Source organism: Caretta caretta, chromosome 18 (assembly GCF_965140235.1).
Source record: "Caretta caretta isolate rCarCar2 chromosome 18, rCarCar1.hap1, whole genome shotgun sequence".
Classification (NCBI taxonomy): Eukaryota; Metazoa; Chordata; order Testudines; family Cheloniidae; genus Caretta; species Caretta caretta.
Window position 1 is genome coordinate 22,646,666 of NC_134223.1, and position 1,111,737 is coordinate 23,758,402.

Sequence of the window (1,111,737 nt, forward strand, 5' to 3'; positions counted from 1 at the left end):
CTGATGTGGAAAAGCTTAGATCCCCCCTTCCTAGAAGGGAGGGCACCCTCACCAGTGGGCTATGGGGTATTCTGTAGTATGACTCTCTCAGTCTCTCCTGTTGAAGCTGTTCCACTGAGTATAAATAAGTAAATATTAATTAGACCAGAAGGCCTTGAACTTGGATCTCCTATCATAGCTGAGTGGCCTAATCACTGGGCTAGAGAGGTATTCTCACTTGCTCTCTGGGTCAGTGACTATTTAGTTACTATACACAGTGGAATCACTTCATCCGGAGAGACTGAAGTCACCCCCCACCCTTGCCCAGTGGCTGCAGCACTCTGGTAGGAAAGCAGGAGACCTATGTTCAAATCTCTACATCAGATGGACGGGAAATTGAACTCGGCTCTCACACATCGTAGAGGACTACTTTAAGCATTAGGCTAAAGTTTATAAGGGGGAGCACCACCTCCTTTAATAGTATTTCTTACAAAAGAAAGCTTAGGTAGCTTTTCCCCTGGAGACTGAGGGCTTGTCTTCACTTAAAATGCTACAGCACAGATAACTACCTACACCAATGGGAGGGATTCTCCCACAGGCACAGCTAATCCATCTCACCAAGGGACAGTAGCTAGGTTGACGCAAGAATTCTTCCATTGACCTAGCACTGTCTACACGGGGACTTAGGTCAGCTTAACTATGTCACTCAGGGGTGAGGACTTTTCCCACCCTAGAGCAATGTAGTTATGCTGCCCTAATTTTCTAGTATAGACCAAGCCTAAATTACCTAGCTGCCTTTGAGAGATGAGTCTTAGGCCACATCCTTCTCCTTGGCATTTCTTGACTGGTTGAGGTGGCTCCCTGCTTATCAGGCTGGCTTTTGTAGATGCATTCTTAGGAACCTAACTCTCCCCTTTCACAGTATAGGGAGTCTGGGCACCTAACTCAGGGCTGTGGATTCCACTGGATGCCAAGGTACCTAAAAGTTAGGCACTGAAAGCTGACCATTGCAACACCTAGGGTCCTTTGTGGATCTAGCCTCCAGTATAAATGCCTCTCAGGCAGATTGCCTGGCAGTGTAGTCCTGTAGGTACTCCTGGGGGAATTCTGCACCACTGCACAGTGCAGAATTAATGTTCTGCCCAGAATTTCATGTCTTCTCTGCAGAGCCCTGCTCGAAGTGAGCGGCAGGTCAGCCCTGCAGGGATGGAGGCTCTGCATGCTTTGACTGCCTGGCTTGATCTTCATCCACCTGGGGACGGGAGAGGGTCCAGGAGACCCGGCTCTGGCAAAGGGTGAGGAAGGGCCGAGCCACACCGCATCACATCCCCCAGTGGTACAGTAAAGAAGCTGGGGGGAGTAAAAGCTCTGGGCATCTCCACAGCTGGGTTCTAGTGGGAGGGATGGGTGCAGGTGTCTGGGCTCTGGGGGTGCGGGAGGTGTTCCATAGCTGGGCTCTGGAGGGAGGGAGTTGTGGGTGTTTGGGCTCTGAGGGGCACCAGGCAGCCTCGTCCAGCACCCCCTAACTAGAATGGGGTTGTTGTAAGGGTTTCTTTAACTCTCTGCTCCTGGGGGAATCTTTTTGTTGTTGTTGTCTGTATTGTTGACATACTTGTTGACAGGTATTTTGAAATAAATTACCAAAATAATTAAAACTGAAGTGATTATATTGGGTTATTTTGACAAAATATGAAGAACCAGGGACACACACAAATACAGAGTACTTAAAAAAGCAAACAAGGTGGGTAAGAAGAACAGGAGTACTTGTGGCACCTTAGAGACTAACAAATTTATTAGAGCATAAGCTTTTTCTGAGCTACAGCTCACTTCATCGGTAAGGAGATTGCAGAGAAGCTATACTATTTTTTGGCATTAGTTTTTACCAAGATGGAGAGACCACAGTAGCTCCCCAGAGCTAGTTTTTGTCTGTTAGAGATTGATATTTCAAAAAGAAGGTGTTAGAACAAATACTACATTGTAATTAATCACAGGGGGCGAAAGGTATTTATCCAAGAATTCTGAAGGAATTAAATGGCTGAGCTGCTAAAACCCCCTCAAATAATCGATCATTAAAATCAGCTTCTACACCGGAGGGTAACCAGTGCTGTACCTAGTTTAAAACAGGCACTAGAAGGATGCAAGGGATTACAGACCAGTAAACCTTATTTCAGTACCAGGTAAATTAGCTGCAAAAATAATTAAAGATGGCATTACGTGATACAGATAACCAGTAGAGCTTCTATACAGGAAAAGCATGCCTCTCCAACCTAACAGAATTCTTTGAGGGAGTGAATAAAGGAAAACTAGTAGATATAATTTATTAGACTTTCAAAAAGCCTTTCATAAAATCCCTCACAAGAGGCTCTTAAGGAAACTAAAGTCACTAGGTGAGAGGTAAAGATCTGTAATGAATTAAAAACTGGCTAAGAGACAAAAAACAGGAATAAACAGTTTTCAATGTGGAAACAGGTTAGTAGCGAGGAGCCCCAAATATCCAGATTTTCATGGGTATTATTGAATCCATTGTTATAACAGAGGTTGGGTGAACCTTGTTGAAAGTGGTGGGCATGACAGCTGCCTTTCATTCAGGATACATGTAAGAAGCAGTTAAGCTCCTTTTTGGAGAAAGGTAGCTGAAACAATAGGAGCCACCACCCAAAACACAGGCAGCTGAGCATTCAGGCTTTGTCTACACTGGCAAGTTTCTGCGCAGTAAAGCAGCTTTCTGCGCTGTAACTCCTGAGGGGTCACACTGCCAAGCCACTGAGTGCGCAGAAACTGCGCAGCTGCAGCGCTGTAAAAAACCCACCCCGACGAGCGGCGTCGAGCTTCCCATGCCGGGGGCATGGCGCCGCGGTGCCGGTGTGGACACCCTGGTCCATTACGGTGCTGCGATCAGCCTCCAGGAGATGTCCCACAATGCCTGTTCTTGCTTCTCTGGTCATCGGTTTTAACCCTACCGCCCTGCCTTCAGGTGACCAACTGTCATCCCAACCCCGTAAATTCCTTTGGAATTTTGAAAGTCCCCTTCCTATTGGCTCGGTGACACATACAATGGTCTCAGCGCATCTTTCCAGGTGGCCAGGTCTGCACCACGCACCAGGCGATCCCCCGCTTGAAGCAATGCCGAGCTGCTGGACCTCATCAGCATTTGGGGAGAGGAGGCTGTCCAGTCCCCGCTGCGCTCCAGCAGTAGGAATTACGATACCTACGGACAGATTTCATGATGCATGACAGAAAGAGGCCATGACCGGAACATACTGCAGTGCAGGGTCAAAATGAAGGAGCTGCGGAAGGCCTACCACAAGGCGCGGGAGGCAAACTGCCACTCCGGTGCTGCGCCCACGAGCTGCCCGTTCTACAAAAAGCTGGACGTGATACTCTGTGGCAACCCCACCTCCACTGCGAAGGCCACTGTGGATACTTTGGTGGCTCGTGTGCCTGTGAAGAGTGGACTGAGCCAGGAGGAGGAAATCTTGGACAAGGATGTCAAGGGGGACCCAGAGGCAGAGAACAACTCGGAGGTCAGAGATGCATGCAGCCAGGAGCTCTTCTCTACCCTGGAGGAGGCTAGCCAGTCACAGCTGTCAGATCTTAGTGAAGTGCAAATAGGAGAGGAGGCTCCTGGTAAGCGGATTTGATTCTAGGATTCGCTGAAGCAAGTTGTTGCAGGCAGGAGGGTTGCAGAAAGCAGGTTTGCGTCTGTATGAAGCACATACCACCACATGCCTAGGAATAGAGTGTTGGTTGATTCCGTCACATCACAGGAATCTGCCTCAGAGATCTCCAGGAAACTCTCATAGAGATACTTTCCTGTGCCACTCTGCAGTCACTGCGGGGAGGGGAACATTGCTGTACACAGACGAGCTGCATAAGGGCCAGGGCAGAAGCCACAGTCTTGGAGAAGACCCTCCCTTGATTCCCTGCTCACCCTCAGCAGTGAGATATCTTTCATCATGTTGTTTCTTGACTTTAGCAAAGCTGTTTCTTGACTTTAGCAAAGCTTTTGACACGGTCTCCCACAGTATTCTTGTCAGCAAGTTAAGGAAGTATGGGCTGGAAGAATGCACTACAAGGTGGGTAGAAAGCTGGCTAGATTGTCGGGCTCAACGGGTAGTTATCAATGGCTCCATGTCTAGTTGGCAGCCGGTATCAAGTGGAGTACCCCAAGGGTCGGTCCTGGGGCCGGTTTTGTTCAATATCTTCATAAATGATCTGGAGGATGGTGTGGATTGCACTCTCAGCAAATTTGCGGATGATACTAAACTGGGAGGAGTGGTAGATACGCTGGAGGGGAGAGATAGGATACAGAAGGACCTAGACAAATTGGAGGATTGGGCCAAAAGAAATCTGATGAGGTTCAATAAGGATAAGTGCAGGGTCCTGCACTTAGGACGGAAGAACCCAATGCACAGCTACAGACTAGGGACCGAATGGCTTGGCAGCAGTTCTGCGGAAAAGGACCCAGGGGTGACAGTGGACGAGAAGCTGGATATGAGTCAGCAGTGTGCCCTTGTTGCCAAGAAGGCCAATGGGATTTTGGGCTGTATAAGTAGGGGCATAGCGAGCAGATCGAGGGACGTGATCGTTCCCCTCTATTCGACATTGGTGAGGCCTCATCTGGAGTACTGTGTCCAGTTTTGGGCCCCACACTTCAAGAAGGATGTGGATAAATTGGAGAGAGTCCAGCGAAGGGCAACAAAAATGATTAGGGGTCTGGAACACATGAGTTATGAGGAGAGGCTGAGGGAGCTGGGATTGTTTAGCCTGCAGAAGAGAAGAATGAGGGGGGATTTGATAGCTGCTTTCAACTACCTGAAAGGGGGTTCCAAAGAGGATGGCTCTAGACTGTTCTCAATGGTAGCAGATGACAGAACGAGGAGTAATGGTCTCAAGTTGCAGTGGGGGAGGTTTAGATTGGATATTAGGAAAAACTTTTTCACTAAGAGGGTGGTGAAACACTGGAATGCGTTACCTAGGGAGGTGGTAGAATCTCCTTCCTTAGAGGTTTTTAAGGTCAGGCTTGACAAAGCCCTGGCTGGGATGATTTAACTGGGAATTGGTCCTGCTTCGAGCAGGGGGTTGGACTAGATGACCTTCTGGGGTCCCTTCCAACCCTTATATTCTATGATTCTATGAACACAGCCTGTGGAAAATGTGGGGACAGGAATGATTATCAGGCCCCCCCTACAGTGCTGGCTCTCCCCAAGAGCCATGTGCCCAGTGTACAGTAGGGTCCGGAACACTGATTTCCCCTGTCCCTGCGGCTGTTTACCATTTTGGGGGTCTTGTGGCTCATGTGTGCTTGTCTGGGGTCAGTCAGTTAGTGACAGGTATGTGAATAGTGGCTGTGTTTTAAATCACTGAATCAGTGTTTTGTGTTGCAAACAACACTGCTTCTGTAAAATGTTGTGTTTTGGCTTCACAGAGATGACCTTGGGAGCCCAGCCACCCTCTTCATTATTGCCTGCTGAACAGCTGCACAGAATTAGAAAGTGGCCACGAAGAACTATGGAGGACTTTTGTGTGAGGTTACGATGTATTCCACGGCCGAACAACAGGAATTGAAGAAGTGGCAGGACAGGGAGAAGAGGGACCGAAAGGAGAATGCCGCGCACCAGAGTGAAGCCACGGAACAGCTCTTAAACGTTATGGAGCACCAAACGGACACGCTCTAGCCTATACTACCACTGCAAACCGAGCGGGTCCGCGCCCACCTGCCCTTGCAGCTGCTGTCGCAAAACTCTTTCCCACGTGCCCCCCCAGACACTCTTATCAACCTTCTGGCTGCAGTCTGTACCCGCAGCATTCCACTCCTCCCCCTGACAGTCCGGCACTGCGGACTCCCAGTACCCATTGCACTCAACACCCATCCCTCTGCAGTTTAGCCCTGTTGAAGTACAGTACCCGCTGCACTGTACTGCAAAAGGAGAAGGCTGGATACACCTGGACATACACAAATCTTTAACTGTCCTGGGACCCCACCTCCTCTTGGGACCTTCCCTTACCCTCCCCCTCAGTGCTGACGTGTTTTTTTGTTTGTCTCGCTTCCGGTTGTTGTTTTTTAATAAAAGAATTGTGTTGGTTTGAAAGAAATCTTTATTTTATTACTTGAAACCAAACAGAGCCCTGCAAAGCAATGGACAATTATCTTAAACCTTCACAGTACCTTGTCTGCATCAATCACAATCATCTCCTAGCATTACAAGCACTGCACTCCTAAGCACAGCAACAAATATTAGTGGCTTTCAGCTTCAAATTGCTGCCACTTGGCATCCCTGATCCTTATGGCCCCACGGTGCGCCCCTCTAATAGCCCTGGTCTCTGGCTGTTCAAATTCAGCCTCCAGGCACTGTGCCTCAGCGGTCCAGCCCTGAGTGAAGCTTTCACCCTTTCCTTCACAAATATTATGTAGCCTAGAACGTGCGGCTATAAGCATAGGAATATTGTCATCGGCCAGGTCCAGCTTCCCATATAGGCAGCGCCAACGGGCCAAAAGCACACTCAACAGTCATTCTGCACTTGCTCAGCCTGTTGTTGAACTGCTCGTTGCTTCTGTCAAGGTGCCCATGTATGGCTTCTTAAGCCACTGCATTAAGGGGTAGTCAGGGTCTCCCAGAATCACAATGGGCATTTCAACTTCCCGTATGGTGATCTTCTGGTCCAGAAAGAAAGTCCCTGCGTGCAGCTTCCTGAACAGGCCAGGGTTCTAAAAGAAGCGTGTGTCATGCACCTTTCCGGACCAGCCTGCGTTAATGTCCTTGAAATGCCCATGGTGATCCACAAGCACCTAGAGAACCAGAGAGAAATACCCCTTCTGATTAATGTACTCGGTGGCTAGGTGGTCTTATGCCAGAAGTGGAATGTGCGTGCCATCTATTGCCCCTCCAGAGTTAGGGATGCCCATTTATGCAAAGCCATCCACAATGTCACGCACGTTGCCCAGAGTCATGGTCTTTCGGCACAGGATGTGATGAATGGCCCTGCTCACTTCCGTCAACATGAGTCCAACAGTTAACTTTCTCACTCCGAACTGGTTAGCGACCGATCAGTAGCAGTCGGGAGTAGCCAGCTTTCATAGTGCAATCGCCACATGCTTCTCCAATGGCAGGGCAGATCTCATTCTCATGTCCTTGTGCCGCAGGGCTGGGGCGAGCTCATCACACAGTCCCATGAATGTGGCTTTCCTCATCCAAATGTTCTGCAGCCACTGCTTGTGATCCCACCACTCAGTGCTTGTTTCCCGAGCCCAAAAGTGGAGTTCCACTGTGGTCAGCACCTCCATGAATGCCACAAGCAATCTCGTGTGTCATAGCTACTATGCGTGGCGAGATCAATGTCGCACTCCTCTTGCCTTTGTAGTTTAAGGAATAACTCCACTGTCACTCATGACATGTTAGTGAGAGTGAGCGGCATACTGATCAACAGTGCAAAATCCATTCCTGCAGACCAAAGAGGCAGAGCACGCAGTACTTGAAATATGGCGCCAAATGCGGATGGAAGCACAGTGATTGCTGGGATGTGAAGCAATGCACCACGGGGCTTTGGGACAGGACCCAGGATGCTCCACGACGCCCTCCGCCTTCCCACAACTCTCAGTGGCAGAAGAGGAAGAGATGCTCTGTGCGATAGTTGCCCATAGTGCACTGCTCTGAATATCACTGCAAGTGCTGCAAGCGTAAACATGCTATTGCACAGGCAGCTGACAGTGTGAACACACAACAGTGGTTTCCCTTCATTGCTCTCTGAGCGGTACTCTAACTGCCGGTACTGTAACTCTGCCAGTGTAGACATACCCTCAGATGCTGAGCTATCTGCTGGAGTGCTGGATATTTTTTGGTGGAGATGGGGATCAGCAGAAGCGGACAACAAGAGAAGCACTAGAAACATGTCCCTGAGAGAACACCAAGAGGCTTTCTTACAATATTTTGAGGCAGAATGCTGACTGGAAAGAGGCTTGGAACTATGAGCAAAGTTACTGACTCCTGTTTGATTCCTACTGTGTTCAGGGGAACAGGCCTTTGCATATATTCTTTGTAAACAGTATTGCACCAAAATAATACCTGACCCAGGAACTATGTTAAAAGGGTACGTTTAAGCTTGGCAGAATTTGATTTTTATTGTTTTATAATTTGACAGATATCTATGTTTGTTTTTAAGCTTTTATTCTATTTTTACTTGTTTAAATTTTCACAGTTGCACGAAATTATGGGTGGGTCAGTCAGTGGGAGGTGTCATTCAATATGTATTTAATAACAGTAGACAAGGAGATTCAAAAAGATAAAGCTGTATAACTGTTAAAGCACAAATTGCCAATATCACATGTCAAAATATACAAAGTAAGTATCCTTAAATCAAACACTAAAGTTCTGAAACAGCATTTTTCTTACTTTGCCTGTCTGTAAATTTTGATGATTATTATTGATGGAAATATTTTTTTCATTGGTTTGTGTGTGTGTGGTGGAACTGATTGTCACACTGTCTGGAAGGGCTCACAACCATGGCTTCCAACATCAGGGCAGACTATCAAAAAGCATGGCAGAAACCCCAAACTGGTTCTAGGTTCTATAATTAGATTTCACTAACACAGTAACAAGATTCCTAAAGCACTATAACGGTCTTACATTAAGTCACAGACAGTCCCCTTGGGCATTCCAATATATGTTGCCCCCAGGCAAGCTGGACTATATGATAGATGGTCACTTACACCAAAATCACATCAATATTTAGGTTACTCCCAATCCCAAAGGACCAGTCACTTACCCCAGGTCATTTGTACTCAGATCTCAAACCAGATACAACACCTGTAACTAATCCTGTAATAAATTAACTAAAGATTTAGTAACTAAGAAATAAGTTATTTACAAGGTTAAAACAGGAAACAGATACACACACACGAGTTTCAATCTTAAATTTAAAAGGGTAATATAAGCTTCTATAATAAGCAGTTCTATATGTCCTTTAGGGATGACTCATGCCAAGCAGCATGGGGATCTCCTGCTTACGTTTAGGAACCTGTGTCCCTCAGAGTCCAGACAGCATAAAGAGACGTAGATTCTTCTTCTAAGGGATTTTTATTCTCCCCGCACCCATCCAAGCTGATCGGTGATGGCATAGGCATGGGAAGTAGAGGTGCAGGGGGTGCTACAGCACCCCCAGGTTTTACACGGGGCTCTGCTCCCAGCCCTGCATGTGGGGTCCCAGCTGCTGGCCCCGCCCAGGGCTCCGCTCCAGGACCCACCCCCAGCTGTAGCCCCAGCCTCAGCCTCCTTACCTGTGTCCGGGTCCTCCACTCCCGGAGACACGGCCCTGCTCCCAGCCCCATCTCGGGAGGGGTGGGGGAGGATGTGGACGGGGTAAGAGGGCTGGTTTTCAGCACCCCTACTATTAAAAAATGTTCCAGGGCCATTGGGTGATGGAATGAGTTCATGGGTAGGCTTCCCCTTCCTGGAAGGAGCGAGAAAGCCATCACAACAAGCTTCCACGGTAAACATCTGATGAAGTGAGCTGTAGCTCACGAAAGCTCATGCTCAAATAAATTGGTTAGTCTCTAAGGTGCCACAAGTACTCCTTTTCTTTTAACAAGCTTCCTGTCCTTTGATGCCACAATGCCTCATTTGCCTTCAATGGGCCATCTTGTATGCAGGAGGAGCACATTACCTTAATTAATGCTGCTTTTCCTGTTTGGTGAGTTACTCAGTTACAGAACTTTACAATGCAAACACTCAATGTAACTTCATATAATGGGATACAGATATTATAAGTAGGATTAATACACTACAGCATCCTATGAGCATTCCATAATGTCTAAACACATTCTTATAACACTAATATCTATTTTAACTATACCAACCCACAGGTAAGTCAGACGGGTTTCCAGCTATACATTTGTAAGCGTTCCGTCAGGCGGGCAGCTTTGGTATGAACTGGCACCTGATCTGCCAGCATCACAATAAGCTATTACCAGCAGGACAGTGGGGTGGGAGGAGGTATTGTTTCATATTCTCTGTGTATATATAAAGTCTGCTGCAGTTTCCACGGTATGCATCCGATGAAGTGAGCTGTAGCTCACGAAAGCTCATGCTCAACTAAATTGGTTAGTCTCTAAGGTGCCACAAGTACTCCTTTTCTTTTTGCGAATACAGACTAACACGGCTGCTACTCTGAAACCATCACAATAATGTTTACCAACATTTACAGATAAAGATCTAATCCTTCCAAGCCTGATTCCTGAGTCTGTACATTTCTCTGTTATCTAGTAAATAGCTGTGAAACCCACTGGCAAAATAGTTCTTCCTATCTAGTGGCTTATCCGCATAAAGGAGAACAATCTATTACTACAACCAAGTATTTCATTAGCTCAAATGATAGACAGAGGTCTGTGCTGTGCATCTAAAGGTCCCAATCATCTTAGTGATGCATGTGGAGGGTCAATATCATTCCACTTAATGGATTTTTTTTAATTTGCTTTTTTAAAATTTAGGAAATTACATAAAATTACACAACAACTAATTTTGCAAAGTCAAGCACTCAAAAGCTAGGAAATGCTAGAATTAAGGTTGCCTATGCCACCTTACTTTGGCCCCTAAGTATTGTGATGCAGACTTTAATTACATGATCAAATTGTGTGTTGCCCACAAGACCCGCTCCTTGTTCAGTGCATAGGATGAATGGTACTCAAGAGTACAAAATGAGAGATTGTATCGTGAATGAAAGGCTATTATCTGTAAGACCCTGGCTTCATTTGTTGTAGAAGTTAAAATATGTGAAGCGAAGGACGCAGGGAGACTGCAGGAAAAGAAAGAATGGTCTCATGGTTAAGGCAATTAAATGCCATGCTGCAGAACTGGATTCTATCCCTGCCTCTCCCACAGATTTCCTATGTGATACTGGGCAAGTCACTTAAACCAAACTTGTCACAAGTGACTGCTAATGGTGTGTTCCGCATTTTCTGGATGCCCAACTTGAGGGTTAACTGAATTGCTCAATACTCAGAGCTGCAGCTGAAATCAATGGAAGTTGTGTTTTGAATATGTACAGAGCTACAAAAATGCCAAATACTTAAAAAAAAAAAAAAAAGTCCTAGATTTCTCAAATTCAGCACCCAAAATTACAGTACACCCCTTACAGGTTGGGCCATAAAAGGGATGTGCATCAATTCTCCATCTGTAAAGCAGAGATAACAAATTACCTCAGAGACATTTAGCAAAGATAAAGTAATTTATGTGTGAAGCACTAAGCTACAATGCTGATGAGCGTCCATGATGAGAAAAGCCCACGAGGAAATTAATAATCCTATACGCGATGCAGGGTTTAATTGTAGTAAATTAGGCAGGGGCCACACACCAAATGCTAGTATGAAAATGAATACTGAGCAACTTCCATTCAGAGAGCACTGTTCACCCTCTGCACTGACTGAGGCAGGGTCCTGTGGAAAAGACAGTACATGATTAACGTAAGAACATAAGAGGCTGCTGTCGTGGATCAGACAATAGTGTATCTTGCTCAGTATCCTGTTTCCGACAGTTGCCGATACCAGAGCTTCACGGAGACCATATAGAAGAAAGCAACTATGGAGTGATCCATGCTTGTGTTCCACTCCTGTCTTCTAATATAGGTTTAGGGTGGCCTTGACAATGGGATTGCGTCCCTGACTATCTTTGCTAATGGTCATTGATAGACCTATCCTCCATTAATTTATCTAGTTTTTTTTTTAAACCCAGTTATACTTCTGGATTTATATAGTGGCATTATGGTATTCTTGTTGCAAAAAAAGCAAATGTCATTCTGGGATGTATTAGCAGGAGTGTTGTAAGCAAGACATGAGAAGTAGTTCTTCTGCTCTACTCTGATTAGGCCTCAACTGGAGTATTGTGTCCAGTTCAGGGTGTCACATTTCAGGAAAGATATGGACAAATTAGAGAAAGTCCAGAGAAAAGAAACAAAGATAATTAACAGTCTAGAAAACATGACCTATGAAAAAACTGGGTTTGTTTAGTCTGGAGAACAGAAGATTGAGAAAGCACATGATCATGCATCCGATGAAGTGAGCTGTAGCTCACGAAAGCTCATGCTCAAATAAATTGGTTAGTCTCTAAGGTGCCACAAGTCCTCCTTTCCTTTTCACATGATAACAGTTTTCAAGTACATAAAAGGTTGTAATAAGGAGAAAAGAGGATAAATTATTCTCCCTAACCTTTGAGGATAAGCCAAGAAGCAATGGGCTCAAATTGCAGCAAGGGAGGTTTAGGTTGGACATTAAGAAAAGCTTCCTGTCAGGGTGGTTAAGCCCTGGAACAAACTGCCGAGGGAGGCTGTGGAATCTCCATCATTGTTGGCGAGCAGGTTAGACAAACGCCTGACAAGCCCGGTCTAGAGCCGGGGGTCTCAAACTTCACTGCACCATAACCCCCTTTTAACAGAGATCAGGACACGACCCCAGGAGGGGGGACCAAAGGCTGAGCTCGCCCGAGCCCCGCCGCCCTGGGCAGGGGGGCCAAAGCCCAAGCCCCACCGCCCCAGGCCTGAGCCCCACCAACCGGGGCTGAGGCTGCTGGGCCCGGGCTTTGACCCTGGGCCCCAGCCAGCCTCAGGCCAACGCTGGCGTCGCCAAGCGGACTCACAGCCCGCCCCGGCGTCCTGGCCCCAGCCTGCGAACTGCCGGGGAGCGGGGGCCGGCCGGGGAGCGGGCGGGGGCCGGCCGGGGAGCGGGCGGGGGCCGGCCGGGGAGCGGGCGGGGGCCGGGGCCGGCCGGGGAGCGGGAGGGGGCCGGGGAGCGGGGGCCGGCCGGGGAGCGAGCGGGGGCCGGGGAGCGGGCGCGGGCCGGGAGCCGGCCGGGGAGCGGGGGCCGGCCGGGAGCCGGCCGGGGAGCGGGAGCGAGCGGGGGCCGGGGAGCGGGAGCGAGCGGGGGCCGGGGAGCGGGAGCGGGCGGGGGCCGGCCGGGGAGCGGGGGCGGGCCGGGGCCGGCCGGGGAGCGGGAGCGGGCGCGGGCCGGGAGCCGGCCGGGGAGCGGGCGCGGGCGGGGGCCGGCCGGGGAGCGGGGTCCGGCCGGGGAGCGGGGGCCGGCCGGGGAGCGGGAGCGGGCGGGAGCCGGGGAGCGGGAGCCGGCCGGGGAGCGGGCGGGAGCCGAGGAGCGGGAGCCGGCCGGGGAGCGGGAGCGGGCGGGGGCCGGCCGGGGAGCGGGCGCGGGCGGGGGCGGGCCGGGGAGCGGGCGGGAGCCGGGGAGAGCCGGGGAGCGGGAGCGAGCGGGAGCCGGGGAGCGGGAGCCAGCCGGGGAGCGGGAGCGAGCGGGAGCGGGAGCCGGCCGGGGAGCGGGGGCCGGCCGGGGAGCGGGAGCCGGGGAGCGGGAGCGAGCGGGAGCCGGGGAGCGGGAGCCGGCCGGGGAGCGGGAGCGAGCGGGAGCGGGAGCCGGGGAGCGGGAGCCGGCCGGGGAACGGGAGCGGGAGCGGGGGCCGGGCCTGCAGGGCTGCGCGCGGAACGGGCGTTTTCAGAGACCCGCGTTGCCAGGGGCCTCGCGCCCAGCAACCGCCGCCATTTTATTCCCCTCCCCCGCCCGTTCCGCCAGCTGAGCTCCCCTCTGACGCCTGCGGCCAGCGCGGCCCAAGCGAGCCTGAGGAGCCCGCGGCGAGCCCGGCCCGGCTCCGCAGGGGGCGAGCGGCGAACCGCCCGCCTGGGCCCGGCCTGCGAAAGCCCAAAGCCAGGGCCGGGCCGCGGGCAGAAGGACGTCTGGGCCCCCCCAATCAGCGCGCCACAGCCAGAATAAGCGGCGCCCATTGGACGTTGCCCGCCCGGCCGCGCCAATCAGGGCCTTTGTTTAGGGTTACGTGAGGAGAAGGAGGCGTTTGCCGGTCACAGCCAATAGACGGAGCAGAAGGCCGAGTGATCAGCGGTCACCTGGCTCGCCCCTCTCGACTCATTGATTGGCTACGGAGTCTGTCCGTTTAGCGCGACTCGTTTCCTGTTCGTTGGCAGAGCTGTCAGGGTTTTGTGTCCACCATCAATGCCCGCTTCCTTTTCCCGGTGATTGGCTGATAGAGTTGTCAGTGAAACGATTCCACTGTCTGATTGGTTATGGGAACTGTCAGCTAATGACCTTCTTTCCCTCTCAGATCCTCCCTGTGACTGGTGAGTGGCTGTAGAATGTGTCAGTGCAGCGTTTCTCCTCACTGATTGGTTCTTCGGGCTGTCAGTAGGCTCCCTTCTCTCGACATGCCCGCCCCGTGTTGTCAGTGATTGGCCGCAGGAAGTGTCAGTTCGGCGGCTCCCCCAATGGGCGGCCCGGGGTGTGTGCGGTGCGCGCGGTGTGGCCGGCCCGGCGGCGGCGGCAGCGGGAGGAGGCGGCGGCGGCGCGCGCCTGGATCCCGGTCGCGAGGAGGCGGAGGAGGATGTGGCGCGCGGAGGGGAAATGGCTGCCGAAAACAAGCCGGAAGGTGAGAGCGCGGCGGGGCCGGGCCCGGCCCCTCAGCCCGGCCGGGGAGCGGGGCGCATCCGCGGGGCAGGCGCCCAACGCCGCGGGCCGGGCCGCGCAGCCCCGCGCCAGAAAGTTTCGCTGTGCCGGGCGGAGGGGGGCGCGGCCCAGCCCGGCGGGGCAGGGTACCGGCGTCCCCCGTGCGGGGAGCGAGCCGCGGGGACGCCCCCTCTCGGGCCGCTGGCGAGGGAAGGGCACCACCTCCCCCGTCTCCGCCATTGGGCCGGGGCACCCATCCCCCGCCTTCCCACCACGGACCCGTCCGGCCCTCGGACCTCCCCTGCGCCGGGGGGGGCAGGGCACCCCCTTCTCCCCGTGGGGGGCTCGGCCACGGCACCCCGTCCCCCGCTTCTCCCCCCCTCCCGCACCGTGGGGGGGGCCCGGCCACGGCACCCCGTCCCCCGCTTCCCCCCCCTCCCGCACCGTGGGGGGGGCCCGGCCACGGCACCCCGTCCCCCGCTTCCCCCCCCCCTCCCGCACCGTGGGGGGGCCCGGCCACGGGCACCCCGTCCCCCGCTTCTCCCCCCCCTCCCGCACCGTGGGGGGGCCTGGCCACGGCACCCCGTCCCCCGCTTCTCCCGCACCGTGGGGGGGGCCCGGCCACGGCACCCCGTCCCCCGCTTCCCCCCCCTCCCGCACCGTGGGGGGGGCCGGCCACGGGCACCCCGTCCCCCGCTTCTCCCCCCCCTCCCGCACCGTGGGGGGGGCCCGGCCACGGGCACCCCGTCCCCCGCTTCTCCCCCCCCCTCCCGCACCGTGGGGGGGGCCCGGCCACGGCACCCCGTCCCCCGCTTCCCCCCTCCCGCACCGTGGGGGGGGGCCGGCCCCGGGCACCCCCCCCGCTTCTCCCCCCCCCTCCCGCACCGTGGGGGGGGGCCCGGCCACGGACACCCCGTTCCCCGCTTCTCCCCCCCTCCCGCACCGTGGGGGGGGCCCGGCCACGGCACCCCGTCCCCCGCTTCTCCCCCCCTCCCGCACCGTGGGGGGGGGGCCAGCCACGGGCACCCCGCCCTCCTCTTCTCTCCTCCCTGTTGGGGGGGGCCCAGCCACGGCTCCCTGTTCCCCCCTTCTCCACCTCCCCCCTCCCGCCCTGTAGGGGGCCGGCCACAGGCACCCTGTCCCCTACTTCTTCCCTCTCCCCCGTACCATGGGGGGGGCCAGCCACGGGCTCCTCATACCCCACTTTTCCCCTCCCCCACTCCTCCCCATGGGAGGGCTGGCCATGGGCACCCTGTCCCCCACTCCTTCTCTCCCCCACTCTCCTCCTCTCCCATTCTTCTGCGCCATGGGGGGGGCCGGCCACAGGCACCCTGTCCCCCACTTAGCCCCTCTTGTGAGGTGGTGAGGGCTGTCCAGGGGCTCCCCGTCTGCCCACTCCCCTCCCGCGCCATGGGGGTGGGGGGTATCGTGATCCATAGGGGACCACCATGGGGGGGGAGGGCAGGCTGCAAGCACCCCTTCCCTTCTGCCATGGGGGGGAAGGGCAAGGGCAGGCCGTGGGTCCTCAATCCTCCACCTCCTCACGATGCAGATGAGGGTGGGCTGCGGATACCCAGCTGCATCCTCACGCCCCCCTTCCCCTACCATGGGGGAAACCTTTGTCTAATAAACAATAATAATGTACATTCCCAAGTATCTCTCCTCAGGGAAGAGGGTAGGGAAAGCATGTGTCCACCAACCCTGGTCAGGGCATGTGTACCACTTCACTATGAGGGAGGGGATGGCCATACAGAATGAACTTCCTCACTTCACCATGTGAAAAGGCGTGGGATGCAGGCTCCACCACCATGGGGGAAGAGCTGGGCATCCTGAGCCCCACAGTCGGGGGAGTGCGGAGCAACATTTGCTCCCATCCCCTTGTGAGAAGATGATGGGCAATATATATGAGGCCCATGTAGGAAGGGGAGGATAGGGCAGACAGCTCCTGTTTTGGGTGTGAAAGAGAATGTGCACATGTACATACCCCCTGTACGTGGGAAGGGCTGGGCATACATGTGCCTTCCATTTGGGGCAAATAGAGGGCATGCTTTTGTGTACACGCACCTGTGGCAAAGGGCAGGTTATACATATGCACACCCTCCTGTTTGGGGGAGCAACTTATTTATGTTTTAACTATTTATTAAAATTAACCAATTCACGTCTACCTATTCATGCACATAACTGGCTTATATTAATGCGTTTTGTTGTTGCAATTTTCCTCTTCATCTTTTCCATCTTGTGTGTTGCATCTTGTGTTGTTTTACCTTTTATTATGCTCCTTGGGGTGGGAACTGTTTTTTTTTCTCTTTTCAGTGCCGGTCACAGTGGGGCCCTAATTAAGCTGCTACTCGAATATAAATACTGAATAATCTGAGCATGCTTGTGGTTGGTAGTATCCGCTGATGGGAATGCTACAGTATGGCATTTGGAACCTTCCTTCCAATCCCACCAACTGACATTGTAGGTGCACACCCACTGCACTCCTCTATAGGCAAGGTGTAGCATTTTGGCCCTCAAGGAGATGGCCAAGTATAACGTGGTCAGTTCTCCACAATGTGGAGGGCAGGCCAATTACAATTTGCCCATGTAAAGAAATGGTCATGGCATGTGCACCCATTTTGACAAAAAAGCTGATCACCATATGGGGATGGATCAAGACATGTATACTCCTGTCATGAGTTACAAGTTCTTCAGAGCAGGGACAACTGTCTGTTTGCGCTTTGCTTCTCATAATGTGGCCCTGATCCCAGTTGGGACATCTGGGAGGATCATAATATGCATAGCAATAATTGTACCCACCTCATGGCAAGGGGCTGGGTGTGTGCTGCTCATGGGATGTAGAAGGCAGATGCTGTCCCTAGGTGGCATAGCCCGTGGGGAGGAGTCAGCAGATCATACACTTTTCTCACTGGATGATGAAGATTACGCAGTGGAATGGAAAGAGCAATTGTAGGAGGACCCTCCCCTGTGAAAAGTGGTGCATCTCCCCTTACGCAAGAGCATGTACATTCTCCCCACACACATTGTACTCCACCCCTAGGGGGAAGGGCCACCACCACTTGCAGCCCCTCTTGTCACCATAAGTACTGCAACTAAAATTGAGTATATGAGTGCCGAGAGGGTGAATATGTTTTCTGTACTGAATATACAGTTATTACTCTCTATATGTTATTACTTACGTATACATATGCACATGAGTTTCTAAACTTTTAATAAAAAGAAAAGGAGTACTTGTAGCACCTTAGAGACTAACCAATTTATTTGAGCATGAGCTTTCGTGAGCTACAGCTCACTTCATCAGATGTATACCGTGGTATATTCCATAGCTCACGAAAGCTCATGCTCAAATAAATTGGTTAGTCTCTAAGGTGCTACAAGTACTCCTTTTCTTTTTGCGAATACAGACTAACACGGCTGTTACTCTGTAAACTTTTAATGTGTTCTTAGTACAGCTCACTCCATAGCAGGAGATTGGCATGTGCACTCTCCTTTCCAGCACAAGCAACTAAACAAAAATGCACATTCTCCTCCAATAACTCGCATAATGAGTTGCATGCAAAGCCCTTTACTGAGTAAAGCCCCGGGGTGAGAGGAGAGCATGCTGACTACACACCCTGAGGAGTAGGCTACACACTTTTCCCCAGCACTGTTTAAACGATGGTAAAGTCAATACATAAAAATCAAATATATATGTCACTCTTTTGGTTAATTAGGAAAGATAAATAACATGTTTTTTGGGGATGCCAAATAGATAATTTAATTTTTTAGGTATTGGAACAGTTCAACTATTTTGTGAAAGGCGCTAATGAAAAGGTGTGCTGTCAGAGTTCCAGCCCTTTGGAAGGATTGTCTGTCCTGTTAGGTTTAGAGCTTCTGTTGTTTTATTATTAGAGCAAGCCAATAGGGGGTGATGAAAAGAAGTGGGCAAAGAGTGTGAATCCATAGAGTAGGAGGGGAAATATATTGGGCATAGGGAGAGACATGACAGTTATACCCCCTGAAATAGTTTTCAGGTGATGATGGAAATAAGAAATCATATATTGAGAGAAAATAAAAAAGGGTTCAATAATACAGTATTTCTGTATTTTTTGCCTTTTTTAGGTTGTAGATTTAGGCAAAGACAACTTAATTTTGCTATTGAATACTCCAGAAGAGATTGAAAGTTATGTGGATAACATAAAATGGTAGTTAATTTCATACTTAGTTGCTTTTTGAAATTACTTTAGAAAAAAAACACTGTATATTTTACATACGAAGGAAAGAGTTAAAGCGTACAACTCTTTAGCTCAAAGTTGTTCTATATAATACATTGTTGAAAAACAGAAGATCCAAGATAAGGATTTTTTTTATTGCATATCCACAAGGGGGTAGTGATGTACTGTCTAAGATATTTGTAGTAGAAATGCTAGATAACCTTTTTTGAAACACTTTAGATTTACAGATAAAAGTGGTGTATTTGCATTTTAACTTAATAAGATCTTTTAAAAATGTTTATTGGAAAAATTCATGAGTTTAACATGCTGCTTTTACATTTTGGAAAAATAACCATTTATTACTTTTGAATGGTGGAATACGCTTCCCACTACTGTGATTTACATATGCATATGTGATTGCCAGGATTTGAGTTCTAAATCAAAAGTGATTTTCTGGTGTATTTCTCAACATTTTAAATTACTATACAAGTTGGAAGTTGGGGTCAAGCTGTGAACAGGCTTTGTGAAGTTGATGCTGTGTTTCTAGATAAATTCATGGTGGATAGGCCCATCAATGGCTATCAGTCAGGATGGGCAGGGATGGTGTCCCTAGCTTCTGTTTGCCCATTCCTAGCTTCAGGCAATAGGGGATGGATCATTTGATGTTTGCCTGTTCTGTTCATTCCATCTGAAGCACCTGGCATTGGCCACTGTCGGAAGACAGGATACTGGGCTAGATGGACCCTTGGTCTGACCCAGTATGGCCATTGTTATGTTAGGTGTAGAATGTGAACCCCTTACATAAAAACGCCTTAAAGATACAGCTCAAAGTAAATTCATGTGAGCAGTATTTTCCTGGTTTTTTTTTCATTGTATAGGTTTGTCAAAATCATAGTTTCACAACATATTTGACACCAACTTGTAATGTAACTGATCCACAGTGCCCAGAAAAGGAAAACAAATTGTGGTGCTAAAGCAGCATGCGGTATAATTTATTGTTTAATATTGTAGGAGCCAAAGGCATCAAGAAGGTTAGGGCTGATTGTGCTAGGAGCTGTACAGATATACAACTGTTCTTCTGTGATAGAACAATGAATGGTAATCCATGTAGGGGCCTCCATTTTGGAAGGGAGGGAAGAGAAAAATAGTTAGTTGATTTACCATTACAGGAAATAACAGGTTACAGCTTTCTTCCAAAGTGTAATATAAAACATTACATTTACTGTATCTAACTTTAACTTAATACCTGATAATAAATATTAAAATAATTTCATAAACCCTGCTAATTTAAGGCTATGGACAAAGTATATGCTTTGTGTTCAAGCCTACCTTGAGGAGACAGTGGTAAATACTCTTCACTTCATCACTACTGACTCCTCAGTGCTCCCTTTTCCCTGAGGAAAGTTGTCTTTATCTCTTTCAGTAAATTTTAGCTAACTTAATGTGCATCTTCTGGAATATTTTTTCCTTGTATGCTACTGTAGCTTGGATTGCTATCTTTTTGCTATTTGTGTGTGCAGTACCTGGCACAATGGAGCCTCAATACACCACTGCAACATAAATATTAAATTACATAATACGTAAAATGAATAGGCATATGTTGTCAGCTTAATCTTTCATTAATCCTTTTTGATTCTCCTGAATTCATTACTTCTGTCGGGTGTGTTGTGATCTAGAATAGACTGGGCTTTATTTTTTTCTCACTTACATTGGTGTAGATGATTAAGTCCACTGAAATAATAAAATCTAAACAATATAAAACTGGTGTAAATGAGAGGAAAATCGGACTTTATATCTTGACTTTAATATTAGAATTTTCTGTTTAGTAACCTTCAATTAATTTATCCCTTTCCCTTCAAGATTTTGTGTGGGTGTGTAGTAACATTTTTCTCACATACCCTGGTTTTAGTATTGAGAGTAGGTAATAGGTTTAGTGATTTCATATCGGTTAATAGTCATTAACCTTAAAGCTGCTGGAATGAATTGGGTTTTCATCTTGTCTGTCTAGTGTGTGACTTTTTGTTAAGTTTAATACAGGTATTTTCTTTAATTTCTTATAGGCTGTTAAAATCTCTTCTGTTGAGATGAATGACACACAAGGTCACTCATTCTTGTAACTTACTACTGCGTAAGAGCTATTGTAAATACCGTCTGTCATGTCCCATATTTGACCTTTTCGATTTTGATGTTGAAAATGAATGCCTTACTTTCGTCTACATTATGTTGGTTAACTCTTATATCTGAGTATAGCTAATTAACTCCTATATCTGAGTAATCTAATTTAAGTTGGACTGAGAAGTCCATTGCAGAAACCCAGATGATTCTCAGCTAGTCAACAATTTCTTTGTGTACTTCTAACAGCAACTGTACATTTGTAGTTCAGTGAGTTGACCTACTTCTGTACTACATTTTTAAGGAGTCAACGTATGAAATCAAGTATCAGAGGGGTAGCCGAGTTAATCTGGATCTGTAAAAGCGGCAAAGAGTCCTGTGGCACCTTATAGACTAACAGACATTGGAGCATAAGCTTTTGTGGGTGAATACCCACTTCTTCAGATGCATGTCATGCAGGTATGAAATGTTCATTTTTTAAATGCCTGAAATTTAAACTCTGCCTTTCAAAAGTTTAAATGTCAGCCATTTAAAAACACAGTTGTATGAAGACAAGTATTAGAACAGTGGTGCTGGTAGCCTGAGTATAGAACCCAAGTCTTATTCCCTTCTTTAACCTTTAAAATGATTTTTAATTATATATATTGAATTACTTGTGTCTGAAATGAGCTCTGTTGACAGCCCTGCTGACTGAAATCCATTTCTGTACCACAGCACTAGTACAGCATCAGTATTACAAGCTTCTCCACACCATGCTAACTTGAAAGGGACCCTCCTGTGAAGATCAGAGGGCAATTCATTCTACAGACCTCTTCTCATTCAGTTTTCCCTTGAGACTGTTAGTAAGAATGACACTGATGTGCAATTAGCTCAGGTTAGTAGTGAAAGAATGTTATCATCTGATAGCCTTTTGGAAGTGGACGATTGTCCACATCTTCAAAACCTATTACCGTGGATGCGCTTGTTAGTAAAAGAGAGGACACTGATTGCCTTGGCTTGGAAACTGAAGAGTCCTCTCACTCATACATGTATTGTTTCTGGGGCAGGATTGAAGTACACTGGCAGGGTGTGATCAGATTTCACTAGGTGCTTTGGTAATACAAATAATAAATAACATATTACAACTGCTCCCTGTGCTGTATCTCTCCTGTTGTTAAATAGAGGACTTGAGTCTCCAGAACGTTAACATGGCATCTTCAACCAGCACTGAATTCACTTTTAAAAAAACAGGAACAGAGAACTGACAGCAAAACAGTTATGTTTCTTTGTATTTGCTTTATTCTTCTGAATAGTTGAGGAAATTGGCATATCCAAAATGCAGTAGAACAGTGACTATGTGTTAAAATTATCTGGCCTGTTGTTAAACTAGTATTCTTACTCCTTGTCCCAGTTCAGTTATATTATCAAGGTGGTGATTATTGATTTTATAGCTATTAATTCAGGCAGGCTCAGTAAATATGATAGTGATGGAGCTGTTATGCTAGACAAGGTAACTGTTAGAATACTGTTGCTTCCCTTACTGCCAGCTAAATGAATGTTTAGGAGAATGTCTGCAGCAGTCAAAGGGTTTTGGCTTTTGAAATATTTACTATGCAACCTAATATTTATATCAAAGCGGAAAAAAAAATAGGGGCAATCAGAATCAGCAATGTTTTTAACAGGTGGATACAGATGATTGTGGTAAAGGAATTTTTTTTTTAGGTGAGTGTCTTACAGTTTTGAAGTAATTTACTGCCAAATAGTTTTGTACGGTAACTGAACATTTGTGTAGAAAAATACAGAATTCTAGTTGGATACTTACAACCAAGGGGAGAACATCACTTGATCTTTCATTGTTCTAGTATATTTTGGAATATGTTTATTTTCAATATGTTGAACATTAGTTTTCTGGCCAAGTTAATTTTGCAGGATATAAGATCATATTGTGATGACATTATTAAAAATATATTTCAAATACCTATTTTTAATCTTTGTTAATCCCTTTGAGGTGATGATCACATGAGTCTGACTGCCCTGGTGGTGGTGAGATTGGATCATGGATAACAATTACTGTGGTTGCTGGACAGAACTGGTTTTGAATCAGTTGTCATGAAAATATTATAAATATCTGTTCTTCCAAAAGATCTGTTGATTACCACAATTAAATGATTGTGGGCTGGAGGCCAGGGTGTCGTTGGTGCATGGTGCTGTGCTGTGGAACTTGGTTTTGCTGCTAGTCCACTGTAACTGGTCTCTCAGAGCTTTAGGGCTTGGTGTAAGGCTTGTCTCTTGACTCTCACACAGGTGGATTGGGAGGATGGCAACCAGTGTGGTAACTAGTCAGTCTTCCAGTGTTAATACTGGTCAATAGGTTAGTTAAAATTTCAGAGTATTATTCTGTGTTTAAAGACTGTGGTGGATGCTTTTTGTAAATTGTGAAAACAAAATAAAATTTTGTTCACTGTAATGTTAGGTTACAAAATACTTAGTTCACTCCTGTCCTTGAAAGTATGACACAATGTTTTACCTCTTACACAAACCTAGTTTATTGTATAATTGTTCATGAATGCTAGGCTGCTGCCATCTTTACTTAAAATTAGGCTGTGATGCTCTGAAGTAGAGTTCGCTTTTACCTCAGTTTTATCTGAATTTTAGTTTACAGTTTAATACTTAATTTGAAATTCAGATAAAATTCTAATTTAGAAACTGAACTTCTTTTCTTCTTCCTTTTGTATCCTTCCCTTTCAGAGGCTTATTAACCATGTGATTTACAATCCAGGAAGTGAAGTCACTCCACTGTTTCCAAAATATGGAAGACAATTAGCATTTCAGTATGGGGTGAGAGGAACAGTCCCCATACAATATTAAAGTTAGGCCATGTCTACACTAGAGCTTACAGCTGTCCCGTGCAGCTGCGCCGCTGTAAGATTGCTCATGTAGCCACTTTATGCTGATGGAAGAGAGCGCTCCAGTTGACATAATTAAACCACACCCCAACGAGCGGCGGTGGCTACGTCAGCGGGAGAATGCGTCCCGATGACAAAGCGCTGTCCACACAGGTGCTTCTGTCTGTGTAACTTATGTCACTCGGGGTGTGTGTTTTTTCACACCCCTAAGCAACATAAGTTATTCTAACAAAAATGCTAGTATAGACACAGCCTTCGTCTCGTAAGTGAGAATTGCATTTAAAAAAAAAACCCTGCTAGGTTCTTCTTATAACTGAAGCTTTCCTATTTTCCTTTTGACCTGCTAGGTGTTAGAGAAGCGTTAACTTAATGTATGTGCTTCCCAGTCACTTCATGGCTCTTGTTGAATGATTTTATATTGTAGTTAGATTTTTGAGATACTATGAATAGAGCAGGTTTAATCAGATTTTGCTTTAAGGGATAACATGAACTTAAAATTTAGTCTGTTTAAAAAAGGAGTTAAAAGTAGTTTCAGGTTCTTCATCTGCCCTTGAGTTCTCCAGCCAATGTTTGTGGTTTTACAGTAATCTTTTTTTATGTTGTCCCCCCCACCCCCCCCATATGAAAGACCACCCAAACAATAGGGAAAACAGATCTGTTGATTGTACCAGAAAAACAGATTACAGTAGAACCTCACGGTTATGAAAGCCAGAATTACGAACTGACTAGTCAACCACACCACTTCATTTGGAACCAGAAGTTCACAGTCGGGCAGCAGCAGAGACACCCCACCACCCCAAAAAAAATCAAATACAGTACTCTGTTAAATGTAAATTACTAAAAAAAAAAAAAAAAAGGAAAGCAGCATTTTTCTTCTGCATAGTAAAGTTTCAAAGCTGTATTAAGTCAATGTTCAGTTGTAAACTTTTGAAAGAACAACCACAATGTTTTGTTTAGAGGTGTTCATAACTCTGAGGCTTTACTGTATTTACAAAGTGTTCTCAAATGTGTAAAATACACTAAAAGTTAATGTTTTTTCTCAGAACTTGGTTTTATACTATTTCTACATGTAAATTTTAACAATAGTAGTTAAAAAGTTTTATTCTGAAATTATCTCTTTGAGTTCTGAAATTCTTGACCTCTCTTGGGTGGAGACCTTCATCTCTCTCCCTCCTTGGGGATTTTCCAGGCTGCACAGTTCCCCGTCTACACTGTGAATTTCCCAGAGAGTCAGACTCCATAAGCAGGCCTGCTTTGCCTTCTCTTTAGAGACTATATAAACTGCATCATTTCCCACAGTTAAAAGTTACCACACAGCTCTTTCTAAGCAAGGACATTTAGCTTTAAGGTGAAAGCATTCGAGAAAACATATTAAAACAATAAAAGAACCTACACACGTGCTAGTAAGCTTACCAGAGATCATCCAAACCCAACAAGGGCTCTGGTAGGATTCAGTCCTTCAAACCCACCAACTGGGGTGGATGTAGTGCTTTTTTTGTTTTTGAGGTTGCAGGTTTATAACACCTGTTCAGAAGAACCCTCATGAACTGTGCATTCTTTTGTTTATGCAGTTTGGGCCTTTGATCTTTTCCTCATGAAACAGGTGATCAGCAGACAAAGATCCGCTCCTCAGGCTAAAGCTTCAAAAGGCTGACTTGCATAACCAGAGGGGGAGGATACATTTTGTGCTTACTCCTCCCCTAGAGGTGTCCCAGGAAACCTCTCTTCACTTTATTCCATAAGTACATTCTTGTGTGTCACATTGTTTCAGATGTTCCTTTGAAGCTCATAACACTTCCCGGTGTTTACCTTGGTCATGTCTCCCCTGTGGAAGTCAAATACAATTCTTTGATACATAAACTTTCCATTTTTTTTATACAATGGTCTCCAAAGCTACTTGAACTTAATTCAGTAAGGTTTTTCATAGATATTGCAAGAAATTGCCCTGGATGTCACAAAATACATTGTGAAATATTGTGTCTACAGGTGATTTCAGTCACTCCTTTGTTTTCAATGTTTTACTGTTTAAATTAAGAGTGTCTTCTGTTCAACATCTTTTATTTTCTTTGTTTTTTTTCACAACTCTGCCTCACTCGTTTTGTTTTTTCTTCTCCTTCTTTTCCTTTCCTTCATCCTCCTTGTTGTACATCAACACTAAATTTAAAACATTTAGTGATGCCTATTGAGATGGTGCTCTTCATTGCAAATACTCCTACAGTTCTGTTCCTGAAGCGCTGCTTGAGAAACCACTCCTTTCCCAACTCAGCATGCATACGCTAAGTGTTTATTGGGGAAAACCTGTGGCATTGGAAGATCAAAAGCAAAACTGTATTTATTATGGGGAATTGATGCCTTTCACCTTCTTGTCCTTGAATGGATAACTACACCTTTCTCTCCTGATGGATTCTCCATTCAGATTGCTGAATCTGGAGTCTCTCTCTGTTTATTCAGAGGAATTATGGACTAGTGATTACAGTATAGAACTTGGAGTTATGAGAACAGATTTTCCTGAGTGACAAAATGAAAAAACACATTTTGTTTTTTGTAGAAATTAGGTTTTGCAAAACCTAAGATTAATAGAAATGTTTCCATGAATTTTTAAAACCAAATGAAACCAATTTAACTGATGTTGGCAGCATGTTTTGCATATTCTGTTGTCTGGAACCCTAAAAGAGCAGTTGATTAGCCCATTTTCTTTATTCAAGTTGCTAGTAAGTGCCAAATAGTTAAAATCAATTACTATAGACTATTTAACATCTTAACACTCTTAAATAATTGTTTTAGAAAAGGTTACAAATATTTTTGAAAAAAATCTTCCAGTGCTCTCTTACCCTGTGTGCGCTTCAGTTTCCTCATCTGTAAAATAAGTTAATGCTTCCCTTCCTTGCCAGAGTGTAAGGACTGACTGACTTTATTTTCTGTAAATGCTATGAGATTTTTGGATAATTACTTGTACTACAGCAGCTCAGTAGAAGTACATACTATTGGAATATTAAAGTATATTTATACAATTCATCCTGTTCCCATTATTCCTAGTTATATATCTTTCCAAAACAATGTCTCCTCCTCCTTGGTTTTAACACCTTTTAGCTATTTGTAGGCTCTTCTACAATCGTCACTTAGGTAAAATATACATATTTAGTTCTTTTAATCTTCACAAGTCATTCCTTCCATCTTCCTGATAGTTTTTATCATTCTTCTCTGAACTCTCCTTCTAGTGAGTTATTTTATTGGTAAAGAGTGCCCAGAAGACAGAATAATATTCCAGATGCAATTATTCCAATGCTTTGTGAATAGACGATAGTTATTTTGTGTTGCAGTAGTGTCTTGGGGCCCCTATCATGGATCAGAATTCTGTTGTGATATGCCCTATGCAAACACATCATAAAAAGATGGTCCCTGCCTCAGAGTTTTAAATCCAAGCTGAAGATGAGACAAGAGGTGGACACTTCAGACAATTGGGGCACAAGAGTAATTTAAAGTTAGGGAATGGTTTAACTAAAGGTGTGATTTTTAAATAAATTATTTAGTTACACTGGTGCAACTTTGTGCGTGGATCAGTTTTATATCCATAATTTACAGGTGAAAGTTAAATTGATATGAGTGTATACACATACGTTTGCTGTACTTTGCTTCAACTAAATTTACTTTTAAACCAATTGAAGTTAAACCAGTGCAACTTCTTTGTAAACAGGACTTCTCTATTATATATTTGTGGCTTAACCTTCATCTAGGGCAGGATGTTTGAAAGACGTGGTTGAATGGGATAACAGATCAAGAGCTTGAGAAACAGAAGTAGCATTTTTGTCAGTATATGGCACTGTCCTTATGAGGACAGTAGCCAGACAGCACAAGGATTTGTGTACTTTCTACCTGAGAAGTAACTTGCAAATTAGATCCCTTTAGCCAGTCAGGGTGTGAGGATTTGCCACAATTCATTTGTGGGTTAGCAGCTGTCCAGCGTCTCTGTTCTCTGAGACCATTCCATTTCAGTATAATTCCATTTAACTCACAGTGACCCACCAGTGTGGATTCCAGACTATGAAAGATTTAAAATAGCAGGAAAAAAAATTAAATAAAAGGCTTATTTTGGAACTGATTTGAAATTATCAAAATAGTTTAATGTCATTATTCATTTGTATAGTGGGTGAGCTTACTTGGGAAAAACAAAACACAAACCTAAGACGTGCCAAACACATCTATGCAATCATTTTCCTTTGATGCACATTTATTTACAAATGGTAAATATTTGCCAAATTTTTTGCCTAATTTTTTGTCTTTTAAGATTGTGTTCTTTTAGGGCAGAGACCTTATCTTGATACATGTCTTTAAAGCATCAAGTACATTTCTGGCACAGTGTAAGTAATAAAATAACTTTTGTTAAAACAACCATTGTCAAAATACTTACCTTACCTGAGTTGTCTGAAAATTCTACAATAGTCCATGCTTTTTGATGTCACAGGTGATTATAACTTTTGAAAAGTGTTCTTTAATATTTGATGAATAACGTTTCCACTACTGCTTCACCAAAGAGACAGTGGGTGCCGTGGACTAGCTGGAGTAAATGTTGAACAACTGAAACCTTTTGGGGCCCAGTCTGAGCCTTGATTTGAGCTCCAAGTGTATGTGCAAAAATATCTGGTAATCTGTCAACCTTAATAAAAGCTGTTTTATTTCAAGGGGCAATATCTCTGCACATGTTTACTCAAATGACCTAAATTTTGGATCACTAATTTACATCACACCCTCATGAGACACACCAGATTTCAAGGCAATCTGAGAAACCATGTGGAGTTGAGGGAACTAGGAGACTATTCCTTTAAACAGAAAAAGACCGTTAGCCTTTACTATATCAGAACTGGCGTGCCACTGTAAAAAATTACATCTGCTGGACAGTACCTGGCAACCGCTAACTGAGGGATAAGCATACTAACCAGGGAGAAAAGTACTGGGCTGCCAGGCCTCCCCAGAAATCACCCCCTTGCAATTTAAACATAAATTGGTTGTTTGTTGCATATTGCATTTAATTGTAAAATGTGTCAAATTTCTGTTAAGTAAAATTTGAATAACAAAAAAAAACTTGAATATATTGCTCAACAAATTTTAACAATATTGGTCCAATGATAGATTCACCAAGTAGTATTTGAACAGGTATAAATCTGGTAGAACGCCACCAAGTTTTTGTTAAATTACTTCAAGAATATCTGTGGCATTGATCCAATGGGTGTGTGTGTGTGTGTATATATATGGCAAATCGTTAGTAGTTACATAGCTTGTTGTACTTTCTTACCTTTCTTGGCTTTCACATAAATAGGTCATGACATGTCTTGTCCTAAACTGTCTTATCTGTTTCCTTTCTTCCTTCTCTGGCCTTTCACTCCCATCTTTTCTCTCTTTACCCTATCCCACATTGTACTATACCTTCTCCAATACATTTTCCCTCTCCATTCTTCCCCCCCACCTCCCGTCACAAAATTTCTGTATCTTATTACTTTTCTATCATATCCTGTTGGTGTCTTTAGCTCTGACCTGGCCACCATAGGGTTTTGCAAGATACCTAGTAACTAGAAGACTAAACATACTAGCCGCAGACTGATGAGAAAAATTGGGATTGGGGCAGACGCGTTTGTGCACAATACCCAAATGAGAAGCCACCCCCCTTCAAAAGCAGGTCAGGGACACCATCTGGCTTGTATGTATCTGATAATTTTGAACCAATTCCCAATTAAATCATCCCAGCCAAGGCTTTGTCCAGCCTGACCTTAGAAGTTTTTAAGGTCAGGCTTGACAAAGCCCTGGCTGGGATGATTTAATTGGGGATTGGTCCTGCTGTGAGCAGGGGGTTGGACTAGATGACCTCCTTAGGTCCCTTCCAACCCTGATATTCTATGATTCTATGAACCACTCAGTGCACCACCTCCTACTCCAGAACCTCCAGGCTTGTATGAAAATGAGAGTTTGAGGGGCTCTTCTATTTTAGCCCTTTTCCAGACTCATGGCTACTGAGGTGGGGGTGTATGTATACTCTTACTACTATGTTTTTTTCGCTGCGGTATTTACCCATACTTTTACCCACCCTCTCAAAGCCTCCTCCAGTGAACGGTGCTGTTGACTTTTCTCTGCTACTGCTCATAACCCTCCCAAGCAAGCAGCCTAATTAAACTGATCTGATTATTATTCACCAGATTCTTAACAGAAATTCTGTGAACTGGCCAAGTTTGGTTAGTTTTTGCTCGACCACAGTATAGGAAAACGGAGCCGCAGCAGAGGTACTGGAACAGTTTGTCTGCTGACTTAAGAAGGCATTGTTAGATCAGTTACACTCGTTCATGTTTGGAACATTATCTTCGCAACCATAAGGACTACAGATCTCATTGTTTAAAAATAAAAGCTTAGTTTCTGGAGATCCTGATGGTACACACCCTGGAAAGCTTCCTACTTGTCCTGGGTGATTTAGCAAGTGAACTTTTTAAGCCTATATATTGGTGTCCAGGATTGTCAGTTACATTTATTAGCAGTACACCTGCAAAAGTTAAAAATAAGTAAAATTGCTAAAAAGGGCAAGTTTAAATATCTGAACTTATTATGCCTTTTTATATGATTATCTTTTTATCTTGTGAAATACTAATACTGTGAAATACCTTGATGTTTGGTGGTTAGCTTATATGCAATAGATATGAAAATAGTTTGCTCAGAAAAAGTAACCTTGGTGTTAGAGGCCAGTTTGCTTTTTATAAGGGGCTATTTCTTTGATGGATGTGGTTTAAACATAGAAACTGTTGCATCAATATGACATCCAACATATGTATGCAGTCAAATAAACTCTTTTTTCAATATATTTTATATATAGTGTATTTCTTTTCTGTTCCCCAGCCCTGCAGTGTAAGGGCAGACAGTTATTACAGCAGTTTTTCAGCTCTGCACATGTTTTTAATTTTTCTATGCAATAATTTGTGATTATTTTTAAGAACCATAATCTGTTTCTAATTTAAACAATAACCTTATGGTTCAAGGAGCTAAACAAAACACTGATAAGTGGTGTTATTATTTGATAACTTATTATTAATTATTTGATTATTTGGTATTATTTGATATCAAGTTACTGATCAAATTATTTACCATGGAAGTTTAGCAATTTGAAACAATAATTATACTGAGTTTTCTGAAATAACCATATATAGAGTTAGATATTAACATAATCAATGTGGTAGAATTGTGTCCAATTTTGTTTTGATTTATCTCAGGTCTTCACCATTGGAAGAATGTAGATAGATTTATTTGGGTTTAAAGAGGGCTTCATATCTATAGGGAACTTGCAAAGTTGAGATCTAAGTCTAAACTAATCCAAATGATTAAAATTAGGATAAATTTATATAAATTTACTGTGATAAATTGAAGTCATGTTGTAAAGTTTTTCACTCTTTTTATAGTCAGTTTTTGGAAAATCAATGTGAAATGCTCGAAGATTGAGTTTAAAGGTGACCTTATTTTTTAAGGCGGGGTCTTGGTGAGATCCTGAAGGATTTAGAACCACACGTCCAACTGAGCATCAATGGGATTTGTGCTCTTAAATACTAAAGGAAATCCTCTGAAAATCTCTGAATGTTATAGTGGTCCCAACACATTAAAACATTAACAGACTTTATGGGTTATTTTTCTTGTGAAGAAATGTGAAATATTAATTTTTAAGTAATGCATTAATATGTCAACAACTGCTAATTACTTCAAACAGCAATGGTTAGATTTACCTTCCCGAATACCTAGGTACCATTACACTGATGGAATCACTTTCTAGATAATGTTATTTATCTGTTTATTTCAGTTTTGTTCTAAAGACATCCATTGAAACATCTGGATGCCCTTGACGTACATTTAAATACACAAATATGGTGATTAAATTTTATTGCAATGTTCAATTTTTTGATATGTTATACATCCCGTTTGCAAAATTTTCACTCCTTTTGCCTTCATGCTGAGGTGCAGTTTAGAAACTGATGTTCTTTAAATTTTATTTATTACTTGTTGAAAATTAGGTTTATAAAACTGATATATTTGTGAGTTTTATAGGCTTATCCTGTTTGTTTGTATGCTATAGAACTGTAGGCAAATCAGGAGTTGAGCAACACATATCGACCCATTTTTGTATTCTGAAATTACACGTTGCACTGATAAAACTCTGGCAGTTAAATTGTCAAGAATTCCATATCCACCTTCTGGATCACAGACAATTTAAGAACCAGTAAAAAAGGACGTGTGTGGTGGGGGGATAGTAGGAGAAAGGCTCATTGTGATTTGCTATTGTGTGCTTTAAAGTTTTATGGTCCATGTTGCCTCCCTCGGGAGGATGAAGTACAAGGAGCATGAACAAGCCCATAAAATTGCAAAGGGTTTACAGTGTATAATTAATACAGAACTTTCTATGAACTTTATATTAATTTCACTTGGGCTTTTGTCTCACTAACAAATATTTTTTTGAACGAAGATTGTTTATAGAATTCAAATGTGCTGATGTTCTTAATGAATCATAACAGGAACTCGTAGGCTGTTTTATTTTAGTATATTTTCTTAGTTTTCTGTAGAGGCTGTTTGTGTCTTAGAAAGGTTTTTGAGCTGTGGCCAGGACTATACTACGTGCTAAAAAGTCAGTATAACTGCCTCTATACTGGGAGGCTTGGCTGGAGTAAAAAAGCATATCCCTGACTGGAAAAAATATGAAGATAGTAGGCACACTTGTGCTGTATGGGGCAAGATTGTCTGGTGAAGCTTAACCCTCACTCTGGAAACTGTCTCTGTGCCATGTACTCAGAATTTGGGCTGATGATCACTTACTTGTGTCTCATTTCCTAATCTATAGAATGGGTGATATATGCTTACTTCATACTGGTGGTGGTTCGCTTGAGTTAACATTTGTGAAGTATTTTGAAGATGTAAAGTGTAGAAGTGTTGAATGTATCAGTAGCAATTTCATATTTAATAAATTGTCTGGTGTTTGATTTGCGTTTTAAATTAGAACAACAAAAAAATTTTGTTACAAAGTTTGCAACGCCAAGATATTTGATTGGAAATGAATGAAAAATATTTGCCTGAGCATTAGTCACTGCTCTTCACTATGTTTTCCTCAAACGAATATTAATCTGTCATGAGTCTGACACTATTTAATAACAGTACTGTTCTGTGTTGCTGCCATTAAAAGTTGTTATGCAATTTTAAAATATTATTTTATGACTAAAAGTATTTTACATACCTTACTTTCTTCAGGTGCAACAGAAGTGCATTTCTTGGTGCTACCTTTTAGCTAGCTGTCAGCACTAGAATCCCGGTGCTACAATGCTCCTGAGAAACTAGGTATGATAACACTGAATGCTGGCAGCAGCAACCTGAGACCCAGTGATCCATGGGATAGCCCCCAACAGCAAGGGCTGATCTCAGGGCGTGCTTCATAAGTCTTCAGATAGCTCTAATAAAGGGCAGAGAAAACAGCAACTCCTCCAAATATCTTTGTGTACAGGGTGGGGAACCAGCAGAAAATAGCTTTTCCCCCCCTATTTTTTTTACCTAAGGATGGGATGCAGAGATAAAGTTTCTTGACACCTTAGATGACTGCTTCTTGGAGCAGCTAGTCCTGGAGAGGCAATTCTTGACTTAATCCTAAATGGAGCACAGGATCTTGTCCAAGAAGTGATTATAGCTGGATCTCTTGGTGTCATAAATATAAAGAGAAGGGTAAACCCCTTTGAAATCCCTCCTGGCCAGGGGAAAGCTCCTCTCACCTGTAAAGGGTTAAGAAGCTAAAGGTAACCTCGCTGGCACCTGACCAAAATGACCAACGAGGAGACAAGATACTTTCAAAAGCTGGGAGGAGGGAGAGAAACAAAGGGTCTGTGGGTCTGTCTTTGTCGGGGATAGACCAGGAATGGAGTCTTAGAACTTTTAGTAAAACTTTTAGTCTAGCTAGGTACATGTTAGATTATGATTTCTTTAAATGGCTGAGAAAAGAACTGTGCTGAATAGAATAACTATTTCTGTCTGTGCATCTTTTTTGTAACTTAAGGTTTTGCCTAGAGGGGTTCTCTATGTTTTTGAATCTAATTACCCTGTAAGATATCTACCATCCTGATTTTACAGGGGGGATTTCTTTATTTCTATTTACTTCTATTTTTATTAAAAGTCTTCTTGTAAAAACTGAATGCTTTTTCATTGTTCTCAGATCCAAGGGTTTGGGTCTGTGGTCACCTATGCAAATTGGTGAGGCTTTTTATCCAACATTTCCCAGGAAAGGGGGGGGTGCAAGTGTTGGGAGGATTGTTCATTGTTCTTAAGATCCAAGGGTCTGGGTCTGTAGTCACCTAGGCAGATTGGTGAGGCTTTTTACCAAACCTTGTCCAGGAAGTGGGGTGCAAGGTTTTGGGAAGTATTTTGGGGGGAAAGACGCGTCCAAACAGCTCTTCCCCAGTAACCAGTATTAGTTTGGTGGTGGTAGCGGCCAATCCAAGGACGACGGGTGGAATATTTTGTACCTTGGGGAAGTTTTGACCTAAGCTGGTAAAGATAAGCTTAGGAGGTTTTTTCATGCAGGTCCCCACATCTGTACCCTAGAGTTCAGAGTGGGGGAGGAACCTTGACACTTGGTAATCCATAATATAATTAAATTTAACATCTCTGTGGCGGGGAAAACACCTCAGCAGCCAAACACTGTAGCATTTAATTTCAGAAAGGGGGACTACGCAAAAATGAGGAGGTTAAACAGAAATTAAAAGGTACAGCACCAAAAGTGAAATCCGTGTGTGCTGCATGGAAACTTTTTAAACACATCATAATAGAGGCTCAACTTTTAATTGTATACCCCAAATTAAAAAACTGTAAGAGAACCAAAAAAGTGCCACTGTGGCTAAACAACAAAATAAAATGAGAGACAAAAAGGCATCCTTTAAAAAGTGGAAGTTAAATCCTAATAAAAAGGAGCATAAACTCTGGCAAATGACGTATAAAAATATAATTAGGAAGGCCAAAAAAGAATTTGAAGAATAGCTAGCCAAAGACTTTAAAAACATTTTGCTATTACTTTTTAAGTATATCAGAAGCAGGAAGCCTGCTAAACATCCTGTGTGGCCACTGGAAGATTGAGATACTAAAGGAGCACTCAAGGACGATAATGCCATTGCGGCAAAATGAAATTAATTCTTTGCATTAGTGTTCACGGCTAAGGATGTGAGGGAAATTCCAAACCTGATCCATTCTTTTTAGGTGACAAATCTGAGGAACTGTCCCAGATTGAGGTGTCATTGAGGTTTTGGAACAAAGTGATAAACTAAACAGTAATAAGTCACCAGGACTGGATGGCTTTCACCGAAGAGATGCGAAGGAACTCAAATGTGAAATTGCAGAACTACTAACTGTAGTGTGTAACCTATCATTTAAATCGGCTTCTGTACCAAATGACTCGAGGATAGCTAATGTAATGTCAATTTTTTAAAAAGTCTCCAGCGGTGATCCTGACCATTACAGGCCAGTAAGCCTGACGTCAATACTGTGCAAACTGGTTGAAACTATAGTAAAGAACAAAATTGTCAGACACATAAATGAACATAATTTGTTGGGGGAAAGTCAACAATCAGTTCCACACATACAAAATGGGAAATGACTGCCTAATGGGAATACTGTGGAAAGGGATCTGGGCGTCCTAGTGGACCACAAGCTAAATATGAGTCAACAGTGTAACACTGTTGCCAAAAAAAAAAGTGAATATAATTCTGGAATGATTAGCAGGAGTGTTGCAAGCAAGACACAAGAAGTAATTCTTCTGCTCTACTCCGCGCTGATTAGGCCTCAACTGTGTCCAGTTCTGGGTACCACATTTCAGGAAAGATGTGGACAAATTGGAGAAAGTCCAGAGAAGAGCAACAAAAATAATTAAAAGTCTAGAAAACATGATCTATGAGGGAAGATTGGGGGGAAAAAAAGGGTTTGTTTAGTCTGGAAAAGAGAAGACTGAGAGGGGACCCAATAACAGTTTTTAAGTACATAAAAGTTTGTTACAAGGAGGAGGGAGAAAAACTGTTGTTCTTGATACGATAGGACAAGAAGCAATGGGCTTAAATTGCAGCAAGGGAGGTTTAGGTTGGACATTAGGAAAAACTTCCCAACTGTCCGGGTGGTTAAGCACTGGAATAAATTGCCTAGGGAAGTTGTGGAATCTCCATCATTGGAGACTTTTAAGAGCAGGTTAGACAAACACCTGTCAGGGATGGTCTAGATAATACTTAGTCCTGTCATGGGTGCAGGGGACTCGACTAGATGACTTCTCAAGGTCCCTTCCAGTTCTATGATTCTGTGGTTTTTGTAAAGGGAAATCATGCCTCACCATTCTACTAGAATTCTTTGAGGGGGTCAACAAGCATGTGGACAAGGGGGATCCAGTGGATATAGTGTACTTAGATTTTCAGAAAGCTTTTGACAAGATCCCTCACAAAAGGCGTTTAAGCAGGGGTTCTCAAACTGGGAGTTGGGACCCCTCAGGAGGTCATGAGGTTATTACATGGGGGGTCATGAGCTGTCAGCCTCCACCCCAAACCCCGCTTTGCCTCAGCATTGATAATGGTGTTAAATATGTAAAAAAGTGTTTTTAATTTATAAGAGGGGTCGCACTCAGAGGCTTGCTATATGAAAGTACAAAAGTTTGAGAACCACTGATCTTAAGCAAAGTAAGCTGTCATGGGATAAGAGTGAAGGTCCTCTCATGGATTGGTAACTGGTTAAAAGATAGGAAACAAAGGGTAGGAATAGGTGGTCAGTTTTCAGAGAGAGAGGTAAATAGTGGTGTCCCCGAGGGGTCTGTACTGGGACAAGTCGTATTCAACGTATTCATAAAAGATCTGGAAAAAGGGGTAAACAGTGAGGTGGCAAAATTTGCAGATGATACAAAACTTCTCAAGATAGTTAAGTCCCAAGCAGACTGTGAAGAGCCACAAAAGGATCTTACAAAACTGGGTGACTGGGCAGCAAAATGGCAGATGAAATCAATGTTGATAAATGTAAAGTAGTGCACACTGGAAAACATAATCCCAATTATACATATAAAACGATGGGGTCTAAATTAGCTGTTACCACTCAAGAAAGAGATCTTGGAGTCATTATGGATAATTCTCTGAAAACATCCACTCAATGTGCAGCGGCAGTCAAAAAAGCGAACAGAGTGTTGGGAATCATTAAGAAGGAGATAAAATATATTGCCTCTATATAAATCCACGGTACACCCACATCTTGAATAGTGTGTGCAGGTGTGGTTGCCCTATCTCAAAAAAGATATACTGGACTTGGGAAAAGGTTCAGAAAAGGGCAACAAAAATGATTAGGGGTATGGAATGGCTACCTTATGAGGAGAGATTAATAAGACTGGGACTTTTCATCCTGGAAAAAGAGGCAACTAAAGGCAGATATGATAGAGGTCTATAAAATCATGACTGGTGTGGAGAAAGTAAATAAGGAAGTGTTATTTAGTCCTCCTCATAACACAAGAACTAGGGGTCACCAAATGAAATTAATAGGCAGCAGGTTTAAAACAAACAAAAGGAAGTATTTTTTCACACAGTGCACAGTCAACATGGGGAACTCCTTGCCAGAGGATGTTGTGAAGGTCCAGACTATAACAGAGTTCAAAAAAACTTGATAAATTCATAGAGGATAGGTCCATAAAGGGGTGTTAGCCAGGATGGGCAGGGATGGTATACCTAACCTCTGTTTGCCAGAAGCTGGGAATGGGCAACGGGAGATGGATCACTTGATGGTTACCTGTTCTGTTTATTCCCTCTGGGGCACCTGGCATTGTCCACTGTTGGAAGGCAGGATACTGGGCTAGATGGATCTTTGGTCTGATCCAGTATGGCCGTTCTTTTGCTCATGTGAGAGACTAAAAATACTGGGACTATTTAGCTTGGAAAAAGAGATGACTAAAGGGGGTCATGATAGAGGACTATAAAATCATGAATGGAGTGGAGAAAGTGAATAGGGAAGTGTTATTTACTCCTTCACATAAAACAAGAACCAGGGTCACCCAATGAAATTCATAGGCAGCAGGTTTAAAACAAACAAAAGGAAGTACTACTTCACACAACACCAAGTCAACATTTGGAACTTTTTTGCAGGGGATGTTGTGAAGGCCAAAAACTAAGTTTTTTGACAATAGGTCCATCAATGGCTATTAGCCAAGATGGTCAGGGTAGAAACCCATGCTCTGGATGCCACATAGCCTTTGACTGCCAGATGGTGGGACTGGACAACAAGGGATTGATCACTTCACACTTGCCTTTTCTGTTCATTTCACTGAGCTCATTCTCCTGGGTTGAACAGAAATATTCATTGAGTGTGGATACATACTAGAAGAAATCAAAATGTTACAGGTAGAAAAGTTAATTTTGCCTTTTATCAATAGACCATTGTGTGGAGTGATAACATTGATCATATGTGAATGGAGGTTGATCATATGTGAATGGAGGTTGCTGTAGTCTGGTGAATCTGGCACCTGTAAATTGAGTGGGTGTATCAAGCATAAAAATCCATTTCTTCTGCAGCTTTGCCTGTAAAGACTCAGCTAGTTATTATTGAAAGGAAACTTGAGTGACGATGGAGATCGCCACAACTCTTTAAGCTTCAGTTCCCTTTGTGATACCATCATCTGTCCCAGATTCCAAATCTACTTTGTCATAATAAAGTACAAGGTTTTTTACCCTGCATACATTTGATACAGATTTTTGTCTAGCTACAGTGTATTCAGTGGACCAGTCAATAAGCACTGTAATAAATCTAGCTTTTTATATGAATTGTTGAGATCTTTTTGTCAGTTATTGGGCTAGTTGCACTTCTGATCCCTTCTGCTGTCTGTGAGTGCACCCCCGTTCAGGCCTGTAGGCAATCACCTGTTTTGGGTAGGAATAGTGTGATTTTCCCATTCGCAGACTGGGCATTGGGTGCAGTACCCTACTACTAACTGGTTACATCGGTAGATCTGACTTCAGAACCTGCAGTTCTCTTCCTCAGGAGCTATAACAAGTGGCATCCAATGACCAAAAGGCTTTCTTAAAGCAAAGTATTGTTTGTTTAATATTAAAGCATTTCAGAGAAAAGAACTTAAAACAATAAACAGTCTATACATATTCCTGTTTTACCTAAGGCTTATTATCCACCTCGAAACTTGGGGAAGGCCCCAGCTTATTCAGACATTATTGCAGGACATGTCTCTGTGTCGGTATCAGTCTGTTTCCTCCACAGATTGACAACTGCCCCAGCTCCCTCTCTAGAGACCTTTTACCCATTCAGTGTCCATTACTAGGCTCCCAGGCGTGGAAAAACAATTGTGTAGTTTTGGCTGGGGCCTGGAAATAGCATCTTCACTAAGCCATTGTCTTGTAGTTGTCCCCAAAGGTTTGTTGGGAGACTGCTTATTTAGAGCTATTGAGTTGCCTTTCTGTTTGTTTTTCCAACAGCTCCCGATTAAGCTAAATGGATACATTTGTACAGAAAGCCCAATGTAGCTATACAGTGACTATCTTGCTAATCAGGTTACATGTGGTAATTATTACAGATCAGAATTCCTAGATAACATAGCAGCTCCACATTCACCACATCTTTCTTAAGATATTTTGCGATTTCCTTTCCAAAAGTCTTATGTTCCATGGGTGTAAATATATTTTGAGCCCAAGTTAAGGATGTTTTCTGTAAATTATAGAGTATTTTAAAAATCTGTAAACCTGAAATGGTGTTTAGTGAATATGGTAAATTACGTTAAATGAGGTGGCAAACTATTGGATCTCGTGTTTCATCTTATGAAGAGATCTGGAAAGAGGAACTTCCTATGGACAAAGTAACATGTATTCTGCTTTCATGCATTTCACAAATTAAACTGCCTAGCTGTGACAGTATTAGCTGATTTGCAACTGCATAGTTGTAACACAATATTAGAAAGAGGACATTGTCCTTTTGAAATTAAACCAAATTTTGTTGCTGCAGCAAGAAACAGGATTGTATTTTTGTACTTCAAAATGTACTTTGGGCTAGAAAGTAACTCTTTGAATTACCTGGCCTGTAGCTGAAAGGCCTTGTCCCAAACTCTCCCCTTCCAGCCCCCGCTTCTTAGAGTACTAACAGGGCAAAGCTCTTAGGCATAGTTTGACTTGTATATTTGGGGGAGCACCTCCAGTCAAGCCAATGGGGCCGTGCATGGGGGCAAATTCTGTGCTGGCCCACAGGGGTACCATTTCAGATTTTGGGGAGGGTGATCTTTAACCATGATTCCAGGAGCTAATTAGGCAACTGAAAACTAATTTTTTTTTTTTGAAGATAATAGCTTAGAAATTATCTGACAGGAGCATTGTGTCTAATTCCTATATCAAAAAAGAAAATTAAATAAAAGACTCACTCAGCTCTAATACTAACATGACCTGACGTCTTGTGGCAAGTCACTTAAGGGACACTGGTTAGGTTTAAAATTGTAATGTATATTCTTTCTCAGATACTGTTACTAAAGTCAGAATGGACCATCGTTATCATCCTGCACGTTGCAGGCCACAGAATCTCACCCACTCGCTCATGTGGTAGACCCTAATCTCTGGCTGAGTTACTAAAGTTCTCAAATATGGTTTAAAGACTTCAAGTTAGAGAATTTACCATTTACACTCGTTTAAACCTGCAAGTGATCCATGCCCCATGCTGCAGAGGAAGTGAAAAAACCCCAGGGTCTCTGCCAATCTGACCCGGGGGAAAATTCCTTCCTGACTCATATGGTGATCAGTTAGACCCTGAGAATGTGGGCAAGATCCACCAGTCACTCAGCTCATTCCCAGCATTTCCTGTTCTTTCCTGCCAGACCTGACTCTTCTATTTTTGGGGGGGCTTCTCTGCAACAGTGTTTTTCCCAGTTAGTTCTTAGTTCTTTACTTCCCATTTCATACTCTTAAATTGCTATGGTTTTGTACTCATTTGTTTAATGTACTAATTGTTAGTAGAATTTCAGGTTTTATATAGATTTCTTTTTTCCTAGTAAGACATTTCACGCTTAAAATGCTCTTCTATGCTGAAAAACCACACGTATTCAAACAAAAGTGATAAGCAAATTGCCTGTGCTGATTTTGCAACCAGTATCACCTTCTGATATACATTGAACTTTCACAAGTCATGATGCTAAACTGCTCAAGATAGTTAAGACCAAAGCAGACTGTGAAGAACTTCAAAAAGATCTCACAAAACTAAGTGATTGGGCAACAAAATGGCAAGTGAAATTGAATGTGGATAAATGTAAAGTAATGCACACTGGAAAAAATAACTCCAACTATACATACAATATGTTGGTGGCTAATTTAGCTACAACTAATCAGGAGAAAGATCTTGGAGTCATCGTGGATAGTTCTCTGAAGATGTCTACGCAGTGCGCAGCGGCAGTCAAAAGAACAAACGGGATGTTAGGAATCATTAAAAAAGGGATTGAGAATAAGACGGAGAATATCTTATTGCTCTTATATAAATCCACAATACGCCCACATCTTGAATACTGCGTACAAGTGTGGTCCCCTCATCTCAAAAAAGATATACTGGCATTAGAAAAGGTTCAGAAAAGGGCAACTAAAATGATTAGGGGTTTGGAACGGGTCCCATATGAGGAGAGATTAAAGAGGCTAGGACTTTTCAGCTTGGAAAAGAGGAGACTAAGGGGGGATATGATAGAGGTATATAAAATCGTGAGTGATGTGGAGAAAGTGAATAAGGAAAAGTTATTTACATGTTCCTATAATATAAGAACTAGGGGCCACCAAATGAAATCAATGGGCAGCAGGTTTAAAACAAATAAAAGGAAGTTCTTCATTCAGCACACAGTCAACCTGTGGGACTCCTTGCCTGAGGAGGTTGTGAAGGCAAGGACTATAACAGGGTTTAAAAGAGAACTGGATAAATTCATGGAGGTTAAATCCAGTAATGGCTGTTAGCCAGGATGGGTAAGGAATGGTGTCCCTAGCCTCTGTTTGTTTGTCAGAGGGTGGAGATGGATGGCAGGAGAGAGATTACTAGATCATTACCTGTTAGCTTCATTCCCTCTGGGCCACCTGGCATTGGCCACTGTTGGTAGACAGGGTACTGGGCTGGATGGACCTTTGATCTGACCCGGTATGGCCACCCTTATGTTCTTAAAGCTTCAAGTAGGGGATATACTTCTCAGGATTTGCAGATTGAAGTAAAGTGATTTAGGAGCACAAGTCCCATTAGGTCCTTTTGAAAATCCCACCCTTATGTACCTAAATATGAGTTTAGGAAACCTAACTTTAGGCTCCTATTTTTTTTACCATTTTGGCCTATATATATTTTTAAAACAAGTGACTAACTTTTTGTTAATGTGTAGGAAGTCTAAATAACTTTTCATTGTTAATGCTGAAGAAATTTTGTTTTGAAGTGACAAATATTTTATGTCACTAAGTTTGTAGTACAGATACAGTTTTTGTTCCTGATATGGCAAATGCTTATGCACATACTTAATTTTAAGTTAATGAATAGTCCTATTGAAGTTAATGGGACTATTCCTGTAGGTAAAGTTACATACCTGCTTAAGCATTTATAGGTTCAGGCCTTATTTTCAGTACTTGTGCATGTGACTTTGATTATTGTTTGTCAGTTAGTATCTCAAGGGGTGGCTATACTCCATAGAATTTAGAGGGAGATATCGCAAGAAAAAGTTGGGTTTTTTTTCTTTGCTGTTATCATGGTAGGTACATGTTGTTCAGAAAAGAAACATGATCTGCTAGGGCAAGTTTTCCATTGTATTTATGGGATAACAAACCACTTTAACCTTATTATAGGAGCTTACTCAGTGTGGCACAGAATGCCTTTTCCCATCAATTTCATGTTAACTTCATCACAGTTCTTGTCAAAGTTGAATGGGTGAGATTTCCATCATCTATCAGACATGAAGAATTTTTTCATTATGTGGCATCTGCTATGCTTAGAACTGCTGTCTAGCTTCTGCTACTGTGTGGCATCTTTACTTGATGTCTTAAGTGTTCTCTTTAGATCATAGGATAATAAATACTAAGGTAATAGGAGTGGATAATGATAAAAGGTGAGCTCATTTAGCAAATGAATGTTGAGCTTAGGAGAGGGTGAGGAAGCATATACTTATCACTTAAAGTAATACACTATTTTTTGTTCTCTTCAGTGCCATTTGGTCAAACTTACCATTCAACAAGGTTAAATCTGTTTTGGAGGTCATCAAATCTGGCTGTCATCTCATGCAACAGTATTATTATTTGGATGGCTGGACCATTTTTAGGCCCTACCCTGAAATGGATTTTTCATAAGTCGTCAGTGTGGTAAAGCAGGATGGCAGCCACTTCCATGCTGCTGATTACTTTCCCCTAGTCTACACTAGGACTTTAGGTCGAATTTAGCAGTGTTAAATCGATGTAAACCTGCACCCGTCCACACGAAGAAGCCCTTTTTTTCGACTTAAAGGGCTCTTAAAATCGATTTCCTTACTCCACCCCTGACAAGTGGATTAGCGCTTAAATTGGCCTTGCCGGGTCGAATTTGGGGTACTGTGGACACAATTTGACGGTATTGGCCTCTGGGAGTTATCCCAGAATGCTCCATTGTGACCGCTCTGGACAGCGCTCTCAACTCAGATGCACTGGCCAGGTAGACAGGAAAAGAACCGCGAACTTTTGAATCTCATTTCTGGAGACTGCGGGAACTGTGGGATAGCTACCCACAGTGCAACACTCCGGAAGTCGACTCTTGCCTCAGTACTGTGGAAGCACTCCGCCAAGTTAATGCACTTAATGCACTTAGAGCTTTTTCTGTGGGGGGACACACACTCGAATATATAAAAACGATTTCTAAAAAACCGACTTCTATAAATTCGACCTAATTTCGTAGTGTAGACATACCCTTTGAAATGGTCTGGCTGAGTGGTTTTAGGGTTGGCTTTAGCCATTTTTGGAGTTCTGAATGTGTACCTCATTAGTCGTTCTTAAACTTTATTTGGTTATTAAGTGTGCTTGTCAGAGCACCCAGTGCATATGCAATATTCAAAAAAGCAATTTTAGAGCCCGGTTTATCAAATAGATTCTAACTTTCTCTCTTACCCCATTACTGTAAAGGAAAATTAACTTTAGATCCTTTCTAATATTCCCTCAAACAAAAAAATGTGAAAATAAGCTTTAGCTCTGCACTGTGCCCGGAGAGTCAAGGGCCTTGGTCTGGAAGTGCCCTGTCACCAAGACTCCTTTTAATTTAAATCTGGGGGGTGCATAGTTGGTAGGCCTCATCTGATCTCCATTCACGAAGTATAATAGGAGGAGAAACCCTTTGTTTTTAAGTATGTGGATTTGAAGGGTTAAGATCTGAGGCCTATCAAGTATTTATACCTAGTCATTGCACAGTTCCAAAGCAGCAAGTTGTATTAGTACCCTGCCAAACTTTGCCCCTCTCAGATCGCTATTTACAGAAGTCAGTTTCACCAGAAACATTTTTTCAGTCTTGAGAGATTGGTTATTCACCAAGGAAAACTTCAAGTATTTAAAGAATTTATTCTCTCATTTTATATTTTGTAGGTTCTTAATAATTCCTATAATTTTGGCTATATCCTTTTCCAAGGAAATTGGTACAAGTGAATTTGTACAGAAAACTGCATTAAATAAGATCTCAGAAGACATAGGATAGCAAGTACTAGATCCTGGAATAATATCAGACTGGGAAAATTCTTTCCTGTTTTGGCTTTGACATTACAGCATGAACCAGTAACATCCAATTTCTTGTAGAAAAGAGCAAACCCCAAAGTGAAACCACTATTCATGCTAAGAGTTGCACTCAGATAAGTTACCCTGAAAGGGCCATAAGAGCTGCTGTGTTACTCTTGGAGATCAGCAGTTTATGTACATGGTTGCTAATTGCGTGAATATGACTCATTAGAGTAGATGTTTATTGTGGAGTTTATCATGAGATCTAATTAAACTCAAAAGATCCAGTGGATCTAGTTTGCTCTCTCAGTTGCACTTTGTCCTGATTGCAGGCCTAGTTGCACCCTATCTCTTTTTTGGTCTCTCTGACTGCACCCTCTCAGGTATCTGGCCTTGTGCCTTCACCTCTCTTAGAGTTGGAATTTCTCTGTTTTCCCACTCTTGCACTGGCTTCAGTACACTGTGCATTGACTGTGCTTGCTCAGCAAGGCCAACTGGGTTTGACACCTGCAGTTCTTCCCTTTGGGAGTCTATGACCAGTGTTAAGCATAATGACCAGTAGGGTTGCCAAGCCTCCAGGATTGGCCTGGAGTCTCCGGGAATTGGCATCAAACTCCTGGCAACTATTGAAAGCAATCCAGGAGGATATTTAAATAGGATATTTAGAGAAAATGACATTACATAGTCACGGGAAGGGGGGTGGGGAGAGGAGAGAATCTCGCGGAATAGCTTCAATCAGAGTTGGCAACCCTACCAGACAGCCTTCTGCCAAAGAATTGTTTGATCTTAACAATAGGAATATAGCATAGAGAGAAAAGGATTTTAAAACTATCCACATGCATGTCTTTTACCTAAAGCTCTACCAACCTGTGATGGTCTAATTTGAGAGAGACTAGTGGGTCTTGGGTGTCAGCCTGAACAGTTCCCTGGCAGCAATTAATCTCCCTCTGGAAAAGAATGTCTTTTTACCCAGTCTGAGTTCTTTCACTGTTCTCGGTTCCCAGGACTGCCCTGTGTGGCAAAACAGGTTTTGCACCTTGACTGGAGTCATGAGATAGAATCAGCTCAGGCATTGTCTGTTGACCACTCTGGATTGTTTACTGGGGGATGGCCTAGCTTGAGTCATTTTTCCCTTCCTGCTTGTTTTCCCAACAGTCCTGTTGATTTAACTCTGTATAGTTAAGGAGTAAACATCCCAATAACCTGGCCGACACACAGTAGTCATAAACTATTACAGAGCAGATCATGTCTGTCACACGCATCACTGCATATCGTATAAAATAATCTGCTGTGCTTGCATGAGCAGTTGATCTAACAGAAAGCATATTGTTGTACTTCACAAAAGAGAGCACAATCAAGCCCTAAAAATACTTGGGATATTCAGCTGCTAGCTTGAACCCAGGTTCTGCTTTCCAAAGTGATTTTAAAATCCTTCTAATCCTGTATTTCTCATTTTATTTGTTATTGATTACTGTAGCTATATATGTACCATAGGTTCTCAGCTGTGTTTGTTTGTATAAAACTTTCTGTTGGTAGGGGGGTCCAGTTAGTTGGCCCAAATTTGGTGAATGATGTTGCAACCCCATGTGCCAGTTCACAGTACCACTCATGGGGTCACAATGCTACAACAAACATGCAGGTTAGTGTTTGAGGACCTTCTGGAGAAAGTGAGTCTTGGCGGGGCAGGGGGTTTACACAAGGGCAGCATGAGTATCTTTTCAGCTATTGTATGGGGGTGGCCTCCGAGGCTGAAAACAAACAAAAATGTTGAGTGCGTGTTTGTAATTGAAAAAGAATTGAGAACACTTATACAAACTTTGAAAATGACTACTAACATCATTTTGGCTTCTGTGTTATGAAAATAAAATGGACTGATATTTGAAACACAAATCTTTAGTATTTTATAAATGTGTGGTCTGAAAAATTTACCATATACATATGAGCCAAAGGCTGTTGGGAAGTTGATGTTTGTTTAAAAGTTACATACAGTATATAAAAACATACATAAAATATATACAATTATACGTATTTTGACTATTCTTACTCTATAAACCATCTAGAAGAGAAATGGGTGGGGTGAGATAGAACTAACAAAACTTGTGCCTGTTGTTGAAAATGTTAATAGTACTGGGATTTCTACTAGAGTTGCCTTGAACTCTGCTAATAAATTTGAAGACCCGACCCTTGTGGTTACCGGAGAAAGGCTAATTTTTGTCTCACCCTTTTCCCATTCTGACTAATGCACGGGGAAAGACTTTCCATCACTCTACCCCCACTACCAGCCCTCTGGGTACTCTGAGGCCAAGTTTACACTGGAACCGTTACATCAGCTGTGCTGCTATAGTGTGTCTGGTAAAGACACAGTCTACTGATGGGAGCACATCTCCTGCTGAAGTAGCACCAATATGGACGAGCGTTTGGATCACTGTAACCTGCATCGCTCAAGGGGGTATCTTTTTCACACCCCTGAACGATGCAAGTTAAATCAACTTAAGTGGTAGTGTAGCTCTGCCCTAAGGAACTGTGTGTGCTTTCCCAAGTGGCTGAAGAATGAAACTGACCTGATTGTGGTCAGATGATCTACTTCTCTCAGATCTCAGTAGCTAGTGGAAGTTGACAAGACTGAGTTTTTACTCTGCTGCAGCTTGACAAAACTGTTTCGGTAGCTGAAGAGGTATTGGGGATGTCTGCAGATTTAGGCCAGGTATATACTAGAAGAGGTTTTCCGGTATAGCAATACTGGCAAATCCTCCCAGTATAGATGCAGTTTAAAAGTGCTTTTTTCCAGAGTATCTTATATAAAAGTTCCCCGAGTGAAATAATATATACCAGCAAATATGCAGTGTAGTTGCAGCCACGTCAGTCCCAGGATATTAGAAAGACAAGGTGTTTGAGATAATATATTTTGTTGGATCAACTTATGTTGGTGAAAGAGACAAACTTTCAAGCTCTGCAGCTTGTTTCTCTCGCTATACCAGCAAAAGCAGTTTTTTGCTGCTATAAAAATGTTGCCAAAAGTGATACCCCCAGCAACATTACTGTATTGGCACGATTCTAATGGATACCAGGCCTTAGAAAGCTGACATTGCTTCAGTTTATATTCAGTTGAAATTCAGAAGGTTACCTTCATGATCATAAGGGATAGATATTTAATGTTTTTAAAGTTAAATCTTAAATTCTCCCAAAGTTTACTGGTTTTCCTACTGCCACTTGCCATGGAAAACTACCTGCTCCTCAGTGGCAAGTAGGCCAGTGGATTTTTCAGGTCTTGTTAATTTGATTTTATTATAACAATTTCCCCCCTCATGTTACATGCATTATATGTATTTTTTTCCTTCTAGATGATCATGGGAACAGCAATGGCAGTCATGTAAAAATCTTTTTACCGAAGAAGCTGCTTGAATGTCTACCAAAATGTTCAAGTTTACCAAAAGAGAGGCACCGCTGGAACACTAATGAGGTAGCAATTTTTTTGTCTTTTGATTGCACTTTTCTTGGTGCTTATTGGCTGTTTTCTTCAAGAAAACTCAGGAAATATTGTAGGTGAAATTGTTAATATGGAAACCCATGACCTTTGGTATCTAACAGAAGCTGACTCACTTTCTGAGAGGCTTGTGTTATTTAATGAGCTTTGAATTGTGCTTGTTTCAAAAAGACAGAATGAGCATGCTGACTAATTTGGCAGGAGTCTGTTCTGTTCGTATATGTTGCAATGTTTCTCAAAGGCTTAGTTAAACTCTACATGTGTCTGATTTAAATATTCTTACTGTTGTCAGGACTTAAGATATGGCTTTGGTACTGTACTAAACAGTATTGTTTTGAAAATGTGAAATTACTCTTAACATGGATAATGATAGATTTCCTAGCAGTAAAACAATACTTATTCCTCCTTGCAAAATGGATTTGAGACTTAGCTAGCTTAGCAACTTCTGAGAAACCCTTGTTAAGAGCAGAGGATGCGACAAATAAGGTATTTCAGACCCGCAGCCCAGTTCTAAAAACAAAGCAGGAGGTGATTCTCTGACTGTGCCTGTGTAACTTGTTAACCAAAACAGGATTTTTGTGGTTGTTGTCAAGACAAGAAATGTACTCATTCCATTAATATTCAGTTGTTTAGGGGTACAAATTGAAACTTAAAATGCAGTCTGTGTGTAAACCATTGCCTATTGAGTCTTAGGCAGTAAGGGTGCAAGTTATATCTTAGTACCCTCCATATAGTTTTAGATCTGAATTGGTTGTTCAAATAATACCTGTGGGGGAAAAAAAACCACAAATATTTTAGTGGATACCATAATTAAAATTTGTCTATCACTGTAATCAATTATTTGTACCAGACTTTAAAAGATTTTAACTAAAAATGTACCAACAAAATGTACATGACAGCAGGTGGTCACTCAAGCACAAAACCAAAAATCTTAATTTGTAAAAACCTGGTTAGCAAAGTTGCAAACATGTTATCACTTTTTGTCTCAAATATAAATTTGATCTTGCAAATTGTAATTTATAAAATATTGTAATAAGGTTAGTTAGGTCAGGGTTTTTATTTTTTAATTGCCATCAAAAATTTCTAGAGCAGTGCTAAGTATCATGCTTTCATATGCGTTGTCTCACATGAATTGGGCTGTAATTTTGCAACTTAGTCATTACATTTTTCTTTTTTTAATTGACTTTCTTCTGTGATAGCATTTATATTTGCAACAAAGCATGAATTAGTAGCAATTCCTATGATTTTAAAAGATGCTTGTTTTTGGGAAATATTTGGGCAAGTAAAACTTTTAACGTGGCTGGAGCACTAGAACAGTATTTTATCTTGAAGTTTGGTGATTTCAGAAACTTCTCTGGATGACAAAGCCATTAAAAAGTGTAAACTTTGTTTTTTCGCGTCATGTCATTCATACCAGAATATCACAAAAATCTTCACATAATGCTGTCGTTTGTGCACATACATTGTAAACTTTAATTATAATATCTCATGCAGATAGCATCTATAGTTATAGGAATTCTGGGTAAAGTTACACAGTACTGAAGTTTGAGGGGAAAATGATTGAATATGGGGTGAACTAGAAGGTGTATGGAATATGATTTGTCTTTCTGGTGCTCATGTGGTGTACTAGGCTAAGAGAAGAGATTGAGGAATATTGTCTGAATGTGGGGCATGTGTCAGTCACTGTTGGAGTTGTGTTCAAATCTTTTAATAGTACTTGTGGTATAATTGATGCAGGTATGTCTTAAACTATTTGCCAATATAATTAATTTTAGCTACAATTACTGTAAGTGATTATCATAATCTTTTCAGCACTACATTGTCAATGGAGAATCAGTTTAGCTTAGTCTTTTAGATGTGGACCGTGACACTGTCATCTGTGCCTTTGTTACCTCTAAAAGGTTATTACCGTAGACCATCACAAGTGATTTAAGGATGATATTCAGTGGCAGCGGCCAAGGGACTAATTCTGCCCTTGGATTAAGGCTCATGGTTTCCATTAACTTCATTGTATATTGTACTGGTTTCAGTTTATCTGTGAATGTATTTAAAGGGTTGACCTTTATGGGTGGTCATAGTGGCGTGTCCTGTATTATACCATGTACCAAGAGAAGAGAATCTTCTGCCTAAATTAAGTTTAGCAGCATTAAATTTTCTTCAGCAGAACAGTGTCTTAAATATCTGCATAGATGCACTAGATTATATACTATGAATAATAAAATCAGTAGGACAGTGAAAGTGGGGATCATGTCCCTTTCTCCCTGACCGTGGTTCTTACTCTGAATTAAGTAAACTTCGACATTGTTATATTTCTTGTTTAGGATTAACTGATTCTCTCACTAAGCCTTGATTCCATATCATTGTATAAAATTACTGTTGAAAGAACATTGTGAATTGTAAGTACTTGACACAACCAAAGATTAGTTTAGTCTGTTGTAGATTATCTTCTCCTCACTCTGTAAATGTATTTTTTGTACTCTTATAAAACTACTTTGGGGATACTTAACTTAATTTTAAAGACCAAAACACAGTTTCTCAAATATTTAATGTTCAGTACATAGACAAACAGGTTTTTTGAAAACTGGGGTTTTGCAGAAAAATGTAGTAAGCAGTTAGAGAAGTGGGGCATTTTAAAATGCTTACAAACTTATATTGAGATTTGCTTTCAGATTATTCAGTTTTAACTAAAATGATGGAAATAGATTTGCTTACCAAAATCTCATCTATTTTAAAATCAACTTTATGGTGTTTTTATATTTTACAGTGAAGAAAAAGTTCCTTGTAAATTTTTATTTTTTTTAATTTGACCTCTGTGACAGTTTTTTTTTACAGCTGCTTATTTTTGTAGCCCTTTCTGAATTTAGTGTCTTGTGTTTTGTAATACTTTGTTATATTAGTCAAATCACCTGTTGCTACATAATTTCCCAAGACATTTTAAATGCTTTTAAGCTACCTTTTCTTATAAATACATAAGTATGGAAAATCCATAGAAAAGTTGTTATTTGGCGAATTGAGGGGAAAAAAGAAAACCCTGATTAATTTGCATCACATTAAACACAAATCTAACAAAGACTTGATATTTGTAATGTCCGTGTTTTAATAAACAAAAATACATGTAGGCCGACTCTCACTGAACCTTAGCTATAACCACAGTGCTACATATAACTACTTTCAGAGTTAGATACTAATCAAGATGAGTGGGAGTGACCAAATCTATCCCATTGTAATGTACAAAATTTATAATGTTCTTGGGGTGGGCAATATTCTTAAATGGGATTTAGTCAAGATGCTGAAACACTGACAAAACAAAAGTATTCTTCAGAGTGTCTACAAGAAATGAGGTATTTTTTTACTATCTTTTATATAACTCAATTATGCCTTTTAACTCAAACTTAGTGAAAAGCATGAAGTTACTCAGATTGTTCCTTGTTATGTGTAGTTTGTGGAAACAGCAAGTTGGCTAGTGTTATAAAATCTTGTACAACTATGTAAAACAGCCAGTACTTACAGGGCTGGAGTATTTTGATTACACAAACTAAATCAGCTCTGTAATCTCCTAAAAACATTTCTTTGACTAATTGTATACTGCCTGTTGGTAAAGGCATATAAAATGGCATTTGATAACATCCAAGATATATTAAGTATAACTTTCATTGTATTCAGTCTAGTCTTACGGTTTTTAAAGTTTGGTTTATCATGTAAAGTTAGGGCTGCCAAACTATTACAAAAATTAATCAGGAGATTAAAGAAAATTGTGATTAATTGATGTTTTAATTGCACTGTTAATAATAGAATACACTTTAAATATTTTTGGATGTTTTCTACATTTTCAAATATATTGATTTGAATTACAAGACAGAATACAAAGTGTACAGTGTTCACTTTATATTTTTGATTACAAAATTTGCACTGTAGAAAAGAAAAAGTATTTTTCAATTCCCCTCAGACAAGTACTATAGTGCAATCTCTTTATAATGAAAGTGCAGTTTACAGATGTAGAAATTTTTTGTTACATAACTGCATTCAAAAATAAAACTATGTAAAACTTCAGAGCTTACAAGTCCATGCAGTCTGTCGTCTTGTTCAGCCAGTTGCTAACACAAACAAGGAGATAATGCTGCCTGTTTCTTATTTAGAGTGTTACCTGAAAGTGAAAACAGGCATTTGCATGGCACTGTTGTAGCCAGCATTGCAAGGTATTTACGTGCCAGATATGCTAAACATTTGTATGCCCCTTCATGTTTCATTAGCATGGGAGCATGTCCTCTGGAATGGTGACCGAAGCATGAAGGGGCATATGAATGTTTAGCATAATTGACATAAATATATTTGAAAATGTAGAAAAACATCCAAAAATATTTATAATAAATTTAAATGGGTATTCTGTTGTTTAACAGTGCAATTAAAACTGCGATTAATCGGAATTAATTTTCTTGTGTTAATTTGTTTGAGTTAATTGCTTGAGTTAACTGCAATTAATTAACAGCCCTATGTAAAGTATTCCAAACTCTAACTTCTTATTGAATCAAGTAATCTACTGAGGTGCAATGGAGCATCACGAGGAAGAAGTGGCTTCTAAAATATCAGTACTCAGGGGTGCTGTGCCTCTTGGCATGTAGAGTGTCTTCCTGTCTCTTCCTAGCAGAGCTCATTAGGTTGACAGAAGCTGGGGATACCTGCTGTTAATCACAGAAAAAGCTCTCTTGAAGCTGTCTTCGTAGTTGAATGCACCACAGAGAGATTTATCTTCTTCAGGAAACATCAGAGCCATAGACTGGCCATGTGTTCAAGAAACAGTGATATTTACAAGTAGTCTGTGCATCTTTCTTTAAGTAATACCAAAGACACTGTGCTATAAACTCCTGAAGTTAGTTTTTTGATTGACAAACCAGTTTGACAGTAGAGAATACTAAATTTTTCCCATAGAAATAGATTCTCTCAATTTCCTAACAAAATCCAGCAGTACCTCTCATATTTAACCTTTTCTTCCCTGCATGGTAAAGAACCTCAGCTTATGTCCAGTCTTTTTCATCCCAGTGTTCAGGTGCTTCTTGAATTACTGCAACTCTGAAGATAGCCATCGAAAGCTGTCACTTATCTGTTGAGGTATGTATTGACTGTCCAGTCAGTGTACTCCAGGTCAAATCACGTTCAGCGTCATGTCGGTTGTGATTTTTAGCTCACATAATGCTGAACACAGTTTGCCCTGGTCTGAATTAACTGGACAGTATTGCCCAACGTTGTGTCATGTAACTTTAGTCTTCACAGTTATATTCAAACATGTTAATTTTCTAGTGAAGCCAAGCCCATTGAAAGAGGAGGCTGAAAATAGGATCCCAGTGTACGTGGGGACTGGGAGAGAGACAAGAAATGGGATGCAGTTTCTGAGAAGGGAAAGATAGGGGAAAGGTGCAATGCAGTGCACTGGTGCTTTCAACTTTATGAAGGAATCTAAAATATTTAAGCACAAAAGCGGTTATTAGGAACTGTAAATAGGTTGTCAGCAAATAACCCAACAAGTCATAATTAAGGCTACGTTTTAGTGATGAGTATTTTTAGTAAAAGGTACAGACAGGTCACGGGCAGTAAACAAAAATTCATGGCCCATGACCTGTCCATGACTTTTACTATATACCCCCTGATTAAAACTTGGGGCTGGGGCAGCTCGGGGGCGAGTGCTGGAGGAACGTGGCCCCGGGAAGCGCTGTGGGTACTCGGAGTCGGGGGGAGTTAGGGGAACTACTGCGGGTGCTGGGGAGGGGGTCATGGGTGTTCGGGGGGGGGACATGGCCCGGGGGGCACTGCAGGTATTGGTGTGGCCCACGGGGGTGCTGCAGGGGGGTTGGTGGGGCTGGGGCAGGCTCCCTACCCAGCTCCTATGAAGCAGCGACCCCAGCTCCTAACTCCATGTGCTGCCTCCACTCCACCCCCAGCCTGGTTCTGCAGCTCCCCTTGGCTGGGAACCATTGCCCCTGGGAGCTGGGGCAGCGGTGCCTGTGGGGCAGAGGCAGCTGGAGCTAGGAGCTGAGGGAGCTCCCCCCAGGTAAGCACCGCCCTGCACCCCAATCCCCGCCCCTGAGCCCCCACCCAAACTCCTGCTGCTGGGGAGCAGGGAGGGCCTGAGACTGGCTCAGAGGCTGCCAGAGCTGCTCAGGCAGCTCCCGGGCCAGTCGCACTACTGAGCTGTTGCAGAGGTCACGGAGGTCACGGAAAGTCACGGGATCCATGACTTCATTGACGTTCGTGACCAACACGGAGCCTTAGTCATAATTACTATTATAAAGTAGAATCCTGTTCCATAAATCATCCACAGGTGTGTTAAAAAAAAAAGACATTCAGAAAATAATGCAGTTTAGAAGATCCCAAAAGTATGGGATTCTTAATTGCTGTTACAATGGTAAGTAAGTTATACAGGACTTAATTTGCCTGTCTGAATTGACATAACTTAAAATTTATGACAATAGAAACATTTGCTGATTTATTCTTAGGCTTGTGAGTGGTAGTAGAAAGCGACGATGGAGAATTAACTGGGAATTAACTAATGGCTGTCTCCCCAACAAAAGAGGGTCACCATTAGCCAGTGGCTGCCATGACTTTCTAGGGGTGTGACCGCCCTTCCCCCTGGTCCCACCTCACAATATGGGCTCACCGTGAATAGCTAACCTTGTTAGTTATGATGGATATTATTTAAGACATTAAGCTGTATTTTGATTCCTTCCCCTTAACGAGTCAGAATGGGAGGGGGAAGGTTTAAGGGGAGGGGAGGGGAAGCAGGATGTGACTACACTTGAATATCAAAATAATCCTTTAAGCATCTTTGTATAATAATAAAGGAACCATATTACCAAAATACACTGTGTCTATTTACTAGAGAACTGCACAAAACACTACTGTAGTAAATGTTGAAAACATCTCCAACAAATCTCTATGCATGTACGGTAGAGAATTGAAGCATTTCCCCCCTGCTTTGCACATGTGGGGTAGGCTTCAACTAGGAAGTCTTCAAAGGGAATTATCCTGCATATTAATTGAAAAAAGTTAATTACAATCCCAATTGTTTTTTAATTTTTGGAGGCAAAACTGAAGATACTTTTAAAGATAACTCTAGTTAGCATTTTGCTGTTTTCCATGGCAAGCTGCATTGCAGGAATCTGAGTCTCAATGACATTATTTCCCATTTACTGTGGGGAGTCTAGCTAGTTTTGTAATCTTTCTTGTCGTAGACCCTTTGAGACCAGAAGAGATCATCATAATCATCTAGTCTGACCTTTTGCACATTGCAGCTATAGAACCTTGCATACCTACTCCTGTAATAGACTCCTATCCTCTGGCTGAGTTACTGAAGTCCTTAAATCATGGTTTAAAGACGTCAAGTTACAGAGAATCCACCATTTACACGAGTTTAAACCTGCAAGTGACCCGTGCCCCATGCTGCAGAGGAAGGGAAAAAAACTCACAGGGACTCTGCTAATCTTACATGGGGGAAAATTCCTTCCCTACCACAAATATGGCAGGCAGTTGTACCCTGCGCATTTCGGCAAGACCCAACAGCCAGGCTCCTGGGGAAAAATTCTCTGTAATAACTCTGCCTTCCCCATCTAGTGTCCCATCACTGGCCATTGGGGATATTTGCTACTAGCAGTGTCAGATCAGCTGCATACCATTGTAGGCACTTTCATCATACCATCCCCTCCATAAAATTATCAAGTTGAATCTTGAAGCTAGTTACGTTTTTTGCCCCCACTACTTCCCTTGGAAGGCTGTTCCAGAACTTTGGTCAGAAATTAGAAACCTTCATCTAATTTCAAGCCTAAACTTGTTGATGGCCAGTTTATATCCATTTTTTCTTTTGCCAACATTGGTGCTTAATTTAAATAATTCCTCTCCCTCTGATGTATTTATAGAGAGCAATTATCTTGCCTCTCAGCCTGGGTTTGGTTAGGCTAAACAAGCCAAGCCCTTTGAGTTTCCTCTCATAAGGTAAGTTTTCCATTCTCTGATCATCCTCATCCATTCTTTTGATCATCCTAATCACTCCTTCTCTGCACCTGTTCCAGTTTGAATTAATCTTTCTTAAACATAGGAGACTAGAATTACATACAGTATTCCTGATGAGATCTCGCCAGTGCCTTGTATAATGGTACTAACGCTTCCTCACCTGATGCATCCTAAGATTGCATTAGTCTTTTTCACGGCCGCATCACATTGGTGGCTCATAGTCCTCCTGTGATCAACCAGTACATCCAGATCTTTCCAATCCTCTGTTGCTTCCAACTCATAAGTCCCTAGTTTATAGCAAGGATTCTTGTTACTTATCCCTAAGTGCATGACCTTGCACTTTGCACTATTAAGTGTCATCCCATTTCTATTACTCCAGTCTTGAAGATGGTTCAGATCTGGCATGCTATTCTGGTCCTCCTCCATATTGGCAGTATCACCCAACTTTGTGTCATCTGCAGATTTTATTAGTACACTCTCACTTTTTGTGCCAAGGTCATTAATAAAAATGCTAAATAAGATTGGTTCCAAGACTGATCCCTGAGGAGTTCCACTGATAACCTCCGTCCAGGCTGAGAGTTCACCTTTCAGCATGAATTATTGTACAGTTGTCTCCCATTGTCTCCCGTTTAACCAGTTTCTTATCTATCTTTCAGTTCTCATATTAATCCACATCTTCTCCCATACTTAAGTTACTTGGAATGGTCAAGGCAAGCAAGAGATTTGTTATCCATAATCTATAATGTAGTTGGATCTCAAATATTTGGTCATATCAAGCATCAACCAAAAAAACACTCCTTCCTTAAATCCCAGACCTCTTACCTTGGGGGCTAATTCTCTGTGCTCCAAAACTGCACCTAAAGGAATTATGTAAAATATTGAGGGCTTCTTGGAGAATGAGTAAATAAAACTGGCTATCAAAAGATGACTTAATGGACACTCTTATTTGCCAAATTATTGCTCTTAGGGCAAGAGCCTGTCTATTGGAAGTAGCCCTCTTCTCAAACCCTTTTGGACAGAATTCTGCAACCATGAGAAATGGAGCAGAAACCAGTTTTCCAACATTTCTCTCCTCCACTGACCTGAAGCAATCACCATGTGGCAGAGTAAGGCTTTGAAGAAGTTTTAGTCAGTAAAGTTTGAATTCCTGTGAGTCTATTTGCTGGACTGTGGCTGGTTTCCTTTTGGACTTTATCTGATCCTTCACAGATTCAAGTTCTTTTCAGCCACTTGCTCTTTCTCCTTAATCCTTCTCTTTTAAGAATAAGACCATGGACAGATATTTCCGTTTTCACTATCAAGTTTCCTTAAAGTGAACTTAAATTCATTGGCCCTTTATATCCAAAAACTTGTCAAGACACACTTTGGATATAATTAGGACCATAACATTCTGTTTGCTTAATTAGGGACAGAGTCTGTCCCTAAAAGATGTAAAAAGATCAGAAGGTCTCCTGTTCAGTCATAGCCAAATTGATACCATTGTGCATCAAAGAAGCATATCGTAGATGAAAGGCTGCCATGCTCATTTAGTCTCCTGTTTCATTCTACAAGGGTATTTCCTACTCCTGGATGGAATGGGAAGCTTTGCCAGGCTGCAAGTGATCCACAATCCACACATGCTCACATTGTTATAATGTATAATTAAGTGCTTTCTTGAGTTTGTCCGTTACATTCTAGAACTGTAGACCAAGTCAACCTATTTCTCCTTTTCACATGTGCCAATCTTGCATGATTTTGTGATTCAGTTACTCATAGCCCATGTTCCTAAGGGAGAGAGGAATTTCGTTCCTACCTTGTAAATGGGTCTTCTACAAGGGTCCCAGCAATCCAGAAGCTTGTTCTGTTGTGTGTTTAGGTGCTAGTTGCAAAGGCAGTTAACCTGTTCTGTTAAGGGAAGAGCTGGGTATAAAGCTTGACTTAGGTGGAACTATCACATTGAGAAGAGCCCATATTTTGGATTTGTGACCCCCATTGCAAAAATTGCTCTACGTGGTAGCAACAAAACTTCCTTTACATGCCACAGGGTATTGGAATCTCTTGGATAGCTGAAATTCATCAGAGGGGAAATAGGATAGCAGAAGACTTATGATCTGAAAATTATACCAAGTAAAGGTGTATTTCCATTTACCCTACATGTGTGAGAGTTGCCCATCATGAATGAATTGGAGGTTTCTTCTCGATATTCTCCTTCTGAGCATCTTTCTGTGCAGCTTTAGGGCTGACTTTGTGATGCTTCTCATTGCTTCTGAAAACTGACAGTTGTGGCAAACCATGTGAGTACAGTGAAACTATACAAAAGATCAGCCTTATTAGACAGCTTCCTAACTCACAACACCATCCCCCAAAAAATCCCAAGGTGGTGTAAAATACAGTTCTGCTCCACCTTCATTAGAGTAAATCCTATCAAGGAACTGACAAAAGTTGGTTACTTATAGGAGGTTATATTGAAATTCTTCTATGCTCTTCTAAATTTATGCCATACAAAATTTGCTACTAATGGCCCTGCTGTATATTTCTCAGTCATGGTTACAAAATTAGCAAATATCCAGAGCAGGCTCACTGATTTCAAACAATTGAAATATTGTCTCTCTTGGTTATCTTGAAACCTATAAAAGCATTAATAACTGATGTTTTATGATGCACTCTTTGAAGTAAGGATTTTATAGGAAATTTTTCTTATCCTCCGCTTTATTAACATATGACCATGATGATGATTGTATAGTAAAATTACTTTGAAAAAAGATGTTTTTTGTAGTTGCGTGCAGCGAAGATATTGGAATCAATGTCTTGTGACTTTAGTGAACTACATCTAAAATTATACAGAGAAAATACATTTCAAATTACAGAAGCTTGTTTGCTTAAATTTAGTGACAAGATCTCTTGCCAAAAGTCTCATTCAGTCTTTGAGCATACATATCAAGTGTAAGTATATGCATACATTCATTGAGGTGCCTGTTTTTTCAGTCTGAATCTACCCCTTAATTGTATTTTGCAGTTCTCAATAGCACCTTACAATTAATGAAAGCGTATGGAAATGTTTTCTTTCCAGTAGTCAGTTTAAAATGGAATTGATATCTAGATTTGTGAGAGAGTATTCAGTTGGCCTTTCTTTTGTATTAGGTATTTCTCTTATGAAAGTCTAGTTACTACCATACACTGAGGTGCTATTGTACATAATTTACCAAGTAGTTAATCCACTTTCTGAATAAACTGATAAAGCCGACAAGTGTACTAGTGGCCTTGGGCAAAAAAGAATGATGTTCCCCCCCCAAAATAGCTATCTTTTTTTTTTGGGGGGGGGGAAGGGGCGGGGGAGTTGCATTACCATTTTGTAAATGCATGAAGAACTTGTTTTGCTAAAATTCAGCTAAAATGATTGTACACTAAATGAAAAACTCCGGCTCTTTAAACTCGCTTTCTGTAGCAGTCTGAGAATAAAGCTTCCTACATCAGTAGGTATTCCTGAGTCCTGGAGAAGCTACAAATTTAGCCGTTCCTTCAAATGTACTCATATGTAGTTCCATTGGTTTTAATAGGATTAGAAAATTGCAAAAAAAAGAATGACTTGGACAATAAAGTTTTGCAGTATTGGGCCCTTACTCTATTTGTCTCTTGAATTCTTTCACAACTATAAAAAGTTAATTTGCAGAGGTGCATTATATGCTCCTCTTATATTTAAAATGAATGAATTTGTAGACTTAGAGTTGGAAAGAATAAATTGCTGTCCTTGTTCTCGTATACAAGATTATAAATAACTCATTGATTATTTATGATTCATTATGATGACATCTTATCAGTGTCAAGTTAATAGTGTTTAGTATCTTTAATGGGAGACAAGTTAAAAATCACTTTTAAAAAATAATTTCTCCAAAGGTAATTTTCACGTGTTTGAAACTTAAAGCTGAAACTGGCAAAGAGCTATTTTCATGCAAATAAAGCGGTGTTGGCGGCACATGGTATTTGTCAGTGCCATGAACTAGCTTGATGATGACGATGTACACTTTCTGCCATTCATTTTACAAAGGAGTGTAGTGTCTGATGGAGAGACATGGCTGCTGTTTCTTCAGATGTGAATGTGTATTCTTGAAAGGATTGTCTGCATTAATGAAAACATTTCAGTCTACCTATTTCCTGGTTTTAGCTACTATTATAACTTATAGTCATATTAAATAAATTACCCTCTTTCCCCTAGGCATGAGACTTGGTCCTTACAAGAAGAATGTTTCTGTCTCAAAGGCTCCTCTTCACCTCCAGTCCAGCATTATTTTTAACCGCCTTCCTGGAAGTTTACATTAAATATCAGATTCCAATCCTCCATCAACCTGAGTCAGGTTCCTGTGGTCCAGGAGTTCCTTTCCATTTGATAACCTCTTCTGCTGTCTGTCTGCTCCTTGATGAGCTTTTATATCACTGCAAGAGTGAAAGCTGGCTTGTAGCCAGCCATGAGAGCCTTAATTCTTTCAGTAGCCTTCTTTAAGGCTTCTCCTTCTTTAAGGAATACATTGTTGTTATTTGTTGTTGTTTTCTGCAAGGGAGACCCAAACCTTGTAAGTTGTTAAGATCACTGTGTATTAGCAAGAGCTGAAGAGACGGTACTGCCTATAGAAGGAGACTTTCTTTCCAAAAGATTAGGAAGATGTATACCTTTTTATTATCATGACCATAACTTCATCTAAAAATATCAACAATGAAAAAATTTAAGGTTCATTAATAAGACGTTGTGCATGGGCAGAGCCACCTTCCTTATTTGTAATTCAGAGCGCATATAGCTCTGGACACACACCTGAATCCCCAGAACAAGAGTCAGGCTTTGCTCAACAAAATCTCTGTTACCATCTCTTTTGTTACATATGGATGCCATTCAGTATCTTAGAAGTCGATAGTCATGAACACTGTCTCTAGAAGTCAGTTCTGTGTCTGCACTTGGAAGACAATGTTCAGGGAAAACTGCAAAGTGAATTCCTTCCCCAAAACTAGCTAAGTGGCAGGAAACTTTGAAAACCCACAAAATCATCATCAACATAAATGTCAGCAGAACAGGATGTTGTGACTTCAGGGTGTAGACCTGGTTTGACCTGAGTTATTGGGCTGGGGAAGAGGGGAGGCCTCATGTCTTGGGAGACCAGATTAGGGAGGTAAGTAGATCAGCAGCCTAGAAACAGAATGGCTGTGCTAACTAAGATAGGTAAATGCCCCAGTAAGCTAAGTTTCAGAGTAGCAGCTGTGTTGTCTGTATACGCAAAAAGAAAAGGAGTACTTGTGGCATCTTTCCTTTTCTTTTTGTGGATACAGACTAACATGGCTGCTACTCTGAAACCTGTCATTATGCAAGGCGATGAATTTAGCCGTATGGAGTGGAAATCCATCAACTTCATGAAAAAACTCATACAGATACAGACAGACATGTTTCTTTACAAATGCACACAAAAGGACATCATATCAAAAAAAATGTGTTAATCTCTAAGGTGCCACAAGTACTCCTTTTCTTTTTCCAGTAAGCTAAGAGACAGAATGTCTCAACTAGCTAAGTGGGAACACCCACGGAATCTTTTATAATGAACAAAATAGCAATGAACAAATAAGCCTGGAACATAAGATGAGGTAAAGAGTAAGGCTGTGTCTGCAGTGCACAGATTTTAGTGACATGGCTATCCCAGTACAGCCGTGCTGCTAAAAGGCACACAGTTGTAGCCATTGTTTGTCGGCCGGAGAGAGCTTACCTGCCAACAAAAAACGTCCACCCCCAATGAACGGCCTTAGCGCTGTCTGCAGGAGAACACTCCTGCCTACAAAGCGCTGTTCACACCAGCGCTTGTCATCGACAAAACATTTGTCTTTCGGGGGGGGATTTTTTTCACACCTCTGAACGACAAAAGTTTTGTCTTTCACTTGCCAATGTAGACAAAGCCTGAATCATGTATAGACAGACTGCTGCATGGGAATTGGTTCCTACAAAGTAATCAGGCCAGTTCCAAAATGTGTAAAGCAATGTAATGTGTAAATGTATATAAAGGAAGAGGTTTTCTCTGTAGCTTTGGATTTGTGATATACCCTGCTTCCACCCCCTGCCTTTGAGTCTGATCAAGTCAGTGTAGAATCATAGAATATCAGGGTTGGAAGGGACCCCAGAAGGTCATCTAGTCCAACCCCCTGCTCAAAGCAGGACCAATTCCCAGTTAAATCATCCCAGCCAGGGCTTTGTCAAGCCTGACCTTAAAAACCTCTAAGGAAGGAGATTCTACCACCTCCCTAGGTAACGCATTCCAGTGTTTCACCACCCTCTTAGTGAAAAAGTTTTTCCTAATATCCAATCTAAACCTCCCCCACTGCAACTTGAGACCATTACTCCTCGTTCTGTCATCTGCTACCATTGAGAACAGTCTAGAGCCATCCTCTTTGGAACCCCCTTTCAGGTAGTTGAAAGCAGCTATCAAATCCCCCCTCATTCTTCTCTTCTGCAGGCTAAACAATCCCAGCTCCCTCAGCCTCTCCTCATAACTCATGTGTTCCAGACCCCTAATCATTTTTGTTGCCCTTCGCTGGACTCTCTCCAATTTATCCACATCCTTCTTGAAGTGTGGGGCCCAAAACTGGACACAGTACTCCAGATGAGGCCTCACCAATGTCGAATAGAGGGGAACGATCACGTCCCTCGATCTGCTCGCTATGCCCCTACTTATACATCCCAAAATGCCATTGGCCTTCTTGGCAACAAGGGCACACTGCTGACTTATATCCAGCTTCTCGTCCACTGTCACCCCTAGGTCCTTTTCCGCAGAACTGCTGCCTAGCCATTCGGCCCCTAGTCTGTAGCGGTGCATTGGATTCTTCCGTCCTAAGTGCAGGACCCTGCACTTATCCTTATTGAACCTCATCAGATTTCTTTTGGCCCAATCCTCCAATTTGTCTAGGTCCTTCTGTATCCTATCCCTCCCCTCCAGCGTATCTACCACTCCTCCCAGTTTAGTATCATCCGCAAATTTGCTGAGAGTGCAATCTACCCCATCCTCCAGATCATTTATGAAGATATTGAACAAAACCGGCCCCAGGACCGACCCCTGGGGCACTCCACTTGACACCGGCTGCCAACTAGACATGGAGCCATTGATCACTACCCGTTGAGCCCGACAATCTAGCCAGCTTTCTACCCACCTTATAGTGCATTCATCCAGCCCATAATTCCATAACTTGCTGACAAGAATACTGTGGGAGACCGTGTCAAAAGCTTTGCTAAAGTCAAGAAACAATACATCCACTGCTTTCCCTTCATCCACAGAACCAGTAATCTCATCATAAAAGGCGATTAGATTAGTCAGGCATGACCTTCCCTTGGTGAATCCATGCTGGCTGTTCCTGATCACTTTCCTCTCATGCAAGTGCTTCAGGATTGATTCTTTGAGGACCTGCTCCATGATTTTTCCAGGGACTGTGGTGAGGCTGACTGGCCTGTAGTTCCCAGGATCCTCCTTCTTCCCTTTTTTAAAGATTGGCACTACATGTATAGCTTTGCTGTAAGCCAAATAAAAATACCTGAGTGATGAAGTCTGGAGTCGAACTGAGTACTTGGGAAGCCAAGTGGAAAGAGGTCTCAGGGGGAATGCCAACACAGGCCTTTGACTAGAAATCCCTATTCTTTTCAATCTTACAGCTAGGGCTGCCAAACAATTAAAAATATTAATAGTGATTAATTGCGCAATTAAAAAAATAATTGCGATTAATTGCGCAATTAAATGATAATCAAATACCATATGTTTAAATATTTTGGGATGTAGTGCAATCTCTTTATCATGAAAGTTGAACTTACAAATGTAGAATTATGTACAAAAAAATAACTGCAATCAAAAATAAAACAATGTAAAACTTTAGAGCCTACAAGTCCACTCAGTCCTATTACTTGTTCAACCAATCGCTCAGGCAAACAAATTTGTTTAGATTTGAAGGAGATAATGCTGCCTGCTGCTTGTTCACAATGTCACCTGAAAGTTAGAACAGGCATTCACATGGCACTGTTGCAGCCAGCGTCACAAGATATTTACATGCCAGATGCACTAAAGATTCATATGTCTCTTCAAGCTTCATCCACTATTCTAGAGGACACGTGTCCAGGCTGATGATAGGTTCTGCTCGATAATAATCCAAAGCATTGCGAACCGACGCATGTTCATTTTCATAATCTGAGTCAGCTGCCACCAGCAGAAGGTTGATTTTCTTTTTGGGTGGTTCAGGTTCTGTAGTTTCTGTATTGGAGTGTTGCTCTTTTAAGACTTTTGAAAGCATGCTCCACACCTCATCCCTCTCAGATTTTGGAAGGCACTTCAGATTGTTAAACCTTGGGTCAAGTGCTGTAGCTATCTTTAGAAATCTCACATTGGTACCTTCTTTGCGTTTGTCAAATCTGCAGCGAAAGTGTTTTTAAAATGAACATATGCTGAGTCATCTGAAACTACTGTAACATGAAATATATGGCAGAATGTGGGTAAAACAGAGGAGGAGACATACATTCTCCCCCAAGGAGTTCAGTCACAAATTGAATTAATATATTATTTTTTTAATGAGCGTCACCAGCATGGAAGCATGTCCTCTGGAATGGCGGCTGAAGCATGAAGGGGCATACAAATGTTTAGCTGGCGCATAAATATCTTGCAGTGCTGGCTACAAAAGTGCTATGCAAACACCTTTTCTCACTTTCTAGTGACGTAAATAAGAAGTGGGCAGCATTATCTCCCGTAAATGTAAACAAACTTGTTTGTCTTAGCGATTGGCTGAACAAGAAGTAGGATTGAGTAGACTTGTAGGCTTTAAAGTTTTACATTGTTTTGTTTTTGAGTGCACTTATGTAACAAAAAAAATTTACATTTGTAAGTTGCATTTTCATGATAAACAGATTGCACTACAGTACTTGTATGAGGTGAACTGAAAAACACTATTTCTTTTATCATTTTTATAATAAAAATGTTTGTAATAAAAATAATATAAAGTGAGCAGTGTACACTTCGTATTCTGTATTGTAATTGAAATCAATATATTTGAAAATGTAGACAAATATCCAAAAATATTTAATAAATTTCAATTGGTATTCTATTGTTTAACAGTTAAGAGTGATGATAGATTATCCCTCTTCTTGCTACACAGACAAACAAGTCCTAAAAATAATAAAGGGTTATACACTAGAATCTGCACAGATCTATGAAGGACACATCTCACAGAGAAGAACTTCAAGCAGTTCCCATATGAGCTCCTCTTATATAGAGATCAGCTGTTGACTATTACAGTTTCAGTAAACAGAGCTTGTCCCCCACCACATGAGATTCCAGTCAATTAAATCAATTTTCTTTGTGTTACTCAAAAATGGGGCAGAATCTTAGGTATCCTGGCTCTGAAATACCTAAGGAAATCTGCCAGACAGTGAAAATACAGAATGGAAGCCACCTGGCTAGCAACCAGTTGGGGGGCTAACGTGAACTTTATCTGATGTTTGTAGACTTGAAGACAGCATCTTCACATGTTCTCACCTTTCTGTGGCTCAAAAATTTCCTAAGATTTGTGTGAAATTCAAAGTGCTACTAATTCAAGTTTCTACTCTTTGGTCTGATGATCCTCCTCCCTCAAAGGTATTTACAAAAGATATGCATAGCCATAATTGTACTCCCAAGCATCCAGAGCAGGTATACATATCTATTCCTAGATCACATCCTCATCTGGGACTGCACAGATTAGCCACATAAGTGATGACATCTGACTGAACCCTGGCAATCATTTCCTCTGCAGACAGAAAGGCAGGAAGTTGCTATTAGACTTGAGCCTCTGAGGGTGAAGTACACCCTTTTGGAGCCACTTAGTTTGAGCTATCCTAAGGAGGAGACAGGACCATGATAGTATCTTACCTGGGGAGACAAGGAATGTAGGAAATCAGTATGAATGAGATTATTCCAGTGGGAAGAACAGAATACCGTGTGCGCTGTCATGCACATCAGTCTTTGATTCAGAAACAGACTGCCTGAGCCAGCAGTCCCAACAACTGTAGAATGACCCTAAACCGGGGTGGGCAAACTTTCTGGCCCGAGGGCCACATTGGGGTTGTGAAACGATATGGAGGGCCGGGTAGGAAAGATTTGCCTCCCCAAACAGCCTGCCCCCCTCAGAATACCCAACCCATCCAACCCCCCCTGCTCCTTGTCCCCTGACTGCCCCCTTCCAGGACCCCACCCCCTATCCAATGCCCCCTGTCTCCTGACCACCCCTCCCCACCCCCCGGGTGAACCTCTGCCCCATGCAACCACCCCCTTATTTGAAAGCATGGGAGGTGAGCGGGCGCAAGCCGCACTGCCCGCACAGCGGTGTGGCTGCAGAGGAGGGGCGATGGTGGGGGAGGGGCCAGGGGCGAGGCTCCCTGGCTGGGACTCAAGGGCCAGGCAGGACTGTCCTGCGGGCCAGATGTGGCCCGCGGGTCGTAGTTTGCCCGCCCCTGCCCTAAACCATTTGTGAAACATATTCCTAATTCAATGAAATATCTTCAGTAAATCCTCTTGCATTAGCAGTATATGAGAGTTATAAAATCTGTATATAGGGCATGTGGATTAAATTAAATTTCAAGAAATATTTGAATGTGATTTAATCACATAAGTAGCCAGATATACAAGATAATATAATATACTAGTTGGGAACTACTGGGTTGCTTGATGTCATCACCTGGTAGGCAGAAATGTCAGTTAAATTGCAGAGAAAAAGAAATTGAGGAGGACCTGTTGTGCACAGATTGGTGCACCAAAGATATAGAAACATAATTTACAACTAAAAATTCAAATTTTTGTTTAGTGTGTAAAGGAGTCTTATCTTGATTTTTTTTAAAATCACATTTTCATTGGTATTTTTGTCTGTATGTAAAATAGCTAATCTGCACCACAGAAGAAAGCATATAAACTTTGTTGACATGTTTGTTGTACATTTATGAAGAGTAAGTGTCCTTATTCATTTATACATACATATAGAATAGTTACCTATAATTGGATTTCACAAAAAGTTATGCACTACAGATCCTCCTGTTCAGCTGTTTTTCTCCCGAGTTGGTTTTATAGTGAGACTTGTACATACCTGGTTAAATATGAACGCTCAGTAGTGACTGATGCAGTATGCCTATAGATTCAGAATCTTAATGTAGTCATAGAAAAACATTTATCTAGTGTGATATCGATGTAATAAAAAGCATATACAGAAATGGAATTAGATGCATTTCATAAGATAAGGTCATCAGTTGTAAAGGAAGAATGCAGTTTCTTCAAGGAAAGCTTCTGCTGCTCCAAAGGTTTGGTCTCTTCATCTCCTGGTGCATATTGTAAAGGAGCACCCTGGTCTGATATGATGCAAGTTCTGAATTGAAAGTTAACTATAATTTTATTCATCCCAAATTATGTTTATGAACTAATTGCTCAGAAAACAAGTGTAAATTGTGTGTCTGCTAATCAGGGAAGTGTCATTCCTTATTTTCATTATTTTATAGAGAGTACACTGAAGAGGTCATTTGAATGTGAGGGCATTTGTTTAATAAAACAATTCTGAACATGCTTGTCTCCTCTAGTATTACTTTCTGGCTCTAGTAATGTTTTTGTCAGTACAGTTTTATGGGGAGGACTCAGGGTACCATTAAAAGCTATATACCATTATTAAAGTAAGCGGTCCCTAAATGGGTTTATGAACATAGGCTACAGCTGGGATTTCTGTTCTATACTTTAATAGTAGTTATGCTCAGTTGTTCAGTTTTAGGAGGATGAGAATTCCAGATGGAGATAGAAGGCATTAGTAAGATATAGATGTAAGATGGAACGCACAGTGAAAATTCAGAAATGGAAAATAAGATTTAAGAGTAACATTATAGAATAGACAGCTAAATCTCTTGGTATTAAAGAATTCACCCAACTATAGAAATAAAGGGACTGGGGAGGGAATCCTTTTTCTCACAAAGACCTGTCAACCTGGAGCCCCTAGAAAAAATGTTGGCTCAGCCCCTTCTCTACCTACTACTCTACATTTTCTTTGCTTCTCCCACGTGTCCCCAGAAACGTTCAATGCCCTATCATATTCTCATAGAATAATAGAATCGTAGAAGATGAGGGTTGGAAGAGACCTCAGGAGGTCATCTAGTCCAACCCCCTGCTCAAAGCAGGACCAACAGCAACTAAATCATCCCAGCCAGGGCTTTGTCAAGTCAGGCCTTAAAAACCTCTAAGGATGGAGATTCTACCACCTCCCTAGGTAACGCATTCCAGTGTTTCACCACCCTCCTAGTGAAATAGTTTTTCCTAATATCCAACCTAGACTTCCCGCACTGCAACTTGAGACCATTACTCCTTGTTCTGTCATCTCCCACCACTGAGAACAGCCTAGATCCATCCTCTTTGGAACCCGCCTTCAGGTAGTTGAAGGCTGCTATCAAATCCCCCCTCAGTCTTCTCTTCTGCAAACTAAATAAGCCAAGTTCCCCCAGCCTCTGCTCATAAGTCATGTGCCCCAGCCCCCAATCATTTTTGTTGCCCTCTGCTGGACTCTCTCCAATTTGTCCACATCATTTCTGGGGGGGGGGGGGGGGGGGCACAAAACTGGGCTCAATACTCCAGATGTGGCCTCACCAGCGCTGAATAGAGCGGAATAATCATTTCCCTCGATCTGCTGGCCATGCCCCTACTAATACAGCCCAATATGCCGTTAACCTTCTTGGCAACAAGGGCACATTGTTGACTCATATCCAGCTTCTCGTCCACTGTAATCCCCAGGTTTTTTTCTGTAGAACTGCCGCTTAGCCAGTCGGTCCCCAGCCTGTAGCGGTGCATGGGATTCTTCCGTTCTAAGTGCAGGACTCTTCACTTGTCCTTGTTGAACATCAACAGATTTCTTTTAGCCCAATCCTCCAGTTTGTCTAGGTCACTCTGGACCCTATCCCTACCCTCCAGCATATCTACCTCTCCCCCCAGCTTAGTGTCATCCGTGAACTTGCTGAGGGTGCAATCCATCCCATCATCCAGATCATTAATGAAGATGTTGAGCAAAACCAGCCCCAGGACAGACCCCTGGGGCACTCCACTTGATGCTAGCTGCCAAATAGACATGGAGCCATTGATCACTACCCGCTGAGCCCGACAATCTAGCCAGCTTTCTATCCACCTTATAGTCCATTCATCCAGCCCATACTTCTTTAACTTGCTGGCAAGAATACTGTGGGAGACTGTATCAAAAGCTTTGCTAAAGTCAAGATATATCATGTCCACTGCTTTCTCCGTATCCACAGAGCTAGTTATCTTATCATAGAAAGCAATTGGGTTGGTCAGGCATGACTTGCCCATGGTGAATCCATGTTGACTGTTCCTGATCACCTTTCTCTCCTCTAAGTAGTTCAAAATGGATTCCTTGAGGACCTGCACCATGATTGTTCCAGGGACTGAGGTGAGGCTGACCATCTGTAGCTCACTAGATTTTCCTTCCCTTTTTAAAAGATGGGCACTAAATTTGCCTTTTTGCAATTGTCCGGGATCTCCCCAGATCACCATGAGTTTTCAAAGGTAATGGCGAATGGCTCTGCAATCATATCAGCCAGCTCCCTCAGCACCCTTGGATGCATTAGATCCGGCCCCACGGACTTTTGCATGTCCATTTTTTCTAAATAGTCCTTAACCTGTTCTTTCACCACTGAGGGCTGCTCACCTCCTCCCCATACTGTGCTGCCCAGCATAGTAGTCTTGTCTGTGAAGACCAAGGCAAAAAAAGCATTGAGCAGTTCATCTTTTTCCACATCATCGGTCACGAGGTTGCCGCCTCCATTCAGTAAGGATCCCACACTTTCCTTGATCACCTCTTGTTGCTAACATACCTATAGAAACCGTTTTTTTACCATTCACGTCCCTTGCTAGCTGCAACTCCAACTATGTTTTGGCCTTCCTGATTACACCCCTGCAACTCCGCCACCTTTTCTCCCCCGCGTGTCCTTCCTGGACAGTTTATACCATGACATTGCTCCAGTCCTGTGAGTTATCCCACCAAGTCTCTGTTGTTCCAATCACATCATAGTTCCTTGACTGTGCTAGGACTTCCAATTCTTCCTGCTTGTTTCCCAGGCTTCTTCCATTCATGTACAGGCACCTAAGATAACTAGCCGATTGCCTACTTTCTCAGTATGAATCAGGAGGTCTCCTCTGTTGCACCCTGCTCCTTGTGCTTCCTCCTGGTATCCCACTTCCCTCCAGGCTTAGGTCACCATCCCCCAGCAAACCTAGTTTAAAGCCCTCCTCACTAAGTTAGCAAGCCTGCCTGCAAAGATGCTCTTTCCTCTCTTCATTAGGTGGATCCCATCTCTTCCTAGCAATCCTTCTTCCTGGAACCACATCCTATGGTCGAAGAATCCAAAGCCCTCTCTCCTACACCACCTGCGTAACCACTCATTTATCTCCACAATTCGATGGTCTCTACCTGGGCATTTTCTTTCAACAGGGAGGATAGACGAGAACACTACTTACGCCTCAAACTCCTTTATCCTTCTTCCCAGAGCCACGTAGTCTGCAGTGACCCACTCAAGGTCATTCTTGGCAGTATCATTGGTGCCCACGTGGAGAAGTAGGAAGGGGTAGCAGTCCAAGGGCTTGATCAATCTCGACAGACACTCAGTCACATCCTGAATTCTAGCTCCAGGCAAGCATCACACTTCTCGAGTTTCCCGGTCTGGACAGCAGATGGATGACACTGTCCCCCTTAGGAGGGAGTCCCTGACCACCACCCGTCTCCTCCTCTTGGGAGTGGTGGTCATGGAACCCCCATCCCTAGGACAATGCATCCTTTGCCTTCCAGTCTCCTTCTGATCTCTTCCCTCAGATAACTCTTCCAAACCATTCTCTACCGTAGTACCTGTGCAGAGAGCCTGAAAACAGTTTCTTTCCTCTATCTGCATTGTGGGTACATGGGCTTCTCCTCTCTTCTTCTGGAGGTCACATGCTGCCAGTTTTCTTCCCTGTTCTGCACTGTCCTCTCAGATTCTTCAGCATGCTGAGCCTGCAGTACCAAACGCTGACTTCTATCCAGAAAGTCTTCATTTTCTCTGATGTAATGCAGGGTAGATACTTGGGTCTCTAGTCCTATTTCCATTCTTTTTAATGTCTCCCTCTGTGGCCTCATCACACATTCACCCATCTACATTTGCTCCCGGTTTCTTTACTCTGCAGCTCACCTCTTGCTGGAAAACAGCCACCAGTTTGTGAGTGGGACCTCCACTTCAAACCCTGCCCTCACCCCCTCTGCACATGCCATGTTTTTGTGAGTTGGGTGCTAGGATTTGTGCACTGACAGAAGTTCAGGGGCTTGGGAAGGGAGCAGTATCCTCAACAAAGAGGCTGCTTTGCTCTCAGGTGATGGTCATGTTGAGTAAGAAGCTCTGCAGCCTGCTGTTTTGCTCACTCTCCTGTCCAGAAATTCATTTGCCCCGAGCAAGTGGGTTTTTGAAGCTTTGCATTATCCTAAAGTCACAAAAGATCAGCCGAAACAGGGCTGTAATTATATATTTCTTTTATGCCTCGGAGGCTTCTGTTCCTGATCCTTTTTGGTTTGTTTGTTTTGTTTTTTTTAAGGCAATGAGCATTTATTCATGGCTACAAAAAAAAAAAAAAGCAATAAAAAACGGGAACTTGGGTGCCAACCCTGGGTTCCCCTCCCAGCATCATCTCTTCAAGGGGACCAGTACCCCAGGAATTGCCTGTGAGCTCTGCAGAAAAAAATCTCCTCTCAGTCAGATTTGTCCCTGGAAAACTTCTCATTGAACTTCTCCTTTATCTTCTGGAATTGCTCAGAGAACCAGTGCCGGGTCTTTTCGCTGAACTTGCTGTGACGCAGTTCTTGGAAGGCAGCTTTGGTTTTATCTGCAATGCTGTCAGCAAAGGCCTGTAGCCTGTTCTGGAACTTCTCAAACTTTTCGGACAGGGTTGGCTCTGTCGGTTGAGCCAGAGCAGAGTCTGCCAGGACTGTCAGAGCCACAAGGATCAGAGTGATGGACACTGCGGGCCGCATGGTCACTGGGCTTGGTGTGTCCTGCAGCTAGGGAGATACTTGATCCATAGTCATAATTTTAAGCATTAGGGGCTAGAGTCTGGCTTTTCCAGATACTGTTCATAGTAGATTTTTTTGAAAAATTGATGGGGAGGGGGAATTTTCTATTTCTCTTTTTGCAATGGTTCTAGTCTTATACTAGTGTACTGCTTTTTACATTCTAAATGTGTTTATTGCTGTTAGCTTTCTTTGCAGAAAGCAAATTCATAACACTTTCTCAATAGTCCTTTTTGTAAAAGACTAACCTAAATGCGCAAACCCTTCAGTTTTATTTGTATTAATTTTTTCAACTTTAGTTTTCATTTTTCCAAATATCTTCCCCCCCCCCCCAATATTTTCCGTGTAAAATACTCACTGTAGAAAATAGTGTGAGAGAGATTGAAAAGATGGGATTTTGATCATTACAAAATGTAATATCCTCAGTTTGTATTAATTTGACAAGTGAATCAATTCATCTGCGCTTATATATGCTAGTCCCTTGCAAAAAGAGATTTAAATTGACTTTGTAAATTGACTGTGTTGGAAAACATTTTCCTTGTAAAACGCAGTGCAAAGTACAACTCACATTGCACGTTAATGCTGTGTTGAGTGCTATGCATGTCAGAGGCCCAAGTATATGATGTAATAGTAGTTATTACCGCTTTTTGTCCCTGTGGATCAGCAAGATATTTATTGTAATATTCAAGTTAAAGTAATACACCCCAGCAGTTTTCACACACTTCAAAGAATGGGTTTGCACATTAAAAATACTGATATTTCATAGAATCATAGAATATCAGGGTTGGAAGGGACCTCAGGAGGTCATCTAGTCCAACCCCCTGCTTAAAGCAGGACCAATCCACAAGTTTTTGCCCCAGATCCCTAAATGGCCCCCTCAAGGATTGAACTCACAACCCTGGGTTTAGCAGGCCAATGCTCAAACCACTGAGCTATATATTAAATGCTTTTTTCTTTGATTAGGTGTTCTTTTTTGATGGTATATTTTGGGAGTAGTTGTATATTGGAGAAGAGGAGTGAATCCTGAAAATGTTATATTTTATGAAGAACAGAACAGGGTAATGAATTAGGGGTAACATTTTTTTCTGCAGCTATTTTTTTTGCTAGTTAACATTTTCAAATACTTCTGTGCTAATTTAAAAATGGCTTTGAATTTTCTTTAATTTCATTTGTCACCTGTGTGCGCCAAATAAGAAATGTTAGTTTGGCTTTTTTAGTAAATCTTTTTTTAAAAAATGTGCTCATTGCTGAGACCTTTCTCTTTGGCTGGGGCTCAGGCTTCTGTATTTAGGCTTCCCCTTACAGTAATCATTATAGAGTTCTGCATGCCAGTAGTCTGATACATAATGTAATTGTATTCCTTGATGAGACATGAAGAAGTGAACCAAAATGAGTCATCTTCTCCTCTTAAAAAGAAAAGGAGTACTTGTGGCACCTTAGAGACTAACAAATTTAGTTATAATTTAGTCTGTAAGGTGCCACAAGTCCTCCTGTTCTTTTTGCGAATACAGACTAACACGGCTGCTCCTCTGAAACTTCTCCTCTTCAGGCTTTGTGAACATATTACTGTGATCAGCCGCAGCTCCTGAGCTGGAACTTCACTTCTGTGAGAGGGGCCAGTTGGCAGGGCATTCTCTGGGAGAACCCCGCACTTTGAAACTCGCTTATTTCTCTCGCTTCCTCTCCCTCCCCCGCTTCCAGTTTATTGACTTTCAGGGCATGTGGAAAGACCCTTCTGTCTTCCCTTAGCTGTGAGGGATTGCGAGGACCGGTGGGAGATTGTAAAGATCTAAAATACGTTTTCAGCTCCTGGGTTAAATGTTACGTATGAGAGGAAGGGGGTTCTTAGAGTAATCTATATGTATAATTAATTGCATGTTTTAAATGTGTCAGGGAGCACCCAGATCCTCCTTTTTATGGAATATGTATACAAATCAAAATAAATGTCTGACCGAGATTGCTAAGATAGGTGAGGTAATATGACACTCCTTTCGAACAGCAGAACTCAGGCCGTAGTGTGCTGCCTTGGAAGATTTCTCCTCTCTATTAACCCAAGATTTCTAAAGTTGCTTTCAAACCTAGTTTTCCTGTATGGCAACATTATATCTTGAGATAATTAATCATTATTTGGGTAACAACCACCTCCCCTCTATCTCATTCAACTAAAAGCTGACAAAACATGACTACCAGAGTAATTTTAATCTTTGAGTCAAGCCATGAGTTGAAACTAGCATCTTTCAGAAGGGAAAAGCTAGGGCATTAATTAATTCTGCTGTCTAGTCCTATCAGCTAGTTTTATGCAAGTAAACTGCTGCAGGCTAGGAAACACTTTTTGCTGAAATTTTTAAGTTATTTCCAAAAATGTGTATGTATATTAAAAATATCTTTTATAAAATTGAAATCAGTTAAAAATGCTTAAGGAATGCCTATATGCAAGTTTTTTAAAGTTGATGTGCAAGTACATTTTCTTGTGGGGAATGAATGATTTTAGAATCTTACCGTGTGGAGTGTTTATGTTGAATTTTCTAATTACAGGATATAAAAGCAAGTTCAGGCTAGGCCTACCAGTTATAGTTTGAAATGAATGTATGATCTGCCCTGGTAACCACTGCTCATGAACATGTCAGTAAAATCAATACCATCTGATAGCATTTCAGCCTCTTTCCCTTTTTCTCTTTTTTTATTAATATAAAAAAGTGGTGGACTGGGTATTGGGATGAAGCAGAATTGCCACATCAGCTGTCTTCTTTGGACTTGCATGTGAGAAACAGATATGATTGGTCAGCTGATTTTAGAGGCACTATCTTGGTTGTATTACTAAAAGACAGAACTTGAAAATGTAACTGGACACCTGCTAGCTAGAGAGATATGCCTGTCAGCCATGGCCTGATAAGGAGCATGATCGTATTCAGGAGAGAGGGAAAAAGAGTCACTAGTGAGATTGACAGGCAACACCATCATGAGGAACCTGGTGTCCTGTCCTGGCCCTTTGGAGTGGGGAAGATGCTGGGATTCCCAACAGAGCATCATCACTGGACCCTACTCGGGGTTTTGATCGTGGATTCCTGCTATCTAGACACTGGTACAAAGGACATTTGAAGCACTTCTTCCCCACCAAAGCTGATAGTGTTATCAAGCATATGTGTGAAATTTAAGTGCATCTTGTCAATTCCACTAATGCATACAGAGTTGAGAATAGTTGGTTGAAAAAGAAACAAAATGTTGCCTAAAGATTCTATTTAAATTCAAAAACTTTTGCTTCAAACTTTTCTAAAATAACTTATTTTGGAGGGCATTTTTAAACCATTTTTGGTTTTCAGTCTCTTGGTTCAACCTTTCCTCTTCTCTTTTTTTCTGTTTTTTCCATTTTGTCGCTGAAAAAGGAAATGAGGAAAACCAAATAAAAAAAGCCCAACAATGTTTTAGTTTTCATTGGGGAGAAAAACTGAAAATTTAAAAAAAATTTTCACCAAATTAGCCTTTTCTCAAAAACAATCTTTAAAAAAAAATTTTTTTTTCCTTCAAAAATGTTGATTAACTCCAGTAGTGAATCTGTGAAACAGATCTGTGAAACAGACCTTTTGTTAATTTCACTGCCCAGAAATTGATGGCTTGGCTCACCAACTTCAATATGCCCTAAAGAAAGGGTTTTTTTGTTTGTTTTTTTAGCTTCCACTTTGAGTTGATTTTTCAGTCCTTGTTAAGATGTTAGGTAACATTTTCAAACGGCCTACGTTCCATTTTCAAAAATGACCTAGACTCTTAAAGTTCTATTGATATTGAATGGGCAAACTATTTTGATGAAATTTATACGTATATAGAAATTGTAGGATGTGTAAAGGATGTTGTAAACTTATTGCACTTATCTCATTAAGAAATAGTGCCATCTAAATTTGTTTAGAGGAGTCATTTTCAACCTGTGGTCCACGGACCCCGGGTGTCCACAGACGATGTCTAAGATTTCCAAAGGGGTCCACAGCTCCATTTGAAATTTTTTAGAGGTCCACAAATGGGAAAAGATTGAAAACTACTGGTTCTCAACCGTTCCAGACTATGTACCTCAGGAGTCTGATTTGTCTTGTGTACTCCAAGTTTCACCTCACTTAAAACCTACTTGCTTACAAAATCAGACATAAAAATATGGACGTGTTATCGCATGCTATTACTGAGAAATTTCTTAGTTTCGCATTTTTACCATATAATTATAAAATAAATCAATTGGGAATATAAATATTATACTTACATTTCAGTCTGTAGTTTATAGAGCAGTATAAACAGTTCATCTGTATGAAATTTTAGTCTGTACTAACTTCACTAGTTCTTTCTATGTAGCCTATTGTAAAGCTTGGCAAATATTTAGATGAGTTGATGTACTGCCTGGATGACCTCTGCCTACCCCCAAGGGTATGCATACCCCTCGTTGAGAACCGCTGCTTATAGAGTAGCTTCTATGGAGGTCAAGTCTACCCGTTTGTAACTGCTAAACTATTTTCAAGTTAAATACTTGTTTCTGGCTTACTGCTTCAGAACTTCATTTCATTCTCAAGAAGATAGATTGTCTTAAAATCTTTCAGTTTAAAATAAATGCTTATTAATCAACCATTTCTTGTTAAATGGCAGGTGAATCAAATAACAAAGATACCAATTATTTTAAATTGTGTGTACATTGCTTCACAAAAATATCCATAGCAGACTGTTCGTTGTGCTGTTAACTGCCTCCCTTCTTAAAATTTTATCATATAAATTTAATTTATACTTTTTGTTTGGAATCTGTGCGCAGCTGGGGAATATTACATAAACAAATATATTTAATCATAGTACTTCATCTGAAGTGTTCAATTTTTTCTCACAATGATAGCACATCTACTGAGATGAGTCAGAAACTTTATCATGCTTATGCTACTTACCTGGGTTTTTACTTCATGCAAAGACTAGAACACTATAAATAACATTGCCTCTAAAGGATTGTACGGCTCATACTGGCATTGTGATGGCGTATTGATTCTTTCTATAACGTTTAAAATTGCTTGCATGCCTCCTAGCAGTGAATACATATATAATAGATTCAATATGAGATTAGCATTCCAGTAGAAATGAAATGCTGGTTACATTCCCATTCCAAGAGCTACGCAAAAAAAACAAAACAACCCCCCCACCCCACCTCTTGTTTTTCAGAAATGTAGTCTTAAGCAACCAACCAATTTGTTTCCAATCCATGAAATGGCAAGTTATTTTATTAAAACTTAATTTGAGGAAAGCATCAGTTTTACTCACATATAGTTTTTCTTCATTGGTTGCTTTAAGCTAGGAGGATCTCCTTTTGTGCCCTTCTCATAAGATACATTTTGGCCGTGGTCTGTTTTTAATGTACAAATAGTTCAGGATTATATTTTAACAAGAGAATCAAATGTGAATTGAAATAGAGGGTTTGTATAGAATTAACTTTAGCATGGAAAATTGGAAAAGAGTGGTTAAATGTTGATCATTATGAAGGAGTTTATTTGAAACTAATTAGTTATAACCCAGTGTGAGTTAGGGATTATTTTAGCACCAGATTCAGCCAGTTGGTACTAAATCTGATAGTAACAGTATGATAGTAATCTAGAATTTGACACTCCAGCTGATTTCTGTGGTAAGAGAACTCCTATTTAATAATACATTTTTGTGGCACAATTGAAGAGAGAATTAAATAATTGCTGTAGAACATTAACTTTTTAAACTGAATTGTTTTGTATCATTGGTGGTCAGCTGTCCCTAGCTTGTTTTAGCTAAAATTATGTGTAAATTTTGGCTGGATTTCTTGACCTAGATTTGTTCCAAATTTGAAATTATTTCTCTCAAAGAAATAAAAATCTCTTGAAACTTACTGTAGGAAATGTAAAAAATATAGTGGAAGAAAAACACAAATTTAATCCTGTAAAGTTGCTGCTTTTATGGCATGATGTAAGCTTAATGTACATTTATCATTTCTATACAATTTCAGTAAGAGAATAACTAAGTTACTGAGAGTGCATACCAAAGATTCTTTATAGCTTCCATGTAATTGAAATTCTAGCAGGAAAGAATTTTGTCTTGCAAATCACATTTAAAGGACTATTTTATTGTAGTGTTAACTGGTACATTATGATTTTAGTATTTCTTGTATGTATGTGTCAATAACTACAATATTTCTGTATTTATGCTGAACAAAGAAAACTAAAAATAAGGGAATAATTTTTACACTGAAAATGGATTTTAAACATATTTGTATCAAAACTCATTTGACAGTTATCTGTTTTTAAATAATGGGTTCCCTGATCAGCACTGTTATCAGTATGATTATAATTGCTGCTTTCTTTGACTTTGTGTCATAGATTAAACAGTGGGATCATAAGCTGGCCTATCTGTGTTGCTTTAGTTTTCCTAACTTTTAATAAGAACATTTTTTAAGTTTAGGAGCAAAACCTTCTTAAATATTTCTTTGAATGGAAAGGTTTGTATATAAGCCACTTTAGGAGGAGATTAAAAAGGCAGTGGCGTTAAAGACTAAAAATGGAGCTTAATAGCAACGTAAAGGTTACGACACTTTCCAACATCACACGGTTTATGGTATTCAGTTTGGAAAGAGGCTATTTTCAATAACTTTGATTTGATTCCATGAAAGGTATTAGTTTTACTTACTGTAGCTCCTTTGTTTTGCAGAGATCTTGATGCAGACGTCCTTTTGGATTTCTTTTTAATAATGTGTGACCCTTCACCTTTGATCCCTTGACCTGCATTACCTTGGTAACCATTTCATTTTTAATTTAATTTCATTTTTTAATTTTTGTGTGCAAGCTGTAACATTTCATCACCTTAAATTGTAACATTCTTTGACTTCCCCAAATATATAAATGTTCCTTTTATCTATAAAGTTATATAATGCCAGCTTCATTTTTGTATTAAAATTCATTTGTTGTAAAAATAAAGTGTAAAAATTCTCCTTGTTCTCATTTTCTTTAAGTTTAACTGTGTACGTTTTTTGTATAGTGCATTACGTTTTCTACCCATGTTCTTAGAAGACTTAAAACTAACTTATTATTTTGTTGTTTTTGTATTTCTTAAATGTTAACTTGCATTTCCTCAGTAATTATCAGTATCAGTAGGAATTTCTCTGCATTTCGTCTGCTGTTTTCTTTCTATCCTACTCGCATTTTAATAATTTAAAATGCCATTGTGAGAACATTTTAAAATATATTATTTTAAGGAACATAAAATAATAAAAAGCGTATACAGTTTTTAATATTTCATTTATTGTTCTGTAGATTTTTTCCTTTCACTTCTGCGGTAATATAAAAACAAGTAGTTAGAAAGTTGGGATATGATTAAGGTTTTGGTTTCTCATCCCAGATATAAAGGCTATATATTTAAACAGCTATCTGTTTAATCTGGTGATGCATTGGTGCAGTTGTGATATTGTGAACTGACAGAGTTCAGAATTATCAGTGCGAGAGGCGTCAATATTATCGGAACATCCTAAAGCCACAATACTTTTTTGTTTTTGTTTTTTTCTTTTTAAAAGATGTTGACATTTAAAGCAATTTGCATTAACTCTGGATACTAGCAATGGCTCTTAGCAGGAATCCGTTTCTGTCTTGTAAATGATCCTATGAAATCTACTAAGCATGGTCCACTGAAGCACAGTTTATTTTTTTAAGTGTGTCTCGTTATTTTATTCTCGAAATTCAATGCTAAAGTTTTAATTGCACACAGCTGAAGCTGCTAAATGAACACTGAAATGTACTTAGGCCTTCTCTGAGGTTGGTTTGATACTTACAAAAGTTTATAATTAAAATTAGGGTTGAAGTGAGCTGTTGATTGGAGGTTTGAGCTCTTGCAAACTAGACCCTCCAAGCTCACTGCTTTTGTCCATTTGGCCTGTGAAGAAAAGCGGGTCTAAACCATTGCTGAAATCCGTTGCTGAAAATGGAGACTACATTGAGAACCACCAAAGATGCTAAAACCTTTGCAGCATTTTCAAATCTGAAAAGTGAACCTGCAAAGGTGTCCCTGTCTTACAGATATGCTCCATATCTGTATTCCATTGTACCTATTTACTTCAGAGAAGAAGGCATCACAGAGCAATACAGCCCAGAGTGACTGAGCTGGATTCAATTCTTTGTGCATCATCAACAGAATTGTTTACTTAAAATCCAATTAGTTATGTGTGTGTTCAACCACATTACCTTAAATATGTTTCATATCTATCACTAAAAATGTTGAAAAAAATATCTTCATTCTCAGAGTACAGGCTGAATTGGCAGAGATGGTCGTTAGAAAATAAGAATATTTTAACCTGTAGAATAGGTAGGATTATTGAGAAACACAAATAGAATCCCTTGATGATTTTATCAGAGGAGTAGCAGAGTTAGTCTGTATCCACAGAAACAACGAGGAATCCAGTGGCAACTTAAAGACTAACAGATTTATTTGGGCATAAGCTTTCCTGGGTAAAACCCCCACTTCTTCAGCTGCATTTATTATTTTAGTTATTTTTCAGAATAGAACTGCACTCTGAAGTAGTGATAATGTCTACTGCATTATATTTCCTCAATTTTAACACTTATTCCTATGTCTTTTTACAGTCCTAGTATTATGAGTTGAAATGGGAATATTGGTTAAACTCCAGAAGAGAACTTCAGGTCCTCCACATCTTTCTCAGAAAACAGAGGACCCATCCTCTTTTTCCCCTTTTTCTCCCCATGGTAGCCTTCGTCATTCCAGAGCCAAGAGGCGCATAGTCTCTTAGCAGAAATTGTGTAAATGGACCACATTTTGTATACAAACTTGTTGTGATGTTTTGGGTATGTCTGGGATGGAAGGACACTTTCTGTGAGCAGCCTCTGCTACTTGACCTAGATATACTTCATTCATTCAAATCAGCATGACTTGTACTTGGAGTTCATACATTCGACACAGCATTACTCATGATTTGTTTTTCATATCTGATGCCCAATTTGAGAGCAGTTCTGCAACCCTTGTATTTATAGTTTTCCACAGACTCATCTTTTCTGGGGTTGTTGCTAATTTATCTCCCAAGTGTCCTTTATGCTGTGAATATTTGAAGGAGAAGGAAAGGTTATTAACGTAGTAATTGTAGCTCTGAGTAGTTTGACAGCATAGATCCATACCCCCATGCGCTTTCCCCACTTTGGAGTCTATAGAATAGGTTCGGATTCAATGGAAATGAACTGAAGTGAGATTAGGGCCCATGCTTCTTGTATAACATGGAGTCCTTTTAAACATATGGTGTCATGAGAGAAATGCATACATGCTCAAACAACCCTGGTTTTCCTGCGGGTTCTTGATCCAAGGGGCATGCCCTTGTAGAAGTGCAAATCTGTTTTCTTTCTGCTTGGAAAAACTACAATTACTAGGTAGATAACTTTTTTTCTGTTCAGTATTTAAGATGCCCTCCTTTTCAGAATTTATTAAAACACATTTCCTGTGTAAACTGGGAATGCTTTTACTAACCTCCAAGCAAGGCTGAATGCTGGAAGAAGAATTGATATTCTTTAAGGTAAATATGGAGATTTCTCATCCGGAAACTGCTGCTGCTGCCGCCACAGATGCTGCTGCAGTTTCTGACCGTGAGGACAATGAGTGGTGTGTAATAGCAGTTCAAGATGAGAGGCTACCACACCGGGAAAAACAATCCTTTGAACATGAATTCTATGACCTGAGAGCAGCAGTAAATGTGTTCTGTTCTGTTGCCTCATTGGAGTTCCCACAGGTTGTTTCTTACCCCTTTGGATTCTCCTGAATAGATACCACATTTTAGAGTTAAATCTTTTTGTACTTCCCCGCCTCTTATCCCCACATGATCACTTTTCATAAACTTTAATTCCCAGTACTGGAATGGCTTTTGTGGATTTCAGTCATGTCCCCACCCATATCCAATTCAACAGGCAAGCTAGTGGTGCCTCTTGATTAGTATATCTTCCTTTCCTGCTTCCTATTTGTTGAAGATTTCCTCCATGCAGGAGGAGTACTTGGCTGTTCATTAAGATTATTCTGTTTTAAGAGATTGTCTGATCTGATTGCTAAAATAGGCCGGGGTTGAGTGAGAGCCAGGATTTAAATTGTCCATAAGAGTTCACTATCTACTGTCTCACTTTAGTGCTATTATTCTGTCTTCAGTTTAATGTTTCTTTTTGGGCTATTGTATTTACATGAAAAGCCCAATAAGCAAAACTTTAACAAAGAGAGCTTACTTGTAGGGCAGGTTTCCTTATTTTCTTTCAATTCTAATTAAAATATGTGGGGATGTATATGAATGACAAATGGAAAATTCAATCAGAAATTAAAATTAGGCTTATTTTACTGCTGTAATTTTTGAACTTTATGAAGGAAGGTTTTGACAGTATCTTTATGATAAAATGAAAACGCTTACCAACACCAGAGAGAGGTAATTTTTAATTCAATTTTCACACTTGAATTGAATTTGTCATATGTATAATCTGAGATCCTCATGTGACAATTTATTTTTGATTGATTATATCTGCTAAAATCAATCTTGTGCATCTTATTTTTGATTTTTTTAGCGGATACAATCAATCTTGTACATCTTCAGAATTCCTATTGTTGAGAATGCAAGTAAACGTGTAGCACTTGCTGTTGGGGCGGTCCTTCCATTGGGGGACTAAGCGGGGAGAACAAGTGGCTTAAATTAAATTATTTAATTTCAAGGGACCTGAGTATAAACCTTCTTTAAATCACATATGAACTGCCATAGAGTAGTCTCATGTAGTTCCTACTAGACATCTTTACACCTAGATTGGCAGAAGTTATAGTGATGAGGGTTATAGAAGTACCTAAAGAGACAATATTTTCTGTTAATCAAAGAGAAACTGAAAGAATGACTGTGGCAGGTCAGTAGTAAGATGCACTGGCATAGTTGTGTGAGTGCAGCAGATCAGTTGCCTGCCCACACTAACCCTGATTTTATCAGTGTTTTCCCTTTGTCTTTGAAGTACCTATCATAGCTTCCAAAGCCATAGATAATTTCCCAGGTTAGAACAATGTAGGCTGATACATTGTCAATTAGTGAACGTGTTCAAAGGATTCCCTCCTCTCACCAAAACAGAATCCCAAACCTCCTTGTGCTACATCTTCAGTCATGCTGCAAAGACACTACAAAGCTCAAAAAGTGAATTTTGTCTGACCAATGTACTGGAGGTAAATTTCAGAGTAGATAGTCCTCTACGGAGAAGACCATGCTCCAGGTGTACAAAGCTAGGAAGTTTTTGTGAAATGCTGTAACCTATGTCAGTTGCATTGATGGACCACAAGGAGAGAGCCTGTCTTAAGATAGCAAGGACCCAGACTGTAATGGACTTTTAGATCAAAACCAGCACCTTAAATGCACCTGAAAACAAATGGAAACCAGTGTAGCCTTCAAGGCACAAATTAATATTCCTTCTGCAAGAGACTGCTAAATAAGAGTGCAGCAGCAGTGGCATTAGTTGAAGTAAAACCATGGATTAGGACCTCTCAGAATCCAACTATGAATATTACTGATGCTATACTTTACTGATTTGTCATTTTTTCTTTTTTTTAGGCACAGTTTGGCCCCTAAAGACACTAATGCCAAGAAGCATTAGGTACTGTATTTATTATGATTAAGCTCTTAAGGAGTTGTCTTGTATTAAAAATATAAAATATGTACACCTATGGACCTCAAAATGTTATCTTCATTAACAGCAAAATGAAAATTTAGCAATTTTAGTCTAACTTCATTTCTGTAACACATGAAAATATAAGAATGATTTTGCAACTTTTTTTTAGTTTCTGCCAGGTGTTTTGGTGTACCATCTGTACAAAATCCTCCAATATTTGAAAGTTAGTGGGCATTTTGCATTGGGATAATAGAATTGCTCAGTTCTTCAAATTTTAGTTCCTTGCCTTTACTTGGATTTATTACCAATTTCTTCTTTACGTTTGGTTTTATTGTTTAGTCTAGTCTCAGTATTAACAGTTAAATTGTGAACAGCATGGGAGAAGCAGATGTGTAATACTTGACATTTCTTTTAACTTTTTTTAAAAACTGACTTGTCCCCCTTTTTAATAGTCACATAAATGAACTTAACCTCTTTGCTGGTGGGAGTTGGAAAGGAACACTTCAAATGGTGTGATGACAGGGAACTTAAAGTATTACACATAAGGCTCTACCATTCAAACTGAAGCTTTTTTAGCTACCAGTAGTAGGCTGTTATCCTCTAATGAACCAGCCACTATAGGGGAATTTGATAGATTCTCCTGTTGTACTCCATACTCCTGTTAGAAAAAGCCTGTCTGAAGCGTTTGAGGTATAAAGGAACCATGTTGGGCTCTTACAATCTCCTGCCTAGTTCTTTGGTGAGTTTTAAACCCAGGACCAAGATCTTCAGTGTGGCATAGACCTCTACCACTTGAGTTAAAGGGGTAGTTCTGTTAAATGATAACAGTAGTAAATCTGGTACTTCTCTGCTGTCTCAGTCTAAAGAAGATATTCATACTGAAGAAAATATTCTCTGCACCTATAGAAGAGGTTTCTGCTATCAAAAGCTGGTTTAGCACTTCAGCTGGTTCTTAGGTGACTTCTATCGGTTCAGTGGTTTGACTATCTTTAAAACTTAGCAGTAAACATGTACTACTTAATATTTTTGTACTTAATTTAAATGTTTTAATATAAGAAATTTAGGCCTTAACTAGGGTGACCAGAGAGGAAGTGTGAAAAATCGGGACAGGGAGTGGGCCAGTAAAAACAAAGCTCCAAATATCAGGACTGTCCATATAAAATCAGGACTTCTGGTCACCCTAGCCTTAACTTATATTATCATAATTTCACATTTAATTTTAGGTAGGATTTTTAAAAAAACACATTTAAATAAAAGTCCGATTTTTTTAACAAAAGCATTGTTTATCTCTCCTCCATTATCAGGAAGAGAAAAGTAATAAAATCTAACAGTAGATTTGACAATAGTCAGTTTTACAGCAAAGCTGGAACCCTGTCCTCTCTGTTTTGAGCAGAAGCTTTTTCTGGATGCTGTAAGATAGAACCTTATTTAATATCAGTCAAGCCAGTGTTTGTATATGTATAAAATAATCATATAAAATACTTTCACCAAAATTAGTTCTCAAATTAACATATTTAATTAATAATTTCTTTTAATTAAACACTACCAGGGAAAGAATTTCAGTTAAGAGTCAGTCCTCTCTCACATTCACACACAAATCCATCCAAGTATTTATGCTTAAAGTTTTAAAGTCACTTTCCAATTTCTCTTGAAAATCATTATTAGAAATAACCACAAGCAACATTATCCTTTAATGTTTAAATTTACCATATTCTCCCCTTATTTTAACCAAATAGCAGAAGCTTCCATATTCCTCAGTAATGACTTTTTCAATTATTCAGTCTGTTTCTGTACTTGAGATACTGACAATTTTGGGTAATATCAGAGGTCATATATTGTTTAAACAGTCTTAGGTTGCAGTTGTGATGAAAAGTGCAGAGGTCAAACTCTGCCTCTGATCATTGGATAAATTAAATTTAGGCTGAATTATCTTTCCTGGTTGATCTCTGCTTGCTAAAAAGAGGAGGCGGATGTTTCCTGTGCCTGCTCAACTCTGTCTCCTCCCTCTCCATGTGGGCACCAGACCTCCTTGGGGAGGGTGCTGGTAAGGCAAGTAATTCGCAAATGTTACTGGCACGATCTGGACCTTTGTGACAAAACAATTACTATTGACAGGAAGGGAAGTGCTTTTGAGTTCCAGTAACTACAAAGTACAATATGTTCATTGTCTTTTGAGAATAGTCTGGATTGGAATTCTAGGTCCTGGGTTAATAGATTGATGACCCTGCACAATGATATAAGATACATGACAAATTGACTGTATGGAAGGCAAAAAGTTGAAATTGTAAGATTGTTTAGGAACACCTGGGTGGAAGCTGGCAAAATATCCTACAGGTTCTATCATTCTTCCTGTTTATGATCAATTGTACCACCCCTGATTAATTTAGGCAAGAGAGTTTCGGTCTCAGTTTGTCACCAGCAGTCCTCTGTACCCTCCTTATATCTGCTCACACCTCATCATCTTTGTTTTTATATATTTACAATAAACACACAAAATATAAGCTGTAAATCCATTCAGCTGTGAGTAAAAACCATACAGAAATGTTTTAGGAAGCAAAATGAAATGAAGTGTTTCACCTGAGTTGAAGGGAGAAAAAGTAAATCTTCTTTAATTCTTCTTAATTGATAGAATTGGTAGAAACAAGGTTATTACTTTACTATAACTAAAGTGTAATGACAGGTTTCAGAGTAGCAGCCATGTTAATCTGTATTCGCAAAATACTCAGATAAATTTGTTCGTCTCTAAGGTGCCACAAGTACTCCTTTTCTTCTAACTAAAGAAGATGCCTTTTGTATACAGCATAAGCCAGATACGCCCACTCTAAATCCTCATCTCTCTGGGACAGAACCCATTAAATTCTGTTAGTGAGTGTTATTTGTCAGGGCACTGGGTCCAACAGATGGATTCTATCTGATTCTTTCTCCAAACAAAGCATAATATGTTAGGCTCAACTAGGACATCTTTTACTGAGCACTTCACAGTTCTGGTGATGACCAGTTTTTTGCTCATGAAAAAATCAAAGGATTAAAACCAAAATAGAGGTTAATCTGGAAGACTGCTCAAACATAAATGTAAAGATTGAAACTAATTTTTTCCCCCCCAAAGGATACATGTTCTGGCTATTTCATTGAATAGCCATTAGATAAACTGACAGACCTTCATGATTACTCTGTCTTGTTTTTTTTAATCTAGTAGTCATTAAATAAGAACACATCGCTCTTAAACTTGGCAACTAAAATCCTTGTACATCCCGGTAATTCCCAGGGAGAATTCACCAATGGTCTTGTAAGTATGGGTACACATGCGTTTCTTTACGTGATTTTCTGATATCACATTTTTGGATAAAAGTCCACCTCCAGCAGATAAGAAGGTTTACATTATATTGTGGTGGGGGGGAGGTTGTTGTCACTCACTTTTAAACTGTACAACTTGAGTCTTTTGATGGGACAAATAACCATGAGGTTTAGTTAATCAATAATGTGAAAGGATGGTGATAAATATTGATGTGTGAGCTTTGTCTTATTAAAGGAATTGTATAACGAAAATCAAACATTTCACCTACATTTATGAATTTTAAGTTAATTACAGCCTGTTGTAGATAAATGGGTTTGGATTATATGATTATGTAAAATTGGAAGCTGCATCTACTCCACAGTGAATTTCTGCTCAGCAATAACCAGTTACCATTTGGTAGCACAAGACCGTGTGTATGGACATTAATAATTTAAACTTGTTCTCTGTACAGAAAAACTTTCACATTGCCTGGGTGACATTTAACACAGTATTTTAACTGTCGTTAGAACCTTTGTTATCTATATAGAACCTTCACCTGTGATACACAACTCCCCTCTATCCTCTTAAATAAAATAAAAATGAAAAAGCATCTAAAACTAACAAGCAAAACACTAAGTAGAAACAGTAAAAATATTTTACCAGTAAATCTGGGGCAAGAGCTGTCTCTTAAAGAAAGCCTATTGGACTTGACAGGAAAAAGGCTTTGTAAGGAGTTCTTTAGAAAATATTATAATTAAAAGATTTGTTCAAGTGTGTATTTTCCCCTTTTTAGGAGTTTAAAGAAATCCCTCCCTCCATAAACTGATTACCTCTCAACATCAGAACTCCTTGGCATTAAATACCAGTTAAGCTGTTACTGTGCTGATTTGAACGTTCCTTTGTATTAAATGTAAAACAGGTTTTTAATCATATGATTTAGATGTTTTAATAGAAAGTAAATGTTTAACTTACTTTGGCTGCAGCTGAACCCTTATTTAATCCACAAGAATATTTACAATAAAGTGAAAACATGCGTTTATTTAAATGAAGGTTTATCGATGGGTTAGCTATTTTAAGTATTTCAGCATATACATTCAAAAATGGGAATACTTTTTAAATAGAAATGACAGTTCACATTTACAGGATAACTTGTATAATATTTTAAGCAGTGATCAAGTTCAGATTGCAATATAAAGCCTGGCGAAAGGTGAGACTGAAATACTGTAATGGGTAAAAACACAGTGCTGTTAGGTGCCATATGGATAGGTAAAACTGTTTCCACCCCTGCCCCCCCAAGTGCCATTGGATTTTAAATGAGGAGTCATGGTCAGTGCCTCTGTTTGCTTTTGAATAACATACTGGGGTGCTCGTTTAGTACTATCTTCAGGGGAAGAATGCCACCTTCTGAAGTGAAGCATCCAGGTTTTCCTGGCAGGTGCTCTCATCAAGTGTTGGAACAGGCTTGACCTTATTTAGCTTGTGAGATCTTGATGCAAGATCACAGCTCAAGATAATACAATTGCAGAGGATCAGGTTTATAGGGCAAAATTTCTCTATTGTCCAAAGCTTTTTTTCCCCCTTTAATAAAAAAAAAAAATAGCGGGTGGGAAGAACTATCAGTGGTCTGTGAAATAATACGGTTGAGGAATTCTGCTAATTCACTTCACTGTACTGTCTTTGCAGTTGCGCTGGGAATTAAGGAAACCAGATTTTCTTTTCCTGCTAACATGGCAAAGTTTTATATACATTACCTAAGGTACAACATTCTCTGTTTCTCTATACAAGTAGATCCATCAGGTTGCTCAGGCTCCAGCAAATCTTTGCTCCGAGAAGGCAGTTTTGCCCTAGAGACGCAATGGATAAGAAGATTGATGGGGCACTCAAAAATGTTTTTGATTACTCTGCTGCTTAGCTGGCCATGCATTCATTATATGCAGCTGATGCCCTAACTGCATGGAGTGCAGAGTTACAGGAGGAGCCCTCCATCTTTGTTTTAATTCCAGAATATTCAGAAAAGTTTTATCTGAGGGTACTATCATTTGCCGTTTTTTATGTATTTCTACCATCAGAAGACAGACTATTAGGCCTATTAGCGTCTTAAGAAGTCAGTAGGTCATAGGCCTCTGGAATTCTCTTCTGAAGATGGCTAGAATGGCCATGTGTTGCAGTGCTTTCAGATTAACATGTAAAACTCATATCTTCAGTTTGCTTTTCCACAGCCACAACAAAAATTACAATGAAGGAGGAGAAAGAGAGAGACAAGGGAATTATCATCTGAGAAAATAAATCCACCTGATTGTCTCAGGACAGGGGAGAAGAAATTGAATCTCGTGGTTTTATTATGAGATTGGCAGTGAGGTGGGGATTGTAGCTGCTCAGCTACTGTGATGATCAGCAGTATAGAGACAGTCACAGACCTGGGGAAATGTATCTAAACAAATCAGGGACTGGGGAAAGACCCCATGCAGTTCTGACATGGGTTACACACCCTGCTGAAGTTCATTGCTGCTGAAGTCTGTAAAAAGGGAAGGCAAATGATCATTTGTTTACAGGCAGTGAGTCAAGTTATTTCATGCCAGAGGTCAACATAACAGATCATTGTATAACAGCCAGCAAGTTCTGCTGTGTGTGTGGGCATGTATATGTTCTAAGGTGAATGTCTCTGGGAAGTGAATGACCATGGGGCATGATCTTGGCACACACCATATCATAGGCCTCAGACCGCTGCAGTGGTGCTATAGCACAGGTTGAAAAGTGCATTTCGGCTATTGAGTATAATGTTACTTGACACTCTTTTTACTGTTCCATATCCTCACAGCCCCTGTGAGATCGGCAGGGAGTGTTCAGAGGTTGTGTCGTGGAACCCATTTACAATTAATGTGTGTGTGGTTGGGTGAGTAAATTGAATTTTGGGAAAGTTGATAAGAGGGCCAGGCTTCAGAAATGTGACGCTCCCTTATGTTTCTGAAAAGAGAGGTATATTTAGTATTCCACTGAGCCACATAACCTGCACTGGCTGTAGTGTAGTTAACTGGAAACATAAACCACTACTTAGAAGAGATTAAGTGGCACAAATTACAAATTTACAAATTGTTAACTGATTTATAAACTATTGACACTTAGGTATAGGCGAGGCTGCACTTTTCCATTCTTTGTCGTTCCCTTGCATATAAACAGGAATAATGCGATTCTAGCCACCAAAGTATTTGGATCATTCATGTCTGAATCATTTCTGTTCTCTGGCTGCATTGATTTTTCAGTTTTGGATTCGTACTGTTTATTTTACTATCAAGTCTGTGGGATTAAACTCTCTAACATTCTTGCTTCAGACTGCCGAATATTACTACCTTATTTCTAAAAATGTCTGGCTCCCAGTGATTGTGGAATCTGATTTTTTGGGGAGGGAAGAGTAATCACATGGCAACTAAGCAAAAGGTTCAGGTAAGTCTTTATGTAAGCACATAGGGAGTGGATATACCTTACCTGGAAAGAATACCAAATGCTTTGTTGTGCAATGTCTTCATTATCTTTTTTTCATTGTTATCAGCAAGGCATTTCTCCTTTCTCTACATGCCAGTGACTATGAGGAATTGGGGGATAGCCCTATTAACATTGTTTAAATAAAGCATTTGCTGAAATTTTATGACTAGTGCCTACGGTTTTAGTCACAGTTCCTTGCAAAGGTTTGCATTTAGAGATTATATGAATGCTATAATTAAAACCTTTTGTAGCCTGGAAGATAAGGTTTGAAGCACTAGTCCCTTTTCCAATAAAGAGCTGCTTTTATTTGGAAATTAAGATTGCTGCCCATTTCCTTCTCTAATGAACTTGTAAAGTGTTGTGTTTCAGCCCTGTGGAATGGATGGAGGGTTCCTTTTTGAATTTATCAGCTGCGTTTGTTTCTTGAGACCTGTGGACACTTAACTTTTTTTCCATTTAAAAAAAGCAACGCTCCATATTCTGGTTATAGAGCTGTGAGAGTGGAACTGCTTTTATCGATCTGTATTGATTTTAGTTGGAGGTGATAGCGAAAGTGGATTGCTCAGCGTAACCCTCTGCTCTTATTGGAAGGTCCCAAATCCATGAAAACATCTTGATTGCTAGAGCAAGAAGATGGCTGGTGGAATGAATTTGATTGTAGGAGCAGCAAGAGCTGCTGGTGTGTCAGTGAACCGGCCAGGGATATTTTGTCACTTAGGGCAACCCAGGAAAGTGGGGCACCTTACCACCACCTGCCCTTAGTGTGAGGAAGTCTTGTGTTTGCCTGCCAGTGGTCAGCTCCCCGACACCACCAGCCACAAGCAGTGCAAGCAGTCACCCCATGCAGGCTCCATTGTCCCGCCACAGGTTAGCAATAGGCGCACACGCCAACCCCAGTGTCTAATCTGAGTTCTGAGCTTTTTTTTCCAAAGATTTTGTCCATTTTTCATTGGTGTGTAAGCCCCGTGCCCTCTTCCATCACTGAATAAATCATTTTCTCTGCAGTAACATCTAATGTAATCCTAGCTCTGCCTTACTGGACACACACACAGAGAAGCTTTCACAGGGTGTTAACTTACATTTATGTAGAACTTTTTATCAAACTATTTCTAACTGCTTTACAAAGGGGTGGGGTAAATCCTCATGTTACAGATGGGGGAGACATCCAAACCCACCCAGTGAGTCCGTTTTAAAGTTTTGAGTAAACCCCATAGATCCACTGCTATAGCCACTAGACCTGTTGCTTTCCTTGTGTAAACAAATGGAGGGGACATTTTGCTTCCTATTTGAGGCAGTGAAGCTGTTCTGAGATTAGGAATCTAAACCTGTCTGTGAAACTTCAGAAATATTGGATCAGATCTTCAGTTTGTGTAGACTGACATAGGTCTATTGTCTTCTAATTTACTAATTTACACTGTCTAAGAGTATGGCCCATTTGTAATTCTGCAGGAAGCAAATATTGCTAAGAAAACTAGCATGCTGGGTTATAAATGACAGAGGAGGAAGTCTAGGGCAAGTATAAATAGAAACTTTTTCAAGCTGGGAAGCGATTCCTTGTGTCCGCTAATACTACAGCTTTTTGTTGTTTATATGAACTGTCTGGGTGATCAGATTGAAGTCAAGATTTGAAGCCTGGAAGCACAAGGAGAACTCTAATCAGCTTGTGAAGCATTTACAGTGTGTTATCAATTAAGATGTGTTGCTGGGAGAGGGACACGCCTTTTAGAGCAGCTGAATGAAATGTATGTACAAGTAATCAATGAGCAAGAAACAAAACAAAGAGGGAGTGTGACTGGGAAAAGGCTCTGGGCCTTGTGAGGAAGAGCTCCTAAACTGTGGCCTTGCTTTTAAAGGGACTAGGAGAAACCTTACCTGTGTGCAGGTGCAGAAAGTTATTCTGCTGATTCACCCAGGCTGTCATGTCAGGTGGGTCTTGTTAAATCCCGCTCAGTGTAGGTAGTAGGCAGAGAGGCCCAGTGAAGGGAAAGCAAGATGCAAGGATAGAAAGTCCTAATAACAAGATAAGCCCTTGCAACAGCTTGCTCAGAAGAAAGCTAGGGGCAAGTTTCTGTTGATTTGTTTTGAAGTGCAGTCCTGCTTTCAAACTGTTGTTTAAGACACCGAGGAAGCTAAATAAAAACAAATACTGGAAAGCAGGTATTCTCTATAGTAACCTACTCTGTATGTGCTGCTGTGTTATGGGGTATGAAACCTGTCTGCTTGCAGGGAATAAGTACTAGCTACAAAGTGTTGCAAGGTGCTAACAGGGAGAGTAATACTAGTGAAAATGAAAATCTCTTCTGTGTTCCTGGTATGCTGCAATGAAAATAAAGGACATGACATCCCATAGCTAGGGGAATACAAGAGACCATGAATCAAAAGGAGGAGAGGCCATATGCGTATCGGATTAGAATCCACGTTTGCTCATTGTGCAGCTGAAATTGTACTTTGGGGGTTGGGGTAGGAGGTTAAAGTAAAATGGAATTAAAATTATTCCAGATTTCAGTGTATTTCAAAGTTAAAAATGACTTAACGCTGAAAAGACACCATTTTGTGGTGACCTGAACAGGGTTCTTCAGAGTGGGAAGAGAATTGTTAAAACTGATCCAGGCTATTTTTAAAAAAGCAGAGAGGCTTGGCATCTGCACTAGATATTGAAATTATGTTTCTGGTCTTTGCCATACAAATACATGTAAATAGAAGTACTTCCCCCTGAGAGATATTTTCATAGAAATTGCTAAAAGCATCTATCAGGAACAAGTTCAAAAGAACTTTTATTTTTAAGCACTAATGCATTGGAAAGTTATCTGGATCTCTCTTTAAGTTTTTCTTTTTTACTTTAACTTCAAAACTGGCAATTCAGATCTGGGCTTTAATATGAAAAAATAAACTTGAGATATGCATTTGTCAACTTCATCCTGTTTAATAGCTTTTATGTACAACCTACAGTTTCTATGTCCAGTCAGAATGACTGCAAATCAAAAAGTGTTACTTTGATTTAAAATGGTAGCACAATTGTGTGGGTACATACAGTTTAACTGTTTACAGAAATTTAAAATAACTAAGTAAATTCCTTGTGGTAAACCACTGGGAATTGTGCAGCCTACAGTTAATTTTAAGTGGTGCTTCATGATTCTAGAAAGATGTCGAATACATTGTAGAAACACTGACACCTGTGCTGAGTTCCAAAGGACACAAATATACTTTGTAAAGGAGTGGCCTTCAAAACCACAAAAGCTAAATGCTTTAAATACAATGACCTGGGAGAAAATACCTATTTTGTGTGTGTGTGTACAAAGCTTTTCTCATTAGTATAGAACAGTGCTACAGTTCATTTGCTTAAGGCTCAAATACAGTAATTGTAATCCTTGGTTTTAATGTATGCATTAGCTTTCAAACATTTAAAACTATTATATTAATGCAGGTGATCATATCTGGATAGATTATGATGCTGTGTACAGGCTTGTACTGTAAATTGTTGAGATCTAATTATGTAAGGGCTTGTGTGCTATAAATAGCTCATTAGTCTGGCAAGTTGCATTCACCACATAGGCACTCAGCCTGTTTTTGTGCGTTCTGTAGTAAAAGTCTAGAGGATGGGTTTGTGTGAGTGTTTTTTGGGACAGATTAGTACTTGCTACATTTTGTCCCCATCTAAACTGCACTTAGAACTAAGGCCCTGATCCTGCAAATACTTAACGCATTTGCTTACATTTTGATTAGGTGAGTACTGCACACGTTTGCAGGATTGCAGACTAGGTATCTCCTTTTTTCACTCTGGTCTCTATACCTTCTACCATGTCAACCTGTATAAATCGAGTGACATCCCAATCCCAGTGATCCAGGCCTGTGCCCCTTTCTCATTCGAATCACTTCTGAAAGCGCACTGTTTCTGTGAGCCTCTGTCACGCTAACTCCCATCATCCATCAAATGCTGCCTTTCCATTCTTGCAACAGATAAAAGAGAGCGCGTAAGGAGGCTACTCACATGCAGAAAGTTAATGTAATCAGGGCCTAAATTACACTTTCTTTTGGTGCATTCTATCTGTGCTCATCTTTTAGGCTCTGTCTACACTAGAAGATTTTGTCTCTCTTTAGAAGGTGTGACAGTGTAGCATGGATGAAGCTGTAGTGAAGGCAGGATGCCGGCCTTTTTAATTCTTTATTACTTGGCCTGCTTCTAATTGCAATGTAAAACATTCCATATTTCTCATTGATGTGTCCCCTAATGCACAAGAAGCTGAAATATGAAATTACAGGGCATCAGTGGATTGATGGCTTTTTTCTCCTCTGCTTTACAAAACAAATATCAGAATATATTTTATTAAATGCACATCAAATTTAATGCATAATGCTAAGAAAGCCAAAAAGATAAATTGTTTTATGATACATTGTTGCTTTCCTCGGACTTAAATGTATATTATGCCCATGTGCCTCTTAATTAAAAAAAGTCTTTGAGCTAAAACTTTTCCTAGCAGAATCAAACATCTGAAACCAGCATTGGAGCCCAGGGCTTCTCTAGTGTAGTTAACTGTGGAGTGTGAATGTTTTAGTATTACATTTTGCTTTTTACAAAGGGACTCCAGATAGGAACTGTTCTCTCTTACGGCTTTGTTTTTAGCAATGCAGTTTAGAAAGAATCCCATGAAACTGCCTCTGCTAATCATGTCTCAAAAACCTGAATGGATTGAAAATGTGACAGTGGCTCCTCTCTGTGTATAAACAAATGAGTTCATATTTGGTTGTGTTCTGCTAAGGTCAAGAAGAAGGAAAAATTACGCTCTCATGGGTGACATGACACCAGTACCCTCTGGCCTAATATAACATTCTCAAACTCTCTGAGGTAATGCACGTGCTAATATCCTCACACCTCAACCCTCCCTTTAATTTGTCCTCTTTTTAGGAGGTAGAAGAACCTTCCTTTTTTTTTCCCCTCAAGGACCATGCCAAAAACTGTCTAGAACAGTAAAATTTCTTTCTTGCTCTAACACGCTTGCATTTAAATCAGAAAGGCTAAGGTACAAAATGATTTACACCTAGCAAGGGACATAAAGGCAATAAGAAGAGGTTCTTTAAATACATAAGGAGCAAAAGAAAGATGAAGGAAAGCATAGGCCCTCTACTAAGTGGGGAAGGAGAGCTAATAAGTGGTGGTATCAAGAAAGTTGAGGGGTTTAAAGCCTATTTTGCATCAGTCTCCACTAAAAAGCTTAATGGTGACCAGATACTCAATATTAAAGAGGGGGGAAGGAATGCAAGCCAAAATAGGGAAAGAAGAGGTTAAAGAGCATTTTGATAAGTTAGATATATTCAAGTCAGCAGGCTCTGATGAATCATCCTTAAGGATGACTTAAGCAACTAGCTGAAGCAATCTCAGAAATGTTAGCACTTATCTTTGAGAACTCATGGAGGAGTGGTGAGCTCACAGAGGACTGGAGAAGGGCAAGCGTAGCACCTGTCTTTAAAAAATGGAACAAAGAGGACCCAGGGAATTATAGACCAGCAAGCCTTACTTTGATACCCAGAAAGATACTGGAACACATTATTGCTTACATACTGATTGTACACCTGTAGGATAATAGGGTTAAAAGGAATAGCCAGCATGGATTTTTTTCAAGAACAAATCATGGCAAACCAACCTAATTTCCTTCTTTGACAGGGTTACTGACCTACTGGATAGGGGGAAGCAGCAGATGGGATAAATTTGATTTTTAGTATGACTTTTGACATAGTTCCACATGACATTCTCGTAAGCAAACTAGGGAAATGTGGTCTAGATGAAATTACTATAATGTGGGTGCACAACTGATTGAAAGACTCACAAAGAGTAGTTATCAGTGGTTCACTGTCAAACTGGGAGGCTATATCTAGTGGTGTCCAGCTACAATTCAATATTTTCATGAATGACTTAGATAATGGAGTGGAGAGTACGCTTATAACATTTGCAGATGACACCAAGATGGGAGGGGTTCCAGGCTCTTTGGAGGATAGGATTAGAACACAAAATGACCTCAACAAATTGGAGAATAGATGTGAATTCAGCAAGATAAAGTTCAATAAAGACAAGTGCAAGGCACTTCACTTAAGAAGGAAAAATCAGATGCCCAACTACAGAATTAGGAATAACCGGGGAGATGGTAGTACTGCTGAGAAGGATCCGCGCGGTGTAGTAGATCACAAACTGAATGTCAATCACGTGATGCAGCTGTGGAAAAAAGGCTAGTGTTCTGGGGTGTGTTAACAGGAGTGTTGTCTGTAAGACTGGGGGTAATCATCCTGCTGTACTCAACCCTGGTGAGGCCTCAGCTGGAGTCCTGTGTCTTGTTCTAGGCAGCAGACTTTAGGAAAGCTGTGCACAAGTTGGAGAGTCCAGAGGAGAGCAACAGAAATGATGAAAGGTTTTAGAAGGGTTAAATGAGGAAAGGTTTTAAAAAACAAAAACAAAAAAAACCTGGGCATGTTTAATCTTAAGAAAAGATTAAGGGGAGATCTGATAAGTCTTTAAATATGTTAAGGACTTCGATAAAGAAGACAGTGATCAATTGTTCTTCATGTCCACTGAAGATAGGACAAGAAATAATGGGCTTTAATCTGCACCCGTGGAGATTTAGGTTAGATATTAGGGAAAACTTTCAAATTATAAGAGTAGCTAAGGTCTGGAATTGCTTCCAAGAAAGGTTGTGAAATCCCATCATTGGAAGTTTCAAAAAACGGAGTAGACAAACACAGGTCAGGGGCTGGTCTAGGTTTACTTGGTCCTGACGCAGTGCTGGGGGCTGGACTTGATGACTTCTCGAGGTCCCCTTCTAGCCCAACATTTCTATGATTCTCCTCTCCTGGAATCACTGTCTCAATTCTTCACATCAGATTCCTTTCTCTTGTTTCTTACCCACATGGACCTGCTTACTCTCATTTAAAAACAAAACACAGCTGCTTACCATACTGCATATGCATGAGTCTGTTCTCAGTCACAAGCTAGGCAGAAGTGACCTAGAAGTCGCTGTGCCACTGGCTTAGAGAGACAGTTTCTTCAGAGCTCATGCAGTAGAGTTGCTGTTCTGGGACCATGAGGCTTCTAGTTCGAGTCTCTCCTGTGGCGGTGTACCATGCTGCATGCACCTGCTCCCCAGATATCAAATTCAACAGGCCTCTGGCCCTCTCGAGTGAAACAAAATTCTGTACCTTGAGATCTAAATCTGTGGGGTGGAAACTTATTGCTGTTCTCATTTTCCTCTATTTTTTAATTTAATTTTTTAGGTCAGTCACAATAACAGGAATCCTTAAACTGTCCTCTTCCCACTGGTTCTACAAGCAGCTGCAAATCTTTTGGGTAACGAATCTTTCCAATGTTGCTGTTCTATTCATTCTTTCCAAATATACCTTCCACTCACATGCCTGAATCCCCTTTTACTGACTTAAGGTAAAGTGATTGGGCTTCTTTATCCTTGCTGAGGATGCTGTAAATATACCCTGCAGGCAAAATTTAAATGACCCACCAAAGGTGGCAACTGTTTACATATGACTTTCTCTGCCCTTGTTACTTTTCACCATTACATTTTTAATACTTTGTCTTTTTCCCACTGGGAAACACCTCCCCCTCGCCCCAGCAAACTGGTATGTTCTTGCAAATGTTGTGTGTTGATTGATCCATTTCGCTTTGTCAATGGATCTTGAAATTCCGCAGCATGTACGTGGGCAACCCAGCTATTCCTGGCCCATATTTGCTTGTTCAGAGTGCAAAAGAAAGGGGAATTGAAGACATACTCCAAAAGAGGTCTAATTAAGCCTCAATTATCAAGTGACATGATTACGAGGTGCCCAACTAATTCTCAAAGGTGTTCTCTCAGCTTGGGCACCCAAATTAATTCGTCACCTTTGATAAGTTAGGTCTAAAAGTTCCTAGTTCCTTGGCTCTGCAGTCCCTCTGCATCCAGACTCTGCACAGCTACAGTGCGCCCCTGCTACAGGCATGGTGACTGCCACCTACCTTTCTGGTCACATATGCTTCTATAGTAGCTGAAATGATACCATGAGCTTATTTCTTCCTGTTTCCCCGAAACATGTCCTGACTCTTGACAGATCATCTGATCTCTGGGCAGACTGAGCCTCAGAATCAGCACCCGCCCAGCCAGCCATGTCCTGTCTTATTGGAAAATGACAGAAATAATGCTCCTGACTGGCTAGTGGCAACAATTCTGATACTTAATGTGATTTAATGGAATCTTGTTCAGCAAGCTATTGGGGAATCTTATCCACACCCCTAGTGAGATTGCAGCACCATACTGCCTGCAGAAAACCGGGCCTTCAATGATGATTAATTTTGTATTTTGTTAATCTAGAATGGTGGGGAAAGCCCCAGTCACTCACTGAACAGTAAGCAACATTCATTTATTTACATGTTAATTTAGAAGCAATTGCTTCTAGGGAGGTGCAGTAGAGACAGGAAAACACTGAGGAGCTAGATTTTGGCTTGAGGGCTGATGTTTCAACTGCAGCAAGGAGTAGCCTTGGAAGGTTCTGTGCCTCAGAGACCTCCCATTGAGTCAATTCCTCCCTGCTCCTGAAAGGTTGGTATCTTACTGCTAACCTGAACCAGAAGTTAATTAAATGTTCCCCCATATACTGAGTTGGAAGTGGGGGAGCAAAGGCTCCACCCATTTCCCTCTCCTCCCGGACCACTTGCTCCAGCGAAGGAGTCAACAACTGAATAGTCCCCATTGCTCTTATGTGCCTGGACCTAAGATCTGGATTAGCTCTTACACAGGTAAGGGCGTTTCTGACTTTTCCTTACTCTCTTGCACAGACATGGGGAGTCAGAATCTAGCCCGAAGAAGCGCATAGTCCTTGAGTCAAGGACCTGACCCAGACTAACCCTTTTTGAATCCTGTCTGAAGTATCTCCAATTGCTTTCCACTATCTATCCATTGAGAAGTCTTTTAGTCATAACAGCTGCAAAGCAGAATGGGGATTGGGATTAACCAAGAATCTGGGCAAAGGAGTGGGGAACATCCCCTTCTGTAGAGGGGACTCTTCGTGTCTCTTGCTGGTGAAAATAATGACCCATATACACCCTGGAGTGTGCTTAACAACCTCTTATTTTCTATAGGTATTTTCCTCTCTTATACCATAGAATACATGTGTTTTGTGTAATCTAAATTGAATTAAACTGCCAGAGATATTGCTCTTCATGTTCGGAGTTGGTCTGGCAGCACGGATGTTAGGTCAGAGAGGACCAGCCTTAGATAAATTGCCCTTCTCTCTGGGTACCAGAAGGGTCACAGGTTAAAAGAGAAAGGACAGTTAGTAATTTTGTGTGTGTGAGAGAAACAATTCGGCCCCCCCCCCCTTTTTTTTTCTAACTGTGGTTATTATGAAGAAAAGAATGTGAGACTCGCTGCTGGAGCAATGACAGGGAAAAGGAGCCAGAAAAAGGAGAGAGAAGATGGTCTAGTGGGGAAGACTTGGGGTTGTACTTGGGAGACCCTGCTGGTGCATATGTGGAACCCAACTAGAGTGGATGATGTTGCTCCGGTATAGTTCCATTCGTTCTTGACTGTGGGATCCCAGAGCACGGTTGGAGTGATCACTCCTCTGGCCATGAGGGAGGTCTTGTGAAGTATTGCATGGTTCTGGGGTCTCTGTGTGGGCCTACAGCAAGGCTTCTGGGCTTTTCATGGAGATGTGAGCAGTACATGAATGGGCCATAGATCTTTCTCATTTTTATCAGACCTAAATGGAGCTAGGTCTTTGCATTCCCAGTGTTTGGCTGAGACAGTCACTTGTGGGCGAGCAAACTGACCTGAAGCTTAATCTGAATGAGATGAGATGCTGCTATGCATGGAGAATCGTGAGGCTGAAGTAGGGAAAGTTTTTCTCCCCACAGTATGCAGGGAGCTTGCTCATCTTTTTGTCAAGAGGGTTGCAATTTGGAGGTACTTTTTGGATCTCAAACCCCTTCTAAAATGGAGCACATGTGGGATTTCCAAACGTACCTAATTGACTTAAGAATGCAAGCTGCAATTAAAGTCAGTTGGAGTAGTGCTCCCAAGTCACTTGAGCATTTTGAAAAATCCCATGTAAGGCCGTCACCTTGGCATAGGTTTGTGTCCGAGAAGGCTGGGAACAGGGATGTTGGATTAGGGCTAAGTGTTTTGTTTTCACTTAATTCTTCATGTTAAGAAGCCATTAAAAGTCACAGTAAATGTATGTACCTGCTAAAATTTCCATGATGATAGCATTCTAGAAATCACATGCACAGCTCACTCTCCTCTGCAATGAATGTGGTGGCTGGTTTTCAAAGCTCAGCTATTATGCAGTAGTTTGTGATGTTCTGATGGGCACGTGCTTCCTAGCAGTTCACTGCCGTGTCTACAAACAATTTTGGATAAATTGCTGCTTTCGTTAATATTTTGAATCCCTTTCTCAGGCAAATATATTGCTGTAGTCCAAAAAATAAGCTATATATATGCAGTAGCACAGCTCCCCATGGGACCCAAAATAAAATTGTAAGAATTGGCGTGACTTAAGGTATCACTCTCATCTCCTTTGATATAGTAGTAATATAGTGTTTGGATAGTTAATTCTCTTAAAAACTGCTTCTGCTGCTCTTAAGAAAAATTATGTTTAGAACCACTGGCCTTAGCAGATCTGGAGTTATAAATAACCACATGCCCATGCTTATTAGCAAGAAGGTCCACTACTGAATATGACTACTCCAATAGTAGGTGTTATGGCAGGCAACAGGAAAATTACATAAGGCAGTGAGATGAAAAAATTGCAGAAATACATTTTTAAACTAAAGCTCTTGTCAAGCATTTAACAGATGAGTTTTTCTTTTGTTTGTGTACTTCAGTACTTGAATCATAAACTTTGTGAAGTTAGTAATGTCACTGTATGAAAGAGTTGTTGTTTTTTTTTAAAATCTCAAACCCAATTGTGTGTCTCCTGTTATTGGACTGACCATTACCTATATTTAACCCTTTTTAATGGAACTCTTTATGCTCTAAAATGCTTTTAAACAGACCAACGTCCTGAAGTCCATTAAACATGAAATTACAAACTGAAGTGAAATATTTGTGAAAAATTACTTGTGAAATTCAAAGTTTATTGCCTTTAAGTGCCGAGGAGGGGTCATATTGCTGGGGGTTCCTTATAAATAAATAGCTAGTGGTCGGAGTAGAGATACTGAAGAATAGCTTTCTCCTGGTGGAGTACACATGGAGATGTGTGTTCATGTTTGGTCAGTAATATAATATATAATACAGACCTTTACAGGATAAAAAAGAAATAGCCAGTTTCCCTTAAGTAGTGTGTGAAAGGAATAATTTAGTCTCCAAAACTGTCACAGCAATCAAAGTTTCCTAATGATCAAATCATAAAGCTTTGTGGACGAAAATGGCACTAGAAAGCAACCAAAGTACTCTGGCATGTGGAAAACTCACGGACATTTGTGTTGTCATAATCTAGAGCCTCATCCTGAGCAAATAAACACAAACGTGCATGTTAAACTGAGTAACTTCTAAACATTGTGGATCAATTGAACACCGGTGTAATTCAGTGGAGTTATAGCAGGGGGAGGTATTTGGACCAATCTGTCCAATTTTGTCATAGTTACTCAAATATGGAGAGTTTCAGAGCACTCCTTCCATTTGGCATAAGCAGTCTGAACTTGTAAGAATGTGTTATTCATCACTTTAATCAGTGATCTGGTTGGGATGGACTCTGGGATTTTATTTTCTCATCCCATATTTACATTTCTTCCTCCACAGGAGAAGAATAATCCTGTAGGTTGAGATTTTCTAAACCAGCTAGTGGATTTAGTCTCAACTTCTGTTGAAACTAATGGAAATGGTGTGACTAATTCCCTTGGTCAGAGTTGAAAATCTCCACTCTAATGCTTATTCCAAGTGAAACTTCATTTCCCACAATAGGAATTCCTTCCAGCCAACCCCACTGTTGTTAAGGAGCAGCGATGATGGTCTCTGAAGGGAGAGGAGAACGGTCCAATTCTCTTTGGTTAGAGAGAGGTATTTGAGAGGTGAGGAATAAAGTGTAAAGAAAGTGGAAGATCCTCCTGGTGGTGAGGAAGAAGTCAGGAAGAGCTAACCCTTCCTGCAGGTTATATTCCGTCGTGACATCTATCTGCAGCTCAAATAATCCAGTCCCCAGTTAAGAAGAAGGGCTGCAGAACCCATTAGTGTCTCAGGGTAGGATATAAAAGAATAATACCGACCCTGTTTCCTCTGCTTGTTGAGCCATGCTTGTGGGCGCTTGGGTAGTTAGAGAGCATTTCAGGACTTTCCTGTCTGCTGATAAACCATGTTTGGTGCCTGTTTTGTAACTAATCCTGTCCTGCCCTTGTCCTAGGAAACAGGCTTTGCTGCTCTATAGTCTTAAGTACAGTACTGTGTTCAAAGAATTGTGCTATCGTTTTGACTCCAGTAACATGCAGCACACAAGGCAAAGAGTCCTGTGGCACCTTATAGACTAACAGACGTATTGGAGCATGAGCTTTCGTGGGTCCGAAAGCATCCAACAAAGTGGGTATTCACCCATGAAAGCTTATGCTCCGATACATCTGTTAGTCTATAAGGTGCCACAGGACTCTCTGCCGCTTTTACAGATCCAGACTAACTCAGCTACCCCTCTGATCCATGCAGCACATGGAGTCGCAGCCGTTTTTTCTCCCAATAATTTGCTTTCTGGTTTTAAACACTAAGCGTCTTTGTCTGTATTTCTGTTACTAATTTGTTGGGTTGTCCATTGAAGAGAGAAAAAATTTGGAAACTATGATTTTCTGCCTGTTTTTCATTATTCCCACCATAACAGACAGAAATCCTTTTCTGACCTTAAATCAAATGACAAGTAGCTGTAGGGTGCAGTATACAGAACAAAATAAAATTGTTCCATTTTAGACGCGTTCTACCCCACTGATAAAGAAATGAGGTCAGGCTGAAGTCGCGGCCGGCAGTGTAATAACCTTGCCAGTGGTCTCTGTTGCATCAATTAAAAAGTTATGCATTTTTAATTGGTGTGTTTAAATGAAGGTAGATAAAACAAGATGATTATTTAAAATAGAAGAGCTCAGTATCCTGAACTAGGGACAAAGGGCCCTTTTCTTTGTGTTTCCTGCATTTCTTTAGTTTGTGACATAAATATTTGAAAGGTTTTTGCATGTAATTAAAAAAAATTCAAATGGTACTCAGTGTTTCCTCCTTCAACAAAAATAAAATCTCTTAGGAAGCATAATAAAACATACTTTATTTGCCCAGAGCTGTTCAAATCTCAGGTAAATAGATATTTTTAGACAGTATTTTCCCCTGTAGAAGCTGTTCAGACGTTTCAAGTAAATATTTAAAATATCTGGATTATTGTTTTGCTAGACTTTATCTGCTTAGAGGACTTTCATTAATTTAAACCCATTTATTGTAACAATTTGATCCATACTGTAGATTAGCATAACATTGTATTGCTACTAAAGAAAATATAACAAAGAAGCAGATATTCATATGTCAATTCTTGACTTGTCCTTTCTGATTGATTTCTTTTAATTGTTCATATTGTGTCTTAGGACCAGTAAGGTTTCAAGTTATAAGAACACAGCAGTTTCACAAAACAAGTGTTAAACATTGTGGTTTTGTTTCTTTAAAATTATTGAATGGATTTTTATGTGGTTAGGAATTATGCTTAAAAGAAAAGTGATTCTTATGTAGACATTCAGGCCAGAGTGAAATGAAACTCCATAAAGCAGGGGTCAATGGTTGAGGTTATGTAGCACACTTAGATGCAAGGGCTGCCCATGTGTTTTCCCAGTAGCTTGCATCAAAGCTCATTGATATTATTGTGTTCAGACTCTGCTCCCTGTTATTTTTCACAGTCAGCTTTTATTGACAGTTAAGTGCGCAATATTTAATTTAACAGCATTCAACCTCCTTAAAAATAGCACAAATATTGAGAAGTCATTGCTAAAACTGCTCAATCAATTTCAATGTAATTAAAAGGTATCAGATCAAAGCATAATTTGGTAAAGCACAATAATAACCACAGGTATGTAGATCAATGTGTAATAGTAAGGATTTCAGCTCTGCGCCTTACTGAAGGGCAGTGGGATTAAGAAGATAGAATCACACGTCATCAGAAAATGTCTGGTTTGCCATCTCTTTGGATAACCCAGTCTACTGGCTTTTAAAGGGTAGTCCCTTTAAAACATAAGGACATAAGTTCCCCAAGGGTCAGTCCTAGGACCAATCCTATTCAACTTATTCATAAATGATCTGGAGAAGGGGTTAAACAGTGAGGTGGTAAAGTTTGCAGATGATACTAAACTGCTCAAGATAGTTAAGACCAAAGCAGACTGTGAAGAGCTTCAAAAAGATCTCACAAAACTAAGTGATTGGGCAACAAAATGGCAAATGAAATTGAATGTGGATAAATGTAAAGTAATGCACATTGGAAAAAATATCCCCAACTGTACATACAATATGATGGGGGCTAATTTAGCTACAACTAATCAGGAGAAAGATCTTGGAGTCATTGTGGATAGTTCTCTGAAGATATAAGTCCACAGTACGCCCACATCTTGAATACTGCGTACAGATGTGGTCCTCTCATCTCAAAAAAGATATACTGGCATTAGAAAAGGGCAACTAAAATGATTAGGGGTTTGGAACGGGTCCCATATGAGGAGAGATTAAAGAGGCTAGGACTTTTCAGCTTGGAAAAGAGGAGACTAAGGGGGGATATGATAGAGGTATATAAAATCGTGAGTGGTGTGGAGAAAGTGAATGAGGAAAAGTTATTTACTGGTTCCCATAATATAAGAGTTAGGGGCCACCAAATGAAAGTAATGGGTAGCAGGTTTAAAACAAATAAAAGGAAGTTCTTCTTCATGCAGCGCACAGTCAACCCTGTGGAACTCCTTGCCTGAGGAGGTTGTGAAGGCTAGGACTATAACAGGGTTTAAAAGAGAACTGGATAAATTCATGGAGGTTAAATCCAGTAATCGCTATTAGCCAGGATGGGTAAGGAATTGTGTCCCTAGCCTCTGTTTGTTTGTCAGAGGGTGGAGATGGATGGCAGGAGAGAGATCACTAGATCATTACCTGTTAGGTTCATTCCCTCTGGGGCACCTGGCATTGGCCACTGTCGGTAGACAGGGTACTGGGCTGGATGGACCTTTGGTCTGACCCAGTATGGCCGTTCTTGTGTTCTTATGTAGTCCTGAACCCCTCGGGAATCCAGCTGTACTCTCGTCTGCCTGTTTTTTATTTTGGCTGCATGTCTGTTCTAGGAGGAAAATCCTTCCATGCATGAGGCGTAGATACATCTTGCCCTGTTGCATGCATCGTCTGCATTTTAGAATCTTAAATTAGTCATTAAAAAAGTCCCTCCATCCCGAAACTCCAGCATACAGGACAAATCTGTGGGTCTCGGATGCTTTAGGGAAATCAATATCTTCCGTTCAATGTTTTTGTTTGTTTTTAAACTCTGGAGCACAGAGCTGAGGTTGAGAGAAGAGGGATTTTGAAATAAATAGAGGTTTATTGTACACAGAAGTTATGAGCTGTAACTGTAATTTGCTATAACTTTATGGATTCACCCTTTGTCCTCAAGTGACCACAATCTCTTCTGAAGGCTGGGGTGGGTTTTTGTTTAAACTAAAGCAATGTGTCACTTTTTAATTTTTTTCCCCAACAGAAAACCTATAAATGGTTAAAGCTTCTTGGAAGGATTGCATGGTTTTTAGCCTTCCTTTTTATCTGGAGTTTTTCCACAGAGTATAACAGAAATAGTAAGAGTAAAAAATACCTCCGAATAATCAACTTGCTGGTAAGTAAGGTAGTCCCTTTGTTGTTGTTCATAGTCGTGTTTTAGTGAATAATCTTGAGCATTTTTTTCACAAATGACTCCTTCTGCAACTCTATTACAGTTTATTAATCAACAAAAACAATAATTTGGAGTTCAGTTTTTTCTCTCTTGAAAACAACCTCCTAGCAGTGACTATTCAGGGTGTCTGATGTTTTATTCTTTTCATTGTGGCAGCTTCACATTTCTTAAAGATAACCAGAACTGCACAGATACAAGTCTGGAATTATCTAGCTGGCTAACAAAAGTCATCGGGGCTTGCAAGATCCTCCTCCATTCTATAAACTACCCATGTCACAAAGCGTTACAACTGCTGATAAAGTTTTGCTTAGGAGCTATTTTTATTAGTGTCTTGGGGACAGGTCTTCTGCTGGTGTCAAGCAGCATATCTCCATTAAATTGTGCTGATTGACACCAGCTGAGGATCAGATTATGGGTCTTTTCAATTGCCAAAATAGAAAAGACTCGGCTCAAAGACAGAAATTACAAATCATACACAGACTGTTCCTTGGCTCCTGGAATGTTTATTCCTGGTGGCGCCGAGGCTGCTAATCTGTTTTGACACATTTTAAAACTCCTCTTTGGAGAATCTAGCAGTTGCTTAAAACAAAAAGCAGGATGTAAAAAGTGTTTTAGTAGGAGAAATTTTTCTTCTTCATTTTTATGAATGAAATAGGAATTTTGTATGATTTATATTTGAGCTGTAAAAAAATTATTCTACCAGAATCGTCTGCATTCTTCTACAGCATGTCACTGTCAAAAAGGTCATCCTATCCCCTCAATCCATCTCACAGTATCTGTGTTTACATAGCACTGCAAACAGGGTCATAAACTAGAGTGGAATATTTAATAAGGGCATCTTTTTTTTAATAAGACTTTTCATATTCTACTTTTATTGAATCCTGATTTTACCAACTCAGATTTCACTGGTATTTAGGAGCTGTATGTGCATCACAAATTAGGGAATAGGCTTTTTTATTTTCCTGCAAACAGCATTTTCATCATTACTAGTCTGCCTATAATAAAGCAAAAGGTAACATGGTATATTAGATGTTTAACAAGTTAAAGGATTCATCCTTGTTGCTATTATACTCAGTGTCACCATAAACAGTAATCATTCTGTTATGAAAAAGTGACACCTGGAGAATGGAGAGGCTGCATTAATTTATACGTGCTCAGTCAGCACCTGTGCAAAACTGCTGTCTTTTTATATAAAATAAATAATTAAGGTGAAATCCTTCTCGCACTGGTTCAACTATCCTTATGGCCAGTACACACAGGGGCAAAGCAACCTTCCTTAATATCTCACTCTAAGATGCTTCTAACCTGACCTAGGAGGTACCTGCTCAAGAGGGTGAAAGAACATTTCAGTCCCATGCGTCTTCCCTGGGATTGTCCACAAGGGGACCAATACCCATTATTTATTTATTGTTGTGCACACTTGCTCACTAGGAACTGGACTGCGTTCCATCCAATTCATTTCCTATCAGACACCCAACTACCAGCAGTTTGTGGCCACTACCAGCCAGGGTGGGATTTTAAGCAGTAATCTGGAGGCAAAGGGATATTCCTCTCCAGTCCTTTTGGTTGCATCTTTCTTGTTTACTTGGATGGCTGAATTCATGGCTGTAAAAGGACAAGGTATGATTCAGATCGTTGGTCAGTAGGGTGACCAGATGTCCTGATTTTACAGGCACAGTCCCAATATTCAGGGCTTTGTCTCATACAGGCTGCTATTACCCTCCACCCCCTGTGACACTTTTTCACAATTGCTGTCTGGTCACCCTACTGATGAAAAATGTTTGATCACAAAGCACCTCAAAATGAAGCTCTGAAAATACATGTACAGTTGAGGTCATAATTGATCGTGTGAGGCACTGCCCTTGTAAACACTTCTATCCCCTCGATTATTTTGTTTTAGGTAACTATAGGGGAGATTTTCAAAGGTACAAAGGGCAGTTAAGCATTCAGCTCTCATTGAAAGTCCCCTATGTAAATTGCCTGTAAACTTCCATTTGGAAGTATCACCAACTGAACAGAGCCATGTTGAAGTCCTGTGGACCTCTAAGCTCAATGTTCTCCCAGGATGGCTCTTCGAGGGCAGTTGGGAGTAGTTACATTTACTCCATAGAAGGTAGGGGATGAGAATATATGTAGTCCTGCTAATGGGACACTAATGCAGTCTTAAAATGAGATCTTTTCCTGCCAGTCTGATGCAGTCAATTCCATCTCCTCACCCCCCCGCCCCAGGCAACGTTTTATGTGACAGCTACAGGGAATTGGGCTGGGAAGTAATGTTGCTATTTCTGCTTTCATGTGTGATAAATTCAGAATTTACACTTCATGCTTTTTTGGTGAAGATGTGTTGTTTGGTGGATGCTGGCATCATACAGTAAGTGTCACCTAGTCCTGAGAGTTTACAGATCTCCAGGAAATGAACATGGCAAGAAAACTGTTCAAGGATTGCTTTTCACTATATCAAAGTGTCGTCTCCATTTTAATGAGATATCTGACTTCCGTTTGCTCTTCCTTCCTTCCTTGCTGGTGTCCTCCATCTCTTCTTATCCCATTTTCAAACTTTAAATTTTGAAGAAGCTCAATGACAGAAGAAACAAAGTCCAAGTTGTAATACTGCTAGTGTGTTAAATTACATTCTTCATGGTAATTTTAAATCACTGGCACATAAGGAGCGTGTCTCTCTATCATATTGCTTGTCACAACTTGTCTGAGAGTTTTAGGCATGAGGTCTTTCTTGGGTTTGGTTTTTGTGACATATTCTCACAAAATTCTCACTTCCCCATATGCTCATCACCAGACACACACACTGACAGTCTTTGGTTTTCCTTCTTGTGATAGGGATTGTCTGATACATAAGATCAGTGTTATTGGTCAAGACACGTTTGAGTGGTCGAGGAAACAGCAGTGTTTTTCTGCCTGTTACAGCATTTGCTTTGCAATACGTTTTGGTTTGTCCATTTCACCTATGTTAGCAAGTACAAGATTGAAAATAGGCATTTAAATTAAAAAGAGAAAAGAAAAAAGCTAAATCTGCCATAGTCTAAACAAAATGGATTTTAAATGTAACTACCCTCCATAACGGAATATATATGGTTATAAGCAAAGGATACGGTTGGGACACACACAGTTAAGGTTGCCTAACACTTTCTATTATAAGACTCTGTTTTCATTGTTATATATAAGGGCCTTGCTTATGCAGGGGAGCTGTTTGTTTATCACACAAGGAGAGAGCTTTGGTTTTGGAACAGAAGACGTTCTTTGAAGAGTTCTATTTCCACTGCCTTACAGATGGAGTAGGCTGATGCCATTGAGCTTCTGGGTATGGTCATGAACCATTAAACTTTTAGACTAGGATTTTAAAAAAAGCCTAAAGTATTAGGGACTCAACTTCAATTCACTTTCAGTGGAAGCTGAACGCCTGACCCCAGAATCCCTTTCAAAGGCCGAGCCATGCATGTTCTGTTTTGCTGTGACACTGGTACAGTATCCAACCTTTTGTCTGTGGCCTCAGAAGCATTTGGGATAAGCACAGAATACAGGACTGATTGTTTACTAGTCGTGGTTGTGTGCTTTTTTGTGCTTTGTGTTTGGTTTTTTGCATCTCCTGTTGGTTCAGCTCATTTGTTCTTGGCAAATGATTGTTTGCAAAGCCCTCACTGTAGTATCTGTTTGTACCTTACATGGCTTCGATTAGAAGCAAATAACATTACCCAAATACAGGCGTCCTGCCGTGGTGTGGTTTCCGGCACATTGGCTAAGTGAGTTGTGATTTTTCTCTACGGGGTTTTATCTGGTGATCTCTGTTCTAGATCCCTTAGATCCATATTCTGCTCCTTTTGGTCTCCAGTTGCTGCCTGCATCCTACACTTGTTTTCAAACCTCTGCATGGTGCTGGTCTGCTTGCCCAACAATGCTAACGCTTCAGCCAGTAGTTGCTGTACTTGGTTCTGTACACAAAGGTCTTGCTGCACTTTATTTGTGCTCAGACACTTCAGCTTCATAGTCTCTTCACTTGCGTACTAGTGAAATATTGGCAAGATAAGATGCTATTTATCTATTATATTATTATTATTCACTTGGATTTTTAAAATACAACTCTAGGCACCTATTCACTGCTCTGGGTAAATGTCACATAATCGGCACATAAATATGTCCACATCAGCCCACTTCCTCCTCAACAGCCTTGGCGAAGGCATGGGTGGAAAAGGTGGGCGTTGTAGTATTCCTTGCCATTCGTTTCGTTGGGACTTTCCCCAGACTGAGATCATCCCTGCGCTGAACTAAGTGCTCGGGTTCTGGTGTGTATAGCCCTTGCTTGTGAGCTGAACCCTGCAAGGAGGCTGTTTGTGTTCCAGGACACATGGCGGGATCTGGGTACTACCTGGGTGGTGGTTCTTACTGGGGACACAGGAGCACTTGAGTCCTGTCTTCTAGTACTGTGTGGTAGGTCTGTTTAAAACTGCTCAGCGCACACTTGTCCAGGGAGTGTGGTTATCCTGCTTCTGCTAAGCACAATGCCTGGCTGCCTGCAGAACCAAGTCCTTCTGCCCACTCTTGTGAAACAGTTTGTCTAGCTCCAACTGGCATTTGATATGAATTTATGAGCCTGCCTTTAGCTCCCATGAAGATGTACGGTAGGTCTGCCTTAATAAACTCCTCTCTGGTACAGATAACAAAACAGAACTGGTGAGGAACAGGTTATGAAATGAGAGAGACTGGAGAATTCAGAGGTAAGGCCAATGTGACTCAACCAAAAGCTTCCACATTAGAGTTTCTCTTTCATGACAAAGTTAAAGTCAATTAAACTTTCTGAAGATACTGTTTTTAAAATTTTTTTAATGGAGGCTTATAAAGTGCCTATTCAGAGCTTTTCAGCTGCTTAGGCCTATTGGGTAAAGACCTACTTATGTAGTTTGACTTTTAACATGTATGTACCTTAAATAATTTGCACCAAAAACCAAACTAAAGCAAAAAATTACCCAAGAGAGTCTAACAGTCTGTCATGTAAGTAGAATTTAAATTAATTTCATGCTAGGAACACTTTAAAATGTATCCTGTTTTGTAAAGGGAAGTGTGCTGTCACAGGGCTGGGCGGTAACTGTTCCCTTTTCTACAGCTGTGGTGTGACTTGCCAGAATACTTCTCACACCTCAGTATAGGAAGGATTTAAACCAACTGGAGGAAGTTCAGGGAATAGCAACCAAGATGCTGAAGAAAGAGCTAAATAGTGCTTTGCATGGCTTGCCTAAGCTATGACCTGTGGTGAGAGATGGGGAGTAACAGTTTAAGTATTTAAAGGGTGTAAACACTAAAATGGGAAATGAATTTTTGTTGGTCTTAGTATGAACTGCTTAATTCATAAATGCTTAAAATTGTTGCCCTCAGACAGAACCAAGTTGGTAATACCAAGTTTACATGGTTCCTGGCCCTGTATAGATGCAGTTAAATGCCAGGTGATATTGATAAACACTTGGCCACTTGATTGGATCCATCCCACTTTTTCCATTATCATTTAGGCACGGACAGTGGGCTCTGCTCTGTACGTAAAGGTGTGGTTCCTGTTCACTATCTAAATTGTGGCTTATAACCTGTATACTTCATCAAACTAGCCCTCTGGTTCACTATGGACTGCAGTCCTCTCTGGTCATTTTAGGGTGGGGAGATAGACATTATCTGTGTCTATGATTTCTTTCAAATTTATACTTATCTGCAGAATTGAATAAATTCAGATCTATTTTAGAGGTGTTCCTAATTCGTATTCTCAAAAATCTTGAGTGGAAAAATAAGCACTGCTTTATATTTGGGGTGTGTTTTTTTTCTTCTTACCCAAGTATCCTTTAGATTGAATTTTTATATTTTCCAAGAAAGGATACTAATAAATATGATCAAATTAAGATATGAGATGCCAGGAACCTAGTCCAACTGAGAAAGGAGAGGAGTTACTGTAAGACTTCCCCATTTACCATTTTCCATAATATGAATGATGAACAATTTACATATATCTGAAGGGAAATGATGCTGCTGATGCACTATGGGTTTGATTTACAATTATTTGATTTATGGGCATATTAAAAACTTATTACATTTAATTTTCTGACTTGTAATTATTGTAATTAATTTAATTTTTGAATTTGTTGGTGTGTGTGTGTGTATATATATATATATAAAATATAAAATTTTTTTTTTACATTGGTTTTGTTTTCTCTTGTTTAAGCAAAGTTGTGATGAAATCAAAGCCTGCTCCACTTGGGTGGGTGTTTTTTTCCAGATAGGTCTTTATAGGCACCAGTCACAATTACACTTGAGAACAAAGCTTCTACATGTAATTTTTCCAGATGAAATTGGTGTCAGCCAGTCCCACTGCTAGATGAAATCCTCTTACTGACTGACCAGTGAAAAATTGCCAAGACAATCAGTGACTGGCTTATTCATAAAAATACTGTATTTTGTTTCTAAATTATGTGTGGCTGAGGCACAGAATGTGTCCATTCTCTAAGCCAATAAAAATTCAGCATTTTAAAATAACACTCACAACTGCAACTTTCCTGTACCAGCATTCATCACAAACAGTGACAGAGCTTATATCATTAATCATTTGCTGTAATAGAAAAAAAGTCAGTGGAACAGAACATTGTTACAGGATGAATGTGTCCCAATTGCAAATAAATGCTTTGGTTTTCCTGCAATGTTTATATCTGAAAAATGACCTGGCTTCAAAATGGCATTTACCTGGCATCAGGAGACCATTACCCTGAGACAATATTCTGTTGACAATCTTTTTAATTGCTCACCAGGAAGCTTGGAATGTGCAGCGCTCTCTATACAATCCTGAGGGAGAAAAGAGGGACGTCCTGTGTGCAGCAGAGGCCAAAAGGCAGAAGTTTGGCTAGGAGATAAATAACTTCATTATTGTCCTCGTCATGCTGTAATTTTACCCAATACAACCATGGTAAAATATAAACTTGAGCAAGTTGGAATGGTTCTTTTATTGCTTTACATGCTGCTGGGTTTAGCAGACAGTTTGCTCAGCAGTGTTTTATACACAGCGCAGTCCCAGTCCATGCTCGAAGGAAACCTGCTCCGGACCCCCGATTGAGAACTACTGACCTACAGGTTATTGATGTAACAATAAGAATAGGACGGTCATATAGTTACATGCTACAAAGCGGGCACAACTTCATTGGGTTTTGTTTTCTTTTCATATTGGGGGAAATTTCCAGATCTAAACACTACCACTTGCACCTCATTTGTTTTTCAGAGTTTTTGTTGAGACACTTGGCCATGATTGAAGTACAAGTGATTACAAACTTGCTCAGACTTGACCATGAAGCTGCATTTGTCACATCACAGTCAATTCCATTGCAAAGACTATGAACTCTGTTCTGCAGGTTCAGGCAAAAGGCTAGAACAGAGACAACCTATCTCCAGTCACAAATAGCTCACCTAATAGTAGAGGGAGAACATAAACTGCCAGCCAAATGAACTTATCTGTGGTACTGCAATAGATAATGTGAGTACTGCTTTACAAAGAAAATGTAATTGAATCTGATAATCTCTTACTGAATTTTCCTGGATATTTTACCTTAAAATAATTAAACTTTTACCAAGATACTTCTTACAGTTTGCAGTGGGAACATGGGGTTAATCAGCTAAACTGTGCTTTTTAGGTAAACATTGAATAATTGCTAGCGTTTGCCACTGAAAAAAATTCAGGCCCACTTTTAAAATAGCAAATGTTGTTAAAATCAGCTCTTTATCTGGCTGCTTGTGAAGAAATCCTTATTCATTACTTTTCAGTAGTAAATTGCAGAATGAAAAATTAGATTAATGTGAGATTACAACATTTATTCAAGAACATGTTCGTTTCTCTCTCTTCTAAAGATCTTCAAATTAAGTGTGTACCAAGTAACTAATCTTGGTTTGAAACTGCATATTAGTGTTTGTTTCACTCCAGAAGATTAAGTATTTTATAGATGAAGTTACTTGTTTTGAGCTGACACAGCCATTGCTTTTAAGGTTTTATGATTTGATAAGGTCTTGGTTTTGTTTGGCTGTTCGTATAGTATCTCCATTAGCTGTTTTGGCCAGAGATGATAAACCTACTTTCCTGGAAAATCATTTGAACTTGGATGTAATCTAATTTCTGATTTTTTCTGAATTGTCTATTGTCAGAGGATGGAATTTACAGAAGTTCCGTCCCATGAGAAGTCAGTGGGACTTGTGCTCCGAAATCATTTAGATACTTTTGAAAATCCCACCCTAGCATTTTGGGGAGGGGGACTGTGTCTTTGACTTTTATGGCATCTGGCACAATCGGACTTTGATCTTGAGTGTGGCCTTCAGTCCCATTATAATTAACATAATAATAATTAATAAAAAAGTTTCCTGAGGGCTCTCAGGGCAGAAGAGTGGCTTCCAGAGCTCATGCTGATTAACAGGTGACTACCACAATGATCCAGATTAGCATGGCCCCTGCTACCAGTTCTATACCACTACAGAATGCTTTCATTTGGGTGGGGGGGAGGGGGTGTCATGAAAATATTGACTATTCTTGAGCTTGTGAGCTCCTAAGTGTTTGAATTTGGCCTTTTACAAGTTGAGATCTGTATGTGCTTCGCCTCCTGTATTACTCACTTCCTTTGAAATGTGATGTGTGCTAAACAGGAGTTTGCTAAGCTTCCACTGCCATTGGCCTCTGTTCAGAATTTAAACTTCTTTCTTAGCTGCTTTCTGCTGCCTCTGCTTTAGTCTGAAGTATTCACAAGTAAAGATACATGAGGAAATCTTATGTTATTATTTGAGATAAAGGAACGTAAGAACGTAGGAGTTTGAAACATAGTGAAGCAAACTAACTTGCTTTAAGCCTGCACTGTCTAATTAGAACATGTGCTATTTTAATTTTACGCTGTTGTATTCAGTTTTTAAAAATCTAAAAGTAGCACAAATGTAATGGTGTGAGCATAAGCACTTTACCAAAATAAAAGGCAGTGAAGGTGACCAATGGTCTTGTAGGTCCTGTCCAGCAGTTAAGTTGTTATAAGGAAAAGGTTATTGTGGATCTTCTTTCTAGAACAGGGATCGGCAACCTTTGGCCTGCAGCCTGCCAGGGTAAGCCCCCTGGCAGGCCAGCCCGGTTTGTTTACCTGGCCACAGTTTGCCACTGCAGGAAGCGGGGGCCAGCACATCTCTCAGCCCGCGCCACTTCCCGCAGCCCCCATTGGCCTGGAGCAGCGAACCGCGGCCAGTGGGAGCCACGATCGGCCGAACCTGCAGACGCGGCAGGTAAAGAAACGGGCCCGGCCTGCCAGGCGCTTACGCTGGTGGGCCGCGGGCCAAAGGTTGCCGACCCCTGTATGGCGCTGGTCACACGAATCGGCAACAATAAAAATAAATTACCCTGTTACTGCTGCCCTCGTGGTGGTTGAACCAGAATCAGAACCTACAGCAATGATGCATCTGTCTCCTGAAATAGGCAAGGAGTTGTGCAGCGTTCCCTCTGCACCGCTTCTCCTGGATTGTAAGCTCTTTGAAGCAGACCCTGTGTGTGGTGTGCATGTGCGTACGGTGCCTAGCAGAGTGGGGCTGTAGGTACTATCACAATACAAATAATAAGGTTTAATTTGTCAAGCCAACGAAGCTATGTGAGCAATCGTGGGTCTAATTTCCCACCCTCAGAAATTGCCTTGTGAACGTGGACAGACCTGTTCCACCCCTTCTCTCAAAATATTCCTCTGTCATGTTTGTCAACACAATGCTCCCATTGTAACTGTGCCTGGGATCTGTGAATGGGGCTGGTTAGGGAAAGAAGTACAAAGAGATTAAATCTAACTTCACTGTAAAGTACGGAAGTGGCTACTTGCTTAAAAAATAAAAAGTTGCAAAATATCGGAAAGGTTTACGAAAAATATTTATTTACAAAGGATGGTGGAAATGTTTGAGTTCCAGTCAGTGTACGGTAGTGAATTGAAATATAGCATCACCTATATGTATCATCAAAATAATAAAATATTATGAAACCAATAAGCTATGAGTTGCCTACTTGGCAGGTTAGAAGTAAAACCCTCCCTCCTTTACAAGGCCAAGTGACTCTTAATTCATCCCCTGAGATTTCACGTTAAAATGTGTTCACTGCCAGTTGACAAAAGAGTCAAGCCGAGATTTATTACGCTGGCACCTGCAGTAAAAAAATGACGGATGAAGAAAGTGGATTTAATTATCATTCACTGCCACATCTCTGTCTGCTTCAGTCTCAGTGCTGCAGCTGTTGGCACACATTTTATTTTAAAGTCAATGTGCTTATCTGGAGAAGAGCCTGATCTCCCTGAGTAAATTGAGTTGTGGAAGAAAGAAAATGGTGAACTCTTTTAAGAAGCAGCTGAACAAATGCAGATTTGTATTATGTTTGCGCGCCTTAATTGTCTGATCCATTTGACTCGTAGCAACTTCCTGCTTTGTGAGCAAAACATTTACAAGAAATAAAATTTAACATGTCCCCTCTAAGCCCAAATAAATATACTTCTCATTCCTGCACATACAGCTCAAGCTCAGGCTGTCTGTCTGATTTTGCCAACCTCAATTTGGGACACATTTCCTGGTGCGGAGTTGGGTTTTTCTGAGGGGGTATGGCAGCTCTGTTGCTATTGGATATGATGACAGTTATCAATGGATCAGTAAATGTCTTTGGGAGACCAGCTCTCTTTCCTAGAGGTCAGCCTCCAAAGAGTGGCATTTTCCTCTTAAAATAAATTCCCAAATCCTCGGAACGAAAAATATTCCTCCTTGGGGGCAGCCTTTTGTAGAATCCCATAATCCCTGATTTTGCCGTTCTGAGACAATCCCTGTAAAACTACGTTTGAGTTGGATTGGATTGGATTGCTTTGCAGAGGCTAATGTTGGGGTTGAGGCAATAACTCACTAGGAATTTTGGTTTTGGATAACTGGAAAGAGAATGTTGCAAAGTTCTATATGGAGAAAAATGTGGCACAGAGCTGAATTTTCAGACATGGGGTGTCTAAAATTTAGACACCTAAATGCGTAATTAGGCCCTGTCAGAGGGCAACTAGTCCTTTAGGAAAAAGAAAAGGAGTACTTGTGGCACCTTAGAGACTAACCAATTTATTTGAGCATAAGCTTTCGTGAGCTACAGCTCACTTCATCCGATGAAGTGAGCTGTAGCTCACGAAAGCTTATGCTCAAATAAATTGGTTAGTCTCTAAGGTGCCACAAGTACTCCTTTTCTTTTTGCGAATACAGACTAACATGGCTGCTCCTCTGAAACTAGTCCTTTAGGGGAATTGACTCTGAAAATCAGGCCCTGGGGTTAGGTGCTGTGCTTTAGGCCCCCGACTTTGAACAGTCTGGCCTCATTTCACAGCATTTATACTCAGACCTGCTTTTCCAGATGATGGCTGAACGTGCGGCAGCTCAACATGTAGCCCTAAGGCAGCGCTGTAAACAGCCTTTCTAGGAGCCTTAGAACAGAGGTGCTACCCTACAAAGCTTTTGAGGAATGATCTGGAGTGAGTCATGTGGTTCTTGGCAGGTGACCATCCATGCCAATGACAGCATTCCAGGAGACCAAGCTACTCCAGCCTTCTCAAAACTACCAAGCTAATATGACAAATCTTTTCAATGACAAGTGCTAACAAGTGTTGAGCCTAATGTGTAGTTCATAGAAGTTTGCCACTGTCCTCAATGGGAATGGGATCAAGCCTAGTACAGAAAACCGTAGGGAGCACCTCCTTGCTAAAATGAAACCCCTGATGGCAGGGCTTAATTTGTACGAGTTCAGAGCCACGGCACCGCTTTCATTACAAATTAAGCCCTGCTTGATGAATTGTGTGTACCTTCCCTCCCACTCCCTGTGCCAGTGGAATCCCTTTTGGCTCTTTCCTTCTTTCTGTCTGCCCCAGGGGAGAGCTGCTGAGTGTCTCCAAAAGCCAACTCTTATCCCAGCCTTCTGACATCTCTGAGCCCCTACTCCACCTCCTGCAGAGCCATGCTGAAGTCGTATGCGTCACCTGCCAGAGTTTCCCATTGTTAGGTGTTAATTGTTTGTTGTTCAGTTCCTCCACTGATGGAGGTTGGTTTCAGCCAGTCCTGTAATGACCCATTTATTCCACCAGAAACCATTACATGACACACACACTGCATGTCTCCTCTGTCCCAGGAGCATTTTAACTCTTCTGAGCCCATGGGGTAGAAATCCCTAGTCAAGTAAGTCACTGTCATGCATGCCACTCATAAAAATATTGCAGAAAATTCCCACTCGTCACAGCATCATCATCACCACCCTTGGCTCTGAGACCCCCTTTTCCTCCCACTTCACCTACTGTACAGAATATCTGCAAGCCTGATGGTCATTGTCTCCACTGACCTCCTGTGTTACAGCCCTGCCTGGCTTCATCTCTCATCTTGGCACTTCCGACACCCATCTACTGGGCCTCCCCCAGGATGCAAGTGCAGAATACTGCTGCCACTGCCTTGCACGCATGAAGAAGAGTCATCCTGCCGCTCCTCTCGCCTCTGTGCTCCTTCTAGGCTCCAGGGGCAAGTTGTCTTCCCTGGACTTGTCCAGCCTGTTTTACATACTTTGTCTCTCTCTTTCTGCTTCTACTCCTCAATGCTCCCAGCCCAGCTCCTCTGTGACTTCGCTGGATTTTCACCAAAGCGGATGCAAAGGCCCCTGTGCCATGCTGCCATCTGGAACAACCTCTGGGTATCACTGAAATGGAGAGGGAAAGGAAACCCGATAGTCTCCCCAGGAAACGTCTCTTCTCCGTTGCCCTGTGCTTCTGGTTCTCTATCCCTTCTCATTGGTTATTCAGCTGTGTGCAGATTTCTGGGATGCATTTTGTATTAAACCCATTAGTGTTGTATTTGCACTCCTCTTCTGTGCACCTTCTTACCCATTTCACTGCACACGCTTGTCTTCGTGCTTCCTTCCATGCGCACATACACCTGGAACTCCCCTACCCCCATCCCAGCGTGCCAGGTGCCCATCTTGTTTTTCAAATTTCTGCTCACTGCACCCACTCCCTGCTTTTCCTTCCACAAAGCCACTGACCCAGGTCAACGAAAGTGTCACCCATTCATCACCAAAAATATGCTAATCAGACAGAGTGTCCTTCTGGGCACATCTCATGTTATCAGTCTGTTTATCTTACGGGCCCCAGGGAAGTGGGGATTGTCTTCTGTATCCTGCTGTAGTCAGGGCCAAGCACACTGGCGGTAATTACTTGTAAATCTCTCTAGTGTGGTCTCATGGCTGCTCCTCTGCTGCAGTATGGCAGCTGACAAAGCAACAAGCAAGAGAAGAGATCCCTTTCCTCTTAAGCCACATGTTCGGTGGAGGGAAATGGGAACCTATACAACACAGGGACTTTCACTTCCAGCCCGTCACATTCAGCACCCTGAATTGTAACCTTATGTTCCTGTCAGCTCAGTATTCACTGGAGAAGCTGTTTATAGCTATTAACGTAAGCTCCTCCCACACCTTCTTCCATTGTCTTATGGGCCTTGGTCCGTCAAAGACAACAAACTAAATATCCAGTTATAATTATCTCTGGATATATCCCCTTTTATCTCAGCTCAGTATGACGTTAGGGTAACACCAACAGCAATAGCTATGACGTGCAGGCAAATATAATTATAACAATCATATGGTAATAATTGGTTACAGTTGTTAAAAGAGAAGCGGACATTTCATAAACAGAATTACAGATTGTATCAAGGTCAGAAAAGATGAAACACATCATTACGGGTTCATCAGAGGAATTACAGCAGAAGGCATCCATAAGTCTAATTTCCAAATGAAGATAGCTACACATTCCTCCTACATTAATTTTTATTAAGCATTTTATGTTTTAATACAAAACTACATACCATACTGTGCAAGTTTAGTATACTTTATATGTGTAATATATTTTGCAGTTATTATATGGCCTGTGTCGGTTATGTGTTAATGAAAATCAAACATCTCAGTTTAACATTAAAAAGAAATTAAACCAATAATGAATTATCCCTAATGTACCTGCAGCTATAAGAATCTTTCCAGAGCAGTTGCGTGTCCTTTGAACTTAGTTATTGAGGAAGAGGTTACCCTGGCAAAAATGCTCCTTTAGCGTTGATGTGGCTGTTCTATCTGTCTTGTGGTTCTAATCCAGTTCAGATCAGGGAGGCATTCAGGTACCCTTGCCAAGGTTTCTGAGACGGGACTTTAGAAAGAATCCAGTCTCTCTGTTTGAACAGATTTTACAAGAAATGGGGGATGTATTTTATATTGCATCAGACCCAATATGCTGTTTAATAGCTGTTTAGACCCATTTCTGACACAGCAACAGAAGTACAATCACTTACTGAATTAAATAGCAGTTACGACTCTCCCAAACAATTCCTGGAATGAGCAAGCTGCTCAAGCAGCTACTAAACACCCAGATGAAAAAGGAACAAAATTATAGGAGCAAGAAAACATGGAGGTTTTTAAACAAAGGCACAGAAATGTTCACGGGAGGCATGCTGGGATCCCTGCACCATCCGCTTAGGCGAGGTGTGACAATAGCTAGAACCGGGAAGGAGTTTTTTGACTAATGTTTTCCACTGAAAAAATGCCTATTTGTGGACACCAAAGCTGTTCGCAGCATAGGGATGGGTTCAATGAATTCCCAAACTCACAAAAACATTGAAAAAAGTTTTGAAATCGTTGATTTTATTTTTACATTTTCAAAAGGAAAAATTCCTCTTTTCTGATTTAAAATGGCTTTCTGTTTCTAAATTTAAGCTAATTAGCCTGGGAAAAGGGGTTTTAAAAGGTCACAGTGAAAATGGAATGTTTCAGTTGACCTGAAAGGGGAAAAAATGGGGTCTTTGGTTCACAAATATTTTTGGGATTTTGACTTTTTGGCCTGATTCGAGACATGGAAAAAATTTTAAACTCTCAGCCAGTGTTTTCCATTTCCCACCCAGCTCAACTGCTAGCACAGGAGGAGGAAAAGTGCTCAGGGGAGGTAGAGGCATTGCTCATTGGGTTGGGGAGTGAACTTGCAGACTGTGTCCAAGGCTAGGGTTGCTAGATGTCCATTTTTCGGCTGGAACACCCTGTCGAAAAAGGGACCATGGTGGCTCTGACTGGGCAGTTAGAAGTCCAGTTGGTGCAACGGGGCTGGCAGGTTCCCTACCTGGCTCGGCACAGCTCCATGGAAGCGCCTCCTAGACAGAGGCACAGCCGGGGGGCTCTGTGCACTGCCCCCGCACCAAGTGCCAGATCTGCAGCTCCCATTGGCCAGGAACCATGGCCAATGAGAGCTGTGGGGGTGGTGCCTGCGGGCGGAGGCAGCACACACTGTGCAAAGCCGCCTGGCTACCCCTACACCTCAGCGCCGAGGGACATGTCACTGCTTCTGGGAGCCGCCTGAGGCAAGTGCGGCCCAGAGCCCGCACCCCAAATCCCCTCCCACACACTGCACCCCAGCCCTGAGCTCCATCCTGCACCCAAACTCCTTCACAGAGCCCACCCACTCTTCCCACACCTCAACCCCTGCCCCAGCATGGTGAAAGTGAACAAGTGAGTGTGGGGGAGAGTGAGCGACAAAGGGAAGGGTGGGGGGATTGAGTGAGCGAGGCGGTGGGGTTTTGGGGCAGGGGTGGAGCCTCAGGGAAGGGGGTGGGGAAAGAATGTTTGGTTCTGTGCAATTAGAAAGTTAGCAACTCCAACTCCAAGGGGATGTCTGGGATTGGCAAAGGATGGCTCTAGGGTGTGTCCCCTCCCATCCTGGCCTGGCCTCTGTGTGTGTGTGTGTGTGAGAGAGAGAGAGAGATCTGGGTATATTTCACATTGGATTATCTCACACACTGAAGGGGAGGGTCACTTGCTACTTAGCGTTTGCCAGAAGTGTGGTTTATTTTTGTTTTAATTTTCATGATTTTGAGCCTATTTTATTTTATTTTTTTCTGCCTCATAATTTGCCCGGTGGAGCTGGCAACCTCCATTTCAAATCCTCCTTTAAAAAAACACCAGTTCTTGGAAGCTTGTCAGGGATGATCCAACAAAATAGGTGACATACCAAAAACCCAGCTCACAAAGGAAACCATGCTGCATAGAGATTTCATGTTTCTCGGGTGACTTAGTACAGTGCTGGGCTTGGGCTGCAGTATTTGGTGGTGAGACCCTCCATGCGTCTCGATATGTTTTTTACATAGCCAAGCCCACCGGCCATACTAGTCTGTCTATTCCTGTCAGCGTTGGTTCTTATACTGCTGTCATGACCAGAGTCTAGCACCTTCCAGTTGAGTATTAGGGCCCAGAGTTTTACAGGTATTAAGGCATTGTGCTCAGTATTGCAATGCCTACATGATTTAGGAGTCCAAATCTTATTTTTAAAAGGGATTTAGTCACATAATAGCCTAAATTCCATTCCTATGTGCCTACATCACTTTTTGAAAATGAGCTCAGCAGCACCTAAGTACCTTTAACAATCTGGGCCTAAGTGATGTGGCCCACACCTGTCAAATGGGGTGCGTTCCTCACCCCCTCCCCAGGGGTGAGTAATCTGCAAGTAAAAACAATAAGAGGCAACAGTACAGGAGCAAATGTATGTTCTGAATCTCTTAGGGAAGAGTCCTGGCCATGCTAGTCCGTATTCGCAAAAAGAAAAGGAGTACTTGTGGCACCTTAGAGACTAACCAACTTATTTGAGCATAAGTTTTCGTGAGCTACAGCTCACTTCATTGGATGCATACTGTGGAAAGTGTAGAAGATCTTATTATATACACACAAAGCATGAAAAAATACCTCCTCCCACCCCACTCTCCTGCTGGTAATAGCTTATCTAAAGTGATCACTCTCCTTACAATGTGTATGATAACCTGGATTTGTGCTGGAAACGGCCCAACTTGATTATCATACACATTGTAAGGAGAGTGATCACTTTAGATAAGCTATTACCAGCAGGAGAGTGGGGTGGGAGGAGGTATTGTTTCATGCTTTGTGTGTATATAATAAGATCTTCTACACTTTCCACAGTATGCATCCGATGAAGTGAGCTGTAGCTCACGAAAGCTTATGCTCAAATAAATTGGTTAGTCTCTAAGGTGCCACAAGTACTCCTTTTCTTTTTGCTTTCGTATGGAGGCCTACAGATGGGAGAGAAGCACCAGTGTGGTCATGAGAGAGGAGAGTCTGTGGCAGTGGGGAATTGGGGAATGAGATAATTACTAAAGCAGACCCTGCTGCCTTCACATACATGTCCCCCTCTCAACATACTGCTTCCCAAAGGTACACAGATGCCCCACAATGGTGATTATTTTAAAATATTTATAACAATTACCATTTGCAGCTTGAAAAACAAAGGTTTTACCCTTATGTATAGAAACAAAAGTTCTCTCCAGGAAGAGCTACGTGACATTTGTCAGTGAACATGGTATGCACCCTATCTATCAAGGTTATCTACTATCTATCGATATGGTACAGAATTGTGTTTCTATCTACATATCCACCTTGTGTGTGTGCGCGAGGGAGAAGGTCTGACATGAGAGAAATCAACGGTAGGAGAATATGGTAAACTTCAGAGAGAGAAAAGAGGAATTCCTATAGCTCTAAATTCATCATGTGTGTTCTGTTGTTCCTCTGATGTATGTGTTTATCTCTCCATCCCTGTTGGGTTATTTACACAGTTTTGTTTAGATAATGCAGTCAAAGACAGGACGTTCTTCAAAAGAGCACAAGAAGAGGGCTTCTGCTAAACAAAGATACATTGTTAACATCTAAACTTCTGTCTTTTCGGAGATAGCTATGACTAATCCGGTCGCTATGACTAATCCAGTTACCCATTTTATCTTTAGAATTTATGATTAGTTTAAATATGCTAAACTGATTGTTCACATCGTAGTCTAAATGATAGGAAATTTTCCCGTGGGAAATCTGCAGGATTGGAGGAAAGTTCTGTTTATATTATAATTAGGGCCCTATCAAATTCACTGTCCATTTTGGTCAATTTCACGGTCATTGGATTTTAAAATAGTAAATTTCATGATTTCAGCTATTTAAATCTGAAGTTTCATGGTGTTGTAATTGTAGGGGTCCTGACCCAAAAAGGTGTTGGGGGGGGGCGTTGCAAGGTGGTTATGGGGGGGTTGCAGTACGGCTACCCTGACTTCTGCGCTGCTGCTGGCGGTTGTGCAGCTGGGGAGCGGCGGCTGCTGGCTGTGAGCCCAGCTCTGAAGGCAGAGCTGCCGCCAGCAGCAGCGCAGAAGTAAGAATGGCCTGGCACGGTATCGCCACCCTGACTTCTGCGCTGCTGCCTGCAGAACGGGGCCCTCAGCCAGCAGCTGCTGCTCTCCGGCCGCCCGGCTCTGACGGCAGCAGCGCGGGTGGCATGGTGTGGTTTTGCTACCCTGACTTCTGCGCTGCTGCCTGCAGAACGGGGCCCTCAGCCAGCAGCCGCCACCCTCCGGCCGCCCGGCTCTGACGGCAGCAGCGCGGGTGGCATGGTGTGGTTTTGCCACCCTGACTTCTGCGCTGCTGCTGGCCGGGCGCCGCCTTCAGAGCTGGGCACCCGGCCACCAGCCACCGCTCTCCTGCTTCCACTGAAGGCAGCGCAGAAGTAAGGGTGGCAATATCACGACCCCCCCCAAAATAACCTTGTGACCCCCCTGCAACTCCCGCTTGGGTCAGGACCCCCAGTTTGAGAAACGCTGGTCTCTTCCGTGAAATCTGTATAGTATAGGGTAAAAGCATGCAAAAGACCAGATTGCATGGTCCGTGGCGACTTTTTCATGGCCGTGAATTTGGTAGGGCCATAATTATAATGCAGAACATGTATAATTAAAAGGAAGGGTTTAACTGGCAATATTAAATAAAATACCTTTGCTTCAGCAAAGGCATTTTAAGTTTAAAAAAAAAAACCTGCAGAAATTTTGAACCTGGTCCAGTTTTTGACTGGCTTTCACAAGCCACTGGTAGTGAGTGACATTCACTCCTAGAAATCCAGTTTGTCCTGTGTGCCGCCAGAAATATTGAGGCTCTATTAGAAAATTGCTGTTTTTCGGCAGGAAGTTACATTTATAGATATGACATTTATTGCTTTATAAAGGAAGCTGAAAGTAATAATTTATACCTTCTCAGGTAAGGATCCCTGCATGATGTAGCCAATTGACATTTACAGCTCTATTTCTGTATTAAGATACAAGGGCCTAGTATGCCATTTTGCTTTTATCCATTTTCTAATACCCCACTCATTTTGTGAGCGCTCCATCCGCATACAATGGGTCCTGTGCTGGGGGTTCCTCTGAATGGAGAATATTAAGGGGACTGCACTAGTCTTAGGATAAAAGGTGATTGTGATTGCATGGAAAGAGTATAGAAGAAGTGGTTTGACTTTGCTTGTCAGGGAGTATCAAGCTATTGTTTAGGACACAAGTGCAGTTGGTGAGACAAGCCAAAGGCTGGCAAAGCCCTTTTAGCTCTTATCTATCGCATTTTTGGCAACATTAGATTGATAGGAATGTTCTTTATTGTGGTTAAGTTGAAGGCTGTGCAATTTCCCTTGGTGCCAGAGGGCTGAGGGTATCATGCCATCTGTACAAAGCATTAAAGCACTCCTGAACTCTTCCTTTCTCTCCTGCCCTGCCTCATCCTTGAAACTTTGTAGCACATTCTCCAGTCTGGGCTGAATGGCGGGTTTCTGTCAGCTGCTGTTTTTACAGGCATTTGTGCTCGGGGTGCTTGGGGCTGGAAAATATTCCATGAACAGTTACTGTAATAATGGAACACTTAAGCAGGAATATTTTTGTTACATTTATTGTATTACACATGTTCTGTGAAGAAGAGCCCTTTGCTCCTGCCTGCATGTCATCCAAGCCAGAAGAGAGGGGAGCTGCGGAATTGACTTGGTTTAAATTTCATCTGCAGTTTAGCTGCTAAAAAGCAAACCTCTACTGGTGTCCACACCAAGAGAAGCAGCTAATCTCAGTATTAACAAAGAATTCCCATGCGGCTGTGTGTGTGATCGCTCGTGGGAGTGTGTGGTAACTCACAGTTGACGGTGCAGAGAGGATTTCCTGTATAGCGGAGGTGGGCAAACTACGACCCGTGGGCCACATCTGGCCCGCAGGACCGTTCTGCCCGGCCCCTGAGCTCCTGGCCGGGAAAGCTCGCCCCCGGCCCCTCCCCTGAACAATGCTCTGGGCTGCGAGCTCCTGGGGCAGTGCGGCCTGACCCTGTGCTGTGCGGTGCGTGGCTGGCTCCAGGGCTGCCTGTCCTGGTGTAGCCGCGCTACCAGCCACCGGTGCTCCAGACAGTGCGGTAAGGGGGCGGGGAGGGGGGTTGGATAGAGGGCAGGGGAGTCCAGGGGTGTGGGTAAGGGTCAGGGCGGTCAGAGGTCAGGGAATGGGGGCAGAGGTTCTGGGGGAAGTCAGGGAGAAGGGGTGGTTGGATGGGGCAGGGGTTCTGGGGCGGAGGGGCAGTCAGGAAGGAGAAGGGGGGCTGGATGAGGCAGCGGGGGGCAGTTAGGGTCTGGGGGTGGTCAGGGGACAGGGGAGCTTAGAAGGGGCAAGAGTCCCAAGGGGAACGTCAGGGGACCAGAAGCGGGGTGGGGGGGAGGGTGTCGGATGGGGGCGGGGGCTGGTCTACGCCTGGCTGTTTGGGAAGGCAGCGCCTCCCCTAACTGGCCCTCCATACAATTTCTGAAATCCGATGCAGCCCTCAGGCCAAAAAGTTTGCCCGCCCCTGCTGTATAGGGTGGTGAATATTTGAAAGGCTTCTGCCATTCCACAATTTAAATACTATTTAGAACCTTGCAATACTTTTGCAAATTTAAAAATATATACTGCCAAGCAACTCCTGCTCCCCAAATACAATATCCAGCGTACCCTGGTGTCAGGAGCATGGGCACTTTGCCTGAGGAAGGGCTGCTGAGTTGGACCAGCTGTAGATACTGTAGGTCAACTCTTACAATTGGTAGTTTAGCAAAATGTGTTTAGTGACTAGAATTTGCCTCTGTCAGATCAATGGGTGACTCCATCTTACAACCCTGAGCCTGAGAGAGCTTGTTCCTAGGGCTGTCCCTCATGGCTGAGACGAAGTGCCTCACTGCTTCCAGCAGGCGTTCACAGCGGCATTCAAAGTGCTGAGACCCACCTTTGCTTGAGAGGAGAGAGGGATGGCAACCCTGGTGAAGGGAGTGAGAAAGGTGACTTGGGCATCTCTGTGCTCTATAAAACTGCTTCCCATCTAAGTGAGTGCTGCTTTCTGAAGACTGCAGCTCTTGTTAGTATTTCTGCAGTAGAGATTTTAATGTGCAAAGCTGAATTTTAAGTCCCCTCAATTGACTATTAAAATACAAGATTGCACAATAAAATCATTGTTGCACCACTGCAAGAATACTTGCCAAAGAGGCAACGACACATTCCCTTCAGCTCAGTGGAGTCTTTTTGTCTTTATCCTTCCTCAGCTCAGCAAATCTTCTTGCTTTCTTGCACTAGGGTAAATACAGATCATGGTGTTTTCAGGAGCTTCCAGGGATCAGCTTTAAAAATCAAGTTTTCCCTAGCAGGAAAGTAGCATAGTTAGGCTGATGTCACAGTCCTTGTATTGTTTTGACTCGCTGTTTGATTTCTGCAAAGTCATGGGGGTGATGGGAAATGGGAAGACCCAATGAGAGTGTGTGATCGTGCATTAATGTATTCCAAGTGATCAATGACTGCACAGTCTTGAGCCATTGATCGCTCCTGTGTCTGTCCATCCATACGCCTGCAGTGCACTGTTGCACTCCAATGACCTCAGTCCTGCCTGGGGGCTGCTGCTAGCTCATGATGAAAAAGGCAAGAACTGAAAAGAGAATTTTAAGTTGAAAAAGTGACAAAAAGGGAAAGGGTGAAACATCTGAGAAGCCATGGCACTGTCCTGAAAAAGAACGTCAGGCACTGATGCACCCATGTGCGAGGCTCTGCTGGGCAGGGTAGTCGGTGGATGTGCTTATTCAGAGTGCAGTACCTCTTCTAATTTGTGATGTGCCAGTGCAGAAGCCAAATAAATTTTAAACAGTTTTGCAAGGCCATTAATTTGTCTTGAAGCAGTGATGGCTCTTGCAGCCTATTAGCCAGCTCCTGGGAGGATAATAGAACTGGTATTGCCAACTAGTTCCATAAAAGAAACTGCTTTGCATTCCAGAGCCAGAAGGTATTTGAATCTTGCATTGTCTGAGCCCAGGAAGAAATATCTTTATTACAACACAAGTTCATTTGACATCCATTCACCTCTCTGTCTTGTTTAAAGTACTACAGCCCTCTCTCACTGACTGCTGGGGAGGCGCTCAGCTGAGCAACACAAGGGCCAGGCAGCCAAAACAAATGCTGTATTTGAAGTGTGTTGCAACAACTGTGAAATTGCAGAACTACTAACTGTGGTATGTAACACATCACTGAAACAAGCCCGTGGACCAGATGATTGGAAGGTAGCTAATGCGAAAGGGCTCCAGAGGTAATCCTGGAATTACAGGCTGGTGACTCTAACTTCACTACCGGACAGACTAGTAGTAACGAAAATAAAGAATGGAATTATCAGACACGTAAATGAACATAATGTGTTGAGGAAGAGTTAATGTGGCTTTTGAAAAGGGAAATCATACCTCACTAATCTATTAGAATTCTTTAAGGGTGTCAACAAGCATGTGTATAAGGGTGATCCAGTGGATACAGTGTACGTGGATTTTCAGAAAGCCTTTGACAAGGTCCCTCACCAAAGACTCTTAATTAAAGTAAGTAGTTATGGGATAAGAGAGAAGATCCTCTCATGGATCAGTAACTGGTTAAAAGATTAGAATCAAAGGGTGGGAAGAAAGAGATCTTGGAATCACTGTGGATTGTTCTCTGAAAACTTCAGTGCAATACTCAGCAATTGTCAAAAAGGCCAAGAGAGTTTTAGAAACTATTAGGAAAGGGATAAATAATAAAACATAAAATAATATAATGCCACCAGATATAAAATCCATGGTGTGCCCACACCTTGAATACTGTATCCAGTTCTGGTCACCCAATCTCCAAAAGGATATACTGGAACTGGAAAAAGTTCAGAGATGATTAAAGGTATGGAATGATTTCCATCTGAGGAGAGATTAAAATAATTAAGGTTGTTCAGTTTAGAAAAGAAATTATGGAGGGTATGATAGAGATCTATAAAATCATGATTATTGTGGAAAAAGCGAATAGAGTATTATTTACCCTTTCCCACAATACAAAAACCAGGGATCTCCTGGTGAAATTAATTGACAGCAGGTTTAATGCAATCATGACGAAGTACTTTCTCACACAATTAACCTGTGGAACTCATTGCCAGGGATGTTGTGAAAGCCAAAAGTGTAACTGAGTTTAAAAAAGAACTAGTTACGTTCATGGAGGATTGGTCTGTCGATGGCGATTAGCCAAGATGGTTAAGAACACAATCCCATGGTCGGGGGAATCCTAAACCTCTGACTGCCAGAAATTGTGAGGGGAAGATGGGCGTGGATCAGTCTGACTGCCCTGTTCTGTACACTTCTCCCTGAAGTGCTGGTCCTGGCCAAGGCTGAAGACAGGTTACTGGGCAAGATGGACTATGGGTCTGACCCAGTCTGGCTGCTGTTACGTTTGTTCTGACTAGTCAGCTTGGTCGCTGTGAGGAGGTGCTGTACATGCCAGTTGTGGGAAATGGTTCTGCTTCTCACCAGAGATCAGACTTGCCAAGTCAGAGCCCTTGTTTCCCAGCTCCCAGACACTTGATCTGTTTTCGTTCCCTCTTATGAAAAACTGACAGGCTTCAGCAGCCTTGCAAGCTTCTGGGTGAAATCCTGGAGCTGCTGAAGTCACTGGTGGATGTTCCTTTGACTGAAGTGGAGCCAGGGTTTCATTCTGTCCTTAGAAATAGACCCTGGAAAAGCACCTAGAAAATCTGATCAAGATATCCTTAAAAACAGAGGGATCTGGGAAAGCCTGATATGCGGGCACACGCAGTGGTTCTGAAGACCAGCGGTGAATTCTTCTGGCACAGGCTGTCTTGCTTTTGCTCCCTGCCCACGGACAGCGCAGACACCTTTCGGTGTCTCTAGCAGCAGACTGGCACCATGTGCGTGAAGTCTGGCCCAACAGTGCAAAAGGTGGGAATTTCAAATGTGGATGGGTACAGGGGGTTATTTTTTCTAACCAGCAGGAAGAGGAATGATGAGTGTTTCAGCCAGGCTGACTGGATATGGGCTGAACGCCCAGAATCGAGCAACAGTGTATCACACTGACTCTTCCAACATCTGAAAAGCAGACATCTCCACATACGGTGCTGTCCATCCTACTCAGAAATCCATGGCCGTGGAACAAACGGTGCAGTCCTGCACTAGGCCACACACGGTTTTAAGTGATGGTAAACTGGAATGTCTTAGGGCTGATTTACTGTAGAAAACTTTAACCTGTTCAGCTAAACTGATTTAGTTAAACAGGTGCAAACTCCCAAAGTACATGCACTTAAATCAGTTGGACCCTGTTGAAATCAGGTTATCTTAATGTAAATCCAAATTAACCTAAATCAATATAAGTGAGGGTTAAATCAGCTAAATGCATGTACATTAGGGATTTGCACTAGTTTAGTTAGATCAATTCCTAGAATGCCAGGGTTGGAAGGGACCTCAGGAGGTCATCTAGCCCAACCCCCTGCTCAAAGCAGGACCAATCCCCAATTTTTGCCCCAGATCCCAAACGGCCCCCTCAAAGATGGAACTCACAACCCTGGGTTTAGCAGGCCAGTGCTCAAACCACGGAGCTGTCCCTCCTGTGTTAAACCAGTGCTGCTTTTCCAGTGTAGACAAGCCCTTGCAGAGAGTGCTATCAAAAATGAGTTCTTCTACCATCTCTGTTTAGCTAACCCTAAACAATGCTGAGTGCAGATTTCCTGCTCTTGTTGCTGCTGTCAGGCGGTGGACGTCCTTGCAAAAGGGTTATCAAGACCTGCTGCTATGCTGTTACTTTTTTAACTCTTTGAGGACAGGAGTTATTTTCCTGTGGGAAGCTCATTGCTATTGGTAACTGCTGGGGACAACTAGTATGAATGGATTAGTAAGACTATAACTCCTAGATAACAGAAGTATCCTGTCTGTGGAAACTGCCGAGGGACAAATGCGGATTTTCATTGACAGTAATGCGGGTGCACATATCGTATGCATGTTGTTGCATAATTCTCTGCTGCTGTCTGGAGCTTACAGTAATTCACACATGGCCCTTTTCAAAAAATATAATTTTAATAAGAACGCATGTACTTAAAAATTCCATTGTTGGGGATGTTTATCCTCTGACTTTCATGTCGCTAGTTGTGTGTCCTGGTCAGCAGGGACAGCTGGCTACTTGTGGGCCCCCAGAGAAATGATTGGAGGAATGTCAGTAACAGGACTAGATAAAACACCATTACATACTTTTTTGTTGTGCTCTGTTTTGCACGGTTACTACCATTGTTCAGAGTTGTGGATGACTTTAAACAACTGCGCTATGAATATGTTTAGATGCTGATACTTTTTGATCTGCATGTTCTGAAAGGATCTTCTTTTCTTTCATAGGTGAGAGCTCTTCATAGGCTACTGTATTGTCAAAGCCAAGGAGAGGCAAACTATACGGTGTCAGGTTTCAGAGTAGCAGCCGTGTTAGTCTGTATTCACAAAAAGAACAGGAGGACTAGTGGCACCTTAGAGACTCACCAATTTAATTGAGCATAAGCTTGAGCTGCAGCTCACTTCATCGGATGCATTCAGTGTGTCAGTGCATATTGTTTCAATGTTTCTAAGATTATCTGATTTGTTTTGTTCAATTTATTCACTTTTTCAAACATTAGACTCTACAAAACTTGCATATGAACTGAAAGGTGCTCCTTTCCTGTCAGCGTCCACCTCCCTTTGCAGCATGGCATTGTGCGCTAGACTATGGTAACTGCTGAACAAACAGTGTTACGCTTTAGCTTCTTTTAAGAAAACCAGAAAATACTGTTTTACATTTGTCAGACAGAAATTCAGAGACAGGATACAAACACTCACTTACCCTCCCGAAGGGAGGTGAGGCTAAGTCCATTAGTATGTGATAGGCCCTCAGATACTAGCGTGACGAGTGCAAGGGAGATGCCTGAAAGTTTAAAATAATAATAATAAAAAAATTGAACAAGCCCAGGGAGGAAGATGAGTTGTCTGCACCTGAGAAAGAAAGGTGTTTACTTGTTGTCTGTGAAACAACATGCTTGTTTTGCTGTTCCTTCACTTCCATTTTTTTCCTCCCTTCACCCACGTGCTGTATCTTTTCTTCAGCTAAGATTGTAAGGTCTTTGAGGCAGAGAGGCCCTTTTACTATAGTCTGCACAGTGCCTGGTACAGCAAGGCCATGTGATGATTTTGGAGCTCTGTCTGTACAACTTGTGAATTCTGGTTGATATTATGAGATTGTATCATGAAATTGCTGTATAACGGAAAGCCTCTGTATGTGTATCTACCATGAGCCGGCAAGACCGTGTCGTGTCTTCCCCAGACCAGGGATGACAGGGAATATGTAAAGTTAAACATGGTGCTGTGAATGGACAATAGGTATGCTAAGGGGGGTTGCTCAAGCTGGGAAAAGTTACTTCCTCTTCTATCTGGAGGGAGGGGGTGAAAGGAGAGCAGTGGAAAGCTATCGAAACACTGAAGGAAGAAAGCCAAGCGTTGGTTGGGGATATATAAAAAGACTCAAGATCACACAGGGGAACTTGGGGCACAAACACAGGAAGTCAGGGTAGGAAGAAGGAAGGGGTCAGACTAGTCAAGGACAGAAATGGGAAAGTGGGGAAGAGACTGAGGGAGAAGCAAGTCACTGTGTGGGAGATGGAGGAGGCAGGGGATCCTGCCTCCCTTGCTGAAAACAGATGGCCGCCTGGGATCCAGAGATTTGGGTCCACTCACAACAGTCTGGTGGGCAGCTGGGGGGGTGGAGGGGCCCAAACTGGCTGAATCTGTGACCGGCCTCTGCTTTGTTGGGGCCCTGGAGCCCCCCTGTGATGTGGTAATAGCAAGTTTTCCCGAGACAGGCTTTCCTCTTTGCCTGGGGGTTGGAGACGCTGGGGGCTCTTTCTGCTTGGGACATTTTTAGTAAAATATTAGTATTTAAAAATGACACATACGTACCTTTCTAGTAACTAGAGACTAGCTGCAGGTGTGATTCTGTCCCATAACAATGGGGTCTTAGTGGTGGTGTACTGCGTTATTCCCGAGTACCAAGGGAACATTATATTGTGTCCCAGTATTACAGCTGTAGACTGTGAACAGAAACAAACTATAATGAGCTTCACTGCAACTGACAAGGTACAACAACTAATACATACATGTAAAGACAGTAAACGGACAAGCAAAATAAACTTCCATTCAAAGACAGACACAGGGGTCAATATCTTGTCACAGAGAATTACAAATTCCTCCTGTTGTACTGCTTCTGAATGTGCCCTGCCCCAGGGTAATATGTTTGATAGGTGAGGAGATGGTTAGCAGCAAGCAATTCTTGATAGTCAACATCGAAGAATCTATTTGTAAAATGTAGGGGTATTGTGGTTTTAATGTAATTCCAAAATGGCTGCCCTTGGGAAGGTTCCCCCAGAAAATGTACCGGCAGGTTGCAATTGGGGAAATGTCTCCAGCAGTTCAATAAAGGAAAGTCGTTATGCAAAGTCGAGACTAAAGATTTTCTGCAACTCCTGAGCACAGGGGAGACTTGGGAGAGGAGAAGGGTGTTTATCACTGTCCTGTAATTTGCCCTAGTAAAACGCAGCTCTTCTGGATTCCTCCTCTGAGCTCCAGCCCAAGTGGATACTAATATTAATTTGAGGTTCAGAGTAACCAGTGCCTGTAGGTATGGATGGTGTACGTGCATCGTGCTTGGACTGGAGCTACAAGGGGGAATTGCAGAATGTACATGGCCACGAGAGAATAGGATAGTTCAGAAACCACTAGCAGCACCTAAGGAGCCATGAAACAATCCATTGAGATGACAGGTTTTAGCTGGAGGTGGGAAGGAGCCCAGATAAAACTGTAATGAAACAATTAGGATTGCACGTTCTGCTTGAATGAAAGTCTCTGGAAAGTCTGTGAAGGAGGAGGGAGGGCCTGCTGTGGATTCGAGGCTTCTGTAGAAGAGTGGGTAGCCACAGTGAGATAAGGCTGGTTAACCTGTGGAACAGGCTTCCAGGGGAGGCTGTGGAATCCCCATCACTGGAGGTTTTTAAGAACAGGTTGGACAAACACCTGTTGGGGATGATCTAGGTTTTGTTGGTCCTGCCACAGTGCAGAGGGCTGGTCGTCATGGCTTCTTGAGGCCACTTCCAGCCCTACATTTCCATCATTCCGTGATAAAAACGACATTTCCAGAGGCTCAGACCCAGCAGACCTTTTAGCAGGCTTCCATACATGTGGTCCAGGTTTGATTGTTTTTGCATGCACAAAAGACATTGGAGGTACAAGTGGAAGAAAGTGAGTCTCTAATAACTTTGTCAGTCACAGCCAAATTTGAAACACACTCTTCTCTGTGCCACACTGCAGGCATGGATTGCCTCCCCCCACCCCCAGAAATGGAGGCCGCTCCCTGTGAAAACTCCCCCCAGGGACCAGCGTCTGCCCAGTGTGTTTGATTTGCTGTAAATGAAAGTTGTTGCAATAGTGATTTGGCTGTTTTCTCTTCCAGAGATACTCTGTCAAGATGCCACATTATTTTATCTCAAGGGCTAGTATAAAAAAACCTGAAAGCACCCAGGTCCCTCTCCTCTTGAGAGAAAACAACATCTGAGATTTTAAACAGAGCAAATTAATATTGGTGTGGTTTGGTCTTGCTTTTGAAATGTGTCAGTGGCTTTGCTCCTGGTGGAAGGTGCCGGGCTGATGAGCACTTCCTTTCAGCTCCGGGACAGGCAGAGCATAGGCAGCACAAGTGCAAGCTTGCTTGCCCTGCCTGGCCCAAGTGCCTGAGCGCTGACCTGGAAGGGTAGTTGCTACAGGGACAGGCCTGTTCAGTTTCTGTGATCCATTCAGCTCTTGGCTTCTCCTCAGATTGTCAACAGGAGCCAGTGATGATGGCTGCCTTGTGCTGCGTACACCAGTCCAACAGGAACTGGAGTGAGGTCCACCAACCAATTTCACATCGGCCTTGCAGCCGTCGGATAGGAACAACTTGTGCACGGTGCTGCTCCGAGCTGCATTAGCACTGGTGACCCACAGGTGAAGTGCACTGTTCCTTTGGGGCAGCCACTCTCCCGTAACTCATTCTTCTAAAACAGTGGTTCTCAAAGATGGTCCGCCGCTTGTTCAGGGAAAGCCCTGGCGGGCCAGGCCTGTTTGTTTACCTGCTGCGTCCTCAGGTTCGGCCGATCGCGGCTCCCACTGGCCACGGTTCGCTGCTCCAGGCCAATGGGGGCTGCGGGAAGTGGCACGGGCCAAGGAACATGTTGGCCACCCTTCCCACAGCCCCCATTGGCCTGGAGCGGTGAACCGCAGCCAGTGGGAGCTGCGATCGGCCAAACCTGCTGACGCGGCAGGTAAACAAACCGATCCGGCTCGCCGGGGCTTTCCCTGAACAAGCAGCGGACTGGCTTTGAGAACCACTGCTCCAAAAGACACAGCATGGGTCACAGAGGCTGTGCAGTTATCTGCTGAATGTGCCTGTATCCCCTTCACCTGGGCTGAAATCTACCCCTGTACAGAGGGGTGGGGAGGGTTGAGCAGTGTCTAATGTTCCATCTATGCAGGCCTAGAGTTTGGGAAGGAAATGTCGTTCCCCCAAATCAAATATTTCAGGGTGCAAATGTAATTAGTAGCCACAGCACCTGGCAGGGGGCTGAAGTTTCCCATTGTCATGCTGCAACTTTACCGTACTAATAGGCAGGACTTCTGATAAATGCACTTGTTCTAGACACTTGTTTGATTCATTATTTGTTAGCACAGTCTTTGGCTGTGTCATATTTACTTTTTTGTTTACTGTTTGCTGTTAACAGTAATTACAGTATAGTTGTGAGATGAAAACATGACTAAATTACGACAGTGCTTGTGTAACAATCTCTTAGAACTGACTGGGAAGGCAACAGCTGCACAATTAGGCTATAAATTTTCTTAAATGAACTTGTCTGTGGAAATGGTACCTGTGTGGCCGTGTTTTGTAAGAGATAACTAGACTTAATGGGCTTGGTGAAGGAGCACCAAGAATAGCCTCATAAAAAAGAAACTTTGTTCTTTGTCATAAACCACTTGTTCTCTTATAAAAACAAAGGGCTCAGTGTTGGGCCATTAACTTTCTCTCTCTTGTTGTGGGACAGCTGGCACCAGAGCATCCATTTGACAAGCATCAGGGATCCTTTCCCACTTCACTGTAATCTTCTCTTTGAGGGAAGCCAAAATCTAATCACACAGTCACTATCGATGCAGAGGGAGCTACAGCTATGTAGATATAAAGTGGATTTATGCTGATGCAAACTCTGAAGTGGGCAATGATTTAGTTTAATCGCCAGAAGCTAAGGTGAAAGGGAAAGTGATAAAGCTCTAGAAATGTGAGTTTTAAATGCTTCATATTTATTTTTAATTATAAAGAGCAGTTTATATTTAATTGGTTATGCTATGTTTTAAACTCTGATTAGATTTTAAAAGCAATATTTCATGACTGTAAATTAAATGACTGTAATTTGAAGTTTTCATAAAATTGTTAAAAACTGATACAAATGCATTGAGAAGCTCTACTAAAGTCGTGCAGCAAGCTACTCACATGCGTAAGAGTGCACAGGATTGGACCCATAATGGCTGGTGGTTGAATTTTTTTAGAAATCCATTTCTCTGCATTTCATGCTGTAAAGAGGTAAAGTTAGTGCTAGGGCCTCATTACCATTTGCACAGAATCCTTGTTCACAAAACAGCTTAAAAGAAGGTAGACGTTTTCCAATAGGAAGAAAACATTTCATTCTGGGCAGCCTTCTGACAATCGTCTAAACAAAAGCAATTTTAACAGTAATGCCAGCATCTTTTGCACTTTGTGGAGGAAAGAAATCAAACGCCTGGTATTAGTTTAAGAAAAAAAAACCTGACTGTGTTTTTCTGTCAGAAAATGTTGATTTGTCAAAATGTGTCTATTTTGACCAAATTCCATTTTGGAAAAAAAATATTTTGACCTCATCAGAACAAAACATTTATATTTTTAATTTCAAAATTTATTTTATTTTATATGCGATTATAAATTACAATAGCAAATAAAATAACATTTATATGCTTTTTTTGTACAGAAGGCCAGACACTGATTCCCCTCTTCCTCATGTCTGGCAGTGCCTTGCACCACCCGTACTCTTGCTGAATCAAATGGTGCCACTCAGCATGTGGGAGGGGATCAGAGTCTGGTAGCAGATTTGGGGCTTGGCAGATCAGTCTGAAGCAAAAAATTGGTGGATTTCCTCAGACTACCTGTGTCACCTTGGGCAAGTGATTTAACCTCAGTCCCTTAGTATTAAAACTGGGAGATGTTACTTGTCAGGACAGTATAATATGAGACTAAAATGACTTTGGTAAAGCATGTAGGACAAGAAGTCATCAGCTTAATCTGCAGCTAGGGAGATTTAGGTTAGAGATTAAGAGAAACATTTCTAACGATAAGGGTAGTGAAGTACTGGAACATGCTTCCAAGGGAGGTTGTGGAATCCCCATCACTGGAGGTTTTTAAGACCAGGATGGACAAACACCTGTCAGGGATGGTCTGGGTTTACTCAGTCCTGCCACAGCGCAGATGGCTAGACTTGATGACCTCTCGAGGGCCCTTCCAGCCCTGCCTTTCTATAATTCTGTGCTGGTCTCCTTGGATGGAAGGCAAAATAGTTTTATTATAACACAGGACTCTAGGTGCCATCTCACAATCATACAGAGGCTGTGGCTACACGAGAGAGCTTACGGCTGTACCGATGCAGCTGCGTCGCTGTTGGGAGAAAGATCTTGCATTGACTTAATTAATCCACCCCAAACAAGCAATGGTAGCTATGGTAGGGGGAGAAGCTCTCCCGCCAATGGAGCACTGTCCACACCAGCACTTAGGTCAGTGTAATTCACGTTGCTCGGTGTGTGTGTGTTTTTTCTCACACCCCGGAGGGACATATGTGGTAGTGTAGACATAGCCAGAAAAGGGCAAGTGATCTCCCTGCATATGCAACCCCAAAGCACACTGTCCTCCTCTGCTGTCATATTGGCTTTGACTTTGTAAGGTTTGTTATTAATAGGACTCAGGCACTTCCTCGGGAAATAAGTGATACTGTAAATATTGGGACTGTTCACATGGAGAAAAATACTGCCCCTGAAATCAGCCCTGCTGTCTGCTCTTGAAGAGGAGCAGATCTGTGCATATCCCAATATATTGTTCCAGACTTCCCCTCAGAGCAACCTGATTGTGGACAGCATGCTAATTTATGTGAGCATAACTCAAAAAAAGGATACCTCTGTGTTTGGAGATAATCCACTTAGGTCATAATGAAATAGAGGGTGTGTGCATAGGGATGCGATAATTCTTTCATGCAACACTTGCCACCTTTTCCGCTCCCTCTCCCCTTCCTAAAAACTGTGTTATCAGAGAGACCATCTTATCCTTGCAGTTTGCAAAATAAAAGCAAAGTGCAAGGCTCCCACAATGCATGCATCTGTCTGAAACTCTAATTGGCTGCTTCCCTGCAATTTCAAAATATTCCCAAAAGCTTCAGTACCTGAAGGGCACAGAGTCCCATGGCACACAGGACACACATCTGGACATGCATCAGATTACTCTTCCTTTTTACCTTTCTCCGGCTGCTCACAGTCTGTGCACTGACCTGTCTGCACCCCAGAATTATGAGTATTGCACAGGAATCTTAAACTGCTGTCCCATTATAACAGGTTTCAGAGGAACAGCCGTGTTAGTCTGTATTCGCAAAAAGAAAAGGAGTACTTGTGGCACCTTAGAGACTAACCAATTTATTTGAGCATGAGCTTTCGTGAGCTACAGCTCACTTCATCAGATGAAGTGATGAAGTGAGCTGTAGCTCACGAAAGCTCATGCTCAAATAAATTGGTTAGTCTCTAAGGTGCCACAAGTACTCCTGTCCCATTATAGTGCGTCTTTCACCCAGAAAATCTGTTAACTGCACTGTTGAACTTCGGCAAAACTTTGGTCATTAGAAGTAGTGCAATAAGCTTAACAACAAAATAGATTTCTTAAACGCCTCCTTGAAGCACGTTGACTTGAAGCAACGCCTGGAACAAATTCAGACTGGAAATATAGTGTAAATTTTTAACTGGATAATTAACCAGGGGAACAACTTACTAAGTGTCATGGTGGATTCTCCATCACTGACCATTTTTAAATCAAGATTGGATGTTTTGCTAAAAGATCTGCTCTAGGGAGTATTTTGGGGCAGGTCTCTGGTCTGTGCCATGCAGGAGGTCAGACTCGTTGATCACAGTGGTTCCTTCTGGCCTGGGAATCCATGATTCTGGGTTGTGGCCCAACAGGTTTCCCCTGTGTTTTGCCAGTCGAAATGGAGGGGGCAGGTGGCCAAGTACAGTTTTTATTTGTGTTAATTAAACAACATTGCAACACTATTAACCCCTTAAAGACTTTGAATATAGCATATTCCATGCATGAGAGTTTAAATATAATTGTAGTAAAATTAAGCAGTTATTAGTATTCACGAAAAATGCTTGTGGCAGGCTTAGCACAAGTAACGAGAAGCCACCTGCAGTTCAAGGCAGTACTTGATAATGCTGTAATTAGATTTGAGATGCAAAAAAGCTCATTAAAATTAAATAACATATTTGTCACTGTTTTAAGAGGTACAGATTGCCTAGAACCATGCTGGTCTCTTGACCTTGAATATTTTGACATCATCCTGACTGTCAAGAATTCAAAAGTAACATCAGCAATTCTTTAGAGAGTTCTGAAAGTGTGTTAATTTTTTTTAAACTACAAGATGAACAAACCGATGTTTACTTGATCTTCATATCTGAATGTTTATACTATACCTGAGATTCATTCTTATTGTCTGATAATGGAAATTTTGGAGGAATTATTCCCTAACAAGGCTGGTTTTGCAGCTAGATGTGATGCAGAGCGGCTGCTTCCTATCTTATTGGAGAATGGGTTACATGATATAACATGCAGGTTGTGAATGTTGCTGGTATTTTGCTCTTAAAGGTGCATTTCAGCCCCAGGCAGATGGTGCACACGAGGCCTGTACATCACTGGAGTCCCACTTGAGACCTATGGCTTGTAGCCTGTATGGCTACAAACCCCTGCAAATGGGTGGGCGGACGTTTTCAGTGAAGTTGTAATTTCAGAGAAGTCAGGCAGTTACTGACTGAAGTGCCAGATTCTCATGCCGAAGATTGCCTTGCTCTGTAATGGTCTCATTGGTTTCGTTGGGACTGCTCGTGGGGTAACGTGCAACTTAACTAGCATCAGGAAGAGTTGGTCACTCAGAGACCGAAACCTGCTGTTCCCTTCCCTCATGCTGATGGCCCCAATCAGTAATACCCTGCCTGTACCATTAGCTGGGTTGCTGTTTAAAAGACTGTTCTCTACTACAAAAGAGTATCTGGAGAGTATCACGGAGCACCGCCTGGTCCCTCCCCTCACAAGGTGCCAAAAGACGGCAGAGTCCCATTCCTGCAGCTGGCTCTTGCACCAGGATTCTCATGTTCCATTGGCACCAGTTTCCCAGGGGTCTGTGGCTGAGAGTCCCTGTGACTGTTCTTGCCTCTGGAGCCAGCTCTGGCATGTTAGAACGAGACGTCTATATCTGACGGTTCCCATTGTTTCTGATAGTTATCCCCTGGATGTTCCACCTGTGCTCTCAGGGCCTGAGACCTAAAACCTCACTGGGCCCTGGGACTCTAGTTCTCATCTCTGAAACTGCTGTTTAACATTTGAGTACAGTGGCATAGCTTTGTGGTATGCCCTACAGAGCTAACAGTCCGAGTGAGATAAGAACTGATGTGATGCAGGGGAAGGTCACTTTGGGCAAGGTGGGAGAAGTTCACGCAACAAGAAGTGACTTTTATTTGTAGTGCACAGGGTGTTGGTCTGGGATTAAGGGAGAGGTGGGTAGAAGGCAGCTGTCTGAGGAGGGATGGGAACTGGATGGAGGCTGCGGGGATGCCATTTCAGGCTTAGGGGCCAGTCTGGGAGAAAAATTGAAAAGGGCAAGAAGGGAAGTGGGGTCAGCAGAGTGCCTGGCCTGCGTGTAGGTGCAGCAGACCTGCTGAGGAGTGAGCAGGAGCAGCGGTGTGCAGAGCCTTGAAGGTGAAACCAAGGAGTGTGAATTTGACATGGAAGGAGATGCAGAGCCAGTGATAAGCGTTGAGGGTCTAGAACTAATTGTCTGAATGGATTCGCCACTGATTGAAATCCCATGACCACAGCGATATAAAAAGGTCGGGGTGTGTGTGTCAGTGTTTTGACTGTTCTAGTCTGTACAAAATCTCCTTACATTTGCCATGAGTTCTGCTTAGTAAGTGCCTGTTGCCTGCGAGTACAAACCTAAAACTGAATAGAGGTTTGTGAAGAAATTGTTAGTTTGGAAGTGCAGATTTCAGGACTGACAGGTTTTGCTGGGATGCTATTAAAATTCCATATCCCCTGTGTGTTCAGGTTAGTGCTCTCACTAGGTCAGCCTCACGCTTCTCTGCATACTCCAGGAACACTGAAGTCATTTCTGTGTTACAAAATTAACTATGATCTATATTAAACTCGATTGGAAATGCATTTTCAGATGTGTAATGAAAGTAACAGATTTTAATTCACAACAGTGGGTGTTCTATCGCCTATTGAAACATCCCTGAAGTTGAGAGGGTTCAAAGCTGCCTTCATCTTAGGGTACAAGATGATATAACGAAAACAAGTATAAGCAAGATGGAGCTGTTGGTTGGTTTGTGTTTGTCCTGGGAATGTGACCTTTCTCCATTCACATGATTGACCTGTAAGGTGCAATAAGAGCTCATTGCATAGCAACGGCAAAGCTAAGGTGGTGAGGATTTCTCCATGGAAGCAGAGGAGACACAGTGCAGCGAGAACTCATCTCTGAGGGGCATCTTGGTGCCATCCTGAACTGGAGAGTGAAAGTGCAAACAGCTTAATTCCCGTCAGTGTACTCACAGTGCTGTGAGACTGACTGCAAACTGGTAAAAAGAGACATTGGGGATTGCTTACTACCTGGGTTGGCTTCATGCCTTGTGAGAATCCTACTGCAAGGACATGACCTCTGTAGTGTCCATGGTCACTGCATGCTGAAGCTCTATGAGAGAAATAAGGCTCCTCAGAACTTGGGAGCTGGACAGATTGGCATTTGTCTGGATGGCAAAGAGAATTCTCACCATATAGAATTTCCCAGGATGTCTCTCATGCAAATTGTTTACATATCTTCCAGCTCATGGTTAGAAGCTGTGTGCCATCTCCTCTTCTGCTCAGAGCTCTTGGTGCCCCATCAGTTACTCCAGCAAGTATGCTTAGAGAATTCTCTTGATTTATGGGCTTAGCCTGGCAGACAGAAGTGACTTGCAGAGGAAATAGAGACCAATCTCTATTCTACATGGCATTCCCAGCATCAGAAAAGGAAAGGCTGTGTTACTCAGCTAGGAAAAAGCCTTCCCACCTACACACAGGTTTCTTTTTTGCTGAGGGAGATTCTCCTGCTCACATCTGCTGGGCTGACTCTTTCTATGGCACCCTGATAGGTATGCTTGCCAGCCTTTATTCACAGGGTTTTGTTTTCTCCAGCTATTTTGCACCCCAGTTGATTGTTTTTCCTTTTATTTTTAGTGTTGAATCATCCAACATGGGGCAGCCCCAAATTTATCAACCTGGGTGACCCGTGGTAGTGGCTGCAGGATGTTATTTAAGGAATGAAAATTACAGTTTAGGAGAAGCTTTGTTTGAAAAGCTTATTTGCAAGTCACAAATAAATGCTAACAGTTTGCATATTGGGGCTAAGACTTCTAACCTTCTGGGATCCTGCAGGTGCCTCTGCAGAATGATCAGTTCAGATTTTCCTGTTAGAAATAGAATATAATTTTGGGGGGAAATGTTGTATTTGCTTTTGATAGCTGTAGCACAGAACAACTAGAATGACCTGCAGTGTCATGGACTTAAGCGATTGCGAGAGATTGGGTGAGTTGGGTTTATTCTCCTTGGAAAAGAGACGATATTGTGATGACCTCTTTCACGTTTTTAACATTTCAAGCAGATTGATAAAATTGATCCAAGTAAATTCTTAACACTTCAAAGGACATGAAAGCAAGAGGACAGCACAATTTATAGATTGGGGAATTGGGTGCAGGAAAGCACTACGACAGTGCTTCTTACACAAAAGGTAATAATAAATCTGGAGTCTGTGAATAGATGGAGGTGAAGGAATCGAGAAGCCTCAGAGATTGATTCAGCTGCAGAATACTTGTCTGTAACAGAGGGACAATATGCAATGGCAGTGAGAGAGGCAAAATAGGTCTTATAATGGGGCCATATGGTGTACTCCACTTCTTGGTGCGGTTTGTGTGTAGGAACCGATGAAGAATTGCCAAATCAGATCAGACCTGGATCCATCTAGTCTAATATTCTCCTCATGGCACTGGCTAGTATCAGATGCTTCAGGGAAGATTGCAGAAACCCGGTGTTGGACTATAAAGAAATGGTTCTTCCTAAACCCATCAAACAGAGGTTGGCTTATAGCCTGAAGCAGGCGTGGTTATGTCCCTTAGAAAAGAAAATGCTATCTAATGTAATTGTGGCTGTTCTCATTATCCTTATGACTCATCCCTCTAGAATCCATTTAAGCTCTTGGTTTCAGTGATATCTTGTAGCAATGAGTTCCACAGGATAATTATGCGTTGTAAAAATGATTTATTTTATCAGCATCAAATTTATTGATTTTCAGTTTGTTGTATGTCTCCTTGTTCTTGAGTTGCAAGAGAAGGTGAATAGGAGTGCTCTATTAACCTCTTCTGTACTATTCATGATACTTACTGACAGAGGCATGCAGATTCTTAGCGTGAGTATTTGAGTTGTGTGTGTGTAAAATCAGGTTTTAATTCTTCTAAAATCGCCTGCGGGTTGTGCTGTTGATTTAAGTTATTTTAAAATGGAGATGGGTAACAATGTGTGGTTATTGGATTAAGGTTGTCTGAGTTAGGTACTTTATTTCCCTTTTAATTGGAAAACAAGGAAGTATTTTAAAAGGTGACTGGTAATTAGTCTTTAGGATGGATATTTACCTGGATTCTACCTATCCTGTTGGAGTCCTGAGGGTTCCCTCCATTCCTCACTCCAAGGGAAAAATCTCTCTTCTTGGATCTTCACTGGATGTTTCTTTATAAAGAATAACACAGGCAGTGGATTGCGCTCCGGTGAAAGGTGCTGGGCTGAGCCCTGACACCGAGAGGTCTGTCTTTCTCCACAGAACACGCAGGTAAAGGCAGCTGCAGTACACGTGTCATAAATATAAAGGGAAGGGTAAACACCTTTAAATCCCTCCTGGCCAGAGGAAAAACCCTTTCACCTGTAAAGGGTTAAGAAGCTAGGATAACCTCTCTGGCACCTGACCAAAATGACCAATGAGGAGACTAGATACTTTCAAAGCTGGCGGGGGCGGGGGGGAACAAAGGGTTCTCTCTGTGTGATGCTTTTGCCTGTGCAGGAATGCAGGTCAGGACTCCTGTAAAGAGTTAGTAAGCAATCTAGCTAGAGATGCGTTAGATTCTGTTTTGTTTAAATGGCTGATAAAATAAGCTGTGCTGGATGGAATGTATATTCCTATTTTTGTGTCTTTTTGTAACTTAAGGTCTTGCCTAGAGGGATTCTCTATGTTTTGAATCTGATTATCCTGTAAGGTATTTACCATCCTGATTTTACAGAGGTGATTCTTTTACTTTTTCTTCAATTAAAATTCTTCTTTTGAGAACCTGATTGCTTTTTCATTGTTCTTAAGATCCAAGGGTTTGGGTCTGTGTTCACCTATGCAAATTGGTGAGGCTTTTTATCAAACCTTCCCCAGGAAAGGGGGTGTAGTGCTTGGGGGGATATTTGGGGGGGGGAGACGTTTCCAAGTGGGCACTTCCCCTATTCTTTGTGTAACACTTTGGTGGTGGCAGCGTTTAACCTAAGCTGGTAAGAATAAGCTTAGGGGGTCTTTCATGCAGGTCCCCACATCTGTACCCTAGAGTTCAGAGTGGGGAAGGAACCTTGACAACACGCTTCCCCGGAACGGACTGCCACTGTTCCTCTCATTCATTGAACAAGTCAAGCCCCCTATGCTGGCCCCAGGGAATGCCGGGGCCTCCCGCTGGGCAGAGGGGCAGATTGGGATGCAAAGGGAGATAGCAGGAAGGTGTGGGCAGCACAGCCTCAGGTCTGAGCTGTTGCTGTGATTCTCAGCAGAAGGTCTAGTGGCCTCTCCTGAGTTTGTCACTGTAGAAAGGGAGTGTGATTTACAAGAGGGTTTCTGCCTGACCTATAAACTCTTCTCTTTGGGGGTTGCCTGCATCTGTTTTAAATGCCTCTAAATGGAGACTCTCTCTGTGGAAAGTCATGTCGAAAGATTTTCCTCTGACAGGGAACATGACCTTTAAAACCTGAAGTACATGCCTGGAGAAATCAGAATTGCCAAAAAAAGACGACAGTGTGTGAACTGCAGTTTCACCTGCCTTGCATTGGTGAGCATTGTCTGCAGGAGCGAAGCAATATTTAAATGTCTCCTGTTCCACCGGCTGTGCAGCTGCAAGAGTTGCCTGGGGACCCATCCCACAGATCCTATAATAAGGGTATTACCTTGGACTTGACACATGAAATGCTTCACCTTGTGAGAGGCTCACAAGGGACTCAGAAGTGTCTCTCCCTTCCTGTGCAGGAAACAATCTGGCAACAAATTGTATTGTGTATGGGAATCTCGCTGCAGGCTTATTTAGCCTTTTATTTTTATTTTACATAGCAAAGAGTAGGCATGATATTGCCCTCCTGACTCCATCACACCACACTGTGTCCTAAAGGGCAGCTCCCATGGAAAGCTCTTTTTCATATAAAGGGCTCCCAGCCAAAACCTCACCATAGGCCTGACAAGATGCTGCTAAGAAATATGACAAGGAGTACTTGTGGCACCTTAGAGACTAACAAATTTATTTGAGCATAAGCTTTTGTGGGCTAAAGCCCACTTCATCAGATGCATGCAATGGAAAATAGAGTAGGAAGAGATTATATATATATATATATATATATATATATACACAGAGAACATGAAAAAATGGGGGTTGCCATACCAACTCTAATGATTAAGGTGGGCTATTATCAGCAGGGGAAAACAAACTTTTGTAGTGATAATCAGGATGGCCCATTTCAAACAGTTGACAAGACGGTGTGAGTAACAGTAGGGGGAAAATTGGCATAGGGAAATAGTTTTTAGTTTGTGTAATGACTCATCCACTCCAAGTCTTTATTCAAGCCTAATTTAATGGTGTCCAGCTTGCAAATTAGTTTCAGGTCTGCAGTTTCTCGTTGGAATCTGTTTTTGAAGTTTTTTTGTTGAATAATTGCGACTTTTAGGTCTGTAATTGAGAGTCCAGGGAGGTTGAAGAGATCTCGGAAGACAGGCCAGTCCTCACTTACAGACAGCCCCCTTACCTGAAGCAAATACTCACCAGCAACCACACACTACACACCAAAACCACTGACCCAGGAACCTATCCTTGCAACAAAGCCCATTGCCAGCTCTGTCCACCTATCTATTCAAGGGACACCATCAGAGGCTCGTTCACCTGCACATCTACCAATGCCATTATGTGCCAGCAATGCCCCTCTGCAATGTACATTGACCAAACCAGACAGTCTCTACGCAAAAGAATAAATGGACACAAATCAGACGTCAAGCATTCTAACATTCAAAAACCAGTCAGAGAACACTTCAATCTCCCTGGACACTCAATTACGGACTAACACGGCTACCACTCTGAAACCTAAGAAATATAGACACATTCAAACTCCTCATGGGAATGCTGGGTTGGGGAAGGCAGCCAGTAAATCCAAATCAGCCCATTCACAGGGTAGGCACAGAGATAGCTTGAGTGCTTGATGCATATGGTAACTAACCTCTGCTGGAATTTGCCCATGCGTCAGATGGCGCTGCCGAAGGGAAGAGATCTTACATGTCTCAGTGCTTGGATTCTGCTACGACTGCTCTTTGGACGTAGAGGGAGGCACTTGTAAAGGACCAGTGGTTAAACCCATTCACCGCAGCTCTGTGCTTCCAAAGGGCTTTCATTTTCTAAGCGTTGAAGAATTTCTGGTGTTCATTTCGAGGGAGCAGTTATTTGTCACATAGTGAATTACCCATAATTTGCAAGAAGAAAATGTTACTATTCATTTGGTAATTACATTTTGTTTGGCATTGTTTTTTTTTTTCTATTTCGACACAGGTAGGTCAATGCCCGTAGACAGAAGCATGACTTGGCAATTGCCTCATATGTTTTGGTGAGAGAAAACTTGCCAACCTTTTTGGAGGCAAGTGTTCTGTTGCCTGCAATGAAGTGCAGAGAGCTTCCAAGATTGCATCCATCTTGGTCTAACTTCAAAACTTTGTCTGCATGTATGTGTGAATTATTTGACAAATGAATTTAGCTCACACATCTGCCGTACAGTGTCTGCAAATCTGGCTTCTTAAAGATGGGTAAGTCAAGTTTCTAGGCTGAGAAATGATGGGAAGAACTGCTGTTTGAAACAGGACTACAGATGCTGGAGGGTAGGGATAGGATACAGAAGGACCTAGACAAATTAGAGGATTGGGCCAAAAGAAATCTGATGAGGTTCAACAAGGACAAGTGCAGAGTCCTGCACTTAGGATGGAAAAATCCCATGCACCGCTACAGACTAGGGACCGAATGGCTCGGCAGCAGTTCTGCAGAAAAGGACCTAGGGGTTACAGTGGCCGAGAAGCTGGATATGAGTCAACAGTGTGCCCTTGTTGCCAAAAAGGCCAATGACATTTTGGGATGTATAAGTAGGGGCATTGCCAGCAGATCGAGGGACGTGATCGTTCCCCTCTATTCAACATTGGTGAGGCCTCATCTGGAGTACAATGTCCAGTTTTGGGCCCCACACTACAAGAAGGATGTGGAAAAATTGGAAAGAGTCCAGCGGAGGGCAACAAAAATGATTAGGGGACTGGAACACATGACTTATGAGGAGAGGCTGAGGGAACTGGGATTGTTTAGTCTGCGGAAGAGAAGAATTAATTTTCCTGATATCTGCTGGGAGGGCAATACAGCGGTGCATAGACAATCCAGGAAGTTTTTGGAAAGCGTAGGGCTGGGATGATTTAATTGGGGATTGGTCCTGCTTTGAGCAGGGGGTTGGACTAGATGACCTCCTGAGGTCCCTTCCAACCCTGATATTCTATGATTCTATGAATTTGAGGGGGGATTTGATAGCTGCTTTCAACTACCTGAAAGGGGGTTCCAAAGAGGATGACTCTAGACTGTTCTCAGTGATAGCTGATGACAGAACGAGGAATAATGGTCTCAAGTTGCAGTGGCGGAGGGTTTAGGTTGGATATTAGGAAAAACCTTTTCACTAGGAGGGTGGTGAAGCACTGGAATGGGTTACCTATGGAGGTGGTGGAATCCCCTTCCTTAGAAGTTTTTAAGGTCAGGCTTGACAAAGCCCTGGCTGGGATGATTTAGTTGGGGATTGGTCCTGCTTTGAGCAGGGGATTGGACTAGATGACCTCCTGAAGTCCCTTTCAACCCTGATATTCTATGATTCTATGCTAACATGATGATTTACCTCTATTGTATTTTACTTTTCAAACCTAATTTTAAAATGCCAATTGGTTTTCAAAGATAGCGCTGTTGTTTTGGGCTACTTTTCGGGACCTGCCCCTGAGGTGGGCCGTTAGAATGCGAGATTGCACAGAAAGTGCTGAAGTTTAGAAGCACACAAAAGGGACTTTGCCCTTAGTCCTTCAGTTTATTCTTCTTTCGAGTGGCTGAGCAAACCCTAATATGATTATCATTTATTGCATATTAAGCACTTATTGTGAAAACACTGTTCAACACGATGAACTCCGTGGAACCTCAGGTGTAGCAGGAAGGAATACTTCCAAACGATAGCTTTTCTTTATGCTTCTGCATAGCTATCTTCTATTTCTATTTCAAATAGATTTTCGCATGGCTAATTTAAAACCCCAAAAGATTTTTTTGATTAGTCCAAGATGATGATTTTTGTAATTCTTCTAAAGGTCATAAATATGCTGGCCATTGTATAGACCTTGCCGATTCTCTGTGTATAGAGAGGCTGCCCAAGAGATGGAGAAGCTTTGCTGCAAATGTGGGGTAAAGGGGAATTCCAGGATAAAAGGTGCTGTGCTCTGATCCTGTTTAAAAAATAAAAAATTGGCTAATTTACAATGAGGAACGAGTCCTAACAACCGTGAAACCCCCTGATCTGACAACAAAGAGCATTTCATTCTTTCAGTTGATGCAAAGCCATCTTCTGCCTGTTACCTTGCTGGTGGCAGCATGACACAACTGGGAAACTTGTCCTAGTTATCTATAAAGAGCCTTCCCAATATTCAGAAAACCTGCTCGGGTTAGTTACAATGCAACGGTCACATTTAATTTAGATTTTGAATATACCGAATTACCTTTCTACATGTTGCTATTGGATTCTGGGACACAATAAAGCCCCATTTAGCATTCAGAGGGCCTACCACATACAAGGATGATCCATGTTTCAGTGTCTATTAGTCTTATCAGAACTTTAATGCTAACTATAATCATGTCTATATATCAGCTTTGGATACATATGTGTGTTATAGTACTCTCTCCTAGATGTGTTTATATTAAAGCCTGGTTTTTATTTTAATAATGATCAAAAATAGTTGCAGAGTGAAGGTAGTGGCCTCCGACCGCATGTGAGGGTCAAAGAGCACAAACGGGCCAGGCTCTGGAGGCAGACAAGGAGAAACTTGAATTTGGTGGCTTTTTTTATTTGGCATGCGGTGCATTTGCAAGGTGCTGTGCATCTCCTGGAAGTGATGGCAGGACTGAGCCTCCAGTGTATATGTGACAAGTAAAAGTGACATTTTATTAAGTAACAAAATACATTAAAAATAAAGCAAATGAAGGGATTCAAAGTGAAAAGAGGAGAGTTTGTGACAAGTTGACAAGACCACTCAATGCAGTGGATTCTCTTCATAGCTAACCTGGATTTCAGATCTGAATACATTTGTAGTTCTGCTGTGAATTTGTGCTAAGCAGAAACGTTAGCGTCCAGTGATATTTATCTCTATCTTTTCAATTTTTGATTAAATACAATAAAATGGGTTTTAAATGCCCTTGCTCACTTCAGCCTTAGAAATAATGTGCGAGGCTCTAACACAGGGTCCATTAGCAAGACTTTGTAATTTTCTAAAATTAATTTTTAATGATGAATTTGTCTTGTTTTCAGATGTTGTATAAAACATCCTTTGTTTAAAACAGTTATTTCTCAACAATGTCATCATGAAGGAGAATCACGTTATTTCAGGATCTCCTAGTAAAATTGTTTATAGTTCAGTTGTTCCATGCTCACAGAATATTTTAGGCAGATGAATAATTGACTGTCACAATTAAATCAAAATTGTTTTGAAAGTATTCCTGCCAAATGCCAGACACAAATGTAGGCTTCAAAACAGCGTCTTTGAGTGACAGCCTCTTTGTAGGGTAAATAAGCCAGCTATAGAGAGAACAGAAGGGAAGGTGCTTCCTCACCCTCTGTCTTTCCTTAAGAAACTGTTTTTTAACTGAAGTTATACTCAAAAATAGAATTACCTAGTAAACCCCTTCATGCTTTTCAGGAAAGGCTCAGTTTCCTGTATGCAATCAGCACGCAGTGTTATTATTTAAGAACCAGCAAAAGGATAGGGTTGGGAAGAATCAGGAGAATTACTTAGTGTTCTGCACTTGGTGACTTGCTAGGGAATTGTTTTGAAGTGATTGTATTAACGGTGAGGGATGGAGTCTGGAAAGCGAGCAGATGCGGGTGTCACGGGTGGTGGGTGGGGCAGGAGGCCAACAGAAAGAAGTGAATTTTTGTAGAGAATAAGGAGGAGAGGAAGGTCCATGGAGAAGAGTCAATGGAGCATGCTGGGCAACAGCCCAGTTTGGAGTAAGCCGATCAAATGGCCATGTGAGGGCAGATCTCTTGAGGCCCAGCTGCCTGGTGAGGTGAGCTCTGGTGCATGGAAAGAAATCCTCCTGGCCCCAAATCAGTGACACATCTGATATCCCCTAACACTCCGCAGAAGTGCAGAGGCCATCCCAGAGTGAGGGTGAGGAAGGACGTCAGCCTGTGGCCTTTGCAGAGGGATATTATTCCAGGTTTAGATTTAGTTTTGACAGGTCTATCTCAGCCATGGTGTTAACATAAAAGTGTCATCAGAGAGGCAGCATCCTGCACTCATATTCATAGCCTCTCTTCTGCATTCCCCCTCTTGGAAGCCAACGTTGGAGGAGTTGCTGGATGTCATTTCTCTGCAGTGTCTGCCAGTTGGGGTTGAAGCCAGGATCTTCAGCCTCGCAGCAAAGAGTGTAAGGAGTAACTCTTGTTTGCGTTAGCTGCTAAGAGTAGTAATTAGTTCTCCTCAAGTGAACCAAGCAGAGGAGGGGGACAGAACACTCACTTCGACAGTGTTTTCATAACAGAGGGAGCCTGTATGAACAGTGTGGGCATAGGTCACCTTTCTGTTGTCACTTTCCACTCAGTTGATTCTAATGATGGTAATCCATGAGATGGGCATCATCCACATACAGAATGTGAAACTAGCCAAGGTACATCAATGAACTTAACCCAACTAAGTGCCCAGGTGCTGTAACTTGTCATCTCCATAATGTGAATCTGCAAACATTACAGAAATCTGGGTTGATTTGTAACATCAAGACATTACATCACTGTAGTAACAAATGTTGTATTCTAAATATGCAAAATACTTCTACATTAACCTAAATAACACCAATAAATTCCAAAGCTTAGCATAAATCTGCAAACCGCTAATGGAAGGCTGTGCAGTTTGTTCCTCTTTGGAGCAGTCTGGAGTCATGCATAATGCAGTAGTGCAACCACGAACAGAAGCTCGCTCACAATCATTTACATTTCTTTTTACGTACCCGAGAAACTGATCTTTGAAGTGCTCCCTGATGGTCTCTTGATTGGCCCGGGCGGCATCCTGAGGGAACAGTCCAGTTCCCTCCTTCCATCTCCTGCAGACTACAGGGAGTGGAATAAGAACTTTAATGCTATTCCCCTGAATTTATGCTTTGTCATTATTTGGTGAGATGTCTCAGGCTTTGCCCACTTATGAATCCTCTCTGAGAGGCCGGGACTCTGCTGTGCAGTTGTGTGTCAAAAGAACCGAGCACACGAGGCCTCGCAGACCTGCTAGGAGACTGCCATCCTCTGATCAGAGCAAGCGATCCACACAGACCCCAGGAGCAGCGCAGTCACTTGCCCTCCTGGGCTTAGGCGCAGCAGAAACGTTACACCCACGCTCTCGGAGGTGGAGTCAAAGAAGCCGTAGAGGCAAACAGCACTTTCTTCATATCAAAGGAGATATGTCTATACCAAGTGTTCCTTGGTCTTTCTCGCTAAATTAAAACAAACCCTGAACAGTCATCCCCAATGTCTCTTGATTGGACACTGTCTTAACTTCTATGGTATTTGCATTATTCCCGGAGATGCATTTAAAACTCGTATTTCTTATGAAAGAGAATTTCATATGGATTCCATTGCCCCTGTGCCAGGAATGAGTGATGGGCCTGTCATTCAGTCTGTGCATGGCCATTAGTGTCCTGCTGGAAGTGTCTGCAGCCCAGGGACCTTGCCATTGGCCTTCAGTGTTTGGCTGTAACGGCCAATCATTGCTCTTTTTCTTTTTTTTAAAGTTACAAATTAAAGCAAATTCTCATCATTCTTGGTCTATGACAGTGGGACACTTTCCTACACACGTATGATATTCTGCTGTGCGTGCCCTAGGCTTGCAGCGCCAGGTGAAGCATCGTCTGTGGCATCACTGGTATGGGCTTATTCCTGTTGGGAAGGAAGTGACTCTGAGGGGAGGTGACAGGAATTTCAAAATTAAGAAATGGGATGGAGAGAAATTTGACACCCTGCGGGGAAGGAGACAAGGGACAGTGTGGAAATTGGAAAGCTTGGAGTCAGTGGGGAATCTGGGCAGAATGCCTGTATGCCAAGGGGCACAAACCTCCTCTCTCTGTGGTGGTCTTCACAGGATGAGTGGTTATGGAGTGAGTTAACACGGAAGGTGACTGAAGCAGAGGTATGCGAGTTGCAAAGACTTCAGCCTTCATGTCTGACAATGGGGACATGGCTGGGTCTGGTTAAAATGCAGGAAGGAATCTATAATAAGTTTTAAAGACTGACCTGTTAATGAGCTTGTAGTTAGATTTTCCCTGACCTGACACTATGTGTGTTCTAATGGTTTGTCAAATGTAATGTGGGAAAGTTGGTTCTTTCAATCCTGGATACACTTGGAGGGTGGGAGTGATCTTCTTGGAATCAGCCATAAAACTGAATGGAAAGAGCCCACCCCATTGTGCACTATTCCTCAATAATATAACATTCTTGGAGATGGATTGACGTGAGCTCACTTGGGTTAGGCCTCCTTGGGATCCACCTGATTTCCACAACATGCTTTTCAGACAATTATCTTTATTTCACACAGAATTCTTTTCCTCATTCAAGCATCCAGGCACTCTGCTTGTGTGTAGCAGTTTCACGCCTCCCCTTTTTCTTAGCACCTCTGCTAGCGCCTTGACTGGGTGTCCCTGAGAGACACCTTTTGGTGAATGGCAACTTCATATAACTTCCTGAAGGCTGGTTGCTGTCTAGGGGTACATCTGCGCAGGAATAAGAGCCCCGTGGCTGGCCCAGATCAGCTGACTCGGGCCACAGCATTCAGGCTCAGGCTGGACCCCGAGCTCTGGGACTCTTCATCCTCACAGGGTCCCAGAGCTCGGGCTCCAGCCTGAGCCCAAACATCTGCACAGCACATTTTCAGTCCCGGAGCTGAAGCCCAAGTCAGTTGACCCGGGCCAGCTGCAGGGCTTTTATCCCCATGTAGACATGGCCTGTGGGGCTTGTGTCCCTGATGAATCAGGCCGAGGCTTCTGTGCCTAATGTTTTCAGTGATTTCCTGCATTTGATGTTGCTCTCTTCTTTGTTGTGAACCTTGATTTATATTTTCTTCTTCCCTTGCAATGCTGGAGATTGTTCTTGAACAGCTTTTTACATGCAGAGGAGACTGGGTTTTTGATAAAGTGCCCTGTGATTTCTGTTCTGTTTTTAAGTCGACTCTGAATATTTCCACTAGCTTTTCACATTTCTTTTAGGTCAGCTGGTTATTTAGTCACCACGCTCCTGTAACACTTATTATTCTAGGGAGTGTCGAAGGGTTAAAAAAGAGAGGGAGAGAAGACCTTGAAAGTAATTAATAGAACTAGTGAGAGTGTCTCCTGGAGAAGAAAAGCACACAATGTGGGTTTTTTCTGCTTGCCTCCTCCTCACTCTTTGTGAGTAATTACATGAAGGTGTCTTGGGGTGGGAGTATTTATAGACACTCCACATTTTTGGAGCATTGAAATTTTCCCTTTGTAGCACTCTCGTTATAAAAGGCAGTGAAAGTACAGTGTGTGCCATGCAGCCAGATTGCTTTTACTTTGTAGCAACTTTAATTAGAAATGAAAATGGAATTTTAAAGGAATTTTAATATCGCTCAAATTTGTAAATAGAGCAATTACAGTAATTTTACTATTACTTTAGGGGTGTCTCAAAAGCCAATTGATCCTTAAGATACTACCTTTCTAGCTATATGGTAGGCATGAGGCTGGCCCTCACCGTTGTAAGGTATTCAAAAGCAAACTATAAAGAAACCATAGTTGGGCTTGTGGCCATTTTTTTGCTGGTTTGACGTAAGAAGATCTGAAAATTTTTAATAAATGCTTTTCTACATTGTTTTCATTAATTCTCCAGCAAAAGCATATGGAGTGGCCCCTTCTGTGTTTGAAGGGCCAGGACTGTTGATATTTTCACAGACAGCATTTTTCCTGCGTGTTTGTTAGCCAGTGGAGTTGGAGGAGTGTTCTAACAAGGCCTCGTCTATGCTGGGGGGACAAGTGTAGCGTTTACTGCATTTATGTTGGTGATATAAGCTGCGTTCTGACATGGAACTTAGCAGACAGCAATTGCTGTTTGCACTCATCCCTCAGTCCCTCTCAGAATCAACAGGTTAGCACAAGAGGGAAGTTTTAAAAATGAATCTTTTCACTGGAAAGTAGAAAGGAAACCACGGTTGCAGTTTTCAAAGGCACCATGCCTTCTGCGTTTCCCATTTCCCCCAAGTCGCTGTGCACACATGGAGCTGGAGAAGGTAGGTCCGTCCTCTCTGAAAGATAGCTTTGATGAGCTGGATACGTTCTACATGCAATTTTTGTAGATTCTATTTTTTGGTGAGGGAGCTGCTTGAGGGAGGGGGAGGTGAAGTTATCGTAGGTGCCACTAAAATCAACACTAACCGATCATAGTTACCACTGGTCTCTCCTATTCTGAATAGAGCAGCACCTGCGATCATCTCCCAGACCCCCCTCGTAACTGCTGGCGAATACTGACAGTATCTACAGTAAATAGTTTTAAGCCACTTGTCACTATGGTATCTGACCTCCTAATGGCAATAACAGTCACTTTTTTATGGACGTCAGCTTTCTTTTGTCCCAGTCTTCCCCCCGAAATCAGCTTGTTTGGAAGTCTCAGGTCAGTGTGGCAGTGTCGGGTATTCTCAGAGTGCAACACAACCCTGGTTAGTCGGATGCCCTTAATTACTGGCAGTTGTTGCATATTGTATTACAGTGGCCCTGAGCTGGGCTTTGCACAGTCTAGAATCTTTGAAAAACGTTAGCAAATGACACTTTCAGAGCACAAAGTGTTGATTGCTGTATCCTGTGTGTTCCCCTCTCCTGATGTGCTCTTGTTTTCTGGGAATTGTAGGACAGCAAATAAATGTGAATTTCTTTTAGCTTCTAGGAAAGGATGTCCTTGCAATCATATTGTCCTGAGGCCTGTCCCAAGAAGAGAAGCAGTTTGTAATACAGCTTCTGATGCCTAGAAGGAAGCTTCATTTTACAGAAAGCCTTTTCACTTACAAACCATCTTTAAAAGCGCAAAGATCAAACATTACTGTCTGCCTCTGTCTGAAACACAGTTTTAGGTTGGGATACACAAGCTTATTTGTTGTTTCATTAACAATTACTTGACACCTTTTCTTTTAAGATTCCCAGCACAATAATGAAACAACTTTAAAGGCTGCTATGACTGATACTAACAAATGGACACAAATTTGTGTTCAAAAAAATCTGAGCTCATACCTTTATTCCGTCGGTTGGTAAGGGCTACAGGCATTGCAGAGAACCCCTGTGTTAGGGAATATAAGAACTGCCATATGATATCAGACCAGTGATCCATCTAGTCCAATATCACACCTCTGACAGTGGCCAACACCAGATGTTTCACAGGGAAGTGCAGGAAATCCTGTGATGGATAATTTTGAAATCTGCCAATTGCAGGTTTTCTTCTTAACTCCTGTTTTGTCCGTTGGTTTAAGCACTGAAACAGAAGGTTTAAGCCGTTTAAATGTTTTTATCCTATCTGCTATAACTGTGGATGTTCTCATTATCCACATAAGTTTGGATCCTTTTGAGAATCCCGCTAAGATCATAAACTCATATATGTTAAGGCAAGAAGGGACCATCATGGTGACCTCCCGCACATCACAGGCCATAGAACCTCACTCACCCATCCTGTAGTATGCCCATAACCTCTAGCTGAGTTACTAAGTCTCCAACTACAGAGCTGTTGGCCTTAATGATATCTTGTGATAGCGAGTTTCATTGATTAATTATGTCCCATGTAAAATAATTTTTGGTCTCTTTGCTACTAAAAGTTTTTAGTTTCAGGGGAAAAAACCCTTCAAGCTTCAGAGAGCTTCGTGTTTCTTCCTCCAGCTTGAAGCAAAAGCCTGAAAAGAGGCAGTTGTTCTAATCCAAATAAAAACATGGAACATGAAAAATAACACCCTGGTGGTTGTTTCCCAAAGTCTTCAAAGCATTCTGCTCCAGCTCCCATTTTATATATTTAGTGAATGCGTATGAAGGCTGCTAAATGCTGTCTAAAGCTACAAGTTGATTAGAGTGTTTGTTTTGGATTACATGAATGTTGCTCAAGGTAATTCAGTTTTTCACAGGCTCTAAGAAGTAGAAATCATTGCCGTTAAAAAAGTGTGTGTGTGTATCTGTTAAAAGTTAAACTTTTATTCTCTTTATCAGCCTGTAAAGCTCTTTCCAATAGCTTCCTGCTGGGGAGTAGGCTCTTTGTCCCATGCCATGTTCATCCCCTCACCTGCAGTTCTGTAACCTGCACTGGGCTGGGCTGTCACTGCCCCTTACATAAAACAGTCGCAGAATGCAAGGTTTCCTGTGCAGGTTAGAGAAGGCCAGTAAGGCATTCAGATATGGAAGGAAGAATGCATTAGTCTTACTAACGCATAATATCTCCCCATTGCAAAACTGAGTCAGTAGCCCATGGTGTATTAAACTGATGTAGTTTCCTCATTTCATTCTTTTTAATTCCTCTTAATTCTTTGTCTTGTCTAGAATCCTGGAATTATGAGCTGGAATAAGGCATGCAGTCCATTCCCTGCTGAACAGGCCTGGACTGTGGCAAGCCCTGCAATAGATCTTCTGGAGTTTTGTTTAGTACAATTTTAAATGATCCCATAATCCTTGTTCCTGTCTTTGTTTGGCGCAGAGCAGTGGTTAGAATTCGGAAAAGGAATGGCCATTAAATGATACTGACATTCTTTTGCCTTCAACATAATATTCCTAAGCAGTGATCAGACGAAATATTAAAGGCAGATAAATGAGGAATTTAAATTAATTAAGATTGCCTTAATTTCTCTATTTTCAGGTTTCTTTGCAGCTGAATACATTATCTTATACTGTGACATCTGCTCTTGCTGATTCATTCAAACAAGCTCTAACCTTTAGACAGAGACACTGACAGTGATAGCTGTCAACAGATGCGAGCTTGCAGCCTGACCCAGGATGTGTAGGTGTGTGACATGGGGAAGGATGATTCTCTGTGCATGAATTTAGGGCCCCTTTCAAGATAAAGTGTATTGTGAGGATGAAGATGAGGCACTGATTCTCCAAGGAGACCCTACGGAAATATTCTGACAGTTGATCAGCTGAGTGACATTGCTGAGAGCCTTGGAGGAGCCGTTGGCTTTCCCAACCAAGTGTCCTGACTGTAAATACCTAATAGACTAGGCTCTGGGCCTGCTGAAGAGTAAGTCAGATGGAAGTGGGCAGCAGCTGGCTGTGTGGGCCAGCTAGCACAAGGAGAGAGTGCATGGTTAAGGAAAGGCTGCAAAAGCGTATTCCAGGGGCTGCACTATCCAGTCCTCACGCGTTTGTGGAGTTCTGGCTGGGCTGCATGCTGGGGATTTCTCTCTGAGGCTGCCACTGTAGCCTCGTTGCTGTAGGAGCCCCTGCAGCAGGAACGTTCCCTAGCTGCAGGAGAATTGCCAAAAGGCCTGCATCATGGCTTTCCCCAGAGCAAAGCTACCCCTGCATAGGCCACAAACGCCTGCTTCTCTTCTGTGTAGCTGGAGCTGTCACTAGCTGCCCTGGGCCAAGGCTGCAGAGGAGGGGCAGGATTTTGGGCCTTGGCCACTTCTTTGCTTACAAGTGCCCCAGCACCTTGGTGCAGTGCGGGTCCCACTTATGATCACGATTGTGAATGGCCAGGATAATACCTCTCCAGTGTGCTGCAGCCAAAATAGCCTTCACTACCCACTGCTTCACCTGGGCCGCTCCTCCTTGACACTCAGCACCAGCTTCCACACCTGACCCCAGCTCCCCATCCTCTCTTAGCTCTGCTCCTGCCTGGACATTGCCCCTATTCTCCTGCTTATGCCCCGTCGGCCACCAACTCTGCCTGCCTCGCGGTTCCGTGGTCTCTCCTAGCAATGCAGCACAGTCCTGTGTGCTGTGCCCTGTATTGGAGGGCCTCCTGGTGCCTGTGCTGACTCTCTCCTGTAACTTCTTTGGCATAGCAGCCTTTCGTTGCTGAACTGTGCCCCACCACGCTGTCTGTGCCTGGCCCGGGACCCTCAAACATGAAGGGCTCAGTGCAAGTTGAATGGTGGAACTTGGGTTAGGATGCGTCTTCACTGCTGAGTCAACTTGGGTTATTGGCACCCAGGTTAGCCTAGCCCAGGTGTGAGCAGCCACACGGCATGGCCAGATCCAAGTGATTAGATCCATGCTGTGGCTGCATTCCCCCTTGTGTGTCTCGAAGATGTCGGGTGGCACTGGAGGACTAACGGCACGAAAGTGGTGAAGCCTGAGTTCTCACTGCAAAGTGGATGGGTCACCAGCCTGAGTGTAAACACCGCTCAGGCTTTAGACTATGCCCCAGCATGAGCCAGGTAGCTGAAGTTGAAAGCACAATCACACTCAGCCAGAGGGCTTTGTGGGTGGACAAGAGCTGAGTTGGGACAACACTCAGCTAAGAGCCTGAGTTAACAAGGCCTTAGCCAGGGCTCCACATTAGCCTCCGTTTCAGCCCTCCCACCTGTGCACACTGAGGCTCAGATCCCCTGAGCTTCTCAGGGCTGCCACTCTGCTTCTGAGCTCAGCAGGAGCAGAGCAGCTTTTGGTAACTGGAGGTGGGGGTGGAGAATTAAAGTGGGGAAGCAAAGGGGTGGGGGTGGGGGAGGAGGGCGGCTGGTATGGTGCAATACCAGCCTGTGGGACTCCTGCATCAGAGGTTTCATTTGCAGATATTTAGAGAGGAACCCTTCATTCTATACATAGAGTGGCCCGGAAGCTCACTCACGTGTAGGTGAGGGGGCTGGTGGTGGGATGGGAAGGGATTGAATCTAGAAAATAATTGTAGGAGCAAGAGAGACTATTTGTTATCCCGGTAGTAAGTGAATATGTCCAGTTGAGTATTCCTGAGTCTCGGAATATTCCTTTGGTCTTTTAACTGTCCTGTCCAGCATCCACCTCAAACAGTCTCCGCACTAGTAACAGGGCAGCTCAGGGCTGAGATGGGTCAGGAAAAGTGAATGGCAGATGTAGGTGAGGCTTGAGACAGGCGCTTTGTAGAACCAACCCAAGCTGCCCTCCCAGCCTTCCCGTCCCCTGGACATGGAGCTTTCTCCAGCATAGAGTCTGACATAGGAAAGAGAAAATCCCAGGTTCTCTGGGGCTATCTCCGATCACACAGCCCCCACCATGCATTGTACTGCAGGGTGCTCTGTGACAGGGAAAAGGGTCTTTACCGAAATTAAAATAAGCCACATGTGTGGGTTCTGTCTTGCTGATCCTGTTCAGTGTTTTCTCTCTTGGTTCTTCAACCTCATGTTCTAAGTGTAACCCTTCTGCCCGTCAGAGTTGGCAGCAACAAGGGCCAGGTTCAATATCTAGGGGATCCGTTCCAATAACACAATGCAAACCGGCTCGAGCCCCCACCCAGTGACCTGGGACAAATATATACCACCCCCGCTGGGCGCCTCCAAGAGGCAATACTTCCCCTCTCGCAAGCACATAGTCTGAGTGTAGCAAAAAGCCTTTTAATAACAGAGAGAAACAGGGTGGCATTATGTTGGGGAAACACCACCAACAGGATTCATAACACAACCCATGAGCAAAAAAAACCCACCCCAAGCAAATTGGGGCATGCCCCTTTCCCTTTGGTTCTTGAGTCCAGCAACCCCAAATCCCCCAAAAGTCCAAAGTCCCAAAAGTCTCTGTCCCTAGTCAGGGCAGCCCCAGAGTTTGAAAGTTTATCTGCGGAGCTTTACCTCCCAACCTGGGTGGAGATGGGACGGGGGTAAGAGGCACCTTACATGATCTGAAGCTGACCGCCCCACAGCTCCATAGGCCTTCGCTTCGTTTCGCTTCGCTCCGCCCCGCCAGCTGCCCCACAAACTCCTTCGCTCAGCTCCGCGGCCCACAAGCAGCTCCTGCCGTCCCACAAACTGCTCTGCGTCCCACCAGCAACTCCCGCTGTCCTACGAACTGCTCCACCAGCCTGTCCACAAGGCACTCCAGCCATCCCACAAACTGCTCCACAATATATCTTCAGGCTCCCCTGCTACTTAACACAACGCTCAGTGATTTCAGCTCTTTGGTGAAGTCAGCTTGTAGTAGGGGAGCCTCAGTGCTGGTGCACCACGAGCCCAAAGTGAGCTCAGCAGCCTGTAACTAGACTCCTAATGGAATCAAAATTAGCTCTGATATTCCACAGTGGAGAGAGGGAAGTGCAATTAGCATGTAAGGCCCTCACCAAGGGGACCATACCACCAAGTATTAATACTTGTCCCCAACCTCTCTCAATTCACAGAGTTTTAAAACCCATGACCCTTGCCTAGCGAGTGCTACTTAGTTGATGGTGAGTCCCTCCATCATAACAAAAGGCCAAGTACAGTTCCAAGCACAGTTCCCATAGTCAGGGTAATAACAATTTATTCTTCCTGCCCCAATAACAGAGACACTGGGGATCCCACAGCAGCCAAAGTGACCATTTGGGCAGCTATGGCCTCATTCTAGGTGGGGTGGGTGTGCCTATGCAAATGAGATCGGCCCCTGAAGTTCTTTTCCACAACTTGCCACACCTCACCACCAGATGTCAGGGTGGAGCTCATCCTGACACTGCTTACATCAGTAGCTGTGTTCATGTTACATACATCACATTCCTTCTCTGAGCTAACCCAGAAGCAAAATAATGTTCATCGTTCACCCTGTCCAAGAGAGAGAGACGAACAGAAACAGCCCCAATATTTAGGGCTAAAATATTGCCAAATAAAATGTCCTCTCTAAATGGAGAAGGAAAGCCAGAGCTCATGCTGTCCTAATTGAAGAGCCCAGCAGAGGTTTTTAGCATGGAAGATAGATGCTGTGCTGCCCATCACTCTGCCCTGCTTGTAGCTATCGCTTAGAACTTTATTCCTTTCTACTGGAAAGCTTCCTCAATTTGCTGATCCCTCTGATTGCCTGGAGTAGTGAAGGACTTTCACTCGGGCAAGGTACATTAACTTTGATCTGCCTGGCCCCCATCCGAGAGCTCCATCACCTTCTGTTTCTTTGTTTTACTGGACAGAACCATTCAAATATATACCGGGGCTTCAAGTGAGTCTCCAGCAGCTCCCAAGAAAGAAATCCTTTTGATGTGTGGTTATGCTGGGAAATCTAATGGAAGAGCAAACCCTGGGTAAACATCCTCATTGTGCTGCTTGCTGAAATAGGGCAGCCTTTAGAATTTCAAGCCATAATTTGTATTCAAATGAAGGTCATTTGAAAGGTGTAACATAGTAAACAGCCATTATTTCATTTTGATAGTGGTACTAAAATTATAGTGTTGGTTGAATTATTTTAGTATAGGACCATTACCATCTCCCTAAAACACTTATAGGGATTTTTATATCAGTGCTGCAGTCCTGAAATTAGAGGAAAATTAAAAATCACGAGGCTGTGATAGTGGTGTAATTTTTTGAGAGCATGTCTTGGTTTTTATTGTATTTTTCCTTTCTCCTTCACTTCTGTGCCAAAACAGAAATGTGTGTTCTTTGTCTGAGGTTGCTGTTGACATATTACTGCTGCTCCTGTTCCTCACGCATTTTCTACCATGATCTGTTTCTGGTTTGAGTGCAAATTGTATTAGGGCGGTGTTGTCATCCCTGCAGTCGGCACTGTATGGTGTGTATTGCTGAGCTACTCCTAGCAGCATGTGCGTTGTGCTGTGGTACTTTTTGTCTGAGTGCAACACATGGATTCTCATCAGCACCTCAGAAGTTATTGGTCTGCTCTACTTTACATGATGCTTTTCCTAGTATAAAAAGAGAGGAGCATGCTGGAGTGACGCAGGGCAGCTCCGAGCTGGAGAGGTTCTGTCAATCTGCAAGCTCAGGCTCAGCTGGGAAGCTGAGTTCAAGGCCATGTGGTTAGTTATGGAGGATTTGGAGCAGGGGGAGTCCATTATTTTTTTGTCAAGGTATATTCAAGGTCCAGACTCCAGAGAAAATATTTTAAAAAGTAACAATAATGATGATGATAAGAAGTAAATAAAAAGATTTCGGTGTTTGTTCCAAAGCATCTGGTGGTCTGGATTTGGATTGACTGCTACTGATTTGGAGTATGCTCTGTATTACAGTTCAGATCACTACCTCATAACAGCATTCTCTTTTACGTGCCTGTCTTTCTGAAGGTGCCCGAGCTTTGCTATCTTTGAGGACTGGGTTTTTCTCTCATATAATATCTGCTGGGATGGAGGGGCTGTGAGTTTGTCACATCTAAGCAAAGTTCACCCTAGTTAACGTATGGATGGGAAACCGCCAATGAAAATTCAGATGTTGTAGAAAGTGGTGTTGGCGATTCAGCAAGTGACACTCTTGCTTCTAAATCTGGACTGAGTGGAGCTGGGCAGGGCCGGGACTACATTTCCCTGCCAAATTTGATTTTTGTTCTGAATTGGCGTGAAAGCAGATTTTGAAAATTTCCCAAAAACAATTAAAAGTTATCTCGGGTCAGTTCACTTTGATTTGGACTTTTAAAATTTGTTACAATATAAAATATTTTTCTAAATGAAAAATCAAAACAGTCTGTTCCCCCAGTGTGAAAACGGACCTATGCAGCGCTATTAGAATGCTTTCTTCTGCCATTTTTGTCAATCAAATGTCATCAGAATTGACACATTCCCACAGAAGGTTTTTTTGATGAAATTGCATTTTCTAGTGGAAAACGCCCGGTCACAACATTTTTGGCTAGCTCTAGTACTGAGCAGTGGCTGCGAAATGGTGCTCTGCTACAGGAGGTATCCCTTCTGTTGTAAGAAAACCCAAGGCCTTGAGCACGAACAATCCTATGGCCCTTTCCAGAAGAGCCATGGAGGAGCCAAGAGAGCATGCAGGCTCTGCGAGGTTACACATCCATCTATAATGTCGAGCATTTGGGTTTATAATTGGAACACTGGTGCAGAAGAGAAGCTGGGAGGCCTAGAGTCTCTTGTCTGTCCTGGAGCCGTCAGCAGTTATTTGGAGTGAGGAGTGAAGCTTCAAATGCATTAAATGGGGGGCTGTATGGAGAAAGAGCCCAAGCCTTATTCAGTGGGATGTGTGTGTTTGGTGGGGTCTGTCAGAACTGATGGTATGCATGGGGGGGCAGAGTTCGTATATTGGTGGGGAAATGAACAATATAAAATTAACATGGCACACATTAAATGGATTAAATACTGGCTCAAAATGTAACTGTAAATGAGGAATCATCACTGAGCGGGTCTGTTTCCAGTGGGTTCACTCAGGGATTTGTTCTTGGCAAATCTCTTTAACAATCTTTATCAGTGACCTCCGATAAAGGTTTCAGATGACCCAAAATTGGGGACGTGATAAATAATGAAGAGGACAGGTCACCTGATTCTGAGCAATCTAGATCTCTTAGTAAACTGGGCACAAACAAACAATATGTGTTTTAATAGGCTAAACGTAAATCTATACATGTGGGAACAAAGAATAGAAGCCACAGGGGAACTCTATCCTGGGAAGCAGTGACTGAAAAACATTTGGGGGTTGTGGTGGAGAATGAGCTGAATGTGAGCTCCCAGTCTGACGCTGTGGCCAAAAGAGCTAATGTGATCCTGAGATGCATAAACGGGGCAATCTGGAGTAGATGTAGAGAGGTTATTTTACTTCTTTTTTTGGCACTGGTGCAAGAACTGCCGGAATATCATGTCCCATTCTGGTGGTCACAATTTAAGAATGATGCTGATAAATTGGAGAGGGTTCGGAGAAGAGCCGTGAGAATGATTAAAGAATTGAAAAACATGCATTATGATGGTGGACTCAAGGAGCTCAGTCTATTTGGCTTAACAAAGAGAAGGGTAAGAGGTGACTTGATTGCAGTCTATAATTACTTAATGGGGAACAAATAATTGATAATGAGCTCTTCAATCTAGCAGGGAAAGGTACAACAGGATCAAATGGCTGAAAGTTGAAGTTAGACAAATTTAGACTGGAAATAAGCCACACATTTTAGACAGTAAGAGTAATTAAGAATTGGAACAGCCAGGCCTGCGGAGGGGGGCGGGGGAGGCGGTAAAGAGGGCAATTGCCCAGGGGCCCAGGCGACATGCTCTGATCCCACCCTGAGCGCTGACTCTGCAGCTCCCATTGGCTGGAAACTGGCCAATGGGAGCTGCAGGGGCAGTGCCTGCAGGCAGCAGCACACAGAGACCCCCTGGGCCCCCCACCTAGGAGTCACTGCTAGAGGGATGTGCTGGTTGCTTTCGGGAGCCGCCCGACATGAGCACCAACCCCCTGCCCCAGCCCAAAGCCCACACCCAAACTCCCTCCCAAAGCCCACACCCAAAAACTCCCTCCCAGAGCCCACACCCAAACTCCCTCCCAGAGCCCACACCCTTCAGTCCCTCCCGCATCCAAACTCTCTGCCAGAGCCTGCACCCCTCCCCCTCTCCCGCACCCCAATTCCCTCCCAGAGCCTGCATCCCACACCCAACCCCCTGCCCCAGCCTGGTGAAAGTGAGTGAGGTTGGGGAATAGCAAGCGACAGAGGGAGGGGGGATGAAGTGAGCAGGGGCGGGGCCTTGGGGAAGGGTCTTTGGGTTTGTGCAATCTTACAGTTGGCAACCCTACCAGGCGGGCCTGGGGAAGCCCTGGCTGTGCCAGATGCCCAGCAGCGCAGCCGGCAGCTCGCTTGGCACCAGCCACTGCAGGAGCAGCACTGCCCGAATGTCCACGGCTTGTGCATGGGTGGGGGCCCCTTGACTGTTCTGCCTGGGGCCCGGAATTGCTGTCAGCGGCCCTGGGAACAGCTTACCAAAGGTCGTGGTGGATTCCCCATCACTGACCATTTTAAAATCAAGTTTGGGTGTTTTTCTGAAAGATCTGTTCTAGGGATTATTTTGGGAAGTTCTCTGGCCTGTGTTATGCAGGAGGTCAGACTAGAACTAGATGATCACAGTGGTCTCTGGTCTTAGAATTTATGAATCGGGGTGGGAAAGTACACATTTAAATAAGCATGGCTGCATGGGTAGGCTTCGTCTGGGCGGGCAGGCTTAGCTCTTGGGTGAGTGCAATAAAAGTTAGACGCAGGGGTCTCCTGCCAAAATACACAGGATATGACTCAGCTGACTCAGGCCATGTTTACACGAGAGAGTTCACAGTGGCACAGATGTACCAATTAAGTGCGTGGCTGTAAGATCGCTTGGGTAGCTGCTTTCTGCCAAAGGGGGAGGGCTCTGCCATTGACGTAACACAACCACCTCCACGAGTGGTGGGAGCAGCTCTCCCACTGACCTAGCGCCGTCCACTTGGGCAATTCTGTACCGTACTTTGCTCAGGGGATGGTTTTTTCACACCCCAGCAACATAAGTTATACCGACAAAAGTGCTGGTATAGACAAGCCCTCAGGCTTGCGGGGCTCAGGCTATGGGGCTATAAAACTGCCTTGTGGCAATGTGGGCTTGGGCTGGAGTCCCAGATCTGAGATCCTCCCTCCTCAAGGGGGCCCAGAGCCTGGGCTCCAGCCTGAGCCCAGACATCTACATTGTCGTTTTATAGCCCCACAGCCGGAGCCCTGCGAGCCTGAGTCCGCTGACATGGGTCAGCTGTGGGTGTTTAATTGCCGTGTAGACATACCCAATATGAGTTTATTTCTTGGCCTCAGTCACATGCATTTGCTCAGGAGTCTGAAGCTAATAACCTCGTTATATGAGACGAGTCAATATTTGTTGGGGGCACTTCTCATCTCTTACTGTACATCCTCTGTCTGTTTCCATCAATATTCTCCTATAAATACATGGGGTGCATCAAGTGACTCAGTGGAGATGGAACTGATCTCATTAGAGAGGATTTTGCCTTCTATTTTTATAATTATTATTTATCTGTTGGGGGGGGGTGTATGTGCGGGGGTGGGGGGGAGGGAATGTGTCCTGATAAATTTAAATAGAGCTAGAACTTTATTATTATGCCTAATAATTATGAAAACCAACATTCAGGTAGTAAATGATTGGTCCTGAATGTTTAGTGGATAAAAGGGCTTTAAAATAATCTTAATGAAAAGCTGAAGTCTTAAGAAAATCACTGTTTCCAATTTGAGAGATTCATAGGGTTTAATTTCCATGGCACATTAGTTTGCATCAATCATCTGAATGTCCAGCACCCTAACATACAGCAAAGCTTCACATTGCTGAATGATATGAAGAATTAGGTTTCCCTGATCCTGATTCCCAGAAACATCTGCCAAGACTAAGCATTTTCCTACTTTAAACCAGAGCCAGTTGCTCGATACCAGCCCAGGTGTACTGTCTGTAAATTGAAAGTGTGCAGGAACATTTTCAGTTCATTAATATTAACCCTAAAAGATTTAAATTAGCCATAACTGTTTGGTAGAAATTCTGCTGTTACTTTCAGAGAAAAGTAAATGTTGATTAATGGATGAGAGAAAAGATGATTATTTCAAGCAGCATCCCAAAGTTAAGTGATACAGCAGCATCTGAAACTTAGTTACTAATACCTCCTTTGTGTTATCTGTACAGCTCCTTACCCCCAGAAACAATTTAGAGTGTTTCAAAATAGGATTCACATTAAGCCAGCTGGTGAACAAAACATGCCATTGTGGAGGGGAAGGGAACTGCTTTATGCAGCTTCTAATGTGAACCCAGGTTAGATTTTCAATAAAAGAAGGTGCCATATCGCCTTACTTCAGTGTTGTCATTACATTAGGTTTAAGCGATACTTCCATCGGGGAGTAGATGCACACGTACAATCTCTCTGCCTTTATTTTCTTTTAAGAATACATATGATAAAACTCCAGGTTAATAGAATGAAAATAATTTCTACAATAACAGTTCCAGCAAATCTCAGAATTGCCAGGGTGAAGGTGGCTAGACAGAGTAAGGCAATTACGTCTATTATTAGCAGCACAGTGGAAGGATTGATGTACAATGGGCTGCGCATAAGCAGAAGCCTTCAGACGTGAACTAAATTTTAATAGTGAAATTCTCATAGATTATAGCTCCCTTCATTAACATTTTCACACATGGCTGACGAACAAATGAGGAAAAGGGCCTTCTGTACCCGTGGATTTATAATGCTCTGAATGCTCTCTATACCTCTGTGTATGTGGTGAAGTTAATCTTCCCCTAACCTATGACTGCTAATGGATTAACTCTTTCTGCACCAAATGTTTTTTCATTCAGAGCAGGGAATCAGGAAAGAAAGTAATCCCTTCTAAAGACATTAAGAGCAAAGTAGGAGATGTACTTTGTGCATGGCGGTGGTTAGCTTATCTTGCCAGAAGGCTCTCTTGCATTTACGCTGTTGATATTTGCCAGCCTATGTTAGCAGCTCAAAGAGCCAAAGGCTTGTTAGTGAAGAGTTACTTGTGGCGGCAGTGTTAAAAACCATGAATTGCTGGTAGCCAAAGTGGAAATTTTCTCTCTGGTGCCTTGTTTGGCAGATTTGGATTTCGACATTGATTTGCATGAGGTGGTTGTTTCCAAAGACATATTTCGTCCAAGCTGACATAATGGTTGTTTAAAGAAACTCTTGCAAACAGAGCAAGCTGTGCAGAGAAGTTCAAGTTTGCTATTAGAGACGGGGACTTTGCTGTAGCTTTAAGAGCCTAAAGTTTGGCATCTAAAACCATCCTGAGGCACCTAAACAGTGGCTGATTTTCAGAGGTACTCGCGACTGTAGTGGGGACTGTGGGTGATCATCAGCTCTGTCCCTTATTTAGATGCCTGTGGGTTGAGGTGTCAGAACCTTAGGCTCCCAAGTTAGGAAGTTTTGGCCTTTGGGAATGGAATTCCTGTGGAATATGATAAAATATACAAAAGGGACTGAGGGCTCAGGAATGGAGCTAGTGAGAGCTCATGTGACACTCTTGTTCTGTGGAGAGAGGTTATGGAGCCACATGGTTTTCCCTTTGGGGTGTGAGAGACCTGACAGCCCAGTAGAATGTAGCTCAGAAATGGGTCCCCAGGTTTAAGGGCTCTGAAGCAGACCCTTGTTGTGGTACCTGGTGGGGTGGGAGGGTTGTTTCATTACATTACAGAAAAAAAAAAGTGTGTTTGCAGTCACTGGGAAAGGGGTAGCATAGATAGCATATCAGGTGTGCCTCGGTGCCCTCCTACTCTTTCATAGAGAAGTGCAGCCCCTGGTGACTGTAGGTCCCAGCATACAGTGCTCTATCTAGGAGTGTACCCCACTCCCATGAAATGCAACTCTGCAGCAAATTGTGTGGATCCCCGTCCAAGGACAGTCTGTGTGCCTTTGTGTTTGCACAGGGGCTGGGGTTACCCAGGGCAGGCGGTAAGGCTGAGGATGAGAAGTTCTATGTATTATCTCAGGTTTCAGAGTAACAGCCGTGTTAGTCTGTATTCGCAAAAAGAAAAGGAGTACTTGTGGCACCTTAGAGACTAACCAATTTATTTGAGCATAAGCTTTCGTGAGCTACAGCTCACTTCATCCGATGCATACCGTGGAAAGTATAGAAGATCTTTTTATATACACAAAGCATGAAAAAATGGGTGTTTACCACTACAAAAGGTTTTCTCTCCCCCCTCCCCACTCTCCTGCTGGTAATAGCTTATCTAAAGTGATCGCTCCCCTTACAATGTGTATGATAAGCAAGGTGGGCCATTTCCAGCACAAATCCAGGGTTTAACAAGAACGTCTGGGGGGAGGGGGGAGGAAAAAACAAGGGGAAATAGGTTACCTTGCATAATGACTTAGCCATTCCCAGTCTCTATTCAGACTGGCAGTGGCTAAGTCATTATGCAAGGTAACCTATTACCAGACCTATTACCTATTAACCTATTATCAGACGTTCTCTGATACTGATATTATCAGGTCTCTCCTTTTCTTTTTATGTATTATCTGAAGGACAGACCCATTCAAAGAATGACACTTGCAGAAGGCACTAGTCACTTAGGTCTTAATGACACTACTAAGGGGATCTTTGAGGTTTTATGGTAAGCGTGCAGGGGTGGGCAGCATTTGAGCCAGAGTCTGGTGGATACATGAAGCATAAACAACCGTGACAGGTTCTGTCTGCTGGGATATCACTTTTGGACTTGCTCATTTGTACGCACTCATGGGCAGGAGCAATGGGGAGAAGAGTGATTTTGAAATCACTCACCTGGAGTTTCCTGAAATTGATAAATGATTCCTAGACATGGTTAGAGTCAGAGCAGAGTCCCCCAGGAGGTATGTGGTCAAGGCACAGTCACTGCCAAGATTCAAGGGCAAGGTGGAGGCTCCGGGGATATGTGTTGCGAAATGCAGGGCTCAGATGTCCTGTTCCAAGTACGTGCTCTGGGCCTGCTGTCTCCTCTGTGGGAGGTGACGTTGCATCTCCGTGCAGACCCAGTGCCTGGACTGAATGAAAAGATGAATTGTCTGTGTCTTTTATCAGTCCCTGGAGGGCAAGAGTCAGGATTTCAGCCAATTACAACACACTGCAGTGAAACCTCCCTCCCCATCAAGCTCCCCTAATCCCTTCTAGAACTACCCAGGTTCCGTGGGAGCAGTGGATACTGCATGTCCACTCACATCACTTGGCTGCCATGCAGGCTCTTCTCCGTCAGTCTCCCCAGCTAAGACCAGCCCAGTCCCACAATGCATCCAACTTACACCTGGATGAAATCATGGAAGAGAGTGAGTGAAATTATACATCTCCTGGCCACCAGAGAACCAGATTTCTGCTCTGCTCATCATCTGTGTTCTCCGTGTAGTGTCTGCTGGTATAACGTGAGTCAAGCTCATGGTGTCGGAGTGCAACTTGCAGTAAATGGTTTCTGTGGTTATCCATCACCTCAGTTCGGCTTTAGTATTTCTCATGTGGCCCGAGCATCTTATTGCATCGTGGGCTCCTTATTTCTTAAAAACAAAAGCTAGGCACTAATGGGACCATATACAGCTCCTCCTTGCTTTGTGTGTGTGTGTGTGTGTGTGTGTGTGTAATGCACAGCATGTTGAATGGCCATGGCATTGAAATGCTTTGACAAGCTGGTGCTCACACAATGCAGCCCATATTGTATCCATCAAGTGTTAAAAGTGCATCAGAAATGCGCCAGTTTCATTACCCATAATCAGTTCCCATTGAAATGATCCTTTCAGTGCTGCATGCTGCAAATTAACAATCTGACTTATATACAATAAAAACCCAAGTATTGTACAAAGTAATACTTCTTAGGTGGCGGAGACACAGATGGAAATTCATTTAATGAACTACAGTACCCAGAATAGATTCTAAACTTTTTGTAATTACCCTGGAAAAACCCAGAAGACACAAAACAGCACTTTGCAGTCTTCTGTGTGAGAGACTAAGACTTGTTGGAGCCTATTGCAGGGAAGGGGGAAGGAAGCAGTTTGAAATAAATGTCTGTTTCACGTAAATAATACCACAGGCCTTTTGCGCATACACATGCTACAAATGAGGCTGTGTGCCCACTTACCTAGCAGGGTTCAAGCCTGCAATGTGCTGAATATGCTCCACTCTCATGGATGGCAGGATCAGGCCCTAAAGGCATAGAAAATACTTTTCTGTGTGGTTGTAACCACAGACATGTTTATATCCCAGCCCTTACAACACAATGTAGTTTATTTAAGCAGAAGGAATTGTGTATTTTTATGGAAGGCAAAAAAAAAACCAAAAAACCACAGGTGTTTTCTGAGTGTTTTTAATGAAAATCTTTATTGGTGATAAGCTGGTTCTTTCAGTGAAGTGTAGGAATAGAGCGCAAATAAAAATTCTCTGAAATTATAAATCCTTAAAGATTTTGCTAAATATATAGAATTTCTAGTTTTTAGCTGTACCTCCCTGGGTCTGCTCAGCCCCTTTATGGATTTTCCACCCCCTGGTGCTTAACCTACACTTCTTTCGTTACATGAAAAGTTCTCTAGTTACATTAATATATATTGGAAAGAATGTGAACTCTAAAAAATGGTTTCAGAACGTTTGCCGCTTTAACTATGCGGAAACCCACACAAATGAGGCATGCAATTTGAAATGAATTGGGTCTGCACTATAAATTTTCTCCCTGTGTCTCTGCACTGAGAAGTCAGCTTTTGCTCAACAGACAATTTACATTTAAGCATCAGAACTCATTTGGCAAAAAAAAAAATTGAACTCCAAACTGTGATGATTAATAATTTTGTTCTCAAAACAGATGTTTCTCCAGACCAATTCTTCCTTTTCCTTCATATCAAACTGTTTTGTATTTTGAATATAGATTAATACAAATTAAACCAAAACAGCCTCTGCTTTGTGCAGAACTGGGGGTGCAGTTGATTGCAGGGTAGATGACAGAATTTAAGTATCCAGCAGATTGTGCTCACAAATCCCAGCTAAATTCTGTTGTTGAGCTCAGACTAATGCGGGTTCAAAAGTGAGCTGTGGGATAACAGACCCCTTTTGAGAATGTGGTCCATAGTCCCTTAAGGCCTAGCCCCTCAGTGCTAGCCCTGACGACTGAGTGTGGATCAGTTCAGAGACCGGGGGGGGGGATGTATTGCGGTTTCTGCTGAGTCAGTTTCACAAGGTTTGTTCTTTTGACTGTTTTGGATGATGGCAATAGACAAGAGGATGGATACCTGCTCTGAAGCACTGGCCCTTTTGATCCTCACAGACTAACTTGGAAGGTTTTTATGATGAGCTTGGGGAAAGCTTTGAAAAATAAAGCAGGCAATGCACAGATTTCTATTATGTGAACACAGTGTCACAGACAGTCAAAAGGGCAGAAGAGTCTCAAAACAGTCCAGGCTCCAGCTTGGAGAGGCTCAGAAGACCTTCCCCCCCACCCTTGCCCCTGGCACTTGGGGGGAGGGGAGCTGAGCAGCTCCTCTTGGAGCAACATTTCCTATGTGTCTGCATGCCCAACACTGAGCTCTCCCGTTTAGGCGTTCACACTTTGAATGCCCTTCTAGTAGTTGGTCAAGGTGGCCTCCTGCCTAGTGCACCTCCTGGTCTTCAAACAGGTGAATGCTTTTAGCCTGGCTCACGTGTTCCCATGGCTTCTCCGCTCTCTTATTCAGTAAGAGGGGGCACCTCGTCATAGCCCAGCTTCTATAACTCTCTTCTTTGTATGAGCCTATGGGTTGACCAGTAACCTTTAGGCCAATGTTCATGAACAAATGTATGTGATTGCCGCTTAATTTACATACAATACAGTAACATGTTCACTACAAACTGTGCTCTGTGCGCAAGCAGCTGCGGCTCTGTGTGTGTGAGTAAGTACCGTATTAGTCTGAACGAGTGAGTGTCCACGTCTGGGCTATTTCCCAGAGCATCATATTCAACATAAGCGAATATTGAAGATATGTAACCATATTCTGGCATCTGTCTCTTGGAACACAGACTGCAGATAAGGGTATGGAGAGAGGAACCCATTCCTGGGACTGCATGAAACATTGCATTGATTCAGCACTTCAGTACAGTATTCAGCATCATTAAAATAGCTCCCCACCTGCATTTGGCACCGAGAGGAACAACTTGACTTCACTGCAGCCTATAGGAAAACTGCCTCAGGGAAGTTGGTTCTACTGTATCTTACCCCCTCGAGCCTTCTGTTCTCATCAGTAATAGGTGATGTTGCCCTTCACCATTAGTTTGGTGATGGGAGAGGGTGGAGAGTGGAGGCTTAATCAAAGAATACAGCAGGAATGCTGCAGCAGAGGATGGTATTACTGGACTGTTACGGACTATTAGGCGTGGTCTATACTTAACACTTAGGTCAACATAGCTACATTGCTCTGGTGTGAAAAATCCACATCCCTGAACGAGGTAGCTATGCTGACCTAAGCTGTGTAGATGTAGCTAGGTCAGTGGAATAATGTTTCTGTCAACCTGGCTGCCATCACTTGGGGAAGTGGTTTTCCTAACACAATGGAAAAACCCCTTTCATCTCTGTAAACTGTGTTTACACTACAGGGTTATGCCAGCATAGCCAAGGCACCTAGAAATTATGTCATCCTTTTTTTAATTAATAAGGGGCTCCCCAAATTAGTTCATGTCAAAATGTGCAAGGTCTGTGCACTTCCATCCCTTCAAGCTGGAGTGCACCACATGGGCATGAAGCCACAAAGTAGTGCTTTTGAGACTGTTCCTGAGGACTTTTCAGGGGCATCTGACTAAAAAAAAAGAAGCCTAGTTTTGTTCTGCATCAATTCCACTGTATCAATTACTGCAACAACCCCTCTGATATTGGGCTGACGAAGGGGGCTGGAGCATGCCCATAGGGAACCAGTTAATATAGATGTGTTCAAGTGAAAAGTTAATTGATTTAATAGCACAACAATCCTGGGTGGGAGGCAGTGGTTGTTGAGACAGACTCTCCTCAAGTCTCCCAGGGCAGCCCTATCAGCACTGCCTGCTTCAGAAGATTGCAAATCCTTGTAGGGCTTTAGTGGGCTTTCCTGGACTTGAAGTGATAGCGGGATAGACAGACTTGCCCAGCTGTAGTATGTATGAGCCCTAAGCCTGAAATACAAGCTGTTTACATAGATCTCTCGAAAGGACAGTTTCAAACAGGGATAAGGGGAGAAAAATATGCAGCTGGAATGGAGTGCCATAGGAGATAAGTATCCCAACCTGTTCCATATTTATTATGGGCAACAATTTGACTAACGGAGAATTTAGATTAATAACATTCAGCCTGGAGAAGTAATTTCCTTTGAGAAAGCGATTTACATGCACTCTGCCAAAAAGAGCCGTCACCGCTCTCTCTTGTCATGTCAGCTCAAATAATGAAGTTGAAAATAACATGGAAGGTTAATAGGTCCTACTTATCTCCTTAGAGCCGAAAAGGAAGATTTACAGTGTGGAGTCTGTTTTGCATATTTCCATAGGAAATTGAAAGGTTTTTTCCCAGACAAGATTTATGAGAACTCGTGGTTAAAGGTATCTGCTCTATTATTGCTCATCAGTGAGGCTGTAAACCACTTCATTCTGGTAGATAATTTCCATGGTTAGAAGGGAGCCAAGTTTCCTGGGTCACTGGCCAGGGACTTTATTTGGATGCTGATGCTGTCATTCAAGTGATATTTATTTTTAATGGGTGATAACTGCTTTAATTTTGGAAGTTCACACATTTATATTTAACTGTCACAGAGTGGTTAAAATGGGTGAAGAAATTTCCCTCTCACCCTGCGTTTGCTGCATATTAATGTAATGTACAGATGACTAACATGCCATCATCTTGGATGAACACGTTTGAGAATCAGCATGGCGTTCAATAGCATAGTGGTTTTCTTCTTCGTCTCCTGATCCTCTCCTCTGACAACTCGCAGGGGCTCCTTGCAGCTTTACAGAAACCGATATTTGTTAAAAGCTGACTGCTTTCCTTTGGAAAGAGAATCATGACTTCCATCTCTGTTGGAGGTAAGCGAGGAATTGCATGTGTGTGTATGATGTGTGCATAGACTTTGCCTTGTCTGCAGATTCATTGTGTGTTTGTACACTACACGTGTCTGAAATACATATTTGTCTACATTTAGTCCATTATCTTTAGTTTCACACTTTGTACTGAAGTGGACAATTCATTTTCGTAAATTTGGTTTCCTATCTAGATAGTCCACTGTTTCTGAACAATGATTTCTCTGAACGCTCAGATGTGACACATTTATTTAAAAAAAAATCCCTGCCCAAGATTTGCCATTTACTCTGATCACAGGGCATCCTGAGCAAGGTCCTGATCCCCCTAGAGTCAATAGGAGCTTCACAGGTAGAGTCTGTGCAGAGCCTTGAAGATGAGAAGATGCTTGTTCCCGTGGAGAAGGGTGAGCCAGTAGAGGGACCCGGAAGAGTGGGAATGACACAGTCACATCACTGGGAGAGGAAGGCAGTTTTCGTGGCTGTGTCTTAGTTGGTCTGAAGGGGGCAGTGGGGGTGTTGGGAGGGTATGGCTGCTGTAGCCAAGATGGGAGATGATCCGAGTGTGGATAAGCATGTTGGATGTGTGGGCAGAGAGGAAGGGAAGAATTACTGATTTATTGTGGAGAAGGACGGGCTGGGTATCAGAGGAGGCTGAAGAGTCTAAGATGGCCCCCAGGTTACAGGCTGATCAATGGAGTTATCAATAGTGCAGGAGCCCAGGAGCTTGGTTTTAGCTGTGGTAAATTTGAGTTGACGACTGCATCCAAAGAGAGACCTTGGAGAGTCCCACTGTGATGCAAGAGTGGGGAGAAATAGGTTTATGAGTCACCAGCAGAGCGAGAATAGCTGAATCTGTGCAGGGGTGAGGTTCAGAGGGAGCCTGTAGAGACGGAGGTGGAGACGGCAGCAGCCAAGGGCAGAGTTGTGAGTGGAGGAAGAGTCACTAACGGGAGGTGGGAGGATGAGGAGAGGGAGCTGGTGGAGGAGGAGAAATCAGAAGCGTGAAATGCTGTGGTGATTTGAGGAGGATGAGGCTGGATTTTCAGCCCAAAGGCTTCAGCAGGCAGAGGCCATTTGAAACCTTGGCGAGAGCAAACATGAGGGAAGGGGGATTCTTGCCCCTGGTGGTGGTGGGGGGGGGGGTAGTGTGTGTGTGTGTGTGTGTATCTCTCTGTCTGTGTGTGGACTGAACAGAATGGAGTTCCTCACCCATGTCCTCTCTCTGCTGGGCCGGCCTTCCCTCTCCGAACAACTATAGCTGGAATGCCTCGCTGCTGCGGGAGGGTTGCCTCACAAATAGCCAGACACGCTGTCAGTTCGCTGCGTCGCCTGTCTTCATTTTCTGCCATGGCTCCGGCATTGGACCCCTTTTGCTATTTGTGGAGATGCAGGACTATAGTTCTTCTAATGCAGTGATTCTCAAACTTCTGTAGTGGTGACCCCTTTCACACAGCAAGCCTCTGAGTGCGACCCCCACTGCCCCTTATGAATTAAAAACACCTTTTTATATATTTAACACCAGTATAAATGCTGGAGGCGAAGTGGGGCTTGCGGGTGGAGGCTGACAGCTTGTGACCCCCCATGTAATAACCTTGCGACCCCCTGAGAGGTCATAACCACCAGTTTGAGAAGCCCTTTTCTAATCCCAGCCTTAATGCATATTTTCCCTGACCTCAGGAGTGAGGTTCTACATAACTCTGGATATATGTTATTGGTGAGCCTGAGTCACTAAACTGGGAGGAGAGGTAGATATGCTGGAGGGTAGGGATAGGATACAGAGGGCCCTAGACAAATTGGAGGATTGGGCCAAAAGAAATCTGATGAGGTTCAACAAGGACAAGTGCAGAGTCCTGCACTTAGGACGGAAGAATCTCATGCACCGCTACAGACTAGGGACCGAATGGCTAGGCAGCAGTTCTGCAGAAAAGGACCTAGGGGTGACAGTGGACGAGAAGCTGGATATGAGTCAACAGTGTGCCCTTGTTGCCAAGAAGGCCAATGGCATTTTGGGATGTATAGGTAGGGGCATTGCCAGCAGATCGAGGGACGTGATCGTTCCCCTCTATACGACATTGGTGAGGCCTCATCTGGAGTCCTGTGTCCAGTTTTGGGCCCCACATTACAAGAAGGATGTGGAAAAATTGGAAAGAGTCCAGCGGAGCGCAACAAAAATGATTAGGGGACTGGAACACATGACTTATGAGGAGAGGCAAAGGGAACTGGGATTGTTTAGTCTGTGGAAGAGAAGAGTGAGGGGGGATTTGATAGCTGCTTTCAACTACCTGAAAGGGGGTTCCAAAGAGGATGGATCTAGACTGTTCTCAGTGGTAGCTGATGACAGAATGAGGAGTAATGGTCTCAAGTTGCAGTGGGGGACGGTTTAGGTTGGATATTAGGAAAAATTTTTTCACTAAGAGGGTGGTGAAACACTGGAATGCGTTACCTAGGGAGGTGGTGGAATCTCCTTCCTTAGATATTTTCAAGGTCAGGCTTGACAAGGCCCTGGCTGGGATGATTTAGTTGGGGAATGGTCCTGCTTTGAGCAGGGGGTTGGACTAGATGACCTCCTGGACCTCCTGAGGTCCCTTCCAACCCTGATAGTCTATGTTTCTATGAGTCAGGATACAGGTCTTTCTGCCTAGTCTTTGGAGGCAGTTGTTTGTTGGGCTTTCTCTGGATTTCAGGACATTATATTTAATATGAAGTTCTCTATATAGAGCTCTGGAACTGCCATGTGATCACACATTTCCACAGCTTAAAGAATATATTTGACACCCCGTCACAGCATGGTGTTCTTGCATGTAAAAATGTCTGGTGATAACCCATGTTACTTTCCTTGGGAGTAAGAGCTGCCAGACTGTACTGATGCGTCACCCAGAACCTGTTCCCTTCATTAAAAACAGTAATGCCCTTGTGGTAACCGGTGATGCTGCTGCTGCATTATCTCAGGGTGATGCTGAAAATAACTCGAGCTTCCTCTAAAAAGAACAGTAGGACTTGTGGCACCTTAGAGTCTAACCAATTTATTTGAGCATAAGCTTTTGTGTTCACTTCATCGTAGCTCACGAAAGCTTATGCTCAAATAAATTGGTTAGTCTCTAAGGTGCCACAAGTCCTCCTGGTCTTTTTGTGAATACAGACTCACACAGCTGCTCCTCTGACACCTGTCCTTACCGAGCTTCCTCTGTAATTACACCATTTACTAAACACGTCTTGGTGAGGCAATGGATGATAACGGTGTACACAGGAGGGAGCAGTTCTCCAACATTAAAGCCCTGTCATTTCAAATCATTGTCATTATTATTATTTATTTTATTATTTTATTAAATTCCCAAAGGGCTTGGGGCATCTTATGGACTATTGCACACATCATTTTATTTTACAAAGCTGAGCTGCCTCTAAATTATGAGAACACGAAAAAGCTCTCAAATCTTTTTTTCCCATTGCTTTCCCTTAACTTAAAGGCCAAAAATAAAATTAAATTGAAAGTTAGGGATTCTTGTAATTGGGGAGCATAACCTACATTAATTTCCAAAGGAATCGCATAAGATGACATTCTGTTGTTTTAGTTAATAGCAAAAATGGATTAGTCAGAGGGAAAAAAAAGAGGCTAGATAGACAATTGCTCCTGTACTTAGCCCCTGTCTGCCAGTCTTGGTTTTCAGAAGCCGCCAATCTGTGTAAATCCTTGGGTCGGGGCAGGATAGGTTAATGATGGAACCTTAATCCTTGTGATGCTACTACCAGTAGGTATGCCAAAATCCTATGCTTCTCGTCATAGATGTTTTACATTTATATAAAGTACAAAGTTGCTGTTATAATGACTTAGGTGTGTGTGGCAAAGAGAAATGGCAAGTCCCTCCCCAGAGGAGCTTCCGATCTCACCTAGATTTAGGGCCCAATAAAGCTGTGCTGCAGTTAGGGGTGGGGAAGATGAGGGGTCGCAGTGAAACACAATGTTAAACAGCTGCCTTCGTCCAGCTCAATAGTTTCTTTTCATGTCGACAAGTGAATTTGCTTTCTCGCAATTGAGGATTTTGGGGAGGGGAATCTTTGAATGCAGAGAAAGGAGGGAATCAGAGGGTAGGATGAAGGTTGTAAGCTTGGTGCTGGAGAGGAGAAGGGAGATGTCTGATTTGGAGATGGGACTAAAGGGGGGGGCAGGAAAGGGAGTAGGGATAGTTTCAGGGGAGGAGGTGCTTGGATGTGGAGGTGGTGAATGTGGTGTAAGTACATGGATGATTCAGTATCAGAGTCCCACCAGATGGTGATGATTTTGTCTTTAAAGAATCAAGCTGAGCCTAGGAGGAGGAGATGAAATTGAAAGGCAAGTTTCAAAAGTTTATAGCTTTCCAATTAAATCTTTCAGGGAGGGGCCAGTCTTGTGCTCTGCACATTTCCACAGCTAGCTCATTCGTACACGTGAGAGGTGCAGTGTGTCTGTCATGCCATTTACTGCACATGTGAACGCAGTTGTGTCAGTCAGTGCTGGGCAGGCGAGAGTATCCCCATTACCCAAGGCACAGCACGAGTGGGTCCGTGCCACAAATGCACATTAAAGACAGGAGCCAGCTGGAGGGGACAGCAGCGGTCTCCTGAAAAGCTAGAGATTGGAAAGCATTCCAGCCCCGTGGAGATACTAACCTGCTTCCTCCACCAGCTAACCCAATGCAAGTGAACAAACTCAGTCCCTGCAGACAAGGCCCTCTGCTTTCTGTGCAGTCCGTTGGCAATTAATTCCGTGCTACACCTGTAAATAGGGTTCAGCTCCCAGCCTCCCATCACACAGTGCAAATCAATAAAGGAACAATAGGTAGCCTTGGACAATCCCCACAGATTTTCCTGTTACTATGACATCCCATTTCTTTGAATGGAAAGAGCCTTTATTCTTCATTGAAATACACTTGACATAACCTTCACCTCCCAGTAAATGCAGAGATGTTTCAAACATCACATTGGTGAGAGACGCCTTGAGTCTGTATTTACAGGTATTCGAACAAGGCTCCACTGAAATAGCAGACGTGCATGGGCCACTTTATCACATGTGCTGGAGAGGTGAGCGCTGTCCTGCGCTTCCCATATCTGAAGCCAAATGCTTTTCTTCTCTTCCATGGCAGCCTGCCATTCTGTACACCTCATTGGGTAAGTGCCAGGCATCTAAAAGAGTTAGAATTGCTCCAGTCACCTCCACTGGATTTTAAAAATCCTTGTTAGTTCCCTCAAAATCCAGATTTGGGGGAAGGTGGAACAATAAACCCTGACAGCTTTATTAATGCAGAACCTCAGAACACAGACCCTGAAAGAAACCCAAACCAAAGGCAAGAGAATGTTACCGCTGTGTCTGCTGCTCTGTTACCTGGTGGATTTAATGCAGATTCTGGATGTGCTCAAACATATATCTGCACCAAAAGCAGTTTTTTGAACTCCTGTCTATGTAATAAATACTCTCCTGGATGATTTATGCCTGGCCCTTCGGAAGATTCTCTGGCTCTCTGCTGCTGGAACTGAATCATACCTAACTTTTAAAAAATAATCATTCCATCTTGATAATTTAAATTTCATAATGCATTGGAGCCCACTTAAATGAATAACTCTAAAAGGGATAGAATTGCTAATAAATGTTCTGTCTAGCACAAACCGTAAAATATTCATTTAAGGCAGTTATTTCACATTACTGAATAAGTGCAAAAAGAATTAACTTTTTGCACAGCTTAAGGTACAATTCAATAATAATTCAAGCTATTTAATGAATGAAATATTTAACATAATCTGCATACATTAAATGACAGAATACAAGGTATAACAAATGTAGCACTGGAATTGAAGGATAAAACTGGGAGAAATAAATATAAATTGTTCAGTGTAAATCTGAAGAGAAGAGGCTTCCGTGCACTATAAAATATATTGTGAGAAGGGAGTTGATTTCCATTTCCCGGGCCTCTTGTCTCAGGATGCTTTGGGAGGTGAGTTTTCATAACTATGGGGCCCCACTGCACAAGCAGAATCAATGCTTAACCAGGCATGATGCACTGGGGTGATGGTCAATTAATAATAACCATTGCAGTTCTCATGGCCAGGAACCTGGGACCATTGAGAAGATCCAGTGGACTTGTGATGGTCTGGAATGGAACGAGTAATATCTATGGGAGAGTATGGGCTCTAGACGTTCCCCTCAGAAGAGTTCATTTCTGCTTCTATTAATTACCATACAAATCACTATGAAAGGTCACTACAATTTAATTAAAACACTTCCTATTTAGGGTTTTGTGTGTGACTGTTTTTATTTTACTTTGTCAATGTGTATATTTGGCCAGGAAAATTCCTAGCTGCAGCACAATGAGGGAGAAATCCAGACCTGGGTGTGCTTATAGTGTGTAGCACTGTCCAAGCCCAAGGCCTCCGAGCACCATTACCTTTGGGATATAGAAATTAATACTTAGAGGTTATTGGCAGAAATTCCCTTTATGTCCTATATGTGGTTTCTGTGGCTTTTTTCTCTCCCTTTATGCAGAAGGGCCAAGGAAAGCAGACACCAGAATGTAATCTGTTTCTGTGTTGTTGAGTATGCTGTCAGTTTCAGCTGTGCTGTTTGCTCTGGAAGTGCCTGTGGTTAATCCTTGCAGGGTATCACGATTGCCTCCAGCAAATCCTGCTGGGAACCAAAGAGGAGAGCAGCTCTGAGCTCCCCTACGTACACTGCTTGATTAGGGTTTTTTTTAAGCCTGCTGCAGAGATGAGATGAGTGGCTCCTTTCCTGGTGTGTAATCGGGAGCCAGGGGCCTTGCTGCACTCTACAGTGCGTTTGATTTATCTCCCAAACCTAGCTGAGCTTGTGACCAAATATTCGGACTAAAAAAACAACAACGAGGAGTCCTTGTGGCACCTTAGAGACTAACAAATTTATTTGGGCATAAGCTTTCGTGGGCTAAAACCCACTTCATTAGATGCATGGAGTGAAAAAAAGTAGCCAGGTATAAATATACAGAACATGAAAAGATGGGAGTTGCCTTACCAAGTGGGGGGTCAGTGCTAATGAGGCCAGTTCAACTAGGGTGGATGTGGCCAATTCCCAACAGTTGACAAGAAGGGGTGAGTGTGCTGTTGTAGGTGTCTGGTATTCGGGGGAGGTTTGCTACCAGGGAATGCTTGAAAATAAATCTTCTTAAGCAGAGGCACAGAGGAAAGATGTACATTGAGATGGAGGCCAAAATAGGCCCTTTACGTCTGATGGATTGTGTGTGGAATTCTGTGACCGATGTCCATAGTATCAAGCCATTTAGGAGGCCAGGCGTAAGGAAGCATATACTGCTGCAAAGGGCAGTGTGAGGGAGTATGCTTTTGAGGGGCTGAAAATCCACCTTCTTTAGACAGATCTTGCTAACTTGGAGATGGGATTCTGACCTTGGCATCCAGGCATGGTGTTTGTTTCCATAAGTTGGGGCCAAGACCATCACCCAAGATAATAGATGGTTGTTCCTTTCTGACTTGGGAGGGCAAGTCACTGCTTGTGTATTGGGTTTTGTCACACTGATAACTCAGGCGTGAGGAGGTATTTTGGGGAGGGCGCGAGGAAACGGGATCAATGCTTTCTGTGAGTGTGTTGTCCACCTCTGTGTGTTTGATTTGACAAAGATGGGCCGCTTTCTGCACTGCAATGTTTGTGGTGACGTTGGAAGTGCTTTCCATGGGTTGTCTAAGCAACTGCTGTAATATAGCCTGTCTTGCTGGCAGCTGTGTGAAGCTGCAAACTACACATCTTTCCTTTTCTCTTGTGTTGTGCTAGTTTGCAGGGTGAGAGTAGAGAAAAATAGCTTTGTCTATTACCTCCGACCTAGTCAAATGGACCAAACAAATTATAAATGGGCATCACGCTATTGGAACACATGGGTAAGAGCAGACAGCAACCAGTTTGGATTCAGAACCCTGTAACAGCTGGGCTGCTCCTGAGATTCTGCCGCTACAGTTAGGGGAGTGAGACCTTGCTAATTTGGTAGCTCACTGAGAATAACTTCAGCAAGTAATGACGATGGTGCTGGACTTGAGATCTTGAGGACAGGGTATCCTGAAGCCTAACAGTCACTTCCCATCTGCTTTGTGTTCTCGGTAGAACTTGACAGAATTAGCCTGAAAGGCTCTACAGACCAGCTAGAGTCCTGCCGAACCAGCTGTTAGCTGATTAAGGAAACATTCCCAAGGGCGATGGGCAGTGCCCATGGAACGCCTGTGGTCAATAAAAGGGCCTTCTGTGTTTTCCAGTGCTGCTAAATGACACTAACCCAGGCACGTTTGTCACTTTTTGTGCTCTCAGAACTTCCCCATGTCATAACACACGAACATCTCAGTTTTAAACCCAAGTGTTAGTAAAAGCTTATGAAAAGCCACAAGCAAAGGTCTCTGCCTGCCTAGAGCTCTCTGGTGAGCTTGGTACCTGTTGTTTGACTACATAAGATGAGAGGGGGGCACTTCCAGAAGTTTACATATTTCAAAGTAAATATGTGTTCTGAAATCCAAAAGGCCTCTGCCCACCGGGGTGCGTAAATCTTCACATAAACTAGTCTTATAAAAAGGAAAAGTGCAGACAATCATAAAGATTACACTAAGAACCAAATTTTGACAGAGCTTTGAAAGGAGCACTTGCTGCTACTTGAATGTGGAAATCAAGAGGGTATCAGCTCTTCCTTTAAAATACAGCTTTTAAAATAAAGCCTGTTCCCGGAGTGTCGAGAGGATTCAAGCTGCATGTTGGCCCAGTGACTCTGGGGTGGAGTCCCACGAGGAGGAGCCACAGGAATGAACAGGGTGCTTTCCCTGCTGCTGCAGCCTGTCTCCGGAAGTATTTCAATCTGCTCCTTTGTAATAGAACAGAAAAATTCCTGAAGGGTACCCACAACCTGCCTCAGCTCTGCACATATGGAAATCTGAATTGGAATTGATCCTTCAACTAGTCCTTGTGAAAGCTGCAAAGAACAGTTTGTGGTTGGTGTGATGATGATATAAATAGCCTCTGAGGCTGGAGGGTGTTTTGCAGTTCACTCAGCCGTGTACATTTTGGAGACAGGCTCTCCTTTTGTGGAAATCCCAATGCCCTGAAATCATGTGAACTCATTTTGCTCTGCGTCCTTTAGGCTCTTCAGTGACAAAGCACAACACAGCAGGGCTGGTTCACAAACCTAGTGCTCCTGAAAACTGCTCTGGGAACAAAATAAATCCAACCTGAGTTCTACTGTACATATACTAGGATGCAGTTCCAAAAGCTGGAGTTCTGTTTTATTGTGTGTTACTTCCACTGTGCTGTTACATAATGCATAAAAGGCAGAACTGATCAGCACAATGTCTCTGTGTTGTATGTAGACATGCATATGTACAGGTTTGTGTATCACTCGCACTGATAACTGCCCTGTAGCACATTGGGGTGGCGGTGGCTGTCACTCACTGGAAGGCCAACAGGACAGTATAAAAATCAGACGTGAAGTCATCCTTGGTCCCAAATTTTCCTTTTCCTCTCCCATTTCCTTTCTCTGTAAGTCACCTATCCCCACCTCTAGCATATCGTCCGAGTTGGTCCTAACTTTGACTGTAGCCTCTGCTGAAATCTTTTAATCACACATTAATCATTTCCTGTCTCCTAAATCCCGACTCTCCAAACTTGACAGAATCCAGAATGCTGCAGCTAGAGTGGCCTCTTCTCTAGAAGATGAATGCTGCCCTATACGATAGCATATCTCTTTGAGGCACCTGTCAGAGTGGTGACTGAGAACCAGCAACGCTACGGAAAGCAGCAGAGAATCCATACGCCTGCGTCTGTAGCCTGGTCTCTTCCAGGAAGGAGCACGCATCGTTTGTGGTGTTTCACTAACCTGATGTCAGCGTGGAGCTGCGAGGCTGTTCTTTTGGCTGTAATTATGGGAAGGCTTTTGCCCAGAGGCAGGCCTTGAATTCCATTCAGCAGGTGTGTCTGGGGCAGCAAGCGGTTCTCTCAGCTACGTTAGCTTCCTTTTCCTGGGCCAATCCTTACATCGGCTGGCTATCCAACTCTGAATCCAACTGAAAATGCTTCATGGATTTGTACCACAGAAAGGCCATCTACTCCCTGCCAGCGGATGCTGCTTCTCTTTCTCCACAGTCAGGGACACTCTCCGTTTGGAATTCTCCCTCCTTGTCAAAGAACCTGCCAGTCTCCCTCTTCAAATCCTGCCTAAAAACCAGCCAACAACTGATGTGCCTCCCACGCCTCTTGCTCTCCCCAGCCTTTCTCGTGGTAATGCTCCCCCTTATGAGCTCCCCATCACTGTTACGTCTCCTTACAGTCCCCTCCTGGTTGCATGGAACATTTCAAACATTAGTATGTTTATCCAGTGATCTTAACCCTTCCTGCTCCAAGGTATAAGCCAACTGGCCACTATCCCAGGGAGGGGACTGGCTTCGATGGGCCAGTGCCCTGAAACAGGTTGGCAAGTCTATGTTCCTGAAGCATTCACTCCCACACACTCCTTATGGACAAGCCCTGTAGAATGAGGCAAGCAGATGTCATCCCCACCCTGCTCTGAAAAGAACATCCACACGTTGTACACAGGCCAAACTTGCTCTTCTCCTCAGGTTTGGCTTTAACTGGTAACATTAACAATAATGGAGCATAAACCTTGGCATAAGCCTTCTCCTTCTTAGCGTTTTCCCTGCTCCATCTCTTTTTCTCAGACCCTAGTCAGGGGGGCTGGAACAATTTTTATAGTGTGGGTCCTGATGATGGAAACCATGCGTTTGGTGTTTGTCAAGCCAGGGGGTGCGGCAGCACGCCCAGGACCTCTAGTTCCAGCACCACTGACCCTAGGTCATTCTGTCCAGGGAGATACACAACCTTCTTTTGTATCCGAGTTGGAACTAACAAGATCCATCAGCTAACATTAGTCAGGAGCACACTGTAACTTCAAACAGGGTTCAGGCATCTGACATCAGGATGACTCAAGAGAGGAACTGTGTCAGGTCTGGGAGCCTGCCATCTTGTGGCAATTTCATAAACATTAAACAAATAGGGTTCTATAGATATTACTTCAAAAACCTGTAAGGCCAGATCCTCAGTTGGTGTAAATCAGCCTAGCTCCATTGAAGTGAATGGAGCTACAGCAGTTTATATCAGCTGAGGATCTGTCCCATAGACTTCAACAGAGACCCTTTCTGTTGGGTTTGATTTTTAGCCATCCTATAGAATTCTACAGCAGGAATAAGATTCTTTAGGGCTCTTCATTTTCCCCACTGCTGAAACCCTCTTCCCCATTCACTTCCCCCTCCTTTCCTCTGTTGCTATCTGTCTCTCTCATTTTGTGATATTTTGTATGAGATGTTTTCTCTAAAAATGAACAGTTCTATATTGCATAAATATTAAGGGGTCCATTCCCTTGTTGGTCTGAGCCTTATAAGCCATATTAGCAGCGCTAATGGGTGCTGAGTTTGCATACTGTATCCCAGAGACCCCTTAGCTAGCATTTCTGTAGAACAATTACAGAGTAAATTGGGGACAGGTTAAGACAGTAAAAACTACAGGAAAGGAAAATAAGAGATAAAACTTGATGTTTTCTTCATACAAATAGTGAGAACATTAATAGGCATTAGGTGACCATGCAATTTGTTCTCAGCAGGCAACTGCGGGAGGGGGCAGTTGCTTGTTTACCTATAAATTGCAGTTCATAATCAAAACAGTGGCAAGGTTGAATTCTCAATTATGCTCAATTAATATGGGATTTTCTTTTCCTTAAGTGAAGTGCATTTTAGTAATTCATTAAATCTCTTTTGTATAAGTGGCCAGCACTCTGCAAACTGTCTAGTGAAATTAAAAGAATCCCAGGGAGAAAATGAAATCTGTTTTTAAAATGATTTCCCAGTGACTGACACCATATTCTGTCTTTTGAAGTTTGGTGTGTATTTTTTTAACCTTCTGAAAGCTGTAACCTATTACCCTGGAACTCATCATAAAGAACAGATCTTGGCTTGTTTATGGTTCTCCTGATCGGAGAAAAATCATCTGGAATTGGTTACTGGCTCCCATGCACTTAGTTTACCCTCCTTGAGGTTAAAAATATTGACATCACTTACTGTGCCGTTTTATCCGCGATGACTAGATCGAAGTTTTGATCCAACGCCGTAGATCGTTGCCAGTGCAGCACATCATGTTGGGCACTTGTATGGCCCCTGCCACAAGCATCGCTCTGTGCTAAGGAATGAGTAGGAAAGGTAAATGCGTTATTGTACTAAGAGGCACATATGGTGTAGAATGGACTCTTCTCCTTTTAACTCCCACCTTGACTCTGAATAATGGTTTTTATACCAGACTGGGAGAACAGAAAATGTAAAGGAGAAAAATGTGAAAATGGTTAAAGGCCTCCAAGCTTTTCTGCAGCAGGGACTGTAATTTATAGCTTAATGTTGTTCAAGAAGGAATCTGAAACACTCTGATTCTATTTTCAATTATATTTCTTAAACCAAAAAATTAACGGCAGTAACAAAGAATAGAAGCTGCACTAGTTTCTGTTGGAGAACACAGGAATTGCCAGACTGAATCAGACCTGAGGTTCCATTTAGTTCAGTGTCCTATTTCCAGCAGTGCCAGATACCAGGTGCTTCGGAGGAAGGAGAAAGAACTCCGCAGTGATGCGCAGATGTAGATAAACTGTGCCCCCTACTAAAATCCATCCTGGTGTCTAAAAGAGATTGGCTTAAGCCCTGATGCATGAGGTTTAATATCCCTTCCACAGAATTGTTACAGTAACTCTGGATAGTCCTGGCATCCATTGAGATGCCCAGTCCTTTCTCTGAATCTTATGTTTTTGGCCTTGAGGCATTCCTGTGGCAGTGAGTTCCACAGTCTAATTATACATTGCATGAAAAAGTATTTTCTTTAATCAGTTTTGAATTTCTCACTTTTAATTTCATTGGGTGTTCCCTTGGTCTTGTGCTACGAGACAGGGAGAACAGAAGTTCATGATCTATCTTCTCTGTTCCATTTATTCTTTTTATATACTTTAATGACATCCTCTCATTACTTGTCTTTTTCATGAGGTGAACAATCCCAGTCTTCCCAATCTCTCTTCCTGGGGGAGTTCTTTCCCCAGATCCTTGATGGTTCTGATCTTTCCTTTTTGATCACCTCTAGTTCTGCAGTATCTTTTCTGACATGGCGTGACCAGCACTGCACAGAGTACCCAGTTGAGGCCAAGCCACTGACGTATATAAAGGCATTATATTCTCGATATTAGGAGACCATCCCATTCTTTATCCATCTTAACATCATCTTTGCTTTTGTGACTGCAGCTGCACGTTAAGCCAAGGTCTCCACTGAGCTGTCTAAAGTGTTGCCCGGGTCCCTTTCCTGTAGCTGATACAGTTCATTTAGAACCGTTAAGGTGTATGAGTGATTTACATTTTCCCCTCCAATGTGCATTACTCTGCATTTATTGACAATTAATTTCAATTGCCATCATGTTGCTCTTTCACTAAGCTTGTTTAAATCTCTCAGAAGTTCCTCTCTGGTCCTGACTAATCTAAATAACTAATTCCTCTGTAAATTTTGCCCCTCACTGCCCCCCATTTCCAGATCATTAATAAATATATTAAACAACATAGGACTTAAAAAGAAAAGGAGGACTTGTGGCACCTTAGAGACTAACCAATTTATTTGAGCATGAGCTTTCGTGAGCTACAGCTCACTTCATCGGATGCATACCGTGGAAACTGCAGCAGACTTTATATACACACAGAGAATATGAAACAATACCTCCTCCCACCCAACTGTCCTGCATTGTTTCATATTCTCTGTGTGTATATAAAGTCTGCTGCAGTTTCCACGGTATGCATCCGATGAAGTGAGCTGTAGCTCACGAAAGCTCATGCTCAAATAAATTGGTTAGTCTCTAAGGTGCCACAAGTACTGCTTTTCTTTTTGCGAATACAGACTAACACAGCTGTTACTCTGAAACATAGGACTTAGTATGCAATGGTGAAACCCCACCATTAGGATGTATTGGCTATTAGAGGGTGTGTTGTGCACTAAATTGATGTCATCCTTCTGCAAAAGTCAGATGACTCTTCTCAGAGATAGAAGGAGTTAAACTTTCATGAACATGTTCTTTCTCTTGGTACCAAACATTTTTACTCCTGGAGAACCGACGTTTCAAGAATAGAGAAAAATGTTTTGGCTGGACATTACGCTCAGAGGGCTTTGACGGTTCCCTACAGGCCATACTTCCTCTTTCATTTGACGTCTTCCCTTTCAATGTTATGTTTTAATGTGAACCAGTTCAATATGAGCTCTTGGAATTGTTTAATTACTAGGTGATGGCCACATAGTGTTTGGGTAGTTGCTGGTAGTGGCGACAAGCAGCAATTTGACAGTAACTGCACAATCTCATGGTAATGTCCTCTACTGTATTCAGTAAACTGGAATCTTGATCAGAGAATGTGAGATTTCATGGCAGACCTCAAATGACCTTGTGATAAAACTGGAGATGCTGTGTGATGTTACTGTACGACCTACAGAATTGCACAGGTAATGCACCAGCATGCAGATTATATGCACCTGCTAAATGTGACCATCAAGGAATCTGCAGGAGTATATAATTTCTATCAATAACCTGGTATTTACCAAATAAAATTTACTCTATTTGTTTACCACAGTGAGTTCCCTTTTGAGCAGGGATGGCTGTTCTCATATATTTTACAGAAGAGATTTTAAATTCCCCCTATTATTAAACAAAGTATAAAAATGATTTTATGTATTTTAAATAATTGATGAAACTGGCATTAAAGAAATAATTTGTGCATGAAACAGACTGAGGAGTGTTACTTTAATGGGTATTCAATGGCCCTCTTCAGGGAGTGGATATGGAATAGGTTAGAGCAAGGTTTTTTGGTTTGTATTTTTTTATAGCTGTGTCTTGACAGCACGTTAATGTCAATATTACCCATAAAAACACTTTGCTTTTATAACAGGCAATTTTGTTGTTGTTGAAAATACATTGTTTGAATTCGAAAGTAATTCATTCCAGGATCAAGGCTTTAAATTGGAACCAATTAGGGCAAAGAGCTGCTTAAAAGGGTTTTTCAAACACCAAGAGCTTAAAGATTAAAATTCAATAACTAAATGCAAAGAACCATCAGAATGAGGCCTTCTAAGGACAGATACATGAATGGTCTGGGTGAAAGCCAGTGCTTATAATTGGGTTTATACTTTAAAATTTTATTGTTTTAATGTGACTAACAAAACATGTAACAATGCTTGAGCTTCAGTAAGGATGGTATTTCTGTGGCAGGACTTCTTCCCACAGTCAATTGTCTGTTTGCAAACAGGTTTAATTATAACTTTTCCTGTCACATATAACAAAGCTGCGTGTGTGCGCACAAGAGAGTGTCTCTCTGTATATGACATTGTCTGTAAGGAAGAAAGGGGGGTGTGTGCATGTGAGCCAGTGCATTAAAAATAAGCCCTCAACAAATCATCCCCTCGGCCACTAGTAGAAAATCTATCTTCATTACCCCTGTGCCTGCAGTGTACACAGAGCTTTGGGGAAGGGGGAGCCACGGTGCCTACTGGAATTGGAGCAGGAAATGGCAGAAGGTGAGGGGACACCCAGCTCCCCTGACCCTGCTGTGACCGAGCAGGAAGCAGTGTTGAGTGGAGGGGAGGGAGCCCCTGACTGGCACAGGTGTGCTGGGCACCTGGGCTAAATGTGACGTATAAATCCTAGTCAGTTCTGGATCTGTCTTTGTCTTCTAGCTTGAGTCTTTGGGCTGCACATTTTCAAGCTTTGCTCCATAACCAGGTGAGCAGGAAACTTGCTTTCTTTTTTAGTGGAAGCTGAAAATCAGGTGATTACTCAGCTCCAGGAGCCGGGGCTTCAAGTGAACCACCAAACCTCACAAGAGTAATGATTAAAATTGGAAAAGTTATCAGCCCTGGGCTCCTGGGGATGCTATGGTCCTGGCCTTGCCATGGGTGGCTAGGGAATTGTGCTGCCAGACCCTCCCTCATTTTTGACTTGCAGGACGTGAGTCAGGCTGTGGGTCAGCTGCGGGCTGTTCCCCACAGCTTTGTGTTTGTGTGTTATGCCATGGTAGTTGCTGTTCTTGCTAGCCAGTCCTGGCCTCCTGCTTTGCTGTGAGCAGTCTTGGACTCCCCAGGCGGGTGGGGAGGGGGTGACTGTGGCCAGGCTGCAGACTCGCTACATCTCATATCGAGCTATTCTCTATATTTAGGAAAAAGAAAAGGAGTACTTGTGGCACCTTAGAGACTAACCAATTTATTTGAGCATGAGCTTTGATGAAGCATGAGCTTTGATCTGATGAAGTGAGCTGTGGCTCACGAAAGCTCATGCTCAAATAAATTGGTTAGTCTCTAAGGTGCCACAAGTCCTCCTTTTCTTTTTGCGAATACAGACTAACACGGCTGTTCCTCTGAAACCTATATTTAGGAAGAAATTCATTGGCATCCTTCATTCTAAAGTTCGTTTTGTACATTGAGCTAATAAACAATGCTGCATGAGACTAATAACAACACATCGCACAACCCCCCAGCCAACCAGCCCCCTGCAGAATCCTTTCAGGGTAATAAATCCCAGGCCAAATTGAATAGCTCTGAAATTTATGTGGGTAGTTTTGAAAATGGTCATGATGAATGGTGTTCCAGCACTGCTCTGACAATGAAAAATGTGACAGTGGTATCTCACAGGATGGAGCTGGGTCCCTGCTGAACTGGAACTGATCACCCGATCCTGTGAAGTCTCTCACCGCTGGAGCCATCAGCGCTCTTGTACTTTTGTATGTTGCTAGAAGCATCAGTGGACAGATGTTTAGATATGTTTTCTGACAATAACCAACATCTTCCATTTAAAAATGTAAAGAACCATGAAATAGTATGTAATGCTTAACTTTTGGAAAATATTAGTTCTGTCAGCCCTTACTACACTGTTTAATATGTAACCCTTCTGCCCGTCAGAGTTGGCAGCAAAAAGGGCCAGGTTCAGTATCTAGGGGATCCATTCCAATAACACAATGCAAAACCAGCTCGAGCCCCCACCCAGTGACCTGGGACAAATATATACCACCCCCGCTGGGCGCCTCCAAGAGGCAATACTTCCCCTCTCGCAAGCACATAGTCTGAGTGTAGCAAAAAGCCTTTTAATAACAGAGAGAAACAGTGTGGCATTATGTTGGGGAAACACCACCAACAGGATTCATAACACAACCCATGAGCAAAAAAAACCCACCCCAAGCAAATTGGGGCATGTCCTTTCCCTTTGGTTCTTGAGTCCAGCAACCCCAAATCCCCCAAAGTCCCAAAAGTCCAATGACCCAAAAGTCTCTGTCCCTGGTCAGGGCAGCCCCAGAGTTCGAAAGTTTATCTGCGGAGCTTTACCTCCCAACCTGGGTGGGGGGGGGGGAGGAGGGGGAGAGAGAGGTAAGGAGCACCTTACATGATCTGAAGCTGACCGCCCCACAGCTCCTTAGGCCTCTGCTCCGCTCCACCAGCAGCCCCACGAACTGCTTCGCTCGGCTCCGCTCTGCAGCCCACAAACAGCTCCCGCCGTCCCACAAACTGCTCCACCAGCCAGTCCACGAACTCTTCCACATCCCACAAGCAGCTCCCGCCATCCCACAAACTGCTCTGCTGCGCATCCCACAAGCAGCTCCCACCATCCTATGAACTGCTCCACCAGCCTGTCCACAAGGCACTCCAGCCGTCCCACAAACGGCTCCACAATATATCTTCAGGCTCCCCCGCTACTTAACACAACGCTCAGTGATTGCAGCTCTTAGTCAGTTCAGCTCTTTGGTGAAGTCAGCTTGTAGTAGGGGAGCCCCAGGGCTGGTGCACCACGAGCCCAAAGTGAGCTCAGCAGCCTGTAACTAGACTCCTAATAGAATCAAAATTAGCTCTGATAGTCCACAGTGGAGAGAGGAGGAAGTGCAATTAGCATGTAAGGCCCTCACCAAGGGGCCCATGCCACCAAGTATTAATACTTATCCCCAACCTCTCTCAATTCACAGAGTTTTAAAACCCATGACCCTTGCCTAGCGAGTGCTACTTAGTCGATGGTGAGTCCCTCCATCATAACAAAAGGCCAAGTACAGTTCCAAGCACAGTTCCCATAGTCAGGGTAATAACAATTTATTCTTCTTGCCCCAATAACAGAGACACTGGGGATCCCACAGCAGCCAAAGTGACCATTTGGGCAGCTATGGCCTCATTCTAGGCGGGGTGGGTGTGCCTATGCAAATAAGATCGGCCCCTGAAGTTCTTTTCCACAACTTGCCACACCTCACCACCAGATGTCAGGGTGGAGCTCATCCTGACACTGCTTACAAATAAAACACGAGGTAGCTGAAAACATGGCTGGCAGTTATTCTTTAGCTGTCGCTGTTTAAAATTGTGAAATGTCCTGGCAGTACAAAATAAGACATAGCCAAGAAAATGCTGAGTTAATTTACCCAGACACTTACCCAATACCTCAGCCCGCTGTGTCAGGTGTGATGGGGCATCCTGTTGGAACAGTAGGAGTCAGCAAGCCAGCCCTGGGGAAAGAGATGTTGAAGCAAAGTTCCCATTAGGACTCCAGACTAAAATGAATTGTCCCCGAGAGAAGCAGCAGCCAGGTCATCCTGCTTAGGAATGAGGATGGTGTTACTGTGGGCAGGTTTGTTTCAGTTCTGCAGACATGAACTAAAAATATGTTTTAGATCACCAGTGACAGATGGTTACATCTTTGTCTGTAGGAGACACCTGTCCACATCCCCAAACTCTTAGTAAGGAATGAATGAAGAGGCCAGGTGTTATATATTGAAAGTCCTAAATATTATCCCGTGGTAGGGTTTGCATTAGCAGTCAGTGGACACTAATCTTATCAATGGAACAAAGGCAGGGAGGAGCTAAAAGAAATTCTATTTCTTTAAGTACTTGATTCATCCCAGTCTTGGTTTCCAAAGGATGCTTGCAAACTTTCATATTTTCAACATCTTCACATCTTGCAAACTCTGAAATCTTCATATTCTGTGGGAGCTGTAGATTGCTTTCTGAGCCTCCACCACTGTCCTGTATAAGCTTAGTTCCTTTTGTAAAGTGTGTGGGGCTTCGTCCCACTATAGTATTGGAGGTGGAAGTAGAGGTTGTGGCCTGTGGGGATTTGCCTGGTTAGCCTCAAAGGGCTTCTACACCCATCGCAATCTCCAGCTGACTATTTTAAACCTAACTTTTTCATGCAGCAGTTTTTCCCCCCCAGAAATTTAGTACTTCAAGCATGCTGTCTGGTTAACCCTCCTTGGAGGGCACGTCCAGGAAGCCCTGGGCAGTTCATTTTAAAGGTTTGCTTGCCTAATGATGCTCAGAATTGGAAAGATCGTGTGTTCCTTAAGTGCTTGTACCTTCTTAGAAGTAAGGGTAGCAAAAATCTTTCCTGGTAAGTGAAATATGAATCACATCTCAGAGCTTTGAAAATAACTTGCAAAGAATTTATGGATCCCTGAAGTTCTTCTGGGTTTTATATTGTTTGTTTTCCTTACTAAAATGAAATAATTCACAGGTAGTGGGTGAGTTTTCAGTGTGGGTAATTCTGAATAAAAATGGATGGCAAGAAGAATTCCTTCTAGAGGGTCAGTTCCACTGTGACTACCTAAGACTAATGGTACTGGATTAATAATACAGGGCTGCTTTAATATTCACAGCCTGCTACTTACATAGGCCAGAAATATTTTCACTTTTATGTGCTGAACAAAATTGTAATGAGAGGACAGGTTTATGGCAGCTGGGTGCGTAGTGGGTTGCACAGGAACCAGTCCTGTGCATTAATCAGCATTTGTTGGCTATTTCCAGAGACTTGACCTGTAGTTGCCATTGCTGCTAAAAATTCCCGGATTCACTAGATTACAATGCGGATGCAGGCATTGTAAACCGCAGTCTAACAGCACTGGGCAAGATTCAGAAACCTGCAATCCGCTTGAAGCTCAATTTTTGGGAGGGTTTTTCTTTCTCAACTCCATCTAAGCAACAATGATCACAGGTAAAATATGGAGGAAAAACTTAATGAGCCATAGTGATTTAAAATGAAGAAAGAGAGCCAAACAGCTGAATTTACAATATGATTTGCGGGATTGTACCTGGGACATGAAATAATATAGACTGGAGCTCAAATATATCCTTTTGCCCCAGGGTACCAGAAATAATGCGTTCTGACTTATTAAACACGTTCTTTGCCACTTTTCTTCAAAATATATTCAGTATACGTTAACTAGAGGCCATAACCAATAGAAACAGCAATGTATTGAGTTGAAGGAAGGTGTCTGGTGGTACGCAGCAGAGATCAGTATTAGGCTGTAATCTTACTTTAACATCTTCACTAGTGATCTGAAAGAAAAATTAAACTGCCCCTTAGTAAAATTCCCACAGAGGATATGAAATCAGGATGAGTTGTGAATACCCTTTGAGACATGGGAAATGCGAGGAGTCCTAGAGAGTTAAATAAGAATCTGCTAAAAAATTCAGCTGAGGAAAAATAATCCAAAGCACCCATTCTTCATGGGCGGCAGAGAGCTGTGAAGTAGTGGCACTGAAACTGACTGAGGGGCAATAAGGGGGTGCAACGTGCTTGGAGGTAACAGAGGACAATGGAGCTTTGAGCTGCATGTACACTGGCATCTCACCCCAGCAGGGATAAACCCCTCTCTACCTGGCTGTGGTGTGCTGCTTTCACTGTGGGGCACCACGTAGCAGAAAGATCCTGAAAACTCATCAAAATTTACCTGGGGGCTGGAGGGATGGACTTGGATGGAAAGACTCAGAGCTGAACACATTTAGTGTCTCAGGGGAGGACACAATGAAACAGCGTGTTTGTGACGTGGGGTGGGTGGGGGGGTGCTAAATGAAATGAAAAAAGGGGAAAACTTAGGGAAAAGATTGAATGTTATTTCTGTTTTTAATTGCATGGCAGATGCATGGATGGTCTGGTGATGGGGGCCATGTCGTTACCATGGCCCATGCTATACCTGTTCTGCATCTAAAGAGAGGACTTCCCTTTCTAAGGCTGCTAGGCACTTTACAGCAATATGGATGGAACTCAATAACAATTAAAAAAGCAAACCAGGCAGCCCACTGCTATAACTGCTAAGATGCTTGTTAACGTTGTGAACATTAGCATTAAAATGTTGCTTTGAAGATCAATAACAATACACGTGTGGCATTTAAATATTTGTAATCAATGTAACAGCCTGAAAACATTCTTAGAGGGCCACTGGGTCTGGAGAAAAATGACAAATTAAATGTTTGTTGTATTTTTTCCAATGACTTGGAGATCAATAGATGCCAGATTCTATTTTACTTTCCATTTAATGTTTTTATTCTTTACTCTCATTTCTGTATCTTTTTCTAGCCTATCCTGACGCACATTTACATCAACTGGCAATCTGAGGATCCTGTTAGTCCAGGGACAGTGTAACAAAAACTAATAACTTTTCATGTGTCAGATCTCAGGAGAAATGTATTTATTACCAGCAGGAAAGGGAGGGGGCATGTAGAGAGGAACTGGGGGGAGGAGGAGAAGGAAGACATAAGAATCAGTTCTAGTCACATATCTAGTTTGAAAAGACTGTGGCACAGTGGCGTGATTTGTCAGGTGGAAAGAAGCAGTAGGTGCTTTAACACTGATCACCAGAATATCATCACATCCTGCAGCCTCATCTTAAATATGCATTGAGTGTAAAGCAAAAAATCAGGAAAAAGACTATCAGGGCTGAAAGCTTTGCTACATCATGCAAAGGTTTCAGCCCTTTTCCTCTTTCCAGCATAATGGACAATGGAAGGAAATATGATCTAGTCCAACTAATTCAATAACAAAGACATTTTCTTGCTTTTTGAGTTATAAAGTACAAACATTATCACAGGACGTCTAGACTATCTGCTTCATCCTAATCCTACGATTCATGGGAATTTCTTCTTTTGCATCAATTCTAAATAGCTAGTTCTTTATCAGAGTCTCCCATTTTGTGGCTACCACCTCCATGCCCTGTAAGCTGAATTGAATACAGCTTTCTTTCAAGAAGAACAGGGAATCTGAATGTATTTCTAGACTTTGTTCTCTCTGGTCACTAGCTGCCTAGTCCTCTATCTACTAGATGCAAGACTTATTTCTTAAGTGGTTTTGTAATGGGATCATTTATAATGTTTTAGGTAAGAAGACCTTTTAGATCATTGATATTATCTTACTGACACATCTGGTATTGGCTGAGATTTATTTGGATTAATTGGAGAGATGTTCGGAAAAGATAGCATACTTGTTTATTTTCTGTTTTAGTCACGTAGTTTCATGATCAAGAAAAATGGCAGCAGAAGACCTGAAATTTTATTACAATGTCCATAGGGAACTTGTGGGGGATGTTTGGGTGTTAATTATCACAGCAGCTAATTGAAGAATGTTCAGGTCTGAGCATCAAGGTCTCCTGAAGGGACCTTAATGAACAGGCAAAGCAGAGGCCCGAAGAAGAGCTTTGTGCGGCTCGAAAACTTGTGTGCGTCTCTCTCACCAACAGAAGTTGGTCCAGTAAAAGATGTTACCTCCTCCAGCTTATCTCTCAGGCAAAGCAAAGTTGTGTGTGGTCAAATGCTGGAGAATTGTGTTTCCCTCACTTTGCTGAAACATTTGTTGCCCTACAAAAAGTTCACGAAGAAGCTTTCAGTGCCTCATAACAGATGGGCTTTTGAGGAGCAAATCATCCTAGCAAGATCCAACTATGGTAATTTTCAAGGGATTATAAAACAAGAATGTTTTTGAGGCAAGTTTTTCTCCTCAATTGATTTTGTTTTTGTTTGGTGTCCGTCTGGTTTTCTCTCTAGTTTATATTTTACTTGATTTTTCCCCCCTAAATATGTACCAACAAGAAAACAAATGTCAATAATCCTAAGAGTTTTAAACTGATTATTTTCCAGAACTGACCTGTGTACCTCTGAGTAGGAGTTTGTCACCTTGCCAAAGCATTTTGTGCAGTGTCAAAGAGTTACTCTAATAGCAGCTTTCTCTGAAATCTGCTAAGTATATGTACTGTAAATTCTGAACAAAACATTGACAAGGCTATGAATTCTGGGCACAGTTTTGTGCCTACGGGTGTACCGATTTTTCCATCTTTACAAAGCAATATCAGAAGCCAATAATCCATAATGTGGCTATAGACCCTTTTGGTGTCTTCAGTATTTTAGAAAATGTTTGTTACTGTTTGGAATTACAGCAGACTGCTCCATGTTTTGTTTTTTAGTTTTGTATACATTTTAATAGGCCTTTGCTAACCGCCTGATGCTGCTGACACCAAGTGACACAAGCAGTTCCAGTGATACCAGGGGACTGTTCACATGAGTGAAGGGTTTGTTGGCTCAGACCGTTTTTACCATCTCCAAGCGATGGATTGAGTCAGTAATTCCTGTGCACGCTTAGACAATTTATAGTACACAGGTTATTTACTCAGTACACCCATCTTACTGTAACAAAAGTGTCTTAAATACAGTTTTGCATCACAGACTATAATAGATCCTTTGGAGTCATTGTGGTCTATCCTGTAAATAATACATATTTTAAAAATTATCTTAATATGTGCATATACAATGGATTATAATGGGCCCCTCTGATCCATTACATCGATCAGGAGCATACTGTAATATCCTTTTAAAAATAGTCTAAATACTCTTTAAACAGTGGTTTTGGAGTTTTTACAATCGAAAGCTCATACATCCCAGAGGCAGCATCTATTTTTTAAAAATATTCTATACAAAAAACAAAAGAGAAACTAATCCATTAGCCAATAACTTAAAGTGATTCTTACTGGCTGACAAATAAACAGCGGGATTTGGAGTTCGAGAAACACTGTATTTAGTCATCACCTGGGTGGGCATGCAACACAGACACTCCAATAAATATCATCACACACTAATTATAATAGGGATCATGTGTGTAAGTCCCACTGAAGTCAGTGCAGGATTGCTCTGTAATACCTGGGTGCAGGATGGCATGGAAAGCATATATTTCAGCCCTGTCTCTGAATTTCCTTTCTTTGTGGCTTCGAGTCAGACCAGCATCATCACTCTAACATAGTTTTTGTCATGATTTAATGTGCATCTTTCTTTTAAGAAGCATTTTAATTCCCTCTTTGAAATAAAAAAAAGAAAACATAAATCACAGACAGAATCTTTTAACATTTACTGTTTAAAATGAATTGCTGTTGAGAGTCTCTTAAGCTAGATTTATATCTGATTTTGCATTGAACTGTGTCGTTATGTGGGACTGAAAAACTCTTATAAAATTAAGCATAATGTGAAAACATGCTGAAAAGACAGTTCTGCAGAAATATGGAACATTATTATGTTAGAGAATACTGCAGTGAAAAATATGCAGAAAGGAACAATTACAATGGACGTTTTCCTATTAATGATCCTCATACAATTCTTTGGTGGAAAGGTTTGTTGGTGTCTCCTTATTGATAAATGCAAATTGAGAAAGCCTTGATATTTTCAAATAATATGAAATCAGTACAAACAACTGGCTTTTTATTTGGAGCCAGACTAGTGGGAAGCAAGGGTGAGTTGGACTAGACATGCTGATGTGTTACCCTAGAGAACTGGAAAGTTGCAGTCCAGAGGAATGGGGATTTGACCCCGCTGACTACACAGAAATGAGTGTTTTAAAAGAAAATACTTAGCACAAATGCATCTTTATCTCCTGATTCCTCCCCCAAACTCTTTGACACCTACACCCAGCAAGAAGGCTCTGTTGAACATTGCATTGATGAGCTGAAGCCTTCTTTTCCAGCCAATGCTTTATTTTGAACTAGCACTGCAATTTAACATGTAACAGTACCTGATGGCTCTGGTCCCCTTCCTCTGATTTCTTCTCTTGCAGGGAGCAGTGGGAAACAAAGTCCTTGCTAGGAGCACTAAATTGAGAATGATGTCTCCAAATGATCATGTGAGGAAGAAAATGAGAACATTAACTTAGCCCAGAAGCATACTCTCGAGGAAGAAGGCTGTATTGGTTTTAAAAAAAGACCTGGTTTAGAGGGAAAGTGAAGGCAGTTATAAAAAAAATATAACCAATGGAAGAAAGAGTAAACTGATAGCAACAAATATAAATCAGAAGCTAGCAACTGTAGAAAATTGACAAGGGAAGCAAAGGGACACAAGGAGAAACCTATGGCCAGTAAAGTTGAAGGACAATAAGGAATTTTTAAAGTACAATAGGAACAAAAAGAATCCTGACAGTGGCATTGATCCATTAAGAGATGGAAATGGAATTATCAATAATAATGCAGAAAAGGTAAAAATATTCAATAAAAAGTTCTGTTCCGTTTGGGGAAAAAATGATGTAGCTATATGATATATCACTCTTTCCATTCCACTAGCATCTCAGAAGGATGTTAAACAACAGCTACCAAAGTTAGACATTTTTAAATCAGCAGGTCTATATAACTTGCATCCAAGAATTTTAGAAGAGCTGACTAAGGTGCACACTGGACAATTAATGTTGATTTTTTTAGAACTAAGTCTTGGAGCACTGGGGAAGTTCCAGAAAAGTGGAAGAAAGATAATCTTGTGCCAATATTTAAAAAGGGTAAACAGGATGACCTAGGTTATTATAGGCCTGTCTGTTTGACATTGATCCTGGGCAAGATATGGAGTAACTGACATAGAATTCAATTAGTAAAGAATTAAAGGAGGGTAATATAATTAATACCTATCAACATGGGTTTGTGGAAAATAGAACCTGTCAAATTAACTTGATTTTTTTTATTAGATTACAAGTTTGTTTGATAAAGGTAATAGTGTAGATGATGTAATATACTTACACTTCTGTAAGTCATTTGACTTGGTACCTAATAACATTTGATTAAAAAGCTAGAATGATATAAAATTAGCATGGCACACATTAAATGAATTAAAAACTGGCTAACGAGTCCCAGAATTTAATTTTAAAGGGGAATCATCTAGTGGGTGTGTTTCTAGTTAGGTCCTGCAGGGATATGTTCTTGCCCCTACGTTATTTAACATTTTTATCAATGACCTTGAGGAAGACATATAAATGATCTCTGATAAGGTTTGCAGGTGCAACAAAGATTGGGGGAAAGATAAATAATGAAGAGGACAGGTCACTGATACAGAGTGATACTGACTTGCTTGGTAAGCTAGGCTCAACCAAACAATATACATTTTAATATGGCTACATGTAAATATATAGGGTTACCATACGTCCGTATTTTCCCAGACATGTCCGTCTTTTTGGTTCTTAAATCGCCGTCCGGGAGGAATTTTTCAATATCTAAAAACGTCCAGAATTTTGCCATTATTATTTTTCCCCAAAGAAGAGTTGATCATTTAAGAAAGAGAGTGAACGTTGATCACTCGAGAGAGTGCCCGCTTTTCTCCCCTTAGCTCCCAGTGCTTGTGCCATGAAACAGCCTTTTCATGCAGCTGGGAGGGGGGGGGAGGGGGAATGCAGCGCACTCAGGGGAGGAGGCAGGGCTGGGGCAGGGATTTGGGGAAGGGGTGGTGTTGGGGTGGGGCTGGGCTGGGGAGCATGAGCAAATTCCCTCCCCATCTCTCCCCCCCCGCCCCCGTGGAAAGTCCTCTTTTTTGAATCTTCAAATATGGTAACCCTATGAATGTACACTTCTAGGAAAAAGAATTCAGGCTTACTTACAGGATGAGGGACTCTATCCTGGGAAGCAGTGACTGAAAAAGATTTGGGGGTGGCAATAGATAATCAGCTGAACAAGAACTCCCAGTGTGATGCCATGTCCAGTAGCAGGGCTAATGCAACCTGGGACGCATAAATAGGGGGACTCGAGTAGGAACAGAGAAGGTATTTTCCATTTGTATTTGGCATTGTTGCAACTGCTGCTGGAACAGTGTGTCCAGTTCCTGTGTCCACAATTCCAGAAAGATGTTGATACATTTGCAAAGGGTTCAGAGCAGTGTCATGAGAATGATTAAAGGATTAGAAAACCTGCCTTATAATAATAGACTCAAGGATCTTAATCTATTTAGGTTAACAAAGAGAAGGTTAAGAGGTGACTTGATTGCAGTCTGTAAGCAGCTACATGGGGAACAAATATTTAATAATGGGCTCTTCAATCTAGCAGAGAAAGGTGTAACACTTTCCAGTGGCTGGAAGTTGAAGCTAGACAAATTCAGACTGGAAAACGAAGTGTAAATTTTTAACAGTGAGAGTAACCAACCAGTGGAACACTTTACCAGGCATTGTGGTGGATTCTCCATAACTCACAGTTTTTAAATCAAGATTAGATCTTTTCTAAAGCTCTGCTCTTGGAATTATTGTGGGGCCGGTCTCTGGCCTGTGCTCTGCAGGAGGTCAGACTAGATGATCACAGTGGCCCTTCTGGCCTTGGAGTCTATGAATGTAAGAGAATAAAGTAAAAAGAACAGGAGGACTTGTGGCACCTTAGAGACTAACACATTTATTTGAGCATGAGCTTTCGTGAGCTACAGCTGAGAATAAAGTGTTGTGCTCCACAGCCCTGGACGCAGTAGTGCTGTGTTGCATTATATATTGTGCCGACGGTGACTAGCGCAACCCAAAGAGGAGGAGGAAGGGGCAGTGGGGTTGGACTTGTGGGTGGGGTGAGGTTACACATTGTCAGTAATGTAGCCTAGCTAATGGGGTCAGCGAATGATATTTCATTGTATTACACTATTGTTGTGTTTATCCTGAGAATTAAATACATTGATAGTAATTTAATAAAAACTGGTAATAATAGAGAAATCCTGGTTCCCAGCATAATGCTCCAAAGGACAGTTTTGGCAGTCATACTGCAGGTCTGAGTCGCTCCTGATGGCAGGGTTCTAGCTGTATTTGTTATTTAGTTTTAGATCTTTCACCTGAGCCATGGCTTTGTCTTCTGGCTTGTTCTGTTCCTTAAGAGTTCTCTGAGCCTGACTGATGGAACCTCTCCAGGGACATGCAGAATCCATATGGATTTTGTTAGTGTAGCAGTGCTCATAACCTTCCCCTTTATTCTGTATGCCGCTGTCAGCTTTCTTCCACCCTCCAGGGTCTGGAGTGGCTATAGTCCCTTCCTTAGCATTGATATGGAGGAGAGAAGATTGTCTGGACATGAGTTGTGTTTCCTAGCTACAACTCTTATTCTGACCTTCCATTCCTGCAATCCTGTGTCTGGGTGGTGGTGTGTTTTGATAGCAGAAGCAGAGGGCTAAGCCCTCCACGCTGCAGAAATAGCTGGATCGTTGTCTCTCCCAAACAGGCCACAAGGTGTGGTGCAGCACTCCCTTTGGCAGAGAAACCAATTTCTTCTCTACCTACATCAGGATTACAACACCAGACCTCAGTGTGACTGCAACTTGGCTGCAAATTCACTCCTCAATAATGAACCAGAGGTGGGGCCGCTGCTCTGGCAGACAATTCAGAATGGCAGGGAGGCTGGGGTTAACCATCGGAGAACTAGAAGAGTGTCTCCTGCTTCCTAAAAAGGTACCACAGCTTAGACATGCAGTGTAAAGCCAGGTTCACCCTATTGTGACCCATTCAGCCCCAAGAGGAGGAAGAACTATTGTTGTTTGCTGCTCATTGGTCTCTCATTACCTTGGGTAGAGGGTCTCTTGACAGTGTAAAGGGCTAGCGCTAACTTCCTTCCCAGAGGACAGATTCAACATCTCAGCACAGCGATGCATGTCGAGTAGGGACTGTTGAGACAGTCCCTTATCTAGACCTATTTCCAAGGGCCACGTGATATTATTTTAGCTCATGAGAGGGCATGCAGTGAGGTTTGTGACTTTAACCCCCTGAGCAAGTACACACTCAAAATGGAAGACACACCCAGTCAGGTAGCAGCTAGGGTTGCTTGATATTGGCTGGAGAGCCAGTGTAGGGAATTGACCCTCGGGGGTGGGGGGTGGGGGGCGGGGGAGGGGGGAGGGCAGTGCTTTGCCTGGAGTGTCTCAGCAGGTGCCTGTTGGAAATTCCTTATGGTTGTCTTGTTCATTCCTGGTCTTTTCTCCTCAAGACAGAGGTTTTTTGCTAGAGGAAGCAAAGTTTTTTTGGAGATTTAAAACCTAATCTATAGGCCTCTTACAGCTTCAGATTTTAAAATACCACAGTACTGCTGAGCTGTAATTTAAGATTATGAAATTAGCAATTAAAAAAAGATAATTACCACTACCCCACAGTATCTTGATGTGACTGATTTGAAGCTACTTGCTTGTGTTACACATGGAAGATGGTTTTGGGACAGATGGATCTTGGAGAAAGGTGAATATATTTCCTGTGACTCTAGAGGGCTGTTTCAGCTGTTGGCAGAACAAACAGGAGAACAGCAATCTACAGGAAATGTTGCTCAGTCTTACATTAGCAATGGTTTAATGTATAAATTTTATTCTTTGAAATTCAGAAAGAGGAAAATTCTACAGTTTCTTAGCCAACTATTCTCAGCGGCAGACTGTAAAATAGCAATAACAAAACCTAATGTTTCCCAGAACATAGTCAATCCCCACATTTCTAGACACCAAGAGTTTCCTACAACATATTATCAAACTATACATATAAATCTCTGCAAGGAGCGTCAGTGCAAGAATTATGTTTTGTGAGGGGGTTAAAGGGAGACCCCGGAGGACCTTTCCCCCTAATAATATATGCATATGTGTACATAATACATACTGAAGTGTATGTGCGTGGGGGTGTGTGTATGTGTGTGTATAATTATTACAGTGCGTGTGTGTGTTCATACACAAACATACATTCACATACAGGCACTGTTTGGTTAAATCAGTGTTATTAAAATACTCAATTTCTGAAGTGTCTGATGGATTGCCTTTGAGTTCTAGGCCCCAGTCTTGCAAATACAAAAGCCGTTGTGTAACTCGACTCCCATTGAAATTTACACGCGTGCTTAAGTGTTTGCAAGATAAGGGCTTTATAATGTTACCTGTATGACTAATGGTCAAATCCTGCAGCCAAAACTTGCATCTTGCCCTCCCTGACTTAATTCTGTTATGTTCTGTGGGCCTGATTCTGATTTACAGTAAGGCCACAGCACAACACTAGCATGGTAAGGGAGCCTTAAGATGGAAGTAAATTATAATTGCACACTGGTGTAAATGAGAATCAGACCAAGTGACCCCAATGGGAATTTTGGCTGTTCAAGGAATTCCCAGCCAGGCCTTGCTATAATACTTAGAACTGATTTAAATGTATATCTATTTGACTTTAAGTAAATTTGTGTATAAAACTTACTTGGAAATGTGTACAGTAGTTTCCTATAAATAGTAATCCCACATCTCTTTAAATCTGATACCATTTATATGCTTATTGCTATTATTTTATTTTATTAATGAAAAGAGCTTTCTGAAGGTGGAGATATGAATAGCAAATTTGAACATTATGGGAGCAAAGTCTTCGATTCTAGATATGAAATTCCTTTCACGAAAGGCTGCGCCTATTCATATTGACAGAAGTTAATGTAAATAGATTTTCAGGTTTTCCTATCCGTAGATTTTCTCTAATATCTGCTATGGGATTGTGCTGTTGATATGGGTTTGGCATTAAGTACTTCCTCACCTGTTACCATCTCTCGCTTTCCATTAAAAAATGTAAATCAAGTGACTTTGAATGCTTCCAGTTTAGATTTTTGATAGAAAAAAAGTTAAACTCAGAGCATTTGCTGATGATGTGGTACTTAAGCCTGAGTCAAATAGGGGAAAAAGATTAAATTAATAACGCAGAAACTTCTTGCAGTATTGCTTCAGTTACTGGTGTGTTCCAACTTAAATTAACTTCACTGTATATTTAAAAAAAAATTAAGCCAAAAAGACTAAATACTCTCAGTTCTGATTCCTTGATTGAAAAAGACAAATATATGAGGTAGTCGCTAAATGGTGCCTAATGACACGGCCTCACTCCCTTAACTACTGAGCAGGGATGCAGGAGACCTACAGAAAAAAATGAGAATGAAATTGAAGTTCAGAATTACAATTTTACTTTTGTATTTTCTATTTTGCAATTATTTGTATTTCTGCCTTATGTGCAACAAATAATTAAAACCTACTTTACTGTGTTTTTCTTGGTATCAAACTGTGAGTTAGCATTAAAAATAATTGTACTCCTTGAGCTTTTAATAAAAAATGGGGTAGGAGGTCTTCTGGCATGGTCCCAATGTGTTACACAGTGACTATGTTAGGGCCTGATTCTTGGCTCTTCATGGGCTCTGGGTTCTGCCCACGTGAATCTGATTTCAAGATTGTGGCTTTCAGCACTTCTGTGAAGGTCCCAGTATGTTCAAGAGACCTACGAAAGACCCAGGTACAAAAGTTTCCCACTCTCTGGGATGGTGGATTTGCAGAGCTAAATAATATGGCCCAGGAAACTTTAATGAATGTGTAGTTTTCCCATGCATTGTTTGGTAACAAGTGGTGTGGGGCAGTTAGGGGCAGGGGGCAGTTAGGGGCTTGGGGCCCGGGGGCAGTCAGGGAGAAGGGGTGATTGGATGGGGCATAAGTCCCAGGGAGGCAGTCAGGAAGGAGGGCGGGGTTGGATAGGGCGGCGGGGGGCAGTTAGGGGCAGGGGGTCCGGGAGCGGTCAAGGAACCTAGAGCAGGGGGCGGTGGATGGGGCAGGAGTCCCTGGGGCACCATCAGGGAACGGGGGAGTTGGATTGGGCAGGAATCCCAGGGGGGCCGTCAGGGGGCAAGAAGGGGGGGGGGCGCGGGGAGGGCATGCCTGGCTGTTTGGGGAGGCACAGCCTCCCCTAACTGGCCCTCCATACAATTTCAGAAACCCGATGCAGCCCTCAGGCCAAAAAGTTTGCACACCCCTGCTCTAAGTTATTAGACCTATCAATTACTGTGATAGGTGTGTTGGGAGAAAAAAGTAAAATGAATTAAACCTCTTAATAAAATAAACTATTCTAGTCCAAAAGCCTAGCTTTTTACCACAGTGAAGTTGACACAAACATGATATTCACATCTGGCTCCCCTTGAAAAATGAACAATGAAAAAGACTTTCATTTTTGACAGAATTAATGATGAAGAGTTCATGGATTCCAAGGCCTGATGGGACCACTGTGATCATCTAGTCTGACCTCCTGTGTAATACAGGCCAGAGAACTTCTCCAAAATAATCCCTACAGCAGATCTCTCAGAACAACATCCAATCTTGATATAAAAATTGCCAGTGATGGAGACTCTACCAAGACCCTTTTTTGCATTTCTCTGTAGCATGGGGCACGGGTCACTTGCTGGAGGATTCTCTGCTCCTTGAAGTCTTTAAACCATGATTTGAGGACTTCAATAGTTCAGACATAGGTGAGGTTTTTCGCAGGAGTGGGTGAGATTCTGTGGCCTGCGTTGTGCAGGAGGTCAGACTAGATGATCATAATGGTCCCTTCTGACTTTAGTATCTATGAATCTATAAACTGTTCCAATGGTTCATTACAATCATTGTCAAAAATTTACACCTTATTTCTATTCTGAATTTGTCTAGCTTCAACTTCTAGTCATTGGATTGTGTTATTCCTTTCTCTGCTAGATTGAAGAGCCCATTATTAATATTTGTTCTCCAAGTAGATAATTTTAGACCATAATCAAGTCACCCCTTAACCTTCTCTTTGTTAAGCTAAACAGATTGACCTCTTTGAGTCTGTCACCATAAGGCAGGTTTTCTAGTCCTTTAATCATTCTCATGAACCCTCTCCAATTCATTAACATCTCTCTTGAATTGCGGGCACCAGAGCTGGACACAGGATTCCAGCAGCAGTTGCACTAGGTCCAAATACAGAGGGAAAAGAATCTCTCCATTCCTACTGGAGATTCCCCTGTTTATGCATCTCAGGATTGCATTAGCTCTTTGGGCCACAGCATCCCACTGGGAGCTCATGTTCAACTGATTATCCACCACAACCCCCAAATCTTTTACAGAGTCTCTGCTTCCTAGGATCAAGTCCCCCCTCCTGTAAGTATGGCCTCCATTCTTTGTTCCTAGATGTATACATTTTATTTTAGCCATATTAAAATACATATTGTTTACTGGTGATCAGTTTACCAAGTGATGCAGATTTGCTCTATTTCAGTGACCTGCCTTCATTATTTACCATTCCCCCAACTTTTGTGTCATCTGCAAACTTTATCCATGATGATTTTATGTTTTCTTTCAGGTCATTGATAAAAATTTTACATAGAAAGGAATGTTGTTGAAAATTAAATACTCTTGTTTATTTTTTAAGCCGTCTATAGCAGACTGGAGTCTCTTTACAGTGTTTGCCTGTTGGGTCTCCAAAGTGCAGAGAGACTCTTTAGTAGCTTTACTGATTAATTATTCTAGTTTGTTATGTAAAATAATTAATTTTTTTTTACTAACTATTGTGAACATATCTACAGTACATTAATTAGCATCCCTTATTGAATTGTTTTTTTTCTCTTTTGCATGTTTGGAATATTTTGTAGTGATTAAGCTGCTCTTCTAAACTAGCAGTGGAGGTCTCTTTTGTAACTCAAACACTAACAACATGCAGCACGTGAGGAAATGATTTAGAATTCTTTTTTTGTATTTTTTAATATTCACAATAGGGGATGTCTGTAGTGCATCAAACTGTTTTCATGTGATGATTTGTGGACAACTCGAGAGACTTTGAATGAAGAATCAGCTGTATAGAATCATAGGACTGGAAGGGATCTCAAGAGGTCATCTTGTCAGTCCCCTGCACCCATGGCAGGACTAAGTATTATCTAGAGCATCCCTGACAGGTGTCTGTCTAACCTGCTCTTAAAAATCTCCAATGATGGAGACTCCACAACCTCCCTGGGCAATTTATTCCAGTGTTGAACCACCCTGACAGTTGGGAAGTTTTTCCTAATGTCCAACCTAAACCTCCCTTGCTGCAATTTAAGCCCATTGCTTCTTGTCCTATCCTCAGAGGTGAAGAAGAACACTTTTTCTCCCTCCTTCTTGTAACAACCTTTTATGTACTTCAAAACTGTTATCATGTCCCCTCTTGATCTTCTCTTTTCCAGACTAAACAAACCCATTTTTTTCAATCTTCCCTCATAGGTCATGTTTTCTAGACCTTTTAATCATTTCTGTTGCTCTTCTCTTGACTTTCTCCAATTTGTCCACATTTTTCCTGAAATGTGGCACCAAGAACTGGACACAATACTCCAGTTGAGGCCTAATCAGAGTAGAGCAGAAGAATTACTTCTCATGTCTTGCTTACAACATGCCTGCTAATACAGCCCAGAATGATGTTCACTTGTTTTGCAACAGCGTTACACTGTTGACTCATATTTAGCTTGTGGTCCACTATGACCCCCAGATCCCTTTCTGCAGTACTCCTTTCAAGGCAGTCATTTCCCATTTTGTGTGTATACAAGTGATTATTCCTTCCGAAATGGGGTACTTTGCATTTGTCCTTATTGAATTTCATCCTGTTTACTTCAGACCATTTCTCCAGTTTGTCCAGATCATTTTGAATTTTAATCCTTTCCTCCAAAGCACTTGCAACCCCTCCCAGCTTGGTATTGTCCGCAAATTTTATAAATTGGCCTCATGAGCACTGACTCCCCACTTGGCAAGGCAACTCCCATCTTTTCATGTGCTGTGTATTTATACCTGCTTACTGTATTTTCCACTCCATGCATCTAATGATGCATGGGTTTTAGCCCATGAAAGCTTATGCCCAAATGTGAACCAAATGTATTCATTTCTAAGGTGCTACAAGGACTCCTTGTTTTTACTGATACAGACTAACACGGCAATCCCTCTGAAACTTTGTGAGTGTACTCTCTATGCCATTATCTAAATCATGTATCCCTCAAAACAGATTGTTACTGAATGTCCTTCAGTTTAGGAATTTGTTTAAATGTAAAGATAAAAACCATCCAAATCCCACTGGATACTGGCTTATGTAGGGTGTGATGCTGAAAACACTGAAGGATGTGAGTAAATATGCTGTTGAGTAGTCCTACTCTGTTCAGTGGGACCATTTGTAGGTGTGAGCACTTGTCTAGGCTCAGGTATAATACTTGGCTCTGTGGGTGCAAGTAGTTAATTTATGTGGGGTGTAGGTGTATATTTTACAAAATTTATTGTACAGTAGAACCTTAGAGTTACAAATTGACCAGTCAGCCACACACCTCATTTGGTACCAGAAGTACATAATCAAGCAGCAGCAGAGACAAAAAAGAGAGCAAATACAGAACAGTGCTGTGTTAAATGTAAAGTACTCAAAAAATACAGGGAAAGCAGCATTTGTCTTCTTCACAGTAAAATTTCAAAGCTGTATTAAGTCAATGTTCAGTTGTAAACTTTTGAAAGAACAACCCTAATGTTTTGTTCAGAATTATGAATAACTCTGGGGTTTGTTTCCGTATGGTTAAACATTGCTGAACAGAGCTTGGTTAATTTTGGTGTCTTTCAGCCTTTCCTTGTTTTGTTCTGTTGCAATTTACTGGAGCTGTAACAAACTCTTTGTGGGTCATTATACAAATGTCAGAAATTGCCAGAAATGCTGACTCTAAAATTCCATGTTGGTCGTTGAATATCCTCTAGTAAGGTATTTTAGACCTGAATTTCTGTAATATTGAAACAACATGAGAAAGAGTGAGTTACCCTGAGAGAACAGTACTCCTGGGTGCATGGTGAGTCATGCAGTAGAAGTAAATGCATTCAGTGATCGTCAGTTTGAGAAGTTGTCCAGTTCGTATGCAGTTTGGGGGGAGGCGGGGGGAGTCGAGGAGGACGTGTTCTTCGCCGCACACTGACCCAAAGTATCTATATACTGTTACATGGCGTTTAAGGAAATTTGCACCCCATACCTACTTTTTCTTTGAAGTTTTATGTAGGCTCCCCCCCTACTTTTAAAAGCTCCTAACATTCTGCATTAATAGCATCATATTTGTGAATCGTTAAAATAATTCTTGGTTTTGCTGTTTAATTTCTCCCCACATTTTCTTGTCTTTTTAGTGAAACTCAGTTATGCCTTTCATCCAGTGACTTTCCACCATCTCCAGTTCTGGGAGCAGAGCAGTTCATTTTTCCCTTCCTACATTATAAATGTTTGGGATAGAATGATAGGGGCTAAACATAGTTTTAAGCTGTGACCACTATGCTGACCTAAAATAAAGTCTTGTCAGCATAGTTCTGACTCTGAACTGGGCTTTAGGAAATTTGGTGGCTTAACATCAATGTTTTCCTTTTAGTGAGTTAAAGCCTCCCAAAATAGGCTTTTAATAACAAGTTCAGCTTAAAGTGTGATTTAAAAAATGATTTAGCCAGGTCTGAGGAAAGCCCATGGGCAGAAGGTCAGAAGCCCTGTCCCAGCAAGGCTCTTTGAAACATTTATAATGGAATAATTAATTTTGAATTTTATGTTTGAATTTATTTTTAAAAATGCCGTTGTGCCTCCCTGAGGAAAGGTCTATGAGAGCCGGCCTGCTTTTCCGGACGCTTTTCTGTGCCAGGGAGGAAGAATGTTGAGCTGGTGGCGTTTCTCGCAAATCCCTGCTTCTCCCTGGATTTAGCGCAAGAGAGGCAGGGCATGTCTATGCTACGGGTGCGCCATGGCACCGCGGCAGCTCTGCTGTTGCAGTGCCGTAGCCTAGTTGTTTCCTGCATTGCTGGAAGGGGATTTTCCATTGCTGTCGTTAATCCGCCGCTCTAAGCAGTAGTTGCTAAGTCACAGATGAATTCTTCTGCCAGCCTGGCTGCATCCACATTGGAGGTTTGGTTGGTTTAATTACAGTGCTCGGGTGTAATTTTTTTCAGGCCCCGAGTGATGTTGCTTTGTCAATCTAAATTTTAAGTGCAGACCAGGGCTTACTCCGCAGCAGCTTGGTAGGGGGATATTGGAGTCTGTATCTGCCTCTTTCACGTGTTGCCACAATAGTGTGTGACTGCTTCTTCCTTCCTGTGGGGAACTGGAGAGGTGATGCAGGCAGTTGGTGATTCTTGACAATGCTAATGTCGTGAAGTGGCCTGGAGGAAGTGATTGTTAAAAGCGGTGTGCGTGTTCCATGGAGAGAGGGCAGGACTGTGTTACAGCAGGGTTCGTGTTAAGCAGTGCGGTGGGTTTGTTTATTGAGAGCGAGGAAGTTGTTAGAAAAAGTTCAATCTATGGCCAAGAGGATAAAAGACAATAGGAATTTTTTTAAACAAGAACCAGTGACTGGAAATTGAAGTAAGCAAAGTTCAAAGAGGAAATAAGATGCAAATTTTAAAACCATGAACATAATTAACAAGTGGAACAGCTTACCAAGAGATGTGGTAAATTCAAATCCAAATACTTGGAGTCTTTAAATCAATGCTGGATCGTTTCCTAAAGGTTATGCTCTATTCCACCACAGGTGCTCGGGCTAGAAGCAAGAATCTCTGGACCTATTGCCTGTGTTATGCAGGAGGTCAGACTAGATCATCTGTCCCACTATGTCAGCAGGGAAATCTGCACTGTCACTGTTAGGTGCCCTTTACCTCTAGCTAGTCCATGCCATGCTCTTGTGGGTGGGGACATGCTGCCCACCTTGGAATATGCTGGTCTAGGTGGTCGTAATGGTCCCTTCTGTCTTTGAAATAGATATTTGCATCTCCGGAAAAGTGTTGTCAGGAAGCTGCCCGATCACCATCCTCTCTCTCATCTTCTGATTTTATAGAGTGTCACTGTCACTCTGGCAAGGTCTAGAGCCCTCATGTTTAGGGCCCTTCCTGTCAGGATTCAGGCCTGGGAGTGGTGTGAAGGCTGCGCTGGGCTCCTGCTGGTTGTGCGTGTTGTGAAGTGCTGAGGAATGTTGTTACAGCTGCTCAGTGCTGCTGTTCTTGGCGCTCTGGTGATAGCTGCACGAGCAGAGGACGCGGCTTGCTGATTCAGCAGACCTCGATGTTATGCATCAAGAAAGACCACAGACTTGGTTTGGTGCCGAAGGCGCTTGGCCAGGTTCAATGTCGACAAAGCAGGGTCCTAGCACCCTGGTAGGTACAGGTACCCGAACACAGGTATGCCTGCAACAAGGTCCCCATTTGGTCTGCACCCCAGGATGCGGTCCCCTCAGTGAGGGCGAAGTTACCCCTTCTATAATGTCTCCTTTTATACATCGATACAAACAAGGTACGTATTATGCTCCAGACGTTGCTAGTTACCACCCTTCTCCTTGTACCTGCTAGTTCGAACAAAAATCCATATCCATTACCCTGTCATTCCCTCATTATCTTCAAGGGGTTGGTGTGTTCCTGTATCATCTCTTAAGAATGTGTTCATGTAGTTACTTGAGAACTCTGGGTGTTGTACCATCCTCTCCAGCCAGGACTGTGCTTACTTGGTTAGCCGACACCTAGTGTGCTGTTATTTTGCCAAGGCCAGGCCTAATCTGGTTCACAAGCCTTTGGTTCACACTATTAGTTATGTCTTGAGCTCTAGCAAGGTCTATGGTGGATGAAGTCCAAGTGTTCATGCTGAGCTTTTGGGATCTATCATATGTCTTGCATGCTGCTGAGGGTACTTTTTTTTTTTTTTAAATTCGTGGCATATATTGCAAGGCCTGTTTACTCAGGTCTTCTTTATGGGGTATTGTCATGTGTTCGAGGTTAGTAAGTTTTCTTGTGTACATTCACCAGTATTGGCTGTCTGATTTACTTTGTTGTTTTATTTTATTCTTATAAGAAATGCACATAGGGCGTAAGCAATCACTGATTATTTAAATAGAACCCCCCCCAGACCCTGTAACTTCTCAACAGTCAGAATTTAAGGAATATTAATTTTAGGAGTACTTGATGCAATGACATTATTGTGAAACTTCTTCACAGTCAGATGATTTCATCAGAACTCAGGATTTCTAAATGTCATTTTATAATGTCTAATTAAGGTATCAGTTTGAAGACATCATGTTATTTTAATTGAAACTGTAAGAGCAATCTATTCAGTTTTTCCTGTTAAATTAAGAGCACAGACCTTTAACAGATGATTAGTAATACATTGTTATTAATGAAAACATCCTGCCATTTGAAATCTAGACTCTAGTCTTGTTGTGTAAATGGAAGGAATGAAACATAGATCTCTAGGACCAAATACATTTTTCATGTATTCGTATTTGGAGCCAGCTAGTAGTCTAAGTACCACGGGTATGTCTCTTTTGGGAGATTTAAATTTGAAATGATTGGGAATCTATTTTCTATTGGGCAAGACTTAGTGAATGAATTGGTAGCTGTTAATAGACCAGTAGGTAGGGAAAATATTAAAGAACATTTTAGACAGAGATAGATACTTTATCCGCTAGGTTAATAGGCCAACAGCTGTGGTTTGAGCCTCTAATGGATGTTGTCAGGCCTAGAAATAAATATGTTTTTGTGTCAGGAAAAAAAGTACCAAATTAATAATGTAAAAGCTCCCATTTCATTCCTGTCCCCTCTGAGTCCATATTCTCCCCTTGCCTGGCTGGCTGAGTCTCCTAGATCAGCGTGTCTCAGGCATGCTCTTGGATACCATATTTCTCTCAAGGGCATTTGGTTTCTTTTCCTATGATTCTTTCTCTGCCCTCTCTCCATAGAGAATTAGCAGCAACGGAGATCCTGGGAAACCAAAATATTTGTCATTTGCTGTTCTGTATGCTTTCAGAAAGTGGCATCTAAATAATAAACCCTCGGAAGGGTGTTTGCACAGAAGTTAGGCTGGCTGATTGCTCAAGGGGTGAAAAATGGAATGTGGAGCCTTTCCTCCTTTAGGTTTCAGAGTAGCAGCCGTGTTAGTCTGTATTCGCAAAAAGAAAAGGAGGACTTGTGGCACCTTAGAGACTAACAAATTTATTTGAGCATAAGCTTTCGTGAGTTACAGCATCCGATGAAGTGAGCTGTAGCTCACGAAAGCTTATGCTCACATAAATTTGTTAGTCTCTATGGTGCCACAAGTCCTCCTTTTCTTTTTCCTCCTTTAGGTGACTGGTTCAAATTTGCCCGGTTCAATAGTATCTGAAAGTCATTGCTGTCTGAGAGCCATCGGGCAGCATGATTTAGTTATCTGGTGGCCTGTGTCTGTCTGTCCTACTAATTTAAGTGCCTAAACAGTGTGGTGTCGACTGTCCCATTCCTAGTGGGGCAGGACAGAACTCCACCACGGATATCATTAACTGGCCCCTGGCTGACTGTCTTGGTGGAGAGATCTAGGTCTGAATTAGGCCCCGGGGAATGAGCTGCTCCTCTCTGATTAGCCTTGGGCTCTCCTTGTCAGGGAGGTGGTTTGGGGAAGCCTGCAGAGCCAGTGTCAATGCTGCAGCTGCACAGAGGGCACCAGTTCTGTCAATCAGCCACCTTTTACCCGTGCTAAATGCTTTTAGAAAAGACCTTTATGCATTGACACTGGACCTCAGCTACCAGCACTGACCCTGCTGGTAGCTTATTGATCACCATTTTCCAAACAGCTCTTTAATTTTTATGGCGGTGAAACTCCCATTTACTCCTGAAAGATGATGTTTATGAGAAGGAATTAAGCACAGATTTTAGATTTTATAATTATCCTTTTTTTCCACCCAAGGGGATAAGGAAACTGGGGCTAGTGTAAATTTCAGACACAGGGAATAAAGACAAATAACAGAGCTCTTGTAAAATGCTACACACAGACCAATCATTGCTGTCTTTCTCTTCTAGGGAATGGAGTGAGTCTCAGTACAGCAATGACTGTAAATGATTCAATTAGAGTTAGCTTCAGATATTGATAATAAAATCTAGCTTTCATCTAATTAGGTAGAAGATTAGTTGATGTACCCTTACTCAATTAGAAAAATACATTTAAAATGAAGTTTTAATTTATTTTTGTCTTTAATTCAGTCACAACGGGGAAGGGAATTCAGTAATTTGAATGCTGACTTTCAGGTACCTCGAATTACAAAACCAAATGAAATAACATTCTGCTATAATGTTTCATTGCTCTCAGATTTATAGGGAAAATTAAAATGAATCCCACATTAGTATGTGGTCATATATATAAGATCTTTGATATTTTGGCTTTGATAGGCAAATATCCTGGTTTGGGGCATTTGCAGAAGGAAAGAAGAGGAAAGTAGGGCTGTTGAGTTCCTCTGCTGGTTTATAAAAAGAAAGAAGAAGAAAGAGAGAGAATCTTTGTTTGGCACCAGCTTTCTGTACATTGTGAAATTATGGCAACATTGAATTGCATGGTTTGAAATTTTATTGCAGCCAGCCAGGGTCTCTATTCATCTTTTTTTAATGTTCTTTCCCCTCCATTTTGTGCCATTTGTCAGAAGTTACCTGCTAAGGAAAACAGCCTCTTTTCTCTTTGCAAATAAAAGCTTTGCAGCTTATTTTCAAATGCTAAGGATCTTAAAGCATTTAAAGCAACCAAAATTAATTGTAAATCTGCTGTTAGTTTCTGATTAGGAAAAAAATTACAGGAAATGTGTATTGCTAGACTTCAGCAATCAGGACCCAGCTCTATTCTGTGCTTTGTGAACTATCGGCTTTGTTGCAGAATAATGTAATTTCTAGAGAAATTTGTGTAATTTGAAAATGAGCAAGCTGTGTGCCTGAGTTTCACTGTCGGGTTTGTTAATCAAGAAAGAAACTCTCCTTTAGTTTATGACATCACAGGGTGTGAGGGTGCACTCCCCACACTAGCCTTGCAAGAGCTGAATTTGGCCAGGAGGGCCCAATCAACTAATTAGGCTGCAAGCAGAGGACATTTAGGCTAGAAGCAGCTAATTAAGGACAGCCTCACCTGTCCAGGAACAGGTAGGGCCTGCTGAACACTAGGTAGCTGGCTGCAAAGAGCGGGGCTGCTGGTGCTGGGAAAGGCTGCACAAAGGGAGTGGGAGGCTGGCAAACCCAGAGATGGGGGAAGCCCAGGAAAACAGCAGCAAGAGGTAAGACTGTACAGGGACTGTGGCTTCTTGTTCGAGGGTCCCTGGGCTGGAACACAGAGTAGAGAGTGGGCCTGGGTTCCCCTGCTAACCACTGGGGAGTGGTAAGGGCTTTGGAGGTGCCAGCCAGCAGGCCTGGGAAGAATGTGAATCCTCTGGAAGGGGAGGACTTCAGTGACCTGGCCCGGGGGCCAAGCCACAGAGAGGAAGCTGCAGAGGCTGGAGTGAGCGGGGGGCAGCGGAGCGAGACAATACCAGAGGAAGAGTGCAAGCTGGCAGAGCTAATCCCCAGGATGGCCGGCAGGAAGTGCTGCTCATGGTGAGTGGACCCTGTGACCCAGGGGAATAATGTGAATGAAAATTACTTGTGCCATTTAGTATGGATGTGAAAGCAAAGAAAAGCAACCCCCAATTCTAGATGAGAGCCAGGAGAATCGATGGAGAACATTTGAAAATCAGTGTAACATTTTTTGGCACTACACTTCATCCCCAAAATGTCATGAATCTGAAAAGCGTTCCCAGAAGTCAGAAGGCCCCTACTTATGAAATGACAACCAGGATGACACAAGTGAGTTCCAGAAGGGAAGAGGAGCATGTGGTTTGGTGCTCAGGAGACCCAAGTTCTAATATTGGTTGGAGTGGGTCGAATTTTCCATGCTGCTTTCGTTTGTGAGTGTCACTTTCCACAGTGGTGTTGGGTGATTTTCTGAACTCAAGAATGGTAACTTTTGTGTTTGACAAAAAGAAAAGTTGCTATGAATATTTTGGCTAGGTGTGTCTCGTAAAAAAATATCCACAGACAAATGCAGTGGGTCCCCTTCCCAAAGCTGCACTGAGCAACCGGCGCCACGAGATTAGTAAGCACAGAGCCAAGGTTTGGTAATCTTACTGGAGGGTGGATTTCTAGACAGAAGAAGTGTCAGACATCCGGCAGGCGGCACTGGAAGGCTAGAGAATTTTGAGCAGAGTAGTTCGGGTCCAGCTTGTCCCTCTTTGTTGTTTGCCCAAAGGTTTAATGCTGTTGTGTGTTTTTTTTTTTTTTTTTCTAAGAAACCCTCTCTTTCTGGTGCTGCGAGTTAACGTTCTGCTGACATTTGTTCACAGAAATACAGCTTTGTCTTTATTATACCAGCACCCTTCACCCAAGTATGGTTAAGGGTCTGTCAGTGATTCTGTTATGAGCCCCTATTTATAACCTGGTCATAAAAATTCCCTTCTGGGCTGAAAGTTGGCAGTTAAGGCCTTTTCTTTTTCCTGCCCAAAACTGGAGAAAAAACAGGTGGTAGGCTGAAATGGTCAGAGTGCAAACCCACCTCTTAGAGGAGTTAGCCTGTTAGTCCAATGATCAGATGACTAAGTACCCAGTGTCCCCTCTGTTTTCCTAGATTGGAGAGTGTTGAGTCTTTCTATTGCTATTTGAAAGCTCTTTGTACCTATGGGACTGTGTTTTGTAAGGCCCTGATCTCTCAAACACCTACACACACACACGCTTTCTAGATGCCAATAATCCCATTGCGTGCTGTGGAGTTCTTCTCATGTGCAAAGTTGAGCATGTACATAAATGTTTGCGGGGTTGGGGCCTGAGTGCTTTGAACCAGACTAGAGGTGTATTGCAAGGGCCTCTCTTCCTCTGTGCTGGAGATCTGGCTCCAACCTGTGGTCAGACACACTGGGTCCCTGGGCTGGGGAGCCTAATATTGGAGCTACGCTACAATGGAGGAGACCTAGGTTCACTCCCCAGTTCTGGCCTCTCATTGCATAGGCTAGCAAGGGGCTGTGCCTGCTAGCTTGCTGAGCATATCCGGAGGTCTGTGGGTGCCATGCAGGAAACTTGCACTCCGTGCTTTGTCACAAGTGTGATGCTTAGGTAACCAGCATTCTTCAAACCTCTAGTGGGAGCCATGTTCTTAAAAGGGGAAAGCGAGTGCGCACATTCCCTTTAAGAGGGGGTGCTCAAAGGGGGGCCTACTCACCTGTTTGTAAATGCTGAATGAGTTACATTGAGTAGGTGGAGTTAATTCCGTTCTGTGGGGAAATGCTCACTTGCTGTCTGACTAGAGGAGGTAATGTAACATCGACAGACCCTGGTCGTCTGTGGGCGGGATTGAACCAGGGACCTCTGGAGCTTAGTGCAGGAGCCGCTGCTGCATGAGCTAAAAGCCAGATGCCTCTGAGCTAAGGCTGTAGAGCAGACTCAGTCTCTCTCTCTAGTTGTCTCTGTCCCCCTAGATGGGACAGAACCCCACACCCAGGAGGCGTGTGGGTTACATGCTTCCCCTAGCTGAGGAAGTGCATCCCGAGCTTCTGAGACTTTGCAGTTGAAATCCTGGATGAGCCCCCACTTGTAATGCCGACAGACTGCCGTCGCGGGTGGGCGGGATCGAAGCTGGGGACTCTGGGAGCTTAGTGCGGGAGCCTCTGCCACATGAGCTAAAAGCCAACTGGCTCTTCGCTCAGGCTGTAGAGCAGACTCCTTAATGCCTCTCTCTCTAGGTGGTCTTGGTGCCCCTAGATGGGACGGACACCACACCCAGAAGGTGCGTGGGCTGCACTAGGCAAGCCAGAATGGCTTGTGGTTTAAAGCAGCAGCCAGAGTGTGCACTTCAGTGGTGAGAATCTGCTATTATCGATTCCGAACAAAGGTGTGTCGTGTGTCATGGGGGCATGATTACCTTGATCCAGTGACATCTGGGACTGATTGAGGAGCGACCTGGGTTGGGTCTGAGGTCTCCTTTGGAGCTCACTTGGGCAAGGTGGCAGCCCAAGGCCTGGAGGATCATAGAATCATAGAATATAAGGGTTGGAAGGGACCCCAGAAGGTCATCTAGTCCAACCCCCTGCTCGAAGCAGGACCAATTCCCAGTTAAATCATCCCAGCCAGGGCTTTGTCAAGCCTGACCTTAAAAACCTCTAAGGAAGGAGATTCTACCACCTCCCTAGGTAACGCATTCCAGTGTTTCACCACCCTCTTAGTGAAAAAGTTTTTCCTAATATCCAATCTAAACCTCCCCCACTGCAGCTTGAGACCATTACTCCTCGTTCTGTCATCTGATACCATTGAGAACAGTCTAGAGCCATCCTCTTTGGAACCCCCTTTCAGGTAGTTGAAAGCAGCTATCAAATCCCCCCTCATTCTTCTCTTCTGCAGGCTAAACAATCCCAGCTCCCTCAGCCTCTCCTCATAACTCATGTGTTCCAGACCCCTAATCATTTTTGTTGCCCTTCGCTGGACTCTCTCCAATTTATCCACATCCTTCTTGAAGTGTGGGGCCCAAAACTGGACACAGTACTCCAGATGAGGCCTCACCAATGTCGAATAGAGGGGAACGATCACGTCCCTCGATCTGCTCGCTATGCCCCTACTTATACATCCCAAAATGCCATTGGCCTTCTTGGCAACAAAGGCACACTGCTGACTCATATCCAGCTTCTCGTCCACTGTCACCCCTAGGTCCTTTTCCGCAGAACTGCTGCCTAGCCATTCGGTCCCTAGTCTGTAGCTGTGCATTGGGTTCTTCCGTCCTAAGTGCAGGACCCTGCACTTATCCTTATTGAACCTCATCAGATTTCTTTTGGCCCAATCCTCCAATTTGTCTAGGTCCTTCTGTATCCTATCCCTCCCCTCCAGCGTATCTACCACTCCTCCCAGTTTAGTATCATCCGCAAATTTGCTGAGAGTGCAATCCACACCATCCTCCAGATCATTTATGAAGATATTGAACAAAACTGGCCCCAGGACCGACCCTTGGGGCACTCCACTTGATACCGGCTGCCAACTAGACATGGAGCCATTGATAACTACCTGTTGAGCCCGACAATCTAGCCAGCTTTCTACCCACCTTGTAGTGCATTCATCCAGCCCATACTTCCTTAACTTGCTGACAAGAATACTGTGGGAGACCGTGTCAAAAGCTTTGCTAAAGTCAAGAAACAATACATCCACTGCTTTCCCTTCATCCACAGAACCAGTAATCTCATCATAGAAGGCGATTAGATTAGTCAGGCATGACCTTCCCTTGGTGAATCCCTTGGTGATGGCAGGGTAGAAGGAAAGGGGGTACAGAGTTTCTCGTGGCTCCTCCAGGGATGGTAAGGAGCCCTCAGGAAAATGGCCTAGGTGTTGTCAGAGACATTTACAATCTGGCTCCTAGGCCTAAGGTTCATGCCTTCCCGCAAAGTGTCAGAGGCACTAGAGAAAACCTGTGTCTAGTAGCTGGTATAGCTCTGCAGGTCAGGCTATGTGTGGGCTGCAGGCCTGGGTCCGAACACGTGTTCTGTCTGCGTGGGTCAGGCTGTTGCTCTGAGTTATTATTTCTTGGTGATACGTCTCCCAAGTCAGGTTTTCACATGGTCTGTGTCTTGCAGCTCAGGCTTTCGCAAACTGTTCAACCATAATCACTGAAATCTTAAACTCTGTGTTGCCATCTTGATGGTTCCTGGTGTTTGAACTGAGGAATCACGAGAATTAAAAACCTGCATCTCTACAACTTAAACTAAGAGGCTCAGTCTTAGCTGAGAGGCTGTGGGTAATGGACACCGACAGCGATCTCCCACAGCTTTTCTCTTTCTCGGCCTTAGGGAGAAGCATCAGGATGTGGGGAAAGGAGCATGTGCTGGAGAGGCCAAGTCCCAAGTTCTCTTTGTGGCAGTCTTTGAACCACTGTGCAAAATTTAATAGGGAATTATCTGCCTTACTCGCCTTTGAAAGCCTGAGGCATAAGTGCCCTATTCCCTTAGGCCCCTTTGTAAATACCAACCTGTATCCCTTCCTTCTCTGGGACTGTTAAAAGAGGCTGCTATTCTCTACTGAACTCTGGGTTATTCTATAGGGGTGTCTACCTCCCCCGCAGGAGGGCTGTGAGGGTTTATTAGTTTGTTCACAGTGCTCTCTCAGGGTGCAGACTTATTATTAAGTACCACATAGTTGGGGGGTATCAAAGTCTTTGCCATATCTCTGCTAATCTCATATGAAATAGAAACCCCACAAATGGCTGTGGTTACCCTAGTTTCATGTGTCAGTCAGCAGACCATAAACTTCTTCAGAGACGGTAAAGCGTTGTTGCCTTCTATATAAAGACAAGTTGGCTGAATTGAAATTGTTAGGGAACCAGCTTCCTTTTTCCCTGGAGGACATAAACCACTTTCAGAATCACAGGGTTGTTGATAAATCCATAGAGATTTAGATTAGCCTTTGTGACACAAGACACACAATCTTCTGCTTAACAGAAACCTGCTCCCTGAGGGAAAGGAACCAGAAGGGATGCTCTTTGGGTTTCTATGTTTGTTTGGGGTTTGGATTTTTGGTGTGATACTTTTTGGTAGAAGTACTTACACCAGAAATGAATTTGGCCCAGCACACCATTAAATTCATCTTCTGCAAAGCCCCACAAGAGGCTTATGCACTGCCTAAATCTCTTGGCTCCGGCTCGCGAGCCTTTCTGATTTGTCTGTCTTCCAGCTAGTCAGGAACTCTTGCCAATCTGCATCTCAGACTGGCCCATCCTTGGGTGTTTTTTGTCACTACAAATTCTTTTCTTTTGCCACCTGGCTCCATTGCTCTTCAGCACACATGGCATGACGTGCTGGTCACAGCCTTCTTGTCATTACTACTCTCATTATTTCAGTGTTTAGCACTCTTCCCCGTCACTGCTGTGTGATGCCTGCTCTGCACAGAGCGTGTCGTAAAATCATCCACCTGCTGTGTCTTTGTCTCATGAAAGATGGTTGTATTTCACATAACGGTGTGGGTGTGTGTCTATAAAATGATAAACACATTATATCATTGCAACAACTTGTGTCTTCCGTTCCCTTGTTGGCACTTACATATGAATACCTATAGATCAGGTATTACTCCCAAAATAAATGTACCGTCTATGCAGACTCTGCAACAGAAATAGCTGTAAATGAAAGGTCAGCCTGGGGTTGAAGTGTGAAAATGACCCATTTTGGTATGAGTATAGGAAACAATGAACAGAAGTATGTTACAACAGTGTGACCAGCAGGGCTTAGAGACAACAGGAACCTAACAGCTCCCTCGCCCCCCGTTTCCCATCTCTTCCTTACTTTGCACTGTAGGAATCCGACTTTTTAATTTGACTGAACTGACTTGAAAGCGGATTTTTCTCTCTCCCCTCAGCTGTGCTCTGTAAATGATCAGCTGTTGCAACTGGTTCAAAATAATTCTTTATTCTAAAAGTCTTCAGACCTAGAAGTATAGCTCTCTATGATGGCAAAACGGAATCCAGGTGTATGATAAAATCTGCCTAGCTGCTGTATTTTATCTTCTGCAGATGTTTGAGTTTGTGCTTTGGCCCTCGGGCTGCACTGGCAGTGACTGGCTGCTGCATCTTCCTTTCAGCAGAGGAATGGAGGGCTGGGAACATTTCACAGCTAGGGTACTGACTCATGCCTACTTCTCTGGGGATAGGAATCCCCCTTAGTTGGGCAGCCAGCAGGTCACATGAGTATGGGGGAAGGCTCATAGCATAGATGCTGGGCAGAGGGCGTGCCTGCCATGAGCAGTTTCCTTGCTGATGCTTTGGGATTGCTTACTAAATGGGGATTGTTTTTGCCGGAGGCTATGGGGGAGTGACAAGGAAACACTCAAAGGCCTGATCCAAGCAGATGCTGTTATTAAATTATCTAAAGATAGGGTCTATGCAACTTGGCAAGGTCCCTTTTCATTCCCAACAACCAGGGAGTCTGTGTCTCTGTGTGCTTGTCGCTCCGTGCTGTGTTAAAGCTGAAGTGTCCGTGCATCGTGCTGGGTGATTGCCGCATTACTGCGGTGCAGCAAGGTGAGCTAAAGGGAGTTCCATCCTTAACTCTCAGTGCCCTGGCTTCTCGACAGCACGGAGCCAAGTGAAGTGAGTGCCACGCTGCTGAGGATTTATATGGAAATTGTTTCCATGCTTTGTATTGCTACAGCGGCCCACACCCTTTTCTGTCCATTCAGCATCGTGTGTTCCAGTGCCATTTAGTAGCAGAGGCACGGAAGAGCAGGGTGGGGTTTTCTGTCTGCATCTGGCAGCCTGGACTTCTCTGGGTGGAAGGAGTGTCCCAAGTGAGTGGTGCTCCCTTGGGTGGTTATTACAATGAGGGAATTTTAATTAATAGAATATAAAAACGTCTTGCTGGTGTCCGCGCGGGCATGGAAGCAATGAAAAGTAGCCACAGAACTCCCCTGGAAACAGCCTTTGTTGCACATAAAAGTAAAATGAATAAGATCTATAACTTTATGTTCATTTACAGCATTTCATCACCACAGACAGAAAGGCAAAAGGCCTGGTCCATAGATCCTGAAACCCAGACTGCACCATTCCTAGCTTCACTAACCTTTGCTTAGAAAATAAAACCATTTCAGCCTACAACACAGGGAGGGAGCGGTGACCCGCTCAGAGCCCTGCCAGTCTGACCAGTGCTGAGTTTTGCAGGCGTGGTGCCTGATCGATAGGAAGATTGAAGCACAACACACTTAAAAGAATTTGGTAACTAAATATGGAGCTGTTCATTTAAAAACTACTTTACATCCATTTAATGATAATTCATAACCCTTATACAGTGGTTTCCAACCTTGAAAAGATTTATACATGTTAGCTAGTGTTATTCTGCAGCTCAGAGTTGGGTACTGAACTCCTTCCTCATCCTCCTCTTCAATTGGGAGAAGAAAATCTTCCCAGGGAGTATCATCACGTTAGCCTGATCTCAATTCAACAGGAGTCTGAGCCAATAGGAGAAATTTCAACCCAAATGATAGTTTTCTGGAGTAAAATTATAAGCCATTGAAAATAGAGGCCTTGAATAAAACCCAGGAGTACTGCCTCCTACCATGCCAGATCATATCACTTGTCCATGTAGTCAGGCAGCCTGGCTTTGGCATTAATAAATTGGACCATGAGTCTGTCCAGTTCAGCATTCCACCTTCTGTGGTACCAGATCAGACCATTGGTCTATCTGTACCAGCATCCTGCCTCCAGCTGTGGCCAATGAGGACGGTGTAAACCCACTTGTAATTAACCTTATCGTGCAAAAATATCCCACATTGGAAAAAATTGTTCTTACCCCAGCTGATGATCATTCTTCACATTAGCATGAAGATCAGGAGCCCTTGTAATAGTTTCCTAACTAGTGCCACTGAAGGTGGCATTTCTCTTCCTATACATGTCTTTGCAAAGTGTGTGGTCTAGTGTTCGTGTAATTCAGAGCCCTGTTTTAATTGACTTCACTGCCAAAGTGAGAGCGCCACTCAAGTCAGTTTCCAGAGTTCAGGAATACCTTAGTTTGTATTCAGTGTTTTGCTTCAGTGTATTATCTCGTATTCCTTTCTACCTGTAGTATCTCTCACATAGGAATCTATTGCTAAAATGTAGACTGAATGTTAGAAATATATTTGTTTTTATTGTTTCCCCAATCTCTATGTGTGGCTTTAGCAATTACATGATTTGATTTGGGAGTATTTATATGAAACTAGGATAGGTGGATGAGAATGACAAATTAGAAACTCCTACTTGCGTTCACTTTACAATGGAATAAAAAGGGTCTGTCTAATGTGTGTGTGGTTATTTTGTTTGGGATGGGGGCCATCAACTTAGACAGCGCAATGTAAAGGAATGTGTGTGAGGAAATCTGTCTCTTCTTCTTCTGCATTCAGTTTTGTATTGAAATCTGACCTTTGAACAGTCTAGTTTAATACACCAAGGTCTAAACAGAGGTTTTAGAAGAAAATTCATGGCCTGGAAGATAGAGAGGCATGGGCATTTATTTTAAAACTGCCTCCCTCACACCCCCCCCCCCAAAAAAAAATCCCCCAAATCCTGTCGTCATAGTCTGGATTTTGTTAGGTTAGCAGCATATCACGTTGTGGAAATTTGCAAGGAGGTAGCACCAACTTTAAAAGAGGCTCACTTTTCTAGCTCAGAATGTCACTAGTGCAAGTTTCTAGTGAAATGAGCATTTATATATTTTTTGCAAGATGGGTGTATTGATTGCCTCCCGGCCCCTTTTAGAGAGTACAGTCAAAGTTTAGACTAAAGAATTTGCTAGGAAACATTACAGTGACAAAAATAAAATTAAATAGGAGCACTGCTAACCACAGGGGAAAATTGCATTTATATTTTAAAAGGCTGTGTGTTGTTGACAGATGTGCATAAAGCCTGACACTAGCTTGACTCTAATTCTCTCCTGGCTAATGAGAAACCTTATTTGCTTCTCTTCTGCTTTCCATTTTCTCTGCAGCTTAACAAGTGTCATCCTTTTCTGTGGTTTCTGATTATTTTAGGCTAAATACCTGATCAAATTAAATTGCATTTCATTTTTTATTCTCATGATGCTAAGCAAAGTAGCAAGAACTCCATCATCATGTGACATACAGATGAGTTTGTGTTTGTAATATCCAGAATATTAATGACTGTGATAGTGCGGGGAAGCCCTCCGCTCCCTCAGAGAAGACTGTGATGGAAAATGAAAATGGCTGGAACTGAATTAAGAGGAAACCACAGGTAAAATTGACATGAATTTATATTTCAATGTCAGGCTGACAAGAGAATGGAGCTAGATACTGGAAGTCCACTTTCTGGACAGTGGTGGTGGTAGTGGTGACCTAGAAGGAGGCCTTCCAAGTTCATAATTTTTCGTTTAGAAGAGATCCCAACCATCAGTAACAGTATAGTAAAATCCTCAAAGAAACACTTCCATTCCACACATGGTAATTAATAGTCTGGAATTCAAGCTTATTTTTAAACTAACAATTTATTACAGTAGAACAAAGTAGATAATCTAAACTGACATGCATGTATATTATGCGATCCTATATTAGAAAGGAAACAGAGGCCAGATGGGAACACCTGATACATGTTGCTCTTTGGGAACAAAGCAGCATTTATTGAGATACAAGAGCCTATCGGAAATGTGGTGAAGTTGGGGGGAAAGGAGCTGAATTTCAGACAGACACTGAGCTGCATGGAATTCGATAGCCCTTCAGGCTTCATCTGGGACCAGAGACTTAGTGAATTTTGCCACAAATGACTCAGTTCTCCAGAGCTGGTGAAGCCCTGTCTGTGCTTCTGTATCTGATGAAGTGTTTAACCACAGACATTGTATCTCTACTTAGAGTCAGGGTAACTGGGGGTTCAACTTTACCAGCCCAGCCTCTGGATAGCTCATGGCATGAAGTGGAGGGGTATTCGTGCGAGGGATTCTCTGAAGAGTTTCTACGTCTGGATAAAAACAAGGAGCCCTTGGGGCACCTTAGACAAACAAATTTATTTGGACATAAGCTTTCGTGGGTTAAAACCCACTTCATCAGATGCATGGAGTGGAAAATACAGTAGGCAGGTATAAATACATAGCCCATGAAAATATGGGAGTTGCCTTATCAAGTGGTGGGTCAGTGTTAACGAGCCAATTCAATTAAGGTGGAAGTGGGCTGTTTTCAACAGTTGACAAGATGGGGTGAATACCAAGGGAGGGGGGGAAAATCACTTCTGTAGTGCTAATGAGGCCAGTGTAATCAAGGTGGCCCATTTCAAACAGTTGACAAGAAGGTGAGAGTATCAGCAGGGGAAATTAGTTTTTGCAGTGACCCATCCACTCCCAGTCTTTATTCAGGCCTAGTTTAATGGTGTCCAGTTTGCAAATTAATCCCAGTTCTGCAGTTTCTTGTTGGAGTCTGTTTTTGAAGTTTTTTTGTTGAAGAATTGCCACTTTTAAGTCTGTTGTTGAGTGTCCAGGGAGATTGAAGTGTTTTCCTACTGATTTTTGAATGTTATAATTCTTGATGTCTGATTGTGTCCATTTATTCTTTTGCGTAGAGACTGTCTGTCTGGTTTGGCCAGTGTACATGAGAGAGGGCCATTGCTGGCACATGATGGCATATATCACATTGGTAGATGTGCAGGTGAACGAGCACCTGATAGTGTGGCTGAAGTGGTTAGGTCCTATGATGGTGTCCCCTGAATAGATATGCGGACAGAGTTGACAATGGGGTATGATCCAGGGATTGGTTCCTGGGGTGGTGGGTGGTTGCTGGTGAGTATTTGTTTCAGGTTGGGGGTACTGGCCTGTCTCCCAAGGTCTGTGAGAGTGGGAACTGGAATGAATTTTCAAACTGGACACCATCAAATTAGGCCTGAATAAAGACTGGGAGTGGATGGGTCACTACAAAAACTAATTTCCACCTGCTGATACTCTCACCTTCTTGTCAACTGTTTGAAATGGGCCACCTTGATTACATTGGCCTCATTAGCACTACAAAAGTGATTTCCCCCTCCCCTGCTTGGTATTCACCCCTTCTTGTCAACTGTTGAGAACAGCCCACTTCCACCTTAATTGAAAAGGCTTGTTAGCACTGACCCCCAACTTGGTAAGACAACTCCCATCTTTTCATGTGTTGTGTATTTATACCCGCCTACTGTATTTTCCACTCCATGCATCTGATGAAGTGGGTTTTCGCCCACGAAAGCTTACACCCAAGTAAATTTGTTAGTCTCTAAGGTGCCACAAGGACTTCTCGTTTTTGCTGATACAGACTAACACGGCTACCCTCTGAAACCTACATCTGGATAGAAGCCCCTATAAAAAGCACATGGGCAGAGCCTTCAAATGCTGTCCTCTTGTGTGATGGCTGATTCTTCTTGCTGTCCCATGACTGACTCTAAAGGGAACTAACCTCTTTGGTGTTCATTTTGTACACAGTGAGCACAGCTGAGTTTGTAAATCAAGAAAAGAGAGAGGCATTTGCAGCTGCAGGAGAAAGGGACACTTTAACCCTTCAAAGAACGGGGACATCTGGTCCTCTTACCAAGGATCTTTAGACATTTTCCCAGTCATTGCATCTTAAATGGACCATACCACTTGTTTGTATAAAATGGGATTTATTTGTACCACCAGCTCTATCCAAACTGGAGCCAGCTTTTCCAATGAAGGACATTAAAATCGTTGTTCTGCGGTAGTTTTGGCCAACATCCAGTGTTGGCCTTCGTGTCTGCCATATATCATGGCACCAGTTATAGACTCAGGCCACAGCAGTGCAGAGGCACAGAGCCCATCGTGGGGGAGCTGTATCAAAGGGCTTTGGAAGTTCTGGTGCTAATGTTTCCTTAGCAACAGGAAGTTTCTGAAGTGTTTTGGTGTAATACTTTCCGCTTTCTAGTGTGGTTACTCAGGTGCCTGCTTCTCTGTGGCCAGGCAGGGCTGAAGGCTGGCGTGGCAGGGCTGCACTGGCTGGACTCAGATGCAATATCAGATGGGGGCTAAAACAGATTTAAAACAAATGACCAGACAACTCATTTAGAAACGGTTGCTCGGCTGGCTGGCTGGCTTATCCAGTCTGTCTCCCTGCCAGTGTCCTGTACCTCTTCCCTAGAATAATTATTCTACCATCTCCTGGATCTCCCTGTCCAGGGAGTTTTCCTTGATATCTACTTTAAACATCCCCCTTTGTGTTTTCACCCTTTAGTCTTGGCACTACTTGCCTTTACTCCTTTTCCTGCTGCTCTCAAATACATTTCTTCTCCCTCGCTGGTGCTGGTTTCTCAGGTACTTGCAGACAGTGTGTGCCCCCTTCAGTTTTCTCGTAGCCAAGGTGTATGTACTCTGGCCATTTGTTTGTTCTCTCACTTACACCATTTGACTCCACTAACTTTAATGGAGCTACTCGTGGTTTATGCTGGTGTCAGTGGGAGGGGAATTGGCCCGACTGTATGAAGAGTTTAACATTTTCTCATGCCCAGGACCCCTGGACTCTATATCTTAGCCCACACCAGAGCTGTACAGAGAAGAACTATTGATCTCTCAAATTATGCCTCCGCATTTGCAGCCTTGTTGTCTCTACAGGTGACAGTCTCAATGCTCACATCTATATTAGTGTGTCAACCAAAGATGACAAGAAACATTAGCTCATCCCAGAGTGTATGTAGCCGTGGGTGCTCCCAGAGCATATTCACAGAAGCACTTCTCGTTCTCTTGTGCCTCCAACATTGATCTGAGTATGGCAGTTTCATTCTTGAGACTAATTGGTGTCCGATGTATCCTGTCTGGAATCTGAAACCATATTGCCCTGCTCTGCTGCTCTCCTGAATGTTCTTCAATAACCACTCTCAATTTTGGGGTGGGCTGTTCCATCTGATGGCAGCAGCTGGATACTATGCTGATGGTTACCCCATAAATGCCTACACTGAGAGCTCTGTTCCTATGTCACCCTCAGGGCAGTGTTTAGCTTTGGAGATCATCTCCCTGCAGACAGGGGAACTCATAGGCAGACCTGTAGGCTTCTCATGGCCTTTCTAAAATAGCTTATCCACTGCCAGTCCTTGTAACTCTGAGTAGGTATCACGCATCCGGTATCCGTTCATCGATGCAAGAGGTGATGTATTTGTGGTTCTAGTTCTTTTGCCATTGTAACCTCCTAGTCTGGCATCCTTATTTGGCACCTTGAAATTTTCTGATCACGTTATAATGTCATGTTTCAGCTGACAGTATGCTCAGTGCTGTTATTTCAATACAAGACTACTGAGAGAAGTAAAGGCAAGCAAGAGTGATGTGAGATAAGATACTAACTTTCAGTAGGCAATACAAGTGTATATGGTATCTTGACAAGGAATGGCTCAGGCAGAGCTGCTTTGCCTCCCTGAGAGCTCTGGATAAATCCAAGACATCACCCCCTAGGCCTGTCAGTCTGACACCTTTCACCAGCATGACATTCCGATTTTTTTTTTCACTTGTTAAACAACAAGCAAGAAAACCCAAGAGAATAATGAGAGGCAGAGACAACATTACAACAACTTGTAATAAATTGCTCCCTTTAATCTAAAGTCTCCCAATGATGGGTTCTGACAGCTACGAGGATTGTGTATATATGACTGAACACAGCTCAGCATAACTCCTGCTACAATTACTGAATTTCCATTAGCCATTAAAGCTGGGATTTCAGGGGTTATAGATGCAGGTGTTTTCTGAGCCCAGTTGGGAACAGCTCGGCGTTAGTCATTTGCCATTTTGCCCTCATTTCATGCATTCAAAATTCAGTATGTACATATATCGGTTCCTCTCAGGAAATAGTTTGCTAAGATCAGGAAGCACTGCTGAAGAGGCGACCACTTGCACAGTTGACCGGGTGCCACACGCTACACAAGACATGAATCTGCCCTGGATTTCCTGACACATAAGAAGTTCATCATCCACTCTAGGTCCCTGCTTCAGTAATGCATTTAGGCATTAGTCCATCCTGGTTCAGCAAAGCACCTAGTGCTTAATTTAAATATAGGTTCTTCAGAAGAAAACATAAAATCATCACTGATGAAGTCTGCACATGACAAAAACTGGGGCAGTGGTAAATAATGAAGAGGACGGGTCACTGATTCAGCATAATCTAGATCAGTGGCTCTCAACCTTTCCAGAATGCTGTACCCTTTCAGGACTCTGATTTGTCTTGCATACCCCAAAGTTTCACCTCACTTAAAAAGTAGTTGCTTACAAAAATCAGACATAAAAATCCAAAATGTCACAGCACACACTTACTGAAAAATTGCTTACTTTCTCATTTTGTTTGTATGAAATTTTTGGTTTTGTCCTGAGTTCACTAGTGCTTTTTATGTAGCCTGTTGTAAAACTAGGCAAATATCTAGATGAGTTGATGGAGCCCCCAGAAGATCTCTGTGTATCCCCAGGGGTGCATGTACCCCTAGTTTGAGAACTGCTCATCAGCAGTTCTCAATCCTGGGGGGCTGTGAGCAGGTTTCAGGGGGTCCACCAAGCAGGGCTGGCATTAGACTCACTGGGGCCAGGGCAGAAAGCTGAAGCCTGAGCAACTTAGCTTTGTGGGGACCCCTGTGGCTTGGAACCCCAGGCAATTGTCCTGCTTGCTACCCCCTAATGCTGGCCCTGGCTTTTGTATGCAGAAGAACAGTTGTTGTGGCACAGGTGTGCTGTGGAGTTTTTCTAGCATGTTGCAGGGCTCAGGAAAAGATTGAGAACCCCTGCCATAGCACATCTCTACAGTTGAGAGGGTGGCTGCATCTTTCTGGCCTATTCACTTTTTGGCGCCTCAGCTTCGTGTTTGAAACTGGAAGACTTCTCTGTCTACCAGAAACATACCTGGTTAAGGAACTAAGCTTTTCTTCAGAGCGAGTGAGTGACTCTTGTACTGATGGGTCCTAGGAGCAGCTTTCCATCCACTTCATGGAGCTTTGACTTCTCCTGGGAGTCAGTGTGGCCTCTCTGTGGCTGATCTGGCCAAGACTTCTGGCTCTTGAAGATGTAAACCCATTTCCTGACCTTTTTGTCTGACCCATAAACATCTCTCCCTCTCACACTGAAGTCTCTGAAGAGTCTTTGCTTTTAACTGCCTTCCCTAGTAACCTGCTCCATAATGTTCTCGCCCCTTGTGTCCTGCCAGAGTTCCACTCGCAGCCGTACTTGCTTGACTCCGAGCTGCTTGTGGCTTGTACGATGGTTCTGCCTGTGGGCTCTGGATGAGGTCAGGGCCCTGGTGTGCTGGGTGCTACACAGAGGAAGACACAGTCCCAGTCTGAATACTTGTGCGCTGACTCCCCGCTTTACTGGCCGCCTCCCTACTGTGAAAAGTGAATCTCTTCCCACTTAATGGGCCTTTTTAGCTCACCTGAGAGTCTCCTCTTCCAGAGATCAGCAGCCCGACACCTTCCACCTTCAGTCACAGCTTTGATGCTGGCATTTGTCTCCTATCCAAGGCCACGGTCTCCTCGTGGGACGGTGCATAGGACCAGACCATGCTGGGTGGGAGTCAAGCCAGGTCCTCATGTGCTCGTCTGTGTGTTTTTCAATCATATAGAATATCAGGGTTGGAAGGGACCCCTGAAGGTCATCTAGTCCAACCCCCTGCTCGAAGCAGGACCAATTCCCAGTTAAATCATCCCAGCCAGGGCTTTGTCAAGCCTGACCTTAAAAACCTCTAAGGAAGGAGATTCTACCACCTCCCTAGGTAACGCATTCCAGTGTTTCACCACCCTCTTAGTGAAAAAGTTTTTCCTAATATCCAATCTAAACCTCCCCCACTGCAACTTGAGACCATTACTCCTCGTTCTGTCATCTGCTACCATTGAGAACAGTCTAGAGCCATCCTCTTTGGAACCCCCTTTCAGGTAGTTGAAAGCAGCTATCAAATCCCCCCTCATTCTTCTCTTCTGCAGGCTAAACAATCCCAGTTCCCTCAGCCTCTCCTCATAAGTCATGTGTTCTAGACCCCTAATCATTTTGGTATTCGATCCTTCTGCTGATACAGGCTCACACCCTATTTGCCCTGGCTACTGCAGCAGTGTTGGGATCATGTTTTAAAAGCCTGTTACAATCACAGCTTGAACTGATCATGGTTATTAACACTTTCTTCAGGGAGGGCATTGATATGTTCTCTCCAAGTATCCTCCTTTTTTTTTTTAAGTGACTATCAATTAAGATTTGGGGGATTGTTTTCTGCCGATGGCAGTTGTTTATAGTTGATTCAAAACTCTTCTTGTAATGTTTCTTTGAGCTTTTAGAAAGAGTGTGTTGTGTGGGCCTAAGAGTTTAAAAAGGGACGAGTAACACCTCGGGCCAAAGCCTAGTGTGGCAGAAACTTGTTTAGTCTTTGGGGGAACTCGCCAAATACACCCGATGGAGAAACAGGTTTAGGAAAGGACAGCTGAGTGTGGAAGAGAGGAGATAGCAAGTGAACAATTAGTCAGATGTTAGGAGACTTTGGGGGCCCTTCTTTCTTCACACACTTTGCAATTAAGCAGGGAGCATGAATGCAGGAAGCTGGATTTTGCAGGATTTGGGTCTTTCTCTTCTGACCTTGATGGTGACATGCTGTCTTTTGTTTGTAATCTTGGGAAAAGAGCAACTGACATGGTTTGATAGGAGACAAAAGCAAACAATAGACTCACTAGAAAGATAGAATGAATAGGGTTTAATTGCCTTTTTTGTAAAGACATTGATTTGACCCTGTAGGACATATACAGTAAATCATTAGGGGAATTAATACACATTAAAGTACAGTTTATATTATCATAAACTTTTATTGTGTTTTGTTTTGTTTTTTTAATTATTTCAATGACTTCGTGTTTCAAGTAGTGATAAATCTTTCATTTTTTTACATAAATGGGGCTAGTTTCACAAGGTGATGTACTTTGCAGAGCAGCTTATGAATACTGCATGTTCATTAGCAGCAATGCTCCTCCTGCAAAACTGAACACAAGCTGGTTTATGCATTTCTAAAAAGTCCGTTAATAGCCAGCCATTAAACCCAAATGTTACAGTTCAACCTCAGTATTTTGCCTTTTCTCTTCGCCCCCTCCAGGTCTCTCAGAGACTCTTGGATTTCTAAACTAACACAGCCCTAGAAAAGGTTTCTTTGCAACAAAAACTGTGTGTGAATTTAGTGCATTGGGGCAATTGGATCCATAAAATTTAGACCAAAAGGTAGATCAAGAAGTAACTTAATAAAAGTGACTTGATTTTCGAAGGTGCTGAATGCCTGCCGGTCCCAGCTTCCACCAGACCTGTGGGTGTTCGGTACTTCTGAAAATCAGGCCTCTTCTACTTACCTGCCTAAAGAGGGATTTGGGAGTCTGACTTTAGGCCAGTCATATTTGGAAATTTTGGTCTGTCCAAAAAGGAGGAGATAGTGCTGACTGTGGCTGACTCATCCCTAGGGCAGGGAGGTGCTGTGATAGCTTTGACAAGTGCACCTTAGTACTGGTCCTTGAAGAACTCCTGTTTCCCACTCCCTCTCCCAGGAGAAGCACATCCTGCCCTACCTCTGCCTGTGTGTTTTGATGCTGGAGCACCCCCTTCTGTTCCAGCCCTGGGCCTCTCTTGAGCAGGCACATCCCATGCTGCCTTAATAGTGCTGAATGATGTGGCACGTATGTGATGGGCACAAATCGGGCCACAGGTTTCCAAACGTTTCCAGTTGTGACTTAGGCTAACTCTTGAACTGTTGTTATCCCTAGCCCACACAACCCCAGGCCAGCTTCTGTATTCAGCAGCCCCTGCTTTCCCATAGCTTTCCTAGCAATTACAGTTTTGTAAACCTACCTTCAGTACCAGGCAAATTGGTTGAAACTATAGTCATAGGTACTGGCTTCTTCCGGGCCTGGGAGTGCTCAACCCCCCGCTCTACCCCAGGCTCTGCCCCTGCCCCAACTCTTCCTGCCCAGTTCTGCCTCCTCCTATGTCCTGTCCCCACTCCTCCCTCTTCCTCCCAGAGTCTCCTGCACACTGCAAAACAGCTGATTGCAATGGGCGGGAGACTGAGAGAGGGAGTGGGAGGAGTTGATCATCAGGGCCACCGGTAGAGAGGAGGGAGCTGGCTGCTGGGGGTTGCTAAGCACCTGCTAATTTTTTTCCGTGGGTGCTTCAGGCCTGGAGCACCCACAGAGTTGGTGCCTATGACTATAGTAAAGAACAAAATTATTAAACACACAGATAAACATAGTATGTTGGAGAAGAGTCTACATGACTTTTGTAAAGGGAAATCATGCTTCACCAGTCTACTAGAATTCTTTGAGGGTGTCATCAAAGATGTGGACAAGGGTGATCAAGTGGACACAGTGTACTTGGACTTTCAGAAAGCCTTTGACAAAGTCCCTCACCAAAGGCTCTTAAACAAAGTACGCAGTCATGGAATAAGAGGGAAGGTCTTTTCATGGGTCAGTAAATAGTTAAAAGATTGAAAACAAAGCTTAGGAATAAATGGTCAGTTTTCAGAAATGAGAGAGGTAAATAGCAGGGTCCTGTGAGGCTCTATACTGGGACCAGTGCTGTTCAGCATATTCATAAATCTGGAAAAGGGGGTGAAGAGTGAGGCGGCGAAGTTTGCAGATGATACAAAATTACTCAAGATGGTTAAGTCCAAAGCTGGCTACAAAGAGATCTCACAAAACTGGGTGACTAGGCATGAAAATTCAAAAATACGCAGTAGGAAACATAATCCCAACTCTACATTCAAAATGAGAGGGTCTTAAGTTAGCTGTTACCACTGGTGTGACGAGTTCTCTGAAAACATCCGCTTGTGCAGCAGCAGTCAAAGTGAACAATGTTAGGAACCATGAGGAAAAAGATTTTCTGCTTTTATTATCTATCCAAATGCTACTATATAAATCCGTAGTACGCCCACACCTTGAACGCTGCATGCAGTTCTGGTCACCCCATCTCATAAAAGATAAAGTACAGAAGTAGTACAGAGAAGGGCAACAAAAATGATGAGAGGTATGGAACAGCTTCCATATGAGGAGAGATTAAAAAGACCGGGACCGTTAATCTTAGAAAAGAGATGACTCCGGGGGGAGATGATAGAGGTCTATAAAATCATGAATGGTGTGGAGAAAGTGAATAAGGAAGTGATATTTAGCCCTTTGCATATCACAAGAACCAGTGGCCACCCAATTAACTTAATAGGCAGGAGGTTTAAAACAAACCAAGGAAGTGATACTTCACTCAATGCATAGTCAACCTGTGGAACTTGTTGCCAGGGGATGTTGTGAAGGTCAAAGGTGGGTAACTGGGTTAAAAAAAGAATTTAGGTGAGTTCCTGGAGGATAGATCCATCAATGGCTATTAGCCAAGATGGTCAGGGTCCCACCCCTGTCTCTGGGTGTGCCAGGAGCTGGGACTGGACGGCAGGGGATGGATCACTGGATGATTGCCCTGTTCTGTTCATGCTCTCTGCAGTACCTGGCGCTGGTCACTGTTGAACGACAGGACACTGGGCTAGATGGAGCACTGGTCTGACCCAGTCTGGCCGTTCTTATGTAGAGCAGTACTGTTGTGCCTGACGGATGTGCAATGCAGCCGTATTAATGTCCCATTGCTACAGAACAGCGCGCTATCTCTCCGTGGAGATCCTAGAAGAACAAATAGCACTTTCCTACCCAGAGCAATGGACTGAAAATGACATTTTCCTGCCTTCTACCTCTTCAGCTCAGCACCTACGTTGACTTGGGTCTGTTCGTTCCCAGGAGTTGTGAAGCTGCACAAGGAGGATTTTGGCTGTAGCCCTCAGGGCTGTATTCGTTGCCTTCATTTTCTCTGTAGTCAGTTTCCTTCTTGTTTCTGGTGTCGGCACTGTCTTCAAAGCAGCTGGTGTGGGTGCAGTAACTCAGTACCTGTGTAATGCTACAGGAATTGAATTCTGTTGCTTGCTGAGATTTTTTTTCCAGTGTGATGGATAAGAGTTAGGTAATTATAGAAAGTAGAATATTCACAGAACTGGGGCCCAGCTGCCTTCTGAACACAGTGCTCGCCTGTCTACACCCTTGTAACTCCAGCCTCCTAACCTTGGTACTGTGCATTGAAATGTTTGCCTTCTCCCAGCATTGGCTTATCCATCAGGAACTGCAGCACTGCTCAGAGGTAGAGACCATGGCTACAAACACTGAGGGTGAAACACCACACCTTGCAAGTCCACAACTGTTGTGATTTGTGAAATCCTCCTGCAAGGTTGTTTAGGGCTTGTCTGCTTCTCTCACTCAGGCAAGGCTCTTACTGTCATGGCAGATTCCTGGAAGCCATTCCTTCCTGATCAGAGAGGGACACACAGTGAGCACCCAAAGGCTAAGCCACAGTAAGTGAACTTGGGCTGATAGGGAACAGGGGAAGCACAGAATAGAGATTGATCTACCTGCAAAGACTCCCTTGGGAACTAATTATTAACCTCATTAACTCCTGTCACTAGCTTTATCTGTCCCAGACCTCTCTGCACCATACAGGAGGAGAATCTTGTTTTCCCTATATCACCCGCTGCTCATAGGCCTGTTACACTGGGGTGCCATTGGGGAGGGGGAAGGCCTCAAAGTCAGGAATTAGATAGTCAAGAGCCCAAAAGGTGCTAGAATAGAGGCAGGTTCCATCTCTGGCCCTGACTAGAAATGTGTGTGTCTGAGAAACACTTCTAGATTCCTAAATGCCCAAGGAGAAGGGGAAGACAAAGCTGGAAGGTAAGAGAAGGTACTGTCTAGGTTGTGCTGCCCCCCTGCCACTGCATGGGAGGGGACACAAAGTAGGTGGCAGAGTGACCTCCATGGTGTTGTGCACTCCGACCTTGCAGAACCCCTCCCTCGCCTTGGGGGGGCACAGGTTGGGCGGGCTGGGGCAGATCTCTTCGGGAGAGGAAACGCCTCCACCATCTTCCTTGCCTCCCCCTGCCCAAAGGGAGTTCCTGGCAGCAATTCTCTATGGACACCCCCTCTGAGTGTGCAGCCACATCTGGACGGGATGGCAACCGGTGCTCTGCACAGGAGTGAGAGGAGGGGGAAGCTTGATAAGCATATGGGTTTGCCTTGGCCAAAAAGCACTCCATGGGATCTCTAATGTTCACACACAACATACGTGGGTCTCAGCTGTTAAGGATTCAACCAGAAGATCCACATAAGTAATCTGCATGGAGCACAATTTACCCACCTCTGAACAAAGTCCAGCTGGGTTTTGCACTTGTGTTCCTGGGGAGCATGTTTTTCAAACCTGTGGAACTCGTTGCCAGGGGATGTTGCGAAGGCCAAAAGTATAACTGGGTTCAAAAAAAGAATTAGATAAATTCATGGCAGATATGTCCATCAATGGCTATTAGTCAAGATGGTCAGGGACACAACCCCATGCTCCAGGTGTCTCTAAACCTCCAACTGTCAGAAGTAGCTGGCCAGAGACAGGGTACAGGACTAGATGGACCATTGGTCTGACCCAATGTGGCCGTTCTTATTTTTGTATGTTCTGCTCAGTACGACTGGGAAAGCCCTTGTGTGCTGTTCTCGGCATTCTGAGTTCTTTTAAATCCTCAAGATGCTGATTTTTTTGTAAGGACTCCAGCTGGGGTCACTGGGACTTGGGGTGAAGGGAATTGGTGAGTCAAGACCATTATCAGAACAAGCCCATTGCTTTCACTTGATGAGTTTTAGAGCAAAGGAATATGTTTTCTGAACTTGTGCTGTGATTACTTGTACCATTCTTGTCTGTCTAGTTATATACATGGTCCTCATCCCCTAGTATTTGGGCACTTGCTCACAGGTTTCCCCTGGTCTTGGTCAAAGCCTTGTGGGATAGCCTCTGTGTGAGGAGGGATGGGCTTTACTGCTCCCATTCTGTGTAGCAGACTCCTGTGCATAGGAGAGCCAGTCTGTTTCTGGAAACTTTGGGAGTTCACCCTTGCTGTATCCTCATCCTCTCTAAGCATTTTCTTGCTGGAGGGTGAGAGGCTACTGTGTCCACAGCAGTGCCTTGCTACATCAAGGTCTTCACAGGCATCTTTCCTGGGACCACAGACGTCAAATGTGAGGTTGCCAAAGTAAGATTATTAATCCACCCAAAGAAAATAAGTCTTGATCGTTGAAAGAGAGGTCTGCAGTGAGGATGCGGATGTAATCGATGATGAAGCATAGTTAACAAGTCTGTATATCCAGTGCTGATACCCAACTTCCTAAGGAGATGAAAGCAAGAATTGAAAAGACATGAGGAGCTTTTTAGAGACTAGCAAATATTTTGAAAAATGTGGCGATTCGCACAAGAAACACGATAAAGTGAACCAAGTTATTGTGATGCCCACATAATTACACACTTCTAAAACCTGGCAAATGCTAGAAGCCCATTGACAGGAAACTTAATGCATTCCATGAGAGATGCTTGCGGAGAATACTTGGTGTCCACTAAAGTAACTATTGCTGATGTGTTTCAAAAGACTGGCCAACAGGCTGAAGAGACAATGATTAAGGGAGATGGCTGAAGTGACTGGACATGTTGTACAGATTAAAAGATTATATATATTCCTAGACAAGCTCTAAACTGGACACCACTTGGTGGAAGATGGAAAAGAGGAGGACAAAAAATTATATAGAAGAACCATTGAGAAGACGTCAATGTAATAGGAATAGATTATAAAGAATCAACAAACGTGGCATTGAACAGATGGAGGTGGAAACACTGGGTTGCCTTGTGTCATAAGTTACAAGACATCTAATCCAATAATAATGGGAATGCAGAAAAATTCCATTTCCAATGGGTGTGTTACCATTATCTCCAAGCAGGGTCTGCCAGCACATTTCTTTAGCTCAAAGAGCTGAACATGGCATCTACAACCAGTAATGCTTTTCAGACATTATTTATGTTCAGTCTGATTGGATCAATTATTCTGCTAGGAAATCTGCTCTCCTTTATACTATGTTGTTTACAACTTTGCCATTATACCCTTGGATAAAAACCCATCATGCCATGCTTGGTACAAGATGTTAATATCTGTTTGTTTGTTTTACATCAGAATCAAAATATAAAAACACCAACTATGATAAATATTAACACCTGACTAAAAGCCATAAAGAAAGCTAGAAAATTCGTTGTTAAAGCTGCCACTGTGTAATTAGGATTGTTAAAGGGTGTAGCTAGGAACAATTGCTAAGGAATTAAGAAAATGTAAATTTTTAAGTTAAATAATAGGAAAAATCTCCTAATGGTCATATGTGCTAGGAAGTGATCATCTCATTACATGGGACGCTTAAAACTGTGCCAGAGAAAGCACTAGCAAATATGATTGGGTTCATTTGTAATTCACCTCTTGCAGACAGACAGTTCTGTGGTCAGAAAGCAAAGTAAAAACATACAGAAGGCTAGGAAGCTTTGTAAGGAACAGTCCTGCATTGACTGGCCTGGGGCTAAAGACTTTGCTGTTCTGGGTGATTTCGTTGGTTTCGGCCAAGCCCTCCGCATAACTATGATTTCAAAAAAAAATTTTTATTGATTTATTTGGTGTTAAATATTTAGGGTGGAACCCACCACCAGCTTTCTGCTGGTGACTCCCTGTTCGTAGCTCCATTAGATCTGGTACGGTGTCAACTAACCGTTCTGATTTGCAGACTGTATTAGGCACTTGCATGAATATTGTAATGCTCCAGGGCCCCTTTTGATAGCAGCATCACAGTTCCAAAACAAAATCCAATTGAAATCTATTGCATTTAGCAGAGTAAATATCCTACCTGTAGTTCTATGACACCTACCTGCAAATGGCATGTATCCTTATAAGACGGTGCCCATGATACATGGACGTTTCTTTCTGTTCAAACTCCTACTGAAACAACGGAGTTTTGTGTCGAAAGAGTGTGCTGCAGCAAGCATATGATCTAGCATGGATGCCGACAAAGATTTTTAACAAAATGTAAACCCCCCCCAGCACCCCCCAGTGGATGAACTGAAAGCGAGGAGGCCAGACCCTATGCATGTTCTGCAGCTAGGCTGCAAATCCAGCTGCCTGTTTTGTCTCCAAAACATGTTTCTTCCCAGCTGCCAGAAACGATTAGTGTCCATTTTAAAGACTGCCCGTCTGCAAAAACCAACTCTGAACAGAAATGGCTTTACACTATCCAGAATTTAGGGTTTTTGTTTTTAATTTCTGAATATTAAAATCAGTGCTGTTTTTATCAAAGTATGTAAAGAAATTGTACTGGAGTTAATGACCTGCAACAGTGCCAGCTTCCAGCTAAGTGTGAGTTAAAGTCCCCTGTAAAATGGGGATTTAGAATGGAAACAGCTAAGCCTCTGGAGTCTTTTGCGGCTATTAATCACGTTAAGCAGTTAGTTTTTTCCTTTTTGGTATATGTTTCTTTCCAATGTGACAAAAAGAACATAAATTTCTTTCTCATAACATTGATTCTCTTTATAGTAACCTTTGAAGAGCAAATCCCTTTATATGTGTTTGATAGAACATATACTGCATCAAAAGCCGCTCCGCAAGATTTCTTTGATTGACTTTTGTTTCAAGGAGCAGGCATGGATCTCCCAGTACCATCGTCACGTACTTTCACACTCATATCTTTTATTGACTGGCTGCTGTTGGAAGGAAGGAAAAAGAAGTTAAATATCTTTGTAGGTCCCTTTTCATGATGACTGGCTGGAGGATTTGGGTAGATGAGTGTGGGCTGGGGATGTATGGAACTGGGTCCAGCTCCCACTCAAGGCACAGGGGATGGCAGCATTCTGGGAGTGATAGTGGGGACTGTTTTGCCTCCTGCCTTGTCTGGAATATTGCGCAGCCTGCCTTGCCATCAAGGCTCAGGTATCTACCTGCTTTAGGAAAAAGTGGCTAGGTCTGGCTGCAAGAGAAATTCAGTTAATACTTCCCCCAATGCTAATTGTGTGCCTTCAAATTGTCCTGAAATGGCTCCAACATTTTCCTTTAAGCGGCTGCTGCAGCATGAGACACTACCAAGGAGCCCCTGGCCTGGCATGTTTGTTTGCCTGCAGTGTTTTGTGCAATCTCTTCTAAAACATTGACTCCTCGGGCTTATTGTTTAACAATATTTCTAATTGCTGGGATTGGTCTGTTTGCATTTCAACACTTCTGGTAGAGCAAAGGCTTGGAGGGTGGAGCCTTTATCTTATGGGACTTCCTGTGACATTTCTTTTGTTTGTGTATCTGCTTTTGGGATTTAGTTTCTTTTGTAGATAATGGGATTCCATTCTGGGGTGTGAAGGAGCCAGTGAGCTGTCAGCTGGGGGAAGAGATACGAGCTTTTGATCAATGGCTTCTGTTAGTTTGTATCTTGGATGTATTAATGTTCAAATTCTCTGTTTTTATTAGTTTTATTGGATGTGGGGTTATGACGTAAAGTTGAGAAAGGGCTTTTTTTGTCTTTGCTAGTGGCTGAGTTTCTGGGGCTATGAGATCTCCTTTCATTGTAGACTGTTTAGAGTCTCTCTTAATGCCAGCAAACTATTCTAACACATCTGCCGGCTGCTTGTGCAGCTAGGGTTCTTTAGTTAAATCACACCTGAGTTTCTTTTACCTGTCACTCAGTTCACAGTAGAACCGGGGATACGTTTAAAAGAAACAGCCCTGGTAACGGGAGGCCTGTCTTTATTCACAGAACACAGATCCACAGCATGGGCAGCAGCGATAAACACCACATCTGCCAATATGCCCCTAGGATGTCTCCAAGGAGTGACAAGGGAGTTCAAAGTCCCTGACCAGTCTGCTGAATGCCAGCAGCAGGAGGCCAGACAGTGGCAGTTGTGCTGGTGGGTTTTTGTCATGTAGACACTTGTATTACTGGGAACTGGGTTTAGACCCACCATCTCCTCCCACATCGGCCAATGAACAGCAGATTAAGGGTTACTGCTCACATGGGCCAGATGTTTGTCTCCTCTGCTGGCATATCATGCAGTGTGGGCACTGGTGCTGTATGGCGTATGCATGAGATGACTGGCATGTGCATTGGTGGGGGATGTTTGTTCTTGTGACGTATCCTCCTCAAATATATTGGTTTTGTTGTTTTGCTCCCCACCACAAATGCCATGAGATATAATACACCGAACACTGTTTGTATCTAGAGTCCAGCCTCAAGTTTTCTGCCGCTGTGCCAGTCGTGTTGACTTTCTCTGCATGTTTCATTGATTCCAACAGGGCTGTTTGTCAGGGCACTCCTCTTTTTGGTTGGCTTTGTGCGGTGAGCATTCACTCCAAGTACTGCAAAGCATCACTGGCTCACTGACTTCTTCTAGCTCTACAATTTGTGAGGTTGTAGACAAGAGCTTTCCCAGCTTCTTGTTACTGATGTAGTGACAGAAGTTGGCACGTAGGTGTCAAACTGTAATATGAATCTTTGCTTGTTTCTCTTCTACATAATGTAGAGTCGTTTGAATAGAACGACTCCTGGGCTCTTTGGTTGAGAGACTCTCCTTAAATGAAATGTTACTTTGATTTTCTATTTCATATTTGAATTTGTGGTTGTAGATATGTTAGTTGCATAAAATAACTGAAAATGCTCTTTGTAAATACAATAGGAATCGTTTACAAACTAGTACATGAGTTAGGTTTAATGGTAATCCTGTATGTGTTGATCTCTTTCCTTTGTGACAGGCATACCTAAGATTGCTGGAGATACCCTTGCCACATAATAAAATGATGCGCTGTATCATTGCTGAAACGCGCTGTGATGAAGGGTTATCTGGCTGTGTGAAGATTTTAGGTATCTGGCTGCGGGTACATGAGGAGAAAGTGAAATCGATTCAGTTACATTGGGTGGGAGAAATTATGGAATTTATATTGGACTAGACCATGGCATTTTATAGGATTTAGTAACTCCTTGAAAGGTATGTTTCTGGATAGTAAAACACGTCCAGCCTGGGCACAGCCAACACGGAGTCGGCAGTTGCGTGGTGCCTCTCAGTGGTGGAGCTGTGTCTGCTCTGCTGTTGTGGGTTTTTTTAGATGTGAAACGTTTTCTGTTTGTGCAGTAATTGTTGTTTTAATGCACTCTGGGGGATTCATTAATACACAAACCCACACACACGTGAGTGTGTGTGGGGGAGAGACCATTTGGGTCGTCATCATTAATCTCTTTGCTTCTGGACCGTGGCTTGTCCTGGCACTGTAAATCGACGCTCCATTCAAATTAGCGTAAAGCCAGGCCATAGAGTACCTAGACAATTGGGCTGCACTGGGGATGCAGTGACTGCTTTGAGGAGCCTAGTGGTATTTTTGAGAGAATCACATTGATGGGAGTTACTTTGGCCCTTGTTCTTGTTTTCCCAGTAGTCTGTTTCCAAACCAGCCATCCAACTAGCGACCTACCTTAGCTGATGCTTCCATGATGAAAGTACAGAATCCAGTTTCAGAATAGCTTTATGTTGCTCCTTTTTACCTTGCAGTTTCAAGTGGGCTTTATGAAGTGGCTACATACTGATCTACTCTTCTTGGTTATAAAGATGAGCATTCTGGGAAGGGTGCCTTTTCTGCCGTTTGCATAAGTCCTGTTTTGTTATCCCATTTTTTCAGTTTGCATCCTCCTAATGCATAAGTCTTTGTAACTGTGGAGGCTTTAGTTAGTGCATGAAGAGCAGCATGGGGACTTGATTGTCTCTCCATTGTAGACTTTAATTTGTCTGGGTTTGTGAGGGAGATTTTCCTTGTTCTCCAAAGGTATTTCCTCTGAATGAGGGAAATCGGCCTCTAATATGTTGTTAAGCAGAAAGCCCCTGGGAACTCCTATCCTAGTTGATGTGAATCCTTCCTTTATCCTCTTATAAGAATTGAATTATACTTTTAGAATTGTCTAAAGATCTATCCCTCTGAGACTGAATTGATCTTTTGTCTTTCATACGATCACAGTGGGGATTAATGCTGCAAGGGGGCCTGAGTGACCATGCTGAAAAGACACATACTTGTTTGGCCACAGTTCTGCAGCACACTTGTCTGATGGCTGAATCCATCCCCACGAGTGGCTTTCAAAAATTCGTTGCATACCTATGGACTTCAGTCTACGAGAAAACTGTCTAATGGGTTCCAGATTATGAAGAGATGCCCGACCTCTACATAGTAAGGGGGAAGCAAGCCTCTTGTTTGTTAAACCAATTTGCATCTCCCACTTTTAACATGGTGAAGAGGAAACCAAACCCTAACTGAAAAAGCTGTGTTGTGTGAAAACTTGTAGGTGCTGAATTTATTTTAAAATCTTCTAGCATCCTTTAGTGCACTCTGTCTGTTATTCCTTGATGTACAAACTTCTGAACAGTTTGATTCTTCATCTGTTGAGGAGAGGTGCGTTTTGCTGGGGTTCTGTGGTAGGTGTGTGGCATCTTTATTTACTGGCTACCCGAGGAGAGAATCGCCCCGGTAATCAAGAATGCAGTGAACACTGCATCCCTCATGCACATGCTGTTATGTAAATGGCATACACACAAAGAAGTTGGTAAAAACATAAAATACTTTTGCTTGAAGGTTGCAGCGTAAACCTGTTTTATTACTTCGTATTGAAAATGACAACACACAAGAACCAGAAACAGGGAGGGAAAGAGGCTGCTCTGTCAGACAGAGGCACAACTCCCCTCTTACCCCGAGCTGTCCGCAGACAGAGTGCGGCTACCTCTCCTGTCACTGTATGTAGTGTAGCTGTAGCCGTGTCGGTCCCAGGGTATGAGAGAGACAAGGTGTGGGGGGGTAATATCTTTTATGGGACCAACTTCTGTTGGGGAGAGAGATGAGCTTTTGAGCCACATAGGTCTCAGGACCTGAAAAAGAGCTCTGTGTGGCTCAAAATTGTGTCTCTGCCCAATAAAGGATATTTCCTCCCCCACCATACTGCTCCCATTCCCTGACACTTTGCTACAAAGCATCATAGCCTGCAAGCGGGACCAGGAAACCCTCCACACACTCCAAGTGATAGCTTGCGGTTTCAGCACAGTCTTCAATACACCTTATTATACATGCTATATTTACGTGCCCATTTTTAATCTGTTTTAAAAATTGCTGTTCCTGGATGGGCAGGTATCTATATACAAGGCTAAAAATAACGTACATTATTAATACATTAATGTACAAAAATCCATTCAGCATTGAATTTGCTGAGATACACTGAGCAAGCCCAGGACTCCAGTGTAGAGGTGAAGTGGTACAGTGGATTTTATCTTTCTAATGTAAAAATTTTAGACCCATAGTTTTCTCAGGTAGCTGTTGTGAGGAGAGGGAAGATGTTAAATATGCAATATTCAGGTAGGCTGATGGGTAGGTCCGGGTGTGACTTTGGACCTGTCAAGGTTCCTTCCCCCCCATCTGAACTCTAGGGTACAGATGTGGGGACCTGCATGAAAAACCCCCTAAACTTATTCTTACCAGCTTAGGTTAAAACTTCTCCAAGGTACAAACTATTTTACCTTTTGCCTTTGGACTTTTTTGCAGCCACCACCAAGCATCTAACAAATATATGACAAGGAAAGAGCCTGCTTGGAAACGTCTTTCCCCACAAAATCCTCCCCAAACCCTATACCCCCTTTCCTGGGGAAGGCTTGATAAAAAGCCTCACCAATTTGCACAGGTGAACACAGACCCAAACCCTTGGATCTTAAGAACAATGAAAAAGCAATCAGGTTCTTAAAAGAAGAATTTTAATTGAAGAAAAAGTAAAAGAATCACCTCTGTAAAATCAGGATGGTAAATACCTTACAGGGTAATCAGATTCAAAACACAGAGAATCCCTCTAGGCAAAACCTTAAGTTACAAAAGACACAAAAACAGGAATATACATTCCATTCACACCACTTATTTTATCAGCCATTTAAACAAAACAGAATCTAATGCATATCTAGCTAGATTACTTACTGAGTTCTAAGACTCCATTCCTTTCTGTTCCCAGCAAATGCATCACACACACACAGAGCCTTTGTCCCCCCCCAGCTTTGAAAGTATCTTGTCTCCTTTTTGGTCATTTTGGTCAGGTGCCAGCGAGGTTATCCTAGCTTCTTAACCCTTTACAGGTGAAAGGGTTTTTCCTCTGGGCAAGAGGGATTTTAAAGGTGTTTACCCTTCCCTTTATATTTATGACAGGACCCATTAGCCTCCAATACTTCTGCTCCTCCACTCCACCTCCCCAAGCTGAGTTTGTTGACATTGCTTTGCCACAAGGGCTTCTGCCTCTGAACTCTGATGTTCTCATGCCTGCAGGGACTGGTTTATGGCAGCATTGCCTCAGGTTTTTGCCTGGGGCAAGTTGCCCTATCTGTGACCCACTGAGCACACCTGCTTTGGAGGGTTCTAGAGTTTGAACCAGCTTGATCCATCTCTATATGAAGGCATTTGTTTCCTTCAATGCCTGTGTGTACAAGCCAACTGCCAATAGCTTCTTTAGGGTTCTGTACTAGAACAGACCATGAATCCAGATTCCAGAAGCTCTGCCTTCCTCCTCCAGTGCTGGTCATTCCATTCCATTCTAGGGCTTGCTTTCCGTTAGCGCGTAGGACTGGGTGCACACTATAACCTGGGCAAACCCCTTTGTTTTCAGTTTTCACTAATTTTGACCTAAAATTTCCTGGGTTTTACAAAAACTATTATTCAGTTTTTACTGTCCCATCCCCCCCCCCCCCAGCCCCTCCATATGCAAATTTTAGACCACTCAAGTACATGAACATACTGACAGTTAGGAAAATTCAATACCTTCTGTTAGGTGAATGTGTTTACGTTAATAATAAATTGGTCTAAGTGTAAATGGGAGCCTCTTAAAGTAAGGCAGTGTGGTGGAAGACACACACATGCATGTGCACATACTGTTCATGTACAGTTCATGAAATAAACCACAGCATTCAACTGCTTTTACTTCATTTATTGCTTTTTTTCTATCGTCCTATCCCATGATATATATTTATCCAGAAAACTGAAGTTAATTTTTGCACTGATTTTTTTTTACCTTGTCCCCACCCACCCTTTTCTTTTTTTGGGGGGTGGGGTTTACAAACACAGATTAAATTGCCAGGAAACTTTAAACAAAATAAAAACTGAAAATGAAGCACCTTGAACATGGTGCATGTAGGACATGACACAATAGGTACGCAAGCATATCTCCTACTAGGCATTATACTGTGCATATTCAGAGCTAATGGTTTTGGGGACCAGTCATCTTTGGGTACGTCTATGCTACAATTGGACACCTATAGCTGGCATGGGCTTGCGGGGCACAGGCTAAGGGTTGTTTAATTGCTGTGTAGTGGCTTGGTCTGGAGCCCTGGCTCTAGGATTCCCATGAGGTGGGAGGGTCCCAGAGCTTGGGCTCCAGCCCAAGCCCAAACATCCACACTACAACTGAACAGCCCCTTAGCCTGAGTCCTACGAGCCTGAGTCAGCTGGCCCGCACAAGCCACGGGTGTCTAATTGCAGTGTAGACCTAACTTCCATCTTCGCTTAGTTGCACATTGTCAGAGTTTTAGAACTTGTGCTTGTTTCACTTACTCATCTGATTTGACCGGTTGGTAATAGTGCAGCATTTGTTGCCTACTCCAAGATTGTGTCCAGTGTAGCTGTTCCAGGAATCGGATTTGGGGGGGTTTGCACTACATTATTTTGACACTGCATTTTAAATGGCATCCGATCAGAAATAATGAGGGGGCATATTCATGACCTCAGCACAGCCTTCTTCCCTTATTCATGTATGAATGGCATTGCTAAAATCTATTGCAATAGTAATTGTTTTAAAAATACAGGCTAATAATTGTTTGTAAAATGAGTCATGCAGTGGATTCTGGGAGAATTTATTTGTAGTGTAAACACGTTGGTCAGAAGTTATTAACATGACATTCCCACAACTCTAATAAAGTTCATAACACAGATCTGGCACCACTGAAATACTCAAAGGACATTAAGTATCAGTCTTAAAACCAAGAGTATTGGAAACAAGATATTTTTACGTCTCGTTTGGGAGTAATATAATTGCATTTTGTGGCTCTAGCAGATGCTTGGGCCAGCTGGTTGGAGAGCATTGTCCCTCCTGCCCCCCCCCCCCTTAGCTTTGGTACCATACAGATAAAACTCTTGTATAGAACTCTCATAAAGACCTTTTTTTATCATCTCATGGTCGAAAGACCCATTTTTGTGTGTACATAATATTCTGGATTGTGTAGTCTGTAGACACTTTTATTACAAAAGCATTGGAGAATAAACTACAAATGTTTGAGTCTAATTTGAGGCAATATAACATTCAATCTGGCTTCACTGACCTTTCTGTCTAGCTACCGCTATCCAAATCTCCCTGAGAAGGAAAACCTAGAGCTGACGGAGACTTAGTTATTTATTTTTCGAGAGAGATTATCAATTGACACACAACTGCGCAATAAACACATCTGAGTGCATCCTCATGGATGGGGTGCCAGAGCGCTGTCACCCCACGCTGTGTTGGATTGCAAGCTCCCTAGGGAACATTGGAGGGACTGAATAGCTCACGTTTGGTGTGAAACTTGAGTAATGAGGCTCCACATTTACGTATAAACTTCCCAATGCTGGTCGTCACCGCAGCCTCCAAGCACTTAATATAATAAATTGTTCGTTTGTTCTTGCGACTTCCCTGTGAGGCAGAGAAGTACCCGCACAAGAGCACACTAGAGTGGTTGTGTTGGCCCAAGCAGTGTTTAATTTGTGCCAGGGCTGAGCCTCGGCACCTCTGGGCTTGGCAGTTCATGTCCCTGGCCCCCTGGGCTTGCCGCGTCAGTTATGAAAGTAAAAAAATTGCTTCAGCCCTGGCACTTCTGTCTTTACAAATAAAGCCCTGGGCCCAAGGCAGCGTTGGAAGCTGCATAATTGTGACCTGTAGGCAGAGTTGGCTGTAGCAGATTTTCACAGCTGCTTCGCCCTAAAGAAAAAGTAGAGAATATGGCTGCCCCACCTTACACTGACTCAAATGGATTTGGGGTCAACCTTTGCTTAAACAACATTTCCTTTGCACATTCATTGTCTCGTGCTGAATAGTTAGCCAAGAAAAATCGGAGCAGCTGGACTGGCTGGGTGCGTGGGTTAGCATGATGCCCTGAATGAGAGAACATTACTGGTCGCACATTTGCCAACACTTCATGTTGCCAAAGCTGGATTCCAGGGGGGAATATTTTATTTTTGCATGGTATTTTTGGACAGTCTAATTATGCAAATACTGTACTACGAATCCTCTCCTTTTCCATGAGAGTTTTGTGCTTATGACCTTCCCAGCTTGTGTGACTTTAAGACAAATCCTGAATGGGATTTCCAGCATTTTACTTAACTTGTCACAGTCAAGCCTTGCGTCTCACTGTTCTGTAAAAGAGTTGGTTATTTCGTACATTTTTACGTGCAGTTCTGTCACTGTGCAGCTGAGATGTTCATTGGACTAGCGCAGGTTAGAGTTTTGGGGCACAGTGAGACCTAGAGGCACCATTTGAGAGAACCCAGCGCTTGCATCCAGCCCATGAAAAGCTCTAATACTTGCACTCTGCATATCCATTTTTTTTTAAAAATACTCATTTTTGATGCTGCTTCTCTTAAATTGAACAGTTGTAATTAGTAAGTGGCAGCCTCCCTCTTTTTTTTTCCATTGAAAGCAGCTCCAGACGATGGGAATCAAAAGGATCACTGTAGAGGCTGTTTTTAATAGCGTACCAGTCGTGCCTTCTACAAGTGTTTTTAATCTGTAGCCCCCAGGAGGAGCTTAGGTGAGACCGAAGACACCGTGGGATCTGAACCAGAAGTGTGCAGCTTTTAAGACAGCAGTGTGTTTGGAGTCCAGAATGGCTGCATGAGCTGTGGATTCTCCATGTGGCAGGCAGAGCAGAATGTGGCTGTAGGAGGCAGACCCGGTAGTAGTCGGCTGGCTGGGTCACAGCCAGGAGGAGACTCCAGATTCCATGTAACGTCCTCTATCGCTGAACGTTGTACCGAGTCACGCCCTGATGTGAGTCCAGAGAACTTCTAGGCAGCCCCTAACCATAGGAATGTGAAGCTCTCCATCCGGGTTGGGGACTCGGGGCAGAGGGTCAGGCCAGTTCCTATTTGCGGTTGTCCCACCCCAAGGGAGTGATCAGCGACCTGCCTGGCTGTGCCGTTCTGCAGCATGGCTGTCGTGTGGCTGATCGCTGGGCAGCAGGAGATGCTGCACCCGTGCAGCGAACCGAAGACCCAGGAGCTTGAGGAGGGGAGATGGAAGGAGAAGACAGGTCGCTTGGGACGCAGGGACAGCCAGGCACCTCAAGGCCTAGCAGGCAGCATTCAGAAAGGAAGGGAGTCATGAGAGTTCTTGTTAACTTCAGAGCAACTATCTTTAAGAATCCCCTTATTTACCCACAAGGAAATGTTCTCCTGGGTGTGTTTATGGTAGATCCAGCTTAACAACTAACGGCTGGTTGGATTTATGGCAGGTAACAGCCTAACCTTTGCTGGAGTCTGAGTCGCTGGCTCTTGTGCTTTGGTTAGATCTTTTTCTAACTTGGCTCCAATCAGAGTGGGGATTTATGAACCTGCATGTGCTGGTCACGTCTTCGTTCTGTGTGAATCATCATGAGTCCCTTTCCTAATGCTGCCAATATAATTTAAAGAAACAGGAGTAAAAAATATCCCTCTAAACTTGTTGTAGCACATCCTGTATTAGGCTGGCAGGAACAGCAGTGATCATTAAAATATCTCTGAAAAGACATTTGCAGCTTTTTCTGCAGCCTGTCCTGAATTGAGTGGTTTGAGCCTTTACCGGTACTGTAGTTATACCCAGGATACAGCTCTGTGCTGAATTAAACAGTCTCTCATGCCGTGCAGCCTATCAATCAGCAAGCAGAGAGGCATTGACATAATTTATAACGAAAAGCTAAAATAAAAATGTTCATGTGGCTGGTTGGGATTTGAATCCAAGCCGTGGAGATTAAATGATGCAAAGATTAAGTGTTTTTGCCTTCATGTTCTTTTGCCTTGTTCATTCTAGCTCACTTTACACACCAGCCCTATCAGTTTCCCAGACACTATGAAGTATGTTCTGAGCTGGGTTTGTTACTTTGTTAGCACTGGCCTCCTTCCCATCAGAGAATCCTGCGGGTTACTTTGAGGGGAGTATGTCCTGCAATGTCAATATTAGGGACAGATATTGTCTGGGTGCTGCTGTTTTACTCTTTGAATATTGACAGCACAAGTGACATGCTAAAAATGGCAGCTGGACTTCCTTGCCCTGTTGCCAATGCCCATGCTTCCATCTCACCAAGCTGAAATGGGCACCCACGTTAAGCAACAAGTGGCTGCTGTAGAATGAGAGGCTCTGACTGGGATTCCATATAACAATACCTCACACAGATAGCGCTTTTGGTCCACGTTGCTCTTCAGAAACAGGCATGTGGCATTGTTACTCCCAATTCACAGTTGAAGAAAGACGACTTGCCCAGATTTCAGAGTAACAGACGTTAGTCTGTATTCGCAAAAAGAAAAGGAGGACTTGTGGCACCTTAGAGACTAACCAATTTATTTGAGCATGAGCTTTCGTGAGCTACAGCTCACTTCATCGGATGCATACTGTGGAAAGTGTAGAAGATCATCTTATACACACAAGGCATGAAAAAATACCTCCCCCCACCCCACTCTCCTGCTGGTAATAGCTTATCTAAAGTGATCACTCTCCTTACAATGTGTATGATAGTCAAGGTGGGCCATTTCCAGCACAAATCCAAGGTTTAACAAGAACATCTTGGGGGGGGGGGGGGGGGGTTAGGAAAAAACAGGGGGAAATAGGTTTCAGAGGAACAGCCGTGTTAGTCTGTATTCGCAAAAAGAAAAGGAGTACTTGTGGCACCTTAGAGACTAACCAATTTATTTGAGCATGAGCTTTCGTGAGCTACAGCTCACTTCATCAGATGCATACCGTGGAAACTGCAGCAGACTTTATATACACACAGAGAATATGAAACAATACCTCCTCCCACCCCACTGTCCTGCTGGTAATAGCTTATCTAAAGTGATCATCAGGTTGGGCCATTTCCAGCACAAATCCAGGTTTTCTCACCCTCCACCCCCGCACACAAATTCACTCTCCTGCTGGTGCTAGCCCATCCAAAGTGACAACTCTTTACATAATCAAGTTGGGCTATTTCCTGCATAGATCCAGGTTTTCTCACATCCCCCCCACCCCCATACACACACAAACTCACTCTCCTGCTGGTAATAGTTCATCTAAACTGACCACTCTCCAAGTTTAAATCCAAGTTAAACCAGAACATCTGGGGGGGGGGGGGGTAGGAAAAAACAAGAGGAAACAGGTTACCTTGCATAATGACTTAGCCACTCCCAGTTTCTATTCAAGCCTAAGTTAATTGTATCCAATTTGCAAATGAATTCCAATTTAGCAGTCTCTTGCTGGAGTCTGGATTTGAAGCTTTTTTGTTGTAATATCGCAACTTTCATGTCTGTAATCGCGTGACCAGAGAGATTGAAGTATTCTCCGACTGGTTTATGAATGTTATAATTCTTGACATCTGATTTGTGTCCATTTATTCTTTTACATAGAGACTGTCCAGTTTGACCAATGTACATGGCAGAGGGGCATTGCTGGCACATGATGGCATATATCACATTGGTGGATGTGCAGGTGAACGAGCCTCTGATAGTGTGGCTGATGTGATTAGGCCCTGTGATGGTGTCCCCTGAATAGATATGTGGGCACAGTTGGCAACGGGCTTTGTTGCAAGGATAGGTTCCTGGGTTAGTGATTCTGTTGTGTGGTATGTGGTTGCTGGTGAGTATTTGCTTCAGGTTGGGGGGCTGTCTGTAGGCAAGGACTGACCTGTTTCCCAAGATTTGTGAGAGGGTTGGGTCATCCTTCAGGATAGGTTGTAGATCCTTAATAATGCGTTGGAGGGGTTTTAGTTGGGGGCTGAAGGTGACGGCTTCAGGAGAGTGGGTTTGTGGGGGGGGGGGGGAAGGGGAGGGAGAAAACCTGGATTTGTGCTGGAAATAGCCCAACTTGATTATCATACACATTGTAAGGAGAGTGATCACTTTAGATAAGCTATTACCAGCAGGAGAATGTGGTGGGGGGAGAGAGAACCTTTTGGAGTGGTAAACACCCATTTTTTTCATGCTTTGTGTGTATAAAAAGATCTTCTACACTTTCCACAGTATGCATCCAATGAAGTGAGCTGTAGCTCACGAAAGCTCATGCTCAAATAAATTGGTTAGTCTCTAAGGTGCCACAAGTACTCCTTTTCGACTTGCCCAGAGTGACACAGCAAGTCAGTTTTGGAGCTGGGAGCTGAACGCAGTTCTCCTGACCCTCAGTCCAGCAGCTGACTTACTCCTGAAGCTGTTCATGCATTGGGATGTGCAGTATCCTGCACTGCAAATCTGTGTGGGGAAACTGCTTTAATTTGTATGAATAAGAAATATATTGTGGGGATTGTGAGAGAGATGTGGCCTGAGTCCAGGACAGGATGCAAGCATCTTCTGAATTCTAAACTTGGTTCTGTCTTGGGTGAGTCATGTCACCCTTCTGCACCACCCCAATCAGAAAATTAACCCTTAGGAGTTATACCTACCCCATAAAACTGTGCTGAGGGAGAGTATATTCATCAGAGCGAACCCCGTTAGCCCCATTCCAACACCGGGCCCTTTTCCCTCTTCTGTTGGAAATGTGCCTTCCCCACCACACTAGCTCTCTGCTAATCTGAGTCATTCCTGCTCAGTTAATGTCCATTACAGTCCCAACCCAGACTGGGCTCCATGTTTGGTAGTCTTCATGCCTGCTGGTGGTTGGGCAGCAGCTCACATCTGGGAGAGGCTGGATCCTCCCTCACTGGGGTGGTGCACCCCCACCGTCCCTGCCAGACATAGCTTCCCTCTTTTGGTGATGTACTTGTGTCCTGCAGTATTTCCAAACCCAAGCATGTGGGCCAAAATATTATTTTTTATATTTGAAATGAATGCTAAGATTCTCTCTCGTTCACATGATTCCAGGAGCTGGGGCTTTAAGAAACACACCAAATACTGCAAGACTTGCTGTAAAATCATGTGTAGGCAACAGTGGTCCTGTTTCTATTCTGCACATTGGGAATAACATTGCACACAATTCTATGAAAATTCTAACAGTTCTAATGCAAATAGTGGGAGGTAGAGGCTATAGACATGAGACACTGGGGAAGAAATGCTAAAGCAAAGCTGCTTTCATGCAGAACCTCCTGTATTGGAGCAGTTTGTTTTTCTCTCTCAAGTTCTTGGAAATTTTTACAACGGTAATGTGGGGTGTGCTGGTTCCAAACAGACCTTGAATGGTCTCTTGAAATGTGTGTTAACTACTTATGTTAAACAATCTGTTCCACCTTGTGTTTTGCTGTGACACCCTGAGTATCTTTCCCAAACAAAGAAGAGCTTTGAGTAGCTCAAAAGACACTCTCTCACCAACAGAAATTGGTCCAATAAAAATATTACCTCACCCACCTTGTCGGTCTGTAGGAGTCTAGACGGTCTTAGATAGTCAGACATAATTTTGACGTATGCCGAGAAGCAGAGTGCTACATGTGGGAAATGGGACTTCTGCCATCTTCTACTTTAGCTCAGGAGCAATCCCTGATTGCTAGATTTCTACAAGTCTCTCTAGAGTGCTTGCCTCTTTAGGGTGGAATTGTTCCACAGTGGCTGGATCGCTCTCCGGATGGTTTAATGATGCTGATATACGAGGAGGAGTTGCTGGGGGTGGCAATGATGGGAAGGCACTGAAATGTGCATCATGGTGGGACATGCTCTGTCTGAGTGAAAGCCAAATGAATGGGACTGGTGCCGTCTTTTCTGCTGGAGTAATACCTGTGGAGGATTCAGAGCAGCAGCCGTGTTAGTCTGTATCCGCGAAAAGGAGGACTTGTGGCACCTTGGAGGAGAGGCTTTTGTCCTGGGTTAGAGCATGACAGGCTCTTTCTGGAGGGTTGTCTGGCCACATGCAGGTCCCCATAGTGAGTCTGCACACTCGGCAGTTCTAATGCTCGCTCTAGTGTTGCTATTGCCAGTATGCTACAGTTGTAAGTCATGAAGGATGAAGTGGAGCCCAGCATATTCCCCCACAGAATGTGTCATTCCTTGCTGTAGTCTGTAACATCCTCTGTTGGGCCGAGGCTGTGAAACTGCCCCCCCTTCCGGGCTGCCCAGAAACTCCTCTTCCCTTCCTAAATCATCCTGTTAATATCTTTCCTGCTCAGTCACCTGACCAATGGCAAGAATAGCCTGCGTTTTGTGAGCAACAGATTTAAAAATAAAAAAAGGAGATTGCACAATCAGCCTGTTGAACTCTCACTCACAAGATATAGAATTCAAGAGCTAAGCAAGATTCTAAAAAGTGTTAGATACTCATAAGACAGTGAGATGATCCAAAATTGTATCAGGCATGCTAAGATAAAACCTATTTCCGAGACATGAACCATCTACTAACTGACAAGGTTATGAAGAAATGTCTTCTATGGGAAGGGAATTGCATAATTGTCCACTAGTGGGTTTCTTACAACTTCCCCTGCATTGATGGACCCCTGGTTTGACCCAATATGGCAATTCCTATGCTCTGAAAACAGGAGAGGAATGGACTGGTGTGTCACATCTGAAGGTGGGGAGTGACTAATCCAGTGCTATATAAGAGATGCTGTGAGCTAGGTCTAGTGTCTTCCTCTCCATAAAATGCACATCTGCACAGCACTGCCCCAGAGTTGGAGTTTTGAGTCTTCGAATTGAAAACTGATACATAATTCCTACTCAGCAGCTTTTTTATCAGGCTTAAGGAAGTTGATTTGGTGTTTTTGTAGTAATTTGAGGTTTATGAAACGCATAAACCAGCACCATCTTAATTTAACTTACAGACTCTGCCAATTTCCTGTGAGCAAATCAGTTCTCATCTGGAAGTAATGGGCCGTATCATGCCTGCAAGTGGCAGCAATGACTTACGGTGATGTCACCCACTGGCTGTTCATGGAAATTATTAATAAATCTGTAATTCTATCTGCAGTGATGTTGTGTGTATAAATATTTAATTTACCTTCAGGTGCCCATGCTTTCACCATCATGCCCTTAACCTTTCTGACTTAGCGCAGAGCTTGGAGGAACTGCACAGTAGATGAAGTTATCAGTGCTTTCTCTGTGGTGGGAACGGTTTAATGTATTTCTCCTTTTTCCTTTTAATCTTTACACAGTTTGGCTTTGGGGGCTTGGGGCTTAGAATCCAAGCTGACAAAACCCAACTTCTCCTGCCTGGGTGAAAGATTTAAAAGATGGCTCTGTCCATGGCAGAGGCCTCCCTAACACAGAGTGTTGTGAGTGTGACTAAGTGAAGACCTGTTGCCTGCTTCTGTTTTTAAATGAATGGCATTTGGGATAGGAAGCACTTTCCTATGTTTTCTGTTTAAAGGCTGAAATATTTTGGTCCTCACTATAGACTTGCTCTTTCCAGCCAAAGGCTTTCATCATTGTAGCGTGCCAAGTGGTACAAAGAAGACTTTTCAAACTGGATTTAAAGTCCAGGATCTGGCAGCGGAGGCAGGATTGAAAGTATCCTACTTGAGGGTGGAGCAGATTTAGAGAAGTTCTGTTCTGTGAAACTTTCAAGTCTCCAAAACTAGTATGCAAGTTAATTCTTTTTTGCACATTTTTCTTTTTCAGGAAATTGCAGCTTATTTAATAACATTTGAAAAGCATGAAGAATGGCTAACGACTTCCCCTAAAACAAGGTAACATTGCTAATATTGCAGCTTGTGAAAATGTACATTGATTTATTTTCACTGATGACTTGACTTGGTAATCAATTCATTGGGCACAAAGTGAAAACTCCAAGTCATGCTTGATAGCTTGTGACACTGAAGTCTCATTAATTGACTTAATGAGTGTTTTATTGAATTAAATCAGATTGATTAAAAACAGACCACCTGCAATCTTGACAGGTAAAAGTTTTAACCTGATGATTTAACATTTAATTGTATCCTTTCAGATGAATGCATTTAAAAGGCTTTGTTGAGTGAAGGTTGTAGGCTATTTATCTTGACAATGCTCCCTACTGTCACTAATCTGTTAGTTAGAAACTAAAAAAAAAAAAATCCCTTGCACTTTTCCTGTTTAAAACGCGGACTCTACGTTTGTTTGTATTTTGGCATGTTTCTTGTTGGGGTTAAGTGTCTGGCGGCAAGGAGATCCCAAAAAGCCAAATTAACAGGCATGTTTGCAGTTTATTAAGCAGTAAATGTCATATATTCTTCTAACTGCCATAAATGTTTAACTTCTGCAACCCTCTGGGAACTGATACAATAAATTAAAGACTGCAGATGTTTTCCTGATGTGGAATCCTGATGATCATTTTATTATGTTAAGAGACATGAAGTTACACTACTTGCGACTGAAAACAAGAAAAGGAAATTGTGCTTAAGGAGAGTGTATAAAGTTCTGGGGTGTTATCGAAAACCAAATTTTTGCTTTTTCTAAATTATAGCATCTTTCTCACTGCCAATGAATGGAGCAAGGGTTTATTAGTCACAAGAGGTTTAGCTCAGCAGGACGTGCTGAAGTTCTGTTTTTCTTGCTGTATAGTTGGGAGAAACCCAGTGCATTTTCACACCTGTTCACAACTAGGCTGTTGGGTCACTGGCGTCAGAACACATTTTTGGAGGAATAATGAACTATGTTCAGGCAAGACCTGCCTCCAGATAATACAAGGAACTCCGGTGCTTTTCCTGGGAGGATGCCTGAGTAAGTGGAAGTGAGGCCCTTCCACTTGTAGTCTCTGAAGTTCAATGTGCTAACCACTGCCTGGAGAGCAGCCCAACAATGCTTAATGCAGACAAGAGCATATTGTAAAGCCAGAGTGCGCCTCTTCCATCTCCCATTGAGTATGTCCCCAAGAAATGCAAATGCAAAGAGAGAACAGCAGACACAGCACAAGATGAATCTTTGATAGTTTGCTTGGTTTGGCATCATATTCCTTTGTAATTAGTAGGGGCAGAAATTATAGTAAGATACAAGAATGGTTATTGACCGTAACAAATAGTACAAATTAACTCGCTGAATGTTTAATAGCTCACAGCTGAGGGGAGGATTTAGACAAAGGAGGATGGTAGAAGAACAGTTAAAGAACCGAGAAGGGTGGCTTTCTTTGGGAAGTCAGAAGCCAACTTCTGTTAAACTTAGGACACTCTCCACCCCCACTTCTCAAGCATTCAAGCTGCCTTAACATCCTCGTATATCATTAAACAAGTTCTTCATTAATCGTTATCAAAATGGGGTGTGTGTGAGGATTGAGAGGTGAGAAATTTCATGTGCTGTTGCTTTTACAGGTGGGGCGCTCAGTTCCATCAGACTCAAATGTATTCCTACAACGGCTGATAGTTCAGGTTCTTTCTGCCAAGGAACTTTAGGTGAACACTGTGATGGGATCCCTGGGGTGCAGCCTGTGACTGTGGGACCGCTGCGCCCCCTTAACTCTCCAGCCTGGGCTGTCTCTCTCAGTGCTTTGCTAGTGACAAGCAACAAACCCCTCTCAGTGCTGTTATCACTCAGTACAAATGCATGTGGAGCCCCACACACCCAGCTGGATTGCATGAATGCTCCCAGAGCCACTCATGAATCTCACAGAGAAAGGCACCAGCCAAATCCCACCAGCTCCTAGCCTTGTACCTCAGAAATATGCCGTCTTGCACTGCTCAAGACCCTTTCTTGAGCAATGCAAGTTTATTAATTGGTTCACCACTTCATCAGTGGAAAGTGGCTATACACCAGCCTAAATCTGAGCAGATTTACCAAGCAATTCAGGCAAACGCACTGGTAAAGATAAACAGTAAAACAAGTTTACTGATCACAGAAGATAGATTAAGTGATGGGCAAAAAGTCAGAGTGGTTATTAAAATATAAGCACATAGTCTAAACTCTCAACCCTATAAGACTGGGCAACATCTAGATTAAGCAGTTTTTCTCACCCCACTGGATATTGCAGTTCATAGGACAAAGGTTTCTCCCTTGAAACCTGGGCTGGTCCCCTCTGTTGGAGTCTTTAGTGTCCTTGTTGCTTGCAGCATCGATGGGGGCAGGAGAAAAGGCCAAGCATGGGGCCCTGGTGTTCTGTTTCATACCTTCAGTCCATGTGCTTGGAGAACACAAATCCAGGCATGTCTGGGGCCATTGCTGAGTACCCAGGCCAGGTTGAGCAATTCCCCTGGTGTGGCCTTGTGCAGGTGAGTCATTGCATTGTAGCTCCCTTGCTGGACAATGGCTGTTGATGGTTTTTGACACCTGCTGGGGCGTTGGTTACTTTCCTTGCTATTGTCTTTCGGGGAGCTAGTATCTGGGCACTTCCCAAACCCACTGCATATTTTAGTGACAATCAAACTACACAATTCTCATACCTTCATATGTATTAATGATATACATATTTAGATGGAACAATTGGTTTCAGCAGGTCATAACCTTTCCCATGGTACCTTACATGGCATGCTTTATTTGCAATATAACAATTATGAATGATGAATATGGGGGTTACATGGTGCTCCCTTGGGGTGAAGAGTGTCGCACACCTCTCCAGCCTGGGTGGGGGTCTATATTTGATCACTAGTGACAGGCATCTTAATCTGCAGTCTCTGGGTGCTTCCACCTTTTTCTTGGGGCTGTGTGAACCATTTGTCTGACTCCACTCATTGGCTTCAGAACAATAGGTAAAATGATTGCATTTGGAAAGGCTGTTTTCTGACCTGGGAGCTTAAGTTATAGAATTAATGCAAAAAGATGTCTCATTGAGCCTTTGCCAACTCAGCCTGTTGCGTGGTCAGAAAGCGTATTAAGCAGAGTCAGGGGATATATACAGCACCATTAAATACATCAGAAATATGCATGTGTTTGTAGAAATGTTTGACTTTAAGGGTTTGTTTAGTTTGCTAAAGGCAATGCATGAAAATAGCAATTTTCCTATTAATATTACAATATCCTGCTCCTGTGTATTTATACTTGAAAGCATAATGTCCCATGAGGAGGAAAGTTGCAACGGCTGTTCAAGGACCTTCTTAAATTAGTTGTTGAGTTCATTTTGAAATTTTTTTAATATTGAAATTAATTGGTGCAGTTAAATGCTGAGTTCATACAAACAGGTCTCTTGGTATTAAAGAATTAATGACATCGATCCAGCACTGAACCAGAACATTCCCCATTCTTTGTTTGCTGCTACAGGTGCTGCTAATTTCATCTTAGGAAATTAATAAAAATGAATTGCACCACTGACACTTATAGAGTTTCTTAATAAACTGATATGTAGTGTGAGCTGAGGCATCGCTATGAAATGAATCGCGGAAGTTGGTGCTCATAGAGATGTTGGGTATAAGAGTTTCAGGAAGGGGTTGACCCTTGTCTGTGCTGCTTTCTGATGGTCTAACAATACAAATAGTCCTTATTGCATCCTAGAGGGTGATTCAGTAATGGGGTGCTGTTTCTTTAGTGGGAGGCAGCCATGTGGTAATATTAAATGTATAGGGAAAGGGGCTGTGAGTGGCTCTTCTGCAAAAGTAGTTTTCTTTCCACAAAAAGTTGTCTCTGTTGGATATTTTCCCGATGAGAAGTGTGGAGTGCAGAGTCCAAACTGCAGCCTGGGGCATGTGTGCATCCAGAAGAGAGAAACTTGGTGTCCTCTGCAGGTCCTTAGCCATGATGTCACCTTCAGTGGTGTATCTGAAGGCTGGAGTTCAAGATCATAGGGTGAGGCTCTTGGGTGTTGAATATTGATGACAATATTTCATTACAATACAATAATGTCACATGACAGGAGCTAATTGCGAACTACTATTCATCCTGAAAGGTCGATAATGGGATGTTGTGAATGGCAGAGATGAGACCCTTTGCAGAGTTGGCTCCAACTAATGCTGTGTGTTCACAAGGGAATGTGCAGAGGTAATTTGAAATGTGCATGTGAATGATTTAGGAAAGTGCAGTGCCAGTTTGTCTCCCCTTTCCTTTTCACTGGGTAGCACAGCTCTGCTGTCTGAAGGGCGTGTTTATAATGGAAACCTAACACTTCTTTCAGGGTGGGGCGTTTGCTCTGGCTGAAATGTGTTGAATGGAATAATTCTACTGCACTAATATACAGGCTGGCAGAAGAGGGGGTGGCTCCGGGTTTCAGGCCGTATCTACATGCCTGGAGTTTCAACGTGGCTTAATATTTTCCATTTATCTATAATAAGGGTATTAATATGTTAAAACAACTGAGTTCCCGTGTTTACAAAGAAATGGTGAGCACGGATGTCCTAATGTTTGTATGCGATCTCTGTAACCCGTGGGTAAGAAAGTGCCTTATGCATGTCTATTAACAGAATCCTAATGACTGAAGAAGCAATGAGAAATCTTCCAAAGAGTCATAGAGACACCGGACGTTTCTTTGAACGTATGAATCAATGAATTTCACAAATCTCATGGTAAAGTGACTTTCTCGTGGTCAATAAAGATTAATTGTCGGACAGCACTGTAGTTATTTGGTTTTGTGTAACTAAGAGTTTATTTTTGCAAAATATGCTAATAAACATACTGGAGATTATTATAACTAATTAAAACTAAACAATGTATCAACATAAATTAACAAAGTACATTTGGTGATGTAGTAACCTTGATGTTTTCTTGTAATCATATTTGCTTGCTTACTTGTTAATTTGCCAACTAATCCACAATGGATCTTCTAGTCATTAGTGAGAATTAATAAAGTTCTACTGTAATGTAGCACTAATAAAATCTTTGATGCTTCTAGATTTAAATGCAAATCATGGAAAATTACTAAACATTCCCATAGGAAGTGGAATAAAATTATTATTTTCATTGTGAAAGGCATCCTGGTATTCAGTGGCACAGTGGATTTTCCAGACACAAACAATCTTGGTTTCTCCCTCAATACATTCTAAAACTACTGTTTTTTCTAGTGCTCTTCATTTTCAAAGCACGTTTAAAAGCTTTAATCCTCATAACACCACCGGTTTATAATCCCTCATGTCCCTGGTGAGTGCCCCAGTTACTGAGCTATTGGCTGTTCTGGGGTGAGTCTCGGCTGTTGACCAGGGATCCCATGCCTCACCTGCGAAACCATCCCAATGAAAGGTTTGTTGCAACCAGTAGCTCTTCCTGATTTGGAGCAAGAACTTGAGTCTCCTACATCCCAGGTGAGTGCCCCTACGACCAGATTATAAGAGTCAGTCTCTCTCTCCCCCATGGTTCAATGAATATTTATACAAAGCAGAAGAGCTCCAATGAAGGGGGGATAGGGGGAGGTAAGGGGAAGAGAGTGTGTAGAAGACTGACTTTATAGCCTCGTGGTCAGGGTGCTCACGTGGGATGTGGGAGACCGAAGTTAAGTCTTGGCTCTGATGTCGACCAGTGACTCGAATGTGCATCTGCTTGACCACTAGGCTGTTGACTGTTCTCAGACCGTCTCTTTTTCTCTCTCTGATTTTGACCAAAAATTTCATCCTAACAGAACTTTCCTAAACCCAGAACTGACATGATTCCATGAAAAAAAGTGTAGTTCAAAAGTTCCCAACCAGCTCTTAGTATTACCTTTGTTTCCAACATGAGGAAACTGAGGCACAGCGAGGCTAAATGACTTACCACAGGCTAAAACCAAAGGGACATCAGTAGAATTGGGATTAGAATCGCAGGAGTTGTAGACCCAGGCTCCGTGCACTGGAGTTAGCTGTTCAGTTCACTAGATCCCAGTTTCTCTATAAGGACTGCAATTCGATTATTGAGAATTAAATCGTGTCTCTTCCTGTAACTGATAAACACAGATTTTACCTTCTACATTTGTGCTTTGATGCAGGGTTATTTATCTCTTTCATGCTACATTTTGTAGCATTATGTTATCCATATTGTCTTTGCTTGATATTACTTATTTTGTCTTTTTTATAACATAAAAATCAATGAAAGTGATTAAACAGAGTCTGACCTAAGCTTACAAGAAAAGGATTTTCAGAGTACAGGTATCTCCATTTGTCTTTATCTTGGACTTTTAAGTCCTAGATGTGGCCAGGATTTGAAATGTGCATGAACTTCTCAGCACAACAACAATATAAAATACAGATTCTTCAAGAAACCTTCGCTCTGAGTCTCCAGTCTCTTGTGAATTAAGTGAAACCGTGAACGACGAGTGTGTGTTAGCAGATCAGTGCACCTTAGATTGGATTGTAGTCACATAAATTAGAAAAATCAAGTTCCATCAAATTAGTTTCCTGATGGAACTAGAGCTGCCTGACAGGTGAGGACTGCAGAGAGGATGATTTCAGGTAGACCTGTTTTAACTGCCGATAACCTTTGTTCTTAACACTGTACTTAATTTTTCAAAGACAATATGACCAATCCTGTGCTGATCTATGTGTTCAGATATTCTGTTAGGTACCTCCAGAACTCAGCATGGACAGTGGCCATGAATGAAACCTAGAGTATTTCTGCAAATTCCGCCCGCATGTTAAAATGGGCTACGGAGATAAACCAGGTGATACAGAATGAAATTACAGCCATTATAGCACAACTAGTACTGGGATTCTGCAAATGTCTTCCTAGTTTAACCAAATTAAGGCCGCTTTAATTCTGAATGAGTGTGTCCACACAGGTTTTAATGCAATTTGATGAATCCACTTTAAATTCTCACCTTTAGTGAATTTGGATTAATTTTCCCGAGTGTCCCTGTGTAGAGAAGCCCTTCAATAAACACATTCCTCAAACTGTGCAGTTAATATGGTCATATCCTGGTTACATAGTGCAATGCTGGAGTATTTTGTTAATATGTCTTGCAAATTCTTTTTATGACATAAAACCTACAATCATTGGCAAAGTCTCAAACTTGCCTGAATGGCTCCACATTCCAAGTGATCACTGTGGCAGTCTGAGAATACGCCATTGTAGCAAAAGCCGAAAATTAATTTCAGAGCCAGTTTAAAAGATCTGGCAAAGTTTGCTGTTCAGTTATACAGTGTATACTTGGCCATTTCACTTCTGCAGGAGTTGGGTTTCTCACTGCCCCTCCAGCCCATAAGAGAGAATGTATGATTTTAAATAAGCAGGCTGCTGAAACTCAATGCTAACGCCAGGTCTCGTTGAGCTTGGCAGTGGTATACACAAGTTCATGTAAAATAGCTGTGCTTTGAATATCCCCCCCCCCCCCCCGAGTTTTCTACACAAACCTACTTTTCTTCCTCATTGGCCATGCATGCCTTTATTGTTGCACCTTGGTGTGTTTTCTATGAACAAAGACATTGATTGGGAATTTAAGAGGGGCACTCCTTCCTCTGGAAACAATCTGCCTCTTTCTGTGTCTCTCTAGATATTTAAGTTCCTAGCATGTAGAAGCCTAACGACTGAAGGCTAGAAAGGAGGGGTCTTGGATGAACAGCCTGAATTAAAGGCACTTCCTTTTGCTAGCTCTGCTGACTATCATGTTGAGGATTTCCCTTGCTGAGACTCTGATAATCCTGAAGGAAATGGCTGTAGTGGGATTTGCACTCTTGTGTAGTTCTTTCAGCGCCACACAGTCCTGGTCCTGAGTGGAGATTTCACTCATTAGCTCCTAGATGTTGCTTCACCCCCTTGTTGGCAAGCCCAGAGAGCACGGTCATTTCCAAGAAGCCATGGATCATACAGCTGGATTGCAAAGAAATAGTAGACACCAAACTGCTTGATTGAGGCACAATTCCAGACAGACAATCCCTGATTTCTCAATCTAAGCATCTTTAGAAGATGTGAATGTCCCGTATATGCACACTTAAATGAACATTTCAGGCACCTACAACAGCCAGTTACTTGCTGAAGTACCGATGTGAACGTTCCTTTGGGAGCTGAGTGTTCCGTTAAGGCCCTGCAAGTTGGAAAATTGCCCCTCCAATCTTTCTTTGCCCTCTTTGTGTGGCATCTTGCCATTTCAAGTCTTATTTTCATTCCTACCACCTGAAAGACGTTCTGATATTGGGACGTGACTGGGAGTGTGGAGGGAGGGCAGGCTCAGAGATCATACAAAACAATTGTGCTTTGGCTCTGGTACTCACAAAACTGTGAGCTGAGGTTTCTTTTTTTTTAAAAGCATTTCCTTATAAACTGTTGGCACTGTGGTGAGCTGTACTCTGCACTAATGAAAGGGCCGGGGGGAGAAGGAAGGGGGAAATCCCAGTTGGAGATTCGCAGCCTAGGAAGGTGGCGTCTGGCATTTCTAGGCAGTGAGACTTGGCAGTGATTAATATTTCTGAAACTAAAAATGTTCAGTTACAATGTACTCGTACAAATCAATAGCAATTTACATACAGTGTCACTATCTATTTGTGGTAATTTAGTTTTACTTTTGCTACCTGCTGGTTTATTTTTAGCATTTTAATTTCCCTCTGCTGAGTTAGGAAAACAAGCATAGCTTTTCATTTAATAGACAAGGACAGTAGAGTGTGTAGTGTTTCCTATTGATAAATTCTGACCTCATAAATCACAAAGTTTGCAAGACTCAGTTCATAACAAATAAATACATTAAATAAGGTCTGGTCTGGTTTGTAAAGTGATGTTGAAAATGGAGAATGTGCATTTCTCACCTACATGCATGCGCACATGAACAATTTATAATTTCCGACTGTTCAGAAGTAGTTGAGGGCTGGATTTTTATTTCACACTTTTATATAGTGCACAAAGCTGTACAGAGAACAGCTTCCTTCCTTTCACACACTTTGTAAGGTTTCAGAGGAGCAGCTGAGTTAGTCTGTATCGGGAAAAAGAAAAGGAGGACTTGTGGCACCTTAGAGACTAACAAATTTATTTGAGCATAAGATTTTGTGGGCTACAGCTCACTTCATCGGATGCATCTTTCCTTTGGCATCTTTGTTTTCATAATGGTTTGAAGGTACCTGCAGTCTGTAGCCTCACCTGTCTTGAAGGTGGAGAAGATACTGACTGTACTTGTCCAACTTGCGTGTGCATGGCAGAACATTGGCTTTTAACTGGCTCTGTGCACGCCCATCTCTAGTGCTCTGTTGCTGCCTAGCCATCATCTCTTTTCCTGAAAGTGCTTTGATATCTCTTTGCAGATGCGCTAGCTCTGAGCCTGTGGCACATGGATAATTGTTGGAATCTCAAAGAAAAGTGGGAAACGATGGCCCTCATTAAGTGATTTGTAGGGCTAATAATTTATAACATTACAGCATGTAGAAGCCACAGAAAAATATTCAAAGAGGGCAGGAATCAGCACAACTGCTACAGGACTAAGAGGACGGGACTCTTGCTTTACTGGTTACTAAAGAGATGAAGCTCTTTGATACCGATTGATAGGGCTATCTCAGGGTTTCTGCTTTTTCTCAGAGCATTGCTCTGAGGACAGAGCTAAGGATGAGTCCTCTAACTGTGAATGTCCCGATTTCATTCAGTCTAACCTAATCTCTCAATTTCCTGAGTGTTTAAGGTTGGTTTTGATTGAAGTCCTATTTTTTCCCTTGACCTTCATTCTAGCTTAATGAACATTTTGTGTCTTAGAACTTTCCTTACTTACGATTTTGTTGTGAGTTTATGAATTTTTGAAATGTCTGTATGTTGCCCCAGGAGACAAGCAGCCAAATTTTCAGGGGAGGAATGTGGCTTATCCAGGGTACATAGTTCCTGGCTCCCAAGTCCATTCCTATATTTAGAGGTAAGGCAAGAAAGCAAGCTTAGCCAGCCTGGTCTACACTGGGGGGGGGGATCGATCTAAGATGTGCAACTTCAGCTACGAGAATAGCGTAGCTGAAGTTGACAAATCTTAGATAGACTTAGAATCACTTACTTCGTGTCCTCGCGGCGCGGGATCGATGGTCACTGCTCCCCAGTCGACTCCGCTTCCACCTCTTGCAGTGGTGGAGTTCCGGAGTTGATGGCAGAGCGATCAGGGATCGATTTATCGCGTCTACACTAGACGAGATAAATCGATCCTCAATAGATTGATCACTACCTGCCGATGCGGCGGGTAGTGTAGACAGGCTGCTGCGTGTGTGTGTGTGTGTGGTTCCACATACCCCATATATATACATATTACATAATCACATCATATTTCTGCTGTTAGTTTTTATCAGAAAGTGCTATGGGGTTCTAAAGATGTTAGAATTTTGCAGTATATTAATTTTGTATTGAATAATTAATCGTAAAGTTAATTGATGAATTATTCAATTTTCAGGTAAAAATAGAATAATAAATATTCATAACTTATTTTATTATGGGAATTTCCATTTCCTATGTCATTAAAAGCAAGATTAACTAAGGTTGGTTTTAAATGAAGATTGAAAACAATTGTGCTTTAGAATTAATTTACAGTGTTAAGGTCATTACCTTGGAAGCACAACTCTCCAGTTCAGTCTGTGCTGAAGAGCTTGTATTTTATTGCACTGGGTATATGGTGAAATTTTCTCAATTAGCTGAGTTGATTATTTTTAAATAAAAAAAGTGTGGTTTCTACTTTAACATTGTTTATTTTTTAAATTGGTTTTTATTGTGAAAACCTCAATACACAGCAGAGCTAATCACATAACAATTAGAGTGCACAGGGTCCTTCATGCAAAACTCTGCCACTGGCCCTCTCAATTTATTAATTAAGGGGCTCTTAACTTGGCTGCTTCCACTGATTGCAGCTGGAGCAGTATGGCAGAGGGTGAGAGGTGGCTTCTCAGGCAGGAAGATCTCAGACCCTTAGGCAGGTCTATATGCAGCCAAATTACCACTTTAAATTCCAGAGACCAGTTGGCAGCCAGGATAGGCCACAAAACATTAGTATAATGCACTCTTGGCACATAGGACCACGTAATAACAAGCCAGTGGCATTCTGCACTAATTTACTGGCCAGCATTGGTGGCTCCAGAGTCAATTATCATGGAAACAACTTTTGGAATTTCCTGACATTTGAATGCTTGCTATTTCCCCTGCAGCTGGCTGGAAAATGGCTTTTCAGTTCTGTGAACATTTCTGAGATTTTTGGAAATTTTTCCATCCCAAATTGGGATGAAAAAAACAAAGACTTGAAATTTTACCTGGATCTAAATTTCTGCAATATTTTGGAAACACCAAAACATGCTCCCAGCTGGGATGTTTCAGTGTTTTCTAAGTGAAATATGCTCCCTGGGCTCCCCAACAGCCTGCTTAGCAGGATGCTGGGAAGTGGGGGCGGGGGAGCTGCAGAACTTAGAGAATTCTTCCCTGGGTATCTGGCTGGTGAATCTTGCCCATATGCTCAGGGATTAGCTGATCGCCATATTTGGGGTCGGGAAGAAATTTTCCTCCAGGGCAGATTGGAAGAGGCCCTGGAGGTCTTTCGCCTTCCTCTGTAGCATGGGGCACGGGTCACTTGCTGAAGGATTCTCTGCTCCTTGAAGTCTTTAAACCACAATTTGAGGACTTCAATAGGTCAAACATAGGTGAGAGGTTTTTCGCAGGAGTGGGTGGGTGAGATTCTGTGGCCTGCATTGTGCAGGTCGGACTTAGATGATCAGAATGGTCCCTTCTGACCTTAGTATCTATGAACTGCAAATGATTTTCCAAGGAAGAAGTGCAATTTTCCCACAGAAAATTTAAATTGTGCAGAAAGTGAATTTCCTGATGGGAAAACTCCAAATCAGTTCTAAGTTCCACCTTTGCATTGCATTCACATAGCTGTTTTGTGTTTGATACTGAGATGCAGTATAATGTGGCCCCATACTTTGCCAATGGAGCGGAGATCCCCCAAACACATAGCCTGGTATTTGAGTTGATTTATTAAGAACTTCAAAGATATGTAGTGGCCAGCAATGATGCAAGTGTTACCACTCTGAAAAATCCTAAGAGAAGTGTGAAACCTAATGTATTATTCAGAAGAGGGCTCTCTCTTACTCTTAATGAGTGGTTCTTCTCCACATGGGCAGAGATGCCGATTGTGAGTTTGTCTCACTCTCCAGCAGTTGCTGGGAAAATCTGCTTTTGAACTCTTCATTTGCTGCATTGCACGGAGTCCTTTCTTTTTGTATCTTTTACAACATGGGTGGTTTTTCCCCTTAGTGACTTTCCTAAGCAGCAAGAAAATATAGTTCATTGTACAAGCAATTTAGCATGTGTGGTTTTGTAAGGGTGGCATAGAGGTGAGATATCTAGGAAGGGGTGAGAAGGAAACAGAGGTTAAAATGTGTAGCTTTGTATCCAAAGTCCTGCTCTGGTTATTGCTCATCAAAATATTGTTGGAAAATAGCTAAAGCCTCTTAAATACGTTAGCTAGGGCTATAAAGAGCCGTATTCTCTCCTACACCTAGCATGTGTAAAAGGGGTTGGGGTTGTCAGCCTTTCCTCAAATTAGTTCTTGCCCCACCCACCTACATAGGCTGTAAAATCTGCTTTTCTGCTTGTGCTGCTAGAATTTGTTTTTATTTTATGAAACTGCACAAACAGCATATCTTTGTGTAGCTCATGAAATGTGTGCAGTCAACTTCTTTTGAACTTGTGATAGTGCTTGACACCATCCCTGCTTAATACGGCACTGCTCATCTTATACTTTTAAGATCTTGACCCTTTTTTCATATTGTTCTTTGTATTTCCAGCTTTTTTTTCCCTTGAAGAGGATAAACTGTACTGAGATGGTTTAATAGCCATTGATTTGTAATGATTTTTAGCCACCGTGGTCCAGAAGAGTTGAAAAGCCAATAATTAATCCTTTCAACAGCTCATCTCTTTTGTTTTAAAATGACCTAATAGCAGAACTGCTAGAGCAGTCAGGATGCCTGACCCAGATCAGTTCATTCAAATATGTTTGCCATGAATTATTCAGCTAGACAGCAGGTGAGAGCTTGTGCTACCGGAGAGCTTGTTTTATTTAATATTTAACTAGTAACTCAGAAGAATGGCATCATTGTTATAGACCATACCTGAAAACTTAGCAGGATAATAAGATATCTATGTATCCTAAAAGGATGGGATTTAATTGGTGCAAATGCTGATATTTTAGTCTTTATCTGGAGTGCTGTGTAAGGCAGTTCACTTTCCTTTTCATAAGAGTTAATGGGTACAGCTGCTCATGAGTGTGTTTTTACAGTTCAGAAACAGAATATTAACTTCACCCATCCTCAGCTTATACCTCCTGTTTTCCTAATATTGCAGAGACAGAGACACTTTATCCCAGAGGAAAACATAAGGGTTGGGCCTCATGTTGTGTCCCCTACCTGATGACTTCTTCAGTGGGAGCAAGTGGGGTGGGTTGTATCCCAAAAAATCCAGGCAGCCACTTATGGGCTTGGCTGGGTCATTACATTCAGAAGAGGGAAAAACTGTTTGGTCCAGCCTGCTGTCCTCCTTGTCTGGAATCCTCCAGGATACCAAGCCATGGAGGCTCATGTTCTTGTGCTTCTTTGCAGTCCCCACAAAGGCCCACTCCAACAGCAATGTCCTTCATCCCTGTCTGCTTCTGCACATAGGCAGCAAGTCGGAGCTCAGACACCATGCTGGTGTGGATGGGCGCGACAGCCTGTCAATATTATCTGTAGCAAGCAGCTCTGCAGTTTCAACCTCATCCTTCCTTTGGAAATGGAGAACCCTAGAAAATGTGGAATCATCAGAAAAAGAGATTCTCTGACCAAATGTAGCAATAAATTATTCAGTAAACTGGTGTCTGCTTTCACTGAGGCTTGGTAAGCTCTTCCATCAATAGATGTCAATGAAAAAATTATACGGTTACATTTGGGCAAAATTGAAATTCAGAACTTGGACTGGTTCTGATTCTACATAGATCAAATAATATGGGGGTAAGAACTTGGCAAGATTTCAAAGGCTGCTGAGTATGATGTGTGTATTCTCACTAGGGCCCTACCAAATTCATGGTCCATTTTGGTCCATTTCACGGTCATAGGATTTTAAAAATAGTAGATTTCATGATTTCAGCTGTTTAAATCTGAAATTTCATGGTGTTGTAATTGTAGGGGTCCTGACCCGAAAGGGAGATGGGGCGGGGCGGGGGGGGGTTACAAGGTTATTGAGGGGTGGGGGGTTGCAGTACGGCTACCCTTACTTCTGCGCTGCTGCTGTGTTGTCTGCAGAGCTGAGCAGCTGGGGCGCGGCGGCTGCTGGCTGGGAGCCCAGCTCTGAAGGCAGAGTCGCCGCCAGCAGCAGCGCAGAAGGAAGGATGGCCTGGGATGGCGTTGCCACCCTTACTTCTGCGCTGCTGCTGGCAGGGCGCTACCTTCAGAGCTGGGTACCCGGCCAACAGCTGCCGCTCTTTGGGCACCCAGCTCTGAAATCAGTGCAGAAGTAAGGGTGGCAATACCACGATCCCCCTAAAGTATCTTGACTCCCCTACAACTCCCTTTTGCGTCAGGACCCCCAATTTGAGAGAGGCTGATCTCCCCCATGAAATCTGTATAGTATAGGGTAAAAGCACACAAAAGACCAGATTTCACGGTGGGAGACCCGATTTCACTATCTGTGATGCATTTTTCATGGCTATGAATTTAGTAGGGCCCTAGTTATCAGGGATTCAGTAGACCTCAGCTGAATAAGACATTGGCTGTTTCTGACCTGGTGAGATTGAAAAGAGTGATAGAGATGAGTGTGAGGAGACTTCTCCTTATATTATGAACGATGGTGAAACTTGACAGCTAGAACTAGATCTGACTCTTTTTAAGCATTTTAATCCTCTCTGATTAAAACATATAATAAAGAAATGGGAGCATTTGAAAAACCAAGGAGAGGGTTTCTCTTTCCCAGTATTAGAAACTCATTGAGTTTACAGAGAAAAGCTGTTCTCCAGGGAAAGTCTGAAAATTGCAGAAGGACCAAGAAAACTCGTATTTGTTCATGGTATTTAACATGCTAATAAAATTAACGACTTTGTGGCATTTTAAATGCTTTACAGCTTAATTTATATTCTAGTATGGTAATGAAGAAGCAGCTTTTGTCCAGGAGGTGAGATATGCAAAAATAACCTTTAAGTTGCTCATAATTAACCTTTAATGATATTCTCTCACTTTACCAATATATTGTGTGCATCAGAAATGTAACATACAGGGAGAGTGGCTGCGGTTGCTTGTTGCATTTTAATGACCTTCAAAACACAGATTAAGAAAACCAAAACACTTATATTGAGGTTATTTATTTGCAATGTTTTTCTCCAAGAAATCTGGCTCTGAAATTTGAATGCTGATGATTGGAGCTAAGCATCTGAGTTATTCTCCTATGATTAGCCAGGAGTGATCAGGATGCATAGATTCAATGATACGGCGTGCGGTGTGTCAGAAATGTGGATAAACAGGCTTTTATGCAATGAATGGTTTAGAAAGTGTAACGTTTACCGTAAAAGTGGTATCTCTATCTGTAAATTAAATTATACTCTCGTTGCTTTGTAAACATGCACATAGAATCTTGAGTTGGGAATAGAGTTTTGCAACACCATAACTGTTTGTATGTCAGGGACACAGTATGGAAACTTTGATTGAAGGGAACTGTGCATAATGGAGGACCTGCTATTCAGATGTTGTGAATACAAATTGATTTGTACAACAAACTGTTTGTCAGAAGATGAAGAGCTGACTCCAGAGGCTGATTTTTATGCTTAAGAACAGCGTTTGGTGTATGTAATAAACAGACTTTATCTTTGTGTGGAATGAGAAATAATTTGCTAACCCAGTAGTTTGTGTATTTCACAGAAACACATGCTGTTCATATGCGCACTCTGCTGTGGTTATACGTTGTAACTGTCTTTCACTGATTCCTTAAAGGGGCCCTTGCGTCAGCTCAGATTTAAGGAATTATGGAATTAACTGTTTTCTCCTGAAGCATTCTAGCACTTGAGCTGGGAGGGACTTGACTACCATTGCTAGGATAGCTAACCAGTAAAGGGCTTCTCGTGGTGCCCTACAAAGAGAGTAACTTTCCAGATTTGGATCCTTCCCCAAGCCTCTGAGAGTTCTGGAGTCAGGACAGCAAGAAAGTGGCTAATTTTTTGTATTTGTCCATCAAAAGAGATTCAAAACAAGGGACTTAGGAGATACTGACCAAAGCCCCTTTCCGCTTCATAATGGCGCATTCCCGAGAAAATGATACTGTCATTAGAAGAAAGAGTGGGAAATTAACTGTCGTCTTGTGCTGCAGCCAAGCTGTAGAGCTATGGAAGTTAGGAAGCTGAATCTTAAGCCAGTCTCCGTCTCTCCATCTGACTTAAATTCGCTCTGCAGCACAGATATTAAATGCTCTCAAAGAGTGAAATTCAGCCCTGTGTAGAGGTCCCTAGCCTTGTGCTGACTTCCTGCATGGTGGTGAATTTCACTGATAACAACCCAACAGTGGGTACGGTGTGGCGGTAGCAAAGGGGAGACTTGCAAGAAACATGGTGGCAGTAGCAGTGTGCTTCTCGGTTCTTTGGGTTTCAGAACTTGGATCTATTGGAAACCGAGCTCTATGGAATTAATCCAGATATTGAGTTCTGTCTGCGGTCAGTATTACTGTAGTGCCTAGGTACCCAGTCATGGGCCAGGTCCCATGGCACCAGGCACTTTACAAACCTGTAGAATTCATACAAGGTTCATGCGCTTGGCGACATTCAGGGCACACCCGAAGTGTTGTATAGGAGCTCTGCACACACAGCTCCTCTCAAGGGAAATCTTGAAATCCTTGAAATCTCGCCCAAATGACATAAACCGTGGGAAGCCTCCCAAAACTGTACTCAAGGCCCAAAAGCAAAAAATGCAATAAATAAAAATTAATAAATAAAAATATTAAACAAAGCCAATATATTCCTTTTATCTATTAAAAAATATAATACACACCAAAAAAAATAAAAATAAAAAGCTACAAGCAAAAGTCCATTAGCAAACCAGCCTGTTTGCTTGCTTAAAGCTTTGTGCTGTCTTGTATTTAAACCGCAACACAAACCCACAACAAAGACAATCTCTGCCCTGAAGAGCTTGCAGGCTAAGAAACTTGCTGTAGTAACAAGGCTGCTGCTGTTGTGTGCGCTTTTTAAATCTGATCTTTTCAAAAATCACAGTAACTTCCATGGCTGAATGTGGATCTCTCAATACTCCCTCCAGCCCCATATCAATTCTTCACATCCCCAAGAAGCTGCAAATTCAGAGTAATGCAGGTGGGAATTAACTTTCATTTGATATGCTAAGAGTTGTGACAGTTGTAAGTCTCTCTCTGTTGATGTCAGACACAACAGTGTGTTTAATTGGATCAAATGCTCCATGGGTGATAAGGCTTTATTGATTCTCAAGTCTTTTGATGTTATCTAGGAAAACATTAAAATATCAGAAAGTCACATTTTTCTCATTAAGGCACCAGATAAATATTACGCATTTCATACTGCTGGCAGAAGAAAGGGGACCAGCCTCCAGGAGAGATGTCAAGGATGAAACTATTTTGTAGAAATTAACCAACTGTTTGCAGGTTGCTTTCAACTTACACATCACCAGTTAGAGCTTTATATTCTGAGAAAAGGCCAGTTTTGTGCCAGTGATGGCAGAGCAGCGAAGCAGTTGGGTGGGTGCTCAGAGCCTAGTGCCCGACGTCACTGGAGATGATAAACACATGGTCACTGAGAAGTTATTTCTTTCCAGCTTACTGAGCAAAATCGTGAAATGTCCAAATTTGACGTATGAAGGAGGCATCCTTTTACGTTTGTTCTGCTGACGTGAAGCTGAGAGACTGCAGATGGGTGTTGCCACGAGGACTGGGAAATATGAGCCTTTGTTTCCATTATTCGTATTTTCTTTTGTGAAGTTATAACCAAGTAGGCCAATATATGGCTGCATGTTATGGACCACTCCACCACAGGGAGTACAGTCGCCCTGTCTACCTCCGTTGCCTGTAAGGCTGATCTAAGGATAGAAAAACAGCCTTTGAAATGAGAGGGCAAAAAGCAGTCCTACTTTCCCCAAAAGCATCATATGCCACACCCACGTTCCCATCAATCCCCTTTTGTCACACTCTCTGTGCCATTCTCCTCCTCCCCCCCCCCCTCTGCTTTGCTCCATTAGGTAAGGGAAGTTTATCAACTCCAGTCTACTAATTTGAACCACCACAGAGAAATTGTTTGAGGTGATCCAAGAGGACAGAGGTATGCATACTAGATTGAAGGGAAGGAAGGGAAATTTTAGGCTGAATATGAAGAAATACAGCTTATCAGTGAGGTCTGTTGGGTTGTAGAATAGTGATCTTAACCCCTATCTGTAGGGCTAGGGCACTGGAACAATGTATATAGTGGGGGGCTGAGAGCCATTGGACCACACTGTAAACCCTGTACGTGATGGGATCACTTCAAGCCAGGGAGTGTGGAAGCTCCCCCCACCCCCATCTCTGGTTCCAGCACCTATGGCTGGAGGAGACACTGAAGGCAGCAATCCTGTATCTCAGGAAGATGGATTGGATAACCCAGTGGATCTTTTCCATTTCTATAGATTGACAGGTTTCTGTGCCATAGTTAATGTGCACCAGTTTGGTGCTGTATGGCTGATGTGACCCATTAGTCTCCTATTACAGCTTGCTTTTCAGGTGTTTAAGGAATGGTTACATGGTAGCCTACATCAGAACACTCTGTACATTTACTATTATGCTAATATATTGCCACGTTGCAGGGTTTTTTCTCTTTCTGACCCTTTCTTTAATAAAATAAAATTAAAAAAAAGTCTCATTAGCCCTTTTAGTTGCACAGAGACCCTTGGAAACATGAACCAAATGTAACCGATGCAGTTGTTCTGCCCGAATCTGCAGGCACCCTGAAACAAGGGCTCTGGGGATGTGAATGACCCCATTCATCTCAGTTAAGGCCCTATGGACTCTGCTGTTCTGTGGCCACAGAGTTTAGCACTTTCGAGATGCCAAGATTTTCAGCATTTCTGCTGTGGAATTTGCCATTTTGCTGCAGCTTGGCACTGACATTTTATTTGGTCTCCCTGCCCTGGTAAGACCTGCTGGCAGCTGCCTCTCGCTCTCTGGCTTTGCCTTCTAGGGGGAGTTCATTGGATTACAGTGTGTGCTCCCTGCACTGTTCTGTGGAACTCAGCCACCCCCCTTTCCTGCCTGTTCTTCCCTCTTCAGTGGATCTGCTACTTGCAGTCATGGGCAGTGGATGAAGCTTCCCCTGTCCCACCTCTTCCCCCCGAGGCCCCGGCCCCACTCCTCCCAGTGGCCCCAAAACCGGAAAGCTCTGTGCCCCTGCTGTGGCTTCTCAGCACCTGGGCCACGGCTGGGGAGACTTTTCCGGGGCTCCCAAATCCGCCACTGCCCCTCCCCCGGCCTCCATTACATGTCGCCCATGCTTGCAGTGCAGCTTCCCTCTCTGGCAGACTCTGCCCAAAGCACACCCCAGAATGCTAGTCAGCTACCACAATACTCTGAAGGAGTTGCTGGGGTAGCTGTCCCCGGATTCTGAGGGATGCGTGCAGTGGTGAGGAGGAGGGAACACTGAGCTATTTGGAGCCCAACTAGCCATCATTACAGTATAAACCCATGGAGTTCTTCAAGGAGACGCTTATGAGTTACAAAATCAGAACACTGTTTTCTTATATGGCAATGCTGGCCAGCATCAGATTTGGTGTCCCTAAGAATAGTGAAAGCTGCCTAGTCTCTGGTAATTGGGGAACCACTGATGGCACAGATGTCATTAACGTTATATTGGTCTTTGCTGCTGCCACTCAAAGCCGCTCTCCTCCAGTGACTCAGTCAGCTGATGACAAATTGATGACATGGCTGCAGATGTTCAGGAACAGCTGTTTAGCAAAATTCAGGGGAGCCAGCATTTCTCAATTTGAGTGGATGAAACTATAGATGTTGTCCTCTGCCCAACTTTGGTTGCTTGTCCAGCCAGTGGGAATTATCTGTGCCTGTTTCACTCTCCTCTGACAGGACGTCCGACCGGGGAAGCTTTCCAGCAAGCAATTCTTGCAGCTGGGTTGGACTGGCATGGCTGTTCAAACACAGCAGCCTTGTGTATTCAATCCAAGCCATTTGAACTCCTTTGTTCAGTTCACTAGGAAACGTTTAGAGGCACAGAGAAGGCCAGGACGAGTCCTTGACGAGTCTGTAAAATCTGTGAACTTTACTAAAGGTGAGCCCACTAATGCAGGCCTCTGCGCTATTATGTGAAGAAACAGGCACTTGGCATCGGCAGAGCTTGTTGGCGGTCTCGTGGCAGAGTTCTGAACTGCTTGTGTAGCTAGGGCAAGGGTTTCATGTGGTTCTGCCCTGGCAGAATACTTCCCTGACCAACTTTGGCTTATTCTGAATGCTTTTTTTCCAGTGGTGCAATGTGATATGGGTTCTTAACTTGGGGGTTGGGGTGTTGTGACTCCTAACAAACAGTTGGGGTTCATGACTACCCTGCCCTTCCCAGTTTGCTAAATGCAGGGGAGGGAGATCATGGCTAGAGGGGTGAGGGTCCAGGGTACTCCCAGGATGGAGAAGGATGGGCATTCTGGCCATGTGACATTAGTACCATCTGGATGAAAATAGCTGTTTCTCTGTTCTAGCTCTGGTTCATTAAGGGCTCTCTGTTTTTGTTTCTTCTTGTTGTGGATTTTAAACTGCTCATTGATATCTTGGCAGGATTTTCAAGGTGCAAGTTCTGCTGCTTTTCCTTTCATTCCTGCTGGGGAGATGAATATTTAAGGAATGACTATGTATTTCAGTGGAGGGTTCTTTGCCATTGCTGTCCCACCTGAACAGATGAAAGATTGATGCATGATTGTTGTATGATTTCTCTTTGTTCCCAGGATAAGTGTAGGAGTCCTATAAACTTTTTACCAGAACCTGCCCTGTTGGAGCTCGGAAGCCAATTGCTGCTTTAAGCGATAGAACCACCAATGTAATTTAAAGCCCCGTAAGCAACGACTTGCAAACATTTGATGGGAATGGGGGGAACTAAAATGAGCGACTGTCTCCTACTGTGTTTACCTGGAGAGAAAACATTTATTTAGGCATATTCACATATCACATCTGTTTTGCATTTAAATGGAAATATTTTCCAATGTCTTTAATGCCATGAATTGGGTTAAACATTTTAAAAGGTACTAACATAAAAAGGACACACAGAGTGCCTGCTACTCACTGGAGAGCAAGTGAGGCATGCACACAGCCTGGGCTGGCACTAATAGGTTTGCTGTCTTCCCAGTCAATGGACCGGACGGGCTCATAGTGAATTTATGAGAATTTTAGTCCCAAGTTCTGACTTCCCCCTTCTCATGGTGGTGCTTATCTCACACTGAACGCTGCATTTATAGGTTGGAGAAGGGGGAAGCAAAAAGGTAGAGGTTTGCCAAACAAGTAACCCTGTCCATTGCACAGAAAGGAATACAGATCCAGGGTGCTCTGACACCATTTTTTTTTTTACACTGGGGTAAAGCCACTGAAGGCAGCTATTGTGACATAAACTGGGGTAAGACAATGGACAATCAGGCCCATGATATTCGAAAAGGACTATTTAGTAAAACTCAAGAAAGCTACCAACCTTCTCTTCCCCCACATGCTGCATAACCCTACACCAGCCACGTCTGAGGCTCCATCTCCTGCTCACTGCTACTTCAATCAAGTTACCAAACATTTTCAGAACCTTTCATGTTGCAAAGTAGAGGAAAGAAGTCAGCTGCTCTTGCCATGCAACATTTCCCTTTTTCTCTCCCTCCGCTTCCCTTCAGGAGATGGCTGCTTGCCTGTCTGCCGCCCCTGAAATGCTGGGGGCTGCCATCCTGAGAGAGCCCACATAGTATTTACTTTGCAGAGTTGAGTGTTGGCAGATGCATGATTCAGTGGCCTGCGCTAGCCTCTGTGTCATAGGAGATTACTTTCTGTTGTCGCAGACACCGCAGTGCAAGGTGTGAACAGCCCAAATAGTAAATCAAAATAAGGCATGGGACATTAAAAAGAACATTAGACAAAGTCAAATAAGGTCTGATCTGATATTGGCTGGCTGATATTTGTTATGGAAATGTCTTGTTTTCCCACAGACGTACTCGCTGTGAAGACTATGATGAGTCAATCCCACTGGTCTACTCAGTGAATAGCTTGATGAGAGAAATGATGATTTATGATGATGCATCCTAGCTGTTTCTCCTGTGCCTGGTTGCAGGCCAGTGGCAGTGGTCCGGGGTCACTTATTCCAGTAGTCTCCTGGCCACGTGATGCGAGGTAGCAGTGCAGAACTCGGCAACTTTTAACTGTGCCTGGTGCTGTGGGCTGCTTCTACCTCTGTTTTAATATTCATTTGATAAAACAAGGTCCTTTTCCCGATGATGTAAATGTTGCCACTGCCTAAATCTCATCACCTGAACACAGAAGCTTTAGATTTGCCTAAATATGTCCCATTGTCTAGCAATAGTGAGCAAGTTGCCTTGTGCTCAAACATGCTTTTTCATCCGTTTTGGCTGGCAGAGGGTTACCCATGAGCTTCAGAGCTTGAGTGGAGCCTACATAGTCATTCTGAGGGAGTCGGTTTTTCCTCTGAACACATCCTCCTGGGGAGCAGTCCCTGTGGCTGTGGAGTGGAGTGCAGTCTCCTAATGTCATCCCCTCACGTCCCCTTTGTTGGCCAGCCGTGGGAATGAAGGCCTCATGCCTGTGGCTCAGCCTCTGGACACACCTGCCAGCTTCTTCCTCTTTACAATCAGCTGTGGCCACAGAGAGACTGAATGAATCTCACACAACCTCCCCACCTCCCTCCCCTGCCCTTTGGAGCATCCCTTGCATAGAACCAGTGCCCCACATGTGGGTCTGAGCAGATAGGTCACGATGTAGCCACCTTCCTCCCAGTCTGAGTCTCACCATCCTGGAGCTGCCAGTTTGCTTTCCCAGCACAAACCCTTGTGTTTTCACACTGAAATCTGTCAAATCCCATTTCAAAGGTCACTTTTCACAGTGAGCTTCCTAGTTCTATCCTTGGTTATGGTCAGTCTGCTTCAGTTCTGCATTTCATCGCAGAGCGGGGGAGATGGGTGAAGAGACCTATAAAAATACAAAGCAAAACAACTAGATGGTCAGCTTTTTCTCAGTGCTTGTCTACATGGGGACATCCAGGAAAATTTATCTGAATTATCTAAAGGTGTGAATTTGAAGTGGATGAGTTAAACTGCATTAAACCCCTGTGTGAACACCCTCTTCCAGAATTAAAGTGGCCTTAATTTGGTTTTAGTTGTGAATTATTCACTTGTGAAATAAACTAAATCAAATTAAGGCCACTTTAATTCTGGAAGAGAGTGTTCACACAGGGGTTTAAAGCAGTTTACTCATCCACTTCAAATTCACACCTTTAGTTAGTTCAAATTAACTTTCCTCGGTGTCCCCAGGTAGACAAGCCTTGAGAAATAGCTCTCCCCAAATCTGCTCACTCTCCTCCTTGCTTCTCTAGATTTCATTCTGTTTGTCTAATTTCATAGGGCAAGGACATTGTCTTCTTCTGTGCCAACCTCCTTTTATTCCTGTGATGCTATATCCGCAATTAATAATAAACAATGACATATTATAACATATTCCATTATCCTAATGACTTCTTTATCTGTAGTCCTGCCCCTCCCCTATCTTGATACCTCCTAAGTCTTGGACATGGTGCATACACAGATGTTTCAAAATGTTGGTCTAAATTCCATTTTCTGGCATTTGCCTTTGATTCTGAGACTCTGGGCTAACAGTGTCCTGGATACATTTTTGTTTTAAAATTCATAGACAACCTTCTTTATTTTTAAATATGTTACTTGCAAATTACCAACTGTCTATTTGTTCCAGGCAATTGTGAACACAATCGGTAAAGTAAGCATCAAGTAGGGTTTAATTGCTCGCCTAATGGACAATGACTGATGAGGATAAAGCCCCAGCTGTGCTGCACCTCCACTTTGCAGAAGAGCCACCTTCCTGGCAGCAGGTTTACTCACTACACTGTACTTTTAAAAATGTTTCACAGTGAATATTTTCAGAGTTCCCTGTGCTTCCCAGTTCCATAACCTGTTTGGTCCTGTCCCTTATGCGTAGAATCTCCTGGGGCTCGTGAGCCATAACTTTAATTCTTATGACAAGCTGCACTCCCATTTGTATAAGTTATTAATTTCAAAGACATGGAAGCCTTGCTCAGGCTCAACAACAACAACATAATAATAATAATAATTAATAATAAATATCCCTGTCAGAAAGTCACTGAGACACATTCGGGACTTTATTCTTGCATTCATTGCAATGCTGCTTTTCTCTGTTTTATATCCAGAATTCTGAGAATTCTTTTCAGTCACCATAAATCTCTGATCAACTCTTCAGGATCAGTCAGATTCACAAGCTTGCATCTAGAATAAATGTGTTTTGTAGGAAACTTTGCAGCTGTTCTGTAACCTTTCATAATGCACCTTTCACTGCACTACTGTGCAATTTGTCTGCTTTGATGGCTAGTGTGATCATAATATACTAATCATTGCATAAAGTCCAGAATAGCTTTAATATCCATGGCAATTGATCCTCTTCTAGTTTAGATTGGTGAATTATATAACATCTAATAATTATTATTGAATCTATTAATCACTAGATGTCCTGAATCTTTTACTTCCATACAACACCAGAGCATGAATTTAGGAGATGCTTAAGTCACAAAAAGTTAGATTATCCAGGCAATCAGTGTCAATGTTCACCATCATGATAGTTTAATTGAAGAAAAATGCTTTCTTCAGATCCTTCTTGGGCCATCCCATATAATGGTAATTCTGAGAATGTTAAGCTGCATTCCATCTTACAATTTGAGACTGGTCTTGTTTTACTACAAAGCCCTAAACTGTCAGCTAAGAAGAGACGCAGAGGAAAAGTCCTGACTGTGTATATGTTTCTCATACCCACATAAAGTGACAAACCCCAAGTTGTTCCATAAGGTCTATGGCACCTTATATTTTTAATATTTCACTGGCTCCATGTTACACACACAAAGAACAATCTTTGTCAAAACTGTTTCATTACAACTACTTACTAGACACAGCTGTTCACTGGAAGTGGCTGCCTCATGCAATTGTATTTAGGAGCTTGCAGCTGGGTTGAATACTTAGTTTTTTGGATTCAAGATCTGAAACTGTGTTTTGTTGGCACTTTCACAGCCGGTTAACTATTCACTTTGTTGCTTGTCTTTATTATACAAAAGAGTCAGGGTCCCCAGCATAGCAGGACACTGCCAAACTCTTTGAATCTAACATGCCTGTTCCTACAGTACCTCAGAGCACCCCTACCCTGGATGTTCTGTCAATACAACTTCTCCTCTCAACAGGTGGTGGTCTTGGTCCTGGCACCCATAGTCCCTTCTGCACTTTCCACTGTTCAGATCCTTAGACTTATTGTCTGTTTGAAGAGCGTCCCACACATCCAATATATCAATTCAGCACGTTGTGTGTAATCTGTTAGCTTTTGCTATGCTGTCCCTTGGCTCAAGTCCTCTGGCATTTGTTTTTGTGCATCTCCTTTTAAACTTTCATTTTCTTTGGCTTTTTAAATTCCATCTTCTGTTACCTTTAGTCTTTAAGTGGTTCAATGCTATGCTGTGTCTGCTGCACTGTGGGACATCCTTACACGCATGAAAAGTGCTATGGAAGGAGTTGTGCGCACCCATCCACCCATTCTGGGTCTAGTATTTGGGTGACAAACCTGCTGTTTACCAGGGCTGGATAACAAACAGGGCAAAACTGTATTTTCAAGGTGCAATATTTTGTTTTTAGAGAGGATTCCTCTTTTCCCATTCACCAAGATGCCTGTGGAAATGCTTTCATGTGTGCGCATACACTGCAAGGTGCAAGCCCAGATTCTCAAATCTGATCTCTCTTGGTTTGTTGGCACTGAGGATTTTCTCACCCACCTCCTGTATGTATTCCAAGCTGTATCAGTGTACCGCTTCCATGGCTCTGGAGAGTGATAAGGCACAAAGAAGGAGGCCTTGTCCCAAGAAACAGTTTCTACGTCGATAAACATTTTCAGATCCAAATTGGATTTCTGCAGATCCAGGTGTTCAGATGATCTGTGAGTCCCAAGAAACCTAGATTTTTAAAAAAATCTGCCAAGGATTTTTCTAAAATTCTCCTTGGTTAGCATTCTTGCTATGTGCACTGTAACAATACTTTAATATAATTAAATATTAAATTCCGTGTAGAATCTAGTGGGTAGGCAGATGTACTGGTATGTTAAACTTTATGTTGCTTGAAAATGGTTTTCCAAGTACATCAGAGGGAGACCATCCAGCTGTAAAATTATCTGCTTTATGATGCTGCATCACAGCTTTGGTTTTTCTTTTAATTAAAAATGTACCTTAAAGTCTAGCATCCACAGACAGTCTTCACTATCACTTTTTGTTTTGTTTAATTTACCGACAGAATATAAAATGACACACTTTTTCCATGAGCTTTTGGTATTGTTTACAGAGAAAATGCATTTTAATTGAAATAATTTTTCCATTTTGCTTGGTTGATCCAGAGTTGTTTTGCCTTTTTGTGAGGTTGTGGGAAATGCCACAGCAGATCAGGCATTGATTAAAAACAAATCTGAGTTCCCAGCACTGGTGATGTGATGGCTGGCTGTGACGCTTTTAAGATACTACCTTCCCTTCCCAGACCATCTGCATTTTAGGGATCAGGTGGCTCATAAGGAGCATGTTATATCTGTTCATAATGTTTAGAGAGACAGTGTGGTCTGGTGGATAGGGCATTAGACCGGGACACAGTAGACCTTGATTCTCTACCCACCTCTGCCGCTGACCTGCTGTGTGACGCTGTGTATGTCACTTTACCTATCTGTGCTTGTTTCCCTTCCTGACCTTTTTCTCTTGTCTATTTAAATGGTAAATTTTTGGGAGCATGAACTGTCTCTTGTAATGTGTTTTGCAAGGCACATAACACAATGGGGCCTTGATCTCAGTCGGGGCCTCTAGGCATGCTACGACTATATTTCATGATGCATCTATAATATTTGGTTTCGCAACTGAGTGGAATGTCCTCACCATTCCCCATAGGCTGTATCTGATAGAGAGCCAGAACCTGTGACCAGGGCTGCATGAGCTCATCTGCTGAAGTCCGTAGGTGTTGCAGACATGTATATCGGGTCTTGCATAGCCACAGAACTTGAAATGTTTTTTTATTGCCTTTTTTTTTCTTTTTTTTTTTTTTACAAAATTTACATGTTTAAATGAAAAATGAAGACTTTCCTCAGAAAACAATTTTAATTAAAAAAAGTCCTCCAAATATTTCTTCATTTAATAATGTTTGAGGACTATTGTTTAACAATAATATTTAATGACACTTGGCACTTCTTTAGTCCCTTCCATCTGAGGCTCTGAATGCTTTACAGTCCTAATGTTAACTCTAGGAAATGTTGTTAGAAAGCTGGGTTTTCCCTGCCTCTCACTGAGCCACATCAATGGGTCACATGGAGTGTCACGAAAAAGTCCTCCAAGGTCAGGCTAGAGTGAACATTACATTATCCCCGGGCCCAGGCAGCAGCTGTAGCTGGGGAGCTAATTAGGAGGGAAGAGTGCAGGATGGGAGAAGCCACTAGTTGGGCTTGATTCTGCTGTCTCTCCACTATGCAATGGTGTAACCCCATTGCTTTAATTGGAGTTGCATCTGATTCTCGCAGGTCTCAGTGAGAATAGGATTGAGCCCCATAATATTTCTAAATCTCGTTTTTTATAAACGTAAGATAATGATTACCTTAATGGGGACAAATAAGGCCACTTCCCCACATTAATTTGCAGAATTTTAATGAGACTGTACCTGTTCTATAATTGCACTATCTTGGAATGCTAGTTAGCTGATGTGATCTCTCCCTCAGTCCTGCTCATTTTTCAGTAAAATTTGAAAGCTTGTGTTTGAGAAACATGGTGTTAAGCTGTACAATTGCAGCGAGGCTTTATCATGTGCTAGCAGGGCTGTTGACGCTGAGTGATACAGATGACAGAAGGACACTGTATTTACAAGTGAAATTATGTTGTATATTTTAAGTCCTACTGTAAATATAAGTGACAGGCTAATGCATCACTTTGAGTTACAATGGCAGAGACAGGCAGAGGTAGGATTAAACTCTTACTCTTACTCCTATTTGCAGCCCTGCTTTTGTCATCTTGATAGAGATACTGGATTTTCCTGCTGACCTCCTCACAAGCGTCTTTGCTCTCTTGTTCCAGTCCCCATCACCAGTTGAAGGACCAAGCTTGTGTCAAACCTTATCTCAAGGAAGATCTTTAAACTCTTCTCTGGTTGTGTTCCCTTTTCCTCCACCCTTGGGATCCTACCCCTTTAATGGTTTACATCCTCTGACTTAGCGGCCCCTAGAATTAGGATGCACAGTAAGAGAGTGGTGTCAGGCGCTTGGCTGGCATCTGCAGCAGTGCTGTGCAATATTGCACAATAACTGGGTGCTGCCTAGCAACTCTGGGGGAACTTTGTCTCCTGTGGGCTCCACTGGAGAGAGCAGTTGCTGCTGTGGCACTGATGGATGAGCTGCAGCTTCCCAGAAAGGCCGCCTTGGGCTTTGAGTAGGTGTCGTAGGTTGGTCCATTTCAGGTTATATTGTTCTCAGTCACCTCTTGATTCCGGAGCCATCATTTTCTTTCCAGATCCTTTTAGCCCTTACACATAGCAGCCAGCCGCATCTTTGCACCAGCTGTTTCAATTTAGCTTTCTCTAAATTATAATGCTGCTCTGTGGCTGGCCATGATAAGATACCCCCAAAACTCACCACTTTCTTAAACAAGGGCATCCGCTGTTCTGCTTTGTTAGCGTGAAAGAGGGAACCAGAGAGAACCTGCCTTCTCCAAACCATTGCTTCACTGCCCCCAGTCTTGGTACATATAAAGTTTTGAGAACCTTTGTAGCCTCCATGACAAATAATTGTTTCTGGAACTACGGAGAGTGACGAGTAGCACGGGAGTTTCCAAAAGAAAAGGGCTGGCTTGGACCTCAAACTGGACTGAACAGCGTGAGTGCAAGGAAAGGAGAAGAAACCATTAGCTGTGATCAGAGCTGAACTTGGGCGTTCTGTGCGTGCTCACATTTTAATGCTTCAAACCTCAGAAGTGGGCTGCCCTAGGGCAACATTTTAAACCTGGTTCCCTTAAGATGACTTCAAAATTACATGTAGGTGAATGCTGTCCTGCCATTTATTTTCTTACGTTCCTAGTAAGCTCTTGTCATTCTTATTTTCATGGTTGGGGCAGCTTTGAGTGCTTAGTGATCTGTATTAATAAAGAATGAGCTAGAAAAACTGGCATGTTTCAGATAAAAAAAATACCATCATTACAAGAGGTGCGGGGCCTGGACTATGTGCCTTTCATCTCCAAATCTACCACAGGTGACCAGTAAAATGAGTTTGGAGGGGCTCAGCCAAGTCCCGGGGAACACTTGTTTAACAGATTCCAGTTTGTGTTTGTAATGCACGTTAGTGCTGCAGGAAAGTGTAGTATCCCCTAAGATGCTGTGTGTCTAGTTGCAGAAAACTGAACACCCTTGCCATGCCCCCTTTCTTGGAGGCCCCTGCTCCCTCCATCGCTCGCTCTCCCCCTCCATCGCTCGCTCGCTCCTTTTCACTGGGCTGGGGCAGGAGGTTGGGGTGCAGGAGTGGTTGAGGGCTCCAGCTCAAGGTGCAGGCTCTGGGGTGGGGCCAGGGATGAAGAGTTCAGAGTGTGGGAGGGGCCTCCGGGCTGGGTTAGGGGGTTGGAGTGTGGAAGGAGGTGCGGGCTCTGACATGAGGCCAGAAATGAGGGTTTCAGGGTGTGGGAGGGGGCTCAGGGCTGGGGCAAGGAGTTGGGGCATGGGAGGAGATTGGGGCTCTGAGTGGCGCTCACCTCAGGTGGCTCCCGGAAACGGCAATGTGTCCCTCTGGCTGCTAGGCGCTGGGGTGGCCAGGAAGGCTCTGCATGTTGCCCCCACCCCGCCTGCCGGCTCCACAGCTCCCATTGGCTGGGAATCCACTGAAACCTGACAACAAATTCCACAGGAAATTGGAGGGCAGAGAGCGTAAAGAAGGGAGAAAAGCAAGAACTATCCATCCATGCATTGGAAATAACTTCTTATTGGTTCCGCAGGGGAGACTAGGAAATGCGGGTAATTATTTCCATTCTTATCCCAGCTCTTGTTTGTTACTATCTGCCTGTGTAACTAGCCCGTAGATTTGGACTCTGTGTCTTGTTTTTATAGTATGTCATTTAGATACTCCACGAAGGTGACTTTTATTAAATCCCTCCCCTGCAGCATCACCTGTGCAGCAAATGGGTGTGCTGCTCCTTGTAAAGGAGTGCTTGCCGTTTTGGAAATGGAGACCTTTTTGCTGAATAAGCAACTCACTAAAATAAGACTCAAAGGACAAGTTGGACAGGGCTTGCATTCTGAAGTGAGTTCTGTTAGCTGACTTTGTTTTATATCAACAACACTGTGCTTAGACTTCTCCAGCTCCGAGGACTTTGATCCTAAATCAGCTCCTGAACTTTTCTCCCTGCTGGCTGCTCAGTATCTCCATGTGAAAATGGGATGTTAATAGTTAATTTCCACAGATACAAATAAAGAAAGTTAAGAGATGAGGAAATGTGCGAAGGTCCTTTCAGTTAAGAGACAGAAATTGTTTCAATATAGGTTTCAGAGTAGCAGCCGTGTTAGTCTGTATTCACAAAAAGAAAAGGAGGACTTGTGACACCTTAGAGACTAACCAATTTATTTGAGCATAAGCTTTCGTGAGCTATAGCTCACTTCATCGGATGCTGTAGCTCACGAAAGCTTATGCTCAAATAAATTGGTTAGTCTCTAAGGTGTCACAAGTCCTTCTTTTCTTTTTGTTTCAATAAAGTGTCTGGTCTAGGAGTATCTATTTCATTTGTTTAACTAGGTGGTCATTAATATTCTCTGTGAAACTGGTGCTGCAGATGCATGATTCATACCCAAAGTGGCCTTTAGTTTAAATGAAGCCAGACCACTAAGCCATGGGATTGGAATACGTTCCTGCAGGCAATTTGAACAAGGGTTTTAAATAGTCACTATGGAACGGCTTTAGAATGCCAGATGCAAATACCGTTTTCTGATTGGCTATCCGTAATGATGTCAGACCATTACCAAGAGCTGGGAATTGGCTGGGGCTGTGTCCTGTGCTTGCTTGTTTCCTTGTTTGTTCATTCATTTCTTAGCTTTATTTTCATTGATTGTCTGAGTCATGGAGGTTTACATTTGTTACAATGGAAACTGATGATACATGAGTCACACTTACAAGAGTGCGAGGTCTATTGCTTAAGATAATGGACTACATCCACCTGGGGTCTGCACCAGCTTTCGCTGGCATGGGGCCCACTGTAATGGAAAGGGGAGGAGAATCATGGAAATAGCCAGAAGCTGGGCAGCACTGTGCCAGAGCAGCCTGGGAATGCTCCGAATTCAGCACTCTGTTCCGTGGAGCTCACAGTGAGATTTAAAGTGGACTCTAACAGCAGAAGCCCTGAGGGAAAGAACTGTTGCTTGTCATTTCCCTGCTACCCCAGGTGACTCTCTCCAGGGACATAAGGAGCAAGGCTGGTGTAATTTGGCCCAATGTTCAGATCCTAGATGTAAAATAATTTCCATGAGCTTTTCAGGATGTGAATTTATTTTGCATTTATTAGATGGCTCTGGGCTCTCCCTCCTTGGGCCTTGTATCACTCGCAGTGTGCTGTGTAAACTTGGAGAAATCCCCAGCCCATTACGACTCAGTTACATGAAATGTCCTTCTACAGGGTCCCTCCTCCTATGAGTTTTTGGAGAGAGGATGCATTTGATACAGTCTATGACTCAAGTGCCTGAGAACAAAGGCATCTGCTCAGCATGTAGATCACAGAGAGCTGCTAGGATATCTAACCCATCCCCCTGCCAAAGGAGGATTGCTTCCTGCAGCACCTTTGCGAATGTCGCGCCAGATTGCAGCCACTCGGATAGGGTACAGTATTTGTGCCAACCAAAAAAGGTAAGTGAGTCAGCATGATAAACAATTTTATGTCCCCAAATATTTTTTCTACATTTGATTTAATTTTGTGCCTTTTTGTGTGTGATAAAATTAGAACTGGGAAACAGCCTACTGCTGCAGAAAGTTGGTGCATTTTAACTCCGAGACTAAGTGTGAAAAATTGAAGCTGTTGAACAGCTAATTTGAGGCTTTTCCAATACTTGTCAGGTCTGAGATGCTGGTCATTTCCTAGGCAGGTTCACCTGGCCTCATGGTAGTAACTATCTGCTAAAGTCTCAAATGCTTTCCCTTCAGTATTAAACAAAACAATGGGTAGGTAAGGTTTCCCTGCCCCACTCCAAACACGAGCCTATCACATTCTTGGAATGGAAAGGAGAGCAAAAGAAACCCTGTGTTTCAGGAATGTACAGGCTGGCAGGTCCGGCCCGAACAATAATTGGTCTGAAATGACCAAAGTTGCGATTTAATGTCCTGCCTGATGATCTGTGTTTCTGCTCCCTCACCCCAAAATACTTGGTAAAAACAGGCATTTTCCCTTGAGCTTTCCCTCTAAGTTCAGCTATGCAAAGTCCAACACAGTGAGACAAATCTGGGATTGTGTAGTTGGTCAGCCTCCTACCTTGCTTGGGATGGAATCTTCTGTTGCAGGGCAAGATGGTGAGGAGTTGTTCTTAACCAGTGCCAGCAGAAAAACTGTCTTCCCAACCAGGATTCCACTGTATCAGTTCCCCTCTTCTGGAATTGCTACAATGCAAGACTGCCATGCACCCCGAGGCCAAGGAAAGCGGAGCTAATTTGGGAGCTGGAGAAGCAGGACAGAGGTGATGGCTGAACCATAAAGTAACCCCATAAAAGGGAGCAGGAAACCCGTCAGCTTCCTGTATACCTCCACAAGCAATGTTTCAGAGTAGCAGCCGTGTTTGCTGTCCTGTGGTGCCGCTGCACTTCTGACCAGTCAGCATGGTACGACCTAGCATCGTTAGCATGTACATTTCAGACTGTCAAAGCTCAGGAAACTAATACTTCTGATGACCTGACAAAGTGACCTGCAGTATATGGAGATGTACATGCATATTGCCTGGGCCCAAAACTGACTGAAACTCCCCAGACAGCATACAGAAGCAAAGATGAGAGTGCTGCTGGAAAGCAGCGCTCCTGTTGCCTTTCTGGAAGAGCCACTTCCAGGAAACTTCAGTGAATAGAGAAACTGACTTCTCCTGGGTGTATTTGTTCCTCTCCCTTTTTAATGCAATCTGTTGTTTTCAGAGGAAGCACTCTTCACCTCCACAGGCTACTGTGATTGCTGAAAAAACAACCTTCAGATACACAGGAATAGTCTTGATAATGCCCTGTTTTGGTTAGCTCAGTCTCTCTTCGGGGGCTGAAAATGCTCAGTGAATCTATCAACTCAACTGAGAGTGTCAAAATGCTATTGTAGAAACCGCTTTTGTCCCATGCTTACGTCAGCCCTGGGTAATCTCTCTTGAACCAGAGTGTAATTTAATAACATGGGAGAGAACGGATGAAAGTGGTAAAAAGGGACTCTTAGCACCACTAGTTCTTGTTGTGTCATACTGCAGGTGACTAACACAGGATTCGGAGCACTCACAACAATTCCCCAACTAGCGAGTCTGTTTTCAAAGCTTATGCACCATCAATGTTGGGCACAGGTGGTGAGGTGACAAGGATGGGATACCTCCATTGCTCACTGCCTTTGCTGATGCCCATTCTGGGTGCTGACATGAAAATGAGCAAACCAAGCATCCCATAACTAAAGCGGATGCAGCTGCCAGCTTTCAGGGCTTGACACGGCAGAGGAGAGCTGCAGATTGTCGGGCTTATAAGTAGAAGGTAAAGTCCTGAGCAAGACAGGGGAATGCAGAGGACTTTGGTCCTCCATTGACGTGAGCACTAGTGCCTGGTGACTGAGTTACGCCTTACCCTCCACCACGCTTAGCTTCCATATACATCTTTGCCAGAGCACAACCACCTCTTATTCCCTTGCTGGCAGTATGCATGGATTTGCAAGCTCGAGGCTGCTCCCTGGAGAGCAGGGGCTGCCTGGCCCAGCTGTTAGTGGGCATGCATTTTACCCTGGCAGTGAGGGTCTGTGAGCCTAGTGCAGGAACCATGAAAGTGACTTCATTCAAATAGCAATTATGAGATTATTGAAAACTGTTACTGCAGAAATGAACTGAGGCAGGTGCTGTGCTGTAGCACTCACTTCCCTCTGCCACATAAGCCAGGTGATTTGTGTAGGAAAATACAGAGCTGACAAGTGATCATTTGACCAACTTTCAGAAATAATTTATTTCATGTGAGATGCTGGTGGAGAGCTGGCAAGCCTTGTCACTAGCTTCTGGGAAAAGTTCATATAAATATTGCTGAGGGCAAATTGGGACAGTGCCGTTAACGTGCCTGGACAATATCAAACTTTAACGAGTCACATCAAAGGGTTGTGTCAAATCCATGTATGCATCTTACACAGCTTGTGTGTGGATTCTGCTAGGGAAGCGTACTGTCAATGTAGCTTTCACAGGGTTCGGTGACAGCACCAGAGCACCTAGACCCAACATGAAATTGCTTACTGCAGTCGGAGGGTGGCAAAGTTTTAGCTTTTAACTCGTCAGGCACTCAGACACAAGACAGGTGTGTTACATGAACTCAGTGCTAGGAACATGGATATTGTAGATACGGTGGCAGGTAGGGATAGGATACAGAGGGACCTAGACAAATTGGAGGATTGGGCCAAAAGAAATCCTTGTTGAACCTCAACAGATAAGTGCAGGGTCCTGCACTTAGGACGGAAGAATCCAATGCACCGCTACAGACTAGGGACTGAATGGCTAGGCAGCAGTTCTGCGGAAAAGGACCTAAGGGTGACAGTGGACGAGAAGCTGGATATGAGTCAGCAGTGTGCCCTTGTTGCTAAGAAGGCCAATGGCATTTTGGGATGTATAAGTAGGGGCATAGCGAGCAGATCGAGGAACGTGATCGTTCCCCTCTATTCGACATTGGTGAGGCCTCATCTGGAGTACTGTGTCCAGTTTTGGGCCCCACGCTACAAGAAGGATGTGGAAAAATTGGAGAGAGTGCAGCGAAGGGCAACAAAAATGATTAGGGGTCTGGAACACATGACTTTTGAGGAGAGGCTGAGGGAACTGGGATTGTTTAGTCTGCAGAAGAGAAGAATGCGGGGGGATTTGATAGCTGCTTTCAACTACCTGAGAGGTGGTTCCAGAGAGGATGGTTCTAGATTATTCTCAGTGGTGCAAGAGGACAGGACAAGGAGTAACGGTCTCAAGTTGCAGCGGGGGAGGTTTAGGTTGGATATTAGGCAAAACTTTTTCACTAGGAGGGTGGTGAAACACTGGAATGCGTTACCTAGGGAGGTGGTAGAATCTCCTTCCTTAGAAGTTTTTAAGGTCAGGCTTGACAAAGCCCTGGCTGGGATGATTTAATTGGGGATTGGTCCTGCTTTGAGCAGGGGGTTGGACTAGATGACCTTCTGAGGTCCCTTCCAACCCTGATATTCTATGATTCTGTGATATCTGTGTGTAGGTAATGATTGATATTTGAAAATATTTGAAAATATCAAATTTTATCATTTTTGTGACACTTCTGGAAAACAAGTTCAATCAGGGCTTGTTCTTGAGGTACGGAGACAAGATTTTGCCACAAGTGTTGAAACTTCACCAAGGCTAGCAATGCCTTTTGTTCAGTGATGTGTGGAGATCTGTGGGATGGAATAGGTACCCCATGCTTTAATCAAACAATGTTTGCTTATAAACAAAAGGAGATAGCGGATATCTCTTCCCACTTCCTGGTGCACACATTTGAGGGCCATGATCCATCCATGTTTTAGGTATGTAGGCCAGGAACCTGGCCATATAAGTGCTGCATAAAATGCATTTTTTCTCTTATATTCACCCCTGCCACTAGTGTAATAAAGCTAACCCTAGCTAGGCTACATGGCAGTTAGAGAGAGCTCATTTATTAAAATGAAACAACTGTTTTCAACTTATTCAGAACCATGGAGTTGTGCAAATCGGTAACTTGCATTACCATATGCTATTGTTACTCGTATCTGGCTAAAAGGTCAGATGTACAGATCACAAGCAGAGATCTGCTAATTGAGTTAATTGAACTGCATACAGGGCACAAGTTTGATTTATAAATGTTTTGGAATATTTTAAGCATGCAAACTTGCATAGCTATGCTCCTAATTGCTCTCCTTGCTTAAAACCCCAAGGTGACATTCACATTCAGTGTATTTCAAAGGTTGTGCTAGGATCTTGTGGGATTGTGTATCTTTTTGCTTTCCCCCAAGAGTTAGCACCAGACTGCTTTAGTATAGGTCATATTATATAGCGTTATTACACGCCGTCTGAATACGCAATGCAAATTTCTCTGCGCACCAGCAGATTGGGTGACTCATCAAATGATCTGCCTAAGTTACTGTGGTTTGTTTATAGTGAGAAAATGAATGCTACAGTACAAATGTTTACTGTATAACGGGATTTGAAAGCTGCTAGGAAAAGGTTGAAACTGTTGGTCCAGTTACCAAGAAAATACTTTTTTTTTTTTTTTGGTAAAGGAAGATTTGGTTCACTGAATAACATACTGTTCTAGCCATCAGATGCTAAGAGGAAACATGTCCTGGAGTGAAATTTTATTGTCTGTCTCCGTTTCTAGTTTGCGCTATTTAAAGTGACAGATTATTAGAATTCTCAATGTTAAGTTAACTTTGTGCAAAAGAGAGAACATGGGTCTGCAATATTCAGTGTTGTTTATGCCAGTTTCTTGTATTTAATTAGTCTCATGGGATTCCTGAAAGCTCTTTTATTATTATTATTTGTACTATCTTAGTGCCCAGCACCAGGACTGCATTGTGCTAGGCACTGCACAAACAGTCTAAATGCAGTCATTCCACAGAACAGCAAAGAGTAAGAATCACTTGTCTTTCCTGACCTTTGTGTTTAAGGCTGGTGACATAAAGGGTGCTTGATTAGGTTATAGAGAGCCTACCAATGGGTATCCTGGGTTCTGTAGCTTAAGAGAGACTCCTATTCCTGCCCCAAATTCTGTGATCTAGGGACCCATGTTAGATCTCCTGCATGGGGAATACCACTTGACTCCGATAATTTTATTGACTGTCCCAATGACAACTATCCAAATATCTTTCCTCAAGGATTTGAGCTAATTTTTATTTTCCCAATCTGCTTTTATGATGATGTGGAAGAGTAATGTTCAACATTCTTTAATGAATGCATGCATGCACCAAGAGAAGGGAGAAGCTGAACATTTTCTTAGTGTGACAATGAATTTCTGTTGAATTGTGTGAGAACCATCCTCTCACTCCTGCGCCCCCCTTATCCTTGTGGTGGTCAGACAGTAGCACAACTGCTGTATCTCACTGGGTCATAGAGAAAAGATTTTTCATGACACTGGTTTTCATGTTGTTTTGTACCGTAACCTTCCAACCCCTCACCTCTTTCATGCCAGTATTCATTCGGGATCGGTGTGGATACAGATGAGAAATACAAATACCAGGATACACACACATCCCAACAAGACAGGTTAGTTAAATATATTTTTCTTCCAAGAATCGCATGTAATCAGAACTGCATAGAACAGCTGTCAGACCGGTCTTATTCAGGAAGTATTTTTTAATAACTTCTCTCTCCAATAAAAATAATAATGAACAACACCCCATTTTGTTCTGTGCTTTGAAGTCATGAAGTTAAAAAGGCAGAAGGATTTTCTAAGGTGCCACAAGTCCTCCTTTTCTTTTTGCAGATACAGATTAACACGGCTGCTACTGTAATGCAGCGTATTCTTTTGAGTTCAGATAACATGGCAGTCAGAGAAACTGGTCTCAGAACTTTCTTAATTGTTGCCACTTTTAGTTGAAGCAATTTAGTCTCTCCAAGATGCTCTAGGTGAGAGTTGGAATATAAGTGCAGAGTGTTACTATTGTTACTGTATATCTATTGAGTTAGTGCCTTACTGCATCAGAGTTAAGGCTATTCCCCATCTCAGCTAGCTGTGGTCTGATACGGTATGGATTAATATTTCTCACATTGTGGTGCATTTTTTCTTTAAACCAAATATCTCTCCTTATAGTAGATTGCTGTCCTTTATAATATGGGAAGTATTTCTCAGTCACTTTAAAAGTCCTGCTTCATTAGCTTGGTGACTGTTTGGTAATTTGCAAAGTCACTTTCACAAGTTTTAATACTGTCTGGTTGAGTCACAGTAATAAATGCATTAGATCTTAATAGTGTTATGATTCTGTCTGAAGTGAAAAAATTAGTCTGTAATTAGTTCTGACCTCCAGGTAAGCCAGTGCCATGTAAAAGATTGCGGAGACTGTGTGCAGAGAGCACAGAATGTTGTGATAATGTTGGAGGGCCCGAATTGGATCTTGCTCCCAGTGAGCCTGGACAGGTGGACAGTAATATGGCATTTTCAGCCAGGTTACAGAAATGTGCTGTTTCCCATTTCATATGCAGCTCCCACTTGAGTAGACTACATAGGTAAATGACATGGGGAGGCAAAATTAGACAAAGGGGTGGGGTAGATCTCATTCAGCTGAGCAATTACATGTACCTCTGCCCTCTTCTCCAGAAATGTGTGGGTAGCCTAGGACAGTAGTCTATTCCAGGCGGCTGTATCTGGTGTGTCCAGGGCAGAGCACCCTCCTATCAGGTTTACTGACTTAGGGCCAACTCTGAGACTGTTACTCAGATGGGGAAGAGGAGGGTCAAACTTAAAATCAAACAAAATGAAACTATCAGTGTTTGACCTTAGACATCAGAGCTGGACTGGTGTTTTAACAGCCTCCATTTTTTCAGGGAACGACTCAAGTTTTTCTTTAGTGTTGGGTATGTGTATCTTCTCTTTCCAGCTGTAATTACCTCAAGAGAGGTATCAGGGATCGATCACCCGGATCGGTAGGTAGTGATTGATCTATCAGGGATCAATTTATCATGTCTAGTGTAAATGCGATAAATCGATCCCCGATCACTCTGCCGTCGACTCCAGAACTCCACCACGGCAAGAGGCGGAGTCAACAGGGGAGCGGCAGCCATCGATCCCGTGCTGCGAGGACGTGAAGTAAGTGATTCTAAGTCGATCTAAGATACGTTAACTTCAGCTACACTAGTGTCGTAGCTGAAGTTGCGTACCTTAGATCGATCCTGCCCCCCCTAGTGTAGACCAGGCCTTGGTCTGGACATTTCAAGAAAGGTTCTTGTACTCATTCCTATTAGCTAGAGCTCTGCATCAGCCCTCTTGCAGCATCAAGCTTTGGTGATGGGTTAATGGAACTGAAACTGTATCTTAACATACCAAAATGAGGATAATCAAAGAATTTCACATGCCCTGGTACAGTGCATTAGGACTGGGTCTGAGTACAGAACACAGCAGAGCACCAGCCTGGGGAAATTCTGTTAAGCCATTTTCTCTGTAAGCATGCAGCACCCGTTATGAATGGTGCGGATCTCTCTCGCCACCCGTAAGAGTGGGATTTCCAGGGAACGTGTGTGGAGTCCCCTATCTCTGGTGCCTGTGTGACTCTGACGGTCGTCTCAGTGAGCCATATGGATTTGGCACCTATGTTGGAACTCCCACAATGCTTCCCTGTCGTATTAGCATAGACTGCTCTAGCAGAGTGTAGGGAGAGCCCGAGAACGGCATGTTCCTGTTGGGTTATCCTGCCACGCTGATAATATGCAGGTGATGCATTAATGGCCTTGTGTTGTTTTGTAATAATGGCACTGCTGATGGATTGTAAATATATGTGCTCTTTGCAAAGGATCGTGGGGAAATGCACAGGTACACACATCACCCACATCTCAGGACAGAAGGTCTGAGACTATATAATTGGATTCCTGTCTTTCTTTTGCTTTCTAAAATGGGGACATATGAGAGAGACAGATCCTTTCAACAAGGACCAGCTGTAACTTCAGTTTATTAACTCCTGTTTTACTTGTCTGATTCAGTTTTTGGTTTCCATGTTACTCTTGTGCTGTAAACAATGGTGCTTTTCCAAAAGTTTGCAAAGATGTTCTAAGCAAAGATTAATGGCAAAATAGATTTTGACATTTTGATAAGAACTAGTTCACGTTGTTCCATATTACGAATTTTTGATTCTAAGCTGTTTTGAAAAGTCACTGAGCTTAAATCTTGTTTGTAAAATCTGCATATTGCATCAGTAGCAAGAACTGTGTGAACTCAAAGGTCATTTCATATACACTTGAAACAATTTGGGATGAATGCAGAGATGCTGAATCAGAGTAGTTTGTCAGACTACTGCCATTTGTGGGTGTTGTGATAGATACATAATGAATGTCTTGAACTTCATCTCTCCTGTATTTGGAATGTAAAAACATGGACCTTTAATGGAAATGTTTTATATTCATGAAAAAGACAAAGTCCCTGCTACTTAGAAAACTTGGTTGCAATGTGAGAATGAATAAATACATCAAGCACAGTGTGACCGTCTGTCATCTATTGTGAGAAAATATTAAAAATTATATTTTAAATACTACAGGATGCCTCTTAGTGTCTTGGCACAAACCTGACAATTGTCATGAATTTTCCCTTCCTTCCCCTGACAGCCCCATGGGAATCACAATCCAAGCTTTTGAAGAAACCTCTCACTGGACTGCTTGTCTGGACCAATGTTAGTGAGACTAGCCTAGCCAGTAGGTGACATTGTGGATAATCTTCCAGAAGAGACCATATAAATTAGACACAGGAAATCATTCGGGGAGAAAGGGCTTGGAAAAGGAAGATAATCAGGAAAAGGTGTGGATGCCATTGGTTTTAATTTAGGAAGCAACAGACAATAATATACTGTACAGAGAACAGAATTTGCTTTTGCAGAGCAGATTTCAATAAGGAGTTGGGCACCAGGAGGGCAATGATATGCAAAGCAAGCCAGATTTGTCTTTCCCAGTACCATCAGCTATAGTTCACACACAGCCTTGCACATTGGAACTGATTTTATTGTAGAGAGATCGGGGTCCTTAATTATATTTTATTTAAAGTTCGATCCTAGGGAATGTTAACCTCCACACTAGCAGTCCCTATTCAGAGGACTTGGAAGGGCTCTGAAGGATATCACCTATAATAAAGCAGCATGCTCTTCCTGCGCTGCAGGATCTGGGCTGTTGTCCTGGTGTAGGACTTCAGTCTGTGGCTTTCTGATCCAGTCATAGCTGTAATCACAGAGCCAGAATGTAGAAGCTGAAAAACAAGTACTGGTGTGCGCGTAGAGTGCGTTGTTGCTACACCTTCCCCTCTCCTCCTTTCCTCCACCATGCAGCAAATTTCCCACAAACAAGAAAAGTCAGGTCAGCAGGTCTGACTGCTCGTGTCAGATGGTCATGAAGAAGTTCCGTTGCCAGGGAGTTAATATCAAGGCAATTTCCTCCCATGTTTTCCCCAAATTGTTAGAACTTTCCTGACAGGACTTACTAATTTTTTAAAAAAAAAATTTTGTTATAGGGATTTTTTTAGCACTAACAAAGCCAAAAGTGTATTTCTGTCCATGGCCCCAAACCTATGGTGTGGGCTCATCTTCTTTGTGTAGTGTCAAAATACACAAAGAAGGTGACACCGGGCCAATCCCTTCTCCAAGAGTGTGAATATACACAATTGCTAGAAACTTCTGCTGTGTAATCTGAATTCATTAGAAGTTTTGGCTAATTGACTTTCAGTCCATGCTCCTAGTTCCTTTTAATCTTCCCTTTCAAAAGCTGTAGCATGTGAGATGTGTGAAGTAGAATATTAATGCCCAGAAATCATGCAGCATGTGATACTGAAGTGGCATGAAAACCTGCCTAAAGCAAGAAAGGTCACTAACAAAATAAATATGTACTGGACGTGGCACTGGTTAACATAATTAGTTTTTATATAGAAGTGGAAACAGGAGAAAGACAACGCAGGGTGAAGGGAACAAACTGGCTTTCCAAAAGCAATTATAATAGAGTGAAATATTTCTAAAAATTCTCATTAGATCTGTGAATGTTTCTTCTTCCAGAGTCAACATCATCTGCTAAAATTTAAATGAGAGAGCAGAAAAAGTGCATACAAATCATGGGGACTTTTTTCACTTTAAAATAATTCTGTAAGTTTTAGTGAATGTGCATGAAGTCATTGAACTTTGCACTGAATGGGTGACTGTGACACATATGCCCACCAGTGTTAACTGTAGTGCAGGTTCAGTGTAGAAACCATGAACTCAGTTCTCTGAGGTACATGGGAGCTCTCAGCTCCCATTTAAGTCAGTGAATTGGAGATGCTTAGTACCTCTTAGTAGAAGCTTAGCACATCTCAGGAATAGGAGCTCGGACCGCATAAATACGGAGAGAAGAGTGTATTCTTTTGAAATTGTGGCTATAAATTAGTGTACATCTCCCTTCCCTGTTTTGTGTAAATGTGCATCTAAATTAAGGTTTCAGAGTAGCAGCCGTGTTAGTCTGTATTCGCAAAAAGAAAAGGAGTACTTGTGGCACCTTAGAGACTAACCAATTTATTTGAGCATGAGCTTTCGTGAGCTACAGCTCACTTCATCGGATGCATACCGTGGAAACTGCAGCAGACTTTATATACACAGAGAATATGAAACAATACCTCCTCCCACCCCACTGTCCTGCTGGTAATAGCTTATCTAAAATGATCATCAAGTTGGGCCATTTCCAGCACAAATCCAGGTTCTCTCACCCTCCACTCCTCCACACACAAACTCACTCTCCTGCTGATAATAGCCCATTCAAAGTGACCACTCTCTACACAATGTGTATGATAATCAAGGTGGGCCATTTCCTGCACAAATCCAGGTTCTCTCACCCCCTCACCCCCCTGAGAGAACCTGGATTTGTGCAGGAAATGGCCCACCTTGATTATCATGCACATTGTGTAGAGAGTGGTCACTTTGAATGGGCTATTACCAGCAGGAGAGTGAGTTTGTGTGTGGAGGGGTGGAGGGTGAGAGAACCTGGATTTGTGCTGGAAATGGCCCAACTTGATGATCACTTTAGATAAGCTATTACCAGCAGGACAGTGGGGTGGGAGGAGGTATTGTTTCATGGTCTCTGTGTGTATATAATGTCTTCTGCAGTTTCCACGGTATGCATCCGATGAAGTGAGCTGTAGCTCACGAAAGCTTATGCTCAGATAAATTGGTTAGTCTCTAAGGTGCCACACGTACTCCTTTTCTTTTCATCTAAATTAAGTGGCCAGTATATGGTTTCAATAGGAAATGGGTGGCAGCTATAAATTCTTGGCATTAGGTATATCAAAAGATGCGCGCGCACACACACCCACCCATACATGTTATCTATCAATGTCTTTTTAGTGCATCAATCACCATGATATCTAGGTATTTAAGTTAGTGAGTAAATTACAGGGAGGCAGTTTCCCCATGTGGGTGTGCTCTGTGTGTGTGCTTTCCTGTTTCATTTTAAATTATTCATTATTTTGGTAGTTGTAATTTTTATTATTATTATTATTTTATTTATTTTTACATAGAAGAGGTTAAGAAAATTCTTGGTGTAACCTTGAACCAGAGCAGAATTCTTCTGGCAGAAACCGGCAGGTGTATATCATAAGATTTTGTGGGTTCCCAGTTCTTTGCTGGTGAGCTGTTGCTTGAAAGTTGCAGGATCAGGTATCATGCCATGAATTAAATTTTTTACTAAAGAGGGTTATCCACCCAACAGAGGGCCATGAATCATTTTGTCACTCTTTGTGCTGACTCTGCTCATTAGTATTCCACTGTCAAAAATTGGCCTAGTGAATTCAACCACAGAGAGAATTCTCAAAGACCATGTCTGGTCTGGCTGTTCTGCTCCCGTCAGTCAGTGTTGCAGAATTAGGCAGCGGAGTTGCACTTTCAAAATTGGGCACTAGACAAGTGACAGTGATTGAATCTGTTTAATAAAAAGGCATTTGCGCTGCCTCAGTAGAATCATTCTGAACAAAAAACTGGCCCTTGAGCAGATGACCAAAGTCGTCAGCCTCTGACTTGTTAAGAGAAGCACTCAGAAAGCCTCCTCGGAGCTTTGGAATGACATGTGAATGCTAAATTTCAGTGCAAACGCAAGGGGTCTTTGGAATCCTAAACACCTTACCTCCAGGCATCAGTAGGCCAGGGAAAAGCGAGGTGAAGTTATACACTTGTTCTGAGGTCTGATTCTAGGCTCCCTAAATCTCCATGAAGAGGGAATGCTGACTCCTGTGTACAGCACAAAAGGGTGTGGAAAAGACTTGGTAAGGCTAACTTTAACATGGCCTGTGCCCTTGTAAGGGAAAACTCCAGTGCTCATTCACTAATGGAAGCTTAGACTTTGTGCACTTGATTTTATACCTAATATTTCTTCTTCATTTGGATAAATTTCTCTGGATTGGTTGCAAACATTAGAATATCATCTTTACACTAAAGAATTCTATAGTGCTTTCCTGTATGGATCTAAAGAGGAGAGCTAGAAGAGAGGATAGTAAGCATACCTGTCTCATATATATCTTATTTAATTAAATTTGTCTGTTCTACTTTTAACTCATCCATTCCAATGGATAACTATATAAGGAGAAACAGTTTATTATTAAAGGAAGGTTCATAACCAAACCATTTTAAAACACAGAATCCACATTATTAACATTTCCACACAGTCAAAAGCTTTTTCACTATGAAGGAAACTTTAGCTGAAGTTAAATTAAAAATTTTGAGCAACCGTGCTGACTGTTAAAATGTCAGCATTTATCCACAGTGATCACAGAATGGTATCTGGGATACTGCATCTTATATTCAGAATAGAAAATAACTGTTGTCTGGATAAACAAATGGTAAATGAGAGATGAGATTATTAAATCTTGCTGCTCGGTCTGAATTACATTTTGTGTTCCCAAAGGTGACTCTGCCTGGAGGTCTTCAATTGGGAATATTTTCTCATCACAATGCGAATGTGTTTGTAAATACTTTACACTCTCAAGGATCAGCAAAGTGCTCCTGCTCACATGGAAGTCAATGGAGTTTTGATGTCTAATCTAATATGCCTGTTAGTGTAGCATTAAAGAGTCAGTGGAAGCAATATCACACCCCAAATGGGTCCAGCGTTACAGCATTGCTGGGCATCACGTTGGGGTGTCATTCTCAGAGTGCTAGGTGTTCTGAGAGAGTCCCCATATTTATTGTAACTCGATTCAACACGTTTGGTAACCATGAGATCATTCCCCACTGAAGAGCTTACAGCCATTTAACTTTACTGCTCCTTCTGTTCTTGCAGCGATTAATCGCTGTCATAACATCTCTTGTTTTTGCTGGAAATTCCAGCAATGTCACATCAGCTACTGCCAGTTCAGGGTGTTAATCTTGTATCCTTTTTCACGATGAGCATTATTTTATCAATGTCAAACAGGTTGCATTATCTCAATCATAGAAAAATCAATAAAATAACCTAGGTATGGTGTTATAATTGTAAGGTTAATATGGTTAATTAAACATAAAACACTGTTCTGCCCCCAGTGTTATTTAAATTACCAACAAGTAAATTACGGCTCCCCTCGGATACATTTAAATACATTTACAAAATTGAGGTACACATCCTGCATCTTTAGAGTTAAGAATACTTTTCCTTTTGCAACATCCATGCTTTTTAGATTTGTTCATCTCTCAGAGAGGTGAGGACTCTACTTGGGAAGAAGACCCAATCTCTAATGAGAACACTGTATTTAAGTGGGGAAACCCTCTTTCCTTGCTTCCCCCAAGCAGACTTCATTTAAGACCTGAGTAATTTTTTGTTTAAATTGGGAACCATGTGTCAGTTTTCAGTTTTGATTATTTAAAACTTTTAATTTCATACATCACTTCATAGGTAACCATATATAAAGGGCAAAATAATGAGATATTTGTATTTTTATGTTTTCAAATCATATAGTTCACATGAAAGCTGACATTTAATCTTGTTTTCTTGCAACTGAATGAGTTTGACATGCCAATGGTCTAGGAAAGTGAACATGGGATGTAGTGATTGTAAAACAAATACAACTTCTAACTTGTTAAAATAATTAGGAGAATTGGTGTCTAAGTGTAGTAAATTGAAAAATAGATTTAAAATGCATAGTTAGGGTTTAATGGTACTAGATCGGTTTCAGAGTAGCAGCCGTGTTAGTCTGCATTCGCAAAAAGAAAAGGAGTACTTCTGGCACCTTAGAGACTAACCAATTTATTTGAGCATGAGCTTTCGTGAGCTACAGCTCACTTCATAGGATGCATTCAGTGGAAAATACAGTGGGGAGATTTATATACATAGAGAACATGAAACAATGGGTTTCATACACACTGTAACAAGAGAGTGATCCGATGAAGTGAGCTGTAACTCTCAAAAGCTTATGCTCAAATAAATTGGTTAGTCTCTAAGGTGCCACAAGTCCTCGTTTTCTTTTTGCGAATACAGACTAACACGGCTGTTCCTCTGAAACATGGGGAAATAGTTTTACTTTGTGTAATGACCCATCCACTCTCAGTCTCTATTCAAGCCTAAGTTAATTGTATCCAGAAGTAGGATAAAAAGCAGCAGCTGACACAGTTTGAAGTCCTTCATGTTTTTAGCCACCTCAGTAGAATCCTACAAATCTGTGGATATCTCCTTTATATCCGTGGATCAGATGCGGAGACAAATTTCGTATCCACACAAGGCTCTACACCTCGGTGTTCAGGGTAAGGGTGGGACAAACGCTCTTGGGCTTTGGGAGGACTGGTAGGTGTCTTGCGTTCACATAGCGTGACATTCCCTGTCATTTAGAGCATTCAGTGCTAGACAGTAGCAGGCTTGCTGTTGGGGTAAGCTGACTTTGATCTCACGGTGCAAATTCCACTCCCCCACCAAAAAAAGTGGTTTGAGAATCCTCTGAAATTTGATTAGAGCACTACTAGATGCTAGTGTTCATACCTGAGCAGGCTTTTATTGCCATGACAGGTGATTTATCTATTAACACAAGTCTCAACAGAAAAAGCTTTAGGAAGCTTTGTCTCTTTCCATTGCCAGACAAGGCTCAGGATTGTCCAAGTTTTAGGATTAAAGTACTAATATCTGTCCAGCCCAAACTTGTAGGTGTCATTCCATGTGTGTTTCTGAGAATATGAATCTGAGTGTTACAGAGAACTGTGCTCCGAGTCAGATAAGTGAGTCCTGCATCAGGGTGAGATTCTTCCTTCCCAGCTCTTTATTTGGTTTTGGTTTTAATTGCACAAAAAGTGGTAGCAGCAGAAAATATAAAGAAAACCAAAATTATACCAAGGTGTGCATTCCTCACTATAGATTCTGGAACCTTTGATAGGTCCTAGATTTCATAACCATGGGTCAAGTTGCCTAGCACTGCATAAAGAAAAATGGGGAGAATTTAATAACCAATGTTCTGTAAGTTTGTGGCTGAGATAGTGTCTCCTTGCAGAATTATCCCTTGGATTGCAGAATTTGCCACCACAGGAAAACACTACCTGCTTTGTCTGCATTCTCAAGATGGTCATCACTGATGCTTCTAGTGCAGTGGCGGCTTTTCTCCTGTAGAAGACCACCTTCTGCACCCCTCTATTTGTTATGCCACTAATTTTAAGGAGGATTTTAATTATTAATTTAATAATTTTAATTATTCTTGTTTGTCTCCAGAGAAATGTTGCTGGCCATTTTCCAGGCATCAGTTTTGAGGCACGGTCCATGCAAACAGATGAGTCTTATGTCATGCCCTGATAGTGACAAGGCTCAGGCCCATCTCAGTCTCTGTTGGTAGAAAGTTCCATAGCCAAGGACCTGCCACCATGAATGACCTAAAAAGAAAAGGAGGACTTGTGGCACCTTAGAGACTAATTTATTTGAGCATGAGCTTTCGTGAGCTACAGCTCACTTCATCGGATGCATGACCTGCATCCCATGTGCTGATAGCTGCAGGGTCAGATACCACTCACTTGCCCAGTGTACTCAACTGTGTGATTTCCAACTAGCCAGGCCACAGCCCACTGCAAACTTTGCAGGTTGGCACCAGGACTATCCCTGACTGGATGAAGAGCCGTTGTAGCCTGCAGAGCACCATGTGATTCTCTGTCATTGGTCTGTCTTCCTAGTAAGCCAGCTGCTGTGTGGTGTTCCAGGAATTCTTCTGTATTGTTTCCCTGGCTAACCCCCTGGGGAGGTCATTCCCTCTCTTCCCATGTGTGCGATACTTGCAGCTCACTATTGTGCAGCTTCAGTCTCCTGGCCTTTTATTCCCCAATGTTTCAGGAGCAATAAACTCATTAAAATAAATAAATTTTAAAAAAGCAGCTGCCTGTGATTTGTGTCTGTGAGTACAAGTGCACTCTGAGTTCATTGATCCTTAAATGAAGTCTTGGAGTTCTGCCTTGACAGTTGCTCAGGGGATGAAATCCTGGCTTGGCTTCTCCTCTTTTCTCCAATATCTTAATCACCAACATTATTTTTTTCCATCTTGTCGTATTTTATCTTCTCCTTTTCTTTGAGAAACACATCCAATAAGATATCCTGTTCCTCCCATATCCCAGGGCTCAGAGAGTGGGCAGGATCCTGTCAAAATAATGTGGCTTTTTTTATAAATCTTCAAGCTCTCCCTTCTATACCCACCAATCCCTTGGAACAACAGTGAGTGTTTTAATGACCTTTTACACAAGTGGTTCCATCTCTTGGGAGATAAAATTAGATCTACTTCTCCTGGCATGTGAGAAGCTGGAGGACAGGCGTCATCTATCACCTAAGTGCTTGCTGAAACATCCTGAGATGAGTTAGAAGAAGTGACATCTGCTTGAGCAGTCTCTTTAAGTGCAGTTGTGTAGTAAGACACTCCAAAGTCAGACTATTTCTGGCTACTAAGCACAGGTGGTAGCTATCTTTCATTTAATGGGTACAGTATAAAGCTTAGGTATTAGATTGCAAAAGATCTTTCCTTCTGCATGTGTTTGAAACTCAGGCTTATATATGCATTTGGTCACAATCTGGCCCGAAGTTAGTACACGGGCAGGTAAACTGGTAAAGGTGTTGAATCGTTGAAAGGTGTATACAGCACTGTAGTATTTTCCCTTCTAGGCTTTAGAGATTGCTCAAAGTAGCACTGACATGGATTCTTGCCCGTCAGAGCAGGGAACATGTCTACTGCTACCTTGATAATCATTCCTAAGGCTTCTAGCACTCTTGAGAATTTACTTTGGTTGATCCTATTGACAGTGAGTTCTGTTTTTATTGTTAAGCTGGATAAAAGCTACAGTTCATTTCTAGCAATGTTCAATTTACAGTTTTGAATACAGTAAAACTCAGCTCATAGTGCCAAGCCAAGTTGAGGTGCTGAAGAAATTAATGGGAGTTTTTCCTTTGTCTTCACGGATGCCTGGATTTGGCCCAATAAAGTTATATGATTTTGAAATGACTTTGTTATAAGAGGTTCCAGTGTATTGAGTAAGGAATAGCTTATTGTCCTCATGGCACTTTGAATTAATCAAGATTAAAATAGATATCGTACAGTGATTTTTATATAAAACATCATAGAAATGTAGAAGAGCATGGGAACAATTCGGAATGCATCTTACTGTACAGTGCCTTTTCTTGAGGGATATAGAAAAGGAAGTTTTCTGAGCCATATGTCTGCTGATGACCAATTAATTAGAATTATGGGATTAACTCCTACTATACTATAGGGTAGGTATTAGACTGAAAATGTAATAAAACTCAACAGCTGCAACTACAGTTCATAGTCGTCATCAAACAGGAAAAATTGTGCTTTAAAAATAAAAATACACTAAACGAATGTACTCCAGTTTAAGGAAGAATTCATGAGAAAAGGTTAACAACCACAATGGAATTGTAATCACATTTCTTAATTATTTCCATAAATCCAGTGTACATAAAAATACACAAATCCCTCCTTCAAATAGTCACTGCTTACAAGAGACTGGTATGAAAAATAAAATCCCTGTGTTAATGGAAGGTTTCTCAAATGAAAAAAACAATAAGGTTGAATTGAAAGCATATTCATGACAGGCGAATGTTACACATGTGCAACCAGATCGGATAATATCCAGCATTAGGGGATTTTATTTCTGGCAAGGAGGTAACAAGAATGATTTAAAAAAAAAACAAAAACACCTTAAATTTCTTCTCCGGTAGCATTGCTGGTGGTAGTAAGTGAAAGGCAGTGATCACCCAGCTTAATATGATACCAATTGCTGACAAAAGGGGGGAAAGGAATAAAGCAATAAACATCAGGTATTTAAAATACCATTCTCCCACAGTATGTTGCTTATACTACAGCAAATACTACAAGCGTATATCTTAATGTCCTTTGCATACTGTACTAAATTTAGAAATTGATAGTACCACCCATCATATTGGGAGGGATACACAAATTTTAAAAATAATTCTTACTAATTGGCATGGTCTTAAATCAGGGTATGCTGTTGCTTAAAAGTTCAAGATAAATTCATGTGAAAATCAGTAATTTCAACTAAACTGTTAATCCTAAATACACCCTACTATAATTTATGTAAGGTCAGAAATACTTTCTTGTTGTAAAGATCTGGGAAAAGTTAGGGGTTTGATGAAAACAATTGTTTATACTGTAATAGATAATCATTCTTACATGAAATCTATAGGTTGTTAGCAGCTTTATCATGAAATGCAGCTACTAATCCTAACATAAGTCAGGGACACATAGTTCAAAATATCTCAAGTTGCTGTTTACATTTAGATTTGCTTGCTTATTTGATCGGAATTTGTGTTTTTGTATGTTTTGTTTTGTTCCCTGTGGCCTGAATTTTGGGGGGGAGGAGAGGAAGGTGAAAGACTGAAGTTGTTGATTCATGTGAGAAATTCTTTTAGTTTGTGACAACTTTGTTTTATGGTAATTGTATAAAATCAGTAATTGGGATACAAGATAAATAACATTAAAACACTTGGAATGGTCTCATGAGTGCATAAAAATTAAATATTGGAATAATATTCTATTTTTTCCTGTGTATATGTCACCTGCTTAACTCTTCAAGTAAACAGCCTACATACAGTATCTTGTTTGAACAGTTGGTCACATCTGCATGATAACACAATTCCATTAAGATGTTCATATATTCAGTATACAGGCAATTTGCCAAAATGGGTAGGCATGGTATAAAACCATAATCAGAATAAAAATGGAGAATGCAGAATATTTGAAAATATTATTTCCTGAGCCAAATTCTCAGCAAGTATCAGTCTATTGATGGACACCGAATTCAGATAAATATTTCATTTTGTCAGTCGCTGTAAGAAAAATACAAATAAAATATGTCCCCCTTTCATTTACTAAGAGTAGTTTACTCTTAATTCTGCATGACACTATGGGCCTTCATATTTCACAGACCATAACTAGATTACTATGTTCTACTGGAATAGTTTGTGTTAATGAAGTCTGATTGGGAATATATTACAGATTTCCTCTAAAGAAGGAATTGTGGTTATTTTCACTGCCTGGGATTCCAGTTAATTGCATTGTCATCATTAATTGGTGTCACTAAATTGACATAAATAAATGGGTATCATCTTGAGGTTAATTTAGAAGATGGGACGGGGAGGGACTCAACTTTTTTGTGAAGTTCTGATACAGGCCTTGGTTCAGCCAGGTACTTAAACATGTGCCTAAATTAAAGCCAATGAGTAAAAGCCCCATTGAAATCAATGGACTGACTGGGACTGCTCATGAGTGGAGGGCTAGGCACGTGCTGAATCCAGGCTGCAGTCCATAAAACAAACCGCTTAACTCCTCTGTTTAAAAAATAAATCCCTGAAGGGGAGGAAACTTTCCGTACGCTGTGAGAACCCCCGCCCCGCCCCCGGCTCCCTTTTAGTCACTGGTGTGTGCTGTGCCCGAACCTCTGTGGAGACTTTGCCATGACAACTTCTCACTGTGGACTGCCATTGGGCCATGTGCTCCGTCATATCTTTTAAGTTGTGATCGAAATCTTGTATCACTGTCTGAATAAAAACGCAGAGAAACTTCACACTGAGTTTTATGCCTATAAACAGCTGATATGTCTCGCCTGGAGGCTAAAAACACCCATGCCTCTGAGCCTGATTTGTGTCCGGTTGAACACCTCCTGTTCCAGGGTCAGCCCAGATTTATGTGTATAATTAGTATTGAGCAACAATCAAACAAGAGTTTGTGTGTAAATCAACGTTTTTAATTAGGTTGCTACATTGCATAAAATATTTTTGGGCTGTGGAAAAAGCGCAGCTGAATGTTGGTTAGCAGCTCTCTGTTCTCACCCAGCGTTTTCATCAATGCTGTGCTGATTTTCGTCAGCTTTTGGCTTTGCTAATCAAGGGACTATGACTTTGGCTTTCTACATTTGCATTTTGACAGGACTCCCAGACTGGAGCTTAAGTGCTATGTAATGCCATGCACGGAAATAGGTTTCCCCAGTGCTAGTGGCTTGTGTGGAAATAGTTTCCTTCATGGGGTTGGGGGGGGGGGGGTGTAAATAAATCGAGGTCAGGCAGATCCTGGCTGTAAACAAGTGGAATGAAAGAAGCCATCTTATTCCAGGCTAGGCAAGGAGCCTGTCCAGCCTCCCTCACAATGAAGCCCACAATAGTTACACTGGAGTCTTAGCAGGGCTCAGCTGAGAAGACCCATCACATCACACAGGGTTAAACAGAGTGCCCATCCCAAGCTCCCGAACTTGGCATGACCAGCCGGTTGCATTGTCACCTGCTGAAGAGATGTCACCTCATTGACTTTCTTTTTCTTTCCAGCAGCGTCAGGTCAAATGTGTTCATTCGTTTTCTGACAGCTGCTTCTGCTGAGATATTTGGTGCATGGCATGTTGAATGTAGAACTTGTCCTCGGTTTTGTTTAGTCCCTGAATGCTTATTACCAAGCTCTCCTCTGCACTGCACTGTGGTAGTCCAAGGTCCATCCACATTTGCATTGCTTTTTAAAACTAATTTTCAGGAGCTTGGAATGAGCTATGGAAGCTGGTACAGTGTCTTGTGTGTAAGGTTTCCTATGGAGAGAGAGAGGATTGCTCATATGGCCATAGTGAGACAGATATACATTAAAACCAATTGTCCTGAAATGCCTCTGGCTGTTATCGGTTTGTTCAGACTGTGGCAGTTCATTCCTGTCCTGTGTCGGTGTGGTGTGCAGGACATTTCCTCGGGAGGTCACCCACTGCAGCACGTGTTCTCAGCCTCTGCCCCACTCCTCGGCGGGCACTATACGGGAATGCTGCATGCGTTCAGGAGGAGGCAAGGACTGTAACTGTGGCTGACCCCTGTACTGTAGGCACATGGGTTAAGGAAGACACAATCTGGCCCATACTGTGCGTGTCCATGTACATGCACAAACATGGTTACGTAGGCAGCATGTGCACTTTCCCAGTCTCCTTTTGGACACACACAGTGCTGCCTTCGGAGCTGGGCGGCCAGAGAGCCACCCTTACTTCTGCATAAAGTTTTACCTTTGCCCTGAGAAGGGTGGCCATGGGAGAGGGGGAGCTAAGGCAAATTTTGGGGTGGCTGTAGCTCCCACCAGCCCTCCCCTAGCGTCGTGTGACCTGTGTCTGACTGTTTAAATTTTTTTTTTCCCATGCAGATCTCAGTGATTGTTTTGCAGTTTAATGCAGCTCTTCAGCTGCTGAACAATCAAGTCCTCTGTTGTTGTCTGAGTCCCAGGGCTGGCCATAGGTGGAAAAGATGAGGCATTAAGCTGTTAAATTACTATGACTTTAGGCAATGAGACAATGTCAGAGCTGGGAATAGAATCAGAGTCTGGATTCTGTCTGCCAAGCTTTGTTCCTCCTGTGCTAACAGTAGGGGCTTTTGGCTGCTCTTGGTGACTCCATCACACAAACCATTGATGAACTATTTTAGCCAGGATGGGCAGGGGGATGGTATCCCTGGCATCTCTTTGTTTGTTTGCCAGAAGATGGGAGTGGGTGACAGGAGATGGATCACTTGATTACCTCTTCTGTTCATTCCTTCTGGGGCACCTGGCATTGGCCACTGTCAGAAGACTGGATACTGGGCTAGATGGACCTTTGATCTGACCCAGTATGGCTGTTCTGTTTCTCCAAACTGAAAACTGAGGTATATCCTGGAGATACTCACATTCTCACTGTCAAGTGAACAGCTGCTACAGTAACTTGATTTCTGTATGTAAACTGTAGGCCTAATTTATTTTTTATCTTAAATTAGTATAAATTTAATGAAATTTTGATAATTGGAAACTGTTTACAGAACAAATTCCAGAGAAATTTTAAAGTGCTTTTCTTCCTTTCCGTTTGATAAATGACAAAATGATGGTCTAGTAAAATATATCTTACTACATAAGGTTTTTAGTTATAAATGTGAGGGTGGGTTTATCACAGTAGTGGATTATTCCAAAAGTCTTGTTGAACTCACGTTTGAATTTCAGATTGCCATTCGTTACCATATCTCCTGTATAAATACTATCCTCAGATTGTTCCAAACCTACTACTCTGTTAATAATTGGGCAACAGAAAAAATCTGTATTTTTTTGGTAGAGAATGAAAATTTTCTCTTGAGATTGTTTTCTCAATGGGTTGAGATCCCTTTATACCTTCAGTGGAAAATCCATACACAGAAATTCCAGGTACATAATTTGTTTAAGCTCTTGGTACTTAAATTAATAAATCTAACAAAATTGTGACTAATTTAAACAAAATTGGTTTAAATTTGGTGATAAATTTCAAGGAACACGTCCCTTTTTTGTGATGCAGTCCTCGGGCCAGGTCGCACGCTCCCATCCACCTCTTTTGGGGTACGCACAACAAGTCCAGTAATGGAGCATTCTTCAGATGCCTGGAAGGGCTTTTTCCTTAGGTTGGGGGTTTGGGGTCTAGACTGTTTGCTCAGGTCCTCCACCAAGGGATAGGCTCTTCAGGAGTTGGTAGGGGAGCCCAGCCCCACCCTCTTCACTGGGGACTAATCCAGGGTCCAGTGGTGGGCAGCTACATCCTACACCTTCGCACCTGCCTCCTTGAATTACTTCCTATCAGTACTCTCCCTGCCCCCTCAGGAAAGAACTGAATATGAAATAAAGTTTGACCTTCAACAGCTACCACCAGTCCCTCCTTTGCCAGCTTGGTCAGATCAGTATTGCCAGGCCTCCATCAGCAGGAGCTCCTGTGGTAATTGTTCCCAAGAGCTCAGAGCACAGGTCTGCTCTGAGCTGCTCTGTTTGCGTCCTTCGTAAGCTATGCCTCCGGATTGTGCAGGCTTTGCAGGTGTGGCAGGGTGGGGCCACCTGGGTGGCCCAGAGCTGCTCCTTAACCCTTGTTTCTCCAGTGTGGGGTGTGTATATGCTGTCACACACTGAAAGGTTTTATTCAGCATGGAATCCTTCAGCGTAGTTTGTGTTTACAGCTGGATTTTCCAGCAAGTCTCTGGACTCTGTGAAAGGACAGACAGCTTCAATTCTTCACCCATTCTTCACCCCTGTGTCAAGGATTGCTGTATCCTTCTCCCTGGAATGTGTGTGGAGCAGTTTTTGGAATTTATGGCCATCACAAGCATCATGTTCTCAGTTTGCCTGTAGCTTGTTTTTAAAATCTTTGATGTAACACAGATGAGGAAAGGAGGCCACTGAAGGAATTCTAATGCAATAAAATGAAGAGGTGTACGGAGATATCACAGTCCAAGTTGGGAGCCCAGTGTTGGCGGCAATGACTGATCTTTTGTGTCAAGTTCATTTACATCTCATTGTGCAAATATATCAGATAATTCCATGTGAAGCTCCTGGATATGATTCTTATTTACATTAATATCCCTTATACCACTATGGCAGTGTAAAGGAGCCTTAAAGTGGGCTTAAATTTATTTAACTTGACTTGTCTTAAAGAACTATTTACATTGCCAGAGTGATATAGAAGGGCCTTGGTATAAATGAGAATTAGGCCCCGCATCTCTTACTCTGAACTGTAAAATATGTGATGAAAAATTAGATCTCCAGGTTCCTAAGAACACTTCCTGAAAGTGGAAACAAGATGAAACAAAAGTGGAAACAAAAAGAAAAAAGAAAAAGGAAGGAGGAGGATCCTGGGAACTACAGGCCAGTCAGCCTCACCTCAGTCCCCAGAAAAATCATGGAGCAGGTCCTCAAGGAATCAATTCTGAAGCACTTAAAGGAGAGGAAAGTGATCAGGAACAGTCAGCATGGATTCACCAAGGGCAAGTCCTGCCTGGCTAATCTAATCGTCTTCTATGATGAGATAACTGACTCTGTGGATGAGGGGAAAGCGGTGGACGTGTTGTTCCTTGACTTTAGCAAAGCTTTTGATACGGTCTCCCACAGTATTCTTGTCAGCAAGTTAAAGAAGTATGGGCTGGATGAATGGACTATAAGGTGGATAGAAAGCTGGCTAGATTGTCGGGCTCAACGGGTAGTGATCAATGGCTCCATGTCTAGTTGGCAGCCGGTACCAAGTGGAGTGCCCCAAGGGTCGGTCCTGGGGCCGGTTTTGTTCAATATCTTCATAAATGATCTGGAGGATGGTGTGGATTGCACCCTCAGCAAGTTTGCAGGCGACACTAAACTGGGAGGAGAAGTAGATACGCTGGAGGGTAGGGATAGGATACAGAGGGCCCTAGACAAATTAGAGGATTGGGCCAAAAGAAATCTGATGAGGTTCAACAAGGACAAGTGCAGAGTCCTGCACTTAGGACGGAGGAATCCCATGCACCGCTACAGACTAGGGACCGAATGGCTAGGCAGCAGTTCTGCAGAAAAGGACCTAGGGGTTACAGTAGACGAGAAGCTGGATATGAGTCAACAGTGTGCCCTTGTTGCCAAGAAGGCCAATGGCATTTTGGGATGTATAAGTAGGGGCATTGCCAGCGGATCGAGGGACGTGATCATTCCCCTCTATTTGACATTGGTGAGGCCTCATCTGGAGTGCTGTGTCCAGTTTTGGGCCCCACACTACAAGAAGGATGTGGAAAAATTGGAAAGAGTCCAGCAGAGGGCAACAAAAATGATGAGGGGACTGGAACACATGACTTATGAGGAGAGGCTGAGGGAACTGGGATTGTTTAGTCTGCGGAAGAGAAGAATGAGGGGGGGAGTTGATAGCTGCTTTCAACTACCTGAAAGGGGGTTCCAAAGAGGATGGCTCTAGACTGTTCTCAGTGGTAGCAGGTGACAGAACAAGGAGTAATGGTCTCAAGTTACAATGGGGGAGGTCTAGGTTGGATATTAGGAAACACTGTTTCACTAGGAGGGTGGTGAAACACTGGAATGCGTTGCCTAGGGAGGTGGTGGAATCTCCTTCCTTAGACATCTTTAAGGTCAGGCTTGACAAAGCCCTGGCTGGGATGATTTAGTTGGGGATTGGTCCTGCTTTGAGCAGGGGGCTGGACTGGATGATCTCCTGAGGTCCCTTCCAAACCTGATATTCTATGATTTCTACTGGTTGGAACGTTAGCATTTTATCATCATCTGGAACATGTGATTTTCTTTCCCCTTCGAGGGTTGACAATTAAAGTTTTTCAGTTGGACAATAAATTACGAAAACTCAATTTGACAAATTATTTTTTTAAACCTCAGAGAACAATTCACAATGAATAATTTATCCAATGAATTTAGCCTCTTTTTTTCTACATAAGGAATCACTACAAGCAGATTGCACGTCTGTCACCTTTATTCTTTACTTTAAAATATTTAATATTTTACAGATGTTATTTAAATCTGTAGGAAATTATCCAGCATCATCCTATGAGCAGGGATGCTGGAACTGCAGGTACTGGGGGTGCAGCAGCACCCCTGACTTGAAGTGGTTTCCATCATATTCCAGGTTTACAGTTCTGTTCAATGGGTTTCAGTACCCCCACTAAAAAAATTGTTCCAATGCCACTTCTGTGAATATCTGATATTTGTTAATGAAGCTTAATTGGTTAGCTGCAGTTGGTAAGATTGGGCAAAGGGCACTGTTTCTGTTCCTTGATTGGATGTGCAGGCAAGGACTTCTGTTATGAATTCTCACATGTGCAAATCTAAAATTAAGTTCATACAAATACTCGTGTGGGTTGGCTTTGAGGTTCACTTCCTACAAACCTCTGTGTCGGTAAAACTCAATTACCAAAATGTTTGTACAAAGCATAGTCATAGCAGTTTGTTTTAAAATTTTAGCAAATAGTGACTGATGGTGTTTTTGCAGTATTTACCGATTATAAAAATAGAGTACTTTTGTCTATGCAAGAAATAACCCCATCTCCACACTGACCATGAGAGAATTCTGGTAGCTATTGCTTTTGTTCTATCCCTCTCTTGGCAGAATATTAACTACAGTGTGAGCTGATGGTTATAATGGGTAAATTTAGACAGGTATTAAATGTAAGACACAATCTAAATATTTGTGATTTTTACAGTTTCCTAAATCTTAGATTAATATCCTATCATTTTTTTGGCAAATGTGTGGGCAACATCTTTCAATGTGTACATCATTTCAGGCTTCGAAAGCAGTCTCAATCATAAAGTGATTTCTACATATGATCCTTTATATACATTTATTAGTATAGCAGGATTATTTCCTGCTGCTTTATAGACATGGATTTCTTTTAAAAGCACCCCAAGATTTTCTGCACTAGCGAGGAATCTGAAAGGAAAGAGAGCAGGAAAAAAACACCCACTGCACTTCATGTATCTATGAAAAGACACTAAAGTTTCAGAGTGTTTCACTAAGTGCTGTCGATGGAATTTATGGGTTTGCACACAACACCTCAATGGTGTAAAGAAGTTTGTACTATATTCAAATTGATGAATCCACCTAGTTCAGAGACTTCTCTTTGTAGAAAGATTATTGGAGCACTGGGGTCTAATTGTCCAGCTTCATCTTTGAAGGTTCTCCCCTTCTGTTTTGCTTTCTCCTTGAGCAATCTCAGAGCTCCCTGTAATTATTACCTAAAGGCTGTTGCTGAAGACTAATCCCAAACAAAATTAACCATATTTAACAGCATTTATTTTGCAGAGTGCGTTAGACATTTTTCAAGTTTGATTATAAAAATTGTGGTACTATATCTTCAGCATCGAAGAAGGACAAATGAAGGCTCTAATACTCTAGCTTAAGATCTAAAAATATGTGGAAAGGATCATATTTTAAATCTTGTTTTGTGTTCTAGAAAAAGTTTAAACAATGGTGTAATTTTATGTAGAACGAGAAAATATTTTGTGTATTCCCTCTACCCCACCCCCCAAAAAACCCCCATCCATCACCCCTGGTTTTGTAGGGGGAAAAAAAAAAACATGTTTTCTTGGAATCCAAACAATGCACCATAATAAGATACAGAGTTAAGCCTTGTTAAAATAAGTTTTTAAAAGTTAATTGGAGCCCTAGGTCCTTGAGATAATGACTTGTTTCCATGGAGAGAGCAATCAATAACTCGAAACGACTGTTAACACAAAGAGCAGGTTTGGAAACCCTGTAGCTAAATTTGAAAATATAGATCAAATAGGGACTCTCCTAGGTGCACTAACAGATATTTGAGTGATTTATATGAAAACAATTTAAAGCATTCACTGGCTGTAAGAACTAATTTTCAATAAATCAAACAGCATCCCCATAGGAACAAGAAATAAATGAGGGCAAAAGAAATTGCTAAAGGTTGTTGAGCAATAAAGAGATGGGTTCTCGTTCTCTTAAAATTATATTTAAATGGACAAAGTTGATTTAACTGTCTTTTTTCATGTCTAGTACTAAGATTTAGGTCTATAGCATGTCATTATAACAAGAAATTCTTCATCAGAACACTTTTAGTATTTCATGTGCATTCCACTTAATGGCGATTTTAATATCCCAGCTTCAGTCCTAAATCGTTAAGAAGAGGTTTCAATTGCTTGGTATACTGGGAAGTCCATAAAAATTGTTTCTAGAAAATTTTCAAATCTGATGTAAAGATACAATTATCAAATCTGATATTATCCAGTTATTGGAAAGAAAAAATGTCTGATGCTATTGTTAGCCTGCACTACAATTGCACTAAATGTATAGCCTTGGGATCCTACACGTTTCCAGAAGTATATTCCTAGTTAGTGAGCCTAATGACAGGGTGCTAAAAACTTGTTCTGACATATTACTTCATTAGAAAGAAAGGAGATTGCTTTTATGGTCATGTTAGGAAAAGGATGTACTTTTGTGTTCCCTTTCTAAAGGTGTAAACACCTGGTATAATTTAATTGGCAGAAAATAACATAGCAACTTACTAAAGTTCAGAATTACTCAAATAGCAGAGACTATGAAAACCCAACCATGATTTCTGAATTTTGCTTTGGAATGGTCCAGTTTTACAGATTAGTTTACAATGCCATAATATCTGAGAGTGGAATGCTGGCCCTCCGGAGGCAGTTTTGCTGTTGACTTCAGGGGGCCAGGACTTCATGCTGAGTATGAGAAAAATAACAGAGGGGGGAAAAAAGGCGAAAATTCAAATGATGAAACGTACTTTGTGTTAAGCACGTGTCTGCTTGTCTGCCCCCTTTGTTAGGGATTGTGGAGCTTTTTATCCACTTCCTGCGTTGTGGAATTACAAAATTAGGGATTTAGGGAGGAATTTTCAAAAGGGATGAAGTAAATGAGGAGCACAAGTCTGATTGAATGTCAGCGGGACTTGTGCTCCTAAGGCTGTTTCTGAAAGTCCCACCCTTAAACAATTTCTGTTGGATTTAGTATCTATATAGGAAATACCCTAGACAGAGGAACTCTCTGTATGCTCAGCGTGTGGTCCATTGAAGTTAATCGTAATCTGTTTATTGACTTCAGTGTGCTTTTAGTCAGGGTCCTAGTGCTCAGTAACTACAATGACTCTCAGCTCCCAGATCAGTGTGTCCTTGTTATATAAGCAAAGCACATGGAATTTATTCACATAACCAAAATGATTAAAAATTACTAACCTAGAAACCACTGCAGAAAATTTTCTAAGCTCTGTAATGCAAAATTTCTAGACTGGTGGATTGTGTTCTTTCTGTAAATACGTTTATGTATGAAATAGGCTAACATGTTAAACATGATTGCTAGAGAAACATGTCTGGTAAGAGGAGGCAGATGCACAAATCACAGATGGGTATAGAAACTGCCCTGGTTTTTCCTGTACAAGTTCTGGTAGTAAATTGGGCTGTCTGGAAAATTGAATTTCTATCCTGAGGGGAAATTCTGAAAATTTTAAATTTTCTTTCGTTCCAGATCATAGAATATCAGGGTTGGAAGGGACCTCAGGAGGTCATCTAGACCAACCCCCTGCTCAAAGCAGGACCAATCCCTAATTAAATCATCCCAGCCAGGGCTTTGTCAAGCCTGACCTTAAAAACTTCTAAGGAAGGAGATTCCACCACCTCCCTAGGTAACGCATTCCAGTGTTTCACCACTCTCCGAGTGAAAAAGTTTTTCCTAATATCCAACCTAAACCTCCCCCACTGCAACTTGAGACCATTACTCCTTGTCCTGTCATCTTCTACCACTGAGAATAGTCTAGAACCATCCTCTCTGGAACCACCTCTCAGGTAGTTGAAAGCAGCTATCAAATCCCCCCTCATTCTTCTCTTCTGCAGACTAAACAATCCCAGTTCCCTCAGCCTCTCCCGATATGTCATGTGTTCCAGACCCCTAATCATTTTTGTTGCCCTTCGCTGGACTCTCTCCAATTTATCCACATCCTTCTTGTAGTGTGGGGCCCAAAACTGGACACAGTACTCCAGATGAGGCCTCACCAATGTCAAATAGAGGGGAACGATCACGTCCCTCGATCTGCTCGCTATGCCCCTACTTATACATCCCAAAATGCCATTGGCCTTCTTGGCAACAAGGGCACACTGTTGACTCATATCCAGCTTCTCGTCCACTGTAACCCCTAGGTCCTTTTCTGCAGAACTGCTGCCTAGCCATTCGGTCCCTAGTCTGTAGCGGTGCATGGGATTCTTCCGTCCTAAGTGCAGGACCCTGCACTTATCCTTATTGAACCTCATCAGATTTCTTTTGGCCCAATCCTCTAATTTGTCTAGGTCCCTCTGTATCCTATCCCTGCCCTCCAGCGTATCTACCACTCCTCCTAGTTTAGTATCATCTGCAAATTTGCTGAGAGTGCAATCCACTCCATCCTCCAGATCATTTATGAAGATATTGAACAAAACCGGCCCCAGGACCGACCCCTGGGGCACTCCACTTGACACCGGCTGCCAACTAGACATGGAGCCATTGATCACTACCCGTTGAGCCCAACAATCTAGCCAGCTTTCTACCCACCTTATAGTGCATTCATCCAGCCCCTACTTCTTTAACTTGCTGACAAGAATACTGTGGGAGACCGTATCAAAAGCTTTGCTAAAGTCAAGAAACAATACATCCACTGCTTTCCCTTCATCCACAGAACCAGTAATCTCATCATAAAAGGCGATTAGATTAGTCAGGCATGACCTTCCCTTGGTGAATCCATGCTGACTGTTCCTGATCACTTTCCTCTTGTGTAAGTGCTTCAGGATTGATTCTTTGAGGACCTGCTCCATGATTTTTCTGGGGACTGAGGTGAGGCTGACTGGCCTGTAGTTCCCAGGATCCTCCTCCTTCCCTTTTTTAAAGATGGGCACTACATTAGCCTTTTTCCAGTCATCCGGGACTTCCCCCGTTCGCCATGAGTTTTCAAAGATAATGGCCAATGGCTCTGCAATCACAGCCACCAATTCCTTTAGCACTCTCGGATGCAACTCTTCCGGCCCCATGGACTTGTGCATGTCCAGCTTTTCTAAATAGTCCCTAACCACCACCTCCTCCACAGAGGGCTGGCCATCTACTCCTCGTGCTTTGATGCCCAGCGCAGCAGTCTGGGAGCTGACCTTGTTAGTGAAGACAGAGACAAAAAAAGCATTGAGTACATTAGCTTTTTCCACATCCTCTGTCACTAGGTTGCCTCCCTCATTCAGTAAGGGGCCTACACTTTCCTTGGCTTTCTTCTTGTTGCCAACATACCTGAAGAAACCCTTCTCGTTACTCTTACCATCTCTTGCTAGCTGCAGCTCCAGGTGCGATTTGGCCCTCCTGATTTCATTCCTACATGCCCAAGCAATATTTTTATACTCTTCCCTGGTCATATGTCCAACCTTCCACTTCTTGTAAGCTTCTTTTTTATGTTTAAGATCCGCAGGGATTTCACCGTTAAGCCAAGCTGGTCGCCTGCCATATTTACTATTCTTTCGACTCATTGGGATGGTTTGTCCCTGTAACCTCAACAGGGATTCCTTGAAATACAGCCAGCTCTCCTGGACTCCTTTCCCCTTCAAGTTAGTCCCCCAGGGGATCCTACCCATCCGTTCCCTGAAGGAGTCGAAGTCTGCTTTCCTGAAGTCCAGGGTCCGTATCCTGCTGCTTACCTTTCTTCCCTTTGTCAAGGACAGCTCCCAGACTGCTGCGCTGGGCATCACAGCATGGAGAGTAGATGGCTAGCCCAGCACATGGACGAGAAGCTGGATATGAGTCAGCAGTGTGCCCTTGTTGCCAAGAAGGCCAATGGCATTTTGGGATGTATAAGTAGGGGCATAGCGAGCAGATCGAGGGACGTGATCATTCCCCTCTATTCGACATTGGTGAGGCCTCATCTGGAGTACTATGTCCAGTTTTGAGCCCCACACTACAAGAAGGATGTGGATAAATTGGAGAGAGTCCAGCGAAGGGCAACAAAAATGATTAGGGGACTGGAACACATGACTTATGAGGAGAGGCTGAGGGAACTGGGATTGTTTAGTCTGCAGAAGAGAAGAATGAGGGGGGATTTGATAGCTGCTTTCAACTACCTGAGAGGTGGTTCCAGAGAGGATGATTCTAGACTATTCTCAGTGGTAGAAGAGGACAGGACAAGGAGTAATGGTCTCAAGTTGCAGTGGGGGAGGTTTAGGTTGGATATTAGGAAAAACTTTTTCACTAGGAGGGTGGTGAAACACTGGAATGCGTTACCTAGGGAGGTGGTGGAATCTCCTTCCTTAGAAGTTTTTAAGGTCAGGCTTGACAAAGCCCTGGCTGGGATGATTTAGTTGGGGATTGGTCCTGCTTTGAGCAGGGGGTTGGACTAGATGACGTCCTGAGGTCCCTTCCAACCCTGATATTCTATGATTCCATGTTCCCCAGCACTGCTCCTCTTTTGTGTGTTGTACCCTAACGCAGTGAGACTTGAGTGGGGATAGAAACCCCTGTGCTGAGAATGGGAAGGATGTCGGGGGCTGAAAATGTTGGACTGACTATGGGTGAGGGATGGGGGCTAATTCCTGGGCTGACAACAGGAGGGAAAACCTTTGCCACTGTAACGGCCCTTTCTGTTGAAATTTTTGTGTTCCCACGAACATTTGGATTTCAACAGACAGAATTTTTCCTCAGAAAACTGTTCCATCAGAATGTTTTTGACCTTCTGTGTTAACAAGAGCATAGTTAGGAGTCGAGTTAATAGGCCCATGATAAGGAGAGAGATTGTGTGATTCTTTTGTGAATTCACTGACTGGCATGAAAATGTGGCACCATTGGCACTGGTCCCTTTCCTTTCCCTCAACCATGATTTTTTATTCAAAACTTTACAGTAAAATAAATATTTGCTGAAAAGGAAAGGCTATAAATTCCAGCATCTCTGCACTGTTCCCTGTTCTGTCTAATAGTTAAATCAAGGAGCAAATGCGCAAAGCAAAAAATAAAGTTGAAATTTACAAACTTTTCAGGAGCATCATAAAAATGGGACTTAAAATATTAATAAACCCATTGATATCAGTCAGGGTTATTATGAAATTGAAAAGCCTGACCTGTAGCTGCTCCATCCCGCTCCACCTCCTTTCTGTCTTGGAGGCTTTTGTGGAGATCCGTGCGCAAAGCTCTACACATACATTCATACTGCATGCAAACCCCGGGCGGATTTAATCCAGAAAGCAGTGCAGCTGGCTATGGATTTATCCCGGGATCCAGGGCATTCCTAGGCAGATGATGGGATGTCTGAGCTGCTGCATCCCCCCATAGCAATTTGCTCCCCTCTCACCTTGTGTTTGGACTTTAACTCATTTCCGACTAAGGTAAAGAAACAAAAGCACTAAATAAGGGTAGCTCCTCACTGGGGGGACGTGGGATTGTATCAATATAATGCAGGATATAATATATAATGTTCCAAATGTTTGAGGGGATGGGCGTCAAAAAGTGGAAGACCTAATGGAGCAAATAAGCCCATGAAAAGTCTGGGGCAAGGACAAATCAAGGTCTTGGGGGACAACTGCTCCCTTCTCCCACAGCAAATGGTGCCCCTGTGTTTTTAGTCAAAGTCTGCGTTTGCTTACTGGAAGTGTAGAGTAATGGATAACCCTTAACTGTGCGGCACAGGTCTTGGCTCCTCATTGCTCCCCTCGTGGCTGCACCTCAGAGGCTTGTGCACTGTTGCTAGTGCTGCTGTTTCTCCTGGATTGTTTCTGCGTCGTCCTGACAGCGTTACTGTTTGGAACCAATACAAAGTGTACAGTTAAAGTGGAATAAATGGAACAGACCTACCTTTTCAAGCTTTCCAACATCCTGCTGTTGCAAGGCATTATTATTCCTTACTATCCCCTTGTATTGCCTTTACAGAATCATCGATTCTAAGGCCAGAAAGGACCATTGTGATCATCTAGTCTGACCTGTAGAACACAGGGCAGAGAATTTCCCCACACTAATTCCTAGAGCAGAGCTTTTAGAAAAACATCCAAACTTGATTTAAAAATTCTCAAGGATCCACCACAACTCTTGGTAAGCTATTCCAGTGGTTAATTACTCTAACAGTTAAAAATTTACATAATATTTCCTGTCTGAATTTGTCTTGCTTCAACTTCCAGCCATTGGAGGGTGTTATATCTTTCTCTGCTAGATAGAAGAGCCCGTTATTAAAGATTTGTTCTCCGTATAGGTACTTATAGACTCTCTAATCAAGTCACCCTGTATCCTTCTCTATGTTAAGATTGAGCTCCTGGAATCTGTCACTATATGTATGTTTTCTAATCCTTTAATCATTCTTGTGGTTCTTCTCTGGACCCTCTCCAGTTGATCAATGACCTGATAACGGAAGAATGGCCACACTGGATCTGACCAATGATCTGTCAAGCCCAACAGGGGCCAGTGCCAGGTGCTTCAGAGGGAGTGAACAGAACAAGGCAGTTATTGAGTGATCCATCCCCTGTCATTCAGTCCCAACTTCTAGCACTCGGAGGGTTAGGGACACCCAGAGCATGGGGTTGTGTCCCTGACCAACTTGGCTAATAGACATTGAAGGACCTATCCTGCATGAACTTATCTAATTCTGTTTTGAACCCAGTTGTACTTTTGGCCTTCACGAAATCTGCTAGGAATGAGTTCCGCAGCTTGACTGTTTGTTGTGTGAAGAAGTAAACCTGCTTCCTATTAATTTCATTGAGTGACCCCCCTGGTTTTTGTGTTATGTGAAGGGGTAAATAACACTTTCTCTTCACATCATTCACAATGTTATAGACCTCTGTCATACCCCCCTCAGTCATCTCTTTTCTAAGCTGAAGAGACCCAGTCTTTTTAATCTCTCCTCATACGGAAGCTGTTCCAGACCCAGAACAATTTTTGTTGGCTTTCTAAATTTTTGTTGGCTTTTGTACCTTTTCTAAAATGTCTTTTTTGAAATGAGGTGACCAGAATTGCATGCAGTATTCAAAGTGTGGGCGTACTGTGGATTTATATAGTGGCATTCTGAATTTTCTTTCTTATTTATCCTTTTCCTAATGGTTCCTAACTTTGTTAGCTTTTTTGACTGCTGCTGTCCATTGAGTGGATGTTTTCAGAGGACTATCCATGATGACTTCAAGAACTTTCTTGAGTGGTAACAGCTAATTTAGATCCCATCATTTTGTATGCATAGTTGGCATTATGTGTTTCAGCGTGCATTACTTTGCACTTAAAATCATAGAATTGTTGGACTGGAAGGGACCTTGAGAGGTCTTCTAGTCCAATCCCCTGCACTCATGGCAGGACTAAGTATTATCTCTAGACCATCCCTGACAGGTGTTTGTCTAACCTGTGACGATGACAGAGATTCCACAACCTCCCTAGGATATTTATTCCAGTTCTTAGCCACCCTGAGAGGACGTTTTTTCTAATGTCCAACCTCAACCGCCCTTGCTGCAATTTAAGCCCATTGCTTCTTGTCCTATCCTCAGAGGTTAACAAGAACAATTTATCTCCCTCCTCCTTGTAACAACCTTTTATGCACTTGAAAGCAGCTGTCGTGTTTCCCTCATTCTTCTCTTCTCCAGACTAAAGAAACCCAATAGCCTTGTCTTTCTTGAGTGCTCCCTTTTTACCTTGACTGTCCATTGGCTTCACTGATTATTTGGGCAAGCTTCCTGCTTCTGATGTACTTTAAAAAATATTACTGTTCGTTTTTGCATCTTTTGCTAGTAGCTTTTCAAATTCTTTTTGGTCTGCCCAGTTATAATTTTACACTTGACTTGAACATAAGAATGGCCATACTGGGTCAGACCAAAGGTCCATCTAGCCCAGTATCCTGTCTACTGACAGTGGCTAGGGCCAGGTGCCCCAGAGGGAATGAGCAGAACAGGTAACCATCAAGTGATCCATTCCCTGTCACCCATTCCCAGCTTCTGGCAAACAGAGGCTAGAGATACCATCCCTGCACAGCCTGGCTAATACCCATTGGTGGACCTATCCTCCATGAATTTATCTAGTTCTTTTTAGAACCCAGTTATAGTCTTGGCCTTCACAACATCCTCTGGCAAGGAGTTTCACAGGTTGACTGTGCATTGTGTGAAGAAATACTTCCTTTTGTTTGTTTTAAACCTGCTGCCTATTAATTTTATTGGGTGACCCCTAGTTCTTGTGTTATGAGAAGGAGTAAATAAAACTTCCTTATCTACTTTCTCCACACCAGTCATGATTTTATAGACCTCAATTATATCCCCCCTTAGTCATCTCTTTTCCAAGCTGAAAAGGCCCAGTCTTATTAGTCTCTCCTCATAAGGCAGCCATTCCATACCCCTAATCATTTTTGTTGCCCTTTTCTGAACCTTTTCCAATTCCAATATATCTTTTTTGAGATGGGGCGACCACATCTGTACACAGTATTCAAGATGTGGGTGTACTGTGGATTTATATAGAGGCAATATGATATTTTATATCCCTTTCTTAATGACTTGCCAAAGTTTATACTTTTCTATTTTCCTCAGTAGGACTTGGCTCCCAAGTTTTAAAGGATGCCATTTTGCCTCTAACCGCCTCTTTTTCTGTGCTGTTTAGCAATGGTGACTTTTTTTTTGGTCATCCTTCTTGAATTGTGGGCACTAGAACTGGACTCAGGATTCCAGCAGCAGTCACACCAGTGTCAAATACAGAGGTAAAATAACCTCTCTGCTCCTACTTAAGATACTCCTAGTTAAACATCTCAGAATTGCATGAGCTCTTCTGGCCAACAGAATCACACTGGGAGCTCATGTTCAGCAGATTATCCATTACAACCCCCAAATCTTTTTTGGAATGATTGGTTTCCAGGACAGAATGCCCCATTCTGTGAGTCTGGCCTATATTCTTTGTTCCTAGATGTATAGGTTTACATTTCGCTGTATTGAAAAACATTGTTTGCTTTCACCCAGTTTACCAAGTGATCCAGATGGCTCTGAATGAGTGACCTGTCCTCTTCATTATTTACCCTCCCTCAATTTTGTGTGCCATCTGCAAACTTTATCAATCATGATTTTGTTTTCCTTCAGGTCATTGATAAAAAATGCTAAATAGTGTAGGGCCAGGAACTGATCCCTGTGGGACCTCACTGGAAACAGACCCACTTGCTGATTCCCCATTTACAGCTACATTTTGAGACCTATCCGTTTTTAATCCCTTTGATGTGTGCCATGTTGATTTTATATTGTTCTAGCTTTTTAATCAAAATGTTCTGCGGCACCAAGTCAGATGCCTTGGGGAAGTCTAAGTATATTAGGTCAATACTGTAATATGTAAGAACTGCTGCACAGCTTGCTGCTCAAATACAGCAGTCACACAGGGCCCGATTCAGGAAAGCATCTCTGTTTGGAACAGCATTTAAGCACATACTTATGCCCCATTGAAGTCAGCAGGACTTCAGTGCTTTCCTAGATTTAAGCATGAATATAAGTGCTTTTATGAATCGGGGCTATACTCGTGTACTTAAAAGACAGACCGTATGAATGCCAAATTACCTGTAACTTTACAGCAGTGGAACCCTTTTTTAAAAAATTGCAGTGACCAAATGTAACTGGTTTCAGAAATTAATCCTGCCTGAAAACATCCACAGCAGTTGGAGAATTGCTCAGCAGTTTTTCACTGTGCTTTGCATTGGACATTTCAGTATAAATTCTAAAAACAGATCTTACAAAAATGCTCTATTTTGCAGCACATAAACAGTCTTGTAACATGGCATAAATGCTAAATTTGTACTGATGTTCACGTCAGTCATTTTTTGTTAGAGCTGTAGGTAATTACATCCATACTTAATGAATAGCATTAATTTTATTGATGAACACTGAGGCTACATGCTGGCAGGAGGAGGTAAGGCTTAAGTTTTATGGCCTACTGCTGCTATGAAAAAGCATCTAGACACCAATTAATGTTTCTTTGATGGGATTAGTCAGTGCATTAATTGCAACTTCGGATAAAATTGCTAAATCTGTTCTTCCAGACTAAGTTTTAAAATATTATTGATATGGAATAAATTCACTTTCATCTTAAATATAAAGACAAAAAATTGCCAGTGTATTTACATTTTTTCTGTGATTTATATCTGTCCCTAAATGGGTAAGAAGAGTATCATCACCGGAACCTTAATTTCATTATATGTAGAACCCAAAAAACAGGTTAGCTTCTGGCACACATAATTCAGACTTCCTTCTGCTGCTGTATAATAACCTCAGCATTAACTAAAGAGAGCAAAGTCTTTAAAGGTGAGGAGTAATTCAGTCTCCATTCAAGATGAAATATTGCCATGTCCTCAGCAGAGACTTCAAGTTCTGTGAATTTGTGTTAAATTATTCTATTAGGTTATTTTTATTTGTGCTTCTGTTGCACATAAATAAACATAAATAAACCAGGATTTTTTTCCCTTCAGGGTACAAGGCTAGGACTTATTTTGGGATGGGGGAGTGATTTTTGTTTTGTATATACAATTGGCTAGTGGTATTCCTGTGAAAGGCAACCCCACCATTCTGAGCCATGTGCCCCCTCTTCCCCGATTAAGGATGGCTAAGGAAAAGTGAGTTATTTTGGAATGGATTATGGATTGTGTATATGGAAAAAGAGCTATGATTTTAAAAAGCCATTTTCTACAGAGAAACTTAAATGAAAAGTTTGTTGGCATAGTATAGTGAAATGCATGCAGCTATGAAAGAATCCTGAAGATGCATCTACTGTAAAGTGTGTTCGTTTATTTGTGCGATATTGTAAGATGGAATTGTGTGCTCCTGTATTTAATTACCCCTGACTGAAAGTTGTGACTTCTGCAATCACTAAATTAGCTTCCTTGAGCAATGAACACATATGGTGCCATTCAAATTGTTTGAAAGCATTTTTGTCCCTCCAAAAAGATCCTTTATTTGATATTTTTTTCTGTTCTGGATAAAACTGTTCAATGTGTAGAATTTTGTTTCCTCTCTTTAAAAAGAGCAATAATATAAACAATCAGACTTTGGATTTCTATCCCTTGTAAGAGAGAGAGGGCAACAGTTGAACCCAGGCTACATGTAATTCTTCAGAGTTAGGATTCCTCTTTTATAAAAGGAATTAATTTTCTAAATATTTGCTGATGGCCAGACAACAGCCTGTCCGGTATGCCTGCACAGGAAAGTCAGAGGGTATAAGGCACCTCCTTACTCCTCTGAGATAGCTGTCTGTACTGTGCCAGGTGCACAGATGAATAAGTACCTTTGTGGGAAGTGCTGCATGCCTCCCACCCCTGGCATGTGAGTGGGAGTGGGTATAGTCTAAGCCTCACCCCAATTTCCCCCATTCCCCCCACTGGTTGGCACACTGAGGACACGTTGTGCCAGGTACGCAGCCAATGGAGGGTATTTCTGTTCCCTCCTCCACTCCCTCCCTGCCCCCACCCCCAGCAGGAAGACCGGGAAGACAGACTGTGGCTCTGAATCAGAGGTTTCCTCCCATCTGCTCCTGAGGCAGTGCAACAACATGCTGGCGAAGGGAAGGAATCGACTGAATGGCTGGTGTTGCCGTAGCTGAACTTTTCTTCTTTTAGCTTCAGTCTCAGGCTTGGAGCCACGGTACCAGGTTTGGATTTTAATCTTCTGATGAAGCCAGTGGTACAGTGGGGAAAAATGTCAAGGCAAATGAAGACTTATGGAAGCCTGTTTCTCAATGGAGAAATAACGTCTGTCATTGGGTGGTTTGTCTCTAAATACAAGAAATAAGAAAGATGCGATATTTCTAAAATCTTGTTGTCAGTCAAACGATCACAATCAACAGTCACCAAGGATCCGTTATCACTCTGCACATGAGAGCTGCAGTGCAAGAGCTTAGAAAAATCTGCTGAGTACCGGAAAAAGACATTAATGGGATGGTTTATGGGAAATCTATCATCTGGAATGTTTGATAGCACTTAAATAGAGCAGAATTCTACAAGATAAAATGTCTCTCTTGGAACGCGACATCAGAAGGCTCTGGTCTGAATGGAAGGCACTTGAGAGCACTTGATCTTGGCAGTTCTTGCCATTCCCAAATCGAGCCATCCTTTTTTTGTACCTGTTTTAATTCCTGCCTTTAGAACCTATGATCACTCCTTTCTTTGGGAGTGTAGCAAGGCGCAGCTTGGTCCCTCTTGCTTCTGCCTCTGCTGCCCTCACAAAACCAATCAGGGACACCTCAGGTCGATACAATCATCCGTGTATTTTATTTATAGTTCTTTCCCACCACCAGCTTACTATCTATGTCCAGGGTTTTACAGCCAGACTTCACCAGCAACAGACCAGAGCCACCAGTCCCTCCAAGCCTCTGGCCTTTCTCTTCCCCCTCTTTGGCTTCTCTCCTCTCAGCCTTTATAGCCCCTGGCTAATTAGGCTGGCTGCTCTTCCTAGTTGCCAAGCAGGCAGGGCTGTTCAGCCAGCCCCAATCCATTCCTCTTGATTGGGGCTGCCATGGCAGGGAGCTGATTAAGCTCTTCGTGCCCAGCTCCCTGTCACAGGGAGATTGGAGGAATGGAGGGGCTGGTTTTCTCTGCAGTAACTGCCACACTTCAATCACTGACTCTGCTTATTCCTTTTCCTCTTGAAGAACCAGAAAGCAAATGTTGATGTCCTAGGTGATGGGTCTTTGCTGCTAGATGAATTCCACAGGTCTCTGATATTGTCCGATATGGCTGGGAAATGCACCAAATGTGATTTCCAGTTAAATGAACCAGTTCAGTGACATAACAAAAAAGATGATGCTTTTAAGCAAATCCACCGAGTATCAGAGATGAGGGAAATAATGGGACTGCACCATCCTGTTCAGATATCGCACGTACAATCCAATGTGTGTCTGTGGTTGTCCTTAAAACAGACTATATTTTGTCCTCAGTACCCACTATATTTCCTAATGTACTCAAAGCGCTAGATGGAGATCTCAGCCCTTCATGAGCATGACATCCTCACAGATTTCTCTGGTCTCATCAACTGCAGTAGAGTATTTTGTAGTGTTTCTCAATCTTTTCCATATTGTACACTACTGCTTAAAACCAAAATGCTCTTGTGAACCCTCTTCCTTCCCCCACCCCCGAACCCACAATCACTGTGCAGCATTCTGTTCTATACTGTCCGGGAGAGGGGGATTTTCAAAGGAACCAATGGGAGTTAGGCACCCAGCTCACCACGGTATCGGAACACCTTCCAAACTTAAAAATGAACAGAAATAGAGAATAATACGTGTGGAATGTGGTTTGAGTTAACTGTTTGAATTTAAACTTTTTGTATTCTCTGCCAATTTATTTTAGCTGTGAAACATTAAAATTTGTAGAGTAAACAGTAGGTTAATGGTAAGGGCTTCCAAAGAAGAAGTATGCTTTCACTGTAGCTCAGGTGTTATAGGTACCACTTATGACCTTGTTATCTGAAATTGGGTGTCTGGTGACTAATTGCCACAGGCCACTGCAGCTTTCTTACTGGGAAGGCAAGTGAGTAAATTAACCGATAGTGGTGTTGCACCCACTTATGCTAAAGTTAGTGGAATAGCATCTGTTTACCCCATTGCATAGTTATTCTCTGCAGTTTTTCTGAGCTCAAGTTTCTTTAGTGAAGTAATAGGTTGTGGCAAGGTGTTTTCTGTTGACTTCCTCATTCTTTCCCTTCTTCTGGAAGAAAATGGTAGTATTTGATTCTTCTTCCATTATTATGAGCCATCAACAACAGTGCTAAGGAGGTGCAAAGGCACAAGAAAAAAAAACAGGCACATGTTTTGCACCAGTCTGGATGTTGAAAAGTAGAAATATGATTTGACATGTTGAATAGTCAAAGCTGGCACATGCTATATTGATTACATGCCATCACGTGACAGGCCTTCAGCTACCAATCTAGCAACACAGGGCGACGATAATAGGATACAAACTACAGCTAAACAACAAACAATTTAACTTTAAGACGTAACAAATAAAATAGCAACTTCTTTACTAAGGCCCATAGGAGGAAAAGTTTCATTAGCTATTTGGAAGCAGATCAGTACTCTTATATCTGGTGGCATATTTCAGGTAGTAGAACAAGGACCTGCTTGAGGGTGGATGAAGAGAGAGAATACTGAACAGCCCACACCATACAGATCCTCCTGTTATTTGTCAAAGTTAAATATTTAGAGAATGCTCAGCCAGTAATGCATCTGTTTTAAATGTGTCGGTGTTTCGGGAGAGCAAATGAAAACTTTATGGCAACTGGCACTTTCCCTCGTACCCCAGTCTCAGCCACTATGTGACTTGCTGCTCTGTTGAGAGCAGATTGGAAAGCTTAGCAGCAGTGACAGATCTCCAGAGCTGGTGTCACTCCTGCGTGTATCTTGACAGTTAAATATATTGGTCCTGGCTTAGATGCCACTTCTTCTTGAAAACATTTGCTCTGGTTTGGACACACACAGTGCATGCTGCTTTTAGTGTGTTTGTTATGACAGTGTTAGAGAGCATACCTGAAGTTCTTTGACGCTCAGACACAGCCCATGTATTTTGTTTAATTTAGGGCTGATGCCAAAATGATTGACTGTGGTTTGTAAATATCATTTTCATTTGTTCTACCTGTACAAGCCCTGCTCTTGTGCAGTCTGATTTACGTTATATTCTCTAACCTAGCAAAGAGCTATCCATTATTGCCCATGATCCCAGGAATCTGACCTGGAGGTGGAAAAGCTCTAACTGTAATGAGGCCCTGAATCTGAAGGAAAAGATGCAATTTCCTTACCAAGAATAGGTGACAGAAAGTGTCCTTGACAATTTTCCCCACCTGAAAATCCAGCAGCTGGAGATCAAATGGGTCCTGTAGTTTACAAACCTTAGAAATACCCAACGCTGTGAAACTGGGGCCACAACTGGGGCCTTGCATTTGTGTTTGATTTTTGAGGGGTTTTAGAAACTAAAATTAGACTAGCTTCTCGATATTTTTGCTGTGTTAATCAATGAATGAGATAGGGTTCATTCTGTAAATTGTTTGGGATAGATACCAGTAACATAAGTCTGCCGGCATCATGGGGCAACATTTCCCTGGGTTCAGCTGTTGCTAAAAAGGAGTTCCAATGTGTTGCTTTAGATACAAACTTGGGGATCTATTCTGCAAGATCTTACTCATGTGAGTAATCCCATTGCCTTCAATAGGACAGTGAGGATTACTCAGGTAAGGAAAGGCTTCTCTGCTCACACTCACACGTAGTCTTAGACTGGTTTTCAACTGATGTGATGAGCCTGTTTCTCAGGACTAATGCGAAGAATTTGTCCTCTTCACTTATTTTTAGTTTCTCTTTCATTCAAGTGGGATCCAAAGTTCGTGATTTAATACAATGATTTTATTAAAAGCCCATTTCTCTTTTTGGGATGTCCCTTGAAGTCTCCAGCTATCAGTTTCTAGTCAGTTTCTGCAGCAGTAGTTATGGCCTTTGGGAATGGAAATTAATTTCCTTATATTATCATGCAAAGATTTAGAAGACAGCAGAGAGCCTTTTTTCCCCCATCCCCCAAGAGTATGGTAGCTCCAGCTACAGAGAACAGCCAACAGCTTTGTAGGAATAAGAAATAATGCCATCCAGACTGTTAGCAGGAGTCATTTCTCAGTATCATGCTTGGAAAGCCACACTTTCAGGCTTTCCCTATGTAGTGTGTGTTAACTGAGTCTCCTTCTGGTAGACGAATAAGGTATAAGGAGGTATTTCCTGCTTTACCATTGCCATAGTTAAGTGCTATGGTCAGAAAAAAGGATTTTCCTGCTTATGGGTTGGGTTAAAAACCATAGTGGAAAAACTTTCTGGCAAAGCTCAGTTCTGTCTTTATGTATTGTTCATGGATACCATTGCAAGCAAAGCATCTCAGCAGAGAAATCAAATCAGACTCAAATCAAGAGATATTCACATTCCTCCTAGTATCCTATAGAATAGGTCTTACTGCTTTGCAAAGAGTAAACTTTGGCACACAGCCTTCACCCTGACAGTATTTTTAAGGAGCATTGTCAAGGTTGGTAAGCCGAACATTTGTCCTAATAGCTTTGGTTTGGTTCATGTATCACCAGCCTCTACGTCTACCTGCTGGCTCATTTTCCAAGACTTGGATTGTTGTAATTGTCAGAATCCTTCTGGCTCACAGGAATGAAGCAGGCCGGGAGGCAGTGTGGGAGGACTGCCAGATATACCTGTATACTGAGTTTGGAAGATCATACATTGGATGAACTGGGATTTCATTTATGCTTCAGCCATTGGTTTGATCTTGTTGAAGTGGCCTAGCTCTGCATGAGCTGGAGCTAACTGCAACCTTCTCTGCCTCATTTTGGAAGAGCTGTTCATAGCGTTTTCTGGATCAGGAGGGAGGAGGTTATTTCAGGAGTCGTTGATGCCTGTTCACCGTAGCACATCCCTTTAAAAAACCTGAGACCTAATTTTTATATTTGTATACTAAAGAATTGAGCTGCTCTAAATACCTTTCACAGATGATTGAAATAATTGCAGGGTGGAATAGAAAATAATCATTTTTAGAGACCAGCCTCCCTAGAAGAAGGGTTTGGGGTGACCTTACTCTTTTGTCCCAGAAAACCAGAGTCATTGTTAGCTTTGCAATATTTACAGCATGCTCTCAGCCACTCGAGTTCCATAGGCAGTAAAATGTAGTTTTCAATTAAATGATATGTCTGACATTTACTAACATTTTATGTGACAATTTAGAAGAAACTGGTTGCATTAAACAGCCTTATTAATATTGCAGTAACATGATTAGGGGAACATCCTGGTCATTTAGACCAATGGGGCTTTAATTTATGAGTTCAGTAGAATGGCTATGAAGTGTCTATTGACCAAAATACCTGAAACAATTCATACTATATTTACTGTCCTAGTGTGTTTGTGTCTCAAACACAATAAGGCCATGTTTCTTTGGCTTTCATTATCCAAACATCAGAGTTCATATAAAAACAAAACAAAAAAGGAGAGACTGGATATTAAAAACAGAAAATGGACCTGTATAAATTAATTCCTGCCAACTTGGTTGCTGAGCTTGGATTTGGTCACATTTTGAAAGTATCCCTGGTTCAATTTAGATCCCAGATCTTTTGTCTCTGTTGCAGTTTATGCCACCAGTTTGTTTCATTATTCGTGGCATTTCATGCATGTATTGTGGCAAACTCAGTAGTGGAAGCGGCTTATAAAAAGCAAATGGAGGTGGACCCATCCCTTTGAAAAAGTGATAAATTACTAGGAAAGTTGCACCAAAGTGGTGGTGTCAAACCTGAAAAATATAGATTTAACTTGAAGAATTCCCTGTAGTAGAGATCTTGGGAAATGTTGAAGAGCTCATTCACAACATTATTTTGCTGAATTCCACTTGATTTTTATGTACTTCAGTTATCTCAGAGGGGTGTTGTGAAGCTAAATTAATTAATGTTTGCTGAGCATGCTGAGATCCTCAGATGGAAGGTGCTACGAAAGTGCAGAGTATTATTACTTTATTCGGAATAAATGCAGAGGGGACCTTTGCAGTATGTGTGCGTAATGTGTGAGGGTATTACAATAAAAGTTTAGATTTAAAGGGGAAGATTGAATTTAGGTAGTTTATGCCCCCCACCTACATTAAAATTGGTGTTAGTAGCTAGTAAAATGTTCTCTACGTCCTCACTGTATATTTTTTAATGTATAAAGGAATCTGTTGCTGTGTCATCAATGCATCAAGTCACAAAACAAGCTGGCAAACCTTGAGGAACAAGCAATTTTGTGGCCCCTTGTTGGCTATCAAATCATGTTGAATTTATCAGGGTCACCATTATATTACAAACACTGAATAATAATAGTGAGAGCCGCTTAAAAAATGAAAGTCCATGTATAATGAATAGAGGTAGTTGAAGATTGGCATTTCCATTCTGTGGGAAGTTCTGAGATTTTGAAATTTGGTTTTGTCCTGAATAGGATAAAAATTCTAATCTTGCATTTTTTTGGTTAAATAAAATATTATAAAATACTTATTTTTGACATTATCAAAATGTTTAGTTTCGGTAAAGTCGAAATGCTATGTTCTGACTTTATCATTTTAATTTTTATGTTATAATTAATGTACCATTTGTAAGGATAAAGGGCAGCATGTGTGGGAAGCTAGTCCTGCAACCACCTGAGCATTATTTGTAGTGAGGACACACTGAGGACATCAGCCTTAAGGGCTGTCAATCTGGAACCTTTCACCAGCATGGATGCACTTACTAAATGAGGTGCCATCCTGTCTATTGGACTCCTTTGTATTAATGTATACACTTTCCTATAGCAATGAAGATGATTTTTTTCACCATTTCCTTTATTAATCACTTATTTAATCAGCTTTTGAATAAGGATCTGAAAAATTGCTCAGGAGTAAACATTGGTGAAACATCCCGTTTTCTGCCTTGGCCTGGGATACTGAGATTTAAAAGCCAATTAGTTGCATATCAATTAATATTTTTCAACACATCTTGTTCCATTTTTTAATATTTTTATCATGTAGAATAAGTGCAGGTGTCTGGCAGAAAAAAATTATCCAATACAGTCCAGAGATCCTTGAACTGAAGCTGTATTACATGAAACACACTATGCAGTGTTGGTCCCAGGATGTTAGTGAGACAAGGTTGGTGAGGTAATATATTTTTTATTGGGCCAACTTCTGTCGGTGAGAGAGCAATATGTGTTAACTATTTATGCTAAACAATCTGTTCCACCTTCTGTATTTATCTAGGACACTCTGAGTACCTTTCCATAGTCCTGAAGAAGAGCCCTGTATAAGCTTGTCCAATAGTTGGTCCAATAAAAGATATTACCCCACCCACCTTGTCTCTATGAAACACAGTGACATCCTTGTGGATTGTGTCAAATTTCCCCTTTTAAAGCATATATAAGAAAAGGACCACCAGTGTCTTTATCACCAATTTGGGAAGTAACACAATTTGGACAAAATTATCCGATATGCCAAAACATTTATTTCTCTGATAGCCATGACAGAGAGAGAGGAAGACAGACATCTCAAATCTCATACATGCCCATGACAGAGTGTTTTCTGCTTCATAATTATTCTTCCTGTCCTCCTTCCCCCAGGCCTCAAACAAGAAACCTGAGGAGACTTATAGGCAGCTTTTAAATGCCACAGAGTCATAAAAGAGAAGAAATCCATAGTTATAACTTAAACTTCATCCTTAAAGTACTCTGTTCTATTTCAGTGTTAAGCAAATTGCGTCATACAGAGCTGATATCCAAGCCCCTCCAAATGGGATCAGAATTAATGATCACATGCTTTTTCTTCACGAAGAACACCACTCTCCACTCTATTCAGGGCTTTTCCCCTTTTTCTTTTTATAGTTTATGAAAAAATATTGTGGGCTGTTCTTCTGTCCTCGGTACTGATAGATTGCTATGTGAAAGGGTGGTTCTTCCCCGATCAGAACGGGGCTCATCCTGATCTCTTGCATTAAGGAGTTCCAGAACCTTCTGCTGAGACCACCACAGACCATGGCTCACAAAATGCTCACCCTAAGCTCTGATAACTACAGCATCCCCTTTGAATGGCAGCTGACTTAGTGGGACTGGATGGCAAGGCCATCCAGTGGGGCTCTGCACTTGGGCAAGGGTCCATAGTAGTAGATCTGATTGCAGGAGTGGGATGTTTTTGAATCTAGGGACTCCAGTGTTTATGTAAAGCATTGTGCACATCAGTGGTGTTGCTCAGTGAAAATAAATAGAAGTGCCATTTATGAAGTTTCTGCATTATTGTTCCTGTACTATTCCTTTATACCATTTATATATCATAAACAAAACAAAATCTTCTAAAAGATTTTTGCTGAGTGTGAAAATCTCCATCAGAACACATGGGATTGTTCTCTTCACCAGTTTTTAGTTCATCACTGCATTTATCACCTGCAGAACACCATTTGATATGGTTAATCCTCTTTGCTAAGAGATGACAGATTAATTTTTGTTTATATTTGTATTAGATTATTAAGAAATTATTCGACTATGACAAGTCAGGAGCTGTTGTAAGGATGAATTGTCATTTCATGGACACAAAGTTTTTTCCGAATATATAATGTGAAACTTGTGTTACACAGTAATGGTTTCTTTCTGAAACTATCTCTGGTGCATTTTATCATTCATTTAAGATAAGGGGAAAGGTCTGACTGAAGCACACTAAAGAATCTCAGAACTATGACTGCTCCTGCCTTTTAGTCTGTTGTGCCTAGGTATAAAATGTCCAAGAAAAATTTTGCAATCTGTTTGCTTTCTAACTGTGCTGTTAATGGCACTGAATGATTGTCAGCTTTGTTAGATAGTACATTGCAGCCATCTTGGATTCCTTCCTTTTCTTATATATTCATCTTTCCTTTCTAATGGGATAAAATCCGTGCTCCATTGAACACAATGGGAAAACTCCCATTAATGTCAGTGACACCAGGATTTCATCCCATATTTTTATATCACTGTCTATTATGGCATATCCATCACAGGCAATAAGATAGGCATTGATACTGTAATTTCATAAAAAGAAAAGGAGTACTTGTGGCACCTTAGAGATGAGCAAATTTATTTGAGCATAAGCTTTCGTGAGCTATAGCTCACTCCATCGGATGCATTCAGTGGAAAATACAGTGGGGAGATTTATATACATAGAGAACATGAAACAATGGGTGTTACCATACAGACTGTAACGAGAGTGATCACTTAAGGTCAGATATTACCAGAAGGAGAGCGGGGGGCAAAAAACCTTTTGTAGCGATAATCAAGGTGGGCCATTTCCAGCAGTTGACAAGACTGTCTGAGGAATAGTGGGGGTGGGGGATGGGTTAGGGTCTCCGACTCAAGGAATATTTCCAACACACCTCTGAACAACATACTAACCCACAGAGACCTTCCTACCAAGACTACAAAAAGGAGGATTCTGGGTGGACTCCTCCTGAAGGTCAAAACAACAGACTGGACTTCTACATAGAGTGCTTCCGCCGATGTCCACGGGCTGAAATTGTGGAAAAGCAGCATCGCTTGCCCATAACCTCAGCCGTGCAGAACACAATGCCATCCACAGCCTCAGAAACAACTCTGACATCATAATCAAAAAGGCTGACAAAGGAGTTGCTGTTGTCATCATGAATAGGTCGGAATATGAACAAGAGGCTGCTTGGCAGCTCTCCAACACCACTTTCTACAAGCCATTACCCTCTGATCCCACTGAGGGTTACCAAAAGAAACGACACCATTTGCTCAAGAAACTCCCTGAAAAAGCATAAGATCAAATCCGCACAGACACACCCCTGGAACCCCGACCTGGGGTATTCTATCTGCTACCCAAGATCCATAAACCTGGAAATCCTGGGCGCCCCATCATCTCAGGCATTGGCACCCTGACAGCAGGATTGTCTGGCTATGTAGATTCCCTCCTCAGGCCCTACGCTACCAGCACTCCCAGCTACCTTCGAGACACCACTGACTTCCTGAGGAAACTACAATCCATCGGTGATCTTCCTGAAAACACCATCCTGGCCACTATGGATGTAGAAGCCCTCTACACCAACATTCCACACAAAGATGGACTACAAGCCGTCAGGAACACTATCTCCGATAATGTCACAGCAAACGTGGTGGCTGAACTTTGTGACTTTGTCCTCACCCATAACTATTTCACATTTGGGGACAAATGTATACCTTCAAATCAGCGGCACTGCTATGGGTACCCGCATGGCCCCACAGTATGCCAACATTTTTATGGCTGACTTAGAACAACGCTTCCTCAGCTCTCGTCCCCTAATGCCCCTACTCTGCTTGTGCTAATTGATGACATCTTCATCATCTGGACCCATGGCAAAGAAGCCCTTGAGGAATTCCACCATGATTTCAACAATTTCCATCCCACCATCAACCTCAGCCTGGACCAGTCCACACAAGAGATCCTCTTCCTGGACACTACGGTGCTAATAAGCGATGGTCACATAAACACCACCCTATACCGGAAAGCTACTGACGGCTATTCCTACCTCTACGCTATTCCTACCTCTATGATACGACATTTGCTCCAACCCCTCAGACAGAGACAAACACCTACAAGATCTCTATCAAGCATTCTTACAACTACATTACCCACCTGGTGAAGTGAAGAAACAGATTGACAGAGCCAGAAGAGTACCCAGAAGTCACCTACTCCAGGACAGGCCCAACAAAGAAAATAACAGAACGCCACTAAGCCGTCACCTTCAGCCCCCAACTAAAACCTCTCCAATGCATCATCAAGGATCTACAACCTATCCTGAAGGATGACCCATCACTCTCACAGATCTTGGGAGACAGGCCAGTCCTTGCTTACAGACAGCCCCCCAACCTTAAGCAAATACTCACCAGCAACCACACAACAGAACCACTAACCCAGGAACCTATCCTTGTAACAAAGCCCGTTGCCAACTGTGTCCACATATCTATTCAGGGGCACCATCATAGGGCCTAATCACATCAGCCACACTATCAGAGGCTTGTTCACCTGCACATCTGCCAATGTGATATATGCCATCGTGCCAGCAATGCCCCTCTGCCATGTACATTGGTCAAACTGGACAGTCTCTTCGTAAAAGCATAAATGGACACAAATCAGATGTCAAGAATTATAACATTCAAAAACCAGTTGGAGAACACTTCAGTCTCTGGTCACTCGATTACAGACCTAAAAGTTGCAATTCTTCAACAAAAAAACTTGAAAAACAGACTCCAACGAGAGACAGCTGAATTGGAATTAATTTGCAAACTGGATACAATTAACTGAGGCTTGAATAGAGACTGGGAGTGGATGGGTCATTACACAAACTAAAACTATTTCCCCATGTTTATTCCACCCTCCACTGTTCCTCAGATGTTCTTGTCAACTGCTGGAAATGGCCCACCTTGATTATCCCTACAAAAGGTTCCCCCGCTCTCCTGCTGGTAATATCTCACCTTAAGTGATCACTGTCGTTAGTGTGTATGGTAACACCCATTGTTTCATGTTCTCTGTGTATATAAATCTCCCCACTGTATTTTCCACTGAATGCATCCGATGAAGTGAGCTGTAGCTCACGAAAACTTATGCTCAAATAAATTTCTTAGTCTCTAAGATGGCACAAGTCCTCCTTTTCTTTTTGCAAATACAGATTAACACGGCTGCTGCTCTGAAACCTGTAATTTCATAGGAAATGAAGATTTTTTTTTTGTTTCATTTGAAGTTTTCTGGGACAAAAAGTTCAGATTTTTCAGTCAGCTCAAATAATGAGTAAACAGTCAGTGTGAGCCAGCAGACCCCATTTACACATATATTTTCCCTAGTAACCTGCTAAGAGGATGTGGTGTTACAGACAAACACTGCTAGGATGTTCCATCCAGCGATCATAATTATTTATAAAAAAAGACTGACTTTGTGGGCTGAGAACACCTGTGTGCTAGATTTAAGCCCAATACAAGGGCCAGCTACCACATTGTGAGCGCCTGAAAAACATTCTATTCGATGGTTTCAGAGGAACAGCCGTGTTAGTCTGTATTCGCAAAAAGAAAAGGAGTACTTGTGGCACCTTAGAGACTAACCAATTTATTTGAGCATGAGCTTTCGTGAGCTACAGCTTCTGATGAAGTGAGCTGTAGCTCACGAAAGCTCATGCTCAAATAAATTGGTTAGTCTCTAAGGTGCCACAAGTACTCCTATTCGATGAAAAATCAGCAGCCCTGTATTATCGGCATTGCTCTGGGCAGCACAGCTGTAGTAATTATAGATAATTTTTGTTTCACATCACACATGCTTTCAGTATTTGCATACCGTCAGGGTCAGTTTCCAGTGCCTCTCCACTTGAAGGGATACAATTAAATTACTTTATTCACCACTGTCCTTTTGTATCTCTGGTTGATAAATGTATTCAGTGTGCATGACAGTAGGATGGAAAAAAAGAAAACAGGGCTTTCTGCTGGCCTGCGTTTGATTAATGACCCACTCCAGAGGGGAGAGTCTCCCATCTTTTCTTTTTATTAAGTGTACATTAGGAAGAATGACATCTGATATTAAGTAATATATAATTAATAACTAATATTAACAATCAATAATGCATAATTAATTCCCAACAAATGTAGACAACCTATTTCTTTAAATATGTTATAAAAATTCTATCTGGACTCTTGTATTTTATGTAGTTATGATAATTCCTGTCTCCCTATTTTCTGCCTTCTTGACCAGTGGTTTACAACTATGTCTAAGGGGTCTGCGAAAGGTTGTCATTATCATAGAACAGTGGTTTTCAACCTGTGATCCTCAGACGCCTGTGGATCTGCAGACTACGTCTCAAATTTCCAGAGGGGTCCCCACCTCCAGTTGAAATTTTGTAGGGGTCCGCAAATGAAAAAGGTTGAAAACCACTGCTCTAGACAGACATGTTCGTGAAAATTCAAGATTGCACATGACAGTAGGTACTTGGAAATAAACTTACAGTCTATATTTACACAACAGATTGCAGATATTTGCTTAAAAATATTTTCCTTTTTCCACACTCCCTGTTTCCCTCTCTGAACATGTACCAGCCTTCCTCTCCCCAACAGATCCTCAAACCTAGGAGGCTCTGCTTTGTATTTCAAATTTCAGCCCGGAGTCCATTTCCTAGTGGGAGAAATGGTGAGCGCTGTAGCGAGAGCGTGGGGAAGATTTGCTTGGCTGCCAGTGCAATATTCTAGGTCAACCCTGCAGAGGAGTAAGGGACCTTAAAGGATAAATACATGTGGAAACAGAAACCACTTTTCCATTAACCTCACTTGGCAGCAGGCCCTTTGGACAGTATCAAACAGGCCCCACGCAGCACGGTAGGCCTCAGCTCAGCATCACCAGAGCAGCCTGGGGGCCTGCATCTCATGGGCTGCACAAACCTGTCTGCTCTGTCGCATCAACATATTTGGGGTCGGGAAGGAATTGTCCTCCAGGGCAGATTGGCAGAGGCCCTGCAGGTTTTTCGCCTTCCTCTGTAGCATGGGGCATGGGTCACTTGCTGGAGGATTCTCTGCTCCTTGAAGTCTTTAAACCACGATTTGAGGACTTCAATAGCACAGATATAGGTGTGAGGTTTTTTGCAGGAGTGGTGGGTGAGATTCTGTGGCCTGCGTTGTGCAGGAGGTCAGACTAGATGATCATAATGGTTCCTTCTGACCTTAGTATCTATGAATCACCCCTTCCCTCACATTGGCTGGGCCCTGAGCAGCAGGCGCAATTCCTGCTGCTGGCCTCTGGGGAGTGCTGGTCTGCCTCCCCCATCTCTGCTGACTCTAGGCTCTGTAGACCCCTCAGGAGGGAAGGGGACTGTGGCTAGTAAGGAAATGATGGGCGGGGTGGTGTTCCAGTCTCCCAGGGCCCCCACAGGCTTTGCACTCCCACTGCCTCTCCCCACCTCAGGCTCCCAAAGCTCCCCACAGGCCTAAGGTTCCTACTGTCTTCCCACTGTCCCCCACTTTCCCCCTTTAGGCTCTGAGACTCCACCGGCCTTGGGCTCCTCCAGACCCTGCCCTAGAATCATAGAATATCAGGGTTGGAAGGGACCTCAGGAGGTCTTCTAGTCCAACCCCCTGCTCAAAGCAGGACCAATCCCCAATTAAATCATCCCAGCCAGGGCTTTGTCAAGCCTGACCTTAAAAACTTCTAAGGAAGGAGATTCCACCACCTCCCTAGGTAACGCATTCCAGTGTTTCACCACCCTCCTAGTGAAAAAGTTTTTCCTCATATCCAACCTACACCTCCCCCACTGCAACTTGAGACCATTACTCCTCGTTCTGTCCTCTGCTACCACTGAGAACAGTCTAGATCCATCCTCTTTGGAACCACCTCTCAGGTAGTTGAAGCAGCTATCAAATCCCCCCTCATTCTTCTCTTCCGCAGACTAAACAATCCCAGTTCCCTCAGCCTCTCCTCATAAGTCATGTATTCCAGACCCCTAATCATTTTTGTTGCCCTTTGCTGGACTCTCTCCAGTTTATCCACATCCTTCTTGTAGTGTGGGGCCCAAAACTGAACACAGTACTCCAGATGAGGCCTCACCAATGTCGAATAGAGGGGAATGATCATGTCCCTCGATCCGCTGGCAATGCCCCTACTTATACATCCCAAAATACCATTGGCCTTCTTGGCAACAAGGGCACACTGTTGACTCATATCCAGCTTCTTGTCCACTGTCACCCCTAGGTCCTTTTCCGCAGAACTGCTTCCTAGCCATTCGGTCCCTAGTCTGTAGCGGTGCATTGGATTCTTCTGTACTAAGTGCAGGACTCTGCACTTGTCCTTGTTGAACCTCATCAGATTTCTTTTGGCCCAATCCTCCAATTTGTCTAGGTCCCTCTGTATCCTATCCCTACCCTCCAGCGTATCTACCTCTCCTCCTAGTTTAGTATCATCCGCAAATTTGCTGAGAGTGCAATCCACACCATTCTCCAGATCATTTATGAAGATATTGAACAAAACCGGCCCCAGGACCGACCCTTGGGGCACTCCACTTGATACCGGCTGCCAACTAGACATGGAGCCATTGATCACTACGCGTTGAGCCCGACAATCTAGCCAACTTTCTACCCACCTTTATAGTCCATTCATCCAGCCCATACTTCTTTAACTTGCTGACAAGAATACTGTGGGAGACCATGTCAAAAGCTTTGCTAAAGTCAAGAAACAATACATCACTGCTTTCCCTTCATCCACAGAACCAGTAATCTCATCATAAAAGGCGATTAGATTAGTCAGGCATGACCTTCACTTGGTGAATCCATGCTGACTGTTCCTGATCACTTTCCTCTCGTGTAAGTGTTTCAGGATTGATTCTTTGAGGACCTGCTCCATGATTTTTCCAGGGACTGAGGTGAGGCTGACTGGCCTGTAGTTCCCAGGATCCTCCTTCTTTCCTTTTTTAAAGATGGGCACTACATTAGCCTTTTTCCAGTTGTCCGGGACTTCCCCCAATCGCCATGAGTTTTCAAAGATAATGGCCCATGGCTCTGCACTCACAGCCGCCAACTCCTCTAGCACTCTGAGATGCAACGCATCCGGCCCCATGGACTTGTGCATGTCCAGCTTTTCTAAATAGTCCCGAACCACTTCTTTCTCCACAGAGGGCTGGTCACCTACTCCCCATGCTATGTTGCCCAGCGCAGCAGTCTGGGAGCTGACCTTGTTCGTGAAGACAGAGGCAAAAAAAGCATTGAGTACCTTAGCTTTTTCCACATCCTCTGTCACTAGGTTGCTTCCCTCATTCAGTAAGGGGCCTACACTTTCCTTGGCTTTCTTCTTGTTGCCAACATACCTGAAGAAACCCTTCTTGTTACTCTTGCCATCTCTTGCTAGCTGCAGCTCCAGGTGCGATTTGTCCCTCCTGATTTCATTCCTACATGCCCAAGCAACATTTTTATACTCTTCCCTGGTCATTTGTCCGATCTTCCACTTCTTGTAAGCTTCTTTTTTATGTTTAAGATCCGCAGGGATTTCCCTGTTAAGCCAAGCTGGTCGCCTGCCATATTTACTATTCTTTCGACACATCGGGATGGTTTGTCCGTGTAACCTCAATAGGGATTCTTTGAAATACAGCCAGCTCTCCTGGACTCCTTTCCCCCTCACGTTATTCCCCCAGGGGATCCTACCCATCAGCTCCCTGAGGGAGTCGAAGTCTGCTTTCCTGAAGTCTAGGGTCTGTATTCTCCTGCTTACCTTTCTCCCCTGTGTCAGGATCCTGAACTCGACCAACTCATAGTCACTGCCTCCCAGATTCCCATCCACTTTTGCTTCCCCTACTAATTCTTCCCGGTTTGTGAGCAGCAGGTCAAGAAAAGCTCTCCCCCTAGTTGGCTCCTCCAGCACTTGCACCAGGAAATTGTCCCCTACATTTTCCAAAAACTTCCTGGATTGTCTGTGCACCGCTGTATTGCTCTCCCAGCAGATATCAGGATGATTAAAGTCGCCCATGAGAACCAGGGCGTGCGATCTAGTAGCTTCTGCGAGTTGCTGGAAGAAAGCCTCATCCACCTCATCCCCCTGGTCCGGTGGTCTATAGCAGACTCCCACCACTACATTACTCTTGTTGCTCACACGTCTAAACTTAATCCAGAGACACTCAGGTTTTTCTGCAGTTTCGTACCGGAGCTCTGAGCAGTCATACTGCTCCCTTACATACAATGCAACTCCCCCACCTTTTCTGCCCTGCCTGTCCTTCCTGAACAGTTTATAACCATCCATGACAGTGCTCCAGTCATGTGAGTTATCCCACCAAGTCTCTGTTATTCCAATCGCGTCATAATTCCTTGCCTTCACCAGGACCTCCAGTTCTCCCTGCTTGTTTCCAAGGCTTTGTGCATTTGTATATAGGCACTTGAGATAACCTGCTGATTGCCCCTCATTCTCAGTATGAGGTAGGAGCCCTCCCCTCACAGACATTCCTGCCTGTCCTTCCTCCCGGTATCCTGCTTGCCCACTTACCTCAGGGCTTTGGTCTCCTTCCCCCGGTGAACCTAGTTTAAAGCCCTCCTCACTAGGTTAGCCAGCCTGCTCACAAAGATGCTCTTCCCTCTCTTCGTTAGGTGGAGCCCATCTCTGCCCAGCACTCCTCCTTCATGGAACACCATCCCATGGTCAAAGAATCCAAAGCCTTCTCTCCGACACCACCTGTGTAGCCATTCGTTGACTTCCACGATTCGACAGTCCCTACCCCGGCCTTTTCCTTCCACGGGGAGGATGAACGAGAACACCACTTGCGCCTCAAACTCCTTTATCCTTCTTCCCAGAGCCACGTAGTTCGCAGTGATCCACGCAAGGTCATTCTTGGCAGTATCATTGGTGCCCATGTGGAGAAGCAGGAAGGGGTAGCGATCCGATCCCTCCCCTGACTTACCCTCCCCAAGCTCTCAGAATCCATCAGACCTCCTTGTGTAGAGGAAACTCAGGTACAAGGCATGCCAATATTTGCTTAAACATGCTCAGGTGTGTATGTTCATATAAATATATCCCTTTAAGAGCCATTTGATGTAACTAGAACATGTGAATAAAATTTCCACTTAAAAAAATAGACTCCAAGGTTTCAAAATTTGACAGACCTTCTGTCACAGCTGCTTATATAGTCAGCTATTTATATGCTCAGCTATAGCTTGGTCTATGGGTCAGAATTATCAAGGAGATAACAAGGAGATATATTTGGTTTATCAGACATTAGTGAATAAATTTCAGTTCTAAATATTAAAATGCACAGGCAAAGAAATATTACCTACTTTTAATAACTATGATGCTTTCTATTGATGGGAAGCTGGCACAAATATAGTACACGCATAGTTAAAAGCAAAAAGTAATTTTTGAGGTACTGGTTTTCTGTAAATATAGTAATTGAGTAATTATTAGGAGAACTATGAATTGTTGTTTTTAAAATACTGAAAATCACTTACATGTGAAACATAACAAATATGTTCCCAGTATTCTTTTAATTAGCCTGACCATATATCAGCAGTAAAAGTGCAAAAGGAGCTAGACCTTGCAATATTTATCAATTATTTTGGTTCGTATTCTTTCCATTATGCAATAATATTAAAATACTATTTTATTATTTCCAGTATAGACTTATTTTAATGATATGAAGATGGCTGTGGAGCTGCAAACTAGGAGCTAATCAAATAAAGTAAATTGCTGTTTCTATCTAGTCCTACTTATGATTGTCGTGGTTCCAGGTGAAGAATAAAAAAAAAGCAAAATTGCTTTTTCACAGCTGACCAAATGCAGCACAGGTTTAATTTGTTTCCCTTGCAAACCCTCCTATAAACATAAACTAGAATCGTCCAGTAAGAACCTATGATCACAGAAGAATCTAAGTTCAGGTCTGCAACTTCCTTCCTCCTGCAATCTTGAATATCCTGTAAAAGTCTGAGTGGTGTTCCTGAATGTAAGTATACACGCAAAGCCTTTCGATGAGATTGGGTTTTGTAATATACCAAATGTGCATTCTGAGGATTTGTATCGGATCTTGATCTCTTCAGCCTTGCTGTAATCATCAATTTATTACTCGTGGCTGTGTTTGTGTGAGACAGAGATAAGCACCGGAGACCTACCTTCTCTATTTTTTCTTGCAACAAGAGAGAAATATAGGAACAATTTATATCAGGTTAAAATTGTTCCTCATTTTTATGAAGATATCCAAGAAACAGCTGGTTTCTATAGGCATTAAACCAACTTGAAACACTGCTATCAAAGTCAGAGACTTTCCCAAGATTTGTAACAGGCTTTTTTTTTTTAAATAGAGAAAACAGGAACAGAAGGTTGTAACTTACTAGACTTTTAACCAAACCATTTTAGCTATGTGTTGTCCAGTGACATCTTACTCTGTTCCGTGCTCTGTAATAGAAGGAAAGTTGTTTGTGTTTATTTCAGTCTTGCAAAATCATCATGAAATTGTACTAGGCCAGGTACACAATCTGGACACCCACTCATGCTGTAATGATGATGGTAATGAGAAAATGAATGATATTCTAATCACCCATCAAAAAATTACTCAGCCCAATCAAGTGGGTGTATAGAACTTTTCATGATTGATTTCTATATTTAGTGTTTCGTGTAGTTCCTTGTGACAAAAGTAGCTGTAACAAAATCAGACAAAGTCAAAATGACTCGTTTGTTAGTCTCTAAGGTGCCACAAGTACTCCTTTTCTTTTTTCAAAATGACTCAGTGTCTCACCCTTCATCAATTCAGCATATCCAATCAAACAAAACCATAAAGAAACTAAGACCATATTGATAGTGCTAGTGATAATCTGAGAAAGCACGTAAACAGAAACATCTGGGCTGATGAAAAAGAATAATAGAATTGTCGTATGCACATTAAAGATCATAATTAAGGCTACATTTATGGAAATCAGTGACTTCCAGAGACCTCCATGACATTCTCTGCTTCATTCCCTGGGGCTGCAGGACTCGAGCTGGCAGCAAGTGGGGCCCTGGCAGGGTTCAGGTGACGGGGGGGCCCCCTGCAAGGTTCCGACGACAACGTCGCATGGGGGGAGGCGGAAGCTGGGGATGTCCTGTTTTCTCTTTGGGAAAGATGGTCACCCTGCAGCTTCCAGCTGCTGCTGGCAGAGGGGGAACCCCACAGTTCCCAGCCACCACGGTGGCGGGGGAAACCATAGAACCGCAACAGCAAAAGTCATGGACAGGTCACAGCTTCTGTGAATTTTTGTTTATTGCCCATGACCCGTCCATGACTTTTACTAAAAATACACATGACAGAATCTTAGCCTTAATCATAATTCGTCGCATTCACCCAAAGACTTGCATGCCCAGTGAACAGAAGGGGTGGTGGGACTGAACTCCCTGACAGCCACGTATTCAAGCATTATCAGGGAAGAAGAGAAATTACTCAACGTCACCCTATGAAATCTCTGAGTGAGGAAAGAGCAGAACCCTTGCAGAGCCACCCCATCCCTACTAATGTAACATTCCAGTCAAATGTCAGAGGGGGTAGCCGAGTTAGTCTGGATCTGTAAAAGCAGCAAAGAGTTCTGTGGCACCTTATAGACTAACAGACGTATTAGAGCATAAGTCTATAAGGTGCCCCAGGACTCTTTGCTGCTATTCCAGTCAAAGGTATCAGAAACCACTGTGACACCTTTTGACATCCATCACTAGAAGTAAATCATCACTCAAAGGTATCGAGACCATCTCCATGCAAATCCTAGGCTAAATCTGTCTTGCATAGGTTTTCCTATTTCACGTAGTATCTAAGTGCTGAAACCAAACTGATCAGGATTGAGGAGCTTTATGGACTCCAGAGGTGACTGGAGCTGCCCCATCACTGCTTTCTTCACAACCTGCCCTAAAAAGGTGGTGATTTGTGAGCCATGAGGCATACTTCAGCAGGTATGACAAACACCAGTCTTTGAGGTTTTGAAGAGAGTTTGAGTTGACGTGAAATTACTAGAACTTTGTAGAATAAACACTAACAACATATGTAATATCTTTACTGAATTAATCCAGCACTATCTGCAGCTCTGTCAAATCAAGACTGTTTCATTGACGCTAAAAGGTTAATTTTTCAGAAGGTTGTATAGCAATAGAGAATGGAATCAACTTTAAGAATCCTTAATTCCAATACACTCAAAAAGTGGTAGGTGTGGTCTTGAGAACGATGCCTGATTTAATCCAGTTAATTATAATTGGTAGAGAGAGGAAATAAATTTTTTATTGCTTATATCAAAATGTTCATAAAGCCCTTCAGCTGAGAGATAGTTGGGGTATAAACTTCCTGGTGACATCCAGCTCTGTCTCAGACACTTAGGAGTGGAAACAGGTAGCAGTTATCCTGCTGCACAGTAAGATTAGCAGGAAGGAGCGTAAAACATTTGACATTATTCTGCTCAGACGAGATCTTATTACAAGATGCCTGAGACACTCTGCTAGAAAGCTGATGGTGAAAAAATATTGTAGGTATGAAAATGGCCCTGTAGCATATATGAAGAGTGCGAAGAGATGCTCAGAGGAAAAGGGCTATGTACCTGCCAGCTGCTGGTATTCATAGTAGTGGCTAAGCTATCATTGGGCTCCTTTCTTTTATATTTCTTTTGCTGTTTCATTGGCCTTGGAAAGCACTCAGGTATCTTTTGTTAAGAATACAATTAATATTTTGTTGTATTTTAAATGAAAAATCCTGTGTATTCATGCACCGTAAACACAGAATACAAAATCAATACAAATCTCTAAGGTTCATCCTCCTCTTCCTATCCAGATCACCAAAATTCTCATCCAGGCCTTCTTCATCTCTGATCTTGATAACTAAAACTGCTGCCTCTCTGGCTTCCCTATTCCCACTCTCCAGTCCATGCAAGAGCTAGCTCTGTGCTTTGTCTTCCTTGTTCACTGCTCTGACCATATCACCACCTCTTTGAATCCTTCCACTGGGTCCAACTGTTTCACTGCATCACGTTCGAGTTTTTTGTTTTCACCTTCAGGGCCATTCACAAATCTGCCTCTTTTTACTTCTCTTCTTGTCTCTTATTGTGTCACTCTCTCCGCACCTCCTTCCATTCTGCCCTGTCCACATGGAACATCCTCCCTGAACTGATCTATAGGGCTCCTTGCTCTCTCCTCCTTCAAACCTCTCCTCTAGACCCATCTCTGTTGAGATGCTTAAAATCAGCTAATTAATGACATCTTGGGGCAGATGAGAATAGTTGGCACTTAGGGTTTGCACATGTATATCTGAGACTATAACCATCTCTCCTCCTGCTCTTTTGTTTTGGTTTTCTTAGGTTTTGAACTCTTCTGGGTTTCCATAGTATTAATTACTCACAGCCCAGACTCTGGAACAGCCACTTCAGATCCTAGCAACTTTGCATTTGGAGAATTGTGCACTGAGGCTGTACAAGACCCCTGTGTTTTATTCAGGTGCTTACAGTAGCTTGGCCCAATACAAGGCACAAAGGAAGTCATGTTCCCCACTCCCTTTTTGAAAATGAGGTGGTGATAGAATTTGGGCTAGTGTATATAGGCCTCGCAGAAGAAATGCCAATATGGTGGATATTATTGTTTGTCTTAAAAGTGACAGGAAGCTGGCTGCTAGGGTGTGTCTTCTCTGTATTTATAAATAGAATTCAGTCAGGTTGCTTGGATAGGGTAGGTTCATCTTCATGGTGAAAGAGATTTGAAGTAGTTTCTTGTCCATGTTCGTTGTGTTCCATACGGTGGGTATGATTCTGCAAACCGTGCAGGGCGCTATTTAGGGAAAGAGATGGAAGGCACATTAGGTAGTATTTCAGAATGAACATCACTTTACCTACATACATGAAGGTGATGCCCAAGTGCAGAAGCAGAGAACAGGTACGTTGTTTTGTTGCAGTCTCCCCACATTGTTTGTTTGCGCTTTGTTTTGACATGCAGTAAAAACAAGGATATTAGCTTAGTCTAGATCATTTCAGCTGGGGTATGGCTCAGAGGACACATGTCAGTAACAGATGGTGTACAATGATGACCTGAGCTTAATTGAGTATTTAGTCCAGTATTGGTGTGAATTACTATTAACCCTATTTACAACAGTTACTGTTTGTTACTGTATTATTCCTGTGTAATAAAACATTCATTACATGTAACCACTTTCAAATAGTGACGCTCTGCATTTTTACAGAAAATGGAGTGTGAAAATCTGGATAAGATGATATTCTTCTCTTGTTGGAATGGCTATGTTTGAAGCATAAAAGTAGGGGGGAGGGGAAGCTGTTTTTCCAGCTGGTCTAAGTATTGCTTTTTTCACCTCTGGTGTGGCTTTGAAACCACAAGCCAATATTGTATGAAACAGACCACTTAATTTGGCTTGTTTAAAGAGTTTTCTTGGCTGGGAGCTATATTGAAATTCTCTGCTGGCACTGAAAATGTTTAGTAGCATTTGTTAGTTCTAAATAATTCTTTGCTTCTTCTGAAAATACAGGTGCCCAGACAGAAATATGTTTTTTAAAATTGAATTCTGTAAAAATTGGTGTGAAGTATATTGTGTAGATTTTTCCTCAAAGGTTTCTGTATGTTAATTTGTTTTGTTTATACAAGTTCAGGAGTTTTACTTTATCAAATGTCGCCAGCGAAAGCTTTTCGATGAAAGTTGTTTATTGCTGGTGCTGCTGCTAATGTTGTTGTATTTCTTTCTGTTCTTGGTATTCCAAAGCCAAATTACTGTGACTAATGTACCACTGTAAATTTTTGCAACCATCTACATTACTGATGTCTGCATGTGATGCATGGTGTCTTTTTAGTGATTTTTTTTTGTTACAGAAAAATGGCATTTCTGCTATATCAGTTTAGCATATGATGAAACATTTCAACGAAATATTGTAGTGTACCAAAAAGATAATAATGACTGTATATTGGACACATAGTTATGCTTAGCTATTGATATCCCAAAACTTCAATAGATGATTCCTAAGTGGAAAATGTGTTCAGGTAGTTTTGAAGTTAAGATGATGAACAAAAATGAAAGAGCTATTTTAGGTCTAACATTGATCTAAAGTATGTGCAATGAATACCATGTATTCTGGGATAAATGAATGCCTTTTCTATTTATTTTTTGCTAACATATTCATTCAACTGCTGTTAAACCTACTTATTACCTAATCCCGGTTGATGGATTAAAAGATGTGGTAGACATTCTTTTAAAAATAGACTGCGTACCATAAAATAACCAGCATCCTTTCTCTTTCACCTTTTTTCTTCTATTTTTAGAGCATAGCTCAGCCTACGGGTAATATATCATGGTCAGACAGTGGATAGTACTGACGGGATCTTTTTTTATAACTCTCATTGACACATTTAATTCATTAGGTACAAAATCCCAAGTAAATTTTTGCAGACCATAAAACATAGTTAATCTGGTGAGCAGCAATCAAAGGTGAAAAATTATGTTAAGTCAAATGTAGAATATTGCTTTTCTGTAGAGACTTTGTAGTCTAAATATCTTTCATCATAAATTTTTCTAGTGTGTTTCTTTATGTAATTCATCTGTTTCTTGTTTTCAGACCACAGAATGGTTCTATGATACTGTACAACAGGAAGAAGGTGAAATACAGGAAAGATGGATATTGCTGGAAAAAGAGGAAAGATGGGAAAACCACCAGAGAGGATCACATGAAACTGAAGGTCCAGGGAGTGGAGGTAGGAGAACAAAGGGTTGTCTTTCAGCAGAAGGAGCAGTGAAAGGGCAGTGCTTCCATTAATTCCTCTTGTTAATGTAAAGTTGTAAATATTATATTTGTATTTGCTGAATTCCTGTTTTCCCCCTAAAAATCAGTATTGTAGTAAAATCTAAATGTGGCTTCACTTCATCAGAATATTGCCCACTCTATAGTTAAGGAGTCAGAGTGTTGGTGAAGATATTGAAGTGTTGAAAAATGTTTTTTGCAAGGTGCATGCTTTTCTGCAGCAGTTAGTTACAAAGGCATGTAAACATCTCAAGCATGGGTTGCTAATCATTTGCAAGTCTTATCTCTCTTAAAAATGGGTAAGCATTCAGTGCCTTCACATGTATATGATTAATATGCACTTACTACTTGGTGACTGGTTTCAGAGTAGCAGCTGTGTTAGTCTGTATTCGCAAAAAGAAAAGGAGTACTTGTGGCACCTTAGAGACTAACCAATTTGTTTGAGCATAAGCTTTCGTGAGCTACAGCTCACTTCGTCGGATGCATTGGTGACTGTCATTCAGAATTTCAAGTAGCGCACTGTAACTTTCCCTGATTTTACACGAAGGACCTGATCTTCCTCCTATTGAAAACAGGAGTGGAATTTACATTGACTTCAGTAGGAGCAAGACTGGACCCTAATTCAAGGCATGTTTTGAAAGTGCCTCTTATTGCTCTGCTGTTCTTTTGCTGGGCTGTTCAAAATCCTGATGCTGATGTAGCTTAAAGTTCTCTCCTAGAATATGTATATTTGCACTACACAGTGACTCCTTGGAGCCGCCTCTTGAATCTTGCATCAGGAAAAGCTATTCAATTGCATTAATATTTTGAATGGGGAAGTGGAGAAAAGATACATTTATTTAAATCTCATTTTATTTTCTAATTTTGCCAAATGGGGAAATGCCCCTGGTTGCCCAAATAGTGAATCCTCTACAACAAATGATTTTCTTTGCATCATTAAATCCTCCAAAACACGAAAGACAGGTTTATTCTATACTTAAGACCAAAATGAGGAAAGGGCTTAACAAGCATCAAGGAAAACTCCATTCTATGAAAGTGACTAGAGAATTGTGCGTGTGTGTGTGGACATGCTCCTGCATGCCTACGTGTACATCCTTTTCCTAGAAAGATCATTCCTGATGGAGGCCTCATGAGTTTCATTAATATATTTAAATAACCATTATTGATGGGATTGTTGGTTTGTTTTCAGTTTATACCAACCATGTGCCTGTTCTAATAGACCCAATGCTGCTCTCAGCTGTGTGGCTATAACTCCTATTGTAGTTGATGGCGATGTATAATCAGTGTCTCTAGGCACATATAACAAATCTGTACTGATGCCCAAATGAAGTGCATTACAATAACCTCATCCAAAGGTGACAAAAGTCTAGAGTACTGTGGCAAGGAATGGTCACAATCTTTTTGTCAAGTGCAGATTAAAAGAACTTTTGACCACTACAGCGGTCTTGTCATCTAGAAGCAATAAAGTTTAGTAACAAAATGGGCAGCATATTACCTGCAACATTCCCTTTAATTGTTACATCAGTGAGCCCCACTTCAACATTTGCTTAACATCAAGTTTCTTAGTAATTCTGTTGATGTCATTGGGAGTATTCATGTGTGTAAAGTTAAGCACATGCTTAAATAATTTGCTGAATTGGGACCCTAACAAGCACCACCTCTGTTTTATTCAGTTTGAGCAACAAACAGTTTGCTACCATCCAAATCCCAATTTAGACCAGAATTTGGGAAAGTTTAAAAAAAAACAAACAAAAAACCCCATCTGTGTCTGATGAAACAGAAATACAGCTGAGTATCATCAACAACCTAGTGTACTATCCCCTCCTGTTTTACTCTAGCCTTGAGACGTACTCTAGGAATGATGTGCTAAAGGAAAATGTGAACCCAGATATTTTTTTCTGCATCTGGTATTGTGTTGCAGAATTTACTGTCTACTGAATTTACAAGACCACTTGAGTTCAATGGATTGCCCTACCATACTGAAGTTTCTGCTGGGCATTTTATCATTATTACATTTTGCAACACATATTATTGAGTTTATTATGTTTAAAATAGCATAAAATGGGTTTTGTTATATTACACCAGAGATGCAACTTTGCTCTATAATTTTAACATCTAATACCAATATTTTTTATTACGATGAGCAAAGAAAAGTTACTATACTACAAATTCTGTAAACTCTTTGCTCAGGTTTTTCACAATGAACATTAAAATGCAGACTATCAAAAACCGTCTCCAGGAATCCCATCTACATAACTGTGACCATTGATTAGGACACTCATGACTATAGATAGCAATTTGTCTTCAGCCATTTTTTAAAACAAACCCAGTGTGATGCAGTGATTATTTACGTTATGCAAAAAGTGCAACTGTTGCATAGTCATAGAGTTTAAGGTCAGAAGGGACCCTTAAATCATGTAGTCTGACCCTCTTTACATCATAGACCATTAAATGTCACCCCGGTAACCTGTTTTGAGCACAATAATTTGTTTGTCTAGAGAATAGCTTCCAGAAAGGCACCCGGTCTTAACTTGAAAAGATCAAGAGCTGAGGAATCAACAATTCCCTTGGTACTTTGTTCTAATGGTTAATGATCCTCACTGTTAAAAAGTATAACTTATTTTTAATTTGAATTTGTCTTGCTTCAGCTTCTGACCATTGGTTCTTGTTCTGCCTTTCTCTGATAGACTAAAGATCTCTTTAGTAGCCAGTATTTTCTATCCATGAAGGTACTTATAGATTGTAATCAAGTCACCTCTCAATCTTCTTTTTGATAAGCTAAACAGATTGAGCTCTTTATCTCTCACTTTGGATAAGGGCAGAGCCGAAGTCACTGCTATGGGTCTGGAGGGCTGATAAGTTTGGATGGACGAGCAGGGGAAAGTTTCATATTGGGTAAACAAAGCAATAGGCAAGCACGGTCTTGGTTCTCAAAGTCAAAATGGTGAAAGACTGGTAGAAATGTGCTTGGCATTAGGGCTCATAATTGGTGGAACGATATTACCATCCAAAGATATCCCTACAGTGATTTGGAATTCCCTAGACTGAGTGACTAGGAATCAGATTGAACATTTATGTATGTTGATATCATAGATTCCACAACTGTAGCTAGTTTCCAGACAAGGATGCCTAAAGTCTGGATAAGTGAAGACACATGGAACTATGTGAAAGAAAGGAAACCAGCCAAAACAAACTCTTCAAAAACATGTCAAGAGAAAGGAAGGAGCGATATATATACACACAAGAGGATAAAAAACTGTGTGTGAGGAGACAAAAAGAAATACACAGATAGGAATGCCAAAGAAGCTCAAGAGCCTGCTGAAAGAGGTGAGAATAAAACACTTAATCAGCTCAACAAAGTCCTGGCAAGTTTATGTCCGCTGAAGTATCTGTGAAGGATAACTGAGGAAAGACTTTAGCAACAGAAAAAGAGAGCCACAGATGGAGCACTTTCAAGAAGTACAGAAAAGACCAATACCATGCGAAACACTGGCTTTGACAAAGAAATGAAACACCCGCAGTTAGAGAACACAACTAGAAGTGGGCAAAATGTTTTCATAACATTTCACATCACAAACATAGAAGTGAAAGACTCAGTAAAAAAGTTAAAACTTGGGAAAGCTGCAGGTGAAGATCATGTCACTAGGGAAGTGCTGAAAGCTTGCAATGATGAGACCATCAATGAAATCACTGAACTCTTGAACAAATATGGGAGCAGGAAAAGCCTCCAGAACAAAGGAAAATAGCATTCTAGTCAAAATACCAAAGAAAGGTGACCTAAAGCAATTGCAAGAACTAGTGAGATGTTGCACTCTTTTCAGTGATAGGTTAAGTTTTCTGTAGTATCATCTTAAGCAGAATAAAGGATGTGATTGAGGCAGAGTTAAAGGAAGAACATGGTAAATTTCAATTGAGAAGGCCATATGTTGACCAGATTTTCACCCTACGAATAACAGAGGAGAACATTGAATGGCAAAAACAGCTTATCATTAACTTCATAGCTTTTAAGAAATCATTTGAAAGCCTCCATCATGATTGAGTGAGGAACATATTGAAGTGGCATGCAAACAAAAATAATTAATATAACCAAGGCTTTGTATCAAGGTGCAGCATTCACAGTTAAAGTAAATGCAGACTTGAGAGTACAGTTCAATGTAGACACTGGTGTCATACAAAAATGCATTTTTGCACTGCTACTGGTTGGTATTGGCATTGACTTCTTTATGAGAAGAAGTGTAGATGGATATAACAGTACACTAGATTTAGAGTTTGCTGCTGACATTGCTTTTTTAAGTGACTGCTCATGTGAAGACTGAAAGACTGCAGCACTGCAAAAAAAAAAGTTAGGAAAAAACAAATCTAGCGAGAGGCCCAGCAACTCCCTTCCCAAACATTACTTTAGAAGGCAAAGGAAGACAAGAAATTAGTTAATTTACATATGTTGACAGTAACATGCAAGCCAATGGGGATGTCCAGAAGGAAATAACGTCACAAATTAGCAAGGTGACAGCAGCACTTACCAGCTTAAAGAAGATTTGGTTATCAAAAATCGGCAACGTAAAGATCAATCACAGAATCTTCCGTTCAAATATTATTTCCATCTTAGCACATGGCTGTGAAAGCAGACAGTAAAGATACAGACAGACACCTAAAAGCCTTAGAAAGCAAATGCGCTAGAAAAATACTTGGCATTACATGGAATGAATTTATTTGGAAATAAGGCATTCCTTTTTAATGGCGAGAGTATTTAACCATTGGAACAACTTACCGAGTGTCATGGTGGATTCTCCATCACTGACCATTTTTAAATCAAGTTTGGATGTTTTCTAAAAGATTTGCTCTAGAAATTATCCTGGGGCAGTTCTCTGCCCTGTGCTATCCAGGAGATCAAACCAAATGATCACAATGTTCCCTTCTGGCCTTAGATTCTATGAATAACAAAGGCCAAGATCCATCAGATAGTTCAGTAACCCTTTATCTCTAAAGTTATCCAGAAAAGAAAATAGAAATATTTGGACGTGTGTTCAGAATGAAGCCTGAGCATCTGTCATGGCAATCATGTCATTGGGCAGCTGGAGGAATGTGCCAAAACATCTGACTGAAATAATCTCTTCATAGATCAGTACTCAGAGAAGGAAAACTTATGGAATTAAACAACATAAAGGGTATGCACAGTGTGGCCCAGAGATAGAACAGTCTTATTTGTGCCGTGAGTGACGTCTGATGCCATGAGAAGAATTCAGATTCAGAATCAAATTAATCTTTCAAGTTCCTAATGTTTCATATCCCTTCAGTAATGAAGAGCAACTTCACCCATAAGGGATGAAAATTCTTCTCCAAGGAGTCAGCACAATTGGAGCTGGATGTTGTTTAGGTCCCTACTTTGCACTAAAATGGAAGACTCTTTAGACCTACAAGCATTTAATCATGATTCACTTGGAGAATCCCAAATGTTAAAAAAAAAGTCATTGCAAATACCATGGCTCACATGATTAAATAGATTTCATCTAAGGCTTCCAGCAGATGCAGGATACTCTTTCTAAGTTTGACATACCAATAGTCTATTGTAATGCTTTATGTAGTTGTATATTGAACTCTATTAATCATTTCAAATAAGTCTGGTTCCGTATCAAACAGTGCTAGTTGTAGGAATTCATTTGCTAGCTGTTTTTGGCATATTTTATCTATAAATCAGAGTTTTATTTTTGTGGAAGGTATTTTGATGCAGTATGTTTCCTCTTCATGCTCAAGCAGGAACTCAACAGTCTTATTATCTATAGTCATAAATGATTATTTTTGAGGATGGATTTTTTTCTTCTCGGATCATTAGCTAGACCACCTTCACTTCCGAGGCTGTGACTCCTGGGTGGTTTCTAGGTAACTTAGCTGACAGTTGCCTTCTCCCCACACTTCCTCATGTGTGCCATGAAAAGGGATAGTTCATCTCCTGGCTACCTGCATTTTGACTGTTGATCTGTTCTCCAGACACCTAGCTTGCCAGTGTACACTTCTGGTTCCCTCACTCTCTGCCTGCAATCTGGACTCCAGTTCTGGCTCCCTTACCCCCTGGTGCCTACTTCCATGAAACAGTGCAAGGAACATGCGTTTTCCCACTCGTAGGGAAAGCTGGAGAGCAGTAGGCAGAGCAGGGAGACTGAAAATATAACATTTGGCACTGGTCTACAACAAAATGGTGGATTCCATAACAGAAATGATGGATTCCATGGTATTTTCTTTTTTAAACTAAATTCTGTGGCTCTGGAATCCACAAGGCCTTGATTGAGATGAACGGAGAAGTTGTGTGAAGCTGGCTAGTGTCTGTCAGCTGATATAACTACTTGGTATATACATCAGGTGTTCAGACGTTGTCTTAAGTGTATTGTTTACTTTGGAGTGGTGCCTGTTGGTGTGAGTATGAGCACGGGGCAGGAAATAGAATGCCCTGCAAATCATTCTGTAAGGCCCACATTCTGCTCTCCTCCCTCCCTCTGGGAAGTAGTTATCCTGAACTCTGACTGCTTTCTTGGGGCCAGATCATCCCCTTATGGCATTGGTGGTGGGGTGGGGAGAGAACACACATTCCCATGCATTATTCCATGGTGGAGAAGAAAGGAGGCAAAAGGCTGCAGGTCCTGCCCCTACCCTGGAGGATTAGGTGTGTCCCTTAGCTGAGTTCTTGTGGCAACAAGGATTCCCCCTGCTTGCTTCTGCTTCCTCCAGGGCCCTGAGGCTGCAGAGGGGCTTAGCAGGTTGCACACTGTTTCTTCGGGCAGCTCCTATGGGGAACACTATGCATCTGGTCTGCCTGGTCTCCTGCTCCAGTGCAAACCTTGCATCCTGTAGGGAGGGCTGTGCAGCATCTGGAGCCCAGTGGGAAGGGATGAAGTGCTGCAGGGGCATCTGAGTCCTCTGCCTTTGATACATGCCACTGGGCTGCATGTGTTTTGACGTACTATTCACCCTGACTACGCATGGCAGAGTCAGGTTATAAACTTTTCTTATATATGTTCCCTCCTGTGCTCCTTAATTCTGCTCAGTAAAGCAGCATCATATGGATTAGGCATGCTTAATTTTTAATAACCCTTAGCAATTTTTAAATATTCCTGTCAGGATACTTTTTCTCAAGATTAAATGGTCCAAATCTTGCCACTGTTTCTAAAGTATTTGCTCCTCTTTTGCTTATCATTTTTGTTGCCCTGCACTGACCTCTCTCCAATTTAATTGCCAACATTTTTTCTACTAGGATGATGAATCTAGACCTTGTACTACTGCAGATGTGACCTAATCAGTTCTTTAGTAAGGATCTAGAACAGGGTCCTTAACCATAGAAGATACCTATCTCGATACAGGCCTATTAGCCTTCGCCACTGCTCCTGCATGCTGGGCTGAACATTTAAATATTGGACCTATGCAGCTTCCAGCGTTATGACACATGGTGCTGTGGTTGTATTGCCCTGGGCTAATAAATGGAGGGACTGTCTTCTCTACTAGGTGTGTAGGGCTAAGTATCAATATTGCCATAATTTTGCCGTTAGATGGGCCTTAATTTTGTGAGTCTTTGAGGCTCCCACACCAGCCTGACTTTTAGCAAGCATTGTTCATATTTTCCCAGTGTAGTAGTCAAAAAACAACACAATGGCCACGCTAAGTAAGGGAGATGAAGATGATTACTAACCATTTGGATCCAACCCCTCTCCTTTGCTTTCTTTTGTGGCAGGGCCATAACTCTATACTACATCCTGTTGTTGGAAAAGCATCTTCATTCCAAAGGACTGTAAAATCATTTGCAAACCCTCATCTTGCAAGTGATGTGTTCTGTATCTTCTAGTGGCTATGGGAAGTGCCTCACCTCTGGGATAATCCCAGGCCCACGTCATCCACCCCAAGCACTGAAAACACCCTGAATCACTCCCTAACTAACCTCTTGTAGGATGATGTCTTGTTGCTGCCTGCTAGGTCATTTGGCTCGCAATCTTAAATCTCAGTAACAACCTTCAGTCTGAATTGTAGACGAAGTTTATTGTCATTTTCGTGACTTCTAAATGTTACTCACAGAAAATTAAATATTGTCTTAAAGTTTTTGATTAATTACTAGTTTAACTCACACCACCTTTTGTTGTGTCAGGCATGGAGTTGTGGTCTTCTGTTTCTGATCTCATTCTAATTGGAAGTGATGTTCTTTACTCGGACACTTAGATAACAGATTTTAAAAAGCTCCTTCTAAAGTTGGGATGATATTGTAGTTACCACATTAGGAATTAACAGGGCATGAAATAACTGTCTGCCTCGTGGCACTGCCAGATCATTTCAGCTCTGCTTGCAGCCAGAAGATAAATAGGTATCATACTTCTAGCTGATGGAAAAATACTTACAAAGAAGCCAGCCAAGAACATTGGTAGTATCCAAGTAAAGTTTTTAAAATGGCAGTTAATAGGCAAAAAGGAGAAACAAAATGGGCAATGAAATTACTGACCAGGCAAATTCTTAAAAAGGGTTTTATATTTAGTGCATTTTTATTATGAATTACTTCTTGAATGCCCTCAGCATGCTTTGTGCTGTGCTCATTTTAGCTTTTGGTTGGGAAAAAAAATCTTTTGAAATCAGTTTAGCTCAACTACTTATTTTCAAGGTGTTGATTAACACAGTAGAGGAGAATTTGGTGCATATAGAGAATACAGGTAAAGCAACTTCAGCAAAGCTAGAAAATATAATAAACTTGCTTAATTTCTTTTCTTATATGTCAGGGTGATGGTGAATAACTCTTCGAGATTCTTAATCAAAAAGTTGTCTAGGTTAGCATCATTGGTCACTGTTTCTTCCCATTACTTTCTTGGTTAAACCATCTTCTAGAAAATTTTGGGTAAACCAACAGTGAGAAGTTCACTTGGTCTTTCCCTAAATATCTCTTTTCAAGATCCAAATCCATAGTCCTCCTTTAATTTCTAATTAACTAGGATCCCTGGTGATATGTTGCTAATCAATTCACAGAATTAAAAAATTTAACTAATAAATAATAAGTGGTGTGTTGAAACAGTAATAGCATATTTCCCGACTGACACTGCTCTGAATTTACAGATGGTTAGTTCAGTTAATGTATTTGCCTTTCCTTGTGCATGAATCTATCTCACTGTCTATAAATTGCATATACACCTGAAAGCATAGTAGAATGTTGCTAAAATGAATGAGGTCATATGGTCATAGTAATTCAGGAAGAGGTCCCCTAATAATTGTGAGTTCTTCTGTCTTTTAATCTGCTAATGGGATCAAGGGCAAAGGGAGGAAAGAATGGGGGAAATGAGAGAAAGATGCTGGAAAGGCAGTGAGTACTACAGCATCCAAAAGAGAACAATTCCTGTATTTCTGAATCTCAGTGGAAATCCTGGTCCTAGGCAAATACTTCTCTTGGGCTTGATCTTTCGATGATGCACATCTCTTCGATAACTGGTGACGGAGCCATGCTGAAGTCCAGGACACAGTAATAACATTAAACAGTAGCAGAAGTTGAAAATCTACTTTGAGACCATTTGGTTGTATCATGCTATGAGGCTACTTTCCATTCTGGTACCTCTGATTAACAGGTTGATCTGGAAACTAGAAGGGATAACTTAGACACCCACCAAAGGGAGGAAGCTTCCTTTTGTTTTAAAATTGTGAACCCCAAAACAATGAAAGTAGAGTCAATGGAGAAACCGACAAGGAAAAAGAAATAGAAACCCTGGAATTGCCAGAGTTTTTCTTAGCTCACAAAGTTGCCTTAATTGGTCTAACTGAGCAGTGGGCTTTCTAATAGCCCACTGGGGACTTGGGGAAACCAACCAAATGCATTTTTATTTGTGACCTTAGCCAATTTGAACCCAGGTCTGCAAAGATTACTAGTCCGTATATTAACCTCATGTCCCCTCCTGATTCCAAATGTAATTGGGAATTAATACTTTCTCCTGTCCTTAAATCATTTGCGTCTGGGTACACATATAGGTATCTGAAATGGCATGGAAGTTATGGCTATGAAACAAAATGCTAACTCTGTGTAGCGAGAGTTGGCTAATATTTTTTTGCTCCCTTCATCTGAGCTCTCAAAACACTTTCCAGTAATTAATTAGCTGAACAATGTACTTGTGAAGTAGGTAAGGCGTATATAGTAACCATTTTACCCACTACTGAAACGCAGCCACCTCTGGGTTGATGGCAGCAGCTGTTTAACAGTTTACAACAACGCTACACAGCTGTTTAGAACAATAAAAGAACAACACTAAATTCAGTTGAAACTACTGGGGAGGGACAAGTATATAAGAAAGCAGAGAGTCATTACCCAAGTTGAAATTTTGCCAAGATAATGGTATTAACCCCCAAGTCTTACAAAAAGTTCAATGGAATTTTTTAATTGTCATAAATGTTCAGAAATTCAGTGTAACATGAAAGATATTCCAGCTTTGGAGTGCCCCGAAACACCAGGCTGACTGAGAGAGAAGGGTGCCACTACTGAATTGCCAAGGCCACTTTCAGCAGCACCTCACGCTTACTGGGGGTTTCCCATCAAAGTATCAACCAAGTTTGACCTTGCTAGTTTGAGAGTTGATGGGACCCTACATATATAGAGAGTGGACCATTATCCACCCTGGATGTGTTTCATATATTACAATATGTTAAATTTTGTGATTTCCTTTTTTTAAACTTAATTTGAGTTTTATTAAGTAAGAAACTCCCTTGTGGGGAGAGAGCTGCAGAATTCCAATTTTGTATGCAGAACTTGTATTTAATTATTATCATAACAGTCCCTTAACATTATTACAGATTAGCCCACAAGGACATGTATGGAAATTTTAGAGTATTTAATTTCTATATAAATTCTGAGACATCACTGTCAACATTCACAGAAGACGTCTTTAAGATTTGGATACAATTGTGCAGCACACACATTACAGAGGCTGTGTAACGTTGGTGATGATAGCATCATTTATTATTTCAGCTTGGAAGCTGGGAATACATGTTAAGAACAAAATACCTTTCTCTTAGTAAGTGACCAAATGGGCTTTTTCTGCAGTATGTAAAACAGTCCCTCACTCAATCTTAAACTATAGATTGTTTTTACATCTTTCAGTTCACTGCTATTGTCAGTACAATTTATTGCTAAATTATTCCTGAAAGGAGAAGCAACTTCTAAGATCACACATTCAAGCAACGCTAATCTCAAAAACTATTTCTAGGGTAGTCTGATCCAATTCACTTTAATTTACATGAGTTTTACTCACCATCAGAGGTGTGCTATGTAGTTTGCAAACTAATTAGGATCACATTGTTTAGTCAGGCTGCTTAATGCATTCCAGCAAAATAGAGTAGGACCAGCTTGGAAAAGAAAATAGAGTTGAAGGTGAAAGACTTCTGATACTAATATGCACACACAAATGTTCGTGCTCACACATGCACTGTGTTTCAAACAAAAACTATTCAAACTCTACCCCAAAGAAGTGACAGGTTTTGCATGAACTTATTCTGGGTGGTTGCTATTAGGGTTTTTTTTTAAACCTCCTTTTATTTTTCTACTTCTGTTGGCTTAACTTTCATCTGATTTTCCCTTGCGTATCCTCCCAATCTGACTCAGAGATGGGGTGGTTGCAGTCTGTCATGATTCATCGTGGGTGAAGTAGCTTTTCCCTAGTTATATCCTTGCAATTTGTTCTTGTGATTCTAATTTCTGTCACAGTGTAGTATTTTAGGACTGTAGTGAACTCATCACAGAGCTCCCTCCATCGCAGAGGGTGCCTGCTTCTCTGCCATGTCAGCTGCTCCTCTTGAAGAGATAAGTAGGACTGAAGAGTGGTTAGTGCATGCATTTGTTCGTGTTTGAGTTGGTCTGGGATGGATCAGGACATGCAGGAATGAAAGACGGACACAGGGATGGATTTTAAGGAGCAGGCTGCAACTTTAATTTAGCAACTGGGAGGCGTGCGAGTGCCCACCCCTTCTCGCATAGCAGGCACTCATCTGGGTCCGTTGCAGAGTTACAAGGTTCCCACCATTTAACTAGAAGTTTGGGGTCGGGCCTCTTCAGCCTGTCCCCAGAACCCAGCTCACTTCTGAACCCTCTCCCACTCCTTCCCCTCCACCCCATAAGGAGATTAAATGGTACCAAGGGAGCCCTTGGTCTTGGAAGACTTCAGGTCTCCCCTTCTCCTTTCAGGCACAATCCCAGACCTTTTAAAGCCACTGTCTGCATGGAGACCAGTGCAAGTTGCGGCAAACTGAACATTCCAATATTTACTATCCTGTAGCACTTACACTGCCGTTCTTTCTCCTTTAATATAACTGTGCCCACCTAATGCTGTGAGGAAGGAAAAACCTACCACATCTCTGCCAGTTTGACCCAATGGGGAAGAATTCTGTCCTGATCCCCGCCCCAACAAGACCATTGGTCAGACCCTCACCATCCTGGAAGCTCAATATACCTGAACTAGGGGGAGGCAGTGGGGCGGTTGTGGGGGCGCGGAGGGGAGAGGAGGGAGCCTGGCAGCCATAGAGGCCAGATTGCTCAGGAAAACCTAGAGAAGGTTTGAACTGAGGCCAGCCAATGAGAGGCAAAGAACACCTCCCACACACTGATGCGGGGAGGAGCAGGAGAAGGTTAGAATGTGACAGCAAACTGAGATTCCTTCGTGCACTATCCTGGCATTTTGATATCTCTGCCCAGTGGCCATGCCACAACTTTGCTGGGATGAGATGTCCTATCCATCACCTCTCTGTTGCATGGGAGTGGCCTGTCTGGTGTCCTTGCCGAAGAGATGCACCCCCTGTGAGCGGCACAGGAACTGCACTATCATTTGTGTCCGGGCTAGGGCTGAGAACCTTGTCACCCCTTAACAAATAATAAGCAATACAGACTAGCTAGAACAGAGCAAAATGGAAAGTGGATTAAAATAGCACATGTAACTTGGGAAAGAGAGAGTCTGTAGCAAGGGCATTTATTAACCATGAAGTATTTTGAAAGGCACGTGGACACACTGGATTTAATAAAATCCGCTGGGAATAGTTAACAGTAAAGAGGACACACATTATTTCTGCATGTTTAAGTATTTACATGACAGTAGAAGAAAACTAGTGCCTGTTACTTTAATCTTTGCTGCCATAATTTACACCCATCTTTAATGATAGATTTGATAGGTAGACATTTACTACAGATGTGTAGAAAATGTTGATTCTTCATGAATTGATTATTTGGAATTTATTTTATTAAATATTCTAGGTTGTGTATGATATACTGAACTTACGGTCATTACAGCATCTTAATGATTCATGTATCTATGGCAGTGCTAGGGAAATCAAAGAGCTAGTTTACAGTTTCTGAAGGAGAATATGGATTATTATTAAATCTGGAATGACTCTCCTGAGAATCAGTTCTGAAGGGAACATACATATCAATAATTCCTCTTCTACATTGGGACCGTAATGTATTCACATAAATTTACAGCGAATGGTTGTGCTTTCTGACAGTTTTTCCTAACACAATGTACACATGGAAGATCTTTTTTAAAAATCCTTCAGCAAATACGTAACATGCTTAATCCCTTCATGATGATAGCTTGTTTTACAGTTGATAACTTTTAACAATAAAAAGCTTCCTTACTATCTGGGAGTTTCAGAGCCTAAGACCCTGTAGAGACAGGGATAATTTTTTGTATGCGTATGATTTTTTTTAGTGGGAATCTTAAAAGTATTTACTTTGTTTTCTTGGATGGGACCTATGATGGCTATTAAATCCGCTAGGGGTCCTCTGAGTAAAAGCCCCAAGAGAAATGTATGCAAATTGTTACTAGGCTTTTAATTTGAGCATATTATTGTGGGAAAGGTTGGTGACAAAAATGTGTAAACTACGCTTTGATGGGTAGAACCTAAATTCTTCAGAATTTTTTTTGTCTTTTGGTGTGTTTTTTTAATGCACTTTGGCCAAAAGTGCATAACAGTAAACAGTGCTACATCATAAGAAAATCAACTTTTCCTGATGTCGCTCAACATCACTTTGGTAGTGTCGCTCAACATCACTTTAAGAAGAATGCTGGCAAGTATGCTATTGCATGTGGTTGAAAACTTAGCAAAGTCTCCTTCCCAAAGAGATGGATGCAACAACATACGGGGCTTGATTCAGATTCCACCTGGCTTTACGTTGTTTAACTCTGAAGACTTCAGTGGAGTTCTTCCTCCTTTGCACAAGAGTGAGTGAGATCAGAATCAGACTAAGTGAATCCCCTGTTATGTTTTTAAAAAAGGAAATGAAGAAATCCACAGGCTCCTTGTTTGTATGTTAACAGTACAATGTGTGGGGATTCGTTATTTGTTTGTTGATATTTGCGTGACATCTTAAATCCTTTGTTTTGTTTCCTGGTGGCGCAGACTGAAATGCACCTTGTTTCCAGTATATTGCTGTATAATGTTCAATGTGCTGACAAAATACACACTGGACAAAGGTAATTTAGCAATAATCTAAATTATTATTTAGTTTTCTTAGAAATATTCTGGATTGCCCTAACCAGAAATCAGGGTCTTCATATATAAAATCTACCCGGAGATTTTGTATAGAAGTTGGACATTTCTCACAAACTTGTATCTTTTGGAATATTGATATAGATCTTATGGCATCTACATGCCCCAGATGCACCAGGTTATCAGAGTTGTTGTTTTTGGTCATTGGAGTATGAGGAGAAAATAGATAGCAGGCAGCACTGAATGTCAACACATGAATGCATCAGTCTTTAGACATTTTTGGTCCAGAAGAGCAAGCTACAGTCTGGCCACAGCCAGTATTCACAGAATTTCTCTCCTTGGCATGAATCCGCAGGGACTGGTGTGCTAGGGTCTTTGTGGCATGATGCTTGTTTTGCATGGGTATGAAAAAAAAAAAAGAGAGGATTGTATCATTTCCATCATTCTGAAGCCTAGGATGGCTTTCTCAATTAGTTCTTCTGATTTAGCAAAGGACTTAAGCGCATGCTTAATTTTAAATATTTGTGTGATCTATCTCTGTTTAGCAAAGCCATTGTACACATTCTTAAATGCTATTGACTTAAATGGGATTTAAGTACATGCTTAACTTTAAGCAAGTGATTAAGTGTTTTTCTAGGATCATTTGTATGCTTCAAGTCAAGCCTCTGCTTAAGTGCTTTCCTGAACTGAACCCCATAATACTGAGTAATTCATACCTAACTGTTAGCTTTTCAGTGTAGATCACAGTAGTTGAGATGAACTTTTAAACTGTTTGCTAAAACAGATTAGTGACTGTTCATAGGAAATGTATGAAATAGTAAGACAACACAGTACAGCGTTTACATCACATATTATTCAGTCTCCTATAAAAAGGCAATATCCAGTTTATACTAATTAACTACTGGCTACCTGATAAAAGTTTGTTTTGTTTATGTATAGCAACTTAGTCTATAAAATTGTTACTTTGAGGCTTCCAGATGGAATCACTTGGTAAATGGAAGGAGCCTTAGAAGGAGGGAAATGAAAATGAATTCACGAAGAAATAAAGAATCTGTTTCTTATAGTTCCTTTTGCAAATAGTGCTTCCAATGACATATTGTGAATGGACTGAGTTATAACAAAAACAGAAATAAAAGAGAGCTCCAGGGTAGAAAAACCAAGTGTTACACTTACTTTAACTGATATAATGCAAAGCAATGTTTTTTACACTCAATTAGTTCACACATTGTGTTGGACACGAACCAGAATGTAGAACATTTTTTTTATTTTGTTTTTACATGATTAAGGGAGATGAGATGAAATAAATTCAGTACATTACCCTCTGTTCTTTCTTTTAGATGCTTTATTCTAGCTGTTGGTTTTGCACTATTTAGTGGGTTAAAGAATTTTTACTCTGGCTTAATCTCTTCCTGATATCGGAAAACTTTTGTAACTAAAACAGAGCAAAGGTTCTTTTTTCAAAGCAGTTTGTTTCACTGTATCAACAATGTATTCTGCCGCACAAAGGTTTATGAAACAAGATTAAGCAGGAATTTTTATATTGGGATGTTTTATTTCAAAATGTTTGTTTTGAATTTTAGTGAAGGATAAATAGTATGGTCGGCTAACAGCTGTTTGGAAACATTTAAGCCGCAAAAAGTGCGTGGCAGAGTATTTCAAGAAGCATAGTTAATTTATTGTGCTTAATGATCTTTCCTTGCATTTTTAATGTTAATCACTATCATGTTTGATTGCTAATATGACCATTTAATACATCCTGAGTATAGCCACAAATTAAAAAAAAAAGATACATTCCTTTGATAAAATTATTCTCATTGCAGAGAATAAAAAAGGACAAAACCAACCGAACAACAAACCAGGACCCTTTGCCGTTCCGGGTTGTGGGCCAGTAGTAACCTGTCTGGAAAGAATGTGGAGAAAAATGTTGTGTAACCACTTCAGGATTTTTATGATGACATTACAACAATCAGTGTTCGTATAGATCTGTGGGTGATTCTGAACCCCCGAGACCCACACACATTTTATACATACAGTCGGAACGTTGTCAATTGAAGTAACTTGTCGAGCAATATCCATTTTTTTACTTGTGGATTCCGTTGTGAATGAATTCCCAGACTTCAGCTTAAAAAAAAAAATCTTATTTAGAGAAACAGAAGATCAGTAAATGTAACAACTTTTCCCTTCTGTGTTTGGCGTTATTCTATAATGAAACTATTAATAAACAAAATAGTCAGAACCTGCTGGGTAAAAATTCCAATTACATGTTTTACTCCAAAAAGCACATCAAATAAATATTGCACTTTGTTATTTCTGGAAGATGCATCAGCTTTAGTTAATTTGCATAAATTATACAACTCATTATCTTTGTTTATAAAGCTTTAGCAAATTTTTGGCTCATGAATGCTAAGAAATCTGTTAAACTGAGTGCTATCTGCTTTACTACCTATTCACCTTTTTAATAATTTACACAAAATATATCTGTGACAGTCCAGAAAGTGGTGCCCTTTACTAGTGATAAATGGGATGCATTAAGTTTGACTTATGTTTCTTAATACTTTTAAGAGAGGGGGAAAAAAAAAAAGCTTATGCTTTTCTCTGTGCTTTCTTTTAATTTGTTGTATTTCCATGACACACATGCAAGTTATTTTTACAGACCTAATAAGTATGATGTGAACACATGCATGTTTATATCATTGAGTTACAAAGGTTTAATACTGTTCATGCACTAAAAATATGGTCTATGTAGCTACACTGAAGATTTAAGTATATAGGTTAAGATTGAAACGTATGGGTTAATAAACAGTACTGATCACTTTAAGATATCTACTCTTAGTAATTACCTGATTGATAATATTTCTGGTGGCTTATACTTCACTGAACAAGTGTTTTGGGATGTGTTTGGACTCTGTTTAGATTTGGAACTGTGGTCAAAAGACAGGAAAATTGGAATCCTATATAGTTGCTAAGACTTCCTTCTCAACTAATATTGTATATTTCTGCGTTGACGAGACCATTCAGGATATCATCCTTAATACCAGCAGGGCAGTAAACACATTTTGAATTATTTATAATAGACTGTGAAGATTAATTATGAATTGTAATAGTAAAGAAAGTTATTGTAATGTATCTGTGAAGCTGAAATTATTCTCATTAGAGGAGCAGAGACAATATTATAGTTTGAGTTTTGTGCGGAAATGCTTTTATTGCTAGGCCCTTGTGTGTCTGCAATCACAGTCTGAATGTGCTGATGTGTTGCTCAACTGACTTCAGTGGCTGAATTAACCTTTGTTGTAAGAACACATAAGAAGCCTTGTGGGAACAAACACATTTTTAACTGGCAGGTAGCTGTAAATCTGCTTGTTGTTTTTAATGAGTGCAGAATCACAAATTGAGGTTATAATGAATTCATATGTTCTAGGCTGGACCCTGGGGCACAAAGTCTCAGTCTTGGAGTAAATTTGGGGGTGCACAAGCATTCAAAACTTAATTCTCTTTGCTGATTTTCCACTAACCGGAATGCAAAAATCCCTCCCCAAACCCAGCAACAGTTAGCTGGTTTACAATTTAGGTATTCTGCCGCAGAATGGATTTGACTTTGACTTCCAGGGCTAATGTATGAGTGCTGACTCACTCTTTTATTACTACATGGTGGTTCTTATTGGACTGTGCTCTCATTAGGCATTGAAACTGCTTGAGAGAGAGAACCATTAGGCTATGAATGCAAATTAACACAAACAATTCCCGTGTAAAGGATTCTTAAATTGTGCACTACATCAACAGGCAAAGTTGTTCTCTTCTTCTCAGCCTCCCATGCCCCTTTGAAAAAGTCTGCTGTGAAAATGAAAGATGGTGCAGGGAAATGGTATCAGGATCTAGGTTAGATTTAGGATTTACGTTTGGGTTTCAGGTTCAGATTCTATCTCATCGGATTTTGACCCCTTAATGGCATTGAACTTCTTGTAGCTGATCTACCATCTTGGGCCAGAATTGGTGAGAATGGAGCCAAAGGGCCATTGAGCTTGGCTCATCATAAAGAGAAAAAGGAAAATGTGTTTCGCTGAAATGAAATGTGGGTTTTTTAAAGCAGCTATCTCTTTTGTTACTTTGATCTTTAATGTAAAACGAAGCAAAAAACGGGAAATTCAGAGCTAAAGCTGGAACTCTGTACTTACCGCTCCTGTTGCGTTCAGCTTAGGACCAGAAGAATGGCCGTACTCAAGCAGACCAATGGTGCATCTAGCCAAGTATCCTGTGGGCTTGAATGCTATTTTACAAATCCATGGTATGCCTGCACCGTGAACACTGCATGCAGTTCTGGTCACCCCATCTCAGAAAAGGTATATTAGAATTGGAAAAGGTACAGAGAAGGGCAACCAAAAATTATTAAGGGTATGAAACAGCTGCCATATGAAGAGAGATTAAAAAGACTTGGACTTTTCAGATTGGAAAAGCGGGGACTAAGGAGGGGAATATGATAAGAAGTCTGTGAAATCATGAATGGTGTGAAGAAAGTGAATAGGGAAGTGTTATTGCCCCTTCACATAACAGAAGAATCAGAGATCACCTAATGACAGTAATAGAGAGCAGGTTTAAAAGAAACGAAAGGAAGTACTTCTGCACACAATGAACGATCAACCTGTGGAACTCTTTGCCAGAGGATGTTGTGAAGGCCAAGACTATAACAGGATTCAAAAAAGAACTAGATAAGTTAATGGAGGATAGGTCCATCAATGGCTATTGATCAGGATGGGCAGGGATGCAAAACCATGCTCTGAAGTGTCCCTAGCCTCTGTTTGCCAGAAGCTGGCAGTGGACAACAGGGGGATGGATCACTGGATATTTGCCCTGTTCTGTTCATTCCTTCTGATGCATTTGGCACTGGCCGTTGATCTGTCTCAGTATGGACTTGCTTATGTTCTTATGTTAATAGAATTTGATCAGCTTTATCTTTATGGGGGAGAGGTATTATTTGCTCTTACAGTTTTCGGCTCCCCTGCACTTTGAAACATTTCCAGGAAGACTTACTTAAAAGTGCAAAGTGTGGAAGAGTTGTTTGACTTGTCAGGTGATATTGGGGTTTTGTCTTTTGGCTTCTACCCCCTCACAGCGTGATGTCCCAGGGTGATAGAGATTCAAAGTAGTTAGAATATATTGGGTCCTTAGAGCCAGAAATCTTGTTCTTAAGATTGACTGTGGGTCTCATATTAGGCTTCTGTTTTTCATTATACAGGGGTTTTCTGGCTAGCTTTACAAGTTATTTACTAGAAGGTTCAGCTTTAATATGTGCTATTTGTAGTTACATTGAGAAATAGGTATACCTAGCACTGCAGTTTACAAATGTGGCTTTTCTCTTGAATCAGAAAATGGCATGCCTTTGTCTGAACAACTCTCCAATGCTCCTGTCCTTTGGATCTCCCAAAGGACTCAACTTTCATTTTTAAAACAGGAAGGCTTTGTGAGGTAGCAAACATATTGTGTGTGTTTTCACTTTAATAAGATCGGCCGTAGGGGTAATAAAGTGACTATATCCAGATGGCTTAGGTCTTGTATTCTTCAGATCTGTAAGGCCAGGGGGCTTGCAGCTCCTGAAGCTGTCACAAGACATCCTACCAGGGCTAGGACAGCTTTCTGGCAGAATATAAAGCAGCTTTGTACGGGAAATGTGTGAAGCAGCTGTTTGGAGCAGTTTTGTGCATTTACAAAACAACATACATAAAATGTTCAGGTTTCAGCAAAGTTTTTTTTGGCTACAAGCTAGCTGCAGGCCATGGTTTTCTCCTCCTGTTTCTAGTGCTGCTGTTCAAGTCCACATCATACTGGATTGGGAGCTAATGCAAGCTGCATCCTTTAATACAGGCATAGCAAGGGCTTTTAGAACAATTCTTTGGTTTACAAGGCCTCCAGAATGAAATGAATGCAAAACAGAAACATCCAGTGTAAATCCTTTATCAAGTGGCTGTGGGCGAGTGGGGGTAGCATAATAGGGCCTAGAAAAGAAATGGCTTAATGTGATTTTATTGCAGTGGCCTGAGAGAGAATTTGCACAGGTGGGAAGTAAGTATGGGAAGAGGGTGTTTTCATACCATCATGGAAGTTGAAGATGGAGGAAGTCGGTCAGGGTGTCTAGTCCCATCTCCCCGGCCCAAGTGCATGGGTTCTCCCTGAAGTATGTTGTGCAATGTTTTGTTAAGTCTAGTTTTAAATGTCCCAACTGACTGAGCTACCACTACTTCTGTTGGGAGGTAATTCCACAGTCTAATGGATCTCACCGTCAGGAAACCAGTCCTGCTGCTCAGCCTAATTTGTTTCTTAATTTCATCCTGTTGCTTGGCATCCTCTCCAATAATCATTTGAAGTAGTAATTCCTGTAAGTTGATGTACAGGAGAAGCTTTTTAAGGCCTGATACGTCAGAAAATGTTCAGTAATCTTTTCTAGTGAAACTATGATATCTGTTTCAGAGGAACAGCCGTGTTAGTCTGTATTCGCAAAAAGAAAAGGAGTACTTGTGGCACCTTGGAGACTCACAAATTCATTTGAGCATGAGCTTTCGTGAGCTACAGCTCACTTCATCGGATGCATCCGAATGCATCGAACGCTGTAGCCCACGAAAGCTCATGCTCAAATAAATTGGTTAGTCTCTAAGGTGCCACGAGTCCTCCTGTTCTTTTTATGATATCTGTGCTGTTGCCAGGTTCACACAGGGGGATGTGTTGCACAAGTGTTCATTGTGCTAGTTGTTTGTCTTCAGGATGTTTGAACTTGTGTGGCCAATAACTACAAAGTGTTGTCAATTTCTGGAAAGGGGAATAGATATAACTGGCTTATCTCGCTTTCATTAGTTACACATGCCCCTCCAGAAACACACACAGCTATGTGCGCATGCCTGGAAGATTTCTTGGGGGGGCGGGGAGGGGTCACGTTCTAAGAACAAGGATATTAGCATCACATTTCTTCATTAATATTACCTGAAATTCTGAGAGGGCACAAGGAAGCTCAGAGGTTTCTGAAGGGACAAATGGCGTATGCAGTGCTCACTAACTCGTGACTGGCCTTCCTGAATAGAGATGGCTGCTATGTAGGCAAGTGCACTAGGTTTCTTTCCTAGTTTCACTTAATCTTGGGAAAAAATATTGCTTGCACATTTAAACTGCAGTGAAAATGGTAACACTGTAAGTTACTTTAATGCTGGGACTGCTGGTCTTGCATTGCAGTTGCTGGATTGCTTTACTCCAGGGACACCCCACGGAAATCCAAGCAATGTTAGGAAGCATGCAGCAGTACAATAGGTGTTTTCGTCTTCCTGGACATATCTGGGATATTTAACAGGTATCAAAGTGCTATGGTTCACGCCCTGGTAACTCTCTTAAATATGGCTTTATGCACTCCTGAAAAAAACAGTCATATCAAACAAATGAGAGAGAGGAAAACAAAGCACGAACAGATGTGTTTTATTTAGGATTCTTCTGCAAATGTATTTCTGTCTGGTATTGTGCGTGGAAATGGGATTTTTTTCTATGGATAGACAGAGGGTCACATTATCAAGTTTAACTGCTAAAGCAGAATGTCAGTAACACATAAAATTACTAACCGGCTCCTATTAGTGCAGATCATCTTCAAACTTTAACACCCCAACCTAGGTTCTTCTGTAGCAGTGTGAGGAATGTAAATGACTGAGTTTTGCGTTTTACTTTCATACGTGTTTTATGATAGCAAAGGGCATCCAGAGAAAAACAGTTGTCTGTGAGATTTACTGGGTAGACTTTTAATAAAAAAACCATAATCTCACGTAGTTTAAGCACTCTTGCAGGTTCAGAGGCAAAATTAATCTTCTGTGTGAAAATAAGGACACTTGCATGTGTTCCAGTAACACACTGGACCAAATTCAGCCCTAATGTAACTGCATTGAAGTCAGAGGAGTTACACCAAGGATGTCTCAAACCTAATATAAAGTACTTTCTCCTTGTTGGTCTCCTGGACTCATTCTTAGAGCCCTAGTTACCCGGCTATAATATTTCCACTTCCCACTCTCCCTTAAAACTGGTACATCATTGCAATATTTGCACCTTTTTATTCGTTTTATAGGCAGCCATAAAAGTGGATGGTGCTGTCCAATAGAATGTGAAGGGCGCAGACAAAGAATAGAATCACTGCCTCAATTAATTTATTGTCTTACTGAGCTTACATTGTGTGCTAAGGACATTGTCATGCTGATTTATACCAGTAATAATAAATTTAGGAGTTGATACAGAGCAATCCATGCAATCAGTTTACAGAAACACACAGATCTGTGTGCTAGGTGCATGGTGATTCTACCTGGAATGCTTTGTGGGACTGGTGAGTTTTCAGGAAAGGAGGAAGATAAGGCCTTGTGGCACTGCATGCAGTGGCAGTAATTTTGATCCAAAATGTGTGTTCCTTTTGGTGTGTCACTGCTACGTTTTAATAACCATTGGGATGCCATGTAATATGGCTAAACAATTCCTGCCCCTTGCCTCAGGTCCGACGTCTGTAAAAAGTGGATAATAATGCTTGCTTCCTTGTGTAAAGTGCTTTGAAATCTATCCACAGAAAGCACTTTAAAGAGATTATCATCACGATTATTATACTGACGAAGCTGGAAGTTTTACTTTGTTAAGCCTCTGGAAGTTTACTAAGACCATGTCTACTCTAAAAACTTTTAGTCGATGCAAGTTACTTGGGCATAAAGCCACTGCAGTTAGTATATCACTCATGCGCGTGGAAATTTGGCAGCTTGCGTCAGCGCTTCGCACACTCACCCGGAGTGCTTGTGTTGATACACAGTGGGGGGGAAAGTAACTGAGGACACTTACTGGTACGGAGCTGGGGGGGCTCCGGCCCCCGGAAGGGGGGGCCTGGGGGTCAGCATCCCCCAGCCAGCCCTTCCATGCCGCCTGGCCCGTGCCGACCGAGGCTCCCGTGTTGATTTAAAGGGCCCGGGGCTCCGGATGCCGCTGCTGTGGTAGCAACAGCAGCATCCGGCGCCCCGGGCCCTTTTAAATCGCCGGCCACAGGGCAGCTGCTCCCTTTGCACAGCCCTGTCGGCGGCCGGGGGGGTGGGGTCAAAAGGGGTAGGGACGTTAAAGCGCTGCAGGGTCCGACGCCGGGGGGACGCAGCAACGTTAAAGTGCTGCCGCAGCAAAGGACCATCCTTAAAGCACTGCCGTGGGACCCTGCAGCGCTTCACTGTGGGCTGGGTATGGGCCGGCGCGGGTTCTTACCGGTAGGCAGTACCAGCCCGTACCGGCCCACTTTCACCCCTGTACAGAGTGCAGTGCCCGCTGGATAGATATCCTAGTGCGTCGTGCACACCTTCCTGCTCAGTTTTGGCCTTTTGGGGAATGTTTGCATTGAGTTGTGAGGCGCACATGAGCCACTGCCGGGGCGGGGGGGAGACGGACTTGGGAGCAAGGGGTGAAGTTCCCATCATGTGACTTTCTCCGTACCATAACGCCACCCTTATCCCATAATTTTCACACCTTTTTAAAACCATCCCACAAACCCATGTGACACTCGTCAGTATCCGCCATCTCCAACAGACGCATGGAACCGCACAGCTCTGCACAATTGTCATGAACGTTGCAAACCCAGAGCTGTAGGAAGTACTCCAACAGGGGACCTGATGATGTCTTTGAGGACACATTGCTAGGGATCATAGTGAAAAACAACGGACGGGGGTTGGTGGCATTCAACGAGCAGCTACGGGGGGGGGAGCTGTACCGCTGGGCCTGAGAAGTGACCACTGACTGGTGGGATCATAGCGTAATGGAGGTTTGTGAGGATGAGCAGTGACAGCAGAACTTTCAGATGCAAAAGGTCACGTTCCTGGGTCTGTGTGCTGAGCTCGTTCCAGCCCTCCAGTTCGGGGATACCCCAATGAGCGCTGCACTAGTAGTTGGGAAGTGAGTGGCGAGCACACTGTGGAAGCGTGCAATAGTGGGTTGCTATTGGTCAGTGGGAAATCCACAGTGGGGGCCATTGTCTTGGAAGTGTGTAGGGCCATTAATCTTATCATGCTACAGACAAGTGTGACTCTAGGCAATGCATGAGGCATCCTGGAAGGATTTGCTGTGATTCATGGATCACCAGGGATGCTTCACTGATATCGGTGTTGGCTGGTAAGGGAAGGTGCATGATGCTTGCATCTTTAAGAACACAGGACTATTCAGAAAACTACCAGCAGGGACATTTTCCCCCTAGCCGGTGAATTACCATTGGTCATGTTGAAATGCCAGCAGTGATCCTGGCTCATGAAGCTGTACGCTGGCCACCTTGACAGCTCTGTGGAAAGACTCAGCTTCTTTCCTAACAGGTGCAGAATGACAGCTGAATGTGCTTGCAGTAAGTTGGAGGGATACTGGCATTGTTTACTCACTAAATTAGATCTCAGTGAGAGAAACGAACCCAGTGGTTATAGCTGCTTGTTGTGTCATGCACAGTATTTGGGAGACAAGGGGGGGAAATTGTTGTCCAGTGGAGTGCAGGGGTGGAGCAGCTGTCAGCTGAGTTTGGACAGCCATGCCCAAGGACCAAAAAAAGAGCTCAACGTGGAGCTATGCGACTGAGGGAGGCCTGGGAAGAGGACTTCAGTGGTCAGCCATAGTAATGTGTTATGCTTCACTGTAGTCTATCTGACCCTGAAGTTCTGGGGATATTAGAAGGTGTGTAATGCTTGGAGTACATTTATTAACATCACACTGTCTTTTAATGGACCTAAGAATTATGCAAAGCTTACTGCACATTTGTAGTTATTATACTGTGTTTTTCACTGACTCTCTGAGTTCTGTGGTCCTATTTTTTTGCAAGTAATATGTGCTTTGAGTAGTGTTAGGCATTCTGCAGTATCCATTGTGAAGTAATAAAGATGAATTGATTTCCAAAAAGTAAAAAATTACTGCATACCAAAAACAGTGCAAAAATGTGTAAATTAAAAACAATACAATGCAAACTTATAATACAAATTAATGGAAAAGAACTTTTAAATTAGAACAGCAGAAAACATTCCTGTCCATTTCTGCCATACACCAGCCATGGCTTTCACAGGTCAGTGTGTGTGAAGCTGTGGTTTTCCGTACCATCCCTGGAATAGGGTAGTCGGAGAAGGGGTGTGGCCTGCGATGCCAAATGGAATGTTGGGGGGTGTAAGCAGCGGCTGAAATGAATTCTGTATTCCCCTGCAAAGTCAGCGACCCTGTGACTGTTGGACCTGTCGGTCAGCAGGAGTCTGCAGCATTTCTGGGAAACCCCATTATGTCCTGGTGCACCTCCCTCTCCTTTTCCTGGTGGGACTCTTGGGCCTTTCTCCTGTCCTGTCTCTCTGCCTCCAGGCTGTCTGCTATATTCACCCTCCAGATGGTCCAGTGAAGCACTGGCTTGCAAGATCTCAGTGAATGTGTTCTTCCTAGTCCACTTTTTTCTCCTCCCCGTCAGGAACAGGCATTCTGTGGTGTGGAGGGGGCATCTCTCAAGGCCACAACAGTAGCAGCTACAGGTAAAACAGACGGGTGTATTATTGTATTTACAGTAGCAGCAGAAAGCAAAAGGTCTGTTTCAGAGCTCCCTTCCCTTAATCTCGTAACAGTTTTACATAAGACATGCTTATTGACACGTCAGCTTTGTAGTGCCTCTGGACCCCCTCACCCCCCCATCCATGTGTCCTTCTTCCTCGTTAATGTTCACCGCAGGGATCTGTGTCTCAGGCTCTTGGAAGGTATCCATGGAGCGCTGCCGGGTTCTAGTGGGGTCTCCATCAAGTCTGGCATGCAGCTTGTTGTAAAGCAGCTGGTTGGTGGCTCAACACCGGATCAACAGTAGGCCTCCCTGGCCTTGTGATGTGTCTGCTGCTGTTAGTTTCCTTTCATGCAGCACTGCTGTTGATCCCGGTCATGCCCCTTTGCCTCCATCCCCTGTGCAATCTTTTAGTAGGTGTCCATGTTTCCATGACTGGTCTGTATCTGTTCCTGTATAGCCTTTTCTTCTCACAGGCCCTGGAGATCCAATATCTCCTGTCTGCTCCAGGCAGGAGCATGTCTGGAGTGTGGAGCCAACATTTCGGCTGGGCAGTTGTACACAGCAAGGGAGAGCTTCTAGATGTGCTCGCCAAGCTGGGCAATCAGGAAAAGGCCTTTCAAAAACACACCACAACTTTAAAGTTGGGGATGGGGATGGCTTCTGCTCTCCCTGACTGCTGGGCAGTGGCTAAGTGGAAACTGTCGGACATTGTGGGACAGCTGCTGGAGAACTTTTAGGATCGACAGAGGTCATGCAGTGTACACTTGCACTGCGTTGATCACAGTACATTGACCATGGCTCAATGCTGTTTGGGGATGCAGGGTTACTGCATCCCCCTAACAGGCTGCTTGGGAGACAGATTTCAATGTAGACACATGCACAATGAGGTTGATGCAAGGCAACTTATATCGACTTAACTTCGTAGTGCAGACCAGGCCTAAGGGACTTGGTCCACAGGACAAGTTTTATCCCTTTATTTAAAAAACAAACAACCAAAAACTGAACAACAATGATGTGGAGAGAGAACATTAAAAGATCAGGTGTTGAACTGAGATGTAGCAGCTTAAAAACTATAAAAGTGATTATTGCAATACAATGGAATTCTTTTTGGCTTGATTGAGTATAAATGGGGTCAGGATCCATTTTGGGTGGATACAAAGTAGAATGTGGGTAAACTCCGTATAAATCACGTGCAACTGTCTCTTCAGTGCAAGGTATAATAATCATGGTGTGGCACAGGTTTGCAATAATTGTTCAGGTAATTGATTTGTAATTGACTGTATCCATTTTTCCTGTTTAATAAATAGAATGAATAAAGCTGAATCACATGTGGTAGGATTGCAATTCAAATTCCATTCATTAAAGGCTGAACATTTTTCATTTAGCATGTAAAGTCAGTTTCTATGTAAATTATTCCAAAAGGATCTCCATGGACTAATGACGTTAGTGTCTAGATGGATTGAAATTGTTTGAGTAATTGATACTACAACCACATGGCGTACCTTGGGGAAAAAAACTGGTGATGTAACTTGTACACTTCTCTGTTAAGGCAGAATTGGCAGTGACTGCTAAATGTGTTAGATGCATGAATACTTTACTATCAGGCACCCTAAATAACATGACTTGCTAGTTTCAGTGTAAAGATTCAGATTTTTTTCTAGTTTCAGTTATTATGCTATAGATGTTAATTGCAAAAAAAAAAAAAAGTTCTGTCAATGTCTAGAATAGTTACATCTTTCTATTAATGAGTCCTTCTTTCTTCTATTAACCTTCTATTAACGAGACTTTCTTGCACCTGGGCACCTGTTCCCCCTTTCATTGTACCCTGAGACACACGCACCAATAGTTAGGTGAGAATAATATTACTTCCAAGATCACAATTGAAAAAGTTAACTCTTCAATTATTCAGAGTACTTCAGTGTTCAGGTCTCTGAATTTACCTCAAGTTCTGAAGGTGAGTCCAAACCAGCTTCAGCTATTTGTAAGTTTTATGCATCCTGTGTGACTCTAAGTCCCCGAAGAGAACGTGAAAAACAGTTCATTATTTATTTAGATTGAAATACAAAGAAGACTCCTGTGCACATCAGTGGGCACCCTCTGTCAACTAGTCAGAATCAGATTCCATACCAGCCAGCAGCTTAACAAAGTCCATTTATAAGAAAAGTAAATTCACTTAACCAGTCAGCAATTTAAAGCAGTAAAATATATTCAGTCTACCAAAGAGCTTCATACCCTTTTCCCTCTTCAAAGCCCTAGCAAACACAGAGTATATTTGCAGCATGTCCTATAGGACAATATACATGAGTGAAACTTGCTGTAATTTTGGTAGTTTTACCTTCTGTAAGTGAAAACTGAAGTAGTTAGTGAGTCCAGGAAGAAAAAGTGGAGAAAGAACCCTGCTGAAGAACTAGAATCCTTACCTACATAGGGAGAAATTGGCTTTTGGGGTGGGCTACCTGGTGGAGGAATCTTGAGTCTGAGTCAGAGAGGACTGAGTTCAGTGCTACTCATCCCACCGTCTAGGAACCCTCGGAGCAACCTGAGTAGAAGGTGTGGACTGGTCTTTTTGTTCATATGTGGGTGGTTATTCTGGTATAGAATCCAATTTGTTTGTTAAAGAAGTCAAACCCCAGGAAGAGGGTGAATTTTGATCTTACTCAGGGCTTGTGAATTGGGTTTTTAGGGCCGATGGAAGGTCAGCTGCTCACAGGAACATAAGTGTTTTAGGAAAGACAAAATTATCTCAAATCCAGAACAGATATAAAAGCAGGAAAGCTGAAGAACTTGTCACAACTCCTCAGCTCTTCCCTTAGATGAGTACAATGCATTCCTTGTGAATCATCCCTCTTAAATGCGACCTATATAATACCCATTTTGATGTTATAACAGTAGTACTTTGCACTTGCATAGTGCCTTTCATCTGAGAATCTCCAAGTGCTTTATAGACATCTGCTGTGTATTACTATCAAAATAACCTAAACAGTGTTTTTAAAAGTGTAAAGCTCTGGGAAGGCTGTGATAGTCACTGTGGAGGTATTCCTCTGCTGAGAAGTTTCCAGGACAGTCAGGACTGTTAATCAAATCCCGTATTAGTAATGTATTTAATCATAGAATAAACTTGTGTGGAAAATAAGACAAACCATGAAAGTAGATAAATTCATTTCTTTTAAAAGCCTTGAAACTATTCTTAATTTTTTAAATTGCACAATTACTCACACTAAATATTAAAAATAATTTTAGGTTAAATGTAGGCTTGTAACATCAATATAATCGTGGCAGCTTAATTTGGCATAAAATGTTTAATGAAATATTTTAATACAATTGTACATTCAGTTGACTAGTTTATTTCAATTTCATGGTGTATTAGTAGTTTTTGTATTATTAAAAACCCTCCCAGTTGATATTCTTGTTTATGGGAAAAGCCCGGTGTTAAGAGGCTGTCTTCTGCAGGGGGTTGTTGCCTGTTCCGGGTCTGACGTTGTGGCAGCCCAACCCTCAACTGTTTTTGTGAGCAACAAGAAATGTGAAGGTAAAAGTCTCACTGACCACAGTAGGAGTCATATATCACCCAGCTCTGGGGGTTGGAAACTTTTGCTTCACAGATGCTAACTCCCACTTTGGTGCAGGTGGGCACTGGGCAGAGAGTGGGCAGGGACAGGGAAGATGTAAAGCCTGGGCTCTGTCCCCTCTGAACAACAAGCTGGCCAGTGCAGCCGAGCTGCTGTTGAGAGCGATGTAATTGTTGCCAGCCCTAAACTTGGAACAGATTACTTCTCCCCTGGACCAAATGGGGAAACCAGGAACCAGATTGTGATTCTTAGTTTAGTGCTGAGGCAACGTAACTGTGTGCTACCCCTTCTTGAGGCAGATTGTAAAATAACAATCTTGTCTGTTGTGAAATTACTTTGTATAATTGCATACAAAATGGCAGCAACTTCCGTGACATCTTGTATTGCCACAGACAGCAATACAGTACAAAGCAATTGCTGATTCATCTTTGTGAAGAGGCAGTGTTGGCTAACGAACAGAGCACTGGGCTGGCTGGGATTCAGGTAACCTAGAATCTGTTCCTGTCTCTGCTGTTGGGCTGCTGTGAGGCCTTGGGCAAGTCACTTTGCCCGTTTGTGCATCATTTCCTTTATCTGTAAAATGGGAATAATGATACCGATCCCCTTTGTAAACACTTTGAGATCTATGGATGTAAAGCACTTGTATGAGTGCTTATCATGATTACTAATTATTGGACTCCATCCTGGCTTCCCACTTTCCCATGGGGGATGGGTTTTGAATTGGTAGGGTAATCTGGAATCATCTGTCGATGATGTACAACCATCGCCTGCCCAAATTATTAATTTGTTTCTCTTTCCCTTCCTTCCATCTCTGAATGTTTTGTCGTCTTAGAGTACAAGCCCTTTGGAGCTGAGGAAAGTATCTAGCAAATTGTGGGAACTACCAGAAACAAATAGACCATCAGTGATGAATTCCTGAGTGATTGCTGATTCATTGTGTGCAGGTGCTGTAGTTAATATGCTCTGTAACAGTGATGGTAATCCCAGCTGCAGTACACAGACAGAGGAATACCTTAATGAGAAAGGGGCCTGTTTTCGAATATATGGAAAATTTCTGTGAGAATCTCCATTAACGCTATGGCCAGATTCTTTGTTGCATCTATACTGTGCTGGACATTGACAATCACTCCTCTCTACTGACAGTCAGTTACCTGGATGTAACCACTCCCTAATTCTCTTATTGCGTCCAGCTCTAGGCTCATGGTAGAGAAGCTTGGATCTTCTGTAGTGTTCTGCTGGCAGTGATCCTTAGGGGGTCAGCTGGGGATATACTCTGGCTCCCCCTGAAGCCAGAGTGGGGAGCATGGTGCGTGAATTATCTCCAGGCTCTGCTGGTCCATTGTCAGCTGGGGATGCTCTGAGCAGGCAGAATTCCCAGCAGGGGTGTGAGGGCAAAGCTCTGAGTCACTGGCACTGTCTAAGTGGCTCAGAAGGAACAGGTCAGGGATGAGACTGCCTCTACATTCTAATTCTGTTGTTAGAAACATGCTTCATTATCATGAGTGCTGGACCCAAGATGGAGACCTGATATCTCCAGTTAAATGAAGAAGGAACTTTCCCTAGAGCTAAGTACAATGTCTTGCCTGATTAAAGCACCTACAGTAGCAATGGCTAAAATTTGTCTGAACATTTTCTGTTAGAATTACCGTGCAATTAGAGGTGAGGATGAAAGTGGAAGGTGGCATGTAGCATCTAGGGCCTTGTCTACACTACAGAGTTTTGTCGACAAAAGTTATGTCGACTCTCAAAAAGTGCTATAATAAAAATCAGTATTGCATGTTCACACTCATTCCTTCTGTCAGCAGAGCGTGTCCACACTTGGGGCACTAGCATCGACAGTGTGAGCAGTGCACTGTGGATTACCTATCCCACAATCCAGCTCGAGACCTTTTGCTACTAGGTCTTGTGGGAAGGCAGAGCAGATCGTGGCGCATCTTGGGACCGGGCTCAATGTCCCATGATGCATTGCTTTCTGTCCCAGCATTCCATGGGCTTCCAGCTTTTTCCCCCAGCATTTTTCAATGTCCGTTATTTGCTCTGAACCCAGGCCTCATTGTGAGAAGAGATGGATCCCGCACTGCTCTCCTATGCGCTGATAACTGTCGTTAAGACATCGCAGATGGCAATGCAGTTAATTGTGAAGTTCCTAACTGAAGAAGACTCCCAGTTGCCTGACATGCTGTGTGGTATGATAGGAGCAGCTTTAGATTGCTTTTGACGTTCCTGAGCCTCAAAGTGACGGTTCACCCTCCGCAGCTGTTCTGTGAAACAAGCGCTGAATGGTGGGATCGTATGATCATGCAGGTGTGGGATGACGAGCAGTGGCTACAGAACTTTTGGATGCAGAAAGCCACTTTCCTGGAACTGTGTGCGGAGCTTGCCCCTGCACTGCAGCAGAAGGACACTAACATGAGAGCTGCTCTCTAGGTAGAGAAGCGCGTGGCAATCACTGTGTGGAAACTGGTGACTCCAGACTGCTACCAGTCAGTCGCAAATCAATCTGGAGTCGGGAAGTCTACTGTTGGGGCCACGTTAATGCAAATGTGCAGGGCAATTAATCGCATCCTGCTACAAAGGACTGAAACTCTGGGAAATGCACGTGAAATAGTGGACAGCTTTGCAGAAATGGGGCTCTCTAACTGTGGATGGGTGATAGATGGCACACACACTTCAATTTTGGCACCAGACTACCTTGCGACAGAGTACATCAATAGGAAGGGGTACTTCTCCATGGTGTTGTGGGCACTTGTGGGTGTTACACTGACATCAACGCGGGGTGATCCGGGAAGGTGCATCTTCAGGAATACTGGCCTGTATAGAAAGCTACAAGCGGGGACTTTCTTTCCAGCCCAGAAGATTATAGTGGGGTATGTTGAAATGCCCATGGTGATCCTGGGGGATCCTGTGTACCCCTTACAGCCACGGCTCATGAAACCTTACACGGGACACCTGGACATCAGTAAGGAGTGGTTCAACAACAGGCTGAGTAGATGCCGGATGGCAGTTGAATGTGCTTTTGGCAGATTAAAGGCACGCTGGTGATGCCTTCATGGCAGGTTAGACCTCAATGAGGATAATATTCCCATGATCATAGCCACACGCTGTACGTTGCATAATCTCTCTGAGGCTAAGAATGAAAAGTTTGCTCAGGGGTGGAGTGTTGAGGCAGACCACTTGGCTGCTGATTTTGAGCAGCCAGATACCAGGGCTGTCAGAAGGGCCCAGAGAGGGGCAATTCAAAGCAGGGAAGCTTTGAGGCAATGACACAGACTCTCCCCTCCCCGCTCCCCCCGCCCACCATGGAAGGGCAGACTCTCCGAACTGTGTGTAAGTCCAGCCATCATTTTAAAAGTTGTCCAAGAGGGTGGAGTGAAGGGGAAACTGAGCAGTCCCAGAAGGCGGAAAGGGCTGTGTGGGTGGAGTTTGGGAGAGGCATGGAAAAGAGTTCTGAATGTGCTGCAAGGGAGGGCAGGATTGGATCTGCTCAATCTGCAGCATTATTAAGGATTTCAGCATCTGCGTTTGCCTCTCCATAACTTTAACCATCCACTCAGTAGCGTCCTTAACAAACTCCTGGGGTTTTTTTTTTTGGCTTGCCTTTCGGCTTCCCAGCACTCCTGTGTTCCCTTTTCTCTGCATTGGAGCAGTGCATTTCCTCCCGGAACATGTCTTCTTTGCTCCATCTTGGGCACTTTCTTATCTGGCGGAGATGCTCGGCCAGTGTGTGTGGGGGGTGTTCCTCAAGGCCACATCTGCCAAAGTAGAAGGAACAATGCACAGAAGCATGATTGTTAAATTCCTGCACAGTATTGAAACATTTCAGTAAAATACACCTTTTGTAACATAACAATCACTTTCTCGCTGACCTTCAGCAAGCACACATCTCAACAAACACCCAAAGCATGGTGAGTGTTGGCTGGGGCAGGGGGCGCTCTACATAGCGAAAAGAGCACTCTGCAAGGATTGCGGAGCAGCTGACTAGGGGGAAAATTCTAAAATTCTCTCACTTTTCCACAGGCAGGGGTCATTGTAGCAGATATCTCACTGTTGAGGATAAGCAGGGAAGCGAGGGTGCATCTACTATACACTTGTGGCTTCCACCCTGGTCCCTTTGCTGCTCGCCTGTGTGCCACTTTGGTCTTTGCACAAATGATTACCAAATGGCACAGGAAAGTTTCCTACCATAGGGAAGGGACAAAGCAGCTCTGCAAAGGAACCTTTGGCAGAGAATTGCCAAGTACCTCCAGGAAACTTTCCTAGAGATCTCTCTGGAGGATTCCCATGAGATCTTGGTGTGCATCAACACCCTGTCTCACTGTACTGATTAGCTGCACAGGGAAATATCCAGCACTCAGAAACACAGCCAGTCTTGTACATTTCTGTACCCGAACCCACCTCTGCGCTACACAAACCACAGCCACTGGCCAGGCATCTCCTCTCCTTCTCTCGTCAGAGAACAAGTGCTGAGACTGGCTAGACACATCTGGAGTGGAGAACAGTGCCTGTCTGCCTGCCCACCGGGTGACCCTGCTCGAGCTCCACATCATCATCATCAAACTCCACCTCATCATCAGTGACTGTCCTCCGGGTTAGGTCCTCTTTCCTCCGCCTCCAGGCCTGCCGAAGTATCCATGGGGCTCGTGGTGGTGGTGGTGAGGTCACCACTGAGGATAGCGTCCAGCGCCTTATAGAACCAGCACATCATAGGAGAAGCATCAGAGCGACAGTTTGACTCCCTCACCTTATGGTACGCCTGCCTCAGCTCCTTTATCTTCGCTTTGTACTGCAGCGTGTCCTGATCATAGCCCCTTTCGCACAATCCTTGAGAAATCTGCCCGTAGGTATCACAATTCCTACGGCTCAAGCGCAGCTGGGACTGCACAGCCGCCTCTCCCCATCTACTGAGCAGATCCAGCGGCTCTGCAGTGGTCCAAGCAGGAGAACGTCTGCTGGGATAACCTGCCATGGTACCTGGGAGGATGCAATGAGACCTCCCTACACTGAGCCAACAGGAAATGGAATTTCAAAAATTCCTGGGCTTCTAAGGGGGAGGGGCGGGTGATTGTTTACTTGGCTGCAGGGCAGTGGAGTTCAAACTGCTGACCAAAGCGGTCATGATGGGCATTGTGGTCACCTCCTGCAGGCCAATTAAACCAATAAAATCAAGGGTGGTGTCTACACTGGCACTTTGTCAGCACAAATTTTGTGCAAAAAGCCTTGTCTTTTGTCGGGGTGGTTTTATTTTGTCACCAAACAGGACATTTTGCCACCAAAAGTCGCCTTGCAGTGTGTACGCGTTCACTGTTTTGTCAACAAAAGCTGTCTTTTGTCAACAAAATGTCGTAGTGTAGACAAGGCCTAGGTGTCATTAAAACCAGGGCGTGCCCTCTGACATTGTCACTTGCAAGCCAGAGAGATATTTGCATCTTGTCTCTTTGTAGTCAGTTGTTAGTGTGGATACCAATGAAAAGAGATCATTGTGCTTCGTTAGGGATAAAGTAAACATTTTCTAACTTGTACCTCAACATATTTGTCTTCTAAAAGCTGTTTGCTTTCTTTTTTAAAGTAAAAGGATGGTCTTTTTCTTTTTCCATTCAGGGAAAATTTTTTTTAATGCATTTCTTAATTATTGACACTATAATTAATAAGAAAATTAGTATAAGAGAGACCTCTACATATTGTTAAAAATCCTTATTAAACAAAATATTAGAACAAGAATGCAAATTTGAAGTGAGTCATTAATACACAATCTTACATGCCCATCTTAAACCAGGGGTTTGTGCCAAGGGGAGAATGTAAAGCACAAATACACAGTGACATTTATATTGACTCTTTCAGTGAAGAAATTTTAAATGAAATATGCTTTCCACCTGCACTATGAAAAATCCATTTATGGAAACAAAATCCAATAGGAGATCTAAAGATTGGTGGCCAGAAATGAAATATTTTGAGACTAAAATATATGGAGATTGGATTGCTCAATCTGCGGTCTCTGTTTAATGTGCCAAGGATTTGAACTGAAGGTTGAGGTTTATTGGACTGAACTTCCTCCTGATAGTGTTTGCAAAACAGTTTTTACATTTTGGAAATTTAGAAAAATAAAGTTTAAAAAGAGCTGCCCTAATTTATCAGTCAGAGACAATAGTCTGCATTCACTTGGAGCCCCTTTAGACCACCCTTAGCATACGGAGATACTTTTTATGAGAACATGGTGACAAGGAATGTGCCCTGAAAATCATGTCTTAATTTTGAAGATTTAAAATATTATTTTCATAAAGGATATTTTTATGCATCTGTAGATTTGTTCTCAGTGGAAATTGGTTTCCCCTAATTTAACACCAGAGAAAACCAGAATTGTGGATTGATTGACCAAACCAGTTAACTTGTTCTAGTTAAGTTAGTTTTTTAAATAAAAATTGATTCTTCACTGGTTCCATCTCTTTTATATGGATTTCGTTGCTGTGGCCCTTCTCTGATGTCACAAATCAGAATCAAATACAATTCGACTATATGCAGCACCTTTCATTGTGAATTCTTAGAAGTCACATAATGGCAGTATCCAGGCTGTGCATAGACATGGCACGAACGATGTTCTCAGCTCCAAAAACTCCTAAATAACGTTGGATGTTGCACTCTGTTTTTGCCTGTGAAGCAACTTGCACTCCTGTTACTGCTGATAGCTTTGTAATTCCTGCCTAAAATCTCATTCTCAACACCTGTTGGCATACCTGATCCTGACAGACTCCATTTCCGATCCAGTGAGGAACCGTGCCACGTTGTTTTTATTGCTGCATTTATCATGGATAACAACTTTAGTATCCCTCCTTTCTTTTCTTGCTGTGACCTTCACATGTTTAACTGGAACTCATTTGAAAGGCAAATATTCTCCACCAGCTACTCAGTTTCTAAAGGACTGTAAATGGAGGATAGGTCTTTGACTAAAATCCATTGCAGTTCCTCATAAGATTAGCAGGCTTACTGTTTCTGTATGTGTCCACATGATCACATAATGTCCAGACTATTAAACAGTATGTGTTTGTAATCTTATAATTATATTGTCAGCTGTGACTGAGATAACAACTTTGACAGAAAATGCTGAGTTTCTGTATGTTGTACAACATTTCTACCTGAGCTCTTTGTGTGATATCACTGTTTTTTGTTTGTTTTTTTGGGGGGAACATTTTAGGAATTAAAACATTTTATTGAATACCTCTGGCATGCAGATTGCAATAAAGATGACTTCTTGTTATCAATACCATGTGCCATTGACTAAATAACTGTATATACGAAACAGGTGAATTAACATCCTGATTTCAGAGATTCCTCTTTGGAAGAGAGAGGGTTTGATTCTGATCTCATTTATAACAATGCAAATCAGAAGTAAATGCAGTGAAATCAAAATCGGGTCCAGAGTCCTAAATGCTGTTGGGAATTTTTTGAAAAGCAAAAGTGACTCTCTTTATTTGGTGCCCTCAGACTTCTGACTATACAGAACACAGTAGGAAAGAAGACAGCTAACATAATTCATATAATGCATGTAATCTTAGGTCCGAGTCCTGCAAACAGCTCTATGTGGGCATAGGAGTCTACTGGCAGTGAGCTGCTTGCAGGACTGAGGCCTGAGTAGTTATGTTAAGATGAAGGCAACTTGTTAGTGCTTCTTCATGTACAAGCAGCCATTAAAAAGTCAACTTCATCAACTGTTTACCACATAGTTACCACAGATATTTCCTACTCTAAGGAGAGCAGAAAACTGGATTTCATTATGTGGGAACGTTTAGCAAATGCTGACTTTTTAATGGCAACCACTGTGTAGGATAATGTTTATTCAACTATCATATTAGCATGATATGAGAATTAATTAGTTTTTGTATAGCACTTCTGAAATATAAAGCATTGTATACATGCTAACTATTGCCATGTTGCAGAAAATATATAAACTATGAAGGTGAAAGTGGAGCTATTGGAAAATTCTTAGTGGCTAAGGAATGCCATCTCCATAGAGAGAATGAAGAGAGACACTGAAAAAAATATGTAATGATATTGCCTATATTTCCAAAAGGTCAAAGAGCCATTTGAATGCAGAGATGATTTTTACAGAGCTCTTGGGGACAGACTGCCTGGAAAAAGTACATTTTCTTTAACTGCTCGAAGAACTTTACAAGATCCAAGTGTCTGATTTTTTTTAAAAAAGGGGGTCTGTATAACTGTGCTTTCTAAATTCTGCATACAGCGTTTCCTCTTTTAAATTGGATATTGTGCATGCAAAGTGACAATTGAGTCTGTCCATTATTAATGTTAACATCCTATTTGCATGTGCAATTGTAGAAGTTGTACTTACCAATTAGCCACAAAATTGTGTGCAGATTCTTAAATGCAAGTTTTAGTCATGCATTTAAGACTCTAAATGCTTTGTATATGACAAACGAGGATGGACACTGTGCATCTAAATAGTGGATGTTAAATCTGTAATTGTCCATTCAGCCTGCTGCTTTGTCAGTTGGTTATATACCCTCTCACTTTAGTTGCAAAGTGCGCGCAAAATAATCACTTCCTGAAAATAACCTTGTTGTGAAAGTGTTAAATAAGCAGCTTAAACACAAAAGCCCTAATGAGATGTTAGACCATGTTAACAAAGTTGACAATGCCTGGGGATGTGGTGGGGTTGACAGGCCTAGAGATGCTTTACATTCAGTGAATATGCTGAACTTGAAAACAAGATACAGACAGCCATTTAACAAACGGAATATTCTATTTCTGGGAGTAAATTAGCTGGAACGTTTCTCATGGGAGTGCCTGTGAGCTGAGATTACTCAGCACTTTGCCAGGAGACACTCAGCACCTTGCAGGATCATCCTTCTGCCAAAGCTTGGAAAAAATACATTGGAAGGTAGGAGGAATTAGCTGAATCAAACTGTTCTTTGGGTTTTCCTGACACACTCTGGGATGGGCAGGGCCAAAGGGATTTTAATGTACTAATTCCATAGCAAGAAAATACAAATACCACTATCAACAGTGGAAATTTATATAGCAATTTTAAATTTTATTATTTGGAAAAAAGGAAAACTAGTCCTTTCCCACGGCTTACTTGTCTGAGAAATAACCTAAATATTAGGTTACCCTTCTCAATTGCTTAATCTTTGCAAAGTCTCTGAGTATTATAATTGTATGGTAATATATTCATTCATTGCTGCGTTTTCATATTTCTGCTGCCACCTTGTGGCTACCGAATGTTAACATCACTCTGTTGTATATCTAATTTTCTTGTTGTAGGGGAACTAATAAAGTTGATCATTAGAGGCTCCTGACTTGGGCAGCAAAGGTGTGACTGATTGCTTGAATTCTTTAATCACCTTTTCTACTAGCCAGTCAACACACTCTTACTTTAGTAACATACAAGAAGACACGTACTCCTCCAGTCTCCTGCCAGCCTGCAGCACAGAACCTGTCTCTCATTAGACCCATCTTCAGTCCTTTCCACTCCTCTGACACAAGCCTATTATCTGTCCACCTACACCATTCCTCTGTTGAGAGAGCCTCCTCCTTTACTAGCCCCACCAACTGCAATAAGCGTCCTAATATCTCTGTCTCCATAACTCTTCATCTCATTTCAAATCTCAGATGCAAACCATCCCCTTCTCTTGCCCTGTGTTTTTCATTCCTCTAGCCCTTTATAACTGACTATTTTATACTTCTAATTCTGTTACTTAACTCTGCAGCTCAATAAAGTTGTATTTATTACATGTTGATTTATATAAGGGAGCACTCATTTGAGTTTTGGCTCTCTGACAGATCAGCTTGAATAGGTTACCATATTTGAACATTCAAAAAAGAGGACACTCCACGGGGGGGGGGTATTTGCTCACGTCCCTCCGCCCCATCGGACCCCTTCCCCAAATCCCGGCCCCGCCTCTTCCCCTGAGCCCACCGTGTTCCCCCTCCCTCTGCTTCCTTCCAGCCACGCGGAACAGCTGGGAGCTAGGGGGAAAAAGCGGGCACTCTCTTGAGTGATCAGCATTCACTTTCTTTCTCGAATGATCAACATTCACTCTCTTTCTTGAATGATCAACTCTTCTTTGGGGAAAAAATAATAATGGCAAAATCCCGGATTTTTTAGATATTTAAAAATTCTTCCCGGATGGCGATTTAAGAACCAAAAAGCCGGACATGTCTGGGAAAATATGGACGTATGGTAACCCTAAGCTTGAACCTTTGGTGATCACTTAGTAGCTGAATTGTCATGGACTTTGGGACCTTTCCTGATGTACGTGAAAGCCGATTACTTCACTTAATTTGGAATGCTGCAAACTTTTACAAAATGATATAAAAATACTGACATAAAATGTTCTACAGCAACAGAACAGGAAAAAAAACGCCCCAGCCTGGATGTGGTATTCAGCAGTAATTGCAAGGTCGTATTTGCTTAACTGTTTGGTGAATTCTGATAACAAGAAGGGGAAATCAGCCTGAAGTCTTAGGAAATAATGGTGCATTAAGCAGCTTTCTGGAATTAGAATTTCTGAATGCAGGGTTTGAAGGCTAGTCCTCAGACACTGACGTGGTATTGCATCTGGCTATACCATGGGTCGCTTGGCATCTATACAGTGCTACATGTGACGGTGATTGTCATTGAGAGAACTGTGTCATGAAACTGAGTACTTAACTCTTCCTGACCTTCATCAACATAGCACAGTCTCTCAGGACTCTGCTCCCAAAAGTTACATTTCCAGAACTGCTTTCCCCTGTCTGCTTATAGCCAGTTCTTGTCACTTATTGCAACAAATATGGTGTATTATTCCATAAAAAGGCCCCATGCTACTAAGGACTGCAACATTTTACAGTACTATAAATATGTTTTTGAGGATTATGTCTTCTGTCTAACCTAAGTACATTCTATAATACTATGTGAGTGTTACTGTTTATGGTTGTACTTTGACTGCAATTTTTGCATTCCTGTTGTCATAAACAAATTGTTAAAATGTAAGTGAAAAAATGTTTTATGCATAAAAATGGTAAGTTGTTCATGAAATCTATGCAGTGCAAGTGCTGTGCTTGCTAATGGTACCTTTATTTTATCTAGCTCCCAAGCTATGCAGTGTTCATAATATAAGCAGATTTGCTGCCTTCTTAATCCTGATCAGGAAGGCTCACTGCTATCATAGTACATACGTATCCATACAGGATGTAGTATGTTGCCCCCTGTGGCCAAAGTGATGTATTTTAATGCCTTTTCAACTCGAGGTGGCTCTGAGGTTCAGAAAGTGGAGTAGGTTAATTTTTCTTGTCACGTCTGTCCCATCTCCTTCTCCCCCCAGTTTTAAGTACAGGCATTTATCACAGGTTTTATTTACTCTTGTCTCTACCTGTACAATTGTAAATTTCCAGTCATTCAGCTCTCTTAGAGCTTACCCAGGCCTGTAGAAGGCAAACAATGCAGACTTTGATTGTTAGAAAATAAATGAGTGCTATCAAGCATATCAACACTTTACTGGGGTTTCCAAATTGGTCACAGTCTAGGAAAAGGATATTTACCTCCATGTTGATTTAAGAAATAAAGCTGCTATTCTTGATCATACCTGCTATTTTTAACTGAGCAAAAATTACTGTTGTAGATTTCTTCTGTATTGCAACTGCAAAACTGATTAGGAAGGCTGGTATATTTTCCCCCAACTCATTTTTGCCAGTGTCCTTTTTATAATGTACCTCAGGAGGCTGTGACTTCTGGCTTTGTTGACATTCTTCCCATTACACTGGATTTCCAGATCAGCCTGTGTGTGACCTTTGCGGATCACAGATGCCTGACAGGCTGGCTCAGCATACTGTGACTGTGGGTAATAAGGGAGAAATATCTGAAGCCCAAAACAATCACTTGGGTTATGGTCACTTGGGATTCTTCAGTCCCTTGCCTCATTGTCTGTGCATCACAATAGAGAATATTGTGTAGCTTAATCATTATTTATAAAGGGCTTCGAGATCCTCCAATGAAAATCATCTCTATTCTGTGCAAGTACAAATGATATTTTGTTTTTCCCCTTAGAATATGTTGATCTATTTTCTTCTGCTGTTGATGCTCATTTCTGCAGGATCACAATTTGTGCAAGCCCAAGATGATTAGCTCTTCCTATTGGTTAATATTGACTTGGCTAAAGATGTCAGATGTGCGCATTTTCTTTTTCCAGCCTTTTTTTATACAGAAAATATTTTGTTAATGAGGAATTTGCACCAAGGCAACTGTTCTAGAGTTGGGGAAGTTGTTCTCATTCCTGCACATCTCATCATCTTCTGATTGATGTAGCTCTTCTCTCAGGAGGGGAGTCATGTTTACGCAGCTCCTGACAAACACAACGCTATCAAATTCTGCACTTGTGTACAGGTATGCAATGACTTTTAGCTTTGGTAGGAAGTTTGTCTTTGTGCCCCCATCAAAGGGCAGCATTTGGACCTCAGTGGTAAATACTTTCTACCCATGCTCCACTTTAATTGAAAGATGAAAAGGAGTACTTGTGGCACCTTAGAGACTAACCAATTTATTTGAGCATAAGCTTTCGTGAGCTACAGCTCACTTCATCGGATGCATACTGTGGAAAGTACAGAAGACGTTTTTATACACACAAACCATGAAAAAATGGATGATTATCACTACAAAAGGTTTTCTCTCCCCCCACCCCACTCTCCTGCTGGTAATAGCTTATCTAAAGTGATCACTCTCCTTACAATGTGTATGATGATCAAGGTGGGCCATTTCCAACACAAATCCAGGGTTTAACAAGAACGTCTGAGGAAGGGGGCGGGGGGGAGGTAGGAAAAAACAAGGGGAAATAGGTTACCTTGCATAAAGACTTAGCCACTCCCAGTCTCTATTCAAGCCTAAGTTAATTGTATCCAGTTTGCAAATGAATTCCAATTCAGCAGTCTCTCGCTGGAGTCTGGATTTGAAGTTTTTCTGTTGTAATATCGCAACTTTCATACCTGTAATCGCGTGACCAGAGAGATTGAAGTGTTCTCCGACTGGTTTATGAATGTTATAATTCTTGACATCTGATTTGTGTCCATTTATTCTTTTACGTAGAGACTGTGTCCAGTTTGACCAATGTACATGGCAGAGGGGCATTGCTGGCACATGATGGCATATATCACATTGGTAGATGTGCAGGTGAACGAGCCTCTGATAGTGTGGCTAAAAACGTCTTCTGTACTTTCCACAGTATGCATCCGATGAAGTGAGCTGTAGCTCACGAAAGCTCACGCTCAAATAAATTGATTAGTCTCTAAGATGCCACAAGTACTCCTTTTCTTTTTGCAAATACAGACTAACACGGCTGTTACTCTGAAACCTTTAATTGAAAGATAAGCAGCTGAAGGCTAAGAGCCAGGTGCTGTTCAGGGGATGGTTTGAACTTCCCAGGGTAAATGTCTGAAGTCCACCATTCTTCCCAGTGGGTTTGAGTACTATTATTTATATGGTACCATAAAAAGAAAATCTTTTTGCGAATACAGACTAACACGGCTGTTACTCTGAAACCTATGGTACCATAGGTTTCCTTAGACTCACTTCAGAAATACTGGGCTATGTTCTACCACAGATGTCCTCAAACCAGTCATGGGGGGAGAATATTGACTTTGTTGCATTCTGCCAGTCTCTCATGAAGTACCTTTGGTGGGGTCTGCAATACACTGCTGGGGGAGGAGGAACAGCTCTCTATTGCATACATCCCCTACTTCCTGAGTCTAGTGAAATGGCCAGCTGTGAGTTAATGCTGCGAATGAGCACTCCCTTCCCAAATCTCCAGTGGTGATTTCTGTGCAGGAAGGTGGAAATGTCAGTGGATCTGTATTGCTGTGCATAAGGAATTGCATAAAGGTGCTTTCCCCCTGTGGGTGTCCCACAACCCAACCCGCCACCAGTCCCGTGGTGGTGTCAATGCCCTACACTGACTCCTTTAGGGAAGATTCCAAACAGATGGTTGTGATTTGTGCACGGAGAGCATGTGGCTGACTGCATTCTGTTACATGTTATAAACTAGTTCGCTGGTTTGATGGTCACTGTGTACCTAAGTGACAAACGTGAGAAGCACTTTTAGTATGTTCTAGATTTAAGAAAAGTATTTTCCTTGCTTCAAACAGATTTACACAAGTAAGGAATTTGTTTAGACTTTAAGTACTTTTTCTACTATTGCATAATAATAATAATAATAGAGTAATTTTGTAATTAGCAAAAAATGTGCCATTCCCAGCCAGCTATCTTAGTTAGGAGAAGAAAAGCAAAATAATCTCTCTCTCTCTCTCTCTCTTTTAAAAAAAAAAATGATGTTGTGTTTTTGGTGGGGTGGAGAGTGCTTACTAAGCATTCTGAGTCCCTCTCAGATGGTGTGGTACAAAGCCAGGATCCTTCCCATATCTCCATGCACAGTGCATCCTTGGGGAGAGAAATCTCCTGAGCTCTGAGGCTTTTCAATATCTAATTTGTCATACTTTTCAATTAACAATTTTTGAACTTCAGTAATTGTATAAAATATATGGAAAAGTTTTGATTAAAACATGAAATCCGAAGGGTTATTAATGACTGGAGGGCATTGGAGCTTGGTGCTTACTGTGGATTCTCTTGTCAATTTACAGCATTTAAAAACTAGCACTGGTTAAAATGATTCTATGTATAGCAATTTTATTTGCATAGTCTACATAGCTTTCAAAGTAAATATTAATTCCATTATGCCATAAACTTTTATTTATCATGACAGCAAACCATAAAGTTCTCCTACTAGAATATAGCCACTAAATTGCATATCCTAGATCAGACAGAGCACACACATTGAATTCAAGCAGCATTACCTACCATACTTTAAATAAATCAGAAGTGCATGCTGTTTACCTATGAATCTTAGCCTGAGCTTATGCAGAAAATCTTCTTTTGCCATTATCCAGCCAAACAGAAATATGAGCAGAAGGCTGCACTTGCATAGCAACGGGCATAGGCCAGAACTGGAGAGCAAAGTGCACAGAGCCACCAAGCAGTAATTCACTGAAAGTGTTCCTTGCATGTTATATGTTTGACTTTTTTAATTACCTAAATTACTCATTAAAAGAGCCTTATAATTGCCTGACTCTGTGGTATTGTGAGAATTGTAGGTTTTAATTATTCTTTTTTTTTTATGTAATGCTGTTGACTTGTGCAGGGTGATTATTTAAAAAGACATATTTTTGTTAACTCTTGTGCTAAATGGAAATAGCTGTATTTATTAGAGGTGTGGACTATTGTTAGATGTTCTTAGAATTTTATAATTTTCCATAAACTATACAAGGAATTTAAATGGGAAGCACTGGCTACCTCCAAAATGCTCTCACGTGCTTTGTTGCCACATTTTAAAAACTGTAGGAAATAGAAAGAGATGTTTGTTATTTTAGCTCCATAATACTATGTGCAGAGGAGATTCCACGCTCCTAATCTCTGCTCAACCATTGTTTCAAGGCTCCAAACTCCCAGGATTGATAGAACTATCTGAGACCTACGTGATACCTACTCGTGTATTTTTAGCATTATTTGTTATTTTTTTGCAATTCAATTGTGTGCAAACCTTTCCAGCAATCTTCCCTGTTCCATGTGTACTTTTCTTTTTCCCATGCATCCCCCCTTCTCTTTCTCCTGGTTTGGCACGGGACATTTGCAAGCCAAGTTTTAGTCTTTAGACTGATTCTTTATCTCAACGTTGACTACCTTCTCCTCCTGCTTCCCTCAGTTACTATTGATGCAGTCACTACCGTGACAGTTTGTGGAATCTGTTTATGTAAGCGCACAAAATTCTATTAACTCTATTTCTGACTGTCACTGTCAGGGTGGCTTGACCTACAGTGTTGATTAAATCTTTCATTTTATGGCAGAAGACATATAGAGCTGGTCTACACTGGAAACTTGCACCGGCATAGTTATGTCTCTCAGAGATGTGAAAAATCCACACTCTTGCTATGCCAACATAACCCCTGGTGTAGACAGCAGTATGCTTCAGAAGAATTCTTCCGTCGACTTAGCTACTGCCTCTCGGGAAGGTACCTAGCTAGAATGACAGGAGAACCCCTCCCATCGGTGTAGGTAGTGTCTAAATTGAAGCGCTACGGTTGCAGCTCTGCTGCTGTAGCATTTCAAGTGTAGACAGACCCACAGTGTCTGAGAAAACGGAACCATCAAGGAACCACCAACAATTAGATAGCCTTGTCCTGACAAGACAGCGGAGGCTATTAGCCAAAGACGGTTGACTTGCTAATGACTCTTATCTGTTCCAATGACTCTCTATGCCAGCATCCCATGTTAGTGGTAGTGGCAGGATGGAAACGCCCCCCCTCACCCCCCACCGGCCCACTGGAAGGATTGAAAGAACAATGTGTTAAAAACTGCTTTTTAAAGTACATGCTGTCTCTTGTAAAAGACAAGACCATTGCCAGGAAGAGAAGACTGAGTATGAGGAATGGGAAGTGTCCTGGACTTCTTGAAGGACACTGACTAAAACTCAAAGGGCTCTCAGGAGAGGTGAGGAAACTGAGGGAGAGTCTTGCATGCAGGTGTTTATTTTTACCTAGATCTGTAACTGTGTTGCTTTTCCGTGAGTAAGGTGTATGACTTAGAAGTTCCTTTGCCTCGTTGGTGTTTTACTTGCTCTAACTATCGTGTAGTCCCTTAAGAGTTAAACTATAAACCGGAGTCCCACAAGATTGGACATTTGGGGAGGATGTGCTTAAGCTATTGAGGAGACTTGGATGCTCATCACTGGTCTTGAGGCTTAGAGCAGCTGGACCAAGGAATTCCGCTTCCTGAGAAATGGTACCAGGCAGGGAATCTACCCAGTGAGTATACCTGAGAGGCCAGATTTAGAGAGAGTATCTGGATGCTGCTCTGACCCAGAGCACACAGGATCCAAAGGTTGGGTTCAATACAGCTGCCTAGTGTCCATCCACAAAGAGAAACTCAGTGAAGGGCGTAATAACTACTTCCATGTAGAAGGACAGGCAAGCAGTTTTGCTGGACCCAGCAATAATTTCATTCCAAAAATTCATTGGCATGAAGTGCATACACAGTTGCTCCTTCTTCATTGCCTATCTTATGCATGCACCCACCACTGGGAATTCCAGGTGAGTCTCATTTGGCATGAGAAATAACAAATAATATGTCAAAGCCACAGTAGATGTCCTTAACTAGCCACTAGTTGCATATTTATAACTGTTACACAATCCTAAACAATTAATATGGAGCATTGAAAGCAATAAAATATGTACCTGTAGTATCCACTTTCGGAAGATCTTTAATATATAATTCACATGTCGTAAGGAAGAATGAGAGAAGGGCTGCATTTTTTTTCTTTTTAAGGGAACCTAAGAAAAGTTGGTAATACAACACTTAGAGAATCATCAGTTAAAAAGGATTCTAGTAGCCAGGGCCATCCTTAGGATTTATGGAGCCCTACACAGTATTATTAAGCTGGTGCCCCTATGCTCGATGGTGGGGCGGGGGAGAAGACAAGGCAGCAAAGGGTACCAAGCCTCTTGGCAGTGGAGAGTCATAGGTCCCTGCAGAGACCCCCCTCACCCTCTCCCTCATGCAGAATGCACAGCGCTAATGCATTCAACTCTGTGAATACGGCCCCTGCCTAAGGACGCTGCAGAGCGAACTGGGTGTGCGGGAGCCGTCCCGCTCTTACCTGCTGTCATAGGCAGTGGGTGAAGCTGCCGCTTGGGGAGGCTAGCTCCCTGCCCATCTGTGGCCCTGCCCACACTCAACCCCTGCTCTGCCCCAGGCGCCATCCTCTCCTGACTGTCTCCCTCCTCCCTTCCCTCCCCCTCCCTGATCACCCCCTTCCAGCCAAATCCCTGAACCCAAATGAAGCAAATGACATTTAAAAAAACCACTCTTCTGCAATTTCTTTCCAAAGACAATGGAGCATGTTTTCCACTGCATACCAGAAGGTGAAGACTGGACGTGCAGAAGGTACCTAATTAAAAGCACTAAACTTGGGAATAAAAAATGTCAGTCACGGTTATTTTTTATGTACCCTGAAGTTTGTCAGAGATTTATTTGCAAAAACTTGTAGTAAGTCAGCTGTCCTGATGAATACAACATTAAATATTATGGAATACATGATGCAGTTCTTCTCTGTTTTACATTTTCTTAATCAGTATTTCTAAGCTGATTTTATATTTTAAATGTACTCTTAAGCCTTCATAAAGTAATCATTCCAGATTACTACATATTTAACTCACTGAAACAAAGACATAATTTTAAATTAATCGGTCACAGAGGTTTAGTGTGTTCATAACAATGTTCATTGCTTCTAGAAAAAGGGAACTCTAATTTACTTTGTTTGATCTCCATAACAATAGACATGTTTATGAAATTTCACCAACTTTAAAAAATATGTTTCCGAAAATTTTAGGCATAACAAAGGATTTTATATCTTACTAAGGTACTGATTTTGCTAGAGGGTTCTCTTAAAACTAGTTCATCAAATATTCAGAAGTAAAGAAAGGGAAACTCCTTTGTCCAGGTATCTGGCAGGAAAGGGGGGTTGTCCCTTTAATGGCTCTCTTCAACAGGGTGGTGAAGGGAGAAAGGGATGGATAGAAAGGACAGGAAGACTTTGGAAGCAAGTTTTTTGTACTATAGTAATTAAAATTAAAATGTGTATTTTAGATAAGGGTGGTCCTTTGAAGGATTTATTTAAAAAGATATATATCTGAAGATCCAAGTATTTAAGGCTAAAGATGAGTACTCAGATTGCGCATCTAAAAATCTATGCAAGTATTTTTTAGAGATGTGATTTTTATCATCTTCAGCAACACACTAATGAAATATTTTTCAAGCAAATTTTAACCTAAGGTCCTGTAAACTAACATGTTCTGAGTAAATATTACAGTAATGCACAATAATTCAGAAAGTGACAGTATATATCTGGGGATTGGCAAATGTCTGTTAAATGGCTTCATTACCACTTGAATGGCTCTTTAACAGTTTCAGTGTTGTGCTAAAAGAAAAGGAGTACTTGTGGCACCTTAGAGACTAACCAATTTATTTGATTGGTTAGTCTCTAAGGTGCCACAAGTCCTCCTTTTCTTTTTGCGAATACAGACTAACACGGCTGTTACTCTGAGTGTTGTGCTAATAGGTCTGGCAGGCTGGAAGGCTTTTTCACTTTTAAGTTACTAGATCCCCTCAGGAGGAAGACTCACCAGGCTGCAGCAGCCAGCTGTTGGAGCCTACAGGAAGGGTCAGAACAGGTATAGGAAGAGGCGGGAGGGTGGACACTAAGACTCAGGGGTGCCCCAAATTTTCGGGTGCCCTATGCAGCAGCATATGCCCAAGGACAGCCTTGCTAGTAGCAGTATGCTTAGATCATCTCTTAGAACTCATCCATGTTCACTCGCGCGCCATGGTGCATCCTCTCACTCCCCAGTTTTGTGCACCCTTCTCACAGATGCTTTTAATGGTGTAAATGTGGGAGTGTTCCCAAGTTTTTTCCAAGCAGTTTAACAGAGTATATTGTATTTGTATTCAAGGACACTTTAGACTTGATTTTTATTCTTAGACTTAATCAGAGAGAGGCAATAGAGACAATTGCGTTATTGTTATAGCTATTTCTATCAGGCCATTGGCGTATGTGGTGCTTTCCAGTCGTGTAAGAACTCAGTCTGGCTCTGAGGAGCTCTCTCTCTAAGGCTCCGATCTCTCAAATACTTTCCACCCGGCACAGTGCTTCCTACTGTGTATAGTCCCTTTGAAGTCAGTGGGAATAGACAGCACTATGCCCACTAGCAAGTGTTTTCAGTGAGTTCTGATGAGAGAGGTTATTCTAGAATCATAGAAGATGCGGGTTGGAAGGGACCTCAGGAGGTCATCTAGTCCAACCCCCTGCTCAAAGCAGGACCAGTCCCCAACTAAAACATCCCAGTCAGGGCTCTGTGAAGCCGGGCCTTAAAAACCTCCAAGGATGGAGATTCCACCACCTCCCTAGGGAACCCATTCCAGTGCTTCACCACCTTCCTAATGCAATAGTGTTTCCTAATATCCAACCTACACCTCCCGTACTACAACTTGAGACCACTGTTCCTTGTCCTGTCATCTGCTACCGCTGAGAACAGCCGAGCTCCATCCTCTTTGGAACCCTCATTCAGGTAGTTGAAGGCTACTATCAAATCCCCCCTCACTCTTCTCTTCTGCAGACTAAATAAGACCAGTTCCCTCAGTCTCTCCTGATAAGTCATGTGCTCCAGCCTCCAAATGATATTTGTTGCCCTCTACAGGACTCTCTCTAAATTGTCCACATCCTTTCTGCAGGGGGAGGCCCAAAACTGGATGTAATACTCCAGATGTGGCCTCACCAGTGCTGAATAGAAGGGAATAATCACTTCCCTCGATCTGCTGGCAATGCTCCTATTAATGCAGCCCTATATGCCGTTAGCCTTCTTGGCAACAAGGGCAGACGGTTGACTCAGATCCAGCTTCTCATCCACTGTAATCTCCAGGTCCTTTTCTGCAGAACTGCCGCTTAGCCAGTCGGTCCCCAGCCTGTAGCGGTGCATGGGATTCTTCCGTCCTAAGTGTAGGACTCTGCACTTGTCCTTGTTGAACCTCATCAGATTTCTTCTGGCCCAATCCTCCAGTTTGTCTAGGTCACTCTGGACCCTATCCCTACCCTCCAGCGTATCTACCTCTCCCCCAGGCTTAGTGTCATGCACAAACTTGCTGAGGGTGCAATCCATCCCGTCATCCAGATAATTAGTGAAGATGTTGAACAAAACTGGCCCCAGGACCGACCCCTGGGGCACTCTGCTTGATACCAACTGTCAACTAGACATTGAGCCACTGATCACTACCCATTGAGCCCGACTATCTATCCAGCTTTCTATCCACCTTATAGTCCATTTATCCAATCCATACTTGCTGGCAAGAATATTGTGGGAGACCCTACCAAAAGCTTTGTAAAGTCAAGATATATCACATCCACCACTTTCCCCATATGCACAGAGCCAGTTATCTCATCATAGAAGGCAATTGGGTTGGTCAGGGATGACTTGCCCTTGGTGAATCCATGTTGGTTGATCCTGATCACATTCTTCTCCTCCAAGTGCTTGAGGACCTGCTCCATGATTTTTCCAGGGACTGAGGTGAGGCTGACCGGTCTGTAGCTCCCCGGAAGGCTTAGAAATTCCTACAAAACCAGGTCCAGAATGCTTATATACCACCAGTTGGAGAACTGCTGTGAGATTGGAGAATCCTGTCAACATACAAGTAGCTGATGTTTGAATTGTAAAAGCACCTTTGAAATTGCTCAGGTCTTGATTAAACAAAAAGAGCTCAAGAGGTCTGTAAATACTTAATGTTAATGTTAAATTATCACAGTCAAAGTGGTGTGTGTAATGGCTGTTGAAAGCCCATCTAGAAGCGCACATGGATTCATAAATTCATAGATGTTAGTGCAAGAAGGGACCATTCAGATAATCTAGCCTGTTCTCCCATATAACACAGGCCCGAAAACGTCTCCCAGGGATTCCTACATGGAGCCCGTTCCCTCTGGTTGAGCTAGGCTTTATCTTTTAGGAAGGTGTCCAGTCTTGATTTAAAGACTTAGAGAATCTGCCACGTATTGAAGTTAAAAATTTGCACCTTATTTGCACCTGAATTGTCTAGCTTCCAGCTATTGGATCATCTTATGTTTTGTCTAGCAGAGTAAAGAGCTGTCTACTATCAGAAATGTTCTCCTTGAGTAGGGACTTATACACCTCTTAACCTTCACTTGGATCAAGTCACCTCTTAACCTTCACTTGGATAAACTAAACAGATGGAACTTCTTAAAACTGTTTCCTAAAGGCAGGTTTTACAGACCTTCAGTAATTTTTGGAGATCTTATCTGAACCTTTTCCAGTTTGTCAACATCCTTTTTAAAGTGTGCATCCCGGAAATGAGCACTGTACTCCTGGAATACTCTCTCTAATGTTGTCTAAAAAGGTAATAATCTCCCTACTACTTACTCTATATTACGCTGTTTATGCATCCAAGGATTGTATTAACTTTTTTACCTACTATAGCACACTGAGAGGTCACGTTTAGTTGGTAATCCATCTTGACCTCTAAGTCCTTGCTTTTAAGAATATAGTCTCTTATCTTGTGAATGTGATCTATGTTGTTTGTTCCTAGATGTGTGACATCACATATGGCTGTATTAAAACTGTGTTCAAATGAGCCCAGTTTACCAAACAATCCAGAATACTTTGTAGAACTGACGTGTTATTTACCACTCCACCAGTTTTTGCATTCGAGAAGCTAGAAAACCTGGTAAACACGCAAGGTATCCCCTAAATAAAGGGCCCTTTTGCTGATCCTGTGAATGTTAGCGTTGAGTCAAAAAGCTTTGAGAGTCTATTCTGAGAAAATATCTGTGCTCAGATCAACTCCTTTGAACTTCAAATAGTTCATTCTCTTTGCTTACAACTTTAACAGGCAATTGTATCTGTGCAGATGTACACAACTAGGCTGAAGGGGTGTGCACTGGAAAATATTACGTAGATAACCAGCAATTGATAAAAACAAACCTTAGTGTGTTTACAATGAATCAATCTGATTTACATTTTCCTGTAAATTTTACATTTACATATGCAAAGACATTATTTCTAGGGTCATATCTGAACTTCAGAGGAACATGCTACCATAAGAGACAAGCCCACACTCACTGTTGACAATCAGAGGTGATCCTCAGTGAAATAAATTCTTATAAAGGTTAGAGGAAGATGCTTTGTTACGAGAAGAAGGGTCTTCTCATGTCTAGAGTGCTAAGATTCTCTTTCTAAAAATCTTCACACTTAGGTTTGGTCTTAGGGTTAAAAATTGTCTGACATGTATTTATATTTTAAACTTGTTTCCTTTCTCTGATAGTCTGTTGTTTGCTGCAATTGAATTCTGGAAGATTATCAACAAGAATCATGATAGAATATTTGCAAAGTGTGACAGAGTATTTATATCACAGTCAACAGGGCTGGAGAAGCTTTCACCTTATGTCAAAGGCAGGGCTAGTGATTTTATGTGGAAAAGGTATAGGCTAAAGGTGCCAGAGGTCAGTCTGCAGTGCCAATGCTGATGGGCACAACGACGGAGTTTGTGATGGATGAACTATCAGCCTGTCCTGTATGGGGGGAAGAAGGTATTAGAGAACAGCGTGACTCCAACATACTGCCTGTCAAACTAGCTAAAAGGCAAAGAGGAAAGTGGTCATGTTATTGAGTGAATTCCCAACCTAAATGATCAGAAGTTGCTTGACATGCTGTATTTCAATATGTTTTTATTTCAGGACAAATATGCCCAGATGCACTTGAAATTGGAGCAATCCATGAAAAGCCAAATGTCAAAAGGCCACTGACAGATTGTCTTTGTGTTGTCAGAACTAGATATTTGACATTTGAAGGTTTGGGAGTTGAGCTCTGGTCAGTAGCATGAGTGAAGGCCATGCCCTACTCAGTCCCTCTGGCAAGAAACACGGATATTAGTTGAGACTGTCAGGTCAACAGCCACAATAATCAGAATTTTAATTCTGATTTAGTGTGTCTGTTAATAGGTCCATATGTACTGGATAATTTCTCATTCTTCCAGATACATCCATGTGATAAGAAAAGGAGTACTTGTGGCACCTTAGAGACTAACCAATTTATTTGAGCATAAGCTTTTGTGAGCTACAGCTCACTTCATCGGATGCATGTAGCTCACGCAAGCTCATGCTCAAATAAATTGGTTAGTCTCTAAGGTGCCACAAGTACTCCTCTTCTTTTTGTGAATACAGACTAACACGGCTGCTACTCTAATCCATGTGATAGTTATTCCTTTTATTACTTAAATTCTAATGGCACCCAGAGGTCTGACTCAATGGTGGGGCCCCATTGTGCTAGGTTCTGCAGAAACACAGAAGTACACACTCCCTTGTGCAAGGAGCTTTTAATTTTAGAAGATAGGTGATATATAAAAGTTAGAGAAAGGAAAGCTCCAAAATCTATACACATTTTTAATGTTCAAGCCCTGATCCTAGCTGTCACGTTCTGGCAGATTTATTGTAGGTGTCGCCGCGGAGGGGAGAGTCTGAGAGCATTGAATCTGCTGAGACTGCTCTCATTCAGTGTTTATCATTTATTTTTAATTTTAATTTTTTAAGAAGACTGCTACAGTTTTTATGCTGCATCCTAATAGTGTTCTGAGCCCAAACGTGCACTGGGTCTGTGTGTTGATTGTTCGTAAGTGCTGGAAGCTATTTTCTCACCAAATTGTATTTCCCTTTCTTGCACAAGCTGTTTTTTTTACAGAATCCCTTCACTCTTCCTCTAATTTCACCCAGGTACGGCCTTTTCTTGCAGATCCCATTGGTAAAAGCCCTTCTCTACACTTTGACTACCGAAACCTCTTTCCAGTTTTCCTGCTTCTCCACTCTGCTTGTTCCAGCCTGTCCAAAACAGCCCTATCTCCATCACCTTCCTTCTTGGAATCCCTTCAATGGCTTCCTGGTCCTTTCTATATCAAATTCAAGCTCACATGTCCATCTTTGTCCTTTTTTTCTCTTGTTCACTTCATTCCTCCCAATCCTTACCAGTAATCTCTCCGGACCTTCTCCTGTACTCCTGTCTTGTATCTTGTCTTGCCTTTGTTTACCTTCTCTGTCCTACAGTGGAAACTCTTTGGGGGCATAGGATATTCCCTACTCTTTGAGAAGTGTTGTGTACATTTATAGGGCTATAGAATGATTAAGAATGGGGATAATAAAATGAAGGATGATTTAGGCACGGTGTTTTGGCAGAGCAGTTACATTGCTATTAGGAATACGTTTTACTCCTAGTGTTATGAATTTCTTTCACAGAGTAAAAAGAGTCTCTCAAACCTTTATGAAAAGCCTGTTTTTATTGCAAGGAACTCTCAATAACAGCAAGACCTTGAAAGGTGCCTCATCTTTACAGGCTTTTTTTTTTATTGTGCGTAAATAATACCAGTTCCAACTCTGGGTTTTAAAAGATTTTTTTCAGAGTGTCTAAGTGAGGAGGGACTCTTTCTCTGCTTCCCCACACAAGGGAGAGGGAAAAGGAGCAAGAGAGCATCTGGTTATTCATGAGGACTGCAAACTACTACTACTTAGTACAGAAGGGCTAGAGCAGGAATCCCAGAACCACAACCCAGAACCTGTCCCCAGATCTTTGCTGGAGTACAGCTTACAACGTGAGCTCAGCTTTGTGACTAGCCTCTCCCTCTAACATTTTAAGTAGAAACAGTGAATCCGGACACTCTTATATTTTGGAGAATTTCAGATTCAGACCAGGTTGTGGCTGAGCTCCATAACCAAGGATTATTTCTGCTAGATAAAATATTAATGCCTAGATTGTGCCTGGTCTTGTCTGGTATCCTTTCTAGGAAGAGAGAGTTTCACTGCAACAGGAACATGCCGTTGAGACTGCAAACTTTCTTCGGTCTGGATAATTTGGGATTATAATTTTAAAATGTGAATAATTGGCTACACGCAGAGCACCTTTTTGAGCCTGTGGAATTTGAATATTGACTTCTCATTAAATTTAGTAACAGAGCAACAAGCTACAATTGTCAGGGTCTGGAATGGATTGATATAATGTTTTACAAAATCTGAATAGCTACAGCGTTTTAAAATGTGGACCAAGTGACACAGCAACTCAGTTGCAGTGAACATTCACTTCTGCTGTTCGGCGTTCCATTCCTTGCTTAAATCATAAGTGAAAATGAGCATAATGATCTCAGACTAGTCTCCGTGTGTTACAAAACCAATACATAATGTTACACACCACAGGACGGTTGATGGTATATTTTCATGAAAGGCACCCCAGCACATTGGCTTCAGGACAGAATTGTATTCCATCATTATCAGATTCTACTCAGTCCATTCCTCTTTCTAGCCACTCGTGAACACAAACAAATTGAAACCAGAGAGACTTTGATCCTGCTCCCATTGATGTCAGACTGTGCAAATTGAGTACATGTTGATGGAAAGGGTTGGAGATCTTGCTGTGAGCATCGTGGATCTGACCTGACTTTAGAAACCATCAGAATTGTTTAGATACAGAACACAAAGGATAGCCCTTATGGACACACATGAAGGATCCTGGAAATAAAAGTGAACCCTGCCTGTGTCTTTTCCCTGTGTAATTAATCAACAGTTATAGTCTGTCAGTTAGGTTAAATGGGGAACAACACGTTTCTGAGATTTCAGCCACTTAGTTAAAACATTTCCCGGAGATCATGGCAAGCAAATGTTTCTCCTCTAGGGGTCCCCTGCCCACCTTAATAAGCTAAGGAAACTGAGGTGGGGCTGTGATTATCAACCTGCCAGAAATAAAATGTGTGATGATTAAAAACACGGGTTCTCTGTTTTTAAAGGAAAAAGTCAATGCAGGAAACATTGGGTGATGTGTTAGAAGAGGTAATGGATATTTGAAATTGTGGAAAAATGAAGCTGAATGGCAGAGTAGAAAAAGTTCCTGTGGCAGTATTTACAAACTGCTGCATTTGATTTGATCCCAAATACTTAAAGGAAGAATTAGTCTGTGCTTTTACTTTATCAGATTTTATGCATGTTTTCTCCCTTATCATTGCATACTGTGTTGCATTGGATCTTTTGCATGCTTTAGCCTGAGAAATTTTTTTGACAGTGCAACAACTCTGGGTATATTTGCATGTATGTTTATTACCTTAATCTGAGAGAGAGAGGTGGATTCTCAAAGTTTTTAAGTGATTTTATTTGAATTAAGAAGAAATCTTTGTTATGCAAACTTGCAGTGTGACCAAAGCTGCAGGCAGATATTGATTTATTTTCAAAATTAGTCAAAACTGGAAAGGAGTTAGCTATATTAATGGAATTTCTTGGATGCATTCTTCAGTGGAGAGATCAGCCAAAGTGAATTTCTGTGTGAAAGAATTATTGCATATGACAAATCTGAGAGAATGTGCATTATTTTCTGGCTGATCTAGAGAGTGGGAAGAATATTAACCCCAAAACCTAAATTGAATTTAAATTGATAGTTTGTTTAAAAATAGAAATGCTTAGGCTTTTCCTTATATTAAAAAAATAAAAAACATTTTGTTTAGAAATTGTCAGCCAACTACTAGGAACTGTTGCCAACCTGTCAGACGGATCAGGATAGGAGAGGAACACACTGTAATGTTATTTACTAAAGGAAAATCCCTGTTATAATTTCATCATCTCCAAGTTAAAAAAGCCTGGTTTCATCTGTGACTTGAATGAATAAAGATAATGTGACGTTGCACTCCATTTGATTTTATGAAAATATGCCAATGAGTGTGAATGTAATGTAACTGGAATATGCTTAATGCAAAAGGTCTTTTGTAAGGTATTACAAAGCTTATAATCTACTGAGTGTGGTCATCCTTTTTGTATAAATATATCATTCTTGTATCTGAAACTAGAAATATGAAATATAACTCTGAGGTCCTATTGTAATTATGCAAAGTGTGGGCCATTAATGGTGGTTTGGAATCTTGATGGCTCCCATCAACTAGGACAGTTGATTGTAAATGGCTCTGTTTACCTGCAAGCCTTCCTGTGAGTCAGGTCAGGAAGAATGAAGGCTTGGGGTCTCACAGGACATGTGACCATGTCACCTGGTACTGGAATCCATCTTAAACCTGGTGCTTTTCCATTTAGGAGGAGGGGTGGAGACCCAGAGAGACAAAAGATTTCCACCTTGTGCCAAAGCTATATAAGGGGGTGGAACAGAAAAAAGGGGGCTCCAGTCATGAGAAATCCCCTAGTTACCACCTGAGCTGGAGCTAACAAGAACTGTACCAGGGGAAAGGATTGGGCCCAGACTAGGAAGGAGTCCAGTCTGTGAAAGAAGCTTATTGGAACATCTCTGAGGGTGAAATTTTATCTGTGATCAGTTTCTTAATTTATTAGGCTTAGACTTGTGTGTTTTATTTTATTTTGCTTGGTAACTTACTTTGTTCTGTCTGTTATTACTTGGAACCACTTAAATCATACTTTTTATACTTAATAAAACCCCTTTTGCTTAATAATTAACCCAGAGTAAGTAATGAATACCTGAGGGAGCAAACAGCTGTGCATATCTCTCTATCAGTGTTAGAGAGGGCAGACAGTTTGAGTTTACCCCTGTATAAGCTTTATACAAAGTAAAATAAATCATTTGGAGTTTGGATCCCATTGGGAGCTGGGTGTCTGGGTGCTGGAAACAGGAGCACTTCTTAAGCTGTTTTCAGTTAAGTCTGCAACTTTTGGGCGCGTGGTTCAGACCTTGGGTGTGTGTTGGAGCAGATTGGTATGTCTGGCTCAACAAGGCAGGGTTCTGAAGGCCCAAACTGGCACATCAGTACATCAGGTGACAGTCCCAAGGGGGTTTCTGTGACCCAACGCATCACAGATCAGATCTGAGGCAGTTGATCCTGAGGCTTCATCTGCTAGGTTATTCCCCTTCTTGCACCTTCTCTGTCTGACAGAGAATCTGTATCAGACATAAGCTTTCACCTTTATTGAATGGGGCTGCAGATCTGTCAGATACTTGCTTTCCTATCCCATCCCTTTGGATTGCTGAGCTATTTCTGTGGAGGGATGAACCATGTTGGAAGAAAAGAGGGAGAACTTCCTGCCCTTTGTCCAAATTCAAATGGGGCCATTTTTAAAGCTCCCAAATGTTCCAATTAATGTTGTTCCCAGGCAACTATTTTACTTCAGTTTCGCATGTCGAGGTTCCAGCCAAGGTCTAGAATCGGAAATGCAGAAATCTTGGAGAGAGGTTTTAGAATAGAGTCTTTCCAGCCAGAATTGGAATAGAAGTGCTGGATATTTTAGTCAAACTTTGCAAACCCGCAAGGTTTGGATAGTTCCGATTAGCATCAACTAAGCATCTGAACTGAAACTGAACTCTGAATTCTTTGAGGTTCCTGTTCACGTTCTCTTCTGCTTGCTTGAGTTATCCAAGTTTTGTGAAATCACAGTAACTTCCACTGTAATGTACTTGTGATGTCATTAATAATTCTGGATATGACAGACCATCATGAATCAAGCAAGAGGAGAAAATGACTTTTATTTTCATACACAAATATGTTAGTCTTTAGTGGTGATGTGAAAGGAAAAACAGATTCAAAATGTTAGTGAAATAAGGTTTTAGCCAAGCAGGGTGTTTTTAAGTCTAACCTGGTGAGCTGCAGGCTCTTTAAAACCTTCCAAGCAGGTCATGAAATCATAATTAGATTGTGCTGTGTTCAACTTTAACTTAACTTTAAATGTGTGTGAATAAATGAGAGGAACTTAAAACCAATGTCCTGTGTCCACAGAAAATGGTGGAAATTCATAGAATCAGAGAATATCAGGGTTGGAAGGGACCTCAGGAGGTCTTCTAGTCCAACCCCCTGCTCAAAAGCAGGACCCATCCCCAATTAAACCATCCCAGCCAGGGCTTTATCAAGCCTGACGTTAAAAACTTCTAAGGAAGGAGATTCCACCACCTCCCTAGGCAACGCATTCCAGTGTTTCATCACCCTCCTAGTGAAAAAGTTTTTCCTAATATCCAACCTAAACCTCCCCCACTGCAACTTGTAAATTCTTTAATTTATAAATCGGAGTGTTCGGGGTTTCATATTATGAAGCCCAGTGAGGGTAGCGTGGGGGAACTGGAGGAGAACTGCTCCTTGCAGCCTTTGGTCCAAATGAGAGTCACAGGAGCAAAAGAAAAGAATCAAATCTGCCTTCCCAATCTCAATTGAGAGCATGCTTTCCAAATAACAGCAGTGGCACCCAGTGAAGTGTTTTGTGACCCTGGCAAGGAATTTCACTTTGTAGAGCCTCCGTTTTTCTATCTGCAAAATGACTTTAATGAAATTGACCTGCCTCGCCAAGGTGTTCTGTGCTGTGTTGTCGTCAGATGGAAGGTGCTATACAGTTTCCATCTTAAATTATTTTTTGTTATGTCAGTAAAAAGGAATACATTGTAAATTGTTTGCAGAGTCCATATTCTGCATGTGAAGGAAGGTGCCCTGGCCAAATGTAACAATTCAAGATATTAGTCAAGTAAACACATGATATGATGTTTTTCTATTGATACTATGTGCATATATTGTCCTTGTGCCATTCCTGGGATTTTGTCTAGCTGTCTAAGTTAATCAGTTTTTATTTGGTCGTTCATTCTGTGTATTCAAGTTGATTTCAGCATAATTTTCACACTGTAGATTTCAATTCGAAATGAAGACATTTAATCGCACCTAGGACAAGCGCATAACTGCTCAAAAATATAAAGCAATTATTTAAACATGTTGATTTGTGCTAATTGGTGGTTAGGTGTTGGGGCCACAGGAGCCATATGAGATTACAAGGATATTTTATATTGTCATTTTCTTTTGGCTATTTTTCTCAATATAAATGTTTAAACAAAAGCAGGTAGAGCCTGAAACTTTATCAGCAGAGTAAATAGCATGGAGGAAATCCCTGCTTTGCTTTGCTTTGCTTTGCTTGTGTGCTACAAGCTATGAACAGAAGTGACTCAGGCATTTAAGAAACTTATCTGAGATCACCAAATTCTTAGCACCAGATCTGGCAAAAAAAAGTTTTAAAAAACAACTAGTGAGTGAATTTTAGAACTTTGAAAGAAGCTAGATTGACTAAAGTGTTGTTTTTATCCACAGAACAGGCTCAGCCACGGCAGAGGAGGTGCAAGCAGCACTATGTCTGAAATGGAGCATGGAAGGATTACCTTTGGGTTTCTTAGGGATTCTTCTCCATGCTCATTCAGTGTGGCCTCTTGATGAGACTGCAAAAACAACCTTTCACATCACCTTACCTAAAAAGATACATTTCCATGATAGCATATACTGGACAATTTATAGATTTCAACACCAGAAGGGACCATTGTGGTAATCCAGTCTGACTTCCTGGCCACAGAACCACACAGGCCACAGAACTTCTGCAAATTGATTCCTAGAGCAGATCTTTTAGAAAAACATCCAATCTTGATTTAAAAATGGTCAGTGAGGGAGGATCTGCCATTACCTTTGGTAAATTCACCATGACCCTTGGTAAACTGTTCCAATTCTTAATTACCCTCATCAAAAATGTCTGAATTTCCTGTCTGAATTTGTCTAGCTTCAATTTCAGCATTGGATAACATTATACCTTTCCCTGCTAGACGGAAGAACCAATTATTAAATATTTGTTCCTCCTGTCGGTATTTGTATACTGTGATCAAGTCACCCCTTAACCTTCTCTTTGTTCAGTTTAAATAGATTGAGCTTCTTGAGTCTGTCAGCGTAAGGCATGTTTTCTAATCCTATAATCATTCTTGTGGAGCTTCTCTGAACCCTCTCCAATGTGTCAACATCCTTCTTGAATTCTGGGCACCAGAACTGGACACAGTATTCCAGCAATGGTTGCACCAGAGCCAAATAGAGAGGTAAAAAATCTCTCTACTCCTACTTGAGATTCCTCTGTGTTTGAATTCCATGATCATATTTGCTCTTTTGGCCACAGTATCACACTGGGAGCTGGTTATCCACCATGACCCCCAACTCTTTTTTAGAGTCACTGCTTCCCAGGATAGAATACCCCATTCTGTAAATATGGCCTGCATTCTTTGTTCCTAGATGCATATGTTTATATTTAGTCATATTAAAATGCATATTGTTTGTTGTGCCCAGTTTACCAAGGGATCCAGATCACTCTCAATCAACGACCTGTCCTCTTCATTATTTACCACTCCATCAATTTTAAATATTAAATAGCATAATTCCAAGAACCAGTCCCAGTGGGACTCCGCTGGAAACATACCCACTTGATGACAATTCCCCATTTACAGTTACACTTTGAGATCTATCAGTTTAGCCATTTGATGTGTGCCATGTTAATTTTATATCTTTCTAATTTTTAATCAAAATGTCGGGTGGTACCAAGTCAAACACCTTACAGAAATGTAAGTCTGTTATGTCAACACTCTTACTTTTATCAGTCTTTGGATGCAATGATTTATGTCCATTGCTATCATAATATTTTAATGTCCTATGCTTAGGGATGTCCATTAATGAAGACAAAACATGAAATGCTCAATGGGGAAAAATTCTGAGAAATGTGGTATTTTATTTCCAATCAGATTTCTTTCTGAAATGTTCCAGTTTTCTATTTTAAGGTGAGGAGCAGAATTTGAGTCTTGCTGATTGTCTACATTATGGAGTTAGTGAAGCTATTACAACTATGCCACTGTAACCCCATTGTGTAGATGCACAGTGTAGTGATGGATGCGGTTCTTCCATCGTTGTAGTAATTCCACCCCCTCAAGTGACGGGTAGATAGGTGAATGGAAGAATGCTTCTGTTGATCTGCCTGCATCTACACTGGGGATTTCAGTTGGCAGAGCTGCAGCGCACAGGGATGTGGATTTGTCACATCCCTGAGAGCCATAGCTATGTCGACCTAAGTTTTAAGTGTAGACAAGGCCTTAGTGATGGCTCCTCTCTAGTGTTCAGTATTAGTTGTCTAGTTATGGCCCCATGATAACATGCACGTTGTCTTTTAGTATAGTGGGTTTAAATTAGAATTTGCACTCAATGGGATTGATGTGAATTTATTAATTCCTCACTAGTGAGAAATTTCTCCTGCCAACAGGCTGTGACATCATTATTGACTAAAAATGCAACCATTCATCCTTTTGGACTGGAAAAAGAGCAAGGGAAATATGAAATCATTTGTTTTAAGGAGGATATCAGAGCCTAATGTCCTTCTTTTTGTATGGTTCAATCTCATCTTTCGCTCAGGATTTTGAGACTCAAGTTTTTCTGTGAGCACTTAATAAAATGTAAATACTAGTAATTGCCATGATTTTGATTTCACTTATGCTACTTTTACATTGATGTGTCTTGAGTGACTGGAGGGTTTATTCTTGATTTGTGCCAGGGTAAGTCAGATCAGATCTTATTTAAGTATTCTGAAATAATGCAGAAGGAGCTGGAGATGGGAAGTCTTTAAGCCCCTGTTGCTTACCTATTGTAGTTCCAATCTTCACATTTCCTGTGCCCTGGTAAAGCAGCACTTCTGCTCAGGAACTTGGTACATGTTTATTTTATGAATGGCTTCAGGGAGAGGGGGAAAAACCCTGCCAGGATACTATCCAGGAGCCTGGTTTTATTATGTTTTGTCAACAAACAAAAATTTGGTACATTTAATACTTACACGAATCCTGTGGGATTTCTCTGATGAATGCAAAATGACAGTTATCACAACATTCCATATAAACACAAGTCTGTCTGTAGGAGTCTATTCTATTTTTAATGTAAACCCCACCCAACTTGTTCTGGGGGAGACGAGCACAGATAATCTATGGATTTTACACCTGTATTTATCACTCAGATTTTTTTGTTATTTTTAAGCATTCATGTCTTTTCTTTAACTGTTCTTAGCATAATGCCATAAATGCTCTTCACCTAACTTAGCTGCCGAGTGCAAATTGGTAACGTGGTATTATTTAACTGATTTGCTAAATAGAGCTGCAAAATGACACCCATGAGGGGTGACTTTACATAACAGCAATATCCACTTGTTTAGCAGATCCATTATTTAAGATCAGGTTGATGTGCGATGTATTATTATCTTTAGTGTGACAAAAACAAGCCATAAAAATACACATTAGTAGGGTTGTAACCTCTGGAGCATGGCGGGTGAGTTTACATGTAATGATATATGGTGAATTGATAAGGCCATATTTTATTATACATTTGCAGACTGGTTTCTTAGCTACAGTATTACACATCTGACCATCTTTTTATGCAAACACTTCTCTTTTGTGTTCGATACTTTTGTCCCCTTGGGGCAACATGAACCTTCAAGATGTTAATTTAAATACATATACATTTACATACTTATATATTTACATACATATAGTTTACTTGCATACATAAAGTCTATTCTTCCATTTAGAATTGCATTTTGCAATGGAGCTCTGGATTTTAATTCATCAGCATCTCATTTAGTTTAAATTACAAGGGGATTCCTAACATGAGAGAGGAGTTTGCTGCAGTATTGGATACACAAACTGTCCCACAAACATCAGTATGGCTGAATCAAAGGTCAAGTGAAATAAATGTTTAGCTCATCTGCTCTTACCAGTCCAGTAGAACACAGGTTCATGTTCCAGCCCATGAAATCTGCATCATACCAAGACATTGGGGTTTCAGTATGATTAAAAAAATCTTTCTGATAAAGTGTTAAGATGAGGTCGTGTCTGATTTGTGGGCTAGAACTCCCATAGGGAGTCTTGATGGGCCAGTTGAGGAGATATACTTGAATCTTAGAACTAGTGCTCTCTGGCAGAGAGTTACCACGTATCAGTAACTCCAGTAAATATATAAACATAATGTTGATCTCTAGTGGAACATGCAACCTGATGTATTTACATGTGGTGGTAAGTTTAAACAGCTTTAGACAGCTTTTCTCTCTGATTTGAATAAAGCATTCTTGTATCCTACTCAAAATTCTCTACCCGTGTTTACATTTTAATAGGCATTGCTGTAGAGTAGATTTTTTTTTTTATTGCTTGTATATATCAGTAAGGAAAAAAGCAAAGCAGCCCTGCTGCATGTTTCTATTCTCCTCCAACTCCTCAGCAAACACAACTGTTATGGGCAAAATACCATGTAAATTTTAACCTGTCTGGTAGCCAAAGCAAAAATAGGTGCAATTGGATGATTGCTATATCATACCAGGAAAAATTCAACATTAGAGCTAAACATTTCCAAAGGAGTCAGCTGGAAAAAAATGAGTAGCAAACAGAGAGAGGCCACATGCTTTTTTTTGCCTCTGTCTTCACAAACAAGGTCAGCTCCCAGACTGCTGCACTGGGCAGCACAGCATGGGGAGGAGGTGACCAGCCCTGTGTGGAGAAAGAAGTGGTTCGGGACTATTTAGAAAAGCTGGACAAGCACAAGTCCATGCGGCCGGATGTGCTGCATCCGAGAGTGCTAAAGGAGTTGGCGGATGTGATTGCAGAGCCATTGGGCATTATCTTTGAAAACTCATGGCAATCGGGGAAGGTCCTGGACGACTGGAAAAAGGCTAATGTAGTGCCCATCTTTAAAAAAGGGAAGGAGGAGGATCCTGGGAACTACAGGCCAGTCAGCCTCACCTCAGTCCCTGGAAAAATCATGGAGCAGGTCCTCAAGGAATCAATTCTGAAGCACTTAGAGGAGAGGAAAGTGATCAGGAACCGTCAGCATGGATTCGCCAAGGGCAAGTCATGCCTGACTAATCTAATTGCCTTCTCTGACGAGATAACTGGCTCTGTGGACTAGGGGAAAGCAGTGGACATGTTGTTCCTTGACTTTAGCAAAGCTTTTGACACGGTCTCCCACAGTATTCTTACCAGTAAGTTAAAGAAGTGTGGGCTGGATGAATGGACTAGGTGGATAGAAAGCTGGCTAGATCATCAGGCTCAACGGGTAGTGATCAATGGCTCCATGTCTAGTTGGCAGCTGGTATCAAGTGGAGTGCCCCAAGGGTCGGTCCTGGGGCCGGTTTTGTTCAATATCTTCATTAATGATCTGGAGGATGGTGTGGATTGCACCCTCAGCAAGTTTGCAGTAAACTGAGAGGAGAGGTAGATACGCTGGAGGGTAGGGATAGGATACAGAGGGCCCTAGACAAATTAGAGGATTGTGCCAAAAGAAATGCGATGAGGTTCAACAAGGACAAGTGCAGAGTCCTGCACTTAGGATGGAAGAAGGATGCTATAGACTAGGGACCGAATGGCTCGGCAGCAGTTCTGCAGAAAAGGACCTACGGGTTACGGTGGACGAAAAGCTGGATATGAGTCAACAGCGTGCCCTTGTTGCCAAGAAGGCCAATGGCATTTTGGGATGTATAAGTAGGGAAGCGGATTGAGGGACGTGATCGTGAAATTGACTGACATTCAGAAAACTCTAGAAACCAACGAAATTGTAGCCCAGCTCTTTGGAGATGTGTGGTAGCACTCTTTATTGTTTCCTTTTCTGCATGAAGGAAAAATCCTGCCTGCTCAGTGTGTAATAAACAACTTTCTGTTCAGTAGTTAGTCCCTATGTAGCAGCTCTGTGTTGCTGTTAAAGGCACGAAGGATCTGCTCATCCTTGCATGTAGTTAATATTAACTTTCTCTTGTGCAAAAGGTTCTTCGCATCACTGTTGATTTGTATAATACAATAAAATGAGCCAAGTCAGCTACTGTAGCATTGTACAGACCAAATTGCCAGCTCTTTCCCTAGGGAAGTATTTCTCTTTCCTCTCCTAGCATTCCCAGGAGATACCAAATTAAAAACTACAGATGCAGTTTAAAAATACACTTGCCAGATGTTTGTTTAAAATGACCTATAACTGGCAGCAGAAATAGAAAAGGCCGAACATGTTTGATGCCATAATGTAACCTTTTTGTAGACTGTCATTCTGTATGTTAATGAAGCACAGCTGAATTTAAAAGCCAGACCTGCCAAGCCATAAAACAAACTGCTTTCAAAGCAATGCATCAGTAATTCTTATCACCTGGCATCTGGAGTGCCTGTGAAAGCTGACTTTCTAACTGGAACATAGCATATCATGGGTTCGGAGGAAGCTCTGATTTTGCAATTTGCAGGCAATTTAGGCTGATGGATCTGCTTGCTGAAGCTAATACAGATCTGTTAAGACAAACAATTTTGTCTGCAAAATCTCGCTTTGAAACATTTCAGCATTGATTTTACTAGTATCATATATTATGTTGAAATGCAATGTTGATAGATATCTAGATGCCTAACAAAGTCGCACAGGCTATTCAGTTAATCAGATATGTTTTAAAAAATGAAACTAAAGTTTTGAGTAGAAAATGAAATTGTTATTGAAACTTTAATTTTCCTCTGGAAAAGCGGAATGATTAGGAATATAGAACTCTTGTAATCATTTTATTTAAAGGAAATTGACTGTCTCTTCCTTACAATGACAATTTACAGACAGCAAATGTCTATTGGCACACTTATTAAAGAAAACATACAGGTTAAATTACAGGTTTCAGAGTAACAGCCGTGTTAGTCTGTATTCGCAAAAAGAAAAGGAGGACTTGTGGCACCTTAGAGACTAACCAATTTATTTGAGCATAAGCTTTCGTGAGCTACAGCTCACTTCATTGGATGCATACTGTGGAAACTGCAGAAGACATTGTATACACAGAGACCATGAAACAATACCTCCTCCCACCCCACTCTCCTGCTGGTAATAGCTTATCTAAAGTGATCACTCTCCTTCCAATGTGTATGATAATCAAGTTGGGCCATTTCCAGCACAAATCCAGATTTTCTCACCCTCTGCCCCCTCCACACACAAACTCACTCTCCTGCTGGTAACAGCCCATCCAAAGTGACCACTCTCTTTACAATGTGTATGATGATCAAGGTGGGCCATTTCCAGCACAAATCCAGGTCTTCTCACCCCCCCCCCACACACAAACTCATTCTCCTGCTGGTAATAGCTCATCCAAACTGACCACGCTCCTTACAATGTGTACGATAATCTAGGTGGGCCATTTCCAGAATAAATCCAAGTTTAACCAGAACGTCTGGGGGGGGGGAGGAAAAAACAAGGGGAAATAGGCTACCTTGCATAATGACTTAGCCACTCCCAGTCTCTATTTAAGCCTAAATTAATAGTATCCAATTTGCAAATGAATTCCAATTCAGCAGTTTCTCACTGGAGTCTGGATTTGAAGTTTTTTTGTTGTAAGATAGCAACCTTCATGTCTGTAATCGAGTGACCAGAGAGACTGAAGTGTTCTCCGACTGGTTTATGAATGTTATAATTCTTGACATCTGATTTGTGTCCATTTATTCTTTTACGTAGAGACTGTCCAGTTTGACCAATGTACATGGCAGAGGGGCATGGTTGGCACATGATGGCATATATCACATTGGTGGATGTGCAGGTGAACGAGCCTCTGATAGTGTGGCTGATGTGATTAGGCCCTGTGATGGTGTCCCCTGAATAGATATGTCGGCACAGTTGGCAACAGGCTTTGTTGCAAGGATAGGTTCCTGGGTTAGTGGTTCTGTTGTGTAGTATGTGGTTGTTGGTGAGTATTTGCTTCAAGTTGGGGGGCTGTCTGTAGGCAAGGACTAGCCTGTCTCCCAAGATTTGTGAGAGTGTTGGGTCATCCTTCAGGATAGGTTGTAGATCCTTAATAATGCGTTGGAGGGGTTTTAGTTGGGGGCTGAAGGTGATGGCTAGTGGCGTTCTGTTATTTTCTTTGTTAGGCCTGTCCTGTAGTAGGTGACTTCTGGGAACTCTTCTGGCTCTATCAATCTGTTTCTTCACTTCTGCAGGTGGGTATTGTAGTTGTAAGAATGCTTGATAGAGCTCTTGTAGGTGTTTGTCTCTGTCTGAGGGGTTGGAGCAAATGTGGTTGTATCGCAGAGCTTGGCTGTAGACAATGGATCGTGTGCTGTGGTCAGGGTGAAAGCTGGAGGCATGTAGGTAGGAATAGCGGTCAGTAGGTTTCCAGTATAGGGTGGTGTTTATGTGACCATCGTTTATTAGCACTGTAGTGTCCAGGAAGTGGATCTCTTTTGTGGACTGGACCAGGCTGAGGTTGATGGTGGGATGGAAATTGTTGAAATCATGGTGGAATTCCTCAAGGGCTTCTTTTCCATGGGTCCAGATGATGAAGATGTCATCAATATAGCACAAGTAGAGTAGGGGCGTTAGGGGACGAGAGCTGAGGAAGCGTTGTTCTAAGTCAGCCATAAAAATGTTGGCATACTGTGGGGCCATGCGGGTACCCATAGCAGTGCCGCTGATCTGAAGGTATACATTGTCCCCAAATGTAAAACAGTTATGGGTAAGGACAAAGTCACATAGTTCAGCCACCAGGTTTGCCGTGACATTATCGGGGATAGTGTTCCTGACGGCTTTTAGTCCATCTTTGTGTGGAATGTTGGTGTAGAGGGCTTCTACATCCATAGTGGCCAGGATGGTGTTATTAGGAAGATCACCGATGGATTGTAGTTTCCTCAGGAAGTCAGTGGTGTCTCGAAGGTAGCTGGGAGTGCTGGTAGCGTAGGGCCTGAGGAGGGAGTCTACATAGCCAGACAGTCCTGCTGTCAGGGTGCCAATGCCTGAGATGATGGGGCGCCCAGGATTAAATTACAGTTAAACTAGTAGCTAGCTGTCAATATATAAGGATTTCAAACTATTTTTGTGGCTAATGTGAGGGCAGCTTTTAGCTTTCAACCATATGAAACACCGGTTTTATTGCCGTGTACCTTTTAAAGTCTGTGGCTGATATATATTGATGTACTGTATCTTGAATTAAGATACGTTGCTTGCACCTGGAAGACATGGAAATTGGGCACCAGGAATAAATTATTGCAGCTTTTCTCAGAAAAAGACAATGTAGAATCATGGAGGAGTACAAATAATATGCAAGTGTGTATGATAGCAAGAATTATGGGTTTATCGTATTCTAATTCTGTCAATTAGTAAAGGATGATATATTTGTAAGAAATACTATGAGGTGGACAATGTGTAGTTTGAGTCTCATTACAGTGTTTTCTCCTTGAACTTTGTTAAATAAAACTCAATTCCTAATTTTTAGCAAATGAGTCACAAGCTGTTACCCAGAGATGTTGTTTATAAAAATTATGTAACAAACTATTCAATCATTTCCTTTCCTTAGCTTGTTCATACAAGAAACTATATACAAACGTATGGTTTTATTGCCCTTTTATTACTTTATTAGAAATGTGTTGATGTGTTCCCAAAAATAAATATAACAATAGTCCAGAACACCTACCTCTGCTTCATGTTTAATATGCCTGTGTACGTATTCCTGCTTTTTATTAGGCATCATAAATGCATCCAATTTGAAAATCTGAAACTATTCAATACTATTCCATATTTATATTTAGCTTCACAGTTCCTCCCAAAGTAGCTCTAGAGTACAAAGCCTACATAATAGAGGATAATTGATCTGGGGAAATGCTATCCACACAGACCAGTAAACAGTGTGGCAGCTGGAAGTATTAAGTGTTCATAATCACCTAAGGACCCTCTTCTGTCCATGTATCTTCGTTTTACTATGATTCAGTAAGCATGCCTGGAAGAGGGTCTTGATCAGCAACAACTCAAATTACATCACATTTCAACCTCTTTTTTCAATCAGTCATCTATGGGAAAGTGCCTACCTTTCATTTTGTAGGTAAAAGCTGCAAATTCACATTCAGAATTTTTACTCACGTTCCCTGCTATCTGTAGCTATGTAGAGTGGGTGTGAAGGGGAAGCAGGAACACTCTATCACATGACATCAGTCTCTGGATGTTATTCTGTGCAGATCCAAACTGATGTGCTACCATTGCTCCTAGGAGTTTGTTTCAATATCCTGTACTTTAGATTTACCAGCTTCCTGCATGCATCTGAAGCATTGGATTGGAGGGATCTTGAAAAAGTCTTGGGGTGACTCCATAATTGCATTAGTTACTGTTAAAAATAATATTAGCTAGATATTGCTAGCATTATGGGTCAGTCGGAAAATAAGGAGAGAAAGGCAAGCTAAAGTAACAAGAGCTTTAAAATTCCAGTAGTCTTGTTGGGGAGTTTTTGTCCTGCAGGGTGAATTCTATTGAATTAACTTTAGCTCCTGAAATAAAAGCCACTCCCTTCCTGCTGGAATGGTGAGATTGTAGGGCTGCAGGACTATCTGCTCACTTCATGGACATTCTTAGCACATCTCTAGCAGAACAGGAGACTTGGCAGCCTCTGCATTCAGAAGAACAAATAAGAAATGGTGGAACAAGAAGGTCTTGGGTGCTGAGAAGAGGTGGAAAGACTGATGTCCTGTTCTTCTCCGACAATGAGCAGTCGTCAACAGGGACTAAAGAGGAGCTACACTTTTTTCTTAAAGGGATGGATCATTCACAGATCTGACCTCATTATAAAACTCTGCCCCTGTTTTTTCTGTGCCCCCCCCCCCCGCTGGTGTGCGTAGCTCCCATTCATACTAATCAGGGCAGCACCCCTGACCCTAAAGGGACACTTCCTGCTTTTCCCAACAGGATAAAGAATGTGTTAACTAGAGAACAGGTATATCAGGCCTGGTCTACACTAATGCTGTAAGTTGATCCAAGTTATACTAGTTTGGTTACTTAAGTAGCATAACTGAAGTTCACGTACCTTAGATTGACTTACAGCGGTGGCCATGCTACGCTCTGTTGATGGGAGATGTGCTCCTGGCAGCATAGCTTCTGCCCCTTGGTAAAGTGGATTATGGACGTGAGTGGGAGAGTGCTCTGCCATCCATTTACCACGTCTTCACTAGACCCGCTAAATCGGTGCCGCTGCATCAATCCCAGTGGCGCTGATTTAGCCGGTAGTGTAGACAAGGCCTCAGACTGAGTTGGAGCAAGGAGAGAAGGAATTAGGAAATGAAAGGAAAATCTAGAATGGAAGAGAATGGACACAGAGCATCCGTAAGCGTTGGGAATCATTGTCTTGGATGAGTTACTGACTCCAGTGCAGGAACAACAAGTAAAAGGCTTGGGTCAGATTTCTGATGATCTGACTGCTCTAGGCCACTCACTATGTGGCTTGGTACAGGTTATTGCTCAGCGTGTTGACAACTCGGCGAGCCCCTTCATCCCTGTCCAGGGGAGTGTTGGGGACAGCCAGTAAGTGCAGGTTGTTGTGGCAGAAGCAAATGATCTGCCTCCTTAGTTCCCTTATTTCAGGAACAGTGCAGTAAACCTGCTGCTTCTTCGAGTGCTGTCCTTGTGGGTGCTCCACTCTCGGTGTCGGTGCGTCCCGGCGCCGTTGCTCGGAGATTTTCGGTAGCAGTGCCTGGTCGGGACGCAGGTGCTTAGTTGGTATCTCCCGTCTCGTTGGAATCTTCCTGAGCGGCTGCGTCCCGCACGCCCCTCAGTTCCTTCTCAACCGTCCTCGGCTGAAGACTAGACTCGGGGCAGTGCTACTTGTCTTCCCTGGTCTATGTAGGAAACAGTAACAAAGAACGTAGAAATAGTTATTAGTTACATCCCAGTTGTTTCCCTTCCTTTAGAATAGTTACATAATTTAGTTACTTAGTTCAAAAAACAAAAACAAAAAACAAACAAACAAAAAAACCTAAGCACTTTTTGCCTCAGGCTTGTCTCCTGGTGAGACTTTCCCCTGCCATTTCTAATTCAATATGCTTCAGGATTCAAGAAGTGTGTTTTCCTGTCAGGACTCGATGCCAAGGTCTGATGGCACTCACGATGTGTGAAGTGCCTCGGCGATTCACACGTCCCTGCAGAATGCCTTCGCTGTGCAAGCCTCAAGACCAGGGCTCGTCGCGACAGGGACCAGCGGCTTAAAATGTTACTAATGGAAAAGTCTCTGCAGCCGCCTTTGGAGATGGGGAAAATGAAACCCTCTCCCTTGCTCCCTGGCCAGATCAGAGCCAATTCGGTGCATGGCTTGACCCTCTCTGTAGCAGAGGCAAGAAGCCCAACAGTCTCCGAGGAGAGACTTTAACAAGGGTAAAGGGTGTCCTGCGAGATCCTTACCCTCTGTATTGAGAGCGCAGAAGGCAGGCGCCTCAGGCTGTCACAACGCCTCGGCCGCGGCTCTCGCAGAGGCAGGAACCCGACCTCCTGTGCTGGGAAGGCTTCTGCGGCACCAAGAGCTTCAGTGCTAAGCGGTGCGGACTGCGCGCTCTGCTCCGGTGCCGGGGAGAACGTCTGCACCGACCCCCCCCGGGCTAAAACTGGCCGGGGTGCGGACTGCGCGCTCTGCTCCGGTGCGGGGGAGAACGTCTGCACCGACCCCCTCCGGGGATAAAACTGGCCGGGGTGCGGACTGCGCGCTCAGCTCCGGTGCCGGGGAGAACGTCTGCACCGACCCCCCCCGGGCTAAAACTGGCCGGGGTGCGGACTGCGCGCTCTGCTCCGGTGCGGGGGAGAACGTCTGCACCGACCCCCTCCGGGGATAAAACTGGCCGGGGTGCGGACTGCGTGCTCTGCTCCGGTGCCGGGGAGAACGTCTGCACCGACCCCCCCCCCCCCCCCCCTCGGGGATAAAACTGGCCGGGGTGCAGACTGCGCGCTCTGCTCCGGTGCCGGGGAGAACGTCTGCACCGACCCCCTCCGGGGATAAAACTGGCCGGGGTGCGGACTGCGCGCTCTGCTCTGGTGCGGGGGAGAACGTCTACACCGACCCCCTCTGGGGTTAAAACTGGCCGGGGTGCGGACTGCGCGCTCTGCTCCGGTGCCGGGGAGAACGTCTGCACCGACCCCCCCCGGGGGATAAAACTGGCCGGGGTGCGGACTGCGCGCTCTGCTCCGGTGCCGGGGAGAACGTCTGCACCGACCCCCCCCGGGGGATAAAACTGGCCGGGGTGCGGACTGCGCGCTCTGCTCCGGTGCCGGGGAGAACGTCTGCACCGACCCCCTCCGGGGATAAAACTGGCCAGGGTGCGGACTGTGTGCTCAGCTCCGGTGCCGGGGAGAACGTCTGCACCGACCCCCTCCGGGGATAAAACTGGCCGGGGTGCGGAGTGTGCGCTCTGCTCCGGTGCCGGGGAGAACGTCTGCACCGACCCCCTCCGGGGCTAAAACTGGCCGGGGTGCGGACTGCGCGCTCTGCTCCGGTGCCGGGGAGAACGTCTGCACCGACCCCCCCCCGGGGGATAAAACTGGCCGGGGTGCGGACTGCGCGCTCTGCTCTGGTGCCGGGGAGAACGTCTGCACCGACCCCCTCCGGGGATAAAACTGGCCAGGGTGCGGACTGCGCGCTCTGCTCCAGTGCCGGGGAGAACGTCGGCACCGACCCTGCCTCCCGCCCCGGCCCCAGCAGCAGACCCCCTGCAGGGCTCCTCCACGTGCCCCGGGGCACCAGTGAGGCTTTCAGTTGACAATGTGCTGGAGCATAGTCCAGTCTCAGCGCAGCCCGGGGAGCAGGAGCAACAGTTTCTCACTCAAGGCGACTTCTCAATGCCACCTGAGCCGAACTCCCAGCTCCTGGACACACAGGGCTCATTTTTTGAACAGCCGCTCTCCCCACCTGAGCTGGCTACCTTCACTGATAGTGGACCTGATGTACAGCAGCAGGTGGAGTTCTCCCCATCTGCCTCTCCTCCTCCACCGAAACCTTTTCCGCCTCATTTCCCGGCTCACAACCAGCAGTCTGTTTCCCTACTTCACCCCTCCGTGGACGGCACCTGGCTTCTCCTACCCTATGCCTTGGCCTCAGTGGTACCCTTGGCCACCTCCTGCTGCCACTCACCTTTAGACCTCTTCTACCGAACCACTTCCTCCTTCTGTGCCTTGATCTCCAGCTCCGTCCACTTCTAGAGTGCCTGAACCCGCTCCTGAGAACATGAGCTATGGACCATATCCTGACTCACCGACCCCCTGACTCTCCATCAGCTCCAGACGGAGCCCTCCACCTACACAGAACGTGGATGACTGTAAATAATTTCAAGAACTTTTCAGGAGGGTGGCACTCAGTCAAGAATCCCCTTAGAAGAGGTTCAGGAAACACAACACAGACTCCTCAGAATCCTTGCACCCTCTGCGCCCTCAAAGATCACGCTCCCCGTAACTGAGGCACTCTTGGAGCCAGCTGACACTCTCTGGCAAACTCCAGCTTCTTTATTACCAACTTGCAAAAGGCTGAACGTAAATACTATGTTCCCACTAAGGACGCTGACTTCCTATTTTCTCATCCACAACCAAACTCTCTTGTCATGGATGCAGTTGCACAACGGACAAAACAGCCACAATATCGGCCCACCCCACAAGACAAGGACCTTAAATGCCTTGACGTCTTCGGTTGCAAGGTTTACATGTCCTCCACTCTACAGTTCAGAATTGCGAATTATTCTGCCCTCCTCACCAGCTACAACTTCGATAATTACAATAAACTTTTTGAATTTGCCTCCTACATTCCAGAGGGTAGGAGAGCAGACTTCAAATCACTTCTGGTTGAGGGCCAATTAATTTCCAGAACGGCCCTACAGGAAGCTCTAGACACGGCAGACACAGCAGCCCGTACTGTTGCAACTTTGTGTTATGCATAGATCTTCATGGCTCTCTGCATCTGGCATCCCTAAAGATCTGCAGATCAAAGTGGAGGACCTCCCCTTTGATAAGGATAAACTTTTCTCAAAAAACACCACCACCACCCGATGAACTCCTCCACACCATGACAGATTCTAGAGCGACACTGCACACCCTGGGCATTCACCTATCTTTTCCCAGGAGACAACAATAGCAACCCTACCAAAGACCACGCACACAACAGTATTATCGGCCTCAACCCAAATCATACGATATAACTAGGAGTCGCGCTTGACCCCTAAGCGCAGACAAAATCAAACTCAAGCAACCACTTCCCACCCACCGGGGAATAAACAACAATTTTGAAACATTGGTAGAGGGTCTGCAGGACCTCCCCTTGAATCCACCGCCTACTTGCCCGTTAGGCCACCACCTCCAGAGTTTCCAACATGCCCGGCAGCGGATTACACAGGACCGCTGGGTCCTCGAAAGAGTTCAGTCTGGTTACTCTATCACCTTTATATCCTACCCTTCCCCATCCCTCTTCAGGGACCCCTCTCACAAGCACTTATTTTGCGGAGAAGTGGCTCACCTTCTACAGCTAGGTGCAGTGGAAACTGTGCTGACACAATATCGAGGGAAAGGGTTCTACTCCCATTACTTTCTGACCCAGAAAAAGACCGGGGGATGGAGGCCTATACTGGACCTACGCCAACTGAACAAATTTGTGAGGATACAAAAATTCAAGATCGTCACACTGGGCACAAGAATTCCTGCACTAGATCAAGGGGACTGGTTCACAGCCCTCAACCTCCAGGACGTTTATTTTCATATACCAATTCATCCAGCTCACAGACGCTTCCTACAATTCACAATCGGTCACAACCATTTTCAATACAGAGTTCTTCCTTTCGGACTCTACAGCACCAAGAGTCTTTTTCTAAGACTCTAGCCGTGGTCGTGGTTCACCTCCACGGACATGGAATCACGCTTTTTCCCCTACCTGGATGATTGCCTCATCAAGGGCAACTCCTATGGCGAGACACTTCAAGCTACCCATTTTGCCATCTCCCTATTTCACAGCCTAGGCCTTGAAATAAACATCCAGAAATCCACCCTAACTATCTACACAACAGATCGAGTTCATTGGAGCTCATCTGGACTCAATCTTGAGCAGAATCTCACTGCCAAATCACAGATTCCTCACTATCACACAACTGATATGCATGCTCTCTATTCGTCCCAGGACACAGATAAGAATCTGCCTACAGCTCCTTGGTCACGTGGCAGCCACCACCTTCGTGGTCCAGCAAGCCAGGCTATGCATGAGATGTTTTCAGGACTGGCTCAACTCCAACAGACACACCTTAGGGGTGGTGCTAACTCCTCCTCCCAATGTTCGAGCTTCCCTACACTGGTGGATGAGACCAGAAAACCTCTGCATGGGTGTACCCTTCCATCAACAACCCCCAACGCTCATGCTCACCACGGACACTTCCCTAATCGGCTGGGGAGCACGTCTTGGGGGACACAGGGCACAATGGCCGCTGGTCCGCGTCAGAGATGCGTGTACACATAAATCTCTTAGATCTCAGAGCAGTGAGATGAGCATGCCTTCACTTTCTTCCCCTCATAAAGAACAAATCTATGTGGGTCTTAACAGACAGCATAGCATGTATGTTTTACATCAACAGACAAGGGGGAGCCCGATCACGCTCCGTATGCATGGAAGCCATCCGACTATTGAATTGGTGCATACAACAGCAAATAAGAATCATTGCCTACCCGGCTGCCACAATACTACTGCCGACACACTCAGCAGGCACTTTTCGACAGAACATGAATAGGAACTGCACCCCGCAATACTTCAACAGCTCTTCTCCCTTTGGGGCACCCTATCAATAGACCTCTTTGCCACAACCCAGAATCGAAAATGTCGCCTGTTTTGCTCCAGAGCATGACTCAGGACTGCATCCCTAGGAGACACGTTCCTCATCCCGTGGAACAACTCTCTCCTGTACACCTTCCCACCAATCCTTCTGCTACACAGGGTTCTTAGGAAGATCATAGACAATAATGAGTGGGTCATACTTATTGCCCCAGCTTGGCCCAGACAGTCATGGAATCCTTACCTACTCCGCATGTCTTCCTGTCATCCGCAGACTCTCCCACCATAAAACGATTTCTCATGGGCCTACAAAATCTCTACCCTGAAATTTACCCAACGGCAGCTACATGGAATCTTAACCTTGTTCTTCACGCTCTCATGAAACCTCCATTCGAGCCTTTGGCTACCTCCTCTCTTCTCCATGTGTCCATGAAGGTACTTTTCTTAGTTGCAATAACATCAGCAAGGAGAGTAGGTGAAATAAGCGCCCTGATGGCCCATCCTCCCTACACAATCTTCTCCAAAGACAAAGTCACTCTGAGACCACGTCCTAAATTTCTCCCTAAGGTGGTATCCACCTTCCACCTTAACCAACCGCTATACTTGCCTAGTTTTTATCCAAACCTCACAAGACTCCACACGAGGCATCCCTGCATGCTCTCGGTGTCGGGCGAGCAATCGCCTTTTACTTAGACAGGACTAAGCCATTTCGTAAATCTCCACAACTGTCTCCATTACCGAAAGATCAAAAGGTACGGCTATCTCTAAACAACGTCTGTCTAAGTAGATCTCTGATTGCATCAGAGCCTCGTACCGTATTAAAAATATTCAGCCGCCTGAAGGCATTAGATCTCATTCCACTCGAGCTATGTCAACATGTGTTGCCTTCCTACATAACGTACCCCATTTCTGACATCTGTAGAGCAGCTACATGGTCATCTGAACACACGTTTGCCAAACACTATGCTATCACGCAGGATACCACGGCAGACACCATAGTCGGCCATACAGTACTCTCTACAGTACTCACTGCCGCATCTCCAAAGTCCCACCGACCCCAGTGGGCACTGCTACACATTCACCTAGAGTGGAGCACCCACAGGGACAGCGCTCGAAGAAGAAGGGGAAGTTACTCACCTTGCAGTAACTGAAGTTCTCCGAGATGTGTGTCTCTGTGGGTGCTCCACTCCGCACCCACCTCCCCTCCACTTTGGAGTACTAGTATAATCGCGCCACGGCAGAGAAGGAACTGAGGGGGGTGCGGGACGCAGGCGCTCAGGAAGATTCCAACGAGACGGGAGATACCAACTGAGCGCCTGTGTCCCGACCAGGCACTGCTACCGAAAATCTCCGATCAGCGGCGCCGGGACGCACTGACACCGAGAGTGGAGCACCCACAGGGACACACATCTCGGAGAACTTCAGTTACTGCAAGGTGAGTAACTTCCCCTTCTGGCCCATTTGGAAGGAGAGGGGAGTGGCTTCATCTGCCTACAAATGACAATATCTGGGGAAGTGCTGTGGTTGCCCTCACCTTTTCATAGAATCATAGAATATCAGGGATGGAAGGGACCTCAGGAGGTCATCTAGTCCAACCCCCTGCTCAAAGCAGGACCAATCCCCAACTAAATCATCCCAGCCAGGGCTTTGTCAAGCCTGACCTTAAAAATGTCTAAGGAAGGAGATTCCACCACCTCCCTAGGTAACGCATTCCAGTGTTTCACCACCCTTCTAGTGAAAAAGTTTTTCCTACTATCCAACCTAAACCTCCCCCACTGCAACTTGAGGTCATTACTCCTCGTTCTGTCATCTGCTACCACTGAGAACAGTCTAGATCCATCCTCTTTGGAACCTCCTTTCAGGGAGCTGAAAGCAGCTATCAAATCCCCCCTCATTCTTCTCTTCTGAAGACTAAACAATCCCAGTTCCCTCAGCCTCTCCTCATAAGTCATGTGTTCCCTAATCATTTTTGTTGCCCTCCGCTGGACATTTTCCAAATTTTCCACATCCTTCTTGTAATGTGGAGCCCAAAACTGGACATAGTACTCCAGATGAGGCCTCACCAATGTCGAATAGAGGGGAACGATCACGTCCCTCAATCTGCTGGCAATGCCCCTACTTATACATCCCAAAATGCCATTGGCCTTCTTGGCAACAAGGACACACGGTTGACTCATATCCAGCTTCTCGTCCACTGTAACCCCTAGGTCCTTTTCTGCAGAACTGCTGCCTAGCCATTCAGTCACCAGCCTGTAGCGGTGCATGGGATTCTTCCGTCCTAAGTGCAGGACTCTGCACTTGTTCTTGTTGAACCTCATCTGATTTCTTTTGGCCCAATCCTCTGATTTGTCTAGGGCCCTCTGTATCCTATCCCTACCCTCCAGCGTACCTACCTCTCCTCCCAGTTTACTGCAAACTTGCTGAGGGTGCAATCCACTCCATCCTCCAGATCATTAAGGAAGATATTGAACAAAACCGGCCCCAGGAGCAACCCTTGGAGTACTCCACTTGATACCGGCTGCCAACTAGACATGGAGCCATTGACCACTACCCGTTGAGCCCGACAATCTAGCCAGCTTTCTGTCCACCTTATAGTCCATTCATCCAGCCCACACTTCTTTAACTTGCTTTTTAACTTTTCTTTCTTTCTCTTTCATTGTGATGAGAGGCTTCCTTAATTTTCATGCTTTCTCCTTCAAAGTTGTACCAAAGTGGCTACTGTCAGGCATGAAGAGGTGACAGCAGCACCTGTCGTATAGGCAGCTGTTGATTCATGTTAGTTTAACACTGTGTGCTGGCAAGACACAAGGATGAGTGCATCCCTCACAATGTGTGTGTGTGGAGGGGAGAAGTGCAGCAGTTTCACAATATGTTCTGGAAGTTGTTCATGTTTTTAGTATTGAACAGAGAGAGGGTTTGGAGATTAGCTGCAAAGTTGCACTCATTTTAGACCCTGACATGGATAGTCAGACCCTCAGCCCAATCCCCTCTGGCGTAATTGCTATATTCTTGAGACGTGCCCCAAATTGTGGAAAAATTAGAAAGAGAATGCTGACTTTGTATCATTTCTGTAAAAGTCATATTAGACTATTTTAAAATAAACTTTTTCTTTTGCATAATTTTAACAGACTAGAGATCAAATACGATCTTGAGTAAGAAGAGCAGGCTTGCACTGTTTTCTATTCTGTGTTATATTCACATTTCATGAGGTCTAAAACTAACCTGCTTTGTGACCTGTTATATGGAAAAGAATATACTGGACTATTTAAAATGGCAACATAATTTTAATCTAGCCCTGGGTGCACACCCAGATATACTATCACGTGAGCAGGGGAGATTTCACTCTGATAGCGCATCTTCTTATGAACTTCATAGGTAATGACAAATGTTAAATTGCACTAACATTAAATAAGTTTAGTTGATAACTGACAAGTAAAATAGCATCGTTTGTGTGTAATAGGGAGCCTTATAGTATGCTAACTATCAATAGACATATTAGAAAGCAAAAGTTAAATACAGTGTAAGGTGCTATATAGAAGGCTGTCCACATAGGGCCAGTGCTGTGTCCTGTAAAGGCTTTGCTCACAGGTCTGCAGGCTGGGAATGTGCTGCTTTATTCAGCTGCATCACAAACAAATGGAATGGGGAGAAAAACTGACACGGACTAAGAGGAAGTATTGAGGCGCGAAGCATGGCTCCATTCCCTAATACTTGGTGAACCACATCATGACCACTTTACTGTACTCTACAAAGCGCTGCATGTGGGAAACCATTTACATTCTGGAAAATGGGGAACAATAAATTGAAAGCACTGCAGTCTCTTCAAAACCTAGCAACACCCCCCCCAAACGCAAAAGGGGAATTGTTAACATTGAAGAGTAATCCGCAGTAGCACACTGAGAAAAGGTATCGCTGTATTGGGACTGATCTGTAGCCCAGTTCAGAGTTGCCTTCTAGTAAATGGCTGTGAAAGAAATGCAGCTGGGTTAGTGCTGACAAGGAGTTCCCATCCAGACTCGTTTGCCAATAGTAGCACAGCAAGAGACACGCTCATAGTGAATGTGTGATTGTTCTCTCCTCCTCTCATGATTATTATCTGCAGGCATTATATTCGGGCAGCCTCAGTTCAGTAATTTGGTCAGAGTCCAGTGCCGCCTCTGCAGAACTTTAAATCTTGTCTGTCTCCGTCTGGGCTCTGGACCCTCTCTGGGGAGTAAATAAGAGCCTGAAAGGGGAAAATGCTGTGCCTCATATAGCAAACTGCAGTTAAAAATACAATAATAGAAATGCCTGTTATGAATTGTGGGCACTGTATGAAAGCAGAGAGGCCTTCTGCATACTAAGGTAGGAAATCTGTTGTATGTTAACTGCTAATGAACATGGAATCTTAAGGCTTTATGCTGCTGTAACTCCATTAACTTCAGTGAAGTTTCTCCTAATTTCCCATGGTAGAGCTGAGATCAGAATCAGGTTCATAGTGTGCCGGTGTTCTGTTAACCCTTCTCATTTGGCTGCTTAGGTGTCTGGCTGCTATCCCTGGCCCAAGACTTAGTTGTTCTGTTGAGCACTAGTGATTTAGAGGGAGTGGCATGGTAAATTACAGTCTCTGGCAGCTGCAGAGTTGGCTGCCTGGCTTTTGATCCCTCCAGGCCTGCTGACGAGAAATCCCATCCCTATTAGGCTCTTTATGAACTGCTCTGATAAAAGCCACAATAAATTTATCATCTTTACAACTGCCAAGGCAGCACTTGAGGTACCAGGTCTACAGCAGTGGAATCCTCTGCCAGAGGGAGCAATGATTTACCATGGCACCCACTTGAGGAAAGACAGAGCAGGGTCTTCTTCGCCAGGAGACTTAAGCAGGTACCAACACCAGAAGTAAGCCTGTGACTTAAGGGCAGAGTCTCGTGATTTTCCCACAGAACAGAAACATCCTTTTTCTGGCTTCAGTGCAGTTTTGCTTGCAGTTTCATCTGCACTCATCCTCTTCACCTATTATTTAGGATCACATATATTAACCTGGCATTCATTAAATCTTTTGCCCCTACATGAGAGTTCTGGAGACAAGTTTTTTTGTATCTTGCAGTTTCCCAAAAGATGACTGGCAATCTGATGGGGGTACAATTCAGCGCTGTCTGTTTTCAGTCTTCTTCAGCCTTTTTCAGCGTGCGCACTCCTTTTCACTTCCAGTACTTTCTGTGCTTGTTTTAGTAAAACATTGTGTACCTGATGAAATGGGATTAACTTCTTTGGCCACAAGGAGGCAGCTCCCCGTAATGGTGAGTAAAACCACCAGGATTCGTGGAAGATGGGTGTTTGAAGTACTTCAGCATAGTCAGCTAATGAAGGTGCTCATGCAGAGTAAAAACCTGCTGCATTCACATTCTCAGCCTTTTGGACTAAGAGATTTTCTGGTGTGAGGACATGAGACTAGGTTGCATTTAGGTCCATTACAGATCAAGAGAAAGGAAATCTTCCAATGATGCTTTAAGAAACTTGCTTAGGAAGAATGGTCTGTGCGAGGTATCCCTCCCTACTGCCCAGATTTGTGATGATCATGCAAGTTGCAGTTGCTTGGGGCCTGCTTTAAAGTCCCACATATGCATGAGGAGTTTCCTTTTAACAGGACTATACACCTCTGTACCAACGGAACCTGCACGTTGTCCCAGAATTTGTGAATGATGTTGAGAGGAGAATGTATTTGTTGTTTTTCTTTGGATGCGCACCCCATTTTTGGCATCCTGCCTAGAGGCTGGCAGGTTTTCTGGGATGCATAATATATTCTAGGAGACAAAATACTAATATCACATTATGCTTCAGGAGATGGATCTTACGTTGCCTTCTCTTTAAATATATATGGTATATCACAAGAAACTGGAAATGGCACGGTTCGGAGGTAGAAACTTTTATCTGTGACAGTAGAAGGTGCAGCAGTTGCTAACAGTTTGAGTTTAAAGTTGTAATAACTTATATTTACAGCATTGTAGTCAGCCATAGCTTTGTAGTTTAATTTACTTCTGAAAAAGATGAACAATTGATTGTATCGTGTTTTGCTACAATGTACTTCACCATCCTATGGAGCACAAGATATTTGCTGGTGAAGTGTCTTTCATTAGAGTCCATTATAAATGTGGCCTACTGCATGAAATGGAACAATGGGTCACAGAGTCTTAAAATGTTTGTAAAAGATTTTATTTGCATTTTATTTTAAAATATGACATGTAATTTAATTACATTGTGTATTACTTTCCTGTACCTTTAAGATTTTTGTTTCCCATTCAAACTTTTACTGCCTTAGACTTTTGAGGATTTATTGAAGAATTTTTTTCTCTCCAGGGCCTGGAGATTTATGAAAACATAGGAAGATAAATTTCCAGTGCAGGGGGGCTAGCTGTACAGCTTGCATCAATGGTAACAGGATTTGCCCTGCTAAATCCTCACGTGCTATCCTGAAGCTGCATTCCCTTAAAAAAGACTATGCATCACTAGAAATCACAAGATCCCATTCTGATATTAACAAGTGTTGATGCCCCTCTTCCATACAATGCAGCAACAACTACAGAAAGAACAATTTCTTTGTGGGAAAGGAGTTTATTGCAGTGCTTCTTCCCTGTGATCCTCTTCCAGGCCACAGTTCTGATAAGTACAGAGAGATTCCTTTGAAAATGTTTTTTTCAAATCTGATTGTGATGAGATCAGTTTAATCTTTGTACACAGGAGGCTGAGCTGCAAAAATTCTTGATACCAAGGGGGCCAGAAAGGGCGTGATTTCTTTTGTCCCATGAGAATAATTTGCATTTTTCTTGCATATTTTTCTGATTGCTTTTCTCTTGCTCCTTCCCCTTTTTGAGCCCTTAAAGTGGGATTTTCCCATCTCATTATGTATAATCAATCAAACTCTGATATGCTATGTTATTAAGGCCTATGTAATGACTGCCCTTTGAGCATAGTGATCTTGTCTTTAGTTTTTTAAGCAATGCATCACATGACAATAGCCCTGTGGTTCTTGTCCTTCTGACCTCACGTACTGCTACAATATTGTCCTTTGGATATGAAATGAAAAGGGTACAACTTTATTTCTTTAAAGATCAGCCAGTCTAGCCCAGAGGTATAATAATATTCCAAACTTTCCTTTTTGGAATCATCTTTTTGTAAGAAATATCTTTCAGAGTTAAATGGTAGGTACACAATTGTGAAATAAAATATCAAGACTCAGTGCCTTGAAGCTGTGTAGAGTTTTATGTTGTTGTGAGTGCTCAGTTTCATTAGGAGGGCTACATGTTGTAAAAGTGGTTTCTTTGCCTATGGAAGGCTGTTTGTGAAGAAAGACTTCAAATAAACTTACTGTGTCCAGTCTTGCCACCAATCCTGTCCCATTGGGAGCTTGCAAGGGCCTATGCTAGTATTCACTACAATGTGCCTGAAAGAGGCTCAGACAAATAATCAACTTGATGATGTCTGTCTTTAGGGTAACAACTCTTTTGAGATTCAACTTCAGCCATCCTCCTAAGAAATAGAACATACTTGATTCATTATTACACTGAAGCTCTAGTAAAGTCACATCTATCAGGGCAGTTCAGAGATAAATCCTGGCTTGTTTTTTGAATGGAATATAGGATACATTGCGTCAGACATGGCCTTAGTATAAATTGGTAATCTGCACAAATGGACTGCCTGATTTCGGCTCCTAGATAAGAGATTGACGTCCAGGACCTCCGTGGTAGCATTCTCTGAAATGCTACCAATTCCATGCGCAGGGCTAGCTAGACAGGCAACTGCAGGGTCTCGATGCATGGGTGAGACGATGGTATAGGGAGAAGGGATTTAGATTTATTAGGAACTGAGGAAACTTTTGGAAAAGGAGGAGCCTATACAGGAAGGATGGGCTCTATCTAAATCAAAATGGAACCGGATTGCTGACACACACTATTAAAAAGGTCGTAGAGCAGTTTTTAAACTAAGGGCTGGGGGAAAGCCGACAGGTGCGGAGGAGAATGTGATTCGGACAGAGACATCCCTTGGGGAGGATCTATTAATGGAGATTCTCTATATCCTAGTAAGGAGGAGAGGATGGATGATGGTAAAATATAGGTCGGATCTGATGAGAAAAAGTCAAATGAAAGAACCTCATTCAATTACCTCACTTAATGGCAGACAGCTAAAAAATGACAATTTTTAAATGCTTATAAAGAAATGCTAGAAGTCTAAATACTAAGATGGATGAACTTGAGTACATCATATAAAATGAGGATATTGATATTATAGGTATCACAGAAACTTGGTGGAATGAGGATAATCACACAATAATATCAGGGTATAAAATATATCGGAAAGACAGAATAGGACGTGCTGGTTGGGGAGTGGCACTCTATGTGAAAGAAAGCGTAGAATCAAATGAATTAAAAATCTCAAATGAACCAAACTGTACCATGGAATCTCTATGGATAGTAATTCCATGCTTGAGTAATAAGAATAAAGCAGTAGGGCTATATTACTGATCACCTGACCAGGACGGTGACAGTGACCGTGAAATGCTCAGAGAAATTAGAGAGGCTATAAAAACAGAAAACCCAATAATAATGGGGGATTTCAGCTATCCCCATATTAGCCGGGTACATGTCACCTCAGGACAGGATGCAGAGAGAAAGTTTCTTGATTCCTTAAATGATTGCTTCTTGGAGCAGCTAGTCCTGGAACCCACAATGGGAGAGGAAGTTCATGATTTCGTCCTAAGTGGAGCACAAGATCTGGTCTGATGAATCTCAAGATCTGATGAATATACCTGAACTGCTTGGTAATACTGACCATAACATAATAAAATGTAACATCCGGGGGGTGAGGGGGACACACACAGCAAAACAGGCCACCGTGGCAGCATTTAATTTCAGAAAGGGGAACTACACAAAATGAAGATGTTAGCTAAATAGAAATTAAAAGGTACAATGCCAAAAGTTAAATCCCTGCAAGCTGCACAGAACCTTTTTAAAGATACCATAATAGAGGTTCAATTTAAATGCACATCCCAAATTTAAAAAAAAAAAAAAGGAAGAGGACCAAAAAAGTGCTACCGTGGCTAAACATCAAAGTAAAAGAAGTAGTTAGACGCAAAAAGGCATCCTTTAAAAAATGGAAGTGAAATCCTATTGAGGAAAATAGAAGGGAGCATAAACTCTGGCAAGTGAAGTGTAAAAATATCATTAGGACGGCCAAAAACGAATTTGAAGAACAGCTAGCCAAAGACTCAAAAAGTAACAGCAAAAAATTTAAGACATCCGAAGCAGGAAGCTGCTAACCACCAACCAGTGGGGACATTGGACGATTGAGATGCTACAGGAGCACTCAAGGACGACGAAGTCATTGCAGAGAAACTAAATGAATTCTTTGCATCGGTCTTTGTGGCTGAGAATGGGAGGAAGATTCCCAAATGTGATCCTTTCCTTTTAGGTGACAAATCTGAGGAACTGTCCCAGATTGAGGTGTCATTAGAGGAAGTTCAGTGAACACCAGGACCAGATGGTATTTACCCAAGAGTTCTGAAGGAACTCAAATATGAAATTGCAGAACTACTAACTGTGGCATGTAACCTATCAATTAAATCAGCTTCTGTACCAGATGACTGGAGGATAGCTAATTTTTTTTAAAGGGCTCCAGAGGTGATCCCAGCAGTTACAGGCCGGTAAGCCTGTATACTTAGATTTTCAGAAAGTCTTTGACAAGGTCCCTCGCCAAAGGCTCTTAAGCAAAGTTAACTGTCATGGAATAAGAGGGAAGGTCCTCTCATGCATTGGTAACTGGTTAAAAGACAGGAAACAAAGGGTGGGAATAAATGGTCAGTTTTCAGAATGAAGAGAGGAAAATAGTGATGTCCCCCAGAGGTCTGTACTGGGACCAGTACTGTTCAACAAATTCATAAATTATCTGGAAAAGGGGGTAAACAGTAAGGTGCTAATGTTTGCAGATGATACAAGATTACTGAAAGTTGTTCAGCCCAGAGGAGATTGCGAAGAGTTACAAAGATCTCACTAAACCGGGTGATTGTGAAACAAAATGGCAGATGAAATTCAAAGTTGATAAATGCAAAGTAATGCACATTGGAAAACATAATCCCAACTATACATATGAAATGATGGGGTCTAAATTAGCTGTTACCACTTCTTTTCATAACACAAGAACTAGGGGTCACCCAATGAAATTAATAGGCAGCCAGTTTAGAACAAACACAAGGAAGAATTTCTTCACACAAGGTACAGTCAACCTTTGGAACTCTTTGCCAGAGGATGTTGTGAAGGCCAAGACTATATCAGGGTTCAGAAAAGAACTAGATAAGTTCATGGAGGATAGGTACATCAATGGCTATTAGCCAGGATGGGCAGGGATGGTGTCCCTAGCCTCTGTTTTCCAGAAGCTGGGAATGGACAATAGGGGATGGATCACTTGATGATTACCTGTTCTGTTCATTGCCTCTGAAGCACCTGGCATTGGCCACTGTCAGAAGACAGGATACTGGGCTAGATGGATCATTGGTCTGACCCAGTATGGCCGTTCTTATGTTCTTATGATATCAAAAACAAAACAGAAAAACAAAAAGTAAGAAAGTGATTCATTCCTAAAGTTTCAATTCAAACAAATGCAATTTGTGACCCAGTTTATTAAAACCACACATGGGAACTAAAGGGAACTGAAGGCCCAGAGGGGTTGTATATGAAAGTAGAGCCATTGACCGCTAGGTTGCCAGCTCAACCCTATCCATGTTCTGAGACAGTCTTATCTTGCCCATTAACACTTTACAATTCTAAAGGTGATTTTAGTTTGAGCTATTCACACTTTGCCTAAGCACCATGTGTGATTTTGGGAACTTCTGGACAGCGGTGTCCAGTGATGTTGCATGTGCAAACTGCCTGTGTCCTTGTCCTCCCCTACCTGAGAGCATATAATGGTGTAGTCCTAGCTACTGCTCAATAATCGGGTTTTTTTCTACGTGGCTGAGAATCGTATTACATGCACCATCACTGCAACTCAGAAGAGTAACCAGAACCCCCCTAACATAGCCCAAAACTACCATCTGGGCAAAGAGAGAATTCCCATGTCAACTTGTTCCTTGTCAGACACAGGCTAATATGCCTCTCTCGAATGAATTCTTGTTCCTTTCCTACCTCCATCAACCCAAATACTGAGCTGAACTCCACTGCAAGATAAGCACAGAGCAGCTACCAGCTCAGACAAAGGGAGGCTCCCCCTAAACCCACCTGTTGGAGCTACTGCTTGTAGATCAGGTGAGTTGCAGGCCAGATTTTGCCTGAAGTCATGCAGAGGATGAAGACACAGGGTTCAGCAACCAGATGATGGGCTCGGAGTTTTGTAAATTTGCTTTAGAGTTTGACCACTAGTTGGCAGGTAGAGAAACCACCTCTTAGATATGTGACAGTGAGAGAAGGAGACTGCTGCTATGAATGAAAAAATGCATTGAATGAAGTTGTTTCCCCGTCACATTCCGTTAAAAAATAAATAAACTCTCACCGGTGCATAAAGCATTTATTAATCAAAATCTTTAATGTTGACAAATGTAAAGCAATACTCACTGGACTTCAAATAATAAACACAAGAACAAAGATCAATAGCATTGAACTACAGAACAGCAACTTTGGGAATGACTGCGAAGTGAATGGTGGATTTTTGTCTTTTAGAGAAGCTGGGTAATAAGAAAAAGCAGTTTAAAGAGCCAGCAGATTACTAAAACACACAGAAAATAGATGGCAATAATATTTGAATAGTTAGAATTGATATTGCTTAGAGTATTCTGTGGGAACAAAATTAGATAGACACATATGCAAAATATCTTTTTATGTCAAAATATTCAAATGTTATTTCACTTAAGTAATAGCTAATGAAATTCTTTCAAGATTTGACAGGAAAAATGGCTACCAGATTAAGCTCTGACATGCCAAGTACCATCTCTACAGGGAGGATTGTAGGGAACTGAGGCAGCAGTTCTTCAAGCAAAGAATGATATCCGTGTTGCCAAACTCTTCTGTATATGGGTGAAATTACAATGAAGTCAGTGAAGCTGTGCTGATTCAGACCTGTGGAGAAGTTAGCCCATAGAATAAGATACCAGGGAAAACAATTGAATCAAAAAATATAAATAAGTTCTGGAGTCATCTCAGTCAGTTTTCCAGTGAGAAGGAGATTGGAGGGGAGATTGGTGGAAGAAGAAAAACCATTCAAGAGCTGGTATGTTGCTTGTCCCTAAATTTTTTTTACGTGTGTGTTAATCCCCGATGAAAGCTGGGCATCACGAAGGGAAATGCTGACCCCATTGTACCTCCAGTAGCTTCAGTGATGATTATGGCGTCCTAACTGCTTATCTGATAAGATATGGGAATTCCTCATGGGAATTGCCAGTTTCTGTGAATGAAGACGAGGCGTTTACCGGATCCATCTGTAGCTAGTATGGGGTATGTTCTTCCAATGATGCAAAATACAATTACCGGTAGCTTTACAGGGAGCCGTGCGTACGTTGAAGGGAGTCTGCACCTCTAAACTGGTAAAGAGGAAACATAAAGCCACTTTTTGAGCTAACTTCAGGGCTGATGAGTTGTTGAAGAACAAAAGGTCAGTAGGTCGTGTTAGCAGAGACAGAACCTCAGGCTTGTGAAACTGCGCGAAGTATTCTTTGCTTGTCTCTCTTTGCAGCAGAACTTGTCCAATATTTAAGAGAAAATAATAGAAACCCTAAAAATTAAAGAAGACACTAAGCAAATAAACATTTTTTCCTTAAAAATACATTGCTGTTTTTTTGTGAGGGCTTACTGCCCTGTTGTTACAGGGTTAGTCCCTGAGCAGCGTGCCTGTGAAAATGGCACTGTCAATTTTATGGTTATTTTCTCTCAGTGGTTTACAGATCATATTTGCTGAGTTGACAGAAAAAGATGTTTTTCTTAACAGCTAGTGCTACAAATTCACCTGGGATCTGAGAGTACAGATAGGTTCTTTCTGACTCATACATTATAACTAGTGATAAATATTCAACAGGGGCAAATTCTTCCCTAGTTACACCTTTGAAACCCAGTAAACTTCAGTTTCAGAGTAGCAGTCGTGTTAGTCTGTATCCGCAAAAAGAAAAGGAGTATTTGTGACACCTTAGAGACTAACAAAGGGAAGAATTAGGCTCTGCATTCAGAATTTAGAGCCTAATCCAAAGTTCATTGAAGTTGACAGAGGGACTACCATTGACTTTTGGATCTGATTTTTAGTTAATGAATCTGTTGAACACAAGTGAACCTAAGTAGAATCTAACTCTCTCTCTCAGATGTGTCAGTTTTACAAAGCTAACAGGAGTAAAAGATACTAAAGGCATTTTTGTCACTACTGATTCTGGATGAACTGTACTGAGGATGCAGAGCTGTTGCATAAAAAAGTGCTTTTTATGTCTAGGCCTAGCTACAGTAAGGTGGCTATTTCTTCTAACCATCTGATTTGCAGCCCAATCAGTGTGGAGAGGAGTTGCTGCCTTTCAGTGAAACTATTGCACTTCAGTCCATCTTTTTAATAGAATAACAGACTGGAAAGGACCTTGAGAAGCCATCAAGTCCAGCCCCTTGTGCTGAGGTGGGACTAAGTAAACCTAGACCAGCCCTGGCAGGTGTTTGCCCAACCTGTTCTTCAAAACCTCCAGTGATGAGGATTCCACAACCTCCCTTGGAAGCCTGGTCCAGAATTACCCTTTTAGTTAGAAAGTTTTTCCTAATATCTAACCTAAATCTCCTTTGCTGCTCCGATTACTTCTTGTCCTACCTTCAGTGGACAAGGAAAACAATTGATCACCATCTTCTTTTCACAATCCTTAATACATTTGAACACTCCTATCAGGTCTGTCACCCCCCCTACACACACACACACACACACACACACACACTTTGTCATCTTTTCTGAAGACTAAAACCCAGTTTTCTAAATCTTTTACCATTTCTGTTGCTCTCCTCTGGACTCTCTCCAGTTTATCCACATCTTTCCTAAAGTGTGGTGCCCAGCATTAAACACAGGACTCCAGCCGAGGCCTCACTAGCGCCAAGAGGACAATTAACTCTCGTGTCTTACATGCAGCATTCCTGTTGATACAAAATATTGGCCTTTTTTGCAGCTGCATCACATTGTTGACGCTTATTCAATTTCTGGTGCACTGTAACCCCCACATCCTTTTCGGTAGTACTACCACCTACCCAATTATTTCCCCACTTTACTATTAAGTGGGGAGTTTTTTGTGTCTGGGAAGTCTGTTGAGCCCACGGAGTAGGTAATAAGATTTGTATTAAATTGTTGTGGATGGACATTTATACAAGCATATAGGTTGTAAGTCCCTTATAGATCCTACAGGATGGAAGATAATTAATTGGCATCACAGTTAAAATGTTAAAGGAAATGGTCGGTACAATAGGCCAAATTTATCTCTGAAGTCAGTGGAATTGCCTGAAACTTCCATCTGAAAGTGTAATTACACCAAGGATAAATTTGGCCCACTGTATTTTTAAAGAAAAGAAAATAGAAAGTAAGTAACAGCCATTAAGAGAATACGTGAGAAACAGGGGCTGTTGTGCAAACAAGCCTTGTTTGTTAGTAAAAAAAAAAAAAAAATACACAACTGATCAATGGCAAAAATAAATAGGAAGACTCAGTGCTAATGGTCTGAAGGGGCTGGAAGCCTCCAGACTTAAATATTAAGAGGTGGCAAAATATTTAGTGTTCTTTATTGCTGGAAATGTTACACTTCCATTTACCTCATTTTAATTATGAATACTATTCCTCAGCACAGGGAGTGACTGGGCAATTATGTCTACTAATGGTTAGAAGAAATAGTTTAGATTTTAGCTATTCTATTATCTCACTCTCTCATTAGGACATCTCAGTTGCTTCTAGGAAAACCATGTAGATGTGCAGACTATGGGATATTTTATTTTAGGATCAGTGTTAGCTGATAGTAGTACTTAGGTTCCAAAGTATTCTTTATTCTTGACCTCTCTGTAACAGTTACACATTAATCTTACTGGAAACTGGGGCTTTGTTCCATTGTCTGTTGCCAAGCCCAAATCCTGTCATCTGCCTGTAGGTCTGACACGAGTGGTGGGCCGCAGGGATATGCTGGCCGCTGCTTCCCACAGCTCCCATTGTCCGAGAACGGTGAACCATGGCCACTGGGAACTGCGGGGGGACCATGCCTGCAGACGGTCAACATCAGCAAAATGTCTCGCGGCCCGCAATCAGATTACCCTGCTGGGCTGCAGGCAGGTTGCCCACCACTGTCTTATACCATTACCAGTTGTATTGGTTGGAATACGTTATAACCATGCTGTGGGGTTTAGATAACAGATCCTAGCTGTGATATAAACGTAGTCATTAGTATTCTGTGCTTGTGCATGTTAAAGACACCATGGAATAGTGATAATTAGATAAAGCATCATTTAACATCATCACCAATGTACTTTACATTTATTTATTCACCATTTTTCACTATAGTCAGCAAAACAGAAACTCTCTAAAGCATCCAATAAGTATAATATCCCATGGCTGTTACTTAATTAGTGGTTTATGAGGATCATAATTCTTGTTATTGTAGCACAAGCTGTTTTCTGAGGGATCCATGGGAGCTGTCCATTAACTTGTCTGTCTTCCTTGTTCTTTTTGTTCATTGTTTATCCTGGCATCAGGATGTTGTAATTGCTACTGCAATTTAGCAACTTACATACCCAGCATGCTACAGTCAAGCTGCAGCACATTCCCAAGCTCTGCGAGCCCAAGTGAGAGACCTCTGTTTTTTAATGGGAATATTTGTCTGTGAAATGGAAAGAAGCGTTTACAGGTGCATGAGAAATAAATCCCATGTGTTCCCAATTCCCTCCTCCGCTCTGTTAGGGGCACCCTACCACTGCATTCATCCAGCCAAAACATGGCATAGTTGTCACTAATAATAAGGACCATTTTCTCGTATGATCTTACGGTTATCTTGTTGTCTATGTTAGGGATGTTTTTGATTGGTTGGGGGTTTTGGGTGGAAGGAGATATTTATGTTGTAAGTGTCATTCTTATAGACGATGGTCAGATTTATCTAACTTCATCTGGAAGTTTGTCCCATAGCCAGAACCCATCAAGAATGTTTTATCTCCTGTTCTTGCCCACTTCATCCTGGGTTTTGTGAATCTAGTCCTTACATAACTTCTTTGCCATGAAAGGGTGTGACCGAGGCTCTGGATGACCATGCCTATTTCATAGCTTATAACCACAGAATATAAGTTTTTGGGGGTTGTTCTTGTAGAAAATGCCTATTTGAAAGGTCAGTACCAAAATGAGCTGGGGCAGAGAGGTGCAAAGTGGTTTGTGAGGGGTGATATCTAAGCTAGGCCATTAAGCCTTTGAAAGGCAGCTGCTAATCATTGCCAGGGGTCTTTGTATCAGTGGTGGATTTAGAGTTAGTGGGGCCCTGTGCACAGCTTTATTTTGGGGGCCCCCTGGGGCCCCAGCCAAGAAAAAGAACATTTTATCTTATCTGCCCCTCCATTTTTCATTCTTTTTTTCTTCATCCTCCTTGTATATTATAAGGAATGGGAAGTAAATGAAAATTAAGTGAGGTACCTTGATTGGGGCAGGGGGTTGGGTGTGGGAGGAGGGGTGAGGGGTGCAGGCTCTGGGAGGAAGTTTGGGTGTGGGCTCTGGGCTGGGGTAGGGGGTTGGGGTGTGTGAGGGGGGCAGGGGAGTAGTGCTTTCCTTGGGCGGCATGGCTCCCAAAGCGACCGGCACCCCTCTCCCCCGCCCCCGACAGTGGCTCCTAGGCGGGGCCAGGTGGGGCAGGGGGGTCTCCATGCACCACTGCCCGCAGGCGCAGCCCCCATTGGCCGCAGTTCCTGGGTAGGGTGCAGCGTGCAGAGCAGCCTCTCCCTCTCCCCCCGCCTGGGGCGCGCTGAGACGTGCCAGCAGCCGGCCTCTTCCAGGAGCCACACGGAGCCACCGGCCACGGCATGCAGGCAGCCTGCCTGCCTGAGCCACCGGCTGGGACTTAGGGGTGGGTTGTCAGATATTTGTCCTGCATTTTGGGGGGCCCCCTGTCAGTGGGGACCCCATGCCACCACGTGGTTTATTTCATGATAAATCCGCTCCTGCTTTGTACCCTCAGAAATGGTGTAGAGAGAGAGCAGCAAGCGCAAACTCTGTTGTGTGCATAGGTGGGTAGAGAAAACTGGTTTGGATGTGGGTGTAGCAGTCAGGGATCAAGGAAGGTGTTCCTGGACATACAGCTGACCCAGACAGAGGGGCCTGATAAGATACTTCCGGACACAGCAGGAAGTTAGTCTCTGGACAGCAAGTGATGCTGGTAGGCTGACCAAAGATTAGTTAGAGGATAGAATTGTTTTCATGAGATCCAATCTATTTGCTTTACTTTCTTCTCTGTAACTAAGCTGAGAAGGCTGTATATAGTTTTAGCCCATGAAAGGTGTAAATCTAATGTGATAAGCAAATGCTTTATTTCATTTAATTCTATTTTCTCTGTTCTTAATTAATCTTGTTTTTGCTAAAGTCAGTGTTGTCTGGATGATTTCAGGTGGACGTCCCAGAGAAAAGAGAAACTTAAGGATTGGTGCTGAAGGAGGGTAAAGACTTTCTGGAGCTTGTGTCCTCTTAGTAGCCTTAGTCAAGGGGCAGAGACAGAAGTGTGCACTCCCAGTGAGTTGTATTTAAATCAGCTGAAATATATCAAAAAGGAGCTGAGACTTGGTGGTGGTGGTTACAAGGAGGCAGGGTTTGACCCTGTTTGACCGCAAGTGTTGCCAAGCAAAATTTTTGTGCGTTCTATATTGACTCTACATATTTTTACATTCTAAAGTATTTTGTCTCATGTTGCAGTGTTTAGCTGAAAAAGTGATTGGAAATTTGCTTACTTGGATATTTGTCTTTATGATTCTTCTTAATAATAATTTTAGTAGTTACTTGTATTGTCATAACATCTAGTAGCTTCAACTAGGTCAGTGCCTCGTTGTGGTCGGCACTTTACAAATAAAGCAAGCGAGAGTCTGCTCCAAAGAGCTTGCAATCTAAAAGACCAGACTTAGTTGGTGGATGAGGTAAACAAGAGACTTGGGGAGGGAGGATAGGTAACTATAATAAAGAGGCTGGTTTAGTATAGATGAGCTGTGTGTACAATTCCTATATGTTCTAAGCCCACAGTAACAGCAAGCCTCGCCAACTGTCCAGCTATCACCAGAGAGCAGATGTCTGGCAGCACCTGATCAGATGTGGGCTTACAGGAGAGATTTGGAGGAGGGTACTGTGGTGGTTTTGTGGATTTTGACAAGGTTTTTTCCCCACGTTTAAGAGGTGACATCGGAGAAAGCAGGATGGTGTTTGCAGGAGAAACAGGTGATTGTGCTTGGCATCACGGACAGGCAGGCAAAGGCAGGAATTGGCATCACATCTTTTTCACACAGTTCAAGATCTGAATTTTGTTTGGTGTATTTTGGATGCCAAGGTAGATGGAGCTCATTCTCTGAAAGATATATATTCTAACTGCTGTAGTGTGTGACTGCTTCATCTTAAACATCAATTTGTCTTGCCTCAGTGTTGTCATGGTGCTAATTGCTATTGCACAGAGGCTATGTCATTTCTTTGAAAGGAGTGTGTTTGATTTCCCAGAATTTTTATATGCAAGGATAGCATGCTCTTAGCTTCTGTTAGAATGTCTTCTAGTAATTTTCACTGACTTGGATGATGTTTGTCTCATAGTTGCCTTATGACTAGCACGCACTATGCTATCCGAACTCCAAGTCAGAACAGAATACAAATTCAAGAAAATAACACCTGCCAACATTAGCTTTTTCTCAGGGATCCATTAAAAGTTCATTAAACTTTTCACAGGCATCAATTCTAAGTGCTGAAAAATTGCTGAAATTTAGAAAGTGTGTGGAGAAGATGAAAGGTTTCTGAATCTCCTGTCTTTTGTGATCTCCCTGTAATGCTGTACAAGAGCCCAGAGGCTTCAGTCCATGCAGACAGTTGGGGTTACAAAATATCTTGGATTTTTTAACTTGTACATGGGCATCCTACGCAAATATCCTTGTTTAAAAAAGGTCTTTATTTTAATGCTTGTATTTTGTTATCTCATACTGCTGCTACATTCCTACGTAGTGCGAACTTACTGTACCTGCAATATTTCCTCCTGTTCATAGAATATAGAATCATGGACGATGCAGGTTGGAGGAGACCTCAGGAAGTGATCTAGTCCCACCCCCTGCTTAAAGCAGGACCAACCCCAACTAAAACATCCCAGCCAGGGCTTTGTCAAGCTGGGCCTTAAAAACCTATAAGGAAGGAGATTCCACCACCTCCCTCGGGAACCCATTCCAGTGCTTCACCACCCTCCTAGTGAAATAGTGTTTCCTCATATCCAACCTAGACCTCCCCCACTGCCACTTGAGACCATTGCTCCCTGTTCTATCATCTGCCACCACTGAGAACAGCCTAGCTCAGGGGTGGGCAAACTATGGCCCGTGGGCCAGATCCAGCCCATCAGGGCTTTGGACCCGGCCCGTGGGATTGCCACCCCCATGGCACCGCAGGCCCCGCACCACTCTGGGAAGTGGCTGGCACCAAGTCCCTGGGGCCCCTGGGGGAGGGGGAGCAGAGGCCTCTGTGCACCGTCCTTGCCTGTGGGAACCATCCCCGTAGCTCCCACTGGCCAGGAACGGGGAACCACAGCCAGTGGGAGCTACGGGGAGGGCAGCATGCGGAGCCCTCTGCCCCCCCCCTCCCCAGGGGCCGCAGGGGCTTGGTGCCGGCGGGGCCAGGGCAGGCAGGGAGCCTGTCTTAGCACCACTGCCACCCCGGAGCCACTCCAGGTAAGTGGTGCCAGGCTGTAGCCCATACCCTGAACCCCTCCTGCACCCCAACTCCCTGCCCTGAGCTTCCTTCCGTGCTCCGCACCCCTCCTTCACCCCAACCCCTGCCCTGAGCCCCCTCCTGCACCCCAACTCCTTGCCCTGAGCCCCCTCCTGCACCCCAACTCCTTGCCCTGAGCCCTGCACCCCCTTCCACACCCCAACCCCCTAACCCAGCCCTACATTCATGGCCCTGCATGCCATTTCCCCACCCAGATGTGGCCCTTGGGTGAAAAAGTTTGCTCACCCCTGGCCTAACTCCATCCTCTTTGGAACCCCACTTCAGGTGGTTGAAGGCTGCCATCAAATCCCCTCTCACTCTTCTCTTCTGCAGACTAAATAAACCCAGTTCGTTCCCTTAGCGTGTCTTCATAAGTCATGTGCCCCAACCCACTAATAATTTTCATTGCCCTCTTCTGGACTCTCTTCAATTCGTCCACATCCTTTCTGTAGTGGGGGGCCCAAAACCAGATGCAGTTTTCCAGATGTGGCCTCACCTGTGCCGAATAGAGGGGAATAATCACATCCCTCGGTCTGCTGGCAATGCTCCTATTTATACAGCCCAAAATGCCGTTAGCCATCTTGGCAACAAGGGCACACTGCTGACTGAGATCCAGCTTCTCATCCACTGTAATCCCCAAGTCCTTTTCTGCAGAACTGCTGCTTAGCCATTCGGTCCCTAGTCTGTAGCGGGATTCTTCCGTCCTAAGTGCAGGACTCTGCACTTGTTCTTATTGAACCTCATCAGATTTCTTTTAGCCCAATCCTCCAATATGTCTAGGTCACTCTGGACTCTATCCTTACCCTGCAGCGTATCTACCTTTCCCTCCAGCTTAGTGTCATCCGGGAACTTGCTGAGGGTGCAATCCATCCCATCAGCCAGATCATTAATGAAGATGTTGAACAAAACAGATCCCTGGGGCACTCCGCTGGATACGGGCTGCAAATGAGACATTGAGTCATTGATCGCTACCTCTTGAGCCCAATGATCTAGCCAGCTTTTTATCCACTTTATAATCCATTCATCCAATCCATACTTTTTTAACTTGCTGGCAAGAATACTGTGGGAGACTGTATCAAAAGCTTTGCTAAAGTCAAGATATATCACGTCCACCGCTTTTCCCATAGCCACAGAGCCAGTTATCTCATCATAGAAGGCAATCAGGTTGTTCAGGCATGACTTGCCCTTGGTGAATCCATGTTGACTGTTCCTGATCACCTTCCTCTCCTCCAAGTGCTTCAAAATGGATTCCTTGAGGAACTGCTCCATGATTTTTCCAGGGACTGAGATAAGGCTGACCGATTCTCCTTCTTCCCCTTTTTAAAGATGGGCACTATATTTGCCTTTTTCCAATCGTCTGGGACCTCCCCCGATCACTATGAGATAATGGCCAATGGCTCTGCAATCATCTCAGCCAACTCCCTCAGCACCCTCAGATGCATTAGACCCATGGACTTGTGGATGTCCAGCTTTTCTAAATAGTCCTTAACCTGTTCTTTAACCACGGAGGGCTGCTCACGTCCTTCCCATACTGTGCTGCCTAGTGCAGCAGTCTGGGAGCTGGCCTTGTCTGTGAAGACCAAGGCAAAAAAAGCATTGAGTACTTCAGCTTTTTCCACATCATCTGTCACTAGGTTGCCTCCCCCATTCAGTAAGGGTCCCGCACGTTCCCTGACCACCTTCTTGTTGCTAACATACCTGTAGAAACCCTCCTTGTTACCCTGCCCTAATGCTATTCTTTCTGCACATTGGGATGGTTTGTTCCTGCATCCTCAATAAGGCTTCTTTAAAATACAGCCAGCTCTCCTTGACTCCTTGCCCCCTCATATTAGCCTCCCAGGGGATCCTGCCCGTCAGTTCCCTGAGGGAGTCAAAGTCTGCTTTTCTGAAGTCCAGGGTCCGTATTCTGCTGCTCTCCTTTCTTCCTTTTGCCAGGATCCTGAACTCGACCATCTCATGGTCATTGCTGCCCAGGTTGCCACCCACTTCTACTTCCCCTACCAATTCTTCCATAAGATCAAAAGAGTGGCCATACTGGGTTAGACCAAAGATCCATCCAGCCCAGTATCCTGTCTACTGACGGTGGCCAATGCCAGGTGCCCCACAGGGAATGAACCTAGCAGGTAATGATCAAGTGATCTCTCTCCTGCCATCTATTTCCACTCTTTGACAAACAGAGGCTAGGGACACCATTCCTTGCCCATCCTAGCTAATAGCCATTAATGGACTTGACCTCCATGAATTTATCCAGTTCTCTTTTAAACCCTGTTATAGTCCAAGCCTTCACGACATCCTCAGGCAAGGAGTTCCACAGGTTGACTGTGCGCTGAGTGAAGAAGAACTTCCTTTTATTTGTTTTAAACCTGCTACCCATTAATTTCATTTGGTGGCCCCTAGTTCTTATATCTGGGAACAAGTAAATAACTTTTCCTTATTCACTTTCTCCACACCACTCATGATTTTATATACCTCTATCATATCCCCCCTTAGTCTCCTCTTTTCCAAGCTGAAAAGTCCTAGCCTCTTTAATCTCTCCTCATATGGGACCCGTTCCAAACCCCTAATCATTTTAGTTGCCCTTTTCTGAACCTTTTCTAATGCCAGTATATCTTTTTTGAGATGAGGAGACCACATCTGTACGCAGTATTCAAGATGTGGGAGTACCATGGATTTATATAAGGGCAATAAGATATTCTCCATCTTATTCTCGATCCCTTTTTTAATGATTCCTAACATCCCGTTTGCTTTTTTGACTGCTGCTGCACACTGCATGGACATCTTCAGAGAACTATCCATGATGACTCCAAGATCTTTCTCCTGATTGGTTGTAGCTAAATTAGCCCCCATCATATTCTGTGTATAGTTGGTTGTTCCACCCCCACCTCCCCCGGTTTGTGAGCAGCAGGTCAAGAGGAGCATGGCCCCTAGTTGGTTTCTTCAGCACTTGGACCAGGAATTTGTCCCCAGCATTCCGCAAAAACTTGCTAGATTGTCTGTGCACTGCTGTATTGCTCTCCCAGCAGATGTCAGAGTAATTGAAGTCCCCATAAGAACCAGGGTCTGTGATCTGGAAACTTCTGTTAATTGTCCGAAGAAAGCCTCGTCTACCTCATCCTCCTGGTCTGGTGGTCTATAGCAGACGCCCACCATGACATTGCTCCAGTCATGTGAGTTACCCCACCAAGTCTCCGTTGTTCCAATCACATCATAGTTTCTTGACTGTGCCAGGACCTCCAATTCTTCCTGCTTGTTTCCCAGGCTTCTTCCGTTCTTGTACAGGCACCTAAGATAACTAGCCGATTGCCCTACTTTTTCAGTAGGAATCAGGAGGCCTCCCTGTTACACCCTGCTGCTTGTGTTTCCTTCTGGTATCCCACTTCCCCACTTACCTCCGGGCTTAGGTCACCATCCCCCTGCAAACGTAGTTTAAAGTCCTCCTCACTAGGTTAGCAAGCCTGCCTGCGAAGGTGCTCTTCCCTCTCTTTGTTAGGTGAATCCCCTCTCTTCCTAGTAATCCTCCTTCCTGGAACCACATCCCATGGTCGAAGACTCCAAAGCCCTCTCTCCAACACCACTTGCGTAACCACACATTTACTTCCACAATTTGATGGCCCCTACCTGCGCCTTTTCCTTCCACAGGGAGGATGGACGAGAACACGACTTGCTCCTCAAACTCCTTTATCCTTCTTCTCAGAGCCACGTAGTCTGCAGTGACCCACTCAAGGTCATTCTTGGCAGTATCATTGGTGCCCACGTGGAGAAGTAGGAAGGGGTAGCAGTCCGAGGGCTTGATCAGTCTCGGCAGACACTCAGTCACGTCCTGAATTCTAGCTCCAGGCAAGCAGCACACTTCTCAAGTTTCCCAGTCTGGATAGCAGATGGATGACACTGTCCCCCTTAGGAGGGAGTCCCTGACCACCACCCGTCTCCTCCTCTTGGGAGTGGTGGTCATGGAACCCCCATCCCTAGGACAATGCATCCTATGCCTTCCGATCTCCTTCTGATCTCTTCCCTCAGAGGACTCTTCCAATCCATTCTCTACTGTAGTACCTGTGCAGAGAGCCTGAAAACAGTTTCTTACTTTTATCTGCATTGTGGGTACATGGGCTTCTCCTCTTTCTTCTTCTGGAGGTCTGTTGTGGAGCATGTCTCTGTGTAGTACCCAAGTTAGATGGTATTTTAAAGTTTCCAGTTCATATTGGTTAGGCAGTCTGCTTTCCTGGATTTGCAGTTTACTTAACCTTGCAAGCACTTAGGTCTGGACTAAACTTGAAAATAAAGATTTTTAAATTTGATATATTCCAGGTTTAAGCAACAGAATCTCAACTCCATGAGCATTTTGCAGTTTGGCATGTAATCATTCAAAAGAAGGTAGGGTGTTATCGCACTTTTTGGAGCCTTTTTACTCCACATTTAGAGCTGTGAATAAATCCTTGTGTTGCAGGATAAAATGTGATTGTAGTATATTATTTGGGCTTGACATTTATGGCAAGTATAAACAGTGTGTTGTTACTGCCAAATCATCAGGCTTAGATCAAGGAAAAATGGCAAGCTGAGAGAGCACGCAAGTGAGAGGAGCTTTTATACAAAAGAGAACAAAGTGATATGCTCCAGCTTTTAATACTACCAGCTATAAAATAGAAAAGCGAAGAGCAGAAAATTGAAACCATCATGCACGTGTCAGGTCCACGGGCATCCAAGACAAAAGTCTCTACTGATAAATATGTGGTGCTGGCTTAAGATATTATGGACCAGCACCGGATTTTTGAAAAGAAAAGAGCATTTAGTGTTGTAACCTTATTCAGTATTGATTCCCACCCATCAAGAACTCTGCTGTTACCCTTCAATCCTCTGTTCGGTATCTCTATGTAATTAGACAACAGTAAAAAAGAAGTGCTGTTCACATTGGACCTGAACCCTTGCGAAATGGCAGTAGGGGGGTCTTTCCTGACAGTTCCTTTGTCTAATTCTGATATAGGTCCCTCCTCAAATATCAGGCTTGGGTACGCTATTGAGATGACCTCTCTGTTTCAAAGGTCATCTTTTTCAGTATCAGGGATATCCTTGTTCCATCATTTCAGCAATAGAGTTCAGCTGACTTCTGCCTCGCAAGAAAGATTTGAGGGTCCTTATTTCCTAGTTAGACTCCTGTAATTCATAAGCTGCCAGTTTACTTAGGTTGTGGTTCCTTCAGCATTCACTTGCCTGTAAGTAAGGTCCAAGTATAGGGTTTCTATGGATGCCCGTGCTGCAGTTGGACGAGTGATTGCAGTTTGGGTAGGCATCCCTGTGCTAGCTTTAATCTAGTTAGCATGACTAAAAATAACAGCGAACTCTGTCATAGGGTAGCAACATGAGTATATATCCAGGGTCCTGGGTGGGCTTGTATAGCTTGCATTGAAGCCCATGCTGCCATATCTTCACTGCTATTTTTAGCATTGCTAACTAGATTAAAGCTAGCACAGGTATGGCTATCAGAGCTGTAATCACACCTGTGGCTGCAATGAAGACACATCCTTAGCCTGTTGCACCTATTCCTACGGTTTTCCCAGTGAAAGACCCTCTGAGCTTTAGGAATCTGTACCTCCAAAATAAAATTTACAAAACTTGACTTTATAGATCCTTTTTTCTGGCCACTTCCTTGTGACAACTAAATTGTTACACGTTCTTTTCGGTCAATATTAGTTAAACACCTTAGTAATTATTGATCTAATAGCTCTCTAAATGGGCATTTTTGAAGTTGAGATTCCAAATGTCAGATTGCTTACTCTTTTTAAATCTATACTGACATAATGTTTATTTGATGTTGTCTTTCACAACTGACCCTGAGAGTGTCTCAGATGCTCTGGTGATAAGCACTACCGAGCACACACGTTGGTATTATGGATGACTTGTGTGGTATTGAATCATTTTTAGTAGTTTTTGTGATTTAATTAAAAACAAGTGTCACTGGACTCCTTAACACAGGGATCTGAAGATTCCAAGAAGCTATTAGTCATCTGACCCCATAGTTAAATGTAGATTCCATACAACTCAAGCACCAAGTTTACACCTTTCTTATCTTTTTCAACTTCTTGTGTAAGAGTTCAAATGGGGCTGATGCATCTAAATGTTGTATACATTGTTTGTGCAAGCACATGCATCAGCTGCCATGTTATAACAGGATAACAAATGTCACTTAAATCTGAAAATGCTGGAGTTAGTGTTTGCTTCTACACGCTTTTAGAGTATTATAGCATGTTCTGTAGGATCTATCTGTCTTGAAAACTAACCCAGCTGTTCCTCTCAGTTTATATCTCTTTTGGACTGTACTATTCTCAGTGACAACACCTTATTTGCTTTTATTGAAGATCTAGTTGCTTCTCCTTCTGTATAGAACAATCCTCAGCACCTTCTGCTAGTGAGTGATTTGCCTCTAGGCTGCTGTCTGGGACCATTCATTGTAAGAACATTTGTCCTGTGCTTCAAATACTACATTGCCCTCCCAGAAGTGGCAGATTGCGTCTAAAGTCCTTCTATTGACGTGTCAGTAGAGCTGAGCAAAAAAAAATTAGTGGCTGTTCTGAAAAAAAACAAATTGTTTTGGGTCGACTTGAAATGGAAATGGTTTGTTTTTTTCTTGCTGAAACGAAAAACTGAAAAAATGTAGTTTCCGGTCAAACAAAATATTTTGTTTGAGCCAAAATGAAATGTTTCATTGAATTTTGGGGTGCTTTTTACCTTTAAAAAAATCTAGCTAAATTTAAAAATGAAATGTCATTTTGGAGCAAAAAAGACTGCCAAATTCATCCTGAATTCACCCATAGTTTTGATTGATCAGAAACTGCATTTTTTGCAAATAGAAATATCTGAAAAATTTTGCCCAGTTTTACTAGTCGGTGCTTTGCAAGTCCAACACTTTATAGTGTATCTCCCTGACATTCTGATGACATAAGTTCCAGCTCACCTCTTGAAATGCATGGATAGGATTTATGTTCTTGTTTCTGGATAGTAGGCAGACAAATGTCAGAGATTATGTTCTTCCATGGGTTTTGCTATAAGCATGAGTTCTTCATTTCCAGAAAGTCTGTACCCACTCTGCAGTTAAGTAGGAGCAAACCTAAAATAGTTTCCTTAAGATTTTTACACAGCTGGTGACATAATTTAATGTGTTTTTCTTTTTGTTGTTCACGTGTATTTAGATTTCTTCTCTCTGTATTACAGGTTTCAGAGTAACAGCCGTGTTAGTCTGTATTCGCAAAAAGAAAAGGAGTACTTGTGGCACCTTAGAGACTAACCAATTTATTTGAGCATGAGCTTTCGTGAGCTACAGCTCACTTCATCAGATGTATACCGTGGAAACTGCAGCAGACTTTATATATACACAGAGAATATGAAACAATACCTCCTCCCACCCCACTGTCCTGCTGGTAATAGCTTATCTAAAGTGATCATCAGGTGGGCCATTTCCAGCACAAATCCAGGTTTTCTCACCCTCCACCCCCCCACACAAATTCACTCTCCTGCTGGTGCTAGCCCATCCAAAGTGACAACTCTTTACATAATCAAGTCGGGCTATTTCCTGCATAAATCCAGGTTTTCTCACATCCCCCCCACCCCCATACACACACAAACTCACTCTCCTGCTGGTAATAGCTCATCTAAACTGACCACTCTCCAAGTTTAAATCCAAGTTAAACCAGAACATCGGGGTGGGGGGGGGTAGGAAAAAACAAGAGGAAACAGGCTACTTTGCATCAGCCATAAAAATGTTGGCATACTGTGGGGCCATGCGGGTACCCATAGCAGTGCCGCTGATCTGAAGGTATACATTGTCCCCAAATGTGAAATAGTTGACCCATAACTATTTCACATTTGGGGACAATGTATACCTTCAGATCAGCGGCACTGCTATGGGTACCCGCATGGCCCCACAGTATGCCAACATTTTTATGGCTGACTTAGAACAACGCTTCCTCAGCTCTCGTCCCCTAACGCCCCTACTCTACTTGTGCTATATTGATGACATCTTCATCATCTGGACCCATGGAAAAGAAGCCCTTGAGGAATTCCACCATGATTTCAACAATTTCCATCCCACCATCAACCTCAGCCTGGTCCAGTCCACAAAAGAGATCCACTTCCTGGACACTACAGTGCTAATAAACAATGGCCACATAAACACCACCCTATACTGGAAACCTACTGACCGCTATTCCTACCTACATGCCTCCAGCTTTCACCCTGACCACACCACACGATCCATCGTCTACAGCCAAGCTCTGCGATACAACCGCATTTGCTCCAACCCCTCAGACAGAGACAAACACCTACAAGATCTCTGTCAAGCTTTCTTACAACTACAATACCCACCTGCAGAAGTAAAGAAACAGATTGATAGAGCCAGAAGAGTTCCCAGAAGTTACCTACTACAGGACAGGCCTAACAAAGAAAATAACAGAACGCCACTAGCGGTCACCTTCAGCCCCCAACTAAAACCCCTCCAACGCATTATTAAGGATCTACAACCTATCCTAAAAGATGACCCAACACTCTCACAAGTCTTGGGAGACAGGCCAGTCCTTGCCTACAGACAGCCCCGCAACCTGAAGCAAATACTCACCAACAACCACATACCACACAACAGAACCACTAACCCAGGAACTTATCCTTGCAACAAAGCCCGTTGCCAATTGTGCCCACATATCTATTCAGGGGACACCATCACAGGGCCTAATCACATCAGCCACACTATCAGAGGCTCGTTCACCTGCACATCCACCAATGTGATATATGCCATCATGTGCCAGCAATGCCCCTCTGCCATGTACATTGGTCAAACTGGACAGTCTCTACGTAAAAGAATAAATGGACACAAATCAGATGTCAAGAATTATAACATTCATAAACCAGTCGGAGAACACTTCAATCTCTCTGGTCACGCAATCACAGACATGAAGGTCGCTATCTTAAAACAAAAAAACTTCAAATCCAGACTCCAGCGAGAAACTGCTGAATTGGAATTCATTTGCAAATTGGATACTATTAATTTAGGCTTAAATAGAGACTGGGAGTGGCTAAGTCATTATGCAAGGTAGCCTGTTTCCTCTTGTTTTTTCCTCCCCCCCCCCCCCGATGTTCTGGTTTAACTTGGATTTAAACTTGGAGAGTGGTCAGTTTAGATGAGCTATTACCAGCAGGAGAGTGAGTTTGTGTGTGTATGGGGGTGGGGGGGGATGTGAGAGAACCTGGATTTATGCAGGAAATAGCCTGACTTGATTATGTAAAGAGTTGTCACTTTGGATGGGCTAGCACCAGCAGGAGAGTGAATTTGTGTGTGGGGGGGTGGAGGGTGAGAAAACCTGGATTTGTGCTGGAAATGCCCACCTGATGATCACTTTAGATAAGCTATTACCAGCAGGACAGTGGGGTGGGAGGAGGTATTGTTTCATATTCTCTGTGTATATATAAAGTCTGCTGCAGTTTCCACGGTATGCATCTGATGAAGTGAGCTGTAGCTCACGAAAGCTCATGCTCAAATAAATTGGTTAGTCTCTAAGGTGCCACAAGTACTCCTTTTCTCTCTGTATTAGTGCAGACAAGTCTTAACAACATTTTCTTGAATTGTACTATGAAAAATATATTAACACTTTAAACTTTTAAATTAAATTGTTGCTGAATGTGATTTGATCTGTTATTCATGTGGATTTAGATTGCTTCTCTCTGTATTAATGCAGGGAACTCTTAATGACATTTTCTTGAATTACGCTATGAAAAATAAAGATTAATTAACTAATTTAAAAGTTTGAAGTAATTGGGATGTCTTGGCTTCTCATTCAGCAACAAACATTTCAGGGGCATTGTTGATCTCCATTCTTTCTCATGAACATGCATTTTGGTTTATTGATAATGTTTTGGTAAAGTGATACGGTAAAGAAAACTCAATTTCTAATGTATTCACCATAGAGTTTTATAGGGAGTGGAATCCTTTGTTGGTTTCTGTACATGTAGTTAAAATCCCTGACTTGACAAATGAGATGTGACCTTGAAGTAAATTTGCTTGTTATCTAGAAGTCATGCTAGCAGATATTAAAAATTGACTTCATTTATTTTAGGAGGAGTCAGGGCATGTCAAGCTGCTCATAATTAGTGATAAACTTATTTCTGCTTGACTACTTTTTACATTGTTTATAGTTTTTATTGATGTACTCATGCATATGTAGCTATCATCCTAAAAAGGAAACGATCAGGTCATTTATAGTGCAGTCTATGTTCTTCCAACTTGTTGCAGGAATGTCCATTAATGTATCAGTAATATCATCCAGGTTTTATTTTGGTTTGACAGTCTTTACTCACAGCGGCTAGACAGACTACTCATTTCTGAAGCTAGTGAAAGAGATCACACCCATTCGTTTTCTCCAAGTAAGGTCATGGGAGCACTGTTCTCTCTAAGCTGTGGGCATGTGCGCGCACACACAGATCTTAAACCCTGCGCACACAGCGAAACACCGCACGCACTCCAGCTTCGGCTTTTTTTTTTGCTTTGGTGGAGGCGCAGAAGAAATTTTTTGCGCATGCGGCCTGTTAAAAATTAGAGGGACCATTGAATGGGAGACTCCTTAGTCTAAACAGACAAAATGCAGCACAACTGCATCTGAAGGACCTCAGCTATAACAAGCTGCTTGAGCTCTGGTATGTACTTATTTCTTGTTACAACAAACAAGTAAAGAAAGGTCCTCAGAATAAAATAAAAAACTGTGAACATATGACTTCATTTTTGACTCTCTGACCCTCTGTCTCAGTGCCATACATTCGTATGGTACGGCTTTGAAATAAACACAGTGGCAGTATTTGGATGTCATACAGCCACCAAAATGCTGCTTTGTTGTTGAACAACCATTGTAAATAATTTACTGAAATAGTTATTAAAATACTGAACAAATATGTTTGACTATCAGTTTGGGGGGAGAAGTTATGTGGGTGCCATCAAACCTCAGAATGTACAGGGTTATCTTATATATCCATAGTCTGAGGACTGAATATTCTGAGGTCCCAACTTCTCTCATCGCTAGTTTTCATTCATGTTAATTTTTTTTTAATTTAGCAGATTTGTATCGCGTCTAAGAAGGATGGAGGAAGAGCACTATGGGAGCAGTTAGAGCACATCACATAAAAGCCTAAATCCCTTCCATGGCAGCACAAACAAATCCAAACGAATTGCCCTTCCATCTCTCTCGGGCTTCACTGTAATTCCCTTGGAGTTGCTACCTCAGGGCTTGCCCCTGTAGTGTTCTTCCTCCGTTGTTTCCTGTTTGTTAAACCCTATCCCAGGGCTTCTCTCCACCAGAGACACCTGTCCCGCTACAGTCTCTCCCCACCTGAGCAACCTCAGTCTCCTTATAATGCCTAGCTCTGCCTCCTCTGGCCAAGAGTCAGTCAATCATCCCTCAGGTGTGGAGTGTGACTATTAGGGGTTTTGGCCTGACCTTGCAGGTGCTGGGGGTTAGGTCCCATCACAGGTACATTCATAGATACAGCAGGGGCTGGTTCTACTACACATACCTAAGGTTCTTCACCTCTCTAAGGAAAGAAGCAGGAGACATGGTGGTATGGTAGAATATGCAAGTAGGTGCATGGAGTACAAAATGCCTTCTCAAATGAGAGCTTAATCAAAGTCCCATCAGACATTTCTGTTTCTGTATACTATTCTAAATCCACTCTATAGACTGGGGACAGGAGAATTTGTGTAAGTAAGTTTACTGGGAAATATGACGGTCATTTTTTTTTCTGATACATGAATCGGTGGCTCTTGGACAGAAAGAACACAGGCCATTGTTAATAGAACTATGTCACTGAAAAGATTAAAATTTTCTTTTGCTGTATTTGTTTTGCTACAGGAAAAATTTCACGATGGCTGCTAGACCATTATTTCATAGGGGGAAATCTCTGTCATTATTCTGTCTCATTCCTACATCTGTCATTCCTCCATGAGCTTTTTTCTTTGGTGCTAGATATAACCATGTAGTCATCACTATTAAAATGTGTCTCTCTTATGATGGAGAAAACCAACTAGATTTCATGTTTGGTTCTGGAGCTGACTTTGGCCATGATAACAGATTGTCTGCAATAACTATTAGTATATTTATTTCTTTTTTTAAAGTTGGACCTTGTGAGAATGTGCTAGGTATTTCTCAGCTAGAATACAGAAGGATGAGTTGACAGCTGCTAGTTGCAAAATGGCTTGTTAGAACTGCAGCTGCTTGGCTTGGGAAAAAGCTCCTGTTAAAGGGCATCCCTGCACAGGGGAGAATTAGTGGGGATCAGGGAGAGACCAGGGAAAGTGCTCCTGAATGTGGGGTAGGTTTGGTGTTGTGCCTTTCACCACTGCATCACCAACCTTCTGTATCGTGTTCGCTTTGTGAGTTTTATGGACATTGACCAGCAAGGTATTGTGCACTGACTGGGGTAGATGAGGATGAGTAAAAGAACCTAGTTGGCATTTTCCATTTCTAATTCCTATGACTCTGTACATTTCATACCAAGTTCAATAAGTGGCTAAATGTTGGATATGTATATAAACTTGACCTAGCTCAGCCAAAATCTTGAAACAGTGATGATATTCTAATTAATTATTGCATCACTAATTAGTAATATCTGAACATTTTCTTGAATTAAACTCAGTATGATTCTTTTCACTTTTAGCGCTCACCTGTAGCAGATCCTTAAATTACTAGATAACATGTTAGAATAACATTTTTGTTACACCTGTAGGTGACCTTGAGCTATGATATAATATTTTATCATCTGCATAACCCTGGACACTTGCAGCAATGCTAATGTCTGAGAGACTGTTAATAAATAGCGAACAGCAGATAAGCCAAAGACTGACCTTTTGTAGAACACCATCTGTCACAGGAGCTTTACTTGATCTTTACTTTTAACGTTGATTTCTAGTTTGTTTTTTATTCAGGATATTGTAGTTGTCAATCCTGTAAGAGCTCAGGTGAATTTGGGAAGATCCCAACCTTGAAGAGAGCCCACAAGCGCAGCGAAGGAAGTCTCTCCGAAAAGCAGAGCTCTGCAAAGTCCACGTGCTCATGCAAAGCCCATGAGAGAGAGGTTATCATCACACACCCAAGACATGCCTCTTGGGGTCATGGTACATCAGTAAGCAGTGTGCTAGACTCCTTTCCAGCTGTTTCTTGGTCGATGGACCTGTTTACAGGAGGACAAAGGAATAGGGCCAGCTCCTTGTGTTCTCTTTCTTCCAGGTTCACCAGCACAATACAGGACAGGAGTCAGTCTATGTATTCTAAGTAAATGTGTACTTCTGTCACATAATCAAAGAGGAAACCATAGTGAGGTAGATGTCGTAATTTTTGCCAACAAATCGTTAATAGAGGCCTGTTTTGAGCACACTAGTTTACTCCCCAGGTTTTTTCATTTTCATTGACCTGTTTGCAAATATGACCCAAAGGTCACTCTTTCTTAGCCTTGTTGCTGTTGGAAGAAAACGTATATTGGTCAGATCAATTTCCTTTGTGAATTCTCTGTAATCCGAGCACTTCTTGAACCAGAGAAACTAGACATGGGAAAAACCTATTTGATGTAACTGTCTATCTGGGTTAACTATCTTCTTGGCCAAGGTTGGATTGTGCCCTGCAGTATGTTTTCTAATGTTGTGCGCAGTCTTACATGTCCCAAATGATGAGGCTACCATCACTTCCCTAGAAGCCAATTTTATAGCCTCATAGATTTCGCTGTCTGGAAGCTTTTTTTGATATTCTGCTTTAATTGTCCTTTCCTCAATATCTTGCCATTACTTCTACTTATCTACAGTCTTTCTGCCCTCTCCCAAATAATACCTCACCTCCTTAGGTGTTTGACATCTTTACGTTTGTAGGCTGTTATTTCCATTATACTACTTATTCTCTTTAGTATAATAGAAATGTTTAGCCAAATACTGTACAGAGTCCAGAGCCCTTTTCTTGGGCAGAAGGGGATGTCAGAAGAGCAGCAACCTATTACATTCTCTGTTTCTTTCTCCAAGTGCAAATTACACCTTCAGAAACTTCCTTTGAAAACTGTCATCCTCCAGCAGATGAGAAATTATGTATTTTAAGGCATAAAGTAAAATGCTATAGAGACTTTCAGCTTTTTTCCCCGGGGACACGGACACACACACAAACTCACTGTGTGTGTGTGTGTGTCCCCGGGAAAAAAAAAGTGTGTGGGGGGGTGAGAGAGCCTGGATTTGTGCTGGACATGGCCCACCTTGATTACCATGCACATTGTAGGGAGAGTGGTCACTTTGGATGAGCTATTACCAGCAGGATAGTGAGTTTGTGTGTGTGGTTTTTGGAGGGGGGTGAGGGGTTGAGAGAACCTGGATTTGTGCAGGAAATGGCCCGCCTTGATTATCATGCACATTGTGTAGAGAGTGGTCACTTTGGATGGGCTATTACCAGCAGGAGAGTGAGTTTGGGGGGGGGGGGGGGGGCGGAGGGTGAGAAAACCTGGATTTGTGCTGGAAATGGCCCAACTTGATGATCACTTTAGATAAGCTATTACCAGCAGGACAGTGGGGTGGGAGGAGGTATTGTTTTATGATCTCTGTGTGTATATAAAGTCTGCTGCAGTTTCCACGGTATGCATCCGATGAAGTGAGCTGTAGCTCACGAAAGCTCATGCTCAAAAAAATTGGTTAGTCTCTAAGGTGCCACAAGTCCTCCTTTTCTTTTTGCAAATACAGACTAACACGGCTGTTACTCTGAAACCTGTCATTATAATGGTAGTTTGTACAATGGTATTTACAGGCCCCAATTAGATAGTATAATATTACCTACAGGCCCCCTGTATTTAAATGCCTAGCACAATTTTGATGCTCTGTAAATAATAATAAAAAATACATTAGTGTCATTAAAGACATTTTTAAAGATGGTTCTGATCCTGCACCACTGAAGTCAACGAGAGTTCTGCCATTGATATCATGGGTGAAGGATTAGGACCTATAATGGCACCACTCTACCAAGAGATACAGATTTGACATGTCTCACCCAGATGCCAATTGCAGTATTCAACTCTAAAACAAAACTAGAGTTTTTCCAAGAAAGTTTCTTAAATGGTGTTACTACAAATATTTTTGTTTTCTCAGGCAATTCAGCATAAGAGTTTATTGATTTAAAAATAAAGGCACTTGTAACACAAACTACAGACTGTATACAAAGTGCAATTTTTAATGATGAAATTAGACTGTGATGTCCAGCCAGTTTAGCTGTTGGATCACTGAACTTCATCTGCAAATTACCCTCCTGAAATTGAAACTGGAGTCTGTTTTTCTGCAAACTGATCTATCTGGATTATCGTCTCCAGAAGTTAATTTTGGACCCAGCTGTATGTCGGTTTTGCTTCAATTTATGCAAAAAGTGACCTTTGTCTATGTTCCCCCCATTTCTGTCCTCCCTTTGCAATCTTTTCCTCTTCCCCCTCCCCCTCCCCACAAAAAATGCTGACAGGAGCTTTCTTCCTTGTCATTTTGGAGATAGTCAACAAATTCTATAGAGAGGTGACCTCCATTATGAGAGAGAAATCGGCATTTGGACAGAGCCCAAAGTCAGGCACTGTATTCCTCCTTTGACTGGCAAGGTGACATTGTATGTCATATCAGCATTCATGACCAGCTCCCTGCTCCTCAGAGAGTAATTATTTCTTTCAGAGCGAAAGGTCCAATTTGCTGTGAAGAACAGAGCCCCAGGTAAAACGAAAAGAGCCTGGCTGTAAGCTCCCTTGACATAAAAGAGGCACAAACCCGAACTTTACATCATAATAGCCATTCAGTTTGACTTATTATGTTTGTTTTTACTTTCCTTCTGTCAGATCGTATTAGAGTGTTTACACTTCAGTTTGCTCTGTGCACAGTTCGGTAGGCAAAGATTGCTAAATTACAAATGACACCCGTGCTGGGATCCTAACCCTTTGGCTCTGCTCAGGGTACTTTTTATGCCAAATCTGCACCTTTTGGTACAGATTGCAGGATTTATTGCTTTGAACTCCTGCTAAATTAAACACACAAAAGATTCTTCAACTTTCTCTCAGCATTAGCATGAGAATTAGAGTACACCTATGGGGAGGGAACAAATGCAAATGGTATGAATGTGCTGGAGGAACAAAGGAATCCTGTAACATAAAGTTTTCCAATCTAATTCAGGTAAAGGTAAAGCAGTTGAACCTACACAGCCAAGCCTGCTGTTCACACTAATTTAAATCACCTACATTCAGTTCTGTGAGTTAGCTACGGTAATGCACTTTCTAGTCCCCCCCGTCCCCCCCAGTGAGGAAACAGGTTCATGAACTCTGCTGAGATGCCCACAAATCCATGAGCATCTTATTCGGTGCTTATTGTCATAAGGGTAGATTAAACCCCTGGAGTGTTTTGCTTAGTTCATAATGCATGGAAGCTTGGTGTGGGGTTCTCAGTCTGTGATACACCGGCACGTGGTCCTTTGTGGATTGTTAGCTGTAGGGGTAATATTAGTATTGTAACTGGGAATTGGTCCTGCTTTGAGCAGGGGGTTTGGACTAGATGACCTTCTGGGGTCCCTTCCAACCCTGATATTCTATGATTCTATGATTGTGTGGCCCACAGGGGTTTTGAAAGATCCCAAGGGGCTGGGGTGCCATTGTGTTAGGGTCAGTTCAAATACATATGAAGACATGGTCCCTGCCCTGAAGAGCATACGGTCCAAGGCCCTGATCGTCCTATCTGATGGTGCAGACAGGCAGACTCTCACCCACATGGAGTCTCTGTGAGTCAGTGCGGATTCACACAGGGTAGGGGACCAACCATGGAAAGCATTTTATAGGTTGGATGCCTAAATTATCTAAGCATTTGGCACGTGAGAGTCAGGCACTTGTGTACTCTGGGAGTGATGTGTTATGTGTGGTCCTCGGCCTGGGAAATCATGCACAGTAGCCTGTGCAGATTCTTAAAATCACACAGTGACGTGTGCCTCAGTGTCTGAGATGAGACACACTTAATGTTGTTGAAGAATATGATTTTATTAATCACATTTCTTCTGGGTTGTTGAGCTTCCCCTAAGGTGCCAAACCTAGCCACTAAGATTATCTCCTGCACTGGAGCACATTTTCTTGTGCATGTCAATATGGTGATTTTGAAAACAAAAGCCAGTCCGAACTGGCATCGATTGAAGATTCTAGAACATTCCCATTCTGTCAGAGATGGGCACCCCCTCTTCTGACGGAACTAAATAAACTTCTGCTTACAAGACTGCATGCTGCAACAATTAGGTCTTCCACAATCCTTTTCTCAACTTTATTTGAGCCAATGTATTTGGAGAGAGAAAACTTGGAAGGCAATTGACTTAAACATGGAACAAATGCAGCCTGGTTATTATGGTGTATGCTAAATTTTAATGGCATTTAGAAAGTGTTTTGTGGGGTAGATAATAGAAGTAAACCTATCAAACCTCAACTATGCTCTGTTTTATAGTGCAGAACATTTCTGTGCTACAATCCAAAGGCTTTAAAATGTAATAAGGTACATTTGAACCCACGGGTTTTAAAATATATGTAAAAATGTGCATATAAAAATAGAATAAAAGAATCCATTACAGCATAAGTAGAATTCAAGTGAAGAGACGCATTACCGGAAAAGCTTTTAACATTTCATGTGTCACAGATGATTATTTATTGACATGTATTATTGTTCAAAGATTAAAATATTTCAAACTTAGGGGGGAAATGCAGTCATGGAGAGGGTTTTATTTCTGTGCTGTTTTACACTGATTTTTTACTCCTAAATTACAATTGTCACAAAATCTACCAAATTGCATTATTAACTAACTTCAGTGGAAAATCCCATAGGAGTATCTCTTGCCTCTTTTAGTGTAAAAATGTGAACTTGAAAAGTGATACATTTCATGAGCTTGAAATATTAGTTTACATTTCTGACCTGAGCAAACACAGTAGCTGCTGCTGTCTAGTTTTCACTTAAAATTTTATTTTCATTGTATTTCTTTTTAAAACGTACTGTGCTTTTTTTGTATAGGTTTATAGTCCTTTCCTCTTTATGCCCTAATAAAGGTGTTCTCATGCATTCTCTGCAAACCATTGCAGAGAATAAGCCAGTAAAACTCTTTTATTGACATCAGTTATTCTGCCTTATCAGTGATTTTGGTGAGTGCTTCACTTTTCAGTGATGTCACTTCAAGGAAAAGTTACAAAATTAAGAACCTGATTTTGATCTTGCTTCCATTGGGCATTTAGAGGCTTTATTTGCAGCATGGGAACATGGCTTAGTAATGGGATCCTGGGTTCAGAACCAGCCCATGTCATTAGTCGCCCTGCTGTCCAGTTTGCGGTGGACGCTGTTCAGATCACAAACCCCCCACCACAGCTGGTATCAACTGGCATCTCAGCACAATGTTGCCACTGCTACAACCAAATCATAAAAATACTCCTGTGGCTTTCCACCCTGAAAGACACTGAAAAGATTAATTGACCTGCACTGGGGAAGAAGGTCTGACTAGCCCCCTTTTACGGGTGGGTCAAGTGACTTGCCGAAGTGAATGGCTGGCAGAGTGTGGATTCCTACCATCATAACTAGCCCACCCTGCCATCTATGTGTAGTGACTACACATGTTTGCGGATTAGTTAATTTTCAAAAATTAATGACTATTTTAAACTCGGCTAGCTTACCACTGTCCCTTAGCTCTTGGCTCCATTAAGCTGCTGAAAGCATTAGAAAACCCTTTTTTTATATAATACTGTACTAAAAATGACTGGCCTCTAATGCAGGTATTTTAATAAAGATGAAATCTATTTTTGAAGCTAATCTTGTGTAGGCTTCCTCCAAAGAATCTCTTTAGCATTCTGCAGAGGGCCTGTTTCTGTGTAAATTGTTTTACTTGATGGATGGTGGGTGATGGAGAGAGGAAAAAAAATAAGAGGGGAGAGTGCAACTCTTGTTTCACAACAGTTGCTTGCCTGATCTCTCTCTATTATGTCGGAACATACATAGGCTCCCCTCAGACATACTGGACAACCAAAGAGCACACTTTCTGGGCTGGTAACCCCCGTCCTTACATACAGATGGAATCCGTGGCCCATCAGCAGGAGCAGAATGATGTCTTGATTTCCAATGTACAGTTGCTGTTGTACATTCTGCATTGAGTGCTGTGTTGTTGTTTTTTTTTTTTAACAAAATAGCCATATGGCCTGCTTAGAGAATATTGTAAACAAAATTTCAGACAAAAGTCATTAGTTGCAAGAATTTTAATGTACAAAAGATAAATAACAATATGTGACTAGCGTCAGCAAAACCGAAGACTGTTGAATTGAGTTACTTAGAAAGTGAAATTCACAGGAGCATTATTATTTAAAATAGAAGTAATAATCAAGCAGGCAAACCATATACATGCCCACGGAATAGGCACAAACCCTCCAGCTTTAGGCTTTAAAGCCAGTCTTTAACTACTAGGGACTGCGATGAGACCTTCATGAGGGGCAGATTATTCCACCTCTACCTACTGCAAGGTTTCTTGAACCTTCCTGCAAAGCATCTGTTGCTGCCTACCTTGAGACACAGGCTACAAGACTTGATGGGCCACAGGACTGCTCCAGTGTAGAAATTATCTTCCACACATACTAAAACATCCTCCCACATATGCACAGCCACGCTCCTTTACAAACACATTCCTGTGTAGTTTTTTTACACATTTACTTTGATCCTTTTTTACACACCCACATGCTCGCACGCTCTCTCTCTCTCTTAATCCATGCTCAATTACACATACACAAGAGATGTAATCATCCGGATTCAAAAGAATGTGGTGATTATCTGAAAGAGGAAAGATCACCAAGAGATCCTTCTTTTAGATCTCTTTGCTTTTATCCCTAATGGGGAAAACTTCTAAATTATTTGAAGAGCAGTATTAATCTTTTGCTTCTGAAAAAGGGTTCTGCATCTTTAGTAGAGCCTAGTTTTAAAACATAACTCATGGAGTTCTACAAATAAACCCGCCAACAGTGCAGCGGCTCATTGCATTGTTCTCAGGGCATGGAATCTTCTTTATTTGCACTGTTGATAGAAGGCAGCATTTTTAGCAGATCTGCACTACTCCATTTAGCTGAGAACAATGATTTATTCCCCCCTCACTAGTGGACATCCTCTGTTTGCTTGGGTAATAAAGAACTCCCACACTGATGGGGTGAATGGGAAAGAATGGCTGTCGAGGATGGAAAAAGAACAGTCCTAAAGGAAAAACTATAGAAAAAGCATTTTACTACTGGCATTGTGACTTAAAAAAACCAAAACATACTACACAGGCTCCCAAGCTAAACAATGGAGTCTAAAAATTGCTAGAAAGCAGCTGCATTCTCTCACTCTGAGAGGCTTCAGTTCTCTGTGTGATGGGAAGCAGATCTGTGTGTGTGTGTGTGAGTGAGAGAGAGAGCAAGAGAGAGAGAGAAAGAGATTGTTTGCATATGCCTCTGCCTGTATGTATGTTGTGTGTGTGCGAGAGATGGGGAGAGAATGTACTTGCAGGCAGGAACACCACCTACCTGCTGTGCGTTCTTGCACAGATACAATGTTTCATTGTACTTTCCTCACGGACAGAGTGTTTTGGAATCACGTACCAAATGCTGGTATGTCTCTTGCTGAGGGAAAGTACTATATTAGTAGTATATTATTATACTGTTAATAATGCTGGGTACTCTTACTCGTCTTTTTATACTCTCCAGTGGTTCTCTGTAAGTGTCCATCTCTCTCTCGGTATGCTCTGCACTGTATACGATGTGTTTCTATATTGCTGAGAGGGGCAAAATAAATTGCATGGCTTTTTTTTTAAAGGAATGGGGGTGGAATTCATGATGGATCTAAAGGAGTGAACACTGGGCCACTGGGATAAACTGCCAGGGAAGAGAGCTGAGTTGCTGTCCTTAGAGGTGTCCGTGGGGGGCTAGATTCCCGTCCCTGGTTCTTCTTATGCCTTTTTTGGCTAGATTACAGATCCTTTTGGTACCCAGTATTTTCTCCTCATTCAGCTATTTATGTACTATAAACAAGTCACCACTCAACCTTTCTGATCAAATGAACAGGCTGAGCTCTTTAAGCCTCTCACTGTAAGGCACTCTCCAGCCCTCAAATAATTTTTGTGGCAGTTTTCTGTATCCGCTTCGATTTTTCAACATCCTTTTAAAAATGTGAGCACTGGAACTGTGTATACTTTTCCAGCATTGCTCTCATCAATGCCGTATGCAGAGGTAAAATCACCTCTTTGCCCCACTCACTATTCTGCTGTTTATACATTTGAGGATCACATAAGCCGTTTTTGCCACAGCTTTGCGCTGGAAGCTCATGTTCTGTTGTTTGACCTCTGTGACCCCTGAATCTGTTTGAGTCACTGCTTTCCAAGATTCGGTCCCCCATTCTCTAAGTGTGGCCTGCACTCCTTGGTCCTAGATGTATGACTTTGCATTTGGCTGTATTAAAACACATTTGGTTTGAATCGGTCTAGTTTACAAAGTGATCCAGAGCACTTTGTATGACTGCCCTGTCCACATCATTATTTGCAGTTCCACAAATCTTTGTGTCATTGCAAATTTTGTTAGTAGTAATTTCAGATCTACACCCAGATCATTAATGAAAATGTTGAATAGCATTGGGTCTAGTACTGATGGCTGCAGAACCCCACACGAAACACCCCAGTTCTATGATGATTCTGCCTATTTAATGATGATTCACCATCATTGACTACTTTTTGGGATCTGTCAGCCAGTCAGTAATCCATTTAATGTGGTGCTTTATTGATATTGTATATTACAATTTTTTAATCAGAATGTCAAGCAGTCCTAAATCAAACACCTTACAAAAGTCTAAGTATATTACAGCTTTGCAATTACCTTTATCAACCAACTTGTAATCTTCTCAAAGAATGAAATCAGGTTTGTTTGCCAAGACCTATTTTCCATAAAACCATGCTGACTCATATTAATTATATTCCTATCCTTTAATTCTTTATTAATTGGATCCTATATCAGCTTTTTCATTATTTTGCCTGGGATTGATGTCAGGCTAACTGGACTATAGTTACCACTGTCATCCTGCTTGCCTTTTTTGAGTAATGATATTGTGGTGCAGATTACAGGGTAATTGCACACAATGGAACTCTTATGTGTAATTACAATGTTGTAACCTCCCTTTAGTTTAGAATGCAAAAATAATGACATATTTATTTGCTCTGTAATTACATAACAATGTACTCCCTATTAAATTAAGAGGTCAATAATTGCCACTTAAGTAATGATTCACAGGAGGTTTGAAAATGTGAGGGAATATCCACTGCTCATGAGCTCAGAAAAGATTAATGACATATCAGCACTGTCTTGGGCAGAGACAGAGGGTTTATTGTTCCAAAGAAGGAAAAGACCATCAGAATTCAGTCTGACTTAACCTTTATAAAAGGTGAACACATTAAAGAGAAGGTCCTGTAAGTGGCAAAATACTCCTCAAAATTCTAGCTAATATGTAAAATGAAAGTGTTTATGGGTTGAAATTGAGGTGCATTGGCAATGATGTGTGTCACAGAGAAGACTGGAAATTTGAGGCATAAATACAGAACAGCACAAGGGTGCATGCAGTTGGGGGAATAGGAGTGTGTTTTCCTTGACTGGAATAGCAGGGAATCCAGTAGGTCAAAACTGAGGTGCATTGATTAGATTTTGGGATGGGATATATGTCAGGACTGGACTAGTGAGAGGTTCTGAATGGAGGATTGAGGTGCATCTGCGGAGCTATAGAGAGAGCCAGGTTTAGGTTGGATATTAGGAAAAACTTTTTCACTAGGAGGGTGGTGAAACACTGGAATGCGTTACCTAGGGAGGTGGTGGAATCTCCTTCCTTAGATATTTTGAAGGTCAGGCTTGACAAAGCTCTGGCTGGGATGATTTAGTTGGGGATTGGTCCTGCTTTGAGCAGGGGGTTGGACTAGAAGACCTCCTGAGGTCCCTTCCAACCCTGATATTCTATGATTCTTTGTTACTTCCTAGCTTTCAGGACAGGTACAGTCATGCAGAAATAAAATAAAAGGAATAAGCTAACATAGAGAGGCACCTTGTCAGCATCCAGTAAGAGACTAGGGTAAGCATAGGTGGAAAGCTGCAGGATAGCTTATGTTTAGGAAAATATATAGTTTAATATTTACAGGTCCTCTTTGAGCTCAGTTGCTCTAGTTTGTGGATAAATTTGACATTATTTACAGTGTTTTAATTATTTAGGGACAGATCCTAGGCGGGTGTAAACTGTCATAGCTCCATTGACTTTAATGAAACTATGACAATTTACACTCCCTGAGGATCTGCCCCCTAGATTGCTCTCGGATGTGAAAATCAGTAGACAGTAACTTGTATGGCTAGTTTCAAGCTAGCAGTGAGAAATGAGGCATATTGTGAGGCATAAAAATGCGTGTCTCATTGATTTGTCAGAATTTGTACTGCTTGTTCTATATACCACAATAACGTTTAATGGATACTTGAACCATCTCAACTGGCGAAAAAGAAATCATGCTTCAGAGAGTCACTGTTGCTATGGAAACCATTGCTGTTAGACCCTCATGGCCAGGCTCTCTCTGTGAGTTGGAGAGGTGGGGTTGTGTAATAACATTGGGAGGGAGAAGAAAACAACAAACGCAGCCTTCTCAAGTCTATAAAGGGTGTTTAAAAACTGGTGTCGTTTACTGCATGCCTTTAGATTTGGACTGAGGATCTGGCCAGGGTCTCTAAGTGCTAGTTAGATACCAAGATGAATTAGCAATACCCTTCCTTCCAAAATGCCTTGTGTTTTACATACAGCAAAACCTTTCTTTTGAGTGTGGGTTAAATGGAAGATTACTCAGAGCGTGATGGTAAATAGTAAGTGAGGAATTCCAGGCAGAAGGGCATAAATACGGATTTGCTTGACCATTTAACATCCTGGCATTTCCTGCTATAATGGCCTTTTAATTGATTAGTCCAAATATAAAAGATTCATGTTGTCAGCTCCCTCCAAAGCTCTTCAGTTCCATGTCAGCTCAGAAGCAAACAAAAATGGCTGTCAAATTAATGGGTTTACAGTCACAGAGAATACAGGGGACGGCAGAGCTGGGCACAGAGGGTTCTCGCGGAAGGGCAGAATTTCAGGGCAACCGATCAAAAATGAGGAGTAAACATCTAACAGCTGAAATCTCCAACTGTACAGATCAATGAACTGAAGGTGTGTTGTGCAAACTGTGGTGTGTGGGCAGCTGGTCTGGCTCACAAAAATGCTTGTGTACTGTCGTCTACCATAGCCAACAGCATTAACACTGGGCTCCAGGGTCCTCAAACCGGTGAGCAATTTCAGTATGTTTAATGTCTGAGACATTGTTTCTATGCAGGGAAACCCTCTTTTATGTGACCAGGAATCTGGCTGAGCTTGGATGTGTGTAAAATTCAGAGCTAACTGATGCAGCACTGGCATGCTTGTTTCTGCAGCAGCTTTATGTGAGCGGGTTCACCTGCGCGTGAGAACTGTTCATCTGTTGGTAACAGAGTCAACTGTCTCTCAAACTGGGCACCTAGTTACTCTGCCAGTTGCCTGCACAAGAGACTCACCATGTGATCAAACCAGAAACAAACCAAAAGTTCCAGTTGCTAAAGTGTTTTCCTTCTTGTCACTCCTTCCCCAGCACAGGTGGCGTTTGTTGCCTGAGGTTGCTGGTACGTGGAGATTTTCATGGCTGCAGGCCCCATCCGGATACTATCATAGCTATGAGTCCCGCCTTATAAATCTCATGGTGCCTACTGACCTCCTGACTGATTTTTCTCTTGGGATGTCACAATAGATAGTTGGCTGGTTTTCTGTGTCTACAAAGACTATAAAAATGTTCCAGTAAATATGTCACTGGCAGATGATGCTTGAGAACCTTGCAGGAGTCTGGCCCCTTCATCTCGATGAACAATGCAGCTTCTGCCAGAATTTATCAGCTGGAAGCAGAAAAGAGAGGATAAGGAAATGCTTGTTTCCCTGCAGATACTGATCTAAACCCTTTGGTAGAGAAAGATAACTTCATCATGTGTGAGCCTGCAGGTGGGGCCTCTGTATGAACAGATTACCTGGGGGAAGGAGGCAAAGATTGTGTACAGATTACCTGGGGAGATGGGGACTTTGAGAACAGGTTATGTGGGAGTGGCAGGGGCTCTTTGCCCACCTACCACACAGCGTGCTCGGGGCTCTCTGTCTGCCGTTCACCTGGTCAGCGAGTCAGTGAGATTTTTACTGAGTAGCAGGAGGTATTTCCGGAGACCAGTCAAGTAAACACACTGGGCACAATTCAGAGTTCATTTTCCTCTGAGACCTTGACTGAAATATTCTTCTGTTCCAGTTCCAGTCACGTAAAGGTGCCATAGGCCGCGCCTCCTTTAGTAGCCTGCAAACTCCACCTGTTCCTTCAAATTCAGATCGGGGTAGAAGTCCTCAGTCTGGAAGAATCTTTTTCTGAAATACAGGAACTATTTTTTCCTCATCTCCAGATAACCCAGCCACGCCCCATCCAAAGCAGTGAACTCTGGAGTCAAAAGTCCAATCCCTTCTCATGTATACAGTCTTTATCCCACCATTTTTGGAAACTAACAAAAGATTTAACTGTGAGGAATTACAGTAATTTTCCAAAAACAAATGATCTGACATATGCATTTTTCCATCAAGGTCTGTGCTCCATGCTGTCACTCTCACTCTTTTCATCTACATTCCCATAGCACACCCATCCACATGCCTCCCGTTTAGTCTATAAGATGTTACTCAGATGGAACTTGAAGATCTGTCACACGGCTCTCCAGCCCTGCATCTCTCACTCTTCATTATGTAGAAGTTAAGCATCTTCCATCAGAAGAGCACTCCTTCTCAAATGCCAATTCAGGAAGCATTGTAATGTCAATGGAAGTCAAAGTGTTGGACATTTTTACGCACTGGAATTGTGCAGATACAAAGCCTTCACTGTATCTGTTTTACCGGTTGGGGTTTACCCATCAGTATGTCACTAGATTGCTCACACCAGGGAGACTAATTATTTGTTCATTCATGAAAGATGGTCCCAATCCACAAGGTGTGGTTCCAAACTTTCCCAGAGTTCACAGATGCTCTGGCTCAGCCTTAGAAGGGCTGCAATACAATGCTGGAGCTAGAAGTTCTGTGGGTGATACAGTCTCTTGGCTTTTTATTATTCTAATTGTTCCTCTTGTTATTTAAGCAGCTGAGTCAACGTTTCCTCAGCGTTTAAAAAAGTTAATAGGGGAGCTGAATAAATATTTTAAGGTCATGTAAGTGCTCATAGGAGGGTTGTTTATTTGCAGGCTTATGTAATACAATTCCTGTGCTCTTCCATGCAGAACACTTCACATTTGTGAAACTTTAGCATTCAAACTTAACATCCATAGCATTCATAAAATTTGCTGTAGCCTCCAACAGGATTAATCTTGGGATAAATAATCAGCAAACTAGTGTGGGGTACCAGGTGTTCACGTATTCGCACACACTCAGGTGAAAAGCCTGTCAGAAATACACACAAGAAGAGAGATGCTTAACTGCAGGGTGGTTTCCCACCCACACCTCTGAGGAAGTCACATCCCCCTCTGAATCAGCCTTTCTCATGCCCAGGGCCTTTCAAAACAAAAATGTTGCATGAGTACTGTGGCTTCTGTGGAGCTTGGCTTGTTCCCCAGCATTCTCCCTGCTGCTCGGTGTTGGCTGTTTCCCATCTAATGAGGACTGCTGTACATTTCTCACCTGAGAAAAGGATATTAGCTCCTCCTTAGCTGCTTAATTTCTCTTATAGAAAACCTGCTTTGGTGACCAGTTGGTTTAAAAGAAGATGGAGCTAGTAATAAAAATTAGTATCCCTCTAACTTGTAGTTTTTTCTTTAATATTAAGTCTCTCTATCTTTGTAATCTGGTGTTAAATGTTCTATTAATGTTGTTTACAAGTTTGGAAGGCCCCTTAGTGTAGGATTCATTTTTAGGCTGTGGTCAAAAAGTGACATGGCCCCTGATGGTTTGCTTTGTTGTTGTAGCTGTGTTGGTCCCAGGATGTGAGCGAGACAGGTGGATGAGGTAATATCTTATTGCACCAACTGCTGTTGGGTGGATTGTACAAGCTTTCGAGCTTCACAAACATGAAAGAAAGCTCCATGTAGCTCAAAAGCTTGTACCTTTCACCAACAGAAGATAGTCCACCTCACTTACCCTGTCTTTCTCATGACCCCGATTGACATTTTGTCTACTGCCTCTGGGACCTGGAAGTGGTCACAAATGCCTTCCAGTGAGGGTTGTTGGCTAGGTTTTCTCAGAGAAGACAAATTAGTGGTCAAGGAGAAATTTCCCTGTAATTCCCACACATGAGTCTGCTGGGAGCCATGTGCTGATGTTTCTCATCCTCCTCCCAGTCAGCGAAATTTAAATATTTGCAGACCCAGTTTCTAGAAGAATGAGGGGCAGATCTTGGGAGTAGAGGAAGTAGGCTAGTCCGTATAGGTAGCTTTATGGTAGTGGATCTGCATTTTACAATTTTTAGTCTGTTTATTTATGAATCACAAAATGTGAAAATAAATGTAAACAAAAAATATATAAAAACAGGTTTAATGTACCAGGTAGCAGATTTTATCTGCTCGGGTCCTAATTCATTAACCTTTTGCTTGTGCAGGCATATTGTTATCTTTGTGATTTCTCTGTTTGGCCATATGGGTTTGTTGGCTGCATAGTATTTATCAGCAAGGAAGCAGCAAACTTGCCATCTGGGTGGTGTTCATCCAGCTACTTGAAATAGTTTTTAAAATATGGGCCTAGGGAACCCTCATTTATCCCACATTTTGACATGGAGGGCGCACTTTATACCTTGTTCTACAGCTAAGCAATAGCCTCTTTTCTGTAGTGGACAGGTACCAGAGGGCATCCTTGCTCAGTGTGAGGCAGCCTGTTGACACAGGTTGTTTATGTAACTGATGCTTCTTTTGCTGACACTTCAGGTTTCCAATTGCCATCGCTATCTTTACAATGTGTGCTTGTGATACCGTTTCAGAATCTCTGGCATTGCAGCAAAAGGGACTCCTTTGTATTATCATCATGCAAAGGTGCCCAAAAGATGGAGAGGCGAGTACTGCGGTTAATAGAATTGCCAAGTGTCTTTGCAAGAGCAGATGCTCATTTTTTCTTTACATTTTACTCAGTAAACACTATGCTTTCATCTCACACTGGCATTTTACTTTATATAGGTTGCTTCATTGCTGCAACCACCAACTCCCGCCCCCCAAACAAAAACCCAAAAACAAACCCTGCAGAAATGCCCAGAGGGTCTAAGCATTTGCCAGTTGCACCTGAGGGTGGACTTGGGATGTACCTCACTATTGGGGGTTCAGAGGAGCCTTCTACTAGAGGAACTGCCTACCTCAAGGTTTCTTGTACTTCACTCTTAAGCACCTGGCAATGGTCACTCATGGTGACAGGATACTGGACTAGATGGATCAGTTGTCTGGCCCAGTACAGCAATTGCTCTAGTTCCACCATCGTTGCTTGAATCTTTTAGCTCACCAGTAGGAGAGGAAAGACATAATGCCATATTATTCAACGCCATCCATAACATTTCTCTTCAGTCTTACATTTATGTTTGCAGCCTATGTAAAAATATCATTTCCAATTGCTGCCCAGTTTTTATACTGTCAGTATACTAATATCTACCTTTCAGTATTACATTTTACACACAGTGCTGCTTTCTTTATAAACTAGAGCATGTTCCAAAAATAATCAGCTTTCAAAGAGGAGCTCACAGGAGATTTTGCTGTTGGCAGTGAAATACATTTTTATTGTGGTCTGGAGCAAAAAGTGCAATGGATCCTTAATTGAAATTCACCTTTAACATTCAAGGTATTTTTATTACAATTTGAAATCTATTGTGGTAGATGATTATCTTCAGAGATGAGTGTTTCTTTGGAACTTATCTTTTTTGGTGATGTAATTTCAATGGCACCTTGGGCTAAGATTAGGAGGGCAGAGGCAGAGTTGGTCAGATGATGAAGCTTTGTTAGACACCACCTACTACAGTATGTTCTGCTGCATCATTATATCTGGTACTCCCGAAAAGGCCCCTGAAAGCTTCCCCCTTCCTCCTCCTCTGAAACATTACTATATTCCTTTTTTCCCCCCTATGAAGCACAGAATTAACTAGGTATGGTTAGATTATAAAATGGTAAGCACAAAATATGCAAAGCCGAAAAGAGCAATTCTTAATCAGCTGCCATAACTTCAGTAAAAATAATGGTAATTTAATTAATCGTATAATGCCACTGCTAGTGATTGAATTTGTGGAGTTTAAGGAAATTAATATAAATTGTGTATTACACTCTTATTAAGAATACCAAATCCTAACATATTATGTTTTGACATGCTTATTATTTATATGCAAATATAGTCTTTTCTACAGAATTTCCTTGGAGATAAACATTTTATTAGAAAGTTAAGGAAGATTTCACAATGTATTAATAGAAGATAATCAACTTGTAGCTTGTGACTTTGGGAATATAATTGTAAGAAGTGTGCAGACTAGCTTTTATATCATTATTGCTCTTTATTTGAGATGCATTCAGAATGAGATGTTACTTAGACATATTGTATACACTCCATATAAAATCTGCATAATATGCACACACATTCTGTGTGTTTGAGTGTAAGTTGAATTATGCCTATTTAATAAGAAATTATACACAGGATTTTTTTACAATTATAAACCTAAATTTTTATTCAATGACCACACAAAACTACCTTTCTTCTCTGCACACTCACGGTAATGGTGATTAACAGTGATTTTAGTATAATGAATCCATTTCAGAAGTTATATACATTGGTCACCAGTAAAAAGTCAACATTTACTGTATCAGGGTACTGGAGATACAACTGTTTGCTATTCTGAGTATAAAGGAAACCTGTATTAGCCTCAGACACCTCTGTAGTAGTTGTTAGTACACTGACTTTTTAATGCAACTACTGTATTTCCAAACCAATCAAAACTGCAGAGTCCGATCTAGAGTTTGATTAGTAACTGAGATGGGTTGTGATAATGGAAAGGGCAAAAGGCAATTTTTTACCAATCATGAAATCTGTAGCAGTTCAGCAGCACCCTTATTTTCTATGGGTCACAACAAAGGAATATTTCAGTGATAAAAACAAACCACTGTTTGTTGCAATATTGTCTACAAATCTAGTTAGAACTTTGTGCGTATTTATAAATTTGCAGTGCTGGGGAATGGTATTTGGCAGACTGCTCTGCAGAATGAGGTGCTTTGTTTCACCATAGAACAGGTGAATACTATGTGTTTTAGGACATGCTGAAATATTAGTTCCTAGTTAGTTGCTCGGGCTTTACAGTGATGGATTCCTTTTTAATATATGTAGATAGCAAAAATAGATCTCTGCACATGTCATTTAGGACAATATGATCCACCTTTAGGAACAGGCTTCAAAGGTTACTTCTGGCCCTGTACTTTACAAGTCCCTCTCTAAATTAGCCCACCCCAAGGCCAGAGTTAAATGCATAGACATTGTCTCTTTGATGGATCATTTCTCTGGCATGTTGACTTACAAGTTGAATGTTTATAGCACGTTAAGTAAATGTCACAGAAGTATATATCTTTAAGAGTAATCCTCTCAGTGACTGCAAAATGATAAACTATGAGGTTGGACCCCCTACTTCCTCCTGCTGGATTTCAGTCAATATTTTATTGGTGCCTGTGGAATGAGAGCATGTTATGCTCACTGCTGGCAAGGTCAAGCCCTGCTGAATTAGCATCTTTTTGTTCCAGACAGAAAAGAAGCCCCATTTTGTGGGGTACACATTTATTGTGGGGAAAGGAAATCAGATGAGCAGGTGGATTACAATAAAACAGATATTCATAATAGTTGCAAAAGAAGTTCAGTCTTCTGCTAGAAATAGCAATGCAATCATCAGTATTTTAAGAGTGGTAATCAATTAAACCACAGTCAAAACCCTGATTCGTGTTGAGTACCACTTCCTCACGTGAATAGTTCCATTGTCTTTGCAAGGTTGTGCAAAAATTGGTAGTTTCTTGAAGGAAGCTGTAGATAGAGTTGGAAATTAATTTGAAGAGAGATATGGATAGATCAGTGGGAAGAGTCTAGTCTGTTAGGGTATCAGGCCTTCTGTTTGTGACACCCTCAAATTTTTTCTGATTGTGTTGTGTTTGTAAAATTGTGGCATCTTAACAATTACCTGAAGAACACTTTGTTTCCTTACATTACGTCTTCGTATGTATCTAAATTACTGTGATTGAACTTTAAACCTTGCATCCGATGAAGTGAGCTGTAGCTCACGAAAGCTTATGCTCAAATAAATTGGTTAGTCTCTAAGGTGCCACAAGTACTCCTTTTCTTTTTAAGATAAATATGGCTCTGGAACAGAGAAGAATGCCCCAAGGCCCCTGTTTGTCTTTTTCACTGTGTAGATTGGTGCTTCTCTTTCCTTTTGTTTGTTTGCTATTAATAGAACGTTTAATCTTAGTTGGGCAACATCAACCGATATTTCTTGAACAAATAAGTTGGCATAGATATTTGCTTTAGGCTTTTAACTTTCAGTTTGAATATATTTCAACTTTTTTGTTTGAATAGCTTCTCTACAGGGATAGTCTGAATGTTTAAATTTCCTCATCACAAGTAGACTGAGTGAAGTAAAATAGACATCTTGGGTAATAGCTCATAAGATCAACTCTCCTTTGCATGCAAAAGGGTAAAACAATCTGTTAAATTGTATAGAAATATTGAACTCTGAGAAAGAAATAATCATAACACAGATAATGTTTTCTGTTCTGTTCATAGCATCATTATGCCACTAGCAACATCCCTGTATTTAGAGCTGAGTTGGCATTTACAATCAAAACCCTGACACTGGGGCAGCTGGGGCACAGGGATCACATCTTAGCCTATATACAATTAAAATGTATTGAGATTTTACACACTCTCTCAGAAATTAGATGTGGAAAAGACAGCACATTAGCCTGTCTACTCCAGCCTCCTGGCAGTATAGGATTGCTCTCTACATACATTCTCCAATGCTTTATCCATTTGTCTTAATGGCCTAAGTGATGGGGCTCCCAATTCCATAGTCTAATAGATCTCACTGTCAGGACATTTGTCCTGATATTCAGGCTAGATTTTCCTTTCCTCACGTTCAGTCCATTACTCCCATTTATTGCACTTTGGGCCACTTTAAATGGTGGTTCTCCCTCCCTGCCCCCGGTGTTTAGACCCATAGCTCATTAGCCCATTCGTTATTGTTGTCAGCCTAGATGCAATGTTTATTTCATAGTAAAGGTTATTCTAGTGAGTTCGGGAAATTTATTAGTTAGGGTGCATCAAAAAAATTGACTTCCACCTGCATGTTTTTATTTTACTAAGTTCTAGACAAGAACTCCTTTGGTTCACAAAAAAGGGGCGTTAGAAATGGAAGAGAATTAAAGTGGGTATTACAGAATTAAAAGGGCAGCCGATGGGCTTTAGAAGGGAATGGTAAAACATATGATACTTGGAGAGTAGAAGGTTTGATCACAGGGACTGTATATAATTAACTGGATAAGCCCCTGTAAAGTACCCAGATATTGTTCAAGGCTCTAGGAAACCATTAATTAAAAAAAATTACACCCTGTGTGTAGGGAGGGAGTAGGAAACTCTGCAAGAAGATGTTTCTCAACATGAGCTCAGCCCATGGGGGCCTGGAACAAAACTGTGTTAAAATGACAGACAAATATAAGTATGAAAACAGTGACATAGGCTGCTACTTTGAGCTCTCCAATTCTCTGCAGACTTGACTGGTCCTTAGTGTTATCTGCTCCTGTGAATGTTAGTATGCCAAATCTTGTATTGCTTCTTCAGCCAAAACCCCATTTGTGAATAAACACTCGGGAGTTTTGCTTGAGCTAGGGCCAGAGGATTTAGCTAAGTAAGAGTACAAAGAGATCAAGAACCTGATCCTGCTGTCATTGAAGTCACTGGGAGTTTTGTTGACTTTAACGAGAGCAGGATCAGAAGCCAAGTTAGGACATCAAAGCGACAATAATATTAAAAAGTGGGCCCAATCCTGCAGTCCTTGCACGCACACAGCTCCCATTTCTTTCCGTAGCTTTTTTTCTTCCCCATGCACATAAGTGCTTCAGTGTCAGAGCTCTGCAGTGCAAATCTCTAGGAATGGTGTCATAGAGAAGAAATGTTGAGTAGTCTCTAACCAGTATCCCTTTCTGAAAAATGCTTAAGTATTCAACAAAGATTGTCCACAGACTTGGAATAGTGTGATAGTGTGATTTCACTGCTTTAGAAACTGAGGGACAAGTTTTGATTGTACTTCATCCATGCAACTTAATTAACTTCAACTGAGCTACTCCTAATTTATACTGGTGTAACTGACATGAAAAACAGGCCCTTACAGGAATATTTTTATTAGGGTTATGATCCAAGGTAAAAGAAATTGGTTCTGAGCTAACGTAACATGAAGGTTCAAGACAAACCCATTAAAAGCCAGTAAATCATTACTTAACTCAATCCCATTCTGTTTACTGAGGGACCTTGCTCTATGGTTTCCCCTGTCATGGAATTATCAAACAATTAAGATTTTTATATGCCTGGTCAACTTCACCCCTGGGGACCCTTGGCTCAGCAGTTCAATCTCACAGCAGGCTTCAGTTAGGATCTTCATTTGTTTTGTTAGCCTGGATCTCAGCTTCAAAAAAAATACTTGCTGCAGCTTGTATATATTCATATATATATGTCGGTGAGCACACACACACACACCTATATATATTTACTCAAAAAGTTGAACCAACATCATGCATGTCCACTGGACAGATGAAGGCACTTGAAAAATGGATTTGCAAATGTTGATAGTATTAAAATAGAACCTATATACTGATGGGCAGGAGGCTATGATTGAGAAGAATTCTGCAGTCTTAAGGTCAAAAACATGCTTATCAAGTTGGAATCTAGTTTGATGAAGTTCCTAGGTTTATCTGCGTTTCTGGAATGTTATTTCCAGCACACTCGGGCTTTGTTTTTTGCTATATTTTTTAAAAAATTTGAAATTAATATAGAGAAAGTACTATTTTATTGTAACCATTTTGCAATCCTATTTACCCAGGATTATACTGCAAATCCTTACAGGTTCCTTCTTCAGGAGGGTAAAAGATTTCTGCACGATTTCTTGGTCTTGGCAAGCCTATGAATGAAAGGAAAATGTCCCCCTTTCTTGTGGCTTCCCCAGTAGTACTTGCTGAGGTGATGGCACAGCTGCCTCATCTTTTCCTCTGAGGGGAGGATGCAGAGGGCGGCTCTGTCCTTGGTAAAAGTGGTCTCATTAAATATGCCTGAGCAATCATTTGACAATGAATGGATGCATGCGAGCCGGGTAAGGTAAAAATATATATCCATCTTTCCCTCCTTGCTAATCTCTAACTGTTCTTACAGATCATCTGGAAAGTAGGGAATTTAACTCAACATGAAGATTTTTTTAACCTTTTTAATTTGTTTTGACTTGGAACATTGCCAGGACCAATAATAATAATGACTTCTAATGATGGGGCAACAGAGAAAGCTTGGGGGGACTATAACTCTGGGACTCTAGTCTCATTCCAGCCTAGAGTAAAATAACTGTTAATTATGAGTGTTGCTCATTAATTGGTTCTGTGGTCTTATATAGAAACAAACAGATTATTAGGGTAAGGAGTTAGGTGTAATTTCTTTCTTTCCTTTTTTTTTTTTTTTTTACACTTTGGAACTCCATTTGATTCTTATTAATAAGTGTATTCAAATTAATTTCATTTAATATTTTTCCTTCAGCTTGACTGCAACTTCCATCTCTCTTGCCCTGCTGTATCGTCAACTGTCCATCTTATTTCAGATCTTAGCTAAAAAAATTGTTCTACCATGTGTATACAGCTCTCTATAAGTAATAAATAATTTCACATTCATTCTATTATTTCTCTCTACAACTATACTATTGAATTCTGTAAACCAATTTGAGATACACAAAGTTTGTGTGAAAAACCTTGTGCTAAATGTAGTTATATTACATTATGTGAAGGACCCATTCTTCCTGTCTTCCTTCCTTTAGAAATCCCAAATTTATCTGCATCCAATGACTTCATCTACTACATTTGGCATTTTAATAATAGCAGCATGGGACATTCTGAACTATAATTGCTTTGGTGAGCTCTTGTCTGAAAGACCCTTGGGTTATCAGTGCCTCACAAACCAGTTTTGGCAGGTGCCTTCTAGTTCAACAGATAGAGGCTGACAGCACCATGGGGGGCCAATATCATGCTGCCTCTGGCTTGTGGTCTACCTGTGCTTGAGAGGAGCGATTGTCCTAGAAGTGATTCTGAAATATTCTCTTCCACAGCATGCCATCTGGTCAGGTCAATGTATTGCTCCTGTGAAGAGAGAGAGCTAGACTAAGGGATAGACTAAAGTACTTCCTCAAATTTGCCTAATACTATGCTATGTAGGAGTTAGCATTATCATTATATAAAATATAATTAATAAACAATGGGCATACATTGCTTCAGTGATTTATCCTTGACTGGTCCCTTCAACATAGATGCCTACAGCTACAAAACAGGTTGTAGATTAAGGATAGATCTGCATGGGCACATAGCTTGCAAGGTAATTTGTCTTACTTGCTATGCTATGTGAGGACAGAGAGAGAGAGTGTGGGAAAATATGCAGCAGCAGCCTCTGTTACACCAGAGGTTGTGAAGGGTCTGCCAGTTTGTCTGAAGGTGGCTGGGTTTTCTGTTTGTGACTCATTTGGGAAGATAGTCTTCCGCTCCCTTTTGTTACGGATAGCGATACAGAAACTGGTGTCCCAATATGTATCTTAATTGAAGGAAATGTACATGAGAAAAATGGGGGCATCTACCTTGAGTAGAAAATGCTTTTAGAGGAAAACAGCGTGCTCTTGAGAATGAAGAGCTCTAATTTCCTTTCACAGCCCACAAGCCTCAGGTGTCCCCACAGCCCCAGGCTTGGCCTGAGACATCAGGGCAGAGACCTGACTAGATGAGACCAGGAATTAAAATGAAAACTGAGATTTAAAAGATTTCTTTTTAAAGTAAAGTGAATTAATTTAATGTTTTATGCAGTATTTATTACCATCTACTATTTTATTAACTGTATAAGAACTTTTATAGACCTATCTGTTGCTTTGCCTCCAGCCCTGAGATTTAATGACTGTTAACAGGGCACTTGCATAGCTCTGTTGTCTTATCCCGCATTTTAAAGTCTGAAAGAAGAAAGCCAAGGAAAGTGTGGGCCCCTTACTGAATGAGGGAGGCAACCTAGTGACAGAGGATGTGGAAAAAGCTAATGTACTCAATGCTTTTTTTGCCTCTGTCTTCACTAACAAGGTTAGCTCCCAGACTGCAGCGCTGGGCATCACAAAATGGGGAAGAGATGGCCAGCCCTCTGTGGAGATAGAGGTGGTTAGGGACTATTTAGAAAAGCTGGACGTGCACAAGTCCATGGGGCCGGACGAGTTGCATCCGAGAGTGCTGAAGGAATTGGCGGCTGTGATTGCAGAGCCATTGCCCATTATCTTTGAAAACTCGTGGTGAACGGGGGAAGTCCCGGATGACTGGAAAACGGCTAATGTAGTGCCAATCTTTAAAAAAGGGAAGAAGGAGGATCCTGGGAACTACAGGCCAGTCAGCCTCACCTCAGTCCCTGGAAAAATCATGGAGCAGGTCCTCAAAGAATCAATCCTGAAGCACTTGCATGAGAGGAAAGTGATCAGGAACAGCCAGCATGGATTCACCAAGGGAAGGTCATGCCTGACTAATCTAATCGCCTTTTATGATGAGATTACTGGTTTTGTGGATGAAGGGAAAGCAGTGGATGTATTGTTTCTTGACTTTAGCAAAGCTTTTGACACGGTCTCCCACAGTATTCTTGTCAGCAAGTTATGGAATTATGGGCTGGATGAATGCACTATAAGGTGGGTAGAAAGCTGGCTAGATTGTCGGGCACAACGGGTAGTGATCAATGACTCCATGTCTAGTTGGCAGCTGGTGTCAAGTGGAGTGCCCCAGGGGTCGGTCCTGGGGCCGGTTTTGTTCAATATCTTCATAAATGATCTGGAGGATGGGGTAGATTGCACTCTCAGCAAATTTGCGGATGATACTAAACTGGGAGGAGTGGTAGATACGCTGGAGGGGAGGGATAGGATACAGAAGGACCTAGACAAATTGGAGGATTGGGCCAAAAGAAATCTGATGAGGTTCAATAAGGATAAGTGCAGGGTCCTGCACTTAGGACGGAAGAATCCAATGCACCGCTACAGACTAGGGGCCGAATGGCTAGGCAGCAGTTCTGCGGAAAAGGACCTAGGGGTGACAGTGGACGAGAAGCTGGATATGAGTCAGCAGTGTGCCCTTGTTGCCAAGAAGGCCAATGGCATTTTGGGATGTATAAGTAGGGGCATAGCGAGCAGATCGAGGGACTTGATCGTTCCCCTCTATTCGACATTGGTGAGGCCTCATCTGGAGTACTGTGTCCAGTTTTGGGCCCCACACTACAAGAAGGATGTGGATAAATTGGAGAGAGTCCAGCGAAGGGCAACAAAAATGATTAGGGGTCTAGAACACATGACTTATGAGGAGGGGCTGAGGGAGCTGGGATTGTTTAGTCTGCAGAAGAGAAGAATGAGGGGGGATTTGATAGCTGCTTTCAACTACCTGAAAGGGGGTTCCAAAGAGGATGGCTCTAGACTGTTCTCAATGGTAGCAGATGACAGAACAAGGAGTAATGGTCTCAAGTTGCCGGGGGGGGGGGCGGTTTAGGTTGGATATTAGGAAAAACTTTTTCACTAAGAGGGTGGTGAAACACTGGAATGCGTTACCTAGGGAGGTGGTGGAATCTCCTTCCTTAGAGGTTTTTAAGGTCAGGCTTGACAAAGCCCTGGCTGGGATGATTTAACTGGGAATTGGTCCTGCTTCGAGCAGGGGGTTGGACTAGATGACCTTCTGGGGTCCCTTCCAACCCTGATATTCTATGATTCTATGCAATGCTAAAGCCAGTTTAGGATTCAAATTCCACTGTAGGCTGCTCATGCCCTCTCTGTTGCGGTGCACATGTTCAATTGCAGCATTTTGGTGCATGATGTTCTAACCTGTGCAGAGGGAAATAAGTCAATTTATTTACCAATTCTGTGCAACAAAATTCCTCTATCTGACTTAAAGTATTTAAACAGACCATGAATTCATATGCTTGGAAGAGACTACAGCTGAATTTTCTATACAAACCCTCTAAATACTAAAAGTGGAAATTATAATAGGATTCACTTTTTTTTTCTTCTTGGAACTCAGTTCCAGTCTTTACCATAGGACAGTCATACACACCCAACAGTTTAAAATTTCTTTTTACTGAATAACACTCCAAAGACAAACAGTTATAGCACATCAATGACAATGCGCCCTAGCTAGACTAACATCACTAACTAGAGATTTGTTGTTTTCCTTTCCAATGAAAAATATAACACAGGTCCTAAACCTAAATATATAATATATTATTTTAAACCTTACAAAATAAGTACAGGAATTAGGACTTCTGACAATCGGAGATCTTCTGCTCTCACAGAGGCTCACCCTGGGTATTATACTGGCAATTAGATAAAACATTTAGTTGTACCACCTAACCAGTTTTTCAGCATCTACAATACTGAGTGCATGCAACTTTAAATAAGAAAAGCTAACAATTACTGTGGCTGTTAGACGAGCATGCTGTCTGTAGTTCAGTGATGTAATATGACTCATGAAGACATTTGGCTTCCAGTAAACTATTTATGAAGTTTTCCCAGTCTCAATCCCACTGACTTCAGTAAAATTATACAAAATTGTTTTGAGATCCAACCCATAGATTCAGCCCAGGTTACCCCTGGCAGCTCTATCTTAACCCTGCTGAGTTGGGCTGAATCCAACTGGTGTTGTATCAGTCAGAGCACAGGGCCTTGGTCTCAACAATAGATACAGTCACACACATACATCTGCCCTACACACTTACTTCTAAGCTTGCTTCTTAGAATAAGATGACCAAGGCAGCAGCCTTTTAGGCGAGTAGCAGACTTCCCCATCATTTTAACTATAACCCATTGCTATATTTTAAAAATAATATTTTCCTTCTTGGGGCTAAGGACTTTACAGGTTCCTTAACATACGAATCCTGCAGACCAATGAGGTCCAACTAACTTTTACAATGACAGAAAACTGTATTGAGAGACACCGCACAGATGCAGTCTGGGTTACTCCCAGCAGCTCTATCTTCTCCCTGCAGAGCTGGACTGGATCTGACTGGTGCTCAAAGTAGCTGCCAGTTCTGTACCCCTGACAGAACTCGCTGCTGCTTGGTCAGGCACTTCCATCTTGTACCTGTGTGTGTGTGTGTGACCTGCAGAAATGTCGGCCCTTCATGAAAACACTCCCGGCAGCTACTGAGTATGGTTAACACTGTCCTGCTCTCCCTCAGGTGCTCTGAAATAGCAGCTGCTTGTTTGTAGTCACTCAGGCCTCTCTGCTGCCACCTTGCCTGGAAATGTTTCCATAACAACTCAGAGCAAGCAGAAACAGCGCTAAGGTTTTTGACTGAGCGCTAGAAAATAAGGGGGGGGAGAAAAGAGGGTTACATGATTACGACAGTCCACACAATCCCTGTCATGGATGGATCTGAGCCATGGCACTTTCAGAGCCAGGCAGACAAGAAACATGTGTCTTCAAAATGTATTCAGCATTGTATTTTTAAGCTGCCATAAACCGTCATCCAGAAGAGTAGCAGAATTAATTGAAAAGGAAGCACTCCCTGCTTGAATGCTTGAAATAGATGAGATGAAATAGATGAGATGTATTTGTTAACTAGCAAATGTGCTCATTATACTCTTTAGGCTTGGGTAGATAGTGTAGGCTATCTGAACCATGCATTGAACTATCCTCTTCCAAAATGACAGTATCGGGATGAGCCAGTTTAGCAATTTGCAGTCGTCCCTGTTTTGTTTTGTTTGTTTGCAAACGGCTAAATCCCACCAATCTTTTCATATCAGGGGCTGGGTAATGATGCTTACATCATTCATAGACTAGTTATATTGGTACAGATAAGCCCTGGCTGCTCAATAAAAGCCTTTGAACACAACTGAGTGTGCAATTCAAATCCTGCATCAGGACCATATGTCTAATGCAGAGATGTGTCCTGCTGGAATGTTTGGAACAGAGAAGAGTAGTGGGCTATCTGCTAATTCTCTATGAACTCTTTGATCACTCTGGACAATCAGATGGAGAGAACCTTTGAGTCAGTAAGTCAATATTTTAGTGCTGAATGCTTTAGGTAAGTTCTCTTAAGGTGTCAAAGGAAAGAGGAGAGAGAGAAGGGCAGATTCAGGGCTTCCCCATCAAGTCAACCTTCCTGTGTGTTCCTTCCTGGACAGCGTGTTATGTCACAGTACGTTACTTGAGTTAGCAGAATACAAGGGCAGATTAATAAGACTGTGAAGCTGTTGGTTACGGATGTTGATAGATGCTGCTAGTCTGTCGGTCAATGCAATCAGCTGGTATGGTGCCAATATTGTCATTCTAAATCCTGCTTGAACTGAAGTTTCAGATATTTAGTGATAGATTTATTTTTATATTTATACTGCCAATATCTATATCATTCAGGTCAGTGATGCCCCCAACATCTCACTTTGCTTGGTATCATCTGATTGATTAGCCCAGCTAGGCTGATTAGAACAATTTTTCATATGAAGAGTTGGTATAAGCAAGTATGTGAGGCATATCCACTGCATGGCGAAAGCTGTGAGTCATTTGACTCAATATTGTCCCTGTCCAATCTATGGGATTCTCCAGGCAACTTTTCAGAAACATTTTGGCTCAGTAAAACACCACTTATAATTCTTCATTCTGTGAACCATGTTCTTTACTAACACACGATCCTGGTTGCCAGACCGCCCTGTATTGGTCATCGTCTAATACGAGATAATTTATATGGGCAACAAGCAAACCTCTTTTGCTCAGCCAGTCCAAGTCCACTAGCATGAAGGATTAAACGTCTCTTTCCTAACAGCACTTGTAATGATGACTACCGATATCTGACCTTATTCAGAAAAATTAATCTAGACAAATTCTGATGAGAAATAAGGTGCAAGTTTTTTAACAGTGCTGGTTATTAATCATTGGAACACATTACCTTAGATTCTCTGTCACTTGCTGTATTTAAATCCAGACTGGACATGTTGCTGTACATTATTCAACCGGAAGTTGTGGGCTGGATGCAGGAGCTGGGTGAGGTTCTGTGGCCTGTGTTATGCAAGATGCCAGACTTGATGACCATAATGTTTCCTTCTGACCATAACATCTGTGAATTCTTCTCCCTTGCCTGCACCAAGGCCTTTCTCTATTCAGCGAGTCTCTGTCCTTGTATCTCAGAGTAACCTCCTGTGCAGCATGGCTCTCTCCTTCCCTTCGCTGCCCTTCATGGCTCCTTTTCTTTCTGGGATCTCACAGAGCCCCCCCCTTGGCCTCCCAGTATTATTATTTATTTAAGTACATGAGTGCCTAGCAGCTAACCAAGACCGGGGTCTCATTGTGCTAGGCATTTTGCAAACACAGAGTAATAGTCCCTGCCCTGGAGATCTTACAGTCTACATGGGTAAGACAAAGGGCAGGGGAAAGGGATATAACATACAAGCAGACTGATGATTTCATGGCTGAGTCTCCCAGTGCCCCCTTTTTCTCTTCTCTGGCCAAGTCTGTCTGGAGCTTTTGTTTTAGTTTACAATCATCCAAACAGACAGCCAGACAACAGAATGAATGGAATTCATTTGGAGCAGGACCCAAATGTTCTAGGGATTTAAATAATACAGCTGCTACTGCTTTCTTCAAGCGGGGGTGGTACATTAGGATTTCCCTTTTTATTTTCCCATAGTTCCAAAACCGTTTCAATATTTTATAAGGAGTCAGTCCACACAGAATAGAGTAATTGTTATAAGCAATTTCAGTTCCCTTTAATATAACAAATCTCAAGTGTGAAACCTCCTTAGTTGATTATCAGCATAAAATAAAGGTCTTTTTAGTATAACTAAGTTCTCAGTTAATTTTACAGTTGAGTTGAGTGAAAATCTCATTAAAATGGGGAGAGCATTAAACTTTATACCTATTGTACCTGCCTGATTTTGTGAGGGAGAGAAGCCGGTTTCCCAGCAGTTGCCATTGCAAATCACTCATTCTGGGATCTCTTTTCAGAGTAGCAGCCATGTTAGTCTGTATTCGCAAAAAGAAAAGGAGGAGTTGTGGCACCTTAGAGACTAACCAATTTATTTGAGCATAAGCTTTTGTGAGCTACAGCTCACTTCATCGGATGCATTTCGTGATGAAGTGAGCTGTAGCTCACGAAAGCTTATGCTCAAATAAATTGGCTAGTCTCTAAGGTGCCACAACTCCTCCTTTTCTTTCTGGGATCTCTGTTTCTCCCAGATGCCTGCCTCTCTCCTCACTGTAATACTGAGAGGATGGTATAAGTGGGAGCGCTTGTGCTGTGGGGATTAGCAGCAGCCGTGGGGATTGCATCAGCTTGGAGTCAGGGAACATGTGAACCATGAGGAATGGGCAGGCAAGAGAGAGCTGTCTGTGTCTGTGGGGCCAGCAATTAGTTAATAAGAACTGTCATGACAAAGTAACACTTTCTCTGTACGAAATCACTGGTCTCACCTGCTACATTTATCATACAGGGCAGGACTCAAAAATTATAGATACTTAATACTGCAGCGAACATATATGGGAGGTAAAATACATCCTGAAGGAAATACCTGTGCTGTTAAATCTTGCCACGTTAGCCTGCACTGGAAAGGTGCTAATAGGAGAGGCTTTGAACTTCATCTTAAAAATGCACATTTTGCTTAAAAATATTGAATTACAAACAACGCATATAGTTTAAAGAACTACATTTTCTGACCGGTTTTACTAAAAGTTCAGAGAGTGAATTACATGCACACAGGACAACTACCCATCTATGTGTTTCTCTTGCCAGTTTATTATCCAGTTAATTGTAATGGTATCCGTGCATTGTTCTGAAACTGAAACCACTTACAGACATGTAGCTAAATGAAGTATTAATTGAACTGCTGATGCACACAAATGGGGAGCATGCAATGTCTTTGGGTTTCTGCTGTACAAATGAGGTTGGAGCAGTGTAAATGTGTTTTCAGCACAGATTCTCAGAGAAGGCTCCAATTCTTGCAAAATTAAAAATTGCAAAATCTGCAGAACAGCACAGCAAAGATAATTAATATTAGAACATGTTGCACTCACAGTGTTCAGTACATGCTGGAACATGCCTGGAAATGCCCTCGGGTGGCCTTCTTTTGCCATTCCCCGCAGCCAAAACGCAATGATGTTTAGCCATTCCCCATCCCGTTTTCTGCAAAAATGGCTGCTTTCCTGGAGTGAAGTCAGAGCCACTGAACTAGGCTGAGGTATTAGAATTGCAAGAGAGATTTGTCAAAAACCAGTGTTTTGGGGAGATAACCAAACCTTCCAGAGGTGAATAAATATTAAGACTTGCCAGAAGTTTTCATTGAAAGTTTTATTTCACATGCTTAACTGCAGAGCAAAATGTTACCAAATAAACACAACACAAGGTAAGGGTGTTCTTGAGTCCCTACCAGCTCGTGAAGGAGATTAGAAAACTAAACAATTTCACATCCGATATGGTGCCACAAATTAATGAAATTGGGCAGCAAATGCATTGTAGGATCCTCACCGGGGTACTAGACGAACACTGCATTTTCAGGAAGGAAGAGACCTTTGTCTTCTCTGCTGTTAAATTTTTGGGATGTGGGATTGGAGAAGAGTTCAGCTCAGATAGTGCACTGAGAGATCTTACTGTAACCTCAGTTCCAGAGCAGTTGAAAATCTTGGGGGTGTGCTGTGGTTAGTAAACGTATTGGCCTGACCAGTTCCTGCTGCAATGCAGGCCTTGTTCTCCTTCTGTCAGTGTTATATTAGCTACCTGACAGGCTGGAGGGAATTCCATGAGTTTGCTATCAGCTGCAGAGAGAGACAGATGTTCAGACCCAAGGTGACGCACAGCAAATGCCTGCAGCAAGAAACTATTAATGCTGCTAGTCAGAGAGAGCCCCACAGTGCTCCATGCTGCAGCAAGACACAAAATAAATAAATATTTGTCCGTCATTACCGCTGGAATTTTTTTTTCTCTTCAGGTGGAGAGCAGCAGTGCTGTTCTTCTAGTCTAAGCAATGTTCCACGTACATTATTTACCTTTTAAGGATCCATCAAAATCCTCCAAAGATCTAAAAGTGTGTGGTGGTGGTAATGATAAAACCTGGCACGTCATTTTATTTTAATGCATCGACGTTTCTGCATTAACTTCCTCTAACTCCATAGGAACTAAGGGATCTCCCCCAGAAAAAAGAGAGGGAGAAACCTTTGCCATATCTGTAAGTTGAGTGTGTGGAGGGGCTCACTCTCTCTTGCCTACTTCTCCCCAAGGAGATGCACTTGGACTGCAGCTGTACCATGGTGTTTGGCAGAGCACAGGAAACTAACTCAGAAATTGGTGTAGGAACAGAACAGTCTCCAAGGGTGTTGTCTTCATGTATCCTCCAAGAGTGCTTAGGTGATCCTCAGTCCAAATCCAGCCTTAGCATAAATCAGTCCCTCTCCATTCATTGACTTCAATCGTTACACCCACTTACGGCAATGCTATATTTGAGTGTGAGTTTAAAAGAAGATACTGTTGTTTGTGAGGAAACGTACTCAATTCCAAGAAATGAAAATGCAACGCCTACTTAGTTAAAAGTGAATAATACAAAAAAAATAAAGGTTTCCGATCAACAACTTTTATTTTATTGTTGCTGTACCTCTGTAGCTCTCATCTTTGGACCCAGTAAGAAGCCCTTCTCATTGATTTCGGCACATTTGGCATTGGTTCCACTCAGGTAGACAGAATACCAGACTAGATGGATCATTGGTCTGTTCTGACATATTAGTTCTTTTCAATAAATTTGAAAAGGAAATCTTGACTTATGGGAAGACTTAAAATGTGGAGAGTATTTTAAGGCTGGCTATGTCTCTCTAGGTGGGAAGTGGTATTGGTGACTCAGTAAGTGGCTGTGGCTGTGTACTGTTTTGAAATCATTACGCAAAAATGTGCACTTTGACAAATGGATCTGCTAGTCCAAATACTATGAGAAGAACACTAATGCCCTTACCTCTTCTCCAGCAAGGAGAGAGACTGCAGGCATATCAGTATCTACATGGAGAACAAATATTTCATCATGGGCTCTTCAGTCTAGCAGAAAAGTATAACAGGATCCAATGGCAGGAAGTTGAAGCTAGACAAATTCAGACTGGAAATAAAGCATAAATTTTTAATGGGGAGAGTAATTAACCATTGGAACAATTTACCAAGGGCCACAGGAGATTCTCCGTCACTAACAATTTTTCAGTCAGGATTGGATGTTTTTTCTAAAAGAATTATTTGAGGGATATTCTCTGGCCTGTGTTCTACAGGAGGTCAGATTAGATGGTCACAATGCCCTTGGAATCTGTGAATGTACCAATCAGATTGTCAGTGGCAGCCTGGCACTGTCAAAGCCAAGGTGTACACAGAACTTATCCTATAGAGACAGATGATGGAATAATGTTTAGATACAATTGAGGACATTTGACCAAATGCTTGAAAGCTCATTTTGATTAACTTGGCTCAGATTATGATTTAGGATATTTTTTTTGCTGCCCAAGTCACAGTTTTGTTGCCAGAGTCCACAGATAAACCAACAGACATGGGGCAAACTATCAAAAAGGCCTGAGTAAATCTACACTCCTGAGCTACTTTGGCACTTTAAAAAGTGTTAGCCAGGAACAGCTATTACGTTACCACGCAGCAATATTAAATCCACTTGAGAGACTGAATTCCCAAACATTTGTTCTTAGTGTCATAATTTATTAAGGTTTCAGAGGAACAGCCGTGTTAGTCTGTATTCGCAAAAGGAAAGGAGTACTTGTGGCACCTTAGAGACTAACCAATTTATTTGAGCATGAGCTTTCGTGAGCTACAGCTCACTTCATCATTGTTTATTATTTTATCGTATTTTTGCTACTTCTCCCCTCCCCTCTTGCTGTTAATTGGTTTCACCCACTTAGTGTGTAGTGTGTTAGAGTTTAAGCTACTTGGAGCAGTGACTCTCATTTACGGTGTGTTTGTAGAATGCCTACTACAATGGAGCCCGACTTGGTTGAGGCCTCTCGGTGCTACAATGATGAAAATAATAGCTAATATTTGAATAATGCAGTTTGAAGTGAAATGGTAATTTTCTTAAATATTTGGTAGCTTATATTAATAGTAAATTTAATATTTTCTTTTTCTGCTATAATAAGTTGGATGTAATGTTATTGGGAGCCCTCCAGTGTGCTACAGCAGATGCTCGTTGCTAATTCAGTGTATATAATGTATAAGCAATTAGATCTTGGAGAAATGCATAGTTAGCTGTGATGCAGTTCTTTTTGGAAACAGCATATCGTTGAGAAAGCGTGTTTCCCTGACTAATTGTCTGACTGAGAATCACTTTCTTAGATGCAGCTTCGGCCCATGTGCTATACTCATGAAAGTGGATAAAACATGATGAAATGCTAAAGCTTTATAGCTCCTTTATACCACTACATCAAGTATTTGATGGCTCTATTGCTGGCTTTCTGTAATTCAGAAAAGGTCTGAAATGGAAGTCCTGACCATTTGTGGTCATTAATGTTTTTTAAAAACACAACTGTTACCAGTTCGGTCATTCTGTCTACCTAAACACTACTTTGGTTTTGTATTCTTCATTTCCTTGTATTGTTGTATAATGGTGCTGCATACTATTAAATGGATGCCCTAATTCATCCCAGATATGATTGTATTTCATTGGTGGGCGAAGTGATCCCTATATAAAAGCTAGAGCCTGCAGTGCAATGCTATTTGTTGGTAGAGTATTTGAGCATTTGGGGATTATTGGATGGAACATGCTGTATATAAATGAGACACATCCGGATCTCGGTACCATTCCAACAGACGAGTGCATTCCTTACTGATGATTCGCTTAATTTACTTATTTGAGGATCTTAAGAAACTCTTATCAACTGTAGATAAGGTTCCAGGTGATGGTTTGAGAGGATGGATGATCTGGTGGTTAAGGCATTGGGCTGAGGGTCAGGAGATACCTTCTTTTGCCACAGACTTCTTGTGTGACCGTGGTTAAATCACTTGATATTTTCCTGGGTACAGGAAGGCACCTTTGTTGAAATCAGTGGGATGTGAGCACATGCTAAAAGTTAAGCATTTAGCAGAATACGTCTTTTGAGTCTCATCTGCCCACTTGTAAAATGGGGATGAAAATTCCTTTCTCCCATTCTTTGTCTGTCTCATCTAGGCTGTTGAGATAGTAAGCAAACCTTCAACTCCATGGGTCTTCCCCTTAGACTACAGGTTGTCAGACACTTCTGTGGGAAGTACTGTATAGGGAAATCTGCATCTGATTGGCTGCTTTTCTTCGACCTTCTGTAGAAAGGCAGCCAGTCAGAGATGCTCCACGGGCTGAGAGATTGCAGCCTGTGGAGAAGCTCTGCTTGGCCGCCCTTCTCCAGGGGGCACTTCAGGACAGTGACTGTCTCTTACAATATACATCCAGCGCCTGGTATAATGGGGCCCCATGCTAATAAGTAATGGCCAGTTGTTTCCAACATTAGCAGGCTTGGCGTATGAACTAATCTGTGCCGCCTTGTATTTTCTCACCAATTCTGTCCTGTTTCAACACTTCTCAGAATAGGAGACCAAAATGCAGTTCCGTGCCTGCGTCGGGATAGAGCAGGAGAGGGAGCAGGGAGCTACTAGATACACAGAGCTCTTCTTTTGCAAATGGACCTTGAGACCAGACTTGAGCTGGGCAAAGTCAGATCTGCAAACAGGTGCCAGTTATACGAATGTGCATACAGTAGCTTTCATAATAAAAAGTCTCTCTTAAAAGTGAAAAAGACGTGTTTCTCCCAGCAGAGTTTAGGTGAGTCAATCTGGATGTTGTTTCAGTATCGTATCAAATCAATGCAATTGGTCTGGAACTAAAAGAAGCCTTCACTGTTGATCTGAAAGCTGTGTTGGTTCCACTAACTGTAACAGGAAAGGTAAATTACTAAGGAGGGAGCCCAGCTTCTCTGTAATTGTTTGCTATCTGCCTGGAAAGGACAAGGAGCTTTGAAGGGTGCAGTAACCGTGAAGCTTTGTGTTTCCTACAAAGGACAGAGGATGTGGGTTTAGCTTTTTATCTTGCTTCTTGCCTTTCCTTTGTGAAAAGTATAAAGTCTGTATTACAATTGATTTTACACTGAGCCAGTTGCGAGGGAACTTCCTTCCTTAAGGCAATATAGGTAAATGGAAACAGATTTGCTCTTTTAAAACAAAACTGAACCAGGATTTAACTTTAACCATTTCAAAGTGCAGTACAGCAGCCTGGTGAATTTGCAGAAAGAAAATAAACTTGGGTGTTTTTTAGTAAACAAATTTTAGTAAACAAAAAGTTTACCTGAACAATATGAAGAAAAAGGTAGAATCCGCATTCATTTCAACCCCAGCAGACAGAGGCGGCTAGGCATGATTATCAGAGAAAGGGACACACAAGATAGGCTAATCAGGAAAAAGGAGTATTTGGGGGCAAAGGACCTTTTCTGTCTGTGGCTGATGCATATCATCCCCAGTTTTATTGATCCCTGGCCCTTGAAATCTGTAAAGATCACTGGACTTATTATTTCGTTTGTGTTGTAAAATTTGTATGGCAGAATCTTCACCTCTGCATTAGGTTTTGTTTGTTTTAAATGCTTTATTTAGTGATGTTAAACATCACTTTGTGATTTGTGTATATTTTTAAAGTGTTTCCAAGAAAAAGAAGGTTTAAACATCCTTTAACGTAGTATTTAAAACAAAGAGAAATTGTATCTGCTGTTAATATTTATGCCTTGGGACTGAAGATTTTTAAATAGATTTGTATCAGCTCAAACTGGAGAATTTATAACCTGTTAGTCCCAGTATTTGTGACATTCTGGTGTGTTTCCATAGACAGAATTGTGATGCCATAAATAAGGGCACCCTGAAGGTTTCATACTCCTTCATGTCACTGAAACACAGACTCTGTGTAAAATATGTGGAAATGTCAGAAATATAACAAAATGCTTCTCACAGAGACTTTTTTTAGTTTACTGTGCTCTGTTTTCAGAAGGGAATTTATTTTGTGTCTTGGAAAACTTTGAGTTTTAATTCAGTGTATTTTTTTCAAACTTTGTTTTATTGTGAATCAGTGACACATACTCACTGTAAAATTGGTTTTCCAAGAAGTTTATCTTGTTCTATTCGTCAGGAGAAAGGGACAGCCCTGGTTAAAACCAGATCTTTCAGATTCTTTGCTGTCTAAGCAATCAATAAGCATTCATAAGGGGCAGAGTCTGTGACCTGATGACAATGATTTCAGTCACTTTAAAGAAAGCATGCCATACTTCACTCTGGCAGACAAGGTCTCAGTTTCTTTCCCTTCACAACAAATGCTGAGGGCTCGGCAGAATGGCACTGGGTTGGGACTGGCACACGGGCAATACCAGCTGAATCTCCTCTATGCAGCCTCTCAGCTTTTAGCGTTCCTTGCCCTTAAAAAAAACTAGTCCATAAGAACGAGTTATTTATCCACATCCTGAGATCTGAGTTAATCATTGCATTGCTCCTGATGAAGACTTTCTGAATTGTCGGGAGAACAGAAGAAAACATCAGCCTTAAACTCAAGTATCTGATTTCAGTGAGCAGGAATTCCAACTCACATCTCTCAGTATCACAATATAAAAAGGGATTCCAAGGGCAAGGTATGTGAGTGAGAAATTACCAGACTTCACATAGCTATGAATGTGTGCTGGAGACAGGCATTTTCTGATTAATAGCTTTTATTACTCTGTGCTACATGTTTATTCTGAATGTGCATCTACTGATTATTGCTCTGTATCTTAGTCATATTTTGAGAATTAAGTATAATTTGAGAGGCACATAGGCTTTGTGCAAGCCCAGGGGTAAATTTCACTGTGTAGGATCACCAAGTAGACAGAACTGCGTACTTCAGCATCAGAGGACTGGAATGAACACTTAACTTGTCAGTTCAGATTCTCCTCACCACTACAGAACAAACAGGACATCCTGCCCCAATCCAACGTCTTAACTCGCATATGTGTGTCCTCTGTGTTACTGCAACTAAGAGCTGTATGACCATAGTTTGCCCTTCTTCCAGATGAAACCCTAGCCGTGCTGAGTCTGTCTTAGCAAGGAACTATCACTGCCAGGCCAGGCTAGTTGGAGCTGTAGCCTGTGCAGAGCCCATCTCAGTTGGGATTTGCCTCCCTGTGGTTGGGCTCATTGAGGTTGGTCCTGCATTGAGAAGGGGTTTGGACTAGAACCTACTGAGGTCTTGTCAAACCCTCATCTTCTAGGATTCTGTGAAACTCTGCAGCAGTTGACACGCTAGGAGTTTATGATGCCCAACACCTTACAAGTTCAAGTCCTTAGACTGCAAGTTCCTCTGAGCAATGATTTGCCTTTTTATTTGTATATAATGTGCTATCCACTCAGAGGGCATATTAGAAGTAGCAACTTGCTTCTCATCCTCAACCACTCAGAAATAAACTCACTGAATCACTCTGAGTGTTTATGGTGCAAAATTATGTTACTGGTTAATACATCCTTTTAAACTAACTCATATAGTGATAGTGACTTTTTAAAGCCTTAATGTTACTGTTTATTACTAATCGATACAGGTTTACATACAAATAAAATGACAGATCCGGGCCCCCAGAATCTTTAGCCTTAAGTAGACTTTAGGTGGTGAAGAATGTCAGGAAGCAAACTTTTGGGAACTATGTCATATGTGAGAGCATGAGATGGGTTTAAGGGCCGCTTTGGATTTTTAAAGAAATACGTACAAATGATTAGCTGAGTGTTCGGCTGGGTCCTGAATGAAGGTGAAGGTCAATGATGGAGGCTGAGCAGTTGATAAGCTTCAGTCTTGAGGAACGATTTGTAAGTGGAGGAGCCACTGAGAAGTCATTCTAGCATATGGTGTCCTGGCCCTAGGCAGCTTGGGAGCTCCCTTTCAGCAGATTGCATCAGGGAATTCCAATCCTTTGTATCAAGGAGCTCCGGCACTGAGTGACTATGTTCTCCAGCAAGGGCTACAGGAATATCTCCATGGGCCAATGTCTGTATATTTGAAACAAAGTTATCTTAGACTTGTAAATACATTGTCTGGAAAGTTTCAGATGCAGTTTGCTGCCTCGAGTGACATGGTACAGTAAATTCAGGATGAGGTCTGCAAGCGTCTCTGGTGTAGAATAGGATGCTGTGAATAGGAGGCTCCAATACATTCTTGCTGCATTTCAGGAGTATGTAGGCTAAGTACAAATAGCTGGTACATGAGGATATCAGGGCTGCAATATGCGCACACAGGAAATTTTACCCTGCTCCTGATTTACACCAAACAAAGGTAAAAAACTGGTTTTCTTAAGGCAGAGAGAGCATGCAGTATGAGATCTGTGAATTATTTCCAAACTACATAATAATTGATTGGCTATCTAAGCCCCATTATGCATTTCCCTATAAATGACATTAACAAAGTTCTTCCTGTCATAGCCATCCTCTCATGGGGGCCTGGGAAAGCTTAATTGTGGTTCTTTCACTCCATGCTTTCACCTGAATAATACAACATCTTCATTAGCCACCCTAACAGTAATCTGCTACTGATTGAGATTAATAGAGAAAATATTTTCCGAACACTTTAGTATGCATTTTCATTAATCTATGTTCAAAAAATTAATCTTGTGGGGTGACCTGCAAAAGGTGTTAATTGCAGTTTCAGATGTAAATCTATCAAAAGTTTGAAGAGATGCAATAACAACTGCAAAACAAGAGCCAGAATTTCAGAAGGGAATCTCCGTGTCATAGTCCTTCTGCTTTATGCCAATTTTAAAAAAAATCTCTTCTAAACGAGGTGCAAACCTGGCTTTTTATAGGCCGCAGAGATGTTTTATATTCCTGCCCATAGAAGTATAGGAACTTTCAATCACAAAATTATTTGCTTTATTCTACTGTATGAGTTGATGGATTTTAAACAAACAAAACGACCCAACAACACCCAAAGAAAGATGGTTTCTTCCCATTAATGTGCAATATTGTGTCAAACGATTGCATGTTGAACTTTGAAAGGTGATTTTACCATCGCTATGGCCAAATATGACTGCAGGCTGCAACCCATGTGTCAAGGTTCCTTCCCCACTCTGAAGTCTAGGATACAGATTTGGAGACCTGCATGAAAACCCCCAAGCTTATTTTTACCAGCTTAGGTTAAAACTTCCCCAAGGTACAAACTATTTTACCTTTTGCTCTTGGACTTTATTGCTGCCACCACCAAGCATCTAACAAATATATAACAGGGAAAGAGCCCATTTGGAAACTTCTTTCCCCCCAAAATCCTCCCCAAATGCTACACCCCCTTTCCTGGGGAAGGCTTGATAAAAATCCTCACCAATTTGCATAGGTGAACACAGACCCAAACCCTTGGATCTTAAGAACAATGAAAAAGCAATCAGGTTCTTAAAAGAAGAATTTTAATTGAAGAAAAAGTAAAAGAATCACCTCTGTAAAATCAGGATGGTAAATACCTTACAGGGTAATCAGATTCAAAACATAGAGAATCCCTCTAGGCAAAACCTTAAGTTACAAAAAGACACAAAATCAGGAATATACATTCCATTCAGCACAACTTATTTTATCAGCCATTTAAACAAAACAGAATCTAACGCATATCTAGCTAGATTACTTACTGAGTTCTAAGACTCCGTTCCTTTCTGTTCCCGGCAAATGCATCACACACAAACACAGAGAGAGCCTTTGTTTCTCCTCCTCCCCCCCCCCCCCCCCCCCCGCCCCAGCTTTGAAAGTATCTTGTCTCCTTTTTGGTCATTTTGGTCAGGTGCCAGCGAGGTTATCCTAGCTTCTTAACCCTTTACAGGTGAAAGGATTTTTCCTCTGGCCAGGAGAGATTTTAAAGGTGTTTACCCTTCCCTTTATATTTATGACACCATGAATGATCACTAGTGCTGGGACTGTCTGCATATTGTTGAGAGCGTGGAATGAGGAGGGTGTGGCCATTCGAATTCTGGGGAGGTCACAGTCAGGTTTAGCTCAAGATGATGGGGAAGCAAAAAATGAAGCCTATTCCAAGCCCAGCATTCAGTTATTTCTGAAAAGCACTGCAAGTCTGTCCATGACAATGATGGATGCATCCATTATCAAAAAAGGAAAGGGAAAATACAGCTGAGCTGCTTGGGCCAAATTAAACACAGAGAAGCATAGAAGATGCGGGTTGGAAGAGATCTCAGGAGATATCTCGTCCAACCCCCTGCTCAAAGCAGGACCATAAACATCGCTGCACTTGAGAATTTGCTTGCTTTGTGCACGTTTACGTTTTTGTAAAATTCTTATATTCAGGCTTAAATAAGATTTTCTTTCTCTCACCAGTGATAAGGAGCTTGTTTTCTTTGTGTGCAGGGATTAAATGACTGTTGTAGCCCATGGCTGAACTGTGGGTTCAAAGTTAGTTTATAAGCATAAAGAGAAGATAAAGGTAAAATGCAGCAGTGCAAGACACCTACAGGCCCAAGCCTGTAAAACATTATCTTAAGCACTTAGCATAAGGAAGTTAAGGATTAGCATAAGTAACTGACCAGCCGTGACCCTAAATCACAAGATGGCACAAGATGTAACTTTGCAATAAAAAGTTCTGCTGAAATTCTGCATAAAATGCTGGACGGGTAACCACAGAAAATCAGTTGATGCTTGTTTGGATATTCTGGAATAGGAGCAGCAGCAGATGTTCAACTGCAAAATGGATATAGTAACCGACTGACATACATGCGAATACGTTTCAGATAATTAACCTAGAGAATAACGACACCCCAACATTAGTAGTGAGGAAGTTCGTTATGGGCAAAGGAGGCCGAAAACACTTTTATGCAAATTCATGGCAGCCAAGAGATCTGATAACAGGCCTAACCACGACCTAGACAGTTGAGATCATGACCCTTGGAATCACTTGGCATGCCAGAGAGAGGATGGGGCCCTCATGGATCACCTCCCTATTTGTAGATCTCCACAGGGATTGTATGAATATGTGTATGACATGATGCTGGACACCAAGTTAGTAGTGCAGTACTGCCACATACTTGTTTGGATTTGACGCTTGTGTATTTACTAACTGCTAATAAAACTGTTACAATACAAAAGTTTTTCTCCAAGTGTGTTTTGCAGCTGTGCACGCTGCGGTTTCCAACCAGAATTTCCAGTTAGAATCGCAATTCTAATAACTCTGGGCCTGATCATGGAACTGAAATCTGTCAAACCTCAGAGTATTGGCTGGGAATTCTTAAGTAATCAATATAATTAATACATGATCATTAGATCAGGCAAGAGCCCTAATGGTGCATTTTTCTCCTGGTTCACAGAGAACTTACTACAGAATTGATTTGTATTTTATTATTCTGGCAGCTCCATGGGCAGCTTGGAGATTTATATATTAAACAAATATAGGCACACAGCAATGCCATAATTTGGACTAAGTAGGCTGTGTACATATTATCAAATACACTGTGCACGGAATATTCCCATGTTCATAGCACAGGAGCTAAGCACAAACCTAACTGGGACAGCATTCCAGAGCACACTCAGACTAGGAATTAAGTGTTATTGTTATGATCTAATTTTCACACTGCAGCAGACTCTTGTTTGTGTGACTGTTTTCAGACCACTGTCTGCCCTAATGCATGATAAGGCAGAAAATGTCTTTTCTGGTTCACATTACTTCTGGGCTCCCAGTTCCTGCAAGCTGGAGTTCACACAGGATAGTGGGCTCCCATCCATGTTCTGCAGGAAGAGACTCTGATATGGGTCACCCTTCACATAAGAGCTGGTGTCCATGGAATGTGGAAAGGAATAGCAGCTCCATAGAGCATTGGTTCGTTCTGTGCTGATGTGATGGAGAGGAAAATGATGATGATGTTACGTAAAGGCCCACTACTCTTGCTCCACCCTGGTGAGAATAAGTCCTAGAAATAGATTTGTCCTGGATGAGTTCACACTTAAAGCCCATTCCACTCGAAAAGGAGTTCAAGAGCATCATTGTTTCTTTTACTTTGATGTTCAGAGGGCAGATCATGGCCGCGGGAGTGAGGCACTACTCGAGCTGTGAAAGGATGGAGTAAATATGACATTAGGAGTACATCTGTATGACTTAGTGTATTGAACAATATACCTACAGTATCTGTCCTGAAAACCTGCACTCTGTTCTTCTTGACAAGGTGGATTGTTAAACACGTCTAGGCTGCATTAACATGGTACAAATATGCAGTATAGTCGTAGCTGTGTCGGCCCTAGGTTATTAGAGAGACAAGATGGGTGAGCTCTTGAGACCCAAAGAAGAGCTCTGTGTGGCCGAAAGCTTGTCTTTCTCACCAACAGAAGCTTGTTACCTCACCCACCTTGTCTCTCTCAATACAAATAAGCAGTTCCAGGGAGTGGGCCTGATATGTACCTACTTGTTGCCAGTGCAACTCCATGGGTTCTAGGTTTACATGGTTGTGAGAACCGAACCAGACCCATGCACATTTTACTTATTGCGTCATGTATCCTTTTTCCTTCTCATATGAATGAAACATGGAGTAATGTATTCCAAGTAACCGAACTCTATGCACCTTCTGCTGAGACCACATCAGAATGGGTGTTGGAGCTTCCAAACAGGGTCTTGTATGGTATCCCATTGGAACTGTGCAGGAAAGGATAGTGAGTCTCATGCCTGGGAGTAAGAGGAGATGGTGAATATTCAGCATCAATTCTAAATGTGCTTTAAAGTCCTTTGGCCCTTATTCTTGAGATTGTTTCTGGGACAGGGACTCGTTTTTCCCTTCCAACTCTTCTCTGCTTCCTCCTCACAAGTAAGCCTGGTCTGAGCTCCTCCTAGGATACATGAAACCTGTGTGCTCTGGAAGTCTGGACACTGAACAGGGTGGTTCTTTGAGAAGGATTATTTGTTTACAATCACTGATAATGAAATTTGACTTGGAAGTGACACTGTGCATGTCATGTGACCAGCCCTGAGATGATGATTTATGTCCACTGTTACTTATGAAAGTGTAGTTGGTAAATTCTCTGTGATTTGAAAAACTGCAGCCAATGTATTGGATAAAACTGATGAATTGGAGGGTTGAGGGATCAGAGGACTCATTTGTAATAGTACTTTTTGTTGTGTTAACATACTGTTTATCTTCGAATTCTCCAATTTGGGGAAGCTAGCAACACAGGATTTTCTTTTTCTTCTTGAAATCCCAAACAAATGTGAGTTGGTTTCAGTGACTAAGAAAATATTGCCTTTTGATTTACTGCTGTAGCCAGCTTAAGTAAAACTCAGTACGTGGTCAATCTCAATGAAGTATTTTCACTTGACAGCAAAGAAGTATTTGAGTATATATTCCTGCCTCTTCCCTGCGATGCTGATAAACTGCTCTTTACAAAAATGAAAATAAACAATACTTAAGTTTACAAATGCCACAATCAATCTTCCTCTGAGCTAGCAGATGGTTGTTAAGGTTTGAATTATAAAAATTTCATGCAAAAGCACTAATCAGTTTTTTAAGTTACATTTTTATAATGGAAACAGGTAAAGTTTAGAAAGGGCTTCAAATGTGTATGCATAGGAGGATTTAACGCTGGCCTTGTAAGTGGAGAGTGCTCCTAGAGAAAGAAATGTCATAATTTAAGTCCCACTTAAACCTTGAAAATAGAGCTTAAATTGGATGTAATTAGCACTTAGTTCTTGCGCAGTACAGGGCTTTGTTTCACCCCTTTGGAGTTGAGTGCAGGGAGCCTTCGTGTGCAGGATACTCAGCATCTACAGGAGAGGGTGGATGAGGTCCTTCTACTCATGGTTACAGGAGCCAGTCTAGTTGTTACGGAACTGGAAAGAGTAGGATTAGTGTGGAATGTCTACTTCTTGCAAAAACGTTGGGCCACCCGTCAGAAATACCAGCCACAGCAGAACCCAGCAGATGTCTCCATAAATGCAAAGCAAATAAAAATGCTTCTCAAAGCAGCTGCTTCAGGAGACAGGGCAGAGTGCAAGGACTGATAAGAGCAGCTTAGCATGTCAGTCTTGCCCCGGTTTAAATAAAGGGATAGCAAGGCTGTACTTGGTGGCAGCCTTCAGGGTTCTAAAAAAGTAGTTTGGTTTGGGCTGCAGGAATGAGAAACCTAGCGGAGCGGTCCCAGTGAGGGCAAACTGTGAACGGAGCCTTTTGGACTAGAAAGAGAAGAATGAATGACACATAAAATTCAAAAGTTTATTTTATAAATTATAATTGCCCCTCCCAATTGAAAATGGAAGCTTGAAAGCTAGGCTGGGATGAGGTAAGGCAAATTCCATAGCGGCAGATGTCTCCCAGGTGGGAGGAGGCATTTCGCTAACTGTGATACCAGCGTTCTGTTTGGCCAAATGTCTCTGAACTGCTGGGTTTTTAAAATAAGTGTCTAAGAGAAAGGCAGTTTGTTTTAACCCCCCAGCCAATCATATTTGACTTTCATCAGAGATTGGTGGAACCTTATTCCATATGTATAATAGCTATTGCTTATCTGTGGCCATGGCAAGAACTTGAAGCCCAGAGAAACAGAAAGAGGCAGGTTCATTTCAATTTGAGCAAGGTTGTTTCATCAGGTATCAATGATCATCTAAACAGTGAGGTCTACGATAACTGCAGTTTTATGTAGAAAGTGCAGACATGAGGCATTTTGACTCCTAGCCTATTATCTGCTCCATAACTGTATTGATTCAGTTGATACTCTTTGTTAGCATTTTCTGCCTCTTAGTTATAAGGTATAAGTGGTTGAAGAGGTGTATATATAAGATCCCATCTGCAGAAGAATTTATAAAATGAACTTGTATGAAAGCTTTGGGTTAGGTAATCCATAATTAATCAGCACAGCTCACAGGTCCATTGGATACTAGTGACAAGTTATTTCAAATAAAATTAAATCCCCTCACTCCACACGTTTTATATGGGGGAGATTTCGGATTTGGATGCAGTGGTATTCTGCAGTTACTCGTGTGTTTGGTTTGGGTAGTTTTATTGTTTATATGACAGTAGCAGCCAAAGGCCCAATTAAGATTGAAATCCCATTGTCCCAGGTACTCTACAGAGGTAGACTGGGTTCTAGCCCAGAAGAGTTTACAATCCAAGGGTCAGATTGTGGCCTGGTTTGATGTGGCCATACGACGTATAAGGGAGAGTTATACCCTCCCTCATCTCTACTGCAGACATGAAGAAAAGAGCAGGGGCTGTGTGCTGGTACTCTCTGCCTCACGTGCAGGTGGGTGAAGTAGAGAGGGGCAGGGGCTGGGCAAAGCCACGGCTCCCCCTCCCATTGCACTGGCCGGCACAGTGCAGTCAGCAGGAGATGGAAGTCGAAATCTGCCCCTGGTCACAAGGGGAAGGAAGGACAGTTCCTTTCTTTGAGGTACAATTCCTTCCCTGGGCTGTTGCTGGCCCTAGGACTATATATCGACTCTTACGCAAGGCTAGGGGGTAAAGGAACAATCTACCTTTAAGTAAGATGCAGTTTAAGGCTCTGACACAGGAAAGCACTTGAACATGTACTTTGGTCCAACTGAAGCCAATAGGACTTAAACACGTACATAAAGGAAAGCTCGTGGTTAAGTCTTTCCTAAACTTTTTTTTACAAATAAGGAATGAATTAGTTCTTGGTCCTTGACCTCCCCGCCTCCTCCCCGCCCCCATTATTTATAAGAGCATGTGCCAGATTTTTGCCCCGCTCTGGGGTTTAGTGTTGTGTTTTCCTTATACAACATTATAAGTGTCATAACGATGGAATTGTCTTGAACAGCTCTTCAAGAAACAGAGCAATAACTTAGAGTATCTTAGACATAAAGTAATCCCAGGAAGACAAGAGAATGTTTTCTGAAATTCTGCCATTATTCATATGCCAGGATATACCACTACTGTATATCTTGCAGTAGCAGATCTCTTCCAGCATTTATTATGTACCATGAAAATGAGCTTTCTAGTCTTTGATGAAAAATTAATATGAGTAAAATGTCGACCTTTTTGCTGCTTATTGAATGTCAGAAAAGCTCAGTTCTGTTTGCTCATTGTGAACTTGAGTAAATTTAGCCACACTAATCTTGAGATTAGTGCTTTGATGTTTGGATTTTTGGGACATGAATGAAATATTTAAAATTAGATTGTGAGCAATATAAACTTGGTATTTCTACAACTGCTTGTCCAGAAAGTCGTTCTTAAATGCATACTTGTAGTTCCTGCCATAGCTTGTGAACTATAGTGAGGGCTTAAGGATTTTAAATCAGAATGGTAAGATTGTGTTGTTGGCATACAGAATAATTTGCTTTAATATGTAGAAAAAGTATTTTATTCAGGGACTCATTGAAAGGAGGTTTGAAGGTCAGATCCTTCCAAGTTTTGAGCACATTTAGTATATTTTCAGAATTGCAGGGCTATTTCATAAACCCTAAGCGGCTTGGCATGAGAAATATTTTTCGTGATGATGAACTGAATATTAATTTCTGAAGTTCCCTGCTTGGAATCCACTCAGGCTTTCCCCTCGTTTCATCATGTTTTTGCCCAAATATTTTTGTGGGATTAACAGGCAAAATATGACATCCTTGCAAAGAATTTAAATTGACCACACAGGGAAGACTTTGGGTATTGATTATTAAATTCCAGAACTTAATAGTTTCTTGTTCTAAAGGCAATCAAGAAATAGAAAGAAACCTGGCCCAACACATTTTAAGTGGCTCACATCTATATTGAATGCAGTCATTTTTAGACAAAGTCTGATGTGTTCTTAGGTAAATCTCTATTCTTGTGGGTTAATGTTTTTACTAGAATCTGGGTTGATGTTTGTTTAATTATTTTGGTTAAATTTGTAAAATACTGCTTTACTTGCCTGCTTCTGAGAGATACACCATCACCTTGCGTGACCGGTGGAGTTGAGATTCTGGGAACTTCTTGGAATAAAGCCCCATTCGCTGGTTTTGCGCTCTAGATTCTCACCACACCCAGCAGGTTTTTCTGTAGTGCAAATACATAAAGCAAATTCAATATGTAAGATAATATAGGATCAAACTAATAATAGAGAAAAAAAGTGGCATTATCTAGTAGAAGATAAACTGATACATTTACACACACTTCTCCATATGTAGGAGCTTTGAAGTTCCCATGCCATAGAACTAGGCCATCAGATCCAGGATCTTGCTCTTCCTGTTGTCCATACATGATGTTTCACAGGCGAGTGTATTTTTTTTAGGACATCTACCAGATTGTACAATGCTTTGTATATCTTGGGGGAATTCCTTCCTGATCCCTGTGACAATCAATTCATGCTTTGAAGCATGAGATTGTATTATTAGTAATGGACAAACTCCAGGAGTTTGAAGGTTCTGAGATCCTTGCAAACTGCTTTTTAAATGTATTTGCCGCAAAACTAGGGCCAAGTCTTTATGCTCATGAGGATTCCATTGAAGCAGTTCTGGTCTCTGATACCCTGGTGTGAATTTGAAATAATTTCATTAACATCTATGGCAGGGTTTCTCAAACGTCATTGCACCGTGACCCCCTTCTGACAACAAAAATTACTAGATGACCCCAGGCAGGGGGACTGAAGCCTGAGCTCTGCTGTCCCGGGCAGAGGGGCCAAACCCAAAGTCTGAGCTCCGCTCCCCAGCGGGGCACCCGCCAAAGCTTGAGGGCTTCAGCTCTGGGTGGTGGGGCTCTGACTTTGGCTAAATGGATCCTGTGCATCCGTCTGCCCAGCAGAGGATGTGAGGGAAAGTCCCACATCTGAGGCATTCTTTTTCAGTGACAAATCTAAGCAACTGTCACAGACTGAGGCGTCAATAGAAGACGTTTTGGAATAAATTGAGGAATTAAACAGTAATGAGTCACCAGGACCAGATGGTGTTCACCCAAGGGTTCTGAAATGGCAGAACTACTAACTGTGGTACGTAACCTGTCACTTATATCAGCTCTGTATCAGATGTCTGGAGGATAGCTAATGTACTGCCTATTTTTTAAAAAGCCCTCAGAGGTGATCCTAGCTATTACAGGCCAGTAAGCTTAACTTCAGTACCAGGCAAATTGGTTGAAACTATAGTAAAGAACAGAATTGTCAGGCACATAGATGAACACAATATGTTGGGGAAGAGCCAACATGCCTTATGTAAAGGGAAATCATGCCCTACCAATCTATTAGAATTCTTTGAGTATTTAAACATGCATGTGGACAAGAGTGATCCAGTTGGCATAGTGTACTTGGGCTTCAGAAAGTCCCTCACCAAAGGCTCTTAAGCAAAGTATGAGGTCATAAGATAAGAGGGAAGGTCCTCTCATGGATCAGTAACTGGTTAAAAAATAGGAAACAAAGGGTGGGAATAACTGGTCTGAGTTCACAATGGAAAAGGGCAAATCACAGCATCCCCGAAGGATCTAAACTGCGACTAGTGCTATTCAGCATATTCAATAATTATCTGGAAAAAGGGGTAAATAGTGAGGTGCCATATTTTGCAGATGATGTAAAATTACTCAAAATTGTTAAACCCAAAGGTGAATGTGTTACAAACAGATCTCACAAAACTAGGTGACGGGGCAAGAAAATGGCAGATGGAAATTGAATGTTGATGAGTTCAAAGTAGCGCACATATAATCCCAACTATACATACAAAACAAAGGTGTCTAAATTAGCTGTTACCACTCAAGAAAGAAATTTTGGAGTTGTTATGAATAGTTCTCTGAAAACATCTGCTCAATATGTTAGGAAGCATTAGGAAAGGAATAGAGAATAAAACAGAAAATATCATAATGCCACCCTATAAATCCATGGTACGCCCACACCTTGAATGCTGCCTGCAGTTCTGGTCACCCATCTAAAAAATACATTAGAATCAGGAAAAGTATAGAGAGAGGCAACAAAAATGATGAGGGATCTGGCACAGCTTCCATATGAGGAGAGGTTAAAAAGACTGGGACTAGTTGGCTTGGAAAAGAGGAGACTGAGGTGGGATATGAGAGAGGGCTATAAAATCATGAATGCTGCACAGAAAGTGAACTGGGAAGTGTTATTTACCTTTTCACAGAACACAAGAACCAGGTTGTCACCCAGTCAAATTAACAGACAGCAGGTTTTAAACAAACATAAGGAAGTACTTCTTCACACAGCGCGCAGTCAATCTGTGGAACTTGTTGCCAGCAGATGTTGTGAAGGCCAAAAGTTTGGCTGGGTTCAGAAAGGAATTAGATAAATTCATGGAGGATTAGCTAAATTGGTCAAGGACACAACCCCATGTTCTGGATCTCCCTAAACCTTTGACTGTCAGAATCTGGGACTGGGGGTGAGGTGGGGGGGTGGATCACTCTATAAATTGTCCTGTTTTGTTCATTCCTTCTGAAGCATCTGGCATTGGCCACTGTCAAAAGACAGGATACTCATTAAATGGACCATTGGTCAGCCATTAATTTAATCAATTAATTAATTTTGTTGTTTTATTATACCATATGTTAAAATTGAGTGACTAAACCCTTCGTATTTTTGTATGCTATACTTCAATCACAACTCTGCTCCTCTAAACTAAATAATCCTGTTTTGTACATATATGAATCTATTTAGACATCAAACCATCTTCATTAATCTCCTCTGAATTTTTTCAGTCTCAGCTACCTCTCTTATGGCTGAAGCAACGAAGGTATACATTAGTAGTTAGTACAGATTTGTATCCGATTTTCCATTTATGCTGCTGACATGATTAAAGGCTTCAAGTAAAACCTCCGTTAAATCCTGTCATACCTCAGGTCCGTTATTTTTTCTTCTATTAGGATTTCAGGCATTTCTTTGACATACTTTTTATTGTTGCGTGAGGAAGAAAACACTTGACTCATTTGCAACATTTTTATTATATTCCCTTTATAACAATTTCTAAAAGAGAATAAAATGTTTTCTGTATTGTGGCCATATTTCAGTTTGACTTTAATATGCTGCATGATTTTCCAGCTCCCAGTTCTTCTAACCTTGTGGTGACAGACAAGAAATCTTCACACCTGAAAAACGGTGCAGCTGCACAAGCTACTGGAGATGCCATATATTGCATGGGAAGCCTAATTACTTGCCTGCACTGGGATGCTCTGGCCTGGAGGTTTTACATTTCTTGCCTAAGTAACTGCGAGAGATGGTTTGTGTTTGGCACATTTTCTCATGGAAAAAAGGTAGCCTTTCGTATTGCTCTTCATGTTGTTCACTCACTCAGTGAGCTGGTTTTCTCCAGTCTAAGCGTAGATGACCCTAGATGTCCAAATTAAACTGCAGACTCTGAGTCTGTCAATTGGCTTATACATTCTTTCCTCTGGGCATGATTCTGAGATATGCTAATTGCTTGCAATCGCTAATAACTTTGCCTTGCATGAAGTATTGTATAAAGTTTCATCCCAGACTGCTTATGCACAAGGCAGAATATGTAAGCTGTTCTCTAACCACTTATCATATACAAATGTCAGACGCTGAGAAGCTGGTGAAGTAACAATCCTGATGCTTTCTGCATCTGATGGGATATATGTGCTATTTGGGCTGTGATTCCCATACATTTTGAGCCATCGATGAGTTTTCTTGTCACTTACTAATTATCTTCCTCCTCTTAGTCTTGAATATTCTTTTGGACCATAATAACCTCAGAATGATTGATATTAGATGTCAGTGCAGCCAGTTCTCAAGCTGAACTGTTCTGAAACAGTCCGGCCTGATGATGTCGCTGCTCTAATTGTGCTCTGTTCCATAGGGGTCCCAGGAGACCAAACGTGTTCATTTCAATGCTTCAGTGAGGTGGATAATTCATAGATCTAAAGGCCAGAAGGACATTAGATCATCTAGTCTGCCTCCTGTATTCATCCAGTTACTCCGATATTGAGCTCAATAACTTGTGTTTTGGCTAAAGCATATCCAGTATAATCCACCATCGGCAGTTTGTTCCAATGGCTAATGATCCCCACTGTTAAAAAAGTATGAATTTTTTAGTTTGAATTTGTCTGGCTTCAGCTTCCCAACACTGGTTCTTGTTGTGCCTTTCCCTGCTACACTAGAGAGCCCCTTAATACCCAGTATTTCCTCCTACGAAGGTACTTACACACTGTCATTAAGTCATCTCTCAATCTTCTTTTTGATAAGCTAAACGGCATCGCACTGGGAATTCATGTTCAATTGCTTGTCCACTATGACCCCTAAATCCTTTTCAGAGTCACTGCTTTCCAGGATACAGGCCCCCATTCTGTAGATATGCTCTGCATTCCTAATTCCTAGATGTGTAACTTTGCATTTGGCTCTATTAAAATGCATTTGATTTTAATTGGCTCAGTTTACCAAGTGATCCAGATTGGCCTTTATGGCTGCCTTGTCCTCCTTGTTATTTATCATTCCACCAGTCTGTCATCTGGAAATTTTATCAGCAGTGATTTTATATTTACTCCCAGATTATTGATGAAAATGTTGAATGCATTGGGCCTATTACTGATATCTGCAGAAATCCACTAGAAACACCCTGTTAGATGATGATTCCCCCATGACGACTACTTTTGCAGAGCTGTGAGTTAACCAGATTTGGCAAACTGTCATAGATATTTTAAAACCATATTTCGTTTCCATGGCTTCTCTTTCAGGCCCCTTCTTCTGGAAAAAGCCGTTTATGGGGAGGAGGAAAAGAGGGAGACCTGTAATGTGCCAGGTGGGCAGTGGAGTTTTCCCTCAGTGCACCACATTGCTAGAGCTAGAGCCTGTGGGGGGGTCTGTGGGTGTGCGCGCTGTGGGGTGCTGGGTATTTGGGATAGGGTTACTTTGTGCACTGTAGTGTGGATGCCAGAGCCCTCGGTTCCAGCAGGGGTCAGAAAATTCTTAACTTGGGTTAAAATGTAGTGGAGACACTCAAACCCAGGGTCCCCTGACATGGGTCAGCTAACTCAAGTCCCACTCACCCTAGGCTTACATTGCTGTGTAGACATACCCTCAGAGATCTTGTAGTCCTTATTCTCTCCAGCTCCTGCACAGTATCTGGAACATGCTTCCATCTCATTATTTGCTTGTCTACCATCACCTGGATTAGTTGTTATACCACTGAACCGACCCTTGTTTTCAAAGAATCCATCAAATAGATGGATTTAAAGACATAAGTCAGAGAGAAAAAAGATCTTTAACAAGCTGGTACAATTTGTCCTACCAGTGTTTTTAAACTTGGTGCTCAATGATTGTCCTTTTGCTCTTGTCGAAGATTATACATTTGGCGCTGTTTGAAATAAGTGCATAAGTTTCTAAGTGCTGTCACCGTGCTTCCCTACTCCTGTGCTCATGCAGAAATCATGTTTCTAGAATTTACAGCCTTTAATTTTCTTTTTCTTTCGCAATAACAAACACAGATCTGTAATGGAAAGAAACATTATGATTTGGGTCCTTGGTTTCAAGTAGCTGCAAACCTTCTGTAAGACGGAGAACTTGTCATTTGCTAGGTTTCACTCAAATGTAACAAACATTTGCTGTCTCCCACAGAGCTCTCTATCTCTTGTTATCTCTATCCAGGGCCCTTCATCTTTCCAGCCTACCAGAGGAGAATTATTTATTACAGTCTTTATTACCTTCTTTGCAGAAAATGCCTAAGCAAATGCATTAGGGAGAAAGGCTGACGCCTGGCAGGCAGATTAAGAGAAGACTTTTCTTTACCTTGTTTGTTTGGCCATTTTTTTGCACACCAGATAAACCCTGGAGATTCGTATAGCCTTTTTCTCAAGTGTGTCTTAGGGGAGAAAGGCACAACATTAAACACCTTCCGCCTCTCATTCATATGATCAGGACAAGTATGCAGAATGTAAATTGTCCTCACCACAGCAGTCCTAAGGTGAAAAGGCCTCAAGATGCCCAATCGCCAGACTCACGAGGGCTAACTAGGAAACATGTCTCTGCTGGGCAGCCCCATGACCACAGCAGATGTGGGCCATCCTTTGAGTTGCCCACTGCTGCCCAGACACAGGCACAGTCCAGTCACAAGTAATGAATAAAAGGAGGATACAAGAAAAATCTTTTTTTCACAGTTCAGCATTTTATGGGACAAATATTTGGGCCCTTTATTCCATCTAAATTAATACAACAGCATGGGCTGTTGTATTAATTTAGATGGAATAAAGGGACCAAAGTAGTAAAGATGTTACGTGAGCCTGAAATTGTCCAACGTTAAGCAGTTTTAAACGAGGTTTGGGGTTTGATATACAGAAACCTCAGCCTGCATAGTACCGTGGTAAACACACCATTACCTTTTATTAAAGATACAAAAAAGGAGGGGAAAAAGTTAAAGCATTTGAAATGTAAAGTATAAAGTAAGGCTTTTATTTTAAAAACATCTCTTGTTCTCTTTCCCTTTAGCTGGAGAGAGTTTTTAGAAGGAAAACCCTGCTACTTGACTGTCTTAGATGGTAATAAGTGTCCATTTTGGGGAAAAGAGAAAGTTATTTGAGATGGGCTGCTACTGTTGTTGTTAAAGTCCGATCTCGTTTCCTAAATGACAAAACACACACAGGAGGGAAGAAAAAAAGAACTTCAAAGACAGAAAATGCAGATTCTGTCTCTGATATTGACTTTCACTTGCAACCTTGCTGCTAGAGAAACACGGGAATAGCACACAGCCTTACTACCCACTCCAAGACCTGGCAAACTTATACTAGCATTGGGCAGTTCAGGGCATTGCAGTTAGCTGCCTCTTTCTGGTCAGAGGCTCACATGCAGTCTTGGCTAGCTAAACCAGACTTTTACTAGACAGAATGGAAAAGGAGAGAGAGAGAAGAGAAGGCATAAGGTAGGGAAGGAAAAGGGTGTGGGTGTGTGTGTGTGACACAAAGTCTCACTCATCTTCCACCTGGCATTTGAGATTTAGCCAGACCCAGTGGAGGTGGTGGTGTCATCTGAGGCCCTCTCTCTGGCTTGGTCTGGTTGGAACATCTCTCAGGATGTGGGTGAAAAAGGCATGATGGTACCACACTGGATCGTGGCAGTGAAACTCAGTTAGTCCTGGTGAAACTCAGCCAGCACCACAGTAGCCAGCTTTTCCTCGTAGGCTTTATCTGAGAACTCTGAAAGGGAGTGATGGAATATCTCATTCCTTCATTATTTTGTTTACAAATCAGGCCTAAATTTTGACACACCAATTTTGGTCCATTAATTTTTGGTCCCCTCTTTTCTTGTTTACCAGGTATGATTCTAACTTAGTCCTTGAATTACATTAGTTGGCCTTTTTGTTTGGGCTAGTTCAGTCTTGTCTTCCTTCTGCACCTTTTTCCATCAACATCTATTGTTGTAAGTTATTTTGACATTTTATGAACTTTAGCTCACTTTTCACAGTTGAACACACAATTAGGGTAGAACTGTAGGCCTCTCTGATCCCTGTACTCTCTATGTATAGAGAAAAAACAGTGGTTCCTTACTCTAACCAACAAGGGGCTGCTGGTTCAATCTCTCTGAAACCTCACAGTAGTGCATGATTGGCTTGTGCTGCCATTTGTGTTATACATCAAATCAGGGTTATTAGAAGCCTCTGTGGGGCAAACTGGTATCCAGCACATCTCTGTATTCTAATTCTAGGGGAAGCTGCTGATTAGAAGTATCTCAGGTTATTGTATGCACATTTGGTCATCAATTAAACAGATTTTGAATGTGCTGTTGTGCATGTAATTTATGTGAACATTTGCTGAGGTGCAAGAGCATTTGAGGCTGCTGTGTTGTGTGATTATGCAGAGTGCAGCATGACTAAGGTTTATACAGGTCTCTCTTTGTACGGTATAGAGTACTTTTTCTAGTATCCCATTTTCATAGTTTACTTAATCTGACATAGGGATTAATTTTGGTTTTCCATCCTCTACCTTCTCAACTGTCAGTGATGCATCCTAGTGCCTTAACTATAACTATATAGCCAAATTATTGTTTGCTTTCTTAATTGGTTCTTAACATTGTCTAACATTTCATGTAGTTATTCATGGCTATTCCATGTTTCTTGCAAATTGTATGTCATTTTATAGTTACGGTGAGACATATTTGTAACCATTGGTTTTGCATTTATCTGTCTTATATTTTACTTCAGAATGGTGTAACTATTTCAATATGTTAACATTCAGCATTATTCTGAAAAAATAGCTTTCATATTTTATGTTGGAGAATCTTGGTAAGGTGTTTAGGATCAAAGTGTGATCTTAAAGTGCAGAGATATGGCCTTCAACTCCCACAAATCTTTCTGGGAAAGTTGTGAGGGTCCACACACATCAGTGCCCTAGGTTTCAGTGAAGAGAAATATAGCTACCAAAGAATTAGACGAGGTCTCTATACCATTGCAAACAGTACTGAGCAGCAGGATATTAGACAGCCAAAAATGGCTGGTCACAATAGCACTGCCTTATCTGGTAACAAGTCCTTACGTTATATTCACTGCCTCCAATTTTCTGACTGGAAAGTAGAGTATGAATATGTATCATGAAGTACTTGATTAATTACACTATTCAGAGTGGATACATCTTTTAATGATTATTTCCTTTTTGATTAGAATTTATCTGTATGCCAGCCACAGACAACTGGATTATAAGAGTCTCTTTTATCTGTCTTGTAAAAAAAAAACAAAAAAAAAAAAAAACCCCACAACAGGAGAGAATATGCAGTTAGCTTTAGTGTGTATCCAGGGCTCTTCAGAAGCACAGCTTTGTTTTATTGGTGGGTGAGAAGGTCTGGAGATAGTGTTCCTTTTCACGTTGTTCTCAGACAAGATTAGGAGGACTTCAGCGTGACACATGCATTCTTCGACTGCCAAATTGGATGATAATGCATCACTTCATATTTTAATTCACAAACGAGCTTTATGATGCCTCAAGCTGACTGAAGTCCAATTAATGAGTTCTTTGCAACCTAAATGTACAGAGAATGAGTTTAGGTCTAACACAGACCAGCCTTCTCTGACCTTTTGATTAAGAAACTAGAACAATACAAATTCAACATGGCACACATTACATGGATTAACAACTGGCTAGCTGATAGATCTCAAAATGTAATTGTAAACAGGGAATCATCATCGAGCAGGTGTGTTCTAGTGGGGTCCTTCAGGGATTGGTTCTTGGCATTGTCAGATAGCAATCAATCAGGATCACCTGGTAAACTGTGTGCAAGCAAACAATATGCATTTCAGTGTGACCAAGTATAAAGTCTCACGTTTAGGAACAAACAGTGCAGGCCATATTTACAGGATGGGGGACTCTAACCTGGGAAGAAATGACTCTGAAAAGGACTTGTGGGTCTGTAAGTATGTACATGGGGAACAGAAATTTGATACTTGAAGACTCTTCAATCTAGCAGACAAAGGTATAACAAGAACATGGAAGGTTTAGACTAGAAAAAAGGTGCAAAAAGTACCCAGTAAAGATAATTAACCATTGGAACAATTTACCAAAGTTTATGGTGGATTCTCAATCACTAGAAACCTTTACATCAAGATTGAACATTTTTCTAAAAAATGCGTTCTGGTTCAAAGATAGATTAATTCAGGAAAGTCCTCTAGCCAGTGCTATGAAGGAGATCAGACTAGATCATCAGTGATCCCTTCTGGCCTTATAATCTATGATTCAGTAATTAAAGAGCAAGTATAGCCAAAAAAATAAAGGGGGGGGGGGAATATCTAGGCCATTTTTGACAGATTATGGCATAGTTTAAAAGGCATTTTGCAGTTGAATAATTGACCATGACTATTAGCCCTGAGGAAAGAGTACCCTCTTTTCCTTTTTAACTTCATGGGAATTCTGTAAACCTGTCAAGAATCCCAAGTACAAACTCTACATCTTGTACAGTTTGAGTGGGAAAGATTTGACTTTTTTTTTTTACTCCTTTTTAAATTCATCTGCATCGGAGTGAGATTCCTTCTGTAGGGTTCTCACCCAGGCTGTAGTGATTAAGCACTTAAATTGATTAATCAAATTTCCTGTGATGAGAAAAACTGTCATTAATTAATCTGAGCAGGATTATAAATAAGAGATGGCAGATACAGGAGACCAACATGTTGTCAGATACATATGCTGGTTTGAATGCAAATTTCACTATTACATCTAGAGGGTTTTAGCTTTAGGCTGTCTAGGGATATAGATTCCCTAAAGATAAAATTAGACTGAGATTAAAGTATCCCCATTTTAATAAAAAATGCATTTATGAACAGGCAGCTACTGTAGGTGAGCATGCAGGTTTGTATACCAATTATTGTCTTTCAGTGATGCAAGAAAATATCTGCTGGTTCTACAACAGCATCAAGCTATGGAATTTGTTTTACTTATAGTTCACTGAAAATTTTTATGTGGCTAATTTTACTCATGTCAGTCAGAAGAGAACTCAAAAGGACCTGGATGCCAACATGTTGTTAACATGAGTTTGGGGGTGTGGTGTTGTGATCTGTATATTAACATAACCGGCTAACACATACAGCTCGATCCTGCTCCCATGAAAGTCCATGGGTGTTTTGCTATTCACAACAGTGGGAATATGGCCAAGCTTGTAACAAATTTAGCGGCACTAAAGCTGCCAAGCCTCACTTTTTGGAGGATGAGAGCCGTGTGAACATGAGAACAGCCATACTGGGTCAGAGCAGCAGCTCAGGGGGCGTGAACACCAACCTCAGAGCAAGTGTTAAGGAGCAGGGCACAGCCTCAAATTGATTTTGGGTTCTGTACTTAAATTTCACTGTGCAATTATCAAGTATAAACTCCTGAAGCGCTATAACAAGACTTCACACGGAGTCACAGACAGTCCCCCTGGGTATGTTGATCTATCTTGCCACCCAGGTAAGTTTGTCTTTGTGATAGATGGTCCTTTACATCCTGAATCACAACTATATTCAGGTTACTCCCAGGCCCAAAGGGCCAATTACGTACCCCAGGTCAGTTGCACCTTAGATCTCACACAAAAAACAATGCTTGTAGCTAATCCTATAATAAACTATCTAAAGGTTTATTAGCTATGAAAAGGAAAGATTTATTTACAAGATTAAAGCAGGTAATACACACACAAATGAGTTACAGTCTAAGTTTCAAAAGGTAATATAATCTTTTATGATAAGTAAGCATTCCATGTCCTTTAGGGTTAACCTGGGGTCAACAGTGGGGATCTCTTGCTTTTGCCTAGAAAACCTTGCCCCCACGCATGCAAGCAGGATAGAGATACAGTTCCTCTTTGATAGGACTTTTTATTCCCTCTCCCCTTATGCTTCGAGTTGCAACTTAGCTGATGGAGGAATTCACTTGCCCATCTCTTCTTCATGGGGAGGCAGGGAGAAAAGCAGTCTTTTGTCTCTTATATTCCACGATAGTTCATCTGGTGTTGAAGGGCCTTCTCTGTCGGGAGGACCTAATGCCATCTCTTGGAAGCCAGCATTTCACACCAATTCATGTCTCTTTCCTGCCTGGTGGTTAACACAGTTGCAGAGGATTACAATGCAAACACTTAAATATTACCTTTTAACATGGATACAGATATTATAAGTGATATTAATGCATGCAGCAATTTACGAGTATTTTATGGTCTAAACACATTCCTGTTATTCTAATACCTGTTTTAACAATCCACACACGCACACATGAGCCAGACTGGTTCCAGCAATGTATTTGTCAGTAGGGGCCTAGGCACAAGCTGGCACCTGGTCTGCCAAAGTCATACTGGGTCAGACAAATGGTCCATGTAGCCCAGTATTCTGTCTTCCAACAGTGGCCGGTGCCAGATGCTTCAGAAGGAATGAACAGAACAGGGTTGATTGTCGAGTGACCCATCCCATCATGCAGTCAGAGGCTTAGGGACACCCAGAGCATGCCGTTATGCCCTTGACCATCATGGCATATAGCCACTGATAGACGTATCCTCCATGAACTTATCAGTTTTGTTTTGTTTTTTTACACAGTGGTTTGAGCATTGGCCTGCTAAACCCAGGATTGTCAGTTCAATTCTTGAGGGGGCCATTTAGGGATCTGGGGCAAAAATTGGGGATTGGTCCTTCTTTGAGCAGGGGGTTGGACTAGATGACCTCTTGAGGTCCCTTCCAACCCTGATATTCTATGATTCCACTGTTTACTTCTTTCCATTGTAAAAACTGACCATTTATTCCTACCCTTTGTTTCCTATCTTTTAACCAGTTACTGAGCTACGAGAGGAACTTCCCTCTTATCCCATGATTGCCTGCTTTGCTTAAGAACGTTTGATATGGGACCTTATCAAAGGCTTTCTGGAAGTACAAGTACACTATATCTACTGAATCACCATTGTCCACATGCTTGTTTAAACCCTGAATGCATTTAATTGATTGAGGCATGATTTCCCTTTACAAAAGCCATGTTGACTCTTCCCCAATATATAGTGTTCATCTGTATGTCTGGTAATTCTATTCTTTACTATAGTTTTAACCAATTTTGCCGGGTACTGAAGTTAGGCTTACCAGCCTGTAATTGCTATGGTCACCTCTGGTGCCTTTTTTAAAAATAGGCATTAAATTATCTATCCTCCAGACATTTAACTTCCATTGATTTCAATAGGATTTAGGCACCTAAATCTGAGCCTTCACCCATAGTGTGTTTAGTGACCTTGCAAACCATTTCTTTCCTGAGTTAGTGAGTGCTGGGAAGTGGGGAATGCTGCAGAGCATGCTGAGATTAAAGCTATCATTTCTCGTTGAACTGGTCTCATACATTGTTTTCATAAATATTTAAAGAACTCTTATTAAAAGAATTACCATCATAAAAATTTAAGAGTTTGATAGATGACATCCAGAATGCAAAAAATTTCAGTTTTTAAGAATGAGAGAAAAAGCGAATACACTGCTTGTAGTCACAGAAAGGTGTTAGTAATTGTGCGTGGTTTTAAAAATGTTTGTTTTCTGCATTCCTGCTCTCCCAGCCTTCCTTTCTGCTCTGGCATGCTGCTGCATAGCAAGATTGCCTTTACTTCTGCCAGCAGAATACAGTCTACTGCTGGCCATGGCAACACCTGTCCTTCCGCCACTTTTGTGCTGCATGCCTGATGTGCTTCCCCCACGATAACGGACATATATCTGATAGCTTCCCTGCTTTCATCACACTGCATCCTGGGACTCTGTCTCTTCATTGCCTCCAAGCACCTCCTGCTGTTTGGGGGTGGTGTGCTCCACCCACTGTGATTGCTCTTTCCTACATCATCTTCAGATTATAGATAAGTGTGTGAAAGAGACTTTGCCTATACTTGGAGAAATCTGGGGGACACCCCACTGCTTGCCATTCTGTTAGCTGCAGAAGGAGACTCATTTCTTTGGCTGTTTGTTTCTTAGGATCAAAAGTCTTTCTCCTTGGCTGATTTAATCTAAGCTAATAGTGGTGAATTGGGCATCAGCTAATGCCTGTACTCAGACACCTCAGAAGAAGAAAGGTTGTGGCTACTATAGAATAGAATATAAACAGCCCACTAAAAAGAGCTGCCCATGGACTTTAATTTAGTATTGAGCTGCAGGTAAGGGGATCAATGGGTAGGCTCAGCAGGATTCAATAGTGGGTAAGCAAATACTGTCACTGCATGCTGTTAGTATTCTTATACTGGAGGCCAATGTAAAGGAAAAGGCTAGAGAAGAGAGGGGTCTCTTCAGAAGGGGCTGGGAAATACTAGAAAACCTGGTTGCTGAATTTTTTTAAACCTCACCACAATGCAGAGAGGCATTCCCTATCCACATCTGCACTTCTCTGGTGCAGGTTTAGAACTGGCAGTTTTGCTAGGTGGACAACTAGCAGTTCTTACAAAAAAAAATGGAAATAGTTGTTTAATGAGGTCTAATAACTGCCTAGGAAGGATACTGCAGAAAAGGACCTGGGAATTACAGCAGATCACAAACTAAATATTAGTCAACAGTGTAATGCTGTTACAAACCAAGTGAACATCATTCTGAGATGTATCAGCAGGAAGGTTGTAAGCAAGACACGAGAAGTAATTCTTCCAGTCTACTCTGCACTGATAAGCCTTCAACTAGAGTATTGTGTCCAATTCTGGGCACCACACTTCCGGAAAGATGTGGATAAATTAGAGAAAGTCCAGAGGAGAGCAACAAAAATGATGAAAAGTCTAGAAAACATGACTCACGAAGAAAGATTGAAAACATAGGGTTTGTTCAATCCAGAAAAAAGAAGACCGGGGGTGGGGTTCATGATAAGTGTTCAAGTACATAAAAAGGTTGTTATAAAAAGGCGGATGATGAATTGTTCTCCTTAACCACTGAGGACAGGACAAGAAGTAATGGATTTAAATTGCCGCAAGGGCAATTTAAATTAGACATTAGGAAAATCTTCCTTAACTATAAGGGTAGTTAAGCACTGGAACAAATTACCTAGGGAAGTTGTGGTTTTTAAGTAGAGGTTAGACAAACACCTGTCAGAGAAGGTCTAGATCGGGGTGGCCAAACTTACTGACCTGCCGAGCTGCATACGAGCTGCATCAGCCCCATGGCAGGGTGCTGGGGCTCAGGGCTTCTGCCCTGCGGGGACCGGGTCTCAGGGCTTCAGCCTCGCAGGGCACGCATGCCCGGGCTCAGGGCTTCAGCCCTGCTCCTGCTGAACTCCGAGCCCCAGCTGGCATGCCCTGCAGGGCTGAAGCCCTGAGACCCCCTCCAACCCCACTGGGCAGAAGACAGAAGTGATGTCACGCTGATGATCCCACGCCCCCCCCCCCATCAATTTTTGCCGGGGTTTGCTGGCCCGCTTGCTCAGGTGGTGCCGTCAGGCCCCCTCCCTGCACAGCCGCTGCTGGGTGGAGCCGGCAAGCTGGGAGCTGCCAGGAGAGCGGCTGCGTTTGCTGCTGCCTCTCCACCTGGAGCTAACAACGGGGGCTGCAGGGAGGAGCCGCTGAGGGGAGGGTATGTGTGAGTCAAGCTGTTTGGGAGGGGGGGACCTTTAAACTGTGCCCCCCTCCTCTCAGCCGGCACCAGTCATCTCTGGCAGAAGCCCCTAACCAGGGGTGGAAGTGGGCCGGTTCAGCCTACCGGTAAGAAACCGCTACCGGCCCGTACGCAGCCGGCGTTGAAGCGTTACCATGGCGGCGCTTTAATGTCACTTCCCCTTTCCCTCCCCACGGGCTGCCGACGGGGGTGGGGTGGGGTGGGGGCAGAAAAAGTGGCAGCTGCCCTGGCCCGGGGCTCCCGGCTGCCGCGGTTGCTACCGTGGCAGCGGCCGGAGCCCCGGGCGGCACAGGCCAGGCAGCGCGGATGGGCTGGCTGGGGGAGGCTGAGCCCCAGCCCCGCCCCTTCCGGGAGCCCGGAGCTGGCCCTCGTACCGGTAAGAATCTAATATTACTTTCGCTCCTGCCCCGAACCTGCCACCCTGCTGCACGGCAGAAGCCCCAGGCTCCCCGCACCTCTGTCTGGTAGGTGTAGACTGGAGGGGAGAGCATGGGGGGGGGGCTCTGCGAACCTCACTTTAACTGTAAAAGAGCCACATGGGGCTTGGCCACCCCAGTCTAGATAAAACGTAGACCTGTCTTGGTGCAGGGGACTGGACAAGATGACCTACTGAGGCCCTTTCCAGTCCTGCATTTCGATGATTCTATGATGTGAACTGTGCAAGTGTTAAGATGTGTAGATTTAACCCATTTCATGACAGAAATATTATTTCTCAATAATAGATGTTTGTAGCATTTAGTTTGTAGCAGGATCTGAAAAAAGCATGCAGCGGTGCACAGCTGTGGAGTGAATTTTGGAAACCTGCGCTGACTTTTCAGGAACAGGTCAACTAAATAATATAGCACTGGTGTTCCCAGAGATGTTGCTATCCTCTGATAGCTCAAGACCATGATGTTACTGTCCAGAACCATTGCTGCATTCACCTTTTCCCCTGTAGTTTTCCACACTGGCGCCATAAAAACCACTTCATTCTCTATCGGTCCTCAGCATCCAAGTGCTGCTTTCCTCTTACTCTGACATCCCTGGAGCCAGCGTCTTATTCTGTCTGATGTGCAGGAACATTGCTGAGGTTGTAAGGCTCTGCTGTGTGGCAATGAAGTTGTTATCAAGGTTTAACTATTGAGCCTGTTACAATAAGGAAAATCGACGGGTCTGAAAAGAGTTTTAGCACTGGATGAAGCAAAAGCAGAAGGCCCCACTGCTTTGGAGCAGGAGGAGTCCCTGAGGCTGGACCCTTTGCTGTGTACTGACACCTAGATCCTTCCAGGCAGGCTTGTCCTACCTGACATTCCTCTACAGAGAGGGGTCTGAGACTGTTATTTGTTGATAGGGATCTGGTTGAATTAGATGTGCAGCCTTTACTGTGTAATATTCTGCTGTATATATTGCACAGTGGAATCCCTCACTTCCTTCTATTGTAATTGCTTCCATAGCTGCACTAACCCAACACAATAGATCTGCTTCCTCCCCAGCACCCACAAACACTCGCCAGTAGGCACACTGGTCTTCCTGAAAGTTGAGGGATCTGCTTAATCTTCCAGTGTAAACCCGAGTCTGTGTGCCCTTGTTTTTCGATATTAGGCAGGGTATCACACTAGAACGGTCTTTCTCACCCTCAAGCATCTCAACCCAAAAACTAACTGCAATTTTAAATGGATTTTCCAAGACTATTCAAGGCACTTTGTGGTTTTGCTTCTCCCCATCTGAGATGTGTTGTTCAAGTGACATGGGCCTGTGTTTTGGGGACTGAACGTTCTGGGTTCTGGCTGCTGTGTATCTTTTACACACTCCCTAAGGATACCATTCACTGCCACTGATACGTTACAACATCTCTTCCACAGAGATCTCTTCTTCATGCTTCCTGCCTTGCTGGCAGCACAGTTTGACATCTACTGTCTGTAATTACTGACCAAAGTGCCCAGTTAGGTGCCCACCCATCCATCCCACTCATGAGGTGTTAGCTGCAGTCCTGAGAATTGGCACGAAACATTATGACTGCTTTTAAGGTTACACAAGTGAAGCTAAAGTGGCTCTAGTTTGTGGTGGGCTGTAGTGTTCACAGGAACTCTTTCTTGTCTGAGAGCTAACGCTTACCACCGTATTCCTGTGTAAACGACACGGTGGAGCTAACACTCTCAGCCTTCAGTTCCAAGGTCTCAGGTCTGTGCTTCAGCTAATGGAGCTGCCTGATTAGCTAAGCCAGTAGAGGAAATTGTTACCCAGGTGAGGAGATTTGACATTTATCCTGCCCCATGCAGGGCATTGGTACACACACCATCATATTGCCCTGAAGTGTCAGATCACTGCCTAGATCATGGGTAGGTCATATGTCACTTTTAAGGTGACAATATGATTGTTTCTGTAATACGTGCCAGAATGATTTGTGGAAGATGCTGAGGGGAGGAGCATTTCTGTCCCGCTCTGGGAGAAGTGAATGAAGACTTTTTTTTCATAGATATTAAGGTCAGAAGGGACCATTATGATCATCTAGTCTGACCTCCTGCACAATGCAGGCCACAGAATCTCACCCACCCACTCCTGCGAAAAACCTCTCACCTATGTCTGCACTATTGAAGTCCTCAAATCATGGTTTAAAGACTTCAAGGAGCAGAGAATCCTCCAGCAAGTGACCCGTGCCCCATGCTACAGAGGAAGGCGAAAAACCTCCAGGGCCTCTTTCAATCTGCCCTGGAGGAAAATTCCTTCCCGACCCCAAATATGGCGATCAGCTAAACCCTGAGCATATGGGCAAGATTCGCCAGCCAGATACCCAGGAAAGAATTCTCTGTAGTAACTCAGATCCCACCCCATCTAACATCCAATCACTGGCCATTGGGCCTATTTACCATGAATATTTAAAGATCAATTAATTGCCAAAATCATGTTATCCCATCATACCATCTCCTCCATAAACTTACCGAGTTTAATCTTAAAGCCAGATAGGTCTTTTGCCCCCACTGCTTCCCTTGGAAGGCTATTCCAAAACTTCACTCCTCTGATGGTTAGAAACCTTCGTCTAATTTCAAGTCTAAACTTCCCAATGACCAGTTTATATCCATTTGTTCTTGTGTCCACATTGGTACTGAGCTTAAATAACTCCTCTCCCTCTCTGGTATTTATCCCTCTGATATATTTATAGAGAGCAATCATATCTCCCCTCAACCTTCTTTTTGTTAGGCTAAACAAGCCAAGTTCCTTGAGTCTCCTTTCATAAGACAGGTTTTCCATTCCTCGAATCATCCTAGTAGCCCTTCTCTGTATCTGTTCCAGTTTGAATTCATCCTTCTTAAACATGGGAGACCGGAACTGCACACAGTATTCCAGGTGAGGTCTCACCAGTGCCTTATATAACGGTACTAACACCTCCTTATCTCTACTGGAAATACCTCTCCTGATGCATCCCAAGACCGCATTAGCTTTTTTCACAGCCATATCACATTGGCGGCTCATAGTCATCCTATGATCAACCGATACTCCAAGGTACTTCTCCTCCTCCGTTACTTCTAATTGATGTGTCCCCAGCTTATAACTAAAATTATTATTAATCCCTAAATGCATAACCTTACACTTCTCACTGTTAAATTTCATCGTGTTACTATTACTCCAGTTTACAAGGTCATCCAGATCCTCCTGTATGATATCCCAGTCTCTCACTAAATTGGCAATACCTCCCAGCTTTGTATCATCCACAAACTTTATTATGGATTGCAAAGTTTAGGAGCAAGGTTAAAAAAGTTGGATGGTGACATGGATCGGTTGTGTAAATGTATTGCCATTAAAAACTAAACCAAAGGCGGTGTTCTGTATATGAGGGTGCTGGTGTAAATGGTGTCAGCAATCTGGCTAAACAGAGGCAGAATTTGAATTTCTAAAGCCTGTTACAATTAGGGTAACCCAATAGCAAGTGTGAAAAATCGGGACAGTGCTTGGGGGTAATAGGCATCTACATAAGACAAAGCCCCGAATATCGGGACTGTCCTATAAAATTGGTCTATCTGGTCACGCTAGTTACAATGCAGCTTTTCATGTCTGAAGTGACTTTCAAGTGACCGCTGATGCGCCGAACCAGCCACTCATTCATTTGAACTACGTTGCGGGCTCTGAGTTTGAGAGAGTCTGTTTTGGAGTCTGTTAGGAAGGCTTCTGCTCCTATAATGGGAGAAGTGATCAGTCAGATGTGACACTGGCTTTCCAGTAAGACACAAACATTAGAAGTCCGAATCTTCCGAGACCTTGCTATGGAAACCTTTGCAGGTAATGGTACATTCAGACTCCTCCCCTTTAGCACCTGCTGCTTTCTTTACTGAATAGAGAGCACCAGAGAGTCTCCTCCGAGTGTTCTTTCCTTACAGAAAAGAATGAGACTGAGGACATATTATACTCTTGGCACTCACTTCAGGAGGCTTCTGGGATTGAATAGTTTGTTTTGAATTGTAATGGAGCTAGGTATAAGAAATAGATACACAGTTTTTATGGTCTAGTAGAGAACTTTTTATATGTGCTAAAAACAAGAAAATTCAAATATCTATCAGCTAAGTATTACATTAAAACACTATTAGATATATTTAATATTAGTTCTATGGCCCAACTATGTATTTGGCCCTGTACAAGACACAAATGAAGATAGCTGCCACATGAAAAACTCTCATTATAAAAGCCAGATCTAGAGAAACCAGAACTCTCTGGGAGCCACCTAATTTAGATAGCTTCCATCGCTTATCCTCCCTTCAGTCCATTAGGTTAGTGAGGCATCTGAAAGACACAGGACAATGTTCATAGAGGTAATGAGTCTTTAGGAGGGATTTTAGGGTGGGGAGCGGTTGGGACCTGGTGCACAGGGACTAGGAGCTCACGTCCCTACACAGGTGTTAGCATGGAAGTAGGTGTGAAGATGGAAGTGGGAAAATGGGGAGGTGGAGAGATGTCTCAATAACACAGGGTGTGAGTGCAGACACAATAAAAGACAAGATCTGAGATATAGAGTTGTGCAGGGCCTGGAATGCACAGTTTAGAAATTGGAACGTGATGTAGTAAACAAAGCAGGGGTGTGTTTTTAGGGGGATTTGAAGCAGGGAAATGATATAATTTAGTTGGTTGACACTTCATTGTTTTGCATCTCAAAATGAGCACTATGTTATCTTCAGTTTTTAATTTGTAGAACAGTCTGTTCAACCGTTCTGCAGCTAGTTAAGATTCAAAGGACTGAATAGGCTGGATTCTGCTCTCAGTGATGCCTGTGCTTCTACACTGTAATCTGAATGAGAGCAGGATCTGGCCCTGTGTAGCATAGTTGTTAAAAATAACATGTTGTTAGACTATAATGAAGCCTTTTCCCCAAAACTCTCCAGTGATAACTTTTGTGCAAGATTCCTCCTCTATGTCCAGCTTCAACATGACGTCTTTGAATGGGTCTGAATGCTTAGTGTGTGGGTCAAATTTTTTGAAGCAACTAATTCCCATTTTCAAAAGTGACTTAGACACAAAATCTTATTGAAAATCGGTGGGATCTAGGCTCCCAAGCCACTTAGCTAGTTCTGAAAGTTTTACTTCGAGTCTCTTCTAAGCTGTAAGGCCCTTGGGGGAAGGGCTGCATCTAGGTCCGTGTTTTCTTACAGGGCTACCAGTGCTGACTAAATAAAGCCCAAGATTTTGAGATGTGACTAGTTATTTTGGGAGCCCCAGTTTTTAGGGGGCCTGAGTTTTAGAGGGCTGGTGCTCAGCACTTTCTGAAAATCAGGCTCCTTTAAGGTGTCTCAAGTTGGGTACCAAAAATCACTAGTCGCTTATGAAAACCTTCTCCAGTTGTCTGATGTCCTCAGAAAAAAGTTCTGGTACTGGGGGGGGAGTTAAAATCTGCAAGCGAGCAAGGACTCTTGCAGTGATCCCAAACTTCCATTATGGGAAATCGGGTTTGAAAAACAGCCCATTCAACACGGAAATAGTTCATGAAGTATCAAACATTTCAAAAATTGCTTTCTGACCAGAGCAAAGGTAAATAGAACAATCTTTGATAACAAAAGCTGTCACTGCTTCCTAAGTCTTGTAACTGATTAAAAAAACCCAGAGCAAAACCCCATCTCAAATCTCAGACCAAACTGAATGTCCAAAACATACGTAATTCCTCTGATGCTAGTAGAAGTTGCTTCTTGTGGTAAATGAAATGCATGTGAAACTGGCCATGATGCAAATTAGAGTATCAACACATCTAAGTTTCCTTCAGTGGCTTACCACTTAGGGTGTCTCTTCATGGTAAGGGAAGCTCATCCCTGTGGAGAGGGCCAGTACAGGGTCTGGGCACCTCTTAACTCCCTCCGAGAACCTTGTGCTGGCTCTCTGCACAGAAATAAGTATTTTACTACTGAGTATAATTATAGTCCCTGAATGAAAGTGAAAAACAAGGTGAAAACCACGGTAAAGCCAAACCAATACTGGACTTGCTCTACACTCCCCCTCCCCCGCCCTCATTAGTGGAAGTCAGGACTGCTCTATATTCTCCAGGAAAATAAAACTTTCCCTAGTGAGATTATATTTTGGTCTCTCATCCTCTTTCTTGAAGACTAAGAGCTGATTTTCCACTGCCTTGAATCTCATGTCAGTGTTTTCACCTGAGTAAAGTGAGCACTGTGGCCCACATTCAGCAAAGCGCTTAAAGCATTTGAGTGATCTCCTTCCTACTCAGCAAAGCACTAAAGCATGTGCGTAAATCCCATTGACTTCCATGAGGTTTAAAGCCCTGCTCAGATGCTTTGCTCACCATGGGTGGGATCACTCATGTGCTGAAAGAGACGCATGTGCACTAATATTTTGCTGAATCAAGACCCCCTCTGAATAATTTTGAAAAACAAATGTAAACACATTTAATGTCTGTGTTTTGCTTAGACCAGTAGTTCTGAGGACAAGGATGGGGCATGTTTAGCAATGTTTTTGCTGGAGGATGTGCTGTGTTGGGGAAATTGTGAGTGCCTCTCTGTGTTATGACAATATTTTGCTTATTAGAACAAAATAAAAATCTCAGTGCCGCCTGATTTCCCTTCTGTTGGGTTCCTTGCTGCTGCAAGGTTCAGCTGCTGTTACCCGGCAATCTCCTAGGCAGGCAAATTAGGACTGATCTTTTTAAAGGAGTGTTTGGGCTGGTTTCCTAACATGTCCCCATCAACATCGTCTTGTTCTGCCCTATGAGACATGTCAGAAAATCACCTCTCCTGGTGTTGCTCACTTGACCAAGCCTTCATCACCCTTCCTCTTCCCTAGCCACAATCTAGCGTTGAGGGAGAGAAAGTAAGATTGATAGCATTGGAATCCCTGTGCATTGTACTGGCATCAAGTTAGGGGATTTTATAGCAGCACGTTGGCTTTTCTTACTGAATTTTGATTAATGGAGCAGGCTGGAACTGGTGAAGTCTCCCAGCTCTTTAGCTGACAGGAATGAACGTAATCTGATGTTTAAATGGATTTGGAATGTGTCTGTGGTTTTAGCCTCTTTGTCCTGAAGGAAAGACCATCTGCTACAAGATAACCTGATCTCAGAGGGCACTTATTTCAGATCTGTTTGAAAAGGCAGATGACACTTATATAAAGTTTTGAGGTTTTTTCAGTGCTTGCTAATTTGGGGGGAAATGAGCACCCGATCCTAAATACCCATAGGTTTTTTTTGTTGTCCTGACTCTTTTAACCCTGCTCTGGCCTTTCAGTTTCATTGAGAGAATTTCCTGGGTTCTCTTTACAAACACGGATGGAAAATTGCTCCAAGGTACAAAACAAAAATTTACTGCAAACAACCAGTGACCTGTGGTGAATATTGATAACTACTTACACACAGTCTGGGTAAATCAGTTTCAGGAAGACTGGATGGAGAGTGCATCTGCTGGGAAAAAAGCACTTTAAAACTGCTGGGGCTTTTAAAATAGTAAAATACCATAAAATGTCTGAATAAACGGGAATAATTGCTACATATCCATATTCAAATAAATAAAGGGAACATTCAAGATAAATGGAAGAGAACAGATTTGTACTTTTTGATTTATTCCTCTGAAACTCAGGTTATTGTGTGAAAAGTTACATGTTTCTTTTTCATTCTTCTCCCCAAGAAGAAGCGCTGAGGTGTCTTTGCAAGCCCACAAAGGCAGGTTGGATTAAATGATCCACAAGTTCCTAAGGGCTCCATGGCACACAACTTTTACATTATGCCTGCACGATTCCCTACCAGAACGGTGCTGGTTAGGGCTGTTTTGGAATTTGACTGCTTATATTTTAAATGAGCAGAATAACGACATAAAACCTGTTTCTTTCCCATTTATACATCCAAGGAAATTTGTACCACATGCAGCCGGCACATCATTACACGGTTTAAAATACAGCATTCCCTCTTTCCCAAGCCTCTTATATAGCAGAGTAGATAATTTGCAGGGCTGAGGTTAAGAGCAGAACTTGATTGGACTCAGAGACTGCAGTTAATTGAAGAGACCTATATTTTTTCATTAAGAATAAAGTTAGATCCTCACTCACTTTCCTGGGAGGTTTGATCATGACTGTGGTTGCTGCTGCTGCGAGGCAATACATTATCCCTGATGAAAATCTGCGGAGGAGCTCTGAAAATATAGGTGTAATTACAGAAGGATACACAGTGCCATACAGTTGTTTAATGGATGTATGATTAGTTGCTAGGCCTCAGTACACATTGCTTAACAACATGAGGCCTAACAACAGCAATGATGGCTTTTCATCCAGCATGCCTGTCAGTATCACAAGCCATTAAAACAATTGTCTCTCCATTCCCTGTCCCTCATTTCTTAACCGTTTGCATTATGTTCTTATCTGCAATTTAAACTTTCTACTGTGGGCCACAAAAATATTGCTTTTAAAAGCTAATCTTAGAACAATTAAGATCAACTACACTTTCCAAAGAAATATAGAAGTATTTTCTCTACCTATTGAAAGAGCCAGTACAAAATGGAACCTAGTGTGTCTCTGCAGATCTAGGTAGTCATTGGGGCCCAAGGTGGTTGTTGTTTCATTCTCTGAGCTCTCAGTTTGCAGCAAGAACCACAGGGCAGAGGCATTTTGCTTGTAGAAACTGGAGATTCAGAAGTGCAAGTACCTAGGAATGGCAGGGTGTGAGCCCTAGGTGGTAAATGCCAATCTTGCAAAGAAACTTAACAAAGACATTTTTAATTCTGAGATTCTAATGGAATAAAAGTCCAGAATATCCCCCTTTGATCTGTGTCACTGTACTTAGTGTCTCTTTATGTTTTATTGTTCCAGTACCTGTCAGTCCCCCGGCAGAAGCTGACACCCCAATATAATTTATTCTCCTAATGTGGGACCTATAGACCTGGACTTCTAGGTGAATAGACTGTTGTGAATTACCTCCTGGGATGTGTGGCTTGAATTCTGTTATCTGGCCCATCTTGTTTCAGGGGCAGGCAGGGTTCTGTAAGAGTGCGGGATAACATGGGGCCTCCCTATGCACAACCTGGCCAGGGAAGGGATCTCTTTCTTTTACACGTTCATTCGTTGACTTCAGGAGTCCTTTCAGAGCGAATTTCTTATCCTGTGTGAACAGGTTTGTGCGAAGTAGATTTTCTCATTTAACTATTTTATGGATTTAACTTGTTTGCTAATCAGATTCCTTTATTTGGGGCATTTTAGTCGTGCCATGAGTATGTTTCTTTGAAAAGACCGTTTGTTTAGGGATTTCAGTGTAAATCCCATATTGTTAGGGGTTTGGTATATGGGAAGCGTGCCCTTTTGCTAACAGGTTAATTCTTCTGTCTCTCTTCTTCTATCTGAGAGAAGCAAGAAAGGCCTGAGAAATTGGCTGTCAGGCAGAGGGGAGAGAGGGAGCTCTGAAGAAATTGCTTGTTGAATGGGGAAGGAAGGCGATCTTCTGATTTACATTTGCTGAAAGCTCACTGCCTGGGAAAGAAGTCATGGCAGGAGAATTCATGCCGGGCTGTGAGTGAGAAGCTGGAGCTGTCTCCTGTCTCAGCTCTGGATAGGAGGCAGGAAACCCCCCATTTTCCCATTATTCTGCACTAAATGTGTCCATGATGTGTGCAAATAGTAGGGATACTATGAAAGTTGAGGACTCATTCCAAAATAATTACCCAGGTGTATTTCTCAACATTTGAGAGATGCAGGTTTTATATGATTTGGTGTAACTTTTTATTAGGTGAATTGTGTGGAAAATCTGAACAAAATCCATAAGGATTTTGCTTTTTAAAATATCCACAAACATAATTCAGTGGGGAGAAGGATTTCAAAGCTTGTCCAGCCCTATCTTGAATTTCTGGTTCTCTTGCTTTTCCATTTTCATCCTCAAGGTGTTCTTGTTAAAGAAGAGCACCTCAGCACTATCAGGTATTTTTTTTTAAATGAGACACAACAACATTGAACTCAGGATAAAAAAAAAATCCACAAACACTTGGGTATTTTTCCAGTTTTCAGCACGTAGGTAATATAATCTGTGAAGTGCATTTAAAATGGGCAAGTCTATGTGCAGAAATAGCTGTCTCTATTGGAAGAGGGCCTTTCAAGTCAACTGACCATTCATTAGTAAGGTGTAGTGGGATCTACAAGGGTCTGACTCTTAGGGAACAGCATACTGCCAGCATAGACAGAAGCCAGCTGTAGCTGAGCCTCTCTAGAGACATATACAAGTTTCACATCCAAAAGAAACTCTACAGTGTTCTTCCTCTAACTGTGGACAGGGGATTCTGAGTGCAAAGCCAATGGCATAGTTTTTGCAAATTGTCAGGAGTTTAACCAATCTTTGAGCTAGATTAAGTTGCTTGCACAGAAGGCATTGAAAAAATGATAGCTCCACACAATCCTGTTGCATCTGATGAAGTGGGTTTTAGCCCACGAAAGCTTATGCTCAGATAAATTTGTTAGTCTCTAAGGTGCCACAAGTACTCCTAGTTCTTTCTGCTGATACAGACTAACACGGCTACCACTCTGAAACCTAACACAATCCTGTGTTACTGCAAAGAATTTAGCATAGGAGCTTAAGGGTGAGACCTTGATTTTGCATATTCAGACTCCTGAATTTCTGCTCCACCAGCAATCTCTGTTTCTGGCATGATATGGAGAGACTGCTGGCTTGTTCAGAGAATGAAGAGACAATGCCAGCTTTAACCTCGAACACTTCCCAGCTGTTAGCACACAGATTCATTGAATCTTCTTCTTTGGTTTCTTTTCCTCAGCAGATATTAGGAGGATAAACCCCAAGTCCTTTCACCACCCTCCAGATGGGGAGAGCTACAGCAAATTAGTCTGTTCTGACAACCCTTTGGCCAGCAAACTGTAGCAGTCACAAGGAGGCAGTCTCTTAGCTAGCTGGGTCATCGGCACAGAGAGGAATCTCCTGAGGTGACAGAAGTTTCAGGACAAAATCCCACATTTCTTGCACGCCCAAAATTCCCAGCTAAGTCCATGAGAAATTTGGGTAGGCAAGAGAAATAATATCAGTCCCGTTTATTTGTAGTTATATTGGTGCCTTTGTAGGGTATTGGATAGTCTCCTTAGGCTCAGGTAGCTGATGATTACAGGATTAACTCCTTAGAACCTTTGTAAACATTCATTAGTTTATTCTCATTACATCCTTTGTGTTTCCTCACTGCTCTGCACTCTTCTGGCTTGTTTGCCTGACCTCCACCCTTAACACAACCCCTTTTGAGAGAGGACACCTCTGCTGGAGGCCTTTGTGTAAGCGTTCATGCATACTTCGAGCTGGAGGTGTGATTTCCAGCTTGGGTGCATGTATATCTGCTAACTTGGATAGTGTAGCATTGCAAAGCAGAGGGATGGGATGGCCACCCTGAGTACAATCCCACCTGGGACCCTGGGTACTTACTCAGGTGTCTATCATGTCCCACCGCTGGTGCCAGGGTGGCTACACTTCTCTTTTTAATGCACTAACTCAATTAAATCTAGCACGTGTGCCTCTACCCAAGGTGGAAATAACACGTTCAGCTCAATGTGCAGGTATAGCCTGGGATCTCTGAGTGGGGCGAGGGCTCCAGACAGCCTTCACCACCTCTCCTTACAGAGGCTGTGCTCTCTGGGGGGCTCTGTGAGCAATTACCTAAGCAGCTGCCTAAGACTTGCATTAAAAACAAGATTTATTGAAAATAGAGAGAAAGTGGTTGTAAAATAAAAGAAGCAATTTGGGTAACGCATCTAAATTTAAACTTCTCATAAGCTAGAGAAAGCCCTCTCAGCTTATTTACAGGATAATAAAAGGACATGTTGCATTTGACTCACTTTTGTCAAAGATCTGCTGTCAGTAGCCCATCTCCCTCCTCTGTTTTCCCATAATACACACTCTGAGAACCTGGTTCTCAAGTCCCAGGTCCAGATCCAATGCTTCGATATGCCTGACATATAAGAATGGCCATATTGGGTCAGACCAATGGTCCATCTAGCCCAGTGTCCTGTCTTCCAACAGTGGCCAATGCCAGATGTTTCAAAGGGAATGAACAAAACAGGAAATCATCAAGTGATCATAGAATCATAGAATATCAGGGTTGGAAGGGACCCCTGAAGGTCATCTAGTCCAACCCCCTGCTCGAAGCAGGACCAATTCCCAGTTAAATCATCCCAGCCAGGGCTTTGTCAAGCCTGACCTTAAAAACCTCTAAGGAAGGAGATTCTACCACCTCCCTAGGTAACGCATTCCAGTGTTTCACCACCCTCTTAGTGAAAAAGTTTTTCCTAATATCCAATCTAAACCTCCCCCACTGCAACTTGAGACCATTACTCCTCGTTCTGTCATCTGCTACCATTGAGAACAGTCTAGAGCCATCCTCTTTGGAACCCCCTTTCAGGTAGTTGAAAGCAGCTATCAAATCCCCCCTCATTCTTCTCTTCTGCAGGCTAAACAATCCCAGCTCCCTCAGCCTCTCCTCAGAAGTCATGTGTTCCAGACCCCTAATCATTTTTGTTGCCCTTCGCTGGACTCTCTCCAATTTATCCACATCCTTCTTGAAGTGTGGGGCCCAAAACTGGACACAGTACTCCAGATGAGGCCTCACCAATGTCGAATAGAGGGGAACGATCACGTCCCTCGATCTGCTCGCTATGCCCCTACTTATACATCCCAGAATGCCATTGGCCTTCTTGGCAACAAGGGCACACTGCTGACTCATATCCAGCTTCTCCTCCACTGTCACCCCTAGGTCCTTTTCCGCAGAACTGCTGCCTAGCCATTCGGTCCCTAGTCTGTAGCGGTGCATTCGATTCTTCCATCCTAAGTGCAGGACCCTGCACTTATCCTTATTGAACCTCATCAGATTTCAGATGATCTATCCCATGTTGCCCATTCCTGTACCCGGGTGTTCACTCACTCGTTCTGGTATATCATCATACCAGACAGCCCCTTTCACCATAGTTCTTTGTAAATAGATCCACAATAGGTGTTTGTAAACATTTTGTATCCTCAGGGTGATTGTCATCTGGAGGAAGGTCTTTAGAAATGCTAATTAACTTCCTTAACTTCCTTTCCAAGCAGACAGTTTCTGGCCTGCCAGTGGTCCATTGAGCATATCTGTCTGCATTTAGAAATGGAGCTTATGGACTCTCATAACTCATTCTTAACATCATTCTATTCCATATTAATTATCTTCCTCTTGTGTGTCATCTCAATTACTTGAGATTTGCAGCCGTGGTAGCCCATTCTGTACTATGCTCTGTTAATCTCTTTGTGGATGTATAGTCCCTTTTGATCCACCCAAAATACCACAACATCCATCCAAGATCTTCTTTTTCTACCTTGTGTTCTTCTGCCATTATCTTTCCCTTCCAGCACCCATAAACATGCATCACCCACTGAACACAGCAGGCCATGCAGGGCACCAGTTGGTGCTGAAGGCCAGTCAGGTGGCATAGCAGTTGAGGAATACTAGGTCAGGTAATGGTGGAATAATTTGGGGGCTAATACGGCACAAGGGCCCCAAGAATCAAATGGAGCCAGTTTTTACAGATTAGAACCCTAACTTTTAGCTAAAGGCTTAACCCATAGGGCAGCAGGGATTTTAACTCATTGACAAATACAGACTCTCAGTCACAATGATCATCTCAGTTTTACAGAGGGGAGGAGGGAAGTATGGGTGGATCAGGGATTAGCACAGTGTCACACAGACACTCAGTGGTGGAACTGAGGACTAATGCTTGAGAGCACCCAGCTCCTGGTCGTGTGTTTAGTCCACTCGACCAAACTATTCCCTGTTTGTGACAAGCTTTTTCCCTTTCTCCCTCCCTGTTTGTATGGGGACCGAGGTGGAACTCCTCCCTCTGCTTTTACACCCTTTGGGATGAGATGGGATCAGCTTCAGCACCGTGAGGGGAGAGGACAAGGATGGTGGCTGAGCGAGGGCTACACAGAGACCCTGGACTTTCCTCAGTCATAGAAACACTGACCTTTTCCGACTCAGGATGGGGTAGTCTGTTGCATTGTTCACCCAGTGCGGTGCACGGCCTGTTGCCCAAAATGCTTTTGTGGTTTGTGTGACGTTCTCCCCCCTCACATACACATGTCCTATTGTGCCTCCTTTATGCCAGTTCCTTGGGAGAATGAATTTTTGTCTGTGATGTAACTTGTGACGAGGTGAGATGTGCATGCCAAGTGGTGACCATTCTGGGCAGGATGTGTCCCTGCTGAGCTGGTGTAGCTCTTGGGGAGTAGGAATCAGTCCCCTTTTCCCTTGATGCATCAGGCTGCAAGGGGAAGCAGAATGCTTTCCTTGTCTTTACTGGAGACAAAGAAGCATTTTTCCAACTCCGAACACAGAAAGAGGCAACTGAGAGGATTCCACTTAGCATTTCCCTTTAAAGACAAATTGCTGCCCATTCTTGCATTGAATTCTCATCCGGAAGGCGACAAACTTCACATTTTCATATTTGTATCTGTTTTCAGAACAGAAATCAATAAACTGTTGAAGTGGCTTTTCCCTTCAGGTGGTTCAGAAATGTGGCTCCTGTCCTTCTAGAGATTTTGTAAACTTAAAAGAAAATAATGAAAAAAATGTTCCTCTCTGTCCAGCCCATTAATTCTGCATGCTCAGGACAGAATTAACCTTGGCAAGCCTTCTAGAGGAGAGAGTAATTCTAACCTTAAAAATCTGCTGATTAAAGCTGGTTTCAGGAATTCGATTTCACTTAATGCCTTGGCTGGGATCCCAGCCCAGCATTAACATAGCCACAGACACACAGGCTTTGGCGTTTTTTACCTTTCCAATAAAGAAAAAAAGCCAATGAAACTCCTTTTGCATGTTTTAAGCAAGAATTCATTTTAAGGACTCCTTTAACTAAGTGGATTGAGTGTGTCATGGTTACCTAGCTCCTAAGGACAGCAGGGGATGTAATTTTGGCCTCCACATAGCTAATTATATATAGAAATGGTGGTGAATTTACACCACTGATCTCATTCTAGGCAGACACATGGCAAGCAGGTATGGGGAACAGGAGATTGTGGGAGCTTGGTAAAGAGAAAGCATCAGATTCCCTATGAGGGAATAGAGAGAGGTCAGAACAGGTAAGTTTGCACAGGTGCGATGGTATGGCTGGTGTTGCGTAGCTGGTTGGTGTGAAGAGATGCGCGGCTTGCTGTATGGGCCTTGTGGTTAATTAGCTTGGGTTCCATGGTTCAGCAGACTGGTTTTTACAGGTAAATAAGCCCAGGCCTCCCAGAAGAGGGAGCCATTCAAGGAAGTAATTTTGAAAATAGCTATTCCCTGCACCCCTCTTATAGCCCACTGCAGCTCATCCAATCCTAGCCGACTTGTCTGTGCTGCCCACTCTTCTCTGGCTCATGTCCCAGGATCAGTGTTTGTGTTCCAACATCTAGTCTGACATTCATCGGGAACACAGTTAGAGCCTTGGCTGCACAGCACTCGGAGAGAGGGCCACAGTGTGTCCAAGGAGGATTCCAGGCAGCAAAAGGAGGGAGTGGAAATCCCCCCCACACACTCTCACACTCTTTTAGATAGAAACAAAGGACAAACATTAAGTAAACCTTCTTCCTGCCCTTGTTCCCAAGGGCACTTGCCACACAAGTTTAACTAGGCACCTGTGTTTAACCACATTGATTTTTAATGTAAAATGCTTGAGAGACCAGCATTAATATGTTCTTAGGCTGGGTCCAGTACTGGTCTCTTGCTTTGCTTGCTGGCTGGAATGGAAACTGAGTGTAGCTGGCTTAACTTTATGGGCACCAGATTGTCAGAAAAGCATTGACATATTCTGTGCAGTAATAACTGAGGCTGGGAGTCGAGGGTTCTCCCACCTGGACAGCGTCTGAACGCTGGGGAAATATGTGCTCCATGAAAGAACACAAAACAACATCCTGCCGCTTAGGAGCCAATCACAAATATCACTGGGCCTCCTTTAGCCATAGGGCTAAAATGCAGCCATGTGCAAAAGCAGCAAGGAGCAAAGGCTTCTGATCTCCTCCCAACTCCACTCCTTTCCTGGAATTCCTCCCAGTCACTGCTTTCCAGTGTTGTGTGGCATTAATTCCCCTCTTCTGGGCCTCCTCTTCTATCCTGCGTACCTCTGCGTACACAGAGAGGGCAGGCAACTGTGGTGCTTCCCCCTTTCCTTGGTATAGAAAGCCCGTTGCATTCTGTTTTTAGCAAATGCTCCATTCCCAAAACCCCTGGTAGCAAAACTCTTCCATAAAGTTGCAGTAAGTGGAACACAGAGCATGCAGTCTGTGAAAGTGTCCTTCTCTGTCTGATTGGCCTCTGGGACAGGGACAGCACTAGGCGAGGCTGGAGTTTGCAGTTCTGTTGCTGTGACCCGTTCTTTTAAATAAGGATTGGGTTGGGTTCATTGTTGCCCTTAAGGAAGACTGTCAAAGATCATAATTAAATCTCTCTGTCATTTGTATGTATGATCTGTCCTCCTGCAATCACTTTGCTTTCTGGCTTTACTAACAAGCCTCAACCCTGACTGGTAGGACCCAGTGTGGATGAGATAACGAGGAGTTTAGACTTCATCACCCATTCATGGCTCATGCAGTCCTTGGAGTCTGTGCTGAGACGGGCGTAGGGGAGGGGGAAGTTGGTGACAGTGAGGTTGGTCTTTTTGTGCTGTGGCTGCCTGTGCTCTAAGAACTGGTCTGGGGCCAACAGCACATTTAACGGAGCTTATTGAGCACCCGTCCGATGGGAGCAGCTTTGAGTTACTACATCCTGGCCAGTAAACAGTAGTGAAGGGCAAAGTCTTTCACAAAATTGTAATTTTATTTTAATGAGTTCACAAGGAATTTATGAAATTCTGGAGTGAAAACGAGGTGAAACAGAGTAAGATTCACTAATGAAACCGTCATGTTGGCTTCCCAAAGGTGCTTACTGCAGCCTGGAATCAGCTTAGAGAGGGACGTTTCCAGTCCTTTGCAAATATTATTCATCTTCGTACAAAGAGCAATTTTACCATGCGGTTGTGGAAGGAATCCTGTGCTCTTTGGGTGCCTTTGCAGTGCCCTGGTAATCGTTGCCTGATCTTGCTGCATGGCAGCATGCCCAGAACAACAAACTGTGTGAGAAATGGGCAGGGGATTTCAGAAATACTACAGATGCATAATCCTGTTACAAATGCAACAATATCAAAAGCCACTAATCATGTTAGGATTCAAACAGCATAAGCATGATGGCATTAGTCCCCGTCCCAGTTGGGGGACGCTGCTATAGTCTCCATTTGCCACAAGGTGCCTGGTACTTGCAGCAGCTATCACATTTAATGGGGAGCAAGCTGCCTCTCGCGTGGAGTGACATACACAATTTTCTGCTCTGGCCTCAGTCGCTGGTGATTATTTAATTTAAACCTACCTGTTCTGAGTGTACAGTCTTCTGCAATCCCTGCATGGAGTCCACATGTCTTTCTGGCACAGGAGGGCTGGGTGTAGCTCTCTCTTGAGCCTGTACAGGGGTTAGCTCAAGGAGGTCATTTTATTGCCTCTGTACACTGCCCCTGTTGTTGTAGGAAGTGAGGCCCCTATTTTGTTCAATAAGAACCCCAGTAGAGAAGGAAACTGACCGTTGCAGTCCACTGCGTTGTGCCCTCCCTGTAGGAGGCCAGGACATCCCAGAGAGACCTAAAGAAACTGATACAGACTAACACGGATACCACTCTGAAACCTAAAGAAGCTGCGTTATCCTGACTGGGGTCTGTCTCTGGTAGATTGGGGTTAGGGTGTGGCTGAATCTGAAGCAGACTTCTCAACTGGCAAATGGGCAGAATGTCTTTCATCCCCACACTAGTGTTTTCCTGTACGTTTCCAGTTCTTTTCCTGAAATGGGTTCCCTTGGACTGGGGTAACAGCAAATGCTGGGAGATAGGGAGGGAGAAAGTAATATTTGAAAGGACTGAGCTGCACGAAAAAGGGTTAAGGAAAAGATATTTCTCACCTTCTGGGGTTTCCTGTCCCAGTCTCACATTGCAATAGCATCATCTCTCTTGAGTCAAGTGAACTCCTGGTCTCTGGTTTATGACTAGAACGACTGTGATCTGTCTTCTGACAGCGCCCACAATTTGCTGGGCACTGTCTACATGTGGACACAAAGGCAGCTCGTACATATATCTTTAATATTAAGATCTGTATGAGCGCACACATAACAAGTTCAGTGGGTTCCTAGTGAGGCCGAGCATAGGCTCAAGGCTAAATCAGAAGAAAAACTGCATTGGTAGAAACCTAGTTGAAACAATGAAGACACGGCACAACCTTGCTTTTGTAGGGGTTTCACATCCCTGCTTCTCCGATTCCCAGGCCACAAGAGAAGAAATGCATGCCTAGTCCTACTGGGACATATCTAAAATTGGCGTTATCAAGTGCCATTGCATCTTCAGGATGATGATGGACTAGATTTCTCTATAGTTGACTTGGCTCCAGCAGCAAAGCTGACCCCTCTGGTGTCCTTGAAATTTGTCCTCAGCAGCAGCGTTGTATCACACAGCCAGCCAGGTCTGTGACTAACAGTGGGGTTTTATTATATCTGTTTTTTTTTTGTTTGTTTTCACTACTGTTGCTCATCCCTTGTCAGCTGCAAACCACACTACGACCTCTGGAATTATTTATTATAATTTACCTGTGCCCTATCCTGCAAGGCAGCTGTACATATGCTTCAAGTTAAACAAGATGTTAATAAAGTGTTCGTCACTGGTGCGGACTTTCAAAAGAGTTCAGAGTCAAAACCCAACATCTGGAACTTTTTAAAAATCTGGCCTAGCTGTCAGTGATACAGCACTTAAAAATCTAGCTTTGAACACTATTGAAAATTTGGCTTCCTGTCAATTATAACCCAAGTTAGTGGTGGCTGCAATTAGTCTTATCATGTACAGAAAATAAGTAAATTTTCCTTTTTGCATGAGTGGTTGATGTCCTCCTGAAGTGAACTGTCCAGTCCAATTCTCTGTAAACAGTTGTCATTGTCTCCTTTCCTGGAAGTCTCAGCAGAGAGGCCAAGGATGGACTGAGCAGGGGGAATGAACAGACTTAATGATACTATTACTTCCATCGTGATGGGGACTTAAGACATGGAGAAGACCCAGAGCAGAACATACAACAAAAGGCATACAACAAATATGCCAATATCTTCACCAACCTCCTTGCTGGACAAGTGGTCGTTCTTTGTGGTGGTTTTTTAATATCCCTTGAAGTTGGGATGTGTGAGAAGCTGCCCCAAAGAATAGTCTGCACATGTTCCTGGGACTGAAGAAGCGGAAATGACTGTGTGAATAATGAACTCCTCTTCAGGGAGTGCAGTATTTCTGTGCAATCACATGAGTCAAGCTACTTTGTTAGTGTTGGTAAAACAGAAAGCAGCAAAGAAAAGGCTGATTAAAATATTAACTATGGTAAGCAAAGGACTTTCAGGCCTCCTTATATAAGGAAATATGCTGTCTGTGCACTGTTTTTCAGTTTTAAAAAGTTCCAGTTGGGCAGAGTTCCCACTTGCACCTTGTAAGTAGGTTAGAGACTGGTGCCAAGGAATATTTTCCCTTTGACAAGATGCAAACTTCTCAGGCGTTTGGTCCTGGAGGAAGGAACTTTTCATTTAGGAGTTGAAGGAACTGTCCCCCTCGGAGCTGGCAGTAGATACACTGTTCTTAGGCACACCCTTCACCTACTGTTTTATTAAATCATATTAATTACATTAGTGCCTAAAGCCCAACCAAGAACAAGGCCCCGTTGTGCTAGGTGCTGCAGACATAGAGGGGCAGTCTGTCCTTGCCTGAAGAGTGTCCAGTCTCAATAGACCAGACAGACACAAGGTGGGACCGGCTGGAACACACTAGCAGGGACCTACGTGATGGCAGCAAACTGCATGTCAGTGTCAGGATTTATTGGTTTGTTTCTTTTGGTGTGGGGGGGTACTTTGGAGGGGATCAGCTACATGGAAAGAACAGGGAAGGGAGGGGCGGGGTTGAGGGAGACGGGGTAGGGGAGGGGAGAGTAAGGGTGCAGGTGTGGAGTGATGCTGAGGTGAAGAGACCAGGGGGAGCGGGGGCAGAGAAAGTCCAGTCAAACTGTCGGAAGGTCTCGGAATACCCAGTGGCCCCTGCTCTGGCTGGTTCTGGTCCTACCCGCTGGGGCTCTGGCTGGCAGCTCTCCACAGTTCTCCCCCAGGGCTACATGGTGGGGTACCACCAGAGATGGGTGGTGAGGTCTTCCCTACACAGTTCTGGGTCCAACCAGGTGCGGGGAGGAGGGTGACCCTGGCTAGGTCCCAATTTACCACTTTCCCCAGCTTCCCTCCAGTGCAGACCCTGCTTGGGCTACTTCTAGTCATACTCAGTCTCCTCTTCGTTGTTGTATCTCTTTGCAACGCACATGGGCCATCAGTTCCCAGAACTTTTACCACAGAAGGAGTTAGAATACTCTGACCTGCTAGACACAGCATTCTAATTAACAGTGATCACTCCTACCCTTCATTTCTGTGCAGAATTTTTATATTTCAGGAATTATGAACAGGAAAAAAGTTCATTGCCATTAAGTAGCCCTTGTAACTTTCAGATAATATTAATTAAAAGAGGAGTTCTCATATTTTCAACTATTCATAAAAGAAAATCCTTTGGTCTGAAATTCCACCTGCTTCGTCTCAGCCTATCAGCACATTGTAATTTTAGCTATTGCTGTGCAATGTTGTCCTTTCGTGACCTATCATTTGCCATCCTGGAAATCAGTAAAAAACCAATGCAAGGGTCCCTGGTTTTATAAAACTCTGCTATTAGCTTTAAATAAGCAATTTCAGTATTATTTAAGTTGTTTTTAAAATTATATTCAGTCTAGAATTTGCTGTTGTCCAGAAAACAAAAACATGCAAGGCGACATACAGATGAGGACAGAATCCCCTTTCCTCCTTTGTGTCCATGCAACGCTTGTCTTTCAGGCAGAAGCCTTGTTTAAGGGGGGAAAATTTCTCTGATATTCACATATTACAATTTTACATGAAGGGCAGATAGGTTAGTCACTCGCTCAATGTTTTCTTCACCCTTTTTGTCATATTTATTGGGCACCCTCAAAGTCTCTCAGGTCAGTGCTAGATCATTCAAGAAACAGTTACTAAAAGACTCTAAAATGCCACCTTCTGTTCAGATGTATGCAAAGAGAGCCAGCATTTCATGAAAAATGACTGAAAATCCAATTTTTCAGCTTTGTTTCAGTAAAAAGGGAGACACTTCCATTTCCTTATCTTTAATTCATTGTGATGCACTACTCATAATCAATTTGTTTAGTGTTAAAGTGGCTGTCATTAAAATAACTAAAAGTTATTGCTTCCACTGGATTGAAACTAACTTGGGACATCCACTCACACAGGGTCCAGAAGCTAAAAGTGGAGAAAGCACACACAACACCATTCTGATTTATAAATCGACACTACCTTCAAGGGGCAGATCTAAAATGTAGCCCTTCCAAAACTCCAAAGCAAGAAGATAGGGATAAAGTGTGGGATTGACCACAAGTTAAAAAGTGGAAATCCACACAGTATTAACAGTGAATGCCCTTCCGCCCTCCTAATTACCCAGCAGAGTTTGTATAGTTTCCTTGTGATGTTTCTTTACTTCTAGAACCAGGGAGTGATACCAATAATTCTTAGACCATATGATTTGTGACACAGGACAGCTGTTTTACAGTGGACACAAATGTCATCCATGAATAGTTCAGTGCTTATCTAGAGGATAGTTCATCTTTGTTGAATTGGTTCTGCATTTGCTTTGGTATTTTTATTAGCATTACATTTTCTCATACTGTTTCCTGATCCTGGAAATTCTTGGGTTTTGTGTTATGCCATTTAAAGGAGTCCGAAATTCTATAGGGAATTTCAGTAATCATTCATACTGACCCATGTGCTTCTTCATGTATCTTTCATGTAGTAAATACCAAGCTACTCCTTCAAAGCCATTATCCTGTCAACATACAGTAAAGAGCTTGAGAACTGGCCCCTTTTCCCTTAAGCACCCAATGCTTCTCTCTCTCTTTGCAAGAGAGCAGCCAAGGAGGGCACATCTGACTCAGGAGTCACGGGAAACTAATATATTTTCTAATACCCCACCCATTGCTAGGAGATCTGAACACGGATGCTGTCTACTCTGGGGAGCCTGGGGTTATAGCATCCCTTCACAAAAGCCTCATGAAAGCTCCTTTGCAGGAGAGTGTAGAGATCAAGTAGGGAGAGGGCAGAGCTGGGCTGATAACTGTCTGCTGGATTTTCCCAACATTCTCCTCCCTCAAAAATAATTTGGTGGACTAACCCAAGCAAGCTGCTTGTAGGCGTTGCCTCAAGCAGATCTACAGTTACTGCTAGTTGAGGGCACTGCATGCCGGGGCTCTTGCATGCAAATCTGGACCATGATGGAAGAATTCCAAGGAAACCACACAACTTTCCACATACACACACCCTGTCTGGGAATAGAGGTTGCCAATTAAAAATGCCTTTCATTGTTTTATTTTCTCAGCTTGTTCTGGACTAAAATTCATGACATGTCTGATTCCCACTGTAAGTCCAAATTTACTGTGTTATCATCTTTTTAGCTATTATTTCATTTTATGGTCGTTAATTTATTAACCTTGGAAATCCCCAAAAAACAATAAAACTTAAGATATCCTGGCTTTTGTATTTATATCTTAAACATGATTTTTATGCTTTTTTATCTGAAAATTCATTTAATGTTTATTGCAGTCTTCACTCATGTTGTCTTTATTCTAGCAATTGGATTTATTAAGATTTGTTTCTTCTGCTGCAGCCCTTTCTCCTGCAGCTGTGTTAATTCTGAAACACAAAGATATGATGTCACCGAGAAAGAGAGCTTCCCTACTGCCTGCGCCACCCCATATCTCTGAGGGCCAGGAAGGCCTGTAAGCCACAGGAGCGAATTCACTTCCAAGTTAGAATAGCCAGGTTGACAACTGCATCTCAAGATTGGGTCTCATGTCACACCCTTTGTGAGAGAATCAGTTGCATGTTTTATGTATTTTGTAAGGCACCTTCACATATATTTTTCTATAAAACATTTGAATTTTCTTAACACTCTGCTCAGCTTTTGATAAAGGAGGTTTCCTGGGTGTGAGATACTTGTGCATCTTTAATTATGCAGACCAAGAGGTAATGGCACACCTAAAACCTCACACAGAGAGCTCTGGGAATGGGGCTCTCTTCATATCCACAAGCTAAACAAAACGCATGCTAAAGGAGTCCCTGTAGTCACTGCATCTTTTTTTCTGTGCTGATTTGTGTGCTGTAATCACAAAGCGTGACTATGGTAGCACAGCAAATCAGTGGAACTATACTGATTTACACCAGGTGAGGAGCTGGTCCTCTGTGACCCATTGCTCAGTATTTTGGGATTCTCTAATGAAGAATCAGGTGTTGGAATTTCTCTCTCTCTCTAAGCAATACTTTGTAGATATCTTTGTAGATACCTTTCATCTAAGGATCTCAAAATGCTTTACAAATGTTAATGAATGTCACCTCATAACACCTAGGTGACGATAGGTGTTTCAACTGCTGAATAACCAACCCATCATGCTTCTAGCAGCACCTAGGTGTTCCTTGAAGAGCTCCATTTCAGGTAGTGACCCAACCCTGCTTGTGAGATCTAGTGGGATCACAGCACAGGGACAACTTTGCTGCACACAGATAGACTCACACAGCATGAGTATTACCTTAAATGCCTCAAGTGGGTTTTTCAGAGCTGCACGCTTTTTCTTATAACAAATTGCAAATTGTTTTAGATTATAGCAATGAATCACACGAGGAATTTGCAAAATAATTGTCCAGTTAAGGAGATTCAGCTGCAGAACAGTAAGCCTGAACACTGCCAAACTGTGCTCTCTTAACCTGGGAACTCATGCTATCTAAGCATCTTAGAGCCCACTTAGAAGGAAATACTGTGGTTCAGGAAATTTCTAATATAAGTCATAAGCAATTTCATTTTTAGTTATAGGGATGTATTTTCTTCAGCCAGTTTCTGTGCTGTTTTTGGAACAATTTAAGATTATTAAATATAACCTAAATTCTGGTGCGTTGATCAATGAATGGACTAATATTCAGAATCACTCTGATCACTGAGCACCTAAGGCTAAATCAGACTGGAATCCATTTAGTTAAAATTAATTTTAAAGCAATTCACTACTTAATGAATTCTATGGCCTCATCTTTTGGTGGAGGAATGGGATTTTAATTGGTTTGTCTAATCTCAGGTTAATATTAACCAATTTTTTTGACTAAGCAGGTACCACATGTGATCATTTAAGTCCTCTGTGATGAAGGCAGTGACAGAACAAAGGCTGGCTTTCCGTATGTGGAATTGCTCTTTGACCTTTGCTACTAACCTAATGCCCCAGAAAAATAAATGCCACCTGTGATACTTCAGCTTAAATGTAGAGGTTTTTCTTTTGTGAAGTCTTTCTGTTTAAATTCTTCATTTGGCTTCACCTACATGAAAATAGAAGCTAAACCCATAAATATATCCAGCCTTTGCATTTCTGCAAAACACAACAGAAGGGGGAATAAGCGATGAATCCATTGTGGAGGTCTCACTTCTGACCTTGTGATCAGGGCCAAGGCATTTCAACCATTAGTTCGGGATCTGAGTGCAGGGTTGTAATCTCTCTGGCCAGAATTGGAGCCACAGAGCCTTACTCTATAGCAGTTTGTAGAAGAAGAAACATGGTGCTCCGTGTGTTAGCGTTCCGAAATATTCCACCAGTATCCACCTAATGAAAGTTAAGAAACTTCCCATATAGGGCACCCAGAGACTGTTCCATGTTTAAGGAGCAATTCTTCTAAGTTACCTGATGCTGACAGCACAGTTTAGATATTGTGATAATTGGCAACTTAGAAATACCTGAGATAATGTGTCTAGTGGGAGGTAAAGTAGTCTTATTCACCACTTACTTGGCATCTACTATTCACTGATTCCACACACATGGATTTATCCCTAGAAAAAGACTTGCCACTGATATATTGCAATAATGAAGCATTTGAATCTTTAAGGTGAAGCATTACTACAAAGCAGATCCTGAGCATTACAAAGAGCAGCTCTATCCCAAATGGTAAGTGGAGGAAAAGGTGCCCTCCTTACATAAGAGCAAATTGTTTTGTGCATTGTGCTACTGCATTACGTGTTCCTTGTTATGGGACAGGAATGGAGTTTGGGGCCAGCAGGTATCTAGGGGCACATCAGGCCTGGTGCCAGCTCATCCGCAGGTAAGCAAAGTCTGGGCCAAGTTATCATGTTTGGGCATGTCAGGTCTGGGCCAGGTTAGTATCAGTAGCACGCATGGCCTAGGCTCAGTTAGCAGACACTCAGGGCCAAGTTAGTGCTAGTGGGTGTGTGGCCTTGGCCCTAGTTCACATCAGCAATGTCTGGAGCCTGTGCCTGGTTGTGTTGATAAGCACTTGGCAACCGTTTACCATTGGCAGGTACACAAGGCCTAAGCCAGGTTAGTGTCAGTGGTGCTTGGCCTAGCTGGAGTTCATGGGTCCTGGACCGGAATAATGTCAGCAAGTGGGGTGAGGGGGCTGTCACTTAGTTAATGCTAGGGAGCGGATGCTAGTTCCCAATAGCAGGGCCTGTGTCTGGTTAGTATCAGCTGGCACACAAGACTTGGCCTAGGTATGGAGGTGGGCCTCAATCAGTGTTGGTGGGCACTCAGAGTATGTGAACACTGTAATTAAAAACCTGCAGCTGGCCTTTGTCAGCTGATGAACTTATGGGGGTTGGGCTGCGGGGCTGTTTAATTGTGGTGCAGACATTTGAACTTGGGCAAGAGCCTGGGCTCTGGGACCCCATGAGTGGGAAGGGTCCTAGAGCTCACGCTTCAGCCTGAACCCAAATGTCTGCACCACAATTAAACAGCCCCATAGGCCGAGCCCCCGGGCCCAAATCAGCTGACGCAGACCAGCCACAGGTGTTTAATTGCAGTGTAGGCTTATCCTTAGAGCCTACTTAGCACTGATCAGCATCCTTGTGTCAGTGGGCACGTGGGGCCTGGATTTGGGGCACATAAAGTTATCACAGCACTATAAGGGGTCTGAATAAATTGTTTGCATTGCCATTGTAGAGTTATACCAGTTCCTAATTCTGATATATCCTATAAAGGCTTCTCAAGAAATACTGATTGTTAAATGATTGCATGGAAACTTTTTGAAACACCTCAATTTCTGAGTCAGCATAATGATCCCTTAAAAACCTTTTAATACAACATGAGCCTGCAATGCAGCCCAGAATCTCTATTGGAGATTATCCTAAATAAACAGTATCTGTTTCTCTCCCATTCTGAATGGTGGGATTAAAATACTAAAACGTTTAGCTTTTCTTTGGATTATTTTCTTTGGGTTGGGTTGGGTTAGGTTTGTTTTTGGGGGGGATTTGTCCATTTCTCATTTTTTGTCAAATTTACCCTTGACATATTTGAAAACCTTGTTAATCTTTAGCATTTGTATTTTTAAAATAACTATCTGGTAGAAGCTAGCAGCCCATAAAATCCTTTTTAATTCGAGTCGACCTTGTGAGTGATTATTTTGCACAGGAGAAACAACCGCCAGCCTCTTAGTACATTCACTGATAAGCATGCATTTTTAATACACACCTGAATCTGGCTTTTCCTTCACACTAATCTTGTTATGGGGCATGCTAATGATGCCAAGCCTGGCAATCTTATTGTTTGCAAAGTATTTTCTTAGTTTGTGAAGGTGCCTGCGAGGCTGAAGGATTATAAATCAAGATTTGTGAAACCTTTTGTATTGGGATAAAATGTTCACTCTTCCTGTATTAGAGAGATTATGCAAAGAGAGAATATGTCACGGTGCAGGGTTCTATCCAGGTTTTATTGCTATGTAGATTGGTGAACCGGCATTACTCAGGCATAATAGAGTGCTGAGTAAATTATTCAGGTCACCCAAACATGTGCTGATAAAACCTGGATTCCACCCCTCTCTGTAACATTAGTAGTTATGCCATGATATCCATATCTGGGAGAAAAAGGTATTAAAGACCATTTGAACAAGGTCTAACGATAGGATTTTGTAATACTCATTTGCTTGTGTCTTAGATAATATACGTTTAAAATATTGCTGAGTTTTATGATATTTACTGACATTTTTACAGATGGAAGGAAATTTTAAAATCAAGAAAAGCAAATATAACCTGAAAGTTTTCTTTAATAGAAAATAGCTGAGCAACTTCCATGCTGCAGCCCTCTTTTTTAAAGTACACTAACCCAATAACAACCCCTTCTTCCAGCTCAGGGACCACTTAGCTCCCACTTTTCACAAAGCAGACCCCTGAGAATGGGGCCACTTGAAAGCCCTACATTTCCAATGCTCTGGGGCACCTACTTGGACTGTACCCATAGTGCTTGCTATATTTCTGTTGGAGATGAGTAAAATCCCAGTGGAACTGAATCTAAACCACAGGAAGAGTATTTATCTTCTTAAAACCAAAGAACATAATTCAGTGTGAACAGAATTCCCATTTGGTCCAGTCTTGCTTTCCAGATTCCCCTGAACTAAATTCAGGAATGGAAATACCGAAGGAAATGTTTGAGAGAGGCAGTGCTTCTGTGATGAATCTGCTCAAGCAGGGAACTACCATTCCTATCAATGCTCTGACCACGCATTTATGATCCTCCAGGGTAGACATGAAGGCACATCCCCTTGCCCAGCCCAAATAGCAGGGAGTGAGCAGAAACTCTGTGGGAGGACCTTGACCCAGGAACTAATCTGGCACTTGGTGAAGCAGTGGTGGCATGGCAAGCCAGGGGCACCAGGGAAGGTGGATGCACAGGGGAAGCACCAGGAAACTGTCTATTCTATTTTATTCTATTCTGTATCAAATATTTATTTATCAATATATATCAAAGTTTATATACCACAGTATCTGAGCATCTTCCAGTAGTGCAGTAAGCAGCATGACTACACACTTGTCACATGTTGTTTTTCTCATCTTCTCTCCAGAAGAAGTCTGTGCATTGGAATGTCTTATTTAGGTATGGTTTGATGATGATGTCATTATTAAATAAACTATACCTGTTGCTATGTGTTTAGAGAAGTCAAGTTTAAAGAAACGTGCTTTGCACTTGGAGCAGAAAGGAGTGTGATTTGTGATGGCCCTGAGTTCCTGAGGGGGTTCATTCTGCAGTCTTGGACTGCACCTGGAGAAGGTTCTGTCTCCCACACAGATGAGCTTTACAGTCTTTGTCCTTGACCTGCCAACAGTCTTTTAAGTATCTTGGGCCCAGGCCATGGAGTGCTTTGAAGTTAAGGACTGAGACCTTGAATTTCATTCGCAATTCAATGGGAAGCCAGTGTAGAGTGGAGGTCTGATGTGCTCACAGTACTTTGTGTTACCGAGGAGACGCACTGCAGAGTCATACTAGTTGGAGTTTCTTAAGCACTGCAGGCTTCATGCGCAGGTATATCACATTTCTATAGTCCAGCTGAAAAGTGATGAAGGCATGAATATCTGATACCAGGTCTTCATCCACCAAGATGGGGTGGAGTGTCCTAGCCAACCAGAGATGGTAGAAAGTATTATTCATGGCCATTGTGATGTGAAAGCTCAGTGTCAATGAAGAATCCAAGAGTACCGACTGAATTGACCAATTGTGGTGTGACCCTTCAACCAAAGGAGACTGCACTGTGGTTGAAAACGTCTCAGAATATTTTCCTTTGCCCATCAGCAACACTTCTGTTTTTGCTCAGGTTCAGTGTATAGAGCAGACTGCAGCAGAATCTACGTAACTGCATGTGAACTGAGTGTCACTGCTGGACATCGCTGCCAGTTTCAAGCCTTTGCGGGACCTGTGGAGAATCATCAGAGACTGGACAGGGAGCCACTGTGGAGTGGTCCCTGTCGGACAAACCACTAGCTGATCCTGGACTGGAAACCTCCAAGTTCCCATTTGCTTTTAATAGAAGACTGGAGTAGAAAGGGCATCCCAAGCAGTAGGCCTGTAGAGCCCTACCCCTCAACTGGACTGCTCCCTAGGGCCCAAACAAGAAATGTTATTTTTCACCCTGAGTTGTAACTGTTTAAGCTACTAATCCTAGGATATTTGAACCTTCCCCTTTCTTGCCAGCCATAGTAAAATACCATTTTACTTTAGCCATGTGTCTGAGCGGTTAGTGGGACCCACCAGGGCTCATGCCTAGATTCTGGCCTACCATCTGAAGCACCTTGAGTGCGTGCCTTTGAGTTGCAGTATACCTGGCACTGTATTAGTGCCTTCGAGGTTTGGTGTACCACAGTGCTAAGCAGCTATAATAATTACATGGGTGGTCGTGTAATTTGCCCAGCTGGTGAATTTGGTCCAGCAGGGTTTAGGGGTAAGGTGCCATAGTGACAAGGTGTCAGAGGACTGCTTCGTGGCCAGAAATTAACAACCCTGTTGACTGACGTTTTATCCTTGAGCCCTGAGAGTGGAAATAGGGCAGTGCAAGCAGAGAGCTATGGCAGCCCATCTTCATGCCTGAAGCATAGAGAGGGGGTGGCCAACGCTGTGCCAGCTGGATCAGCCATTTTGAATGAGCTGCCCGATTAGATGTCTGGAATGAGGCCACCAAGCTAGATATTTGGCCTGCTGCTGCAAGGCAAAGCCCAGGAGATTTTTGAAGGATGGACACATGATTCCCAAGGCAAATACACCTCTGTCAAGGTTGCCCTGCAACACTCTATGGATCAAACCACAGATGCAGAGTGGAACTGAGCAGCCTTCAATGGCTGGACACAATAAAAAGGAGACTCTCTCAGCAATTTTGGCTGTTTGCCGATACCTCGCCACTTCCCAGACTGTGAAGACTAAATGCAGGATTTACTGGCCCATATGGCTGGGAGACAGATTTGGGTAGCACTTTAGAAGGAGAAACGTGAAGAGCTGGAAGAGGCTATTAGGGTTGCTGCAGAGCTAGAATGAGCCATAAAAGCAGCAGAAGACGGGGACCCAGGTGCCCGGCACTGAACTGGAAGTTACTGCTGTTACAAGAAAACATGGGAATCAGACTTCTGAGAACGGACGGAGGGCGTGAGAGTGATGCAATGTGTTCTTAACCAGCTGAAAGCAGAAAGGGAACCCTGAAAAAACTGGTGGAGAAGACAGGAACATAGGAAGCAACTAACTGTGACTGACAGACAACTTCTGGTAGAAATGCCCACAGCAGGGTAGCTCCTGGAGGCGGCGGCGGGGGGGGCAAGGCCAAGGCCAAATGGTCTCAAGCTGCAGTGGGGGAGGTTTAGATTGGATATTAGGAAAAACTTTTTCACTAAGAGGGTGGTGAAACACTGGAATGCGTTACCTAGGGAGGTGGTAGAATCTCCTTCCTTAGAGGTTTTTAAGGTCAGGCTTGACAAAGCCCTGGCTGGGATGATTTAACTGGGAATTGGTCCTGCTTCGAGCAGGGGGTTGGACTAGATGACCTTCTGGGGTCCCTTCCAACCCTTATATTCTATGATTCAAGGCCAGGCCCCTGTCTGCAGATCAGTAAGCCCAAAATGAGAGTCTCTACTGGCCAGTAAGTTTGGGCCCAAACACTACATCATGGGCAAGATCAGTAGATATACATGTATAATTCTGGTAGACTCTGGGGCACAGGCTTCCATTGCGGATTCACGATTGTGGGAATCGGTCACCAAGGCAGACTGGGGTGGTCCTGGGGCACAGGCTTCCATTGCGGATTCACGATTGTGGGAATCGGTCACCAAGGCAGACTGGGGTGGTCCAAATTGCAAACCAAATTCAGCTCAAAATCATGAGAATATGGCAGGTGCTGGGGTGCGGGAGCCACTGGGTGGAACCGTCTACCATCACTAGAACTTCAGGGGTGAAGGAGCCTGAAAGAGGAAGAAGAGGCAACCATTAGAAAAGGAATTAAAAATAAACCCTGTAAAGAAGCCTATAACTTATTCCGTTTTGATATTTATTTCACCATTATAGAGATAATGCAAATGTTCAGCAGGTGAATTTGCTTTATCTTAGTCCTTCAGTTTATGTCATCCAAGTGTTGGTAATAGTTACATGAGACTGCACATTTTAAAATATTTATAACATACAGTTTCTAATAGTTTTAATATTTAAAATGTTTTGGCACTAAAGGGAGCCAAGTTTGTTTGCCAAAACGGGTAAAAGAACCCGAAGTGTAGTAACCAAAATCCAGACGTCTGCAGCATTTGTGCTCTCTCCTCAGTCATTCTTTGTAATCTTGGTGCAAAATCCCTCCCTTTAAACATAGCCAATCTATACATATGTATGTAGCTATTATTCATACCTTGACATCTGAACTGTAGCTGGAAGGCAGAAGCCAGTGCTAATTTTGTTGTATAGATCATCTGTCACTGAACACTACATCTCTTCTTCTGCCACCTGGCATGCACTCATGTCAGTTCCTTCTCAGGATTTGAGTGCTTTGTTTTCTCTAACATGACATTGCACAGGGCAGAAATCCTATTGTTCATTAATTGTTGAGAAGCTAGGTCTAGGATTCATATAGAACAAAGCTATATGCTGGAAGGTCTCATGTTGCCATTGTAGTTAAAGATACATATTTACATTTTAATAAAAAGATCTGAAAATAATTAGGAAACTAGAATATATTACCATGACTTAGGTACCCCCAACCCGAGGTGTTAGAATCACTGACTATTATTTCATGGCTTCATGGCAGATCCATGGCGCTCTCGCTTTATGGCCGCATGGCAGGAGCACAGTTCTATGGGTCTATATGGTTTCTTTTAAATTTTAGTGAGCCAGTATGGATTCTTCTAAATTAATCCTGTTTCAGTTCTTCATCTCAACCAAGGATATAAACCAGGATTCATTTGCAAATGAAGAGAGATCCCATTCAAGCTCATTATCTCCTTATATCAAATGAATCAACAGACTGAGCTGTGGACTCTTCTACTCACTGGAGAGTGGGGCACACTTTGGGCCCAATCCTGCAAGTTGCTGAGTACCCCTCCACTCCCATGACTCCACAGAAGGCACTCTGCAACTGCAGCAGCAAGGCCATGGTTAGCCTGTTACGCTAATCCTACAGAAATGCTAGTTCTCATTTTGTGTGTCCCGTTAAAGGGCCTTGGGTTAGATGTATTAAAGAGAGCACTGTAAAGCACTTGGTCTCTTCTTGAGGTTCATAAAAACCTTCCCATTTTCACTAAGGGGATCCATGTATTGGCATTAGGCAGAATGAGCTTTATGGTCTTAATGAACAACTTGCATTTTCTCTTCATGTGTTAGTGAGATGGGCTAAGCATCAGGGAAGCTGGAGCTATGAGGCAGGGCAGGGAACCTTCAACAGTATTTTTCAGTTCAAGAGGATCTGATATTCTCTAATACTGCTGATTTACTCCCTTTTGGTTGGTATATTTATTTCAGACTGAAATAAGACCCTGCTTGTCTTTTGTATGCAATTTCAGCACCATCCTCCTGCAAAACACAGCACCACAGGGGTGACTTGGAATATCTGTTGTAAAGAGGAAACTCTTCCTTGCCCTGTCATTGCATTAAAGGGAAGCTGACAGGTTTTTATTCTCCTATCTTAAAGTTTCTTCTCATTTGATGGGAAATGTTCACTGGACTCTAAATATCTCATTGTTGGATTACTCCATCTCTGAGTAAATAAAAAGAACAGCTCCAGGGTTAGTATCCCCTACGAAAACAATGTGGTGTGCTCCTCAGCTGGTTCAGCACCATTAAGTAACCAGCAGATGCTATTTTTAGAGCAGTGCTGACAGTCCTGATGGTGCTCCTGCCCAGATGTAGATGCTTTGATAAGACAGGGTGTTTTGCAGATTGGAAATATTGTCTAGTGCTTAGAGCTCCTGCCTTGCAGTCAGGATTCCTGGGTTCCATTCCTGGCGCTGCCCCTAATTCACTGTGTGACCTTGGACAAGTCATTTAATGTCTAAGAAAATGACCATTGTTGGCAACCGTTACCTCAGAACCAGTACTGTACACCACTGAATTGCCTGTGGAGAAGGAAGAAAATTGTTTCCAGCACTTCTACAGAAAATGATGAGGATCAGCCAAGTTTCAGTCTCCCTTCTGGGAGTAGTGGTGGAAACCATTTTTTCTCCTTTTATACTAGCAGTAAAACTGTTTTCATTACCTGTGTGAGTGGGCTATTGCTGACAAGAGTTTCCCACTGTAAAGTGGGCTAACCTCAATGGGTCTCGGTTCCTTATATAATGAGGACTATTAGCCCTCAGATACGAGAGTTCGTTAGTTAACATTTATACAGCACTTGGAAGAAGTAAAGTGGTACATAAAGGCTAAGTATTATTCTAGTCAACACAATCTGTAGAATAAAATGCAAACATTAAAAATTAGTTTAAAAAAATCCATGGTCAGGAGAAATTGGATTGGTTCCTCCCCCCCCCCCCCCCCCTTACTTGTAGAAATACTGATACTGCTGAGAGGCATGTGACCATTCAAGGGAAAATAGCTCATGAAAGCTACAAGCAGGTTGGTCAGTGGTTGCAATCTACTATTCAAGGGAAAATGTCAGAACAAGAATCTTCTTCAATAGGCGGAAGTTTAATATCATACTCCCTCTCTCCATTAAAAGCCAGAAAAGAATATTGCTTTCTTAATAAATACATTTTGGACAGGAATTGTACAGGGATCTTTGAAATTAATTCGGCTTTGGTTGGTTAGTTGGTTTGTACTGGGTTTAGCTCACAACTGACAGCAATGTTAAAAGTTCTAGCATATTGGAAATCTGACTTTCTTGCAACCAAAATCCCTTAGCCTCATTGATTCCCGTTCCCATACAAGTAGGGTTCAAATCAGCTTCATTAACAAAATGTCATTTTGGCATTTTATGTGCAAAATAATGTATTGTGAATTTTTTAAAGCCAAATCCACTGAATTTTTTCCATGGGATGTGTTATGAAGGAGTGTTTTTTAAAAAAAAAAATCTTGAAACAGAAGAAGGAAAAATACACATCAAACCAGCTTCTTTGTTGTGTGCCTGGAGTCATGGTAATACAGTGCAGTGTTGTTTGCTTTGACCTTATCTAGATGACTGAGCTTTGAGTAAATACAGTAGCTTATCACTTAAGTGGTTATTAGGAGAATCTATGTAGCTTAATAAGTGATTTTGAAGGCAGTGGCTCCGGCTTTGTGATGCTGATTTAGGAAATCAAGTCATTTGGTTTCAGTAACGTATCCGGTAAAGTGCGTGCATCTCTGAGAGATTTCTGTGTAGTGGAAGCCAAAGGAAATGGTCATGTAACATTTTATTTATTTATTGCTTCACTCAACCCTCCCTAGTGCTTTGGGTGCAGGAACAATGTTCAACATAAGGAACCCTCTCAAGTACACATAACCAAAACCCTCTCTTCACCCCAATCTCCACCTGCCAGCCCTATCCAGACCCTGCATGGAGAAGCAGGTCTTGCAACTGATGGTTAACAAATGTGGACATTGGAAAGCCAATGAAGGCAGGAATTGAGCTCTGGCACCAAGGATCCTCACCTCACCAATGCTGAAATCCTGACCCAACTGAAGTCAATAGGATTTTACCATTGACTTCAGTGGGGCCAGGATGTCTCCCAAGGACACCCTTCTTCTAGCTCCCTCCTGATTCACCCTGGGGGCCTGTGACACGAGGCTTAACTAAGCAAGCCTTTAGATGGGTCCTGGGGGCCATTGTGAATTTAAATGGCATGTTTTGGCCAGCTTATAGATTCCTGAGCAATGGAATTTAGAACTGGAAATGACAACTGACCCAGAGCCCCAGTGGCTGGGTATTAGTGAGGAGAGCTTGGTGACGTTTGCATAGGGTTTTTACTTTGCTCTGTTAGTTGTAACAGAATGATACCATGCCTGCCCTGGCCTAGTTTCAAATTCCCATTTACTGTCAGGACTGACTGGAATTCTTTTAAGAATCGGTCGTTCTCTATACTTTGGGTGAATCCAGCTCTTATGAAGATGAGGCATGAATAACTTTTCTGTGAGTCAGTCAGTGCAGAGCACTTTGCACCAGCAGGTCGCTTTCGCATCACCCCCATTTTACAGAGGGGGAAACTGAGACACAGACAGGGGAAGTGACTTGCCCAAGGTTACCCAGCAGGCCAGTGGTAGAACCAGAAATAGAGCCCACGTCTCCTGAATCCCAGTCCAATGCTCTATCCACTCTGCCACACTGCCTCCCTAGTTGCCATCTCATGTTGATTGTTTCTACTTGAAATAATCTGAGAATTCTGTGCCACAGGTTCTCAAAGTGTAAAGCAGCTAGGGGTGTAAAAATCTAGATTATTAATGCTTTAAACTTGTGTAAATGTTTATGAAGTACTGTTCTAAAGTGTGGGTGTAATTTGGTCTGGTATTCTGTTTTACCAGCAAGAGCTATTCAGGGCATTGATTTTAGTAAATACCAACACAACACAGCATATAATGTACTGTAGATACCAGGCCAGTCCCTGGAGCAGGCTTACCTTTCTTCTAACCTTAGGTTACTGTCTGAACAGTGATTTCCTTCAGTAACGCTGTATCTCCTTTTTCTCCCTAGTGCCTATATGGTTGTTATGTCCATTCGTCCATCATCCCCACTTTCCACAGAAGGTGCTACTGGCTTCTTCAGGTAAGGTGACATGAGATTTCTGTTTTACTGTGGTTTGTTCTATAGAGATTTTGTATGACTCTGGCTTTCATTGCCTCTGGAAAGTGATCTATAACTTTCTCTGCTTTTTCTCTGAAAGTGATGTGGATGTCTTAAAATAATAAGTATCTATTGAGAGCTGTGAGATGATTTTTTTCTCTCGATAACTGTTCAGCAACATAAAAATGATAACAGTTTAAACATCCCCTACACAGAGAGACAGCTAATGAGATTTCTTAGTGTTTCCTGAAATGAGGAGATGATTTGGACATGAAGTTATTCACAGGCAGTGAGGAGCAAAGAACGCTGACTGCAACATGGATATGGGATGTCACAGGAGCGAAAGAAACCCTATGTTGATGATTAGATTTTTGTTTGAAAATCTTTCAGTGCAGAGTATGTGGCAAAACATAGTCAAGGAAAGTGGGGTTCAACCTTTGTCCTAGAACTCCTGTACAGTTTTCAAATATTTCTTCTTACTGGTGTATGCTTAGTAAAGCCCCTTGGAAGTTTCAAACTGAATTCTCATCACATTCCTACAATGTGCAGATATTACTTTGCTGTTAGAGGGTTTTTTAGAACAGTTGGTCTGTGCATGCTGGTTATTTATGGTAGGCTTGCACATGAGTGCTGGTGATAGTCAAGGATTGCTGGCCTTTTTATCCTGGTTAGTTATTGTTGGGTTGTTCAGAAGTGCGAGATGGCACTAATTAATTTTCTTCTTTTTTGTGTGGTGTGTTGTGTCTTTCAGCAAGTCAGAATAAAGTTAGAGAGGCATGATGCACAGTCATTGCTTGGCATATCCAATCTGAATCACTGCAAACTGCATTGAACTGGGATTTGGTATTCACAAGTTATTAGCCCAGCTGCAGAATTTTTCATTATTGTTGTTATGATGTATAAACACATGCCTTTTAGCAGCTCATTTGATCAGGGCGTGGAAGAAGATCTCAAGCAGCCTTGTAGCAGATTCTCTTCCCTCTCATCCAGTTTTCCCTCCCACAGTTTGCACAAAATCTCTGTACTTTTATAATGGTTTCATTCAGACCTTTGAACTTTATTTTGCCCCTTTAAATTCGCTGACTATGAATGATAAGTCAATCGAGTGTGGTAACAGCATCTGATGGAAAATAGCATTGCTGCCCAAGCCAGCATTCCACCTGTGTCAGGCTGCAACCTAGTGTGCCCCGGCTAGACCCATGCTACAGGGAAGAGCTACTGAACACTAGTGTGGTTACGGTGCATCAGCTCAATGACAGATAACACACAGTGCAGCATTTCCTATAACTCACAAGGTTTTTGCCTCCTGTAGCTGGAAAGAACGTCAAAGAAGCCAGTGTTACTGTTGCTTAGCTGAAAGGATAGTACTTCTGCTTTGAGATCCACAGACCGTTTGTTCATGTCCTTTCAGGGACAGATACTCGCTCACACAGTGCCCTTTAAATATATGTCCGGTGGATACAGTAGGATACAGCTGGCACTTGGAAGGAAGGGGAGAAGCCTTCTGTAGGTACGGCTAAAGGAGCCATTTAAAGGTCACTGTTCAGTGCACTGGTCTGAACAAATCGCAAACTAAACTTAGTAAGAGTCCAGTGTGCCTTAGGCAGCAGACAGCTGTTTGTTTTATTATTTAACTTCCTCTCTCTGCTGGTGTCTGCGTGATGGATGATGTGACACAAGAATCCGATTGAAATTCTAAATTCAGTCAGAACTCTCTGCACAGCACCAGTGTTGGCATTCACTTCCCCCAGCTGCGCTTCCTTCTGTGGCATTCTTCTTTTCTTGGGTTACTTAGGTGCTCCCTCCCAGCAAAGAAGGGGCATAGTGGCAAGAGAAGCAGCCAGATCTGTCCCTGACGGCTCTCACCAGGGATGCTCTGGGGGTCTGGTGTGGTGGTTCAGTACCTTGGGTTTCTTCTCAGCCCTTTAACTTATTCATCTCCTCTTCTTTATCTGCTCCTTTGTTGTTGTTCCCGTTTGCCATTCACTGTCTCTTCCCCTTCCCCTAACTCTTAGAAACACAGGGAAATCTGCTGAAAGAAATTGCTATAAAGAGTGAGCTAGATAAATGTACAAGAATAAACCTGTAGCTTGAATGTAACAAATGTAAAAAGGACCATTTTCTATTAATGTCTCTGTGTAGAGGCTTACCTCCCGTAGTCCCATGTAGTGCTCGTGAGCGAAGATATTACAGAGTTTCCTCTGTGTTCAGAGGTGCATAGTTGTCAGCCATGCTGTTACTGGTTCTGCATATACCCTGAACCACAGACAGTTCCTGGAATAATTAGCCTCCTCCATGCAGTCATTGACTCTTCCCCATTAGCACTCACCCTTCCCTCCTTCCAAATCAAATTGCCTGCTCTCCCCAAAGCCTGACAAGTCCAGAGCTCTTCTCTGTCCCATTGCTCGAAAGGGTTTTTATTTTCCCTGTCTGTCTACACCAGTCCTGTGAACCCAACTCCAGTGCTTCGAGGTATCTGGAGCCTTACCAGCTCACCTCCCATTTCTATTTCATAGCAACTGAAAAATCATGGGGAGGAGTCCTTGTCTTCCAGGAGAAATGCACAGATTAGGATCCTGAATACATCCTTTATCCCGTGCCTTGTAGGAAATGATTCAGAATCCCAAGTGCAAAACTCCTCCAGTCCAAGATTTATCTGTGACCTTTGCAGGTGGAAGGTACTAGCTAACGCAAGGTGCTGTAGCATCATAATGTCACATCCAATGCGTAGGGGCTGGGCTCCTCCCTGCACATTGTTTGTCTTTTTGAAATAATCATAGCTTCCTAATTAAGGAAGTTAGGGCATGGCGAGTTTGACTGGATCGTGGCCTTATCTCTCTCAAGCCCCACTGGAGCCCTGCAGGATTATTCCATGTCCAATACACTATTCCGTAGTTTTTCCCATCCAGTTTCAAATGTCTGAAGCCATGAAGCATCCATCCTTTTCTTTGAAAGACTATTTTACACTATGTAAATCTCACATTTCTCACTGTCAGCAAATTTCCATTCAGCCCCATTCTACTAGCCTAAACAATTCCTGTTCCCTCTCTGTGTTTGCATCTTTCAGACCCTTGTGCACAGTGTCTATGTCCCCCTTAATCGCAGTTTGGCCAACCTATACTAGTTCATGTTTCGCTCCTTTCCTCATAAGTCCATTCCTCCAGCCCCTTAATCATTGTTCCCATCTTTTTCTGTATTTCTAATACTTCTGTCTGCATATTTCTAGTGCTGAGTTACCGAGCACTGCAGAGAGTTTGTTCTAGGTGCAGTCTTACCACCACCACATAGAGAAGGGACTCTCACCTTCCCAGTCACCCAGGAAGCCATTGTGTATGCTACCCAGAATCACTTTTGTCATTTTGCTGCCCTGTCATTAGCAAACTCATATCCAATTAGCTGTATACTAATACCACGGGTCTCTTTCAGCTTCCCTGGGTACTGAGTTTCTCTCTCCCATTTAATAGGTGTGTGTGCTGACTTTTAGACAATCCTTCTTCAATCTGATAATTGATTGGAATTGAAACAAGTGAACTGGAAGTACATTTCTTATTATCCTATTTATAAAATGTGATGCAGTACATTTTGTTGTGACTGTTGCATGCTTTTATTCATAAACAAGGGCACATTGTGCCTTCATTGTATAAGGAATAGGAGTTTGTGATTCATTAAAGCGTCTTCCAACTGTAAATGGGCATCCTTCAATCATGCTCTCAAGGTTGTGCAACTCTGTAAAAGAAAGGAGTTAGCCAAGAATGGATGACCCTCATTCGAATAGCTACACAGCGCTTCTGTTCAGCTCCAGGATGAATACTGGGATAGGCAAGATCAGAAAGAGAGAGATGTTATGATGCCAAGAGAAACTTTGAGTTGAGCCCTTCTTATCACTATTTCAAAGTTATGACAAGGAAGTCGTTTTGGGGTTGCAATGTAAATGACTCCATAGCACTCCTAACACCTCATTCATCGTTTCGGATTTTAACCAATAGGCAACGATGTTTTCAGATTTGGAGGCCAAAAGTTAGGGATCTAAATCCTGAATAACTGGCCTGATTTTCAGAGAGACCAAACACCTGACTTCCGTTGCAGGTCAGCAGCCCTGAAAATCAGGCCCCAGAATAAGGTGTTCAAACCTGGAATTAGTTGCCTGTCTTGAGGTTGCTGACAATGTTGGCGTCCTCCTCTGACAGTTATTACATTTCCATACTGATAGAAACCAACAGTTCATAACTGTGCAGCCATCATCCTTTCTCTGTAGGTGCTGGGCTTCTCTCAATCTACAAACAGAATCATTGTCCCTGGAGCAGTCGGTTTAACTGGGAAATTCGATAAATAGCAAACATGACTATCCCTTGCTCTTCAAGTTTAAACAAAGGAACTTATCTATCTGTGTTAACTTTGATTGTAAGGATACTGCCAAAAGTTCCCCAATTTTTCATTTCTGTTGGGAAGTTTCTTCTCCAGTTCTGCTTATTCTTCAGAAGTGACTGATGCTGTTTTCCATTAAGCCATGTGCCTGCACGCAAATAGTAAATCTCGTAGTGAAAGAAAACTTACTTAAGCTAAGTATCTTTTTAACCTTCATCGCATGCTTTGAAATAAACGGACATAGGTGATGAGGAATTGATGGCTTAACAGGACTGCGAATAGGATACAAAGCTTTTCATTTCTAGTTCACAGGTTTAAATATGGTACAGGATGGTAGAGATAAGTCAAATACAAAACAGTAGGCAACAAACATATGGTCTAAAGGAATATAAGAACTGCCATACTGGTCAGACCAATGGTCCATCTAGCCAAGTATCCTGTCTGTGACAGTGGCCAGTACCAGAGGTTCAGAGGATGGGGGAACTGTCCAGAGCAGGACAGCTGGAGTGACCCACCCCATCTTTCCCTCCCAGCTTCTGGCAGTCACAGGTTTAGGGTCACTCCAAGAATGGGGTTGCACCCCCAACTATCTTGGCTTATAGCCATTTGATGGACTGATCCTCCATGAATGTATCTAATTCTTTTTTGAATCCAGTTATACTTTTGTCCTTCATAACATCCCACGGCAATTGTGGTTAATTGTGCATTGAGTGAAAAAGTACTTCCGCTTGCTTGTTTTAAACCTACTGTCTATTAATTTCATCAGGAGACCGCTGGTTTTTGTATTGTGACAAAGAGAAAATAACATTTTTCTATTCACTTTTTCTACACAATTCATGATTTTATAGACCTCTATCATATTGCCTCTGTTGTCTCTTCTAAACTGAACAGCCCCATAACATTTTTAGTCTCTCCTCATATGGAAGCCCTTCCATACCTTGGTCATCTTTGTTGTCCTTCTCTGAACTTTTCCCAGTTCTGCTGTATCCTTTTTGAGATGGGGTTATCACACACTGTCTACAAGGTGTGGGTACATCATGGATTTATATAATAGCATTATGATATTTTCTGTTGATTTTCTATCCTTTTCCTAATGGTTCCTAACATCTGCCCACTGAGATGAAGTTTTCAGAGAACTGTCCATGGTGACTCCAAGATCTCTTTCTTGGAATATGGAGGACTTGCTTCCTGACAGTGAAACTTCCCAAATTTCCCAAGAGAAACAAATTCTGCAATAAGACTAAAGTAGAAAATTACAGGCCCACTAGCTTGACATCTCCAATATACAAAATAATGGTAGCTATTTTGAGGAACAGGTTAAGTGGGTAAATGTACTAATTTAATAAAGGACAATCTGTATGGATTAGACTGAAAAGACCCTGAGTCTTCATCTTCTGAAGGAATCACAGACAGCTCTGATAATAGCAATGCATGAGATGAGATGTCATTTATTTACATTCCCAGATAGTTTTGAATGAAGTTTTAAACAAGGCCTTTGCCCCAGCTGTGGGTTGTTTTCAGATTTGGCTTCAACCTCAGAACTTGAAAACAGTGAAGACTGCTGAAAGCATGGTTAAAAATGTTTTTAAACAAACTGTTTCAGTGAAAAGCCCAGGAATATTTCCTGGAACTGGAGTTAGTACAGCAACTTTTCACCTCTGGAGTTCTGAGTCCAGGTTCTCACAAATTCTGGGTTCACACCCACAAAGGACATTATTTTGGAAGAGAGGTCTAATCTGTATCGCTCATAAAAAAAATGCAACAGCATTATAAAACCACCTCAGCACACTGCAGATGTCTCCAGGATCACCCCCTAATCCAGTAAGGATTGGAAACCAAACAAGATTTAGAACCCACTCAGACTTGCTTTTCTCAATAATAAAAATGTGGGCACACATTCTAAGTTCTTTGTCACCTTTCACAGGTGTATATTTGTGCTGGTTTTGCCAGGGCTGTGATGTTTTCATTACAGTTTTTGTTGCTATTAGTCAATACAATGACAGAAACAGGCTAGTGATCAATAAGGGCATGAGCATCAGTGAAGCATAGGCCTCATTCCAGCTTCTTGAGAAACCTTCTGTTTGTAAGGGACCTCGTGGCTGCGAGTGGGCTGACTCAGAGGCAGGATCTGAATAGTTTACACTGGTCCCAATTGACAGTTCCCTCCATTCACAATTACGCTCATTAAAAAGACCAAGTTCTACAAAATTCTTTCCTAGATCTGCTCAGGAGAATCTTTTCACATAAATAACTTGCTTTCATTATGTAATATAAATTGCTTCTTCCTGTTCATAAGCAGGCTGGGGCTTCATACTGCTGCCCCCAAAGGCAGAATCGACTGAAAGAGGCATTTGTGGCAATAACATATAATAAAATAAGATAAGATTAATCTGTTTGCAAGTCTCTCAGAGGAAAGGAATTGATGCTAGACACAATTTTCTTTGTTTGTGGGGTTGGTACTCAATTCCCCTAACACCCTTTCATTCTGCAAAGGATGATAGCTACTCAGAGCCATCCAGGCTGATGGTGGATGGAGCTAACATGCTGGAATTCTGCATGCCAAGTGGGGATCTGATAATGACAGCGATGCTACTGGGAGGATATTTTGGGACCTGCTCTATTCTGGCATTTTATAGCTTAATGCTGAGCAGGTTAATGGGCCAGCTAGTCCTCTGACCCATGGGCTTGCTGAGTCTAGGAGGGGAAAGAACTGCAGTTTATTGGCCAAGACATCTGGCTGTTAGTGGAAGGCACCACTGCCTTAACCATTGGTCAGAAATATTTTAGTGTGCTGCATACAATTTAGAAACTGAATTACACTTTCACCAGAGAGGGTACAGAAGTCTTGGCAGTCCCAGGGCAGTAGCTACTCATTCACCAACTCTTCTGTTGGCTCAGGTCAATAGAAAGCATGCTCATCACCATGGTCTGATTGCAGGGCATATATGTTACTTATGAGCAATGGTGCATTCTTCAAGAAACATTATTTCTCTCATAAAATACATACACATAATGTTCACATCTTTTCCCACCCATTCCACTTCCACACTCATTAACTATATACCATGTATACCCCCAAGGACTGCATACAGCACCACACTTCGAGCATTTTATTTTTTTCTTCTTTCACATTTTAATAGTATTTAATGCAATGGTGGGCAACCTGCGGCCTGCAGGCCACATGCAGCCTGTCAGGGTAATCCGCTGGCAAACTGCAAGACACTTAGTTTACACTGACTGTCCGCAGGCACGGCCGCCCACAGCTACAAACGGTCTTTTGCCCTTTCTTCTTGGAATTCCCAGCATAAAGACCTAGGTTTGAATGGGTCATGGAGGCTGAAGGCACTCTTATGCATATGCATTTTACTGCCATCTTCAGTTATGTGCTTATATCCTGTATCTCTATTAAGATACTGTTTATTATATGTACAGCAACCCAGGTTGTCTTTTGGAGACCTTTCTCATGCACAGAGCTGACATACATGTGCAGTGCAGCCAATCTTCTCTCCAAAGAATGGTAAAAATAATTTTAAACTACAAAGTGCAATTTTCAAAGACTCTTATCTGGACCAAATTCTGGCCAGGTTTGCAGGTAAAATTTTTCCTTCACAAAAAGGGATGTTTCCATACAAAATTTTATGTTCTGACTTCCAGCTATTCCAGCACAGGTGCTGTTTGTAAAAGTTGCTTGAATTGTTTATAATGGGAAAAGCCTTGACTTTCTTTTACTCTCCTGCTGCTAGAAATGGCTGAACCACGCTTGTTCAAACTTACAAAATAATTCTCCCTTAGACAGAAACAAAGTCTAGAAAATTTCTTCTCTAAAGATATACATTTCAGAACTGTATAATCAGCTGACAATAGGAGATTGTGATGGACACAGTTACTTAATCATAACTATGGCTGTTGCTAGTGCTTCAGTTATAATGGCCCAGATTTTCAAAACATCTCAGCTCCTACTGACAGACCTTGTTATTGTAGTAACTACTCATATTATGATCGTGACGAAAGGCCTAGTGACCCATTTGTGAAGTACAAACGCAGGAATGAGGCGATCCTTGTACTGAAGGGCACCTACGTAAGTGATCTGATTTTCAAAAGGGCTCAGCACTGGCAGTGATGTTGAGTGCAGAACACCTTTGAACATCTTGCCCCAGTTGTGGAAGCTGAACGACTTGAAAACCTGGTCCAATGTGTCTGCTTTGTATTTTCTGTTTAATTTTGATGTCAAAATCATTTTGGATAAGGGCTGTATCTTAGTCTCTGGGTTATACGGGGCTGAGCACAGGGATGGAGCTCATTAAAAGGTAAGGATATTGATGTGAAAAATCCAAAATGCTTATTCCATCAACACATTATCATATGGGACATGGTCCTGAAATACCCTCCTTTCCCCTTAGTCCCCCAAAATACTATTTATTAGTTAGATGTATTTTCAAGGATTTTTAATGTTAAACAATTGCTTTTCTGCGCTAGAGGAAAGTTGATCTAATTGCTGTAATGTTGTGTGGAAAGGCAGGGCTTTCTTCTCTATTTGCATTTGAGCTGGGAGCCTGACTTCAAACTGCTGCAGAGTATTAGACTGACGCTGTAACATCTTCGAGAAGTTAGAAATGGGTGTTAATTTACACAGGCAGCTTTAGTGTGTACCTGGAGGGCTAAGTGACAGCCAGCTCCTAACAAAGAGAGGGGTGATGTTCAATGAAATAACAGCCACAACAAACAAGGCACTTTTATCTTCCCGGATATTTTCTTCCAGGGCCAGCCAGCAGATTTATACTAGTAAATGTTTTCAACGTTTGCTGTTGCCAAAGAGAAATTGCCCCAGCCTAATTTTCAGAAAACATCACTGTTATAAAGTGGTGCTGGAGAGCTGTGATTGCAGGTCACCTATAACACACGCAACAGCTGCTGATTAGTGACAAGAAATAAATCTTCCTGTGTGGAATCTTCCATTATTCTCTGAAGGATTCCCGTGTTTTTCAGATGTTTTAAGCTTTCTTGATAATGCTGCATTTACATCCTTCATTTTTAAATAGGTTTTTGGAATTGTAAAACATACATTGTAGTTTCTCTGCCAAAGATATTTACCTTCCAGCCTCCATGCATTCCGATGACCTCTCACATTTTTTTGTTGGATGCAAATGAATGAACCAGGACAAAGCATTATTTTACAATATTTTTTCATGTTTTTTTTTTAAAACCTTTCCCATTCTAGTAGAATAAGCTCATGATTTGTACAAGAAACAGATAAAGCATTAAGGCTGATTGTGTTAATTCCCTTTAGTAATTGTGCTGGCTGTGGATGAATCTTTAATAGCACCTTAAAGAGATGCCACTGCAAAGCCCTTTAGACCTTTAATTTGTCATATCATTAGTTATGAACTAGTTGGGAATGTCCTCCAGTGTCCAAGTATCTAACTTAAACCTCTACAAGAAAATAAAACAGAATATTAAACTGAAACAGCTACTAATATTTGAAGTCCCAAATCAAGCCAATCTCTTGTCCTTTTAACTTCCCACACGTTGGCTGTGAACAGATGACACCTAGAAACACTTCAAAAAACTGTGTACATTTTCTTCACACCGTGGATTACACTGATGCACAAACAAGCAAAGTACACCAAAAGCAGCCACATTGGTCCCTGGTGTACTGCAAACAAAGGAGAGCTGTCTCTGCTGTGCTGCCCTGACCCATTTCACCACATCCAGATAACACATAACATGCCCAGTGGTCCAAAAACAATCTCAGAACCAAACTACCTATAACTGATTTTTTTAAACAGAAAAAGCAATTTAAAAAAATCTGGAGGCTATTGGAGATGAGCATTTCATTGTTACTTTAATTACTTTAGGGTAGTTGACATATCTCTAGTGTTCATCTTTCTTCATGGTATCCAGTGAGGGAGCCTGCCCCCGGAAAAAGCAGATATTCTGCAGTTCTTGCAAATTCTCAGCAAACAAATACAATTTCAGCCTAGATTGCTTTGAGACATTTTCTGTGTGCCCCTATGAAAGTTGCACTACACCTAATTTAGACTTGGAAAGGAAAGCTATCCGAATGCTGAAAAAGCTGATACTGCATGACAAGACTGACTGCCTTTAGAGGACTCCTCAAGGCTCACAGGCACTGAAGTTTCAAACCAGGTGCCACACAGAGTAGGAGAAATCTTTTTGTTGTTGGGTTTTTTTTGGCAGTACCTATTAGTTTCATAAAAGAAACAGCAATTCAGCTGTTTGCAGTTAGTCAAATAAAGAAGCAGCATTGCTTAATTCTTTTCTTGGGTATGAATGATGTCAGGTCCTCCTCAGGCTCATGAAAAGGTTTCAACAGTTCGCTACTATAACTGAATTCATTGGCTTGTTTGACAGTAAAGGGGTTGTGTAAGAACACAACTGCTGTGTATGTTTATGCTGTGTATGTGTATGATTTTCAAAATGACACCAGATTTTCTGTCAATGGAAAACAAGTCTGTTTATATTCACTATGACTAATGCAGCAGGAAATTTAGATTCTTGGCCACAGTCAATTTTTAAACATTGGCCATAGTTCAATAACAAATTATAGAATTCCCTTCTGTCTCCTGGTCATTAGCACCCCAGGGATTTAAAATGCTGTTAGCTGCCGGGCTCCTATGGCTGGCTGCTGTTTGCAAAGATTATTGGAAACTCTCACCATCCTTTCCTGTTAATGCTGATGTATCTCCTGCCTTCTCCCACTCTCACATGGCAAATCTACAGTCTGAGCTTGTTGGATACTCTGAGTTGTTTGTTTTCTATCCTGACTTCAACAAATTAGTTTTTCCAATTAAATGAGATTTTCCTGATTTACTTTAATTTGCTTATGTTACAATGTTGTAAATGGGGGAAGTGGCATCACAGTGTGGGTAAGATCCCCATTTCTCAGGGTCAACAGAGCCTGTCACATGAAGTCTGTCCTAAAGGGTCATCCTAAAAGATCTTGTGAACTTCGTTATTGGTTAAATATTATCTCTTTCTAGAAAGAGAGAGAGAGAGAGTTCAAATTGGTGCCTTTCCTGTAACTGTTGGCCTCAAAATATACACGTTAGCTTCATTTAAGACATTGTATTTGCTTTTCTTTATTATTTGTCCCTCAAAATACCTTCCTCCTTTGCCTCAATTAGAGGATAAGATGACAACTACAATCTTGACAAACAGAGGTCAGTGACCCATCATAGGGCAGAATACAGCTGACTTGACAAAAATATCCAGCAATAGAGTTGGAGAAAATACTGCAAAAAATAAAATGAATTGTAAACATTCATTCAAATGAAACCTGCACATTTGCTCAGAGAATATTCATTATTTTATTCATTTTCTGTTAACACTTGTAGGAGTGAGTTTTTGTTGGCAAACTTCTTTGTGGAGGGAGACAGTGTCGTGAGTACCTGTAAGGATGGGTATTCCTCCTGGAAGTGTTTACATAGCAATCTTGACCAGTCACACAGCACAGACAGTGAATTAGTCATAACCAATATTTGAAGGCAACGTGCAGGCAGATGTCTCTTCCCATCAACTGTTCACTGAATAATTTCAAATGATGTGCCAATTTGTAAATGTCAAAATTTGTTCATAGGTAATTCACAAAGGGGGGGAGGGCAGACTAATTCATTGAATTATGTGTTAGCTGGCCATAGTGTGCCTAGCCCTGCCCAGCAGATAGGAGAAGCCCCAACAGTGGATGGATTTAGGAGCAGTTGTCGGACAGTATCTAACCATGGGATGCAGTGAGCTGTCCAGTGTGAAAGAACTTGTCATGCTCAGTGTTGGGAGGGAGTGGGGCCCATGCTCTGGGTCACAAGGGTGTTTTCTGCAGGGGAGTTGCACAATTCCAGAGTGCATTGCCAAAGAAATCTGTGGCTGGAGGAAGTCAAAGGAGTTTTGCCGTTGGCCCTGCAGATTTGTACAGTATTTTTTAGGAAATCCGTACAGTTCACGTGCTCCCATTTTGGTACAATTTGTGTGGATCGCGCGTGCCAGCATTGACATGGTATCGTTTTGTCATGCCAGCTAGTGGATTAGAGAACATAATGTAACGTGTGTGACAGACACTGGGGCCACCACAGGAGGTTCTGAAAAGTGAATGAGAAAACACAGGCTCAGCACCAATCTAGGAACTCGATAATATAGTATCTAAAACCATCTCTGACGGACCTCGGCTCTTTGGCTGTTCACCAGGTGAGTTTTAAAGGGCCACAGGATTTACTGCAGCACCTACCATAATGGAGTACGCTTAAGTGAAATGCTAGGGCTGTATTGCACATCCGTAGCACCATACAAATGCTGCTATTCTGAGCAAGCATCGTGTATCCTATAAGAAGCAAGGGAAAGATCCTGAAGGAGAGATTCTAATCATCTGATCATCTACTAACAATATTAAAACAAAACTTCATTCAGTTGCGCATGTTTTAACCATCTGTATCTCTCAGCCCATCTCTAAGCAGTATTTAAAATCAGAGACGCTAAAATTGTTTTTTGCAATATATCTTCCTTTAAACTTTTTTCTGGATTTTCTTGTGATACTTGAATATGTATCTGTTATTATTAATGCCCACATTGTGCTACGTGTTTCCCAAACATAAAAGAAAGCATGGTCCCTTCCTGGAAGAGCTGCACATCTGAATGCTGTCGGCAAAAAAGAATCAAGGCTTGTAAATCCAGGTCAAATGTTTTCTCGTGCACAGTCTGTGGCTGTCCTCAGAAATATTTCTTGTTTCTGCTGTCACCTTTGCATCAGACATCCCTTCACATTCTGGGGCATGAGGCAAAATAGCTCTTTCCTTGGAAAAAGAGTCCTGACAAATAAGCAGCTCCTCATTATCTCAGAGCTTTTGCCTTGCTGTGTAAACAGCAGGTTCTACCATTCTGTCCTAAGTAACAAAGACCATTTAGAATTTTTGTTTTATATAAATTGGGAATATTAAAGCCTCATAAAAAATCTTGAGACTTTTTGCACAGTAACAGTTTTCATGTTTCATTGGGGTAAAATAGAAATGACTGGGCAATAAAGCATTAAAGAATGTGCACTGTATGTGGGCACTTTAAGTATGTCCTATATTATTGAAACAGTGACATATTCATCTAGGCACTCAGCGTAATGAACCTTCGCAGTTTTTTGTTATAGGGATAAAAACTGTTGGCATTATACTAACACGTTTTCCCAAACTGTGAGTTTTAACCCTATCATCAAATTATGAGTGTATTGTAGGATAACAAAGGAGGACACCAAGACTCTAACCGGAGGCAGTGTGGTCTGGAGGTTTGAGCACACAATTGGGACTCAGGAGGCCTGGTTTCTATGACCGATGCAGTGGATTTGTTGTGTGATCTTTCGTGAATTATATGAAGAATCTGAGACTTGACTTTCCCCATCTGTGAAGCGGTGGTGATAACTTCACTCACTTTGAGTGAAGCATTTTGAGATCTGTTGTTGTTTATATTACCAATAGCGTACGGGGAGACTTTGGCAAACCAGTAAAGTGCCTGAAACCACTATGGCTCATTGCTAAAAGCAGCCAAGTCAGCAGGCTGTAAATTGGCCATTCAGCAGTCTCAGTTTAACCAAGGCAGGAGGGAAGGGGAGGTTTTGAGTGCCACAGAGAGGGCAGCTTGACCCTGCATCCTTCCTGATAAGAATTGTGTTGAAGTTGCTGATACATGCATTTTAGAAGAGCAGGATGTGCCCCAGGAATGTCTATTGGGGCCTCAAGGCTGCAAACTCTGGAAAAACCCACACCTGGTTAATCAATAATCAGAAGGAACCTCTTGCTTGATCATTGAAACTGCTTGCTTAACAAGTTTGCTTTAAGGGACATGTCATTCTATGACTAATGTATAAATAAGGGGGAAAAGTTGGAGGCGGTGGGACTCTTCAGGACTGGACTATCCCTTTGAACGCATCTTGTGTTCCCCACCGGCAGAAGGGCTGCCGCTGTGCCACTCGGGAACCACACTCAGCTTTGGTAATTATCAAGGGTTGGGGGTGTTTTACTAACCTGTTGCGGACGCGTGTATAAGTGCTTGAGACTAAGTAAAGTTTAGCTTTCAGTGAAAGCACTCTTGTGTTGTCCTGTTTGTGCCAGCCATCTATCGGTTGGATGGCTGTGTCTTCTCTGATTTATTTCCTGACACCACCTCACACAGAGTAAAAGTAACCAAGAGCTTTGGGTTGAAAGAACCCCGGATAACAGTAGCATCCAAAGACCCCATCGTTCCGGGGTTATTCAAACACACACCGAGGAACATTCCCTGCTCCTAAAAGTTCACAATCTAAGAAAACCTACAGGTGAAAATATAAGTGCAAAGTATTGTTATTATTGATTGCAATGCGTTATTGGAGGCTTCGGGTCTGAGTACTGAAACCACAAATTGACTAGGAATGGAAAGAAACTTCCCTTATGGGGAGGTTACTGCATAGCTGCCCATTATGAAGTTTTTCACATATTATTTTGAAGCATCTAGAACTAGCAGTTGTCACAGACAAGATACTGGGTTAGGTGGTCCCCTGGACTGATGCAGTATGGCATTTCCTGTGCTCCTAAAATGCTGTGAAAAGTGAAATCAGAGCCTAAGTGTTGTCTTGTTTGTAATTTTTGGAATTTCTAAGGACTCTGAGTTCCTGGTTCTTGAGCATGCTGTTTAGACTGGCTAGTTCTGACTCCGCTTCTGGCTTTTCATTTTACAACTGTTTTACAACTGTTCATTTTACCAAGTTGTATAGGAAGTTAGGTGAATTTTCCTGAGATCACATCGCCTTTGTCTCCTCAGAATTAGGACATAATATTTAGTACTTACCTTGTGCAGCAGTTCTTTATATCCTTGAAATTCTGAACACACGCTAACTATTATAGGCCCAGCCTGGCTCCAACTTTTGCAGTGGCCACTATACTTCATTGCCCCCATAAAGAGAATATGGTAAATAGCAAACAGTGCAACATCAGTTGACCACACTGCAGTTCACAAGATATTATGGAAACTATAATTTTTGCTGGGGAGAACTACACTGATTGGAAATGCTTATAGATGGATATTTATAGTAAAGGCCCGTCAAGAGGCCTGATTGAATATCTTTAGGGTAACATTTGTAATGTAAAGATACTGTTGACTTGACCACAGGACTATGCATTTTGAGAGTTTTACTAGAAGCATTCCTGGATATGGAACTAGCTTACAGTGCTGAAGGACTTGTCTTTGACATTGGACAAGCTATGACTAGTCTCTTGAGTACTTTCAGCACCAGCTCTGGCCATCTTTGATGTCAGTGGAAATCTATCCACAGTCCTATACCTCTTTGCCATGTTTCACAGTTCTCAACTATACAAAAGCAAGAAAGAATAGCATGTAAAAAGATCTGTCTTCTATAAGTATGACCTTATCATATGTGATGAACAGTTTTATTCTGTGAAAGTTGTAGATACCCCTAATGAGCTTCCTTATGTTCATTTGTACTAAATTACCTGTAAAAAAGAAATCAAGAATCACTTCTACTTCTCATGTAGTCCCTTTAAAGACACACAGTGCTTAAGCCACTGCCATGTTCTAGTTTTCTTTTAACCACACATTTAGCGACTCTTGAATAACAGGACTGAAATATAAAAAATATTCACACAATTTATGGAGCTCTGCAAAAAATTTGCAGTCTCATTAAGATTTCAGGGTCCTAGCCAAGACTTTTCAGCACAGTATATATTCCTGCCTTCTGCACTTCTACCTTTGATTTCAGTTGATTTTGGTGAGTGAGGTGTTGTAATCACATTGTTTCGTTTTTGTCTCTGCAGTAGTCATATTAGGCCAAGTTGTTATGTTCTCTTTGGGAATCAGATTAGTATGTAAGAGTCTTTGCAGTAGCTTTTCTAGAACAGTGGAAACTGCTTGTAACCAGGACTTCCTATTAGCATAAATGCCCCAAAAGTTAATTTAAACAGCCCTCAGATATCGTTTTCCTGATATTAATTCACTTTTGTGCTCTATTGTACTTAAGTGTTCTTTGCCGATCCCTTTGGCTCTCCGTAGGCCAGAAGCCTAGCCAGTTGTCATTTGCTTCAAAACAGAGTTGTGTTTGACATAAAACCTAGTATGCAATATGACTGTCCACATTCTCATGTTCCAGTTGTCAAGAAAATGCTGCCTTGTTTTTTTATCTTCCACCTCAGTCTGAATGGGAAAATTGCCTTTGTGGTTTTCATCTTTCCTCTTTATTCAGGATCAGCTATGAAATTTGCCATTTGTTTACTCTGGCCAATCCTTGAAATCTGCAGTCATCTGTCATAATTTACAGGACCTGACTGTTAAACCTGAAGAAAAAGGGAAAGGACAAATGAAGCAGAGTGAGATGTAGTTCCTCAGAGATGGAAATTATTAATTCGTCTTATTATCCAGAATTTGTCAGTCTGCTAATCCTTCACTATGCAAAGTGCTTTATGCCTCCAATGCTCTGTTCCGTCAGCTTTGCTAAACAATTGCTTTGAATACAAAAACTAAGCAAAACAGTTTGGTTACCATCTTCTTTATTTGTCACACCAAACAATTCTGTTCTCCCTTGAGCATGTCAGCTTTGAAAAGGCAGAGAGAAACGAAAATCTCCTTACTTTACATTCTAGATTGTTTATCATTTGGGGCTTTTATCCAGTTATGCATGTTGTGTAATCTTCTGTTGACACTGCACCCCTAATAAAATAATCTTCTTTAAAGCAAAGGGGGATATGATCTTTTTCAGAGCAAAAGACAAAAGTTTGCCTCAAGGAAACATTTACTTTTTTGCCTTTGAAGACAAAGTAAATGAGTCAGAACTTGAAAACAATGAAAAAATAAAACCAGCTTTTTAGATGGCTCCTCTTTAAAACGGACTGCTTGTGAAACACCAGTGCCCTACTGCTCCAGAACCTGGGCTCTGGAAATGGGTCCTGGGGAGCGCCGAGCTAGGTACATCCAATATTTGACATTGTCACTAGAACAAACTAAAAATGATGCAAAGATGGAAAATCAGAAAGTTGAAGGAAACAACAAGTGAAAGGGAAGCAAAGGAGCTAAGCAGACAATAGCACCCATGCTGAGAGATGTTCAGCACTACTCAGTGTTATCCATGGTGTCTCATGCTTGCTGTCCACTGCCCAGCTCTGTGCTGCGTCATTACCCAAGTTCCCCACTTCTTGTTTCCCAGACTGAGTGCTGCTTCCATCTCAAATCCTTCCCACACCCTGCTATTGCCGCCAGATTTTGTTCACTGTTCATTGACTCTCTGAGACGACTACAGGTGTTGACAATATTAACTTTTAGCCCAGCCAATCTCAGTTAGGTTCCCCACCTTTCTCTCTTGGAAGAAAGTGCTTAATTCCCTATTTTCCTAGACCAACCTGGATTTTAAAGTCCTAGAAATGAAATCTAAGACTCCTTCACAATATGCCGCTGAAACGCCTTTTGCAGTTGTCATTAACATCAAAAAAATGAAAAGCAACCAATTTCTCTTTGAGAGCATTCAGCTGCTGCAGGTCTGCTATTTGTCATCCTCTCTTTCAATCATTTTCTGCGTTTCCCCGAGGCATGTCAGTGCAATCGCATCTCTGCCATGAAAGAGAGGAGGAAGGAGGCCTACTGTCGCTGCCAACACTCATGATAGGCATTGAAAGTCACACACTGCGACAGCTGCTCTTGTTCTCTCTGACGCTCTCTCCTGTTTACCTCCTTTTAAACACTCTCCTTTATTTTGCAGCTGTATGGCATGAATGCAGAGAGAGCTGCTGAGCCTCTGTGATGAACCCTAACCTTGACAGGCTTTACTTGACCTCTTAGATTCTGAATCTTACCAACGTTCATTGAAGCTGGAAACATTTGTAGTTTATGTAGGAAATGTGTTTCTCTCTCAAGTATTCAAATCAAGCTGTTGGTGCTCTTCCTACTGGTGAAGGTCCCTGCCTAACGGTGACCCTTTAATTCATGCTGACTGCCTTGGTTAAGGGCAGGTGCTGTGGTGAGAAGTCCTACAGGAATCTTGGATAGATATGTAGATGGAGAGATGCTCCACAGATAACAGCAGGCATCTTATGAACACAGGAGTGGCTTTCCAGTGTCTAAAAGGGCGGGCTTGGGGATTTCTCAGTCAAATCAAATTTCCTATTCCATGGGTCCATGTCCAATAACCTCATAGTAATCTGTTGTTTTGATCTTTTCACGTGGTGAGCCATGTAAATCAGAAGAGATGAGAGTGAGCAATAAAGGATGATACAGCAGTGAGCATCAGGTTTGAGCCCTTAATGCTCTATGGGCCACACTTTCTAACCTGAGGTAAAATCTTTGTAAGGAAAGTGCAGTATTGCTTTTGGGGGCTAGCTGGACTCCGATTGAAACAGCTTTGTAGCTTAACTCTCTTTATTTAAATTAAGATTTTTTACAAATTATTTTTTGTCAAATATCTGCATTCTCTGATGCAGTGATTCCCCCAGGGAATGAATGAATTTACTCCCCAGTGGTTTACCTGTTTGAGAATGTTTAGATTCTTACAACTTTGTCATCTCCACCCATTTGACTAAAACTGAATTCCATCTGGTCATCTCTGGACAAGATATTTACCTGACAATAAGCTCCTTCCTTAAACTTGTCTGTCTTATTCTGATGCTATTCTGTAAAACATATTCCAAAATCACCTTGCTTAGTTTTACAAAGGTAAATCCCCTTGATGTATTTAGACTAAGAAATAACCTCACCTGAATATCATACTGCTCCATACTGTCAGTATTCATGGAGATCTAGCAATCACTGTGTTGTTGGGTAGCTACTCAGTAGTTATTTATTTTCACCCAAGCATTCTCGCCTGGAAACAGGGAAGCTTCATATGTCCCTCCCACCGAGCTTACCCAACTACCTCTTCCTTGGGCATAAACTCATTCACCAATTCTAAATTCCCTTAAATTGTCTTAACTCTCAATATCTTTTTAATCTGAGTGATGATTCCATGACCCTTCCTAAAGGCTGACCTCCATAATCTTGACTTCTGGCCCTCTGACTCATTCAGAGAGCTTCCTGACTGGTCCCCAGCTGGAATTTCACAATGCAATCCTGTGTGTCATGAGCAATTTATGTCATCTTCAGATCCTTAGACTTCTTTACAGTCTGTTGTTTTTCCGTAGAACTTCCTCACAGCAACAAACTGGGCTGTTTAAATTGGAACTGCAGCTCAGGCTGGGACGTACCCTGCTCCTTTTATAAGTCCAGATCTCTTCACAACACAAGATGAGTTTTGACACCTGCAGGATGAGTTAAATGGAGACTGCAGTGAAATGCAGCAATAACCCTCTGCTGATGTTCCAGTGAAGGGAAGACAGCAATGATTTCGTTGCCTAGAAGACTGGAAACATTTTAGCAGGAATGTGCATTATCTTTTCTAATGTTTTTATAAATAATTTATTAATATACTAGCTGCATTTCTCTGAGAATTTGGATAGGAAAGCTAAATGTATAGAGGGCAGCCTGTATTCTGAGAGAGAAGTGCCAATGGCTCCATGATTAAAAAACAATTTCCAAACATTTTGAACATATAAACTTTATTTTAGCTGAGATTTCTGCTATTTTTGCATCACCCCCACCTTTTAAAAAGAAAATCAAGGATTCATTCCCTAGATATATGAGAAGACTGACAATGCAGGCAAACTAAAATGAAATCAAAGTACTTAGGTGTTGCTTAAATAATCTGTTGTCATTTCTAGAAGAAGAGATGCATTTCCCAAACTGTTTTAGAATGTGTGCTGGTTTCTAATCAAGAGTAATTATTATAGGGGCAACATAAAAAAGTCCAAAACATGGACGATTCCTGCAAAATTGGAAAACAGATTTTATGCTTTTGGCTCTTTGTGGAAACGATGTACCATTTGCACTTTACATCTGACTTGGGAGATTGAAAGCAGCATATCTGCCACTTTATAGTTGCTGTAATACTGCCATGTGCTTTTGGCTCTGCTAATGTAACAAAGGATAGCAGCACATGACAGAACCGACAAAACGTTACCAGGCAGCCGCTTGTTTAAAATTCTGGCAGGGCTGATGTGACACTGGCCTTATGCAAACAGACGACTATTTGTCTATTTCCAGTAACTTATACCATTAGCACCTGCACTGACTAAAACATATTTTTCCTCAATAGCTATGAAGGGACAGGAAACAGGATTAGTTCAGCAATGGCAGGGCACCCTGCTGAGACGTGGTGTCTGCATGGGGCAGATTACAATTGTAAAGACTGTATCCAGGATTGGAAGTGGAGTTTGGGACCTGATTGCTCACATGCACCTTCCACCTGCTTGTTTAGTGGGGTCTCATGTGCTGGGCTTGTGTATGTTTTCAGATTCTGCTCTGCTTTCTGGATCTGTGATGCTATCACACAGTTTTTCTCACTGCAGGAACCAAATTGTACGAAAACACACAGCTCTGCTGGAAATGGAATCAAACTAAAGACTCCAAGGCCTTTATTACTAGCCTCTGTTTATGGAGGATTAGGCTTTTGGTGACATTTAAATTGAATCCTAATGCTATTTTGAAATATATAATACACAAAATTTATTTCACCTCAAGTTTGAGCTAATGGTTTATTAAAGACTTAAGAATGTGATGATTTTGCTGTTCTCAGCTGCACACTGGCTGGGAGATTACTGTAGCAAACTTTAGATCTATGGATTTCTGAACATATTGTACTATACACTTAAACTCCACCTTCTTTGGAAAGAAATAATCTGGGATTGGGGTGTAGAGTTTGTAGCGAGTTAATGAAACAGCTTCCAACCTTTATGTCTCCAGGGCCTTTATGCCCCTCAGTGCCCCTGTTGCAATGAAAGTAGGTGTTTACAAGCTAAAATTATATATTCATGTGAATGTTTGTAAAATATTTTGTGTTATCACACCTGACTAATGCTGTACATACCCTTTCTTCTCTCTGACCTGCAGGGTAATTATGAGGAGAGTGGACTGTTGATACTGAGTTTTTGGCACTCTGTAGTTTGGTTCAGTGACAAATAAGGCCCTATGATCCCTGAAAGAGGTCATGTGATTACCAAACAGAGGGCAAAGCCAACTGTGCTATAATAAAGAAAACTGATAACTCATAGGGAATAAAGGAACTGTCAGAGGCACTTTGCTGAGAAATGTACTAGATTGAGTGAGAAAAGAAATTTCCTTCACCTCCTCACAGGCGATTATGCTGACGTGTTTAGTTCAGTTAGAGTCGATAAATCAGCTTCTTCGCCAGATGCTCTGATTGTTGCTGTTCTCTTTGAATCCCGTCACTGGCTTCAGGTTCAAGCTTCTCATCTTTGTCGTGAGGGCTCTACACAGCTCCACTGCTATCTTCATCTCTGTTCTCATTGCCTCCTGCTCCCCTGTCACTCTTTCTTCTTCTCCTAAGCCGCTTTCCTAACTGCCCTGTCTCTCACTGCCGTTTAAATGTAAGGGAGAATCTCCCAATTAGCCACTAGATTCTTCATCTTTGTCTTCTTCAAAATGCTTTAGATTGCCAGAGAAGCATAAAAGGACCTTGCTAAAGGGGAATCAGACCCCCCCAAAAAAACATTTTTTACAGAGATTTGTCTAGGTGTCAGACAGCTGTAGTATCCTCCTCCTTCTGTCAGCTTCACTTCTTTTTCCTGATGCCCCATGTGCTTGGATCATCTCCTTCTTCCTATACACAAGTCAACCATATTATTTTCATTCAAATCCCAATTAAAAAATACTCTTCTCATACAAAATCTTTCAGCAGTCATCCTTCCTGGACGTGGGCACTACTTTGGTCTTGCACCGTCACCCCGTACAATATAGTAGTCCCCTTACACCATAGCTTTCAGACTGATTGCTTTGTGTATTTTTATTGATGTTTGGATACCAGGGGACCTACCCATTTGGTTCCCCAACATCACTTCACGGAGGGAAGGCTTCCCGCCAGATGGCTGCCATGACGCTTGGTGTTAAAAATATTTGACTAGACTAGAAGCCTCTTACTTGCCATTTGCTTTGTTTTAGTATCAGATGGTGGGAAGGACACCAGGTCTTCTGGCTCTTGCAGAACCTGTTCATTTGTTCTCTCATGTAATTCGTAAACAAATTGCCCTATTCACCTCTGACTGCTTCCTATATGTAAACTGGAACATTACTTGAATGTAATATTGATTTGATATTCCACATATTTCATGAGTAACATGAGCTTGTTAAATGTTGAATTGCTGTATCTGCTAGATGAGAATTGACAGCTTGCACTTGGAGTAGGCAGGTCAAGAACTTTTGGAGTTTGTACCTATAGGCAGAAAGAAATGGATCTGTTTATTTAAAAAAGTAACAAAGTACACCTGCATCAGGAGTCTTGTACTAGCTTTTCATGTGTTGAACATTTCTGTAAACACTTATTTGCAACCTTTTGGCTAAACTTGACTGTGCAACATCAGTGTGAAATATGAATCGTCCTCTGCCTGGAGAATTCAGGCCTCCCCTTGATAAAGGGTGAATTCAAAATGCGAAAAGGTCATAAAAATGGAGAATTGGTTTTATTTCAGTGCAGCCTGGTTATTATGATTCTGTGATTCTTTTCTTTTTTTGAAATTTTAATTATTTGACAGCGACACCTAGTGTGTTCAAACAGGTACCTCTTGTTAATTGATATCTCCTGTGATGTGAAAAGTATGATTATTTTAAACTGAAATCCCAAGCTTTTTCTAGCCTCTGCCACTGCACCCCAACCACAGTGAGAGCTTCCCTTTTGGTGAGCACCAGATGGAAATTATTTGAAGTGGATACATCAAATTCTGCCTTTTTTCCTTACTGTTGCCAAATTCATTTCAAGAAAACACAGAACTGAACTGAGACATATGGTTGTGCTTGTCACTGGCACTAAGTGTTTGTTAATGAATTCATCCAATGGAGTGAGAAGATGAAGGAAGGTTCTGCCAGTCTGACATTAGTGCAGAGTTCATTAGCCAGCGCTTTCCATCTGCAGTGGGCATCAGGAAAAAATTAATAGATTCATAAAATATAATGCCGGAAGGGACCATCGTGATCATCTTGTCTGACTTCCTGCATAACAAAGACCATAGGACCTCTGCGAATTAATTCCTCTTTGAAGTAGAGTAGATCTTTTTGAAAAACATCCAATATTGATTTAAAAATTTCCAGTGATGGAAAATCCACCACAACCCTTAGTAAATTGTTCCAATGGTTAATTACTCTCACTGTTAAAAAAAAAATTGTGCTTTATTTCAAGTCTGAATCTGACTCGCTTCAACTTCAAGCTGTTGGATCTTCATCTGCTAAATTAGAGAGCCCTCTGTTACCAATTACATGAGGAACAGACAGGCTGTAATCAAGTCATCCCTTAATCTTCTCTTTGACAAGCTAAATAGATTTAGCTCCTTGAGTCTTTCACTGTAAAGTATGTTTTCCAATTCTTTAATCATATATATGGTTCTTCTCTGAATCCTCTCCAGTTTTTCAACATCCTTCTTGAATTGTGGACACCAGAACTAAACACAGTATTCCAGCACTGGTTGCACCAGTGCCAAATACAGAGGTAATATAACCTCTCTTCTCGTACTCAGAATTCCCCAGTTATTCATCAACAGATCACATTAGCCTTATTGGCTACAGCATCACAATGGGATCTGATGTTCCTCTGATTATCCACCAAGACCGCCATGTCTTTTTCAGAGTCACTGCTTTCCAGGAGAGATTCCCCCATCCTGTAAATATGACCTGCACTCTTGGCTCTTTGATGAATGACTTTATATTTAGCTGTATAGAAACACATATCGTATGCTTGTGCCCTGCTTACAAAGTGATTCAGATCACTTTGAATCAGTGGCCTGTCCTCTTCATTATTTACCACTCCTTCAGTCATCGTGCCATCTGCAGATTTTATTAGTGATGCTTTTATGTTTTCTTCCAGGTCATTGATAAAAGTATTAAAAAGCTTAGGACCAAGAACTGACTAGAAATGCACCTGCTCAATGATGATTCCCCATTTACAATTACATTTTGAGACCTATCAGTAGCCAGCTTTTAATCCAATTAATGTGTGCCACGTTGAATTTGTATCATTATAGTTTCTTAATCAAAATATCATGGTGTACCAAGTAAAATGCCTTACAGAATTCTAAGTATATTATATCAATGCTGTTACCTTTAACTTGTGATCTCTTCAGAAAAAGATGTTAGTATAACAAGGTCTGTTGTCCATAAACATGTTGATTAGCATTAATTATATTGCTCTCCTTTAATTCTTTATTAATCAAGTCCCATATTAGCGCCACCCCCCGCCCCAGGATTGATGCCAGGCTAACTGGAGTAAAATTACCTAGCTCATCCTCTTTAGCCTTTTTAACTATTGTCACAAGATCAGCTTTCTTCCAGTTGTCTGGAATTTCCCAGTGTTCCAAGTCTTATGGAAAATCAGCAACAATCATCCAAAGAGCTCGTATGCTAGTTCTTTTAAAATGCTTAGATCCAAGTCATTCACACCTGCTTGTTTAAAAATGTTGAACTTAAGGAGCTGCAGTTTAACATCCCTCCTGAGTTACTGTTGGAGTGGAAAGTATTTCATCATCATTATATGATACAAATACATCATGCAACTTTTCCCAAACACACAACAGAAATATTTATTGAACACTTCTGCCTTTTCTGTATTATTATTGACAAATCTACCATTTCCATTTTTATGGACCAATACCATTGATAGGATTCCTTTTGTTCCTAATGTACTTTTAAAACTTCTTATAGTCCTTAACTTCACTGGCCATCAATTTCTCCTTGTGTCCTTTTGCTTACCTTACCAATTTTCTACAATTTCTAGTTTCCAATGTATATTTATTACTATCAACTTGATAGTAATAAATTGACAGGTGTTTTCCAATTGATAGGTGTTTTCACATCCCCTGTAAGCTAATTGACTTTTTTAATTTATAGTCTTCTTTCTTGATTGTGTATTTTCGGCATCTAGTAAAATATTCTTAAACAGTTCCCCATTATTAACATTTTCTGATTGAATTATTTATTCCAACTCATAATTGTTTTTAGCTTGCTTGAAATTGGCCCTTTTAAAGCACCAAGTTGTTACTTTATTCTGTTTGCACATAATACCTATGATCAAGTTGTGATCACTTGCACCTTACTCGCTATTAATTTTGATCTGTCAAGATGAGGTCCAATAGGATATTTTTGAGTTAAGAAATTTTGATTTATAATTTTTGAAATCTGGGGATATTTTAGTAGTAGCAGCGTGAGACCTCTAGCATATGTCACTCAATTCACGTCCTCCATGATAACGCAGCTTTTCTCCCCACACATTAATCTCCCTTATCATGTCACTGCTCCCTCGGCTCAGTGAATGAAGTTCTGTTTGTACCTTTCCCCCCCATTGCTGCCATATGTGGAATGCCCTTCTTACACTAGTTTGCAGGGACACCACTCCTTCCTTGGTCAGAGCCCTCTTGAAGATCCACGTCAACAGCAACCCCCATATGAATGAACAAGATGTTTATTTGTTTTTAAAATTGCCTGGTGCTGTGTCCATGCTTTTGTTGAACATCCACATAATCTTAATCACTGTAACCCCTGTCAGTCCTCTCCATCCCAGCCGACTTCTGTGTCTCCCCTTCATCATGCCTTGTCTGAAGCTAGATTGTGAACTTTGGAGCAGAGCAACTGAACATGACAGTCAGGGGCTGAGCTAGAGACACATGAGAAGCCATGAGAGTAATTTGCGAGGGATGAGGGTCAGAACCGTATTTTGGCAAGGAGATTATATGCCATGTAATCATAAAAAAGAGATTTTTACTTAATGCAAAGGAACTGCTTTCCGTGATACTAACAGATCTTATGAAAGAATCTGAGGATTTTTATTGTCAAGCAGGGATATGTAAAGTGGCCTTTGTGTATGTTAGAGTATATATGATATACCACTCTTAATGAAGGTTGGTAAAGGCTATTAAAAATGCCCAGAGATCATATTCTGCTCTAAAGAATTGTGTGCCCACCTGTGAAACCATGGGAGTGACATGTATAATACACCATAATCTGTTCTTGTTTTGTTGCTCTGCAGTCCTAATTATATGACTTCCAACAGCTACAGGAGGATATAAAAATCCCATTGGGAATATGCATTCACTTGGATATTTGATCTCAAATACGAGACACTGTCTTGCTTTTGAATCTAAATATAAAACCTGCCAAATTCAGGAAGAGAATGAACTCCAACCTCAGTCCCCTTCATGCCAGTGCTGTTTTGTGCCAGGTTACAGTTTAGTCCTCTTTAAAGTGATTTGATGGTTCTGTTTAATGTCATAGTGAAAGGGCAAAAGCCTGAAGAGAATAGCAATAAATGGCTTTTTCTCTAGACCAGGCATCATACCTGCGGGCATAATTTCCTGAGTCAAGGAAAAAGTGTTAGACTTCCCTTATCATAAATTTGTTTCTGAGTTAAACATCAGCCAGTTTTGCTTCTGTTTCATGTGATAGCCTTCAGAATGCACCGGCGCTTCTGCTGCATTGATTAGACTAGCAACCAGATTTATTAACTGTCTGCAGTAAGGAAACCATGATTTACCAAGAGTGAAGTTAAAATTCATTTTTTATTAGTCAGATCCTTCCAAAATGGGACAGTCTGAGATCATGAAATCAGGTTTCCCCAGAACATTATCTAGTAGCACAAACCAGTGCTATCACATTAACTGTATCTGTGCCACCTTCCCCTTTTATAGCCATGTATTCAAAGCCATTTGGGGAGAGAGGGTGGAAATTATCTGGGCTCCTCACCCTCCTGTAGTGCGGGAAAAGAATGTATTTAGCAACATAAAAATTTAGCAAAGACCCATCTAATCTGGTGTCCTGTCTCTGGCAGCAACCCGTACTAGATACTTCAGAATAAGACCTATCCTCCACTGTAATGTTCCTCACTCAACCTGTAGAACTCCTTGCCAGAGGATGTTGTGAAGGCCAAGACTATAACAGGGTTAAAAAAAGAACTAGATAAGTTCATGGAAAATAGGTCCATCAATGGCTATTAGCCAGAATGAGCAGGGATGGTGTCCCTAGCCTCTGTTTGCCAGAAGCTGGGAATGGGTGATAGGGGATGGATCACTTGATGATTACATGTTCTGTTCATGCCTTCTGGGGCACCTGGCATTGTCCACTGTTGGAAGACAGGATACTGGCCTAGATGAACCTTTGGTCCGACCCAGCATAGCAGTTATGTTCTTATGATTTCTTCCTGACACTAGCGATAAGACTGTCGGTTTGAGAGCACAGGCCCTTTTTATGCTGCCAGAGCGGCTGCATGGAAGCCTGTTCATGCGTGTCACCGCACAGCAGCATCCTCAACCCAACAAGCTGCAGCAAGGAGTCTCTAAGGGCCTGGCTACCTACGAGAGTCTGGAAACAAAAGATGTTGCTGGACAGCAGCAGGATCGCCTCCTAATTCTCCATGACCCTCCTGGTAAATAACAACACATTGGCCTGTACAGCGTGCAAGACAATCATGCATGCCCACAAAGAGAATGCTAACTGTCTGAGGAATATAGACGATCCTAGCTAGAAATCTGATATTCAGAAGATTGCAAATAAGGTTCTGAAAGGGACATGTAGGCAACAGGATGGTGTGCTATCTACCTAGAGCTAAGAGGTGAAATGTGACTATAAGAATGGATAGACTTAAGTCAACAGTTACATCCATTGGTGATGGTGTATTTCAGTACTAAAGATTCTGCTTCCTGGATACCTCACAGCTTGTTGATGACATAAGGGGGATTTTGAAGGATGCTGAAGGAGAAGACTGTCCAAGTGACCCTCTCAAGATTTTTCCTGTCCTGCAGGCAAAGGCAGGCAGAAGGTGGAAGATTCTGGAGGTGAATCTTTGGCCACATAGAGGGTGAAATGTAGAGGATTTTGGCTTTGTAGAATGTTGGCCCAGCTTCTGTGGGGAGAAGGGTCTGTACAGTTTGTATGGCCTTCATTTCAGGAGAAGGGGAACCAATCTTCTGAGGGACTGGCTGGCTAAACTAGTCAGGACAGAAGGTGTTAAGGGGTGAAAAAGGGAGGATAGGATGAGCACTCATTTATAACTAAATATTAGGTATTTCAGAAACTAAAGGCTTTAAAAATGAATATGTTTAAAATGAATAGTACAAGATCTCTATAAGTCAAAAATAGTTAGGGGAGATGTATTTAAAATGATTTCTAAGCAACTATAATTTAACTGCTCCTACATTCTTTTATCTTTAGATTTAAAGTACTATAACTTGTAAAAAGAAGCCACTCATGATTTTTTTGTATGAAAGTCAACATTATGGTGGGCAGATGTTTCTCTGGGTTTATTTATTTTCTCTGGTATGGAACAGCATAGAAAACTTAATGGGATCACCTCAGAGAAGCTTTTTTGCAGTAAGACAAAACTAAGTATTCTAGCAGAATCCTGCTGTTTCAAATAACAGAATTCTTGCTTTTGTGTATTTATCTGAGTGTATCACAAAACTTTTGGTTTTGTCCCATCGTTCAAATTGAACCTTTGTTACAATGATAGGGTAGGCACATGCTACTATCTACTGTGAGCTAATGTTGTCATATATTAATATACTAAGCTACCTCTCAGGAAACACTTACTGTCACTTTGTAATAAAAAATGTTGAGCTTAAAACAACTTAGTGATTCCTTTCATGGCTTGCCGGCATTCTCTCCCTAGACCATGCTGTCCTGGAGAACAAATATTTAATAATGAGCTCTTCAATCTAGCAGAGAAAGGTCTAACACAATCCAATGGCTGGAAGTTGAAGCTGGACAAATTCAGACTGAAAATAAGGTGTACGTTTTTAACAATGAAGGAAATTAGCTATTGTAATTATTTATCAAGTGTCATTGTGGATTCTTTGTCGCTGACAATTTTTGAAATCAAGATTGGATGTTTCTCTAAAAGAGCTGCTCTAGGAATTCTTTTGGGGAAGTTGTGTGGCATGTGTTATACCGGAGATCAGACTAGAGGAGCACAGTGGTGTCTTCTGGCCTTGGGATCTATGAATCTGAGAGAGGCAATTCAAATCAAGTATTGAGATTTGCTGGGATACATTGCCAGGCTTTCAGACATGGAGAAAAGATGGTCCCTTGATTAGGGAATAGATTGGGATTTAGGACATCTGGGTTCAATTCCTGGCCCTGCCACAGAATTCCTGTGTGATCACTGTGCCTCAGTTCTCCAGTTGTTGTAAGGATAATAAATTCATTAATGTTTGTTAGGTGCTCTGTGGACATGGCCTAGAGATGACAGTATGTTGATGGGGCCATATGTTAGAAGTAGAGAAAGAGCTGGAGAAAGAAACTAAATTCTGCTTTTGAAGAAAACAGGACACTGCACTGCTCCTGGGAAGTAGTGTTATAAATGGGCCCAGAGAGTTAAAGGTGTTAACGTAACTTGCTTATTGAAAGTCATAGGTTTGGGATTTTGAGTACAGAGACTCGGCCTGCTTAGTACCATGGCAAACACATGCCATGCTTTTTAAACCTTTTATTAAAGATGCAGAGACGAAGGAAAAAAGTTAAAGTTTTGAAATCTAAAGTAATATACATTTTTAAATGACATTTTTATTTCCTTTCCTTGTAATTGTACATAATTTTTCAAAGGATACCACCACCATCACTCCATTTGGCAGTCTTTTAAGTGATCTTAAAGATGGTAATAAATGTCCTTTTTGGGGAAAAGGGAAGAAGTTAGTTGAGATGGGCTGAGGCTGCTGCTGCTGCTGTTAAAGTTTGATTCCATTTTCCCTGTCCCCAGACACACAAGAGGACAGGGAAAACTAGCAAAGACTGAAAATGCAGCTTCTGTCTCTGTTGCAGCCTCGCTGCTAGAGAAAAAATGGTCCAGCATGTGGTCTGATCCGCTACTCTGAGACCTCCCAGACTTGTACCAGTTTCGGACAGTTCAGGGCATTGCTTTTAGCTGCCTCTCTGGTCGCAAGGTTACAACAGCTTTCAGAGTGGTAGCCGTGTTAGTCTGTATCAGCAAAAAGTAAGAGGAGTACTTGTGACACGTTAGAGACTAACAAATTTATTTGGGCATAAGCTTTCTAAAGTTTATGCCCAAATAAATTTGTTAGTCTCTAAGGTTACAGTGCTGCAAAATGTAAAATCTTGGTCAGCTAAGCCAGACTCTTATTAGACAGAAGGCAAAAGGAGGATGATAGGAAAGAGAAGAAATAAAGTAGGAGGGGGAAAGGACACATGAGGGTTGTGTGTGTCTGGGGCGGGGGAAGGGGGTGATGAAGTCTTACATCCTAGGTGGTATTTGGGATTTAGTCAGAGCCCGTGGAGGTGGCAATGTCATCTGGTTCCTCTCTTCAGCCCAGCGTGGTCGGGTCATCTGTCAGAACCTTGACAGCAAAGGCCCAATGGTATTAATGGTGGATCGCAGGCAATAGGAGTGGTAGCCAAGATAGTGAAGCTTGCATCTTCCAGCTGTGAGCCAGCAGTTGGTGGTGGTTAGCCTTCGTGCAGGCAGTTTGTAATCCCATGTGTTCTTTCTTGTTTTGTTTTTTTTAACAACTCCCCAAAGGGGACTGATGGGCAGAATAGCCCCAACCTTTATTAATTGATTCACCAATTAGGCCTAATTTTTGACACACCAATTTTTGTTTATTAATTTTTGGTTCGACATTTCTTTTATTTACCAGGAATGATTTTAAGAGAGTTCTTGAATTATTAGTTGGTCTTTGTATGTGGACTAATTTAAGGAGTTTGGGGGGTTGTATGTTTTGTTTCCTCTTTTTCTACTTTTGCCCATTAACATTTGTTGTTAGAGGCTATTGTGGCATTTTACGAACATTGACTTACAGTTAAGCTCACAATTAGGGTCAATTTGTAGACTGAGGTATTACCGCAGTGCTGCTGCTGGGAGCGTAGCTCAGATCCTCTGCCTGCAAGTGCAGGGTGGTGCCTCACATCCTCCTGCTTAGCACTGTAATGTGCTGCCCAGGCGTGCAGAATTCAGATTCCTTGGGTAACATCCACTAAACAGCAATCCATCAACAAACCCCCATACAGAAACTAAACTTACCTCCCAGAAAAAAATCATCCATGAGAGCAGCCAACTTACCTAGATTTCTGTAGAACCTGATGACGGCTAAAGGAAAATATATTGCTTAATGTTTATCTTGACTAGGGCATGAAGTCCCAGAGTTTCAGTTTAAAGGCACAACATCAAAAGAGTTAATTAAACCATCATTTGCACGGAAGATTGGACAGCAGAGAATTGCACTTGTAAATGCTGAAGCTTCATCTAGGAAAACTTGAAATCTGTAGAGAAAAGAGAGACACAAGATTGTTGAATTATGTACTATTGTCTGCAAAATAAACGACAAGATACTATGTCTTGCATCAGACTATAAGACTGGATTCAAAGCAGCAGATTTATTGGGCTGCTACTGAGGAATGAGAGATACAGGCCTGTAGATAATTGAAAAATCAAATCATTGTATCCGCCCACCTGACAAACTTCTCTCCTTGTGAGTGACAGAGGCTCCTTTTAATGTCCCAGCTACAAGGATTGCAAACACATCACTTCTCTTTTCTGCCATTTTGTTTGTCATTTGTGATAATTGTCATCTATAATTCAGCAAACAATTGCAGTCATGTGCTGTTGTGTAGGGGACAGAGAAGGTTGCTGGGATTTTTAGTGTTCTTTATTAAATGAAAGCTCATTTAATTTACATTTTTCCTGCAACCCCTTAAAAGCCATTTGGTATAGATCTCAAAGTAAATGAGGCTGCTTGTATTGCAGGCAGAAACTAAATTTTGGCTTATTAATCACACAGAATGTTTCCCTTTTGTCTTTGCTAACCTCACAGGTGGCATTGCAGACATACCAGAGTCCAGTCTGAGCTCAATGCCGCTTCTTCACTGTTACAACACATCTATAACCTAAGTGCATAGGTGGTCTACACATTCACAGGTCTTGCAGTTTATCATTAGTTGCATTTTTGGATTGATAAAATGTACCCCCATTTTGGGCTTCTTGCTTCCTACAAAAGTATTCACAGATTCGGTGGGGGTAGAAAAAGCTAGTGTAATGCTCTCTCCTTCCCTCAACCCTCCGTTGGGAGGAATTTGGTAATCCCTGCTGGAGGATTCCCACTCTTGAAACCCACGGGTGAATCTGGTGCAAGTGACTGCAGTATCTGTGCTTGCCAGTGACTAAAGGGAGGTGGGTGGGAGGAACATTTTGTGTGTGTTTTTTCAGTGCAGAGTACAGTGGGGCTGGGGCTGCTAGGTTGGTATTGCAATACAAATTAATAATCATCATCCTTAGGGCTTGAGGTAGCACCCTGAGCTCTCATCCTGATGGAAGAATTAAAAGAAAACCGCACCTGAAGTACTCAGTGCAGAAATAACACATGTATAGAGAATGTGACCCTAGGGAAGTCTTTAGCTAAGGACAGTTTTACTATGTAAAGCATCTCAAGGTATAAGTTTATGTGAACCATAAATGACTACAGTGAGCAAATCTCCATTAATAATTTACTCAAGCTCTTAATCTTCCCACTGGAAAATACACTCTGGGACTTGGCAAGTGAGTTAAAAGTCACAAAGAAACCTCAATAAATGTGTTTATTTTTTTACCTTTTTGAAAGGTGGTTAAAGTCCTTGCATTTCCCTTTTTCCCTTTAATCCACAAATTAGTAATTGAGTCCTCAGCCATTTCAACTGTTCTGAAAAATCATGTAGGGAATTACACAGTTTATTCCTGATAAAATGAGTAATGTGTCAGATATCAGCTTGTCATTAACTATTTGTGATTCTGGTGTGCAATCTCTCAAAAGAAGCTTGACTCTGTTTAAGTTTTAGAGCGCAGCACTAAGGGACTGGAGGGGCATGGAGGTTGGTTTTGATGGTGGGAAATAGAACTGCTGTTTTTCTCCAGTTTTTTAATTGTTTGAGCTTCAAGGCCAGGAAGTGCCTAGTGGGCAAATGAGCAGAAGGTGATCTTAGAACTTACCCGATGACTGCAACATAAATCAAAGCAGCTTTGGGAGGTGGAGCCTGCACCACACACTGGTTGTTCTACTGAGTTATGTTGCTCAGGCTAGAGAGGAGAATAGGAGTCGCTATCTGCTGGGGAAAGATCTTCCTGTTTTCCCATGATCTCTGCCACTTATCCTTTCCCTCCCCGACCTTCAGCTTTAAATCCAGGGAATGCCCACTCACCTGCTTATATTTCTCTGACTGGTGAATTTTAGCCAATTGACATGAGAGATTTGAATCAAGTGTGTAACCATCAGATATTCAGCAGTACACACCACGGGCCAGGCCCACCACTAGTGATAGCCATTAATTTCATTGCTGGCCTGTTGGAAATAATTTTCCTAATCAGTTTATTAAAATTTACCATGACTCAGTTTCCACAGAAGCATTCCTTTAATAGTTCAAGGCCACTTGATGTTGGTTACATCCAAAATACGAATATAAGCATGTACACCTGTATTCTGTACTCTCGCAACAATACTGTTATAAGTATTTGCTGAATATTCACAACTGGATGAGGCCCGGGAGACACCTTTCCATCATGACATGACTCCAGAGAGGTAAGGAAGAGCTCTGGCAAAGCATCCCTAATAAACCTTGCTTTTCTATATACTATAACAAACAGGTGAAGTCATTGCTGGTTGTTGGACCTTTGCTAAAGTCAGCAGAAGCAGTTTAGGGCTGCGCTCTTACCTCTTCAGTTTTTTTCTTATCACACTTTCCCATATTTTTCCCAGCTACCAGACTAAGCCTTTCTAACCAGTTATTTATTGTACTTGGTGCCCAATTAAACATGTTTTCTTTATTTCCCAAACCTTAAATAAGATTACACTGGCATTCTAAAGGATCACTCCAGGTTTAACACACTAAATTCTTCTTTCTCATGGGTTCATTCTTTCTGATCACATTCAGTGGGCCTATCACTCATGCTAGAGGTCTAAATACAAAGATGGGTGAACTTGAGTGCCCGATATTAGGTAAGGATATTGATTAAATGGGCATCACAGAAACTTGGTGGCACAACGATAATCAATGGGACAGGATACAAAATATATAGAAATGATATATAGAAATGGGGGGAGGGATAGCTCAGTGGTTTGAGCATTGGCCTGCTAAACCCAGGGTTGTGAGTTCAATCCTTGAGGGGGCCATTTAGGGATCTGGGGCAAAAATTGGGGACTGGTCCTGCTTTGAGCAGGGGGTTGGACTAGATGACCTCCTGAGGTCCCTTCCAACCCTGATATTCTATGATTCTATGACAGAGTAGGTTGCTCTAGTGGAGGGGGGTGGTGGCTCTATTTGTGAAAGAAAAGTGTCAAATACAGTAAAAATCGTACCATACATGTACCACAGAATCTCTAAGGATAGAAATTCCATGCTTGAATATAGAATCATAGAATATCAGGGTTGGAAGGGACCTCAGGAGGTCATCTAGTCCAACCCCCTGCTCAAAGCAGGACCGATCCCCGACTAAATCATCCCAGCCAAGGCTTTGTCAAGCCTGACCTTAAAAACTTCTAGGGAAGGAGATTCCACCACCTCCCTAGGTAACGCATTCCAGTGTTTCACCACCCTCCTAGTGAAAAAGGTTTTTCTAATATCCAACCTAAATCTTCCCCACTGCAACTTGAGACCATTACTCCTTGTCCTGTCCTCTTCTACCACTGAGAACAGTCTAGAGCCATCCTCTTTGGAACCCCCTTTCAGGTAGTTGAAAGCAGCTATCAAATCCCCTCTCATTCTTCTCTTCTGAAGACTAAACATCCCCAGTTCCCTCAGCCTCTCCTCATAAATCATGTGTTCCAGTCCCCTAATCATTTTTGTTGCCCTCCGCTGGACTCTTTCCAATTTTTCCGCATCCTTCTTGTAGTGTGGGGCCCAAAACTGGACACAGGACTCCAGATGAGGCCTCACCAATGTCGAATAGAGGGGAACGATCACGTCCCTCGATCTGCTGGCAATGCCCCTACTTATACATCCCAAAATGCCATCGGCCTTCTTGGCAACAAGGGCACACTGTTGTCTCTCATCCAACTTCTCATCCACTGTCACCCCTAGGTCCTTTTCTGCAGAACTGCTGCCGAGCCATTCGGTCCCTAGTCTGTAGCTGTGCATTGGATTCTTCTGTCCTAAGTGCAGGACTCTGCACTTGTCCTTGTTGAACCTCATCAGATTTCTTTTGGCCCAATCCTCTCATTTGTCTAGGTCCCTCTGTATCCTATCCCTACCCTCCAGCATATCTACCACTCCTCCCAGTTTAGTGTCATCTGCAAACTTGCTGAGGGTTCAATCCACACCATCCTCCAGATCATTTATGAAGATATTGAACAAAACTGGCCCCAGGACTGACCCCTGGGGCACTCCACTTGATACCGGCTGCCAACTAGACATGGAGCCATTGATCACTACCCTTTGAGCCCAACAATCTAGCCAGCTTTCTATCCACCTTATAGTCCGTTCATCCAGCCCATACTTCTTTAACTTGCTGGCAAGAATACTGTGGGAGACCGTGTCAAAAGCTTTGCTAAAGTCAAGGAACAACACGTCCACTGCTTTCCCTTCATCCACAGAGCCAGTTATCTCGTCATTGAAGGCAATTAGGTTAGTCAGGCATGACTTGCCCTTGGCGAATCCATGCTGACTGTTCCTGATCACTTTCCTCTCCTCTAAGTGCTTCAGAATTGATTCCTTGAGGACCTGCTCCATGATTTTTCCAGGGACTGAGGTGAGGCTGACTGGCCTGTAGTTCCCAGGATCCTCCTTCTTCCCTTTTTTAAAGATTGGCACTACATTAGCCTTTTTCCAGTCATCTGGGACCTCCCGTGATCGCCATGAGTTTTCAAAGATAATGGCCAATGGCTCTGCAATCACAGCCGCCAACTTCTTTAGCACTCTCGGATGCAACGCATCCGGCCCCCTTGACTTGTGCTCGTCCAGCTTTTCTAAATAGTCCCGAACCACTTCTTTCTCCACAGAGGGCTGGTCACCTCCTCCCCATGCTGTGCTGCCCAGTGCAGTAGTCTGGGAGCTGACCTTGTTCATGAAGACAGAGGCAAAAAAAGCATTGAGTACATTAGCTTTTTCCACATCCTCTGTCACTAGGTCGCCTCCCTCATTCAGTAAGGGGCCCACACTTTCTTTGACTTTCTTCTTGTTGTTAACATACCTGAAGAAACCTTCTTGTTACTCTTAACATCTCTTGCTAGCTGCAACTCCAGGTGTGATTTGGCCTTCCTGATTTCACTCCTGCATGCCCAAGCAATATTTTTATACTCTTCCCTGGGCATTTGTCCAATCTTCCACTTCTTGTAAGCGTCTGTTTTGTGTTTAAGATCAGCAAGGATTTCACTGTGAAGCCAAGCTGTTCGCCTGTCATATTTACTGTTCTTTCTCCACATCGGGATGGTTTGTCCCTGTAACCTCAATAGGGATTCTTTGAAATACAGCCAGCTCTCCTGGACTCCTTTCCCCCTCACGTTATTCCCCCAGGGGATCCTGCCCATCAGCTCCCTGATGGGCAAGAGTAAGAGTATAGCGGTAGGAATATGCTACTGACCACCTGACCAGATTGGTGGTGGTGATTGTGAAATGCTCAGGGAGATGAGAGAGGCTACAAAAACAGAAAACCCAGTAACAGTGGGGCATTTCAGGTATACTCATATGGACTGGGAACATGTCACCTCAGGACAGGATCCAGAGATAACATTTCTAGACACCATTAATGACTGCTCCTAGAAGCAGTTAGTCCTGGAACTCAGAAAGAGAGGGGCAGTTCTTGATTTAGTCCTAAAAGGAGCACAGAATCTGGTCCAAGAGGTTAATACAGCAGAGCATCCCAGTAAGAGTGACCATAATGTAATTAAATTTAACATCCTTATGTGTGTGGGGAGGGGGAGGGAAATACCAAAGAAACTCACCACAAAAGCATTTAATTTCAAACAGGGGAACTACACAAAAATGAGGAAGCTAGCTAAATGAAAATAAAAAGAAACAGTCAAAACAAGAGTGAAATCCCTGCAAGCTGCATAGAAACTATTTAAAAACACCATAATAGAGGGTCAATCTAAATGTATACCCCAAATTAAAAAAAAAAACAGTAAGAGGATCAAAAAATGACGACATGGCTAAATAACAGAGTAAATGAGGCAGTTAGAGGCAAAAAGGCATCCTTTCAAAATTGGAAGTCAAATTCTAGTGAGGAAAGGAGTATTAAACTCTGGCAAGTCAAGTATAAAAGTATAATTAGGCAGTACAAAAAAGAATTAGAAGAGCAACTAGCAAAAGACACACAAACTAAAAACAAAATGTTTTTATGTACATCAGAAGCAAGAAGCCTGCCAAACAATCAGCAGGCCACCGGATAACCAAGGTGCTAAAGGAACACAAAGTTCAAAGAAACTAAATAATTCTATGCATCAATCTTCACTGCAGAGAATGTGAGGGAGATTCCCACACCTAAGCCCCTCTTTTTAGCTGACAAAGCTGAAGAGCCATCCCAGACTGAGGTGTCAATAAAGGAGGATTTGGAACAAATTTGGAAATTAAGCAGTAATTAGTGACCAGGTCCAGATGGTATTCAGCCAAAGGGTCTGAAGAAACTCAAATATGAAATGGTAGAACTACTAACTATAGTATGTAACCTATCACTTAAATCAGCCTCTGTACCAGATGTCTGGAGGCTAATGTAATGCCAATTTTTAAAAAAGGCTCTAGAGGTAATCATGGAAATTACAGGCCAGTAAGCCTAACTTCATTACCAGGCAAAGTGGTTGAAACTATAGGAAAGAACAGAATTATCAGACACATAGATGAACACGATATGTTGAGGAACAGTCAACATGGCTTTTGTAAAAATAAATAAATAGAAATCATGCCTTATCAATCTATTAGAATTCTTTGAGGGTTTCAGCAAGGATGTGGGCAAGGGTTATCCAATGGATATAGTGTACTTGGACTTTTAGATAGCCTTTGACAAGGTCCCCCACCAAAGGCACTTAAGCAAAGCAATCAGTCATGGGACAAGAGGGAAGGTCTTCTCATAGATCAGTAACTGGTTAAGTTGTAAGTAACTGATTAAGTAAGATAGTTAAGTCCAAAGCCAGCTGTGAAGAGTTACAAAGGAATCTCAGAAAACTGGGTGACTGGAGAATAAAATGGCAGATGAAATTCAATGTTGATAAAAGCAAAGTAATGCACGCAGGAAAGCATAATCCCAGCTATATGTACAAAATGAGGGTTTCTAAATTAGCTGTTACCACTGAAGAAAAAAGATCTTAGAGTCATCTTGCATACGTCTCTGAAAACATTTGCTTAATGTGCAGTGGCAGTCAAAAAGCTAACTATGTTAGGAACCATTAGGAAAGGGATAGATAATAAGACTGAAAATATCATAATGCCACTATATAAACGCCTGGTACGCCCACACTTTGAATACTGTGTGCAGTTCTGGTTCCCTCATCTCAAAAAACTGATATTAGAATTGGAAAAAATACAGAGGACAACAAAAATGATTCGGAGTATGGATCAGCTTCCATATGAGTAGAGATTTAGGGTATGTCTACACTACGAAATTAGGTCGAATTTATAGAAGTTGGTTTTGTAGAAGCGTTTTTATACAGTTGATTGTGTGTCCCCCCCACACAAAGGCTCTAAGTGCATGTAGTCGGCGGAGTGTGTCCACAGTACCGAGGCAACCGTCGACTTCCGGAGCATTGCACTGTGGGTGGCTATCCCACAGTTCCCGCAGTCTCCGCCGCCCATTTGAATTCTGGGTAGAAATCCCAGTGCCTGATGGAGCTAAAACATTGTCGCGGGTGGTTCTGGGTACATATCGTCAGGCCCCCGTTCCCTCCCTCCCTCCATGAAAGCAAGGGCAGACAATCTTTTTGCGCCTTTTTTCTTGAGTTACCTGTGCAGCCACCATACCACGGCAAGCATGAAGCCCGCTCAGCTCACCGTCGCCATATGTCTCCTGGATGCTGGCAAACATGGTATTGCATTGCTACACAGCAGCAGTTTATTGCCTTTTGGCAGCAGACAGTGCAGTATGATTGGTAGCCGTCATCGACGTAGTCCTGGGTGCTCTTTTAACCGGGCGCCTGGGCAAACATGGGAGTGACTCAGCCAGGTCATTTCCCTTGTTTCGTCTCGTGGCAATTGAGTCCTACAGGCAGTGCACTGTCTTTTAACCTCCAGCTAGCAGAAGATGATGTCTAGTCGTCATACTGCGCTGTCTTCTGCCGAGCACCCAGAAGATGATGATGGCTAGTGGTCGTACTGCACAGTCTGCTGCCAGCAAGATGTATAAAGATAGATGAAGTGGCTCAAAACAAGAAATAGACCAGATTTGTTTTGTATTCATTTTCTCCTCCCTCCCTCTGTGAAATCAACGGCCTGCTAAACCCAGTTTTGAGTTCTGTCCTTGAAGGGGCCATTCAGTTTCTCGCAAAGCCACTCCCTTTGTTGATTTTAATTCCCTGTAAGCCAACCCTGTAAGCCATGTCATCAATCGCCCCTCCCTTCTTCAGGGCAACAGCAGACAATTGTTCCGAGCCTTTTTTCTGTGCAGACGCTATACCACAGCAAGCATGGAGCCCACTCAGCTCACTTTGGCAATTAGGAGCACATTAAACACCATGTGCATTATCCAGCAGTATATGCAGCACCAGAACCTGGCAAAGCGATACTGGGCGAGTAGGCGACGTCAGCACGGTGACGTGAGTGATGAGGACATGGACACAGACTTCTCTGAAAGCATAGGCCCTGCCAATGCAGGCATCATGGTGCTAATGGGGCAGGTTCATGCGGTGGAACGCAGATTCTGGGCTCGGGAAACAAGCACAGACTGGTGGGACCGCATAGTGTTGCAGGTCTGGGACGATTCCCAGTGGTTGCGAAACTTTCGCATGCGTAAGGGCACTTTCATGGAACTTTGTGACTTGCTTTCCCCTGCCCTGAGGCGCAAGAATACCAAGATGAGAGCAGCCCTCACAGTTGAGAAGCGAGTGGCAATAGCCCTGTGGAAGCTTGCAATGCCAGACAGCTACCAGTCAGTTGGGAATCAATTTGGAGTGGGCAAATCTACTGTGGGGGCTGCTGTGATGCAAGTAGCCCACACAATCAAAGTTCTGCTGATATCAAGGGTAGTGACCCTGGGAAATATGCAGGTCATAGTGGATGGCTTTGCTGCAATGGGATTCCCTAACTGTGGTGGGGCCATAGACGGAACCCATATCCCTATCTTGGCACCGGAGCACCAAGCCGGTGAGTACATAAACCGCAAGGGGTACTTTTCGATAGTGCTGCAAGCTCTGGTGGATCACAAGGGATGTTTCACCAACATCAACGTGGGATGGCTGGGAAAGGTACATGACGCTCACATCTTCAGGAACTCTGGTCTGTTTCAAAAGCTGCAAGAAGGGACTTTATTCCCAGACCAAAAAATAACCGTTGGGGATGTTGAAATGCCTATAGTTATCCTTGGGGACCCTGCCTACCCCTTAATGCCATGGCTCATGAAGCCATACACAGGCACCCTGGACAGTAGTCAGGAGCTGTTCAACTACAGGCTGAGCAAGTGCAGAATGGTAGTAGAATGTGCATTTGGACGTTTAAAGGCGCGCTGGCGCAGTTTACTGACTCGCTTAGACCTCAGCGAAACCAATATTCCCACTGTTATTACTGCTTGCTGTGCACTCCACAATATCCGTGAGAGTAAGGGGGAAATGTTTATGGCGGGGTGGGAGGTTGAGGCAAATTGCCTGGCTGCTGGTTTCGCACAGCCAGATACCAGGGCGGTTAGAAGAGCACAGGAGGGCGCGGTGCGCATCAGATAAGCTTTGACTGGACAGGCTACGGTGTGAAAGTTGTTTGTTTCTCCTTGATGAAACCCCCTGCCCCTTGGTTCACTCTACTTCCCTGTAAGCTAACCACCCTCCCCTCCTCCCTTCGATCACCGCTTGCAGAGGCAATAAAGTCATTGTTGCTTCACATTCATGCATTCTTTATTCATTCATCACACAAATAGGGGGATAACTACCAAGGTAGCCCAGGAGGGGTGGTGGAGGAGAGAAGCACCAGGAGGGGTGGTGGAGGAGGGAAGGACAAGGCCACACAGCACTTTAAAAGTTTAAAAGATATTGAATGCCAGCCTTCTGTTGCTTGGGCAATCCTCTGGGGTGGAGTGGCTGGGTGGCCGGAGACCCCCGCACCGCATTCTTGGGCGTCTGGGTGTGGAGGCTATGGAACTTGGGGAGGAGGGTGGTTGGTTACACAGGGGCTGTAGCGGCGGTCTGTGCTCCTGCTGCCTTTTCTGCAGCTCAGCGATACACTGGAGCATATTGGTTTGATCCTCCAGCAGCCTCAGCATTGAATCCTGCTTCCTCTCATCACGCTGCCGCCACCTTTCAGCTTCAGCTCTGTCTTCAGCCCACCACTTACTCTCTTCAGCCGGCCACCTCTCCTCCCGGTCATATTGTGCTTTCCTGCACTCTGACATTGTCTGCCTCCACGCATTCGTCTGTGCTCTGTCAGTGTGGGAGGACAGCATGAGCTCAGAGAACATTTCATCACGAGTGCGTTTTTTTCGCCTTCTAATCTTCACTAGCCTCTGGGAAGGAGAAGATCCTGTGATCCTTGAAACACATGCAGCTGGTGGAGAAAAAAAAAAGAGACCGTGGTATTTAAAAAGACACATTTTCTAGAACAATGGGCACACTCTTTCACGGTAAACCTTGATGTTAACATTACATACACAGCACATGTGCTTTCGTTCCAAGGTCGCATTTTGCCTCCCCCCACCACGTGGCTAGCCCCTCACACACACACCCTCCCCCGGCTAACAGCGGGGAACATTTCTGTTCAGCCACTGGCAAACAGCCCAGCAGGAATGGGCACCTCTGAATGTCCCCTTAAGAAAAGCACCCTATTTCAACCAGGTGACCATGAATGATATCACTCTCCTAAGGATAACACAGAGAGATAAAGAACGGATGTTGTTTGAATGCCAGCAAATATATACTGCAATGCTTTGTTCTACAATGATTCCCGAGTACGTGCTACTGGCCTGGTGTGGTAAAGTGTCCTACCATGGTGGACGGAATAAGGCTGCCCTCCCCAGAAACCTTTTGCAAAGGCTTTGGGAGTACATCCAGGAGAGCTGCAAATGCCAGGGCAAATTAATCAGTAAACATGCTTGCTTTTAAACCATATATAGTATTTTAAAAGGTACACTCACCGGAGGTCCCTTCTCCACCTGGCGGGTCCGGGAGGCAGCCTTGGGTGGGTTCGGGGGGTACTGGCTCCAGGTCCAGGGTGAGAAACAGTTCCTGGCTGTCGGGAAAACCAGTTTCTCCGATTGCTTGCTGTGAGGTATCTACAACTTCATCATCATCATCTTCCTCGTCCCCAAAACCTGCTTCTGTGGTGCCTCCATCTCCATTGAAGGAGTCAAACAACACGGCTGGGGTAGTGGTGGCTGAACCTCCTAAAAGGGCATGCAGCTCATCATAGAAGTGGCATGTTTGGGGCTCTGACCTGGAGCGGCCGTTTGCCTCTCTGGTTTTCTGGTAGGCTTGCCTCAGCTCCTTAAGTTTCATGCGGCATTGCTTCAGGTCCCTGTTATGGCCTCTGTCCTTCATGCCCTGTGAGATTTTGACAAATTGTTTGGCATTTTGAAAACTGGAACGGAGTTCTGATAGCACGGATTCCTCTCCCCATACAGCGATCAGATCCCGTACCTCCCGTTCAGTCCATGCTGGAGCTCTTTTGCGATTCTGGGACTCCATCATGCTCACCTCTGCTGATGAGCTCTGCATGGTCACCTCTGCTGATGAGCTCTGGCCAGCGTGGCAAGCTGCAGGTGACCATGCAAACAGGAAATTGAAATTCAAAAGTTTGCGGGCCTTTTCCTGTCTACCTGGCCAGTGCATCTGAGTTAAGAGTGCTGTCCAGAGCGGTCACAATAGAGCACTCTGGGATAGCTCCTGGAGGCCAATACCATCTAATTGCGTCCACAGTACCCCACATTTGACCCGGCAAGGCCGATTTCAGCATTAATCCACTTGTCGGGGTGGAGTAAGGAAATCGATTTTAAGAGCCCTTTAAGTCGGGAAAAAAAGGGCTTCATCATGTGGACGGGTGTAGGTTTACATCGATTTAATGCTGCTAAATTTGACCTAAACTCCTAGTGTAGACCAGGGCTAAGAAGACTGGGACTGTTCAGCTTCAAAAAGAGACAACTAAGCGGGAATATGATAGAGGGCTATAAAATCATGAATGGTGTGGAGAAAGTGAATGGGGAAGTGTTATTTACCCCTTCACAACACAAGAACCAGATGCCACCCAATGAAATTAATAGGCAGCAGGTTTAAAACAAACACAGGGAATACTTCTTCACATGATGCACAATCAACCTGTGGAACTTGTTGCCAGGGGATGTTGTGAAGGCCAGAAGTATAACTGGGTTCAAGAAAGAATTAGATAATTTCATGGAGGATAAGTTCATCAATGGCTATTATCCAAGATGCTCAGGGACACAACCCTTTAAATGTCTGACTGCCAGATGCTGGGACTAGATGACAGGATCACTCAATAATTGCCCTGTTCTGTTCGTTCCCTCTTGTGCATCTGGTATTTGGCTACTGTCGGAATACAGAATTCTGGGCTAGATGAACCTTTGGCCTGACCCAGTATGCCCATTTTTATGGTCTTATGCTAATATCCAAACTCAATTTTAAAACCATAATTCACTCAAATGTAATGAGTGTAACGTATATTCCTGCATAGACCAAGTGTGCTAGCATTAGACTGAAGATTTTGACTCTTAAAGATAGCAATATTAAAGGCTCCTTGGAATAATGATGTGTAGGAAAGTTCTGGAAGTACCTTTTAGACAGGTATGCCTTCTACATGTTGGGATATATCATTTGGAAAGCTATCCAGACTTCTCTTGCTAATTATGGACCTGATTCTGCCACCCTTATCCCAAAGTATCTTGCTCTGTAAACATCTGGAGTAAGGTGAGAGAAAGAGGCCATATTTATTTGACTCATTTATTTACATTTATGAAGGGTTTTCTCAAGAAATACAATTTTAGGGGGACTTTCTCAAATATCTCACATCTGTGGATTTTGTGTCAGATTCCTTATTGAAATTTTAGTCATGTGAGTTTTCTTCCATGTATTTCTCTCTAGTTTATAGTGCACCTCTTGGTTGTACCTTAAACCCTGTACATAGATTTTTTTCCCCCCTTAAATCAGAGAATATTCCATACTTTTCCAAAATCCATTCCTAAAACTTTATACACTGAAGTATTCTGGGGAGTGTTTGGATTATTTAGCTTGATTAGTTTTTATTTGAGGTTTGATCACAAACCATTGTGGTTTCTCTCTGCAGTTATCATGCACTCTTGGTTTTCTTTAGCCATGTTACTATATTTTTAAGGATAAAACATAAATGTATATAATGCTTTCGGTTGCAGACAGGAACCACAGGTCTGCAGTGTGGTCATGGAAACATGCACTCCGATTCAGCAAAGTACTTAAGCACATACTTATGCCCCACTTACTTTAAAAGTCAAGCATGTTGTCAAGGTTCCTCCCCCACTCTGAACTCTAGGGTACAGATGTGGGGACCTGCATGAAAAAACCTCCTAAGCTTATCTTTACCAGCTTAGGTCAAAACTTCCGCAAGGTACAAAATATTACACCCGTTATCCTTGGAATGGCCGCTACCACCACCAAACAATTACTGGTTACTGGGGAAGAGCTGTTTGGACGCGTCTGTCCCCCCAAAATACTTCCCAAAACCTTGCACCCCACTTCCTGGACAAGGTTTAGTAAAAAGCCTCACCAATTTGCCTAGGTGACTACAGACCCAGACCCTTGGATCTTAAGAACAATGAACAATCCTCCCAACACTTGCACCCCTCCTTTCCTGGGAAATGTTGGATAAAAAGCCTCACCAATTTGCATAGGTGACCACAGACCCAAACCCTTGGATCTGAGAACAATGAAAAAGCATTCAGTTTTTACAAGAAGACTTTTAATAAAAAATAGAAGTAAATAGAAATAAAGAAATCCCCCCTGTAAAATCAGGATGGTAGATATCTTACAGGGTAATTAGATTCAAAACATAGAGAACCCCTCTAGGCAAAACCTTAAGTTACAAAAAAGATGCACAGACAGAAATAGTTATTCTATTCAGCACAATGCTTTTCTCAGCCATTTAAAGGAATCATAATCTAACACATACCTAGCTAGATTACTTACTAAAAGTTCTAAGACTCCATTCCTGTTCTGTCTCTGGCAAGAGCAGCACACAGACAGACTCAAACCCTTTGTTTGTCTCCCTCCTCCCAGCTTTTGAAAGTATCTTGTCTCCTCATTGGTCATTTTGGTCAGGTGCCAGCGAGGTTACCTTTAGCTTCTTAACCCTTTACAGGTGAGAGGAGCTTTCCCCTGGCCAGGAGGGATTTCAAAGGGGTTTACCCTTCCCTTTATATTTATGACACGCCCCCCAAATCTCAGCTAGGGTGAAACACTGGCTGGGATTTCTTCCTGGAGCTCTAGGGAAAACAGAGTTAATAAGACACATGCATCTCTAAATATACTACCAAGTACATAAAGACTAACAATATTTTCCACATCTCAAGGACGATTTTAACCAGTTGACTCTGGGAAACTTTCACGGGAGAGTGCATCAGCCACTTTGTTAGAAGCTCCTGAGATGTGTTGGATGTCGAAATCAAAATCTTGGAGAGCTAAACTCCACCGAAGAAGTTTTTTGTTAGTTTCTTTGACGGTGTGAAGCCACTTCAGTGCAGCATGGTCGGTTTGCAGGTGGAAACGCCGTCCCCAAACATATGGGCGTAGCTTTTCCAGAGCGTAGACAATGGCGTAACATTCTTTTTCAGTGACTGACCAGTTGCTTTCCCTCTCAGACAGTTTTTTGCTGAGAAACACTACAGGGTGGAATTCTTGATCAGGTCCTTTCTGCATTAAAACTGCTCCCACACCACGCTCGGACGCATCTGTGGTTACAAGGAACGGTTTGTCAAAGTCTGGGGCCCTTAGTACAGGGTCAGACATGAGTGTCGCTTTAAGCTTGTTAAAGGCCTTCTGACACTTTCCGGTCCACTGAACAGCATTTGGCTGTTTCTTTTTGGTTAGGTCTGTCAGTGGGGCAGCGATTTGGCTGTAGTGCGGTACAAATCGTCTGTAATAACCGGCCAAGCCTAAGAAGGATTGAACCTGTTTCTTTGACTTTGGGACAGGCCACTTTTGGATAGCATCCACTTTGGCCTGTAGGGGGCTGATAGTTCCTTGACCCACCTGGTGTCCAAGGTAAGTCACTCTGTTTAGGCCTATTTGACACTTCTTAGCCTTAACAGTTAGTCCTGCCTCCCTTATGCGCTCAAGGACTTTTTGTAGATGTTCCAGGTGGTCTGCCCAGGAATCCGAAAATATGGCCACATCGTCAAGGTAGGCGACTGCATATTCTCCTAATCCCGCTAGGAGACCATCTACAAGTCTTTGGAAAGTGGCGGGTGCATTTCGCAGCCCGAAAGGGAGTACATTAAATTCATACAGCCCGAGATGTGTGATGAAGGCTGACCTTTCCTTGGCAGATTCATCTAGCGGTACCTGCCAGTACCCCTTGGTTAAGTCCAAGGTAGAGATGAACTGGGCCCGTCCCAGTTTCTCTAATAGTTCATCTGTGCGTGGCATTGGATAGTTGTCTGGGCGAGTTACAGCATTTAGCTTACGGTAGTCCACGCAAAAACGTATTTCCCCATCTGGTTTGGGAACTAGAACCACTGGAGATGCCCATGCACTTTCAGAGGGGCGGATTACCCCCATCTGTAACATATCCTGGATCTCCCGTTCTATAGCAGTTTTAGCTTGAGGAGACACCCGGTAAGGTTGGACCCTAATTGGGTGAGCATTACCTGTGTCAATGGAGTGGTATGCCCGTTCAGTCAGTCCTGGGGTGGCTGAGAACGTTGGCGCGTAGCTAGTGCACAGCTCCTGGATCTGCTGTCGCTGCATACGCCCAAGGGTCATGGAGAGGTTCACCTCTTCCACACCACCAGCACATTTCCCTTCGTAGTAAACACCTTCAGGCCACTCAGCGTCGTCTCCTCCCTGGGCTGTAAACTGACAAACCTTTAATTCTCTGGAATAAAAGGGCTTTAGAGAATTAATATGGTACACCTTAGGCTTTCGGTTGGAGGTGGGGAATGCTATGAGATAATTAACAGCTCCCAGGCGCTCCTGGACCATGAATGGCCCTTCCCACGATGCTTCCATTTTATGGGCCTGGAGTGCCTTTAAGACCATGACCTGGTCTCCTACTTTGAAGGAACGCTCTCTGGCATGTTTATCATACCAGGCTTTTTGCTCTTTTTGAGCATCCTGTAAGTTTTCTCTAGCAAGGGCTAAAGAGGTTCGGAGGGTGTTTTGTAGGTTGGTTACAAAGTCCAGAATGTTAGTTCCTGGAGACGGTGTAAATCCCTCCCATTGCTGCTTCACCAACTGCAATGGCCCCTTAACCTCACGGCCATATACAAGTTCAAATGGGGAAAACCCTAAACTGGGATGTGGTACAGATCTGTAGGCAAAGAACAACTGCTGCAACACTAGGTCCCAATCATTGGAGTGCTCATTTACAAATTTACGTATCATGGTCCCCAAAGTTCCATTAAACTTCTCCACCATGCCATTTGTTTGATGGTGGTAAGGAGTGGCAACCAAGTGATTTACCCCATGAGCTTCCCAAAGGTTTTTCATAGTTCCTGCCAGGAAATTAGTCCCTGCATCTGTGAGGATGTCGGAGGGCCAACCTACCCTGGCAAAAATGTCTGCTAGTGCCTGGCACACACTTTTAGCCCTGGTGTTGCTTAGAGCTACTGCTTCCGGCCATCGGGTGGCAAAATCCATGAAAGTCAGTATGTACTGCTTTCCTCTGGGTGTCTTTTTCGGAAAAGGACCCAGAATATCCACAGCTACTCGCTGAAATGGAACTTCAATGATGGGGAGTGGCTGGAGAGGGGCTTTGACCTGGTCTTGGGGTTTTCCCACTCTTTGGCACACCTCACAAGACTGGACATAGGTAGAAACATCCTTGCCCATTCCCTCCCAGTGGAATGACCCCCCCAAACGGTCTTTGGTCCTGTTCACCCCAGCATGGCCACTAGGGTGATCATGGGCTAAGCTCAAGAGCTTGGCCCGGTATTTAGTTGGAACTACCAACTGTCTCTGAGGATGCCAGTCTTCCTGGTGTCCACCAGAAAGAGTTTCCTTGTATAAAAGTCCTCTTTCTATAACAAACCTGGATCGATTAGAAGAGCTGAGAGGCGGTGGGTTGCTCCGTGCCGCCGTCCAAGCTCTCTGGAGGCTTTCATCTGCTTCCTGTTCGGTCTGGAACTGTTCCCTTGATGCTGGAGACATCAGTTCCTCATGGGATTGTGGACCTAGGCTTGGTCCCTCTGGAAGCGATATAGGGGATGGAGCTGTTTCTGTTGACTGTGAACCGCTCTCCGCTGGTGCACTATGTTGGGATTCAGGCTCCGGCTGAGCCTCTTGGGTCGGGTTATCGGCTGCTGCCAGTTCAGGTTCGGTGGGGCCCTCTGTTGTTGAGGTTGCAAGTACTGGATTCAGTGCTGACACGGGGTCTGGTGTTGGTTGTTCGGCTGGTTCCGGTTCTGGGACTGGTTCCGTCTGGGTCTCTGGGACTGGATCCACTACTGCTGTTGCAGACATTGGCGTGGGGTCCAGGTCCATCACCTCTGACTGGGTCCTGATAGAAGTTTCCGGAACAGAGCTAGGCCTCATGGCTTGTTTAGCCTGGCTGCGGGTGACCGTTCCCACCCTCTTGGCCTGCTTCACATGATTGGCCAAGTCTTCCCCCAACAGCATGGGGATGGGATAATCATCATAGACTGCAAAAGTCCACATTCCTGACCAGCCCTTGTACTGGACAGGCAACTTGGCTGTAGGCAAATCGAAAGAGTTGGACTTGAAGGGTTGAATCGTCACTTGGATCTCTGGGTTGATTAAATTGGGGTCCACTAAGGAAGCATGGATAGCTGACACTTGTGCTCCGGTGTCCCTCCACGCGGTGACCTTCTTCCCGCCCACACTCACAGTTTCCCTCCGCTCCAAGGGTATCTGGGAGGTATCTGGGCCTGTGGACCTCTGGTGTGATTCCGGTGCAATGAACTGTAATCTGTTGGGGTTCTTGGGGCAGTTGGCCTTTACATGCCCCAGCTCGTTACACTTAAAACATCGTCCAGCTGACGGGTCACTGGGGCGAGGAGGGTTGCTGGAGAACGGGGTGGTGGGACGATAAGGGGTCTGGAGGGTTCTTTGGGAGGTAGGTGGGGCTTTGGGCAGCCCCCGGTAATAGGGTGTGGTCTGGGGTGGTCCCTTCTGGTCTCCACTCCAACTGCGACCAGTTTTCTTCTTCTCTGCCACCTCCACCCATCTGGCTCCAATCTCTCCTGCCTCGATTACAGTTTTGGGCTTCCCGTCTAGGATGTATCTTTCTATTTCCTCAGGAACACCCTCTAAGAATTGTTCCATTTGCATTAGGAAGGGCAAATTTACTGGAGATTCAACACTTGCTCCTGATATCCAGGCATCCCAATGTTTCACAATGTGGTAGGCATGTCGGGTAAATGACATGTCTGGTTTCCACCTTAGGGCTCTGAACCTCCGACGAGACTGCTCGGGTGTTATCCCCATTCTGACTCTCGCCTTGGATTTAAACAGTTCATACTTGTTCATGTGTTCTTTAGGCATTTCAGCTGCCACCTCAGCTAAGGGTCCACTGAGCTGCGGCCTCAGCTCTACCATGTATTGGTCAGTAGAGATGTTGTACCCAAGGCAGGCCCTTTCAAAGTTTTCTAAGAAGGCCTCAGTATCATCACCTGCCTTGTAGGTGGGGAACTTTCTGGGATGGGAAGTGGTACCTGGAGAAGGATTGCTAGGGTTTGTTGGTATATTCTGCTGGGCCTTTATCCTCTCCACCTCCTCCACATGCTTCCTCTCTTTTTCCTTCTCCTCCTCCACATGCTTCCTCTCTTTTTCCTTCTCCTCCTCCACATGCTTCCTCTCTTTTTCCTTCTCCTCCTCCACATGCTTCCTCTCTTTTTCCTTCTCCTCCTCCACATGCTTCCTTGCCTCCATTTCCCTCTTGTGGGCAGCCTCCTGTACCTCCTTCTCCAGCCGCATGAGTTCTATCTGTCTTTCATGTTCCCTTTGTCTTTCCTCAGCCTGAAATTTGGCTAATTCCAGCTGTAGTTGAGCTGAGGATTTGGTCATTCTAACCTCTCTGTTTTTAACTAACTTTACACCTGAGGTTTAGAAATAAACAAACAAAACTTGGCTGTAAAATTTTGCTGTGCTGCAATAGAATACCTATTCTCTGATAGTGATTGTCAGCCTACAGAAAAAGACAATTCCCTTGTCTCTGCTCTGGGCCCAAATTAAAGCAAAAAACCTCCAACTGCTTGGAAACCTGCTTACCCAGCCCAAAGAAAAAGCAAATGGGTAGAACACACACCCCCTATTTACTTTTAGGAAGAAAAGAAAAAAAAACCTCTGGGATGGAAGACTTCCCTGCAGGAGTTAAGTACTCTGCCTCCAGGCAAAGAAAACCTGCAATTCACAAGATAATCCCCTTTTGTCTCTGCTTGGCCACAAAGCAGAGAGAAACCAAGCTGCTTTCAGTTTCAAAGCTGCTTTCTGGACTTTCTTTCCAAAGAAAAAAAAATTTCCTTTTTAAAATCTGTATTTCTAGTTCAAAAAATCTCAACTGGGTCTCAAATGATTTCAGGTTAATCCCACCACTGTGCCACCATGTCAAGGTTCCTCCCCCACTCTGAACTCTAGGGTACAGATGTGGGGACCTGCATGAAAAAACCTCCTAAGCTTATCTTTACCAGCTTAGGTCAAAACTTCCCCAAGGTACAAAATATTACACCCGTTATCCTTGGAATGGCCGCTACCACCACCAAACAATTACTGGTTACTGGGGAAGAGCTGTTTGGACGCGTCTGTCCCCCCAAAATACTTCCCAAAACCTTGCACCCCACTTCCTGGACAAGGTTTAGTAAAAAGCCTCACCAATTTGCCTAGGTGACTACAGACCCAGACCCTTGGATCTTAAGAACAATGAACAATCCTCCCAACACTTGCACCCCTCCTTTCCTGGGAAATGTTGGATAAAAAGCCTCACCAATTTACATAGGTGACCACAGACCCAAACCCTTGGATCTGAGAACAATGAAAAAGCATTCAGTTTTTACAAGAAGACTTTTAATAAAAAATAGAAGTAAATAGAAATAAAGAAATCCCCCCTGTAAAATCAGGATGGTAGATATCTTACAGGGTAATTAGATTCAAAACATAGAGAACCCCTCTAGGCAAAACCTTAAGTTACAAAAAAGATGCACAGACAGAAATAGTTATTCTATTCAGCACAATGCTTTTCTCAGCCATTTAAAGGAATCATAATCTAACACATACCTAGCTAGATTACTTACTAAAAGTTCTAAGACTCCATTCCTGTTCTGTCTCTGGCAAGAGCAGCACACAGACAGACTCAAACCCTTTGTTTGTCTCCCTCCTCCCAGCTTTTGAAAGTATCTTGTCTCCTCATTGGTCATTTTGGTCAGGTGCCAGCGAGGTTACCTTTAGCTTCTTAACCCTTTACAGGTGAGAGGAGCTTTCCCCTGGCCAGGAGGGATTTCAAAGGGGTTTACCCTTCCCTTTATATTTATGACACATGTGCTTAAGTGCTTTGCTGAATCATGGCCTTAGAAAAGAGTTCTTCTCCGAATATCCATATCAGATATTTAATATTCCTGAGAACTGCTGCCATTCTGAAACATTACAGCCACAGCCTGCCCAGTTCCTTGGGATTTAATCAGCATTAATCTCAATCAGGTTTTGCTCATCTCATGCTTACAGTAATTAAAAACTAGATGTATCTGAGAATAAGAAACAAACTAAGCAGCAGATATGTTGCCTCATCTGTTCTTTTGCGGACTTGCCTAATATGTATCACATGAACTCTTGTAAGAAAAGGAGCTCATGTGAAAAATAAATTTCCTCCTCAGAGCAAGGGAAGGAGGACGGAGCTACTACATCAGTCTTGGTGTGAGGGTTGAGCAAGGTGCGGAAATCAGCCCTGAACTCTTCCCGCAGCATTTGGCACCTGTACAAATAGCTTGGGTCTCAAATGCTGTTGTTCTTTCAGTTTTATTGAACATTAAATCCATCATCAAAATATGCAGAAAGAAAAATGAATGCAACATCCCTCAAGGTCACTTATGTGGATTGTCTCCATGGATGTACTGTAGCGGCTTTGGGCTTTGTTGTAATAAAGCAGCATCAATTCAGGAAGCTCCAAATCATAGAGCAATGTTCCTCTTTTCTCTGAAAAGTATAGTACAAATATACCCTATCCATACAGCCAACCTGTTCAGTGAGGCACTCAGATTAAGGGAAATTATACTCATTACAAGAGGTCACCTCTATCTGCCATGTACTAAGCTGTACGTTAGTACTCTCTCTTCTCAGAGCCCCAGTGACCACGTGACACAAGAAGGAGTAGCCACACAAGTAGGACAAGTTCTAGCATCTGTGGCACTCCTGCAGCTGAGAGCAATCCAGGCACATGGACCCCAAATTCACAATAACATTTAATTTTTAACCCATTTAACTTTTATTTTCTGGCTTAACTTTATGATGAGAAATTGGGGGAAGTTTGGGGAATAGGCAGAGGGAGGAAGGAGACCAGGTTTTGTGTCTTTTATGTCTTCTCCATTAACGTGAATTATTTATATTGTCCAGTGTTGCCTCCCAACTGTGTGGTGCCCACTGTAGCTATAGAGTCACACGTCGTATTTCCCAGTGGAAGTGAACCTGCCTACAGGAAGCCTAGAGTTGGGGGAGACCTGTTTTGGTGGGCACCAAGGAGGAGATAGTTCTTGGAGAAAGGGGAGGCAGTTGTACCAGCAGCGCTTTTCGAAGATCAAACTGCACAAGGCAGTGGGCAGACAGCGGTGGAGTTGACCAGCACAATCTCTGTATGGAAACAGCTGCAGTTCTGTCACTGAGATATCTGGACCAAATGGGAAAATGAAAGTAAAATAAATGTGTGTTCCTCCCAGTTGTCTCCATTTACAACTTCACTTGTGTGTGCAGTTTCCGGACAGAAGATGCCTGTGAAGCAAGTGATCCACTGTCCCAACAACACAGCACTCTCTCCACTCGGGGCTCCATGGCACAATCCACAGGACATCTCACAGGTCAACACGCTGCGCTGAACAGCCAGGCAGGCCCGAGTCCGTGCTGAAGAGCACTTTCCACAGTGAAGGCTTGTGCAGCTCCAGCGTGCCCCACAGTATCTAAAAATCTGACCTACCACTACCACAGTATGGAGGTACATGGACTCTGAGCTGTAGCAGTGGACTCTGCTAAGAATGGGGCAGGAAAATGAGAGGCCAGAATGAAATGGAAGATTTTAAACCTTAATCCCCCTCTAGTCCAAACCATCCTGTAAGGAAGGAGTCCAGGTTCTTATTCCTTCTTCCACTTTCCAAAGAAAAGGAAGCACTCACAAGCAAGACAACACTCTGAGTTATACGTGTACAAGAAGAGAATCTTTCTAAATAAATAAAGCTGACATTTTAAAAAGCCATTTTTCCCAATCTGTTTGTGTTTGCTTGTGCTTGACATGTACATATTTATCCATTGGTTAAGCCATTAATCAGGAAACAGGAGCTGAATAAACAGATCATTGGGCATTCTTCAGAGATGGGTCTTGGGCTGAGCTTCAGCATTTCCTCAAAAATGTTGCTTTCGCTTTTAGCTTTTCAGTCAGCAATAATTTCAGTGCAAGGCATCAGTCTGATAAAGGAGGGAAATGAATGTGTTTGCAGAAGTAAATTGTGTTTGGAGTAGAAGATGAAGGGAGAGGTCTAACCAGAGTGATTTGTTACGACCTATGTCCTTCCAACTTCCTGACGATCAGCCTTTGAATTTTTGCCTTCGTGTCACCTTGGGGAAACTGTCTGTGTATCTATGGAAAATTCATGGTAGGGTGGCGTGGTATAGAGGTTTTATCAGCATGAAAATGAGATGATTTTTACTCAGGAACGGGTCATGTAGGTCATTCCAAGTGAATGACAATAAAAACTCTAAAAAGAAAAGGAGTACTTTTGGCCTAGCAGCCTCTTGTTCATATTCCGACCTCTTCATGATGACGACAGCACCTCCTTTGTCAGCCTTTTTGATTATGATGTCAGAGTTGTTTCTGAGGCTGTGGATGGCATTGTGTTCTGCACGGCTGAGGTTATGGGGCAAGCGATGCTGCTTTTCCACAATTTCAGCCCGTGCATGTCGGCGGAAGCACTCTATGTAGAAGTCCAGTCCATTGTTTCGACCTTCAGGAGGAGTCCACCCAGAATCCTTCTTTTTGTAGTCTTGGTAGGAAGCTCTCTGTGGATTAGTATGTTGTTCACTACATAGAGTGCTTCCGCAGACGTGCATGGGCTGAAATTGTGGAAAAGCAGCATCACTTGCCCCATAACCTCAGCCGTGCGGAACACAATGCCATCCACAGCCTCAGAAACAACTCTGACATCATAATCACAAAGGCTGACAAAGGAGGTGCTGTCGTCATCATGAATAGGTCAGAATATGAACAAGAGGCTGCTCGGCAGCTCTCCAACACCACTTTCTACAAGCCATTACCCTCTGATCCCACTGAGGGTTACCAAAAGAAACTACAGCATTTGCTCAAGAAACTCCCTGAAAAAGCACAAAAACAAATCTGCACAGACACACCCCTGGAATCCCTGGGGTATTCTATCTACTACCCAAGATCCATAAACCTGGAAATCCTGGACGCCCCATCATCTCAGGCATTGGCACCCTGACAGCAGGATTGTCTGGCTATGTAGACTCCCTCCTCAGGCCCTACGCTACCAGCACTCCCAGCTATCTTCAAGACACCACTGACTTCCTGAGGAAACTACAATCCATCGGTGATCTTCCTGAAAATACCATCCTGGCCACTATGGATGTAGAAGCCCTCTACACCAACATTCCACACAAAGATGGACTACAAGCTGTCAGGAACAGTATCCCCGATAATGTCACGGCTAACCTGGTGGCTGAACTTTGTGACTTTGTCCTCACCCATAACTATTTCACATTTGGGGACAATGTATACCTTCAAATCAGCGGCTCTGCTATGGGTACCCGCATGGCCCCACAGTATGCCAACATTTTTATGGCTGACTTAGAACAACGCTTCCTCAGCTCTCGTCCCCTAACGCCCCTACTCTACTTGTGATATATTGATGACATCTTCATCATCTGGACCCATGGCAAAGAAGCCCTTGAGGAATTCCACCATGATTTCAACAATTTCCATCCCACCATCAACCTCAGCCTGGACCAGTCCACACAAGAGATCCTCTTCCTGGACACTACGGTGCTAATAAGCGATGGTCACATAAACACCACCCTATACCGGAAACCTACTGACCGCTATTCCTACCTACATGCCTCCAGCTTTCATCCAGACCACACCACACGATCCATTGTCTACAGCCAAGCTCTGCGATACAACTGCATTTGCTCCAACCCCTCAGACAGAGACAAACACCTACAAGATCTCTGTCAAGCGTTCTTACAACTACAACACCCACCTGCTGAAGTGAAGAAACAGATGGACAGAGCCAGAAGAGTACCCAGAAGTCACCTACTACAGGACAGGCCCAACAAAGAAAATAACAGAACGCCACTAGCCGTCACCTTCAGCCCCCAACTAAAACCCCTCCAACTCATTATCAAGGATCTACAACCCATCCTGAAGGATGACCCATCACTCTCACAGATCTCGGGAGACAGGCCAGTCCTTGCTTACAGACAGCCCCCCAACCTGAAGCAAATACTCACCAGCAAACACACACCACACAACAGAACCACTAACCCAGGAACCTGTCCTTGCAACAAAACCCGTTGCCAACTGTGTCCACATATCTATTCAGGGGACACCATCATAGGGCCTAATCACATCAGCCACACTATCAGAGGCTTGTTCACCTGCACATCTACCAATGTGATCTATGCCATCATGTGCCAGCAATGCCCCTCTGCCATGTACATTGGTCAAACTGGACAGTCTCTACTAAAAGAATAAATGAACACAAATCAGACGTCAAGAATCATAACATTCAAAAACTAGTTGGAGAACACTTCAATCTCTCTAGTCACTCAATTACAGACCTAAAAATTGCAATTCTTCAGCAAAAAGACTTGAAAAACAGACTCCAACGAGAGACTGCTGAATTGGAATTAATTTGCAAACTGGATACAATTAACTTAGGCTTGAATAGAGACTGGGAGTGGATGGGTCATTACCCAAGGTAAAACTATTTCCCCATGTTTATTCCCCCCTCCACCCCCCACTGTTCCTCAGATGTTCTTGTCAACTGCTGGAAATGGCCCACCTTGATTATCACTACAAAAGGTTTCCCACCCTCCCCTCCCTGCTCTCCTGCTGGTAATATCTCATCTTAAGTGATCACTCTCATTACAGTGTGTATGGTAACACCCATTGTTTCATGTTCTCTCTATGTATATAAATCTCCCCACTGTATTTTCCACTGAATGCATCCGATGAAGTGAGCTATAGCTCACGAAAGCTTATGCTCAAAAAAATTTGTTAGTCTCTAAGGTGCCACAAGTACTCCTTTTCCTTTTGCGAATACAGAATAACACGGCTGCTACTCTGAAATAAAACCTCTACACCTTACCTCACCATTGTGCATTCTACATATGCCACATTGAACACAACATTTTAGAAATGTTTTCAAGGGTTTTCAGAAAGGTTAGTAGGACAATTTTTCATTTCTCTCCAGCTATAAATCTGAGTGCCCTAGTTACTGAATGCAGCTGTGCAGATTTAGATGGAGAGAAAAGTTATAACTCATGGATATTAGAAACCTAAAAAATTACCTAAAATAGCTTTTCTATGCATAATAAAGTCTGATACCTTTGGACTTTCCAGGGCTGGAAGTGGCCAGTATGTATGTGTTAAAACAACTGGGAATGTCTTCCTTCAAGGAATAGAGAGAATGTCGGTCATACTTACAGGATGGGGGACTGTATCCTGGGAAGCTGTGACTCTGAAAAAGATTTGGGGGGGAAGTGGTGGATAATCAGCTGAACATGAACTCCCAGTGTGATGCTTTGGCCAAAAGAGCTAATGAGATCCTGGGATCAACGAACAGGGGGATCTGGAGTCGGAGTATAGAGATTATTTTACCTCTATGTTTGGCACTTATGTGAGGCTGCTGGAATCCTGTGTTTAGTTCTGGTGTCCACGATTCAAGAAGCATGTTATTAAATTGGAGAGGGCTCAGAGAAGAGCCACACAAATGATTAGAAAACATGCCTTACAGTGAGACTCAAAGAGCTCAGTCTTTTTAGCTTAACAAAGAGAAGATTAAGGACTAACTTGTTTATAGTCTATACATACCTATATGTGGAACAAATATTTAATAAGAATTGTAGACCAATCAGCTTAACGTCCATACCTGGAAAGATTCTGGAACGAATTATTAAACTATCAGTCCCTAGAGGATTATATAATAGGGTTAAAAAGAATAGTCAGCATGGATTTGTCAAGAACAAATCATGCAAAACCAATTTAATTTCCTCCTTTGACAGGGTTACTGGTCAGGTGGATGGGGGGAAACAGTAGACATGATATCTGTTGATTTTAGTAAGGCTTTTGACATGGTCCTACATGCCATTCTCAAAAGCAAACAAAGGAAATACAAGCTAATGAAATTTCTATAATGTGGGTGTACAACTGGTTGAAAAATTGTACTCAAAGAGTAGTTATCAATGGTTCGCTATCATGCTGTGAGGATGTATCTAGTGGGGTCCCACAGAGGTTAGTCCTGGGTCTGATACTATTCAATATCTTCATTAATGAGTTGGATAATGGAGTGGAGCATTTGGTTATAAAATTTGTGGCTGACACCGACCTTGGAGAGGTTGCAGAAGCATTTTGGGAACAGGATTAGAATTGAAAAGGACCTTGATAAGTTGGAGGATTGGTCTGAATTCAATAAGATGGAATTCAGAAAGATAAGTGTGAAGTATTTCACTTAAGGAAAAATCAAATGTGTAAGTACAAAATGGGGAATAACTAGCTAGGTGGCAGTGTAGCTGAAAAGGATCTGGGACTTATAGTGGATCATAAACTGAATATGAGGCATTTACATTGTTGAAGTTGCAAACAATGCCAATATTCTATGGTGTATTAACAGGAGTGTTTTATGTAAGATAGGGAAGGTAACTGCCCCGCTCTACTCAGCATTGGAGAGGCCTCAGCTTGGATTATTGTGTCCAATTGTGGGTGCCACACTTTAGGAAAGGTGTAGACAAGCTGGAGAGAGTCCATAGGAGAGCAACAGAAATGACAAAAGGTTTAGAAAACTTGAGCTATGAGGAAAGTTTAAAAAACTGGGCATGTTTAGTCTTGAGAAAAGAAGACTGAGGGGAACTTGTTACAGTTTTCAAATCTGTTAAGGGCTGTTATAAAGAGGGTGGGAATCAATTGTTCTCCATGTCCACTGAAGGTAGGACAATAGGTAAGGGTTTAATCTGCAGCGTGGAAGATTAGGTTCGATAATAGGGAAAATGTTCTAACTCTCAGGGTAGTTAAGCTTTGGAACAGGCTTCCAAGGGAAGTGGTGGAATTGCCACCATTGAGGGTTTTTAAGAATAGGTTGGACAAACACCTGTCAGGGGTGGTCTAGGTTTACTTGGTCCTGCCTCAAGCAGTCCGCAGTTCCAGCCACCTGATCTAAGATCCCTTCCAGCCCTCCATTTCTAGGGTTCTGTAACTCGTGATGGGTGAAGGTCTCCAGTCGAAGATGCTCAGTTCAGCCGAGCAGCCGGAAGCTTGGTGACTCCTGTGACCCTTTCGAAGCTGCCCCCTTACTGTGGCTTTCACGCAGCCGCAGGCTCAGTTTCAATCTGTGTCCCCCTCTGCGACACTGAGCCCCCCGTATTCACTGGCTGCTCACCATTGCAGTCGCTTCCTTGCAGAATGTGCCTAGTGAGGTATCATCTGAAATTTAATAACTCGCTAATCAATAATGACCTAGTGACAGAGGATGTGGAAAAAGCTAATGTACTCAATGCTTTTTTTGCCTCTGTCTTCACTAACAAGGTCAGCTCCCAGACTGCTGCGCTGGGCATCACAAAATGAGGAAGAGATGGCCAGCCCTCTGTGGAGATAGAGGTGGTTAGGGACTATTTAGAAAAGCTGGACGTGCACAAGTCCATGGGGCCGGACGAGTTGCATCCGAGAGTGCTGAAGGAATTGGCGGCTGTGATTGCAGAGCCATTGGCCATTATCTTTGAAAACTCGTGGCGAATGGGGGAAGTCCCGGATGACTGGAAAAAGGCTAATATAGTGCCAATCTTTAAAAAAGGGAAGAAGGAGGATCCTGGGAACTACAGGCCAGTCAGCCTCACCTCAGTCCCTGGAAAAATCATGGAGCAGGTCCTCAAAGAATCAATCCTGAAGCACTTGCATGAGAGGAAAGTGATCAGGAACAGCCAGCATGGATTCACCAAGGGAAGGTCATGCCTGACTAATCTAATCGCCTTTTATGATGATATTACTGGTTCTGTGGATGAAGGGAAAGCAGTGGATGTATTGTTTCTTGACTTTAGCAAAACTTTTGACACGGTCTCCCACAGTATTCTTGTCAGCAAGTTAAGGAAGTATAGGCTGGATGAATGCACTGTAAGGTGGGTAGAAAGCTGGCTAGATTGTCGGGCTCAACGGGTAGTGATCAATGGCTCTATGTCTAGTTGGCAGCCGGTATCAAGTGGAGTGCCCCAAGGGTCGGTCCTGGGGCCGGTTTTGTTCAATATCTTCATAAATGATCTGGAGGATGGTGTGGATTGCACTCTCAGCAAATTTGCGGATGATACTAAACTGGGAGGAGTGGTAGATACGCTGGAGGGGAGGGATAGGATACAGAAGGACCTAGACAAATTGGAGGATTGGGCCAAAAGAAATCTGATGAGGTTCAATAAGGATAAGTGCAGGGTCCTGCACTTAGGATGGAAAAATCCAATGCACCGCTACAGACTAGGGACCGAATGGTTAGGCAGCAGTTCTGCGGAAAAGGACCTAGGGGTGACAGTGGACGAGAAGCTGGATATGAGTCAGCAGTGTGCCCTTGTTGCCAAGAAGGCCAATGGCATTTTGGGATGTATAAGTAGGGGCATAGCGAGCAGATCGAGGGACGTGATCGTTCCCCTCTATTCGACATTGGTGAGGCCTCATCTGGAGTACTGTGTCCAGTTTTGGGCCCCACACTACAAGAAGGATGTGGATAAATTGGAGAGAGTCCAGCGAAGGGCAACAAAAATGATTAGGGGACTGGAACACATGAGTTATGAGGAGAGGCTGAGGGAGCTGGGATTGTTTAGCCTGCAGAAGAGAAGAATGAGGGGGGATTTGATAGCTGCTTTCAACTACCTGAAAGGGGGTTCCAAAGAGGATGGCTCTAGACTGTTCTCAATGGTAGCAGATGACAGAACGAGGAGTAATGGTCTCAAGCTGCAGTGGGGGAGGTTTAGATTGGATATTAGGAAAAACTTTTTCACTAAGAGGGTGGTGAAACACTGGAATGCGTTACCTAGGGAGGTGGTAGAATCTCCTTCCTTAGAGGTTTTTAAGGTCAGGCTTGACAAAGCCCTGGCTGGGATGATTTAACTGGGAATTGGTCCTGCTTCGAGCAGGGGGTTGGACTAGATGACCTTCTGGGGTCTCTTCCAACCCTGATATTCTATGATTCTATGATCTTGCATCATGTATGTACATGGTGGGTATTAAGAGGTATGGATGTATGCTGAATTTATAACTCAAGTGAGTGTGAGCCAGTTATGTCAGGGGAGTTGTTAAACAGGGTTATCCAACACAAAGGAATGTCTATTTATCCCAATTTACAAATAAGCAATAAACAGACCCATCAAGCTAACTAGGGCTGGAGACAGACTTCATACTAATAAGTGGGGGGGAGACAGCACGGTGTCTACGCCCAGTAGGAGAGAGAAGCTTGGCCGGGGTTTTCCTATTCAGAAGAAATAATTTAAAAGATTTACTGGTCTATAAAGAAAGGGGGTCTAAACCTCAGGTGATAAGTTATTGAATCAATTGATTGTATACAATGTCACTGCACTGTAAGCATGTATAAAGTGAGGTCTTTTCTGAAAGCTTATGACACACTGGTGTTTAATATCATTGTGAGATGTATGTATTAGCGCTATTTAAGGAATTATGAGTACTCATTGATCTTAGGCTGTATGGTCTGCCCCAACAGCAGGGAATGTCACAGCTCTCTACCTGTCTCCTGTGTAAATTAAGAAGGGTGGAATGAGAAAGATGGAAGCTCCATTTACACAGAAATTATACAGAAGAATGGGAAGCCCACAGAGAGGCAAGAACAGCATGAGTTCATCCTGCCTCTTGAAACAAGTTAACTGAACTTTGGAAGATATAAGCAAAGACAGAAGCCAACTTTGGCATCCATCACTAGACAGACACAAGGGAACAGAGCCCTTGCAAGCTGAGACAGGGAGGTCCTTTGACCAAGGCGGAATTGAAGTGTCTGGAACTGAGCTGGTGAGAAACCTGCTTTAGCAAAGATCTTTCACTTAAGAAGAGAAGCTAGCACCCTGTACTTTTGTCAAAGGCCTCGACAGAGGGAAAGTCATCTATGGCTGGGAAGAAGGACTGGTGAGAGAAATCATGCTGAACAAATCATGTCCTGCTAGATTAAGTTTTAGACCTTAAGAAGCCTGTTTTGTTTTGTTTTACTTGTAATTCTTTTTGTCTTCATTCCTTATACTTAAATTGACTTAGTCCTATGTATATTTTGTTAATAAATTTATATTTCATTTTTACCATAAACCAACTCAGTGCTGTGTTTAAAGGGAAGCGTGTATTCACCCTAGTTAAGTTAATATGCTGTGATGTGTTTTGTCTTTAGAGGAACAAATGAACCAGATGTTTGCTCTGAGCTGTCCAGGAGAGGGCTGTAAGGCACCCAGGGTTACAGGGCAGGTGGTAACACAACCCTGCACTGGTCTGGCTTGCACCCCAGAATGTGACATCCTCCCAATAACCTCTGGCTCCCTCTGACTTTGGTAATTTAGTGACTAGGTCTGTGCCGTCCCCAGTTCCAGCCCAAAGTTCCTGTTTAGGGGAAGGAAGAATAAGGAAAGGACTTGATTAAAAAGTGCATGTGCTTTTTTCTCTTGAATGATATTTGCCATGAAAACTGTGCATGGAATTTATTCTCCTTTCATATGATTTTGACTGGTTTTAGTGCACAAGTTCTGAGTAGAAAATGTAGGCAATAAAAATTTGATGTGGTACTGTATATAGCTGAGCAGAATCTTTTTAAGAATTCCAACTCTGGAATATTTATTTTGTGTCTAGCTTCAGTTTTAGTACCTATTTCTATTCTGCAGATGCCCTCTTTAGCCTGTTAACCAGTTTATAAAGAAATCATCAGCCTCTCTGACTCGTATTGAATCTGTCTGCATCACAGAGCAGGCATGAAATGTTTCGTCAGTCACTGAAGTTTCCAGTGGAGACCACAGCTGCCTAGAGTTCTCCTTTAGTTCTGTCACCATGAAAATCAGTGCTTTATTTAAGCTTAATGAAGGGGCCAGAGGTCTTCAGGCTCACTTGAGCTAGGTGAATTAGGACCATAGGGAATAAAATATTATCAAGTCAGTGGGCAGTTCTGTAGCTGACAAGAAGATGGTGCACTTGATTTATATTAAGTTGTGAAGTCTATTGAGAAATAGAAATAAATTTACTGAGGTTTAGTAGGGAAAGTGCAATAAATTTTGATTTATTATCCTCTGATGCTTGCGCTTGCTTAGCATGCAAAACAAAACCATGTAAGGACAATAGAAAATGGAGCTGAAATGGCTAGGATGAAAATTCACTATCTGAAGCTGAGAGTTGTCGGCTTCTGAATAGCTGTTTCTTGCATTGGAGAGAACAAGTGTTTATGCTGATCGTGGCTTCTAACTGTCCATGCACAGGGCAGTGGTTGACCAAACTGATCCTTCACCTTTTCAAGGCAAGCTGGAATATTATTGTTCCTTCCATGAAACAGTTAAATATTTCTGGTTCTGGCCATTTCCTTCTGTGGCTTTGGCCAAATCACTTAGACAAATGCTTTTCCAATATAAGTCAGTAAGAACTTGGTACCTCTGAAATCCAGGTCCAAAGTGTTGCAAGTTGGGCACCCAGAAAGGGAACCTCCAAAGTTGGAGGTGATTTTTGAAAATTTTGTCCGTAAGTGTACCTGTCTATGAAAAAGAGAAAATACATGCCTACCTCCCAGGAGTTAATATCTTTCAGTGCTGTGAAGATGAGAAGTGCTATATAAATGCTAAATATTATCAGGACCCTGTGTATTCTGCAGCAGTCTGTGCCTAAATTCTGCAATAAGATCCTGGGATTGTGTGGCAAACTGTAAATTCTGCAATAGCTACCATATTTATGCCTTTTACTGAATTAAATATGCAAATGAATAATATAATTGTGACGGAATTCCTGGGGTGCAGCCTGGGACTGTGAGACCGCTGCGCCCCCTTCACTCTCCAGCCTGGGCTGTCTCTCTCAGTGCTTCGCTAGTGAAGCAGCGAGCCCCTCCAGGCACTGTGATCACTCAGCACAACCACATGTGGAGCCCCACACCCAGCTAGATTGCATGAATGCTCCCAGAGCCACTCGCGAATCACGCAGGGAAAAGCACCAGCCAAATCCCCGCAGCTCCCAGCCTTGCACCTCAGGAATATACCATCTTGCACTGCTCAAGACAAGCAATGCAAACGTATTAATTGGTTCACCACTTCATCTATGGAAAGTGGATATACACCAGCCTTTGCAAACCTAAGCAGGTTTACCAAACACTTCAGGCAGACTCACTGGCAAAGATAAACAGTAAAACAAGTTTATTGACTACAAAAGATACATTTTAAATTATTATAAGTGATAGGCAAAAAATCAGAGTGGTTACCAAAAGAAAATATAAGCACGCAGTCTGAACTCTCAACCCTATTAGACAGGACAACATATAGTTAAGCAGTTTTTCTCACCTCACTGGATATTGCCGTTCATAGGGGACAGTTTTCACCCTTGAATCCTGGGCCAGTCCCCTCTGTTGGAGTTTTCAGTCTTCTGAGTGCCCTTGTTGCTTACAGTGTAGGTGGGGGAAGGAGAAAGGTCAAGCATGGGACCCCTGTGTTCTGTGCTTGGAGAACACAAGTCCAGGCATGTCTAGTGGGCATTGCTGAGTCACAAGGTGAAGCAATACCCCGGTGTGTCTACTGTGAGTGAGTCATTGAATTGTAACTCCTCTGCTGGACAATGGCTGGTGATGTCTGATCAACACCCACCTGGGCATGGGATACCTCCTTTGTCATTGTCTCTGGAGAGCTAATATCTGGGCGCCTCCCAAGCCCACAGCATATTTTAGTGACAGCCATACAACATATTCTCATAACTTAATATGCATTAATGATACACTTATTTAGGTAGAAAAATGACTTTCAGCAGATCATAACCTTCCCCCTGATACCTCGTACAGCCTGCTTTATATGCAATATCACAAGTTATATATAAGTGAAGAATACAGGGGTGACAGGACGCTCCCACAAGTTATAGAATGTCACAATAATCAGGACAGCAACCCCTGAGACATTTATTTTGGTATGAAATTTCATTTGTTTTACCCAGTTCTCATACTTTCAGTGTTTGATATGTCAAAGATTTTTGTGCTGCATTGGTGAAGCAATCAGGAGATTATTGGAGATATTGGCAGTTTTTGATAGTGGAGGCTTTTAATACTTGGGGGGGGGGGACATAGAAACAGCTTGGAATTGTGTGAGAAACACATCACCTGGAATCTTCTCCTAAAATGAGCAGCATACAATAGTTAACAATGTTAATCTTAATGTTGTCATCTTTAGGTTTCAGAGTCAACATCACATTTTCTTGACTGGAGCAGTTCATGCTATTATTTCAGGGTGCCTGAAGCTTCAGGCAGACAACACAGAATCGACTTACACTCCATTCATATTGTTGGGGTTTTCTTCTTAGCCATGACGACCAGAAACACATGTTTAATTGAAAATGTAGTTTCTGGAGCATGATTCTGTGGCAAGAGGATGATTCTGTGGCCCTGGAATCATAGAATACAGAGGGTATATGGAATATTTAGCATCACCTACCATTGCAAATGAATACTTACTGGGTTTTGGCTTCCATAGGAGCCCAAACATGTCCCTCTGGTGCATTCCTAGCAATATGGGTGAGAGGAAACCCATTGCAACAAGATTCCAGCTGAGAGAGAGAATATTTTCATGCTTTGAGTGGGAATGTCAACTTGATAGGGCTCTATCAAACCAGTGCTGTTTATTTACTTCCCATTGAAGAATCATCAAGGAGCCCCTCTGTGCTTCCAGGTATATTATACAGCTGCTGCTTTATTTATCATGGTAAAATGGCATAAGATGTCTGAGGAAATGTTTCTGTGGGTTTCTGTCTGCAGGCATAAGGACAATGTGCTGCTTGTCAGCACAAGCCTCTGCCCTGGATACATTTTCCTTTTAAACAAACTATTAAATGAAATGTGTCTCTAAAAATGGTTTTCAGGCCCTTATACACAGACTGATTTCCTGATGCTTCCAGACTTCTTCTCATGAAACTATTCTTCAGCTGATACAGAAGCAAACTGAGTTTGCTTGGAGAGCTCTGCTCTACACACGGGTGATTGGAGTGGTCCCCAGCTACCCATACGCTCATATGTAATCAGAACTGGCATGGACGTAAATGTAATGAGAATCTTTTTTGATTACATAGGTGTGTTTTCAGTATGACCATTATTGTTTCCTTTGACTTTGCTACACATCTATATACTCTATGAAGGACTTCTTCATGAGGACTCAATAATGTTAGCAAAGTGACATGCAAGGTGATATTGAAAATAGCATGCTGCAATGGAGGGAACTTGCTGTGAAACCTGTACACAATTGATTTCAAAGACAGGAGGGACCATTGTGATCATTTAGTCTAACCTGCATAACACAGGCCATAGAACTTCCTCAAAATAATTCCTAGAGCAGATCTTTTAGAAAATATCCAACCTTGATTTTAAAATGGTCAGTGATGAAGAATGCACCATGACGCTTGCTAAATTGTTCCATTGTTTAATTACAATCACTGTTAACAATTTAGACCTAATTTCCAGTCTGAATTTGTCTAGCTTCAATTTCCATCCATTGGATCATGTTGTACCTTTCTCTGTTAGACTGAAGAGCCCATTATTAAATATTTTTTCCTCGTGTAAGTACTTATAATCTGTAATCAAATTACTCCTTAATTTTCTCTTTGTTAAGCTAAAAAGACTGAGCTTGTTGAATCTTTCACTGTAAGGCATGTTTTCTAATCATTTGCGTGGCTCTTCTCTAAACACTCTCCAATTCATTAACATCTCTCTTGAATTGTGGACACCAGAACTAAGCACAGGATTCCAGCAGTATCACATCAGTGTCAAATACAGAGGTAAAATAAGCTCTCTACTGCTACTCCAGATCCCCCTGTTCATGGATCCCAGGGTTGCATGAACTCTTTTGCCCACAGCATCGTACTGGGAGCTCATGTTCAGCTGATTATCCACCACTTCCCCCCCCCAAATCTTTTTCAGAGTCACAGCTTCCCAGGATACAGTCCCCCATCCTGTAAGCATGGCCAACTTTGTTTGTTCGTAGATGTATACATTTATATTTAGCCATATTAAAACACACATTGTTTGCTTGAATCCAGTTTACCAAGAAATCAAGATTGCTCTGAATCAGTGATCTATTCTTTTTTGTAATTTACTCTTCCTCCAATTTTTGTGTCATCTGTTAACTTTATCAGTGATGATTTTATGTTTTCTTCCTGGTCATTCATAAAAAATATTAAATAGCATAGGACCAAGAACCAATTCCTGCAGGATCCCATTAAAAACACACCTGCTCAATGATGATTCCCTATTTACAGTTACATTTTGAGACATGTCTGTTAGCTAATTTTTAATCCATGTAATGTATATCAAGTTAATTTTATATAATTCTAGTTTTTAATCAAAATGTGTGTGGTACCAAGTCAGACACCTTACAAAAGGCGAAGTATATTATGTCAACGCAGTTATCTTTATCAACCAAACTTATAACCTCATAAAAAAAGATATCAAGTTAGTTTGACAGGATCTATTTTCCATAAACCCATGTTGATTTGCATTAATTTCATTGCTGTTTGTTACTTCTTTATTAATAGAGTCCCATGTCCGCTGCTACATTATCTTGCCAGGGATCAATATCAGGTTTACAGGCCTATGGTTACCTGGGTCATCACATTTACCATTTTTAAAAACTGGAACATTAGTTTTATTCCAGCCTTGTGGGACTTCCCTAGTGCTCCAAGACTTATTGAAAATTAAAATTAATGGTGTAGAGGGCCTCTCAACCAGCTCATTTAAAACTCTTGGAGGTAGATCTCTGGACCTGCTGATTTAAAAATGTCTAACCTTAGTAGCTGTTGTTTACTATCCTCCAGAGGCATAAGTGGAATAGAAAGAGTGTTGTCATTGCCATGTGATGAGACTATATCATCTGTATTTTCCCAAAATACAGAATAGATATATTTACTGAAGACATCTGTCTTTGATGCATTATTATTGATAATTCTACCATTTCCATCTAGTAATTGATCAATATCATGCTAGGATTCTTTTTGTTCCTAATATACTTTTAAAAATTCCTTCTTATTGTCGTTAACCCCGCTGATTTTTCCTGTGTAAATACATTACATCAATACTATTACCTTTAGTAACCAAACTTGTTATCTCATCCAAAAAGGTATCCAGTTATTTTGATAGAATCTATTTTTCATTGTGCCTTGGAAGAACTTTCTGGAACCTAATAGCAATGCTTTTCTGTTACATTGTGCTTAGGATATTCTGGACTATGTCTCCAGCTGACATGGTGGAATAATAATAAGATCGCTGTCTGACAGGCCTGGACATTGTAGGAGTACTAAGAAACTGAACATGGTAGACAATTTTGTGAGCCAAATATGGTTTTCTATGGGAACCGAATGCCAGCATTGGCAAAGCTGTATAGAGTATGGGTCAGTGCACCTCATTTGGGTGGGATTTTGTTACTGGACACTTTTACTGAAGATGTGCATTTGGTCTCTGCAGCTTAAAAGAGATACCAAGGCCCATTTGGCTCTTACCTGTGCATTCGCCCTGTGGGATGTCTGTATCTTCTAAAGTAAAAGGGGGCAGGTTGTTTCCGCTCTTGTGAAGGAGTGAAGACCCCACTTTGGGACAAGGAAGGGTTATAAGACAGTGATTGTCTGTATAAAGCCTTCATTCTTCAGCTTCATTTAGGTATCTCAGAAGGCAGCTTATTGTTAGGCCCTTTTCATACTTTGCCTATTAGGCCCTAGGTTTCCCCAGTGTGATTTCAAGACTCAGCTGATGGGTTTAAAGTCTGTAGAAGCCATGTAATTGTTTGAGGAATATCAGGTCTTGGACATTACCAGTGGTGGATACTGGGCTAGTGGGACCAGTATGGAAGCTTTAATGCTATGTTTCTAAATACAGGGCTAATGACTGCCTGATTAGGAGCTGCTCTGTAACAATTATAAGGAATTGTATATTCTATATGTTTGTCTAAATAGTTCTAAGAGATTTTTATTGTATTAATATGTTGTTTTGGTGTAAGAGCAGGCCATTGGAAAAGGCAAGCAGGAAGGCAAACCAGTGACTCAAGATAAGACGTTACTCAACAACCACTTGGGTATTGTTACAAGACAATGGGAGGACGTTGTCTCAACCTCCCTGCAGAGCTCATCAAACTGGTTTTGGGAAGCAGATTCAAGCCCAAGAAAAACTGGGAACAAAGACTTGTGGCGGGATTAAAGACACTCCCTAAATGACGAGGAGCGAGAGAGTTGAAGTGAAGAGACAGACCCAGTTAAGAGTCTGGAGTAAGATAGGGCTTTATGTAAGATAAACATGCATGTAGACTTTTTGTTTTAAAAATCTAGGTTTGTTAAACTAATTATCATGCAGGTGGAATGAAAAGTGAACAGGCTACCCCTCAACTTAATTACACTTACCTTTATCCATTGAGTCCTGTCCTTGAGCAGGAACCTTTTGTATGGTGATCCAGAGGACAACAGGACAGGCTCAGTGAAGTCAGTGGAGATACACTGATTTATACCAGCTCAAGATCTGGCCTGTTGTGTCCCAGTGACAGTCAAATTGATTCTCTCTCTGTCTGTCTGCAGAGGCAGCTGCACGTTTTAATTCCAGTTATTCACATCCAGTCACTGTCCTGGGGAGAACAATAAATTTTGCAACCTCAGCATCCACTTGCCGCTTAACTCATTTGCTATAGTCACTGTTCAATAAAACAATAGATGTCACCAAATATAAGAACCCAAGAAACATAGTGAAAATGCCTGAATAAGGATAAGTCCACAAACTCTTCACATCAAGTGCTGCCTTAATCATTTATCGGGATTTTGGGAAAGAATTTTGACAACTGACCTTGGCAAGCCTGAGGTAGCAATGTAAACCGTCCAGAAATTCTGTGGCATGCTGAGCTAAAACATCATTTTAGCATTTTAATTGAAAATTATAGCAAGGACACACGTTCTTGTGGCTGGTGTAGACTTGAACCATGCACTCTGGGATGGATTCTATCCAGCAGGGCAAATCAAACTCGCTCCTCTCTATAATTTGTTAACAGGAAAATGTTTTCCAGTCACATGTTACTGTGAGGAAACTTGCTGAAATCTACAACAGGCCTTTTTCATCACTCTTTATAAAGTCTCTGTCTCCTCCCATGTGAAGCTCCAAAGGAGGGATTTGTTTACATGGCTCACTCGAAAAGAGAGAATCTTGCTTGACATAGAGACAGGCCAGATGTGCAAACATCTTCTAATTCATCATCCATTCTGTTTCTTGATCAGATACATACTGCCCCATTAAAGGTTCAGATCTATAGATTGCTTGCCAGTCACATTAATTAACAGCCTTCTAAGCCATTGTGAATCACAGACAGGTGTATAAAGTATACATATTTTTCTCACTTAAACCTACAGTTTGTGTATTGTAAAAAAATACTTACATAGCATCTTTTAGCTGGGGACCTCAACACACCTGTGCGGTAGGTAAGTAGAAATATCCCAATATTTAGGGTGAGTAACCTGAGAGACACACAGATGAAGTGACTTGCTTTCAGTTACACAGCTAGAGAGGCAGAACTATGATTAAAACCCTTTTCATTCCTGTACTCTTATTTTGTACCATGGGACCAAAGTCTTCCTATGTTTTGAATTGTAAGTGAACCTCACTTTATTGCACTATAATTTGTGAACATTATATTGTGGTAACTTGATCGAAACATGAATTTCCTTTTCAAAGGAAATAGAAATGGGCTGTGTGGAAGTTTGTGTTTCAATTCACGTTAACTTCTGAGCAGAAACCTCAGTACCAATGCAGTGGCTTACCTCTCCCTAGGATGAGAAGTAAAGCTGGAGGGCATTGGTAGGGTTGCCAACCCTCCAGAATTGTCCTGGAGTCTCCAGTAATTGAAGATTAATCTTTAATTATAGATTATGTCATGTGACGGAACCTCCAGGCAGATGTCCAAAAAAAACTGGCAACCCTAGATAGTTTAGAACTACCTTCCTAAAAAGGCAGCTAATAGTGTTAGAGTTAGAAAGGGAACAGCTCTCACTCAAATAAAGGGAAAGCGGACGTTCCTTTTTTTGCAGTCTAAATATTTCCTACTAGCCATGTTCCCATCCCAGATAACTGAACAAGTTCAGCTGTTAATGTAACAAAGTGAAAAGCATCATGATGGAGGGATGAGAAATCAAGTACAAAACAATTCTCCAAACTTAGAAACCAAGTTTGGATCCATGCTTAGCATCTCAGGGTCATTGTAAAGATTTTTAACAAGGTTCTGGTATAATGTACTGTAGGAAAACAGGTTTCAGAGTAACAGCCGTGTTAGTCTGTATTCGCAAAAAGAAAAGGAGTACTTGTGGCACCTTAGAGACTAACCAACGAGAGCTCATGCTCAAATAAATTGGTTAGTCTCTAAGGTGCCACAAGTACTCCTTTTCTTTTTGTAGGAAAACAGATTTTGTGGTCTTCAGCAGTAGACTCCACTGCATCCATGAGTTATTGTCTTTTCAATGTATTTTAACACAGAGCTGGAGGCTCAAAACATTGAGAGCTTTTTACTAACATTTAGTGATAAATTTTTGTCTCCTGTGAGTAAACAATCTGCTTCTTAGCCACTTTTTTTCAATTTAAACGAGAGTACATTGAAGCCCTCTTGCACAAACATCTATTTATGTCAAACAAAACTGTAGGGTTTGGGTTGTTTCGGTTTTTTTACTTCTAGTGTTCTCATATCAAATCCTCACTCAGAAAATACTGCTCTGAAGTGGGTGGAATGGCATGTTGCTGTATAAAATATTCCAGTGCTTTTTTTAAAGCCCATGATTTTATGTTGTGGTCGGCTGGGATTTGGTGTAAGAACAAAATATTGTGGCACACTATTTGATTTCTGAATTGTTAGACAGACCAGACATCATACCTCATGGACATTCTGACCATTTGTCCTTCTGGTTTATTCTCTTTCTGGATTATTGTCCATCAGTTACCAAATGGAACAGGATCTCTGAGTGGCTTATAAATTAGGGCCATGTTAGAGGAGCACCCCGTAGTGCTGCTATATTTCAGACAATGTCAGAGTTTCTATTATAAACCCCATTTTTCAGAGGTTTATAGCTCAACCACAAAAATTCACTGTGCGCTGGGATTTTGAATATACCAGCCACATCATAGCCAGGTAGTGGGTTCCTTCCCATTTTTTTTTAAATAAAAATGATTTTGGCCTTATTTAGAAAGAGAGAGCGAGCGAGAGAGTGTGTGTGTACACTCCTGTGTATATAAAGTTTCATAAAAAGCTCTATGTTCAAAGAAGGTTATTTATGTTGCAAAGTCAAATGCTTGAAAGTTTGGAAGTGCCAAATTTACGGTTGCTCAAGCAACCTTAACTTTTCCTCTTTGTATTTCTGTCCTGCACACTGGATGAGACAGGGCTCCTGTGGAAAAAATATGTGATTATGTAATTAAAGGCTGTATCATAATGCATATGTACAAGGGAGACAAAAAAGGTTAAAATTAAGTATTTCAGCACAGACTTTGGGTGTTGGGGTGCTCCAGCCACATACGGTGCCTCTATCAGTGGCAATCAGCCACTAGGCCAAGGGGGCCCATGCCCAGGGGCCCCGGCAAAAGTCCACCACCGGCAGCGGAAGCCCGGCACCCCTGCCACCGGACGAGCAGGGCGAGGGAAGCCCCCTTGCTCCAACCCTGCTCCACAGCAGCAGAGCTGGGTGGAAAGCCCCCACCAACAGCCCCCAATCCTGTCCTCGGTAGCAGCTGCGGACAGGGGAAGCCCCTCCTCCCCTGTGCACAGGACCTCAACCCCATCCCTAGTAGCAGCCACGGGAGGGGAAAAGTCCACCCGCCCCCCCAGCCCTAGGAAAAGCTGCGGGGCAGCAGGGTAAGCTCCCATGCCTGACCCGCTCTCCGGCAGATGTGCTGGACGGGAGAACCCCAGCACCCTAACCCTGGTCCCCCTGTTCCAGCCCCAGGGCCGTGGCTCGGGGCCAGAGCTTCTCCAGTCTTGGGGCCACAGTGGGGTAGGTGCAGAAAGGAGCAAAAGGAGTTGCAGGGCTGGAATGGGGAGGTGGAATGGGGAGAACCCTGGGTGGAACAGGGGCGAGTCCCAGGGAAGGGGCAGAAAAGCGGCGGGCTGTGGGTGGGGTCACAGGCAGAAGGGGCAGAACAGGGCAGGGCCACAGGCAGAAGGGGTGGGGAGAGGCCCCCACTTGCTCTGGCCCAGGGCCCCAGGAAAACTTAATCTGCCTCTGGCCCCTATGAAGGGGTGGGGGGTGGGAATATATGGGTTTTCCCCCACCTAAAATCAACATCTTGCTTCAAACAGTGTAGGTGTGACAGCTTCTCAAAGAAAAGGCTGCAAGAATCTTTGGTAATGGAAAGTGTTAAGCCATATAAATATAGGGGTCCTTTCCAGCTCCCCCTATTTTATGGGTTGAAGTTTCTTTTTCAGAGCTTAAATAATGAGCAAAAGACTTAATGGTAAAGAATAGAATCTTACAAACTTGCTACTGGCTTTTGTTAGGCTAAAAACAATCAACTGTTGGCAATATTAATCCTAAGAGTGGCTCTTACCTATTGTAAGTTAGGTACAATGACTGCTGCCCAGTTCTACTACACAAAACCTCCTAAAATGTTATACATAGTACAGTTTTAATGTCCTGTATTAGATCTATGATGTGCATGTTTACATGCCTTTGAATATGTATTTATAGTATTCTTTTAAAAATGTGTAGATAAAATAATTATTTCCAAGATGGGTGTTAACTGTAGGTCTTACTTGCAGCTTGTCCCTGCTCCATTGTTGATTGCCCTATCAAAACAAAATCCAAGACAAGTGAGAAAATGCAAGAGAAAAAGACACCTTTCCACAAAGTTGTGAGCACTTACATGTAAATCAAATACAGAGAAACATTTACAAATTTACAAATACAGAGAAACAAATACAGTTTCCACGGTATGCATCCGATGAAGTGAGCTGTAGCTCACGAAAGCTCATGCTCAAATAAATTGGTTAGTCTCTAAGGTGCCACAAGTACCCCTTTTCTTTTTGCGAAAACAGACTAACACGGCTGTTACTCTGAAACCAGAGAAACATCAGTGTGCCTACACAAGGCATGCCCACCACCAGGATGTGCATTTGTGTGTATACACATTCTGCATGCACCTCCATCAACAGAGGGATCCTGGCACACACCACACATACACCTGCACACACAAAGGAGGGGACACACATGAGGCTATTTACAAACACTCCATTCGAATGTAAAGAATGAGAGAGAAACAATATTGCAAATTGGAGTTAAAGCCAACTATTGCTAATTAGTTCTTTTGTGGCTTGTATCGCAGTGAGTACTAGATATATGTTCCATAGGATTGCTCGTTATTGGGAGACTCCCTGCAATCCAGAGATATACAAGGCTTATGGAGGACAGGGAGATAAATAGAAAGATGGGATCAGTCTTAACTTTTCTTTGTGTGATTTGCTTTATATGGATCTTAACATTCTTCCATGTACTGTGTGTGTGCATGTGTATGTTAATACATTTTAACTTTATTACTAGAGTGCTGCATTAATTTTCCTCCTGAATTCTGCCTTGTAAGAAGCACCCTATAAAATTTCTTTTCAGGTGCTGCAGTAGCAAGAATACATTAAAAATTGGTTTGTTTTATAATTATGGTCTGCATGCAGCAAATTTCTACCATCTCTTTTCTCTTGTGCTACCCAGTATTTCTAAGCTAAGTCCAACCCTAAGTAACAATACACTGTTACAAGCATAATACATAATGACAACGGATTTCATAGTGTGTAATGTTATGATTCTTATACTAAATCTAACCCTGAATCTGAGAATGGAGGTGGAATTCTTTCATGAACACGCTTGCATCGTCTTATTAAATACTCACATCTTACATTTTTCTTCAGATTGTGTCCTTATGGGATACACGCACCTTTTATCACACATTTTTGGTAGCAGTGCCCATTTAGCCTGTGCATGCACTCCAGAGATCCTCATTCCCCATATCGCCGGTATTTAGAGTTGTGTGGGCAAACCACCCAACAGCCGGAGATGCAGTGTTTAGCATGGCCACTTCCGCTTTGGTCTAGCTTAGTTTTGAATTCTCAATTCTAGTTTTAGTTGAGTTTAATTCTCTAATCATATCTCCTTAGTTTATTTGGAATTTTTCTTTTTAATACAGTCAGAGCTGGGCTGTGGACAGCCTGTTTACACCAGCCAGTTACCAAGTTGCAGTCAGGAGACGCGAAGTGGGGTGGGATCGAGCCAGGTCAGGATACCAGGGAATCAAGATCCAGCACCAGGTTACAAATAGCAGAGTTGGGGACATACCAGAGTCAGCAACCAGAGTCTAGGGGCCACAGCCAGGCAAGGTCTGGAGCAGAAGCAAGCAGGTGCTCTGCATCATTGCTCATACAGGGCCCCGTGATGGCTTCCTAGTTTACATACCAGCATCAGCCAATCAGGGGGCTGCGACTCAGGTCCTGCCGAGCGGTACTTCCTGGAGTGCCTACCTTCACCGGGTCCTCCAGCGGAAACCCGGCCTAAGCTTCCAGTGGCAGACTTCCCGAGTTTCCATTTAACTCATCCCACAATGGCAAGTTTAATCAAGGAATTGGTTAACTTTTTCCCTACTAATCAGAGAGCCAACTCCTGTATGGGATTTGAACTTGGTCCTTACTTGTCTTATAAAACCTCCCTTTGAACCTCTAGCTAAGTGGTTTTTGCTGCACTTATTTATGAAAACAGCATTTTTGTGGCCGTCGCTTCTGCTTGTAGAGTCACAGAATTAGGAGCATTAATGGCTGATCCACACTGTTTTTTTTTTTTAAGTATAAAAAATCATTTTGCCTGCATCCCAAGTCCGTGCCTAAAATATCCTCTGATTTTCACTTTAACCAAGTTATCATCTTCCTGTGTTTTTCGCAAAGCCATGCCAGACCAGAGAGGAAGCTGCCCTCCAAACTTTGGCCATTCAAAGGAAATTAGCCTTCTATTTGGACACAACCAAACCACTTTTCCAGACTGTTTATTTCAGTTACAGACAGATCTAAATGATCTACAGTTTTCACCCATAGGCTTTCAAAGTGGGTTTCCAGTTGTATTCTTGTTTGCTAACACTCAGCCTCCTTTGAGAATAATAGCCTCCTTCTACAAGATCCCAAGCCACCTCCATGGCACTATTAAAACATTTACCAGTTGCTGAAATTTGCAAAACAGCATCCTGGGCATCAGTGAACACTTTTTCCAAATGCTGTGCCCTAGTACACACCTGCAGACCAGATGCTGCTGATGTCCTGGTAGTCCTTTCTTCAGAATTGGATCTAGTTCCAAAGCTCCATTCTTCTTCAGGGGACACTGCCTGGGAGTCACCTGCAGTGGGGCACCTATAAGGGACACTACTCAAAGAAGAAGGAGAGGTTATTCACTGCACTTCTTCGAGATGTGTGTCCCTGTGGATGCTCCACTGTCCTTCTCCTCTGCTTTCAAGTTCACCTTGCGGGACATCGCAGTGGAGACTGCAGTCTGCCCAGAGCAGGGGCGGCCCACCTGTGGCTCCAGAAGTTAATATGCGGCTCCTTGTCTAGGCACCGACTCCGGGGCTGGAGCTACAGGCGCCAACTTCCCCAATGTGCCGGGGGGGGTGCTCACTGCTCAACCCCTGGCTCTGCCACAGGCCCTGCCCCCACTCCAGCTGTTCCCATTCCCTCCCCTCAGCCTGCCGTGCCCTCGTTCCTCCCCTGTCCCCCCCAGAGCCACCTGCATGCCATGAAACAGCTGATCAGGAGGTGTGGGGAAGGAGGGGGAGGCGCTGATGGGTGGAGCTGCTGCTGGGTGGGAGGTGCTGGGAGTGGGGTGGGGTGACTGATGGGGGGCTGCTGACATATCACTGTGGCTCTTTGGCAACATACATTGGTGAATTCTGGCTCCTTCTCCGGCTCAGGTTGGCCACCCCTGGCCTAGAGCATTACTCCTTTTGTCTGTTGTGAGGATATCTGGGTTTCGGTCTCAGGGCATGTTCTCTAAGCTGGGAGAGTTGAAGGCAATCCCTCTAGCTGATTTAGAAGAAGTGTTGAAGGAGTGAAAAGGTCCAGCACGTGGCACTGAGAGGAGGTGGAAAGTGGTGGTGTGAGAAATCCTCCTGGAATGACCATGACCACGCAGTTGTTTGTGCAAACAGGGTTCACACCATCCTGGATCCTAGCACATTTTTTCTAAATCTCTTTTTTTATGAAATGTAAAATCTGAAGTACAAAGACTTAATTAAAGGAAGAAAGGTGATGAATGGATAGAGAGTTACCTATTTACTTATGATGTGATATGACTACAAAACGAGCCATGTAGGTTCAGGCATGCCATCCAGGGCAGGCGGTGATAGTCCTGCTATACAAGGCTCTAGTTTGACCCCTTCCTAAGATACTGTCTTCAGTTCATTATCAGAAAGTTACTAGTAAATTGAAAAGAGTTCACAGAAGAGCAACAAAAATAAACAGGGTCTGGCGGGAATAGAAATATAGGAAATGACATTTTACATCAGACCTGTGGAACTTCTAAGAATTGACTGGACAAGTACTAGCAAATGTGCTTCAGGAAACAGTCCTGTACTCATAGGTAGATAGACTGGGTGTCCTAGATGGGTATTTTTCACCTATAATATTTATTATCGTGTTTATGCAATTCAAACACCTTCTTCTATGTACTCAGCAACATGCCATCTGCATCATTAATATTTAGCATTCCTGCTATGCTATTTCTTATTTGTGTGTTATCATGAGCCCTGTGAAAATTGTCTGAACCAACTAGAAACTAGCATACTGGACTTTGTTTTAAAATACCAGCTTTGATGGACAACACTCTTAATTATCCTCTCTGAAGAGACTGTATTATCCAGCCCCTATCCAATGGTACCTTCCCAAACGTGGAAAGATGGGCTGAAACAATCATATTATCACTAACTTTCATCCTCCTTCAGCACAGAGCTAGGGTCATGAAGGGCAGCTTTGCAGGGAATGTTCATTTTTATTTTTCAGTACAGGACAATTTTCTGATACCCCACCAGCTGATAATCGCCTACCTGCCCTTTTGGAAAGGTCACCTAGCAATATCAATGGTCATGTACAAATGCAAAGTAACGCTATAGTTAAGACAGAGTTAGAGAACCAAACTGAAAGCCTCCTTGTCCTGTGAGGATATGTATTGGTCCCTCTGCTGACTAGTGACTCTTGCTATTTCATATCTGCAAAAGCAATGACACATCTTAAACCATGTTAATTACCCTCCTGATCAGTGAAAACATAAATTCTGCCCTCCTTGGCTATCCAACACAATTTTGCTAGAGCCTGTCTTATCAGTGAGCTGTACTCTGGATCTGTGCACAGTGCATTTTCTTAATCAAACTCAAGACAGAGATGGCTTTAGTGACTGTGTCCAAAAGGGTTGCACTTGAAAATGGATGAGACTGCCTGACCCTCCTGGAAGAGTTTGTTCTTATAGATTTTCCTATTATTAGATCTTTCTAACCCATGTAGGTCCTACAGAGCTTTTGCATTTCCACTTAAAGCTCCCCATCTGAGGACCCTGATTCAGAAAATAAGTGACTACCATTTTAAATAGTCAAATAGTGGTGACTTGCTTTTGAAAAGGTAGTAATGGGCATAAGTGCAGGAACTAGGGATGCTGGGGGCGCTGCTGCATCCCCTGGTTTGAATTCGTTTCCAACATATACAGGGTTTACAGTTTAGTTCAATGGCTCTCAGCACATACACATTGTTCCAGCACTCCTGCTAATGGGCCAGGGAAAGTGATTTGCCCCTCAAAGTTACATGGCTCCTTCAATACAGCACAACCCAAATGTTCTCAAGTTGCATTTTACGATTCCACAGGGCAAGTCCCGGTATTTTATTCTTTCTTCTCCCGCATCTATTCTACCATCCTCTGGGTTCATGTTATAAAGGTTCAGGAGTGCATGGAAGCAATGCCAAGAGAGAGATATGTAGCTGGTTGCTGCAAAACCAAGATTTCTTTTTTTAAAAAAAGCAAAAAAAATATTTTTTCTGCTTCTAAAACATATTTTCCTGTTATAAAGCACGAGTCTCCCAAAAGCTACTACATCAGTAGTGAGTGAGAGAGACTGGATCGGTCTAGTGTGCGTATTAGGTGTTGTTACTTAGAGCCATGATCTTAAATAAGCTACAGAGTATAGGATGCTTTTGCAACCGTCTATAAAATACTTGCATTGACAAGAAATAAAGCAAAACATATAACATTTTCGATACATTAATGACATTGTTTTCATAGAGATATTTTAACTAAACATAAGCAAGGTACATCCACCTGCTCCAATCTAGAGATAGGAGAGAGGTGTCATATAAACTCGTGAAAATTAGGGGCTCCATTTACATCCTCCCCAGAATTGTCTCTCTGCATTGAATAAAAGCATCTGAACAAGAAGAGTTAATTGAGTCATATCAGAATTATTTGTACATTTGGAAACTAATTTTATTTTTTCTTTGAAAAAATGAGTTTGAATAAAATCACATAAAGCTAGCCCAAGAGGAGTGTCTCTGCTCCCAGATTCTGGTGCATCTCTGACCTTAGGGATGCTTATTTACTAGCTGTATAGCGAGAAGATTGAAATGCATCATTAGCAAGCAGCATTATGTGTTATCTGGAGAAGATCCTAAAGGAGTAAATTAGGAGAGAAACATCTGTTGCTTTCTTTCTTTGTTTTAGTGCTCAATCTGGTGCTAATTGTGGCCTTTCATGACCTTTTTATGTGTCCCCTCATCCTAAATATTAGACGTGTTTTGTTCATTAACTTCTGATGTGTTGCAACCTTCTGGGTGAATTGGCTCAGAGAGCCTCTCTGATACACACAAGAGATTTGTTAATTTCTTCTTTTCCTTCACTCTGTCAGACAAGCTCTCAGAAATGGGGAGGATGGGGTATTGGGTTCGGAGGCAGGGAGTACCTGAGCAAAGGGGGGATTGGTACTGTAATGCATTTCTTTCCTAACCTCACACATATTCTCTCTTTATTGCAAAAGAATAGACATTGTTTTGAGTTTCTACAGAGTCCTGTGGGTGAAATCCTTCTCCTGGCTCTATGTACGAGTAGCCAGTGTTGGTGCAAGAAGGTGCCACAGGAGTAGGGGTGGAATTCCCTACCCAGATCCTCCAATGAGTCTTAACTAGCTGCCAAGGGGCCAGTCAGCTACTGTTCCTCAGCCTCAGCGATTGGAAGGCATGTCAAAGGAAGGAGATGGTGCATCCCCAGTTGCTCCTGGATCACTAGGTAGCAGCCATGGAGAAGCATTTTCTCCAGACGACCAAAACAATGTGACCTTCCCTGTTTGATGCAAGACTTCGGCACACTTATCTACGCCTTTATGGCCTCAAGATTAGCCACTGCAAGGTGCTCTGCATGGGGCTGCACCATCCAGGAGCTATAATAGTACGCAATACAGCAGCTTACTTATCAAACAGTGATGTTGGTAGGAAGCGCCTCAGACTGCTGCTCCCTGGCCTGCACTGGTGCCTGGTCATGTCTGGGGGAAGCCATACACTGAGATAATCAGAGGTGCTCCTGCTGCAACTCCCCACACTTGCTATCAGATACCCCAGTCTGCTGAGCTCCGGTCTCTTTGAGCAGGCTGGGTTGCAAATGTGCTGGCTGAGGTGATTGGTGGCGGAGATCTTTAGATGGGTGGGAGAGTTTGAGCTGTAGTAGGTTAGCTAGCTGGTGGTTGCTATGTGGTACAGAAGGGTAAATCATGCAGCAGATTTGGTTCTGCATTGATATGGGTAGGGTGTTTAGAGCCTGGGTTACACCATGTGATCACACAATTCAGTGACAAGGCCAAACAGTCTTTTTAGGGTGTGTCCCTTTAAAGTTTTCTCATGATCTTTCTCCCACTTGCTCTTTCTCTTTAAGCTATTTCTCAAGCTATTGTTCTACCTGTCTGCCCTTGGCCCCTGGCACTGGGGAACAGCTTCAATTGCCCATACAATCCCTTCTCACCAAAATGTTAATATGGAAGGAGGCATCAGGATTTTACTTTGAGACAAAAGCCACTTACATTTAAAATAAAGTACATCCCTTTCCGCTCCAAACAGACCCCTCTCTCCTCCTCGTACAGAATAGCCTAGTGTCTTTCAGTGCTACTTCTAAGTCGAGCTGACACACCTTCAAACTGACTAACCAGGCTGCTCCAAGTGGGACTAGAGTAGACTCCTAAGTCACCATAGTAACTGGTCTGCCCAGGGAAGGAACCAGCCTCAAAGGCTTGCCAGAGAGTGAGTGTGAAGCCCTCCTTCCTCTGGAGCCTCTCCAGACAGAACTAACTTACCAAGGAAGTGCATGAATGCTGTGGTGATGGGACAGACAGACCCTCTGCTGCCAAGTGCCTTGTACCATTACTGACAGTAACGCAAGGTGGGTGTAAAAAATTTGTTTTGCACAATTCTAAATGACGACACTAGGTGCCCAGCTCCTGAGTCTCTAGGAGGTAACTAGTTGAACCTCACATTCTGTGCCCCACACGGTTGAATCCAGCATCAGGCATTTCATTCCCCTGCTATCCCTCGATCTTCCGCCCAAGCGCTTATGAATTCCTTTAGATAATGCTGGCAGTGGTTCATCTTCCTAAAATAAAATGAAGGATTTATTCTATCTCGTCTGTAGAGACTATCCTACCTCTGGAAAATGGGCTTCTTATTTTCATATTACATCAAATAATAGCCTGAGACAGAAACCGAACAGAGCAAAAACAGTAGCAAGTTGTGAATGTAATATAGAGATGTTTCATGTTGTTATAGCAAAGGAAGTTAAATAGTTGACATTGAGACAAGCAGAACAGTTTAGGAACAATTATTGCTTCCTTCTTGTCACAGTATTTCCAGGATTTGTGCAGTTCTAATGAATTCAGCAGAAGCTGCTGCTGCTAGGCTTTTTCTTTCGCAATCGTGGAAGGGTTCCCTTCATTTGCAAGGAAGGTGAGCTAGGGAACGAAAGGGTTGTGTTTTTTCTTGAATGTGAAATCCCCATCTGACGTGTTCAACTCTCCTGGCAGACTTTAGAGAGATTGTTGATTTTGTAAGTCTGTGCCATTTAACACCAAGTTGCAGCAGCAGTCACAGTCAAGGAGGGGTTTTGTGCAAGACTTAAAACACTTGCTCAAATTAATGACTAAAAATGTCAGATATGTCCACAGCTAATTATTCATTAAATGTGTAATTAGTGTGGGATGATCATGACATTTTAATATTATTAATTTTTATACTGGAATAGGAATTAAATTAGTCTGCAATCACAGAACCCAAGCTTTAACTCCACATTGGGGATGGTTGCTGTTGTGTGGGGAAAGCGTTGGCCAAAGGTTGTGAGTTTAAACCAGTGAATGGAATTACCCTGTTTTACGTGGATGCATAAAATGGATTGCATGGCACTGACGAAGAAGCAAGGAGAGCATGTTAACAGCAGGAGACATGCTTCAGCCCTTCTGCATCTCATGAAAGCCAGATCTGAACTGGTTACAGGTGAAGAAGTTCTCTGATTATACATCAGCATTTTGGGGATTGCAGTGCTGATCACAGGACCAAATTAATGTTGGCATAGTAAGCAGAGAGGCTGCTGGATTTCAGAAACATGAAGAGTGAATTAACCTTTCTCCCTACTATAATGGGGTTCCTGTAACACAGAAAAGGGGATGAAGCTTTGTGAAGAGATTTACCCTGCAGCTAGCTACTGTTGCTATAGTTCATTCTTTCTTAAATGGAAAGATACAGTCTTCATTACTCTTCATCTCTCACTCTTTAGAAGCCAAATATTACAAAAATTCATGAAAAACATAACATGCTGTTGGCTTCAGAGAGCACAGAGAATACAAATCTGTTCTCAGGTACTGTAGACAGAGGACTCCTCATTAAATGTATGAGGAAAACACTCCATGATCTCCCTGCTTGCTCTGGTGGCACTCAGACTCCAGGCTTTAGGAAAGAATACTGCATGGTTCACACCAACAAGTCATACTGGTTTTTACTTTCTACTTGTTGTGCTGAACTTTCGCACTTCCAAGAATTTATCAAAATCACGACTTCCCTCTTCCCTCTCCCACATTCTTCCGTTTCCTTGGGGCCCATGATGAGCACGCCTCTAAGTCAAAAATGGAAAATGAAGAAAAGTTAATATTTGACTAAGGCTGAAATGATAACCAGATGCTTGAATTAGAAACCCTTTCAAATCATCAGAACCGCATTTAGAACAGGGTACGTCAGAGGTGCTTTGGTTGCTTCTATGATGAAGCAATCCCAATTCCTGTAGAGTTCAGTATGAGAGAAGTTAAGAGATGACACATCCGATGTGGGGGTAAGGGCTGTCTTGTCACAGGAATTTGACATGGAAGAACACCCTGTCCTTTACATTAGTCAGAAACTGTTCCCTAGAGAGAGGGCATGTTTAGTAATTGAAAAAGAGGCCTTAGCCGTAAAGTGGGCAGTGCACACACTGAGGTACTCTCTGAAAGGAAATTCCTTTTCCCTGGTAACTGGCCATGCCCATCTATGAAGGTGGAACAAAATGAAGGACACCAACCAGCACACTATATAATGTGGGACAAAAACATTAAAATGGTGCTTTTTTTCCTCTTGGGAAAGAGTGTCCTAGATTTAACTGTGAATACCATGGGTCCCGCCTTGAGGGGGAGGGTATGTGACAGGGTGTACAAACCCTGCACCAGGAAAGAAAGGGTTAAAGAACAGCTTTAGGCTTAGGCAGCCTTGCCCCCACACTTGCAGGGCATGCCAATCTTGGAGGAGGAGCCTTGAAAAGGAGAAGCCCAGTTCGGAAAGACTAAGGCTTGGGAGTTGGACAGACCTCTCTCCACTAGCTACCAGGAGGGAGACCCCAGTCAGGGAAGGCTTGCTGACCCCTCTGAACCTGGGGACTAGTTGGGGAAAAGGAGCCAGCGGACTGAGCCTCTGTAGCTGGGCCTAGTTACAAGTCCACTCCACAGAGGAGAGCTGGGTGACTGGCCTTGAGGAGAGTGACTGAGGGACTGCCAGAACCCCAGCCCCAGGAGCAGTCCTGGGGAGACTAGAAGGGCTATGTGAAATATAGCTCAGCTACTGCTGGTGAGGATGGAAGCAGCTTTACGGAAGCGCTTCAATAGCCAGCTGGGCAGAAGCTATTAGGAGCCACAAATCCAAAGGGAATTGAAGGAGCAATCTGTAACTGCCTAAACCAGGGTCCTGGGCTGGAACCCAGAGGAGAGGGTGGGCCTTGGTTTCCCTAGCTGGACCCCAGGCCACGGGGAAAAGGGCAGACTTCCAGAATGAAAGAGGTCAAGAATGATGAGCCGCAGATAGGGGCCTGGCATAGAAGTTGCTAGACTTTGACTTTTTCTGTCTTATGGACTGGACTCTGAATGACCCCAAAAGGGGTGACACTCAAGTGTGACCTAGCTGCGTGGGACAGCCGGTCAGCAGAGCAGTAGTGGAGAAAAACCTCGCAATGCCTCACCTAACTGTGAGGGCGCATCCTCTCTGCTGGGTCACTTTGCCGCACTTCCATTTTAAGGGTTGTTCCCGGAGTCATCTTACCATTCTTGGAACGAAACATGTCCTGGAAAATCCAGATCTTTATCAATATTAGAAGGTGGTGTTTTGTTGCAACAAAGCACTTGTTTTCCATCCCAGTTTAGCTCAGGCCCTACCATGTCTGTTCAACAGAAGATACATATGTTGGTTTCAGAGTAACAGCCGTGTTAGTCTGTATTCGCAAAAAGAAAAGGAGGACTTGTGGCACCTTAGAGACTAACCAATTTATTTGAGCATAAGCTTTCGTGAGCTACAGCTCACTTCATCAGATGTTCTTACCACAATAGGAACATGGGATTATCTATCTCATACAAAGATATAGAGGCCCCAGCTTCTCCACCTGATGGTAAAGCTATTTGTTTATTTTATCAAGCCCATTCGGGCCAAGGTGCTGTTCAGAGTGCCAGATCCTGCATGCTCTTTTTCCATAGGAACATAGCAATGGTCCTACCAGAACAGACCAGCGGCCCAGCTACTCCAGTATCTTGTGTGATATTGGCCAATGCCAGCTGCTTCAGAGACATATGTAAGAAGGCCTGTAACAGATAATTATGAAATCTCCTGGCAAGAGGGGAAGTTTCTTCCAAATCCTCTCTCAGTGGCTGGCTTAGCCCCCAAATCTGAGTGTTTTTGTTCCTTATCAGGTATTGGTTTTATCCTCTGTAATATAACTGTGGGTGATCCCATTATCAATATAAAAGTCAAATCCTTTTCTATTATTTGTTAGAATACCACCTAGAGACCCCAACCAAAACTGGGCCCCCAAAATATTGCATGATATAGATGCACATATTAAGAGACAGACGCTGCCCCACAGAGCAGTCTAAACAGAGAAGACAGACAAAGGGTGGGAGAAAAGGAATATCATTATCTCCCTTTTACAGATGGTGAACTGAGTGTTAGTGAGAGAGGGCCAGATTTTCAGGTGCCCAGAAGCCATGATGGGAGCCAGATTTTCCAAAGAGTTCAGCTCCTACCTTGGTACCTTCTGAAAAACTAGACTTTATGAAGTGCTCAGTGTCCAGAAACTCCTGTTGTACTGCTTACGGACAGAGTTTGAAAAGAGCCCACCACCCAGCTTGCAGCCAAAGAACTGAGCTCTTCTGAAAAGCTGACCAACTATTTTGGTGCTGAATAGGAACTGAGGCTTTTTGCAAACCCAGCCCTGAGAGGGGATGCTGAGCTCTTTTTCAAATCTGCCCCAAATGACGTGCCCAAGGTCCCAAGGAAACCTATGGCAGAGCCAGGAGTTGAACTTAGATCCCCTAGGTCCCAGTTCAGTCCCTTAACCACAAAACCATCTTTCTTCTTTGTGTAATTTTTAAATTCTATTCAGTCCTTGCCCTTAATACTATCCTGTGGTAATGAATTCCAAAGGTTAAGTATACAGTGTGTAACACCTGCATCGTTTTAAATTTGTTGCCTTTACATTTCATTGCCTTTCCCTTTGTTCCTATCCACCCTTTCTCATAATATAGGAAACATCTTATTAACGTCTGTATGTCATTGATTATTTGTTCACCTCTGTAATATGCCCCACCTTGTTCATCTCAGTTTTAACCTAAACATCCCCAGTCTTTTCACTCTCTCCTCAGATGGAATTTTTTCCATTTATTTGTTCTTTTTAGTCACCCTTCTCTATAACCCCTCTGTTTCTTCTATATCCATTTTGAGGGGGGATGTTCAGAAATGAACCCAGTATTCTAGGTGAGGGCATTCCATTGATTTATATAAAAGCATTCTAATATTTTCAACATTTGTGTTTTCTACTCCATGATTTATACATCCTAACATTTTGTTTGCTTTTTTGATGACCACTGCATGTAGAGCAGAGGTTTAAACTGAGTAGTCCTCAGTGATACCTAGGTCTTTTTCTTGAGTAACTGTGGTTAATTTAAAGTCCAGTGATTTGTACAAGTAGTTGACATTATTCCTTTTAAATACCCTACATTTTTCATCATGTTGCCCTTTCACAAGATTTGTTAGTTCCCTTTAAAGATCTGAAAAAGAGCCTTGATTAACCTAAATAATTTTGGGTTATCTGCAGAGTTGCCACCTTACAGTTCACCATCTTTTCCAGATCATTAATAATTATATTGAACAGTATCGGTCTTGGTATGGACTCTTTAAGCACCTTGCTGTTAGCCATGTGCCTTGTTTAAAATTGACCATTTAGCTTTCTGCCTTAGCCAGGCAATCCACGACAATAGTCATGTAAATTTTCCTCCAAAAATTCTTTTTATCATTTTCCCAACCTGAAACTGGAAGATCTGTCCTCCAGGAATGCGGTATGGTACGAATGAGCCAAGCAAATTAGAGATAAGTGACCTTATGTGCTTAGTCAGCCAGTTCTCGGTATAAAGACAAAGAGCCTTGTCTGTGACAGAGAACACATAATTATTTTCACAAATGTTGATTTTAATGGCATGTTATTTTAGGAGAGTAGTGATGAGCCCTTTGCTTCTTATACAACCTTGCTTTAAACAGTGGGTTGCAGGCCTCCTAAATACGAAGCCTAGTTGTCTTCGTTAAAGTAACCATAAACTTGAAAAGAGCAAAGGCAAATACATTGGGTTCTGTTCATTAAGAGACTGGCGGGTTTCTGGCTTTGTCGTCTTTTAATACACCAAGAACAGATGCAGGTTGACAAGTGGCATCAGCCAAGGGACATGGCTTTATAAGGTTCTGTTGAAATAGGGCTTGGAAATAGCCAGCTGAAATCTAATTTGTAGTCAAATGGAATAAATTGGAACTGATAGTTATTCAATTAATGGCATGGGCAGCAAGGTGAGGTCTCCTCTCAAAATAGCAGAATAAGGGTTTCTTGACAAGGAGGTTGGGGAAAACAGGGCACAGCACCAGGTTTTCAATCAAATTCAACCATTAATCATCAGAGCAGCAGGAGGGAGATGTGATTACTATAGAAAGAGTCAGCAAAGTGGTTTAACTGAAAGCTTCTCTACAGTGTGACGTGTGATAGCATCTAAAACCAAATCACTACTGGATACGCCACAGATTCTGCTTTGAGTAGAGTGCCCCCCAATTCAGGGCTGCACCAGCCAATAATATAGGTATTGCCTGCGTGTCAATCAGGCCAAAAACAGTCTGCTCATGTGCATTGTCCCTTTCTCCTGCATGTGCTTTATCAGCACTGATGGGTAAGCTCTCCGGAGGACTGAGATACATTTCACTGTCTTGGAGCCTGAAATTCCTCTTCAAATGATTTAAATGGGGATCCTGCTAAGCTAGTTAGTTAGCTGAGTGGTCTGAAGTCTGTTGTTTCTGAGGGTCACATTTGATGGCCACCTACAGTGTCTTCACTCACATTTCTTGGGTTCTGTTTGCATTAAATATCTTTCAGGTCTTGAAAGATGGAATCATGAGGTTAATGCATCTGACCCATTGTCCTATCTCTCATTTAGCAAGAATATTTATGTATTCCTTCCGTTGGACTGAAACTATCTGCATGCATCTTCTTACAACAGCAGGAATATGGATTCTCTAACCATTGTAAAATTGGCAGTTTTCTCTTGATCACTTTGTGCTGAGCCTGCAGAAGTATGGATGTTGAAGGTGAAAAACTACCAACTACTCAACTCCACTTCCAGTGAGCAATGGTGAAGGCCACACACCCAGGCGTAAACTTCTCAGACAGGGGATCATTACAGCCCTCAGGTGGGCTCTCAGTGTAGTCACCAAGCTCCTTAAGAGTGTTCTGCTTTGCAACGAGACGTGCTGCCTGGGTACTCCTGCAGTTACCCTTGTTGCATGCAAAGAAGAATGGAAACTTGCAGTGGATGTGAGGGCCAGGCTTAGAAAGGCAGCAGGAGATTAAAGGCTTTCTCAGGCAGTTTAAGGAAATGTACAGGACAGTCATGGGGGAGAGAGCCAGACAGTCGGCCAGACTGTAGCTGTACCAGGGGGAAGGAGCTGGCCGAGGGCTGGAGTGTGACAGTGACCCAATATAGCCCATTTAGAAATTGCGTCTTGTCTCAAAAATCATGAGATTGGCTTAAAAATCATGAGTTATAAAATTATAGTTTGTCTTAATCTGTCCATTTATCTTGGGGAACCCAAATGCACAGGTCTGGGCTTTTCTACTTTTGCTATCTCCATGCAGACGAAGCCTCTCCTGTAGCTCCCATGCTGATTTTAGAAATTCCTTTTATCTTTGAAGAGTTGGGTTTCCTTGCTGCAGGAGTTTGCTATGAATGGATAATTCCTGTGTCCTTTTATTGTTCTTCCTGTATGCACTGAGAGCACAGAGTAGGAGGTTCGTTAATATATTCACTAGCCTTCTAGAAGACTCCCACGGTGCAGTGTTTCAGATGTTTGTATAATTTGCATAGTGATGAAGCTCCCATAGTTCTCTTCACCACAAGGAGACCAAGAAATATTGAAGGTTTTTTTATCAAAAGAACAATTTCTCCCTATGCAAATGGCTCAGTAATAATATTATCAGTGCAGCCTCAGGCATAGACAAGCTGAATGGAAGAGAAGCTGAGTTTATGGTTTTCAGCATAATGATTTTAAGCTTTATCAGTTCAGTATATAACTAGGAAAGGGAGACACATTTTACCTTGAATAATATGATTCCTTGGGTAGAGGAACAGACTTTCATTTAGGGACATGCCAAAAAAGTTATCCAACTAGTAAATTCTTAGTTCAATGTCAGTGGCTGAAAACCTACTGGATCTTCTCTGTGCTCTTAGGTCATTCTGTGGAGAGAACCTGGAAGGGTAACTGTTACTACTGTTTGTGCCCTACTCTGTGTAGACCTGGTTCTTTCTGTGTTCCCCGCGTGGAGCACAGGTCTGAGTTTTCCCCTCACACATTCATGCTTTCTGGGCTGCAAAGGTGGTCACTGTGACTTCTTCCTGAAACAGAGCTGCTCTGCATTCACTGTCTGTCATGCCCTTCATTCAGGGCCCAACCCTGCTCTCATTGAAGTTAATGGGAGTATTGCCACAGCCTTCAGTGGGACCAGGATATAGCTCGCAGTGCAGGAAACTTGGAGCTTGTCTGCAGCAAAAGACTCAGTTAATATGTTACCACTGGGATTTTAGCAGGTCCATGGAAGAGAACTCTGCTAGTGTAAACCTCCCAATAGCAGCAGTGGCAGGAAAGGGGAGGCTTGCTCCTTGACCAGCCTCAACAGGCTACTCTCTAGCTTGTCCAGAGTTGCTGCAACTCTGTACAGACATGGCCTGGTTTCCTCCCCACTCTGTGACAATCACTCATGTGGTGGAAGAGTGCTTATCCCAACATCTGGAGGGCAGTCAGCACTACCTATCCTCCCTAGATACAGAGGTTATCCTCTCATTACAGAACCTGGACATCAAGCCCTGACGTCTGCATAAGAGAAAAGATTTAAGAACTGGTGCTCGGGACTCAACTGAATACATACACTGTGGTCAACAACAATGAAACATGCACGAAGCCTGGCCTTGGAATTGCACCCAAATTTTCATACAAATACAGTCCAACATACTTCATAAAACCATGCTGTGACATTTGAACAGAATATTTATGATCCTTTAATAAAAAGGAAATAATCTAAGGGTGAGATTTTACACAGTGACATTGATTTGATACATGTGGAGTCATTAGCTATTTGATGCTGTAGCTTTCTCATTATAAACTTCTGTGGAAGAGGAAAATTAATTTTTCTGTGCTATCAAAAGTTCTCTAAGCAGTTCCTTTCCCTCCTGGATAACCAGATCGTAAATTCCCCGTGCACATGCATTGACCCCCATCTCTCTGGAGGATACAGTAGTTTAAGTTACATTCTAATTAAACTTGTGTTACAGAGGAGAAACGTAAAGAGTAATGTAAAATAATAGTGGCATACCTACATTGGTTTACAATGAGTATAAAACAAGACAGAAGCTAGTATAACAGAAGACTCCCAGAAGAGGGCATGGATTGGAAGTGCTGTTCAAAGCCAGGTTTGGTTAGGAGGACAAATCGTTTTAGCTTTTATGTGGAATAATTTTTGCAAATAGGAATAAAAGAAAAATCATAGGGAATATTCTCATTGTAACATCTTTAATATCTTGAGATGCCCCTGCATGTACAAGCACTGTATTATCTGATGGGAGGCATAAGAAATTGCATCAGTGTGAGAAGTAGTAATTTCTCTTCCTAATCACAGTGTCTGTTCTCTCTGAAGTCAGTAGCCATGTGCACGATGGATCCCTCCACTGCTGTCACCCATGCCATTTATTTAGTGCAGTTAGAGACGATTTTCAGAGCACATGACTATAAAGCACACCTGAGTAACCGATGAAACCACTTACTTATTTACCGAGGTCTGTATCTCACTTAGATTAAAGTGTTTTAAAAGAGCAACATGAATTTGACTTACCAAATCCATCAGGTAGATTCTCTGTGCTTCCTGGCATGTTCCTGTCTGTCCAGTCATCCATATCAATTAGCCCCAGTTCCACAGACTGGGAAGAAAAGCCCTTTTCGTTCGATCCAGATCAGTGGCAAGTCCCTGGCAAACTCCCCTGGGGTGCAGGCTTTCATACACAGATGTGCCCCAGTGATATTTCACCCACACGATCAGGAATTCCCCAGTTATTGGGGGGGCTTCTCATCCCCAGAGCAAAGTCACGGTCCAGTGGAACTGCAGTTGTGGAATTGGAGACCACAAGAATACAAATAATAAATAATTGTTTTCAGTCCTGCTGTTGCAGGATGGGACACACAGGGAGGAGAGGTTTCAGAGTAGCAGCCATGTTAGTCTGTATTTGCAAAAAGAAAAGGAGTCCTTGTGGCACCTTAGAGACTAACAAATTTATTTGAGCATAAGCTTTGGTGAGACTTTAAAATATGTTTTTCTTTTGGACAGACAGTGTGCTCAATCATGATTCCAGTTTACTTACTGTTAAGGCTTTAAATTTAAAACAGATTTTTTCAAGACCTCCAGAGAAAAACTTATTAGAGATTTCAACCTATTTTAAGTCTATGAGCTTTGTATGATAATGTCTTTAGGTCAGAACATGGATCTAAAATTTCTCCCAAGAATAATCCTTCAGAATTAGAACCTAGGGAGGTGGAAGTGGTGGAATCTCCTTCCTTAGAAGTTTTTAAGGTCAGGCTTGACAAAGACCTGGCTGGGATGATTTAGTTGGGGATTGGCCCTGCTTTGAGCAGGGGGTTGGACTAGATGACTGCCTGAGGTCCCTTCCAACCCTGATATTCTATGAACCCTCCTTGCAGCTGTATGGACACATGCATAGCCACCTTGGTACTCTGGCCAGGCTCCTGCTTTCAGAAAAGGGTCCCATACCCACTTTCCAAAATCATGTGATTCATGGGCTAACACTTCCAGATATTAGGAAGCCAGAAAAATACATGCAAATACCGAATTTTTAATTTCCTCATGGACTTGTCTTTGGTGCTCTCACCATAATATCTGTGTGCTTCATAAACATAAATGAATTTATCTTCACTCCTGTCATAAATATAAAGGGAAGGGTAACCACCTTTAAAATCCCTCCTGGCTAGAGGAAAAACCCTTTCACCTGTAAAGGGTTAAGAAGCTAGGATAACCTCGCTGGCACCTGACCAAAATGACCAATGAGGAGACAAGATACTTTCAAAGCTGGAGGGGGGGAGAAACAAAGGCTCTCTCTGTCTGTGTGATGCTTTTGCCGGGAACAGAAAAGGAATGGAGTCTTAGAGCTTAGTAAGTAATCTAGCTAGATATGTGTTAGATTCTGTTTTGTTTAAATGGCTGATAAAATAGCTGTGCTGAATGGAATTTATATTCCTGTTTTTGTGTCTTTTTGTAACTTAAGGTTTTGCTAGAGGGATTCTCTATGTTTTGAATCTGATTACCCTGTAAGGTATTTACCATCCTGATTTTACAGAGGTGATTCTTTTATTTTTTTTTCTTCAATTAAAATTCTTCTTTTAAGAACCTGATTGCTTTTTCATTGTTCTTAAGATCCAAGGGTTTGGGTCTGTGTTCACTATGCAAATTGGTGAGGATTTTTATCAAGCCTTCCCCAGGAAAGGGGGTGTAGGGTTTGGGGAAGGTTGGGGGCGGGGAAGGTGTTTCCAAGCGGGCTCTTTCCCGGTTATATATCTGTTAGACGCTTGGTGGTGGCAGCAATAAAGTCCAAGGGCAAAAGGTAAAATAGTTTGTGCCTTGGGGAAGTTTTAACCTAAGCAGGTAAAAATAAGCTTAGGAGGTTTTCATGCAGGTCCCCACATCTGTACCCTAGAGTTCAGAGTGGGGAAGGAACCTTGACAACGCCTGTGATGTGAGGTGGAATGATTGTTCCCATTTTGCAAACGTGGAACTGAGGCACAGCGAGTCAGTTTATAATTTTCAAATGCTCTGCTTACTTTGGGTATTCAGCTTGAGACACTTAGGCCCTGCTTTTTCAGAGTACTTAGCATTTATATAGCATGTCATATGTTCAAAGCACAGCTCCAATTTACTGCAGTTACAGTTGTGAGCACTCAGCACTTCAGCAGATCTGGGCTCAGGTGTCTCAAACTGATCACCCAGAAAATGAGGAACACACAGTTAGTGGCCACCTGTGAAGTTTTGAGAAGTGATTTGCCCAGCAACACACAGGAACTCTGTGGCAGATGCAGGGATAGAATCGAGTTTTCTAGGGCAGCGTTCAGCTGCTTTGACCACAAGACCATCCTTTCTCTTCCTGCATTCGCCTGGCTCGTTCAATACACACCTTCCAGCTTCTTCAACAAAGGAGGCAGGGGTCCCACAGAAAACCGCATAGTTTATTACTCAACCTTGTTTCATTCCAAGAGCATGTCCATCCTGTGTACTGGATGAGGTGAGGTCCTGTGGAGAAATAGTATGTGATCATGTAATTAAAGACTGCATCATAATGCATGTGCACAAGGGGGGCTGAATTATGGTTAATTCTGGATTTCCTAACTTTTGAATGCTTGACTTTATAACAATAACATTATTTAAACACAGGGTTTGGATGTAATTTGCTCCATTTTTTAAAAAGCAAACTAAACCCCCTCTGCCCTGCCCCTGGAATTCCATCTTGTGAGTCCTAGGCAGAAATTAGACCTTTAGATTCACAGCGCAGACCTGCAAAACTTGAGCTAACAGAGTAACTGTTACCAGGAGTAGGCTGTTATCCTCTATATGGCTCAGTCGCTACAGAAGGATGAGACACATTTTGCCAGTGGGTTTTCCAGCTATTTGCTGGACAGCAGAGGAATGTTGAGACTCAGGAATCCTGGGTTCAATTCCAGGCTCTAGAGGGGAGTGTGCTCAAGTCGTTACAGACTGGGCTGTCCTTGTTATCCCTCTGCTCCTACACACTCACAGCTCTTATCCCTGTCCCTGTCCTCTGCTGCTATACCTCTTTCCCACTCGCTTCTGTTCTCTTATCCCCCTGCAGTTGTCAAGTTGCTTCCCCCTTCTTCTACATGTTTTTTTTCAGAATATCCAATTCATGAGAAATTTAAAAAAAAATGGTTTTGTTCCAGTTTTTTTCCAACAAAACCAAATTACAAAATGCTAAAAATTCTCATGATCCCCAAATCCTGAGTTTTGGCTAGACCTAGTGTCTTTTTACAATAACAAGAGCACTAAAAGGAAGGCCCACGTGGGCGGCTAACTGGAGCTTTGGAACATGGCCCCCGGTCTCAGTATTATTTGTTTTAAACATTGACTTTAAACGTTAGTTACAGGATTTAATCCGGTTTCTTCCCACTGTCCCCCTGCACTGAGTGCCTCTGAAATACCAGTCTGTATATATACCCGAACATGGGAAAGAGCCTCACTCCCCCAGTAGAAGGTGGGTTTAGCTCTTCTTTTTACAGATGAGGGAACTGGAGCAGAGCGGAGTTACATGATCACCCTATGGCAATACTGCTTTGTAACAAGTCTGTGACAGCACCTGGAATCTAACCCAAATCTCCCACTCACTCCTGTGCTTCGACTACCAGATGAGCATTCTCCCAGCTGAGGAGCTTGGCCTTACTTTAAGATGGCTCGTAAAACCTAATACGTATTAAGTTTTGTTTTTAAAATAAGATAAGCAGACTCCATTTTAAACCAAGCACCTGTCTTAAATCAAAATATTAGTTGAACGGTATAGGCAGCCTCTCAAGCATAGGTGTCTGTCTTCCAAAAGACAGGCAAAATCTGAATCCTTGCCATAGTTTGATCTTAATATGATGAAGAAGGAATGATGATTGTTTCCTTTTTCTAGGTGTGATATTGACAGCAGGGGCTGAGATCTTGTAAGGGCTCAGGAGAACCCCAGGTGCTCTCTGGTGTTTAATATTGCATGATAGCCTGATGGTTTCTTGCTGACAAAACTTCTATAGTTCTTAATATCAGCCTGTCTGCATTCATCAGCTACAAAGCTTTTCTCTCCTGTTGGGCACTGGAATAGCACTAGACAGCAAGTGGAGAAAATGTAGGGAGCTAATATGATCATTTTTTAATCTGATCTGCCATACACAGGAGGATCAGTTATGCTGTGATAACTGAAAGTTATGATGTAAAATAGAGAAACACTAGATGTCATTTTAGTGAGGCAGGAGGAAATATATTCCCAACCACAGCATTTGCAATAAGCAGGCTGCTCTTGTTACCTCTTCCCAGCCAAGTGTAGACTGTGCTTTAGGAGTGTACAGCGTTATTATTATTATTACTGTTTGTAAAGGGCTAGAACCTGCAGCACTTACTCACATCAAATGGTACTTTACTCCCAGCTAGTCCGTGGGGCTCAGTGCGATCCTGATCCTGAGATTCATTGAAGGCCAGGGACATCCATGTGCTCTTGTTTTCCCCACAGTCATTGCCCCAAAGGCCAACTCACTTGCCAGTTTTGCAGCCCCTCATCCCATCTATCAAGGGAACGTCTTTCAGAACCCCTGAGTCCACGCTGGGAATTTCCCGTCTCCAATCTGGGAATATTCCATGTGCACTAGAGCACTATTTAGTCCTAAACAACATGAATACCCCCTGCTTGTTAATATATCAATGGCTTCCCTGTCTCATAGACACGGATTTGGCATGTTTACAGTCAGGTTTGTCCTAAAGGGCAGCGCATTCCATACCATGTGTGCTCTCTTATATTCCCTTCTAGTTGTCTTCCCATCAAGCCCCATAAGCCTCAATGCTGCTATAGCCGAAAAGTGCCCAGGAGCTGAAGAGGAGTTTCTGAAAGAATGGACCCCTCGTAGACTGCAGTAAGCTGCCGTATGCAGTCATGGAATGCTTAGATTAGATATGCAAAACTTGAAAGGTGATTTAGTGCCTATATAATTTTAGGTGACCCATTAAAGTACCGTGCTCTGGGGTGTTCAGCATGTCTAGCAAAGTAGCAGTCCTAGGGCTGTGTGGCAGATGCGGTGCATTAGACCAGCCTCCTCACTTTAATGATTTAGGCATGCCAGGGAACATCACGCTCCGGAGCTTAGTAATGCAGCAGGTTTCGCGGGACTGTAAGAGCTGGGCTTGCACTTAACACTGAACCCAGCGTATAAAAGAGACAAACGACATAAATGTGCCGGTGCTTAGCCGTGGGGCTTTGTGCCTCTAAAAAGAGGCACTCTGTGTGGAACTGAGCTGGGGCAAGAACTAAAACCATTCCTTTGTGGCCATAAAGGAAATGGCCGTGTTGGCATCTGGTAGAGAGGAGTCAAACCTGAGCAGCTGCAAGTATTGTCCAAATATCCATGCGTTACGCAAATGACCCCCGACCCGCCTCAAAATGAGAAACATCACTGCTGCCCAGCTTATTCTTACCTTTTCATCGGTGGTGGGTTTCCCTGGCCATCTCCTGCCTCTCGCCCCTCTGGGACAGCCACCTTCTCATGGTGCTAGCTAACACTGTTAGTCCTGTAGTCCAGGTGGCTGCACTGCTGAAGTTTCAGGATTGAAACCCTGATGATGCAGCATAATTTTTTGATGGCAGAGGGAAGGTAAAAGCAAGTTATACAAATTAGACTTTGTTTTTCTACCTTTTTGAGAATTAAGGTTGCGTGGGCACTGACAAATCTGGCATTTCCTAACTTACAAGTCCTTGAGTTTGCAACTTAAATAATTTTCTTTTAATATAATTTGTGGGTGTACACACACACACACACCCCAAAGTTAGGAAATTACAGATTTATGGCTGCCCATATTTTTAATTCTGAAAAAATGTAAAAACAAATTCTGATATGTGTAACTTTCATTCCCTCTCCCTCTCCCCAAAAGAATTATGCATCAACAGTAGGTTTTGAACCCAGAACATTCAGCAATGAAACACAGACTCCACACACTTCGACTGTAGTACTAACTGCATTAGCTAGTAGCATAAGAAGGCTGCTGTCAATACACTGGAAAGTGTGGGAGAGACCTAAGGGAAATCAGAGAAATTAAGAGTCCAGTTTTCCCAGCATTAATCTTAACAAACATCTTTGTCCATGAAAACAGTAGTTGCAAAGTTGGTCTCTAAATTAGACATATTGCTCGAAAACAGGCTGAGTGTGTGTCACGCTTGGAATGAGGCCAGGGCCAAGAAGAACTGGCTGGTGAATCTTGCCCATATGCTCAGGGTTTAGCTGATCGCCATATTTGGGGTCGGGAAGGAATTTTCCTCCAGGGCAGATTGGAAGAGGCCCTGGAGGTTTTTCGCCTTCCTCCGTAGCATGGGGCACGGGTCACTTGCTGGAGGATTCTCTGCTCCTTGTAGTCTTTAAACCACAATTTGAGGACTTCAATAGCTCAGACATAGGTGAGAGGTTTTTCACAGGAGTGGGTGGGTGAGATTCTGTGGCCTGCATTGTGCAGGAGGTCGGACTAGATGATCATAATGGTCCCTTCTGACCTTAGTATCTATGAAAAAAGAACTTGTCATCTTTTCAGTGTAAGTCCAAGTTAGTTAAGGGCTACTGTGTATGCACTACCAGAAGTGATGAGCCCAGCTTCTTCATTTGTGATGGCTCCTCTCCTCCTTCCCTCTCCACCACGTTCCGTGCCCCCATGTTCTACTGTTGAATACAGCTTTCTGCGTCACTTCAGAGTGAGAAAGAATGTAAAGAATTTGACTTTGTTACCACATACTATTCTGAATAAAAAACTGGATTAAGAGCTGGGTAACTGAGAGATCTCAAAATGTAGTTATTAATGGGGAATTATTAGCTAGTGGTGGTCCCAGATCTAGTGTGTCCCTGTAAGGACGGGTTTGCAGGGTTATAAATAATGAGGAGGCAAATCACTGGTACAGAGAAATCTGGACCTTTTGACATGTGCTGTAGCAGAGCCACATACAAGCTTGTACCTACAGGAGCAAAGCACTGAGGTTAGACGTACAGCGTCCTGGCTAGCAGTGACTCTGAAAATGTCTTAGGGTTCATCGTCAATGGAACATGAGCTCCCAGTTTGGTGTCGTGGCAAAAGTGCTAACAAGAAAATGTGTTCAGGTCCAGCTCCTTCACTGCAAAGGGGACTTTGAAAAACTGGACAGGGTTTGGAGAAGAGCTGCAAGAACAATTAGATGTCAGGAAAACATGCCTGACAGTGAAAGACTAAAGCAGCTTACTCTGTTCAGTTTTTCAGAGAGAAGGTTAAGAGGTGACTTCATTGCGGTCTGTAAGAACCTTCCAGGTGAGACAATCCCTGATACAAAAGGCTGTTTAACTTAGCAGACAAAGGCAGAACAAGATCCAATAGCTGGAAATTAAACTCAGCAAAGTGCACACTAGAAATAAGATACACACTTTTAACAGTGAGGATAATTAACCATTGGAGCAAATTACTGAGGAATGTGTCTCCATCATTTTAAGTCCTTAAATTCAGATTGGGTTTAGACATGCTCTGCTTCAACCACAAGTTATTGGCAGGAATCCTTGAGTGAGATTATATGGCCTGTATTATGCAGTAGGTCAGACAAGATGAGCGTAATTGTCCCTTGTGGCCTTTAAATTCATAAATCCATGAAAAACCCAAAGGTAAAAGAGGAAGCTGTGAAATGGTATGTGCCACTATAGACAATGGGAGCTGAAGGTTCTCAGGGTTCATGGACCCACCCAGGTAAGAGATAATTGGTGTGTGTGTGTGATGCTCAGATGGCACATAAAGAATGTGTGTGCAGGGATTTCTGAGGCAGTGGCACTGAGGAGCCTGTCAGCCACAGGAAGCTGCACGTTTCACCTCGCTCAAGAAAGCGTCCAGGAGATTTCAGTGTCGTTCACTCTCGACAAACTGCCTGCTTAAAAAGAAAATATCCCAGCAAAAGTGAAGCCACCCATTTGGAGTGACCCACCAAAACAGAAGCTTCTGTTGATAACTTTAGACTCTGGTTCAGAGATGCCAGCTGGACAGTCTCTAGTGCCTGTGGTGAATGAATCACCAATAGCCAGGCTGTATGCAGAGGACCTGTGTATATGTGTGTGCTGAGTTATCTGGCAGCTGCACCTTTGGAGAGGACATGTTAACACAAACTGCACTTTCCGTGTGGCTGGCGGGGGGAGGGATATGGGACTGGGAGATATTTTAAAATGGAAAGACTATCAGGACTAGAAAAGATGAAAATCTGTTTTGCTCTCCCTGGACGCATAGCTTCCTCCCCTCCAGCCAGCTGGCAGGACTTCGCTAAATATTTGAGATGGTAAAGGACTTAAACTGGATTACTTCTGGATATGAACAATTAGAATTGTAAATGAACTATCATCTGAATGCTCTCCTGATACTGATTCTGCAGTGATGTGTGACACTCAGTGACAGTGAGGCTAAGAAAGTCAAGTGCAATATAAGGAGAATCCTTTCTGGTACCTAGTTTGCTGTTTTACAACATATGACCTAATGTGAACCATACCTGGTAAACTGTCCTTCTACGTGGTCAGGAAAGCTGCATGAAGTTCTCCCATATGCCTCAGACTTGAGTTATTTGTATTTATTGTAAGTGTAGTTAATAAATGGGGAAAATTCAAAGTAGGTATGAACAAATATAAGATCAACCCATTTAACAATATATCAGTTTTAGTTACTGAGCTTTCTGTACAGTAATATATTTTAATAAGGTTTAGGGCACATTCTTTTTAACGGTGTCAACTTAAAAATCTTTTGTTTCTTTAAAGTACTGTTCAGTATTTTAATGCACTGGTATATTTAAGGAATACAACTCAACTAATATTAATGTAAAGGGACAAATCTATATTAAGGCAGCAAATAAATTTACTGCACAATAAATATAAAAATATCCATTTAGCTATGCACATAAAACAAATCCTTGGCAAGTCACAAAGCCAGTCAGTATTCATGATTTATCCTACTAACTGTCGGTGCTCCAAGTGCATGCAGCTGTGGACTGATGGGCAGGAGGAGAACACTGCCATACAGCAGTTTGAGGGGTACCACTCACTGGAAATGAAGTGAATGGAGACAGCTCACACTTCTCAGGGGTGAATCCTTCTTAGCCTGGGAGGGACCTCTTGTTATTGCACAAAGGGTGGTTCTATTATGCAGGGTCAAGGTGGGATTTGGAAAGCTCATTCAGAGGATGCACAATCCCTGCGTGCCAAGAAACCCAGCTGTGCTGTGGCTCCCTGTTTACCATTGTGCAGCAGGGATTTGGAGACTGGGTTAGTGGACATAAGCATGCACACGCAGGTTTGAAAATGTTTCTTGTGACTACTTTTATGAGATTGAAAGGCACTAACAATTTGGATGAAATTAACCAGTGTGTGTTAAAAGCCTCCAGCCTAATGTTTTAAGGTGGTTTTTATTTGTGTTTCACTGATGTGTTGAACTGATCGAAGTCACTGTCAGTGAATTATTAAATATGAAACCTACTGCTTAGGCGCAAAGCAATCTCCCTGTCCCTAGCTGTGAAGGAGATGTGTTTAGAGAGAAGAGACCACACAAAATGAAACATTCACCAGAACCTGAAATTGCTTCCCTTTCTGGAGCCAAGGAGATCAAAAATTTGCTCTCTTTCTAGTTTCAAGAGGGAGAGATTGTCTAAAATGCTGTTTTCTCACAGCAGAGATCAGAGAAAGTTTAGCAGAAGCTTGGGGAGCTTCATTCCAGGAAAACAGCTGCCTTCGGTTTCCCGTAATACAAACACTACACCTTTAATTACCACATTTTTCGCAGAAGGAAAGGAAAAATCTGATGCACAGGAATATCTATCCCACCAAAAAGAGTTTAGCATCCCCATTGGTTTCTAGGGGATATGGTGGAGTCCTCTTTGACTTAAACTAAGGAGCCATGTAGTTTTCCACATGACTTCTGCTAGTTTATGATAAAATCACTTCAGGGTTTCATGTCTGTGCTGAAATTGTTTTCTGGACAGTTTAAGGTTAGACTTGAGCTATTTAACTGGAGTTAACAAACATAGGAGACTACCAGTGCTGCTGACAGGGAGGATTTATTTATAAATATACGTGTGTTTACTTTTAAATTAACATTATAAATGATTTATGCTCTTCTCTGTTAAGAGAAGCACAGTGGGTTGCTCTGAGCAGAGCTTTCTGAAACTCTCCCCCCCCCCCCCCCCCCGGCGATCCTCTGTCCTGGGGCTACCTTCTGCTCCTCCTTTGTGTGCAGTTCTACTCAGAGACATTGTTAATTAGAGGGGGGAAGAGAACAATCAGTAAAATATGCAAAACCTGCTTACCTTTCTGCATCTGATCCTTGCACCAAGGGACATTTTCAACAGGTGTTTGCGTGAGGCTGGCCTCAGTTTCTTCCATATTAGATTGAAGCCCATATTGCTAAACAGAAAGGATGTGACGAATCCCACATTGCCTTTTGCAATCCTCTTTGACAGGTGGAATGGATGTGTGTCCTGGGTTTCTACACACCAATATTCGTGCTTTCTCTGTGGTAAAGTGGTTTTGCAGGCAGAATGCTGGGTTTATGACCCCACAAACCCAGCCAGAAAAAATGCTATAGAGGCCTTATGCCATCCATCCCGTCCCAAAGTTTTATGGAAGTCCAGTGAGTCTGCATAGGCCTGATTTCTGCTGTTCCAAAATATCCACCCCCAGCAAGAGCAAACCCATTATGTGATGGAGTTCAAGGGCCCCTTGCAAAATCTTTTGCTTGTTCTGCCCTGCCCCAGACCTCTTCTGCAACCTGCATTGTTTAAAGAAGTTTATATAGAACAATGAGCCCGGAGGGCTGCGTTTGACAGCAGCACCGTGAATGATGTCAGCTAAGGTATTTAGGCTGAAGCTTACCATATGCACTGTACAAAGGAATTTCCTTTCTGGGACTATTTGATTAGAATAAAGGGAACATACTTTTAGCAAGTCCCTATGAATATCTAGTGATCACGCTTGCTTCACTTTGTATCTGAAAATGTTCTGAAGTTGAGATGTCGATAAAAAGAAAGCTTCATAAAACAATGCCAAAGAAGAAATGAAACCCTTTTATCTGGCTCTTAGCCAGTCCCCTGAGGTTCCTGAGACATAGGATAGGGGGACTGCAAGGTCATCTGATGAGATCTAGCTTTAAAAGCCTTCTTCTTTTTTTTAATATCTGCATGAACAGTTAACTAGAGCAATCCGCAGAATGTTTATGACTGGATTTTGGCTTCAGAATGGATTAAAAGTTTTTGTTTTTTTTTTAAAATCCATCTACAAAATGCCTTGAACTTTAGTATTGTTGTGTGCTCAAAATAATATCAGTCTTTTAATGTTTGATCCATTGGGTGCCCGCAGGGGATCAAAGGATTTTGAAATGGCAGGAGAAGTGAAGGGTTACCGTGAGCATTAAGAAGGATCCTTTTGATACATGAAAGGGGAACATCTGCTCACTACCAGGCAGAAATTTCAGTGTAAGCTTAAGAATCATCAGGGCAGTGTCATACCTTGAACAAAAGTTGGGAGCTGTTATACATAGCTTGAATATCAACAATACGCAAACCACCTAAACAGCATGGGCTAATCCAACCTGCCTTGTACCTGAAAAGTGTGGGCTGCGTGTTCCAAACCAGAATTGAGGCCTACTTCCGAGTGATCTCCCAATTTCCTACTGACCAGTGCTGGTACCTGTTATATTCCTGGTCCATGTACCACCTCCTAGTTACTTGGTAACTTCACTTTCTCTCAGGCTGGCAGAAGCCATGTCTTAGGTAAGGTTAAAGCTACTGTATCAATATAAACCCAATTTCCAACCCTATTTCCAACTTTCTCAAAAAAGAAACCGATCTCCTTGAATTTCCCAATGCTATATTTTATCCCGGGGAAGAATTTTTCCAGGAAGTTTAAAAAAAAATCAGAAATGGAAGTGGAGGAACTACAAAATTATACGTCAGGAACCTGCAATAGGAGGTGTATGTACCCCAGGCAGAGAAGGGGCTCTATAGTGCAGGGATCTAAAAAAGAACAACTTTCTTTTTCTATCTAGCTCAGCCGAGCTCAGCCTATGTGTGAAACAAGGTCAGGAAACCAAAGGAGGGAGGACTAGGAAACTGACCATCTTGTTTACAACAGATGTTGTAAATTAGAGACTGTGTGTTTTTATGCTGCTTAAAGCAGGCCATCCGTTATTGATTGGTCTTTTTGGACCAGGCTGGAGAGAGCCCCAATCCTGACTACTCATATATAAGTCCAGGATAGAGAAATTCTCCTAGGCAGAGGAATGTGTACCTTAAAGCTTCAGAACACAGTATTTTGTCTCATTTTTTATTTCCTAGTCATATTGTGCAGAGCTAATTTCATATGTAATTAATTCTGTGTAGCTCCACCATTCAGAATCTTTGATATCAGAGAATTTGTAACCAGTGTTTGTCTTGATATTTGACACATTTGTTCATTCACCTTGTACCCTGTCCTCTCATCATTAAACTAGACTCACCTTATCACCTTCCAGGTGACAAGGACTCACTGGATATTTTCTGAATACTAGATTCAGAGAGTAGTTTCAGCTCCCCAGCTCATCACAGGGGTAAATGGTCAAACAGTAGAAAAACAAGTTGGGCAGATTTTAACAGTGTTGGTGGTTTTCCTCTGCTTTGAGGTCTCTGCCCCTCTTTTCCATAAGGTTCTCCCCTGAGAGCTGCTTTGTATCTTACGCATGTTGGGATGCAGAATTGCTGAGTGCCATGATCTGGGCCTGTTCCTGATTCTTGAGAACAAGCTGAACTTTGCTGTCAGTTCTTGGCGTCTCTTCTCTCTGTCAGTGGTACAGCAGAGTAATATCTGCTGATACAAAGCCATGCATCTTGGTGTGTGACAAATCACTTTTTAATTGCTTGAAGGAAGAAATCCATTAGTCTTCCCTTTACGTGAGAATAATAATAATAATAATAATCTGCGAAGTATGAGCTGGATGAAGTACGAATCTGTGGGCTCTGCTGCTGTTTTCAGTTTGTATCAATGTCCGGGCTCAGAGTATTAAATTTCAATATAACAAAATTGAACTGTCTGACACCTCAGAGTGGTTTGCATGCATGAATCACAAGGGGAACAAGCTTTATAGAAACAGGGAAGAGCATTTAAATGATGCATTAATTCTCCAGATGAATTTCTCACGTTTCATGCAAAATCCATCTCCTCTTAAACAAGTTCCAGTAATCAGTCTGCTCAGCAGCAGAGCAGAATAGAAGTAAGTAGGTTTGGACCCTTCTGGGCACAACATACACCAGCTTCCTTGCATCTCATGGCTTCCCACGCAGAAAACCTCAGAGCATTTCTTCATGTTAAATTATTGTCCTTCATCTTCATTTAAACTTATTGCTATGAAAAAACGTTCAAAAGGTCTCTGCTGTGCTGTCAACAGCTGTGGTTTCACTGACTGCCTTGGCTGAAGTTGATGGACATTTCCGACAGATTTGGAGTTTCTTCAGGTATCTTTTCGTGGAGGAATCCAGTTTATGACAAAGACTGAATCCCCAAGTCCCTCTGTGTTGTTAAATGTGACATCCCTACTGCATCTAACTAAAGTATCATTAATACAGAACCCTGCTCCTGCAGATCTGTCAGTAAGATACAAATTCTCTTTCTGGGCTAGCAGCACAGATGATGCATTTGCAAATGTCCCTTAGTTAAAAAGGAGGAGATTAGGTCATGATGTTCCAAAGCTATTTTTAAAAGATGTTGAAGCCCCTGAATAATTTAGTTGTTTTGTCACCATTATTGTATTTAACAAAAGAAAAACAATAAAGAATATTCTCCATGTGACTTTGATCCATGAGATACAGAAACTCCATTTTTAACAAGCATCTGCAATTGTAACCATAGCTCTGCTCAGGATGAAGCTAGAAGCTCATTATGTTTTGAAATATAGGACAAATTACATTTTTTAGCTGATTACCTTAAGTGATTATGTTTATGATGTCCCTGATTAGTCAGAAATTTAGGGGGAATCATGAATTTTAGATATGAAAATTGGCAACTAATTTTCCTCCTGAAGATGAATAGCACATTTCTTTTGAGAGACTCAGTGTCCACTAGGATCTTCCTGTTATGATGCTAGATTAAGTAGTTGGGAAGTTCTAAACTGATTAAACTGGAGTCAAGCTGTGCGGGTCACCAGTCAACCATGTGATATATGGGTAAGAAACCTCCTGGACGCAATATGAGATTCATGTGAGACCCACAGGATATCACACATGCAATTCGCTTGCCACATTACAGCAACCAAGGACAGGCTAAAGGGAGAGTCAGTGCCCAGTACACGCTGTGAGCACATTCCCAGTGGCACCATTTGTCAAGCAAAGAGCCCCCAAATCTCCTTGTGGGGAAATAAATAAAACTCCTGGTGCTATTTTGCTCTTTTGAGAACAGGAGAGTGAAGATTTCCTTTTATTTTGCTGTACCACGGTGACCTATACTAACCTGATACAACAGTGATCCAAAGCACCAACAGATTACTATGGAACAGGCTCATATCCCAGAGGCACCACTTGGTTAGTTTCTCTTGTAACCTTCATCTCACTATGTTTTATTAGATCTCAGAGTTACGAATCTACATGAAAAACACACCACCATGATCTGCTGCATCTTCTCTGCTTTCACCCTTTGTAAAGAATTCATGGTGTTCTCTGGGGGAGCATGTCCCCCCCAGCATCCCAATAGGAACATTCAGGATTGAGCAAGATTTATATTAATAGGGGAAATTATTTGACGCAGACCTATTTAGAAGATCATGTTATTAAACTGATATAACATTATCACTGTGCTTTCAAATTTATAACTTTGTTAAAAATAATTAAACCTTGGTACTGAGGTAGTTAACAAATTTAAACTCACGATACAAACTATTGATCAAAACAAGGATAGATTATCTGAATTGTATGCTATATTAATTAATTAAAGAGTAAGACCCTCAAATCAGATATATTGACCGTGGGGAGACTGACTTCAGAACTGAAGAGAGCTGTCAAAGGGGTATAGAGGCAAACCTCTAAAATGCCTGTATTATACTGTGAGGTTTTTTTAACACCTCAGAGATTATATTGAAAGGGAAGACTTTATGCAGATGATGCAATTTAGCATTTGGTGATTGAATCACAGATGATAAAGATTTTGAGGGAACAATTAATGAGACAAATTGATGGGATTTTGAGGCCCCTATACAAAACAATTTCATTATCTCCTTTACTAGTAGTAAAAAATGAGCCTCTAGCAAGAAAGGAAACGATTACCCTCTTTATGCTTTTTACTAGTTGCTATTCATCTCACAATAACAGCCCATTGTCATACACGCCACACTCCAAGTCCCTTAGTGGACAACTGGCTTTTGCAGAGCTTGGGATGTTCTTGCCATGGGTAAAACCTAACAACACGAAACATGGTGAAAATAATCACCAATATGTTGCTGTTTAGCTTCTCTTCCTTAAGCACACTGAACCTGAGACTCAAACAGCAATATGACCCAATTTACTGAACTTGGGACCATGTTGATTTTCCTTATATTATATGTTAATCAATACGGAATGTATTATGTTAATTTATTTAATCTGTGATTACTTTTAATTATTATTTATAAGTGAGATTTATGTTCTTTAATTGTGCTTTCAAAACAGAATAACTACTGGTATCAGTGCCCACAACAAGTGTACAACAGTATTGCAGTCTGCAGTATCCAAAGATAAACTAAAGTGGACCAAATTGATGTTGTTCCAGAGCTTGTCAGAGACCAGGAATGATCTGTATTCCTAGCATTTTACCCATGCTCTCCCGGAGATGTGCCCACTCATGCGATGATGCACAGAGAGTAGCTTGTGCAGCCTGCTGGATGATCTTGTGGACTGGTGTGACAGATTGGGGAGATGCCTGTGTCAGGGTGAATTCCCTTTGGTTCTGTAAACCCCATTTTGAGTCAGGGGCTCTACTTTGTATTGTAACCTCCTTTGTGGACTAGAGCATTCATTTGGTGTAATGGGGACTTGATGTTTGAGGAGCTTTGATAGAGCTATCAACTTTGAATGATTCTACACAGAAACCTTCTGTGGAAGAGGGGAGGCTGGAACCCAGATCTACCTTGGCTGAAGCACGTGGTTAAAACGGGGGACAGAGATGGTTTTAAAAGTGGGGTGCTTTTCTAAGCAAGACCAGTGTGACATGCTGGAAGGGCTTCCTGACCTAACTACTCTAAGCAAACCTAGGACTCAAAGGCGGGGTGTACTTCACCACAGTATACAGTGCAGCAAAATCTTATAAGCTCAAAATCTCTCTAATGTCCCCTGGCAGGAATTATTTACCCATCATGGACTGAACTGTGGAAACCCCATCAATAAATACTGTACATAACTGCCAATTAACGCACAGAAGTAGCATTGGTATAATAATATATGTATATTAACCATGCCTTCACACCCTATGATTCTAGGATTCGTGCCCTCTGATTTAGAATATCACCACATGCCTGGCATATTGATGATTTAACTGGGAATTGGTCCTGCTTTGAGCAGGGGGTTGGACTAGATGACCTTCTGGGGTCCCTTCCAACCCTGATATTCTATGATTCTATGATTCTATATGTTCCTGACTTGACCCAGGAGTTCCAATATGCGTGTACTCCTTCACTACATCCCTGCTGCATCTCCTACCATTCAGATGTTCTCCCTAGGATTTCACAGCAATTCACAAATACACCAAGGGTTGAAGGGTTTATGTGGGACTCTTTCTTGCTTATCTTCTGCTCAGTTTAAAATCAGAATAACTTCTGAGTTGCAATGCTAAGCAGATGGATTCTTCCCAGGCCTCTGAGCTAATCAGGCCTTGTTGTAATAGGAGTAACTGTTTGTAGACCATGTATGAAAATATGGCTAATTCTTCAGACAAGCCAGTAGTCCTGGGAGCACTAGGCTGCCTCCATGTACCCAAGGCTGTTTTGGCATTCTGGTGAAATCCTAATTCAGAATCTCAGAAAATTTGGGATTTGGAGTTTTATCTGAAACTCTGGAGGCCTCCATTCCCCGAGCCCCCTGCTCCCAACACTTACACTGATGCAAATCCAGAGTAGCTCCATCAATTTCACTAGACATTACCGTGGACTGACATCTGTGAACAGACCAGAACTTGGCCCTAGTTTGAAGGAGAGCATACTAATGTGCTAGTGGATATGTCAAGGGACCCTAAATTATCCCAATTTGGTAACAGGGTGAAAGGGCAAGTAAAGTTTCCAAAAAGGGCTAAAGGTATGCTAATCTGGTAAGAATATGTGAAAAGTTAACAAGAAGTAGGGAGAAGATAAATAGAAAGCCCCCGTCAGTGAGAAAAGAGAGAATTAAAAACTTTCAGGTAGAATTTGGAGTTCTTCCTGACTTCCATGTATAGGACAATACCCAGAGGAAGGCCAAGTGTCTGTATTAATGGGTAGCTGTCATGCCACCCTCCTCTAAAATCTAGTTTTTGGTTGGATTAATAAATGTGATTTTTTTTTATTGTTGTGCAGCACACCATTTTCCATAAGCTGTCTTTACTGAGGAATTACTCCTGCTTTTGTGTGTGGGATGAGTAAACAAAAGAAAGAAAAATGGTATGGAGAAATGGTAACTGTGTTCTAGGGCTCTGAAAAAATGGAAGGAATCAGTCTGTGCACGCTGAGAACAAGTGAAGTGTGTTTACTGCAGCAGGGATTGGTGCAGTATCCTGTCAGAATTTTGATTTAAGTTACTGAAGCATCACATGATAATTATTGGGCTGAAACCGTAGAAAAACTTCATGTTCAAAAAATACAAGTATCAAAATCTCCTACAGTCAAGTTAGTTCAGTGTGCTTGAACTCTACCTTCTATTTCCAGCAGAAGAGGGAAGGCTAAAAATAGAAAGTTCAAAGGCAAGAGAATAAAGTGGGAAAAGTGTTGTGGGTTTTTTCCCCTAATTCCAGTTAAGTCTTTTTGCGGAGAGCAGCTACTTTAAATAGAGCAGAAAGTGGCTGGCATGACTCATAGCTCCAACGTTCAAATAGAAATCTCTCAAAGAATAGGGGAAATTAACAGCAGGTCCTTAATCCAGTTAGGGGATATGACTGGACTGGGGACTAGGAATCTGAAATACTGCCCTGGTTGTACTGGGATCTGCAGCAACAGTGTAGGATTCTGCTTCTCTAGCAGCGGGAGAGGCAGTAGAAGTGGACAGAGAAGGACAAAATATTATTATATTAGTAATAGCAAGTAGTATCGCTGATAGTTAAGGTAGACTGACACTTTCCATTATAAGACTTTGATTCCAATTGGTTATAACTTTAACTGTTTGGGCTGAAATTTTACATCCTGGATGTCTGCCTCTGGCTATATATTTTTAGAAAATTTCAGCTAAAACGGTACGGCCATTTCCAGGAACCAGATTAGGGGATAATATGTTATTTTGCCCATGTTAAAAAAAAATTTACAACTATTTCATTGAGAAGCTCTAGCACCTTAATACTTTGATACAGGAACTTGAAATTGGAGGGCTTGCAGGGGCATGGGACAAAGATGTGCCTCTGTCAAAATTTGCCCAAGTTATGAGCCACTGAAAAATCTTTTTGCACATATTGAGTGGGATCTTACTAGAATTTGGCAGCTACATTCTCCAAAGAGTCCACGTGCACTGAGCATGCTCCATCCGCTCCAGTTCCAATGTGCTGACGAGAGTGCATGCACGCTCCCCACAGAGCAGCTGAGCATGCTTTCTTCCCAGTCACCCTGGGCCACTGTGGAACTCGGCACCGGAGCTGAGAGCAGGGAGACTCTCTTGTGTCTCAGTGTACCTGTTGCTGGCACCTGGGCAGCATGGAGTTGAAGGAAGAAGCAGCCTGACAAAAATGCAGAGGGGTGAGGAAAGCTGGAGAAGGGAGCAGAAGCCCAGAGGTTCCATAAACACTAGAACACTCTCCCCGGCCCCGAATCTGGAATTAACCCAGCAGTTTCAAGTCTCTACTTTCCCGTACTTTCAGCAACTAGGGAAACCACTGGTAAACTGCATCTCATCTCCTTCTAATGGTCGGTGCACATACAGGATAACAGCCTACTACTTCTATCAATTATTACATTAGCTCAAGTAGTAGAAGTCTGTGCTGTTGATCTAAAGGTCTGAACCCTGCTTATGACCCAAGCTGGGCTCAGAATGGTTCCATGTGATAGAATTTGTGCTTTTTCAGTTTTTATTTTCTTTTCTTTTTAATTAGGAAATTACAAGCAAAAACGATGTCAAAAGAATATCAGGTTGCATGATTAAGCACTCAAAAGCTAGGAAATGCCAGACTTAAGGGTATGCAAGCGTAACAACATAAAAATGCTCAAACTGGGTCAGACCAATGGTCCATCTAGCCCAGTGTCCTGTCTTCTGACAGTGGCCAGTGCCAGATGCTTCAGAGGGAATGAACAGAACAGGGCAATTATTGAGTGATTCATCCTCTGTCATCTAGTCATAGTTTCTGACTAATAGCCATTGATGGATCTGTTCTCATTGAATTTATCTAATTTGTTTTTTACCCTAGTTATACTTTTGGCCTTCACAACACCCCTGGCAATGAGTTCCTCAGGTTGACTGTGCATGGTGTGAAGCAGTACTTCCTTATGTTTGTTTTAAACCTGTTAATTTCATTGGGTAACCCCTGGTTCTTCTATTATGGGAAGGGGTAAATAACACTTCTTTATTCACGTTCTTAATGCCATTTGTGACTTTATAGATCTCTATCATATCCCCCGTTAGTCTACTCTTTTCCAGCCCCAGTCTTTTAAATTTCTGCTCATATCCCCCTAAAACAACAATAATAATTAATAATGCAGTGATGCCTTCCTGTGCATCAGCATTATGATGCAGTCTTTAAACTCATAACCATATACTATTTTTCCACAGGGACCCCATTTTCTACAGACACTTAGGAGTCTAAATCATGCTGAAAGGCAATGGGACTTAAGCTTGAAGTCACTAAGGTGCTTTTGGAAATTTTACCTTAGAACAAACTAAATTATTAATATAGTATAACTAATACTTAGTCCTGCCTTGAGTGCAGGGGACTGAACTAGAAGACCTCTCAAGGTCCCTTCCAGTCCTGTGATCCTGCGAGTCTACGATAGCTCGACCTGCCAAAGAGTGTTTAAAGAAATCTGTAGAGTAGTAAAAATAATGCTGATGAATACACAATAGGGATACAACATGTGCTATTTCGTGGTCATGACATAATCTCTCTTTATCCGAGGAACAATATAACTTCTATTAAATATTAATTAATATTGTGTAATCCCTGTAAAGAAGACAAATTCAGCAGTCTCTTTATAGTGTGCTGGATGCAGATTACCAAAAAAATTTAATTGTGTGGCTTATCAGGTCAGCTCTCCCGCCTGAGATCATACCAACTTTTCTTCTGCACAGAGGTGGTTTTGGCTATTTTGCCAGATCAGGAATTTTATCTTTAATGAATATTTCAGTATAAAAGAAAGATAGGACAGCTTGTCTGTGGGTGAAGGTTACCCCTGAAAAGAATCAATGGTTTAAGTGAAATTCTAGTGGTACCTAGTCATTGTGTTGGCCCTTTGTAAAGGGGAATTTCACTCTGACACTAATCTCAATCTGAATGTTATGTGACAGCGATAAATATTTCCTCATATTTGTACTCTATTTTTATAAGGAATATTCATCTTTGCAGTTGGGGATTAATTTTACATCTGAATTTATGGAGATTGTGGTGTGTGCAAAGAAATTATACTATATAAACATTTTTGATGGAGTTTAATTGTTCAGATTTTAGTAAACAGTCCCTAGTTCACTATCCAACCTGTAACATGAAACGCTTCTCTGGTCACAATTCTTTCTTGCTTATGGGACCAATAAATGAATTCACATTTGCAAGTTAGATAAACCATTTGAATGTATTATTGATGCAAACAAATGAGGGTTCAGGCTCTAGACAATACCTAATGAAGCTGACTTGACACAGGCTGTTCCCGCTGAAGGGTGCCAGGTTTCAGTGCAGAAAGATTGATGCCAGTTTTATCCCATAATTATCCTGTGGCTTACACTCTTTTTATACTTTACTTGCCTAGGCACAAGACTTAAAGACACCACAAAAGGTAATTAATTATTGGCAATCCACTAGCAGCTATTAAAAAAAGATCTTGCACAACTGATAGCATGTGGCTGTATCTGAACTTTCATCATTATATTGACTCAAAGCCCAGGGATTCTGGATTTTTTCTAGTGAATTTTACGATTCAGACTCTTTCACAAAAAGGTTGTGCCGTATGTTATCTTTTCTGAATGAGAAATGTTTTCCAGCTGTGGATTCCACCTACTGCTAATAACCTTAATTAACAACCCTTTATGTATAGATCTGGATTATAAATAGACCATTCAGAATTAAAATAAATACCAATTCAAAGGTGGGTAGAGACATGGGGAAACTACCTTCAGATGGCGTGTCTCTTTACCTATCACAGATGTGAAAATGTTCCTTTCCTGACTAGATAGTTTCCTTTTCCCTGAGGGCAAATGGTTTCCTTGCTATTACATCTCTGAGAGGTATATTCCATGGTTTCAGTTTAAGCCAGAAAATAGATCTTGATGCTGTATGGCATAATGCAGGACAAATCTGCCTTGTACAGAGCTAAATCATGCTCATTAGAACTAGATAACAATTTCCATTTTGAAAATGAGTGTTTATGACGCTAAGAAACAGATATAACCCAAGTGAACAGTATTGTGTCTTTTCTGCAGATATTTCTGATCTTGGCTAAGTGCTCCAGAGACTGTGCACATGCTATCCCCACGAATATATGTGTAGTAACAATGAACAGCACACCCTTAACAACACTATCCTAACAGTGGTGGGTATCCATTAGGTAGGATCCTTTGGTATCTTCAGGTAGTTTACACGGTTCTTTGTGAAGCCAACTCTGAAAACAGTGGGAGGGTTTTACAGCTAAGGAACTGGTCTGGGTGGGACTCAGGGAGCTTGGGGTGCAATTCTCAGCAGTACAACAAATTCCCTGTGTAACCTTGAGCATATTACTTAATCTCTGGTTGCCTCATTTCCCCCATCTTCAAAATGGAGATAATGCTTCCCTATCTCACAGGGGTGTTGTGAAATACAGTAATGAATGATGGTGAGACATTTGAATTCTGTGGTGATGGGGCCATACGAATACCTCACTAGCTAGATGTATGGGTTTAGAGAGACTGAGGCTGGAGGATACTATAAAGTTTTGTTGCCACAGGTTTGACTTAATGACGTTACCATTAAGATCTTCCCAAACAAGTGGCTATAAAAACACTATCGGAGAAAAAGTCAGAATCCAAATGTAAGTGATCAGATCACATCCCAACTCACTGGCTGGCAAAGAAAAATGCTGAATAACTCGGAAATGGGTTTTGTCCTTACAATTGCTATAGCTTTGCCTTTTCATATTAAAACTATTGTTTCCTGGCAGCGTAATCCAGAAAGTATAGCAGATTGTACTTTATACAGATTAGCTTGCATCCATTGCCAGAGATACTCGACTATATGTTGAAACACATTTTACTTTTTAGATATCGCAGAAAAGTGGGTTCAGTCAGCTGTGATCTTATTCCCATTCTTCCCACTGGTCTGGCATGGCTGCCGAGAGAAAGTAGTAGAGAAATGCATGGTTCTCCCACTGACAGCGGAAAAGTGATGCCCAACGTAGCATCGGGCAAAGAGAGCGGGGAAATGTTTTGCTTCAGTTGTCTGGGATCTCACCAAATCTTGCAGCGGAAATGCAGCGGCCTGAGGCTAGCGGGTAGGTGCAGAGAAAATGGGTGCAGCGTTGCTATGGAGTCTGTTACTGATTGGGGACCACGCAGATTTCTTTTGCAACAGCATTCTAGTTCCCTTCAATGGATATTAGCATCAAGAGAACTGTCAGGGCGATTTCACTGCAGTGTCTTGCTTTCTTTTCTCTACTTCAGTCATTTCCTTCATTTACTTTCAAAATGTCATTAAGCTGTACGTTTAAGTTCTTCCAAATGTAATAACTTGTTGATGTCTGTGCCATTGGTCAGTAAGACAGAATTAGGCGAGGTTAAGTGAGAGCGTTAGGGGGTAGCTTCACTCCTGGACTCTGTGCTGCATTGTTATTCAGGCAGCTCTGGTTATTTTCAAAGGTGAGGCAAGAACAATGAGAGTGGGCTGAAACCATCAGCATCTCCTGCTGCCTAAGAAATTATCATCCCATTGTGTAGCAAGTGCTTACAGAGACATTTCATCTCCAAAGTTCATAAGATGAAACAAGATTAAAGGGACAGTGTGTCAGGACCAAGAGCCCCAATATTGACTCTGCTGTAAAGATGATGTGATTCCATCATACTCTTCTCCTCTTGTCTAAAATAACAAGGTTCCATATAAGTTTCTCAGACCTGCACTGAAACTGCTGGGACACTGGGGTGCTGAGTATCTGGGACTGTGTACCTCACAAAGCCTTGTCCCGGTTCCTCCAGCCTGATTTCTGTAAGCAGGGATGGAATGAGAGTAGTTAAGGATCCAGAGACCTGATTCTCTCCTGCCTTGCACCTTGTGCCATCATTTATGTCTGTGCAAATTGAGTGTAAAAACATGATCCCTGGTGTGAGTGAGAAGAAAGTTCTGATTTGGTGTTTTACACTCACTCCGCCCAGCAGTAAATTAGACAAGGTCTGTGTTATGGAGAAAATGTTCCCTGATCGCTGCATTCCTCAGCAGGATCTGGTGTATTTGAGTCCTTGCATGCTCATGGGGATAAATCTGGAAGTTCAGCATATGGTCATAGTTCAAAGGACAGCTAGCAGAGAAGTCTCATTTCAGACCTCCCAGACATTTTTTTGAGAGTGACCTTCTCTGTGTTGCTTAGATTCATAGATTGTAAGGCCAGAAGGGACTATTGTGATCATCTAGTCTGATCTCCTTCACATCACAGGCCATACACTCTGACCCACCCACTGCTGTACTAGACCCATAACCTCTGGCTGAGTTACTGAAGTGCTCAAATCATGCTTTAAAGACTTCAAGTTACAGAGAATCTGTTATACAGAGTCCGGCCCTGAGGCTGGCTTGAGTGGAAGTTCAGTGCTCAACACCAACTTAACTGAACACACAGATCTTATAATTTTATTTTAAAACAAAGAAATGAACAATATTTTCCCAACCTGATGCTGAAGACACTGGGAGGAATCTGGTTAATTAAAATCTAAACTCCTTGGCCATAGAGAAATGTCAGAATACCACTAGGAGCTTTCATATAACTTAGGATCTATGGGCAGATCCATCTTGGGAGCAGTGGGAGGAGCAGGGCATCTACTTACAAGCCAACGGCCAAATTCTCTTCTCAGTTACACCTGTTGACTTCAGTGGGGTTGCACAGGGATAACATAAGAGGAATTTACCCTCATGATGTAGGTGAAACACTGTTAGTGTTTTGAACTTAGGTGCCCTTCATTAAAACGTTTATTTCCCCGAGTGGTCTGACGGTCACCAGCAATATAACAAGCCAGGAGCCTTTCTGAAGGAGCTGCAGGGCTAGGTACAATGGGTAACACTTTTTTACTTTCCCTGCATGTCCTCACTGATGAATCTTATCACTTAAAATGAATTAAAACACTTCAGTCCCAGACAAATAGATAAATTCTCCAGCCCAGTGACAGAAACGAGATTTTAATTTGGATGGTTTTATTCAATAAATGCCCCCAAACTGAGCACTTTTCAAAAGGAAACTGCAGATTTACTCTAACCCCTGGGGAGCAGAAGAAAGACTTTTTTTTTTACAGTTCAAACACAGAAGGAAAATCTCTTCCTCTCTACAGAATCATTTTCCAAAGAAACTCCCGCACCCCACTACTGAAAAGATGTTTTCCCTCCACTCTTTGATATAACTGTTCTGATTTTTTTCCTGTACTCTACAGTGGATTCCTGCCTAATAAATTTATCATGATGAGGTGGCGGTGTTTTATTAAAGAACCCTGCAGCTAAAAGTGGCAGGGTCCCTCAGCACCCTGTAATGACAAGTGGAAATCCGCACCGTGATGTGGTACACCCAGCCTGCATTCTTGTCAAAGCAGATTATCACCATCTTAAAAATGTCAGGGAAGAATTTGTACATGTACATTTGACTCTTCCACTTTTAACTTCCTTTTCTGCTGCATCAGAATTCATGTACGTCTAAGAGACGACATCCTAAATATTCTCCCTTCATTGATCACATTGGGGCTCCTTCTAATTATGGGATATGCAGCATGAAAATGCATCCCTTTCAGAAAGACATTAATGTTAGGGGAAGGAGGAAAGGCATCAGATTCATTGCATCTCCTTTGACAAACTTGTTTCTTTCCTGAGATTGCAGAGCAATGTGATAGTCCCTGTGTGTTCAGGCATCTTTAGAGTTATACCAGTGTAAAAGTGGAGTAATACAGTGGTGAATCAGGCCCACAGTTTGTAATTTCAGGAATCCTGACTCTAGGTGCTCCATGGAACACTGGAGAGCATTGTCGGCAATTGCGAACAGCCTCCTGACTTGTGTGTGTACTCTCAAACTCTTTACACCAAACAAGAAGGGGTGTGATCTCCAAATTCATCCTGGAAAGGTTTGCTAGAACATCACCTCAGGAATAGAAAGAGAGAGAGGGTTAAGCTCCATACCCTTTTGCTCCTTGTGCTAGTTAATGTAATTGAACTGAAAGTTGGGACTTCTTTCTCCACAACCATCTCCAATACATGAAGGTGAAATTCATCCCAATGCAAAGGACCAGCACAAGGGTTCAGCATCCCTCAATCCCCAGGTAAAACTGGCCTGGGCTTTGTGTGGAGTGAAATTTCACCTTGATTACATTGTCTGTCTTGTTGATTATGCATTGGTGCAGAATTTTATCTTGTTGCTTTGAACAGCCTCTTAGAAAAGTTTTTATGAGAGATTTAAGGGCCACACAGGAACGTTCCAATGAGAGGAAGATTGTTCTCCATTGTCATTAGTCATGTTCTCTGGCAGGAACTAGTGGATCTCTCTGAAAGTCACATGGCACATTACTCTGATATTCAAGAGTGAAAGCTCCTCCTCTCCCTCTCCTTTTGAACTCAGAGGTTAGAGGAAACATCCTCCTGACAGAAATAAATTACAATTAAGTAACCAGTGAGCTATTGGAATGACCTGCAGACCCGACACATGGGAGGAGCAGTTAAATGGCACAGAGCTGGACTCTCTTTTCTTGGGGAGTGTAAAAGGGATTCAGGAGAATGTATCAAATGCCTTCATCTAGAAGTCACAGCTGGAATTTTCCTGCTTTCAGTTTTAATTCTCACTGGTGCCAACTTGAATTCATAAATCTAATTGCCGGTTCTTCCCCCTGTGCAGGTGACAACCAATTGGCCAGTTGGTAATGAATAATGCATCAGGTTAAAGGCTTCAGGGGGATAGTTATACAGTCAAAAAGGTTACAAAAACTATTGTTAATGCCTAAATACTGAGATGGAACTATAGCAACTTGATTAATTGACTAAATCATACCGGCTTTGACCTACCTCTCAGAAGTTTAATGAATTAGTTGATTAGTTTCAGAAAGTTGCTTTGCCCCAGAAAAGTAGAGAAGGTCATTGGTTTTAGAAAATGACCCACACAGCTAGCTCCCAGGCGTCTGCCTTTGGCAGATGCCAATTCTGTCCGCATTTCCTTACAACTCGGGGGTGAATGAGATCCCTAGACACTATACTGAACACAGTGAGAAAGGAGCATGTTGTTGTCCCACAGACCGCAGTGCGTGTGACCTTCCGTTGCTTATCCGTGTCTTTATCCTGACCCAGCTTGCTTTATTTATTAATCATTCAGTTGTTTCCATTTGCTTCCCTCCTCCCTTTCTTTTTATCTCTTCCTTTTCTGTTCTGATGCCCTGAAGGAAATTGGTGCTTTCCCTTCTTGGTGTGCTCAAGTCGTGCTTTGTATTCTGTATGAAAGCCCATTGTCCATGTGCTACTTAAGGATGACCTGGACAAATAGCTCTCTGGCCATGCGATTAAATGTGGTTATATATCCAAACGGTTCTTATCAATAGCAATCTTCTTCTCTTAGAAGAAAACTGAAAACCTTTTCAGAATTATTGATGTGAGCAGAAATGTTCTGAGTTGGGGGCTGGGATAAGGGTTGGTATAATGGCCACAGGACATGATTTAGTCAATAAAGCCAATTGGTTTAAGTGAAAATAGAACAGTGATTGCGAGCGTGTTTGAGAATAAAGTAATTGCAATCTGATGTGAACCTAATAGAAATCCCAGTTTGCTCGGAATTAGTACAATATATTATATATTACATTAAAACTACAGTATCAGGGGATAGCCGTGTTGGTCTTTATCCACAAAAACAACAAGAAGTCTGGTGGCACCTTAAAGACTAACAGATTTATCTGGGCATAAGCTTTTTTGGGTAAAAAACCCCAACTTCTTCAGATGCATGTTTTGTTATCCCATTTTTTCAGTTTGCATCCTCCTTATGTATAAGTCTTTGTAACTGTGGAGGCTTTAGTTAGTGCATGAAGTGCAGTATGGAGACTTGATTGTCTGTCCATTGTAGACTTTAATTTGTCCGGTTTTGAGAGAGAGATTTTCCTTGTTCTCCAAAGGTATTTCCTCAGGAAGAGGGAAATCAGCCTCTAATACTTTAAGCAGAAGGCCCCCGGGAACTCCTATTCTAGTTGATGTGAATCCTTCCTTTATCCTCTTATAAGAATTGAATTATACTTCAGGTCTGGGAAAGGGTTTCACAGCAAATTACAAGGTGGAACAGATTGTTTAGGATAAGTAGTTATTGGGAATGGACCACATCCACCCTGACTGAATTGCCCTTGTCAGCACTGGTTCTCCACTTGTAAGGTAACTCCCTTCTCTTCATATGCCAGTATATTTATGCCTGTAGCTGTAATTTTCACTCCATGCATCTGAAGAAGTGGTGGTTTTTTACCCACGAGAGCTTCTGCCCAAATAAATGGTTAGTCTTTAAGGTGCCACCGGACTCCTCGTTGTATTAAAGCTACAGTTTTTCCACTTATGTTTTATTAATATATGATACGTTTAACACCTTTTCCATGGTACACATGCATACTCAAAAGGTACAGGTTAGATATGCATTCACTGTTACACAGTTACTGTACTCATCCAAACAATATTGCAATGGTATTTCTGTGTAGATTTATAAGCATAATTCTAATCTACACCATACAGTGGCACTAAATGGTGCAGTAACTCTGATTTTGGTTTGTTTTACTGGAAAGTAACTGCTGGTAACAGTCTGAGATTGTCATGCTTTATCAACAGTTTTACATGGTTATGTTAACCCAAAATGGGTCTGCGTTTGAGCTTTCTACCTTAAGGGGAAAGAAGTGAATTTGAGCACTGAAAGTGTGTTGCAAATTCAAATGGAAACTCAGCAAGAGGACTACAAAGGGAACTTGAGGGAGGACTCTAACACCCAGTCCTAATTTGCAGCTAAGTGCCTTCATCTGTATCAGCAAATGTAAAGCTTTCAAGGTTTGGGAGTAGAAGAATGCCAGAGCCAGTTGGGAAAGTTGGAGTTGTAAAGGGCACTCGGAAAAACCCTCACATGACTTGGAAATTGAACAATATAGACTGAGTCCCAATTTTGCTTTATTGAGTGCAAGAACTGGAGAAGCTGATGGCAAGGAAAGATACTGAGTCAGAGGAATGGGAGGAGAGCGAATTTAATCTGACTGACTTTAGGGGGAGTTGAGAATGCTCAACACCTTTCAGGATCTAGAGAGTATCAACACACCTGTAACACACCATTAAACCAACAGTGATGGGTTAAAGGTATGTGTAGGACTTCCTCCAAAATACATTGTCAGACAAGGGGCTGCAGGTTTTACATACGGTTGAAAAGGAAACATTTCAGAGGCATTCCCTGGAAGAAAAAGCAACTGATGAACATCCACATTTTGGATTGCTAGCTCTGTGTAAGTTGCTGTTTTTTCTGAGTATCGTCAATTCCTTTGGAGTGCTGTGTCTGGTGCCGCTGCATTGTAAGCTCCCTGCTGGCTTTTTCTTAGGCACGTGATTTAAGTTGCTTGTTTTGGTTGGTTGCACTTCATTTTGATTGATTGCAGACCCTTTTCTGGGATGTACAGCACCCCCTCGTATAGCTGTCAAGGTCTCAGAGAGGCATGGCACGCTCGAGTGCAGCTGCAAGTTTTCTGTTCCTTTTGGGATCCTAGTACACTGTATATAATCAGGTGGTGGATAAATGGGGACTGACGGTATTAGCATTTGGGGGGTTGCTAATTATACTAGTAGTTGCACTTCTAAAATGAGTTTCTACTTACAGTTTGTTCCAAAGGCAGTTGTGTAAAAGCCATCAGACTAAACTAGCTCCTTAGGGGGTAAAGCAACCCCAGTTTATTTTAATGGGTTCTTGTCAAATAACTGATTGGAATAAATGAAAGAGCTCTTGGAGCCTGAATATTTCATGTAAAGCTTTCCAATAAAGAACAGGATTGATTTGGAAATGTCACTTGTGATCTAAACACTTTAACAGTGAAAATATCAGGATATAATTAGTAACAAACCATTTTTCTTTCATTTAGTCTTAGGTTTTCTGAGTTCTTGATTTTCTGCTTGGTGTTAAGACTAATCAAATTGGCCATAGAGTCACAGAATTTAAGGCCAGAAGGGACCAGCAGATCATCCTGTCTGACCTCCTGTATACCACAGACTACCAGCACCACCCGGCACCAGCGTGCTAAACCTATATCCCACACAGACCTGTGCAAACTGTCTGGATATTACTGTTTTTGACATTCTGAATAAATTCATTTCAAGGAGCAAAGGAAATGCAGTGTCAGCTCACTGATCCAAAATGCTTGGCCTGACCAGAGGCACCATCCTAGTGACATATGCTGTTATCTCCTTCACTTTCTTAGCAACTGGCTCCAGCTGTCCATGGGCCCCAAAGTCTCAAGCTGCAGAAAGTGCAAATTCTTTATTTATTTCTATTTTCACTCATCCCTTGATCTCCCAAAATGCTGGGACTCAGTTATTTAGTCTCCTTGTTTTGTCTCATACTGGGTGAAATTCACCCCTCTGCAGAGATCCACCATGGAGTATGTACCATATAGGAAGGTGTAAGTTAAAGGAATTAGTTAGGGAAATGGACTGGACTGAAGAACTCAAGGTTCTGAATGTGTAGGAGGCTTGAACGTACTTTAAGTCAAAGTTGCAGGAACTATCTATATCCCAAGCAAGGGGAGGGGAGTGTGGGGGGAGAAATTGTAAGGAAGAGTTGCAGACCAGATTGGATGTACAAGCATCTCAAACAAGTGATTAAGAAAAGAATAGCCCACAAGGAATAGAAGATTGGATGGATCAGCAGGGAAAGCTGCCTCTTGGAGGTCAGAAAGTGCAGGGAAAAAATGAGAACTGCCAGAAGCCAAGCGAGTTGAGCATTGCAAAGGAAATAAGAATCTTTTACCATGGGTTTTATAGCCTGATAAATAAAAAGAAAACAGGGAAAGAAGTGGGACTGCTAATTACTGAGAATGGGGTGGAGATTAAAGATAATCTAGGTATGGCTCAGCATCTAAACACATGCTTTGTCTCAGGTTTTTATAAGGGTAAACTTGTCAGGCTGGAGGGAGGGTACCAGTGGATTTCCTCAGGGATCGGTCTTGGGACCAATCTTACTTAACATTTTCATTAATGACCTTGGCACAAAAAGTGGAAGTGTGCTAATAAAATCTTCAGATGACACAAAATTGGGAAGAATTGCCAATATAGACGAGCACCGGGGTATCATACAAGAAGTTTTGGACGACCTTGAAAACTGGAGTAAAAGAAATGGGATGAAATATAACAGTGTAAAGTCATGCACATAGGGACTAACAACAAATTTTTTTGCGGTAAGCTGGGGACATATCAGTTGGAAACGAAAGGAGGAGGAGAAAGATCTGGCTGTTCTGGTCGGTCACAGAACGACTATGAGCCGCCAATGGGATGCAGCCATGGAAAAATGCTAATGCAATCCTAGAATGCATGAGGGCAAGCTATTTCCAGTAAAGATAGGGAAATATGAGTACCATTATATAAAGCACTGGTGAGATCTCATCTGGACTACTGCATGCAATTCTGGTCTCCCGTGTTTAAGAAAGATGAATTCAAACCAGAACAAATCCAAAGAAGGGCTACTAGGATAATCAGAGTAATGGAGAGGCTACTTTACAAGATGAGATTTAAGGAGCTTGGCTAGTTTAGCCTAACAGAATGAAGGATGAGGGGATACTTCAGAGGGATAAACACCATGGAGGGAGCACAGTTATGTAAGTTAAGGGCCAATGGTGGTGTAATGCTGACAGACCCCAGTCAGCAGCAGCCGGGATCAAACCTGGGACCTCTGGAGCTTAATACAGGACCCTTTACTCTACTGCATAAGCTAAAAGACACATCTCTTAGTCAAAACTGTAGCAGGCTTATCAATCTTTAGTTGATCTAGGTGTCATTAGAGGGGGACAGAGTGTCACAGCAAGCAGGCATGAGTTGCAGTCACATAAGAACAAATGGATGTAAACTGGCCGTCAGTAAGTTTAGGCTTGAAATTAGATGAAGATTTCTAACCATTGGAGGAATGAAGTTCAGGACCAGCCTTCCAAGGGGAATAGAGGGGGCAAAAAATGAACTTATTTTAAGACTGAGCTTGGTAGATTTATGGCGGGGATAGTATGACGAGGTTGCCCACAGTGGCACATGGCCCATCCATGACCACTATTAGCAAATATCTCCAATGTCTGGGGAGAGCTCTGAGTTACTGTAGAGAATTCTTTCTCATGTGTTTGTCTGGTGGGTCTAACTGATCGCCATATTTGGGGTCAGGAAGGAATTTTCCTCCAGGTCAGATTGGCAGAGACCCTAGGAGTGCGGGTGGTTTTGCCACGTTCTTCACCATTGGGTATTGGTCACTTGCTGGTGTGAACTAGAGTAAGTGGTGGTTTCTCTGTAACTTGACATCTTTAAATCAAGATTTGAGGATGTCAGTAACTCAGAAGTTCTGAGCCCATTACTGCAGGAGTGGGTGGATGGTGTTCTGTGGCCTGCGATGTGCAGGGGGTCAGACATGATGATCACAAAGGCTCCTTCTGGTCTTAAAGTCTATGAGTAAGAGGGAGTTAATTGGGGCATAGATCTTATGCTGGCCCTGTGCATGGAGGTGAATTTCATTGATGATCAGAATTTGGAAAGTGTTCTGTTGAGTTGTGAGCCATGTTTCCAGGGAGCAGAGTGTGTGTGTGTGTGTGTGAGAGAGAGAGAGAGAGAACTTGTGGTGTTTTACTTTCTTGTAGTCTAGGTCCACGTGCTCTCCTGGTTCTTAACTAATGAGGGCTGTACAGTTTATTTTATTTTATGTTTTTCATAAGAGAAATGGACTGACAGTTGTGAACTCATCTTCCAGAGGATCATGAAGATTTCATAAATCTGGTGTCTGATTCAAGTGGTGATGAGGATGCCAGGGGAGCAGGCTCCTCTGTCCTCGTTAAATTCTGGTGCACAATACAAGGCCAGGTCATTCCACAAAGATAAAACAAAGCATGGAGTATGGCCATCAAAGAGAGTTGTGTAACCAATGGCCCAATTTCCACAAGCCTCTAGAGAATGGCTTCCAGTATTTTTCACTGAAAATAGTCAGTAGTGTCTGTGAGGGGTCTGGGCCGTAGGGCTGAAACACAGGGTTTGATAGAGTAGAAAACGTAGTGTAACCTGATAGCTCTCAGGGAAAGACGAGCAGAGATGGTCAGTAGGAAAGGTGGTGGGAAGGAGCAAACTATTAGACAATGGCAATGCCATCTCTGGCATTATCCCGAACCTCGAAAGTGTTATTGCAGATGCTCAGAAAAATAAGTCACATGAAAAGCTATTGAAAATGCTGATCTAGTCATTAAACTGTCCGTGCATGTATTCTAGCACACTAGTACACTTTACTTCACTTTAATGACTTCCGACTGCTTGTCAAGCGGCTCAGAAACTTTCCTATTTAGCTAATAGGAAGAAGGTGTGCTTGAGTTTTGTAGCATTCTCCTGTAAATCCAAAGCCTCCTGGAAAGGGAAAAGCCGTTAATGTTGTCTGACGGGGCAGTGCAGTAAAACAGCAGAGTGGGAATTAGAGAGTAATTGCTGGAGAAAACACGGTGGCAGTTCAGAAACTGTGTTGCTTACTTCCTCAGACTCTGTTTTCTGAAAGTCGTAGCGCACATTTTAGGGTTAGGAGTGAAATCAAATAGCTCTGTGCATTGTGGGTAGCTCCCACTGAGTGTCACATGGTTTGAGTATCTCACTCCAGGGAGGGAGGGCACTACCATTTTCAGTTCAGCCACTTTCTTTTTTTAACAATGTTTACAGGGTAGACTTTCAAACTAAGATTTCAGAATAGCTGAATGATCAAAACAGTCATGTAATGATGTCAGAACTGGAGCTGTAGAATTATTAGCCGCATGTGTCAGAATTGTATAATTATATAGGAATAATCTCAGCACACTAACCCTGTCAGCCCATTAAGAGTTAATGTTAAAAACCATACAAGCATGTGTGTGTTCGCCTCTCTAACAAATTAATTCAGCTTTCTGACTCAGAAATCCCTCCCAGATTGGCAGAGCTGCCTCCGATTTACTCAGGGGAATGTATTAGCTTTTTAATTTAGTCTTCTATTTATAGAAGAACCAACAGGACCGTAGTTTGTTTAGAACTGCAGAAAAATGATGATTTTGCTTGACGCTCAGTTCCATACAAAACAGCAAGAAAATGTCTCATTTTAAAGAGCCCCGTAACTGCTCATGGGGCTAGAGTGAGTGCCATAAGGAAAAGGTCAGAAGTCACGTTGTCTGAGTTTATGGATAATGAAGTTGCCCCATGCAAAAATAATAATATGCCTCTTTCTCATGTTTCAGACAGGGTGTCTTCAGGCAGATTTAAGCTGCTCCAAATCAATACTCTGCCTTGGTTTGTTTTTTTTTCACCTAAACAATGGAGGGTTCTCCCACTATGAGGGGTCCAGGTAAGGGGCAGTGCAGCTCTCCTCCTCTTCTGCAACAGGAAGGAGAGTCTTCCTCCTCTCCCTGTCTCTAGATTAGGAGAGTGCAACCTTCCCTTCCTCCCATCCCCTCACAGGTAGGACTCACCTGATGAATCTGAAGTGGGAGCAGCAGATGATGATGGTGCCTGGCAGGATCATTCAGACTACCAAGTTCCCTTCCAGGAAGTGGAATGAGAGAAGTGAAAAACTAAGGAAAAGATCCTGCATTTAGCTGTGATGCTGGGAGTACCTTTTCCAGACCTGAGGTTGAGCTCTGTGTGGCTCAAAAGCTTGTCTCTCTCACCAACAGAAGTTGGTCCAATAAAAGATATTACCACCCCCACCTTGTCTCTCTAAGGAAAACAGAGGCAGGCATGAGGACAGGAAAAAGTGGATGACAAATGGAGAACAAGAATAAATATGGGGAAGACAAACAGATTCTGATCATCTTACTCTGCAAAAAGTTCCGCTGCAGTCAGTGACACAGCTTGTGGAGTAAGGGTGTCCACATGTGATCTACAATGCCTAAACACCCAGACTAATGTAGAGACCTGAACTAATATATTGTGCTAAAATCCACAGTAGGGACCCTCCCTCGCAAATCCCTGAGTGCTTATCCCCGTGCAGGGACAGGAACTGTGGCTAGATACTTGCAACAAATAAGAAGTGGCAAAAATGATATATGCAGGTCATACAAACATGTATCCCTGCACCATTTGTGTGACAGTGACATACACAACATAAATTCCATTTGACAGCTCCAGTCATTTGCCTCTCTAAATCATCTCTATCAGGGTTTCTTTTGACATTTCAAGCCTCTGCATAGCTTTCAGATGACCACTGTTTGGAAAAAAAACCCTATTTCAACACTGTTTCCTTCTTTCCCCAAAAGTGTGTGTCAGGGATTGAAAATTACACTTGCTATACACAGTCCTGCATCAATGAGTTTTAAGGTCTAATATCTTGCAGACTACCTCAGTTGATTTATCTCACTGAAGAGCTGAACCCATACATTGCACTGAAAGAGAGAATTGGCAAGCAATCTGAGTCGTAGAAGATCAGTTCTTAAAATAACAATAGGCTGACTTATAGAAAAGCTACCTTAGATAATTTTTCTAGAAGTTTTCTAAACAATTATTCTAATATTTCTGTCATTCAGATGCTTGTATGTGGTTATTAAGGCAACCTTGGAAACTAACAGTATTCTAAAATAACTTTCCTTTAAGGGTTTATCTACACGGGGACACTTAGGAAACTTATTCTGAATTTACTTAATAATGCACCACACCATCATGTATCTTGTTGATGTACTTAGCGCTAGTCTACATGGAGATACAAATTAATCTGAATTAACTTGCCGAGTGGATTTGTTAAACCATACTAAATCCCTGTGTGTGGATGCTTTTATTAAGAATTAAAGGGGCCTTAATTCAATTTAACTTCCAAAGAGACTGTTTGTATGTGTGTACACACATAATTTACTCTGAATACATGTGGTAATATCAAGGGCTTTTTTGGCCACATTATTCATTTTTCTTGTAACCCCATAAAACATCTGTGTGGATCTCTTATTCAGATTTAAGGTATGTTACGAATTACACCTTGTAGGACACGCACACAAGTGCTACGAATTACACCTGGCAGGACACACACGCAACTGCTGCAAATTATACCTGGTAGGACACGCACACAAGTGGTACGAATTACACCTGGTAGGACACGCACACAAGTGCTATGAATTACACCTTGTAGGACACGCACACAAGTGCTACGAATTACACCTTGTAGGACACGCACAGTTCGAATCTAGGCTGAGGCACAGAAATAAAGTCCACAACTGCAGAGTTCCCAAAAGACACTAAGTTTATTACGCTCGAGCGTGGTGCCCCCCTGCTAGCCAGGAGGGGACCCTGAATGCAGATTATACAAAGGTTATATACCTTTTAGCAAAGCATGTTGCCCTCGTGCATCGGAAACCTTAGCCAATAAACAAACCCTTGTCTTATCTACCACCTATCCCTGCTTGGTGCATTCCTCGTGCTATACCAGTATGTTAATTACACAGCATGGTCCTAAAGCCATGCATCAGTAACTTTTATTATCAGGATGGGAGGCCTCACATCAAGGCCAAGAGACAGGGAGTTAGAGACTGACAAAAACCAGATACTGGGAGTCAAGGCAGGCTGGAGACAAGGAGGAGGATTTTCACAGGGATTCAGTATCTAAGGATTACTCCTCCTGGCGTATGATGTGCTGGCATTTAAACAATGGTGGGCCCCAAACCAAAATGGAGTCACATGTGCTAACTTTTCCTTAACAGGTAGCCTTAATTTGGTTTAGTTTAATTCATTAAAACAGATTAAGTTAACTTTAATTCTGAATAAGAACATCCACACAAGGGTTTTATTTGGCTTAACAAATCCACTTTTCTAGTTAATTCAAATTAACTTTCCTAAATACATCAAACAAATGTATGATGGTGTGGTGTACTATTAAGATTTTGTCAATGTTAATTTGGTATGACTTGCCTATCTTGCCTGAACTTTTCCCATGTGTGAATAATGTGGTCAGGAAAATCATTCTATAACCACATATGTACATTGTGTGTGTGCGTGTGTACAAATATGATCAACTTCCCTGTGTTGCAACACGTGTATCTAACTGACGCCTTCCCCTTCTACTTTTCAAACACCCTTAGTCTTTTCAGTTGTGGGCGGTTTCTTATCTCATGCTTTCAGAAATCAGCTCTTCCTTCACTCAGAAATGTCTTGCTTTGCAGCCTATGTGGAGCTGTTATGAATTAGGGCCCCAGTGGAATGATTATTTCCCTAAATTCCCTTTCTCTTCCTAACTGCTCAGAAGTGGGATAAGCTGGTGAAATGGCTGGGGAGTTCAACCTGACACCTCTGTAATGCTTAATTTTGGAGTTTAGATAAGTAAAAGAGAGAGACTCCTAGGTCTTTAAGGGAATATGCACCTCAGTTCTGCTGCTCTTGGTTTTTTGTTTGTGTTGTTTTAGAGAGAATAATACTGAATGGCAGTAACTCCCTATTGAGGCCCAGAGAATGAGCTCAGCCATCACTGCCTCTTGATGTCAGACTGCTGTTCCCTTCCTCTAGGAAACGCATCCACATGTATTCAGGGACGCTTGTTCCTCCCAAACTTGCACATACAACAGTAGCTCCATCCTTACTGAGTGACACAAAATGTAATGCAAGGTGGCAGAGTGATTGTGGTCTGATTCACTTTGGCTGTCTAGGAAGCTTATATCTGACCCAGTTCACTAGGTTTGTCTCTATGAGGTGTGGTACCTGTTGAGAAAGCATCATGTTTTCTTTCCTCTTTTAATTCAAACTGTTGAGATCAGCAATGGCCCTTATTGTCATATGGCAACACTAATATTCTCTGATACAGATTAAGGCAGCAAAACAATACATTCAGAATTAGAGAGTAATTTTAGCAGCTGTAGTCGTTGTTAAAAGTCCCACTAATTAGTAGAGCCTTATTTGTAGGGCCCTACCAAATTCACGGTCCATTTTGGTCAGTTTCACAGTCATAGGATTTTAACAATCGTAAATTTCATTATTTTAGCTATTTAAATCTGAAATTTCATGGTGTTGTCACTGTCGGGGTCCTGACCCAAAAGGAAGTTGGGGGGCGGGTCACAAGGTTATTGCAGGCGGGCTTGAAGTACTGCTACCCTGACTGCTGCTGGCCGCGTCGGCTGCTGGCCGGGAGCCCAGCGCGGAAGGCAGAGCTGCCGCAGAAGTCAGGGTGGCCCGGTCTGGTCTTGCCATTCTTACTTCTGCGCTGCTCCCGGCAGAGCCGGGCCCTCGGACAGCAGCCGCCGCTCTCCGGCCGCCCAGCTCCGAAGCCAGCAGCGCAGAAGTCAGGGTGGCCCGGTCTGGTCTTGCCATTCTTACTTCTGCGCTGCTGCCGGCAGAGCTGGGCCCTCGGACAGCAGCCGCCGCTCTCCGGCCGCCCAGCTCCGAAGCCAGCAGCGCAGAAGTCAGGGTGGAATAATGTGGTGTTGCCATCCTGATTTCTGCGCTGGTGCTGGCGGTGGCTCTGCTCTCTGGGCGCCCAGCTCTGAAGGCAGCGCAGAAGTCAGGGTGGCAATACCGTGAGCCCCCGCAACTCCCCTTTGGGTCAGAACCCACAGTTTGAGAAATGCTGGTCTCCCCTGCGAAGTCTGTGTAGTATAAGGTAAAAGCACACAAAAGACCAGATTTCACGGTCCATGGCATGTTTTTCAAGGCCGTGAATTTGGGAAGGCCCTACTTATTTGGTTCTGATAATTTAATTGGATTTCTTTTAAAATTACAGAAAAGAATCATAATCCTGCAACACTGTCTTACTTTTAGCATTTCTTATGCTAACTGTAGAGGAATTATTATTGAAAGCCTCTAATATTCCCTCCCCAAAAAGGGAGGGGAGCATTTTCAAAGAAAATAATATAGAACGTCACTCTGCTGAGAGAAAAGGCAGGGGAGACTGGGGTGGAGGGAACTGTTATGCTCCTGTTAAAATAGTTCATTTAAATGTGCACCTAGTAGCTCTCCTTATTTAGTGCATTGAGAGACGCGGAGCCCTACAGATATTTTGCAAAGCATAGTTCCATTTCAGGTCCTGCAAAATGGTAACAACTTCACAATTTCAAAATTGTTTACAAAATTATTTTTCTATTTTGCAAACAGCTCCATTTATAACCCTGTCTCTTCCCTTCCATTTACTTGTGTTAACTGCTTCTTAAAGAGGCTGCATGAGCTGTTCACGTGATGCTTTGTTTGTTCTCCCATACTGTTGTTAGAACACCACTGAACAGGCCCCAGAGACACTTCCCATGCAGGGAGTCTGGAACAACAGCCCTGAAGGTGTGACTGCAGCATGGTTAGATATACCCAAGCTAGCTTTAATTTAGCTAGTTCCAGTAACAATGGCAGTGAAACCCCAGCAGGGGCGGCCGCCCTCCTGGGATCATGTTATATACATGTGCTGCAGTTAGACCCTGAGTCTTGTGTCCAGCCATGGCTCTTTCAGTATAGCTATTGTGACAGGGTCAGGCCAGATGGCTATAGGAGTGTAATAGCAGGCAGATAGATTAGCCCCAGGCTAAGTAGGTCCCTTTTCCCTGGGTAAGGTAACAGGGAAGGTTCCAGCACAATCGGGAACCTTCTGGAGAACATTAAGACAGGCTGATTAGAACACCTGCAGCCAATCAAGAAGCTGCTAGAATCAAGTAAGGCAGGCTAATCAGGGCACCTGGGTTTTAAAAAGGAGCTCACTTCAGTTTGTGGTGTGTGTGAGGAGCTGGGAGCAAGAGGCACTAGGAGCTGAGAGTGAGAACATGGACTGTTGGAGGACTGAGGTGTACAAGCATCATCAGACACCAGGAGGAAGGTCCTGTGGTGAGGATAAAGAAGGTGTTGGGAGGAGGCCATGGGAAGTAGCCCAGGCAGTTGTAGCTGTCGCACAGCTGTTCCAGGAGGCACTCTAGACAGCTGCATTCCACAGGGCCCTGGGCTGGAACCCGGAGTAGAGGGCAGGCCCGGGTTCCCCCCAAATCCTCCCAACTCCTGGTAGACACAGGAGTCGTCGACCTGGTCTGTGAATTCAGAAAAACGGCCAAGCTGAGGGCTGCCGTGAAGCTCCAAGGTGAGCAAATCTGCCAATAAGCACAAGACCCACCAAGGTAGAGCAGGAACTTTGTCACGCTATACAGCATGAGAGAGCAAATTAGTTGTGGTGGCGGAGCGGGGGAAGGGGGGGAATGTTTTGCAAGCATTAATTGCTGGAGTGCTGTCGACCCCCCTTTTCTTCCCCCCCTCCCTTCTGTTGTGTAAGGAAAAATCATAAATGTGCTATTCAGGGCTCTCTCCACACTTTGCTTGTGACCTCTTATCTCCTCTGGGTCCCTCTGTCTCTGGCTTTCTTGTCTTTCCCATCATCTCTTTTAATTCCCCTCTACCAGCCAGGCTGCTTTGTAAACATGATTCTCAATAGAACTGGAATTGGTTTTCAGTTCTGGAAGGCTGAAGGAATAGTACAGGTGGTTTTCACTGTTTGCTAGCTTTAGTATTTGAACAAATATTTCACATTCTTTGAGTTAAATGTGCTAAAATAAAAAGCACAATCTTGTTTCCTGATTTGGGAGAACTTTCAGAAGAAATCCCACACTAATAACTGGAAGCCAGTTCTACATCAATTAAATAATTATCAAACTACATCTCCAGGGAATGATGTACAATATTTTAGAGATTAATTCTCCTGGAAAATGTGATCTTTCATTGCATCAGGGATGCTTTTGAAATAAACTCCTTTTTTCGCATAAATAGAATGTGAGCCTATAAGTAGAAATCACAGTGTGAATTCAAATTTAGATTGGAATCACCAAAATACAAAGTACTCAAGCTGTAGTCTTGGAATCTTCTGATTGTTAGAATCTCATTCTTGGTAGGACTCTATTTTCCAGCCAAAGGTAGAAAAAACCCTCTTCCCTGTTGTTTTAAATACACTAAATGTGGCAGTTAATCAGGGTCACCTGGTCTGTTCTGCATCCCAGCTGTGCACTGATAATGTGATTCTTGTGTGTGTGGATTAGTTCTGGTGAAATTCAGTTTCCTGATATCTAAACCTCTTTGTGCCCTGCAAATTGTCATCCTGGGTTACAAACAGGGACACTGTTTTTGTGCTCCCAAGTAACCAATGGAAAATGTTCCTTGGATGCAGATTTCTTACAACAATCAGGGCCATATGCAAAAGAAAAAAATAATGATGATATCATGTATTAGAAAGGGGATCATTCATTAAACATACAGCAGTCAATATATGAGTTCTGCCTGAGGACAGCAGAAGCGCTTCAAAGACACATTGAGGGTACACCTCAAAAAGGGAGGCATCAACCCAGCAAACTGGGAGGACTCAGCGCAGAACAGAACATGGTGGCGCCACATCAGACATCAAGCCACAGCTCACTTTGAGGAAAAGAGACGTGCTCATGAGACAGAGAAGCAACAAAAGAGGAAAGAAAGGGCACAACAGTCCAGCCGACAACTATGTCTCCTGCAAGATTACACCTGTCACTTCTGTGTGAAAATCTGCAGGGCACGAATTGGGCTCCTCAGCCACTTAAAAACCCACCAATGAACCCGTTTGGCAGACATCATCTTTGCCTTGAGGGGTAGCCGAAGATCGGGGTTGCAGGAGCAGGCTGGATTATGGTTTGCCCACCAGTAGCATAGTAGAGGTTTTCTAGTAACAGTTCATGTACATGGGGATTGATGTGGTACATTGTACGCACAATATGCTTCACAAGCAGTTCAAATGTGTTCAGCCTTAGCTTCCTGCAGGACATTTTACATATTGCTCTTTGATATGGACGTTCTCTGAAGGAGTGGCCGCAGACGGAACATCAGGAAATAAACCAGCAACGCCCAGGGAGAAAGGGGGTGCCATGCACCTTACGCAGATTGCTCGGCATCCTTCAGATGTAACTCTTGTGCTGCGCGGGTAGCTCTGCACTGGGAGACCAGTCATCACCTAGGCAAGGCAGCAAAGGGCACAAGGCGCTCCCAGTATGGGGGGTTAGGCTTCCTTTATGTTTATGCCTGTTGAATAGTAACATACAAGAGGGGGCTACCATATTACGCTCTGGGTCCGGAAGGGGGCTCTCATATTTGTGTCAGTGGAGCGGGTCTGGTTCCTATGCCGTATCTGTGCTGGTAGGGATGGTGGCGGGGGGGGGTCCTACTGTATCCATGCTGGTGGGGTAAGAGGGCTCCCATATCCATGCCCAATGGCATAGTTCCTCTTTGTGCAGTCAGACGTGGGAGTGGGGGGCAGGCCGTGCTCCCGTATCTGTGCTGGTGGGGTAAGAGGGCTCCCATATCCATGCCCAATGGCATAGTTCCTCTTTGTGCAGTCAGACGTGGGAGTGGGGGGCAGGCCATGCTCCCGTATCTGTACTGGTGGGATGGCTCCTCTAGCAATGATGTTGCTGACAGAAAAAGCTATGCCATTTCCAAACTGTAGAGAAACCTGTCGTTCTCCAGCTGTCTGCATGCTCCAGCCCAAAATGAAATATTGAACAGAAAGAATTGAGTTGATGAGGTCTATGACAGATGTTCATACAGATACTGTGGGTTATTTTCCATCCTGCTGCCTCTATACTTGTCACTTCAGCTAAATATGCAAGAGTAACAACCCTGACCTGCACCCTAAACATGGGTAGGTGAGTGAAGTGTTTAGGTCACGTACCACACTCCAGTCAAGCTCGTTCAAACGGGCAGTCCTTGAGAGGCCAAGGATAAAATGGGTAATGCAACCCACACTAGTTAGTAAACTGTCAAGCTGACCTCTCCAGCTGCTGACCCTGAGGATCTCCACCTTAGAACCTCAGGCCTGGGACTCGCTGCTTAGCACCTGTCACTGTCCTGAAACGCCGTGTTGGGTCGGGGAGGGCATGGATGTAAAAAGCATCTCAAGTGAGTTTGGTTGTTTTATTGGGGAGGGGGTGTTAATTGCGTGTTTAATAAATAGGGTAATTCCCCTCTTGAATGAACTATTAATCAGAGCAGGACTGTAAAGCACAGTTGTGTCTACCTGGCAATGTGGCTTGATCGGGTTTTAATGCGGACACTGAAACCACGTTCCACAGGGTTTGAGTATTGATGACGAGATGCAGGTTTCTGGAACTCAAGGAATGCACGCTGCCATTTGTTTAATTTGTGGGCCCCTGTCTCAGGCCCCTCAGGGAACATGTGTCTTCTGAGAGTAAATCGGAGTGATTCCTGGAAAACCACGTCAGTTTGATGGAAGCGGCTGTGAAACCAATAACAGTGACTGTAAGCAACAGGGGGAAATGTTAATGCTTTTCTCATGGGAGTAATTCAGCATATGGATGGTGTGGGGCTCAGGTCACCTGCTGGGAGAAGACAAACAATATTCATGCAGTCTACATCTGCTAATGTAATCACTGAGAATGCTCATGCTTGAGAACTCACTTGTTGGGCCAGACAAGACTGATTTACTGGGGAGGGAGCATGAGAAGGTGCTGTGTTGTATAGCAGAGCTTCTCTGCACTGGCTGTTGGCTCTTTACTCAGACTTAGCTCTGTAGCTGATGCTGTCAAAGAACCCCCATCCTTCTTCACACCAAACGTGGTAACTCTACAATTTATTCCCAAATTCCCTCCGTGTCTCTCCCCATAAAAACAAGGTGGAAATCTTGAATCCAGCCCCAGTGCCACTATATAAACAGAAACGCTGAGCTCTGCACCCAGTCTCACTACAGTGTTATATACCGAGTTAAGGCTATATTCTGTCTAGTACGGGACACTACCCTTTATCTGACACACACACCAGTCACATTGTGTAGTCTCTGACCCAGACTGCAGTCCACTGGTGAATTCTGCAAAGGACATTTCTGACACAATTGGTTGTCCTCCCTTTCCTGTCTCATGCCCTTCTTTCTGCACTTCTTTCTGCACAGTCTCCCAGTGAGATGTGGCAGCATTGTATAAATGTTCTAAAAATGTCCTTGCAGAGTTCTTACTCCTGTACCATTTTTCTGGTGCAATTCTGACATAAGGCGTCTTTACAGAGACAAGCTGGGGTAGGTAATACCTCTTATTGGACCAACTTCCATGGGTGAGAAAGATGAACTTTCGAGCCACACTGGGCATGTCTACACAGCAAAGAAAACCTGCAGCTGGCTCACTCGGTCTCGCGAGGCTCAGGATACAGGACTGTTTCATTGCCATGCAGCCTTCTGGGCTCTGGCTGGAGCCCGAGCTCTGGGACCCCACAATCCACAGGGTCCTAGAGCCCAGGCTTCAGTCCAAGCCCAGAAAACTACACAGCAATGGAACAGCACTGCACCCTGAGCCTGAGTCGGCTGGCACAGGCCAACTGCAGATGTCTAGCTGCAGTGTAGACAGACCCACAGAGCTCTTCTTCAGATCTGGGAAAGGTACTCCCAGCATCACAGCTAAATGGAAGGTGGAACAGATAGCAAAAATAGTTATCACATACTGTAAGGGACCATTCAAGGAAGAGTGGCCCATTAACACCTCTGCAGTCGTAGAGGAAAGTGATCAGGAACAGTCAGCATGGATTCACCAAGGGAAAGTCATGCCTGACTAATCTAATTGCCTTCTATGATGAGATAACTGGCTCTGTGGATGTGGGGAAAGCAGTGGACTTGTTATTCCTTGACTTTAGCAAAGCTTTTGACATGCTCTCCCACAGTATTCTTGCCAGCAAGTAAAAAAAGTATGGCCTGGATGAATGGACTATAAGGTGGATAGAAAGCTGGCTAGATCGTCGGGCTCAACGGGTAGTGATCAATGGCTCCATGTCTAGTTGGCAGCCGGTATCAAGCGGAGTGCCCCAAGGGTCGGTCCTTGGGCCAATTTTGTTCAATATCTTCCTTAATGATCTGGAGGATGGTGTGGATTATACCTTCAGCAAGTTTGCAGATGACACGAAACTGGGAGGAGAGTTAGATACACTGGAGGGTAGGGATAGGATATAGAGGGACCTAGACAAATTAGAGGATTGGGCCAAAAGAAATCTGATGAGGTTCAGCAAGTACAAGTGCAGAGTCCTGCACTTAGGACGGAAGAATCTCATGCACTGCTACAGACTAGGGACCGAATGGCTAAGCAGCCATTCTGCAGAAAAAGACCTAGGGGTGACAGTGGACGAGAAGCTGTATATGAGTCAACAGTGTGCCCTTGTTGCCAAGAAGGCCAATGGCATTTTGGGATGTATAAGTAGGGGCATTGCCAGCAGATCGAGGGACATGATCGTTCCCCTCTATTCGACATTGGTGATGCCTCATCTGGAGTACTGTGTCCAGTTTTGGGCCCCACACTACAAGTAAATAAATAAATAAATTGGTTAATCTCTAAGGTGCCACTAGTACTCCTTTTCTCTTTACACTACGAGAAGGATGTGAAAAAATTGGAAAGCGTCCAGCGGAGGGCAACAAAAATTATTAGGGGACTGGAACACAGACTGATGAGGAGAGGCTGAGGGAACTGGGATTGTTTAGTCTGCGGAAGAGAAGAATGAAGGGGGATTTGATAGCTGGTTTCAACTACCTGAAAGGGGGTTCTAAAGAGGATGGATCTAGACTGTTCTCAGTGGTAGCAGATGACAGAACAAGGAGTAATGGTCTCAAGTTGCAGTGGGGGAGGTTTAGGTTGGATATTAGGAAAAACTTTTTCACTTGGAGGGTGGTGAAACACTGGAATGCGTTACCTAGGGAGGTGGTGGAATCTCCTTCCTTAGAATTTTTTAAGGTCAGGCTTGACAAAGCCCTGGCTGGGATGATTTAGTTGGGGATTGGTCCTGCTTTGAGCAGGGGGTTGGACTAGATGACCTCCTGAAGTCCCTGCCAACCCTAATAGTCTATGAACAAAAAGAGGGGGTAAGGAGTGGGTTACAAATTGAATTTATGTCTGTAACCCACAATCCCCCTCTCTTTGTGCTATGGCTACAGAGTGTTAATGGGCCACTCTACCTTGAATGGTCCCTTACAGTATGTGCTAACTACTTTTGCTAAACAATCTGTTCCACCTTTTGTATTTAGCTGTGAGGCTGGGAGTTCCTTTCCCAGATCTGAAGAAGAGCTATGGCTGGCTCCAAAGCTTGTCTGGCTCAACACGAGAAGTTGGTCCAATAAAAGATATTACCTCACCCACCTTGTCTCTCTCATATCTTGGGACCCACATGGGTACAACTACGCTGCATATAATGAGCCTTTGTCAAGCAGTAAATGAGTTCAGAGAGGGAACCCCTGACCCAACAGATTACAAGTGATTTGTGAGCCAAGCTGCCTGGGAAGGAGTAAGAGTGATTCTTCAGACACTTTATAAAAGGGATTTTTTTAATTGTTTTTTCTCGTCTCACTGCCTTGTAAAGCATATGATCTGTGGTTTCCAACAGTGTGGCTGGGATGAACTGAGCTGTCACTTTGAGGCAATGGGTGAGAAGCTCACAATCACCACAGTCCCACCCTTAGGAAACGAAGGTTGAAGTGATTAATTCTGAGAAGCATTTTCAGTCTACCTGGGTGAAAATTTATCTTCCAAATACAGATGTCTGTTCTCCCCTTGATACCTGTGTAACGTTATGTCACGAGAACATACTTAGGAGAAAGGTTTGGCCCATGTACCAATGTAGTTCACACGTGTGCAGCCAACTTTTCAGAAGCATTCACTAATTTTGTGTGCTTTGTTTCTGAGTGCTCAGCATGAGACACCAGGTACCCGATTTCCAGAGGTGGTGAGCCCCCCAGTCTCTCTGCCAGGTTTGTTGAATCAGGTTAATAGTATTTTTCTAGTTACAGCAGCATGTTGTACTTTTATGGTGTCATCCATCCAAAGGGCTTGCACATCTCCAAAAGGGAGTCTATGCCGTTATCCACATTTTCTAAATGGGAACTCAGGGGTACAGAAAGGTTAGAGGGCTGCTGATGACTTAAAACTTCTTCCTGAAAAGCTTTTAACTAGTGTCACAAGTAACACCTGAGAATCTTCTTATTGAAGGAGATGAGAGAAGGAAGTTTCTTCGCTGTCTTTGCAGTTTATTTGCTGCATGTGACGGCACCTTGAGTGCAATCACTTCCACCATTTTCCCTCTCTATCCTGTTAGGCATTAGTCTAGTAGCTTGTTGCGTGTGGGCAGACTCCCATACAGAGCCCCTTTCCACAGTTGGGCTCTGTGTGGGTGCAGCATTCTGCCCATGCACTGCAGGTGGTAGGATCAGGACCCTGGTCAGTGCTCCCTGTTGAGTGGGTCTGTCACACATCGGCAGGGGACAGAAAAGGCATATTTTAAAAATAAAGAAAATGTGATTGTAAAACCAGCAAAATAGTGAAGCCCACCCAGGGAAGGGGTGATATCAGAACCTGTTTGTGACACTTAAAAAAACAGACTTGATTTACAGTTGCGTGTTCTTGTAGTGACTTGCTCACCAGCATGCTGTGACTTGGAGGAACCTAGGAGTGAAGACAAGTGGCCAGTTTTCAGAGGTGCTCAAAGGTGCTGTCCACTGTTGCAAACTTGGTCACCGGGGGCCTGATTTCACATTTCACTTACACCAGTGCAAATCTAAGTACCTCCGTTGATGTCAATGGGACAGCTCATATGCTTAAAGCTCCCAATCAGTACATTGCAGGACTGAGACCTCCAATCAGTAAGGGGCAGATTGTGATACCCTGAATAGTAGCATGCACCAGAAACAGTCACATTGAAGTCAATGGGGCTTCTTGTGGAATTAGCATGAGTGAGGATATTGCTGTCTGGCCCCAAACCAGACTATTGCTTAGTACTGAAAGCTTCCCCTGTTGTGGATTACACCAGGAGGGGCAAGGGCTAAATACACAGTGTCATGAGGGGGTGAATTGATGAGCGAAGAGTGAACACCAGCCTTTGTGTCACTATAAAGAGCATTCAGCAAACAATAAAAACACAAATATAAAAAACATTCCAATCTGGCCATTTGCAATCTGTTTCCTCTGCCTCTTTATTCCAGTGTTCTTGTCTTTATTACAAACTTCCATGCAGTTTCAGGGAAAGTAAATTCTGAGTGCTCACATTACTAGGTTCTGCTGCTTTAGCCATTTTTTTAAAACAAATATACATTAGACAACTGTTGTTCGGCATATCTTATGGCATTTTGCCTGGGTTTGAGTATGTAAAATTACTAAGCTGTTTAATTCAGCACTTTCTGCACAGTTTGAAAATATAACTCAGATTCTGGCTTCTTTTAGCAGTGGTGTAAAAATCTTTGCAGTTTGGATAATTTCAGCTCTGTTTGTTGATAGTGTGGTAGAAGTTCTATATCTGTAGCAACAAGGAGTCCGGTGGCACTATATATCTATATATTCTATATTTGTAGCATTCATCTAACAAGTTAGCTGAATTGCTTTGCGCTCCTGTATAGTGCAGTACCTGCATCTGGACGTTTGTCAGCTCCTTCCTGATGAGTTACCTCTATTCATCTGACAAGTTGCTGTAATTCCTCTGTTATGTTACCTACACTTCCCAGAAATGTTATCTCCTTCCTTTCTGAGATGGCATCTGCAGCCACTGAAAAGATAGCTGAGTTCTGTTATGTTACTAAGACATCTTATCTAACTTGCCTTGGCACATAGACTCTTGGCACATAGACTCTCGGTGAAGAATGACTTTATTTTCCTTCAATTAACTATTAACCTTAAATATCTCCCTCAAACTCTTGCTGGTTTACTGGCACTTCATTTTTAAAAAATTCTCTCAGAAATTGAGTATAGCTGCTAGGTTTTAATGTCACCGTCTGGTTTGTTTACAGGAAGTCTGGGAATAGCTTTGGCTATGGTACGTCTTCCTCATGCCGCTGATATGATATTTAGCAAGAAACAAGGGATTCCAGTGTTTCATCCATCTCCTACTTAGTGCCCATCTCTATTCTCCATTGTGTTTCTAACCCTCACAATGAGGACAATAAAATCTGTTCTTTATATTGAAATGAACACACTTGGCTCCCATTGTACCAGACTTTCCAGACTGACACATCCATCCCAGGAGCAAGCTATGTTTTTAAGAGACTTTTCCCCCAGGTAGGTAGAAGGGAAGCTCTGAGCCTATCTTGGTGAAACTGTCAATAATATTTTTAGTTCTTCAAATATCAAGCATCAGGGCAGGAGCTGATTTCCACATGGCTCAGGGAGGGAACTTCCTTTCACTGTGTCTAGCATTGCACAGAAGCATTAGGAATTAGCCACCACTGTAGTTGGAATACCAGATGTGATGTATTCTTATGACTTATTGATTTGTTTGTTCAGCACTGTCAATGTGCTCAGTGCTGTAGTCAGCACAGAAATAAAGGTTCCTGGCTCCCAATAACTTATAGGGTAAAGACAGATCCTGGCAAGACAGAGCACACTGGGAAAGTAAGAGGTACAAACACGTACAGCTTTTGTTGTTCCTCCCTTGCTATAATATCTATAGACTTGTTTCTTGCAGACATCATGGAATAACTGCATTTTGAAGCAGCATGAGAGCTAGGAAAAAGCAGCGATTAGGTGAGCCAGAAAGGTCATTCATTCTACATATAAGCAGCAGCATGCATAAAGGAATGGGGAGGGAAAGACATGAGGCATCAAAGCTTCCATGCTGACCAATATGGTCCCCCCGATGCCATGGTTCCCTTCCAGGCTGAGAGATTCAGGAAGTTTCATTGATTCATTTTTGTAGAAAATGTACCTTCTTACTCACCCCCCCCCCCCCCACACACACACAGAGCAGTCTGATACCCAGGAGTGTTGGGAAGAAAATACATTTTATTTCTTAGCTCCATTGACATGATCTGTGCCAGGGTGACATTAATACTTCTGTCCCATGACTGCGGTTAGTATCCTCTGATTCCATTGGTTAGTCTTACAAACAGGTTTTCTGGAAGATCCTCTGGGCATTTGCCCTGTCCTACTTGAAGCTCCCAGCTCCCTTGGGTACATGAGATTTGGTTCTCTCGCTTGCACAAAGTCATGGCATTTGAGGAGGTGAGTGGTGAGACTGCCCTGATTAAAGGTTAATGAGGCGTGGTATTAACCAAGGCCCTTCAGAGTCCATTCTGCATTCATCCGTGGGTGTCTCAGCGGGTTTTGTGTGGGTGAGTCCCATCTCTCTGAGCATGAGGTCAGCGTCTCTTACAGCCTGCACATGGTGAGTATGTGATTCAGGCCGAGGTGGAGAAATGGGGAGGGAATTAATTTTATCTCCAGCAGCTGGAGAAGGGTCCCTTTTAGTTGTTCGCATACTTTAGCCCTTGGAATTGAATTTGTGTCCATTAAAACTAAATTAGAATTTCAACTAGGCTCTGGAAGAGCAGCCCTATTAACTCTATCACAGCCCTCGCTCCAGACCCTCTGTCCCTGAAACGCAGACACACAATTTCTGCTGGAATCGGCTGCAAAATTCTGATTATTTTACTGTTTCTGAGAATAATCGGAGTGTTGGTGTTAATGATCATATATTTTCAGGGGTTGAAAGCCAGCATAGTACAGCTCTGAGCTGGTGTAACTTTCTGTGCTTTACAGCAGACATGATGTAAATGTGTAAATAATCAACTTGGTTTACAGGCCTTTTAGCTTTATCAGCCACAATTCTGTCAATTTGTCTCCACTCTCATCTCTTAAAATCTTTGTTTCTCTCACCAGATTGTTAATCCTAATCACCCCCTCCATTCTCTACTGAGCCAGAATCAGTAATAAAAATAACACTCCCATATGATAAGTCTGTGGAATTTAACAGAACCCATAGCATTGTATAGAAGTCAAATAGGGCTCTGTAGAAATTACTCTAAAACGCTATGGAATTTAATATAGAATAAAATATTTTCTGTAGGTTTTTTAAACATCCTGTAGAATTCGGTAGCAAGGTTATAGTCTTTATTCTAGGATCTGGTCTGTTTTTTAAAAATCTATAGAAAATTTATTTTCTAATAAATTCTGTAGGATTTTCCATAAGGGTGATTTCAAACTGTAGTCACCAGTCAAACAATAAGTTCTTTCTGTACATCTGGCATGGGAGGTGTTCTCATTTATGGTGGATTTTTTAAAGATAGCATGTCATTTATTTTGGGAGGGACCTCTTTGGGGGAGAGAGCAGAACATCCCTGTGTTCAGGATGAGCTTTGCAGCAGTCACAAAGCAGGGAGTCCGCTGTTTGCTGGCTCTCATTCTCTTAATGGGGAGGATCTTTCCTAGTTTCCTCAGTTTAAGAAAAAAACAATGGTGTGTCTAAGTAATCATTAAAAGGTAAGAAAAGACTTTCTCTGCATGTAACAGACAATACAGCTCCCTCTGGTGCCCACTTAAGAACATTGAGGTTAATGGGCAGAAGGCACAATGTTAATATACACTTAGAAGTGTAAGGAAATCCCTTCCTGAAAAAAGTAGCTACAAACAGTTCAGTGTCCTTTTGTGTCTTGGCTCTGAGTGCCTTGATTTCTTTTGCTGAAGGCCGCACAGTCCCACTAAGAGGGCTCTTGATTTCAGTGTGTCACAGTTCAGAGACCTCTGTCTGTGTCCCTGCCCCCTTTCCCGGGCTAGTAGCTGAAGATACTAATGTGAAGAAAATCCAGAGGTTTTTCCTTAGGAAACAGCTCAACTTCTGGTTGATACTAAGACGTGCTTTCTTTCAGTGACAATACAACCAGTTACTGTAGCGTCTGCATGTCTGGGCCCTGGTTCTGAGCAGACGAGACGCTCCATATGAAGTGAGACAGGCCCTCAGTAGAACAGCACACACAGCTGGATAACATCTGGCAGTGTAGGAAGGAGAAGCAACGTCCCCTCCTCCCAGTTACCTGGAAAGAGTTGTGACTTGACTTATGCCTCTCTATTTCCTGCGGAACATAGGGCTTTCAGTAGTGCCTTCCCATTTTTGGTGGTCTCTTGCTGCAGTCTTAGCTTCTTCCCCAGGTCATATTGATAGCTTTCAGTTCTGCTTCTGTTGTACATTTCCAAGTTGTCTTTGGTCTATCACTACCTCTTGCCCTGGGGATTCCAGTCCAATGCCTGTGTTGTGATGTTCATTTCTAGCCATTTCCATTTTCATTCCATAATGTCCTGTCCTATCAATTTCTGATTTGTCCTATCCAAACGTCTTCATTTGTGATTTTTTTTTCTGGCCATCTGATGTTGATGATTTGTCTAAGGCAGCTGTTCATAAAAACTTGATGTTTAGATAGCAAGGTCTTGTTAAGTCTCCAAGTTTCAGCAACATATGGTAAGACCGAGTTTAAATGGTGTAAAAATATTCAAAGTTTAGTTCATAGGGCAATGTTTCCATTTTTCCTGGTTGGCTTTGGGGTTGTGAAGGCATGTCTGGTTTTGAGTATTCTGGCTTTAATGTCTTCATCTGTTCCACCTGTTTTGCTTATGATGCTGCGAAGATATGTGCACTGTCGGACCTGTTCTTTGTCAGTCCCAGAAAATGTTATTGGTGTTTTGTGTGTATTGATTCTCATAGTTTTAGTTTTCTCAGAGTTGATTTTCAGCCCTACTAACTGTGCACAGGTCTGGATATCATTTGTTTTAGCTTGCATATCTCTGTGGGTATGGGACAGCAGATTGATGTCGTCTGCAAAGTCGAGGTCTTCTAATTTGTGTGTGAAAGACCATTGTATTCCGCCTGGTTGTTCTGTGATCTTTCTCATTACCCAATCTATTACCAGTAGGAAGGTCATGGGTGACATAAGACATCCTTGACTGATGCCAGTAGTTAACTCAAATGGGTTAGTTTGCTGTTGTGTATTACTTGGTATGTCATATTTTCACAGAAGCTCTGAAAGTATGGAAAGAGCTGTAAGGGGATTTATTTCTATTTTGGTATTTTAACTACAGAATTTTCCAAATTTAAACATTAATCTGGAAATATATGACTGATCCTTTGTATAAAATGACCTTGAGGGACAAGAAATGCATTCTTCTGAGTAGTTTGGAATCCAAAAACCTCCTGACTTTTCAGTTTATTTCCACGTCTCTGTTTGTGTTTTATTTTTTCCTACGGGCATTTATATAGAAATGGGATCTTTATTTATTAGGATTAATCTGCTGCTTATTCTTCCCCTGATGCCACAGCTATCATTTTTGACATCACAGTTTTCTCCATAGCAACAGACTAAAATGTCATGGTTAGAAGACAATGATGTTCAGTGTGGAATTAGCAGAAAGAAGAGATCAAAACTGACCAAGCAAAGAACCTGTTTTTCTTTTCATGCACATGCCCTTAGCAATGAAAGCTGGGGCAGGAAGAGGAGACAGCTGAGTATTCTATATTAAGGGTGAACAAAAAGTTTTCAGAGTTTTCTAGGGAACATCAGTGATGCACTACCAAAGCGGGGCAGGTGAAGACTGGTGTTATTGTCCTGCCAGAATAAGTAATAAATGTTACCCAGAAGCATAAACAAGGAATCAGTGTTTTAATTTTTAAATCACATTGATGTCTACAGTTTCCAGTAGAAATCCTGAGACAGAACCTAAAATAGTTGCACTTGACCCTATGTCTGTGGTCCCACTGAGCAGAGTGCAGCTGTGTGTGTGCAGAGTGCTGTGTTGATCAGTTCAGGTAAAAATGGAGAAAGTTGCAAATATTTCTTAACCCTTAAAACACTGAACTACTAATCTACTTGTGCCCTGATTTCTCTCTCTTGTGTAGCACAAGTGTGCTAGCCTTCCCCAAACACTGACTTCTCCATGTCCCCTGACAAGCAGCCACTGTGTCTTAGCTCTCCCTCTGGCAACCTCTATATTGACCCAGATCTGACCTCCCTTCACCTCACTTCCCAATTTCATTCTAGCTATTGCTTCCCCTTTATCATTGTCAACAGGAGCTACCTCCCAGCTGCCTCCTCCCTCCCATACTCTGGACAGCCCTTTTTCTGCTCTTGGAAATCATCTGTTGTCATTGATGTGCCCAATTTAACCTCCCAGATGCTGAAACACTCCTTTGGCCCCTGGAGTTAGTGGAATCTTTCAGCTTCCCTCCTGTTGGCTAGGACCTTCCCAACACAGCCCCTGACCACACTGACCTGCAGGCTGATGGAACATTCCCTCCCCTGTGAAGCCCAACCTGGAAAACATGCAAGGATTAAAGAAACCTGCCATTCAGGCACATGCAGTTCCGAACAGCAGAATCTGCATGGCAGCTCTGCAGGTAAATGGGACACTTATCTCTTGGATTTCTATGAAAATAATGCCGTTTGTCTGATAACCTTGCGATAAGAACAGAGCAAATGGGCATCTGAAGGAAATGGTGCATCTCATTTACAGAAAGAGGAATTTAATTTAAAACTTAGTCTGTGTAGAGAGAAATGTGTTCAACCAGCCAAAAGTACAACAGCAGTAAGTGCATAAAGCAAGGCGTGGTCCAGGCATCTCTGTAGTTTTTCATCAGGCCCTTGGTTTTGGATTCACTCTTCTCTGACAGGATAATGGGGATCCACATGGGGCTATTAATTGGTAATAGAATTGAAGAAACCCCCTACGTGAGTTGTTATGGGTCAGCAGAAAGTCACAGAAATCATACCAAGTTATATCTCTGGTTCAAGTCTATTCCACTCTGGTTCCTAGCATGGGAACTGCCAGTCTATCACCAAATGCTTTGCTGGCTTCCAGGTAGAGGAAGGCCACACCGAATATGGGTCCCCCTGTCACTTAGTACAAGATGACAACTATGGATGTCACCTCCTAGCACTGCCTCCAATAAATCCTAGTGCTCTGAGGATAGGCACAGGACACACATAGCATAGGCTCAGAGAGTACCTGATTATCCCATGCAAAATAACAAAGCCCATCCTCCAGTCCTTCCTCACACCACAGCCTCTATTGACTTCAGTGGGTACTACATAAAGGATGACTTTCACCCAGTGCAAAGGGCCTACACACAGCTTAAGGCCCAGTAAGATTTAAGTGGTCACCAGCTTTGTGCTGGCCCTCTGAAGAGGGGTGAATTTCACCCAAAGACTGCATGACTAGGCCCTTAGTGATTTTTACCAGCATGTGGGGCTATATGCCTGCTAGCCCAGTAGCTAATATACTCTCGTGTTCAGTCTACTCTTGTGTTCAGTCTATCTGAATTTTTCAGCTACTTTCAGACTGACTAATGCAGAACCCAATGGGTTTGGAGTTTCAAGGAGGAGAATGAAGGGGGCCTCTACATTTTGGAATGTTAATCATTGCAATCATATAGGTTTTGTTTGTCCAGCACCAGTACCCAAGTAAAACCTCAGTGCTCCAAACTTGACATGTGCCGTGAAGATGAGAACTTTGGTGCACAGACCAAAGATTTTAGGAAATAAGAGTGAATGATCTGAATCAAGATTCTTCCTTTGCCTTAGTGTCTTCAGGAGTGTAGGGTGCTCTCCCTTAACATCTCTGGTGTATGAATCTATATTTAAGATAGGAGAAGCTGAATAAGGGAGGGTTATGCAGCATATGGGGGACTGATAAACAGAATTCTTTAAGGTTTGATTTAAAGTGGGCAGCATAATTCTTATGTAATTCCTCTGAATCCAAGTAATGCTGCTTGCAAATGGATGTTGAGAATTATTCAGAGGAACATGATTCTGAGCTTGTCATCTAAACTATGGTAATATTCCTTCAAAGGAGGCACATTTGCAAACATTATTAATTATCTGGGGAACAGTTCAATGTTGAAACTGAATTAAAGGGGAATGGCTTATATGTGGCTTAGATTTTGATTGAGAGATGGATTATAACGTTCTAGAACAAACGGATTTTCTTCCCCATCACAGACCTGGCAGTGAGGTGTATGGAATTAGTCTCACTCTGCAATGGGCTTCCTCTGGAGCAATTCACCAGAAAATAAATTATGGAAGGGATTAGCTGGGTGCGAAGGAGCCCTCAGAACTATTCTTGGATGGCTGGCTAATCAGAAATAGCTCTAGATTTGTATCTAAGAATCAGCTTTTTCATTTCCAAGAAAGTCACTGCCCACTTAGCTGGGTTATATGAACAGATGCAGCTAGCAGGGGCTTCAGAGGAAGTTTAGAGAGGGTGTGTGAGAGGCTTTCCTTCCAACTCCAGCTCTGTGTGATTTTTAAGATGGCCAGTGATGGAACAGTGGTGGTGACCTGCAATGGAAGTGTCATGTTTTCTTTCCTGCTTGAAGCCAGAAGAGATTTCCCATACATAAAATGGAAGTTGGTTGCTGTGCTGGAGGAAAAGAGCATTGGATTGGAGGGGAAGTACAGACACTACTGAGAATGAGAGACGCTGATTTGGGAAACATCAATATCCAAGTCTCACAGGGAAAAGGAGCTGGCCACGAATGAGTTGGAGACTGAGGAAGTCAGAGAGGGGACCTGGCAGTTCATAACCACCAGAGACAAGGTGGCATTCCACACAGCTGGAGATAGATGAGGATGGGCAGGCTGTGGCCACCAGAGAGAAGGGGACCAGGAGGAATTCCACATAGCTAGAAATTTCTAATTAATACAAGGTCCTCAGCATGGAAACTGAAAGATGCCTCTCAAGATCCAGCTGGTCCAAGGGAATAGAGATGTACAGGACACACCTGTGGATGGCAGCTGAACCTTTTGTCTTCTGTCCTCCTTCACTCGTGGGACAGGAAGGATCTCAAAGAAGATCGCTTGGACATTCGTCTTCAACACACTTCCACGTTCCCTGAAGTCATCTATTATCTGAGAGATATTCCATGATGCAGCATCATTAGAGCCTACACCTGGAGCCATCACCAATGGATCCTTGCCCATCAACTTCAGAAGCCGATCCAATCTTAGGGTGGCGTCTTGTGTCCTGGCTCCAGGAAGGCAGCACACCATCCTGCTGTCTGCCTATCCCTTGCAGAATGTTCTTTCAATTCTTTTGAGTACTGAATCCGCAACAATGATTGTCTGTCTTCGGTTAGCAGTTGGAGAACTCTTTGTGGGCAAGCTTGATTTTCTTACAGCTTGGGCTGAGCGAACCCACTGGCTAGGGGAGTTGTGTAGCTGGAGGTTTTTGGTTTTGTGGAATATTGGTCCATCTTCTCTGGGGACGGGGCCGTATAATTTGGATGGCCTCCACGTCAGTAGAAAGAGAACCAATCTCTTTGGGGACAGGCTGGCCAGAGTAGTCAGGACAGCATTAAACTAATAACAAACAGGGAAAGTAAAAAGAGGGAAGATATGTGCATTCATTTAGCATAGAACTGAGATTTTTGAGAACAAAATTAGCCAAGAAAAAGGACATGAACATTGCCCGTGCACCAGTGCAAGGAGCCTGGGTAACAAACAAGAGGAATTGGAATTGCTCATTTATGAGGATAAATTCAATCTAGTTGTTATGAATGAAAACTGGTGGGTTGATTCGCATGACTAGAATGTTAAAATCCGTCGTTAGAATCTATTTAAAAGAAGGATCAAATGAGCAAAAGGGGAGGGGGAGTAGCAATCTCTGTCAAAAATGACATTATCTGTTTCTGAGTCACTGATAACTTGAAAGAAAATGATCTTGAATGCTTATGGATCAATGTCCTAACCGATAAAGCACAAGATGGGGTATTAATTGGTGTCTGCTAAAGACCATCAAATCACAGTAGGGAACAGGAGGATTGGCTTCTTATGCACATGCCCATAATATGGGATCATGGAGGACTTCAGTTTGAGTGATATATGCTGGAGGTCTCATGCTGCCAATACAGAATTTTTAAAGATTCTAGATGACTATTTCATAACTCCAAAAGTGTTATATCCAGTATGAGGGGAATTCTATATTAGACCTAGTCTTGACAGATAAAGAGGAACTGATCACAGAACTAAAGATTAATGGTACCTGAAATACAAGTGATCATGACTTGATCACATTTATAATGTGCAAACAAAAAAAATCCCAACCAGTAATGTGTGTGCTTGGTGCTTAAATAGGGCCAGTTTCACAAAGCTGAAAACAATTATGAGCCAAATCAGCTGGAAGGAAGAATTTAATTATAAAAATGTAAATGATAATTGGGAATTGTTTAAAAACAGTTTAATAGAAGCGCAAAAAGCCAAAACCCCACAATTGAGGAAGAATGCCATATTGGTTATAAACTCAACCTGGTTTAGAGGGAAAGTGAATGCAGCTATAACAAACTAAAAAAAAAATTATATAACAAATGGAAGAAAGGAGCTGATGATAGTAATGAATATAAATCAGAAGTTCAAAACTGTAGAAAATTGATAAGAGAAGCAAAGGGACACAAAGAGAAATCTGTGGCCAGCAGAGTTAAGGGCAGTAAGGAGGGGTTTTTTTTAAAAGTATATTAGGAACAAAAATAATCCAGACAAGTGTATTGGTCCATTACTAGAAGAAAATGTTAGACTTGTCAATAACAATGCAGAAAAGGCAGAAGTGTTCAATAAATATTTCTGTTCTATATTTGGGGTGGGGGAAGGGAATGATGTAGCTATATCATGTGATAACAACCTTTCCATTCCACTAGCATCTCAGGAGGGTGTTAAAGAGCAGCTCCTAAAGACACTTTTTACCATATAACTTGCATCCAAGAGTTTTTGTAAAGAACTGGCTGAGGAGCTCACTGAACCGTTAATGTTGATTTTAAACAAGTCTTGGAACACTGGGAAGTTCCAGAATAGTGGAAGAAAGCTAATCTTGCACAAATATTTAAAAAGTATAAACAGGATGACCCAGGTAATTATAGGCCTGTCAGTCTGACATCAGTCCTGTGCAAAATGTAATAGAGTATCTGGTATGGGACTTGACTAATAAAGAATTAAAGGAGGGTATTAGTCAATGCAAATCAACAGGGGTTTGTGAAAGACAGATCCTGTTAAAATACTGGGTTTTCATGAGATAACAAGTTTGGTTGATGCAGGCAGTAGTGTTGATATAATATACTTAGTCTTCTGTAAGGAATTTGACTTGGTACCACACAGTATTTTGATTAAGATGGATATAAAATTAACATGGCACACATTAAATGGATTAAAAGCTAGCTAACTGATAGGTCTTGAAATGTAATTGTAAACAGGGAATCATCACTAAGTGGATGTGTTTCTACTGGGGTCCCGCAGTGATAGGCCAAAAACCAATGCTGTTGAACACTGAAGAAAACAAAATAGTCAGTGATAAAGTTTGCAGATGACACAAAAAGTTGGGGAGTAGGAAATAATTAGGACAGGTCACAGATTCAAAGCGATCTGGATCGCTTGGTAAAGTGGGTGCTACCAAACAGTATGCATTTTAATGCACCTAAATATAAGTGTATACATCTAGGAACAAAGAACGTAGGCCATACTTACAGGATGGGGGAATCTAACCTATGAAGCAGTGACTCTGAAAAAGATTGGGGGCGGGGGTGATGGATAGTTGGGGATTGGTCCTGTTTTGAGCAGGGGGTTGGATTAGATGACCTCCTGAGGTCCCTCCCAACCCTGATATTCTATGATTCTATGATAATCAGCTGAACATGAACTCCCAGTGTGATGTGGTGGCCAAAAAGACTAGTGCGATCCTTCTAAGCATAAATAGTGGAATCTCAACCAGGAGTACAGTGGTTATTTTACTTCTATATTTGGCACTGGTGTGACTGGTGATGGAATAGTGTGTCCAGTTCTGGTGCCCATAATTCAAGAAGATTGTTGATAAATTGGAGAGGGTTTGGAGAAGAGTCACAGAGTGATTAAGGGATTAGAAAAGCTGCATTATAGTGATAGACTCAAGGAGCTCAGTCTATTTAGTTTAGCAAAGAGAAGTTCAAGAGATGATTTGATTATAGTCCATAAATACCTACATGGGGAACAAATAGTTGATAATGATTTCTTCAATCTAGCAGGGAAAAGTATAATACGATCTACTGCCTGGAAGTTGAAGCTAGACAAATTCAGACAGCAAAAATGGTGTAAATTTTTAACCACAAGGTTAATGAATCACTCGAACAGTCTGTGGTCTCTTCACTGCACGTTGAGATGATAAGCTAGGCTGCTTACCAGTGCCTGTTGTGATGCGATCTATTGTGGAATTGCATGAGTTGAGGCCCCTGTTTTAAATGCCATTTGGGAAGTTCCATTTAGGTATTTTTGTGTGCGAGTGTGTGTGGCAGGATTATCATTGAAATGTTCTGGTTTTAAACACAAGGTCATACCAAATAACTACAGTGATAAGGGACAGGCCAAGGCACTCAGCTAAACAAAGAGGCCACCTAGTTCAGACAACATTCAAGGCCTCTCTAACCACCCATGGTGATATATGAATGAGATTCCATTCCTAACTATGCAGGCCATTCCCCTACCCTTATCTCTAGCAATCTTGCTGTCATATGTCAGTGTGTCAGGCTGGTGGTGTTAGCTCTTAAACCAAGGACATAGAAACACAAACTAAAGAAAGAGAAATATTTCAAGACTGTTTGTTTCTGGGGAAGCTTTCTCCTGGCCCGTGGGACCTCACCGCCTGGTAGGCCGCAGCCTGAAAAGCCCTTGGTGCTGGTCTCTCGGACCCCAGAGCCTCCTCGGGCACAGCCTGAATGGCTCATGGTGCTGTTTGGAAAAGGCATGTGCAGGGCTCTGCCGACAGCCACAACTGAAATTTACAAGAATTCTAAGGATGCGGCTTCCAGCTGCTGCTCCTGTTTCTATGGCAACGGATGATGGAGCAATGAAAATGGGGCAAAGGGCTTTAAAATAATCCCAGTGATTGATGTCCTGCCTGTGAATCTGAGGTGGTTGGTGGGAGTGACGACATGCCTGGGTGAATTATGGGCACTTCTGGGTGCATGGATTGCACTGTTGAAGTCTCATAAATATCTGTCAGTGTGAACTTTGGGCAGTTCCCCTTGCCCCATCACGCTGGCCTCTCCTTGTGCACTAAAGGACTCTGAGCCCTTTAGAAAGGCTTCTTGAAGCCCTGAGATACCAGGATAATGAACACAGTATGTGAGTCTAGACAGACACACCCAGGGGTATGAAGCATGTGGAATATCATTTTGTTGCTTTAAGAAGAGGGGCAGCCCAGTGGAGAACGGTTGTGCTCTAGCTGTCTTTCCAACTGTACTCCAGGAGGGAAGCTGCTCTCATGAGGCCAGTGTAAAAGGCCACTTAGGATAGTGGACAAGGGACCCTTTCCTCTGCCTTTCCGCACGCTAGGCCATTGGATATTTAAGGTTTGAATCGGCTCTCACTCATCGCAGTGTTGCCAATCCCTGGTGTTCAGTAACCATGAATCAACCCCAACCAATTTGGCTTTAAAATCATGTATGGTGCCACCTATCCACCTGGTTACCTCCTTTAGCACTAAGCTCCTTACACGTTTTGATGGACGTCCCTGGGTTCTTCTGGATCTCGCCTCCCACTCAACTGGGTGTAACTTTTTTATTTTCTTCCCATATGAATTTATTTGACAGTGCCTCCAACCCCCTTGCTCCTTCCTGGCAAGGTCACCAGGGCAGCTTGGAAGGGAAATTCTAGCCACAGGGTAACCCACACTTACTTGCCAGATAGTTGGAGACTCCCAAGAAATATCTCAAACACATACAATATATTGAACAGAGTAATTATATTAAACAGGAAGAAAATGTGACATAAGATGGCAAAACGCTACTCTTAGGGTCACCGGTGCCCATGCTGATAATACCCATGAATTCCCCCAGTCGTGTGACCTGATATAGAAAACATAAAACTAGAGTCCCGTTGGTACACGTACTTTGTAGGGGCCCTTGATGACCTGTGACCACGATCTCTTCTATGCAGCATTTAGCAGTTTGGCTGACTGGGCTCCATTGTGAGGCTTGGGGGGCTCACTCAGCCTAGCTGGTAGGTGGGGGAGTTTTCCCAACAAAACTCTACAGACTTGGAGTCATCTTGAAGAGGGAAAGGCCCAAGCTGAGGGATTTTGCTTCCAGGTCCCCAGAGGCCAGTTCTCAGAGGGATCCTACATGCAGAACTGGGCTTCACCAGCCCCCACAGCCAGTCCTGCCCTTTCTGTGGCTGGCTCCAGACTGCTCCAAAAATGGCTTCTCCCCTCTCCAGAGCTCCCAGGGGAGGGGATCTCACTTCCTATGGGTCAGGCTAGCTCTTCTCCCTGGGCTTTCACTTGTCAGTCATGTGGCTCTGCCCCCTCTTTTCTCTCAGACACTGCCCCTCCCCTGAGTAGGCACCCTGCTATCCTCCCAGCGCCGATAGGGCCCTGTTGCTCCAAACAGTGGCTCTCCTCTCTCCCTCTGGGTTCCCCAACAGACTCTAAGTCATCCTTAGACCCCCGTTCCTTCCAGGGACACCGCCCCTCCCTGAGGTACAAGCGCCCAGAGCCCCAAGAACCCAGGTCAGCTCCTCAGCGGCTACTCGTCAGATTTTTAAAAAGAACAAATGTTGGGTTCTGTCTATTTGCCTTTTTGTGTTTCAGCTTTTAAGACTTGCAGTTTCAAACTGTGCTCCACATTATTGAAGGCTAGAAATTTACTTTAAAAAAAAACAGAAGCTGAAACTCCCATGTAATTCTTGAACTCCAGGAGCTGGAGCTGTGAGAAAGTCACCAAACATTGCGAGACTCACAATAAACTCACTAGAGTTCATAAAGCTGCTTACATCCTTCTTATGTCTGTGGAGACCCATTGATCTCAGTGGAGTTACCCTGGCTTATAAAAGCAAGCTAGGAGAATCAGGCCTTTTATCTCTCTAGGGAGCACATTATCCCTGCATGTCTTCTGCCACAGACTCTCTGGGTATGTCTCGGAAACAGGTAAAGATGTCTGTTTTCTGTTTGTCCTTTAGGATTTTGCATGGTCTTGCTGCTTGAGTCTGCAAAGCATTAGATGCATCACCAACCAAGGTTATTGCTGTTTAGATGAGTACATAATATTGATCACTCGCTTTAGTCAGGGTTAAAAAAGCTTTTTGCTCACACACTAACCTGGCAATTCACCTGCTTGCAGAAGGGAAATTGTCCAGTAAGTTTCTCAAACATCCTAAAGAAGCAACCACTCCCCCTCTCCACCTTCCTTGCTCCCCTGAAAACTCTGTAAATTGCATCTTCCCTCATCCTTCCTTGCCCTATGCTCTCCCTAAGGCACCAGCCAAGCACATGCATTGTTGTGCTGTGTTCTGCCTGTGAGCTTGCATCACTTTGGCTTCTCTTCTGGGGCTCAGTGAAGGCCTGTCCTGCCTGCCAGGTCAGAGCAGATGGAACTGGGGGGTAAGCGATTTCCACTCAGCAGAGCTGTTTGGGGAAAGGGAATGCTTCCCTTCAGCTTGACACTTTGCCGTGATGCCTGCCATGCCAATTCTCAGGATTACCACAGGGTCTCCTAAACCCAGGGAAGCTGGTGTATTGGGCGATTTTCTTACTCAGGCTGGGGGCAATGGGTGTGCTGCATGAGAAGAGAGGAGCAGCTTCAGTGGTGAGCTGGAGCCAGTTCACACTGGTTCACGCGAACTGGTTGTTAAATTTTGAAGCAGTTTTAGAACCGGTTGTTAAAAATTGTTATGGCTCCCGGCCGGGGAGGCTCCCCCAACCCCTCCTCCGCCTTTCCCCCTCTCGCAGAGCCTCAGCATGCCGCGCTGCAGCGCTCTGGGCCGCTCGGCAGCTCCTGACGGTTTGAGCGGCATGGTAAAGGGGTGGGGCTGAGAGCTCCAGCGGGCCACGTGGCATCCAGACACGCTGCCCTAAGCAGCATGGTAAGGGGGCTGGGCCAGGGCTGGGAGGAGGGGTTGGATAAGGGGCAGGGAGCGATTGGAGGGGGTGGAGGTTCTGGGGGGGCGGTCAGGGGATGGGGAACGGGGGGGGTTGGGTAGGCATGGGAGTTCCAGGGATCTGTCAGGGTGGTGGTGGACAGGGAGTGGGGAAGTTGGGTAGGGGGTGGGGTCCTGGGGGGCAGTTAGGGGTGGGGGGTCTCGGGAGGGGGTGGTCAGGGGACAAGGAGTAGTGGGGGGGATTGATGGGTTGCAGGTTCTGAGGGGGACAGTCGGGAGCAGGAAGTGGGTGAGGGTCAGATAGGGGGCAGGGACAGGCTGTTTTGGGAGGACAGCCTTCCCTACCCGGCCCTCGATACAATTTTGCAACCCCGATATGGCCCTCTGGCGAAAAAGTTTGCCCACCCCTGGTCTAGTTTATTATTTTATTAACAGGGGTCGCACTTGCCTCGTTCGTTATGTTGATATGCGTTTAATAAAGCAATACTTTGTTTCTATTGTAATAAAAATGTAAAATGTGTTTTTTAATTGTTAAGTCTGACTCCCCATGACTCAATGCATTGCCACTTCTTATGGAGAAAGGTACAAAAAATACACACTGTGGCACATCCCTTAAATCAGAACTTTTTATAGGGAACCAGTTGTTAAGATTTTGGCAGCACATCACTGAGCAGCTCCCTTTGTATAGTATTGCAGCGGTGCCAACTGCTTCTCATTCTGCAACACAGGAGAGAGCCAAAATGAATCTGTAGAGATTCTGATCTGCAATCAGCTGCCAGGCCCAATATCAGATGGACATGCAACTAATAAAGGGCCAGCAAGGCTGCCCACATTGTAGGCAGTAAAAATCAAGGAACCCCATAAATAACCTGAACCGCAGGAGGGTTTAGGTACAGGACTTGTGTGAGAGGGAAGGGCTGCCTTCGTGTGGTCCAATGAGAGAGGACAGGGCCAAGGGGACACTGCAGAGCCAGTGTCAGACAGTAGTTACGGTCTAGCATTGACTGTATTGTAACTGTAGCTAGTCCTGGGCTCAGTTTGTCCCCCTGGGAATCATTTAAGGCCTGGACCGGAATGAGATCAGGCACCTATGAGTCTTTGGTAGGTAAGAGGAGCCTGTGTGACAAAAAGAGGAGAATGAAAAGTCAGGCCAACTTCAAGTCTCAGGCCTGCTCCACTAAGGAGAACAACATGTACAAAATAAGCCCAAAGAACAGTGTAGTAATAGCCATAAGGAGTAAGAACACCAGACCCCCTAGCAGGGAATTTAGCCCAGGTTCGTTTTGGTTCAGGGCCTCCTTCCCCTCTGAATTCTGCATGAGAAAGTCCTCAACTCATTGAAATGAGTGTCCACATTCCAGTCAAAAAACACAAGGCCAGTTTCTGCCCTGCATTCAAGATCCACTCAGCAGGGAGAGGGGAGATGGTGTCAAGAAACTGGCTGCAGCTCCCCGATCCTGTGGGCTCATCTGCACCAGCCCTGGAGAGAGTTAGAGTAGCTGAAGGGGTGTTCTAACTTACACCACTGCGGTTGGTGTCTTATGTACCCTGTGCCAATGAGGATAGACATAGTGGGGTTCTACTACAATACGCCATCTATGCTGGGGTGGGGAGTCAGCTGGCGCAGGTGCCCTCTGCATCAGATTCATGCCAGCATGCAGTCTGCTCTAACAGGGGACTGACATGGGAATGCAGCTGTGGGAGAAGGATGGTGCAGGGAACTGAGATGGGGGTTCAGAAGACAGATGGGGGTGGGTCAGCCTTGGAAGTTGTGAGTTTAATAACAATACATAGCTCCTACATTGAGATTTTCACCTTGAAAATATTTACAAACTGGATCCATGGGTGACACCATTGCTTGCACCAGAGCTCAATCTGGTCTACAAATTAACCCTCCCAAAACCCCTGTGCAGTCAGTAAGCTGACCGGTAAAATAAATCCTCCTATAATGATTGACAGTCAATGTAAGCTATGGAGTTGTGGACAATTACTGTAGAATGCAGTCATGTTCTTGTAAGGATATTGTCCCCATTTATAGGGACTGACACACAAAGATTGTGCCTGGCACAAAGTTATATGGGGTGACTCAGTGGCAGAGCTGTGAATAGGGCTCAGGTTTACCTCTCTCTCAGTCCTGTGCTCATAGGACTTATTGAAAACCATACTGCAGAGCAAACCATGGGAAAGATTGGTCTCTTCTGTGGCTCCCATGGATTCTGAAAATACAGTCAACTGGTATTTGCCATTGTTCTCTGCATTGAGCTGGGATTTCAGGGGATTTATCATAGAAATAGCATCCTTCTTTGGCTCTTGAATTGCTGCTGTCATTAGAATGTAAGTTTTGTTTTCATTCTAATATGGCACAAGCCTCAGCAACTTTTGTAGCTTTCTTGCTGCCTGTGAGGAGCCTGCGATAATGTTCTTTGAATTGCTAAGCAACCGCAGCCCATTCTCTCACATGGAGCAAATTGAAACATTGATTTATCTATTTGTTTTGCAACTAGCACTCGCGGCTTCATTACTCCATTCCCTAGGGCCACCCTCCTACACGCTCGGATTGGAAATTAACTCTTTTTACCGAAGAACGTACATGGATTTGTTTTTAATTTGAAGAGAACCCAGAAACAATAGTGCTGTCTGGCTAGGCGTGTGCGCGCGCGTGTGCACGTGCATCAGAAAGAAAGCAGGGAGTCTCCGCTTTGCTTGGCTGTGGAGATTGGTTTTGTGGGACTGACGCAACAGCAGTATGTCATTTGACCATTATGTGCCAAGCACAGGTATGTGGTTTATGCTCATCATACCTTTACCACAGCACCTCCAAATCCAACTGGTGGCTAGGGGGGACACAGACAGATGCAAACACAAAGCCAGAGTCAGCAGCAATGTAAACCGTGACCCGAGATTCACATCAAATGCAAGTGACCAAGGCCAGTGACCCAAATCTCTGTGGGTGTGCAAAACAAGGGGCAAGTTAAAGCAAGGAGATTTTGTGCAGCTCCACGTGTGATGTTTTATACAAATTGTTTAATGAATTAATTTACGAACTTGCAAATAATTTGGGTATAACCATAAACCTCAGCATTAGAAAAGTCTATGAATTTAGTGCTGGTGAAAGGCATTGGAGTGACAGCTCTGCATATCTACAAGCTACAACCTTCTGCATATGACCCAGGCCTGATTTGTGCAGGGGTGGATTTTACTGTAGCGGCAACATGGGTTGTTCAGTCTTCATGGCCAGGAACCTCTCCGCTGAGTCTGCCAGTTAGTTCAAAGCCTGTGGTGAATTTGTCATGGCAGAGCTGGAACTGGGACTTGCCAAATTCATCTCAGATGAGAGACACCAAACATCCATAGTTGGGATCAGCTCTTAATCCCTGTTGAACTGATTCTGGATTAAAACTAGTGACCTGCCAGTGTAATGTAGCCCATTAGTAGTACCTTGAGACATCCAGTTGCCCAATTACTGCTAACTTAAAAGGGGCCTGCCTCTCTCTCTCTCTCTCTCCATCCACCCACCCAATCCACCAAAAAACTGTTAAAAAATGATAAAGTTGCAAATCAAGGATTCAAAATTTAGGAAATGCATGAATTAATGCCTGCCTCCTTGTACTCACTGATTATGATACAGTCTTTAATTACATGGTCACGTAATGTTTTCCAGCACAGGACTTCTGCAGGGTTTGAATGCAGGACAGTCAGTGCCTCAGCACTGAAATTTTCACTTGAGATAAAGGAGTAATGTGTATCAGAAGTAAACTATTGTTCTCCATGTGAACCAGTTCCAAGAGGGGACCTGGCACATGCTTTGCCAGTGTGTTGCAGTACTGTGTGTGGGTGAGCAATGAAATATTGGGTTTCAGGATTCCTGGGTTCTATTCCTGATTCCGTGAGCAGAGGGTGGTATACAGAAGTGATTAGAGACAGCATAGCCAGGAATAGATTTGGCTCATTCATTCTGAAAGACAGTACGGCTAAGTGGATGGGTCTGTCATATTAGAGAGCTGGGTTCCATTCCCAGCTGTGCCTGAAATGAGTTTATGCAACCTGTCAGATACCTTATTTGTAAAATAGGGGGAAGCTAGTTTCCTGCCTCCTAGGACAGGGGTCTGAGGGCACATTTGCTGAGCAGGAGATTTTACCTGAGTGGACAGGCATGACAGGGCTGCCAAAAGCTTAAGTGTCACATATGATGCATGGCACTTGGCAGGTCATCTTCTACACCTTCCTGCTCTTGCTTTTCCTGCTGCAGCCTCTCCCACACACTGGTTCGTTTACACCACTTTGATCTAAAAAAGAAGATGAGATGTTTCAATCAGTACTACGTAGCAGCTGACCTTCATGATTTTAAAAATAAACTAAAATAAAAATAGAATATTTCAACAATTATATTGTGTCATCGTAGTGCATGTTACAGAAGTGCTTATTATTAACTACTACGGACATGTCATTAGATAATGTAAACATAATATACAAATTTAAAAAAATAAAATTCAAAATGAAATGTAAAGTTTCCCAAAACAAACAAACATTTTCCCATAAGGAATTTTTGTAGAAATTAACATTTTTTTCTAAACCTCATTTTAGACAAAAATGGCATTTTTCATCACAAAACATTTGACAACCTATTTCTGATTAGCTCTACTCTTTACCTAACCTGCATTTGTCCCTGGAGTTCCACAGAGTACATTCCCTTATGCCACCTGTGTGTTTTTACCTAGTGAGGTTGGCTCTGTTCATTCAACTATCAGAGGGGTAGCCGTGTTAGTCTGGATCTGTAAAAGCGGTAAAGAGTCCTGTGGCACCTTATAGACTAACAGACATATTGGAGCATGAGCTTTCATGGGTGAATACCCACTTCGTCAGATGCATGTAGTGCAAATTTTCAGAGGCAGGTATAAATATGCAAACAAGAATCAGGCTAGGGATAAGGAGGTTAGTTCAATCAGGGAGGATGAGACCCTCTTCTAGCAGTTGAGGTGTGAACCCCAAGGGAGGAGAAACTGCTTTTGTAGTTGGCTAGTCATTCACAGTCTTTGTTTAATCCTGAGCTGATGGTGTCAAATTTGCAAATGAACTGAAGCTCAGCAGTTTCTCTTTGAAGTCTGGTCCTGAAGGTTTTTTTTCTCCAGGATGGCTACCTTTAAATCTGCCATTGTGTGTGGACACAAATCAGATATTAGGAATGGCAATATACAAAAACCTGTAAGAGAACACTTCAACCTCCCTGGACACACAATGGCAGATTTAAAGGTAGCCATCCTGGAGCAAAAAAACCTTCAGGACCAGACTTCAAAGAGAAACTGCTGAGCTTCAGTTCATTTGCAAATTTGACACCATCAGCTCAGGATTAAACAAAGACTGTGAATGGCTAGCCAACTACAAAAGCAGTTTCTCCTCCCTTGGGGTTCACACCTCAACTACTAGAAGAGGGCCTCATCCTCCCTGATTGAACTAACCTCCTTATCCCTAGCCTGATTCTTGCTTGCATATTTATACCTGCCTCTGGAAATTTCCACTACATGCATCTGATGAAGTGGTTATTCACCCACAAAAGCTTATGCTCCAATATGTCTGTTAGTCTATAAGGTGCCACAGGACTCTTTGCTGTTAATTCAGCTAGTGACTTGTTGGTCCCTGGTGATGCCTCTGGCTATTCTCAAGTGAAATAAACATGTTTGTTTACATCAGTGTAAACCCTATTTAAGCCAGTGTCTGATGAAAATTCAGACACCCACTTTATTAGTTACTGAAGATTTCCATAAATAGATTTTGGCTCAGGCACCGAAACAGGCTTTACAGTGAGTAGAAGGTTTAGAGTGCTCCTCTTATAACGAAAAAGATGCTGCCCCACAATGGCTCCTAGATGTCATGTCCCTTCACAATGACTTTTTCCTTTTTTTAACTGGCATTTGGACTTAAATCTCTTAGCTCCCAAAATAATATGGCAACATGACTAAGAACCTGTCTTGTTCTTCACAGGATTCTGTAGCTGAGCTCTGGGTCACTGGAACTCTGGTGTTGTGCCCTGTTCCCCATTGGTCTCACTGGACAAAATTGTGTCTCTGCTACATAAAATCCTTGGGATAGGGCTGGGGGAGGAAAAAACAGAAGATTCTGTGGGGAGAGGTCCAAATTGTAGGAACTTTCCAGTTCATTCCACTTGAGCTTGGCAAAAAGAACAATGTATGATCCCTTCAGTCCTGCTCTTAGCATGACCCCTCTCCCTCAACACTTCGGAGGGTTCTGGGGATGGGGGATATGATGCCATGGAGACAGGCAATGCCTCCTTCCACCCATGGAGCCAAATCTGTAGGCAATGGGGAGCCTCTGCTTGTGGTCCTGGAAAGCCAACTCCCCTGCACTAAGTACTGGTTCCCAGTTAGAAGTGGGGCCTGGGTGCCGGCTCCTCCCCTGTCCATTGATAGCTCTGTGGTAGGAGAATGACCACTCCATCAATATGAAGGGAAGTGGTAATAGGCAAGAAATATGGATAGTGGAGAAAGTGGTGGAAGGACAAGTGTGATGAATCAAATTTAATAAACTAGCAGATAAGAGGCTCTATTGATTGGATCCTCTGGAATTCACACCGTGTCAACAAACAAAAGGAATAATTGCTCATTAAACCTAAATCAGGAGCCCGATTATTTTCAAATAATCTCCAGGAAAGTAACAGTAATTAATAGTCTTTAAACTGCAAGCTGGTGCTGCTCATCCTCAGATTACCTCTTGGTCTAGCTGTGCCTTCCAGCTCTCAGACTGCACTCCCAATGGCCATTTCTCACATGTGAAATGCATTATTAAAATACACTTAAGAAAAACAGCAGCAAATGCCTTCCCTTCGCAGAGCTGGCTGCCTCTGCTGCATCAGACAGTTAACTGCTGAATGAAAAGAAATGATGAAGTGTGAGGTTATTTAGAGGCTCAGTTTGGCAGGGCAGGATGTGCTTAAAATGAAGATGTTGCTGACTAATAGAAAAAGAAAAGAGAGAGCAGAGTTAAAGAAAAGTGTGGAATGCCCTGGGTCATCAGTACCTGTGGTGTGAGCTAATTGTATCTGCTTACACTTTTCATAACCAGAGACCTTAACAGAGGAAGGCGCCAAGCAGGCATCTAGAGACAGCAGGTCTGAGTTCTTTGATCACTGGACTGGGAACCAAATGTTATCCCTGCTACAGACTGCCTCTGTGACATGGAGGAAGTTGACTCACTTCTCTGCTTCAGCTTCCTGTCTGTGCAATGGGATGACAACATGCACCATCTCACAGAGAGGCTTTGCCTCCTGGCTTGCTAATGTCTGTACAGAGTTTGGAAATTGTAAATGGCCTAGAAGAATGTAGTTGTCATCTTCTCTCTGGTTCGTAAGAATGGTGTGATGGAAGCAAATCTGAAGATCCAATACATGCTGGGGTTTAGTATTATTTAGAGCTGTTTCATATAGTGACGGTAGATGGTGCATGGTGTGTCCATCTCTGAGTCTTGAGCAGGTGAAGTTCAGGTTTCTGTGACACAAGGCTGAGAATTTCCATGCCCGAAACGCTACGGCTGGGACATCCAGTAATTCAAGTAGAGGGCTCACAGGGAACCATCTAACTATTTCATCAGAGGATACAGGAAGAAATTATTCAAATAAAATTCATTTTATTTAATTCAAACTAAGGCAATTTCCCCTAACTTTTACTATAGGCTTTTTAGTGGGTCAGACTCACTGCAGCATAATCACACCTCAGCATGAGGGCACCTGCGGGCAAAGAGTGATAAAGCCTCTTGGATGTTCTCTGCGTCCAAGGGTTCAGCTGGCTGAACAATTCTAAGGGCTCCTATAACAATGCAAAACAATGAGCTGGCAATATCCAAACTGGGCCTTTTGTACTGAAAGCTAGTGCCCCCTGAAGGAGAGCTGAGCCTGCCTTCCCGCCATCAGTTATTTTTTAATTTAAATTAAAAATCCCTGTTTTAATTAACATTGTGTCCTATCACAAGGTGCTGACATCCCACTGTAGTGCAGAGGGGCTGAGTGTCAGAGGAAAGCTCTTGCCTACCAAGGGTGGAAGAACTGATGAGATCTCCCACTTGCTGCTTTCATGAAACTATGGGGATGTTGCATGGCTTCATAGATTCCAAGGCTAGAAGGGACCATTGTGATCATCTAGTCTGACCTCCTGTATAACACAGGCCACAGAACTTCCCCAGAATAATTCAGAGCAGTTGCTAGGTTGTTGGGGAAGTTCTCTTCATATTGTGTGTGAATGACAGGGTCCTGGGTCTCACCTACCTTAGCTGCTGAAGAGAGAAGCCCGTCTCTGACCCACTTAGTGAAGTAGCATTCTCCTCGTGCAGTGTACAGAGTTTGTAGCTGTGATCCACCCCCAAGAACGAAAGGCCATCTTTACTGCCCATCTAGTCAGTTATCTGAGTTTGAATTCCGACTGAGAAGCTGGGATCACAGAATATGCATCAGCACTGCACAGCTGCATTCTAAATCAAAACAATCAAGTTTAAATTTCTGTTTTATTCTTCACTGTAAACGTGCCTAAAGTGGGTTAGTGGATCAGAGCAGATTCACTCAGTATTATTTATGGGATGCTTCCTTTCAGCTCTTGCTGCTTGACTGGATGCTGATAAACAAGACTCCATGTTCTAGCAGCCTTCTCTTCTCTGTCTATTTTTAACTACAGGAATCTCATCTCTCCTGTCCCCTTCTCTGCTGAAATCTGCTCATGGATATTACCATACAAACTAGCCACCATGGCCAAGATCTGAGTATGGCAATGCCAATGCCCTTTCCCCAGCTCTGAGCACACCCAGTGCCAGAAGTCCTCAAGTCCAGCCTCCTGCGCTGTGGCAGGGCCAAGTAAACCTAGACCATCCCCAACAGGTGTTTGTCCAACCTGTACTTAAAAACCTCCAGTGATGGGGATTCTACAACCTCCCTTGGAACCCTGGTCCAGAATTACCCTTAGAGTTAGAAATATCTAACATCTAACACAAATCTCTCTCGCTGCAGATTAAGCCCATTACTTCTTGTCTTACTTCAGTGGACATGGAGAACAATTGACCACAGTCTTCTTTATAAAAGCCCTTAACATATTTGAGGACTGTTAACAGATCCCGCCCCCCTCAATCTTCATTTCTCAAGACTAAACATGCCCAGTTTTTTTAACCTTTCCTCATAGATTGTTTTCTAAGCGTTTTAACCCAGTCTGTGAAATGGCTGATACAACCTGTGCCCCGCAGTGTAAGGTGAGGATGTCACTCAGTGCATATGAAGGTGCTGTGAAGATGAACAAGGGCTAGGTGTTATCAGCCTGTCCTTTGCAGTCATGCTCCAGTTCTGCTCAGGAAGGTGAGAGACTAGGAAGAGTGGGTGTCAGAAAGGCCTATCCTGCTCCCAGGCTCTGTGGTGTCTGAACATGAACAGGGAGCATACAGCGTTACCAGGCTTGCATCTGCTACATGACTCCTGTGTCTCAAGGGGCCATTTCACAAGCGGGCAATTCTCTCTGCACTCCTCATACCCACACGTACCCTCCTAGCGTTCCTGGAGGCCTCTCTCTCTACACTGGTGTCTGCTTCTCTGAGCTATCCCCATGTTCAGTATCCTCTGATTTATGTATTTATTGGTTTAGATTTCAAACTTATACAAAGGGCACCCATACAGCGCTCTGGGTCTGTGATGTACACCAGAGAGAGAATGTAAAAACCAACCAAAGAAGCAGCAATCTTTCCTCCCAGCCTCCTATGCATCTTTTCATCACCAGTCATGTGTCCAATGCAGCGTAAAGCCCCCATCACACTTCCATCCCCTCTTGCATTGCAACCTTGGAAAGGGTAGAAACTTCAGCTGGATGGATGTTACCCCTCCACGTCTGTGTTTGGAAAGTTGTCAAGTGAAATGTGTGTGAAGTATCATTTTCAGTAAAAATTAACACATCAGCCCAACTGGTTCTATCTTTCACTATAGATACAGGTACCTACTATATGGAGTGTCAGGGATGCATGTTTTGGTACTTTGGTTCCCTTTTTTGAACTGATAAGTGTGTAAATTTTACTTCTATACTGTTTGAGGTCAGAGAGGCTGATTTCACCAGCTCCCATTAATATTTTAAGGATTTGGGGGATATATTGATATTTTCTGAAGATAAGCTGCCAGGATTTGGGAAAATATTATAAAAAGGTGGCCTGTGTTCCTGTTCTCTTATCTGACTCTGAACCTTATCAGGGCTTTAAAAAATATGTGTGATAAAGCTCTTCCAAAGCAGTCAGAGCAATAATGCATCCTCTGTGACTGTATGCTAAGAAGCGTCTCCCGCTCCTTAAATAACAGGTAAGCAGTCACTTCACTCAGGATCAGAAGAGCTGTGTCCTTGGAAGGGGAAACTGGGGCTCCTCCATATCACACTGGATTAGAAGAGGGGAGGTTTAGGTGCAGCGCTCTCCTCCTGAGGGGCTGCATGGAGAGTGGGTCAGGTCCTCTCACAGTATTATCCACAGGTTAGCTCCCAACACTTCCTAAGTAAAGTATTCAGAGTAGATTTGTGCAAATAACTTACTTTTTTTCATTTGCTGGCAGTTCCAAAAAATCAAAAAAAGAAATTGATTGGACATGAACTGAAAGTAACATTTTCAGAATTTTCAGCAAAACACAAAGGAAATGAAAGGCTAGACTAACAAAACAGGAGGAGGAGGAAATAATGCTGCTTCCGCCCTCGCCCCCATTATACCAAATAGCTCAGTGATTAGGGCACTCGGCTGGGTTGTTGGGAGGCTTGGATTCAAATCCCTGCTCCAGATTACTCCCAGGCTAAAGGGTACTCTGGGTGCAGCTCTCTCGATCTCTCCTGCTGAAGCTGTTCTGCTTGTATAAATATGTATTCATTGGGGCAGGGTCTGGAACCAGGGTGTCCTAATCCCCAGGCTTCTGAGTCATTCTCTTGTTGGCCCACTGACTAGTCATGTATGTTATACAAAGTGGAACAGCGTGAACAGGAGCGATTGAGAGAGACCCACCCCAGGGGGGCCTTCGTGGCCTGATGAGTCAGTCACATCCCATCGAGAAAGGGCTGATGGGGTTTTGCTGGGAGAAGTGCAAGGTTTTTGCAATTTAATGGCAAGTTGGGAGTGATACCAAGAAGGAGGTGGGTCTGGCCCTGAATCTGTACAGAAGGTGGAAAGCTGGGGTCACTGCAGCCAGCCACTGTTTTGTCAGTGTTTCTATTAGTGGGCAGTAGAGTTTAAAAAGCAAACAAGATGTTAGCATGCAGAAGGAATGAGAAGGAGAATAATATGGAAAATATTATAGTACCACTGTATAAATTAGTGGTGCAGCCTCATCTGAAATGCTGTGAGGAGTACTGATGACTCTACCTCAAAAAGCATATTGCAGAATTAGAGGGTTCAGAGAGGGACAGTAAGAATGATTAGAAGTACGGAAAACCTTTTTATGAAGAGAGATTGAAAATACTGGGATTGTTTACCTTAGAAACAAGAAGAATAAGCAGAGACATGATAAACATATAAAACAACTCATGTGCTAGAGGCACTATATGGGAACATTTATTTTTCCTATCTTGTAACACAAGAACAAAGGGACAGTCAATGAAGTTAAGAGGTGGCAAATTCAAAAATTAAAAGGCAATCCTTTTCCACACAATGTATATAATTAGACTGTGGAATTCACTGCCATAGAATGTCTTTTAGGCCAAGAATATAGTACGATTGAAGCAGGGATCGAACCAATATATAGATAACAAGACTATCCAGAGCCATAATAATTAATGCTAATAAAAATACTATTGGAACAGGGTAAAACCTCATACTACCAGATTTAAATAAATCTCTAGTTATCAGGTATTAGGATCAGCTCTTCTTGGGGGGCAAATTTTCTCACATTTGCAAGCTGTGAAGTTTCGTGAATCTTCATTTGAGGCATCTGGTGCTGGACATTGAGAGACACAGGACAATGGGGTAGAGGGACTTTGGATCTGATTCAGTCTGGCGTCTCCTATATTCCTGTATTAGGAATCACCACATTCAGGTGATTTAACTCCACCGCAGACGTGTGGCAATGAGGAAATCAGAAGGCGTAAAGAGGTGACAGATGTAGTGCAGGCGATGTACAACGCAAAGCAGAGATGGGTAGGTCATGTAATCTGCAGGCAAGACAATAGTTGGACAACCCGCATCAGTGACTGGGTCCCCAGAGACCACAAGCGACTGCTGGGGAGACCCAAAACACGCTGGGCTGATCCCATGACAAAACTCTTTAGCCAGAAATGGAAAGAACGTGCTCGCAACAAAACAGAATGGTGTGGCGTCGACTTGCTTTCGTGGAGGGAGGGACGAGGACAAGCCGGACAAAGGTGTGACAGACATGTGCCTTGTGGCTATGCAGGAAGATCTCAGCTCAGGAACAATTTTGTCGGATTGGATTTCAGTTGGTTTGGCATTGTTGTCTTCATTGAAGGGCTGTAGCCACCTGGATATTTCTCTCATACAGTCGACAACATGCACACCCACACTTAGATTTACAGGTGACATTTGCCACCTGCTCGCCCGTGGAGCAGATTAGGGTCTTTGAGTAATTTTTAGAAATAAATAAATAAAAGGAGACAGATATTAAAGGTTTAAAAAGCAGCTGTTGTGAACACACCCTCAGCTCTCGCTGCCTTTCCATAAGATAATTAACATGTGTGTGTGCTGTGTGGGTGGCTTATGTTGTAATGCTCACATTAGTTCTTATACGACTGAACTGGGCCATTGCCAGCAATCAAAACAATTGTATGTGGCTTTAGTGTAAGGGGACTGCTGGCCCCTTTCTGAAACTCAGTGCGGGGTGGTTGGCCCTCTCCCCGTACCAAAAGAAAGGGGAAGGGTGGATGAGAAATCAACACCTTCAGACTGACAGTCCCCAGGACCAGTGGGAAGAGGCCACCGTTCTAGGTTAGCCTGATAGACAAGGGCAGGCATCCAGTGAGGGAGTCAGGAGCCTGTGGTCCCACCCTCCATGTGAGGTGGAGCTGCCTGGGCCAGAGCAGGGCCGAGCCAAGGGGAGAGCAGGAGCCTGGGGCCGAGAGCGCCAGAGAAGCAGCCCAGGGAGCGGAGCCGGGGCCGTCTGGAGCCGGGTGCGTGGGCAGCTGGGGAGAGCAAGGGGGACCCTGGGCAGCGGGCCCAGCGCAGGGAGACGCCCCCGCCAGGAGGCCCTGCAGGCCAGGCCTGGGGGGGATCGTAACCCCCATGAGGCGGGGGCGATGCTGGGGGGCAGGGCCCTGCCACCTCGAGCCTGAGGGCGTGTGGCCCCCGCCGGAGCGAGCATCCGACCCGCGGCCTCCCTGCAGCGCGGCCGGGGCAGACTGCGAACTGCCCGGGCGTGCCAGAGACGCTGGATGTGACGTCCCCGGGCCACAGAGCGGGGTGACGGGTTTTCCTTTCACCTTTCCCATTTTTTCATTATTTTTAAAATTGGTTGCTGTTTAATAAATTGTATTAGCTTTGAACTGTATGTAATGATCAGTGGGTCAGGGAAGCATCCAGAGCAGAGAGAGCACCCCAGAGTGGGGACACCCTAGCCCCTGCCCTAAGTGACCACAACAAGGTTGGGGGTTGAGTCCCCCCAGGAATCCTGGGCCCAGCCTTGTTGGGGTTACACGGACTCTGCCATAAAGGAGAGTGGAAGGGGAGCCCTTGAGGTCAGGCCTTGGATCCTTTCGCTAGGCAATTCCACCGGGGTAGTGTATAAGCCAGGAAAGTTCCCCACCATTCCCCAGCTTACATTAGCATCCCTAGAAGTGCATGCTTGCACAGGAATGGTAATTAATACAACTTTGCCCTTCTCTTGCACTGAGGGTTTCGGAGTTTTAGACACTACTGAATTGGGGCTCATACCCTCCTTATGAGACAGATGAGATGTTCACCCCCATGGGGAAACTGAGGCACATAGCAGTGCAGTGATTTGCCCAAGGTCACACAGCAAGTCGCTTTCAGACTGGTAGAGAGTCCAGGCCTATGCTTTGATCCCAAGAACTCTCCTTTTAAAAGGCTCAGAGACAGAAATTTGAGCTGGGGTTGGTAGTGCCTAAAGGGTGGATTTAATTCAGACCCATAAAATAGGGTGTAGAGACTGCTGTGCCCTTGGGAGCTTTGGGAGGGGAAAGTTGCCACTGTGCCCTCGGGAGCATTGCAAGAAGAAGAAGGGAGGGAACCATTGAACCTGGGACCCAGCAGAGCCAGGGTACACTCTCCCAAGGGCCTGTCCACAAGTGCTTTAGGAGCTTTTTCGTCTCTTCCTCACCTTCAGCTCTCTCTGCCTCATTCCCTTTTAGCTCCATTGCTGAATTTCTTCCTCTTTCTGCATCCATCTCAGGATCTGATTTTGATTACCTGCCATTAGAGCAGCCCCTCAATCCCACTGAAGCAGTAACCCCTAATGGATGGGCACAGAGCCATCACCCTGCTGGAGCGGATGCAGGTTCCATCTAAATGCTGGATCCATTCTGGTGCTCCCTGAGCACAGCCTGACTATCCTACCAGATTGCGTGCTGTTTTTTCTTATGTGGCCTGATGTCCACTAGAGACTGAACTGAGTTCACTAACTTACAACTGCAGTGAACTATGCAAATCTAATTCAAGGAGTCAGCTCTAAGGAGTCTTCTGCTTCCTTGGCATTCTGCCAATAAAAAGCTCAACTAATCCTGGACTGGCACCAATGTAGAGCTCAGAGAAACTTGAATAAGCACCACAGAAGGTCCAGCCACACTGGCCTTTTCCTTGCAGCTTGTCACCATCGTTCACTGTGTGGTATTGGGTTATCGTGCTGGAAACAGACAATAGGCGGGAACTATCCAGCCAGATTCTCTCTGAGGCCAGCACATTAACATGGCTTCCCTAATTTATCACAACAGGTGTGTATTTTTCTGGGCTGCAGTGGTGATTTCACCAGGTATGCTCAAAATCCCTAATGCCGGAATTCAGATCACGGGTAGCTTTAAAGGGATACTTGCAGCAGAGTCAAGGGCTGGGGAGATTTCCTGTGTAAATGCCTCCACTTATTGGGGAAAGGTGCTGGACTGACAGCCCCAGAAACCAAAGTCCACCATATGTGAGGACGGGAGTAGCAGACAGCAGCAGTGCAATTCTCCTGCACACCCCCACTGCCTATGCCAGCATGCCTCCTGTCTGACCTGGAGGGGGCCCCTACCCCCTTAAGAGTGAGAGAGTAGACCAGCATCAAAGCACATTTCACACTGGCCACTGAAGTAAAGGTCTCTTCTAATGACCTACGAATGAAGGCTGACACTCAGAGCCTTTCTTAAAAAATCTTGGTGCATTTTACCCGGTGATTGGCTGTAATGTTTTACTGGGGTTTGTAGCTGGTGATACTGCCTTTGAAATAATTAATACACTTTTAGCACCTGGGCAGTTGCAAAGAGTAATGTATATGCAAAAAGAAAAGGAGGACTTGTGGCACCTTAGAGACTAACCAGTTTATTTGAGCATAAGCTTTCGTGAGCTACAGCTCACTTCGCATCTGATGAAGTGAGCTGTAGCTCACGAAAGCTTATTCTCAAATAAATTGGTTAGTCTCTAAGGTGCCACAAGTCCTCCTTTTCTTTTTGCGAATACAGACTAACACGGCTGTTACTCTGAAGAGAGTAATGTATGATACCTAGTAGCAAGGCAGGTGCAGGCTCCTTGGCACTGATTGCCTGGTACACTCAGCCGCAGCCAGGGGGATCACATCTTTCAGTTTTGATGGCCTTAGAGCGTCAAACAGAAAGGTTATACTTATACTTCATGTGATAATGAATAAAAAGCCTAAATCTGGCCCATGAAAATGAATGAGTTCTCTCTAAAGTGCTTCAATATTGGGATGCATCTAAATCAAATTATTCAGTGTGGGGTAAATTTCCACCACTGCGTTAGCAGCTTTTCCTAAATATTAACTGTGTATGATTCCAAGCTGAATACCCTTCAGAGTTATTTAAGAGGTTCTCATGTTTCCATTTTGATGATATGTTTCTAAATTATACATTAAACTTCTCAGGGTGAGTAATGCCTCACAGCGTCCCCATGTCAGACTTAATGTTACTTACTCAACTGCAGCTTCATGTTTACATGGAGAAGGCGAACACACTGCTTTTCTCTTCCATTTATCTTCACATACAGTGCTAGGATAGAAACAAAAGCCTGAGACATGTAACCATTATTTGTGTTCTCTGGTGTTTCCGAGGCTTGGCACACACTAACAGTTGGCATGTTACTGCTTAAGTCACTTTGCCATCTGTCCTATCCTTTTTCTGGCTTTTGGGTTCTGATCCAGTTTATCCGATAATTTGTCTTAGGGGATTCAGAGTTGTTTCTAATATTTTGGAACTAATCAGCTCTGTATCCCAAGACTCAAAGGGCCTGGTTCTCCTCTCACCATCCCTGGTGTGAATCAAGGGTAATTCCACTGAAGTAATTCGAGTTACAGGAGCATAAATCTTGTGTATGTGCAAAGAGAATCAGGCCCAAAACTTTCTCTTGTGTGGAAGCAATAGAAACGCTCAGCATTAGAACTAAAGAAGTGGAGATAGGGAGAGCAGAACTGTTGTCATCACAAAGCTCTCCTCTCTTAAGAGTACGTAATTTAGGGTGAATTTCAGATGTGTTTTTCTGTCTTTCTAACGCTTTATTTCTGAAGCACAGACATGGTATATATTTTGTGAAAGCTTGTTTCATGTTTTCGGTGATTTGAGCATTGCAATCAGAGCCAGAATCTGCAGCACGCTTTGCACCACAAGTGTCTGCTCTGGCACTGCATAAAGAGGGCACCAGTTGGGGGAGTGCAGTGTGGAACTTTATGCTTCTTTTACACGCACTCTGTGCAGCACCCCAGAGTCTGGGTTATCATTGGCAGGATTTTTGCTACCTTTGAAAATTCAGTCTGATTGCCAACTGGTAGTGAAAGGCCTGTTGGGGGATGAAGAAAGGACCCAGCCCCTTGGACAACTACCATGAATTTGCCAGCTTCATAGGGGAGGCAACTGGTTTAAACTAAAATATTAGTGTGCTAAGCCAGAGTGCTGCAGTGAAATGTTACCTTCTTCTTGGAGATGGTTGTCCTAGTGTCCTTTTTCTGGAGCTGGAAGGAGTGGTGCAGCCATGGCACTTTTCCCTTCAATGTGTGGAGAGTATTGGGTTTGGGACTAGGGCAGTTATGCCACTCACCAATACGATGGCAGCTGGGTCAGACTGCAAGCTCCATGCATGATTTCTGGAGAAGGAGATGAAAGAAATCCCTGATAGTGTTTACCTAAACCAGCTCTGTGCTTGGCTGACAGCAGAAAGAGGTTTGCATGAATTTTACTCAAGGTGGTGATGGCTGAGTGGGGCTGGGGAAAGCTGTGCTTGAGTGGGCTTTTCTTCTGTTCTTATTCCAGACATGCTGAGCTTGGAACTGAGTAAATGCTAGTATCTCTGGCATCTGGGTGGTGGAGTGTTGGCATATCTCACTCTGTGTGTTGCTATAGCATCTCTAGCAGCTGCATTTGGCACAAGCTGTGGCAGTTTCCATGGTCACTGGCCCTTGACCAATGCAGAATCCTGTGTAAAGTGCAATTTGTACTGTTCCCATCATCATTAGCATAGGCTAAACCCTGCCCCACCTCCTGAAAAACAAAAAGGGTAGGTACAGCCTGACCATGCAAAGCATTCATGGGGAAAGACAAAAACAAAGCCAGTGAATTCAGACAAATGCTTTAAGACCCTCTTCCAGTTCTTTATACAGTGTGAGACTTACTCTCTACACAGGTATCACCTATCTTCATATGGATATAAGAACATTTTACTTTGCTCTTCTCCCCGCCTCCCCCCCAGCAATACATCCATGGGGCTCCTCACATATACTCAGCCCACCACCAACAGTGCCACTAACAGCAATACCAGATGTAGAGGTAGAGGGATGGGGCTGCATGGGTCTTACTTTGCAAAGCTCTATGGGGAGCTTAGAAAGGAGGAGGAGGGAGCGATACAGTCAACTTGCTGGACCTTGTTGCACGGTAATTCTATTTCGGGAGTCACTCTGATACTTGGGTGATGGGCACCGTAAGCACCTAGAGAGAGAGAGAGAGAGAGAGAGAGAGAGGATTGGTTGTGGGTATACAACAGGGCATGCTTCAAGTATATCTTGTATGTGTGTTTGTGTATATATGTAAGCAGGGTCTGAATGAACTCTCCCCTGACAGCTGGCTGGGAGGGGGAAAGACTTCAGGAGCAAACTGTATTTACATGAACACACCTACTCTGCCAAGATATCCAGAAGTTAGAGTGGTGTTGCTCAAAGTGATCAGCTTTGACTGGCATTGGGTTACAAATCACTTTAGTACTGAATGTAGGGGTAGTGAAATGCTGTTATCAGTGTTGTTGTCTTTATTGTGTTGGAGCAGAACTGTGCTTAATCTGTCCCAAATGAGGGGGTCCCCTCAGGTGAAAGGACCTTGTTAAGCCAAGGGCTTGAATGCCAGACCCCTGTGAAAGTAAGAGGGGTCGAAACAGGTGTCCCATCCAGGAGGTATGGACTCTCCCTAAAGGTCTGTAGTCTGATTTAACCGTTTCCTCCCTACTCTGTCCTACAGTTCAAAGATAGAGCTAAATAGGCTTCTTTAGGAGCCTTTTGTTATGTTAAGTACTTGGTGAGAGCTGAAATCACTTGTGGTGGGGCAGAGTTTCTATCCAGCCTGCTGAGAGCTAAAAATCACTGAGACTGACCTACAGAGGTCACAGCAGAGAGGCATGTGGCAGCATGAGGTGACTTACGGGTGGCCAATGAAAGTAGCGATCAGTTGGCGAGCAGTCATCAGGGTGGCCAGGTGGCGAGAAACAGTGGCTGGCAGGGTGGCCGGGCAGTGAAGAACAGCAGCCGGTGAGGTGGCCAGCCAGAGCAAGTGCTCAGATGGTAGAGCAAGCCAGGTGTCTTCTTCCCTGAATGGAAGGTGAACTCACACAGATGCACTTCTGAACACTGGGTCCTCACTGACCAAGGACAGCCACTGCAAGTGGGGTATGGTGAGGGAGCAGAGAAGGCACAGTTAAGGAACTTTTGGTTATAGAACTCAAGAACATGAGGTAGAAGACTGCCCCATGCACTCTGGGGTGGGTGTCCTGCTCACAGTTTTAGGTTTATAAATCCTGCTTTGGCATTTTCCCTAATTAATGTCAGGTGACATCCCTCCTTTCATTAAAAGTTTCTTTGGTACACTCAGACTCTGTGATTGCAAGTGGGGAAGTATTGCCTTTCAGAGGCACCTATGGGTGGTGTGTAATTTTCCCAGCTTACTGGGTGGGGGCTTGAGACGGTTCAATGTTGTATTGTTGAAAAGGAACCCCTAGATATTGAACCCAGCCCTGGTTGCTGTCAGCTCCACCTGGATATATATATGTAATATCATCCTCATTTGTTTACCCCAGTGAAAGATCCTTGGAAAGCACTCTATTTGCTTAGGTTCATTCTTCTTTTCTGTATGACCCAGACACCTAGCTGCAGATTAATCTGGCACTCATCAGTGGATTGACCAAACTATTCAGTGTATATGAAAAAAGGTCCTCAAAAGGCTTTTCACACAAAAAAATGATCACGGCAATTTATTATCTCTGTAAATGTTGTCTTTAGTTGACAAGAGGCTGATAGGGTGTTTGTTGTGATTTTAGGTGCTAGAGACCTCTGAATATGTTGCTCCCCCCCCCCCCCCCCCGGCCACTACATCTGGAGACTGTTGGTGTTTGGTTAAGTGCAGCTTTAAAATTGAAAACCAAGCAATTTACCTTCAATGGCTTTTCAGAATTTTGTGCGACAAGACACAGTTAAGAAGAAATAGATCCCTTTCCATTTTAAGTGCTACATATTAACGTTGGTTTCCTCAGTGAGATTAGTGGGTTGAGCTGTTGGAATTCAGCTCCTGCTCTCACCTTACAAAAACGACTTCTTTTCTCTAGGTACTCATGGTGAGCTTGTTTCTAGGGCTACATCAATTTGTTCTGTAATGTTGGTGTTACACAAAGATGGGAAGGAAGGAATTCCTAACTCTAGCTTTCTGTCTTCCAGCCTCCTTGTAATGTGCTTCCTTTTTTATTTCTTGTACTGGATTTTAAATAATTCAGTCCCAAGAAACCTAGTGAAGTTCCCTGTGTTCCGATATTGATGCTGTCTACCTGTGATCTATCTGCTTCTTTGGCCCCATTACTTTAACATACGGATGGTCTGTAATTCTGATGCTGTTTCAAGCACCATTTACATTATGTTCAACTTCATTTTCCTCTGATGTATAAATGATTTGATCCATTTTTTAGGGTGCAGTGCTGCTCACTAGCCACACTCCCACTATTTTTCCTTTGCTGTTTTCCTTTGTAGAAATTAGTAGATATATGTGTGAATCAATACTGCTCTTTCACTAAATGCAACCTTTCAAACCTCAGAATCTGAGCGTTTTCTTCTGAGCTGCAGCATGTTCCTACTATTTGTGTCACCCCAGCACTTTGTTATGTTTACATTTCTATGACAAAACACTGTATGTTTTCAGCAAAATTAATCAGGGTAATTATGTATGATTTTCAATGTCGGATTCAGCTCAAATGCTGATTTGGAATGGTGATTAGCCCCATCAAAGGCAGTGAGAATAGAGAGCTCGTCTGGTTGTGCCTCAGACTGGTTTTCTTTAAGGTTTTGAAAGATGCCATTTCTCTCTATTTATGAATTTAACTTGTGCTGTGCAGCCCCCAGTATTAATGTTGAATTGAGATACCATTGTGATCGTGTTTAAACTAGGTTGCTGTGCACTGGTTTGTTTTAAGTCGTCGTCTCTTTGCTCTTGTTTGCGCAGGCTGCCATTATTCAGACAGGATAAAGCTGTGCTGCGTGACGTGATTTGCAGCATCTCTGCACCTTTCTGTTTGGCTAATGTTACATGAAGTGAAATCTTGAAATTAAGCTTCAATCTATTCTCTGGTCCCTGAGCCTTCAGCTTCTAAATTCTCCTAAAAAACTGTCACCCATTCTTGTTGCAATATATGTAAACACTAGAGTTTCTTGAAACAGCATCCGCCAACTGAAATGCCTGCCTGCGCATTCCTCTCTCATTGCAGCGCCTGCCATAAAGTCATTGCACATTTGCAAGGATTAACCATGCTTGACAGGCTGTGGTCATAAAAGGACACAGAGTGGAATGAGTACTGAAACTTAATATGCTCATCATCACATCAGTAGCTATTGTCTGCAAGTTGCGCTGTATTGGAGCTTGCTTGTAAGTCACTAAACTACAAATTGGGAATAGTGCATAAAAATCCTAGATAGAAACAAAAAACCAATTCAGGAGCTGGAGCACCCGAAAACGGAATGACTCTGAAAGCCCCAGACAGAAGGGAGCCTGATCGGCACGAGGTCTAACGGAGCGTGCACCAGGAAGCTCTGACTCCTGAGGCTGCATTAGCAGAGCTTTGCATGGGAGTTGCTTGACAGCAATCCAGGAAGGGAATGCACTTGTGTGTGGCCATATGCTCATCCACACAAACCATTGTGCCTGACAGATTTACAGTAGGTGAATGGATTACCTGGGTGGAAAGTGAGCAAAAGCGGATGATACAGGCATGTATGCACCAATACTTTTCAATTTTAAAACTGGGTTGGCAACTACAAAAAGTCACATGCAATTATAGGTGAATGAAACATCCAGTAATTAGGTGAAGCGTCCATATGGATTGCTTAACGTAGAGCTCGTAAAAGAGAACACTACCTTGTGACACAGGGAGCTGGATGTTGTAGCAATGGAGAGAAAGAACAGTCATGCCTCTTGCATTCATGTTAACGACTCTCAGCCTACATGCAGCCTGCAGCCCAGCACTGGAATAACCTCACTATTGGTCTAAGTGGCCCAAATCTGTTGATTTTAAAGTTGAGTTTTCCCTATTTATTAGCCCTTCCTCCTTCTTCTCTCCTCCTTCTTTCTCTCATTCAGTCTTTACTTTTACTTTCATTTTAGCTGTTTTAATCCTTAAAATGAGTCACAGGTGCCCTCCAAATGGGTGTTCCCCTGGCACGTACACACAACTTTCAGTGCTTGAACTGGGGGGAAATGTGACAGCAATTGCAAACATGGGGCCTGCCATAACATCAATAACATTACATCAAGAAAAGAAAAGCTGTAAATTGCAGAAGGGTTTCTCATTTTCCAAGGATTTATAGCACGAGGAGTTTCTCTCTCACACACACATCTCTCCCTCAGCCCCCTAAACACAAGAACAGAGCTGCTTCCTTTGGCCTCTGAGAGGGTCTTTCTGCCTTTTTCAGATTTGATGGGACTAGTTTTAAACACAGATTTCCTTTCTTGCACTGAGCTAAAGCATTATTGTCAATAGGGATGCCAACTTTCTAATCGCAAAAAACCGAAAGCCCCCTGCCCCACTCCCTTCCCTGCCCCACTCCCTTCCCTGCCCTGAGGTCCCACCCCCCTGTTCACTCCATCCCCCGCTCCCTTTGTCACTCACTGTCCCCCACCCTCACTCACTTTCACCAGGTTAGAGCAGGGGGTTGGGGTGCGGGAGGGGGATGAGGGCTACAGCTCGGGGTGAGAGTGCTGGGGTGGGGCTTGGGATGTGGGAGAGGGCTCCGGGCTGGGGCAGCAGGTGGGGATGCAGGGGAGGTATGGGCCCTGGGCTGGGGGTGCGGGCTCCAGGTGGGGCCAGAAATGAGGGGTTCAGGGTGCTCCGGGCTGGGGCAGGGGACTAGGGTACAAGGGGGGTGCAGGCTCCATCTGGGGGTGCAGGCTCTGGGGTGGAGCCAGGAATGAGGGGTTTGGAGTGCAGGACGGGGCTCTGGGCTGGGGCTGAGGGGTTCGGAGTGCAGGAGGGGGTAAGGGCTCTGGTTGGGTGGTGGGTTCTAGGGTGAAAGCTGGGGATGAGGGGTTTGGGGTGCAGGAGAGGGCTCCGGGCTGGGGCAGGGGGTTGGGGCGTGGAGGGTGGTGAGGTCTCCGGCTGGGAGTGTGGGCTCTGGAGTGGGGTCAGGGGGGTGCAGGCGCGGGGTTCAGGGCTGGGGCAGGGTGTTGGGGCGTTGGGTGGGTTTGGGGTGCAGGCTCCGGGAGGAGTTTGGGGGCAGGAAGGACTCCGGGCTGGGGCAGCGAGTTAGGGTGCGGAAGGTGGTGCGGGGTCCCAGCGACGCTTACCATGGCTTCCAGGAAGCGGCCGCCAGGTCCCTGCGGCCCCTAGGCAGAGACGCAGTCAGGGAGCCTCCGCACGCTGCCCTGCCTCCGCAGCTCCCATTGGTTGCGGTTCCTGGGTAATGGGGGCAGCTGCTTAGCCAGAACACGGGGCATGGACAGCGCGTGGAGCCTCCCTGGCTGCCCATGCGACCAAGGCCCACTAGGACCTGGCGGTCGCTTCCAGGAATCACACAGAGCTAGGGCAGGCAAGAAGCCTGCCTTAGCCTCAGGTCCCCGCTGCACCACCGACTAGACTTTTAATGGTCCGGTCGGCATCACCGATGGGGGCCGCCAGGGTCTCTTTTCGACCAGGCGTTCCGATCGAAAACAGGACGCCTGGCAAACCTAATTGTCAGTATTCTAGAACTGAGTTCAGTTGAGCTACACTGATTTACACCAGCTGAGGATGCAACACAGTAAAATGGGTTTAACCCAGATCCCTGTAGTATCTCACTAGATATATTCCCCTACTTTAGGACCTCACCATTTATCATTACCATTTGTTTATGATTTCCCATCCACTTTTCAATCCATATAACCTTGTTGAGATCCAAGTCATTTTTAATTGATTTTGTGAGGCCTCAGAGCAAATACTTTCCAGTATCTCCATATAGTACAACTACTTGGTAACTTAATCTGTTTATTTTGTGATTCTGTTAAAAAAGAAAATCAAGCCTGTCTGGCACAACTTGTAAATGTGGGGCTGTGGCAGAATGAGGCCATATGTTCAGTACTGGTGTTTGTTTACATACAGTGCAGTGATAGTCATATCCAAAACAATGGCTTTGTTCAAAGAGGAAGTTAATATGGGAGGTAGTATTCTAAAGTGGAGCATTGGGGAAGCTGTTCAATGGGCTTTCAACTGACAGACCAGCAGTGCTACACTGGCTAGTGAGCATATGGGCAAACAGCTGGTCCCTAAAAGACCTTTTCTGTATTGGGCAAAAGCATCGCCGTCAGAAACCCATTCACTAAAACAATGCTGAACATAAGTGTGAACAAGGGGTGTTGTGTTTAAAAACACATTCACTGTTTGTGCTTATCTCTCAGCTAAAACATGTTAATATGTTTTCTTACACGAGTGTGCCCTGGGGTCAGCCATCAGTTGCTGACACATTTTTAAACAGGATTGTACTTACGCACACCAAGGGCAAAATCATGTTTCCCCCTGGTGTTCTAGTTAAAGCATAGATAAAGCATTTCTGACCTGATGCATTTCCCAGCATAGATAATGCCCAGCAGAACTTTCTTATGAACAGCTCTCTTGAAATTCAAGTGTATACTAACGTATCTGCTGCTTGCCATCTAAGACAACTAACTACAGTACGAGGCTTCCTATCAGCCATTGAGCTCCCAAACAGGCAAGATCCAGAACAAGGGCATGGACCCAAGACTGTTCATTCTACTTTTACTGCCAGTAACCTTCCCCTAGAGAAAGTTCTGTTGTGGAAGCAAATTCTTTCCTCCACTTCCCTTGACTTACCTCCAGTCTGGGATCCATTTCTCCCCCCAAATGCACACGTACAGTCCTGTGTCACAATGAGTGAGTCCTCAGCTGAGGAACAGTGGGTCGGATGCACTTCCAGGCTCATCAGTACAGTTGGACAGTGGGAGCACATCAGAGTGATAGACAGGCTTTCCGTCTCCCCATGTTAAATGTGCATCTTCTTTAGCACTCCTGACCCCTTTCCCCAGAAATAAAATAGTAGACCAAAGAATGACAGGTGCCTTTACATCTTGTGTCCTGAAAGTGCTTTACAACCACTAGCCAAGTAAAAGGGGAAGGGTATGTGAACTTGTCCTGGTATTAACAGAGAACAGACTTCATACTCCCTTTGGAGCCAACTGTTCTGTATTTCAGCAGAGGGAAACTTGAACTCATTGAGAACTACTTAGCCCCCTTACTTTAGCAAGTTTTTTTCTTGTGAAGCTCTTCAGAGCAGGGAGCACTTTAAAGATGACAGGATTCAAGAGAGATTAATTTGTTATTGTAGTCCTTTGGAAAGTGCAGTTGCACAGAAATGAAGCTCCTGGGTCGTAACGAAGTTCAGATCAATTAAAACAATTTACTTTGTTGCTAATGATTTCAGACCATTGTAATTTATTGGTGAGTAAATGACTTCAAAAGCACATTCATTCAGTGACTGCACAGAGGGAATTTTAACAAGTTCTTGGATAAATTAAGTCTAGAATTTGGTAACAGACTTCTATTGTACAACATTTAGAGTAGGCCTGTCACACAACTTTAAGGGCTTCAAAGTTTCAGAAAACAATTACAACTTCTAATCAGTTCTTCAGTGACTAAAGAAATGCAAATAATAAGGGTAGTTATTGGGCTGGGCTGGACTTGTGAACAGCCAACTAGTTAAAAACAACTCTTGTTCCTTGCAAAAGTTGAGTATCTGATCTCCTCACTCATTCCCTGGCAACTGGAAGCAACACAAGTTGTGTGTGACTGACACTATTATGTCATAGAGTACATTACATTTCGGGGGTTTAGATTCGTAATATTCACTAGTGCGTCCTGATGTAATGATTTTCGACATTATTTCGACATTGAAGTGACTTCAGGCTTTGTTGAGCCCTAATCAGGACTGACAAGAAAATTCCAGTACTGAACCTTATTCCCTGAGAAACTGTATTGAGGAAGTTTATCCTGACTTTGGCCATGTCTACACTATGAAATTAGGTCGAATTTATACAAGTCGGTTTTGTAGAAAGCTTTTTTATACAGTCGATTGTGTGTGTCCCCACACAAATGCACTAAGTGCATTTAGTCGGCGGAGTGCATCCACAAGTACCGAGGCAACCATCGACTTCCGGAGCGTTGCACTGTGGGTAGCTATCCCACAGTTCCCTCAGTCTCCACCACCCATTTGAATTCTGGGTAGAAATCCCAATGCCTGATGGGGCAAAAACATTGTCGCGGGTGGTTCTGGGTACATGTCGTCAGGCACCCCCTTCCGTCTCCCTCCACGAAAGCAACGGCAGACAATCGTTTTGCGCCTTTTTTCCTGGGTTACCCATGCAGACGCCATACCACGGCAAGCATGGAGCCTGCTCAGCTCACCGTCACCGTACGTCTCCTGGGTGCTGGCAGACATGGTACTGCATTGCTTCACAGCAGCAGCTCATTGCCTTTTGGCAGCAGACAGTGCAGTATGACTGGTAGCCATCGTCGCCGTACTCCAGGGTGCTCTTTTAGCCGACCTCGGTGAGGTCGGTCGGGGCGCCTGGGCAGACATAGGAGTGACTCAGCCAGGTCATTTCCCTTTTAAGTTTCATCTCATGGTGATTCAGTCCTGCTGGCAGTCCTACTGCACCGTCTTCTAACGAGCAGCCAGGAGACGACGATGGCCAGCAGTCCTATTGCACTGTCTGCTGCCAGCAAGATGTATAAAGATAGATGAAGTGGATCAAAACAAGAAATAGACCAGATTTGTTTTGTATTCATTTTCTCCTCCCTTCCTCCCTCCCTCCTTGAAATGAACGGCCTGCTAAACCCAGGGTTTTGAGTTCTATCCTTGAGGGGGCCATTCTGTTTCTCCTTGATGCAAAGCCACCCCCTTTGTTGGTTTTAATTCCCTGTAAGCCAATCCTGTAAGCCATGTCGTCAGTCGCCCCTCCCTCCATCAGGGCAACAGCAGACAATCGTTTCGCACCTTTTTTCAGTGCAGACGCTATAGCAATGGGAACATGGAGCCCGCTCAGATCACCGCAGCGATTATGAGCGCTATAAACACCGCGCGCGTTATCCAGCAGGATATGCAAAACCATAACCTGCAAGAAAAGCGAAACCAAGCGAGGAGGAGGCGGTGGTGACAAGAGTGATGAGGACATGGACATAGACTTCTCACAAAGTACAGGTCCCTGCAATGTGCACATTATGGTGTCAATTGGGCAGGTTCATGGCATGGAACGCCAATTCTGGGCCCGGGAAACAAGCACAGAGTGGTGGGACCGCATAGTGTTGCAGGTCTGGGACGATTCCCAGTGGCTGCGAAACTTTCGCATGCGTAAGGGCACTTTCATGGAACTTTGTGACTTGCTTTCCCCTGCCATGAAGCGCAAGAATACCAAGATGAGAGCAGCCCTCACAATTGAGAAGTGACTGGTGATAGCCCTGTGGAAGCTTGCAACACCAGACAGCTAGCAGTCAGTCGGGAATCAATTTGGAGTGGGCAAATCTACTGTGGGGGCTGCTGTGATGCAAGTAGCCAACGATATCACTGAGCTGCTGATATCAAGGGTAGTGACTCTGGGAAATGTGCAGGTCATAGTGGATGGCTTTGCTGCAATGGGATTCGCTAACTGTGGTGGGGCGATAGATGGAAGCCATATCCCTATCTTGGCACCGGAGCACTAAGACAGCGAGTACATAAACTGAAAGGGGTACTTTTCAATAGTGCTGCAAGCTCTGGTGGATCACAAGGGATGTTTCACCAACATCAGCGTGGGATGGCTGGGAAAGGTGCATGATGCTCACATCTTCAGGAACTCTGGTCTGTTTCAACAGCTGCAGCAAGGGACTTACTTTCCAGACCAGAAAATAACCATTGGGGATGTTGAAATGCCTATAGTTATCCTTGGGGACCCAGCCTACCCCTTAATGCCATGGGTCATGAAGCCATACACAGGCAGCCTGGACAGTAGTCAGGAGCTGTTCAACTACAGGCTGAGCAAGTGCAGAATGGTGGCAGAATGTGCATTTGGACGTTTAAAAGCGCACTGGCGCAGTTTACTGACTCGGTTAGACCTCAGCGAAACCAATATTCCCACTGTTATTACTGCTTGCTGTGTGTTCCACAATATCTGTGAGAGTAAGGGGGAGACGTTTATGGTGGGGAGGGAGGTTGAGGCAAATCGCCTGGCCACTGATTACATGCAGCCAGACACCAGGGCGGTTAGAAGAGCACAGGAGGGCGTGGTGCGCATCAGGGAAGCTTTGAAAACTAGTTTCAGGAATGGCCAGGCTACGGTGTGAAAGTTCTGTTTGTTTCTCCTTGATGGACCCCCCTCCCCAGTTTCACCCTCCCTTCCCCACTTCGATCACCACTTGCAGAGGCAATAGTCATTGTTGCTTCACATTCATTCATTCTTTATTTATTCATCACACAAATAGGGGGATAACTGCCAAGATAGCCCAGGAGGGGTGGTGGAGGAGGGAAGGACAAGGCCACACAGCACTTTAAAACTTATTGAATGCCAACCTTCTGTTGCTTGGGCAATGCTCTGGGGTGGAGTGGCTGGGTGACCGGAGGCCCCCCCACCACATTCTTGGGCGTCTAGGTGAGGAGGCTATGGAACTTGGGAAGGAGGGCAGTTGGTTACACAGGGGCTGTAGTGGCGGACTGTGCTCCTGCTGCCTTTCCTGCAGTTCAACCATACGCTGGAGCATATGAGTTTGATCCTCCAGCAGCCTGAGCATTGACTCCTGCCTTCTTTCAGCAAGCTAATGCCACCTACCATCTCCAGCCCGTCACCTCTCTTCACTGTGATATTGTGTTTTCCTGCACTCTGAGATTGTCTGCCTCCACGTATTTTGCTGGTCTCCACTGGGCTAGGGGCTCTGCCTTTTGTACTTCCTGCACCGCCACTCAACTTCCACTGGGAGGGCCAGGCCCGGCTGGACTCCACCCAGCTGGGCGGAGAGAGTGGTCCCTCCCCCTCTGGCTCAGAGGGAGGCCACACCGCCTCACTACAGTCTTTAATTATTTTCTTAATTAGTTCAGTTGAAGAAATAGTTTTCCTCCTGGCTAGCAATTTTTCATTGCTGCATTACAATGGACTGTGGTACTCCTACCACTTTATGTGTATCACCTCACTTTACAGTGACTTTTTTCCATGAGTAGCCTCGTGACTTACAACTATGTTTCTCGGAAATTACAAAGAAATGTATGGTGGTTGTAGTGCAGTTGGCAACTGAGACTGCCTGTGCACATCACAGACTGCCCTATGTGAGGTCATGGTACAAAGAGAGAGGCAAAATCACACTTTGGGTTTATTCAGAAGACAGCACTATCCCAGTCAAAAGATCAAGACCTGTCAGATAGAGTCAGATTCACCTCAACTAACCAGCTAAACCAAATGACAATGCTTCATCTCTTTTACTTGGCACCAATTTCAGTATTTACTTAAAAATTGTAGTTTGCTATCTCTAGCTACCTGCAAGAAGTGTGAGGCATCAGGCTGTGTCACAGGGCAGCATAGCAATGAGGTGCTGAAGCCGTGTTGAAGTGTCAGGGCTTCACATAATGGGCTTAAGGTTAAGGCAGGGCTTCTCAAACTGTTTCTCAGTGTGAACTGCATCATAATAAAGAGATCAGCTCATGCACACCTCAGCTCCCATGTGCAATCACATGGACTCTCTCTCCCATTATTTGTCAGATAAAATCTCTGTGGCATCTACAGCAATTGCTTACATGGAGAAGTGATATGAGGAAGTTGATATAACTTTAGTCCCTGTAATGCAGATGGTAAGAAAGTGAGCCAGCACCATGTAAATAGCCAGCTCTCCACAGACTACTGCATGTTGCAAGTTGGGAACCACTGGGTTCAAGTGTCAAAGGTGAAGAGAAGCCTACAGTGCCTCACTGAGAGAACTGCAAAACCAAATAATTAGATTGTTCTGCCCATGTGTCTTTAGCAGAGGTATAAAATAATCATTAATAGAGAACAGGTGGGATCAGCATTTTGAGGATTTTGGATGGAAAGCCACTATATCTATGTACAGATTGATTAACATTATTGTTCGGCATGGCGGTTAAAGAGTATTTAATGTGCAGTTATTTCCTTCGGTGTTAAATAATAATTATTGGTTGCAGGTGTATTTTTGTAGCTATCTTTTGACATAGTCCTTCTATAGAGGGATTTAGCAAAGAGCATAAAGCTTAAAATTAAGAGTCAGTGTTAGTTTTCTCAGGGTCACTTATCCTGTGGACAACCCTGATACAGCTTCAGTTTGCCCACTTGGTAAAATTGGCTGTCACATGCCAGGGACAGCCAGATCTGTCAAGCCCCACACAGTTTTCCTTTATTAGTTCTATTGGTTTTATTGCCTTTCTGGAGCTCCAAGCGTTGATGGTTGTTTAGTAACAAGCACCTGGAAAATCATTCAAGTTGACAGTGCACTTTTAAATTCCATTTTTTCCTTGTTTCTGTATCTATAAAATAGGATGACTAGATGACACAGTGAACTTGGTGGGGAATTTGTGATACTGAAAACAATGTCTGCCTTTCACTGATGTCCAAATATCATCCAAACACAATAGAATCATAGAATCATAGAATATAAGGGTTGGAAGGGACCCCAGAAGGTCATCTAGTCCAACCCCCTGCTCGAAGCAGGACCAATTCCCAGTTAAATCATCCCAGCCAGGGCTTTGTCAAGCCTGACCTTAAAAACCTCTAAGGAAGGAGATTCTACCACCTCCCTAGGTAACGCATTCCAGTGTTTCACCACCCTCTTAGTGAAAAAGTTTTTCCTAATATCCAATCTAAACCTCCCCCACTGCAGCTTGAGACCATTACTCCTCGTTCTGTCATCTGATACCATTGAGAACAGTCTAGAGCCATCCTCTTTGGAACCCCCTTTCAGGTAGTTGAAAGCAGCTATCAAATCCCCCCTCATTCTTCTCTTCTGCAGGCTAAACAATCCCAGCTCCCTCAGCCTCTCCTCATAACTCATGTGTTCCAGTCCCCTAATCATTTTTGTTGCCCTTCGCTGGACTCTCTCCAATTTATCCACATCCTTCTTGAAGTGTGGGGCCCAAAACTGGACACAGTACTCCAGATGAGGCCTCACTAATGTCGAATAGAGGGGAACGATCACGTCCCTCGATCTGCTCACTATGCCCCTACTTATACATCCCAAAATGCCATTGGCCTTCTTGGCAACAAGGGCACACTGCTGACTCATATCCAGCTTCTCGTCCACTGTCACCCCTAGGTCCTTTTCCGCAGAACTGCTGCCTAGCCATTCGGCCCCTAGTCTGTAGCTGTGCATTGGGTTCTTCCGTCCTAAGTGCAGGACCCTGCATTTATCCTTATTGAACCTCATCAGATTTCTTTTGGCCCAATCCTCCAATTTGTCTAGGTCCTTCTGTATCCTATCCCTCCCCTCCAGCATATCTACCACTCCTCCCAGTTTAGTATCATCCGCAAATTTGCTGAGAGTGCAATCTACCCCATCCTCCAGATCATTTATGAAGATATTGAACAAAACCGGCCCCAGGACCGACCCTTGGGGCACTCCACTTGATACCGGCTGCCAACTAGACATGGAGCCATTGATCACTACCCGTTGAGCCCGACAATCTAGCCAGCTTTCTACCCACCTTGTAGTGCATTCATCCAGCCCATACTTCCTTAACTTGCTGACAAGAATACTGTGGGAGACCGTGTCAAAAGCTTTGCTAAAGTCAAGAAACAATACATCCACTGCTTTCCCTTCATCCACAGAACCAGTAATCTCATCATAGAAGGCGATTAGATTAGTCAGGCATGACCTTCCCTTGGTGAATCCATGCTGGCTGTTCCTGATCACTTTCCTCTCATGCAAGTGCTTCAGGATTGATTCTATAGTATTTGCACTTGGGTAATTTTACATGTAACTCTGCAAACCTCAGCTATTTGAGGTGTGTTTAATACCTTCCTGTCTTGCATGTAACAGAAATATTATTTCTGTGAAATGTGGGGATTTCAGACTTGATGATGGACTGGGATCAGAAACACCTAATCTGCCCATACAACATCAAAATGATGATTGGGGCTGGCAAGCTTGGTAGCGATAATGTGATGGATGCATTCCTGGGATCCACCAAGGTCCGGATCTTGCCTTGTTCATTGCATTACATGCAGGCAGCACCATGCCTGAGAACAAAAGAAAAAAACACAGGAAAGGAGAAAGTGTCCTGCAGTGTCTCCTTCATATAAATGCCCTTTTTAGCCAAACAAACAATAGTAGGGAACTGAATCATAAAATCATAGAATATCAGGGTTGGAAGGGACCTCAGGACGTCATCTAGTCCAACCCCCTGCTCAAAGCAGGACCAATCCCCAACTAAATCATCCTAGCCAGGGCTTTGTCAAGCCTGACCTTAAAAACTTCTAAGGAAGTAGATTCCACCACCTCCCTAGGTAACGCATTCCAGTGCTTCACCACCGTCCTAGTGAAAAAGTTTTTCCTAATATCCACACTAAACCACGCCCACTGCAACTTGAGACCATTACTCCTCATTCTGTCATCTGCTACCACTGAGAACAGTCTAGATCCATCCTCTTTGGAACCCCCTTTCAGGTAGTTGAAAGCAGCTATCAAATCCCCCTTCATTCTTCTCTTCCGCAGACTAAACAAGCCCAGTTCCCTCAGTCTCTCCTCATAAGTCATGTGTTCCAGTCCCTTAATCTTTTTAGTTGCCCTCCGCTGGACACTTTCCAGTTTTTCCACATCCTTCTTGTAGTGTGGGGCCCAAAACTGGACACAGTACTCCAGATGAGGCCTCATCAGTGTCAAATAGAGGGGAACGATCACGTCCCTCGATCTGCTGGCAATGCCCCTACTTATACATCCCAAAATGCCATTGGCCTTCTTGGCAACAAGGACACACTGTTGACTCATATCCAGCTTCTTGTCCACTGTAACCCCTAGGTCCTTTTCTGCAGAACTGCTGCCTAGCCATTCGGTCCCTAGTCTGTAGCGGTGCATGGGATTCCTCCGTCCTAAGTGCAGGACTCTGCACTTGTCCTTGTTGAACCTCATCAGATTTCTTTTGGCCCAATCCTCTAATTTGTCTAGGTCCCTCTGTATCCTATCCCTATCCTCCAGCGTATCTACCTCTCCTCCCAGTTTACTGCAAACTTGCTGAGGGTGCAATCCACTCCATCCTCCAGATCATTAATGAAAATATTGAGCAAAACCTGCCTGAGGACCGACCCTTGGGGCACTCCACTTGATACCAGCTGCCACTTAGACATGGAGCCATTGATCACTACCCGTTGAACCCGACAATCTAACCAGCTTTCAATGACAGCCTCACAAATCCTATTGAGGAACATAGCAAGAAGAATGAACTCCGGCAAGTGTTAACAGTATAATTAGGTAGGCCAAGAAAGAATTTGAAAAAACAACTAGCAAAAGACACACAAACTAACAGTACAAAAAATGTAAAGTATATCAGAAGCAAGAAGCCTGTCAAACAATCGGTGGGGTCACTGGACTATCAGAGTGCTAAAGGAGCACTCAGGGAAGACAAGGCTGTTGCAGAGAAGCTAAACTAATTCTTTGCATCGGTCTTCACATCTTCTTCAGTGAGGGAGTTTCCCACACCTGAGCTATTCTTTTTAGGTGACAAATCTGAGGATCTATCCTAAATTCCTAAACTGAGGTGTCAGTAGAGGAGGTTTTGGAACAGATTGGAACAAACTGATAAAACAGTAATAAATCACCAGGACCAGATTGTATTCACCAAAGAGTTCTGAAGGAACTCAAATATGAAATTGCAGAATTACCTACTATGGAATATAACCTATCGTTTAAATCAGGCTCTGTACCAGTTTTCTGGAGGATAGCAATGTAATGCGGATTTTTTTTAGAAGGCTGCAGAAGTGATCCTGGAAATTTCAGGCCAGTAAAGCCTAACTTCAGTACCAGACAAATTGGTTAAAACTATAGTGAAGAGAAGAATTATCAGGCACATTGATGAACATAAATGTGGGGAAGAGTCAAACACAACTTTTGTAAAGGGAAATCAAGCCTCACCAGTCTATTTGAATTCTTTGAGGACATCAGAAAGCATGTGGACAAGGATGATCCAGTTAATACAGCGTACCTGGACTTTCAGAGATCCTTTGACAAGGTCCTGCACCAAAAGCAAAGTAAGGAGCCTGGAATAAGAAGGAAGGTCTTCTTATGGATAAATAACTGGTTAAAATGGGGCCAAAATTATAAATGGGTTCAAAATAAGAATTAGATAAGTTCATGGAGGATAGGTCCATCACTGGCTATTAGCTAAGAGGTTAGGCATGCAACCCCATCTCTTGGTGTCCCTTAAACTTCTGACTGCCAGAAGCAGGGACTGGACTACAGGGGATGGATCACTCAATAATTGCCCGTTCTGTTCATTTCCTCTGAAGCATCTGGCACCATCCACTGTTGGAAGACAGCATACTGGGCTAGACGGACCATTGGACCAAACCAGTTTGGACTTGCTTATGTTTGTGTGCGTGTGTGAAGGTCTTGGATATAGTGGCTTTAATTTATTATCCTGCCAACCAGCAGACTGACTTGAGAAGGAAATAAGCACCAATTGTTTGAGAGAGAAATCTAGCATTAATTCATTAAGTGTTGGCTAGCTTTCTGATCACTTACATACTTCCAGGTGTAAGTCAGAGGGGTAGATTTACATGGAGGCAAGTTTTCCAGATTCATACAGTATTGAATAAGTTGAGGTGCAGTATGCATTGAGGGTCCTTCTGACTGTAACATCAATAATCATTCTGTATATCTTGAAGCATGGGGAAGAAAGGATCAGAGCCAGCTATAGCAGGGGATCTTCCCTGACATCTCTAGGTGTTTCATCATTAAATAGCCTCTGCATATCCAGAGAGAGACTGAGTTTTTTCACATAATACTTTCCATATAAGCAAAGCTCCAAGGTATCAAAAGCAAGAGGCATAAGTATTTTTGCTGCTTCTGGCATCATTGTGTTGCTTACTCTTTTACAGATCCTTTTAGTATTCCCTGATGTGGTAGGTAGAAAGAAAGTGTGTATAATGGGAAGTATTTCCCCTTAAAGTTCACAGGGGAGGAGGAGGAATAGGATGACATGGTCTCCATCATTTTTTAATAATACAGCTTGTTTGGTAACATTTGAGAGTACAGTGTCGATTCTGCCCTCAAGATGTGAATCAAGACAAGCTGCTAACTCAGTTCTCTGATTCTGTCATTTAAGGACACATTAGTAGTAGAGTAAATGCATCCGATGAAGTGAGCTGTAGCTCACGAAAGCTTATGCTCAAATAAATATGTTAGTCTCTAAGGTGCCACAAGTACTCCTTTTCTTTTTGCAGATACAGACTAACACGGCTGCTACTCTGAAATCTGTCATTAGTAGTCTAGTGAGTTTTTGCTATGTAACTGCAGGAGAATAGTCAGTTTTACATTCACTTTCCATTTTTTGCTTTTCAAGAACACTGGATATCAGAAAAGTGACAGTATTGGGCTTATCCCAGCATTATTACTTCTGACTTCCCAAGTAACTGTTTCAAATGGATGGAGGACATTAACTAAGCGGGCAATATGATTTCAGTGGGTTGAGGTGAACATAACAGCTGTGCATGCCAGCAGCAGCATGTAAAGATTTTTGTTATTACAGAAACCTCTGAAGCAGATAATACCTGGAATTCCAGTGAGTTGAAACTTTATCTGATGTTTCTGCAGTTTCCTTTCACTCTGAAGCCAGAGGAGAATATGTCTGGCTCTGGAGGAGTAGACAAAGTAACACTGACTCCAGTATGTCACTTGCACCTGTAAGACAAGAAGTCATTCACAACCATGTTTAAGTGGTGAGAGAAGCCCAATATGTTTGTAGAGAGCCTCCATTCTGTACACCCTAGGTGATGTTAGTGCTATAAATCTTCACTAGTTGCCCACTCTGGCAATATCATAGTGCAATGATTCATGACTGTACACAGACAGACACTTATGGTTGACGGCTACCTGTATATAAAAGGTCTTTGGGATAGAATGCATGACCTTTCACTCCAGAAGCACAGGTCTTTGTCTGGTGAGCTAAAAGAGCATCTCAGCCAGGAAAAGGAAATGATGAAACATGTAAGAATGCCTGGCCTATATTCTGGTACCTTCCTATAGGGCGTTTTGTTGTGTGTGTATATACACACAAGACAGTTCTTTACAAGTAGTTAACCTTACCAAAAAAAAAGACCTAGTGCTGAATTCTGCTCTCAGTTACACCTATATAGCCTTTTTATGTTGAATTGGGTTGCACAGGTACACCAAGAGCAGAATTTGTCCCTCGGAAAGGAAATGTGAAATGTTTGTGATCAAAGCAGAACATAAGTAAATGATGATCCACCTTACGATGAGGAAGGGTCTAGCAATAGCAGGGATGTTAGATATTACATAAGGACAAATGTAACTGTAGCTTCAGTAATGTGACACATCTAATAATAGATATTCAGATCAATTCTCTTGCTTTTATCTTTTCTTGAGGCTCAGCGTGATGAAAAGTGACTTATATAAATGGCTGATAAATGGCCAGAAACTTGCTGTATCTACTTTCTTTTGATTTTCTTAAACAATTACTGCTGGTACATTGCAAATTCATGGTCAGGGAGCTTAAGTGGTTAGTGGAACTTTCCAGTCAAGCATTAAGGGGACTGGGTTGACCTGCCCTTGGGTGACCTCGCCAGCAAGAGTAAATACACTTTACAATGTAAGGGGAAGCAACAGCATTTTCTGTTATGATGGTTCATCAAGTTTCTCTTTTTCCCTTGGGTTCTGGGGTATTATTTGGTGTGTGCTGATCACACAGTGTATCTGCAGTGTATAGGGAAAAAACCTGTGAGATCACTGGGGGCTTCAATTTGAGTGACATATGCTGGAGGTCTTATGCTGCCAGTACTAAAACATCCTTGGAATTTCTAAAGCGTATAGATGACGATTTCCTAACTCAACAAGTGTTGCATCCAACATAATGGAATTCTATATTAGACCTTGTCTTGAAAGATAAAGAGGAACTGATCATAGAACTAAAAATTAATGGTAGCTTAGGTACAAGTGATCATGATTTGATTACATTTATAATGTGGAAGCAGACTAAAGTCCAGACCAGAAATATACATATTTGGTACCGTAAAAGGGCCAATTTCACAAAGCTGAAAACATGAGCCAAATCAGGTGGTAAGAAGAATTTCATTAGAAAAATGTGAATGATAATTGGGAATTGTTTAAGAATATTTTACGCCCCACAAAACAAAATCCTACAATCAAGGAAGAAGTCCGTATTGGTTAAAAAAACAACCTGGTTTAGAGGGGAAGGAAAGGCAGCTCTCTATATATTATATATATATATATATATATATATATACACAACAAATGGAATAAAGAAGATGATGGTAGTAATGAATATAAATCAGAAGCTTGGAATTGTAGAAAATTGATAAGGGAAGCAAAGTGACACAAGGAGAAATCTGTGGCCAACAGAGTTAAGAACAATAAGAAGGAATTTTTAAAGTATGTTAGAAACAAAAAGAATTGTAGCAATGGTGTTTGTCCATAGAATGGTAGAATTATCAATAATAATACAGAAAAAACAGAAGTGTTCAAAAAATATTTCTGGTCTGTATTTGTGGGGGGGGAAGGGTGATGAGTCCTATGATAACACTCTTTCCATTCCTTAGCATCTCAGGAAGATGTTAAACAACAGTTACTAAAGTTAGACATTTTAAAATCAGCAGGCCTAAATACCTTGCTTCCAAGAATTTTAAAAGAGCTGGTAGAGGAGGTCGCTGGACCATTGTGGATTTTTACTCAGTCGTGGAACACTGGGGAAGTTCCAGAAGACTAGAATAAAGCTAATGTTATGTCAACACTTAAAAAGGGTGATCGGCATGACCCAGGTAATTATAGACCCATCACTCTGACATTGGTCTGGGGCAAGATAATGGAGCATCTGATACAGGACTGGACTAATCAAGAATTAAAGGAGGGTAATATAATTATTGCCAATCAATATGAGTTTATGGAAGACAGAGCCTATCAAAGTAAGTGAGTGAGTTTTTTATTGAGGCTACGAGTTTGATTGATAAAGGAAATATACTTAGACTTCTGAAAGGCATTTGACTTAGTACCAAACAACATTTTGATTAGAAAACTAGAATAATATAAAATCAACATGGCACACATTAAATGGATTAAAAACTGGGTAACTGATAGATCTCAAAGTGTAACTGTAAATGAGCAAGTATGTTTCTAGTGGAGTCCCACAGGGATCTGTTCTTTGCCCAACACTTTTGAAAGTTTTTATCAATGACCTTGAAGAAAATATAAAATCATCACTGATAAAGTTTGTAGATGACATGTAAATTGGGGGTGGCAAATAATGAAAAGGACAGGTCATTGATACAGAGTGATCTAAATCGCTTGGTAAACTGGGTGAAAGGAAACAATATGCATTTTAATATGGCCAAATGTAAATGTGTACGTCTGGGAATAAAAAAAATGTAGGCCATACTTACAGGATGGGTGGAAGCAGTGGCTCTGAAAAAGATTTTTTTGGGGGCATGAGGGGTGTGGATAATGAGCTGAAAGTGAGTTCCCAGTGCAGTGCTATGGCCTGAAGGGTTAATGCAGTTCCTTAATGCATAAATGGGGAATCTTGAGTAGGAGTAGAGAGGTTATTTTACCTCTGTATTTGGCTCTGGAATACTGTGTCCTGTTCTGGTGCCCACAATTCAAGAAGGATGTTGATAAATTAGAGCAGGTTCAGAGAAGAGCCATGACATTGATTAAAGGATTAGAAAACCTGCTTTATAGTGATAGACACAAGGAGTTCAGTTTGTTCAGTTTAAAGAGAAAGCTAAGGGGTGACTTCATTGCAGTCTATAAGTACCTACCTAGGGAAGAAATATTTGATAATGAGCTCTTCAGTCTAGCAGAAAAAGGTATAATATGCTCCAAGGCTGGAAGTTGAAGCTAGACACATTCAGACTACAATAAGGCATACATTTTTAACAGTGAGAGTAATTAATCTTTGAAACAATTTACCAAGGTTCATGGTAGATTCTCCATCACTAACAATTTTTAAATCAAGACTGGGTTTTTTCACAAAAGATCTGCTCTAGGAATTATTTTGGGGAAGATTTGTGGTGTGTGTTGTACAGGAGATCAGACTAGATGATCACAGTAGTCTCTTCTGGCCTTGGAATCTAGGAATCTGTGTCCAAGTTCTGCAGGGGTGAACTTTTAATTCTTACTCCTAATATTTCTCTTTGTCACTGCAGCGCTGAAGGACTTGTAACTATGAAAGAGAGAATCTGTACAATGATGCATTTGCAGACTTGAAACATGTTTAAGTTGCAGAAGAAAAACTAGTTTCTCCTTGTAGAACGTGCAAGAAGACTTTTGTCACCATTTATCAGCTATGTTCTGTGCACCAAAGAAAAGAGTGAAAGAACAGTATGTTTGGAAGGGCACAAAAAGGCACTGAGACCCTGACAATTAGGGGAGCAGCCAGTCTCTGACCTTCTTGGTTGAGATAGAAAGCCTTAGGATGCCACCTGGCAGCAACCTCCATACAATCAATGCCTGGAGGACTCCTTAGCACTTTCTCAGTTATGTACATTGATTTGGTTGTGATATGTTTTTAAGGGAACCCTGATCTTGGTTCTCAGTGCAATGGAAGGTGACTGAATGTGTAGTCAGTGCAATGTAAGGAGGAGTCTTTTAGCTCCTGGAATTCCTGTTGTTCTAACCTAGTGGTTAAAATTAGTGGTGGTTTCCATGCTATCTTTACACAGGAGAGGTCAATTAGTTGGTCAGTGAATTATATTGATAGATCTAATTGTTTCTGGGCTCTCTAAGAAACAACAGCTGTTTGCTAAGAAAAAGCCGGGATAGCTGTTTGTTCCTTGGAGTGACCTATTTCTTAGATGTTACTTTTGATTCAGAGTATGCTGAAGCCTAAAGGAACCCTTTGATCTATAGTTAGTTTCCTCAGTGTTCACTGACTGCAGAAGTTCTCCTGTTAAAGTTTAAACATTACCATGCAAAACTCTCGGTGTGCTGGTTGTGGTTAGATGTTTGGCTGCGTGTGTGTGTTCTCTCTGTGTGCTGCCGCAGCTCTGCACAGACAGCTGGCACAGCAGATCTTGAGCAAATCGCCCAATGACCACAAGATCCATTAAGGTACAAAGGCGTCAGGCCAGGCTGATTGTCAACAAAGCATGGTAATAGCACCTGGCAGACTCTATGAGGATACAAAGATATGTATGCCCATGATAAGGGATGCAGCTCAGTGAATGGCAGGACTTTCCATTCCCCCCTCAGCCGGACAAAGATACTCCCTCTGAGATACATCTTTATACCCTGATACAAACAAGTTACGTACTGCCTCTGGCATAGTTAGTTAGTGCCCCCTGATGTGGCTAGTTATTACTCATCACCTTATACATGTTGGTTCAATCAAAACGTCTCTAGTATGTACTGTCATCCTGACCTTATCTTTTAGGATGGATCAGTGTGTTCCTGTTATACTTGGGGAATGTTTTTGTACCATCCTTGATATTGGGATTTTCTGGTACCACTTGATAGCAAGATACGTTTGCGTGAGCACTCTGTGCCTAGCACTTCTTAGGAATGTGTATTTCTGCAATATCAGCCCTGTTCTTGCCAGAGTCTGTAAGCCGGTCCTCCTCATACCAGGTCTCTAATACAGGGCTTATGTCTCAGGCTCTTTTCCTACTACACTGGTTACTGCTCCAGTTCTGGGTTATCTCATAAATTAGCTGTGCATGTTGTTCCTTAAGTAGCTGATCAGTCAAAGAAAAAGTTACTTGTGTTGTTCAATGGTTGAGTCTGAAGCTGTTACTGTAATTAGGCATGGAACTAGGACCTGCATCTTTAAGCTTTATAGGGTATACCCCTGTAACAGGTTGGACCCCCTGGGATGTCACCTGGTGTGCTGGGATGCCACTGAGGCAGACTATTCTGCCAGCCTGGGCCTCCTTTTACCTGGTCTTGCTGGGCTAGGCTCCCCAACCTTTTCCAGCCAAGCACATAAGCCGGGCCACACGCAGCTGCACAGACAGACACAGAGCTGCTCTGAGAAGGCTCAGCTTAAGGGGCTTGCCAGAGCACCCACATGTCCACCCTCCCCCCTTGGAGTACAAACCCAAAATTATGCGAAATTCGCCTTTTCCCTCAATGTGGAGGAGGGTATGCACAACTTCTCGCGCCCCTCTCCCCCCGTTAGAAATCACATAAACTGGGTTATACTGTAAACCAGAAATAAATGTATTAACTATAACAGGTTAAGGAGGTAGCAGACAGAACAAGGCAGATTACTAAGAAAATAAAAGAGAGCGCGCAAACTAAGTTTAATACACTAAAGAAGCTGGTTACATGTAAATTCTCACCCTAAATGTGGATCTAATAATCTTCTTCACAGGCCAGACGCCCTTCCAACCTGGGTCCAGTTCTTTCCCACAATTCAGTCATAGTTGTTTCCAGCAATCATCTTGGGTGGGGCAGCAGGGGAGAACTGATGACCTGGATTACCTCACTCCCCACCCTTAAATAGGATTTGCATAAGGCAGGAGTCCTTTGTCTCCTATTTTGACACCCCCTCTCCCCCAGCTTCTCATGGAAAAGTACAGAATTCAAGATGGGTTCCAGTATCAGGTGACAAGGTCACATGCCTCTGTGGGGCCCCTGTAGCCATTCTTCACAGGCTGATCCTAAGCTCTTTTACAGTCCACTGTCTCTTGCTGATGGGTCATCAGCACTGTCTAGCTTTTTCATTGTTGTACCTGAAGTGTTAGCAGGGGCGTCACACAAAGTAACACAGTTGAAATATAGATACATTGTCAATATTCCTAATTTCAGATACAGAAATGATACATGCAATAATACCTTACAAGAGTTATATCACATAAAGCATATTTTAGTTATGTCATATTTCTACCACAAGCATATTTTCATAAAGAATATGGAGTATAATGTCACAACCACAACTAACACCATGTCATTTCTCCCAAGATTTCCAGAACTGCCTTTACATTCCACTTAAAAGAACCTGTAAGACTGTCTGTAATACTGCCATGTGGTGACTCCCAGTAACCAGTTATAGGGAGTGAAGTGTTTATCAGCCAGGCAGCTAGTTGGTGCATCCACAAACAAAGGATTAGGGGTTTCTCACAGCTTTTTGTGATTGTGGGAAGCCCCTGTTTGCACATTAGGTAGTCAGTGTGAGCAGAGCTAATCCTGGGATAGAAACAGCATAGCTGGAGAGTAGCATGGTAGCAATCTCAGTGGGGTAGCCTTTCCCAGGATCCCAATTGCTTTATACTTACAAGAGAGGAGAGACAGAATCAAGGTGGGAAGAGAGAGAATCAAGATGGGAAGCCAGGAGAGAACATGACCCAGGTGAATTATATAGGAAAATCATGACTGACATTGTAACCAGAGAGAGGCCCAAAGACTCAGCAGAAAGAGTGAAGTGCTATGGAACATGACATTGGACACCGCACCACCTGGACATCCAGCATACTGACTGGTGTGTAGAGTCACAGACTGTGCCCCCAGGCAGGTGTATTGACAGTCATACAAGCATTACACTGCCACTCCCAAAGGAACATGCCCCCCAGAGGTGCAATGTAGCCCAGCCATGCAGCTCTGATCAGAAGCACGGATAGATGGGCTAGAATGTACATGCCGTCTTGTATGTAGAAATAGTCTGACATTCTTTTTGCTGCCAATGTTCTGGGGTAGAATGTTAAGCCTTGTCAGTTTTTTGAAGGTTACAAGCTTCTTTCTGTGTACAGGGTTCAGTCAGATTGCTTATATCTCTAACCAAAACCTGAGGGTTCTCCATTTTGAAGAGAGAAAATACACGGTCATGCCTGCAGATTTGTCTCTAAATCAGATATTTTCCAGGAGAGGTCAGAAACTCTTTAATTTCATAGTACATTCTGATAATGATGACAGCAAAAGGCCAGAGAGAAACTGACTCATCTACACAAACACACAGCTCTCAAAAGCAGAGAACAGCAGTTCACAGACAATACAGAAGAGAGTTTCCATGTGGCTAGTAGATATTGTAATACATGTGAGACCGTCACACAGGCCTCTAAATATCCTGAGTTTTGTTAGTCGGGCTAGAATCACAGGTCAGCACTGCACTACTGGCATGCTAAGCCTCCAAACAGGCTTCTGATAGATTCTCTCGCTCTCTCTTTGAAAATCTAATTGGTTGTAGCTTCTACTTTTGCCATCCATTTGACCTGAGCCCAAGGGCTAAACAAAGGCTCACCTTGTTCTGCTTAAATAATACAGGTACTGAGGTTATTGACATCCTGTCATGTGCTAGAAGATTACCAGGCTGCTCCCATATAGCAGCTCTGAGGCTGCAAAATGTGCTGAAGGGCAGGTGCTTTTCCCTGGCTGGTCTAATGACATTAACTCTTGCTAACTACCAATAATAACAGTATCCCCAGATAGCAGCTGGGCTCCCTGCACTAATTCCTGGGGTTGATACAGGATAGGATTCTTTTATCAGCTTCAGCATTTCCCTCTTTCAGTGCCCAAAAGCCAGTTTCATTCACTACATGCTTTCCCACACCTGGAAGCAAGTTAGCATAAATTCCACTGTGGAGCAGGGAGAGATCTTGACCTGTAAAGGAAAATGTGAGCAGACAGGAGCCAGGAAAGAATCTGTCCTGCCCCTTTGAATCCACTGAGCTGCGTGGGCATTAACCAGGGCATTAACTCAGAAAACAATGAGTCAGCACTCCTGGCTCTTGGCATGCATGAGAGTAGCTCTGGTAATTGGGCTGAAGTTTTATGATGAATTTGCTGATCTTCCTGGGGGAATATTTATTTATTTTCCCCTATTTATTTTTACTCTGTGTTAACTGAGGCTGCCTGCCAGGTCGGTCACTCTGGCATCCTATCATCAGAAATTTCCCATACCTGTCACATGCTGTTTTTCTGCCACTCAGCACCCAAAATAATGATTCTGTTTGAGTCTCCTGCATGCTGCCTCAGCTCTGCTTTCTGTGTTAAAACAAAAAGCACATTTTCTCCGGTGGCAGATATAGAGAACAAATTTAGCATTGGGATTCCATTAGCCTCTTTTCTTTCTGCAAAACCACCTTGTGGGCGAAGTGGTGCAGATCCCTGGGGAGCTGAGTTTGGCTACTGATGCTGTTTGCTGAGAGTTTTATTTTCTCCTAGGTGTACACATATAACACTAGCATCCTATTGATGCCAATGGGAGTTAAACACCTGCACTGAAGTGAATAAAGAGCCCTGATCATTTATAAATTTACCTGTTTATTGCCTGGTTCTGCAGCTGGTTTCCACATGCAATTCCCAAGGACTTCAGGAGAAGAAGCCTCATGATGAGACACTGCAAAATCTGTAGTTAGGAATGTAACACAAACAAACGAGGTACATTTTAGGAATATAAACTTGGCTTTTAGTAGGGTTTGTGGCCCAGCTATTCAGCAAGGCGGAATACAGGGCAGAGAGTTTAGAGGGTTGATTTCATTAGCCCTCTTTTTTTAATATGAATTTTAGTACTAGTGGGATTGATAACCTCCTCATCAGCATAGACCCCTCTTGGAATCAGTCACCATGGCCCACTCAGTTGCTGATCTCTCTTCTGAGAGAGAAAGTAAAAACCAGTGTTATGCAATCACTATGTCCCCCATTGTCTAGAGCTGCTGTGTAATACTTGTGTTAGCATGGTGTGTGTGTGTGTGTATAAAAGGAATGTGTGTTAGTGCACAAGAGGGAGAGAATATGGGAAGTGTGGGAATAGTATTTATATTTATTACATTAGCATCTAGCTGAGATACTCAATCTAAATTCAAAAAGAACAATCCTGTATATGGCTTACTTTATGGAGTATGTTTGCTTCTGTGAGAGGAGAGAGGTAGTGTGTGTTAGGATGTGTTATAACCAGTAAGGAATTGGAGCAGGATTATTAGATGGATATGACAGAGACACGCATACAGTAACTTTCATTTTCATTAACTAGCAGCATCAGCCTCTCTGTTGTTGCATTGCTAAGGAGAGAAGGTCAATTGCTTCCAGCTTTGGCATGAAGTCAGCATCCCTGTTGCTCTCTTGATCATTTTGGTGTCAGGGCACCTCATTTCCAACAAATTGAAATAGCATATTTTTCTGGTGACAGTGCAACATCCTCAGCCTCAGTTGTGTCATCTGTGAGACTAATTAATAGATACCAATCAGGGGACTGTAATCTGATCCTTCACCCTTCAGGACAGGGCTTGAGAGCTCTGAAGTTACTTCTCTTCAGTAAGATTTTCAAACTGTTTGCACCAGTAGTATGTCAAATGTAACATTTCGTCAATAATGATGATAGAATATTGACTAAGCTGGATGAAGCAGTCATCATTGTGGGATAAATGACCATGTTAGAAGGTTAAGCTCCCTGAGGTAAACCTGGGGGCACTTGACATCCAGAAGGTCAATCAGTAATTTGGGGAGTGTGACTGCCATTTACAGACTCCTGAACACCCAAATAATATTCTGTGTAAAGACAGAGTCTGGACGGTACATTGTAGGTATATGCAAAGGTCATTAACATGCTGCTGACCATGGGGGAATGATTTTTCACATTTGTTAATTCACCTCCAAGAAGCCTTTGCTAAAGTCTCCAGAATAAAATACTTTTAGAACCAAGCAGTTAGAGAAGGAGATTTTGGTTCAAGAAAGGATATTTCTTTTAGAAAGCGATCAACAAAATGAGAATGTTGGAAAACCACTGGTTTGCCAGCAAGAATGGGAAAGGTTTCCTGTTTCTACAAGTTCAATTTTCAGTGGACTTCTGCTTGACCTGAGGAGTTAGGAAATTAAAAGCCAGTTTGAGCCAAGAGCTCTTCATCATACTCCATCTGGACAAGGCCTCCACAGCTATATATGCCAAGAGGTGACATTTCCTTTCACAGGAAACAGCAGAGGAGTAACTCCATAACCTGGGTGGATGTCAGATGAGCTCAGAAAATCTAAAGCAAACCTCACCACTAAGAAAACAACCAAACAAAACAACCTGTACTATACTGAAGCCTCAAGGAGGGCTAACATGGAGTTAAATCTACTGTCACCAGGTGGATCAGAGAGGAGGGTATTGTAAAAGGCTCTCTGAGCAGCAGAGAAAATGAATGTGTTAAAGTTATTGATATAAGTAGGGTAGTAGCTTCATGTCTACTCTGGTAGCAATCTGCAAGACAACCAGTTGGGGATCTATGGTGGTAAACACTGCAAGTTAGACATCCAAGGATATCCTGACACAGGCTGTGGCAAGAGCTGTAAGGTCTCGTTACTCTGTACTCTCTGGGGCATGTCACAGCTTCAGGACTGGTAGAAAAGAAGAAAGAGCATTTCTTGTTACAAGATGCATTTTCTCTCCCGGCACTCATCCCTGCTGGTCCAGGCTCTCATCGTGTTACTGAGTTTACAGTAGAAAAGGTTCTGAAGTTGCTGGTGCCTCTGTTTTCCCCCTGCTGTGAAAGTCGGTCTGTCTGGTGAGGGTTCCAATGTACCAGCAAGCCCCCCTTATGTAAGCATGACATCATTCAAAAGTTTACTTGCATTGTCTCCACCTGCGGGCTGGGAGGAGCTATTCCCAAGTGTCTGCACAGGGTGAGAAAAACTACCGGAAAGAAAAGGATCAGGTAAGACATTATGAACATTGATAATGCATGGGTATTAGGGGGACCCTTTAAATTAATATTGAGTGATAGGAGGAAACAAATTTAAAAATTCTTGTAGATTTCATATCAGTAAAATGAATTCTAAGGGAAATAACCAACAGGAATCTCACATCTAACAACTAGCTGGCTCTCCTTACCCAGAAACAAAATGCACTCTTAAAAATTGCTTCAAATGTTGCTATGTTGTATCTTCTCAACGCACCTTTGATTTGGAATCTCACATGTTTATAGACGATCCCTTTTTCTGCCAAAAATGAAGCTTGACTTCAGAAGGAAAAAGAAATGTAACATGGAAAGGGAACGAGAGTGTCAGAATCACTGAGACTGGGTTTTACTCTTTGCTGGAATGACTAGAGAGTCACTACGAGATCTTCAGATAATGTGTAAGTTATATAACAGTGATACGAGGATTACCCCCATTGGATCAAAAGTTTCACAAGACTCTCAAAGCCAGCATTCTGGAACTGCTTCAAATATTATGAATGTTCTTCCTCTGAGATTTTTATTGTTAGTCACTGATATCAACAGTAACAAATTTAAAGAAACTATAAATGACAGAGCCCCCAGAGATAGAATAAAGTAAAATAAAATAAAAAGACTCTTTTACCATGCATCTTACAATGAACATCAAATATTAAACAGTGTTTATCTGATGAATCCCCAAGCACATCTTCCCAGCAGGCAACAGACTGACATTCACATCCTTTTCAGTAACCTTGAACCCCACAGTCCTGTGCTCACTGTATGGTGTTGCTAGCAGTAATATGAGAATGAATGAGAATGTTGGGAATAGATTGCATCCTGGTATGGGGATAAGTAACAAATCAAAAATACAGAGAACAAAAAACATGCTTGTGAGACTTAATAGAGGTCACTAATCTGACTAAGGCATCATCCAAAATAACAAAAGACAGGAAGGAGCCATTGGAGTAATAGAAAAAAAATATATTTCTGTGGCACCTTTGTTGTCGTCCTGGGTGCTCAGATACCATAGTGACAGGGTCAGTATAAGAACCAGAATAGAACATCATAGCCCACCAGGCAAGGTTGTTAAGGCTAAAGTATGGATTTGTTTCAACACCTGCTGTATATGGCATCCTAAGAGACTAGCCTGCCAAAAATAGCATGCACTTTGATGAACTTAATGACCTTTTCTCACTGCCAACTGTAGTGCTCTCTGCTGTCAAGTATCCGGCCTCCTGGAGCAAAGCATGCCCCAGGCGCAATTGCCTCAGCAGCCCACGATGGCTGATAGAAGAGCAGGCCTTTTACCTGCTCTCTCAGTTTAAATAGATGTTACTTGAAGGAAGCAAATACTGGGTCAGGGAAAATGTAGAGAAATGACGGAGAAATTGTGACCAAAGGGTTTTCTGTAGCTGAGCATAGATGGAGTGTGTGCACAATTGTCCTGCTCTCTCCCGCACTGATGAGACATCAGCTGGCGCGCTGTGGCCAATTCTGAGCACCACACTTTAGGACAGGTGTGGACAAACTGGAGTGAGTCCAGAGGAGAGCAACAGAAATGATAAAAGGTTTAGAAAACCTGACCTGGTTAAAAAAATTGGGTATGTTTAGTCTTGAGAAAAGAAGATTGCAGGATGATCTGATAATCTTCACATATATAAAGGGCTGTTATAAAGAGAACAGTGATCAGTCGTTCTCCATGTCCACTGAAAGTAGGACAAGAAGCAATGGCCTTAATCTGCAGCAAGGGAGATTTAAGTTAGATGTTAGGGAAGTTAAGCTCTGGGACAGGCTTTCAAGGGAGGTTGTGGAATCCCTGTTATTGGAGGTTTTTACAACAGGGTAGGCACACACCTGTCAGGGATGGTCTAGCTTTAGTTGGTCCTGACATATTGCAATGGCAAGACTTAATGAGTTCTTGAGGTCCCTTTCAGCTCGACATTTCTGTGATTGTGTGATAATGCTGGACATGGCACATGGGCAGTCCAGGAGAGACTTAGAAAGGGAGGGCTTCTGCTGTTACTGATGTTTCACAAACCCTTTTATTGGTAACCGTGTGTCAGAAATTCACAGATATTTCACTAATATATGGTCCAACTGTGGGCAGGGAATCCATGGTACCGTCTGAATGGCTGAAAGCTGTTCATTTTCAGAAAGGAGAACACACAAACAATCCCACACTCTTACCCACTTACTACACTTAGACCCTTAGTCACACACAGTCTTACACACTAACACACACGTACTGTACTGAGCTTTTGTGCTATGCCATCAGGCTAGGAACTACTTTCACTGTATTTGCATATACAGAGAAATAGCTTAAAGCCTGACAGAGCTTAAAGAGCAAGACTGAGCCACAGCAGGTCTCTGAGCTTATCCTGGGCTCAAGATACTTTCTTTTGAGTTTTTCTCATTCTCCCCTTGGAAATGACAGCTTCCTATTTCTTGGCCAAACTATAACACCAGCAATAAAAAAATAGAAGCAAAGCATCTTTAGCTACATTTTTGATTGTTCATAACGTCTAGCAATATATTAAAATATAAAGGTTAACAACATTCCTGAGAAAAACTAAAACACCAGCATATTAGAGAACAGATTGCACAAACTGAATTCAAAGTAGAATTTCAAGAGTGCATTCTGTTGATATAAACCTTGAGAGCACTTGGTGAATGTCAGCAGAGCTTTGAAATTAAAATATCTCTCATTTCATACCATCTATTGTTGCATCTATGGCTTGGGTTGGTTGAGGAAGATAGAAACCACTTGGGGCATGCTTTATAATGTTGGCATTTCTAAGAGATGATGAGGATAGAAGTATTTTGAATTTAGCTCTGTCTCTCTGAGCCTGTTTGAAATGCAAAGACAGAATTTTGTTATAAACTGACAAAGAGAGAAGATTCTGTATCTGTGAGCAATGAAAACAAAAGCAGAGTCCTTGTAGATGTGGGCCAAGGGGGCTGTGGTTTAGGCTTGCTCCTTGAGTAACAGGAAAAAATGAGACTGAAAACAGTAGCAAATCTTTTACAAAATAACACAATGAAAAATGAGGTTTACATCATTTTCATCATATACAATACCTAGTGATTTACACTGACTTACACACGAATTGTAAATGATTAACATGTATTTGTAATTGCTGTCTGGCTGTATGCGTAAACCAACATTTTGAATCTGTTTATACAACTATGGAAGTATAATATGTCCATGTTAGTGTAAGTGGGTGAAAGTTATGCCGCCTAATTTGTTCTATATTTGTCAGGTCTCAAAAGCTAGGCAGGATCCAGTTGAGTCAATATTTTGTTGGGAAATCTTGAAAGAGCACCTGTAGTAAGTCCTAAAGGAAGAAATACTGGGGATTCATTGGGTGGCACTTTTCCTTCTGAGTCAGCACTGAATTAGTGCCCCTTTGCAGTGTTGGTGACATTGTGCTGCTGGATATGCTGTCTGTTGGAGGCAATGCAAACTGCTGTCATTAAAAAATCAGAAAAAAGAAAAGGAGTACTTGTGGCACCTTGGAGACTAACAAATTTATTTGAGCATAAGCTTTCGTGAGCTACAGCTTCAAAGGATGAAGTGAGCTGTAGCTCACGAAAGCTTATGCTCAAATAAATTTGTTAGTCTCTAAGGTGCCACAAGTACTCCTTTTCTTTTTGCGAATACAGACTAATACGGCTGCTGCTCTGAAACCTAAAAAATCAGAGAAATTTTCAAAAGAGCCGTGACGTTAATCCTAGTGCCCGGTCAAATTTTAGTTTGGGAGATTGCATTCTGCCTCCCAGAATTTCCCTGCAGTTTTGGTGCACAAGAGATTCTTCACTCCTTGCCCTGGGTGGTGTTCAACAGTTGCTGTGTTTCATCCCAGAATTAGCTGCATTTTAGTGGTAAATGAATACCTATGTGCAATATAGTTTGTATCACTTTGTAAATTCTTTGGAATCCTATGAAATGAAAAGCACTATATAAACTTAAGACTTTTTAAAATGTCATGGGAGTTCATTTGATATTGGCAGTAGTTTACACCACTTTATTCATTCAGAAATTGACACTCCACTTTAAATGATACCAGTATGCTGAACTAGATATAGGAACTTAGATAGATAGATGTACCTTTAAAGATTGGGTATGACATATTTACATATTCATGGACAGCATACATATTGAAGTATTACATCATAGTGCAACTAGTTTACACATACATTTAAACTTAATTTGTCATGCAGTGCACCCAATAGTGATTCTCACAGAAATCTAAAGAAATCCTTATAAATATAAAGAATCCCAAGTCCTCTACAGACTGAGTTTTAAAAATTGGATTCAGTCATTGGATGGTCTCAGAGAGACGTTGACACAAGGAGAGAAGGGAAGGCATGGCAGAGGGACTGCAAAGGCAGAGGGAGGGGGAATGTGAATGCTGAAACTGGAAGGACAGGAAAATAAAAGAGAGAGATTCATTGGGTGACAATTTACTTCATGTGTCTCAGTGCTATGTGAGTGGGAATATTCTTTGGCACCATAAAATAAGGCTGTTTATGATAAAGCTGCCTCTGGCAGAAGGTTCGTTCCTCACAGGCGCCACTTACAATGAAATCTTCCTTAGAAAATGCAGTACATTTAGCTTAAAACAACAAAAATGTAACTCCAGTTACTATTCAGTTTTCCAAATCACACACACATTTTGGGGAGAGTGTTTGATATTCAAGATTGCTAATTACAGGGATTGCACATGTTCACGCTACAGCATAGATGTGTTCTCAGGAGCTCATAATTTCTCTTTGCTTGTCCAATCAGTTTTGGCAGCTAAATACATAAGTGGCTGTGCTAAAAGGTGAAATTGTCCACTTCTGGACACTCTTTATGTATGTCCAATGAGTGGTGACGCCTCTAGAGATGTGAGTACAGACTTGGGAATTCCAAATAACCTGGAACATATTCCTGAATATGAGTGCCTGGTAGGACACTGGCTTGTGACAGAGAATGTTTGCTGAAAAATATAGGCAGTGGAGATCCTGGTGAGTATTCCAGGTGTACATGGTAATAAGTTTGATTTCCTGATCAGGGATACTGAATTGGGTTGACAAACTTGAAAATAAGGTCAGAATTAAAATTCTGTGAGTTTTTGGCGAACTGGGGAGAAGACAGTTGAGAGATACAACAGTGACTCTGGCTTACAGACTAACTGCAGCTAGTAACACCATATAAAGTGCCTCTGCTCAGAGGCTACTACTTAAAAGTTCTTAGTTTCTGCCCAGCAAAGAACACTGTTAATTGTTCTTTAAAATGTTTATAGAAGTTCAACTTGCACACAGTTCAAAGTAAAAGCCATATAAAATGCTTTCCTGTAGACACATCAAGAAATAATGCACAACAAAGAATACCTTATACAGGAGCTGTTGGTTTTTGAGTTACTCACTATGTAAATTCAGTAAAGGGCCCAGAAGAGATTAATAAGATAATTTTCAGTTAGTATGGCAAATAAATAAAAATGTAAGACTTAAAGACTTTTTTGTTTTGGAGGTCCTTATCCAAATAAATGATGAAAAGCAATATTGTGCTTAAGTGTTTTGCCTATGAATTTCTTAGAGAGAGTCATCTACGAACGACATAGTCTAGAAATAAGATACCAAAGACATCTGCAGGTCACTGGAACACCAAGATTTTATGAACAATGACTGTAAAAATGACAGTGTAGGATCCTACGTTTATACTTCAATTATTTCCAGAGCAAATTTGCCCAGTTTAGAAGCAAAAGGATTTGTTATGCGAAGTGCCAGCCCCACAAACTCAGCCTGGGATCTGACAGTAAAGCACTTCCCTTTGTGAGATAGGTACATAGGAATTGCTGAATGAGACTAGAGCTGGCTGGATATTTTCGGACAGAATATTTTTTGTTGGAAAATGCTGATGAATCAAAATCTAAATGTTTCAGAAGAATGTGTTGATTCTGTTGAATGTTCTGATGGTTTCTGGTTTCCGTCAGTTTGCCCATTTTGCAGACTGCCCCATAGCCAGGATCCTAGGAGCCCTGGCTGGAGGGGGGGCAGGTCTCCCTGCTCTGAGTGGAGGACAAAATAACAGAGATGGGCTCTGAAGGGTGAGAGAAATCGTTCACTTCTGCCACATTCCTTTATCTCCTCTGACTAGTTCTAGGTTTGGAAATTTAAACAATTTCTCCTAGAAAAGCAATTCCGAAATCTCTTTCCCATGCAGGAGTTGAATAGTGGAGAGTTAGAACATAGTCCAGCAGGGGGAGAAATGTCTTGCTTGGCTTTAACTCTACTGGATATTATAAATTCAGTAAAAGTCTTATTAATACAAGAAGCCTTCCCCATCGTTTTCCCTCCCCCCTGTCATATTGGATACCATGCTGCTCATGTCTCTGGCATTTGCACTGGGCACTAATGTGGTTTCGGCTCTTCTCCTTAGCAAAGCCTTCTTTCTTTTCTCCTACTTTTGGCACCTACTCACAGCATTGGCAGCATAATGCTTATATCTCCTTCACTTTAAATGCTTCTGCTGGAAGTTTGACTTCTTATGACTGATTCCAGCAGTTTCCTTTGGTATTTTATAGTGCTTTCCTAATTTACTGCCCTTTTATGATGATAGTAAAAGGCCACACATCAGGGAATGCCATCAAAATTGAAGGAAACTTCCTCTCTCTTTCTCAGCTCAAGTTGAGCATTGTAATTTACATGAGAACTTTTTGGCTTCGGATGTTTACCTCCCATGGAACAAGTTTCTTCTCCCAGTATGAGAATGAGATAATTAAAATACTTCCCAGTTTATTAAGATATTAAATAAGGATAGACTGTCCCATTGCAAATGCCAATGTGAAGCTAGCTCCATTATCAGAATTTCAGTTTAAGAGCATCCATTTTTCTTTGAAGGGTATATATTTTATCTCTGCCTTTTCTTTTGTTTAGATTTTGTTGTGAGATCTGCAGTTTAAACTGATGCAGGTTTATTCTATTAATCATAGAAGGTTTTTTGTATATAAAAACAGAAATGTGTGTCCTCCTTCTTAAGTACCACATACATGGTGGGGTTTTTTTATGGAAATAATCAGCCTTTCCCCCCTCACCACCTCAATCTTCCAAGCTTCATATGATGAAAACCAGTAGCTGCATGATTGCTGCCAATGTTGTCTACAAGCCATAGACAAAGTGCCATTAACTCTATTCCTCTCCCTTTTTCTTTAACTCTGGTTTGCTCTGTACAGTACACATTCCCTGTGGTATGCTTCCTGCACATCTGGTGGGATGTAGAATAAAGCGGGGAATGAACAAAGCTGGGTAATGTATAGCAGAAATGTTCTTTATTGATTCAGAGTGATCCTCGGCCTTCCATTCCAGAGACCTTGGTGCTGACCTCTCCTGAAATGTTCAGTAAGCATATGTGTGGACTGTGGAAACTGTTATTGCTTTGCTTCCATAGGTTGAGTCACAGATGCTAGAACAAGGAGTGGCGCCCCACATACATGCACAAAGGTAGTTCTTTGGGTAATTCACAAGTGTCAGAACTGCTCATCAACGCGCAGAACTATCTTATTCCTGGCACTGTGTCCAGGCCTCCCACTGCCCCAGTTACAGCTGTAGCTCCATGGATGTTTTTCAAAGCTTGTGCAAGATAATTGCAGAGTATTAATGTAATTCACCCTGAAAAGTCCTTCCGCTCTCATCCGACCCCTCAGAAAAAGGTGCTCAGTTGTATATAGACCATGATAAGAGATGGCCATATCTATGAGAGGACTGAGTCCTTTGATATCCACACCAGGGGAACAATCTTGCTACCTGCTTCACACCCACCCCTTACATTGGCTCCAGTCCCACTGCCTCAACTGGCTACATTCCTTCCAGACCTTCAGTCATGGAGGAATGAAAAATTTTCTCTGAAGTATTTAGAAAGGACCTATGACTTTGGTAGCCTAGAGACATTTATAAACAGAAGCACATCAAGAGAGGCCTGAAAAGAGACTTTCTCTTCACTCTCTCTCTCTCTGTATTCTGTATATTGTATGAGGGCATTCTGCAGTACTGGGAGTTGCTTGTTGCTACCGTTGCCATGGGCCTCAGAGAGCCTGAATGACAGTTAGTCTCTGTGAGTATCAAGTCATAGAGCCTCCATGTCAGCAGCTCCTGCTGAGCCGGGCATTCTAGATCAACAAAGCCCTTAGACATTACAGGTCCAAATCATGGCAGAAATGTCTACTCACTGTCAGTTGCCTGTGTAAGTTAAAGTTTCCAACTGGGGATAGTGACACAGATTAACAGAAATTTCCATTATCATCACAGATTTATGAAATTGTTACAGTCTTTGCAAATACCAGCATGAGGAAAAGGTAGCAGAGAGATGCTATTTCTTTTATTCCATCTTGGATTTCTGTTAGTGACCTACCAAGCAGACCCAAAGTAATTTGTCATATTTGTTAACAGCACAGGAGACAGTTACTTGAAAGCTAATAAGCAGCTAAAAATTAATTTCTTCTTAGATTGCCCCAGTCGTGAGAGCTCTGCATTTTTATGTACCTTTCAATGTTTAAAATAAATAAGGGGAAAAAATAACCAGACATCGGTGTCTAGAGGCAATTCTTGGTACACATGCTGCAAATAGACACTGCTTTCAAAAATGCGAATGCAGAGTTGATGATACATGGGGAGCTGATACTTGTTTCATACTGAAACTCTGCCTTGCTTTCCAAAAGCCTATTTTACTGCCACTCACACTGTTTAAATGCAGAATCCTAAAAGCTCCATTGCACAGTGGGAGCCAAGCTGTGGGTTCCTTCACTTGCAGTGGAGAAAACATGACAGAAATGCAATTAACGTTGAAAGTTATGTTTGCATGTGTCTGTGTGACCTCATGACCCACTGCTGTGCAGGTCTCTGAGCTGGAGGTATGTCACTGTCTCACAAAGAAATGCACAACAGAGCCTGCTTGTCACCTTTACATTTTGGAGCCTATGGTTTACCTCTGCTACAACTAAAGCAGATGAAGGAAAGTAAGTAGGAAAGTAGATCCCTATTATTCACACCTTGCAGTGTCAAAGTTTGGTCCTTCTTCGTTTAAGGATGTTGCAAACTCTGGTTCGAAGTTAACTACAGATGCATATTCTTCAAGTGTCTAAAAATGTATGTGTAAGTAACACGCACACTGAGTGGAATCTGACTGTATATCCATATGTATTGAGAGGAGTGTGCAATGTAAGCAGCCCGTCCCCTCGTTCAAAAAGTGGAGAGAAGAGGTACTTAAAGGCTGCTAAAGAAGATTGTTGTTAGTAACGTTACTACTGTGACCAGAACCATTTCCTAGGTATAGTTTGCATGACAAAATGTTGCTTTCTGATTCAGAGACCAAGCAGAAAGCAAAGGATATCAGTATACATGATAGTTTCAGCCAGTTAGGACAAATGGCTCTTTTCAAGTCTTTCAGCAAGACAGGTTCCTTGGGAGAATTATTCTTAGCATGCCTGTGTCATGTATATTGATGAAAGGCAGTAAATATACCACATCTGTGCTGCTAACCTATCATCTTTACTCAAGAAGAATACTCTTGCTGCGAGGCCAGTGACTGAGTGTCTATCTGTCTATCAGTACTCATGTGGCCCCCAGCAGTGTAATATCTGAGTATCTGACCGGCTAACAGTCACATCGATTCATAGATCATAAAGCCAGAAGGGTTTTCTATGTAAAATAGTCCATACATCCCACTCAATAACTTTTCAGGGAGACAGCTATTATTATTTTAATTTTTATTATTTATTATTTTATTTGTGTTACCATAGAGCCTAATCAAGAACCAGGACCCTGTTGTGCTGAGCATTGTACAAACAAAGAACAAAACAAACAAGTCTGTGCCCCAAAGAGTTTACAATCTAAGGATAAGACCAGAGACAACGGATGGGTACAGACAGGCCGATGGGGGAGTACAAGGAAACACTGAGACGATATTGGGCAGTGTAATAGGTAGTGGTCTCAGTGCACCAGCAGTCCAGCTGATGTGTGTGCTACCATTACCCTCTGTTGGGTGGATGGATGTCAGGCTTGTGTACAAAGAAAGACTCACTCAGTGATCCCCTCACTTTTCTCTAGGCTGGTACTACTCATTAATTTGAAATGGTGGGGTTGTCTTTGGTCATGGCAGCTCAAATTATTGCTACATCCCTGAGGCCACCTTGGGCCTTCTCCAAGTTGTTTAGGAGAGTCCCCTGGCATTTCCCAGTGTGAGTTAAATGCCAGCCATTCTCATTTTCACCACTTCTCTTTTCTCATGGGTAGTTTTAAATCATTTGTCAGGGTTTCAAATCTTATTTATGTTTCCTCCTGGTGTATTTGTACTTAATAAGGTAAAGGTGATTTTTGAGGTAAAGACAAAAAGCAGCTTTTAATCAGACACTGTAGATGTTAAACCCCCCACAATCTGGGACTGACAGCAGTGTCTCCTTCATGATGTGGATGCCCTTTGGATCACCTGCTTGTTCTGCAGTAGAGCTGAATGAACTGTTCCTGTCTAGATCTGTTTCCAGTATCTCAACAGAAACAGAGAAGTTCGAGGGGCAGAGAAAGATTTAAAGACCGTTTCCTTATTGCACTCTCCTAAGCTTGTCATGTTTGAGGCTCTGCCATTAGGTACTGTTTGGGATCTTACCTACAGGAGGTGCCTTTATAGTCATAAATGACAAGGTATTAGAGATTGGGATTTGATTCATGTTAGTATTCAGAATGTCTTTCCAGGCAGGTTGCAGGGACAACTTGGTATTTCAGGCAAGGACATTGCTTTGCAGCCCTCTTTTTTAGGGAGGTGAGAAAGAAAAGCACAAAAAGCATCTGGAATTTGCCTGTGTCATTAGTGTAACAGGTACAGTATAGGCAGAGTTAACCTGCACGCTTCTTCCCGTGCTATCAGTCAACCCCAGAAGCTATGGGAGGATGAAAAAAGATAAAGAGGAATTAAGAAAGAAAACAACAAAGGGAAAAACTGTATTTTGTAATCCAAACCTTGCCCTGCAGTGTCTCTGTAACCCCTAGTCATTCTTTTGAGACATAAAATGTAGAGCACTACAATTACGTTAGTGATTACACTTTATCTTGTCCTACCAAGGTATTAAAGAGGAACTGGGGAGCACATTAAAAAAACATACAGCCCTATTTAATCATGATTCCCTCTAAAACAATTGCAGGAAATCTCACTATTATAATTGCATGATCATAAAAATCAGTTTTAAGCTTTTCAAGCTTTCCACAATTCATCATTTGCCTGGTTTGCAGTCTGGAGCTATGTCAGTTTAGTGAGCCTTGGATAGTTTGTGTCTTTAACTGTACTTAATAGAACAGCACCCCCTGGCTGCAGTAATGCTATCGGGAGAGCAACAGTGGTCCAAACTTCGATGCTCCTCCCTGATTTAAATGAGCCTTTGATATTACAAACCAAACCATACCCAAATGCCTTTCAGCACCACCTTCTACTTGGGCTCTGACAATCTTAAAATCCCAACTTCTGGGCCAGATTGTCATAGAATCATAGAATATAAGGGTTGGAAGGGACCCCAGAAGGTCATCTAGTCCAACCCCCTGCTCGAAGCAGGACCAAATCCCAGTTAAATCATCCCAGCCAGGGCTTTCTCAAGCCTGACCTTAAAAACCTCTAAGGAAGGAGATTCTACCACCTCCCTAGGTAACGCATTCCAGTGTTTCACCACCCTCTTAGTGAAAAAGTTTTTCCTAATATCCAATCTAAACCTCCCCCACTGCAACTTGAGACCATTACTCCTCGTTCTGTCATCTGCTACCATTGAGAACAGTCTAGAGCCATCCTCTTTGGAACCCCCTTTCAGGTAGTTGAAAGCAGCTATCAAATCCCCCCTCATTCTTCTCTTCTGCAGGCTAAACAATCCCAGCTCCCTCAGCCTCTCCTCATAAGTCATGTGTTCTAGACCCCTAATCATTTTTGTTGCCCTTCGCTGGACTCTCTCCAATTTATCCACATCCTTCTTGAAGTGTGGGGCCCAAAACTGGACACAGTACTCCAGATGAGGCCTCACCAATGTCGAATAGAGGGGAACGATCACGTCCCTCGATCTGCTCGCTATGCCCCTACTTATACATCCCAAAATGCCATTGGCCTTCTTGGCAACAAGGGCACACGGCTGACTCATATCCAGCTTCTCGTCCACTGTCACCCCTAGGTCCTTTTCCGCAGAACTGCTGCCTAGCCATTCGGCCCCTAGTCTGTAGCTGTGCATTGGGTTCTTCCGTCCTAAGTGCAGGACCCTGCACTTATCCTTATTGAACCTCATCAGATTTCTTTTGGCCCAATCCTCCAATTTGTCTAGGTCCTTCTGTATCCTATCCCTCCCCTCCAGCGTATCTACCACTCCTCCCAGTTTAGTATCATCCGCAAATTTGCTGAGAGTGCAATCCACACCATCCTCCAGATCATTTATGAAGATATTGAACAAAACCGGCCCCAGGACCGACCCTTGGGGCACTCCACTTGATACCGGCTGCCAACTAGACATGGAGCCGTTGATAACTACCCGTTGAGCCCGACAGATTGCTGGGTCTGCTGGGCTTATGGACAAAGACATAGACATGGTGGAGTCACCTGTTCTTCTTGCTGCTTTCTAGGTAATTCCTGCACTGCAGAGCTGAAACATGCTGACCTCTGCTACTTGCTTCCCCGACCCAGAGGGACACGTTCATCAGGAGACCACACACCTTGTCCTGCAGCACAGAGAGACCCAGGGTTTTTGTAGGAGTGAAAGGGCAGTCTCCAGAGTCTCCACAAGAGGGCAGAGTCATAAGGAATGAATGTGTCACAGCAGAAGGCAGTTGCATCATGAAATGTCACCCCTGCTCAGGGCATGTCACACTTTGCACATTCCTCCTTTCTTGTTTTGGTGACCACTGATTTGTCCACAATCTTCCCTCAGTAGTTTTATTCCAGGTGTTGCAGTTCTCCTTCCCACATCCATCCACCCAACAGAGGGTAATGGTAGCACACACATCAGCTGGACTGCTGGTGCACTGAGACCACTACCTATTACACTGCCCAATATCGTCTCAGTGTTTCCTTGTACTCCCCCATCGGCCTGTCTGTACCCATCTGTTGTCTCTGGTCTTATCCTTAGATTGTAAACTCTTTGGGGCACAGACTTGTTTGTTTTGTTCTTTGTTTGTACAATGCTCAGCACAACAGGGTCCTGGTTCTTGATTAGGCTCTATGGTAACACAAATAAAATAATAAATAGAGCCGACCCCTCACAACTTCTCCCTGGTGTTGCTCTCGTGGAGCTGAGATACACACTTTTGAAAGTAAATGGCAAGAAGATACTGTCTTGAAGTAGTAACAACAACCAAATACATGGTTTCCACTTTCAGCACCCCTACTATAAAAAATTGTTCCAGCACCTCTGTCTAGGATCCCATATGACTCTTGTCACTGGTAGTATCTGATACCTAGGCATCTTCTTTCCTGAATATGGAGCCTGCCATCTCCTCTAATCCTGAGATTCAAGGTCTTGAATTTGTCCGGGTTGGCCCTACACCTGACGCATTGCCTCGCTAGTCCTCTTAGCCATGTGTAGTACTTAAGCAATTTGTAGTTAGAAGCTGACTCCACCCACTTTGTTTGCTGATCACATCATCATATTCCTCAGTAGAACACGTACCCCTGAAACAAATATTCGTTTGCTTTGCATTTTCCCTTGATTGTGTTGTACAGGGGTAATTCCCAGTGTTTAGAGAAGTCACTCTCTCCCACCACTGCAGTTATATTTCCTTAATTCTAATTCATATTTAAAATCTGTTTGTACTGAACTCACTGTGTTTGATGGCAATGCAGGATTCTTTATCCTTGCTCTGAGCTTGGAGCCTCTAGTAGTTTGATCATGAAAGGAACTTTTAGAACTCTATTTGTGTATCAAAATCACTTCCATGGCAACAGACTGAGCTGTCACTGCTTCAGTGAGAGAAGGGATTCTCTTACCTTTCATTAACAGCCAAGACTGGGAAAATACCAACAATTCATGAAAGGGGAACACAGAGTAAATGTACATCAGATATTCTATAAATGTTACTCCACGCAGTAAAGAAGCAAGAGCTGGGTTAGAGATAAATAATTAGCTGAGCAGAAGATAAAGTTATAAAGGGAGGCAGCTGTAGTTTCTCATGCGTTTAATCCTTAGGAAGAAAAACCAGAGGCAAATGGCTGTGGAAACTATTAGTACTCCTCTCTCATCCCACCAGCTTTTTCTTCTCTGTTGTATGGACGGTCATAATTTAGTGGACACTAATCTCAGGAGCTTCATAAAGCTGTTGAGATACACATAGATTTGATTTCCTAAATGTTTAATTTGAACATTTTTATAAGAACAGCCATAGGGGATCAGACCAAAGATCCATCTAGCCCAGTACCCTGACTTCTGACAGTGGCCACTGCCAGGGGCTTCAGAGGGAATGAACAGACAATGAAATGAGTCTCAATGACAGCAAAAGAGATATTAGACTTCATTAAATGCTCAGTGGCTGCATAGCTCAGGCATGGCAATGCCCTTTTGTCTCTACATAACCTGGTGACCTACCCCTGGTGATAGTGAGTGAAAGTTCAGTGGCCTTTATGAAATGACCTGGAAATCTCAGTCTAGTTCCCAGTAGAAAAAATCTTCAGGACAACTAGCTGTAATTGGCCCCCATATTGCACTCTCATCAGAGGGACCAAGCATTGAATGGGCTGTAGACCATGAACTTCCCTCTTACTCCTAAAGGTAGCCTCTCTATGTCATGAGAGCCACAATCCAAAACTTGCATTGTGGGTGTCCTGTACCTTTTCTGGGCTAAATGGAGATGTCACAGATGTCACATTCATGGGTGCCCCATGGTGCCTCAATAAATAATCATGACTTTTGCTTTTCTGAGCCCAATAAAAGCATCTCACAGAAACCTAGGGATTTCACACATGCACCAGCAGACTGGGCTCAGCCATCTCGCACCAGCAGAGTGGGCTCAGCCATCTCACACCCGCAGGGCCCCTGTCAGGTCAGGAAATGAAGCAGCTGGGCTTACGGCTTCTGAAGAACACAAAGAATAAGCTCATGAAAGCCACACTCAAGGGTTCTGGGTAGAAATAGCAAAAATCAGATTCTGGAATTACTGGTTTAATAATCTATAAAAACCTGTAGGTGTTTTGTGGCTTTTCACAATGTAGCTCTAGCAGCTACAGATGCAGTCAAGGCAATGATGGTGTTAAAGCCAGAAGGAATGAGGCAGTTAGGGTTAGTACCACCTACGGAAGAGAACCCACATAGCTTCCTTTCTGCTAAGTCTATCTGCCAAACTTGGGGAAGGAAGAGAAGGTCTCTTATCGGGATTCCTTGGTTCCTCAGAGACACAGATGGGTATCCTTAATACGGGTCTCTGGGAAGATTGTTTCATGGGTCTCAGAATTATTGCAAAAAGCCAGCGTAGGTGAATATTTAGAGATGTATTAATACATTAAAGCTACATGTTTAATAAATCTCTTTCTGTTCTGATGACCGCAGTTGTCCTTTGCTCCTGAGAAATTTTTTGAAAGAAAATAAGATTCCACCTTCTCTGTTAATTCAATTTGAGACACAAGATGGAATTTTAATTCAGAGATCTTTACAACGTGAAGTTAAATCCTTAGTCTGATTTTGATTAAGAAATCTCATAGTGGTGCTGGCTAGAATTTAATGCCATAGAAGCTATTGAGAGCTTCTGGGGTGAATCACCCCTTAGAAGCCAAGAATGGATGCACAGTTGTATATTCTCCTCCCAAATCCAATTTACAAACACCTAATCTGACTCCTTTCCCAGCAGCTCAACATTCCCATAACACGCCACGCTCTGCAGCCCACCCACTCCCAGATCTTCCTTGTCAGCAGGAATGATCCTTCCTCTTGTCAGCTATGGAACCCTCCTGCTACCCCAGTTTGACAAGCACCTGTCTTGATCTCTCGTTTCTAGTTAAAATGCTGCCCATAACACAAACAGGATCCAGCCCTCCACCCAAACAGTAAACCCTAAGTCTACTTCCCAAACACCTCCAACTCCACCCAGCCATTGCAATGCCCTCCAAGCACTCAGTTCCCAATCTCCCACCTAGCTTCAGAGTCCCCTTCTCCGTGTTTCACCATGGCAGAGCCTCCCTGTCTACCTTTCCTCCCAGGCCTCTGAACCCTCCCACTTTTCTAGGTGCTCAGCTGACCTCTTTCAGCTATGGATGACTGGGATGTGGCTACTCTGAGTTATGGCTATCTTTCTTTTTATTGTTGCAGCCACTCTCATCAAATATGCTCAGCCTAAAATAATTTCAGGCACCAGTATGTGCCTATAAGGTAAACCTGAGATGTTTTGGCTTTGATTGTTATTATGAGAGACTAATATATTCCAATACTACAGCTGCCAGGTTGGCTAGCAGTAGCATGACCGCAATTAGAAATTAGTTCAAGGATAAAAATGATACTGGGATTCAAACCAATAATCTTGTCCAAAGCCAGGGCTCTGCTAGTTGAAAGGAGAAATCCCATTACTTCAGTGTATGTGTGTATTTGTGCACTGTCTATGATGTGGCCCAGATTCTACTCTTGATTACACAAGTATAAATCCAGAGTAACTGTTGTGACTTCAATGGACTTACTCCAGATTTACACCACCAGAAATTATGGCAGAATGTGACTCTGTGTCTGTCTCATGTATTGAAAGATAATGGAATTTTTTGCCAGGATGTCTGTGTACAGTATCCTATCATCAATTTAGTGTTTGTATCACCCAAACTGCAGGAGGCCTTTTAGAATAACCATCTATGAAAAGAAAAGTAGTACTTGTGGTAAACATCTGATGAAGTGAGCTGTAGCTCACGAAAGCTCATGCTCAAATAAATTGGTTAGTCTCTAAGGTGCCACAAGTACTCCTTTTCTTTTTGCGAATACAGACTAACACGGCTGTTCCTCTGAAACCTGTCATCTATGAAAAGTGTAGAAACTTTACTTTTTTATGCTGTATTTCCCAGGTGACATTCTGTGAGGTATTAATCCTACCACACAGTGGTGTATGTGAAATATTTTCAATCTTCGCAGAAACCTGATTGCACCTTTCACCCTTTTGAATTATTTGAGGAATATAAAGCAAACCTCATGAATGAATTGTCGCCAAAAAAAAACCCTTAGTAACTCGGACAGATAGTGAAAGGAATAGAAAGTTGTACTTCTTGAACAAATGAATTCACTTATTCATAGTGAGTGGCAGAAATTATAGAACAATTTCCACCTCTGAGTAGTTTCTAATCATTGGATTTATAGGCTGTATTGAAAATAGCAGTGACTGTATTTCCTAATAACCTGTTGTGCACAAAGGGAAACCCTAACAGCTCATTAGCACCAGACTTTTAGTGAGAGAACTGGTCAGCTGAATGTCCTTTATTACTAGCTTCCCCTAGCCGGACAGCCTGGCCATTTCGGGATGATGGGAAGTGGTAGTTTGTTTCTTTGATGTGTCCACGCTCTGGAATTTAGTAGGACCTGTTGCCTGCTTTGAAAATGATGTTTTTAGTTTATATTTGTTACCACACACAGGGGCTCTGAGGCATGAGTGCCCCTCAAAAAACCTGTTTGTGTTATTCCACATGGGGCAGCTAAAGATCTGTGTCTATATTTAGGAGATCAATAAACTTATTCCCACTGATAGGTAAAAATGGGTCTGAACTTTGCTAAGCAGCAGAGCAGAGGGCCCCCACAGACTTGGGCACTTCCCTGTAAGCACGGGCACTATCTAGAAATCTAATAACATACACAGTTTCATTGTTCATGTTGGAGCAAATCCTGCCCTATCCTCCATGGGTATGGAGAACTCCTTACAGCAGAGTCAATGCAATACTTAACTGTGTGTAAGATAAGTTTTAGGGAGGCTGCACAGTGTGCACTTACTGACTGCATGGCACAGAGCTAAGCTCCTTAGGATCCTGGCATACACTTGCACAGCAGGGATGGGGGAGCCAGGGTAAAGAGGATGCACTATCTACATTGTAGCACAATGGAAGAGGCTCTGCAGAAAGTGCAGAGGCTATTTTAGCCTCAGTGTCACAGTCATGAGCACAGAGAAGATGCACCACTATTCTGTGGGCTATGGGAGGAAGGACGCTCGTGGCCAACCTGTGGGCTGATTCACAGAATTGGGCAATTAATGCTTGATGGTTTTCCAAGATTAATTCTTTCTGCTCTCCAGTACTGAACTAACAATCCCAGTATTGCCACAGAATCTTCCTGGGGCTAGAGTCTGGGGCTGATGCTGCAGGGGTGGTGAGGAGTGGGTTTAGCATGTTACCAAAATTACATTTGCAATCCTCCAAACTCCTCTACCCCATACATCGGTAGGGAGTAAATCCCAAACACAACCACGTAATTAAAGCTGCAGGTTGAAGCTAAGTGGCTTTACAAAATATGACTAAACACTAATAACAGAGAATTTTAAGAGAGAATCAGGCTGTAAAAGCTCAAGGAAGATCTTGCTGGGCTGAAGAAGATCATTAAGTAAAATTTATGATTTAAAAATAGTAAAGGTCCAGAAAAGGGCAATGAAAATGATTAGAGGCACCTGAGGGGAGGGGCTATGTTTTTATGAGGAGAGCTTTAAAAGGCTCTGGACTATTTAGTTTGGAAAGTAATAGGAGATAGGATAGAGCCATAACAATGAAGGGAATAGAGAAGCCCATCTGGATTGCTAACTACCCTTTCCCATAATACAGGATTGCAGGTCCAATAGGGCAATGAATATAATTAAAAAGCAACAGAACTTTTTATGCAATGAATTATTAATTTGTGGAATTTACTGCTGCAATAGTCATTATTTGTCTCAATAGAAACAAGATTCAGATGTTCAGAAAAACAAGACTAGACTCTACAGTGGTGCTGGTGAAGATCAAACGGCAAGGGCTGTAATCCTCACTTATCATGGTGTAACTGATCCAAGCTGATCACAGCTCAGGTCTAGAAGGAATACTCCCTACCTGTAGTACTGAGATGCACTGTGTTGGGTCATCGCCATGATCTGCAGCACCTAGTATGGCCCGTAGGTAGAATTATGATACTGCACTGCTGTAGAAAGACCATTCCTCTGTCTGCCATGGCACTTCCTATATTATCGACTGAGCCTAGGAATGCTCCCTTGTACGTCAGTGGGAGCACGATTGCACCCAGAAACAGGCTGGAGTGAAATCAACTAGAGAACAATTGCATGAATTAAATCTGTATAAACAGTGCCTTGAGGGCCCAGCATAGCTCTGTCCATCCTGGCTTAGCCATTTTTGTCTTTTTCGCATTGTCCCCCATTGTCTACGCTGCCAGCAATGCTAGTCTTGGCACACCGTGTATCCATTCCTTCCAGGCCTGTCTCTGTGCTTTCTCCCGCATTGCTCTTTACAAACACCCTCCAGAGCTAGTCCACAAAGCTCAGTAACCTCCTAGGATTAAAGTGCCTCCTGGGGAACGCTTCTTGTATAGTGCCTCTAGGGAATGCACTGACTAAAATGGCCAGGTAAAGGAGTGATGCTATTGTAGAATAACCGTAGCATAGGAAAGTTCTGTATCAGGGTGTAGCCCTCACTACCTGACTCCTCCTTCCACCTGCCTTCGTCTGTCTGTCTCTGGTTTACATTGTAAGTCCTTCAGACAGGGCCAGCTCCAGGCACCAGCTTCCCAGACTGGGGCGGCCGTCCGTGTCCCGCGGCAGCTTCTGGGCAGCAGCTCCGCTGCTCTTCCCGCCGCGGCAGCAATTTGGGGGCAGCTCCGCTGCTCTTCCCGCCGCGGCAGCAATCTGGGGGCAGCTCCGCTGCTCTTCCCGCCGCGGCAGCTTTTGAGCGGCAGCTCTGCTGCTCTTCCCGCCGCGGCAGCTTTTGAGCGGCAGCTCCGCTGCTCTTCCCGCCGCGGCAGCAATTTGGCGGCAGCTCCACTGCTCTTCCCGCCGCGGCAGCAATTTGGGGGCAGCTCCGCTGCTCTTCCTGCCGCGGCAGCTTTTGGGCGGCAGCTCCGCTGCTCTTCCCGCCGCGGCAGCTTTTGGGCGGCAGCTCCGCTGCTCTTCCCGCCGCGGCAGCTTTTGGGCGGCAGCTCCGCTGCTCTTCCCGCCGCGGCAGCTCCGCTGCTCTTCCCGCCGCGGCAGCTTTTGAGCGGCAGCTCCGCTGCTCTTCCCGCCGCGGCAGCAATTTGGCGGCAGCTCCGCTGCTCTTCCCGCCGCGGCAGCTTTTGGGCGGCAGCTCCGCTGCTCTTCCCGCCGCGGCAGCTTTTGGGCGGCAGCTCCGCTGCTCTTCCTGCCGCGGCAGCAATTTGGGGGCAGCTCCGCTGCTCTTCCCGCCGCGGCAGCAATTTGGGGGCAGCTCCGCTGCTCTTCCCGCCATGGCAGCTTTTGAGCGGCAGCTCCGCTGCTCTTCCTGCCGCGGCAGCAATTTGGCGGCAGCTCCGCTGCTCTTCCCGCCGCAGGGCAGCAATTTGGCGGCAGCTCCGCTGCTCTTCCCACCGCGGCAGCAATTTGGCGGCAGCTCCGCTGCTCTTCCCGCCGCGGCAGCTTTTGGGCGGCAGCTCCGCTGCTCTTCCCGCCGCGGCAGCAATTTGGCGGCAGCTCCGCTGCTCTTCCCGCCGTGGCAGCAATTTGGCGGCAGCTCCACTGCTGTTCCCACCGCGGCAGCTTTTGGGCGGCAGCTCCGCTGCTCTTCCCGCCGCGGCAGCTTTTGGGCGGCAGCTCCGCTGCTCTTCCCGCCGCGGCAGCAATTTGGCGGCAGCTCCGCTGCTCTTCCCGCCGCGGCAGCAATTTGGCGGCAGCTCCACTGCTGTTCCCGCCGCGGCAGCTTTTGGGCGGCAGCTCCACTGCTCTTCCCGCCGCGGCAGCTTTTGGGCGGCAGCTCCGCTGCTCTTCCCGCCGCGGCAGCTTTTGGGCGGCAGCTCCGCTGCTCTTCCCGCCGCGGCAGCAATTTGGCGGCAGCTCCGCTGCTGTTCCCGCCACGGCAGCTTTTGGGCGGCAGCTCCGCTGCTCTTCCTGCCGCGGCAGCTTTTGGGCGGCAGCTCCGCTGCTCTTCCCGCCGCGGCAGCAATTTGGCGGCAGCTCCGCTGCTCTTCCCGCCGCGGCAGCAATTTGGCGGCAGCTCCGCTGCTCTTCCCGCCGCGGCAGCAATTTGGCGGCAGCTCCGCTGCTCTTCCCGCCGCGGCAGCAATTTGGCGGCAGCTCCACTGCTGTTCCCGCCGCGGCAGCTTTTGGGCGGCAGCTCCACTGCTCTTCCCGCCGCGGCAGCTTTTGGGCGGCAGCTCCGCTGCTCTTCCCGCCGCGGCAGCTTTTGGGCGGCAGCTCCGCTGCTCTTCCCGCCGCGGCAGCAATTTGGCGGCAGCTCCGCTGCTGTTCCCGCCACGGCAGCTTTTGGGCGGCAGCTCCGCTGCTCTTCCTGCCGCGGCAGCTTTTGGGCGGCAGCTCCGCTGCTCTTCCCGCCGCGGCAGCAATTTGGCGGCAGCTCCGCTGCTCTTCCCGCCGCGGCAGCAATTTGGCGGCAGCTCCGCTGCTCTTCCCGCCGCGGCAGCAATTTGGCGGCAGCTCCGCTGCTCTTCCCGCCGCGGCAGCAATTTGGCGGCAGCTCTGCTGCTGTTGCGGTGGCAGCAATTTGGCAGCAACTGCTTGGGGAGGCAAAATTGGTAGAGCCGCCCCTGCCTTCAGAGCAGGGGCTATTCTGTACCACTTCCTGTGTTTTTACAGTGCTTCATAGATTATGGGCACTACTGGGAACAAATAATTATTTCTGGTAGAGACTAAAATTACAGGAGAGCCATGTTCTTGTATTGAGGATGAAGGTAAATGGCTGGAGTTCCTGTAGACTGATGCTATCTTTGATTAGGGTTTTTTTCCTGGCAAAAAAATCTGCTGGGGTGTAATCTGCTGGTGTTCATCCACTTAGAAGGTAGCATTTATTTCCCTTCCTAATTCTAGTGGTGGGTTGAAATGCAAGACCTTTCTCTCACTCAGAGGTTATTTCCCCAGAAACTATCTCCAACCCTGATCATTTGCAATGCAGAAGCCAGCTGCTGGTGTGGCTCCAAGCCTTGACCTGATTGTCATTGCTGGGGAGTGAAGCACAGTCTCTCAGTATATGACATTCTCACTAGCTGCAAATGTTGCATACTTGGGGCTGCCCAGAGATGAGCTTTGATTTTCCCTTTCTCTTTTTTTTTAATTGCCTTTTGTTGTTGCTGTTGTGGTCATTGCCTTTTCTGTCTGACTACTGGAGACCTCCCCTCACATGGATCTTCCAAACTGTAAGTCTGTCTGGCGGGAAGTAAACACAGGGCTATTGTTGCAGGTGAAAAAAAATTTCCCTCTGCTTTCTGCCAGGATTCTGATACAAAAGCTATGAAGTGCTGTTATACCCATCATTTCTTCATTCCATAATATATCATCCCCTTTTGAGGCTTTGTGGCTCTATTTTATGTGCCTTTGCCCCCTCACTGTTTATTAAAATCTGGGTGCAGGAAAATCTTTGCAATTGTGCATAAATAGTGCTAATATGAAAAATATTGTCATAAAATGGGCTGGTGGAACAAACAGTCGCTGATTTACTTGGCTAATTTAAATTGTATGTAACGGTTAGCATTGGGAGGCGATGCCTCTCCTCCAGCAACCATGCTGGGAGGTCTGCAGCACCATTACACGCTATTATTTGTTTCTGGATAGTGTATACATTTTCACTATAACACAAGCCTTTCTCCTTCATTTTTCATGAGAACTGGCATTAGATTAATGACTCAGCCACAGAAGAAACGTAACGCCATGCCAGTCTGATTTATTGACCACTTAGCGTTGATGAAGCTGCAAACAAGAGTCAAACAGATGTTGCAGCTGCATTTTTCTTTATCAAAACTAACAGCCTTTTGCATTTTTAACCATTTCTTGTAATGTGCTCCTGCTTATGCCACAAAACCAGAGATATTGCAACAAATTACCCTCCCCTTCCCGAGAGGGCCCCCATCTGGATCTGCAGAGACGGTAGCAGTGTGTGTGCAAGGCTCCCAGTTGCCAGGCAGACTTACTGCTCTGACATGGCAGGTGGCAGAGGCTTTGTGACTCCAGTGAGCAGAAAGCTGTGTGGAGTTGCTGACATACAGAGCATTAAGATCAATGAATACGCTGTGCTATGTATCTATTTCTAGAGCTTTCTAAATTCCATATTGATGACTGGCCACAGTTTTATGTAGGATTTCCCTGTAGACTAGATGTAAGACTTCTGAGATGTACATGGCAGGTCTCTTTTCTGGCTGAACCCTGGTGTGTTTCTTGCAGGTGAGTTGTGACTGCAGGTGAAAAACAGTTTTCCTGAAGTTTTGTAAGTAGTGAAATGGTCAGAAATCAACCCCTTCGTCCTGGAAGGAAGAGGAGCCTGGGGTTTTTTCATCCTCATAAACAATCCATGGTTCATCGGGCTCAGAGAGAGCCAAACCACCCATTGCCCATCCTCTGCCATTGTCTCACTGGTGCTAGTTGTGATTTTGTCTTTGTCACATACCTTCTTGCCATTGAAGAAAGCAGGGTTAATATTTAGCACTTTACAATGTAAACCACAGAAAAAAATAGAAGAGGTGAATATACCTCCTTGGCTTGATATTACCAACTTGAGAACTGATCGGCTTTAATTTGGAGTATATGTGGGGGAGCCATAAGAAGGGAGGGGATTGTGTCAGAAAGGACAAGGAAGTCGTGAGTGCACAGAGGGTGACTCAGGTTTCAAAGCTTCTTATTACTCAACGCAGGGTTCTGAAGAGCTTCTCTGGGAAAAAGAAACTTGCCACATCTTGGAAGCTAAACTTCACTAATGACTGAAACTTGACATTTAGTTTCTGATGGTAGCAATAAAGTAGTTCCAGCTCCCGGGCATAATACAGATTAAATTATTAGGGATAAATGCAGTATTGTACTGTACATCAATCACTCCTAGCCGCTAGTGCACCTTCTGATTCCCCTATTGGCTCAGTTGCCTTTTCATCCTCAGACTAATGGCTTCTTGTTTTTGACTTGTTGTCAAAAGTTATTTCTAAATCAAGCTGCATTCACTTCACCAGAATCTCTCCTCCACTCCCATTGCGGTTAATGGAAAATTACCATGCAGCATTCAACATTACAAACTCTTCTCCCTTACCTTCATAGACTCCTAGGTTCATAGATTCCTAAGCCAGAAGGGACCGTTGTGATCATCTAGTCTGACCTCCTGTATAACATAGACCATAGGACTTCCCCCAAAACAATTTCCAGAATATATCTTTAAGAAAAACATCCAACCCTGATTTAAAAATTGTCTATGATGGAGAATCCACCACAACCCTTCGTAAATTTTATAAATGGTTAATTACGCTCACTGTTAAATATTGAGGCCTTATTTCCAGCCTGAATTTGTCTAGCTTCAACTTCAAGCCATTGGATCGTGTTACATCATTCTCTGCTAGATTGAAGAGCTCATAACCAAATATTTTTCCCTAAGTAGGTTCTCATAGGGTATCTCAACACAGCAATTAAATACCCACAGCTGGCCTGTGTCAGCTAACTCAGGCTTGCGGGGCTTGGGCTAAGGGGCTGTTTAATTACAGTGTAGATGTTTGGGCTCAGGCTGGAGCCTGGGCTCTGGGAACCTGCAAGGGGTGAGAGTTTTCAGATGATATGATTACATCATGTGTTTTTCCCAAATACAGGACAGAAATATGTATTGAACACTTCTGCCTTTTCTGCATTATTATTGATAATTCTACCATTTCTATCTAAGTAATGGACCAATACCATTGTCAAGATTCATTTTGTTCTTAGCATACTTTAAAAACTCCTTATTGTTCTCAACTCTGCTGGCTATAGATTTCTTCTTGTGTCTCTTGACTTCCCTTATCAATTCTCTACAATTCTGAACTTCTGACTTATATTCATTACTATAAACTTCCCTTTTTTTCCATTTGTTATATTTTATTTTTGTATAGCTGCCTTCACTTCCTCTGTGAACCAGGTCAGGTTTTTAACCAATATGATCGTCTTTGATTATGGCTTTTTGGGCTTCTAGTAAAGTGTTCTTAAACAGTTCCCAGTTATCATTCACATGTTTCTGATTAATTTATTTCTTCTGGCTGATTTGGCTCATAATTGTTTTCAGCTTTGTGAAATTGGCCCTTTTAAAGCACCAAATATATATATATTGGTTTGGACTTTATTCTGTTTGCACATTATAAATGATCCCTTGTACCTAAGCTACCACTAACTTTTCATTCTGTGGTCAGTTCCTCTTTTTCTGTGAATATAGAATCCCCCCTTGTTGGTTGCAACATTTTTTCAGTTAGGAAATTGACATTTATAATCTTTAGGAATTCTAAGGATGTGTTAGTACTGGCTGCATGAAACCTCCAGCACATGTCCCTCAAACTGAAGTCCCCAATATTCACACAGCTTTTTACCTACACATTATAGATAGGTGCATAAAGAGTCGGTCAACCTGTTTCCAAGTGTGATTTGATGGTGTGTAGCAGACACCAGCTAATGCTCCATCTTGTGCTTTATCTGTTAGGACATTGATCCATAAGCATTCAAGTTCATTTTCTTCTGAGTTACCAGTGACTCAGAAACAGATAATGCCACTTTTGACATAGAATGCCACTTCCCTCCCCATTTTGCCCTCTTGATCCTTCGTAAATAGGTTATAACCATTGATGTTAACATTCAAATAGTGTGCATCATCCCACCAGTTTTCAGTAATAGCAACTAGATTGAATTTATGCTCATAGATGAGCAATTCAAATTCCTCTTGTTTATTACCCAGGCTCCTAGCATTGTTGTATATGCAATTTAATAATTTCTTCTCTCGTGACCTTTGATTCCTTGATTGATTTTTATCCTCAGTACCTTGATCCTGCACTAAATGAGTGCTCCTATCTTCCCTGCTTTTTATCCTCCCCTCTTGTTATTACTTTAATGCCCTCCTAACTTCTCTAGCCAACCTCTCCCCAAGGAGATTGGTTCCCCTTCTACTGAGGTGGAGGCCATCCAAACTATACAGCCCCATTTCCTGAAAGAAAGTGGACCAATGACCAACAAAACAAAAACCCTCCACAACACACCACTTACCTAGCCAGCAATACATTTCCAGATCTTCTGTCCTCCTTCACTCAGGGGACAGGAAGGATCTCCTAGATTGCTTGGACATTATTCTTCTTCAGCACACTTCTGATTTCCCTGAAGTTATCTATTATCTGTGAGATATGAGCCATTGCCAATAGATGTTTGTGGCTTAACAGTCTTCTGCCACTTGGCTTTTGGGTGGGTTTATTCCTTGCTGTTTCAGGAGCTTTGAGTGAGGATTTGATTAGCTGCTGGGGTCTAATTTTTGTAATTCCCTTTTATTATTGTTGTCTTCCCCCTCAAACATGAGAGTCTTAAAGGGTTACTTCTAATGTAGCTGGATTTTAGGCCAGTAGAATTCTCTGCACTTGGATGCAAGCTTGTCAGAGGAGACCTCTCTAGCACCACTGTGGCATTCATTTCAGAAGAGGGGTAAATTAGCCACAGGCATGAAATAAACATGGTACTTTAAGCAGATTGTAGGTGGCTCGTGTTAGCTGCCATTGGCCCATGACATACTCTCCACCTCCAGTTGTCTAAGATCTGAACACACAAAACACTCACTGAGGTTGCTATGCTTTATTGTTCAAAGGGATTTTATTTTCTCAAATCCCAAGTCTCTTGTAATTATGAAAACTAAATCATGCTAAACCAATACATTCTCCAGCATTTTCTGCTAACATCCCTCATTACGCAGCCTCAGATGTGCTGTTTCCCTGGCAAGTCAGCTAACCACACACATAATCAGGATCCAAAGTGGAACAGGTTCAAGCATCCCAGAGGTACTGACACATGGCTCTCCTGTGCCTCTGGTAAGGATGCTGCAGCTAGTAGTGAGCTGAGGAATTAAAGCAAATTATTTTCGATATTGCTGCAGACAAAAAAATGCCATGGCCCATTGAGAAGGAATGCAGGAAGCTTAGTTTGGCTGGTAGATGGCACTGTCTTATCCCTTCCTGGTAGATGGAATCCAAATTTTCAAAAGAAATGTGAATATAAACTTAAAGAAGGGAAAAATGTGGTTGTTCCTATCAATTCCTTTAGCTAGGTGTAATTGATATACCAATATGTTAATCCATGACTAAGAGGATTAATGATGGAACATGGGCTGTGGTGTCCTCAGTATAATGTTGATGCCCAGTTTCATATCACCATCTCCTCCATTGGTTGGGGCTTGGAGGAGGATTATCTGATCAAGACTCAACCCAGACAAGTCTGATAAATCTTACAGGTTGAGGAGGCAACTGGAGGAAATAGCCTAGACTTCATTGGGGAAGTATTCCATGGCAAGTGTTCATTGGCTCTCCTGGTGTTTCTGGATATCCTAGTAGCACCCGTGGCTAAAAGCTGTGTTCCTCCCTCTGTGCTTGGCAGGAAGGGTGGATTCTTAATTTAGGACGTACATTACACCTAAACTCTGAAGTCTACTCTGGCTGCCAGTTCATTTGCAGGTGTGTGTTTGTCTCTAAAATCCCAAATGTTTTGGGCCCCAGCTGTCTGAGAGATGCCCCCTGCTTGTGGGATGCTGCAGCAATTGAGATTAGCTGGGGCCGCTTGAGCTGACACTTCCTTGGTTTAGCCATGAAAGGAGCAGGAGGGAGCATGTTCTCCCTGAAGGGAGCATGGCTCGCTCTCCCTACTGTTTGGTCTGTCAGACCCCAAGCCTGCTGACCTTCCAGGCATTCTGCAAAGCCCATCTGTTTTCTGAGAGAATTTGGTTTAGGAGGGCAGTGTGGTTATTGAGGTAGTTACTGATTACTGCTTATGGAAAGCCCAGATGGGTTAAATAGAGAAGAGTTTATTATTAATTTATTTTGTAAGGTTTCGTATTGTACGTGTGCCTTGATCTCTGAGTTGGGGCATTTAAAACAATAAATAATAACTCTAATTTTAATTGCATGTCTTTGGCACTTTCTTTAGCACTTAGCTTTCCTTAAGCTGTATAAATCAGTGCTACCTAGCTTGTGGCTTTAGAGCTATGTGTGGCTCACCGAGGCTCCCACATACAACTCCCATGGAGTCCTTTGGTTTGCTGGAAACTCCTCTCTCCCTGTTGGTGTCACAGTAGTAGAGCAGTGATCACAGGACCGCATCTTACAATGCCTGGCACCCGGTGACCACACTTAACAAATGGGTCAAGGTGTGGGGGGACAGTATCAGCCAAGGTATGGGGGGGGCAGTATCAACGCACAGTGAGGCTGCGTGAGGATGCCACTCCACTATGACTTTGTGGATCCCAGCAGTTTCCATATGGTAACAGAGTGATTCTCCATCTCTTCAAGGCTGAAAGTCACAGAGAGAGCTGCCTAGGTAAACATCCCATCCCTGTATCTTTCCTGACATCTGTAGTGTCCTGTGAACTCCTTGTTTGTAGTTTGATTTTTGATAGATGGCTGACAACAGACTGAGACACTCATTCAGGAAACCCCATGCCCTATGTCCTGATTCTGATCTCGCTGTCGGTAGGGAAGACAGTACAGTTACAATGGTGTAAAACCAGGGAAAGAGAGAACCAGGTCCATAGGCGCGTGATGGTGATTAATCTTTCATGGCAGGTTAATCTCCATCAAGAGCTGGCAGTGCAGATTGAGATTCCTCTGTTCAGTAGAAAGAAGATCCCAAAACAGGATACACGGTCCATTTTATTTGCATTCCTTTCAGTGGCACCTCCCAGCCCATTTGTCACTGTTTCAGAATGACAGGTTAGTCTAGTTAGTTGTATGATCATCACAACAGTATATCTGAGGATCACTGACACTATTATAACTATCACATACAGCTGATAGAGCAGATCTCAATAGCTACTAAATGCCTAGGGAAAAACCAGTAAAACTTTCCACTGATAACTAACTGCATAAAATTGCCTTCAAGTGATTTATGATATGGAATCAGTCACTATTTTCCTATCAAAAGAGACCTTTCTGCTCTTGTTCTGCAGCGCAGAGCTTTGGTGATAGAACCTTCACTGAATTATTGGCATGTAGCTTGGATCCCAAAACACTGGTGTGCATTTGTATCTTATCTACATTTCATCAGCTGTCCTAGTGCTTACCTGAAGGTCCTCCAGTCTTGAGGTGACATGTCATTATTCTAAAAACAAGCTTAGTGGGCCCACATTCCAGCTTCCCAGAGTGCTCAACTTCAGCTTGTTTCCAACAGTCTCTGAAGCTGGAATTGCTGGCATTGTGAATTGCAGTGGTAGCTCATGTGTCTGTCTTCACCATAGTGTCATTGCATCCTGCTGGGTCCCTCTCGTCTGTGATGTGTCTGATGTCACTGGTACTTGATGCTTTAGTGGTGGGTGATGCCACATGGGGTGAATATCATAGAGAAACAAGCTCTGCGTGCTGTGCAAATACAGATCATACATGACCCTTTCCTGACAGTATGGCTTGATGTGTGTGAATCTCAAGTCTAACAGCTGTGCCAATATATCTATGCCACCTAACAAAGTTACCCACACAGAAACATATTCCATAATCATGGATATGGCTTGTCATACACCAGCCAATAACTGGATAGAAACACAGCCTGTCAGCACACAGCAAGTGCCTGAGGCTGAGATTTTTCAGAAATGCTCAGCATTGACCTAAGTCTGGTCCTGTTTAAGTCAATGGAAGTTTGACTGAATAACACACATTTTAAAGCATTTAAAAATTCATCATTCCAAAACAAAAAATTGAAACATTTCATTCCAAAAATGTTGAAATGTCCCATTTTTCATGTTTTTCTTCCCAAATGGAATTTTGCCAGAATTAGCTTAATTTCACAAAGTGCTTCCATTTTAATGAAACCATATATTACAATGGAATATGGTTCAGTCAAAATTTCTCCAATCAGCTCTAAGCCTAGGTAGCACAAGAGATAGTAAGCTACAGAGACTTTCACTGCTATGTCACTGGCTCATATCTGGCACAGATGATTGGTGACTGAATGTCATCTTTTAACCAGGCTGTTCTCAATGGCTGCATGAATTGCAGTGGTGACCTTAGTCCCAACTCTACTGGACAGGTAGCATCCTTGTTTGCTGTCTCAGCAGAATGGCAGGAAATTAATAGTGTGATATCTTGAGCATCTGCAAGATATCACAAGCCTGCAGGATTCTTGCCCATCAGAGGGATGAGAGTTTATTTACTTCATGATCCATTTTCAAGGCAAGTTCATTAGTAAATTGTCATTTTGGTACTGGAGTCTATTTGTTGCTCTCATTCTTTCTTCTCTGTTCAGTAGGAAATTGACTCCCATTAGTACAGCCTTTGCAGACATGTGGCAGTTCGTGTTCATTCTCCAATTTGGAGCTGGTCTCTAACAGCATTAATGAAACATTAGAGTTTTAATTAGACCATTATCCTATTTATTTTTATAAATAATTCCAAAGTAGTCATTAAAGTTTGTGAACTTAGGAGTAAATTACTTTAGGGACAGAAATCAAGTTTTCAGTCTTGTTATTATCTATTGTACAATCTCCTTGGGACATTGTGGGGAAACTACAGCGGTTGTTCGTGTTGTTGTTAAGATGATTCATTTACCAACATTGTAATAAACATTCTGTTAGGTTTCCTAGTTGGAAAGTCTGTGTCGCTGCGGCAGACCTGCAGTGCATCAAAGAGGGGTTGCATTTTCTTTCTTTCCCTCAATTCCTGTGGGAAGAATATGAGCTGAGAAAATGAATGGGGCATTAAACAAACCTGCAGGGAGTGGGTACCCTGTAGTTGTTCAAAAAACTCCTAAACAGAAGCTCTGCAGAGTTGTTCTCTATTCCGATTCCAAATTTCTTCGGCTTGATCTTTTCATCACAAGCACACAAGATTCTTCAAAAGGCAAGAAATTACAGGCCTGACTGAAAGGAAGCTATGCTCAGGGGCACTGTGTAATATTGTCAGTTTCCTTGACTTTCTCCCTCCATTTTCCTGCAAATTTACTGAAAGTGTGGCTCTTATTGATGTTCTCATGTATATTTCAAATACTCTAAGGTGAACCAAAACTGATCAAAGCATTTGATCGAGCAAATGATTCATGTGCCTCTTAAACCAAAGCAAGTTCTGTGGCAGCTGTGACTGGTGTTTTTGGAGGAGGCTGCAGTTGTTGATACTGGAGTGGGTTGAAAAGGATTTGTACTAAGCAAACAAAGATAACAGTGAGACTGCAAGCAAAGGGACTCAGGAGGGAGGCTGCTGTGTGCAAAGAACTCTGTCTCATGTGTTGTCATTGCAACCTCTTATAGAATGGCTGTGGTCTTAGGGAATTAATGTACAAAATGGGAATGAATTCTGGCTTTTTTCTGAGATTGAATTTTGAATAAATAACAGAGTGAAGATAAAGCTACCTAATCGCAAAGAGGGAAAGAAGACAGAAGTGGCCCCAGGTATTTATAATTGTTCTCCTGTTCTCCCTATAGAACCCTGACATCGTATTGGTGCACTACCTGAATGTACCTGCCATAGAGGACTGTGGAAAACCATGTGGTCCCATCCTGTGCTCAATAAACACAGACAAGAAAGAATGGGCAAAATGGACGAAAGAGGAACTCATTGGACAGCTCAAACCGATGTGTGAGTACTTGAGGATTTCCAGCTGCACTGGGCAGTAGGGGGCTTGTTTTCTGTATGTTCCTGCAGAAACACCAAGTATGGAAGCCGTTGCAGACAGTGATCTGGCTTGGCCTATTTAAACATTGAATGTACTATACACATTACAGGATGAAGGACAATCTGGAGACTATTTCCCCACTTTTAGATGTTTTATGTCCAGCTAGTCTGAGGCCTAGCTGGCCTTCCCTTTCTGCAGGTGCAGCATGCATCCACAAATTTTGTACCCGTAAAATGAATTGCAGGCACTAATCTGAGCACTCACTCCTTGGACTACATGAGATTTGGGTCTGCTGTTCAATTATACAATTAATGCCCACCTAAGGGAATGGCACCCTTTTGATAACTTCCCCTGAGTTCTCCTTCGTAGTAACACTGATTGGTTCAAACTGCCTGGTCTGGGATTCTGATAATTCACAAAATAAACTTGGATACAAATTTAAAAAAAATTGAGAAAAAGCAAGTCCCAGGTGTCCTTGGAAACTTCAGAGTCTTTCCCATTTTGTGATCCCCTAAGGAACTGCACTTTTGAAAGCCTGCTCCCTGGGCTGAGGTATTTTGGGATGCTTGCATGAGGTATTTTGGGGAACAGGATCAGAACGTTTAAGAGTGCAGTGTCTGTGCAGACCTTTGGTGTTCAGGCTTTTCAGGGTGGGGTCTATGTACGTCGTAGATGTTAACTTACCGTCTTGTGACCTTTCTGTGACAAATCCTCTGTCCAAAGCACCCAGTTCCAACCCCTCTTACCATCTATCCCCACTTGTACCTGGTGCAATCTCAGTCTTCCCCACGTGATGAACGGTTCAGAAAGGCATTCCAGACCTTCCCAAAAGTATCTGGTCCTGTCCCCCTCTCCCCCCTCTAGTTTATCCTAGATACAAAATTCACCCGTTACCTTGCCTCCCTGCCCCTACCTACAGGGACCTTGTTGCTACCTCTGAACCCTTACAGTTCCCCTAGTTTACAGGTGTCTTTCCCCAAGAGCTACTCAGCATTTGAAGCATTTTATATCTAAGATTGACATGGATTGCTGTTGCCTACAGATAGCTTTTATTGAACTGACTTTAATTTTATCAGCAAGGAGCCCCATGCAGGAGCATCTTTCAGGTGCAAATTTTCTGATGTAAACGGCTATTAAAAGAAGAGCTATCCCCCTTAGTGATCAAACTCTATTGATTTCAGCCCTATGACACTAAGGATAATCTTGTCCTATAATCTATTGCTCATCTCCATTGGAGACTTTGGTTTGAAACTAGTTTTGACCTTGCAGGCTCCATTGTAGAATTCTGACATCTCTCCCTCATACTAGCTGAACAATAACAATAACTAGAAACTAGATTGTTTTGGGACGAGTGTCAGTAACTGTTTTTCAGACTTCTGCAAGCTAAGGAAAGAGCTGCTTAGGAGGCTTGCAGTGGTACAGAGAAGTGTGCCCTGCACACAGGCAGCTCCGTGGAACCCTCTGCAGCACTGGAATTGCCCTGAAGTACAATATCTTCTTCAATGGCTACAAATGAAAGGAAAGTGCCATCAAGTAGAACCTGGCATGTTTTTAACAAGTGTTCGTGCAGTTTGCTGGTAACGAATGTTCACTGGAATTGAGAGATTCTGTCCTGTAAAAATGGGCTGAGAGGGATACTTTCTAACCTGTCACTCTAACAAGTGGAGATTGAGTCACAGTCTGTGTACAGACCTCACTTGCAGGGCTGCAAGCCAATTTCCTGTCCTATACAGTTACTAATGACTGCAATGGATAGGAGTCTAGTGAGGGGATACTAATACTCTGACAGCTTCATGTGGGGTGATAGGAGTTATGGGGTACTCAGCAAAGCTGGGATGGAGGTCGATTTGGTGCTAGTGCTAGGAAGTTCATTTTCAGGAGTTTGTGATGAGACTTTTAATTTTCTCTGAAATAAAACCTGGCAAAAGTTCTTAGCCCCAGTACAAAGTTAAAATGATAAATTAGTAAATACTTTTCTGACTGAGCCTTCATGTCCATCCATAAATTTGCCCTGTTATTGAATAAGAGAGTCCGGAGCTGGTCGATAAAGTGTGGGGATTGTCTTGGGAGGCAGTGTGCTCTGGAGGGAAGAGCAAGGAAGTGCAGTCAGGAGGACTTGGGTTCGGATCCTGGCTCTGCGGCAGACGATCTGTGTGGCCTCACAGAGTTACTTCACCAGTGGGGCTAATGATAGTCAGTGACGTCATGTGTGTAAAGCTCTGTAGGAATTAAGTGCCACACCAGTGAATTCATTGAGTGAGCAGAGTGATCTATATATTTGCAGCAGTGTGACTCTCACCTAAGTGGCCAGGTCAGATCAGATGGGTCCACTAGTCTAATCCTTAGTGCCCTGAAGGAGGTAATTTGTAATACACTTTGCATAGATATAGCCAAGCTTGACTGAAGAGCCCAGTTTGACTAGGCCATAACTACCTCGCTGGGCAAACTGCTCCGCTCTGGCAGGCTGCTGCCCAAAGTCAGGAAGGGCACCATTTGAGCAATCAGGCTAAAAAACAGGGATGCTTTTTTTACTGTCAGAATATTTTAACACCATTATCAGGAAAGACTTAATCTGGAAAGACAGTACAGTACAGAATAAGCATAGAGGGACAAATTCTGCTCTCCATTACTCTGGTGCAGGGGTCGGCAACCTTTGAGAAATGGCGTGCCAAGTCTTCATTAATTTAAGGTTTCGCGTGCCAGTAATAAATTTTACATTTACAGGGGCCCCCGATGGAACCCCAGACTGGCAGCGGGCAGAGCGGGGCCGGCAGCCAGGACCCCGGCTGGCAGGGGGCCGGGCGGCTGGAACCCCAGACCAGCAGCGAGGTGAGCAGGGCCAGCAGCTGGTATCCCGGGCCAGCAGCAGGCTGAGCGGGGCTGATGGCCAGGACCCCGGCTGGCAAGGGGCCAGCGGCTGGAACGCCAGACCGTCAGTGGGCTGAGCAGGGTGGCAGATAGAACCCCAGACTGGCAGTGGCTCACCCACTGCCGGTCTGGGGTTCCACTGGCTCCTGCCAGCCGGGGTCCCAACCACCGGTCCAGCTCAGCCCGCTGCTGGCCTGGGGTTCCGTTCACCAAGGCAGGCAGCGGGCTGAGTGGGGCCAGGGGCCGGGGCCCTAGCTGGCAGCAGCGTGCCTGTAAAAATCAGCTCGCATGCTGCAAGTTGCCGACCCCTGCTCTGGTGTGAATCAGGAGTAACTCCATTGGCATCAGGTAGACTCTTGATTCTCCTTGGTGTTACAGAGCAAGCTCTGTCACTTCATGCAGATAATCTGTCTATCAAACAGTACCTCACACAGACAAATGTCTGAGTCATTCAGATTCAGCTGGAAATGTTTCTCTTGTTCCCATTGAGATCATAAATTTCTCCTTTCTCAATAATAGAACAGCAGAGGTTCTGTTTAGATTGTATCAGGACTAGACAGCCTAGGGACTAACTCAGCATCACTGAGGACTCTTCTTTTTCTTTAATTAAGCAAATTAAATACAGAAATCTATGGGCAATGGAACTTGCGTGAGAGAGATCAGTTCTGTTTTTTCCTTTTTTCTGGTTTGTGTCTTTTCAGCCCTGATTCATCCCTTTAGCAGGGTATTGCAGGGGTCTACAGATAAGTGTATGATAGTGAATACAATTAGCACTGCACTATATCTGTGATATACAATTTAAACTTCTCCTGCTAGCATAGGTTATGATGTTTAATGTAGACTGGTGTTTTGTGTGTTCTGCAAACTCCTAAATGTAGAGAGATCAGGTCAGCGGGAATCCCAGCTACCCTGGCACAATGTTCTTATCTTCAGATATTTACAGTGATAAATTGTATGCTCTGTGCCACCTACAATAGAAGCATATTCCACAGAGTGCTGAAGCAGATGTCACTTGAGAAGATTACATTGTGTCCCATTCCCAGGAGTATATGTCCCAATACACATATAAATAACTTGTTTGCAATCAGAAAGAGAAATTAGGTATAAAGTAGAACCATAGAGGAGAAAATGAATTCAACAACCATAATACTGAAGCTAAGCACTAATGGCTGACCCTGCAGGAATCCATTCCACTATTTTTGATTCCTCCAACAGGGTGCTGGTGTCCTGACAGACCCAAAACAATCAGAGGGAAAATGTATGCTAAACATGAAACAAAAGATGCCGATTTATGGCTTAGCCCTCAGGAATATTCCTTCCTAGCGTAAGTGGCCACACAGTGATCTTATCTGGTCTGCATCATTATTGACTCTAGGATTGTGCAATTTCTTCATTACTTTCCAACTCTCTGAGACTATTTTGTTACTGTGGGGAGGATAGGCACTTGGGTTCTCAGGAGTCCATATCAGGTGGGACGCAGATCTCTGCAGTGCTTCAGCACTATACCTATGAGAATAGAGGCCAAAAAGAAATATTTGGGGGGTTGTAAATGAGTGGTCTTGTCCCAGGTGCCCCTTCATGGCAGCCCTGCAAGTGGCCACTCACCTCAGTTTCCCTTCTGAGGCCCCAGTAACTCCATATGAGCTTATAGCCTAGTCCATAATCCATAGTTTGTCAAAACACAGTGAAAAAGTCTATAACTCAAAAATCACAAAACATAGTCCATATCACTCACCCCCCCACCCCAGTGCATGTAATCTTTAAAACCCAGCTTTGTTCTCCCCATATCTGGACTCTTTCTCAGTCCTCCTCTGTCCCTCTGCCAGACAGACACCCTGGCCCTTTCTTCCGGGATGCAGTTCCACTCTATCCAGCAGAACTCCTACAGCCTCTCTGCTAGGACCATCCTTGCCAGGGGAGAATCCATCACTCCCTCTGGCCCTCTTATGGTTCCTTTAGGGCCCAGCTCTCTGGCAAGAAGACATCAGTCAGCTCCACGGCTGCTCTCTAACTTAGAGCCAGCAGGCATCTCCCTCTGCTTCTCTCTGGCCTTCAGCCCTTTCCAGTCCTGGTACTCTGGCTTGGGGATGTCAGCCAGCAAACCCCTCTTGCTGCTGTTCTGCCTTCAGCCCTCTCCCAGGAGCCACCTTCTCACTTTGGCACCTCTCATCTTCCTGACGGAATCAGTCTGCTCTGACTTTCCTGATCGCTTTCACACCAGGACTCTTACAGCCCCTGGGTGCTGCCCCACTGTCTTAATTGGTCCAGTTAGGAGCACCTGGACTGGAACAGGAGAGTTGAGTCCAGTTTCATTTAATGGGCCAGCTACCCTGTTACAGGGATCATGGAAAGAAAAAGGCCCACGATGCCCTTAATAAATTCCTCTATATGTCAGTACAATCACTGAACCTAGTGTGAGTGCCAGTCAGCCCATCTTATAGCTGCTGCTTCCTTTCATACACCAAAGAAACAAGAATGTGATAAGTTGCTTATTTGACCCAGTTCCTTCCCTTTCCTTGCTTTCTTTTCCTTTGTCTCACAAAGCTAGCTGGAAAGGCCACAAATTACAGGATGGAAAGACTAGATACGCTAACCAGAAGACTCCAGGAACTGATTAAATTGCACTGAAATTCAAGGTGTGGCTGAGATCAGACTAAAATCTTAATACCTAACAAGCAGGGAATGTGACAGCCTGTTCAAAAATCTGCAGTGCATCAAGAAAATTATGTGAAAACTACGACAAACTAGCCATAAATCTAATAATACTTGGCTCTTTTATGTCTCAGGAGGGAAGAGTGAAGTTCTGCATGATTATTCAGTGTGTATGCATATACACGTCTCTGTTTATGGATGCACATCCTGGGAAACGCATCCTTGGAAATGTAGCTAAAATAAAAGCTTTTGATTTCGATCAGACTTGGCAAACATAGAGGGCACAGCTAACTATGTTCAGGGAATGTAGGGGGTACTTGTTGCCAAGAAGTCATCCGATTTGGCTCCAAAATTGAGCATGCCATGAAATTTTGATGCCAAACCCATTAACTTCATCACATTTTCACATAAATCATATTCTTTCAAAGACTTCACAGTTTGGTTTCCTGATGTTTCCAAATTTCTCTGCCCTAAAGCAGATTTGTCAGTGATTTAATCAAAATGTTGTGCATAGTATCGGTGGTGAAGTGAGAGGCTAATTTGCAAGCAGTCACCTTTTTACCTGTTGCATAATGCAGATCTTATTGTTTTATTCCTTTGAAACTCAAGCTTCTATGATGAGCTTTGATTTTATTAAATCCCACATTTAAAACAGCTCTGTTATGACAGAGCTTGGCTGCACTCGGAAGTCTGAAGTTTAATTACTGAGACTATGTACCATCTCCACAGGGATGTTTTGGGTAGGATTTTATAGTTCCTGTAACTATGATTTTACTTCAGAGCTATGAAGGGAAATCACACTGGGGAGAACTCTCCTTCCTAAGAGAGAGGGCCATTCCAGATCATAGACAAGTGGAAAAGGAACATTACAATTATGCTTGATGATTCTGTAATGAATATTAGATGGTTACTTGTGGGCCCTTTAATACTGAGCTCCACATAGCTGATCCTGTTCAGCCCCTACCCCTGTGGGTAAAGAAGGCGCTGGGGAAATCAGAGTGCACTAATGCAAACTAAAGCAGAGTCAACGCTGCTGCAGCTAGAGGCCGGAACCCTGTCCTCTTGCGGGATATGTGCCAGGGGAGCTGAAAATAAAGTGGCAGATGGCTGCTGGGGCGGGAAGGAGAGGGTTAGAGAACATCAGCCAGAACAATGAACCTTTTTCCCTGAAGTGCCACGTGAGTCTCTTTGGGATGAGGATTTTGGTAGGAGAGGGTTCACTCAGGTTTAGTCTTTTTTTAATTGACTTGGTTCCTCTCTCTTCCCTGTAGTGACTTTCCTACATTCAGTCAGGGCATCAGCAAGGACAAGTACTAGAGGTGTTGCTTCAGTACACACAGACTCCAAGCCCTGGACTTCACATCAGCTGTATGATTCCAGGGACGTGCTGTGACCTTGGCCATTATGAAAAGGTCCTTCTTGCTGACCCCTTAACAAGCTCTCTCTCAACAACGTGCTCCATACAAAACTGCAGAAATGCTCCTCTCCTTGTTCTGTATCTGGGCTTGAATCTTAGGTTACGGATGAAAAATGGCCCTTTCAGTACCATCCGGCAGCTCCAAGAGCTTTGTGGAAACATTGTTAACTTGTTTTAATCTAGTTGGTCTGCGAACTAATCAAGAGATTGAAATTAACCCATCTGAACATCCATGAAGGGTAAATAGTCTCTTGGAAATGCTCTGAGGATTTTATTTCCATTTAAATCTCCAACTGATTTACCTTACTAAAATTACTGAGATGAGACTGTACACACTGAAATAATCAAGCTGACTTCAGTTTTTATTATTTGGGATCCTGGGCCCAGTTCTGATAGTTGAGTCATCTGCATTTGCAGCTGGGCATTCATGTTAGTTCATGGTTGTTCAGTCAAACTGGATTATCCCTAGTGATGTGTTAGGTCTCAACCCAATGACTATCTCAGTATTTTCCTCTAGATTACATCACTTTGCAAAATCTCATTAAGATGGATTCAGGCAAGTTTGGTGGGGGTGGATCCGCTATTCAAAATCTTTAGATGGATGAATCCATCTAGAGTTAGGAGATCAGAAATACAGGTTCTGTTCATATCATTTAAAAATCCAGGTATTAAAACTGCAATGAAATGTTATCATAGAAAATACAAGGACATATTCAAAACTATCTACTAAAGTCATTTTGTTGGTGATAACACAGCTGTTGTATCTTAGAGATGGCAGAGTACAAGTTGGTCTCCTGAACTGAAAGTGTCATATGGAATGTTTTTCTTCTGAAGAGACCTGTTGGAATGGGACCCCTGTAAAACATTTATACAAAATGAGAATTGATAATGTGTCAGGAGATTTCTCTGGGAGTTTTGTTTCTGAGACACCTATAAGTCATTTCTATATGTCTGTGATGAAGCCTGGCCCTCAGCTTGGCATTGCCCTCAATTGTTTTCCTCTTATGCCCTATTATCCTTGATTTGAGGATTCTCTGAACAGATCAGCAGATGTCCTTAGAGGCATCTGGTGGTACAGACAAAATACTGGGGCAGAATTCAACACAGCAGAACTCTGTGTATGTACACATCATATGATCAGCAAATCATGGGCCAGCTTGGCAGTGGGGGGTCTCTCCAAATTCTCCTCCCTTTTGGCTTCCTCTCTCTCTCAGCCAGCAAATCGTGACTTTGAAGGCTTGCAGCTGATGATTTCTGAGTTCTGATCCTTGTTTCATGTCCACTATAACTAAGAACTAAAATGTGGTCTCTAAAATCAGATGTTTCTATCCCTTAGCTGACTATTGTGGTGATAATTAATAATACTGCCTTCACACAGCCACAGCTGGAGAAACTGCAGGCTGTACATGGAACTTTTGAAACTTTATTTCTTTGAGCATAAAAAGATACCACTGTTATACAATCAAACACACAAATATTGTGCTCATCCCTGCGTCCACCGATTCTCTCTGGACATGCTCAATTCTGGCTCTGTAAATGAAACACCCCAGTGCTTTTGGTAGTGACCTGGGACCCACCACAGACTGCACTGTCTGTGCTATCAAATCTGTGGCGGGGCTTACACGTTGAGGGAGTGGGATAGATAGTGGGACTACCGGTGTCAGTTGAAGATTAAATAAAAAGCTTAAGTTAAATTCAGTTTCAAAACTTGATAATTCTGATAGCCAACGAGAATCTATTTTCTGTGGACATCCATACAAAAGCCTGCTAGGTACTCCCATTTCCTCTTGGTCATTACATTTTATGAGGATAAAGAGCCACTGTCAAGTATTCAGACCCCAAATGTAGACTTTCTTCAGTTGATCAAGGGGGTGGTCTTGCGGTTTTACAAAGCTCTATACAAATAGAAATGTTTTCATGCTTAAAACCCCCCAAATCTATTAAAATAGAGTATGGAGGAATTTGAAACTTCCACAGCTGCTATGCTAGAAATCTGAAATGCAGCTACAAAGGACTATTTCTGGAGAATCAGAAAGTGACCATAAACAGAAAGTAAAGCTTAACAATGTAGTCACATCTGACCTAAATGTGAAAAGTAAATTAAATATGTAAAATAGTTCCAGTTTTAATAATCTCAGTTTTTATCAGTATCACAGAACTGATATTTTTGGTTGGCCTAAGTCTTACCTGTTTGTTATTTTTATGAAAAAACAATACAAATTTAATTACAATACTTGTTATTCTATTCCATATAGGTTCTTATGCCATCCTCATTACTGTAGAATCTGAGCTCCTTCTAATAGTGTGACTAATATCTGTCACATGCTTGTTCTTTTATTCTCTCCCCAGGGGGAGGAGATGTGTGCAGTGGAGTGTTTTATTTTGGAATATTTTTAATCTAATACATATATACACATGAAGCTGTCTGTATATGTTAGAGAAGGCAAGGCCAAAGAAATGTACCTTTTACTTGGAGCAGAAGATGAGGGCTGTGCATTCCTGAGGAAGTTCATTCCACAATCTGGGATCAGTCCCCAAGGAAGCTCTGTCTCGTGCACAGACAAGTTTTACCCGTATTGTAGAAAGTTCCATTGTCCCAGAGGAGCAAAACTGGTGACCACAGACTTCATCCCAGAGCTTTAGGCAATCTTTTAGATACCAGTTAGCTCTATTACAATGTAATAAACCTAGTGTGTAAAAGTGGGTGTTAATAATAATGAAGCAATACCACCAAGAACACTAGACCAAACAGTCCCCAAAACAGACAAATATTAGCCCAGTATCAGTTATTGTAAAGTCTTTTGGACATGGGTGCCAGTATTATTTCTTTATTTTGAATACTGACTAGATTTGGCAAGACTTTAAATTATTTCTGTTTCTTGTTAGCCTTGCATTCTGGATTGTGGACTGCTATTGAATGCAGAGTGTCCCCCGGGTGGTTTCCTAAATAATCCTAGTTACAGATGCTTATAAATTAGCTGTTGGTTTGGATTATGTCCTGAGTTCATGATGGCTTCACTCACTAAAACACAGATGGGACCTTTGAAAGAGCTGGTGGAATATGTTCAATGTGTGGATGTTGGTGGTGGAGGAGTGGGCAGAGGGGGTGAGATGTATTTGTGTTGTAGTTCTTTCACTCTTCTTGTTTGTGCTCCACAGCTGAACAAGAAGGCCTGATGTTTTCAATGAAACACACTCTTTATTAATAATATTTTAACAAACCTGTCTTCTGTCAGTATGTTATTAAAAAGCACTGGCCACTGAAAATGTGACAAAAAAGTTATCGTCAAAAGAAAATCCACTAAAACAATCTCTGACATTCTTCATTCAGTCCAGGTATTACCTAGGTACAATACCTCATTTGACAATTAGCTCACATTACTTCCCATGTGCCTGGTACTTACTGGACACTTACATATCCCGTGACTAATGAACAACTACTGTGTCGGGAAGTCTTGTTTTCTCTTAATTATTCAGGTCAAAGACCAAAACATTCACTATTGGGGGGTGGGATTTTTGTTCTTGGACTGTAATCTTGATGATTATAGAATATCATGAAGCAAAATCAACAAAGGCTTTCATTTCCCATGAAAGCAAAGAGGAATTCATTTTCTAATCAGTTAGTGCCACCTGGTGGCCAGTGCCAAAAAAATTCTCACTGGCTGGAAAGAGCATTAGTGGGACACTGCTGTTTGGTGACAGGTTTCAGAGTGGTAGCTGTGTTAGTCTGTATCAGGAAAACCAACAAGGAGTCCTTGTGGCACCTTAGTGACTCACAAATTTATTTGGGCATAAGTTTTCATGGGCTAGAATCCACTTCATCAGATGCTTGGAGTGGAAAATACAGAAGCAGGTATAAATACATGAAAAGATGGGAGTTGCCTTACCAAGTGAGAGGCCCATTTCAAACAGTTGACTAGAAGTCTCTGCGCAAAAGAGTAAATGGACACAAATCTGACATCAGGAATTATAACATTCAAAAACCAGTAGGAGAACACTTCATTCTCTCTGGTCACTCAATAACAGATCTGAAAGTGGAAAATCTTCAACAAAAAAACTTCAAAAACAGACTCCAACGTGAAACTGCAGAACTTGAATTAATTTGCGAACTGGACACCATCACATTAGGCCTGAATAAAGACTGGGAGTGGTTGGGTCATTACAAAACCTAAACCTAATTTCCACCATATTAATTTTCCCCTACTGTTACTCACACCTTCTTGTCAACTGTTTGAAATGGGCCACTGTCATTACCACTACAAAAGTTATTTTTCCTCCCTTGGTATCCTACTGTTAATTGAATTGTCTCATTAGACTGACCTCACACTTGGTAAGGCAACTCCCATCTTTTCATGTATTTATACCTGCTCCTGTATTTTCCACTCCATGCATCTGATGAAGTGGGTTCTAGCCCATGAAAGCTTATGCCCAAATAAATTTGTTAGTCTTTAAGGTGCCACAAGGACTCCTCGTTGTTTGTGCTGTTTGGAAGCACCTTAAGGAAAAGCTCCCCAAAGGGTTTAATAAAATAGTGTGTGTGATAAATACCAAATGCCTAACTCTGCTCTGTTAGGCCACTGCAGTTCAGAGGGTTTGCACAAGTGTGACTGAGAGCAGAATTTGGTCTCATTTGTCTAGGGAGTCAGTATTTCTTGAGGGTTACTGTTCCTGTCTGCCGGTATCACTTTGACTGCAAAGTTGTGAAAGCCAATAGAATTCTGGAAATCCTTTTATAATTTACATAGCTTTGATTGTTTTTAATGTATGGAACAATATTTTAATATAAGGATTAATATAGGATCCTAACACTATTAGGATTTCTTGACAGAGAGCTTGCCTTACACACACCCATACCCATGTGGCCCACAGTTAGCTGGATTGTGTTCTAAGCTGTTTATATTCAGTAAACAAGTTTTCGGAAATCCATTATTTTAATAACACACTATAGAACATCTCTCTCCTTGGGGGCCTTTAATAACTGAAGTGAGCCTCTAGCTTAGACCCTATTCTTAGGGTAGTTTCAGATCTAGCCTCTATGGTGTCTCAGGGCAATACCCAACAGCTCCACAGGCATAAAGGCAGAATTGTCACAGATGATATGGTGATTTGGGCCTATTGCAAAGACCAGCTGAGAGAGTCAATTTCTTCCAGAAACCAGACCTCCTTTGGTTTGATTTAGCTAGTCATGGACTCCTCTCTTATTATACTTTATGTCTTCTGTGTATGAGGCTCAGGGTCCAAAGGCAAGGCATTTCTTTCCTGCCTGGCTTTGCTGCTATAATTAAAAATCAGAACTTGGGTGTCTAGTAATAGGGCATCTTCTCACTTTTGCTGATACTGTGTTTATATTTGTGCTAGACTGTAAAGGGGAAGGGGCTTAGAAACTGGAATCCCTGGAAGGAGGAAGACATATCAGGGCATTGTATAACATTCAAAATCAACATGTTGTCCAGTCAGTAGTTCACAGGTGTGTGTATTCAGCATCAGTGAAAATACAGGGGAGAGAGCAAGATTGAAAAGCTGTCAGTGAAACCTCTACATTGTATGGTGTGTGCAAAGCTGTATCTCCCAACAGACTGATAAGCATCAAGAACATAAGAATGGTCATACTGGATCAGATCAATGGTCCTATCTTCTGACAGTAACCCATTCCAGATGCATCAGAGGGAATGAACAGAACAGGGCAATTATCGATTTGTTTAATCTTCTGTCGTCTAGTCCCACCTTCTGGCTGTCAGAGGTTTAGGGACCCCCAGAGCATGAGCTTGCATCCCTGACCCTCTTGGCTAATAGCCATAGATGGACCTATCCTCCCTGAACTTATCTAATTCCTTTTTTAATCTTATTATGCTTTTAGTGTTCACAACATTACCTGGCAACAATTTCCACGGGGTGACTGTGCACTTTATGAAGTCATACTTCCTTTGTTTATTTTAAACTGGCTGACTACTAATTTCATTGGGTGAAGCCTGGTTTGTGTATTATGTGAAGGGTAAATAACCCTACCTTATTCACGTTCCCTGTGCTGTTATGGTTTAATGGATATCTATTATGTCGCCCCCGAGTCGTCTCTTTTCTAAGCTGAACCGTCCCAGTCTTTTTAATCTCTTCCCACGCGGAAGCTGTTCCCGACCCTTGTCATGTTTGTTGCCCTTCTCTGCACTTTTTCCCATTCTAATGTATCTTTTTGGAGATGGGGTGACCAGAACTGCAGGCAGAATTTAAGGTATGGACATACCATGGATTTATATAGCAGGATTATCTATATATTGGTTGTATTATCTATCCCTTTCCTAATGGTTCGTAAAATGTTACTTGTACACACCATTCATTTATATTAGGAGCGTGAGCCAAGCCCATGAAACGTGTGTAGTATTGGAAAACCCTGTTTTTTCAGTAAAAAAAATATAGCATCTTGACTGTATATGTGGGCCTGTTTGGCCCAAGAGCAATTGGGTACTTGCATATTGTACCCGCTGGCACAGCCAGAATGAGTTTTGCTCTCAGTGCCTGAATACCATCATGCAGAGTTGTTTGCTCTCCTTTGCTGAGTCCTGGGGAAAATCCCTTTCCAAGGGAGGTTTAAGGGGTAGCTGCTATAGGCCTGGTTCTGCTCTCAATCATGCCTCTGTCAATCAGGAGTAACTCCACTGAGATTGCACTGAAGTAAAACTCGTGTAGGTGAGATGAGTAAGGCCCAGCACTGGCTGCTGGAGAGCTTCAACCCAGCTTCCTAGAGCAGCTCTCCCCAGCCATAGAGCACAGATTTCTCAAATGGGAGTACTTTAGAAACAAGGAATTGAGGGAAGTGGTCAAGTCCCTTCAGCTGAGGGAATTGTACAGGGAACAACAAAATTAAAAAAATGGGCTTGTTCCTTTTTTTTTCCTTATGGCAGACACAGATCTGAAAGTGTTATTTAATAAAAAGTTGGTTTTCTGCTCACTCGCTCTCCCCTCTTTTCCCCCTTTTATTAAGACTCTCTGCTCTTACTGGACATCTCCTTGTATGGCTCAGAGAGGTGGATCAGGAGCTTTCTCAGCCCTTAACTGAAGGAGGGGGATTTTGAACCATTAACAAAACACCTTTTCTTCCAGTTGTTAGTCAGGAATTTGAGTTAACACGAACTAGCTCAAATGGCACCCAAGATTTATTCAGAAATTCTAAATAAAAATCATTTCCCCCTCCCTCCTCAGTCAACTTCCACTCATGTTCTTCCAGTAATGTCATAAGAGGGGAGAGAAAAGCTGAATTTCAAAAATTAAAATCCGGCAGAACCCCTCTCCTTCATGTCCTCCTCCCGACCCCCTGGACAGATCTCCTTTCCCAGGGAGGCCAGCATCCAGTTTCGGTAATGCTGCTTTAGTGGAATTTTCCAGAGATAACATCCTTGATGGGTAATCCCATCTCTTAGCATAAAACAACAAATTTCGGACATTTTTAATGAGTTCAGAAATTGTAGTTAGGAAGGCCGGTTTGGGATTCGAATCCAAATGACGTGAGGAAATTAGGACCGTTTATGAAGCTCTTCTATTGATCATGCCTACATTTGGTGTTGAAATCATAAAGTGCTTGGAAATCTGGCCCTTCAGATGTGGGGGCGGGGGGAGCACCATTCTTCAGGCAGGCATGGTTTGGGGCAGAATTTTCAAAAGAACTCAGAACCCAGCAGCTGGCTTTGTTCTCAGTGGGGTGGCAGAGAGGGAATTCCATTGTTCTCAGTATGGAAGCAGGGGGCATTCTTGGACGCTGAGCTCTATTGAAAATCTGCTTCATAGAGCAGACAGCACTGGAAATTTTCCTCTTAACCTGAGTTACAAGACACAAAGAGTTAAAATGCATCATGCCTGGGAGGCACAGAAGAGGAGCTCTGTCCCATTCCTCCTTGCCTGAGTTGTTGGGGCCAATCCACCTGATGACACTCTCCTCACTGCATCCAATGCTGATGAGAAGCACATTTGTTGTTGTTCTCAGTTGACAGCTTCTTATGCCAGCTGGAGCAGTCACTGATGAGAGAAATAGCGCTGTAGCAACTGAGCTGAGACCAGCAAAATCATTCCACCTGATTGGGAGAGACGGGCTTGTTCAGACTAGTTTTTGCTCTCATTTGTCTTTGCTGAGAGATACAGTGCAATAATCCATACCGGAGGTGGAAATGAGGCACAGAGATCAGGTCTGGTCCTGACCTGCCCCAAAGTCTTTCCAAGGCCACAGTTTTATTTTAAGTTTGTCACTAAATGAGGCTTTTAAAAATATTAAAATGTTCAGTCTGCTGTAATGACACATGCCGCTATGAAGAAAGCCCATAGTTTCAGCATCAATAGCTTGGCGTACAGTGCTACTGCTCATAGTAGTCAGCCTTTGCATCCAACTTCCCTCTTTCCCCTGTGATCCTGGCACATGGGACAAAGATGGATCGGAGATTATGCCCTGTGATGGCAGCTAGCGGAGGGTTGTAGCCTCTTGTGACATTCACTACTTGATGTAGGCATCAGGGCCCATCATAGTTGTCACTGGCACATACACGAAGTATCCTACTAGCAACAGTAAATGCGAGGGTTATGGTGCCATACGTGGAAACAGAAGAAGCCATGAGATTAAGCTTGATGATTTATTTGGGGCTCTTGGATACAGCAGAAGACAAGGGTTTATGAGAAAAGGGAATACATGTCTGACTATAAGGAGAGAGAATGGTGAGCAGGTGGGAGGTGGATTCAACCAGTATGATTGCACTAGAGCCAAAGGTGGATGACTACATACAATTTAACGACCTGAAGAGGTAATAGTCAATTTTGTGCTTGAGTATAGCTATGGGAATTTCAGAGAGATCTTTGGCTGATGAAGCTTTCTCCTTCAGATGTGCTGGGGGCTTTTTTCTTGGGAAGGGTGAGAAAAAAGTTTCTATAAAATCATTTTTTAAAGTGAAAGCTACAAAATATGTAGGGTAGCATTAAACCAGTTGAGACCTAAATGACCCTTGGCCTGTGTCACGATGAAAAGGTGTGTAATCCCCCTTTCAGCGCTGGCTTAGTACCTGTATGATGTGTGAACAGGAGAGGGGTACCTCACAGACTTTGGACGGTTCCAAAGTTTCTGTTGCGTGGGCTCATTTTGCAGTGCTCCTGGTAGGTGCCCAATTCCTCCTGGTGTGCCAAAGACTTAAAGCTACTTGGCAATGCCTCCAGTGAGACAAGGGGCTAACCACACTAAGGCTATGGCAACCACCTTGAATTTACAGATAATTCAGACTCACATGAACAAGTTAAAAACAATAACTATAAACTTTCTATAAAGGTCTGATTAAAGAAACATAGATCGCCAATACGAATATTCACTGATTAAAATGACTGGAGATATTAATAATACTTTTTATTACTAAAAGCTATGCTGGCAAGCACGCTAGGTCACGTGACCACAGGCCTGACAACAGTGGCCCAGGTAATTTAAAAGGGCCTGGGGGCCTCTGGCTGCTGCCAATCATTTTCCTCTCTAATGTCCTCAGTGTGATATCACACCAACTTTATCTCCCTCTCAAATGCCAGCCTGCCATTCCTTGAAAAATGTCCGTGTGCTGTGTATGTCTGAGAAGCAGATATGAAAGTTAATTGGCTGTCCCAAAACCAGAAGTTTGGTCAGTCGTGAAATACTAGCTAAGTAGTTAAAGTTTGGTTCACTTCTTGTGAGCTAAGTGTTTGAACATTTGTTCTGTCCCTGCCAACTGAGCTTTAGCAAACCAGGTATGAAATTCTGAGTATTGAGAAAGGGACTGGCTCAATGATAACAACTTTGTCCTGATTAACATTGATAGAAACAAGAAGTCTTAGTAAGAATTACTTTTTATTGTAGGTAGTATCTGTAGATTGCTTGGGAGAACAATTTAACGCCATGATCTTAGATGCTGTTCTCTGGGCAGTTCTTGAACTTCCAGTGTTAAATGTTAAAGTTGCCATAGCAGTCAGTAAAGCTGCACAAGTCTCGGTTCCCTAACTTGCCCGCTTGGGCTAGTAATAATCAGGCTTTGTCCCTTCTTGATAGATGGGAAGAATGCACATCCCCAAAGGGTCCATGCTGCTCTGTGAGCTAAGTTATAAGAAGCATTGCAAAGGTATGCAATAAGCACCTTTCCATTGCCCCATGCCAGTGAGACCGCAAGCGCATCCTCTCTGTGCTGAACTCAGGTTTCATGCTACTCTGCCACCAACCCAGATGGTGTGTGGATGCATCAGGAGCGCTGGCGGCCTGACAGGCAACACAGGTACTTCAACAAGCAGTTCCAAAAAGGTTGCAGTATGTGCTGATGCTGCAGATTTCATGCTTGTAAGTCTGCAGGGATTTGCTCTTTACTTGGCATGGGCTGATAATCATAAGAATTATCTGATTATTCTGATTATCATAAGAATAAACGCCCCTTCCATAATAGGTCACAACCAGAGCAAGGCAGGGTGCAAACGTTTGGCTTTGATGACGTCCTCCTGGTAGTTGGAATCCCTGGTTATGCACCTGAAAGGCACATTTAAGTAGTTTAAAAGCCAGACATTTAGAGCGGTAGGTCAGGTTTTATCAAACAGCAGAACATGCTCCAGAATGAGGATTTGGGAGCGTTCTTACCTGCAGTAAACAGAGATCTGGCCTTGTTTATTACAAACTGTCCATCTTTTTCTGGTGGCTATTTTATAAGTGCCAGCACTGTACTCAACACTTGTCAGAGCAAAAATAAAAATAGTCCCTTCCCTGAAGAGATTATAGTTTAAAGGACAGATGGGCAGAACACACTCTGAGAAACCCAGGCAGAAGCGTTTAGGTATGTAATGAGAGAGGTTCCTGATCTAAATCACTTCTTTAATGTTGGGACAGAGGGGGATTTAGCATGGGGTTAGTATTTGGTAGCATTGTAGAAGTGAGTGCTCTGTTGGGATTTGAATCAGGAAAATGGTGGGGGCATGTTGTGAGCAAGGGGAAACCAGTAATGCATTCAAAGGGGGTGACATGGTCAGATTGAAAGGTGAAGAAGGTAATTTTAGCAGCTGGATTTTGGATGGCCCCAAGGAGAGATGTTGCTCAAGGAGGCCAGAGCGGAAGAGCTTTCAGTAATCAAAAGGGGATATGATCAGTGCATGGATGAGTGTTTTATCTCTCAGGACAGAAAGAAATAGGTGGGTTTTCAATCTTTTGTGGGGAGGATGCTGTAAGATTTGGGGACAGCATGGATGTGTGGGGAGAGGACAGAGGCATGAAAGACAACTACAATGGTCTCAAACCTAAGTGTGCGCTGGGGATGGGGAGTGGGCTTGGTGGCATAGTCAACGGCAGCGAAGGAAGGTGGAGGTTGCCAGGATTTAGGGTGAAACTAGGAAGGTAAGTTCTGTCCCTATTTAAGTTTCCTTTGGTTTCTGATCTTCCTTTTTGCCAGTTATTTGTTTCATAATTTGCTTCCCTGTGCTGCTGCTGATCAAAGAAGGTCCTGACAGTGCTAATGAATGGGTAGCTATTGAATCAATACTGGAAGGTCATTTTAATTCTCTCCTTCCCCACAACAGAAAAGGCAGATGCTTGGAGGAGCGACCCCTCCCTCTTCCAGAACAGGCCTGAGGCATTTCTGTTAGCATCTCCATTTGCAATGCTTAATGATGAACTTTACACCAGCCCCAGTTCTCTGTTTCTCAAAACACCACTCCCTTATACATCTTTAGCCACTTTGATTCCACAGGTTTCTAACATGCTGTACAGAAGCAGTGAGTCAGGGAACAGGACACTCACCGCTGAAAGGCAGCTGCTTCTGGATACATTTCACAACAGCACTTTTTGGAGGGGAAGGGAAGAATATTGGAGTTGTTTGCAGGATTTATTTAAATTATAAATAAGTGCAAAAGGAATCTGCACAGAAATGAGAATTAAAATACTTTGCAGAATTTAGCTGCATCCTTTTTGATGTCCACATTCTGACCTTAAATTTAATCAAATATGCTTTTAAAGTGGTTTCACTTTTTAAGACTTTAAGAAAGGGGAGGGACGTGTTGTTTTTTATTAACCTTTCTTTCACAATGCACTTTTTTCCCTATAGAAATCTCCTTTCCCGCTGATTCATTATGCGTCGGGAAGCCGAGCATGACATGTTAAAAGCCATCTTGATAGTATTTGATATTCAGTACTAACAGCTTACCATCTAATAAGAGTTTTTTCTTTAAAGGGGGAGGGAGACAATCTGCATATTGGATGTGCCAAGACAGTAGGTAATTTAAATTAGGCATCCAGAACTTCTCTGCTTTCAGTCTGTCACCCTTGACTGGCTTTTCATTTTATAACCTTCATAACATAAGGGGGAGTATAAGCACCAGAAGAGTCACAGCACATGGATAGAGTCTGGAGCTGGAACCTTGCTCAATCAGCAAGTGTAAAGCTATAGATGGAACTTTTCCACTAAATGCCACCTGTCAGCAGAAGCCTGAAGCCTCATTGGCTCCTCCAAGAGCTAAAGATCAGAAAATACAGCCAATGAGATCACTGAGAAACATGTAAATCCCAGAAAAACATGTAGCCTCTTGATACGATGATGTCAGACTATGAAACTTGGATGTTCCCCAGGAAAGCTCAGGGTTTGGAGATCTCACTTAGGAATGCTACAGATATTTTCAAGATCAAAAGCTTCAGCTCCTGCCTGCTTCCTGCACTTGGTCCATGCTGTGTTGTTATAATGGAAGAATCTGAAATAATAGGCTACCATATGTATCCAGCTATAAAGCTGTCTGTTCCTTAGCTTGCAGCTCACAACTTGCTTGATTCAGGCTTCAGACAAATCGTTATCTATACATAAACCATGAGACATGATTCAGTTATCAGACTTGCGCCCTGTAATACCATGCTCATCACTGGATTTAACAGCGGTAGTGAGCTGACATAGTTCTTTAAAGCAGACCTTTCTGTGGGCAGTAGTATACATACACTTCACTGCCGTCGCAAGGAATTGTGGGAGAAACTGGAAATATTTCACTGCAAAATAAATTTCTCAATATAAGGTAGGAACTTTATATAATGTAGAGAAAACCTCGGCCATCGAGGCGTGCAAGTCTACCTGTACCTGGACAACTGACTGATCAAAGGCCTTTCACGGGCTCAGGTTCTGCAAGCATTGGCATAGTTCGGGCCACCTTTCGGGTTCTGGATCTGTTAATAAACACACAGAAATCAACATTGGTCCTGGTGCAGAGAACAGAGTTTATTGGGGCAGTGCTTGACTCCGCCAAGTCCTACCTTGCGGAGGCCAAGTTCTGAACTATGTCCGATCTAACTGCCTGGGTCACAGCTCACCCACTTACGACTGCCCAGGTGTGCCTCAAGCTGTTAGGTCACATGACAGCATATGCCTATGTGGTGCAGTACACATGGTTACGCCTCATACCCCTTCAGATGTGCCTGGCATCGGGCAGACACCACTTGGACTCTGATCGCATGATTCCATTGCATGTCTTAACTTCTCTGACTTCGTGGAGAGACCCACATTCTGTAATGAAGGGGGTGCCTTTCACTGCCCTCTGTCTGACAGTAACCTTAGTTTGGACACCTCAGACCTGGGGTGGGGGACCCACTTTGGCAGACTCAGGACCCAGGGTCTCTGGTCCCAGGAAGAACTGTCCATGCATGTAAATGTCAGGGAACTTAGGGCAATACTCTTGACCTGCCAGGTGTTTCTTCCCCTGTTCTCAGGCAAGGTCATGCTGGTCTTGATGGACAACATGGCCTTGATGTTTCACGTCAACAAGCAAGGGGGGTGCTCGATCCTCAGCCTTGTCAAGTGGCCCTCTTACTGTGGGACTTCTGCGTGAAGCACATCATTCACCTTGATGTGTTGCACCTCTCAGGAGACTGGAATGCATTGGCGGATCACTTTAGCAGGTCCCTTTACTCTCGCCCCGAGTGATCTCTTCACCCGGAGGTCACCAGTGTTATCCCCCAGAAGTGGGGACTCCCCAGGTGGACCTGTTCACAACCAGACAGAACAAGAAATGCCATCGGTTCTCTTCTATGCACGGGCCCAGCGAGGCCTCCTTTTCCGACGCCTTCTTGCTCTTGTGGGCAGACGACCTGTTGTACGCCTTCCCACCAATCCCCTTGGTTCACAAGGTCCTCCTAAAAATCAAGAGGGAAAAGGCAAAGGTTACCATGATAGCTCCAGCATGGCCATGCCAGCAATGGTTCTTCAGGCTTCTAGACCTCTCAGTGGCACCTCCACTTGATTTTGCAAGACCATGGCCGGTCGCCTCACCTGAATCTCGCCTCCGTACACCTGACAGCATGGCTGCTGCATGGCTGAATCCTGAGGAACACGCCTGCTCGAATCAGGTTCAACAAGTCTTGCGAGGTAGCAGTAAACCTTCCACCAGGGCTACCTACTCGGCTAGGTGGAAATGTTTCACTTGTTGGTCCCTGAATGGAATCTTCTCCAACTTGGTCTTCCCTGCAGTCCATCTTGGACTATCTGCTCCACCTGAAACATCAAGGTCTGGCTCTATCATCTGTTAAGGTTCACTTGGCAGCCACCTCGGTCTTCCATCCTCCAGTACAGGGCAGGTCAGTCTTCTCCCACGAGATGATGGTCAGGTTCCTCAAAGGCTTGGAAAGACTCTAGCTGCAGGTTTACAACCCGATTTCCCGTATGGGACTTAAACCTGGTCCTGTCAAAACTCCTGGGGCCCCCCTTCAAGCCATTGACATCTTGTTCCTTATTGCTCCTCTCTTGGAAAGTTGCCTTCCTGGTGGCGATCACTTCGGCCTTTGGCCAGAAGAATCTCCAAGATCAAACTCCTGACATCAGATACCCCTTATACGGTGTTCTTCAAGGATAAGGTCCAGCTGCATCCCCACCCAGCTTTCCTACCAAAAATAATGTAGCAATTCCATAACAATCAGGAAATTTTTCTGCCTGTCTTCTTTCCACCCAGCACTTGATGAGGAACATCAGCTCCATACATTAGAGGTTAGGTGGGCCCTGGCCTTCTGTATCAAGAGGACTAAGCTCTTCCACAAGTCTGCGCAACTTTTTGTTGCAGTAGCGGAAAGGATGAAAGGACTACCAGTGTCATCCCAAAGAATCTCGTTCTGGATAACCGCCTGCATCTAAGCTTGCTACAAACAGGCGAAGGTTCTGCCTGCAGCAGTTGTGACTGCTCATTCCATGAGAGCCCAGGTTTCATCAGCAGCATTCCTCATGCAGATACCAATCCAGGATTTCTGAAGCGCTGCAACATGGTCATCGATTCATACCTTTATGCCCCACTACGTCATCACCCAACAGTTTCTATGCCAGTTTCGGGAGAGCAGTGTTGCAATCAACACATCTGTGAACTCCGAGCCCCCCTCCAGGGGCACTGCTTGAGAGTCAAGCACTCAAAGAAGAAAAAATGGTTAATAACCGTCTGTTAACTGTTATTCTTCAAGATGTGTTGCTTGTGTCCCTTCCATGACACACGCCCCCGACCCCACCCTATCCCTCTGTTGGAGTTACCGTGAGAAGGAACTGAGATGGTGCGGAGCCAGCGGCAACCCTTATACCGGCCCATGTGCACGGGGATTCAGGGGGTGCTGGGGCTGGTCCAGTGGACACCACTAAGGGGAAAAAGTCTCCGGCGACGCGCACACCTAGCATGGAATGGACATGAGCAACGCATCTTGAAGAACAACAGTTATGGAAGGTTAAAGTAATCATTTTTTCTGTTTAAAAAAAAAAGTTTTCTGGACTCGTCATTTCCCCATTTGGGGTATTTCTATTCATGGTACCAAGGTATGCCCTGGTCACCAACTTTCAAGCAACTCTCAAGTGAGTGACCCACATAATAGCTGCCTGAAGTGCTTGGGAGAGCCAGACATGAATGACAGGTGCCAGATTTGCAGGGAGTTCAAGCCTAGGACAAAGAAAGATAGGGAAGGTAGGCAGAAATTCCAGCTGATGGAGGCAGTGTTCAGGCCATGGTTGGAGCCGTTCTGGTCTGACTTGGTGCCGATTGTTGCAGCTTCAGTGAGAAGCGCAACTCCAGGGTTAGCAGAATCCCGGCACCATTCTCCCTCACCTTTACTGAGGAAGAAGTACAAGGCTTCCAGACAGGCACCTGCCAGGGGAAGATATCTGCCCCCAAGTCTTGTAAGAGGATAGAGGAGGAGACCAGCAGAGTGCACTTGAAACCTAAGCACTCCTCCTTCAAATGTATGCCTAAATTGGCAGGCAGCTCCAGTGCTGCAAGGGGCACCATTAACTTCTTCGGCACCACAAGAGACCATCTTGGTGCCAATTACCCCGGAGGTATTTGTGGTGGCAAGAAACCTATTTTGCCTCTCAGTCCTGGTGTCTCTGTCCTTCCAAGAGTCCAATCTCTTGGCACCACTGCCAGTGATTTCACCTTCAGTACTGCATTTTCCTGCTTCCTGGACAGGCTGTCTCAGTACCATCCAAGGAGAAGCCTGCTCTGATGGTCTCACTCTCCCCATCAGCTCTGCGTGTGTGTGTGTATATATGTATATATAGAGAGAGAGTAAATGAAACAATGGATTCACACAACTGTGGCTCTTTTGGCTAATGTTGATCACTAATTTGGCTCCTGAACCACTAAGATCTGAGTATCACTGCATTATGTGCTCTCCCAAGGTTTTGAGTACCTCTGTAGTCATCCACCACCAGCCTCATTAGTTGTGACATCAGTTAATGAGAAACCGTGTCAAGGGCTCCAGCCTGTCAACCCCAGATCAAAGGATGCTAAAAAGATGGACTTATTTGGCAGAAAGATTTATTCGACGGGGCTTTCCAGCTGCATATCACTAACCAACAGGCTCTGCTGGGACAGTATCATTTTAATTTATGGGGCTCTGTGGAAAAGTTCAGGGAGCTGTTTCCAGAGAATGCTAGACAGGAGTTCCATTCCCTCTTCAATAAGGGCAGACTAGTCACGAGAACATCGCTGCAGGCAGGGCTGGACGCAGCCCACGCAGCAGCTAGAACCATGGCTGAAACACTAAGGTTTGGCAGTTAGTTTCACCAAGGTGCATCTGTCTGCTATTTCAATGTTCCATCCTAAGGTGGACAGTCACCCTGTTTTATCCAATGACATCATGTCCAAAAGGTTTTTAAAGGTCTTCATCAAATTATACTCTCAAATGCAAGACTCCCCTGTGCAAGATCTAAACCTAGTATTGTCATTTGAACTGTTGGCTGCCTGCTCTCAGCTGCTTCTGTCAATGAAGTTGACTTTTCCGGTGGTCATTACCTTGCACAGAAGAGAAGGGGAGCTGCGAAGATTAATGTTGGGACCTCCATATATGATCTTTCTTAAGGGCAAGGTTTGCCTGCGCCCTCATCCAAAGTTCCTCCCAAAGGTGTTTTCCCTTTCCAAATCAACCAGCCTATTTATTTGTCTGTTCTCTGCCCAAAACGACATACAAGCATGGAGAAAGAGCTTTGGCATTTTATCCAGATAGAACCAGACACTTTTGTGAATCTTTCCAGATGTTCATAGCAGTGGCTGATAGAGTAAGAGGTCAATCAGTCTCCACCCAGAGAATTTCTTCCTGGATCACCTCCTATATACACATGTGCTATGATTTGGCTAATGTCGCTCTGCCCATCAGAGTTACAGGTCATTCAATGCGGTCACAATCAAATTTGGTGGCCTTTCTGGCACAAGCTTCTGCTGCAGACACATGTAAAGCAGCAGCCTGGTCCTCGGTCCACACATTTGCCTCCCACTATGCTGTTTCTCAAGACTCCAGATGATGATGTAGAGTGGGACAAGTTGTTCTTCAGTCTTTATTTTGATCCCACACCCTTTTTTTACAGCTTGTGAGTCACCAAGAGTGGGATGCACATGACAATCACTTGAAGAAGAAAAACAGTTAATAACCTGTTCCGTAACTGTTGTTCTTCGAGATGTGTTGCACATGTCCGTTCCAGGACCCATCAGAGTTATAACAAGAAGAAACAGAGGGGGCTAGGGATGGCTCCGCCCTTTATACCTGCACACAACGGCATGCACCAGCAGAGGGAGAGTGAAGAAGTTTCTGTCGGCTGCACTCTGGGTGCACAGATACCAAGAGTGGAATGGGCATGTGCCACACATCTTGAAGAACAACAGATACAAAAGAGGTTAGTAACTGTTATTTCTCCATGTCCACTGAAAGTAGGACAGTAAGTAATGGGATTAATCTGCAACAAGGGAGATTTGCGTTAGGTATTAGGAAAACTTTATAACTAGAAGTATAGTTATGTACTGGAACAGGTTACCAAAGGAGGTTGTGGAATCCTGTCATTGGAGGTTTTCAAAAGCAGCTTAAACAAACACTGTCAGGGATGGTCTAGGTATACTTGGTCCTGCCTTAGTGCAGGGGGATGGGCTAGATGACTTCTTAGGGTCCCTTCCAGCCTGACATTTATATGATTCTATTAATTCAGTGTTTCCAGGCTGAGGCTTTGGGGGCTTGAATCTGCAAGGAACCTTCTTTGCTGGAGTGTCCCAGAATGCTCAGCACCTTTAAGGACAAGATCTAGTGGCTTGAACCAAAAATTGCAGAAGCTGAATGGACAAAGTTAAGGGGAAAAGACTGTGATTCACCTTGCAAATGATCTTGCCAACATATAGGGCTTCTGGGAATCTAAAAACACATTCTAGAGTACACAAGGGACATTAAACAAAAAATATAAAGCATAGAGAAGTACTAGAGGAGATAAAATGAAAATAACTTTTGTAAAATACCTTTCTCTAACATATTTCACTGAAAGTAGCTTCTCATTTTGTTAGGTTGAGAAAAGCTATTTTATATGAGATTCTGCATCTGAAAAATTCCAGGATGAAGCCATAATTCTAAGAGCTAGTTTCCGTGTCAACAATTCAGCCCTCCCATTGGCCTGACTAACACACTAGCCAAGGGAAGCTCACAAAAAAGCTGCCCTCAACTTTTCTACAAATGACTTAAAATTTCCTGTTGCATTAATAAATTGTTGGTTGGTGATTTTATATAAAACTATTTAACTCCACTTGCACATTACATAGTCAAAAGATAGCAGAATGCTGCTGTAAAACCTGAGCAGTTATTTGAATCAAACACAGACACTGCCATCCCCTATCTTTGCAGCTTACTAGTTTCTAATAAATGTTAAATACATTGTCAGGAGAGTTCTCACCACTATTTTTTTATCACTCACCTCGTTTAATGAACCCCTGCCAATAGGAAACTGAAATTCATTTCCTGCTGAAATCTTTTTTCTCCTTGGTGTATGTTCACTGGTTTATTATTGAAAATTTGCTCATGGGATTAGGAAGAAACCATCTGTACAAATGCCATGGAGTTTGCAGACAGATGAATGCAGAGAAGGTGGGTAAAATTTGCAACCTCATTCCCCAGACCAGGTCTTTGTTGCATCATAGTTGTTATTGTTGGGGAGTACACTTGTATCAGGTGTTTTAAGCTATTTAAATAAATATCTTACTTGGCAATTATCTTCGCCAGTTCTTCTGGAGCTGAATCAGCTGTGCTGTACATTTGTTTTCTCTCTCACTCTCTCTCTGTGAGTAGTTAAATAAAGAGCTAGCCAGATACTGACTAGCAACTCTGGAACACTAGAAGCTCCTATAGCAATATCTGAGAGGTGGTGAGGCATTAGAGAAGGGGACTTTAAGTCAGGGTCCCTTGATTATATGCCTGGCTCTGCCACTAACTTCCTGTATTACCTTGGGTAAGTCACTTAACCACTGGGGCTCACTTTTTAAAAATGGGAGTAATTATACCTACTTCACAAGCTGGTTGTGAGGCCTAATCCATGCACTGCTTGTTGAGATCCTTGAATTGAAGGGACTAGAAAATTGTAAAGTATTATTAATTAATATTGTTCTTTACTATTATCCTGCAGATCTGACAGCACTGTGAAGCCTCACATGTTTTGGGGGATAGCTCTTAATGATTTGCTGCTGTGTTCTGACTAGCCTCTGATGGATGTTTTCTGCTGTTCTCTCCACAGTTCATGGCATTAAGTGGACTTGCAGCAATGGGAACAGCAGTTCAGGGTTCTCTGTGGAGCAGCTTGTTCAGCAGATCCTCGATAGTCACCAGACAAAACCACAGCCTCGGACGCACAATTGTCTCTGCACCGGCAACTTGGGTGAGTAGCTGATTACGGTAGAGAGCAGACAACAGGGCTAAGTCCCCTTCTAAATCAGAACTCAAATGCATACCAAGAAACCCTCTGCATACAGAGATCCACTTCAATTTCTGATTTCCTATGAATGGAACTTGTGAGCCACTGCTAAGAAACTACTGCTGATGTCAAGTAAAATGTACAATAAATTAATTAGTCTTTAGAGAAATTTGTCAAAGAAAAATACCGTCTGTGCTTCAGGGTTTTTTTTCCCCGGTCGTCTTATACAATCAAGATTTAGTAAGACTGATGACCTCTGAAATACCTACGTTTGGATTAAAATTCAACCCCTAAGGATCAGCACTTGATCCAGGCTTGCAGATCTGAACATGAATTCTTTTATTCTTCCCTTTGATGTTTTGTCTTATGCTAAGTCTGCTGCTTGCTTTGTAACGTAACAGTATCACTTTGCTTTACAGCAGCTTGCATCCTGACACACACATCCCCTATTTATTATAGTCACACTCAAAGATTGCAACTTGGAAGCCTCTCTCTAGTTCTTGTTCAGTTTTGTTCCTAAGAGAATGGAGAGATTTACTATTGCATTTAGTTTCAGAAGATTTGTTCTGAACTACTTTAGGTGACCTGATTCAGATCTTGCACATATAATAGAGAAGTTCCCCTTCAAGGGCAAGGAACAAAAAGATTTAGCAAATTATAGCAGCTACACAGCCACTTTATGCTGTCCAGAAGAAGGAAGTTGTAATTGTAGCCATTAGCTATGGGGAGAAGGTTTCTTTACCCATTAGGTCATTATACTGTACAATAATTAAGGTTCTTACCTCATTCTGGGAAAACTGAATCAATTAGAGGAAGAAATATCAAAAATTCATGGGCCTTTCTTTTCAGAAAAAGCAGTCCCAGTGCCAGATTTTGTGGTGAAAAGACAGTCACCGGGAAAATCATTTACTCTAGCCAGCTTAATTTTGCAGCTCCCAGAAACAAGTGATACTCATCCCGTGACAGGCAAATAAAGGCATGACTGGGTTAACCTCCTATCCAGAATTGCTTTCTGATGACCTTTCCTCACTGGTTTTTCATCCTGTGTGGTACTAATCACCAATGTACAAAACCTTTCAAGCTCCAAAATGTTTTAGCTGTCAGCCTGTGAACTGAATGCAACTGATATGAAGAGCTACATATTACAGTACTTCTGGGAGGGGAAAGCTTTCTCTGTTCTAATTTACTTTCTCTTTAATAATTTGGCCAACAACTGTAATTGGACAAGATAATAAGAAAAATAACATAGATGGCTGGATGATAGAGGGAACGGAAGTGGGATATGGAGTCTTTCAGCTCTAGATCATCATTTGGAACTCAATCCACATGAGCGGATACCAAGCCATCTGACAGATGGCCTGTGTGAAATGAGTCTGTGTTATTTGTGTTGGAGGGAGGCTGGGAGTCTTTTCTTAGTTCCTAGTGGAATGTGGCCCACATCACACCAATCCGTCACCACAGCTATCAGTAATAGGGGCCTGTCTCAACAGTCCCAACAGTGAGACTTGGGCACATACTGAACAATCCTGAGAGTGGGCACAGAGCCTGAAGTCCCTCCTCATTTCTAGAGGGGGTCTGATCAGGTCAAGGGTAAAGCTAGCACTGAGTGCTGTGTGTTTTTTGAGGGAAGGGGAAGGTGGTGTGGCTTGCTGTCTTTGCACATAGCATATCTGTTCATGGATGTAAAAGGAAGTTCAGTTTTCAGAGCTGTCAATCTGACACTGGCAAGAAATTAACTTCATTTAAAATCTGTCTGTCTCTCACACACTCCCATTCATACAGACTCTCTCTCTCTCTAGTATAGTTATCCCATGCCATAATTGGAAAATAGCACAATTAATGTGATCTTCATTTATTAGTTTGTTAATTGCACACGTTGTTTGTGTTTTCGAACAGGAGCAGGTAGCAGTGTGCATCACAAGTGTAACAGTGCCAAACATCGCATCATATCACCCAAGGTCGAACCAAGGACAGGTGGGTACAGCACTCACTCAGAGGTACAAAATAATGATGTCTCTGAAGGCAAGAATGAGCACAGTCATGGCAAGACCTCCAGCCGGGAGAAGAGGAATGGCAAAGTGGCAAAACCTGTGTTGCTCCATCAAAACAGTACTGAGGTCTCTTCCACCAATCAGGTGGAAGTTCCTGACACTACCCAGAATTCTCCTGTATCCATCAGCAGTGGATTAAATAGCGACCCCGATATGGCTGATAGCCCAGTAGTCACTGGTGTCTCCAGCATGGCTGTTGCCTCGGTGATGGGAAGTTTATCGCAAAGTGCCACAGTATTTATGTCAGAAGTCACCAGTGAAGCCGTGTATACCATGTCACCCACCACTGGCCCAAATCAACACCTCCTATCCTCAGATGCCGCTGCACAAGGACTGGTACTGGCTGTGAGCTCAGATGGCCACAAGTTTGCTTTTCCTACACCAGGCAGTTCAGAGAGCTTGTCTATGTTGCCCACCAATGTCTCTGACGAGCTTGTGCTCTCTACAACTCTGGATGGTAGCAGAAAAATTCCAGAAACCACCATGAATTTTGACCCAGACTGTTTTCTTAATAATCCCAAGCAGGGACAGACTTATGGTGGAGGAGGCCTAAAAGGAGACAGCATTAGTACCAACGTAAGACAGTCACCCACAACAGAACGTGGGTTCAATTTCAGTGCAGCCCTAACTAAAGAGATTAAAACTGAGGACACTTCTTTTGAACAACAGATGTCCAAAGAAGCGTTTTCCTCCACTTCTGCATCTAATTCTCTCACCCTTACTACAGGATCAGGTCTGCTTCCATCTGGAGGCGGTCTGAGCCCAAGTACCACCTTGGAGCAAATGGACTTCAGTGCCATTGACTCCAACAAGGACTATTCTTCCAGTTTCAACCAGACAGTCCAGAGTCCTCATGTTCACCAGACCCCTTCCCCTAGCTTCTTTCTGCAGGATGCCAGCAAACCTCTCCCTCTTGAACAAAACACTCATAACAACTTGAATGAGACAAGTGGCTCTTTTGTGAACACTTTAGGAATCCCCAATGTGAAAACAGAATCCTCCCAAACAACCTCTAATTGCAATGGCACAGTGGAAACTAGAATAGAGTCCACCTCTTCTCTCCAGCTCATGCAGTTCCAAGCAAACTTCCAGGCTATGACTGCAGAAGCTGAAGTTCCTATGGAGACCTCCCAGCAGGCAGAAGGGAATGAAAATCTTCTTAAATCAGGGGATCTTCAAGCCTGTAGCACAGAACACTACATGCAGCCCGAGGCCAATGGTGGTATCAGGAGCGGGAATAATCTCCCTATTCTCCAAGGAAATATGGTGCAAGGACTCTACCCAGTGGCCCATCCCAGCTTAAACAACTCCTCCAACATGGAGCTTAATTTGGACCATTTTGACATCTCCTTCAGCAACCAGTTTTCAGATCTTATTAATGATTTCATATCAGTAGAAGGTGGGAGTAATGCCATCTATGGGCACCAGCTGGTGTCAGGTGACAGTGCCGGGCTATCTCAGCCTGAAGATGGCAACAGAGCAACCTACAACCAGGCTGAAATGTGCATTCCTTGCTGCAGCCCTCAGCAAGCCAGCATGCAGCTCAGCAGTGCCGAGAATGGAGCCAGTACCATGGCATACATGCATGTGGCTGAGGTGGTCTCAGCAGCCACAGCACAAGGCACCTTGGGGATGTTGCAGCAGAGCGGGCGCTTGTTCATGGTGACAGATTACTCACCAGAGTGGTCTTACCCTGAGGTAAGCTTCCAGCTTTTATTCATTAACAATTACTCACCCATCTTTAATTCCTTAGTTAATAAGGGCTCCAGGAACCTTCTTGCTTAAACTTTGACAAGGCTTTTAAATATCTCCTCTTAGAAATAAGAGCATTTGAGGTCATTTTCATGTCTGAGTGATCTTTTTATTAAGCACCTCATTACCCTGACAAGGCTTCTTTCCTCACTTATGAAGCATCAGAACAGAAATGGTTTGTTTCACTATAAAGCAAAGTATCTTCAATGAGATGCATTCCCAGTGTTGCCTCGTTTATTTAGAAATGTTGTGCCCACTGCACATTGAGCCTGACGCTTAAATCTGTAATTGGTTTTAATGTTGCCAATAGCTAAATATCTGGCCAGGAGTTCCTTCATTAGGTTCAGTACTTAACTTGGTTCCATACCTGATACAGGTACAATCACTTGCACCATAGATTGGAAATGCCAGCAACACAAACTCCTGTTTACATGAAAAACCTTACTGTTGGGTGAAAAATATTCAGCCTTGACCATTATAATGAATAGACATAATCAAACTGGGTCAGATGTAAAGAGAAATTGTCCTTTAGTAGTTTCCGGAGCCTAGACTTAGAAAATTTTCTTATGGGCTTATTATTGGGATAAATGCAGCACTTCAAGAAAAATCAGCTGTGCTCTAATTGTTCAGAACTCTCTGGTGAATTGTATCTCAATTATTGCATGTCCATTGTTTCTGTGATCTAAAACCACTAGAGTGCATCTGAACTCTGAAATCTCTTGATATGGAATTGTGAGTGGGCAGGAGGGAACACATCTGGGGTGAGAAGCAGAGTAGTTTACCTATCTTTCAGTGAAATGACCATCTGATGACTCCCAAGACAAAGCTGTTAAGGGAACAGGTAATGGATTACTTTCCTAAAGCCTTAGAATTGCACCTGTCCGGTGAGAAGGGATTCAGTATAATACAGGAGCATTCATACTTCAGAAAAGGAGGAGCTTTATGATTGCAGACTGTGCGAGTGTTCAGTAGATGGCTATAGATGGCTACTTTGGGGAACTGTCGCATTGCATTCAGACACACTTCTTCTTAATCCAGCCAGTTCTCGTCCTGAGAACAGCTGATAGTAGCAGTCCAGCTACAGATCAGTGTACAGCTCACATGCATAATACAAATGTAGGTTTCAGAGTAACAACCGTGTTAGTCTGTATTTGCAAAAAGAAAAGGAGTACTTTTGGCACCTTAGAGACTAACCAATTTGTTTGAGCATAAGCTTTCGTGAGCTACAGCATCCGATGAAGTGAGCTGTAGCTCACGAAAGCTTATGCGCAAATAAATTGGTTAGTCTCTAAGGTGCCACAAATACAAATGTAGTCAACCACTTACTACAGTTCAGTCCCAATGCTATACAGTACATCTCACATGTTGCTAGAGAAATCTGGAACTTTCTAGAATAGGAGATCAAGTCCTGAGGCCACACTTCAGTCAATGGGGGTTCGGAATAACTCTACTTCTGGGATAAACTAATCAACAATTGATTATTGATTGTTGTACTGTTAGCGGTAATTTACTATCAACTGATCCCCAGAGAGAGATTGGAAATCCAGCATGTTTGTATCTGGATGTTGGGTTTTTTTATTCTCTGAGAATCATCTCTCATAGTGTGATAAAAAGCTGATGTGGCAGGGCCTGTGGTGAATATTACTGGTATTTTTTAAAAACTGGTTATTTATTGGTTTAATACTGTACAAAAGCACAATAACATGTTGTGTAGCAACTAAACCCCTCTGAAAATCAATGCCAATAAATAAAAGCATCTGTCCTTTTGTTTGTCTTTAACCAACAGGTAAATAGCTCAGCTTCCATGGGAAGTGTTTCCTTTCCATGCTAACCAAACAGTAACAGAGTTTTAGCCCCCTATTTGTGGGGAAGACCTGGCAGACAGGTCCAAAAATACAATTGCCCCTCCCTTGTAAGCTCCATCATCATGTTCCCATTGTGATGAGAGCTGCCAACTGTGCATTTTACCAAAATAGAATCTGGGGTTCTTCACAAACGAAGTCGATCAATGTGAATGGAGCCTGCCTTGCACAGGAGAGACTAGGGGGTAGGTTGGAGATGCCATGCTGTGGTGCAGGCAGGAGCAAGAGACAAAGCCCATGCAGTTATGCCAAAGGTAAGTGTTTTATTAAGAATAACATCAAGTGAATCCAAGAGTCAGCACTGCTACCTAGTGTAGTGAGACCTACACCTGCACAGTTCACCTGCTTTAGCTTCATGAACATTTATTAATACTGAAGAGCCCAATGATCCTTAGCCATAAACTTTAGTGGCAGACAGGGAGCCTACCTGAAACTCTGAGCCTGCTGGGAGAATTGTTCTACCTTGTTCAAAAGACTTTCTTGTAATATATTGTTGCTTCTTTTCTGAATCTTCATTTTCTTTTTGTTATTTCCTTTGATGTTAGGCTTGTACTTTTTGTTTTTTGGCTCTGAACTGGCCCTTTTCCTTCATTTTGATTTCATTCTCCTTGTTTGTCTTTGACTTGATTTCCCCATTCTTTAGGTCAGGACTGACCTGAGGAGCCAATTAGCCATTCAGAATGTCTTGACAAAAGTGACCAAACAGACTGTTCTCTTCTGCACCTTTGGGTTTGTCAATGGTGTTACTATACATCTCATTGTGGACCCCAGTTTGGACCATATGAAGTCTTGGTCTATGGAAAGGAAGCTCATTCTCCTGGACTTCTGCAGCAACAGCCTGCAAAGCTGTCTGATGAGCTGGAACTTTTAAATGCAGAGTGTAACCACTGTCTTTGCTGGGAGACTCCAGTTTGCATTCCCCAGTGAGCTAACTTTGTTTTCACCTACCACAAGTTCCATGCTCTTGGTGGCTGTCAGATCTTTTATATTTGCTGCTGAATCCATTGCTATGATGACAGTTTTCAGGGAGCTGCTCCTCCTAGCACCTGGTGGCAGAAGTGGAGCTTTGTTTTCAGCACGACAATGATCAGACATTGGCAGCTCTGTCACTGTGTCCAGTGTGAGCCTCTTCTTTTTCCCCAGTTTTTTTTTCTACAGAGGAATTTCATTCATTCTTTCTTTTTCTCTTGCTGTCACCATGTTCTGTTCTCTCGATGGAAGTGAGAACAAGGAAAAAGTAGCTTCTGGCACTGTCATGTTGTGCCAGGCAGGAGCAGGGCACACACAGTGGCCCATGTGGTCACATCACACAGGAAAGTGCTTCAGTAGTAAACCCAGAGTGAGCATTAGTCAGCACAACCGCCAAGCATAGTAGATCTACAAGCCTAACTCTAAGGGTATGTCTACACTGCAGTGTAAGCCCAGGTTAGTAGAACTCGAGTTTCCAGACCGCAGGTTTGTTAACCTAGGGCTGGAGCATCGCATCTACACTCATTTGTAACCCCAGGTTAGGAATTGTTGAACCCTGGGTCAGCCTGGAGCTCCAGCATTATACAGGCCTGAGTCTAACCATCCATATCCCAGACGTCCTCGCGCCCTTCCAAAATATGGCCACTCAAACCCTTTGTTCACAAGTGCAGTGTGGGAAAACTTGACAACCCAGAGGACAAATAAAGGCACCCTGTGGGATTGTGGAATACTTTTGGTGGACTCCCAGAGCACAAGTCCAGTGGGACTGTGTTTGCACTGTGAACCAATAGGGCTTGAACCCTGGGTCCCAGCTTGACTCAGGATCAGACGCTCCACCCCTGAGGAGTTCTGGGGCCCTGGGTCCAATCCCTGGTGTGTATTGTAGATGGAAGGATGGTTAGGCTTGAGCCTGAGCTTACACTGAATAGTAGACCTATCCTAAGGGCCTGCCGGCTACCCATGCACAGGCCGTAGGAACAATCCCGGTCTTGCACTCCCTGTCTGTGATCTCTCCTGTCCTGGCAGCAGCACTAGTAACCACCTAGCAGGATGCTGCAACCTTCCAAACGGATATGTTGTACCAGTGCTTGGACACAGTATCTCTAGGAGCTCCCACCGAGGAGGTGCAACCCTCAGCACCATACCAAGGACTCATTATATACATGAATAACATTGAAATCCTTCTGAGACCGTTCTCCCCATTGCATGTTCTGAGAGTTTCCTCCATTCTTTCAGCTCAAGTCCTTCATGCCCTGATCCATGTGTCCCCCTGCTTTTCATTTTTTCCAGGAGGATTTCTGTGGATTTCACATCTCAGAAGGTACATTGTTCACCTTTGTCTGAGCTGGAGAACGGCCAACATTCCTCTCTGCACCTGCTCTCCATACTGGCAGACTGACTCTTCTCTCGGCTTATGTAGAGGGCCTAAAAGCTCAAAAAATTCATCTCTTTTTTTCATTCCAAAGCCTTCTTTTTTAGCTGCTGTCATGGAAACCTTTTTGTAATCTAATTGATTCACTAAACCACCAGTGATCTCTCTTCCTCTCACAGAATTTGGTGTTATTTTCCTTTGAATGATCCTCTAGGTTTGATTATTCTATGGCCAGAATCACTGGGGACCAGTTTTCAAATATAATGTTGGGTCCAGGATTTCTTCTTAATTGGCTAGATCCAAAGCTGGAGTGTATGGACACAAATCTTGAATCCCAAGCAGCTCAAAACATCACCTCAGATGTTAATTTTCTTTACTGATGTACAATATTTGTTATACACAACTGCTGAGATATGGAGAGAATTTTTTTTCTTGCATTTGTACCCACTGGGAACAGGCCCCAAATTGCTATTCTATTGCTCCTGTGCTGCTCTTTCTGTGTTTCAGATTTGTGGGGATTCCAGACAGTTCACTGCAGAGTTCACCTTCTGCAAGGATTCTAGCACAGAGCTGTCAAGAATCTCTTTCTTCTGCTTCTGAGGGCATTCGGAAAGGCCCCAAGCCAGAATTTGTGTTAGTTCATGTAACCATGGTGGCATTATTGTCCTAGGAAAGCCTTGTTGGGTTTTCTTCATTTTAGGCAGGTTTTTCTGAGGATCACACAGACAGGTGTGCTGTGAGATCCTGGCAGTGGGCCCAGACCACTATCCCATTTAACAAAGAACCACTCAGAAGTGCATCTTAATACTGTCCTTTCTGGTGCACTTTACGTTTTTGCTTTCTGGTGTTCATATCCCTTGGCTGACATAATCACATCATAAAAATATTATGTACTGTGCACTTCACATTTATCAGCAACCCATTAGCAAGTTTTCATTGTGAGCTGAGTGAGAAAAGCCATAAAATTAACTTTCTGCATCTGCAAAACATACTCTGCTTTGGGTCCTAGGAATCTAGGATTGTTGGGTTCATCACAATAATCATTTTAGTTTTATTTTACCATTCAGTTTGCAATTAATGTTTCCTTGGAAATGAGTTTCCACAGGCACTGAAATGACTGTGCTTCAATGTGTATGGTAGGATTTACCTTGTTTGGATTCTCAGTGGAGCTGGAAGAGTTACCAAGGTGAAAATCATTTTTCCCTGACCACAAATTGCCTGCACCAAGCTTTCATAATAAATGTTTCTATTGGCCTAACACAATAGAAAAAATGCTTTGCTGTCAGGGCCCTTGCTTCATAGCTTCAGTGAGATTAGTCACCTGTGAAAGGAACTCTTTAAACATCGGATAAACTTAAACCCTAATGCTAATAAAAAGTGTAAACAAATGTCATCTTTTGTTTTCTTATGGCCTCTGTGTCCCTCCTGGGGGTTTGATGATCCATCTTGTTCTTCCTTTTTTATTCTCCAATTCCTCTTTCACAGGCGCCATCTCCCAAAGACCTCTGAAGTCCGGGGAAAGACTCCCACTGATTTCCATGGGTTTAGATTGAGGCCTTAGGGAAGAAGTATTGAGAGATCACTGGCAAGCGTGTCAATCTCAGGCTGTTTGATGGGGATATTATTACAGGGTCACAGAAAACTCCCCACATTCTTCTTTCCTTTTTCTACTGTCATTGTTTGTTTTAAACATATGACTCTCCTGTAGTTACCAAGAGCCCAGCAGTAACACAACCAGAGACAATGAAGAGTCATGTAGACAACATATTGCAAAGTTCAGTTCAGGTGGATTAACTGTAAATAAATGGACCAGTTACATTATTTTAGCTGAGTTAAAAATCCTCCAGTCTCTTTCTGCCAATCCAAACGTACGTACATGAGCTCCTAGCATCTCAGTCACTCTTTGGTGTGTTCACAAGCAACATGGCTAGAGTTAGTTTGGCCTGTTATCCAAAAATGTTGGGGGGAAATCTCAGAACACGAGTGTCAGGGAAACCCACAGAGTGAACTGTGCAGATGCTTTCTGTTTAGACTGGCAACAGGGCCCAGCAGAGAAGCTTCTGAGCTCTTTAGCCAGACCCATCAGTGTAGGCCAAGAGCTGTGGAAAGGGCTGAACTCATCTGAACCAGAAGAAAGATCCTAGGTCAAGTCAGGTTCACTTGATCATCTCTGAATATGAATTCATGTGATTGGCAGCGCTTAATTTGTGCTGGAGCCCCAGCACCCCTAGTTTGGCAGTTAATAGCCCCGGTACCTCTGGGCTTGTCACGTCAGTTATAAAAATAAAAAAAATTGCTTGAGCCCCATCACCTCTTTCATTAAAAGTTAAGCCCTGGTTATTAAGGTACTGTCTTTACCTGCAATTTTTTGTGAGCGCTGTTAAGAATGAAACCAGAGCTTCTGTCATGACAGTCATTGCGCTGGGCAGCGGGAAGAACATGCACAGTTGCTGATCGAAACAATCCCTCCTTTGAACAGCACTTAGAGAGGGAAAACTTAGGGGACTTAACAACATAGAGGACACGTAAACAATGGCTCAGGATAGACGGGGATGGTGGAGCCTTGGTTGTGCCCTAAGCAATCTCAGATGATGCAGGAAAGATTCAGACTCAGACATGCAGGAAAGGCTGCGGTGAGCCCATCACCACTCTGTTATAAAATGCTCTTTTGCTGTAATTAATTTAAGAAAATCAAAAAACTTCTGACATGAAAAACCATTTATATCTTAGTAGCCACCAGCCAGCTGCAGCAGTGGGTAAAATGCATCACTCTAGTAGTTCAAATGGCCCTAGGGAACCCTCCTCCACTGTAAATGCTGTCTGTTCTGTCCATGCTGGAAAGGGAAATTCTGAAGCAAAGGTGATAGTAGGTGTTCTCATTTACCCAGAATGCCCTTCCAGCTATCAGCTGTGTCTCAGCAGTGCCAGTGTCTGGGCTCTGGATACAAAACTGAAAGAGCTGGCTACGCTTGTGGACAAACAGAATCCCCACTCCCTACTGAGCTAGATGGCCACTCACCCTGTGTCAAGCTGTGTCATATGTAACCTCGATTGTAAGCTCCTTGGGGCAGGGACTATGCCTTATCCTCTCGGAAAAGCGCTTTCTACAGTTGTGGTGCTGAATACAAATACTAAGAGTATGGCTACACTTGCAGATGTAGAGCGCTTTGAGTTAAACCAGCCTTCGTAGAGCGCAGTAGGGAAAGCGCTGCAGTCTGTCCACACTGACAGCTTCAAGCGCACTGGTGTGGCCACATTTGCAGCACTTGCAGCAGCATTGGGAGCGGTGCATTATGGGTAGCTATCCCAGCATGCAATTAACTGCAACATGCTTTTCAAATGGGGGGGGGGTGAGGTGGAGTGTGACAGGGAGTGTGTTGTGTGTATGTGGGGAGAGAGAGAGTGGGTTTTGGGGAGGGGGGGCTGAGAGCATGTCAGCAGGCTGTCTTGTAAGTTCAGACAGCAGCAGATCCCCCCTCTCTCTCTCACACACAGCATTCCACAGTAATGGTTGCTTTTTCTCGGAGCAGATAAGCAGCCAGCTGTCAGAAACGGAGTTTTCAAAGGGCATATCCGCATTCCTACAGCGAGTTCAAAACAATGAGAAGAGTGTCCACTTGACTTAAGGGGATTATGGGACGTTTCCAGAGGCTGATCAGAGCGCAGTAATGCAATCACACTGATGCCTGGGCGTTTCAGCCACTACGCAACAAGTGTTAATCTTCTCGCCGAGATGGAGTACCAGGAGCGCTCTAGAGTGGAGTCAGAGCGCTCTACGTGCCTTGCCAGTGTGGACGGGGAGTGAGCTAGGGTGCCCGGGGCTGCTTTAATACGCTCTAACTCACAAGTGTAGCCATGCCCTAAATAGTAACTGAGCACCTTTAAACTGTCCTAGAGAGTCTCTCCTGAAATTTGCCACTGGAGGGCAGCACAGGAACAGCTAAATATACTAGTATCTCCTTGGAAAACAAATGCAAACATACCTATGCATCTGATTACTAAAGAGCTCTTCTGATTTTTACAGGAAGCTGTTCCTTGTCCCTGCCTCGGTGTGAGAGGGATGGGAGATACTCCCAGTTTCTGTTTATCGGAACCCAAAGAATCTGAAGAGAATCTCTCTTTAAAACCACAGTCTAATGCTGAGGAAGGACTTGAGGATTTTTTACAGAGGGTCATTGATCCCTAGCTCAAGCAGCAGGCTGCTATACAGATTTTGCCCCCAAAATGCAAGGTCTCTATAGACCCTTCTCTAATATAACACAGGTAATGTTGTGCTCCATGCTGCTACCTTAAACCTAAAGCTGGAGTGGATGGAACTTTGTTGCTCTGTATTTGCCAGTTGTTTAAAAAACTAAGCGGAGTTAGGACAGGCTGGTGCCTGAATGGGAGACTTCTAAAAGAAAAAGGGGTTTGTAGAACACACACATCTTTTGTGTAACAGAGTTGCATAGTAGCTTCAGCCTTCAGCTATGAGTGATAGAGAGAGTAGATTTTCCTCCAGTTTGATAGGAAGTCTAGCTGCTTTGGGCTACAGGGGTCCCTGTTTCATTTGTTTGCTGGAATTCTCCTCGCCAAAATAATCCTTCATCTGACTGATCTGAACACCTTTCTCAGAAATGCTACTAGTGATTATTTTAAAAGCAAAAATTAAGTGCAAACAACTTCAGTGCAGTATCGTTAAGGCCGAGAATGCAAAAGCATAAGAATCAGGACATTCAAAAGTTAAGGTTCACACAGCAACCTGCTCTCAAGCATATCACACCTGGGACATCTGTATTTGTTTGGTTGACTGTTAAATGTATGCCTTACTATATTTCTATACATTGTATTATTACTTATTATGTGTACTGGGGTAGTACCTAGACGTCCTCCTCACAGACCAGGACCGTCTGTGTCGGGTGCTGTGCAAACACCACAAAAACACAATCCCTGCCCCCAAAGAGTTTACAGGATAACCCCTTGCAGTTGCTAGAGGAACTTGAACTTTTGACTACGTTATTTGTAAAGTGCTGAGACCACCATCTAACTGGAAGAAGCTATTGCAATGTCGTTTTCTCTGGAATTCAGCTAAATCTTGCCCATCAAACCCTCCGCTGGGAAGAATATTTTTTCTTAGGTAGAACAGTAACACTTTTCTAGCTCTGACTCAGATCCAGTCTCCCACCTTTACAATCAAATTCTGCCTCGTCTGCACATAAAGGGCTTCTGTTGAAATCTGTAGGTGCCTGGCCCTGAGACAGGAGATATTGTTGCCAGGCTAAGTGCATGGTGTGGTACACCTATTGGTCACTGGATGTCACTATTGCAGCTCACAACTGCAGCCAAAACCTGATCCCTTTTTCAACAACAAATATGCTGATTTGAATGCAGTGAACATTATTGTGAGGATCTAAGTACTTGGTGTGGCTTGGTGCATGAACATTTGGAATCTGTTGTGGGACTGACAAAAAAGCTGGTAGGACACAGGCTAAGGAATCCTGCTTAGCTGAGTGATGGGGTACTCTGCCTGTCTGGGTTGTGAAACACCCGAGTAGAGCCAACGGTAAAGTCCATTTTTCAGTCATGGATACGAACATAGAGGGTTTATGTGGCTAGGAGAGGGGGTTCAGCTGGTGCTCGCAAACTTACTTGGCCCAGATGACAGACATAAAAGAAGGAAGAGGAAAGGAACGACTGGGCCTACGCTGTGAAGAGATGCTGCTGCCCAGCTTATGCCCTCAACAGGGAACCCTGTTTGCTGATGCTGAGGGAATGTGGAGGTGGGATGGCCCCTGCCAGAGGGGAGTGCTATTTGTGGCCCGTTTTAGAGCAAGTGTGATAGAGTGGGACCTTAGTCTGGGGCTGCACGATCCACAGGGGAGGTGCGTCCCACTGGTGCACAGGAGGGTGCAGAGAAGATGCTCCCCTGGGGGTCAGTATGCACTAGGCTTCTCTTTGTTTCTGGTTGCTGTAGTAGGTACACAGTAAGTGCTCCTTCCCATGGGTCACAGTGGAGTTTTCAGAGATGTGCTCATGAGGGGCCATTGCTGGGTTCCCACTGCAGCAGTGTGTGTTGGGGATGAGGGAAGCACACATCCTAAAGGAGGTATTCAAACGTGCTGAATGCACATAAGGCATCAGTAATAACCCTTCCGCCCTGACCTGGGCCAGGCCACAATGACTCCTTAACATGTCTGAGCTGGTATAGCCAGACTGGGCCCTTTAAAAGGGGCCCATGCATTTTATTGCCACTAACTCCAAAAGGGAAGAAAAGAAAAGCACACTGCGTGCATGGCTCAGGACAGTGAGTACGCTCTGCCTTCATTCAGGGGGGTCTGGCTGTCACCTCCCACCATCCGTGACCTTTGGCTGTTTGCTGTATGCCCTTCCTCTACACCCTTGGCTCCTGGGATCCACTCACCCACCCATCTGTACTGTGACCTGAAAAACCTGTACCCTGGGTCTCTCCTCAGGGGTCCCACAAACCCTATATGGTTTCTTGGGAAATAAAATAAATGACTATAAGAGAAGGAAGCAAAGTTGGGAACAAGGCAGCTGATGATGCAAGTGGCTTTGTCCCAAAGGATTCTGGGATGATTGATACAGAGAGGCCTGCAAAGGGTGTAACTCTTCCCACAGCCTCACACTAGCCCCCTACCCTCTTGGCTCAGGTAGGTGATTTGATTTTTTGCATGGAAGGATGTAATAGAGTTGGATGTTGAACTACTGAAAACGTGTGTGCATGGGGCAGGGAAAGGTGTGTTTCTGGGAAAGGTGAAAATGTGAATGGAAGGGATTCTGAGACTCAGGTGAGTTCTTAAGTGATCTTCCAGGACCAAGAAAAGAAAAGAGGAGTCAAGATTCCTCTGCCCCTTTCCTTCTGCTCCCTGCTCCACTCACTTCCCTTTGGCGTGCTCTGTGCTTATTCCACTGAGATATACCACACTGACACTTTAGCCTTGTCTTTGATGGCATTCTTTCCTGGGCAGAATGAGCCAGTGGGCGTGAGGTGGAGGGGCCTCTGGAGTCACAAAGCCTAAACTGGAGGAGTATGAGAATACACAGTGCGTTTTCTAAGGACCACATTATTTCCAAGACACTTGGTGTTCTCAAGCGGTGATCCAAGGGGCCCAGCTCTTTGGGTGCCCTTGGTAACACATTTGCCATTGCTCCTTTCATTGAACCTTAAATTCAGAATGTCTGGAAATTTAGTGCCTTTACTTAGAGAGAAAACCGAAACATTCTCTGAAGAGATAAAAGGGTGGGCTGGATTCCTGAAAGGCGAGGTGAATTTTTGTTTTTTAATTTTCAGTTTTAACTCCAGATTAATGACATTTCTTGCCTGAGAATTTCCTTAGGGTTTTTAAAACATTGAAGATTTGCTCAATGAGGGGATCTTGGTAGAATGAGGTTTCTAGCTTTCTACATGGGATGTATTATTATTCCAATTTATAGCTGGCGAAAATGAGAGACAGAGAAAGAGCACTGACTCAAACAAGTCGCTTCACCCCTTTGTGGGCCAGATTCAGCTTTGGGAAAGTGCCATAGAATTGCCCCTGCTATGCTGAATCTGGGCCTATTCTCAGTTTTCCTATTTGTAAGTACGAGGCAGCAGGTACAGTGCTTGCCAAATACACCCCTGGAGCAAACCACTCCCTTTCAGGGTGAAGCCATTACAAATAAACTTGAGGAATAAATGCAAGAAGCAAGCTCACCCCCAGACACTTTGACTGTTCCAGAAAACAGTTCCAGAAAAATTTTACATAAGAACAGCCGTACTGGATTATTCCAATGGTCCATCTCGCCCAATATGCATCTTCTGACAGTGGATGGTGCCAGATGCTTCAGAGGGAATGAACAGAACAGGGCAATTTATCAAGTGATCCATCGCATCATCCAGTCCCAGTTTCTGGCAGTCAGAGGATTAAGGACATCCAGAGCCTGGGGTTATATCCCTCACCCTCTTGATTAGTAGCCATTGATGGACCTATCCTCCATGAACTTACCTAATTCTTATTTTGAACCCAGTTAGACTTTTGGTGCCCTTCGTCATCTCTTATCCATGCAGAACAGTCCCAGTCTTTTTAATCTATCCCCACGCGGAAGCTGTTCCAGACCCCAGTCATTTTTGTTGCCCTTCTCTGCACTTTTTCTAATTCTGATATGTTTTTGAGATGGGGTGACAAGATGTGAGTGTACCATGGTGTGTCGAATTGGAGAAACTGCCCACCAGCATGGCAGAGTTAAGGAGATCTTTGGGCCCAGCTAGCCTCATCCTATTATACCTGCAGCTAATTCCAGGCCTGAAGGGGGTAGAAGAGGAGAGACTGGGGCCAGGTCAGTGCTGACTAGGGAAGAGGCAGGAGCTAGGGAAGAGGCACCACCTTATCCGATAGAAAAGACCAGTCACCTGCCTGCCAAGGCAGCCACCGGGGAGCACTTTCTGTCTCCCAGTCAAGGGAGACTGTGGAAGAGACCTAATAGCCAACTAGGTGACTGCTACCCAGAGACATTGTGGCATTTGTACGCACCAGACTTACGGATGCCATTCCTGGAAGAGCTGGTACCACAGCAGGGCCCACGATCCACAGAAGGGCTCCATGGGAGGCCAGCCACACCAGCAAATGGAACCACTGGGGCCACGCCCCAGACTGGGGGGGCTCTGGTACAAAGTAGCCTAGGGCAGTGGATTTAGACTTCCTGCTCGGAGTGCCCCTGGTCAGGGGTCATCTCACACAGGGCCCTGGGCTGGGACCTGATGGAGTGGGAGGGCTTAGGACCTCCTAGCCCCACTGCCTGAAAGACTGAAGCACCTTGACCGGGGAAACAAGAAGCCATCAAGCATGCCAACCATTAGGCCACCTGGCCCTCCAAGCATCCTGTTACATATGGATTTATATAGCAGCATTATGATATTTTCTGTCTTATTGGCTATCCCTTTTCTCATAGTTCCTAACATTCTGCTAGCTTTTTTGACTGCCACTACAAATTGAGCAGACGTTTTCAGAGAACTATCCATAATGACTCCAAGATCTCTTCTTGAGTGGTAACAGCTAATTTAGACCCATTGTTTTCTATGTATAGGTGGGATCATGTTTTCCAATGTGCATTACTTTGAATTTATCAACATTGACTTTCATCTGCCATTTTCTTGCCTACTCGCCCAGTTTTGTAAGATCCCTTTGTAATTCTTAACAGACAGCTTTGGACTTAACTATCTTGAGTAATTTTATGTCATCAACAAACTCTTCCACCTCCCTGTTTACCCCTTTTTCCAGATCATTTCGGAACAGCACTGGTCCTGGTATAGATCCTCGGCAGACCCCGCTATTTACCTCTCTCCACTCTGAAAAATTACCATTTATTCCCTACCCTTTGTTTCCTATATTTTAACCAGTTACTGATCCATGAGAGGACTTTCCTGCTTATCCCTTGACTGACTACTTTGCTTAAGAGCCTTTGGTAAGGGACCTTGTCAAAGGCTTTCTGAAAGTCCAAGTACACTGGATCACCCTTGTCCACATGTTTATTGACTCCCTCAAAGAATTCTAATAGATTGGTGATACATGGTTTCCCTTTACAAAAGCCATGTTGACTTTTCTCCAACATAAAATGTTCATCTGTGTCTGATAATTCTGTTCTTTTCTGTAATTTCAACCACTTTGCCTGGTACTGAAGTTATGCTTACCAGGATGTAATTTTCAGGATCACCTCTGGAGCCTTTTTTAAAAATAGGAGTTACATTAGCTAGCCACCAGTCATCTGGTGCAGAAGCTGATTTAAGTGATAGGTTACATCCCACAGTTAGTAGTTCTGCAATTTCATATTTGAATTCCTTTAAAACTCTTGAATGAATACCATCTGGTCCTGGTGACTTACTTCTTAATTTATCAACTTGTTCTCAAAGCTCCTCTATTGACACCTCAGTCTGGGACAGTTCCTCAGATTTGTCAACTAAAAGGAATGGCTCGGGTGTAGGAATTTCCCTCACATCCTCTGCAATGAAGACCAATGCAAAGAATTCATTTAGCTTCTCCGCAATGGCCTTGTGTCTTCCTTGAGTGCTCTTTTAGCATTGTGATCATCCAGTGGCCCAGCTGATTGTTTGGCAGGCTTCCTGCTTCTAGCATAAGTCCATAGCTATGCCATTTCCAGCAGATTGGTTTCGGTTTAGCAAAGTAAGGGATCACAATGGGAAACTTATGTCAACCTGAATGATATCAGAAACTAGGCTCTCCATCAGTATTTCAGGTACCCCTGGTCTTCAACTCCATTTTCTTATCTAGGGGAGGAAACCCTTCTCAGAAAGAAAATATCTGGATGCAGCAGACTTAAAGGTACTTGCTACACAGCACTCCAGGCAGGTCATTAGGTGGCAATGACACCCTGATTTTGTTAGAGCATCTCAACTTTTGGATGGGTTTCAGAGTAACAGCCGTGTTAGTCTGTATTCGCAAAAAGAAAAGGAGTACTTGTGGCACCTTAGAGAGTAACCAATTTATTTGAGCATGAGCTTTCGTGAGCTACAGCTCACTTCATCGGATGCATACCGTGGAAACTGCAGAAGACATTATATACACACAGAGACCATGAAACAATACCTCCTCCCACCCCACTGTCCTGCTGGTAATAGCTTATCTAAAGTGATCATCAAGTTGGGCCATTTCCAGCACAAATCCAGGTTTTCTCACCCTCCCCCCCACACACACACAAACTCACTCTCCTGCTGGTAATAGCCCATCCAAAGTGACCACTCTCTTCACAATGTGTATGATAATCAAGGTGGGCCATTTCCTGCACAAATCCAGGTTGAGAGAACCTGGATTTGTGCAGGAAATGGCCCACCTTGATTATCATACACATTGTGAAGAGAGTGGTCACTTTGGATGGGCTATTACCAGCAGGAGAGTGAGTTTGTGGGGGGGGGAGGGCGGAGGGTGAGAAAACCTGGATTTGTGCTGGAAATGGCCCAACTTGATGATCACTTTAGATAAGCTATTACCAGCAGGACAGTGGGGTGGGAGGAGGTATTGTTTCATGGTCTCTGTGTGTATATAATGTCTTCTGCAGTTTCCACGGTATGCATCCGATGAAGTGAGCTATAGCTCACGAAAGCTCATGCTCAAATAAATTGGTTAGTCTCTAAGGTGCCACAAGTACTCCTTAACTTTTGGATGGGCTCCCATTCCCCTAAATACAACCTTGCCTTCTCTGCAGTATTTTATCTACTGGATAGCTGTGAGATACTTTGCAAGCTGAATATCCTTTCTGCCTTCTCCCCATATGCCTGTCCAGGCTGTTCCCCGGGAAGTGCAGGGCCTCCAACAGAGGTGCAGCTGAGGAGCAGAGCCAGCGCACATCCCTCAGGGCAGCTAGGAAGCATTGAGCTCCTGAACCAAAAGGACCAGGTAAAGAGAAGAGCCCCATGGCTCTGCTTGAGGCCTGAGCCACAGGCAGTTGGCTCCCTCTACTGATTACCAGCAGAGCAGCCTTGAAGCAGACAGATCCAAAACTGAAACTCAAGCGCAGGGCTTCCACTCCTGGGTCATCAGGAGCCTCAGCCTCTGGCACCAGAGATCATCGTTGTGCTCTGCTGGCATGGCAGATGAATGGAGATAAGGCCCCAGAGAGAGCTACATTCGGTCCTTGCCAGAGGATCTGTTGCTTCCAACACAAGGGTGTTGAGAACTAGGGAGTGGGGGATGTTAGAGTGAAAACTGAAGGGGGTACTTTTGGATCAAGCCCTGCCTGGCCCCATGGCCCAAGATGGCTGGGGAAGTTGCCTGCTCTCTGCACTTGCAAGAGATGTTTAGATGCTTAGAACTGGGGCTTGGGAATCAAGACTCCTGGGTTCCAGTTCCAGTCTGAGCTCTAGGAGGGGAGTTTGGTTTCATGGGTTAGAGTGCCAGGAGCAGGGACCATGGCTTTATTCTGTGTTTCTAGAGCATCTTGCACCCGCTCCGTGACTGAGGCTCTTAGATGCTACTGTGATATAGATGATAATAATACATCAGACTCCTCGGTTCTATTACAAACTTTGCCACTTACTGTGTTTGTCCTCGGACACATCTCTGCCTCTCTGTGCCTCAGTTTCCTTATTTGTACAATGGGGATTATACTGATGTGTCTTAAAGGGAGATGTGATGCTGATTTAATCCATGTGTGTAAAGCACTTTAAGGTCCTAGGCTGAAAGGACCTGCAGAAGGACAAAGCGTTGTTACTGGGGCTTAATAGGAGCGTGTCCGAAACGGAAGTACAGGCTTCCTGGAGCTCACTTGTGCCTGGTTTGCTTTGCTGAACCATTATCACTTAGTGCCATGTGTGCTGCATACCTGTTACATTTTATGTACAAAACCTCCAATATCACTGGCAGGTGCTTCAAACGGCAGCTCATACGGTGCCGCAAACAACAACTGAGCGTCCCAGAAGCCATTTGTTCTCTGTAGAGTTGCCCGTAAAGCTGTCATTTTTCACTAGCAGCATTATCTGTGAAGGGGTCAGTGTGACTTTTCTCTGGGCAGAGCTAATACAGTGTGGTTGAAAGAACAACATCCTGGTGCCGCCTTTTACTAGTGTGCATTACAAGGCCACATCATTAACTTGATTTTTCCGTCCCCCGATCAGATGTGTGGCATCAACACAGTGCTCTCTGGAGCCTCCACAGGGAAAGCGGAAAGGTCTGAAATAGGCTTGACTCAGATTTCTAAAGTCACTGGTGGGAGACACCACGGCAGCATATTTATCTGTCTACTTGTTTGTGTGTCTAGATACTTACACAACACCATCTCTGTGGAACCCAAGTGTCTTAGTATCTGTGTCCTTCCTTATCCAGCTGCATCAGCTGGATCCCTAGTTCGAGGTCTGATGGAAGCTGCTGGTGATTTGCACACATGTCCCTGCCCCATAAATGAGCCAGATTTCATTTATCCTCCCCCCCAGTCCACTCAAATTCCATGATCTACCCTCTGTTCTGGTGTGTGGCATGGCTTAGGATGTGACATGTGTTGTGTGCTCTGCTGTGTTCAGCGGGTGACATTCCACTATCATTAGGAGGGACTCAAGTGTTCCCTATTGTTTCTGCAGAATAGACGGTGGCAGTCAGGGCAGCCAGTGCTCAAAGTCGTCTGAAAAAGGTGGGAGTCTGTCATTTTCTACAGAAATGAAAGCAAATCACATCTGCCTGTCTCCGCCCCCCCCCCCAATCAATTCTGCCTCCAGCCCCACCTCTGCTTCTCCTGCAGCTCCTGGGGTTCTTCACATCCTTGTCCTAGGCCTGTGGGGGATGCAGTGGGGTCCCCTCTCCCCTTCTTGGGCTGAGTGTTACAGGGAGGGAAAGGGCAGAGGAGGGGAAAGGAGAAGAAAAGCCCTCCCCTTACAGGGGAAGGAGGGAGCAGAATTACCCTCAGCATCTGTGCTCTGTTTTGCTCCCCTCACTCCCTCAGCATCTCTGATTGGCTGCTTATGCCCCAGGAGGGCGGGCAGAAAGGAAAGGAGCCAATCAGAGGGGTTCCTCCCCATCCCCCAGGCAAGGCTGAAATGTATGCGGCTTAGCCACCTGACTGGAGCTGCAGAAGTTTTGTTTGCGTGTCTGCAACCCATTTCAGCCAGGCGCACATTAAGCGCTGAGGGCAGCAGAACGCAGTGCAGTGTCTGTTGCGGGGTTGTGGTCAAGGCAGAGAAGCACAGCGCGTGGTTATACCTTTGGGAGAGGGGTGCAGGAGGAGCGAAGAGAAGGAAAGTTGTTAGGGGACTAACCCTGCACCCCAGGGTGAGATCAGAGGCCCAAGGGTACGCTAGACAATCTGATCATGGCACTATAAGGGCCTGAGGCAAGGGGGCCCTTGCTAACCCATGCAGTGATACAGCCAGAGCAATGTCAGTTGCAGAGACACTTAGCTAGTGACTTGACAACACTGCGAGAATCAGCAGTGGATCTCAGCCTGTACTGGAGGAGTCCTGCTTCCTGGCCTTGGTTTTCTGTTCTCTCTCATGATGCTTTTTTTGACCCATGGTTCCAGGTCTAAGTGCATGCACCACCCTGGGGAATGCTTCCTTTGTAACGCTATTTCCTCTCTTTCCTGCCCTTTCCCTTGCAGGGAGGAGTGAAAGTCCTAATCACAGGCCCATGGCAGGACGCCAGCAATAACTACAGCTGTCTGTTTGATCAGATCTCAGTGCCTGCATCTTTAATACAGCCAGGGGTGCTGCGCTGTTACTGCCCAGGTAAGGTATGCCCATCTCACGCAGCTGGTGATATGATGATTGGACTGTGCCACATGAACCCAGCTCAGCCAGCCGGGCAGCAAATATTAGGAAGCTGTCCTGAATTCTTCCCCTTGACTCTGACACAGCACTGCAGTATCTCAGTGCATGAACCTAACCATGGGTGTTCATGTTAGCATTACTAAGCAGAGAGCTGAGCCAAAGTTTCTGTTTACCCAGCTTACTGAAATGAATAGGAGAAATAATCGACACTTAGCAAATGTTCTGGAGAGCAGCAGGTGAAAGGTGGGGGTGACGGAGAGGATGCACACCCAGGTCACAATAGCTGTGGACTTGTAGCTATAGCTGTGGAGTTGTAGATATAGTGCAGCAGTTCTGTGAACAAACCTCTGAGCCCAGTACAGCTCTCTTGTGCTGGGTAGCACTTACCCATGAGAGGGGTCTCTTGCATTCACTTATGGTGCTTGGCCTTCGCTGCTACCCACAGCAAGTCCTGGCCAGTGTACAGTGTGATGAGCCAGATGCAAAAGCACTGAGCCCTCTGACACAAGCATTGTTGCTTCATCTCTAGACGTGGGGCCTTCTTTGAGACTCGTCTGTACATCGTGGCTTTCTTCTCTCTCTAAGGGCTTCTCTGCAGCAATCCAGGGTGTGTATGCACAGCACGCTAGCCTGCTGTGCATTAACTGACCATGTAGACCAGCACTAAAGTCTTGGTGCCCTCAGCTGCTTCCTCTCCTCCCAGATGCTCACCTTCCCTGGCATTGGCAGCCATCCTTGATGCATCTCTCACTTTCTAATCCAACTGTTTCCATCTTGTGGCAGCAAGCTGTGTGTGAACTAGTAAGATGGTGAATTCTGTGGGTCAGGGAACTGTCTCCTTCTGCATCGTTAAAGCACTTCACTCATAACTAAAAAATATGTTTCTTCCAAAAGACTTGGGTCTTCTGCTCCTTGTGCTGCAAATGGGCAGATATCCTGAGTCGCTCTAAGGGGAGAAGCCAGTGAGGATGATTTCCCTACATCCTTCCCTGATGTGTTACATGATAGATTGTGTTACATGATAGATTTGCAGGGTATGCCTCAAACTAATATATCACGGGGCAGGAGGAATGAAGAAAACAGAGACTCTGTGCACTTGGAATTAGGGTACTGATATCCCAGCCCTGGGATTCATCCAGGGCTCTTTCCCTCATTTCTGCATTGCAAATTGTGCCCCCATCAGCTGGATTTGCGTTTACCTTTGATGAACTCATTGCATCTCCCTCTGGCTCTAACAAGTGACAAAGCTGGATAAACAAACTGGAAAATCAGAGAATGATTTAATCAGAAAAACAGAATGGTTAGTCCTAGAACACAACTACTTTCAGGTCAAGTGTGGGAGCTTTAAAGGGAAGTAACAGAGATACAGACAAACAGATTGAAAACAAATAATAAAAAAGTTAGTTGAAATAGAGCGAATCCATGTTTTAAACCCTAACAGCAGAGTGTAGATTTAATATATGCTGCAAAATGTCCAAACCACCCAAACAAGCACTGTTTATAGTAATTAGACAAGTATTGCTTTTTCAGGGCAAGAGATTAAAAAGAAAAAAAAAGAAAAATATTAAGAGCATTGATTGATTAAGAAATAGTGTAGCAAAGCAAGTGACTGCAGAAGGAAATTAAAAGCTGGCAAGATAAAATATCACCAGCATGACCAAAAGAGTATCCGAGAGAGAGAGAGGGAGAGAACTTACATGTCGTTTGTCTTCTGCATTACATTAAAAAAAACAACCAAGCTATTGAGTTTAAAAGATCATAAGAAATTACGGGAAAATTAAAGTCTCTGAAGACTTCTGAAGTTTAAGTAATATTAATAATAATTGCCCCTTATATGGCACTTTCCATCTTCAAAACACTCTACAAATGAATGTCAATTAATGACTCCTCTAACACCTTTGAGAGGCAGGTAAGTAAGTATTATCACCCTCATTTTACTGATGGATCAGCTGAGGCAGAGAGGGTCGTGTCTTATTGAAGCCACAGAAGGAATTAGGGTCAGAGCCAGCACCTAGCTCCTAGCACTATGTTCAGACCCACCTCCCTCTAAGGCTCCCAAAAACCATGGGGAAAGCAGCAGTCAAAGAAAAAGATGATGATACCAACTAAGGACCCCTCTGATCCATTTGCACTCAGGGCAGCTGGAAAGGTACTAGGAGAATGAGCTGATCGGAGAGACCAGCCGGGACTGGGAACTACTTTAGTCAAGATTATTCTTCGGAAGCAGTTAACAGCTCTGGTCCTGACCACTGTTCCCTCTAAGCTGTGCGCAGATCCTAAACCCCGTGCACACGGCAAAACACCGCGTGCACAAAAATTTGCACAGAAGCACAATAATTTGCACAGAAGAAATTTTTTGCATACACGGCCTGTCAAAAATTAGAGAGAACATTGGTCCTGACTCTCTGCCTTGTACCTTGTGTTGTCATTTCTACCTAAACAAGGTGGATATAAACAAAATCAAATGAAAGCTTTTCTCTGACACGCACTGGTGATGGTGTCTTACACTCAACTGGATCAGATGCAAGGCAATAGAGAACTGAGCCCATGGTATATGACATGGGTTTTTATTCTGTTAAACAATCTCTGGTTGGTTGTTTTGGGGAGTATAAGAAAGAGTCACTGGCAGCACTTTAAGATGGCTTATTTCCAGCTTGGAGAACTATTAATTAAAGTTGTTTAGGGGTCAGCAGTCATGCTTCTGTGATTTTAATCACTCTAAATGATCTGGACAGAGCCCTGCTGTAACTTGTATACTTTTCCTAAGGGCACCAAAACTGAGTAAATTGTAAATCTAGAGAGTGACACGAGGGAAGCACCAATTAATGAACTGCTGTTTTGATACCTAAATGCAGTAAGTACACACAAGATCCTGAAATGTGAATTCCTCTAGGCCTGGAGGAATTTCAAAAGGGAGCTGCTCCATAGAAATCCCTAGATCCCCAGCGAAACAGGTGCAAGTAACACTTACCATGAGGGTTTTTCCACTGTGGTGACTAGAGTGTCCTGTCTAAGCTATTAAGTCAGTGGAGCAGCTCCCTCCATGGCACAGCTAGAATGGCAATGGCAATTCACGTGTGTCATTAGATAGCTATTTTCTAAAAGAATATTTAAAACCACATTGGGCCCAGGTACTGCTTACTTAGACAAAACTCCCAGTGAAGTACATGGACAGAGTGTGCCTGTCCTTCATGAGCCCAGATGGAGAACTGACCTCCATGTTCCTAGTTAAAAAAAACCAGGAAAATTATCAGGTTCAGCCCCCTTTCTCCAGATCTCTTGCCCAGTCAGCTGCAAAGCTTCAACCCTCAGCATCTTTCCTTCCACTTTTGTAAGCAGTTTGTTCTTATTTGAAGTTTCTGTATATGTTTTATATGTAATAATAGCAAATAGAATACCAAGGAGGCTCCCCTCACATGTACAAAGCTATTTCTGTTAATACAACAGAGACACTCCAGAGTATCCATAGGACAGCTTCCTTGTATTGTACGGGCTGCACCACTGTGTGTGTGTTGTCCCATAGATTATTCGAACAGCACTTTGGAGAGTTGATGTGCATTAGTAAACTCATATCCCAGTTTTCATTTAGAAGGCTTGAATTAATTAGTTTTAAAATAATGTCTTGTTTTTTCCTTTTAACATAGAACATTAAACATTAACTGGAACTAGAAGCTGCATTTACTGTCCCTTTACATCTCCCATGGAGATGTCATCGTTTCTGTGGCTTCTCTGTGGTCTTAACTGGGTTTGGCGCTTTCAGGATCTTTGCAGAGGCTTTGTATGGCCTCGCACTGAAGCTTGGTATTTGGCTTGATGTGCATGAAAAGACAACTTCACTGTAGCATCAGAGGGAAGTTGGTGATAAAATAATACTGAGTTATTTATTAATCTTTTAATCACTCCAACATATGTGTAATCTGTGTCTTCTGCGAATGGAGTTTGCAGTCTACAGCATATCTCCAGGTTAGAGAAACCTGATAAACATCTGACTTTCCAGCTGTGCAAAGCACAGAAACACTTCTCAGAAGCCCTTTCTGCTCTTGCTCTCTCCCTTTGCATATGACGAGAGCTGTAGAACAAAACTGAATCATGCATTCCTGCAGAGAAATACCTATTCTTACCACTTGTTCTTTGTTTTTAGCTCATGATACCGGGCTTGTGACTCTGCAAGTTGCCTTCAACAATCAGATCATCTCCAACTCTGTGGTGTTTGAATATAAAGCCAGAGCTCTACCAACCCTGCCTTCCTCCCAGCATGACTGGCTGTCCTTGGATGGTAAGGAGTATATTCAGTGTCCCTTAACAAAGTTTACCACACTTGGGTGCAGGGGAGTAAAGAGAGCTCCTCGTGTTGGGGCAGGAAAAGGAGATGAGTCTTAGCTGTACTGAGATTCTTTTGCTTATTGTTTCAATATTACTCCATTTTAGAGACCATTTGCTGAAATTTTTCATTGTCTTTTTGGTGTGAACAAAATATTTAGCTGGGGAGCCTGTGGCCCAATGTCTGATCCATTTGAGGGGGAAGGGGGAGAAAGGATGCTTCCTCTGTAATAGAAAACTGACTGTCCCAAAGAAAGGGGCCTGACTGGTCACCACTGTCAGGGCCAGCCCCAGGCATACTGCGTCTTCTGTCAGAACTCTGAGCTTCATCTTGTCAGGAAAAATTCTAAAATGCCACATTTGTTCCCCCTTTCTGCACTAAAAAAAGTCTATGTAACTAATGCAGTGGTTTTCAACCTTTTTTCATTTGTGGACCCTTAAAAAATTTCAGTTTGAGGTGCGGACCCCTTTGGAAATCTTAGACGTAGTGGGCAGACCCCAGATAGAAAGCCACTGAACTAAACAAAATACAGATGGGAAGATGGTGAGTCAGTGCCTGGAGAGAGAATCTCCAAGAGCAAGGCAAGGCTGATCCACACATCCTGAATCTATTCAGGACCCACAGACCTGATGGTTATAATCTGTGGTATTTATGGTGTCCAAATCTCATTTTAAAATCGTGATTTATTAAACAGCACAGACATAGATTATGCCCAGCAACTGAGAATCTTGGATGCCAATGGAGTCTAATTCTCATGGGCCTGCACAACATCTATGAGCAGGGACAACGTAGACGTTCTTTGGCATGTATGGTTCAAGGACGGGCTTTTTTCTCAAAGATTCTAAGATGCTGTCTCATTCCCCATTCTTAGTGAGAATGCTTTACAAACTATAAAATCATTAGTTACTAGCCAGGCAGTCTGAAGCCGAGTCCATCTCTCTTTCCCTGATTTGACTGACCAGAACAGAATGTAGTTAGGTTTTGCTAGATGTCAGAGCTGATAAATTATTGGCAACCTCAATGGGAACACATGCTTTACCCTTAATATTTATCTGGTAATTCTGTGCCCCTCAACAATTCTTTTAAAAGTGACCAATTGCAGCAGAACAGGGTTGTAAGAAGTATAGAAAGGGAAGCAGGGGAGTTCTCTACTCTGAAGGGTTCAGCATGCCTGCCAGGGAGAATTGAGTTGCCACATAAAATACATGCTGCCAGCAGGTATAAAACCTGTTGAGAAAGAAAGAGTAGAGATTTGCAGCTGCTATTGAATGCACCCAGGAAGCAACTGATCCAGTGACTGGTTTCAGTTATTTTTGTAAAACACTGACTGCTGGAAGTTTATTGGTTTTCTCTTTGGCTAAGCATTAGGCAAGTTGCCAACATTAACTAACCGGACAGCCACTTCATTTCCCTTCCGGTCTGTGATTGCCACGGAGATATGCCTTCCAGCTCAGGCCCTGGAGACCTGCGGAAAGTAGCTGATTTGTGTTAGCAACCTTGACAGTCTGGAAAGAGACCATGGAACAGTTACCATTTTTTCATCCCTTAGTTCATGAGAGAGTCTTGATTTGGTAGGCACTGCAATGTATTCTGTCCAGTTTTAGAAAAAGTCCTAACATCACTTTTTGTTGATCCATTCATTTGACAGTTTTTGTATTCTCATATAATCATTGGGCAAATCTGATTTAGAAAAATCCCCACTATTCAGAGAACCAGTAGCTAATAAAGAGAGAGAAGAACTGATTTAAGTTACATAAAAGAAGTGAAGGGAGAAGTAGCTTGTACATATGCAATATATGCCATATTGGAGACTGGAACATGGGAAATAATGGTTCTGTTAACTCTTTAGTCCAGTGGTTTTCAACCTTTTTTCATTTGCGGACCCCCTAAAAATTTTTGAATGGAGGTGCGACCCCTTTGGAAATCTTAGACATAGTCTACAGACCTCCAGGGGTCCACGGAGCACAGGTTAAAAACCATTGCTTTAGTCAATTAACCTCATACTATTCTGTCTGTTAAAGATGTGGCAATCATTACACAGCATTTGCTTTTGTAGAGGATGTATCTAGACTGTAGATACATTTGCTATTGTAGAGGATGGATCTAGACTGTTCTCAGGGGTACCAGATGACAGAACAAGGAGTAATGGTCTCAAGTTGCAGTGGGGAAGGTTTAGGTTGGATGTTAGGAAAAACTTTTTCACTAGGAGGGTGGTGCAGTACTGGAATGGGTTACCTAGGGAGGTGGTGGAATCTCCTTCTTTAGAGGTTTTCAAGGTCAGGCTTGACAAAGCCCTGGCTGGGATGATTTAGTTGGGGATTGGTCCTGCTTTGAGCAGGGGGTTGGACTAGATGACCTCCTGAGGTCCCTTCCAACCCTGATATTCTATGCTTCTGGAAATTCACCTTAGAGGCATCTTGGATATTATTTTAAAAAATAAAAAAGTTGTTATTAAAACAGTCTGAAGTAGAATACGTTTACTAGTGTGATTGGATGTCTAATACAGTCACATCGGACATGACTAATATTTAGAACTGTTTCAACTCAAACTGCAGAAACACTTGAACTCAGCCTCAAGTCTGATGCAGATTGGTTACAAACCAGCAGGAGTTTGTGCTTGGAAATTGTCCATAGAAGCCTTTGGCAGGCTTCTCTGCTCTATCTGGATAGTCCCAAACTTTATCAGGTTCTTTCTTTATGGTGTATTATAAGTCTGAGCTTGATTAGATAAGACAGTCAGATGGGGCAAGTTGCCTAGCTCTGGTGTCTTGTAATGGCAGAGCATATATAATGGCACCTAGAGACTATCGTGGTTGATGCATTACAAATATCTCAGACAAATAAAAATGAATGCAAGAGAAAGCTCAGTAGAAACCACTTTAGGATGCTTTCTGAGAGTGAGATGTATGTATGTATGTATGTGCTGCATTTGAGCCAGAAAAGCCAAGAGAAGATAATTCCTCTGAACCTCTGTGTGTGTGATTTTGGTGGTCTATTACATTTTCTTTCTATGATTCCCCATTATTATAGCAGTGTACTTGTCTGGTCATAAGTTCTGTCTACGTACCTACCCAATCACCCACCTGTGATAAGTTGCTCCCCCTTCTGGGGTGCCACCTGATGTACTGGGGCATCACTGAGCCTGCCTGTTCCATCAACCTGGGCTCCCTCACCCTGTCCTGCTAAGCCAGGCCCTCAAGCCTCCTCTAGCACACACACAGGTAGGGACACACCCAGCTGCAAAAAGACACAGACACTGAAATCAGTACTGCATGGGAAGGCTTTCACCTAAGGAATTGCCCAGCATGCAAGTGCACTCCCTCTGTGGAGAGTAAACCCCAAAATTGCATTGTCTTGCACTGCACAGAAAACTGTACAGTGTAAGCTAATTGAAATTCGCCCTCTCTCTCAATGTGGAAAGAGATATTCACAGCTCCCCCACCCCCCAGTTATGAATTACACAACTGGGTTTAAAACAAAAACAAGTTTATTAAGTACAAGAGGTAGATTTCAAATTATTATAAAGCAGGGGTCGGCAACATTTCAGAAGTGGTGTGCTGAGTCTTCATTTATTCACTCTAATTTAAGGTTTTGCATGCCAGTAATACATTTTAACATTTTTAGAAGGTCGCTTTCTATAAGTCTATAATATATAACTAAACTATTGTTGTATGTAAAGTAAATAAGGTTTTTAAAGTTTTTAAGAAGCTTCATTTAAAATAAAATTAAAATGCAGAGCCCCCGGGACCAGTGGCCAGGACCCGGGCAGTGTGAGTGCCACTGAAAATCAGCTCGCGTGCCATACGCGTGCCATAGGTTATCTACCCCTGTTACAAAGGATAGCCAACAGATCGAAGGAGATTACCTTAGTAGATAAACAAAAACCGCAAACTGGGCTTAACACACTAGATAGGTAGGATATAAATTAGCATTCTCACCCTGAGTGATAAACAGACTAGCATACGCTTAAGACACAAGTTGCCTTGGCTTTCTCAGGTTTTCATACACCAGCTAAAGATCCCTCTAGTCTGGGACCATCGCTTGCCACAGTTCAGTCCTTGCCTCTCAGGTGTTTCCAGGTGTGTTGTTGTAGGGAGAGTAAGGTACCTTCATGATGTCATTGACTCCCTTTTATATCTTCTTCCCACTTGCTGGAAACCTCTTTTGTTGTGACCTGGGTCAAACAGTCTCCATTGTGTAGTGCTATCTCTGAGAGGTTTTTATTGTCCACAGTTTCTGGGGTAGCCCTGGTGCTTGTGTGCATTTCCTCAATGAGCCATTAACATTGTTTGGCCTTTTTACTGTTGTACCTGAAAGGCTGCTTGTGGGTGTTTTCAACCTCACAACGTGTTTCAGTATTACCTACTTAGCCAAACTTCATAACTTCACATATTGAAATAATACATGCGTACAAATAGGATAATCATATTCAGTAAATCATAACCTTTCCAATGATCCCTCACATGACCCATCTTGGATAGAACACATCTTAGTTATGCCATATTCATATCATAACACTATCTCTGTGAAGAATATGGGGCATAGGGTCACACATTGTACTGGTCACAAGTTCTGTCTACCTACCTACCCAATCACCCACCCACATCACCAAACTATCTGAGTGCTCATGGTTTCAGTTTCTCATGTCTTTCTGATTTTTTTGGAGGGCCTACATTTTCGAGGTCTTGTCGTACCCATGTGTGACCATGTGCCAGAGGAGGAAACTGAGTTTGATTTTACCATGTTCTGAGCATTTGAAAATCATGCAATAAGCATGTGCTGTAGATGTTTTTTACTGAGCTGGAAAGGAGTGCCTGTTACATATGGATGGCTGCACTGGACAAGGAGAGATTTGTAGGCATCAGGCTATCACTGGTGCTGATGAACTCAGGCAAGGGGTTGGTTCCTCAGGATTTTGTCATGTGGCAGAGGACTCTGTAGGGTTGTGGAAGGTGTGAGGAGAAGACGGAACCCCACTGTGCTGCACAGGAGGAGCATTTAGTGTCTTGGGCAGCTTGGATCATGCTCATTTGTTCTGTCTGAGATGGACATCACCATGCATGTTACTGCTTGCTGGTTGGTGGCTCAGCCTTTCCTTTTTGTCTGCTCTGTCTGATTCTCTTAGCTGTGTTAATCGTTTCTCTTCCTTGGCAGGATGAGTCATATAGTTCTGATGCACACACACGATTTGTTTATGGGCTTGTCACGCTGTATCCGTTGGCAGCTCTTCTGTGTTTTGCTAAGTTATTGTCATTATGTTGAAATGTGTGGAAAGATCGTGTCTCAGTGGTCCCCATAGTGTGAAATCCCAAGTTTAAGGGGCACCTAGTGCTAAGAGCCCTGTAATAGCTGCAGTGCAGATTCTGGAAGCAATATTGTTATCGTCATTATGTATACTGTAGTAACACCCCAAGGCTCCCATCAGAATCAAGGGCCCCATGGCATTGAGAGTTGTACAGACAGAAAAGCAGAAAAATCACTGTCTCAAAGAGTTTAGGCCCAGATTTTTAAATGTCTTTAAGCATTACTCCACTCAGCATTGCATGGCCTCATTGCTTAGGAGTATGTCTACATTGCAGCTGGCAGCGAGTCTCCTAGGATGAGTAGACAGACTCTCACTAGCTTGGCTCAAGCTAGAGCACTTAAACCAGCAGTGAGGATGTGGCTCAATCTGTCAAGCCCACCGGACCCCGTGGGTCTGAGTTTGGGTGGCTAGTTTGAGTCTCTAGTGGAGCTGAAACATCTACACTGTTACTTTTAGTGCGCTAACTCGAGCTGAGCTAGCATGAGTGTCTCTATCTGGGCCAGGAGGCACGCTCCCATCTGCAGTGGAGACAGACCCTTTGTCTGATTTTTCAAAAGTGATTTAGGCTCCTAAATCCCATTGACTTTTACCTGGAAGAGCAGATGGGGGTGTTCACCCACAATGGAGCAAGCTGATCATAGGTCAAAGAAGGACCTTCTCAATAACACTCAACCTTCATAGTATAATCTAATCCCTTATGTACATGTTGGTTAAGATTGTGCATCTGTTTTCTTTCTTAGATGGGCTTGTTGTCTTCATTGAGTTTTAACCAGCAGGCAGCAGGTTAGATTTTGGGGAGCTGGGATGGGAGACCCAAATGAGTTAATGCTACTTGAGCTGCCCCTTTTGTTGCAGTGGAAGTTAAATTACTGAAAACTATGGGGAACTAAAGATGGGAAGAGGGGCTGTTGAGTTCCTTCAGAGGCTAAGCATTTACTTTCATTACCTTTTAAACTGTCCTGCTGGTACATAATTCCTGTGACTGTATCAGTAGATCCAAGGTTAGTGAGGAAGGACCTGGGCAGGGGTAAAGGGAAGAAACTTGGCACAGGTAGGGAAGCTGTTGCTGGAAAGAGTCCCCAGGGCAGGGCCAGACCTGGAGCCAGAATTAAACCTAAATAAGGATATGATGAAAAGAGGAGAGGGTCAGGAAGGAGATGGATAGAAAAGAGCCACAGTTATTACACTAAGACTAAGAGTATCTAGTTCAGTTTTCTCACTAGCATCTCAGCTGAAGAGTTCGAGTCTTGAGGCCAAGAGTGGAAAGAGGGCCAGATGGCAGGGTCTGAGGACATTGCTGCAGCAAAGGACAGATACATTGGATTCAAACAGAACAAAGAAATTCTAAAACCTCTTATAGATATTTCAGCTTTTCTGCTGATCCCAGCACATGATCTGAGTGAGGTTATTAGAGTTAGTCTTACTAATCAAAGGTCTCCGTTCTGATTGTTTACTTTTAATAAAAGTTAATATATAATGCTCACTTTATCTTCGCTGAATTATAATTACAGAAAATTGACAGCTCTGGCTGGCTTCCTTCTGAGCGTGAGCTGTGCTTGCCAAACTATAAAATACCAGGTCTAAGATTCTACCTGTGCCAGATTTTGAATGTGTTTGATGCAAAGGAATTGACCAGTGTCCCCGTCACACCACTTTGCTTATATGCAAAGAGAGGCAGAGCTGTTGTGTGATAAAATTTCTGTGGACTGGCTGAGAAGTATTTATACAAACAATCAATTTCTTGATATTTCATGTTTTGACCAGTCATTAAAAAATGACTGTGTAACCATGGGTTAGTCAGAATGAGCCTAATTCACTTGAAGCCGTGGTCAATGTACCCATTTGCATGGCTGACACTATGCAAGAGCAAATGTATACTTTGGCATCAGGCTTACAGTAAAGCTGAGAAACAAGCAGGGAGAAATGGAAATTGTGAATCAAGGGACCTGAAAGGAGAAAATTTGCCAGGGGGAAAACACACCTAGGATGGGAGCTTGGGCAAAACTAGCCTTCATTGGCACGTGTGTGGATTTAAAGCTATGAAACCATGAGGCAAATTGCGCTGGAAAGAGCCAGGAAGAGTGGGAAGGAGGATTTGGAGCCAGAAATACCTGCTGCACATGTTTGTGACTGAGCACAATACTGTACAAATTCCTGATTTACTTCATTTAAATGTCCACAGTATTGGCATTCCTTTATCTGCGCAGTTTGTGTCTTAGATCCCCTGGCCTCACTTTCTTGTCGTGCATATACACCCTCCAGTGTTGGGCACCACAACACACATGTCCCAACACAGGGTACCTACTTAGACAACAGTTCACGCAGTTTAGGGCAGGGAGGTGAAAAACACAATGTCCGACTGAAATTGCAAGGGGGATGTAGGTTGGCAGATTCTTTATCAGGAAAGTGGCTGGGACACTAGTATTGTAAGTGTCCATCTACACTAAGAAGATGGGTGTCAGCAACAAGCTCCATTGGTCTCTCCTCAGATGGAATTAATCATTTTAGCTGCTAGACTAGATAGAGAAAAATCATTTCCAATACTGTAACATTATGGCCCATTATGTGTTTAACAGGATACTCGTAGTAAAAGTGCAGAGTCCCTTTCTTTTATTTCTTACTTTTTTTTAAACTAGTTCAACACACAAATTTATCTGAAGTCTCTCTATCAGGTGCACGGAGTAATTTTGTTAATGTGCCAATGTCTCCATGCAAGTGAAACCCTCAAGGGACCTCCCATAGCAAATTAGACCAAAACACAAATGCACAGAGAACTGAGACATCCCACCCTATACCTCCCCCCAAAAACAGGCATCCTTGTACAGACAACCCTGATATTGAAAATAATCTCAAGGAAAACACAGTCATCTTGTCCTGGAATATTTAGGGGAGATTCCCTGTTAATGATGAGGAACAGTGCTCCCGGGTTACCTCTACTATTCGTATTAAACCAGAGACATCCTTGCATATGGGAACCATTCAGTTCACGGGTGTTAGAAATCCTGATTTGCCAAGTTGTGCTTGGGATAATGCCTGTAGCTGTTTTTGCCAGCAGGAGCTGCTGTGATGAAAAGCTCAGTCACCTGCAGCCATTAATCATCTTTTCATTACAGAGAAAGGGGGAAGGAAAAATTTTAAAATCGCACTGCTCAGTTCCCTGGGAATACTAGTGAATTTAGATGGCGGAGGGGTGGTAAATGGCCACTATGACTGGGAATGCAGTTTCCTTTGTCCTATAGCTTGTCTGTGAGCCCAGGGTGCTGGTTAGTGGGCAAACTCTCAATTAGAACTCCTTATGAAGTGGAGATGGGGGGAAGTGGAGGAGGGGGACTGCAGCAGAGAACAAACTAGGGCATTGCTAACAGCAAAAGAAAAAGAAAGAAAGAAAGAAAGACAGCTGCAATGCAGAGGCCCTTCAGGGAAAAAGATTGAATAATTACACTAACCATGGCTTACCAGAGGCCTCTGCCTTCATGCACAATACTCTGAATGCAGCAAAACACCAGTTTATTTAAAGGGCCAGCAACTTTTCCCAGGGCTTAGAAGAGCAAATGCTATAATAAGGTCTAAATCCATGTGAATTCATTCTGTGGCTAGAACAGATCTGTGATTTCCTCTATATGTTCTTTTCTCTGTTTGCCTTAATTGTACTGCTCTAAATCCTAGCCCTCCTGTCAACTACATAGACTTGGGGGGAAAAGATTTCAAGCGGAATTTAGAACTTGAAAATATTCACTTAATTTTAAACTTTGATTTGAGTTTAATTAATGCAGAGGAACATTTTGGTTTACACTACATTGTTTAACACCCTTAATGACTCCTGCTACAGATACCACTGGAGGAAGAAGGCAGGGTTAATAAAGGTTTCAGAGGAACAGCCGTGTTAGTCTGTATTCGCAAAAAGAAAAGGAGTACTTGTGGCACCTTAGAGACTAACCAATTTATTTGAGCATGAGCTTTCGTGAGCTACAGCTCACTTCATCAGATGTTGATCAACATCTGATGAAGTGAGCTGTAGCTCACGAAAGCTCATGCTCAAATAAATTGGTTAGTCTCTAAGGTGCCACAAGTACTCCTTTTCTTTTAGGGTTAATAAAATCTCTCATATGCCAAGTAAGCTCAGCAAAGGGGAAGTCCATTTCCAACTTACTTAGTCACACAAGGATCTCAGGTGTGAGCAATTATTCCCATAATATCTCTCTTGTTGGCAGTTTTAGAATGGCTATAGGATTTCTGTCTCCTAAGCAGCTTGTATTCAGCTTGATTAAATCTAAAAAGAAAAACAGAACAGATTTAACCAGTGAGTCTGTTTCCATTGTGCAATCCTGTAGATGCTTGCAAACCTATTCCTATTTGTGACTTCAGTCACTTTTCTTAAGGAGATGGGTCTCTGGTTTTTTGGCCATGCCACAGATCAGAAAATGATGGCTCAAATTATTCTGTGATTGTCTTTTGAAGATTAATTTTCTAATGATGGGATTCATGCAGTTCTCACATGCTCTGCCCTAACATGCTATAGAGGCTGACATGAACACACAGGCCTTCAGGGAGCAGAGAATATGCAGTCTGATATTATCTCTGGGGCATAGTGAGTACCAGGTTGTGGAATACATATATGTGCAGAATTTTACTGGGAGTCATCCACATTCAAAGGGTTGCAAAGATTGGGACAAGGTGGCAATCCTGCCTCTGTGCCCAAAGGTTTGAACCAAACTGAGATTTAACAGAGAAGACTCTGATACTGGCTGTGCATGTGGAAGTGAAAATCCCACTGCCACTACCAGGAAAGATAAAACACAAACTTCTCCCCACTGCAGCAGCTTCTCAGGCAGAGCCGCTGTTCTCTGAGGGATCTTGCTTGTGCTCCTCCTGTATAATGGTTGTCCTGTCTGAGAGCATAAAACCACCTCTGAGCCAGGAAACCTCTTTGAAAACTGCCATCAATGAAAGATATTGTTTAAGTAAAATTATTTTGTCCTCGGACATCAAGTTCTGGGGGCTAAGTGTCTCTGCTTTCTTGGGTGAGGGAAGGGCTCTCAAACCCCACACAAGGTGCACAACCTGAATTGTTTCAGAGTAGCAGCCGTGTTAGTCTGTATCCGCAAAAAGAAAAGGAGGACTTGTGGCACCTTAGAGACTAACCAATTTATTTGAGCATAAGCTTTCGTGAGCTACAGCTCACTTCATCGAATGCATCGGATGCACCTGAATTATGTAATTCTTTGGAGAACATTGTTACAGCATCTGTGCCCCCAGGCTCTCAGCACAGTGCTCGTGCTGGTCAGAGGCAGCGCCCCATCCTCCCACTACTCACACTCTCACATACATTGGGAAGAGTTTAGTCTCCCTTGATCAGTCCTTCATTGCTCTTCAAACTAATGCCCCAGCTCCCTTTCTCATCGTGGAGACCAGCAAGGCCTCAGGCATCACTCATCTAATCAAAGAAGCTGGGATCCCATCAAGATCAGGGCCTGGAAACCATGACCCCAGACACTGTGATCCAACCAAGACTCAGATCAGGGCCAGGAGCTACCATGTGCCCAAATGCTGCGATTACACCTGAGACCGAGACCAGATCATGCAGTTTGTGCGCCCAAATGCTACAATCCCCCTGAGACTAGTGCACTACAGACCTTATGCCCAAACACTGTGATCCTCCTAGGATCGAGACCAGTGCACGTACACAGCAGACTCCAATGCTGTGATCTCCCCAGAACGGAGACTTGTGCACAGGGATCTGAAGACTCAAAGAATAAACAGTGCTGTAGTAGTATGGGAAACTGAAACTGAAAGACTCTAACAGTCTTTATTAGAAAAGGAGGACTTGTGGCACCTTAGAGACTAACCAATTTATTTGAGCATAAGCTTTCGTGAGCTACAGCTCACTTCATCGGATGCATACTGTGGAAACTGCAGCAGACTTTATATACACAGAGACCATGAAACAATACCTCCTCCCACCCCACGCTCCTGCTGGTAATAGCTTATCTAAAGTGATCACTCTCCTTACAATGTGTATGATAATCAAGTTGGGCCATTTCCAGCACAAATCCAGGTTTTCTCACCCCCCTCCCCGCCCACACAAACTCACTCTCCTGCTGGTAATAGCCCATCCAAAGTGACCACTCTCTTTACAATGTGTATGATAATCAAGGTGGGCCATTTCCAGCACAAATCCAGGTTTTCTCACCCCACCCCTTTCCAAAAACCACACACACAAACTCACTCTCCTGCTGGTAACAGCCCATCCAAAGTGACCACTCTCCCCACAATGTGCACGATAATCAAGGTGGGCCATTTCCAGCACAAATCCAGGTCTTCTCACCCCCCCTCCCCACAAACTCACTCTCCTGCTGGTAATAGCTCATCCAAACTGACCACTCTCCTTACAATGTATATGATAATCAAGGTGGGCCATTTACAGCATAAATCCAAGTTTAACCAGAACGTCTGGGGGGGAGGGTAGGAAAAAACAAGGGGAAATAGGCTACCTTGCATAATGACTTAGCCACTCCCAGTCTCTATTTAAGCCTAAATTAATAGTATCCAATTTGCAAATGAATTCTAATTCAGCAGTTTCTCGCTGGAGTCTGGATTTGAAGTTTTTTTGTTGTAAGATAGTGACCTTCATGTCTGTAATTGCGTGACCAGAGAGATTGAAGTGTTCTCCGACTGGTTTATGAATGTTATAATTCTTGACATCTGATTTGTGTCCATTTATTCTTTTACGTAGAGACTGTCCAGTTTGACCAATGTACATGGCAGAGGGGCATTGCTGGCACATGATGGCATATATCACCATGTGATGTGCAGGTGAACGAGCCTCTGATAGTGTGGCTGATGTGATTAGGCCCTGTGATGGTGTCCCCTGAAGAGATATGTGGGCACAGTTGGCAACGGGCTTTGTTGCAAGGATAGGTTCCTGGGTTAGTGGGTCTGTTGTGTGGTATGTGGTTGCTGGTGAGTATTTGCTTCAGGTTGGGGGGCTGTCTGTAGGCAAGGACTGGCCTGTCTCCCAAGATTTGTGAGAGTGTTGGGTCATCCTTCAGGATAGGTTGTAGATCCTTAATAATGCGTTGGAGGGGTTTTAGTTGGGGGCTGAAGGTGACGGCTAGTGGCATTCTGTTATTTTCTTTGTTAGGCCTGTCCTGTAGTAGGTGACTTCTGGGAACTCTTCTGGCTCTATCAATCTGTTTCTTCACTTCCGCAGGTGGGTATTGTAGTTGTAAGAATGCTTGATAGAGATCTTGTAGGTGTTTGTCTCTGTCTGAGGAGTTGGAGCAAATGCGGTTGTATCGCAGAGCTTGGCTGTAGACGATGGATCGTGTGGTGTGGTCAGGGTGAAAGCTGGAGGCATGTAGGTAGGAATAACGGTCAGTAGGTTTCCGGTATAGGGTGGTGTTTATGTAACCATTGTTTATTAGCACTGTAGTGTCCAGGAAGTGGATCTCTTGTGTGGACTGGACCAGGCTGAGGTTGATGGTGGGATGGAAATTGCCTACTGATCGCTATTCCTACCTACATGTCTCTAAGGTGCCACAAGTACTCTTTTTCTTTTTGCGAATACAGACTAACACGGCTGTTACTCTGAAACCAGTCTTTATTAGAGCCAGCTACGCTTGTTATTCAGACCCCTCTCCTGTAAAAAGGACTTGCATAAACAGTGTTGCATTGTCCATCTCACTGACATATGATTAGTGAGAATGCTCTAGGGATAGTTCAGTAATGCCTGGGTCTGGACAGTGTCCCACCACAACTATTTACTCTGCTTGGTCCCTTATTGCACTGTCAGGGACTTGCACGTGAATCCTGCTGAACGCAAAGCTGCCAGTGCCAGATGAAGCTTTCTTTAACTACTCAGACGATATATCATTAAGGAAAACTCCACTCAGGTTGATGACTTGTCACTGGTGGATGCTGCATTCAAGGCAGATGACAATACAATTAATTCTCAATCTGCCAATGATTGGTTTTGCTAGCGGGGTCTCGAAGCAGTGGAAGGGAGTGCAGCTTCACTACATAAGCTTTCCTCCACAAGGAAATCTCCATGCCCATTAGGATAATGGGATATAAGGTTTAGCAAAAGATCATGTCACATCTTGGATTGTAGTTGTGTGTTCCAGGAGACAGCATCTGGCTTCAGTTTCTGCATGTTAGGATGTTGGAGAGATGTGAATTTTGCAGAGAGTGTATACTATGTGTGTTGTGCCATATCATCTCAACAGCCAGGATGTGTTTACAAACATTTAATATCACCCGGGAAGTTAATTAGAAGGAAACAGTCAATGGAATTTGATGTAACCATGGCAGAACCACCTTCCCTTTGCTACTTCTTCTCATGGCAGTTAGGAGACTGGCACTTGTGAAGTCTGGTGGCTGAACTGAATATGACATCTACCTGCTTTTTGAAGAGAACCTCTGCCACCATGCACTTGCAAACTCTGCACTATGGTTCCTAGGTCACTTATCTTTGCCCTGAAAGTTCTTTTTACTGATCCACTTTTAGATGGACTGGACTGTTTTTCTCCAGCCATTTTGAAATAGCAGACCCCAGCTACATTCTGCAGCCCTCTCTTGCAAGTTGGCCTGCTCATGTCTTTCTGATACAAGCAAAGAGCTCATCTGGTCCAGTGTAGGGAACAATGGAGGATGGGGTCTCAGCTGTGTTTCCAGTTGTCCCTTTATCCCTTATGAGCCGTGTTTCTACTCTCTGTAATGTGCACTTGCTTTTTATGGACTGTTTCCAAGAATGCCTTATTTTCCCCTCTTCAGCTTGTTTTACTGTGTGGCTGTTGCATCAGAGAGTATTTTACGGAGAGTCATCAGTGTGCTTGCTGTGATGAGTTCCACGGGGTGCCGCTGAGCCTCTGTCTTACCAACCTGGGCTCCCTCTCACACTGTGATCATGTGACAAGCTGCAACTCCCCTCCAGGTCCTGCACTCACACAAACATTCACAGGCAGGGACACACTCAGCTGAGTTACATGAATACTTTTGCCAGCCACTCATGAACCAATAATAGAGAAGTCCCAGCCAATTCCCCACAGCTCCCCAGCCTAGGACCCCAGAGTTGAACTGTCTTGCCCTGGTCAGAAGCCTGACCACTGTAAGTTTATGACCCAGTCCGCCCTTCCCTCAATGTGGAGAGGACAATGAACCAGCCCCTGTTCCTGAGCAGATTTCCCGTTACACTTCAAACAACACAGTTTTAGGTAAAAAAATATATATAAAAAACAGATTTATTAACTATAGAAAGATAGATTTTAAGGGATTATAAATATTAGTATACAGATCAAAGTTGGTTACCTATAAATAAAATAAAATTTTCAATCTGAGTTCTATTAAATAGACCGGATTTGAATCAAGCAGTATCTCATCCTGATAGTACAAGCAGTTTACAGATCCTCCATACACAGGTTGGAATTCCTTTCCAGGATGGGACAACCCTCCCCCATTCAAAGTCTTTATCCTCCAGACATGCTTCCAAGTGTTGAGTTGGGGGAGGGGGGTTGGAGTGAAGCCAAGTGATGATGTCACTTCCCCCTTTTATAGCTTCTTCCAGCTTGCTGGAAGGATCCTTTGCTGTGATGTGAGTCCAACAGCCTCCATTGTGTACATCCTATCTCCGAGAGGTTTCCGTTGTATAGTTCCTGGGGTAATCCTTGTGAATGTGTGTATTCCCCTTAATGGGCCATCTACACCAGTAGTTTTCAAACTTTTTTCCTCGTGACCCAGTTGAAGAAAATTGTTGATGCCACTGACCCAACATAATTATATCTTTTGACTAGAGTTTTCATAAAATCATAATATTGCAATACATTCTAGTTTAACCCACTTTACATAACTAACCAGCCACTAGCCTTCGTAAGCCTATGGTAAGGAGTGTGGGAGGTGGCCCAGGGCAGAGGGTGGGGTGCAGGGGTGAGGGCTCTATCTGAGGGTGAGGGCTCTAAGGTGGAGCTGGGGATGAGGGGTTCAGGCGGGAACTCAGGACTGGTGCAGAGGGTTGGGATGCGGGGTGAGGGCTGCAGGTGGGGCCAGGGATGAAGGGTTCAGGATGCAGGAGAGGGCTCAGGGCTGGGGAAGAGGGTTGGGATGCAGGGGGGTGAGGGCTCTGGCTGGGGGTGCAGGCTCTGAGGTGGGGCCAGGGCTGAGGAGTTTGGGGTGCAGTCAGGCTGCCCCAGGGCTGGGGCTAGAGGACTCCCCCCCAGCCCTCTCCCCACTGGCAGCCGCGAGCTCCAGGGATAAGGGAGAGTCCCGCAGCAGCCCTGCAAGCCCCAACTTGCTCCCCTCCCCGGTTCCCGCCCACTCCCTACCTCTCTCTCCTCTCCAGGTCCCTGCTGCACGGCCCTTTAGAGCAGCTGCGCAGCAATGATCGTTATAATTTGAATCAGCAAGTCGACCCAGTGCCTGACATTCCGCAACCCAGTACTTTGAAAAACACTGATCTACACTGTCTGGCGTCTTCATTGTTGTACCTGAAAGGCTGCTTGTGGGTGTTCCCAACCTCACATCATGTTTCAATAACACATACCTAGCCAAACTTCATAACTTCACAAACAATGACAGCACATATAACTTAACAGGATATTAATGTTCAACAGATTAAGATTTTTAAAATGATACCTCACAAGGCATACTTCGCACAAAACACATCATAATTATATCACCCTGGTAGATGTGAGGGGTGCCAGGGTGTTGCTTTAGGGTACAGAGTGTCACACTTGCAAACACAGAAAGTCATGATCTCTGACCCATGAAACTTACAAAAACAATCAGAAGGACTGTCTAAGTCAGATGCGTCACATAAGGGACATGATGCCGGGTTTTCTTTTAAATCAACTTTTGGTGCATTAATATTGAAAGGTTTTATAGATTAAGCATGTGTTTTTATTAAAAAAGTGAATGACTCAATTTAAAGAACCCACAAGATTTGTGGAAGGTTGTGGAATTTCCATCATTGGGGATTTTTAAGAGCAGGTTGGACAAACACTTGTCAGGGATGGTTTAGATAAAACTTAGTCCTGCCATGAGTGCAGGGGACTGGACTAGATGACCTCTTGAGGTCCCTTTCAGTTTTATGATTCTATAATTCTAAGATACTAAAGTGCTATAGATAAAGAAACAGATACGTTAAACTCTTCCCAATAGATGGCCTAGAACAAACCGTAGGCAGAGGCAAGACGGTAGTATACCTGACGAGAAGAGGTAAGGAACTATTTATTTCTTTTGAGGTGATCTATTTTGCTCATAACTGTGTAACTGAAGATGAGAGAACTGACACTCTTTGAGGCAAAAGCCACCGTTGTCCTGCACAATGTCTTTGTCCATGTGTTGACATGTGGAATTTGTTCCAGTGTTGCAGGATTTTGATTTGATGATTAAAACAGCTGCTTTCTGCACTTGACCGAGCCCATTCCTAGGACAGCAGTCCCCGAACTTTTGAGGATCACACCCCCTTTACCCCATCTGTGCTCCCCGAGCCAGGAGCGGGGCCATGGCTTGGGGGATGTGGACGAGGTAAAGGGGCTACAGCTGGGGGTGGGAGTGGAGACAATTTTTCTTTGTTTGTATCACTCCTGGCTTCCTCCTGAGATAGCTATACATCAAGACTGCGACATGCGTTCGGTTGTTAAGACACTGATGTTCCATTACAAAGGCCTTCTTCAGACATGCTGGGGAGGGAGGGCTTAGCCTCAAGCTTTGCTATACAGGCTCCCCTCAGTCTGACACCCTGGCAGCGCCGACGCTTTGCTTTCCCTCTGTGATAGGAGAGTCGACATTTCCCAGACACCTTTATAGTGGTTATATTTTGCCTATGTCTGAAGTTAGCAATGGACCTTGGGAAATACTGAAATGCCTCAGTTTGTCTGCGTAGTGTCACTAAGCTGTCTACTACAGCAGGACTGTGGCGTTGGCAAAGAACAGAATTACAAACCCCTTGCTTACAGGCAGCTCAGCAGGCCATCAGTTCCCCCAAAGAAGGGGCTAGTCCTAGAACACAGGTAAAACAAGGGATGACACTCGCAACACATGGGGAAAAGGAAAGGGCCAATTTCCTCCCAGCTGGCATCTTGTATTCTTCCCTACCCCTATGTGGGGGAGTGTGGCAGGGCCCCCTTTGCTTCTGGTAGGCTCACAAAGTCTCTCGAGACCCTGGGTTTTGTAACCAGTGGTGCACTTTATTCTTTGGCTTCTGCCCACCACTGTTTCATCACATACTAATAACCCTTTACCGTCTGCAGGTAGGAGGGGAGAGCTACCTCCATTCTTCTCTTCCCTGCCTTTTCTCTTGCTCTCCCCTGGCCTCCTTCCCCTGAGGCTTTTATGCAGCTGCTGCCTCCACCTCTCCAACTAGGGCCAGGTTAACTTCAGCCTGCTCTAATTTGTTCCCCTAACAAGGAGCTGGTGTGACAGAGGGCTGAATCTGTAACCCTTTGCCCAGCACCCTGTCACACCCTAGGTAACCAATCCCTGTGCCTGTTACAGGCAATATAAACTATCGAATGAAGGGTCCCCTTGTAAGGGGAGTTTGCCAACTGGCTGTCTGAGATACAGAGGGGTGGAAACAAGATGGAAGGTGCATGTGGTGGAAAACAAAGAGACTGTGTATTTGTGCCTGAGAGACTATGAAAGCGTGCTAGGTAGCACTGCTCATAGGGTAGCTGAAGCAGTACCCTGTGGCAGCAACTCTGACATTTCTTAGCCAAACTGATGTGGCATTACATAGCTTGATACAGTGATTTGTGTAATGTATGAATGTTCACCTCGGTATTCTTTTGGGATGCCTGTTTATCAGAAACTGCTTCTCTTAGTAATATGTTTGCACTCTTGGAATTCAGATGGCATTGCCTTGTGGAGCATGTATATATAGCATTGAGCGGTTTCTCTGAAAGCATGAATATACACTTAGCATATAATCCCATACTGGCCCCTGGGGATGGTTATGGGACCCTACAAAGTGTTGTTTTGGGACTCTGGAATAATGGTAACCTCTGAGTTTGCTGTTTGGACTCTTAACTGATTACAGATATTCTAGATTCAGAATTCCTGCTCCTTTTACACAGTGAAGTAACCCTGCTCCCTTGTTGCCCAGCAAACGTTGGTTTGACACACAAACCTCCTATCTGCCTCACACCTTTGAAATGAGCAGTTGCTTTTGTGCTGTCAGAGTCCACGCTCCTCTCTTCATGCGGATGGATGTAAATTTCACTTGATACTTCTAAACCTTAAATTCTGTAATTAAAGATTTCTATATTGATTCATCTTATGCACTTGCTGAAAATTTGACTTCTGCACAGCAGGGATGCTCCTTATAGGAATGTCCAGAGTCTGTGTAAATATTGCTTTTTGTTATGGAGCTACCATTAGCACACGAGATGCATCTAAACTATTAAGTTTAAAACAGCAACTTTTTGTATTCACACCGTTCTTGGTGTTTCCATTGTATGTCAGGTCAGTCGGTGTGGACGCTCGGTGTTTATTTTTCTGCTAAGAACTGTATTGTCTCTTTCATTCTTGTTTTGTTTGTGATCTTTTGGGGGCACACAGCATGATAAGGGTTTTTTGGGTACCTGTATATTTAATGTTGCTTTCTCTGAGTTTTCTGAGTTGACTTTTTTTTCTATTTTTCTAAGCAAAGGCTATGTGGCAGAGTTGCAGCATGGAGTAGTTCATTTTATATCCTGGATTTTGTCTTGTCAGTTTGTTTTGCTTCATATTCAGACATAACTTCCTCTGGAAAATCTGTGTTTATTCTATGATTGATGATTAAAATATGCCACACTGTTTAGAAAGGAATCTTTGCTGGAGCTGATCACATTTGTCTTGTCCTTATTAGCAATTCCATTTTGGATTAACTAATGTGCTCCACATCACATTCCTTGAAATTTGCCTGTGGGAGCTTAATTATGTCAGGAGATACCTAACATCGATCAGCTCTGTACCACAAGCGCAGTCCTGCTTCCACTGAAGTCAGTGGGAGTAATGCATTGATATCACTGGGAGCAGGATGAGATTCTGAATGCCTAAGGAGATAGACATAGTACAATAATCAAATGTAAGTTTGTATTGCTATGCCTGTTACTGTAAATGTGTTTGGAGAGTATGAAGGTGAACAGGAATAATTGTAAAGTGTGGTTATTTTTAAAGCACCACAGAGATTGTCATCCCCTCCTTGTGAATCATTCTCATTCACTCAAGCATGTCATGTAAGTGCAAAGAAATTGTATGATAAGAATTACCAACAAATACTTTCTCCAGAGATCCAGTGAATGCCAGGCAGTCTGCACATGGGAGGCGAAAGCAGACAGGACTAGGGAAACCGGGTAAGAAGTTGGATTTTGTGTGTTTGCTTCAAAAGCAAAAATATGTCAAACAGTTTTACTTTTAAGGTTTTAAGTGGAGAGTGTGAGACTTTCTGCTGACAGTAATACAATATGTGACACCAAAAAATTCTTTTTCTGAGAGGGCTCAATTGTTTGTGGGAGGGATATTGTCCAAAGAGTCTATCTACACTAAGGACACTTTCTGAATCTCTTATACCAGGTTGCACCAGTACAGGGGCAGAAGGTACAGCAGATCCTAGTACTTCAAAAACACCAGAATGCTGTACTAAATCTGGCCCATAGTCATCTTTTTGGGGGGCATTTGGGGGTAGAGAAGACCCTGGCACGGGTCCTGCAACGATTCTTCTGGCCCGGGGTACCTGAAGAAGTGTGGAGGTACTGTGCGTCCTGCCCGGAGTGTCAGCTGCGCAGTCCCCATCCCCACTTTAGTACCCTTTCCCATCACAGAGGTCCCCTTCGAGTGAATAGCCATGACCTAGTGGGACCCCCCCGGAGAAGACAGCCTGGGGCCACCAATATATACTTGTTCTGGATTATGCTACACGCTACCCAGAAGCTGTCCCCCTGCGGAACACGGCCTCTAAAACGATAGCTAAAGAGTTGGTGTGGATCTTTGCCCAAGTGGGGCTACCAAAGGAGATATTAACAGACCAAGGTACCCCATTTATGTTGAAGCTAATGAAGGACCTCTGTACGCTGCTCCATATACATACCCTGAGAACTTCAGTCTAACATCCACAGAGCGATGGGCTGGTAGAAAGGTTTAACCGAACCCTCAAGGCAATGATAAGGAAAGTGGTAAATTGGGACGGGAAGGATTGGGACACCCTACTACCCTACCATATGTTTGCAATCCGGGCGGTACCTCAGGCCTCAACTGGGTTTTCCCCCTTTGAATTATTATATGGACGCCACCCCCGTGGCATACTAGATATTGCAAAAGAATTCTGGGAAGAGGAACCCAATGAGGGGAGAAATATAATTGACCATGTGTTGCAGATGCGAGAACGGATAGCCCGGGTCATCCCTATTGTACGGGAACATTTGGAAAAGGCGCAGGAGGCCCTGCGAACCCATTACAATCACCAGGCAAAAGTCCGACAGTTCCAACCAAGGGACCGGGTGATGGTGTTGGTACCCACGGCAGAAAGGAAGCTTTTGGCCCAATGGCAGGGGCCCTATGAGGTGGTTGAACCCGTGGGGGAAGTAACCTACAAGGTGCGACAGCCAGGACGCCAGAAACAAGAACAAATTTATCACATTAACCTCTTAAAGCCTTGGCACCAACGAGAGGCATGTCTAGTGGCCCAAGAGACCCCGATCCAGGGAAATAACATGCAGGAGCAGATCAGGATATCCACTGATCTGACACCAAACCAGAAGAAGGAGGTAACTGAATGATCAACAGATACCAGGACGTGTTTTCAGCCAAACCAGGCCGGACCACCGAAGCATATCACCACATTATCACAGACCCTTGGGAAAAGGTAATTTAAGGCCCTATCGGGTCCCAGCAGCAAAAAGGGAGGAGATCAGGGCAGAGGTAAAAAGGATGTTGGAGCTGGGAGTCATCGAAGAGTCCCACAGTCAGTGGTCAAGCCCGATTGTGTTGGTGCCCAAACCCGATGGCACCACTAGGTTTTGTAATGACTTTCGCCGGCTGAATGAGAGATCCAAATTCGATGCATACTCCATATCAATGAATTAGTTGACTGCCTGGGCAATGCCCAATTTTTGACCACCCTTGATTTAACAAAGGGATACAGGCAGATTCCCCTTGCCAAAGATGCAAAAGAAAAGACGGCTTTCTCTACACCAGAGGGTCAGTTTCAATATACTGTTCTTCCTTTTGGACTGCATGGGGCACCTGCCACCTTCCAGCGTCCTATGGCCCCATAATAGTTATGCAGCGGCATACCTGGATGATGTGATTATTCACACCCCCGACTGGGAAACCCACTTAGGAAAGGTGGAAGCGGTTCTGGACATGCTAAGACAGGCTGGCCTCACAGCCAACCCAGCCAAGCGTGCTATAGGGCTAGCCGAGGCTAAATACCTTGGCTACATTGTAGGAAGGGGCATGGTCAAGCCCCAACTAAACAAACTAGAGGCTATCCAAAATTGGCCCCAGCCGACTCGGAAAAAGCAAGTCCGGGCATTCCTGGGTGTGGTGGGGTACTACCAATGATTTATTCCCCATTTTGCTACCAGAACGAGTCCCCTGACAGACCTGATAAAAGACCGGGGTCCAGACATGGTGAAGTGGACAGATGCCGCAGAGAAAGCATTCGTGGATCTACAGACAGCCCTCTGCAATAACCCCATGCTTATAGCCCCAGACTTCAACAAAGAATTCATTTTACAAACAGATGCATCTGAAGTAGGATTGGGAGCTGTCCTATCGCAGATAGTCGGAGATGAAGAACACCCAATCCTCTACCTCAGCAGGGAACTCCTCCCGAGAGAGCAGAAGTATGCCGTGGTTGAAAGAGACTGCCTAGTTGTGAAATGGGCCATGGAAACACTATGTTGTTACCTTCTGGGACAACGGTTTACCCTTGTAACCGACCATGCACCCCTCCAGTGGATGCAGCGAAATAAAGAGAAGAATGCAAGTGTGACCAGATGGTTCCTGTCCCTACAACCTTTCCAATTCACCATACAACACCTGGCTGGAAGCCACCATGGCAATGCAGATGGATTGTCAGGAGTACACTGCCTGACATCCCAAGTTGCCCAACCCCATAGTGAATATGGGGGGAATATGTGACAGGGTCGGGCCAGATGGCTACAGGAGAGTAATAGCAGGCAGATAGATTAGCCCCAGGCTAAGTAGGTCCCTTTTCCCTGGGTAAGGTAACAGGGAAGGTTCCAGAACAATCAGGAACCTTCTGGAGACAATTAAGACAGGCTGATTAGAACACCTGCAGCTAGAATCAATTAAGGCAGGCTAATCAGGGCACCTGGGTTTTAAAAAGAAGCTCACTTCAGTTTGTGGTGCGTGTGTGAGGAGCTGGGAGCAGGAGGCACTAGGAGCTGAGAGTGAGAACACAGACTGTTGGAGGACTGAGGTGTACAAGCGTTATCAGACACCAGGAGGAAGGTCCTGTGGTGAGGATAAAGAAGGTGTTGGGAGGAGGCCATGGGGAAGTAGCCCAGGGAGCTGTAGCTGTCGCACAGCTGTTCCAGGAGGCACTCTAGACAGCTGCATTCCACAGGGCCCTGGGCTGGAACCCAGAATAGAGGGCGGGCCCGGGTTCCCCCCAAATCCTCCCAACTCCTGGTCAGACACAGGAGGAGTCGACCTGGACTGTGGGTTCAGAAGAACGGCCACGCTGAGGGCTGCTGTGAAGCTCCAAGGCGAGCAAATCTGCCAATAAGCGCAAGACCCACCAAGGTAGAGGAGGAACTTTGTCACAGTATGCACAAAAACAATGAGGAGTCCGGTCGCACCTTAAAGACTAACAGATTTATTTGGGCATAAGCTTTCGGACTTCTCGTTGATTTTGCTGCAGTTGTTTCAGTTTGAGTAGGAGTAGTCATGGGAGAAATTAATCTTGAGGAGAGGTGGGGATCCATTGTCTTATCTCTTTAGGATGTAAAGGCTCTTCTGTCTTGAAGTAGGCAGTCTCTTGTTTCTTGAAACTAGTTTAGCAGTGTGAGTGATTCCACACCACAGCCCATTCATGTATGGTGACAGTGTAAATGACCTGAGTAATAACTAACAATTATTCTAACAAACAACAGATTAGGGGAATTATGAGGGCATTTCAATGTTGATTTATTTATTCAAGCAAGTAGATTCTATTCAAACAACAAATACCATTTTAGCATTGATTTATCATTGATTTTATTAAGAGTAAGTACTGTTACTAACTCTACATCTTTGTGCTTTAACTATCCTCCTACCAACATGGGTATCTGTGTCCTCAGTTCTTTCAAAGATCCATGCACATTCTGAAAGAAGCGATTTACAATAATGGTGATTTTCCCAGATGGATCTTGCAGGAAAAATAATGATTTTAATAAAGATAGAGATTAAATGGTTCTTCCTTTCTTTTACTCTACTAATAACAAATACAAATACTTGGATGACACCAGTTGCATAAGCACCACATACAAGAGGGACCCCTTTCACATCATAGTCCTTTGTCACTTGGTCCCTTATTTGTGATGTGCTAATTCAGGTGTGGGCAAACTGCGGCCCATGGGCAGGATCTGGGGCTTTCCCCGCTCCGGCGCTCCAGCTTCAGAGCAGGGTCTGGGGCTGCTCCGCACGGCTCCCAGAAGCAGCGGCATGGCCCCCCACTCTGGCTCCTATATGTAGGGGCAGCCAGGGGGCTCTGCTCCGCATACTGCCCCTGCCCCAAGCGCGGCCCTCGCAGCTCCCATTGGCTGGGAGCTGCAGGGGCAGCGCCTGTGGATGCAGCAACATGTAGCAGACTCTCCTGGCCGGGCCTCCACATAGGAGCCAGAGGGGGGACATGCCACTGCTTCCAGGAGCCGCTTGAGGTAAGTGCCACCCGGAGCCTGCACCCCTGAGCCACCCCCCCACCCCAGCCTTGATCCCCCTTTCACCCTCTGAACCCCTCAATCCCAGCCTGGAGCACCCTCCTGCACCCCAAACCCCTCATCCCCAGCCCCACCCCAGAGCCCTCACCCCCCTCTGCCCCCAGCCCTGATCCCCCTCCTGCCTCCTGAACCCCTCACCCCCCACCCCACCTCCCAGCCTGGAGCCCCCTCCCGCACCCTGAACTCCTCATTTCTGGCCCCACCCTGGAGCCCACACCCCCAGCCAGAGCCCCCACCCCTCCTGCACCCCAACCCCATTCATCGCCTGCCATACAATTTCCATACTCAGATGTGGTCCTCTGGTCAAAAAGTTTACCCTCCCCTGTGCTAATTCCCATAAGTTTGAGAAGCCTCCATCCTTATTTGAAATAAGTGGAACTTTTAACTTATGAGCCAGAAACCAGTTGTCCAGTTCATGAGCTCAAAGGGCCAAAGTCAGCTCTGCTGTAAGTAGGAGCAAGGATTTAACTGGAGATTGATCCCGCTTTACTTTGGGGCTAATTTGGCCTGAATTGAGTACTTGAGCTATAATGAGAAACTGTCAGAAAAAGGAAAATTCCTTCATTCCCATTTTCCTCTATGTTCCGGATGCTAGAAAAGAGAAGTAGGACTGCACAGGAAGGGAAGCCTCAAGTGGGACCATGTATTTTCATCTCCAAGTGTTTATTAAAATCATAAATTTCCTGCGAGATTGCTCAAGGATAATCACCATTGTGAGCTAACACATGGAATAACTAAATACAGATCTAGTCTAAAGCAGCTTTAAGAGCTTCAGAGAGCTGATACAAGCAGAGTTTAGTTTGCCTTTTTTCCTTTTCACTTGAAGAACTTGTCTGTCTGTCTCTCCTCTCACCCCCAGTATCCGTAATTTAGGCAGTATTAAACGTGTAGTCTGAAGTGAGTTGTCATGTGGACACTTTTAGTTAACTAAGGGCAGGTCTACACTACAGCTGGGATCGACACTCTGAGATCGATCCACTGGGGGTCGGTTTAGCCCATCTAGTGAAGACCCACCAAATCGAAGCAGATTACTCTCCATTCGACCCCTGTACTCTACCCCTGATGAGAAGAGTAAGGTAAGTCTACGGGAGAGTTTATAGACCCCGCGGTAACTCAACCTAAGGTTGCATAGCGTAGGTCGACTTACCTCGGTAGTGTAGACATAGCCTTAGACTTTATAAAAATTACAATTAGCAAGTCTCAAACTTTCACAGTGATGGCCCACATTCCCTCCCACTCACTGTATATTACAGTGGAAAAGGAAGATTAGGAAAGTATTGTATTTTTATCTGTCCTGAATATGATTTTGCAGCCCCTATCATATTAACAGCCAGGTCTCCATGCAACACAACGTGGGAACTACTGCTTTCAAAACTTGTCAGGGAATTTTCCATTAGCTTAAACTAATGGTTTCCGAAGAAATATGGTTTGTGTTTTTGGAAACTGTTGTGCTTATATTGTTTGCTCCCAGTTCGAACAACTTTACCTAACAAAATAGAAATTAAATGAGCTGCTGGGACTAACTCTGGTATTTTACTTAGAAGCACTTTCTATATCTCCCCTCAGTGAGCCCACTAATGGGTATCATGCCATATATTGACACTTTCTACAAAAGCACAAATTATATTGCTGAGTTTTTAAAACTGACAATACCTACATTTCGTGGTGGTGGTATTTTAAGGGTGTTTATGGGGCCTAATGCAAAGCGCATTGAAGTTAATGGGATTCTTTCCATTGGCTTCAGTGGGCTTTGGATCAGATCCATAGAGACAAAGGCCAGGTACTCACCTAAAACTTAGCTACGTCACTCAAGGGAGTAGAAAATTCACACCCCTGAGAGACTTAGTTAAGCTGATGTAAGCCCCGTGCAGACACCGCTAGGTTGACGGAAGATTTATTTCGTCGTCCTATTGTCTCTTAAGGGGGTGGATTCATTACAGTGATAGAAAAAATCCTTCCATCGCCGTAGTAAGTGTTTACCGTACAGTGGCACAGCTGCAGTTGTAGCACTTGTAGTGTAGACGTACCCTAACACTCCTATTTATCTAGCAGTATCTGCAGTATGTTCCAACTTTCTATCTTAGATGGGTGAGACATTTTCAAAATGTATGGGAAATGAATTTAGTAAACATTTTAATTTGTGGGTTTTAGAAGTGAAATACAGTACAGCTACAAAGAACCACACATCTAGAGATTAATACACTAAGACAGCAAGACTGAAGAGTTCCAAGATATGTAAGAGGTATTCTAGGAAGAAGGTGTCACAGTTTGGGGTAACTGCACCTGTATTCCCCTTCTGTGGTCCAGCAAGGGCACCCATTTTTAGGCTTCCAGTTCCCTAGCTATCAGCTCTCTTGGGCAAAGACACATCTTTCTCCCTCCTGACTGGAGCATTCCCAGGTTGCACAGCTCCCTGCCTATACTGTGAATTCCCCAGCAAGTCAAACTGCCTCAGCACGCCTGCTTTGCCTTCTCCTCAGAGAGTGTAAATACTGTAAGGTAGAACCTCAGAGTTACGAACACCTCCAGAATGGGTTTTGTTTGTAACTCTGAAATGTTCGTAACTCAGAATAAAACATTACGGTTGTTCTTTCAAAAGTTTACAACTGAACATTGACTTAAATACAGGTTTGAAACTTTACTACGAAGAAGAAAAATGCTGCTTTCCCTTTATTTTTTTAGTAGTTTATGTTTAACACTGTACTGTATTTTTTTTTCTCTGTTGCTGCCTGATTGTGTAGAAGGATTGGGGCCTCCCTTAGACAGAAGGACCTGTTTGTCTGCTGGATCAGAAAGCAGGCCTTGAGTCAGTTTAAACTCTGGCTATTTATCCGAAAGTCCTTTTTGGTCAATTGGTATCAAGAGAATCTAGTTTGAACCAGCAAACCTTTCCAGGTAGTGGTACCTCTTGGGGGAAGTGTTATAACCTGAGTGAATCACCCCACACTGTTTTTAGTTCCTGGTGGGCTGTGGTCGCCCTACCCCATGCAATTAAATACAAACCCTGGCCCATGGTGATAAAGTAATTCAGTAAGGTTTAATTTAATTCAATAAGGTTTGTCCGGGATATTGCAGAAAATTGCCATATTTGTCACAGAAGGGAAGTAAGGAATGATTAAAAATCTCAATTATTTCTTATTTACATAGTGCTCAGTGCAAACATAACACTTAGCATATAATTTTTAAAGTGACAGGTGCTACAAGCTTGGAGGCTCTTATGCTCTAAGGCCCCAGTCTTGTGAATTGTTGTGCAGGAGTGAACCACCACATCTGCATCTAGCTCTCTTCCAGGATTGGGGCCAAACTAAACAATTTATCTGGCCCCCTGCAGTTTCTGTTGGGTGGCTTTGGTCACACTGTAGCAAAACAAGATTAACCGCTTAAAAATCACTAAGACCCTTTTTTCCCCTCCATCCATGGGTTTTTGCATCATAAATATATCCCACTTTTTTTTTTTTTTTTTGCATCATAAATATATCCCATTTTTGCACTAGGGCAAAAATTCCAACATGATAAACCAGCCTTAATTCACCCTCTTATAGTCTAGTCTCCTCTGGGTTGTAATGCTTTGGTCTTATTTGCTTGTTAGGTTTAGTATAGGTGTGGTGCTAGGTTAGGATAAACAGGAGATCAGACGAGATCAGGGGTCCCCAATGCGGTGCCCGCGGGTGCAATGGTGCCTGCCAGGGCAGTTGTGTGTGCCCGCAGGACACCGTGCCGCTGAAATGCCACTGCTGAGTGCGGCTGCTGGAGAACCGCCAGCTGAAATGCTGCCGAGAAGCATTGCCATTTCTCGGCGGCATTTCCACGACAATCATAGAATATCAGGGTTGGAAGGGACCTCAGGAGGTCATCTAGTCCAACCCCCTGCTCAAAGCAGGTCCGATCCCCAACCAAATCATCACAGCCAGGGCTTTGTCAAGCCTGAACTTAAAAACTTCTAAGGAAGGAGATTCCACCACCTCCCTAGGTAACGCATTCCAGTGTTTCACCACCCTCCAAGTGAAAAAGTTTTTCCTAATATCCAACCTAAACCTCCCCCACTGCAACTTGAGACCGTTACTCCTTGTTCTGTCATCTGCTACACTGAGAACAGTTTAGATCCATCCTCTTTGGAACCCCCTTTCAGGTAGTTGAAAGCAGCTATCAAATCTCCCCTCATTCTTCTCTTCCACAGACTAAACAATCCCAGTTTCCTCAGCTTCTCCTCATAAGTCATGTGTTCCAGACCCCTAATCATTTTTGTTGCGCTCCGCTGGACGCTTTCCATTTTTTCCACATCCTTCTTGTAGTGTGGGGCCCAAAACTGGACACAGGACTCCAGATGAGGCCTCACCAGTGTCGAATAGAGGGGAACAATCACGTCCCTCGATCTGCTGGCAATGCCCCTACTTATACATCCCAAAATGCCATTGGCCTTCTTGGCAACAACAGCACACTGTTGACTCATATCCAGCTTCTCATCCACTGTAACCCCTAGGTCCTTTTCTGCAGAACTGCTGCCTAGCCATTCGGTCCATAGTCTGTAGCGGTGCATGGGATTCTTCCGTCCTAAGTGCAGGACTCTGCACTTGTCCTTGTTGAACCTCATCAGATTTCTTTTGGCCCAATCCTCTAATTTGTCTAGGTCCTTCTGTATCCTATCCCTACCCTCCAGCATATCTAACTCTCCTCTCAGTTTCGTGTCATCTGCAAACCATCCTCCCGATCGTTAATGAAAATATTGAACAAAACCGGCCCCAGGACTGACCCTTGGGGCACTCCATTTGATACCGGCTGCCAACTAGACATGGAGCCATTGATCACTACCCGTTGAGCCCGACAGTCTAGCCAGCTTTCTATCCACTTTATAGTCCATTCATCCAGCCCATACTTCTTTAACTTGCTGGCAAGAATACTGTGGGAGACCGTGTCAAAAGCTTTGCTAAAGTCAAGGGACAACACGTCCACCGCTTTCCCCTCATCCACAGAGCCAGTTATCTCGTCATAGAAGGCAATTAGATTAGTCAGGCATGACTTGCCCTTGGTGAATCCATGCTGACTGTTCCTGATCACTTTCCTCTCCTCTAAGTGCTTCAGAATTGATTCCTTGAGGACCTGCTCCATGATTTTTCCAGGGACTGAGGTGAGGCTGACTGGCCTGTAGTTCCCAGGATCCTGCTCCTTCCCTTTTTTTAAAGATGGGCACTACATTAGCCTTTTTCCAGTCGTCCGGGACCTTCCCCGATTGCCATGAGTTTTCAAAGATAATGCCCAATGACTCTGCAATCACATCCGCCAACTCCTTTAGCACTCTCGGATGCAACGCATCCAGCCCCATGGACTTGTGCTCATCCAGCTTTTCTAAATAGTCCCGAACCACTTCTTTCTTCAGAGGGCTGGTCACCTCCTCCCCATGCTGTGCTGCCCAGTGCAGTAGTCTGGGAGCTGACCTTGTTCATGAAGACAGAGGCAAAAAAAGCATTGAGTACATTAGCTTTTTCCACATCCTCTGTCACTAGGTAGCCTCCCTCATTCAGTAAGGGGCCCACACTTTCCTTGACTTTCTTCTTGTTGCTAACATATCTGAAGAAACCCTTCTTGTTACTCTTAACATCTCTTGCTAGCTGCAACTCCAGGTGTGATTTGGCCTTCCTGATTTCACTCCTGCATGCCCAAGCAATATTTTTATACTCTTCCCTGGTCATTTGTCCAATCTTCCACTTCTTGTAAGCGTCTGTTTTGTGTTTAAGACCAGCAAGGATTTCACTGTGAAGCCAAGCTGTTCGCCTGTCATATTTACTGTTCTTTCTCCACATCAGGATGGTTTGTCCCTGTAACCTTCATAAGGATTCTTTAAAATACAGCCAGCTCTCCTGGACTCCTTTCCCCCTCATGTTATTCTCCCAGGGGATCCTGCCCATCAGTTCCCTGAGGTTGTCAAAGTCTGCTTTTCTGAAGTCCAGGGTCTGTATTCTGCTGCTTTCCTTTCTTCCCTGTGTCAGGATCCTGAACTCGACCATCTCATGGTCACTGCCTCCCAGGTTCCCATCCACTTTTGCAATGCTTCTTTCCGCTGCCGCTTCTCAGTGGTGGAGTATCTGGCGCCCACCACAGTCTTCTGGGAATAGGAATGTGCTATTCCCACAGAAAGGTTGGGGACCACTGGACTAGATGATCTACAGGTCCCTTCTGGCATTAAACTCTGTGACTTTTGTGCCTCTTAAATTACAGAGGAAAATGGCTAATACAGCCCAATCCTGCAAACAATTATGCATATGTTAACTTAACTGGTTAAGACTAGATAATATAATAGTCTCTTCTGGCCTTAAACTCTATGAATCTGTGAAACTTTATTACCATTCTTCTCAGTAAAGTTAAACACGTGGGTGTCTGCAGGAGTGGGGCCTAGGTCCTTATGTCCTCTGCTGGCAGTGCTGCCTTCCAGCACTTCACTTTAGGTACTATTCTGCAGCTCAGTAGCACTCACTCTTAGAATGTTTTTCCTGATCTTCAGCCTGAATTTCCCCTTTCTTCATTTCATTCTGTTCTATATAGCATCTTATACCATGCTCATCACTGTAGTATCTGAGGACTTGCTGATAGTGCATGAAGCAACTGACTACACATCTAAGGGTTGTTGTTTTTCTCTCATCCTCTCCCCAGGGGAGAAGAATGTGCAGGGGAGTGTCCTGTGTTGGTAGGGTTTTAGGGGTTGGATTTTTAAAAATATATATGTTGCTATTTATTTGTTAGAGCAGTTAAAGGACAAAGAATTGCACCTTCCACTTGGAGTGGAAGGTGGTGAGGTTGGTGATGGCCCTTAGTTCCTTGGAGAGTTCATTCCACAGTCATTGACCAGCCTCTGAGAACGTTTTGTCTCCCATTGTTCTCTCTGGGCCCCACCTCAGCTCTCCTTCAGCCCAGCAAGACAGCTCTAGCGCTTATTTTCCCAAGATCATTTTTTGTTGCGCTGCCTACGATCAGGGAATGATAGGAGTGAGAGATGGAGATGCTGTATTTGCGTCAGTCTGATGACAGGCCAGCCTTGGATCTTCCCTTCCTCACACTGTTGGGGATGGTGTCTGTTATAGCTCCTATCCCACTGTAAAAGCTGTGTGTGGACTTAGCTAGGAGTTTGAGCAGGTAACTGATGCGAAAACAGCTCATGGGAGAATTGAGGGGGATTCATGGAATTTAAGTTCCCCGACCTCTGCACTACAATGAGTGAGGGGGGACCTGGCTATTGCACAATCACAAGGTGTAGTATAGATGGGATTTTAAACAGTTTCTGGCTATGCCAGCTTGCTCCCTAACTATTGGCATGCAGTGCAAAGAGACAAGTCAGAGTTTCCTATGGGTACAGCAGCTGAAGCAGTACATGGAGCATTAGTCTACACCATACACATCTCCTGTCCCTTCACTCCACTGGGCTGTCCTCACTGCTTCAATGTCTACACTCCAAAAAAAGGTGTGTTCTTAACTCAGGTTAAAATAGCAGTGAAGACAGGCAACTCAGCTTTTAACTCAGCTGAGCAGTCCCCATTAAATCCTATACCAAGGGTGGCCAAACTGTGGCTCGCCAGCCCCATGCGTCACTTCTACCGTTCATGTGTGGCTTGCGGAGCCCCCCACAACCTCCCCATTCTCTACCTACCAGACTGGAGCGGGGAAGCTTAGGACCTCTGCCTTGCAGCAGGCTGGTGGGGTAGGGGCTTCTGCCCAGTAGGGAAGGGGGTCTGGGGACTTCAGCCATGTGGGGCACACTTGCCAAGACGAGCAGGAGTGGGGCTGAAGCCCTGAGTCCTAATAGGTGCTGCCTGTGGGGATGAAGCCCTGAGCCCCAGCAGGTGTGCACCAGCTCTTGAACTTCTAAAGATTGTCCCAGGCAGCTCCAAGGGTCAGTATATTTAGCCACCCCTGGCTTATACTCTAGGAGAGCCTGCAGCTGCATTTAAGTTGCTTGTCAGAGTGAAAACTGGGTTACCTTTGCACTGCGATTTTAAGGAGGTGCGCAGAGGTGCTGGAACAGTTTTTATCGTGGGGGGTGCTGAGAGCCCTTCAACCAAGCTGTAACACCTCGTTACAAAGGAAACCATTTCAAGCCCCGGGGGTGCGGAAGCACCCCCAGCCCCCCTAGCTCCAGCACCAACAGAGCTGCCTAAGGCGGCTGAGCCAGCGGGTTACAAACTCGCTTTCCCGGCCGTGCAGACATAGCAACATGTGCCTCAGACTGCGGGGCCAGGGCAGGGGATCCGGGGCGCCTGCTGGGCTGACCTGTGCGGGGCTTTGGGAGCCGAAGGCAGGGGCCCTGGGGGGCTGGTGGGGCGGGGGTACAGCCTGGAAGGCGGCGGGCAGAGCGTGCGGGGGCTTGGGGAGGCAGCTGCCGGGGGATCCCGGGGCCCTGCTCCGCGAGCTTCCCTCGCCGCGTCCCCCGGCGCCGCTGCCAGGGTTTGTCATAATGCGGGCGGGCCCCGGGCGGCTGCATTGCGGGCTCCGCGCGGGGGGGCGGCCGGGGGGGGGCGGCCCAACCCGAGCGCTGTTTACCTGGACACGTGCTGGCGGCGGCCGGGCCTGGGGCGGCCGGGGCCCCGCGCGGCGCGGCGCGGGCCGGAGGTGCGGGGCGGGGGCGGCGCGGGGCTCTGCGGCAGGGGGAGCAGCGCCCCTCCCAGCCCTGCCGCGGCTGCTCCCGGAGGTAGGTGCGCTCGGCGCGGCTGCTGCAGCCCGGCGCGGGAAGGGACCCGCGCGCCCTTTGTCTCGCCGGCTCGGCGCGCGGCGGCCGGGCCCGGGGAAGCCGGAGCGGGGCGGGGAGGCGGCGGGGGCGCGGCGCCGGGGAAGCCGGGACGGGACGGGGCGGGGAGGCGGCGGGGGCCGGCCGCGGGGAAGCCGGAGCGGAGCGGGGCGGGGCGGGGAGGCGGCGGGGGCGCGGCGCCGGGGCGGCCGGGGACCTGTTGCTGCCCAGCCCCCGCCGGCGGCGCGCCCGGAGGGTCTGTGAGGGGCCGGGCGGGGGTTTGGCGGCGGGCGGCCGGTCTGCGGCGTGGCGGAGGCGCCGAGCCGGCTCTCGGCGGGGCTGCTGGCTCTGGAGCGGCTGCCCCGGGCCGCGCGCGGCGGGAGCCCGGCTCGGCTCGGCTCGGCTCCCGGGGCAGGCTCCCGCCCGGCGGCTCGCAGCGCTCAGGGCGCCCGGGACTTGGCCGGGCGCTCGCCCAGGGGACCCCCGGACTTGAGCGGCCGCCGCTCGGCGGCTGCGGGGACATAGGGCGGGGCGAGGCGGGAGCCGCTGGGCGGCGGGAGCCCGGCCCCTGTTCGCCGAGTCCCCTCCTTGGCGCGGCAGCGCGGGGCCCGCCAGCCTCCTTCAGACTTGGCCCGGTTCTGGGGCGCTTCATTGAGCGTTGCCGTTTCCCCGTCCCAGGGCGGGCGGGCCAGAGTCGCTGCTCACCGGGGCAGGGACCCAGCGAGCCGCGCTTGCAGCCGGGGTGGCGGGCTCTGCCCCGCCCCGCCGCGCCCCGCCGCGCCCCGAGGAGCTGGTCCGGTCGGGTCCGGTCCGGGCTCTTGGGGTGGCCCTTGGTTCGGCCTGGCCGTGAACGCTGGGAGGAGGGATCCCGCCGCCGGCGAGAGGGTGATGTCATTGTTCCCGCTCGCGATTGGCGTGAGCCGCTGCCGTGAGCGCTTGGCTGCGGGATGGTGCGTGAAGCCGCCGAGAAGGAAAGGGGGGCAGGTTTGGCCAGCTGCAATTTTAAAGACGATTGTAGCGATCTTGTTATGAGACAGGGAGAAGCTGCAGCTCCCTTAGTGATTTATTTTTGAGAGTTCTTTGTAAAAGGGGGACACGGTGTCTTATTTTTTCGTGTTTTCCTTGTAGGACAGCTGGATTTACAGCTGTAGATGGTGTTGTTTGCCTTTAACCTGACTTCGTTGCACCGTTACCCATGCATGTTAACGGGGGAACGACATTCCTTCTTACAGAGTATAATTTAATGGTGGTGGTGTGCACGGGCACAAGGGAGAGATGCTGTGCTTTCGGTCTGCTACATCTGCATGCTTATGAAAATCTCCTGAGGATGGTGATGATGGGGTAATTCCATTGTTGTAGATTTCCTTTTGGCTAGTTAAGAATATAACCTAAAGGTGTTTAAACTGTCTCATCTAAGGTTCCGATATAGCTGAAAAGAAAAGGAAAGGAACTTTATATCTGTAGCTATCTATGTATAATAACAGGGAAATTTTCAGTATAAAAGTTAAATTACCAGTGAGAGCTTAAATAAAAATTAATTTGTTGTAGGACCACAGACAAAGGTATACAACTTTAAGTATTGTTTCATAGTAGCAGCCGTGTTAGTCTGTATCCGCAAAAAGAGTACTTGTGGCACTCAGATTGTACCATGTAGCTTTTAAGTTCAGTTGTTCAGTATTAATTCTCTTGCATTTTTTATTCCTTTGTAAGTTGCCAATAGGTCCCCAATACATTTGTTGTGGGAATGCCCTTGGGCTCTTGTCAATTACAAATGGAACTGAAAAGGAGGACTTGTGGCACCTTAGAGACTAACAAATATATGTGAGCAGAAGCTTTCGTGAGCTACAGCTCACTTCATCGGATGCATGCAGTGCAGGGGGGGGATGGAACGGAAGCTTTCATCCTGAACTAGTAATGCAGCTGCAGATCACTTTATTAGGGAACACACGTTATTTAAATAAATAATTATAACTTGCAATATTATTTGATATGGGTTCTTATTTAAATAATATAAACTAGAAAAACTGCCTCAAACACCAATATGGGAGACATCCAATAGTCACTAAGGAGTTAAGACATGCCCCCTATATGTTTAGTAGTTTGTATAATTTTTGTTTCTATAGTGATGGCAAAGTTTGAAATAATGAAAGTAGTGTTTTCACTACATTTAAAAGTGTAGCAGTTTAATGGCTTTTTTTGAGTGCATGAATGAATCCTTAATGTATGATGGTGCATTCAGGCGTTCTGTCTGTTCAAAGATTGTTTTTGTTTAATGCTGATTGAGAGTCTGCTGAATGCTGAGTTGTTTAGCTAGCAGCATTTGTGTTTTTCATATTATTAATAATTGGGGGGGGGGGTGTATTGGGAGGATGTTCTGAAGTAGTTGAATGTATTAGTTTACCAAAATTAGAACAAGATTTGTACAGGGAGAGAGAGAGACTCTGTGGTTGCAACCTCCTTTGTTTATTCAAAATAATGTAAAAAACATTTCCAGAAGGAGGCAAGTATTTATCATGTTCTCATTGCATTTGTGTAAGAAAACAAAAGTTGTACAAGTAAACTTCAGTGTCAAATGACACTGGGTAACTGTGAGCATCTGTGTTCTTCTTTTGCATGAAATAGGATTACAAGGAAACCCCGAGTATATTTTAAATATTTTTTGCAGGCCTGCCCCTGGCTGTTTTATTGAGTCATTGCTGGTCTCACATTTTTAAAGATTCCCTTTCTCCAATAAATATAGAGCTAAACAACTTATTTAAATCGCTTTTAGGACTCTAAGACATGCAATGAATAGAGCTAGAAACTTGGGATTTCCCTCTTTAATAAAATTGCTCCTTACAAACCACTTCCATTTGAGAATAAAGCTTAAATTTCAAGAGATTAATATAAAAATTGGTCAAAGTATTTTAATGACTTCACACAACATATTGTAGAAGTTAGTTAGTGAACTTTCTCAAGTGTTCAGAGTAGCAGCCTTGTTAGTCTGTATTCGCAAAAAGAAAAGGAGGACTTGTGGCACCTTAGCAACTAACCAGTTTATTTGAGCATAAGCTTTTGTGAGGTGCGCTGTAGCTCACGAAAGCTTATGCTCAAATAAATTGGTTGGTCTCTAAGGTGCCACAAGTCCTCCTTTTCTTTTCTCAAGTGTAAAACTGTACGTAGAACTCCCGATTTAAATATTTATATAATTGTGGCACCCATGGGCCCCTGATGTGAAATAAAGAGCCACGGAGGAGAAGACTGAGTACCTGTAGCTGTGTGGGGCTGCCATGACAATAATGCAAGAGCCTAATGCACAAAAGAAAGCTCACTGCAAATGTGAATAACTGAGCTGAGTGCTCTGAAAAACTTAAATTGAAAGCTGTAATTAAGAGATGAAATCCTGGTCCCATCGACTTCTGTGGGGGGTTTCACCCAAGGTGTTTAGATTCATTCAGCCTATAATAAATTCAGGGCAAACTTCCTTTCACGTTCTGTTACCCAATGTAAACATCAGCTTTTGGTGTTAAACAGAGTATTTTATATAATAGATTATTCAATCCCTTCCAAAATATTTCAAAGTATAAAAAGTTAGTGCTTGGATATTATGCTCTAGAAACATCCAAAGCACTAAAAGCATAAGGCTGAGTGATATCCCTCACACTGTTTGGTACACTAAAATAGAAATGTTTTTCAAAGCTACAAGATGAATATGGAGAAGTCTTCTAGTAAAACACAGACGTACAGCCTCTGAATTTGTGCTGGTTTTAAGTATTTTATCATCCTCTTGAAATAGCTAGGCAGCCACAGTTTTATTTTCACTACAGACTTTTTTTCTCCTGCTGATAATAGCTCATCTTAACTAATTAGCCTCTTACAGTTTGTATGGCAACTTCCACTTTGTGTGTGTGTGTGTGTATGTATGTGTATATATATATATATATAGGGGGGTGTGTGTGTGTATATATATATATATATATCTATATCTTCTTACTATATGTTCCATTCTATGCATCCGATGAAGTGGGCTGTAGCCCACGAAAGCTTATACTCTAATAAATTTGTTAGTCTCTAAGGTGCCACAAGTACTCCTGTTCTTTTTACATAGTCAGTCTGCTTCTTCTAGTTTTAGGTCCAGATTTGTAACAGTATTTAGGCATTACTGCACTCAGTGTCGCAATTCCTAGCAGATTTAGGAGCCTAAATCTCATTTTCAGAAATCTACAGTTGATGGTATTTAGGCTCCTAAGTGCCTAAATCCCTGTTGATGAGATTTAGGTTCCTAAAGCAGCTAGGCCTTGCATCTTTGAGTGAAGCAACTCCTAAAATCTGAGGCTTAGTGCTTTAAGGTGCAAATAGATTGAAGCTGCAGCAGGTACCTGCTTACAGCAGCTATGAACAGCACAACTAAACTTTTTTTCATTATGCAGCGTAAGCTGATGGGCTGACCCTCACGCTCCAGACAATGGCTGAGTTCCAGTTCCTTTGCCCAGGGCTCTTCATAGAAACATAGAAATGTAGGGCTGGAAGGGACCTTGAGGGTCATTAAGTCTAGCCCCCTGCCCTGTGGCAGGACCAAGTAGACATAGACCATCCCTGACAGGTTTTTTGTCCAACCTGTTCTTAAAAACCTCCAGTGATGAGGATTCCACAATCTTCCTTGGAATCCTTTTTCAGAATTACCTTTATAGTTAGAAAGTTTTTCCTAATAGCTAACCTAAATGTCCCTTGCTGCAGTGTAGACTAAGCCCATTCCTAGTCATGGAGAACAATTGTTCACTGTGTTCTTTATAACAGCCCATAAGATATTGGAAGACTGTTATCAGGCTGTCCCTCAGTCATCTTTTCTCAAGACTAAACATGTACAGTTTTTTCAACTTTTCCTCGTAGGTGAGGTTTTCTAAACCTTTTATCTTTTTTGTTGCTCACCTGTGGACTCTCTTCAGTTTGTCCACAAGCTTCCTAAATGTTATGCCCAGAATTGGACACAGTACTCCAACTGGGGCCTCAACCGTGCTGAGTAGAGTGGGACAATTACATTCTGTGTCTTACATACAGCACTCCTATTAATACACCCCAGAATCATATTAGTCTTTTTTTTGCAATTGCATCACATTGACGACTCATATTCGGTTTGTGGTCCACTGTAACCCCCAGACTCTTTTCAGCAGTACTACCACCTAGACAGTTATTCTCCATTTTGTAGTTGTACATTTGATTTTTCCTTAGTAGGTGAAGTGCTTTGCACTTGTCTTTACTGAATTTTCATCGTGCTGAATTCAGACCAATTCTCCAATTTGTCATGAATTTTAAACCTGTCCTCCAAAGTACTTACAACCCCTCCCGGTTTGGTCTCATCTGCAAATTTTATAAGCATACTTTGTTAACTTAGAACCTAAGATTCAAAACAGATCAACCCAAACAGTCTCGCGGCCCCCAGAACCATGTCCAGCCCTTAGCTGGGAAGGTCTATAAAGCCCAGGAGACTAGGCTTCTCCCTCCTCTCAGGAGTCTGACAAGTGTAGAGAGTCCCTTCCCTGATCCTGAGTCTGTTCTGTCTGCTCCCCTTCCTAAAGGTGTGTCTGCCCAGCAGAGGAAGGTGTGATTCTAGCAGGAGTAAGCTAGCTTTAATCTAGCTACTGAGGGTATCAAAGTAGTGAAAATGTGGCAGCAAGACTTCACGGTGTGCTAGGCACCCCAGTACAGCTCCACCGAGGGCCCTGCATACATACTTGGGTGCTAGCTCGTGCTGTAGCCTGTGCCGCCACAGACTAGCAGCCTGAGCATGTTCATAAACCAGGCGGAGAACACTTCAGTCTCTCTGGTCACGCGATTACAGACATGAAAGTTGCCATTCTTCAACACAGAAACTTCAAATCCAGACTCCAGGGAGAAACTGTTGAGTTGGAATTCATTTGCAAATTGGATACAATTAACTTAGGCTTGAATAGAGACTGGGAGTGGCTAAGTCATTATGCAAGGTAGCCTATTTCCCCTTGTTTTTTCCTAACACCCCTCCCCCCTCGATGTTCTTGTTAAACCCTGGATTTGTGCTGGAAATGGCCCACCTTGATTGTCATACGCATTGTAAGGAGAGGTTTCAGAGGAACAGCCGTGTTAGTCTGTATTCGCAAAAAGAAAAGGAGTACTTGTGGCACCTTAGAGACTAGGAGAGTGGTCACTTTAGATAAGCTGTTACCAGCAGGAGAGTGGGTTTGTGTGTGGGGGGGAGGTGAGAAAACCTGGATTTGTGCTGGAAATGACCCAACTTGATTATCATACACATTGTAAGGAGAGTGATCACTTTAGATAAGCTATTGCCAGCAGGAGAGTGGGGTGGGGGGAGGTATTTTTTCATGCTTTGTGTGTATAAAAGATCTTCTACACTTTCCACAGTATGCATCCGACAAAGTGAGCTGTAGCTCACGAAAGCTTATGCTCAGATAAATTGGTTAGTCTCTAAGGTGCCACAAGTCCTCCTTTTCTTTTTGAGTATGTACCATGGCTCCTCAGCAGGGCTGTACTGGGGCAGCTAGCCCACACTGCCTCATGTTCACTACTATTGTTACCCCTGCTAGCAAGATTAAGGCTGGAGTGGATGTGCCTACCCACTCTACAATCACACCTTCACTTGCAGTGTGACATACCTAAGGCTATATCTACCCTGCAATTAAAAACCCGTGGCTGGCCTGTGCTAGCTGACTCAGACTCAGGGGGCTTGGGCTGTGGGGTTGTTTAATTGCAGTGTAGATGTCTGGACTTGGTCTGGAGCCCAGGCTCTATGACCCTGAAAGGTGGGAGAGTCCCAGAGCTCAGGCTGCAGCCAAAACCGGATTGTCTACACCTGCAGAAGGCCAGTTGCAGTGTAGATATACCCTAAGAGGCAGAAAAGCCTTATATGAAAGTTTGTGTAAGGCACATGACTAGGAGCAGGTGAGTGACCTATAACTCCAGTTCCTAGTGGTACAGGAATGTGCACACTTGCCCCAAGGCACTGCTACGCTTAGGGTTATATACCTATCCAGACGTATTGACAGTTGGAGGTTCGCTCAGATCTTAGAATCTGAAGTACAGAATCCATCTAAATTTATTCTGTGTGATGTTGGGGAATACTGTCCAGAGGAGCAAATACTTGTGAAAACCGTTCATTATCTATTGTTGTTATCCTATTGATATCCCTTATTCAGTCTATTTAAATTCTTTTACGTAAGACCTGGTGATACTAATATTGTGCTAAAAAAATTGCTACTGTTATCTTCACAAGCATTTGTTCCTCCAGAGAGAATTCCTCAGGGGCAATCAGTCCAGATGGAATTCACAGGGATCTGTATAGAAGTGTTTTGCAAGTCTTTTAAGGTAAATTGCAGGGTAATCTATCATTTAGGCCCTACCAAATTCATATTCTATTTTGGTCAATTTTATGGTCATAGGCTTTTAAAAATCCTCAGTTTCACAGTTTCAGATATTTACATCTGAAATTTCATGGTTATAACCATGGTGGTCCCGATCAAAAGAGTGTTGTGGGGTGGTCGCATTATCGCACCCTTACTTCTGCACTGCTGCTGATGGAGGTGCTGCCTTCGGAGCTGGACAGCCAGAGAGCAGCGGGCCATGGTATAGCGGGTCATCACTTTTTGGGCAGGGGCAGGGCTAGCTTTACGGGCATGTGACTGCCCAGGGCCTCGTGGCCAGGGGACGCTGTGGTTCCCTTTTTACCCCCCCCCGACCCCACTCCCCCAGCTAGTCCAAGGCCCTTTATATGCCTGAGTGCTGGATCCGGAGCTGGGGAGGGCAGAGCTGAGGGCAAGGGTGCCAAACCTTTGTGGAAGTTGGGGGCCTGTATAGGCTGTAGCCACAGAGCTTCTTATAATCAAGGGAGGTTCCCAGATGTGGGTCTAACCTGGCCCAGAGAGCAGCCCCTGCAGGAGAAGAGGAAGTCTGGACTAGCAGATGGAGCCCGGCACATGGTAGGAGCCCCAGCTGTCGTGCCCTGGTCCTGCCCATCCCCGGCAGATTTCATCGTGAAGACCAGTTTCACGGTCCTTGATGCTTTTTTCATAGTCTTGAATTGGGTAGGACCCTATCTATAATACAGGAGCAAAGACCGAGTAGTATTATAGTAAACTGTCCTCCATTGGCCCCAGGCATGTGTTAGATGATGTAATGCTGCATGTCTTGTTCTGCGTGCTTTATTAGTTTCTGGAAAACAGAGGGAAAAAATCCTAATGCCCATAAAGAATGGTGCTGTGATCAAACCCCAGTTACCGCTGGTGGGTTCCTTTGGCTGCAGGGCACACTGTCAGTTAAGAGTTTTAGAATTTGAACACGAGCATTTGAGTTGCTGGTAGGCAGCAGTGTTCGCTTCACATTTTTTTAATGGTTGGGTAACAGTTGAGCCTCAAACCTGAGATGGAACCTCCTGTGGAAAACTGTTGATTCTTATAATCCAAGCTTCCATCAGGAGGAGTGGTGCCTGTACCTTAATTTGTACAAAGTGCTGTCTCATAGCGTCTGGTTTGAGAGGCACAGCAGAAGGTTTCTTCATTTTTTTATTAAATTAGAGGTAGCCTTAAGGACAGAAATAGCATATTTAGAACACTGCACTACTCAATCCCAGCAGCTCTTTCTTGCAGTGCAGGTGAGTGAGACATGGATTCATAGAATTGCAGGACTGGAAAGGGCCTCAAGAGGTCATCTAGTCCAGTCCCCTGCACTCATGGCAGGATTAAGTATTATCTAGACCATCTGTGACAGGTGTTTGTCTAACCAGCTCTTAAAAATCTCCAAGGATGCAGATTCCACAACCTCCCTGGGCAATTTATTCCAGGGCTTAACCACCTGACAGTAGGAAGTTTTTCCTAATGTCCAACTTAAATCGCCCTTGCTGCTATTTCAGCCCATTGCTTCTTGTCCTATCCTCAGAGGTTAACAAGAATGATTTTTCTCCCTTCTCCCTGTAACAACCTTTTATGTACTAGAAAACTGTATTGTATCCCCTCTAAGTCTTCTCTTTTCCAACTGAACAAACCCAATTTTTTCAATCTTCCCTCATAGGTCATGTTTTCTAGACCTTTAATCATTTTTGTTGCTCTTTTCTGGACTTCCTTCAATTTGTCCACATCCTTCCTGAAATGTGGCGCCCAGAACTGGACACAATACTCCAGTTGAGGCATAATCAGTGTGGAGTAGAACGGAAGAATTACTTCTCCTGTCTTGTTTACAACAGTCCTGATAATACATCCCAGAATAATGTTTGCTTTTTTGCAGTAGCAGCGTTAAACAGTTCATATTTAACTTGTGATCCCCTATGATCCCCAGATCCTTTTCTGTAATACTCCTTCCTTGGCCGTCATTTCCCATTCTCAACCTTCTTCATAACATGGATCATATCTTAAGAGTGTCTGTCAGCCAACCCTCATCCAGTTCACAATGGCACAGAATCCCTGTAGCAGCTGCAGCAATTGCTTTAAATGGAAGAGTAGCATTAAAATAGTATTGAAAGGGTTTTAGCTACCTATAATGCAGGGATACCTGCAAATAGGACGGATGCCAACACCATGTGACCAGCTCTTTCCAGACATTGGAATAGGCAGTTTAACAGTAAATGTACTTTCACCATCTTAGCGGAGATATGTGCAAGCACAAATTACTAAGATCTTTTAAAATAACATAAAAAGTTTGAATATCAATCCTTCCTCTACTACAGGGGCGGGGAACATCTGGTCCACAGGCCAGATCCGGCTCTCTACTTAATTTAATCTGGACTGCGGCAAGTCTTCTGGGTGAAGGGGCCATCAGGGAACTGTGGCCAATGGGAGCTTTGGGGGCGGCGCCTGCAGGTGTGGGCAGCATGCCTGTTACAGAGCCCCTTGGCTGCCCCTCCATCTAGGGGCTGGACATGCTGGGCACTTCCGGGAACAGCGTGGGGCCAGAGCAGGAAGGGAGGCCAGGTGTCCGGTTTTCAACCAGAACACCCAGTCGAAAAGGGACCCTGCTGGCTCCAGTCCGGTCAGCGCCACCAACTGGGCCATTAAAAGTCCAGTTGGCGGTGCTGTGGAGCTCAGGCAGGCTAGTCCCTACCTGTCCTGGCTCCACGCTGCGCCCCGGAAGCGGCCATCAGGTCCAGCTCCTAGGCTGGGAGGCAGGGGGGATGGCTACTGGAACCTTGATTCTTAACAAGCCATTTCAATCTGTCTGTAGCCACATAAGCCTGCTGCCTGATTACAGCAACATTACATGTAAGGCATTTTGAAGTTTCCACTATGTAGGAGCTTTATTATGGCTATTTACATGGCAAAATTATTCATCTGGAAAAATGGCTGTGTGGAGGATGGCACCCCGGGTTCTCTGTTAACTATTAATGATACCTAATAGACATATTTTCATATCAGTATTGCCAGTGACCTAGAGCTATTGGAAGGTTTAATTCCACTTCCTGTCGTACTCAGGAAATTTAATGTCTCTGAATTGCCAACAAACTAACCATTATTTTGCAGCCATCTATGAACACAACTAGCCAGAGCCCTGGTGAGACACTAAAGGGAATAGCAATCACCTCGGCCAGGAGAACAAGAGAAATGGCGGCTCTGATGGCACATCCCCCTACAGAGTATTCTCTCAGGACAAGGTTACGCTCAGGCCACATCCAAAATTCATCCCTAAGGTAACCTCCCTGTTCCACATGAACCAATTGATTCACCTTCCAATTTTCTACCCCAAGCCTCACTGTGATAACAGGGAGGCTGTATTACACACAGTAGAGGTCAGGAGAACCCTAGCTTTTTACCTGAATAGGACAAAGGCTTTCTGGAAGTCTCCTATGCTTTTCCTCTCTATTACGGAAAGATCCAGGGGCTCAGCAATATCAGCCCAGAGGCTTTCTAAGTGGGTCTCGAACTGCATTAGACAATGTTGTTAGGGTTGCAGTATGACCCGTCCAGACAGTATTCGCACACTCTCCATGAGGTCGATCTCTTCATCTGTTGCCTTCTTCAAGAATGTCCCTATCTCAGAAATCTGTAGCATGGTGACATGGGTGTCAGTCCACGCCTTTGCAGAACACTGTGATCACTGGGGACTCCCCTTCCAATGCCATCTTCGGCTCCACAGTATTGTCATCTGTAACTGACCCGACTCCGAAGCCCCAGCCCTCTAGTGGGGATACTGCTCGGGAATCCCCACAATGGAACAGCCATAGGACACTACTCCAAGAAGCAGTTGTTGTTCACCTTGTGCATAAGAACGTAAGCAGTAACGATGGTTCTTCAAGATGTGTTCCACAACCCAGCCTCTTCCCCTCTACTCTAGAGTTCTTGTCAATGACTCTACTGTAGAGAAGGAACTGAGGGAGGTTAGTCTGCACATGCTGACTAGCTTCGTGGCAGGGCACGAGGGGAGACAGCGCATGTGCGGGCCTAACGGACCTGCTACCGAAGTTCTCCGGTCAGCAGTGCAGGGACACAAGGACACCTACAGTGGAGCACCCATAGAGAGAGACATCTCAAAGAACCATCGTTACTGCACAAGGCAAGTAACTTCTTCATCAGGATACAGTTCTACAGTCTATACTTCAGACTCCTTGTAAGTCAAACTGTGCCCTTGAGCAGTGCAGATGTTGGGTGCCCCTGTGGAGCACTGTCCAGAGATTTGAGTAGAGGCTGCTTGGGAAACCTGGATACTATTACAGGGATTGCCGCTCGCTGTCTGTGGATATATCTACACTACAAAGAAAAACCCATGGCTGGCCTGTGCCAGCCAATTTGGACTTGCGGGACGCAGACTGCAGGGCTGTTTCACTGCTGTGTACGCTTGCAGGCTCAGGCTGGAGCCCGAGCTCTGGGACCCTCCCACTCTGTCGGCCACCCATGGGTGTCCAGTTGCTGTGTATACATGCCCTGTGAGACCTGGGAGAAGCCACTTCCTCCCTTTGTGTCTGTTTCCCTATCTGTATAATGGGGATAATGATAGTGATAGTCTGCAGATGAAAGATATTATGGAAGATCCAAGTATCCTTATCTGATGGATCAGGAAAGGGATGGGTTTGGATCAGTTTTTAAGAAAAAACACAGGATAAATTCTTGAAGGCTAGCATAGAACCTAGGATAATTAGCTGCATACAGAAAAGCCCAGGGCTCAAATTGCTATTTCTGACAAATCAGTCATGTAAAAATACATTTCTATTGAAACTCCAATACAGTGTGGGATCTTCAGGGTCAGAATAACCTGATCCAGCTTTCACCTGAACAGTTGATTCATGCAGTTGTTGTTTGTAGGATTAAAATGTAATCCTTATGTACAGCTACATGCAGGGAGCAAGTGTGTGATCTGTCAAAGCTGTCTGCGCTAAGCCATTCAGCATTTTGCTTTTTAAATGTTTTCCTGTGTTGATTAGCTGTTACTTTCTCCCATTTGGAATTGGAGGCTCAGAGAAATGCTACTAGGATGATGTTCATGAGACTGTTCATTGAGCCGTTAATAAAATGAAGGTGCTGGCTGTACAGCCAGAGGGAGTGGTGTTAAACATGCAGACAGTGGAAAGCCGTTAACCTCTGCAGCAAATATGTGGCTCTCTGGCTCTTAGCAAGTTACAGACATAGCTGTGTTTGAAACCGAGATGTGGTGAGAAGGAGCTGGCTCAATGATGTCAGGTAGTTTCAGTCTCTGCAGTGTACGTGCTCCGCATGGAAATGCGGGAGGAGGAGGAAATGACATGGTCTGCACTGCAGCACATTGCAGCACTGCCAGAACAAAGCCTTGTTGGAAAAACGCTACCTAAGTAGTGGCTGTGTGCTGGCCGCTGTTTGGGAGCAGGGTGTGGAAATGTCACCTGCTTTTTAGAGAAGTCGGTCTCCTCACGTTGGAGAGGCAAGGTGGGTGAGGGAGTATCTTTTACTGGACCTACTTCTGTTGGTGAAAGAGACAGGCTTTTGAGCTACCCACTGCTCTTTGTCAGGTCAGGGAAAGAAACTCAGAATGTCACAGCTAAACAAAGGTGGAACAGATTGTTTAGCACAAGTAATTAGCACATTGTAAGAGACCATTCAAGGTGAAGTGGCCAGTTAATGTCTGCAGTCATAGGACAAAAAGGCAGGGGGGGAGGTAGTGGGTTACAGATTGTTGTAATAAACTAAAAGAAAAGGAATACTTGTGGCACCTTAGAGATTAACAAATTTATTTGAGCATAAGCTTTCGTGAGCTACAGCATCCGATGAAGTGGGCTGTAGCTCACGAAAGCTTATGCTCAAATAAATTTGTTAGTCTCTAAGGTGCCACAAGTCCTCCTTTTCTTTTTGCGAATACAGACTAATCCGGCTGCTACTCTGAAACTTGTAATAAGCTGTAAATCCAGTGCCTTATTTAGGACCATGATTTTTAGGCGTTGTCTACACTGCCACTTTACAGTGCTGCAACATTCTTACTCAGGGGTGTGAAAAAGCACACCCCTGAGCCCTGAAGTTTCAGCGCTGTGAAGTGGCAGTGTAGACAGTGCACCAGGGCTGGGAGCTACTCCCCTCGTGGTGGTGGGCTTTTTACAGCGCTGGAGTGCTGGTGCCATGACTACACAGCCACATTAAAGCGCTGCCGCGGCCATGCTTTAACATTGCTGATGAAGACTGCCCTTAGTGCCTAGCAAAGTTATGAATTTAAGCTCCGAAGCTCATCTTTTGAAGGTGTGCAGATTTCCTTTGAGATGAGGACTGAGAGGTCAGATACTCATGAAAAGTGTTTGCCCACAGGTGTTTTTATCTTTTATCATTTTTCTGCGTGAGTTCATTCGAGAGCAAGGTGCTTTCACCCACATAGTTATTGTCAGGGCATTTAGTGCACGGGATGAGGTACAGCCCCACATGCTGTGATAGGCATGTGTAGGACCACATGGATCTTGAAAGATGTGTTGTGGGGGACATTTATCATTGTAGCAGTGGAGTTATGTCTGCAGGTTTTCTATCTGTTGTTGTGGCAGGGCCTGGTGCCACTTTGAGTTGATAGGTCTCCTCATACAACTGCCTGCCAGCCTCAGCCCCAGAGGCCTTGGAGTGATCTGAACTAGGAAATTATTAGTGAGACTCCAATTTTCTGTTGGCAAAGAAAACCAATTAATGGGCTCATCACTATCTTAAAAACCTCTACACCCTCTGAAATAGGGTTGGAGAGGTGACTGGCCTCCCACACTCATTAGCAGCAGAGATACTTTGTAAATTGATCTTACACTATTAATTAGTATGTAAAGCTGAATTCAAATATCCCTGCAGGAGAGAGTCCAGTCTAGCAGGAGGGGTCAGGTGTGCTCTTTATCTGTTGTCAAACGTCAGGTAATTTCTAGTGACAGGCAAAAGCGTGACGTAAATTCATGGGAGCTTCACTCTGACCCCAGTAATATTCTGTCTCTAATTAATGGTCTGCAGATGGTCTCGGGCTCAGCATAGCACATAAGTTTGTGTCTCAGGTTTGATTTCCTAATGAAGAATCTTGCATAGCTGTATCTTATGGAATTCCTGTCCTGTGCCAGGAAACTCAGCAGGTAAAGCATACCTGACATTTCACTGGCAAATGATTAGAGAAACACAGCATTTGCCACCTTTGATTACAGGAATATTCTCTGTAAATCTGTGCATTTTAGAAAAGGGCAGTGCGATTCTGACACAGCTGACTCCTGACCTACGTGTCCCAAGGAAACGTATTACTCTAGTGCCAGCATGCTGGAATTGCACTGTGGGGATGGTTTTATTATTTATTGTTTGTATTGCAGAATCACCTGGGAGTCCCAGACATGGATCAGGGCCTCAGTGAGCTAGACGCTGCAAAACCAGACCAAAAGGATGGTTGCGGTATTACGGCACCAGAGACTACCAGTGAAATTACTCTAGAGCAAGGCAGCCCTGCATCCAGTCGTGCCAAAGTACCATAGACTGCAAAGCTAAGGGGGGGCCACGGCCTGACCACTTTTAAGCAAAGATCCTGTACTAAATCAGTGCAGCTGCTGCCAGAGCATTACTCCAGCTGCATGGTCGCACCACCACAGATATCTGACCCCACCATCCCCCTGTACAGAAGAAGGGGTGGCTGGGCCAGATATCAGTGAGTGGCATTGCGACCTAGTGCACAGGGTCACAACACCACTCAAATTTGGCCCAGCCACCCTTCTGTCTAGATGGAGGGGTGCTGAGCCAAATGGTTTTGCAACCTGGCACGCAGGTTCCTGGATCGTGGAGCACTGGGGAGTACGCTGAGAATCCAACTCATGGCAACATCAGCTCATGCACTGTGTGGGTAAGAGAGAGGGGAGACTCCTTTGCTAGGGGAGACTAGGGGTCACTGAGGGAGGAGGGGACTATGGGAACCAGAATGGGATCCCTGGGGGTGGGATGGGGTCCATTATTTGTCCCCTCTCCCCCCGAAGCCTCTGGATTGGCACCACGGCCCGCATCATCTCTGAGGAAGTGCATGCAACCAAGTCATAGAGCACTGCTCCTCTTTTAGCGCTGGATCCAAAGCCCATTGAAGTCAGTGGAAAGACTCCCCCTGACTTCAATGAGCTTTGAATCAGACCTTTTATTTTATGGTCTGCAACAGCAAGCCATGTCGCCTGGTACCTAAAGCCCAACGAGAGTAATGATTTGCCAGGACAGGGCAGCATGGGAGTTAGGGCTTGTCTACACTGGCAGTTAACAGCGCTGCACCTTCCTCGCTCACGGGTGTGAAAAAACACCCCCCCCGAGCACGGCAAGATTCAGTGCCGTAAATGCCAGCATAGAGAGTGCACCAGCGCTGGTAGCTACGCCCCTCGTGGAGGTGGCTTTTTAGAGCGCTGGAAGAGCGCTGTGCTGTGACTACACAAGCCACGTTGCACTTTAGCATTGCCAGTGTAGACTAGCCCTTAGACTCTGCATTTCTGGAGGATCGGTTCTGACTGGCTTGATCTCCTGTAAGCACCTTGCACGCTTTATTCCTGGGACCTTAGTCTGTGGGTTATAGGGCCGGCTCCTGCTCTTTGTTTCCGCTGGCTCATTTTTGCCCAGAAAAGCCTAAGCCTTTAAAAGCCCATGGGGAAGAAGAGAAGCCAGCCTGGCTGCTTCCTTTTGGGGCCACTGCTACATAAGAGGGGAAGAAATGGGAATCCCCTTACCACAGGATGCTCCAAAGAGATGGCTTCCCTGCCAGTTAGTTGCTTGTACAATAGGAGGGGAAGGGGAGGAGCAAGAGACAGGTAGGGGAAGAAAGGATGGAGCACATGGGAGGGTGATGAGGTGAAGCGCAAAATCCAGCCATGTGATTTCCTTTTCAAAAAAACACAAAATGTTTATTGCATTAAAGCCAAGTTAAAAATGGACAAGTCCCCTTCATCCCTCCTTCACCCTGCCAGTGTCAATTCCCCACAATGGCAATTGATGTCGGTGCCACACGTTTCTGGTGCCATCACATGTGGGTCCGTGGGCCATTCTTGCCATTGGAATGCACTTGTGCTGTGGCAGTCTGAAGACCCCGGCCTCATCATTGGAAGTAAAGTAGCAAAGTGTAGGCTGGCCTGACTGTTCCTGCAGCCTCCTGGCTGACATCCATAATCTGTCTCCGTTTAATAATAATAAGAGACAGTTATCTAAAGTTCTAGACATCTGAACACGTAGTTAACGTTACAGCAGAATCCCAGCATTATTAAAAGTTAATTCATATAAGTGCTTGCCCAACCAACCACCTATAAAAAAGCTCTTTTCTATCCTTTCATCATTCCAGAAAGCACATTATCAGCCCTCTCAAGAGGGTAGTTTTTTGAGTGTGCCAGAAGGTCACCATATTTGGGCTTTTTCAAACCCAGGGGGAAGCAAGTTCCAGAATCCTGGAGCCCTCACAGAGAACGCAGCTTCCTCTCTTAAGGAGGGGGATCCAGCTCATGTGCCTCTGCTGGCAACAGGGCACAGGGAGTGTGGAACATAAAACATAAATCCCTTCCCTGGCAATTTACTGCTTCCCTTCCGATCACAATGTCTGGAAATCCCCTTTGCTTCATGAAATTACCCTGAAGATCAGATTTGATGTGAGTCAGGAAGAAATAGTCACTAATTACTTCTGTCCTTGATGCAATTACATAACTTCCATTGAGGCCCGAACAGACCCTAGCAGCTAATGCAAGAAGGTCCAGAAAACTCTGAATGACCTCTGACCTTGTGCACCACAGATATACTGATGCACAACCAATAAGAGTATTGAGAGGGAGACCAGTCTGTGTAGACATTCAGTTGACCAGAGCGATTCACCTCTTCTCACTGTACTGATTTGACCTAGATACAGGGCACAGGACAGGTTTATCTTAATAATCTTGGTGAAGTAACATGCTTGTGTTGGTTTCCATCTCTTAGTTCATAAGACCGGCCATACAGGGCCAGACCAATGGTCTGTCTAGCCCAGTAGCCTGTTTTTCGACAGTGGCCAGTGCTCCTTCAGAGGGAATGAACAGAACAGGGCAACTTTGAGAGATCCATCCCCTGTTATCCAGTTCCAGCTTCTGGCAGTCAAAGGTTTAGGGACACCCAGAGCATGAGGTCATGTCCTGACCATGTTGGCTAATATCCATTGTTAGACCTATCCTCCACGAACTTACCTAATTCTTTTTTGAACCCAGTTATACTTTTGGACTTCACAACGTCCCCTAGTAATGAGTTCCACAGATTTACTGTAAGTTGTATGAAGAAGTACTTCTTTGTGTTTGTTTTAAGCCTGCTGCCTATTATTTCCTTGGCAGACTCCTGGTTCTTTTGTTATGTGAAAAGGTAAATAATATATTCCATGATTTTAGCCCTAGTAGCTGCTTCCTTGTACTGGTTTGAGGTTCAGGAGGAGGAGAGTAACCAGTGGTGCCTGCCAGCTCCCACAGAGATGAATCCCAAGTAAAACAAGCACTTTGTAAAGAATCTTTGATGTGCCCAGATGCTATCCACGTAGTTGGCAGCTGCCACCAGCCTGGGGGAGTGGAGGAAGTTTGTCTACTGCCTTACTTTTCAATAGCATTTAAAGTAATTATTACTGACCCCTTATGAGTTTGCAGGTAACTAGCACATTTTATGGGCTTTGTCCATGTTAATTTCTGAGAACTGGGATCTGGGTCTAGGCCTAGGAAGAAGGGAATGTGCTCCTCTACTGGCTCTTTGTTCCAAGAGAAGTAAAAAGCCCAAGGGAATCTTGTTCCTGTAGCAGTCAGTCACTCATGGTTCTCATCAGGTAAAGCATGCCTTTGTAAAATGGGGGTGATGGCAGGGCTGCCCAAAGCCAGCTGTTGCGGGGAAGGGGGTCAGCTCGATAGGAAACCATAAGATTTTGGAGAGGGGCAGGGAAGGCGAAGCCATATCTCTTTCTTACATATTTCATTTATAACAATTGTATTGTAGATTAGCCATAAAATATCAGCCACCTTCTCTTCCCCCACTTGAGGAAGCCAAGACACTGAATTGTTAGACACTTGAACATAACAAGCAGAAAGTATCAAGGAGATGCAATAATGGGACAGAAGCAGGTGCCCTTCTACTCTTGTGATCTAGAGGAGAGCAACTCCACTCCACAGCCTCCACCTGAAGAGGAGGTGAACTCCGAGTACAGCATGAGAACTGTCCAGAGTTCTTCCAGGAAATCTCCAGTTCTGACTGTCTTTAATCTTTACTTCCTTTTGCTTTAGAGATGTTCACCAGCTTCCCTGGTCAGAGAGTCTGTCTGAGACAGGAAATTATTCCGGGATCCTGCTTCTGACAGTATGAATTACAAAACAGAGCTCGCCTTCCGTGCATCTCCTACTGGTGCCAGGTCCCATTTGTGATTTTGTGCAGGAGGTCACCAAAAGCTTGCATTTGTCTTCCATGGAAATGTCATAACGCTGTCTGTTTTGACCTAGATAATCAGTTCAGGATGTCAATCTTGGAACGACTTGAGCAGATGGAAAGGAGAATGGCCGAGATGACGGGATCCCAGCAGCACAAACAAGGAGTAGGAGGCGGGGGCAACGGGAGCGGGAACGGAGGAACCCAGACGCAAGTATGAGTCCTTCGTCTATGAGTCAGTTTTGCTTTATACGCGTTACTTCTGGAATTCGCTTTTTGGAGGGTGGGGGAGATATCTTTTAAACACCACTTGCCTCTTGAGAACCTTTTAATTACAACCTCCTCTCAAAATCTCCATCTTTTCCAGCCCTATAAATAGTCATTCTCACTTCTTTTATGGATTGATTGTGAATCCATTAGGAGATGCATATCTATGGTCCATGGAAGTCTGCTCTAGTGACATAGAAACCCAAATTCTGTAGCCTCCCTTTGGAAATGGGCACATAGTAAAGAATAAAGACAACCTAGCATTGGCTGGCCCAACAGATGTAAGAAGAATGAGGCTTCTGTCAGTGTGACGCTCAGGAAGGCTTCTAAATATTTTACATCTTTGTTAGTAATATAGTACAGTGTAATATGAAAGAACCAAATTTCTTATACATTTCCATAGTTATTTAATAAATATCATAGAACCATGCCCCGCAGAACAGAAATACGCTGTCTCCAACATCTGTACTGGCCTTGGTCCCAGAAGCAAAGCAACCAGGCAGTCTCCGCCATCCCAGCGACAGCAGCAGGGTAGGCTGTAGTAGCATAAAACAGCAGCAGTAACCCACGAGCAGGTAGAGGCTGCCACCCCCCTAGGGTGGAATGACAGGGAAGCTGAGGTGTTTTAACTGAAATATCTTCTTTGTAGGGTTCATTATTTCTCATAAGACTTTTATTCTGCTTCCCAGTATTTCTGTTCAAACGTACATTTCCCTACAGGTTGTCTGTTGCTCTGAAGCAGCATTTTGGGTTAATTATATTCCTGACTATTAAAACATCCCTTCCCAGGAACTGGCATTGGAAGGTGTTGATGTCACTAATTCTCATCTGAAAAATACCTAAATATGAAATTACATAAATACCTGTTTTAAAAGGTCTGTAACTAAATAGCTACACAATATAACATAATGACTTCCAGAGGAACTCTTCAAATCTCTTGAGTTAACTCTTGCACTTCTAGAAAGGGATTTCTTTTGTCTTTTCAGCATGAACTCCTTTAAGGAAGAGAACTAGCCCATGCTATGCACTTGGGCTGTCACACAGCGACAAAGCTGGGAGGTTAAATTAAAGCTCACCCTGAACACTCCCAGTTGTGTTTAGGAATGGAAGGGGTAACAGATCAGCGTGTGCTGCTGCAGTACTTAGGCACAGCGGGGCATGTTACAAAACAAGTATTGAATTATCAGAAGATCTGTCCGTTGAGCAAGGGGTTCCCTCTGAGTTCAGGATTTTTAAATTTTAAACTTTAAATTTTGTTTAAATTTACTTGACAGTCAAAAGCACCTTTGATTCCCAAGGGTCCAAAGCAATTTACAAACATAACTACTGATCTATAAACCACAAACAGAGATCACTACATCCACCCTGGGAATTCATTCACCATGAGGGGGTCAAATATGGCTGCTGTTTAATGGCACACAGCAACACAATAGTTTAGGGTTGGAAGTGAAGAACACTGTAGGAACCACAGCAGTTAAAGCCACTGGGGAACTTAATACAACCAAATAAGTTACCAGAGGTGGAATTTGACCATTGCTCTGGAGCTAACAGCTTTAGTTATCCAAAAAAATGCCATGGGATCATTACAGTCCACAAGTAGGCAGGAGTTGGCTTTATATCTCATTCTAGAGACTGAACATCCTACAGCTGCCTAACATCAGTGCTGTTGCACTGGTTCAGTACTTGCTCAGGTGGAAGAGTCACCTGTTGAATCATCCCTATGCTACCTGCAGTATTACCTAGGACTTCTCCCATCTCAATGTTGACATAGTCCAATGAGACAGGAGGGGATTATAGCATGGAGGGGGAGGTTCACTAGCCACATAAAAAGAGCTCCATTAGCACTTGTAACTTGGAGTCTGTTTAAAATGTACCTGATGATGGGGATGAGGAGCAGAGCAGCAGTGGGGGACCCCTTGGGGAGGAGAAGTGCCCCATTGGCGAGATATGCTGCTGGAACAAAAATCCAGTCTGTAAGCATATAGGGTTGGGCAGTTCCATTTCAGAGTCTCTGGTTTGTGAGGGACATCCAGCATTTATAGCTCTGATCGAGTAAGCACTGAGCCCATTATTCAGCTTCTGCCTTTGCAAGCACATTCCAGCCTACAGAACAGATAAACCAGGGAAGGAGCTGGCAGGAAACTCGGTAATAATTGCATATTTAGGGGTCTTTCACCTGATCATCACTGAGAAAATCAAAGGTTTCAGAGTAACAGCCGTGTTAGTCTGTATTCGCAAAAAGAAAAGGAGTACTTGTAGCACCTTAGAGACTAACCAATTTATTTGAGCATGAGCTTTCGTGAGCTACAGCTCACTTCATCAGATGTATACATGTATACATCTGATGAAGTGAGCTGTAGCTCACGAAAGCTCATGCTCAAATAAATTGGTTAGTCTCTAAGGTGCTACAAGTACTCCTTTTCTTTTTGAGAAAATCAAAGACATTAGCTGGTCTAGGAGTTCTGGGTGACCTGAGAGAACAGTGCCTTGGGTAGCAGTGAAGAAGCAACTCATAACAGGAGTCTTTTGAACTCAGCACACAGTACCTGGGCTTTCTATTTGTTCAGACTCCTAGATCTCTGTGGCTCCAGAGACCTCGCAGTCACAGTTCCTGTCAGCACTGCCACAGTTTTGCCGTGGGCGGTAACACACACATGCTACCTCCTGTTAAGAGGCCTTTTTGTGATTTAATTCTTCTTAGGGGTGCGGTACACGTGACTGAAGTCGTCTTTATTCACAGACATGACAGAACACCTGCAATTCTGCTTCCCAGAATCTTTCTGTACAGCTCTTGACCAGCCATGGCTCTTGGCTTTTGGTCATTGCAGCTGTTCCCTGTTTAAGTACTCTTTCCAGGTCTGGTTCTGAGAGGCACTGGCTTTGGTGGGAGTGGAGTGCTTAGCGTCTCCTCCTAGCTCAGGTAATCCATGAGAAGGGCACCCTCTTGTACCCAGTGTGACACTTGTAATGGATTGCAATGACCTCCCTGATGTGGAAAGTTACCATATAGAGTTGACTGTAAGTACAGGTTAGTGCAAATAAATGAGGTAACCTGTCAGCTTTTGTCTTGTTCCTCGTGCCACATTCATCCCCTTCTGTCACTTCCCTATCACTAATTATTTTTAAAAGCAAATGCACACAATGGTCTAACAGGTCCTGCCCTGTGCAGGATGTGAGTCCAAGCCCCCCTCCCAGATGACAGCTTCTGAGATGTGCATATTCCTTGCAGTGTGTGTCTGGGACCGGGACGTTGGGCAGCTGCTTTGAGAGCCGTGTGGTGGTGGTGTGTGAGAAGATGATGAGTCGTGCCTGTTGGACAAAGTCCAAACACCTGATCCATTCGAAGACTTTCCGAGGAATGACCTTGCTACACCTTGCTGCTGCTCAGGGCTATGCAACACTGATCCAGACCCTCATCAAATGGCGGTAAGACCCAATGCTTCAGACTTCTGACTCATCAGTGCAGAGGCTGCAGGAAGCAGGTATAATCTCTGGTTGGCCTGAGTTTCTGGGTGTCTCTTGCACTTTGCAGAGGATGCTGCTTGTTGCAACCTGCTCCAGGCCCCTGTTGTGAATGGATACCACTCTGTTGTGAGTGGACCCAACCGCTGGATCCCACATGCTTCTAAGCCCCCTCGGTTTGGATAGTTGACTGGTCATTGTTCCTAGCGCTGGGGATCTCAGGTGCACTCCCAGGAGCATCCCCCATGTCTGACACCATTCTTCGGCAGTTGGATCCTTCAGTACAATCAGAACCAGTGCTCCAGCCCTCCTGAGCCACCCAATTCGTTTTATCCATTCTCTGAGATCTACTTTGCTGTGGATGCTCTGAGCCTCTCAATTAATCTTTTTGGGAACAACTTGGCAGGCAAGTAAGGAACACAGTCTTAGGAAAGGGGTTTCTTAATGAGAGAAACTTTTACTCTTGAAAGCACTGGGGAATTATATTATTGGAAAAAACCTTCCTGAACTCCTGCCTTCTCTCTCCTCAAGCCCTTTATTCTGAGGTGCCAATCATGACCTCCCTTCACACAGCACATTCCCCTTTAAATGTAGTCTCTGACTTCTTTGGCCACATGTCCAGGTTGAGAAACTCCAGCCTCTGTTCCTATCCAGACTGCTGTGTAGAGAATTAAATGTTCCTAGGGTTGACCTGCCTGTGAGAGACAATCAGCTGATGTGCCTGTGTTGCTCTGTGTCAGCTTCTTAGACAACATCATTTAACTAGGTGTCAAGCCCCCACTACAATATGGATGTTCTAATCCACAATAGAGATTACAATAAAGTGGGGCCCCTGGAACAAAATGGCATTCACAAAACAAGAGGGAGTTCACCCTTACCACAGACAAATCCCCAGTCTGTCACATAGCTTTCTTCTCTGATTTTAGGGGATAAAATTATCCCCTTGTTGTGGTTTCCCAGGGCCAAGTGCCGCAGCCTTTTACATGGAAGCTAGTAACCTGCTTGGGTTGGCATGTATGTGCTGGCCTTGCACTGGCATTGTGCTCACCTGGGAAGTGGAAGATCTAGGTTCTCATTACATTAGTTGTATATGTTTGATGTTTTCGTTGCTGGCCTGTCTCCATCTTCCACTTCATAAATAGAAGCTGATTTAAACTTGACTTGCTGTGGATCCCAATAAGCTCTCTAGATTTTCCCCATCCATTTGTTCTGGAGCCACTATTTCCCGTTTCCCTCTTTGTACTGTTAAGTGTTTCACTTAATTTAGTCTATTTTCTTTGTGAGCAGTCTGTAGGGATGTGCATGCGGTATAAAATAACAGCCTAGTATTTGTCACCAGAGTTTATGGGAGCTAAAGGCCCCAATCTATGAGGCAGATCCTGAACTCTTTGTCTAGATACCTATTGGCCCTCATCACGGTAGTATCTGAATGCTGCAGAATCATTCATGGCGTTGTAAGCAGCACTATTGTGAGATAGGGAAGCGTTATGCCTATTTTTCAGGTGGGGAACAGAGGCACGAGGTAGATCAAGTGACTTGTCTAGGGTCACCCAGGAAATTTGGGGTTGAGCTTAGAATGGAACCCATGTTTTCACCTCAGTCCAGTGCCCTATCCACTAGACCATCCTCCTCCCTAATCCAGACTCTCCTTTCTCACGAGCTGTTGAGAAGAGGCACAAAACCCAGGCCACCAGCTATAGCAAGTGTGCATTGTAGGCATGCAGGTGTGTTCAGCTCTTCTTTTTGTGGTCAAGTCTTGGGGTGTAAAGCTGTGGTTTTGTGTAAGGATCTTAACCAAGCTACAGAACATCATTTCTGCTCTCATTTCTTGTGCAGCACCAAGCATGCAGACAGCATTGATTTGGAACTGGAAGTTGACCCTTTGAACGTGGATCACTTCTCCTGCACTCCACTGGTAAGTAGCAGAGCATTCTTTCTGTGCCAGTGACTCAGTCCACTGAGACAGGAGAATGATCCTCCTCAGCAGGGTGATGAGCTCCTTCTTTGCTACCGTTCTCAGTCCTCTTGAACTTTTGCAGTCTAATGGAGTAGATGTATCTTGCATACTGCTATGCTGTACAAATAACATGACTCTAGCAAGTCTTAGAGTGTTTTGCTCTGAGAGAAACCAAAATAGTTATCCCAATTTTTTGAAGAAGTGTGGGGTGGGTTTTCTTGTTTCCAGATCTCTTCTTTTGCCCAAGCATCTCTGCTTTGGTGCCTTGAGGAAAAAGAACTTATGTCTTTTTTTACTAGTTGGTCTGTTTACATGTTTTCCTGTCTGTGAAGGTCTTAATCATCCTATTGTGTCAAAGCCGGTGAACTCACAGTTACGTTTCCTGATAACCTAGAAAATCCAAATTACCTAAAATACATTGAACCAAGAATAAAATAAATAACCAAATAATGAACCAAATAAAAACTAATTCCCAAAGCCAGGTGGAATTTTTTAGATGAGCATATCCCCTGTGAGAAGTTGGAGTGACACTCTTAGGGCTGACAAAGTACTTGAGGTAATATCTTTAATTGTATGAACTTCTGTTGCTTGTCTGTCTCACCTTTCAAGCTAACACAAAGCTCTTCTTCAGGTGATGTGTGTAAGCTCAAAAGCATGTCTCTCTCACCAACAGAAGTCAGTCCAATAAAAGATATTCTCTCCCCCACCGTGTCTCTCTAATATCTTGGGACCAACATGGTTACAATGACACTGCAAACACTGTCAGGGCTGGACTACCCACAGTTTGTTCATTGATATAACTAGGTTTAGAATCCATTTAGTTCAATCAGTGCAACCCCCTTGTGTGCACTGGTTTGACTAACCTGATTTACAGTAACACTTCTAGTCACACCATGTAACTCTTGTAGAAGGTGTAGACAATGTCTTAGCAAATAATTTTGCAATTCTTGACTCTTCTGGGATGCTGCTGCCCAAGATACCAAGTGCTATTTACAGCATTTTTCTTTTCTTATTTTTAATAACAATAATTCAAGTCTTAAGTGTGTTAATCATTGATACAAGCTGAAAAGTTGGAATGGACAACTGCAAGCAGTGATTCAAGGCCATTGTGTAAAAGGAGTAAGTTTATGGGCCAGAGTCAGCTCTGGTATAAGCAGGTGCCATTTCTTGAGGTTGAGTGTGGTCGAACCTCTTACACCAGGGCTGAGCTGGTACTGTACCTGCTGGCCTATTTAGATAGGTGCACATGTGTATGTGCTTAACCATCTCTTTAGTTAGTAGACAGACAGGAATACACTTTCATAAAGCTATAACGTGCACAGGTTCACTCTCTGTGACATTGACAACAAGCAGTGTTTGAGTGCAAAGATGCTACCGCCAGCCTTAATGAGACACCAGACATGGTTCCTTTCTTTATACTCATTTGTATTCTCTTAGCTCCCACACGACATTAGGCACTGTCTCAGAGACTGAGTTTTAAAACTTGCCCATTTGTTATGGTCCCGAGAATACTTTCTTATTAAGAATTGTGTAGTTGCTGGCTGCTTTTAACTTTTGTGGAGAGATCTTTCTAGGTTCCTGCTTCTCTAGCATTGTCCTAAATGTTTGACTTTTGCATGATTATTAAATACAAAATATAACAAGTCCCAGCTGTCCAGGAGCCTGCCTCGCAGTTTGCTTCTGACTGACCCTTTCCTACCATGTTAAAACTCATTGCATTCCCTTTTGTGAGCAGAGTTTCAAAGCAAGCATGGCATAGCTGATGTCTCCCCATGTGGCCACTTGGTCCTTTGAAAGCCAGATACAAAATTCATGTGAAGTGTAAGGATCCCTACATTTCTCCCTTTCCTAGCTTTAATCCTGCTGCTCATGTGCTCATCTGTCTATAATTCCCGTGTGTATGCAATTGAGCTCTTCTGCCTCTGGAGTATTGCTGAGATTTATGCCCATATGAAAGTGTCACTTGTTGCTCAATAAGAAAATTTCACCTTAATTTATTATGGATGGATAGGCAACTCCTTCTCCCAGGAAGTAGAGAGTAGGACTTGTCTAGTCCTCCATAATGACCTCTTATTCAGTTGTGACACTTATAAAAGCTATCCTTTCGTGTTGAAGCTTTTGCCAAGTTCTGCTGATAAGAGCTGTTTGCCAGTGATCTGGGAAGAGAACAAGAGAAGACTCCACTGCCTTAGCCAGAGAGTGAAGCATCTACAGATGTGTCCTGGGTTAGCCAATTGTCCTTTTCTCTTTCAGATGTGGGCATGTGCACTGGGCCACATGGATGCAGCCATTGTGCTGTATAAATGGGACCGCCGAGCCATCTCTATTCCTGATTCTCTTGGGAGACTGCCACTGGCTATTGCTCGGTCTAGGGGTCACGTGAAGTTGGCAGAGTGTCTGGAGCAGCTACAGCGAGATGAACAAGTTCAGCTTGGGCAAAGTCCTAGAATTCACTGCCCTTCGAGTGGGGAGCCCCATGCAGAGAGCTGGGTTGCCCAGTGGCAAAGTGAAATAATTACTTCTCAAGAGCCTCAGAAGGGTGTCACTGTTATGTCCAGTTCAAATACAGGTAAAAACAAAAAAAACCTGACTGTAGGTTTCTCTGTGCTAACACACGACATGCAGGGTATGTCTACCACAGCAGCTGGGAGGTGTGATTCCCTGTGCAGGTAAACAGACTCATGCTAACTCAAGCATGGCCGGTATGTTACAAGCAGCAGTGTGGATGTTGTGGAATGGGCCCGGCTTAGGCTAGCCACCCAAGTCCAAACCTGCCCAATCCCCTGGTTCTGAGCTCAAGTGGGTAGCCCAAGCTGCTGTCCATGCCTCAGTGTCCACACTGCTATCTTTAGCATGCAGCTAAAGCAGAGCTAGTGTGAGTCTGTCTGCCCATGCTGAGAATCACAACTCAGCTGCAGTGTAGACATACTCATAGTGGCCTGGAGCAAGCAGTTTACTTGGAGGTGGAGAGCATGTTAAGTGAAGCTGTTCTGTCTCTGCCCTGTTTCTTTGCTCCCAGCTCCCTGTCTCTCTCTAGCATTCCCTGTATTTGCAGGAGCATTGGCAAGTGTAAAAGTGTGTCAAAAGGTACAAAATTCTAGCTATTTGGAAGGGAAGTATGAACCACTCAGTGGTTCATCTTAGCATCCTCCCAGATGTGACAGTCACCTCTCCTGCATAAATTAGACCATTGTATCCAAGGGCATGGTCTGAACTTTTACTTGCACTCCTGGCAGGAGGGAGGTGTTGTAGATGACAGGAGCACTTTCAGCAGTTATCACATCAATTGTTCAGTCCTGACTAATGGTTTGTTTGCTTCCAGAGTTAAGACGACCGAGGTCTGAGCCCTCCAACTACTACAGCAGTGAGAGTCAGAAAGATTACCCAGCACCCAAAAAACATAAACTGAACCCTGAGTATTTCCAGGCACAGCAAGAGAAGCTGCTTTCCACAGCACTGAGCCTGGAACAGCCAAGTGTCAGGAAGCAGAGTTCCAGCTCCAAGCAATCCATCCCTGAGACAATCAGCCACAGTGAAGGGATAAGAGACTATGGCAGGGAGCTCTCCCAGCACATCCCAGAAGTTGCTGGGTACCGGGGCTCTGGTGGCCAGGCAGGAATCAAGTGGAACCCAAAAGACATTTATATTGGTGTGTCTGCGGTGCAGGTGACGGGAAGCCAAAAGGGGATTGCGTTGGGGAAGGACACCGTAGCCCATCGGCTGCGTCAACGAGAGCAGATGAATGTGCTGATGATGGCTGACAGGGAGATAGTGGATGGGGAGCTGCTTTCCTACAGGGACAATGTGGAGAATGAGGACTGCTTACAGCACATGGATGACTTGCAGGTAAACATATATAACATGGTAGCGAGGCCAGCTGAAGTGCGTCAGCCTCTGAGACTATACCTGACTGACCTCTGTGCTGTGGTGGGAGGTGTTCTTGCAACTATAGAGCCCCCAAAGCATGCTTTGCAAAAGTTCATGGTTCTTGCAAACTCTGCACATTCCCCTCTGACGGTAAGTGGTGTCCTTTCAGTCCTGCTGTGAGAGTGACTGTTGGCATGAATGGTTGTGCATTGTATTGCATTGCACTGTATTAATTGGACAGTCTGCTCCCTTGTAAAGTTCTGCTAGCTATAATGGAATTTTCCATCTTGAAATGAATGGAACCAAAGCAGAGGAATGTGCTAAGGGCCCCTGCTCTGGGTAGCTAGTGCTGTGCTATCTTCTATACAGAAGGGTACCAGAGAGGTGGGGATGGTTCTTGCCTTTTTGCCCTTTTGAAAGGTTTCTTGTCCACCTCAAGCTAGGCTATGTGAAGCTTGAGTGCTGACTGTGCTCTGAACTCAACAGCTCCCATCAGTCACTCCCAGGAAGTGCTGTTTCAATGTAGTGGGCAGCAAGTGCATGGTCCAAAGGATAAGGAAAAGGCAGAGTCTGTTAGCATTGCCACTAATGGAGGTGGCAGGGTTGCCAACTTTCTGATTGCAGAAAACCGAACTCTCCTGCCCTGCTCCTTTCTGAAGCCCTGCCACCGCTCACTCCATCCCCCCTCCTTCCATTGCTTGCCCTCCCCCACCCTCATTCATTTTCACTGGGTTGGGATGAGGGAGGGGTCCAGGGTGGGGCCAGAAATAAGGGGTTTAGAGTGTGGTGGGGGATCCGGGTTGGAGCAGGGGGATAGGGTATGGGAGGGGGTACGGGCTCTGGACTGGGGTCAGAAATGAGGCGTTCAGGGTGTGGGGGGTGGGGCTCTGAGCTGGGGAAGGGGATTGGGGTTCTGGGGCAGGGCGCAGAGTGCGAGCTCTGGGAGGGAGTTTGGGTGCGGGAAGGGATTCCAACCTGGGGCAGGGGGGTGGGGTGCATGAGGATTTTAGGTGTGCGGGATCTGGGTGGTGCTTACCTCAGGCAGCTCCCAGAAGCAGGAAGCATTTCTCTCCAGCTCCTAGGCAGAGGCGCAGCCAGGTGGTTCTGCACACAGCCTCTGTGCACAGGCACCGCCCCTGCAGCTCTCAATGGCCGCGGTTCCCAGCCAATGGGACCTGCGGAGCTGGCGCTCAGAGCGGGGGCAGCACGCAGAGCCCCCGTGGCCACGCCTCCACCTAGAAGCCTTTTCTGGGAGCTGTGCAGAGCCAGGGCAGACAGTGAGCCTGCTTTAGCCCTGCTGTGCTGCTGACCAGACTTTTAATGGCCCGATCAGCGGTGCTGACTGGAGTCACCCAGATCCCTTTTTGACTGAGTGTTCCAGTCGAAAACCGGATGCTTGGCAACCCTAGGAGGTAGAAGAAGCATTCTAGCCCTGTAAGAGTGGAGGAGCAATCCATACTGCTACAGCTAGACACAAGAGATCCCCGTGCTGCAGCTGAGCTCCTGCAGAGATTCCAGCTGTTCGCATCTCTTTCCTAAGTGGATTACTTTGCATTTGTCATTATTGAAAATTGAACGAAATTCAATAAGGGCAAATGTAAAATACTCCATTTAGGAAAGAACAATCAGTTGTACATATACAAAATGGGAAATGACTGCCTAGAAAGGAGTCCTGTGGAAAGGGATCTGGGGGTCATAGCTGATCACAAGCTAAATATGAGTGAACAGTGTAACACTGTTGCAAAACAAGCAAACATAATTCTGGGATGTAAGCAAGACATGAGAAGTAATTCTTCTGCTCTACTCCGTGCTGATTAGGCCTCAACTGGAGTATTGTGTCCTGTTCTGGGCACCACGTTTCAGGAAAGATGTGGACAAACTGAAGACAGTCCAGAGAAGAGCAACAGAAATGATTAAATCTCCTCACTGTATTTTCCACTGAATGTGTCCGATGAAGTGAGCTGTAGCTCACGAAAACTTATGCTCAAATAAATGTGTTAGTCTCTAAGATGCCACAAGTACTCCTTTTCTTTTTGAGAAATGATTAAAGGTCTAGAAAACATGACCTAAGAGGGAAGATTGAAACAATTGGGTTTGTTTAGTCTGGAAAAGAGAAGACTGAGAGGGGACATAACAGTTTTCAAGTACATAAAAGATTGTTATAAGGAGGAGGGAGAAAAATGGTTCTTATTAACCTCAGAGTATAGGACAAGAAGCAATGGGCTTAACTTTCAGCAAGGGAGGTTTAGGTTGGACATTAGGAAAAAACTTCCCAACTGTCAGGGTGGTTAAGCACTGGAATAAATTGCCTAGGGAGATTGTGGAATCTCCATCATTGGAGATTTTTAAGAGCAGATTAGACAAACTCCTTTCAGGGATGGTCTAGATAATACTTAGTCCTGCCATGAGTGCAGGGGACCTCTCAAAATCCGTCCCAGTCCTATGATTCTGATCTACAGACACAGGCAATTCTGATGCTGTTCTGCTCAAACAGCTTGCATTTTGAACCCAGGTACTAGAGACTAATGTCCTTGTTCATGCAACAGGGGTGTAACAGCCTGGCTGCTGAACACCTTTGAGTTCACATGTGCACGATACCAACCCTGCACCACTAATGAAGAAGCATTGCGGCAATGAGCAGCTACAATGACTATGCGAAGCTGAAGGTGGTGCCCATTGGCTGAAGAAGAAATCACTGCAGTACATGAGGCATGTGAAGGAAAGGGCATTCTAGATTTGAGGAGGAAAGGGACTATATGGATAGTGTTTTGGGAAGAGAAATATACCAAGATATGGTGTAGGGGAGAAAATAATACCCAGCAAAAAAAGAAGATGGGGAGAGGAGAGAGATGAGTAGCTTAATTTTTAGGGGAGGAAGATTATATAAGCTTTCTGATCTAACGAGGGGTGGTAAGTGAAGTGGCAGCCAAGAGAGCGGAGCCTCAGAAATATACCCACCCACTACATCTGGAGAGTCTTCCACACAGCCAAAGTCATGAAGGGAAACAAACCCTTGCAAAGCGGGGATGGATCTGCTTGGTGTTTGCAAAAGATGCATTCATATTTCTGGAACTGCCTTGGGTTCTGAATTATTTGAGCCTCCCAGATCTTTATGCACAGTGTGGGGCCTGGATCAGAAGGCTTCTTCGCAAAGTCATATTTCTGTCATGTAAAGTTCTCTCCTTAATGTGATTTTTCTGTTATCCTCTTTTACACCAGGCATAGGCTTTTGGATCTTGAATTCAGCATTTAAAGTTTGTAACAGAGCAACCCTGGCAGCATATGGAGTTCTCAGATCAGTTTGACCCCAGGCAATCTGATTTCAGCACTACACTGACAGCGTGAGTGGGTGATCTCCGAGCAATGAATGCAGGCCTAGTTTACGTTTTGATTCCTGTAGCTTGACTCCGGCGATTATGATGTGAGTCTCGTATATCACCTGTCCTGCAGTTAGTGGTAGCTGTGAGGTCTCTGTACTTTTAGAAATCAGGAGAGTGGTAAGAGGTGTTAGCATACTAATGGCTCTGTAGCTTATGCCCCTTTACTAACTCTTCTCAGGATCTCATACAGTTGATGAAAAGGAGGGCAAAGGAATTAAAAACCCTGAGGTACTTTCCTAAGAGAGTCTTTGGAGCAGATGAGCATTGCCTAATAATATCTTTTGGGGCCTCTGAGGAAGAAAGGGACAGTAACTGGAGAGAATCCAGCTACCACTGCTAGAGCCAGGGCCATGCAGCTGAGATCTAACATGATCCCTATATTGCAAACTATATTAACAACTAGCAGGCGCACTTCCCCAGCAGGAGAACTCATCTGCTCATTGCTGTTTGTTCCAACACAACCTCAGACACCTCTAAGTTGAACCTTAGGCAGGTAGCCTTCTCCAACTCCAGTGTCAGCAGATGCTGGCCATGGCTCCTGACTGCATCAGCCATAACAGGTGAGTTGAACTCATGTGGCCTGATTTCAAATGTGCCTCACACAGTGGGAGAGGTCAGGAACTTTGCAAATCATAACATGTCTGGTGCAGTTTGTGTCATAGAATGAGCTGCACCTCATAGAATTACTTAAGTCGTAGAATCATAGAATATCAGGGTTGGAAGGGACCTCAGGACGTCATCTAGTCCAACCCCCTGCTCAAAGCAGGACCAATCCCCAACTAAATCATCCCAACCAGGGCTTTGTCAAGCCTGACCTTAAAAACCTCAAAGGAAGGAGATTCTACCACCTCCCTAGGTAACCCATTCCAGTGCTTCACCTTCCTCCTAGTGAAAAAGTTTTTCCTAATATCCAACCTAAACCTCCCACAATGCAACTTGAGACCATTACTCCTTGTTCTGTCACCTGCTACCACTGAGAACAGTCTAGATCCATCCTCTTTGGAACCCCCTTTCAGGTAGTTGAAAGCAGCTATCAAATCCCCCCTTGTTCTTTTCTGCAGACTAAACAAGCCCAGGCAATCCCAGTCATTTAATAGTAAAATACACTCAAGCCCAAGGGAATTTATATGTAAAGCTAATGTCATGAGGCAGAAGAGCCAACATCACGCTGTGGGATCCTGGATTTTTAGTTCAGTTGGTCTCAATGGTAACATTTAGTCTGATCCTATGTTAATCCTTCTCCCTTGCAGCTCCACAACCCAGGTGAGAAAGGAGGCATTGAGACAGAGTATTTTTAAGAGACTTAACTGCGTTTAATTGTTGTTTTAAACATTAGTAATTGTGTCTGAACTGCCATCTAGCTCTGATAAATAGTACCTGGCAATGGAGGGCATTGGGCTGTTTTTCACAAAACATTTATTGTGTGGAATTGTTGCTGTTCCCCCAAAACAGTATCTCTTCCTGTCACTGGCCAACTTAGGTTGAATACTAGCAATTAACGATAGTTGTAAGGGAGGATTTCTGTAAACATTCTTGATTATATGTATTTGCGTAATTCAACAAAGATGATATCACAAAATGTATGCTAGCCATTGCACAAATGTAATGGTACAGAGCATTAGCATAGATTGTGTATATCAGCTCATGACCTTTGCTGCACACTTGTTATATGTGATAGACATTCTGAATCCCTGTAATATTCTATAGGAGCTGCTTAGAGTAACCATCACCCTTTCAGTGGATCTAAATGAAGGAATAATAGAAAAATCTCCTGACAGAAATAAGTCATGCTGTCATGGGATAGGTCTCCAGGCATAGTGGTTTTGAGAAGCTCTTGAGGTCTCTGTGGATCATGCTCCCACCTTCTTTTCTCTTACACAGTTGCTGGTGGGCTTGGATTTCTTGCATTGTTGTCATGAATGTCAGAATCTGACATTTTCTGTCTTTGCTGTTATCCTGTTACCATTTAATTTTGAAGTCTGTAGTGTGTGTGGCACAAATCCAGTGTGCAAGGGGCAGTGGATTTTCTAGTGGTCTGACAGGTGTGGTGGCAAAAGCATAACAGAAATAAGACTGCTGCACAAAAGTTTTTGTTTAAACTTCCAAGTTTACACATGAAAGGTCTGGAAAATTTGCCAGTTCGTGGGACAATAACATCCTAGAATTTCAGGCCAGGTCTATGCTACAGACCCATGTCAGCATAACAACGTCGCTCGGGGGAGTGAAAAATCAACACACCATAGCGAGATAATTATACCAACCTAACCCCCGTGTAGACAGCGCCATGTCGACAGGAGAGCTTCTCCCACTGACAGAGCTATCGCCTCTTGGGGAGTTAGAGTAACTGTGCTAACGGGAGAAGCTCTCCTGTCAGTGTAGGAGCATCTTCACTTCAGCGCTACAACTGTGCCGCTATAGCACTGTACAGGCCCTAGTCATAGGAACCGAGGTGTCATGCTTGTGTCCCTGAATGTTGCCAACACCAAATATTTAATATTGGGAGCAATGTCCCATACCTGTATCATGGACTGTTTTCTTCACTACAGGAGAGGATCACTGATGCTTGGAAGCACTCCAATACAACAGTGTTAGAAACTATACAGAAACCAGAGGGAAAGGAGTCAAGTCTAGCAAAAGGAAGAGTGAAATACCAAACATGAATATTTATTTCTAAATAAAAAAAAAAAACTTCAGGGAGCAATAAGAATAGAAATATAGAGGGAAGACGCCCACCAGTCTGGGCAGCTAATTGGAATGGGGTTGGAGGTAAAGTGTGACAAACTGTATGAACTCTAAACTTGTGTCCTCTTCCACTGTCTCTTTCATGAGAACATAGGTATGTTCTGGGTACTGGAACAGCCTTATGAAGTATGCAGCAGTGATGCTAAATGAAGATTTAATGCTTTTCTCCTGTCTCTCCTCTACAGGTCAGAAACAAGGCCTCAGTCTGTGGAGGTCTCTAGACTTGTAAAGGAGAATCCATACTTGTTAAATTTCTATCCCTATTTGTTGCTGACAGCATAACCAGTGCAAATCACTCAATGCCTTTCTCTCTTTCCTAATGATCACAAGTTATTCAGTCCCCTCCCAGCCATCCAACACTGGCCTTTGGGTCTGGAAAAACTGTAACTCAATCTATGTCTACACTACCATTTATGGCGGTATAACTTATGTCACTCAGAGGCATGAGTAAGCAACATAAGTTAACTGATCTAAGCGCTGGTGTGGGCATCACTCCGTTGGCGGGAGAGCTTCTCCCGCCAACATAGCTACTGCCGCTTATTGGGGGATGGATTAATTATTATGTCAATGGGAGAGCTCTCTCCCATCAGCATAGAGCGGCTACGTTGGAGATCTTACAGCGGCGCAGCTACTATAAGCTCTCCAGTGTAGACATAGTCTTAGATTGAAGCCAGTGGCATTTTTGCCTGAATGAGCTATTCAGGATCAGGTCCAGTTAGTGACCCTCACTTTCCATCCACTTGGACAGGCCCTTCTGCTCATCCTGGGGTAAAGCTGTGAACTGTTTCACCACAAAGGTGTTGGCAGGAAGTTGGCAAACATTGCTTTTGTCTGCCCCTTCCCAGGTGAACATGATGACACTTGCAGAGCACATCATTGAAGCAACGCCTGACAGGATCAAGCAGGAGAATTTTGTGCCAATGGAGTCACCGCTGGTGGAGAGGACAGACAGTGCTGCCATTAACACTACGATGAGCTGGCTGGCCAGTTACCTCGCTGACGTTGATCATATACCAAGTGCTGCACAGATAAGGTCAGCAACACTAACCACAAGGCAGGTTTGGACATGTCCCTGTTTCACTACAGATTTGCTGGTCTGATATTTTGTGTGTGTGTGTGTGCTTTGACCTTTTGGTTTTGCTTTTTAATTGGGTTTAATGCAGGTAATTCTAGGACTGACACTTGGTCTCGCACATACAAACATCAAACAATATAAGCAACTGCCTTCATGCTTTCCTTTGTTAGGTACAACTGTAAATTGACGGAAAAGTGCAAACCCCTGCTATAAAACAGACCCTTTCAGACCAACAGATTCTTGTTTGAGACCACGAGGAAAGTTCAGCTGGTTAAACAACAGAATCTGTTTGGCTCTACATCTGTAATTATTGGTGTTATTCTGTACCCCGACTGCTAGGATACCAATGGCGTGCCTGGCAAACTATGTCTCAGAGGCAACCGCTGTAGGTGCTCCAGCAGGTAGGCCTTGTAGGGGCTAGATATGGTGGGCCCCAGTAACCACTTAGGCACATGGCTAAGGGAATGTTTTTACTGGGGCTGGCAGGAAAGGGGAAAGGTTGCTAATACACTAGGTTCAGAGGTTTAAACAGCTATAGAGTAGAACCTCAGAGTTACGAATACCAGAGTTACAAACTGAGCAGTCAACCACACACCTCATTTGGAACCATAAGTACATAATCAGGCAGCAGCAGAGACAAAAAAAAGCAAATATAGTACAGTGCTGTGTTAAACATAAACTATAAAAAATAAATGGAAAGCAGCATTTTTCTTCGGCATAGTAAAGTTTCAAAGCTGTGTTAAGTCAATGTTCAGTTGTAAACTTTTGAAAGAACCACCATAATGTTTTGTTCAGAGTTACGAATATTTCAGAATTACAAACTCGTAACTCTGAGGTTCTACTCAGAATAGTTCAAAGTGAGCAATAATGGTTCCTGTTTCGACCATGGGGTAGTCAAACTGAGAGTCAGGGGCTTGTCAGTCCTAGTGCCTGGGATGTCCTTTCCAGTCTAGTCTCTGTTCAAGTAAATAAGCACTTGTGGATTTCCAACATAGGCTCAATTAGTCTCTCTCATTAGGACTCCTCTGCACTGGCACCCTGCCCAGCTGCTGCTGCTGTTCCCCCAAAATCACACACAGACCTGCACCCAGCAGTGTTGTCCAGAAGTCACAGCTTGTTCCATGTGCGGCTCTATCCACAGTTCCTGGAGGAAAAGTCAGAATGTGAAAGATGAGGAAAAGGGACCCCAAGGCCCTAGAGGTTCTGGAGTAGGAAGTGAAAAGATAGATGGGAATGACTGGAATGCCCGTTTTTATGGTACTGAGTATGGGAAGGCTCTTGGATGACATCCCAGAGAATGTTAGGAAGAGTTCCTTTTAACTTCATGTTATACTGCAAAGCTCACCTCCCCTCACTAGGGCTGGTAGGAAAGGGGAAAGAAAGCATTTCCCCAAAGTATGGATCAGAAGATAAACCCCAGCACTGGTCACAAAGGCAGAAGCCAAGTGCCAAAGCAAAAGTAGGATGGATGGTTTTAGTGTCTTATCTGTAATCCATGGCAAGTGCCTAGTGACAAGTGTTTTAAAAATGCTGATGGATTCACCCACAGAATCCTCCAGATCTGACCCAGCCATAATTGTCAGGTTATGACTATTAGCAATATTAATCCACACGCTGATTTTGCAGATAACTTCTGCAGAGTCTGTTCTAAATAGTAACTTCTGTCTTAATTTCACATGCTGAAGATTAACTCAACTGCTGCAGATGTCACGAGAATTTTTGTGTCTTGTTAGAGGTCTATGGGAAGACTTCTGTTGGGAAAGCAAGGCAACATTAATCCCTTACCCCTTGCTGTTTGCATCAGAAAGGGAGAAGTGAGCAGCGTTAGACCATCCTGTAACATCCCATAAGAGTTGCACGCCTGTCTCATTTTAACCAATTTCTTATGTCCTATGACATTCCCCTTTGGGAACTGCTGGAATTCTTGCCTTTTATTATAAAAGGATGTGGAGTAACATGGGGTTCTGAAGTTGGATCGCAGTGCAGAGTGTAACTAGGCCATGAAGCTTGGGGCCTCCAGCAGCACGGAGAAATGGAAGACAAGGCAGCCCTAATGAAACTCATTTCACAGCACTATAGTCAGAAACTCAGGATCATTCAAAAAGATTAAAATGGATTTTAGTCTGTTGTTAAATCCTAATCTGAATGTAACAGTCCCTATCTGAACAGCAAAGAAATTAACTTCCACTTATTTTAGAGATGCCCAGTTCCCAGGAGACCACAGGGCTATTTAAAGTGATAGAAGGTCAGCCACCTCTGAGAGCTTCTGCCTCTGAATTCATCAGCCTCTGCATTTGTATCTCTGACTGATCCACAAATATTTCTGAGATTAAAAACTAGAAATCAAGTTACTGGAACAAACTGAGCTCTTTAATTTTTCCCAGATGCGCACTCTGTGTTTGGGCACGGTTATATCTGCATGGCAGAGCTGTAACTAGACATTTTATCATCCAGGGCATGCAAGCACATTTATACCCCCTGCCAGGATTATTTTGGCATGTCTCTGCCCCATTTTTCTGCCCCCCACAGCTTTGCACCCTGGGCAACTGCCCCACTTGCTTGCTCTGGTTATGGCCCAGTTGCATGGAAAGGGCTGAAGCAGTTGTGCTGTTCACATGGTGAGTTCATGGCAAACAAATATCAGAATTCAAGATAGAATTGAGACATTGAATTCCCAGAATGCTGTGCATTAGATGATGGGTGGAGAAAACCTTTCCAGCTTTGGTACCAAATCTAAACTTAGGAGAAAAAGTAAATTGGCCCAGGCTAGATGCTTGCTCTGCTCAGGGTGGAAAGATCAACTCCTTTTTAAGTGTTTCAGGAGAGACAAATTTGTTGTTTGTTTTGAAAAATCCTTTCACACAAACCTTTTTATAATGACAAAATTATGATTAGAAAGAACAGAGAAATTACACTGTAATATATGTGGAGCATTTAGTTCACTGTGAGCTAAATCCATTCTTGGGAGAAATCAGTGGAGTTACACCAGAGATTAATTTGACTCTGTGCCTTTTAAAGATGGAGGTGAAACCATCATACACATGAGTCTTGTAAAAGGTGGGGGAGGCAAAAATATCTCAGATCATGAAACAGAATCCCAAAGCCAGTGTTCAACCTGCAAATTCCACTGCAGCCAGGTGCATATTCAGCATGTCACAGGACATGGACCTCATGGGGCTTTGGGTTGTGCAGCATCATTTGAAGAGGTAACTTTGCCCTTTTATTACATAAAAATGTAGTAAGCTACTAGTCATGCCAGTCCTGCTTCTCTGTGACCTAGTGTTCTTTTTGTGCCTCTTATTTCAGAAGTCTATATAGTGAACCCCTGACCCCTTCTTCAAACACCAGCTTGAGCCCAGTAGGCTCACCAATCAGTGAAATAGCTTTTGAGAAACCCAGCCTTCCTTCAGCAGCAGATTGGTCAGAATTTCTGAGTGCATCCACCAGCGAAAGGGTAGAGAATGAGTTTGCACAGTTAACTCTGTCTGATCATGAGCAAAGAGAACTCTATGAAGCTGCCAAACTTGTCCAGACTGTGTTCAGGAAATACAAGGTAAGTAGCAGGAGCATCCCACTTTTTTGCCATGGGCGTGTGGAAGTAGAATCCATTAGAAAATCGAATGTAGACTATATATTTCTTAGATAAAATAATTCTCCCAGTGTGTCTTGTGTAACCCTGCTAATTCATACCTTGGGACTTTCATGCTGCTGAAATTTGTCTAACAAGCTAACATAAAAAGGGAGATGAGTCCAGATTTTAGCATGTGCAGTGCTTCCTCTGCAACAGTATGGCAATCCACAAAGCATAGCAGGAAAGTACACATCGTAGTCTTTGTTCAGATGCCTGTTTTCATCCTCTCCTGCAAACTGTCAAACTCATTGTTGGTAGATTGGGGAGGGTGTTCTGTTATCTTCATAATTACTAATAGAAACCCCTTCTTTAGAGACCGCTGGCTAGAACTGAAAAAGAGGATGCTGTGATGGTAAGTGGGAACCAGGGGTCATACTCAGGCTGCAGAGAGCCATTACCTCTCATCCTCTCTCCTGTTTGTTCAGTGCGATTTATGCTGACTCATAACTTCTTCACATTTCATTACAGGGCCGTCCTCTCCGAGAACAGCAGGAAGTAGCTGCTGCTGTCATTCAGCGTTGTTACAGAAAATACAAACAGGTAAGTGAAGAATTGAGTTTCTGTGAGATAATGTGCACCTGTGAATACTGGCAGCAGATTCTACATATATTGGGAACTGGCCCAAAGAGAGAACCTCCAAAGTGTGCTTTTCAGTATGCAGTGATAAATATGCAGATTGTGTTATGATTAAGCTCAAAAGGAGAGAAAAATCACATTGTAAGTCTAATCTCACAAGATGTTTCCTTGAGAACATTTTAATTTCTCAAAAAGAAAAGGCGTACTTGTGGCACCTTAAAGACTAACAAATTTATTAGCGCATAAGCTCTAAAGTGCCACAAGTACTCCTTTTCGTGAATACAGACTAACACGGCTGCTACTCTGAAAACTGTCATTTTAATTTCTGTATTTTCCCTGGTTTGCTATCAAATAGTCTTGCAATTTATCTCTTAACACCCTAGTGATGAGCTGGTCTGAAACTAGAGCAACTGTGTGTCTATAGTTGCACATTTGGACCGAGGAACAAGCTGTACTTCATATTTACATGTATATTAATATATTATTATTTATCAAAGTGATTACATTGTACTTCTGACTAATTGCTTTCCAAATTTCATTGTGAAATTTAAGATGGTTTTGTGCTTAAGACGAGCTGGACTGTGGGGGGAGAAGGGGGAAAACACCACATGTCAAGTTTTAAAATATGAAAAATCCAGTTTTTCACTTGATATAATTTGTCCCAGGACTGAAACCTTTCAGCACACTTTTGTCTGGAGCCAAGTTTTAGGCTGAGGTCTCAGACCCAGAAATAAGATCTTTTTTTTTTTTTAAATGGGAACAATGGGGAGCCTATTAGCAACAGTTCAAACACACTTCTCCCCCCAGCTCAGACAGATTGACATCTAGGATGACAATATTGAAGAGAGGCCATTACATAACTTTTAATTAGAAACATTTATTTGGGAAACTGTAGAGTGACATTCTGGAGTGATGCGTCGTATAATCCTAGTGTGAATTCCCTTTCAAATATTGCTCCAGAAGGTTGGTCTTGGGTCCTGGAGCCATTTCTTTTGGGTGTTTGGTTTTTGTTTCTCAGTCCTTTATTTGCAGATCTAACATTAACCTTGTATTTTCTGTTTTTCCCCTAAGCTTACTTGGATAGCCTTGAAGGTAATGAATCAACAAACACTGCCTTGGAAACTGTTCCCTTTGAGTTACAAACTTTCACATTCAGTACAAACCAGGAAAACCTGGTATTCAGTGAAATGATTTGATAATGCCCAGCAGTGAATGTATCTGTCAGCTAGACTGGTCTGCGACAAACACAAATCCCTATTGTAAGACAGAGATGGGCTGTGTTACCAGAAACACAACGCATGTTAATATAGAAGCACAATTAATATTTCTAAATACACTTACCGAGCAGTGAAGGGCTGAGATGAGGGGACTGCGTCAGTGCTACCTCTTAATGAAGAAAAATTTTGCTCTATAGCTGTTCTTAGCATTATCTTTATGAGCAACAAGAACCTTTACTGTCCACAGTGCTCTGGGTCATTGAATTGCTGCCCGTGCTGCTGAGATCTATTAGGTTCCGTTATTTGCCTCCATGGTCACGGACAACATGAGGGAATATTGCTCTGAACATCCACACAGACTGTGATATCAATGCTCTGTCTGTATCCATGAGTATTTTTAATTTTCATCTTTAAAACCTGTGCACTGAATTCCCAATTACAGTGCAACTTGTGTGTTACTGCTAATTCAGTCAGTGTCCTGTTAGAATTGTCCTGTGACAATATGCTGTGACTGTAACAGCCTGTCTCCTACCTGTGCAGCACCCTGACCATGGCAGTGATCGGTATCAGTTCGGCGTTTTCCAATGCTGTCAGGGTACCTAGGACATAAGAGTGCATGTTGTTCTTCCGGAGGAGACTTAATGTAATATGAAGATGGGTGTGTCCTCTTAGAACTGTTCTTCCACCCCCAGCTTCCTCCCTCACCAAAGACTTCATATTGGGCCAAAGCACTATTTTGTCAAGGAAGGTGAACGTGGCTGTCATCATGCGCCTAGATTGGCTGGAGACACTTACTTGACTGAAGCTAATTACTGTTTCCCTTGTTCTCCCAGCTCCCACCAGCCTGAAATAGCTAATTTAAAACCAAACCTTGGTTCATCTAATTATTGTAAGAGTTTATTTAACATCCCCCCACCCCCCGAAAATAAAAAAATGACAACAAAATGTACCAGCAACCAACAACTGCTTCAGTTCCAAAGAGTTAAATTTGGTAAATGTTGGTGTTACTCCATAATGATATGATGGGTTTGTTTATTTGTTTTTAAGAAGAGGGAACTCTCTGAAGTATGATATATAACTGTCAGATTTAGAGACGTGGCTGCTGCCCATGTGTCACATCTCTCCTGTAATTAGATGAGCAGTGAGTCAAAGTCTGGCAAACTGTCTGGGGATATTTAACACTTTATGACATATTCTTCACAAGAAGACCAGCACACAGTAGAAGTCTGCTCTACACATCAGTTCAGAGTGCTAAATGTGGCCTTCACATATCAGTCCAGATGGATGCAGTCCATATCTGCATTTACCACTTAGAAAGTAAATCGTGTGCAATTTTAAATATTCCTGAATGCAGATGACTTCCATGTACCAGGGAGGGCTGTCTTACACGGGTTATTTTGAAGGGAGAAAATTTAAAAGAGATTCTTGCTTTTAGAGAGTTGCTTCCTCTCCTCTTTACTGACTGCTCTGCAGAAGGCTAAGTAATATGTGTCTTTTATTATGCAAGGTAAACCTTATTATAGAAATCTACTCAACAGAATGCAATAGCTGAGAGCAGTGTACAACTCCCATTTTCAATTAATAGATCCAGGCCATTGATGTTGGGCTGTGTTCAGTGCAGGGAGCTAATCCATGAGGTTCTGAATGAGGAGCATTCTGCCCATGTTTAGCAATCTTTCACACAGGAACTAGCCAGAAATAGAGCACATGACTTGTTCAGGCATGTCTCAGAAGGTAGAAGGACCCTAATGGAAAGCACTTCATTGGTTAAGTTTTACAGATGGAAGGTTAGAGGCATAAAAGATTGCTGGTCTGGAAATAACCCAGTACTGGAGGGGGATTTTTAGTGTATGTGAGCAGTAGTGCAAATTTGCAAATCCAGTGCATGGTGATTATAACTTTATAAAACACAGAAAAATCACTCTCATTTATAATGATTAAAGGGGTACCCTCCAATAGTTTAGGCCCAGCATTAGGCTTGGTTTAATACAAATGATTCTTAATATTTTGAATGACGTAATTTCTGATGCTACTGTTTTCATTTGGACGTAAACAGTATGAGCAACCCAAATATTGTCTTCATTGCCTGACCAGTGTGAACTACAAATGGCATGAACATTGAAAAGCAAAATACTTTTTAAATGATCTGTTTAATACTTCTCAGTTATAAAATCTCACTTTTAGAGACAAAATGTTTTTTTCAACATACTTACTTTGTGCATTTATCAGCACTTTGTGTATAGTATGTTACGTTGTTTTTTCATTAGTCTGCTAGCTAGACATAGTCCCCTCTTGTTTGTGCAAGTCTTGACACAGCAACAGCTGTGTGTGTAGAAGAACCAGAGACCTTTATCTCATGGCATTTGGCATCTTGTAATGGTGAATGTTGCTGTACCTGTTAAAAGTAAATACCAGTTCCTCTGCAGTTGGCTTACTTTTGTACTAGAATGTATGTGCACTAGAAATATAAGTACTTACGACTGTAGACTGGACACAAGATCAGAACACATGTTCATGACTCAAAAGTTAAAACATCTGTGCCATGTCTACATTAGTACTTACACCATTGTTACCAATTAGAAATATAAATTAAAAAAACCCCGCAGCACAACTGCACCATTGCTGGCAGAGGTTGTACTATAGGTACTAATTTTTCTAGTTTAGACTAGACCCTAGCATCAAGGAGTAATGGTCTCAAGTTGCAGTGGGGAAGGTTTAGGTTGGATATTAGGAAAAACTTTTTCACTAGGAGGGTGGTGAAACACTGGAATGCGTTACCTAGGGAGGTGGTAGAATCTCCTTCCTTAGAAGTTTTTAAGGTCAGGCTTGACAAAGCCCTGGCTGGGATGATTTAATTGGGGCTTGGTCCTGCTTTGAGCAGGGGGTTGGACTAGATGACCTCCTGAGGTCCCTTCCAACCCTGATATTCTATGATCAACCCTGCAACTGCACCCGTTTGTCACAGGGCCATATTTCAGACAGTTTCCAGTCAGTGAGGAAATACTAAGTTTGGTCTCTATTCATAGCAGCGAGAACAGAGAGTATCCTCCCCCATCACATTGCAGTGGGGCGAGAGTCTTGGAAGCCTGCTTCCTGCTGGAATGCCTTAGCCTCTCTTTGTCTCCCTTGCAGTATGCACTTTATAAAAAGATGACACAAGCTGCCATCCTTATCCAGAGCAAATTCAGAAGCTATTATGAACAGAAAAAATTCCAGCAGAGCCGACGAGCCGCAGTGCTGATCCAGCAGTACTATCGCAGCTACAAAGAATGTGGGAAGAGAAGACAAAAAAATCGAGCAGCTGCCATTGTACAACAGAAACTTAGGTGGGTCTGTGGTAAAGGGCTGAAAATTTACTCTTGGAAGAAAGAGAGGAGGAGAGCTAAGTTAGCATGTAGAGGAAAGAAGGCTCTCAGGCAAACTGAGCTGTCGTGCAAGAACTGAAGTGCAGGAACAACCTAGATATTCCTATCGATGCAGTTTGTGAATCATGGACACTGGCATTACAAGTGAAAAGCCCAAAGCAAAAAATAAATAAAACTGAATGACGCTGCTTTTGAAATGAGAGCAGCATCCTGATTTCTGAATGGAGATCCCCATAGCAGCATGCATGCTAGTTCTGCTGGCTTTGAGGTTCCTCCATAAGTCAGGGTTAGAAAGAACAGTTCACTCAGTTTATTCTCTCATCTCAGATTGTGAATGGCCTCATACAGAAAGCAAATTAATAAGCATCTTAGGGACTCAAGACAGCATCACCAGCAATGCATAAAAATCAGTTTTAAAATTAAAGAGATGATATACACATCAAAGGAGCATTTAAGGAACAGTAAAAAAAGGGACAGGTCATAAGAATCTTACTCTCCAACTACACAAATGAGATGAGGCAGAGGAAAATGTAATAGAGGTAGCGTGTGAGGTTCTTAAGGGCTTATACTGTTTGTATATTGGTATCTAACGCAGCCCTGGACTGTGCCACATTTTACTGGAGAGCCAGGTGAGAAATGCACAGTCCACATAGAATGATTATTCTCCCATTTAGTACTCTTTTTCCTCAATACTGCCCATGCCCTGATGTTCCTTTGTTTGTGTTTAGAAGCAGTCTGCTCACCAAAAAGCAGGATCAAGCTGCTCGCAAGATCATGCGGTTTTTACGACGCTGCCGCCACAGGTATGACATCACTTTTATATGGATTTTCCTTACCTATCAGTCCTAGGCCATCCCCAGAGCATTGCGGTGGGTGCAGTATAAGAACTTAAATAGAACAGAATCACTGCAAATCACTCGCAACATCAAGTAACAAAGCCCAGCTGCTTACAAAAAACACGAGGAAAAAAATCTCTAGATTGGGACTGTCACTAAGACATTTAGCTGCATTGCAGATACAGTAAAAGAAGCTAAGGCTGTGATGAGTGGAAGAAGAACAAAGAAACTCTTAGTTATACTCCTTACTTTACTGAAGTTGGCTTTAGTGCAGTTGGGCTTGGGGGTCTCTGGAGGAGAGTTCAGCTGAATGATTTTTTTTTTTCGCTACATAGATTATATCCTAACTGCTTCACAGACTTTTCATTGCACCTTAGCCTCGTAGTGCAGCATGTCACAGCATCCACTATACCTTGGAAGCATCAAGACACAGGTATACATTTAGTGGAGTCACAATGGATGACTCTGTTTATAATCTAGATAAGTTGAGCCCCACAGCCCTCTAGGAGGGGAGAGACTCAACAGCAAACAAGTCAGTGCAAATGTCAGCCATGCCACATGTCTAAATAAACTTTAAATTGGAGAATAAATACACAAGGCAAGAAGGGTCTCCTAACAGTACCAGGAACTCAGGACAACACTGATTCAATTGTTTGCCTGCAACATGTGGCAGCTGGAGCTCCCATAACAGTGCTGTACTGTGTTCAGGTGACTTGCTTTCATTACTTAATGAAAGGATCTTGTTTGTGATTAACTTGTCAGCCATAACATTGTCTTGACTAGTAGAAATGAATTCAGCTCTTTCAGCATATGTCTTCTCCATAATAACCACACACTTATCTCATCTAGTAAGACAAGGTAAAATACTTGAAGCTAGTCAAACCAAAGTATGTTTAGTTTAGGCCAATGCTGGTTCAGCAAACTAAGCTCTGAAATGGAGGGAAGCACATCGTGTTACTAGTATTTTGGTAAAAGGTTTAGAAATAGTCATCTTTGTATGAGGTCAGAGATACAGACTGGGATGAGGCTGGCGTAGCCCTAGCAGTGGGCAGACAATTTGCCCTGCAGGTTCACATGGCAAGCAGCAGATGCAGCCCAAAAGAGGGACTACTCTAGGTTTCTAAACTAGCGCCAAGTGCTCTTGACATTGACACCGCATTTTGTCAGAGTATGGCTGGCTTGTCCCTCACTACAACAGGGCAGGCAGAGGTGAACTCAAAGGTTCATCTGATCATTCTCCATACAGGTCTACCCCCACATGGAACAGGTACAGAACTCAGAAACGGTAGAGCCCCTCAGATCTCTTAGAAGGCAGGGCAGTCCACATTGAAGTACTGTGCTCCCTTCCCTATGGCCAGTGGAGCAGAGCTGCCGGGGACTCTTGTATTTGGCTAACTTTGACACCCCCATAAACATACTTGCACATACAAAAAAGGTCCCCTAAAATTAGCCATAGTGCAGAATCTCCCACCAGTGAGCCAAATACTTGGACTACACCACCATTCCCAGGCTTTTCAATAGGCCAGTCTCTTCCTTGGCCTATCTAATGTGCAATTTTGGCAGCTTCTCTTGTCCTTGACCCTTCTCCTTCTGTCAGCCTCTCCTTATTTGCTCGTTTCCTTAAAGTAGGGCTCTGCGTGTTCATATGTACCTCAAGCCCATGAAGGAGTAGACCTTTCCTATGTCTCTGGCTTAATTCCTTGCAATACCTGGTCAGGTGGGGTCACTATAGCTGTGTAGAGACAGAGGGAATTAGGTCTTGGTTGCTTTTAAACGGGGGGGGAAAAGCAAGGAGGGGAGGGAAATTAACTGTGACCCAGAGAATAAATCTCTTCCTGCCTCAGGCACTTTGGCTGTAGCTCACTGCTCTGTACTCATGTACCATCTTGAGAGCAATTCCTTCTCTGAGCTCAGAGGGTAATGCACTGCTTTGCAAGAAATCAGGGTTGTTTTGGAATTAATCCCTAATTCTTGGCTGGAATTAAACAAAAAGAAATTCTTGACTTTCATTTCCAAGGAAGAGCTTATCATATTTCCCAAATTACCATGCTTCCCCTTCTAAACTGAAAATATGCCCACATCCTTTGTGTGCTATGTACGTGTTTCTACTGCAGAATGTGCATGTGCTTTACTTGGGCAATTGCAAAGGTTTAACACTGATATTTCCTTATTACTAATCTTATCATTTACAAAAGAGTTTTACCTTGAGGCATCCTGGCATTGGAGAAAATTACAAACAAAAGTTTCAAAATCTCATTACTCAGTGAAGCAGCATAAGGATTCCGCATAAAAACCGTGGTCTGAAAAGGTCACACAAAGAACGGCACGGTGGGGATGTTGGGTATTTTTTGTGTTGAATTTGGGAATGTATCCAGATTTTTTAGTAAAATTATTAGAGTAAATTGGATTTTATTCCCTTGGAAATGTAAAAGTGAGCACACCAACAGGAGAAGGCTCCTAGCTCCAGTGACAATTGCAGGGGGTGAGCTAGCACATTCTGAAGTCTAGACTTCACTTACTGCTCTGGATGTTCTGGGTGGTGGGGTGGGAAATGTGACTAGTGGCGTCTCTGGCTCTCTAAAATGACATGATGGAGCTACTTCTTTTGCCTCTGAAAATTCGCATCAGCACGCAAGATACTGTGATGACTGATGCACTATGAATACCATAGAGAGAAAGGAAAGAGTGATAGAAAGGAACAGAGAGAGAGCTTAGCAGCATAAGGAAAGTGAGACTTATTAGAAATAGACCTATCAGCTAATGGAGGGGAGGGAAAAACAGCAGAACAACGAAAGAAAGCCAGACCTTGGCACAGACCCATCAAACTAAGTGTAAAGCCAGTGAATCCTTCAGCTGCAGAAGTTTTTAAACGTGTAACTTGTGAGTGAACATTTGCTAATTCTGCATTTTTAAAATTTGCTTTAACCTAGTTCTGTTGGCCACATCTAGATATTGGAAGTGGATCCTGGAAATAATTCTTGCTAAGAGATTATTCAGTTCCCTTTATGCAAGATTCAGTTAAGCTCTTTTCTTGGGCTTTCTCCTGGTAACCATCTGACTGATATTTTGTCTAAATCTGTTTAAGTAAATTATGAAAAGTTCCTTTCTGTCCAGATCCAAAAAACAGCTCTAAGGTACCTCTCGTGGTTTTAGATCTACTCATTGGCTCAGATCTTCAATGGGGCAAAGCTGATTTATACCAGCTGAGGATCTGACCCAGTGTGTTAAAGGAGTGTCATGAATTTTCACTTACTGCAGTTCAGATGCCATTGGGTCAGTTCATGAGAGAGACTTACAGTTGGTTTGGTTACCTTGGTAACTGATACATGAACATTGCATAGGATAGAGAGAAATGTGAATTTCAATTAAGTGTGCATTGTTGGATGAAGGCAGGATTTTTGGAGCTGAGGCTCATCTCTGCTAAGATATATGCATATGAATATGGGCAGACATCCTGTAGACAAAAATACCCTCATTAACAGATTCTGTACACTCATCTGCGACAGTAACTCTTAAGATAGGAGATGCAGAGATTACTATAGATCTTGGAAAAATATGTATTTGTCCATCTGTTACATATCCTCAGGAATGTGAAGAAAAACATTTATGCTACCATATCATGGTATCAGCATGTCTTACCTTGAAAGTGTTTATTACAGAGCATGAGACAGAACAGGTCTTTCAAGAGATCCACAGCTGAATAGTTCTGAATGTGGATAATACCCAGGCCTGGTAGCCAGTGAGTGACTGACTCTTAGTTTTAAGTGTAAAGGTTGCAGTAGTACCTTTTGCTTGTTGATCTGCCCTCCAGCACAGTGTCCCTGTGTGAGATCAGAATTAAAGGTTTGCATATTTAATGATTCACCAACTATCCTCAGCTAGTCAATTGTTCGTAAATAATATTGATTTAGAGCTACAGGGAAAGGTGGAACCAATGTCAGTTCTAACTGGGCTTGATTTAGCTGAATCAACACCCACTTGCAATCCACACAGTCAGCTTTCAGTAAACTAACATTCTATTTCCTTTCTTTTCCTTCAGTTTATATTTAAAATTTTATCTTCTGTTAGGTAGCTCTATAGTATTGCTAGGCTGTGATTATCATCTGGATTATAGTCCTGTTTTAGCCAGTGAAATTAGGACTGAGATAGAAAACAGCCTATCATGCAAGGGAAGATAGGTTGGGGCTGGAAATGCCACCAGAATAACTATCTGTCTTCATTTTACTTTGTATTGCACTTTACTGTCCTAAAATGTTCTGAACCCTGATCTGCTGCTGCCTGGTGAAGAGAGGGAATCACACAGGCAGCATCTGGGGAGTGGGCCCTTCTCTCTCCAGGCAAATAGAAATACTTTGTCTTCCCTCCATTGAAGTGAAACTATTGTAAGGTTTCTTTGATGCCATGTGTATGCTAATAGCTCTTTGGTATTGTTTTGCTATCTGAAGCCCTCTGGTGGACCATAGGCTGTACAAAAGGGTGAGTTAGCTGCCTGCTAGCCAGTTTCTCTCTCTATTCCATTTTAAATATTTTGCTTTCTGCTTGCTTGCATGGGGCTGCAGCCTAGATATGCCAGTAAGTTTCACATCCATTAATTATATGAAACAAAATACTGTATAAACTAACCCTATTGCAATTACTAACACTGCTGCTTTTCACAACAGGATAGAACTCTGCAGTAGATGTTACAAATGCATGAATAAGTGAAAAAAAGGACTTTTATATCCATCACTGGGCATGCTTAGAAAGTGGTATTGGTGGGAACTTTACAGTATCCAGATTTTTTTGGTTAACAGATTTTTAAACTTGAATGGGTCTGCACTGGCACATGCTAAATGGGTAATGACTTCCTTCGTAATTAAAATGTTGCAGCATTAATATTAGATTTTAGCATAATCTCAGTGAGCTCCTAAATTGTTTTAGCCTACACTAGATGGGTTTCCTTTTGTATTTTCTGACTGAGCTGTAGGGACAAAAAGGAGCTCTCCTCGCTGTTTCCTAAAATGGTTAAGCTTTAGTTTTCCTTTTCCTAGGAAGCAGTATTAGGTAAGTTACACACCTGGCTGCCCTGCCAGAGCCAGCTCGCAGGTTTTTTCCTTTCTCAGCTGATATTTAACATGAGAAAGAAGTGAAAATAAAAGGGAGAAGCTGGTGGTATTACAATTATCTGAATAAGAGAGCTGCAGTTGTACAAGTCCCCTACGCAGGGACAGAAATTTTCATCAACCCAGCAATACAACAAACTGGGTGCTGTCCGTGAAAGGGCAAAAATGAGGCCGAGATTTGTTACCACAGTGGAAGAGCGACAGTCATTATGTTCCTGTAATGCGGGGGAGTCTGCTTTCAAACAATGTGTGTGTAAAAGCACCCAGCAAGAAAGCTCAGTTCTCATGTTTGACAATGCAGAGGACAAAGGCTATTTTTCTTAGGCAAAAAGCTGCAGTGCTCATATTTTGTAAATGTCTAGTGGGGAGATTAATTAGACAGTTGCACACACACATCTTATAAACTAAATATCACTGTAAATTGCTCTCTACCAGTTGCAAGTTTAATTTTTGTGAATTAACCCTAACTTCTGCCCGCTATTACTGAGTCTGGTGTGGCCTTGTCTCTTATTGGCTTACTTATTGATCCTAACAAAAAACAATATAGTTATTGCAATTTTTGCAGAATTCTGAGACTTCTAGCACCAATTCTTCTTGCAAATGTCTTTTCATTCACATTTATAGGAAGAGTCACTTGATTTCTTACCTCATGAAATCTGAAGTAAGAATCCTATGAAATGGAGTTCTAAACACAGGTGGACCCAAATCCCTTCATTGTGCCATTTCTCTGAGTCTGACTTCTCTGATGTGATGCCTTGATAAAGGAAGGAGAATTTTGCTGCCATTCACAGACAGTTTAACAGATACAGATATTCTGCAAAGCTATCCTCCAGCACAATTTGGTTTATTTTTAGGAAATGAAGTCCAGTTCACAGTGAAGTGCTTTACACATCTTGCAGACTAATTAGAGAAAGCATGCAGAATTAGTATAGCCTTTTCCCTGCCATACTCCCTTACTAAAGGATTATTACTCCATTGTTATTTGCTATTCTAATGCTCTCTGCAGACTGAGGCTGGGATTTTCAGACATGAGTTGGGTGTCTAGCTCCCCACAGCCCCTTTGAAAACATTAAGCCTGAGCTATTCATACTGAAAAGGAGAAATCAAATTGTTTTTAGAACGACGCATTTATTTTCAATATATCAGCATTCATCAATTGCAAGGATAAATAATAAGTAAAAGGGATGACCTTTTTTTCTTAATGCAGAAATATATTTAAATTGCCCCCCCCTTTGTGTGTGTGTGCGCGCGCGCAAACCAGAAGTTGGTCTCACTTTCTCTCTGGAAAATAAAATCATTTCCTTTTCATGTGCTCAATAGGAGAGACTAAGGCAAAGCACAAGGCACGCCATCCTCTCATTAGGGCTGGGAACAGAATCCAAGAATCCTGCCTTCTAAGGCCTGATTGTGTGTTGCATTGGTGTAAAATGTTACAGATCAGAATAGCATCATTTTATATTCACTTTACATGGGTGTAAACGACTGCACTTGGTGCAGGGCAGTGAGATTCAGACCCCTAATCCTCTGTTCTCTATACACACCCTTCCAGAGCTCAGAACAGAACAGAGGCATCCTGATTCCCAGTCTCCTCACAGTGTCACTGCTGCTTGATGGTTTTCTGAACAGCTACCAGCGTGCTTGATTACAAGCTTGTCAGTTTCCCTGTGCTGCTTCTGAAGGCTCTTGCTGAGCAGTAGTGGGAGAGGCTAAGGAAAGGAGACTCTTTTCCCCTCTCCCAACTGCAACTAAACACTGCATCTGTGTTTCTGAAGTTGCTCAATACTTTTCAGAGAAACAGAAAACTTAGGAGAAAAGAATCCAAAAGTTGGAGTTTGGGAAGAGACAGGAAGGTGGCTTTACCCTTCCTCCCAGTGGTGGGAAGTGAAGAGGTTTCTAGATTTATCAGGCACCTAGAAAAGGGTCCAGAGACAGTACCCTAATGGGAATCCTACTAGCTGGGACTTGCCAATACGCTGTCCTGGATTAAATGGAGGACTTTCCATCTTTCATATTAATGTCTGTTTAACTGAGTTAGTAGTCATGGGGCTGGTAGGTGTTGGGCCTGTGCAGGTGTTTGTAGCTATATATCGGTGTGCTGTTTGCCACAAAGACCTGTGTTATGAGACTGCACTGAAGATGAGCATAATTGCAAATTAACAATTCATTATTCAAAAAGTTATGCTGCTTCCCCTCCAAACTCCTCTCCTACCATCACAGTTTTGCTGCTGCCCTTCAGTCTTCATCCTCTTCAATGAATTGCTCTTTAACTTCCCTGTCCCCCCATACAGTTAGCAGTTACCGCTCCAGTCCTCTGCTGCTTCGCTTGTCACTTTCTGCCCTTTCCCTTCACCTACAGACAAGAAGCAGCACAGGTTACCTGCTAAATTCACTTGCTCAACTATTGCAGAATGCATAAGGGGCTCTCATGCAAACTGCACTGCTTCCTGTAGGACAGGCTGTGAAGCTCTGAAAGATTTCTTTCCAGCTTCCCAGCTATGCACGCAGGTAACACAGAACAAAAGTACTGGATTTGTAGCAGAAGTGAGTAAATGTTAAGAATTTCATTATTCTAGAAATAATAAAATGAGACTTACACTTTAATGTCTCAGAATGAGCCAGTCAGGTTCAAAGCTGAACAGAAAAGCATGAAACAGAAAAGCACACATTAGGAATAGAGGAGAGAACAAAGAAATTGTGCCAACATGCCTTTCTATCCAAGAACAGGACTCCTAAAAGAATACATGCATGCTGCAGTCTCAAGATTACCTACAACCGATACATCTTGCATGGTCTGCACTCTTAAAAGAGTCTGCTGAGAGGACTCTATAGGAGAATGTACGTTAGGTTTCTTCTTTGCGAGATGTCCCTGTGGGTGCTCCACTACAGGTGAAGGTGCGTCTCTGCACCTTTGCTCAGAGAGTTTTGCAGCAGTGCCCGTACGGGTCGGGCACTCACGGTGCCTGTAACGGACCATTGGCACCTCAGTAGTGTGTGCGCGACCCAGACTCCTCCATTCCTTCTCAGCCGTCCCCAGCCTGACACATAGCTCAGAGTCCCCTTGAAAACCTTCATTTTTTCAAATAGATAGTAGTTTAAATTGGTAAATTAGGTTAGTTTAGATGAGTTAAGTTTCAATTGTTACCCTTTCGTCCTGTTTCAGAAAAAGAAAAATTATATCCTGTAGCTTAGTTAGAAGTAGCTAGGAAAATGCCTAGTTCGCCAGGTTTTAAAAGATGCACAACGTGCAGAGAGGGCAATGCCTATCTCAAATGGACATGCTCAATGTGTCCATTTGTCTGGGGGAATCTCACATTCCCCAGAAGTATGCCCATTGTAATAAACTGAAAGCTAGGGCACAAAAAGATAAAGACCTGAGATTTACACTTATCCTAATGGAAAAGTCCCTCAAACCAGCCTCTGACCCTGGACCAGAGTTGTCATCTTGCCAAAGGTCACCAGTTTCCTCACCGCCTAGATCAGTGGTGGGCAATCTGTGGCCCGTCAGAGTAATCTGATTGCAGGCGGCGAGACATTTTGCTGGTGTTGACCGTCCACAGGCACGGCCCCCCGCAGCTACCAGTGGCCGTGGTTCGCCATTCCTGGCCACTGGGAGCTGCGGGAAGTGGCAGCCAGCATGTCCCTGCAGCCTGCTGCTTCCCGCAGCTCCCATCACTGGCCTACATCCTCTAAGGACAAATAAAATGGTGGAAAAGCGGCCAGCTTCCTCACCTCACAGAGAACAGACCACTGTAAAATGGTTGCTGACCAAAGTGCTCTCATCGGTGCCAGCCACTCCGTGACTCAGCACATAGGGCACTCCGGGCACCTTCGGCACCAACCACTCAGGTGCGACGCTAGTGTCTCCAAGTTGCCTGCCTCCACACAGCAGCACCGTCAGCAGCGCCAAAGGGGAGGGTACTGACAACCGCTCCTCATCCCATGCTGCAGGCTAATGTGCCGAATGCGACAGCCCCACCACACTTCACCGCAGCACACTGCACAACCGCTCCGATCGGCACCCTGCTCCTTGGAACTGATGCTCTCAGCACCATTCCGTTTCCAGCATCATAAAGATTTGGTGGTCTTCCCAGCTCCAGAATCCCCTCTATTAGGCACCGATGTCTCACCGGGGCCCACGGTACTGCACCAGCAGCTCTCTCCGATACCATCACTGTTCTCCATTCTTCCCTGATCAGGACCCTGATTATTGCTGGACCACCACAGTCCTCATATTCTCATGATCTACCACCTTGGTATGGTCACCCATGGATGGAACCACCAGTGCCCTTCCCCGGTCAGGTTTCAGAGTAGCAGCCGTGTTAGTCTGTATTCGCAAAAAGAAAAGGGGTACTTGTGGCACCTTAGAGACTAACCAATTTATTTGAGCATGAGCTTTCGTGAGCTACAGCTCACTTCATCGGATGCATACCGTGGAAACTGCAGAAGACATTATATACACACAGAGATCATGAAACAATACCTCCTCCCACCCCACTGTCCTGCTGGTAATAGCTTATCTAAAGTGATCATCAAGTTGGGCCATTTCCAGCACAAATCCAGGTTTTCTCACCCTCCGCCCCCCCACACACAAACTCACTCTCCTGCTGGTAATAGCCCATCCAAAGTGACCACTCTCTTCACAATGTGTATGATAATCAAGGTGGGCCATTTCCTGCACAAATCCAGGTTCTCTCACCCCCCTCCAAAAACCACACACTTCCCCGGTCACTGGCCATACTGGAGTCCCTGGGGTTCCTATAGAAGGCACCATAGCAGGTACCACAGTCCACATAGGGAAGACACCAGACTCTCTCCTACACCTTCAGAGGCTTTAGCGGTGGACATACGGGAGGGAGCCCATGATTCAACAGGAAGAGAACATGGCTCCTGACACCTCACCAACCAATAATAATTCCTCTTCCTCACCAGACAAGGCTATTATGTCTCCACCACCAACCACTGCATAAGACTTTACCCACTTTCAGGACCTGTTCAAAAGAGTGGCTAACGAGCTTAATATTGCTCTGGAGGAAGTGTCGGAAACTCAGCATGAGTTAACCGATTTCTTACAGATATCTGTCTCCTTCAAGATAGCTTTGCCCATTAATGGGGTCATCGTGGAACTTGCCAAGATGGTGTGGCAAACTCCAGCCACAATACCCCCAACCTGCAAGAGGGCGGTCCAAAAATGTTATGTTCCCTACAAGGGATCTCGGGTCCTCTTTTCACACTCAGTACCCAACTTGCTGGGCCAATCAAAGGAGCAACAACAACACTTTAGGTCCACTCCTTCTGATAAGGAGAGTAAGATGCTGGATCTATTTGGCCACAAGGTATACTCTTTCTTCTACACTACAATTTCGGGTGGCGAATTACGCAGCTTTACTTGCCAAATATGACCACAGGAATTATGGCAAATTTATGGAATTTATTAATGACATTCCTGAGGAAAAGCGACAACAATTCAAATGTCTGGTCTCTGAAGGAGAGATGATTTCGCGCACGGCTCTATAGGCCACACTGGATGCTGCTGACATGGCCACGGCTACAGCTTTAGTCATGCGCTGTTGTCATGGTTCAATTCTTCGTCATTCCCACGGGAGATACAAAATACTGTCGAAGATTTCCATTTTGATGGAGAAAAACTGTTCGCAGCCAAAACCAATTAAGTGCTGCACACCACGAAGGATTCACGGGCCATCCTCCGGTCCCTGGGCATCCATACACCTGCCACAAGAAGGAGACAACCATATCAACAACCTAGATACCCGTCCTACACACAGCAACACCAAAGACCATATGATCAACAGCAAAAACAGAGGCAGAGACCACAACGATGATGCCCTCCACCACCAGCGGCATCTCCACCTACTTTCTCCAATAAGCAAATTTGAAGTCTTGGTTGACAGTCAGGAAGACCTCTCACCCGTTTCAGCACTTACACCATCCATCCAGCTTTTTGGAGACTGTTTGCTCCCATTCTATCCCAATTGGGTGGCTATCGCCACAGACAAATTGGCCCTGGAAGTCATCAGATCGGGCTATACCATTCCTTTCCTGTCTTATACCCCCCTCTTCACCCAGCCCTCCCCGTCCCTCTTCAGGGACCCCTCGTTATGCAAGAGGTAGAACATTTCCTCCAACTAGGGGCAAATGGACCTATTCGTGACGGCTTGCAACACAAAATGCCCCAAATTCTGCTCCTGAGCCTGTCTGAGGAAATAATCAATGGGGGACGCAGTCATGATCAGCTGGAACACAGACCTTCTATATGCATTCCCGCTGATACCATTACTACCCAGAGTAATATGGAAAATAAGGACCAACAGGGCCAAGGTCATCTTAATAGCCCCCACATGGCCGAGACAAGTGTGGTATCTGTAAATTACATAGATGTCGGCATGTATCACTATCATACTCCCTCTTCAGACTGATCATCTGACACAACGGGAGGGCCAATTCCAACATAGGGATGCTACATCTGAAGGCCTGGCTCCTCCATGGCTCTCTAATGAGGAGCTAGTTTGCTCTGAACAGGTCCAGCAGGTGCTACTACACAGCAGGAAACAGACTCCATGTAACACTTATCTCCATAATTGGAAAAGATTTACTTCATGGTGTGCTGCTAGACAAACCATCACAACATCTACACCTCTTCTAATTGTACTTGACTACCTCTTAGAATTGAAACAGTCCGCTCTATCCCTCAGCTCAGTTAAGGTACATCTTAACTGATCTTGCGGCTATCTTTACCTTTCACCAAAAAATCGGCAACACTACAATCTTTGCTCACCCAATCACAAAACAATTCCTTAAGGGCATCCAAACCCTTTATCCGGACGTGAGACCGCCTACGCAACCCTGGAACTTAAACTTGGTCCTTAAACAGTCCTCATGCTTAAACCCTTTGAACCTCTAGCAAACTGCTCCCTACTACACCTCTCCATGAAGGTGGTGTTTCTAATAGCAATCATATCAGCCAGAGGAGTGGGAGAAATCAGAGCGCTTATGGGAGACCCACCATATACCATCTTTTATAAAGATAAAGTAACGTTAAGTACCCATCCCAAATTCCTTTCCAAAATACATTCCTTCTTCCACATCAATCAACCGATACATGTACTAACCTTCTCCCCTAAACCACACGGCAATGCTTTTGAGGCTATGATGCACACCCTCGATGTTAGGAAAGCACTGTCTTTTTACTCGGACAGGACCAAGCCATTTAGAGTCTCACGGAAGCTTTTTATCTCCATAGCAGAATGTTCTAAGGGTAACTCCATATCCACTCAAGTATCTCTAGATGGATATCCGGATGCATTCACTTATGCTATCAATTAAAAGGCATACAACCTCCAGCAGGGATCAAGACACACACACTACTAGATCCATATTGGTGTCAGTAGCATTCCTACACAACGTTCCCCTTATAGACATTTACAAGGCCGCCACCTCTGGGCCTCAGAACATACCTTTGCTAAACAATATGCTGTCACACAAGGCCTTCAGGCAGATACTCGACTTGGTTGAACTGTGCTATCAGTTAATTTTCAGCCAACTCCGAAGCCCCTACCATCCTAGGCGGGCACTGCTCTTCAGTCACCTGAAGTGGAGCACCCACAGGGACATCTCTCTCGAAGAAAAGGTTACTCATCTTGTGCAGTAACTGAGGTTCTCCCAGATGAGTGTCCTTGTGGATGCTCCACTACCCACCGTCCTCCCCTCTACTTCGGAGTTAGGGGCAGGCTCCAGGGTAGAGAAGGAACTGAGGAGTCTGGATCACACGTGTGCTATTGAGAAGCCAACGGCGTGCGAGGGAGGCACTGCACCTGCGCAACCTGTATGGGCACTGCTGCAAAACTCCCCGAGCACAGGCGCAGGGATGCACCTTCACCTGGAGTGGAGCACCCCCAGGGACACTCAGCTCAAAGAACCTCAGTTACTGCTCAAGGTGAGTAACCTTCTCGTCGCATTCAATAATGAAAATAAAGACCCAGGTAATTTTGAAGGGAGAGAGATTGGGGGACAGAGCATTGATTTCAGTGGAGCTATGGCAAGTTATACCAGCTGAGGATCTGCCCCTGGGATTTTAGTGTGGCGCTCTGCAGCGGCTAGAGAGTTCAGTGCTACCTGTGAATGGAATGTATTTAACGTAAGAATTCTCTTGCTATTGTTGCAGTTTAAATGAATTGTAGGGCATATCGGAAACTACAGGTGCAGTACATGTGCAGGTTTCTCCACAGGCTATATATAGTAGGATGGATGGGATTCAAATCTCTTGGTTACACACTGGTACGAAATATTTAAACGGCTTGATTATATGACCAAAAAACAGCCAGGAACATCAATCACTTCGCTTTTATTTGAATTGTATATGATTTCACTGTCTGTCTGTATCACAGTCTGATATATAGTAAAACATTGATTCCTCAAATGTTTTAAAAAAAATGCTCTGAAGTTTCACTGTAAGTAGCTGAAATTAATGAGAAATTGTCTAAATTAAATATTCTATTCTGTTACAAGAATGTATGCGGAGCACAATTTAACACCTTCCACCTTTTAATGTACAGCAGATATGAGTGGATTTTTTTGGTCCATTTCCCATTCAATGGCTCACCTCTCCATCTACCACTAAGATCTACAGTGATAGTTCTTAGCCCACATGATTTTCCAAATAAAACAAAGGAATCTTCTTATACTATAGATGTAAATGGCTTCATGTATATTGTATAAATTAAATAATATATAACCGTCCCTGACATCTGAGATAGTAAGGAAGCAGCAGATCTTCATAGATTTTTCTTAAGACCTACCTTTAATATGACATGTATAAGGAACTAACCACTATGTGAACTCTAGTTTGAGGTGCACAGGGGAGACTTGGCATTTCATCTATAATAACTGAGCACAAAATATATTGCAAATGGATATATGTATGTAAAAATGGTCCACATTTGATTGTGTTCCCTCTACCCCATATGTCAGTTGTCTTTGTACATACTTGCATAGTGCCTAGCTCAGTGGGGCCCAATCCTTGATTAGGACCTTTGGGATCCACTGTAATACAAATAATTAAAGAATGTGAATCAGGTAAGTACAGCCAGTGACTAATGACTTTAAATCGAGCAGTTTTTCAGTGAATAATGGGTTATGTGCACAAGGGGACTGTAAATACCTTTTAGCACAGTGCATCAGAAATCATTCTAAGTGCACAGTTCTCATTTTCACAATAAACCACAGTTTCTGCTTCTTACTCTCGCAATCTGTACTAGTATTTTTTCTATATATTTGGAAAATGTAAGTGATGAGCTGCTGCTAGGCGTATCACCTGTCGCTCTGCTGAAGCATAAGAGACTTCTTCTTTATTGCTGTAAATGTGCATGTATCAACATGCACACAAACCCTGCACCATACAGTACACTAATACTCACACACACTGACACACCCCACACATACTGAATGTATATGCATACACACACGTGTTTGTGTTGCACGCACAGTGACAACACGCAGACAGACTTTTAGTAGGGCTGTCAATTAATCACAGTTAACTCTCGTGATTAACTCAAAAAAATTAACTGCGATGAAAAAAAGGTATCACAATTAATCGCACTGTTAAACAATAGAATACCAATTGAAATTTAGTAAATATTTTTTGATGTTTTTCTACATTTTCAACTATTTTGATGTCTATTACAACACAGAATACAAAGTGTACCATTCTCACTTTATATTTTTTATTACAAATATTTGCACTGTAAAAACGATTAAAAATAGTTTTTTAATTCACCTCATACAAGTACTGTAGTGCAATCTCTATCGTGAAAGTGTAATTTACAAATGTAGATTTTTTTTTTTGGTTTTGTTTTTGAGTGCAGTTATGTAAAACTCTAGAGCCTACAAGTCCACTACTACTTGTTCAGCCAATCCCTAAGACAAACAAGTTTGTTTACCTTTATGGGAGATACTGCTGGCTGCTTCTTATTTACGTCACCTGAAAGTGAGAACAGGTATTCACATGGCACTGTTGTAGCTGGCATCGCAAGGTATTTACGTGCCAGATATGCTAAACATTTGCATGCCCCTTCATGCTTCAGCCACTATTCCGGAGGACATGCTTCCATGCTGCTGATGTTTGTTAAAAAAATACTGCGTTAATTAAATTTGTGACTGAACTCCTTGGGGGAGAATTGTATGTCCCCTGCTCTGTTTTACCCGCATTCTGCCATTTATTTCATGTTATAGCAGTCTCAGATGATGACCCAGCACATGTTGTTTGATTTACGAACACTGTCACTGCAGATTTGACAAAATGCAAAAAAGGTACCAATGTGAGATTTCTAAAAATAGCTATAGCACTGGACCTAAGGTTTAAGAATCTGAACTGCCGTCCAAAAGCTGAGAGGGACAAGGTGTGAAGCATGCTTTCAGAAGTCTTAAAAGAGCAACACTCTGATGCAGAAATTACAGAACCCAAACCACCAAAAAAAAAATTAACCTTCTGCTGGTGGCATCTGACTCAGATGATGAAAATGAATATGCATCGGTCCACTCTGCTTTGGACTGTTATCAAGCGGAATCTGTCATTAGCATGGATGCATATCCTCTGGAATGGTACATGAAGGGACATATGAATCTTTAGCACATCTGGCACATAAATATCTTGCAATGCCAGTTACAACAGTGCCATGCAAATGCCTGTCTCACTTTCAGGTGACATTGTAAACAAGAAGCAGGCACCATTATCTCCTGCAAATGTAACCAAGCTTTGTCTGAGTGATTGGCATAAGTAGGACTGAGTGGACTTATAGGCTCTAAACTGTTACATTGTTTTATTTTTGAATGCAGGTTTTTTTTGTACATAATTTGACATTTGTAAATTCAACTTTCATGATAAAGAAATTGCACTACAGTACTTGTATTAGGTGAATTGAAATACTTTGTTTTTTTTACAGTGCAAATATTTATTAAAAATAGAAAGCGAGCACTATACACTTTGTATTCTGAGTTGTAATTGAAATCAATATATTTGAAAATGTAGAAAACAGCCAAAAATATTTAAATAAATGGTGTTATATTATTGTTTAACAGTTTGATTAATTGTGATTAATTTTTTAATCGCTTGACAGCCCTAATTTTTAGTTTACATTATGAGGTTTCATTATTTGAAGGGGGAAAAAAAAAGCGAAGGGGAGAAGGTGTTCTCCCAAAGAATTACCTGGATTAAATATAACAGATTTCCCAGAGCAGGCTAAGATTTTTTGGGTGGGATTTAAGTAAGAAAGCTGCAGATCTCAAAGGGCCTTATTTAGTCACTATTAATTGGCTACATTACTGCAGCAGTGATAACGTGCTGTTTCAGAAGGAACTGGTAATAATAACCTACCATTAGTAGCTCCTTTCATCCCAAATTAACCTTGAAGAGATTTCAGCTATGCCGAATCTCTACTGCTCTCCCTTGAACATATAAAATGTTCACCTGTTCCTTTGTTTAAACTTCCTATTAACCTCCCACATGCAAGTTTTGTAGCTGCAGCCTGCATCTGTATTCTGAACAAGACACTCACAGAGAGATGTGTGACACTCCAGTGAGCCTTTCTCCCATTATTCTGAGGAGCTGGTATTCATAACAATCAGGTCTTCCTGAACTGTTGTACTGGTTAAACTACTATCTGCTTACAGCAAAGGTTCTAGCCTGTTTTCTTGGGCAGAACAAGCAAAATTACCATAAGAAACAAGCAATAATATAAGGAATAAATTCATTTATGGCAGCATCCTTTTAAAAACTTCATCCCATTGGTTATATGTGGTTCTCTGCTTTTGGGAGGGTATATGTACCATCTGCTGTCAATTACTCTGGTAAGTACAACTTCTTTATTTCATGCCTGAATGAACAACCACATAAAATGTCCTCTGTTGCTCTCTGCAGGCCAGTCCTTCCCCCAGCAGTTCAAAGATACAGCCTCTCCCACCCTTGTACACCAAGGTTCTTTTAATAAAAGCAGGAAATGTGTGATATGCAGCAGCCATTGCATTAAATACCCAATTTCTTATGTGTCTTGTAGTAACATTAAGAATGGGGGCAATGTTCGGGGGAGGGGGCAAAGCCCTCTCCTGAGTGATCCAATGTAAGGATAATGGGAGAAAAATGTTATGTGGGGCGTGTGTCAAGGTGGCTGTAATGAAAGTTTCCAAAATAATTTTGTTTCATTTACCTTTTGCAGGGACTGAATGTTTTTGTTGTGTTAAATTGCAGGCCCCATGCTCTGGGGTGTCATTCTTATTGGGCCTTTCTGTCTTTTTTGTTTTGCAATCCAAATGAGATATCTGGAAAAAGGCAAGAGCTCCCATTTCCTAAATTTCACACAAGTCAATTCAGCTCTCAGAGCAACAGGTAACTGACTAAAAAGCTTTCTGTGGCTCTAATTCACTCTGTCCTTTATATTACTGACCTCCAGCATTGCCAGAACTTTTTTGCTGTAAACTCACTTACTCATTGAACATTTCCCTGGCTGGGCATTATAGAGTATTTTTTATGAAACAGCTTTGCCTTATGCTTTACCCATGAAGCTATTGTCTGCTGTAACTTTTCTAAGTAGGCCTAATTCATTTGCTCACAAATTCTCATATGAAATTTGAGGGAAATAATAAAATACAAGCTGCTGCTGGCTTTCAGGGCTGTTGCTTACTACATTGCTTCAGCACATAACAATGCAACTTTGAATAAGTAATAAAATCCAAAGGTCATGAGAACTGTCTAGCTGGGGCACTTTTGGAGCTGTGGGATTGTTTGTGATCTTCACGCATCACAGGGTCACAGCTCAAAAGCTCTGTTCACATTTAAAAGGACCAAACCTCACAGTTAACTTACTAGAACACCATAAAAGGGGGGCAGTGATACTCCCTGTCACCCTGGCTTACTCAATCCAGGTGCCCTTCACTCACTTGTGAAGAATGACCCTGTACCTGGAGGTGGCCAGCGTGGCCTCTGGCCAAAATGTGTGATTCAGAGGTCTCCAGTGGAGCCTTTGACACTGGGTCCCTACCTCATACAGATACACTAGAAAATAAATTCACCTTCTTCCCAATTCTGCGCACCATTCACAGGGCCCAATGCAACAGCATCACAGCTCTTCCTGATGAAGGCTGCATGTGGGGCAGCGCTCCAGGGCCTCAGGCTACAGAGTTCACATTTCAGCACCAGCAGGACTTCACTTGAACAGCCCTGTCAGCCACATCACAGCACTAAGAGACACTTTCAAAAATGCCCTTAACTAATGAGAACATGCATATAGAGCTGAGACAAGTTACAGCCCCCACCTAAAACTTGGGCCTAGTGCTACTTCTGCCCATGGCTGCCCTGACTTAAAGTACTGACACCTGTGACTGCAATTTGGAGCCTGCTCATATCCAGATGAACCATCCACTCGGAGAGCAGCTATTTTTGGGGCAAAAGCCTCCTTCATTTTATAAAAATCTGGTACAATTTTTTATTCTGGTGGGTTGCTAATGCTGGCAAAGGAAGGGAGCCTTCAAAGATCTCGGCCCCCTTCCCCACCTGAAATTCAAAGTGAAAAGAGATGAAACAAGGTGCAGAGAATGTCTTGGCTAGTTGAGGTAAGGCAGCACCAGCTGTCGCTGTCTTGTGAGCAGCACTGCTATTATGAATTTCTATTTACAGGGGTTATAATTTGTCCAGGAATCCATCTTGGAATCACATTTTCATATTTTGAAATTTTAGTTTGTACTTTTTTGTTTTTTTTTTACACTGAGTGCTAGGAAGTGGAAGATAACTGGCCTGTTCTAGTTTATATCAGTGTAAAAACATCACCAAATAAAAATGGCACTCATCAAGAGATTATTTTTGTTTAATTATGGAAGTATTAAAGGCTACTGCTGGGAACAAGAGTAACTACTTTCCAAGAGGGTTTCTGAAGCACTTGCATTGAGCACTTTTTATGTGACAAATTGGCAAGACTTCGGATTGAACGACTGGACAAAAAATAATCAGTTCAAAAACATTATCTCAGGTTCACTTGAGAGCAATTCAGAGCTATTTGGTCATTAATAAGTATTTTAAATTCTATATAAGAAAAAATATGTATATGTTTTGTCTCAAACAATTTAAAAACAGCTCAGAAAAATGCAAAAAGAAGACCTTAACTCTGATTCCGTTTCTTCATTCTTGCACTTGGCACAGGGCTGGAGAAAAAAAGATCCTTGTGCCATCTCTGTGCCACCCAACTCCCAGTCCCCACTATACAAAAGAGCAGCCTCAGAGGTGCTTCAGTTTACATTCTAGCTGCACTGAGCCAGCGAAGAACAGCCAGCGCCTCCTCCACTACACCCAGCCTCCTTCTACTGAGGAGCAACAAAGAGCACAGGCAGAACCATTCCAGTAGCTCTGTGTCAGCCAAGGAACCCCCTTGTATTGCACCTGGGCCCTGCTTTTCTAAGTATGAGTTAAAGATAAAACATCATCCTTAGCTTTAATCTTCTTGATTGCTGTCTGTGTCACCACAACTTTCACACTGTTTAGGCATATTCTTTGTATTAACATGCAGTACATTATAAAAATAAATGACTACCTGTATAAACATACTCACCTATCTTCCTTTCCCCCTCCCAACACACATGGGGCTATTGACTATGTGGGAAAATGTAACAAATTCAAAAAGTATTAACATTAGCATCATCTTTGAGTCCTTTTCCAAATGCTGTGGGATACGAGGCGGTGAAGCACATGCGGTCTGTGACTGTAATTGTGCATTCTGCACCACCTTTCACGAATGAACACACCATTGTTTGGTATGTTATACCTGGGAAACTCAGGAATGGAATGTTCTTTATGTTTAAGCATCAACCAACACCCCAGTTCCAAAATTTGTACAAACCTTGTAACTAGTACAGGACTCATTTGACCAAGAAAGGTGTTGCATATTTGTGAACAGGATCTGTACTAGTGCAAATATTGAATGGTACAGTAATCAACTTGCATTAGCATGCATATTCCACTTAAACAGGTATGCACCAGTACAGATGTTGCATGTCCTAGGTTGAAGTTGGCAGCAAAGCATGTCTTGCATTTTTCCAGCAAAACTGTGCTCTGTTAGTGTAGAACTTGCATGTTGAAGTGCTAAACATGGAGACAGCATGTATCAGTAAGAGCCACAGCTGACCAATTGTGCATGTTCTCAATGAGACCTATAGTAATAACAGGTGAATTTTGTATTACAGTAAGAGGTGCAACTGAAAAATGCACAAGTTGCACTACCTGTCCTGCATCGTAGATGATATTTTGTGCATATGGTGTGATTAGTCTCAACATTAGATGTGAACTAGGGCACAGCTAGGGAGAAGTAACTTTTCACTTTCCTGCTGCACAGAAAGAGAGCTTAAATTTTAACAAATTAAGAATATTCTGAGTTTGTGTTTATTGGGTTAAATACCATATTATAAATTCCCTCTACTGGTTCTGAATATGTATATCCTGTAATACAAGAACAACAGGACCACCAGATAATTAGCAGAACAACCACAGTGAGCTGCAAAGAGAGAATATGGAGTAACCTCCATAGGACACAGAATGGAGAATTCCTCCCAGGCAACTGGAGTGAAATCCTGGATCTGTTGAAGTCAATGGGAGTTTTGCCGTTGACTTCACTGGAGCCAGGATTTCACCTTAGCTCCCTTACAGCAGAAAAGAAAAGCTAGCCATTGACATGTCTTTCACTGCAATACTTTTACTACACTACAAAATTGAGTTATTGTTTTACAGCAATGGGGCTCCCTGAATCTATACTGGAATGGTTTAAATCCTAGTGTCAGTCAAAACTGTTTAGTGTTTCAAAATGTGGGAGTGAGATGCCACTTTCAGCCATAGTTCATGTTGTTAGTGTAGCCAGGGCTTCAGAGTCATGCCACATGTGATGAAATACAGCAGACCCCTTTTTCATTTTTGATCAGCAATATCCACACTCTGTGTCCTCCCAAGCATGGAATTCTCAAACACTTCAGTAAAATAAAGACAATGAGTAATGTTCTAAATGCATGCATACTGACCCGTGTGATCCATTCATTCATTGCTGGAACCTTTGCCCCGCAGTGTCACAAGCTTACGGGATGTCCTTAATGCTAGAGCTCTGATTTAGCTGAAAGATAGTTTAAAACACCTAGTTAAAAACATCAAATAGCTCCATACTGGCTACATTCCTACATAGGTGCACACACACAAAGTTATTCCACATACAGTCACTGGGCCAAATTCAGAGATGATGTGTAAGTTTGTATTGGTTACACATCAATATGTAAGTATAAAAAAGTCTCTGGGTATAGGGGGCCAAAAGATAATGTAGTGGTGGATACCTACTTTAATTTGCACTCTATTAGTTGCTCTTTCTGCTAAGCACCTCTGTTCTATCCCCATAGCATCTAAATTATGCAAACCTATGGCTTTGTTACATTCATTCAGATTTAGTTGGACTCCCTTATGCCCACTTACAGATGAGAAACTTTCAATACTTTATAAAGTACCTCTGAATTTGTCCCTTTGTAGTGTCTCTAAGTCAATTTGCTTAAGAAATTAATATACTAACAACTGTGTATGTGTTCTGCTAAATCCTTCTACTTGGGTCATAATCACAACCTTTTGGGGGACAACTACCCTCAGAATAACTGAGCAAGGACATGCAGACTCAGGCAGGTTTTTTTCACATAGATATGATTCTGTAGAAAGTAGCTTATTCCAATACACTGCATCTGAAATCAGGTTTAATATGCTGTTCATTCTGAACTGGAATTAATGCATTGTGATGGTTCATAGAAATGAGTCCGTGTCTAGCTAGAATGTCTAAAATTATTTTACTAAGTTGTGTATATTGTAATAAAAAATAGTCAAAATCATATGGGTTATATAGTCCTAATGAGCTACTTCAACTCCAATACAAAAAACCCTGTGCGGTTCCTTTTGTGACACTGAGTGCTTTGTTTGACCAAGACGAGTTAAATTGAGCTATACGTAGTGGAGACAAAAGCAGAGGTATATAAAACTGCATGAGAAACTCATTCCCTATCTAACAATGACTGGGACCCCAAACTCTCTCCCTTGAATCTGGGTTCCTTACTAAGCAACTTGATAAAGTCTTGACAGTGCAATAGCCTAGGTCAATTCTGGGTGTCTGCAGTTGTTTATTTAGTCACTTCGAGGAAGCCTCAGTGAAGTGACAAAGCAACAAAAAGCAAGAGTATGTTAATCAAGTAGTGGCCTTAATGGCTTTCTAGGCATGACACACATCATATTTAATTTGTTTAGTTTTAAATTTCCCAGATTTTCACTTAACTAATGTACTACAGCTTTGTAAATAGCACCTAGATCCAATGGTAATAGGTGCTACATAAATCAATGAATGCACTTGCATTTCTTAAGTGCTCACAACTGTAGCATCTGAATGCTCTTTACAGAGTTAGTACTCCATGGAGAGATCGTCCCCCTGACTGGGGATTATGAAGATACAAATAAATATATCCTACAAGTATACAGACTATTCAGATGCTGACAATGAGACTGAGATAATAAGTTGAAGTAACGTACCTGCTTTGCCACTGATGCCAGTATAAAGTCCATACACACATGTAAATTCTACTAATCTATGGTACTGTATAAATTAAGTAGAACTTTCCCATGGAAGTCTGGAATAAATCTCTTCTCTTCTCCCCACAATGCTGGATGCAGCAGCAGCTGCCCATGTTCAGTGTCCTACTTAGAAAAGGGGGCAGCACAGAAAGTGCGTTTTGCTCAAATTATCTGGTACATGAGGCAGCAGCAGAAAAGCAGTTGATGAAAAGCAGTCATAAAAGACAAATAATTAGGTAAGATGATTTGATAGTAGAATGAATTTGGGTATTAAATAAAGTTGTCCAGAAATGGGTTGCAAAAGGTGAATTCTTTCTGAATGAGTTTTTTCTCCTCTTCCCTGGCTCCCAATTGTTTACTTTAGGTGATGGCTACTTCATACTGGAAGTTGTAGTGAGGGATCCCTTTGACTTTTGCCTGTTGAAATTCGTTTGGAATAGAAATGTTATAGAGGGCCTTTTTATTGTTTCAGAGTGAAAGAATTGAAAAAGGCCAAGGAACTTGAAGATACACAGCAGCATCCCGTAGCAATGTGACATTGCTTTTCAGACTGTTTTCATTTTCTGTTTTTAGCAGAGACATGCAACAACAAAAAACCCACTGCAGTTCTGGGAATCTCAGCTGCAGGATTTTAACAGTAATGTTTTGGTCATTGCATTTGCACTTTCATGGACAACTTTTAATTTGTTCAGCAAGACATCTTGGAACTCAATCTTCTGTTGGATCATGGGAAAAAAAACACCAGGAGGAATTTGTGAGTTGCTTCATTCTCTCCAAAAGAAGCGATTAATTATCCTTTTCATATAGGGCTGTATTAAAACGTGTGGAACTGTACAAATATTATACCAAAAATATTGTTAAAAGGTGGGAATGCACAAGCAACACAAGAATGCTATTCCTGCACCTGTCAATCATCTCCAAGAAACTGAAGCTTCAAGAGTCAGTGGCGGGGCTTAGATCAGTAAATCTTTATTGGGTACATGCATTCTCATTTCCTTTGCACTTCTGTCCTTTCTTTTTATTTGAATCTCTCTACAGCACACTTAATGCAACTTTTTAAATCTGCAGGTTTTTAATACATCCCGTGGAAATTTACAGAGTGGGTTGGCATATGAGGCAAATGGGTAATGCATGGGAAATAAAGAGAGCAGCTTGAGCAAGTTTTTAAAAGTTCCTTTTTTTGGTATTTTTTCTAGAACCTGCAAGTATTTCAAGTGTCATGTACTTATTCTCATATTCAGCACTTTATTTTCTGGCCTTTTAATTATTTACTTAAAATAGTTTGTAACGTATGTAGCACTTTTTTTTTTACAGTAATTTTGTTGTTCTGAGCAGTCACATACATATGTTGCCTGGACATTTATACCACCTAAAGATCAGAGTGGTGCTCCATCCTGGCCAGTAAATTTCTTATTTTGGCTATTTCATCAAAATCTGGGCAGTTTCTGTATATATAGAAGGTAGAAATGGAAAATGAGAAATAATATTTGAAAGGGAATATATTGATTAATTACTAAATATTTTATTCACAAAGGGTTAATAACTTGGCAAGATAAAATTATTATTTGTATAGTTTTGTCTGAATGAGCGAAGAGTGTGGATGTATTGTTTGTATATATTGTATATATTAAAACAGAGATGTGCATGAATTCAAGAAAAAAGAAATGAAAAAAGCAAAGCATTAGTGGCTATGGTCTGTAAAATGAAACAAAAAACTTTATTTCACTATAAGAAACTTTATTTTAAATGTTCTTTAGAAGAACATTTTGCTAAAGCATGACTAAACTGCAAAAAAAAAAAAGAGCTACTGTATTTAGACTTAGGAAAAAAAGGCAGAGTAACTTTACTAAAAAAGGATATGTTTACATTTGATTTTGGCTACCAGGAGGTTTTTTTTTTTAATTTTATTTTTATTTTTTGCCAATGGTGCCAAGTAATGTGAATGCTAATATTGCTTAAGAAAATTAAGTTACTTTTGCAAAGCAGATAATCATAAGAATACAAAAATGTATCTAGCTTAACACCATACACTCACTCCAATAAAGAACACTTAGAATGAACATAAACTGAAAAAAGAAATAGTATGAAAGTAGAAAATATGTTTCACATTTTCATATCTCCTGCTGGAAGTCAGAAAATGTAATAAAAATGCACAAAAATTTAAAAAAATAAAAAGTAAAACTTAAAAGATGCAAACTGGTCTTGTAGGGGTGTCATGGTATATTGCTATTTCTACATAGTGAGGAGCCAAAGAAATCAGATACTTTTTAAATTGAAATACTAATTAAAAATTGTCATGACGTTTAGACAATAGGGGCCTGATCTTAATTACACTAGTAAATATCAGGAGTAATTCTCCTGAAGTCAGTGCAGTTACTCTGGATTTACACAAGTGTAGCTGAAATCAGAAATTGCTTCTGTGACTTTATGTTGCTAGTACCAGTTTAAAATTTCCAAACGGTTGGTGTAAATTTTACATGGTTAGTTTTGAAATAGTTGCTCTTTCTTGATCCTGGCCACCAACTAAAATGTTTAAACTCCAGGCTTTTTGTGAAGCCTAAAAATATTCACAAATGAGCTTTTAAACTGGTGTCTTTAAAAAAAGGGTAAACACAAAGATTGTGGCAAAAAACTGGGGTCAGTGCTCTTGGTGCCTTTTCTATAAGTGTATCTGGTTTTTAATTACTTCCTTTCACTGCCAGCATTGAATTACAATATATGTGCTATATAGCTCTTTATCAGAACTCTGTACGTTTGTGAACTTCTACTTTATGACCTGATTCAATTAAAAAAAAAATTGTCTGGCTTCCACACTGTGGCTGTGGAAGCCTCATAATCTCCATATATTTTATTGAAATGGAACCTTACGCATTAAGTATTCCACACACAAAGAATGGGAACGGAATTTGAAAATAAACTCCTTTGGAATGAACTGGAATGCTCTGTATTAATCCTGGAAATACTCTGACATTTTGAAATATAAATGTTTGTCCCATTGACTGGCATTATGACAAATATAATCTTTTCCTAACAAGAGTAATGACCTCAGTGGAAACATTTTAACCCCTTATATTTGTACTTAAAATTTTCAGTAAAATACAGAGCTATTTCAAGTTACCCTTCCAGATCCATAGGCCTGGTGGTGTACCTACTGATAAAGACCCTGATACAACAAAATATTTACACACATGCTTAATGTTAGCCATATGAGTAGTTCCATTAACTTAATGGGACTACTAACATGCTTAAAGTTAAGTATATCCTTAAGTACTTTGCTGAACAGGGCTGTAACCTTTCACTGAATGTGACCACTGATGAGTTAAAAATGCTCTCCTATTGAAAAAGCTTTTCTGCTTACCCCTTTCTTGACTGTGGAACTTATTTCTGATAGAAGATACATAAGTGCAGCTTTCTTGGATAATCGGGATTCCCAAGTGCCAGGAGCAGGACCTTCTTCTGCCTCCTGAATATGGAATTGCTCCTTTGTGTAACACGTTTGACATAAGTAATACTGTGTGAAAGAAATAAAGAATATAACATGAACTCCCTATATGGTTGCACGCTTACAGCAGTTCCACACAGTAGTTGGTGCCCAACAGGGGGTCCCCAAGACTTGCATGTAAAACTAGTATAGATGTCTCTTTTTTGTAAGTTTTATTTTTGTAACTGTGCATGTAAAGCATCACTGAATCAATGGATCTGTTGAAGAACTCAGCTGCTGGAACCATGCAAAATGTTTTGAATTGCCCTTAAAATATGGAAAATGTTTTCTGAATGCTTTATATTCTTTCTGCTGTAAATTAAAAACAAAAAATTTCCCCATACTAAGTGTATTTCTTTTAACATTTTCTCTTCTATTTTAATCAAGAAGAAGCTGAAGATTCCTCAAGTATGTGTATATATATCTCTATATCCTTGTAAAGTATGGATCTCTGTCACACACTTAGAAGACCTACTTGTAAATTCACAGTCTCTTACCTGACTGAATTTCAAAAGTAAACATAATTTTTTAAAACAAATTCTGCTTTTAGTGTGTGTACAGCTCCCATTGGATTCAGTGGGATCCATGTACTCATGTGAGAGGAGAATGTGGTCCTTAAAATCTATAGTTAACAACTGTTTCAAAAGAGGGAAGCTAGGAAATAGGAAACACATTTATCTAATCAAAATTATCAACAAGAGTGAAAAACTTGAAATCACTTGGACCTCTCAGCCTGTGTATTGATGATGTACATTATATAGTCACAGGCCTGACTCTTTTCTGTGGTTTTTAATGTATACTCTTCATTAGGCATATTTCATAGAAGGGACCAAAATAATTTCTAGACTACTTCTTTTAGAAAAACATCCAATTTTGATTTTAAAATGGTCAGTGATGGAGAATCCACCACAACCCTTAGTAAATTGTTCCAGTCCACCAGTACATTTCAGAGCTCTAGTTGCACTTCAAGTAGTAAAACTGACTTTGTCTTCAGATTCAGGTCCTCATGACAACCCCAAGGTGCATTATAATTACTCAGAAATGCACTGCCTATCACAGTTTATTTTAGTTTAAGATGTTTTAAGCTCAGCCCAGAGACTATCATAGTGTTCTGCACCTACCACATGGGAGACTCGGGTACAATGCAGTGGTTCCCACATCTTGCTTCTGAGTCTGGCAGCAAGAGGCAAATGTTATGTGAGGCTCCTTTTTTCCTTTCCTTATCCCAGGGGAAAAGAAATGTTCTTATGACAGTTAAACCAGATTTTACAGCAGAAAGGTAACCAGTTTCTCAGTTCGGGCTCCCCTCTTGTTCATGTTGCAAATGACAGTTTTTAGCCAGATGGATGCAATTCACAGAAGCTTAGAAAATCCAACTGTATTTAAATTTGTGGGGGCAAATTCATCCCCTCTCTAGTTCAGTGGTGGGCAACCTGTGGCCTGTCAGGGTAATCCGGCCACTGGGAGTGGTAATGCAGCCACTGGGAGTTGCGGGCAGCCATGCCTGTGGACGGTCAATGTAAACACTGTCTCGTGGCCCGCCAGTGGATTATCCTGACAGGCCGTGTTGCCCACCACTGCTCTAGCTCCTCTAAACCTAATAAAATTCAGCAGAGCCTTATGCTGAGATTAGAATCTGTCAAATAATTTATTTTAAATACTTCATGAAATGCCTGGAATAAATCATTGTACAAATATATTTGTGAATTATTTGACCAAATGTGTAAAAAAAGATGTCTCATAATGTTTTTGGAAAATAATCCAAAATTGAGCAAATAAATTATTCAATTTATATGATGATAAATTCCCCTAGGGATGAATTTGGCCATTTTTCCCCCGAGTATGAGAGTCGTACTGAGAAGTGCAATTTCTGTGTGCACTTACAAAATGCTGACCAGGGGAATAGTGAGTTTTTCATTAAACAATAACGCTCCTTCAGAAAAAAAGCAATGAAATGTTACATCCAGGAAGATTATAAATGCACAATTTTTATAACTGAATAAAATTAAACTGAAAAAAGTAGAACACCACAAGAAAGTAGGAAGAAATATTTGACCAGCACCTAAATGGGGCCCCAATCCTGATCAAGACCTCTAGAGACAACTGTAATACAAATATATAATAAAATATATTTCATGTAGCTATTTTCAACTTTCTGAGAGCACAATACTGTCTGTACTTCTTAAATACGGTACTCTCTGTGAGGGCAGAGACTAAGGCCCAAGTTTCCAACAGAATCCATGAGGCAATGTGTAATAAATTCCAAAACTCTACATAGAAGGACAGAATAAAAAGTAATTTTAAAAGTTCCATGAGGCCTTTAGAAATAAAATCCAAAAACTCCCATTAAATAACAATGCAGAATTCATTTCTGGTTAATGCAATTAACAGGCATATAAATGGCTTTGAACCAGAGCTGGATAATGTTGTAATATAGTAAATAATTCTTCCTGTCTTTATAAAGCTATTATAGTGTGCGCGCGTGCGTGCACACACACACACACACAAAAATCTCTCTGTTGTGTAAAAGTTTGAGTCATTAATCTCATAATTAACCCATTCAACATATGATAGTAATCGGAGTAAGAACAGTTCCAGGTCAGAGTGTGGCATTTGGATCCTACATTTACCCTAAATTTGCCAACCACCACAGGGGGAATGCAGGGTAATGTGTCCATTATAGTAAAGGAAGCTTTGCCATTAACATCACCAGAAACAGGAGCAGGCCCTTAATGATGCAGTGAATGGGACTTAGACTCCTAAAAGACCTACATACCGTTGAACTTTTTACCCCATTACAATCCATATCCAGCACAAGAAAAATGTAAAGGTCAATAATAAAAGCTACAATTAGTTTGTCCCAGAAAGTGACTGAGTTAAAGTTCCAGTCTCATCCTTCACTTCCTGAGCTGACAGTCTGGATTCACTCCGGGGAATTGCACAGTCAAGCTCATGAGTGGTAGCTGGACTCCCTTAGTCAGCGCCCACCAATTTTTTCAGGTAGTGGCCTGAAGTTGAGGGATGCCACACGCCCTTCAGCTAGAATCAGAATTTGATTTTATGTTGCTATTTGCCTACTGCGGTTAGCTCCAAAACACGTCAGAAAGCCAGTGACAATACATGAGTGTATCAGCAACTTGCCTGGCTGTGCCCCAGATTTTGTGTGTCACTTCACTTGTCTGTCCCTTCAGTCAGCCTCTTCAGCTATAAAACCAGGGTGATAATACTGCACAATGGGGTGATGAAGCTTACTCAGTTAGGTGTAAAGCACTTTTGGCTCCCCAGATAGAAAGTAGACAGGAAACAAAAAATCTTTGGTTTCAGAGTAGCAGCCGTGTTAGTTTGTATTCACCAAAAGGAGTACTTGTGGCACCTTAGAGACTAACAAATTTATTTGAGCATAAGCTTTCGTGAGCTACAGCTCAGCTCACGAAAGCTTTTGCTCAAATAAATTTGTTAGTCTCTAAGGTGCCACAAGTACTCCTTTTTTTAAAAAAATCTTTGTTTACTCATTCTGTGCACTAGCCTTCTCTATGAAAGTGTTCTCTTACTGATGTTGCCCCATCCTTCCTCCTCTACCATTCTCTTATTAACATCTCCTTGTGCCATGTTAAAAATTAGTCTGTAAGCTCCTTGGGGCAGGAATCATATCTTTTGATTGAATTAGGAGGTGCCTAGTACACTAGTAGGTGCTGATTCTGTGCTCAGCCAGCACGCACAGCCTCATATAACACCTAGAATATTAGCTTTCCTGAATGAAGAATTAGGGGGCCATTATCCCTTTCATTTTTTTAGAAAGAGTCTGAACAAACCAGCTCAAATAGCCAACAAAAAAGCACCAATGTTGCTTTAATGCAGGGGAGGCAACCTATGGCACGCATGCCAAACGTGGCACATGAGCTGATTTTCAGTGGCACTCACACTGCCCGGGTCCTGGCCAACCAGTCCAGGGGGGCACTGCATTTTAATTTTAAATGAAGCTTCTTAAACATTTTAAAAACCTTATTTACTTTACATTCAACAAGAGTTTAGTTATATATTATAGATTTCTAGAAAGAGACCTTCTAAAAATGTTAAAATGGATTACATACAAAACCTTAAATTAGAGTGAATAAATGAAGACTCGGCACACCACTTCTGAAAGGTTGTCAACCCCTGCTTTCGTGTCTCTTTTAAATAACCTAATAATGAAAAGCTTACAGTGGAGGCAAAAGTGTGATAGAATGCAAAAAGTATTGATAATAGAGCATGGAAAATCCTGAAGTTATGTGTTTCAGGGATCACAGAATCATAGAAATGTAGGACTGGAAGGGACCTCGAGAAGTAATCAAGTCCAGTCCCCTGTGTTGTGGCAGGACCAAGTAAATCTTCTAGATCATCCCTGACAGGTGTTTCCAGAGCTTAACTACCCAAATAGTCAGAAAGTTTTTCCTAACATCTAATCTAAATCTCCTTTGCTGCAGACTAAGCCCATTACTTTTTGTTCTACCTTCAGTGGACCTGGAGACCAGTTGATTACTGTTCTCTTTATAGCATGCCTATTACCAGGTTTCCCCCCTCAGTCTTTTTTCCCCCGCAAGACTAAATGTACCCAGTGTTTGTTTGTTTGTTTTTTTTAAATCCTTTTCTAATAGGGGAGGTTTTCTAAACCTTTTATCATTTTTGTTGCTGTCCTCTGGATGCTTTCCAGTTTTGTCCACATCTTTCCTAAACTATAGTGCCCAGAATTGGACACAGTACTCCAACTGGGTCCTCAGCAGTGCTGAGTAGAGCAAGAAAATTACCTCATGTATCCTACATGCAACATTACTGTTAATAAACCCCAGAATCATATTAGCCTTTTTTGCAGCTGGGTCACATTGACCACATATTCAGTTTGTGGTCCACTATAACCCCCAGATCCTTTTCAGCAGTATTACCACCTAGATAGTTATTCCCCATTTTGTAGTTGTACATATAGGATAGGATGTGGTCTTAGAATAGAATAGTCTTCTTTTGACTGCAACCAGGATTGAAGTCCTGTCAGCACCCTTTCTTGTAAGTGAGTGATTACTCAGTTACATGAGCTGGGATGGATCTGTCCAGTAGGCTAGCCTAGAATTTTTAGGCACATCCAGTCAGTTGGAATGACTAAATAAATAGATACCGTAGATCAAGAGAAGAGTTAGCTCTGACGTAGTCAGTTGGCAAAGAATAATTCATATGATGAATTAACACAGTGGGAAAGCTTCAGCCAATAGCCTGGAATGAAGACCGATGCCTACCTATAGCACAAGTGTCATGAACAATCTCTTCATTTGCTATTTTAAGAAGGTTCAGGCCACGAGAGAAAATGTCACTGTTGTGAAGCTTGTCAGTAAATTAACAATTGTTGCTAGTACTTTCTTTAGACGCTTTCTACCAGCAGCTGCCAAACTGGGAGAGGATGGAGTCTGGGCCTGACTGCTGGAAATAAGAGAGGTAAGAGAATGGTTTAGGCATCAGCATGAGGTAAGGTTCAGCTGCATAGCTGTGCAAAGACCAACGTCACTGTAGCATAACTGTCCCCCCTCTAAGTCCATGAGGCCTTGCTTCATCTGTTGGCACTTCCTGATAGCCACTCCTCAGAAATGACCTGGAGCAGCTGGATGGAGGATGTCAAGCCTGGGCTCCGGTAGCAGGTATGGAGGGATTCAGGTTGCCCTGGTGGGGCTCTCAGTCCCCCCATCGCCATCCAGGGTAACTTTTATAGCCCTAGGCAAAAGCCATTTATAGATTATGAAGACTGCCCCATAGGCCAAGCACCCACAGAATGCTGAGAAGAGGCAATAGGTGCGACAGGGCACTTTGGAGCTACCTCAGTATGGATTTATTTTCAGAGCACCAGAGAGTAACAGGTTTCTCACAGGGACATGCAGAAACCCACCCTACCACAAAAATACAGTCACCTACCCTGGAAACCTGCTGCATCCTGTCCCCTGGGAGGCACAGGTACCTGCTCCCCTCCCTAGGAATGCACAGGAACCTGCCGCCCCCCTCCCTAGGGACACACAGGAACCTGCCCCCTCCCTAGGAAGGCACAGGAACCTGCCCCCCCCACCTCCCAGGGACACACAGGAACCTGCCCCCTCCCTAGGGACACACAGGAACCTGCCCCCCCCACCCCCCAGGGACACACAGGAACCTGCCCCCGCCGCCCCCCAGGGACACACAGGAACCTGCCCCCTCCCTAGGAAGGCACAGGAACCTGCCCCCCCGCCCCCCAGGGACACACAGGAACCTGCCCCCTCCCTAGGGACACACAGGAACCTGCCCCCCCCTCCCCCCAGGGACACACAGGAACCTGCCACCTCCCTAGGGAGGCACAGGAACCTGCCCCCCCGCCCCCCAGGGACACACAGGAACCTGCCCCCCAGGGACACACAGGAACCTGCCCCTCCAACCTGACGCCCCACCCATGGAGACCCAGGAACCTGCCACCCCCCCTCAGGGACACCAAGGAAGAAACCAGCCTCCTAAGCCCCGCCCCCAACACACCTAGAGCCTCCCCCAAGCACAAGGGAGCCGGCAGAAGCGCGCGCGCCTCTATGCAACCGGGCGCGCGAGGCGCGGGACCAGGCGTTGTGGGCGGGGCCTGGCCAATCCCCGCCCCTGGAGCGTCCCATCCCCGCAGCAGGCGGCGCGAGCTGGGGCGGGTTCCGGGTCAGTTGTCCGGTTTCCTTCGGCGCTGTTGGACGCTTCCCCCAGCCCCCGCGGAGCCTCGCCCCTGCCGCCGCCGCCATGTGAGTGCGGGTCCCGGAGCGACTCAGCGCCCGCTGCGGCCGGGCCGGGCCGGGCCGGGCCTGCTGGGAGCTCGGGGGGGTCGCAAGCGGGGGGCTGCCCGGCGGCCACCTTCCCGGGCGGGCGGCCCTGCGGGGGGGGCGGCGGGCGGCGGGCGCCGGGCGGGCCTGGGGGGGCGGGCGGCGCCGGGAGCGCGAGGCGGGGGGCGCGGCGGAGGGGTAAAGGCCGCTCGTGCTCCCGGGACAGGCCGGGCCTGGGCGTGTCGCTGAGCCGCCGCTCAGTGCACGGGCCTGGGCAGGGCGCGGCCGGGCACAGCGGTCCCGTTCGGCCGCGGGCGGGCGTGAGCCGTGGTAGCCCGCGGCATCGCCCTGCGCCGCGCCTGGGGCCGGGACTGGAGCCGGGGCGGATCCATGCTGGGGCCGGTGCTCACAAGGCACACATACTCGGCGCAGCACTTCTGAAAGGTTGCCACCCCCTGCTTGAGTGTCTCTTTTAAATGACCTAATAATGAAAAGCTTACAGTGAAGGCAAAAGCGTGATAGAATGCAAAAAGAATTGATAAAAGAGCATGGAAAATCCTGAAGTTATGTGTTTCAGGGATCACAGAATCCTAGAAATGTAGGACGGGAAGGGACCTCGAGAAGTAGTCCAGTCCAGGCCCCTGTGTTGTGGCAGGACCAAGTAAATCTTCTAGACCACCCCGACAGGTGTTTCCAGAGCTTAACTACCCTAATAGTCAGAAGGTGTGTGGCCTGGACCTGCTGCTGTGGGGATGTGGTGGTACACTGGGCTTGGATCTGCACACCAGTGCCTGTCACACATGGTCCTAGCACCACAGCTGGTCTCTGCTTTCTAATGTGGCAGCTGCCATCATCCACTTGTTGTGTGCTGTAACTTTATGCAGGAAGCCTTACCTCTGTGTTTCTTAGAGTAGTGATTGTTGAGTCACAAGGGGTTTACTAAGTCACAGAAAACTCATGCTTTCTTGCTGTATGCCTCTTAAGGGTGATAGATGTGACTTCTGTAAGGGCTGCCTTTACAGACTAGGAAAGAGTAAAATATGAATGGCATTAGATCTTTTAAATTTTTGTGGGCAATGTGTTTGGGGATTTTTTTCCTTATCAAATGGCTAGTGCTTTTTGTTTTGTTTTGTTTTTTAAAGGTTTAGCACCAGTGAAAGGAATCTGGGAATTTATATATTCCTGTTTATTCACAGAACTGGTAAATAATGGGTTGTGACTCTTACAGACAGCTTGATGCTGTGTTGTTAAATGACTTCAGTGCTAACTAGCCAGTTCATATTAGGTTGACAAAAATTAAGCAAAATGTTCTTTATTTCTAGATTATAGTGTGCAGGGATGGTAAGCTCTGTGATTCTGCTTAGACTCTGATGTTTTTAAAATGAACATAGGCACTCTTTTGAGCCACTAGCTAGCAATTCAGGGAGCCTTTTAAAATATACCAGCAAAAAAAAAAAGCCTTTTTATTTCTTTGGCTTCACCTGTTGGGAGGGAGGGGGAGGAATTGTGGGATTGTTTATTTCATTTTGGATTTATACTCCTTTACTTTACAAATTAAAGGAACCTGGTTATTTGGTGCTGTTTTTAGAAGGTGGCATATAGTGTGATGGAGTATTCATTCTATAAGCTGGCCATCAGAGGGTGTTTATAGTGACAGTAGTACTTTGAGCAGTGAAAAATAAATATTAAAGCTTTTTAAAATGAGAATGAGAGACAGGGGATAGTTCAAAGATTTTTCCTAAAATAGATGGTACAACAAACATGATCTTAGTCCAGAAGGGGCCATTCTGATCATCTAGTCTGACTTCCTGCATTGTACTATCCAAAGAACTGCATCAAGTCCATAATTTCTGTTGGAGCTATAGCATAAGAATGACCACATTGGGTCAGACCAATGGTCCATTTAACTCAATATCCTGTCTTTTGACAGTGGCCAGTGTCAGATGCTACAGAGGAAATGAACAGAACAGGGCAATTGCAAGTGATCCATCCCATCATCCACTCCCAGCTTCTAGCAGTTGGAGGTTTCAGGACACCCGGAGCATGGGGTTCAGTCCCTGACCATATTGGCTAATACCCGTTGATGGACCTATCCTCCCTGAACTTACCTGATCCTTTTTGGAACCCAGTTAGACTTTAGGCCTTCACAGCATCCCCTGGCAATGAGTTCTACAAGTGGAGTGTGCACCATATGAAAATATATTTCCTCTTGTTTAAAACCTGCTGACTATTAATTGGATTGGGTGACCCCTGGTTCTTGTGTTGTGTGAAGGGATAAATAACACTTCCTTATTCACTTTCTCCATATTATTCACAATTTTATAGAACTGGAAGGGACCACGAGAGGTGATCTAGTCCAGTCCCCTTCACTCGTGACAGGACTAAGTATTATCAAGACCCTTCCTGACAGGTGTTTGTCTAACCTGCTCTTAAAAATCTCCAAGGATGCAGATTCCACAACCTCCCTAGGCAATTTATTCCAGTGCTTAACCACCCTGACAGGAAGTTTTTCCTAAAGTGATCAGGAACAGCCAGCATGGATTCACCAAGGGAAGGTCATGCCTGACTAATCTAATCGCCTTTTATGATGAGATTACTGGTTCTGTGGATGAAGGGAAAGCAGTGGATGTATTGTTTCTTGACTTTAGCAAAGCTTTTGACACGGTCTCCCACAGTATTCTTGTCAGCAAGTTAAGGAAGTATGGGCTGGATGAATGCACTACAAGGTGGGTAGAAAGCTGGCTAGATTGTCGGGCTCAACGGGTAGTGATCAATGGCTCCATATCTAGTTGGCAGCTGGTATCAAGTGGAGTACCCCAAGGGTCGGTCTTGGGGCCGGTTTTGTTCAATATCTTCATAAATGATCTGGAGGATGGTGTGGATTGCACTCTCAGCAAATTTGCGGATGATACTAAACTGGGAGGAGTGGTAGATACGCTGGAGGGGAGGGATAGGATACAGAAGGACCTAGACAAATTGGAGGATTGGGCCAAAAGAAATCTGATGAGGTTCAATAAGGATACGTGCAGGGTCCTGCACTTAGGACGGAAGAACCCAATGCACAGCTACAGACTAGGGACCGAATGGCTAGGCAGCAGTTCTGCGGAAAAGGACCTAGGGGTGACAGTGGACGAGAAGCTGGATATGAGTCAGCAGTGTGCCCTTGTTGCCAAGAAGGCCAATGGCATTTTGGGATGTATAAGTAGGGGCATAGCGAGCAGATCGAGGGACGTGATCGTTCCCCTTTATTCGACATTGGTGAGGCCTCATCTGGAGTCCTGTGTCCAGTTTTGGGCCCCATACTTCAAGAAGGATGTGGATAAATTGGAGAGAGTCCAGCGAAGGGCAACAAAAATGATTAGGGGACTGGAACACATGAGTTATGAGGAGAGGCTGAGGGAGCTGGGATTGTTTAGCCTGCAGAAGAGAAGAATGAGGGGGGATTTGATAGCTGCTTTCAACTACCTGAAAGGGGGTTCCAAAGAGGATGGCTCTAGACTGTTCTCAATTGTAGCAGATGACAGAACGAGGAGCAATGGTCTCAAGTTGCAGTGGGGGAGGTTTAGATTGGATATTAGGAAAAACTTTTTCACTAAGAGGGTGGTGAAACACTGGAATGCGTTACCTAGGGAGGTGGTAGAATCGCCTTCCTTAGAGGTTTTTAAGGTCAGGCTTGACAAAGCCCTGGCTGGGATGATTTAACTGGGAATTGGTCCTGCTTTGAGCAGGGGGTTGGACTAGATGACCTTCTGGGGTCCCTTCCAACCCTGATATTCTATGATTCTATGTCCAACCTAAACCTCCCTTGCTGCAATTCGAGCCCATTGTTTCTTGTCCTATCAGAGGTTAAGGAGAACAGTTTTTCTCCCTTCTCCTTGTAACAACCTTTTATGTACTTGAAAACTGTTAAAGTACAGTTTTCTCTTTTCCAGACTAAACAAACCCAATTTTTTCAATCTTCCCTCATAGGTCATGTTTTCTAGACCTTTAATCATTTTTGTCGCTCTTCTCTGGACTCTCTCCAATTTGTCCACATCCTTCCTGAAATGTGGCGTCCAGAACTGGACACGATACTCCAGTTGAGGCCTAATCAGTGCAGAGTAGAACGGAAGAATTACTTTTCGTGTCTTGCTTACAACACTCCTGCTAAGACAGAGGTGGGCAAACTACGGCCTGCGGGACCCTCTGGCCCAGCCCTTGAGCCCCTGGCCCCTCCCCCGCAGCCTTAGCTCCCTGCGCCATCCACGCTGTGGGCGGCGGGGCTGCAAGCTCCTGCTGGGCAGCATGGCTGTGAGAGCTGCAGGGGTGTCATGTATTAAATTGCTCCCCGTAGGAATGTGCTACTTACGGAGCACCCGGACGGGCAGCCGTAAGTATTACGCTGTAAGCACATTCCTACGGGGAGCAATATAATACCCTACACCTCCCTACAGTTTTGGAACCCCAATGTGGCCCTCAGGCCAAAAAGTTTACCCTCCCCTGTGCTAAGACATCCCAGAGCAATGTTTGCTTTTTTTGCAATAGGGTTACAGTGTTGACTCGTATTGAGCTTGCGGTCCACTATGACCACCAGATTTCTTACTGCGGTACTCCTTCCTAGGCAGTTATTTCCCATTTTGTATGTGTGCAACTGATCGTTCCTTCCAAAATTGAGTCCTTTGCATTTGTCGTAATTGAATTTCATCCTGTTTACTTTAGACCATTTCTCCAGTTTGTCCAGATCATTTTGAATTTTAATCCTATCCTCCAAAGTACGTGCAACCTCTCCCAGCTTGGTATCATCTGCACATTTTATGGCACGTCTCTATGCCATTATATGAATCACTGGTGAAGATATTGAACAGAAACGGAACCAGAACTGATCCCCGTGGGACTCCACTCTTTATGCCCTTCCAGCATGACTGTAAACCACTGATAACTCCTCTCTGGGAATGGTTTTCCAACCAGTTTTGCACCCACCTGATAGTAGCTCCATCTAGGTTGCACTTCCCTAGTTTGTTTATGAAAAGGTCATGTGACACAGCATCAAAAGCTTTACTGAAGTCAAAATATACCACTTCTACCACTTCCTCCCTAGCCACAAGGCTTGTTACCCTGTCAAAGAAAGTTATCAGGTTGGTTTGACACATGACAAATCCATGCTGACTGTTGCTTATCGCCTTATTATCTTCTAGATGTTTGCAAATTGATTGCTTAATTATTTACTCCATTATCTTTCTGGGATCAGAAGTTAAGATGACTGATCTGTAATTCCCTGGGTTGTCCTTATTTCCCTTCTTATAGATGGGCACTATATTTGCCCTTTTCCAGACATCTGGAATCTCTCTCATCTTCCATGACTTTTCAAAGATCATTGCTAATGGCTCAGATTTCTCCTCAGTCAGCTCCTTGGGTATTCTAGGATGCATTTTATCAGGCCCTGGTGACTTGAAGACATCCAGTTTGTCCAAGTAATTTTTAACTTGTTCTTTCCAAATTTTAGCTTCTTCTGATCCGACCTCATTTTCACTGGCATTCACTATGTTAGATGTCCAATCACCACCAACCTTCTTGGTGAAAACTGAAGCAAAGAAGTAATTAAGTACTCCTGCCATTTCCACATGTTCTGTTGATTTTCCCACCTCATTGAGTAATGGACCTACCTTGTCCTTGGTCTTCCTCTTGCTTCTAATGTATCTGTAGAATGTTTTCTTGTTACTCTTTGTTTCTAGGTAGTTTGATCTCGTTTTGTGCCTTGGCCTTTCTAATTTTGTCCCTATCTACTTGTGCTATTTGTTTATATTCATCCTTTGTAATTTTTCCTGGTTAAAAGATAGGAAACAAAGGGTTGGTATAAAGGGTCAGTTTTCAGAATGGAGAGAGGTAAATAGTGGTGTCCCCCAGGGGTAAGTTCTGGGACCAGTCCTATTCAACATATTCATAAATGATCTGGAAAAAGGGATAAACAGTGAGGTGTCAAAATTTGCAGATGGTACAGAATTACTAAAGGTAGTTAAGACCCAGGCAGACTGTGAAGAGCTACAAAAGAATCTCTCAAAACTGGGAGACTGGGCAACAAAATGGCAGATGAAATTTGATGTTGATAAATGCAAAGTAATGCACATTGGAAAGCATAATCCCAACTATACATATAAAATGATGGGGTCTAAATTAGCTGTTACCACTCAAGAAAGAGATCTTGGAGTCATTGTGGATAGTTCTCTGAAAACATCCACTGAATGTGCAGCGGCAATCAAAAAAGCGAACAGAATGCTGGGAATAATTAAGAAAGGGATAGATAATAGGACAGAAAATATCATGTTGCTGCTATATAAATCCATGGTACTCCCACATCTTGAATACTGTGTACAGATGTGGTCTCCCCATCTCAAAGAATCATAGAATATCAGGGTTGGAAGGGACCTCAGGAGGTCATCTAGTCCAACCCCCTGCTCAAAGCAGGACCAATCCCTGACAATCATCCCAGCCAGGGCTTTGTCAAGCCTGACCTTAAAAACTTCTAGGGAAGGAGAGATTTCACTACCTCCCTAGGTAACACATTCCAGTGTTTCACCACCTTCATAGTGAAACAGTTTTTCCTAATATCCAACCTAAATCTCCCCCACTGCAACTTGAGACCATTCCTCCTTGTTCTGTCATCTGCTACCACTGAGAACAGTCTAGAGCCATCCTCTTTGGAACCCCCTTTCAGGTAGTTGAAAGCAGCTATCAAATCCCCCCGCATTCTTCTCTTCTGAAGACTAAACATCCACAGTTCCCTCAGCCTCTCCTCATAAGTCATGTGTTCCAGTTCCCTAATAATTTTTCTTGCCCTCCACTGGACTCTTCCCAGTTTTTCCACATCCTTCTTGTAGTGTGGGGTCCCAAACTGGACACAGTACTCCAGATGAGGCCTCACCAATGTCAAATAGAGGGGAATGATCATGTCCCTCGATCTGCTCGCTATGCCCCTACTTATACATCTCAAAATGCCATTGGCCTTCTTGGCAACAAGGGCACACTGTTGTCTCTCATCCAACTTCTCGTCCACTGTCACCCCTAGGTCCTTTTCCGCAGAACTGCTGCCGAGCCATTTGGTCCCAAGTCTGTAGCGATGCATGGGATTCTTCTGTCCTAAGTGCAGGACTCTGCACTTGTCTTTGTTGAACCTCATCAGGTTTCTTTTGGTCCAATCCTCCAATTTGTCTAGGTCCCTCTGTATCCTATCCCTACCCTCCAGCGTATCTATCACTCCTCCCAGTTTAGTGTCATCTGCAAACTTGCTGAGGGTGCAATCCACACAATCCTCCAGATCATTTATGAAGGTATTGAACAAAACTTGCCCCAGGACCGACCCCGGGGCACTCCACTTGATACCAGCTGCCAACTAGACATGGAGCCATTGATCACTACCCATTGAGCCCGACAATCTAGCCAGCTTTCTTTCTATCCACCTTATAGTGCATTCATCCAGCCCATACTTCTTTAACTTGCTGGCAAGAATACTGTGGGAGACCGTGTCAAAAGCTTTGCTAAAGTCAAGGAACAACACGTCCACCGCTTTCCCCTCATCCACAGAGCCAGTTATCTCGTCATAGAAGGCAATTAGATTAGTCAGGCATGACTTGCCCTTGGTGAATCCATGCTGACTGTTCCTGATCACTTTCCTCTCCTCTAAGTGCTTCAGAATTGATTCCTTGAGGACCTGCTCCATGATTTTTCCAGGGACTGAGGTGAGGCTGACTGGCCTGTAGTTCCCAGGATCCTCCTCCTTCCCTTTTTTAAAGATGGGCACTACATTAGCCTTTTTCCAGTCATCTGGGACCTCCCCTGATCACCATGAGTTTTCAAAGATAATGGCCAATGGCTCTGCAATCACATCTGCCAACTCCTTTAGCACTCTCGGATGCAACGCATCCGGCCCCATTGACTTGTGCTCGTCCAGCTTTTCTAAATAGTCCCGAACCACTTTTCTCCACAGAGGGATGGTCACCTTCTCCCCATGCTGTGCTGCCCAGTGCAGTAGTCTGGGAGCTGACCTTGTTCGTGAAGACCAAGGCAAAAAAAGCATTGAGTACGTTAGCTTTTTCCACATCCTCTGTCACTAGGTTGCCTCCCTCATTCAATAAGGGGCCCACACTTTCCTTGACTTTCTTCTTGTTGCTAACATACCTGAAGAAACCTTCTTGTTACTCTTAACATCTCTTGCTAGCTGCAACTCCAGGTGGGATTTGGCCTTCCTGATTTCACTCCTGCAAGCCCGAGCAATATTTTTATACTCATCCCTCATCATTTGTCCAATCTTCCACTTCTTGTAAGCTTCTTTTTTATATTTAAGAGCAGCAAGGATTTCACAGTTAAGCCGAGCTGGTCGCGTGCCATATTTACTATTCTTTCTACACATCAGGATGGTTTGTCCCTGTAACCTCAATAAGGATTCTTTAAAATACAGCCAGCTCTCCTGGACTCCTTTCCCCCTCATGTCATTCTCCCAGGGGATCTTGCCCATCAGTTCCCTGAGGGAGTCGAAGTCTGCTTTTCTGAAGTCCAGGGTCCGTATTCTGCTGTTCTCCTTTCTTCCTTGTGTCAGGATCCTGAACTCAACCATCTCATGGTCGCTGCCTCCCAGGTTCCCATCCACTTTTGCTTCCCCTACTAATTCTTCCCGGTTTGTGAGCAGCAGGTCAAGAAGAGCTCTGCCCCTAGCTGGTTCCTCCAGCACTTGCACCAGGAAATTGTCCCCTACACTTTCCAAAAACTTCCTGGATTGCCTGTGCACCGCTGTATTGCTCTCCCAGCAGATATCAGGGTGATTGAAGTCTCCCATGAGAACCAGGGCCTGCAATCTAGTAACTTCTGCGAGTTGCCGGAAGAAAGCCTCATCCGCCTCATCCCCCTGGTCTGGTGGTCTATAGTAGACTCCCACCACAACATCACCCTTGTTGCTCACACTTCTAAACTTAATCCAGAGACTCTCAGGTTTTTCTGCAGTTTCATACTTGAGCTCTGAGCAGTCATAGAATCATAGAATATCAGGGTTGGAAGGGACCTCAGGAGGTCATCTAGTCCAACCCCCTGCTCAAAGCAGGACCAATCCCCAACTAAATCATCCCAGCCAGGGCTTTGTCAAGCCTGACCTTAAATCCTAAGGAAGGAGATTCCACCACCTCCCTAGGTAACGCATTCTAGTGTTTCACCACCCTCTTAGTGAAAAAGTTTTTCCTAATATCCAACCTAAACCTCCCCCACTGCAACTTGAGACCGTTACTCCTTGTTCTGTCATCTGCTACACTGAGAACAGTTTAGATCCATCCTCTTTGGAACCCCCTTTCAGGTAGTTGAAAGCAGCTATCAAATCTCCCCTCATTCTTCTCTTCCACAGACTAAACAATCCCAGTTTCCTCAGCTTCTCCTCATAAGTCATGTGTTCCAGTCCCCTAATCATTTTTGTTGCGCTCCGCTGGACGCTTTCCATTTTTTCCACATCCTTCTTGTAGTGTGGGGCCCAAAACTGGACACAGGACTCCAGATGAGGCCTCACCAGTGTCGAATAGAGGGGAACAATCACGTCCCTCGATCTGCTGGCAATGCCCCTACTTATACATCCCAAAATGCCATTGGCCTTCTTGGCAACAAGGGCACACGGCTGACTCATATCCAGCTTCTCGTCCACTGTCACCCCTAGGTCCTTTTCCGCAGAACTGCTGCCTAGCTATTCGGTCCCTAGTCTGTAGCTGTGCATTGGGTTCTTCTGTCCTAAGTGCAGGACCCTGCACTTATCCTTATTGAACCTCATCAGATTTCTTTTAGCCCAATCCTCCAATTTGTCTAGGGCCCTCTGTATCCTATCCCTACCCTCCAGCGTATCTACCTCTCCTCCCAGTTTAGTGTCATCCGCAAATTTGCTGAGAGTGCAATCCACACCATCCTCCAGATCATTTATGAAGATATTGAACAAAACCGGCCCCAGGACCGACCCCTGGGGCACTCCATTTGACACTGGCTGCCAACTAGACATGGAGCCATTGATCACTACCCTTTGAGCCCGACAATCTAGCCAACTTTCTACCCACCTTATAGTGCATACTGCAGTCATACTGTTCTCTTACATACAGTGCAACTCCCCCACCCTGCCTGTCCTTCCTGAACAGCTTATATCCATCCATGACAGTACTCCAGTCATGTGAGTTATCCCACCAAGTCTCTGTTATTCCAATCACATCATAATTCCTTGACTGTGCCAGGACTTCCAGTTCTCCCTGCTTATTTCCCAGGCTTCATGCATTTGTATATATGCACTTGAGGTAACCTGCTGATCGCCTCTCTTTCTCAGTATGAGGCAGGAGCCCTCCTCTCTCACGTGCTCCTGCTCGTTCCTCCTCCCAGTATCCCACTTCCCCACTTACCTCAGGTCTTTGGTCTCCTTCCCCCAGTGAGCCTAGTTTAAAGCCCTCCTCACTAGATTAGCCAGCCTGCTTGCGAAGATGCTCTTCCCTCTCTTCGTTAGGTGGAGCCCGTCTCTGCCTAGCACTCCTTCTTCTTGGAACACCATGGTCAAAGAATCCAAAGCCTTCTCCCCGACACCACCTGCGTAGCCATTCGTTGACTTCCACAATTCGACGGTCTCTCTCCAGGCCTTTTCCTTCCACGGGGAGGATGGGCGAGAACACCACTTGCGCCTCAAACTCCTTTATCCTTCTTCCCAGAGCCACGTAGTCCGCAGTGATCCACTCAAGGTCATTCTTGGCAGTATCATTGGTGCCCAAGTGAAGAAGCAGGAAGGGGTAGTGATCTGAGGGCTTGATGAGTCTCGGCAGTCTCTCCGTCACATTGCGAATCTTAGCTCCTGGCAAGCAGCAGACTTCTCGGTTTTCCCGGTCAGGGCGGCAGATAGATGACTCAGTCCCCCTGAGGAGAGGGTCCCCGACCACTACCACCCGCCTCCTTCTCTTGGGAGCAGTGGTCGTGGAACCCCCAACCCTAGGACAGTGCATCCCATGTCTTCCAATCGGCGGAGTCTCCTTCTGCTCCCTTCCCTCAGACGTATCATTTGGTCCACTCTCCGCATTAGTACCGGTGGAGAGAACATGAAAACTGTTACTTACCTGTATGTGCCCTGCTGGTACATGGACGTTCCCCTTTTTTCTTCTGGAGGTCACATGATGCCAAATTTCTTCACCATCCTTCTGTCCCCGATGTGCAGCCTGCTCTGAATCTTCAGAACCTTGTGCCCGTAGAAGCCTATCATGACATCCGCCCAGGAAATCTTCAGTTTCTCTTATGCAACGCAGGGTCGATACCTGTTGCTCCAGACCTTGAACCTTCTCTTCCAGTATGGAGACCAGCTTGCACTTTGTACAGACAAAGTCGCATCTGTCCTGTGGAAGAAAGACAAACCTAGCACATCCAGTGCAGGTCACAACAGCTGAACACCCCCCATCCATATTACCTTCCTTCTACGAGCTTCCTCAGGAGTTGTAGTAACTACTCAGAGAATCTGGCAAGATGTAAGCTTCAGTGGGCTCTCCCCAGGCGAACTCCCAGGCAGACTCCTTTTGTTAGCTGCTCTGCTGTTTGCTACTCAGCTGGTTCGAAACTGACTGGCTTTTTATGCAGTCAGGCCCACTTAAGGCTCACCTGGAACAAAGCACACCCAGTTCCCGCCCTTTTCAAACAACCAATCAAGCACACAGTCACACTGTCCTCACAACAAACACTCAGATACTCACCAACACAGCCTCCTTAATGCAGCCCTTAGCGTACCTCCTCTCAGGCAGATCCCAGGCAAACTCCTTTTGTTAGCTGCTCTGCTGTTCGCTGCTCAGCTGGTTCGCAACTGAAGATGTATTGGAATTGGAAAAGGTTCAGAAAAGGGCAACAAAAATTATCAGAGGTATGGAATGGCTTCTGTATAAGGAGAGATTAATAAGACTGGGACTTTTCAGCTTGGAAAAGAGACGGCTAAGGGGAGATACGATTGAGGTATATAAAATCATGACTGGTATAGAGAAAGTAGATAAGGAAGTGTTTACTCCTTCTCATAACACAAGAATTAGGGTTCACCAAATGGAATTAATAGGCAGCAGGCTTAAAACAAATAAAAGGAAGTATTTCTTCACACAACACACAGTCAACCTCTGGAACTCCTTGCCAGAGGATGTTGTGAAGGCCAAGACCATAACAGGGTTCAAAAAAGAACTAAATAAATTCGTGGAAGATAGGTTCATCAATGGCTACTAACCAGGATGGGCAGGAACGGTGTCCCTAGCCTCTGGTTGCCATAAGCTGGGAATGAGCGACAGGGGATGGATCACTTGATTACCTGTTCTGTTCATTCTCTCTGGAGCACCTGGCCCCGGCCACTGTTGAAAGACAGGATACTGGGTTAGATGGACCTTAGGTCTGACCCAGTATGGCCATTCTTAAGTTCTTATGTGTGACCTAGTTTCCACTTTTTGTAGGATTCTTTTTTGATTTTTAGATCCTTGAAGATCTCCTGGCTAAGCCAGGGTGGTCTCTTGCCATACTTCCTATCTTTTCTACGCAGTGGGATAGTTTGCTCTTGTGCCCTTAATAATGTCTCTTTGAAAAACTGCCAACTGTCTTCTCTTGTTTTTTTCCCCTTACACTTGCTTCCCAGGGGATCTTAACTACCAACTCCCCGAGTTTGCTAAAGTCTACCTTCTTGAAGTCCATTCTCTATTTTGCTGTTCTCCCTCCTACCATTCCTTAAAATCATGAACTCTCTAATTATATGATCCTTTCAGTTCATCTTTTCCAAGCTGACTAGTCCCAGTCTTTTATCTTTCCTCATATGAAAGCTGTTGCATACCTTCTGATCGTTCTTGTTGCCCTTCTCCGTACTTTTTCCAATTCTAATATCTTTTTTGAGATGGGGTGATAGTAACTGTGGTGCAGTATTCAAGATGAGGGCATACCATGGATTTATATAGCAGCATTATGATATTTTTTCTTATCTATCCCTTTCCTAATGCTTACCAACATTGTTAGCTTTTTTGACTGCCACTGCACATTGAGCAGATGTTTTCGAAGAACTGCCAATGATGACTCCAAGATCTAACTTATACATACAAAATGATGGGGTCTAATTGAGATTGTTTTCCAATGTGCATTGATCAACATTGAATGTCATCTGCCATTTTCTTGCCCATTTACCCAGTTTAGTGAGATCCCGTTGTAACTCTTCGCAGCCAGCTTTGGGTCACCTACAAACTTTGCCACCTCACTGTTCAGCCCTTTTCCAGATAATTTATTAATAGATCCTTGAAGGACTATGCTATTTACCACTTTCTATTGTGAAAACTTACCATGTATTCCTACCCTTTATTTCCTATTTTTAACCAGTTACTGATCTATGAGAGGACCTTCCCTTTTAAGCAAACTAAGGAGTCATGGGATAAGAGCCTTTTTGGTGCAGGAACTTGTCAAAGGCTTTCTGAAAGTCCAAATAGACTGTCAACTGGATCACCCTTGTCCATGTGCCTGTTTACTCCCTCAGAGAATTCTAATAGATTGATGAGGCATGATTTCCCTCTGCAAAAGCCATGTTGACTTTCCTCAACATATTGTGGTTATCTAATATATCTGATAATTCTGTTCTTTACTACAGTACCAAGCACATTGGTTGAAACTAAAGTTACATTTACCAGCTTGTAATTGTCAGGATCACCTCTGGAGCCTTTTTTTAAAAATCAGTGTGTTATGTTAGCTATCCTGCTGTCATCTGGTATAGATGCTGAGTTAAGTGATAGGTTGCATACCACCGTTAGTAGTTTTTCAATTTTGTATTTGAGCTCCTTCAGAACCATCTGTTCCTGGTGACTTACTGCTGTTTAATTTCTCAATTGGTTCCAAAACTACCTCTATTGATATACATCAATCTGAGAGAGTTCCTTAGATTTGTCACATAAAAAGAATGGTTCAGATGTGGAGATCTTCTCCACATCCTCTGCAGTGAAGACCAGTGCAAAGAATTCCTTTAGCTTCTCCAGCAGCCTTGTCGTCTTTGAGTGGTCCTCTAGCACCCTAATTGTCCAGTGACCCCACTGACTGTTTGGCAGACTTCCTGCTTCTGAAGTACTTAACAAAAAAATTGTTGGGGTTTTTTTTCTTTAGCTAGTTGCTTTTCACATTCTTCTTTGACCTGTGGCCTTATACTTTTACACTTGACTTGCCAGAGTTTATGCGCCTTCCTATTTTCCTCAGTATGATTTGACTTCCAGTTTTTAAAAGGATGCCTTTTTGCTTGTCACTATGTCCATGCAGTTTTCAGGCATTTCACCTTTGATTTTTCCTTCTAATTTCCATTTAACCAGCTTCCTCAGTTCTGTGTAGTTCCCCTTTCTGAAACATACTGAGTCTTGACTTAAAGACTTCCAAGTGATGGAGAATCCGCACATCTCTATGTAAGTAACTTTGTTTAAGGACACCTGAGGCCCAGTTGGTGTCCTGTCCTGTGTCCTATCTAGAATTGTGTTCATAATCAATATTGAAAGGTGGTACAGTAACCAAATAATAAAAGGCCAAAAGGTAAATCAAGGGTTCTCAACCTTTTTCTTTCTGAGGCCCACCCAACATGTTGTAAAAACTCCACAGCCCACGTGCCACAGCAACTGTTTTTCTGTATATAAAAGCCAGGAACAATATTGGGGGGTAGCAAGCAAGGCAATTGACTAGGTCCCCATGCCACAGTGGTTTCCCACCAAGCTGAGTTGCTCAGGCTTTAGCTCAGCCCCGTGCAGTGGGGCTTTGGCTTTCTGTCCTGGGCCCCAGCAAGTCTAATGCTGGCCATGCTTGGTGGCCCCCCCTGAAACCTGCTTGCGGCCCACTCCCCCAGGGGGCCCCAGACCCCTACTTGAAAACCACTGTTGTAGATGTCTTATGTGTACAAACTGTAAATGTGCCTGTTCTTCCTCCATTGGGGGTATGCAAGACAAATCGGACTCCTGGAAAGGTTGAGTCCCACTGCTCTACAGGGCTTCTTGCACCTTCTTCTGAAACATCTGGTATTGGCCACTGCCTCTCTATTCTGTGATGAACTTTTAGGAAAACAAGCAGTGTATGTCGCATGCTTCCAGTGACTGACATAATCTTTTTCTGAGTTCAGTAGCTTCCAAAAAGAATTTAAATTCCCAAGTTCATCAAAGGGGGGGGAAGTGTGCACAAGCTCATGTGTTTTTTATTGCAAAGGTCAGGGAGGGGGGAGATCCCTAAACCCATGTTCTTGGCCAATCGAGAGCAACTATATGCTATGCTCTGAGCTGTAGTGCCGCTCTTCTCTCTCCCACCTGCTTCTCTGCTCTCCGGTGCCATTGTAGCCATTCATTGGTGGTAAGTTTGGAACACTGAATTCTGAATGGCTAAAGTCTGAATTCTGTGGCTAAAGCTTGCTGCTGAAGCTTCGCTCTTCCACTGCAAAAGAAATCTGACTTTTTCTTTTTCTGCATTTTAGCTCCTAGGGAATGTTCTTCCTTTCTTTGTTATGACCATTGGTGTTTACACTTATTTTTTTGGTTTGTATATACCTGTGTTTGCAAATTACCCAAGCATACTTCTAGGTGGTATATAAATGTAGTTAATGATATATCATAATGTAAGTGTCTCTACACTGCAGGTCAACAAGTGGCCCTGGAAGCTCAAGTAATGCCTCTGGCAGTAATCGTCGCCTTCAGCAGACACAACACCAAGTAGATGAGGTATGGCTCTTGTATAGAGCAGCTTTACCATTCCTTTGACCATGGGAAACCTGACAGAGGGAAGACATATGGAAGTGTTGTGTGGGCAAAGTTTTTAAATTTGTCTCCTTCAGTGTATGAACCAAAAGCTTGTATGTCTTCATCGTTTGTCCCTCTTGTGATCTGAACTATCATCTTGAGACTCATTGCAGGAAACCTGTGATATTTTCCAGGTGTTGACTTGCTCCTGCAAAGATGACTATCTTTTGAGCCAGTGTGTTAGCTGCATGACTCCAGTTGGTTTCTGACAGAGAATGAGGTTTGCTATATGGAAATCCACAATTGCCAGGGGTTTCTAGTTATGTATCAAAACTGTGGCAAAACTTACTGTGTAAGCCAAAAGCCATCCTTGGCTGAGAGCCTCATTTCTTTCTGGCTGGATGGGGTAGCACAAAACTTCCTTTTCAGAAGTCATAGGTGCTTTGTGTGTCAAAAGAAACATTGGACAGTAACTCGCTTAATGTTGTAGTTATGTTCCTGAAAAATGCTACTTTAAGTGAATCCAATTTCCCCTAAGAATTAATGTAAAGGGGGGCTAGATTCCAGGGGAATTTTTCACCAGAGGTGGTGGAGTCAGAGGGTGGGATGTTTCCCAGGGAATGCCTTACTGCTAAATGATGAACTAGCACTCGGCTGAGCCCTCAAGAATTAATACATTGTTAATGTAGCCTTACACTCTACAAGGCAGCACAAATAGAGGGAGGAGACACAGCATGGCATACACACACACACACACACACTGTGTGTCTGTGTGAGAGAGAGAGATGCGCATTGCCCCTTAAGTACGCTGACCCCACTCTAAGTACACTGCCTTTTTAAGTAGATCAGCAAGTTGAGACAGCAGCTGCTGCCAGCAAGCTCCCTGTCCTGCGCCCTGTCGTGTCCTCCCTTGCTCTGTGGAGAATGGGTACAGGAGCTGGGGGAGGGGGACACCCTGACATTAGCACCCCTCTTCTTCCCCCCTGCCTGCACAGCAAGCAGGAGGCTCCCGGGAGCAGCTCCAAGGCAGAGGACAGGAGCAGCACATGGCAGTGGGGGGAAGGACAGCTGAACTGCCCCGCAATTGATAGTCTGCTGGGCAGCTGCTGCACAGGGAACTTAGGGGAGCTGATGGGAGGCTGCTGATCTACCCTGGTTCCAAGCCCCCACCAGGACCAGGGAGCTCCAACAGGCTGCTCTTTCTGCAAGCAGTGGACAAAGCAGGTGGATGCCAAACAACTTTTATAAGGGAGCATTTTACAACTTTAAACAAGCATGTTCTCTAATTGATCAGCAACGTAACAATGTTAAGTGAGCAGTTACTGTATTGTTCAAATGCCAGTTGTGGCTTCCATAACTGAGTTTTTCTTATACCCTTCTCTAACATGCTAGGTTATTAGTGGAATACTTTTTGTTTCAGTAGGAGTAAGCTTATAAACAAAGTATCTGATATTGAAACCCCAAGGCAGGCATTAGGGAATCTCTAACTCAGTTACTTAATTCCACAAATTTTTTAACTAATATAAGAACCTAAGTTCAATATTGTCTACTCTTAATCAAAAAGGCAATATCTTTTGCTTTATTTAAAAATACTTGAATGATGTTAATGTTATAAAAGGGATTTGTCAGGATCTGCTGCATGCTTAAAGTGTTCAAGGGAATGAACATCTAATGAATGAATAACTTACTGTGACTATTAAATCACTGTAGGTGGTTGACATCATGAGGGTGAATGTGGACAAGGTGTTGGAACGAGATCAGAAGCTGTCAGAGTTGGATGACCGTGCTGACGCACTGCAGGCGGGAGCTTCCCAATTTGAGACCAGTGCTGCCAAGCTGAAAAGAAAGTATTGGTGGAAGAACTGTAAGGTAACCATGACTCGAGTATTTCCAATACAAATTAATGTGACTAAAAACTATAAGTAGTTGAATACTACATAAAGGGGAAGAAATCCATGTGACATCAACCATGAGAACATATGGCCAATTTCCGCAGCCTTTACTCATGGTGAATAGTATTTAAGATTACAACATCTGGTCCTTAATGAGCATCTGGCTTAGTGAAGTAGATGAACTGGCCAAAAGTTGGGTGCCCTGGCCATGTTCCTTCACATAAAACATTTTCCAGGACAGAAATGTTGCCAAGGATAAATGTATGTACTAGTTTAAGGTGTTGGAGATCTAAGAGGAAGAAATTCAGTGATATGGATTGAATGACAATAACACAGACATAGCACTATAAAGAACCTTTAGTCTGTTCGTGTAATTAGCAGACATGACTGTAAGGCCTGAGCATACTCTTTATTTGCTGAGAAGCCAAGACAGAGTGGAAAACATAAATTGTAAGGAAGGGGAGCAGTAGTTGGGTCTAGAGAAGAAGCTTTAGCCCTCTCTTTTTAAAAAAAATATCTAAGTGAGTTGTTTGTACTAAATGATGTGCTTTTTTAACAGATGTGGGCAATATTGATAGCAGTTGTTCTCATCATCATCATCATCATCATCAGTAAGTGTTTAGCTAAAGCACTGTTTTGTCAGTAGGACTAGCGTACATGGGGCATAAGACTAAATCGAATGCAAAAAGTTAATGTAACGCTCTCTGGGTGTGACTGCTCGTACATAGGTCATAATATTCAAAAGTTAAGGTTCACACAGTAACGCTAACTTAGCCATATTGCATGCTTGACATATATGCAGGAGTCCAAAAGAGTACTTATGCTGCTAAATTGATATTTGAACATAATCTGTGCAATGTGGTGAAGTTATGGCTTCTGTGGGAACCTTAACTGTTGAATCTCAGGCTCTTGCACACTGAGCAGAAATGGGATTTCACAAGAGACTGAGACTCTTGAGTTCCAGTCCCAGCTCTGCCAGTGACTGTGAGCGTGACCAGGTCACCTGACCACTTCTTTGCCTCAGCAGAAAGAACGAGGAGTACTTGTGGCACCTTAGAGACTAACCAATTTATTTGATCATAAGCCAATTTAGCCCACTAAAGCTTATGCTCAAAGAAATTGGTTAGTCTCTAAGGTGCCACAAGTACTCCCCGTTCTTTTTGCTGATACAGACTAACACGGCTACCACTCTGAAACCTGTTCTTTGCCTCAGTTTCTCAATCTTTAAAATGGGGATAATGATGCTTACCTCACAGGGGCTTCCCAAGAATACATGAAGTGCCTTGAGAACCTTAAGATGAGAAGAGCTGTGGACATACACATTTCTCACATTCATCTTTCACAGTATTTCTACATTTATTAATCTTTTAGACTCCAGGTTCAACATCCTTATGTCACCTTTTTCTTGCAAAGCAGTCTGGCCCTCTTCTATTGGGTCACACCCTTTTCTTAATCCCAAAATGGGTACTCCCAGACTCCCCTTGCTGTCTTCCAGCCCAGAAGTCAGGCAAAACAAACAACAAAAAAAGTAGGGAAGCTTCATATAAGACTCCTCCTCCTCCAATCCTCAGTAGTGCTTAGATAGCAAGGTAGTTAGGCCAGGTCTACACTGTAAACTTACATAGTTATATCAGTGTCGTGCAGGGGTGTGAAAAATCCACACCTATGAGCAACACAGTTATACCAACCTAACCCCTGTTGTAGGCAGCACTATGTTGACAGGAGAGCTTTTCCCTTTGGCACAGCTCCCGCCTCTCATGGAGGTGGATTACCGATGCGAATGGGAGAAACTCTTCCATCAGTATAGGATTGTCTTCACTGAAGCGCTACAGCAGCCCAGCTGCATTAGTGCCACTGCAGGTCTACACTTAAAACCCTGCCCTTAGACTCAGCCCAGGCAAGAGCCTTGATCTGCCTAGCCTCACTTGAGTGCAGGAAACCCCCCTGACTTCATGGACTAGTTTTCCTGCTGGAGCAGAAGCCTGGGGGAGAAGGACAGGCAGTTCTCAAGGATTCATCACCAGTGAACAAGCTGTTTAAACAGAAGTATATTGCAGTAGAAGTTTTAAGAGAAAAGAAATTCATGGTCCCTTGTTTGATATCCAGCTTTCACTTGTCCCAACTTCTGAATGTTGCCAGATGTACCCTTATGTATACAATAGTCACAAGCCCATTATTATAACTGGTAACAAACTTATAAATACAAATGCAAGTGGAGATGTTTCTGGTGCATGCAAGGAAGCTGTGGATTCATACTCTGGCTGTAGTAGAGCCAGGGAGCTTATAACTACTTACGTTGCTTGGTGTTCAGCAGTTTGAATTTGTGATGTAGCTGTTAAAAAAAACTTTCCAGCAGGATTCGTTTACTCTCAAGCTCTGACAGCATATTCATTTCTCCCCTTTGGGCCTGTTTGTAACACAGTCTACAGCAACTTGGGGGGGGGAGGCATAGCTCAGTGGTTTGAGCTTTGGCCTGCTAAACCCAGGGTTGTGAGTTCAATCCTTGAGGGGGCCATTTAGGGATATGGGGCAAAAATTGGGGATTGGTCCTGCTTTGAGCAGGAGGTTGGACTAGTTGACCTCCTAAGGTCCCTTCCAACCCTTATATGCTAACTAATTGTGATGCTACAAACAGAATTGTGACCATAGGTGAGAAATACCTGGTACATAAATTTTAAAAACCAATCCCATGCAAGAATGAAACTGTGGTAAAACAAACACAGGAAATTATTTAGAATTTCCTTTTGTTGAATACTTTGAGTGTTCTGTAGCTCAAGTCTTTAAGTTGCAGGATTGTTTTATGCCTCTTTGATGTGGAGGGAAGAGGACTGTCGCTTTTCCAATCCTTATTTTTCTGTTATAGTCTGGAATGTGTCCTCATGAGTTACAAGAAGAAATGCAAACCAGCGGAAGCCATCTCTCTCCTTCAAACCTGCTGTATTCTCAAGCTCTCACCTACTGATGTATAAAGCAAAATTATTTTGATTAGTCATATGTTAACTTTCTCTGGTTTATAGGAAATGTGCCTTTATTTAAAAGTTACACTTCTGATTTTAAAATGCTAATAAGCACAGCCCAAAACTTGCACAGTGCCTTGGTAATCTTGAGTATGAGCTGGTGAAGAGGATTTCATGTATGCATTTCAGAATCTAGAAGCAATGTATTGTTGCCACTGTCTACTGCATTCTAGATAAATTGGAAGAGTATGTTTGCGTATCTGTTCTCTTCACTGTCTCCTCCAGGCCCCAATTTAAAGATGTCTCTTCTGACACTACTAAAGGGGTGGGAATCAGATCTTAAATTTGTGCCTTCTTGAAAGAAACTCTTAACACGTCTGGCATTTTAACAGACTTTGCCTGCCTTGCCATACTCCATTAATGCCTTCTGACTAGTTGTGAAAGAGCCTGCCACCCTAGTAAACACTACTTATCGTTCACTGCTGTTTTATGAATATGCAGTTAAATTCTATTATTGAAGTTCTAAAGATTTGAGCACTGAACTGTTAGTGCTGCCTTGTGGTAATTGTGATTAAACACTTCCCTATATAAGGCATTTACATTCTCTGCAAAAGACAGTCTGTCACTTTCTGGTGTCAGTTTAATCTGAAAGAGTACCTTTAAAAATGTTTAGTGTTTGTAATGTAGACACTTACCAAAGTTGGTTTTGTTGGGGTTTTTGTCTTTTGCCAAAAAGTAGTTCAGTGAAGACTTCTCTGCAAGCCAGCAAGATGTTTCCAGTGTAGAATCAGTGCCAAGTGTAGTTTAAAATTTTATATATATTTATATGTAATCTGTTTGCATTACTTCACAAATTGTCTTCCTTCTCAGCTTGTCTTCAGAGTAAGTGAGTCCCCTAGGACTTCAGGAAAGGCTGGTAACAAATGCTGTTGCCTCTTCCCTCTTACCTCCAAACTTTTTAGGTAGGGGTGACTACTCTCCATGAGGAGGGAAAGAAATAACTTGGTGCTTCACCCAGTCACCACTTTGTGTACCCTCTAATCTGTCTGTTTCTAATTTCTTCCCAGTCCTTGTTTCTACTTCCTCTATATAGTTTTTTCCTTTCTCTTGTCTTTTTTTCCTCCCTTACTTTTTGGGGGTAGATTTGCAAGTAGCTACACTGTGAAATGGATTCACGAACCTAATCGCCATAACCTACTTATTTGAGTGTTGGATGTTGCTTTGACTGAGTTATCACATAGAAATGAGCCAGACTCTTGATGGACAAATACCAGAAAGATGTGACAGAGCACTCAGCGGGTGGCTGTGTCCAAAGGTGGATCTGCCCTCTAAGCACCGAGGGAGAAATATTGGCCTCTTTACCCCCAAAGTACAAGATGCTTTAGAATGTGTTTTTGTTTTGGTTTTTTTGGTAGTGAGTGTTGTGGAAAGTTGCTCTGTTGGCTTATAATTAACTATCTAAGGCCTTGACTGTTTGAGGATGAAGTGCAAGGATCACTGCAGTGACTTCTTTCAATGTACAAAGTCTCTTAGAAATTACTGTATAAATGTACCATGGACCAGTAACAAAGCTACTTGTACAAACTGAAATCTTTCTTACTCACAATTAAGAAACTGTTTACTATTTTTTTATGCTGCAGCTTTTAAAGAAATATCAACTGTATGTACTAGTTCCTACACTTAGAAACCTCTGAAAGTGTATGTCATCAGGAGGGCGTGTCCCTGCACTGTCCTGGGAAAGAGGCCTTTGTAACGTTTAATAAAGTGGCTTTTGAAACTTCCTCCTGTTCCTCTGCGTGTGTGTGGGGGGGATGTTGGGTTGCTGCTGCCTTGCGCCGCGGCGGGGGCGGCTGCGCCTCCGGCGGGGCGGGCGTTGAGGGCAGAGTGGGTCGAGGGCGGTTGCTGAGCTGGGCCAGGCTCTCGCCCCGGATCCCCGCCCGGGTGACGGGGGCGCTGAGTCGGCGGCTCGAGCCCCGGCCCGTACCCCTCAGGGCGTTGGGGGCGGGTCTCCTTGGCAGCCGCTCGATGGAGTCTGCCAGGCCCCGCCCCTTCTCGCGTTGCCCGTGAGGGCGCGGGGCGGCGGGCCCGGGGCCCCGAGGGGGGGCGGGGCAATTTGCCCAGGGCCCCGCGGCTGCCCCACGAGAGTTTCCGGCGGCGGGGGTCCTTCCGCTCCATGCCTCCGGCGAAGTGCCCTGAAGGCCCGGGCGGAAGGACCCCCGCTGCCGAAGACCCCAGGCCCCCCGAGTCCTCTGGGGGGCGCGGCCTGTGGCCTTGGGATGTGTGAGGGCGGCCGAGCGGAGGCAGCGCGAGGTCCCCAGGGACGGGGGGAGGCCCCGCTGGCGGCTCGAGCCCGGGGAGTGATGGCCAGGGTCCGAGCTCTGGGGGCTATCTACAGAGCCGCCGGGCTGAGGGCAAGGGCTGTCCCGCAGCCCCGGGATGGGGGCTGTAACTCACCAGTCTTGGGGGGCTCTATAACCCCTCCTACGAGCTGGGGCGGAGGTGAGGGATTGGGGGCTCTATAAGCTCCCTCCAGGCTGGGGTGCAGGTGAGTGTTTGGGGGGAATCTATAACCGCCCCGGGATGGGGTGGAGCTGAGGGGTTGGGGGGCTCTATAACCACTCCTCCCCTTCTGAGGTGGAAGTGAGGGGTGGGGGGGCTCTATAACCCTCTTTTGGGGTAGGGGAAATGTTAAGACTGTATCACCCCCACCCCCCTGGGTTAGGGGCCTGTATAATCCTCCGGATACAGGGAACGGAGAGAAGAGGTGTTTGGTGTGGGTGGGACTGTGTAGCCCCCAGGACTGAGACTGGTTTTGGAGGATGGGGGAACTCTGTAGTTCACTGGTCCGGGGAGGAGGAAGAGGAGTGGGTTTCAAAGGAAAGGAGTATGTAACACCACCAACCTGACCCCCTGGGCTACAAGGAAAGAGGATACTGTGGGCAATGTATTATATACAGAGCTGGGTGATTGCGAATAACAGATTTTTTGGTTTGGGGCCAAACAGAAAAAGCCAAACAACACTTGGTTCAGTATGAACTGAAAATGGACTTCAGTTTTTCTCACCAAACCTCTCATGGAGGATAGGTCCATCAATGGCTATTAGCCAGGATGGGCAGGGATGGTGTCCCCAGCCTCTGTTTTGCCAGAAGCTAGGAATGGGCGACAGGGATAGATCACTTGATGATTACCTGTTCTGGTCATTCCCTCTGAAGATCCTGGCATTGGCTACTGTCAGAAGACAGGATACTAAGCTAGATGGACCTTTCTTATGTTCTTAACCAAACCAAAAATAAGTTTCAAGTTAAACAAAATGTTTAGTTTGACTTGAAATGATTGGATTTTTGTTTGTTTGTTCAGTTTGGTTTGGGTTTGTTTGTTTCATTTTGTATCAGTTGTCCTTTCAGAGAATGCTACAAGGAGGTCCCGGACTTCAATCTCTTACCTAGAAACCTAAATTTGGCCTCCAGAACCTCTCTTCTGCCTTTCCCGATGTCATTGGTACCCATGTGTACCATGATCACCAGCGCCTCCCCAGCACTGCATGTATACATGTCCTAGATGTCTTGAGAGATCCCCAACCTTCGTACCTGGCAGGCAGTTGCCCATGCAGTTCTAAGCTGGTATCCAACCTACAACAATGATCTATCCCAGATGCTTCTAAGAGAGGTGAATCTTCACCCTCCTCATATTCTCCCCAAAATAATGCATATCGGTACTTATGCAATTGTATATTTTGGAGTAGAGAAAAAATTTCCCAACCCAGCTGGTGATCAGCTTATGTCCTGAACCATGAGCAGTAGTCCTAATTTTTTATCAAGTCATGAATTAGCCCCCATGTAATTGTGTAATGTATAACGTTGCTAATTTGATTTAAAATACGATCCTATTAACAGGTCTGTGTTTGGACAGATGAGTGACGTACACTGCTCCTTTTAGTGTCAATATTGGGTTCACATGTAATGTCTTGCTTAAAAAAAAGTGCCCCTCCTGTGCCAAAATATGATGATTTATTGTCCTTTGCAATAAATAATAAAGATCAGATGTTCTTTATGGTGACTCCTATGCAACTGAAATCCCCAACACCCATGTCGGGGTTTAAATATTGAGTTTGGACAATATGCAACAGACTTAAATTACAGCAAGGGAAGTTTAGGTTGGAAGTTAGGAAAAAATTCCTAAATTTCGGAGTAGTTAAGCACTGAAATAAATTGCCTAGGGAGATTGTGAAATCACCATCATTGGCAATTTTTAAAAGCAAGTTAGACAAACACCTGTCATGGATGGTCTAGATAATACTTAGTCCTGCCTCAGTGCAGGTAACTGGGCTAGAAGACCTCTCAAGGTCCCTTCCAGTCTTACGATTCTATGCATTAGTCTCTTGAATCCTGCATGTCTCTTTTGTGTACTGTAAAAAGAAAAGGAGTACTTGTGGCACCTTAGAGACTAACCAATTTATTTGAGCATAAGCTTTCGTGAGCTACAGCTCACTTCATCGGATGCATAAACTGGAAAATACAGTGAGGAGATTTATATATACATAGACCATGAAAAAATGGGTGTTTATCATACACATTGTAAAGAGAGTGATCATTTAAGATGAGCTATTACCAGCAGGAGGGTGGGGTAGGGGGAGCGAAAACCTTTTGAAGTGATAATCAAGGTGGGCCATTTCCACCACATTTCCAGGAGTTAACAAGAACATCTGAGGAACAGTGGGGGGGGGGGGGGGAGGAGGAATAAACAAGGGGAAATAGTTTTACTTTGTATAATGACTCAACCACCCCCAGTCTCTGTTCAAGCCTAAGTTAATTGTATCTAATTTGCAAATTAATTCCAATTCAGCAGTCTCTCGTTGGAGTCTGTTTTTGAAGTTTTTTTGGAGAAGAATAGTCACTTTTAGATCAGAAGTCGAGTGACCAGAGAGATTGAAGTGTTCTCCAACTGGTTTATGAATGTTATAATTCTTGACGTCTGATTTGTGTCCATTTATTCTTTTACGTAGAGACTGTCCAGTTTGACCAATGTACATGGCAGAGGGGCATTGCTGGCACATGATGGCATAGATCACATTGGTAGATGTGCAGGTGAACGAGCCTCTGATAGTGTGGTAGTGTCTATCAACTTCATGAAAAAACTCGTACAGATACAGACAGACATTATCTTCCTTTCCAAATGCAAACAGATGGACATCATACCAAAAGGACTGAAGATAAAAAATCCATTACAATCTACATACCACACAGACTATGCTGATAGCTTGTGCCACACACTCTCAAAGAAACTGCGGAACCACCTGATCAACATCCTCTACAGCAAACAGGGAAAGATTAAAAATGAGCTCTCAAAACTGGATACTCTCATAAAAAACCGACCTTCCACACAAACTTCCTCGTGGCTGGACTTTACTAAAACTAGACAAGCCATTTACAACACACACTTTGCTTCTCTACAAAAGAAAAAGGACACTAAACTATCTAAACTACTACATGCCACAAGGGGCCACAACAGTGGTTCCCTTAACCCACCCAGCAATTTTGTTAATCTGTCCAACTATACTCTTAGCCCAGCAGAAGAATCTGTCCTATCTCAGGGCCTCTCCTTCTGCCCCTCCACCCCCATGAACATGATACAGTTCTGTGGTGACCTAGAATCCTATTTTCGACATCTCCGACTCAAGGAATATTTCCAACACGCCTCTGAACAACATACTAATCCACAGATACCTTCCTACCAACACTACAAAAAGAAGGATTCTAGGTGGATTCCTCCTGAAGGTCGAAACAGCAGACTGGACTTCTACATAGAGTGCTTCCGCCGACATGTACGGGCTGAAATTGTGGAAAAGCAACATCACTTGCCCCATAACCTCAGCCGTGCGGAACACAGTGCCATCCACAGCCTCAGAACCAACTTTGACATGATAATCAAAAAGGGCTGACAAAGGAGGTGCTGTTATCATCATGAATAGGTCGGAGTATGAACAAGAGGCTGCTCGGCAGCTCTCCAACACCACTTTCTACAAGCCATTACCCTCTGATCCCACTGAGAGTTACCAAAAGAAACTACAGCATTTGCTCAAGGAACTCCCTGAAAAAGCACAAGAACAAATCCGCACAGACACACCCCTGGAACCCCGACCTGCGGTATTCTATCTGCTACCCAAGATCCATAAACCTGGAAATCCTGGGCGCCCCATCATCTCAGGCATTGGCACCCTGACAGCAGGATTGTCTGGCTATGTAGACTCCCTCCTCAGGCCCTAACCAGCACTCCCAGCTATCTTCGAGACACCACTGACTTCCTGAGGAAACTACAATCCATGGGTGATCTTCCTGAAAACACCATCCTGGCCACTATGGATGTAGAAGCCCTCTACACCAACATTCCACACAAAGATGGACTACAAGCCGTCAGAAACAGTATCCCTGATAATGTCACGGCAAACCTAGTGGCTGAACTTTGTGACTTTGTCCTCACCCATAACTATTTCACATTTGGGGACAATGTATACCTTTAAATCAGCGGCACTGCTATGGGTACCCGCATGGCCCCACAGTATGCCAACATTTTTATGGCTGACTTAGAACAACGCTTCCTCAGCTCTCGTCCCCTAATGCTCCTACTCTACTTGAGCTATATTGATGACATCTTCATCATCTGGACCCATGGCAAAGAAGCCCTTGAGGAATTCCACCATGATTTCAACAATTTCCATCCCACCATCAACCTCAGCCTGGACCAGTCCGCACAAGAGATCCTCTTCCTGGACACTACGGTGCTAATAAGCGATGGTCACATAAACACCACCCTATACCGGAAACCTACTGACCTCTATTCCTACCTACATGCCTCCAGCTTTCATCCAGACCACACCACACGATCCATTGTCTACAGCCAAGCTCTATGATACAACCGCATTTGCTCCAACCCCTCAGACAGAGACAAACACCTACAAGATCTCTGTCAAGCGTTCTTACAACTACAGTACCCACCTGCTGAAGTGGAGAAACAGATTGACAGAGCCAGAAGAGTACCCAGAAGTCACCTACTGCAGGATAGGCCCAACAAAGAAAATAACAGAACGCCACTAGCCGTCACCTTCAGCTCCCAACTAAAACCTCTCCAACGCATTATCAAGGATCTACAACCTATCCTGAAGGACGACCTATCGCTCTCACAGATCTTGGGAGACAGGCCAGTCCTTGCCTACAGACAGCCCCCCAACCTGAAGCAAATACTCACCAGCAACCACAGACCACACAACAGAACCACTAACCCAGGAACCTACCCTTGCAACAAAGCCCGTTACCAACTGTGCCCACATATCTATTCAGGGGACACCATCATAGGGCCTAATCAGATCAGCCACACTATCAGAGGCTCGTTCACCTGCACATCTACCAATGTGATCTATGCCATCATGTGCCAGCAATGCCCCTCTGCCATGTACATTGGTCAAACTGGACAGTCTCTACGTAAAAGAATAAATGGACACAAATCAGACGTCAAGAATTATAACATTCAAAAATCAGTTGGAGAACACTTCAATCTCTTTGGTCACTCGATTACAGATCTAAAAGTTGCAATTCTTCAACAAAAAAACTTCAAAAACAGACTCCAATGAGAGACTGCTGAATTGGAATTAATTTGCAAACTGGATACAATTAACTTAGGCTTGAATAGAGCCTGGGAGTGGATGGGTCATTACACAAGGTAAAACTATTTTCCCATGTTCATTCCTCCCCCCACCCCCCACTGTTCCTCAGACGTTCTTGTCAACTGCTGGAAATGGCCCACCTTGATTATCACTACAAAAGGTTCCCCCCACCCCCCACTGTCCTGCTGGTAATAGCTTACCGTAAGTGATCACTCTCTTGTTACAGTGTGTATGGTAACACCCATTGTTTCATGTTCTCTATTTATATAAATCTCCGTACTGAATGCATCCGATGAAGTGAGCTGTGGCTCACGAAAGCTTATGCTCAAATAAATTTGTTAGTCTCTAAGCCCTGGTCTACACTAGGAGTTTAGGTTGAATTTAGCAGCGTTAAATCGATGTAAACCTGCACCCATCCACACGATGAACCCCTTTTTTCGACTTAAAGGGCTCTTAAAATCCATTTCCTTACTCCACCCCTGACAAGTGGATTAGCGCTTAAATCGGCCTTGCCAGGTTGAATTTGGGGTACTGTGGACACAATTAGATGGTATTGGCCTCCGGGAGCTATCCCAGAGTCCTCCATTGTGACCACTCTGGACAGCACTCTCAACTCAGATGCACTGGCCAGGTAGACAGGAAAAGGCCCGCGAACTTTTGAATTTCAGTTTCCTGTTTGGCCAGCATGGCAAGCTGCAGGTGACCATGCAGAGCTCATCAGCAGAGGTGACCATGATGGAGTCCCAGAATCGCAAAAGAGCTCCAGCATGGACTGAACCGGAGGTACGGGATCTGATCGCTGTATGGGGAGAGGAATCCGTGCTATCAGAACTCCGTTCCAGTTTTCAAAACGCCAAAACGTTTGTCAAAATCTCGCAGGGCATGAAGGACAGAGGCCATAACAGGGACCCGAAGCAGTGCCACATGAAACTTAAGGAGCTGAGGCACGACTACCAGAAAACCAGAGAGGCGAACGGCCGCTCTGGGTCAGAGCCCCAAACATGCCGCTTCTATGATGAGCTGCATGCCATTTTAGGGGGTTCAGCCACCACTACCCCAGCCGTGTTGTTTGACTCCTTCAATGGAGATGGAGGCAACAAGGAAGCAGGTTTTGGGGACGAGGAAGATGATGAAGATGATGAGGTTGTAGATAGCTCACAGCAAGCAATTGAAGAAACCAGTTTTCCCGACAGCCAGGAACTGTTTCTCACCCTGGACCTGGAGCCAGTACCCCCCAAACCCTCCAAAGGCTGCCTCCCGGACCTGGCAGGCGGAGAAGGGACCTCCGGTGAGTGTACCTTTTAAATACTATACGTGGTTTAAAAGCAAGCATGTGTAATGATTAATTTGCCCTGGCATTCGCGGCTCTCCTGGATGTACTCCCAAAGCCTTTGCAAAAGGTTTCTGGGGAGGGCAGCCTTATTGCGTCCTCCATGGTAGGACACTTTACCACTCCAGGCCAGTAGCACGTACTCAGGAATCATTGTACAACAAAGCATTGCAGTGTATGTTTGCTGGCATTCAAACAACATCCGTTCTTTATCTCTCTGTGTTATCCTCAGGAGAGTGATATTATTCATGGTCACCTGGTTGAAATAGGGTGTCTTCAGGGGACACTCAGAGGCGCCCGTTCCTGCTGGGCTGTTTGCCTGTGGCTGAACAGAAATGTTCCCCGCTGTTAGCCACGGGGAGGAGGGCGGGGCTAGCCACACGGTGGGGGGAGGCAAAATGCGACCTTGTAACAAAAGCACATATGCTATGTATGTAATGCTAACAGCAAGGTTTACCGTGAAAGAGTGTACCCATTGTTCTATAAAATGTGTCTTTTTAAATACCACTGTCCCTTTTTTTTTCTCCATCAGCTGCATGTGTTTCAATGCTCACAGGATCTTCTCCTTCCCAGAGGCTAGTGAAGATTAGAAAGAGAAAAAAACGCACTTGTGATTAAATGTTCTCTGAGCTCATGCTGTCCGCCCACACTGACAGAGCACAGACGAATGTGTGGAGGCAGACAATGTCAGAGTGCAGGAAAGCACAAAATGACCGGGAGGAGAGGTGGCGGGCTGAAGAGAGTAAGTGGTGGGCTGAAGCTCAAATATGGTGGCAGCGTGATGAGAGGAGGCAGGATTCAATGCTGAGGCTGCTGGAGTATCAAACCAGTATGCTCCAGTGTATGGTTGAGCTGCAGCAAAGGCAGCTGGAGCACAGACTGCCGCTACAGCCCCTGTGTAACCAACCATCCTCCTCCCCAAGTTCCATAGCCTCCTCACCCAGATGGCCAAGAACACGGTGGGGGGGCCTCCAGCCACTCCACCCCAGAGGATTGCCCAAAAAACAGAAGGCTGGCATTCAATAAGTTTTAAAGTTGTAAACTTTTAAAGTGCTATGTGGCATTGTTCTTCTCTCCTCCACCACCCCTCCTGGGCTACCTTGGTAGTCATCCCTCTGTTTATGTGATGAATGAATAAAGAATGCATGAATGTGAAGCAACAATGACTTTATTGCCTCTGCAAGCGGTGATTGAAGGGAGGAGGGGCGGGTGGTTAGCTTACAGGGAAGTAGAGTGAACCAAGGGGCGGGGGGTTTCATCAAGGAGAAACAAACAGAACTTTCACACCGTAGCCTGTCCAGTCATGAAACTGGTTTTCAAAGCTTCTCTGATGCACACCACACTCTCCTGTGCTCTTCTAACCGCCCTGATGTCTGGCTGCACGTAACCAGCTGCCAGGCGATTTGCCTCAACCTCCCACCCCGCCATAAACGTCTCCGCCTTACTCTCACAGATATTGTGGAACACACAGCAAGCAGTAATAACAGTGGGAATGTTGGTTTCGCTGAGGTCTAACCGAGTCAGTAAACTGCACCAGTGCGCTTTTAAACGTCCAAATGCACATTCTGCCACCATTCTGCACTTGCTCAGCCTGTAGTTGAACAGCTCCTGACTACTGTCCAGGCTGCCTGTGTACGGCTTCATGAGCCATGGCATTAAGGGGTAGGCAGGGTCCCCAAGGATAACTGTAGGCATTTCAACATCCCCAACGGTTATTTTCTGGTCTGGGAATAAAGTCCTTTCCTGCAGCTTTTGAAACAGACCAGAGTTCCTGAAGATGCAATTGTCATGTACCTTTCCCAGCCATCCCACGTTGATGTTGGTGAAACATCCCTTGTGATCTACCAGAGCTTGCAGCACTATTGAAAAGACCCCTTGTGGTTTATGTACTCACCGGCTTGGTGCTCCGGTGCCAAGATAGGGATATGGGTTCCGTCTATGGCCCCACTACAGTTAGGGAATCCCATTGCAGCAAAGCCATCCACTATGACCTGCACATTTCCCAGGATCACTACCCTTGATATCAGCAGATCTTTGATTGCATGGGCTACTTGCATCACAGCAGCCCCACAGTAGATTTGCCCACTCCAAATTGATTCCCAACTGACCGGTAGCTGTCTGGCATTGCAAGCTTCCCCAGGGCTATTGCCACTCGCTTCTCAACTGTGAGGGCTGCTCTCATCTTGGTATTCATGCACTTCAGGGCAGGGGAAAGCAAGTCACAAAGTTCCATGAAAATGCCCTTACGCATGCGAAAGTTTCGCAGCCACTGGGAATCGTCCCAGACCTGCAACACTATGCGGTCCCACCAGTCTATGCTTGTTTCCCAAGCCCAGTATCGACATTCCACCGCATGAACCTGCCCCATTAGCACCATGATGCCTGCATTGGCAGGGCCCATGCTTTTAGAGAAGTCTGTGTCCATGTCCTCATCACTCACGTCACCGCGCTGACGTCGCCTACTTGTCCGGTATCGCTTTGCCAGGTTCTGGTGCTGCATATACTGCTGGATAATGCATGTGGTGTTTAATGTGCTCCTAATTGCCAAAGTGAGCTGAGCGGGCTCCATGCTTGCTGTGGTATGGCATCAGCACAGAAAAAAGGCGCGGAACGATTGTCTGCCTTTGCTCTGACGGAGGGAGGGGCAACTGACGACATGGCTTACAGGGAATTAAAATCAACAAAGGGGGTGGCTTTACATCAAGGAGTATTTCAGGCAGGACTTCACGGAGGGTTCCAATAAGAAATGGTGCACCTAAATAATTGTTCTTATTGGAACAAGCAGGTTTGTCTGGCCTCTGATTGATACGTGGCTAGATTTACCTCGCTGCACCTTCTCTGTGAGTGACTGCAGTGTGACCTAGAGGAATGAGTCCCCTAGGCAGGGGGGAAGCAAATGAGTACAAATCAAATCTTGTCTATTTCTTGTTTTGATCCGCTCCATCTATCTTTTACATCTTTGGCTGGCAGCAGACGGTGCAGGACTGCAAGCCATCTACATCTCATGGCTGCTCGGCAGAAGATGGTGCAATAGGACTGCTAGCCATCCTAATCACCTGCCTGCTCACCAAAAGATGGTTCAATAGGACTGACTGCAGAACTAAAGAGAATGACCTGGTCGAGTCACTCCTAATTTAGTCCCTGCGCCCGTGTATGCCCAGGCGCTCCTGATCGACCTCACAGAGGCGACCAGGAGCACCTCGGACACGACGATGACGGCTACCAGTCCTATTGCACCGTCTGCTGCCACAAGGCAATGGGTTGCTGCTGCTGTGTAGTAATGCAGTACCACGTCTGCCAGCACCCAGGAGACATACGGTGACCGTGAGCTGAGTGGGCTCCATGCTTGCCATGGTATGGCGTCTGCACAGGTAACTCAGGAAAAAAGGCACGAAACGATTGTCTGCCGTTGCTTTCACAGCGGGAGGGAGGGCCTGATTACATGTACCCAGAACCACGCGTGACAATGTTTTTTACCTCATCAGGCACTGGGATCTCAACCCAGAATTCCAATGGGCAGTGGAGACTGCGGGAACTGTGGGATAGCTACCCACAGTGCAACACTCCAGAAGTCGACGCTTGCCTTGGTATGGTGGAAGCACTCCACCGAGTTAATGCATTTAGAGCATTTTCTGTGGACACACACACAATCGAATATATAAAAACGATGTCTAAAAAATCGACTTCTATAAATTCGACCTAATTTCGTAGTGTAGACATACCCTAAGGAGCCACAAGTACTTCTTTTCTTTTAACTGTTAATCAGTAAATCCAACCAAAACTGACTTCTCCAAGGTTTGTTGTTGTTAAACTAATCCAGAGTCGAGAGAACCCCTCACGCAACATATAGTCTGTTATAATTTGTATAAATGATTGGTTATCAATCAATTGGTTGATTATTGACAAATTATTAATGATCAGTTATTAGTTATTAATGGTGCCCAAGCTGGGAAGATACACAATATGATACTATAGGTTTGTGTTTGCTGGTGAATTGCTGCAACTTCTTTATTATCAATCTGACAACACTATACGCCTTTCAACAGCAGCCTCTCTCCAGTAGTTCCATGCTCCAGATCACAGCTGAAACTCTCTCCTATTGCTTTGGCAGGCAATTGATGGAATACAACCATCAGGCTTTTAATTCCTATCCTAATAATCTGTGCTGTGGGGAAATCCCCAAGGGCAGGACTGGTCTACAGAACTGAACAGGGAAGGATATAATTTCCTACTGCAGGGGCCAGGGCCCTGAGTGAAGCACTGGATGTTTGTGCCAATATCAGAAGCTTTAAAATCCCGTTGCTTTGCTTATCCTGCATCCTTTGAAGGACACAATATTTGACTTATGAAGTGGCAGGAAATGAGAGATTTCATGAATGAACTCTGTTTTGCCAAACTCTGTCAGACTAATTTCTACTCTGTCGAGAAGATTTAAGATGGGTGCATTGTACATCCAGCTGCTCAACATTTGTAAGTACATTCTTCATTGCTGTAGCTGGTTCCATCTGTCTTAAGCGTCATGAAAAGTGAACAAGATTTGTTTGACCTGTAGGCTGCATTTTAAGCAACCTAGTCAGAGATTTATGATGTACATCAATGAGATCAATGTAACATATATCCCTGCTAGCTGTAGCTTTAACTAAAGATTTACTGGAGTTCTATTTGTGCCTTTTATATGAAGCATCTACTAAAGAAGGCAGGGCTCCCTGAAATCTTTCCACGGGACTTACAGAGCTCATGTGACTCACAGGCAGATCCCACAGTGCACACACCCAAAAGCAACTCAGACTTTGTGCTCTGAAGATACAGTTAGACACAAGCACTGCCAAGAAATAGCTTTCAGCTACAAAAAGCATTCTGGGTACTAACATGCAAATAAATTGTACAAAAAACCTCACTGGCTGTAATGGAACAAGATATGGCTCTGGGACACTACCATAGCTTGGTCCTAAGTGTTCTGAACAGTGGCCCCTTCTTCCTAATTCAATGGCAGGTGTCAAGACATGCCTTAATGCACAAAACCTGCATATTGAATCTCCAGTATCAAGGTGCTGAAGGTCAAAGCTAACTTTCATCCTAGTGGGCTCAGTTTGGATACTACAGGAGAAACCATAGCAGAGCTCCAGTAGGGTTTTTCTGTGGGATAATTCCTGCCTTAAGGAAGGGCCTGAGGTCTGCAGTGCTTGTCCTGTTTACTAATAAGATTATATAGCACTTTTCATCCTCAAGGTTCACTTCAGGGCACTTCACAAACTCTGCCCAGGAGGGCTGCGGAAATGCAGCCCTATGCAGCACATCAATAGGATTATTTATTGTTTGTATTGCAGATCTACCGAAATGTTAGGCACTCTCCAGACCAGAGCCAGAATCTTCCCAAAGAGCTTAGTGAGATGAAGGGGAAGGGATACAATACATAAATGCTTCATGCATCCGATGAAGTGAGCTGTAGCTCACGAAAGCTTATGCTCAAATAAATTAGTTAGTCTCTAAGGTGCCACAAGTCCTCCTTTTCTTAATACATAAATATAGTGATCTGGAGGGAGGCAGGGACATGTTTTCTTAGCCCCAGGAGTTATTTGATGTGGTTTTTGAACACAGTGCTCCCAAGGGAGTGAATTAAATGAGGCAAGGGTAGAGGACAGATGGACAAAATAACTTTGTGAAAGTCATTTCAGGCAGACGGTAGCCTGGACTGAGGCACAGCAATTATTATGAAAGGAAAAGCCCAAAGATCTATTGAGATGTGTGTCATAAGCCTGAGGAGTGGATGTGAAATGAGCTCAGGTGGGAGATGGGAGCAGTGGCTGTTCACATTTTATATGCAGGGTAATGGAGAGCCAGGAGCTTCTAACTTTCCCCGTGAACACCCGAGACATTCCTCCACGGCCACGGCATCTAGAACCTCCAGAGGAGATTGTGGAGGAAGAGAAGAGTGGTACTGAGGAAGAGGTGACTCCAACAACCAACATCTCCTCCTCCTCCTACCTAGATGAAGTTGTCATGTCTCCGCCACTGTCCTGGGCCTATAACTTCCGGCTTTTTCAGAACCTAGCAAAACAAGTTGCAGATATCCTTGGAAGAAGTCAAGGACACCCATCACAAGCTCCTTGACATACTACACTCCTCCTCGTCCTCTAAAATAGCCATCCCTATTAATGAGGCTCTCTTGGACCCTGCAAAAACAATATGGCAGACCCCAGCATCAGCAGCACCTACTTTTGCTTCTAATGAAGTGGGTTATATCCCACGAAAGCTTGTGCCAAAATACATTTATTAGTCTCTAAGGTGCCACAAGGACTCTCATTGTTTTCACTGGCACCTACTTGCAAGCAAACCAATCATAAAAAAAAAAAATGTCCCTGCTAGAGAGACAGAATTCCTCTTCTCCCACCCTCCTCCAAACTCTAGTGTCATGGATGCTGTGAACATTTGGGGCCGTCAACGCCAAATGAAGTTCACTCCCTATGACAGATTGGAAACATTTGGACCTATTTGGTCGGAAAGCCTGTTCTTCAGGTATGCTACAGTTTCGAATCACTAAATATCAAACCCTTAACTCTGAAATATGACTCTGTCAACTATTCGAAACTTAGAAACTTTAGTGCTCAGCTTCCCACGTCACAGCATAGACAGTTCAAATCATCCAGGAGGGACAGCTATTAGCCAAGACAGCGCTACAGTCTTCCCTAAATGCAGCTGACACAGTGGCCTGGTCCATCTCCACAGGGATGGTTATGCAATGTGCATGATGGTTACACCTTTGAGGCTTCCCTAAAGAGGTGCAATTGACTGTCGAAGACCTTCCCTTTGAAGGCACCAAGCTTTTGTAGTGAAGCTGGATGCCTCTCTTCATATCCTAAAAGACACTCGGGCTGCTTGCCAGTCTTTGGGATTTATACACCTGGACAAAAGAGAAAATTTGGTCTGCAGCCCCGACACAAACCACTCACCTCCTATCACCTGACACGGCACTATTGCAAACCTCAGAGGAAGAAATTTGCACTATTGCAAACCTCAGAGGAAGAAATCTAAATTTCCTAGGCAATTTTGACATATTTGAAGCATCGACAGACCACTCCCCCCAACCACTATAGCTGACCACCTCTTCCTATGCATTTGGCTACTGCCTTGCAAAGGTTCGCAGCACCTGGGAATGCGATGAGTCCTGGAAGTTGTTCACAATGGATATTCCATCCATTTCACCTTCCTATCTCCTCCACTAGGGTTACTGCTTGGGAGTCACACAATGGAGCACCCATGAGGACACTACTTGAAGAAGTAGTAGTTGTTAATCACCTTGTGCAGTAACAATGTTTTTTTAAGATGTTTCCCCCATGGGTGTTCCACAACCCACCCTCCTCCCCTTTACTTCCAAATTCTTGTCAATGACTCTGCAGTAGAGAAGAAACTGAGAGGGGGTTAGCTTGTGTGCTCTGGCTAGCCTAGTGGCAGGGCATGAGGAGAGAGAGCGCATGTGCGGGCATAACAGACACTGCTACCAAAGTTCTCTGATCAGCAGCGGAGAGACGCAAGCACACCTACAGTGGAGCACCCATCGAGAGACACATCACAAAGAACGATTGTTATTGCACAAGGTGAGTAACTTCTTCTCACCTTGGGGTTTGAACACTACTTTTCTCTATATAACACCTGACACAGGTGACAAGCATTATAAGAAGACAAACGCATGGAGCAGTTCTCTAGAGGAGCTTTTGCTAACAGGCTTCCCTGCTATGACAGTTGGAGAACCACCCATGTAATTCAGTGAATCCTGCCACTGCCAGGGCTGGTTGTGTCCCCAGACACAGTCTCTCCAGCCCTTCTGTAATCAGCAGAATAGAGAGGGGGGTGTGGGGGGGTGGGAGAGGCTGCTGTCCAGTGGTGTTGGTTGGGTCTTATGCAAGTCAGCTATTGTGTTATACAAAATCCAGCAGAGCCAGAACTGAAATGAGGCTACATAAATGTCAGGCCCCATCCTAATACCTCTCTCCAGTGAATGCCCCTTACATCCTTAGTGTGCTGGGCAGAGATTAGAGTGTGTGCTGGGTGAGTGAAAGCAGAGGCCTGCAAGGCAAAGCAATTGCCTGCTGTAAGAAATTGCTCTGTTTTCTAATATGCATTAGGTCAGGCTCCCATGTCCCCCACCTTTTCATCAGTTCTCCTCAGCTCTCTCCCATCCCCACCACTTCTGGTAGTCTGCTCCCCTCAGGTGATTCCTCTTGGGGGTGATTCATATAATTATTATCTCTCTTTTCTATTACTGATCTGTTACTATATTAACACATTAGGAGATACAATGTGTATGAAAGACTGTGCAAATTAGTGTGGCGTAGTGCTGGTTCATCCATCCCTCCGCTTAGAGAGACAATCCTATAGAATTCCTAATTTCCCAGACTGGTCTTTCACTATCTGTCTGTTTTCCCCTTTTTGCCCCATCACTTAGTACCCAAGAGGGATGGAATCTCTGAAGGAAAATAACTCATTGCTCACAGGTTATTTGCAAAACATAGAGGATTTATTAATCTCCAAACAGCATGGAATGTAGAGTTAAGAGTCAGCTTCACAATTCTTTATTCTCCTCATGTTAAAACAAGCAAATCTATGTACATGTTTCAAGGACAGTTATTAACATCTTTATAAATTAAGCAGCTAGGATTAGGAAAGAGTTTGTCCTCCCACCCCACCACCCCAGGTTACACACAGTATTTCCAGAAGCACTCAGAGAGGTTCCCACGTTTTTTATTCTGTTTCCTGTCCTTGGCCAGCAGGCGGCTCAGCAAAGCAATTCGAGGGTGACTTCCATAGAAAGCCTAAAATCAAGCAACGTCATGCAGGTTAGTGTGGGGGAAATCAGATTAATTCTCTGACAAATGCTTACAATGAGATGCAGTCCCTCTGCGATCTCTGACCGGGCCCTGTGGCCCCATATTCTGACTCGTCAGAGAGACAGCCAGCCCAATATGCGTCTGTGATCCAAAATGCTAATCAAATTCTCTGCCTTAATCTTTAAAGGATCAATATATGGTAAATATTAATGATTTTGTATTATCAATTAGCCCATTATCATTGTGCTAATGTTGTACACATTGCTGTGGGAAAAGTGACATACCTGGAATCCTTATTGAATCTCACCGATATCCATATACACTCTTTAGCCAGGCCTGTGGAGGCTGGAACTAACCTTTTATTTAGAAGGCAGCGTTTCAGAAGAGGGCTGGAATTTTAAAATTATACTGAAATGCTCTCATTTTCTGCCAAATCTGTGTTACTACAGCCTTGAAAATATTTTTAAAATTATGCAAATTAGCAGATTTCTGTCATCTTCCAACATCCTTTTTCTGCTCCAGAAAGATGGGTCATACTTTGATCTAAACTATTTTTAAGTTAAATGGATCTTTAAAGGGTGTTTTATTAGCCATTTCTCCTTAATCTAAAATGTGGGTTTCCAGTTTCTTATTTTGACAATAGCTAGTCATTCACTTACCTCTTTCACATTTTCCCTTGGATTGTAGCTGCTGGGACTGAGACCTGGAAAAACAAGTGTGAAATGCTTCTTAATTTAGAAATGGAGAGACTACCCATGTCACTTCTGATTGCCAAAATATAACCCACAGAGGTAAAACGGAAGTTAGGAATCAAATACCAACTGTCCCTTCTGATGTAGGGTCAGTCCTTGTCATAGCACATTATTCCTGAGGGGTCTATGGTAGTGGTGCTGCAGCCCTTTACTTAATCTTACTTCTAAGGACCCTCTCTCCCGCATAAGTCATTGTATCATGCATTTATGGCTGTGGATTCTGCATTTTCTGAAAATGCTGGTGCAGTTCAACAAATTGACATTTGCAAGGCCCAGTTAACCAGTCCCAGACCAAGTCCCTGTCTTGCCTAGAGGAGTTCCTTGCCCCCTAGTCATCATCAGCTACTCAACAGCAGTATGAAGTTCAACAGACTTTTTTTCAGACTCTCACTAACTTAGAGGGCTGCAACTTCCTTTCACTGTTAATGAGTCCTTAATGGGATTGTACCTGATGGTTCTTTGATTCTTCCATCCCTCCCCCGACTTAACATGTTCCTGCTGGTGGAGTTTGGGTTCTCTGCAGACAGTGAACTTCAGCTGCTTTGACAATGTGCACGCTCGAGGCAGATTCATATTGCAAGATGTTTCTTATTTTTTGCTGCTCAAAGCAGCTGAATTTTCAGAAGGGACCCTTGGCATTTTGTACCTTGGAACATCTCTATGTGTAAACTGGGTGGGAGAGCTTTACCTGCTTTGCTGGGACTGTCCTCAGTTTGTGCCCCCAGGAGCCTTGGCAGAGTCTGAAGCAGAGAAGCTCTCCCCAAGCTGTCCAATCGCTCCACATTTAATCTTGTATTTTCATCTGCTGTTGGTAGAAGAAGACATTTAAAGAAGACATCAGAGTCTGTATGGGATGACACCTGCCTCAGGACCCTGTTTCCTTTTGGGTAACATCCATTTAGTCAGATGGCTCCTGAACAGGCCTCTGGGCCCCATGTTCTGAAGACGTCAGAAGGCACCAGTAGTTAATCACTGACCTTTGTTTAATAAATGTGAAAGAGGTGGTGATTGCCTCTTTGGGTACCTGAGTCACCTTTCTGATGTTACATCTATACAGTCACTCTGTTCTCACTGCTCTAACCGATCCACCCAATTTAGCACAGTAGGTCACCCATTGGTTTGGGGCCCTGGGTACCTATAGCCCCAAGGACAGAAACTACTGCTGTTCAGAGTGTCTGCAATGCCAAAAGAAACACAATGTGAAAGTGGCAGTCTTCCAAATGATTAAATGGAGCAGCATGTGGCTCACTGCTCAGATGAACTGGACAGGCTACCAGAACAAGATTCAACTGTCTGAAAGGAAAGAAAGGTGGGATTTCTAGAACTTTGTGATATAATTTCAGGAGAACCTACATGAATACAGGGTCTTTTAGCACCCTGAAATAGCTGGCTGATTTAGAGACAATATAATGGATCATAGGTATCACTTATCTGCTTTTGATTTCCCCACAATCCCCTTATTTTAATTAAATGAAATTTAAAACATTTTAATCAAAACAACATATCCGGGGGGAAGATTTTTAAAAAATCCTTGGCCATAAGTGAATACTGTAGTTTGCCTAGTAACTGTGCAGAGGGACAGTTGCAGAGGACACTGGGAAGTTTCAGAAAAGTGTCTTTGCATAAGACAAGCTGCTACCTCCATGTGCAATACGCTGAGACATTTCACACAGTTATTCCAACATACTTTGCCTCCCCCTAGCAATGCTGACATACACCTTTGGTTTGAGATAAAAATATATAATTGAATATAGACTCCTGATTTTGTTTTTTGTTCTCTAGAGGGCGCTTTTTTATTTGTAGAGAAGATTTAATAAGCTTAATGCATGCCTCCAAACAAATGCAGTTGATATTAATGGTTACTGCCAGCTCGTCCATCTCATCATACGGTGAATGATGTCTGGATTGAATGACAGCTGGCTGTAAAGTGTCTGCAATTACACAGTAGAAGGTTTGGAAAGACACTTGTTTAAATTTTGAACTTACTAATATTTAGAAAAACACTTTGGTGTCTATCAGACTTTGTAAATGAATATAGCAGCAGTGTCTCCAAAAAAGAACATGAATTACTTAAGTAGAGGGCAGGTAGGCACGGTACCTTCTTCGTGCACAGCTTTCTGACCTGCAGCACTCCCTGATCTTCCAGTCCTGAGTCCTGGTTCAGAGTTCTGCTCAGACACTTCAATCATGACTATATGATATCCTCTGTATTCCACTTTTGGACCCCTATATCGTTTTTCCTCAGTCCTGACCTAGTGTACCTCTACTTTTCTAAACCTTGGATTTCCCAAGCGGAAACTTCTTCTCTTGGTAAACTGAATGAAGTCTCCTTAATGTGAGCAAATATTTACCAGGATACTGAATGTGAAACTGCTAAACTCATTTTCACTGCTGACTTAAGCCAAAATTGGACTGTCCTCGACTCCAAGGTGGGAGTGGTTACTGCATTAATTTCTGCAGTACCTCTCCCACTTCTTCTAGATATTTTTTAATTTTAAAATGAATGAATAAGAAGTATTAAAGTACAGCCAGAAGAACTGGCCATGCAGCCAGGCTACTCTAAATAGAGAATCAAATGTCAGCTAGCTCACATTTCATGTTGCAGGGTTCAGAGAGCTTGCACTCAGGATCTGAAGGCAATAGCAAGGGATATTTAGGGCACCCAACCTCTTCATTTTATGAGGACTTACACTGAACCACTGATTCCAGTTGCGCCTCTAGCATCATGAAGAAACATCTGCTTTTTGCCACAGCTGAAGAGCACAGATGAGAAAAGGTCCTTTCTGAAATAATTTCTCGGTTACTCATCCGGCATTACTGCCCAGTGCCCTACTAAGCCCTACTAAGCAGTAAAAGCAAAAAAGTCTTACCTGAGAGCTGATAGGACACCTCACTGGAGTCGATAATAGGGAGAGACAAGAGAGGACATGAGAGGCTGATAATAAAGAGACAGCAGAATACCAGCGTATGCATTGTTGCTGCGTGAATATAATTCGTCTTTGTTGACCCCGTCGCACAGAACCGCTATTTGACTGGTGCGTCTCCTCCCAATTTCACCTATTATATAGCCACTCATGACCTCATAAATAGCATCATCCACAAAAAAAAAATCCAATGAATTTATTGCCCATTGATTCTAAATGGAAACCACTTTGCATTGATGTCATTTTTCAAGGTAACAGTTTATAGCCAATAAATTTACTGTCTCATTGCGTGGTGTACAAAGTGGATATTATATCAAACCAGGCACAGTAAAGTTTATAAATCTGGCATAAAAAATAACTTCCAGTTATAAATCATGAGTTAACGAAAGGGTCAGACGTTGGTTGAAATGACCAGGGCAGTGAGATGGCTGATTTATGAGCCTTAGCAAGCTTGACGCAGAGCATCTGATATGAAATGTTTTTTTTTTCCTTTTGTGAGTTGGATGGATGAGTTGTCATGTTGTGTTGGGGGTTCTTGTGCCAGGAGAGTGAGACGAGAGGAGATTAAAACTTCCATCCAGTTGTTTAATTTGCAAAGAAAAGCTGAGCTGAGTTCAAGATGCTGGTGTTTTTCACATAGATTTCATGGCTGTTTATTTTTTCCATTTGCAAAGGCCTTTTCCAATATTGCCCTAGAGAATTGCCTTGGCAGCAGGAGTATGACTTTGATCTTCCTTTACGGTTAGGTGGAGACTTGCTCAATACATGTAAACTAGTTTGGGAAGTGTTAAATTTCGGTCTTTTAGTAGCCTGTGAGCAGCACTGACCTCCTTTCTAGCTTACCTATCACCTGTTCCCCTCCTCTAAAGAAATTTACTTGATCTTGTATTAGATAATGTGCTAATCTCTAGCTGGCTAGCTTTTTTTCTTTTTAAAGCTAACATTGTGGGTACCATGCAAAACAAGTGCCTCATGACTTTATTCTTGGTGTTCCTGCATCCATTCATCTACCTTGTCTCATGTCACCTCTCGTGCAATCACGCCTGTCTTTTCCTTCTAGATTATGAACTCCTCTGGGAAGGGGCCAGGTGTTCATTCAAGCATCTCACACACACCCGTATATAGATGTTAATATCATAAACTGACATATTTATGCTGTGAACCTTTGGTTTGGGTGAGGTTGAGAACATGAGCTTACATTCAGGTCTACAAAAATGGCCATCCCAGTTCAGGCACACTGTCCCTGAACATAGTTTTCCTGCCTTCCAACTCTTGGGAAAAACAAAGTGAGATCTGATCAGTTGATACTGGGACTTTCTGTTTCCTTTTGACTTTACTAATGAGGTTGATCTTTCATACTGTAAATTCTTTAGCTTCTGGAGTTATCTGAAAATTATCTGTAACTGGAATTCACCAGATGACAAAATAAAAAAAACAGATCAATCACATCTGCATCAGCTTGAGATACAGGTCATCTGGCCAAGATGCAAAGACATATTGAGCAGCACAGAGATCATATTAGAAGGCAAACATATTAAGGTAGTATAAGCATTCATTTACCTTTGCAGCACTGTACTAGCTAACAGTGACCTCATGAAGTGAGCTGTAGCTCACCAAAGCTCATGCTCAAATAAATTGGTTAGTCTCTAAGGTGCCACAAGTACTCCTTTTCTTCTCAAGAAAAGTGACATCGTAGATTGGAAAGCCATCCACACCATGCTCTAAAATCAACAATGTATGGAAATCAAAGATATACAGTACCAAAACAAAACTCTGAATGTTCAACTCAGATGTTATCTCACTCAATGCTAAGTTATGGTGGCAAGAACTGGAGATCTATGTTAGATGGCTAACTAGACGCCTTTGAAAATAAGTACCTAAGAAAAATTCTGTACAGTGGATGGACAGACTTCATCACCAACAAAGAGATCTGATAAATCACTAACCAGCAGTTCATTTCCCCTACAATTAGAAGAAAGCATTGGACAGATTTGGCGCATGCACCACCGGATGCCAACATACAGACTCCCACATGAAGCTGTCAAGTGAAAACCAACTGGTATGAGGAAACATGGGCACCCAAGAGAAACCTTAAGAAGAACCCTTTGCAGGGAGGGCAGAAGAGTTGATCTCAACACCATAGAGCAGATGGAAACAGCAGCTAATGGCAGAGATGGATGGAAGAGAGTTTCCATCCTGTGCACCAACACTGGCATGAGAAGGATGGGGACATTCCATGTAATGCATGTCTTACATACCTTGAGCTACATCTGTATTAGTGTGTGAATAGGTGCATATAGGGGCCATATATCAGTTTTTAAAACTTCAGTTGTAGGTGCCTCAACTGTGTGACCCATTTCCTACTTCCTGGACTTGTCTTTGCTTGGGGGCGTGAGTGAGATAGAAAAGAGTTCTACAAAACTAAATTAACAAATTCATGTACCCTTCTTCCCCTCCACAGGGAATGCAAGTGGCTGAAGGAACTCTTCCCTCCATCTGTGACTCATGCATCTGTTTATTCCAAGATTGCAAACAGCAATTAGGTCTGATTTTTGCTGCATGACCTCATTGTTTAAGATAGCGCTGAATGCTCAGTACAAACACTTCTCCTTCAGTGAGCTATCAATGACAATGGCATCATCAACATTCACTCAGCACATCCTCCAAGGAAAGCTAATGAAGGAAGCACTCTACATAAGCAATTTTTGTCCTTTGTCTTTCCACCAGGAAGAGTGCAGCCTCTTACAGCAATCATGAAGTGCGTCATGTAGAAATCAGGCATCTTGCCCATACCTTATTGCTTTCTACTCAGGTCTTGCATTTGTCACCTATAAACTCTCCTTTGCTGGGGTGCCAAAGGCATTCAAGAACAGGGTGCACATCATCATGCAAAGCAAGGAACCAACTCCTCTACTGAGGATACAAAAACCCTAGCATGTGGATGGCAAAAATGGATGTGAAATGTCAGTTTGAAAATTTGGGGGGGTTCTTTGTAGGAGAGTTTTTAAGATTTTCCAAAACCATTATTCAAAACGAAAATATTCTCTGAATCCTTACTGTGTTGGTAGATTTTGCTTCCCGTGGTAATACTTGCCTGTGAGATAAGGCAATTTCAACCCAGTTTAATTATTGAACTTCTTGTGGAATAACAAGGAAGAGTAACCACATTACTGTACTTTCAATTTTTAATAATAATCTTTACTAACCAGGAGGAATCATTGTAAACAAGTTATCTTATACTGTTGATCAGGCTGGATTGCAAACTATAAATTACTAAGGAGGTGTGGAATCTCTGTCATTGGAGATTTTAAAGAGCAAGTTAGACAAACACCTGTCAGGAATGGTCTAGGTAATATTTAGTCCTGCCTCAGTGTAGGGGACTGGACTAGATGACTTATCGAGGTCCCTTCCAATCCTAAATTTCTAGGATTATTAAATCCTTCTATAGGTTGCTGATCTGGGGTGGTCACTTGTTCAAGTCACGCACACTAAGTTGTATTTCCAGTCAGTTATATTTCTATCCATATACTGTATCCATATAATGTTGTAAACCTGAGCATACAAAAGGAAGTAATAAAGGAACTGGGATACTGAAAATTGGCTGTTGGGAGACTTACAAGATCAATCAAAAACCTAACTATAACATGGACACGTCTGTTAACTTTCCTTTTTCTTAGTTGCTTGTTAGCCCATTGTATGGGCAGTAACAGTGGTATGGTATGTGTCTTGTGTATAACCAAATAGTATTTCTGTTCTTTGAGTCTGAGAGAAAAGCTGTAAGAGATGAAAATAGGCTTTTCTTTGTGTGCATGCATATGAGTGACTGAACGTGTGTTTATGTGAGTGAAGATGGCAGGGAATTAAATGCTTCTGCAGACTTTTTTTTTTTTTTTTTTTTTGCAGATAAGTGGGAAACAGTCCCTGGGACCTGGGCTAGTACTGGATCCCAGCTGCCAAAACACTGCTCCTTTGTAGGGCAATTTCTTCCTTTTCTGAGAATATCCTCTTGGAAGCAAGCCCTGCTGGGCTGGCACACGGTATTCTGGGTTTATTCTCTCCAAGTGGAGCCTTACAAACTGGCCCTTATTTTCCTTGTCCACCCAACACTAGAGAGTTAACAACTAAAACCTTCACATGTTCAACATGAAGGACAGCAAATCTGGCATGACTGGAGCTTGGAAATGTTACACATCAGCCACCTATGGGATTCAGATTCCATATTATGTATCTACTGGAGTACAGTCTTCAGACTCAGAATGAGGCTATTTTTGTCCCACGGGAATTAAACTTGTTCCACACAAAATATCATGGAGCCAACTGGGAAATTATAGTTTATTTTTTTCAGAAAAACAGCCGTGTTAGTCTGTATTCGCAAAAAGAAAAGGAGTACTTGTGGCACCTTAGTTAGTCTCTAAGGTGCCACAAGTACTCCTTTTCTTTTAGTTTATTTTTTGAAAAGTAAAATGGGGAAATGATACCATTGGCAGAAGGAATAACCAAAGGGAATCCCCTTCATTCCCCAAGTGCCCCCAAATAATCTGCTTTAACCCAAGTGAGAAAGTATGGCCTGAGGAAAGAGTCTACTGAACCAAAAGACCAACAGCAAATGCCCCAGCAGCAAAAAAGTGAATGGTTAGAGTTACTCACAGGAAACTAAGAAAAACATAATATCTTACTGAAGTAACTTCTCTTGCCTACACATGGGTCTCTATAGCTGAAAAAACATGGACAATTCCTAAGAATTTTCCTTTCTGTCATGTTACTCATCATGTTCTCTGTTGAATGACTGCTGCAATTATAGCATTTTCATCACAGCCATATCTGAATACCAGAAGAATTTAGAGCAGTTTAGTCATCTGTTTCTGCAGATGGATGGGTTTTGTACCAGGTGCCTTTGTCTATATGCAAAAAGAAAAGGAGTACTTGTGGCACCTTAGAGACTAACCAATTTATTTAGAGACCTTAGTCTCTAAGGTGCCACAAGTACTCCTTTTCTTTTTGCGAATACAGACTAACACGGCTGTTACTCTGAAATTTGTCTATATGTTAACCATTTTGGGGACTGCTAGCAACAGTGCAGCCACTTCATTGGATGCATGTAGTGGAAATTTCCAGAGGCAGGTATAAATGTGCAAGCAAGAATCAGGCTAGGGATAAGGAGGTTAGTTCAATCAGGGAGGATGAGGCCCTCTTCTAGCAGTTGAAGTGTGAATCCCAAGGGAGGAGAAACTGCTTTTGTAGTTGGCTAGCCATTCACAGTCTTTGTTTAATCCTGAGCTGATGGTGTCAGATTTGCAAATGAACTGAAGCTCAGCAGTTTCTCTTTGAAGTCTGGTCCTGAAGGTTTTTTGCTGCAGGATGGCTACCTTTAAACTTGCTATTGTGTGTCTAGGGAGATTGAAGTGTTCTCCTACAGGTTTTTGTATATTGCCATTCCTAATATCTGATTTGTGTCCATTTATCCTTTTACGTAGACACTGTCCAGTTTGGCCGATGTACACAGCAGAGGGGCATTGCTGTCACATGATGGCGTATATTACATTATATTATGCAAGGTAACCTATTTCCCCTTGTTTTTTCCTACCCCCCCCCCCCCCAGACGTTCTTGTTAAACCCTGGATTTGTGCTGGAAATGGCCCACCTTGATTATCATGCACATTGTAAGGAGAGTGATCACTTTAGGTAAGCTATTACCAACAGGAGAGTGGGTTTGTGTGGGGGGAGGGGGAAGAAAACCTGGATTTGTGCTGGAAATGGCCCAACTTGATTATCATACACATTGTAAGGAGAGTGATCACTTTAGATAAGCTATTACCAGCAGGAGAGGGGGTGGGGGGAGAGAAAACCTTTTGTAGTGGTAAACACCCATTTTTTCATGCTTTGTGTGTATAAAAAGATCTTCTATACTTTCCACAGTATGCATCCGATGAAGTGAGCTGTAGCTCACGAAAGCTTATGCTCAAATAAATTGGTTAGTCTCTAAGGTGCCACAAGTACTCCTTTTCTTTTTGTATATTACATTGGTGGATGTGCCGGTGAAAGAACAGGTGATGGTGTGGCTGATCTGGTTAGGTCCTGTGATGGTGTCGGTGGTGTAGATATGTGGGCAGAGTTGGCATCGAGGTTTGTTGCATGGATTGGTTCCTGAGTTAGAGTTACTATGGTGCGGTGTATAGTTGCTGGTGAGAATATGCTTCAGGTTGGTGGGTTGTCTGTGGGTGAGGACTGGCCTGCCTCCCAAGGCCTGTGAAAGTGAGGGATCGTTGTCCAGGATGGGTTGTCGATCACTGATGATGCGTTGGAGAGGTTTTAGCTGAGGACTGTATGTGATGGCCAGTGGAGTTCTGTTGGTTTCTTTCTTGGGCTTGTCTTGCAGCAGGAGGCTTCTGGGTACACGTCTGGCTCTGTTGATTTGTTTCCTTATTTCCTCGTGTGGGTATCTTATTATAACTCTAGATATTTCTTGTTACCTGTATGACGATTCAGTCCCTTCTCCATCACATCCTGTTGTCAAAGTTCTGCCCTGACTTCTTGCCAAACCCTTCTTTTTGTCTCCTTCATTCACTTTTGCCTCTTTTCCTTTCTTTACACTTGGAATGGCAACATCCCCTAAATGCCCTCACTTTTCCTTCCTCAAATCACCCCTAAACCATGTTCATGTGACCTAAGAATAATGCTGACACAAAACTCCTCTTTCTACTACTTGTGTCAGCTGTTCTATATTCACTTCTGCCTTTAGTATGTACAATTTTGTGGGAAGAGATTTTGTCCATTTGTTACATGCATTTTTCCTTATGTAAGACATGTCATAAATAAATGACATCTGACACTCATTCATCGCTGACTGGTGTGGGTGTGAAAGGAAGGGAAATTCTTTTCTGGCCCATGTGGCAACCAGCTGACAATTTGAAGGATGAGATAGCAGTATTGTCTCTTTAGCCTATAGATCTATGGATTGTTTTTGGCTAAACTATCCAGCTGTTAAAGCCCTGACCCCCTGACTCATAGAGGTTGCCTACATGCTGGGTGAACTGGTATAGGAAAAAGTGTTTGGCTACACAATTTCTGCCACAGTTTAGCTGAACTAGTGTTTCTTCTGGGGTTTTGCCTTTATAATTCCAGTAGCTGGGATGTTCTTTTCAGATGTAAGATGCACTTGTTAATTTTGTTACATGTTTTCCATGCAAACAGGGAAAGAGAGTGATTCTTATAAAACATATCTACAAAACTCTGCATAGTCTGGCTACCAGCACTGAAAACTACCCTATTATATCAAGTCCTTTATCCCAGCTCCTCTCTAACCCAGCCCCGAGGGGACACCAGAAAAGTGATTATGCCAGAAGTTGAAAATTATGGGGATTACTTACAAATTTTCTATAACTCAAAGTTAATGATTCTGGTCACTAGAGGCTGGGGAGGAGCAAGGGCCCTTCTGCCTTTGGGCCTCCCCCAGGCTCCAGCGGCATTTCTCCATGTCTGCCCCAGATAGGGTTGCCAACTCTGACTGAAGCTATTCCAGGAGATTTTTTATTTCCAACATGACACAATGCCATTTTTCTTAAAATATCCTATTAAAATCTCCTGGATTGCTTTCAGTAGTCGCCAGGAGATCGATGCTGATTCTGGGAGACTCCAGGCCAATCCTGGAGGGCTGGTAACCGTAGCCCCAGGAGACCTGCTGAGCGCTGCCAGGCTCCCTTCCCCCAGACAACTGGGTCCCCACAGAGCTCTCGCCTGCCCCTGCCCACTCGGCACTGGCCAGGGCAGGAAGTGCGTCTCCCAGCCAGGACTGGCCCTGTAGCCGCTGCACGGAGGAGGCACTGGGCAGTCCCCCACAGAGCAAGCTAGAGCTGCAGCTGTGATGGCAGGAGCGTGACTGAGGGGCCCCGGGTGGGGCAGTGCCCGCTGTGGCCCCCCTACCCAGTAACAGGAGCTGGCCAGAGCCAAGCTGCAAGCTGCAGGCACCAGCTCCCCTGTGGACAGAGAGAGAGACAGACACGCTGAGAGCCACAGGCACCTACAGACATGCAGGACAGACACACACACAGATACCTACAGAGAGAGAGACAGATACTGACAGACACGCAGGGACCTACAGACGCCCAGGACAGACAAACACATACAGGCACCTACAGACATGCAGGACAAACAGATGCACAGGCACCTATAGACAACCAGGCATAGGCGCCGTCTCCATGGGGAAAAATTGGTGGGTGCTCTGCACCCACCGGCAGCCAAGCTCCCCGCCCCAGCTCACCTCTGCCTCCTCCCCTGAGCGTGCTGTCCCCACTTCTCCTCCCAGCGCTTGCCACCACAAAACAGCTGTTTCGCGGCGTAACAAGCTGTGGGAGGGAAGGGGGAGGAGCAGGAACATGGCACACTCAGGGGAGGAGGCGGGGTTGGGGTGGGGATTTGAGGAAGGAGTCCAATAGGGGCAGGGAGGGGGCGGAATTGGAGCGGGGACTTTGGGGAAGAGGTTGGAATGGGGGCAGCGTAGGGGTGGAGGCGGGGGCGGGGGAGCACGAGCACCCACCGGCACCAGGAGAAGTTGGCACCTATGCACCCAGGACAGACATGCACAGGTACCTACAGACACCCAGGACAGACACACACACAGGATAAACACACACATACATACAGACACAGAGAGGTATGGAGACACTCAGATGCAGGAACAAATACATGGAGATAGGGGCATAAATAGACATAAGTACAGACACACACACACAGACACAGAGGGATATTTTCTGTTGTTGTCTGCAGTGTTATTATAGCTGTCTCAGTGCAGTGTTGTTATAGCTATGTTGGTCCCAGGATATTAGAGCGATGAGGTGGATGAGGTAATATCTTTTATTGGACCAAGTTCTGTTGGCAAGAGAGACACTTTGGAGCCATGCAGAGCTCTTCTTCAGGTCTGGGAAAGGTACTCGCAGCATCACAACTAAATACACAAGGTGGAACAGATTGTTTAGCATAATTAGTGACACATTTTGTAAGAGGTTTCAGAGTAACAGCCGTGTTAGTCTGTATTCGCAAAAAGAAAAGGAGTACTTGTGGCACCTTAGAGACTAACCAATTTATTTGAGCATGAGCTTTCGTGAGCTACAGCTCACTTCATCGGATGCATACTGTGGAAAGTGTAGAAGATCTTTTTATATACACACAAAGCATGAAAAAATACCTCCTCCCACCCCACTCTCCTGCTGCTAATAGCTTAGCTAAAGTGATCACTCTCCTTACAATGTGTATGATAATCAAGGTGGGCCATTTCCAGCACAAATCCAGAGTTTAACAAGAATGTCTGGGGGGGGGGGGGGAGGAAAAAACAAGGGGAAATAGGTTAGCTTGCATAATGACTTAGCCACTCCCAGTCTCTATTCAAGCCTAAGTTAATTGTATCAAATTTGCAATTGTACAATCATACACATTGTAAGGAGAGTGGTCACTTTAGATAAGCTATTACCAGCAGGAGAGTGGGTTTGTGTGTGGGGGGTGTGTGTGTGAGAAAACCTGGATTTGTGCTGGAAATGGCCCAACTTGATTATCATACACATTGTAAGGAGAGTGATCACTTTAGCTAAGCTATTAGCAGCAGGAGAGTGGGGTGGGAGGTGGTATTTTTTCATGCTTTGTGTGTATATAAAAAGATCTTCTACACTTTCCACGGTATGCATCCGATGAAGTGAGCTGTAGCTCAGGAAAGCTCATGCTCAAATAAATTGGTTAGTCTCTAAGGTGCCACAAGTAGTCCTTTTCATTTTGTAAGAGAGCATTTAAGGTGAAGTGGCCAGTTAACACCTCTGCAGATATAGGACAAAAAAGGGAGGTTAGTGGGTTTCAGATTGGTGTACTAAACCAGTGTTCCTTAACCAGGGGTACATGCACATCCCTGGGGGTACACAGAGGTCTTCTAGGGGGCATCTCATCTCATCTAGATATTTGCCTAGTTTTACAACAGACTATGTAAAAAAAACTGGTGAAGTCAGTACAAACTAAAATTTCATACAGTGACTTGTTTATACTATTCTATATACTATACGCTGAAATGTTAGTGCAATATTTATATTCCAATTGATTTATTTTATAATTATATGGTAAAAACAAGAAAGTAAGCAATTTTTCAGTAAGAGTGTGCTGTGATACTTTTGTATTTTTATGTCTGATTTTGTAAGCAAGTAGTTTTTAAGTGAGGTGTAACTTGGGGATGCATAAGACAAATCAGATTCCTGAAAGGGGTACAGTAGTCTGGAAAGTTGAGAGCCACTGTACTAAACCATAAATCCAGTGTTGTGATTAAGTCTATGATTTTTAGTGTCTCTCAAAGATATGAGTTTAAGCTCCGAGGTTCATCTTTTGATAGCATTATACAGGTTTCTTTTGAGGATGAGGACCGAGGGGTCAGATATGGAGTGATCACTTTGTGAAAAGTGTTCACTCATTGGTGATAGTGTTTTTGTCTTTTATCATTTTTCTGTGTGGGTGCATTTGAGAATATAGTGACTGTCTTGTTTCACCCACATAGCTGCTATCGGGACATTTAATGCACTGGATGAGGTACACCACATGTTGTGATAGGCATGCATAGGACCCATGGATCTCAAAAGGTGTGCTGTGTGGGGTGAGGATTGTCATAGCCCTGGAGATATGTCTGCAGGTTTTGCATCTGTTCTGGCAGAGTCTGGTGCCCCTTTGAGTTGGTGTCTCACAGTCTGTGGGGTGCTTGCTTCTAATGATGAGCTTGGGCAGTTGTTTGAAGGCCACAAGGGGGGGTTCAGGAAAGATTTCTTTCAGGAAGTGTTCCCCACCAAGTATCGATTATAATTGTTTAATTATAGCCCATATGGGTTCCAGTGTGCATTGTAGGTGACAACTAGGGGTGTGCGGTTGGAGGGGTTTTTTTTCCGTGTGGAAGCCAGTTCTTGTGGAGCATTTGGGTGGCTCATTCCATAATGTGATCTGCTTCTCTGGTGGAGGGTCCTTGTTTGGTGAAGGTGGTATTGGATGTGTTAAGGTGTGTATTCTGGACTTTCTCCTTGGAGCATAGTCTGCTATTTCTGAGTGCCTGGCTGTAGCTAACAGATTTCTTGGTGCATTTGGGGTGGTTAACACATCTGTGAAGGTAACTGTGGTGATCGTGGGTTTCGTGTACATGGTTGTCTGTAGGGTTCCATTGCTAAAGCCAGTTGTGGTGTCCAGGAAGTTGATGATGGTATATCTGACCTCTCAGTCCTCATTATCAAAGGAAGCCTGCACAACACTATCAAAAGATAAGTCTGGGAGCTTAAATCCATAACTTTGCTAGACATTAAAAGCCATGGATTTAATCAAGACACTGATTTATGGTTTATTAAAGCAATCTGTTACACACTAATCCCGCCCCCCTCTTGTCCTATGACTGCAGAGTGTTAACTGACTACTTCACCTTGAATGGTCTCTTGCAAAATGTATCTACTTATGCTAAACAATCTGTTCCACCTTGTGTATTTAGCTGCGACAACTGAGTACCTTTCCCAGACCAGAAGAAGAGCTCTGAGTAAGTTTAAAAGCTTGTCTCTTTCGCCAACAGAAGCTGGTCCTATAAAAGATATTACCTCACCTCTCTAAGGGAGAGAGAGAGAGACATAGCCTCAGTCTACATCTGTGTATCTATGTCTACACTACGCAGCTTTTAGCGACACGCTTGTGTCGCTACAGCTGTGCCGCTAAATGGCGCACCATGTAGCCGCTGTTTGTCAGCAAGAGAGCTCTCCTGCCGACAAAAAACTTCTGCCCCCAATGAGCAGCAGTAGCTTTGTCATGAGGAGAGTGCTCCTGACAGAGAGAAAAAGAGACACACAGACATTTCTAAGTGGCCTCAGCAGTTTTGCCCTCCTGTGGTAGTTACTTTCCTGGCCCTTTTCCAGGATGGCATTAATAATTCTGCCCCATCTTTAGATTTTCACTTGGAAATTGTGCAAACTCCGTGATAAGGCTGCAGACTTTTGGGAAGAGTGAAGAGCAGGATGGGAAAAATTCATGAGAGCTGTGCAGGCTTTGTGGTTATACTTGTGATATGCCCTGCTTAATTGTTTGCAACTCTCTTTGGTTGCATCAGGTTTTGAACCTTTAATTGGTTTCATACTTGGAGTACTCTTCATGCCACAAGACAGAAGAAACTTTAAAAATGGTGGATCTTTGCCATGCATTTGTTGTCAACACTCTGTCCAAAGTTCCTATGTTGGCCCCTTTCACGGTAGTGTCAGAGTGCCAACCAAGATCAAGAACTTCAAGAATTCCATTGTTGTAGTCTTTCACCCAAGCTGCCTTTCAGCTTCAAATTCTCAACCAGTTCCTCTCTAACCAGTTCCTCTATTCTTTTATCAGAATAAATCTAGAATAGCCTCTCCTCTAGTCACTTCCTCCAGTTTCTGTAATAAAAAGTTGTCTCCAAAACATTCCAAGAACTTGTCGGATAATCTGTGCCTTGCTATTTTATTTTCCCAGTGATCCCCATGATCAAAAGTAATGTTGATTTCTGATGTTCCCTCAATTTATTGCTGCAGTAGATCAGGGGGCTACCTATACAATATTTTCCTGCCTCACACGGCTGCAGTGAAAATAGAATAAAAATTGTGAAGATCTCAGATGCTTTGGCAATGTGAGCCATATAAGAACCTTGGATAGACTAACATTTTCAGCTTTCAGTGCAAACATGCTGGGGCAACACTTTTTCTAAATTTACAATACCAGCCTGCTCTTGTGTAATATATTGCCATTGGCATCTCTGACACTGCCTGAAGTTATCTTTTAAAGAAAAAGAGCAGACCAGTAACGTGCTTCTTTTGTCTTTGTAGACTGTCACTGTATTAATGCCAGAGGAGGTGCCTGAGAGCTGTTAGCTGTAGAGACACAAAGTTGCAGCCCTCAAGATGACTGAGGTTCAGATAGATCGCTCTCGACTCCCTCGGGTTCAGGAAGGTAAGGCTTGATGTTGCAGGGGGGAGGGTTATTTTACAAAGGTCTCCAAACTTAATGTTTATTCTTTACAAATTGATTCAGATTTGTGTGATTAGTAGAACTGTATTTACCAATAATGAAGCAAGAGTTCCAGGCAGTGGATATATCTAACTGGTCGCCAAAAATCTGTACTGTGTGCACATATGTATGTTTGAGTATATATGTGTCTGCACTGCTCCCTTTATGTGTCCCAGGCATCAACATTATGCTGCTTTCCTTCTCATTTTTATACTTTGGAACTGCAGAGCGGATGGCACAGATTTGGAGTGATGCCAGCATGGACTTTTTTGTTTGCTTTTAAAAATTGAACATATACTTAAATCCTGCTTCATGTAATTTATTAAATGGACTAAAAATAAGTTCCAGGATGTGTTCTAGTTAATAAATGCCCATTCCCAGCTGCTCTAAGGGTAACACTATACAAAAGGGAAAACAGCCTTGGTAATTTTACCATTGGTCTGTTTTATTACTCACTTTAGTGAAGCCCTCAGTAGATCATGTCCTGCACTGTTTGAGCCCAAGAGGGTCAGAAGTTTTCCTATACAGTTTCAGGGAAGGCTAGAACCGTTTCTGCATAGTTCTCTTTCTATATGTGGGAGACACTGCCTAGTAGATTATCCCTAAATTTGACCTACATCTGATCTGAAAAAGGTCCTCTAGATTCTAAATATCTGATATTAAAATTACCCTATTATATGTCACTGAAAAACAAAAATCAGCCACTGAGATAGCTGTGAATCCTTCTAAAAATGCATTCTACTCTTTGCGTTGGCTCTTCAGCAGTAGTTAACTAGCAAACTTAGAGGCTCAGCTTCTATAGTTCTGGTGGCTCGAAGAGGCTGCACAGTGCAAAAAGGAATGTCTCTGAAAGAGAGATGTTCCAAAGAGATATGATGCACTGGCTTTTCTGGATCCTAGATTTCCCAGGAAAATTAGGGATTCCTCTGATCTGGGCTGGTCAGATGGTTGTCCCCATTAGGATGCCTGTCTGGCCAGCCCCCCAGGAGAAGCTCTCTGAGGATTCTAATGGAGGTCATGCCAGAAGACCTGGTACCAGAGTGTGGTGCTGTTCCTCAAATATTGCCTCATAAGATCTGTCAGAGCTATAGGACGTGGCTTTGGTGCTCTGACCCAGAAGGCATGCAGATTACTTGAAAATGCATGAAATCTTGGTTGTTAATTGTTTCCCAAGTTAAAGCCATTTTGTAAAGATGCAAAGGTAGCTGGTAAATCCAGATATAATTCTCCATGAGAAGCAATCATTGCCAAAATCTTCTTTAATTATTTTAAGGCTAGTATGACATGTATAAATGCTCTAATGGTCTTGAGGTTATGTCCAAAGGCACAATCAGTGTCGCCAGTACTACACCCATGTCCAGTAATTATTCTTCACAAATAAATGTTAAAAGGTACCAATCAAACTTCTTTTAAAATTGCCCACTTCAAAGCAAATGATTGCTATAACCAGATTTACAGTGATGGGCTCCTTGCCTCAGCAAGTGATGACATAGTGTGGATTTTCTGCTGTAGTAGCAGGTTAAAAAGCACAATAAACAGTGTGAGCTAAAGAAACAAAAGGGAGAGAAAATGAAGGGTAAAAAGCAATGGGATCAGTAATAAAATTATTTTGATCTGAATCTTATCTGAATGAATCAGTCTGTTGAAATATCTTTAAAATGGCAATAACTTCCCAATGACCAGAGCTAGCATCTCACTGCCTTGGGGATGTGCTTGGCAAGGAACTTTGATAAGAGATTTTTGTGATGGTGGTGATTTTGATTATCCATGTTAAATAAAATAATTTGTCTTTCCTAGAAACTCTATTGGTTTCTACCATGAAGCATCTCATCTGATAGTCGGAGAAGTAGAGGAGGAACAGTGAAAGGCACCATATGTTTTCACTTTAGCCTTTATGGCCATTTGGGATATGAAAAAGTTATATTTTTCAAATCCTAATATAAATTTTGTAATCATAACACTGCAGAATGTTTTTGTCTGGTGAGCTGTAGTTCTTGAAGGCAAATGGCCTGGTGTATAGATTGTGCCGACATGTTCCTCTTGCAAGCTGATTAGGGAATTGAAATAATTGATTCTGGTCATGTGTATATGGTGAGATGCAGCTCTTTCCAGACAAACACAGCCATCAGCTAAGTAGGGAGAGCTACTATGTAGTGGTGTAAAAGAAAATCATCTTCTCTGGGAGCTTCACCCAGATCTTGTGGGGGAAGCATGACGTCCAAGGTATTAAAGGTGCTCACTTACATTATGGTCTCCCGTATGCAGTAATTTTCACTGTTTTTGTCCCCCTCCAACCCCATATCCATTTCCTATGGGTGACCTTTCTCCAGGGGAAAAAACATTGAAAGGTGATAGCTTAAGTAAAGTTAATTAATGTATGGGCTTTGTTTATAAGTTAAGTTGTAGCATTTCTACACATCTCCTTGATCATTTCCTTTGTGGTGAGTAACCTTATATTACAGTTTTGTAGCTATCTTCTGTGGTTGGGGCTAGTACCAGCACATAATCTGGGGCACAACAGAAATTAATTGATTTACTTTTGGAAGACTTCATAAACTCATGTGGCCCTGGATGACATACATATGCTATATAGTCAAGTAACTATGTATAATTCTTTTCATTGTCAGCTCTCTAGTAGTCTCTTCTCTCCTGTATATCATCAGTCTTGAAGTCCTAGTGGAGTTTACGTTCGGATGGCCCTTTCTTCTTCTCCTTCATCTGGTCCAGCAGCCCTTTTGTTACTTCCAGTTCTAAACTTAGTTTGTAATGGGGACTTAAAGCCAGTAAATTGCATTAGCAATCATAAGGTTTGCTTAGATGATGTTTTATTGCTGTTTTCTGGCTGATTGGCCACTTCCCCAGCTGTTCCACAGGAGAGATAAGGACTGATTGTTTTCTACTTCACTTAAAACAAATCTCCTAAAATTGCACCATTTATTCTTGAAAGGCCACCTGTGCCACCTTGCAAATATTCTGCTTTGAATGCATCTACTTTTTGCATTTCCCTATCCTCTTATTTTGAGGGTTGTTTGCCTGCAAACAGGATTCTTGTTTCCTTAAACTCTAGAGCATCTCCTGCTCATTCCCCTTAAAGTGATAATGCCGTTGTGATGTCCCAGTTGTCTGTTATAGAAAGAATTTTGATAAGTCTGAGGAGTCTGAGTTCATGTGAGGAATATGCAGCAGGAGTGTTTGTTTAGCACAAGGCACATATTAAAATATTAGGTTGTATCTCGATTGGTCAATTAAAGATTGCCCAACTTTATAAATATTATTTTGCCATATTTGTCAATAGAAATTGAATTCTAGCCCATTCTTCAAACTTTAGAATAATGCACACAAACAGGGCCTGGAAATCTGTCAGTAATTGGATATACTCTCCCTGGAGCAAGGGAAGTGGCGTGTTCTGTTTCCAGCAAGGGGGCAGTGCACAGAGCTCCTGAGCTTGGCTGTCAAATTTTAATGTATCTGGGATACCAGGTTTGAGCACCAGACTTGGGGTTTCTCCAACTTAGGTCTTGTGGTGAAGCAAGAGCTTACTGTTGCAAGTTGCACATGGGACATCTTGTTTGAAGTACAGCTGTTTCCATGAAAGTATGTGGGAGATCAGGAATAGTCATTTTGATGAAAAGGAGTTCCTTGCTGCTCTGTATGCTTGCATTTCATGTCAGAGGCATCTATACCGTGGCTGACTGTTTGGAATATCCTGGCTTGTTTGTCTTTTCTTTCTCTTTGAGTTGTGTAGCTGTTTGAAAGAGTCTCTCTCCAAATAGCTTCCAGTTGTTCTTTGCCTGTCTGTTCTGTGCTCATTCCTGTTTTGATGAGAAGATGCCACTCTAAACCCACAGAGCAGTATGCAAAAATATTCCTTGAATGTACTTGTTTCAATTGTGGGGGAAGCATGCATTCTGACGACATGCATAACAAATTAAGGAGCTAAACGAGTGGCTTTGAAGCTGTTGTTTTGCAGGGTTCAAATTCTCCTTAATTAAGTACCTCTCCTTAAAGTCCAGGTACCCTTCTCCCAAACTGTGATCGTCCCTCACCCTGTCAGTATAAATAAAAATTACATGCTATTTTTTAACTATCCATCTCACTGTATAGAGTATATAGATATACTTTCTCTATAACTCAACACAAAGGCTCTCCTGTGTCTATAAAAATAGCTGCTTTTGTGTGATCCTGCAAGTAGAAACGACCATACAAAATTCCAGTTGCTTCTACTTTTTAGTGTATACATTTGAGTAAATATAGTTAAAATGCATTTTGAAGTACTACATTTGAACAGGTGTTTTCCATTCTCCTAGAGGCAATTTGCCAGAATTGCTTATAAACCGGATCAGAAAGCAGTACCACATAGCCCTAGTCAGAAGGCCCTAACATCAGCCACAGCACTTTAATTACATGGAGAAGGGGTGGCCAACCTGTGGCTCTGGAGCCACATGCGGCTCTTCAGAAGTTAATATGCAGCTCCTGGTATAGGCACTGATTCTGGGGCTGGAGCTACAGACGCCAACTTTCCAATATGCCGAGGGTGCTCACTGCTCAACCCCTGGCTCTGCCACAGGCCCTGTCCCCACTCCACCTCTTCCGGTCCCCTCCCCTGAGCCTGCCGTGACCTCGCTCCTCCCCCCCCCCCCCCCAGTCTCCTACACGCCACGAAACAGCTGATCGGATGTGCGGGGAGGGAGTGGAAGGTGCTGATCGGTGGGGCTGACAGTAGGCAGGAGGTGCTGGGAGCGGGGAAGGGGGGAGCTGATCGTATTACTGTGGCTCTTTGGCAATGTACTTTGGTAAATTCTGGCTCCTTCTCAGGCTCAGGTTGGCCACCCCTGACATGAAGTGACATGATCTTTAAGTACAAACAAAAAGTCAATACAATGTATAATGTAGCCTTCTACAGCACAGGTTTTCCATGAACAGAGACACCTGACTTAATTGCTGAGGCCTGCTCATTAGTAAGTGTTGAGCTTTATGCCAGTGTGCTAAAGGGAAGATACACAGCTTGATAGTTGCCTCCCCCTGCTGTGCCAGGTGATCATAGAAACTTTGTATATGCCTTAAAAACTGTCAAAGTCTAGTGAAATCCTCAGATTTCATTAACTACTTCTCTAGTCTTTCACTTGGTGTTACATAAACAATGCAGATAACCCTAAGTACAGATAACCAAACACATAATTTCAACACATAGTTAAGAGTAAAGTCTTGGCAGCTGAGAGCTGCAGCTTCTCAGACTGTGGAATGTGGTCATGTAGCTTCCTATAGCCGGGGAGTGCTATTACCTTGGTTTTCAAACATGCCCAGTTTCTGATAGAGCTGGTGTTATCTGTGTCTGACAGATTGCATTCTTAGAGAGGGTGTTACTGGATGAACTTCTGATAGCTCTTCATTTCACTAAGTCCTTGTCTATACTACAGAGTTTTGTCAACAAAAGGTAGCTTTTGTCGACAAAACAGTGGATACGTACATACTGCAATGTGACTTTTGCCAGGAAAAATACCCTGTTTTGGTGACAAAATAAAACCACCTTGATATGAGAGACAAGGGTTTTTGCACAAAATTTTTGTCGACAAAGTGCCAGTGTAGACACCATGCTTGATTTTATTGCTTTAATTGGCGTCCAGGAAGTGTCCCACAATGCCCTTCCTGACCGCTTTGGTCAGTAATTTGAACTCCACTGCCCTACAGCCACATAAACAACCATCCAACCCTCCCCCTTAGAAGCCCCAGAAATTTTTGAAATTCCGTTTCCTGTTGGCTCGGCATGGAGAGGTCTCATCACATCTTCCCAGGCGACCATGACATCTTATCGCACCAAACACTCTCCCATCTGGACCACTGCGGAGCTGCTGAATCTGCTCAGTATAGGGGGAGAGGAGGCTGTGCAGTCCCAGCTGCGCCTGAGCCGTAGGAATTTTGATACCTATGGGCAGATCACTAAAGGGGCTATGATCAGGACATGCTGCAGTGCAGAGCGAAGATAAAGGAGCTGAGGCAGGCGTACCATAAGGCGAGGGAAGCAAACCATCACTCCAGTGCTGCACCTAAGACCTGCCAGTTCTATAAGGAGCTGGACACTATCCTCGGTGATGACCCCACCTCCATCACCAAGAGTCCCATGGATACTTCGGCGGGCCTGGAGGCGGCAGAAAGAGGACCTAACCCGGAGGATGAAGTCATTGATGAAGAGGTGGAGTTAGATGATGTGGAGCTCCCGACAGGGTGGCCCAGTGGGGCAGGCAGGCAGACAGGCACTGTTCTCCACTCCGGAGGGGTCTAGCCAGTCTCAGCAGTTGCTCTCTTGTGAGCAGGAGAGGAGACACCTGGTAAATGGCTGTGTTTTGTGTAGCACAGAGGGGTTCAGGGTATAGGAATGTACAAGGCTGGCTGTGTTTCTGGGTGCTGGATATTTCCCTTTGCAGCTAATCAGTTCGGTTGAACAGGGTACACACCAAGATCTCATGGGAATCCTCCAGAGAGATCTCTAGGAAAGTTTCCTGGAGGTACTTGGCAATCCTCTGCCAAAGGTTCCTTTGCAGAGCTGCTTGTTCCTTCCCCATGGTAGGAAACTTTCCTGTGCCATTCGGTAATCATTTGTGCAAGGACCAAAGTGGCACACAGGCAAGCAGCATAGGGACCAGGGCAGAAGCCACAAGCATATAGTAGATGTACCCTTGCTTCCGTGCTTATCCTCAACAGTGAGATATCTGCAACAATGACCCCTGCCTGTGGAAAAGTGTGAAAGAATTTTAGAATTTTTTCCCAAGTCGACTACACCACAACCCCTGCAGAGTGCTCTTTTCGCCATGTAGAGCACCCCCTGCCCCAGCCAACACTCACCATGCTTTGGGTGTTTGTCGAGATGTGTGCTTGCCAAGAGTCTGTAAGAAAGTGATTGTTTGGTTCTAATAAAGAAAAAAGTTAATTGTAGCTTCTTGCAGCCTCTGCTCCGTAACAGGGAGGGCTGGCAGTGCTGTTCCCTCGCATTCTCTCTGCCATTAAATGAGGATTAGTAAAAATGAAGAATTTCCAAATTACAAGTGGCTTAGTGAAGTAGAGGGAGAGATTGCCTCCCCTTTTGACAGCAAGCTGGGTGGGGATGCATGCTTTACTCAGTAAATTGGACTATGTTCCAAATTAATTTTTTGTTTTAACCTTTTTGATCTGCAGTTTGTTGAGATTTTGCTGTCCTTGAAGACGGTGCGCTGGCTCACTGTCTGCAGGAACAAAAGAGTAAGAGCTGGAATCCACAGTAGGGAACAGAGCAGAAGCGGTTCTGCCATGGCAGTCCTTATCCCTTCTCTCCCCTGCTGACCTGTTTCCAGGTTTTGTATGTGTTTCCTGCCTGCTTTTCCATAGACACTGAAGAGCAGTGGAAGGGTAAAGCTGCTCCAGTGTGCATTTCCTCCAGTCCAGCTAGTTGCTGCAGAATAAAACAGTTTGTTAACCCTTCCAGAGTTGAGTTTAGAGGACAAATGTGAGGCAGACTGTAACATCCCAGACCTTGGACAAGAGCCACTGACTAATTAAAGAGGCCTCCTAATGGTCACTGGAATGTATCTGTCCTACTTACCCTGGGAAGCAGATGAATGGCACATAGAGGCTGATTTTAATTTTGCATTTTGCTATCCAAGTGCATAATCCCTTTAATCCTTCACTCCATGGATGATGTTTTTTGTTTCTGTTGTTAATTAAATGGAGTCTATACAGCCTCAGTGACTCAAATTTTAGGACAAATCTGTGCACTTAAAGAAGCAGGCTGGCCCAGGTCTTCTCAGGCAACATGACATTTAAAAGGACACTTTCAAGGTTATTGCATAGATGAATTGGCCTTTCCTGGCAGCCATCCGTACAGAAGCTTCCCTTCACCATTCCAGAAGTGGATTCTTATTTATCAAATAATTCTTAGTATTACAACAAATACTAATAAATCATCCCTATGGTGTCTGATTTACTGCAGGGCTGATAGTGATTGGAGTGGAAACCCTGCCTCCCTGAAAGGGAGATGATAAACAAGAGTAGGGATCGAACCAGGGTGAAGAGAGAAGGTATTTGTGCATCAGTTTGTTTATCATGGGGCACACAGCAAAATGAACCTTACCTGCTGTATCAGGGATGCAAGAATTAGCAAGGAGTGAATTTGGAGTGGGGGATAGGGACACATCCACTCCTGGAATTTTGAAGGGGAGACTTACAGTACAGGGTCACTCCCCAAGAAGTCAGTGTTTGGCCTCCTATCCTTGTCCCTTTAATAAGTTTGTATTTTTTTACTAAAGCTTTTAACACAGACAACACCAGATGGAGACTATTAAGATGAGGCTGGAAAATGTTAATGGGGAAGGCCCGCAGAGATGAGGTGTGGGGAGAATGGGTAAGAACAGTACTGTACCTAGAAGGGTGTATTGCCTGGTGGGGCCTAGTCTGAGCAGCTCTGCCAGATATTGGGTTGTGGCTGGCCAGCCTTTTTCTTATGGTTCTGTAATAATGGGAACAAATCTGGCCTTTCTTTACTTTTAGATTTTTATAAACAGGCTCCATGGTGAGCTCTGTGCATCGTCGTTCTATAAAAACCCAGCTGGGATGACGCACGGGGAGAGCGTTGTCTCGAAGGCAGCCAGGACACAAGATGTGTAGGGTGGTCTAAAAGTTAGTTAGGAGGGACATGTGGTTTTCTTCAGGGAATATTAGGTTTTAGTCTTACATGTCACAGGGGCATAAGTAAAACATTTTTATTTGGGGGTGGTAGAATTTTGTCCACATTTAATAAAGTGAGATAAATGCATTTCTGTTCCAAACACAGTGTTTCCTTTATTTATTAATGCAATACCTAAGTGTGTATGTGGAGACAGGGGGCAAGAGCCAAACCAATCACTAAGCCCCCAGTTGTGTCCACCCATTATTATTATTATTATCTAGCACAGTGGTGTCCTGGTCCATGACTAGGGCATGCAGGTGCTACAGAAGAGGTGGGCAAACTACGGCCCACAGGCCACATCCAGCCCACAGGACTGTCCTGCCTGGCCCCTGAGCTCCTGGCTGGGGAGGCTAGCCCCAAGCCCCTCCCCCACTGTTCCCCGTCCCCCGCAGCCTCAGCTCACTGTGCCCCCGGTGCAATGCTCTGGGCAGCAGGGCTGCGAGCTGTTGCCGGGCAGTGCAGCTGCAGAGCTGCGGCCTGACCCAGTGCTCTGTGCTGCACGGTGGCGTGGCTGGCTCCAGCTGGGTGGCACGGCAGCCTGTCCTGGTGCTCTGGGCGGCACGGCTGTAGTGCCGCCAGCCACTGGTGCTCCAGACAGCCTGGTAAGGGGTCAGGGAGAAGGGGGGGGTTGGATAGAGGGCAGGGGAATTCGGGGTGGTGGTTGAAGGCAGGGGTGTGGATAGGGGTTCGGGTGGTCAGAGGTCGGGGAACAGGGTGGTTCGATGGGGCAGGGGTCCCGGGTGGTTGTCAGGGGACTGGGAACGGGGGGTTGGATGGGGCCGGAGTCTGGGGGGGCATCAGGGGGCGAGAAGGGGGGGGGTCAGATAGGGGGCAGGGGCCGGGCCACACCTGGCTGTGTTGGGAGGCACAGCCTCCCCTAACAGATCCTCCATAAAATTTCAGAAACCCGATGTGGCCCTCAGGCCAAAAAATTTGCCCGCCCCTGTGCTACGGTAATACAAAATCATCATCATCATCATACTAGTTGTTGGTGTTCTTATCTAAATCTAGATTTGGGAGTTGTCTCATTATGTCAAACTTTTGCTTTCTTATCCACTTGTCAATGGAAAGTAATGAGTGTTCCCTGAGCCTCCCTCGGAAAGTGACTTTCAGTTTCAGCACCGTGAAACCACTGCCAAAAAAAACAACCCTCACTTGAATATCCCTATGGTTAGTGGTAGACCGCATCTCGGAGGAAAAATGCTGGGCAGCAAATGATATTCTGTTGCAAGGAATAAGTTTAAAACATAAAGTGAATAATTTAATGGCAAAGATTAGCCTGGAAGAGAGGTTAGGAATCTCTCTTAAACTATTAGTTTAAGCCAAGAAACTGAAAGAGTGAGAGCAAAAAGCAATCTCAAGTGTCTAGCTCAGGGGTCTGTTCTCCTGACAATGGTGAAGACTAAAATTCCTGTCTTAGGAGAAGAGGTGCAGGTCCTAGTCTCCATCAGGGAAGATGCCCTTGTGCTCTTGACCTTCCAAAATACAGGTAATTGTTTTGTTGTTTGTTCTCAGAAGCAAATGCTGGCATGGCAGTCTTCTAACCTTTGAAATACCCCACTTTATGAAAGATTCAGGCATACTCTTCATCCAGCTCATCTGATTGTATTTTTTCTCTTTCACTGTTGAGATTTAAATGTCAGTACAACTTTATTGTTGTTCAGTGTTCTTCCTGCATGATATCACAAGAGAAGAAAGGTGTCAGTATTGTGATGCGTGTGGTATTCTTCTACAGGTCAAATAATGCAAAATAAGAGATCCCATTCATGTTTAGGTATCACATTTAGGAATTTGATATGGATAAATATAAACTTTTTAATCCTTTACCATTTTTTAAAAAACTCTAGTTTCCACAGATTCTGTACATTTTTGGCATTTTGGCATGCAGGAATTTTCACCACCTGTAATGGCACAAAATATGTACAGCCATCTGCAGCCAATATAGACAGATTCCTTAACTACAACATGGATGAAGTCTTTGGATTTCAGTGAACCTGCTTAAGATGTTATTTGCACAGGAGCAAATGAAATGTTTAAGAAATTGCATCAGTTGAAAACTTGGGCAGACCAATGGAATAATATTCAGTACAACCTGGCTTCTGCCACATGGTAAGCCATGATAAGCCTCTTCATGTCATCACTGGCGGAGACTTGTGCCAAAGGCTCCTCTTAACAGAATAAGTTCTTAAAGGGATATTGCCATTTTGGATAGGGTGTTTTTCCCCCTAAAGAAATGAGGACTCTGTGAATTGTTAAAACAGATTTCTGCATCCTTCTTAAAGGTCTTCCAATTACTAAAATATTCTGAATTAAATTCAAGTCTCAGGACACTTTCACCTGTTGTGAATGCCCACAGAGTGTGTGCGTGCACCCTGGTACTTATATTTCAGAGAGTGCATGAGCTGCTCTTTGAGTGCATCACACACATTCAGGAGAGCCAGGCTTGGCGATATGTGGTTGTGTATTTTTAAATTATGCACACTGCCTGAAATAAACTGTTATCAGGCGTTTTCTGGAATCTTTATTTCTGTGGTATAAATACATTTCCCCTTCCTTGTGTCATTGAATGGATGCTCTGTTTTGCAAATTGGATATTAGAGATTGGACCTGCTGTTAGGGAGCACAATGTGAACTGTAGACCTACAGTTCACTGAAAATAATGTGCTTTCATACCTTGGTGAATGCACACTTTCAGTCAGAGGTTTGCCATGTCCATGGAACCTCCCTGAACATGCTCAATCAGCTTGTTATGTTTAAAAAGACCAGATGTAACAACAGTTAATTTGTTTTTAGTGAGATGTATTTATTTTTTTGCAAGAAAGGAGTGATTTTTTTCAGGAGGGGGTTGGGTGACAGGAGTTGCATGTGTTAATTGTGGCCACAGTGTTTGTGTACGTTTTTTCATCTTCTGGTCTTGTATATCGCTACATGGGATGGTTCTTATATGATTCAATATAGGAATCTTCTTTTCCTCCACTCTTCATATTTTCATAATGTGACTCAGAAGGCAATTGTATTTGGCTTTTTGGTGGGATTTTAACTTTTGAGACAGTAGAATTCAGGACATCTGGTGTTGAACTGAAGTGCTTCTGTCCCCGTGTGCTGAAGGACTTTTTTCCCCCCCTCTTGTATATTCCCCTCTTTTTTAGGGTCACTGTCTTTGTTTCACACTCTGATTCAAGAAAGTGAAGTTGTGCTTTAGAGATTTGTGTACAGAGTGAACTTGTTTTTTCAACTCCACTTTGGGTGGCTTTGGGTTTGGAAAAACGATCTTGTAAATACTAAAAACTTTGTGTTAAAAGTGCTTAAACTACTTAAGAATCTAAGAGTAAAATTTTCAAAAGTTCTTAGCTCCTTAGTCACTTAGGCACTTTTGAAAATTTTACGGAAAATTTTTTGGTATAATTTATGGTATACCATGTTTGTATTTCACTATGCTTCCGTTGTTCATTCTATACATCATGCAGTCTTGCCATAGATTAAGAGTGAATTCAGGCATCCAAGTGTCTGTCACTTTCAAAACTGGGACTCAGCTGCTTTTGAAATTTTTACCTTTTATCTTGAGAGATCATTATTGGCAAAGTTAGACATCAAATATTCCAAAGTTAGACATCAAATTGAAAATTTGGTGCAATTACTTTTACATTAATCATTCAATATTTAGTACATTATATGAGAGTTCTTGTCACTGTGTTGAAAAAACACAGTTAAATAAATATAATTGTAATGGTTTATTTGTCTATTGATGGATTTTCAGTTTACAATATTTGTCTTGGTTTAGAATCAGCTGTACTTTTGACCTCTGTCCCAAGCTAGGGAGTGTTGTGTATGTGATTTGGAAGAGACCACCTCTAAGGCCTTGACATCTGTATTGTCAAATAAGAACCAATGATTGGGCTAAGTAAAGCCATTAACTTTGGTTCCTGCAGACATACAAAACTACCTATGGCTTATTGTCATTTAGCAAGCAACCCTGTGAACATCATACAAATAATATGCATTCTTCACAATATTTCTCATTTCTATGTAAATGTGTACTTTTAAAAAGTCATTTAGAAATTGCATAATCAGTAGAAATAATCCCTCTGTATGCTTACAAACCAGTCTAATGTTAACTTTAGGTTAAATATCATAACATTTTCTATGTGAGAAAGATACATTGGTGCAGCCTAAGGTGTGAATTTAAACTGATATAGTTAAACTGCTACAACTGTCTGGATGGACACTCTAATTTCAGCTTGCGCATGGCTTTTTTCCGTGTAGCTTTAGTTGTTAGGGAACAGGTTTAAAAGTTTAAGATAAATTGACATAATCTATGCTTAAACTGAAATTAGAGTGTCCGCACAGGGACACTGATTTACCTAAATTGGTTTAAAAACTGGTGCAACTTTTCTATATAGACAGGCCAAATCCCCGAGTACTATACATGCATACCTTGAAGGCAATCACATGAACTGTTTAACATAATAATAATACTTATGTATATAGTATGCTACATGTTCAGAGCACTGTACAGACATTAACTAATCCTCACACCACTCTGGGAAATGAGGGAGGGGGTATTATTATTATCCTCCCTGTTTTACAGCTGAGGAAACTACAACAGAAAGGTGAAATGACCTACCCAAGGCTACACAGTGAGTCAGTGGCAGAGCCCCTGACTCCCAGTTATGTGTGGAATACATTAGTGTATTCAAAGATTCACTCTGCATCTTGTTTAGGTGGGTGGAGGATGTGTGTGGGATGAGGACAGTAGACGTTATTAATAGATTTTGTGGTTTGCTTATAAATCAGTCTGTTTCTTCCACGTGAGTAATTCTTTTTGGTGACTATTCATATGCTTAAAACTGTTATTACTATATAATAAGTACACGCCTTTATGGAAATGGCTTCATACATAGAAAATATTGTGCAAAATAATTTGATTGCACCAAAGCAAATCCAATATCCATAGTTTTGTTGCTATGAAAGGAATAAAGTAAAGACCACAGTATATTCAAGGAGAATTATTTTTTGAATTATTTTCTCTTTTATTCTAGCATGCTGAAATTGCAGAAATTTTCTTGGTTCTTTTGATATTTTCACTGTAGATGCTGCCATTCTCTGCATTTGAGCTGTTCTGCTAATGCCTTTAACTTTAATCTGACTAATTTGCTTGCTTGTTTTTTGCTTTTTTCCCTCTTAAAAATACAAAATAAAATATTTCCTCCTCTTCTTGCTCTCAGAAAAATGATTTACTCACAGCAAATTGTAGAATCCTATATAGACTGGACTAGTGGCATAGAAACACAAGAGTGGGTTGATCTGGATCTGCTCTCTTGGCCTTAATCAAGTAGCTTCTTCAAGTTAGGAGGAGGAGACCATGTAGAAAATCATGCCAATCCCAACATGTTGTCTTTCTTTGCTTGAATGTGACGAACAAGGCTGTTGTGAAAATTTGTTTATATCTTCTGTGTAACCCTTACTACCTTCACTTTATATTTGCATGTATATACAAGGGCATGCCAAACTTTCATGTCATTGGTACAACCAAAGAGCAATCGACAATGAGGAAGAGGACGATTATTGCTTCAGCCCTAACACTAATACTAACAGCCCAAATGCAGCTGATGGCAGGGGAGGATGATGCAAACCAGAACAAGACCATAGCTGGAAATATTCAAAAGAGCTTCTCAGTAACATTAATTCAGACTGTGCTGGAAATGTCACCTGAAACATGCTTAGGGAAAGCTGCCATTACACTAGACACCAAGCACCGTTCAGGAAAGCCTTTCTGAAGAGGACTAGGGCCTGTGAAACAGCTCTGTGGAGGGGCTCCAGAAACTCTCCTTGCAGCTGAGACGGGGAGATTGGGTTCAACTGCAGTAGGACAAGGAATCAGGGAACACAGGGAGAAAAGGTATATAGGAGACATTTCTCTAAACGTCCTGGGGAAAGCCAGCTCAGACAATGAGAACTGTCCTGAACACAGCTCCAGGGCCAGAAGGTAGGTCTCACAGTCAGAGTCGTCCCTTGGGTAGGGCGAATCAGGGCGACCACTCCGGGCCCCGCGTTTGGGGGACCCTGCGGGCCAGCACAATTGGCCAGCGCAATCAGTCCCAGAAGAGACTAATCCATCACTTCTGTCCTGGGCCCCCTGGCTCTGGGCTCTGCACTTTGGGGGCCCCCGCAGGCTGGTGCGATTGGCTGGAGTGGTTGGTCCCAGAAGAGACGAATTCGTCACTTCCGCCCTGGGCCCTGCACCCCCCCTCCCCCCCCCGAGGGATGGCCATGTTCACAGTAGAGCCAGAGTAGGGTGGGTCACTCACATCTCCCTTTCAGGAAAGGAAACCCTGGCCTCAGATCAGGTACTAGTAATTAGACGCATTGGAGTTTAACCTTATCTGGGATTTCTTATTAGAAAATGCAGCCTACAAGTATAACTAATGCTACCCATGCAAAGACACAATGGTAAAAGAGTTTGACCACCAAATAGTGTATCCCAATGGGAATAATAGTTTCACTGTTTATTATTATTCATATATTTGTATTACAGCAGCACCAACAAATCACAGGAATTAGAAACGGAAAATGCCATTTAATACACTCTTGTAGACCATTCCCCTTTGGCCATGTTAGGATTATTCCCTATGTATATTCTTTGTCTAGTCTTGTTTAAAATGTACCAAGTGATGGTGCTTTTGCCACTTACTGTGATAGACGATTCCACAGCATAATAGATCTCGGTGACAGGATTTTCATTTTAGTCATCACATGTTCAGTAGCAGGGGGAGTGTATTGGGCTTTGGGAACCCTATAATGAAGCAGAGTGTCTTGAGGAACTGAATTTAGTGGATACTGAGGGAAGAAAATCAAGTCAAAAACTTCCTTTTCTTTAATTAGAGGAACAAGAAAATCATCACCGCTTCTCTCTCTGCTCTTCTTGAGTGATGGAGGGCCAGTCCTGTTTCGCTGTGTTTATAAAAGCTTTTGAGAGAGTCAAAGGATGCTAAAGCCAAATGCAGTGTTTGTTTTGGAAGGGAGAATTTTTGCTAAGCTGGTTGACTTGTGTTATTTCTCTTTGGGACCTTTTCCCAGTTTTGTCATTGTTGATTATTCTTTGATCCAGCATGCTGAGATTGGGAAGTCTTGGGATTCCCATTAGCAATAGCTTCCTTTTTGACCAACTCTGCTTTTCTGATGGACCCACCTCAGGTCTCTTTCAGTCATGTTTGATACTTGTGATTTTGCAGTTCTGTTCAGATGAGAATCCCCAGCAGTCTTGCAGCACTAACCCCCTGAAATGGCAGATGGCAGAACTAGAACTTGGGAATCAGGAGTAGTTCCTACAAAATGAAGAACTGTCTTGGAGACTGCAGGAGGAGTAGTGGACTCATGCAGTAGGTGAACCTTGAGCAGAAAGGGAGCACATTAGACCTTAGCAGTGGTGTTTCTCAAATTGGAAGTTCTAATTTGATTATATTTTTCTATGGAATTGTGTGCTACACACAATCCTATCTCCATTATCTAAAGTACATATACCCTTGAGTCCATATACAGGCCACCGTGACAGGCTACTGGTTAAAACAACTTCAGTATCTCAGAATATTAAGATCTGTTTTTAATAAAACCAAAAAAAGTCACTTTGCATAGAAATAGCATAGATTTCTCCCTTTGCCCCTTGGAGCTGTTGCTGCTGCCTGCCTTCCATTAGTATCTCTTACTATTGATTCTCAACAGACTTTTTAATCTATTCTTCAGAGAGCAAGGAGGAACCAGGAATGCAATGACAACTATCGAGCAGCCCAGGTGGCTCAGGATGAGGTAACAGGCTAAATGCAAGCTGTTCACATTTCTCTCATTTGTTTTTCTTGGCAGTTAGAAAATGTCTTCCTGGCCCGAGTGTGTGTGTGTATAATGTGGGGGATATCAGGGCAAAATTCCAGGACTGTGGAAGAAGGAGGTGGCTCTTCCTTAAAAATACTTCAAAAAAAGGGGAAACGCACTGCTTTCTTTAGCTTCCAAAGTCAATGCCACTTCATGGCCCAGTTGTTGGCATCTGAACAAATAAGCACCAAACCCTTGAAGACGTATATGTTGCCCCTGTAACATGCTGTCACTTCCTGGATGAGTCAGACAGATTAGGAAAGTGAAAGCCTCAGTTCACACACACAGGTCCAGACCCCATGGTAACTGCAGTAATAGGGGAAAACATACAGCACAATATGAGTGTAAAATGGGGTTTGAATAAGATGTGAAATCTTGTAATGGTTGCCCAAATCTGGTGCTGGCTTGAGATGCAACTTGTTCCTGGATGTCCTGGCAGCAGCTGTTGCCAAGTGTTCCTTCTGGTATCTTCTTATTATTTATTATTTGTATTATTGTAGAACCTAGGAGCCCTAGTTCTAGACCAGGATCCCATAGTGCCGACGTGGCCAACCTGCGGCTCCGGAGCCACATGCGGCTCTCCAGAAGTTAATATGCGGCTCCTTGTCTAGGCACCGACTCCGGGGCTGGAGCTACAGGCGCCAACTTCCCAATGTGCTGGGGGGTGCTCACTGCTCAACCCCTGGCTCTGCCACAGGCCCTGCCCCCACTCCAGCCATTCCCATTCCCTCCCCTCAGCCTGCCGTGCCCTCGTTCCTCCCCTGTCCCCCCCAGAGCCACCTGCATGCCATGAAATAGCTAATCGGCAGGTGCGGGGAAGGAGGGGGAGGCACTGATGGCCAGGGCTGCCGGTGGGTGGGAGGTGCTGGGAGCTTGGGCGTGGGAACTGATCGGGGGCTGCTGACGTATTACTGTGGCTCTTTGGCAATGTACACTGGTAAATTCTGGCTCCTTCTCAGGCTCAGGTTGGCCACCCCTGCATAGTGCTATACGTTGTACAAACACAGAATAAGAAAATGGTCCCTGCTCCAGAGAGCTTACAATCTAACACAAGAGACGGACAGATACAGACTGACTGGGGACTACAAGGAACAGAGAGACAATATTGGTCAGCATGATAGGCAGTGGTCTCAGCACACCAGTAGCCTAACCATTGCCAAGTTTTTGTAGGCCTCACAGCAAAGTAGAGTGTCAAGGGAGGATTTTGAAGAAGGTTGATGAGTTAGTTTTACAGGCGTTTACCAAGAGCTTCTCCCAAGTGTACAGATCAGTATGGGAGATAACAAAGGTACTTGTTTGAAAATTTTAACAAGTGAGTGATAGCAGCCAATTGGAGATAGGAGCTGACTCAGAGAGGAGATAGCTAGGAAGGGGATAGGTTGTGAAAGGTCTTGAAAGTGAAGACAAATAGCTTACGTTTCATGCAACAGAGAAGAGGGAACCAGTAAAGGGATGCAGAGATAGGGGTGACATGGTCAAAGTGACAGGCTAGGAAAATGATCATTGCAGCAATATTTCAAATGGATATCAGTGGGGCAAGACTGCATTTGTCAAGGCTAGAGAAAAGGATTGAAGTATGTTGCAGTAGTTGAGACACAAGATGATGAAAGCCTAGACAAGAGTTTTAGCTGTGTGGATGGATAGAAAAGGCTGTATTGTAGAGAGATCATACAGAGAGAATCTGCAAGACTTACACATAGCCTGGGTGTGAGGATCTAGCAAGAGGTCTGAGTCAAAGATGTCACTGAGGTTACAGGCCTGAGGGTCTGGTGGAATGGTGGTGTTATTCAAAAGTGATTGAGAAAGTGGGGAGGAAAATTAAGAGCTCTGTTTTAGCATGTTTAGTTTGAGTTGATGGCTACATATCCACAGGGAGATGTCAGAGAGGCTGAGATTTTAGTTTGGAGAGAAGGACACAAGTCTGGGCTAGAGAGGTAGATCTGTGAGTCATCTCCATAGAGATGGTAGTTGAATTTATGTTTGTGGATGAGATTATCTGCCCTTGGGAAGCAGGTTATGTCCTTTCCTTTCAGAGCCAGAGCTCACCATGGTTACTTACGCATTGTCATCTCAAGGCTAGTTGGGTACACTTAAACTAGTTGGAAGTAGCAGCTAGTGAAGAATCAGCTCCCCACTTACTAAGCAATGTTTCCTGCTAAGAGCATATCACAGGTTAGCTCTGCAAGGTGCACTAGCTGCCAGGTGACTTCTGATTTCATGCTATTGGCTTTGATCTAAAAAGTCCTAAATGGTTTGGATCCTACCTGCCTGAGACCTCCTCATGTGATAAACCAGTAGTTACAGTTCCCAAGACGCCCAAGCTAACAGCCTCCTGGTTTAAATGGGACCAAACTAGTGGCAGGGTGTTTCTCCGTGAGAAGTCCTCGACCCTATAACTCCCTTCGCACCTTGGGTCACCAAAGGCCAAATTTGGTGACTTTATGCCAAAAGTCATGTTCCTCTTGGGGTGAGAAGATTTGTTTGTTTTATAGCTGTCCGTGAAATCCTGTGTAATGCACCTTGACCTGTGATAGATGCAGGGCTGTCTTTCTGTTGTAGGCAGTAGTTAAAGACAACTACACTATGAAATTAGGTTGAATTTATAGAAGTTGATTTTTAGGAAGCGATTTTATACAATCGATTGTGTATGTCCCCACTAAGCGCATTAAGTCGGCAGAGTGTGGCCACAGTACTGTGGCTAGGATCAACTTTCGGAGCGTTGCACTATGGGTAGCTATCCCACAGTTCCTGCTGCCCATTGGAATTCTGGGTTGAGCTCCCAATGTATGATGGGGCAAAAACATTGTCACGGGTGGTTTTGGGTACAGTTGCCCCTCCCTCCGTGAAAGCAATGGAAAACAATCGTTTCACGCCTTTTTTCTGTGCAGACGCCATACTGTTGTCAGTTCCTGGGGCTTTTCCTGTCTACCTGGCCAGTGCATCTGAGTTGAGCAGTCACAATGGAGCACTCTGGGATAGCTCCTGGAGGCCAATACTGTTGAATTGCGTCCACACCACCCCAAATTCGACGCAGTGAGGTCAATTTTAGTGCTAAACCCCTCTCTGGGAAGGAGCACAGAAATCTATTTTAAGAGCCCTTTAAGTCGACAAAATAGGCTTGGTCGTGTGGACGGGTGCAGGGTTAAATCGACCTAACGCTGCTAAATTAGACCTAAACTCGTAGTGTAGACCCGTGTTTGCATGTCTGAATCTCTGTCCAGGATGCTTTTGGACCTTTAAAACCATGTTTATGTGCTCAGTGAGAACTAACATTCTTTCACACTGTCTCATGACACTCCAGGAGACTGCTAGATATATGCAGAACCAAGAACTGAAAGCCCAGTGGAGATCCCATGAGACAAACCTGGAGACAGAACAGTGATGAGGGGAGCAACTTATCTGAGCCAAGGAGAAGCAAGGACAAGAAGGTAACATGTTAAGTGTCTACCACTTGGACAAAATACTCCAGGTCACAAGAAGACCTAGCTAATGAAACTGAAGACCGTACATAGAGTCCTCTGTGCTTTTATAGCAGCAAAGAGTCCTGTGGCACCTTATAGACTAACAGACGTATTGGAGCATAAGCTTTCGTGAGTCCCATGCATCCGACAAAGTGGGTATTCACCCTCTAAGGCTTAAGCTCCAATACGTTTGTTAGTCTATAAGGTACCATAGGACTCTCTGCCACTTTTACAGATCTAGACTAACATGTCTACCCCTCTGATACTTGTGCTTTTATAGTTACAGCAAACAAAATAACGTGGAAATCTGTCCCAAGGGTTCTATCCTATCTGTCCCATAAATATTTTTGTAAGGTAGGTGCCGGAAACAAAATTCACCGAAGGGCTTACTGACCAGAGAAGAGGAGATGCCTGACAGATCAGGGCATCAAAACAAGCTGTGGAGGTTAGTATAGGAAAAATAGAAATTAAAAATAAGCAAAATGCTTGAAAGTTTCTCTGCTCCTCACCGGTTCAAAAATAAAATAACCCTTCCCCTTCATTTTCCTACAAAGCAATCTCCATATTCTGGCAAGCCCTGGTTTTGGGTTTTGCAGCTCCACTGCACAGTTGACACAATTACCAGCACAGCTGTTCACAGTAATCACAAAGATGTAATTCACATAATCTAATGCTGTCCATGCCAAGTGGAGTCAAGCTTCAGTGCTTTATTCACTGGAAGAATTGGTGATGTTCTATTCTAAAGGAGCTCATGGGAATATATCGTCAGCTGGTAGAACCAAAGACTCAGGCAGAAGGGACCCAACAGGAGAGTGGGGTAGAAAAAAAACAAGGAATTAAGAGAAACTTCAGCCACATGAGGAGCTGGTAATGCTTGACCCTTTTCTCTCTGAGGGGTAGTGAGGAATCCAAGCAGCTGACCTCTGTTCAAAGTTCTCCAGATGTACTGAAGCAACAAAGAATAGTTTGAGCTGTGGCATGCATCTAATTGTCTGGCTCAATAAGTAGAGGCCTGGACACTTCTTATATGGATCTGGAGGAGAGAATAGGAGTTGAATTGGTCAGCCTGGTTAATGGCTACAAATTTATTTTGATAACTCAAATTCTCCTATTCCTGAAAAACTCTGTTTCAAATTAAAACCTTAAATTGGTGCCAGCCATTGAACTATGCTACCCTAATAATCTTCAGGTTGGAAGGAGGGCTGCTTAACACCCCTAACATTTAAAGGTTTAATGTGGATGTCATGGTAGTAGACAGAGAGGTGATTGCAGATGAGATCATAAGGCTGAGAGTGCTTGTAGCCAGGGGCAGCTCTACCAATTTTGCAGCTCCAAGCAGTTGCTGCCGAATTGCCACCGCCGCAACAGCAGCAGAGCTGCTGCCGAAAGCCGCTGCAGCAGGAAGAGCGGCAGAGCTGCCGCCGAATCGCTGCCGCAGGACACGGACGGCCGCCCCATTCTAAATGCCACCCCAAGCACCTGCTTGGAAAGCTGGTGCCTGGAGCCGGCCCTGCTTGTAGCCTCTTACACACACTTGCTCTCTAGCTGTGGTGGTTAGCTAACAAGCTCACTGGTCTGAGCGATACCACCCCCAGAAGGAAAGATTTCATCACACAGTGCTATTGGGCAGACACCTACCAGAGGTTCAAAACACCCACATTGAGGGAGCAGCGGTGTAAAGCAACCTGCAGCAATTTCCATTATGCAGTCAATGGCTGAAATGAATTCTAACATTAGCTGTGGGATGAAAGAAATATTGTCTGAAGTGTAACTGTGTAAACTATTTATTTGAATTAACTTAGAGGCCTTAATTCAGAACCAGCCCCCAATTTTCAGACCCCTTTAGTCTCTGACAAAGTTGCTAACATTTTTAGAGTTCAGCAGTTCCTCTGAACTACATTAAGGTTAGTTTCAAGAAAAGTCCCATGAAGTATTTACCTTTTAAGGAAAAACTGTTCATTGTTGTATCATTACTTGGGAAAGGTAGGGGATCTTTCCCCATTCCCTGCTTCATTTGGGATGAGCTCAGACATGTGAATTTCAGCTACTGAATTACAACTTCCTTAAATGAATAAATAAAAAATGCAGTTGGTCCAATAAAAGATATTACCTCATCCACCTACTCTCTGAGTAAAAAATGAAACTATAATGCTGACAGCCAAATGCGGCACAGGACAAGGAGTGTCTGTTTACTATGATCATCCAGGGGATTGTCCAGGGCAGTGCTGTGGGTAGCCATGTGATCTAAAATGGACAGTCAGAACATATGACACATGCTAGTACTGACCATGGTTTGCTCCTGGGAGTGATGCACTTTTGGATCTGGGGTAGCATGTGCTTATGTTCCTTTGCCTTTTGAATATCAGAAGCCAACTCATACAACTGTGTGGCAGAAGGGAAGGAGTATCATTATCACAAAAGGAGAGGGATTTCTTGAAGCTGTGAGTAGGATTTGACATGCCAGAGGCTTCTAGCTAGCATTTGCAAAACATTATATATTACAGGTATCTTTCATAAGTCGGTTTGCACCCAGTGCCTCTACGTATTGTACTGTGCTGCTCTTTGGTGTATCCCAAGGGACTCAGTAACACTGGCTTTTTTCCAATACATCAGAAGTAACAAATGTGGCTGAAATGAAATTCTTTGCTAGCTCTCAGCCTTTGGCTCATCAGGGAGGCAGCATGGTTTCATGGGCTGCATTCTTACTCGAGTTCAGCTGCTGACTTGCTGGGTGGTGTGAGACAAGTCTTGAACCTCTCAGTATCCATTCCACCATCTATAAAATGGGGATGATAATCCATCTCTCACTGGGATGTCATGAAGATTAATTAGCTAACATGCATAAAGCACAGTATAAGTAACATAGGGTCAAAAGTTTACCTTCAAAGAGTTGGCAGGTTACAATTCAAATACAATGGTGTGTTCCTAATACCAGTGGGGGGATTTCATGAATCTACACAAAATTATAAGGACCAAATTATTCAAGCTTGGTCTCACTATAGATCTTAAAAACCTTCCCCCTTGGTCAATGTACACCACAGAGCTGCGTGTCTGTCTTCTGTCTCATGGATCAAGTCAGCATAAACTCTTGTTATTGTCTTAATATAAAGAGGTATGGCTAGATGCTGAGGAACCTGGATTCCCCAGTCAGAGGTCAGACCCTGGAAAGGTCAGACTTCCCAACACAAGGAGGCATCATAGACAGAACAAAGTAGGTGTTTTTATTCAGACTAGTAATCTCTTATATGTATATATTCTGGACTATTTTAGGGCCTTGTATACTTGTGAGGGAGTAAAGTTTTAGAGCCTTGTGTAGAAGAGTTATTTTCCAGCTAGTGCAATGCTCTCTCTATATGCAATGGGGTCTCAGTTTCATAACAGTTCAAAGGGCAGTTTGCGGAAATAAAGATCCAAGATATTCAATGATTTTCCCAGTACTTTCCCTATTTAAGCTAATGTACAATGTTGATATATCAGTCACTCAAGGTAGATAAAAGAACAAGAAATACATGATACAATGTGTCCAGAACTTAACGTTGCAGCTGAAATGTGTTCTTGTAACCTCCATCTGAATGTATTAGGGAACAAATTTTGATATACCAGCATTCCAATTTCAGGAGATACTTCTGAATTCTGAATAATCAAAGTTTACCTTAAATAAGTTAATCTATATTATAGCCCACCACCAAATAACTTGAATGCAGTAATAGAGACATACATGGGACATGGTAATAAGATACCCCTGAATGTTCTTCTAGGAGGTATGAGGTGAGAGTAAGAGTCACTCTTGCTGTAAGAAAGGACTGAAATAGAACGTACAAGTTTCAGATCAAGATTGCCCAGATAAGAAATGACTAGCTGTCTTAGTTCTGTAAACATGTATGTTCAGAAACTGTCTTCAGACATTTGGAGAAGAAAACTTATAAATATGAAATCCTACAGATGCAAATAAAAAGACAAAAGTATGTAAATCTGCTGTAACATTCAATGTTTCCTCAGGCAACAATTTCCTCGAAATACTGATGAAGATCTGGACCCAACTTTTAAGTCAAAAGAGACAGAACCACCTGCTGAAGTGTTTGCATCCTGCTCCCAAGGTAATAATACTAGCCATGCTTAGCTCCACAATCTCATGCTTAATAAAGCCTGCTGTCCTCTCACATTCCAGTCCATGCAGGAGTGGTGTTGGAGTCTCTCTCTATTTTTTCTATTACCTATATAAAATGAAATCTGAGCCCTCATTAACCTAATGTTCCCACTATCCCACATGTGCCATAGTTTGTGGTAGGTCCACTTATGTACAAAGTCCAATGCTCACATGTCTCTTATGATAGGATTCCTCATCAGCACTGGATTGCTAGTGTACAGTTGGTAAATCTGAAGAAATTATATATGGGGAAACAGTAACTGTGCCTGTAAACAATGACTTGACAAAAATTGGAGGAGTGATAAAGAGGATAGGTGACTGATACATAGCAATCTGGATCACTTGGTAAACTGTGCAAGCAAACAATATCTGTTTTAATATGATTAAGGGTAAAAGTATATATTTAGGAATAAAGAATGTAGGCCATACTTACAGAATGGTGGGGGTGGGGGAGACTCTACCCTGGGAAGCAGTGACTCTGAAAATGATGTGTGGGCCGTGGTGGATAATCAGCTGAAAATGAATTCAATGCTGTGGCCAAAAGAGCTAATGCAATCCTGAGATGTATAAACAGGGGAATCTTGAATAGGAGTTGAGAGGTTATTTTACCTCTGTATTGGGCACTCGTGTGATCACTGCAGGAATACTATATCCAGTTCTGGTATCAACAATTCAAGAAGGATGTTGATAAATTTGGAGAGGGATCAGAGAAGAGCCACAAGAACGATTCAAGGATTAGAAAACATGCCTTATAGCAATAGATGCAAAGAGCTCAATTCTATTTAGTTTAACGAAGAACGGTTAAGGTGTGACTTAATTACAATTTATAGGTACCTACAAGGGGAACAAATATTTAATAATGGGCTTTTCGGTCTACCAGAGAAAGGTATTATATAACATGAGCCAATGGAAGTTGAAGCTAGAAAAAATTCAGATTGAAAAATAAAGTATAAATTTTAACAGCATAATTAACCATTGGAACAATTTATGAAGGGTCATGGTGGATACTCCATCACTAGCAATTTTTAAATCAAGATTGGATGGTTTTCTGAAAGATATGCTGTAGAAATGATTTTGGGATAGTTCTGTGTTACACAGGAGCTCAGACTCGATGTTCATAGTGGTCCCCTTCTGGTCTTAGAATCTCTCCCATTCTTTCAAATAACACTTTTTAAATGAGGAATTTACACCTGTAACCCGGGACACCTAGTGGCTCATTTTAGTCCTCCTGCCATTTCTAGTGCAGCTGGAGTTATTCATTCTATTCCTTCTTTTTGCAGCTGCCCAGTCACACACTGTTCCAGTTGATAGCCTCTTTGATTATCAGACCTGCCTTTATTTCACCGACCAAACGTCAGCCTGAAAAGCTAGGACACCAAAAATCCAGGGACAAGAAGGAAGGCTGTAAGCAGCAGTGAATCCTAGAGCCTACTTCCTCTAGCAACAATAAAATATATTTCTTCGTCATAGCTGTGAGTTGAATGATGACTCCTTCTTCCTGTCTTAATTACCAATGGCCAGATCTACATAATGCAATTCCTTCCCTGTTCAAGGTTTGCTTTATTACTTTGGTGGAGCCTTTTACTGAACTCAGGTGAATGCACAGAGGTTGCTATTCCTGTGTGTTAATGGACATTGAATCGTCATAGTTGCTGTATATTAAAATTCAGTTTTAAATGAAAGTTTAACTCTGGGAGAAGTAATTTGTCATGTTGTTGTTAATACAATCAGGGATGAATCCAAAAGTCTGCATGTCACATTTTTCCAGGATCTTTAGGGAGCAAATTGTTTCAAACAATTAGATGTGCCATCATGAATTATTGAGTCAAACCGTGATGCTACTATTGCAGTTGAAATTCAACTGTACAGTATATTACTTGTTTACCTGCCAGTGGGATTAAATCTGAATTCCTTATTTCATCTTGTTAGAATTAAGACTTCAGCACAGCTGCAGTGAGACTAGACGTGCAAATTAATTGCTCATTATATTTTCCTCAATACTGCTTGGACAAACTTACCTCATTTTTTTCAGAAGAGGAGAAAATGTCTTGAAAATATTTTCCAGAAAGTATTGAAGAAACTAAACTTGAAAAGATGTGAACAATAGCTTAACATTTCTCTTGAAGACTGTCATATAAGTTGAGGAGACTGCATGTGATACTGCAAACTGCAGCAGACACTTCTCTGACGTGCTGAAAGGGAAAGGAGCTTTTCAGCTGTGTCTACTATATACATGATGATAAATGGGGGTTGTTCAAAAGTGCCATTATTTCAGAAGAACAGGTGCTTCTCTGGGATCTAGAGTGAGAACAGGCCATTCATTGTGAATATAGTAAAGGCAGGTACTACTGGAATATGTTCTAGGGAGTACATGAGCCCATGGCTAAAATTTTAATATTTTATAAAAAGACACTTTACAGATTACTATTGATTATTCAAATGCTGTAAAAGTTTTGAGATATGTTAAATATATTTGCTACAGATATTGTTCACTTGAGATTACCTTATTTCCTATAGAGTTGTTTTTGACATGGAGCATATTGAAGTGCAAAGCACATTGTTTAAAATTGGTGCTGTTTTAGTTTTGCACTTTCATGTGTGTTCATTTTCTGCTTCTTGCACCTTTCATAAAATCCAGTAGCACAGGCTGCTGTTCAGCAGTTCTGTTGGCAAATAAGAACGTGTCCCTTGTAGGAAATGCCCTGGTAGTGTTCTGAACCTTCCTTTGCGTTTGTACCATGTGTTAATTTCAAGCTCTTTTTATAAACCTACTTGTAGATGTATGCATTATGCCCTTCATATTTCAAGTTAAATAAAATAGAAGTTTTTAAAATGGAAGTTAGCCAAAAGAGGCTCATAGCTGAACTCCTTGGCCACTTGTTTCTTTCACTGGCTCTGGTTTTCATTCTTTTCTACAGCACCAGAATTGACTAACTAAATGCCCCACATACTAGCCTTTAATTTACTGGCAGAATACTTATGTCACAAAGTAATTTCTACAAATGTTTATTCTTAGAAACACTTTCTACTAGAATCTGCCCCCTAAACTGTCAAGCCCTGTTGAGTCAATTTACTAGTTGAGGATGTGCCCCAAGGACTTTATATTTCAGTTCAATGGAATTTTATATGGAGCTTAAATGCTCAGCATAACACAGAGGACACAAATCAGGTGTGAGAAGTAAATGTCATTAAATCAATCATACGTGGAGAAGAGTTCTATGTGAGCACAAAAGATTCTCTCACCAATCGAAGTTGGTCCAATAAGAGATATTACCCCACACACCTTGTCTCCAAAAATCAATCAATAAACAGCTTGGAAAAAGTACTGTAGTGTGTGTGCAGGAAAGGAAAGGGAATAAGAATTTCAAGTACCTGAAGATATGCATAGAGTTCTGTGTGTCCAAGAGTGAAACTCCAACTGTTGGGGTGCAAGTGTTTTCAGGGAAAACACCACTGCTGAGGTTCTAGATTAGAAACTGATCACAGGGTAATCTGTGACATTCCGAACTTCTTACAAGAGCCACACATTCATTTATAAATAGGGTGGTAGTTTTTTTCCACTCCTTGGCCATTACATCTTAAAACTTGCAAATATGACTTTTGTTTGTCAACACATTAATTGAGAGGAGAAAAAAATATAGGAAAAGTTTTATTTTTTTAAAAAAATCTTATTTAAATATATGTAAATATGTAAATTTTCAGGCAAGGCTTCAGTTCCAGACTCTTCTTTTCGTACATTTTGCTTTGTAATCAATTATATATAAATTTAATCAAAACCAGCGAGTGTGGGTTTGGTGAAAAATTACTGCTACATAAGGCTTCTCTTGCATGGAGGGAGTGACTGGGCTCTCATTCATCTGCCAGAAGGAATGTATCTTGCCTAGTTTAAAAAACAAACCCACCAAAACCAGTCTTTACATGACATGTTGATTTAGTTGACTTTCATTATATTTTTGAATAACATTTAATGAAAAAATATAATATACATTTATGGTGCTGTAAAAGGGTACAATTATCACTGCCAATGCCATGACTCAAACATACACATTCTTATTCAAATTAAAAGCAATAGTGACTGATCAAGGCAGATACACTTTCTGCCACGAAAATATTTCCAACATCATAGTTCTACCTATGAAATTAGCAACATAGTAAGTTATATTTTACATGTACTGTACCTGCAATATATGTACTGTATTTAACATATCCAAAAATCAGAGGGTAATATTCTAAGATCAAAAGGATGAAGCAGTCCAGTTGCACTACTCACAGATCAAATTAATAACCTGTCACAGTGTATCCCAGGGGCGGGCAAACTTTTTGGCCTAAGGACCACATCTGGGTATGGAAATTGTATAGTAGGCCATGAATGCTCACAAATTTGGGGGTTGGGGTATGGGAGGGGGTGAGGGCTCTGGCTCGGGGTCTGTGGTGGGTCCAGCAATGAGTTCAGTATGTGAGATGGGGCTGTGGGGGGCGGGCTCTGGGGTGAGGCTGGGACCAAGGGGTTCGGAGGACAGGAGGGAGATCAGGGCTGGGGCAGAGGGTTGGGGCGTGGGAGGGTGACAGGGGTACAGGCTCCAGGTGGCACTTACCTCAAACAGCTTCCAGAAGCAGCGGCATGTCCTCCCTCCAGCTTCTACACGGATGTGCAGCTAGACAGCTCTGCACACTGCCCCCTCCGCAGGTGCCGCCCGTGGCCGTAATTCCCGGCCAATGGGAGCTGCGGGGGCAGTACTTGGGGTGGGGGCAGCATGCGGAGTCTCTTGGCTTCCCCTATGTGTAGGAGCTGGAAGGGGGACATGCTGCTGCTTCTAGGAGCCGCGCGGAGCAGGGCAAGCCACGGACTGGGGCAAGTCCTGGACCCTGCTCCCCGGCAGGAGTTCAAGGGCTGGATGCGGCCCCTGGGCCGTAGTTTGTCCCCCCCCCGCCGGTGTATCCACGCCACCTACAAAGCCAATCAATATAACAGCTATTTGGAAAGCACAGAAAAGGTGTTCTGAGACATTTGACAACCCTGACTTACCATATTCCTTTTAACTTCTAACTAAACTGGAATAGGAAAGCATTCTGTAGGGCAGGATATAGAAGTTCATTCCCAGGGCGTGAGGGCTTCTGGGAGTTGAAATAGTATCAGTCTAGATTTTTATACCACACCCATCAGTGTGATAGCTGAGCACAAATTAGGAGGGTCTATAGTTCCAGACATGAAATGTATTGGAAAGAGCAAAGTTGTGGAAGCTTGTACACTGGCTGCCTGCACCGTACCTAGCTGTAGTCAGTGTTTAGTCTGTAACTTCAGGAACATTATTCTCACTCCCAAACTTTAATAAGTAAGCTATAGCATAGACATCTACTAGAGGTAACAGAAGAGCAGTTTGGCTTGTGGTTCCTGTATTATTGATGCTTTTTAGTCTTTAGAGCAAATCATAATATTTTAGAAATAATATTCTCAGCATATGAAAAAAAGTTAGCAAGTTTGCTTTCATTTTAAAGATGCTGCCCAGAGAGTTTAATTAGAATTAGAGATGTTGGCAAGGGCTAATTTTTAAAAAGGTGTGTGGCTTTATGTTTGTTTTTTTAGTTTTTATTTTTAAAAATATAGAGACCAACTCTTCTGTCTGTAGGACAGTGATGTACTGAGAAAGACCTGCTTCATCCACCACCGACTGCATTGTTCAGTCCATAAGTTTTAAAATTCACTTAACCTGCTTCTGCTTCCCCTCCCCCCCTTACCCCCATTATGTAACCAGGCTCCTGTCCTGTGCTCTGAAAGGAAACCACAATTGGCTTCCTTAGAAAGTCCAGTTTCTAATTCACCAAGGAATCCTTGAATAGTTTGGATTTGCTACAGTCATCACAGTCTCCTTGTTCTTCCTCTGGAAAGCGGCAGCTGCAGGCATCCTCCTCCTGAGTCGATTGCTCAGGTGTTACATTCACTAAACAGAAAGAGATGATTAACTTGAATTGCATTTTTTAATCACTCATATTTCATTTTCCCTCAGCAGGGACTGCATAGTGTTAACAAGTTCTTCAGAATTATTCAGTTATTTGCCCTGAAATTGCCTTTTTCTCCAAAGATATTTCCTGGTAAGTTAGTCTATTGTGCTTTGCTTTCTCCAATGCACAGGAGGCTCTCATTGAGGTGAGGAGAGCTGGCGGCATGGAATCTCCAGACTTCAGAGAACAATATTGCTTTCCCCTGTAGATTGAAATACCACTATTGGCACCAAATGTGTGGATTTATTCTAATCCATATATGAAACCCTATCAGTTCAAGGGTTGATTTTACTCATAATTTCTTTAATGAAATTTCTACTAATGGAAATAACCAGCAGAGATTTAAATATACACACACAGTCAACTGCTGTTTGACTACAACAGAACATGTACATGCTTAATTCTACTTTTCCTACCCAGCCCATGAACGTCTCATGGTTGAAATATCGGATTTTATTTTCAGCTGATACTTCAAAGTGTGTGTGTACATGTACACATATACACACATACACTATATATATATATATATATAGTTTAGTTTAGTGCCAACATGGTAACAGTGTACCCAGGTTCTCCACTCCAAAGAGCTTACAATTTGAATGGACAGAAAATATAAACATTTTCAGGACCAGCTTCAGAAACCCATGTGTGTCTGTATGTCCTCCTCCTAACCTTTTGCCCAGTGGTTAGGGCACCTGACAGACCACTTTGCATCATGAAGAGAGAAGATTCTAGTTTTCATAGCCTGCCTCCCAAGTGAGTGCCTTAATCACCAGGCTATAAAGTCATTTTCACTTTCTCTTTGGCCCAATGAATATTTAAGTAGTTAATACGTAGTGGAACAACTTCAACAGGAGAGATTGAGAGCAACACACAGAATAGCCTATAGCCTGGTGCTTCAGATGCTCATTTGGAAGGGAGGAGATGTGAGTCTGAGTCATTGCTCCACAGCGTGGATTCAAATGTGGTTCTCCTCCATCCCAGGCAAGTGCACTAAATCACTGGGATAAAGGTTAAAAGGGGACAAACATGGATGGACACACACGATTTTCTGACTGAAATGAAACAGATGATCCAAAATAGACTCTTTCAATTTGCATACAAATTCTGAACATTTTCTGAACTGAACCAATTTTTTTTTCTGATTTTTAATTTGCTGGCTGACTCCAAAAAATAAATTACTCACCCAGCTCCAGTCACTCCCAAATCCCAAAGGGCCCCGGGAGACCTCCTTTGTAACATTTCTAAAGCCAATTTCTTCCCAATAGCCTGCTTTTTTTTTTTTTAAATAAAAATCTAAAACCTGGTTTTCTTTTCACAGTGTAGTGACTTTCAAAGAACACATTTAAGTTCAACTATGCTGCTACTTTTTAAGGAAACTCTTAAACCTGGATTCTTGCCTGCTTGCCCACACTAGGAAAAGGAAGATTGTAGGTAGCATGTCTTACTTTTCTTGAACATAGCAGGTAGTTTCTTTTTGTCGCAGATGTTGAGGCACACATACAAAGGTAGCAGAAACATTATGCACACTACCACAGCCCCAGTAACAGCGATGCCGATGGTGACCACCTGAAGATCCTTCCCTAAGAAGCAAAAACATTCCTTAAAAATGATTGCAGAGCAAAGCTCCCCTGCAATGGAAGCAGCTGGATTATTTGTCCCTGAACAACTAGAGCTACTTTTCTTTTTGCTTCTACTGCTTAGAGTTGCTGCTGCTGTACCAATCTGTGAGACTGGAGACAAATAAAAGGACCCTTAAGTTCAGTTATAAGCATGAGAACTATAGTTTAGCTAATTCCAAGACAAGTTGTAACTATTTCACTCTAGTGGGGAATTATTATGCAATAACTCACCTTGTACATGGATAGGGACTATGATGGAAATGGTGGCTGGAGTCATAGTTTCTGAAGCTTGTCCGCAAACCACATCACTCCTATTAGTCCCATTCACCAGGACCTTATCTGGAAGGCATCTTAAATATGTTTAAAAAAAAAAAAGAATGTATGAAAATGAATTAAACGCAGACCTCAAAGCTATAATCACTTATTTTTTAAAAAAAAAGTACTTACTTTGTCCATTGTCTGCAGGGACCATTGGTCTGATTGTTAAATGTCCCATTGGGACACTTTTGGCAACCTTTGACAAATACAAATGTTACCAATTATATAAATTGACGTTTAAAATGGTACAAGAGACATTATTGTACAGCTGAGCAAAAATAATGTTGCATTTATATATCAATTTTCATCATCAATGGCTTGTATAAACAAAAATGTGAGGATAGGTAAAGTTCTTATATTAACTAAAGTAAATATTTTCATAAGTGGCTTTCATTGTAAACAAGTTGATTGAGGTCCCTGAACTGAAAGAACTGACAGAACTAATTCTGTTAATGTATTTCAAGATACTGAAGAGTCAACTAGCATCCTATGAACTGTGCCCCAAGGCCAGAATGTCTCTATTCTTGCTATTCCAGAGTTCTGCAAGTATCTTTTCTTTGTCACTCGTATTCTAAAGGACCAAGGCCTATGTTTCTGGCCCTACCAAATTCACAGCCATGAAAAATGCGTCATGAACCGTGAAATCTGGTCTCCCACCATGAAATCTGGTCTTTTGTGTACTTTTACCCTATACTATACAGATTTCACAGGGGAGACCAGCCTTTCTTAAACTGGGGGTCGTAACCTAAAAGGGAGTTGAGGGTTGTCACAAGGTTATTTTAGGGAGGTCATGGTATTACCACCTTCACTTCTGTGCTGCCTTGAGAGCGGCACCTGTTGGCTGGGCACCCAGCTCTGAAGGTAGTGCACCTGCCAGCAGCAGTGCAGAAGTAAGGGTGGCAATGCCATACCGTGCCATCCTTACTTCTGCGCTGCTGTTGGCAGCGGCTGTGCCTTCAGTGCTAAGCTCCCAGCCAGCAGCTGCCACTCTCCAGCAGCAGCACATACCCCCAACCCTACAATAACCTTGCGATGGCCCGCCCCCATACACACACACCCCCCTCCATTTTTGGTCAGGACCCCTACAGTTACAACACTCTGAAATTTCAGATTTAAATAGCTGAAATCATGAAATTTATGATTTTTAAAATCCTATGACCATGAAATTGACCAAAATGGACTGTGAATTTGGTAGGGCCCTACCTATGTTAATGGAGTTTTACTGAGCTAGTGGACCAGCAAATAATACAATAAGGCCTCAGTTCTGCAAACAGTCACATGGTCTTTTCTACTATTATTAGCACCTAAGAGTTTGGCATAAAGTAATGGGACAAAGGCAGCCTTACCTTCTTCAAGAGGCTCTTCACCTACTCCACAGTTTTCTACACATTTAGAACAGTCTTTTCCAAAACAGCGATGCCCATTGTTACATGCACATTCTGCATCCACTGTTGGAGAACACTCCCTTTTATATTTGAATTTTCCTGTAGAGCAAAAACAGATATCCCATACTGGCACTCACTCCTCAAAGCATCTGGGTCAGAAACAAGCCCATCCTAGTAAAACATCATAATAGGGAGCTGTGATGAGTAGAGGGACCTCCTGCCTATTTGCTTCAGAGGATTCAAGCTAAGAGTGCAGGCCAGAAAAGTGCAATGGATGCACCAAACTGATTTTCACTTTGGCAATTGATTTTCTTTTTAAAGTTAACTTTTTTTCCCCCTTTTTGGTAATACAGGGGTATCCAAACTGGGCCCAGCTGAGGGCCTTATTACAAAGCCCTTGTGACAGCTAGGTACCAAATTTTTGCTTACATACTTAATATAGTCACAAAAATACAGCCATGCACTTCTGACTCACACACAAAACAGGAGCTGGAGTATGTTGGCATATCTACCTTTCCACAATTTTATTTCCAAGTGAACCTTTGCATGGGGGAGGAGGTGGTAGCAGAAGGGACACCTTACATAGATATACTGTTTAAAAGGCCCATGGATCCAGACATTATTAATCATGTACCAAGAGTGCGCTTAGCCTAGCTTCCAAGGCTAAACAATTCCATTTACAGCTCAATGTCTGTGTACGCTACACCCTGCTATGCTCAAACATCTACTAGAACAGGGATGGGCAAACTATGGCCTGTGGGCCACATCTGGCCCACCGGCCATTTTAATCTGGCCCTCAAGCTCCTGCTGGAGAGTGGAGTCTGGGGCTTGCCCCACTCCGGCACTCCAGCTGGGGCTCAGGGGCCACTCCACACAGCACCCAGAAGCAGCGACATGTCCTCCCTCCAGCTCCTACACGTAGGGGCAGCCAAGGGGCTCTGCTCCACAGGCTGCCCCTGCCCAAGCGCCGCCCCGCAGCTCCCATTGGCCAGCAACCACGGCCAATGGGAGTTGCAGGGGCAGCACCTGGAGATGGGGCACACACAGCAGAGCCGCCTGAACGCACCTGTGTGTAGGAGGCGGAGAAAGAACATGCTGCTGCTTCTGGGAGCTGCTTGAGGCAAGCATCGCCTGGAGCCTGCACCCCCCCAGGCCCCAACCCCCTGCCCTGATCCCCCTTCCGCCCCCCAAAGCGCTCAGTCCCAGTCCAGAGCACCCTCTTACACCCCAAACCCCTCATCCCCAGAGCCCTCACCCCACACCCTGAACTCCTCATTGCTGGCCCCACCCTGGAGCCAGCATCCCCAGCTGGAGCCCACACCCCAACCTCAATTTCCTGAGCATTCCCTGCCCGCCATTCAATTTCCATAGGCAGAGGTGGCCCTCTGGCCAAGACGTTTGCCCGCCCCTCTACTGGACGGACCTGTGGGGGCAGCAGGTTAGGGAGCCGGGCTACACGAAAGGCAGGACTGTACCTTCACAGCGGCGGCATCTGGTGCACGCCCCCAGTGCACTGGCCGTGGCGGAGAAAGTGCCCGCGGGGCAGGCGCGACACGCGTCCGGGCTCTGCCCACAGTCCGCACAGCTGAGGAACGTGCCTGCGAAGGAGCCAGAGAGATTGGCTGGCCCCAGCCGCGATACCCGGGGCGCTGCGGCACGCCCAGGGGCCGGCCCCAGCGGCCCTCCCGCCGCCCTCCCTGCGCCCCAGGGCACTTACCGGGCGGGCAGCGCTGGGGCAGCGCGGGTGTCGCTGCGGCCGGACCCAGGCTCAGCGCCAGGCCCAGCGCCAGCAGCGCCGCCGTCACCAGAGGAGCGTGGCCGCGGCCCATGGGCGCTGCGGAGAGAGGCTGCTGCGGGGCTGCGCGTCTCGCTGCGTCTGAAAGGCAACACACCGGCCTGAGCCGCCGCTGGGGAGCGCCAGAGCCAGGCCGGCCCCGGCCCCGGCCAGGCCGCCCGGGAGACCCCCTGAGGGGAGTCCCTGGGGAGAAGCCCCGGGGAGAGCCCCGGCGAGCGCCGAGCCGCCCGGCCACCCCTGAGGGGAGCCCGGATGGAGCCCGCCGCGCAGACCAGGCGCCCCATGCCCCCTCCGGGCCACGGCCACGGCCTTACCTGCGGAGCTGGCGACTCCTTCCCGGCCGAGCGCCTCGCGGACTCTGCCGGCGCCGGGCTCCGAGCGGCCCTTGTGTGACCGCCCCCGGGGCGCTGAGTCACCGGCCGAAGGGGGCGGCTCGCGGGAAACCCCCACGCGCCCCTGGGAGCGCGAGGCCGGGGTCGCACCCGCCCACTCGCGAGCTCTGCGCTCTCCCCGGCCTAGCGAGGGTCTTGCGAGGCACCCGACTGCGCCTCTCTCCCGGGCATCACCGCTGCTCAGAGCCGCTCTGCGCCGTCCACCCGCAGATCCCAAAGCGCTCCTCTCGCCCTTCCTGTCACTCCGGCACGCGTAGAAGTCTGGCCGCCCCAGGGGATTTTCAGATGAACCAGCCTCAGCACCAGTGTTTTTTCTGCAAAATCCCCAGAGAAGCCCAGCTATGCAGAGGAAGGGCCCAATGGCAGGAGGCTCAGACACCAATATTATGTCCTCTGGCTTCAGCTTATCTCATCTCACCTTACTATTATTTGTAGTATCAGAGCACCTAGGAGTCCCAGTCTTAGACCAAGTCCCCATTGTGCTAGGTACTGTACAAAACAAACTAAAAAAAGGCAGTCTCTGCTATTGACAAATTGGCCCTCCCATACACTGGGACCCTATGAAGCTTCCCTAAACATAAGTGAGAACAGGCGGCATCCTTGGTTAACTAAAATCTACAACCTTGCCACGCTCTGAAGTACTTGCCCAGATGAGTTTACATATATCAGCCAATATTATAAAAAATCTGTTCCTAAAGATAGGTTCCTAAACACATATTAAATCATTCATTGATGTAAAAATTCATTAATGCAGCTTTAAGGGAATCTGGTGGTGTAATGTGCCTTCTGCAACATCAAGTTCAGCAAAACTCAAACTTCTGAAAACAAGGAAATGCAGAGTTAAGGTATGTGCCCACTAACCTTATCTCTGCCTCCCTGGAGCTAGCAATAGCTCCTGGAAATCATCTGCATACATGACAGCTGCATTTGCTATAGTAGGGTATAGTTGTATTGACTAGTGGAAGGATTAGTTGTAAATGTGATATGAAGTGATCTGGGAGGATGTGTGTTTGAGCCCCTTTCCTGATCCATGTCTGTGTGATCAATGGAAAGAAGTGCATGTGTACCTTGAGAGATTCAGTATGCCTTACTTCAAGTGTGTTGTGTAGGTTGTTAGTAGCAGGGCACAGAAGTCTTTGTGCCAGGGAACTGTCAGCAGTTGGATGGGAGATGAGTGTTGTCTGTGATTTTAATGAAGGGTAAGTGAATATAGTGTTAGATGGCATTGTAGGTAAGGGTGAAAGTGTTGTAAAATGCACTAGATGTGGTGATCTTTCAATGGAGTAGGCTCAGTGTTTGAGGTTAGGACAGATGTAGATAGCTCCTGTACAATGTACAGGCAAGCCTGTGAGTATGTGTATTATCAATATATTGTAGCATCACTCAGAGATGGCAGAATTAAAGTTGAATGGGTGTTAAACTTTGTATTTTCTGATTTTCAAAACTTTAAGGTAGAGTTCTGCTGAACTCGACGATCTGGAAGGGCATGAGATACCACCAGGCAACCTTAACTCAGCATTAGTTAAATTTTTTGTCAATGAATTTCTAGTTTTTTTTAAAAGAAAGAGAAGCGTTGATAGGAGATTGTGGTCATTTAGGCAGTTGTAATTATGTAGGTGTGCAGTTCGGACACTACTGTGGGCAGGTAACAGTAATTATAATAAAAATAATTAATACCTATCTCTTTCATAGCGCTTTTCATCAGTAGGTATCAAAGCATTTTACCAAGGAGGGAAACATCATTATCACCATTGTACAGATGGAAAAACTGAGGTACAGAGAGATGAAAGGGCTCTACATAGCCATCTGCAGCATAGGAGGCTTATAGCGGTGTGAAGTTGCTCATTCATCTCAATGTGATGTTCTCAGCTGAATAAGAACACTCCAGGTAGATAAATGCAGCCCAAAACTATAGCTCTGAAAAATTTGAGCTGTTCCACTTATCTCAGTGGTGCTATCATATCTACTCCCCGATGCCAGTGCTTGAGAACCTGTGATATGCATCGAGCATGCCCATTCTCAACTACTCACTCCAGTCTCAGCAATGTGTTCTTGGTCCATGCTCCCAGCATGCCTATTCTTACCTGGAGGCAGAGCTTCCCCACATACCAGCTCACATAAGGGGACAGGGAGAGGGCCTCAGAGCCCTTTAGAGCAAAATGGGCCCTCAGATCCTGATTATCACATGGGGGACCAGGGAAAGGGGCTCTGACCCCAAGAGGGACACAGCTCCCCAGATCCTTACTATTGCATGGTGTGGGGCAGGAAGAGGAACTCAGACAGCTCCAGAGAGGCAGGGATCTCCCCAGATCCTAATCACATGAGAGGACAGGGAGAGAAGCTCAAACACTCCATAATGGCAAGGTCCCCCAAAATCCCAGCACACATACAGGAAGGGAGAATGTGAGGCTGACAGGCACCCTTTGCCCCAAACCCTCCTGCTCTTCCTGCCACTCAACTCATTGTCACTCCTCCCAGTGTCCCATCTCTGCCCTCCCACTCCCGCTGACAAGAGCCCCAATCCCAAATTTGGATCACGATTGGGGAAGAGCCAAAATGGCTTTTGTAAAGGGATAATGTGGACAAGGATGATCCATTGGATATAGTATACTTTGACTTTTGGAAAGCCTTTGACAAGGTCCCTCATCAAAGTTTCTTAAGCAGATTATGCAGTCATGGGATAAGAGAGAAGGTCCTCTCATGGACCAGTAACTGGTTAAAAGATAGGAAACAAAGGGTAGGAATTAATGGTCAGTTTTCAGAATGGAGAGAGGTAAATAGCGGGGTCTCCAAAGATTTGTAATGGGACAAGTGCTGTTCAACATACTCAAAAATGATCTCGAGAAAGGGGTAAACAGTTAGGTGACAAAGTTAGCAGACAATACAAAATTACTCAAAATAGTTAAGAGACAAGGTGGGGGAGGTAATATCTTTTATTGGACCAACTTCTGTTGGTGAGAGAGACGATCTTTTGAGCTACCCAGAACTCAGCCTCAGGTCTGGGAAAGGCACTCAGAGTGTAACAGCTAAATACAAGATTGAGCAGATAGTTCAGTTTAAAGCTGACTGTGAAGAGTTACAAAGGGATCTCATAAAAGTGGGTGACTGGCCAAGAATATGGCCAATGAAATTCATTATCGATAAAAGCAAAGTAATGCACATTGGAAAACATAATCCCAACTATACATACAAAATGATGGGGTCTAAATTAGCTGTTACTGCTTAATAAATAATCTGTTAGTCTTTAAGGTGCCACCAGACTCCTTGTTGTTTTTGGTCAAGAAAGAGATCTTGGAGTCATTATGGATAATTCTCTGAAAACATCTGCTCAATGTGCAGCGGCAGTCAAAAAAGCTAACAATGTTAGGAACCATTAGGAAAGGAACAGATAATAAGATAGAAAAATCATAAAGTCACTACATCAATCCATGGTATGCCCATGACTTAAATAACGCATGCAGTTCTGGTCAGGGATGGCCTTACAGGAGGGTGCCGTGGTCAGGGGGGTGCTGTCTGAGTGCGGCAAGCTGTTGGGCCTGGGCTGCCAGAGCTGGGGGGAGCCCTTGGCCAGCTGGGTGGGCGGTGGGTGATGCTGCTTGGAGCTGCCAGCCTGGCAGGGATGTACAGCCAGCAGGGCTTGCCCCTTCTTGCGGGCACAGTAGTGGCTGCACACCTGCTGTCCTGCTTGGTGTTTGGGGATGTATGGCCAGGGGAGTCCCCGGGCTCAGAAACTCCTCCTTGTTGAGCCTGGCTGGCCCTCACGCCCGCACCCCACGCTGCTGTTCACAAACTCAAAGAAAGGGTGCCAAAATACAAGTTCGCCCAGGGCACCATTTTTCCTAAGGCCAGTCCTGGTTTTGGTTACCCCATCTCAGAAAAGATATACTAGAATTAGTAAAAGTACAGAGAAGGGCAACAGAAATTATTAGGGGTATGGAACAGCTTCCATATGAGGAGAGATTAATAAGAGTGGGAATTTTTATTTTAGAAAAGAGATGATGGGGGAGGAATATGATAGAGGTCTATAAAATCATGAGTGGTGTGGAGAAAGTGAATAAGGAAGTGTTGTTTACCCCTTCACATAACCTGCAAACTAGAGGTCAGCCAATTAAATGAATAGGCAGCAGTTTTAAAACGAACAAAGAAGTACTTCTTCACACAACACATAGTCAACCTGTGGAACTCCTTGCCAAAGGATGTGAAGGCCAAGACTATAACAGGGTTCAGAAGTGAATTAGATAAATTCATGGAGGATAGGTCCATCAATGGCTATTAGCTAAAATGGTCAGGAATGAAACCCCAAGCTCTGGGTGTCCCTAAATCTCTGACTGCTAGAAATTGTGACTGGATGACAGAGTTTGGCTCTCTCGATAAAGTGCCTTGTTCTGTTCACTCCCTCTGAAGCATGTAGCACTGGCCACTTTTGGAAGAAAAGATACTGGGCTAGATTGACCATTGGTCTGACCCACTATGGCTATTCTTATGTTTTTATACTAATCCTACCCCATACCCCACAGGAGTCACAGCAACTTTTAATGATATCTGAGGAAAATGTGGATTTTAGAGCACTTAGAAGTCACCCGTTAACCAGAAAGGAGTTCTTAAGCATATCCTTAAATCCCATAGTTATAGTTAAGGATAAGTGCTTTGCGGAATCCAGGTTTATGTGGTTTGCCCAAAATTAAATAGCCAATTGTAGTTGTAGAACAGCCAAGAATAGAATTCATCTCTCCAGTACCAGCTTTGTATCTTAACCAGAAGAATACCCCCTCCTCTCAAAATATTTGCAGGGAATAGGAAGACGCACTGAATGATCATAGATTACATAGCACTTGAATGAAGTTGAAGTGTTTCATGGTATAAAGCTACCTTCCATCTCTTGATTTTGTGATAAACTCATTTTGGTTCAAATTTGGCTTTTCTAATTTTCACAGTGGATTTCTGTTGCTTCATATTCTCTGTACTCTACATGCTCTTAAATATAAATATAACGGGGGACTTCTTTTTTATTATTATTCATATCCAGGCACTACCTGGTGTGACCCAAAAAGAATTAGCTATTCTTTCTTAATGAAATTATCCAAGTGAATGGTACTTTTGATCATGAAGTGTCAATCATTCCTCTGTCCACTGAAGCACGATATTGTGCTAAGGATGTGAAGGACCTTTATCCAAGCATAATACGAAAATGTTTTCTGTAATTTCTACCTGTTTGTAAATGCCCTTCTCATTATGTCTGTTACAATAACAAATCAGGTACAAAAGTATAACATTAATAAACTTTATGCCTGAGATTTTTTCAAAGACACAGGGCTTTGGGACAGTCAGTCCCATTAATAGTAATTGGGCATCCAAATTCATTAGGTGGCTCTGAAAATACACATTTTTAGTAACCAGATGCATGTATAACCTGCCTATCAGTATTATATATAGGGTGCTGCCAAAATAAAGTAGCTTCCAGACAAGAACAAGGTATGATGCAGTACATATTGCGTATAGTTAATACAGGGCAGCGTTTTGCTATGAGTGTTTGGCAGATTGTGCAGACTGGGAAATCCCATGAACTGCATCACAGAAATTCAGCTGTGGGAGTGTTAATCACTGTATAGGTTGTTAACAACCCCCATAACATTAAAATTATCACCATGAATTCTAATCTGTCCTCAAATGAAAAAAAGTGAGTACGTCAGAACTATGATAAATTTAACTACTACTGATCTCAATTTCTGAATGACATTTTGTGGGCTGCAATGTGACCCTTCATGCAGAAGTGAAGCAGCTGATTTCCCATCACTAGATTTAGCACATTTTTTCTTACAAGGCAGCAGTATGGCAGACTTGAGTGCACTGTGACAGCAAAAGAAAATAAGATTAATTTTTAAAATTATATTTACATATTAACTAAAGATAGAGTTATTACAGAACAATCACTGTTCATCATGTTTAGATTTACAGATTTTGTATTGCTTAATGTGAATACTACTAATAATTTACACTTACTAGTACTCTATATCAGAATTTATTCTGAGCAATAATACTTTCCAATTACATCGTGCTGCTTAGGTTAAATTCTGCCCTGATTTTCAGTCAATGGGGTTGGTCCAATAAAAGATATCTCACCTATCTTGCCTCAATCAATGTGGTATAAGTCTGATGTGCAGAACTTGGTCCTATATCTTGAAAGTCCTAAGTGTTAGCCAACTGAAAGGAAAACTTGAAAGTGCTGTATAAATATTAACCAACTTGAAAATTTTCAAGTCCCTGATTTTTCTAGGAAGGTTTTTAACAAGTTCACCCTTCTTTTAAGGAACTGAGAAAGGGGATGCTTCTTAGAATTCCTGGGCTAAAATAAAAAAGTTTATTTGACAAGTCTGCTCTCTCATAAAACAAGCACCTGCTTACACACACAAAAATTTGGATCCATCATGTTGTTTGGTTTCAGCTGTTAGTCTGAGCTCAATTAATGGTTTTCAGACTATTGATCAAGTGGAAGATGAAAGGGATGCCCCAGGGTAATAATGGAATGTTTCCAGACATACTTTAACTGAAGAGAGGAGAAAATCTGCTTCCGAACAGAAGAAACATTAGCATCAGGTTCTTGGAGGGGGTGGATAATGCTATATTAATATCTTCTCTGGAAGGGAGGATCCCTAGGGAGAGATTAGTTCTGTCCCTTATTAATCCCCTGCTGGAGTGTGTGTGGAGGGGTGGGGGTTAATAGCGACCCTGCTGCGGCCAACGCCAGGGTGCTGCACACCAGCCCACTGCGGACCGGGGTTGGGTGGTGCTGACCAATAATGATGCCAACCTGGGGCGGTACGTACGGGTCCCCGACGGAGGGGGGTAGTGCCGACACTGATGCCGGCTGAGGGGCACTGTGGACTGACCCCCTATGGATTTTGGAGGGGCTGATGCTCACTGGGGCCCGCTTGGGAGCAGGGCATACCGACCCTTTACGGATTGCGGGCCGCGGTGGCGCTGACCCGACACGATGGCGGCGTGTCCTGAGCCCCTGCGGATTCGGGGGCGAGCAGCACGCGCCTGCTGTCAGCTCGCGGCCGCGCGGGCCGGTCTCTGCGGATCCCTGCGGCACGAGGGCTGCGCGCTCACCGCCCAGCGGGCGCGGCGGCGCCCCCTCGAGGTCCCCGCCCCTCGGCGAAAAGAGGAGGGCGCCATGGGCGGAGCCGCTCGCGAGGCGGGCCGCCTATTGCAGCCCCGATTGGGTCTCTGGGCCGTGGGCGGGGCCGAGCAGCCCCCACCCTGCTTTGCCCCGTCCACGCTGACACAGCGCTGACCATCCGCCAGGGGGCGGGTCTGCTGCTGCGGAGGTGGCGTGACTCCCGCCCGCTCGTGACGTCACCGTCGCCCCCCGTCACCTGCGCGGGCGGGCGGGCGGCCTGCGGGAGAGGCTCAAAGCTCGACTTGTCAGCGCCCCCTCCCCGCCTAAAGGTCACGACCTTCCCTCACAGAAGCCAGCCGTTATCGCCCGTACCCGTCAAGGTCCCGAGGCAGCAGCACCGCGTCACGCGGGGTGCCCCGAGCTCAGGCGTCCACTGGAGGCGTAGCTCTCAAAGCCCCCTCAGTCTGTGCGCCCCCGGCGCCCGCTGAGGGGGAGGCCCAGGCTAGGCCCCCGCCCCCTGACACCTGCTGTAGGCCCCGTCCCGGCAGCACCGCCCGTGCGGGGGGCGCGGTGGCTGGTGCAGCTCTTGGCTGGAGGCGTCAGTGACCAGGGCTCGGACGCCCATGGAAGTGACACTAAAGCCCAGCGTGCCAAGCAATAAATCAGGATTTTGCCCTCATGCATGCCCGTTATCAGCACTAGGCCCTGGCTGGCAATCCAAATAGTGCTGGCTAGAGCCCTCCTTTACCAGGGTAATCGCCTGCCAGCGTCCAGGACCACCCCCCCGTTCCCCCCCGCCCCGCGCACACCTTAAAGTCTCATCTCTTTTCTTCTTTTAACGTTGGCATGGGGGGAGGGATAGCTCATTGAGCACTGGCCTGCTAAACCCAGCCTTGTGAGTTCAATCCTGGGGGGGACCATTTAGGGATCTGGGGCAAAAATCCAGGTTTTGTGCTGGAAATGGCCCACCTGTTGATCACTTTAGATAAGCTATTACCAGCAGGACAGTGGGGTGGGAGGAGGTATTGTTTCATATTCTCTGTGTGTATATAAAGTCTGCTGCAGTTTCCACGGTATGCATCCGATGAAGTGAGCTGTAGCTCAGGAAAGCTCATGCTCAAATAAATTGGTTAGTCTCTAAGGTGCCACAAGTACTCCTTTTCTTTTTGCGAATAATAGTCATAGTTAATATTTAGCCTGGTAAGTTCTTTATCCTTTGCATTTATTTTATTGTGCTGTGCTGAGATGTCTGTTCATAGGCACCTTTACATTTTATTAAATAAAATAAGTGTTATCATCATTAGGGAAAGAGTATTTCCAAACCCTGACATAATTGTAACTGATATCAGCAACAGTAAAATGCCTCCTCACTTCTGAGCAAAGGGTGAAACATTTTCATTCCTTGTGCCAAATTTGTCCTTTCTTTTCTTCACAGCCAGTTTCTTCTCTAGGTGTAATCTTCTACTTTTTTTCAGGCACTCGTTTTGATTCTTTTACATGGAAATATTGGTGACTTGGAAGCGTTTAGTACTTAAAAGTCAGGTTTCCTTATTACTTACTTTCCTTCGTGCTGTGTTTTGGCAAGAAATGGGTTAACAAGAAGAGCGTGTACTTCAGGGGGCGGTGTAGGACTGTTCCATTTATCCTGGAGGGAGGACAGAGTACTAAAAAGCAGAAATTACTTGTATTGTACTATTTTAAAGCAAAATGCTAAGTTATCAAATGCATCTGTCCGAGCACGACAAAAAAGAGGAAGGTCTGAAGGCATGTGAAATAGCAACAGCCAGCCTGCAAAGCCCGTGACATCAGCATGCTTCCTGCGGCCAATAAAAGGCCCCTTCAGGATGGAAGCAGGTTCCTTCTGCCTGCCTGCCCGCCCGCCTGCCCGCCGCATAGGTAAGGAGCTGCTTGCGGGTTGCGGAGTTCCAGGGTTCCCGGCTGGGCTGGAGCTTTGCCTTGGTTTTCTTCCCCATGAATATCAGCGTTTTTGCCGCATTGATTGTCAGCGAGCCGCTGCCCTGCAAAGCGGAGCCGCTGCAGGCCCAGCGCGTCCGACAGGCCGGGAGTGAGGCGGGCGAACGTAGCCTGCTGGGGCGCCGGGGTGCGAGCCGTAACCCAGGCTGCTAAGGGCATTCTGGAGTCTGAAATAGCAGGGGTGTGCCTGGGGTCTGATGGAGGGCGCAGGCTGATTACGAACAGCCGTCCTTGCCTGCGTGTGCCCATGTAGGTTCAGGGTCTGACCCGTCTGTAGTTTCATCCGCACGCCTGTGGCTACAAATCTCTTTAATGTCTCTTCTTGCTGGCACTGTGGTCTTGATCACTCTGCAGTATAATTTTGTGCTATTCCTCTTCCTATTTTTTGTTTATAAATTCTGAAAAAATAATCTTGTGCATTCAAATGCCCCATCCCCTAAATTTAAAAATAGCTGTTGGGACATAAATATTCAGTCGAGCTTGGCTGAGTTCATAAGCCATTAAAATATATTTATTTTCTGGCTCATGTATAGTATTTTTCCTTTCTGCATTTGGGTTAGTGCCTTAAAAGGACACCATCTTGTCCCCAGCTTTCCAGGGGCTGCCTTTCCTATTTGCATCTGTCAGCAGTCATTGGTCCCAGAAATGTGCATTTACCCATATAGGGAGGATGATCTTAACTTACTGGCTGCCACTGGAATAGTAGGAGGTGCCTGCACAAAATTGGCACCATGAGACTACAGACAGCTGCATAATAGGAGATTTATTTGCCATGCATAGTCAACCTGCTAAATCAGGGATGGGCAAACTTTTTGGCCTGAGGGGCACACCTGGGTATGGAAATTATATGGGGGGCTATGAATGCTCACGAAATTGGGGGTTGGAGCGTGGGATGGGGTGAGGGCTCCGGCTCGGGGTGCAGGCTCTGGGGTGGGGGTGCAGGAGGGGGCTCTGGGCTGGGACTGAGGGGTTCAGAGGGTGGGAGGGGATCAGGGCTGGGGCAGGGGGTTGGGGCGTGGGAGGGGTGCAGGCTCTGGACGGTGCATACCTCAAGCAGCTCCCAGAAGCAGTGGCACATCCCCCTTCTGGCTCCTACGCGGAGGTGTGGCCAGGCAGCTCTGCAGGCTGCCCTGTCTGCAGGCACCACCCCTGCAGCTGCCACCCCTGCAGCTCCCACTGGCCACAGCATGCACGGAGCAGGGGAAGCTCCAGACCCCACTCCCCGGCTGGAGCATGAGGGCTTGATTAAAATGCCTGAAGGGCTGGATGTGGCCCCCAGGCCATAGTTTGCCCACCCCTGTGCTAAATCAAGGACTTGTTCTGAGTAACTTGGCTCTGCAATCTCCATGAATAATTACTGTTTTTATTCTGGTAGCACCCACAATGTGCTAGGCACTGTACACAAATGCCCACAGAGGAGGACATAGAGTTTACTCCAAAGAATTTACAGTCTCTGAAGATAAAAAATTTATAAAGGGCAGAGAGGAGGAATACAAACAAAATGTGTACAGCTTCCATATTTAAGTAGTGTATATATACATGAACCATGCTTGACATCTCTTCAACCTGTTTGTTATTAGCTAGCCAATTTCTTGTGAAAATGAGTTTTGCAGATTCTTGTGGATCTTTTGAAGAAAAATATCAGCTCTTTTATTTTAGTACTCCCTTAGTCACACAGTGACTGGAAGTTCTTGCTATGACTACATGCGTCAATTTACTTGCTTAGTGGATTTGGTACTTAATTGGCAGAAGATAAAACTCCGTAATAAATTAGGATTTTCTATACTAAATTAGACCAGAGGTCAATTTACTGTAGTTTAGTATCATGTCTCTTGACAGTGGCTGGTTACCACATACTTCAGAGGAAGGTGCAGTGGAAAGTTATTCCCTAAATCTGCCTATAGGGGAAGCTTTTTCTTAATCCCATCCACTGGTGGCTGGTTTATGCCCTGAAACAGGAAGGTTTTATATCCCTCTTATTCTGTCTATTGTAACCGACCATTCTTTAGTAGAATATTTTTTAGATCCGTTTATATGCATAAACTGTTAGCCTCAGTGGTATCTTGTGATAGTGAATTCCATAGCAGAAGTATGCAATGTGTCTTTTAAAAAGTATTTTTACAGGCTCCTGTGCAAAGATGTAATGGTAGTTAAGTCCATAGCAGAGAGGAGGAAAAGGCAGTTCTTTGGCCATGTCTTTTGTGAATGTGTACAGAAAATGGCTTGTTGCTCACTAATCGCTGCTGCTGCTACTGCTGAAGAAACAGAGCAAAGCAGAGAACAATAAAATTAAGTTTAACAAATCCTGTTCCCCCAACCTCCAAATTTGTCTGGATGACTGTATCTAACATTTTTTTCTTATAAAGAATGCCCAAACTGCATGTGCATTTTTGGGTGGAAACCCCCTTACTGGAAAAAACTCCCTGCTAAACAGAGTGGGTGAGTTGTGAAATGCCTCCATTCCCAGTGGTCATCAATGTTGCCATCTTTCTGATGACCCAAAAGTCACTTGTAAGTTGTGTTTAACAAAAGATTTGTCACCATAAACATGAATTTAATATGTAGTTTATGTGCTGAAGCCACAAGATTAGTTCTACTTAATAGTCTTCATTTAAATTCTCTTGAAAATCTTCTGCACATTTAGTCTTAAATATCTATTTCGGAGTCTCACTTTTAAAAAGAATCTTCCTTTGTTCTATTCAGTCACTTCAGGGCAGTTTCCCCACCCTCTTCCCCACAGAGATTGGGAAATGCCAGAAAATATATGAATCAAACATGTGAAGACATGGGTAGAATCGTTACAAATCAGAGGAAACTCCTCCTGCATCAGCTGTCCAGAAACTAAATACCAAATATGGGTTTAAAATCTAGTTTAAACCCTTCTAATAAGAGTTGTAAACAAGACTTCAGGTGGGAGTCAATAATCTCTCTCCCCATCAGTGTGGGTGTGCACTCTGAAAGCAAATCTGATGTTCACCTTAAACATTAACACTGGCAAATATATATTGTGTAACATTTTTAATTAGACCAGGCTTCTCTTCCCAACTCTGGACTGATGCAGTGTATCCCATTGGACAAGTTGTTTAACCCTTCTGTGCCTTAGTTTCTCTTGTAAAATAGTGGTGGCATAATTCACAGCATTGTGACTGTTTTGAGATCTTTTCAATTAAACATGGTACAGAAGTGCAAAACAGTACTATTCTGTGGTGCATTTCGCTATTGGGCAACATTTGAATAAGGCACAAGAATTGCCCCGCTCAGAAGAGGCTTTTATTGTAAATAATCTGTTAGAAACAAAATGATCTAGGTCCTTCATAAATTTCTTATGATGCAGTATGGTAGAAATAATGGCTTCTTACAAAAATCAATCGCCACCACATGAGGAAGTCTAGGGCAGTGGTTCTCAACTAGGGGGCCTCGAGCAGGTTTCAGGGGGCCTCCAAAGTCGCTGGGGCCCAGGGGAGAAAGCTGAAGCCCAGGTCCCTGAGCCCTGCCACTTGGACTGGTAGCCGAAGCCTGAACAATGTAACTTTGTGGGGGGCCCTGTAGCATGGGGCCCCTAGCAATTGCCTTGCTTGTTACCCCCTAACACTGGCCCTAGCTTTTATACACAGAAAACCAGTTATTGTGGCACAGGTGGGCTGTGGAGTTTTTATAGCATGTTGGAGGAGGGGGGCATGCTCAGAAAGAAAAAGGTTGAGAACCTCTGGTCTAGGGGATTCACCCTCTAACAGTCTCTCTTTGTTCCTCGAGCAGACTCTTTGCTTTGTGGGCTCTGGAAGCTTCAGTGTAGCGGTGGGGTCCAGTGAAAATCAGAAGTACACCTTAAAGCTGTTAAAACATGGTCTCAAAAAGAGCCTTAGTGATTCTGGCTAAAGGAGCAGAGGAGATGGAAACTGTTATCCCCGCTGATGTTATGAGAAGGGCTGGAGTGAGTATGATAACCACTAGAACTTTTTATGACCATTTGTTAAAACAAAAGATATTTACCAAGTATTCTCACCTTGAATCAATCCTCAGTGATGGAGAGATTGTTTTATTCAGTGGGCTCCTGGATGAACATGCAACTGGGCCCTTTTATTTGTGGTTTGAAAGACAGATGCTCACTCATACAAACAAGTACTCATTGCTGCAGAATATGAATTCATAGATTCAATAGGCCAAAACATACCTGTTAGAAAAAGCATCCAATCTTGATTTAGAAATTGTCAGTGATGGAGATTCAACCATTGGAACAATTTACCAAGGGTTGTGGTGAATTATTCTCATTGGAAGTAAGGTGTAAATATATATCAATCTGAATCTGACTAGCTCCACCTTCCAGATATTGGATTGTGTTCTATCTTTCTCTGATAGATTGAAGAGCCCATTATCAGATTTTTTTTTTCCCAAGTAGGTACTTACAGATTTCAATCAAGTCACACCTTAATCTTCTCTTTGTTAAGATAGATTCAAGTAGCTCAATCTATTTATCGCTATAAGGCATCTTTTCTAATCCTTTAATTTTTCTTGTGGGTTCACTCTGAGCCCTCTCCAATTTATCAACATCCTTCTTGAATTGTGGACACTAGAACTGGACGCAGTATTCCAGCAATGGTCATAGCAGTGCCAAATACAGTTGTAAAATAACCTCTCTACTCCTACTCAAGATTTCCCTGTTTGTGCATCCAAAGATTGCATTAACCCTTTTGACCGCAGCATTGCACTTGGTGGGATTATCCACCATAGCTCCAAAATCTTTTTCAGAGTCACTGCTTCCCAGGTTGGAGTCCCCCATTGTGTAAGTATGGCCACATTCTTCGTTCCTAGATGTATACATTTACATTTAGCCATATTAAAGTGGATGTGTTCCAAACAATGTAAACACATTTACGCTGTGAACCTAGTAGTGACTAGGGCCGATATTTAGGTATCTATCATCCTCTCAAAATATGTGCAACTCCTGTGTTAGTGGAGAGAGTTTTCTTTTTTCTTAGGAAGACTAGACCCCTTTGTATTCATCAAGCTAATGACCTTGATTATTTCACTCAGATCTCTCCTTGAAGCTCTGCTTTCAGCTAGCAGTCTCTCACTTACCACCTGTAGAGTGCTCCCTATTTATCACTTGTGCACCTGCAAGTATAGGCAATAATCCAATCTTGATCAGGTGCAAGAGTGATAAATAAGATTTAAAAAAACCAAAACTGCAAAGTGAGAATTTAAATGACCAGAACCTCAAGTCTGTGCACATGAAACAGCCAAAATAAAGTGCTACCTCTCCCCTTCTTTTTCATCCCATTAATTTGTTCACTCCCTTGTGCTGGTGCTCCTTAGAGCACAGATCTTTCCTTATTTTTCCCTATAGGGTGCTGTGCACATCTGTGGAACTGTGACCAAGTAGCTGAGAGTCAGGAGTCTGGAGCTGAATAAACCGATTTAGAGAGTGTCCTGTGAACCAGGACCAAAAAGATAATGGATCATTTAGCAGGCCTGCTTATCTGACACTACTTTAATCTAGAAACCTGTGGAATGCTGGATTATGTGATACAGCTGTTAGACTTTCCAGATTCAAATAACTAATCTTACTGCAGGTACTTCTCATCTAATTTTACTTCTGAGGTGGGAAACCTTTGGTTTTAGTCTGATTCTCTACAGCTTTTACTATTGCTTGGTTTAAATAATCTTTTAAACAAAATATACCTCTGCATACTACTTCAGAATTGTCATCTGCACCCCCTTAAAGCAGAGCATTTTGCTGTTGTAATGGTGTCTGTTTTTCTGTCAGATCAAGGTGATTATTGCAGGCTTAACAGGAAAAGATCCAGTGCAGTGCAGCCGAGATGTCTTCATTTGTCCTGATGCCAGTCTAGAAGATGCCAGAAAAGAGGTTTGTCATACTGACTTAGCATAATGCTTTACAGGACCTTCTTCACAGGTTAGCAGTGGACTTGGAAGGTTATTAGTAACGCCCAGTTTGACTGATCGTAGCAGCACTGCACAAACCCAGAGGCACATAATTTAATTCTCTCCCTTCTAGTGTTGTCCTGCAACACAGTATCTTAGTTTTGCACAATTTTTAACATTCTGTCCAGGTATTTGACTTGGTAAAATGTTTAACTCCGAGCTTTACTGTACATGTTACCCAGACTCTCTGACAAAATAACATAATTTGGAACAAAAGAAAGTTTCTGTTCAGGAAGGAAGTGCTGCTTAGGGAGCTTTGCAGCATAGCAGCTATTAGCACATTGCAGAGCTGCCAATCACACTCTGGAGCACTAAACTCCCCATCCACAAAGACTTATTGTGTAGGCAAAGTTTGCCTCAAATCAAGTTTCTCCAGCAGTTCTTGGCCTGATATATGGAAAACGAAACAGTGTTTTTCTAGTAGCTCCATTAAGTGAAATATTTTGGTTGCTCATCAGACTTCGTTTTGAGTAAAGAGCCTTTCAGAAGCAGAAAAGGTAGAATTCCTCTGCTTCTCATTTTAGTATGTTTTAACAGTCATAAAGACAAACTCCCCTGGGTGAACGTGCATGCTCCTCTTCTGTAGAATTCTGCTAAGTAAGCATTTCTTTCTTTGTTTAGGGGCCGTATGATGTGGTGGTCCTGCCAGGTGGTAACCTAGGAGCTCAAAATTTGTCAGAGGTAAAATCATGAAGATAATTCACAGGCCTGCCCATATATCTGTAAGTGTTGCTTATTCTCCTGCTACTGCAGCAAATTCAACCCAACATTTAATTAAAAACAAAAACAAAAAAACACAGTAAGCTGTGCAGCTGCAGTCTTAGCCAGAGTTATCCAGTGTAACAATGGGGAAGTACTCTGTTATAACTTGTAGTATGGAGATGCAACATGTTGTCGTAAATGATTATTGAACAGGATATAAAGTATTTTGATGCCATAAGAAATTAGGAATTGCCATACTGAATCCAATTTAAGGTTAATCTAGTCCGGTATCCTGTCTAGCAATGGCCAGTAGCATCTCTTTTAGTGGAAGGCATAAAGACTAAGGCTGTCAATTAATCGCAGTTAACTCACGCAATTTAACTTAAAAAAAAAATCTCTATTAATATTATTAATTGCACTGTTAAATAATAGAATACTAATTGAAATATATTGAATGTTTTTCTACATTTTCAAATATATTGATTTCAATTACAACACAGAATACAAAGTGTACAGTGCTCACATTATATTATTATTTTTATTACAAATACTTGCATCTGCCTCAGATGAAAGTGAACATGCGTTGATCTGCACTCTGCTTTGGATTGTTCTCTAGTAGAACCCAACATCAGCATGGATGCATGTCCTCTGGAATGGTGGGGCATGAAGGGACATATGAATCTTTAGCCTATCTGGCATGTAAATATCTTGCAACGCCGGCTACAACAGTGCCATGTGAGTGCCTGTTCTCACTTTTCAGGTGAAGCATTAGCTCCTGCAAATGTAAACAAACTTGTTTGTCTGAGCGATTGGCTGATCAAGAAGTAGAACTGAGTGGACTTGTAGGCTCTAAAGTTTTATATTTTATTTTTGAGTGCAGTTATTTTTTTGTACATAATTCTACATTTGTACATTTAACTTTCATGATAAAGAGATTGCACTACAGTACTTGTATGAAGTGAATTGAAAAATACTTTTTTTGTTTTTGTTTTTTTACAGCACAAATATTTATAATAAAAAATAAAGTGAGCCCTGTACTCTGTTCTTTGTTGTAATGAAATCCATATATTTGAAAATGTAGAAAACATCCAAAAATACTTAAATGGTATTCTATTATTGTTTAACGGTACAATTAATAGCAATTTTTTTAATCACTTGACAGCCCTAATAAAAACCCTTGTTAAGCAGATATGGAATAATTTAACCCAGCAAATTGGTCTCGTTGTCTCTCCTAGTTAACAATTGGCTTAAGCCCTGAAGCATGAAGTATACTATAACTTCCAAAATGTTCCTTATGTTGATAACTCTGGATATTCTTAATATCCAGTCTCATTTTGAATCATTTTGAGTTCTTGGCTTCAGCTACTTTCTGTGGCAAAAGTTCAATCACATTTTGTGTGAAAAAGTATTTCCTTTATTGGTTTTGAATTTTCCAGCTTTTGATTGACTGTTCCCTGTCTCATAACACTAAAAATTCCTGATCTACTTTCTCTACATAATTAACTATTTTTTGTATGTATTACAGATCGTGCAGCATGATTTGTGGGTGGTTTTTTTTTTTTTTAAATAATTCCTTAATGTAATATTATTTCTTTGTGCAGTCTCCTGCCGTGAAAGACATTTTAGTGGACCAGGAGAACAGAAAAGGCCTAATTGCTGCTATTTGTGCAGGTACAGTAATGAACTATCTTGTATTATAACCTACTTGGCTGCTTTAAAGGACTGTCTGGGTAACTACCTACTTTAGAAAACTCTTTCAGTACTGTTGTGTCCCAATAGCTCAGTAGCAAGAGTAAAATGTAACATGCATAGAGTTCAAATGGAGGGGGGAGAGGAGCTATAATCTAACAAAGTGAAACGCTATATATAGGGCCCTACCAAATTCGCGGCCGTGAAAAACTCATCACGGCCATGAAATATGGTCATTTGTGTACTTTTTACCCTATACTTTCATGGGGGAAACCAGTGTTTCTCAAACTGGGGGTCCCAACCCAAAAGCAGATCACGGGGGAGTTGCAAGGTTATTTTAGGGGGGGTCATGGTATTGTCAGCTTTACTTTTGCACTGCCTTCAGAGTTGGATAGTCAGAGAGGGGCAGCTACTGCCAGGCACCTAGCTCTGAAGGCTGTGCCATGCCAGCAGAAGCACAGAAGTAAGAGTTGCAATACTATACCATGCCACCCTTACTTCTGCACTGCTGCTGGCGGCAGCTTTGCCTTCAGAGCTGGGCTCCCAGCCAGCAGTCGCTGCTGTCTGGCTGCTGAGCTCTGAAGAAAGCACCCCCACCAGCAGCAGCGCAGAAGTAAGGGTGGCAATGCCATAACACCCCTACAATAACCTTGTACCCTCCCCACAACACCTTTCTTGGGTCAGGACCTCTACAGTTACAACACCATGAACCTTCAGATTTCAATACCTGAAATTGAGAAACTTAGGATTCTTTTAAAAATCCTATGACCATGAAATTGACCAAAATGGACCATGAATTTGGTAAGGCCCTAGCAATATACTAGGGTGTTCTATAAAATACATGCTTACACTAGCAGTCTCTCTGCCAGGAGCTATGTGCTGGTAGTACGCCGTCAATATAAATTTCTCAGACATAAAGTAATGTGGCCCTCTGTTGCCCTTTAGCTTTGGAGGAAAAATTGTAAATATAAGATTACAGGTTCACCATTCCTCATCCACATGGCAGTGGTAACGAGAATTATTCTTGCCTGGCTTGGCTCCTAGACAGACTGCATGACCAGGTATCTTATTCATTGCTTTATAAAGTGCTTTGAGGTGTCTGAGGTATGAAAAGTAATATAAGCAAGTGCCAGCTCTACTAGTTCGACTCTAGATGAAGTAGTGGTCGGGAAAAGGCTTTCATAAGTGATTTCCTTCTGCCCATTGACATGTATAAAATGTATTTATTTAGTCTAGTCATAGGCATTTTTGGAATGCCTCTTTCGCTTTTGTTTCTGATATGTCTTTGTTCTTTTGAGTGCTGTGGAAGTACAGAATGTCATTTTAATTTGCTATCACTAGATTTATCTGATGGCTTATCCCAGGTACCTGCAAAGTTCTGAATTTCCTCACACTTGGGGGACAGTAGTTTTCTATTTATCCTCCTGCTTTTGCTATAAACAATCAAGATGAATTTTCAACAGTTCTGTAAAGGACACCATTCATAATAATGGAAGTTCACTTGAAAAGAGTCACTGATTTAATTATAACTGTTTGCAAAGCAAACTTCTAGCTGAATAACACAAGTTGCTTCTTTCCTGGAACTGGCCGATGAGTCAAACTTGAACAATACGCAGAAACTGGTAAATCTTATTTTCTGGAATTCCCATAATGGTTTTTTCTAGGTCATTTGTTATGTAACTTTCTGCTACATTCCTTCCTCAATTCAGTTCAAATGGGAAGTGTTATCTCCTCTAAATGCTGTTATTACAAATAAAAAAGTTACAGCTCCTAGCCCATGATTTGGCTAAGATATTGTATGTTAATACCCTTCCTTGGGCACTTGGCACACAGTTGACTGTCAACTGTGAGGTTTCCCCCAGAATATTTGTAATTAATCCTTGTTAGCAGCTCTCTGTTCAGTGTCATATTCTGCCTCTTTCCCCCAATTTAAGCAGATATCCTAGCAGTATGACTTGTTGTAGAAGATGGGAATCAAGTACAGTGATCACTTAATCTGCAAGACAATAGTTTTTATTCAAAGATTTAGAACTTAATAACTTTCTGGTTTTTGATGTACGTTCTCTCCCCTGGGGGATTGATTTTGTTTAAAGGAAATGTAGGATACCTGTATTTCTCTGTTGGGGCCTTGCATTTATTCTTCTATAGTTCTCATGTGGGCTTAGACTGTGTATGCATCCATGCTAGGCCTCTCCTAGGCTTTTGTGAGGCTCATTCTTTGAATGTTTGTTAAAAAGTACCTGTCTCCAATGGAGTTTACACTAGTGACAGGCTCACTTTGTATTACTTGCAGGTCCCACTGCCCTGCTGGCACATGGGATAGGGTTTGGGAGGAAAGTTACAACACACCCTTTGGCCAAAGATAAAATGATGAATGGAGGTAGGTATAAATATTAAAAGGCAAATGGATGTGTTAAACTTGGCATTTATCTGTCCTGAATACTGTGGAGGAAATAGATCCACGGACCTGTGCCCTTCAGTATTACCACTCACCAGAAAGAAGGGTGGGGGGGGCGTGGAGTGGAGGCGGCCTCAACAAAACACTGCTAGGACCATTTTCCTCTCCTACTTGAGGCCTGCCAGCTCTCCCCTTTCTGAATTCTTACTTTAAAAAAACCCAGCAACCAAACTAAAATGGTTCCCTTCTTACCTTCCAGAAAACCAAGCTGTCAACGGTGATATTTTTCTCATGTAGCAAACTGCTGTGATTTGGGGAAGGCATGTCATGCACATTTCTCATTGCACTTTCTCACCACTAAATGGAAGGAGGGGAGGAGAGTGTAGCAGAAAAGGGGAAATATGAAGATGGGAAGGGTATCCACCACTTCTTTCCCAGAGGGAGCTTGAAAATCTCCTAACATCATGTTTATAGAGGTGTTCTGTGATTTCTAGAAATACCCTGAGAATTAAGAGGCACTGTAAATCTTTCTCAGTGTTGACGGGCTTTGTTATTAGGGTATATGTTGGTTTAGGGTAACTTAAATTGTGTCACTCTGGGATAGTCTTTTGTTTTGTTTTCCTTATTGACTAGTGTTGCAAATCCATACAGCACTGATTAAAATATTACCTGGTGTCCTGTCTAAGTACAGTTAGTCCTGGTCAATTTGAACTATGTCCCTTCCTCCTCCTAGAATGGGGTCCAGGTAAGGCTCTAGTGTTCCATTTGGCACTAGCTGTTGGCTTCTCCAACACTGGGATTTCGTTTCCAAGGTGAGGCTTAGTTGCACGTTTTCATCTGGAGCCAGTTATGGCCACTAATTCCTATGCTTTTAGGAATAATGGCCTATGCTGGAAAGATGACCTGCTTTATGCCAACACTCAATATGGACTTTGCACTGGAGTTAGCACTACTATTGCTAAGGGCCTCATACAAGATATACAGCCCTTTCACCTGTCTTGCAGTATCAAAGCCATTCCCTTCACAGACAGTATGAAGTGGATACATGAACCTTTGAGGGATTGTAGATTTCAATGGAAATCACTGTAGCATTTTCTAATGTGTAATATGATGAATTTCCAAGATGTATCTAAAAGCATAGTTTAATGCATCAGAGCTTTCACGAGAAGGTGATAGGTTTGCAAGCCACAGGCATTAATTAATGAAGCACACACTGTCTTAATTAGCAGTACAAGTGTTGCCAGCTATTGGGAGAGAAGGGAGGGGTTTACTGTGAGGTTTTTATTGTGGCTTTTTCCTTAAAGCACTAACCATAAGCATGTGATTGGGAGAGAGTCTCAACTTTTATTTAAAAAAAATCCTAGGCCTCATAACAAAGAAAAGCTTTAAAGATTTGAAAGCCAGAAGTTAGAGAGAACACAATAATTTTTTTTTTTTTTTAATCTCATGGTTTTGGTGGATCTGACTCATGATTTTTGAACACTTGGGGCTAACAGTACTGAGCAGTATGGCAGATCTGGAAGAATTTGCCAAATTGCTACTGGAGTTGTGCATGAGCTGCATCAGCCTGAACATCTTCTGTGTTCTGTTTTTCCTCTTTAAGAACACTACAAGTACTCTGAAAACCGTGTGGAAAAGGACGGGAACTTTCTCACCAGCCGTGGTCCTGGCACCAGCTTTGAGTTTGGCCTGGCTATTGTTGAAATACTGATGGGGAAGGAGGTGGCTGATCAAGTGAAGGCTCCTCTTATATTGAAAGATTAGTACAGAAATCTTGATGAAGGGGAGGAGAGGGAGAAGAACACAAACTCAGATGGAAAGTTTCTTGTGTCTCTTCTTAAGAATAATCAAAAAGCTATCTTCTCCATAAAATCTAATTGTGGGTGAACTCCTTTAGCACAACATTTGATGTAACTAGCAGTAACGCTTATATTAGGAACTGGAATAATTCACAAGCTAATGGTTTTTGTTCTTAAAGAAATGGACTTAAATGGATCTGGTAGCTAATGAAACTTCTGCACTAGAAAGATCTGTGAATGTAAACAATAGCATTATGTTTAATAGTTTTTGTTCATGTGATTCTGAAGCTTGTTTGCTTGCTTAAATAAAAAGGAAAGGAAATCGGTTTAAAAAGTGGATTTCTGCTTGTGTTTTGTTTCATTTTTTGAAACTATGCCAGAATATTTCTTACCGGTTTGGTTAGTAATGTTGTGATCTTAATTTCCATAAAAATTTAAACCTAGAAATATGTGCAAATTCTTGTGACATCCTGATGGATGACTGATTAAATTGTTTACTTGTGGCACCTTAGAGACTAACCAATTTATTTGAGCATAAGCTTTCGTGAGCTACAACTCACTTCATCGGATGAAGTGAGTTGTAGCTCACGAAAGCTTATGCTCAAATAAATTGGTTAGTCTCTAAGATGCCACAAGTACTCCTTTTCTTTTTGCGAATACAGACTAACACGGCTGTTACTCTGAAACCAATGCTTATATGGTAATTCTAGTGTGCACACACACACACACACACACACACACACACACACACACACACACACACACCCCTTGTCACTCTTCTTAGTGAAAGCAGCAATGGCAAAACCAATTAATTAAGAACCCCCTACACTTGTCATATTTGTAAGGTTGCAGCTAAATGACCTTTTCACGTGTGCTAGTCAATCAGAGTGACTTAGTTAATGAAATGTTAAAATAAAATTTGTCAAATATTTTGTGCAATGTTTCTGAATAATGTGCGCAAAGAGTCCTAGATCAGATCCTTCCATGTCTTTACCCCCCAATGTAGTTAGAGCACAGTCATATACTCCCTTGGCCTCACCATGCTTGTTCTTTTGCTTACCACCAGACAATTATTCCTAATTATACCTTATTGTACTACCCTAAATAATTTTGCTCCCTCATGGTGGTTTATACCTGTCAGATTCTTGTAGATAGTTATCTCATTTAATGTTTATCTTTCTCTCCCTCTGGCAGTAAGGGGCATGCACTGGAATCAAATTATTAAAAATTGTGCAAGGCCACACTTGCTGTTCTTAGGGGTTAGCTTTGGGTCTGTGTTCAGATTCTCTGGTGATGTACAGCTTTCAGTGCTGATGATCCTAACCCTAACTCCTGCTTGTGTCCAATCCAGCTTTTTTTAAATGGGGGTGGGGGGGTATCTTTGTGGGAGCCAAACATTAATAATAATCTAAGTATAGACAGTAGACAAGTCAAACTGACATTTAAAATGGGATTTTTGTGCAAGGAGGGAAAACACGTCCAGCATATTGTGCTTCCTTTGACAAGCTCTGCGTGTAGCCTCACTGGCATTCAGTAGTCTAGACAAAAATCAGTATAAGCACTGACAGTCAGGCTACATCTTACCAGATTGGGTCTGATTTGTAATTTTATAAATAGCATTCAGCCTTTGGATTTAGTAAAGGAATTTATGGTTAAATTAGTGTCATGCTACTTCCCTGCATAAATAATAATGCCAACATTGGTTAAAACTCTGGAACCATTTCCAATTTATAGCACACGGAGGCTCAGATGGTTGAGTAGTGAAACCCTTGACGTCTCTGTGCAGAACACAGCGTATCAGCCATGTTTAACAAATATACCCCTTTCATGCCACTGAATATTCTTGATACAATTTGCTATTCCATTGAAAATGGTCACAAGGGCAGAAGCATTTCTGATCAGTGGGATTAATTGGAAGCACAACAAATAGTTCATCCTTCATTTTTTCACTAAACCTTTAATACTTTAAATATAAAAGGCATTTGGGCTTTTCAGCTGTTAGTTTTTCCCTTAAGAAATCTGTTGTCAGACCATCACTAGCACTTTAAAATGACAAAGTAAACAGATCGGGAATGAAAGTTAAATTCATGGCAGGAGTGTCTGTCTGCATTACTGTAGTACCGGAATAGACTCTTAGATCTGGACTATTGTACAGTAGAAATTAAAAACAACACATGAACCATGAGGTCACATCTGATTCATTTCTAAATCACTGACACATACATAATTTAATTTAAAAAGTGAAGTTCAGACTTGTCCTTACATTGCAAAATGGTATTACTCTGGTCAAGTGAGGCAATAAAACAATCACTGAATTCCTACATTAATATTCAAAGAAGGCACTTTGCTGTGAAGTTAATATATTCACTTTGATCTGTTACAGTCATTCTGAAACATCATTGTGTGCTACCTTGTGATCTGGTCTTGTCCACTGAATTTGGGTATCATCAACTTTCAGTTTTCCTATAATGGTAAGTGCTAATAAGCTTGAAGTCAGCAGTACCATTATTTCAGTTCTATGTGACCCTGTCATAGCCAAGAGAACCATAGCAGGGAACATTTCCTTAGCAATTGTCTCTGGAGCCATCGGCTCTTTGGCACCATATAGTCACTTACCAGCAATTAAATCTTGTGCGCTGAAAGTATTACCACCACAGAGCCTCAGTGACCCTCCCTTCACCCATCTAGTTGAGAGCCCAGCTCCAAATGCTGCTTTTGGAACTAGAGAAGAACTATAGGATGGTTAGAGGGCATAGTATATTTATACCTTAGGCCTATGAACTATAGGACTCAATGATATGTGTGCTTCAGGGCAGTGGTTCGCAACCAGGGGTACATGCACCCTGCACGGGTACATCAACGCATCTAGATATTTGCCTAGTTTTACAATGTTACATAAAAAGCACTAGCAAAGTCAGTACTAATTAAAATTTCATACAGACAATAACTTATTTATGCTGCTCTATATACAATACATTGAAATGTACATACAATATTTATATTCCAATTGATTTATTTTATAACTACTGGGTAAAAATTAGAAAGTAAGCAAATTTTCAAATTTGCTGAGACACTATTACTATTTCATATTTTTATATCTGATTTTTTGTAAGCAAGTAGTTTTTTAAAGTGAAACTTGGGGGGTACATAAGCCAAATCAGATTCCTGAAAGGCATACAGTAGTCTGGAAAAGTTGAGAGCCACGGGTTTATACTGCTCTATATACTATACACTGAAATGTAAGTACAATATTTATATTCAAATTGGTTTATTTTATAATTATATGGTAAGCAAGTTGTTTTTAAGTGAGGTGAAACGGGTGGTGTGTGGTATGCAAGACAAATCAGATGCCTGAAAGGGGTACAGTAGTCTGGAAAGCTTGAGAACCACTGCTTCTGCTTCAGGGCACAAGTCAACCACTAACTGGGGTTAGAACCCACCCACCCTAATCAAGAGGTTATTCCTTAATTGACCACGATGAGGTTTCTTGCACCTTCCTCTGACCTGGCCACTATCAGACACAAGCCCAGGAGGTCCATGTAGGCCAGTTTCCTATCTGGTATGCAATCACTAGATTCCTAAATGCTTAAAATGCCCACTGTGTTGGCTACAGTTGAACAGTTTGAATAGCTACAGCGATTTTTTTTTTTTTTAAATGAAACTACCTCTCATAACAGCTTTTGTTCCGCACAGATTCATTACACAGATACATTGAGTGGATATCCAGGAGCATTTCACAGTTTGAAGGTAGTAGAAACACCAGAATTTTGCATCCATGTCAGTTTCCCCATGTGGGTGAAGGGGGCACAGTGCAGGGGTTAGGTAAAGTGCTTGGGGCACAAGAGGGGGTGGGGAGCCAGGGGCAATGCGGGGGCACTATGCCCATGAGGGCCGGGGCACGAAAATACGAGTTCGCCCAGGGTGCCATTGTCCTTAAGGCCATCCCTGTTCATTCTCACAGAAACCACAACTAGCACTACTTGTCCCTCCTTGCTGACCAGACTAAGTGGATGAGAGACTGACCGCTCCTGTGGTCAGGGTTCAGGCATGGGGCAGCACTAGAGGCTGCTGCCTGTCAAGTACTCTTAGGGACTGACGGTGACAGGACCTGTGGCATCTCCCCAGCACTACATTTACCCTAGTAACAATTTCTAAATTACTTTTGTAAAACCTCAACTCTTTTTGTCCCAGTTTTCAATGGTTTGTAAGTTTTCTTCAGTACGCCCCTTGTCTGGCCTCTTTTTCTAGGGCTCTTCCAGGCCTAGGGCATAAATTATGCTTTGGAAATATGTTAGTCCCCATCTTATTCCCCAGCCCTAGTAACAAGCTTTTTCCTCATCAACTCTTGGGTTTGCCTTGTAAGTAATACTCAGAACGCTGTTAGAGCCAAGAATGAAACTCAGATTGGTAACGAGTAGGTGGTGATAGTGTCATGCCACCTTGTGGGATATGATAGTTACAGCAACATTGCAATAGCATAAATGACCTTCAGGCTGCAGCCCCAGTGAAATGTTAGCATAACTGGTACACCCTCTGGCCATGCAGGACTTAATTGGAATACTTTACTTTCTAGTGCAGAAGGCGTATGTGTTAACTTTTGATCTTTGTAAAACAAAGTATTGTATTTAAAAAAATAAGTACAATAGCTACTTAGTCATTGCCCTATCTCCCTGAAAGGGTGGGAGGGCTTGCAACTTGGGGATCAGCTTACATATAGTTAGATAGCACATTTATTTCAAAGTAGTTTTGAATGCTGCAGCATTAGAATGCTCTGTCAGTGCAGGCTAATGTTTAACTTAAAAACAACATTCAGTGCTTAAAGGTGAATAATTCCATTACCTGATTAAAACAAAGTCACATGAGTGAGCAGAATTAAATAAAAAATAAAAAAATAAACTGTGGCTAACAGTTTGAACTCTCAGCTTCCAAATGGAACTGGAAGTAAGATGGGCTAGAAAAATGCATCAGACCATCTCCCAGATTCAGCCCCACTGCTGCTCAAACAACAGCCTCACATCTTTCCTCTGCTGGGCTTTTTCTTAGATTCCCTACACTGACTGGGTTTATTCATTGATGGAGATAAATCATTGGCACAGGGGCGTTCCCTGGGGAAGGTTAGCGTGGCCAGGGCATCATTGAAATGACCCATTGGCTGCTAGCATAAAACAGAACAGCCCTGCGAGTACTCTAATTTATGCTGGGTATGGCCCAGTGGCCAGACAGCCCAAGGATTGGGGGGATGCAGAGGTGACTTAAAGTCAGTTTTATACCCCTCCTCCACAAGATCCACAGTGAACCCTGCCTACGACTCAGGATCTATGCACCAGGCACAGCTTTGATAGCGTCATGACAAAAGTTCCTGGCTTTTCCTGAGGATTTATGGCAGCATGTTTGTGGCACCTGCATGCAACACAAGCTCAGAATGTTTCTGGAGTAGGAGGCCTGAACAATACAACCCCATGTAACTGTAAAGGCAGAACATTCTCTCTGAATGATTTTGCAGAGAGCCTGGAACATCCTATACAAAATGTTTACCAAAGAGAAAAGGGGTTTTCTGCAAATGAAAGCAGTGGGGGCTAGTTTAATCCCCACGTAAGAACAAGAGAATCCATCAGGGTGTGCTCCTCCAGTGACATCTCTGCCCTGAGTCATAGGCCTGTGGCAGGGGAAAGGCTTCTGTCAATGCACTGAAGACTTGTACAGATTTTACATCATAATAGAACATTGCTTAAGCTTGGAAGCAACCTCTTACGCAGTAAGGATTCCTTACACAGTACTGAACTCTGTCAATCTCTCCCAGGTGAACACATGCTTGGATGTGTGACCAGGACACAGGCAATATCTTCTTGACTAACTTGTCAACATGATAGATGGCAAAAGGCTGATAAATCACAAGATGCAACCTAATATGCTCATAGCCTCTTGCATTTTCTGAACTGTCACAACAGCCACTAAACTACCATGCCCAAATTGCAGGGCAATGAGTAAAACACCGCTGGGGTCATTCACACTCCTTTATGCCTTAGTATGCGAAGAAGAATGCTTGAACTGGCACAGGGACTATCAGCAAGGATGCCACATATTCCCATCTATCAGGGTTTCATGAGAAAAAAGACAAGAAGTGGAGAAAATATGGAGCTACCTTTAATTTTTCTGAGCATATCCCCTGTTGTATGTTAGGATGGACTCTTCGCCACAGAGGGAAAGAGATGCATATACCATCACTTGTATGTGTGTGACATGGGTGGAGGAAGGTGCAGTAAAAGAAAGATGGTCCAGAAAAGAGTAATACTGAGGACACGGTTAGAGCCAAGAATGAAACTCAGATTGGTAACAACATGTAGGTGGTAATAACATGTTTTGGGCTCAAAGGGAAGCTGCAGACTTTAAGCAGAGAAGCTCCTCACTTTGCCTGAATCATTTTGTGTAGCAATGAATAGTGTCAGTGTTTCCAGAGTTTTGATGAGTGTTGCTATCTGAGATTTGGAGAAGCTGACACCTTTGCAAAATTAACCACAGCTAGATTTAGCGCATCCCAGTGTTTAAATAATACAACAACATTTTATGAGCAACCACAGGTGTGGCTTCCATGTATGACTCACACCAAAAAAAAAAAAGTTTTGTGTGGATGAAAATAGGCATTTTGGGCAGGGATTAAGCAAGGCCAGAATTACAATGCCGGATGGGTGTGTGTGTGTGTGGCAGGGGAAGGGTAACACCTCTTTCAGTCTATACAAAGGCTAATCACAATGTTACTAGGTAGAATTCTTTACAATTATATTTGACCAATATTAAGTACATATGATATAATTAAAACCATGCACTAAATTTCCAGTGGAAATGACATCTGAGAAACAGCTGCCAAAAACACTCATTCAGCTGCTAGGTTTTATTAATACTACCACTTTTAGAAAATATTTTCAGGAAATGAACACAATGCTTCCAGCAAATGAGTCAGTTTTACATGGATCAGGCCTGTAGAAGACTGGAAATTGATACAAAAAGTGAAGACCCTAACATCTTTTGCTATCCTCTGTGTAAGCCTTTTCCTCGTCAAATTTACTTGTGAGAGACAGGCATTTATGTTGTGCTGCGTGCGCCAAAGGGCCATGATCCTCATACTCCCAGTTGTCTTTGTATAGCTATCTGTTGTCGCAAACTGTCTTTTTGTTCTGTGTTTGTGCATAAGCTAGCATGGGACAGGAGGTGGGATGGGGGTGTGTGTGATCTAGGGCCAGGACTTTCATGCACTATGGTAATAAAAATAATTATTAATCCACTAGAAAGAAACACCCTGACCAAGCTCTGAGCCTGTGCATAACCCTGAATTCTTGACAAAGCTGCCTTGATATGTATACCACAGGAATCCGCCCCCAGTTAGGGTATGGCATCTTTGTGTAAGGTGTCATTTCTCTCTGTCATTCCAAACCTAGATTTGCATCACAAAATCTTTACACAGGAATAAAATCAAGGTTCACACAAGAACAAAATGTGAACTGCAGGTATGGAGGCCTGCACTAATTGCACTTCAATGGGACCAGTGTCTGTTGCCACCTAGGAATTCCTAGGAATACTAGGGTGTTGCTGTTTTTTTGTGTGTTTTTTTTTGGCTGAGGGACACTGAGTTTAACTGATGTTTATTCCTAGGCCCGGCCCGGCTCCCTAGGGCCTGCGAGAGACAAAAATGAAACCAAGCGACGACATTTGCAACAGCCACAAATAAAATACACGAGTCCGGGGGGGTGGGAGCCCTCACCCCCCAGAAGCCCCGTGGCACCAGTGGGTGCAGCAATTGTTAATGGTGCCGTAAACTTTTGTTGCAGAAAGTTTAGAACAAGATCGGTCAGCCCTCCCAAAATCTGATTTACTTTCTCCTTTGGTTCTGTTTCATGAGGTTAAAAAAAACCTCCAAAACCAGTGGCATAAGATACCTAACATTATGACTATGTATACTGTACCCTGGGAAGGAATTCACAGCATCATTTGCTTTATGACAAATATACAGGTGGGAAAGGGCTCACAGTTAAATGAGAGCAATGTGTCACCTAGCAGGCAACCCAGTCTCCCTCATGGATGAGATGGGGATTCTGGAGGAAAGGTGGAAGCCTTTATTATCCCTCAACTATAGACATGGAGTCTATAAATATGTTAAATCACATCTAATCCATCTGAGAGGGGCCAGTGCAGTAGAGTTCCCTTTTCTGGTTTCAAACCCCTCAAGCAGTGCAGCTTCCACAACTTCCACTGGGAGATTATTGTACAGCACTTAAAAAAAATAAATTATCCATATAGAAGACCTTTTATAGGGTCACCCCAACTCTTGAGCTATTGAAGGTGGTGTCACTAGTATTGATATATACTCATATTCCCCTCTGCTTACTCCTTGGCTGTTAAGGAGAGGACCATATTTCTAGTCACATATACTTTGAAATCTGCTTGTCCTGACCAGACCTCCCATCTAGCAAGGGCCTTTCTCTTATGCAGTACTGAACTCTGTCAATTTCTGCCTAGGTGAACACATGCTGCCCAACCCCTGCACATTCAAACCTGTGATCAGAAGCTCTTGTCAAGGCATCATATCTTGCTTGTGCAAGTCTTATGTGCCAGTGGATGAGCAGAAGAACCTCTGCTGGCTGGAACCTGCAGAGCTGCCCCTGTAGCAGAGAGGCTGATTGCTCATCTGGGTAGCTGGAAACATGACTTGTGACCCACGCAGGATTTATCCCTGAAAACATACAGGAATCCTGCACAGTCGAGGAACGTACACAAGATTTCCTTGGCCAATGCCCTCCTAAATTTGCTGCCAGTGAGAAGCATTAAGCCATGGCATAGGTTCAGGGTACCTGGGGAAACGTCCTCCCATAAGGCTTTTTAAAGGGAAAGTGGTCAGAGCACTGGAAAGCATGCTGTATGGAACAATCCTGTACTGTCCTTGATGAAATGGAAAAGGCCTATTAGCTCACGCAGTTCAGCTCCAACGTCTATGCTTCAGTTGACAAATAAGAATGGTAGCAGCTCAGGAGAGAAAGCGTTTGCACCATCATAGAAAGACACCAGTGACTGTAAATTTAGAGTCGCACAGGCTTGTAGTGTGCAATTCCTGTTAAAACCGAGAGTTAGGTGACTAAAACCTTGCAAAACTTTGGAAATTTGGGCGGGGGGGAAGACAGACATGTGAAAGGAAGATTAATGAGCTTAGATGCACAAAAATCAGGAACTGCCCAAGCTTCTCATTACTAAGCAAGCGCAACAGGCCCATATACAAAAACTGCCTCCAGCTTGAGAAGGAAAATTGACATGGCTAGATGAACAGGAGACATGTCAGCTCAGAGGATAAAGGACTTCTCTGCCTTCCCCACCCCCAAAAAACAAAGTTATAAGCACCTGAAAATGAACATATTTCTGCCACCATAGCAAAAGGTATATGACTACCATGAAGGACACCATGTAACAGTATGTTAGCCTCTGACTCCACACTTTAATTGCCTGATTAAAATTCAGCATCCTTCTTAGCAAAGGTTATTTCCCAGAGATGTGAAACTCAGAGGTTGGTATGATTACACCAGTAGAATACAAAGTTATAACAGAGGAGGCAAAAGAGGGAGCAGGGTTTTTTTTAGCCAGATTGGCAGCAAAAAGGTTTCAGCACACTGGTGTTCAGTTCACCATCTCCACTCACGTTGTTTGCAATAAATCAGTACTGAGCATATATGACTGGGAGTTCCCGCAATACAGATATTCTTCCCGGAAGAGGCCATGGAACATTTCTGGAATTGGACTATTTACTATTATTCATGAATGTAGCGAGGCAAAAAAGGAAAAACAGAGAAGAACTTTTCCAGGGCATGGACTGGATTTTATTAACAATCTAATAGTGTCAGAGTTTAATGCATTTAGCATGAAGGGCTGCAGGTGCTAGCCCGTAGTGCTATGTTAGGTCAGCTTGAAGAATGACAACTTGCAAAGGACTGCTTTTTCTTTCACAGTGCTCATCCTCTTACTAAAGAAAAATAGTGGACAATGATTACTAGCAACTTAAAGCTCAGCAACTGCTCCAGCTTTACTCCATCTAAATAAAATCTCTTGCTCCCCTATAAAATAGAATTACTGATGCCTGGGCTACCCCTCTCATAAAGTAAGTTAAGGTCACTGTTAGTGAGCTGGACACTTTAGGTCAGTATTAAGACCAAGTCTCTGTCCTGAGGAACTCATAAGTCAAAAGAGAGAGCACAGCCAAAGATTGGGATGACATAAACCGCAGCAGTGTTATGAGTGAACAGAGATACCTGCTTCTTAATTTGAGTTTAACCTTGGTTTTGTATTTTGTTCATCTGAGAAACCTCTGCTGAGGGCAGAACTAAGGCTCTCAGCCTTTCAGAAGCAGAGTGCTTTGAGGAGAGACTTGAAAGAGAAGGTGAAGGCATGACTGACTGGGCTAGGGAGGGGTTTCCAGGAATCTGAGGCCACGTGGAACAAGGCCTGGAGACAAGAGTGGGAGGAGGACATGAAGGGGGTGGTTAGTCATGCAGCTTGGGTGGAGCAGACAGGGTAAGGGGGCGAGGCAAAAGGAGAAACATTTCTAGTGAAGCGACACCTATTAGGCTACAGCATGGCTGATAATCAGCACTGAAAACAGGCTGCAATTTAGTGTTGCAGCTGGTTTGTCAGCTACTGTGGGAAGATACTTGAGAACGTGTGGTGTGGTCAGGCACGTAATTAAATACAGCTCCACTTTAATGACAGGCTGTAGCGGCAATTCCTAAATTCATACTCTGCCTGAGAGGAATTCAAAAAAGCCCCAATGCTCTTATAGACTGTATTAAACCCAAGCACAGAAATACTGCTGAGATGATGTATTCTAGTAGATCTCAAACTAGCAGGGGAACAGACTCACCTGGGTGGGTCCAGAGCAGACAACAATAGGACTGGAAAAACAGGCAAGTGGTTACTTGAAAGCCACTTAACTTTCCTCTGGGCTTCCACAACAACCCTCACTGCAGAGGGCTTTAGGGACAGCACAAGCCCAGTGACCCACATTTCTCCTTTACTCCACTGGTACTCAGTGAACCTGCAAGTATATATGCGACTGGCCTGATGATGCCACCAACAGCTCTGAGCAGGGTTAGATGAGATTGTGGTAAAGTCACCATGCCACCAGAACTACAGCAATGGTGGGAATTTTTAAGAGAGCTTCATGCAGGTGTAGCCTAGAGGTCTCTAACTATAAGAGCTAAATAATTAGCTTTTGTTGCAAAAATAAAAAGCCGTAGGTGTGGAAATTCAGTGGATATGGAACCCCTATAAACATGGGCCCTACTTTCCTTGAAATATCACTTACCTACCTCACAGGGTTATTTGGACTTACTAGCTAACGTGCTTAGATTACAAGATCATTAAGTCAGGGACTTTATCTGCGTGCTTGTCTATTCATTGGTGCTATGTACTAATATCTTTTCAGGGTTCATGCACTAGGTAAGTATTGTGTTATATAAACAATGCTGCCAGCGTCTTTCCTATTGAACAGAAAAATTAGTTTGAGTATAGAGTTATACTTTATTTCACCTAGAAAAAACATCCCTTCCCCTACCTTCCCTCTGTCCACTTTTGGACTTTTTAGCCTCTGAGCTCTTCAGGTCAGGAACACTACTGACCTCTTTTGTGTTTGCACAGCGGGTAGCACATTGTGGGTGCTACCGGAAACAATAATCAATAATAATAGGTTTACTAATCTTGATAGGCTGTGTATCATGAATTTATGGCACATCTTATTGGCCAACATGATAAATTAGAGACACACCCTAAAATAGGCTGGCAAAGCTACACAATGAAATGAAACAAGAACAGAAGATGTATGCAACGTGAATGAGTAAACACTGCTGTAGGAACCTTAAGATTAGATCAAGAATTGCAAAAGTTAACTGTGAAGCCTTAAAATGTTGTATTAACATGGTTTGCATTTATGCAAATTTTCCTTTTAGAAAAACCACACTGAAAACTAAAATGCATGAGACTTACATAAACCACCAAATAAATCAAGAAACATTACATATATCATAAATAAGTATATTATAACTTTATTAAATTCAAGACATGACAATATTCAAAATAAAACAAAGTGAATAAAATCCTTTTGTTCAATACTGTACACATAATGCAGAAATATCAGTGCATTTTCTATAGCATGTATTTCACCTTCATTTAGTTTGTACTAAAACATAAAAGTAAGCTTTAAAATAGCTCAAATATCTCATTCAGCAGTTTAAACTGTAAACAGCTTGTTCATTTCTATTAGGAGGAGAGCATTATAGTAATGGACCTCCATTAATGAGCACCTCTTCTCTTGTGCTTATCTATAAAAGGATAAATATGTGGAAGTATGCACGAGAAACAGCTAATGCACAAGTGTTGCATCTCCCCGGACCTAAGTGGAACAGTGAGGCAGACTAAGGGGGGGGGGGGGGGGGGAGAACAAACAGAAAGAAGCAGTATCTGAAGCAAAGGCAGATGTGACTGACACGGTTTGTAAATGGAATCATGTTTAATTTACCAAAAAAACAAACTACACAACCAGAAAATACTGAATAGAAACCAGAACACAAGACCAGCTTGTGTTGTGTGTTTCTGTTTATAATAGTCAGAAGTTTGTATACTGTACCAAATAAGGATGTAGTCATTGCTGACCATTTACTAGCAATTGTGGATAGATACCTTTCCCCTGTCAATTTTAGGGCACTAACATGCATTCCTTGGACCCCTTATGAAGAGAACAATGGGTGAAGGTTAGCAGTACCTGGTCCAAGTCTCTGCTAGGAAAATCTGCAGAATTCTGCCATGTGCCTTTCAGAGTAACAGCCGTGTTAGTCTGTATTCGCAAAAAGAAAAGGAGTACTTGTGGCACCTTAGAGACTAACCAATTTATTTGAGCATGAGCTTTCGTGAGCTACAGCTCACTTCATCGGATGCATACCGTGGAAACTGCAGTGTGTATATAAAGTCTGCTGCAGTTTCCACGGTATGCATCCGATGAAGTGAGCTGTAGCTCACGAAAGCTCATGCTCAAATAAATTGGTTAGTCTCTAAGGTGCCACAAGTACTCCTTTTCTTTTTGCCATGTGCCTGTTAGTGGGTGAAAGAATCCAAGAGGCACCATAAAAAAAGCAGAAGTCTAACCCCTGTCGGAAGCCACTTCACTAAAAATTTTACTTATATCCTACTAAGTTTTCAAAATATTGAAGATATTAAAAGAAGTCTAAACACTTTCCAAAACACTTCCAAGTCTTTAAGTAGATGTCAATTTCCTTCTAGCCAGGTTAGCACATCCAAGCTAAAGAGAACAGGGTTTGTTCCCAGCAATGCTATTTTCTGCAAAAGATTTTAAAATGCCAAGCCTATTATTTTGGAAATGCCTGTGATATAAAACAAAAATACTGTACTGCACTTTCTTCCCTGATTTCGGTTTCAGACATCAAAACTGGATTTTTTCTTAATATGCCTTTACAAAATATATTACTCTAGGATAGTGTATAACTGGCCAACATGGCTATGGTTACTCCATGCGTTTCTATAAATGCTTTACAGTCTTCAATTATACAGACCAAGATAGGCTTAGTCCAGACAAACAATTCAGAGATATGCATCGTAAGACGACTTTACCATTGATACTTCACTTTTCTGCTGAAACAGGAAGAATTCCATTACTTCATTATTTGAGAACCTTTCCTTGGATCTCAAAAACTTAGCAACATGGTTAAGATCTACTCCATCCTAAGCAACTATCGTGAATTATGTTCCAAGAATCTATGGAGAAACCACATAAGACAGGTGTTTCCGTTTCATGTGGCCAACCATGTCCATTCTAGCTTTTGAGTCCTGCTTTGCTGTGGCAGCAGCTGTGGTGCAGTCACCAGACCAGGACTTCATTTCTGTGCTTGAGCTGGTTTCTTCTGCTTCTCTGAAGAATTTCTCATACTTGTCCAGATATGAAGGCCTTTCAGGCAACAGATAGTAGTGTGTTGAACTGGCCTTCTTACCATTTTCAATAATGGGAAGAATGCAAGGGACCCTGTTCGCAGATCCATCACTGTTTTGTCTTTGTAGAGCTTTGCTGCTGACATATTTAGGATCAGGGGCAAAGCTCTGTGTGGGGGGCATGACCCCATTGAGGTACAATGGCAGACTTTTAGGGCTCGGTGTACGGGAATTGCTCCGTGATAAAGGTTCTCTCGGGGGCACTTTGGGAGGCCTGTCTTCATCACTGTATGCGCTAGAAGTGACCTCTGCTGACCACCTTCTATAATCCGGTTTGAGCGCCCTAGGAGGTATGGGAACCCTAGGGGGGACCTCTGGTTTGTCTTCATCAGAATTAGGAGAAGCCCTATTTAAGTGGCTAGATAGCCTCACTACTGGTTTATTAAATGATCCAGCTGGCCCTGAATGAGACCTTCGTAAACGCCGATGCAGCTGTTGTGGAGGAGGACATGGGGTTTGTGTACATCCATTTAGGTTATTTGCAGAGTTGTTATCTTCTGTTTTCGGTCCTGCTGGGGCATCAAAATAGGCATAATTGATCTGTCCGCAACCCCTAAAACTCCGCCTACTTGGAGCACTGGATTTAAAAGGAGGAAGTTCATAATCATCTAACAAAAAGTCAGTGTCTGAACTTGTTAAGAATTCCACCTCTCTGTCGACATCATCTGGAGAGAGGTCCTCAGAAATGGGCAGTGGAGGTAGTGGCCTAGAGCTGCGGTCACTGGAAGATGCAGAAGAAAACTGAGGTGGTCCACTCTTTGTCAGTGTATGAGGAGGCATCTCCTCAGAAACACAGCCCACAGTTACCGACAGTTTGCTGAAACTAGGAACAAGATAATCTTCATGCTTTGAACTAAGCTTCTCACTTTTGGGACTAAGAGGAGATGGGCTGGATTTCTGAGGTGGGACCCTGACACAGCTTTCAGTAAAGCAGTAGCCATTTGTTGGTACAGGGTTTGAAATGTGCCCTAGGAGGGGAAAATAAAGTTAAGAATGTCTGTCTACATCCCCACCACCATGAATTTGTGACAGATGATCTAGCCATTCATTTGTTCCCAATTCAGCACTAGGAAAAATGCATCCTTAATACCTTAATTAACAGAACTCTTAACTACAGTAATCCTGAAACACACCTGCATAACAATATGTTTATGAACAGCCAGCTGTTGTCCCATACATATAGCTTGCTTTACACAGGACACTGCACCATTCCTAAGCAAGCTTCACAGCATGCATCCTCAGAGTACTCCTTGAGGGATTCTGTGGGACTGTGCACCCACAGAAAATGGCCCCCCACAGATTTCCTGTGTTTTCCTGCAGAAAATGGCAGGGAAGCAAAGGGAAGCTGCGCGGAGGGATGACCGTGGGTGCTGTTTGGGAGCGTGGGGGGAACTGCCCCCTTCCAAACAAAGGTGAGGCATGGGGGGGGGGGGCACACAGGATTACATGCCACTGCCCCACCCCTCATTCTGCAAGTGCAGAGCTGCCCAACTGAACGAGGCTGTGTCGGCTCTGAGAACTCTGCAGCTGAACGCTGCCTCCTGGGTCCTAGTGCTAGTTATCTGCCGCTTCTGTGTGCTGGGAGCCTTCCTGCTTTCTATTACGTGCAACAGAGTGCCCACGGTTGGGCTGGGTAATTGGGGGAGGAGGGGGAAAATGAGGGAAGGAGGGGGTGAGTAGGAAGAGGCAGTGGGGAAGGAAGGGTGGGTGGAATAGGGCAGGAGGAAGGGAAGGTAGGAGTGAGGGTGGGGGATGGAAAAGAAAAGGGGATGAGGAATCACAGGAAGAAGCAGGAGTTCAGCATGTGGCATCCCCTTGGCAGCAGCTGGGGCTCCCCCGTTAAGCAGGCCCACCGAACCCCCGCCCAGACAAGCCCTACCTCCCTACACTCGGATCCCTCCAACGAGCCCCCCCACACCACTGATCCCCAACCAGCTGCACCTGGACCCCCACCCCATCAAGCCCCATCTCCCCACACCCACTGAGCCCCAACTACCTTCACCTGGATCCCCTGCAGAGTCCAATTGCCCATGCATCCAGAACACCCCAACGAGCCTCTGCATCCAGATCTCCCACTAAGCCACCCACACCCAGATTGCCCCACACAGAAACCTCTCACCTGGATCCCCCTACACTAAGTCCCTCCACACTTGGATCCTGCTGAGCTGAGCCTACCCATCCACACCTGGTGCACCTGGCAGAGAGGGAAATACCCTGGGACATTTCTGGGGCAGGCCCAGCCCTTGCACTGTGTCAGTGTCAGGTGTACCCTCACTGCTGAGTCTCTATACTGGGCGCAGGTGGGGGCTTCAGGGTGATCTCCCACCTCAATGCTCCTCCTGTGCACCCCACTGCCATGCTGGAGCCACATTTATTGACGAATAAAATTTGCTGAATTTTGCAGAATTTAATATTGTGTGCATAATTTTAAATTTTTTGGTGCAGAATGCCCTCAGGAGTATCAGAGGGAGAATATTCAACACCATGTAATATATATATGACTTATATTATAGCAGTGCTCCAGTTAAATAAGACAATTAGAGACTCATGGCACAACTTAGATTAAAACAGGGATGTCTCTCCATGAGAGATGTTTTAACATGCAGTTGATTTGCCCCAACCACTTTGCAACTATTTCCACAGAGTTCTATCCTCGTTAGCAGGTTTTGCTAAATATTTGACAACACAACTATTTACACTAAATATTTTCCTCAGAACAAATAAAAGTATACTATTAAGATACTAGGTAGAAAGTCAGAAAAACGTTGGAGGAGAGCCAAAGTGTTTAAATCTGTCACTAGAGGGCAGCCTGGTGTCTAAAATCAGAAAGGTTTCAGAGTAGCAGCCGTGTTAGTCTGTATTCGCAAAAAGAAAAGGAGTACTTGTGGCACCTTAGAGACTAACATTTATTTGAGCATTTGTTAGTCTCTAAGGTGCCGCAAGTACTCCTTTTCTTTCTCCTATTGTAGATATTAAAAGGGACAGATTTTCTCCAAAACCACTTCCACTAAACAGTTTGTATCAATACAACTCAAAATCTTCTGTGTACATACCAATAGATGTACAATGTTGCTGTGCTGATGGATTCAGATTGTATGTCATTGTTATAGGGTCCATGTTAAAGAAAGTCCTGAAAAGGGAAAAAATATTCTGAGTCAGTGAACCATGAACAAGCCCTAATCCCAGTAATTGGGTCCATCTATGTCACTTGCTTGGTAAGAACTCTCAAATCCACCTGCAAGGTTAATTTTCCCCACTTACTTTTCGAACCCATTGTGGCCGGTCCAGCAGGTTTTCAGACTCCCTATGCCTTGGCCATTATGGAGAAATCCAGTTTTTAATGGACCTCTCATTTCTTGAGCAGCAACTCCTGCCGTTGACATTGTGCCTTGCTCTGCAATGTCTCCAAATTTTAGAAATCCACAGTTCTTGCCAGGTATCCTGCAGCTTTCATTCCCTTCAGAGGAGAGGAGGGTGTAAGTACCACTAGCAAACATGAGTGAGTCTCTCATTTTAAATGCCACCCAACTCTCTGAATTACAGTGACTCCTTTGTGAGAGGGCCCCTCTGGCCCAAACACCTGCTGAAAAGAAGGAAATATTTCACACATCAAAGTGTTTGTCCTTCTGTTTCTGTGACTGTAAAAACAAATCCAATAATTAGAAGTAGTTCTGTAAGAGTTCATTTTTGGAGAAACATCAATTCAAAGATTTTCAAGTTTCAGTAAAACAGGTGATGAATAGAAGTTTTATGCCAGCAAATTCAGACCTTGTACATATATTGACAGTTACTCAGACACACCAACTTTGCCAAAACATACAAATCGTTGTATAACATTGTATTAGACAAACCTCCTTCTGTATTATTGTGATAAGGAGTCACTTTGCCAAGGGTTTTAACCTAAAAGGAAGCCAAAACACAACAGCCTGACTTCAAATGTAATCTGGTCAAAGACTCATTCTAATAGACTAAATATAAAGTGACTGCTTAAATCAAAGGTTTGATCAATTCACAAGGGTTTCAGATAAGATCATTATATTGAATAATTAATCACTTTAAGTGTTAGCTACTAGAAATTGATTTGTTGGTCTCACAAGGTTTCTTCCTAGCATGTATACCACAACAGTTCCAAGCAATGGGGTTGAGCAAATCTAAACGAAGTAGAGTCATCCTTTTCTACAAAGCTTGTTTTGAATCTGTGCACAATAGTTTAGTAGGCACATTTACATTGGGAAACAGAAGTTCTGACAAACACTTGAAATTCAATTAGAAATTGTAATATATGGAATATGCTGCTTTACAAGGTTTTGCTTGTGTGAACCCACCTACTCTCCCCACAATTTCTGAAAGATCAGCTGTACATTCTGGACAGTGGAGAAACTGCAACTCAGTGAAACAAAACTGCATAAAGTGAGGAGGATTAAATATAACAAGGCAGGAGAACCTCAGTCTCCTCACCTGAATAGAGAGATTAAATGCCCTAAAATCACTTTAGAACAGACCCTTTACCTGCTCAAGGAGTACAGTGTATTGTTTAGGGCAAGATAAAAATGACATTTACATGATCATGAAGAGATAGATGTTTACTGAACATGATCAGTTATACTCCACATCTCTGGGTACTTGAAAGGAAACTCTCTCCAAAAAGTAAAACCCGACATGTGTTTGGGACCAGATCATGCTCTGGCATGCTTTTTAAGGGATACCCAATGAATAGTCTGTACTGTTGGTAAGTTCGGTTCTCTCCCACCTCCCCTGCCTTTCATTATTCTATCCCCTAGAAAGCATGTTCAAGAATAAGTAAGGAACCTGCCTGTTCTCTGTCGAGAGAAAGCCAGTTTGTGCCCAAGAGAAATGGTACAGGAATAAGAGTGCATTCTTCTGCACCGATAAATTAACCTCCTGTTCCCATGATACTGGAAGAGGTAGGTTCCACAGAACCATCTGCAGTTTTAAGGGGACATGGTACTCAGTCCTAAGTATGGGACAAGGCAAGCTCTCCAGAGTTTTAACTCATGCTCTAACACCAACTCTTGCTGCTACGTAGGGCAATAAGTCATTTATTTTCTCTGCTTCAGTTCCCTCAACCATAAAATGGGGAAAAATACTAATTTTTCGGCCTCATAGAGGCAAGAAAGATAAATGTCTGCAAAATAGTTTGAGACTGTATACATGTTTGTAATTCTTAATGAGAGCCAGTAATACAAGATAAAGCAACATGGAGGTTTTACAAACCATGAATAACCATGCACACATTTGCATCAATGCAATCAATGCAGGTGGTTTTCTTTCTTTCTCCCTCAACCCAAGTGTTTTTAAGGCCACATCTATACTACCCGCCGGATTGGTGGGTAGTGATCGATCCATCTCACATCTAGTGTAGACATGATAAATCGATCCCCGATCGCTCTGCTGTCGACTCCGGAACTCCACCAGGGCAAGAGGCGGAAGCAGAGTCAACGGGGGAGCGGCGCTGTCGATCCCACGCTGTGAGGACGCAAAGTAAGTGATTCTAATTCCATCTAAGATACATCAACTTCAGCTACGCTATTCTCGTAGCTGAAGTTGCGTATCTTAGATTGACTCCCCCCCCGCGTAGTGTAGACCAGGCCTTAGTCAGACATGTTGCCAGAATTTAGAAGGGAGAACATCAGCTTTGCTGGAATGGTGCAAGACTCAAACTCTGCCATTTTTTCTATGACAGGATTGCACCATGGTCTTTTAAAAAAAAAAATCTTTATTTCAGCTCTTCCCTTTTCATAGATACTCACTATTGAAACAGACTATAAACTTCTTAACTATGAGACACTAAAGAGCAGCATTTATTTTTAACATTATCTAGTTAATTCTTACATCACTAAATCAAGTTAGAGACACTCATCAAACAATGGAAGCTAGGGTGGATAAAAATCTATGATTAAAAAACAAAAAATCTGTTTTTTTTATTTAAATACATTTTTCTTTTTAAAAATAAACCAATTTGAAATTATGATAACTTTACATTAAGGCATAAATTAAAAAAGTAAAAGCTATTAACCTGAATAAAATGTATGTTAAGCTATATAATTATTAAATAAACTTGGATAGCTACAGTGTATCCTCCTGGTTAGCAAAAAGTACCAAATTTAGTGTAACGGCTATATTTAGTTCCAAATCAACATGTTTGAATGGTCACCAACCAATAAGATTAAAATTTTCTTTAAGAAATACATGGATATGTAATTCTGGAAAGCGATTAAAGCCATTCTATTAGCGGATAACTAGCAAATGAGTTAAAGATACATGAGACTCCAGTTAAAATATTAACCTCTCATTCTTTCAGTTGTACAAGCACAAACAGGGCTATCCACTACGGGGCTGAGACTCAAGGTAGGACACTGATCCTCAAACTCAGTTTCATGTAGCATTAAAGAAAGACATCAATCCATGCCAGTTTATATCACATTGAGCAAGTGTCCTAAACTAGAAATGTTTGTTCCAATTGGAGTTTGACTGCTTATGTCATGAAGTTGTGTCAACATTTTAAGTCTTCACTTGTTGCCTAGAGGACAGGTAAGGGCTCAATTTACTAGCTACTTCACACTTGTTAAATTGTTAGAAGTGGCAAGAATTAGAAAATGCAGTTTAAAAATAATTAATCTGTAGGCTCAAATACTAAGAATGGGTCCAAGCGTTTGCACTAGATTTGATTTACCCCAGTGTTTTCACCTTATTGTGCTTACAAGAACTGGCAAGACCATAGAGAAAGTTTCAGAGTAACAGCCGTGTTAGTCTGTATTCGCAAAAAGAAAAGGAGTACTTGTGGCACCTTAGAGACTAACCAATTTATTTGAGCATGAGCTTTCGTGAGCTACAGGTCACTTCATCGGATGCATACCGTGGAAACTGCAGCAGACTTTATATATACACAGAGAATATGAAACAATACCTCCTCCCACCCCAGAGAGTGAATTTGTGTGGGGGGGTAGAAGGTGAGAAAACCTGGATTTGTGCTGGAAATGGCCCAACCTGATGATCACTTTAGATAAGCTATTACCAGCAGGACAGTGGGGTGGGAGGAGGTATTGTTTCATATTCTCTGTGTATATATAAAGTCTGCTGCAGTTTCCACGGTATGCATCCGATGAAGTGAGCTGTAGCTCACGAAAGCTCATGCTCAAATAAATTGGTTAGTCTCTAAGGTGCCACAAGTACTCCTTTTCTTTCATAGAGAAAGTGTCTGTTGCAGTATAAAAAAACAAGCTGAAATAGGAAGGAGACTGGTGTTTAAATAGTTTGAAAGCACATGTAGAGTAGAGTGCTTACTCTGATTACATGAAAAAGCCTGCAGGGATTCTAAGAGGACCAGCCTCCACCTGCTCCCATGCCAAAACCACTAGTAGTAATTAGTGTATGTGTCAACCTCCTAAAATGCTGTCTAAATCTCAGCTTTCAGAGCGATTGTGCAAGTATTACCTGCTTTGAAATCCCCTTGGAGTTCTAAGCTTCCATTTCAATAGATACTTAAATATTACACTCAAAGGTACTTCTCATTATTTTTTTAATTCAGAAAACTAGGTGATGGAAACAAAGACAAGTTGTGCGTTCATAAAGCCTACTCACTTCAAACAATAATCTCTTTGTGAATTCATAGAAGGTGACCTGCCTCTACATTTCAACAGGGAAATGTGAATGGACTGTTATGAAACTGTCCCAGCTTCCTATGTTCTTGAAGTGGGAGTAGGAGGGGAAGCAAAAAGGGCAACATAACTGCATGTTCTCCTTTACTACCAAGTCAGTTTTACCTTTTTGCATCCTGGGTTTAAAGAGTTTGTGCTACTATTTTAAAATATGTAGCAAACTGCTTAGCATTGCGAACTTGAAGCTTAGTAAAGAGCAAACCCTGAGAATCTATGAGAGACAGCTGCATTAACTCTTGCTTTTGGATGGTACACTCTCAATAAGGTTACTGAGGAATACATTCGAAAAAGTCAGTTTTGTTCATGGATTTATGAACAACATTAATTTGCAGCAGAAACTCATTTTACAGAGAAGGTGGGGTGAGACCATCAGTTATGTGACAGTTACTGGGTTTGTGGATTAGCAAAGATTTAATAAAATATTGTACTTTCATGAAATCACATGACAATTTAATTCATTTTACAAAATATAATAGGATATACTAGCCATACCATAAATAAAGCTAAATTACTGTGTCCTTGGTTTATGATATTTGTTGTGCAAATGAATGAGTTAGCAAGTATGGTTTTCACAATGGGTTTCCCAGTTATACTGATAAACCCTACTTGCCTGGACTAAGGTGATTAGAAAGATACACAAATTATAATATTTTCAGGAAGTCCTCACAGGCTTGTATCTAGTCAAGAAGCTAAATTACTATAAAGGAAAACTACAATTAGTTCTTGCTTCAGTCACTAAACTCAGGAGACCCAAGCTAAAGCAATGTAAAATAATGGGTTTGTGACAGTTTGTGATCAGCCATTGCGCTCCATCATGGTTAGCAACGTAACTAGACAAGGAGGGAATTAAATTTAAAAACATTCTTCCCAGACCATATTGCGACAAGTATAAATATTTGGATGTTACAATAGTATATAATATATGGCATGCCCTATGTAGATTTTTAGCAGCTCTCCTTCTGAAAAATATATCTATGCACATACTACAATTACATTGCAGCTACAATATTTGTTTTTCATATCTGACCAGAAATTAAAATGTGAATTTCCATTTCTCAGCTTCAACTCAGTCTATTGTTATGATCTTGCAGCAATGTTTTATTAGACTGCAGCCATTTTTTCTGAAAGCTATGGAACATTCAGATACCTCAGTTATTTATTTTTTGGCATTTCTGTCAGGCAATCACCATTACAGTACTCAAATTACTCCTGGGTGAATTCTGCGCAGAATTCATGTCCCCCGCAGATTTCTTAGCTTCCACACTGAAAAATGACTTTCTGACAAGGAAGCAAAGGGAAGCTGCAAGAGCAGTCACGCACCACTCCCTAGCAGCGCAGGTACAGCATTTCAGGCACCCAGAGCAGACGGCTGAGAAGTAAATCATCGCGGGGTTGGGGGCACCCCAGTGGCTCCTACCCTGAGCTGGGATCAGCTGCTAGTCCCAGCTGGGCTGGAGGCAGGAGAGGATGGACTTCTTCTTCCCCTCCAAGTAGTAGCTGAGGCTATGTCAGACCAACCCTCAGAAGCCTCCCCCAGACCAACCCTCAGAAGCCTCCCCTGCTGCCCCCATCACTCCTCAGCTGTCAGGGGAGGGGTCACTGTACGGGGAGCTGCTACCCCATCCACTCAACCCCGTGCATCCAGACCTCCCATACCCAGACACCCTTGCCAAGCCTCACCCAGTACATCCAGAACCCCCCTGATCCTCCATGCCCAAAACCCACCCCACTGAACCTCAACCCCTGCATCTAGAGCCCCACTGAATCCAGACTACCAGCCTCCAGACCCACCCCTGCACTCAGATCACCCCCCACAGAGCTCCCTGCACTCAAACCACTACCCTGAGCCCCCACATCCAGACCCCAACACCACTGACCACCAACTAGCTGCACCCAGACCCCACCCCAAGCCCCACTCCCCCAGCACTCAGAGCCCCCACCCCCCACTGAGACCCCCACACCCAGACCCCTCCACTGATCCCCAACAATCTTCATCTGGAAGCCCGTGCAGAGTCCCATTGCCCCTGCATCTGCAACCCCCCAATGAGCCTCTGTGCATCCAGATTCCCCCCCACACACACAGAATCCTTTCACCCCATACTGAACCCCTCCATACTTGGATCCTGCCTGATTGAGCCTACCTGCCCCACACCTGGTGCAGAAGGGCATGGCCCCTGGGTGTTTCTGGGGCAGGCCCAGAACTTGTGCTGTGTCAGGGTCAGATGCAGCCTCACCGCTGAGTCGTGTCCTAAGGGTGGGGCGGCTGCAGGGTGATCTTCCACCTTCATGCAGCCAGTGGCCTGTGCTCCTCACTGCCATGCTGGAGCCTCTGCATTTACTTATTGACAAATAAAACTTGCAGAATTTTAAAATACTGTGCACAGAATTATTAAATTTTGTTGTCACAGAATTCCCTCAGGAGCATCAAATCATTTTGATATGCACAGGAGGTCAAACTGTGCTTTCAGGATGCACTACACGTAATGGAATTGGATGCAATTTGCAGTGAAAATTGTTGAATGCCTACAAAAAACCTGGACAGGGATTACACTCTGTGATGCTACCTGCTGAAGGGATAACAGATCATGCTCTATGACATAAGGAAGTATAAGCTGCATCCATCTACTACACATTCTTAAAAGGAAAAACATTGCTACTTTAAAGCAGTAAGAACACATGTTCTTAACCTAATTTTGCTCACCTTGCCACCACGTATCATTAACGAATCTCAGAAGCAATTCATAGGAGGGGCACATTTTTGTCATACAAGTCATCCGTTCAGCTTAGCTCTTCCTTATTTGACAATATGATGTAATTTCCTCCTATAATATACTTTTAGAAGGAGATTTCTGTTAATTTGGAATGATCGCTAACCCTTTATGCTGTTTTTAACATTTAACCATTTCAGATCCTAATTGGAAAGCCTATTGATGTTACTATTTAATCTACCTCCTGAAACTCATGGCATGCTGTAATTAGGCTTTGAAAGTCGAGTTTCTCCAGTGGTCATTATATAATGCCAAGAAACTCACATCTGGCAAACAGTCCTAAGAACATGGCTTTTTAAAAACCATTTGTTTTATACGATTGTATCTTATTTATAGAACACCATGGTAAGTGTGCTTAGTGCTTTTCAGAACAAGACAGTCTCCAACCCACATCTGCGATCTAAATCACACAGTACTTCATGTGACCAAAGACTGAAAATTAAATCCTTTATTGAGAGCAAGTGGTAGCTTGGTGCACACAGACAGGAAGACTGTTCAAAGCATAAAGGGCAGCAAGCAGGGTGAAGATGACAAAGGAACAAATAGCAGCTTGGAAAAAGATGGATGATAGAAATAAAAGCAGAGATGGGCAGAAGTGGAGTTGTGTAGAAGCTTAAAGTTGTGGTAGAAGAACAGCTAAAGCAACTAGAACAGCCAAATTATGTGACAGAGTTGTGGGAGACAGTGATTTTTGGATGGAATGAAGGGACTTTTCTATTTGCCATCTACAGGGGACTTAGCCCAGGTTTTAACTGTACTTAATTTGGTGATCCAAAAACAGTATTTAGGAGAACTTCTAAATTGCAGACTAAAAACTAACAATTAAGTAGTGAAATGACTGCCCTGCCTCTGCTTGTCAGATTTCAGTCTCATATTCAGCCTTGATATACAGCGGTGGTTCCCAACCTTTCCCAACTACTGTATCCCTTTCAGGAGTCTGATTTCAGCTCTGGGCAGCGGGGCTTTGGCTTGAGCCCCAGGAGGCAGGCTTGGGCTTCAGCATGTATCTTAGCTTCATGGGGCCCCTGCTTGCCACCCCGTACTACAGGCCCTGCACTTGCAATCGCCCTAAACCCATCCTGAGGTTGAGAAACATTGATATTGTATATAGAGCAGTATAAACAGGTCATTGCCTATATGAATTTTTAGCTTGTACTGACTTCACTAAAGCTTTTTATATAGCCAGTTGTAAAACTAGGCAAATATCTAGATGAGCTGACATACCTCCTGGAAGACCTCTATTGCCACCCCCCAAACCCAAACCCCACCCCCGAGAATATATGTACCCCGGGTTGAGAACCACTGGTGTATAGTATCATGAAGTCTTATAGTGGATATAGCCAGCTCACATTTAAAAAATAAGACACACAACTTAATGCATAACTGGTTCAAATTCTGCCAACACCTAAATAACTATACTAAATTTGATAAATTCCACATTACTGTACCAGAAATTCAGAATTAAGATTTTTCACTTCTACAATACCTCCTGCGCTTGGAAGGAGGGAAGGTGAGGGTCTTGAATCAAAACTTTAATTTCTCTCTCCAAAAGAAAGGTGTTAACTAAGCCCTAAAGAACCCTGTCAGCTTTCTGTCCTGGGCACACTTGATGAAAGCCTATTAGATTATTTGGATTTTGAAGACAACTTGCAAAGGACAGACAAATGAGTTTTGTGGCCTTTTTTAGCTTCTTTATGGTACATAAAGAACGCCTGAGAGGCTTGGTTAAAATATTCTGCTTGTTTTCTTCACGAGAAATGCAGACCACATCTGCCCTGGAGAACTCTATGGTGGTGGCAGAACTATAAAATAACATTGAAAGAGACTAAAAGTGGGGAGACTTCAGTTTGGCTTTTTAAAATGTAGGTTTGTTGTTTGTTTTTGCTACTACCTATTTTAACTCCTGTGTCTATTCAGTAGTTGGGACAAAGGCTGTCTTTGTTAAAGATTCACACTCTCCTCTTCCTCTCCTTACCCCCACCCCTTCAATTAATGTGTATGAGCTCACAATAAGCACCCGAGGCAAGCCCCCACTCCCCTGCCTCCCTGTGCCAAGATTAGGAAAGTCAGATTCAACATTCCTGATCTTTTCAAAAGGTAAAGGCTGTCTACATTGGCAACTGAAGGATAAAACAGTGTTAAAAAAAAACACACACACCCCTTGAAAAACAAAAGTTTTGCCAACAAACAGCGCTTTGTCCATAGGAAAACTCTCCTGCGGTCGGGGTGGAAGTTTTTTGTCGGCAGGAACACAGACTTATCACTGTGCCAGGGGAGTGCTCGACCCCCAGCTCTGCCGAGGCCCCACCCCCACTCCAACCCTTCCCTCAAGGCCACACCCCACCCCACCTCTTCCAGCCCCCTCTCCCAAATGCACCATGTCCTCCCTCCTTTCCCCTCCCCGCAAACAGCTGATTGAGGCAGGCAGGAGGTGCAGAGGGGAGGGGAAGGTGATGACAGGGTGGCTGCCGGTGGGTGCTCAGCACGCACCATTTTTTCTCCATGGGTTCTCCAGCTCCGGAGCATCCACGGAGTCTGTGCCTATGGGCGGGAGAGCTCTTTCCTGCCAACAATCAGCAGCTGAAAAGAACACTGGGAGCTGGTGGAAAGAGCGCCTCTGAACCCTGGTGTGCATCCTTCAAGCACTGTACCATAGAATGACAGATTCAAAAATCTGCCAGTGACCTTGTCCCTCAGAGCCTTTGCCATCCAATATACCATCCTTACCTGCAGACCAGGAATAACAGATCATGGCTAAATTATACTATTAAAAACCCTCAAGCTGTGGATAAGTTCCATGAGACCACTGAAGTTTCAAAGCCACTATACACCATTCATATTGTGCAAGTAGAGTAGTGTGTATTCACAGGAAGTGTACAAAATGAAGATATATGTTATACATTAAGTGTACAGTGCTGTCCTGGGTTTTGAACATTAAAAATGGGCTATTTTGAAAAAAACCCAAGCCATGAGCCCATATTAAGGGCTAGAGTGATCAAGAAAATTTAAGTCATCTTAAATTAGTATGCAAAAAGAAGCATCTGAACCCACAATATGCTTTCAGTTTATTTAAAGGTTAACAAATCAAGTAGAAGGAAAAAGAGTTTCTACTACCCACTCTGATGGTTCAGTCCAGAGGAAAAATATTATGGCAGAGTTATAACTCCTGAAAACAGAAGTGTGTAATGGGAATACAGACCTATAACTAGCCACATTAAAGTGTGCTGCAATAAGTTAGACAGTAAATGTGTGAAGTGTAACTAGTTTTCATAAAACTTTGTATAAGTTTTTATACAAAAAAACCTTCCTTTCTATGCTGCTTACAAAGTATACATACTGGTGCAGAGTTTTAAACTATACATTTGCTTTCTCTAACTTCTACAGCTAGGTGATATAGAGTGGTCAATTGCACATTCATGTCCAGCTGTACCTGGAATTTCAGTTACTAGCTTTCAAACAAACAAAAATAAATTATCTTTTTCTGGCTCAGTTTCTTCATTCATAACAGAAGGTCTTGTTAATGTGCCAACAACATTTTAGGATGAAGAATGAGGGCCTCAATGCTGGTGTAATACTTAAGCACATTGAGGTCACTGGGACTACTGGTGTGAGTAAAGTTACACATATGCTTAGGTGTTTGTAGGATCATGGCTTAAAATTGGAACTTTTATATATCGTGTATTTTACTACTTGGCAAAATTAATGTAATTAAATTGCCTGCAGTATGCTCAAATAGCACAACAACATAGCCAGGTTAAATAATAAACATTTTCAGGAAAATGTTTCCCCTCCCCCTTCTAAAATCCAAATATTTAGTTAACCATTGCACTTGAATGCCTTATTAAATAATAAGTTACAGTAATAATTATGACTGAGAGAAGCAAAGGTAGACAAGATACAAGTATCATCTTTTTTGGATCAACAAAAGTAAAAATTACAAATTTTTGGACCTAAAACATCTTATCTTCAATACTGGCAGGTGACTCAGAAGTTAGGTGATTTTGTAACTTAGTTCATCCTATAAAATATCATTACATACTTAATATTTTTTTCTTTCAGGACCACTGTGACTAGTCTGTAATAAGGTAAACAATTAATGGTGAAGACTGACTAAAAGACTTTCCTTGCCTTCCAGAGAACTTGGAGCTAAAGTTTTAGTCACAGGCCCTTAGTTGCGCTATGATCCCTGTATCTGTTAGCTGAATTTAGGGAAGCACTTAAAGCTGGGGTTCCCAAACTGTGGGTCAAGACCCCAAGGTGCATTATGAACACATTTTAATGGGGTCCCTTGGGCTGGTGTTAGATTTGCTGGGGGCCAAGGCCTGAGGGCTTCAGCCCTGGGCACGAAGGCTAAAGTTACATGCCCCCACCCAGGGTGGAAGTCCTTGGGGTTCAGCTTTGGCCCCGCTGCCCAGGGCAGCAGGGCTCGGGCTCCAGTCCCCCCTCCTGAGGTCTCGTAGTAATTTTTGTTGTCAGAAGGGGGTTACAGTGCCCTTTGAGAACCACTGACTTGAAGTACAACTTTAAAAAAAAAGTTAAAGAGCTCTTGCATCTCTAGAATCTCAGCTCTAGGAGCAGTTCAGCCTATGGGAAGCCAAACACAGTCTACTAGAACCTGGATAAAAACAGACGCGGGTGAAGCCCCACGTTAACGGTCACTGACCCGCAGCGCCGAACGCAGACGGGTCTCGAGGGGCCAGGAAATAGCTGGGCACTCAGGGCTTCGGCCTCCCCTTCCCTCACCCGACAGCTGCCTGGTCACCAGTCCCGCCCCACCTGGCTGGCAGGTGCACCTGCAGTCACCCATACGCCTCCGCACAGTGCGGCCCCAGCCCGAGCCACGGGTGCGTGACTAACCCGCCAGGCCCGGTCCTGCCAGCCCAGGGAGCTGCTCTGCCCGGCGCCGCGGCTCGCCCCCTCCCAGCGCCCTGGCACCGATCGGACAGCGCGAGCAGCCCCTGCCCAGCTCCGGGGAGCGCGGGGCGCCTTCGCTCGGCTGCCCGCCGCGCCTCCGGGCCCGCCGCGCCGCGGGGAGCGGCCTTTCCCCGAGAGCCGCGATTGTTTAGTCCCGGCGGCCGCGGGCAAAGCCAGGCTCGAGGAGCCAGAGGCCGCCGCGCCTCACAGCAGGGCCCGGCTGCCATGGCAACGAGCGCTCCCGAGAGCGGTGCCTGGAGAAGTGGGGGCCGAGCCCAGGGTCCCTGGCGGGGCAGCCCCGCACTCCTGGAGCGCCCCGAAGGGGGCCGGTCCCGGCGCAGCCCTGCAGCCCCGGGAATCACTCACCCAGACGGCGCCGCGGCTCCGCATATCCCTGCCCGCCTTGGGGGACACTGCGCGTGCGCCACACTCAAACCCCGAGTACCCCACGAGCACGTTCCAAGTAAATCCTGCGCGCCCGCGGCTCGCAGCCGCCGTTCTTATACTGGTGGGCGTGGCCAACCCTGGAGACCACGCCCCTGGCCGGGCCGCGCCCTCCGCCATCACTGGCTTCAGAGATAAAATAAGCCTTAAAGGGGCGACGGCGGGTGCCGCGTGAGGGCGCGATTCTGAGGCAAGCTGACGCGGGCCGTGAGGCCCAGCGTGCGCGAGACAGAGACACGCCTCTGTGCGAACGGCCAATGGCACGTGCAGCTGCGCGGGCGGAGCGTTGCCCTGGCAACGGCTCCTGGCGTGTAGGCTGCCTCCTAGTTCCTCCTGCTACAGCACTGTCCTGCTTGGTGCCATGGACTGCCTCTGTGCAGCGCCCTGCACAGCCAGCCCCTGGGTGCTACTGCTACGCAAGGGACTAATGCTCAGAGTGCTGCCCCTCTGTGGTCTGTGCCTATAGGGGCAAGAGGCAGGATGGCCTAGTGGGTAGGGGAGAAGAGTGGGGGTTCAATTCACTGCTTTGCCACAGAAGCCAGGTGACCTTGGGCAAGTCACTTAGCCCCTCTGGGCCTCAGTTACCCATCTGTGAAACAGGGTTAACAGCAGTGCCCAATCTGTCAGGTATTGAGTGACCATATGTTAGCTTTTGAGATGCTCTGCTACAGCATTAATGAGGATAAAGACAGATATATAGTGTGCACCACATTTGTTCATAAAAACGTATTTCGTAAGTCTGACCCTGTTAATGCATAGAATTGTTGGACTGGAAGGGACCTCGAGAGCTCATCTAGTCCAATCCCCTGCACTCATGGCAGGACTAAGTATTATCTCTAGACCATCCTTTACAGATGTTTGTCTAACCTGCTTTAAAAATCTCCAATGATGGAGATTCCACAACCTCCTTAGTCAATTTATTCCAGTGCTTAACCACCGTGACTGGAAGTTTTTCTGAATGTCCAATGAAAACCACCCTTGCTGCAACTTAAGCCCATTGCTTCTTGTTCTATCAGAGGTTAAGTAGAACAGTTTTTCTCCCTCCCTTTTGTAACAACCTTTCATGTACTTGAAAACTTGTTATCATATCTCCTCTTGGTCTTCTCTTCTCCAGACTGAACAAACCCAATTTTTTCAGTCTTTCCTCATAGGTCATATTTTCTCATAATTTTTGTGGACAAATTCAGAATCAATACTATGTTGACAACTCCCATCTTAACATCTGTCTTTCTATAGATGTGACCAAGATCTCATAGTGCCTTGAAGAAAAATAGATTAATAGATTTTAAGGCTAGAAGGGACCATTTTGATCATTCCATCTGAACTCCTGCATAACAGACTGTAGTATCTCACACCCAAAAAATCTGCATCACTCCCACAACTTCTGCTTGAGCTACAGACAGCATATCTTTTAGAAAGGTCTCTAGTCTTGATTAAAAGACTTAAATAAATGGATGAAAAGCAGCTGACTCAAACCTAAACCAGGGAAGACAGAATTAATATTGGTAGGAAGAGACAGACATTCTGGAGAGGTGACTGAAACCTTGTCTTCAATAAAGGATAAAAATCTAAGTCATCTGCCCATCAAGGAGGTGTGCATCACACTGTACTCTTCTCTGTTGCTGGACAACACAGACTGCAACAGCAATGAGGATGACCTTCTCCCATCTCCAGGTGGACAGACCTTTCCATCATGATCAATGTCTTTCCTCAGTTCTAGTTTAGATTTCTGGTGGTGAAAATGAAGGCATTATGGAAATTCAACATGTATAACATGTAGCCACTGGCAAATTAAGAGAGCACATCTCTCTAAGCATCACATGATCCATTGGCTTCCTATTTATTTCTGGGTCCAGTTTCTATTCATGTCATATCAAATTGAAATCCTCTTCCCAATCTATAAATCCCCTAAAACACATTTTGCTATCCTTACACTGTGTAGTACCTTAATATTGCTTTCAGTGGGACTACTTATGTGAATAAGGGGGCAAAAGTAGGCCATGGTTGTTAGAGAGATTGCCTCTCTAGCTGCTACCCACTGAGAACATTACATTCTGGAAGAACTTTGCAGTTGACAGAGCCAAGATGAGACTCTTGGGACCGTGGGACAGAGTTTTCTTGATGGTCATTTAGACTGCAATCTCTGTAGGGCAGGATATTTTTTATTTTATGTTTGTACAGTGACAGCACAATGTGGCCCCAATCCTAACTGGGGCAATAGCACTGTAATATAAATAATAAATAGTAAGAAGGTTCCTGACAGTGGAACTCATAACTGCAGGAGACCAAGTCTGAGTGTTTTCAGAACACAATGCAATTTTGGGGAGAAAATGCCCCACTGTCCTCTAAAACTACAATTTTTTTCACATGACCACATACTGAGAATAAGGTGGGAAAAATTAGGAAGAAGATGATGAATAGAGAAAAACAAAATGAAAGAAGCATGGAGGGTTGGAGAGGGTCAGGTCCATTTAGACAACTTTAGCTCCTAGATACCATGGCATACCCTTTATTCAGTTACTACAAGCCATGGCAATGGTAATGTTAGAAATAGAAAGTTAACTAGTATCACATTAGCAAAAAATATACACAGGAAAAATGGATAGAGCCACAAGAACAAAGTAGAGACTTTCTAATTTAATAGTCTCTGCTATCATTTTTAATTTTCTTCCTTTGGGAAGTCAGCTGTCTAAGTTCCAAGGGGTAACAATGCATCGTTTGTTGCAGCAGGTGATGGTTTATTGAACCAGGCCTTAAATCTAGGTTTTGTTTTTCTTTTTTCTGTAGAGGCAAGTAAGTAGCTGACTGAACCACTATGCAAGCTCATTTCAGGAAAAGCTGCATGGGAAGGGAATGTTCCATGAAACCCAGGGAACAGAAGCCTCATTGTTCCACTTTGAGGATTTTTCTTCAATTACGCTATCCCCTTGATGTGCCCTAGCACACCTTGATTGTCCATTGACACTAATAAAGGTAGTTAATCCTGCTTTGGACTAGATAAACTATTGGTCGCCTAGCAGACTGGCATGCATGCAACTCAGGGATACGTTGAGAAAGGTTGGATATTTTAAGTTTCAGAGTAGCAGCCGTGTTAGTCTGTATCCGCAAAAAGAAAAGGAGGACTTGTGGCACCTTAGAGACTAACAAATTTATTTGAGCATAAGCTTCCGATGAAGTGAGCTGTAGCTCATGAAAGCTTATGCTCAAATAAATTAGTTAGTCTCTAAGGTGCCACAAGTCCTCCTTTTCTTTTTGCGAATACAGACTAACACGGCTGCTACTCTGAAACCTTAAAATATTTTGACATTTATCATTACTATTCACTGCAACTGAATCCACATTAATCAACAATGCTAGAGAAAGATGCTACAGTAAATGTTTAAAGAGGTTATTAAAGAAATAGGTCAAAAAATTCTCAAACTTCTTGCAGGTTGTTTGAACTACCACTTTTCATTATGAACTAGTTTGTGTGTGTGTTTCCAGCTGGTTTATATGTATATGTACATGCATACACACACACACATACACATTTACAGAAAAGTCCTCTGGAATTTAATGGACTATATTACTCAGAAAATTATATCCCTTCTACAGACTTCTATGAAATAATTAACAAACCTAAATCAAGGTTAGCATTTTATATTAAGTTCTGTAGGTAGTTCTAAAGTCATTTCTGTAGAACTTATTACATTTTTATAGAATCCTATTTGTTTAACCCCTACTAAATTCTACAGGATTTTTTTTATAAAAGTATGGAGAGCCACAAATACGATTTGAAGTCTATGTGCTTATCTCTTTCATTCATAAGGCTGTGGGAAGGGTCAGTGCCCCACCTCACAACTTGATAAATTGGAACAAATATTAAATGAAAAGCCATGTGTTAAAAATACCTCTACACTGTTTCTGTGCCAGGGCTATATGCTTAACTGAGATGACAACTGTCACCTAAATTAGAAGGCAACACCAAAAACATATGTATAACTATTTTGCTACCTGCAAACCTGGCTGCTCCTCTCTCATGATCTGTCCTTGAATCCTCTGTTCAGTGAGGTCTGTCCCAACAGACAAAAGGCTATTTGGAACTGAATTAATCATTTGTTTGATGTTTCTCAATTGTCTTTTTATCATTTGCTTCCACTGTAGCTTCAGTTCTCTGCTTTTCCATTAAGGCTTATTTCTTTACTCAAATCCAGTTCCTGACTTCTTCCTAGTGAATATTGCCAGATACCAAACACATATATTTCCTGGAATTATCTCTAGTTCCTAATTTCACTTCCAGAACTGTTTTTTCTGTGTGTTCAACTTTATAAACATTATTAGTTATTATGGGGAAATGCAGAGATTATTTATTGATGGCTCTGTAGATTCATATTACCTAAAAAAATCCAAGAGAGTAATTTCTGTAAGTCTTATTGCAAAAACAGTTAGTATTTCTGCCCTCTAAAAATACTTAAACTATTTACTCAGCATCTTTTCTGAAGATATGCAGAAACCTGTATTGTGACTCATTAACTAAGCCACCAGGGTGTGCTCGCTCTCCCTTCTAAGTAATGGCAAGCCCTTCACTAGGAGATTCCAGAAATTCCAATCTCAAGGCCCACAATGCAATGGAATATATACACAATGTAATCTATCTGTCTGTCCATCCAACCTAGAGGGGAATATTATATTTCTCTTTACTGACCTCATCACAAAGGGGATGGGACATTTGTGAATTTTATCTTTGGAAAAACTGATTTTGTTCACTTAGAAAAATTTACTTTTTTCTCTATGCAATAAAAATAATTCTGAAGGGTCCTCTATTTTCTTCATGCTACTGAGACACTGAAAATGAGAAGTTTAAACTGGTTACCAAAACAACAAGGACCTAAACTCATGTATTTTGAGGATGCTCTCATTAAGGTCTGTCTCCTTGCTCCCTCTTTCAGTGATAGTGAGGCAAGCTTTGGTTTTCTTTAACTGTAAGAAGAAATAACATAAGGGTTTTATTCTCAACTAATTTTCTGAAACTCTGTGCTCATAAAGGTTTAATCAATTAAACTTCACCGTATTGTGTTTCTTTTGTCCATGGAATGAGCTCTTTATTAAGGAACTGGAAGAAATCCAAGGCTTAAAATATCTAGTTAACTGACCAGCATCATAACAGTTACCAACCAGGAATGTAAATCTTAACTGTGTTGGGGCTACAGTATGTAAAAGTGATTTTATTTTGGGGAGGAGTTAGGAATTTCGAGCACTCAATACCTCCTGGACTTTACCTACATAGTAACTTGCTGAAAACTGAACTAGTTTTGGCTGGTACACGCTGCTGTTTGTTTCATACATATCTATCTATTTTTTGAATGAGTGGTATGTTGCCTAATTTTACATTTAACAATGAATTTGAGCATAAGCCCTTACCTTCTGTATATGCAGCCTGTGAGCTAAGGGAGGAAACCATCCTAAACTGTTTCTTTTGTTAATTTGCTATAGCCTGAGTGCTGCCATAACAGAACACACTATTTGTTTTTAATGGTACCATATAAGTTCCTGAAAAGGAAAATGCATGTCACCGGATCCCATCTGTTCCTGGGTCTTTGAGAGTTCTGGCTTCACTGCCATGTAGCGGCTACCCTTGGGTAGCACTACCACTGACATTGTAGTGGCTTGCTTGGACACCCCTTCCCAAAGTTTCATGCAATGAATAATCCACACTGACATGGAAAGTTTTGTTGGAATTCTTTGTATTGAGAATCCTACAGGAATTCTCAAATAGAATGTTGTGTCAATGTTCTTACATGGCGCATAAGGATGTCTGTGTAGACAGATCCAATGGAACAATAATAATTAATGACAACACATTGCGTTTCTACAGCTCTTTTCATCTGAGGACCTCAAAGTGCTTCACAAATATTAATGAATTGAATATTAGTAGTGATGGGACTTGGAAAGCAGTGTGCAGTAAAACTATTTCAGCAAATAAAAGGTTGGCCATTTCCTTATATAGACAAGTGCTGCACTCCTAGTACCAAATGTTGTATGTGAGGGTATAAAAGGTAGCACTCACAAAGTGGTATCCACCAGCAAGTGCTGCTAGCTTCTATTTGATCCAGAGAAAACCTCAAATGGTAATAAATACCCCCTGTAGGTAAGAGTGCCTGATCTCCTTTTGTAACATAAAGGCAAGAGGAACGATGAAACCAACTCTACTGTACAAATCTGCAGTTAGTTTCTCTTTTGTTATTTTCCCTTTGGGGCATCCTATATAGCTTCCCTTCAATAGAAATAGCCCTCCCCCTTGGACTCTTATTCTTATTGGTGGATGGCTCTGTTATAGTCCTTATCACATAGGTCTGCTGCTATGGCACCATAAAATAAAGGTTATTAACAAGGAATGGGGAGGGGGGGTGTTGGGAAGTGGGAGGGTTTTTCTTCAAGTTAGTTGAATGCATGTGAGAAATAGTAAAGAATTTCTCTAAAGCTGGGTGTGTGCACGAGCAAGCAAACTGGTTTTACTTTATGGAAAGAGAGAAAACATGGAAAATGAAAGATGGGACCTAACAACAGAGAGAAAAAGAGCGGTGAGGCACGGCATTCAGTTGTGTTCGTGCACTGCACTATGGTGAGGTGCAGGGGGGATTGGTCCACAGCACTGGGGTGAAATTCTGCAGTGTAATGCATTGCATGGGGGTCAGTTGTATTAGGAATGTAGTTCATGATAGTACATTGCAGCAAGGTGTGGTGCACTGCAGGAACTGTATTCTATTTACTGCTGGTGCACTGTACTTGGATTATACAAATAATTCTGTTATGAATGGAGCATTGCACTAAGGTGTGCACTGGGGGCTGTCAGGTGACTCCATGTTTCTGCTGAGCGGGATTGGAGTAATCTGAAATTCACTACTAGGAATTAACCCCACCCAACCCCCAGTCTGCATATAGGCATTAGGCAAAGAGTTGTAATGTGTACTTGCCTTGCATGTGGTGCCAATAGCTCGGAGTGCTATTCTCACAAATGAACTTCGGAGTGCTGATTTTACCTTAACAGGACAGAGCCCCCAAACCCATTTCTGCAGTATCCTGGGAATACTCACTGTTTCATTTTTTAATCCTTGATAGTGTCTGAGCACCTTTGGCCCAGCAAAGGATCATTGTGCTGGCTCCTGGATACATCCCTGCAAGGTCTCCACACCTTTATCAGTGGGCCCGCTCTCCTTTCTGAGCCACTTTAGAGGATAGTTAGGAGCCAACTGGTATGGCCTTAAATTTCTCTCTCCTATTGGGCCCTCAATATTTTTAACACAGTTCTGATTACAGGTTTGTGGCAGTGGGCTTTGGGGGCTGTTTTCCATTTTACTGGATCATGACATTTAGAGATGACACCACTTATTGTTGGAACATACAAGAAAGTATTTAGCAGTGATAGTAATAGTGTCCGCTCTTTCTGAGTCACCATGGTGATTGCTATGCTTAAGAATTTGCATCTGCAGACGAAAAAGTTAAGAAATGTTGTCTCTACCCCATTTTTGCAATGTAAAAATACTTCAAGACTCTTATCTTCCTCATAACTCTAAACACATTTATAAACCACTTATCACCATATTATAAAATTATGTTAGGGGCAAACCCAATAGTTATAAATACTCCATATTTCTATAGTTTCTCTGTCTCTTGAACTCTGCATTAAGTATGTGAACAGCATGGTTTGTTAATGCTGCTAATGACAGTTTCTGATTACCAGTTTGACAGTGTAGAAGGAAGCTTTAAATCCCATATCTGGGTTATTTTGCAGGTACAGGGCAGCTTGCCTTTCAGTTAAAATTCACAGGCATTTTATTATTACAAAAACTGGGAATAACCTGGACTCCTATTTCTGCTGAAGACGATGATAATGTCCCTGACCCTAAATTTTGTAATTGCTGAAGATAGCAGAAACACTGTTTCTGACCCTCTACTTTGATTACCCATGCTCCAGATTCATTATATCACAGTCAAATCCTTGCTGTTTATTCCCTAATTTTTACTTTCCTGACTCACTAATGGGGCAGATCTTTTCCATTCACAAAGTGCTGGCTGTAAGCAGAATTTTCATGTGCCACTTCTTGTCATTCCTGATGGCTCATGAATCTGAACAGCATTCTTAAGTGTTTGAAAAAAATGCTAAAATCTCTTTTAAGATTGCAACATGATGAATCAAAGCTAATCTTTCTACCAGATTACAGTTCTTTAACATGGGAAGTAGAAAGCTTTATATTTCTGACCTCATTTCCCTTTTTAAATATAGGATGTCACATATACCTTATTGAATATTAATTCTGTGGATAACAATTTCCTTTGTGACCAAGCCTCTCCAAATAGTAATCTCCTTGTTTTGCAATACTGGCTACTATAACATTTCTGAGCCTTGCATGGCTTGTTCACGGGAGATGTTGTCCTTGAACAGGGGCTTGGTTTTATTTCTGCATCTTGGTGAGCGTGAATTATGGCTGGTTACTTCCTTAAGCAAAGATAAGCAGCTTAGCCATTCTTTACTCTTTCTTCACCTTCTTCTTAATGACAAGGAAGGCTGCCCATGGTAAGTCATCAGTTAAGAAAACTAATGAGAAATTGCCCTAATGATAAGAAATGGATACAATTTGTTCCTTGAGTACAGTTATGCCGCAACCCTTGGCACCTTTATCTACATTACCAACCATGTACACAGACACTTTTACATTTCATTTGAAGATCCTTTTGCAGAGTAAACGTGTTGTCTTTTTAGTTATTTGATATGGTCCCTTTATGGGTTTTTTAACAAGAACAGAATCAAACACAATAAGGGACAATATAGGACAAAGCTTTCCCATCATCTAATAGGTAATACTGGCCCAACTCTGAAACCCACCTTTTTAATTGTTCATCAGCTTGAAACCACACCAATTTGTCTTAGTCTCAGACCCCAAAAGAAAAGAAAATGAGCCAGCTCACATACCTCTACCATAAACAAAATAAGACTGTTACAATACAGAGGATGCATTGTCTGTACCCGATTCAGGGAATCTATTCTAGTCACATACTTGGGCAGCACCATCAGCCAGGATGGCGGAACAAGCCAAGACATCCAGAACAAAATCAATAAAGCCAGGAACACCTTCAGGAGCTTAAATACAGTCTGGAAATCATCAAAATACAACACCAAAACCAAACTCAAGATTTATCAGATCTGTGTACTTTAAACACTAGCTTATAGTGCAAAATGTGGGGGAATGAGAAAGTATGACATGTCCAAACTGTCTTCATTCCATACAACCTACCTCAGAAAAATCCTCTGTATCTTTTGGCCCAGAACAATCTCAAACCAAGATCTATTGACACAGTGCAGCCAAGAGGATCTGAGCACAACCATTGCCAGGAAGCGCTGGAGATGGATCGGTCATGTGCTTCAGATGGAAACTGATTCCATCACCAGAGTAGCAATAAGATGGACACCTGAAGGCAAGCGAAAAATAGGTCACCCGAAAACAACATGGCGAAGAGCTGGGGAAGCCGACCTGAAAAACCTGGGGCACAGCTGAGGAACCACTGAAAGACTTGCCAGAAACAGACTGGAGTGGAAGAGCTTTGCCACTGCCCTAAACACCAGAGGCATAATAGGAACATGATGATGATTCTATTCAGGTTCTTATATTGCATGTTTCAGTGGAGTATTCTAATGCCAATGGTCTCCGCATTTCATAAAATCCAAAGAATGCCTTTCTTTCTAGAGCAAAGCTCCCAGGCGTACAGAAGGGAGTCCAGCACAGAGGATCTGCTCATGGACATTGAAGGTGGAGAGTTGTATTTGGCCCTTAGGTATCATGGCGATGGGAGCTGTATAAGAACCTGAATAGAACAGAGTATACAGATAGTAAGGTACACTCCCTAATCACATACAGGTCCGAGCTTATACTGCTCTGAAGTGAGGGAGATCAAACAGGGGCACCAGTATTAT

At 43.0% G+C, this 1,111,737-nt stretch overlaps 8 protein-coding genes and 5 long non-coding RNA genes across 36 annotated transcripts in view; 6 read left to right on the forward strand and 7 right to left on the reverse strand.

The window, feature by feature from the left end:
* Nucleotides 1-12,609, reverse strand: part of LOC125624381 (uncharacterized) — a 16,819-nt gene extending 4,210 nt beyond the window's left edge. Inside the window, exon 1 of the long non-coding RNA XR_007353296.2 lies at nucleotides 12,176-12,609. This is a non-coding gene — a long non-coding RNA (uncharacterized LOC125624381). The remainder of the gene's footprint in view (nucleotides 1-12,175) is intronic.
* Nucleotides 12,610-14,107: 1,498 nt separating this feature from the next.
* On the forward strand, nucleotides 14,108-953,149 carry CAMTA1 (calmodulin binding transcription activator 1). 17 transcript variants are annotated; one of them, XM_075121021.1, is made up of 25 exons: nucleotides 14,108-14,408; nucleotides 47,671-47,789; nucleotides 258,444-258,511; nucleotides 353,944-354,079; nucleotides 561,811-561,882; nucleotides 794,632-794,785; nucleotides 797,547-797,651; nucleotides 821,751-821,891; nucleotides 823,824-825,676; nucleotides 844,010-844,136; nucleotides 848,320-848,454; nucleotides 900,291-900,430; nucleotides 903,713-903,909; nucleotides 905,782-905,860; nucleotides 908,156-908,471; nucleotides 909,225-909,748; nucleotides 916,737-916,945; nucleotides 920,273-920,519; nucleotides 921,066-921,137; nucleotides 922,245-922,265; nucleotides 925,523-925,716; nucleotides 926,484-926,558; nucleotides 931,037-931,067; nucleotides 943,918-944,087; nucleotides 945,894-946,290. In XM_075121021.1, the coding sequence occupies exons 1-25, from the start codon at nucleotides 14,384-14,386 to the stop codon at nucleotides 946,093-946,095; spliced, it is 5,412 nt and encodes a 1,803-aa protein (XP_074977122.1). In that variant the 5' UTR covers nucleotides 14,108-14,383; the 3' UTR covers nucleotides 946,096-946,290. The 17 variants fall into 17 exon arrangements, with proteins under 17 accessions (XP_074977122.1, XP_074977117.1, XP_074977115.1 ...); XM_075121014.1 differs by having other exon boundaries at nucleotides 14,248-14,408; nucleotides 926,487-926,558; XM_075121019.1 differs by lacking the exon at nucleotides 945,894-946,290 and adding an exon at nucleotides 949,798-953,149 and having other exon boundaries at nucleotides 14,251-14,408.
* LOC125624503 (uncharacterized) lies at nucleotides 603,294-605,236 on the reverse strand. Its single transcript, XM_048825282.2, has 2 exons — nucleotides 604,544-605,236; nucleotides 603,294-603,957 (listed from the first exon to the last, which is right to left on the reverse strand). The coding sequence occupies exons 1-2, from the start codon at nucleotides 605,121-605,123 to the stop codon at nucleotides 603,437-603,439; spliced, it is 1,101 nt and encodes a 366-aa protein (XP_048681239.2). The 5' UTR covers nucleotides 605,124-605,236; the 3' UTR covers nucleotides 603,294-603,436.
* On the reverse strand, nucleotides 728,037-741,454 carry LOC125624505 (uncharacterized). The gene is made up of 6 exons (XR_007353329.2): nucleotides 741,151-741,454; nucleotides 735,238-735,470; nucleotides 734,405-734,534; nucleotides 733,523-733,696; nucleotides 732,534-732,608; nucleotides 728,037-728,594 (listed from the first exon to the last, which is right to left on the reverse strand). It is a non-coding gene; the product is annotated as an uncharacterized LOC125624505 (long non-coding RNA).
* Nucleotides 750,426-776,984, reverse strand: LOC125624506 (uncharacterized). 2 transcript variants are annotated; one of them, XR_012665450.1, is made up of 4 exons: nucleotides 776,930-776,984; nucleotides 760,737-760,825; nucleotides 752,064-752,193; nucleotides 750,426-750,526 (listed from the first exon to the last, which is right to left on the reverse strand). It is a non-coding gene; the product is annotated as an uncharacterized LOC125624506 (long non-coding RNA). The 2 variants fall into 2 exon arrangements; XR_007353330.2 differs by having other exon boundaries at nucleotides 750,426-750,551.
* A 6,186-nt stretch (nucleotides 953,150-959,335) lies between the features above and the next one.
* Nucleotides 959,336-981,928, forward strand: VAMP3 (vesicle associated membrane protein 3). 2 transcript variants are annotated; one of them, XM_048824961.2, is made up of 6 exons: nucleotides 959,414-959,567; nucleotides 973,901-973,990; nucleotides 975,199-975,280; nucleotides 977,009-977,167; nucleotides 977,750-977,801; nucleotides 980,054-981,928. In XM_048824961.2, exons 2-6 carry the CDS (start codon nucleotides 973,968-973,970, stop codon nucleotides 980,071-980,073), a joined length of 336 nt encoding a protein of 111 aa, XP_048680918.1. In that variant the 5' UTR covers nucleotides 959,414-959,567; nucleotides 973,901-973,967; the 3' UTR covers nucleotides 980,074-981,928. The 2 variants fall into 2 exon arrangements, with proteins under 2 accessions (XP_048680919.1, XP_048680918.1); XM_048824962.2 differs by lacking the exon at nucleotides 973,901-973,990 and having other exon boundaries at nucleotides 959,336-959,567.
* A 6,195-nt stretch (nucleotides 981,929-988,123) lies between these two features.
* Nucleotides 988,124-990,256, forward strand: LOC125624312 (uncharacterized). Its single transcript, XM_048824863.2, has 2 exons — nucleotides 988,124-989,092; nucleotides 989,667-990,256. Exons 1-2 carry the CDS (start codon nucleotides 988,423-988,425, stop codon nucleotides 989,750-989,752), a joined length of 756 nt encoding a protein of 251 aa, XP_048680820.2. The 5' UTR covers nucleotides 988,124-988,422; the 3' UTR covers nucleotides 989,753-990,256.
* Nucleotides 990,257-997,749: 7,493 nt separating this feature from the next.
* On the reverse strand, nucleotides 997,750-1,001,730 carry UTS2 (urotensin 2). The gene is made up of 4 exons (XM_048824789.2): nucleotides 1,001,582-1,001,730; nucleotides 999,400-999,516; nucleotides 998,619-998,662; nucleotides 997,750-997,944 (listed from the first exon to the last, which is right to left on the reverse strand). Exons 1-4 carry the CDS (start codon nucleotides 1,001,682-1,001,684, stop codon nucleotides 997,828-997,830), a joined length of 381 nt encoding a protein of 126 aa, XP_048680746.1. The 5' UTR covers nucleotides 1,001,685-1,001,730; the 3' UTR covers nucleotides 997,750-997,827.
* Nucleotides 1,001,731-1,014,482: 12,752 nt separating this feature from the next.
* LOC142069538 (uncharacterized) lies at nucleotides 1,014,483-1,041,683 on the forward strand. Of its 3 annotated transcripts, none has more exons than XR_012665418.1 (5): nucleotides 1,014,483-1,014,592; nucleotides 1,031,085-1,031,147; nucleotides 1,034,512-1,034,638; nucleotides 1,038,671-1,038,768; nucleotides 1,040,099-1,041,683. It is a non-coding gene; the product is annotated as an uncharacterized LOC142069538 (long non-coding RNA). The 3 variants fall into 3 exon arrangements; XR_012665420.1 differs by lacking the exon at nucleotides 1,014,483-1,014,592 and adding an exon at nucleotides 1,024,516-1,024,833; XR_012665419.1 differs by lacking the exons at nucleotides 1,014,483-1,014,592; nucleotides 1,031,085-1,031,147 and adding an exon at nucleotides 1,024,516-1,024,833.
* A 771-nt stretch (nucleotides 1,041,684-1,042,454) lies between these two features.
* On the reverse strand, nucleotides 1,042,455-1,050,678 carry TNFRSF9 (TNF receptor superfamily member 9). Its single transcript, XM_048824670.2, has 8 exons — nucleotides 1,050,253-1,050,678; nucleotides 1,049,861-1,050,019; nucleotides 1,049,619-1,049,741; nucleotides 1,048,105-1,048,242; nucleotides 1,046,888-1,046,954; nucleotides 1,046,672-1,046,790; nucleotides 1,046,267-1,046,401; nucleotides 1,042,455-1,044,757 (listed from the first exon to the last, which is right to left on the reverse strand). The coding sequence occupies exons 2-8, from the start codon at nucleotides 1,049,970-1,049,972 to the stop codon at nucleotides 1,044,630-1,044,632; spliced, it is 822 nt and encodes a 273-aa protein (XP_048680627.1). The 5' UTR covers nucleotides 1,049,973-1,050,019; nucleotides 1,050,253-1,050,678; the 3' UTR covers nucleotides 1,042,455-1,044,629.
* Nucleotides 1,050,679-1,059,192: 8,514 nt separating this feature from the next.
* On the forward strand, nucleotides 1,059,193-1,072,294 carry PARK7 (Parkinsonism associated deglycase). Of its 2 annotated transcripts, none has more exons than XM_048824671.2 (7): nucleotides 1,059,193-1,059,346; nucleotides 1,063,181-1,063,355; nucleotides 1,065,189-1,065,290; nucleotides 1,065,989-1,066,048; nucleotides 1,067,671-1,067,740; nucleotides 1,070,052-1,070,138; nucleotides 1,071,760-1,072,294. In XM_048824671.2, exons 2-7 carry the CDS (start codon nucleotides 1,063,266-1,063,268, stop codon nucleotides 1,071,918-1,071,920), a joined length of 570 nt encoding a protein of 189 aa, XP_048680628.1. In that variant the 5' UTR covers nucleotides 1,059,193-1,059,346; nucleotides 1,063,181-1,063,265; the 3' UTR covers nucleotides 1,071,921-1,072,294. The 2 variants fall into 2 exon arrangements, with proteins under 2 accessions (XP_048680628.1, XP_048680629.1); XM_048824672.1 differs by lacking the exon at nucleotides 1,059,193-1,059,346 and adding an exon at nucleotides 1,059,649-1,059,673.
* Nucleotides 1,072,295-1,074,032: 1,738 nt separating this feature from the next.
* Nucleotides 1,074,033-1,083,972, forward strand: LOC125624231 (uncharacterized). The gene is made up of 3 exons (XR_007353249.2): nucleotides 1,074,033-1,074,426; nucleotides 1,075,649-1,075,702; nucleotides 1,080,467-1,083,972. It is a non-coding gene; the product is annotated as an uncharacterized LOC125624231 (long non-coding RNA).
* Nucleotides 1,083,973-1,084,977: 1,005 nt separating this feature from the next.
* ERRFI1 (ERBB receptor feedback inhibitor 1) lies at nucleotides 1,084,978-1,101,939 on the reverse strand. 3 transcript variants are annotated; one of them, XM_048824673.2, is made up of 5 exons: nucleotides 1,101,711-1,101,936; nucleotides 1,096,364-1,096,494; nucleotides 1,089,245-1,089,440; nucleotides 1,089,037-1,089,113; nucleotides 1,084,979-1,086,951 (listed from the first exon to the last, which is right to left on the reverse strand). In XM_048824673.2, exons 2-5 carry the CDS (start codon nucleotides 1,096,434-1,096,436, stop codon nucleotides 1,085,753-1,085,755), a joined length of 1,545 nt encoding a protein of 514 aa, XP_048680630.1. In that variant the 5' UTR covers nucleotides 1,096,437-1,096,494; nucleotides 1,101,711-1,101,936; the 3' UTR covers nucleotides 1,084,979-1,085,752. The 3 variants fall into 3 exon arrangements, with proteins under 3 accessions (XP_048680632.1, XP_048680630.1, XP_048680631.1); XM_048824674.2 differs by lacking the exon at nucleotides 1,096,364-1,096,494 and having other exon boundaries at nucleotides 1,101,711-1,101,935; XM_048824675.2 differs by lacking the exons at nucleotides 1,089,245-1,089,440; nucleotides 1,096,364-1,096,494 and having other exon boundaries at nucleotides 1,084,978-1,086,951; nucleotides 1,101,711-1,101,939.
* Nucleotides 1,101,940-1,111,737: the final 9,798 nt, after the last annotated feature.

Excerpts from the sequence above, each read along its gene's own strand:
- LOC125624503 (XM_048825282.2), bottom strand. The coding sequence starts at position 605,123 with ATGCAGAGCTCATCAGCAGAGGTGAGCATGATGGAGTCCCAGAATCGC. Across the intron at positions 603,958-604,543 it reads AGGTGGAGAAGGGACCTCCG|CTGCATGTGTTTCAAGGATC; the intron begins GTGAGTGTACCT and ends TTTCTCCACCAG.
- VAMP3 (XM_048824961.2), top strand. The coding sequence starts at position 973,968 with ATGGAGAATCCGCACATCTCTAT. Across the intron at positions 973,991-975,198 it reads GAGAATCCGCACATCTCTAT|GTCAACAAGTGGCCCTGGAA; the intron begins GTAAGTAACTTT and ends TCTACACTGCAG. Across the intron at positions 975,281-977,008 it reads CACAACACCAAGTAGATGAG|GTGGTTGACATCATGAGGGT; the intron begins GTATGGCTCTTG and ends AAATCACTGTAG.
- LOC125624312 (XM_048824863.2), top strand. The coding sequence starts at position 988,423 with ATGCACTGGCCAGGTAGACAGGAAAAGGCCCGCGAACTTTTGAATTTC. Across the intron at positions 989,093-989,666 it reads AGGCGGAGAAGGGACCTCCG|CTGCATGTGTTTCAATGCTC; the intron begins GTGAGTGTACCT and ends TTTCTCCATCAG.
- ERRFI1 (XM_048824673.2), bottom strand. The coding sequence starts at position 1,096,436 with ATGACTTGTATGACAAAAATGTGCCCCTCCTATGAATTGCTTCTGAGA. Across the intron at positions 1,089,441-1,096,363 it reads TAATGATACGTGGTGGCAAG|GGAATGAAAGCTGCAGGATA; the intron begins GTGAGCAAAATT and ends TCTCCTCTGAAG. Across the intron at positions 1,089,114-1,089,244 it reads GGCCACAATGGGTTCGAAAA|GACTTTCTTTAACATGGACC; the intron begins GTAAGTGGGGAA and ends TTCCCTTTTCAG.
- TNFRSF9 (XM_048824670.2), bottom strand. The coding sequence starts at position 1,049,972 with ATGGGCCGCGGCCACGCTCCTCTGGTGACGGCGGCGCTGCTGGCGCTG. Across the intron at positions 1,048,243-1,049,618 it reads CAGATGCCGCCGCTGTGAAG|GAAAATTCAAATATAAAAGG; the intron begins GTACAGTCCTGC and ends TTTGCTCTACAG. Across the intron at positions 1,044,758-1,046,266 it reads ACCTGCTATGTTCAAGAAAA|TGAATGTAACACCTGAGCAA; the intron begins GTAAGACATGCT and ends CTTTCTGTTTAG.
- CAMTA1 (XM_075121021.1), top strand. The coding sequence starts at position 14,384 with ATGGCTGCCGAAAACAAGCCGGAAG. Across the intron at positions 14,409-47,670 it reads TGCCGAAAACAAGCCGGAAG|ATGATCATGGGAACAGCAAT; the intron begins GTGAGAGCGCGG and ends TTTTCCTTCTAG. Across the intron at positions 797,652-821,750 it reads AACCCCAGACCAGCAGCGAG|TTCATGGCATTAAGTGGACT; the intron begins GTGAGCAGGGCC and ends TTCTCTCCACAG.
- UTS2 (XM_048824789.2), bottom strand. The coding sequence starts at position 1,001,684 with ATGCATACGCTGGTATTCTGCTGTCTCTTTATTATCAGCCTCTCATGT. Across the intron at positions 998,663-999,399 it reads GGACAGTCCCAGCAAAGCAG|GTCTCAGTCCCAGCAGCTAC; the intron begins GTAAAGCTCTCC and ends TTGTTTTTCCAG. Across the intron at positions 997,945-998,618 it reads CAAGGGAAAATGTGAAAGAG|GCTTTCTATGGAAGTCACCC; the intron begins GTAAGTGAATGA and ends GCTTGATTTTAG.
- PARK7 (XM_048824671.2), top strand. The coding sequence starts at position 1,063,266 with ATGGTCTCAAAAAGAGCCTTAGTGATTCTGGCTAAAGGAGCAGAGGAG. Across the intron at positions 1,065,291-1,065,988 it reads TAGAAGATGCCAGAAAAGAG|GGGCCGTATGATGTGGTGGT; the intron begins GTTTGTCATACT and ends TTCTTTGTTTAG. Across the intron at positions 1,066,049-1,067,670 it reads GAGCTCAAAATTTGTCAGAG|TCTCCTGCCGTGAAAGACAT; the intron begins GTAAAATCATGA and ends TTCTTTGTGCAG.